Source organism: Anser brachyrhynchus, assembly GCF_964034855.1.
Source record: "Anser brachyrhynchus genome assembly, chromosome: 2".
Lineage (NCBI taxonomy): Eukaryota > Metazoa > Chordata > Aves > Anseriformes > Anatidae > Anser > Anser brachyrhynchus.
In genome coordinates, this window is record NC_137695.1 from 62,376,569 (window position 1) to 63,274,527 (window position 897,959).

Here is an 897,959-nt window from a genome sequence, read left to right on the forward strand (position 1 = left end):
AAGGAATGCAAGGCACGGTTTGCTTTTGAAGATTAGTGGAAGCTTCAGTGCAGCAGCAGCTAAAATAATAAACAGAAGCTTTGAGAGGTACTAATACGTTGTTACGGTGCGAGCATGTATGTTTGTGGAAGCAGGCGGTGGCTTTCCCCTCCTGGGGAAGGAGGATTGATGAGCTAATACTGCCCCCTGTGGGGCTTGCTTGCCTTTTTTTCTTTTTAATGAGCAGAGAACAGCAGTCTGTACATTGCATGATTTTGTGTGCTCCCTTCGACGTAAGTGGTTTTTAAGAACCTCTTAGGAGCCTTATCACAAAGCGACTTTGCTTTAGAAAACTGAGATGTCTCAAGCCTGAAGCCTTTTGCAGATTTATTTGCATATTGTGTAGTCCTAGGTAATGTGTTTTGGTTTTGATTAAAATTTTGACTGCCAGAATGGTTAAGGAAAGTGTCGTGGGAGTCACGACAGGTGCAAAGATCTTATGGTCCTCTGGCCTTGGTTGGTTTGCCAGCAGAATTAAGATATGACAAAAGCACTTTTTAAATATTTTTTTTAATATTTTTTTTAAGATTAAGATGCACAATACTATCTGAAGAGAGACCAGAGAAACCACATCTAAGGTTCTGTGTAAATGGCTGCAAATGGAGATTTTTATTTAAAAGCGTTTTTGACAGAGGTAAAGTGGAATAGTGGGGAAATGAGTCATCTTAACAAAGGGGCGGTGGAAATCAGTTTTTCATGTCTTAGCCACGTTGTAATTATCTGTGACTGTTTAGAAAGATCAATTCTGAATTTCCAGTACATTTCTCCTTTGCTTTTGATGTAGTTAGTGTCATTTTAATGCCTGAGCTTCTAGATGTGCAATGTTTTGGTAAGTTAACCAGCAGTTCAACACCTGTAAAGAATCAGAAACTAATGAAGTAGTAACCGTGAGCATAAAGTTCCCTGTTGCAGACATGTATTGAGATATGATGTATTGACTTTCATGAAATTATTCTAGGTTTATACTAACACAAGTGAAAAGGGACTTAGACTCCCTTGAAGCTGAAGGACACACATCATGAGACAAGCTTTGCACTAATCTGCGTAAGTGGTAATTTACAGTAATTTCTGTCATTTAAATAGTATTCCTCTGGGTTTGCTATCTGAGAGCTGTGTAATTCAATCCTAATGATGCTGCTCCATGCTATATTCAGAAAGAGAAAAGGAACAGTAAAGAAAGTGATCACTTCATCCAGCAGAGAGAGCTAATTATATACAATCTGTCCTACACCAGATTCTCAATGGAGATGGGGCCGTTGAGAGGTGGATACAATCTGCCCCCTTGCCTTTATTGAACTTCAGAACTCAGGCTGGTGGCTAAAATTCCTACTATTTATTTAGACAGATTTTGCTCTGTTGATTTTAAGAGAATGGCCCAGAATAGGAAGCTGGCAATAAAGTGTTTACCCAATAAGAGATCAGAATACCTGTTCAATGTTAAATTCATGATGCTTACATATAGTCTTTGATGGAAGGTGACAGAAATAGGGATAAAATGCTTTTCCTGTTTTGTTTTCTGAGTGGAGGATGAGAGATCGCATTCAACAGCATAAGAAAATACAAGTTGTTTGTAAGATTGCCAAATGCCAACGTAAAGATATGGTGTTGGTGCCCTGTTTCCTAGCTCAAGACTGTGTCCATGATGTGACTTCATCAACGGAGAGGCCCATGCTTTACCCTGGCCAGGTGGCATGTGTCCCTGTACAATAACCTTGTCTCACACTCCGCTGCCTGCTCAGCTGTGCTTGTTCCACACTCATTAGTCATCTTACAGAAACTACTGACTTTTTCACGTGATCTCTTCTTAATTTCTTCCTCTGCTTTATAAGTGTTGATTAACCTTTTCTCTCATTTTTGTCTAAATAGGAGAGCTACCTTAAATTTAAGTGATTTTTTTTTTCCTCTAACTTGCACTTAGTTTGAAATGTGCTATTTTTGTTTCAGGTCTGAAGAAAGGTTTGTCCTTCTGAAAACTTGGCAGTTTTCCCAACTACATCCATGGTTTTAAGGACTGCAGGAAGTTCTCTTGGGCACTGTGGTCCTTTCCTTGGCTTGCTTTTCATCTAAGTTGAAATGTACACTATCAAATCCCCAACGAACGTGAAATCTGAAATAGATACATAGAGACATGAACATGTGACTGAAGCCTTTTTTTGAAAGCAGACAAATCATACAAAAAGGCCAAGCCTGCCAAAGCCTCAGCCCTTCAGATTAATGTAAACATTTTGTTTGGAAATTCTGAAATGCAATTTAGGAGCATGGGATTGGAAGGTCCTCAAGTCCAGTTGCCTATTTTCTTTGGCGTCTACTCCATATATTTCCTTTCTTGAACTAACTGAACAAGATCCAGTCAAACCACTTAAATTTCTTTTCCTTATTTTTCTTGCTAAAAGACTATTCTAGCACCTCATTTTGATGCTGCTGTTAATGGTAATTTTCATCCCTATTTGTTCTCATGCCAACAGAGTCTTTTTAACTTAAATATTTCCCTTCCTTCCTGTTCTGAGTTGATCTTTTTTGAATATGGGTGGCCATAAGAAGACACTGTTTTCTACATGGAGTATTGAATGCCTTGTTCATTGTTTTGTACATCACAGGTACATAAGCCTGGCTTGTGAGTTACCAGCTCTCTCTGAGATGTCTTGAACAATGAGAGACATTGAAAACTCAAACACAAGAGACCTTTCTCAAGGGTTTTTCATCTACAGGTCTGAAGAGTCTGGAACCTAAGCATCATATGTGCCCTGTGGAGAAGGTTGTTATGAAAAGAAGTGATCCATTCCATGGCTGCACCTGGAACTGCAGCTCCTTGGAGCATAATGCTTCCTGCTAGTAAAACTGGAGAGGAACTGGGGAGGTTCTTCATATGAGGCTTTGGCTGTATTTTGGCAGAAGTTAATTGAAACTGGTGTGTGTATAGATATAGGTATAGATAAAAGCACAAAGTGTTTTGATTTCAACAAGTTAGTATTTTCATCAAAGGGCTGCCAACTAGTGCTGACCATTTTCAAAGTGACCAAGGGACCCATTGGTCTTACTTATGCTTGGAGTTTTTCTGAAGTTGTCATGTATTCAAGGCATCATTAATTATTGTCTAGTTAATTACAGCAAGGTGATATAGGTAGAAAAGTGTGCTCTGAAGTGTTGTTGTCAATTATAGCTGACAATTAAGGGGCCAGGTACATGTTTTATTTAACAGGATAAATATTTCCCCAGATGTTGAGTATCTGTAAGTTCATAACCACACAGCTATTTGGTATCTGATAAACCAAAATCACCTTCAGTAGGTACTCATTTAAGATGGCTCTGTTTTTGTGTAGTAAGAATGGCTTATTTTGATGACAGGTAACAAAAGCTGACATATACTATGAAAGGACAATGTTAGTTATCAAACATTTCTGTTTGGAATAATCTTTTCCTCAATAAACTGAAAAATAAAATGGCCAGAGTGTAAATGGGTCTTAAAACCCACATATATTTTTCCACATACGGAAAAAGTGACGCAGGCTAAGTGCCACACAAGAATCTGGAGTTATCTTTTTCCATATTAACTTCTTATAGCAGTTAACTCTTTATGTTGTTATTCTTTGGTAGACTAGCATTGGGTTTAAGCTAAAACTTACGGAAATGGTTCACATACTCGGTTCAATGAAGTTTCAATTAATTAAGATTCTGATTTAATTCAGCTTTCAATTTGTATATTTATTGTATTTATAGCTGTAAATTTTTATAGATAGTTTTGTAATGCCTGGCATAGTGAATTCCAGATGGATTAGAGGGTTTTTATAATGATACAATATGCTACCTTTCTCATGAATTAGAAATGCATCCACCTTTATGTTGGCAGAATTTGTCTGCCCTCACTGGTTAGGGTGTGTTTATGTAAATTGGGACAACTCTGGGGTGTAGCCAATGCATAGGCAAATACTCAGACTTCGCCTCACTGATTTTGCTTTCAATGGGAAACTGACTGCCACGTAAAAAAAAATCCACTAATACTTATTAGAAATAAAATACATCACCTCTCACTCAGGAAATCCCAGTGATTTCTACACTTGAAACAGGAAAAATATTCTGGGGAAATGTCACTCCCCACATGGTCTGATCTTTGTTCTTGTTGTATGCTCCCCAGACAGTTGGAGACTGGATGCTGGGCAAAACGGACCTTAGGTTGGTGCAGAGTAGGCATTTCTACATCCTCATGGCTTTCAAGGAGCCTCCATCAGCAGAGCAGGCACAGGAAACTGTCCAGATGAGCTATGGCACCAGAGAACAGCTTTGGCTTCCTGAGGGAGAGGTTTTGCTTTGTTTTGGTGGTAATAATAATAATAATACCACCTATTTCCTTATAAGTTAAAAAAAATCCCCATAACATTCTATATAAGTTAAATGTCATTTTAGTCACAATAATAGAAGATAATAGAGAATAAGGAAAACTGAGAAGACCTTTTTTTGTGCTTCATCTTTTTTTTTTTTAACTTGACATTTGTGTCTTTCCTGTTGCAGCTGGAGAGTGAATTATTGTAACAGTTCTTCTGTCACCCCAAAATACCTCCCAAGAAAATCAGTATTTCATACTAAACATATGAGAGGCTCCCAATATCAAATATCCCAAGTATCACATATCAAATACTCCCAATATCCAGTTTCCCAATATCATTTTGTATCATCTCAGAATTCACCCAAATGATGACTAAACATTCTGTTTATTTCCATCATTGAAAGTTTTTGCTCCTTCTGTCATAAATCTTTATAATTTTTTTTATTGTCTAGCATCTTCCCATCACATAGCAGAAAGCAAATGCCTTCCCCCTGCCACTCCGAACATATGCTCCAGCTACAAACATTTCAGGTTGTTCCCAGAGGAAAATCGTCCTTCAGATGACAATCAACAATATTAATAACAACAACAAAACAAATTCTGCTTGGCTTAGCTCATCCTAAAAGCTAAAGTGCTTCTAAAGGCTAGTCAGGAATATGAATAAAAGTTAAGGCTGTCCACCTAAAGAATATCAAAGAACTGTAATTTGAAATCTTAATTTGAATCTCAAAATAACAGGTGATGGCTGCTTCTTCCATGTCTTGCAGAAATCACAAGATGTGAAGTGCTAATAAATGTTTATGCTTTGTTTTCCCCCTCTATTTTTTTTCAGTGGAGATGTAGTGCTTTGAGAGTGGAGGAATGGAAGCTTTGAAGGACTGTCCTCTCACCGGGGAGCAGGCAACCCTAAAAGCACTGCAGTGTCTTGACGGGTGTTGCCATAGCAAGCATTTGAATGCTGAAATAACCAGAGATGCTGTGGGAATGTAAAGCCAGATCCTAATATTTACATGTGAGTAAAACTTCAGCAGGACTGTCAACATCAATGTCGGTATGCACGTACTGTTTAGCAGAATCAGTCACAGTCCTTAAGACCATTGCAGCAGATGTGTCTAAGAGGAGAAGTCATGACTACAGTGATAATAAATCTAGTGTTGGCAATTTTTCCCAGGAACCAGCAGAAATCATTAACTCATTTCATGTAAGCCACTAATACATGTGACACTAAGTTAAATACTGATACTGGGTAAATTTAAATCTGTACTTTTAGAGCTGAATAACAGCAGACTCAGCTGTCTCCTGAGCTGTTGTCTGTATATTAATGTTACACTATGGCCCAGATGTTCCAATACTTAGACCCTATTATGTGAAATAAAATAAACACTCCAAAGCTTCTGTAGTATTAGAAGATCCTACAGGATTTTGATCTTTATCTTACAGACTTATCTCGATGTAAAAAACTACCTGTCATGAAAAAGGTTAGCCAAAGAGCGTGAAAGCAGACTGAAACACAAAATTTGGTTTTAACAAAAGTGACACTGGTCCTATGATTTAAGAGCAAATTATTCCAGTGTGATACAGCAGTTTCTTTGTCGTTCACTTCTGAACACACTTTGAATGACAGCTGCACTTTTAAAGTAGAATAGATTTTGATATCAGACAAGTTTTCATTGTAATTCATATTTATGAGACTGACCTAAATTGCTAAAAAATCAGTCACCTAACTCTATGAAACGGTGAGTCTCTGCCCTGGTATGTTATAATAGTCTTAAAACTATAAGCTGGTTTAAGAAAATATGGGTCATATCCATCTCTAATATAATGCTCTCCTCATTTGTCCTGAATTTGAATCACTAGTGTATTCAAAGCCACCTTGCATAATTAGGATAATCTCCTTAAATGACTTGTCTCTTATGATGCCTACAATAATACCACAGTTGTATCCTGCTGTGTCACTTACTGCAGTGCCCCGTGTCTTACTGTTTCATCCCCTTCTGTTTTCCTGTCTCCATTTATTTTATCGACCTGATGCCTGGGACTACAGAACTGCAGAACTGGTGGGGCAGGGATTCTTTCTCCTCTATTTGGCACATCCTCAGATCAGTCTGTGCCTTCAAACGCTGAATTACAGATTCAAAAAACCTCAGACTGCTTGAAACCTGGATAGACCTTGAATCCTAGACACATACATACACACAGAGATGCTAAAACCTTTGGTTGTTAAAAAACAAATAAACAAGCAACCAAACAACAGCCAGCACATTGATTAGTTTAGATGCTTTCCTTTCTTTATGACAGGCACTTCCAGCACAGCCGCAACAGAGGTAATTGGAGCAGACAAGTGATTGTAACTCTGAGCAGGATTAAGACCACTGTCTATAAAGCTCGTGTAGCTTTCAAGCAATCCAGCAGTGATCAATTCATTATCATTACAAGCAGCCTGCCAAAGAAAACCTACAGGCTATTGAAGGCAAGATGACTGTAAAATTAGAGATCAGACCAACTCTAATGTTCACTAATGGACATGAACATTAGCCTCGAAGCTTTAGCCAACTGTGCTGAAAGAGACCCTGGTGACATTTTTGGATAAAGTACATTAGGGACTGAAGATTTATTTTTTTTTTTAATTTAATGTATTGATTTATTTTTTATTGGGAGTTAAAATGGCTGAGGAAAGAAAGAAGTTGGAAAGGATACCAGAAGTAGAAAGGAATGAAAATTGCCCAGTGGCTTGTCTTAAATATTCCTTTCCTAGGTTTTTACAATATTCAGCAGCGGAATCTCTGAGTGAACATTTTCTCCCCACAAAACTTTATTTGTCTACTTCACAGTCCAGTGCTAGTGCTGTCAAGCACTACATGCCAAATGAAACATTGGAGGTAAGACTGACACCATATAAACTCTAAAAAAACCAAGTTCCTGTGTACAGAGAGCTACTCACTGCTAGTGAGCAGATCTTGAACAATAAGTAGGAAAAAAAAAAAAAAGAGCACCATAATTTTGCTGCTTTGACTGCTGTATTGTTAGAAAGCTGTATTAACCTCTTAATAGAAAAAGAAGTTGTTAAAATTTTTACAGTCTTTAGGAGGCAGGTAACATCTGAATAATGGTTATAAGAAGAAGTGACTTGAAAGATACCTTAACGTGTAAGTAGTGGTCCAGTTTCCCTATCAGATTTAGCATCACATCATGAAAGTTACTCCTCTGATTAATTTTTTTTGGTGTGGAAGTGACACTGGAATGACAACATATTACACTTTTTTTTTTTTTTGGCTATGCTGCAATCGTTATTCTGACTAAACTCCTTTTATGCTATTAGTTGCCTGCAGCTACCCTCAGGATTAGCTCTGCCCTTTTTAGTTCTTTTATACACTACTTCATCATGTTAACTTGTAACAGGCTCCATTATATAAACTAGCTTGGCCTAAGCACTGGAAGTTACATGCAAAAGCCTGGAAAGGACTTCTTCACTGGCAGCCACTGTGATTTTGGATTGGTTACACATTTCAAGCATTTATTCTTTGTATAGACTTCAAAAGGCACGTTAAGAGAAACCCAAGGTTGTTGAAAAACTGTCCTCTTACTGAATTTTCTGAAGTCTTTAAACAGAAATTTCTTTTATTCGTGCCAGACTTCTATGTGGTTATGTACTACCACAGAATATTTTGCATCTTCCCCATACCATTTCTGCGAAAGTAGTCTATGCAGCTAGGAGGGACCCACTGCTCTGCTTTCTGTAGTTTGTCCAGGGTGCTTCCTAAGGCAATTCCCCATCTCTGTAGCCCAACGAGCAGTGGTTGTGCTCTCGAGCTCCATGCACACACATGCAAAGCTCAGGGTTACAGGGTGATATCTGAATCACCCTCACTGACTTTGCAGTATGCCCCTCCTGAAGATTTGCCTGGAAAATAAGCTCAAAGGTTTGGGTATACAAGGCTTGGTCAGGGAGCCAGGAGATGCTGATTCTTAAGGAGAACCTAGGAGAGCCTTAAGAGAGCTGGTTGAGTTGACTGGGGAGGTGAATGCAACAGAAAGATTGGAAAGGGGGCTTTAACAATAAAATCCTGAATACAATCATGGAAAACAGAAAATAAAAGGAGTGCTCAGCCCCTTTCTTGAGAAATTTTGCTGAAAGCTCCAAATGATTCTCAAAATGGAGGTGGGATGGAGTCTTGCCTGATTCCATGTCTGTCATAAGCTACTCAGCTTTCCTAGTTTTCCCTATACTGATGGATGCCCATTACTTTATGGTGAGGGATGTGGGTTGGGGGGAAGCCAATCTTATGTATAGTAAAAGGAATAAATGCTTGCATTGAAAAGCAGTCAAAAGCTGGGAAAGAGCGGTGAAAGTACAGACAATGCACTATCTTTACATAGCTGCATGAATGAAAACTCAGTACTACCATACCAAAACCACTTCCAGGACGTGAGCTTAAATAACTCCCCTGTGCACCCTTTTAAGGGACCCTGATACTCCCAGAGCTGCCCTTGGAGTTAGGTGCATGTTTTAGGGTGAAGTCCTGTTCCCTTGAGATCAGAGATTCTTTGCTGTTAACTTTGGCGGGAGCAGGGACTTAACCTAAATATTTTATGGTACCATCACTTACTATAACATCTTGTAATTCTTGGGGGAAAAATCAGATATTCATTTGTGATGCCATGTGGCAAAGGATATGTCCATATGGCCATGTTCACAGCAATCAAACAGATAATGCCACTGAATTCAGCAGGCACCATCGTGGCACAGCCCTGCGGAGGCTGAAAGAAAAAAAAAAATCATGGATTCAAATGAGGCCAAGATTTCACCTCATGTTTTTAGTGTAGCAAATGTTATTGCAAGCCCACACAGAGCCAGCATGAAGTGCAAATTACCACAGGAATTTGTCATATTCATTACCAACCTAGCATCATTAGTTTATATGAGTGCAGGCAATTAGAAGAGAGGTTTCTGTTTCTTTCTTTGAAAACGTAAATTTTATTAACAAAATGACAAGCTTTCTTTCAATGAAGAGAGTTGTATGATGCAGGAAGAGTCATAAATTTTAGAAAAGAGCCGAGAGCCAATGATGAACGAAGGCAGCATAGCTCCATGGACTAGACAACAGGCAGTAACTCGACTGCTTGTGTGCATGGGAATCAAGTAGTAGAAAAGTAAACATGGCTAAAGAGATTTTGTTTGAAAGGGCAGATTTAAAGCTAAGTCTGTGTGAAGACACTTAGGGGACATCGGTGGACCTTGCTGTCAGATGCCAAACATAGATTTGCTTATTTTCCGTTGACTGATTTTCAATTTTTGGTTATATGGTGAGCCCTATAATTGACATAGTAACTAAAGTGAAGCTGCACTATTTATTGTGGGCAATACTATTTCTCACAGAAAATGAGCATAACTGATGAAGATATCATCGCCCTTTTCTTCCTTTACAGGACTTATTTCTACTCTGGTATGTTGCTGTCACCTTGACTTTGGGTCCATCTGATTTTTCTGAGTATCAGTGGGAGAAGAGAAAAAAATATAATAGCAGTTTCGCACATGAATATGTGTAAACATTATGTAAATTTGAAAAAGCTCCACATGGGCAAAACAAACAAACGAATAAAACCAGATTTGAGTTCTGGTGTGACTTCCTTGCACTACAGGGTAGCTGTGTTTGCTCGGATTTTGTCACCACACAGGATTAGGGGGAGCTGTCAGTGCGGGTAATCCTGTTCTAGAGCGACCTCTCGTGTTATTTCGGTTGACTTCTGTTCGTATTATTTGCTTCTTTCACCCAGTTTACAATGAATAAGGAAATATCGTGGAAATGGTTTGGATGCTGGTTTTGCTGTGTGCAGCAAGCCCAGTTAAAATCCCCCATCTTGCTTGTTACTCAACATGCTGCAGTGCACTGACTCTTCTTTTTCCTGAAATCATCCCAACAGCACTAGCGAGAGGATTTCCCCCCTCTTTTAAATTAATTTTCATGTATATTCACTTCTGTTCAGAGTCTTCACCTTTCAGTGAAGTGACCAGATGTCTCAGAAAGCCTGGAGCAATGCTGGCATCAGGAGACTTCGCCCCCATCCTGAGTGACTGCAGACTGAGATGCCAATATGTTCTGGTTTGTAATGGATGATTGATTTGCAAGGCTGTTTTGCTCTGATTCTCCCTCACTTAAGGAAGCATTGGGCCATGTTTTTTTATTCTAAGCAGTATTTCCCCTGTCTGCAGTCTTGTGTCCAATAAATCCAATCATATTCTTCTCCTAACTAGCTGCTGTGTTGTTCATGATTTTTATTTTTTTTTATTATTATTATTATTTTTTCCAGAGGGGTTCATATTATTTGAATCTTTAATAGCAGTAAAATTACACTGGTGAAATAAACAGATCAGTTGCCTAAATACCTTTGAAAGTACAAGGACTGTTCATGGTGGAGGAGGCGGAAGACCTCTCCTCAGCAGTAACGTGGACAAGGAGCTGCACTTTCTGTCTTCTCCAAGGGCCTGCTACACACATCCTCCTCCTCTCACACTCCAGATCCAATCCTCTAATGTCCAGACTTCGTAAGTCTTTGCAGGTTATGTCTACAGTCATTCCCTGTGGACAACCCTGCGGTGAGACACCTCAAAGCCAGTTCTGCCAAGATTTGAAGGCAGACAGCCACACTCCCTGTGCTAGTGTTACAGAATCTGCTGTAGCCACTGAAAAGACCAGAAAATTGTTTCCCTGTGTATTATCCCTCTCCCTGTGAATGTCCGCTGCTGAAATACCAGCATAGGACAGACAGGCTCTAGGGAGAAGCCTGCAAATAACTGCGAAGTCGCAGTTTGGACCTTAGTGGCAGCTGAAGTAAGACTGGGAGTGGGATTTCAAAGTTACAACCTCCCATTTATAGTTCCTAGTCCTTTCTCTAAGAATTGAGGTGTAGCTTGGTTGAACAATAGGAAAATCACTAATTTAATCCACTCAAGTTCACAGGAGTTTTTTAATGCATGCTACAAATAAATTATGTAATTTTCACAAATATCAGGGACTGAGCTTTTAATTCCTCATGCAGAGGAAATCACGCTAAAATGTAACCTGCCATGTTATTCTGCCTTAAAGACTTACATGCTACACTGGTGAGAGAAAGGTCTCTCCGAGTAAATGGGCATCAGATTCTCAATATTTTAAAGAGGAGAAACAGGCTTTCACAACACTCAAAGAACAACATTTACAAGTGATAGGCTTTTAGGTGCTAAGGCTTCTTCCCAGGGCTGTGGCAGAAGTTACTTTGTGTAGCAATAAATAGTTGGCAGTGACACATTGCACTTCATGCACTAAGGTGAGTTTGAGTTTTGCCATTGCTTTCAAGGCAGACAGGGTCAATTTCTATTTTTTCTTCTTTGCTGAGATCATGTTCTCAGCCGGTTTATTACATTAATCTGTTTTCTGAGAAACAACTTTTTTTGCATCAAGTTCGTATTTTGGAAAGACTTATTCACAATTTAAAATAACTGTATACACTGGAGAGCTCCTCATGGAGGATTTCTGGATGAGCCTCAATTAAATCTTCGTTAGACGCCTTTTGTATAGAAGGAAAATGCGTTTCAACGAGAACCAGGGAAATCCTGCAGAAGTATAGTTTACCCCTAGGGGTCACTGCGATCCAGGGATTTTACTGAGTCCTCCATGGCACTGAGTGAAGTTTGTGCCTGGCTCATGCAGAAGGACAATGTGGCTTCCTGCTGGCTTGGGCTGTCTGGAAAGTCAGCAGGTGTTTCATAACTCTCGTGAAAAGCCTTTCCTCCCTCTCTCTTTCCTCGTTCCATTGCTCTCTCTTTCACTTTCAGACTTGTGAAGCTTACCACCAGGAACCTGACGGTAGAGTCAGGGTTTATGTCTTTTTCTTGCCTTTCTTTCTTTTTTTCTTTCTTGCTTTCGTTCGTTCGTTCTCTTCTTTCCTCCTTCCTTCCTTCCCTTCCTTCTCTTCCTTCCCTTGTTTCCTTCTTTCTTTCCTTCTTTCTTTCCTTCTTTCTTTCAGATGAAATGATCTTGGCTGTTATTCCCCCCGCCCCCCCCCCCTTTTTTTTTTTTAATTATGACTTCCTCCTTTGCACTTGGAAAAAAAAAAAAAAGAAAGAAAGAAGGATAAATTTGGCTAATTTGTTGTAATTATTTTCAATTCAAGACAGAATTCACCTTCAGAAGATGAAGAAGACAACTTTGGGTTTCTTCTCTTCAAATTCTTAATAGGAATGAATGCTACTGTGCTGCTCAATTTAGGCTGCATTTGATTTAGCTTTGTGGCATGAATCACCAGTATCTCCTTGATGTTTGGTTGTGGCGGTGGTGTTGTTGTTTTTTTTTTTCTTTTCAGCATATGATTTAATTTTTTTTTTGGGTGGGGAGTTAAATCTCCAGTTTCAATGCAGATTTCAGGTAGCTCTGAGACTCAGTAGTAGGTATACATTGGAAGCGGACAATAGTTCAAAAGCATCATGATACTCAGTGAGCAACATCTAGAATTTCAGTTTTGAAGGGGAGGTGTAGAGATATCAAAATGTCCCAATTGCAGTCAGTCTTTTACAGGATTTTTCAGGTCTGCTATAAATTTTGAAACACCTGTGAAATGTGAGCTTCTTTGTCTCAATGCTAGAAAAATAGATTTATTTCGCAATATGAAAAAAATGCTAGATTTTTTTTTCCGATTCCCTCTTTTCACAGTATTGTGATCATAGCCTGCTCACTGAATTTTGCCAAAGCAAATCCTACTGTAATGCAAGTACATGTAGTTATAATAAGTGAAAAAACAGCTGGCCAAAACTTCCTCCACAGAAAATTTTAAACAAGGAAAAGTAACCATGGCTAGAAATGTGTGTTGGTGGAGCTAGATACGTTGTGGTCCCTTCTATATGGTATCAGTTATAACTGAATAGCACAGAATCCCACCTTTGCATCATATTGCAAAATATGCAAATTTCTATGAATAATGGATTTAATCCTATTAGAAAAGAGATTTAAAGTATTTAAACATGTCAGCCTTGATTCTGCTCTATGACTTGTTAGCAGAGACAGAAGTATATGCTTATCCAGTTGATGAACTGTTGCGGCATCAGCAGCCACAGCCCTCTCTTGGGAACCTGCCATATTTGCAAAACGTAGCTGTTATATTTTTCCTCATCTCAAATGACTTTTAATACAGCATCAGCTATCTAATACTATACATTCTGCTGATAACCCTATGCTCATTTGTTTTGAACTGGCCTAGCACTTGGAGGAGAAAGCATAAATACAGAAATGATATGGTACATTTTTTGTGCCTTGCTTTGCAACTGCTTCTTGGTAAGTTCTCTAGTGACCCACTTTAAACTCTCTTAATTTCCTAATTGCACAGGATTCAACATAACTACACTAGTAAGCATTTTATATAGGGAGATATGACCAATTATTAACAGAAGTTTAAAGATCCTGTTTGGACAGTATAGAAATTATAGAAATCTCAGGCATTCGGTTACAAAAATATCCAGTAACTATCTGACCAAATAGCTGTGATAAAATATCACAGTAGTGTAAAGAAGGCATATTTTGAAGCATCACATAGTTACATGGAAAAGCAGAATAAATGTCACTGCCATAATTCACACACACAAGATTATATATATATATAAATATATATAAATATATATATATATATATAAAGAAAGAAAGAAATTGACCTTTTCTAGGTTCATGAAATGAGTTGTATAAGGTAGGTGTGGGTAGGGTGTATATATAACACTTAATGGCATGCAAGAATTTAGTTGAAGGGATAAAAGAGGTGGTAATAATATACAGTACTGATGACTTTCTATTTCTTGCAAGGAAGGGAATGATGGGAAAAAAATGTGATTTTTACAGGTCAGTTGAGTCAAACAGAATATGGGGCCTCCTCCAGTAAAGGATTTGCAGGCAGCTTAGCACAGAGAATGTGATGAGGTCGGGTGGCTGCAGTGGAAGCACTCACTGTGTAAAGGCTGCATGTGTTTCAATGTCCTTCTGAACCACAACTGCGAGCCCCCTCTGCCACTTGAGATGACCAGATGACCTGCGCTGGAGCAAGTGGAAAAATTAAAAATGTGTGTATTAGAACATAGTATATGGGAACCTACATGTGTAGTTTGCTAATATGAGAACTTATCTCCCTCCCCCCACCCAAAAAAAAAAAAAAGACTTTTTTTATCCTTATTTTTTGCATTTTCTTTTTTGATTTCAATTAAAACAAAAACAAACAAAAAACCTTCTTTAGTTATTGCTGTTTAAATGCTTGGCAATTATGGCCCTCCAAAAGATCACTATTTTCATGTGGAAATATGAAATTGCTAGAAAGTTACTGAAAGGCTGTTTGACCTCTACCATTCCTGCTTCTTCCTTTCATTCTTCAGTGTGGAAGGCTTTATTTTGGGGGAGCTGGGTTTTCACTGCCTGACAGGCCCATGCTCTTTCCATAGTGTTGATTTATCAACTGTCCGCATTACCTTGCAACTATTTTTGCTCACAGCTGGTGAAGGAGGTGAATACCATATCTTTTTTTTTTGTTAAGATATGGTGGCAAAAGTCCTCCTGCAGCCCACCTCACCTTTGGCTGAGAGATGGTACTACTCAGGAGAATGCCGTGTACTACTTTCTGGATTTTTCCACAGCTATTTAATGGGAGAACTGTGTGTTTTATCATTTAGCCATGACATATGATGGGGTGAGGAGATCCAGAGAGATTTCTCAATGCTGCCAAATTTTATGCAGTTCTGTGAAGGATATTTCTTACCAGTGAGAAGCCTTCCCATTTCTTGCTCCCTTCTGATCACCAGAAATGTATCTGTTCCTCTCTCTAGGTCGGCCTACTTCCTGGCAGACTCTCAGTGCTCCAGAAGAAGTAGGACGTTAAAGGGCAGAAAAAACATCAAATGGGAGGATTTCACCAGTCCTCAGCTAGCTCCTCACCAGAAAGGCCAGCAGCACTGGCTCCTCTGCTCTTTTGCCCCTAGCTGCACTTTCTCATGTCTCATTTGGGACCTGTGGGGTTCCTCCTGCAAGCAAGTCCCTGCTTCTGCTACGCCAGCCTGCCATCAGCTGGGGCCTGTTTAAAAGGAGAATTTTCCTGATGTAGGCCAGGCAGCAGGAAGCAAGGTGGAGAGCTTCAGCTAAATAACAACAACAACAAAAAAAAAGTTGGAGCCTCAGTGGTCGTCTGCAGCTCTCTGCGGCCATGGGGAAAGAGGCCTGCCAGAGGAGAGGACACAGTAGCAGGGTCTGGCTGGCTGGGCTGGGCTCCCTGCATAGTTTCCCCTTGATGTTGTACCTCCCCTTATCACTGGGCATGAGGGCACAGAACTGCCCAGAATAGATGGAAACTACCAAGTGAAAATACCTTCATTTCATGCTAGAGGCATAATCATGGCAAGGATTGTTTTCTTCCCAGTACGTCTGCCACGCTAGACTTAAATTCACCTTGTCAAAGAGCAAGCACCTGCCATTTCTTGAGAAAGTGCTGTCTTCCCTGATGGTCCCTGGGGACTGGTGGAAACAAACAGTGTGGCAGCTTGCTGGGGCACTTGCTGTTAGCGGGATATAAATGTGGCAGAGGAGGCCTATTGATGCCCTGCAACAATAGAAACCAACTGCTGCGGTGAGAAAGCGGCCATTTGCTGTGCCAGCTGCAGCCAGGAACAGCAGAGGGATGGGGGAGAGCAGAGGGAGTGAACGTGGGTCAAGATGCCTCAGCATTGTTGTCCAGCATTCAGCCCCACTGTGGCCTGGTGCCGCTCACCTGTTCTGCTACATTTCAGTGGCAAAAGAAGGAGATAAAAGCAAGGAAAGGAAAAGCAGTGAATGTTATTGCCTTCTTTTGTTTGTACCCCATGAAGTTTGCGCTGATACCACTTTTGCTTGTTTCAGACTTGAAATGTCCCAGGGAAGAGTTCGGAAGCTGGTGCCAAATATGTATTGTCCTGTACACCCATTTTGTCTTCATATGCTATCACTCAGTGCCTTTCTTTCTCTTCCTGGGCATGGGTGTTATTTTCCTGCTGCTGATAAGCCTGGCTCAAACATGCTTCCTCCTGTATCACTTCTGGGGGAAAACCTGGCCCTAAATACAGCATTTTCTGAGGAACACACCAGCTGAGTCATGAGCTTCTCTTTCCTGAGTGTTCTGTGGAATCAAAAATGGAGGACTAATTTTGTCTCTACATTTTGCACCACTATGGACTTCATGTGCTCCGAGGGAGTTGTTTTGGGCCTGTCAGACCAAAAGTAGGGCTGACATTTTCTAGGTCATAGCTCTGGCTGGATGATTGGTTGGTGACTCTCTAAAAGGTCATTGCCTCTGCTGTGGGTTTTTGCATATGAATCTGAATCCTTGTTCTCTGTCTCTCTAAATGGAGTCCGTAGAGTGGCCAAAGAAATCCCATTCATTCATTTTGATACTTTAGTGCTGCAAGTAGTATCTCTGTTGGACAATGCCTTCAAGTGCAAGGAACATGTACCATGGAGTGCACTTTTCACACAGAGCATGCCAAACTGCCATGCAAGTTCTGCTTTCAACAGACATCACTGAAATCTCCATACCCATGTTTTTCCTAAGAGCTTTACATCATTAACCTTCAAGCATTGCTCAAGATTTGCCAACTAGATTTGTCCTTAAAGTGGCATAGTAACAGGAGCCTGTGGGCACCACCATTCCTGGACTCTTCAGCCACCATAATCAGGTGGTATAAGGGAAGGAGCATTAATAGGGAGCTTTGAGCATCTTCAGACACCACCAAACTCTCATAAGATATGACTACAAACTTAGTGAGTAGTATACTATCAACCACGACAGTAATACACCCCTGAAAGGGAAAATGAAAGATCTGGGGGTTTGGTCCTTACAACAGGTGTTAATGGGTAAATTTCTCAAAGAAGTATAAAAAGTGGGCGATGGCCCATTCTGCTCATAACATTGTCCAGTTTCCATTGCCTCAACAGGAAAAGGATTAAAAAAATAAAAAATAATAAAAAATCCCAGAAACAATGCTATATTGGATGGGAATAATTGAGAAAAATTAACTTCTGGTTAGGTGACCAGCAAAAGTACTGAAATATGCAGATAATGTTCTATAACTATTGCAAATCACTGATGAGTGAAGGTCTCCTTCCAAAAACCTTTGGAGACCTCATCATGTCAAGGATCTAAAAAAAGCTCAATTCTGTTATACCATGTCTTCCATAAACATATGGGACAAAGTAAATGAGAGGACAGATATCTGACTGAGGGGATGGCTTATATAAGACATAGGTGGAAAAAAAATTGGTAAAAACTTTCAGACACATCAGCATTTCTCCTGATGTCTTCTCTTCTGCTGTGGTGGACAGTGTAGATAGTTGGAAAACAAAAACAAAAACAAACTCCCCCCATAATGCCAGCCCCTACAGCAGCCATTCTGTAAAGTTCAGTGCTAGATTACAGCACTGAGTTTGTAGGGTGAAGTCCTGTGGTCTGCTCTTCAGAAGTATAAACAGGTTGATAGAAGAGTGTGAGGAAATCACAGCAAATGTTATCCACTTGGCCTGGTGGTAGCAACTTGAAAAGCAAGCAATGTAGCTGATAGGCTGGGGCTGTACCTTTGTTACTCCATATATAGTGTTAGAGGGAGAAATGAGTAAACATCAGAAAGATTGTATTGGTTATTTACATATTCATACACAGATTTCATATGTGAGTTTCTTATTGGGCATATTTATAGCAACTGTGAATTTGAAGTGAATAGTCAGAGGGGAAAAAAATTAAAAATACAATTATTTATTAACATCATTATTTTGAGAACCACTGTGATCTGAGTAAGATCTGGAACAAATAACTTGTGTTCCAGTAACTAGTTGAATCTGCTCAAACTGACATATCAGATGGCTGTTCAAAATTGCTTATGAGCCATGGTCAGCTGGGAACAAAATGGTAGCAAAACTCCTTCAGTATTTGCAGCAACTGCAGCAGAAAAAAATATCAAAAGTGGGTAGAAAATGATTTTTTAAAATGTGGTATTTACTAAAAAGGGGAAAAAAATTGTATGGCCTTTTCCCCTAACTTTTTATGAAGAATTACCAACAAAATAAGTTGCTCAGGGCCAGAGTGCAGACAGAAGACATCAACGTTTGTTAAATAAATTAGGAACTGTGAATTACTTGCTCAACTTTATTCAATCCTCTACTGTATAAGAAAGCAGCAGGAGAATGGACTTGATTCTTCTACTGGGTTTACTTCTTCAACAGATTCATTCATACAGTGAAATTTTTCTTCTATAGGGGTAATAAAATTAGAGAGAAAGAGGAATCTCTGTGTGGTACATCAGATTTTCCATCTGATTTGTTCCCAGTACATGGGAAAAACATAGCAGATGCATGTTGTGTTTACTAAAGAACATACACATGCATTTAAATCACTTACAGCTTCTTTTTTTATGATGCAATTGTGAATTATGTTCTTTCTGCATTTGTAATTAGAGGGCAGAACAGATGCGAAAGCTTAGTTTAAAGTGATGTGTCCATTAAAATAACCTATACTGCCGAGTAATTGTTCACTATAACAGGGGAATATGCCCATTGTTTTTGTTCCAGTAAAATATGTGGAAAGGACACAAGTCCTCAGCAAATGTTGCTCAGATTTTGAAAGTTCCTGAAACAGGGTTGTACTGGATTAGTGTTTGTTTTAGAGGGAGAAATGATGCCAACACCACCGTCTATTATTGTGGCATAAAGCATCAGACTGACTAAATTTGTGAGAAGTTCAGTGTTTTTTCATGAGAAAGCTTTTGTTTTCCTTAGTGGGACTTTTACTGACAATGACACTTAGGCTACAAAATATTTTAAATTATTAACTGTTAGGCTCTTCATTTTGAATTGAAATTAAACAAGGACTCAGATTTTGATCAAAGACAGCTGCCCCGTAATCTGTAGTTATGCTTGATTGAGATAGGCTCTGACAGCCAACATAACAATAGACAGACCATTCTTTAACATATTAACCCTTGTGACCTAATTAGCCATCCAAAAAATGCAAATAAGATCCTCAGAAACCTTTTTAACCATTCGCTTTTCAATGACATTTGATTTTCTTTTTGCAATGTCAGTGCGCTTGTGTTAAAATTTTAAAGATGTTTAGCCTTTCTGCAGAACAGATGCACACATTAAGCACTTGCTCAGCTCTAATTGAAAACCTCTGTCTTTAGCCACCAGTGCTCACAGCAACATTTGCAAGCTCGAGGTTGAAGATCTTGGCTAAACAGAATGTTAACCATCCCGACTATATTGTTTACACATTTGCTGATGATCAGTAAATACAGCTGAAATTGTAAACAGGGAATGGGTGGTGATGGTGAGGAATCAGGAGGAAAAGAAGGGAGGGAGGAGAGGAAAAGCTGAAATCACGGTGCCCTGCTTTCCGTTGCAAGGAATTCTGTGTTTGTCCGAGTCATTGCAAAAAAGCTTAAAAGGGATAATTCACGTTATGCAATAGGAAATGCAATAATGAGAATAAATTCCTACCAGTGCATTGTTTTTATTTGGCATTACCTTATTTGTGCATGCAGACTGTAGTACAGCCTCAGCAGCTCCCATTTTCCCTTTTTCCCACTGAAAGCAAAGTTGCAACGTCCACTGGAAGTTAACCCTGATGTTCTGGTCAAGGAGATTAAGACTGATGTATGTACTGGAAGGTATTAATTCAGTTTGTAGTAGGCCCAGTGCATGTGTGTGGTTAATTTTTGCCCCTAAGTTCTTCTGGTAATGTGGTCATTTGCAAATGCTTGTTGCACCCCTCCCAGTTCTGTTTTGTAGTGGCCAACCAAGAGAAAGTCCATTTAACAGTTGGCTGCCTGTCTCCTGTTGGGTCTCTTTCTTTTTTCCTTCTTTTCTTTCTCAACCTCCATGCAGTGCCTCCGGATGGCACTTTTACTCTGAGGACACAGCACTCTGCCATGGGATGAGCAGGAAGCCTTCTGCCTGCATGTGTCTGTTACTTCTTTGTCACGTAAGCTCAAGTACCTTGTGTCCCTGTTTCTTTGGATTTGGTAATGGAGTCATATCACGACGAGGAGTCATGGGATAAGAACCTGATGTTAGCTCAGCATGTGTTAGTTTAAAATGTGCTGTCATTGAAGTAAACAAAAAAAACCCGCAGTCTCAATTGTCGATGTAGCTGTTTTTCAGACTCTCAAAGATGTATTTCTTAAAATTTCTAGTGTATTAGATAGCATACATTAGTGCAAGCACAGAGCATGACAAAGCTTCCACTGGCATTTACTGCAGAGACCAGCAGTTGAAGTCTTGTAAGAAGCACAAAATCAATCAAAACATGATGAGCAACACCTCGTGTGTCCAGCCCTCAAACAAATCTCCAGAGGTTCTTGTCTTTTTATTTGCCTTTTGGTTTTTTTTTGAGAAGTGAGGTCTCACTTGCTGACTTTTTCTTGGCTAAAGATTTACTTTTTGCTTTCCTTTTCATAAACCGGAGGCTGAAAATGCTGACATAATTGTGTGATTCAAAAGGACTGGGATTTCAAGAGAAATCCCAAAGATCTCATCTCTGGCAGGAAAATCACAGGAGTGTCTTCAGCTCACGACATTTGTGATTTTTACCATGAGGCTTGTGACACACTCGAGTGTCTCTACCTGACAGTTGCTGTTGTGCTTGCGGTGTACCTGGGCTGGCTTTATTCACGCTATCTGGGGGAGCCGTGGCAGCAGGGAGCTCAGCAGGAGCTCATCTGCCTGGCTGTCTGCAGGGTAGCTCTGCCTCCACACTGCTGCCGGTTTAAAACTGGCTTGGACTGTGGGCAGAACTCGCAGTCTTTGTTGTGACTGCAACATAGACACATATTGTGTTTCTTTGCCTAAAAGAACAGAAGACAAATGGGGATTTGCTGCAATCTGCATTAAGAGGTTTATTCACTGTAAGTGTTAATGATAACTGGAGAAAAATAACATTCCAGAGTGTGGTTGCAGCTTACGCTGTCAGAGAACACATCTCATCGCACCTCTGACCAACACAGCTGTGCTGTCAGAACAGGATAGAGTTGGCCTTCATATGGGAAATGAATGAAAAAAGAGGTAGCAAACATAGGCAGAAATGCTAAGCTCTAGCCTGATCACGACTGTGGCATTGGCAGCCGATGTCCCACTAACAAAGTTCTGCTCCTGTTTTGGAGGTCTGTCACGAGAATGCTTCATCCTCTCAGCCACCTGGGCATTTCAGACCATAATCCCAAAGGGTGCTCCTACAGAATGCACCGTAGCTCGTGCAGTTTATGCAGTATTTCCCGCAGAAGATAATAATGAATGCTCTATTGCACAGAATGAGGGTGGGCTACAATATTAATTTTTAGACTGTAACAGGATTAGGTATACCTCTGTTGCTTTGCCAGTCTTACAAGAGCTAAAATCTGCCATGACTAAGTCACTGTTGCCATTTCATTTCCCCCTTTCTTTTTTTTTATAGGCTGAGTTGGATTAAAGAAAAATGAAAATGAATTGCTGCAGTAGTGTGCTGAGTCAACTCTCCTTAAAGTTTCTTTTGTAATTGAAGGCGCAGACTTAGCAACGTATTACTTCTTAAGGTTTTATCACTATTTGTGCTACTTCCATGTCATAGTCACGTTTAGATGTAGAGTCAACAGAAAAGGCAGCAGAGGGGGCAAGAACACAAGGACTTTGTGCATACCTGAGGGGAAGTACCCTGATGAAAATAGTCCTTCAGGATGCACGAAGCATTTCTCTGAGGGTCAATAGAGCGCAAGCAATTACAGTGCAGCTCTGAGTCAGTAGAAGTACAACTTTAGTGGTGCGTTTGGAGGAAAAAAGAATTGGGACAAGACACTAATAAGTTGTAATAAGCCACCTTCTGCTTAAAGATACTGCTGGAGGTTAATAGTACCTTCACTCGGGACTCCCAGTTCGTGATTTTTAGATAGTGCAAGAAACAAACAGGAATATTCTTGCTGCTCTGGTGGCTTGAAAAGAATGCCAGCGATCAAAGTCATATCCATCACATGGTGAAACTGGTTCTGCTGGCCATGTCCAGAAGGCACAAACCTCCTCCAGAGGCCAATCCAGAACCCAAAGAGATGCTGCAGCTCTGCAGAACTCTCTTGCTCTGTGGGGTGGGTCAGACCTGGCAAGATGCTTGCAGGAGAAAGAGGGTTGCTAACAGTCCCCCTGTGAGGAGTTTGTAGGCCCTAAAAACCTACATATGAGTGCTGCTGCTGTCAGAAGGGGAATTAAAAGTTTGTGGAGAGCTGGTTTCCACATTGGGAAGCGAAGCAGTGCCGGAGCTGCTCCTTGTAGCAGATGGGGAGGTGCCTTTTTGCCTCTCTTCACCACTGGAGAAGGCAAGCTGTCCTTTCCCCTTTGCCTGTGGGAGCTGACTGACAGCCGAGCCTTGGGGCCACTGGACAGCAGGGAGGCTGCCAGTGCAGAGCACCCTGTGACCCTACTGCAGAAGATGACAGATTGGCTTCCTAGCATAAGCATTAGGCGTCTCGTTGACCTCTAATTCCACTGGCTGTGCCTGTGGAGAGATGTGGGCTGGATTTTTCTGTGCTGCATACTTGTGCAGGGAATATTAGCCCTTATGGGAGAGTAGTGTTCTGCTCTAATAGTGTTGAATGAGTATTTATATTTAGTTATTTCATTTTTGTGCCTAGTTCTGGATTTCCTAATCTTCTTTATTTTACCTTTGCTTTGTCCTGAAATAAATGTTTATCTTGCTTTTCCATTGCTCCTGAATTACCTAAAAATGTCATGAAGAGCAAAGAGCAGAGACAGCTAATCCTGAAATGTGCTGGTGAGATCCAGAGGAGAGAGAAATATAAAGTGGGGACAGAGGAACCATTGTTGTCCAGTGGAAGCAATAGTGCTTTTTTTTTGTCTTTTTTTTTTTTAATTAGTAACAGTGATGCATCTGTGGTTCGCCCAAATTTGCTCATTTAATAGAGTGTACAAACACAAATACCTTTCCTTACAGAGAGTGCCCAAACTACTAGACTACTGATGCTCTTGGATTTGAGTGGTGTTTGTACAAATCGTTATCCATGGCCTGCCAGCTTTACACTTCATGCATAATGGAGCCACTAGTGAAAGATTCAGCAATGTTGAGAGCAAGCTCAGCCCACCCCTTATCAGTGGGTTGTGAACTGGGAGGAAAGGTGTATGTTCATGACACACCTACAGTGACAATTACCAGCTGTCACAAGGACGTTTAGATGCAATTTTTAGGCCATGGAAAGGAAAGCAAGCTGTTTGCCTGCATTATACAGAACAAGAGTCAAACAGCTGGGTAATCCCAGGAGCAGGAGGTGTCCTTCATCTTTACAGCTGCTTCTGATATAACTTAGATTGGAGCCAAGGGTGTAGGTTTGGGATGGGAAAAAGTTTTATTTCTCTTATCTTCCTCTTCCCTTTCCCTCTCCCTCCCTCTCCCGCCCCCCCCCCCCCTTTTGTTTTTCAAACTAGAAGTATCCCGTTGCAAATGGCTACAGAACCAAATATGCAAAAAGTGGTATGTGCCTAATTTTATTAGTAAGACCTTTCCTGACAATTATGGAAAAAGGATGTTGCTCTATAATGATACAGGTATTTTAAAAGTCTTGTTTTTTCAGCACTGCTACATAACTGTTGTTTCCCCTCAATTTTTCTGTTTCATCGTAACTGGTTGACAATTGTTGTTATGTTAGATATTTTCATTGACTTGACATTTCTCACAATAGCTATAACAAAAGTGATTTGTTTAAACTGTAGGAGGTATGATGAATTAATAGCTGACTTTTGTTACTGTGTTCCTGTGGGAAGACAAGTGATCTTTTTTTTTCTGGGTAACAGTTTTACCTTGGAATATTTCAGAAACCTATCAGAGTGAGCAAGGACAGCCCTGGACACCTACAGTGTCTCAATCAGAGGGTGACAGACGTTGTAATATCATACACCCTGTCTTCAGTATGCTGCTGTCAGTCACTGGTGACTGAAGCTATTCGTGGTCCATAATAATGCACAGCTGCTGTGCAGGAGAAATACCATAGCTAAACAAACATAGTGCAGTGCTAATCATTTAATTTGGCTTTGACATTCTTAAGGTTCTGATAAATTCATTTCAAAAAAGAGAGATTATTTTTCTTTCCAGTAAGTTAAAGTGATTTCATGGGTTGTGTAACCCTCTTCCAAGCAAATCGTCGACTTCTCTGGGACTGCTTGCATGAGCAAATATACCAGAACTGAGACTTTCAATGTTATGATGTACTGTTAGCAATTTGGAAACACACCAGAAAATTATGGCTTTTAGTTTCTCACTATCAGGTCCACTGTAAATTATATATTAAAAAAAAAAAAAAAGAGAGAGAGCAGGAGGCAGCTAAGTGAGAATTTGTTTTTGTTCAAAGTATTCACCAGTTTCCCGGACAAAGGTTATAGACATAAAACAGTAGGGTCAATTGCTTTGGGCAGAGCTTCTGGATATAAAAGGGCTAGTACCGTTGGTCTGTCTTTCCCTTGACTCTCTTAAAATTAGAAATATGGTAGAGTCCCTCAACTCTCTATACTGCAGATGAATGTCTCAGTCAGAGTCCCCAGTGAGGAGTAAGCATTTGATTTCAGAAGAAAAGGGATTGGGTCTAGGTAATGAAGAAAACAGCTGTACCTCCGCTAGAAAAATAGCTCGGGACAAAAAATTGTCTTCTTTTGGGCTGAACGCAAACCCTTTTGAAGTCCGTGTCAGTTTTGCGACTGTCTTCAATACAATTGGGATTTCACCGTTAATATTGTTTAACTTATCTTCCATTAAAAAAAAAAAAAAAAAAGCCTTCCCCTCCCCTCTTTCATATATTCCTGCAATATGCCCACTTGCACACCAAGTGTTTTCGGTAACTCTTATTTCTTGCCTTTGGGCTTGATTTCAAAATATTCAAATATATTTGGCTTTTGTAACTTTCACTAATTAAACCATCTAAAGCAGATGGAATTACAGAAATTACAGGGTTTAAAATATCATCCTAATTGGTTTACGATCTATGTGACACTACAGTGCCATTCAGACTGTGTAATGTATAAGGACTGCACAAAAGAGAAATCTTGCCAATTAATTTTCTTAAACTCCATTATCTGTAATTTTCCCTTCCTTATAATCCCTTTTCTGCTAAGCTTTTCCTGGTACCTTTCTTGCTGTGGGAAAAACAATCCCACAATCATGTTGGGACTTTTCTTCTTGAGCTTAGTGAAAAAAAAAAAACAACACAATTTATTTTTTCCATGGGCAATAGAATAGAATAAGTGAATAGAATAAGAGAACTTCAGAGGAACCAATAGCTAGACGCTGCGGAGTTATAGCAAAAACATAATACATACCAGAAATGTAAAACAGTCATTGTGCACTCTGACACATTTTCAGATGATGTGGATTTGAGAATGGATAGAGAAAGGTCCCATTTTTTGAGCGCGTAATCATACAAAGTTGTAACAATGCCATGCTTTTCTTCCACAGGAGGCGGGGGGAAATAATCCTTCTGTTTCTTTAAAGTATCTCATTTTGCCATTTAGACATGATTTTTAAACTCACTATTCCCTTTGTTGCCATGGTAACAGGTTTTGGCCCTCATGGTGACAGAAAAGTATCTCAGTTCTTGTTCCTCTTTGAACGCATATGTTTCTGTGTATAGTGGTACAGGCAGAGGGAAGGGAGGTGTGAGAAGATCACACCTTCCCGAACAAGGTAGCGGCTCGTGCCAAAGAATGGCTGCAACTGAAGAAATAGCCTGCAGCAGGGACAGATTACTCCCTCTCCATCCCTGCATGGATTCATTGAGACTCCGGCTGTAATGATTCCAGATAGGTTTGCTCCCCCCCAGCACCTCCTTTTTTCCTAGGTGACATTTTAGGGACTTTTTATATAGGAAGCAATTGTTTGAATGAAATCTGGTTTAGGGGATTCCTATGGAGCTGGCTGTTAGCATCTTCCAGCATTGCAGGGGTCAATTAAGAGAACCAATCATCTGGTTTTAAAGCTTTAATAAAAAAGCTGAATAGAATAGAACAGAAAAGCAAGAAGGAAGGAAGGAAAAAAGAAAAAGTGGACAAAAAGTAATGTTAAATAGCATGGAGCATGACTAATGGCACAAGCATGTTAAAATCATTGGGAAAATGTCCTTGGAAGACAAATGAATTTTCAGCAGAATAATTAACTTAATTAACAAATTTGCATGCATATTCATCAGGCTATTGAAGTCTTTCCAGCACAGCTTGATGAGCATTGGTGTAATAATTGTCTCATTTACATTCTGCAATCTACTACAATTTGGGGCATGCAAAAAAAGCCAACCTCTTCCCTTTGACTTTCTTTAGGACCCTGACCTTCTTAATAAACACATGCAAACAACATGCAGTGTCCATTGCTTAGCCCTGCCTTCCACCCTTTATGAGAAAACCCGCTCCCACTCTGCCACGTTTTCCTCCTTTTCACTCTCTCTTCCTTTGCTTTATTTTTTTTTCCCTTGGCCGAGGTTCTCTGTTTTGCCTCTGCTTGCTCTCCTGGGTAAATCTTGGCACCAGTTCTGACTTCAAATCTCCTGGGCCGCCAGACTGCATCATGTAAAAATTGCCATTTTCCTCTATCTCTGCAGGGCAATCTTTAAAGGCAGTAAGGTGTGACGCTCCAGACTGGCAGCTTGGCAAGAAAGAGCCCATGGATACCAGCACACAGGAATCTGGAGGGTTCACTCTGACAGGCAGTCAGTACTGGGAACAAAAGGAATTAAAAAAAAAAAAAAAAAAGAAAGAGAAAAAAGCAAATATATTTTTACATATTGCAGGCATATGGCCACAAGACCAGCAGAAATATATTTAATTACTGATCTTGTGCGTTAAGCAGAAATAATGTACCAACAGCAGTATCTCCTTATTTTTTCCCCTTATATTACAAAAAAGTAAATGAAGGGAGGCCTCTAGAACATAGCTGGTTAATTGTGTGACATTTCAGCTCCATTTACACTTTTTACCCCAATTTTACAACCATTTGCAGAATCCAGAACCTTATTGCTTGATATTAGACTAGCAGGATTATTTTAGCATGATTTTCTTTTTGGACATAGATGGGCATTTTAAAATGAAACCGTGCCATATACCAACCTTTTTGTTGCCTTGTTTTAAATCAACCATGCATTATAAGTTCCTGCAATGCTTACAACTAATGTTAGGTGCAAACGCAAGCCATGTTATAACTGAGTAGATCTGTAAGTAATGGTGTCTGAATGTTTTGTACCAAGTTATGGTGTAAGTCTCACTGTGGTATGAGTGTTTTAGGCTGTGTGACGATACTTACAAGCTATTTTTCACAGAACCTACAATCACATTCAAAATATGTTCCATGACTGCTGGTTAAAAAGACCACTGGTAAAAAATGGGGTGCTTGAAACGGGATTATTATGGAAGGTAAACATGGCAGTCCTGACTGGCAATGAAAAATCCTTAAACCTGTTAACATCTCTGTGCCTCTCAATCACTTCTTAATGTTTAGAAGTGCACTTGCACCCTGTACCAGACGTCTGAGCATGTCAATACCAGTTTCCAGTTTATTTAAGCCTAATGAGAATCCAGAAACCTCAATGTTCAACTGTCTCAGTCTCTTCATTGACTTCAGCCAGAAGGTATGTTATGAATGTGCCTCATGAATATTAACATGATTGGGCCTTTCAGGAAATGCTGTTGTTGCCATTTCCTTCTAAAATAATGCTGCTGCTGAGTTTTATGCAGCAAATCAGAGTCCTCAACCTTTGGCAACCAAAACATAATTCCCTCATTAGCCTGATGGGATTCAAACCCATCTTCACTCAAGCAACTGCTCTAACCAACTGGTTATAGAAAGTTTTGGCAGGAGAGGACATCTCTGCACCTCTTCTGTTGGAGTTTTGTTGTCATCTCTAGGCACTACCTAAATACAAACAGTACATCTATATAGAGCAATAGAGTTATTTCAAGAACATAAGGTGCACTGACTCAGTTAGTGCAGATGAATTCCACCGTTCAAATATGAGTTAGAAAATATGTTTTCCTCTGCAAGATGTTTTCAATTGCATTGCCTTTACTTCATAATGTTGATATCATTTGTTTTCCATTAAGCCTGTTCTATGAATTCTGGTAGGCTAGTTCTTCAAAGATGTCTTAATTTACTAGGATATTTATGGATGATTCAAGTCCATTAAATACTTACAAAACTTAACAGAGGGAAGACATCAGCCAAAAGTTACAACTTGGTCATTTGGCTTACAGAGAAGTGTATCAGCTCTTTGTTTCCTCCAAATGATGCAGCATATCCTTACCAAACTTTGAGTTCCTCGCTTACAATTGTTGGATGAATTTCCAAAAACATTCATAGAAAGCCATTAATTAGTTTTATAGTTAAAATTAATTAAATACTAGGTAATTTACAAAAATTGGCATCTCTGTCAGTCTTTTCTTTGTCCCACATGGTCTTAACAGCATAGTAACAGTCATTTAAGTCTTTTCGTATGAAGCTAATTCAAAACTCATGTTTAGGCTATGTTTGAAGAAATTACGCTGTAAATAAGCAAAGTTATTAACACTGTTAATAACTGTTCTGAATCACTATGATTACTGTAGATACTTGTAGATAGGCATTGGTCAAGAGTTTTTATAACTCTTAAGTAAAGTCTATATAATATGGCTAATTCTGTTGGGAAGTGCATTTCCACTGATGTTAATTTGCTTGCAACAGTTCTACTGATTTTGGTGGTTTCAAGGAAAGTGCACGTCAAGAGAGGATTTCTTGGTCCATTTGTCGCTGGCCTTTAATATTACATTGCCACACAAAGATCAGTGAATTAAAGGCTCTTGCAATGCTGCTGCTTTTGCATGTCTGCAAATTAAGACAGTAGCACCAGAGAAAGCTGAGGAAGGATCAGTTCTCTCTGAACTGAAGAGAGAGAAACCCTGAAGGACAGAGATCCCTAGATATACGTACTGCTTTGGATGGTTAAGTCGTTGTAACAACCCTAACTCAGTGCTGTGGTCATGAAGGGAAAAACTTAAAATATTTTTACCTTGAAGATATGATCCAATGAATATAATCTGAATTACAAGAAGAAAATAAAAAAATGTCATTGTGAGGCAAGTTTGTTTTTTTTCTATTGAGTTCCCTAACTGCAATTCTAATTTTGATAAATGAACCCATTTATAGCAGATATGTGGTGTGTCATTTGAAGATAAGGGGAACACTTTTTAGTATTTTACTTAATAGGAATTTTATCTTCTTTGAACTCTTGATTACTAGACAGAAATAAAAACAGTGGCCAAATATTTATTTTGATACAGAACTTACAATTGTTATTTTGGGATGCTGCAACACTTCTCAAAACATTAAAAAAAAAAAGTTATTTTGAAATTAAAATCTCAGTAAAAAGAAAAATCAGAACATTTCATACTGAAAATTTAAAGAAGGCATTTCAACTTTTCAGAAAAAAAAAAATCAGCTGAGACTCTTCACTAGCTTCAACGAGACAGTGAAGTGGGTTCTATATCTTTTTATGGTTCCCAAGCTGCATTTTTAATGTATTTTCTATTCAGAGAAACAAAATTCCCAGCTTCAAAGCTGAAGCTGATGGAACTGCCCAACATGAAAGTGGAAGCATGCCGGGGAACTGGGCTGGAACTCAGCATTTTTCTACTTTGTCTCAACAGCACACCACAAACCCATGACTCTAGCTTACTTGCTCAAGAAAAAACGATCTGCTCATTTTCTACACTATGGGGTAAAACCCACCAATATCTACCAAGGTTTAAACTGCAAATTAGTATTGATTATGGGACTGAGTTAGGCAGCATTGCCTCCCTCCTTCCCTTAAGCAAGGGAGGTGTAACAGATAAGTGAGGGTGAGAAGAGAGGTCAAAAGGAAGAGCTGCCAAGAGATGCCCCAAGCAGAGTGGAGTCTTTGCATGTCTTTGATGTTCTTCTCCCTCCACGCACTGATATCAACAGGGGAAGTGGGGGCCAGCAGAGTGAAAATATTGGAGTACAGGCTACCATGTGGGTCTGAAAGAAGAGTTTTGCCCATAATTTCTTTCAGTGTTTGTTCATTGGTTGCCCTATGTCTACCAAAGGCTTTTCCTTTTGTTTTGTCTACTTCATTGTTTTGTTCACTTCATCTCTACTAACGGCTTAGTCTTCCTACTCACTTAATGAAATTAACTTGTTAAGAGTTTCGTTTGTCCAGGACATCATGTTTGCTAAAATAAAATTCAAATATTTCTAAAGTGTCTGGCAAAAGCTTATTAGGAAGCAAGAATGACAAGTAGAGATCATATAGAATCATAGAATATCCCGAGTTGGAAGGGACCAATAAGGATCATCAAGTCCAACTCCTGGCACCGCACAGGTCTACCCAAAAGTTTAGACCATGTGACTAAGTGCACAGTCCAATCACTTCTTAAATTCAGTCAGGCTTGGTGCAGTGACTACTTCACTGGGGAGCCTGTTCCAGTGTGCAACCACCTTCTCGGTGAAGAACCTCTTCCTGATGTCCAGCCTTAAAGCTTCCCCTGCCTCAGCTTAACACCATTCCCGCGGGTCCTATTGCTAATTTTGTGTGAGAGAAGAAAAGGGGGTGATTTTGCATCCTGTAAATGGTGTCAGTTGATACATTATTCTGCATGCACATGATTATCTGGATTTGCCTTTCTACTAGAGGAATTACTTAAAAACTAATGTGTAGTTTATAATAATGAGGAAATTTTGGGTACCCTGAATGTGTGACTACCCATTTGAGCTTAGCCTGAGGTGCTGTCAAATAGAGAATACTGTTCTGTTTTCATAAATGTATCAGAGGTCACAATGATCACATCTATATCACTTGTCCTTATATTTGCGGGATGTTGTAAGAGTTACTGTAATACACCTTAATGATGAGAAGGGCTGTGGGTATTCAGCATCACTGTTATGAAGATTTTGTAGTAGTGCCCATTTTATGATGAGGATATAGACTTGAAAATGACAGGCAGCCTCGTTATTTATCTGACTTTTACCAAAATAATCCTGACAACAACTTATTTGGTTTGCAGCTGTGAATAGTTTGTGCCATGAACTGTGATTCTTTTTCTCTCTCTGAACTGCTAGATACACTGATTACCACTATATGTAGTGTAGTCTTAATTGTAATTAATCATTTAAATTGCTTTTCACGTTGTGTTTCAATGTTTTTAGCTGGACATGTTCTGTCTGCTTAATACCTGCCTGCATGATGACAAGTATTTTGATGGCTAAAAGAAGAATTTTACTCTTTTTACCATCCCCTTACTTGAGAGTGAATTTGGGTATTCATTACCAAAATCACTCACTTGATCTGGAATAGGAGCAAAACATTCCTTGGTCTGCCTAAATATTTTTTCCAGTGTCCTTTGTGATAATCACATGTTTTAGTGCATAACAAAGAGCCACTTTGACATCATTAGAAAGCAATTTTTAAATGTAATCACTCCAGCCTTCCTTCATATTCTGAAGCTCAAGGCCCATTTCTCAATTGCTTTAAATCGTATTTACCCAGGATTTGGCTGGGAATTGTGTGAGGTGGCACCATCCTGTCTGCTGACTGCTTCTTGCTGCTGCTTCTTACTGCAGTTGTCTTCCTACTGCTGTCAAAAATTTGGTGGCAGAACTAGCTCACCTAGCAGGGACACTACAGGGTCAACTTGAGGAATGTGGCTTTTTGCTACAGAAAAGAGCAAGGAGATTTGGAGTAGGGGTTGGGGTGGGGTGGGATCTTCAGAAAAGGAGAGAATTAACCTTAGAGATTATTGTAGTCTTTCACAGCGGGAATAGCCCTAGCTTTCCTTAAAGCAGCGACTCAATCGTTTGTATACCTGTTGCTTTCACATCCTAACCAAGAGGTATACAACCTTATTCTCTGTTGAGAATCTTTTATTAAGATTTCAGATCAGATGCCACCAGTGTTTTCATATTGGCTATGTTTATAGTAGTAAACTAAACATGCCTAGGACTATTCTCTGCCCCAATGCCATCTAGCACAGTGAAGCCTACATCTGCGTTATTAATACTTGAACCATGCTGAAGAATGGCTTGGGGAGGTGTTAGTAGGCCTGGGACAAAGGTGGGCTGCAGACTGTTCTGGGAATTTCACATTTGGCTTCTAGTGGCCGGGAATATTCCTTGGCACTATTTAATTCAGTAGTATAGGCTAAGTGGCACCTTACTTGTCTGTTTCATCCACTGAATAAAGAAGATTACAGGTGCTAGTCAGTGAATGAATACTAGAGGCAGAGCTTTGGTGCCACACACAGGCAGCCAAAATCAGGACTCTTCTGCCCATTACAAAAACATCTGGGAGTCTGATAGATTATATAGCATACACTCTTTCCTGGTGTAAACCAACTGAAGGTTTAACCTTTATCTATCATCAGCAAGAGACCAGGATACCAAGCCCCTTCCAGAGTTGCATGTTTCTATTAAGTGCAAAAATTAAATCTTCTTGCAAGAGTAGAGAGAAACTTCAGGTTACAAGAAAATAGATACTTTAGAAGGTGCCTGATTTACCCAAGAGCAAATAGAGTAGCAAGAAGCTTCTCAAACTTCTTGGTAGGATTTTTTTCTTTTTGACACCATACTTTGTGCATTCTTGTCATGTCTTGCCAACATGCCATATGCTTACAACACATGGTAAAAGCATGGGTAAGAAAATGTGATTGTGACATGTAAAGACAACTCTGGATCTGTAATACTTTTGAGCTAAAATACATTTTTGCATTTGTTATATAAGTTTAGGGGATTTTTTTTATCAAGAGCTGTGGATGTATATCACTGGAAAGGATAGAACAATTCCGGTTTAGCAGACTTCGTACAAAGAGAGCAAGGACTGTATCAAGCGGTTAGCAGTCAAGATTTCAAGGCTGTAGTTCATAGTTTGCCACTGTTTCTTAGATGTAAAGGCTAGTCACTTGAGTGTCTGGTGTCTATTTACTACTCTGCAAAAGCAGACTTCATTAATTGTTTGTACAGTGTTTTGAAATTACATGCACATACCAAAGAACTGAAGTGCTGATTTAATTGTGTAACAGCCAGCTTAGGTTTCCTGGTTCTCTGTTTATAGAGTGGCAGCTCTTATCTATAAGAGCTTATTGCATGAAGAGATAAGATAGAAAATGTGTGGGAGAGAAAAGGAGCTAATGAGAGGTAAAAAAGACTTGCCTAAGGTCAGTCAGACAACACTCAGTGACAGATTTGGAATAAAATCCAGGCTTCCTGCATTCCCAACCAGTTTCAGACTCACTAGACCTTGCTTTCTTCAGCTATCACTGTTACTTGTCTCCCTGGAGAACCGAGGAGCATAGCAGCTGTCTCTGGGTGCTGGCATATGGGGCAGGCTCCTCTTCGAAAGTTGTTGCAGGAGTTTGTCTTTCTGAACTTGTCATTGATAAACTCAACTACGTTCAAGAAATGTGTGTGACTGAAGAAAATGTGTGAGAAATTGCTGCTAGGGACCTTAGCTTACCAACAAAGCTAGGAAGATGGTCTCTGTAGGTGTTCCCTGAGAGGGAGGCTCTTTCATATGGGTATTTAGTGAAGGAACATAATTAAGGTGCCTGGGTCAGACTGGTCTTATGTGTATATGTATTTATTAGCATGGATGTTGAGGATTTGAAATTATTGATACAGTCGGTTGAAGAATATTATGTTACTTATCCGCACTAACAACATTAGTATGGATGCAAGATTACCTGCCACCAAACAACATGTAGAGTTCTCAGAGACAAAGCATACGATAAAGCTTTTATCACAGACACCCAGGCAGAAGATGCTGCAAACACAGCATTAGTCTGTTCCTTGTCTCTCTCTCTCTTTGCCTCCCTTCTCTCAGCAGGCCACTGGGCTCATCACAAACTCAGAGAAGAGAGGAAGGAAGGCTGCACTTCATTTATCATCCTTTCAAACTTTAAAACCCAAGCGGTCCTTCAGATCAGACACGTTTGATTTAATTCATTCATCTAACAACAGATAACAGAGCCAAGGCTAACATACATTTTTGTTCATTTACCATGCCCCCAAAGGGTTCGTAATGGAGTTTACTGATACCTTGTCGGCAATGATGGTGAAATACTCCAGATTTATACCTCTGGAGATTTCAGCATTCACGCTGACAGGAGCACAGATATAAAAAATCACAGAGCTGATGTCTTAACTTCCCAGTCTGCATTCCTGGGGCTCAATACACTTACTCGCAAGCCGTTTCAGGGCTGCCTAAAGAAACTGAGCTGAAAATATCAAATACATGAGTCTGCTCCTCCCTGGCTGATGAGAAAGAAGGTTGTGAACAACTGGTGCTGCTCACGGCCAAAACAAGTGATGCCTTTTTCAGGAAAGGGAGCTTTCCATCCTCTTTTGACACATGGGAAAATGCAACCCACACTGAAGAAACTCTTTTTGGGTATATCACTCCCAGATCTGGGTTCTCCCTGCAGGGCTCCTTCCAAGAGCAGTGAAGGTTGCACCTTTGTCCCATGAGGATGAGTTTTCTCCCTGCAGTATCTCCATATGTGGATATTAGCAAAATGTAAGGCAAAATAAATTCAACCACTATGCACATACGGGTGACAATTAAAGCCCTCAAATGCCTTGTACTATATGTGACCTTGAAATTTCTTCTCTGGTGACTCACAGCTATAGAGTAATGTTGGCTGAAACAATGTTTGAAAGGCTGCATGACTTAGGAATATTTGGGGACTTTTCCTAGAAATGTTTCACATAGCTTAGTTTTTGAGTATTGACTTTTACTTTTTTTCTGTTTGGTGTCTGTATGTGATGGCCAGTCCTTTACTTAAACATGTTTCTGTCATTTTGATAGGTCTGCAGCACACAACACATATATACAATGCAGTCTGGTATTTAAGAAACCACCAGTAGACACAACACTGAAACATATTTGAACAGCCTAGGTTAACAAGAAGCTGAAAATCTGATTGAATTATCGATGTGCATACAGAGCAAGAGCTGGGAGGAGAGCTGATAAGAGGCTGGCAAGAAGGGGATAAGACTCCAAGTCCTGCCCTCATGTGGTTTTGTTTTGTGGCCAGAGCCCTGGCTCCTGTGATATGCCCATCTCCATGGACAAACAGGTGTTGCTACCTCTCCAAGCTCCTGGGCTTTGGATTATCAGGGGGCATTTGCCTAAATTCTCCAGAAGAGTCTCAGAAGAGCCATCCTGCGCAGAAGACATAGAACAAGATTTATTTATTGATTTTAAAGAAGTATCTGAAAATTATGATAGTAGGTAATGGACAAATTTAAATTAAGAAATTAAATTGGGCTACTGAGGACACTATAATGTTAGAATAAATTGGGCAAGCAGTTGCTGTCTCAATGAAAAATGGTCTTATGTTGAATTTAAGATATCAGTGAAGAAATTTAGAGACTGTTTAGACCCTGAATGCAAAAGGCCAAAATCAATTTCCAGGCTTCATCATTGGTGCTGGAACCTCTATACACAGGTTTTCTCCTAATGTTTCTCCTGGCCCCAAGCTGCAGGAGCGGGGTGTCACGGGAACAAATCTCTAAAGGTGACAGTGAACCTCTCAATCCTCCAGGAGAGCAGTGGCAACCTGCTACCCAGTTGTGATGCAGCTTTCTAGGATTAAACCTCCAGATAGCCATGAAAGTACTTATAATGAGAGTTTTGCTCTTTTCATTTAGCTGTCAGATTCAAATCTGGATCCCTCCTGCTGTCAAGGTTTTCGAACCTTGAATTTTATTTTTGATGGATTTATCACCAGCCACCCTTTGCACACGGTTGTTTCCATCTATTTCTGGACATACTGACTGTGCTGGGATAGCAAACGGTAGGGGAAGGTATTAACTTAAATGAGCTACATGAAACAGATTTCTGTCCGTGTCCCCTCGGCATTTCTTGATAACAACACTGTCAACAGATCTAAACATTGTCAAGAAGTGTGAAATGAAGCTAAGTTTATGCCTCTGACTGGAACTTTTCAGAGAATGGGCTTCAAAAAGTTTTCGTGTTTTTATTTTTTTCAACAAGCAGGCAAAATTTCCTTAGAAAGTAGACACTTCCTTAAGACTTAACTTTAGTCAGAAAGGCACATTTCTGTTGGAAGTGTTGCTGGGAAAATGTTAGCTAGTTCTTGGTGTCTAAGTAGTTTCAACATTTCATTACATAAATTTTTATGTATGCTAATTGAAAAGTTCAACTCGGAATTTTCTAGTGGTTGGCTCAGTGTGTTTTCACTGAATCCTCTGTCTTTTCTATAATGCTGATGACTCAGCCTTCATCAGGTGCTCTACCCAGTATGTACTTAAGGTGGGTCAACAAGAGAAAATGACTCTGTTTATGAGGCCAAAGTGTGTTTTTACACAAAGGACAAAGTTAGTCTCTGTATGGGCTCATAATGCTTTTGCACAGATATGAAGTACCAATAGAGTCTGTGTGTGCAAGTGTATGTTTGTGTATACTTGCATTATAAAAAGAAAAAGCAAATGAAAAACATTCCACTGCACACAATTGCCCCCCTAGGGAGAGGAAGAGAGAACAAACGTGTAACAGATGTTAGTCATGTTGCTTACTGTCCTACTGGAAGGCACTCTGATACTACAGTGATGAATGCAATGCAAGACATTGAATAGAAGTGCTTTTGCTAAGTTATCAAATTTTTAGTGCTCTTTTTTTTTTTTTTTTTCTGGGATCACATCAGAATGCAATATATGCATCCCCACATACAGTTCTCCAAGAAAAGTTTTTATATAATTAAACAATAGATGACAAGGTGCAAGTGCATTCCACTCTAATTCTTAGCTTGATGTAGTAGACAAAACGTTTCTTGGAAGTACAATTATTTATGGATGTTTATATGCATTCTTTATGTCATTAAATACATTCCACCTTACTTTATATATCTGGCATTTATATACACTTCTGTAGTATATGCTATTTACTCTGGACTGTTTTGCCAGTCTGTCTTTGGCTCAAACAAATTTCAAGCTTTCCTGCTTGTCGATTCATTCCAAACTGTGGGCTTGATATGATATTTAAGTAACTAATGTCAAACTTTTCAGGAACAAGTGGTTTCTCCCCACACCATTCCTTTTATATGCAGACACTTCCCCTTCTATAAGTTAACTAGGGCTTTTTTTTTTTCTTCTTTTCTTTTTCCTTCCCCCCCCCCCCCCCCCCCCCCTTCTGATGTTGTAACTTTGCTGTCTTCTCAAGTGCTTCTGAGCAGCCATGGCAATGAGATGGAGGAAGAGGAGGTGCTCTTGTGGTCTTCACTATAAGAGAAGAGAAGATATATATCTTCACTATAAGAGAAAGGAAGAGAATTGAAAGCTTTCTTTACCCTGCAATCAATGTAACCTAGCTGATAGAAGTGCGTCAAATTACAAATGCTAGGGTGCTGAATTTTAGCTATACTAAATTTAGACCATGGACTTACTAGGTAAGAGGTTGGACTGGGTGATCTTGGAGGTCTCTTCCAACCTAGATGATTCTGTGATTCTGTCACTTCAGTGGAACCGTGAACATGAGCCAGCCAAATAAGTTATAGCTGATGTATATGTATGTGGCTGATGATTGCATTTTACCTGTGACTCCAGAGATGGCTCCTTGGCACTTCTCCATCAAAGATCTCAATAGTTCGTTTTCAAGAGGAAGGGTGACTATGAGGTCCATTAAACACAGTGAAATTTCCTAATGTGTCACAATTACAAAAACACCTGTGCTAGGCAGAGTAACTTTTCTGTTGAGTCACAGGATTAGCCTCTTTAAGTCAATGTGCTTCTGTTTGTTTATAAATTGCTAACAAATAAGCAGCATCCCAAATTGCAATTTACTTTCTTTAGATAATTTGATAATTGCAGCATTCCTTACGGTATTTATATAAGAAGATTGGCAATTCATAAATGCTAAATTATACTAGATCTGCCTATTTGCCAATTGCATAAAATTACTGAACTAAATCTTGCAGCCATCAGAGTAACATAGCTTAAGCTACAGCAAATTCTGAAATGTGGCTATCCTGTGCATTTGCAGATCTAAATAAACTGATGTCAAATACTGTCAGTGCTGTGAAGAGATGCTACCTGCTATTCGGGTACTGATACAGCCATGTCATGACTGCAGTGCACCAGGGTAATTTGCTCTGCTCCGCAGGGTTGTTAAAGACTTTCTAACTAAATTTTTCCAGCTGGGTTCATATTCTCAGGAAAACTGCCTTTTGTTCCTGCTGGTTTTGGAGCACTACCTTGTCTCAGTTGTTTTATAAAATATGTTTCTCTTCTTAATTATTCCCTATGACTATCTTTTTATTTTTATTTCTACATAATTTGTTTAATTATTCAGGCTGGGTTCAAAATATCTGCTGATTTTTCTAGAATGTTTAATCAGTGAATGCATAAGGAAAAAAAATGCAGTTTGCAGCAATGCTGTTTTGTTTTGTTTTTATTTTTTTCCAGAGGGGAAAAAAATGTAATACCAATCCCAATGATCAAAGATCTAAATAAGCAGTTTTGGTATTCTCTAAGAGCTTATGTAACTTATTGACACATACTTCTGAGTAAAGTCATATTCTTTCTCTGTCTCTCTGTCACTTTTTTTTAAAAAGGAAAGTATATGCAGTGTCTTGCTGGAATCCCGACTATACCCTTCCTCCCCTGAAAAAGAGAAGTGACGTTGCTCAGCCTCAGCTATTCCTTTCCAAAGAATTTGCTTATGGCCCATTCCAAGCTGTAGAAGCTCTGAGCTCCCTTGATAATAAAAGGAGACAGAATGGGGTTTTTCTTTTTCAATTTGGCTTTTTTTCTCACTCATATGTGTTGTCCAGAAATGCCAGCGACTAGCAGCGCAGTCTGGTCTTAGGCAAGAGAGGCAGAATGTCAGCATATGGATTCCTCAAGCACCAATCTGGAACACAACTTGGTTATTAAGCTAGAGAACAGGACGGGGCACTTGACCCATCAACGTTTGCACAGAGGTTGCTCCCTGGAACCGGTGCTCGTGACAGTCGTAAGTTTCCTGTAGTGGTTAAAGGCTGAGTTGGCAAGTTGCAGAAGGAGATTTTTACCATCAGATCCCAGTGAAATCCTCGGCATAGGAGGCTGTTTGAAGGCCCTGTGTTTGAGCCTTGCATTACTCAGTTTGTTTTTCCTTTTGAACAGAACACAAAATTTAAGTTGCAGTCTCAGTTCTTGAGTACAAGCATACACTTACATTCTCAGGCAGGAGTTATTAGCATTTTGCCTTTGTAGCCATTTTCTAATCATTGTGCAGATGAAGTATTTCAGGATGAGAAAGTTACTGTAGTTTTTTAGCAAGTACCTCAGGCAATTTGCTGACATATATCAGTGCACTTGTCAAATGCTTTGACACAGATGTCTAGTTTTGGCAACCACAGAATTTGAATATCCTACCCTAGTACATATCTATTCATAGAGTCAATTCAGATCCGGTGTAGGTGGGTGCAACTTCATTGACTTCAACTGTGAGGCAGCCGCCTGCACTTGAGCTGAATTTAGGCTCAGAGAATTGTGCCCAAGAACAGCCTGGAGAGCACACAAAATGGTCCTCCAAGACCTGTTGCTGCCTTCACCTGTGAGTGAGTATGCGTCACAAGTGTCATTGAGCCAACAGGGCCAGTTACAGCACTGGTGGGCTGGCCTTACCCTCTTCTGCAGGAGGATAATTTGGTGTTGGAGCTCACCCTAGGTGGTGGGGTGGTCTTGCTTGCTGTCATGGTTCAGTGCCCACTCTTACCATTTGGCTGTCATGTCACTTCTCCAGTTGACACGAGATCAACAGTGCCACTTGGGACTCTGTGTTTCCCATTGTGGAGGATTTTTTGGGTCACTGTAAATATCCCAAACATCAAAAGGACTTTTCAATTCTCCCTCTGGCCGGCTATTCTAACTTCCTGCAGCTACAAATCCCCAGGATTATTAATCATTACTATTACTCACTTAACTGAGCTTCTCACTAGTTTCCCAGTAGGCACTGAAAGAGAGAGTTTCTTTTCCACCCTTGGTGGAGCAGCCAGCCCAAACTGTCAGAGCCATGTAGGTCCAGGCTACTGGCACTCTGTCGCCTCGATTGGTCCCAGTCACTTTGGGTACCCACCAGAACACACAGCTTTCCCTGGGCTGCCCCAGAGCCCTTTCAGAGAGAGTTTCACATTGCAGAGAGGACAACCAGGAAATGAACGCCGACAGGATCAGCCTTAACGTACCTGCTAATATCCCGTGGGTCTGTGGTGGCTGGTGCTGCCTCTGCAGCTGTCGCTTGCTCACTCAATGATCCTCCATACCGTGAAATATGTTTGTGCAGTTGGAGGAGAGAGGGAGGTTGTCCCTTGTGTTGCTGGCAATCTCTTCTGCTCCATCCCAATCCAGAGCCATTAGGTTCCCCTTCCACGTGTTGGGTCAGTGGGGCCCAGTGAATGCATTTTAATTTGGAGCAAAACCCCTAAAACTGGAGAGTGTTAATATTCCCAGACACCATGGGATTTATTAAAGGTACTGAGATCTGCCAGTTTGGCTTGTTTTAACAGTACTCTGAGAGAAAAAATGAGAAACATTGTTATAGATGTTTGTCTGTAGACAGAAACACAATTGTCACAGTATATTTGGATATGTCACTGCATATCGTGTCCAGGTTTGATTTTTCTCAAGATGGTTGTGAAGAGAAACCCAGCAGATCGACACAATGCCTTAGCTTGCAAATCATTGCATAGAGCTGCCCTGCTGCTATTGGAAATAAACACAAAATACAGTACTACATGACACACATCATACTTTGGTTTGAAGAACACAGTGTTAATTTTATGCTCTCCTTTCACATAAACACCCTCACTTGCACCTTAACAAGCCCCCAAACATTGGTTACCAAACGACCATATTATATCACCCCCCCCTTTTGTTCACTTGCTATAAAATTGAACAACTGGGACTGAGAGAATTTGGCCTCGGTCCAAAACATGGCTAGATGCATCTGCATTTGGCTCTGTGCCCAAAGATATAATATTCAAATGTGAGTTGTCCTTAATTTTTGTTTAAATCATCCTTTTCACTACATTTTTTTTTCTGGGGTGAGTGCAGATCTGGCAAGATGTTTTCTCCTCGTCAGATTTTTTTTTTTTAATTATTATTATTATTATTGCAATTTACCTCTTTTTTTTTCCCTGTGGAATTCGGAAGAGATGAAACCTAGTGGGACTGCTTAGAAATTAAATGCCCCCCACCCCCATGCCCCCATTACTCTTTAAAAATCATTTAATAAATAATATTAACATTTCTGTTATTTCTTTTAAACGTCCTTCAAAGTAGAGTGGGGAACCTTATTTATTTGCTTTTTATAAAAACACTGTGTACGGAATTTTAGGGGCTTTCTTCTCAAATGTCTTTAGCTGATGCTGCTGCCAGTTAATAATTATAAATCTGCAATGGACAATAAGGGCCTGATACAGATTGTCAGGGTGGACCTTCTCTGACTTCAATGAGCGCTGGGTCAAATGCAAGTAGATTTTTGCCTGTAATTGAGTTGCTCAAAAATCCTTTGTGTGTGAAGCTGCCCGTGATTGAAACAGGGTTGGACTTGGAAAAGTGGCACAGTACAAAATCAGAGACAAATTCAGTGTGGTTTTGCACTTCTCTGTTTATGCTGCCATAAATTCAATGATGTAAAGGGGGAATAGGTCAACAGAAAATGTGACCTTCAGCCGAGGAAACATTTGCTGTATTTTCCATGCTTTAGTTGCTGTTATTAATACTAATAATGCTTAGCAGCAGTACCAATTAGATTGGTGTAAATAGAGATTATAATGTGGTTAGGGATAACACAATTGACAATACGTGTATTTAGTAAACAAGACTGTCAGTATGTATAAAACATCAGCAACATGTTAAAGCTTGATATTTCATAAGACAGCAGAGCATGGGGATTGCTTTGAGACAGCAGCTGAAAAAATATTTCATTTATAAATGAAACGTGTTTTAGTGTTATAAACCCCAGCAGGCAATTCACTCATTGGGGCTAATCATTCAAAACCTGCTCTTTGGTAACAAGCTGAGGGAGGCAGAGTAGCATTTCCAAAGACACTGGGGGTTTTTTTAGTCCATAGGAACACATTTACTTTAGCTTTATGTGGTTTTTTTGTTTGTTTGTTTTTTAATTTAAAAAATACTGTCTTCTGTATCTGGAGAGTACTCCTAAAATGATAGATTTATTAATATTTTCTAGACTTGCATGAACTGTTAAGTAAATAATGACAAATATCGAGACTGAGATTACACGCCAAGTCTGGTGGAGGAATTAAACATCCTCCTTAGCTACCTGATCCAAGAACTTTGAATAAGGTATTTTAAACCAGGTCTGGTAAGTAATGTTAAATCAAGCACTTGAGTGGCTGAAGCAGTTAACAAAAGTTTACATTTTCTGTCAAAGTATTTTAGAAATTAAATTTCTTATTATTGCTTCTTGGGCTATTTTTACTCTTCTCTCACAGTGCTGTGATCTAAACTGGAGATTCATGGCTTCTCCTTGGGACTGGCAAGGTGGATTGATTACAAGTGTGCTTAAGCAGAAGAAGAAGTTTGGGTTTTAGCAGGTGGATGTAAAAAATTTGAGTCACTGTCAGTGAATGCCAATAATCCAGAGGTAACAATGTGCAAAAAATCCATCTCAGCATTTATGAAGGATCATTTACTGAGACTGACTCTGAAAAATCACTCATCCCTAGCTTGGCATTTTTTCTCCTATTTTTCTCTGTCTCCCTGCATTGGTCCGAGACACTTTTTTTTCCCCTTCCCCTTCCCCTTCCCCTTCCCCTTCCCCTTCCCCTTCCCCTTCCCCTTCCCCTTCCCCTTCCCCTTCCCCTTCCCCTTCCCCTTCCCCTTCCCCTTCCCCTTCCCCTTCCCCTTCCCCTTCCCCTTCCCCTTCCCCTTCCCCTTCCCCTTCCCCTTCCCCTTCCCCTTCCCCTTCCCCTTCCCCTTCCCCTTCCCCTTCCCCTTCCCCCTTTTTTTTTTTTTTTTTTTTTTTCCCAGCTATAATTTTATGTATGCTACAAATCTGGGAGATGCATAGTGGTGGTGAGCATGTCATATTCAACATTTGAAAAGAGTGCAATGAAGCAAAGTCCCAAGAGACGCTATTTAAACACTCTTTTGTGAAACTCTGATCTTGGTTGCTACATGGATTGCAATTGCCAGTGTTGGGAGCAGACCCAGAAAAAACAAGTAACATTATTAAAACATACTGGGCATAACAGCATGTTCCCTTCTCTTAATCGTTTCAAAAAATGTCTCAGTACAAAATGGAGTTTTCCTTGAATGTACTCATTTCTTGACTAGTATAATGAAGATCACTCAGAAATTGACAAATGTGTTATATAATGTATATAAATATTAATATATATGTAATAACTGTGTATAAGTTTTATAAAATTTCTTTTGTTCTAACCTAACAAATAATGCTATTGGGAGTTGCTGATGAGGCCAGAAATATAGCATAATTTAAGAAATGCTGAACCTAGTGCAAAAACAAAAACAAAACAACAAAAAAAAGTAGATGTACATCTGCATGGAACAAAGTAGTCTTACATTTATGTAAGCTAGGAAGGGAAAATTAGGTATTTCTCTTAATCTGATGTTCTCTTTCTCATTTCTTGAAATGTTCTTACTACAAGATTCCATAGCTTAGTATTTGTTCATATTGAATCTATTCCTTATACATTTTATATCTTGCATGGTAACTCCCACAAAAGAATGATCCCAAGTTAACACAATTTCTTCATTCCATATAAAGATTTCAAACAGGATCTGCTGCTCTCCCTTACCACTTAGCAAAAAGGTTGCTGGAAAACAGCATCAAAATAATATCACATTTCTTAAATAAATACATTTAAAAGAAAAAAAAAATGGAGGCAGACCTGATTTGTACATACTGCTGTTAAATTATAGAGCAGCATCAATGAAGCATGAGTCGGCACCTGCTGACATTTTGTTCAACTGACGGCTGCACAGCACAATGTCTGCATGGTTAGACACTGATGTCAGGCTCAGTGGATACAGAAAGAATAAAGATCAATGAAAAACAGACACTCAGAATGTTTTGACCACCTGGGTATTGCCATTTTTCCAAGGAGCGAAGTGTGTGTCTGTGTGCATACGAGGAGGCTACAGCTGCAGAAGCTGGGGTTGGCACACAAGGTAACCCTCTAGATGCATGAAGCTTTCACTCATGCAAACTGGGGGTTTCCTGTGGAAAAACAAGTGGCAGCCCCTCGAAACACCAGAGAGCAGGTGGGCACTGCATCAGTTGCTTCTATCAAGATACCCTGGGACTAAGCTGAAGCAGAGGAGCTGAAGCTGTGAGATCTGAGCCGTAGGGCAGGGAGATACATGGATCACATGTTGTTGCAGCTGCCCAAGACGTGATGCTGCTGTTATGTGTGGACGTGGAGGTCCACGTGTCACTGCAATGGAACATTTCCACTCTAATCAGCAGGTTGCTTATAAGCATCTGCAGTTGTTAATTGTGTTCATATTGAGTAATCAGTGTTATTCTCAAGTTTAACAAGGAGAAAGGTGTGGGGAACTTTCTCTTGCGAGATTCTGCCACAGGAGTTGAGCCCAGTGGCTGTGTTGCATCCAGGATCACATTTTGCCCTGCTGACCAGTTGCAGCTCAGGTGCAGCTTGTAATGAGCTGCTCGGCTTTGAGTCATTTCTGAACCATGCAAGCATCGTGCAACTTCCCCATATTCAACAAGTGCAGAGGCTGAAATACTTATAAATGTGCTTCAGTGCACATGCTTTTTTTCTCTTCCCACACTTATCATGTACCTTTTGCCCAGCTGCTGTCCGGGTCTTTCCCTTGGCACCCTCTCCATCCCGTCTTCCATGCAGCTCCCTGCAGCACTAGCTATGTGGGCTCTCCTTTCAGCTGCCTCCTCTGCAACAGTCAAGTTCCTGTGAAAGCAACACAAAATTCTTCCATCAGGTATTTGAGTGACTGCATTATGGACATCATGGATCACATATGCATGTCACATCACTGGATTGTGCTGTCTACCGCTAATTTTAGGTTACAGATTTTTTCTCAGGAACAGATGAGTTTGCGCAGCTCTAACTTCACCTTTGGTACCACATGGCTGCTGAGAGGCAGACAGAATCCTTTCAGCTGTCTACTTTCCCATTTTTATTTATTTATTTATTTATTTAGTAAATGGTTTAGGTCTAGATCATGACAGACCTTTTCATCCATTTTTCCATATAATGTCTTTGACTTTGATTTTCTCATTAAAGTATCTCACGCCGTGTCTAAGGAGAGACTTTTTTTTTTTTTTTTTTTTTTTTCCCTCCATGGGAAGAAACAACTCCTTTATGGTAACACTTCAATTTCCTTGGTGATTTGCTTTCCCCTAAAGCTTTGGCAGCCATTTCTTTCTTACCTTGCCCAGTGAAATCCCAAGAAGCCCAGTGAAATCCTGAGAAGCTTCATGGACTGCAGCAAATGCTACTTTCTTTCTGAAACCTCTCAGCTCTTTTAGGGCTGTCAAGTCTTTTGGACATTGTAGAAGAGGTGATGTTTGATCCTTGGAAGATAGCAGCTCAGTACTGGACTCCTATTCCAATATTCCAGTTAAAAACAAGCATTGAAAGTTCATTATCTAGCATAAATCATCTAAAAGCCAAAAAAAAAGGATAATTAGCAGAAATTATATGCTGAGTAAGAAAAAAATATCAGAAACAAAAAGGCAGTTCCTTCACAGTAACAACTTTTAAAGGTAAATCCTACCTAGAAATTTTAAAATTGTTTCTAAATTAGTGATATCTGTTTCAGGACATCCCAGGAGCCTGCCATAAGGACTCTTTTAGTCTGGCTTCTCCCATCAGCCTGTAGCAGATGACAGAGCTGTGCACCGTTTTGGCTCCCAGTGTCCGGCCCTCGCTCTGTGTGTGCCACTCTCCCAGCCTACAGGCAAATGCTTTCGGTGTTCTCTGAAGTTTATTGGCAGCCAAGGACTCTCCAAACAAATCTTGGAGGCAAGCTTTTTTTTTTTTTTTTTTTTTTGTGCACTGTTCCCATCTCAAAACTCAACTGCATTCTGGCTATCCCTAATGAGAAGATTAAGGAGCAATACATTGGTAGTGCTTCAGTGCAAGGGCCAGGCCTATTGGCATGATGGGGATCAAGGTAAAGAAGTGAAAATTTAGTGCTTTTTTCATCTCACAGATGCTTTGTCATTGTTGTAGGGAAGCGGTGCAAAATTACTCATCCTTGCAACTGCTGCTTGGTGCAAATGCAGGTTACTTTCTGGCTTGGTACTGGAATAGGGATGCATCTGACTCTCAATGCAGACCATTATTTTAACCCCAGGGAGCTCTTAGCAATTCCAAAATAGCTCAGAGAAAAGGGCAATGTAATTACTTCATAAAGGAAGCAGAAATTCTTTTGATATTTTGGATTCCTAAAATCAGGAAAATTAAAGATATCTTTGCTGCTATATTTCTTTTGCATTTTCTGCTTTCTCCACCTCCGCACAGAGTAAGGTTTTTGATGCATAAGCAACTATCACACTATTTCTCTATCTCCTTACTGGTAGCAGGAATATTGAGAAGTTAAGAAATAAAAATGCAGTAAGTAGGTTTCTCCTCTGCCTCAACTTCCCTTTGTATTTCAGCTTTCTACCACCAGTAATTCCAGAGGAGATTTGCATGCCTAAATGGTAAATTTTATCTGGTGTTTCTGCTGTTCTTTCAAAGACTGCTTCTCACAACCTACGCAGGTATAGATCGGGGTTATACACCTAAATTCAATCTTAATTTAGTTTAACTATGTGGGATATATCTCTTTCCTTCCCCAGGACTGTGAGAGGTAACATATTAATGTAAATTTTCTGTGGTGGTATCAACAAAGTGTTAGAACATTGTTGAGAGACTGTGATGCAGTTACTAAAATACATACAAAATGCATGACTCCTGCAGGATGTTGTCAGCTTTCGTGTCTGTAACTCTGTCACAGTCACCCTAGAAGAGGGTGGGGTGGGGGGAAGACTGCTAAAATCAATAAATATTTACATTCTTATTTCCTGCTAAGCATGTAATCCTTCACAAATTTCAGTGAGAGCTTACGTGCTAGAGCAGGAACCTACACCTTGGATGATCAGAGCTCCAGATGTGGCCTCCTAATGGACCTTCTTATATTCTGACTAGCATGGAGGCAGTTGCAGCCTCTGCAAAAGAAGAATTTTACCCTGATGGGAAGTGATTTTAAGCTCTCTGGTTTGTATAAAATGACCACACTTCTGTTTTGTCAAAACAGTGGTGGTTAAATGCTATTTTAACATATACAATAGTCATATTTGTCTATTTGTTTTCTAACTACCACATAACCCCCCACCCCAATCACACATAGTATTTATCTCTTTGGTAGCTGCCTTTGTATTTACCTATCAGGAAGCACAAACATAAGACAGTTAAATACCTCTGTATGGAATCTAACTTCATTTATTTTGAAGCATTCTTCTGTTCTTAAAAAAGCATATGGATATTTTGTGGGTGCAGTTTTGTTCCTTTCTAGTCTGTATCAAATGTAGATTATACCAAAATATTTTTCCGTAAGAAATACTCTTGTAAGCTCTGCCTGCCATCTGAGAGTCCAACACATTCTCCTTTAGCTGTTAACATCCACCAGTGGTGAAAATGCAACAGGTCAGGTTTTCACCTGCCAGTTTTCATTGAAGGTTAGGCTTAACACAAAGCTTAGGGTCACCACACTGCCCATGTATTTTTTAGTTACTTGTCAATAATGTTTCCTAAAAAGTAATAACCAAGCTCATTCTTTGCTGCTTCATCTCTGTAGCGCAGGCAAGGAGCAGAAACAACACTAGTAATGACAAAGTTTTTATACTTAAGCAGATATAATTTAAAGGCAGAGATAAAAATATGTTCTAAATAGCTTTTTTTTTTTTCTTCTTCTTCAGTGACAATTATTCTGTTTTATTCCAAATACTTACGGTATTGAAGGATTTATGCAGAGTTTCTTGTCACATATTCTTTCCTTTGTGAAGTATGCAGTTTTCCCATAGGGAAAATAATAAAATTCCCTAACTTTGTTAAATTGTTTGCAGGTGTCCATCATAAGTATAGAAATGAATAAGCCCAAATAATGGTTGTATAATATTAAAGAATCATAAAACAGAAATACTGCATGAATAAACTGAAACATCAAAGGGTCTTGAATGCAGTTGCAATCTTTTGTTGCATATTGTAGTCTCTGGATTGTGCATGCATTTCCCCTGTTCTAATGATATAGCAATGTAATACAATTTCATTTTAATACGGAGTAGATGTAGTTTCTGGGGAAAATAAAATATTCTGGTCCAAACAGTTTCAAGAACTGTGTTCTTGATGAATTCCAAAAGATATTTAATAATGTGCTTTCCCATCTAGCATAGAGAAGGATTTTGATTTCCCTGTTTAAATTGCAGTAAACTTTCTTTAGAATCTGTGCATATCTGTACTTCAACACAGAAGCTTGCTACAATTCCTGACATTTAGCATCAAGCACAGTATTATATATCTTGATGGTGTTTGTGTTTTGTTTTTTTTTTTTTTGATGCTGCTGCAGTGGCTTTCTTAACAGCAAAAGAAAGTCTATTCCTTTCTATTGAAATGTGGCTATCTTATTTTTCCACAAAGAAATGCAGCTGCATGAGTTATTTTGCTGAACTTCATGCAGTATACTTCTGGTGAAAGACTGAATGAGTACGTATTGCTACAAAGAGGTTAATATATATATATATATATATAATTTCTGTAGTATTTTGTTAGCTAATTTTATTTTTTTGCATTTTTGCATTCAAATTTCAAGAACAAATATTCAAGGTATAAAAAAGTTACATCTCAATAAATGTAGCAGAACTATTGCTTACTTTAAGCAAATCACCAAAATCTATTGTTCAGATTTCTAAATCTGCATACAGCTATGGGTGTGCAGCAGAGCACCTAGCACCAAAATATTTTAGCACTTGGATGAAAATCATCATATTGCAAAGCTCTTCGAAAGCATGGGGAGTGATTTATCCAGGTTCAAGCTTCTGATGACAAAGGAGGATAAAAGAAGCTGACACTGGCCCTGTAACTACTCTAGTCTTAGAGCTAATGAAGCCTTCCACCCAGCAATGTTAGAGTTTAGGTGAAGTTTTGGCTCTTCACTGGCACTAGCCACAGCAGAGGGTTGCTGCAGAGCATCCTGTCACCCTTTTCTACCCCTCTGTGCTGAGCAGAGGGGTGCGCAATGCAGGTGCTTCAGCAGAGCAGATCCTTTGAGGAATGCTTTGCTGGACCATGAACACAAGACCATCACCCTTTTGCACCACTCTTACAACAACGTGCTGACAGCACTCTGCTACAGATCTAGAGGCTGTCTTGGTGCAGCAGTGCCATACCTGTAATTGCAAGAACAAGGGCTGAGGCAATATGAACCTGGCCTCATCAATGATCCTAGGAATATCTTGCAAGGGTTCTGCTGACATTGCTGCACAAAGAGTACTTCCATGAAAGAGGCATGTCTTTGTTTTAGACACTAAGAGAGTGCTGCATAGATAATATATCCTACCTCATCAGCAATCCATTCTGTACTTATCTTGGAAACTGCTCTGCTATTAGATTGGCTCATGATATGGTGTCTGCAGTCCTTGAGCAATTATTTTTGCTCATTTTTTTTGGCTCAGAACAAGGACAGCTTTCTGTAAAGTAAGTGCTGGCTCAAGCATTCTCTGCTTTTCCCCTCTGTGTGTTTGCATGTGTGCGTGGTAGATATATAATGATGTGATATCTTTGCATCTAGAGCCTGGTTATTTTCTCTCGCAGCCTATGTCAAGTCATCAGGCGTGGCTGTGTGGTGCCATGAAATAAATCTCCCTTAAAAATCGGTATATTGGTCAGGGACTGAGCTGGGCTCAGCACCCCTCAGTAAACAGCAGTTGGGTTATTCTGCTCTCATGATGACTTGGCTATTCCTTCTGATACAAACCCATGAACTGGGGTTTCGGGGGCTGAGGCCATGTTGTGGGGTCACATTCAGCATTGTGGTTTGTTTGTGAGGCTGGAGGGAAGCCTTTATACCGGGGGTCACCTGGACTGCTCCTTCATGGCAGAGACTTCAGAGTCTCATGGCCACATTGCGATGTAGCTGCTTCCCTGGGTGGGGTTTTATTTGCATGCCTGGCTTTTGTTCGCAACAGTATGCAAATATGAGTGTCCTGCACCTCCAGATAATGACAAGGAGTGGAGTTAATTTTTAAGGAGAAGCTGTATAAGCATGCCATAGTTAAAGTTCTTGATGTAAAGAAAGTCACCAATTCACAAAGGAATTTGATTACCTCTATCCATTATACACACACAGTGAGTGATCGTGCTACTAACCATCTGTCATCTATTTCATTTGCATCATCAACACCTGCCCTGTTTATCTGCTACATTCTTTTCTTCACTGAATTCTTACACTGCTTTAATAAAATACAGAAATGTTATTGTTAAAAACCAATTAATTTACAATCCTCCATAGAGATAGTATTACTTATAATTCAATTTAGCTTCTAATGACCTGCTTTCTTGCAAAATGACTTAATTCTAGTGTCAAAGATTAGTTATTAGACATTACCCTGCTGCACCAGTCATGTACTGCTGAGACAGGCAAAGCAGCTCTAGGTGTCCCTGGTCATTAATCAGAACTCGAAGACATTTTCCCTTTAACTCATTACAGAACCTGACTTCACCTGCCACTTTAACTCTTCGTTTTATGGAGTATTCTCAATCTGTCTTTCCTCCTCTTTTCGTGATTTGGGCCTTCAGTGGGGAGAACAGAGCTGGATGTCTGACTGCCTAGAAGTATGCTGTCGCTGCCTGTGCTTTCTGCTGACCCTCTACCCTGGAGTTCATTCTGTGTCTCAACCGTTATGTGAATGGGGCATGAAAAGTGATGCTTTCTTTCCCCTACATCGTTTTTTTTGGAAATCAACACAATTGGATTTTCCACAAAATTACAGCGCTGGGTGTACTTGCCTTCTTATTACAAAAAATGGTATTATAAACATATATCACAGAGGCAAACCTGCTTCCATGCAAGTAGTTTGGCAAGGCAGCTACCGCCAGCCACCGCCTTCCTGGGCAAAGGGAGTCATGAAGCAAGAGGTCAAATCCAGCGAATTCTTGAAGCATCATCTGGGCCCTCGGGCACTTGGAGGAAATGTCTGGTTTTGCACTTTGCATGAGGATATTTTTATATGGCATATTGATGTTTCATATACAAAATACTATGCACAATCTAGGGCTGGTTCAAATTCTTTTTTCTTGCTATATCCCAGGCAAGGGTTGGCTTTTCTTACTTTTTACTAGCATGGCTTCTTCTTTTTTCTCAAATGGTGAAACACTTCACTGGGAATAATGCTATTTGTAGACCGTGATATGCTGGTAAGGATGGATTTGGTCTTTGGAAAACAGCCTAAAGCACAATTCTTTGCCTTTTGGTTTCTGTGATACATGAGGGAATTACCTGCCATCAAATTGAACTCCAGATCTTTAGAGTATTTTGGCAACAAAGAACACAGAAATTGCATATATGAGTTGATTGATTTTATATAGAAATTGAACCCTTTAAACAATTTATGATGACTTAAGCTTTTGAATAATTATATACAGGGTGTCTTAAAATGTATAACAAATTTAAAACTTGAAGCTCATCAAAGTCTAATCATGGAGACGGGATGAGTGGCAGGATTTAATATGGAAAATGTTATTTCTTCCACTCACAATCAAGTCTATATGCTGTAGAACTACTTTCAATAAAATCTTATTTTTTTAATGAGTTTAAGTGTTGCAGCTTAGGCTGGGTGAAAATTTTTATTTTCCCAAAATACAGACACTTCTGTCTTTTGAAAACCAGGAACCTACTGTTATAAAAGGCAAACAATGTCTCATCTGACTTCTTGACAACTGCATGCCATGCTGGAAGAATAAGAGATGCACATTATTTTCCTAAAAGCACAGGAATTGGCTGTACAGTGTAGGCTGATGAAACTTCAACAGCTGTCTTCTAAGAAGCAGTTTCTTTTTTTTCACAATAGACTATCAAGGGACATGTGAATAGTACACCAGACTAACTCTTAAACAACAGGCATTCTTACAAATGATCAAACTCAGCTATGAGCGCCTAAGAATAACCTCCTTTGGATGGCAGGGGTGGAACGTTGCTCTTCGTGTACTGCAAGTACTAAAGCCGTACATAAAACATTTTGCTGGGTGAATGTTCTGTTTATACAGCTTATAATATTTGCAGACAAAATCCATCTGAAACACTGATATCTTAAATACCACAAGGATCAGCCCTTTGGACAATATGGTAAATCTCTTTGCATGAGAATCCTTAACAACGCTGCTTTCTAAATGACATAGAATTATTGCTTCAGTCAGACTAATAAATAATTCACATTTCTAAATGGTTTCTATGCAGGGTGATAGAGCAGTGTGGTAGGGTAGGAAACATCCAGCTAGAACCTAAAACATCTTCAGACATAACCCTGTTTTCAAATGGTAAAAGTTCGTGTCTCCTGCTCAGGCAGCACATCATCAGCATCCAGATCAGGAGTTATGCCAAACTAGCTGTAATCTAATATGGAAATGAGATGTTGGCCTTGATATTGTGTCATTCTTCTGAATGGGATCACCTGCACCCATATCTCCTAGGAGGAAATTTCAAACAGAGTTAGCTCCTTAAACCTTCTAATTAAAATGAGAAATCCCCAGGCTTCCATGACTCAGCCTCGGAAAAAGATTATTAGGAATTTAATAGGGAAAATATCGCATCTCAGACCATCTGTGACCCAGTGCTCTGTGAGAATTTAAAGAAAACTGGAGGGAGGAGGTGCACGCTCCAAAGCACACTCTAGGAGTACTTTGTTGGAGCTGCAATAAATCAACATAGTTAGAGTACAGCCTTTTTCAGATTTAATTACTGTTACATAATTATTAGCAAAGCAGTCTCCTCTGAAACTGTAAAACTCATTACACCAAAAATCCCCAAGCTCCTGATGGAATTTATGAACTAGTTACTTTCTTCCTGGCTCTGGGAAATGAAATAGGTTGTATTCTGTTTAGTCTCCAGCAGTTTTTTAGTGTTCTGAGCTATTCTGTTCTTCTTAGTTCTGGGGAACTTTCCATATTTGCCTTTTCCCTTTAAAAAAAAAAATAAATAAATAATCATATTCTTTTTCATTTGTTTGCTTTTCTGCTTCTGGCACAGAATCTAGATGTAAACAAGTAGGAACATCTCATTTCCTCCATCACTGGAGTGATGCCACTGATTGAGCTAAAATATAGATTCCCTCATGGAGGTGCAAAAGAACAAAATTTTAATTTTCTTTTCCCTAAGCTTTTGCTGTGAATACACAGCTTTAAAACCTCACAGTGATCTGGACAAGGCCTGTATCAAGTCAACCTGAGGCCAGCCCTTTCCCGACCATTGCTGCCCAGTTTGAAACCTTTGGCAGGAGCCTCCTGGCTCTCATGTAGAACAATGGAGATTGCATGATGTCCTAATGGACAGGCTGACACTTAAATTCATAATGACATCTTATGAATAGATGTAATGAGACATGCCCTCAGAGAGCTGAATGAACAGGTGAGGAATGGCAAATGGATACTGTAAGATCCCATTATTTCAAAGCTAGTAAGGCTGGGCTGAGGAGAAAACCAGGTGATAACAACTGCAGCAATCCTTAGTTTCTTCTTCCTTTAGCCAGGAAATTGCAGACCTTGTGTTAGCACAGCCTGGCCATCAGCCCTGGGAGGTACTCCTAAAGCTAAGCCTCACTTTGGCTGCTTATGAACTCAGGAGTCACATCTCTGGGGAAAGTATCATAGTATTTTCAGAGGTGACTCAAAGGTAATCAATGTTTTTACCTATGTCACAAAGATGAAATTATATTTACCTGCTGAAATTGCTGTGATAATTGCTAGAACAAAGAACTTTGTTTTGTTTCTTCTTGAGATGCTCTCCTAAGTTTGTGGCATCAGAATGTAACTGCTTTTCCTGTGTTTGCTCTTCCAAAATATGACTTTGTGGTAATATAAATTGATTTTTTTTTTAATGTAAAACTGTAAATCTTAAAATAAGAACTTTATAAAAGCCCAACATTTCTTGGTTCAATCCAATTTTATTTATCTATAGATATAGTAGTAAGATAACTCGTGTCCTAGGGTTTAAACTAGTAACTTAGAAAACTTGAGGCACTGAGCTATGCTGGATCAGGAATATAGGGAAATTTGGTCTTGATCTGCATTTAATATGATTTAATTATCTTCACAGATATTTCTCTTGGTAGATATTACAGGTTACAAAATAACAAGAAATCCATGAAAGACGATAAAATATAACTTAATTTTGCATAACATTTTAATGTGATCCGAATCCTGAAATGCTTAATAGTGTTAAATGATACACTTATAGCACCCCAAAAGAGAAATTAAGGAAGCAAGCAAGAAAGAGTGAGTAAGAGCCCTCTTTCCAAAAAGAGGAATGCATGGCTCAAGGATCAGTATCAGCGCTTCACACTGTACCAGCTAAAGTGAAGTTTCCTGCACTACATTCCTGTTAGACAGTGGATGAACAGATGCTTTAGAGAGGAAGACAGAAGGATAGAGACATTTGGAACTGGATCTTTAAATAAAAGAGGGGTCAATAGAGTTCAGTATAAATAAGATTATGTCTTTATTTTTATTTTTTCCAAGGAAAAAGCAGTTCCTTGAAACGTTCTGGAGTAGATCTTGGGCAGGTCAGGAGATCATAAGGAAGAGAAATTACAATAGCTAAGGTAAGAGCAATGAATAGCTTAATCCTTGTTGGTGGGCTGAAGAATAAAGAAATGTATATAAAACAGAAGATGAAGATAGGACATAAAAATAAACCTAGTACCATCCATTAAATTCATTTGAACTGCAGGCACCTCCATACAAATCTAGGTCAGGGAGAGAAGAAATGAAAACATCCTTGAGGGCTCTTTCCTTATCTGAACAGCTCTTCCTCTAAAGCATCCCAGTGGAAAACTGTACTGAGCTTATTTTCTTGGGCACATTCTCACTTTGTGAAAGATGGGCTCAGGATGCTTATTGGCATGGAGGCAGAGAGCATGATTTGGGAAGATATGTGGGCCACTGGGTAAAGCATCAGATTGAGGTCTCAGACACTTGAGCAAGTTACCATAGCCTAATGAGTTCCTTTGTAGCAGCTGAGCTGTTGCAAATGTAGGGTAGCACACGCTAATTTAAACTATTTTTGCTGAGGCTCAGCTGATGTATGGCAACCATTAAGCCAAGGTAACTCAGTCATATGTCTGAAATCTGATTTCAAGAATGTAGGTTCAGCTCAGTTCAGGGGGTAAGGTCATCAGGCTTCTGCTCACTTCATGACTTCTCTGGGCAACCACTTTATCTTGGTTTTCTCATATATATAGCAGCAGTAATGGTGACAACTTACAATTATGAAGTGCTTTGGGGTAGAAGAGAGGGTAAGGTCATTGTTTTTTATTTGTTGGTGGTGTTTTTTGTTTTGATTGCTCTATGTGTGGGGAGAGGAATGTTATGTTGCTATTTGTTGGTGGGTAGAAGCATGGAGTATATTGAACTTTCTGAATTTCACGTGAAGTTTTCCTGCTTGTCTTCATTAATACCTGAGTAAATTCAACATGTTTAAAGGGCTTTTGCTGGTATAAATGAGGGCAGGATTTTGCCGTAGGGATATAGCCTTCTGTTGGTGAGCACATAAAACTCAGCTGAGATTTATCATAATTCTGGTAAGAGCTGAGGGAAGAACAGAAAAATCAGAAAATATCCTTGCTTTCTCTCCAGATTTTGCTTTTCATTTACACTCTATGATTCTTTGTTTCTATTTGGGTGTTTTGGAAAGTATCATGCACTCCTGTCCTCCTAGGAAAAGAGAAAAGTGCACAAATATTCCCCACTCCCCTCCCCATTTTTTTTGGATGGTATTCTTTTTTAGCATTTAATATTGAGAGTTTTGGTCTCTCCCTTGTTTGAAATGAAGGTGTTCCCCTGTGGAAGGATTTTCATTTTATCTTTGTATGGTGATCATAACATGTGGCACTCCAGACAGCTATTCTGCTCAGAGCTGAAAAACACCAAGCATTTCCTTTAATACTACCAATAAACATTTGTGTTATTTTTTCCATAAAGTGGTACTCCAAGCATCGTGCCAGTTCTTCAAGTGACAGATTCTTTTGGAGACGAAAGAAAAGTATCAGTATTTATTGGTTACCATAAGTATTTCCAAACAGTTTAAGAAGCACAAAGTCCTAAAATATTTATGCATGCACATCAGTTACAGTACTCTGCTACCATTTATTGGGCAGAACAACAAAATACATGCATCAGAGTTACGATTGCTGTGATAATTACTTGAGGGAATCACTCCATAATGAAAATTAAAAATAAAACTTGTACAGTGATTAAATATTTTTGGAATTATTTATGCTAGAGTCATGAAGGTGTTTCATATTTCAAAATATTTGATCCAGAAAATGAATGTCCTGCTGCAAAAATGGCCATCATTGTATTCTTGTAATAACATTTCCAAGAGTTACAAAGGACCGTGGTTCTTGTGTACTTGTAATAAATTTCCTGTCTTTCTCCTCTTGTTTCAAAAGGACTTTCAGACAACAAACTTGCAAATCACTGCAAAAACAATCAGTTATCACTCTGGTGTGCATTTAGAGTAGATGATAATGTGAAACAACAGAGTAAGAATCAAAGATTGTGGTTTGGGGGTCCTGCCTCATAAGCATAGGAAGCCTCTGCCTAGTTATTCATCAGACTAAAGATTTTCAACAGAGCTCTGCTAGCCCCCTCAGCTACCGCTTCTGGGCTGGCAGTAGCAGCTGTCTCTTACCATTATGCCCCGAGGAAGCAATGGCATTTGCCAGCAACTCCCTTTGTGTCTAACTCATTTCCTACATTCTCTTCTTTCATTTGCATAGTCAACTGGTCCTTATGCCTCAAGAAATTCAGGAGAGCATCTGAGGAATAAGCTGTTAGAAATGAAGATTTTAAACATCACACCAGGAGGTGCATGCACAGACCTCATTATATTCCCAACAGGTCTGCTAGCTCACGAGAACGTAACACACCAGAGAGACACTCTCTGTTCTAACAGTTGACAGGGCTAAAATAAAGGAGGCATCTCCCTCCCTGCCATCTCAGAAAATCGCTGTGTAAACTCAGCAAAATATTTCTGAGTCTGCTTTCCATCATGACACCCTTCCTATGGACAGACCTTTATTGATGTCAGAAGTGCTAAAAAGAGTAGGACTTAAGTTTTAGCAGGCTGCCTGCTTCCATTGTTCTTTCCTCCATCTGTCTCCTTTCTTTCACAGTAATTTAGCCTGGGGTTGTCCCAAAAGCATCAATTAGAAATTAGTCAAAATAACCTGAAATCCTGGAAGAGGTTAGATCAGAGACTTGTTTTACCAAACCTCTTCACAATCAGGGTTTCAGCATCAGTAGTGCTTTGATCTCTGCTGTATTTTCCTATCTGTGGTTAGCTGGGCTGTAATGGCATGCTGATGCCTTTTCCACCCAGAAGAAATCTGGTAAAGGTGCTTTCCAGGTGAAGGGCTGCATTGACACCGACCACTCTGAGTGACCAACACATACTGATGCCTCCTAGGTCTCTCTGATAAATAACAATAATCAAACTCCTCCTTCCCACTCATTTGCAGAAGCCCAGTGGCTATTTGATAAACTTGACCTCCTAGTTGTGGATGGTGCTCATGCCTTTGTTAGGTGCTTTCAGTAACTGAAGGCTGTTGCTTGATGTATAGTGGTCTCATGATGCGAAAGTCTCTTTTCCACCCCAGCCCCGTGCCCTCTCATTCTTAGTGTGGGTATTACTGGGGTTGTGCTAGATGTGATTTCCCAGCTATAAGAGGGACCCAGGCACAGCACAGCTAGCTGATCAGTGCTGTACCAAGCCAGCTGCTGACATCAAACAGGTGACAAGGATTCAATCACAAGACCTGTTAATGAAAAAATGATATTTCTGTGATTATTCTGTGATAACCTATGATTTTGGCCTTAATCGCTGTTGACTTGGTGCTGACCACCATGACGCAGCAAATGCCAGTAGCCTGTCTGAAGCAACAGGGAAAACACGCTGGGAATCTCCAACGGTATTATTAGCAAAGCTGGTCAGAGTACTTCCAACAGAGCAAAAGTGCTTTGAAATATCTTGCTTTGGTTATGAGGAAGACTTCATCAGATGGGTTTTTTTGAAGGAGGGGGGAAAGGGACAGAATGAGTGTTGCTGTGACCTGTGTGGGCTTGCAGCCTGGTGACTTGAGCTGTGGTGTGGGATGCTGATATTTACAGCCCTGCATTTATTCAGAAGGAGCACAGTTTAACACTTCTGCTCTCAGCCAGGCAATTGATCAATCAGACTTGAATGTAGAGGCGTATATGCACTGTAACTACTCTCCAGTGGCCTTTGTTGGTCAGGAGTTGGACTTGATGATCCTTATGGGTCCCTCCCAACTCAGGATATTCTATGATTCTATTCTATGATTCAATGATTCTCTGTAGCCCATAAGGCACCACTTTGATTTCATTCACTGTCCTGGTAGAAAACTGATTCAGCAAGAGAAGTCCAGAAGCTTTATTTGTAGTCAGTGAGTTGAAGTAGCTAATGATGGACTTCAATGAAAACTTGGGCCAGTGTGAGGGAGGAGATGTGGCTCCATGGCTAGGAGAGAGAAGGAATATGAAGATCAGTTGATGTGTTCTGGGAGCCACCCTACATACCCTACCTAAGTCAGTCAATGAAATACTCATGTCTTTCTGAGAGTTCGGTTTCCCATCCAGGGCCACAGTAACATACTTTTGTCAAAACCTGACAGAGCTTAGTTACTACATCATTTTTATTTTCCTTTTGAAATACAGCCTAGAAGGAGGATAGAGCAGATGTGATTTTGTTAGGCAATCAAGAACCTGGTGTTTCTGGAGTTTGGTGTGGTCTTGGTTCTCCTTGAGGAAGGTATGAGAGAAGTGGTAAGGTTCCTTCAGACATGACAAGGTTCTGCCACAAGCCAATTCAAAATGCAGTAGATGTGCAAAGCACTGTCTTTCTCTAGTTTATGTGTTCAGACTAATCACAGTGTATGTTATACACATACAACTCTGTGTATGTTATGCAAAAACTCAGCAGTACATCACTAACAACCAAGGTACATGTCACCGTCAAAATTTAGGCTCTAAAGCTGTTTTTAGTTTTCGTAGTCAATGTTGATGCTGTGTCACCTTGTTACAATGTTTTGGTCCTGTTGGCTTCAAAATTGTTACTGAATAATCAGTACTTTTAAAAAATTTGCCGTCGTGGTCAGGAGACTGAACTGGTAATAGCAGACTGACTGTGGACACCTGATTTTTAAACATCGATTGTATCTGTGGTTCTATAAACATATGTAGACATTTCCTTGTCTTATGTAAGATATGATAATCCCATATTAAGTTTGTGGGTTTGGGCCTGTTTGGACTGTTGGACCTATGTAGAAACAACCTAGAACAGCTTTTCTGCCAATAAGCACTAGCTGACTTTGGATGCCTACAGACCATTCTGCAAATGAGTCTCTGTAGTGACCAGGGATCCTAAAATTGAAGCCATATGGAAACTTACTGTGCATATTAAATTGCATGCAGCAGTGTTAACAGCATTTTGATTTGTGGCTGCAAGTAATAAATGAATTATATTAATTTTGTAGCTGCCAGCTAATTTCTCCAGAATTACTTTTTAATAACCAGCATCATGTTCACTAGTAAGATTTAAATACATTTAGGAACAAATTTGAGGATTTTTTTATTTAAAAAAAATAATGCTAGATTATCATTTGAGACTGAGTTTATTTAATAATTCTCTAGGTACTTCAAAGTAAAATATCTCATGGCAATTGAATGAACTGCAGACCAGACTACCTATACATAGTGTGGGAACTGGTCAAATCACAGGCAAAATGGTAAACTAAGCAAACAATTTGTGATGGACTCCATGTTGTGTACTGTCACCTTCACACATATTGGGCTGCAGAAGAGAAGGGACGAGTACAAAATGGATTTAGGATGTGCGTTCTCAGGATTATCCCTCCTTGTGTGCAGTCCTCCTTGCCAGTAACTGGTCCTTTTTGGAGGAGGAGTTGCTTCTCAGACGTATCATAGGTGACTAAGAATGTGAAGCATGATTCTTGCCATCTGGGATTGCTAGAGATGTGTGTGGTCCTGTATTAAATATCTTTTATGCCTTGGTCCATTAATAACATCCCAAGTATATTAATGTTGATGTTGATGGTGTCATTTTTGCCCGGAACAGTGCTGAATTTGAAGGGAGAACAGATCCCAACACACAGATGGGAAAGACAATATGGGGAGTATGACCACACTGTCAGTGAGATACCATGCTCAGGCAGCTTGTATCATTAGTCTCTCAACGAGGCCAATAGGCACAGCTTAATTGAACGCTGAAGAGTTCTTCCATAAGGCTGTGCCTGTGGTAGAGGCCATTACTCATGGTGGAGTCACCATCTTACAGAATGCGCTGACATCTGCACGAGTACCTGAGGGTATGGGGAACCCGTGATTGAGTAAGATGCGGATGTATTGTACAGCGACGTATCTCCTCTAGGGCATCTTTCACAGGCTCAGCTGTTGTGAAGTGCCTGTTAATCCAGCATGAAGGCTGAAGTAACTGTTACAGGGTAGATGACCTGCTGTGCAAAGCAACTGCATAGTTCAAAATAGACACAGTTGTAGCTGGGACATGTTATCTGTCCAGGCAGAGCACACTGGCACCCCAGCTCATACTCAACATGCCTGTCCCTGGGAAGGTAGTTCTGAGAATTTGTTGTGACCATAAAGTTGTCTTTTCCTCTCCTGTAAAGCCAGGTACTTTGTTAGCCGTCTTTCCAAATGGCTGTCATGGTGCATCATACACTAAAGTACTTTATTCACTGGGAGATCTCTGGCCATAGTTCTGGTGGCATTTATTCATTTTCTTCATCACTCATTATGTCGGGGGTGTTTTTCCGTGTTTGCAATGTTTGTCCTTCTGATTTCTGGGTTCATTTGTCTTAAGCCACTCAGAAAGTAAGCATGAGATAAGGCTTGGCAATGGGCTTGCCTTTTTAGCCGAGTTTGTATTATGTTGTGCTTTAAGGGAAAAACTGAGTGATTAGAAAGAGTAAGAATATAGGAAAAGTAGGATTGGAGGAGATGTTAATATTTTAGAGTTTGGATCTATGGGCTGAAAGTCTGTGTAGTTGAACACCTGGGGAGTGTTGGCTGGACACATTGACTGGCTATTTGTTCACTATCACACTCCTAAATTTAGTGCCCCTTTGGCATCAAAATTGGTACAACAATGTGCATTGAGTTAAATGTTTTCCTCACTTGCTGATGGGGTTCCGCAAAATCTACTTCTCAGTGTGTATAGGCATGTCTCTGTGTATGCTGATAGGTGTGAAGTGAACTAACACGTGTATTATATCTATTGTGGGGAAAATACTTAATCATTTGAAGTAATGTCCATTATCAAGACAGAAATAGCAAGCCCAAGAACAGCTCTCTTCCTAAATTCAGGGAGTAAGTGCTTTGCTTTTGAGTGGCACAGGCTATTCCTCAGAATTTGGGGATGGAATGTCAATAGTACAATTAATAAAATTACTCAGAATTCTGATCCTGCTTCTCTCAGTGCCTGGACATTGCTCTTCTTTCCCACATGGTTTTTTTCTGGAATAGGGCAATTATGCACTAGCATTCATATGGGTTTCCCCCTGGATTCTGAGGAAGATCCCGTCATAGCTTCTTTGTCTGCAAGCTGTCTGCCCAACAGAAATGTCATTTCAGTTGCATCTAAGCATTATGCAGCTGCTCTTGTGGCTGTAAATAAGTAACATAGTGGATAAGGCTACGTTTAGCTTCCCATGTGGTTTAGAATCCAATCTGGTATCTGCTGAACTCCCATGGAACAAGAGCAGACCGAGCCCTCTCATTCTTGCTTTCAAGAATACAGAATTTATGCTAAAATCTCTGATTTAAGCTGAATGCCCTATATGTATAAGATCCTTCATTTCAGTTGATTATTATAATTTTCATTTTGCAAACAATGCCCAAGTACACCAGAATTTATAACCTTTTATGTGTGAGTATACATATAGACCAAGAAATTTCATCAGTTTGAAAAATCTTGTTCCACATATTAATCAACTCCAATCCAGAAAGGAGAAAAAAAAAAAAAAAGAAAAAGAAAAAAAAACCTGATTACTAATGTCCTACAGAAATGAGGAAAAAAGGAAAAAAACAATACCAGAATATCAGAACCAGGAAAGCACAATGTTCACTAGGCTGGGGGTGGGAGGTGTGCACTGAATATCCTGGAAAAAGATAGGTCTGTATATATATATATTTTAATATCATCCTCAACTAGTTCAGAATTTCAGCTGAAGCTAGAATATGCGTTTTGGTACATACATATGTGTGTCCTAGAATTAAATAGTGCAAGTAGCGCAGTTACAGGAATAAATGTGGGAGCCTAAGGAGCCAGTGACAAAGGAAAACAACCAAGAGAAAAAAAATATTTTGGTGGAAAAGGGGGAGAAAACCTCTTTACAACTCTATAACCACCATAAGTGTGTGATGTCAATGCAAAGCCAGTTGCAGATCACAGTAATATTCCTTACTCCACACTGCATACATTAAAAAGAAATAAAATAAAAATCTAGAGCTCTTTTCCCTGTCAATTTTGTTTCCTTTCCCTTTTTCTTGCTCATTCTTGCACATCCTCTGGGGCAAGGGGGAAGGCTTTGCAGGAAAATAGGCCATCCTCTTGGCATAATGTGAAAGAATTTAGTGGGACGGCTCGGTCAGGTCATATTGTGCTGGGGAGAGGGCTTGGGAGCGCAATTCTGCGTGGCAGCCCCGTGTCTGGTAGTTAGATTTGTATCAGCGAGATACGACAGGTCTGCCCTTGAGATTCTGCGGTGGCGCGGTGCCAGCTGTTCACCACGCTGATCTGTTTCTCTCCAGAGCAAAATCACAACCTGCTGCTGTGGTTCAGCTCTGGGTCAGACCCATATCCAGGTTATTGGGGATGTTTTGTTACTTTTTTTTTTTTTTTTTTTTTGAAGTTTGGAGTTTTATAAGGAGAGTTGCTTTCCTGACAATTCAGCCCAAAGCAGTACCATCACTGCTACTTGTGCCTCAAATGCTGTAGGGTTTTGGTACCCAGAGAAAACCCACTTTGACCTTGATTATGGACCAGATAGTATAACAATAGGCTTGGGTTAGGCCAGATTCACAGTCTGAGAAACAAAACCATGCAGCTACCTAATTGAGGAAAGTATTATTTGCTTTTTCAAGAAAAGATTCTGCCGTGTGTTTCACTGGGATTTCACTCATCTTTATTGATGGCATTTCACTTAATTTGCTGCCATTTGAGAGCCCTACAGGCAAAGGGGAGAAGAAAAGAGGAAAGTAGAGGTAAAAATGGTGTGGGGGAGGAGGAATTGCTAGAAAAACCTGCCACTACTTCTGTGTCTGTGCAATCTCCATACATTTTAAAAATCTTTGTGCAGATATCTATGAAGTGAAAGAACTCAGGTGATCCCAAAGAGAGCAAAGCATGTGTCCTAAAATGAGTGTATTCCTACTGTAGGGCAGAGGAGGTTTGAGAGCTCACCTGAGGTCTGGCAGTACAGAGATTATCTTTTCCTCTCTGCTTGGCACTGCACTGAGGACTTGTAGGACTGCAGGGCAGGGGCCATTGTTGCTTAATTTTACTTCTGGTGTATTCTGAGAAGGAGCCCAGAGGTACAGCCTGGTGTTACTCTAGCCTTGATCACTGGTTAGCCCAGTGCTGCAAAGCAAAGAGTGCAAGCTCTCAGTATTCTGCCATGCCTCCCACCCCTTTTCCAATTCAGGCACATCCTTGTCTTCAACAGGGCTGGCTGAAGTCCTGGAACACGACATTTAGTTTCTTTTCCAGTATTTTTATTAGTAAAACTAATATATTCTTTTTTTTTTCCCCTCACTCTGTTCTGACTTTTTTGAATGTCTTTTTTTATGCCTTCATGTTGTAAAGAGAATATTAAGTTAGATGGATGTTTAATCTGAATCAGTATAGCCATTCATAAATAATTTGTATCAGAAATACAGGATAACAACATAGAGTGCTTTTTAAAATCTAACTCAAATGTTACTCTGGGAAATAATATATGGCAAAGAGTTCCACTGTGCAACAAACCCACATAAGAAACAGCTTTGGTTTTTTTTTTTTGTCAGCTTTGGGGTTCTCACCTTTACATTTGATGGAAGCTTTCATTACTCTTATGCTAAAGGACAGAGATTAATAGAAACATCTCACCTAATTTTTCTGGAGCAGTCGCCGTTTTGCATATTTCTGTCCTCGAGGAAGTGAAGGTAGTTAGGAGAAGAACAAGGCAGACAGAACTGAGCAGCTTTGTTTTTGCTGTGTGAATGGGGCTGAGAGGAGGCAAACCTTGCAATACAGAGATGGGATAAAGAAACCCACTGGCTTATACTCCTGTGGGTTGAAATCACTATGACTTTCTTGATACTTGGATTTTGTCTCTAAAACAAGGCAACTTCAAAGTGATTCATAAATCACTTCAGAGCCCTTATGTTCTGTGACAGACCAGCTAAGGTGCACAGAAATGTTTGTTGTGTGTGTAACAGAGAAGGTGTGTGAGAGAGCCTGCTTTCCAAGGAATTCCCTATCTCAAAATCTCTAAATAATCCATACCTTCCCAGACAGGGAATGTCTTTTTTTTTTATACTTTTTTTTTTTGATGCTGTCTCAATATTTTTCTATGACTTGCTCCATTATTTATTCTGGACTGGCTTTCCAATTTGCAATGCCCTGAGCAAGTGTGGTGCCTGCCTTGAGCTACCAGAGGGGGAATCTGGCTGTGAATTGCCTCCCCATCTGTCGCGGAGTGAGCGAGAAAGATCCGAACTGGCAGGGAGGGGTATTTCCCCCCCCCCTCCTTCCTCTTGGTTCTGCTGCCAGAAGGGAAAACTGGAACTGGCCCATGAGTTATTAAGTTAATATAGGGCCATGGAGCTGGAGACCCCCAGATTGCAGAGCCCGAAGTCCTAGCACCCCTTGGGTGCCTGCTAAACGTATCGTGACAGGCATCGCCTCCCCTCAGTGCAGAACTTTACAGCTGCTGCTTTGCTCGCAATCCGTGTAGACGCACCCTTCTCTGGCTCAGCAACGCAGCTCTGAGGCACTGGGCTAACTTGCAGCCTCCTGTAGGAGGCTCTTCTGAGAAAACTTGGCTAGATATGTTGCCTGCTACTGCTCAGAGGGAGGACATCTCCCCCCCATGTGTGCTGCACAAGATCCCCTGTTTCTGGGCACACTTGCCTATGGTTCCTTGTGAAATGTATTAATGTGTATCCTGGTATCTCGTGCAAATCTGTGCCCAGGACTGCAAGCTTTCTTCTCTTTGACCAGCTGCTTCTTTCTTCTACCCTCTTTTGTTGCCTACCCATCCTTTGCTGAATATCAGGCAGTTCTGAAGAGCAGCAAAAGGAATTTATTTTACCCTATTCTCTTTCCCCACACTTCTCTCATATTCAGTGCAAAACACCCGGGGATGTTTTTGACCTGGCAGTCATTCCCATCACCTTTCATCCCATGCAAGAACTGCTGCTTACACCTTCCACAGCCCTGACGCTGTTGACTGGCAGGATAATCCTGATCAAACGCCCTGAACAGTGGCTCAAAACTCTGCTTCAAGAAGCTTTATTTTGGGCTTGACACTTATGTCTAAAGAGGATGTTGGTTGAGCAAACCCCATGTCCAATGCTCACCCCACTCCCACTAGCTTGGGAGCATTTAGACTGTGATCTACGCTTTGGGACTTTGAGCGGCTGGGGTAGTAGCCTGGTCTTATTTAGCAGAGATGGGAACCTGCTGTTGTCCTGAAGAAGAGCTGCAGTGTGTGATGGGGCAAACTGTTTACAAGTGACACTTGTGAAATTAGGCAAATTATCAAGATAAATGGTGCTGTCCCCTCTTTGTCAAGCTGTCCCTCAAGTGAGGGTCTAAGGCTCATGTGATGTTAACAAGATGTGGCCCAGACCGATTCAGCCTGGGGTCTCTAACATGCAGGTAGAATCTGCACCTTTTATGTAGTTTTGGAAAGGGATTCCCTGCTCAGTTCTGGTTTAGCTTTTTGGTACTTCAGGTGAATGACTGTCTGTTAGCTGTTATGTATCCCTCAAAATCAAGACATTTTGCCCCTTCACAGATCTAAAGGCTGATTTTGAGCTCAGTTATAGCTCATCAGGAAATAGCTCTGAGCAACTAGAAAGCAACCAAGGCTCAACTGAGCTCTACCTCTTAGGGCACGAGTGACTGTGCAGACTCCACTCACTGCTCAACTAACATAGATTGCAGACACCTCTGTAGTTTGTGGTGCAGTTTATTAGCAAAGACGAAGTTCAGCGGTGTTCAGGAAAGCCCATGACCTCCATGTGCGCTCTGAGCATTACCCGTATGAAGTTTAGCATCTGCGTTTCATTGAGCTATAAACTTACCTTCTTCCTCTAATCTGTGTTTTATTTAGCACATAGCATACAGCTGTTTCTGTGCTATTTTGGGTCTGCTTTTGCTGTGTTGCTAAAGTAAAATACTGTGAGGTTTTCCCTGATAATTCAAGATTTCCATCCCCAGGCTCAAGCACTATGGGGGTGCAGGAGAGAAAGCTGTGTAGGCAAGACCAAAGGCAGCTGTATACTGTGAAAGAATAAGTATCAGGCAAAATACAGTATCACAGCTAATAGGTATATTTTAAAAGTGGAAACATCTATGTTTAATTGCATTTAAAATACGTAGTGAGAAACCACAGTTATACATTGTTATAACAAACCTTTACATCTGAAGTCAGAATAATACAAAAAAAGTGCTGAATATATGTGGTCAAAATAACTGAGGCAAAATTTTGACAACATCTTCTAAAATATTAGCATGTGGTCCCTACCAGTGACACTCTAAAGGTCAGGCTGAATAATCTCAGTGACAATAAAGTCTTTTTGTTAGCTTACCCAAAAACAACTGGAAAAACCTGTTTTTTGTTGCCTTTTTTTTTTTTTGCATAGCTTTCAATATTGCTGCACTCTCACCTCTGCATATTGCAAGCCCATCTCAGTTCTGAGATAATTTCTTTAAAGTTCTGAATATTTTTAATCCAGTTCTCCTTCAAATACATAATATATAATTTCTACCAATTATAAATACATCATTTTTATTCATCTGATTTCAATAACATGCATTTGTATAATTACTGTACAATCAAAATAGACATTGACTTTACACAGTGTGTATGCTTTTATTTCAGCAGAACTGTTCAGACACACTGCTCAACAAATCAAGCAAATAGGGAAATAAAAAGGAAAAAAAAAAGGAGGAGGGGGAATAACCTCTGGGAAGAAACAAACTCACAGTGTTTACAGACAAAAAAAAATAAAGGAAAGGAAAAATACTTATCGGAAAAAGGATTTATTAATACATAGAAAATCCCCACAATAGTTGAAACACACTTTAGAAACTAGTAAACACATTAAATAGAGTTGTGCCAATTACTCAGTGCCCAAGCATCTGCTCGCTCTTAATTAGATGGGGAGGTGAATGACCACTGTTTATTTTCATTTTCCTCATTAATTATGAAAAACTGCATTTAATTCATCTTGCATGGTGAGAGACTGGCTGCGCAGATGTAAGTCGTAAGGGAAGTGGCTCTCTGTAGGCAACCTGAACATCGAGCTCTGCCCAAGGGGACCCCTGGGTGGCACTGCACAGTAATGCATGCCGTAATTGTAATTTTTGCCATAGTCCAAGCTTTCTTCTTGCTTCAGGGAAAATATCCCATTATAGTTAATTGGGGGAGGACTTAAGGGACCTTCAAACTGTGGGCTGGCACACTCGGGGGAAGTGCTCTCGTAGAAGGACTCGTACGCGCTGCAATAGTTGTAGGGTTTCATGGACTTGGAGTTGTCGAGAGTCCCGTGCCCTGGGGGGGTGCCGAGCTCGGGGCTGTGGTAGGGGGGGTAGAAGGTGGAGTAGGGCGAGCGGGCATGATGGGCGCCTTCACCCGCCTGGCCCATCAGAAAGCTTCGGGCATTCAGCTGCAGGCATCCTGCCACCAAGTTTGTCGTTGGCTGGGACAGACCCTTGCACAAGTTTTGGACAAAGGTGAGCAGGTCGGGCCTCTTGCCAATTCGCAGGATTTCGGAAAGAGCCCAAATGTAGTTCTTGGCTAGTCTTAAGGTTTCTATTTTAGACAGTTTTTGTGTTTTAGAGTAACAAGGGACCACTTTCCTTAAATTGTCCAGGGCGTCGTTAAGGCCATGCATCCGGTTCCTCTCTCGTGCGTTGGCTTCTTGTCGCCTGAATTTGATCCTTTCCATCCTGATCTTGCTCGTCTTTTTTTTCCGAAGGCCCCTTCGCCTGGGCAAGCCGTTCTCATCCTCCTCTTCCCTCTCTTCCTCTTCCTCCTCTTTCTCTGTGTCTTCTCCAGGAGATCTTTTAATATTCTTTCCTCGGAGTACAATCTGCTTCGAAAAGCTTTCCGGGTTCTTCATTTGCTTTTGGTCATCGCTTTCTCTGGAAAACTTTCTGCACATCTGGGATTCTGGCATTACAACAGACTCATCAAACGGTAGTGTTAGCATGGTTCTATAATCTTAAGTTACCTGAAAGAGGGCCAGCACAATATTTAAATATTTCCATTTATAAAGTTTGCCGACTTACAGACACATCCTCATGCACCTTGAATGTGTCTGAGTGCACGCTGTATGTATAGGAGTGCGTGTGCATGTGTATAAAGGCACAATCTACATTTTTCTCATAAAAGGTCAATTGCAAATGCTTGCTTATCAAAAAATAAGTGCTATCTGGAATTTTAAAATCACTTGAAACATTCAGGATCTCACAACAAAAAGCCACATTTCTTACAGATAAGTAGAGTAAATCAATATTTAAAATGCACAATTACCTCTCATCTCATTTATCTTATTTTTAAACAAGCCCTTCGAACCCTTGCCACCATGGAATTCAAAGAAATGCAAAACATGATAAAGCAATACAGAAATTTCATTAATCCAAATTCCTCTGGGTGAAAAAATGAGAAGAACGAGAGCAGTCTTAAAATTGAAAAGTGCCACATCTCTATTAACTGATGGTTAAACATTTTTTAAATCACTTTAAACTTAAATTTCAGAGTTTTTGTCCCTCCACATTTCTTCCTTTTTGAATCAAGATATTAAACTCCTGTAAGTTACAGTGGGTGAGAAAATATATTAATGGAACATCCCCCCAAATTACTCAGCTAGTAATCAAAAAATGAAGTATTTTTTTTCTAATGATTTCTATGAAAATCACACATTACTTATTTCATACTTAGAAAAAAATCAGGAAGCACTGAACCCTAAATGTATTCAGATCAGAATTAGGAAATAAAATCTCCCTACCTTTTTTTTTTTTCTTTTTCCCAGCAAAAAATCTAAATCGTATTATATACTTGGCTAGATTTAACTTATTTACTTATTTTTTTTTCCTCTTTTTTTTTTTTTTCCCTCCCCCATCGTTTAGAGGGGGGAAAAAATTTCCCTGCACACTATAGCAGTGTTTATGTTTTGCAAGGCTCAGGCGTATCCCCCAGCCCCTGGCTGACAGAAGCGGGCTGTGGGCTCTGGCTGCATTCGTGCACGTGTGCTCACAATCCAGGCTGAAACAGGGAAATAATTTCCCCCTTCCAATTATTTTTGCTTTTGTTTTCAGTTTGGGAGCAGCAAACACTTGGACTCACGGTCCTCAAAGAGACAAACAAAACGAATGCAGGGACTTAATAGAACAAAACTAAACAAAAACCCCGGTAAAAAACTAACTCTAGCACTATTGTCTACATACTTGCAACATTACATCGCACCAACGAAAGTATGCAATTGCATCAGAAGAATAAAATGTTAGGAGGAGTTATTAGAGAGTAAATAGCATACATAAAATACAAGACAATGATACTGTATCTTTAAACACTTGCATGCACACCCAGCACCAACTGAAATATATCTTTATTTGTATTACCTTAGCTTTTTATTTCATTCAACAATCAGTTTTCATTTTTTGCCTTCCAAATCTTTTCAGTCTGAGTGTCGCATCGTCTCCTGGAGTCTAGATCTGTGTATATCTGCACTATCTCATTGATCTCTAAAAAGTGACATTGATGCCAACTGCCAGAGCTGGTACCCATGCCATCTGCTAGTGACGTCACGGGGCAGAGAAAACCACGTGAGCCTTTCTCCTGGGACCTTCATTCTGCACTGATCATCTGGCATCCCTCTAAGTGGGTACCAGCATTCATGTATCAACACAGAAGGTTAGACTGATAGAAGAAAAAAAAAAAAAAGAAAAAAAATCTGCACCAGCGTTGCACATGCAGTAGGTGCTTTTCCACTGGAGCTGCTTCTTTTTAGCAGCCTAGCTGCATGGATAGACATGCCAACATTTGGTGCTATCCCTGCCTACAGGTACGGCTGCCCTGTAGTTGTTAATACAGTATTGTTTATATAAAAAGTGCTGTCTTGTATTGATCGAAGTCCCTCCGGTGCACCTGGTACCCAGGAGAAAAAAAAAAAAAAGGAAGGCAGGAATTGGGATGCATTCTGTTACTATATAGCACAGTCACAAAAAGTAGTTCTTGTGTGATTCTGTTGTGAGCGATTTCGGGGTGTGGGCTTTTTTTATTGTTTTGGTGTTGGGTTTTTTTGTGTGTTTTTTTTTTTTTTTCTTTCTATTTTCCTCATCTATCTATTTATTTATTTATTTATTTTTGTTGAAGTGCAGTGTGTTGCTACAGTACACAGGATAACAGCAGCAAATCCCCTACTGCCGTTAAGAAATCCTCCCCTCGCGTCCTTCGGCATTTTTTGACCTCCCCCCCTAAAAGAGGCGTTAGAAGAAAACTGTGAGAGTTCCAGTGTCACAGTGTGAGGATCGAAGCATTGCCCTTTCCGATGATGAGCGGTTTGCCGGGCAGACCCAGTAATCTCTTGCTCGCACCCTTCCCGCCCCCGGTGTGTGTGAGGATTCGGGGTGCTCATGGGGTTTCTTCTGCCTGCCTGGCCTGTTGTGAGCACTTCCCTGAAACCTCAAACGCGAGGTCTCGTCGCTGGCAGCATGTCCTGCCTCTTCCTCTGTCCTTCCCCTCTGTGCTTCCATGTGCCCCTTTGCAGCTCCTTCCCTTGTGCCCTTTTCCCATCTCCTTTCTCCCTCTGCCCATCAGCTGCCTGCATCTCCTCCTCGCCTCTCTGCTCTTGCTCCCTTAACCCTTTTGTCTCTTCCCTCAGACAAGAAACTGTTAAATGGAGCTGACAAAGCCTCTCGGCTCAGCCCGGCCATGGAGCTTATGGCAAACTCCACCTTGGTTTGTTTTTTAGATGTTTTGCGGTGTTTTCTTACGAGGGGCACGTCACACATAAGCGATATCAGGAGAGTCACAGGGAGGACGACATGTCATCTTGGAAACATTTTTTTGAAAGTTTGCTTTTATTATTATTGTTTATCACTGCCTTTTAGCGACTAAGTAATCTCTATTTTAAAAAGTGAGATGCTGAGTATGCTTTTAGTATTAAAATAATCCCTGGTAGAGCTGCTATTGTTATGGGTCTGTGTCAGCGTTTCTGTTATAAATCCTGTTTTTGAAAGGTTTATAACTCATCTGCGTTAATTCACATTGGGCCCAAGCTTGGCTTTAATGTTCTGAGCCCTGATCCAATTATTTTGTTTTCACAAAGTTTCATTTAAATCTGGACTTTTTTAATTAAAAAAAAAAAAAGAGAGGCAGCAGCAGAACAAGGTGTGCATGCATGTGTGCTATGTGCATCTATGTGTATGTGTTCAATAATGTCAGGGTCCCTGGCTGAAATAAAATCCCTCCTCTAAACTTTGTGTGTGTGTGTATAAAAATATATATTTTTAAGAGAAACAAGGAATATCAGGTCATTCCCTCTTTATAGAGCTCAGACCTCTTTTTATTTTTATTTTTTAAAGCAAATGTATTTACAATGAGAAAGATGTTAAAACTTAAGTGGCAACTGTTCAAAAGGAGCAAGAGCTGTATTATTCATAACATTCATTTCATTTTATCCCAAATATTACAGTCTGTGTAACAGAGAAGAGGGTAGAATCCCATTATTCTCAATAGGAATTTATGTATTAAGATTTATATTGTGGAAGGTCCTAAGGGTTGTCAACCTTTTCAAGGATTTTGCATATTCAGAGTATTATACAATGCACGATAATCTAAATATGCAAAGTCCCGGGGAACTGAACCCTGTTTCAATGCATACTAAAAATATTACAAGAAATTGAAGGAAAGGTCGACATTGTAGTGTCTCTGTGTTAAGAGAAGGCTGTAAAAATTTCCAGTTATATTGCCCAACCTCCAAAAAATGCTTTTATTAAAATATTTTCTCTTTTTTTTTTTCCTCCTGAAGTTTTTGGTTTTTTTTTTAACTACTCAAATATTACCATAATATGCATTTTTGAATGGCTCATAGTGGTACTAAAAACAAAATAAATGAATTAGACCATGCTGGAGGATTCCCTCTGTAGCAGTAACATTACATTTTTGCAGATTTTTAATCCATCATTTGACCTTTTTAATATTTTCAAATAAATAGTGGAGAAACAAAATAGCTGAGATATCAAGGTTTAAAAAGCCTCTACTGTGCATGCATAATAACTTTTCATAAGGATTTTACTACGCATTTTGTATTATGGATCCATGATATGCAAATGTGTCCTGCTGTTAATATGCATTCACAGCATACCCCATAACTGCTGCTTTGCTGTCTAGTGTGAATGCATGTTAAGAATAATACACAAAACACAGTTAAATGCACTCTGTAGAATGACTACATGACACCAAATATGTTGCTGAACATATACCATGATTTTTTTCCTGAGCCCAAGCTGTATAGTTTTGAATTATAAGTGACTCTCTTACAAATGCAATACTATCACAATGCATGAAACACAGCTAAGCATTAACAGAGCCACTGAAATAAGAACTAGTTCAAAGGACTGCAGAACCTCCACAGCGCATTGGAGGGACTGACCCAAACTGCGCTGCAATCAATGGGAGGCCTTCCAATAACTTCAGTGTTATCATCAGACCTCCAAGGAATGTCTCTACTCTTTTCATTATTATTATTAATTAAAAAAAAAAAAAAAGTCATCCTTTCCCACCCTGACATATCTTCCAGTTGCACTATATCTGGAGAACTGCACCCAAACTCCAGAAACTCTAATGGTGTTTGCTCAGGACCAGTTTTTGATGCCTTTGTCATTTGGGTTTGGTGTGTTGTTTGTTGTTTAGTGTGGATCCTTCACTGGTAGCAAAGAGACCTCATGGGAAATGGGGGACTGTTCAGAAGTGTGAGTGAGAGTTAGCCAAATATTTTTCTTTTCCTCATCCCCTCATCTTTCCAGTGAAAGCACTGAAAGCCACAGCAACTCTGTTCCCCGTGCACATAAAGACCTGATGCAAAATCCTGCAATGCAAAACGCCCTCTTTTTCACACCTGATTCAGAGTGTCCTCCTACTGCAGCACTTGTATGCACAGCCCAAATGCCTGGGGAGGACCAGAAACACCCCTCAAAACCTGCTTGGCTCCAGCACTTGGTGTCTGCACCTCAACCAACGTGCCATATGCACTTCATGTGCCTCCTGTGTATCCCATGCGCAACCAGTGCTCTGTAGCACCAGAGCAATGGACCTCCCCAACCAGAGGTGACCCAACCCTGTATCCATCCCTCCACATCCCCAGTACAGCACTGTAGGCTATGGACAGCTTTCTGAAGGGAACCTGCCTTTCCTGTCAAGTCATCTGAGCCCTCTCCCACCACCACTAAGATGATGTACAGGGATATATGTCCTTCTCTCTGGAGAGATTAAAGATGACACTAATAAGGACCCTAGATTCAAAGAACTAACCTACATTTGTCCAAGAGGATTCGGTTCAGTCTGAAAATGTGATTTTAACCCATCTGCTAATACTGCAAAACATTATAAACATGCTTTGCACTATCTAAGCCCCCCATAATGAGGATATACGTTTTGCTCTAATCAGACATCCTTAGTTTTAGGTTTTGAAAAGACTGTTAGGGACAAATATGAAAGAGTTGCAGAGGGGTTAGTTACTCTGTTTTTATGGGAGTCACTTGAGTAAAGCATGAATTCAGAATCTGAAAATGGAGCCTAATACTAACTGCTTATGGTTAACCAAAACCGCATGTGTGACCAGAAACTGTTCCAAGATTTCTGAATTACATGAATAGAATGGATATGATTTAGATATGACATACATTTGGCATAATCCTATTAATTTTGAGCTACTCCCAGCTTACGCTAATGTAAATGAGTTGGGAGACAGTGGGGCCAAATAATTTTAAAATGGAAAATGCATTTTTAAAAAATTGAGATAAACCTGCATTAACCTTGCTGCATTCCACCTCGCAAAGCAATGGCACGGCATAGCCTGAAAGCTTTGTTGCCAGATTAAGAGGTGATCTGCGTCTTGCAGCTATATGGGATTTAATGTACCTCTCTCCCCGGGGAAAAATGCTGTAGTCATGCTGGTTGCAGAACTGTGTCACTTCTTGAAACCACAATGGGTAAGGTCATTCCTATTGCTTCATGGTGTGAGGCAATCCTAGGGTACACATGAGAAAGTGTTTGTTGTTGTTGTTGTTTTTGTTTTGCTTTGTTTTGTTTCTCATGCTAGGTGGCTGGGGTTGTCACACTTTATTCTGCTCTACCTTGAGGATGCTCTGAGCTCAGTAAGCTTGGCAGCCTTTTGCAGGTGCAGTAGGGACATTTGGTTGTGGCACGCATCCTGGTGCTGCTGAGCAGTGCCTACTCTCCAGTGGCCATCTCTGTCAAACAGCTAGTTGGCAATGCTGTTTTTTTGTTGTTGTTGTTTTTTTGTTTGGTTGGTTTTTTGTTTGTTTGTTTGTTTGTTCTCCCTTTCTTCTGCCAGTGCCTACAGTGACTCACAGGCAAGTGTCGTCTGTGTTTCCATTTTGAGGATGTCTCTGTCCCCAGCAAAGCTTGGGTTTTGGGACAGACCTTGCTGTCAGTCCCTTCCAGAAGAGGTGGTGTGGGTGTGTGCGGCCCCAGAAGAGATCTGCACTGTTTCCCTTTCTTCAGCATACCCCATGGCTGTGTGACACATGCTTTTTCCTTCATAAACATGGGGCAATCCTTATAAAATCTATGAGGTTGATGGGGTAATTTCCTCTACTTGCTGGAAATTACCCCCTGTAAGAGGTGTCCAATTGGAAACCCTACACAGCGAGCTGGTACTGGGGCAAAGCCCATCTTGGAAATACCAATTCAGCTAGAAGAGCAGAAGGACCTTGCAGAAAGCACATGCTGAGGTGCACAGTTTGCTTAGGATTATGCAGCATGCTCTAAATTAGATGCAAGAAAATAGAGAAGTTAAATTAACACTGACTTCACGGAAGTGCAAATCAAAACCGAAGAATAATGTAAAGAATAATTAAAGAATTAGTGGATGAGATCTCCTGGGATACTGTCCTTAGGGACAGAGGAACTGATCAGAGCTGGCAACTCTTTAAGGACACATTTCTGAGAGCACAAGAGCTCTCCATCCCCATGTGTGAGAAATAAGCAGGGAAGGCAGGAAACCGGGATGGCTGTGCAAGGACCTGCTGGGCAAATTGAGGCACAAGACGGAAATGCACAGGCAGTGGGAGCAGGGACATGTGGCCTGGGAAGAGTACAGGGATGCTGTCTGGATGTGCAGGGATGGAATCAGGAAAGCCAAGGAATGGCTGGAACTGAGATTGGCAAGGGGTGCAAAGAATAACAAGAAGGGATTCTGTAGGTACATTGACCAGAAAAGAAAGGCCAAGGAGAGTGTGTCCCCTCTGAAGGGTGAGAAGGCAGAGCTGGTAATGACAGTCATGGAGAAGGCTGAGGTATTTGACAACTTCTTTGCCTCAGTCTTCACTGCCAGTCAGGCTTCCCACGTCTCATTTCCCTGAACCTGTAGATGAGGGCTGGGGGAGCAAAGTAGGGTTAGGGCAACCCCAGGCATGAGTACAGACTGGATGAAGAACTCATTGAGAAAAGCCCTGAGGAGAAGGACTTGGGGGTTCCAGTGGATAAAAAGCTTGAAATGAGCCAGCAGTGCGTGCTTGCAGCCCAGAAAGCCAATTGCATCCTGGGAGACCTCACTGTGGTCTTTCAGTACTTAATGAGGGCTTACAAGAAAAAGATGGACAGTGACATTTTACACAGGCAGATAGTGATAGGACAAGGGGGAATGGTTTTAAACTAAAAGAGGGAAGATTTAGATTAGATGCTAGGAGGAAATTCTTTACTATGAGGATGATGAGGCAGTAGAACAGCTTGCCCAGAGAGGCTGTGGATGTCCCATCCCTGGACGTGTTCAAGACCAGGCTGGCTGGGGCTTTGGGCAACCTGATCTAGTGGGTGGCATCCCTGCCCGTGGCAAGAGGGTTGAAACCAGTTAATTTTTAAGTTCCCTTCCAACCCAAACCATTCTATGATGATTCCATGATGAATGTAAAGTGCTGGTGGACAGTTCCCTTCCAGGAAATTATAGCATGTTTTGTAAGTGGAACTTTGGAAAAGATTCTTGCAAAGTTTTGAAAAACTCTGACATTTCCATTATTTGCAGCAGACCTTTGAAACTCAGCAGGGAGAAAGCCCTCAGGCTAGAGAAATGACTTTTCTTTACCCCATGAAATTTTATCCAAGTTCAGGTGAGCCGTAAGCTCTTAAGAATCATCATTTCTTTTCTCTTGCTTGCATTCCTCAGGCAAATTTTAGCAGCATGATGATATAATATCGGAACACCTTAGGGAAAAAAAGAAAAAAAAAAAAAAGACCTTAGAAATAACAATTCCTTTAAACTTATTCTGAAAGCACTTTATTCAAGTTGAGAAGTTGAGTAGTATACTGTAGGAGATGCCAGATCTACAGTTGCCTATGAAAGCTTAATTCTCTCATGTACAAATATACAGGTAGTTTCTTAACAGCAGAGTTCACCTGAGATGCTTGTTTTTATGAAATAATATTAAGTATGGGGAAGGATGATTCAGGCTTACTGTAATGGGAATACCTGTTCCTTTTGGTTTGCCTTCTGTTACCTGAATTTATAAACCTTCTTGGACAGGGCTCTTTCTGAAATACCAGTCTGATGAAGATAATTAAATTTTTGATTCAAAAAGCAGAAAAGCTGCAGTATAAGGCATCCCAAGCTATTTATGAACTATGGCCTCCCTTACTTTTCCCAAATCTGTGTTATGCTTTTGACTTCTCACATTCGCCGACCATCAAATGCAGTGTGACATTACAAGTATTTAAAGACCTTACCAAAGGTCTTACTTTCTTTATCAAACAGAAAGTAACTTGAGGTATTAAAAAAAAATCTAAGTGAATGTCAGAATTAAATATTTGTCATTATAGCACTCCTATGAAGACGGAAAATGCTACTTTCCAGAAGGAAAAGGGTAGCACAAAGATCTTACGGCACAGATCCTGAAACTTTTTCCAGTTATTTACAATGCTCAATGGAAATTTTAAGAGTACTCAAGAACACAATGTCTATTTTATAAACACTCCAGAAGATACTTTTCAGAAATAGATAAGATGAACTGTATACTCACCAGATCCTCTAGCTTCGTTGCCTTTTGCTGTTGTAGAAAATTATACATACTTTCATTGACTTGAAGGCAGTGGAAGAAAGACTAATATACTTTTGGAGGATCTTAACCTCAAGACGCAGAAAGTTCATGTCACAGCAGAGAGTGGAAGCTGGGTCATTTGAGCTATTTTCCCCTGAGAATAATGGAGACTTGATGGCAGAATCTGACCACAAGTAGAACAGTTTATATATATATATATATATATATATATATATTTGTATATATATATATATATATAAAAAACTGTTTTCTGGATTCAATCCTCAAGTCTCTGGGAAAGGGAACCAAATTCAGCTCAGCTGTAAAATGGTGTTCAATTTGGATTGGTGTGTAATGATTTTTTTTTTCCTAAAACTGTTGCTCAGTTGATGTTTAAAATAAATTTTATTTATTTTTTTTTCCTAGGGACAAATGAACAATCCTAATACTTCTAGCTGCAGTTCTATCTATACATTATTGATGTTTCTTACCTTTATAAAAACCCATTTTAATGTGTTTTTTCACCAAATTTCTTGGGCTTATACTTGTATCGATATTTTTGGTAAGATCTGCAGATGTCTTTCAGGAAACAGTGTTGTCTAACAGCAGTAAATAACATTAGAAAAAAACAACATGAAGATATGTTCTGCCATAAAGAGAGGTGAGGTTATCACATATGTAAGTACAAGACGAAGTAAACAGTAGTTTCAGTAATTTCCATCTTTTTACATGTCTTATGTCTACGTAATCTCTAAGAAGTTGTGTAAGCCATATAGTTTGCCAGCTTCCTCAGCCACCAGGCATCATGAAAACCAGTGCTTCATACACATCCTTAAGCACACAATGTTGTTTTTGGAGGTAACCATTTCAAAATGGGTCTCAACCTTACAGGGTGTACTAAGGAAATCAAGAAGTATCTTTTGGCAGCCCTGAGTTTTCATTTCAGTCCTTGGGTTGGCTGAGGATTGGTTTAAATCCCTGAAGAATTTAAAGCAACCATGGACAGAAGGCACCTGGAAGGTTGGAACAAAGCCCTTCATTGTGGCCCTGTGCCCTTGGGAACATGGCCTGCTGAGCCCAAAGTCTGCTTGCATTTCTCTGTTGTGCTAGTTACCATATAACCTGACTTTCTAACTGGCTTGCGTGGCCCTACTGGGGGCCTGACTTTTTAAGTTCCTAAAGTACTGGGGAAAAGTCATACAGGACATAGATTACAAAATGCTAAAACAGTCAGTTGTCAGCAGAAACAATACTGATTACTCATGTATTATTGAAAATTTGGAATCCTCCTCCCCCCCTCCCCCTTTTATTTTTTTTGCTATGGTATTGCTTAAAAAGTCAGCTGGTATGTATCTGGCCTTCAATTAAGTTGCTATTTCTGGAGAAATACTTCTTCAGTTCAATACTTTATTACTGCAGTGTAACTGGGCGAGGAAAATATGTGCTTTTCAAAAGAACTTTTCAAAGATGTCCATTCTGAATAATGTGCTATAATATGTACAGGGCCTTGTTCCTGTGTTCAAAATTTTTATGTGTGGGTTGAAAGTGTCTAGAGAGGCATGCTGACTTCTGTGTTCTGCATTTGGACCTATAAGACATCCCACTATATAAGCTATCAAGGTAAAATACATCTCAAAAGAGTACTTTGCTATGAATTTTAAAGATAGGTGTTTGGAGAATATTTGCTGTCACCAACAGGTAGTGACTCGAATAGCTGTCTCTCCCTGTACCTCCAAGCCCTTGGAGTAAGCAGTGTAAATACAGCTACTCTGATTACAAATTAGTGAAGCGATCGAGGAAGTACACTTGGTGTTACAGCTTGCTCTTTGTAGCACTGAGCCAGATCATGGGAGTTTTTCAAAAGCTGCCTAGACATGGCCCTTGGCAACTAGCCCTGGGTGGTCCTGCTTGAGCAGAAGGTTTGGGCAGGATCAGGATGATCTCCAGACCTTCCAGCCTCCAGAGATCCCTTCCAACCTCAAACGTTCTGTGATTCAGAGCCTCCTGCATGCTTAATTGAAATCAGGGTGTTAAGAGAACACAATTTGTGAGGTTTAGGTTGTTGAGGTGAGGTTTAGGTTGCTGAGGTGAGGTTTAGAGTAAATACTTCAGCAATACTACCCATTGATTTTGATTTAACATGTTATTCAGTCTCTTCTTGTGGCACCAACCAACATCAATGAGCTTCTTGCAAAGACTGCAAATTCTCCAACTCCTTTGGAAACTGAAATCTGGATTATGAACAAGATATTTACAGTTTGATCTTGCAATAAGAAGTGGCAGAACATAGAAGACATTTTCTTTCAGAAAACTGCATATTCTTTTCAGCATAAAACTTTGTGTATACATGCATTGAAATGAAATTTCATTTTGAGAATAGGACACGTAGGAAAATTAAGGTCTTTAATTCATTTTAAAGGGGTTCAAAAGGACAGTTTTTTTCAAAATCATAGACAAAATATAAAATTAGTACCAGAGCAATTTTTTTCTCAAAATGAGACATTTCAACTGAAGTGGAACAAATATTTACTGAAAATTTTGCATATTAGAGCACTTCCTTTTTTTTTTCTTTAATTTTTTTTCATATCTGAAGGAAAGCAAATTTACAAATATGAGCTTTCTACAAACAAAGGGAACGTCTGAATTTTAGTCTACTGTACTAAAATCCCCATGGCACCTGGGCTAAATCATTGTTTAGAAAAGACAAACCTCTTTCAGACATATGTTCTGGATTTACAGCTTTCACCTTATTAATCTATTCCTCTATCATTTACTACATCATATAATTCAGATATCCTATTGTTATTTAACTATCACAGATAAATGTTTCTACATGATTCCCAAATCTGTTTTTCCTTTTTCTTTAAACATCAACAATTCTCTGAAGTAGCAGTTCAGACTCCCCTATACCCTCAATTCAATTTTGCCAAACACAACACAAAAAAGATAGCCTTTGTTAAAAAGTTTAATGTTCTTAATTAGTTGAATTGTTGGACTAATTAGAATACCAATTAGAATTGGCAGGGCTGTCGTTAATTTAGAAGTGCTGTGGTCTAGTGTTAATCGCTATTAAACCTTATAGTTTGTGAAAGAGAGAGAGCAAGGAGATGAATACACACATGTAAACTCCCTCCCCTTCCATTTTAAATGTTAAGGGTCCATAATCATAGCGATCTGTGCTGTCAACGTGTACTTAGGGACTGTTGAATCCATGGAGACGTTGATGCAAAGTTAACAACAGTTTACGCACAATAATAGCATTTCCAAGTAAAAATGAAACTTTTTTGTGTGCTGCTACTAAAATGGCAAAATCCCATCAGCATCTAGAAAAGATGCTCCAAGCACTGAGGACTCTTTATCAGATATATGCAAGAGAAAATCCATTTGAGTTGCATTTACTTTTGGTACCATTAAAGTTGCTTTGCATTTCTTACAGCACATAGCAAATAACAATCTTGCAGCACTGTACAAACTGAAATTAAGCTTCGATGCCTGCTGGTTCAGTAAGTTTATATCACTGTTTCATAGCCGGAACTATCACTCAAATTCCCACCGGGAGTCAGATGCCCAGTGGGAAATACACTGAGGGTTCAGCAATTTTCAGTCTCCAGATCTAACCCACACGCACATGTACCCTTCCCATAGACCTAATTCTAACTTTTAAGTAAAGCGAAGAGCATGGGGCAAAACAATTTTGTTCTTAAATCTCAAAGAAAAATAAAGAAACTTCTATTCAAACTACATACTTAAAACATCTGTTCCTAACTGAAATCACAAGGGACAGTTTCCCAAAGGTGGATGCTGCAAATATTGCTGTGAAATCCATGTGCAGCATCCCTGCCCCCTGCCTGAGCCCAATTTATGTCTACAAGTGATTATACAAAAAAGTGCTCAGGTGGCCAGAGAAGCATGCGATGTGATAGCCTGATGGGTCCAAGTCCCAAGTACAAACATAACATTTCCAAGGTACAAATATATTTTTCACTTTGATGCTTTCTCTAGCTGGGCTGAGTTGTCTCCTGAAGTCTTTCATGGTGATAGATTGAGGCAAGAGTGATGGTGCTGATTACTATTTATCTGGGGCAATGGTGACACAAGCTAGAAGAAGACAGATAGAGGACAAAATAGAAAATAGCAAGGTCAGTGACACTGTCATCTGTGGAGCATGTGGATATCCTATTGGTAATGTGGCACGGCATAAATGTTTTTCTGTTCCTCTCTAGCCTGATCTAGCTTAAGTATTTTTCTGTTTGTAGCAAAGTTTGTCCATGGACTGATATAATACAGCCAGATCCAATCACGCTGCCTCTTCTATGCAGAAAAACCTATAATTCAGTTTCAAAGAATTCAGATGTTTAAATCATAACTTGTAAGTTTATGGTCAAGAAATCTTTGCCTTGTTCAAATGGCATCTTGTGCACTAAGGCTTTATTTAACCTCTTTTTATGTAAAGCTACAGTAGAATATGATGTTTGTGTCTTGACTCTTGCAGAAAATAGTGTGAATTTGCATGTTTTCTATAGGAAAAGGGATTTAAGAACCAGCTACAAACTTAAACTGCATAGTTTTTATCATGTTACTACTCAGAGCAAATTTTGTTTCTTTTTCTTATTTTTTTCTGTAGAAATCTGGAAAAAAATATGGTATATTAAAAGAAAGGTAGTGATGAAAAAAATGATTTAACTACAAGCCAGCATTTTAATTCAGCTTTTTTTCCCTAAGTGGTTTGGGAACTGCAAGCAAAGTCCTTTTGCTCTCTGCTCTTTACATTACAAGGTAATTTACATGAGAAATTAAAAGAGGAACTAAAAATTATTAATTGGTTTCCAAAAAGAAACAGCTTTTCTCCCAAAGCAAAGCATTTCAAACATTTAAGACCCCTCCCCCTCAAACCCTAGCTGACTTTTTTTTTTCTCCTTTAGGGATTTTTGTTGACTACGGGTCTTTTATTCTTTTTATGTAAGTACTAGTACACTCGTTTCAAGGCTTTGGTTTGGAGCTGCCTAAATGCTATAAGCAATGACACAAAGCCAACTTGAGACCCCTATGCATTTAAAATCCATTCAAATGTCTACTCCAAATTCATTAGATCCCATTTTCAATTAGACTTTTTACAATTAGGGAAGGAAAATAGATTACTGTCATCTTAGGCTGTTGCAACCTATGTTCTCAGCCATATATTTCATGCCATAGCTTCAGGTCTTTGGCATTTAATCTTGCAGAGCTCAAAACATTATTATTTCAGTTTTGTCCATGCAGACACACACAAACATGATGCTGCTAAGGTTGATAGCATGTTAGAGGCTTTGCACTGAGCTCAGCTCCAGGTGGGATTCACTCAGCACCGTGTCAGATGGGTAATGAATAACAACCTGCATTACACGTGAAGGACTCACGTACACTCAGCTTCCTCTTCAGCAGCTGCCTGAGCAAAAGCCACAGGTCTAAGATTGTTTTTAGAGAATGGAAAGAGAAGGTATGTTCTTCTGGGTGTCTAAACTAGGTGCAATGAATTACTTCCCACTACCTCTGTGTGTGTTAGATAACTTGCTTAGGATGGACAATTTTTTGATGGCTATTGAATTGAATTGAATTCCATGGTACGTTTTTGTAGGCTCAGAACCAGAGCTGGTTGGAAATATTTCGCCAGATGCTAAAGCAGTTCTCACAAAACAGATTTTCCTTGGACACTTTTAATTTTTAGTGAAACTTGTTGACTAACTACTCAGAAAGTCCAAACCAGTCCCTTGCGGGGTAAATAAGTCTCAACAGGAGTCATCTTTTTGTTGGATGTTCCCAAACTGTCTTTCTCTAGTCAGTTGAATGTCTATGCATCCTGTCCTAGGAAGATACATTGGTGTCCAGGAGTGGTGTGGGCCCCAGTTCTTTTTTATGTATTTTGTTCTGTGGCTATAATATATTTTCCAGGGTGCATTGTAGTGCTGGCTCTGAATGACCATCCCTTGGTATCAAGATTTGCAGCCTAGACAGGGAGACTGGCTTGCAGGGGAGAACTTGCTCCTGAGCAAAACTCCCATGATGTGAACTGTCATCAGAGAAACAGGCATTTCTCTGTTTTAAGTGTCTGGCAATGAGCTGTTGTTTCCCACTTTGTACGTCAAAGCTGAAAAGGTTCGGTTTCTGAAATTTAAATGCCTTTTTTTTTTTTTCTGTTGAAAATACTGTAGGGGAGTATATCAAACAAATATTGCAACATTTCATCATGGCTGGGATTGAAAACAAACACTGAAATTTTGGGATAACTCACAGGTAGAATATTCTGGCTTTGGTTTAGTTTTAACTAGCTCAAGGTGCCTTGCAGCCACAACTGCATTTTAACCTCTCACATATCAGGATCGGCATCTCTGCCTACTGAAGTATGCCCAAATGAAGGTGAGCTTCTAAATGTAATCAGGGAGAGCAAGCCAGACATTTTTGTCTCAGGTGGGGACATGCTGGTTCAGTTCCACCTTTGTGACCTGCACTGGTGGAAGCCCCTGGCCCTGATGCACTGGCCTGCTTCACAGCTTGGCGTGCTCCTGCTATTTTGGGGCGCTACAAAAATCTCCTCCTGTCCAGCCTCAGTATGTTTCCCATGAAATTGTCCTTTCTGAACTACAGCGGCTATGCTGCAGCAATGTGGGAGCAGAGAGGGAGGAATCGTTCTGTTCTTTCAAAACAGATGAACAGCAGTCCCGGCTTGCTTCTCTGGGCATCTCACCACTTGGGTGAGAAGGCATCTTTGTGCTCAGAGTGCCTGGAGGCAAAGAACTATGGTTGTGGAGCTTTAGTATAGACAAATGATTTTCCCATTTTACTGCTATTTCCCCAATCGTTATTTTTATTTTTTGCTTAGGTGGTTTGCAGTTACCACGCTTATTCATTCTATTGTTTGCCTTTAGGGCTTCTCTGTGCCTTTTCTCCACCATTAGTCTGTTCGCTTTTTTTTTCCCCCAGTGATTTTATATGTAATCTTCATTTTAATCTAGCCTGTTAGTTGTCCTCTTGTCCATTGTAGATGCAATTTTTTCTAAAGAGATGAACAATATTAATTAATTTCAGTTTATTACAACAGACCTTGTGTATTATGCCACCACTTTTGCTCAAGTGGTCAGGTTTTCCTTATCTTTTTTTTTTTTCCCCTTTTTATTCTAGCCATATAAAGAATTAGGAAGGAGATTAAATCCACTGCCAAAAGCCATCCAAGCCCATGAGAGAAAGGACCACACAGGGATATAGTCCGCAGCTGAGAGGACAGGAATTTTCCTATGTGTTTACACCTAAGATCTGTTTCACCTCATGTTTGTGTTTTGTCAATAGCCATTACCAAAGAGAGACCCCCGAATATATGTACACAAAGGTTAAAAAGACATTACCCTAGTTAAGTCTCAGCCCGTTCCCTAACAGTTGCTGAATTCTGTGAGCCCTGAAGCATGACCCAAAAACGTTATTGTAATTAATTATGGTAACTCTGATATGCATATCAATTCTTTTTTGCAAACATACATTTATGAATGCCTCTTCTTGTGGCAGAGAGCACTCCAGACTAAGTACATATGGAATGTAGCCCATCAAGGGTGCTTTATTTTTTTTTTTCTTTTTATTTATTTTTTTCCTTTTAAAATCTCTTGGTGTGTATGAGAAAATCAGTTCCATCTCAGATCTAGTAAAACAGTGAGGCTTTAGTCGTCTTTTTGCCTTCTTTTTTATCATGGAGCCTTTTTTTCCCCTTGCTTTAGAATGAACAAGACCTTGTTCCGAATCCATCACAATCCTTGATGAGTTTCTGGCAATGGTTCCTACACTGCCATAAGGTTTCCTACTTCTGCACCCTTCCTCCAGATATCACTGAGTCAGTGCACAACCAAAGACAAGGCTGCAAATTAGCTCAGTGTGGTATGCACTCTGCTGCACCGGAGCTGCCAGTCCCTCTCTCAGAAAGAAGAGATTAAAAGAATAAAAAGATAAAAAGAATTAAAAATTAAATTAAAACAAACAAACAAACAATACAATATAATAAAATAATGCTGGAAAGTGGTGCCCTGGTGCTGTGCATTTGGAAAGCATTCATCTGAAGGCAGCAGGATGACTCTTGGAAGTGCCATCCTCCTCCAAAGCAGGGCAAAGGAAGAGGTCATGACTGTAGTCCTTGGTTCTTGCTTCACACCCATTCAATTCTTTTTTAAATATGGTACTAATAAATAGTGAATAATATATAGTAAAATGCTAACAGAAGTCAATAGCAAGTATACTGGTTTACTTGCCAACAAAAAACAAAAGTGAAAATGTTAACATGTGAGTGCTGCTCCCTGTACGAAGAAGTGCCATGTTCCAAGCGTAAGTGTAAACTAAAACCCCATTTGTGTGAATGCTTAATTATAAGGGTGAAAACACTGTCAATCTTAACACTCATCTGGGTTTCATCTTGGATGCCAAATGGGTCTTGCTGTCCTATATGTTAAGAAAAGTCTTAATTTCACAGCCCTGACAGAAGAAGAAGTATCAGCCAGAATAACTGAAAGGGAATCAACATAGACTATCATGATGGAATTTTTATTAGCACCACTTTTTTTTTTCTTTTTTTTTTTGCCTGACTATATGTAAGTATACTGAATCAAGAAAATATCTTCAGCAATAAGTATTGACAAAAGTTTTTTAGCTATTTTATGAGCATGATCAAAAAAAACCCAAAAGATAATTCTGTTCACAGTGCCCGCCGTGAGGAAGCCTAATGCAATTTGCAAAAGACACATGTGCTGCTGAAGCTTTTTAATTGAAACTAACCCATCAAAGGATCCGGAGACTTTGTCAAATGTCTTAAGTTATATCTTATGTTCCAATGCAATTATGATTTAAATGTAATTCTTTAAAGAACACTATAGACAGTCAGAACAAAGTCCCATTGCCGTCTCATACCTATGCATTATTAAAGAGTTACCTGTGGAGTTTTGTCAAAATCTTTACATATTAATATCTGAAAGCTTGTAGGGTTGTGAAGAAAAAAAAAAAAAAAAGAGGAAAAGAAAACAACAAAACCTGTTTTTTTCTAGTATCAGGCAAAACTCATGGCAGGTGGGGAGGACTGTACTGTGTAACAAACAATTTGGATCCCATGTGAATCAAGAATCCTGTAAACTTAGAAAAAGCACAAAGGCAGTTTGCTTTTAAATAAATATTTTAATTTGCATGACGTTAAATGGGAAAGCCATTAGTGCACATCAGTATTTTAACCAAAGTTGGCAAATTTTATCTTTGGCTGTTCCACAAATTGTCAGTTGAATTTGATTTCATTTTTTCGCTTTCCTCTATTTCCCAGAACCTAAGGCACAGGATTTCAGATTACCAGTTCAACAGCATTTTATTCCAGTGTTTGGATAAGAAGGATAAATAAATGAGAAAGAAACAATCCTATGGTTCCAAATTATGGGGAAAAATATACAGCTCAAGTTCTGTTTAAACCTAACATGATAAAGGCTCTTGGAATTTAATTACCTGTAAACCTCATTTATTGTTTCAATTTAAACCCAATAATTTAAAGCATAAAGCAAAACATTTGCTAATGCTTTTTCTTCCTTATTTTTATATCAGAAAAAAATTTACATGTCAGATGCCTGAATCTTGGAGATACAAGGAGAGCAGAGCTGTTGACTTTTATAACATCTTTATCTGGTTTTCAGACTGTTTCTGTGAGACAGATTATCACACTTAATCACATCCAAACTCTCAAGAAAACGCTCTGTAAATGTTTCACATCTATTGAAATGATGGCTTATAACAGTGAAAAATAAGGAAGTGGAGGATGATGAAACCTCTGAGGGCTGTGGGAGATACTGCATTTCTGGTTAGCCTTAGCTTGTGTGAGATAAGAAGACGCACATTGCTTAATGCCTTTCTAAACCTCTTAGGAGAGAATTTGGCTCTTGGGATGCTTGGGACCTGTGCACTGTAGCTTTGCTGTGGATTGTATAGCTCCATTTGATCTTCTCCACCATCGGGAGGGCAATGCTGCAAGCATCCCTTTGCCCAAGCTGTGCTGGGGCGGTGCAGGGATCTAGGGAACAGCGTCGCTGTGTGGGGACTCAGAAGTCCCCTGTTGAAATGGATCATAGCCAAAGTAAGGTTCAAGGCCAGAGAAAGGCTCTGCAAGGAGTCTTTTCTTCAGCCACTTTTCCTTTTTCCTGACAACCCATTCAAATGTGATCTGGTGAGGCTGGAGGAATGAAGCGAATATACTTATGATGGTTTTAGCAGATCCGGCTTCCTGGAAGCTAGCAGTCCATTCAGGTAGAGCAAACCGAGCACTTTCCTCCAGATTATCTTTCATGTATGTATAAACAGCATTTGCTGCAAAATGTGTGAACTACAGAGCTCAGAGTCACAGCCTGCAGCACAGCAAACTGGCTTTTCCTGGAGCTTGTAATGTGATAATTAAATTGCTAACAGGCACCTTAGTGATGGCATTTGCTGAAGATTTGAAAGCCTTCTTACAATCATACCTTTCTGTAGGGGACTCATCAGTAGAAGCAAAGCTATCAGAATAGATTTTTTATATATATATTTTCTTCAATGAGTACATTAAATTTTTATGTGGAGTGAAATGGGACAGGACGTGTTTCCCTTCCACTGCACAATGATTTATTACCCCAAAAAGACCGCAGAACTAATTAGCAGAGTAATTAATTAATATAAATTTGCATATTTGCATTTGCAATTAGTGCAGCCAACTGATTAGTCTGAAAATGGGAAGTTTGACTCATTAGATGTTAGTGTCTGCTGGACCGGAAAGCGGCTGCCAGATGAGGCAAAAAAGCATAGAATAAGCATAAGTGTGTGCGCGCGCGCAAGCTCATCATGTCTTTTGTTAGAAGAACAGAGTGCAAATATGTGGTCTAAGATATTAAGACTGCTATTTAAAAAAATATATATATATATATATTTTGCTTTTGCTTTTTAGCTATTTTTCCCATTATCTTACTTCCTGCAATGAACCACTGCAACCATGGAACCCAGCAAGGCTTCTGAACAGTGCAGTCTTTAAGGGAAGATAGCTGCAGATATCCTGATTTAGGTGCCGAAAGGGAGCCATAAGGAGCCTCCTTGCCATGTGATAGATGGGACAGGGATATTTCCCCTCATCCTAGTTACGTTGACTAACCAGTTGCTAACGCTGAGAAGTCAAACTTGGCAGAGCCCATAAAAGCCCAGGAGAAATGATTAGCCTTCCAGGTTGTGTTGCACTGTCATTTTTTTTCCTCTTTGGACACCCTAGTGGGTGTGCCTCATTGTATACATCTAAATGTCCTTCTGCTCTGCATACCTGAACTCTGTGTGCTGCACGTACAAGGGTACAGTAATTTCCTGCAGTTTTCATGAGGTTTGAAAGAACATTGGGGAGAGGTGTGTCTGCCCATTGGGTCATAGGTCCAGATGCCATAATATCTGTAGGATGATTACTAACGCTCCTCTCCAAGTGGCAGAGCAGAACTAAGATTGTTTTCGTGTGGGATCAGTAGAAGATGTCCTGATACCTACTGCAGCATTTTGCACTGCTCTCTCTGCTATGGTTGGAGGAAACATCCCATTCTCCTTTAGCGAGACTTACTGTGTCCTCCTCAAGACTAGTGTGACTGGGGATAGGATATTAGCGGGGCTGGCCCCAAAACAGCCCTCTGAAAGCTCTTTGGGTCTTTTTCCAAAAGCTTTGACAAGAGTTCAGCAGTTGATGGGATTCTGACACTTGTGTAGGTGTTGTGGAAGATTCCATTACTGGTTCAGTGCGTTTACATCACACTGGAGTTCAAAACCTGTAGCAGTTTCCCCTAGCTCTTTTGCTTTATCATGGTAAGAATGTGGGCAAGTCACTTTGCTCCTCCTCATTTTATTTTATTTTTTTGGTACTAAGCTTAAAAGTTTATCTACAGCAGTTAGAGCTACAGAGTAGGTGCAGTTATACTTGCAATAAAGGGTGTTTTATCCTGTTCAAGGAATGAGTTTAAGCTAACATTTACTTTGCAGGTATAATTTCTGTCCCCTGTGGGAGTCTGCTGGTATACCTTCATTAGATTGTAAAATCTAAGTGTAAACTGGGCCTAAGTCAACAGGAATATCTTATAAACTTGGATCCATTAATTTCTGTGAGATTTGCAGGTGTTGATTAGTTCTCAAGACGCCCTTGGCGTATTAAATATATGCAAGATAACTCAAAACGTAATCATACTTATGAAATAAGACAATCCCTATATTTCCTTTAAACTTCTATGGCAAGGTATGATAAGCAAGAAAAAAATTTTTTTTTTTTTGATGTCAATCAGGACATTCTAATTCTACATTTAACACAAATTAGGAACAAGTTACATTAACATTTGAAAATGATTACAAAATGAACAAATATGATTTCCTAATAATGTTTCTGAAATATTGTTTCAATAATTAAGTCTATTATTAGTGAGAAAGAATTTGTGAATAACTATCTGATGAAGAAAGAATTAATATGCATAAGTGATGTTACCTAAAATATTTTTTTAATCACTACAGGTGAAGATATAGATTTTGCCATCATTCTTTTGATAAGAATAGTTTTCACAAACCCTGTCATAGTCAATTGCATTATAAGCAAATAAGAGAAAACATTTTAAAATAAAATTTGTCCTTAGTGAATATCATCCTCAGGTAAAAATTGAAGAGTAATCTGTAGGACCAAGTAACCAAACTTGCTTTTGAGCAAATCCATGCTTGATATGTAACCAGATTTCCAAATACATTCTGGACCTACAGAGGTAAATCTGTTCCCACTGCTGTTTTCAGCACGCCACTCCCATTTAACCCTCTATCCACATCCTTAGGAAACTTGACTTTAAAAATCTAGCCTTGTAGGCAGGTGAGAGTTATTTGGGGCATGGATGGACATATCTATATGAGGTGACTGTGGCCTGGGAGCCATGATACTGTGTTATTTAGGTGTTGACCCTGATGTGGGACACGTTGCCTGTGAACGAGGTGTATTACTGGTTCTCTGCACCCCATGCACACAACAGTCCTCCTTGCAGGTTAGGGTTGCTTGGTACCCATCAGCTCAAAGTGCAGGTAGATGCATAGCTCTACACGTCTGTAAGCTCCCAAGTCACCAAGCTGTTTTTTGTTTTAATCTACAGACAGCTGTGAATTTGCTTTTGGAGCTAGACCGAAATATTGTCTTCCTGTATTTACAGCTCTGTGTTCTGACATTGTCTCCGATTCTGGCCATCAAAACTGTGCTAAAAGGAAATAATGCTCTGCCCACTTAGGGACATCCTTTCCCCTCTGAAATTCTCACACTCAACAACTGAGAAGCTGTTCACCTTTTCCTTAAACTCCCCCATGCAAAATAGCAAAACTTTCTGTTTTCGTGAGACCCAAATGCTTCATTTCAGCTTTATTTAAGAGTTGCATTTTGATAAGACTGTTTGATTCCAACCACAATGTAAACCATTTTGCAGAAGCATGACGCATAAGCAAACAGAAAAGTACAGGGTGTACGGTGCCTGCAGTTGGAGAGCACCCCCAAAGAGAATAGAGCGGCAGCAGTGACACAGCACTCTTCTTGGCTACTGTACAGCACAAAGAAAAGGCTCACAATGCAGCTAGCTTCCTCGGTCTAATTAGCAACATGGGGCCAAAGGAAAAACCTGTGACATTCAAAACTGATACTGGGGGAAAAGTAATCTGTATCTGTGAGACAGAAGATGGGCAAAAGCCAGCTTCCATTTGGACTCTGACATTGCCTGCATCAGTAAGACTAGCAAAATACGGAGACCTTCCACCCCAAGTATTGGAGAAATTCAGATTGAATACAGGCACAAAGTGAAAGGTCATAAGCTCAGTTTCTGTGTGGCTAACACAACAGTAAATCAGTTCCGATAAAGAAAATGGTTTCACTTGATAAAAACTTGGTGTCTGTGCAATCCATTTCACAGCAGAGGCAAATAAAAAGGGATTTTTCTAACAACTAAGATTTTTATTTATTTATTGCTTGCAGGCATAGGCTTTATCCTGGAAAGAGCAAAAATAAGTCACTTCCCAAGGCTGTGGTATCAACAGTTCAGGTATTTCAGCATCTGCTTTCATAAGCAGGGGACAAAGAGGTAAACGAATTTCAGTGTCTAACAATCTGACTAAAGAGTGTGATTTAAAGGTGGCCGAACCTCTAAAATGAGTACAACAAGATAGAAAATGACAGCCTATGCTGTCCTTTGCTATAGGATATTATTTATCAGGACTTTGCAGCATATTCTGAATGCAACCTGCCTGTCCTGGGTGAGGCAGGTGAGGCTGGAAGGGGAGACAAGCAGCCAAAACATTTGGTAGGAAACACCTGCTGGCCTGTTATCAGCACATGAGATTTCCTGGAAAAAGGGTGCATGAAGCATGAACGTTGACAGGAGGTGAAAACATACATGACAACTTATGGGTATGCAACCGAGACAAGAGGGAATACCGCTGCCACTCAGCCAAAATTCAGGAAGCATAAACTAAACCTGGATCACAGCAGAATGTAAATCACTGCTTAGCAAATTAAGGACTTTAGTCAAGAGGCATCATGAAAAAAAGTGAGTGCTGTAAAACAACCTCCCCCAACAAACTGGAAACAATGTGTTGGGCGACTACTTACCTATTAATATTGGCTACTGACATCAGCAGAAGTCACAGGGCCTCCATAACAGCTGGGAAGGGGCAGCAATCTGGAACCTGAAGGACACTGCTGCCTTAAGAAAGAAATAAAACAGTTTATGAAAACAAGGAAAGTCCCACCACAAGGAAGTGCTTTGCAAGCAACAGTTGAAATAGCACTACTGCAAGAAGCTCCACAGTGCAAGGACTGAGAGATCAGAGATTTCAAAACAGCAAAATGATGTTCAGATGGAAAAATTATACTATTGATGTTGTTCCTGGATATCGGGAGCTTAATCAGCACATAGATACTGTACAGTTACCAATGAAACAGATCACAGGCTCCCCGATGACACTGACAAATTTTTAGCATCTTCCTGACCAGGAAGACTTCAGTGCAGCATTTTAAGCTGTGCAGGTATACCTTGAAAGCACAATGCAAGACCAGAAGAAAAATACCTTGAGGACCAGTTTCTTGACTGCAGTTGTGTTGAACAGCATGTTGCAAAAGGGGAGGAAGAAGTAAAGAAGCAGACGTGCCACAGCAGCGCTTACCAGGAAAGAAACAGAAAGTGATGACATAATCTTTTGAATGAAGAGATTGTGTCAAGAGGGTCTGTACAAGAATAACTCCAGAAAAAAAAATATAAAAATGAAGTGAATTAAGGAAAGTGCAGCAAGTTGCGTTGCAAAGAAGCTGTGGCCAGAGCCAGAAAAATATTCCCTTCATATAGCACTATCCAAAATATGTGCTGGAAATGGAAACACATTCTCCCACTTCAGCATTAGTGTGCTGATCATCCCACGTTAAAGCAGAAAATAATGGGTTTGTTCCACGTGGCAGGGCTATTGCTGCAAGGAACCTTCGGGTGTGCATGTTGGACCTAGAAAGGGAGGCAGCAGCTGATCTTGCCTGACACGGAGGAAACAACTACCCGAATGTGGGTGAAAACGACATTCTTTTTGAGGTCACTTATGAAAAGCAAGGCAGGTAGATACAGTATTACCGCCAAAGTAACTGCAGAAAGCAAAGAGGAAATTTTGCCTGGAGAATTGTGAAGATTTCAGAGGGTTGGGTGTCTGATGCACAAATGACTAATGGTTTGCATGCCATGTTGTCCCACACACAACAAGCCCAGCTGACTGAAGAGAAGCCAGACCGTTTGCTCAGACAGTCACTGAGCGACTTCAGCATACCTTATGAGGTTTTCCCCTGACAGGTATCTGTGAGCAGGACTCCATCTGTGAAGGTGTTGCCCATTACACGGCCCAGCGCTGGAAAGCTTAGCAAATTAATACAACTTCCTGTCTGGAGGAAGAAATCAGGAAATCCTCCTATGACTAGAGACTGTAAGGTGGAAGAAAATTTCCTTTCTAACAGAGGAAACCCCTATTGGACAGTATTAGGCTGATGTGGTAGTCACCCAGGTGAAATGCAAAACATTCAGTTAAAAAATATAGTTATCAAGGTGAAGCCTCAGGCTCCAGGGAATTGCTAATATTAGTGCAACTGCTTCAATCATGAAAACTCAGGCTGCTATGCAGAAATCGTGAATGAAATTGCTAGCAGCAAGCACAAAAAAACCACTAAGAAGAGGGAAGAGAGCATATAATTGTAATTCCCATAAACACGATTGGTAGATGACACTACCAGTGTGTATTCAGCCACCCAGCTTTCTGTAATTGCAGAACTATATCCTCATTGTCCAACGTTTCTTGAGGCACCTGTTTCCCACTGCTGACAGTGGAGAGACCTAGGGAGTCCATCTCTGTGGTGGGTGCTCTGTAGAAAGCTGCCTCACCTTTTATAATAATTCTTTTTACTGCGTCTTTGCATTCAGAAAGCAATACTTGCTCCAGACAAAGGAGGAGTTTCCAGCTCAAACCGAACTGAAGTAATAATGTTACCAAGCTTCACTGATTTCTTGAAGGCTTCATGTCTGTGCTCGGTGATGACAAGACAGCTGATGTCACTTTAACAGGGGCACCAGCTCGTGCGTGTGGGTACTTCGCTGGTCTGCAGAGAGCAAGGGGTTTGCCTGTGAAAAGCCTTACTAAAACAGCCGTTCTCATTTTCTTCTGTCTTGTGTGAAATCTTTGTGGCTGGGAATAGCTTGAACCAAGCCAATGCCGGTGAGGCAAAAGGGAAAAAGATGAAATGACCTTAAATGGTGGCCACTTTGCAGAAAACCTCATTACCTTGAAAATGAGAGAGAGCACTCTGCAGGTCCTGGCAGCTCACTTGGCCTGAGCGCATGTAAAGAGATTCATCAAAATATCTTACTTACGCAAGCAGGTGTCTTCCTCACCCCAGGGAGAAGCCTTCCAGCAGCCAGTGTTGCAGAGGGGTCAGAGGAAAGTTAATTAAAGATTGAGACTACAGGGTTCAGCCCTTGACCAGAGGAAAGGCTGCAGAGACTTCCCCAGCAACAACAGCCTTAACCAGGGGACTTCCAGCGAAGGGGAAACCCCAAAAAATTTCTTTTTAACCACAGCACCAAACACCACAATATTTCATGAGAGAAGGAAGGCGTTTGAATGCAGACAGGCTCACAGAGAAGAGTGCAAGTAGCCAAGGCTCATGCGTTTGGTGCAGGTCTTACACAACCAACTTCCACCTCTCATTCTCTCATAAATTAGCTCTCATTCTCATGCATATGCAGTACAGTATTGTGGTTTCCCTCCTGATCTGTCATCTACCAACGAGATGTGGCTGGTGGGTGAAGGAGAGGCCATGGAAAAAGAGGGATACAGGGGTGTCATTTCAAGGAGCACAGGCTGGAAGCACGCTTTCTCTCTGGGTCACTCCAGCATGTGTCTTAATGCACCTGCTGCGGCTGAGCTTGCCAGAGCAGCACCTCCCATTCAGGGGTGGTATGTGCAGGGGATAAGAAATATTGCCAGAAATACTGGTAGTGCAATAAAGAGGCTTTCTAATGCAAGGTTTCCAACTTCATCCAAGTCATACCATAAGCTTGGCAAAAAGGGTTTTGGAGAACCAGCTGGTGGTGGCTTGGCACCCTGTGGGAGCTGAGTTCCTGGTTAGTGGAGGAGCTGGCCAATCGATGAAGTAATTATGGTTACCATTGGCTTTAAAGTTCATCTTTTGTGGTTACTTCAGGGTAGATGTTTAGGTCTGAATGAGACTGGAGGCTGAACTGTCTTCTCCTTTTTGATGATGACTGTGGGTGGGGAATGCTTTGTGGCAGTTTAGATGGAAGGCTGTGTTGAACATGAACCTCCACATGGCATTTTTTGATAGTTAAGCAGTTGACTTTCATCCTCCAGAACCTGCTATTGTGGCATGTCTCATGAGAGCCAAGAGATGTGACACCAAATATGGATGAATGTGTATTATCCTTCTTGCTTGGTACATCTTGTTGCTTATATTACATGAGGGAAGCAGCAGTTCTGGAGAGGGCAGCATTACAAATGATGTGGTAGGTCTTTGTACAAATATGGCAGAAAGCACAAATTTGAAAGACACACAGTACACTGTTTTCCTCTTGCCTCCTTCTTCTAGGAGAGAAGATGAGAGGTGCTGAGGAACCATTATATCCCACCAGTAAAATAAATTAACAAGTCTTCTGTTACTCTGCCTCCTATGTGTACACCTGTAGTGGCTGCAAATGTTCACAGTGAAACGTTACTGTGCTGTGGAAGAAAAATAACTTGCTTTGCTTTAAATAAGCACAATTTGAATGTAGTGCAGCTACCCTACCTGAATGTTGCATTATAAGGATGGACTAAGCTTCACAGACACCTCACACCATCCAAATTACGACAGCAGTGCCTGCAGATCCGTTGCTGAAGCTTTTTTTTCAGATAATAATCTCTACAGTTGAAAATAGGGAGCTGTTTTGGAAATGCTTGATTTGACCTAAAACTTGAAAAACCAAGTCTCATTATGATGGCAAAAGCTAGCTGCAGTATGGATATTTTTATAAAGACAATGAGACATGTCAGAGTTACAACAGCATTTGATTCTTTATCTCACATACTTCCATGCTGGGATGAGATGATGGTATGGGGACAGAGGATGGGAGAAGACCACTTTGCTAGACTTTGACCCTACAAGGGTATAAATACTTTAGATTTAAATGCTACTTTATAAAATATTTGGATGCAAAATCATTTTAGGAAATTCCCTTTCTATCTTAGCACCAGTTCTTCACACTAGAACTGCCATTTTTTCATTTCTGTGAAATAATCTAGGGTGGTGGGGTTTTCTTTGTTTTTGAGAAAAGAAAAAAAAGGTGGTCTTGAGCATAATCACAAAAACATTATCACAGTAGAGAGGCTGTAATTTTTGACAGAGAAGGAGTGGGAAAAGGTGTTTCTTGAGAGGGTGCTAGAGACCTCTTCTTGAGAAAGGTCTTACACAGAAGAATTCATAGCAAGGACCTGTACTTCCTAAATCCCAAATTCAGTTTTCAAAACTGGCAGGAAAATAGGAGCCTGTGACCCACTGACTTTCAATAAAGGAGAGTTTGTTGTTGTTGTTGTTGTTTTGAAGACGTGTTTGTTTGTTTATTGTTGTTGTTTTGTTGTTGTTGCCATTGTTGTTTTTGTTGTTTTTTTTTTTTAACTTTATCCAGATAGAAAACAGTGCAAGAAATCCCCACAATAGATTTTCAAATATATCTGAAGACTGTTTTCAGGTGAGATATTATGGCTTAAGTCCTAGAAAGAGAGAAGCAATCCAGGGCACTTGCTGTTTACAGTTGCCAGATCTGAGCTCTGTATACGGTCAGTGGAGAGTGGGAGTAGCCGTGCTTATCCTAGCTGTCTGGAGAAGGTTGTCAGAACATGATCTTCTGTAACTACATGTGTCTGAAATCAGTTAAAAATAAAGAAATTAGATGTTTTTGGAAAGCTTCGTGAGATCTACCAAATCATGCCAGAGTAAATTCTTCAATCACTAACATATTTTAGAAAAGTTGCTACTAGTGGCTTCCCAAGGAGCAGATGGGAAATGAGCAGAAAAGGCGGGAGAACAACACATGAATGGGGAGGTAGGTGATAGCTATGTGGTGAATAAACGGAAAAAGAAAAAGCTTCCTTGGAACCTTATTCTGATGGCATGGCTGTTTTCTTGTAGATATCTGTTGTAGGGTCAGGTCTTCCTGACCAAATACAGTGAGAGTCTTAATTTGAGGGACAATCTAAGAGAGTTATCTAGTATAGAAGAAACATCATACGTGTCTGTTGGACAGTAGATAAAAAGCCATCTATTTAATATAAATTTAAAGTGAACATCCCAGAATATGTCTGGGTCTTTTCTATTAGGTTTGTGACATTAGTAAATAATATCTTCCCTTGAATGATAATCTTGATTATCTTGTGCATATTCTTTGTTTCTGAAAATAGATAGCACATACTGCACTTGTGAATCTTTTCTTGTTACACCCATTTATGACAGCAGGGTGCAAAAGAACAGCAAAATCATTCTAGTGAGTATTAATTGAAAATTTATACAACTGTGTTTGTGTATGCAAAATATCTTCATTGTATGGCGAAAGATAAAATGAGGAAGGCTTGGCATTCCTATGGATTTTAAGTATTTATTGCAACATACAGAAAGCAAGCCTTGAATTTATGAAGATGAATATAAGCTCCAGAAACCTGAATCTTAGAATTAGTTTGGTTTAGACAGGAAGAAGAAATGTGAATATTGTCCAGAAACATCACTATTGCTCTTGAAGGTATGAGTGTCTCCATCGCAATCAGACTTTAGTCACATCCACTGTAGAAACAGCTGTTTCCCTTCACATGTTCAGCCAAGCCACATTTATGTTTTGATGTAAGTTCTGTTCATATAGATGGGATCATAATACTTATCTGAAGAGAGTCTAGGAGAACCTTCTTGGCTAGGCTAGGGACTCTGGCCTTATGCATGCCTCCACAAAGCAATTGTCTTGCATGTGTAGCTAGACCAGACCTACTGTGTAGACAGTGTAGGAAGTACAGACTTGATTACCACTCAAGCTGTGATGCCTTTATAGATTGAGTTTATTCCTTAAAATATTGCTGTGGCTGAGAGAGACGTTCTGCTGGGGTGTATGGACAGTTTACACACCTTATCGTGCCTGAGAACAAGGTCAATCAATGTTCAGAAACCATACAGGGCTTTGTTATGTACTATGTATGTCATGAACAGAATGGGGGAGTTTGGGGTCTAAATTGCTAACAGTGTTCTTACTGTGAAGTTGGCTTTAAAATTTATTTACAAATCTGGTCCATTTTATTTGTGGTCTTGCTCCTGAGTCTAATGTAATCATTTAATTCCTGAAACTGAGCGTTCAGAGACAAACATCAAATATTGTGAAACTTGCTGAAACCATGAGATCTGGCAACGCCACCTTTAAACTGGCACTACAGTTTTATGTTAATACACCTACTATGTTTTTATACACTGTTATCTAGAAAACCTACCATCAAAAAGGCGTACACTGGTATTTTCCCTGTTTTATACTTTATTTTACATTTGACTTTAGAGAGAGTATTATGTAATAATGTTAAAGACCAGAGTCTGAAATCCTGGCTCTTGCTGAAGAATACCTTTCTCCATCAGTAATTCCAGAAGAGTCAGGCTTTACATGGAGAAAGCCACTAAAATCAGTGTGAGGGAACGAGAATTAATTGTCTACCAGGTTAATGTACTCCAGAACTTGAAGACCAGCTTGTGTTGCCAACACTGAATGGTTTAATTTTTCAGTTTCTTGGCAGAGCTTTGGTTATTTCCTGTATGCCCAGAGCATGACTTCGAGGCCTAAAGGATTTGAGTAGATGATCAATAGCGTCAATGTCAATGATGCGTGAGAGGATCCAAAATTGCTAAGGAAATAAAGGCTGCTTGTGCAGACTTTTTCCAGTGCTAACTTCTGTGGTTCCAGGATAATTTTATTCAAGTATCACAGTATGAGAAAAAAAATCTGCCCTGGTAATTGAAACTTTACATCAGGCGATCATTCATTTTAATATGTCAAATGCACACATTACAAGAAACTGTTGAAAAACCCAGACTGGAAAACCCCAGGCCAAACCATATACCTCAAGATTGAAACCGATTTAAATTCCAAGAATAAGTAGCTGACAAAGATAATTTTCATAGATTAACATTTTTCACCTGGGTTTTATATATCTGGAAGAAATATACACTGCATTGGTTATGCATTGATCAAACTTTTATTGTGCCAGCTGTACTTCATAGACCTGAAAAAGTGATTCAAGCAAAACAAAAGAGAACATAAAAGCACAACTGTAATGGTTTTAAATCCCAAAGAGGCAATTACAAGTTTGATTCCAGTGATGCAGCTGGACTACATTGGAAAACTAAACACTTTACACATATTAAGTAGATACGAAGGCTAGGACTAGGACTGTAAATAATAAATCCATCCTGCAGTTTTATTTGTAAAGTACAGCCCTTTTAATAAGTTAGGAAAATATAGCAGTAAAATTCACACTAATTCTTGTGTAAAATGTAGTTTAACAGAGCTGAAGTGTTAAAACAGTTGTGGGTTTTTTTGTTTGTTTGTTGTTGTTTTTTAATTAAGTTGCACAATAACTAATCATTTAAATAAAACAATTGGAAAGTGGACTAAAAGAATGTTACAACAAGAATGAATTATAATTCTTTAGCCTCTATATTAGGGTATATGCAGTGTTTTATATTCTGAATGTTTCTTGGCCTGTTTTTGTAACGAAAAGACCAGTAATTGTAGTACATAATATTTGTATTTTCCCTGGGGGCTAAGGGGAAAAGTGAAGAGCAGGATAGCACAGCATCTAACAAGCCACCCAAACAATGGCACGAAGATGGCCTGAGGTTTAAAAGCCTTGTGATACAGATGGCAACCAGCTAGGGAGACCAGGAGGGGAAGGAGGCAAACATCCGCCCCTATACACTCTGTTCCCAAAAGCAGCATTTGCACTCAGGGTATGTGCATGGGGTCTTTGCCCTCAAGTTAACTATGCCGGCATAATGCGATGTGCTGAGTATAAGCGAGTTCTGCAGGCTCCTTTGGTAGGCACCCAAGAGACATTTCTGGAGGGCAACTCATCCCACAAGGAGCTGCTTCAGGCTGAGGTGAATCAGCACTCTCCACTGAGTGCTGACAGATCCTAAATGGGTGGTTTCAAATAGACATCTCCATTTTAGATGGTTGAAGTATGGTGAAATTAGTCCTTCCCTCAATATATTTTTGATCCATCTTTTCTCTGCTTCTTCTCATGCTCTGGGCACACAGCTGAAGACAGAGCAAGCTGAGGAAATTCCTGGGCTGTTTGGAAAAGTTTTGTTTGTCTCTGGAGTAAAGTCTTCCTTGTAGCTCTCTCTGGATGGAGCAGGGTGTGAGGGTAATATCTGTTTGTAAAGGCTAAGGTCAAACACCAGAGTTTGGGCAAAAAATCTAATACATCTCTTCTCCAACATTTTGGCTCTCAGAATTAGAGAAAAAAAATAATAAAATAAAATAAAATAAAATAAAGCACAAAATGAAAGACAACAGGAGGGTAAAACTTAGCAGACTGCAAGGAAGAGAAAAAGGACACTCAATGAGTATGTCTGAACCTTTTTTATTTTAACTATTTGTTTCCTCTTTTGGAAAATTCAGGTTCATTGAAACAACAGTAAAACCTGCTTGTAAGAAAGGATCAGCTTTGCTTGTTCTGAATGAATCTGAAACATTTCGTGCAGGGGGTGGGTGTCTTCTTGAAATGTTCCCTTTTATAATTTTCAAGAACAGTTTACTCTTTTATAATTCAAGCCAATGTTTTCATTACAGTATTTTAGTTAATTTATAATTTAAAGAGTTAATAAGAATAAGAATAAGAAAAAAAAAAGAAAAATACATACATGAACTATTTTAACGATTTAATCTTAGTGACTTCTATTCATTTGTCTTTTTGAACAGCATTATTTTTCAGGTTTTGGGCTCTTTGCCAAAATTCAGAAATTTCTCATGTGACAGGAAAAACATTTGCTGCGTAGCTTAGTGGTTATAATCTAGAAAGATCTTTGGCTCAAAAAATAGTAAATGTCGCACTGTCAAATTTTATGTGAACTGTGAACTGTGGGTTGATGCTGCTTTCCTTGGGAGCCTGGTGGGTTTGCTTTGTCTCTTCACCAGACACAGGTCTGGGAGAATAATGTTAAATATCCCCTAACGTTTTAAGAGACTAATCCTGAGACGTATGATTCAGACTGATATTTGCCACTACTTGGTCTTAATATTTGAGGACATCCAGAGAACATTGTCATATGCCCAGGTGGTAGAGGTGTGTGAACTGGCAGACATGGGGAGAGTTTGTTTCTGCTTTCTAAATGCATTAGTAGTGTGGCTGAAAGTGTTTCTGAATGTATTTAAAGTCTGTGATTAACACCTCTACTGACAGCAAGGGAGAAATGAGACAAGAAGCTGTAGTCAAGGTCCGCAAAAATAAATGAAATCATGGGCTGTTACGAACATAGCTAGTGCCACCTATAGGTTTAAGACATGTAACTGGTGGAGCTGTCTGCTTTGTTCGTGAGGGGCACTGGAATACCATTTGGGCTTTGACTATAGGGATGGTTGCTTGTAATATTTGCAAGATTTGTATTTCTTTACTTTTTCCAGACTTTTCTGGTATGGAGATGCTGTTAATATAGCTAGTGATTTGAATCTGTGGAAGTGAACAGGGGGATATAGGTGATGAAAAGGGGAATATTATGCAAAATGGTTTCTTTTAGAAAACAGCAATAACAACAAAAACAGTCTATTATTTCATATTTTTACACTGTAGCTAAAAGAGGCTAGGAAGTGTCCTGAGATGAGGGACATGCACTTGTGTTTAATTAGAGTCCTTTGCAGCAGAACCAGACTAGGCCTTTGAGAAGAAGCTGAACTAGAGCTGACTAAGCAAGAAAAACAAAGCCATCCTTGAAAACAGACTAGGTGCACAGTGAGTTTTTAACGAAAGTTTCAAGGGATTCTCTAGCTTTGTAGTCCTATTGCAATTGTTATTACTATTTTAAAAAGAACTTTCAGACCATATAAAATACTGGTAGAATATTGTGTTTTGCAGTTAGGTAGGAATAGTTTGAGGAACACTATAGACTTGACATCTAGCCCTTGGTACCATTCCTACTTCCAAATTTTTTCAGTTTCTATAGATTTTAAAATACTTTTTTTTTTTTTCCCCTCTGAAATATCTAGGGTATCTAGTGGGATAACATGAAACTCAGAACATAATAAGAGATGGTAGAGATGTTCCTTGCTCCCACTTCATGAGACCCTATAAAGTTTTGAGGCCAAACATATTGGCAGTTGCAAAACCAGGTCCTGGTTCCCAAGTCAGGAGAAATACTGAAATTGTTGAACTCTCAGTGTACCCACAAGTTACATATGGAGTTAGACAAGCTCAGTGCCACCACAAATGAGAAAAAAAGTGATGCCAGGTGGAAAATAAAATTGATTTTATGTGCTGGGGTACACACTCAATAAAGAAAACATATATAAAGCTATTATTTTCACATCCTTTTTCAATTCTATTTATTACAATAATAATTGCTTTAAAATGTGTGGAAAAGTGAGTCTGAAGCTGACTTTGTCCTGTGCTGCTTTTTTTTAGCATCTTCCAGCAGTTTAAAAAAAAATGTTTTGTAATGTTTCTCTTTTTATACAGCTCAGGTATATTGTCATTGTTCTTCCTTGTTTCCTTCTGTCCCTGTTTGAGGAATGTGACATTACTTCACATGGGATTTTTGTGTTGCCTTTCCTTACTTCTTAGTGCTTTTCCTTAGTATGTGCCATGACACTATTTTTTGGTTAGTGTTATGGTCTGATGTTCTGTTTCCATTTATTGATAAGTACCAGGATTTGTACTATGCCTCATATTGCTAGGACTAAAGATAAAAAGATTCTGTTTTTCTAAATCTCCGGGTATCCTTCCTGTCCAATGCTTTGTGTGTTGTTGCTCTTTATTACCAATGTGAAGTGAGTTATTGCCTTTGGGCTAAGCCAGAGAAAAAACAGTGTGGCAGGCTTTATTGTGAGCCTCCAGCTTTTTCTCTGATCATTGTCTCTTCACTCTTTTCTTCAGTCAATGAATCTCTGAACATTATTTTCCATGTTTTTCTATGTCTCTTAAAAACAAGTTGAACCACAGTTTTGTTGGTGATGATAAATAGATTTCTTCTGGCTTGCCAAATAAGAAAGAGGGATTCTCATATCTGTATTAAGCACAAGTGATAGCTTTAGTAGAGTTGCTGTTAATCACTGTCTGGATTTAAATGTTTGGGCAAAGATTAGCTGCCAGTACAAAGTAAATAGCTTGACTGTTTAATCAAGATCTATCATTCTTCCTGGTCAGATGCTGCCTTTTTTGTTTTAAAGCCCAATATAACGGAGACACGAAGCATGCTGAGAGGTCCTATTACACTATTAATAAATGGGTAATATTAAGATAAATCCAATTTGTACCTTGGTGCACACTCAGGAGTGGGAAGAAAAAAAAAAGGGGGTGGGGCGGGGGAGAGAGGGAGAGAGAGAGAGAGAGAGAGAGAGAGAGAGAGAGCGCTTCATCTACAGATAGATAGGTAGGTGTGTAATTTACAGTCCTTTTGAAAATAATATCTGTAAAGTTGGGGTCACGACTTTCAAAAGTACAGACATTTAGTCACTAGAGGGAGACATGATCGCGTATAACCCAGAGCACGTCTTCCACCACGCAGAGATCAGTGATGAAAATTCCCCTTGCAGGGAGGCAGATGTCAACCAACTTGGAGTGCTGTTACCCCAGTGAAAGGCTGCTGCTGCGTTAAGCATTTCGGGGCTGCAGGATTACAAGGGGTGAAAGAAGCCTTCATGGACCTGCTCCATCCTCCAGGATACTATAAGCCATACCTTTCCATAAAACACATCTGGGTTGGGCTCCAGTGAGAAGATCAGCTTTAACTGCAGTGAGCAGAAGAGGCTTTGACCACATCTTTAGCTAGTGCTGGCTGTGCCACGCTGCTTGTCTTTCCCAAAAAAAAAGACACCATTTCTAAGCCCAGAGCTATGTGGCTAGTGGAGAAGATCAGAAGGTCACCACAGAAGGCCCTGCCTCTCCTCAAGACCGCTTCTACTGTCAGAAGTAGGCTGGAGTACATTACTGGCTCTTGCCACACGCTGCCCAGTAACCATCTAATCTCCCACTGCTGCCTTTGGGCCAAGCAAAGACACTGCTTGGGAAAAGTCGGTGAGGGAAGGAGGTGCAGGGAAGGCTCCTGAACCATTTGTTGGCATGGGCAGAAGACCAGTTTTTGTCTCTGTACAAGACCTGTAGGCGACAATCTGTGCAACTGTTTGGCTGGAGAGAGTGGTATGCAAGGCTGGATTGACAGGTCTCACCCCAGTGATTTACAAGCTTAGGTGAAAACATTTGATGCAAATTCTGTGCCCACTGGAAAGTGCTTTGATCAAAGCACCAAGCCCAGTGCAAAGTCTGCACAAGTGTTATTATTCATCCAAAAAAAAAAAAAAAAACAAAAAGAGCAAGCCAAAGGCCCTGTCCACACTGGGATCAGGATTGGGCTAGCAACAAGCGTGTTGCCGCTGATAAAACCACAGGGAAACATCTCTACATCTGGAGCTTCTGTTCAGTGTTAATCCATACTGGGATGCTGTTTAATAATGTATTTAACTAGAGTACTGCAAATGTGTGGTAAATGACATTTTTTACCATTACATTAATAATAGGTGTTATTTATCATTTATTGCCCAGAAACATTTTAGGGACCTTTGTTAATATTTCCTAGAAATAAATGTTTATGGAATCATTAACTCTGGTTTTATTGGCCATATTTCTAACAAAGCTTCTGAGTCATGCCTTCAAGTCTGCTAGGATTTGCGATCCTATTTTCTGTCTGCTTTGTACATTTTGTCTGTTTGTGTAATTTGAAAAGAGACTCATAGAGTGTAAGATGGAGGCAAGTATTCTTTATTTTAATTAAAATGCTAACATAAGAAATTATCTTATTGAATGATTGTGTTGTAACACAGCCACTTGCTCTGCCATACAGTAGTTAAGTGTGATTTGATGCTTCCTCTAGAATGCTTCCTATTCTCCAGGGTTTATACTGTAGCCAAAAAAAATCCCTTTAAACTGAAACTTGGCACACAAATTCTCAGCTAAAATTCAGCGCTGCTTGAAACTTAAAATACAAAACTTTGTTTTCCCATGTTCAAGTTGCTTTGGGACACCACACCTGTAGTTCCATGTATCGCTTCTTTGTGGAGTGATTGAAGAGCTCAATGTCTGTTTAATATTAAAAATGAAATGCTTCTGACATTAATTTATAAAGGGAATTCATTACTGCCAACTGAGGGAAAATCCTATATCACAGGACAAATGAATTCTGGATGGACAAACATATGTCAGTGCACATGAAAAAAAAAATCCTGTTTTTATTTTTTTACTTTTTTTTTTTTTTTTGGCAGGGCCATCTGTTGCCCTGTCTAAATGGAAGTCTCTTACATTTGTGGAGGGACTTCCGCAAAAAGGGAAAAAGCCTCTGTGGCTGACCCATGTCAGAGAAAAAGGTGTTAGCTAGCTGAACATTTGGTCTGATCCAAGCAAGAGCCCTCATCTCTTCTCAACAGCACAGTGAATATGGGGATTGATGCAGCACCAACAGTGTGGATCTAGACTTTGCTGTAGACTTTAACCAATATTTCATCTATGATTATTTATGTTTTAATGGGTTCTTGAAGCAAGACAAAGATGTTGTTGAGCATACTGCCTGTTTCCATGCCATTGACAATGGAATCTGATTGGTCATTTAGATTTGGGTAGATCATTTGATCTTTTGATGAATACATAATATTTGGGAGAAGAGAGTGAAAGTTACTGTAACCTGGGGACACCAAGAAATTGAGTCTAGCATGCCTTCCACACCTAGAACCAACAAATATCTGTGCAACAAGGTTATGAAGTTGACTAATAGATATGTACCTAACCTTTTTTTTTTTTTTTTTCCAGTAATTTGTGTACCTGATTAATTTCAAGACATTTTTGCAACATGCTTTTCCAAGGTCTTTACCACATACTTCATAGTTTCCAGATGACTGGGGAGTGTTTTCTAACAAAATTTATCTCCTTATTTTATTTATATTCACCTTTTGAATTTTCTTTGCATGTGAAAAATGAAAAAGGCACTGTTTATTAGACAAATATATCTATGTCTACAAGATGCCTTTGCAAAATGTTCCGTTTGATACAATCAAGGAAAAAAAAATAGGCCTACTATAGGAGAAAAGGAGCATTCAAAGGTTTGGGGTGGTAGAAGTACCAACTTACATTTGAGAACAGGAAAATAAACTCACAGGTAGAAGAATTTGCAGTCATTTAAGACAGTCAGAAGTCAGAAGGAACATTAGAAGAAAACAATAGGACCTAACACAATGGCAGAGGAAAGTGAGTGTTGATAAATGCAATTCCATGCAGACCTGAACTTGAAATAGCCCATCTATTTCTGAGGTTTCAAGTTAGCTTTAATACACAAAGACACTTATACCACTGAACACAAGTCAGTCAGACCTAGTCAGTTTGTAAGAGTAGCTCAAAAGTAGGCAAAATGTTAGCACCTTTGAAAGTTGGACTATAAAACTATGTCAATCAGTTGCAGTTACAGAACAGTTGCAAACCTGGTAATGTCACCGTATGGCTCAGTGGTGTGTTGTCACTTTGCAACATTGGATCAGAGATGTCCCAATACAAAAGATGCAGAACTAATTTTCTCCCTTCAGACAGCTCTTGTATTCCTAATACATTTGTCAGAGTCCAATGCTTGTATGTTAGTACAACCTAGGAAATCTGCTTCTGGCTGCAGAGACTCGTAAACTGGTGGGGATCTTCCTAGTCTACCATCCCATGCCTGTGGGTATACAAAATTGTGTAGTCCAGAGGAAAGCTTGAATTACGGTTTTTACTTTACCATGAGGAAGCGATTCACTTTGTCTATTTTGAGACAGCAAACCTCCAGTGATTGTAAAGAGGTCCATTTCCATGTTTTGTCACTGATCCTACAAGAAGCAAAGTGTTTTCCTCTCTCTCCACCAAAGCAACTACTTATATGCTTGGTTTTGAGTATATCATGTCAGAGGACAATGGGGTACACTAGCAAGCAAGGGAGTTCACTGTGTTTACGTGGAAGAAGAATGGCTGCTGAAAAATAAAGCCTGACTCTGCTCTTGGAGATTGTAGAAATAACTGGCCTGAAATAAATGGAGTAACATTTATGCAAAAGTGGCTTAAAAGGAAAGAAAACCTGGTTTGAAGCCTTTACTGGGTTAGTCTTTTCATGTTTTTGAGAGCAGAATTAGTGAACAAGGTGAGTTAATAGTACACAAGTAAAATTGAAGCCTACAGCAATTAAATTAAAAGCTAAAAAGATTTGGAATGGTAAAACTGAATACATTTTAATTGAACATAATTCTATTGAAGACTATTAAATTAACACAGTGGAATAGAAGCATAAAAAAAAACATGATAATGAGTTCCTGAATGAAAATTTTAAATGGATAAACCGAAAAATTACAGGTACCCCGGTGTATGACATGCAGAGTGCTCATGATAGGAGAACATGAATTATTTATATCTTCTTTAAATGTAGAATGTAAATTTGTTTTGAATTAATTTCTATTGGGAAATCACTACACAGTAAACATAACTGTCTCTTAGGGTGATGTTTTTTCTTTCTAATTATTATTATTATTATTATTATTATTATTATTATTTTATCATATTGTTATTTGGAGAGGGGAAGAAAAATAGCATATTTTGTGGTAATAAGACATTTAACTAATGGCTATATTGAAAAAGAATGCAGTTCTTTACTTTGGGGTGAAATATACTGTAAGCTAGACAGCTTATCATGTCATGTAACTTAGGATTCATGTACTCCACTTTGATGTTGCTATGCTGGGACAAAGAGGTTGGTGTCTCTCCTTGTTTCTCCTACAGCAACATAATAAATTGGTAGACTGGCAAGGGACATAAAAGGGTCTGGCTTCTGTCCTATTACAGTTGTGGTCTGTGGGATGCAGAGGCAGGTGTCAAAACTTATGCTGAAGCAGTTATGACCATAGAAATAGTGTAATGATGGAGGGAGGGATAGCTTTTGTGAGTAGCCCTCACTATCTGTAGTGACATATAGAATCCTGATTTCTTAATTCTGTGAAGTTAAAGGAATGAGCCACTTTTGTTATTACCTTTGTTCTCTTTGCTTTTACCCATACAAGTGTGTGCAACAGTAGGGTAAATGTATCACTTTAGGGAAATTAGGACAAATGGGTTTGTTGCAACATATATATGCTTGTAGCTTGTCTATTTGCGTTCTTTTATCCAAGTGATTATTGCTTCTCTTCTATAATACTGCTTTAAAATATTTCCAGTGGAACAATATGCGTTTAAGTCTAGACTGAAGTCACTGGAGAACTAGGTCTTCCGGCTGTGTTTTGTACTCCTAATTTTAGAGAAGTTGAGGGAGAAATCTCCTGTTGGTTTCAGTGGGGCTTAGACTTTCAGGACTGCTGAAGTATCTTTGTCTAAAACTGAGTTATAAGGACTGTGGGTTTCACTGAATGGCTTGGCCTTTGCAAACCTTACTGCTCATTTCTAATGACACTTTATTGGTCCATCTCTCCCACCCCAGGGAATGAAATTATCTTGTGAATAACAATACATAGCAATTATTAATTTTGAGTGGCAAGTGATAGATTAAAAATATTAAATTATTTTGCTAAATATACTGCACTATTTTTTCGTTACTTGTACGTTTGACTTGCAACCCATCTGGATCTGCAACTCCTCACTAGCTGCAAACTATGTTCTGCCCATTCTCAATCCTCTGACAATGGGAAGACGATGAGCTAAAAATGTAAAGATTTTTGTTCTTATTATTTTGGAACAACTGCTCTCCCGTTTTCTGCTGTTTTCTTTTCATGGACCATTAGCAGCTTCCAAAGGCAATATCCTTTCACTGTCACACTATGCCATGGGGTGCCATTTCAACAACTTCAGACGAGGGCATTAAGTACAATTCTGGATGAGAGTCAGAGCATAACCAAATAAAAATAATAAAGGAAAGCTTGTAAGAGCAATTTGGAATGCTGTCCTGTGCTGAATTCATTTGCAGCTTAGCAGAGAGCTACCAATCACTGGTGATAAGAGCAATACTCCGCAGCACCTTATTTAATTGTAAAGTATTTCATACCCTAAGAAACATCACTGTTCATTTGCTTTTCCTTTTTCAGTGATCATCTTAGCTGAATGCTGAGTGGTGAATCAGTGGGAGGGGAAGAAAATTCATGTTTCTAATTCAAGGAGAATAAAAATGGACTTCTTGTTGTTCCTCTCCCTTTCCCCTTGCAATTAATCTGGAGTTATGCATTTCTTAGGATAGTTTAAAAAACAAACAAACAAAAAAAAAAAAACAGCAAAACTGGAGGGAGGAAAAAAGCCTTCATAATCCTTCAGTAAATCTCTTAATGCATAAAAGCCAAATTCTGGTATACATTGCATACAGGTACAAGCCAAACCATCCTCCTGGCCAGCAGCAGGACTGCAGGGCAGAAGCAATTTCCTTTAGCTTGCCTCCCAAGGAGATGGAAGGACTTATTCTACAGGTCCTCAAACCACCCCATGCTTTCTGGAGGACTCAGGCTAACTATGCTCATTGAAATAGCCCCTAATTTGGCACTGACTGATCTAACACTGCTTTTTGCGTTCAGTGCTTGAACGAATAACTCATTCTTCATAGCAGGGAAAATCCATAAGGTGTACAACGAACGGGCTATTCAGAGCAGGAATCCAGGCAGTCCCTGGCTCTGGTGCTGCATTCCCTCTCTGTGCCTCTTTGGTGGTGATAGATATGCCACTTAGCAGGCACTGGTTGGAAGTGTGGTGCGGAGATCCGTGTAGAGCGTGTCAGCTGGAGAGCAGCTCAGTCAAGAGACTTAAGCATGGGGCTGGGAGGTAGCTGGGATGGTTGCTGTCTTGGCTATGCAGGTAGATCACTTTCAGCTAGGTGCTTAACATCTGTGTATTCTGCTTTCTCCTGCTGTAAAAGGCTAATCTCTCTACTCACGTATGTCAGTTTTCTCTAGAGCCAGCCTGTATAATATCTCAACACCAACATGGAAGGTGTTGTGAGACTGCGAATGCTTCTAAAGTGCTATAAAACTGCATTGGGATAGGTGTTTCATGTTACTAATACCTCACTACCAGAGTGCTTACATTTGATTTGATCCTTATGTAAAAAACAGTTTTATACTGCTCCCTCTTCCCTGAGCAGTGTTTGAAGTTCGTGTCATTTTCTCCTGAATAGAGAAACTATTTCAGCTTGACATGGTAGTCTAGACAAGGGTGTCCTTTGCTGGAATAGACTGTAAGGAAAAGGCTAGGGTAGTCATTCTCTTGTCTCAGCTCCATCAAATTAGTAAGGATTACTAAATTGGTAATTTGATTACTGAATCTGATTACTGTGATCTGTACTGATCTGATGTGCTTTTTTTAAAAAAATCTCTATATTTCCAATCTCCTTCAACATCTGCAGCACCCATTGGCACAGAGATCCATAGCCCAACTGCATCTTATATGATGGGGAAATTCTTTAAATTAATTTTGAACTGTCCATTGCTAGTTTTATTTTACATGCCTTGCTTCTTATGTCAGAATGCATGGCAGATGATCATTCCCCCTTTCACAGCAGCACTCATGGCTTTATATATTTATTTATATACCCATGCCATTCTCCCATGCCAAGGTGGAAGAGTCCTACTCGATTTGGAAATTCCTCTTTGAAAAAAATGTCATACAAAAGCTGTGTCCTACATTAGAGCATTCTTGCCACCGTTCCCTTTCAGTTCCCTGCTTTGGCAGGGGGTTGGACCCGATGATCTCTTGAGGTCCCTTCCAACCCCTCCAATTCTGTGATTCTGTAATTCTTAGTTACTCTGCAGTCTTTTAAAGGAGTGGGGATGGGCTGAAAATAAACATGTAGAAGACCAGCACATTCTGGATTTACAAAATGCTATACTTGGACCTTTTGCGTGTTTTCTGTGACAGCTCTGTCATCCACGTGCTTGCAATGCAATTATTTCAGGTGTGGAAATAGCATTGTTACTGTGACGGGAGGATATGTGAATCAATGATATCTTGGTGCTGTGTGATAGAACAAACACTTATCACCACTGTAGCAGTGAGCATAAGAGGAAGGAGCCGTCCAGACAAGCACAGCTTCCTCTCCATTCTGCCTTGTTTGCCTCTTTGCCTGCTTTATGATGCCCCACATTTTATTCGTCACCTTTGATTGTTTTCTTCTTATTGTATGTTCGCTAGAAAAGCAAAAAGCCTCTCTAAAACTGCTGGACTGAAAATGAAATATAGCATGGCTGCAGGCTATGTTTTTCTTTGCTGGGAAGCACTACCATGATAATTGTTTCTACAAAAAGAAACTACTACTCTGGCAGAAAAAAAAAAAAAGACAAAAAAACTCAAAAACCCAAACACCCTCTGTTTGCTTGAACCTACCATAAACTATTGCTAGTAATTATAGAAGTCGACTGCACAACAGCTTAATTTGACTTAATTGGCAATTTTTTAAAGCTGCAACACAGTAAAAATAGAAAACAAACTCAGTACACAGGTTCTGGAGATGTTAAATTTTACTTTAGGAAAAAGCTGTAAACCTTCATGCAACGCGTTGGTTTGAAATTTACTTCAGTTAGTAACATATTTTTCTTTTTTTTTTTCTTCTGTTGTGATATGAAAGTGTATAAATATGCAGAAGTGTCTGAAAGAAGACTAATTTTTGCCTCTTGCTCTCTGTGCTAGGTTCCAGTCTGATAGAAATGTTTCACAGTGAAAGATGATGGAGACGGAGATCATCTGCCAGCCTTATTGCTCTATTAATAGCCACAGGGTTGGGGTATTCTCTCTCTCTTTCTCTCTCTATATGTTTATTTATTTATTTATTTCAAATAACTAGTAATTCTAAATGTCTTTTTTTTTTTCCCCTCTCCAAAGTGGTCTTAAGAAAATGGTGGTCTGCTATAGGCACAAGTCCTCTTTGAGCTACAAATTTATCCGTTGTGGATTTAACTTTAAATAGATTAGTAGTCCCCTTTAAGTCAATTGAGCTTTAGTGGGTATTACAGAAAATTAAGCCATCTGTACACACTACCAGTGAGATGATTTAATTACCCAATGTTCTGATATGGTAAGAGAACAACTTATATTAAGTCAATGTTTATTTATTTGAATGTGAGCTGAGGTTTGTATATTATAATATACAGATACTATACAACTTGATGTGATGACAATGAATTGATTTATACGTTAAGTATCTAAAGGCTGCAAATCTATGTACACAGCTTAAATATCAAGTCAGGAACTGTAAAAATTAGAGTTCAGACTTTACATTCACCACCACATTTCACACCTTTCCTCTTCCATATGAAGCATCTAGACCCAGCTGCTCGGAGAGTTGCACTGGCTGTGGGAGTCCCTCAGAGCTCTCCTAGGTCCTTCTCTAGAGAAGACTTTGTAGATGGAAGGGACTCAGGAGGGACCTAGGGCATGTTATGGCTACTGGATGTTTCCTAATAGAAGTTTTCCAGTGGATAAAGTTTACTGCAACTGCAGGCCAGACAGTAAATCAAAGAACTGTTCATGCAATGCATAAACTCAATATTATGAAATGGTGATAAGAGAATAATTTCATGATTATTTTACATATAATAATATGGATTATATTGTATTTCATATAATAATATTATATTCCATTTAATGATATGGATCTACTCAAGACTGATATTATTTCTCTGGCATCAGAGAACAGACTCTACACTTTGTCTAAAGGAGTTCAAGCTCAGGAATTATAGGTATGTGAAATTGATGTTATGCTACATTTGAACTTCATTCTAGAACTGGTGCACAATGAAGGCTGTTTTAAGTTGTCTAGCTTTGTTCGTCCCAGCTAGTAACCAGTAGGTAAGATTGCTCCCCTAATTTCTGTGATAGTGGCTGGCACAATCATTGTTTCCTCATTATGGCTTTGTCACAATGATGGTTTGACTTGGTGGTATAAACGGTTCAGAAGTTGTCAAGAGAAACGCATGAATCACTCCACTTAATGAAGAAAAATGAGTCCTACCTACAGCAGAGACTGTACAAAGTGTCCATAGTGCACATTTCCAGTGAAAAATGAGCCACACTACATATCACTTGGGCAATCCTGGAAAAAGACGTTGACTACACTCCCATACTTTGCATGCTTTGTGCTTCTATGAAAGAATTATGCTGGATTGTTAGTCCTCAAGAGTTTAAGGGACTCTCAGTTCGGTTTCTGTAGGAACTCTCTACACTGGTGCTGATGAATACCCTGCTGAAGTGTAGCTTAATCCTGAATCAAAGAGAAATGTGATGGGCATAGCACTGATAGCTTTGTATACGATACTTGTGGATAAGAGGGAGGTTATGGAACTAGCTGCTTTTTTTTTTTTTTTTTTGAGATATCAGCTGATACGTCTAGCAGCTGAAAGCCCATAACTCCTGTCTCACACATGGGACAGGATCCGCTTCTGTAAGGAGATCTTGTACACCAGTACAAGAGAGGAGGCTCTTTGGTTACAACCCTTCTTTCAGGTCTGCTGCCAGATCCAGGGGATGATAGTCGCTCATTTTGTAGACTCTGTTTCATATGACAATCCTTAAAGACAAAATGTAATTTTCTGTCACTGATGCCATCTTAAATACAGCTGTTTTGGTGGTCTGTCCTTCACTGTTCTTCCTATCCTGGTCTCAGCATTGCACACGCTGCAAGCAGATTATGCTGGCTGTAGAAAAATAGACTGAAAAATAACTGTAGATCCTTTTTCTGCTTTATTCCTGCAGTCAAATTCCTTTTAATGACAGAGCACCCACTTATTAAGTGTCTTTTTTTTTGTTTGCTTGTTTGTTTTGTCTTAACAGCAAACCATTAGAGCACTTACTAATGACTGAGAGCTGAAAAGCTAGAATCCAAGTTGTCTAATGAAACTTGGCATCATTTGAAGCCTTCAGACCAGATTTAATGATGTCATTTAGGGGGGCCTGGAAAAAGAACTATCGGTTGTACTGACTGCTGCAGGTAAGTTCTAACATTGTGTTGAGATATATAGATATCATTATTTTTTTGTGTATTTTTAAAGCTTCATTGATTTATGGAGAAAAGAATCATTAAACTGTGGAACTAATGGTCCCATACTGTCCAGTCAGCATTTGAAACCTATGGGCCAGAACTTCCCTATCTTCGTGGCTATAGACTTTTAAGTCAGAGCAATAACATGCTGCATGCTCTTCACACTGGTTAGAAAAGGGAGGAGAACATTTGAGACTGCTGCAGTATGAAGCTACAGGAAACTTCTATTAAAAAATGGCAGGAGCTGCCACACAATCTAGATTTTTGCAGTTAGTTTTATCTTCCTATGATAAGGAAAAGATTGCTAGCAACAGGAGAAGGAGTGAAGCTTTTAAATCATTAACAGTCCTAACCTACATATTTATTACCTGCCAAATAACAGCAACAAAGTGATTCATCTAATGTGTTCACTGAGCACAGGAGAACTGTGCAGCTTGATTCATGGAAGATAACAACATGTCCCCCTGTTATCTTCTCTTATCTACTGAAATCGGCCGAGGGAGAAGAGGGAGAAATTCGCAAAATCCTAGCTCAAGGACAGTGAGTGGAAAAGTTCCCACTTTATGGGAACATTTTACATTACATTATTCCTGAAGCAGATGTAGATATTTTGTTGTTCTAATGAAAAGTATCTAAAGGCATCTGAGAATATCAAGTGATGTGGAAGTTATACAATAAAATACTAGATCTGTTGAGAACACGAGGATACTCAGTCAACCATTGAAAACTATGTCCTCCCCAAAGTATTTCCACAACATACAGTCAGGTGACAACTTTGACCCCAACCTAGTGGCTTAAAACTTCAAGAAAAAAATTAAAAATATTCAGGTGGGAATTTCTTTGAGATAGTCCAAACCTGGAGCATTTGCCCTACATTTATGTTAACAGCATTCTAGCTAGTAAACTGCACTCTTTGATTTCATCTAAACTGGAAGTACCACAGTGAAAAAAAAAATACAATAACGTAAAACAGAATCTTTAGTATTTCCGCTTCAAGGGAGTAAAGAGGTGTGCGTTTACAAGCACACAGAATTAAATGATTGTGTGAACTTTTCCAAGACTCATTAAAGGCTATGTACAGATATGTCAATTCTTATATAACCTGAGCTAGTTTGAAGTCCATAGCTGGGATACTCCAGTTACCACACAAGCAAAACATTGTAAATTTGGATACAGAATGGCTTTGTTATTAGTGAAGATTAATTTATGTGCTGACTTGCATATTCTTATATTTTTTTCCCTATTATACCTGTCTTCAAAAAAAAATTCTTAGTGTGTAAGTAGCTCCCTTAACTTAAATATTAATTTCTTTTCCCTGTGCACTGACATTGCCTCTGGCTAAGATAACTACATGAAATGAGTGAGTGTGTAAGGTGGAGTGAAGAAGCTTCTGGTTTTGTGGTTTGGGGGATTTTTTTTCCCCAGACATTAATGGTTTTTCTTTTTTTTCTTTTTTTTTTTTTTAAATTTCATATGGGAATGGTGAGCATGTGCTAAGGGAAAAATGAGACTCCAAATGTAGCAAATATACAGCCCCTTTTGATTTTGTTATCAGATTTCACCTACACCTGTCAGAAAACTAGACAAATTGACTAAGAATCTCAGCTGGACTAAGTCGGTATTGCTCTACTGTCTTCAGAGGAACCATACCAATTATAGGTGTTGCTCTCTTTGGTAGAACTGACTTACCACAGCAGAGAATGTGGCCCCACTCTTTTATGGATAAATTCAAGATGTTCAAAGCTGTACTTCCACCAGTGAGTATCACAGAATCACAGAATCGTCTAGGTTGGAAGAGACCTCCAAGATCACCTAGTCCAACCTCTGACCTAGTACTAACAAGTCCTCCACTAAACCATATCACTAAGCTCAACATCTAAACGTCTCTTAAAGACCTCCAGGGATGGCGACTCAACCACTTCCCTGGGCAGCCTCTTCCAATGCCTAACAACCCTTTCAGTAAAGAAGTTCTTCCTAATAGCCAACCTAAACCTCCCCTGGCACAACTTTAGCCCATTCCCCCTCGTCTTGTCACCAGACACGTGGGAGAATAGACCAACCCCCACCTCGCTACAGCCTCCTTTAAGGTACCTGTAGAGAGCGATAAGGTCACCCCTGAGCCTCCTCTTCTCCAGGCTGAACAATCCCAGCTCCCTCAGCCGCTCCTCCTAAGACTTGATCTCCAGACCCCTCACCAGCTTCATCACCCTTCTCTGAACTGTCTCGAGCACCTCGACGTCCTTCTTGCAGCTAGGGGCCCAAAACTGAACACAGTATTCGAGGTGCGGCCTCACCAGAGCCGAGTACTGGGGGACAATCACTTCCCAAGACCTGCTGGCCACGCTGCTTCTTATGCAAGCCAGGATGCTGTTGGCCTTCTTGGCCACCTGAGCACACTGCTGGCTCATATTCAGCCGACTATCAACCAGTACTCCCAGGTCCTTCTCTGCCAGGCCGCTTTCCAACCACTCATCTCCCAGTCTGTAGCACTGCTTGCGGTTGTTACGCTCCAGGTGCAGGACCCGGCACTTGGCCTTGTTGAACTTCATACAGTTGGCCTCAGCCCATCGGTCCAGCCTATCCAGATCCTCCTGCAGAGTCTTCCTACCCTCAAGCAGATCAACACACGCACCTAACTTGGTGTCGTCTGCAAACTTACTGAGGGTGCACTCAATCCCCTCATCCAGATCATCGACAAAGATATTGAAGAGGACTGGCCCCAGTACTGAGCCCTGGGAGACTCCACTAGTGACCGGCCTCCAACCGGATTTGACTCCATTCACCACAACTCTTTGGGCCCGGCTACCCAGCCAGTTTTTAACCCAATGAAGCGTACGCCAGTCCAAGCCACGAGCAGCCAGTTTCTTGAGGAGAATGTTGTGGGAAACAGTGTCAAAAGCCTTACTGATGTCAAGGTAGACCACATCCACAGCCTTTCCCTCATCCACTAAGTGTGTCATTTTGTCATAGAAGGAGATCAGGTTCGTCAAGCAGGACCTGCCCTTCATAAACCCATGCTGACTGGGCCTGATTGCCTGGTTGCCCTGCAAGTGCCGCGTGATGGCACTCAAGATAATCTGCTCCATGAGCTTCCCTGGAACTGAGATCAAACTAACAGGCCTATAGTTCCCCGGGTCTACCCTCCGACCCTTCTCGTAGATGGGCATCACATTTGCTAGCTGCCAGTCGACTGGGACCTCCCCTGATAGCCAGGACTGCCGATAAATGATGGAAAGCGGCTTGGCCAGCTCCTCCGCCAGTTCCTTCTGCTGAGTAATGAACATACTTCAATGTGATGGGAAGCATCTTGGACATTGTGTAGTCTTTTCATTCTTGTCATTGAAACATTTCTTGTTCCCCTCAAGGGACTCTCTCTCAAGAGTGATTGTGATATAGATAGTATAACTGTAACCTAAGGAGGTATTTTATATGTACAAATGAAGTGCAGGTAGGGTACCTTCTTGACACATCAGTATATGATTTTGTTCTCGTTTCCTGGCATATCATTCTTTTGTAACTACTTCAGAGTTAATGCTATTTGGCTTAAGAAGCTTGTCTGATTTTAACACTGAAATTCTGGCTTTCTGCCTATACTCTCTGAACTGTTGTGTTGTGGGTTGTTATTTTTGTTGTTGTAGTTTTTCCCAACATAATGTCTAGCAATACTAAGCACTGATCTGAATTCTTTTGGACTTAAGAAAAAGTCAATATATTTATTACGCACGTAGACTTTCTCCTTATTTCTTTGACTCTACACAAAGCTTAGCATGATGTGCTTAAAATAATACAATGGAAAGAACTGGTAAAAAAAACTCACTTGTGATTTGTGGATCATTATTTGTTATTACCTCACTTAGAGTCCTCTAGAAAGCGAGCTGCAATTTACCGTGTGTTATTATACTACTAAGGTGTTGTAAAGAACTCAGTTTTTAAAAAATGCAGAGAAGTAGTCCACCAATAAAAGGCAGTATTTAGTTCAAATAGATATGTGCCAGAGGTATGCCCACCGTGATCAGAAAAGCTCTGCAGTAATTTCCATTCCTTTATGTGCCTTAGGTTTTATGCCTGGATATCTTACATTTCATACTAAACTTATGCGTGGTCAGAATAGGACATTCGGTGTATCTTCAAAAATTTCTTAATATCCAGGTGGCATCTGGAGCTTATTCTTTGAATTTATTTCACTGTGGGTGTCATTATGACTCAATGGCTTCTGTTCATGCTCCTGCAATATGCAACCCTTCCTGCTCAAAAATTCAATGCCTGATTTTCATGGCTGTGTTACTGGATGTATTGAGTTCCTTCCTGTTAATATTGTCCGTCTACTAATTGTTTTACACCTGCTGCAGTTCTGAGAGATATAGCACTCTGGAATCAACTGTAAATGAACTCTGACCATTAATGACAATCTATTGTCTATAGATCTATATAGGGAATCTATATAGAATATATATAGGGATCCTATATAAATGTATTAATGGAGTCAGTCAAGATGTCTCCAACCAAAAACCTAATAATTTAAAATTCCACACCTCTGAAACAATTAGTATGATAAACCTATAAACCTTCTCTTTCATTTCCACCCATTCCAGAAACTCTTGCTTAAAGAGATTTCATGAAAAAATTTAAGGCCAATGAAGTATATAATTTTTTTCTGATCATTAATTTTTTAATGATGGCTCCTTGAATTTTTTATTTTTTTTTATTTTTTTTTTAGGCATTAACCTTGGGGTAGTTGTCTCATACTTAGAAAATACCCTTCTGTAATGTTCATTTCATGGCAGACACCTCATTATTCTTCACCTTCTAGGATCTTCAGAAAGCTTCCAAAGACTGAAATAAGAATGGATTTTCCAGATGTCAGACTCAGCAGTGAATGTGCAGGTAAGAAAGGAGTTTCTCTTTTGATTTTTTAGGGACATGAGAATTGATCTGCAAGGGGAAATCACTTCTCAGTGTTCTCTATGGGAAGAAATAGTATTCTTTTCTGAAACCATGAGCAGTAGATGTACAACATTTAAGCTGGTGAATAATAACAAGCTGTGAGATACATTAAACTCTGAAGTGATGCTTTGGTGATGGCTTTAACACATGCATTATAGCAATCACTGGCAAAATGATGACTCGATGAAGTAAGTCACAGCACAGTGTAGGTGGTCTTCTCTCCCAGGTGGAGGAGGACATCCTAAAAGACCTTGATTTAATTCTTGTCTCTGTCACAGTCCTTTTATGTGGTCATAAGCAGGACATTTTATCTGGCAGTTACTCATTTTTTTTCTTCTGTCCATTCATTTTCCATTGCACTTGCACTATGAACTGTATAAAAAAGAAATGCCTTACTCTGTATTGCACAAAGAAGAAGAAATTCTAAGAAAAATCATGTAACACAACCCAATTTTATTGGATTTAAGAGGCTGACTCAATTCAATGAGTAGCATGATGAACTCTGAAGGGCATGTACTTCACGACACTGAGTGTGGTCTGAAATCTTATGCAAAGACAGATTGAAATCCTGATATTTTAATGAAGCTTTAGGTATGAGGAATAATACACTGTCATATTAAATGACAGTAGTGAGTTATTTCACCAATTTGCAAGTTCCCATAACACTGTAAACAAAAATTAAAAAGCCCTACCCTTGGAAGATTTTGAAAAAGAATCAAATCAAACAGAAAATCTTTGTATTTGAGAATAGCCTAAATAGAAGAGTTGCAATATTATCACAATAATTTCAAAGCAAAGGAAAAAGCTAGGAAGCCAAGTATTTCATAATGAATGCAGCATATAGCTTTTAAACAGGGCTAACATATGGACCACTAATGTGAATGTGAATGCAAATTAGATACTTTTGACTGCTTGAAATAAAGTCAGCAGAATCCAAGCTTCAAAAAGCAAATTGTGTGGATTTAACTACCTGAGTGCCACAGAAAGAATACCATTCCTACAATATTTCCATATGAAACAAGGTAATGAAGCTAATTAAGCTAATTCTAAGGCAAGATGCCCTAGATAACTTGAAGATGAATTGTATGTTTTCTCTGTCTTTTCTTTTCTTTCTTTTTCTTTTTTTTTTTTCTTTTTCTTTTTTCTTTTGGCTTACCTGAGTTTCTCAGCCTTGGTTTTATTTAACCTTTTGAGTCTGCTATCTGCTAATTTTGTCACCCGTAACTACAGGTGTTCTGCAAGGTAGCTGTCATTCTTAGTGGTGATGCAGCTTGCTACAAATATGTTGTTTTTGAGAAGAAACAGCACAACTGGTGCTGACTGGAGCAAGCAGTCATTGGAAACTCCTCAGCTCATAAACTATAAAGCAAATTTAGCAGATAGTGTGATAGGTCTTTTAATATATTCTGGCTCAGATAAATAAAGGTAGAAAACCAGAACTTGCCCTAAACCTTGGAAATTCTTGTGTAACATCTCAGCAGGACACACTCACATTTCACTCTGCACTTAACCTTGCTAGGCTGTGAAAATGGGAAAACTGTAGCAAAATATTTATTTTCTCCATGAGGCATTGCCCTTCATGCAAAAGCAGAAAGCTGCTCGTGGTGAGGACAAACAAGAGGGCTGCCTACTGCCCTGCATCTGGCATGGCTTGCCCCTGTGCAGCAGCTTTGTTGTGCCCTCACTGTGAGAGGTGGTTTGCAAGTAGCATGGCAGATGCTGTCAAGAGCTTTTGTGATGGGTGATCATGGAGCTATGTAGCCTGGAGGGGGAAGAGAGCAACCCCAGCTAGTGGGAGATCCACAGGTGAGACAGCTTCATGTCCTGCTTGCCAGTTCTGAGCCCGTTTTATGGCAAAATCTTAGTCTGTACCAGAAGAGTGTCAAGAGATGGCCTTGTTCACCATACCTCCCGATCCCATAACCTTCTTCTGTCAAGCTATCTCTCCATCATCCAGAGACACCAGCTAGGCTCCAAACTGCTGTTCCCCGCAGGGAAACCAGCCCTTAGCACCCCTCACAAATAGTTTTGCTTCACACCATCAGACACGTCAGCTCCCACCCCTGGTCTGACTGCACTAAACACAACCACATTCACACCCATTTACTGCAGCTGTTCTGGGTACTCCTCCAACATCCTCCTGCCACATCTGGACACCTTCTCAGTCCACTAGCATCCTGTTTTGTAGCATCCTTCTCATACTCAACCTGACACATGGATACACCAGCCCAAACCCTGACTACACCTGCCAGGTTTGGGGCAGTTGCCTGTTTCCTCATTGTCATAATTTGGGGAAGGGCATCATGATCCCAAGCTGAAGTTTAGGCGAAGAGAAAAATAACTAAATGAGCTCATTTACATGTTTGCCAATCACTTGCCAATTTGCAAATATGTGAATTAGCGCATTCTGAAATTTGCATAAATTCACACATGGAGCAGTGCAAGACTTGGCAGCGATGAAACAAAAAAGAAAATATATTAATGGCTGTGCAAAAAGGAAAGAAAACTGGTTCCAGAATATAAATGTCTTTATGACTACATAAAGAACAGGGAAATGGCTTTTGAACCTAAGATTGCTTGTCAGATTCAGCACTGGTAAAAACAGATGCAACTTTGTTAATAATAGCAGTACCCATTTAAATAAGGCCTGAAACTGGGCTTCATGATTCAGAACATTGGCTTGGGCTCCCTTCTTTCTTGGTGAGCCATAAGATATGGTTGGAAAGACTAGGAAGAAAAATACTTACCAAAATAAAAAGTGGTACGTGAGGTGTTGGCCAGTGTTAGTGAAGTTTTTGTTTGTTTGTTTGTTTGTTTTTAATTTATTTATTTTTGGGGGGTGTCTCTATTTCCTACACTGTGTTTCACACCAGCATTACTCACCCCTGTCTGTATGCTTGCACACTAGGAATGATTTTGATTGAAGCAAATAATGTTTCTAACTTATGGCTGTGTTAACATCTTAAGTTGAACCTGGAGAGCTTTCTGGACCACTGTTGTCGCATTCATGTTCATGCATGGGGCTTAGCTAGTGAGGCTGCAGAGCTCCGGCTGCAGCTTGACTATCAGCTTTCCTCTGGAGGGCAACCAGAGAGCCAGCAGGTGTGTGCCATTTGCAGCTAGAGCTCACTGCATCTGCTGATCTGTCTTATTTGTGGACGTTTCTTCTGTGTCTTCAGAAGTTTGTAGGCAGTTTTGCTGGATGGTAGCTCCTACCTCTCAACAGGGTGCTTACTCTAAAGCATGTGTTCACATAGGCTTCCTAGCCTGTTTCAGGGATGGATAGATAATGCATAATGCTACTTGATCATTTGTGCTTTCCCAAGTGTTGCTGTCTCAAGCTAGGTATCACAGCAGGCAAAATTGGGTGATAATGTCAGTGAATGCCCATGTCAATCTATACTACACGGTTTTTATTAACAGAGGTGTAACTGCTGTGGATAGACATGTCAAGGAGTGATTTATGACATATGTAAGCACTGCAAGGGACAGTATTTTATACTAACAGAATTGGGCTTTTGTCTGTATATTCTACTTTACCTGCAAATGTTGGAAAATCAGTGCTGAAGAAGCACCCTGCCAGTGGCAAAAATGAGAAGCCCTTTGCTGGTCCTAGGTCCTGTTATTGTAACAAAAGCTGCTTCATAAATGGGTCTGGCCTCTGTTGCTCATTGTCAGCACCAAAATCTTTTATGAACTGAAAATCAAAAGCATAAATCTGTGTACACTAACTAGTATTATCAGTGTTAGAGGTCACAGAAATCTCTTTCCTTGAAAATACCTTTTTATAACTGCTTTTTGACTAGAATGAAAATGATAAATTTGACTGCAGATTGTTGAACTTGTAAAATAAATTCAGACTTCTGTTATTACAAAAGTCTATTTTAGATTAAAATTGCATGTGTGTGTTTTCCTTTGGAAAACAAATTTTATTGAGGGGATTTTTTTTTTTCATGAAAAATTATAAGTACTTTTTATGGAAGCAGAAGTTTGAGTATTTTTTATTTTTTAGGTATTGATGTTCAATTTTAAAAATTCAACCAAAACTGAAATTCAACTTTTTTCTGAAGTGCCTTGCTACCATGGTCTTCAGGAGCCTTGCTAAAGCTTTTTGAATCATTAGATGCACGGTATTCACAGATCTGTTTTTCCTACATAAAAACAGTGGCAATAGATTGTCCCCTGGCTGACCCCGTTCAGTGAAAGCTATATAGGGGTATGTATCTGTAAAGGAGTAGTTATTAGAAAGAATAGGAGATTATATCATATTAGAAAAAAATATATGAGAATATATGGGGGGGGGGGGGGAGGAGTGGTATAAAAACTAGTGTTCTGTCACACTTCTCTGGAGTGCAATCCACGCAGTTCTCTGAAATATCTGGAGAGGCTTGTAGCCCTCAAAGTTTTCACCGTTCGTCCCTCCTTGATTTAAATGTCACACTCCATGCTGAATATGTTCAGATGCTACAGTCACTGAATACCTTATAGACTACAATAATTAATCTACTGACACTCCTATTAGCATGGATGACACAACTGGAAATCTGTCCAGGTAGAGACAATTATGTGGAGACCAAGAATCATAATCGTTTTGTCCCTGCAGTGGCACAGTACTTATTTGCCACTGTTCCTGTGTTTCTTCTTGTCAGAGTCAGCAAGAATTTCAGTTTCTCTCTTTTTATTTACTTTCAAGTTTTGATTAGATTAGAGAATTCCGTTGTTGCCTCCTTGCCTTAAAATCCAGGGAACCAGAGCTGAGCTGATTCATTTTGTAAAGATCATTTAATTGCCTTAATGAGTTTGCTTGATTTTTCAAATCTCCAGTGAAGTCATAGGCAGTAGTTGAAATGGTTTTATTTGCCTTAGAGAAAATATATCCACTTCGCACTAAACAAGTGGTTTACAGGTGTAAAGCCAAAGCATGCACAGCCTCAGCTATCCATAGCAATGATGAGGGCACTCCGGTACTGCCCTCAGCACCTGGTGATATGCACAAGGGGTGCAATGTCCTGCTAGTGCAGGAACACATTATGCAAATCTATTAATGCAATTATTCATTTTTGGGATGCTCAGCTCTGGACAATAGCCCTCATATAGGTTTTATTTTTTATCCTCTGAGAATGGATTTTCTGTTCTTCAGAAAGAAAGGGAAGATTATGGGCCCGGGAAGGATGGTGTGCAAAGTCTTGCCCTCCTCCAGTCTTCCCAGGTGCCCTGAAGCAGGTCATTTATCTTCTCTGAGCCTTTATTGTCTACCCACCCAGGGAAAATATAATACATGAAAATAAAGCCATTAGAGATTGTGGGGTGCTCATAAGATGTTATGATGGTCATGTGTATAAAAATACTGCAGAAATAACTTAAGTGCAACTGACTAAGGGCCATGTGCAGTCTCCATACCCTTCAAATAACTAAGTTAATTTTGGATAGTGATTTCTTGTCCAGTTTCTGAAACAAATAGATACCAGTGGGTATTTCTATAGTGGCAAACTTTAAGACTTCACAGTCTCTTTAGGCTTTCTGAATTAAAACAGAGGAAATTTGTTTTGCATTTAGGACTAGGCAGTATCCTATCTGCTAGTGATACACATAGCAGACATGGAGCTGCTGTGCAATCACTTAAAATACCGATCTATAGCAATTTTGGAAATCCCATATGTAATCTTATCTGTGAGACAAAATACAGTATCATTCTACTGAGACACAAGATTTCCCTACACGCGAATATTTCCCTAGCTGAATAGGGGGTTATTGGAAAACCAAGCAGGAAATCATCTCAATGGATCTAGATAAGCATCTTCCCAACAAACATTTGGGGGCAGTTACCAAGTACTGGTTTGTGCTCAGGTTCCCAGCTGAAGCCATTTTGCAAAAGATAAAAAGGGCATGAGTGATTAACTAGTGATTTGTTTCTGCAGCAGAAACAAAGGGTAAGGGCTGAGCAGTGTCTGAAGAGTCCCAAAGATGTGTGAGGCCATGTTAAGAGCACAGGAGACCAAAGGCAAAGGCTGGCCCAAAGCAGCACACCCTGGAGAGCACTTTTAGCGGGCTCCTATTCTTCACTGAGGGTGAATCTTCTGTGAGTCTAGTAACACAAATGTCATTAGTGTAATCTGGAGAGCAAAGGAGGAAAGGCAGTCAAGTGCTGCAATGTCTGCTATGCCTTTTTACCTGCCTCCCAACCTGCTAAGTAATTTGAGAGCAGAAAGCAGGAGCAGGTCACCTAATTTCTTTTCTCTGCTGTATTGGTTTGCTGCTCGCAGGATCACCAGTAGCTAGGACTGGTGCTTGGGTTTGCCAAAACCCCTTAGTGTAATGCTGCCTTCATACCAGATGTGCAATGCAGGATTGAAAGCAATTTCTCCTTCTCTCTTTTTTTATTCTGTTTCATCTTGTCCGAGAAATAAAAGGCTGCATTTCAAGCACAATAAACCACTTAAGCATTATTTACAATAGCTTTACATATTTAATAAAGGTATTTTACAAGGTTTTTGATGCTTTAGTTTGTCACAGTCAGAACATTTTGGATAACATTTTCTTTTTTATGTTTTAACATTGACCCTCCCTGTCTTGATCAGAATTAGAGAAAATAAAGGTAAGAAATAGAAAGAAAACAATCACATACAATCTTTTACGCTTCCCGAAAGGTCTGTAATCAGATTTGTTTCTGATGAAAGTTTGAGTCATTTCTTATTTAACAGCATTGTTTTCCCTCCTCTGAATTAATTTATCCTAGAGGCAGAATTGTCTTTGGATCTTTCTTGATTGCTTTTTAACCTGTTCATAGAACATACAGCACTCTGGTGATGTGCTTGTTTTTTGAACAGTTGCTTGTAGTTTAGAGGTCTACTGAGTTTAGCCTCTTTGGTCTCTGGAATAAATTAGTGTTCACACTCTGCTTGATCTCTGTGTGTCCAGGTTGGACAAAGTAATGACAACAGTCCTGACAGAAAAAGGCATTTATTTTGACATTTAAATTCCATGTACAACCATGCAGTGAAGTGCTGAACTGACATGAGGCACAGAGTAAGCTAATCAAACTGTCGGAAATGCATTTTATAACAAATATGAGTCTAGCATGATTCCTGCACAAAAATACTTGCCCGTGTGCTGCCCAGGAAGTGGATGGTACTTGGGCAACATCAGATGGACTGCATGCATGTGGACAATGTTTGTGGTAAACACAGCATGAACTGGATGTGTCATGGAAGTGACAGATCTAGTGTATTTCTACTGCAAGGTTTATTTGTACTTGCTCATTGATCCTTGCCAGGCACATACTAGGGCAAAATTTTTTATTTCACCAAACAGGAGAAGACAACTCTGAGGGACCCCAAAAACAGAGAAGCTTTATGCACATTCGTTTGTGAAGAATTTAACCACTTAAGGGTGACACTGGAGATTGCTTATTGAGTAAAAGCAACTTTTCCTTTTTTGGTGAAAGGAACAAAATCACCCTGTGGAGATAAGTGAAAAACGATAAGATGCTTTGCTTGTTCCATGCACCTAGAAGTGCATCATTGAAGCTTTAAAATTTAATTTAACATCTTTTTAGCTCAGATAGAACAAATGTCACACAAAAACTGACTGGCATCCTTACTGGAAACACAGGGTATAGCAGCCAGGAAGAATTTCTGCTAATCTTTTGTTAAATGGTGGCACTGCTAATGCTGGCATTGCTAAAAGAATTATGAAAACACTTAGTGGTAAGTGGTTAAGATGTTTTGACTCAACTACAGGCTTCTGGCAATAAACGTTATAACATCCATATACTGCAGAAGGCACAGGTCTAATATTAAACACACAACAGAAGCAAGTACTGTGGTCAGCTGAATCCACACATGAAGTAAATTAAGATCCTAAGGAGTAATTACCTGTCTTGTGATCTCTGAGGTGTATCTCCCCATCTCTGTGAATAGTGCCTTGCATGTAAAAATGTGTATTTTACAAATTGGGTTTTATAGCTTTTAAAAAATAAGCCCATTCGAAATACCTGTCAGTGTGGACCATACTTATAGGCACTAATGGTCTCAAAACCTCTCATAACTGTATCAGTTATCACTTTCCTTATCATCTACAACTGGCTAAGCTGATGTACTGTGTATGCCATCAGAGAGGACAGAGCAAGTTCAGGTAGGTTGCACACAGCTACAGAGTATAAATTAACCTGTGAGAAACTCCTGGCCTTCATGTTTGTCCACCAACATACTTCATGTTTTTGTTATCTAATTTTAGTTGCTAGCAATCTGTGAGCTTGCAACCAGCCTGATGTGTGCTGCCCTAAAAACACCATGTCGTGCAAGGACTCCACATTGATGCAGCGACACTGCAACACATGCCTTGTTTAGCACATCTGGGAGCCTTCTTCCCCAAACCTCCTCACAGAGAGAAGCCAAGCTGGGAGGACATGTGAGTCGTGTTCCGGCTGTGGATGAGCTCAGATGTGGCCAGGACCCTGACTGCAGTGCCAAAAGAGACATGGTGGCAACACGGGCTGTTCTAAGAACTCTGCAGCAGGATGGAGACAGTTAGCAAAGCACCTTCTTGAAAGCTGGACCTTGCAATGCAAGAAAAAAAAAAGAGAATTTTTCTGCAAGCTTGTGTTTGGAGGCATGACATTCATTCAAGGAAGAAGGCCACTACAGGTAAGCAGAAGGACAGTGTTGGCCAGTGTGGCAGCTGACTGTCACAGGCAGAGCTAGAAAAGCAGAATGGTCATTTCTAAAGTTTTCTCTCGTGAATTAGAAATACAGAGGAAAAAAATAAAGTAATTCTCCGACTAAATATTTTTTTTCCTGAAGAATAACATTCTCATATGTTTTTAGTGCTTAATATTCAGGTTTGTTATGCTGAATAAGTATGGGGCCGCTATGCTGGCTTTCCAAACTCTTTCTTTAAAAACAGGTGTTCCTCCTCTATCTGTATGAGCGTGTTAGGAGTGTGGTGCATCTCATCTCATGCCAGGTGTCTGAAGCAATTTTCTGTGCTTGAGCTAGGGAGCTTGGTTCCCTTTGTAGTCTGTCATGAGAAACAAGGCTTTGATTTGCCTGGCCTAGCTATGACCTCCATTTTATGCCTAGAAATGCTTTTTCCTCTCCACTGTCAAGGAAGCTAGTTCTGGGTTCAAGTTCAGCTGGAGATAGCCACACTGTTAATATTACATTTGGGTAAATGAATCCATTCTAGATGTCTACATATAATTTCTGAGTCTTGTGGGTGTAATCTTCCATTTGTTTTCATGTAGGCAGTACTGATGTTTTTATTTTTGTTATTGCACTCTTTCTCTTTTGAGCTCTACTGATAAGTAAACCCCAGTCTCCCACAACAAACTTGGCATTTCAGTGTGCTGTTATTCAAAAGGAAAGGTTTGTACTGATTTAGTTTATATACTAACAGTGTTTTACATGTGATAGTTGAAATATATTTACCATATTTCTAATTCTTAAAGAGCTGAAATTCTTTTTCATATTGGCAGAGCAGTGAAAACTATATTTTTTTTCCTTCTAATTCCACATATTTTTGAGATGAAAAGGTAAAGAGTTACAATTCTTAACTCTTTAAAGTTTTACACTTCCACTTTCAGCACAACCTGCAGCGAAGTGGTCAAGTCCTCTGCAGTCTGTGACAAGGGAACTTTTTAACAATACATTTGCTGGAACCAAGCAGGGTAGATGTGTGAATGTTGTTAAGTCAGAGGGAATGCACAGAAGATATTATGATGTGGTTTGCTTGCAAACATGGCATCACATTGGAGGAAGATGACCTCCCATTTGAGGTATCATCACTTTTTCTTTTCCTTGATTTTCTGTTCTCCCCAGGTGTTCAGAAACCATGAGTCAAGCCTCAGAATAACACCATGAAAAGGGAAAAAAAATACCTGACTTGGCATGCTTTTCATTTGTCCTTTCACAGTTGGCTTTTGCAAGCTTTTTTTTTTTTAATTTATTTATATATATATTTATGTTATGAGGACTGCTAACTCACTTTCTCTTCTTAACAAACACCTTTGATTCTTAAAGATTCACATAACTTCAGTAGTTGGAGCCCTAGGAAGAATATCATGGTATATTTGTTACAGTCATGACATATTCATGAGAGCTGGTAGCTGTGAAAGGGATCTGGAGCTGAAAGTGTAGGAGTGAGCCTCCTCTTTCTCTAGATACTTTGATCTAATTGGGCTATAGCCTCCTTCCCTGGGAGGACTTTCTTTGGGTCAGAGATGCAGTGTAGCCTCCTGGCCAGTCACCTCATTGCCCATGCATCCAGCTTTGGCTTGGTGGGAGGTTTTCCTGCAACGTCCTTACGCTCCTGTCCCCCTGCTCTGGTTTGAGAGGATCCATTTTCTTGACTTGTACAATCAGAAAGCCCAGGGCTTCCTCTGCAGTGGGAGCTCAAGCAGCCCAGGAAGACCAGAAACCTTGCTTCCATTTTGAAATGTATAGACATAAGGGGTGATCTCTGAACAGTGGTGGGACTTGTAATCATAATTTCTTGTGTGCCATGTTGACCATTTACATTTTGCAAAAAACTCTCCCTACAGAATTAATTTTCAGCATTAGGGAAATATGGGCGGCTTTTTATAGTTTGATAATAATTTATCAGCTTCTCTCCTGCAGTCCTTTGCTGGCTGGCTGCTCTAAAAGCACACAATCAACAAGAGAGCAGTGAACAGAAATATTTTCAAGAGCAGATGGGATGTACCTTCAAAAACGAGGATTGTCCCAGTGAAACTGGGACATCTGGCAACCCTAAAAAAACCCAAACTAGATGAAATAAAAATTATGAGATGGAGGAGCAGAAAAATATGTCTTTGCATTGATTAGCAGGCAAAGTAATTAATCTCCTTCAACTCCCCTTTCGGTCCTTGGTGTAAAACAAGGAGAAATAGGGATATTATTGCTTTGCCAAGCATTAATTCCTGTATAGTGATTGCCGAGCAAGAAGAATTTTGCAACCTTGCCTCCCTCTTTCCTGATGCCCCAAATACCTCAGAAACAATCTTCATATCATTTATAAATAAAACCTTTTTTTGATATCTTTGTCAATGAGCCTAATTCAGAGTTTTCCTATTGTCTTTAAGGTGCCTTGGATCAAACTCAAGCTCATTTTGCTGAGCTTGTTATTGTACAAGACATCAGCCTGTCCACAGTCCAGCTTGGAACTGACTTTCTACCCTGGGACTGTTTTATAACAAATTGACATATATTGGCCTTCTCAAAACACCAGACAGATGAAGCAGCCTCATCTCCACAGTTTCACATGCGTCATCTGGTCCCATGGTAGTTTTGAGGTGGAAAGTTCACTAAAATGCCGAGTGTGAGAGGCATCGACAATTGATCTGTCAGTTTGAGAAATTCATGTATCTTGCTAGAAAAATGTTCTAGAACTCCAAATGAAGTATAAAATTATTTCATTTGAGTTGTAATGATTTCTGCACATTTAAAAGATGACATGCTTATAGCATTTGTGCAGTATCTAATGCAGTGGGATCCTGGCCCCATTTTGGGGTGGGGCCCAAAAATCATGTGAAGTTACAGATGATAAACGCTGTGGGAATATTAAACAATACTGTTTTTTTTTTTTTTTTTACCATGTTTCTTCAGCAGACAGTACAATATGTCCATAGTGGACACTCCTAGTTTCAGTAAAGAATTAAATAGTAGAGAGGTGTTTGGCCAGCAAGTGCAAGTGTTTTTAATGGCAGTGTGACAACGTAGAGGGAGATGTTATTCTAAGCACCCTGGCACCTATCAAATGTCAAGGGAACCCAAATGATCAAAACTCCATGACATCCAGCACAAGTGTGTTTCGCACTATTACTGTATGAAGGTTAGTTAATAACAGCTCTCCTCTCACAAACTTCTGCTTGTTATCTGAATCATTGTGTTACTCACAGCATTCATTTTGGATGATTGCATATTTTAATCAAAGTTCCCTTTCTTCCTATTTTTAATTTATTGCAGTACAACAGTTTAATGCCTTCTCATGTTCATGTCATATCTGTACCTTACAGACATTTCTTAATTTTCAACTTTTTTTTTTGTAATTCCCAATTTATAAAGGTTTTTTTTTTTTTTTCTAAAGCTAAAGATCTAAATTGTGCTCCCCTTCCTAATATTCAAATGTTAGTATGTATTAGTTCACAGTTTGATATCAGCATGAATGACATACATGCATGTGTCCTAGCGCACATGGGGGATATGTTAGAAATGCCCCTCAGTTCCAGGCGTGCCATTTAGGCAGCACACACAAGGATAGTATTCAGCCTTCTGGGAAAGGAGCCACAGATGATGCTGGTACACATGAGGAAGAAAGGGGGAAAACAGATGGCTCACATTTACCCACTGCGTTTTTACAGAGACTTATAAGATATATTATTGTTGCATTGGCAATTTTTTTCCCAGACAAATACAATTTCTCAGAAAAAATATTCAGGCCATCAGGGTTGCTTAAACTGACCAATCCCATATGCACAAAAAATGTGAAAGCTGGGATTTTGTTGATATTTCACAGCACAGACTGAATTTGTTTGATCAAGTTAAGATCCATTTCTTAAGCTTTTTATATTCTTTATACTGCATCCCAGATTACTTGTTTTGATGAGGAATATCTGGGGCATTGGGACCATTATTTAAGATGTTCCCTTAGATAAAAGGACAGCTTTTTGAGAGTTCTTTTAGTTCATTCTAGGGTGAAAATGACCTCTGGTGGTGGAAATTTGCACATCTGTTCAATTAATCAAGTATTATCCATGTCTTTTCATAAATATTTGTGTCCAAATGATGTTGCCCTGAGTTCTCAATGTATTAGCAGCACTCTTCTAAGAGGAACTGGGACTTCAGAGATGCTGTATGTGAGAAGATTGCCAGCTGTCTTCAGTACAAAAAAGATACAGACCCAGTCAATATTAGAAATGATATCACAAACGCTTAATTACTAAAGGAAATATATATATATACATATATATATTCCTGTACAATGTATTTTAACTGTGACACCCACCCCTGTAGCATTGTCTCCTTAAAAATAATGGATGCTCTCATAGCAAGGATAAAAATGGATCAAATAAGTGATAGCAGAATCATTTTACAGAAGATGGATTTTGAAGGAAGAGCATCATTCTGCACTTACTAGTAGAGTCTGTCTTTCTGATCTTTCTATAGGATCCAAAAAGTTCATGGTCTGAGTCATGTTTATAAAATGTCATTTTCTATCTGCTTGGGAATATAAACAGGACTTAGTGAATGATAATAAACAACCAACTTTGCTTTGACAGTGGCATTATTTCATGTTCAAGCATGAAGAAATAGAAAATGATGGCCAAATAGATTTCCTGGATTATGCTAGTTTTGAAATGGCCCTTAAAGTCACAGGTACCATTTTCTAGTCACAAGTGTACTATCCTGGGTGCTGGTGTTGGCTGAGTTTTGTTATTGATAAAGGTCTGAAAATACTCAAGGAAAAAAAGGTGTTTTTTGTTGTTGTTGTTGTTTGTTTGTTTTCCCAACACTTTTTCTAGTTGCGGAGCAATGTTCCACATTGGAACACTGTAGCAGAGTGGGAAAATAGGATGTGAAAACACTGGAGTGTCTTTCTAAATGTGCTTGTTTAAAGGCAATTAAAAAAAAAAAAAAAACCTCACATAAAAAATATACTCCAGCTAGTGAAAGCTTCATTCTCATAAGAATCTCAGTTTCAACATATTTTTCACTGGGGAAAAAAAGTTCTTCAGAAATTTTCCAACCAGCTGTCTCCAGGGAGCATGTAGTCAGTCACAGGATGGGGCAGGGCCCCAGCCATTTAAATGCCGTTTCCCAAAAAATTTCCCAAATTGTCTTTAGCACTCTGACTTAGAGTCTCGCATGTGACAGAAAGGGGACAAAAAATAAATGGCAAGAGCCCAGAATGAGCTTCTTGTGTCATAAGTTTCAGGAGAACAACTATTAGTTGTTTCCCCATCCAGATTTGTTCTTTGTCTAACTGTGTTCCTGGCTAAGTCCACAGAGAATACTTGAAAAATATATTTTCAGTACTTTTCTATAATTTTGTACACTTCCTGTACATTCCCATAGATACAGAGACACATGCAAACCTCTCCTTATTAATGACTGTTCCATTGATTTTTTTTCCTCTGGTATTCTAGGAATAGCTCTGAGAGAAATTGTTTCACTTTGGTGTCACAGGTCATCAGCCAAACTCTTATTTTTTATTTGTACAGAAGCCTTCTGTGGTTTTAAATCTCTGACGAAGAAGCTGAGCTATTTGATATTTTTACAAGAGATCAGGAAGAAAAATTAAAAAGGTCATTGCAAAAAAGTTGACAGAAAATCTACAGCTGAAAGGGTGAGTCCAGCATCAAGATAATACTTCAGCCTGGGCTTAATTTCATGTGCAAGGCTGTCTTTATCAGCATAACAGTTCATGCTGTGCTTCATTCTGAGCACATGCTTTTCTGCTTCAGAGGCTAGAGTCTGAAATCAGTGGGGTAGCATTGATGTGAAGAAGGAAATTTGGCTATTACTGTGTTTGCACAAAACCACTCCTTCTACTGAAAATGTAAGCTCAGATTTGTTCGTGCAATCCCACATCCTTTGTAACAGTAGAGACTGAATGCCTCTGGTAATGAATGAGCAAGCATTTAAGAACAGCTTTTGGAATAGTCCTCTCTTCTGCTCATATGGAGCTAATGCAACAGGTATGTGCCATTTGTCCTGGACAGAGTGCCACAACCAAGTACATCTACTCTCAAGCGACAGCCAAGGCTTTCTTCATAAAACACGAAAGAAGACATGGAGAGAAGGATGTGAATGTGCTGTGGTTTCCCACAGAAAACAGAAATTTGCCTACAAACCTGAGAAGCAGTTTACCACTACCTGGCAAACATCCTGATCCCACTGTTTATCAGAATCTTTTACTGCTTCTTACTGAGACAAAGCCATGTCTTTTGACAACCTAGATGATTCTGTGACAGGACATGACTGTCCTCAAAGTAATCTGAGATGAAGAGGAGTGGGGAAGGGAAATGAATTAGACATAAAGCTGATTAGAACTTCTTTTTTTTTTTTTTGATGTTTTCCTCATCAAAAATGTTGGTCTGCCAAAACAAGAATGTTTTATAGAAATAGTTCATCTTGATCAACTCTTGACCTGAAATTCTTTAAGACAGACTTTCTTTTGGACTTGTACAGAATGTCCCATTATAGCATTTTCATCACAATGTTTTTGTCTTTTCCACTCCAAAACATCTTTTTACATAGAAATGGAGTTTATTAAAATACATATTTTCAAATCTAAGTGATAACATTCAAAATTAGTTGTTTTGGTATTATTTAAATAGAAATATTTAATGGGTTTGAAAGAGTTTGTAAAACTTTAGTTGGCATTTTTGGAGCAGGGAAGGGGAAAGTTTTAAATAAAAATGGTGGAAAGATCAGAAATCTAAGAAAGAAAATGAAGGATTTTGTATATAGGGAAAGTTTGGTGTTTAGAGAGAAAACTGAGAACGCCATTTGACTCAATGGGGTACATACTGGAGAGTGAGATGTTGTCTTTAAACCCCACTTTCTGAGCCCTGATGAAAATCATCACAGAAGAATTTTTTTTATGTTCACTAAATTATGCTCAAGGTAATGATAAATTACTTCATCTTGTCTGTGGCAAAAATATTAGGGTACAGTGTCTGACTTGGTTAAAGAGCACTGGAGAAAAAAAAATGGTGTGTTGCTGTTGGTCTTTTAAGCTTATTTTTTTCTCCATTTTTTATCTTTACTACAACAGTCCACTGAATGCCCTGAAAATAAAGGAAGACAGGTGCAGACAAATTGCTAATCCAGGCTGGTGATATTTTTGCTCTTAAAGAGGCTGGGATTTCAATCGAGAAAATTGTAACATAATAAGCTTGTGAGGATGAGTTTGCTTCAATTTTTGCACTGAATAGATTATACTATAGCCTCCAAGCTGCAAGGGTGGATGTGTTATGTGAACATCATGCCACACAACTTGCGTTGAGACATCCCAGCAGGCTCTGCTGGACAACTTGCCGCATGGTGCAGTAATACCAACTAATACTGTGAAACTAGTTTACCTCTGGTAAAATGCCATGCAATGGTGCAAACTAGTTAACACTGTACACCAGGAGCTTGATGAAGCTCAGTGAAGCTCTGCTGTGGTTCTGTTAGTTCCAGTTTTGCACATCTATCCTCAGTGAGAGTGACGGAGAGCGAATGGACTGAAGTTACTCACAGACACGACACCAGTGTTCTGTGTTTGGGGTTTTCTCACTGACAAGGTGGGAAGCCAAAAAGTGTAGGAGAAGACTCAGAGGAAGGAAGGGGGAAGGCGAAAGTACAGTTAATGAAAGCAGATGTTATTTATTTGAATTCAAGCACGGTAACTAGCTTTTCTCCAGGAGCTCTTGCAGAGCTTCAGGTTAGATTACTAGATTTTCCTCTGATCTTGATTTTTCTATTCTTGGTATTGGTTTAATTAATCTACTTGACTATACTTTCACGACCTGGCTATTTCACAAAGCCCACCCACCATGAACTTTGAGCTTTCAGTACACATGGACAGAGAAATTATGAAGACTTTTCTGGTTAGGTTTCTTGGCTGAATGGCTGCTTGAAGGCACCTGTTCCCTCACAAATTTTACTTTCTGAGTTTGTAGCATGTGTTTGCATAGATGTTTCAGCCCTGGTGAGAACTGACTGAAGATGGCTGTAGGTAGGTTGGATGTTAGGAAGAACTTTACGGAAAGGGTTGTTAGGCATTGGAATAGGCTGCCCAGGGAGGTGGTTGAGTCTCCATCCCTGGAGGTCTTTAAAATATGTTTAGATGTAGAGCTTAGTGATATGGTTTAGTGGAGGATTTGTTAGTGTTAGGTCAGAGATTGGACTAGATGATCTTGGAGGTCTCTTCCAACCTAGATGATTCAGTGATTCTGTAATATAAAACACTAATGTATAAAGTGGTATGTGTACTTTAATACACTGGGATACATGTGCCAGGTTACCAGAATCCTTATGTTATAGAGAGTACAGTGTAGAGACAAAGAGATCAAATTATGTGTCCAAAATACTTAGTGGAAGTCAGTGCCTGAGCCAGGCTAAGGATATAAGATTTGCCCCAGGTGGTATCCATGTTGGCTGCTCTGTTCAGTATTCACATCTCTGGTGTTCTGGGGCTATTCAAAGTGTCCTTGAACTTTCAAATCTGCCCCCAGATGAAATGGCACATCCCATAGCTGTTGTGCGTTTGGTAATATTGTGCTGCTGAAAGTAGCTTTGCAAGGTTGGATTTGTTGTTTGTCAGGCTGTTTATTTACTTTTTTCAAGTCTGATGAGAGCAGCTTTGTAGGCTTTGGCTGTGTTATTTTCATTAGATTTCAAGTGCTCGGTTTGTTTTTGTTAGCTTGTCTGTTTGTTTTAAAAGTCTTGTTTGTTCTTGGGATTGATGTTGGAGAGCACTCTGTGCCATTTCCATGGGTCATGAAGGCACCAGGAATTTTTATTTCTCTGATGAACTCTGTGGCTGCCACCATCCCCTGGCACTTGACTGACAACTGCCCTGGGGCAGGTTGGCTTCCCAGGCGCATCTGAACCTTCACACCTATAGGAGATGGTGTGGGCTGACCATGCTAAGCCAGGCCAGTTTTAGATGCTGTTGGGACCTCTTCCCAGCCTGTGTTAGCCTCACTGCAAAGACTGCCCAGGATGTTTTGTGTTCATGTAAAAACCTGTGCACATCCAGGTTTGCTTGTGGCATCAGCTGGACAACTGCCCTCACAACACATCTCACTGACCCTAAAATCTGCACCATGTCAACTTCCCACATGGCTTTAAGGAAAATCTCAACTGTGCAAAACTTCCTGAACACATCTGTTCTTAAGAACACTTATGTAACAAGGAGTAAAGTGTATTTGAAAAACAGGTTTCTTTTTGGTGTGAATGGGTGGGGATTATGAAAATATTGGCCTTGGTTATGCAAATGTTTGCCCTCTCTCTTTTAGGAGCAACGAAGGCTGCAATGGATTTTCAGAGCTGTTGAGCTGTTATGGGAGAGCCTGCTGGAGAGCCTCACCTATCTGTTTTCCGGCTTCTGAATAAGTGTTAGAGCATGTGGTATCCGTACTGGCACAGGTAAACCTTATTTACTTTCCCTTATTCTGTTTTTTGAAGCTGTATTTGTAATGTAAGCCTACCCCAGCTAAGCACTGTTGGCAGAAGGGTGATGCCAATAGAAGCGTCTTTGGAGGACAACATTCCTTTTCTGTTATTCTACTGTGTGCAAGTGTATCTAATTGAGAAGGAAGACAATTCCATCTTCAGTGGATTACCCTATTTGTGTGGGACAACCCCATTACCAGTGGTTGAAGCTTGAAGCTTAGGTCACTGAGTAATTAAATATAGAATGTCTAATGACACTAGCGTCTAAGATATTGAGCTATGTAGTTTTACTGGTCTGTATAAAGTCAGATTAAGTTATTGACTTTTTGACTATACAGTTTGTTTTCTCAGACATTGAGATAGGATTAACAATTGTTTAAATTCCATGCCTGTTTGCATAAGGGACAAAAAATCTTGCCTACAACATATTGCATATGCTTACAGTCCCACTCCTACCTTCCCCTAGTATGCAAAGCATACGCTTATCAACACAGAAAAGCAAAACATTTGCCCTCAGGGTTTCCTGTGTCAGTACACAGATGGGTAAAATCAATGTTCATGAGGGCTAGCAGAGTCTGGTGTGGACAAAATTTGAACCAAGTTCTCAGTGGGTAATTTTCAATTGAATTTTGTAGGCTCAGAACTAGACCTGAATTGGCTCTCAGGTAAATTGGGAGTAATTTGGGGCAAAATGTGTCTACTTCCATATGCAAGTAAAACCAGTTGAAGCTTTGTCCTGAAGAGAAAGAGGGGAACAATTATGGTTAAATACTAGTCAGAGCAATTCTGGTGAGCATGTAGTGCCTCCAACCTGAGATTTCCTTCTTTCACCTGAGGGAAGAGGTTAGACTCATTTGATTTCTTTCCCCATATGCTGGTGTGTAGTGAGCATGCTGGCTTCTGACTGAAGTCAGTCAGGCTGCTTGTGGACTAATCTAATACTGTCCAAACCCACTGTAATACTGAGTATGTCAGAACTGGTAAGGAGAAGTTGCAAAGGAGCAGAATCAGTGCCTGCTTCTTTGTGCTAGGACGCTACTGAGACACTAATGAAAGGCATATCCATCACATCATCAGTACTGGCTGTGTGAACTGTTCAAATCAAATAAGTCCGAGCTCATATATATGAGTGGAGAAGGAACATAAGGGTTGGTGAGAACCAGAACTCTCTTGAACTCTATTATAAATAGCAATGAATGTAAAAATAATTTGCACTGATGCTATACTTTGAAAAGAGCCCTGTAAGAATGACATTGCAAGGGCTGATTCACATAACTAGTGTTATATCCTTTATGACTTGAAGATCCTAGTTTTATCAAGAAAAAGAAGAAAAAAAAAAACTGTTCTGAATCCCAGTTCTGCAAATTTAGTCTTGTCCGTAAGAGTCGGGGTGAGTTATTTCTGGCTTTGACAATGCTGAAAATAAAAATAGTGGGCCATTTACCTCTTCTGGGATATCTGTCTGTAACTCCCTTGAAACCAGTGGAAATAGCAGGATATCTGCCATTTATAGATTCAGCATTTTCATATAGAATTTGGAGTCATGCTGATGTGGGGAGGAAAGAACACCAGTTTTCCCATCCCTGTGGTAGTTATGCAAGATTAATAGAATTAAAACAACTTTAAACAACATTTTCTTTTTTAAACCAACATAAACAGGGAGGACTGAACACACAGAGGGAACAGATCTGTTGACTGGAGAGCTGTGCCCAATCTTATTTTCAGACATTAAAGAAAACAGTGCTTTACAAGATTATTCACTCTGAGTACTTTTGTCATTCAAGAGATTTGCCATCCTGCCTGCCTCACTGTATTTTTGCTTGCCAGTGCATTAATGTTTAAATAAATGCCAAGAAACCTTTCCTAATCAGTTTTGGTGCAGAGGAAGGAAAGGAACCTGGAAGGCAGGAAGCTACGACTAAAAGTAAGTGAAATACTAAGTTCAGTTTTTCAGGAGACCTACGTATGGTCAAGGTTTGCACCTGCTTTGGTCTGAAAAGACAGGCTGGTCCCATGGTTTTCCACACCTTTCCTGTTGCTGCTGCAGGGTGCATCTGAAAGAGTACTGAGACCAGACGATGGGCGAGGGCAGCATGTCCTCCCTGCTCTGCACCACTTCAAGGGGAGCCCGAGGACTGGGAAGTCCTGGAGAGCTGTCAGAGACATGCGGAGAGAGCTGCCAGTCCAGGTATTTGCTGCCATTTCAAGTCCCTCCTCCCTCTCCCTTCTTGACCTTCTTCCTAGGCTGGTGTGGAGAGCGAGGAAGAAAGAGTAGGGTTTGGGTTTGGGCCATATTTCCCTGTTGTGTGCTCTCAAAAGGTAAGAAAAGACTGAAGCTCATGCATGTAAAGTCTAACGGTGCTCACACAGGAACCTCAACGGTGGGGAATTATTCCTGTGTTTAACACTTGCCTGCTTCCCTGTCCTTCTCCCCAGCAGCACATTCCCTGAAGGACTCTGTCCCTTTGGTGGTTGTTGGCAGGAGGTAACAAAACCCTTTTGCAAAGCTTCCCATTCTTTGCTCACAGTGTTTGCTCAGGGACAAAACAGTAGTGGACTTGAGCTTTCTGAGAGCACGGTTTCAGAAAATGCATGCAGGACTAGGCATGGTGCCAGCAGCTAGTTTTAGTGGAAAGGGAAAAGGCAAACGCATCTGGGGCTGATTCTGCTCACGCTCACTGACACCAGCAGGAAACAAACCCACTGAAGTGACTGGGATTGTATTGGTGCACAGCTATTGTTTTGTGGACCCTTTGTTGGGCAACTAAAGGATTGGTGGTCCTAATTGTGCACACACACCCATACCCACAGAGAATGGTGTGTGAGGACAGACAGTGATCTGTCTGTGTCCTCTATATCACAGGAAAGCTGCTTATCTAGTGCTGGTGGCCATGGGCTGCTGTCCTGAACTGGGGAGCCAAAAAGAGTATCCTAGTGTGGTATAGCTGCCACAGCCCCACCAGAGATGTGCCTGGATGCCCCATTCAGTGCTCAGGGAGGAAGTAGTGTTTGTGCCAAATGTCTGATCTACCATTCCAGTTAATCCATGGCTAAGTTTCCTTGGATAGAAAACCCTCAATTCATGGATCTGGGCTCACTGTTTGGGATCCAGTTCTTTTTTAACACAGACCGATGGCAATATGGCCATTTCTATCCATAGAAACAGGGTCATACTGTTAGTATTCCATGTCAGTTGAAATAAAAATGATGTGTGACTGTATATCTGGCAGAGCTTAAAGCAATAAAAAAGAATTACTGACAATCTAGCAATCTAATAGACAAACAGTCATCTGCAATTTGTTTTAGGGAAACGAGACAATTTCCCTCTTTCCCTCAGCTATTAACTGTGCTGCACTGGTTCCCACTAGGTCTGTTTAGGGGACTGTTCTTCTCACTCATTTATCTGGATTTTGTATAAAATTAAGGTACTTTATGTAGTACTTCTGCAGAATGAAGAGGACACTCAAATAGATAAAAGCTGTTGCATAAAAGCCCAGCAATTTTATGACCTAACCACTTTCTATTCCATTCCAGTATCTGTGGAAATCACTTATTCCAGTTTACCAACATATTGATTCAGCTCTCATTCCCCATGGGAAAAAGCTGGAAAGCTAAATGATTGCCATACCTATCCATTAGCTATTTCACACGAGGTAGCACAAGGAACGCCATTCGTTTTGTAGGTGTGAGTGATTCTGCTTCTGCCTGATCGGAAAGGCAGCATCCCTTCCCTTGTTTTCGTGGTATCAAGTGCAGGCCCAAAGCTGTGGTCGTTTTCCTTGTGATCATTCACGTGGAAGAACCAGGGATACTCTGTGGCCAGAATGTCAAGTTCAGTGTCCTTCATCGCTCCTGGTTGTTTGCAATGCAAATGGGAGGCTTTGTCTCACATAGTACCATATCCATGGTAACCAAATGAAGACAAGTTTGCATTACTTCCTTAGTAAAGTGTAATCCTTCCCCTGGCACATGTGCCAATGAGGCATACAGAGTTAAAGGGACAGCAATATATTTCTTGGAAAGGGAAGCAACCAAAACAAATTGTGGCTGTTTTTTTTATTATTTTTTTCCCCTCCTGTTTAGGTTATCGCTGCTCTTGCTCCTCTACCCTCCCTTTCCCATCCTGTCATTTTCTAGATTTCCTGTTGTTAAAAACTAGACTGGTCTTGCTTTCTACTTTCCCTTCGCCTGGAGGCTAAGCAAACAAACATCCATCCGAACTGTCAACTTAAACACCACTTTCTTGGCAAACAGCCTCTCCTTGCCCTTCCTGGTATCTTAAAATAAATAAATATATAAATAACGGAGGTGGAAAGCCAAGCCAAGAACACCAGTTTGTGTCCTCCAGTTTTTCAGGCTTCGGGTCTGTGGCAGAGCAGAGACACAGAAGCACTAGCTGCAACTAGTCCATTGTACTAACAACTGGATCAAGCCATACAGGTTGGAGCTTATCATTTTTTTTCTTGTTGTTAAAAATGTAAACCTGTTTAAAATTTTAAAAAGTCCTTTTATTTTCCCCTTTTCTGATCTGTAAGATGTGTGTGAGAAATACATATATATTTAATTTTCCGGTTTAAATTCCAGTTAAAAGAGCTTGATATAAAGAGCTTTGATTTTTTCAAACCTTCACAGCCTGTCTCTTTTGACCAGCCAGGAAACATTTTTAGCAAAGGGACCAGATTCAAGCTGAGTGTACAGCAAAACTGTTGCTATTGTTACTGCTTTCACTGTTGTTCTGTTGTCTTGCTTGTGACAACCTGTGCACTGAATTTACACACTTTCACTTATGTATCTAAGAGGCTTAAAATACAACTCTTTCCCTCCTTCTTCATCACAATCTTATGTTGTTTCAAATAGAAATAGTTCTGGCTAGTGTTATTTAGCATTATCTGTTATATGTTTTCTCTCAATCAAGAGTGAGATTGCATTGAGATTAAAATGCAACATGATGATATAATTGACTTCCAGTGCAGTTATTCACAGTGAGCAACACTGTCTCAACTAACAGTAGGACTTCTACTTCGAAAGGAGTTCAGATTGTGGTCTCTAAGCAATAATTGTACCAAAGACTTTACACAGAAACGTACCCAAATTTGCCAGTATATGAGAAGGCTGGAAGTGTTATTACAGCTTCCACTACCTGGTGCATTTCCAAAAAAGCTTCATTCCCCAGAGTTACTTCACTTAAGGGAATCTTACTTGTGAGTTTTTCCATGGATGTTCCAGGGTTGCTTTGAACATCAGACTGAATTCCTTCCTTGTTTTCAATGCAAATGGAGACAAAATAAATGAGTGTCTTCCTACACCAGCTATGATTTCACTGTACTTAACGGCTCACAGGTTAATAGGCAGGGAAAAGGGGACTTCATTTAGCTGTCTAAAGTCATGTGCTCAAGTTACACACTGAAAATGTTTTTGTCATCTCCATTTGTTTCTAAGTAAGACAGAGAGAAAACAAGAGTCTTCAGTCTTCAAGCAGTGGTTTGTCCACAGAAATGGCAACTGAAAAGAGTGAATACTGCAGAAAAGAAATGACACATTTCTGCCTGAGGGCACTGCAATAACTGCATCTCTCTTCTTGTTTACTGGAGCAGTGATGGATAGATAGATACCATGAGCTTTCTTTTCTCCCTGAAGGAGCTGCCATGAAAAGCATAGCTGAGCCAGAATGCCTAGCACAACTGTATCATATTCAAGACTTTGAAACAATAATTAGGAACTTCCCTTCCCCTGTCCCTGTCCCTGTCCCTGTCCCGTCCTGTCCTGTCCCTTCAGTGATTTATTCAGAAATTGTATATTTGAGTTCATAGAGTCAATAATATAGACACTTCTCATCCTAGATTTAGGTTCTGGAAAAAAGCATTATTTTTTTCTTATTCATTTTGTGCTGTAAAAATGTACTTAGTGTGCTGCTGTCATACCTAAATAACCTGTAAATATACTAAAATACTCTTCTGAATAGAAGTGGAATGTCTTGGACATTTAAAATCCTTCTTAACTGAAGTATATGAGATTTGCTGCTACCTCTTAATTCATATCTCTAGAACTACAAGTTTACTTGCATATTTCTCAATATTAAAGTTAACTATCAGCTGTCTACTCAAGTATTGCTGCACCTGGATATGGAGCTGTTTGCATTCATAACCATCTAAAGAAAGTGGATAAATATTAAAAAAGTGTGATTGAGTAATCACTTGACAAATGGAAAGGGAAGAGTAATATTAATAGCAGTATCTGGTAGGTAACATGCAGTGTGAGGAATGTGGTGCGAAGCTGATGAAGTTCAAGATCCTGTTTCAGTGAAACAAACACACTTTACTGTAGTTAATGGCAAGGAGAATGGTTCTGTTAAATTCTGGCAACTGAAGTGAGACAAATCTGTCTGGGAACCTGCCATAAACTGTTTGTGTTTTTCAATTTTTAGAAACTTTTTATTTCTTACATTCTGTAGTTAAGAGCTGGTATAAATTGCTCGCTGTTGCAGATTCCTCAATTTCTACCTTGAAACCTCCTTGGAGGGGAGGAGGAGAGGGGAAAAAAAAAAAGAAAAAAGAGATTTCCAAGATGTTCTCAGTGTGTTATCAAATGAACAAAACACACAGAACATGGAAACCAGCCAGTCATTCATTCCATCGACAGATTTGCAGAGCTAAATTTGCTTCTGGAGAGCAGTTAGAAATTAAAACACACAGATGATGAGTGGTGCTGGCACCCAAACTGTGATCAAGAGGACACTCTTGTCTGAAAAGATGTACCCTATCAGATTAATCATTATGTGTTAATTAATTTGAAATCAAAAGGATGTCTTCTTCTGTCTGTGCACAGGAAATTAATGGTGATAACGCTAATTAAATGTAATGGAAGTTACCTCTGTAATTCCCACATCTGGGGGCAAACTCTTTATTGCCCTTCATGTTGTGTCATTTACAGTTCAATCCCATTGTAGCATCTTACCCTCACTGTGTCCTGCTGTAAATGGCTGAGCAAGTCATCAGGCAATGGAGAATCAGGCCAATGGATTACTCAGCTGGGAAACGAGCTAATTTCAATTAAACTAGCTCTAAACTTTGACTTCTAGCCACAAGAAGGTGTGTCACTGCATCTCCTCTGCTGTAAGCCATCCTAACAAAAGAAAATGGTTCTTTTGCCTCACTCTCTCCCATTGCTCCCCAAAAGCGATACTATCTTTTCTTTGACCTCCTTCTGCTGTATTTCTCCAGGCAGCTTCTCTGTCAGGTGGGAGGCTCCATTTCCTCACAGTAGGGCTTACCTCGGGTGCTCAGGTAAAAATTCTCTGGTGCCAAAGGATGTAGAGCGAATTTCATTCTTCCTGCTTTAGATACTGGTTTGCCAATGCATTGCAGGGGGTAAGGGGTGCAGGAGATATGTGAGGACTCTTCTGCATCCTTTTCTGAGGCAAGACAGACTTTTCACCTGGCTGATCCTCTTTTCAACTGTCTGGCAGAGAGGTATATACGTTGATCCAGAAGGAGAAAGGAAAAGCTTCCTCTGGACTCATTTTGACTACTTTTTCCCATTTACCTTTACCCCAAATAACAGCAGATGTCTCTCACTGTGGGGAATTTTTTGTTGTTTGTTTGTTTGTTTGTTTCTCTTTGATCAATTGCAGCAACAGGACTGGTTGCCCTCAGCTGAATCTGCACTCAGGGTGTGAGGTTTTCTGCGCTCTATCATCCCTGCTCTTCCTTCAGCTCAGTATTTTCTCACCATTCTTGTGTAGTTGAAGTTCTCCAACTGAAAGGAATTTTTGAGGTCACAGCAAGTAGACTAGGCTCTAGACTTTCTCTGCCACAGGGCCAAAGTACTTGTGAGCACATTTGATACCGTGCATCCCATCCTCTGTTAACCTTTCAGTATTTATTCAAGACTTTTTATTTGTTTTATTAGTTTTGAGGTCTCCTATAAAGTAACAAAAAATAAATCAGCTGGTGTATCAACTCTGTTATGCAAAGACAAATTGCTAACTACAGCTAAAAATCTAAGTTATTTCAAAGGCTTATAAGTGTCAGATATTTAAAATGATTCTTGTTATAACAATAGTGATTGCAGTTTGCTTCCTTCCTCTTCATTGGATGGGGAAAAATTACCATGTGTTGCAAAATCTGATTTTATTTCCCTCACACTTCATTTTTGTTCCCTTTGTACTTGTATTTGGATGAACATGCTACTTGTTAAAGTACATCACACCCAGGATTGACTCACTAGGTATCTCAAAGTTCTGTGTTTAGTCTCAGGCCAGGCTGCTTCTTTGGTCTACAAAGAAAAGCATCTCCAAACAGCTCCTTCTCTTTTCCTCCTAATGTAGCAGAATTGCTGTGGTGGTCCCCTACTCTTTGCCCATAAAGGGAACCTAGAAGGTTGGTTTGGGGAAATCATACTGGTTTACTGGAGATTTTAATCTTCAGTGCAACAGTAATGAGCTTTCAGGGCCACAGCTGAGCAAAGACTGACAGTCTTAAAACAACTCTGTTGCTCTGTAGTATAACAAAAAACAGAGAAGCCTTGCAAATCCATATATTCTGTATTCTAAATGTCAAAATTACATTTCTAAAGTTTTGAGTGTAAAGACCTCTGATTGCTGCACCCTTTCCATGTCTTTTCACTATGCAAATCATGACTGCACCATTGAATCTGTGGGGCAATATTTCAACAAGAACATCTCCTGCCTTGTCTGCCTGAGCTGCATTGAAGATCCGCTCTTCCTGACTGTCATGGAGAGCAAGGCAGCTCCTTGAGCTGGTGATCCCAGTGGCTTCAGATGAACCTGAAGGAAAAGAAGCCTGTCTGTTGCACTTTTCAGCAAAGAGCTAAATACTTCTAGTCATCTTTGCTTACCTTTGGGTTGAAAAACTGAACTGAATGGCAGGAGACCTGGGACCCGCTGCTTGCTCTGCTCCAGGCTTCCTGCATGGCCTTGGGCAAATAAGGTGAATCGCTTGTGCTGCGGTTCCCCTGCTTGATAAAAGGAATCAGTGATCCTCCCTCTACACAAGAGCAGGCTGTCTCATTCTTTCAAGCTATGGCAGGAGCTGTGCCTCAGGTTGCAGTCATACAGAATCAGAATAGCTGGTTTTCCGTTTGCACTGGGGCTGCTAGATGCTTTCAAATTATAGATGATTGGCAGATAATAGAGTCAAACGAATAATTCCAGATTTTTCTTTGTTTTCCATGTTTGGTGTTTAAATCCTCAGATTACCAAGTTAAATGACTAGACCCTTCTCCTGATATTTCTCATATGTTCCAAGATTCACCAAAAATCAAGCAACACAATGAGGTATTTAATTGTTATAAACTGATCTGGTAATACTTTACCTGAGAGTGTTACTTCTATTTTTGTATTTAGAAGACTCTATAGAAGAGAATATTCTTCACTGTTTGAATTCTTGTGTGTTTGTTTTGTTTTGTTTTGTTTTTTAAGTTTTAGTCATGTTATTCCTTAATCATTTGTTGCCTGAGATCTCCAAAAGGAAATATAATGTCTGTGATATTGAAATTTTCTTTAAGAAAACCGTGACCCCTTAAAAATTCAGAACAAATTATTTTTCTTTAGCTGATTTAAACCAAATATATATATATTTTTTTATTTTGTTGACCTGCATGAAAACACTCTTTCACAACTAGTCAGTATTAACTGACATGCCTTGCTTATGATCCAATGTCTCATGAGAACAGTTCTCTGTTCAGTTCCAGGGTATTCTTTGAAGGATAACATTTTCCATCATGTGTCTGGATAGCTTTCTGATTAAATTACTTGGTACATCATGGGAATTTGATAATGCTACATCCTCACGGGAGACGTAGCTTACCGCATGAGCATGATTTATGGCAGAAACTGTGGTAATCACAGAATCATCTAGGTTGGAAGAGACCTCCAAGATCACTGAGTCCAACCTCTGACCTAACACCGTTATACATACCTATAGCTCCGTGAAGCAATGGGCTACCATAGGGAAATATAATTTAACCTTGAACTTACTTAAATTTGTGTGTATTTTGTTCACCAATATTTTTGTATTTCAGCTTTTTGTTCTGTTTCAGGATAGAAAAACTCTGAAAGAGCAGTATTTTCCATGAACTGAAAAATACTGAGTCCAGGACTCCGTGCATTCACTGCAAATGAAGCTCATGTCTATTTGGTTAGAGTTGAGGTTGTACCAGAGAAGAAGAAGAAAAAAAAAAAAAAAGGCACAGCCTTAGGAACAATGTTTGGAGTATGGTAAAGTAGGCATTGCAGGGCTGAGTATTATCATTAACAAGTACCGTGTCAGCAAAAAAGCTTCTGCTTCCATTCCTCACACTCTTGCCCCTGGGTAACCTGATTTGATTAGATTCTTAGTAAAATTTAAGTTCAGTAGTGACAGGCTTGACTCATGCAGAATGCTAAAATTTCATGGGCTTTGCCTTAATCACAAATACAAGATTTGAATCTCAACACTTAACGGAGGCTAGTGTATGATAAGGAGAAAGTAAGTGGTGTTCAGAACCAGCAGAAAGGATGGGCCTATGGCTCTGTTTCTTCTAACAGCCATACCCATTCAGCTGACTTATGCTCTAAGTGCCATCAGGGTGGGTGCCTGCCCATCAGGTTGATTCCCAGACCTAATCTATTCTCAGCAGAGCAGCCATACTTTCAGAGAAATTACTTTTACTTGCGGCTTACTACAAAATATCAAATACCACTTCTGAAGGGAAGGCACCAGCTGGGAAAAGCTGATGTTCATGGATATGCTGTATGTGTCTTCCTCCTTTTGAAGAAATAATGAGAAGGTTCTCAAACGAGGTTTTCAACAGAAAAGTCATAGGATCACCTTCTTCACTGGCATAAATTGATTTTCTTCTGTTGAAGGAGTGGAGGTATTTAGGATAGGTTTTCACAAAGGTCTGGAAGTTATGGCCCAAGAGGTTCAAGTGTGCCTGACCTGAATGCAGAACTTCTCACTTTTTTCCACTTTCCTGATTTGCTGAATGTAGTGAATTCAGAGATATTTATTTATTTACTTTTAAAGGAAAGAGACCAAAAGAACAGATCACCTCTCAGGTCCTTATAAATTCCTGAAAGTTTCCACATTTTTAGTGCTTTTGGGAGCCCAGTGCTTCCATATCTACACTTTTTGTTTATTAGGTTCACAAGTAAAAGATGCAGTTCAATAATATATAATTTAATACCTTCTCCTGTTACTCAGATGTTACTGAGGCTAAAATGTTTTATCGTCCCTTAAGTATCAGAGGCTACATTTCACTTAGCAAAATATATTATTCATAAGCAAAGATATACTTAGATATGCAGTAAACAGAGCACCAATTAGCACCACAGTTGGTTTACAAAGTATTTTTTGTTTGTTTGTTTTCATGAGATTCTCTGACAGATTTATAAAGGGCATTATTTCCCCCAAAGTATCTTCCAGTTTGGTAATGAGATTCAGTGTTTCTTGTGTCAGGAATAAAATACTTACACAGATCATGAAATGTAAATACCATACCCTCCCCATTACTATTTCTGTGACCTCTTAAATATGGAGAAAACAAGCTCTAACGTTTTAAAAAGTCAAGCTCTCTAATGAGGAACATCTCATGAGAATCTTCTCATTTGAGAACGAAGTGGAGACTCTAGCCATGAATGAGACAGCCCATGCAAGTGCAAAGTTTGTCCAAGTCATGAGGTGGATATGGTTTCATGAGTAGTTTACTGTCACTTAACTGGTTGGGTGGCTTAGCCTTCCTAACTCTACATTTGTATGTTCTTCACACATTGTTTAACTTACTTGATGCTACAAAATATACGTAGGGTGTCACAACCAGTGTTTTCCCAGTGTAAGATTACAACCACAAGCAGCTACTGTCTCTACCTGACGTATGGTAACCTACCAAGATTTGTGCATTTGATCATGAGTCTCAACCCTTGATTTTTCGGTGACCTGTTACTTCTTAATGCCTCTTACAAACAACAAGTTTCTCATCATTACTTTATTTACTTAACACCCTGGCCAGTGTTTCACACTGATAGATTTTTAATTTGGCAGTACTTGTGTTCATTCACTCCCAGCAGTATGAGATATTGAGGAAATAAAAATTGCAGTGAGTTTGTTGTTGTGGGGTATAATGTTCTGTTATGGAGAAGAGTGCCTACATGGTGCTGAGGAAAAATTGTATTAGCCCACACTTTTAGATCATATTTTTGACATTCTGAAGCATTTTTATAGTGAATCTACAGCTTCTGTTGGCACATGAGTAGGAAATTGTATACAACAAGTAGCTGATTCTTATTCAAATTATGCTCAGCTTGCTGCTAGAAAGTCTGGTTTATGTTGCTACAGCAAATTACAGGATGTCAGTAACCTTTATGTTCTCAATTTGGATGGATATCCTTGCGCTGAGTAAGCCAGAAGGAACTTATGTTAGAATTTACGAGCGGAAAAATAATCCAGCAGAGAACATGAAAGGATGTTTTCTCCTTTTTTATTGACATAATTTTGTTAAATAGAAAACAAAACTTTAAAACCTAGACAAAAATATTCATCTTGTGCAATGCAGAAAGTTATCTACTGCCTTTCCTAGGCAAATGCTACCCCAGCTTTCAAAGGATCAAGAATTGTGTTATTTCAGCTTTAGGAGAGGAACTGATAACTACAGGCACTGCGTATTTGCATACAACTTACTTATTGCCAGTATAACTAAGTTAGTGAAATGATGAAATGTGCACCTTATAGCTCATAGATATAGCACTCCTGTAGTCCAATAAACAATGTTAGCAGTTCTTGGAAAAATATTGTTTCTTCTAGAAAGTCTTGTAAGTGTCCTGCAGCTGTCGTGCTCTTCTCAAAAGCATTTAGGACCATGATGCAAAACCAAGTGAAATCAATAGTAAAATAGTCAACAGCTTCAGGGAATTACACCTGAAAAACTGTTATTCACAAAAGTAAATTAATAAATAAATTGTACCAGCATTTGCTGGAATTAAAATTTAAAATAATGTATTTAACTATTATTTTCTTCAAAAATCAGGGATGAAAAGGTATTTTCATCTTATTTGTTGCATGTACATCTTCAGTGGTTTTGCAGCAAAAGGTGGACTATACTTGATAGTGTCTACATTTAAAGAACAGAGCCTTAATGTATCACTAATGGTTTATGAAATGTAAAAGCATCTATTTTCCCCTTCTTACTGATTTCTGTTGCAATTGTCTACAACTAACTTGTACTGTGAGTTGAGTTTCCCACAAAGGTATTGTTCTGCAACTTTGCCACTTTAGCTAAAATGTTTCTTTACATATATTTTGGTCTATTCTCTAGTTTGACACATTTTATCTTTTGAAGGACAAAAATGGAAACAGAATGATTAAAAAAAAATAAATCTTATTTGCAGTTTCCTTGTTGGTACCAGAAATGCTACAATTGACTGTGCAAAGTTGCAGGATGTAGGTGTCAGACACTGCAGCAATCTAAGTTCTTTTTTCTTCCTTTTCATTTTGACAAAAGTAGGAATTTTATCTAGTGAGTTTTTTCCTTCCTCAAATTGATAACAACAGTGTTAGTTCAAAAATCTGCATATTGCTTGCGGTTTGTTGAAGATGTAAACTGAGGGATAACCTGCAATGAGAAAAAATGGATCAATGTTTCCTCTGTATATAAACGTTTGCTACTGATCTTGATAGGTACGTGTAGGTAAAATTTAGCTTGGGTCTAACAAAAGCATGCCATCATTCCTGTTAAGAAAGACATCTATGCCAGAGAATGTTCCTTTTGCAATGAGCACATTCTCAAAAACAGATATTTCTCTACAAGATTGCCAGATACAAACACAAAGGGAAGCTAAGTAAAGAACTGTTCTCAGATGCCACTCCTGCTGCTCCAGCTCATTGTGCCTTGTCTCTCCAAAACTTTGTTAAGAGTAATTACCTCTCTTATAGTAGGTGACTAGAGAAACCATGCTCCCTAAAGGTTCCCAAAAGATTCACCATCTGTCAAAAGTGAGCCATTCTGCCACCTTTATAATTAGCATTTACTGGTACCTCACACCTACGTTCTCACACCTACTGTAACATACTGTTCTTGAGAATAAGCGTATTGCCACGCTCCCATGCCGACTCTTCTTTTAAGGCATTGCTATTATGTATCATTATAAACCAAGACAAAATGCAAATGTTTACTCTAGGAAAAAATCATAATGACATCCCAGAGGAGCACATGAGTAAACACTTTTCATTGTTGATTTTTTTTCCAACCAGATCCCTGCAAGAGTTTTCAGAAAGTCTGGTTATGTCAAGATGCAACAGTCTCAGCTCTGCCCACTCTGTCACAGGTGCGCCACAGAGGTTAGTCGTTTCCCTGTATTTCCAGCTAAGAATAGGCGGAATTAGCCCATTTAGTGATCAACGGATATGAGTACAATTTTGAGCATGCACTTTCAACTTTTAGTTCATAAAAAACATCTCGTCATTCATTTTAACAAGATCAAAATGACCTTCTTAGTAACAAGTGTCTGATCTCAAATGCATTTGTACCAATAAAACAAACAAAACAAATAGACAAAACAACAACAACAAACTCACCTGAAACTGCAGTGTACTTTGAATTCATTGGAAGATAAAAAGCTACAAGGTCTTATGACAGCTGCAGCATCTTACCTGTATTGTGTCTTGAAAGAAATTATCCCACAGAGCTGTAAACCTACTCTTTTTATTAATGTTCCTCTTGCTTAGCTCTCTAGATACCATGCCACCAAATACCTCTGGGGGAAGAAACCTGTGTTACTCGTAGCATTGTGACTGAAAATGGCTACTTTCACTTAAGCAGTAGTCTCCACAAGAGGGGAGAAGGGAAGAGAATTATTTAATAAAAACAAGTCTATATAATAGTTGCTGAAAGAAAAGTGGTACCAAGACAGTAGTGTAAATAATCCTGATGTTTTCACCACAGCATCACTGAATGGCTGGCACTCTGGGAAAAGGATCCAGTGGAGATTCTTCTTGATTTGGGGTTTGGTACAGAAGAACCTGATGTCTGCACTAAAATCCCTCCTCGGTTCCTCAGTGGTGCTTCTGTGGCAAAAGGGATCAACATCCGTGTCTTTTTGGAAGCTCAAAAGCAGCGGATGTACATTGAGCAGCCAAACCTATATGGTAAGCATTGACATTTTGGCAAAAGGCAGAATTTCGGCCAGGAGGTAAAACAAACAGCATGGGGACTAAGAGGATAGAGAAGAAGAGGTTTATGAGAGAAAATGCATGAAAAAGGGACACATATTCAGGAGACATCAAGAATCCTCATGCACCCCTGCAGAGCAATAACAATTCCCAATGTGGGTGAAATACAGTTTAGCTCTCTTCAGCTGTGGGTTGTGATTTATCTGCTGGAGCTAGCTGCCAGTGTGTGGCATTTTAATACATAACCACCGGCAGAACGGAACGTGGCTCTGTTGCCTCAGCCACTTCACCAGCAGCACACTCTCATGCCTCTGCCATCAGTGGTGGTTTAAACCAACACACAGGATCTTGAATTCAGCCAGGCCAGATGTAGGCTCGCATTCCTTTTTCCCTTCTGTAGGAGCAGGACCCCTCTCACAGGGAAATGTGCAGAGCAGCTGACAAGATCTTAACTTCCCATCACAAGAGCTGCCAGAGCTTGTGTATCAGACCCACAAATCTCTAGCTAGAACCTAACAATTTTGTGGTTCAAATGTGCCCTAAGATATAGATGAGGATCTTATTTTAAGCACAATAAAATTGCACCATTTAAAGCATGCAGTCTTGATTTTTATTTGTTTTAGATGGTTTTAGTTCTCATTTTGTGTATTTAGCAGTTGAGAAATGAATGCAAGGTCCTCACCCTGAAGATATATCTGCATTAAAATAGCATTGTTAATTCTCTAGTATATCGCCCATCTGAAAAATCCAATTTTGACATCATTTCCCCTCATGTTTGCTGCACAGGATAGCCAGATGGCTCTTGAAATCTTCTGTTTACTTAAGATGCTCAGCGAAGCAGGATCTCTTGCATAGTCCGTGCATTCCTATTTAAAATTACAGTAAAGAAGCAGTACGGATTGAAAAAGAATTGAAACAAATGTCAGAGCATCATGGAAAATGTGTTTTTTTCCCCCCTCTCTCTTTTTTTATAGCAAGCCCCATGCACACATTTCAATATTTACAGCAAACTGACACATCAAAAACAGGTTTCTCAGCTCTCACTCTTTCTTTCTCTAACTCCTAAAAGAGAGAGAGAGAGGAATGGAGATCATCTGTATGAGTAGATGGTGGATGAAAATCTCAGGGAAGAAGGTACAGAGCTTAGAGTGAATAAGAGAAAAAAGCTTCCAAGGGAAGGAGTTTGCACAGTGAAGGCAAGCAGTGGTAAGCCACAGTGTGAATTTAATGACTAGTCTTGCAGTAGTTCTCAATGGGAGCACGCTTAGTACACTTAGTGGCTTATCTGTATGGGGGAGTTACTGTGAAGTTAATTACGGTCTGAATTTCTATTTTAGTGGGTGCAATGTCCATCAGAACATATTATCTTGCTTTTGACAGGTTGGGAGGGGGTTTTCACACCCTTCAGAGATGCTTACCTCTTCTTTCTTCACTGACTCTACATGTTTCCTTATATGTGGTGATTAACCTCATAAACCTTGCATCAAATTATAGGCATTTAGCTGAAGCACAGTCTCAAGGATCTTAATCACCACAGAGTCTCTCCATCTCTATAGCGAGTGGAGAGAGTCAGGCACCTCACATCATCCAGCCACTATTTCAAACACCTCTCAGAACAAGCCAGTCTGTCTAAGTGACCATGTAGGGAATCTAGCAGAAGTACCTTCCTACAACGGGTGTCCCAGAAGACTTACTGCTAATAGGAATGCAGATGGCTTAGTGTACAAAATCATGAGGAATATCCTCAAGTGGACTTTCAAGGCATTTGCTTGCAAACTGTTCTTTCTAATCTTGTCAACCTTAGGTTGTCCAATAATTTTGCAGTGAGGTGTATAGCAAGAAGGAGGGGTGGAAAATTCACATTTAATAGCTTTGAAAATAGATTGCATTTACACAGTGGGATCTGATCTACCTGCCTTCAACGCTAATGCTGCACCTACATTTTCAGACACCTGATGAGCCAGCTCTTCTAAAGCAGAAGCCCTGTAATGGCATTAAAGAAGATAGGTGATTTTGAAGGCCTCCAGAAGAAGATACAGAAAAAGATCCTCCTCTGTAAATCAAGTAGAAAGTTCGGGTCTAGTGATGTTTCATGGCATTTACGTTTTCAAAAACCTTTTAGGGAACCTCATACCCTTTACTGTTGGAAGACTGTCTCACCAGGGAATGAAAGAAATGAAAGTGCCAAAATGAGACAGACTGCATACCATCTCTAGAGACTTCAAGGCTGTATTAAACCACTGTTCCCAAAAACATGCTGGATGAATTCGGTTGTTGTCACCCCGTTTGCCTTATAATCACCGAACCATTTCAATGCAAATAGCCTGAATTGCTCTCATTTGTCTGCAGAAAGTGTTGTTTGGGTTAGTGAATGCCTGAGAGATTATCTCGTTGTCAGTTTACTTTCTCTTCTTCTCTGAAAAGCAGAGAAAGTTAACTGATTTAGTATGACGTGTTAGTCTGAGAAAGCGACCGATGGGGAGGATAATAGATAGTACGGGTGACAACGAACCTGGAGGGGAAAAAAAAGGGGAGGAGCCTGAGAGGGACCGATGACTTTCATAGCAATGATTTCTCCACTTTAATATTTCCTTCATTTCCTAGTGCAATCCTTTTCTTTCTGTTTTCCTCTTCCCTGCTTGTGGCAAAAATAGTTTTCTAGAGCTGCTCCATTGTTGATCTGACCTTTTAAAATGCATGGGGATTGTTATAGAGTTATTTGTTAATTGCCTCCTTGCTTGGTGCTGATTCTTCGGCGTTGTCAGAGAGAGTTTTTGAAGGGTTCAGTTCACAAAAATAAGATGCATTTTCAAAAATGTCACTCACCCTTTAGGTAGCTCAGATCCAAAAGAAAAGCTTATCTCCATCACTCACTGGTGAAAATTTTACTGACGTCATCAGAAGTAACATTTGATTTCCTAACTGGTGGAATAAAGTCACTTGAGAATCAGAAGTTACATTAAGTAAAAAATAATGATGCTTCTGACTGTGTTGTTCCAAAAAATGTTTGAAAACTTCAGGTTTATGAACATTTTCGTTTAAAAGTGTTGAAATGTTTAAATCTGACAATTAAAAAAAAAAAATGTACCACTTTTCTATACTGTGGTATCTAAATCTACTTTTTTTTTTTTTTTTCCCCTAGGAGTTTTTTACTTATTTCATAGAATCATAGAAGGGTTTGTAAGGAACCTTAAAGATCACCCAGTTCCAACCCCTCTGCCATGGGCAGGGACATCTCCCACTAGATCAGGTGGCCAAAGACCATCCAACCTGGTCTTGAACACCTCCAGGGATGGGGAATCCACAGCTTCCCTGGGCAACATGTTCTAGTGCCTTACCTTCCTCACTGTGAAGAATTTCTTCCTTACATCTAATTTAAACCTACTTTTTTTTTTTTTTGGTTTAAAACTGTTACCCCTTGTCTTATCACTACACTCTCTGATAAAGAGTCTTTTGCCATCTTCCTGTAGGCCCCTTTAGGTACTGGAACACTGCTACAAGGTCTCCCTGGAGCCTTCTCTCCTCCACGCTAAATAATCCCTACCTCTTCAGAGGGAGAAGGTTACAACCTCCTTCAACTTGCTAGCTACACTTCTTTTAATGCAGTTCAGCACACACTTGGCTTGCTGGGCTGCAAGCGTGCATTGCTGACTCATGTTTAGCTTTGCATCCACTAGCACTCCCAAGTGCTAGTGCCAGCGCAGAGAGAGACTGCAGGGCTGCTCTTTATTAACCTGTCACCCAGCCTGTGCTCAGGTTTGGGATTACCTTGATCTGGGCGTCTCAGCTGCTGCAAGCACCTCACTGAAGGAGTTGTTTGAGTCTCACTCTCCTCTGTGATGTGTGTATTAAGCAGACACCATTTTCCATGACATATGGTTGTCCTGTGACAACCACAGTTGAACAGTTGTGCTAGGCAGGATGTGCACACATCACTAGAGATATATATATCAGACAGTAAACCCATCCCTAGAAGAGAAATTAAATGTAAATTGCTAAATACATTCTTTGAGCTACAGCTTTGGTTCAAGCAATGGCAGTATTGCCAAGGCTCATAAAGAAACAATCTAAAAAAGGAAAATATTTTAACATATGACAAGTAGAAAATGCTGAAATTTCATTTTGATTTTTCTTGAAGAAAAACATCAATTTCAGATATATCTTTTTTTTTTTTTTAAACCACTGAAATTTTTGATTTTTTTTTTTTTCCAAATTCTGCAGTTTGCTGTGAGGGGGAAAAAAAAAAAGTTGACTGAAAAGTTCTTAGTGGCTCTGGAAACACTGTGTTCCTTCATTCCTCTGTGAGCCTGTTGAAGACTTTCCAAATCTTTTATGCAGATAACTGTGTCAGCCTATGTAATACCGGATTTAGGGAAGGAGGAACAAAACTGTGAGCTTCTTCTCCTAAATTCTAAAATGGTAAATTATAAATTCATTAGAATTGCTCTGAAAGATATAGGTTCAGCTGAAGATTCATTGATCTTGTTTATGGCAAAGCCATTTGCTGGTTCTTCTAAAGTTTCTAGTGAAAATGAATCCACAGTTACATCCTTCAGTATTTCATATGTGGTACAGATTTAGACCATTTTACAGCAGTCTGAAGAAACTAAAGTGTTCGTATCAGCCTCTTGCCTATTTGAGGCGTGCTCCTTGGGGAGCACCCTTAGAAACCAAAGCAACAGCTTGCCTGGAAAGAAATAGTCCACAAAGCAAAGCTGTCCCTGACATAATTTCTTCATGACATCGCACGAGTGAGGGGATTTTTTTGTTGTTGTTCATTTATCATTTTGCTCATTGTTTGATTAGTACCTTAGGTGTCACAGTCTCTTAGATATAATTTACCAAAGCTAAACAGTGTGTAAAAACTATTTCAAATTGCAGCAGTTTTGGTTCTGTTTCAAATCAGAATGTCTGGACTGCTCTTCCACTGTGATTCAAAGGAGATTAGCACTTGGCATTTTTATGGCCTGACGCAGTGGGAGCCAGATAAAATACTGAGGCTAAAATGGCTTTACATGGAGAGCATGTGGTAGTACAGTAGATGTACAAAACCAGAAAAGATATACTGTGACTTTCCAAACTTACGCAAATGAAAACTATCTAAAATTGTATACTAATAGATCAGTAACTACTTTAAAAAGCATCAGGTGACACTTATGACAATGTCATAAAAAGTGTCAGCAATGGCAACATCTTCCAGTGTTAAAAATCAGACAATATCTGGGAAAAAAAATAATATTCTTGAGATATGGTTACTATTAGGAATTATACATCATCGTATCGGTCTCTGATGCAGAGGACTGACTCAGATCCATGTTAAATATCCCCATGTTGTCTAATTGTTGGTGAGGCAGCATTACCAGCAGCCTGCATGCAGTAAATCTGGCTGCTCTCTAAGAGAAATGGCAGCCAAGAATGTTAGCATTTTGCCATCTACTGTCCCCAATGAATCTCTCAAGGAAGTAGAAGTCCTGGTGACATATTCATAGCCTCAGGACGGGTGTTGACATAATGCACAAGCAAATGTGTTTCATTTCTTTGTATAAATAACTCGATAGTGTTGTAGAGATGGATATGTCCAAGATCCTTTAAGGAAAACATCATTCACTTCTTTTTAAATGTTATGCTATGGAAAAAGTGATGCAGAAATTACTAAAGCTTGGTACAATGAAAATAAATGGTAACCTCTATACAATATCCTCTATGAGTTTCTGGGGGATAAGAGTTTTGCTTTGTGCTGTTCTGAAATCAAGGACATAGCATGTATTATCAATTTTTATCAGTATACATTTATTAGGATATATACATTTTTCAGTTATCTGGACAGCAGCCAGCTGTAAATATTTAAGATCAGATTTTAATAACCTTATCACATGAATTTTAATAAGTTCTCAAATATGGCACTTGAGTCTGGTCCAGCCAGCTGGAGAATTTTAGGCTGGATTCTGTAACCTTTATTCACACAGCATTCAGCTGTACTTGACTCAATGATTTCAACACCGTGTGTTTGTCTGATATAAAGAACTGTGGAGTGAAATGTATGTAGCCTGAATGGATCTTCTGGAAGCAAATGGAAAACTTTAGCCAATTTTGAGTCAGGTACTTTGTATGTTTCTTGGCGGTGAGGGGTTTGAATAATCATTATACCTGATTATTTGTTTTGAATTATATTTTTTAATAACTATGTTACCTTCCCTTCTGCCAAACTTAAGGACGTTTTCGACAACTGGAAGTACTTGACCACGTCACTAGTGCCCTCTCGTCTTTGCTGACTAATGTGAATACCCAACAGACCATGGCCCAGGACACAGGCAGGGTTGAGACTGACCTCCTGGGTGCTGCGAAGACCAGAGCTGTGGTCACACAAGCAAAGAGGAGAAGAATAGGCCAGCTCCTGAGACAGGCTTCTCGGCAGACAGCGCTACTGAAACAGGGCTCGCTGGCACCTGGGGAAGTCCATCTGCCTGGCATGAAAGAGCAGCCTCCCCCTTGTGCAGATACTGCTGAGAGGGGAACAATCCAGGCGGGATTTTCTGCGCACGTTACCTTGGGCTCTTTGACCCCGGAGCAAACCTCCAGAGACAAAGGTTCCTCGGCATACCCAGTATCGCAGTGTCCACCAGCTCTGCCGGGGAAAACCTGGGCTTCGTCACATTTAGTGACTAAACAGCCCCACCTTTCTTCTGCATGTGAGGTGCCTGCCAAAGACAGGCCAAGAAGAGAGACACATTTGCTTCTGGCCCACACACTCAAAAAAGCAGCAGGCCTACACTGCAAGCCTCCAGACTCATTTGAAATGGAAGAGGTGAGGTAGATTTTTGTGTATGGCATGCTAGCAATGTCTCTCTACCCATATTTATTGTATAAGTTTGGATTCTTTTTTCAGAATGGAAGCTAGAGTAAATTACTTCAAACACCATGCTGTAGCATTATGGGGAAAAACAGTGGGATTTATACTGCTTATTGGGGTTTTGATTATTTTAAATTGTCTTTGTGTTGGGATACTGTCAAAGAAGTTGGCACTGAAGTTACTGAGGTAAGATTCATTCAACCAGTATGACAGCGTAAGATGCCAATATGTTTTATGCAATGCTAGTTTTTTTGTGTGTCTGTGTGTGTTTTATACAAGGAAGTTGCAGGAACACTAATACATATGGTAAAGGATATTTTTACAGATCCAGTCATTAATCAGTTTTTTTTTCTTTTTTCCCTGTGTTCATGTTCTGATGTGCTCTTTCAGAATGTTTCATCACAAAATTAGCCTTGGTTTTATAGCAGTGTTTGAAATATTTTATCACTCTGTAAGCTAAGCATCCTAAAAACAGACTAACTCAGAACAGCAGCTTGTTCTCATATCTGCTGTCTGCAAAGTCCAGGATGCACAGCTATCTATATGTTTTAGCAACAGTGGGTTGTCAGTGGGGTTCTGCATGAAGTAGCAGAGACCAGGATACTTGCCAGTCCCTTTCTTACACCTAGAATTGTGTCAGCAGCAGTTTTTCTGGCCACACAACTGCAGAAAAAAGGCTACAGTAGGATAATCTCCAATCATACAGACTCACTGGGATGCTGACAAGAATGCTCTTCCCTTTCCATCCATCCATCCATCCATCCATCCATCCATCCATCCATCCATCCACCCATTCATCCGTCCTTTCCAGCCATCCTTCAAGAGTGAGGAAAAGTAAGGGGTCTTACAACTCCTCTGTAAGAAGCAAAGAAATAAGGAGAAAACAGACAGTTGGTCCCCTGAAAAATTAGGGAACTTGGGAAGGAAGGAAGGAACAGCAAATGGCTGGAAAAGGTCGGAGGCGTAAAAAAAGTTTTCCAGTTCTGAAAGTATTGGAAAAGGTCAGGTTAAGGTGGTGGCATTCTTCCTGAGGAAAGGATATTTATCATTTCAAGTCCCTTCCAAGGGTATCTTTCTGTGAAAGGTTTGGTGCAGCCTTTAGATCCTCAGAACTGATTCAAGAGTCAGAGCAAGGGCCTGATTATTAGCTTTGATAGTGAAGAACGTTTCTCCCAGAGATCTCCAGCACAGCAAATTTATAGTCCCAAAGTAGCCCATATTTCTTTGTGAAGTACTTAACATGCTGGACTTGCAGATCTGTGACTAGAGGTTCACGCAAAAGTGAAAACATTGACAGGGCAGTAAATGTAGATGATAGCATACTCCTCAGTTTGACATTTAAGACAATTTTATGAATGTTATAAGTTCAAATTAGACTGGGTATACACTGTTTAACTTCTGGGTATTCTCTACCACATCATTAAAAAAACTAAGGCTGTAAGAACCATATACTAGCTAAAAGCATTGGGCCACCTAGCTCATTAGTCTGGCAACGGCCAGTAGCAGATGTCTAGGGAAGAGAATAAGAAACAGAGGGGTATCGAGTGATTCTTCCCTCTCTGGCCTTTGACAAAGAGGGATTTAGAGATGTCTTGAGCTGCAGACTGCATCTAACCCACACCTAGCATGCATGTGTATGCATTACTTTTGTGTAATGGGTCCCTTTTTCCATAAGGATTTTTCTGAAGGAGGATTATGCAGTATCATGACACGGTGTTTCCATTGATACCATGAAAAAAGACAAATAGATCTTAATTCCTAGAGGTAAAAAGAAATCTGACCTTACATACACTCTACATAAAATCTTTGGCAAGATTTTGCCTCCATATGGCTACATTTCCTTGGGTTTCTTCTACTAAGTCATAAATTTTTCTAGGGAATTTTCTCTGAGGCTGTTCAGACAAGATTGTTAGTGTATTTACAGGTTAGGAACATGTATGTATTGATTACCTGAAGAAGGCGTGGGAAGCTTCAGAGACTAGAGCCTACTTTATGTCAAGAACATTTGTATATATATGTATTTATAAAGGAAACAACCAAAAAAATAACCATCTGAAAGATTTAATGTTTTCACTTTGTAATGTCTAGATATTTTTTATTCCAGCCCCCTCCCTGTCCCCGGCAATAATCATCCCCATAGATAAGAATTTTTCCTCTTCCTTTTCAGATTCAGAGCTTTGACGATGAAATTCCATGTGGAAATGCTCCTGACACCACTTCAGGTGAGTGTTAAGAAACAGACATTTTGCCAGATTTGTTTTTGAAGTGGTGTTCCCATGTAGTTGCTTCTAAAGCTTCTAAGAATATGTTTTTCCACTCCGCTCTCATCACCTCTGGCATTGGATGCATTATTCTAGACAACAATCTAGCATGGCCAGTCTAGACCTGATAAATGACAGGCCTGTAAAATGTACTCACCTTGTCAGGGAGACACAGAGCATACACCTGAAGAGGGTACTTCATATGCACAGATCTGAGGGTTTGGGGTCTCCACCTGATGCTTTAAGCAAACCTCCCTGCTCTTACCAGTGACACCAAAGCTTCACTCCCACTCAGGGACTCATTTGCCAGATCTGAATGACCCCGTATCTGCCAGATCTCAGATCCTAGGATCTTAGGAGATAAGTCAACAGGGAGGTTGGAGTTATCAGCTCTGCAACCACTCTGTATGCAGTTCAACCAAGGCTATGCAACCAGGACGTTCTGGTGGCAGCATGGCCTCTACTCCATCATCTGAGTCTCCTTTATCACATAGACTCTCGTCACATGAGCAGACATAGCATTGAATCATGTTAGGAAATAGTTGTTTGAGTAGTATATGAAAGGATTAAACACAAAGCTGTTAGACCAGATGTTATACTGTCATCTGGGGCAATATGAGCTCGGATCCTGAGAAGCATTTTCTGGCAGGAGTGGTGGTACTGGAGAAGACTGCTGTTCAGCCTCCAGAGCAGGGAGCGTTTGGCCTTGCTCTCTAGTAACCCTTGATAACCAGTGCTTAGAACAGAACTATTACATTTATTATTTTATTTTTTTTAATGGAAAAGAAATTTTGTATGAAAGAAGAAATAAATACCAAGAATCAGACAACAAGGGACAAAGGTGAAAGCCTGGTGAGCCCTCAACTTTTGAGGACTGTGTTATATCACTTTTGAAGAGCTGGCACAAATAATTAAGCAACCCAGCTTCATACACAGATATCTAAAAAAAATTCAAATATCCACTGGAGCTGATCATTCATGGATGCCATTGGCTGGAGCGACAGCTGGATGTACAGGAGTGAGCCTTTTGAAGCCAGTGACATAAGTCCCACTAACTTCAGTTAGGCCACCAATTTCATCAAAGTGTGTGGGGTTTTCTTGGTAATTCGTAGAGCTGAGTAAATATGATGGAGTATATCATGAATCCTTTGGATGACAGGGGGTTATTTTTTATTTTCAATGTTTTGTTGTTGTTGTTTGTTTGTTTTGTAATAGATTGCATACCTATGGCAGATCTTCTGGCAGGGTTGTATGTGTTCAGTCTATCACTGCGTGACTCCAATGAAGGGACTTAATGTCAGGTCCTTGATGCAATTCAGGCTCTGTGATTTGTCAGCTGAGTTACATGACGTTGTTTTGATTTTGTTTTCTGATGGGTGTCTTGATCTTTATGAACAAAGGCGAGCCCCATACCAGTGCTCATAGCAGTATCTGTGCAAAGAATAGCAGTTCCCCAGGACATGTGCAATGAAAAACACCATTTGGGCAAACATTCATTGAGAAATGAACAAAAGAGAATGTGGACATATCCTGATGGGAAAAAAAAATCAAAATGTGATATCATACAATTTTTTTTTCCTTTCTTTGCCCAGCTGTAAAAATGACTGTGCTATTTAATGATAGAGACATTAGTTAAAGGATTTTTGAAATTAAATATGTGTATTAATCATGATGTAAGGAAAAAAAAAAGATAACTGAGTAGTCTTTTAAGTCATAGGAATAAGCATGTACTTGGTAGTAATTTCATAACAGAGAATGCAGAAAGTAATAATTTGTTTCTAATTCTGGTACGACTGTCCTCCAATTAAGTGATCAATATATTATACAAGTAAACTGCACTTATGTATGATTTATGCCTTCATAGCACCACAATACTATTTTAGACTTTTTTTTTAAACACTGGAATCTCTCTTCCTCTGTTGTTTTAGAGTTATTGATGCTTGGCCTAAATTTAAAGACCAATTTCAGTCTTTTTTTATGGGCTTTGTTTGTATTCTCTCTCTTTTTCTCACCGCTCTTAAATGGCATGCTTATTCCATACCCATGGGATTCTTACTACAACTTCAATTTGCTGCGTACCATGGAAGCAGTCTAAAAATCGCCAATTATGAATGCAGTATTGTTAGTAGTGAATAATACCTAGACCTTACAAAGATTCCTACCAAATCAGCAGAATTTGTGTCAGACTGATAATCAGGGGTCCTCAAAGCAGGAGACAGTAGGGAACAGGGTCCAGGTTCCATTGGTAGCCGATGCAAGGAAAACCTCAGCTCCCAGGAGAGCATGTCTGAAATTAGATTTGGACTGTAAATCCTTTGGGGCATAGGTTGCCTCTTTTACAAGGCTCATGCAGTGCCTGATACCATAAAGGGCCACTCTCATTTGGTTGTGGGCTCTGTTGGAAAGGGTTATGAGAGCAGCGATGAAGATGGGAGAGCCTGGCAGGACCCTGCTGAAATGGGATCTCACCTAAGCAGAGAAGTGTGAGGTGCCCACTAGGAGAAGAAATATAGAGAGATAGGAACAGACTGCTTTGCCTAGATGGAGCATATTAGAGCCGGGTGACTTATGGAAGTGCTTGTCCCAGTGGTATTGTCCCTTGACTCTGTAGCCTGGCCTCAATTTTAGTCCAATTGCTTAATTTTCTACACGCCCCATGAAAGTCAATTCCCTGGCTGCAGTGTGTCTTCTTTATATTTCTCCATAATGTAGATTCTGGCTGTTTAACTGCAGTAGGCTTTATGATAAGGCTTTTTTTCCTTCTCTCTTGGCAGAACGCTGAGACTTAATTTTAAAAGACGCTCAAACCCCCCAAACATCCCTGAATGACTTACAGGGAAAGCAGAGTGTTTTCTAGCTCTGTTTTAAAAAATATTACAATCTTTTTTATTAGGCAATTTTATCATTGTTATAAATAAGTAATTGTACTGGGGAGAAGGGATAATCCTTATTTAATTAAATTCATCTATACTCCCAGGTTGGCAGCAACCAGACATATGTGAGACTAATACCCACAGCCTGCCTGTATGCATGTGCAATTAAAAATTCACTCTACAGTAGCACTGGCAGTTTAGTGTTGCTTTTGGCATTTACAAATTCTTTTATTTTGTGACTTTTTTTTACCATACACATATGCTGGAGCAGATGTTGCTTATTTGTTGTTTATTCAAATCTGTAGGCTCTGGCAGCTAACTCCATTGTTCTGTAATGAAGCTTTATTCACTGTCCTGTATTAGGACCCAGCAAATGCATGACAGGCAGAGTTAGCTCTCAGCAGGAACTACAGTTATTGTCCTTACTTATTGGCTGTTTATATTCTAAAGCTCGCAGTTGAGAAAGCTGGCTGGGCAGGGTAAGGGGCTGGGGATGCTGCGTGCAGAGGAAAATTACTTGACTCCCCTCACTGTATCTTTGCCCTGATGAGGTGCAGGCTTGCATGCAAACTCATCTGTTGCAGGGATTTCACATTCAGCACTTGAAAAATAGAGCTGTTTTCCCCCTCCACCCCCTTTTCTGCCTTGTTCCACCCCCCATCCCTGCTGCTCCTTCCTTTTTCAATTAGCCTTTGTAAAGCACTGGGTTTAACTAAAGGATGTTTCAGTGTTTTTCACCCCTGTTAACTCAGCACGTGCCTGAAAATTCATTAGCAGCCACATCTATTAGGGAGGTATCAGAAGCCGGTGTTACTTGGGGGTGCCTTGTAGGCACCCGCTCCCCCTTGCTTCTTATTTACTTCCCTCTCCCTCTGCGGGGATGGCCACATGCCCAAGAGGCAAGAATTCCTGTGTGGTGCTGACCCGAGCGGACGTGCTGCTCCTGGGCACTCGAGTGCCAACAGAAAGGCATTAGCCTGCTGGAAAAGCCCTTGGTAGCCCAAGAGGCAATCAATCAGGGAAGTAACCACCTCCATCTGGCTCCCTGTGACATGGTAGCTCGCTACTGAAGCATTTGTGATTCATCTTGTCCCAACGAGTGGTGCCAGGGATCACATACACCCAGTTTTTGCAGCAGCTGGGAACGTTCTAGCTTCCCTGCACGCTGAGCTAACGCGTTAGCTCCTGTGACTTATCAAGTGGCAATTCTTTCAATTATCACACCTTCACTCCTCCTACTCACCGGCTCCTCTTATGGTTTGGCACCATGGGAATATTCGCAGAATGCAATTGGCATTTCTTGTAATTGACAGAGTGCCAAGAATGTGAATCCTGTTTGTTATTCATTATCCATTGTAATGTCTTCCTGCAATTGAAGGAGCAATGTCTTCAAAAGTGCAAGAAGAAAAGATGCGTATATTTCCTATGCTTCGAAGAGTATAGGATTTTTCAGGTACTTCTCTCTATTTTCAATGTAAAGAAGTGAACTGTTATTTAGAATTTCTTATTTACTGTAGTGCCTGCATCATGTTGTTTTTCTTCACTTATAACACAATGATTTTTTAGTTTTAATAACAGAATAAGGAAAGGCAAAGAGGTAGCCAAAGAGGTCGCTTGCTAAAGTGGCAGTCAAAATCTGGAACTTAAAAATTTCCTACAACTACTCTTCTGTTGGTACTGCTTGATATTTATGTTAAGATCTGCCATTAATGATCACATACAGTTTCCTCATAGGGGGTCTCCCTTCCTAAAACATGATGAGTAATAGATCCATAATACACTTCTGTATGTTCATGAAGCAGTCATAGCACAGTTCATTTGAGTTAGCATTACACAGATATTTTCACAGTAAAAAAAAATCTCCAGTCCTTTAAAAAAGATCCACAAAGATTTCACTAACAAGAACACTCAGAGGGTCCTGCGTTTTCTACAAAAAATAAAAAGTTTTGCTTTTATTAGTGTTATTTGTGGAAGTTGCTCCTGGATATTAATCTTTATGCATCCTGAGGAGAAGTCCTGTTTGCAACAGCTTTATCTTCTGCAGGTGACCTGGCACAAAGGAGTCATCTGCTTTCTTTAGCTGTTTTGTGTTACCTTCATTTGTTTTATGATGGTGAAGTCTATATTTTTTCCATCTTCTGCAAGTGAACCATTTAAAGGCCTTCTCATTTTTTCCTATTTCTTTACATTAGAGACCAATAAGGGAGATTAAGAGGAAGCTGTGTCATTTTCATGTATTTTGTAGCTTGAAGACATCTTGAGGGGAAGTTCTGTGATCCCAGAAATAAGCAGAAACTGTCAGAAAGTAGAGGCTGAGAGAAAAGAGAAAAGGTGAAAGGCAAAGTTATACAATTATGAGTTTTCAAACCTTCCTGTATCTTCTGCCAGTACAGAAACATCCTCAGTTGCCTGATCCCCTCAAAGAAGTCCTCTCAGAGAGGCAATTCTGTTGGTCTTGAGAATACACTGGCTGCTTCACTTTGTCACGGTCTTTGACATGTGTCACTCATCTGCATATATCCAAATTCATCAATGGATATAAAGGTGGAAACCCAGCAGGTGGTGATGCCAGTCACCAGTACAAAAAGTAGATGGGCAGCAAATAAAGGAAGTCTGACAGACTTCTGAAATGGTTTTTGGGAGGTCATACCTCCTGCCAACGGTGCCAGGAGGCCTTGGCCACAGTCCTCAGGTCAAGGCAGCTGTCCCAGGAACACTGGGGCTTGTATGATTTTCAGTGAGTACATTCCTAAAAGTCACTGCACATTTATAACATTTTGTTGCACATATGCGTCATATTTTAGGTCCTGCTGCAGCAGTCTGATTCATCCTGGTGGGAAAGGATATGCACACATCGCATACTTAAGGCAGATGGCCTAGTGAAAGTTATAAAACCTGCTGTTGTTAAAACCTTGGGGGGGAAGGGGGGTATAAAATACCTTAGGTAACCAAGAGGATAACCAAATAGTTTGAGGGATGTATTTAGATTATCAGCCATAGCCTTTTAAACAAGAAAACTTCTGAAACAAAATCCAGTTGTGCTAAAGCTGTGCTGAGGCCTTGAAAGAAGACCTTTTCTAGTATTTTTTTCTTCTGCCTTTCCTTTCTACACCCTCAACGGAGCACAGCAGGGTCAGAGCCTTGCCAGACCTCCATGATGCTGCACTCATGGTGCCAGTTGAAAGAGTGACCACTGAACCTTAAACCTTGTTACAAAATTTGTAATTCCTACCTCATGTCCTGCTCAGGCTTCAGGGCAGGTTTGTGAGAACATACATATGCTTTTCTGATGATCCAATATTGCTTTGCCATGGCTGTTAAAAGAGGGGGTTGATTCCCCCTACTGTCAGTGACCCTTTTGAGAAGGGGACATTGGTGTTATTTAGGGTATATTTTTGTGCTCTAGACAAATCAGATTTCTTTCCAGATGAGAAATATGTTTCCTATTCCATAGATCTTTTACATACTTGTCATCTACGGACTGATTACTTAGCATTTTTCCTGATGAAAATATCACTGACACAGAGAGGCAGGCTTACTAAGCCTAACGCTCTTAGACCCCCCGAACAGAAGTTTAATTGATATTATCATGGAAATAGAGCTACTATAATTGGCTGTTGACCTCTACAAAGTAATGCCCAAAAGCCAGACACGTATTCTGACCTCCCAGTCGTGTTGACCACTGCTGACCAGGCAGCAGTTGCTGGACCCTAGCAAGAACAAAGGGGCTTTTCACTCATTTTTCTCAAAGGTCTCTGTAAGGTTTGCCAGAAGCCATCCCTCCTTTTGTGAGGTGCTCTCAGTTGCAGAGAGCCCTACAAGGCTCACTGCAATTGCTTATTTTTTATTCATTATCTCTGTGCAGCTGCTACTGGGAGAAGTTGTGATGTAACATGATCTACAGTGTAGGCTGATGACATTCAGCTCTACCTCTCATTTTCATCAGAAGCAGACACAACCATCACCCGTCTCTCCCGGCATTTGGCAGCGGCACGAATCTGAATTAATGACAGTTGGCTGAAGCTCGGTTGAAATAAGATGGAAGTAATACTGACTCTCAAGGAAAAGTAGGAGGAGGACCTGGCAAAGTTTGAAGCTGTTTCATCAGCTGAAGGAAGATAAAAGACTATTGTCAAAGTGACTGCAATTTCAGGTTTTGACTAGATTCATCACTACGCCTAACCTCCCAGACTGCAGAAACATCATTTATCACAGATAACTGCCTACAGTGTTCTCTCTTTCCCTGTCAAATTCAGCTCTTAGATTACTCATTTATACTTTTATCATTTCTAGGGCAGTGTGTTCTTGTGTAGGACAAGCAAGAAACAATTGGAAGCTCTGAGTGGCAGGCAAGGCAGACGCCTTACTCCCGAGCGTGGCAGCTTGCAGGGGTGCGTCTGCTGTTCTCAGTGACAGCATGTGAGATTCATGATGTCATGCTGTATAACCAAACCTGACGTGACCTTTGTCCCCAGATACTTTTAATACTTTAAAGGGGGTTTCCAGTCTCAGGAACCAAATTGTACTGGAGGTATTCTTAAAAAGGGCAAAGTTGGAGAATTCTGAATGGTGAAACCCTGCCACTGAAGTCCACAGACATCAGTTCTGACCTCCTCTGGGGAGGCAAAGGATAATTCACTGGTGCTAGGCAGGTAATTATATCCTTTTCAGTGATGCAAAAAGTAGTGAGCACACTACTTCCTTTGCCTATATTCATCTATGATTTGGGTAGGAAGGAGAGGAAATAAGTGCTTTTGTTTTTGTTTTTTAATATATATATATTTTTCTTTAACAAGCAGCTTAACAGAATATTATCAGCTAATTCAATTCTTCTACAAAGCTTCTTTCCACACATGAGCTATGGAGAACCTGTAATGCGAGCAAGCGAAAGAGCCAGACAACCCACCCACCAGCCCCATGCATTTCACAATGGAGTATATTTATACCTGCTGTCACGGTGCTGACTGTAGGGTACAGCAGATGTACTGAAGCTAGTTTTAAATCAGTGAATATGTCCACTGGTTTTAAAGCACGTTAGTATGTGGCTTAGGTATCAGTGGTTGTCTAGCTACAGGATCAGGGAGCCAAGTGTGCCCTCTCACCCAACTTCTGCGACAGGTTTTGCAGCCTGGGCACAGCTCCAGGCTGCTGTGCTCTGCCTGCTGGCTGTGCTGTGCCACAAGTGTGCTAGACATAACCATCCTATACGCTGAATCCTAAGCCAAAAGCTTGACTGGAACCTGGTGCAAAACTGCTTTTTCTTCAGGTGTTTTGGAGGACAAGAATTGAAGTTGAATGTGCTGATGGTAGACGTAGAATTGCTATGCAGCTATTTCTGCCAGTGCAGTTTGCATCTCTAATGCTCCCTGACCTGGTTCCCTGAGGTGCTCGCGGCTAATATTTGGAGAGCATATAGGTCAATCTCCTCCTATAGGATTTGGGAGCGGTGCCTTGGGCAAGGAGTAGGAGCCTGCACAGGAGGATACAAAGCACCATGTGCGCACCCCCGGTCACAGGGTGCGGGAGCATGCCTGGAGCTGGGCATGTGTCTCCTGCTAATGATGGCCATGACATCCGGACCCCATGGATAAAAGAACTGCAGATTGAACATAGAGATGAATCAAAATATCTGTGGCTTTCACATGACACATGCCCTTTGCTTTTCATCTCCCCTGGCACTGTCTCACCATCTTGGGGTACAGCATATGTGTACTCTTGGCCTACGGCAGTTCCTTGCAGTTATGGGGCTGCTGGGCCTTCCCCTCTTGTTCAGAATGAGTTTGGCTTCACCCCCATGGTAAGAGATGCATACCCGAAGTCTTATATACCAGTGTTACCCACAATAATGGGGAGAAGATTATTGAAGATTGGGTGAGAGCAGGGGTAATGGGGTTTTGAGAAGCATTAAGAAATTCCTCAGAGGAGCCAGATTCTGTTCGTCTCTACCAGACACAGACCCTTTTTTGCCATTTGTACACCACTTATCATCACGGCATGGCACAATTAATAACAGAAATTACCTTACATAGAGTTTTGTTATTGTTTTTAATGTATTTTAACCCAGTCACACTGTGTTAGATGTTTGGCATGGAATTCCCCTTCAATTTTTTACTTCAAAGGGAGCAAGGGACAGACACATTTAGCTATGCCTGGTTTTGAATAAGAATAGGTGCCTTTGCTGCATCTGATGCGTTTTGGGGTGTATTACTTGCTTTCATATAATATGACTATTCTAATAAGATGGTTTATCTTATTTCTGTTATAATGTCATTGAAAAATGAACTCTGCAAAGGATGTTGTTAAAAACTGTGGTTTATGTTGGCCTTTGGAAACAAAATTTGTGGTTTATGTGCTGCTGCCATCTGGTGATTGTTTTCCTGAAATGCTGCACAAACAGATGTAGCTGTATAGAGAGGGATCAGTCCCGCAGCACCACTATAGTTAGAAGTATTTCTATACTGATGTCTCTTACATGCAAGACAGTTGTAGAGTTGTGTATTATGTTTGGCTAGAAGATAAATAATATAAATAATCCTTCTTAACTTAGTTCACTTGTTTGTCATCCTTTCTGCAATGTGGAAAGTGAATTGGTGTTATATATATACAGGAATATTTAAAAAAAAAAAAAAAAGGACAAAAAAGACTTTTTCTTTTGCATTTCAGGGGCAGTAAGTAAAATGCTTATGTCCATAGTTAACAGCCAATAATCAATGCAGTTGCCTGTGATGGAGCTACCTCCAAGTAGGGAAAGACAGCATGGTTTTGCCACATACATGGGAACCAATATGAACAGCAACATTTCTTTCCCTAAAATGCTGAAAACTGTACAAAATAATTTATTCTGGTGCAACAAGGTTTAATGGGCTTCAGAAAATCTACTGTTCTGGGTAACAATGCCAAAAAAATGGTTCTTTGTGACTTATGTGAAATATATATTTTCAGTGGAGTTTTATTAGTCCTTAGTGGCCAGTAGCAGGAGAGGGGAGTAAGCTGCAGCAATTCTCCCATCACAAGATAGGACCATCTGTAACTGCCGTGCAGTTGACATATTCTTCTAGCACACAGCCAGCTCTTACTGCAACATCCTTTTTTGTAATGCTATAGACAGGGCAGCGCTGTTAAGGGTAACATACAGACCTACAATTCCCAGAGCAGGAGGGATAGTGTGTCCAAACGGGAAGGATATTTGTAGGTACCCAAAATAAACCCATTTCTGTTTTGAAAGTATTGTTCAAAAATGTATTTCTGAAATGCTTTTTGTCCTGTAAGACAGAAACAATTCATTTTATCTATTTTTTTATTTATTATTATTTATTTATTATTTATTTATTTATTTATTTATTGCAATATTTTGGAGAATCAGAGCCGTCGCATCTTTCACCTGCTTCTGCTAGAGCTGTAGAGCTGTGCAGCTTTGGTGCCTTTGGTATTTGATGCCTGTGTTTGAGAAGCAAAACACAGAACATAAGAAAACATCTGTTCAGTTCTGGCACTTCCATGGACATGGTGTGACTTTCATTCATTCTGTCTCTTACTTCAGTGGTACTTCCATTCAACTGTTGTTGAATTGAACTATTGTTGAACTGAAGTGTTTTTCAAGCCCCAATCAGCAAGGTATTTATGTGTGCACTAAACTCTGGGTGTGGGAACATTATGGATAGATTTAAGCCCAAATCTAGTTTTCTTGCTGAATTTAACATGACCATTTAAGTTGTAATGATGCTAGTGCCTTGAGAGTATCATGTGAGAGATTGCATACTGTCTTTGCTTATATAGCTAAGTGAAAAATTTAGACTAAGCCTTTCAGGCTTCTTTTACTTTCATGAGATATCTGACTACATTGTGGCTCCTCTGCACTGTTTAGTCCCGTGTATATAACAGATAGTTTTAGAAATGCTTAACTACATCAAGGTCCTGCAACATTTAAATAACTACAAAAAAAAAAAAAAAGGCATTGCTAGGCTGCAATTGGCCATTCTGTTATTTCCTATGACAGGATGAGCAGTCCAGATTTTAATTTGTGAATTTAAAATTCAAATTTGCACAAATGCTCTTGCCTTTGAAATTTTTGTGCCTGTGCTTCCCCAAATACTCAAATGAGGTAGAAAACAAACACTGGAGTGCACTGATCCATGTTAATGTGATTCACTAGACATACAAAAAATATAGTATGATTTACAAGCAATGCAGAAGTTCTCATGGCACCTTTTCATGTTGTGAGTATTCTCCAGGCTGGAAACTAGAAAGAGGTTGTGTTGTTTGCGGCCAACTCCACATAAAACCAGCTGCAGAGTCTTCAGAGGAACCCAGAACTGCACTCCAGCACTTATTTTTTTTTACTAATTAGGGAATATTCTTTCATTAGTGGTAAACCTAGCAGCCCAGTAGATTCAGAAAGATCCTGCACGGAAGGCTGGTGAGTACAGAAGCCACTGTATCTGCATGCCAATAAGGGGAGAGAGAAAGTCTCTTAATGAAATTGGATTGATCAAGTAAATGGTTGGAAAGCTGTGGGACCTTTGAGGTTTGGAAGGCATGTACTTTCTTATGTGGTACAAAATGAAGTAGCAACCTGATTAGTAAGTTCCTCTAACCTATTTTTATTTAAAATTCAGGCGGAACAGAAATGGAAGGCAGGAGCTAAACTATCCCAGTTCAATTAGCACAGAAAGGCGAAGAGCCAAGGTTTTCCTCACCAAGGTCTTCAGGGGCGATTCTCAGGTTTCCTCTTTCCAGCATAGCCAGATGTATTCTCCGCACAGGGCCCAGAGTTGTAATTTTTATCTCATAGCTGAATACTGGTCTGCGTCTCTACTTCTTCTCCAAACATACTTTATCTTTCCTTTGTGTGATGCTCTGCATGTATTTGCAGAATCTCTACAGGTTTGGGTGTCTCCACACACTAGGAGAACTGAGTGGAACTACATGAATAATGGATATTTTGGTTCACTGGATGAACCAAATGATTAGGGAAAAATGTGGTTTAGGTAGACTGGAATTAAAAACATGTTTTGCTTAATGTTCAGGTGATTTAACCCATTTTTTGCACCTTTGTCTTTTAAATTAAAAAATGCAGTTGCTCTCAGGAAAAAAAAAAAAAGTATATTTGAAAGAGAAAGGAACATTTAAAAAATGCCAAAGTATACTATGCAAATTTTTCTGATCCTTCCTCCTATCTTTTTGGTCAACTTGTATGCTTCCTAAAGATGCTCTTCCTGTTGCTGAAAGACTTAGATCATTTAAAAATAAGGAATTGTTGCTTCTAAGCAGTGAGAGTTCTTTAGATGCTAACAACAGCATACAGTCTGGATATTTTCAGAAAAGCTGATATTTAGAGGAATTTGTCCTGGGAGACCTAGCAGAAACTTGGGCTATGGCTATCCTCACCAGGTACTACAGCCTGCCGAGAAAAACTGTACTGTTACCATTGGCAAACTATTACCTTTCACAAAGAGGGAAACTCTGTTCCTTCTCAGGACAGCATTAACCATGCTCTAATTTTCAGTCTCGCTTACTCCCTCCCTGCTTGGGACACGAAGTGGAAATGAAGTGATGGATGAGGACTGGGCCAATCTAAAGCACGGTTTCCCCAGTACACAAATGCTGCCTTCCACTATGCAAATATTACTTGACTCTGGTATATAGACATTAAACCAGACACGGTTTACTTGACTCTCGTATCCAGACATTAAAACTGAGCTGCCTTAATTTGAAAAGGATATCATGTTTAACCTAGTTTCTACACAGCCCCAGCCTGCAGCAAGACCTGCCTTCCCAACGCGGCACTGCTTCGCATTTCTCCTGGGAGCATGCTGTTCAGCTTGAAGTCTGTGTGGGAGCACTATGACAATCTTCATAGCTTTTCACCTCACCTTGAATTGGAGGACCGTATTTGTTTTCACTAAGTCTTATTTTAAATTCAGACTTCCATGGAAATCACTGAAATTTTCACTGGCTTTGAATAAAGTATTCCAGAGTCAGAGAAAAATCTCATCTTTTAAAAACTCCTTATCTCTACCTGCATGCATAGCTTAGATATGGCCTGGCACATTGGGTAGGATCTCACATGTCAGTGTGGGATGTAATGATTAAATTAGGCGCCTGAATGTACTTGGAAAAGATCTGCAGCACAGATCCTCAAAGACTTCACTTTATATGGATTAAATGGGGAATTTAAGTCTTTACGCTAGGAATATTAGTTAACTACACGTCTAACATGTAGGTAGGTGCAAATTAGATGCCTGAGATGAAGGTGATTTCACCTTCAGCGGTTTGACTGAACTGTGCTTAAGATGGTTCTCATTCAACCATAAATTTATTTTCTCTTAGAAGTTTCTATTTTGCTTACATAAAAATTGTAGAAACCGGACTCATACTCAGAATGGTCATTAGGTCCTGTTACATAACCATTTTTAAACACAGATACAGGTTTTCAGAGTGGTTTGAGCCTTGGTTTATGTATATATCTTGAATGTTATTTAGTGAGAGCCATGATAGCTGAGCACACATGACACCTACTTCCAGGGGAGTTCAGGGAGACTCGTGGAGGTCTTTCTGTAGCCTAATGGCAATAATGTTAACTGTCTCTGTGGACATTTAATCTAGTCATTATGTTTCACCTTGTGCCTAAAGATCAGCCCAGAGTGCACCATCACACACCTTGAGTAGTGCTCTAGCTAGTGCATGGATATATAAATGTGGCTGGACAGACTGGACGGTTGCAATACATAAACACTTTTGACTGTGTTGTTGGAACAGATGCATTGCATTTATTGTAAGTAATGGGCCAGACCTGACTATAGCCACCTGGTCTTGACTAGGTTAGAAGGTGAATTCTAACAGCACTACTCTTCCATTAAAGGTTATGCTTTTTTTTTTTTTAATTCTTCTTTTTTTGCTTTTTTCCCTATATGTAATTTATAGTAGCATTTCAGCTACTTATGTATTCTACATGTTTCAGGATTAAAACAGGCACTAAATAAGCAGATAACATGGTTTTCTAACTCTGCAGACTTTAAAGCTTGAAGGTCAAGCTTTGTTGTATCCTCTAATGGAGGGTCTTTCTCTCATGGGGCGTTATTTTGAGTCTCACAGTGGCTCAACTATAGCAGCTAAAACATTTCTACTTTTCAAAATTTTTTAAGTCTTTCTTCATTTTTATGTATGGAAAACTATAGGACAGACTAACACACTGGAAGCAACAGCTGGCAAAGATGCAAAGGGTAATTGAAACAGCTTTAAAAAAAAAGTTTAGAGAATCTGTAGAGCAGTCTCCCTGGGGGAGAAGCTGAACCATGATGTCGTCTGTGGGAAACTGCAACGATGAGTTTTGAGACCACCCACAATACAGGCATTTTTCAGCAACTTCATTGCAAATTTTGTAATGTGTGAGATGGGAACCACATATTTCTCATCTGAAATAAAAAAGTGACTGATATGCTGCTGATGATACTAACTGACAATGCAAGTAATTCACTTAAAAAACATAATATGTGTTTTTGGTTCTGCAGTTGCTGTCTACAAATAGATTGCATGATTTTCATTATTAGATGCCTCATCCTTTTGTTTCCCCCAGCAGAGGTGATGGTGACAAGAACAAGCAGCTGCCAGTCAGACAGCAGTGGATTCATGGAGGAGCTGCCAGAGCCCTTGGTTTTGCAAGTAAGGAATCAATCAATATTCGGTATTAATCAGCAGGTCTATGAAAACTCTGTAACCCTGGCACAAGTAACAAATAAAAAAATAAATAATCATGGAGTCAGGAAAGCTTCATGAAAACAAATTCATCTTCCTAGAAAACCTCAGAAGGCAAGAAGCATTCTCATTGCTTTGTGCAATTCTTCCACCACACTAATACAAGGTTTGTGCAAGGTTAGAGAAGAAATAAGACATGAATCTTTGATTCTTTGGTTTTCTGGGTATTTAGAGATGCATTTGAAGATGCCTCCTGGGCCCAGGGGTGCCCAGAACAAAGTAGTGGTTGCCAAATGAAAATGATAGTAAAACTGTAATATTCTTTTTTTTTTTCTCTCCTTTTTTTTTTTTTCCTTTATTTTCTTCAGAATGCGTCTTTGTCAGGAAAGATGAGTATTATTTCTGATAACTACAATGAAGGAACAGCCCTGTCACATAGGACAGAGTTTCCTATGTTAAATCAAGATTTCCAACAAAATCCAGATGATTGTGTTACTGAGGTCTTCATCACAGCTTATGAGAGCATCTTGACAGTATCTAAGCCAACAAAAGCATGCAGTGATCGGGGAGAAGAGATTTGCCTCCTGCTGACTGCAGAAAATGGTGATTATCAGACCCGTAATGCTGATCTGCAGACTTATGTCCAAGAAAGATTACACGATATGGACAAGAAAGAGCATAAAACTGGAAGAAAGCAACTGGAAGAAGAGGAGTGCATGAAACAGTACACTCCTTGTTTTAAGAGCGATACTCAGGATGAAGGAGATCCTATCTCCTCAAAATTTGTTCATCAGTTTTGTTTCAGTACAGGACATAAAAATACAAATATAGTCTTCACTGAACTGAGTGATACAAACCATGCAGTCATCAGTGAGAGCAAACACAGAGGCAACGATGAAGGTGAGAGGTGCCTGACTGAAAAGCACGTTGGATTTGCATATCATGAAAATGCCCATGGAAGCAGTATAGAACATGTTAAAGGACTCTGGTGGGGCCAGGAAGTGGTTGGCAAAGATGGTACCCTGCTTGCAGTGAATGAGGAGACAAATAGACAGATGCTCTGCAACATGGATAGTAATGCAAAAAACACAAGATACTTCTCTGAAAGGGGGCTCCCAGAAACTCTGTGTCAGGGCACAGCAGTGCAGAGTGGGAGTAGTGCCACTTCAAGCAGATCTCCACAAGTATCTTGCAGTCCTCCCTGCTGCCTAGCAGAAGGGCCTGGATTAAGTTCCCCTGAAGATCAACAGACTGGTAGCATAAGGGAGATGTTAGGTGCTGACAAACCTGAACAGGCAGGCACTGTCCAAAACTGTGAAATGACTCGTACTCCTCTGAAATCTGTTACTGTTCAGATGCCTTCAGGGCTGGAGTTTACTTCAAGGGTGAAGTGCAAAGGGCAAAATGCTCCTCGTATTGAAAGCCTTGCTAAGGATGACCCTATGGACTTGTCCAGTGTGTTAGCACACTCTGAGGGTGGTCGTCTTGTATGGTCAGACCCAGGGGCTTCAAAGGACGGTGTGAAGCAGACCGCTGAGTCCTCCAGCCAAACTGACACCCTCAACAGGAAAACCAGGCTGTCACCACTGCTTTGTCCACCCCATAGCCACCTGATAAAATCATCCTCTCTAGACAGCATACTCTTTGGCAAATACAGGTCGCACCACTGGGATGAAACCTCTGGCATCACAGGTGCACAGGGCAGTCACTGCTGTCACTGCTGCTGCTGCCACAGCTGCTGCTCAGGGACATACCCTGTGCCTGTTTCTCCCCATCGCCCTGTAGGCTGCTGCTCAAACCACACCACCACCAAGCTGCACCTCTTGAAGACACTGACACTCCTGCAGGAAACTGCAATGCGAAATCTTCCTCCAGTGAGTAGGTTCCTTCAAATAATAATGCATAGATGGCTGAAACACTTATTTGCTAAATGCACAAGCTATCTTTCTCTTTCCTCTCCTGTTTTGCTTGTTTCTTTAGTGAGACATATCTTGGGAATACAAATGAGAAAATGGGGAGGGAAAGAAGCACCCCGTTCTGGACAGAAATGGCAAACATGTCTGTGTACCTTCAGTTTTGTTGGGCTGCTTACTTTCATAATGTATGTTCATCAACTCAATCTTAAAATATTTCCTGTGAACTAGGTGATAAAGTTTGCAGGTTAAGTGCAGAGAAGAAATAAGATTTGATTTACAGAATGAGTTTCTGTGAATCAGATGATTTACAGTAACTGAGTATTATACTGGGTAGAAGAAGCAAGGTTATATGATTTAGTGCAATCCTCTTTTACTGAGAACTAACTTAATTTACATTATAGTGTTTGTTAAATAGTAACTGTGCATACTCAGATACATACCATAAGCCAAACTGATTTAAATCGAAGGGAAGAGCAACTTCAGAGCCTCAAGCCATTTTATCATGGTAGGATAAGTAGTTTTCATTAAATATAAGGCTGTGTTAAGATGACTATTTGCAATAAAAAGACCAATAGTAAAAAGTCACCACATTATTATTTTTTTTAGTCAGAATTGCTGAGAGTTCCCAAAAGTTGTGAAAGACTCAGGGTGTGTTGGGGAAGAAAGAAAGGAAGGGAACTGAGAAGGACTCTTATGTCCTGAGAAAAATGTGGTGCAGTATACATCCTGCTGGTCTGCAGGACTTCCCGTTTTTCCTCTTTTGATGCCACATCACTGAATATATAAATCTGCAATCTCTTGTCTTTGAGCACTATATGGAAAAACATGCATTTGTTAGCTATCATGATGTTGCCACAAGATGGCAGTGAATCAGTACCTTATGGTGGACTAGAAGCCCGTTGTCACTGACTACTGCTTAATCACTCTTCTAATAGGGGCTAGTGGTGATTTTTCTTCTGCAGTCTGTGGACAGGGAGTGTGGGAGGAAAAGGCTTTGCACCATACTGTTATCCAAGATCTGTCATTAGGGATATGGCTTCACATCTCAGTCACTGTGCAATAAGAGAGTGAATATACTGAATATTAGCCACTCTGTAGATATTTCATGGGTGCATATTTATGCTTTACACTAAAGGTAAGGTAGTTTCTATGTATTTTACTGTAAGAAGCTCTCTCAGATTCTACCCCATTTATCAAGGGCATGCACGGGGAATGCAACCACTCTGGAGCAACTGGTAGATAGTAAATTGACCCTACTTGTACTCACTTTACTTGAAACAATGGCCTGCCTGGGAGTGTTCCTGGGAAAGTTAGTCCCCCTTCCATCCTTGTTGAGATTGAACTATGAATAAATCTATGTGAACATGTGCTCTGTGATATGCCTGAAGAGTCAGTGCCAGGGGAGCTGCCCTTAATTCATCCATAACATTTTCACAAACCTCATTATACTTTTTGGATGTTTTGCATGGTGTTTTCCAGATTTCTGTTAGTCCTGAGGAATCATCTAGAAATTTACCTATAGCCTGTTGACTTCTTCATAGTGACATGCATGAAAGGAGATCTTCAGTCTCATTTGGGCACACCTTTCTGATGGCTAGATGTTCTGATGGCTAGATATCCTGATGGCTAGACTTGGTGTTGAGAAGAAATCATGTTTATTATATGGGTACTGCTGACTTATATCCCTGCGCTCTCATCTAGGAACAGCCAAACTTTCTGAGGACTGAGATTAAAGACTGTGGAGGGGAGCTGAGGGGGGATGAGCAATCAGCCAACACTTGATCTGAAGGTCCTCATAACACAGTCGACTGCCTCAGTGGGGTGCATGGTTGTTGCTCTAACCTATAGCATTAAGAGAACCAACTGTGCTCCACAAGGAGTAGACTCTTAGGAGAGCTCTGCTCCACTACAGTCATAGGACCAGCTCTATCAAATCACTACCAGTCTCTGATTAGCCCTTTCTGATGCTATCCTATGTCTCTTGGGGCTAGATATTTCATTTGCTGTTATGGAAAAGTTTATCCCTGGGTTCATAATCATCAAGAGCGTGCCTGTTGAAATGGAGATTGAGGATGAGGTTTATCAAATGCACGGTGAGCATCTTTTGCCCTCTAGCTGAAGCTGGTCCTTCAGCAGGGCTGACTTCCTCATGTTTCAGGCCTTGTTGGGACTGAGGGACACATTCAAGCATACAAACATGAAGAGTTCTTCAAAGGCCGTGATTGCAGGGATCCAAAGAGATCAAGCATTGCCACACTTTGTAGATGTGCCTCTTGTTCTCTGTCAGTTACAGTGGTCAGCAGTGGAGTGCAGGTTCCTACACTATCTTCCTATGGTTTACTAGAGACTAAAATCTGCCAAAACAAGAACATGCTGAACTTCTACTTGCACTCTGAGCAATTTCAGAGTAATAGGGGACATGCCTTCAGAAGGCAGGTGGTACTGTCTCCGAAATCACTTTGATGATGCTGTCTACATTACTTCCTTTAACAAAGTGTTAAAAGTCAAGGACAAGTCTTTAATATGTCTAGAAACTTAGACATCTATGGACTCTAGTAGCAGGATTTATTTTGATGTTACTAGCAGGTTGCGCTTATATTATTCCTGTGCTCCAAAGTAGTAATGGGAGAATCTTCTTAAGATTTTTTCTATACTATCGCTGCTCATTCATCTGGTTTCCTTTGAGACATTCCTGGTGTAGATGTTTACATCAGAGTAGATGTAAGTGATTAGTCATACTAGATTACTTCTCTCAGTCAAGAGAAATGGTGACGTTTAATGATTCTATGATTTATGGCATAGATCCTCTGACATGTTACGGGTGTCTGATTTTGAAACAGAACAATTGCTCTGTTGCCGTACTTGGATGTGTATCTGTTATGGTAAATGTCTGCACTTCGTTAGATAAATCCAGTTCAAGCTGTCTAATGGGTAATAGATGAGAAATTATCAGAAACTTAGCAGAACCTGTTATGAAAGACATTTGTACCTCTCATAGTTCTTATATTTCTTCCCTCTCACGCTTACTCTCCTCTCTCTTCCTAGTTCTCTTTTTCAAAACAGTTTCTAACTTCCAGTGGACAGTAATTTCTCATTAATTCATAGCAACCCATCCTGCTGGAAGATAGTATCTGACAACAGCATAATATCAGGATTTGGCACATTTTGCCAGATTTTTGATCAAAGTCCATTTCCTACTTCAGTGGCAAAAATGAAATTCCCATTGACTTGACTAGTGCCACTTCATCCTACATCGTTTAGGAAACAAGATGGTGACTGGGATGCGAGTGATGCACCCAGCACAAACACACCTGAAGTGCCATTTGGACTTTCATGGCAGCTGCTCACAGAGCCCCCTTTGTGCAGGTAAGAGGTGGGCCCATGTCCTTTGCTCTGCCAGCTTCAAATGCACTCGCCATGGAGGCACTCAAAGAAAAGTAGTAAAATGGGGTGTCTTCTTGCTTTTCTATGCAGTGTACCCTCCAGGAAATAGAACTGATGAAGATCTCCTGCCAGCACTTCCGTGACAAGCTGGATGAGATTGAACAGCACCTGACCGAACAGCAGGCACTGCTTTCTGATGTTATGCCAGATGAAGGAAGGTAAGGCAGCCCCACACACTTACTTAAATCCAAAGCTAGCATCAGCAACAGCCCATGGGCACTTACAGTCTGTCTGGACACTTGTGTTCCCGCAGCATTACTGGTCAGTGAGGTGTAGCCATGGGCATCCTGCAAGTGGAAAAGTATTGTGATTTTTGCTCAGAAGAAAGTCCAGCTACTCTATACTGTTCAATCATGTATTATGAAGGGGAAAATTGCTCTATAAATGTAGGCCAGATTTTTAGTGTGGAATTACTATATTTTAATAGTAATAGGAATCCAGGAACAGATTTCAGTTAGCTCTTCATGGGTTCAGCCCACGTTCACAGTGATTATTGAGAAGCCTCATTTATACAAAAAGTTAGTAGGGGCTTCTAGTCTTGAGCTGCCTGAAAGTAGGACATTTGTGCAGTCTTTGTGATAGTAATATATCAGAACTGATGAACCTGCCCAGACTCAAGCCCACTCTACAACTGCAACATGCTTAATTTTGCAAGTGGGGTAACTGAAGAACTGGAGTTGAGTGGGCAAGGGCTGTTATTTTTTATTTCTTATTTTTTATATTTTTTTTGTAAGTTATTCCATGATCATGGGTAGAAATCAGATGGCAACAGTGTGTGATACAGGCATTATGGTGGGGCTGAGGAAGAGGAGCATGTTCATTGCCCATTCAAGTGTGCTTTCACTTCTGTCCCTGCAGGGAGGAAAGCAGAAACCTGCAACTCCTACGGCAGGCCGTTCATCAGGAGGTGGCAGAGCTGGAATTTCAGCTGAACGATCAAACTTGCCAAGTCAGGGATGGCATCCTGATGGTATGTTGCACAAGCCACCGCTCTGGATCTTGTAGGAAGTTTTCCTGACAAGCTTGGATTAGAGGGTAAAGACTGCAATGGCCACTGATAGAAGTCCTTTTGCAGATTTTACATTAGATGTATCTGTTGGAATAAATTGTCCTCTAGGCCTTTCTCCTCCTTTTAGTTGCAATGTCTCATTTGCCAAATATAGCATATCTTCTTCAGACCAAGCATAAGAATCAGGCATGCTTCATATACTCTTGTGTATCCTGCTTGATTCCTTTTATTATATTTTTATTACTGCAATATGCTTTTCCTTCTATTTTCTCTGCAGCAGCTGGACCAATTACTGGTAGAACAATCCCATCTGTTTTCTGAGCTTGGACTCTCTGACTGGAAGGGAGAAAGAAATGCCCAGAATAAACAAGCACTTCCAGATGCTGCTGACACTGTGCATCCTAGAAGTGGGTGCTCAAAAATGGTACTTCAAAGAGCTCCTAGCAAAAACATCACAGCAGCAGGCTCTCTATCTGCCCTGCAGCAAGGGGCACCCTTGGCACCATTTTCTACCAAGACAGTGCCTGAGCCGAATTCAGATGAGTCTGACCCACAGGAACCCTCCACCAGCAAAAAGGAAATAAAAGGACCTCCCCAAGCAAAAATGGACTTTAAGACCTTTATACGCAATGTAAGAAGCTGTTTTAGTCTCAGCCTCAAAGTTTTAAGTGGAAGGGATTGCTGACTCACAATGCAGTTGAGCTATGCAGTGCCTCGTTGCCACAGCCTAGATCAGGACACTTTCCTGCTAAACTGTGTGTTCATCCCAAGGGACGGAGCCTGTGCTTCAGGGCACTGTCAGCCTGCACAGGCAGCACAAGAACAGGCTGGGACTGGACCTGCCTTGCTATTTCTCTCTAAGCTGTGGCAGTGACCCAGATGCTCCAGAGAGAAGCACATATGAATACGTACATGATGTTTGCTAGGCTTGCTTGAACTCTGGATGCAACTGTTCAACTAATTGGTATATTCAAATCTCTCCCATAGTGTGGAATTAGTAATTTATGGCTTCAATTTGCAAAGCCAATTACCTGGTTTTACAAGGGCAGTAAAGGCAGTGAAACGGAAGGTTTGTTGTTTTTCCAAAGAAATTTTAACTCAGCATTTCTGACAGATCTAATCTCACAAAGTAGTCATAAAAAAAAAAAAAGTTTGCCTGTCTTTCTGTGTATTAAATATTTCTAGCTATTAAATATTTCTAGCTAATTTCTTATCTGCCTTACACTTTGATGATCTGTTCTATCTCAACATGTGTCCCAATTTTTAAAGAAATGATCATTCTTTTAAGTGAACAGTTAGGGTCAAATTTTGCATAACATTCATATAAACACCATTGGAAAGAATACTCTGTATTGTAATCTTATACTGTTTTCCTGATTTATGTTGATATTGCTATTGGTATTACCAAGCAGAATCAGATTCCTTTGCACACAAATCAAAGAATGAGAACCATAGACAGTAAGGAACAAGGAACTAAAATTTATTTGATATCATGTGTTGTCATTCTGTTGTACCCATTTCCTTTTCAGAGTAATCTTGGTCATTTTCTCAACATAACACTTTTTTCCTTTTGTTTGTTTTTTTTTTTTCAGTTGAAGAAATCTTTCAGAAGTCCTTTAGGTAATGATTCAGAAGAAGGGAAAGACTGATGGAGGACAGACTGATGGATTTTGTTTTTAATAATTGTGGCCTTTCTCCTTCAATACATGATATATCTCAGAAGCAAATGAGCAAAACGCTGCTTTATGCAAAGTTTTGATCACAGCAGTTTCATTTGCAATCAGGTGACTGGCCAGAAAAGCAGACATCTTTAAAGGATATTTCAAAAACAGACATTGCATTTTGCTATTGTGTGAGTGCAAAACTTACTATGTTACTCTTGGCATGACACGGGGCTGTTCTTTGTAAATGACTTTACAAAGAAGAGGAGAGGACTTGTTTTAAGAAGAAACTTTTGAACTTGTGGACAGCCTAGGAGATACCTCTAGAAGCTATTCTCCTTAAAGCCAGTTATTTTAACATAGTCCTTCAACCAATATTAAACCTCTAGTCCAAACTACCTTGTGCAGCCAGCCCCTAGCCATCTTCTACCTTTTAACTAGCTAGTAAAACCTAATTTGCCTCTGACTAACTTTATGAGGCTTGTATCTATCGTCCGTATCAAATCAGGAGCTCACTGACAGTGTATAAAATGTTAAATACCCACACTGTCAAACCATTTCTGTGGTTAGTCTCCTGGCTGTCCTCTTCATTTTCATGTTTGCTTCACGGAAATCTAATTGAAGAAAAAAAAAGTAAAAAAAAAGAAAAAAAAAAGTCACGGGATTATAAACCTTCAATCAGAATCCTGGTTCAGTTTTCTGGGGAGTTCTCAGAACCTGGATTCACGCAGAAGAAAAAGAAACCCCCAAAACAACAAACAAACAAACAAACAAACACTAGAAAAGACCTCTCTGGTTTGGAGCATAGCAAAGAAATCCAACTAGCTCATTTTCAAAGCAGTTTGTGCTACTGCTTTCAATTTGGCCCTTCCCAGGCTGTGAGACGTCCTACTGGCTTGTTTGTTTAATGCTCTGAAGGGAGCTTAGGTGTCATTTTGGCTTCGGTGTTGCAAATCACAGCTCTGCAAAGGTGCAAATAGAAGTAGCATTTGCACATGTTTAAGGAGAAAATGGAGTCAAACATGCTGAGCAGCCTGGAGGCTCCCTGCACCTCGATGTTTCCACAGATGTTCAGGGCAATAAAATGATTGGGGGAGAGGTACATAACACAGGAACCGACAAGCTCCCCCACAGCCTGCTGGGCCATGAATTTTACTGGTTGAAATTTGCCCCTTTCTTGAGACCCCGCATGGGATTTGTACACCACTTCCACGCTATCAAGTGTTTAAGAGTTTACATATCAAGATTTGTGACTTTGAAGCTGCTGGGATTAATCTCGACAGCAAGCAGCATGCAAACAGGACCAAAATAACCTTCATCTCTACTACCTTATGAACTGCAACTGCAGATGTTGTACTTTGTGGAGGAAGGCAAATAAAGAGCAAGGTGAAGGATATACAATGATGCCAGTGCCAAAGGAATCCTGGAAGTAAGAACAGCTAAGAATTTTCTTTTCCTTATCCACACCATAAAACAAGCTACTTTTTGTATGTGCCACTGCAGCGTGTTAAGTAAAAGCTTTAATAAGTATGTGATGCTACAGCCACTGTATGCCTGTCTTATATCCTTGTGTGCAGGTGGCAGCTACTCTTGATCAGAAAGATCACATGGGACCTCTGGTGCCATTCGACTTCTACCATCTACGTTCACATCCAGGACTGAATTTGACTCCTCATAACAAAACTTTCCTGTTTGAACAGTCTCTAGGTGATTTGTGTGTGCAGTCCGGTTCCTCAATTCACTTTAATTATAATCTCATGCAAACTGTGGATGGGATTGGGTTCCCCATATGCAACACTCAGACATCCATAAATACATTATTACTTAAACTTACATTTCTAGCTAGCTAGCCCTTCAAGTCTTCCATGTTGTTTTAATGGTTAAGCTATAACCTCGTAGCAATAAAAAGCATATTAAGCAATGGGAAGGGGTAAAATCTTTTGATTTATGGTAGAGCACAACTTCATAAGTCCTCCAAGCATATTACAAGGATGTCTGGATTGAGTCTCGGTGCTGCTGTTGAAGATGCAAGACAAAAGAAATCATGCAGTCATTTTGTGATTAGGAAAGCCTGGGGTGGCACTGGTGAGTGTAGCAACCCAGCTGTGTGCCGCCTTTTCCTTCCACACACAGTGTTACCAGTCTTTTAAATGCTATCTTTTATTGCCCCTCAGGGCAGGGGAAATAGTTACTCATAAGTAAATATGATGGGATTCTTAATGATAACTTCACAGAATTAATGAAATAATAACATATATGATTGAGTAATGTAATTGCTCTAGCTGGCTAGGACCATAGCTTGCAGGCTTACAAGGCAGCAGGTCATACCTCGAGGGGGACTACATTGCTTGTGAAAAGCATTAGTACTAACCAGTTCACAAGTCTGAAATCTGAAGAAAACTGACCTTGTCACACTGCAATATTTCTGGGGAAAAAAGTAAAAGAAAATAGGTGGAGAAATGGCAGTAATGGCAGTATTTGAACTAAAGACTGTTGTCCTCCCTATTCCAGCACTCAAAACTGAAATGGGCTGAACCAATGGCTCTGTTTCATGAGACTGCCAAGGCCCCACAGATGTTCATGCAATATTGTTCAGATCTGCTATGGAAAAGGGATGCATAGGGATGGACACTGCTGTGTTATAGTGGCACTGATTCTCCTAGCTCTCCAGCCCTCTTTCAGCATCTCTCACCTTCAAAAATCCTAAAACTGCAGCCTCAAATCCTTGTAACTCCCTTTTAAGGGCTCAGTACCTGTGCCCTGGTAACAATTTCTGGAGTACAAGGTCCACATGCTGTCTCACCAAAGCACATGAGAGGAAACAAATTAGGAAGGCCAGGGGAGATCAGTAGAAAATAAAATTATAATAATAAAAAATGAAAAGAAAAAAAAAGATTCCCTAAAAAAAGCTAGAAAAATAAAAAACTAATGATTTCTTTTGCTCACCATAGTTCAGCACCATTTGTGTCACTTGGATTTTACTTTTTTTGTCATTGTCTTTTGCCTTCATTGATTTTCCCTGATGCCCCATAAATCTTTAAACCCTGAAGCTAAAAGAGGCTGCATTGTGCACCAGCTTTAATACTGCTTTTGCTAGAGAGTATAAAATCTAGAGGGATAATAAGGAAATCCATCTAAGGTACCCTGCCAAGGGCTCCCATTAGTCGCTTTACCAGGCATCAATTCAATAAACCCTCAAGAGCAGTACATGAATAAACATCAGAGCCTCCCTGGCATATTAATGCATCAGTTGCCTAATTGTCAATGCTGCCAACAGACTCCAAGAAAAGAAGTATCTTGGGAACTCAGCCCCTTTCAACTTCAAGTCCGACGTAGGTTTGACACCATCTTAGGAGAAGGCAGGGCTCAGGAAAGGGGTGTGACAGCCAAATAGCAGGGGACGGCTGCTTTCAGTGTGGTGCTGACCTTCTGCTGTATGCAAAGCCCAGCTCCCAGCCTACATCTGCTGTCTCCATGTTGCATGTTGATGAGGTGCTCCAGGTCAGGCCCATGACTTTCTCCACAGAGGACTGGAGTTAGTATTTGAAAAAAAAAGTCTTGAGTCTTGACCTCAAGCAATAGGAGTAAACTGGTTCTAAGCTGCTTGATATGAAAGCCTTTCTCCTCCGGGGCCACCAGCCAGCCCAGGTGGCAGGAACTCTGAGTCTTATTCCTGGCTTTGCCATGTGTTTTCTGTGTAACCCAGGCCTTTACCCCATGGGGACCCTTCTTCCATATTGCCTTCTTTCTGTCTCATCTAATGAGGTTTTAAATTCCTCCCAGAGAAGTTACTCTCTCATACTGTTCTTACAGAGCTGGGCACAGTGGGGTCCCAATATCAGTTGGGACCTCTATTTGCTGCTAGGATGATAATTTTATGAGCAGGGTTTCATTAAGATCCATTGCTACTTAAGAAACAGCTGCAGTGTCACTTTATAAGGCTGTTGACTGTTTTAACTCCCCCTGCTCCAGAAACAAGGTTTTGATCTTCCTTGTAGAAATGAATATGGACAAAAGAGGATGAAGCATGAACAAAAAGGCAATTTTCTTATCAAATGGGAAAACTCAGAACCTGAGACTTCCAGGAATTAAAAGAACATGAAACAATGCTATTCTCACTTCACTGGAGAAGTGTGTTTGAATTCATCCATCTTCATTTCATTCTTTTCCATTGTCTTTCCATGGGCACATCACTCACTCAATTAGCACAGTTCACAGCTAGTAAGAGGGACACAGGTGTGTCCCATTGAGGCAATTCAGCCTTAATATGGAAAACATTTATTACCATGACAAATAATGCAGAACGCTGGCAGCCTTTTTTTGAAATTATATTTTTCCCATTAAAATAAATGCCAGTTAGGACATTGGTGCTTATAGTTAATGACAGTCACAGAAGTAGTGAGGAGGTAAGAAGTACAAGAGACTGGAAATCAGGAGCTAAGGAGTTTGTTTTTTTTTCCCCACCTTTTATCCTAAGGGAGTGTGAGGGCTCCCCGGGGCCTAACCTGAAGATGCTGACACACATGTATCCCTCACCTGTCACTGGCAAACTCTGACCATGTCACCTACAAAAGGCTTCCACAAATACACACAGAGGTGAAATATTTCCCCTCTTCTGTGCTCTCTGCCTGGCCAGCTGCCTCCAAGAATGGCTGCAGCAAGTATTTAGCAGAGGGATTTCAGGGAAAGCAAGCATCTGCCAAGGGTGGCAGGCTGCCCGGGGTCCCAAAACAGAGCAGGGTGAGGGTCCTCTCTTCCAGAGGGATGGTGAAAAAAGCTGCAGTGCCCATTTCAATATTCCCATACCTCATCCCATTTCAATTTCACCTAACAACTTTTGGGGGAAAATCATTTTACATCAGCTCCCAGTCTATCAAAAGAAGACAGTAAGATATACCTGTGACAACATGTAGAGATTCCTTTCCAACAAGTGAAGCTATTGCAGCCTTATTGTGAAGCAAGGTGTGGGGGAAAAATGTCTGCACTTAAGTATTATCCTGCTGGTGATTTAGTTTTTAAAGGTTTTAAAATTTTTCTAAGCTACTGACAGAAACAAAATTTACGTGGAGAAAGGAATACTTAAAATTGCTTAAGGAAAAATAAATAAATAAATATTAAAAAATCTAATTACTTGAAAACTAGGATTTATTGTATCAGTCACGCTTCTGTAATGTCCTGCACAGGGGCTCTGATGTCCTTAATTTTTGATCTAGAAGGAGTAGCAATAACAAGGAAATATTACTCATGGCACCAGGAGAGCTGTTCCAGATCTAGCACTGCTCTAATCAGAGCAGAACACACTGGAAGCAGGGTAGCTCTGACTCCTTGCATGCTTGTCCCATTTAACAAATAGAGAAGTGGAAGCAAGGGCACCTGAGTCATCCCAAACCAGGCCAGACACATGCGAGAGATGCCTTTCTCGGGCCTGGTTTTCCTGCCAAGCTAACCCATGGAGGAGTTTGTATTTGTGTGGCTTGGGTTGGAGGGGAGCTGGAGTGAGATGTCCAGGGAAACCTGGAGCAGCTGGTGCCAAAGAAATCTGAATCTGGGAGATGAAGCAACAGCCTTGTGGTGTCAGCTGGGTGTATCCAGCTGTTTTCTAGCAAGCCCATTTTCAGAGACAGGCACCACAGAGCAGTTGGTGCCAGTTGCATGCAGCAGCTCTGCTGACTGATACCCAGACACGAGGCGAGTGAGGAGGCTTGTGAGCCGCACGGTGGAAATTTGGCTGTGGATGGGGCAGAAGAGTCTGAAAACAAGGTGTAGGCACAGATGGACATGGAGAAAGAGTGATAGTCAACTATTCTTTACAGGTATAAAGAAAATGAGAGACAAGGAACTACAAAAAGCAGGGATGAAGCAGGCTAACATGAGTAGTTCATTTATTTAAAGGTAGCCCAAAATGGTTGGGTTCAGTACGAAGAGGTCCTTCAGTTAAATAATTGAGCTGACAGTCCTCATGCAGAAACCTGGGGAAAGAAATTTACTTGTTGCTCTTCCCAGGGTCACTTATGAACACTTCAGGACCTCAGACAAGTAAGGGTTTTAGGGACAAGGGTCAGGTAAAGACACAGCACAAAAGAATGGTAAGTTTAAAGCTCTCCAAGCCCTTGATACAGCACCCAGTGGTTAAGAACACAAGAAATGGGCTATAGAACCAGATCATCTGCAACAAGACTCTAGCTTTGGTAGAGAAACTCTTAAATATTTTTGTGGGGAGAACCTAGATAGTTCTTGTTTGTTTGTTTCTTTTGTTTACTCTCCTCTCATGGCACCAGCAGCCACAAAGGTTAGATAATAGACATTAGCTTGTATTTTTCTGCCTATCTCTGTTAGCAGCTGTTAGTGTTATGGAATCACAGGAGCACATGTTGAAAAGGACCCCATGAGATCATCTAATCCAACATCCCACTCAAAGAGGGCCTATCCTGCCTCCTTCTCCATCAATATGTTTAATCCTTTTGTACCTTCCCACCATGACCTTCCACTGCTTCCTGTGAAAACGAATTTCAGAAATTCACTACTTGCTATGCAAACTCTTCTATCTGTTTGAAAGCGATCTGTTTCAACAGATCTGTCAATGAAACTCTATCTGCTACTTTTGATGAATGTTCCCTAATGTTAGAACTACAGGATTTGGTACATAAGATGTCTGCATTCATCTTTTCCACCATTTTCCTGATTCTGTAGACTCTAAGGAGCCTAACATCTCTGAGCTGACAAGTTCCTTTTAGTCTTTTCTCCCCAAGCAATTCCTCCATCCCCTTAATCATCTCCAAGTCTAGCTGGATTCCAGAAACAAGGTTTCCAGACTTTCAGCTTTGTGTGTTTCTCTCCAAAGCTGTTTTAAACCCCAGAGAGTATCTCCTCTTGTCCAATTTACAAAGTCAGCTTTATTACAGCTACTCATTCTGCTGCCACGCTCCAGTCTCACAGGAAAGAGCTGAGTCTGAAGCTGTTACCCTCTTCTATCAGAAATATCATGGAAGAGAGCTACATGTGCTTATGAATTTTGAGCAGAACCACCATAGGCACCTCAAGCTCTTTTCTCTCTTCTGAATCTGTTCTCAAGGTGCAACCCTTGCCAAATCCAAGTTTTTACTCAATTATATATCACAGTATCACAGATTTCTAGGTTGGAAGAGACCTCAAGATCATCGAGTCCAACCTCCGACCTAACACTAAGTACTCCACTAAACCATATCGCTAAGCTCTACATCTAAACGTCTTTTAAAGACCTCCAGGGATGGTGACTCCACCACCTCCCTGGGCAGCCCGTTCCAATGCTTAATAACCCTTTCGGTAAAGAAGTACTTCCTAACATCCAACCTAAAACTCCCCTGTCGCAACTTTCGCCCATTCCCATTTCGTGCCATGTCACCAGGCACGTAGAACAGACCAACCCCCACCTCTTTACAGCCTCCTTTAAGGTAACTGTAGAGAGCGATAAGGTCGCCCCTGAGCCTCCTCTTCTCCAGGCTGAACAAGACCAGCTCCCTCAGCCGCTCCTCGTAAGACTTGTACTCCAGACCCCTCACCAGCTTGGTCGCCCTTCTCTGGACTCGCTCGAGCACGTCCATGTCCTTCCTGTAGCGAGGGGCCCAAAACTGAACACAGTACTCGAGGTGCGGCCTCACCAGAGCCGAGTACAGGGGCACAATCACTTCCCTAGACCTGCTGGCCACACTGCTTCTTATGCAGGCCAGGATGCTGTTGGCCTTCTTGGCCACCTGGGCACACTGCTGGCTCATATTCAGCCGACTATCAACCAATACTCCCAGGTCCCTCTCGGCCAGGCAGCTTTCCAGCCACTCATCTCCCAGCCTGTAGCTCTGCTTGGGGTTGTTGCGCCCCAGGTGCAGGACCCGGCACTTGGCCTTGTTGAACTTCATACAGTTGGCCTCAGCCCATCGGTCCAGCCTATCCAGATCCTCCTGCAGAGTCTTCCTGCCCTCAAGCAGATCAACACACGCACTTAGCTTGGTGTCATCTGCAAACTTACTGAGGGTGCACTGGACGCCCTCATCCAGATCATCGATAAAGATATTAAAGAGGACCGGCCCTAGTACCGAGCCCTGGGGGACACCACTAGTGACCGGCCTCCAACCAGATTTGACTCCATTCACCACAACTCTCTGGGCCCAGCTATCCAGCCAGTTTCTAACCCAGCGAAGCGTACGCCAGTCCAAGCCCCGAGCAGCCAGTTTCTTGAGGAGAATGTTGTGGGGAACTGTGTCAAAAGCCTTACTGAGGTCAAGGTAAACCACATCCACAGCCTTTCCCTCATCCACCAAGCGCGTCACTTGGTCATAGAAGGAGATCAGGTTCGTCAAGCAGGACGATACTCCTCTACTCCTCTAGTGCCACTGGAAGTGTTATGGGCAACCTATAATCTCCCCTCTCTTCCTCCTGTTTTCATTGTAGTCCCACATCTTTTGTCAACACTATGTCTCCCCCTTCTTCCATGGATTATTTTTACTTGGATAAGGATAAAAGTACAGTGAGAAACAGAGAGGACTGAGAAGAAGAGCAACAAGAGGAATGCAGAGTCAGTCAGACAGGTAGCTGAAAACAGGTGGAGCTGGCAGACTGGGTTCCTGTGCTAGTGGCCATGCTTAAGAGACAAAATGACTGTCAGGAAAGAAGTTCAGTCTTTCCGAGGAGTGGGTCCACAGGGAAGGCAGGGACAGTCGCAGATACTACTTGCCCACCTCATTCAGCTACAAGAAAACAGAGACATCCATGCTGAATAAAACCCAGGGGTACATCAGCAAAGTATCAGGTCAGAATATATTTGCAGATCCTGGCTAGGACCAGGAGATGGATAAATGATTTTTACCATGTGCTGTGTGACCAAGTAGACACTTTTCTTTTGCTGTTTTCCCCTTAGTTTATAGCTTTGTTTCTTCTTTACTACTTTATTCTTTACTTCTGCCATGGGAGCACCATTGATTTTATAGCATATCATCTCATATTCAGTCTTTTTTGTGCTTTGTGTTGCAGCCAACTTGTCAGGTAAAGCTTTGGAGCTCACAAAGAGACCTCAGAGAGTCTCCATGGGAATATTTAAGCAATAGGATATGCTGGTCTTCTGCTAGGCAGCTAGCACTGTGAGATCGCAGCAAATTCAATACAAGAGGGATGATGTTAACACAGTTAAGCATGAATTTAGACATGTCACTGCTAATCCCTAGATTAACAGGAGGGAAGGAAATGTGTCAAAATAATAAAGTACCTATTAAAAAGGCTGTAGAGATAGACACTGATCCATAGTTAGCACCGATAGATGACAGAACGTCGTCAGTGAAGCGTGAGCTGTCATCTGGCAGTGTTCTGTTCTGCGGAAACCAGCCGAGTTAGGGACTTATGTCAGACTCACTGGGGATTTCCAGACATTGGAAAGAGAAGTAAAGAAGAAAAATTGAAAAAAAAAAAAAGAAAAAAAAAAAGAAAAAAAAAGGAAAAAGAAAAACTTACCTTAATTTGAGGTCTCTGGGAGTTTCTTCTTTTGCATTCAATTTTTGCTCTCTATGTCCATAAGGGGAAGTGGTGAATCAGCAGGGCACACCTGTGAACTGTATGAAATTGCTGACACAGTCACTAATGCCGTTTGGTGGAATAAATTAATTACTGTCTTTAGATCATACAAGAAAAGAGGAAAAGGGTCTCAGAAAGAGACAGATAGGGACTCCAAAAGTCTAAGACAGCTGGGGCAACCCAGAGGTTATGAAAGCACAGGGCTTTTCAGGCCCTAATCCCATGCTGCTGATTTAGCTTCTCAGTTAGCAGTAAGTACATGAAACTCTGGCTAGTGTTGCTTCTTAATGCTTGTTAGTGGTTATTGTTTCCAGAGGGGAAAGAACAGCCTGTGAGCTGCTTTTTAGAGACACCCTGTGATGAGCCCACCATCCCCTCTAGGGTTGTGGTGGGAGAACCAAGCTACAGCAGAAAGCAGGTGATGGCTGGAGCCAGCACTTCAGCTCTGCCTGACTTCTAGATAGCACACTTCACACCAACAAGAGCTCAGAGTTCTTTAAATGAAAAATAAGGGGGTGGGGGTGAGTGTGTGTGTGATTTTTTTTAATTGCCTTGTTGGTTTGGAGCCTCGTTCAAGATTTTCCCTACAGCCTAGGAATTTAGCTGGATGTGCCATTCTGTATCTTGTTAGGAAAGTAAACAGCATACATTAGTATTTGTGCTTGTGCATGAAGTACATGATAAAATTAAAGAGAAACCTATTCATTTCTCTCTGGTCTGGCTTATGATAATTCTGCTGGATACCCTCTGAATCTGTCTCTTCCAAGCATTTAATAATAAAGCATAACTTCTAAGAGAAGAATAAAAAGGTGTTGTTTGTTGTTTGTTTGTTTGTTTGTTTTTTCCCCAAGCATATCCAATGAAATGTTCAAGGAGTCACATTTCTCCTTTCTCTGCAGCTGTCTTCAGATCTGCTCATATGGTTTCAAGGAAGGTTCGTGTGTCCATGGGTGTTTTAAGGTATAAACTTGATATCTGATTATTGTTATAGTTTGGTTTCTTAATTATATCACTCCAAGAGAAACATTACAAGGATAAAGATTAATTGCTTTTAATGTTTCTTCGTATTTGTTATGCTGCAGATGATGCTTGCTTTAAGTAAGTGGAAACAGGTGTATAACAATTGATTAAATTAAATTAAACAAGCAAGTAGGGAATGAAATGCACATGGCTATTTTCAAGGAGAGATATTGTAAACATTAGATAAGCAGCTGGAAATCACTAACTGCACAAAACTATTTCTTCTTCCCAAATTTATGACATGGAGGAAGCCCTGATATTTTCAATCATGACATTGTTATTTATACTTTTGTAAGGTATAAAGGAAAGGTGCCCATAACCAGGCTAGAGATGACATGGATGCAGCCAGTTGACTTTTCTTATCTGGGCCCTTCTGTAAAGGGCCAAGAAACATGATTTAGCATCACTTTCACACAGCCTGTGGATTTCCAAATGGGAGAATGGCTGTCTAAAGTCAATCATTTTCAGAACTAATTAGCAAAAAAATTATCCTTCATTCCTGTTTTGGCTAAAATTAAGCCCTTTTATATAAATTAAGGTATGACCATTACCTTTCCAGTGTTGCATCACCATACAAGACTATTGCAAATTTTGTGTATATGTGTTGTGGTTTAACCCAGCCGGCAGCTAAACATCACACAGCCGTTCGCTCACCCTCCCCCCTCCCTCTCTGGGATGAGGGAGAGAAATGGGAAAGTGAAGCCTGTGAGTTGAGATAAAGACAGTTTATTAAGATAGGAAAATAATAATAACAATAATAATAATAATAATAATGATAATAGTATTACTAATAATAATGTGTATGAAACAAGTGATGCACAATGCAATTGCTCACCACCCGCTGACCGATGCCCAGTCTGTCCCCGAGCAGCCAGCCCCCCACCCGGCTAGCCACCCCTATATATTGTTTAGCATGACGTCAGATGGTATGGAATACCCCTTTGGCCAGTTTGGGTCAGCTGTCCTGGATCTATCCCCTCCCAGCTCTTGCTGCACCCCCAGCCTGCTCGCTGGCAGGACAGAGCGAGAAGCCGAAAAGTCCTTGGCCTGGTGTAAACACTGCTCTGCAACAATTAAAACATCAGCATGTTATCAGCACTCTTCTCATCCTAATCCAAAACATAGCACCCTACCAGCTTCTAGGATGAAAATTAACTCTGTCCTAACTGAAACCAGGACAATATGAATAAAGAAGACTTATGAAGGGGAGAAATAGATTCACAAAATTCTCCAAAGACCTCAGAATTAATTTCTGCTTTTAGAGAGTCTCTGTTAGAGTTGACCTTCTCAGTCAATAAATGTGCTCCCTGCAGAAGCTCTGAAAGGCTCTTGACTTTTGGAGCTAAAAGCATCTTGATTGCTTTTTATTTAACTGCTAGCAGGAGTCAACACAGCTAAGGTAGAGCAAGAATCTACTTTCCATTTTGTTTTGTGCAGTTCTGTGTATGGCTATATGCAAAGCTCTGAGCAGCTACATGTGTACCAGCCCACAAGGGGCAACAGAAGTCTAAGAGTGACATTACATTCACAGAGAATTCACAGCTGACATTCAGTCTGATAGGAATGATTTCCCAAATCTTCCCATGCTGGTTAAGGAATGGGTTTCACAAATGCCCCTATACCAAGTGGAGCAATGCTTGTGCTGGTGGAGGAGAGGGAGTAGGTCCTACTGCTCAGAAACTGGTGGCCAGCCCTGCCTGCTTAGCATTTGTATTCATAAAGTCTGGATCTGAGGCCTATGGTAGATCATTAAAATAAAATGAGGTGTGGTGGAGAGGAGAGAGATGCAGTCCTCTCTTTTTGTTCATACAGGCCCTGGAGAAACTGAGTGAAACAGACTCAATCTCTGTCTCATGTACACCATTGCCAGCTGATCCTTATCCAAGCCTGGGTGTACTTCAACGACAGGAGTGTGGCATGTCACAGGGTCTGGCATGCAGGGTGTCTGGATGGAGGGAGCTGCTCCACCTGACATAAATAATTAGAAATTAACTGGAACTCAGCCTGGACTATGCATGCCTTTCCCACCCCACATCTTCCTAACTCTAGCAGCTCCCGTCCTTGCTGCCTTAACAGGGAGGCTGTTGGTCCCAGTCCAGAGGGAAGGGAACTTGGAAGGGCAGCAGAGACAGCAGGGAGGAGAGGAGGGTTTCCTCTCTCCTGGCTTTGCAGGTATGCAGCTGCAACTTTTATTTTGGGTTGTAAGTGCATCCAGAGGCTTCAGTGGAAAGCTGGATTGACTGTCACTGGAGCACCTTCAACAGCATCACACACAGCTGCTTTCCTGGTATCTCTGTTTGGTCCTCCTTCCTCTCCCACCACAAATACAAGAACATTTCATAGAATCACAGAGTGGTTTGGGTTGGAAGGGACCTTGAATTCATCTAGTTCCAACCCCCCTGCCATGGGCAGGGATGCCACCCACTACATAGGTTACCCAGGACCTCATCCAACCTGGCCTTGAACACATCCAGGGAACAACATCCGTGACAACTGGCAACGAAGGTGGGCACCCCATCATTACTCTCCACAAAATCTTCACAGAGGTTTGGTTGTGTCTGGAAGTTCATGGCATTTGGTTTAAACATGAGTCATACCTCTAGTGGGTCAGAGCTTACTTATGTAATGAAAAGAGGGTTCGGTTCAACTTGTTCTCAAAGCCTACTTGCTGGAAGATGTGAACACCCTTTCTATCATGTTTTATGTCAATAATTTCCTGTCTGTGATGAACCAAAATAAGTTCTCTATGATCTCGTTGGACTATTATAAAAGAGAAGTAGCTTTCACTTGTCTCTGCAAATTTCCTGATATTAGGAAGGTATTGTTCAGATGTTTCATCACTGGTAAGTAGGAAACTTACTGAAGAATGGACGTTTAATTAAAATACAGGCAAAGAGGTACTTGATGATTGGGCACTGCATGAATTGAAACGGTCTTCATTAACCACTGAAATATATACTGACCATTGAATACTGAGTACGCAAATATCCCTATCTATGATATTATTCCGGCATTGTTCCCTTTGCATAAGTGGCAAAGGGTGGCCCCACAAGTGGGCTCTTTTCACTATGAGTATTACTTTAAAAAAGACCTTTTTCAGTGCTTTACAGGCTTAAAGTGAATATGTGCATGATTGTCCTCAAGGGAAGAACAGTTGCCCAGATCATTCTTATGTCAAAACTCTATGCACATAATGGAAATCATATTGCATTAGTTGATTAAACTGAGCAAATTTTCTGTGCATTGCAGCAATGCTCCTTATTCTAATGGCTGCCTCATTAGAAACATCTTTCTGGTAAGGTACGGAATTTGCCTTTCTGAGACAACAGAGAGTTACATCTCCTGAGGTCCAGACTCCACTGAAGTCACTCTTCTGGGACAGTTTCCAATTTTTATGTTGTGTTGGGAAATTAACTTTGTGGCATCTTGGCCCCATTAAACCAGTGGGAGTTTTGCCTTGGACTGCAGTAGAATTAGGATTTTGTGCACTCTATAATAATTGAACTGGAAATTATAGGAGCACAATCTTCCTTTTGCCCTATTAATGAGCTTAACAACTTGCTAGGAGCAAGCTTCTGTGATTTACACAAATCCCACATGAAGCAAAGCTTATATGACTCTAATGAACGAAATGTAATGTACCCATGCTGGGATCAGTGTTCAGCATCTTGCTGCCAAACCTTCAACTGGGCTCAGCTCTGCTGACGTTATAAGAAGAATGAATAAAATGTTAATGACTAATGCATCTTTTTGCTATTAGAATTACAAGTTTGAAATTGAGGCACTGAAATTAAGGTGAGTTTTAGTCTTAGTTTCAGTGGAAGCAGAGCTGCTTCAACAAATCCCATCCAGCATGAAGGTTTTGTTTTTCTCCTTTTGAGATATTTTGTGCTTTCTCCTTTGTAGCATCACACATCATGAAAGAGATCACCCCAGACAGTGGACAGCTTTCTGCTCAGAACAGCAGGTAATAATTTGCTTAGCAATAGGAGCAATGCAAGGACTATTTGCACATTTTCTTCCTCCTTCCCTTCATTTTGCACTGTGGGCTGAGGGAGACAATGCGGTAAACCCTGTATGTCTGCTGTCACTGGCCACTATTCAGTAGGAGTAGCTTTATCAGAGGCATAGTCCCTTGTGCTACTAGAAGTAGTGTTCTCCTCTGGGGACCCACCAGCCCAGCTGTAGCACTGTGATTGCCATGCCACTGCCCTGCAACTCTGGTCCAGTACTTGTTCCAGGTCACCGATTTCTGAGGATTCTCCACAGGATTCAACATCCCCTTGTTTCCCCTTAGCCCTTAGCACTACTGCACTCTTCAGGAGCCAGGACCACAAACAAGGCATCTGCCAGTCAGCTGAAAAAAATAAAATAAAAAAAAAAAATCCTGGTACTCTGCAAGAGCTTGGAGTGCTCTCACTCTGACATTTTCCCACAGCAACACGGCGCAAAAATGTTTTTTGGGGAACTTTGAGCAAACTGCACAGAACAGAGGCATTCAAATAAGCTGACTGTATGTGACCTGGGAGATGTTTTTGTGTGCTGTATATTTGTGCTAAAATGTAGGGCTCTTTAACATCTTTATTACACCTCCTTAATTGAGCAAGTATAACTGTTTTCCAAAAATTTTCTGGCATTACAAATGACAATATCCACAACATATATATATATATGTATATTCCATAGGCATTAAAAACTAACACCCCCCCCCCACACACACACACATAGAAGGAAAAAAAAAAGTTTTCTTCAAAAGCATACCCTGATAAAAAGAAAACAGCAATCTTAAGCCTGCCATCATCACCTGATGGCCAGCATGGCTCAGGCTGAGCCAGCCAGTTGACCAAGTAAGCACTTATGTCAGACATTTGTCAATGATGCCTCCCAGAATGCAGTAGAAAGATGTGGAATGTAGGAGACTACTTCCTTGAATTATCATCCCCTGTCTTCTCTAGCCAGCATCAATTAATCTATTATAGTTTCTCATCTGATGAATTTTGCAGGACTGTAAGTACTGAAAACTAGATATATTTTCATTCTTAGAACCCAAGAAAAAAAAAATCAGGATATACAAAAGAACATTCTTGTTGTTTCCTCCACAGAGAAGGTGCTCAACAAAGGCAGAGATGCAGCTCATAGCTTTGCTGCTAACAACATGCCAGTAGACAAGTGAGTATCTCTGCCCAGGTTCCCCCTTGAGACCTGAGCCAGCTGCTAACTGTAAGTTCATTGGCATGGAGATGAGCTCCATTATACAGCAGGACAGTGACTAGCACGGGCTTGTGGTGCTGCCATAACATGAAATGTAAAGGGTGAGTATGATTTTTTAGGATGCGGGATGCTTGCATCAAACTGAGAGATTCCTAGTGAAGTTAAGAGGAGGCACTATTCAGCTTCCCCTGAATTTATCTTTGAAATCCCTCCCATATGGAACACTGTTTGCTTCTTTGTTTCATGCGCTGGGTTGAAAGCCTTGTGGTCTGGTTTTCAACAAGCCTAGTTGATTCCTCTTCTAATGCAACATTTAGAAGATACTGGAGTATTTACTAGATAACACACACTGAAATGCCCTTTTTCTGGAAAGTTCACAAAGCTCAGATGACTTTGTCTCTTTGCCACCTTACTGTGAGGCACAGACAGGCCTAGGGACAGTCCAAGTTTGCCAACGAGTCTCTGTCTCTAGCCTGAGAGATAAGCATGTTGTAGACACTGGCATTTCTCACACTTATGCATGCAATTTCCAGTCAGATAAAAGGTTTTCTTCCCAGGTTTGGAGTCTAGCAAAACAAAGCAGCCAACATGGAGGGTGTTAGAAAGGAGAACAAATACAGCAGTATTTTATCAATCGTTTAATATTTTAAAGTATAAGTACAGAAGAATTGTGATTATATTTGGAAATATAAGCTCAGATGCCTGGTTAGAAAACTCTGTAATCTCATCAAGTCCATAGTGTTTTACCAGAAGGCCCCTGTGTGTCAATGCACGGGAAGATGCTGATTAGCACCTCAAACTAGAGCAAGAAGCTGGAGGGGAAGGTGAGGAACGACAGCTCCAGCATAAGAAACAAGACTAATCTAATGGCTCAGAAAAAGGAAAGAGAGAAACATTTCTCAGAGACAAGAGGCGGTTCTCTCTTGACCCCAGCTCCCACCTTGACCCCATGCTGTGTAAGACAAGTACATTTAAGGAGAAACACAAGTTACATGGGCCAGAGGTCATCCAGTGCTGCTTTGTCCCTAGTCTCTCTGGAGTATAGTTTTCCATGCCATCTGCCATTTATTGAATGACATCTGTCTTTCCCTAAAAGTAACCTCCCCAAAACCTCCTGACCTAAAGATTGATGAAAACAGAGGAACGGAGTCTTTAAGAGTGACAAGCCTGAAAAGTTTTCTTCCTCATCTAAAACCATGCCCTTTTCTTTCCTTGTTTTCTCCTTATTACTCCTGGAGTAAGCAAGAAGATGTAGTTACAGACTAGTTAAAATAGAAAATGCTAAACTACCTATCTAAATGTAAAAGCTACGTGATCTAAAGTAATTTTCTTTACGAATTAAAGTGACTCTGCTTTTCCTCAGCACTGCACAAGAAACCCTGGCATGACACTGATTCTTGATAGAAACTCCGTTTACCACTCTAAATGGGGTTTTCATTTTCCAGCATTTAGGGTCCCCTTAGTAATCCTCCTAACCTTTGCAGGGGCAGGAGGGAAGACGTCTGTGTGGACCATCTGTCACAGCACATACAAATCCCGGACTCCTTTGGGCCTTAGAGACTGCTCCAGCCTTGAAGGTTTCACTCAGCAGTACAACAAACACAGATGGTTTCCCTCTTGGACCTGAAACAAGCGTGCTGTCTTCCAGGACAAGGCAATGATTTTCCTAAAGTGAGCCTTCTGTTTAAAACACTTGAGTCATCTAGATGTTTGGGTCTATGATAAACATAACTTATAACCTTTCCATGCATATTCTTTTACATACAAGGGAAAATGTAAATGTGTATTATCATTTGTCTGAAAAGTTAGGCATATTAAGGGCAGGTGTCAATCTATTGCACTTTTAACACCCCTCCCTCCCCCTCCTCCAGCTGAAAGGGAAACTACCAAAGATAAAGGTTGGCTGTACATCAAGAAATATGTTTGATAGAGCAACACTTTGCATTGGTCTATTGATCAAATTACTCTGGCTGCAAAGTAGCTTATTTAATCAACTACAGTCTTATGCCTATGATGACATTTATAAAGCGACCAAGTAAATAAATGAGTCCTTAGAAGATACAATTCCTCAACTCTCCATGTATAAATTTATTTTGGGCATGTACATGCATGCAGGTGAGTTAACACAAACCTGAACGAAACTTTCTGTACAATGCAGAATACTTTCACATAAAAATAAGCAGCACAGGCTGAAGGTGGGCTTGAGCTCATTAGAATAGTGTGAGGCCTGAGTTTGCTTATCCAGAGGGAGTATTAACATGGATGTAACTACATGTTACTGTACAGAAAAGCCACTTGAGGCTGGACTATCAACAGGTTTAAATGCCTAAGACCTGTTAAAATGAAATTACCTTTCATTTCCACCTTAACTTATCAGCATCTCTTATTTCATCTGAAAACAGTGCCAGGGGTTCAAAGTTAAATCTGAGAAAACCTTAACATAAAGAGAAAAGCATGAAACCCCACACAGCCACAGTGAAAAATCTCTAACTCTGATTATATACTAGTTTTTAAACACTTTGATGGTCTTTTGCAGCAGATGTGGAATATGCCATGACATCTTTTGAACAATGGACCTCCTGGTACTTATACTTGTGCTCACCTTTGTCTCTTTAGAAAGGAGGTTTTTGCATGAGACCTTGTAGGCAGCCTCCTTTATGTATCTGTCATTTTCCCCAGACTGTATTGTTTATTAAAAAGACAGTGTATATTAAAGAATACTAGCACCAAAATCCTTTGTGGTAGAAGTATTTTAATGATGGTACAGAGAGGAGAGCAGAAAATAAGAAAACACAGACCTCATGATTTTGAAGACCTTACAGAGTACCAGGTTGACTGTCTTCAGTTCTCAGCAAAGCTGAGGAATCAACTTGGAGAAATTCCCCTTCCATTTTAAAAGTGGGGTTTTTATTTAATGTAAGACATGTTTCATATATCATGTATGATCTGGCCCAAACTATAGTTTCACTTTTGCCAGAATGAGCATTACACACATAAGGAATAGAGTGTTATCTGGATTCCTACTCTATAAATCCAGTATTTTGACTGGACCGTACTGGATTGTCATGGCTGTGAATGAAATCTGCTTTTGGCATTCATTTGGAACAGATTCAAAGTGAGTTTGCTGCGAGCAAAATTACAGATAGGAAAAATCGATACTAGCTACCACAATGATGAAAAGCCAGCTGTGCTTGCATTGCAAAACCAACTAAAGACCTACTATGTAACAACAAGTGTAACATCAGGGGACACCATGCATCTTGAAAAAAAAATAAAATCATTTACTTTCTTATGCTTTGCTTAAAAGCTTCAGTAAGCCAACTATTTTTTACAGAGAGGAAAGATTTTAAGATGAAAAAGTATCAAAGGAAGGCCAAACTCTCACTGCCCTTTGGACATTCACAATTTTGACCCTTGAATTGCAAAGCAAGCCAGAAATAAATGTAAAAATATCATGCATAGGTAGGTAATAGTTATATATACACATATGTATACGTATATATATACGTGTGCGTATTTATCTGGTTTCTATTATATTGTCCTCTCCTTTCCCATCTGTCGAAGCTGCACCACCTGTCTTCTAAAGCACTAGCCTGGAAACTTTTAGACATGTGCTTATCTTTAATTACAAGATGAGTTCCCCAAGTGCTGATGGGAATACTTGCATACAAGGGAAAGAGGTTAAAGTGCAGATTTGTTACAGATTCAGACTATTTTTCAGGCTGTGCTTGTGAAATAACTGAGCAGGAAGGATTAGAAAGCTGGAAGGGGTCCCAACCTTCTTACAAGCAGGACAACAACTGTAAACATTTAAAAGATCAGATCAGGGAGTAAATCCTCCATCACACCATTAATGTGAAAGTTCCTCTGGAAAGACTGGGATATATTCTCTACTACAGTAGAATGTTTTGTGGCATCATACAGCACCTGAGAAATGTCAGAGGTGGATAAGGTTGGATATGTGATCCTGCTGAGTGCAATAGGCTCCTTTCCTCTTGATTAAAGCTATCCTGTAATATTCCCAAAACATCCCTGGGATCTGGGGACTACAACAGGAAACAATTTTCTTATCCTCAGGGAATTTTTCCAGTGCTATAAATGACTGACTGACTATTCCAATCAGGAAAATCAAAATGTGAAAGGCAACCCTGAGCTGAGTTTCAAAGCATATTTCAGATTTGTGTTTTTGTTTTGTGAACCCATTTTTCAGTGGCTCATTCTGATTTTGCTAAGTTCATGGAAAAATGCAACATAAATTATGTTTCTAAGTAAAAGGCATTTCAATGTAAAACAAAGTTTATTTTTATTTAAAACTGACTGCAACAGGGTGGTCTTGACAATGTTGAAAGCAAAATCAGTTACATGGAAAAGGGCGATTTAAAAAAACGTAATTATTTTTACGAGCAGTTTGGGGGTTATGTGGTTTGGAGATATATTTTTTTTTCCAGTTAGAGAACTCAATCTTGCCAAAAAATTCTTAGTGTAATTTATGTAGGAGCCTATAATCCATTTTTCAGTAGTGATTTAAGCCTTTATGAGTTTGCTTTTAAAGATGAGTTTCTGAGCCAAATAAACACATACAAATTACACTCTGCAAGGTAATAAATGTGTTTGTGTCTCCCAGATATTGACAGAGAAAGCTGGTATTGCTTTCAGGTGGTGTCCTGAGAGCATTTAATTTACTCCACACTTTGTGTCTGAAATACAGAGGATCTGAGGGTGCTGCACAGTTTGCAGAAATGGGAATTAGCACTTTGCCCCTTTGGGCCATCTGAACATATATTATTTATGAAAGAAACCCCAACTGATTCAAAGCATGCACCGCATGCTGTTGCTCCTGAACTGAAGTTACTGACTGGGAGGAAAAAATGTGAAGATAACTGCAAGAAAAAAAAAAAATCTGTGAGCAGTCACAGTGTTTTAAGGATGTTTTAATGAAAGAGAATAGAAAAAGGCATTTTGGTTGCAAGTGAATACCAAGAGAGGGGCAGTTCACAATCCCACCACTGAGTAGAGTGCTTCTCACAGAGCTTTTCCAACATCAGGCACGTTTGCATAGTTTTCCCTCGGCTGAAATAAGAGCTCCATCCAAAGCAGTGGGCTAAAATAGGAGAGACTGGTCTCTGCTGGCAAACAACAGGCGGCCACAGAAGACTCCCTGCCTGGCCCCATAAATACCATGCTTGTGTAACTAGCTGTGGCCAGCTACACACACAAACACCACAGTCATCGCCAAACCTCAGCATGTCCATCACTTTCAGTGCTCCTGGTGCTGCTCCTAGACACGTGCCCTGCCTCCTTGCTCCACTTTTATCCTCGGCTCTCCCCTGGGTCCCAGACGGCATCAGACTCGCTCCCTCCCCTTGCTGTTTCCCTTGCGCCTCTTGACACGGTGGCTGCAGCTTGCATTTTGGCTCCCTTCGCTACACACCAAAACCTTTGCATCCCTTCTTGCCCCCTGAGTGCAGCAGCCTGGTCTCCTGGCCAGAGAGATGCCTTCTCCTTGAGGCACTGCCAGTGTCCCCCATCCCGATCCCTCTCCCACACCACCGGGACCCACTGGGTGCAGGGCAGCAGTGATGCTGATTCCCAGCCTCCCGAAGGACGCCTGATCCCAGCATTGCCATAGCAACTGCTCCTGCTGCTCCCTAGATAAGGCGGGCAGCAGCGCCCAGCGGCACCCCAGCACGGAAAGTTGGCGCTCCAGGGAGCCCCAACGCCAAATCACACCCTCCCCGGCACCGCTCCGTAAGTACTGCAGCCGCCCTCCTGCCTGGGTAGCCTCTTGCTTCACTCCTTTCTTTTTCTCTTCCCTTTCCTCTAGCAGACACCACCAGTGAGGTCGATCTCGTACCACACATCCCCACCCTACGGGAGTGGGCTGGGGATGCTCCCATGCAGGGAAAGTTGGGGTGAGGCTGCACCGGGGCTGAAAGGAATGGGATGGTGTCCTGGGGAGTGGAGGGCATTAGAGACAACTGCTTCAACTAACTTTTACTGCTGGGGTGGGACACTTTGTAAGGAGCAGAATGGGAGCTGGTATTGGGACTCTTTATGCCTCTACAAAGGGTTGTCACGTGCAAGGGTTAGTTTGCACCTCGAGGAAAAAATTAAGAAAGATTTTGTATTTTTTATTTTCTCAAAGACAAAAACTTTGTTGTCAGAACCTTTGCATATTTTTCCATTGATCAAAGTTAAAAAATTGAGATTATTTTTGTACAAGCTTATGAGAAGTACTGGTACCCTGTCCCCTGCCCAGACTGGCTTTTGAACTAACCCTAGAAATGCACTGTGTGTGACAAAAACCTGCACCCAGACAGCTCTGTGGGATCTTTTGCAATTATTAGGAAAAAATTTCGATGGAGGGAGACACCAGCATCAGCCTTTCAAACACCTAAATATTTCCTAAGAAGTTTGAAGTATGCTTTAGGGAAAAAAAAATAATAAAAAAAAATCAGATGAATCTGACAAGAATGGGAGGAAAAAAAAATGCCTTTTGCTCAAATAACTGAAGAAGAAACTCTGCACAGTAATGTGAGGCTGTTCTGTGTGCCCAGGAATATGCCACTCCAAGAGAGTAATGTTAAAAATATAGCAAAACTTGTAATGGAAAGTTTGGAGTGCAAGGCAAGAAAACCCAGACTTTCTATTTTTAAGGCATCAAATTTCTACTCCAACTGCAGTAGATGGATTGCTTTGCTTTGTTCACAAGATTTGCCTGGGAAGTAGTTGTAGAGGGGTAGGATAGGAGCAGGGAATGGGTGAAGATGCCCGTAGAGAAGCCAAGGCTGCCTGCTGGGTGCAAGCTGAAGGAACCAAACACTTGCAGGTTCAATACATTCCTTGTGGCCCCAGAAATGTTTCAGATGAGCTCTGTGGCTAGCAAGTGGGTGCAAGGTGACTACACCCAGATGATGGTATCTTATTCCCTTTTACACATTTGTGAATGACTTTGTGAAAATAAGGTGCCTACTGACACTGTAGGAGCCTGCAGAGGACATGCAACAGAAGCAAGGACAAGTCTTATTTGCACATTTACTGAAGGAAGAGAAGAGCTGGTGAGGATGCTGGGAGCCTGTCCATCCTTCCTTGCTCCTGTGTACATTGAAACCAGACTGAGAGGAGCAAAGGAATAAAATAATAAATAAATAAAAAATTAAAGCCTGTCAGGAGAGCATAAGGGTGTGTATTGTTAAAGGAAACATACCAGTCTCAGAGGGCAAACCCTGATCCTTTAGCAGCTCTTAGTGAAGTGTAGTGAAGCATTGCCTTCAGTGTTGTAGCCCTTGGCTCATATCTGCATGTGGCAGCACACTGTAAGATAGTCCCACTTGCTTCCACTTCCAGCTGTAGAGTGCATCAGTGGCAGCAAGGCCAGGCCTGTGCATATGGGGATGCAGAAAAGCATGTGTGCATGTTGTCCCACCCCAAGGCCCCAGTTGTCTCCATTTCTACACTTGAACTCTCCTTCATCCAGTATCACTTTGGCTTCTTCCCCAGGAGTAGGACACAAGCACAGGCTCAAATGAGGTTATAGTGAGGGGATAATCCACTCCAGGCTGCCCCCAACCTCTGTTTTGTTTTTTCATTCCCCTTGCAACAAATGCCATTAGAATTAAAACAAAGAGTGGGACACAACTTCTGTCACCCTTCTGACAGGGAACATGTAGCCTTGCACTGAGTGGTCCGACTGCCCCAAGATCTGTACTGTGATCTGTGTACAGATCTATGATCTTTATTCAGAGCAGATGCATGTCCTTAAGAAGTGTTTGGGGTCCAGGAGCAGATAGGTACCTGGTGTCATAGAGGCTTCTGGGGCAGCATTTTTATCAACCTGTCAAAACAAATACCCATTCAATTCAGATTGCCTACCGCCTACTGCCACCTAGAAAAAGAATGCTCTTAAGAGTACTTTTATTTAGGTAGTGTCCATGTAAACATGCCAAGGATGTTGTTAATGATGATGCATGTCCTGCAAACTAGTGCATGCTTTTGGGGGGGATTTTTGTAAATTGTGAAAACAAAACATTCCTCTGACCAAAAAAATAAAAATACATTTATGCTTATGGACAGCAACAGATCGCCTACTGAAGCCCTCCAAAGCAGTTTGTGGAGACTTTACAAAAGGGCAGTTCACAAATTCTAGGGGAAATAATGAAAGGAAATGACATGTATGTGTAACAAGTCATGTCCTTAATGGTGAGTACTACTGATGTCTGTGCCCAATTAGCCCCTGTAAATTTTGATGAAAATTGAAGAAGAGAAAATCTTTTCTCCATCTTATAGGCAAGAACAATCACCTAGTCATGACTCATTTGAGAACTGCACTGTCCCTTTAGTCTGGTTCCAAATAAATATGGGCACCTAATTTCCATGTAGCTTCATAACACTTAAAAACTTGAAAATCTTAGGAGCAGGCAAGAAATGCAGATTCAACTTTCCTCTATCCAAAGTCTAGGTCAGATCAAATGAGAAAAGTCCAGTTCTTTAGTTTTATCCTCAAAGCTTTAATTTTCTACCTCACAAGGGAGATTTTTCTCATGAGCTTTCATTTCAAGATGGTTTGAATGTCACATGACCAGATGACCTCAAAAATTTATAACATTTTGGAAGAAGTCTCTGAGAGTGGCTTTTCTGAGTCTTCCTTAAGCTCTACCCTGACCACTTGAGACAAGAATCTGCATTAAACTAACCACACAGTAAAATGGTAAAAGAAAAATGGTCTTTTTGTCCATCTCTAGGTAAAATATTTATATCTAATGGGACCCTAGAATTGGTTGTATTGGCAGACTTTTTGATGAAGCCCCACAATTTAGGCAAAGAAAAGAATTCTATTATTTGCATGCATTTGTGTGTGTATGTGTTTTGAGACTATGTTAGTGAGTGGTATGAGATGTACATCTCCTTTCTCTGGATATCCATATCACAGCACTCCAATCACCAAAGACTTCTGATAAAACAAACAAACAAACAAAAATCAAAAAATAAAAACAAAACAAACAAACAAACAACCCACAACAATTCAGAGTATTTGCTTTAAGCTACATAATACCAAAGGTGCCATTTAGAAAGTGAAAAGTTCAGGTATTGTTTCATTTGAATTCCCATCTCCTACAAGAGTGTATGTCTAAAGGAGTCCTGCTATTATATGACAGTGACTCAGCATGAGAGCTAGTCCATGTGAGGCTGAAGTAGCTATCAGTTGTACCTTACCATTTCTTGCTCTTCTATCTCTATATGTAGAGCCTGTCCTATCTGATGTTGAATGCTTTTACAAGGAAACAAGGAAACAAACAAACAAACAAAAAAAAAAACACTATGTAGGCAAAACCAGAACTCCTTCTCAGCCTTTACAGAAACATTTAAGGCATCTCTGCTCTGTCATTTCCCAAAAACAAGAGACTCCAGGTGACTCCTTTGAGCACACATCTCTGCGGGAGGTTGGTACAGTCTGGATGTACAAAAGTCTCAGGCTAAGTGACTATTGAATTCTAATTCATATGGAAAAATCTATATCCATTTCAGAAAGTGTCTCCTGCTGAGTGTGATTTAGAGCTTCACTGTAAACATTAAAGCTGCAAGAAGGATGAATGTGGCTCATTACGCTAAGAGATAAAATAGAGTGCAAGAAAAAAATATTGTAGTCCACCACTTAAATAGCAGGCATTGCCTTAGAAGGTGACTGACTGCAGGAGAGCACAAAATGTGTTATCATGAAGGCTGGTAGGAAAGGAGTTGCACTTAACATGCTAAAATCTGAGAATGTGCTTCCATTTGTAAAGCAATATTAATGACTTCATACAGTGACCACGGCAGTCTTCCTTTCCACATGAAACATTACTGGGGAATGTGTTTCTTTAGTGTCAGGAATTGATTTTAATTGTTTGGGAAAGCACCATTACAATCCTCACATACATCACCTCCTTTGAATGAGAGATCTGCGTGTAATGCACAGCGACAGGAAATAACATCACTCACAGTTCCGCACATCATATGCAACATACAGAGACCCAAGACACCACTATGCATTCTGGTAATGCTTTTCTTTGTATTGTTTTGTCACAAAGATTGGAAACACATTTGTAAGCACAGCAAAGCTTTCTGCCAGGCAAACTTTTCAAAATAAATGGGGTCAGAAGTTAGGCTGTAAAGCCATATTTTAAAGCACTGCAGATGCTGAGGGCTTGATGTCTGACTGTGAAAATATAAAGACAGATCTAAGAGATTTAGTTTGGAAAATTATTTTTCAATCTATTGAATTAAGAGAAAATAATAAGGCAATCTCTTATAATTTGCATATACCAATCCTAGATGAAGTCTCTTTACAAGTTTGATTTTCATTAGGTGAAATAACTACATGGAAGAGCTTAGTGAAATCAGACTAGCGTTAAGCAAATTTTAATGGTATAAATTACTACTAATTTTACAATTAAATTTTACTACTTATTTCCACTTTTTTTCACTCAAGACCTATTTTAAAAAGATCCATAATCTGAAATGGTATCCCTGGTTTTACTGAAAACTTTCTAAATGGGGTAATCTTCAGAAAAGAATGTTATCCCCACAATCATAATATTTAGCTAATAGCCAGCATACTTTAATCAAATCCTATAAAATCAAATGGCACAGAAGAAATAAACAGTTTCCCCCTCTAATCACAAAATGTAGTGTGACTCTTCATATGGCTATATAATAAGTTTATGTTTTAAATGAAACATTGACTGCTTTATTTTAAGCCATAGTTACTGCTTATTTATAAAATCAATAAATAGAGCAAGCATACCATGTTAAGGTGCATTCAAAGATTTCTTTATGAAGGGACTTCCTAAGTGGAAGATTTTTTTTATTTTTATTTTTATTTTTTGTAAAGGCCAGTGATGTTTTTAGGCAGTATTACCATTTAGTACAGATGTGAGGCTAGACTGGGTCAATACTGCAGAGGTTGAACCCCTTATCCAGGCCTGATTCAGTAAGATATTCATGAATTTAAGGAATATTACAAATTTCTGTGAATTTTTAATACTGAAGGGTATGGGAGTTAATGCCTTAAGTACATTATGAGTCAATGTTCCTGACATTTACTACTGTAAGTTAGTGTTGCCCCACTTATTCTGAAGTCAGTAGAGTTTAGGACATGTTTTTCTATCCCCTGAAGAATTACCTCATTGGATGATTATGATTGCAACCTTTCATATTTGTTTGGCAAATATTTATGTGACTGGATTTTGTTTGAGGTTTAATTGTTCTTTATATAGATGCAAGTTTAGTCAGAGGAATGAGGTTAACAGCCCTACTGTTCTGTTTATTGTTGACAAACAACCACTGCAATTTACAGGGATGCATTACATTTATATGTAGTTTCTTGACCGCCAGCAAGATCAAAATGAACTTGCACAGTAGTCTCCTGTTCTCTCATCTTACCCTCCTTTTCCTTGTTTTTCCTCTGATTGCCGTTTCTTTCACCTTTCTCCATTATTTACCCTTCCTTCACCATCTCCCATTCTTTCCTCTATTTTTTTCCCATTTCCTTCTACTATTAATGTTGCCTCCAGCTTTTTCTCTTCATTGCCTTCCTTCTCCCTACAAGGAAGTCATAGTCTGCTCTTATTCCCCAAAAACAGAGAACAGAGGTTGTGATTAGGAAACTGTCACAGCTGTAACTGGCTTGAGCCAGTGATGCCCAGATCATGCAGAACACACCTTCAGATTGACATTTTTTTCATCTAACATTGCTCTGTTTTTCTGATGGGTTTCTGCTCAGCAACAATAGAAATTATTGACAGTAAAAAATGGTCTAACCAGCTTTGCCCTGTGATGACATCTGGAGTGGGTCCAGAGTGACCAAGTCCAGTATCAAATTTCAGCTTGGGGGATCCTGGGAATGCTCAGGCAGGGAGAGTGGGCACCAGGGCCCTCTACACTTATGAGTAAGGAGGGATAAAACACTTTGAAGCCCAAAGTAGTGATTCAGTGAGACCTACAAACACAGATGCTTAAGCAGCTTTATGAAATGGGTCCCCACTGTTCCTACCAAGGCCATGAGGACACCTACCTAACACTAACTCTGGGGTTTGTAGGCACTGACCATTTTCCAGAGTCAGCTGTCACACCTGGGTCTTTGGGGGTATCTAGGCCCTTTTAGAGGAACCGGAATTGTAAGAATAACTCATCAGCATTCGTAGTTGGATTGCATAATAAACACCAAACGTGATCCTTAGTTTACAGCTGAGGAAAAATGTAAACAGAAAACAGAACAAAACATGCTATTTCCTAGCATTTACTTTGTGTACGTGATAGCACTTTCTGGACAATCAAAGGCAGTATTCTTCCACAGAGCTGATATATTTCCTGTGCTTGTGTGGGTTGCTTACAGCAAAGTGGGTGGAAAAATGAGATATTACATGTGTAGCCAAGGCTGTGAATAAATGCATCTCTTAGCATGCTTGAGCTAAATCAGGTCAGCACACTGTATGACAGAGAGCAGCTGGAAGACAAGAACTTGCCTTGATTTGGCTAGCAAGTGCATGCCTAACACTGACACGTCTGCTTTATGTCATGCTGCCACCTTTTTTTATTTTATTGGTGCTGTAGTTTCAAAGGGGAAGAAAAACCCATTTCAATGATGTCAACAGAATGTGTTCAGCCACTTGATATCCCAGAAGACAGACTGGACAAGCGAGATTCACACTGTAACCATTTAGGTAAGTGTTATTAGATGATATCATTGCAGAAATTGGAGAGGTGTTGTCTTCACATCATTAGGTCCTGTCCAGTGGCTGTTTTTCCCCTCCAGCAATACAACTGTGTCCTCATGAAACCTGATAGATTACACCTTCTGCCGACACTTCTGATGCCAGATGGAAAGGCAAAGAGTGTTTTTCTTGCATATAAATATTAGCTGAAGCTCTAGAGCGAAGTTAATTAACAAGGAAAAAGGAAAAAGTGTCATTGTTCTTTTCCCTAGGAAAAGTTGAGCAGTTTCTTCAGGTATACTACAATAAACTGAAAGCCAGGATATAACTGATCCCTCCCTAAATATTTATTCCATATGCAATTTCAGTAACAGATTTTAAACACCCCCCTTTGCCTCCACTGGGGCAGCTTTCTAAATTCTTTTCCCCCTTCATTTTCAATCTGTGTCCTCTCTTGAACCTATTTCATATATAACTTCTGCACTGAGAGTACCAGAGGCATCTTACCTCCACCAGACACCTAAATACCAGACTTCATACATGATAGATGTGCTTTTTGTATATATTCACGGTCTTTGCTTCAAATGTTATTACTTTACCTCAGCCTTGCAGAATTGTCATAAGGATTCAGCAGCCCAGAAAACAAAATCTATTTGCTCGTTGTTACCCTTCTGATGACAGTAATGAAACACAATTGCAATTTCAATTTCTTGTCAAAAAAGTGTCTCATCTCAGGCAAGCAGAATTTTATGAACTTTCTTTGTCTGGCCTGTAAGGAAGGTATCTTCGTCCTGCCTCTGCCACAGCATTTCTAGCAAAAGGCACCACTTCTATAACTGTTGGCATGCTAAATGTAATTGTTCCATAAAATTATGTAGCTAAATAAGTACGGAACTAGTCCCACTCCACAGACGTTCCCATCAAGGGATGGGAAATTGAGGCAGTGGGAGGTTAAATGAGTTAACTTGCATGGTTAAGACCATGCAGAAAGCCTAGGAGGGCTGAAAATATGATCTGCATCTTCTAGGGATCTAACCAGGGGGTTGTCCATGGGGGCTGGGGTGCCCTGCTGAAGCCAACCAAGCAATATTTGAGAAATCAAAGTTTTGGTTTGTGTGATGATGCTAATGACAGGCTAGACTCAACAATTTCAGCTTGCATAAGCACCCAGAAATGCAGATCCTTGCAGAAAAAAACATGCCAACCATCTGAGTCAAGGCTTGTTTGAAGAGAAAACCAAAAATCCAGTGTAAAGTTATGTAAATCGGAAGTGAACACCAACGGCTCAGTGGCTCTGGAAATAAAGCCAGCTCTTGAAGGGAACAATATACTGGCTTGGTTTGCCAATACCTCAGGCTGACCCCCCCACTCCCCATAAATCTTTACCTCACAGAAGTGCCCTTGTAACTCTGTAAGACAGCCTGCACAGTTAGAGCTGAGCAAAACTGATGGACACAGGACCTCTGCATGATGATAGAGCCTTCCCTCTGCCTTGTAACACACCACTGTCCACAGCTTTCTCCCTCTACTTTATATCTACCACCTAGAAAGCAGAAGGACCACCTAAGTCACTTGACTCCCACATAGTGTAGCATAGAGGCCTCTTGTATTGACTTTCTATTTAGAAGATGTTTCTCCACAGGCGTTTCAGACTACTTGGATGAAAGCAGTATTATTAAAACTTTTCTTTTCACCATCTGGTTTATTATTTCACTTCAGCTTCAATTTCTATTCTTTTTTTTTTTTTTTTAATGCAGAAGACCTTTCAGAGCAGCTGATTAAGAGTTGTGACCTCAAAAAGAAACCAAGAAAAGGTAAAACTATTCAGCCATCCCAAAACACTGAACAGGAGCAAAAAAAGCCAAGGAGAAAAGATACACCAGCTTTACACACACCCCCACCACTAACAGGTAAGTAATACATATTTTGACTTCAAAATCCCAGTTCATCCTAAAGGATTGGCCGGGAGACCTTTTTACATCCCCTTGGAAGTAGGCAGGAACACAGCTGCATGCTATGTGCACCCCAGAAGACAGATGAATGGAGAGAGGCTGATTTTTTCAAAGGCATTCCCTGTTAGACAAAGGGTTTTCTCACAGCATACAGGAACACCAAGGTGTGTGGGTGTGTGCGCCTGAAAAACATGCTCCCTTGGGGCTCATGGTCTTACTGCCTTTAGGTGATAAATGGTTTGTGCTTATCTCCATCAGCTTAGTGATGCTAGACATCCAGATTCAATCTGGTCCAAAACTAAAAAGGATCCAGTTCAGGCCCTGTACCTCCTTGTGCCCAGGGGAAGGCTGAGCAGGAGTGAAGCTGGGAGCAGACAGGAGAGGCACACGCAGGCCAGCTGTGGGTTACTCCTCCTGGAACTGCAGAGCTCTTGTGCATATGGGGACCCTGTCAAAGGGCATGTGTTTAGGTAAGAAACACCACAGCAGAAACCACCGCAGCAACAAAGGAACTCCTTGTAGGATGCTCTTTGCTGCTCTGCACCAACATACCTCTGAAGTTCAAGAACTAAATGCCACCAACCAGGGGGAGGGACGAATGAGCAGGAGACTGCCACTGAAACCTGATAATTTTCCAAGATCAGCAGGAGGAATAAATGTTTGTCATTTCCCTCTGCTAACACAAACTCCTTGTGAGTTCTCTAGGGAGAGAACTGTGCTCTTGTATCAACTGCATTGACTTCTTCTTCCCTTGCTACATATATACAGAGGAGTTAGCCAGTAACCAAGTGCATGGTCCCCTGTGTGCCTGCAACAAGTCACACTTACCAAGTGAAAAACAAGCAGTGGGATTCACTGGGATTTTCCAGTATTTATAATCCAGATATTGAACTCATCACCCCTGACTCTTCAGCTTTCACACATATCTGCCTCTCAGTAATTCTCTCTCTTAGGAAATTGCTCAGAGCCTGGAAAGCTGCATTCTGTACCCCAGGTAACAATTTTATGAAGAGTAAAGAGTTTCTCTGGTTAAAATAGGCCATTCTGGAGTAGCCACAATGCTCCCATGCAGAAACTTGAGCATCCATATGATTAAAATACTTTGATAATAAGCCTAAGCTTCCGAAATAGAGCACTGCACTCATCTTTACCATGATTTCTGGTGGCTACAGTTTAGCCCACTAGGTACAGCCATAAACCAGCTGCCTGAGAGTGTCACTGTCCACAGCGTATGGGATATAATTGACTTGGAAGAAATGTAATCTGTTGCAAATCCAGAAGAGAAGGCACACCATACAGAGCAGAACATATACTCATGCATCCTTACTTAAAAGTAGTAATTGTGAAAGTTATACAGGTGCAAATTTCTTCAGTGTCTGCAAGGCCAATGTGGCATTTCCTTTTATTTTTCCTGCAGGCATACTTTCAGACTTCTCTGATAATCTCCTGAAAAGGTATGGTATCACAGAGAAGCCACAGAGAGAGAGAGTGAGTCCAGGCTCTCAGATCACTGAACTGGAGCAGAAAAAGCCAAGGAGAAAAGATACACCTGCAATACACATCCCACCCTTGATAATAGGTAAGAAATTTAATTAAAGGTGCTCCAAGGCTGAAAGGATGTTGTTTTGCCCAGTGTACTCAGCAATTCCTGACGAACTGGATCTACTTGGCCAAAGTATGCAGTAGTGGTGGTTCATGGAAAGTCCTTTCTGTATCCACTGCTCATGCTTTGGGGATAGAAGGGAAGGGGAGTAAGAGGAGACATTATGTCACATGATTATCTCATGCAGAGATGATTTTGTTTTTGTGAAAATCCAGCCACTGCCCTGCTTTTCAAACTTGAGCACAATGTAAATTTTAAAGCCACCAGCACCAGCGTAGCTCACACTGCTTCAAGCATCCTGGAACAAAGCTGTCCTGATGAACCTCCTGTTAACTTGAGTCCCTAGCAGGCACTGAGGAAACCAAGCTGTGAACTTGCAGTTAACAGCACCCTAAAGACAGTTCTGTGCTTCTGGCACAATACACAGTGCAGCAGCTAATTTGTTCAATGAGCATATGGATTCAGCCACCCATGTTTTGGCCCTAAGACCCTTTGTTTGCTGAGTTTCCCACTTTCCTGTATCACAGAAGAGCCTTAATTCATCAACGTGTCTGAAGCCTTTTCAAGATGTAAAGCACTGTGGAAGTGTTAATTACTGCTGCAAACCATGGACACAGGAAATAGCGCAAGTATGTATGCTATACACCAGCTGTTTCCTGATCACAGGCTGGAGCAAAAAATGAATGAATGAGTGAGTGAACAAATGAAGGAAAAACAACAACAAATCAGCCAACAAACACCAGATCCAAAACTAGTGCTGAAAGTGGAAAATCCTGTTCCCTTAGGAAACTCTAGTATGAACCAGTTGTTCTGTGGTTTGGCACGACCAGACTGTAGGACACATCAGATGAAGAGGTCCTGTGACAGATGCTTTGGCCCTGAGTGACTAAGCAACGGCTCAGTAGATCAAGCACCTGAGTTCTAGGTACTCATGGGATTTTCTGCACACCTGAGAATTATCAGGTGTGTAAATGGCTTCAACAATCACAATAGGTGCTTATATTTTTAGACATTTACTGTTCTTATGGATCCTTCATGACTGACTCAAATGTGCAAGAAATTTTTTAATTTTAAATTTTAAGCACCTTACATTAATCAGCATGGAGCTTCCAAGAGCAGAGAGGAGTATGACTATGCTTGCAGGATTATGGCAGCAAGCATTGCAAATACTAGTTCCTTGCAAACTGATCTGCCCAAGCAAAGTACATTTTTTTTTATGCACTCATTGAACTCGTATCCAAATGGCTTCTAGCATTAAAGCTCCACAAGTGAGTCACTGGAAACCTGGTCTGATCTTTTGCTGGGTGAAATTAATTCTATCATACAACTTCTGAGCCCAACTGCAAACGCTCCACTTTGAAATATTTAATATAGAACACTGATAATTACCTGCTCATATAATCGCTGGAGGAAATTATCAAGCAAATCACCCAAAATTTCACATGACAAATAAATTAGGTAGGAAAAAATCATAGCCTTTCAGGGACCAATTCAGAAACAGAAGCAGAGGCAAAGTTTATCAAATAACTTGTAACAAATACCTTTGTGGCCCTCGGAAGAAAACTGGCATTATTTTGGTCAATTCAAAAACACTCCCAAGAAAGTTGCTTTCAGCCATTTGTAGCACCTTTGATTATGCAGTGTGTCCTTTGGACTTCAGGGTATATGCAGAGAAGGAGGATCTGAAAGTAAAAAAAGTGTTTGATAGAAATCAAAGATGAACTGTGTGACAGTGAAGCTGAGATGATTGACTCTTGTTTTGGTTTAAAAGTAATTGCTAGCTAAGAGAATGCAGCAAGGGTGAATTATTTCCTTGACACATCTCAACAACGCTCTGGTTAGATTAGCATCTAGTCACTTATTACTTCATGTTTCTAGCCTAGCCTTAATTAGCTCAAGTAGGCACTTACGGGTGAAATAATCATTTTAAGGATCTTCTCATTTTGCCTCCCATGAATACTTCTTCAATGTTAATAAGTTTTACAGCAACAGGAAGTTAATACAAGTTATATGGTAACAGAAATATGTTACAATCCCCAAATGATTTGGTAATCACAAAACTCAAAAGGAAAGAATACAAAAAAAAAATGCAGTGACTTTCAAATGTGCTACAAATTTCCAAGTGTGTGCATTTGCTGTGGGAGAATGATAGAAACTAATATATTTTTCAGTTGTTTTCAATTATACCTCCAATGACTGTTGCCTACCGGTGAAGACATCTTCCAGCACTCAGCATGGATACAAAGCAGCCTGCTAGATGCTGCCTCTCCCTGAAGAAAACTTTTTCAGATCCTGTTCCCTGGGTCCATTTGCTAATGACTGATTCCCTCTGGCAAACTTCTGCTTCTATTGGGGGCAAAGCAGCCTATGTGTGAATGCTTGACTGTGGTTCCCTCTCTACGGATGCATATTTTCATGATACATACCAACATACAGAGCTCTGCTGGTTGAAAGCTGCCGGCAGTAACTCAGCATCTTGCTATGGAAAAGTGACTCATTGTGGCTGAGGGCTGGTCCGGTATTTACTACTTGTTTACTTTCAGGGTTATCCCATCAGGTAGCAGACAGAGAATAAACAAACTGAACTCTTGTGGAACAGCTGTGCAAAATAGCATCTGAATTATAGACTCAGAGACCTGAGAAGCCCCAGCAGGGCTATGTGAGCTTAATAAATATAGAAAGGCCTTTCTGTCCCTGTGTCCCTGGTACTGGCATTGGAGGAGGAAGCAGCACAGTCAGTGCCACATGTACCTCTTGTGACCTGTGTTTGAGGATTGTTCTGATTTCTGAGGGTTTCCCCTTCTCATCCCTCCCAAATGTCCCTATTCCTAGTGCATCAAAAGCAATATGAAAAACATCCATATAATTGTTTGTACTAACAGAGCATAATTACTAGATTATCTTTTTAAGCAGCTGTCCACACAAATAGCTTTGTTGATAATGTAGATTAAAAGGGCAGCTGTGTTATCTCACTTTGTTTCGACCAGCTGGTTACAAGTGCTCTAGGACAGTCCTCTTCCACCTTGAGTGGCCAGAGACTCGATCACAAATAAAACAAGTCAAACAAGCTACACAAAGTGACAAAAAATAATGTATCTACTGGATGCACGTGATCTGAATGAGAAGTAGAATCAGTTTTACACTTTGCAAACATCCAATACAAATGGAAAATGGAGTTATAGAAAGGTGGCTGCTAAATTAGGATCTTTATGTTGTTACCTGGGTGAACCCATGTCTCCCTGTTTGCAGGCGACTAAGGAAATCAGTTCCTGAGCCAACTTAAATGTCTAAGCCTGGACATCACAAAAACCTCCCTTTCTTTTAAATGTACTCAGGCTTCAACCTCCTGTTGCAGCAGCACAAAAAACATTGTGCTGTGTGTGTAAAACTGAGCCATGGAATAGAGATCTCTGCCAGTGGCCAGCTCCTCTTCAATCAGCCAATGCCTTGGCTTTCTAAAGGGATTAGACTAGAAGACAAAACATAATCACAGTTCTATTTTTTTTTTCCTCACACACAACAGTAAATGATTTAACTTCAATCCAGGCCAGCACTCAGCTCTGGGACACTCTTTATTGCTATCCCTACTTATGAACATATTCAACTAACTGAAGCATTTGTAAGAGCTCTTCAGGATTGCGGGTTTGAGCAAGAATGTAAATACAGGTGTAAATATGGGAGCATGGTTCCTAAAATGTGGCTGCCTAGGGTTTCTTAATCAGATCAGAGATAACTAGTAAAACCACAGTGTCAAGCCCTCATTCTCTCTTACGCCCTACAAACTCAGTTAAGGTAGCTCCTTTAGGATATTAACTCCCCTGCTCAGTGAAAACCCCTGCATAGCATAGAAGCAGCACAGCCCCTTTGCTGCACAGGGGATGTGACTGGAGCACTCTAGTCATCTTCCAGCCCAGCTGCAGGAGTTGTCTATATGGAGTCAAGTGGAACTGGTGCCCTCTTGGCAGTTTTCTGATTTACATTCCAGGAGGAAAGGTTTAGATCTAGGTGGTACTTGGCAAATGGTTGATCTAACCCAACTTCTTTTGCCTACATCTGAGCTTCCTAATAGAAGTTCTCATGAGCTCTCTGTGAGCCTTTGAGGTCCTAGTCTCTAACTAAAAATTGCAAGTAGTTGCAAATTCTTTTGGGAAAATATGACTACACTGTAATTCTATGCTGCTTTCTTAATCAGATCTCTTGGCAGATATTAACAGAACAACCTACCATCCTTAAAACGGATTTGCGGGATGAGCTGCATTTCATAATATGCACAGCTGGGAAAACAGAAACAGGGAGGCTAAATTATTTACTTGAACAGTAAACAGAGAAAGACTGATTTACAAACGTTCCCAAATTCCCACATTCTACTTACTCTTTTAAACTTGTAATTTCCACACTGTGTTCTGTAAAGCATGGTTTCTCCACAAGTGATCAGAGGCACCATATCAAACCAAGAAAAAAAAAAATTACTTCCCAGAGTTATACATATAATTCTAGCTAAATCATACCATTTGTATGTACCACTTTTCCATTATTTCACATTAGAAGTTTGATGTTAAAGACACACAGTTTTTCTTGAAGTGGCTGGTGGTCCTTATTGTAGAAATTTAATAGCCTGTAACTCTAGGCTATACCATCCTCTGGGCTTTGAGTTTTGAACACTACTGAAAACCTTTGGAGTTTACCAGTCACTAAGATGACTCATTGAAAATGAGTCATCATCTTGCTATTGATCATGGTAAGCATCTGGTGTGCTCCTACTGTACGTCCACATGAGAGCTGGGTGCTTCTGCTTGGCTGCTACCTTCCAGCTGTGTCTAGGGCCTGCTCTAAAGGGGCATGTAATCATGCCGTCAGAATTAAACTCAGTTTTCCTGCGTGACTTGGTAATTCAATTAGGAGTGAGATTGGACATGATCAATTACAATGCAGCTTCAATTAGCTTACATTCCTGATCTCTTATTCCTGAGTTTATCCTAAAGACAGGTTAGCTTTCATCAAATGAAGTATTTGAAAGCACAACTAAAATGATCTTAAAAAGTAACTTCAATGTTGTGCTTTCAAATACTTCATGAAGAAAACAAACAAAGAAACAACAAAGACAACAGAAAAACAAAAGTCTGCATTCATCTAAATTGTCTGTAATGAACAGAAGTCAAAGTGGGGAACATTAACATCCATCTCCATAACATGACATAATTCTTTGCTGTTAACAATCATGGTTACTCAACTGCTACTTGAACAAATTAAGTCCTTTTTGTTTCAAAATAGTATTCACGCACACCTTTCAGTTTATCTCGTGGTCCTGCTGAAACTATCTATTCCACAAGAACCTCATATAAACGAAGCAGGAAGTAATTCAAATGAAAATCAGTATAGGTTAATATTTTATTAATTCATCAAATTTCAAAATGACTCCAAAGCTGAAGAAAATCTTCCTGTGTGGTATTGCTCTATTTTCAGAATCCTGAAGGCTGAAAGCCTTCTCTGTCCAGAGTGCTTCAATGCAGAAAGAAGCAAAACAGGTTGGTTTGACAGAACAGCTCAGCTGGTTAGTGCAGACTAAAAGCAAACACTAAGACTGAATTAGGGAGATATTTCATTGGTTTCAACTCAATGGTTGCCCTCATCCTGTTTTTAGACTATATTGACCTCTACACCAAGGAAGGTGGCCATGAACTATATCTTAAAGGTCGCTTGTGTTTTGCTGGGAACAGGCAAAACCAACACAATCTTTTAAAATAGGGATCAAGAATATTTTTAATGCATTGTCCTTGTCCTCTCTTTGCTTTATTAATCTAATTTCTAACAAAGAGAGCAGTTAAAGTAACTGTGACTTTATGATATCACATAAAAGCCTCAAGGTCTTACTGTTTTAATTAAGTGAGAGAGAAAGGGAAAACAAGCAAAGGGGAGAGATTTGTGGGAGATATGATCCACAACCTATCTATCTAGTTAAGAAAGACTTTGAAAGAAGAGAATACTTACACATGGAAGATATGTTACATAGCATACATACATCTGAAGAACCTGGTTTCTGGAATCCCCATGGTGTGCTCTGTGTAATCAAACTTTCTTTCAAGTTTATGTCATGTTGTTCTTCAGTGCTTTTGTGATAAGGATGGGGTCTTATTTTTCTTCTCATATTATAGGATAGATAGGCCTCAAAAGCTTATTCAAACCCCAAGCCTCAGTAATTCATATACTTTCTCCAAGTCTTCAGTAACGCACCAGAGTCTGTTTTAACATCAATCTTAATCCTGCTGCTTCTGCAGTTTATTGATACCATATAGCTTCAGTGGGAATGGTACTTGGTGTATGGGTATTCTAACATTTGTCTCTTGTGGCATCTGTATTTGTGAAATCTAAGTCATATTGCTATATACACATGGAAAGCAAGAATGCATACACATATTAATTACAGTATATATTTCACCAGGCAAGCTCTTTCTTTTTTTAGGTTCCCAAACCCTTTCAACAAACAGGTTACCAGACAAATCTTCAGTGTCTCTTTTCACAGGTAGCAGAAATATGCTGGATTTAAGAGTGCTTGGTAATTTTAGCTAAAACGCAGGGATCCAATTCTAGTTCATGAGGAGATGGATGCGCCAAAACTAAATGAGGAGTAACTCCCATGGTGTTAGAAAAACTACTTTAGGACCAAAAAAATAGAGAGGATAGAAAAAGTCTTCTTATCCTGATATTTTCTGAAGAAGTACTATTTTAAATAAATTCGTTTTCTCTCTCTCTCTCTTGTTCTTCTGTTTTTAAGGGACTAAGTTGCTTACAGAAGAAAAGCAAACAGTGATTATGGAAGATGAAGAAAACGATGGAGACACGATCCCCAGCTAAGATTACAGTGATATTTTCAATAATGCAATGTAAATAATTCTGGGTCATTCGAAGTGGCAGCACATAGAAAAATAAGTCTTTTCATTTTTATAAACAATAAGTTTCTCAAACATGCACTTGAATTTAAACTGTCTTCAAGTGCTTACCTGCATCTCATGAAATCCCAGAAAGCATCACAGGATACGACAGAAAATTTGCCTACATGTAGGGTTGGAAGGATTCTCTTGGTTTACTAAAAGCATCTTCGCAGGACTTTTGTCTCTGAGGGATCCACCTGAGATCAGATCTAGTATCATGTAGTGTGGTGATGAGGACTGACACAAAGGACCCTACCAATACAGTGTAGCTGGCACTAGATACCAGAGTGTCAGTAAGTGTATGATAACACATACCACTGGATACCACAGGGTGGTAAAACCTCAGCTAATGATTCAAATTGCATTTTTCTCCTGACATTTCACCTCATTTTTCCAGCTCTTCGGCATTGGAATAATGTTGACCACAGTGAAAATTTCCACATGCAGGGCGGATGTGGTTGATGTTCCTGAAATTCAAAGCAAACACTTCTTGTGCCTGTATCTGCTCATCAGTGGTGTCTGCAAGGAGAAAAGGGTAGATGTACTGTAGTACAAAAGCTTACAGCCCTGGGCTGTCAGCATTGACACATCAAACAGAACAGAGGGCAGAGCTCTCAGAAGAGAAACATATGGGAAGCACAACACTTGCCTGTTACACTGATGTAGACTATTGCTTTTTTTTTTTCTTTCAAAGCTTTTATTCCTGAGTTGGTGAAAGATTAACTAGCTGTACATTTGATCCTTTTACTCCACGTTTTATCTTTTGACATTTGCTTTTTTAAACTCAGTCCTCAGTTGTCAGCTAGGAGAGGCTGTAAAGATTAAAAATCACAACAGGAGATTCCAAACTAGTAAAAGGAGTAGCATTATTTACTGGCAGATGCATACTGCAAGGTGAAACAGTATAATGCTTTTTTATTATTATTATTATATATTTTTTTAATAACTCATTGATTCAATCAAGAATTGTTTTCACAGCCAGCTACAGTCTTCAACATTTGTGCAGAGACGGGTACTTGTAGAATATTGTACATAATAGGTAGGGCTGGATAGATTTCTGCTTGCCTTATTAGCTCTGTACGCTAGATGGAGCAGCACTGCCAGCTGGACCCTTAGGGACCTCGGCAAAGATGTTAAAGATCATCTAGCCTGGCAGACTGAATTCAGCAATCTTTTTAATACCTGTAGGCAGACAGCTGAGGAACACACTAGTTTGGACTTCATTTGCCACAGTGATTGACCCAGCATCTTTCATGAGAGTGCAGTCCATTCGCAGATGTTCAGCTTCAAAATGTAATCAGCAAGCTTATAATAAATGATGGTATATTAAAGCATACAAGAGAGCAGTTTTATTATTAATGGAATGTCTGATACCTATCAGGTATACTTTTTAATCCTGTTAATATATCTGAAAGATAAGATAAAATTTAAAATATGATCAATCAATCAATATTTCATATAATAACATTCGCGTAAGGTACACAGTAAGATATGTCACTGCAAGTATGTGGTAAGAATGTAGACACAATCAGTATGTCACATCTATGAGCCAACGCACTATTAGTATTTAGGTTTGGGAACTGGAAGTTAAAACTCCATATCCACATAACTTCAAGTAGGCACTGAGGTCATCCAAACTCTATGCCATGTCTGTCACCTGTGCCCTCTCCTTATGGATGTGACTTCCTTGACCGTCAGACCTTGAATGCCCTTCTCACTACCAAAAGAGTTTCATTTGGATCCCACTCAAGTAGCTCAAACAAAGCATGATGATTAAATACAGGAATACTTATAGGACACGAAGTGGGAATGAAGCTGCTCTGAGGCCAGTTTGGGACCATGCTGTGCTTCAGAGATTAGGATTCAGACAAAGTATAAAGGACATAGCCTCCTCCTGCTGCAAAACACAGGCTTGAAGACAGATCATATGTTGCCCCTGTGAAAGAAGGTCCATGGCATGAGACTCCCTATACTTTTATCGAGTGCCAAGGCACTACAACAACAATTGGGCTTTATGTAAGTGGTGCAGTTTCTAATGTGAAGAATATTTTTAGTGCTCTAAGAAAATTAATTTCAGGCTTGAGTGAGGTAAAGCAGCTATTCGTGTATTTGCACACACCGGTTCACACCAGCTAAGAGCCTGAATAAGCTGGAAAAGAAAAAGGAACAGCTTCATTGCACACGTAAACAAAAACCTTGAAGTTTCCCTCACTCCAGGAAAGTTTAATACAATTTCAGCATACAAGAAAAATATCAAGCTATATTACTTATTATATCCATCCTTAGAGTACAACTGTGGTCCTGTTCCTGAAGAAAAAAAAAAAAAAAAAAAAAAAGCATTTCTCAGAATTTATCTTCTGGCAAAACTTATTCCTGTTTGAATTACACTGATGTCAACTGAGTTATAGCTGAATTATTGAATCCCAGCTGAGATTCTGCACCGCTAAAACAGCTTTTGTCCCCCTGCAGAAGCTTCTGCCTAATGTAAAAGAAAATATGTGTGGTACTCACCAAGGGCAATCAAACTCTGCTTCTATATTGGTGTTAGCAGTGGGGAGGAGAAGAGAAGAAATATGCATGAGATGCAAAGACAGAGAGTGGCCATTCTGTAAGAACTCTCCCAAAACAGCATCAACACAAGTAGTGCTCATGCCAGGCCTTTTCAAGATTTTAACTACTCCCTCCTGTTGCAAACCAGGATTGTCCCCTATGATGAAGGTGCCTCAGAGGAGTTCACTTGGTACTCATACAGGACTCAGGAGATGTTCACAATTTTTTCTCCCAGCCAGTAGCTCCCCATGGCTCTGCCAAGCACAGTGCTTGACCCTTGAGACTGCAGTGCTTGTTTCTCTCTTTTTATACAGGGAGTGAAAAGAGCAGCACAGTAGCCTGGGATTGCTCCAGACTGGCTGCCCCAGGACTCTGGAGAATCATTAGAGATGCTCCAAGGAGCATAAAGGCTTTAGTGCATCCCCAGAACATTTTGTCACAGTGTTAACCCAAGTATCTTGGCTCAGCTTGTCTTCAAATGTAGCTTTGAGTGTGATTCAAGTCTAGTTTTACTAGCAAAGTTGGTGACTATTTTCATTAACCCACTACAGTAAGAGTGAGTAGGTGGAGTCCTGAAAAGATTCAAATGAACATCAGCAATGAATTAGCAATGAAAACACACGTTTAGATATGAAGGCTCCTAACACAAGGCAGGAGCACAAATAGGATGTGAATGACTTCATTGCTTTAAAGAGGACTTTTTTCAAAGGCTAGGGAATATTTACACAGCTTAATATGAAAAATATATATATATATAATTTAAAAATAAAATAAAATACAATAAAATACAATAAAAAATAAAAATAAAATAAAAGGCTCTAAGCTTACCATAGCACTATATGTTCTTCACTGAAGAGGAGTTATTGTCCCACTGACATCTCTGATGGCACAGCTGCCTGATTTACCTTCTCTGTATAGATCAACTTGAAGCAAAGCCATAAAAATGCCGTAACATACATCACTCTCTGCAATTCATTTAGAATTGCATATTTATAGTCTGGCAATTTGGCATTTATTTATTTACATGCCCAACTGAGTAAATAGAAGGTTTTGCAATGTTCCTGGGAAGCAGTGTTGTGATGTATCATTTCTCAAAATTTTCATCTGCCTCATTGCAATCAGTGAAAATGTGGTGTTAAATTATTTGAGAATAATTTCAAATTTTAAATTTCATTATTTCAAAACAGATAAACACTGTCCCTTCCCCCAAAGCAAATTCTTTAAGTGTAAAAGAATTGTGTGTGGACTGCCCAGTGTGGGATGGTGGGCTGGTTGGGTTTACTGGTTGTCCTTCAGGCTCTGAACTCTCCATTTAAGACCAGATACTGCTAAAACTACATTAATTGCCCTCCTAGGCAAATGTCTGGAGTTTGTGTCCTCTCAGGCAGAAATGTTTTTTTTCCCCAGTGTCCCCGAAGGTCTCCCATGGCCGTTGTAGCAGAAACAGAAGGCTCCAGAAAAGACAAACTATTGCTTTCACTTGGCAAGCTTCAAGAATTAGCTGTGTCTGAGGACACACGCTCTGGAGCACCACTTTGAAGTGCTGTTAGCAAATTCAGTCCTCGCTTTCTGCTGCCAGCTCTCTCCGTTAGGAGAAGATGCAAAGGAACTGGGACGCTGCTGAAGGAAACAGGAAGGGCAGAAACAGGCTAAGGCCACACTTTCTGTATCACTAAGACTGCAATGCTCCAGATTTAAGTCACTTAAGTTGTCTACATGTAGGCATTGACTATTCCAGGGCCTTACTAGCTGGCTTGCATTCAGACATTTACTTGGAACTGCATCTCACCCCAGAAATCTACACTGTGTAGGACAACCAGTATGAGGACTTTAGGGAATGAAGTGCTCCAGTCAGTGAATAAAACACTGTCTGCATTTGGGAGGTTGTTAATGGCTGATATTTTTATAGAGGATTCTCAATTACCTTTACCTGGAAACTAAGGGACGGGGCTGAATTTGCAATAGAACTGGGACAATGGAGCTACAATGACCTTACGCTTCATCAACTTTCAACTAAGGACTGCAGAAAGACCATCACCCATCTGAAGGGTATGCAATTAGCATTTTAGTAGTGCTAAACATGAGGACCATAAGGTAAGTGACTTACCCAACAAAACAGCAACAGAAACAAATACAGAGCAACATTCACAATGCTATCGCTAACTCACTATCTCCACAGATACAGCAGTATTTGTATGGTTTGAGTTTAGCAACATTTACACCAAAAATGTGTCTGTTTGAAATTTTGTCTTACTGGCTAATAAACTGATAATTGTATAATGCTTTGACCCCTACATGTTCTTGCAGTATTCTTGTATGCAGAGAGACTGCTCAGATATTACAACTACAAGTGAAAATCAAAAGTACAGATCAATGAAGTGCGTTAGAAAATTTGGCTTCTATTTGCATTTAGCTAAGCTCATAAACCCATATCATTCTGTTCCTTATATCCCCAATAAAAGCCATGGCCCTCTTAGAGCGAGTTAGTGCAAACAGAAATTCCATCATTCTGGAAATGTAGTGCTTTTAGTGTTTTGTACTTGTAGAAGTACAAAGAGTGAACATTAAAAGTCAGTTTCTACTCCATGATACTGGCTTCTAGTCCTGAAGCACAAATCCATGTCACTCTGACCATCTGTGAAGTGAATCTTTGTCCATCCTTATATCTGCCACCCTGAAGAAGCTTGAAATGATACGGATTGGACAGATGGACAGAAGCAGCAAAATAAGAAAGCACATTCCAGAAATAAAAGAACACCTTTTGATGGATCATTTGCTCTTATTCTTATAGTTGCAATGATCCAGGAAAATGCAAACTGTGTATTTATAACACGATGCTCTTTGGATCTTTCCAAGCTGTCCAGACCTTTTCAGTCTTCAAAGTAGGTTTTATCCCCACCACGTGGTCTTAGGGTCTGAGATAATGTTATATCTACCCCAAGTTTGTTTTCCCATATTCTGTCCAGCCTAGGGAAGAGAAGGCTTAGGGGGATCTCAGTACATATAAATTTCTGACAGGAGAGAGTAAAGAAGAGAGAGATGGGCTCTTCCCAGTGGTACCCACTGAGAAAATAAGAGGTAGTGCACACAAACTGAAATAAATGCAAGTAAGAAAACATTTCACTGTGAGAGTGGTAAAACACTGGCACAAAAACCGAGAGAGGTTGTTGAGTCTCCACCTTTGGAGATTTTTGAAACCAAACTGGACCCAGCCCTGAGTAACCTGCTCCAGCTGGCTCTACTTGAACTAGCAGACCTCCAGTGATGCTGTCCAGCCACAGTGATCCTGTGATTATTGCCCAAGATCAGCACCAAGGGACCTGCTCCGTGATGCTTAGCAGGTCTCCGAGAGGTCAGGAATAGCGTTTGGAATAAAGGAAGGAGTACATGCAAAAAGACAGTGAGGGATCAGCCTGAAGGCGTTGTGCTGGCCAGACACCTGAGGGGCAGAAGTCAACAACAGACAATAACAAGGAGAAAGGAGGTGGGGACACACCCTGCCAAGAAAGAGAAATTTGCCTTGTGAACTCAATTGTCTGTTTCATGACCTAAGGAATTGGGAACTCCTCCTCCCCTTCCTCCTCCCATCTCTGTTCATGATGCTGTGATTGCCCTTGAGGGTGTGAGAGCTCCTTTTACAATCCTTGTTTGTTTAGATATCGAAATACATAAAACATAAAGAATTAACATTCAAGGGTCTCTCCCTGCCTCTCTTGATGTAGATTTTAACTTTCAGATATTTAATTCAGATATTAATTATTTTCTAAAGGAAAAAATATGTGAAAAAACAGAACACTAAACTTTCTTACCATAGCAAAGTGATTCAGTGATTAGAGCAAGGACTCAGTTCACAAATGTACTAACCAAACCAACCAACCAAAGAAACAACTAAATTTGCAAATATTGACAGTTGCAAGGGATAATTCATAATGTTTCTAAATAGGATCAGGGGTCAGATCATAAGACTTTTGGACACATTTCTATGCTGGTAACAAGTGGTTATCTTAGAAATCATTAATAAAAAACAAAACAAAACAAAAGTGCGAGTGTGTTGTAAATGTCTGTTGTACTTCACTTCTGAACTTCGTACTCGGAAAAATTCCCTTCGGTGTACACTAGATGTCAGGGTTGGACTGAGAGGATGAGCACATCCTCTCCATACAGCTCCGCACATCAGACTGGATGCCAACAGCACATCTAGTTTCCCTTAGGAATTATTTTTGTGACATGTCCAGTATTTACAAGGAGCACTCTGCACAAACATCCTCACTCCCCCACTTTGAAATATTTGTTAGGCCTGAAGCCTGATGCTTTGGAAGAGGGAAGGGACATCGTGAGACATCATTCCCATACAAATGACTATCTGCCAGCATTCTTCAACTTTCCCAGCCTCAGAAAAAGTGAAAAATAAAAACCCTTAAAACCGCTTAGGTGAACAAATTAACTTTCTAGAGGGGACTCTAATACAGAGCAGCAGAGAACAGCATGGATTTGGTTGGAGAAGAGTGTAAGCAAAGAGAAAGCTGATAAGAACCAGATTAAATTTATAGCAGCCATATAAACTCCCTATATAATGTAGGTCGTTTCATTTCCCTGTGCCCTGACTACCCAGTAGTAAAATCAAGATTTCAACTTATCTCTGTCTCATGGCAATGAAGAGAGTGTGAATCAGGAGAGCAATGACAAAAAACTCTCCCATGTAAGATACTTAGGGCACAAAAACAATAGCCCTAGTAAATGGCTAGTAATAAGAAAAGTTGTGGGGAGGAAGAGGTTCCTGCCCCTTTTTAACTCCTGAAAGAGGCTCAGTGAGCCTGAACCAATGCTGTCCATTTATCCAGAGAATAGTCAGGTAGGACTACTAGGTAAATTAGGTAAATTGTTAAACTGTTCCAAAGGGAAGAAAATGACACAGACAGAACATGTGTTTGGCAGAATAGTATAATTTTGAGTTTCCATACAGCCTGTTTGTGTAAAACATTTCAGGGTACTATACAAGCAAAAATATAGTTATCAGGGAATTCATAGAGATAAATCACATTTCATAAACAGCAGGCTTTAAAGTGCATTCCTCTTCACATTCAGTTTAGGCAATAATCCAGCCCAGCTGCTGGAGTCACAAGTTCTGATGGTGCTTAAGGTCAACACCACAAACATCAAGCAAACAACCAGACAAAAATAACTGACACACAGTGATAATGGAGCACTCAGGCAGCTATATGCTGCATTCACCATTTTGTGGAGATTTCTAGGAAAACACTGTAGAAAGGTGCCAGACCTCAGGGTGAGAGCAGCTGGAATTGCAGTGATCTTCTCTAACAGAGTGAGGGGCACTTGTAACATGAAGCAAACATCCCAGCAATTTTCATGCAACTCCTAGCTGTGATTTTACCATAACTCTCACAAAGCAGTGTTACATACACTGGTGCATTTTTGATGCTGGACATGGTTACAAACCTGCGGTGTATAACAGAACATGATTTCACAGTGAGTAAAGTTTTAGAAAATATAAAGAATAGGATTAGCAGATGCAAATAGAACATAGAGAAATCAGTGTAGCTTTTATAGGAGAAGTCCCACCTCTCAAATCTTTGAGAGTTCCTTAGAGGAGACAATAATAATTTGTGGGTGTCCAGAAGATATTTTGACATGGTCCTGCTAAAAAGGCTGTCATGGATGAAAAGATCTTAACACGTGAAATTACCTGGATAAATAATGTGTTAACAATGAGTGAAAAAATTGGGATTAAATGGTCAGCCTTCATAGTAAGGGAGGATTGTCCTCTCTGCTATTCAACATGGTTATTTATCCTGAAGATTGTGGTTTGGAAAAGGTGTCAGTGGAAGAAAAAGATAAGCAGGACACAGAAATAAAGGATGTAAGGTAAAAAGGAAAGAAAAAAAAATAAGAAGAGGAATAAGAAAAAGAAAGAGTAAGCTTATTTCCATGTAATTGGCAAAAGCACCAGAGCTGGTAAACGCAAAAGAATGCTAAAGGGAGTGGCAACCCTAACTGCTTATGTCCTCATGGGTTACATTTTAATTAAGAATTAGTATAGATAATTCTACAAAATATGCTATTCAGTACTCATGGAGGATCAAAAAGAAAAACAAAACTTAAAAAAAAAAAAAGATTCAGAGAGGCATGAAAGCTGAAACAGAAAGTGCCATTACTTTTTTTTTTTTTTTAAAGGACATTCTTCTATTTCTTGTATACCTGCATCTTGAGTATCATGTGCTAGTTCTGGGCTCCTCCTTTCAAACAGAGATTTTAAAAATATATAAAGAGCAGCAAGGAAGATAAAAAGTAATGTAGGTTTCCTTGTGAGGACAGTACAAACAGGATAGACTTCATCAGCTGGAAAGGGAAAGCTGGGGTGGCATATAAATCACCAGGGGCATGGTAAAGAGGAAAGGGAGTTATCTGCCACTGTTTCTTACACTGTAAAATCTAGGGACATCAGGAAACTCTTCACAGAGTGCATTTTCTGCTGTGAAACTCAGGTCTATGTGTCACTGCGTACCGAAAAAGCACATGGAATCAAACTCAGATATATTAATGCCACAGAACACAATGTTATTAAACATTTAGCAGAGTTCACACAAGGCACAATTTTAATGTTCTGCTATGTCTTCTTTTCCCTAATGAGTGAAACAAGAGGACTCTTTGTATTCCAGCCTCCTTCTTTCATTCTCCGGAACACCTAGCACACTACGAGAGGAGGACATTTAGTCTCAGTACAGTTTGGCAAGGAAAATCTTTCCCATGCTTTCTGAAATAGGAGTTATAGTCTTACCTGTGGTAGGCAGAAGGTCACATTGAGAACACCATAAGGAACCCGAGAATCTAAAAAAGCATTGGCTTCCTTAATTTGACAGGAGACAGTGGTATACAATTACATTTTAGGGTAACAGACTGATATTTTAGTACTAAGTGAATGTATGCTACAATAATAAGAAGGCTATTGAGAACATTTAAAAAAATTGTTCATTATATTTTTTAAATCATACATGTGCTTTTATCTAGAATTACAGCTGCTGTACAATGCAGTATGGCCTGTGCAATGATTACACAATGTCCTTCACCAGCCTGAGAGGCATGTCATTCCAGAAGATGCCTCTTCATCTCTTCTGCTATTTCCTATTCCAGTTCTGGGAAATATTTTGGATTTTTTTCATCCTTCCCCTTTGGTCAAGGAGCTTATATCTCACCGAATGTTCCTCCGATTTCTTGTGGAAGGCTGGGAAATAGGCTCCTGAGCTGTGAGTGGACCTCTTGAAGTGATGCAGCTGTGGTTTGATGGCTGGCAGTGGCAAAGCAAGAACAACAATGGTTAAATAGTTACCATGCTTAGCATTCACTCACTGGTGGACTAGAAATTAATTCCTTCCAAGCTGCATCCATCCCCTCAGTACATCCTGTCTGTATAAAGGAGGATTTCTCAGCCAGTGAACCAGGACTCTTTTGGGTTAGATAGATACAGGGCTAGAAAATTGGTTAGAAGAAAGTTCAGGAATAAAATATAATAAAATGTGAAAATATGTATTATAAATATGGATGTAAAACTCTAGGATGAAAAACAGAAATCTGGGCAATTAAACACTTCAGAATACCTGATCTTGAAATCATGCCCTTACTCAGACATCCCAGAAACCCATAGCAGCCTAGGTGGATTCCAAGGAACGTTCTCGAGGTTAAGAAACAACAGTTTACACAGAAGATCGATGTACCAAAAAGTCTGAATGAAGAAGCAGCTTCTATATTTACCTATCCACAAGTAGACAGCTGAACACCTCACTGTTTTCAAACTATCATCAAACTATCAAACAAAATCATTTTAAGACAATAAATCTGGACTGAGATCACGTTTCCCAGAATTCAGGAACAGGTGGAACTGAGGGGTTTTGTATGATTTTCCAGTAAACTACAGGGCATTGTGAATGTCACGCATGGACCTGTATCAATCTGACTATTCTCAGCTTTTTGACTGTGTTTATTTGAATCTATGCCTTGCTTTCTAACACCTTTACATAGGCAAAATAAAAACATATTAAATATGACTACGACCAAAATGTGTTTGTCTTATGCTTAGTTATTAATTGCAAAAAAATGAAGTAATAACACGATAATTAGTATGATAAGCACTTTAAAGAAAAGTCATTGCTCTCAGCATGTATCCTAAGAAGAGAAAAAGATTCCCCTGTGTGAGCTAGCTAACATCAAATGCTAGCACACAGTCACAGTCTCATCTTGTTAAACTCTTTGAGTGATTAATCATACTCTAAAATGTCTTGGGAAATAAAAAACTATGCACTTCATAAACCTTAGAAAAACACATCCAGATTTCTGCATAGTCTTATTCTTTTCTGTTCTCAACTAAACTAGACTGACATTCATTAAAAGCTTCAAAATATTCATTAGGTGAGTTACTGTTCTTTGAGGCACATTCATTTTCCAGATTCATTCCATTTTCTGTACTCAGCATGGATTCAGCCAAACTGTTATTGGATTTTCCATTGCTCAGCATGGGAGAATGTTTATTGTTAACTGGAATTTCACTGGAGTTGTTGCCAGAAGAGATGACTTGGCTAATAAGTACAAGTGGTTTAACCAGGACACTGACAGTGCCATTTATCATCCTTGTACAAAAGCTGATAAAGGGAATCCACAATATTTAATTTCTTTGGGCTTTACTGACTTGAGGTAGATGGTGCTGAGGAGAAGATTCTCTTAAGACTCCAGAGATCTGTTCCCAGATTTCTCACTGACTTCTCATCTGACCTGGACTATAACATTTATCCTAGTTCCTCCATTTGTAAAATGGGAATAAAAGTGAGAAATACTTACCTTGTTCTGCTTGCAACACTACAATAAAGGACTGCCATCCTTGTACCACCCTATGCCCTTCCTGAGGGACGCACATACTTTTAAATGATGACTATATTTTCAAGGAGGTCTGCTAAGCAGAAGGGAGCATAATGCTTGCTATCTGCTTCTAAGTTTTTGTTAAAACATTATATGTTGGGTATGATTCACCTTAGGTTTAACTGCAAATTCAGAGTCAAAGTGAGGCAGAATTTGAAGATACTTGCAAACACATTTACAGCAGACCAACTAACAGGTTTCAGAGAAAAATGTACCTTGTACAAACGTTTATGTGAAGGGACAAAAATGTTCATTTCCCCATCCCTTTATTCCCTGTGTGTAACACAAAAGCAACCTACTACAATCCATGCAGCTCTAGATAGATTAATAGCTTGAGGCACTACACCAGAAGCTATTCTTTTGTACAGTGATGGATGCTCCTATAAGCAGCCATAGCTAATGTGTGAGAGACTCATTTTGAAGTGGTGGCACATATACAGAAGGGCAGGTGAACAAATTTGCCACAGTCTAAGCCATTCATCCACAAATCAAAAAAACACAGCCCCAAGTTCTGCATTTCAAATTGACCCTAAAATATGCAACACACTCCCTGGGTGAGGTCAATAGGCATCAAAACCCATTTTGAGGGGGGAGCCCTTGAATTAACAGTGTAGACAATGACAAGAGTTTCAGTTTCACGAGAACTTCATGAAACTTCATGAGTTCATTCAGAACATAAGAAAATAGCTTACTGAGGAGTCTGCCCTCTGTTGATTGAGCATGGTGGGCATTTCACATCTCAGCTTGAATTTAAGTCCTGCACCCTAGTCTGCAGGAATTATTGCATACTATAGTCAAAATTTTAGCTGGAATTTTCTTGGTTCCACTCAGTCTCCTAGAAATTCAATTTCTGTTTCAGATTGTACTGATCTGCAATAGTTTTGGCCTTGTTGCAGTGGGAAGGAAATTATTATTGACGTAACTGACAAAATAAGGTATTATCACCATGAGTATTTCTAACTATCAAAAGTTGTTATAGCAACAAACACTCTTGTTACTACATAGTAACTCCACTCTGATCAGAAAACAAAACAAGACTAGGCAAAACACTGATATCCTTTTCTTTTCCTTTTCAAGCATTTTATATCAGATACAAACATTTCTATTCATTCAAAAAGCACATCCCTTCAAAAAAAAAAGCCACTGAAATGTCATTTTCTTTAATGTCATCATCACAGTCACTGAGTGAATAGCATGATTTTTACTCAGAACACCTGCTGGGGAACAATTTGATTCTGATAAAAAATCAGAACACAGTCAGCTGAACAGCCACAGCTCCAAAAGGGGTTTGAGTGCTCTGTGCTGATACTTAGTACCAGAGGGAGAGGAAAAGCTGGGGGGAAAGAAAGCAGGAAACCGGAAGGGAGAAAACCTATACGGTCTACTCAGCTTTCACATCTTTCCCCAGGCTGGTGGCAGATCCCTGCTGCCACCTCTGCAGGAGCACCCAACCATGGCTCACCACCTTTGCAAGGAAGGACGTCCAGCAGCGACACACGCATGATTCACTTGACAGCACAGGCATTGGAGGAGGCTCTGCAAAGCAACACCAGTGAGTCTGGATGGGGATGAGGAATGAGGCACTGCTGTCTCTCCCAGCTGTACTCATCTCATGAGGGGACACTGTGGCTTCACAGAGGCACCGGGGTGGAAAGCGTCTGGAACACAGCTTGGTCCAGACAGTGGTCTTTTTACTCTTCTCCAGACAGGCAAGCACTAACAGCCTGTGGCATAACATGGACAAGGCAGTAACATGTTCCCTTGCCAAACCATCTGCAGTTAGTGGCTTCCAGGGACATCCTGAAGACGGACCTTCTGCAATTTCAACCTCACCTCCCATCCCCCTGCAAGAACTATGGCAACTTTTGCCTTCAAATACTATGCAGGCAAGATAACGAAAATCCGAGCAGAAAGGCTACAGGACATATGAAAGGCTGTTATGATCAGTAAAGGTGATTTACTTATTTAGTTAAATAATTCGCCAGTGAAGTAAGGGAATTATTTCATCAGGCATTTTTACTGGGAGATGACTCAGGATAGCTAGGGATACTGATGTTCCTAATTCAGTGTTCTGCTGCTCTATCAAAAGAGTATGCTCAGGAGGGCTTATTCTTTCTTCCTTTTGGCTTCTTTCCCAACAAAGGAGGTTTTCTGCTGTAAGTAAAGGAGAGTCTCCAGGACAAAGAAGCAAGAGAACCATGACTGTATTTCATTAAAGACACACAAATACTCAAGAAATGTTCTAAACCTGGGGAGAATCAGTCTCCTAGGAGTGTTAAAAAAAAACTGTGCTCATACAAAATTCACTGTTTTCTCCAATGAGACATCTCAAGGAGAGAGTCTGAAGACAGCTACCTCTTAGGGAGTCACCATGGCAATAGCTGAGGGTTTAGTAGCTAAAGATGAGATTCTTCTGTCCAGGTATGCTTTTTAATCTACTGACAGAATGCATATTATGCTTTCCTCCAAGTCCAGCCATCTCCTACATTATCCACCTGGCCTTATGTGACAACCTGAACACTGCAAGTTCCTGCTCCATAATATTGCACGAGATCCAACTTTCAGGAATATGAAGATGTGACATAGCTTGTAGAAAACTTTGTTGGTGGCTATCACCTGCGATATTAGTTTTTTCTGTACTCAGAAGAGAAGCATGTGGGGAAGGAACCCTACCAGTTTTCTTCTTTTACTCTCATCTATTAACAGAAATTGCACAAGAAGCAGAACAAATACAATTATTTTTCCAGGCTTCTACACCTACCAGACAGTAACACTTCTCAGGTCCCTATTACTGCAGGAAAAAAAAAAATTGTGACCACTAAAACTGTTACTATGAAAATGTGACTTTTAAAATTGGAACTTCTTTTTCTCCTCCATGCTGAAATAAAATGCCTCAACGACAATGTCAGACTTCTCTTCTCTTTAAAAGGTTCCAGTGAATAAAACCAGCCTTTAACAGGGTCTTTAACTCACATATTCATGCTCTGAAGTTTCTGTAATGCATCAGTTTTCTGCAGCTCTGTAGCCAAATGAATGCATCAAAGATTCAAATTAAATAAAGAATTCCTACTTCGCAGCTTTCCAACTTGTCCTATTATCAAAGATACATATATCTGTATCTCTATATATATGTATATAGATATATAAAGCATACATATATGTAAAAAATGGCAGTTCTAGAGAGGGTGTGAAATATGTAAAAGAAAGGGAGAAAAAGCTGACCTTCAAATACCTATTCTCTAGTCAGAGTACACTGCAAAAGAGTTGAAGTACAGCCTGCAGGTCTGAGAAACTTCTGGTAAGACAGGAACAGATGGCAGCCAGGGCCTTCTCTGGTTTCATGAATGGTCAAGCCCTGTGGGAGCACTGCCAGGGCTCCCTCCTATACACAGCTGCTTAGCCTCATAAACCTTCCCCAGCTTTGTGACCTCTTGGAGGTTTCTTCCTCCTGCTCACTTCAAATTGGCAAGGCACAGATTAAAAGGTTAGTGATCAGCAGGAGTGACTGACCTGCTGACAAGGAGGTAATGGGCTCACATGCATATGTTGCCTGCTCTTGTCAGCCTCCCTTCTTCAGAAGTGACTAAACCCAACAAAATAAAGCTCACATTCTTTCTCAAGTCACTGCATGAGATTCACAGAAAGAACAGTAACATTTTCTCAAATTGAATATTGTGTGTGTGTATTTACAGCAGACTGTTCCTTAACTACACATTAATTAGCGGCTGCCTCCTGCAAAAGCAACCCGCCTGACATGTGATCATATAGGGCATAAACAAACCAGCACCATAATGGCTGTAAACAAAATGCATCACTGGGCTACATAAATAGAAAATATGGCACTATTATCTACTCCCAACCCGTATTTTAAATAGCTGCATAGGAAGGGCTGATTTGCATACTGTACTAGAGTAAACAGTTTGCGGTGTAAGCCACAGTAACAGGGCACACGTAGGAAGGCATCAGTGCTCAACAGCCAAATGGAGAAAACCCACTGGGTCCCTGATCAATGCCAAAACATACAATGAGGTGGGAAATCCTTAACAAAGAGAGAGTCAAAACACAGCTCGTCATTTCTGCAAGTGCCAGCCAGAAGACACCTTTACATAATTCAATGCGAGGTTGTCACAGTGAGTGTTGCTACTGGAAGTAAGGCAGAACTGGCAACAAATCCACAAAGTGTCCTTTAGCAGAAAGAGGTGTTGCTGGGTTAATTGCTCCCCTCTCTTACAGGGTTCTCCCTACTGCTGGTTTTCTACTCTTACCAGTTAACAGATCCCTAGATCTGATAGTTTTAAAGGGGAGTAAACATTATTCTTAAATAACAGATGAGTAAATTGGGGCACACAAGAACCATTTAAGCAAGGTCACCTAGCAAGTCAGTAATAAACAAGGGACTGTACCTGGTAGCAAAACCCTCTCTTCTGCATTGTACTTGCTACCTTCCTATTACAATGGTGGTCTGGAGGGTGAGAACAAGTATTACACATAAAATGGAATGCAGGATTTGTTGTTTGCAGGTACTCATTAATGAGTCGATTGATTAAAAGTGGTAATGACACTGGCAAAAAAATGGATGAAAAATAATGTGTAAACATTGCTCATTAAAATTGAACATGGGACCAATGCAAATATGCCAAAATATATAAAAAGGGAACTTGTTTTGAAATTAGATCTGTTTGCATTGCCTGCAAGTTATGGCTGGAGTGTGACAAGAATGTTTTATTCCACAATTTTTCCTTTAAAAAAAAAAAAACAAAGGGTATTTTTTCTTCCAAAAAATATATATAGGTATCTAAAGAACAAGACCTCTAAATGCCACCTGCAAGAAAATTCTGGGTGAAAACATTCAAAGTAGTAGCCTCCCCTGTGAATATAAATACAAGAATTTAACCGGTGCTGGGACCCTATGAGATACATGCTATATATGCAGCTAATGCTGATGGTCACTGCCAATGATGAGATGCTACAGAGGTTAAGAGGATGCATTTATGGTGCTTACTGACTGTATTTTCTATCTAAAACTGTCTCAGGTTAGTTACGTAGGAGTCTTCATGTGAGCATGCTGCCCAGTGGTTTGAATTTTACTTTCAATGATTGTCTTCTTTTTTGTTTTCATACAGGGGAATGTTCCACAGAGCACAGTGTTTTACTAAGGAAAAACAATATTTTGAACTCTCCCACATTCCTGCCCGCTCTTCTCTTTACTGGTATCCACGTGGTGGCTGCATCTGTGCCAATGGAAACAATCTGCCAAGGTGGCGGTCGCAAAAGAGCATCATGCCACGAACAGCTTGGAGAACTGACACTGCACAGAAACATACTATGGCATGTGGGCCTCTATATATAGAGCCACACCACACCTCATCTGCTGGCACAGCAGCCGCTGATGAAAATATCTGCAGCAAAACTTTTTGCAGTACTTTGCTTGACATTTTTATTTCTTTCTTGGTGATTTCTTGTTGTTTTCCTATACGTATACCTTTTCTTTCAATGACTGCGAATAACACATACATGAATGCCTTTCTATATGCCCATGACAAGATAATATCTTGGCAATTTGTTCAAACTCAGCCACTATCTTCTATAACTGCTCCATATTCCCCTCCTTTTCTTCTGACAGTTGTGTGGGACAAAGATGAAAGGAATAAGAAAATGTCTATCATGGTGAAATAGAGACAGAACCATAGAATCACAGAATATCCAAGTTGGAAGGGACCCACAAGTATCATTGAGTCCAACTCCTGGGTCCCCAAAGGATCACCCAAAACCAACCAACCAACCAACCAACTAACCAAACAAAAACAGCAAGACCTGGGGGATAGGAAGGGCACACAAAAAAAAAAGCTACACTTTGCTCCACAAAACAGCCTCATTTTTCTCTTCAGCATCCATGTCCATGTGAAAAAGGCCCAAATTAATTTCCTGATTGAATTAAGACAGTTTATGGACAGTTTTGCGAACCGCAAAATAAAAGATATTTGTTTTAAAAAATGAAAGGTGGTGAAGCTTAAAAACAGCAGTTCATTTGTTCAGTCCCAGTGAATGGGCTTAACTTTTTAATGTGATACATGAAAGTATTCCTTCTCCCACAGATCACGTACTGCAGTGCCTTTGTCCAAAGCAAAGTATTATTATTGCCGACTGACCTGGCAATGTAAGACGGTTTGCTGAGGAACCTGAGCCTGGTGAACCAGCTGAAAGTTGCGTTGCACCTTTAAAGAGAAAGAGTAGTTTCAGCAGAGAGAGATGAACAGTAGTCCCACTAGCCACACAAATGCTTTTTGTAGTGCTGCCACTGCCATGAGGTGTTTGTTGTCTTCTTTCTGCCACTTCTTTTCAGAGATTTTAAGCCAAGCGAACTTATTTATGAGACAGGGCAAATAGCCTCACTTTTGGGGACCTTTCAATCCAGAGCAGTCAATATCAAATCTACCTTTCTTCTTTTTATTGATTACTGTGTTTGGGTGGAGATACCTGAGTTATTGATAATGGAGGTTTCACATTCTTAAGCAATAGTGGGTTTCCAAAGCTTTGGAGCCATGAACCATCACCATCTCTCAGACAGCTTTCTCTTCAGCTATCTCCATGTCCTCACAGAACTGGCAATAGTCAATTTTATTGCCCAAGGTGGTTCTGAAGACAGTTACACAGCACTTACCTTGCTTCTGTATCACTTCAGTAGGTAGCTGGCATCACTTTGGGAACCACTGGTTGGTAGTGACTCCAGAAATTTCTGTCTCTGGCTATACACTCCAGATAAAGGACTCCGATACTGTATTTGCAAGTGGAGTTGAGTCACTTTAGATGCCTTTTCCAAACCATCTTTTCTTCCCTCATGCTTATGTGACAGGCTGGATTTTTTATTTGTAGACCACGGTTGACTACATGAATACCTTCAATATCTATCAGAAATTGTATTCATCTCTACTTGAAGAACTGGAGGTAAATTAAGAATCAAACCAAGCCAGTAAGGCATAATATAAGCAGGTACAGTGGTGAGCACATTCTTCAGGAAATCAATACCACTGAACCTTTCAGAGAGGAAAGGAATTAATTAAAGCTGGAATTTCAGGTAAAAGGGAATGCATGAAGCCTTTCAGGCTCGTACTGAATGTCTGTGAATGTCACAACTTTCTTGGAGAGAATGGCTTAGTTTCTGCCACTGTTTATCACGATTATTTCTTTTTTATGGAAAAGATCAAATAGAAAAACAGCAGTGATATGGGAAAATTCTATTCATTACTAGTTCACAGGTGCTTCCCAAGTCTGCCTGTGTCATAAGCCAAGTCTACCTGTGGCATAAGACACTTTGTAAAAGACAGTATGCATAGACATAGTTGAAATGCCTTGAAAGAAAGGTTGTAAACAATACCAGAACACGGGACACGAGCCCTCTAGAATAGATACACGTGTTCCAAGTGGCACAGAAAAAGAAAAAAATCACAGTGGGCATGAATGTGGTGTTGTTGATTGAGATGCTTTTACATTGTGATTTCAATCTTCTCATGAGAGACCTGGAAACTTGGAATATCTTTGTGTTTGAACATAAGCAGAATCAATGTAATGCTTCAACAGGCTCTACCACTCTACATGCAAAATTGACATCTTCACTTGTGATTAATTTCATGAGGCAGTTATATGAATCATTGAATAATGTGTTTTTCCCTCCATTTAAATGATAAAACACAAATACAACCAAAGATGGCAACAGTGTTTGCTGCCAATTTATAAATGCACTTCGAATTTGAAAGAAAAATCTCCCATCTTTAAAAGCTGGATTTTGGGAAAGTAAGAAAGCTGAAATGAGAATTTAACCTTTTTTGAGGATGAGCGTCTGAGACGTTATTTGGTGTCAGAATGTAAGGTAACATTTAACCAGTGAAAAGCTGGTGGGAATGAGTACATGTACCCACAGCATCTCTGATTTCAGGAACATGTCGTATATAGATATGCAGACACTGGCAGTGCAAGAAGGAAGACTAAAATCAAGGTTCATGACAGCCAGAGGACATTGCCACCTGGAGAAAGGGGGGAGCTGTGAGGATGACACATGTAATCTTCAAACACGTACAGGTTTGGGAATGTGTTTAGAAATTAGATAATGCCATTAACTCCTCCTCACAGAGGGCTGTGGTAAAAAATGGATGAAGTCCAAGCAATGTTCCCACTATGCTTAGAAAAAAAGTTAATTATTACTATTACTCTATGGGGAGCTGGATGCTGGAAAGCAAATGGCAAGTGCCATGCCTGGACCAGATGTAGAAAGCACCAGAACAAAATGAACCCTTCTGCAACTTTAATTCAAATGGAGTGGAGACCTCATTGTTTTTATTTGGTAACAGGATGGACATACATGGACTCAGTTACAGAAAAATTGGAATGTTGAAAAATGCTTTATACATTTAAGAGACCACAAGCCTCCTCTTTCAAATAGGAACTAACAATAAATACATATTGTTTAAAATTATTCTCAGAACATTTGAGAATACTTGCATTACATGGCATGATTCATTTCAGTTTTGCATTTTTTTTCCCCCCTTGTGAATCTTATCAAACCAAATAGGTTTTTTCATTACCCAACCCTCCCAGTCCCAGGAGCAAACTAGTGTTGAGTTTTACTTTTGGCATGGAAGGTAATTTGTTTTCCATACCCTGGTGCAAAATAGCATAACAACCTGCCTTTTTCTTCCTTGAAAAATGTTAGAGAACAGTTGTCTATTGTTTATTGTAGTTCAGTTGAAGAAAGGTATCTCCATTATCACTTCTGCTAATACAAACACCCTCTAAAGTTTATGTTCAGCATCATACATAGAATTCCCTGCAGCTGAGAAAAGGTTATTTTACAAGACCAAGATCCTTAAATTTGGTTAATTTCCCCTTATCCCTCCTACCAATAGGTTTGATTATTCTTAACTTTATTTAGGACCTGTCACTGAATTGCTAACCACAGAGCAGTGAAATCTACTGTCACAGATAAGCCATAATGGTCACCCTTCCTCCCTGCTGAAGGCAGTCAGTGCACTGAGGATGCCTTTGATGGAAGTGCCTACTCATTCACATGGCTGCAAGAAGTAGCATCACAATAGTGAAGAGAGATATATCATCTTTTTTAAACATGGTGGCGGAAGCAACTCCTACCACAGCAAAGGAAGATGGCACTACCTTGGTGCAATGGCTTTACACAGAACCACCCTGCTTTTAACGAGTTGTACAAGTCTTGGTTGTTTAGTCTTTGGCCCCAGATGCTGCACTGGGGCCGGCAGTACTCTGCATGGAGCTTCCTTTGATTTCAGTGCAACTAAAAGAGTGATCAGGCCCGAGGTGTTATTTTGCTCTAAGCTGATGTTGCAAATGCAATGGCTTTTGTCTATCAGAGAAGAAGGGGGAGGACAAAAGGGAAGGAAAATATTCCTGTGAGAATCTGGGCCTGTAGACAACCAGAAGGGCTGGTAAAACCCCAACCAGAACCCTACAATAAAAATAGCAAATATTTTAAAAAATTGCATATAAAATTGTATAAAAATATCATCCAAGCAAGAAGAAAGGGAAAATGCTCACTCTGTCATTCTGCTGCTACGTTTTATCACTAGAAAACCCCAATGGCCATAAGTAGTTTTGCTTGATAGATGCACTCCTACAACCACCAGCAGAGACAATGGGATACATATATTCCTCCTACCACTGGATAGCTTCTAAACCTGGGGTATGACAAGTACACAGCAGTCGACACGTGCACTTGGAAGAAATCAAAAGAATACAAAATGCCAAGAGTATGCTGTGAGGCTTGTGAGTGCTGTCGTGTGCTTAGGAATTAGGGTAACTCTGCTAAAACTGAGCTCTGGACTGGGAAGCCGTGATTACTTCAAGTCATGAGCCAGCTGGTCTGAAGTGGCTCTGTTTCCTTCTACTCTGTGGTCAAGTCACCAGAGCAGAGAGAGCTGGTGCCTTGAAGCCAGACATAGCTGGCTGATAACGTGCGTCACTGTCCTGCTTGGGCACAGGTGAGAACTCTCCGTGCTTATTCATGGTGAAAAAGGGACTCTGAAACAAAGAGAGGGCAGGCTCAGCAAATGGAAATGCCCAGCCCATGTTTCTTTTTAACAGAAAATGGTGGCATCAGCAGCAGTCACCTGCTATGCTCTTACTTTGAGCACAGTAATCAGATCTGTGATCAGTAATCCAAAATAGGGTTGGCCAGGATTACAAAACCTGTGTGCCCATGGAAGTAGGGAGACCACCGCGTTAGGACACACATCTACCACTAAACTGAGATGGGGGTAGACCTGCTCATGCCGCAGGTGGCACAAGTGGGATAGAGCTCTGCACCCACTTCAGAGGGAGCAGAATTTGCACCTTAAAATGTGAAAGCATTTCTCCCTCCCTTCTACCTGGCCAGATCCACAGAGCAATTTGCACAGAGTCTGTGTCATCAGGGCTTGCTCTAGTCCTCAGTGAGGGCATTCCTGTTTTTGAGTGCTGATGCTCAGACATCACTTCTGAGATAGATCGGCACTGGTCCAGCACAGGCAAAAGCAACGGTTCTGTGGTTTTTAATTATTGCGTGAGGTGATGGATTAAAAGAGAGTAAAAGAGAAGCACTTGATTATACTGTCATTTGCTGAGCATAAATGGCTAACATATGGTATAGATCATCAGGATGAGCTTCAATATTGTAGAATAAACTGGGAGGAGAAAGGAACCAATAAGAAATGTTTAAGACCATCTCCTGAATTTATAGAGATGGGCTGGTTAATTCTAGTTGAGGCTACAAAAGTGTTGTCCTTGTCAGTTTCCATCATTTCCAATTTGAATGGATTATTGTGCTTTTTAATTAAAAAACAGACCCATTGCAGAATTTGCAAGGACTAACAATGGAAGTGCTTCTTGTTGCCTTCAGCTAGGCAAGCTCATGAAACTTCTGATAATAAAGTAGCTTTACACAGCACTACAACCAAAGTTGTCTGAAATATTTTTTTCTTCCAGACTTAGCTTGTAAGACTTTGTATGTACATAAGCAAACATTTGCATATTCAAGTGGTAGTTTGTAAAAACGCCACCACGTACCATTTTTCTCTGGCATAACCAAACACATTTTGGAAAGGTTCTCTCCAATCACAAAAATTCTGTTTGAAAAAAAGCAACTTTGAGACAAATGGAATTTGCCTCTTTCATTCACCCATCATGAAGCAGGCTCTCAAAGTCCAGATTCATTCCGCTGCTAAACCTCCTACTGCACTAATATGTAGTGTGTATATATACCAGCCAAACCTATACAGAAGACTGCACTTTTAGATAAGTATCAGGCTGCTTAGATTGACTACACTGAAACACACTTAAATCTAAAATAGAAAAAAAAATATATATTTTTTTCATCTGCCACTTATTTTGATACCAGAAAAAAAAAATGTTGGCATCTGGCATCTATCTTGTTTCTCTAAAATGGTGATACCCATCATCTTTTTATAAGGAAACACAAAAATCTGACCATAGTTTGTAAGGAAAGCTAGTTATCGTAAGCATTTTGAGAGAGTGGATCATAGGCTTTTTCATTAAAACATAGGTAAACAAATCCCTTCTTTCACATAGGTGAACAATTCTTGCATGTTTTGTCATGCAAACCAACAGTTCAAATCACTGATTGAATGCAGCACAGAGAACTGCTACCCTTTGAGCTACTTAAATAATGAACAGTATAATAGATTTTTTTTTTTAAAACGGAATAACACTTTTTTGTTTGTTTGTTTATTTAATTATAGGGTGTCCAGGAGTTCAAGCACTACTACATCACCATGAATCAAATACCTGCTAATTCCCCGAACACCAGTTCCAGTTAAAGAAGCAAACACTGACAAGGATACCTGCAATGGTATCCTGCTTGTCTTAACGGGGAGAAGTGTCTGGATTCACCCTCTCATATTACACAACAGTTTTGAGGATGTAAAAGATGCCTGGTGCCCTTCCAGCAGGGAAGAATTTTCCAAGAGCACCAAACACCCCCACGTAGAGGTGGAAGCATGCCATCTTTATCACACAGCTTCTCAGCTCGTTAGATGCACTCTGACACCAGGATGCTTGGTGCCTACCAGTAGGACCTCTCAAGTAATTCTGTAGGTTTTCAGCCTGGGGCCAGCAGTATGGGTCCTATATCTGCAATATTTCTGCCTTATTCATTAATTGTATAGTCTAACTGAGGCACCTAAAAAGAAGGCATCGAAAAATATAATTTCTATACATCCAGGCAAAAATTAGGTAAGGATGCAACAACAGAAATCCTTTCTCACTCTTCATAAACATACGCCATGCCATTAGCAGATAAACACCTAATCGTTTTCCTCTCTTTTTTTTTTTTTTTTCTCCTTTTTTTCTTTCATGGAATAAAATAAGAGAAAGCAGTTCTGTATTTTTTCTTTTCACTTTTATTATTTTTTACACAATTGCACAGTGGCTGATCTCTAGTTTAACTGGGAGGTGTCTAAACATACCATTCCTTGGCTCACAATGCACTAGCACAATGCTGCAGAGTGTTCCAGGGAGGCAGGGGGGCTCTGGATATGCTAATGTAGGTGTGATCTGGGATGGGACTCCATGAGATACTTTCATCTGGCCTAGTGTCTTTGTAGGATATCAGTTCCTAGATTTCACTTGCACTTTGTATATTTCCAAGCTAATAGAAGAGATTTAATGGGGATTTTTTTAAGTGACAATTTAAAAAAAAAAAAAAAATCTAAAAAATGATAATAATCCACTGTACCAAATTCAGATGAATTTAAAAGAGCAGGAAAATGTTAGAGCTAGCTGTGACTGACTAACTGTATATTGCAAAACATTTTACTGCACACCTGTGTGCTGAGATCAGTAACTTCTCTCTCTGACTACAGCATCTCTTCTAGAGTGGCATCCAGTTCTGATCTGCAGTCCCTGAGAGGCAGTACATCTGCCACTTCCCTTATTAGCTCCTGCCAGTGGCAAATAACCCTGGCAATCCAGGAAAAATATTTTCCAGCTTGACCTCATACCTTTGTGCCAGTTCATAAGGAACAAGAACTGACCATCTGTGAATTAAGCAGTCTTCCTTTGCTATCTGAAAGAAGTTAGTCCCAGAAAGAAACAAAACAGAAGCAGATGAAGAAAAAGATTTAGATTTCTTTTTAAAATTATTCTACTATGCACGACTAAGGCATCTTTAGTCACAGTATGTTAGGTAAAGGTAACTTAGAAAGTATTGACTAAATCATCCTGCACCTCTGACCAAACTCTTGGTCACAATATGTTCTCCCTGACTTCAGGGAGGAGTCTGACGAAGCTGGGACTGAGTCATTGCTGCGGTATTTCATTCTGCATTATTGGTATTTCATCAGTGATGTCACTTCAGAGAGCCTGGCCCAGGCTGGAAGTCATAGTCTACTGCACTTAACCAGGGGATGAATGCTGATGGTGGGGGGAAAGAGGAGGTGGGACAGTGCTGCGTGGTGGCACAGCCCTCTCCCTGTCACACAGCACGGAGTGTACTCAGTGCTGACTGGGGTGCTCGGTACCACCTAATAGCACCCCTTCTTTTTTCACAAAATCTACCCTGGAAGGCACAGAGAGCTACCACTGCAGCAGGAGCTCAATACTGGAAACACTATGTGCCTTTATATTTATTTTGTTCAAATGAGCTGGTAGAGTGATGCCAATGGTGATATCTAAGAACTGTTAGAGTTATTTTTGTACATCTGCCTTCTGAAAACATGTGATTTAAGTGCAATCTTTTCACAGCATAAACCTAATCTAAGTCTCTGGCTTTGATCAAACTCTGGTGTCCAAAAAAAGTACTCAAAATGTCTCTAGCCTCAATAATTAAAACCCCAAATACAAACACTCCTGAGTGAGAAGGTATTCATGTTTAAATGCGGATTTACGCTGAGCTGACTGCTGTGATTTTTGCTAGTGTTATGTGAAGCTCGTCCCTGTACATGCGCATTTTAAGCAGGAACAGAGGCCCAAGCTCTAATATAGGCTGGTGGTGAATTCCTGTGCTTTTGAATATGAAAAGGAAACACCAAAGAGTGGCCTTCCTAAGCCAATGTTTTGCATGTTCTCCACATAGCAAAGAGCCATGACAGCAGTGTGATTCCTTGCAAAATACATACATGACTAACACAGCAAGACCATATCCTGAGTGAAAAGAAGTTATGCAGAAAAAAAACTGAATGTGTATGCACATGTCTTGATTTCCACATGGACATGTAAAATTACTCACAATTAACTGGATCCTTACTGAGATTCCAATCCAGAAAGCACTTACATATATTAGACATTTCTCATAAAAACATACCCTCCTGAATCAAGGCCTGAGTGAGTTTTTTAACATTTTTTCTCTAAAATGGGCTAAAATGATGGCTCCTGTCCATGTGTCTAACTCCACTGGATGAGACAGTTTGATTCACTGACTCCAGCAGTGTATTTAGGACACACTTTCTCATTTTGTTTTTGTTTGCCTGTACTTCTCCAGCCATGCTTTTCCTTCCTTTGTCCTGTCCATTCAGTCAGTGATGAAAGAAATATCACACTGAGATGAAAGTAAGAATTGATCTGTGTGATTCCCTGCTGCCCTTCTTCTCTTAGATCTTTAGGCCAGCCAAAGACTGGTCACTGACAGCCAGTGAATAAATGTGGGAAACAGCTCATTATCTGTAATCTCAAGTCAAAGCAGGCACATCAAGCAGTACATTAGTATATACTGTCAGAGCCTGACAACAAAATTTGCCCTAAGAGAATATCACTTTCATTGATTATTTCTTTCATTTTACAAAAACACAATAAAATCAAGGGTTGAGTGAGTCTGCCTGCCGTTTAGAAGCAAAAATATTTTGCTTATCATTGTATCATCCATGAATAACATCAATTCTTAACAAATGGTAAATTGACTCTACAAATTGACCATTCTTATGCGTAAAATCTTTTAAGGCAAGGGTAAAAGTGATGTCAAATTATGTCTATCAGCAACTGGAAAAAAAAACCTCTTGGGGAAAAAGAAAAAGAGTAAAAGGGAAGTTTTCTTTTTTTTTTTTTTGAAATTCTTTTGCATCATCTTAACGTTGGTTTCACAAGCTGAGACATAGCAAAGGGCAATACCATTTTTCAAAGACGACTCATCTATGAGCTCCACCTGTCCAGAAAATGGAACCATTTGCATCAGGAAATCACCAGATTTTTTTTTTTTAAAGAAAAAATCTCCCCAAAACAATAAAAAATGCACACATACACAAACAAACAAACAAAAATAAATCTGACCCCCCAAAACAAGGCCCCCACCCTAGAACCCGGAGTCATTAGCTGTGAAGTAGCCAGTGGGAGGAGGAGTGTTTTGGAAGTTGTTTAACGCCTTCCTCATAAACTGGTCTTTGCGGAAGGAGGAGGAGAACAGGAATGAAGAAGCTCAGCTAAAATGATGAAAGAAATTTGCAGTCTCTTTTTTTAATATGTATTTTTACTCTTCTGTATCTGGAAAAAAAAAAGAAAAAGGAAAGTGTCAAATGCTGCCTTTCTTCCCTGTGTCCAAGGAGCAGGTGATCTGGGAGAGAAAATGAAGGACATCAGTTTAGACAGACTCATTCCCTCGAAGCACTGTAGTTTTGCTTAACTGTTGAAAGGCCACAAGGTGAGTTGCATGAAATCTATACCTCTTATTGACTTGTGTGGAAATATCATTTTGTCTTACACAAAGTGAAATCCATTGCTCTATGGCTAATCCAGCAGAAATTAAACCTTTGACAACGTTGGGATCGTGTAACAGAATTCATCCTGCTTAGATCAAGAGGTCCCAGTAAGTTTCTTTGCTTTAGAGCTCTCAGATTACCCTTGCTCACTAGCTATTTCAGTACTTTTTTGTTCATAAAAGCAACAACTTGTACATATGGTTTGGGGTGATAAAAAGGAAATGCTCCAAACACAAAAGCGTACTATTTTTTAAAAAGCTCCTGTCTCCCCAATAGTTTGCAATGACAAGCAGTGCCTCCAGGATGGATGGGTGTTTGAGACCTAAGAAAGGATGTGCATATTACATTCTGCTTGACTTGTCTGTAACAGAAAGCTGACTTAATACAGTAAGTGCAAAACTGTACCTCTGATCCAATTATGATGCTGTGTAAATTTGGTTGCAGTTTGCTAATCTCCAGCAACTATTTGCCCCGGGTAGCGAGTAATGTCGCCAATCTTTATATAATATCTGTAGGTGTTGACTAGAAAATACCAAAACAATATACAATATCAAAATACATGTTGGTGGAGAGAAGCCATCTTCTCGTTGAGAGTATTCAGCCCAAATAAAGTCTAATAGGTTCTTGAGTATGACATCTAGGAGCAAATAACAGCAAAAGACACTATCAGAGCTACACATTCACAACAGAAGGAAAAATATCCCTGTGAGAAGCTTGTCAGTATTACTCCTAGCCATAGGGTAATAACGGGCTGTCTTCCTGTACAAGGAACTTCTGACAAGTCAGGTATCTAGAGACAAGTTATTTACGAAACCATCTCTCACAGCAAAGATACAATATAAAAATATTCAGGACCCACTTAAGAGTTTATATTTGCCTTAAATAATTAAATTCCTTGATCTCTTGAGAAACATAGAATGATTAAATGGAGCTAATAGAATTAACTCTTTGGGTGAATACTACCAAATCCCCTGGCTTCAAAATTAGGCTATATTTGACTATGTTAACCTGAATAATGATAGGTTGATTTCTATATAGTTATGCCACAAAGGAATCTTCACAATGAATAAATCGCCTTGAAGAAGAAATATGGGCAAGAAACCTTCCTCACACCCTTCTTAAGGAATCCTCTGGAAAAGCTTCCAACAGGAACATGAATATTTTACTCTATATTGGCCAAGCCAGTTTCTCTGAGTATGCCTGACACTCTGCTTAGCTACTGTTACTCTAACAACACTTATGTCAGCAGAGTTTGAAAGTGCATTTGAAAGAATCTCTCAGGCAAGGAGTCTCAATCCAGGGACAGATGAATTTACCTGCAATGCTGTGCATGCCTCAGAAAATGTGATCATATCACAGTCTCTTTGTGTCCCTTTCAGAAAACCAGCTTCTCTTCTCTTCAAGAATATGCTTTTGGCTTATTTAATTATTTATTTAAGCAAAGGCAAAAAGAATCAACAAAACAAATATCTAAGATTTTGCTGCTAGATTGCATCATCTCTAATGCATAGCAGTGGCTCGACTTGGTATCATTTTCTTCTACCATGTAGTTAGCAGGGAATCTTCTTTCAGGATGGTCCCCTGTAAGTTGCTACAACAATATCTTGCTCACTGATGTGAGTCTAAAGACACTGTTGTGAAGAATTAAGCTTTTAGCATTTCACTGGATTTATTTAGACTGAGTTGTCACACTGCCAGCACTACAGACAGTGGTACTTCAATGGGCAGTAGCAGCAGCCATAACAATAGTGCTACACTTTCTTGATGTCTCCCATCTAAAAAGTTCGGCCTGATTTACTGTCATTAATAGGATCATAATAATTCTGTGAGATGTATCATTAGACATATTTAAAAGAGAAGATACTGACCCAGAAGGAAAGGTAATCATTTGGAACATGTCCAGTAAGTGGAGTAAATGACAGCTTTGGTCATTATTTCTGAATCTTTTAAATGATTTGCTGAATCACAGCAGGAATCTGAAGCAGAGCTCAAAGTACCACCAAAGTCTCCCTTTCTTATGCTATCCATACTTACAAGACTTTTAACTCCTCCTATCCCTTTTAATGAAACACGGATAAATGTGATGTTTTCTTCCAGACTTCAGAAGTTCCCTGCAGAGAACTGAGTCATACATTGCCTTTTGCTTCTGTCAGCCACATCATCAGCTTCAATGAGAACATTTCAATACAGCATTTGCTTTAAATTGGTTTTCTATTTGGTGGAGCAAATGTTTTGGCTTGCTGGCTGAGTTTCCCTTTGGATACAATGTAGGTTCCCTAAAACTACCTTAACTTTGGATATGATTCAGCCTCTTTTTCATTTTAGCACAATAGATCCAGTGCAAGTATTAATACATATTAACGGAGGTAATTGAAAGAGGAAAAAGAATAAATATTCAGTGCTCTGTACACTGGAAGACTTGTAGATCACTTGGCATATATTGAAATTCATTAACTGAAATAGCCTCATCTGAATACATGTTTCTGTCCTTCAGTGTCACTGTTGAGTTTATTTTGTTTGTCAGGGTTGACTATTGGCCCTCCCCTTGATCACAAACGAAATGCCAGTGACTTCTACAGCTCTTCACGAGATACCAGATCCCACTGCAAGAATATGAAGTCCATTTCTGCTATCAGCTTGTAGTTAACACTAGGGCTTTTTTAACATGCTCTTTAACATGTGCTCTTTGGACTACAAATATATATTTTTACTATGTTACTATATGGTCTGACATACCAAAGTGAAAATATACTACATTTGTCTTTTCCTTCACACAGCATACAACTGTATCCGTACAGCAAGGAAGCTGGCTGTCAGTTTTGCACAATCAGTGATTAATCTCACACATTTGCCTCTCTTTTTGTGACAAAACAAATGTTTTGGAGTCCAAGGCCTTGCAAGAACTACCCATTTTAACAGTTGGCATTTATTATGCCTGTCTAATGCAAACTTGCACAATCTGCTACCCAGTTGGAGAACAGGAACAGAGCCCCAGACGCATTTCGGCTGAGGTGAGAGTTTAGACTGACTCAGGAACTACACCTGCTTTGTAATGACTCATGCTCCTCTCCAAGCACACATCTCAGGTACTGTGCTTGTTGGGCCAGCTGGAAGTATAGAGCTGACCTCTCTCCGTACTGTTTTTGAAGGTGGCTGCTCTGCCAACCCAGCCAAGCGCCTGCCCTTTCCCTCCATCCCTTCCTCCCGAGTTGCTGAAAACAAAGTGCTTCCAGTGGAGAGCTCAAAACAACTCCCCGTGTCCTCCTATGCAGGGCTACGCTGTGAAGGCAAGACTGAGCCCCACGGTTTCCAAGTTTCATTTAAAAGAAAATTCTGCTATCTTATCTCCTAAAAACTGAATGCTGAATGTAGGCTGCAGGGCAGTATGATGTGGAATAAGGATTTAGTGTTTTTGTTTGTTTGTATGATTTTTCCATAAACTACTTAGCTTGCTTTGGAAAGCACCAAGACCACTTCCAACGTGAATGTCAAGTTTGTGAGGTTATTCCATCGTTCCTATTTCCTTTTCTTAAATATGTTTCTCAAATGTTTTCCTTAAACGTTACAACCATTTTTGATAATGAGGGAAGCACAAGATGATATCACAGACATCCAGGATTTTACATTCAGACTTTCTAAGAAGATTGTGGCAACCTTGCAGTTCATTTGTGAAAAAGAAGTGCTTAGCATGTGTGAATACTTATCCGTTTGGCATGCTGTGTGAGCACTTCTACAGGATAGCAGAACCCCACCACACTGACAAATAACTCTGCCCTTGAGGTACTACTACCCCAACATATTTTTGAGTTTCTGTTTTAATCATGGAAAAAGCTGAGGAAGAGAGCCTCAGTTAGTAGTATTCATCCTTATTTAACCCCCTACGGGGGTAACTTGTCGTGCTTTTATGATACGAAATCATAAAGATAGCAACCAACAATTTCAGCATACAATTACTTTTAAATGAACATTTTTGTTTTTTGTATACTTTGTTCTTGAAAATTTAGGGGAAAAAAAGAACCCTACAGGTTTTCTCATTTCTATTAAAATCATTGCATCCCAGTAACAATAGTGTATAACACTGACTGTCAGTTTTATGTTCTAACATAAACAGCAGATATCAGAGGGGTTTCACCTGAAGCAAAGTTAAATATGCAAAGTTTATGTGCACAATGACTCTATAGCCTGAAAAGGGAGAGCTGTGGGAAGAATCTAATAAAAGGCAAATGAAATTGTGATAGGCATTGAGAAGGTGAACAGGGAACAATTATTCACTGCTTTTTATAGTGCAGGAAGGGGGTTATCAAATGAAGTTATCAAGCAGTAAACTTGAAACAAATAAAAAGATGTGACTTTTAATATAATGCCCACTTAAATTTTAAATTATGTTGCCTCAGAGTGCCCAGTACACTAGTGAACCAGGACTCAAAGGATAATTAGACAAAGTAATGGAAAAAAATCCATCAGAGGCTATTCAAGTCAAAGATTTGTCCTCTACCTTGTTCCTCTGAGGAAGACAGAAAGTTATAGAAGGAAGGTGTTGCTCTGTCTTTATTATTTCTTCATTAAAATCTCTGCTATGAAGTGTTGTAAAGTAGGTGATGGAAAGCTAAAGAGACTTTTGGACTGACCCATCAACATTGAGTATTTGTAGGAAAGCTGATATCGTATTTGAAAGTAGTCTCTACCTTCACTTATTTAAAAGAAAACAAAACAAAACCCCTCACAACAGATTTTAAAATATTGCATAAAACTGAAAAAAAAATAAAAAATCAAATGCTCAAATTTTGAAACAAAATATAGAATTTCCCAAACAAGTAAAAACTTGCATCAAACATCACATTTCTATGAAGCTCTTTCCTGAGACACATTTTTTTCCCAAATTTCCAGCATTCATGGAAGTTTAGAAATACTCAGACTGCTTAAAATTTGGAATATAAACCCACTTCTTACTTATATTTCTGACACTTCAAATACAATAAACTTTAATCACAACAGATAAGCCTAGTTTTTTTAGAATAATACTAATTCAAAGCCTGTTCTCTCCCCACCTTCTGCTCTATCCAGGCACTGGGGGAAATGACAAAAAAAATGACAAATTGTTGTATGGCAACCAATGTCATAAAATGATTACTACTGATGCAGTGCAAAATGAGGGGAAGTAACAGTCTGAGTAAATGTGTCTCAGATAACCCATAATCCAAAATGAAGTTATCCTTAATACTACAAACAGTGCAAATATTTTCAGCTGGTGGTGCAGATCACTAAACAATTTCCATAGGACCCTGTCATCTGTTTAATTTCTTTTGTTGACTCACTCAGCATCTTGCAGGAGTGACCCCTTCATTTTATGAGCACCTCCCCAAAAGCCTGGGTATTTCTTGTCTCCCCTGAATGTTAAAATGTGCTCAGTTGTACATGTCCCTGTCTGAGAAGCACTGTTACAGCTACTTCTGGAGCTCTGAATAAAAGGAAGATGTCCAAAATCTGAGTGCTCAGTTCTCATTACTGGATGATTCTTTCTCCTGTTAAAACCATTTTGAAAGCATTTTTAAAGAAAATTAACAAGAAGAAGAAGTAAATTCTGCATAGTTATGCTATTCTCTCCCTTCTGTTGCATCAGAGACGAATGAGGCCTAAGAAACAAAGTTCAGAAGATCAGTGAAATAAAAAACAGATACATATTACAAGTTAATTAATCTCCATTATCTGTCTTTTTTATGGATGAGAAATTTTGTAATGATTATTTTTTCCAAAGGGAACAGAATATTACTCGAAGGTACATGAGTCCTGTTTAAACCAAGGGAAAGAAATATATAAATACTGTTGGGAGAAAATTTTAAATACTTGTTTTGTAACTGAATTTAAATACCATCATTCTAATTTAGCAGACGTCCCAAGTGCTTAACATTTATGTTGCTGAGGGGGAAAGACATTAGCATAGGAAGTATTCTGATTTTTGAGTTTTGGCACATAATTATCCCTAAATCATTCATGACTTCAAACAATTTCTATTCCTGTTCACACTGATCTTGAATTTTATGTTTGCTTGACGGCTTGCATTACACTTGACCTGAAATCATTTCAGTGATGGAAGAAAAAGATTAGTTTTGTTTTAACATATGTTGTATGATTACTAGTACATTATAGACATACTTAACTGCAGAGAAAAGAGCAATGGATACATTGGCAAAAGTTTGGTTACACCAAATACATTTGAATTTCCTAATGAAGCATGTAGGAAAGAAATTAAACACTCACTATGCAAAGAAGCCTACAGGAAAAAGTGCAAAAGCTTATTCTACATTTGATAATCAAAAATAACTCAAACCTCTGAACACATTTGAGGTAAATGCTAGATCATGTTTTTCATAAAAACCTGTTCTGTCATGGATGCAAACTAAAACCTTAGTGCTTTTCAAGTCACAAAAGGGATGAGCTGCACAGGCAGAATGATAATTGAAGCCTACAAAGTTTTCAGGCAAAGATACGAGTAAGACGTATGAGGAGCGGCTGAGGTCACTGGGCCTGTTCAGCCTGGAGAAGAGGAGGCTGAGGGGGGAACCTCATCGCAGTCTACAACTTCCTCGCAAGGGGGAGTGGAGAGGCAGGGGACCTATTCTCCGTAATCACCAGTGATAGGACCTGCGGAAACGGTGTGAAGCTGAGGCAGGGGAAGTTTAGGCTGGACATCAGGAAGAGGTTCTTCACCAAGAGGGTGGTCGCACACTGGAACAGGCTCCCCAGGGAAGTAGTCACTGCACCAAGCCTGTCTGAATTTAAGAAGCAATTGGACTGTGCACTTAAGTCACATGGTCTAAACTTTTGGGTAGACCTATGTGGTGCCAGGAGTTGGACTCGATGATCCTTATGGGTCTCTTCCAACTCGGGATATTCTATGATTCTATGACTCTAAGAATTTTGTAATTAGCACTGAGCAATTAATTGCTTCTTTGAGTGACTAAACTGAAAAATTAGGATAATTCTTAGCTCTGGGTCAGACAGAAGTAATTGCTTTCTTTCTCTCATGGCAAGAAAAAAAAGTTGGGGAGTGTTTTTTTTTGGTGCATGGGAGGGGTGGATAGGAAATGAAAGATTCTTTCAACAAGTCCCAGGTTGTGATATTAAGAATACCTAAGAAGCAGTTCAGAAGCAGAGAAAAGAATGAAACTAGAGATGGATTGATTAATGATAATAAATAATAAAGATTGCTATTAGGGTATTAGAGTCTCAGAAAACTAACCTGTAAAGTGACTCTCCTTTTTGTCCAGGTTCTGCAGACTGAGCAGGACATACTCAAATACTGTCAGCCCAAGGGACTAATGTCTCTTTGCTTCTGCACCAGAGAGAGACCAGGCGCAAAAAGCAGAAGTCATGAAAGTACCCACCCATCAAGCACTGAGCTGGCAGTTTATAGAGTGGAGTCTTTACCTTTGGATTTCCATTCTGTTGATTTCTTCCCTCTTCTTAATGCTTCTACTTAAACTACCTTGTCAGAGTCCTTGTTTAGTAAGATACCTATAGCTGGTCTGATCAAGTTGGAAACTAGTTGTTCCATGCAGAACAGACAAGGTAAAAGCTAAAAATCACTAACCTCTTTTGAGGAGCTATTTAATATTCTTCCTTCCCTTCAACCGTTCCCATAAGAAATGATCTTGTTTCTCTTTTGCGACTAAGTGTTGCACAGGGAAAACACGAGGCCTGATTGTTACTGGATTGAACATAAGTTTATGGAGGGAGGGAGCAAGAAGGACTGGCCTCTTGCTGAAGTAAAACTTTCTATACATCGTTGCACATGCAAATTATCCTAAATGGGGTAAGGACTATAACAGAAGCAAGATCACAGCTGCATTCCCTGAATGGTGCAATAAAATGGTTGATGGTGCAAAATCAAGGATGAATTTCCACAATGTACTGCACAAGTTACACATTTCCACTATACCTCTAGTGCCGTGGATGTTATCCCTGAGGAGCTATCTCTGAATGGAACTACATCCAAAGAATAAAAGGTAACCTGAAAATGCTCCCTGTGAAGTTAGCTATTCAAAAACACACTTAGGTACCTACTGATTTTTTTACACCATGCATCTGGATACTCCAAATATTCACATGAATCTGAAATTAAACCAAATGCCACCTCTGAGTTTGCAACTTGTCACACAATCCACATTCTGTGACTTTATGTAAAGCAGAAGTAAAAATCAATCAAACTTTTGGACCAAGTCCTAAGGACTTCCTAAATACATGGCATGGCTTGAACTATGGTCCTGGAAAACAAGCCGAAAAAGAGACACATAAAAGTCTCAAAGGAAAACCAGGTGCTTTCCATAAGATTTACACATAGAGTCGTGAAACAAACAACTTGCAAAAACATACGCATATTTATGCAAGGTAGCTCTCCATGTCTTCCCTGTATTCTCATCAAGTATGCATGCCATGGTGATGTAATATTCCTGAAGTGAGGATGCTAACAATGTATTTTGCATTTAGCTTCAAAGATCGCATCACATCATGTTCATCTTCTATTTAATATTAAAAGTGCATAAAAGCTTCTCAGAATACATCCGTCTATGCAAATTCCAACTTGCCTTAGGTGTCACTTGCTAAATACAACACACTCATTTTTTTAAAAAAGAGCACAGAAAGGATTTTAAAAGAACAGAAGGTTTTTCTCCCTCCAACTATCCTATTTTGCACTACTATGGAGCAATTGTTCAGCAGAGATAAGCTATGGTGAAATACATCCTTTTGGATTGGAAAATGTCCTCATGCATTGAGGCAAGCTTTTCCAGAGGACAGTATACAATGATCTCCAATTTCTGATCTAGGGCAATAACCTCTAATGTAATTCAGATAACAGGCCATAAAAGAAGAAGAGGAAGGAAATTGTCGTTAGAAATAGTCTTCAACTATTGTAACTCCAGTTTGCCACTGCTGCTGGATTCTAACATACAATATCAAGAGCACTACGTAACAGAAAGGAGTCCAATATGTTGGCGTTACAAACTGAAAAAGGCTTTTTGCTTCTGACTATACTGGAGAAATCAGCCTATCTTTCTGAATAGCAATAGAGATGGCTCTAGTATGTATATGACCAGAAATCTACGTTTTTACCTATATAGGTGAATGTTCATTTATACACTTGCATAGCCTCATTTAAAACAACATTGGCATTAGGCAGATTACAGGATCAGGACTTTGTCAGAAGTCCAAGTGTTCATTGCTATGCATTGGTCTTGCCTAGATCAACACATATAATGCACTACTGAAAACTCTATCTGCAGAAGGCTGCAAAGACAGATAATTATTAATTGGCTGAACAGCTTTGTGAAAAGTTGCATTCTCCTTGACTGAAGCTGGGGAGAATCATGTTAATTCAACTATATTTGCAGTAAATGTGAAGCCATCATCATGGCTCCATGACATCACCATTACAAGTTCTCTCAAAAAAATTCCTACACCAAAGGCATTCTCAGATAACAATGCTCTGTGGCAGCTACTCTGCCATCACAAACACTTGATTTTTGGTACCAGCAAGGACAGAAAGAGATGAAGGTCCTGTACTTTACCTTTCTAATCAAGGAATTTTGCACTTGCTGATCAAGGAATTATTGTCAAGAAAAATTAAGACCAAAAGACAGCTCTATGGGTTGGCATGGGCAATGTACTGAACCTTAGGAAAGGCTTTTTACTGCTGTTAAGCAACAGCATATTTTAATAAAATCGAAAGAAGCTAAGGTCTAAATTTCTGGTAAGCCTGTTATGTACTCTTCATAGAGACTGTACATTCAAAAGGATTTATATTATAAATTATATTATATTAATTATATCATATTGCTTATATTGTATTATATATCATATTGTATTATATTGTATTATATTATTTGCTGTTGCACTGCAGAGAGGAATGTGCTATTGAAACGCAGGGTTATGATCTGACCACGAGGTGGGAGCATTGCACGTCACACATACCTAGTGCATGTTAGGCTTTCTGTGTACATACTAGCACTACAAGAGATGAGTACAAATATCCCATATATTGCTGTGCTGCAACCTGCAAATTTGCTTGTTACCACTAGAATAAGTTCCCAGGACAAACACCAAAAAAATTAACCTTCTAATTTTCTGTAACTCCTAGCTGAGAAAGAATAACAGAATAAAATGTATTGAATTGGTGCCTAGAACAAAGAGTTGCACTGAAAACTTTATATTAACACTACAGAAACTTTTCCCATTAGGGAAAAAAAATGAGGGTAAAGATAACCCATGAAAGTGAAAAAGAAGGTAAATAATTTCCTCTTTTATTGTAAGTTTTGTTAGTAGAAAAAAAATGCAGAAATAAAGTTTGTGAATGTAGAGAAAAACAATTACATGCAACTGCTTCCAATTTTCCATTCAAAGTGATGAAAAGCAACAATTTCACATAGGAAAATTAGGTTTTCCAAAATGGTTTTAAAATGTTCTGTCCCATGGGAAACATTTGATAATGATGTTGATGCTGATGACCAGTGCTGATGATGTCTCTGATAGGACTGTGTCTTTATATGGAAATGGAAGCCCCGTATCTCTTTTCTTGGAACTGAAGGTAAGGTCAGTACTGAATAACAAGCAGTATGTCCCGGAGAAAAAAAAACAGTAACAAGAAGATTAGAGGACACTAGCCTACGTTTGAGAGACTTGCACAGGATTTTGAAGTTTATACTGCAGTCTAAGGCATGATCACAACTTACACAGCCATCCTCAAGCTAGCTTCAAAGTAGTTGGCTGGGGTACTGATAGACTCAGTTATGTGAAGCTCTGTCGAGATGCATACATTCCTGGTGTCTCAGAGAGCCTGATCACTGTTTCTGGAGGCATGCACACTTATCTGTTTGTGGGTAGCTTAAAGGTAACTCAGATACATTGCACCTCTTACTTCAGTGTAGGCATGCCACTTCAGCGTCTGTGTGTCCACATGGGATGTTTATTCATATTTCCTTGGCCACTTTGTTTGCCATGTAGAAGGATGAATATGCTACAAATGATTTAGCATGTCTGTATTCCAGTTACAACATATTAAAATAAAATTTTGTATATGCTCAAAAAGTAAATTGGGCACAGATCCTGCAAAGATTTATGCACTCTGTCTCCCCTAGATGAAGGTGCACAGCAGGACAGAGTGGCTGACTGACCAAAGCTGGATGCAGGGCTCTAGCTGATGCTAATGGGTGGTAAAGAGAAGGAAGAAGTAGGATGTGATAAATCTACACAAATGGGCACCTGTTTGAACTAAATATCCCTCAGCCACTAACACTCAGAGGCTGTTATACCCAAGTATCAGGCTTGATGCTGCTAGAGCCCAGGCTGAATTTCACCCACATGCAATCTACATGTAGTGGGAGAATTATAGTAGATCTATCTTTCTAACTCCCCTCTCTCCCTCTTTCTTTCTCTCTCTTTTTTTTTTTTTTTCTAGCACATGAAAGACCATATACCAGCTTGTGAGAAAGCACATGTTTAGGTAAACATTTCAGTAGTCTGCAAACAGTTATATATTATCTATGGATAATGTTCCTTTCTCCACATCCCTCATCACACGGCTGGTAAGGAGATTTGCTCTGGAGAGAGCAATGGACAGAAGAGCTTTTACATTATTTGTCAAAACAGAAGTGCCACCCTAACTCTTTCCTCTTTAATGCACATCATTCACAATTTTTCCCCCTTATTTTTGTCAATGAGTTCATTAGTTATAATCTCTCTCTACAGTTTCTGACTTAAAAATGTTCAGCCTACAAATTGTCTTTGCTTGGTTACAGTTGCTTATTCACAGTAATCAACTGGTCCCACTGCACTGGTCTTTTCCCTTGGGGGATGAGCAGAACGTTTCCTTACAGGAGAAAAACAGTCATTAAATAACTAACAGCACACAAAGATTGGCAAATTGGAAGTAAACAAATTCACAACCTCACTCTTGAAGTCAGCATGAAACTCACCTCTTTGTCTTCCAGCCTGACTAAATAGATGCCCCTAATCTTTCCAAGAGCCTGAATGCAAGCCTTCAAAGCTAACTTGACCCTTAAATTTAGGGATTCCCAGGTCTACTTTCCTGGCTAGGCTGATACTCCTGCACCTGCATAGAGAAGCTCCAAGCTTTCTGCATGTACCTTATCCTGCCAGGGCTGCAGTCTTCTAGCACAGCCTCTGCTCTGCCATCACCCACTGCAATGGGGTGCCACTCTACCCACTGTTCTTTCTGGGGCCATTATAGTTACATAAGGCAGTGCACATATTCATGATCTCCTGAAGAGCTCTTAATTTCTGCATCCCTGAAGAAAGAGTTGTGAAAGGTACTTGTTCAAGACAGTCTTCCTGACAGACACTTATCTAAAGTATGTAAATAATATGACTTTCTAACAATATAATTGAGTTTTCTTAAACAATTGCTGCTAAGGGAGCTCTGTAAAAAAAAAAAAAAGTCCATATTTATGTGTCTGAAATTAATACGTACTCGTGGATGAATTGTTCTACTTTTTTTTTTTTATTGAGTTATCACATTTTCTTCTTATTTGTCATTTTGCTAGAGGAATAAGAATGTTAAGTAATTTCTTACAAGGAAACCATATAAATAAACTTAAAAACATTCAGCCTACAAATTATCTTTGCTTGGTTACAGTTGCTTACTCAAGGTAATCAACTGGTCCCATTGCATTGGTCTTTTCCCTAAGGAGATGAGAAGAAAATGTCCTTGCAAGAGAACAAACAGACATTAAACAGCATGCAACAGCACACAAAGACTAGCAAGGGATTTGCAACTTACATCCCAAGTGATAAGATGAGAGGAAATGGCCTCCAGTTGTGCCAGGGGAGCTTTAGGTTGGATATTAGGAGAAATTTCTTTACTGAAAGAGTTGTGCAGCATTGGAATAGGCTGCCCAGGGAAGTGGCTGAGTCACCATCCCTGGAGGTCTTCAAGAAATATGTAGGTTTAGAACTTAATAAGAACTTAATTGATCTGGATAGGCTGGAGCGATGGGCTGAGGTCAACTGTATGAAGTTCAACAAGGCCAAGTGTCGGGTCCTGCACCTGGGGCGCAACAACCCCAAGCAGAGCTACCGGCTGGGAGATGAGTGGCTGGAAAGCTGCCTGGCCGAGAGGGACCTGGGAGTATTGGTTGATAGTCGGCTGAATATGAGCCAGCAGTGTGCCCAGGTGGCCAAGAAGGCCAACAGCATCCTGGCCTGCATAAGAAGCAGTGTGGCCAGCAGGTCTAGGGAAGTGATTTTGCCCCTGTACTCGGCTCTGGTGAGGCCGCACCTTGAGTACTGTGTTCAGTTTTGGGCCCCTCGCTACAGGAAGGACATGGACGTGCTCGAGCGAGTCCAGAGAAGGGCGACCAAGCTGGTGAGGGGTCTGGAGAACAAGTCTTACGAGGGGCGGCTGAGGGAGCTGGGCTTGTTCAGCCTGGAGAAGAGGAGGCTCAGGGGTGACCTTATCGCTCTCTACAGTTACCTTAAAGGAGGCTGTAAAGAGGTGGGGGTTGGTCTGTTCTCCTACGTGCCTGGTGACAGGACGAGGGGGAATGGGCGAAAGTTGCGACAGGGGAGTTTTAGGTTGGATGGTAGGAAGTACTTCTTTACCGAAAGGGTTATTAAGCATTGGAACGGGCTGCCCAGGGAGGTGGTGGAGTCACCATCCCTGGAGGTCTTTAAAAGACGTTTAGATGTAGAGCTTAGCGATGTGGTTTAGTGGAGTACTTAGTGTTAGGTCGGAGGTTGGACTCGATGATCTTGAGGTCTCTTCCAACCTAGAAATCTGTGATACTGTGATACTGTGATACTGTGAAATATGTAGGTTTAGAACTTAATAGCATGGTTTAGTGGTGGATTTTAGCACTAGGTTAAAGATTTTACTACATGATCTTAGAGGTCTTTACCAAACTGAATGATTCTATGATTCTAAACACAGCATCATTCTAAATTGCAGTGCTTACAATGAGGTTGTCTTTCTCAACCAACAAAATAAAGTACTGAACTATTTATGTTTAAGGATAGCTGTATTTCAGTTGATTTAACTGAGACATATAGAAAGGAAACCTTAGTTCTAACATTTGTTTCCATTTATTTTGCTATCCAATACTTAAGCAATCACTTCAGGAGCAATAAGGGGTCAGATATTACCTCATAGCCCTGTGGTGCACAGCTGAGGAGGTGCAAAAGAGGAGGCATGCCATAGACTTTATAGCTGTTCTTCTCCTTTGCTGAGGCTACTAAAAGATCTATGGACCTTTAACATAGGCTTAGGGCTATGTGAAATTATTTCCAGATGCCCAAGAAACTGTCCTACAGCTTGGATTGCTTCAGTTCAACAGCGCTTTATCAATATTCCTGTCCTATAGCATCCTTAATATGGCCTCTATGCTTATTCCTGCTTGTTTCCCATAAATGTGGTTCAACAGCACTTGGCAAATTCTCCCTCAGACAATTAAGTCAAGAAAGCTCTGTGATTGTATTGGTGTAATGTAACATGCAATCATAAAAGACAGAGACATTTTGTGCAGGGTTTTTCTTAGGTTTGTGTTTTGCATCCCCCATGCAGCCTGTCTTCACTGAGAGCAGACTGTGGCGCAAAGAAGCTCAGAAAGATAGAACCTCACAAATCAATGTTTCCTATTGAGCAACTCCAGTAATCCAGGATTTTTCTTGAAGGCACTGCACAGAAATTGATTGATAAGGAAGGTGGTTTACTAACAGAACAACTAAGTGGTGCTAGGCATGTGAAAGAAATAACTTTTAGCTCAGAATGCCCCAGTGGTTTCTGTCAGCTCTAATGGCTGTTTCTGTTAAATCTGTTTCTGGTTACCACACATTTTTTTGGTTTTAGAATAAATTATGGATGTTTATAAAACAAAAGAATGCATATAGAAATGGGTGACAAAATGTAGTGAAATTTTAAGTCCTTACCATCTGTTTTCTTTGTTTCATTTCCCACATTAGACTGATCTTTTTTGTCTGATTTGCTGTCTTCCTTTAATTCACCTAGAAAGAAGCAATAAGAAATACTATAAGCATTATAATGCAGACCGTAGTGTATTAATGTCTGTAACCCAATCAAATTGCAACATCAAATAGAGATGTTCCTTAGGAGGAAGTATCACAATGAACTATGATTAACATATTATCATAGAATAATGCACCAGGCACAGTTTTTCCGACTCCTACTGAAAATCAAGCTTCACAATCTCCTTTTAAATTTATTCTAACTGTTAACACTTCTAAGTGCACATTCAAACTCATACTTCCTCTGGCTGCATGTAGGCCATTAAAAACATGAACACCACCTTCACTTCAAAATCAGGAATCTTAAAAAAATATGCTTTTAAAAGACTGAGTAAAACCCTGTGAGACTTCATCATATATCTCTGCATTAAAGAACCACCTTAGATATCCCAAACAGTCCTACATAATTTTGTCACACTTTCTCTTACCAGTTTTCTTTTTCCACAGACTCATTTAGGTTGGTCCTTTTATGCTGATAACAGGGAACAGACGAGCATCCTAGCATTGATCACTGGTTTTAGAGTCTGTAGCAAACCAGTAAAGCAAGGTCTTTGGTGTTACAACTGTTGATGCAGAGTGAAAATGGCAGCTGGAGCTGGGGTATATTTTATGAAGCCATGAAGGTTAATCAGAGTCGTTCTCATTTTATATTCTCTATTAGTCATACAGCAGAGCACATCAGACCTTCCCAGACTATTCCCTCACTGAATGAGAAAGTTTTGTTTCCAAATGCAGGAGCAAATAAAAAATAACTTAAAGGGACAGATCTAGTAGAACAGGGCTCATTTAGCTGTTGTGTCTAAACAGCTTCAAAGAAGGTCTCCTTCCTTCAGATGTCCAGAGAAGAAGCGACAGCCTGCACAAATGGGAGCAGGCATCCTGTCCTTCCCCCCAGAAAGGAATAGCAGTAAATTTGTGACCCACACCTCAACATGAAAAAGCTGTAATGAGTCTCACCTCAGAATTTTATAAATGTGAGTTGTACATTGCATAGCTGTATTAAAGTGATGCTTATTCCAGCTGTATTACTATTTTGTTATTACAACTACTTCATGGGCTTTGGATCAAGATTATAGGTATTGATATGTTATAAAGGACCCAATCTGCTTTCAAAACAGTTATGGCCAATGAATATTTATTTTTGGAATAGCCCCAAAACCAGAAATTGTAGAGAAGCAAAGTTTCTCTTTTCTACATTGTTCCCTAAGCACTGGAATAATTGTTATTCTTGTATGACAGAGAATTGATAACTGTCCAATTAAGTTTTATCATAGTATAACAGGAGAATGGTTTTGAAATCTTAAAATATTTAACAAGATGGAAAAAACATGTCCTGTTCAGTTCTCGTTTAGAGCCAAAACTTTCATGCTTTTCTTATTAAGCTCACTGTGTGTGAGAGAGAAAAATGTAAGCAGGAAGACAGGACAGACAGCAACTCCTTAGCTAATCATACTGCCACTGACTCAGGCTCCTTTGGAAAGTTTAATCTGAACAGAGATGTATGAGCAGCTCCAAGTAGGTCTGAGGTGTCTGCTTGAAAAAGGTGGCCTCTAAAAGGACATTGTCTTCAGGAAATGAAATGAAAACGTACCTAGCAAAGCACAGAAGTCTCTCGCATTCCCTCCACCATCATACAGCAGATGGTAATGATAAGCTAATAATGCTTTCTTTAACCATTGCCTATAGAAGTTGCTTGACCCTAAGTGTGTGTAGGTAATGATCATGAACACACACACACATATATTATTTCTCAGTTTGACGTCTCTGAGAAAGCACAAGGGCAGTGAGTGATGGAGAGAGAATTCAAACTCCTCTGATGACAATTTCTGAACTTTCATTGAATATCTTATTATGAATAGGGGACTTCTTAGTTTTGTAATATCTACCCTGCCATATTGCCAGCAGCAGAGCAAAACGATGATCATAATGATCTTTCTGAAAGGGATTACAAAGGCAGAGAAATAATAAGGTGAATACTTTACAATGAGATATTAACATATAGGCATAGAATAAAGGAAGCTGTGGTGCACCTAGAGATGTGAATGATAGATTTCATCAGTCTCCAAAGTCTCTGCAGTGATTGTACCTCATAAAGGCCTTCTCCCATAAATTAAGGAGCAGAATTTCTTTTCCTGAGGAAGACACTAATTTTCATAAATCATTATAATTCCTTTCAAAGCATTTTTGACACCTGCAGCAGAGAGACATTGCAGAAATAGGTACTGTCAAAATCACTAGAGCACACTTAGTCCCCGTATTGTTAGAAGTGTCTAAAACAAAGGATTTCAGAAGCAAAACCTGTTGCAACCTAAAGGGGATTTCATATGTCCCCAACCTTTTTGTCTCCTTGGGCGGCCCATTCCTGATCACCTGCATAACACTGTCTGAAGAAAAATCCCCATACATAACAGAGTATGACAGCTTATTTTTCTAAGAGAATGTTTCTGAGTCTGAACGTGTTGCTGTTTTGGGACTGGCTGACACTACCATACTGGTGAGAAGACTCATATACTGCCATCTTTTGCTAAAGGCCTAAGGGAGCAGGAGTTGGGGAGAGAAGGACAATGAAATGGCCCAGAGACAACTGATCTGTTCTCATGGGTCTAATCATTTCTTTTAATTGGTATGCAATATTCACTTTTGTCAAACTTTCTTTGGGTATAAAATGCGATTTTTATTTTAACTGGGTGTCAGTTTTCTGACAATAAATCTCAAAGGCTCATGTTTGCCCTAATAGAGTAAGGGAGACATAAATAAAATTGCACTTAAAAATAGGGGATGGGGGGAATGATCTTCTGTCCCAAAACATATTTACATCTGAAAATCAGTTAAAAGATAACTTAAATAGGCCTTAAAAAGCATTTATAACTTTTCCATCTCCTCTTTCAGTTAACCAAGTAGTGAAGCTATTCTTTGAACCACGACAATTTGTTTCAGCTTTTAAGTGTGTATCAAAACAAGCTGTTTCATTTCCATGAGAAAATGTTGCCCTTTCTGCCAAAAGCACCCAAACAGGTTTGACGAACCCCATCTTTTATGGAAAAATACTACTTGGGAGTTTATTTACAGTTTCCAATTCCCATACGGAGGTACCTACACCAACTTCTAGGAAAAGGCCCTGGGTCCGGGAACATCCTTTTTCAGGACACCAGTTGCTCCCATCTCTGAGGTGTGATAGTGGTTTTAGGGCTAGATTCAGCTTTCAGTGGAAGGAGAGAACTCACCATTCTGGACATGCTGCTTCTCTTCTCTCACTGTCTGATGAGAGTCCACCCCCTTATCTGTCCTAGGTGCATTTTTTCCTTGAGAGATTTCTTGTTTGATCATCCCAGTTTGCTGAGTCCCATTTACATGACTCTCATTGGAATCTGCATTTTTGTTTTCCCCAGGATTTGTTTCTTTGCTGTTCTCTGTCTTTGCTGCTGTCACATCTTCAGTTGGCTTTTCATCCTTTTCATCTGTTTTCTTTTCATCTGTTCCCTGATGAACACTTTCCTCTGCTTCTTTCTTAGCTTTTTCTTCTGCATCCTCAGCAAAGAGAGAAGCAAAATGAGAAAAGAAATCACGATTATCAGTCAATTTGACAAGAAGGATACAACTCACACATCTAAATCTACTTCAGCTTTTTACACGCAAACAAGCTTTACTTAGGTAAGTATAGGAATTGACTTGACAAGGGAAAAAGAGCACAGGAGAATATTTAAGAAAGTACTCTGAAAAAAAATATCCTATGTTGGCCTAACTGTATCTCATGTGCAGGTCCATTTTTTTAGCATATAAGGTTCCCCTTTGACAATGCAGTTCCTCAAAAATATTGAAAGACAAATTAAAAAGATCTATCAGCTATGTAAGGCTTTAGGGGCAAGGTTACCTCCATTCCTAACACACAGGAATTAGTCAAACCACATTTACTTTATCTCATGTTGTACCATGTAAGTCTAAGCTCTTAAAAAGCCTTGGTTCTTCAAAAATCCACTTTTTTCCTGCTTGTCCCAGGTTGCTTCCACTTCCAGCTTCCTAAGCTCTTAGTTTCTGCTTACTGTTATCATTTCTTTCTATCTCTGAACTTTCTTAGCAAACTAATATATTGCTACCAGTACCTGCTCTTCTATCCCCCAAAGTCTTGCAGTTAAACAGAAATTATGCAAAGATATAAACTCCAAAGCAAGTGTTAAACAACAGCAGTATGTCAAAGTACTGTCATTCAGGAAAAAAGAAAAAAATAATAATAAAAAGACAGAAGCCAATTTCTCCCATTCAAGCTACTGTTCTTGTTCATATCCAGGTCTTGGGTCCTGGTGCAACAGGACACGCTTATAACAGAGGTTACAAATTACTTTGGCTCCAGGTATTGAGACCACTACATTTCTTGCCCAGGTCAGGTACAGCAGACCTGCACAGACTCACCTGCAGGCCATAAACCCTGTGTGGTTTCCTGCGTTGCACTGGAAAGCAGGATGCAACCACAGACCCTCAGCACAGTGCTCAAGCTAATAAACATGGCTGGGTGTGCACAGCCTCTGGGGCAGACACTCCATAATTTTCTCCCTCTTTTCCACAATCACTAAAGAATTAATCTGCAAAAGCAACTGCGTAGCTTAGCACACGCTCAATTTGGAGTCTCATTCAGCTTCAGAACATATCTGTATCTGTAGTGAGACTAAGCATTCAGATGTGACTGCACTATAAAGCTCAGTATATCTCATATTGCCTGCATTCAGGATTTCAGGGTCTGCAATAGCCCTGCCCACCAATCAACCCATCATGGACAACCAATTGCACTCTATTTGTGATAGGAATCACAGATAGATGTATCTCCTGGTTTCTGAGAGATTGTGTAAGTTGATGAGCAGACAAGCAGATCCTGCAAATCAATGAGTAAAGTCTACATCAGTCCAATGGAAGCATTCTTGACACCTACAGGGAAGATGTTTTGGTCCTTACAGGAGCAGTGTCTTAGATACAAAGGAAAAATTACAAAAGAATTTGCAAGTGTCTTCTCAAATTCTTCTGATAAGTGAATCAGAACCAGTTTTGAGAAAAATGTACCAATGGGATACAAGAGAGAAAGGGGGAAAGCCATCTTTATAAGAAATGCCAATCTGTATTTCCTTGTCAGCAGCTGAAGTTAATTAATTTCTAAATGAATAAATTATGGCTCACATGAAAATATAATTAAATTAGATATGAGCCTCCCTCACTTTATTAATCATTCCTGAAATCTATGGTAGCTTCCATAGATAGCCCAGCTATGTATATTGATATTTTCCCTGGAGTCTCATGGTATTTACAAGGCTCTCTCTCATTTGAGGATCTGAAAAAAAATCTGCATTTTGCACGTGAACCACAAGAGAGAGATTCAGCTCAGGAGGCTGGGGCTTGCTACAGAACTGCTGGATGAGTGCCTCTTGTCAAAATTAGTGTCAGAAAATACTTTATCCACATGGTGCTTTGCACATCAGGGTGTTTGTTTATTCCAGGTTTTAATTTGTATCTATTTAATGAAGATCCTTTAAGCAAAAGAGCTCAGTAATAAACCTACTTACTTTGCCCACACAGTCCAATACATTTTCTATAAATACCACACTCGGGATAAAATAGCTCACTGATACATCTAGAGACAATGCCATTACCAAAGGGAATACAGTATTCTACACATTATACAACAATAATAATAATAGCAACAGCAATAATAATAATGATGATGCAGTATTCTACACATTATATAATAATAATAATAATAATAGCAACAGCAATAATAATAATGATGATGATGATAATATTTTTTCCTTCCCATCTGATCCCCAGTTGCTATTTTCTGTCAATCAACAGTTAAATGCTTTATCTGCCTGCTAATAATAATTCTTATTTTTATATTGGCAGAGCATCTTGATACATTGCTAGACTTCGGTTTGACAGGGGTCGGCAGTTTAAAGTCCTAGTGTGTGGAAGACCCTGCTGCATATGGCTAAGATAGGCAAGGCAGATGGAGGAGGGCTCAGAGACTTGCTGCAAGTCAGGAGCAAGACAGCAGGTGAGCAAAGGTTTTGATGCAAGGGCTCTGGAGTCCAAGAAGAGTTTCTTAGTCCACAGACCATCCAAAGGCGTGCTGAGACTTATGTTTATGTATATTTTTCAGGATAAAAAAATTAGGCATGCCTGTATTGTTAAATGCACCCAAAAACACAGAAATTATCTGAATGCCTATGAATTCAGATAAAAAGAAGCTGACAATGCTTTCTGAATCTCCTGTCCTTTAACTCATAAACTGGGTCTCTGATCAGAGCTATTGGTGATGAAGATTGGCAAAAAAAGTAAAGTTAATAAACAATTCAGGGCTAAGGGCTGTCAGAAGGGTAAAGATAAAATGCTTTACTTAAGGGTCCCCCATGTCTAATAATGCAGGCTGGTGTATGCTCCACTTTGAAGTGAACGAATTGTTTCATAGACTCTATCTTCAGGATCTGCTAGAAGGATTATTTCTTATGAGGTACTTAAAAATAAAACATTTTCCTCTCCAGTTAAAGTGTTAATAATCAAACACTTATTGGCAGGGTAATCTGTAAATAAAGAATATGAAATACTGCATTAAGGCATATTATCAGTAGTAGCATTAGTTAAGTAATGTGTGCACATCCGCTTGAATCATACCTTGACATTTACATGTACACATTTAGAAAAAAAGTCTTTATGCAAAGCAGTCGCTGCAAGTGGGTACAAAGCACATTTAAAAGTTAAATATCCAGAATCTATTATGATCTACTCTCTATATTTATTTATTTATTTCCCCATAGGTCTCATTTGCATGTAGGATTTTTATCTAGTAGATCCTTTGTAGATAAGCAAATATGTACAGCTCATGTTGAAGTGAAATACTTAAAAATAGTTAACTATATCGCCATCATTCACGCAATACTCATACTTTGATACAGTGACCGTATTAAATGCTTTGCTTGTTTGATTAGCTTGAATTTGTTTGGTCCAAAAAGAAAGGTAAAATAGTTAATATCGACTAAAAACCTAAAAAGTATTTAAAAAATAATAAATAAGGAGATTTTGAATTATGCTTTTGTTTTTATTTTCATAGAATGTCTAGAAAGGCTTTTCCTGAATGGTAAGTTTTAGTCACCCAGGAAAATTTAATTTGAATACATGCTTTCCTGCACCTTTAGACAAGCCTTTCAATTGGAGAGGAGCAATCTGCTCTGGCAGATGAAACAACTAAGCCAAATTTTCCATCAGCTCTAAAGACAGAGCCACATAAAACATTAAAATCAAATTCCTTCCATTTACATAAAACACAACAATTTAATTAAATAACGAGTTTAGTAACAAGCATTCAGCTCAGAGTGGACATTGTATCATGAAGAATTTCATGAAGAAAAAAAAATTAAACAGTGACACATTCTGCTTTCTTTTGTTCTAAAGCTTAAATGAACCATTTTTTTGTGTGTTTTTTTGGCTTCCCCCCACATAGAATAATGATATTGACTCCTGGTCAGATTGCAGCCAACACAGCCCTCATATTCTTCTGAAATATCTGCAGTTCTGCACAGATTCATGACATCATGAGCATACTTCCTAATTCTTCATCCAAGTTACGGCTGCAAATATGAAGCCTGACGTGAATCCAGAATATGTCGGCCTTTTCCCCTGAAGTGTCGTTCATACTTCTTTCAAACTTAACAGTGAACAATTGATAACCTATCTCTAAAAATGCTTTTACAGCTATTTTTGCACTCATTCTGAGTCTGACTCATGACTTTAGGGGACCTCCCTTACAGTTTCTTCTTTTTCGTCCCATTGTCCAAATCCTCTTCATTATATACACTTGCAACACACAGAAGCATATAAGGCACAGATGAGTCACAATATCCCTATCTTTCTGAATTCACTGTAGGTTGTTGACCTTGAAAAGCAGATTCTTTCAAACTAACAGTGCTTACTTGGAGAATAATTTGATTGAAGAAGAGCTTGAAGAAGAATAGGTCAAAATAATTTTTATTCTTTCACTGAGAAGTCTGGCTGTTACCTTTGGTGGCTTGCGCTTTCCATTTCTCCCGGTTCTGCTGCACCACCTCAGTCCAGGTGGCTTTAAAACATTTGAAGTCCACAGTGAGAATGGAGCAGTTGAGTGAGGCACTTCCTTCTGACCCAGTGCTCTTGACACTTGATCTTTTAACATCAGAGGGACTAATGCTATTCAGACTGGGACACAACATCACAAAACACAGCAGAAATCAGTAGCTTATACACCCAAATACAGCTAAGAAGAAATCATTACTGTAAGTCTAGATAACAGAGTCAAACAGAAAAAAATAAAGATAAGCTTTAATAGGTTCTCTCTCATAGTCCCCTCCTTCCCTCCTTCCCATCCCAGAGCAATCAATGTTAAAGCAAACAGCACAATCTGAGCCAGTATTAGAAATAAAAGGCAGCTTTTCTATTATTATTTTTTGGTATCCACAGTCCCTTAGAAAAAGAATCACTCAAAGTGTTGCCTTGATTATTTTTGTTGTGCATCTTCACTCCCTAAATATTCACTAACCCTAAATACTGTCAGTCAAGCGTGCAGATACTTCCCATTTCTCTTTTGTATTTCAAACACTTCTAGCATGTAGAAATGAGTGCCTCACAGTGACACTCTCTACCTTCTCTTTGATATTACTGACTGAGAAAGCACTGAAGTTTACCCGATCTACAAATGGCTACAACCATTTGTGTTTGCTGCCTTTGGAGGCATGGCTTAATTTCATGCCAGCTCCGCTCTTTGCCCTGCCTTGGGCTGGGGTTCCCCTGCAACAAAATCACATCACAAGGTGAGCTGTGGTATTTATTGGCAGTATGGACAACAGGCTTTAAACCACATGGCTGACATACAGTACAGAGGGAAAACCAGGGTAGCTGAGTGCAAGAGCAACAGATGTGGATTGAAGGGAGAGGATGCGTGGTTATTCACCTGGAACGCCTGAATCCGGACATGCCAGAGCGGGAAGCTTCATCAATGAGCGGTGTCACAATCTTCTCAGTCATGTCAGTTAGCACAGTAAAAGTGGGCTCCACGATGAAATCAATGAAACCTGATCAGAAATGTAAGCACAGCCAAGCAGGTGAAAGAAGGATTTCTGTGGAGGCACTGCTTCAGTGTTCACAGACAACCTCACCATGGAAGACAGAATAAAAAAATTATACTTCATTGAAAGAGGGATCAGCAAATACTACAAGACAAAAATGGAGTTACATGTCAACACCTGACCCAGAAGCCTGGGTATAGCATACAATAAAAGGTACCTCCTTAAACACTGGAAAGAACCTTGCAAATCAGAACACAAACAGATGCATCGGAATTTGTTTCATATGAGGAGTGTGATATTTAAGCCAAATTTTTAACGGATTTGGTTAAAACCCAGTTTCAGAAATGAAATCTCTAAAAGCAGAAAATTTATATAACAGGAATAATAACAGGAATAATATTGGTAAGCTCTGCTGGTGTGAAGTTATATACACACTTCCCTTACTGCATATCAGTAGGTTGCTGTGAATATTCTCTTCTCAGTGCTCACCCTGCATATTGTTACTGATCGTTATTCCACCCATTTTTGACATAAGTAAAGAAAAAAAAAATAAGGACCAAATCACTTCTACTTCAATATACAGTTTGGCAGAGACGGATACAACTCTGATCTGAATGTTGGGAAGGGCAGACGAGAGGGCCCTGTGGCCACAAACTCAAGAGATGAAAGAAAATCCAAGTTGCGCAGATAAAATGTGAGAGTGAGGGGCCTTCCCACAAATCCTTACTTAGGGCAAGAGCTATTTCTTATGTTCATCTTAACACTTCATTTGGCAAATTTCTTAGTGCTATAGGTAGCCAATGTCCTTAATATCTCCTAAGGCGATTCAGTTCTTTCCCTTCTGGACCTGAAGTACGGTATTGGGCTTTTAGTGGCTACTGATGTGTGAGAACCTGCAGTATTTTTATTTTATTCTACACTAGATGACCACGGCAATGTTGCCCATGATGGCAGGAAAAATCATTCAGGCCATGGTTTCCAGTTCTGTGTTAGCTCTGGGGCCTAAAGCACCAATTTTTGCTCTATTACTATGTATGTCTATGGACCAGATACCACATTGCTAAATTATCTTAATTCTGCCCCATTTTGCCAACACAAAACCACAACAGTAAGACATTTCAGAGTCTTCAGCCCCACCCTATGGTGGACTGATTTTTAATAACATTTATTCTTTATTTATTTGAATCTCCCAATGATGCTCATATAGAGTGGTATAAGGGTTGACGTTGTCCACATTCCATCATAATTCATATTGAATTCCACCATAAGTCATACAAACTACAGATTTCTCAGTCCATCCACAGATACTTTACAACTTCATTATCAAATACACTTCTCTAAACTGCTACCATACAGTCTTGAGATTGCTTCCAATTCAACGTGGGGTTTGGCTGAGAATTTTCCATGAAGTTAAAATAGAGTAGTAGATCCTCTAGGAAAAGATTATCAACTTACATTTTTAAAGATTTAGTAATTATTAACTATTAATTGGATGTTCATACAATTAAAATCTCTCTGACTGGATCATGATGTGTTACAGCACACACTGGTGATTCTGGGTGATAACAGAACAGTAAAAAGAGAAGAGACCTCATGAGCCAGGCACCTGCATATACAGATGCTTTGAGACACATATAGAGTGCAAAGCAGTTGAACATCCTTCCGGTTCCATTTCTCTTGTGTGATTTTTACTATATTTCTAAAATAATGGATAATTAAGTGTATTTTCATGTCTAGCCTGAATGAAACATTACTTGCAAGTTCTGTATATTCCGTATATTACACAGTATTTTGTAAACTGGGGGGAAAACGTTGTGCAATACCAAACCTTTGGTCTTATCTGAACATCTGAATCATGTGCCTCCATGACACTGGGACAGTCTTATCTATTCAAACTTACGGAAAAATAATTCCCTTCCTCCCTGGGTGTTAATCAGAAATGCATGCAATATGAAGCCACAACAGGAAACTGTGTACTAGATCACAATCCAGATAACCCCAACAAACTTCATACAATTTTTATAAACATTAGAAATTGTGCTGACTGATAACAGTATTAAGTGTGCCACAGGAACCCTGAGGATACTGAGAATTTTATTTACATGTGGGTGTGTCTGCCTGTCTATACATCTCTTGCATTCTCCTATTTTTTTTTTTTTTTACTTCTTAATGACCAAAGAAATCCAACCCATCATATCTTATCACTTCTGCTTGGCAAGTAATACCACTGCCAATTGCTTCATCACCACTAACAACCCTGAGACATGCAAATCTCTGATATCACGTGCATGACTGTGTCACTAACTTCAGCAATGGGGTGGTGGGATCCAGTTACTGAGAAACTTGCCATTCATGCATAAAAACAAAGTCCAGTTTTAAGTGTTAGATCTAAGAAATGAGCTTTCCCTAGGAGAAGTGTTGCATCTCATTAACAAATGCAGGCAGAGGTAGCACAAGGGACCACAGGTGAACAAACTTGAAGACGTATAACTTTTTATAGTAACACTGAGACAAGGGTAATATAATTATCTCTGTACTGAAGCAGAGTGTGTGTGGTATTTTTTCCTCTGTAGCCTGAATAAGTTACTCAATTATGTTATCTTTAAATGGGAATTACAATAAAATTGGGAAACAGTCTGCTATCATAGAAACAAAACTTGGGACTTTATTAGTAATTATGTAACTTAAATCATATTCCCAAACACAACCACCCCAGTCTCTCTTTTTACCTGAAGACACTGTACTTTAAACAGTGTGATTTAGTTTGCTAACTAAAAATAAAAAATAAAAAAATAAAGTAATGAACCTGGGTTTTAAAACCTATTGATGCTAATGCTAATGACCTATTCATCAACTGCTTTCTTTCTCTATAGAATGAGTGTGGTAAATATTTCTGTATCCCAGTGACTAGGATAAAACACATCACACTGAGGAGGTGATTCCAAGCACCTACCTAGAGTTCATTCAATCCACCTGAGAACACCACCACAGCAAACACTGACGAGAGAATAGTTTTCCTAAAGCCCATCTCAAAACAAACAAACAAACCAGAAGCATTCACTCATCAGCCTTTATTCAACGTTTTCTGAAGCTGTAATTTTCTTTCTTTCTAGTCAATGGACAAAAATAAAAGGATGCTGCTACATTTATTAGCTGCAAAAGAGGCTGATCTCCCATCAAACAAGCTTCCTACAGTCTGAGATAGACAGAGAAGTTTTAACTCCTGATATTCTTGTGTGGAAATACAAGTCTTGGCCTGGTTTTGTTTCCAGTCTCTGTGCCTCTCCTACTCTGGTCAGCAGCCTGACTTCTGGACTAGGAAATCTCCTGACTTCTGTACCTCACTGGGGTACAGAAATATATAATTCATCCATTTTATTGAAGAAGAAAAATATGATTAACCAGTCATTAGCATTAGTAGGTTTTAAATCAAGGTTCATTATTTTATAATCATTTTTTAAATTATGAGTTTAAATACTGAACAATTTCTTTACAAATTTAAGCAACAAGAGAATAAGACATTCTTTATTTTGAGGAAATTTTGGTTGTTCGATTGCTCCATTTTCATGGAAAGAGTGCATACAGCAAAGCCTTCAGTCTGCATTTGTGAAGACCTTTCATTAATAAAAATGCTTGCCCATTGTTGCATCTGCACTGACCATTGAGCAACAAACAAGCAACTACAAACAAGCTAAGCCTCTAAAACAGGATTTCTAGGATCTGCCCCTGTCAGAACCAAAAGCACAATTTTATTTCACAAAGGACAGATTGTTTTTATTTGTAGAAACTCAAGGCTGCTTGCTACAGATAATGGCATGATTTGGAATTCAAGAGGAACTTCTACAAACAAATGCAGTAATTATTATTCCAGGGAACAATCTGTTCAGGCTGTTAATCAGATAAATAAATGAATAAGCACAGATTATTTCTCTGAGAATCTAGCCTACGACTTTGAAAGCCTTACCTCAGCAGAAAGGCAGAAAATGTAAGAGTTTTTGATTTAATAAAAGAGATGTTACAGAAAGATAATGCCAATATATTTAGCAGACTGAGAAATTAAAATTTTACAATGCTAGACAGCAAGATTTATAGGCAGTGGCCTATTAATGTCAATGGATTACAAAACTGCACAAACTGAGTATAGTGATAGTATTTAACTATATATGTCTGCCTCTTTTATAAAGTGTAATTATCTTGGTGATGGTTTATTTCATCCTCAATTTTGCAGTGGCTTCACAGAATCACAGAATCATCTAGGCTGGAAGAGACCTCCAAGATCATCTAGTCCAACCTCTGACCTAACACTAACAAGTCCTCACCTAAATCATATCACTAAGCTCTACATCTAAACATCTTTTAAAGACCTCCAGGGATGGTGACTCAACCACTTCCCTGAGCAGCCCATTCCAATGCCTAACAACCCTTTCAGTAAAGAAGTTCTTCCTAATAGCCAACCTAAACCTCCCCCCTGGCGCAACTTTAGCCCATTCCCCCTCGTCCTGTCACCAGGCACGTGGGAGAATAGACCAACCCCCACCTCGCTACAGCCTCCTTTAATGTACCTGTAGAGTGTGATAAGGTCGCCCCTGAGCCTCCTCTTCTCCAAGCTGAACAATCCCAGCTCCCTCAGCTGCTCCTCGTAAGACTTGTTCTCCAGACCCCTCGCCAGCTTCGTTGCCCTTCTCTGGACTCGCTCGAGCACCTCCATGTCCTTCCTGTAGCGAGGGGCCCAAAACTGAACACAGTACTCGAGGTGCAGCCTCACCAGAGCCGAGTACAGAGGGACAATCACTTCCCTAGTCCTGCTGGCCACACTGCTTCTTATGCAAGCCAGGATGCTGTTGGCCTTCTTGGCCACCTGAGCACATTGCTGGCTCATATTCAGCTATCAACAATACTCCCAGGTCCTTTTCTGCCAGGCAGCTTTCCAACCACTCATCTCCCAGCCCGTAGCTCTGCTTGGGGTTGTTACGCCCCAGGTGCAGGACCCGGCACTTGGCCTTGTTGAACTTCATGCAGCTGGCCTCAGCCCATCGGTCCAGCCTATTCAGATCCTCCTGCAGAGCCTTCCTACCCTTGAGCAGATCGACACATGCACCTATCTTGGTGTTGTCTGCAAACTTACTGAGGGTACACTCGATCCCCTTGACACAAGGTGCATCAGTGTAGAAGTGTCTTGGATCTCCTGGCCTTCCGGACAAAGAAGCATAACAGAAGAGAACAAGGCAAATGGTATTCCAAGCACACTGCAACCATACACCAGGATGTGGAAGGGGCTGCATGGGAAGCACAGCTCCTCTCCTCTGTAAGGAGTGAGGGACATAACTGAAAGCTGCTAGAACCCGTATGAAAGAGATGTCTCTACATGCCCTTTCCTCCACATGAGCCAGACAAAGAGGGATTACCTTCTCCCATAGCACAGCAGCAGGCGTAGTCTGCCCAGGAGTCCTCAATATGAGTTTTAACTGAGACTGTAACTCTCAAAGTTTGCTGCTGCTTCCCTCCACAGAGCTGATTGCAAAACACAAATTACTTCAGCACTTGTGTTGTGCCGTACACTTATACCCACTTTTTTGGGTTACTGTTACGAAGGGGTACGCTCTTATATGTTTGGCAACTAAGCTAGGCCTGTGCATGGCTTTTCAAGTTCAGATTCTTGGCTGAACTGCCTAAACTGTTAGAGCCAGAAAAATCTGGAATGGGGTCCCCTCAGAGAATGGCTTGCCTAACAGGAACAATGAAATAATTTTAAACAAAAAAAACCAGCTCTGAGGCACAGATGTGCATCTGAACTTTCCTAAGTTTGGGAATATCTTTGTTTTATTCTTTGGCCAGCTCTTTACAGCTCAGGAGACAGCTGAGAAATTTCATACTTCAAATTTTTTGTTTGTTTTCATTGAATACATTTGCTTTCTTTCTGCTTCTGGACTCAGTTCCCTCATTTTTAGGGTCACCATTATATTTCTCTTGTTCTGCTTGGTACTCTATTCTCCAGTCAAGGTTAGATCACATTCTTCTCCTCTCTATTTCACTTGCTTTCTGGGTATAACAATCTACCCACAAATTCAACTTTTCTTTTGGAAAAGTTTTCTTTTTATGCTCCCAGCCTGCTGAACGTGTTTACTTCACTTAACTCCTCTTGACGTCTCCCCAAATATCAGACTTGTTTCCATATCCTCCCACCTTTCACTCAATAATTGGAGAAGACAGTGGGGTAGAGTGAAGCCTCAGTGAATTCTCAGATGACACAAAACAGGGGGGACTGGCTGACTCACCAGAGGGCCATGCAGCCATCCAGAGGGGCCTTGACAGGCTGGACAAAAATCTCATGAAGTTCAACAGGGAGAAGTGCAAAGTCCTGCACCTGGGGAAGAACACCCCCAGGTACCAGTATGCACTGAGGGCCACACAACTTGAAAGCAGCTTTGCAGAAAAGGACCTAGAATCCCTGGTAGACACCAGGTTGAACACAAATCAGCAATGTGCCCTTGCTGCTATGAATGCTAAGGGTAGTCTTGGCTGCATTAGGCAAAGTATTGTCAGCATGTCAAGAGAGGTGATCCTTACCCTCTAATCAGCATTGGTGAGGCTGCACCTGGAGTACCGTGTCCAGTTATGGGGCCTCCAGTACAAGAGAGAGCTGGACATAATGGAAAGAATCCAAGGAAGGGCCACCAAGATGATCAAGGGACTGAAGCACCCCTGCTATGAGGAGAGGCTAAGACAGTTGAGACTGTTCAGCCTGGAGAAGAGGAGGCTCGGGGAGATTTTATCTATGCCTATAAACACCTGAAGGAAGGGTGCAAAGAGGATCGAGCCAGACTCTTGTCAGTGGTGCCCAATGCTAGGACAAGAGGCAATGGGCACACACAGGAACATGAGACATTCTGTCTGAACATCAAGAAGCACTTCTTTATTGTGCAGGTGATGGAGCACTGGCAGAGGTTGCCTAGAGAGGTTGTAAAGTCTCCCTTTTTGGAGATCTTCAAAAGCCATCTGGACATGGTCCTGGGCAACCCACTGTAGGTGTCTTTGCTTGATCAGGAGGGTTGGATCAGATGACCTCCAGAGGTCTTTTTCAATCTTAATCATTCTGTGATTCTCTGACTCTGTGAGAGGTAGAGAAAGTACTACCAGTGAGTCTGTAAAAAGATATTTGCTTCTGAATGGATGGAGTTGAAAAACGTTTGCTGTTTGCTTTGCTTCAGTACAAAATATTAGTTGGCTTGGAGCAACGGGAGGGAAAGAGAGGCAGGAATAAATGAAATTTTAAAAAAGCAATATTTTTTGCCCAGGTCATCAAAAGGACTGATATTAGGTTTCCATACCCATTAACGATACTCATATCTCAACACATTGCCATGCACACCTCTTATCCACAGCTCAGAAAACCACAGAGTAGTGTCATAACTGGGCACTGCAGTCAGCCCTGCAGTCAGATCAGAGGTAACTCATTTACTGCATAGATCCATCACCATAAATTTAATGTCTCCTCAGCTTTGAACTGTTGATCTGGAGAAAATAACACCATTGCACTTTATTATTTCCTCTCTTTAACCTAGTTCCAAATGATCACTGTGATCTTAGCCCCACAGGGAAGAATAAGTTTTATTTGTCGAAGAATCTTAGAATGAACCAAAAGGGACATACCTATTTGAGACTGAGCAACCATTGTAGACTTGCGGTCACACAATGGAGAGAAAGGAAGCCCTAGTTCTGCTTCTTTGTCACCCTGGAGAAACAAAATTGAGAATAAATTAGAACAAGACAAGACACACTGAACTTTGATATCTTAGGTCATTGCTGTAAAAGCCACACATTTTACTTTCTCTAGTGAAGTGGGTTTTGTATATTTGTGTGTGTTTCTTAAACACAAATTATTTGTGGACAATTGAGTCTGGCTGGAAAAGTAGCTGTACAAGGAGAAATTTGTGAATTGAGCATCTTAATTCTACTGAATCTTTCCTCAGAGCTTTCTCTGCTGTTTGGTACTTCCATGAACCAATTAAACACCCACTTGAGCACAAAAACACTTCTCATTGTAGCTCTCTGGAGAACTCAGCAAAACCCAATTGTTGGAACAAAACTTTCAAGAGAAAACATCAGTGTCAGGCTGATCTTTCAGGATTTGCACTTGTTTGTATGCCTTTTTTTTGTCTTTCAGATAAGGATTTCACTCATAGCTGGCCAGATGCAGAGTACTTTCTTTGTCCATAGGAAACACTGACATTGTCAACTTTTATGAAAGTGTTTAAGAGCAGAAGTCCAAACATGCTTTACAGCCCTCAGAACTGACAATCCTTTTCTAACATCACAAGATCGTGCAGAAGATGAAGTGTTATAACCCCATTTATTCCAGTCATTCAAGCTGCCTATTCTCAAAAAGCTTGGTTCAGTCACTCTGTTATAAATTGCTTTATGCTGAGAGGACACATAGGATGAGATAGTTTCAGTAATCCACTGTGAGCATTCAAATTTAAATAGCTTGTTAAATATACTAGAGAATCAATTCCTTAAATCAGCAGCTTACTTTAACTGTGCTGAAGTTCATGGCAGTGTTCTGACTAATGCCAACTGGAAGTTAAAATACCCAGCAAACAAATTAGAGAATAACTTCTGTAGGCATAAGAAGTGTCTTTTCTTTGTTGTTAATACAACATACATGAAATGGAGGAATAAATTCTGTTAGAGTTTTGGGTGAAACAATAATTTTCTTCCATTGTGGCACAATTTTGCTTTACGTTAGGAGTCCAATGTTCAAAACTCAGGGTAAAACAGAAACTAAACACAAATATATTTTAAAGTAACCTTGCATTACTTTGTCTGCCATATCTCTCAGGAAATAATTTTTCAATGCCAGCTCTTACCTAATCATAGGTCTTCTCTTACTCCTAATTCTCTTGCCTAATTCTATTTAGCAAGGAGCCCCTAGCTGCCTTCCTGACTGCTCAAAGAGATACTTGACTTCTAAGCTGTTTGGGCAGATCCCTCATGGCTGGCTAAATTGCATAAATAAAACACACAAGATGTTTCCCTTAAGACATGCTCACCATAGCTGCTGAATATATATATATATATATAAAAAAAGTATTCAGAAGCAGCATTCACATCTACAGCGCAGTTGGGTCATGTAGGAAGACCTGTGTCACATCACAGAATACTTGGAAACCAATAGGGCTGGGGAACTGCACTGACGACGTTTAAGTGAGGCTTTATGTCTCATAAAGCACAAAACAGAAAGGATAGGAAATAATCTGCACTTAAAGAGCGTAAGAAAATAAATACCTAAACTGAAGCCAGCCCAACTTCTTAGTCCCATGGTCCCCTCTAGCTAGTGGCACTTTTTAGCTTGTATGCAGAGAAGAGCGTGTGTTGCTCTTCTGCTGTCAGGTAGGGATGCATTTATTTACCTACTACTACATAACTTCAATGAACATAAGTCTACACTTCATGGTAAGTTTAAGAGTTTTCCTAAAAAGGGAGTTAATACTGTGTCTTAATTTGGAACTAGAATGCAAGTTTTACATAAAGCTTTATCTAAATGTGAAGACATTTGTCATTCAAAATGAACATAGGATTTGTTGGCTGAAAGTAAATTATCCCAGTGAAAACATAAAAAAATAATTTTGTCTTTATTACACTTGTAAAGCAGATCCAAACTTGGGCTTTTTGTGATCTTACATCTAGCTAATCTTAATTCCCTTACCAATCTTTAGAGCACTCAGCAATGGTGTATTTTATCAAATTTAGTACCCTTTAGAGCTAAAATAGAAGAACAAACATAGAATAAAAGAATAAACATGCCCAGAGGTAAAGTCTTCCCTAAAATGTATGTGAAGATCATCCTTCTTACATGAGTCTCCCGTGTGACAATGCACGGACAGCTGAAGACATGATTTACCTGCTTCCACCTAGTAAACCCATTCTTGGTTTGAAAAACAAATTAAAGGATTCATTTCAAAGCAAATTTTTGCAATATCCTTATTAAGAAGGCATTCCTGCAATGCCTTTAAAAGCAGATGCCATTTTAAAAACTTGTTAAAACTTTTTAAAAATTGGCTTTTTTTTTCAGATTTACTATAAAACATGAAGTTATTGAACTTTGGAGGGAAATAAACCACTTAATTTTTGGCTTAGTTTACTAATTCATATTGGGGAAAAGTATCACATATATTCCTAAGCACTCTGTTTAGTTTTACTTCTTTTTTTTAAAGGCAGCTATTTACATGCTTTCATTTAGCCACTTGGGGAGCTTGTAACTATCACATAGAGCTTAATGATTCGTCTAGATTTGTGGGTCCATCAATGGGAGGTCCACTATGAGATATAAACTAGAGAAATTCACATCATGTAAAGGGCAATGCATTTTTCACATTTACCCCAAAAATACAGGTATAGCTCTATAAAGTACAGTTACCTGAATCTGTTTTCTAGGGTTTTACAGCTAAGCAGAACATCATATATTCTGTCTTTTGCTAATTAGAAACACATACTGAACCTATAAAAGTAATTAGCCCGATTTAGCTTCCCAGACAATGCCTTTATCTGTAGGCAGTGTATCAGACACTAACTTCCCAAGAACCTTAATAGGCAGTGCTACCGGTGCCAGACAAAAAAGCTTCACATCATTTAGAAGGTTCTTGAGAAAATCAGAGAAGGAAAAGATCTGTGTTCAAATTTTCCTACTTCCTTGCCCAACACTACATACTCTCTCTGTGCTGCCAAAATGCAGAGGAAATTCCCCAGCTTTACCTGTCTGAAGAACTCCTCTAGCAGAGACATGGTCCAGCGGTGATGGAGGTCCCAGGCCTTGGCTGGATGACTGATATCTGCTGTATGCAACAACAGTGATAAGGCTTTCGGCTTGTCAATTCTGAAAACCCAAAGGATCAAACAAATTAATTGTACTTGCAGTGGAGAATGACGACAAAAATCACACCTAAACAGGAAAATGTGGCCACGTTAGTGGAGTGATACCTGTATTTCTAAAACCTGACGACTATGAAAGATTGTCTTTTTTCTCCAACATACACCATTCCTGTTGGAACAGAGACATTAAGAAGCACAAAGAGAAACTTTGCTCAGTTTTTCTGAGCTCTTTTCCAGGCTTACTTGCCTGCACAATCAGGCCTGAAGAGCCACTACATTCCCCATTTCATCTGGGCTGCATTTTATGCAGCTCAGAAAATAATTTAATCTCTACCATCTTACTGCAGTAAACAGGATCTGATCTCAGGGACGCTGGTGATTCTACACAGTAACTGGTAAATGTTTCATTGTTAGAAAACTACTGTGAGGTCAGAAGGTGATTTTTGTGTCTGGTTCCATAGAAGGCGAAAGACTGGCAATTTCTTAAAACTGTAACCTGAGAGGCTAGCCCAAGAATCCAGTAAATAATATTTTCTTGGGATGGGTAGTCTAAGATTTTAACTCTAAATTTTGATTGCCTGATACACCTGGAAGAGCTGTACCTTTTGTGAGGACAAAGTGGCTAGCCACACTCTGGTCTGATATAGGTATAATTCTGGGGGTTCTGGACAGACCTGTGTCTAGAGTGAAAAAAAATACCATCACTCAGAGCTTTCTGCAGTGTAAAAGGAACTTTATGGGAAAAGGCTGTAGACAAAATATTACAGCTCTCACTGTCTTACTGGGAAGAAGAATCATAGAATCATAGAATGGTTTGAGTTGGAAGGGACCAAAGATCATCCAATTTCTATCCCCCTGCCATGGGCAAGGCCTTCCACACAATGCTCCATCTGTTACGTTCCAGTCCTTCCCTTGGTGCCTCTCAGGTTGTTTTCATCTTGCCTCTGGTTATGGAGCAGGCCCCTTGCAGTGGTGGCATCTGCTACCATCTACACAAGGGCAATGCATTAGTTGTATTTCTGCAGATCTTATACCCTTGAGTCATACTCAAGACGTGGAGGTCACTCAGCTTGATCATGTCCTTGATGTTACTGTCATATACAAAGAGTCATGACCAGGGAGGCTTATCCCAACATGGTGACCTTTGCAAGCTTTGGTCCACCAGCACAGAACAGAGACCTGTGTATAGAGGGATGTCCACTCCTAAGTGAATTCATTCAAAATTCAACAGCATAAACGGAATTGATGTGGACATCAAAGAGAGTGAGGGCCTCTGGAGAGGTGCTTTTGAAGTCAAACATAATGGCAAAGCACCAGCTGAAATGCAGCCCCTCACTGCATGGTGTTATGAAGTGACTCACCCTTCTGGCTGCTGCAAAGCATTCTTCATGGCTTTGATTTGCTGGAAGTGACAGGACATATCAGTGGCTAACACCATCTCAATCACCAGAGCTCTGAACTCCCTTTTGGATGGCATCATGATGAGAGAAGCAAGGAAAAAGAAATATAAAAAACAGCATCAGACATGCTCCAGGTTCTTTTGTTGTCTATCTGCAAATTATTGACAGCTTTTCTGCCTTTGCATGTCACTCTTTCCATTATCGCTCTTTCCAGGAGCAGGAGGAAGATCAATGATTTTCTACAAACACAGGAGTGGGAGGGCTGCAAATTAAGCCAGGTGGCTAATCCTTCCTAAAAGAAATCCTAGACCTTTGTGAAGAGAGTATTAGCACTAGCATTCCCTTTTCAAGTAAACACAGACTTCTTGGATTGATTTCTTTTATAGGGCATTCTTAGAAGGAAGCAAAAAGATTGTTTAAAACCTTGAAACCTTTAGTTCACCTAAAATCAGGTGAACTTTTGAGCCTGGATGTCTATCCAGTTGACTAAAACTGATCAATAGCTATTAATATTATTAAAGGAAAAACAGAATGTTAAAAACATTTCCTTGTAAATATACTGTATACATACATTTGATACCTTTGAGAACCTGCATTGCTTCCTTGATATTACTCATTCAAACTATTCCTTTATGTATTTTTGTTAAACAAACATTTTAGGATGTGCTCGAAATTCCTTTGAAGTCAGTGTAGATGTCCTAGACATTTTAAAATATCGGAACTCTCTGCTCTAGTATACAATGTAAATTTCTTTTCTGTTTCTCTCAGTTCATACACCCATGGGTTAACAGAGGAAGAACAGTCCAAAGTTACCATACCAGCTCAGGATTTGGGAGATTCAGAAATGGGTAAGTTTTCATTTAAAAATAAAAGTTGTCATTCTTCTTTTCATGAATCTTTCATGAAGGACATGGTCTATTTTGAGCATGTCTCTCTTGCCTCTGGTGGTTGTACTCAAGTTCCAGCCCCAGGCCACCAGTGCATAGAGACCCAGGACCTCTGTGCTTACCCAGTCCCATGGGTGTCACGTAACGTGGCCTCCCAGTTCTGTACACACATTAAGATTGCATCTGCTGGCCTCACTCTACCTACAGCATACCCACCTCATTCTTCCCACCCTTATGTACGTGCACTTGGGTAGCCAACAGCATTCAAGGAAACGATATGGTGGCTGAAAACCAAATTAGTTTAAATTTATGGGGATCTTATTTTTTGCCAATCCTGGTCAGTTCCCTGGTTTGGTGCATTCCCAGCAGCAAAAACCTTTCTGTCAATACAAGCAAAAGGAACCAGACAAGATAGGAGAAACTGTTTCTTTTTGCAGCAGTGCTGCAGACAGCAGCTTAAAACACTTGTGGAACAAGGACCCAAGGACCTGAACTCCCACAGCTGGAGAGAAAGCAGATTCACTCCAAACCAGAGACAAAATGAAAGCCAGTGTGGGCTGAAATGCAAGTGTGATCTATCACAGACAAGATTACAACACCAAAATATTAATTTAATGGGGAAACCAATACATCCTCACTAGACACACACACATCTATAAAGCTTATACTTTTCCACAAGGTTGTCAGAAATTTCAGTGCTCCAGAAGAACTTGAAAATATTTTAAATATTGTGGTTTTGCAAGCAGCCTGATAAATTAGAGGAACTTGTATTAAAATCAAGATGTCTAAATGTCTTTCTACAAAGGTCAAGGGTTTATGGTACAAAAATGCAACCATGTTGTTGTGGTTTAACCTGGCCGGCAGCTAAACACCACACAGCCATTCACTCACCCTTCCCCCTCCCTCTCTGGGATGAGGGAGAGAAATGGGAAAGTGAAGCCTGTGAGTTGAGATAAAGACAGTTTATTAAGACTGGAAAATAATAATAACAATAATAATAATAATAGTACTACTAATAATAATGTGTACGAAACAAGTGATGCACAATGCAATTGCTCACCACCCACTGACCGATGCCCAGTCTGTCCCCGAGCAGCCAGCGCCCCACCCCGGCTAGCCAGTCCTGTATATTGTTTAGCATGACGCCAGATGGTATGGAATACCCCTTTGGCCAGTTTGGGTCAGCTGTCCTGGGTCTGTCCCCTCCCAGCTCTTGCTGCACCCCTAGCCTGCCCGCTGGCAGGACAGAGCGAGAAGCTGAAAAGTCCTTGGCTTGGTGTAAGCACTGCTCTGCAACAATTAAAACATCAGCACGTTATCAGCACTCTTCTCATCCTAATCCAAAACATAGCACCCTACCAGCTACTAGGAGGAAAATTAACTCTGTCCTAACTGAAAGTAGGACATATATGAAAGTGGTCACTAGGACTATTAGAATATTGACGGCTTGGAAATGGGTTTTCTCGCAGTTCACCTCAACTGAAGATCTCTTGTGGACTCAAAGTCTGCTTTACAGATCTGGCTGTGTTGCTTCTCTAACCAATTAAGGATTTGAATATTTCTTATTATATTTTCATGTTTCATCTTGTGGTAGAGATACATTTCTCTGAGGCCAGAGGCCAGGAGCCAGGGAGTTACTATGTTCTCATAACCTACCACTAAGAAAAAGTTCTAAATTACCAAATTTGAAAATAAATTCTAAGATAACTTGTCCATGCCTTTTAACAGCCCCTGTAGAATTAGGGAAAGATACGATAATGTTGAGAGAGCAAGGTCAGGAAAAGCAATTGGAGAAGACGAAAACCTGGACTGAATTTCCTGTTTCATTACTGTCACACACTGGGGAGTAATTCGTCCTATGGCCAATATCAGAGCTTTGATTTTTTGTTTTCTAACCAAGGTCCCGCAGATGATATGCATGAAGACATGGTATCTGGCACAGTTGCATAAGCACATACAGTTTTATGGTATCTTTACTACTGATTGCTGAGATAGATAGACTCTGGATGACTTGACATCTAAATATTTCCAAGCCTTGCATTGATCTCCATCTGGAACATATCTTTATTTGCTTTTTAGAATAATTACTTCACACCCTTACCTTTTTTGCTTTAGAGAACATTACATCGTTGGATTTGTCTTTGTATTCTAGCAAATGTATTCTAGCAAAGCACTCGCATCCCCATGCATTCACGGGAAAAGGAAAAGAAAAAGACAGTTTTAGATCACCTGATCTCTATGCTATGAACCAACAGGAATATCTCCTTTGGGGAGGCATTTTGCCCAGTTTGCCCAGTTGAAGTCTTGATTCTCATGGAAATTAATGGATGAAGGAAAAACACTACCTTCAACGAAATATTTTCAATGGCTGATATTCGCTAAAGGTATAACACCCAGAATAAGCATGTGGCCATGCTGGATACATAAAAATTTTTTACAAGAAAACTGTGTGATTATGCAACCAATCACCTGCTATTTATTTACAAAAGAAAGCTCTGACCCAAGTTGTCTTCAGTCAGAACCATTCAAGGTTTCTCACTGCAATCTCCAAAGGAATAAACACTGATTGACAAATAGAGCTCAAAATTATCTAAGAGACAAAATCTCAAGCAGCTTTACTGACAAAATCAGAATTGCATGAAAGCTGTACTTCCCGAAGCTGTACTCTGATACAGCATTAAGGAGCTAAACATTTTCCAGGTGCCTTTTTAATCCTGTACTTGACAGCAAAGGGCTTGCACACTCTGTTTCAATAAATTGCATGGAAATTATTAACAATGAAATACACTGCCAGAAAATACATCTATAACAGTATCTTAGAAAGCATCTGTTTGCTTTGCAGTTTAGTTTCTTAATTCACTGTGATCTGTTTTTGTTATAGTTTCTTCATTTACTTGTTGATGACTTGCACAAATGGGATTCATCACATGAGGCAACCGAACTGACTTTCAAATATTTAATAAGGAGCATAGGTTTTTTAAAATGGAGAGTAAAATATTGTTTAGGTACTAATAAGCATTCATCTCTTTTCTGCTTGACTGTAGCCCAAAAGATCTCTTTCAGTCTCATCTGCTTTCCCTCAAAACCTGTGCACATTTCTTTTCCAACTGTGAAATATAGGTCTAATTTTCTACATTTATTTCCTGAAAATGCATTCCTTAACTAGATGACTGAATACCACAAAACTGATGAAACCCACATATACCTCTAGGATTGTGAAATGTGCTGATCATCAGATCTTCTCTTATTAATACTGTCAAAATATAATGAGAGCTTAGTTCAAAACAGCACTTAAGAATTTGCTTTCCAAGGGCCATCACTTGGACTTTTTGCTGAAAGTGATTTATCAGGTATGTCTACAAAAATAAAATTAAATGTAGATATGCTTTAACAGTTTCCCAAAGCGTCCTTTCATGTTTGGGGTCCTATTGGTACTGAGAGACTTATTTTTGAGTACCAGTCTGAGAAACTGTGGGCTTCTTGTTTTTTTTTCTCAGCACCATAGATCCTGCTGATGTCAACTGATATTTCCAATGCTTCCCAAATGTTTGCCTATGGGATTTCAAACTGGCATGCAAAAGCAAAGGCACATAACAATCATAACATTTTGGCATTAGAGCACATCAATATAATGGTCTTTATTCTGCAGCTGTTGCTCGTTCAGCAGCTACAAAATAATACAGCCCTATTTGAGAGAGAACAAATAAGCAATCTAAACCACTCAATATTTTTGTTCAGGCGGTTAGAGTATTTCTTAAAAAGCAGACATATTAATCTTTGAAACTTTAGGTCTAAACATATAGCTCAACAGAATACACATTTTGACACTAGGGAATTAATGAGAAACATCTGAAGCTAGTTTTGATTCAACCACAAGCAGTTTAAAGCTGCAAAGCAGACTGTTTTCCTAAAGACAGTGTCTATGCAATGAAGCATTCTCAAGCAGCTGCTCTGCTGATCCTTGTAGACAGTGGCTCTAAGGCTGCTGTTTCTAGTCAGTTCCTTGCGTTTCCCTCGCCAACATAAAAGGAAGCAGCAATTTGCTGCCAATATTTGACAAGGCATTACCAACTGTAGCTAAAATAAAAAATAAAAAATTAGATTTTTAACACCTCAATGCAGATTTTTTTTTTTTAAGTTCCTGCTTGCTGCCCACCATGAGACTATTTTCTATACTGGGGGGTAGGATTTCTCAAGCCGCTCCCCCACAACACTCCCATTGATTGAAACCAGACACTTAAGTTCCTGAATCTTTTTCCCGGCGCTCAGCTACAGGATTATGTCACCATCCACAAGTCAAAATAAACAGGAAATTCAGGAGAAAGTCATTAGGAAGCAGAGCCTTCACTAACCAGTTGACTAGAAGCCAAGACTCTGAGAAAGGCTAATTTCCCCTCATTTCCAATAGGTAAGATGAACTGACTGCTCAGCACTGTATCACATTTAAGTGTATGCAGGAGACATCATGCTTTATGTAAGATCCCACAAGTCACTTTCCCTCCTATGAGAAAGACCACGGAGCAGGATTCTTCCTGTCTGTCAGATTGGGCTATTTTTAATGTACCATCCTCTGGAGTTCAAAATTCCCCATAAAGGCAGAAAGTTCCCTCATCGGTTTCAACTGTCTGCTATTAGAAAACAAATCATGGACTGATTTTGGCACATAAATCATATGTTGCATGAAGCTTGTTTTAAATTATAGCTTCTTACATCACGTTGGCATATATAGTATGCTGATTTATGCTTCTTGGACTTTATTCTTATTTCCATTAAGGCCCATTTATAATTTCCAAGCAGGGGGTGTCTAAGTAGATAGAGGTTATATTTATGCTTTTGCATGAACAAACAGTTGTATACCTCTTCACTAATTTATAAACAGATGCGTATAAAGGGTGTCTCTGTGAACTGCTGAAATTACATGGGAGTCAAATTGTATATTATTATTCACCGTCACAAAATCTAGTCTTACTGCTATCTGAGGTAAAAAACAAATGCAGAAATAAGCAAGACAAACACTTTTTAAAGCTTTTTTTTTTTCTCTTAGTAATAGAAATACTAATGTACAATATACAGCGACGCATATTGCTCTTCAAACAAGGCAATAACAGACTATGGTGATGTTACAACGTTCCAAAGCAGACACCATGTTCATTTTTACCTCCAGTCATCCTTTGAGAGATTAGACAAAATATTCATCTCTTCATCATCTTGCAAAAGACGATATGCTGCACTAACATGGTGATTTTCAAGCACAGACCGGTCATTATATAGAATGGCTGAGTCTGACCTGGGATTTAAAAGAAGACATAGGAAAAGTTATCACAGAATCACAGAATTGTCTAGATTGGAAGAGACCTCCAAGATCACCTAGTCCAACCTCTGACCTAACACTAACAAGTCCTCCCCTAAATCATATCACTAAGCTCTACATCTAAACATCTTTTAAAGACCTCCAGGGATGGTGACTCAACCACTTCCCTGAGCAGCCCATTCCAATGCCTAACAACCCTTTCAGTAAAGAAGTTCCTCCTAATAGCCAACCTAAACCTCCCCCCTGGCGCAACTTTAGCCCATTCCCCCTTGTCCTTTCACCAGGCACGTGGGAGAATAGACCAACCCCCACCTTGCTACAGCCTCCTTTAATGTACCTGTAGAGTGTGATAAGGTCGCCCCTGAGCCTCCTCTTCTCCAAGCTGTACAATCCCAGCTCCCTCAGCCGCTCCTCATAAGACTTGTTCTCCAGACCCCTCGCCAGCTTCGTTGCCCTTCTCTGGACTCGCTCGAGCACCTCCATGTCCTTCTTGTAGCGAGGGGCCCAAAACTGAACACAGTACTCGAGGTGCAGCCTCACCAGAGCCGAGTACAGGGGGACAATCACTTCCCTAGTCCTGCTGGCCACACTGCTTCTTATACAAGCCAGGATGCTGTTGGCCTTCTTGGCCACCTGAGCACACTGCTGGCTCATATTCAGCTATCAACCAATACTCCCAGGTCCTTTTCTGCCAGGCAGCTTTCCAACCACTCATCTCCCAGCCTGTAGCTCTGCTTGGGGTTGTTACGCCCCAGGTGCAGGACCCGGCACTTGGCCTTGTTGAACTTCATACAGTTGGCCTCAGCCCATCGGTCCAGCCTATCCAGATCCTCCTGCAGAGCCTTCCTACCCTCGAGCAGATCGACACATGCACCTAACTTGGTGTCATCTGCAAACTTACTGAGAGTGAAAGAAGTTATGCTTCTTCCCTGTCTAAAGTGTCTCACATTCAAAAGTTTTTCTTTGATCAGCCACAGAGGTTAGTTCCTATAGCACAGATACAAGCATTTCAAGAGCACTTTTAATACTTTGTCGTTGCTATTCAGTAAAAAAACAAAACCAAACCAAAACAAAAAACTAAAGATCAAAATTCACCACAAAATCTATTTCATCAGCCGAGACTCACCCAGTCTTTTTATTATATGCTTAAGAAAAAGTTACTGAGAGCTTTCTGACTGAGAGAGAGACATAAATTTAGGGTTGAATCATGAGGCTCATTTCCAGCTCTTGCGTATGGTGCTCTCAAATCGAAGCCAGAGTATACCCAGGTAAGTAATTGTGAGATGCACTCCTATATTGTTTCCATAATAGTAAGTCGGCTATAAGCAAGATATAGCTGAACAGCTTTCTGTTATCTGTGCACTAGGCTCTGCTGTACAGAAGGCCAAACGCCAGTGGGATAGAATAAGACCAAAGCTACTTCACACCTTAATTTTAAGCTCCAGGGCATGGATCTGAATGGCTAAACTGGTCTGAAGACAAAGTGCTTGCTGGAAGTTAATGGCAACAGGAAGTGAATATGATTTGTTATAGTCCCCACTCAGTTCTGCTTCCCAGAGAGCTGTGTAAATTTTTCTCCCCTGACATCTCACACCCTCTGTTATTCAGTGTTACAAAAATTAAATTACCACTGTCCTTCCCTGAACTTTTCTATAGCTATTTTCTATTTGGGAAATACAGCATATCCCTAATTCTTGCATGCATGAAGCTGTAAGCAGTAGAGTGAAGCTTACCCCAGAACAGAGACAGAAACTTGTTTCAGTGTACCTAAGCTTTCCCGAGCATATGTATGATCTACCCTAGCAACCTTTGCATATCTGGGATACACAGCATGATTCAACTAACATACTCCAGCTATCTAATTTAGGGTAAGATGCAGTGCATGTTAGAAATATCGAAGTATGCCATGTCAGTCAAGGACATCTAGACAGTTTATCATTGCAACCAATTATTCTTTAGGAATTTACAAAGATTTTAAAATGAGTGCAATAATTTATTACCTGAAGAGGTAATAGTAAACATATCCCCTTTTGCAGGTATGGTTTTCCACTAAGTAAAAATAGTATGCGTAGTACTGGTGTTCACTGATGAATACAGATATCAGTGAACCCTTGAACTATAGTATCTCCTCTAAAACTATACCTTCAATGAAAGACATCAGTCTGTACAGCAATCAGTCCTCAGCAACTTTACACAGAAACATTTAGGGACCTTCCTTTTTCCTGATTACTAGTACGGAACAATGCTCAGGAACCTAGAATACTCAAATATTTTCAATTGAATGCTTGTAAGAGAAAATTAAATGTAGCCTAAGGAAACAAACATTCCTCCTGAACCACTTGAAGGCAAAGGCTTCTGCACTTTTCTGTGTGGCTATGCTGTTATTCTCCAAAAATTTCCCCTTCTATTTCACAACCCTTCATCATGATTTATGATGGCCTCACCGTGTCTGGATGTGAAAGTTGTTGGTAGTTCCCGTGTGTTCATAGTCATGGATGGCAGCTGCGAAGATCATAGCGAAGATCTCCAACTCTGTCAGCCAGTGCTGAAAAGAAATTACAGAGCAATCAGATAAGCTGTCATTTTCCCAGGCATTAAGGCTTTTGTCTTTTAAGGCAAGTTATCCCCTGCTGACAGTCAATGCTGCACATCATTGCCTTTCCCCTGCAGCCTGCCAGCTGTTTTAAAGCATACTTCTCTGGCTGATACACCAAAGCTGAACCAGTGTTTTTCCTGAAGCTTCATCTAAGTAAATTGAACTACAGCAAAATAATTTCAGGAACTAATAAGTCTTAAGACAAAGGCTTAAGACAGAATGAGGGAAAAGAGTTGCCCTTCTTAAAAAGCAACATGTAAGGATGAGAGGGAAAGGTCAATTTTTTTTCAAGAAAAACTGGATGATATATATACAGGTATGCACATACCACCAAGGTATGTATTTGCAGCTCAGTTGACCTTTGCAACAGTCTCAAATACAGAAGAATGTCACTTATCTCCACTAACTAGAGGAGTCATTGTCAATCACTGAATCATGAGGAGGACAGGGAACACAGCCTCACAAGATGTACAACTTGTTATTTATTTATCATTCACAGAAACATCTGAGAAAGCCCTAAGGTTTTTTTTTGTTTGTTTTGTTTTTTCCCGTAATTGCCTAGCTGAAGTCTTAGTTTTCAAAGCTATTGTCACTTTCATCTTAGATTTCTAAATGACTCAGATGCTTTTAATAATTTTCCTCTGAGTCAATCAGCCTTTTTATTTCTGTTTTTCCACTGGTAACAATGCAAGGAGTGCTGTTAGGATCAAGTACCTCAGAGACAAAGGCTCTAGATACTGTAGATACTGTAAATATTTGTATGAAATGCTCCTACAATTTGGAGAAAACCCTTACCACAGTGGTTGCCAAACATTTTTTAACAGCACACTGTCAACCTGTAAATATTTTGACTGAAATTCACATAGAAACTGTCTTTTAATTCAAAGCCCATTAAAGGCAGAATTGTTTTGTAAATCCATTCTAGACATCTGCTGTAGCTCAGGGACAACCACCAGTCTGTTAACCACATGCAGGGGAAGCACAGATAACTGTGGGGCTCTGCACACAGCTACCTGTCCAGCTCTTCTCCTGCCTTTATCTCTGCATAGCCCTAGCAATCATAACACTTTCTCTCTCTCTCTCTTTTTTTTTTTTTTTTTACTTATTTGTCATCTTCATGCCTGGAACAGCCCCAGCCCCTCTGCTGGAGATAGCCCCAAACATCAATGGCTGTGCAGCTGGAGAATGAAGCTCGTCTCAGCTTTAAAGACCTCCTTATATTAAATATGTGGTTTGAAGTTACTTTCCAGAGATATTTTGCACAATGACACTGACCATCATCAAGGTAGATCTTGAATTGCTTTTTACTTTTTTTTAATTATTTTTGAGAAGTTTGAGGGTAAAGAGATCAAGAAATGAGCAGACAGAGAAACTAAAGTACTTTCTCCTTTTTTACACAATTGGTCAAGGACAGGAACAAACAGTGCTGGTAGTGGAGAAATAACCATCATGCTTCTATTTTCAAGTGTGAACTGTGAATAAGGAATGCTTTACAGCTGATAGAACATAATTTCAACTTTCAAGCACCAAACTTCTGACAACTACACCAGGGGAAAAAAAAACCACAAAACTAGGGTTTCCAGGCTTCACACATAGACTCAAACTTCATTTTCTCAGCCATGTTCTACCATTTTCCAAGTGGAGATAGTCCACATGATAGACAAAAATCAGGCAGACCCACTCAGGGACTGGCAGAGCAAATCCACAATAAGCAAGTAGAACCACTACAGGACACATACCCAGCTGGTCTAATGCATCCACTTTGGACCTTCTGGGCATCATCTGACAAGTCGCACTCCAGCAGGGTCTTATGACCCAAGCTTTAAAATGGCACCAAGGCAATGAGCTCTGTGCTTCATTCTGTCTCCTTCCTTAATCTCTTAAGGCACATATACGAAAAGTGCAAACTTGCATGCTCTATCAAAGCATCATTTGCTGAACAATATCAGGGTAATGTAAGTTTTCAATAGGGTGTAATACACCTGAGGAGCCGTTTTAAATATCATAACAGTATTTGAGGAAGGCAGCTCAGAATACAGACTGAGATTACAGTTGGAAACTGTGGATAATTAATAAGTTTGGGAAAGCAGCACAAAGTCAAAATAGATTTGTGAGTAATATGAGAAAAATAGCAGGCAAACAATTGGAACCTTTTAGTTCCTTTTTTCTGCAACAACCTTGTAAGGAAAAGCAAACAAGATGGCAAAGAGCCTGCAGAGAACGGAAGTAATCTCCATCAAAGTCATGATATTACCCTGTACTAGTCTGTAATTGACTTCATCTTGCAGAACAGAGCACTACTGTTAAAGAACAAAGACATGAAGAATGACTGAGAAAGCAGCAGGATACTGTTACAGGTGAAGAGAGCAAGGAAATGTGAAAGTTTTTGATTTCTAAAGGGCTGACAAAGTCAATCCAGAACGAAACCTTCAACAACGATGGAAGGGTGGGGAGAAAGGCGTGAAAGAACAAGTATCGGCTTCCAGAATGGGAACAAAAAAAGTGTAATGAGGCATGATTGTCTTTCACAAACATATAATAGATATGAAGAATTAGCTACTAAGGGAAGTCATTGGCATGTAAATAAAAGGACTGATGCATGCAGAAAGAAAAAGGAAGAGGAAAGACTAGCGTTTCCAAATCTAACAAAATGAATGGAATGTATTGCCAAGAAAAAGCGGCAAAGCAAAGACAGCAATAATTAGCCTAGTTCCTTGCACTGAGTTTATGGCCCCTTGTTCCAAAGCATTTACCATTTTCAGAGCCCATAAGCTTATGATGATCTGGTTATTAACCACAGTAGTGCAGAGGAGAGGAGGATCTCACTTCTCTTTGCTACAAACAGATGTGACATAAATCTTGCCCTTCTGCAGTTTTACAGGTGTTCTGTATGAAACATTCTTATGTAATTCTTGACAGTATCAAAGAAAGAATTGTCAGCTTTAACTTTTGCACCACATTTGTACCCACTTGAATCCACCTGTCTGTATTCAACAAAAAAAAATCATATGGCAATTCCTAATAACAATAAAGATTAATCAGAAAATAATACCAAATAAAATGCTGATCACACCTGAACATCTGAGTTAAAGGAAAGTAGCTCTTGGAACTTGTTCCTACCATTCGTGCTTCTGTAATAATCCTCTAGGAGAAAAACATCAGACTAATTCCAAATTCATTATGTCTATGATGGAACCCAAAACGTTCTCCTTCACACGTCTGGCTATACCTAATTCATTCCAAGGCATCATCCTGAGCAAGAAAATAACAGGAAAACTACAGAGATTTCAGGCACTGTATGTGATTAGAAGGAAAGAAGATTTTTACTTGAAAAGAAAGCAGATGAAAAAAAAAAAAAAAGACTGGAACTAAATTGTTGAGAGAACTTGTAAATAACACGAAACGTGAGAGAGGAAAATGAACAGTATAAAGACAAACCACAAAATTGTTTCTTCCCTTTGACACTAGAACAAATGACTGCTATGTAAACTATTTAAGTTTGAAAAAAAGTACTTTTTTACATTGCAAATAATAAGCTAAGAAGGTAAATGAGGGCATCGTTTCTATTTTCTTTTATGGTTTTTTCTTTTATGATTTTTTTAATGATCATCTTTTATGATTTTTTAATTGTTAAACCAAAGGTCCCAACATGCTCTCTGACATCAAAGTCTTGCTTTCCAGCCTGTCCAAATTCCTTGCATACATATTGTGAAAGTCATGAACTGAACAACTGTTTACCCTAGAGGAAGGAGAAGATATTGATATGAGAAAATTCTGGAAAGAGGAAAATGTCCCCTACCTTTCTTTAGCATGTATGAACATACTACATATGTTTGTAAGAAGTACCCTGCTGTGAGCAGGAGATTGGGATAGATGACCTCCAGAGCTCATTTCCAAACAACACTAATCTACTCACATTGAGATGGGCTGTATCCTGTGGGGAGAAGGGAGAAGTAAGAGAAGAAAGAAGAAGGAAGAAGAAGGAAGAAGAAGGAAGAAGAAGGAAGAAGAAGGAAGAAGAAGGAAGAAGAAGGAAGAAGAAGGAAGAAGAAGGAAGAAGAAGGAGAAGAAAAGAGGCAAAAAAAGAATTCTAGCAAGGGAAGCAAAGCTGAAATGTTATTGTTGTCATGCAGTGCTGCAAGTCCCTTGTTCCTGGTAGCAGGAGAGTGCTTTCCTATTGTGCTACATTAGATGCTAAACCAAATGCGACATATCATTTGGCTGTGGGAACAGCTAGTGCATGGGATTATTCCTGGGAAACAGCTGACAATTCACTACAGCCTCCAGAGTGCAACTCCACCATAACAGCAGTCTTGTATAGCAGTCTTGGCTAAACAGACCCCAGAAACTTTTTGCAAGATATGTTGCCACTGAGGTGCTATTAGGCTATATTTAATGATGCTAATATTGCAGAAGGCCAGCTAATATTTTACATGACATACTTTCAGAATGATCTGTCTTTAATCTGGGCTAACACCTTTGTTTCAGAGAAGCATTGTGTATAAAAGCAGAGGAAAAGCAAGTAGACTGAAATAGTTTAATCTTCATTAACTTTAAGAAAATATATTCTCCAATCTCCAAGAAGAAATGAGGTAAGAGAAGAGGCTGTACTTGTTCCAAAAGTCTGCTCACTGCTATGAAACTGCACAACTATAGCACTGAATACATAGACTTTATACATATTATTATTGACATATGGTGAAGAGGCAACTCTCACTTCCAGTGTTATCAGTGGGATTATAAAGACATAGATCCCCTTGATATTTCTGAAATATCCTCTTCTTCCTCAATGATTCAAGCCCAGTCTTACATTCAGGAAGGAGTTCAATGGAGAATCAAAGTTATTTGACTGAAATAGTACTTGCTGTGAGTTATTCATTAAATAACTTGACTGAAGAAAAATAATCCAAGCCTTTAAAAAAAGTAATCTAAATTTATACCCAAGAAAAGAACAAATAATGTAATCCGGGGGAAACAAGAAGCTGAAGACCAGAGAACACCAAGAGAGGTGGTGTCAGGAAAACAAGTAATGAAATACAAGTCGGAAGGCAAACGACTGGAACCAGTCAAGAAAAAGGGAGGCATTAGGATCACCTGTATCCATGAAAGGGTAAAGGCTGCAGGTCTGGCAGCACAGTCTGCACTGTCTACCTCAGTGGCAGCTGATACCTCCACCCAGGCAAAGCTTCTGAGGGATGAGGCTGCAGTGCAGACTTCTGACTGCTGGAAGTGCTTAGATTTTTTTCCCTGGGGCAGGGGCAGGGACAGGCAGCAGACCTGCCTGCAAAAGGTGCGGAGGACCTCCTGCACCAGGTGGCCAAGCTGCAGGAGGCAGTGAGAAGGTGGCGTATTATCAGGGAGACTGAGGAGGAGTTAAGACAGCTGGATCCCAGCACAGTCTGCAGTGAACCCACAGCCCATGGCCAAACAGCCCAAAACTCCCTCGGCAGCACTCACAAAAGGGAGAGGGACCAATAACACCACAGGGTGGAGGCTGGCAATAGCAAGGACCAGCAGGAGAAAGTCTTCCCCCAAAGCCTGAGGTGCCTTTACAGACCTGCTTCACCCCTCTGCAGACTTAAAAGGAAAGACCTGCTGCAGGATGGGTGGAGCTGAGTAAGGCCCAGTCTGCTCCCTGCATAATAACAACTAGTCCAGCTAAGAAAAGGCAAAGGGTGACAGTGGTAGGACACTCTATTCTGAGAGGTATGGAGACACCCATCTGCTGACCTGATCTGCTCTTGAGGGAAGTCTGCTGCTTACCAGGGGCTTGCATCAGGGATGTTACCAAGAGACTGGCAAGCTGTGTACAGCCTAAGGACTATTATCCACTGTTGCTATTTCATGTGGGCACCAGTAATGGAGCCAGGAGCAGTCTGAGGCGTGTCAAGAGAGATTAAAGAGCTCTGGCAGCAGCAATAAGAGACTCAGGAGCACAGGTAATTTTTTTCATCAGTCTTCCTGGTCAAAGGGAAGGGGATTGAAAGTGCCAGTTGAATCTGGCAGATGATTGCACAACTGGTGCCACAGACAGGGTTTCGGCTACTTAGACCATGGGACTCACTTTGAGAAACCTGGTCTGCTGTGGGTTGATGGGATCCACCTGTCAGAGGAGGGAAAGAGTATCTTCGGTCATAGGCTTGCCAAGCTGATGAAGAGGGCTTTAAATTGGAGTTGACAGGGAAGGGAAACCTCAGTCCATCCCGTTCCTCCCAGTTTGATGGCAGCATCAGTAATAGATGCCCATAACCTGGAAGAGGGTCACAGGTCAGCAGAAGACAACCTGAAGAACAGCACAAAGGAATTCCAGCCACTCCAGTAAGTCAGCTTCATCAGGGGCGCAACTTAAATGTCTCCACACTAACTCACATAGTATAGGGAATAAACAAGAGAAGTTAGAAATGTACGCATGCCTGCAGAATTATGTGGTGATTTTACCCATGTGGGCAGCTGAGCTCCACAACAACTACTCTCTCACTCCCCCTCCTCAAAGGGAAAGGGGGAGAAAACACGATGAAAGGGCTCAAGGGTTGAGATAAGGACAGGGAGATCACTCACCAATTATCACAGGCCAGACAGACTCGGTATAGGGAGGTTGATGTAATTTATTGCCTGTCGCTAACAGACTAGAACAGTAAGAAACTAAAAGCAAACTAAAAGCACCTTCCCCCCGTCTTCCCCCTGAGCGGCACAGGGGAACGGGGACTGGGGGCTGTGGTCAGTCCCTGATGCTTGTATCCACCGCTACCTCATGGTCACTGTCTGCCCCTGCTCCACATGGGGTCCCTCCCCTGGAGGGGAACTGATCCTGCAGGGGCTGCCCACAGGCAGCAGCTCTTCAAGAACTGCTCCCACATGGGTCTGTACCATGGGGTCCAACCATCAGGAGCAAGCTGCTCCAACATGGGTCACCCACAGGTCGACAAGGGTCAACCCATCCTGCAGACCTAGCACAGTGCTCCAGAGCCTGCAGGGTCCCCATCATCTCCAGTTTATCCAAACTTGACTGAGCTTGACAGAATCTAACCCACAGAACTGTCAACCAGTCCTCTAAACATGCGGTCCACACCAGGGGCCTTCACAAAACAGCAGGAGCCAAAGGGAGCAAAGAAGCCATGAAGTAACAGAGGAGACGCTTGCCCCTGTGAGTCCACAGGACAGCTTAACAGTCAGTATGACCTCCTGCATCTCTGCAAGTTGTGGAAGCAAAACCCTGAAACCAGCCAGGAAAACGGGGGGCGTTGGGATCACCTACAACCATAGCAGCACAGGCACAGCAAGCCTTCACCAGAAACACCAACACCACTGGCTTAGATGTTCTTAGTTCAACAACAGTCTTCACAATTTCTTGGCACACTATTTGTAATTTATTCACAGTGCAGGAAACAGAAACACCTCCCTTTCCTATTTACCTGATGTTAGGCTCTGAACACTTTCCCACTGCTCGAGATGCACAGGAATCAGCTGATGGCGGACAGAAAATTATGCACCCCTGCCACTTCCCCATAAACTCTCCTCCTACCAAGACCTCCCTTGCAGAGATCAAATCTGTCCTAACTACTTATCTAGAGGTATGGTTGATCTCCATCTCGTCTGTCTGCAGGGCCATGGAGGGACTGTCCTTCTCTTAAGCCACGTGCTTTGTAGCTGAGGGGAGAACAGGCTGAGGACACCAGCCCCCAGTTGGCCTTCCCATACTCAGACAGGACAATCCCACCACCACCAGGCCCCAGAAACCTCGCAGGCCCTCCAACCGACCCATCCTGTGGACCTAGCACAATGCCCCAGAGGAGGCCAGGCCCTCTCCTTTCTACACCTCACCCTTGGGGATCGGGGAAGAAGTGATGCCACCTATTCATGCTCCAGTGGTGGCGTAAATGGGACAAAAAAGGAGGGCTCACAAAATACTTGAAACTCAACAGTTTTTTATTGATTGTGTATCCCTTGGCCACGTGCAGGGTTCTGTCATGCTTTGACCTCTCTCTACTACTGTTGGCCACCAGGGAGGCTCCACTTGCAGGCAGCTGCGGGCTACTGGAGAACCACGACCCTCCTGGAACACTCTTGTCACTGCTACCTCATGGAAAGGGATGCCAGGCACAGGATGAATGGGGGGCTGGAGACCCCACAGGTCTCTGTGCCCCAGGGGAAGACATTCTCCCTGGCAAGCAAAATGGCACAGGGGAGACGTCCCCAGGAAGGGGCTCTCAGCACCCCCGTCCTTTCTCCTCCTTCAAAACTGGGGCTACTCTCAGGCCATCTTAGGCCCTAACTCCCAACACTGCCACATTTTGCTCACAATGGGACAGTGTCAGAATCACGTTGCCATGGCCTCCTGATGTCACAAGCCACCGCACTGCCTTGTCTTCCAAGCCCTACAAGTAGGGGGACCCTGTGGCCAGACTGTCAGTCGCTGAGCGGCTAGGGCCTCTGACACCAAGAGCTCTTGGTAGAAGGAGGCCCAGCATAGCAGGTGGCAGTTTTGCGTGAGCTACGTAAGTCACAGATCTTCCACTGAGGAAGAATGAATCCTCCACCCCAGAAGAAGCCGCGGCTTGTGGGGAAGAGATGTGCAGTGGAGCCAATGGATGTGGATGTGCCTGGGAGTGACGTGGAGCCCATGGAGGTGAATCTACCTCTACATGAAGAACATCCAATGGAAGTGGATCCACCTCCATCAGGGCTGACCAGCCACCACACCATTGTGCGCAGGCAGCCTGTCAACAGACAGCATCTGAGCTGTCACAGGAGCGCTAGGGGCTCTCCATATCCCACCAAACGGCGCGCTCCACTCAGGCATTGACCATCAGGCAGTTTTTCATCAGCCAAGAGAGCCCCGGGTCCAGGAACATCTCGCGGACTCCCAGGGAACATCTGACTCCTGGCAACTCTTCAAGCCAAGGCTTGGAGGAGCCCTCCTTTGCCATCCCCCACTCCAGCACCTCCCATAGAGCTGGCATCTCCTCTGCGCTGAGCGCTGAGGAAGAGGAGAGGACAGGGACTGGTGTTGTCTGAGCTGCTGCGCCAGGGGCAACGGGAGGAGCTTGTCGGAGGGCCCCCAGGCTCCCTGGGGCCTCCAGGATGTGCCAAAGAAGCTACAGAGGCAGCTGTTCCTTTGGAGAAGCAGAAGACCTCCATTCCAACAGGAAGAAGTGCTGGACTTCAGCACTGAGGTCCACTGTAGATGCTTCATTAGGACTTTTTGTCAGGAGTGGAAAATGGACAGTTCACAATAACTATACAAAATGGTAATAATAAAAAAGCAAAACCAACAAAACAACATAACCAAGAATAAAAGAAAAAACAAACCAGTAAGTGCCTCCCTCTGTTTTTTTGGAACTTTGGAGTCTGCTTGTGGACTCCTGTGTCCCCTTCTGGTCTCCCCAGTACAGGGAAAACATTGCTGTATGTCACAAGGGCCCAGCCCAGGTCCTCAAAGCTGGGGAGGGGTCAAGGCACAAGGCATCCAAGGGCAAACTGAGGGACCTGCCTTTGGTCTGCATTAACCAAAAAGGGCTCGGGGTGCTCATGAATATTGACTACAGATGCCTACTGGGAGCGTGGAAGACTATCATGCCTGACTTTGTTCACAGGCACTCAGTGGTGAAAAGATGAGAGGCACCAGGCCCATGCTGGAGGATGGACAACTCCAAGCTAAGCAAAGGGAAAAGATCGTCCCTGTGAGGGTGCTCAGGCATGGAACCCCTGCCTGGAGCCTGTGGGGTCTCCATCCTCTCCAGTTTATCCAAATTTGACTGAGCTTGACAGAATCTAACCCACAAAACCATCAACCAGTCCTCTAAACATGTGGTCCACACTTTCTCAAAACAGCAGGAGCCAAAGGAAGCAAAGAAACCATGAAATAGCTGAGAGGAGACACTTGCCTCCATGAGTCCACAGGACAGCTTAACAGTCAGTATGACTTCCTGCTTCATCTCTGCAAGTTGTGAAAGCAAAACCCTGAAACTAGCCAGGAAAACAGGGGGTGTTGGGATCACCTGCAACCACGGCAGCACAGGCACAGCAAGCCATCACCAGAAACACCAACCCAACCAGCTTAGTTTTTCCTGTAGACTGTTCAACAACAGTCTTCACAATTTCTTGACATTAGGACTTTTTTTCAAGTGTGGACATTAAAAAAATTAAAATAACTATACAATATAATCATAATAAAAAAGCAAATACAAGAAAACAAAGCAAACAAAACTCATTGAGTGTTCCCTATTATCTACTCTTCCAAATGCATGGGTCAGGAAATTTCTGAGCCACCCACTGAAACCAAACCGTAATGTTTGATAGCCATTCCAGAATCTATCTTCCTTTAATTTGTCTGGTACTTCTTCAAACTTTTTTTTTTTTTTTTGGTCTTGATAACTACTTTGGGAACATATTGTATGCATAAGTATTTCTGTTTAAGACTTCTGCCCATTCCTGTCATTCTTGTCAAACATCAGCTGTCCTTAGGTTTCTTTGTAAGCAAGTTCAGAGGGTTTTGGTGTAGGAATTGGATGGAGATCATCTTCTCTAAATACAGCTCTTGTCAACCCCAGGTAAGTGGAGTGAATTGTCCTTTGGAGGTTACTGCCTTGCTCCCTTAAGTAAGAAGAAAGCATAGACAATTTGCTTCTACACATTAAGTGAAATGAATCCCAGCAAAATTGACGTGCCAGACTCACCCAGGCATCCACTCATTCACAGACTCTGTGGCAGAGTGGAGAATTGAGCTTGGGTTTTTCTCCCATTCTCTCTCAGAACAGTTAAAAGAGTTATCCATATTCACACCCAACTTCTTTTTTCTAAATAATCCTAATTCTCTACTTTTATTAGTAAAGCCATATCAAATTAAGTTTTTCTACAGTGCAAATGGGCTCTACTGTGGATAATCATAATCTCCTTACTGAACAAAAACTGCTGTAATCTCATTACATGTTCAGAATGCCAACTCCTGTACTTACCACTACGCCTGTCTTGAAAAGGAGGTAATGGACTGTCTGTGTCACATCTGCGGCATGCATTAGGTTGTGATAAGGATTTTTGTGTTTGCTGTACCCAACCTCCAGAGCTTCCACAAAGGACACCAGGGCAGAAATGGGGATCTGAGAAAAGTAGTACAGAATTAAAAATGAAATAAGCACCTGTAATTGCTAGCATTTGGATGGAACTATTTTTATAAGAGGCCCCAAAGAGCAGTTTATACTTCACAAATAAATAGCATCCTAAAACATCTTAAATAGGCACTGGAGAGAGAAAGTGAATCAAGTTCACTTCCTCCAACTGGCTTTCCCATCTCTAATTACGTTATGGATGATGAATCATTCACACACATAAACACACACTGGTCAGTACACTATGCAATGCCGTTTGGAGCGCACATGCAGTACATAAAGTAACAGAGTACTTGATTGATTGCCCCCAGAGAAATATTTCTGTTTAGGACACAAGTGTCTGTCTGTTCCCCTCACAACCCTCTGGTATATATCACTGCTTTACTATCCACATTCCAGATTTTGCAATTAAATACATCATATAGCAAGTCTGAGATTCTCTATTAAGAAGAGTATCATTTATCAAACCTCTGTTTTTTCGTTGCCAAATCCAGCCTGTCCATACTATGGGCTTGCCATACTTTTTAACTCCAGGAGTATAACCATACACACTAGAGAAAATTAAATTCAGGAGATTTCTATGGAGGAGACTACATAGGTGGTGTCAGCTGCATATATATGCAACTAGCAGCATGGATTCTCCAATGCTTTCCTCAAACTGTAAATACCCTACACTTTCATATTGCTATAGTTAGAGTTTCACAGTTATTTTCCTCTTGGGTATGTATCAAGGGCTGATGTAATTCTCAATTATCATCTTCAAACATTTCTCATCAGACATGGGCAGTTCATGAAGTACAGGAGTCAGAGAAATGTAAACATTTCCCAGTTAAAGCGAGTGGGAACACCCAGAGAAAGTGTCAATGGAGGTAAGGTTAATGGAATATTTGGGTGGGGAGAATGGTAAAGATTTAAGAGCAATACTTCTGTGATCCAATTGTAAGCCTGTTCAAAGTTGGAGTAAAAGATATGTAGCATTTGAGACTAACAAGCCAAGCTCTCATTTTTTGTTTGCATGCTTGAGATTGCCAAGAATCTCAGGAGAACGGCATCATCATTACCACAGGATCAAGTGTAGTAGATTTCATGGGGATGCTGTTTGGAGCCCTACCCACTACATGGTGTCCTACTGCAATCTACTTAAATAACATTTTGCCCTGGTTACTGCAAAAAAAGGTTATACTAACCTTTTAAGGGAAACAACAGTGAACACAAAGCCTTCATATACACCTTCAAATACAGCTAAAATAATTGCATTCTGAATGGAACAAGCAGAATAAGAATGAAATTCAAGAAAATGCAAAATGGAAAAAGAAACCCATCTTACAACTACTGACCTTGAAACGGTTTATCAGATCATAGCGTGTGAGAAGTTCATAGAAAATGAATTTCAGTGCATGATCCCCACTGGCATCATTTAATGCAAATACATCGAAGGACCACTTGTCTACATTCTGCAAGAATGAGTAGAAAAGACAGTTAATATGGTCATTCTTTTTACCATCATAGTTCCATTTCTATCACTTTATATCTACAAATGGTGGATGAGAGAGGGGATGTAAGTGTATAGCTTTTCTTTTTAAAAACTTTCTCAGTTTCATTTAACTAATGCAGAGTTTAATTTACTCATCAGTATTGTATGACTCATGTTTAAGAAGCTTCCATTCAGAACACTTATGTTGCTTGTTTATTCTAATCACAGTGATTCACCATATCAGAATTTAATTGGCAACAGCTGAATGCAGAAAGAATCTTGTTTTGCTTTCGTAACTGAAACATTGGGATGGCCATAGTGTGGCCCATGGTCATATTTTCACCACTTGCTACACAGTCAACCAAAATAATAAATATCTAGAAGAACTATCTTGCTAGACTCAAAGAGTAACTTAGCTCCTTGAGATCTGAATATGAATGCTGTGATTATTGCAGCTTCAACTGCCCAAAGACAGCATTACTCTATTTTTTAAGCATTTTTTTTAATTAGCTTTAAATTTTTATTTTTTTTTAAAGCTAAGTGAGTTCATTGGGGTTTTCACAAAACTACAGAGCAGGAGAAAAATCACAGTAATGTTACATTAAGTGCTAATAATGACATAAAAAAAATATTTTTGTAACATGAAAGTAAATATCTAACTCCAGTTGGTAGAGTTCCAGTCAGCTGTAAATGATATAGTAATGCTGCAGGGTGGTCAGTCAAGAGATGGAGGAGGGAAAGTTCAATTCCCAGATCATAAAGCTAAGGGAAAGCTATAAGCTCATAGAGCTATAGTGTGAAGTATAAACTTTCTTGCAGAAGGTTCAGTTCAAACTCAACTCTTAGGGAAGGCAGTTGGAGCTGACAACACTCATTATCTATTAAGATAAAGTGCCTCGATCTCAGAATAGGATGTTCCTGAAAACCAATGAACCTCTCTCTCCTCCTCCTAGCAACAAAGAGTAAAGGTGCAGATGAAGTTATAGCTAGAGGAATGATATACACATCAACTCCACAGCTGCATCTGGCACAGGACCAGCTTTTGGTCTCTTTCCTGCTGAGAATTTAGATGTGCTTCCCACAGGGACAAATCCAAAGGACTCTCTCTAAACCACATATTAAAGATTGACATCTATAAATTAAAGTTTTCCTCCATTTTCAAACTGTTGCAAGTTAGCTCCCATTTCTTTTTGGCACTTTCACCAAGAAAGATGACTGCATTTCATATACATATATGCACGGCTGGCTCTCAGAGCATGAAATGGGGGTGTTAGATATAACATTGAACAGTGTTAAGGAATAGAGCCATCTGAAAATTTACAATCCTTTGTAGAAACATGAAAAATACTAAATTATACTTTTCTAACAAACTCTTAAAGCTCAACCTGTTGCTGTTTGTTGTCATGGCCAGTTCTCTCCAGTGTGGGCTGACCCTAACAACTTTGCTATTCACATAGTGTTGATTATATAGAGCTGAGTATGTCTTTTGGGAAAGTACAGTCCAAGGAAAGGCTAATTTGTGTCATAAAGTGAGTGAATATCAAGGATGCTGGAGATTCAGCGCTGCTTTCATCAAAGTTGTTCCATCTATCCCAGTAAATCATCCCCTGGTGGAGCAGTTAATTTTACAAGCTGTGTAGAGCCCACACAATGAAGACAGGGTCAGGCTTCTCCAGAAATTATTTGTGGCCAAAGTCACAGAACAGCAATCATAAATTGCATCTTTTCAACATTTCCAATAGGTGTTGGAGAGGGAAAATGTCCAAAAGAGTAATAAGTACCACCAAGAAAGCATGTTTTGAAGCCCTTTAACTATAAACTAGAAAATGAGCAAGAAAAAAAAAAAAAGTCCAAAGCATACACTCAGTCAACTTTAAATATTTTGCTGGTTTTTGAGTGTTTTTATTTCACAATCACTAATCTCAGGTAAGGGAGCAAATGAATTTAACACTTGCATATATATAATAATTGACTTCTGGTTCCTATGACATTGAATTTAATGTCTCAACTATGCTGAAATAGAACTCATCGTAAGGCAATCTTATCTTGAAGGAATAAAAGGGTTGTTTTTATGTATTTTTTGTAGCAAGAAATTTTTATCTACTTTTTCTTGTTTCTTTATGTATTTTTTCTTCTTGTGCTCTTGCAGCAGATGAAATGAACCAAATTGCAAAACAGTACATCAAAATCGTTCTTTTATACTGAATAGTGGTTAACCAAATAGATGCTAAGTTTCACAGTAGCATTATTTAGATTTTATTGATGGAAAAATCCTTGTTCTCATTTAGTGAACAGAAGTTTTGCTATTGACAGTAATGACAGCAGCATTTTACCCTAAAGAACTACGGGGAAAATCCTCTTAACAGAAGCATGAACGTGTTACAGATTGCTTAGAGGCTTGCAGCAATACCATCTAAACTTTGAAAAATAGTGGATTTTTGACCTTTAAAAAAATTAACACAGAATTGACCCATATATTGGGAAGAGATCTATAGATAAGCAGAACTTCACAGGCATTTTGTGCTGCAGGAGAAAAACCTTTCTTCTCAGTAAAGAGAGGAGGAGAAGCAAGGGATGGGAAACTTCCTTTGCTACTCATTTCTAGGTCACTGGCCCTGTAGCCTCAGTTAAAGTGTCATGAACTGCCCTTATGCTACCTATGCTCACTGCAGTCTAACTACAGACCCAAGGTTATCTTATCTTGCAGTCCTGTGTCTTAATTATTTGGCCATTGTTCCATCTTTTGGGGGAACCTAGAGATAAAGTGAAACTCCAGTTCTTCCTAAATGTTCAGTTTTCTGCCTTTCCATCTGTCCTTAACCTTGGAGACTTGATCTGTCTTTATAAGCCAACAAGCAGATTCAGGGATGGATGCTATCTTTTCAACATTACTGGTAGGCCTGACAATTTCTTGTAGCCACAGTCAAGCTGATGTCTATATTGCAGATACTAAATAATTGCAGATACTGTCACTTTGGAAGAGACTACAGTTTCTGCATACATGCATATTAGCTAGCCCAGAAAATACTTCCAGGACAGCCTAGGCATCAGAAAAGGCTGAAAAAGAAAAAAAGAAAAAAAAAATCTAAAGCAGTTAAATATTTCAGCAGTTAGTTACTATTAAGTTCTATCTCTAGCACTACACTGCTGAACAGCAGATCACCAAAACTTGCCAGGTAAATGAACACACTTATTCACACATCCGTATGAATGGCATGCATGGCCAATATTCAAATGTGATACAAATCTGATCATTCCTTTTATAGCACTACGTCTTACATCATTACACCCATGTCATGCAGAAAAGCAACTATCTATGGCAGTACAAAAATCAGTATCTGAGATACATACACAGAGAGAAAGAGATGCTGTGGAACCAATTCAAATATTGCCTAACTTCTCACCCACTGAAAAAGGGAGAGAGAATATGCCTCGGACTTGCACTGCTACCACTCCATCCACACTCTTTGCATAAGCTACAGTATTTCATTGTTTTATTAAAACCAGCCTCATTTTCACAAGCTGATTCCACAGCTTTGGTTTACTCAGTGCAGGCATCTTGTTGGTCACCACAGCAAAAAAAAGAGCACAAAATTCAAAAATAAACTAGTCTTCAGTCCGTGTCATCTCAGCCCTTGTCCTTATTACTGTAACTCTAAAGAGAATATTGATTATGGCAACATAGACCAGCTGAAGAGATGTCTGTGGTACATCCTATACCATTTTTCATGCTTAAACTATTAGCTCATTTTACAGAGCTCACCAAGCAGTCAGGTAGCTGTAAGTTTGGGGATTTTTTTCTTTAGTTGGCTGTACTGGACTGAAACAAGCAAGAAATGTACCATTTCCCATTAAGGAAATGGGACTGAGAAATTTAAGATGAAGTATTATTTCAAAGACAGAACACTTCTTAAAAACAAGTAATTCTTATTTCAACCATGTCTGTTACCTACCCCAAGGCCATCCAAGCAGAGATACGTTCTCAAAATAGTTTAAAAAAACAAAACACATCCTGGAGTGCACAGTAGCCAAGCAGGCATTATTTGACCCTGAACAAAATTAGTCAATGCCTTTGTTGTTATTGATGTGTCTTAACTTACTCTAGCTTAATCGGTTCTGTTTATCATCCTCAATAACTTAAAAACATAGAAAGGGCTTCTGTGAGGTTTAAGTCAGCTGAGAGTAGCCGACAGGTCTTGGACTGTCTTGTTACTCCGGAAAAGAGGTACCATTATAGATGTGTTCCCCCATAATCTGGCTATGAGGTGTAGTTCTAAAACAAGACTTTAGATCCCATTTGCAGGAGTGAAGCTAACACTTGTAAATCTGTGGTTGGAAAAAGGTGTGAATAAATGCTACAATTCTGTACATGAAGGTCATCATTCTTGTTGCACTCAGTGGACCTTCTGTGATTGCTCCATTATCTTTTGATCAGTTGTACTGTCCAAAAAGAAAAGGATTCGGTACCCTAACTGTAGGTCTTTCCTGTGTAGAGTAGAGCAGAAGGACTGTTTCACAAGCTTTACATGTAATGTCCTTATATATTCCCCTTTGTGTCACCTTTTTTCATCACTGCATGGCATGGTTGAACCATCCAGGCTAACCTGTATTTGTGGTCTTGATAATTCTTGCCTAAATCAAAAACCTTGCGATTGCCCAATGAATTGAATTTTATTTTTGTCAGACTACTTGTGACCTCTTGGTCTTTCTCTGAAATTTCAAAACTCACAAAAGACTATTATTCCTAAGATGATTGTCCCTTTGAAGACCTAAAGCTAAGACATACAAGAACATCCCTCCTCTCACAGCAACTGATACTTTCCTTTCTCCATTTCTCTGCACCCATGTTTTCTTTCTTCACTGTGCAAGGTTGTGATTGATTTTAGCATGTTATGAAGTGATCAGTTTAATTGCTGGAAACTAGAACAGAGCTGTAACCTTCACAACTTGAAAATGGCCGAAGCCTTGAACCCTGTTGTTCCTTTTATTGAAAGAATATTCTCTTAGGCCAGTAAATTATTAATGTAGATAAACTAAACTAAACATCAGAGAGGAGAAAAAGGCAAGTGCAAAGACTCCCAAGTCAAATATCACTGTCACCCTGATGGTTTGTACAGACATGCCCATGCCCTGCACCTTTTTATCAGGATTACCTTTAGCACTCCAATTACAGCTGGTGGGTAGCTCAAACCAACCATATTTGATGTTCGTCTGTACATTCTGCCAAGATAAAATAGTTAAATCAACACATAAATAAAATTAAACAAAAACAAACAAACAAAATAAACCAATAAGGCAACACACCATTACAGGAGACCTTGCTCAGCCCAGCAAACCCTAACTGCAATTTGTTTTTTAATTTCTTCTTCTTTCTAACTTGTACACATACTCTCTGTACCATTCTTATTGTATAGCCTAACTTGGGACGATACACTTCCCAGTATCTCATACCTTGATCACCTGACAGGACATCAGAAGAATCTGTCAATAGCAGATCTTCATCAGAGGGAAATGCTACTCTCAAATAGACAAGATGTTCCTCATTTTCCACTGCAGATAACCACACTGTCCTTGCCGGTCTAGCATGCAAGCTAATCCTGTACTTTAAAAATCATTTATTGTCTGCAATAAATCATCTCCAGTTTGGTACAGCTGCTACTTTTGTCTATTTATTTATTTGTTTATTTATTTATTAAGATTGGTATAAAATCTTTTAGGTGTTCTCTGTGTACATATGAGAGAGAATAAGCCAACAATCAATATCTGCAACTATACTAAGCAAAGCACCAAAGTATGTACTAGATTTTAAACTTGTTTTCAAGCCACACATTTTAATAGGCTTGGTGAATACAGAAACATTGACACGGCTAAAATGCTTTTCCACAGCTCACCCTTTATTGTACTTAAGCAATGCAGAACTAAAAAGAGGTGATGGAAAGCTGTCTTCTCCTTCTGCCAGGACACAGTAGTTTTCTCTTAAGTGATGACTCAGGCAGAGTCCCTCTCCCTTAGCTCAGGAGAGCAACAACCTTCCTCTGGTGCCGTATCACATCTGAATGTTTCCTCTTTAAGGCCACAGTGACTCAGATCAACTGGAAAACAGCCTCCTGCAGCCAGATCTCTGCGGTTCATTTATTTCTTTGTTGAGCAAGTCCCTCCCTGAGAGTGAGGGTTAATTCACAAATAGCCTGTCAAACCTGGGAGAAATCTTTTCCAGAGAGAAATGACAAGTGATGCTGTCCTGTTAGACTTATCACAATTGCTGCCACTCTTAACACATCTACAGTAATTTCTTGCACTTTAAGTAACTTCTTAAATATGTAGGAGGAAGCTCTGTGTATCTGTATGACCTGTGGTATGCTGTCTGATACACCCACCCTCCTACACAGAAAACTGCTAGGCACTCAATGCAATTCTGATAAACAGTGAAAGGGTGCTCTTCAGTGTCATGGAAGTCTCTCCCAGCGCATTCACTCCTGACTTGAATTTTGCTGTAGAGACCTGGGACCTGCTGTCTGAAGTCTCCTGGCTGTTTCACATGCACCAGCCCTCCTTGCTTGAAGGAAGAATGTCAGGGAAGAGAGGTTACTCAATAAGAAAAGGTAAGTGTGGAAATGAGTGGAAATTTAAATGACTATATCAATTTTAGCAGTACGTTCTGATGCAAATCATGACTGAAAAGGCTGAGAGGTCTCAATGGATTTTTTTAAATCCCCTCTAAGCTCCAAATATTTCACGTCAGTCTTGGTCCATACATGTACTATGCAATTCAGGCCAGTAATACTATGATATAGAATTTTCTTTTGTTTCTTAGCAGTTCTTCCTAAGAAATAACCAGACAGCAGAGGTAAACAGGCAAGGAAGGGCCTGGTCTGGGTTTACTGAATTTTAAAAACTTTGACTCCTGACCTAGGGCTATGCAGAGGTGTATATTCTCTGTCAAAATTATTTCAACTGTGCTATTACACCTGTATTATGCTAAGAATTGATCAGAATGTGCTGCTTCAGCAGCACCAGGTTTCCAGGTGATAATCAGATCTGTGTAGAAACATCATTAGAAACTTATTAAAGTATTCTGTATTTAATACTACAGGTGCAACCCGCAGTAACTGGGCAGCTACCAGAACAAAGTAATTACATGCTCCTTTACCTTTCCACAAATATTCCCGCTTGTACTGCATGGACAATACTTCTGAACCGGGGCTTTTCCTCAGTCCTTTTGAGCATCATCCCCATTTGTCGTGTGAAGGTAGAAGCCAACCAGTCCCGGACCTCTGAGGGCACAGAGTCGGACTGGATGTCACTGAGCTCATCTTCTGTGTCCAGTAGTCGCCTAGAAGGGGAAGGAAAATGATGGGTAAGTAGACTGCCTTGGAGAGCATTACATCATCATTCACCAAAAAGAAATGTACATATATTCTACTAAAAGCAGTTGTTAAATGCCTTCAGTTTGTAAGCCCTAATGAAACATATTTCTACAAGTCTTCAACAGGTTGTTTATTCTCTTGTATAGTTAAATGCCAGATTGTGAAACTTACTGCTAGGCTGACAAACAAGAAGTATCAACTTTCTGAAGCACAATGACATAATCATCCACTCACTTCTCATTTTCCTCTCATCAATATTCCTGACCTTTCAGCCCTTCAGATATCATTGACAGTCATGTCTAACTTCCCAGTCCTCTCCTTTCCTATTCTGATCATCTAAGGTGACTCTAGAAGTACATTTAGCACTGGGGAAACAGCACATAAAAAGAAGGGGAACTCCTCTCCAGCGTCTTACCAGTCTACCTCTATCATGACCTGGACTAAAAAAAAAGTAATAATTTCGAAGTCTTGATACAAATGAAAAGATTTAACACTATTCAAACGGAATAGAGGGGTACCAATTTAGAACTTTCCTTAGAAACTTTCAGAAAAAGTGGGAACCAATTATTATGAAAACCTTTCTCTAAGAGAATATATTAAACTTATGATTGCTTTTGATCTTCCTTCTGCCCTGGGAAATGTAAAGAAGCTTTTAGACCAAGGACTGAAGATCTGCTCTCTGTGAAATACAATATTTTAATGATTAAAAACATATTGTCTGTGAGTAATAAATCTTGGCAACAACAACTTTTCCAACTGATGTGTAAATTACAATTTTGTGTTATTGGTACTAGATATAAGATGAATGATGATATCTGTGGTTAACTCACCTAGTTTCATCAATGTATACTGACTCAAGAACAGTTGCAGCATATTCCAAATTCTTCTTTAGGTCTACAACTGAAGCTTCCCCTCTCTCTAACTGCTTTACCAAAGACCGCAACCTGAAAGAGGTTTGAGAGGTTTGAAACAGGTTTGAGAATGAGCATCAGTTCAAAACTGGATCCAGCAAGAGACCTAGAATACATGATAGGCATATGAAAACTTGTGGAAGTCTACAGAGGTTTTTTATTCATATAGAAGAAATCAACAAAAAATACTTTTCACAGATCAGGAACAATGGTGACAGACAAACATCACATTATATTTAGACTCAAATAAGTCACTGAAATATCAAAGTCCCCTACTCATGCTGAAATAAGTTAAAACAGAAATAATTTGGAATTTAGCAGAGGAGCTAAGAGAGGGTTATTTCATTCCAGGCATAATAAAGCAAGTAACATCTTGAGCAGTATCTGTTGGTAAATGTCAGCTATTTATGATGACAGGTTTACACATATGCAAAGGTGTATTTGAGTATATTTAGAAATACTACTGCAGAAACACTACACAAGGTTAAGGAAATACCATAATTTTCATTAGACCACGAAGTCACCTTTAGACCATCCCATCTGTATTAAATAAAATTCATGGAAGTTTCTCTATTAAATAATTACTAGAGGGAAGAGACTTTCTGAAAACAAAAATTTGTGCAGATTCCCTTTTAAAATGTGTTGTTTCTCCTCTATCAAAGACAATTAATATATTTGCACAATTTTCTTTTGTCTCTTCTCCTTCACTCTACTGTGTGCCAAATTAGAAAAAGGGGGAAAAAAAAAAAAGAAAAAAAAGAGAACAAAATGTAAAAGTAAAGAGTGAATCTCAATATTTAAAAAAAATCCAAGAAGGTACATTCTTAAAAATTAGAAAAGAAAAAAAAAACAAAACAAAAAAACACATTCGTTTAAAAAGACCGTGGGATAAAGATTTACCATGTTAAAACATTTTGGTCAGTGTCTTCATCCTCATTAGACAGCAGTTAAATAAACATTGAAGTGTATTTTTAACTGCGTAGCAGAAATCACAAGTTGCAATTTGTCCTGCTCATGATGCAGAAACATAGAAGAGTAGCTGTGTCCTCTAAAATCTGGCTTCAACTTAGCAGACTAGTTTTCTTCAGCTTTTTCTATAGTCCATGGAGTAAGATAAGCTTTTCCACACAGTAATGCAGAGCTCAAGACCAATTTATGTGCCCTAAACTGATTCCTTACTCTCACTTTATTAACCACATTTGGAGCCCAACCTCCTACACTAGCCAGATAAATGAAGTTCTTAACATGAAGTGAATATCTGTATTCGCTTGCTATTACAATACTGCCATGGCGTCAATGATTTCAGGAGAAACCAGTCTCCAATGAGCTTGATTTCATGGAAGAGCTGAGAAGCATCCAGACTGCCTATGTGCACTGCACCAACATCTTCTTCCTCCTGGGTTTCCTTCTTCTCCCCCTATCCTCCTAAACACTGAGGCTGCAGAGAACAAAAATAATAAAAACATCTATGTTTCTCTGGCTAGGTCACATAAACACCACTCCTACTGGCAGTGGTACCACTGACACACAACTATATATTTAGACATATAAAGAATCTCAAAAAAGAGGTGGACCCTTCATCTCTGGGCAGATTATCTCATCTGCTTGTTTGTAGTCAAGAAAGCAGAAGTATTGTTCTGTACTTCATTCCTGATGTGAGAATGGGGATGGAAAGGTCGGGGATGTACAAACATACTCAACACAATTCTTCCCACCTCTGTAAGCCATTAGAGAGCACTCAGCCATACCAGCACATTTCCTCCAATCCTGGAACCCAGCTGAGGTAATCCACAGAGCAACTCCAGCCCCATGGAAGAGGAAACGTGCCTTCGTGCTCTCATACTTCTCTTCTGTGTAACTGCACCACCAGGTATGAGCGGCAATGCTTTTAGAAGGATGAGCAGAGCTGGGAAAGGTTCTCCTCTACCTTTTAGGTCAATAGCTTCCTCAGGCAGCAGCACATGGGGAAGCTGAATGCACCTCCTTCCTAGAGCCAAAACCACTGATCCCTCCTTAGATATTCCCAGCTTTTCTTGCCAATGCAGGAAGGGAGGAAGAGAAAAACAAAAAGCAAGCAAACAAATAAACAAACACACATGCACACACAAAAAAATTCAAAACCAAAAACCAAACCAAACCAAAAAAAAAACACCACAGCTTTCACACCTAAACAGCAAGCAGTGGTTCACATGCCTTCTCTTTCCCTCTTCCCATGTGTGAGGAATCTAGAGATGTAACCCATTAACTTCTTACCAGAAACTGTACACAAGACAAAGGAGTTAATATCGCAGGAGGAACATCATCTTTGCCTCTTCTTGACTTTTATTTCATTGATTTAAGTACCCGGCAGCTCTATGCCACAAGTCAATCAAAATTCATGTTCAGTAATAGCACAGTGAGTAAATGTTGCTTCATGGCACCAACATTCATCACCGAAGATTATGCAGAGTACTGTGTGCATCAATCATTTAGCAAAACAGAAGTACAGTTGTTATAATAAAACCTTGTCACAAGATCAGCTGCTCTTGTGAAAAAAAAAATTGCCTTACCATCCATTATCTATAACTATTTCTGACTCATCGAGTCACAGCAGCTGCTGCCAGTTACCTTTACTAAATAAGAGCCCGGTGATAGTTTGTCCTTAATTCATTTCATGTATCTCAGTTTCATTGAGATAGTCCTAACTGCAATCATAAAGGTAAGGTCAGAGTGTCCCATTGAAGGGCATCCAGGCAAATTTATTAGCTGGAAAATGCAGTTTTGGGGTGACTGAATTCTGGAATTCAATCAAATTCAGCAAACCATTTTAACTGAAATAAAAACATTACAACAAACTTTTCACACATTTTATTTTCAGGATCTTGTGCTAAGGTAGTGGAAACAGAGGGCAAGAGTGATAGGACCCGCGGGAATGGTGTCAAGCTGTGGCAGGAGAGGTTCAGGCTAGACATCAGGAAGAGGTTCTTCACTGAGAGGGTTGTCGCGCACTGGAACGGTCTCCCCAGGGAAGCAGTCACTGCACCAAGCCTGTTGGAGTTTAAGAAGTGTTTGGACTGTGCACTTAGTCACGTGGTCTGAATTTCTGGGTTGACCTGCGTGGTGCTGGGAGTTGGGCTTGATGATCCTTGTGGGTCCCTTCCAACTTGGAATATTCTATGATTCTATAAGATTCTGAGTTCCTGTCTTTGCCTCATACACTAGTCACAGTAGCAAGTGAGTAGGGTTCAGTTACATGCACCACTTCATAGGAAAATGAGTCTTCTGTCGGGCTACTGACTAAAAGAAACATACTGATACAATTATCATAATCAATTCAATGAATCCAAATCATTATTTACTTTGCTTTTACTGTAATTGTCTGAAAATGAAGCATGCTATTTTGCATGAACAAAATGCTTTTTCAACCAAAGCATGTTTTCTTCTGCTTTTAAAGGTTCATTTCAGAGTGATCAAAACCTATATTTTTCTTTTTTTTGTTTTGTTTTGTTTTGTTTTTATCCTTTCAGTAGCAGAACTAAAAATTTCCACAGATCTGCTGGACCTAGTTCCATTGAAGTCCAGGGAGCTAATTGTAGAAGAAGCTGTCAGTTACTGTGAACAAGGAGACCCCAGGCCAGATAGCAGGTATTAGCCATCTCTAATATTAAGCTGTCTTAAGATCATGGCACACGCCACAAGTGTTTCTCAGATTATGGTCATCAGAAAAGCACCTACAGAGAAGTGTTGGCCATACAATATTAGCTCTAAATCCGGTTGTACAATTATGGTAAGATACAGCTAATACCTTTCTTAATGAGATTTCCAAGGGAAGCTGTTCCTCCAGTCCAGAAATTGTCTGTGATGCGTGCCAAATACTATGGAAAAAGTTCGAGAACTGTTTTTCTCTGTACAGTTATTTCACATTTTAGTCCTTGGAATAATCCCTAAAGAGCCCAAAGCAAATCCATGCCCTGTGCAATGCTAAGCATTTTTAACTTCCTCTGATCCAACAGAAAACTCAGGTAAGTGTAAAATTTTGGAAAAGGGGCATAGGCCATTTCCATAACATGGCCTCCCACACTGCCCTTCCAAGGGAAATACCTATATCCATTCACTGTAAAAAGCTCTGAGAGCATCTGCAAATAATGCCAATATACTCAGCCCTGTTTTTACTCTTTTTAATGTTTCTCTAAAATATTTGCTATCCTGCTTAAGACTCAGGGAGATAGAAAGCAAATAGAAACAGCAACTGAACTTAGTCCATGAAAGTTACACAGCTCAAAGACCCAAAACCACTCCAAATCCCCACTGAGAAACAGGAAAAAGTGAAGCTGTTTTTAGAGTATTCTTGAAACAAAATTTCTGAATAACTGCTCCAAGCATTCTCCTTTGTGTTATAAATAAGACTATCTGTGTACAAATATTTATCTACTTAGGTAGAGGGCTTGTGTTTATGCTGTTGATTTTTTTTTTTTTAAATAGCATTACATATCACTCCAGAGAAGATTAACACCACCACAGTCTGGATACTAGTCAACTCCAATTAACATGCAAACCACACGGACTGTCTGAATCCTTGGGGCAAGTTTCTTCAACCAGTGTGAAGTCTACAAAGCTGCATGGCTAGTCTCCACATCTATTTTCAAAGCCTTTAGACTGTGATTCATTGCACATTTTCAACACTACAACTCTATCTCTTCTTCCAAGTATCATTCTTATACCATTGAGCCTGCTGAGAAAAAAGAACGTTGAATGCACATAGAAAGAAAAAAAAAAAACAAACTAGTATAATTACAGATTACCAAGGATGGAATATTTACCTTTGTTTTACTCTTAACATTAATTGCTGGACAGTTTGATATGGACAGCTGAACCTGATTAATATCTCGTTTCAACCATGGCAAGTCATGCTAGGTTTGTAGAAAGCAGAGATTTTTATTATTGCCAGGAAAAGAGAGCAAGGTATTGAACACAGCAATTTGTGTTAGAGTGGGTTAAGTACTTGTCCAAGACAGTGTTTTTTCATCAACAGTCAATAACACCTGGAGATCAAAAGCTATTCACGAGCCACTAGTAAATCTGACACAAGTTTCATGAAGAAAGCCTGCAGTGGAATTTCTTACCAAAACCAACCCATGGCCACACAGCAAAGGGACTCAGCAGAGAAAGGAGAACCCTGGGCTGAAGTGATTTCTGCTTAGTCCTTTGAACACTTGCTCAGAACGGAGATCCCAGAGCTCAGCTGAGGGACTGAAGGAATTATCCTCAAGCAGTAGCTCAGTGGAAGAAAGCACTAATATCCTAGATGCGAAAATCCTCATGAGTGGATTGTTTCCCTGGTTTGTGAGCTCAAAAGCTTGCTACAAATACAGGTTGAAAGAAATTATTCAGAGTTTCTGGTCTCTCATCCGAGGAGAAGAAGGAGCAGAAGGCATATGTGGTCCATGCCACAGTTAAAACAAAACAAAACAAACAAAAACAAAACATAAAACAAACAAACAAAAAAAAACCACCTTGTATCTTTCTGCAAAATATGAGAATGTTCAAAAAAAATGTAGAAGATTTGAGCAATATCAAAACTTTTCCCACCCTCACTAATGACACAGCTATCTTAAATGAGTTACTGGCTGCCTTCTGCACTAACCTGAGAAAAGATGTGTCATTCTTACTTCCTTTCGAAGATGTACATGGTTCATATGCATAAGCAGAGAAAACCTTTTTGTAACACTTGAAATCATTGTTCACATCAGTTTTGAGCTCTGTCTTGACTTCTGGATGGTGAATGGTAGTTTCCCAAGCAAACTCTTAGTCCTGAGTAAAAAACAACACCCTGCATTGATTTAAAGGAATCCACAGATCACAGATCACAGAATCATCTAGGCTGGAAGAGACCTCCAAGATCACCTAGTCCAACCTCTGACCTAACACTAACAAGTCCTCCCCTAAATCATATCACTAAGCTCTACATCTAAACATCTTTTAAAGACCTCCAGGGATGATAACTCAACCACTTCCCTGGGCAGCCTATTCCAATGCCTAACAACCCTTTCAGTAAAGAAATTTTTCCTAATAGCCAACCTAAACCTCCACTGGCACAACTTTAGCCCATTCCCCCTTGTCCTTTCACCAGGCACGTGGGAGAATAGACCAACCCCCACCTCGCTACAGCCCCCTTTAAGGTACCTATAGAGAGCGATAAGGTCGCCCCTGAGCCTCCTCTTCTCCAGGCTGAACAAGACCAGCTCCCTCAGCCGCTCCTCGTAAGACTTGTTCTCCAGACCCCTCGCCAGCTTCGTTGCCCTTCTCTGGACTCGCTCGAGCACCTCCATGTCCTTCTTGTAGCGAGGGGCCCAAAACTGAACACAGTACTTGAGGTGCGGCCTTACCAGAGCTGAGTACAGGGGGACAATCACTTCCCTAGTCCTGCTGGCCACACTGCTTCTTATACAAGCCAGGATGCTGTTGGCCTTCTTGGCCACCTGAGCACACTGCTGGCTCATATTCAGCTGACTATCAACCAATACTCCCAGGTCCTTTTCTGCCAGGCAGCTTTCCAACCACTCATCTCTAAAGTCCCTAAAGTCCCATTTGATAGCCTTCAGGCTTCTCTCTGCAATATCAACTCTGCCAGCCTGGACTATCAAAAGAGGATAGTAGTCAGAGGGGCAAACTAGGTTAGGAAGCTTTCTGGCAATGTCCCTGACCCTGGCCCCAGGGCGGCAGCAGACTTCCCTACGGGTAGGGTCAGGTCAACAAATAGGGCCCTCTGTTTCCCTGAGAAGGCAGTCACCTACAACGATCACCCTTCTTTCTTTCTTAGTGGAGGCAATCCTGAGGTGTGGAGTTGACTTCCTCGCCCTAGGCATCCTCCTGGGTAGACTGTTCACCTCATCCTCACCCACCAGTCTCTCAAGCTCCAGGGTCTCAAACCTGTTGTGTATGGGCACCTGAGGAGGCAGGGCTGGTAGGGAGGGGGGTTGCCTGCGACATCCAGTAGGGACCTGTTTCCATTCCTCCTCATCTCCTAGGTCCCCTCCCTCTGCTCGACAGGGCAAGGGGTCCACCCTTGTTTGGGGTGTCTCACCCCGGTGCCTTTCCTTCAAGTCTTGCAGGGAGTTGCTCCACAGGTCTATTTCCCGCTCACACTCCCTGATGGCCCTCAACCTCTCCACCTCCTCCTTGAGCTCTGCCACCAGGCTGACCAGGTCGTCCACCTGCTCACACCTCACACACACGGTGTCTCTGCTGCCCTCAGAGGGCAGCAACAGGCTCAGGGACTCCGTGCATCCAGAGACCTGAACTGCCACATTTTTGAGTGGGCACTCAGTCTGGGTGGCCACAGACTTTCTAAAAAGAGCTCTCCACCTAGTGATGACCATGGCACCTATAGGTAGGCAGCCGGTAGACGAGTTGTTCCTGTGAGCAGGGTGGAACGCTCTGCCCTGCCTGAGCGCGCCCTACCTGCACAAAGTGCCGGGCAAACTGCCACGCCTCGCCCCACTACTGCGACCAGGTGACTAACTGTCACCAGGTTTCAGTGGAATTGGGCATCCTTGTAAAAAGCCTAGCAATTGCATAGGGGATAAGAATGCAAGCTATTACACAGTAATAATCTTGCCATAATTGATCTTAGAAACACACATTTTTCCCCAAAATATTATTAGCATTAACTTTAGTATGGGAGACTATTTACAGCCCTGTTCATCACAGAGGTGCACCAGCAAAAACTGTCACTTGAAATCGATCCCAGTTACAGTAAGACCCTTTGTGAGTTTCCTGTGGAGAGAGAGAACGCCATTTAAATTAGACACTAGCATGGAGCACTTTCAGCTTCAGCAAATCCTTGTCACTCTGACTGGAAGTCTGAATAAGAGGCACCTTCTGCTATCAGTCTGTGTTTATTGTTAGTCAAATTACCCTTATATAATGAAAACTGAAGAGAATGATTTCAAAGACGACTCATTTATGATAACATCCTTTTGATACCCAGCTCAAATTGCTTTAAAAAAATCAAAATAAGTAAATAAAATCACCCACAAGCTTTAGAAATTAACAAAATAGTAATCAGGTTTATTACTGACTAGATCCGATTCCATGAATGCCAGCTTCAGTTTACATACAGAAAAAGCCCAAGGGCTGCTACTACAAGCTGGAAAGACAAAGTCTGCTTAACTGAGAGACAAAACTGTGCCTTCTGATTTATGGTACACATTCCTTTCCCTTCTCTGACAAACTACCTTAATGAACAGTAGGAAAATCATGAATAAGATGAGAAACAGATGTTCACTGTGAATATATAGTGAACTATATTTCTATTCAAGAATTGCTGCATAGAAATAGGTGCACATCTGTTATCTAACTATGATGTTCAAACTTAATAAATCTGATATTCTGGGGATATATCAGAGAGCATATGCTGACCAGCTAAGCAGTGCGCACATAGAAGGTCTGTCAGATGCCTCTGGACTGTATCCAGCTATGGTGTAAAGGAACTGTAAAGAAAATGCACATAGGCTGGATCAACAGAGGATTGGAGGGCAAGTGGAGGGAGGTGATTGTCCCCCTCTGCTCTGACCTTGTAAGGCCCCACTTGGAGTGCTACACCCAGGTCTGGGGCCCCCAGCACGAGAAGGATGTGGGGCTGTTAGAACGAGGCCAGAGGAAAGCCACACAGATGATCAGAGGGCTGGAGCACCTCTCCTCTGAAGACAGGCTGAGAGAGCTGGGGATGGTCAGCCTGAAGAAGAGATGGCTCCGGTGAGACCTCATTGCAGCTTTTCAGTACTTAAATGGAGCAACTTTTTGCTCGGTCAGATAATGACAGGACAAGGGGGAATGGTTTTAAACTAAAAGAGGGCAGATTTAGACCAGATGTTAGCAGGAAATTCTTCACTTGGAGCATGGTAAGGCACTGGAACATGTTGCCCAGAGAAGTTGTGGATGCCCCATCTCTGGAGGTGTTCAAGGTCAGGCTGGATGGGGTCTTGGGCAACCTGATCTAGTGGCATCCCTGCCCATGGCAGGGGCAGGGTTGAAAACAAGTGATCTTTAAGGTCTCTTCCAACCCATTTAACACTGCCCAAAAATATCAAAAGCAGACTGCATGTGGTTACACTTCATAATGAACACCTGCAGTAGCCTCAGTCAACTGGGTTGACAGAAGCCTCCATGATGTGTATTGAAGACCCTTCGATGCTCCATTCAAGTAGCAGGTTGGTGAGACAGGTACAGCACACACAGGAAATCATCAAGGAGCTCACCATGTCTTCTCACAATAGTCAGCAGATATGATTCATTCCACAGTCTGCCACATCTGAGTCTAGGGCTCTACATATATAGCATTTGCGAACTACGCAGGAATAGACACAACCTAGAAAGTCAGCTCCAGCAGGAACCCTTAAAAGACAACAGGAAATACAGTAGTAACTGGCAGCCCACAGCCCAGGGGATTTGTATTAGACTGGACAGTTATCTTTTGCTACTGCTTATGTACAGAAAAATTCAAGTGACAACTTCCAGAGGAAGAAAAAACATATGTTTTCAAGGAACAATCACTGAAACACACAGCATTGTGTTACTGGCATTTCTTATCAAGAGAAATTACAAGCAATTTCCCATTTAATAGTTTTGCCTTCCTCTTACGTCCTAGAATATTCTTCTTCCTTTGAATGCCAAATAAATACATAAATAAATAAAGCAATTAATTTTGTAACATTTAGAAGCATGATAATGTAACAATGTCATGTTTGGTGGAATCAGCAGGGTGGTAATTGGCTTGTTTCAGCTCACCTTAAGTCAAATAAGCTTGTGCCCATATTAGCCAACTATAAGTGAAATCATGCAAAGTTTGTATTTTCCCCTCAGAGGCATCAATTCCTTCACATCTGTACAGGGACAGAAGTTCTATGGCCAAAATATTAATGAATTTTGTCTTACCAGAGGAAGCCAAATTAGACTTACAGCCTAAGCAATTCTGTCCATTCTGTCTTCTGTGTAGAACTGCAGAAACTCTCAGCACTGAGTCCTTTGAATTGTCCTTGTCTCTACCTCCCCGCTACTGAAAACTTCTAAACGGTGTACTCTCTTCTGACATGCAAACACCCTGTCCATTCTTGGGTTCTGACCTTTGGGAACTGAAAGTCATAAAATATAAGCAGTAAAAAGCCTCTCACTATCAAATGTAGACAAAATTGCAATGTCAGATTCTTGGTTATGAGGCCATTAGAAGTACTGGTCATGGGTCTTTTTTCATTAGAGTCAATCACCTCAACCAGCATTAACCTTCTATAGAAATGAGGCACATAGGTTCTCATGGAAGTCACCAGAGAGGCATAGCTATGATGAATCACCTTCAAAAGTTGCCTGTCATATATTATCTTAGGGAAGTGTCCACTGCTTTTAGATGCGCCTTCCTCCACAAATGACAGAAATGAGCTTAAAGATAAGCTTAGGCAGGTATTATAGTTTCAGAGAGCTAAGACGAGGTGAGATAACTCTTTCCATTGAATAAATTGAGACATGAATGGGGGTAAACTTCAGATGTGGGAGAGAAAGGCTGCTATATTCTTTTTTTCACAACTAGCCATCTTAAAATGGATGTTTCCCAAAGTAAGCTTGCCTCTGATGGACTTTTTGAGACTTGTAATAATTTTGGGAAAAACTGTGGGATCCCTGAACTTTTTGAAAATGAAATCCAAAGACAGCAAATAGGATCTTCCGGAACCCAGCCTTTCCAAATCACTGGTGCTTTTTATAAAAATGACCTCAGTTATTGTCAGACAAAAACCTAGGGAACAATGGCTAACAGTTTTCAATTTGCTTCTTTAAAAACAAGTACCTGAAATGAACCATATGAATTGCTATTTCAGGCAACTGAACACACACTGTCAGTTTAGTGTTGATGCATCCAGTGACGCATTCCCCTTTGTCTTATACAGACTGAATCTTTTTCTTTGAAACCACAATTATCACATTTCTGGGTCCTTGAACAAGGTTATTCTTCCAAATGATGCTAGCAGATTGCTTTGTGCAGATCTGAATGTCAGAGCTGCACGCTGGCTTTTTACTTCATGCTCATTGCAAAAACTGGGGGGAGTTCAACAGATTAATATCAAAATATTTCATTGTAACCTTAACTGTCCCCCATCTGTTATCATTAAAATATCTACAGGAGGAAGTCTGTAATTATCTCACTCTTTCCAGCTCCTAAAATCACTTATGTTCCAGAACAACTTTTAGGAACCCACAGGGCAGTTAAGCAAGTGCAGATCTGAGTGCACATAATTCAGGCAGGAATATGAGTGAGTGTCAGATTCTGCACCTGGAATGGAGCAACCCTGGTTATACATATGGACTGGGTGGTGAGAGGCCGGAGAGCAGCCCCATAGAAACAGATCTAGGGGTTCTGGTTGACAGCGAGTTGAATAGGAGTCAACAGCGTGTCCTGGCAGCCAAAAGAACCAACCCTGTCCTGGGGTGCATCAGTTGTGGCATTGCCAGCCGGTTGGGGGAACTGATTGTCCCACTCTGCTCTGCACTGGTGCGGCCTCACCTCGAGTACTATGTGTAATTTTGGGTGCCACAACACAATAAAGACATAAAACTATGAGCGAGTATCCAAAGGAGGGCTACACAGATGGTGAAGGGTCTAGAGCAGGTGTATGAAGAGCAGATGAAGTCCCTTGGTTTGTTAAGCCCAGAGCAGAGCAGGCTGAGGGGAGGCCTCATGGCGGCCTGCAGCTCCCTCACGAGGGGAGCGGAGGGGCAGGCGCTGAGCTCTGCTCTCTGGGGACAGCGACAGGACCCGAGGGAACGGCATGGAGCTGGGACAGGGGAGGGTCAGGCTGGGTGCTAGGGAAAGGTTCTTCACTGAGAAGGTGTTCAAGAACTGGGACAGGTTCCCGAGGGCAGTGGTCAAGGCAGCAAGCCTGTCAGAGTTCAAGAAGCATTTGGACAACACTCTCAGACATAGGGTTTGAATTTGGGGTGGTCCTGTGTGGAGCCAGGAGTTGGACTCAATGACCCTTGTGGTTCCCTTCCAACTCAGGATATCCTATGACTCTATGATGCAATATTTAAATATGGATTTATATAGCATTTTCTCATGAACCACACATTTTACACAGCTGTTAGCTTTAATTTTTGCTGTGATCAGAGGTAACATTGATAAAAAGTTTCAAATATGGTTTTATTTTAAATTGGTATAAATGGAGTATACTAAGATTTCTGGTTAAAAACTTCAGCCATTTCCTTTCTAATTAAATGCTTATACCTCTCCTTGGTAGATTTTGGTTATGCAGGCACTGAGGACTCTAGACACATTTAAGATGTGGGTCCTGACTTCTCTGCCTCAGATTTCTATTTAGCACAACATTTATTGCACATACTACATAACTAATTAATTGACGTTATTTACACAGCTGATTCACTGGTATAAAATCAGAAAAAAAATAGATAAATTACTACTAAAATTTTAATTATAGCCGCATTTAAAGTCTGCTATGCACTTTTTGTAGCCTGTAAGTTCAGGAGTTCACCACACTTCTCTGGTAATACCAGCACATGCAATTGTAAGCTTAGGTACTTAATACACCTTTTGTCATCATATAATTTATCTTCCCTCCTCCCAGTAAAATATTAACTAATATATGTTAAAAGAAAGCTATTGCTTTTTCTTTTGCCACAAAGTTTGCATTAAACTGCAAAATCATTCCCTCTTGGTGGTTGCAATTAGACCAGTCTATACTTTTACAAAACATTCCTTTTCTTTCCACCCCTATTTGGCTTTATTTTGAAGGGATGCATTCCCAAAGTCAGCAGTAAATATTCCCTTGTCTTTTGCTAAAGGCTGGAAAACCAAGGCCATCTCCCAACTTTTATTTGTACATGTTGAAGGTGTTGAACAAGATAATGGCCATGCCAGGATTTTTTAACAACCTGGGCACTAGCAGGAAAATCATAGTCTTCTGAGAGAAAGGACAAAAAGAGGCAAGTATAGTATGAAAGCTGGAGAGTGCCAAGCCACCATTTACAACAAAAAATAGCTCAGATAAGGGTTGCATTTGATTGAACGCAGATGATTCTGAATAGTTGTCCACATTTTCTCCCCTTTATTGATACACTGGTAGTTTGGACTTTGCACTATCTCCTGTCTACTGCAATTACCAACCTGGCTAACAGATCCAGGTATACTACTAGCCATTCAAACCTTTGTTTGCTAACATGTACGAGAACTGGACTTGTCCACAAACCACAATCTGACCCCTGCAGCACTGACAGTTAATGTAAGTTAGATGAAAAAAAATCTGACCTATGTTCATTTCCCTGAGACTTCCATGTCGAATTTGGAGATAAACCCAGATGGACTAAGCAAGTATCCCAAGAAGTCTAACTTAGGAACGCACTTTTGCTTGGTGGTGTGCTTATGGCACCTCCTTGTTTTAATTGCAATAACTAACTTCTCCTTTTCTCAATCCAAAAGAAGAGTCAGAATGGCTGCTCCAGCTGATACAAATTACCAATTGCAAATGTTACGGGAAAAAATCAAGATTCCATGAAACACATACACAAAAACCTGATGGGTCAAAAGTGCAATTGGCCAAATCTGGAGAGCATGACTGGAAAACAACCTCTTGGGGAAGACGAAACATTTGAAATTGATAGCTTGTATACTGAAGCACAAAATAGATTAGCAAGTAGAAATAAAACAATGCTAAGTTTACAGTCAAAATTGTAAAAAGAAAATTGTGCAGCTGATGAAATTATAAATTGTAGGAAACACTTTTCATTCATGGCTGTTCTTGTAAGAAGGAAAAAAAAAAGCGTGAGATTTCCTGCACTCGCTCAATGGAACACAAAGCACTTCAAAAACATCTGTTAGAACTAACCCAAGGTTAAAAAGAGAAGCAGCACTAAAAATGTCTTTGAATAGTGGTAATAAGAAAAAGACGTGACAAAAAACAAGAGGAAACTTGTGAAGATTGTTTATGAAAATAAATTTCTTAGGCAAATTATTATCATGTTTACAGGGGCATATGTCTTCCATTTGCATTCCCTGCATGCACTGTTGCATTCCACATGCCATGTAGGAACATCTTCAGTTGCAGATATCTGCAGACCAATTAGCTCTGCTCTCCTGTTGTAGAGGGACTGAACATTTCAGCCATATTCACAACTGCAACACCCAAATACCCTCATGCCTCAGGCTCTGACTGAAGGAAGTATTAGTCCCCAAACTACCTTTTTGCAGGTACATGATTTCCTATTTTTCTTAGTAAATTCTCATTCCTCAAATTGTTAAGCAGGCACAATAAACATCACTGAATGGGTTAGCTTGACATCTCAGCACTCATACTACTTTGTTTCTGCCAGTCATTTCCTTTCCTTCCCATTTTACTGCCTCACACTCAACTTTGGCTCTACCATCATTGGTTGAAATTTCACTAGCAGCATCTCAGTGATTTACTTTGCTTGACCTTCCTAAGGCCTATTTCTGTATTACATCAGTAAGATTTAACAACAATATCAATAATGCAAAATGGGACACAGATACTGAAGCTGTCAGAAGCAGATTTATTTTGCCATTCCCTTCCTAAGAAGATATAGCACTTGGATGGCCACAACATGGATGCTGAGAGATGCACTCTAGCAAAAACTCAGAACTTTCTGTCCACTAATGAAGAAGGAAATCTTCCAACTACTGTGTCAACTGGCCACAGCAAGATAGCATCAGAGGGAAGGGAAGCAATGTGTATGAGGACAGTCAGTTGTTTCAAAACAATCATACTGAACACTAGAGTGAACAAGGAATTTCTGCAATTTACTGAATTACCAAAGACTATTTTAATCTTCATGTAATACAGCAAAACTTTTAAAGGTACATTCAGCCTGCCTTTTCCCATTTTCTTCCCCAATTTACGCTAGCTGTGATGACTATAGTGTGCTTATGTGGCAAGGTTTCGGTAGAGGGAGCAAGGACTGTAGGGCTGGCCACTGTGAAGAGTCCAGAAGCTGCCCCATGTTAAGTAAGAGCCAGTTCCAACCAGCTCCAAAAAGGACCCGCTGCTGGCCAGAGCTGAGACAGTGAGTGGTGCTGGTCATGCCTCTTGTGAGAGCATATTCAAGAAAGGGAAAAAAACAAAACAAAACAAAACAAAACAAAAAAAAAAACACTGCACAACAGCAGCTGGGAGAGAGGAGTGAGTAAATGAGAGAAACAACCCTGCAGGCACCAAGGTCAGTGCACAGGGAGGGCAGGAAGTGCTCCAGACACGCAGCAGCAGTTCCCCTGCGGCCTGCGGAGAGGCCCCTGGTGGAGCAGGCTGTCCCCCTGCAGCCCATGGGTCCCACATGGAGCAGATCTCCACACTGCAGCCCATGGAGGAGCCCCTGGTGGAGCAGGTGGATGTGGCCTGGAGGAGGCTGCAGCCCATGGAGAGGAGCCTATGCAGGAGCCTGGGCTCTGGGGGGAGCTGCTGCCTGTGGGGGACCCAAGCTGGAGCAGCTTGCTCCTGGGGGATGGACCCTGTGGTACGGAGCCATGTGGGAGCAGTTCTTGAAGAGCTGCTGCCTGTGGGCAGCCCCTGCAGGATCAGTTCAGGAAGGACGGCATCCCGTGGGAGGGACCCCACGTGGAGCAGGGACAGAGAGTGACCGTGAGGGAGTGGCAGAGACGAAGTGACCACAGCCCCCATTCCCCATTCCCTGTTCCCCTGCACTGCTCAAGGGGAAGACATAGAAGAGGGTGGATGGGGAGGGTCTGGGGGTATGTTTTTAGCTTACTTTTAGTTCTCACTACTTTACATTATTGTTAATTGGCAACAAATTAATCTTCTACAAGCCAAGTCTGTTTTGACCATGATGGTAATTGGTGAGAGATCTCCCTGTCCTTACCTTCATCCATGAGATCTTTTTTCACTGTATTTTCTCCCCCTGTTCTGCTGAGGAGAGGAGTGAGAGAGTGGGATGGTGGTGCTTGTCTACCTGCCAGTCTTAAACCAGAACACCATCATTACAACCTCCCCTGCCACATCACATGCTAAGCATGCAAATTTCTGAACATCCAAAGTCTGCAGTGACAATGGCAGATCTGTACAGGGACTGTGCTCTTGAGGTTTTTCAGTAAGGTCTGAAATTCTGTTTAAACATTCTGTCCCACTGTAAAGTGCAAACTCAAGGATAGAGCTCAAGCTACATACAGTCTGTTTGCATTTGTTTTACAAAGTAAGCCACTCCAATTTGAGGTGAACACCGAAAATATTTCATCTACAATTGTGGTAAACCAGAACTCAAGACAGTAATTAAACCACCACTTATCTCAGTGAGGGTAAAATAGTACTAGTCAAGGACTGTTTACGAGCAGTGTTACTGATATGAGTCATTGCAAGTGAAGGAATTATTCCAAGATTGCAAGGAAGCATTCTTAAAAATGCATTTTGAAGCTGAAACAGCAACTGGAGGAAACACAAACCATTATCACATGGCTTTTGTCCTTCAAAGGCATTTTTGGAACAAATATGAGCTGGGTTCTAGACTGTAGTGATACTGTCAGGAGAAGATCCTGGTTTCTGATCAGAAAAGGAAAACTTCAAAGATTTGGGGTATATTGTGTGAAAACCCTGATGCTTCCCAGAATAATTTACTCATCCTTCAAAAATCCTTAATCTTAACAGTGTAGTAATATTCTCTTATGGAAGTAGCATGATCTAAAAGGATCAAAATAAACATTTTTGCTTCATTTCCCCTTGAAACAGCAATTCTGAATAACTGGTGAATTCACAGAATACTCAAAGGACATTTGATGGAATAATAACAATAAAGGAAAAAGATGTTTAGATTTAGCCTAAGTGATATTTATTAATGTCATTTCTTAAGAAAATGAGGCTGATTCAAACTGTCTATCCATCTCCAGAGACCTATGAAACTATCAGTCAATCTCAAACAAGTTTTCTAAAACACTATCTGTACAAAATTGCATAATAACAGGCCAGTGTACAGAACTAAACTGCTGAAGAAATGACAACTTCACTATTATTAGACAACAGAGACTATACAGAGAGTCTCAACTCTGACACAAAAGAAACCAGGCTTCATCGATGGCATGCTTGCAATATTTAAAGGCTCAGTGAGAGCATAGTATAGTCAGACCCTCCACCCCTCTCAGCAACTAAGTAAAATCAGATTACCCAACTGAACGCACATGACAGAGTCAACCATTCAAAAATGAAAAAAGGTGAAATAGCATATGACTTTCCCCCATATTTGGAAAGTCTCTTTGAAAAGCTGCCTCCAAAATTTCCATTGACAATAAGAAAAGCTGGAAAAACTCACAAAATGCCAACAAAAGTTCTGCTGTCATAAAAATAGCCCAAAGAACTTCACAGTCGTGGATTAAAACTGAAGTTCGGGGGAAAAAATCTGTTTTGGAACATTATATTCTTCTGACTTAGGATTTACACAGGTGTAGTTAAAATTGATGCTCTAGAAGTACACCAAAAATATTCATTTTCATATGGTATTCCTCTCCAGTGCAAAACCTCAACCAACACTATGTTCTTATGTAAATATTGATCATTTTTCAAATTATAAAAGTATGAAGTTCCATTTGCAATGTTTTCTTGTCTTTGGCACTTTTTCAGAAACTGCATAAGAAATGTACAGAAGTTCAAGTTCATGGAAGTAATCAAGAGCTATCCCCATAAGCAGGGGGTAGTTTTCTTTCTACTTAGGTCATTAAGCATCCATTGACAAGAAGAAAAAAAAAAGAAAAGAAATAAAATTTTGCAAATTTAAAGACAAACTTGTAATACATCCCTTCCCCTTGTACATGCTTGTTCCCTGTAGCGTTGAACAACCTGTGGAAAATAAAAAACAAACAAAAAACAGTTAATGTTTTAGGAGATAACTAGTCAAGAGAAAGCTCTTTGTAAATATTTAGCCTTACACCGTTGTCAGCATCAGGGCGATGCGAGAAGTGAATACCTGAGAAAACTTTCCATCAGATTCAAAGGAAGAGGGGTAAAGAGGGCTCTCTCAAGCACTGTTGGGAAGGAGAAGACTAAAACCATATTGTACTGTTCCCACAACGATTTGAAAAGGGGCAACAAAACTATGTGTGGAAGCCCAGAATTAACTGATGAAATTACAGTCTAGACACAAATTCCAATTTCTTTACTTACACAGCAAGGAAGAGTTGGAAACAGTTTTCTCCTCTAGGTCTGGCATCCCTTGGGATGAGCTCTTTCATAACAGATTGTTACACACAGAAAATCCAGCTACAATATTTTGTGGAATTGCTGAGTTTGTGTGGGGCATTAGCTAGCATCAGCACTTAAGGACATTTGATACTTGCATCAAAACTTGCTTGATATTCTAGCTGTCACAGTTGTCACATTGACTTTCAGACAATAATCAGGATACATTTTTACCCTGAACATAAATAAATAAATAAATGGAGAAGATACTGGGTTCTGCTCAGCAAAATCAGGATTTTCTCATCCAAAAAACACAGGTGTGCAACCCTTATCTTTATGTCAGTATGTTAAGCTATTGCAACCTGATTGTCTTTACTGAAAAACACACTTTTTTCTTGTCAGGACTGCCACAGCACTGAAAAACACAAAACGGAGCACCTTCGTCCTGTGTAGGTATTAGCACAGGCAGAATACACATCTTATCTCAGCCTAGTGGCTACAGGCTAAAGGGAATCACCAGCTATTAATAAATATTTAAGTTAATCAGTTGTAGTGCAGTAGGGAGCAGGATGAAGCATGCTAAGGTTTTGTTTCAAATTCTGAATTCTGAAATAAACCTTCATGAAATTACATCCTAATACGCTATAATAATAATAATAATAATTATTATTATTATTTATTATGTCGCTGTGGGCCCTACTGCAACACTGATTTTTTCATCAGGGCATGCTTCCTTCCTGTGCATCACTGGGCAGGAAATTTATTTTGAACATCATTTACATCTTGCTGCATTGACTGTATAGAGTCTGAAAACACTGGTAACATAAAGAAAATGAAGAAATAAGGGAAATATTTGAGGATGATACCCACAGAAAATCTGCTTGCTGACTGTACTGAGTAGCCAATACAGGACAGCATTCTCCAGTGCCGCCAGATGGGTTCAGCTGTACACAGACTCTACTGAGCCCTAAGAGCACACCATCTGTTTCTTCAAAGGTGGGTTGGTAAAAGCAACGTTAGAGGTCATTTCTGAAATGCACAGATTCTGGGAAGAAGCATGGGTTTTTAATCAGAAGTCAGGGGGTATTGATTTGGGGAAAACCACAGACAAAATAAGCTTTGAATACAATCCCCTGGCAGAGACAGAAGACGTAGGGCAGACTGCCTCTTCTGGGAGTCAAGGCAATGCAAAATTACGTCACATGGAGATTAAGCTGAAGGGACAATGTAGAAAGGAAAGAAACATATGTTCTGTATGGAAAACCTAAGAGAGGATAGGCAGACATCTGTAATGCTTTCAGCATACGGCATCCTATAAAGATACAATTTTAAAACACTGCCTCCTAAAGAAGTACAAATCCTTTTCCCTGAGTGATTCCTTACAAGTACATTTTCTTCAGCTTTTGGTTACGTAAGCCTCCTGCTGGTCTCCTGTACTACTTGCTGCCACCTGAATCAATAGCCTCAAGGCAGTGCATTTAGACTGGGATCTTGAAATTCTCTTCCAGACTTCAGTTCCTCTCTAAAGGAGTCTTTGACAGAGAGAAAAGTGACAGCCAGTGTGCACGCACCATCCTGTGGTGGCTTCACAGGCGGCTTCACCATTCTAGTGTCCCAGCAACAGCCTGCCAGTGGACCAAAATGCCTCCGGGACGGGTCAAACAGTTGTTCCAAATGCTCAGAGTGTTCTTGTGCTTAAGAAGAGAGCTAAAACACAGCCAGGGGACTGCCAATGTGGCTCAAGTCAATGGTGCCTCAACACAACTGCACTTGGGTCTACAGTGTCTCCTGATACTTGAGTCTACAAAGAAAGGGAAAAGGCAAAAGTGGGCATAAGCAGCTGCCTGGACTCATCCTTTACAACTGCCAGTGCCAAGAATCTAAACTTGTGGCCCACAACCGTGAAATATTTTTACGGATTTGATATTTTGAGGCATGCCTTCCCCTTTTGGCATTCTTCAGTGTGGAAGTTTCACTTCTCCAAACATATACACACAGGACATTTAGGAATAGCTTAGTGCAGGACAGAGCAGTGTACGTAACTGAGAAAATATCAGGTTGATATTTTCAAAAGTATTGGCCATAAGGAGGAAAGGAAAAGGGCAGAATAACAAGAAGGACCTGATACAGTAGTAGAGCTTGTGGGTGATCTTTCCTCCCACTCGTCTAAGACTTGTGAGTTGTTTTATAGTTTTTTTCTTTCTCTGCCTCATTTCCAGGAAATAAACTGTCATAAGAATGATGGCTTGCACTGATGAATTTTTTGTTGTGTTAACTTTTTAGTGTTGCTTTGTCTTAGGAATATAAAAGCTGAAGAAATAACTAAAGTATATAATGTGATTGATTTTATAATTATTGGTGCACTAAAAAGAGATGATATATTTTCTCATCAAATTTACAAAGGAAGTGTAATAAACTCTCAAACTCTTTTTCTTCAATAATCACTGAATGTACAATGAGAAGCTGAAATGTCACTATAGGCTCAGGACTACACCTGGGGAAGTTTGCACAATTTGGAAATTTCCTTGTTGATCTCCAGGTCATAATAAGCACAGGATAGGCAGCATTTCCATCTATTCGCATGATGTTTTTACTTTGCACAGGTTAACCAGTTTGAGTAAGGAAAGGTTCTACATGCTACAGTCAATCTAAAAGGCAAATGTTCAGTTTCAAACCTGACAGCAATTTATTTATCTGGGCCAAAAAAAGAATTCTCTGTTGTTGCCAAATGGGTATTGTATGCACAAACAACCCAAAGTTGTTGTGGGTTTCAAAGGTGCAAAGTTGTCTATATTAATTGGGGAGAGGCAAGAGAAAAAGCCATATAGCCGGGAAAAGACACTTAAGGAAGTTAAAAATGGGGGAGACAACGGAGCGCTCTAGTTATCAGACACAACAGATGTAAGCACAATCGATTTAGTAACAATTCATAGTATAATACTTTCTAGTGAAAAATCAGTAGTATAGCTACATTCTTGTGTAACTTAATGTAGAATGGACTGTCATGTATCAGATTACTGTGAATTTGTCAAAGGAAAATAGCTTACACAAATTATCTGTGTAATTATCTGTGAGGAGGGTGATGAAGATGGTGAAGGGCCTAGAGGGTAAGATGTATGAGGAGCGGCTGAGGTCACTGGGCCTGTTCAGCCTGGAGAAGAGGAGGCTGAGGGGGGACCTCATCGCAGTCTACAACTTCCTCGCGAGGGGGAGTGGAGAGGCAGATGACCTATTCTCTGTTATCACCAGTGACAGGACCCGTAGGAACGGTGTGAAGCTGAGGCAGGGGAAGTTTAGGCTGGACATCAGGAAGAGGTTCTTCACCGAGAGGGTGGTCGCACACTGGAACAGGCTCCCCAGGGAAGCAGTCACTGCACCAAGCCTGTCTGAATTTAAGAGGAGATTGGACTGTGCACTTAATCACATGGTCTAAACTTCTGGGCAGACCTATGTGGTGCCAGGATTTGGACTTGATGATCCTTATGGGTCCCTTCCAACTCAGGATATTCTATGATTCTGTGATTCTATGATTCTGTGATCTGTCCTGCACCCCTTCCCTCACCTTTTTCACTGTGATGTCCCCAATCTCAATTTAGTTGGCTATTGTTGGAAAACCTTGCTTTATTTTAAACCTACTTTACCACATTAAAATGTCATCACAGAACATTACAGTGTACTCATTAGCACTGTAGCACTTCTAATGAAGACAGGACCAAGCTGTCCTCCAAACTCTGAGGTCACCAGATACTTTCACTTCTGCACTGATCTGAAAGACACATGGCAATCCTACCCTATATGACATTAGATATAGCTTTTTTCAAAACACTAGGAACACCTTCATTTCTGAAGGTTAGAAATGACCATTAGAGTGCTACATGATTCCTCCTCCACCTCAGTGTTGTTGACATTGCTGCTATATGGAAAGCATGTACAGAGAGCTTACGACCTTCTCCTGGTTACAGATGTCCTTGTATTGCTTATACGTGGCAAGGTTTTGGTAGTGGGGGACTGCAGGGGTGGCCTCTGTGAGAAGAGCCCAGAAGCTGCCCCATCTTAAATAAGGACCAGTTTCAGGCTCCAAAAGGGACCCACTGCTGCCCAGCGCTAAGCCAATAAGCAACGCTGGTTGGGCCTCTCTGAGAGCGGATTTAAGAATGGGAACAAAACTGCTGCACGACAGCAGCTGGGAGAGTGAGGAGTGAGAATCTTCCCTGCAGCCCCAAAGGTCAGTGCAGCAGGAGGGCAGGAGGTGGCTCCAGGCACACTGCAGCAGTTCCCCTGCGGCCTGTGGAGAGGCCCCTGGTGGAGGAGGCTGTCCCCCTGCAGCCCATGGGTCCCACATGGAGCAGATCTCCACGCTGCAGCCCGTGGAGGAGCCCCCGGTGGAGCAGGTGGATGTGGCCTGGAGGAGGCTGCGGCCCATGGAGAGCCCCCGCAGGAGCAGGCCCTGGGCCAGAGCTGCAGCCCGTGGAGAGGAGCCCACGCAGGAGCCTGGGCTCTGGGGGGAGCTGCTGCCTGTGGGGGACCCAAGCTGGAGCAGTTTGCTCCTGGGGGATGGACCCTGTGGTATGGAGCCATGTGGGAGCAGTTCTTGAAGAGCTGCTGCCTGTGGGCAGCCCCTGCAGGATCAGTTCGGGAAGGAAGGCATCCCGTGGGAGGGACCCCACGTGGAGCAGGGGCAGAGAGTGACCGTGAAGGAGTGGTGAAGACGGCGGAGACGAAGCGTCAGGGACTGAACACAGCCCTCATTCCCTGTCCCCCTGCACTGCTGAAGGGAAGACATAGAAGACGATGGATGGGGAGGGTGGGAGGAAGAAGGTGGTTTTAGTTTGCTTTTAGCTTCTCACTGTTGCAGTCAGTTAGTAATAGGCAATAAATTCTATTAATCTCCCTATGCCGAGTTTTTGCCCGTGACAATAATTGGTGAGTGATCTCCCTGTCATTATCTCAATCCTTGAGCCCTGTCCATCATATTTTCTCCCCCTTTTCCTTTGAGGAGGGAGAATGAGAAAGTGGTTATGGTAGAGTTCAGCTGCCGAGCTGGGAAAAACTCCCACAGTCCTCTAGCTCATTCTGACAATGGGCCTGGTCTTTCACGAGTCATCCTTCATATCATACCATATAAACCATGGATCTCATACACCCATAAATAAGGAAGGTATCCGGAGGTACAGTGGAGTGTATGCACTTTACAGAAAACATTCATCAACCAAAACAGCTCAGTGGATAGAACAAAGTACTGAACATACATCTCCTGCAACATGATTTCACATGCAGTTTTGCCATTCTATATGCATACTATTTTCCTAAATAGAGGAGAGTGAAGGTTAAAGTCAGGAGAAGTGAAGGTTGTCAGTTTACACAGAAGCAGAAGGCTTAAATTAGTAGAACTACTCTAAAGGTTTGGGAAGTTTTATCAATAATCAGCCAATCTGAGGTATTTTCAGTGACACAACAGCACTGTGGTTTATTAAAACTAAAAGCACAGACTGATAAATATTTATAAAGCCAGCCAACCATTTCTGAATGTTAGATAAGTGAGGAAAGGTTATTTCTTAAATCCTTTGTATTTATCTGGATCAAAGAGTCTAAACTGAATTTCTTCACAATGTTTACAAAGCACTGGACCTAACTAAATAAGCAACCACAACCACTAGAAATTATTTAAGAGGTTTTAAAGACAAATATACTACCAAAGCTTAGATTGCTTCATTCAAATAATGACAAAAGATTAGATATAGATGAAGTTGTTTTCCTCAAATTTGCACAACACAATTGAATTAAATCCTTTCAATTAAGAACAGAACTGTGACTAAATAGACATTTCACCCATCCCATTTAATATGGTTTCCTAAAAGCAGAGAGCCACATCTATAGCATGTGGGTGTGATAAGAGGGAACCGCACAACTGAGCCTGTCTTTGTGGAAAGACACCCATAGAATGGGTACGTGATTCTATCCATGTCAGTGGAATGTTTCAGGCAACATTCATTCCTTAATTAGTATTGATAATAAGAATGAGAATGTCCCATTTTACTTACTCAGCCTGAATGTGACAATCTTATTTCTTCTGTTTACATGGGTTTTTACATCTTTAGATTGTGAAGTGTCATTTCTGAAGAAAAAACATAAAGTGGCACCCCACAGCTTTGACCAACCTTTTTCCAGAATCTGACAGTGCAGTGGCTGATTTCAACTACTGTTTTCATGGGACAAAAATTCCTTCTGAAGGACAGAAACACAAAACACCACTTGTCTCTGCTTCCTGAGTCCAACTATAACCAATGATGTTCTTAAAACTGAAAATTCTGTTTCTTCTTCTTTTCCCCCATAAGAACCGAGAAAAATCTGACCCATTCTTTGAGAATAAGTACTGTTTCCAGGATTTTTCCCATCTTTGTTTTGTTGTCTTTACAGTGCTGTGATCAAAGATACCATGAAATTCAGCTGTATGAGTTCACATCAATCCTCCTTGCATGAGAATTAGCAGAATTGGAGGTGCTTTGACTAAAGTGAGTCTATCAACAAAACAGACACACACTGTAGCTAGAGCTTGCTGTGCTCATGGGTTTGACTCAAAAATCAATTATACTTTAAATGCCTTGATGTTGTCCCTTTCCTTTCCTGTAACCCTACCTTATAGTACTAGTTTTGTTGTTGTTGTTGTTGTTGTTGTTTTGTTTTGTTTTAAGATGAATAGAGATTGGACAAAAGAAAGACAGGTTTTGATGCTGACCTCCCAAATCAGGAAAACCTCCAGTAGACATTAACATGAGTGATGCTGCAAGATCAGGCACTCCAAGAAAATTCACATATTGAATGCAAGTTCTTATTAACTCAACACTAATCACTTTGACCCCATGTTTCCAAACCTGGAAGCTTAATTCTCCCTGAAGGCCTAGACAGTGATGAGAGGTTTAAGATCAGCAGATCAGTTCCTGCTCAGGCAGGAGCATTTGCCATTGCTCTAGCTGCTAGACCACAATTGTAAACAGGAAATAAGGTTTTTTCCAAACTAAAGAGTGCTGAGAGTAAGAATTGGAAGTATTTATTGGGATGATTTCTAATGGCCATTCTTCTGTAAAAGTTCCTTGAGATCAATTTTGCATACCAGAAGGAGCTATTAAAATTCCTAAAAATAACTTGTTCACATCTAAAAATACCACACTGTTCAAGTCCAATATCTCAAGCCCTTTTAGGGTTGGTAATCAACATAAGCAATAATAAAATAACCATCATTCCATTTCAGTGTGTGAAAAAATGTCGCATTTTTACGTCCATAGAATCATGAAGAACTGACTGTAGTGCTTTAGTACTTTTTCAGTGAGGGATAAAACTCATCTTTCCCATGCTTGGTGACCAGTAACTTTAAAAAAAAAAAAATTAAAAGAAAAAAAACAGTCTTCCAAGCAATGATTATGCAAAAGTTTCTAAATGTGTACCTATTTGTGTCTATTGTTCCAATATGAAATACTATTCCTTTTGGTTAGTCTTATTTTATATTTTAAGTTTTCATATATTAATCCACATACTGTATATAAAGTTGCTCTTTATGTCTTTTATTTCCTTGAAATGTAAGAACTTGTGTTCCATGCTGTTGAGCTAGAACTGCATGAAATAATGAACAACACGCTTTAAAACACTGAAAATAGTTGAACAAGCATTTTCGTGCTTTAATGACTTTGGAGCGCTCCAGTTATAATATATTCAGCAATGTAAATAATCCTGACATTAAAAACCTCTGCAGGCCAATAAATTAGTTCTATATAGCTCAAAGACACAAAAGGACTGAAAAAGACAGCCACCCTCCTTACACACACACACACACTTCCATAGTTCAAACAGTATACTTTCATGAAATTATTTTAAGGAAATGTATGATTTTCAACAGAAATTCAGCACTGAGTTTCCTTGTTCTTTAGAACAAAGTGAAATGGCAAGAAAGTAAGGTAATCACATTAAAATACATTCCCTTAGGGGGAATATTACTGGGACTGCAGAACAGTTATTTTAATTGGAAGCTATTGCTCGGGTAATACTGGCTTTAAAAGAATAAAATGGAAGATATAAGATTGCATTTATACACGGTTGAAAGTACTAATGTTTCTTTGTATATACATTTCTGAAGACATGTCAGCACCATAACTCTTTCTCAGTGCATATGAGAGCATTTAGTGATATCTTCTTAAAATTTGACCTACTTACTGCACAACATTCCATATGATATAAGCCACCTGCTTTACTTCTACACACCTTCATATAAAAATATATCTGATTATAATATGATTGTAATTGTACATGTTACAATCTGATATATGTACAGACTGTAAAAACGCATAGCTTGAAAATATTTTACTTGTCTTTGTGTTTTTTGGTTGAGATGTAAATGTTCTAATTAAAATGGAAACATAACTCATTTTTAATTTGAGTAACTACCATCTCAGCTTGGAAGAAGATTGTCTTTGCCTCACAAAACCTGTTTTTTAACTTGCACAGCTTCACATAAAGTGGATATGTGATAGGTAGGCAAGTAATACAAGCCTGTTCTGATGTGTCTCTGGCTATATTTCTCCTAGCAGCACTTCTGTCAAGTTAGAAAATATGACCCATGCTCACACAAATTACAGAAAAGAAGAGATGCAGATTTAGATCGTCAAACTACTGTTACGTGCCACACAAGTCCTTCAAAACAACCTCTAAAGTGTCATACAGGTGAACATAACAGCCCAGTCTGATGGAATTAACTGCACTCTCATACACAACTTCTAGTAACTTTACAATCTCTTGCCATTTGATTACACTCATGAGAGACAAACCTGATTGCCAGCTAAGGAGCCTTGACTTGGGCCAGAGCCCCAACAAGGGGCAAAGACCAATACCCAATCATTCAGAAATACTGCAGCAGGAGTGACTGTATTTCAGAGATGTATGTTTGTGAGAATCAGTGTCTCTCCAAGATTAACTGCCTATAGGTATATATTGCATTACATTGGTCAAACCCCACAACATTCATCCACGTTATTAATCTCAACCATGGGTTTGATGAAGAAAACTGTAGGATTTGTGTTTTATGGTTTCTGTGACACCTATTCCAGCAATTTTTAAGTAGGATGACAGCTTGATTTGACTAGATAACCTCCACAAACACTACCTCATTCTCTCTGAATGATGAGAAACATGGTGACCCACCCTTAAAGCCTCACTTACTCTGAAACTTCAGGGGCTGTATGTGCTCCTCTCTCTGCTTATTCCCCATACACAGCGGAAAATCAAATTGGGATTTACTCCAGTGACTTTGAGGTGCCTTACTTTACCTCAAGGCAGATGTTCTATTAATTTCAACCAAACCTGTAGATCTTTCATTTGAATTTTTATTTTATTCTTTTTAGGTTTTCTGTAATCTGTATGAGAGTTGAGTCATTGCTGATAGAGGTCAATGTATTAAAAATAACATACACATTCCTTATGTTACCATTACAGGTAATTCTCTTCCCTCAGACATAAATGAGAGTCTATCTCCAGATAAACTTTTTTTTTTTTTCTTAAGCAATTTAGGATACTCTGCAACCTTTGGCCAAAATTATGAACACAGATGGTCTTCCTCTCTTTAAAACAAATTAATGTCAACATAAGAGTAAATGAAACACTCATATGTCTCTAGGCATTATGTTTTGAATGCACTAACAAAAGACAACTTCATAGAATATGCTGTGATGTATTCCATAAACAGTAGGCTCCATAAGCAAGCCTACTACAAAACTGTTGTGCAGCATAACCCTGATTTAAATTGCATTTAAATATGACAACCTTCTGGTCTCATATTGAATTTAAAGTGTGCAAAAAATCTAAAATAAAACAATAGGCCATGTTTACTCTTCCTAAGTCTCTGAATTTTGTAAGGAATTTGAGAGAAAATGTGGCAAACTGTGCTCCACCCTCTTTATGCAATGAAGCTAGAACAGGGATCAACTTTTTTCTCAGTTGCTCCAAACAACAATGAAGAGGAGCAAGACCTTTTCAGGGTATAAGTAATGTAGCGTAATAGTCACCATTAAAAGCAACAAAGCTTTGTTGTGGACACACTTCATTAAGCTAAAATGAGTAATACTGAATACACTCAGTTTATAGATCCTTCAGATAACACATACTTACACTATAAGTAATTTTACCTCAAATCTGCAGTGTTGTAAACTTTCACTATCTTAAATTCAGCTCCAGTAATTAAGTAACTGGTAACTTCCATTCAATCCGCATTTCATTCAACCTCTGTAGTCTCTAAGTTTGTAGTTTATAACCTACTGAATAGTTTGTGCTGCTTCTCACTATAATCCTCTGAGACCTGCATGGTCCTTTGAAATATCTACGCTTATATTCTACAGCATCCAGTCTGTGCTATGGTTGGAAAAGAGGAAATGAAGGAATGAAAACTATGTTGTCAGTGAGGGTTCACGAGCAAAGGGTGGGATACTGAAAGCTTCTGGAAACAGACTAGGAGCACAGGAGAACTAGTGAACAACTGAGTTAAGGAATGATAAAGCAAACTTAGTCAATGAACACACAAAATAGGTAATACAGACAGGCCTCCTTTAAAAATATTTTTGATAAATAATTAAAAAGCCCTATTCTCAAAACAAGAGGGAAATAAAAAAAAATGATAGTACAATAAAGAACAAGTAAAGCATCAGTTAGAAAGATACCAAACACAAATACAGAAAATAATGTATGTATCATTAAAGACTTAAACAATGAAAGACATAAACTTAATGATGAAAATGCAAAAGGGACTAATTTGTAAGGTTCTTTGCTTTTTAAGCTCCCACTGACCTCAGTATGCATTGGGGCTATCAGTATTTCCCAGGATCAGGGTTTATATTTAATGCTATCTTGGAAAATCAATCAACCAATTAATTAATTAATTAAACAAACAAACAAAAACAAACACCAAAACACAACAATATAATGTATGTAAAACCACAGGTTGCTCTTGGTACAGCACCCATATGCAGTTTCGTTAAACACCAGGCTACATTGCTTGTCTGTATTAGCCCTATCATTACGTCTTCTTAAATTAGGGTCTGATCTGGAAACCTTCTGTTTAACACACCTGCATAACATTGCTCATGCCTAAAGCCAAGAATAAACATAAATGATCAGTTAGGCTGTTACAAAAGAGACCACTTCCTCCTCTTGGACTGGAAGAAAAATAATCTTACATATTGCTTTAACATAATAAATACACTAAAAATGAAAAATCAATATTCTTACGCTGCAGAACAGAAAAGAATCATGATACTTCATAAATGAGTAAATTTCCTTAACATGGATTTGGTAATGTGTTCTTTACGTGAAAAATATTTTAAAATTACAAATGTAGAGCATCACGTATTTATGCAATAATCATTAAAAATAGTTAAAGCTTGACTCATGCTAATTGAGCCTAAAACAAAATGACCATGCTGTAGTTACAGCTTATTCCTAACTATTTTAATATTTCTCCTCTCCAGACAGGACTTTGATTTCAAGCTCCTATTCTGTAAATTTAAAAATTGTAACTTCAGACAGATCCACGTATGTTTCCTTAAAATTATAAATGAATATAAATGGGCTTATTACCATGACAGAAACAACACTGATGTGATAGCTACATGGGATTTGTCCATCTGCCCCAGATAAGTGACATGATTCTGGAGCATGTACTACCCCATCTACATCTAATGTTCATAAAGCACATAGGTCTTTTTGCCCTGTATATATTCCTGTCTGTTTTACAGCATATTGTGTGCATATCCTGCAGGAACCTGCATTATTTTGAAATGATAGCTTCATCATATTTTAATGTATCAGCAAACTGAAAACAAAAACAAAAACAAAAAACAAACACAACCACAACCCTGTCATATGTCTTCTGAAAAATCCTCAACCCTGCCTTGTTCGCTGAACATTTTTCAACCAGGTTATTAAATCTTATTAAGCAGTGTGAATAATTATATGAAAAATGAATCGATCATACAGTTATAGTAGATTGTGCTATGGTTCATTAAAATATTTTAGACTTCAACTGACTGGATAATATTTTTGCATAATAAAAACTATGATTTGTTTCAGAAAGGAGAAAATAAAAGTTTGGAGTCAGCCAAAGATGCAAAATAACACTCCTAGAGAGCTCAGGGCACCAGGCAAACTGGGGTGACATTGCCCATGTAACAGTCTGGGTCTTAGTTCTGGTTTCCCCAAAACGAGACAAAATTTTTGCCATGCTTAGAGCTGGCCTGATTCTGGTATGAAGGAAACCAAAGGAACTTTACCTCTGAATTCAGTAAAAACTTTGATATGTATTAGAGCCCATCCTGTCAGCCTAGCACAAAAGCTGTAATATGCATAACCCATACTCTCCAATTTCTGCTGCTAGTGTTGAGTCAGGTAGAAGTTGGACTTAATTTTGTAAAACAAGTCAAAAACAGTCTGGTGCAATCTGAGACATAGCTAGGGCAGGATTGATTCTTGCTTGCCATTGCTTCCTTTTCTTTCAAATTGTCTGTGATAAAGCAGTATGATTGGAGAAGTAGAAACCCCTCAAGCGAAATAAATACTTTAGAAACAAAACAATCACATTTGTCTAGGTCATTTAGCAATGGTTCATTTTGTCTGTAACACTCCCCATTACCCTTTATGTAGGCAAAGCTTTTGAGCCTAATTAAGCCTACAACCACAATAACATACCAAAAGCTCTGCGTTTGAGAGGAATGAATCTATCCTTACCACTCAAGCCTGAGTGTGAAACAAGTAGCTTACAAACTAAGCCTTGAAATAATACTGGAGAAGGAAAAGAATGCACGTGTATTCTGCACATACTAACAAATAAACTATTTCTCTGCATAAAGGAAAATATACATTCTACATTGTCAGTGGCAGTGTACATATGAGATAACTGCAATTTTCTGAACTGCAGTGTAACAAATGTCCACGTGATAGCTATATGATTCAGAGTACAGTCTTTGAACGGTCAGCTTTTGGGATGAATGTCCCTTTGGCACAGCCAGCTTTCTATGCAGGCATCTTGAGCACAAACCTCTCCCACTATCAGATGGGTTGTCAATATGGTCTAAGAACATACACATTAACATAAGAACATTAACATCAGTGAGCAGAAATGACTCTCCTATTGAAAGCTAACACGAGCAAAAGGCAGGATGCCTCTGAACAGGACCTTGTTAGCCGGACTGTCTGGTCTCCTCTCAGGGTTGACATTTTCCACTCAGTGATGCCAATTTCTTCTGATTTTTGAAACTCTGACTTTCCTCCCAGAGAAAAAAGGACTCATAGCAAATATTGCCCATTACTTTAGCACATGATAAACAATCAAAAATTTATAAGAGCTATCTTACAAGATCTGTAGAAGTCAGTATGGACAAAAGTATCAAGTTACTGCTAGAGTCGTCAAGGAAGATGAATGCAGTAGACAATCAGCTACGTGTGAGCAGAGCGTGTGTCTAATTTTAAACATGTTCTGAACTTCTAAAACACGGTCAAGGAACCTGAAGGGCAGTGTTCACAGAAACTGTCATTATAGATAGCTATGAAACAACAATGAGCTTTAATTATCAAAAATGATGCAAATTTGGTATGGAAGAATCAGCATGAGAAAGATCAAGAACGAAGGTAAGCAAGTGTAAGGATAGCTTGCAGATGCAGAGCAAAGAAATGTATCTATTAAACGAGTGTGTTTCTTAGCCAAACAGAGGATGACTCTGTAAGCTGAGGGAAAGACACTTACAAGGAAGCAGTTTTATTCCTTTTTATCCTGGAAAGTGGTTTTATGTTGTTTACTGATTTTCCTACACCAATCTGAGTGTAATAGCTGTGGCTGGAGCCATGAGGCTTTAAGGCCACAAAACACAAAGTTCATAGATAGGGGAAGCATATTTTATTGAATCACCTAAAAGGCTAAGGAAAAAAAAATGGCATGATATTAAACTTTAAAAATACTCACTTTTCAAACGGTCTGCCCTTTCTCCAAATGGTCTATTAAAGATACTATCCTTTTCCTTTTAAAATGTGCGTGCTCATGCACAGGTGTGATCATCTCCCTGAATAGCTTTTCTAGAAATTTGACTATTTCAACGAAGTTGGAAAGTTTGCTATACTAAGCTTTGAGCAGTAGCTGTGTACAGAAAGAGAAAGGTGTCATTACCAGCATGATCTCAGAGATTCCAAATGGGGAATGTTTGGATGCTGTACCTGTTTAACAGTGGGCCTCAAAGCCACATGAAAGCAGTTATTATTAGGTGTAATGTTCATAACTATACCTGTTTACTGCTGGAAAGGCAACAGCTGTAACTTGCTACAAGGCAGATGAGGAAGCTTTCAAAGACATCCCGTGGTAGTGAAGGGATTAAATTGCCTCAGGAATGACAAAAGCAAACAGGGATAAAAACTTCTCATTCTAGTTGTGTTACAACTTCTTTATATATGCTCGCTCTCCCTGTTGGCATTTTTTACCATTACCTTCACATCAGTCTTTAGAAATGATATTCTCCTTTGTATTGTTACACTAAGAGTTGGCATTGGGTTGTTGTTTTACTCCCAAACATGAGGCGTATCTCACTGCAACTTCCCAGCATCACAGTTCATTTTTCCAGCAAGCAGATTACCTTCTGTCAACCACTTTATCACCTTTTTTTTTTAATAATTTGAGAAGGCAGATATTAGAGTTGGTCAAAACCAGAATGAACTCCACATGAACAGCCAAAATAAAAATTCTGAATAGTTTTAGCTACGAAATATGAAAGCTTGACAGAAAATAAATAAATAAATAAATAAATCTGCGGATGTCAAACATTTCTATTTCTTTTGAAATGAGCCTAAAAGCTATGGGAATTGCCCTAGCACCCAGCGTCTACTTAAAGCCTTGGGTCTGAGTGTATGGTACAGACGTTGGGACTGAAAAGGATAATGATAGGCAATTGTTCCCATGCCTTTATGACTTTGTAACATGTGAAGCCCAAGGCTACAGTTAATTGTGACTTAAGAGAAATGGACGTTAGAGACTGTAGTAAGCTTAGCCATCACTCTGCCAACACCCACTGACATGGAATATTTGAATATTTACAATTAGTTTGTCTCCATCTTCCAGTCCTGCAGGCAAAGCCTGCAAGTTAAAATAGTAACAAACCCATAGTTTATAATTAACCTTCTCTGAACTCACATTTGACTTTTTGCGGCGACACAAATTTTCTTTCCTATTACAAAGAGAAAGACTGATGACTCTGAGGTGGAACAGACCCATCTTGTACAGATTGAAGAAAAACCCATTTCAAGATGTACTTCATTATCAGCAACTGATATTAAAAAAAAAAAAAAAAAAGATTTTCTGCTTTCTCGAGTGGAAAAGACAGGAGCAATATAAAAGCGAATCCAAAATGTATTTTCCATAGTAAATTGAACAAACCAATATTTCTTCTAAGTAATCTTTTCTTTATTTTCTCTAGCAAGTTTCCAGAGTCAGAGATTCAGACAAAATAATACATTTTGCTACCCTTCCAGGTCAGACCTATCTCTCTGAAACTCTCCTGGTGAGTAACTTGCTGAACACGTTTCTGCAGGTTTATAATTGCTTTTAAGTCCATACAAAACAAAACAAAAATGTACAATGTTGGTAGATTGTTGTCTTTGCGTTACATAGAATAGAAATGCTTATTGTTCTGGTGTAACTATTACTGCAATATTAATGTGCATTTAATGTGCCGCTCAAAGGCATTTAGATACTTTTGTGAATGGACTTTGTAAGAGTCTATATAGACAATAATATTTTCAGGAAGTGTTTAATTGAGGCTCTCAAACCCTTGAGTTAAGTAATTCATTTTTCCTAAGTATTAGCACCTACTACAAATTTTTAAATTCACCGAGAACATCTGAATCCTCAGTGCTTGGACAACGTGGTTAGAAAGCCTAAGATTATTTCCTTCTTTTCAAGGCACTTCATCTGCCTTATTTGACAACTTTTTATGCAACCGATCAAAGCAGCTCATGTGGTAAAGAATTATCTCAAATACACTGCTCTTTTACATGCAATAAAAAGTATATTGACTACATATCAGTTAATTTTTAAACTCATTTCCGAGAAATATTTTGCAGTAGGATATCCATAGTATAAACAGCTCATACCTTTATTCTGGCATATGTCTCCTAAAACTCAAAAACTTATTTTAAAAGTGAATTGATGGTAATTTGATACTCTGTAAGAAAAATTATTCCATCATACTAGGTTTAAATGAAATGCAGTCCAAAGTATAATTACTATATTTAAGATCATTGATTTTAATGGCAACATACATTACTAAAAATTGCAAACAAGCTCATTAGCTGCAATTTTACATTTTCTACACTGTAAGTAAATAATCCTTTCCTTCTAACTACTCTATTTAAAATATAATGCATACTTGACCATAATGAACAGAATAGAAATTTCCATTTCATACCATAGTGTTTCTTATAAGGTCATTAAATCACTCCTTATTCCTTGAGACCTAAAGTAGTAATAATTCACAGCCTTCCTTTTGAAGAATGGGCCTCTGAGTAAAGGTAATTTTATACTATGTACACACAAATGTGTAACTGCAGAGCCAGACATTCTGCAGGGGGAGCAGAAATGGGTAAGGTACCGCAGTGTTACTGAAAGTGATGTTAACACTGGGACTGCTGCCCTTTCCATTCTTTCTCTTCTCTTCTCTTCTCTTCTCTTCTCTTCTCTTCTCTTCTCTTCTCTTCTCTTCTCTTCTCTTCTCTTCTCTTCTCTTCTCTTCTCTTCTCTTCTCTTCTCTTCTCTTCTCTTCTCTTCTCTTCTCTTCTCTTCTCTTCTCTTCTCTTCTCTTCTCTTCTCTTCTCTTCTCTTCTCTTTCTCTTTCTCTTTCTCTTTCTCTTTCTCTTTCTCTTTCTCTTTCTCTTCTCTTCTCCCCCAATAAATGTCTCCATAAATTCACACATTCACAAATTCACTCAAGTTTCACACAGTAGGCTTGGGGCTTCAGTGCACTCTTTTACAGCACATACCTGTGCTTTTTAACTACTAGTGGATGATTAAAATAATTTCATGATGCAGTTGTCTTCTTGGGCATCCATCTTAGATCAGCATTCAGAAAGAAAACACAGGTGGATTTCAGCAGTGCCTTTAGTGACTTTAGCATTTGTACAATGGTGCAAGGCAGCAGAAATGTCCTCTGATAAATATATAAAAAATAATGATTGAGGTAAAATATTGACTTCATTAGATATGTGTGCCTGAGAACTAATTGCCTGAAGAAGCTACTGAACTAATAGACCTAGAGTATGAGTCTCTCTGTCCAGAGATGGCACAAAATGAGTAACTGTGAATAATATTGCTCCTCTAGTGAATTAGATATTAAGGTCTATTACCATGCCCAGTCTGTTCCTGAATTTCTCAGGAGAGACTTAGCTTCATTAATTCAAGGAGAAAGATTGCTCCTATTCCCTACAGAAATATAAACAGAGAAGTGCACGGTAAGAAATATAAGGCTTTACAATTCTATATAAGCAGCAAAGCAGCAGGAAGGTGACCATTTCAAGTACAAGTAGCAAATTCAACAGCCATCACAGTAAAAAAATCATGGTTTCAAATTTGAAATGGGTCACTGAGTCAAGTCCTTTGCTATTACAGACAGTTATCACCTTTATAATCAGACCGATATGCATCTAAGTCTCAAGTGGATGCTTTCTCCTCCCACAAATCCTATCAGAGCACTGTTCCAGAACGTCACAGAAGTCATTTGATTTCCTACCTAAATTTATTCATGACCAGTTTATATGCAACATTCTTGTTCCAACTAAAAGAAAACTTTACAGCAAAAGTGGTTAAGCACTGGATCAGTGGTGGAATGTTCATTTTTGGAGACTCTCAAAACCCAGCAGCACGTGATCCTAAGCAAGCTGGTCTAACTCTGAAGTTAGCCCTGCACTCAGCAGGAAGTTGGCCAAGCTGACCCTGAAGGTACCTGAATTTCTTTAACATTAAATGATTATCCTTTTTTTTGTTATCGCCGTTGTTGTTGGTTAATCAGATCTGTGTAGGAATTGATAGCTTTTTGAAGGTAGTCTGTTAGAATAGCTTCGGTTGGGGCCTACAGAGATCTTCAAGTCCAATTGTCAGACTATTTTGTGCTGACCCAAAGTTAAAACATATCACTAAAAGCATTATCCAAATGCCTCTTCCTCTTAAAGACAGACAGGCACAGGGCATCATCCATCTCGCTAGGAAGCCTGTTCCAGTATCTAACTACCATCTCAGTAAAAAGTTTTTCCTAACATCTAGTCTGAATGCATCTTTGAGCCATTCCCACATGTCCTGTCACTAGATATCAAGCAGAAAAGATGAGGAACTCCTTCCCCATTTCCTCTCCTCAGGAAGTTGTAGAGAGCACTAAGGTCACCATCGCTCAACCTCCTGCTGTACAAGCTTAACAAACCCAGTGTACTCAGCAGCACCCCATAGGACATGCTTTCCAGACCTTTTACAAGCTTTGTTGACCTCCTCTGGACACATTCAAGCATCTTAACATCCTTTTTAAAGTGTCAAGCCCAGAGCTGCACACAATATTCCAAGTCAGGCAATACCAATGCTAAATATAGTGGGATAATCACCTCTTTTGACTGGCTGGCTGTGTTGTATTTAATGCACCCCAGAATACAGTTTGCCCTCTCGTCTGCCGGGGCACACTGCTAGCTCACGTTGAGCCTGCTGTCATGTCAACCAGCACCATCAGATCCCTCTTTGCAGGGCTGCTTTCCAGACACTCATCTCCCAGTCTATACTTGTGTCTGGCATTACTCCATGCCAAGTGCAGAATCCAGCATTTGTTGTTAAATTTCATGGTGTTGCTGATGGCCAGATCACTGAACAAAGCTGGCCCTAAGACTGAGCCTTGGGGAACACCACTATTGAATGGCCACCAGCCAGATGCAGCCCCATTCATGATGACCATTTGAGCCCTACTGTTCAGCCAGTTCCTCACCTAGCATACCATATGCCTATTCATCTCACAGTTGGACAATTTGTCCAGAAGGATACTGTGAAGGATAGTATCAAAAGCCTTGCTAAAATTCCAAAAAAACTACTTCCTCTACCATTGTGTTAAGTTGTCATGTGTGTACCAGAGAGGGCAGAGCACAGCTCCATTGATCTGTCTCCTTGGATTACTGGATGGTACTTAGTCTACCCACGGGCTCCTGAAGCTCAGCCACCAGGCAGAGCAGTTCTTCTTCCTGGGAACACCCCCCACAGGTGTGCCCACAACTGCTTTCCATCTCTGAAAGCCACCCCAGAAATGCCCTGCAGCCTGAAACCTGGGTGGTGACAAGAATCGACTGAAGCTCTGAGTGGCTGCCTTAGTTCTGCTGGGTACTGGAAGCTCAGAGGAAGCAGACAGCATGGCTTTCTGCTGAGTGGTTGTGCTTGCTTTCTGCCTGCTGTGATTTGAACTGGGGACCCAGACCCCCCTCAGACAACCCTCAGGGACTTCACAAGCCTTGCACACTTCTCAGCATCTGACAATCGCTACTGCTGCTGCCCTCAGGAGAGCAGCTGGATCCTGGAGGGTCTCTCCACTACCCTGGGGTTTCCCTGCCTCAGAAGATCCCCCTGTGCATTGCAACCCACTGCACAGCTGCCAAACTGACCAGCTCCAGAACAGCATGCGTCACTGTACAGCAGAGAATCACAACTCCAATATAAACTGTTCCACAGCTAACAGTACAAACTTACAGACTAGCTTGTCCTGGAAGTTCTTTTCACTACATGTTTTACAGAACCATACCAGCTTTGTCTCTGGTAAATTACATCCCACCTCTTTTTTCCAGAAGTGCTAACATGGGTGTAGGTGTGTGTGCACACAAGTGCACGCGTGGGCATGTTCTTGGACTGCATTTGATTCCTCATGGGAAGACTTCAATAGCTGAATGCTCCAGAATCATAGAATGGCATAAGCTGGAAGGGACCTTAAATATCCTCTAGTTCCAACTCCCTGCCATGGGAAGAAAGTACCAGGCCTAAATTATAAACACCACTAAATATAAATCTCTGTTATAACAATTCAACACACCATCTTAACGTCTGAAGGGAAATAAAGCGATTGGTAAATCAAAACAAGAAAAAAAATGCAAATAATATAACCTCAGATTAACCTGTTTCATATGAGGGATTTAGGCATTTAAGCTTACACGGTGATGCCATAGCCCTGTTGACGGATAAACTTTGCAAGATTTCATTCCTGTCTACTACAGACATTAAGGTAAACACCAGCGAGCCTTGGGAGAGCACTCACCACACCACTGATCGTGTTCCTTTTGCAGCTGCCGTGCAAGCCCACAGGAAGAGGTCACTCAAGGAAGTGAGGTGGAGACAGAAGGTCACACGAGGAGCCATTTTAGCCACAGGCCACAGTAGGAATGGGACTGCGGGTCCTAAATGCTAGACACTAGATGCATGGTGATAAATAGGGAAACAACAGATCAAACACTTTGGGGAAACCTCACACTTTATTGATCAGGCCACAGTCTTTCAATCAATTAATTGATCACCACGTACTGCATTTCTGAAAAGAAATCTACCACACTGGTTCTACAATGATTATTTTGAGATATGCCTTCATTTGATATTTTAACATCCAAACTTCAACACAACCAGAGCAGAACTCCTTTGCAAGCTCACCACAAAGGGATTTTATGGTTAGACCAGCCCAACTCCACTGTGATTATACAACTAAGCGCATCCTCTGTAGGCCAAAATGTAGAATTGAATGGAACATCGCACCTCCACTCTTTTCCAGAGGTAGTGCTTATGGCCTACCCTAACTAACTACACATTTGGCTGGAACTAAGTACTCTGTCTTCAGTCTCCCCAAAAATCTGTTGGCTTAGCTTACCAGTTTATCTTTGTATAATATATCCCAACGCAAATTATTTTTCTGGATCTTTAGACAAAGAATGCAGATGCAATGTAGCAGTCAGCCAAACAATTTTAACGAGACACTACTAATAATCAAAACTTCATTTTAACTATTGTATGGGATAATTGTATGTCTCAGCTAGAGCACTTATTTAAGATACACCGCCACTGAAGATAATTAAAAATTATGCTTCAGAGAAGGATGCTTTTAATAATTCTGATCAACAGACTAAATATTCAAATACAGTATCTAAAGGCCTAATTGCATTGTTTTAAAAATAATCACAATGATTTCATGGAAAGCAAGAGCGTTTAAAATAAATAAATAAATGTGATTTATTACAGCTAATCTTGATTGTAGAGCCAGTCTTCATTGCTTAATGTAAATGGGCACATTACTATGGTTACGTTTATTATCAGATCTTTTTCTGAGTGTTGTGGTTTAACCCGGCTGGCAGCTAAACACCACACAGCCGTTCGCTCACCCTTCCCCCTCCCTCTCTGGGATGGGGGAGAGAAACGGGAAAGTGAAGCCTATGAGTTGAGATAGAGACAGTTTATTAAGACAGGAAAATAATAATAACAATAATAATAATAATAGTGATAATGGTAATAGTATTAACAATAATAATGTGTACGAAACAAGTGATGCACAATGCAATTGCTCACCACCCGCTGACCGATGCCCACCCTATTCCCGAGCAGCCGGCCCCCCCACCCCGGCCAGCCACCCCTATATATTGTTTAGCATGACGTCAGATGGTATGGAATACCCCTTTGGCCAGTTTGGGTCAGCTGTCCTGGGTCTGTCCCCTCCCAGCTCCTGCTGCACCCCCAGCCTGCTCGCTGGCAGGACAGAGCAAGAAGCCGAAAAGTCCTTGGCCTGGTGTAAACACTGCTCTGCAACAATTAAAACATCAGCATGTTATCAGCGCTCTTCTCATCCTAATCCATAGCACCCTACCAGCTACTATGAGCTACTTAACTCTGTCCTAACTGGAACCAGGACACTGAGCCTGACATATTAGTGTAAATAATCAAAATACGGTGAAAAAGATTTCAACCTACTATATACTTCTTGTTCTCTAAATCAAGAAAGCACTTGAATTTGGTTACTAACTTTGTCAAACAGGACTGAAGGGGACTAGTAGATCAACCTATCAACAGTGATGACAGTTAAGAAGTTGGTTTTAGGCCAAGAGTCTATAAGACAGGATTGTGTTCAGTCTAGTTTTTACCCAAACAAGCTATGAATTGCAAATTTTCATTTACTGTTTGGGTTGGCCTACAACATCAGGAATTGGTCTACAGAAAAATGCTACAAGTTGGTCCAAAGATGGGAGTATTTCTGATTCTGGTGGAGCCAAGGTTTAGTCACATGATGCCTAGACTTGGTGTCTGGCAACATTTATAGGAATTGGCGCTAACTCTGAAGTTGATCTAACAATGGAAACATTTTATTTTCGAGAGCACAAGAGAAAATGACAGTTGAACAAAGTCTGCACTATCTTTGGCAGTCAAAACCACTTTTTATCCACAAAAATACCATCAGTGTCACTACATGAAAAGAAATTTCTAATTGAAGCAGGTGTATATCTATGTGAGGTGGGAAGAAAGAACAAAGTTAAAAGTTGTTGGGCCTGTTGCTTTTAGTACACAGAAGTTATCCACAGACGTGACATAAGTATGAAAAATTCAGCCACCAGTAACCAGCTTAAGATGCCAACTACAAAAAAAACATGAGGTATTTTGCCTTGACTGGAACAGTCTGAACCAAGACCAAACCAGACTGACTGTCTTGGTCTTCATCAAAGAGGAAAACTCTGGATGAAATGGAAATTGAATGGAGTTGTCATTGCTCCAGAGCCTTATTTATAAGGGAGACCATACTTCCAAACTACTGGATTCCAAAACAGGAGCAATCCACACACACACACATACACCTCTTACATATTTATTTCTAAATAGTCTAGGGTTATAAGTTGTGGATTTGGGTTTATTTGAACACTATGCATCAGTACAGGTACCTTCAAATGCTGTACCCCTGAGTGGGCATGTTTTATCCTGCTTTAAAACAATGACATAAAACACAATTGTACTGATACGTTTTTCTTGTGATACTCTTAAAGTTTCTCTAGGTCCCTGTCAGACAAAGCAAAGGGTTGTTCAGGCTCTTTGACAGAAACATTCTTCAGAAGTATAACACGCTGAAGCACTGACAGCAAAGTATGTTATCAGAGCAATGGAAAAGTACTTCTGTGGACAACATAATCTAATATGACTGTGGGCCAGAGGAAATCCACTCTTAATCCCCATATTTGTTCTGGTCCTTGAGGATTGACACTGATGAATAAAATAAAAAACTGGGACAGATAAACTCCTGCCTGGTTTTTCTGTCATGTGGTTCCCTTATCCATCACACCATCATCACACAGGGAAAATTATTGTAAACTATTCACTTATGGTGTGTACACCAATACTCCTAACTCCTTTACAAGGCCTAGGAAACAGGCATTGTCCATCCTTCATTCCATAAAAGCATAAATTCAATGAAAAATCTACATGCAAGATCTTTGCTGCTCTCTTCCCACTACACTCTTGCTCTTCAACCTCTTTCAAGTGGAATTCCTCCAGTACAAAACTGAAATCACTTTTTAGCTTTTTTTTTTTTTTTTTCCTTTACTGACAGTAATGTACACCGCCAAGCCAAGCCAAGCCAAGCCAAGCCAAACCAAACCAAACCAAACCATTTCATATAGTTTTGTTGTACCTTGGGAAACAGCAATCAGAAACCTGTGGAAAGTTTTTAATTTATTTTTTAATTTTCCAGGACTCCCTAAAAACTTCCGTGCTACATCTTTATTCCTTCTAAGCAAGTTACTCCTGTTTTGAAAAATTCCACTGTATGTAAGATAATCTCACTGTCAGAAAGGAATCAGGATTTTTAGCACCTGCATTTTCTGGGACTTTTATTAATAAAACACTGTGTTTGGAAAAGACGGGGTGCTGAACCTTTTAATTGTGAAATCTCCTTAACCTCTCTGATGTCTGTGGCACAAAACTTGAGCCTAGTCACTACTAGGGGAAGAAAAATGACTCTTCAGCTGGGCCAAACAGCCCCACTCAATTTAATCACTGCTGTATCAGTCAACATTTCTGCTGCATGGAGTTCCCATCAACATGGCTCTTAAAAGACGTGCTTACAGCACCCAAACAAAATACATTTCAGTTTGATTCTGCCTATCATTTCATCCAGTGCAATTTCCAAATACCTCTGGGCTGGATAATTAAGAGCAATATTTCATTGTCGGTGTGCAATATATCAGCAACTTGCCAGAGGAAGCAAGATAAGTTATTTTTTCAAGGAAGCAGGAAGCAAATTCCCCAGACTTAGAGCTATATAGGTTACAAATTGTCGTCTTGTGCCTTTCTTGCTATTGCTAGGCTTGAGTTTAGGTCTCGCTAAACTTATTATGTGGGAATAGCCAGAACTGGCATTTTATATTTATACCTAGCACGTGTGAGCAGAAAAAACTAAGCTGACCCATGGACAGTTAGTATGCTACACATTAATAAAGGACTGGTTTTTGGAACTAAATTTGTGGTCAAATCATAGCATGGTAAGGATAATTGAAGGAAAGAGATCATTTTTATGTAAGACCCAAAAATCAGGATATGGTAGCAGCCTCATCAGAAAAACTACATATGTTTACAGATATTCAAATGAAAAATGTCAGGCTAAGGACTGGACAAATAAATTAATCCAAAACAAAGCCAAAAATCTCATTACTTCTTTCCATTCTTCCAACATATATCTGCTACTTTCTATGATAATTCAATATATATCTCTAGTAAGTGGAAATTAGCCCATAATATCAGAGGATTTTGTTTATGCTTAGGATATTTTGATATAAACTAATCATTTTCCACAAAAAGGAAATGATAGAAAAAGTGAAAGTTTTCATTTCAAATTCAGCTGCACCACCTGTTCACAGAATGAGGGAGGACTATGACAAAAAGATTGTAAGTTCTTGTCAGCATGTAATTGAAACTAATAATGAACACATACAAGAAGACAAAAAATAAAATTGAATAGAAAAGTATTGCTGGCATTTCTAACTTCTGAGGGTTTGGCTGTGCAAAAAGACTTTCAGCAATATTGTACTTTGTATTATTACTTTTGCCTTAAGAGGCCAAAGCTGAAAACCAGCTCTCTTCTGTGCAACATCTTTTCTCTCCCTTTTCTTCTAAAACAGTTTGGAGAACTCCAGCATACATGTTTCCTTGGAGAAGGGTAAAGATAAGATGTAGCAAAATGCTGATTCTGACAAATACTGATCAGACTAGGTATGAGGCCTCCTTTTATTCCTCTATCTTACATTCTCTATGGTGACAACCCCTGCAGGATTTCAGTTCCATATATGGATGGCCAGGGATGATCTCTCAAGAGAATTTATAGGTCCTCATATTTCTGGATCTCATGATCATATTCAATCCATAGTTGATAACAAAATTTTCCCACAAACCAGAAAAGTGCCAGCTTCTCCTAGAAATGATAAATAATAAAGAAATAATAAATAATCACAAGATTGTTTTATAACACAAAGTATTAGATTATTTTCAATTGCAAAAGCCTAAACCAGTATCGAATATAAAAAGCCTGTACTGAATATGTAACTAAAAATATTATTCTCAACGTGGAAGGATCCTTCAGTACAAAAACTATGGGAATCACCAGTAAATTCCCTTGCTTCCTATATGAAAAATTAGAATGGGTAACAACATTTGACACCAGTATTACTGAGGTACCATTTTTAATGACGTGATAAAACCTCACATTTAAATAGGCCTGGTTCTCTTACTATCATGTGTCTTTTCACTGACTGCCATGAAGTTATTCCCACTTCACTTAGGAGTGAGAGATGACTATATGGTACATTGAACTAATCCCAAGGCGTCTGGACATGGTTATAAAGCTTCTTCAGTCATTTAACAGAGAGAAGCATCCTCTGTGTAGAGTGCTTGGTGAACTCAGTAGCTAAACTGCTATAAAAGGAGAAAGATTTTGCAGATCATGTCATAGCCATCAGTATAAACTATGCGATTTTATTCTGTGTCCACCATCGTATGCCTATGTCTGTACCTTTTATTTTCAATATAATAACAAAATTTTATCTATTGCCATGAGCTGTTATATCACTACTCTAGTATGTTGTTCATTTTTAAATGTTTGCTATAAAGCAAAGATCAGTGGAGTCCATTTAATAGTACTACAGAAATTTTTACTTCTGAGTGCCCTGAGTTTTGCAGCAATAGAGGGACTGCATCAGTGAATCTGTTTTGTGGCCATCATCTTTGGTAGTAGGTAGATATTTCACAGGTAATATGAAAGTAGTTATCAAGTGTTTTGTGCTGTAATTTTACTGATACCTGCAAAATTTTTTTGATCTTTTTGGATTTCAGCAAAGCTTTTGACAGTTACCCATAGGATCCTGCTGGACAAAATGTCCAGCGTACAGCTAAACAAATACATCATGCAATGGGTGAGCAATTGGCTGACGGGCAGGGCTGAAAGGGTTGTGGTAAATGGGGCCACAACAGGCTGGCAGACGGTCACCAGTGGGGTCCCCCAAGGTTCCATTTTAGGGCCAGTGCTCTTCAATGTTTTTATAAACGATTTGGATGTAGGACTAGAAGGTGTTTTGAGCAAATTTGCTGATGACACTAAACTTGGAGGAGTTATGGATTCAGATGAAGGTGAAAAGGCCTTGCAGAGAGATCTGGACAGATTGGAGAGCTGGGTGATCACCAACCACATGAAGTTTAACAAGAGCAAGTGCCAAGTCCTGCACCTGGGATGGGGCAACCCTGGCTATACGTACAGACTGGGTGACAAGACGCTGGAGAGCAGCCCTGCAGAGAGGGATCTGGGGGTTTTGGTTGGTAGCAAACTGAATATGAGCCAGCAGTGTGCCCTGGCAGCCAGGAGGGCCAACCATATCCTGGGGTGCATCAAGCACGGCATTGCTAGTCAGTCAAGGGAAGGGATTGTCCCGCTCTGTTCTGTGCTGGTACAGCCTCACCTCGAGCACTGTGTGCAGTTCTGGGCACCACAGTACAAAAAGGACATTAAACTGTTGGAGAGCCTCCAGAGGAGGGCGACGAAGATGGTGAGGGGCCTAGAGGGGAAGATGTATGAGGAGCGGCTGAGGTCACTTGGCTTGTTCAGCCTGGAAAAGAGGAGGCTGAGAGGAGACCTCATCGTGGCCTACAGCTTCCTCACGAAGGAGAATGGAGGGGCAGGCGCCAATCTATTCTCTTTAGTCACCAGTGATAGGACCCGCTGGAATGGTGTCAAGCTGTGACAGGGGAGGTTTAGGCTAGACATCAGGAAGAGGTTCTTCACCGAGAGGGTGGTCGCACACTGGAACAGGCTCCCCAGGGAAGTAGTCACTGCACCAAGCCTGTTGGAGTTTAAGAAGCATTTGGACTATGCACTTAGTCACATGATCTGAATTTTTGGGTAAACCTGTGTGGTGCCAGGAGTTGGACTTGATGATCCTTATGGGTCCCTTCCAATTCAGGATATTCTATGATTCTATGAAAACTCATGCAACAAAAAAATCCTTGGAGATATTCTAAAGCCATCTGGACACGGTCCTGGGCAACCTACTGTAGGTGGCCCTGCTTGAGCAGAGCAGCTGGACCAGATGATCTTCCAACCTCACCCACTCTGTGATTCTCTGGAAATGAAACCCCTCCACTCTTGCAAACGTGGTGTAGCAGTACACCTCTAGAACTACTTAATTCTGCTCACAAAAGGTGAATATACTTTTAACACAATATAGCTACTTCCATTCTAGCCAAAACAGTTATAATACACAAACCGGTATAGTCAGCGTTTTCACTGACAGTTACAGAATAAAATATATGTGAGTGAAGTGGCTTCTTAACTCCCTCCACTAAGAATTTCACTCGTGCCAAAGCTCAGTGGGTTTATATGCCTTCTGCATTTTGTAATCTTCCCTAATAAAACTGTGGATGTTTTCGTTATTGTGTTATTGAGATAAGTGGATAATCTTTCTTTTTTCATTTTCTTTTTTCTTTTTTCTTTTTTTTTCTGTTTTTCTTTTTTCTTTTATGGATCCACTCAAGTTTATGGTTTCTTGAATTCTTAACTTCATGGTAGCATTAACAATCAGCTCTTACATACAATTAACAGCTAACCTTTACCCACGATGAATTCATTATACATTTCAATTTGGGTAAAAAAGATGTAACTACAATTCTCATTAATGAAGAGCCTCTTTATTTTATAAAGACAAGGAAAATTCCAAGTGTCTTGGTTTCAACATGAATCTCTGAAAATCACAACTGTCCAGAGAGGTTTCAATGGTACCACGCACCTTTCCATGCACTTTGTTTGCACTGACATGTTTTGAGCTTGTGCTCTTCAGCATCACAAAAAAAATAAAAAATACATAAAACCTATATAAACTCATAATGCATTTCCAGATACTAAGCCTAAAACCCTCTCAAAAAGTCTTAGAATCTTCTCACCACTGATGAAGCTAAGGAGCAGGTAAGCAGAAGATGTGCTTCAGCTCTGAAGGGGAACTTTTTTAAAAAATAATCTTCTGTCCGAACCATCTCCATGATACCTTCTGTCTTCACATATCTAGGATATGTCTAACAGCAACAGCAACACTTAGACTGACTTTGGTCAGTGCAGAATGTAGCCCACTGCCTTCACATACACACACAGTTGCAGTTTTCAGTCCAGTTATTCCTACAGAGTCAGAACAGGGAAGAGAAAAGACAGACAGTCGTTCTCTCTTCTGATATCTTGAATAGAAGAATACCAACTGACATTTAGAGTAATCATCTGTATACAAAAGTCTTTGCAAACAATGTGGTTGCAGTGGTGTGAATAGGGTTTAAATCACCTTGCAGGAGCTTTACTCCTAGTGACAGCTCAGATCCCACTTGAATTTTACAAGCAAGGAAGACTTGGTGGGTGGCATCCCTGCCTTTGGCAGGGGCATTGGAACTAGATGATCTTTAAGGTCCTTTCCAACCTGAGCCATTCTAGGATTCTATGATTCCAGGATTGACAGATAAACTATTTTCTATATTTCATAGGACATATGGTACATAAATCTTTGGGACAACCATGAAGTTTGACAGCACTGTTTTTAGAGATACTTTCCAGAGGAAAGCAACTTGCCTAAGGTCACCTAGCAAATCAATGGCAAAATCAATGTCAGGCTCTAGATATTCCCTCCTTTAGTCTCCTTTTCTAAAAAACTCCATCATCACTACCACATTTCAGAAAGCGATATGACACAAATTGATTTTGATTTTTAAAAATGAAGAAAGTTTATTGTATAATGAAGTGAGTGCTTACTAATTGACCTTCTGACCAGATTGTCTGAGACTGTTTTGACAAACAAGAACATCAACTCCTAACAGATTTGATTAAATTAGTAACTACAGCAAGCTTTTGCTAATAACTAGGTTTAACAGAGCACATTATTTAATATCTTATTTGCACACCCTAATGAAACAACCATTAATGTACTTTCTAATGTCATCAACACCACTGCCAGTGGAGATGAAAACGTGATAACTTCAAGGTCCCAAAGTGAGGAAAAATTACTAACAGGAAGGAAGAAGATGGAAAGGAGAGGGGGAAAGAGAAGTCATTTGTAATTATCCAGTGGGTCTTAATTCCTAAGTTTACCCTGCTGTATTTGATAGCTGATGCTATTTCAGTCATCTGTATGGGATGTATTCCTCCCACCTAACTTTAGGCATGGAGTCTCACAAATTGTGAGCATGATTTCTTTAACACCACTCCAATGGAGAAAGACTTAAAGTCCATGGAACATTTTGTGTAGCTATAAAGGGACTAAGAAGCCTCCCCTACAAGAGCCTCGCTTCATTTGTATCAAGACATCCTTGACACTCTGCCACTGGGTAGACAATAAAACTGAGAGAACAAGCATACTGGCACTGATTCTGTGGTTATGAAGACATAGGGAGATGCCTCCATGGTCTAGTTCTGACATCAGTGTCACTTTAACCACTGTAACAAAGAGCTCATTTTTAAAAAACACACTAGAAACCCTGACCAAGTATTTGCTCAGTTTCTCTGGGTTCCAAGCCTGGTGAGACATGGTTCAAATATGTCTCTACTGCTTTCAAAATCACAACAGTGGTTTTGTGCAAACATACTCAGAAGACCAAATATGGCAGCTTCTGTTGTAAAGATTTAATGAGGTGCTAATGTGAAACCATGGACACTACGCAGAAGCTAGAGACAGGACTTACATATATGAGCTTGCCAACCTGACTCTAAGAAGCTTGAAGGAGTCTGAGGTAGTGAAAATATTTCAGTTTCACCGATACAGAGTTTTATACAGATTTTTAAAAACAAATATTTTATGTCATTCTGGTTTCAGGGAAATACCAGCCCAATATAACAACATATGTGTAAGTACAAGTTAGTGATATAGCAAAATGTTATTTCACTTCTACCTAGCAGTATTTGATGGAAAGCAAACAAACAAACATAAACAAACAAACTGTTGGCCCTGCTGCTTAATAAAACCACATCAAAGGGCTTTAATTTTGCAACTCTCTTTTGCATTAAGAAAAAATATACCATCCAGCAAGCTAAAGGGTCAGTTTCCCTGAATCCACAGATAATTAATATATGGCCAAGAAGATCAAGGGCCTACTCATTAATCAGGAAAATAATATGCATATATGGAAAGCCTTCCTTATATGTATTCATATATTCTTGCATTTTTATTTACACAACCTTAAAAAGAATTCTTATACTTGCTCTTTTTGTCATCTACCTATCTCTCTAAATATGTATTAGTTGTGTGTATTTCAGATGAAGAACATGATACTATGCTATAATAATTTTTGATTCAGCACCAGGTAGACAACCCTCATACCCTGAATAGCACACCAGACTAAATGCCTCAGCAGTTCATGTTATAGCTGGGGCTTTAAACTACTCCGTAAAGAAAAAGCTCCTCTTCTAGGCTTTTGGCTTTGAGCAGCTCACTGGATTAGATGGGCTTTATGTTTTTAACAACTTGCTTTCCAGATGTTAAATGGCTCTAAGGATTAGATGCATTTTATTAAAACCAGCATGTCCCAGCTTTGAGCTGGAGTTATCCACAATGTGAAACACTGTTTATTCCACAAATCATCAGAGAACAGAAGGAGAAGGACACCACTGAAATCACCAGATTAAGACAAGCGTGAGCAGATTTAACCTAGCATTTTTTTCTTTCACTAAATTCCATAGAAATATCTCCATTAAAGACATACTTTTTTTTTTTTCTTTTCGTATTTCCCATTCAGTTTTGAAGTGTTGGACAAAATTGACAATTTGTCCAAAAAAAAAAAAGAGAGAGAGAGAGAGCTAGTGGAAAAAAATTCTCCATTTTCACTGATGTTAGATGTGTTATATCTCTATGTCAAGCCAATAGCTTAGTATTTTTGATCAAGTAGTAAAGCAGGCTTAGCACTAACTGGCCCCAATTGCTTCCGGTTGCAATTCCATTGGCTAATGAATGAGTCCTTCCACTTTCCAAGGCTCTTTGGTCCCTTCTGACCCCAATCCAGGAGTGCGTATAGCCATGGAAACATGAGGCGGCTAGCGACCTCAAGCTAGTCAATCTTCCACAGAGTGGATGATGTGCAAGTGATTCTCCTGGGTTGAGGAGCAGGTTGCAGGATTTAAAATAAATAAATTAATAAAGCGAAATACATCTTTTCACCTCTTCAGAGCCTTTATAGCAAAGAATTTCAATTCAGATAAAAATTAATGAAAAACAAACAAAAGAGTATTAAGCTCTCTTATTTTAAAAGAAATCTCTATACCTCCTGAGGCAGGGAACAGAACAGAAAAATATAGTACAAAGGTAATTTTAATCATTTTAGAAATACAGAATGGGCATCTGGGTCCTCATCTCCTCAGCTGCAGAGAGACCAGACCTTGTTAGAAAGAAAAGAAAAGAATTTTTTTTTTTACCAAAGAACTAGCTCTCAGGGTGACCTTATAGCTCCTTGCTGTGTTGCTTTTGTGGGTTTTTGTTTGTTTTTGTTTGGTTGTTTTTTTGTTATGTTTTGTTATTAAAAAAAAAAAGTTCAAGAAGAAGTGTGATAATCTAGCCTGTGACAGCACCAGCAACTATAAGTATGGGTAAGCCCTTACTTATGTAACTCATAATACCTAACTCTTTGTATGCACTCCAGTAACCAGTGCTTCCTCAAGAATTACTGGGGATAAATTTCATACCAAATGAACAGTAGGATATATGTGGTTCAAACTGTAATCCCCAGTGACCAGACAGTTGTAAAAAGCACCATCATCAATGATGCCAGGTTCATTAGCTCTCGAAAGAATGAATTATCTCTGCTGTGATATTGAATGCTGACTCTGTTTGGCACCGTGTCTGTGTCTACTGCAGAAAAAAATTATTGCACAGAGCTAACTGCAGTGAGATATAAAACCCTAGTGTTAGTGATCTGAGGGGTTCTTGCTTTGAATGGTTTGAGCTGTGTACATAAAGCTGGTCAGTTACTGACAGCTGAAACCCTACCAGTTCCTGATTCAATCAGTTGACAGTCCAGTCCTTGGACAAGTCAGTATGATTTCTGTTGACTCGCAACTTAGGGGCTGATACCTGCTGGACCCACCTGGCAGTGCAGAGGGAAGAAAAGGCCATCTAAAATCTCTGAAAAGGCAGATGGAGAGGTTATGAGCCTTGGTCATTTGGAAATATCTCCATACTCCTCCTATTTTCAGAAATATGACATTTTCCATGACATTTATACTTCTTGAAGGGAAATCAGAACAAAACAGCCAAACAGAGAACCACATCTTCAGTAACAACTAAGAATTAATTATTCAGATACAAAAGAACCGATTATGAAAAGTGTAACTAATTTGTTTGATAAGTAACTTATTGGAGCTCAGCAATTTCTCCCTTTACATAATTAGATGCAGAGCTAGTGGAATTTCCACACTGCGATCCACACTGCCCACTATTTTCAGAGAGTTGGCTATATAATTTATCTGTTCTCCTAGAGCTGCTGCTAGTAGAAGTCTGTATCATCGATCATGTCAATAAAAAGACAGTAGGTTTGCAACTGTGCTTGAAACTTCAAGATTTCCTCCTTGCACTCCATGTATCACTTACATTCCCAGACAGCATTGGTGGAGGAGAGGCATGGTTACTGCTTCAAGTATCTCTGGCAGTCACTATAGTTGTCAAAAATCCCCCATTTTTCAACCAGTTTTCTTTTGGTCCATATTATTGCAGCTCTCTGGCCTCCAGTGCATAAAACCCATTTCCATCTTGCCCAAATCCCTCTTCCTCACACAAATTGACTCCAAAAAAGACCCTTCACTCTCTTGAATTCAAGGTTCTTGCACACCTCTAATGACTGAAATACAAATGGGAAGGACTAATAGGGTTTTTATAACAGCTCCACGCTCTGCCTAAATTTATCTTTTTCCCTGCAGGCATCGGGAGCTGACACCTCTTTGACTCTTTGTCCTTAAACACATAAGACCACAGTTCCACCCACTCGTGAGCAGGAAATATGAGAGACCAGCAGCCGTTTAGACCTGCACCACTTCCCTCAACTGCTCCCTGTCCTGATTCCTGTGATAGCTGGGACCCCTGAGACTGAGGAAGAGCCTTTCTCTGATAGTGTGAAGGTTGGCACAAAAAAGGTTGGTTCTTTTTCACCTGAGTCTCCATCTGATGCAAAATTGGAAGTGATGCTTTGAGCGACATTTACTAGATTAAAGCTTCAGCCAAAGGCAGGTTTTGGATTTGCAGTTTGCCATGGTTGTAAACCGGGAAGTTTTATCATTTTAACTTCAGCATCCTCCTCCTTCCAGATCACTTTTTAAACTCCTTTCATACTCAAGCTTACACTGCAGTGAGCCCTTCTACACCCCTGCATCAGTTGGAAACCAAAGATTCTCAAAGATTCTCAGCTGGTGCTTGCTGAAATAGAAAATAAATCCTTCAACAGAAGACTGGGAGAAATGGGAGACATATTTCACTTGCTAAGAGAAATGACTCACTTCTGCTTCTCTGCAAATCTCATTCCCTGAGGAGCTGCTCAGAGCCAGAAAAAGAGGGAGAGGGAGAAGTGGGAAGTGCAAAAGCAAAACTGCAAGAGCAAAGCTTTTAGCATTTTCAGACCAGTCCCTCATTAATTGCATCATGCAGGGACTAGTGGAAAAAAGAAAAAAAGGTACTTTCATTTTCAAAGCTCACTTAATAGCATGATGACTGGCAGTGCATGGAGTATGCACATCAGCTAATGAACAGTCAGCTATACCATAACATACTGGTAAATGCCTTTGGGCTGATAGCAAAGCAATTGCTCATCCTTTTTATTTATATATTCAACAAAACAAAATCACCAAGTAAAATCTAATTATAAGCCCAAATGTCTATCATTCAGGATACTAGAGCAATCCCTCCAATTACACAGCACTGGCTGTGAAGGACAGTCTAAAGAGAAATCCCTAGGAATGCTGAACAAAAAGGCCTATGAAATCATAACAATATCGCCCCCCCTCCCCCCCAACCCATGGTACATGGCTAATAGATGTGGATATGAGTCTTTTAGAGTAATGAACAAAAAAAATCCCTTTTCCTCAAACAGTAACCTGTTGCTGACACTCTAGTTCCAATGTTATCCCCTAGGAAAATGAAACAAATGAAAGGAAGGATAGCATCTCTTAAAACAAAAATACTTAGAACTTAATATAATTGTTGTAGAAATATTAATGTTGCCAATGTTTCTGTATGGTAAGTGGGCATGTTAGGAACATTATTACCAATATAAAGATGGTGAGGAAAAAAAAAAGGAGACAGAAATTAAGTGACTTATTAAATGGCCAAGACATTGAATAATATAAAAGTCAACATTTTAATTAATTTTTTTAATGACTGAATTAAATTGCTGTATCACAACTCTCTCCAGTTTCAAAAATCTATTTCCTTAGGGTCTAATTCACATCTCACTCATAACTATAAATCAGGAATACTTTTGCAGATGTGAATGAATTACATAGGACTAATTTCAGAAATGAAACAGACAATTGGTATCTGAAGAAAATATAAAAAAATGCTGCTATTTGCTGCTGTTGCTAATGACAGAAGAAATAGAAAGGAAGTTGCTCAGAAAAAAAATCCACAGAAATATTCTTGTCAGCATAAGAATATAGGAATAGACTTCAAAAGATCTTCTCAAACAGCAAGAAAGTATGTTTATCCATCTAATAATTGCTTGTTAAAGGGAAAATAACCTTTGTTAGCAGGAGTGTGAAGCCTGTAGAATTTCCTTTTCCTTTTTTTTTTTTTAAATAATTTTTATTTGCTAAATAGATCTCTAGATGAGAACGTGCTTTCTTTTCTCAGTAATTTTTTTTGGCCTTGAAATGGAAGCTGCAAGCTATTTGATAAATGGATCAAAATAGCCTCCCATCCTCCATCCCCGGAGGAACTATCTGTGAAGTACCATCTATTCCTTGCATAAAATCACATTTGATAATAATTTGGTAGCATGATACAAGCACCTCAAAATAAAAGATTTTTTAAAAAACGTTGTTGACATAGATAACATTTCTGAATTCTTTTCAGTTCTGATGCATGTGTGTGAGGGAAAAAAAAAAAAAAAAAGAAAAAAAAAAGTTTGCTCAGCGGGATATTAGCCAAACAAAAACAAGGGAAAAGGGGGCAAACACTCGTGTTACAGTATGTGTGTATTAGAATCTGAATACAAAATAAGCATCTGAAAATTAGTGTCTGAATATGAAATATCTATCATTTGGAAAGATGTGGAAGTCCTCCAGTCCAGGAATGAAAAACAACACCAATCCCTACTTGAGCCAGAAGAAATAAAGCATTATTAGCAGAAAACACCTCTCCAAGTAGTAATACTGGTGAGTCATTCAGAAGCAAATCCACAGACTGGTATCCTCATATAAACCTTTCAACAAATTGTTATAAATAATGAGCAAAGGGGAACAAATCACACTCTATGGTTCGCTAACCATTCAAGAACTGGGAGTAAAAGGGTCAACGCCATCTAATAAATTCACTCTTAGGAACTGTTGTCCTCTGCTTTATTTCTGCCTCCCCATCAGCAGATGCTTCTTGCTTCTCCCTGATTTTGTTGCAGCAGCAATGTGAGGCTGGAAACGTGCTGAGGACCCCACAGCCCGTGTTTCAGCAGGTGTGTCTTCCTCTTGCCCCTCTCTCTCCACTGGGCTTGCCCCAGAGCAACTGGGCTTGAAAACAGACCACACACGTCCACACGCAGAGTACAGTGCACTTATGCACTGTGGCTAGGTCCTACCTTTTAATCCAGTGCAACTCAGCCAAAGACAGCAGGAGACCAGGAGTGTGACCCACTCAGGGGCAGAATGGTCCCTCCTTGTAATCCATTATTTGAGTGGCATTTTAAAGCCCCTTACTGACATAGATAATAGCTCTGAAAAGGAGAGGGAGCTGAGTCCCCCAAGCCTACATATCTGTGTTCACCAGTTATATAGCAATGTAAGGAAAGCCAGCACATCTGTCCAAAAGTGCATTTTTCCCATCCAATCTAATCACTAGAACCATCAACCTCCTGAAAAAAATAAAAAAATAAATTAGAGAAGAAGCCTGTATTCAGCTGAATAACCTGTATTTTACTCCTGAGCCCTCAATCTAGGCTTGCATATGTTCATCATGTCCGAATTCAGATGCGTAGGCATACACAATATAAAACAGTGTCTTTAACTACCTTTTATGACAGTCATTGCTAAGAACAGCCCATCTTCTTCCCCCAAATGGATGTTTTCACTAATTGATTAATTGTAGCCAACAAAATTGCACAACTTGTGTTTTGACAACTTCTCACTGTTACTGTCTCTAGACAAGCCCTGTTTGCTGCACTTCACCATGCTGGGCCTTTTGGCAGTCTCCCGAATACAATTATTCTAGCCAACAATCGCAATTTAGCACTCAAAGCAAACCTACTAATATACAAAGGTCTGTAATTCAGTAATTTGGAAGACACTGTACCTACAAACCCATTTGTATTTTTTTTAGGACTCATGGTTTCTTGCAAATGTATATGTCTTGTCACAGATTGGTGACCAGATGAATACCTGTCTCTGTACTCATGCTCAATTCATTGGCATATCTCTTCATCTTGACATGACCTTGTGCTGTCAAATAAGAGGCAGCAAAAACTCAGCTTAGAAATTTATGTAAGCAAAGAAGTCAAAACAAAAAGCTGTCTTCCTGTGTGCGTGTTGAAAAAGTGTTGTAATATTTTCCTTTCTCTGTATTTTTTTTTTCCTTTTCCTCCACAATTGTTCTATTTTACAGAAAAATAGCTCATTCTTTCAAAAGTATCTATGGTATGTCAACAGTAGACATCCAGGTACTTGGGTATATACCATTGCTAAGATTTCTGCTGTGGATCATCCCTGATTTTTTCTGAAAAGTATAACAGATCCATTAAAAAAAAAAAAATTAAATCTGATTCAAGAGGTATTCCATGTTTTAAATAGGGGGCATATATTTGGATCTATAATCTCTCTAATGCTAGAATAAATGTGATTGTGTCCACTCTAAATAAACTATATAATGTTTATCACAACAATAAAGTAACAAAATACAACAGACAGACAATGGACTTTTACAAGCAGACCTTTTCTCCTATTTTCCAAGAAGTAATTTCCAGTACAATTAATCAAAACTGCTCAAGTCAGGAGCACAAGGTGTAAGCCGACAGCTTCTTTGAAGGGAATGAGATCAGAATCACATGCAATCTCACTGACACAAGGCAGAGATCAGGTAAACCACATGAACCATGTAAATTTGACCTGACAATTACGCAAAGCTTAACCGAGTTTAATACAAAAAAAAAAAAAACCCACAAACCTGCTAGCATTGCACCCTTTTCCCCTTAGTACTGCACTTAACGAAAATGGAGAGAAGGTTGTAAGGACGGCTCTTCACATGGTGTTTTCAGCCTGGCAACAAGAAGGAAGTGCCAAAATTCTCAGGTCAATGCTTCAGTGTCCTTTGCAGCACATAGTTCAACAAAGTTGACTCAGATCAAATTCACATAACTTCGAAATCAAGTTTTTGTGAGTAAAAAGTAATTTTAAATGCTTGAACAACTCAGCCTACAGAAACACTGACTGGAAGCTGAGCAGCACTTTTTTTTTTTCTTGTTCACATTGATTCTACCCATACCCTCATCACATCACTCTCACATCCTATCTTGATCTCTAGCACATCATATTTCAGTAAAGTGAAAGTAAGAGCACAAATACAAGCATGCTATTTTATCAAAATGAAAATAAGCCAACACTGTAGACTTTAATGTGAGCACATGAAACATGTGTTTGAATCCTTGCTCTGACACTTTTTTCTGTGTGCTTATACTCTAGAATTTTAAGGCTATTTAAGTGTTTTCTGCAGCTACTGATACCTAAATTGCTTTATTTTCAGTATACATGTGTAAAATAGGATGATAATGCCTACCTCCTTGCAATAGCATCTACTTTTCTAAAACATGTACTGAAGTAAAGACTGCAGGGTGCCTGGAAACCACAGTAGCGGAGATCAAATAAGTAGAAAAACAATCATGCAGTTTTAGTTTCAGATCTTGCATTTTTAATTTTAATTAGAGATTTTTTTCAGGGTATTATGGAAGAGTAAACATTTAAACACATCAGCTTTAACATGGAATCTCACTAGAAGCACAACCACTGTAGACAATCTCCTGCCCTTTTTTCATTCTGCTAAGCAAGTTATTTTCTTTCATGTACTCCAGTCTTGCCAGTTCATATTCCAAATTATCTCCCAATCACAGTGGCAATGAAAGAGGAAGGAGTTAGCTGATGGAAAGCAAAGGAAGTTCCACACCCACTCAGTGATCCAAACATGCTATCTCAAGAAGACTCCAGGTTACAGAAATAAACATGTTGAGAGTATGTGTAGAAAATCTTTAATAAAAAGAAGTAAGTAAACAAGAGAAGATTGAGGTAAATATACTGTACATTAGTAGTACATAGTACAGTTTTGAGAGGAAGAGTTGGGCAGAAAGAAGGATGGGTCTGACTACATAGAAAACTTGAAGAAACTTTCTTTTTAAGGCCAGGAAAAAAATACCACGCTACATTCAGCACCACTATGTATATATATAGTGTATATATAGTATGCAGGGAATGGAACAGAGATGTAAAGAGATGCCTTTATTTCTCAAATCTGTTATATTAAAACATATACCTTCATTAACACAAAGTTCTGAGTACGGAAGTCCTCTTCAGAGGACCCAAGTGGAGTGGCCGTATACACAACACAAATGACTGGTGTTTCTGTAGACTGCAGTAGGAACTAAAGTTCTCAGTGTCTCTCAAAGCCTCATTTCTTTTATTCAGACATCCAACAAAGAGTGTACAGTGCAATCACTACAAAAATCTGAAACAGAAACAATTCCCATTATACGTCTCTTTGACCTGTGCAAAAAAATAAGTAAGTAGTGCATGCCTTTGGATCTGAACAGGATCTTGTTTCAGAAAGGCTTTTCCAAAATCAGTAACTATGGGGGAAGTCAAGTGTTTGAGTATTTGTCACATAAATGTGTTATACTGATAAACCATCAATTCATTTATTTTCAGTACATAAGCTAAGTGCTCTTTTGTTAGAACAGGGGTAAATTGTAGTCTCTGCTGTATAGTCATATCACGAGTATTAGAACCTGCGTGGATCACATCTTTTTGTTCTTATGAATTAAAGCTGTAACAGAAGCTTGAAATCTCAAGTACTCGATGTAATTATACCAAATAAATGTGATAAAGAGAAGACATCTGTGTTATTAAGTATCACAAAAGTAATGAGTGTTTTTTTACTTATTTGTTTTCAGTAAACTTCAATGTTGATGCTTTTTTTCAGAGTAACATTCAAAAGAAATCTCCACTGAGACAGAAGCTAATGTAAGAAACACAGGTTTCTATTTAATATTTCATTCATAAAATAAATTAGACAGTATAGCAATGCAGATGAATAACAAGTAAAATATTTTGACAAACATGAAAATGTCACAGACCCCAAGACTCATCTTTAAATCAGACTGGCCAGCTAATATTTCATCCATATTATGTGGATCGGTTATGTTGATTGACCATTTGCATGAGATGCACCATTTCCCTTTAGTATCACAATCCCCTATTAGTGAGCAGCAGCATGTTTTTAAAAAAATAGTAAATTAAAATTATTTTCAAGACTGGCTGACAACAAGCAGTACTGAAGAAGAACAGTGGAAAGTTGAGAGTGGGGCTGAGGAAAGGCAAAATGGTTCACATAGGCATAGTTGGCATCCATGAACACTGCAGCTCTGGACTGAAGTTTTTCTTCTGAGTTTCTGGTTGTACTTAAGCCAAGACAACTGAGGCAGAACTGCCTGTCTCAGGGCCTTTTGATTTTCTGCTTCTGCCTGAGCAGATGTTTTAAGAATACACGTATAAAAAATTATATATATTAAAGAAAATGAGTCACTCCATTTCACATTAAAAAAAAAATTGTTTCTGGGCAGTTCTTTAATCCCATTTGCTTCCCTCTCCCTGTGATAAAGTGGATTCCCTTTGTCTATATCCACATCTGAAACTAGGAACACCATCTGTCAACTCTGACTATTTTCCAGAACCATGACAAGAATATTTTGAATTTCTTGTCAGGACAAATCTCCTCATTCTGCATAAAAGTACTGAAGAATAGGATTTAGAGGTTTATTTTCTTTAGTGTTTTACTTGGGGTCTCACAACACGTGAAGATAACATTAACTTGCATAGTTGCTCTATGTGCACAGATGGTGCTTTCTGAACTAATTCAAGTATTGATTATATAGAGGATTTTAAAATAAGGACTACTCAGCTCCTTCCCACCAAAAAGATAGCCATGAGCATGACCAAAATATGTTCAGGAGATTAAAAAACAGGAAAAAAAATCTGTAATAAATTTTAATTTCTTTTTGTCTCCTGAGATCCACAGATAATCATCTTCTATATCTATAAGGACTAAAACCTGATTTTTGGGGTTTCTTTCTTAAAAATAAGACAAGAAACTCATGAAAAGACGTGAAAACTGGCAACAGCACATCTCCTTTTGAGACCAAAAGTCACTGTGCAAAAAGGCTGTACGTAAAAGCATTGTAGAAAATAAGGTGAAAGATATTCCTTGGAGAAAGCTAGATAGCAAGAGATTTTTTTTTTTTAGCAATTCAAGTGTGGATAGGTCCATAGATCAGATCAAATCAATGCACCGAAGGGATCACATAAATTTGCACTTACATTTTATAGGCTGGGGAATAATCAGAGGATATATGTTTTCCTTTCACACTTCAGAATAAAGGAAAGAGAAGTGCCATTCACAAAATTAATCTTCTGTCTCTTCAAGTCTTCTTCTCCTCTTGCACCAGTATCATTTCCACAGATCTCACTGGTTTCCCCACAGACAGTATGTTCAACATTTTCTGTCCCTTCCCCGGCATCCATTTCCCTTCCTCCAACTCTCTTCTTTCTTCCTGGCCACAAAAGCCAACAGCTGACCTCTGCTACCCTCCCCTGACTTCTCAATTTACCCAGTTCCTCATGTTCCTTCGCTTGGTCTCCTGCAGATCCACTCTTTTCTCTCCTTTCCCTTCTCTTCCTCTTCATCGTATAATTCTGCATAGAAATTTATTAAGTTCATCTTAAAATTTATCCTTTTTTTTTTTTTTTAATTATTTTGACTCTATTGCTCCAATGAGAAAAGCTTCTGACATTCATTCTTGCAAACCATTCTCTAAATTCCAGCCGAAATCAGTTCATGGTTTCTTTATCCCTATTTGTACTTATGCCAGCTCTCACTTAGCTTAAATGTTTTACTCTCTTTTGTTTTTTTTACCTCCCTCATAGCCTTTGGTCACATATTGTCTCAATCTTCATTCATTACACAAAAAAGCCAAACTCCTCACTTCTTTTACATGACAGCTGCTCAGTCCTCTGTTGTTCAATAGCCCTTCCCTTTACCAGTTTGAGCTCATTCTTCTTGATCTTCCATGGATTTGTGCCAAATTATGATTGCAGTCAAAAAAAAAAAAAAAGGCAAAAGAATGGAAGAATTTCCTTTCAGCTTTCTCAGAATGAGGTGGTTAATTGTAACATTGCTTCTTAAGGAACAAAGAAAAAAATCCTTTTCCTTTCAGGTGAGCATATTTTACCTTCCTCTTCTTTCCTTTGGTTCATCTATTGAATGATAGAAGTTGGTTTGTCACAGAGCTGTAAGGAAAATGCAGAGAACTTGGCAATTCCAATAGCAATGACTATTCAGGCAGACAACCTCACCTTGCAAAAAAGCAAAACAAAACAAACAAATAAAAAACCACCACTAATGAAAACGCTACGAGGGATTTTGCGTGTGCAACTCTCCTGTAAATAGTACAGGTTTTTAAGAAAACCTGCCTTCTTCCATGTCACTGTAAGGACCAAGCTGTTTGCATTTAGACTTAGAGCAATCCTGTGGTTTGAGATAGAGAGATTATACAGGGATTACTGAATGGAAGTATTTCAATTTTGGAAAACTAGGTTTTAATGTTCCCTAGTAAAAGTATTTTTGAAAGAAAATATAATACCTCAAGTGACTGCTATTTATTTCTCCAGTGAGTGTGAAATCACAGTCCATAACCTTGGAGAGATGGAGATTGGTTCTGTACCCCATATTTAAATATTATCAGTAATGTAAAACACAAAGGCACTGTATTACTAACTGTGGCCAATTTCAAACAAGAAAAGGTACCTTATAAAGAGACCTATAGACAGCACACAATTTTTTTCACTTTCAACGCATTTTTAATACGATACAGTAAGGGATACATTCTCTTACTGATATGTAGACTTAACTCCACAGTACTCATGATAGGATTATGCAAACACAACAATGGTCAAAGAACACACTTATCTGTTAGACCTGTAAGAGAATATGTAATCTGGATGTACAAATAGATGGCTAAATGCAGAACACAGTGAAAATCATGAGTTTTCTCATGGGAAAAGAAATTTTGTCTTGCTGAAGTCATGGCACCAATTCAAATGGTACTTAACCAGAAACTGGCGAGTGATGATGTGATCTTCTGTTGAAGTTCTCCCAAATGAGTCATTAATCTCTGACTATGATACCTCAGAGATTGTGAAGTTTGTTGAAATAGCCCCATTTCATTGTCTCCTGAAGTTTTAAATTGCAAGATGATAGTCACTATAGCAAAGAATTAGGATATTATAATGTACTTTTACAAGAATACTAAGATGAAACTGGGAACAGCACTTCTCCCCAAATGTGGGAAAGCATGCTGGAAGCAACAGCATCCGCATCAGAGGGCAAAAGTCTGTACGATCATACCCAGGGGTGCCAACACATAAATGGATAAGACAGATGTGATTTGAAAACAATCTCTGCCCACACAGATTCCAGCAGGTGTAATTATCTCTTTGTCTCCTTTCACTCAAAATGCTGTTGCCATAATGAAGAACATCAAACACATTTTCCTTCCTGTTAGTCATTACTATTGTATTCCCAATAAGAGATGACCATGCACAAAAACCACTCTGGCTCCACTTCATCCCCCCAATGGGGAATTATGAAATCATCATTAATTTGTGAAAATATCGTTCATGGCAGTGAAGTAGGACTGGTCTGTATGTGAGAGCACTTCTTCCTTAACCACTTTCTAATTCAGGTACATCAGTGTAGACATTAAACAGAAACAAATCACTGTGCCGAAAACAGTTGGCTACCGGCACAAAGAATCATACCATTTCTCAGATATCAAATCAGATAGCATATAAACTACCTCAAATAAATCAAGTCCATTTGAAAACTAGTTATGTGTCTGGCTCTCCATTTCCTTCTGAGAAATCATTTCCTGAATCTGCTTAATGTAATGGTTAACACATTTCCTTCTCCTGACAACACTTTTTTTCTGGACAGGTAAAACCCTTTCAGCAACATTCTTCTTCAGCTCAAATGGCTCTTCTCTGGCATTTACATCTCAGATAGTATTTACTGGCAATCACATTTGCTCTCAGCTTTCTTTTTCAATTTGGGACAATCTGTAGTCCCTGCTCAACCTACCTGTTCTTCTTCAATTTCTCACCTCCAAAACATCTTGCCCAACACTTCCTATGATCACAACAACCATTTTTCAATACTGATTCTAGCTATCATGTGAATGAACAGTATGCCTAAAACGTTTCCCCTAAAACTTTCATTATCATATTATAAAATTGTGTGTGGGTTTTTTTTGTTTTGTTTTGTTTTTTTCAAAATTGCTGGGGAAAGAAAACACTCAGGGGCTAGGTCAGTAACTGCTGTCTGTTCCAGGCATTGCTGTTTATGTGCACACTGAAATGACCAATGCTTCACACATGCACAATCACTTGGCCCACCAGAGCTGCAGACTGCTACAGTAGAAAAGAGAATGTATCTTTCACCTATATCATAACCCTTACGAGATGTAAGGTAAAATATCAGCATATTTTAGGTGACAGACCCAGATTTTCTGCAACATCCCTTTCGTTTTACAGCAGTCCCACTCCTCTTTTATTTATATTGATAAAGAACAGTTTGATATTTGTTTTACATTCCTTTGCGAAGTCTTACACTGCTCCATGTTATGACATGCTGCTTTTTAGGTGAAAGCATTAAAATTCCATTCTGGTAAGCATTCATTTGTTCTTTTGCCACTACACTGACTTCTTAAGCTAATAATAAAAAAAATAAATAAGTTAAAATAATTGTTTTTTAAAAAAAAAGGTTTCTCTGGGTACTTCAAAGTTTGGGGGAGCAGAAGTCAATAAAGCAAAACTACAGACACCTCTTATCTTTGTGTGTAAGGTACAAGCTATCTTCACAACCTGTATAAAGATAGAATATTGTACACACATCCTTAAATTGATAGAATTACAGTTTTGTATTATGTATCAGTGGAGCTCGTCTTGCCTTGAATTAGTAGAATCAGGGTAAACCTTTAGAATCGAAACTATGATAAGCCCAGGGAAAAGTATAACTGAAAACCTGTTTCTTGTCACTTTAACTTTTGCACAAAAGGGCAAAAGTTTAGAAGGAAAAGGACAGAGATGTTAGAGCTGGTATATGTGAACGCACAGAGCCAGTGCAGAAGGGATCAGAAGAGAATCACAATGTTTCCACTCCATCACACAGCATGGAACTTGGGATTCCCAACAAGCAAACACTTTCCCTTGCAGTTGAGCAAACCTATGGACACATAGGGGCTCATCATGTATCGTGCTAACAGCAAGGTGACAGGAAAAGCAGGGCATACACATTGGGATGCAGCTTATATTCTGTAAAGACAGTCTTGAATGTTTAGACTCCAGTAAAATATTTCCAAATTGCATTTTATTATTTGCTTTTCTTTGAATATTCCTGGGCCTGAGGTAGAAACACTGTCCTATAAAAACCCCTTGAATACTTGGATCCTCCCCAAGACTGAGCTTTCATTATATACAACACCAAAAAAAAGCTGTATTTAATTGCAGCCTAGACAAAGGTTCCTACTTCCTTCATCTGATCAGTCATCATTTCAACTCTGCCACATGCTGGAAATGCAATTAAAATATTTTTCCACAAGCACCCACTCTCTGGCAGGAGTGACAAGTCAACATACAAAATTATGCCATTGCTGAGTAATGACAGGAACCAAGTGATTGATATTGGTACCTGGGACTTCAAGGTAACTGTAATGTGTATTCTAATGCCATACGCTTCAGCATAACAAGCCCTTTCAAGATTATTAATGACTACAGGATTTTTTTTAATGATGGCTGATAAATAATGGATGGAATAAGGGGCTGAAAAATATTTTCTGTTACAGCAGACATTTATTGATGGCTTTACTGCCATTGCAATGGAAATACAGAGAGAAAACAAATACGTTTAAATATTCACCCCATTAATTATATGAATTGATACTTTCACAAAATGTAGAGTTCACAAAATGTCCTGTAGAGTTAACAGCAAAACTGACTGCCAGGATTTTTCTCAGCAAATAATGATTTTATGCTATGTCTTTGAATTTTAATAAGAATAGAATAATGTTCCTAAGGAAAATGCATGCTCCTTTTGAACAAAGATGTGTGCACTGAGGGACTCACAATGCAAAAGGGCTGACAGACTCCTCATCAGCAACAGCAGTTGTAATATGCAAACTCTGGAGTATGCCAAGAACGAGAGGTCATCATCTCATGGATTGTAATGGGTTCTTCCACCAACAGACTTATGTCTAAGTTGAGCACAGGACTTGGCAAAATAATGCACAAAGCAATTCTGTGGCTCCAGGATCAGCCTCTGAGCAGACTGGAAGCTATATAGGCATGTTCAACATGCGGCCAGCCTGAGATAACCAAATAGTCTACCAGCAACATGTAGTAAACCAGGCTCAGGACTATGCTAAACTATGCAGCTTCCATTTCAGAGTTGACACGTCTGGATGATAAGCAAACTGATGAATGTATATTAGCCCACAAAATTAAAATAGTCATGCACATAGCCTGCTGATTTACTGTGTTGGAGAGGATTCTGAGTCTCCCTCTCCCTGTTGGGTCCTCCAAGCACAAGGATTGAGATAGCACCTTCAGTCGCACATCTAGGTGAGACCCTATGTGGGTTATTAGACAAGTCTAACCTACCTATCTGCATGCATGCAGGCCAAGATAATGATTTTAGACTTTTATTTTGTTTTATTATTTTGGTGGTTAATGTAAACACAGAAACTTCAAGGAAGTATAAAGAATTCAACAAAATCAGAGGTAACTCCAGTCTCCAGCAATGACAAATAAAATTCTGCAATGACAAAAGCATTCAATAAAAATTTATTCTCTGTGTACATCCCCATGTTCAGTTGTTCTGGACAGAATTTGTAGGCCAAGTTCATTTTTTTAAATCAAATATAATTGTACTAAAAACAGCCATATACTTTTAAGCTTGTTGGGTACTAAATACAGAGAAGGGAAAAAAAATGTTGAGCGCAGGAGAGCAATAGCTCAACATTGGTGTTATGAAAATGAGACACCTCACCACTCCACCCCCCAAAAAAATAAAAAATAAAAAATAAATCATGAGTCAGTGGAGTACAGACCTTGCCAGCGCTGCAGTAACTGCATATTGCAATATAAATGCCCACAGTTTTTAAAAATACAGGCCATGTAATTACCCATAAACATCCACAAAATGTTTCAGCTAACCCTGACTTCTTCACAAAGACCTTCTCAACTCCTTTTCTCTTCATTCCTCATGTTCCTTTCTTTGTCTGCTGTCTTATGTTATTCTCTCTCTTTTTCACATGAAGCCTGACATTTTTTCCTTCAATGAACTTAAAAGAAGAGGTAAGATAGAATAAGACCAACACCTAACTTGATTTTAATAAGCCAGTATTGGCAGTCTGTAAAATGGACAGCGCTGTTGATCTGGACACTAAGCTTACGTTGTACACAATTCTGAATATTTTAAATATAGTTAAGGGGTATAAAGCATTAATTTCAAGTTCTAAATGCCAGACATATCATAAAAATATGTGTAGATGTCCATCTATTTTTCCCCAATATATTTTCAAAGCTAACAAGAATAATAAGTTAATCAGAAGAAATAAACATATTTTATATATTTTTCAAATTATGCAGGAAAATACAGTCCAAAAGTAGTGGTGTTGTCAGTTCATTTCTGTATAATGGATAAACTGAAATAAAATGGCCTTAAGCCTACCTCAGCTTCATATATGTTAAAAAGATAAAAGGCAGGAGAATACCAAGTAAGAAAAATGAGTGAAAACACTTTTTTTTTTTTTTAATGCTAACAAAGCATGGCTTCTGCCATCCCACAGGATGGTTATGTGGTTCCCAGCCTGGATCCACCTCCATCCCAAACTCCTGCAGAGCTTTCAGAAGTCCTATGCCAAACATTTAACTTCAAACCAGCAGTTAGCACTTTCAGTTCTAATAATCTCCTGGGTTTTATTATACCAGTAGCATAACTCCCAGAAAACAGACAGCTCACAGTGAGACAAATTAACATGAACAGCAAGACAGAATCATCATTCCCTGCAGACAGTTTAGCAACATGATACACCCCTAAATGAACAACGGATCACTCTGCTTATTCACGAGGTACAGACCCTGTACCTCCCTGTGAGGAGCCAAATGAGGTTTTGTGGAGGTACAGGTGACTCTGAAAGCCATAGGAGCACCCACAGAGTGCAGCAAATCCGTGCAGCACGGATTCCCGTTCCAGGATGTGCACAGTTGTCTCAGCTCTTTTCCATTGCTTACCTATCTAAAGGAAGTCTGTTCCTTTTATAGATTGATATTTGAGGAAACAGACTTCAATAGAAGTCTCATGATTCTCCTTCTGATCTTTCCCAATGAAGAGATTCCATAAATACTTCGTTAGACACTACAGTAATGTAACATTATAAGTGACAGTCACAAAGAGAATAATAGAGCTGAGATACCTTCTTACAGACAGATGCAAAATTAACAGGCATTTTGTGACAGGAAATCAGTATACTCTGCCACAAATACAGGCTTTTTTACTTTTATATTTCCATCAGATCTTTACCAAATTAAACATTCTAAGGTTAACTCATCTTCTTCTCCACTCCTAGCCTTCAGATGTCTTATACTTGAAAAAATATTGGAAAGACTTTGAGAGGGACTATATAGAAAGTAGCACTTCATTTCTGTGCTTGCTTGCTCTACAGATCCATCAGAAGGTGCAAATATTCAAGAATTTTCTAGCACCAGGCATGTGCAATTCTCACTAATCACATTTTGAAGTGGCAGATAAAATAGATTTGAAGCAATACCTACCACCTTTCTGGTTTTGGTAACACCACATATTTCTGAGAAGTAGGTTGCCACATTTAAGGCTCCCAACAGTTCCTAGGTTTGGTGTCACCTACAACTTGCTGTGACTCTCCTCTCCATTCCCAGGTAGCTGGTTCAAATCCAGACATGCCTAATGGTACTAAAAGTGCTAATTCAGTGAGGTCTTATATCTTGTGTTTACATCACTACTTTTTTTTTTTTTTTTTTTGTTCATCTCACTAACCTACACCTAAGTTCATTTGAATGTGGAAAGGTGTTCTGAATGTGGATGGGGTTGCTTACTCTTCAAAGTGTGTCATTATTTGCTGACCTTTCATGAATCCATCCATTTTCCTCTTGTTCACTTAAAAAATTACAAGTGTTAACTGCTCCCCAGGGGTACAGGAAAACTGAAGGTGTCCAACAAGAAAGTATCTGGTATATTTACATTCCTAAAATCTCACCAGCTGAGTCTTTTCACCATTTTTTTCCCCTGGGGATAGCAAGACAGACAGAAGAAAACCAAAACAACACAATTAGATTTCTAAAAAAAATCTTTCAACTTATAAATGAAATGATTTTGATAGAAAAGACACTGACAGGGAACAGAAAAGGAAAATCTATGATGTCGTTTCAGAGAGTCCCTTTCATAAGCTCTTATTAAGAACAGTCCTCACAGAGCACTGTATAATTTACTCAGACAAATTAAAAAGAGAGGGCACATCATGGAAAATTAGAAAGCAAAATAATTAAATTAGAAAAAATGAATACGTAAGTAATAGATGCCCAGAAACTATTAGAGAGCTAAGACAAGATGAGAAAGGAAGTGTTTTGTTTTGTTTGTTTGTTTGTATTTCTATTTAGTTACAAACAATAAGATTTATGACTAAAGTGATGGAAGAAGCCAGATTATGGCTTGATTAATAAGAAAGAAAGAGGTCACTAAATCGATACCTAAGAGCTGAAATGACAGGCTGACATAACATTAGACAGATTTATAAACTTGCTTGTTCAGTTAAATACACCACTACATCAAAATTGGTCTAGTTAGAAAGACTGCCTTGGAACATAAAAAGAAGAAAGGTACAGCATGGGTAACGAGTCCAGTGGGAATTCTCTCCGAACGGCTTGCAGAAATGGGTCTTAGTCTGCCATGTGGACTCAGTGCTTCAATGGAGAGCATCTTCCTTAATCACCTTCAGATGAAACAGGTCCAAGGATCTCAGCCCAGGCTCCAGGGGATAGGAGATCTCTCTTGCAAAAATCAGCAAATGAGAAATTAGGTGAAGTGAAATGCAGGCTGGTCCAGGATAGAGCTGAATGCCCTGTCCCCACTAGGGAGGGTTCCAAGTTCACCCCACATCAGCCTCCAATCCAGGGTGGTGCAGTGTGCGAGGCCTGCACCACAGTTGCCCATCTCTGCTCAGCCTGCAGGTGAGAAAGAGGACACCTTCCACATCTGTTAGGCTTTTCATCTTCATGGCTATAAAAAATAAAGAGAAGGCCCAAGAGCGGACAGAGTAGTTCCTGAGGGGCTACATGGAGACATTCTGAAGAAAGTGACTGAGTAGGTAAAATAGATAATGAGAAGGCTCCTGTAAGTTGACAGCAACTTTATAAAAAGTGCGTGGAATAATTATTAGGAGACAAGCACAGAAAACCCTTTGAAAAGGGAATTGATTCACTTTAAAACTGCTGCTCCAGAGCAGGAAAGCTGATGTGAAATTCCGGTCAATCTGAAACATGCAAAGATGTAAGTGAAAATTTCTGACAAGTCAGAAACATTTTATTTCTAAAGTAAAACCTTTTCATGTCCATTAAAAGAAAATCTACTGTATTTCTGGGAAAGCAAAACAGATCCAGAAGCAAAGTGTTTTTGAGTTAAGTAAAACGTTCAGTTTGGCACAAAAATCATTTCCCCCAAAAATATTTCTCTTCAGTGATGGAATTAAAAAGGCAAAACAAAAATAACCTAATTATTCACACAACTTTAACCAGAAAGAAAGTATTGCAAATGTGTCAAGCAGCAGAAGATGAGAGAGCTGAATTCAAAGCAATAAGGAGGGGTGGGGATGTGGAATTAATGTGAAGAGCTAGCTTTGCTATAATTCACATCATCTCATTAGAAAGCCATATTCTTTTACTAATACTTTGTTTACTTCTACTTTGTACTTGCTTTCAGTTTTGAGTCTAAGACACTTGGTGGACTCCTCTGTATGTGTAGCACATAATGACCAAAAGATTTACTATTTAATGGCATGAAAGTCTGTCATTTAGACTCACATATTCTTATTTACACTAAGTCATTCATAAGATTATGCACAGAAAGAAATAATAATTATAGTACCTAGGTGATGGAACAAGAGATTTTTCACACAGGTCCACAGCATGTATGAATTCATGGTGGCTTTTCATGGACATGACAAATGAGAAATGTTTTATATAATTTACATTCCTGTTAATTTTAAAATCACTCTCACAGCTTGACATAAGCAGCCGTCAGAAGTTTCTCACTGTGTAATGGTGAGAGAAATACTGGTTTGACATCTCTGTTAAAACAGGAGAGTAATTCTGTAATGATCTTGAGTCCAATTTATACAAGTGCACAAATGATAATGAGTGCTATTTTTCTAGTAAGGTGTGATTAAAAGAGCAGGAAAAGAAATATTTAAATAATAACTGCTCCCTAGAAATATGTAGAGAGAATGAATTATATAGAGGAAAGGGAAACAAGACCTTTTGTTGTTATAAGGATGCATCTAATCTCTTTAGAAACATTATGCCACCACACACTTAAGCTCCAGATCCTAAAAAAATCTTCATTTTTCCTTGCAGTTATTATAGAGTAGTAGTAGTTCCACAGCCCGAAGCTGAATCAGATAGATACATCTATTGACAACTGAGATTACTTGCACAAGTAAACCTCTGAAAAAATGGTGTCTGTCAAGCAACTCCTAAAATATCACCACTTTCAGAAAAGGTTACTTTCAAACATTGCAGAGCAGACAGTTACATTGGTTCCAGTAAAAGGCCATTGTGTTTGACAACTACCATTGAAAGAGATGGTCAGAAAGGTCAGTAGTTACTTGGCATTAAAAATGCTCACAGAAACACCCATGTACTTGTTCTACTATGTCTTCAAAACTCCAGAGGATTTCATTTGTGCTCCTTTTTCATGCACAAAAAGAGAGAGGTGCTCAGGGTGCATGTTTCCAAGAAAGATGAAACATCTGACTAGAAAACACTATTATGAACAACAGATGTAGAAGAGTAACAGGAAATTTAGATGTTGTTTGGGAATATGGGAATAAATGGGGCTTTATGCAATAAATAATCATAATGCAACCACTCATTTATGCACAACAGCCTCTAATTATCAAACATTTAAGTAAGAGGCAGACAGCTCAGAGAAAAGCAAAAATCAACATGGCCTGACAAAGAGAGGAGGAATACCGTGCCTGTCTTCTCTTGCTGCAACCCTGACAAGAGAGCTGCAGTAGTGGTCCATCATGAAGACTGGGGTTCCCTTACATGATATCTAGGTTCCACTGATGGATATTGTTTTACAACCCACACTGATGTCATTTTCCTCCTCCTGCCCCATTTTCCTCCTCTGACCTCAGAGTCATTCAGCTACAGTTTTCACCTAACCTGGATTCCTCTCTTGTAAAACTGACAGCAGCCAGAAGTCCCTAGAGTTTCCCTAGAATCCTCTCCCTCCCACTATAAATACAAACCACTTAGACTCCTTAAAACTAGGTGGTATTCAAGGGGAGGTAAGGAAAAAGCAACCCAGAAGGAGAAAGAATGCAAGTGGGGATTGCTCAGAAAAACACCAGCATGTCTCAGGAATTCACCACGTTTTCCAGTTGCTGTGCAGCAACCCTTGGCTCCTTCTGGCTGCAGTCATGCTGTTGCAGCTCTGCCTGAACTACCTCTAAATGTGGCTACTATAGCAGTTTCAACACTCACTTCCCTCAAACAGGCTATAAACTCACTCAAAAGGAGGAGAACTTAGCCCACTCTGAGTTCTGTGTAGACATGGCTAGACCCAACACACCAAATTATAGTGGTTGGAGATCCGCTTGAATATCATTATCAGTGACTTGGGTTGTTGGATATAATGCATCCTAAGTTTGTAGATGACATCATATTTGAGAAATCAGGAGATATAGCAGGAGGCTGAAATAAATGGCTCGCAGATGTCTCTTTCAACCTAATTTTTACTATGAATCTAGGATACATAGACTGACGCAGAGCTAAGAGCTTCCACTTCTGGTTGTAGTAGCCACCAACAACATAGCTGCTTTTTCCTGGCAAACTGAAAGTTGGCTGGACAAACTAGGTCTATCCTCTGACTCTATGCAATGTTGCAATCCCATTTCACATAAGTACACTAATTGTATGATCCGGGCATGTGGGAAACACTAGTTCTGTGTCTAATGACACTAAGATAATTGGCTGGCATATGGCACCATACAGGCTGATCCCGAGAACATCAAAGCACTATTTGTTACCTCCCAGAACTTGGTGTTGGCAAAGAGTAGCAGTGATTGCTTTCAGAATACCACTTATCTAAATAGGAAGCCTTAGGACTCTTCTGTGCATGAAATATCCACAGCTGCACAACATTTATTCAATTGCAACACTTTGATCTTTTTCAGCCTCCGTTACACTGAACAATTTGGTGTGGCTAGTTAAGAGGTAAGCAACAGCAGCAGCCTTTAAAGGTGGAGAAAGAAATCTGTAGTCCAAATAGTGTTTCACTGGGAGAAAGGAGGATTCAAGAAATGTAATGAATGTAAGTCATCAAAGGCATTGTTGGTCTGCTGGAATTTTATGCTGCAGTGATTTCTCCCAGAACACACTTATTGCTCAGAAAATAATAAGAAATAAATTTAAGAGAAACATTCGCTGAAATATGGCAAGAGACCAGTGAGAAATCAACTAGTCTGAATACAGCAAAGAAGAATGTGACACAGTGTTGAAAAAGCGTTACATAAACAACCCACCTAAAGTAAACGAATGTTAATTTCCAGGATATACTTTACTGTACCACTTAAAAACTATTTGTCAAAAAAAAAAAATCTGTTTCTTTCACTACATCATGCTCCAGGAGCTAGGGGAAAAGAAAGAGAAAAGATAAAAAAACATGGATTAAATCCTGCTACAATAGAAATATGCCATCTGAATATGTAATGCAGAATACATGCTAAGTGTATTCAGTAGCTCTTCAACATTCTATTTTTTTCCCCAAAACAATATAGACAGATGAGCAAGTTTAGAACAGCAGCATATATTGCTTTGTATGATGATTCAGAATGCAGGACTAAGCCCATCTTCAAAACTATTATCTTTTTTCTCAGGGAGCATTATTTTTACAACACCAGAAAGTACTATCTATTAAGCCCCCCACTCATCAGCATTATTAATTTACTGCATGAATAATGAATTTGCATTACTGTCTGAAAGCAAAACTGAGGAAGAAAGAGGATTAAATTATGGAAGGAAAATTGTGTACCTAAGGTAACATGAGCCTGCCATCACTCTGATCCTAGGCAATCCCTTTCCCTCCTCTCTGGAATCTCTCGGGCAGGAGCTGCACTGGAAAGCAGCTAGCATGTTTTCAGTGCTACTTTTGGTTATAAGCCCTGCTGTATTTTTTTTCCACAGTTTCAACAACTTCTATTCTCCACAGTTAAGCCACCTGAACAACAACCAAATACCTCAAGTGCTTTGCACAATACTAGAGACCAGGGGGTGAAGACACACAGATAACATCCTCTTAGGTAAACTACAGGCAAAAAAAAAAAATGTGACAGAGCAGCTTTCCGTGTCCCTCTCAGTCAGCAACACTATTCTTGAATAGAGGTGACTGATGCTCAACTAGGTTTCCAAGCTGCACACATTTACATCCATCTGTCAGAAGGACATGCTGCCACCACACATGATGGACAGGTTCTGGGCACAAAATATCAATGCCAAAGAAAGGACGGTGGGCTGTAGACCTAACCTTCCCGGTGACATCTGCTCTGCACAGAGCTCATGTTCTGTGCCAGCTCTACAGTGCCATATGTCTATCTATATTTTATACTCTGCATCTATTGGCACGTGTGTGGCCAACGCATGGGGTGCTGGCATGGAAGTCAGGGAGGCCTGGGGTCTCCTGACCAGTTTTATGATCTTCAGGTTGTCACTTTATTTCCCCCATGCCTCCAGCTATCTTCCTAAAGCCAGCAAGAGCCAAAACCAACAAATTTGCCTTTCTCCAAACCTTCCCCTTGCTTGTTTTAAATCTCTGTATAAAGTTGAAATGTATTTTCTAGAAATTGCTGAAAGAATTATGTGGTTCAGCATTTTTTCCATGGGCCCTCCTCTCCCTGTGGGGGCAAGAGAAGCTCTAGCTCTCTCACAGACACCCAACCCCTCCCTGACTAGCTTTCCTTGCTTGTACCCCATGAAAGGACTCCCTCTGCTCAATACAGGGATTTTTGCAGCTGTATTTAGGATCAGAGCTTTGATGACTACAAATTAGATAGCGCTTCTACTCTATTTTAAGATATTCACTCCTACAATATTTTGGACCAGACAAATCCCATTCATTGCACGCTGACCATTTGGCCAGAGACATCCTCATTTCCCGCCACGTGACAAGCCTAAAGCTTCATTGCTTCACTGTGACAAAGAATCCCTTGAATAAATCCCTCAAGGAAATCATTCTGTCCAGGAACAGCATATCTGCAGACAGCAGTGCGCCTCTTCCACCGACTGGGGTAGATTGAGTCTGTATTAGTTCTATGCATGTATATTTATGTTTTGTCAGTGCAAAGATAGAGGGGATATAAAAAGAATTCTTTCACATGCGAAAAAGCTGCCTGTCTGCTTTTTCCATGATGTGGTCATTTGTCATCCACTAGGTATTACCTGCTGCCCAAGGAAAAACGTCATGAATATTGGAAATTTTCAGACCAAAAGTTTGATATGTTTGGATAGAAAGCAAAGATGAAAATAAAGCACGAGTCCATTAAAAACACACACATCACATTATAAAGGATGGTGAAAAATAATCATGAATCTGTCATCTCAGTAATGTACCATTAATGTGCCTTCAAGCATACCCACTAGCACCAGCTGCATCTCTGTTTTGACAACCATAACTGAGGACATTTTCCAGCAGAAGCAGTAGGACAGAGGTTCCATGAGAAACAATGGTTTTCTTCTGAACATTTAGAAGGAAGAGGGAAATTTTTGTTTGTTTGTTTGTTTTTCCTTCTTTATTTCATGCTTATTGTTTTAGTGGTCTCTTAAGATTTTTCTGTCAACTAATTTTAATGATTACATTTCTAGGGGAAAATGAAAAGGTAGTAATTACGCCAGTGAGCATGCTCAACCTTTACATTAATGGAAAGAGTGTAGTGATGTGTCTTTGTAAGTATTTACTATATCTGAGGATTATTGCATATCATCATTTTTATACCCATGAAATAAATCATAAACATGACTCCATGACTCTCATTTGTAGTCTGAAGTGTGTAAATAGAATAAAAACCTAACAATAAAATAATAATAAAAATGATACCAGGTAGGGAAAAAAAACAAACAAGCAGTTATACAACTATGTATTAATTAGAAATTTTAGTGCCATAGTCTCTGTAAATCAGATAAAGTATAACACATTCAAAAAGATAATAGCATTTTTTTTATTTTACCTGATTAAAACCAGTAGATGTGGGTCATACCGATATTTATATGGTGGAAAAAATGCAGTGGGGAAGGCAATGAGCACAGGACAAATCTACAGCATGAGCACCTGTGTGTCTGTGGTCATGCCTTGGTGGGTTCACTAGTTAAAGATGTGCTCAGGGGGAATTTTGTTGTGCATCTTACCAGCACATACAGTTCAGCCACTAAATGTAAACTCTTCTGGTAGAAACATCAACTTCTGATATTTACAGTCTCTGGGCGCTATGCAGCTATTCCTAATAGCAGCCAATTCCTTTTTCCGAGCAATCAGAGATGGAGTTCAAAGTGGCAGTTTTATCTGCAGTGTTTTGCACTTCCCAAAACAAAATTCTAAAATCTGTTTCCATCAAAATGCTGGAGCAGTCATAAAGCAGTGCCTAATGCATAATTAGTATGATGTAAAATGTCTGGTACTAAATTCTCAGCCAATATAAAATAGCTAAGCTCCACTGGAGTTTAATGAGATATTTGTCCATTTATAGAAGCAAAGTATCTGGAACATCACACCAATTTCTTCTTGTTTGACTGAAGCTACTCACTTTCAGCTCTGTCAACTACCTTCAAATATTTTGATTAAGGTTTTTGTAAGTGCGGAGGAGCGGATGGGCAAGGGAGCTGAGTAAATTATGGATTGTCATTTGGTTTCTGCCAACTTAAATCTGGTTCAGTTCACACAGAGGAGGTTGTTTTGATGGTTTCCTAACAGTCCTTCATAAGCCTGAGAAAATAACCATTCAGTTTTTCACTCCTGATTCTTTTTCATCAAGACAAGGTTTGTGCTGGAGGGTGAGAAGCCATATACTGTATTTCAGGACTAAACGTATAAAAGCAGAACTGTATGGGAATGCCAAGTGGCATTCCACTTTTACCTTGGTGTTGCCCAGGCAAACCACATCCACCAAATGAACCCAAGAAACACAATGGCATATGTAGCTCATAGCCACTCTGCAATCAAGGTGCAGTTGATGTGCAAATGTGCCATGGTTATCGATACTTACATACAAAATTCTTCATGCTGTTGTTATGTGAGTGAACTCTGCAGTAATCCTTGAGGATTAAAATAAAAAGCACCCATGTGTAACTCCACACTCACCTGCTCCAGTCCTGCCAGTGCTTATGCAGGTTAACTGCACCATAACCAGCCACCATAACTAGCAAATACCAAACAGTTGCTCCAATTTGAACGACACCACTAGCACTGTATATAATCATCAGTACTAAAATCCTCTATATTAAGAGTTTGCTAAGAGGACTGCACAGGGAAAATCCTTAAGCTTTCTTCTTCTGTTAGGGAAGGAGCCAAGAAGAGACACATTTCATAACAAATTATTAAAAAGGAGGAAAAGCCTACACACTAGCTTGCAAGTGAGAGCAAATTTCCTCTACTGATTACAGCAGGTCTACCACGTCAGCACGGCTGAGTCAGAGCACCAGATTAATTCTAGAAACGCTCTGTGTAATAGCCAGCAGCAATGAGGAAGGTCACAACCAAGGTTACTGTGTCACTCCTTCAGGACAGTTCTCTTAAATAAACCATACAGCTTATTTGTAGCTGTCCTCACAATCTACACTCCTTTCTGTTCACCTCCAAACCTGCGTGACCGGGGTGTGGGGAGGGAAGGCATTAATTCACGGGGGGGGTGGAAATTTGAGTTCTTCAGCCACTTGCATCAGAAGCAAAAACAGCGTGTAGCTTTTATACCTGTACCCTTTGCTCCTGTATTCCTGCATACAGCAATCCTGAAACAGCAACACAGCTCACAGTGCATTCTTAAAGGATTGCTCTGCACACCCTGACAAATGTGCTGAAGGGTAGAAACTCACTCTGACACTTTCCAAAGTGGACAGAAATCTCTGCACGGGTACAGAGAAGACCAGTAGAATGAGGCAGCCCAGCCTGAGAGACTGAGGAGGAGAAGGAAAAGGTACTGATGAAGAAGGGCGCCCCAATAGAATCACTTCCCCAGGACAAGGCAGTCCCATCTGCTAGTGACTCAGAGACCCTTCCATGAAAATGACAGACACAGGGATCAGACAACCTCCCTCCTGCCCTTCTCTGACACAAAGACTTATCCAAAACTGCAGCCAGAGACCTCCATGCCAAATTGTCTAGAGCCCTTTCCATCCCAAACCACCCTTACATGGCCAGGATCCAAATGGAACCGACTGGCTGGGAGACTTTCCACCCATCAAAAATCATGCATGTGTTTTGTGGCACCAGCCACTGCATTTTTTTGCATAAACATTCTGATTTATTTTTAAAACCTCTGCTTTATGTTTTAAGCTTTCTGAGACTTGCATTTTGAGGATTGAGCAGTTGTTCAATCTATGAGCTGCTCAAGTCTATGAGCAGTTGCTAAAATCTTTGTCTTTCACAGGGATCTCTCTAAGAACCGTGTCACTGAACGTGCTGGGGCCTTGAGGCAACCCAGTTCCTCTGAAAGCTCCAACAAGACATATGAGTTTATAATCAGTGTTGATATCAAATGTACACAATAGTCTATGAACATTAGCTGTTCATATATACTTCAAGAATGATTTCACATAAGCAGTGATCTAAAGAAATAATAAACTGCTCTATAAACTGCTCTACAACAGCTATTAATAAAAAGGGCTCAGAGCTGCACTGAACACTTCATTAGAAATGAGATCCTCATTACAAATCTTACAGGACTTACTCTTCCAGCACTGGAAAGGAGAAATTTGCCTACATATACATGCAAGCATACCAAACACTATTCTTAAATGAAAGGCAAACTAGATGACTGAAAAACTACAAAGAATGCTATCTCTGAAGGCATGAGGTATTTTTTTTTCTGGTACATGTAATGGCTATTATTTGAAAAAGTGACTAGAATGATGATACTACTGACATATTTCAGGACCTTTTTGCTAGTCTTGATTTTGCTAATGTGTGCAACAACCCATGCCTCAAAATTCAGGAGCAGGATGTAGAGAAATAACACAGAACACATGGGTCTAATCAGCTGGAGAAACTCAGACTAGAAGAGTGACGAGTTCTCATACAATGCCAAACTGATGCACAACATAGCTGCTAGGAAACACTTTCTGCCCCAGGCTGGATTGCCCTTTGCATGGAAAACCAGGCACAACGGGAAGGATGGTATGCAAGTCTTATCTTAACTTGAAATAGGACCCAGCTGCAAAGCACACAGAGAGCTAGGTGGTAGAAAGCATTCTCAAGCTCTGGAGGGTTGATATAGCCTCCTTTATAGTAAGTGCTATCAGGAACATGCTTGTTTGAATACAAGACTACCAAGGAAAAAATGAAATACAAAATTTCACTATTCCAGAACAAAGACAGACAAAAAATAAATTACCTCCGCTTCGTAGTTGTTTTTTTTATCAAGTGAAAATGAAAGTTCTGAAGTTCAAGTATGCTATATTTGGACATGTTGCAATTGAGGACAATAGCAAAATCCCAAGAGAAGCTGTGTGAGAACTTCAGCTAGATTATCTGTATATACACCTTTAATATATAAAAACTCAAATTAGTTTCCAATACATCTCACAAATACCTTCTATGTGCATGATTCCTAAAAGAGGAGGTAGAGACAAGAAGCTATTTCTCAACAATAGCAAAAGTGAAAAAGCCTATTTAGCATCTTTTAATAGCAGCCTCATTTCAGAATCTCAAACCTTGGCATTTTCACAAATAAGCTTTGAGGAGTCTGTGAGCTTTGTGTCCTGTGAATCTGATATTGGCAAAGATTTATAGCATGGATAAGACAATATTATGCAAAGCAAGCCCAATTGTTATTAGACTCAATCTTTTCTTCATGAAACAATTCTGCAGTTAAAGCAAAAAGCAAATGCCAATATACCTTTCCAGAGCAGCATATTCAATTTTAACTTTAACTGCCATTCATCACAGAGTTGCTTTCTTACTGTGCCTGAAGCAAGTTCCAATTCAAGTACATTAAGCAATTGGCCTTTTGATAATGCAATGAATTGATGGCACTGCAACTTTATTATAGCTGGAATGCTTATCAAATAATACCTGTGGAAGTTCCTATCTTCAAATTGGAAGCAAAAGTCAGGTAGAAATAAAAGTTGTAGTCTACATAAAACTTGAAAAACAAAACAAAACAAAAACTCTCTTAACTCTGCCTAGGTCAAAGATGTTTGATTTTTTATGGCATTCCAAAACTATATTGGTGGCAATTCTCAAAATGTGAAAACTTCACAAGAGTTACAAAGCACTATGGACATGATATCATCAATAGCTTCAATCTGGCCTTCCATTTCTCTATAGTGGCCAAAAGCAACTGCTTATACACTTAGTATAACATAGTGAGCTGCAAAAGAGAATTGGTACATCCATGGGAAGAGAACAGTTTTTAAATGCAAACTCTGCCATTCTATTACACCATTTTAAATGAGATTCTCCATGTAGAGCAAAAAAACAATGGATGGATGGATGGATGGATGGATGGATGGAAGGAAGGAAGGAAGGAAGGAGAGGGTAAGAGGGAAAGAAAAACAAGGAAAGAGAAAGAAAGTTAACCTTGGCGGTTTGGGAGATCTATTTTCAGTGCAAAGGGTTGTTTCTACTTGAGGCTTACTTGGCCCCTTTGTCAAGCATTTAAAAAGAGGGAAAGTCAAAAGCAATACAGAAGCACTAAGAGATTTTCTATAAATATGAACAAATAACATTTTTCAGATCTGTGTGATATTAACTCACAGGGATTCTAATTACTAAAGTAATGCTGGGCCTTTTGATAAAAATATCTTTTCTAAGCATCACCTTTTGTCTCCTAATTGATCCCAAGCATAATAAAGAACTACTTTATTGCATGAGAAGACTTAAACTTTCCAATTCATCATAAACTACATTTGTTTAATGGTATAAATGAAGTCCTCATTCACCCAATTTGCGTTTTACCAACAAGGGAAAATAAGAACTGCCATCCTAATATAGGTCAATGTCCAAATCTATCCAAAATTCTTCTTAAAGTTAGTCAGTAGTGGATATCCACGTATATAAAACTTCCCTAATGGATATTTAGGCCATGAAACACTATTCTTTAGCCTACATTAATCAATTTATCTCAAGTCAAGATGCAAAGAATCTGAAAAATAATAAGGTACGGTGTGTCTCCAGATTTCACCCTACTGAGCATTAACATGAATGTGCAACATTCATATACACAGCAAGCTCACTGAATGGCCTGAAAACCACATACAGCCAACCATTTCGATTTCCTTTTTCCTCACTTCTCAGCCAGTCTCTCATTTGTATTATCCAACTTTGGTATTGCTGGACAAGCTGGACAGACTTTAGAATATCATTTTTAAATAGCCTTTAGCAGAACAGAGCACAATCTGGATGTTGAGCATAGAGGCTTCAGTCAATCCTAAAATGAGTCATATACACATTTTGTAAAACTGACTTGAGCTATTTTCTTTCTTTTCTCCCTTTTTCTCCCAACATTCTCATATTTTCGTTAAAAAACAAGAAAAACCATATTGTCCAGTACACACTTTAAAATGCAACTTTAAAACCTTCTTTCTTTTGAAACACTAAAAAGTTATCTTATTAAAATTTCTGCATTTGAGAAAAAAATCAATCTTAGCCTGGCAAGTTCGCAAGAATGGAAGTGTGAATATTGCAGCTACAGGTCTGTGCCCCGCATGCTTCACAATTGGTTGTTCCCTACAAACAAATGCTGAGTTTACTTAGCAACAATCCATCTCCAGTTTTCAGATGGAGATGAGTACAGCCAAACATGTTCAGTTCATAGGTGACAGATGAGCTTTTCATAGACTTGCAAAGATGGAAATCCCAGACCTCTGCCCAGTTCTCTCAACCATGCAGACATAGACAGTTTGACTTAGATGAGTTTCCTACAACATGTGAGCAATTATGGGATGAAAAAACAATGTTTGGAGGAAAAGAATCCATGCCCCTTAAAGAAAGCTAAAATGTTATCCCAGTCAGCTACTTTAGCTGCCCATCTGTTATACACTGTATGTCGAACTTGCTCTCAGAATCATCAGCACAAAAGGACATGACAGACTCAAGTAGGTGAAATGAGTAAGGAGTGACATTTGGAAAGCTAATAACACTAGCTGGAGAGACTAATCAGTGACTCTGACCCCTGCTGCTCTAACCAGTGGCTATTTCCATGCCAAGAAGTGGTTCACCTTATTCTGAATTGTGGAACTAACACTTTTGCAACTGTGATAGAAGGAGAAAGAGCTACAGGGCCATAGAGATACGGCCCTATAGATACCTATAGATAGGTAGAGGTACCTGAAGGCAGGCTTGTTTGCCTAAAGGCTTCTTCATTTTCTGTCACATTTTGATCCAGTAAAATATACTGTTCCTCCCTCCAGACTCTGTCTGATACTACATGCACCTTTAATACTGCAGTTACTTATGGTATTTTGACTAGATTAGTACAATAAAATATCACTTAAGACATTTAACTTCTACTTTAGCCGTCACCTACCTCTGACTCATTTGGACCATTTGTCAGGTAAAGTTATTTCACTTGAAAATTCATGAAGTAGGAAATTAATAGGCCCTCTGCATGCCCATCATCCATTCACTGTGCAAAATTCATCTTCTTAAGCCTCCCTTCAAAGCCAGTGCAATGTGATTATAAGCATCTAATGACAGTTTATCCCTAAAATTCATTGAAAAATAATTTCCCTTCTCTTCCCCAAGTCTGGGCCATGATATCATTCAGACTGGAGGCAATGAGTCCATAATGAAATTAAACATCAAAACCCTAAAAGGAAGTCAATTTGTATTTTAGTAAAATGCAGGGATTAGATTCTGCCATTCTGCTGTGGGCATATAATACCCCACTCTGCATGAAGCCCTGTTTATAGCATGAGGACTTCCCAAGTATTAAGGCACCAGGTAGACCGATTGAGAGGAACTCAGTCTGAGTGAAAGACAAAATGTATTAAAAATGTATCAAGTTATTTCCACAGTCATTTTCTTGAAAGAGTGACTAAGTTTGAAACTTTTTATCATTCAGTAATACATCCAATCATCCAAAATCAATTCATCTGAAATGTCCAGAAATTTACTGTACATCAGCAAAATGAGTTAAACATTCAAATACATGCATTTTTCCTTTTCTTCTTGCCCAAGACCTTTTCTTTCCTTGGTTTCAGTTTGCTCTCTTTTCATTTCATCCTTCTGCCATACAGTATTAGCTAAAGATACGCAATGCAATCAGCTCTTTCAGACTGCTACTTTCTGAAAAGTTTTAATGAAAAAAGTTTGCTGGCACTACAATTAAATCAAACCAGTATAGGATCACTTGTGATTTTCAACAAGCTGACAGACTTTTTTTTCTCATCACTTTTTCTCCCTTTCCTATTAACAAAATAAAAGTATTTGTTAGATCAACGTAGATAAATACATTTCACTTTGGAATTCATGCATGCGTTCTTTAAAAATCACTCAGCTGAATCAAATTCATATCTGAATGACAGTAAGTGATTACATAGTTAACAAAGAGAAGTTCATCTTCTCTAATCATCCTGTATATTGAAAAGAAAAAATATTTAATATTTTTGTCTTTTAATCTAACAGAGAAATTAAAAAAAAAAAAGGAAAGAAAAATATACTCTGAAAAAAAATGTGCAGAATGTTAATGGAGTCTCCATCATCATCTTAAAAGGTTTTTGTAGTCCCTAGGGTTGACTTCTCACACTGTAGTTCTGGATGCTGTAATATAAAATGAACATGGGTACAATATAATATTGCTGTTCCTCATTCAATTCTCAGCAAACTTGGCTTTCTTATAGCACTTTCAGAAACAGATTTAAGAAGAGCATTGGACTGCTTAACTACTTATCTGTCTCTCTCTCTTGGCACATCTTGCCCTTCAGATAGGATCATATTTAAAAACGGGCAAAAAATGCTCATAAAGCAAAGTTCAGAGCACATCAGTAAGATAATGGCCAAAGTTTATAGCCTTCAGAAAACATTTATTATATATAAAACAACTGCAGCTGTTCTCATTCTTTGTAGAAGTAGCTGGTACTACTGTGAATCCTAATGAACTATTTACCTTATTGATACTGGTTTACAAATATACAGCTTGATAGGACAGAGATATTTATCGAATTGAAAGAATTGCTTCTTATTACTTTCCTCTTTTCTGGTTGTTATACTCTGGGAAAGAGCTAACGCCTGCTCTATAAAATTGGCTGTTTCAAGAACACTAAAATATCCAGTCTGATTTATCTCATCTTTAAATAAAATGGTCTTCATCCTTCTAATCTTTCCTCACACCAAAGCCTCAGCATTTTCATCACCAGGCTGTAGAATCTTCTTCTGTCTGCTCTAACTTTTGTAACAGAGAGTTACCAAGAAAATGCAACATTCACAGGGTGGGAGTCCCATCATTTCTCAGAAGAGCCCTTCAATCTCTTGAATATTATGTCCCATCTGTTTGCTTTCTGACTACCTTTTTGGGCTGAGCAGAGCTCATCCTTCCATGAATTCTGTCCAGAGTCAGAGTTCCCATGCAAAAGCAGGCAAAAGGCAATACACCAGTTAAGAAGCCTTTAACCTACAAACTACTTGCAAGACATATACAACCAACACCAATCCAAAAAAGGTGATTCCACTTCATTTACTAGTATCAGTATGTAGCAAAAGCCTGGACAGGCATCACCACAATATATCTTTGTTACTGACATGTCTGGCAAACTGGAGAACCATCATTAAAAAGAATTTCCCAGCTAGTGATTTGAAAAAGTCTTGTGAAAGCTTCTCCATTATTTCTGCCAGTGTAAGTGGATATCCAGGTGGTTTTGATCCTTACTGCCTCCATTACATTCCAGTTCTTGCCACTGTGCTCCAGAATAAATTACACTGCACATATATGAAGAATATTCATAATCTGCATCTCAGACTGAAACGTACAGCCAAAACATCTTGTACCAACACTAGAAAAGCTCAGTATCTTATCACAGACTGAGTTGTTTGGAAAACAAGAAAACTGAGTCATGAAATAAAAAATAAAGAAAAGCAAAGCTTCAGAAGTTCACTTCTAATGCCACAAAGGAATGAAATCAAACCTTCTTCAATGTTTTGTGAAAGCAAGATTGTAACCTAGTATAGATGCTTCAACATGACTTTCTTGTATGTCAGCTGAGTAACTTAATCACTCAACCATTTTCCTCTAATTTACCTTTCATCTATATACTTCACAATGCTATCCTGAACTATATATTTTTTTTTCATAACAGAAATTCTGTGTTGGCCAACATGATTCTGGAGAAAAAAAAAATCTGTATCATTTAAGAGAAATTTTCAAGTACTCAGTCAGTCTAGTCAGAGGTGGTAATCTAGAAACAGACTGTATTTGAAGGGCAGTAAAATTGTGAAAACAACATTATGTGTTGTTTCTGCAGTTGTGAGGTTGTTGTGAATGGAGGAGGGGTACTGCAAAATGATAAATGTGTTCATGCATACCACAGAACTACTGCAAATTTATTAATGATTACATTTGTAAGAATTCAGGAGTATAAAAGAATCTGTTATCCTAAAATTGGATGCAATTGAAATTAAAAAAAAAGAATATTATAAACTTGCTGTGCAATCAATATCTTGAAGTAATATAGGGATGTCAATTTTAAAGAGCATGGGCTGTCAGCTTCCCCTTGATTTGATAATTATGTAGGAAGATCTGCTAACAGGCAATATATAAGACCAACTCCTTCCCACCAAAGGCAGACACTGAGGAGTGCTATACACTGCAATACCCGTTCACTTTTGTACACCACAGGAGCATCGATGGTTAAATAACATTAAGGTAGATTGACTGCAGCAGAAACTATAATGGAACAAAACTGACAGTCCCACTGGTTAAACAAAATGCAATAAGAGACTTCATTGCTCAGTGCAGTGGGAGAATCAAGGTCTCGGATATGGAATATGGAATTACCCCAGCATGAACAACACATGAACTTATCTTGTTTATATCCATCATCTTCGAATACAGTAATCACACAACTATATAATCTCTTAACTATTTAGTAGGGATAATGAAGTATAGCTAGTTAGAGCTTTTGATACATGCTTCAAGAATAATTTTTTAGGAGATTGAATTCTTTGAATTTATTTAGCTACTTTTTTTTGCATTCATGATGGTTTCCAGGATGGAAGAGTAGCGTAGTGTAGCATAGTGTAGCATAGCGTAGCGTAGCATAGTATAGAATAGAATAGAGAAAAATAGAATAGAGTAGAACAGAACAGAACAGAACAGAACAGAACAGAACAGAACAGAATAGAATAGAATAGAATAGAATAGAATAGAATAGAATAGAATAGAATAGAATAGAATAGAATAGAATAGAATAGAATAGTCCAGTTGGAAGGGACCTTCAAAGATCTTCTAGTCCAACTGCTAGTCCACTTCAGGGCTAACCAAATATTAAAGCATATTATTGAGGGTGTTGTCCAAATGCTTATTAAACACTGACATGCATGGTCATCAATCACATTTCTAGGAAGCCTGCTCCAGTGTTTGAGCACCCTCACGGTAAAGAAATTGTTCCTAATGTCTGGTTTGAACCTTCCCTGCTGCAGCTTTGTGCCATTCCCACACATTCTGTTATGAGTTACCAGGGAGCAGAGACTGGCACCTCCCTCTCTGCTTCTCCTCAGGAAGCTGCAGAGAGCAACTTGCCTGGTTATGCAACTGGTGTTGTAGACAGGTATTTTATGACATGAGGTCCTCACTGAGTATTAAGGGGTGCTGAGATCCCCATAACAAAGTGGAGAAAAGGCTTTAAATTAGGAATGGCATGGGAGGGATATTATAATCCACAGTTTTCAAAGGTTGGAAAGCTGATGGTGCAACAGAAAAACAAGAGACACTCCAGGACTGTTAAAAGTAAAGCAAAAGGTACCTATTTCAAACTTACAGACACAAATACATCCTCCTGCTTGATTTAAAAAAAAAAAAAAGAAAAAAAAGAAAAAAAAAAAAGACAACAAGAGGAACTAGTCACCAAACTGCAGCAAGGTTGGAATAAAAGACATGGTGGAATGAGGTGCACAACTGGCATGCTGTGATGGACAGGCATATGTGCTATTCAGGAAAAGTACTCAGGGAATACAAAGAATAGAGCTGGTCCTCTCAGGCAAACCAGGGTATTTCTGGATACTGTCAAGGATAATTTCTTGATATGTGCACTGGAAGGCCAACCGGGGGTGAAGAACTTCTACGTGAGGAGAGCCAGGGAGTAGAACAGAGGGTTTGTACAGGATCCATCCTTCGAGGTTTTCCAGACCCAGCTGGATACAGCCCGAAGTAACCTAGTCTGAGCTCATCACTGAGCCTGTCTTGAGCAGGGGGTTGGTGGGTTGGTGTCGGGACCTCCTGAGATCTAACCTGAAGAATTCTGTGATTCTGGGAAAAGAATTCTTTAATTCAGTGATCTAATTGCAGATCTGTCTGCAATGGAAAGCTGGTAGTCAGTGGTAAATAAATTTTTCCACATGCATGCAATACCTAACATACGTGTTTTCCTTTCTAGTCAAGAATACATGCATTCACATGAGACAGGTGTTAAAGGGGCTTATATTTAAGACAAATTAGCACAAAAGCAAACTCTAGATAATCTACCATTACCTAAACAAGGACAACACTCCCATGCTTATAATACTCCACAAAAAAAAAAAAAAAAAAAAAAAAAAAGTTCCCTACTAAATGAACGAACAGCTAGCCTTATGAGATATAAGGTCAGGTATACAGTCCCAACCCCACAGCCTGTGTCATGTATGTATATAGGCCTGTAGAAATGAGCATGGCAAAACAGGGTTGGAGTCACATCACCTAACACTGGCCATCTGAATAGATGTTTACTGTTCTCTTCAAGCTCTTCTCTTTAAGCTCCCTCTACAGTTCCTCTGTAAAGGGTGACTCAGAAGAGTCAACTTCTACTAAATGTCCCCTTGGCAGACAAAAACAATTAGGCAAGATGAATTCCACTCTTAACAAGAGCTGTTAACAAAATCAACTAGGCACTTGAAGCCAAACACTACAGTGAAAACAACCACCCCTAATAATATTAAACAGGCAGCAACTGACAGCATAGCAGGAATGAACAAAGCAAATAGCAATTCCTCCCATTCCTCAGGTTTTCCCAGTGTGAGTTGCTGTTTTGGGCTTGTCTTGGTTAGACTGTTAGTTCTTCAGGCCTGGAGACTGTTCATGTTACTTGTCTAACTCAACAGTTGTGCCACAGCTTTAGTCCCGAATACTTGTATTAGTTGCTTATAACTCCATCCTGAAAGCCACTCGACCTTTCGGCAATTACCCCTGTGGGTTCCAGTACATACAGTGAGTTAAATGAAAACACAGAGAGAAGAAAACTAATCTGAAGTGTGAAACAGGCTGTGTACAGAGAAATAGAGACTGTTTAAAAAAAAAAAAAAAAAGGCAGCATTTCTAAGACAGGCAGGATTTGGTGGTAGTCTACCAGGTCAGCTCTAGCTCCATCCCCACACCTCAGCACGCCACCCTTCATTTGCACTTCTCTTTCATTATTCAGATATAAAATATCCTTTTATCTGGATGGTTATTTTGAAATCAGGATCCAGCAAAAGAGCAGAATGAAAGCCTAAGAAATAATTTCTCTGACTAAGCATCATTGCTTAGTTACAATGCAACTAATTTCAAAATGCATTTGAATTGTCTTGTATGTGGTATTGGAGACCATGTCCTTACAGTCTTCCTGTTCGGTCCTGATTATAGCCTACAGGAGGAGGGGTGAGTGTCCAGGGGAGGGATGGAAAGAAAGACAGATGAGAACAGACCTCCAAAAATCCTAAGTGGGAAATGTAGTTCAAACTGAAATCAGTAGGAATTTTTTAAGAGCCAGAGTTTCAACCTGCTAATTTATTTCCTTCTCTTTAAAGCCACATAAATAGCTTCTTGTCAAAAACCGAAGCAAAAATTTTGTCATCCTGCCTTTGCCTGCCCTATTACACCCCACACCCACACATGCACACAGTAACTGACCGTATGTGAATTATCAGACTGTGGAGTCGCTCAAATGTGATGACTGTTTCCCACAACAAGCTCCTGAAATAAAGAAAATCCATCAGCTCTTCAGCATTTCTCACAGTACCTTTCTGTAGGGTAAAAAAACAGTCTGAACTCCGAATGCTGTTATACAGGCTAGAACAGCATATGTTATATTTTTTTAAGATACAATAAATAACTCTTAATGAGTTGATTGCAGGCTGCTGGATATCCTTACGCATTTGGATTTAAAAATAAATAAATAAATTATTTTAAGCAGCCTGTGAAGTTTCAGTAAGGTTTCACCACTGACCCTTAATCTTTTAAAAATCCTTCTTTAAAATCTGAAGGAAGTTTACAGCTTCTTTCCATAAATAATACCTTTTAAAGACTTATTCCTCCATGGAATGAGCTCAGTATTTTAGTGAGTAAACACTGTTTCATAATCTGAGAAGTGCCAAATAACAAAATATTTCCCCTCTAATTTATTTCTGTTACATAACATTAGGAGTAAGTGGAAAACATCCAGACAAAGTAATTTTTATGATATTTTACTAGACTAGCAGTAGATACAAGGGATTTATATATATATATATATTTGAATATCAGATGAGAAAAGACTAACTAGATAATTTTAATTATTAACAATAATAAAATAATTGGTGAAAAGTGACCTATCAAATTTAACAAACTGTTTAGCTGAGGTTTAGAGGTACTTTGAACTAATATTAAAAGTGAATTTTAATTCATTTTAAGAAGCTCCAACAGAGCTGCAAACCTGCAGCTGATTATCCCCAAACTAACAAATAAGAGGACTGGAATGTTAAACATAACAAACAAAGCAAAGGGGAAATACGAGTTTTAGGCAAGGTCATACTACCTAAAGTGCAATACTTCCCTGCAAATGTATTTTTCCAGAAAGGGCAACTTCCTTTCCGCAAGGTCTGTAGCTTATTATTCTCTGTGATGATTCACACCATATAATAACATTCCTATCTGATAAACAGAACCAGTGTAATTTTAAAACAAGTACGTATTTCCATTCAGGACACTGTAAGTTCAAGTTGATGAGCTGGTTGATCCTTTGAAGATCTATATAATTGCTTTGTCTCATAATCTACCCAGTTGCCTAGGTTGTTTTCCCCTTTTATTATTGCTGTATCCTTTGGAAAGGATACCAGTGTCATACCACTGAATCCCTGTAAGACTTTCCCTATGCCACTCAGCCTGTGGTTTATGGTAGCTCCTTACTGAAGTCAAAAAGCAGGTAGTAAAACAATACATATATATTACTGGAACTATTCAGCAGTACTGGCAAACTTTCAAGACTAAGGTTTCCAAACAGTACAGCTTGGGAAGTGTTGATAAGACCCAGGCAGTAAACAGATGCTGAACAAATGTCTCAGGCGTAGCAACGTGAAGTGACAATTCAAGCTAACTTACCACAATGAGATTATTTTATCTCTCTGTATCATGAAAAATAATACGTCACTGCTGTTCTTAGTGACAGAATGAGGTGCTGCAGTCCCATGCAAGAGTAAGTAGTTCATGGAAAACAAAATTGCTGCATTGGATGCATTCGTCACGTGGGTTCCTTCCGTTTCTTATCAAGTATAGTTTTAGTCAGTTAGAAGTTCTGAGTATTCATCAAGCTGAATATACACTAAATAAAAAAAGAAAAAAGAGGCCATGTGCTGTCTACAAAGCATGCTTTAGCGTGGTTTAGAAAAGGTCAGCATGAAGGAAGACAGTTAACTTATTCAAAGCACAAGGGGAGAAACAGCTTTAAGGTATCTTCAGTCACAACTGTTAGTTTCACCAGTGACTAAATATGTAATGTGAACATTTCTAAGATGATGATCTTCTGGAAGCTTTCTCACACTTGGTATGCAAGAAAACTACCAGGAGACCTCTATGTATTGATCCAGTCACAGAGCTCCATTTAGACCTGAGCAATTATCCACTGTATGGTTCTCCCCCGATTAGCTCTGCTTCAATGACATCAGCTTTTGGGAATGAATCAATCCTACCTCAAAGAGCATTCAGTCAACGTTCACTTATTTGCTTGGTCGTTCTTTTCCTTTGTAAGATGGTGGTGGTGGTCAAAATTGCCCAAAAGATATCCTTGCAGATGAAAGGTGCCTTTACCAGAATATTTTTGCCAGTATCTCCTCACACTAGATTAGAAGAGCCATGTGTAGAAATCCACATTCAACACTGCTTGAAAGCAGACTGTCACACTATACGTAAGTTGAGATAAAATAGCTTTTGAACAACAGGTTTTTTTTATGTATCAGTTAACACATTTTAAACCTTTGAAGCAGGCAGAACACATCAAGTTTCCACATTTTAGCCAGCAGTGTTTCTTCTTGCATTGGAAAGTCCTCTATAAAGACTTAAACATACTCAAAAAGATGTCTCTATACCATCTACAAGAAGCCTGGTTGTTTGGCAAAACACAGTTTTCAACTGTATTTCAGCCCGAATTCACACACTAATATGGGTGACAATCAGTCACCTAAACATACTTAAGATGTTTGCAGTGCCCTCAGCATTTGAAGCAAAAGGCTTGGCAAACAAGACCTAAAGAAGACCCACACGCTTTTGAAGCCAGAGGCTATGTGGCTTTGTGAAACAACTCAGGATGTCTATGCTTTGGCAATTATATCAAGACCTCTGTTTGAGATTAAATGTTTTAGACTAGTTGGTAGAGCTGGCAGACATGCTTCCAGACTTGCAAGTCCTTCTTCAGATCTCTGATACCTATTCTTCTCATCAAATAAAAAGCTTTCTACTTTTCAGTGAGTTGAGTTCCAATTCAGTTTCAGAAGAACAGTAGTAACATATTCATTCAAGAAAAATATTTGTGGTGTGGGGAAACACTGCAGAACTGAAACAGAATTATTAAATGCATAGTTATGGCTGTTTGAGTACCTTCTTATTCAAAATGTATGTTAGACGTCTTACTTACAAAAGAGAAAAGCCTCAGTATAGTTAAACTAACTTCATGTGATGTCTTTGTTTTCTTTTCATACAAACTTAGTAGCCATTGAAATACTTCTCTGTGTATTCCCGACCAAAGTATGAATGTCATTTATTAATGCATTGAAAATACATAATTACCAAATGTCAATAATTTTATTTCAAAACAGATATTAACTTCTTGTCTTTCCTATTGAGTTCATGCTTTCCTTTATGTTCTATACCTGTTCCTCAAGCTGAGTTCCTTTCACAGACAGAAACCTATCACAAGCTTATAAAATCTGATGCCTGGGTAACACATTCCTTATTCAGATTGAAAGCTTTTACTGTATCTGTGTGTGTACGATGCTTTGAAGGAAGATGCTACCCAAATTACATCCTTTCAACCAACATCTGGCAAAAGAAGCAGGTCAGTGTTCTAATATTTGCCTTTATTACATTAAAACAGTTTTCCAAATTAAGACATAATATGCAGACATTAGAAAGTAGGCATCAGAGAAAGCTAGTCTTGTCTTTGTTTACCCTGTTTTCCCCATTTGCTTCAGCATATGGAATTTTACTAGTTCATTCACCTAACTAGTCCCCATCAACTCTCAATATACAACAGTCCAGATGTTAATCATAACCCTAGTGAAATGTAAGAGCTATAAGGTTTATTGTTGTTGTTGTTGTTTTCCCACTGCACTACTTCAGATAGTCTTTTCCTAAATCCAGACAGCAGATCCTACTTAGAGTTCATTATGAATAAGTTATCTCAGAGAATCAGCAGAGACTCGAGTTTTGGAAGTCCATTTACGGGACTTTGTTGCAATTACAATCAGATGTGAAAGACAAGAGGCAACACACCAGCACTATAAAAGCACAAGACCAATGATTCATTTCATTCAAATGGGAAGCCTAAGGATACCCCCATTCTGTTGAGTTATGCTGGAGACCTAGCAGACGTAGCAAAGAGTTTACTACGTTTATCACCTATAATATTCCTGCTTATGCTTCTCTCTCAACTTCTAAGATCTCCTTTCAAATGAAGGGACTAAATCTTCCACCTACGCTTTTTGCAGCTCCAACCTCTGTGTGTGCAGGTCTGTAGACACTGACAGGTTTCTCAAGCCATCCATGTTTCCATTACTGGATTAATACGGAGCAACTCACAATTTTCCAGATCCACATGGCAGAGGAGTGTGCTTTTGTTAGTGGTGTGACAGACTTCATGCAGGTTCCAAATATCTGTGAGATTCTGTATCACCTTCTGTCATTTTTTAACTGTCCTGAGCTGGCCACAAACCACCTGAGCCCCATCTCCAATCTAACCACTGTGCAACTCTTTTATTGATGTGTTATTACTGTTGAAGCATTAGAGGATAATAAAGCTGTAATTCAGAAATATCTTTACATTCATTCTTTAAATTCCTCCTCAGTGAAGGTTACTGGACAAGTGATGATGAAGCAAACCCAGCTTTAATTATCACAGAATCTCAGAATCACAGAATTGAACGGGTTGGAAGGGACCTCAAAAGACCATTGGGTTCAACCCCCCTGCCAAAGCAGGTTCCTTAGAGCAGGCTGCCCAGGTAGGCATCCAGACGGGCCTTGAATATCTCCAGAGAAGGAGACTCCACAACCTCCCTGGGCAGCCTGTTCCAGTGCTCCGTCACCCTCACTGTGAAGTTCTTTCGCATGCTGGTACGGAACTTCCTGTGCTCTATCTTATGGCCATTACCCCTTGTCCTGTCCCCACAAACCACTGAAAAGAGGTTGGCCAAATCCCTCTGTCTCCCACACCTCAGGTATTTATACACATTGATGAGATCCCCTCTCAGTCTTCTTTTCTCCAGGCTGAACAGACCCAGGTCTCTCAGCCTTTCCTAATAGGTGAGATGCTCCAGGCCCCATATCATCTTTGTGGCCCTCCGCTGGACTCTTTCCAGGAGATCCCTGTCTTTTTTTGTACCAGGGAGCCCAGAACTGGACACAGTACTCCAGGTGAGGCCTGACCAGGGCAGAGTAGAGGGGGAGGATCACCTCTCTTGACCTGCTGGCCACTCTCCTTTTAATGCACGCCAGGATCCCATTGGCCCTCTTGGCCACCAGGGCACATTGCTGGCTCATGGTCAACCTGTTGTCCACCAGGACCCCCAGGTCCCTCTCCTCAGAGCTCCTCTCCAGCAGGTTGTCCCCCAGCCTGTACTGATAAATGTGGTTGTTCCTTCCCAGGTGCAGGACTCTACGCTTGCTCTTATTAAACCTCATTTGGTTTCTTCCTGCCCATCTTTCCAGCCTGTCCAGGTCTTGCTGAATGGCAGCACAGCCTTCTGGCGTGTCAGCCACGCTTTATATTTTTGTTCCAAGACGTTTCAGTTCTAAATTCAGATTAGAGCACAATGTCAAGGCTCTGCTGATAAGTAAAGGCTGAATATTGCTTTCTGGAGATAAAAAAGGTGAGAGTTGATGCTGATTGCCACTTGTCTCTCATTGTTTCTCAAGGACACTGACAAAAAGCATAGCACCAGCCTGCCAATAGGGTTCTGTAGACAAAATAACTGAGGTGGTGCACACTCAGTATTCAGACCATCCAGCTAAGAACTGGAGTTAAATGAAACTGAACTGAATACATATATTGGGAATGTTCATTAAGAAAGTCTTGAGAAATTCATGAAAGGCTGTCTCTGCCGTCATCAAACTTCAAGCTGAGTCCCAAGAGAATCAAAACCTTCAGGTATTTAAGATTTCCCTCATCTGTTTTCAAGCTCTGCTTGAATCTGTTGTACCTCCAGTTAATTCACATCTCATTTTTAAAAAAGACGACAGCCACATCTGAGGTAGCTCTGACAAACCTTCTAGACCCTGATGTTGAATCATCTCCAACACTGCTCTCCTCTAGGTGACTGCTGTGTGTGCCAAGGACAGAGTCCTTCAGGCTTTGGGGATAAAGCTCTCACCTCTAGAAACTACACTGTTTGTCAGTCTTCTAGCCCCTCAACTTGGTAAGCTTTAGGACAGGACTGGAGCGGAATTCATCTGGTCCAGCATTTAGCATTTTCTTTCAAATGGTCATCTAAATGCAGCATTTCTGTAGATAGCAACAGGAATGCTGATTAATGACAGCTACTGTCACTTCAGTCCTTGGTGTCTTTAAGCTCTGTCAATAAACAGATTGGTGCTCGAGTACTTTGTGCCTCATGAGTCATTAAAATTGAAGCTATAGTATGAAACAGAGCAAGTTATTGTCTCCATTGTTTCTTAGTGCAGAAACTCCCAGAAGAAGTGTTTGTCATCGCAGTCTGAAAACATTCACCGTATTGCTGGGGGGGAAATAAATATCATAACTACAATTTGTAAGAACGCTGTAGTGCAACCATTTCTATAGCTTAGCCAGTCCAAAGAAAAAGTAACTACAAGCTCATTGCTTTTCAGAGGGTGAACACTGCATAAGACACTCTTGGTTTTCTTTTCAAAGCACATCTACTGGAGGAAAAGATGCTGGACTGACTGCCTAGGAGATTGAACTCATCTATATGCAACACGGGTAGCATTCATAATCCAAATTTTTTATTTCATTGCTCTGCTGTAGTCATAAACTACATGATCATGGACCAACAGTGGTTAGACACTTAGCTAAGTGGTAGCTTAGTCTCTGTGTCTGCTCATTCCTGAAGCATTCAACACATTTCATGTTTGTAGGGGCTTAACCAGCTGCTCCAATGCCAAGAACTTATTTCACAAAACCATGAGACATAAATCACAAAACCACTCATGCTGACAAGTATTTCTCTCTTGACTATAAGACAAAACTGAGAATCCCTTAGTCAGTAATCAATAACTACTGCCAGAATTTGTTTATATATTATTAAGTATGTTATTATTAGGAAAAAAAAAATCAATAGGGAAATTATAAGCTCATGAGGAAATCAGTTATAGTATTATCTGTTCTGATAAGAACAGGAGAGAAAAAGTAGAGTTTAAGACCATCTTTTAGCATATTAAAAAGAAAAAATCAGAATAAATGTATTCCATGCACAGAACGGACTCATTTGAAATGTTATCAGAATCTCTCACTTACTTTCTTTCACTTGTTTTTTGTTTAAAAGAAAAGAGAGGGGAAAAAAGTGCTATCTGCTGTGAATTTTCCCAGGAAGTGCAAGCAAGAACTTGAGAAAGAATCACTTTCATCCTATCCACTCATTACTATTAACATCTCAGACTCTGAAAAGCAACATGATGAGCCAGTGGTCTACAAGCCTAGAATAACTGTATCACAGATCAGCAAGTCTACAGAGAGCTGTCTGCACTGCACAAAGCATTGTATCTGACAACAGACTTAAGAGAACAGAATTATTTTTCTTCATCCTTTTTTAAGATAGGTTGACATAATCAAGAAAATAATTAAACATAACATGAAAATATGTTTTATGTAAATATTAGTCAGGAAGTGTTCCAAAGGTATGAACCTTAATTACATGCACCACTAAGACTAATAACCTCAGAAAGAAATCATGATTTAACTATACCACTTCTATTATGTTCAGACAATTGTTTTTTTCTTTTCTCTCAAGGTACAGCTGTAGCTAACTGAGGGAGAATGTGGGTTTAAGCAGCCTATGAATCAATATGAATTTTAAGAATCAGCAATTATATGGAAAAAAGCACAAACTTTAAAGATTTTCTGACCATGCACTGGAGGTCCAGACTTCCAAAGTCCTGCCTTGTGAAAGAAAAACAACAAAGCACTTCTCTACTACAATTGTTCCCCAAATCAGGCTGGGGGCAGGAAAAACAAAAACTAAACTAAACTAAAAAACACAACATCTTTGGAAACAACAATGCCTAACTGCTCCTGAGAGCTTGAGATCAGTCTTAAACTGGATGCATCTAACATGCCTATTCTATATGCATGCATTCAAATATCTTTGCAGCCAGGCAAACTACTATCACTGAATATGGTCAAACAACTTGGATATTTTTATGAAGCCCTTGTGAAGCATATTATGTGCAGGTAAATAATAACAACTGGATGTTTCTACTAGAGAACCTCCCCACCAGGAGAATAATTGTTCTTCTGCACAAATGACAGTCTAACATCATCATCCACAGGAGCATAATATTAATTCAAACCCTGAAATTCTGTAGCAGGGTCTGCAACTCTTCTGACTCATCAGTAGATGGATGGGATTGATGAAGGGAGATACACCAGCCAAAAACTACAGCAAATTGCTTCTTAATTTTCTCTCTGATGGTGCTCATTGAGTATGTTGACTCATCATACAAGTTAGGAAAGGAATAACATGCATTAAGCATATTAGTGTGGGATTCTTCTTTAAACTAATGCACACACAAAAGAAGCCCAAGTCCTTTGCTACTACTTAAGGCTTATTTTCCATTTTTGGTGTTAACACTTGGAAGCCAGCCTGTCAAAATATATTACTAGCTGTGCTCCCCTGTGGCTGTGGAGATGGCATGGCACTCAGCAGGGAACTGTCAATGTTTTCACACGAGATTCTTGTAGATGTTTTTACCTTAATGTGTGATAAATCATTTAGCCCAGAGAGAGTGTAGTGTCCACCTAGATACAATGATATAGATGACCTCTTCTCCTGTCATTTAAGTAAAATACTATACTCAAGTTATTGACCCAAATTAGGCAGGACAACAGGGCAAACAATGTTGTACAAAAAAATGTATTTTGGGGGAAAAAAAATAAATTCATAATTCTTGGATAACTACTGAGAATTTTCTAAAATAAACGTAAAGCTTAATCAGTAGAAATGAGACAAGAAAATTCTCTGGTGTGGCAACAGGGAAAGGGGGTTTATAGCTTTCCCAGATTTGATAAGGCTTGTTAATGGCTCCAGTGTAATCCACATTAAAAATGAGAAATTTCTCTTGAGAAAAAGTAACACTGCCAGGAGATGGCTGATTCTCCCCTGGGGCAAAATATCTCAGCAAGAATGCCTCATCCATTGCATTTGAAAGAGTTTTAACAAAATGCCTTAGGATTCCCTCTTTGTCATTTGCAAAGGAGACATGTATCTAAGAAGTGAGAGATTTTGAAAGCTGGAAGCTTGTACAGGACTTCAATTATTTTGCCCTCCCAGAGAAGACCTCCCCAAGTAAAAGCTCACTACTACATTAACTGACAAAATAATGCCAGACACTAACATTTTTTTTCTTTCTCTCTATCCATCCTTCACCCACCCTCAATGTTGTCCTTTGGTCTGACCGCTAAATCAGAGAGGGATTAAAACAACTCATTATGAATTCAAATTGAATTTGAGACACAGCTAAGACATAGGGGTTCTGAATTAGTCATGGAAATGCTACATCTTCGGATAATTTAAGTGACCAGCTTTTTGTAATTGCACAGCATACTGAAAACTGCCTAGAAGGTGCTACAGTTCATACATTATAAATACTTGATGGGAAAATCGATGGATTACGTACACACTACTTGAAGCACTGGTTCAGAGGGGTCAACCTGTTAATAGCTGTTGGGATTATTGGTTTGACCAGAAAAAATATAACATTCAGAAAATAAAATATTAAAATAAATTATTAAAATATTAAAATAAAATAAAAGTCCATATAAGTTATTTTTATTTTCTTCCTTCTTTTGGTGTTTATTCCCCAGGAACTTGTGGATTCAAATGAAGGGCAAAGTGCTACAGCCTTGGAGCAGCAAGTGGCAGTAGAATCCCAAATGTCATGGTTTCCCACTTGTTTCTTGCACCTTCCCTTAGACGGGAAGCTTTTTGAGAGACAATACTCTGTACTTGTGTGTGTAGCATGTGTTAGTGGAAGACCAAAGGGATACAGAGTCAAGACTACTGCCTGTCTTCGTTATGCTGTCGATTAGAAAGAAAAAATGCAGTCAGGAAAGAGGGATGAGAAGGAACAAAGGAATGGGAAATGGCAGCTGGGGAAAGGAAAGACTGGAGATAAATGTGTTAACATTTATTTCAAGGAATAAAACCAGAAGGTTTTTTCACATACTAATACAGATCTGTGAACACTGAGAAATTACAGTGCAAATTAGAAGGAAAGTATAAAAAGAGAAGTTCTACAGAGCAGCCTGTGCCTTTGCTAACAACTATGTCAAGCTCTATCAAAGGAAGGCCCCTTCCTAGTGGTGTAAACTGTTTTCATCCAGACTTGGAAAATGAGCAGTCTGTTTAGTCATAGAGGGATTGCACAAGCAGCAATTGTCCTAGCTTCCTCCCTCCTGTGCTACCAACATGACCAGTAAAATTAATGTCTTTTTCACTAAGGAGTTTTCACTGGCTTGCATGCATCAAATCTGAGTAATTCACTTCTCAGGGAAAAAAAAAATAATCAATGGTATTTTACAGGAAGATCATGTCTAATAAGTCATAATATAGAGCTTAAGTGAATTCTTCATGAAGTTTTATTATCCTTCTTATAGAAATTATGTGTAAATCATGGGAGAAGAATTCCCTCTTACATCCCCTTACCACATCCTAATCTAATTCTTTGAACATGCTTCTGTAAAGTATCTGAGATCAGCTAAAATTGAAATGAACACTTACTGTTAGCAGCATACCCAAAAGCAGAATCACATTCCATGTCTATAAAGAATGAAGACTGTAAAACCCCAAAGAAAAAAGCAAGCCACTTCAATTTAACTAAAAATAAGTCAGTGTGAAGAGCGTTGGATGTCACTGAAAGAAGCCAAACTAACCCAATAGGAAGGTGTCAGGAGACTTGGTTTATTCTTCTCCCATGCAGCTTCCAAATTCATACGTGAACTATCTTGTCTGGTTCCAATTGGTAGAAACAGAAGTGCCAAAGTATCATAAGGCTATAGTGTATCTAATCTATCTCACCTATTTTTAGACTGCTAATCACCTGGGTGCCTAGCTCGTGAAAAATCTACTCTCCAGCAGCTTTTTTCCAAACAACTTTTCAAAACAAAGCCTAGAAAAAGCAACGGAGTAAGATTGCTTATACCGCTTCTGTACTTCCCTTTCCCCAGGATTCAATCAGGAAAAATTGTCAGGCACGAAGAATTTAAAAAAAAAAAAAAAAAGTATCTATAGTTCTCAAAGTCATTTTGGTTTGAGTGCCAGGTACAAAACAATGTTTGATCAGTTTATTTAAGTCTATGACTTTTGAACCTAATTTTCATTTCACACTAGTCTTACTCTAACAAAAAGGGAACAAGCCTTGCAAATGTAGGGATTGCAAATAACTTCTAACAAATTGGTACAGATAGTCTGGTTTCCTTTCAGCTGTTGCAAGAATAGCATGTATGTATTTCCAGGGTCCAGCAAAAAATGTGATCTAAAATCTTGAAACAATTCTGTAGAGTGTCTGTAAAACATGAACCTAGAAAATACAACAATTACATTATGAAAATCTGTATCATATATGAATAGAGGACCGATGCAAAAGCAAAAGTGTGTTATCAGCTATACTGAAAAGATAGTGAAGTTTGTGACTAAATTTCACCAAAGCATGAACACATTTAGGAAAAACCTCAAAATAATTTTCTTTTTATTGTGAAGAACACTTGTTGTCATGATATTTCAGTAGCATAACCTACATTTGCCATTTTCATATCTGTCAGAATCCATTCCATATCATGCAAGATGTGTTATTGTTAAAATAAATTCTGCACAATTTTATTATTTTTAATATATTATAAATAAGCTGGAAGAACTATGCTTAATATATTCAATATTTTAATAGTAATTAATCATTTAGAACTTACATTTTTAAATAATTATTCAACACTATGAAATGTGATGGGATAGAATAGATCTTGATAAAATAATAGTAATATATAGCAGTAAGAATGATTTTGTCACTGTTTAGTCATGTTTCAGAATTATTTTGAATTTACTCTTACACTAGATAAAGCAGGTAAGTCCCTACTACTCAGGTCAATAATCCAAAATTTATACCTCCCTCTAATATCATATTAAGCCATCATATTAAGAAACAGCTGCTTCATTTTGTGTAGAAAAACTGAGCAAGATGTCAAGAGAAGGAAAAAATATGTGTATCTGTATGGAGTCCAAAGTCACTGCACCTTCCAACTCTCGTACACAGAGGGAAATAGGAGAAGAGAAAAGAAAAGGAAAGAGGGAGAGTATGTAAAAATGTCAGTCATTTTTAATGTTTTCCTCTTATAGAAAGTGCTAAGAGAACAAAAGCTGGGGTTTTCCAGAAGGTAAGTTTCCTCCACTCCTCCCAACATGATGTTTCCCTACTCATAGCCAAGTAATATTAGCTTCCTCCATGAATTAAAGCCCAATTCCCCCTCCATGCATTAAAACCCAAAGTCCACTTAGCTTTTGTTAACTCGAACCACAACTTTTACTCAGAGCTCTGTAATGCTGCCAGTATCTGATTGCACTTAAAATGCATTAGAAGATCATTCAGGTTGCAAACTCAAGTGCCCAGAAAACTTGGAAATACCAAATGAGGTTTTCCAATGCCACTTTAATTTGGCCCCTTCATGTGCAGATTAATTATAAGGTTTACTTAAATGACCATTTCCAATTTTTCCCCATATACCTATGATTCTGCAGTGCACTTAATAAATAGCATTCAACAAATCAATACCTTTTTTTACTGAAATTAAATGTTCATTAAATTTAACAGAACCAGCTCCACCTATAATATTACAAAAATAAGTTAATAGATCTCATTTTGCAGAATGCCCAGCGGTCTTTATTTATTTAAAAATTATCATCAGTTTCCCTGAAACACAGAGTTTCATAAAGACCTACTGAATTAATAGAGAGCTGATGAGGTCTCAGTACACAAAAGACTTTACACTTTACAAAGAAGTCTGACATATCAAGTTGTGCATTTGCATGTGTATGCTACTGATTAGGATATTAACCTTTAATGCATCCTATATATATATATATATATGAGCAACTCTAGTAATAAAGAAAAACTTGAGCTAAGCCGTATTATAATTACTTGCAGGGCTTAAGGAATTAGGGTTATTTTTATTATTTATAATTAAGATAACCTTGCAAGGTCAATAGATAAGCTATGAAAATTAAATGGTGCCAGAACTAAGTACTATAGGACTAAACATATTTTCATATTGAGTCAAATGATGAATGCCAAGAGTAAATCAAAAACACAATGATGTTCTAAAGTACTGGGAGGTGGAAGAGACAACCTCCAGAGGTCCCCTTAAATCTACATTATTTGATGGTTCTCTATCAATGGCAGTGACAATAACCACCATATATAAGGCCCTTACCTTGACAGTCACCTTTGAGAGATCACTGATGCTTCCTCAAATAGAGATCTCCTTAGTGTGTCCTAGTAGCACTAAAGCACAAGATTAACCCCAGCAGAGTTTCCTCACATGGTAAAGCTACAGAATCTGATCCCGAGTAAGTGCACAACCTAAAGGCTACTTAGAATGAGACTTGCAAGGCTGGAAAATTACCAGAATTTTGAAATAATCCAAAAGAAACAGTGGATTGTTTTCATCTAAAGAGGTATCAGTATGAGTAACCATGAAGATGTTCATCAACTAAAGTTGGGAGGATAAAAAAATTCAGTTTTCCACTTATTTTGTGTGTAACAACATTTGTGCATGCATGGTTTCTCTCCTTGTGCTCCACACTAACACATATATTTTTATTTTTTTTAAAAAGAAAGGACATGTTCACATTCACATTTTCTCTCCCAGAGAGTATTAACTAAATACTAGAGAAAACTGGAACTGAGAAGCACAGACACAGAGGATAAAGAAAAGGAAAGTGAGGGAAAGAAATGGACAACGCCTTTGCTTATGAGTTTGCTGTGCAATTGTCTGAAGAAGAAACAACAAAATGCTTATGAAAATTAGTGAGGACAATGTTCCAGCCATGTGATTACTATCACAAGCTGACTTTTATAATTAGGGTGCAATCTTTCTTTCTTTCTTTCTTCCTTTCTTTCTTACTTTCTTTTTAAGAAATGACATTAGTGTTTGCAAGGCCTTTTACAATGCTTCTTGCAGTGTCACAGCTGTATTTCAAAGGCCCTTTGAGTACATTTCCTTTTCTGTTCTGTAATTCATGTATAACATTAACAGGTAAGTTAAAGAGAAAAAAATACGTCCATTTTGTCCATGCATGGATAAAATATCAGGACTCTTTTTATTCAATTTTTTTTTTCTAAAATGAGTTCACTTTATGAGAACCATTTGCATCTTAATGGAAAATTTAATTGTACAATTAACCAGCAACATGCATTTAAGCCAAAATGGCAACACACGCAATTACATGTTACTGGCTGAGTACAAACACATTACTGTGGATTGTAACAGCAAAATAAATAAATAAATAAAATAAAATAAAAAGCATGCCTTGTAAACTAATGCACAGATTACCTGTTTGAGAAATTCTGAGAAGATAAATAGAACTTCACAGAGTCCTTAAAAGTGTTAAACTGACTGCACTGGCTGAACTTGGCTGAATTGGCTGAACCAAGCAGATGAACCTAATCTAGGAAGGGATTGCTAAAGGCTACTTGAATGGTTCATTTCTTTTAATCTCCCAGTGAGCTGAAGGTGCTAAGTACCTCCCAGAAAACATGGGCACACCACAGCTGGGTATCTTCATGTAAACTGGGAGCCTCACCAGACAAATAGAACATGACATAGGTCTCAGGTGCTCCAGAAAAAGCAGAAGCAACTCAGGACCTGGAAGGTCATGAGAGTTTCAGCTTCCCATTTAGTTCTCCCTCTTGCTGACTACCTCTCTAGTTACTATTTAATAAACTGTCTACTCTACACTTACCCAAGGCGAACAAGATGGAAGAATGACAGATGACCTGAGTTCTGATTAAATATCCTACTTCTTCAGTATTGCTGTGATTAATCTACATCACAGTTCAGTGGTTCAGATGCAATTACTAGGTTAGGACTAATGAAATTAGGGTTGTCTAGACAGCTGTGAAACTTCCAAGTTTATGAGGAAAATCATATCAACATATTATTGTTACAAAAGCATTTCAGCCAACTCAGTTAACAGAATGATCGATACAGAAGTCAGTATCTGGCATTTCCAATTACATTTTTAGTACCACTCAGATTTTACTTTGACTCTTTCTTCTCAAATTTTCTTGCACATATTCCTTCCCAACAGATCTGCACTCAGTGGAAAGTGTTTCTTTACACTGCAAGTTCCAGAGGACAGCAGCATTTCTCCTGTGTAGTCAAGTGCTGTTCACTACCACTTATGCATCATTATGTGATTATATGAATACCATTCCCCAAAGAGAGAGGAAGAAGATGCAAAAGCAAACAAAAGATCATTTACCGGAGCTGCCAGTAACACTCCAGAGCCTGGTGACAAAAGAACAGCAGAGATTGCTTTGAAATAAATATAATGAAGGAAAAAGAAGGAAATCCCACAACAGATGAATGTGGGAATTGAAGGCAGAGACCTGAGCCAAATCATCGGTTTATGTGTATTTCTGGAATTACCAACTCAGAGAGATGCTACCTCAAACCAGCCCTTCAATGCATCGCCACTGCCTTTTCCTGGACACCACGCTTCTGCAGCAGATGACAACACATGCCATTTCCCTATTTAGTGCTATACCTTAACCACACAGCAGCTGGCAAATCCAAGTCAGAAGCTCCCTCCATAGCCAGCAAGTTTGCCCTAGGTGCATGCACAGCACAGCTGCCAGGCGAAGCAGCTCCCTCGCTGCGGTACCCAGCCCTCTGGCCAGCAGTCAGTGCCAGCTGAGCCAGGATGTTACGAGTAGCTGCTCTGCAATTGCTGCGTGCAGGTTCCTGGAGTGGCTCCTTGCCCTGCAGAGCTGACACCGGCTGTTTCACAACTGAGGTCCGCAGAGCCCGTCTGCCCAGCAGCCAGGCAGGTGACTGCTCAGGACACAAAACGCAAACCAAACATGGGGAGAGTGAAAAAGAGAAAGTCTGAAATCACATGGGGCACAGGGCTTAACCCTGTAATGGTACATTTAAAAAGATTGCCATTTCTGATGTATTTAATTCTCTGTATGTTGCTGATCAAGCTGTTGGGTTTGTAGGAGCTTGTGACACACTTCATCTCTCTTCAGAGGCTTGCAGCAACTCTCCTGTATAGAAGAGATGCTGAACACTAACCTCCCTGATGCTGTGGTTATATACACAGAAAACACACCCAAATAAGATATGGTGCTCAGGACAATGCAGGCAGTGCTGGACACACATACACAGAGCAATCCTTCATTCTGCAAACCATTTCAGGCCCAGAACAAATCCTCTTGCACCAAGTCAACACCTCTGGCCACAGACTTTGTCATAATTAACATGGTAACATCAAGGGAAATGTGGGGAAAAAAGTAGAGCTGCATGCAGAATTAGTGTCAGCTCCACATTTAGGGAAACAACTGGAAACATATCTACCTTCTCTCTGTTCTGCATCTCACAGCATGCAATACCTGCCTGCACAGTTCAGCATAGGGATCTCCAAATCAGCATTTTCCACTGACCTGTCACAGCTCAAACACACCTCATCAGTGACTCAGGCCACCACACTTCAGTCTCCTGTGGCTGTGACACACAAGCACATGCACAGACTGTCCCACCAGCGCTGCGCTGGTGTGGTCATCTTCAGCACAAGCTGACAGCAAGTCTGCCAGCTTCCTCCATCATCACACAACATGAAAAGGCACATTCAGCAGAGCCACAGTGTTTAGTCTTTAGGAAGCACTCTGCAGGAGTCTCAAATCCTGTTAAAGTCAACACAAACTAAAGATGCTCAGCACGCCTTGAGATTAAGCCACCAATTAATACTCCAGATGCAGGGGAGGGGGTGTCAGGTCAGTACCAAAAAAACTGCCCTGCAAAGAGTGTGGTCTGAAGCAACCAAGCACAAGGGCTCCAAAGAAAGAAAAATGAACCTGTCAAAGAACCCCATTAGTCCTCCCTCCTGCAAGGAGGCAGTAAGATAACTAGATCAGGTAGCTGTAATAGGGCCCGTTAATCAACAGGATCCCTGTTTCCCTTCAGTCTCCTTCAAAGCCACAGATCGTTAGCAGCACTACAAGCCAACAATCCATTTTTTATTACAGCATGAGTAAGTGATAAGAGTTAGAACTAGCAGATCGTGCAGAAGGAACAGAGTGACGTTTATTAGGGTTTGACCTTCAAGGACAAATATTTTTGTCCTTACCCAGGGAGAACCACCCCTAACGTCAAAGGGGAGGACTATCACTAGTGCCAGAGGGAATTTGGAGCAGCAGTGCAGGATGGACCTTCAAGTAGGGCAACAATCAGTAGAATGGTATGTCCCTGGGAACAAAACCAATCTGGTAACAGGAAAATCCTCCTTCAAACCCCCTAACAAAACAAAACAAAAAAAAAAAAAAAAAAAGAGAGAGAGAGAGAGAGAGAGATGACTCACAAATACCTTCCAGTCCTCTGCGATATAGTCTTACCTTTGTGATGTTTTCTTGTATTTTCTCCTGCAGGAAAAGAACAAAATACAACTCAGATAAGAAAGCTCCACTGCTGAGGATGAGAAAAGGAGAGGGTCAGAAATCAGGCACAATTAAGTAATGTCACTTTTGCCTCGAGACTGCCCCAAAACTGATGCAGCTATCTCCTTCTGCTAACCTCGGTGGCTGTTGCCATTAACTCCTGTAGAAAGAAGAATGTGTTTGCCTGTGTGCATCGTGCCCTTTTCTTGTAAGACGGGGTCACAACAGCTAGAAAAGGAGTTACTACTCTAAATGACTTGGGGTGCATCCAATCACATTGCCTGCAGTCAGTCAGAGCAAAGCCCCAGTGGTTTTACAGCAGCCTTGCTCTGTAAAGAAAATCCAGACCCTAGCAAGTTCTCTACCCTGCCAAATCCCATAAGCCACACCAGAGTTCAGTGCTTGTACCTCAGGTCCTAACAGATCTGAGCCCAGGACTAGGAATGGCAAGAGCAATGAACTTACTGACAGCACCTCTTCACCTGCCTAGCCCAAGGATCCAGCCCTTCCACCAAACCAATTATTGCAAAGGCTGCAAACCCCTTCTCTTCTTAGCATGGTGGATTTTGTCCTCTACAGCAGGCAATGGCATAAGCTGTCAACACTCAATGGAAAGCCCTGCTGTATGATTGCCTGTGTGGCTATACACAGGCATATCTGCACTATACTTTGACTGTGAGCTTGTTATCCTGCAAGAGACATGTTCAATAGCTTTGCATGGTGTCGGGCAAAACAGGGCATTGATCCTACTTGAGTTCAGCCTTGCTTCTGTATTTTAAAGTAAAGCTAATGAGCTCTACACTTAAAAAGCAGTGATGGGAACACAGTGTGAACCATCATGAGGAGTGCAAGATCAACATGCTGTTGTTCAGCCAGACACTTACAGGTGGTCCCCACGTTTTGAGTGTGTAGGTAATGTTGTTATAACTGCTTTACTGCTGTGAGCATCAAGCTCTGCTTTTTCATCTCTGATAATACTGGAAACAGAAAACTGTGGCTAAGTCAGATAGGCCCAGAATACCCTAACAAGGGGTATTCTTTGTTAAAAAAAAAAATGGGGAAAAAGAAAAAAAAAAGGAATGTAGTGCTATTTTATACTTAATAAGATTCATGAATAGGGTATCCTGGCTGTCAAATATTTCATTTGATATTACCTTTAGAAAAGGTACTCAAGCGTGGTCTTACTTCTGTATTCTGACCGTGCCATAGAAGTCCTAGATATTTACTTTAGAAAAATTTTTAAATATTTCATTTACACTTTACTGTGTGAAGAATTACCTATTTAAATTTGAACGGATGCAGAAGAGTAAAAGAACATTCACAGAAGTATTGAGAGTCTAGCTTACTGGCATTCAAGATGATAATATATAAAGGCAGAAGCCCACTTGGACCCATCTGATTCTAAGGGAATTTTTATTTTAATTACAGAACGAAGAAGAAGAGAAATTTAATTTTGCAGAGTTGGAAGTTTGTATTCTAACAAACATAGAACTTCACTAAATTTGCTTGCAAAATGAAAATGCTGAAAAAAACTCCTGCTTGCTTGGCCATTTTAGTGCAGGTTGATCACATTGTATTCTTCCCAAGAAATCTTCTTTTTTTTTTTTTCCTGATATATAAATTTTACATTTTAAAATTTCGAATTGTTATTTACCAGTCACTTCTTTCCCCTGAAAGTGTTCTATGTTGTGTTGCAGTACTGTCAGAGCTACTTTTCCCTTTATCAGTCAGTGACTTTGTAAAGTGTTTTTCTTTCAGCCAACCTTCACATTCCAGCAAAAATACCTTTCATAAACTCCTGATTAGCCAAAAGTTTCTTGTATACTTTAAAGAGGTGACCCAGCCCTAGGGTCCTGTTTGCATTTGAGTAATAACATCACTTATCGGTTATACCTTTACCACTCCTTATTTTCAAGAAGATTTTTACTGCATTAGAAAACTGGGCAATACCATAGATGACAGTACTAGGAAAAGGGCATTTGTGTAGCCATAGGAGGTATAAGAAACATAAATACATTTTTTTATTATTGCTTATTGTTTCCACACCTGCAGTCCAATTACAGTTAAGGTTTATGTGTAGTGAGTTAGTGACTGAGTTTACAGGCACTGAATTTGCATGTTACAGTTGAAGACAATATAACTACAGGAATAGATTCAGCATCCCTACTGCACACACTTGCTTTAAAAAGAATGTCCCTAGCAGCTGCATCCATACTACTGCTGACATCTAGCAAAAAAAATTACTGTATTCCTGCACTTCCAGAATTCCCCCACCACCAAAAAAATAAATAAATCTGACAATGCCACCTACCAACATTATAAAAAGATGATGCTGGCACTATAAAAATGTTTTCAAACATGGCCTTCAAATTGCTTTTGAAAAAGTAGACAGTGTCAATGTCCACCTGCTTTAAGCTTGCAAGCCACCGCTTGCAACTACCTCCCATTAAATATGATCATTGTAAACAACGAAATTAGAAAGTGCCTCTTATAATACCACAGCCAATGGATAACTGCAATCAGCCAATATATATGAATTAATAGGAGCAAACTGGAGGGAGGGGGTTATTTGGTTTGATGTTTCCTTGCTTTTTTGTAAAACATGCGGGACAATCTATCCTAGCCTATCTCTCCAAGAGGATACTATACTAGGAGGACCTGGCTGCTCAAAATTGTCTTTATCAGAGGCTTTGGGATAAACCTGGAAACGCGCATCTTCCAGTCAAACTCAAGGGACGGGTGATTTTCTGATAACAAAACCAAACTGACACAGAGGAAGAATGATGATGAATTAAAGGAGGCAGTGTTACAGCTTCCTGCACCTGTGGGCTGTCCAGTGCTCATGCCTGCAATAAGGCTTACAGAAATTACCAAATCTGTTTAGGTTCAGTTTCTTTCCCGCTATGCACGTGCCATGCTAGAAGAACAACCCCATCCATTAAATCATGTTTTCTGTTGTGGAATGTATTACTCTCAGACCTACATTAAGCTTGTATATTAAAAATAATAATAAAAAGGTAGATTTTTTTCTCATTCTGAAGAGAATTAACAGGTGACTCACACTTGGTAGGGCCTGTATTGCTAGTGTAAACTAGAAAAAACTACTCTGAACTTCAGGTATATACACCTGCACAAGTGTAGTATGAAGTCAGAACTGATTTAGTACAAGCAGGCTACTGGAGCCTAATGAAAATAAACCCAGTAGGAGTTTTAAAAACACATATTTCGTAACAAGCAAAATATAAAAAAAAAAGTGGCAGATAGGACAAAACTTCTGCCTGAAATGAGATGGTGTCAACATGAGAATTGAGCCCACTATTTCAGTATCTGCTTTTCTAGAGAGGAATAAGTCTTTCATATCATCAGAAAATAATAATAATATGATGGTCAGACATAAAATTAGGACTCAGGCCTAGGACCACACCTTGAATGGTATTTAAGCAGCAACAGGATGTAGATAGATAAAGCTACATAAGCGCTCAACTCCCATTGAAATAAACAGACATGCAAAATTTGTGTGCTTTCATCCCTGCCAACTTCTCTTAGTCTAAGTATCCTGTTCCCAAAATTATGTTTCTACTTCTGTCATTTAATGCTGGTGTACCTTTAAGCAAATCACTTTCTTCCTATGTTTCCCCTTCAGACACTGTTTCTGGTAGTTTCTTAGACCTTTAGGGTTGCAGTTTGTATAAATGGTTTTGTAGATAAATTCATAACAATGGGACAAAACTGGAGCCCAAGTAATGAGACTTCTAAGTTGTTCCAGAAAGCCCTCACACTTTTTGAGCATCTACAAGCCCAGAGATGAAGAGAATTTTATAGAAACACACAATAACAGCATTTGAATCTCATAACAACCTCCTCAGACCTTATTTTGCTGAGACGTGAGTTAACAGACTGAGTAGGTATGGAGAGGAGTGCAGGTGGAGGGGATGGTGGAATTAAACAGCTCTGCCAACTGTTCTGTTTTTGCCCCATAATCATACATACAACTCAGAATATCAACTAGGTAGATGAATTGCTCTTTCACTCCTACACAGCCTTTGAAGAATTACCTAAATCACTTAAATTTTTTTTACTCATAACAGCAGCTTGGTTAAAACAGTGTTATTCCATATTTGTTCCACAGGGTTTTTGGTATTAATTGCATCCCCTCAGCACGTGAAGTAAAACTGTGGGTACTACAGAAATAGTAGAAGGATTTTTGCCTAGCTTCATCCCTGAAAATCTACACTGAAAATTAAAAGTTAATGAGCATTATGCTCTGCTCGCACACAGGTGCTAGGAAGTAATGGGTTGTATCTGCCCTTGGCTCATCAGCATCTCCACATGCTCATAACTGCCAGTGCAGTGATCAGCGTTAGGCCACCAGCTGACGAACTTGCTGTTAACAACTGGAGGTACACACAGGTGAGTGCTGGTGACAATTTTTAGTGAATTAATGCTTCGCGGCTAAGTGGCCATCAGCATGCCCTTAGCCTGCTGAGATGGTCAAACAACTTAATTTTCTGGCTGAGGCTCATAATTTGCCATCCACAGTGGCCTGAAATAACATGCTTTGTTTTGCTTGGGCATTGCAAAAGATTTGGAAGGGAACCCGGTGGTTCAAAGGAGTTTAGAAAGCCAGATATATCTTTCGAAGTCCTTGAAATTCAGTGGCCTTTGCTCTCCCATTTGTACCTCCAGCTGACAATGCACAAGCCTGGATCTAATGCAGCATCTGGTTTTATGCTGGATCCATGTTCCTTTGGGAAAAAGAGGGCAACGACTGTTTAGGGAACCAGGAGACTAGCTAGAGTGAATCCGCTACAGCAATTTAAGACATTGCCCCCAGACGTCTGTGCATAGTGCCTGCCACAGGTCAGCATCCTCACAGCACAACCAGTAGACATAAGCACATCCCCGGGCATCAGCTGCCTCAGCGCAAAGTTCAGCATTTTGGCTTACACTGCCAGCAATGGTGGCTTTAAGCAAAGATGCTGGGTTTTGTACTGCCACAGCTGAGGCACGCTCTTTACTGCTTGCTCTGCAGCAAAAGCAGAGGCAAAACTGCCAGGGGCATTAACTCATTCAACTGATGCAGCAAGCCTCGCTGAAGCTTGGCTTTCGTACCCTTATTTTTGTCACTGACATCAGTAAGCATAATTGGAGCTACATGCAGAGAAAGGTAATTCTTGTCTGAAGAAGAACGTTTTACAAAAGATACTTCTTCAGGACAACCACAGTTGTTAAAGAAAGCAGTTGTCATGAGCAAGTATTTAAAACGAATTATTCTTAGACTGGAGGGGAAAGAGGGACTCTTCCTCTTTTATATTTAGAAGCTTTATAATTAGCATGTTTAAGATATGAGTGGGAGCTTAATCATCCATTAACAAAAGAACTCAACAACATCTGTCCTTTAGTATTGGAGCTCCATCACACCCGTATCCTAGGCAAGCCAGGGCTATTCATCTCTGTTTCCCTGCCAGGTTCCTCTGACCAGCTCATTCAGAAGCACACAGAGACAAAGCCACTTCACCGCACTGAAACATCCACCTTGTCACATACAAATTCTGACAGGCTTTCTTTCCTGCCAGAGTGGGGCTTCTGATGTTAAAATAGCTGTTAAGGTTACCCTTCTGAAAGTCTGTTTTGTAGTTTAGCAAACCAGCAATGAGATAAGCGATACAATTTGGCAAAACAAAAACAAGTCTCTCTGCAAGTCAAATCTAGAAGATGAATCCTGCTCTTGTATTAGCCACCAGTGAATCTGCAGCCATACTGGCTGATATCCCTCCCTTGTTTACTTTAGCAGCCATAATTCATATTTACTGCTTTTCTCACCAGATCCTTCCAATTCATTGATCCAGAACCCCCAAGATTTCCCCTCAAAGCCTGGGCAGCAGGACAAAGAGTATTTCCCAGATCCCAAGCCCTGGTGCTTTCCCTGGCCATACCACAGCAGCATATTAACTTGTAACAGAGGGAGGCAACATCTCCCAGTGCATCCCTGCCAAGAAGCAGAGGTGGGGAGCTCAAATAAAGCTAGTTTTTCCAACTGATGGGATCATTTAAATTGAAAATCTTCTCTCCCAGAGGCTTGATATTCTGAATCATGCAGTGCATCACCAATTAATCGTCATCATCACAGGATTAGTGATGCATTTACGTTATGTTACCAAAGCCTATATTAATAACCATGTTTAAATCAATTCACAAACACAAAAATAATAATAATAATAAAAATCTCACAGCACAGACTAAGGACTGGCATCTGTCAAAGCTCAGGATCCCAGGGGAGCCCTGACCAGAATTCAGGAATATATTGAGATTGCCAGACTTTGAAGGGTATGATGCCATCAACTGCTACTGGGTTTTTAATTCCATAATTGAAACAGGATGACCTGCTTTCTTTCTTTATTCACTCTCCATTCAATAGCAAATATAATTTATTGTTTCTTCCACATGGGCTGGTTAGCAAAATACTGTGCTAAGTTAAAAACAATACCATCACAGAGACTAATAACAACAGAGGAGAAGAAATGGTAAGAAGTGGGTGAGGAAGGAAGAAAAGATTTCACCCAGTACTTAAAATGTGATGGAGGTTTTATACGGGATTTTAGAAAACAATAAGAGTCATTTTAAATCGGACCCTGACCTACATGGGGACATAGTAAAATGAGAGGATGAGGCAGTCATTTTTCTCATTTTAAGAAGATTATAAGAGTCTGCATGCTCTGAAGCACAGGCATGTGCCTTGCAACCACACAAAGACAAGAAATATTCACAACATGAAATAGGTATGATGATTTCAGAAGAAACAGAAACAAGATAGTGGAGAGTGACAACAGATCTACAACCAAAAAATGGGGGGGAAAAGCATCACATCTTAGAAATAAGAGGAAACAAAGTGTAAATTTAGCTTGGGCTCAACTTGCAATTGGTTTCTCAAACTAAATAAAGTATGAAAATAATTCAAGGTCAACAAATATCCTCATGCTTTTGCACAAGGAAGATGCTATTTTGATATGTAGCCAATCTGACTGACCATAAGCTTTCACCAGTTTAGCTACCCAGTTTTCTAAACAACTGGGCAAACGAGTATTTCAAGAAACTTAGAGCCTCATCTCCAAAGTGGATGGCAATTGTTAGGCCATACAAGAATTGACTGATTTCTCATCTTGCCTCTGATTTTCTGTAACCTTTTGCCATGACAAGGCTCTGTTCTGCATTTAAACAACCAGTTTCCCACTTAGTCATTTGGGTTGAATGTGTTTATTGAGTCTGTGTGAAGTGTAACTGGAGAGGCAATGTTTCTAAATGCTCCTCATAGAAAAGCCTCGGTGGCAGCACAAGCTGTGAGGGGTTTGTTCTGCAGTGCAGCTCAAGGTAGCTGCAATCCCTTCTCTAGCAGCTTAGTAAAGAGTGGACAGAGCCTGAAGGCATTACAGATGGTATTTATGTATATGGTCTCAGCAAATTGGCATTAATGACAAATACATGCTATTGTATATGCTCTTAGGAGAGCTGATGACCTTAAATTGCACTCAGGCCCAAATTCCTTGTCTCACCACTGAAGTGCCAGGCACCAATTCACTAGCAAAGTAGGGGTTCAAGTGTGAGGAGGGTGAAAGAAGAAAGAGGGAAAGAAGAGATGGTAAAAAGGAGGTCCCTCTCAAGATCTGTTCCTACAGATGAGGAGGATCCAACTGACTTTACCTGCTTAGCACCACAAACTCAACCCAGGTCTTGATCTCATCTCCCAAGGTTAGTGTAAATGCAGTCACCTATTCACCACCCTCAAGAGCAGGAGTGCTGGGTAGGACCCCATACAGCTATAACAATTTTATTCAGACAATGGCATGTGAGAGCTGTATTAGTTAAAGGTATTTTATTTTCCACTGCCGTAAAGATGATCCATGATCAATTGTCAGGATTTTAGTTAGCTTCATTTTTAACAAAGGGCAATCGTGGCTTGCTCAAACTTTGATAAACAGCACCGGCTGTCTGAAGAGGTGAGTTACCTGCTGTGCATCCCTCCATGACATAGTACATATACCAAATGAGGAGAAAATGAAGCGAAGAAAAAGTTTACTCATCTATGTGGTCTGCACTGAATAGTGTGTATGTAGGAAGGCTCAAAGGTTTCAAGCAAGACAGTCTGGCACACAAGGATCTTTGGGAAACAGTGGGAACCCTGTGGAGACAGCTGAGCGCTCCAGCTTGGTCACAAAATGAGGTATCCATAAGAGCAAATCAGAAAGACTAACTCAAATTCAGTTCTGGAACTATCTTGTACCAGGCAACAGACTGGACTGGTATTTTAATGTGTTGGCATCTTGACTACCAAAAAAGTCAGCAAAATTTGTTCTAAAGATTTCTAAAAATACAGTTTAATTCATGTAGATTTTGTACAGAACCAGTAAAATTACTGAAATCTTGAAGCTTCTCCTCTATTTTTACTCAGTTTTCCATCACACTTCATACAAACCCAACCAACCAAACAAAACAAAAGGAAACAAAAACTGTTAAAAAAACTTGCCATTGCAGTTAGCATGGACTTAGTTGAAGAAAAATACTAAGTAAAAAGTAAAAGGGGGTTGTTTCTGAAAACCTGGCCCTTTGAAGAGAATATGATCTACTGCTCATTCTGTTTTTTCTTAGTACACAACCAGCAAATTATCTTGTGCTTCATATATATCCTATTCCAAAGAAAAGAGTATGCTCATAAAAATCCAGTTACAGGAAAGTACTTTTCAGGAAAACAAAGTCCTGAAGCCTGAAAAGAAGAAAGAGCAGTTCTCAGTATCCACATTTATAAATAAAATAAAATAAAATAATTAAAAAAAAAAAAGATTGTGAAGTCACATCACTGCATGACGTTTGCATGTTTACTGTTTTAAAGTACATTTATACTTAGTATGACCCTGTGTTGCTTTCTAGCTGGCCACTCCAAATGACTTACGGAACATTTGGCTCTGAAATAAATAAAGGGGATGACTTGCAAAGTACAGGATGGGTGGCACTTCAACATGCCTATCCTGAAGCCTCTCCCACTGAAGAGATTGTGACACGTATTGCAAAATGGGATCAGAGGGGCTGGGAGGGAAGAATATCTCCCTGCTGCTCTGAGTATAGATGTGCTGCACATTGTGTTTAGACGGCAACACTGACCTCGCAAGTGGGATGCTGCTTCCTTGTTATTACAATGTCTCAAAAAGGCAGCATATACGCAATCTTTCCTGTGCGTTCTTAAGTTGTATCCTGTTCATTTTCCTACAGAAAGAGCTTATAAAAACAAGTCAGGTCAACAAGAAGTGTAAAAGGGGACAGTTCCTTTTGCAGTAACGTAACGCATCATTTTGCCGAGCACGTATGGCAGCAATATTGATGTATCCTGTGTGTTCAAAGCATGTAATAGTTTAGCTGGAATTCCATTCCCCCAGTGGGAAAAAGCTGTGAGACCCTGGAAGAAACAAGCATGAACAGATTAAAAACTTATTTTACTTACTGCTACTATGTAAAATGAACATATTCAGATTCTGCAGGAGCCAAACAGGCAGCTGTCCAGTCTGTTTCATGCAGGGCGGCTCTTTGATTAGTAACAGTACGCACAATGATGGGGGAGAGTGTGTGCGGGGGGAAATCATTGTTCATACCCTGGATTAAATATCTAGACAGGAAACATGGACTGGAATTACATCAGGCCAGACCAGCCACGTGCGTGAAATCACTAAACAAATCTGCATCTTGCCCTAAGCTCTAGTAAATCTATCAGACTGCTGCTTGTTATTGTTTCCCCTTCCAACCCTCCTCCTCCTGAACACAACCCACCCGCTCTGTCTGCTCGTAGACAGCTGGTGTGACGCAGAATTTTAAATCTCATGGTTTTTGTGCCAGGCCCTCTCCTGATTCTGGGTTACAGGCTGAAACACTCGGATTACTGTTTAACAAGCCTAAACATGGGGCGAAAAAATTGCCACACAAAGATGCAGTGTTCCCTTTCCAAAATAAGGCTCCTCTCCCCATCCCCATTCCCCACCTCCCAGCCACCCCCTCCTTCAGCACGCCAATTTTTAGAAATGATTCAGGGCTTTCTGCAACATGACTTTGTGCAGTGAGGGAGGGACGGCTATTGTCCTGACAGTGCCTCCTTGTTAACAGACCACTCATTAAATGTGACCCTTAGGAAAAGGCAACATTTAAACTTCTTGTGAACAGCCAATGCTTTTTTTCTGGGCTTCCCACCACTCTGTGTTTCACCAGGAACAGTGACATTACAGAGGGGGGCAGGCTGAAGAGCAACATGACTCTGAGAGAGCCTGCAGAAGCCTGCTTAGAGGAGAAGAGATTTCATGGAGGGTCCTTAGTGTTGGACCTCTGCCTTTACTGTCCTCAGAACTGCTGGTTGCAGCGTGGCTCAGCACCTTCAGCAGACCGTAGGCTATTCTGTCCACATTAGTTCTACATTGCTATGGCTTTATCCTCTGTACGGAATAAGACTTCCCATCTTTCCTTCCTTTACCCCCTATGCATGAAAAACATGGTGCGATGACATACAGCTAACTACCGAATAAGGCATGACAGCAAAACAAAAGAAGAGTGGAAGGAGGGGAGCAGAACCCACAGCAATGCCCGCCTGCTGCCATCTGCAGCTCAGGAGCACTGCCCTGTGCTCAGGGCCTGGGAACTCCTCACCACACAGGGGAAACTTCGGCAGAGGGAAATGGGACGGACGGGTGAGCAGATGGGAACGGTCTTTGAGCATGCATGCAGGGAACGGAGGAGGGTGTGCGAAATTTCTATTATTTAAGGCCCTACTCCCTGCTGTCGCCAGCTGTCTCGCAAGCAACTAGATGCCACAGCAACCGTGGGAAGGGGAGGGGGGTGGTCTTCAGAAAGCTCAGACACAAAGATGTTTTTAAATAAGCAAATCCTCCAGTCCTGTCCACATGGCAAGTGCCACGGTTGTGATTGCTATTCTAGTTCTTAAAAGTTCGGCTGCTTTAAGGTTGGAGTCAAGTTTCCTGCCTCCATAAGGTGAAGGTAATTCAAAATGCAATTTGATGTTTCACAGACATTGAGGCTAGGTGGGACCATTATGATAATTTACTCTGAGTTACTCAGCAAATTTGCATAACTCAGGAATTTCATTCTTCTCCATTTGCAAGGGGATGTCTTCACTGCAGTCAAGCTAATTAGAAACAGGTCTTATAGAGATCAGTGAGCGTTTATATGAAAGCTTCTCTCTGCAAAGCACTTTAGAGACACTCTCCATATGAAATGAATGACTTTATCTACACATCCCGTCAAACTGCATCCGAATCAGTAGGCTCCCTGAACCTAGAATGCAAGTGCAAAGAGGGGAAAGGAAAGATGACTGCCCAGACAAAACTAGTGAGAACAACTGGAGGGAGAATTTTTAGTGGTGTTACACCAAGAACAAGGCCCAAATACCAAAAACAATTTCCCCACCCTGTGAAAAAAAAAAAAAAAAGGCAATAGCATCCTGAAGGAGGGCCCCTCATTCATCTGAATGAAGACATACTCAGAACATGATGCAAGAGCAGTGTTTTGGGCAGCATTTATAACCAGCAGTATTTTTGCAACGTGTAGGCTTTCCTTCAAGCCCTCCCATTAAAATTTCAGTGAGGCAGAAAATACTGTGCTACAAATTGGGCAACATTTTCAAATGCCCTTAAAGGCAGCCCTTGTCCCTGTGATTTTCAGCAAAACTCAAACTCCTAAATGACTTGCGTACATGTTGTGCTATGAGCTATTTTAAGCTGTGAGTAAATAAATCTAACAAATGTTTACATGTAGGGGCCTGAAGAACCCACAGAGCTACCTCCTTTCTCCCCCTGCCCTTCCTCCCCCCTCCTTTTTTAAAGCTGTCTAGTTTTCCTCTCCACCCTTACTGAGTCAGTATGGTCTTTTGTATATGAGCTCCCAATTCTCCCCCCACAGCCTCAACCCCCACAGCTTCCTCTTCTTTCACTTTTCAAGCAAGTCTGAAAAGAAGAGTTCTCCCATCTGACTGTAGCTGTCCCTGCTGCACCAATGTGTATAGGAGCATATTTAAATTGTGTATTCAGTCTCTTTGCTTAGCAGAAACCAGTAACTGCTTACAGCTAGTGAATCCCAGAAAACCAGCTGCTCCACAGGAGGCATGGGAGGAAGTGCGATCTGAGCATCGTTTACAGCAGCCATCTGAACTGTTCAGCCTTGCAAGGGAGTTTATGTTCTACTTCAACTCCTTTGCCCTTGGATGCTTGCTGTAGTTTGTTCCTCCCTGCAAGGACTCCCTGCGTGCTACAGCTGCAGCTACACGGCTCTGTACAATCTTAGTTGTTAAAATGACACAGATCTTATGTTTAATTTGTGCTAATCTTGGTGTTGAAATGAGATTTGTACCAAGCCAGGATTCGTACCACAGATGGATATTGTGCGACTTTCTGTCTTGGCTAGGAGTTTTGTGCACGAATAGTATCTGTGCCCAGGAGTGTAAGAAATCACTTCTAAAGTGATGACACAGACCTACTAATAGCCATTCAGAGCATCATGTTAATAACAAAATGACTCCACAGCTTGACAGATATGGAAGAAAAGCATGGAATATGTCATACAAGACTATATTCATCTTAATAAATAAATCGTCTCCTGTATCTCTCTCCAAGAAAGACTACGAAAATCCTCTGCCATTCATGTCTGCGCTCACATGGACTTTTCCATCTGATGTCACCAACTGCTAGGCATGGAGGTCTTCTGAAAGAAGGTGAGTCAGTCTGATGTGACATAAATTGGGTACCTTGGCAGACAGAGAGCCTTTCAAACCTCTTCTTGGCAGCCATGTAGAGCTATGGCTCTCTGAGGGCTCTGCGCCACGCTTCTTGACCAGGAAAATCCAACCATCCTCAACTGGACATTACCAATTGTTGAGAGGGATCCTGATTCCACTGAAGTCAACCAGATGAATTTATTATACACAGTTTCACCAGTCTTCTTTTCTTTTCTTTTCTCTTCTCCTTTCCTTTTTTTTTTTTTTTTTTAAATCACACCTTCAAAGTAATCCGCTTTTTGAATATCCAAGACAACTGCAGACAATTTCTGTCTGAGACCTGGAGCAGTACAGTGACTGCTAGAGGAAGGTCCATTCCTCAGCTGTAATACAAACTTGAACACAAAATCAGGCTTAGCACTCTTAGGGAAAATTTTGCACTGTCATGAGGCTAAACAACTTTTATCAATCCATGAATGTCTTTGAAAACCAAACTCTTCAAAGAAAACAAAACCAAATTCTTCAAAGACCATGAACTGAATTCCAATTTCACTCCTGCAAATGGATGGGTATCAATGAAGTCATTCTTCCCAGTATTAGCAGCACAGTTCATGAGATCAAAAACAGCCTTATGAATCTTATGAATCCAAACAGACCCTTCTAGAAAATCTCCAATCTATCCAAATCCCTAGTGGTTTGAGAGCAAATCACATCTGTAGAGGTATGTTTCACAACTGCTGTAGTGTTTTAATGGGTCAGCCCTAATATGTGAACCTCAATCTTCCCTCAGAGCCAGGCAGTTTCTAGTATTTTGAAGGAACTGAAGTGATTTTTTTGATAGAACAAGACAAAAGAATGGAAGAGGAATACCTCACGTGGATTTCAGGAAAAAAAAAAAAAAAAAAAAGAGTACATAAAAATCCTTTCAAGGACTGAGTTGGATTTAATATAGTGTTTGAATCCACCAAAAGCTGGCAGATTAGGAGATGAGCTGGCCTCACAGCCTTTAAAACACAAACACGCAGAGGATTTTTCAGTGCTGTCTTCCATCGGCTTTTATTTCTTTATGCTTGGACTCCTATCCCACTAAGGCATTTTTAAAAGAGAATTCCAGAAAGACTCTTAATTTCCCTTTGATCCAAGGCTTAAATTCATCTTCCCTGAAATAACTTTTTTCATATCCTTGTTTCTTATGCAGGATTGCAAGCTTTATAGCAGTGATATTTGAAAAGCACTGAATTTAATATTACAAAGGGAGGCGCTTTCTTCTACAGCAGACTATGGTCTTCTTTTTATGACTGCTGAAATAAATAATTGCTTTTTAGGCTGCAGGTATGATTCATTTGTACTACCTCCAGAAGAATAAAAGCTTTTTTATGATTATGGTAAAAACTAGAGAGTGTATATTATTTCTTAGTCAACATTTCAGTATTAAACATGAAGTCTTCTCTCTTTTGTTACCTACAGGATTCATTTATCGATCTAAGATTCAAATAAAAGTTTTTGTATGGAACAAAGTAACCAAAGGACTGTGGCAAAATTTATCAGTTTACTGCATTACTACACCTCCGAACACCATACTTTTTAATTATCTTCTTCCAAAGTTCCTGTGCTCCTATTCATTATAATATATTTTCTCCTCTGTCCGTTTTTCAGTCATGAGATTAGCAGCTGGCAGCACTTCTCCTGTTCCTCTTCTTCTTTCAAGGGCTATACCGCAGGCAGTTTGAAATAAGCTATTATGGGTGAGTTTAATGGTCACACCACAGGCAGAACTACATCGTAGATCAACCAGACCCCAACAAACTTTAAAACTAGTTAAGTCACTCGCACCCACAGGTCAGCTCACCCAAACTAAGAATTTGTAGGCTAACGCTGGAGCACGGCCATCTCCAGCACATACCCAGCACCCATTTTCTAACTAGTGAGACCTTTTCAGTCTTTCCAGGAAGCACGACAGCCAAACATCATCTATTCCTGCCTCCACCTCCTGTTCCCAACGTTACTTTCAGCAGCAACTTGTGGTACACAGGAAAAGTCAAATACAGACTTAAGAGGCCTATAGAGTGGTTTCCTGACATGGTTCTCTGACAAGTAATCCCTGTCTATGCTCATCAAGAAAGCCAAACTAGAAACAGGGTAGCAATGACTGTGTTGAAACATGGTTGAAGGTTGCTCAGTTCTGCTTCCAGGGCGAACAGGGCTTCAGTTTAAACCCAGACTCTCGGGAGGTTCAGGAAGACTGAAACCAAGACCAAAGACAGCAGGAGTGCCTCTTTCACCTCCGGAAAGGAATTAGCATATTCATATTTTCCACTTGAAAACTGACTAATTTACACATTTCCTAACAAAGTGGTGCTTTCTGAGGGGCTTTTTAAACCTCTACTATCTGCTGCCAGCTAAAATATTTGGGGACAAAGCCCACTGTGTAGAGAGTGCCTCTGGAATTCAAGGGAGCTCTCTGTTTTCCTGTTTACGATGGCTACATAAATGAAAATGAAGCAGATCAGGCTACTGTCACTGGGAGAACCAGCTGTTCTGTATGTGACATTTTTCAAATAAGAAAACCTAAAAACTGCAGAGCACATACAGATAAGACAGGGAAACAGATAACTGAGCAGCGGCACTGTAACACTTGCCAAATTGTCTTCAGTCATCAAGGCTCCATGTTTTCCCATTAAAATCAGTTGCTGCCTCACCATTTACTTCAAGAACAAATCTGAATCTGAATCTTCCATAAACATTTGCATTTGGACTTCTTCACTGTTAATAGGATGCATGGTGCTTTGCAGAGGAAGTTGAGGAAATGCCCTAAGTGCTGAAATATCACGCTGGATCTTCAGCAAAACTATGAAGTTTTCCAAGACACTGATTTACATGTGTTTCTATTTTCCTTCCCCGTCAGATTTCTTAGGCCAATTCTACCTTGACAGGTTTGAGCAGGAAGCCTGAAAAATAAAGTCAAAATCAAGCATCCCATTTGAGTCACAGTTCAGAGATTGCTGCTGTTTGTAATTTCATCTTTGGCAACATGAGGAAGTACTACATTGAGAGTGAAGAGATTTATCATGAATTTAGCAATTTAACATTATAATCCCAGCTATGGTGAAGAAGGTTAAAATCCATTTTGTCTCCTCTCCCTCTACAATGCTTAAAGCATTTCAGGGACACCAGCAGATGCTGTTAATACTGTAACAGCTAGAAATCAAACTTTTATTTTTCTGCATAAAAGCAACCAAAAATCAAACTGAAAATATCTCCAAGATGGGTCTTCAGCTACCCTAAACTAGCATAGGTCTATTGAAACTAGCAGAGCTCTTTGGATACGTGCCCCTGCATTCTTAAATGCCATCAGACATGACACCTAATCCTAGTGTTGAAAAGGGCTTTGGCATTTTCTCTGTGTTTGAGAAGTTGGGAGGTAACTGATGACACTTTATGGGGCTTTAGGAGTCCTAACAAGGATATGGGAGTTAAGTCCCACAGCTAGAAGTCCACTTGCTAAAACAAGAACACCTCAACACAGCCACTGCTGCTTATAGCTCCCTGGAGAAACTCTCAGTTCAAAAAGCAATCATGCAGTCATAATTTCAAATCAGGTCTCCAATCTCTGCCACCAACAGTGCTCTCTAAGGGGCCCAGTCTAAACTTAACTGAAGTTTTGTAGGGCAGAAGGTCCCGTGCTTAACAGACTGCACTATAAACAACAGCAGGAGAGCACAGGGCAGACTTCTGTGTAACTCCTCTGCATACAGTGTCCAAGCCCAGAGCTGAGTAAGGCAAGTCTGAATAATAGACAGCCTTCTGGAGAGCATCCATGGGGCAAAGACGACAGGACATGGTCCTTGCTTAAGAGCAAGAAACTCAAGTCCCTTTTTCTGGCAGAAGCAGCTACTGAGAGCCATAAACAAACAATCAGCACATCCTTAAACACTTTTTCTTGTAGGCTGAGCTCATCAGCCTTCATGAGTGAATGCTGCTGGGGAATAACAGGAAACTGTTCTAAGGCAAGCCCCATGTGAGGGCACAAATGGACATCCCTGCAGCCAAGCAGCAGCCAAGGAACAGAGGAGATCCGCTCACGCATGTAATACATGCTCAGCAGGAGTGCACGTATACCTCTCAGGCAGCCAAGATGGAAGCCTCTGGGCAAGGCACGTTTGGTACTTTCTCCAGCTGTTAGAGCAGGGCAGTGTTCACATTGATGCAGGACAAGTACACACAGGAGTCTAAAGTCCCCAGGGTCTGCCCTGTTACAGCCACAGGGAGTTTGGGGGCAGCCCCCCCTCCAGGTCTTAATATCTTCTCACCACCTGAGCATTAGAGCACGTACATCATCTTCTCCCAAAACCTTTCTGCCCATTCCCCTATATTTTGCAATCTGCTTTCTCAAGACTTGATCCCCTGGCCAGTGTGGTGATGGGACTGGGGAGCTCGGAGGTGTTGCTACAGGAGAGTGGCTAAAGAGAGAGAAGAGCATCCTCACATAACAGTTTGTCAGCATGTATTGCTACATCCTTTCACACATGGCTCTGTGACTCCTCTGTTCTAACTACCAACACCCAAGATACCCCTGAAGGGAAGTGAAGCTGCTCCAGCCTGATTCATCTACGGCACTGATGATGAAACTTAGAAGCAGGTCTATTTCTGGGAAGTCCTTGCTGCAGGGAAATCTGGTGCATTCATTCCCAGGGAAGAAAGGACCCTGATGGCTGCATGTCCAGTACGGGCAGCTGTTTTGCTGGAGTGAGCTCCAACAAGGAGAACTCTGGAGTAAACCTCTCACTGATGTTCTGGCATGAGATAAAGAAAGGACAAGGCTGCTAGAACACAATTTGCAAGATTTTTCCCAGGGAGTCTCATATACCTCTAATGGTACCTTTGCCCAGGAAACAGCTTATTCAGAAACTTTTCCTTTATTAATAATAAAACACTAAAACATTATTTCTGCGCTGTGATTAAAACTAAATTAATATCTAATAGGGCATGTATAAAAGACAGTATTTATTTCATAGATCCCTGGTTCGAGACACACAAGGTTTTTGCCACAGATGAGTTACCACCCAATGAAGCAATTTATCATGCTGCCTTAAACCTGAAGGTTTAATTAACCCACTACAGGTCCAGTGACTTGACTCTCCTATAAATTGCTGCTCAGAATCATTAAGCCATGAATACATATATGCCAAGTAAAAACAGTTTGGAAATGTTACGGCATTAGTATTTTACCTCATTCTTAAACAGTAAAAGGAATTTGTATATGGCCCAAGGACCATTGCCTCATACCACTCTCCTTATAAAGCAACCAGGCTGTCCTGACCAAGAATCTGTGTGTTGGAGAGATGCATAATGAAAACAAGAAGAAAATCTTTCCAATCTACTCCAGAGGCAAATTCAGTATCTTGTCTGGCCCTTACATCAATGTATGACTCATGCTGCAACAGACACCTGGCTTAGCCTCTCAAAAACCTGCCTTTGGCACACCGTCCAAAAGACCTCTCTGTTCTTTGAAAACTTGTACTCATGCCCAAACCTCCAAAGGCCAACCAACCTGCAGGACAGAACTGTACCAGGCACATGGCAAAACAGCAATCGCCAGACTTGTTTAACCAGAAAACACAGAAAATTATGGGAGTCTGAAAAGAGCCTCGGCTTAACCACCCCTTTGCAGCCTTTGGGTTTGCATTGCCTTTCAACTAAGCAGGCTGAAATGGGGTGAAAATTAAGAGAGCCCCCCCCGAGCCCTTGGAAAAGAGGTGACGAAACAGGAGAGTGGTTTGTCCTCTGAGTCACTGTGAGCAAACACACCAGCTGGCACTGGCGGGTGGGAAGACAGGGAGGAAGGCACCAGCCTTGCTGCAGGTGAAGTCCTACCAAGGAGATGTCAAACCCAACGCTGGGCACCTGGCACTGTTTACATCCTCACGGCCCATTTCACTGAAGGAGCGGAGTCAGGATCAAATCACTTTTTGGGTACCTGCTTGCTGCAGATGTCAGGTCCCCGGGCAGTTTCAGCCAGCAGTGTGCTGCCTCTGACTACCTGTTTGACACTGCTCTGGCAGCACCACTGTACCTGGAGACTAATTCCTACATGATACAGCTGTCAAAGTACCAGAGGCAGGGGAGAGATGTCTTCTCAAGTGGTATTTGATCTCTCCAGAAGGAAGTGCCTTATTTAAGAGGTACTTAAGATGGCTGTGCACATCTACTCATTCTTCTTACACAAATAGATGTGCATAAAAAGGATAAGAAAAGTCATGAAATATGATGCCAAACCTCAGCCTGCAACCAGTCTGTGTGTGTATGCATGCACCAAAAGCCTATGTATAATGACTGGAGATGGAGAATATTCTACAGTCTTTAATTAGAGCAGAACACATTTTAGTTTACATCTTGTGAGCACGAATTCTGCAGAAAATCTATCTCCTCTTTAAGCAAAGAAATCTTGAAACTCCGAGAGAAAAAGTACGTTTGTTACACACACGCAGTGCCAACACAGAGGGCTATACTGAGAAACAGCCTGAGGTTTAGTTATTGCATATCTCAAATAAGTCATACAGTTTTGCCAAATCTCCAAAAGGTAGAACAGCCTGGAGTTTGATGTATAATATGCAGTCAGTGCCTTGTACAAACAGCACAAGAGACCTTCAACTACAATGCTGCTGAAGAATTATCGACAACTTCAGGTGTGATCCAAATCAGCACACTTCTAAACTCTGTATTAGACAGAAATTCAGGGACTCCTAATACTACAGCATGGCACAGACTTGAAAATAAGAGGGTTTGTTTTGTGTAGCTGTTCTATTTGGAAGGCTTACAAGACAGCTGTCATCTACTTTGATTAAGTTCCTTCACAAAACAGGCTTCCTGGAGTGACGCCTTGAAAGAAATACATATTCATGTTTGTCTTTTAGACTGCTTGGAGTCCTACAGAAGTTTTGGATATGCTTTACAAAATATGCCACTGCTGCTCACACAAACTAACACCCAGAGCAACTCAAGTTTAACTGGGACCCCCTTGTTTTCAGTTTTCAGCCTGTTCTTCCTATGTTTTCTTGGTTTTGCTGTTTCCTAGCCTCCTTGTTCCCTCCCCCCCAACCCTGAGGGCTGAAATGTTAATAACTCTAACATGTGAGGCTAAGGAAAAAAAAACAAACCAAAGCAAAACAAAACAGAACAACAACAAAAAAAAATGTGAACACAGGGAGGGATGCAGCTTAATATGGTAATGTTCCTCTTCAGTTTGCCTGAAAACTGATGGGCAAATAAACGCTCCTCAGTCAATAGTGGCTCTTATTGCTGGTAGACAGCATTTTGCATACTGAGACTCTGAAAAAAGATGCCAGACATTAACTCTAAATAAGCTATACAAGATCTACAGTCTATAAACTTCTACGTTTCTGCATTCCCAAATTCTTCTTTAAGCTCAGGTACTTTTTTTTTCTACTCAGGAGTTAGTTTCCCATTGTTTCATGGCAAGTCAGGCTTAAAACAAATGTATAAAGTAATAAGTACAATCTGATCTGTGGAACGTGAATCTGCAGCTATCACAAGCGCTGTTAGAAATGCTTTCCAATTGTGCATTCTCTGCCTATTTTGTCCTTATTAACCATATCAGTGCCAGAAATGGTGTACATGTGCAGAATAGAAGTCTCTTCTGTACGTTGCACCTAACAGTAGGATTATCGAAAACAGAGGACCCAATTAGATACCATTCAGGCTATAACAAAACTTTTCTAGTGCAGCCACTAAAGTGATTAGCATCTCAGTAACTACTGATAACTTACAATGCTTCATTAATGACATTTCTACATTCTTGCTGGAAAATGTTTGTTCAATGTAACAAGCAGTTTAATTTAAGGAAGCAAGTGGATCTTTTGCTAAGATTAAGTTGCTGTATTTATGGAGAACAGGTGTGGAAACTCCTGAGTGATTTTGAAGGCACCAGCAAGAAAGGAAAATGAAAGTGCTACAATAATTTTGAAAATGGGAGGAGACGGGAGAAGAATATGAAAAAAAAAAATACTACTTACAAGCCTCGGAGACGAAGCCAGATTTTCTCTATTTGCTCTGGCTGCAGGTATTTTAGAGAGTTGCTCTCAAATTCTTCGATTTCCTTAGTGGGTGACTCCATAGCTGCAGGTTACCGCTTTGGTTAAAGCTCAGCGAGGACAGACGCTGCCCCCTGCATGCACGCTCTACCTTTAACAACGCTGCCCAGGAGCGGCCAACATTTTTGGCAGCCCCTTCTCCCCCCTCCCCAGGCACAGGACCGCGTGAGCAGCCCACGAGCACTCAGGTGTATGCGGGGGGCAGCCGCCCCAGCACCCCACCATCCTCTGGCGGACCAAGGGGATTAGAGGCTCAGCTCTGGATTGCAAAACCCACGCGGATTTTTCTTTTTTTTTTTTTTTCAATTTAAAAAAAAAAAAAGCCAAGAATCCAACCAGTGATACCAGCTGAAGGATCTTTAGCAAGGGAGGAGGGGAGGAAAATCCCTCGCTGACAACTGAGCCGTCTGCATGGGCAGCTGGGGAGCCTGTACCGCTGCGCCAGTGGCATCCCACGGTCCCTCCAGGCTGCTCTCCGCCAGGACAGCATCACTCCCCCCCAAACCCCAGCACGGTTTTTTCCCCTCCACTTACCAGTAGCGCTGCTGACAGGCTCAAAACCTGACAACTGAGGGAAAAGTCGTCTGTCAGCATAGCCCAGGCACGGCTTCTTGCTCTGCCTCCCTCTCCCTCGCACACACACACACACAGACGCGGGCGCGCGCGAGGGAACGGGCTATTGGGGAAAGGCTGGCTCTGATTAAATTAAAAGCCCAACCAAACCAAACCAAAAGAAAAAAAAGAAAAAAAAAAGGAAGGGTAAATTACAGAAAGTGAGCGACTCACTCCTGGCAAAGAGCCATCTGTTTCATTGCAGGCAGCCTCCTCTTGTTTACAACTTGGACAAAATTCACTTTGAAATAAATAAATTGGTAAAGCAGCATTGTCCAAAGCCCCAAAAAACGGGATGGGGAAAGTCCGCATGCTGAGGAGAGATCAAGCCCAACACATTAGTAACGGCTGTACCAATGCCTTTCAACAACAACCACAAACAATACATTAAAAGACAGTACATAATTCATAAAGCAGGAGGCTTGCAGCAGGACCTGTGGCTCAGACTCCAGGGGTCTGCACGGGGGAAGCTACTGCCCCAATTCTGCAACAGGACACCCGCCTCCAGTTCCCCTGAGTGTCCCTGTACAGACCCCAGGCAGAGCAGGGAGCAAGACACAGGGTATTTTTCTTTACACTGGTGGGATTCCTCCTCTGGGCAGGGTTGAGACGGGAGGACAGAGATGTCCCTCACTGCCCTGACCCCATCAATCAACTCCCAAACTCTGCTGAGATCCCCTGCGTGCCGCTCTTCAGTTAAGGTTATTGATTTGGTGTATTCAGCCAAAGACACTTGAGCAGAGGGAAAATAACTGTCGAAACATTATGCTAGCCTTAACACATTTTGTCACGTACTGTAGAAGTTGCCTCTTGAGATGCAGAACCCGCAACAGAGGAGTTTGCAATGCAAGGGAAGACAGGCTCCCGTGAAAATATGTTGGCTGGCTATGACTTCCAATGCCAGGTGTACAAGTCCACACGCTGACACTTGAGCAGCTTGTGAAAATGTAAAGAATGCGTTAATTAGCCTAGTCAACCAAGCCCCTGTTCAAAGGGCTTTAATCAGTTCTTCGTAATGTAACTTGACTACCTCAAAATCCAGATGGGCAAAGTAACAACAGACTATGCCTGCTTGTACAGAGATTCTCCTAACATGGGAGTACACACACACAAACACACACACACACACACACACACACACACAAAGTCTGAGGGCTTTCAGCTTTGAAATCTGTTGTGTGCAAGAGCGTATATAACTGGGCTCAAGCTGCTGATGTTGTGCAACAATTTACTGATTCACTCTCTTGTTCCTGCATATTCCAGAGTGGTTTTCCTACACAGGAAAACTAAAAGCCTAGCATCCATTAATGAAAAAGGCAGTTGTCAGCAGGAAAAAAATAAAGTTTTTAGGTAAAACTACATGGTTTTAAGCTTTTCTTCCAAAGTACAAAAAATGCCGGTTTTCATTTTAATTCTGGTGAGATTAGACACTTTCCATACACAGAATAAGATTAGACATTACAAACACATAGCTCCATAAAAGGTTTTATTATACTGAAAGAAAGAAAACAGTCTATACTGAATCAAAGTTTACATTCTTAGAGTTTTACCAACTTTGTGGCACTTCTGATCGTGTCAATAAGCTGACCCAGTCTTACTGTGTCATAAGTAAGACCCAGAAGCTCTGCCACGTTTCATAGGTGACAGGTAATCATTTCCCTACTTCTGACCAGTGTCTCCATCTGAGAAACAGCACAGCATTACCACCTACCTATGGGAAGGACAGTTAAGTGCTTGATGGAAAGAACACTGTAAGAGCAATACATTGTCATCCTTCACTACTTCTACATCATCTTGCCAAAGAGTATACAAAATACATTTGATGTTAGACCTACTTTGGGCCTGGTTCTCCATGTATAAGCCATCACATTTAAGAAAACCCTTTGTAGCTTTTAGTGCTCCAATCAACACATAGATTCTGAAATTTCTATATTGGTGTATAAGGCACAGGTTTTAGCTCCTAAGCATTTCAGATATTTTAACATAAACTCCACATGAAAACCAGAGGCAGATATTCAACCCCATGTATGTGTGTGGGGCCTATCACAGTTATATAAAATGTCTGGATGAAAAGTCCCCTTTTATACTTCATCCTTTCCTGTATGCATGTTTAAATTCTACTGCTGGATGCACAGATTGTATTTTCTCCATCCCACTTTAGACAGGAACATTTTGCATGACATTTCAATTGTTGACAGGAATCATCATTGTATTGCCAACATGCCACAATCCATACACCTTTCAAATAACCTTTTCCCTTTCAACTGTAAATGTATGAGCGCCAGTTTATGAGTAAAATGTGTCAACAACAATCTGATGGTGGTGTAACCTGTGTCCATAGCTTACCCACGTTATCAATTTAGCCCATGACTCATGCTTATCCTCAGCAATAATCAGCCAGGCAGGATTAGCAGAATGCAGATACTTTTCACCTTCACCATGTTATTATTTACTATGCAAACCACACCTTTAAAACACCAGATCATGCCAAAAAGACTAGCTACATAATGACAGAAGAGAAAAAGTTACGAAAGAAAGCCAAAACTTTTATTTTCAGCTGATAGCTAAAAGCAAATAGAAAGGGATGAGGCTAAGAGTTAAAGAAAAGTGACTGCAGAAACACCAGAAAAATTTTGAACCAATGTCATAGTTATGAAGGCAGACATACACAGAAGAGATATTGGATAAAGATAGCAAGGTGCAGAGAAGAAAAAATAGAGAAAGATGAGATTCTATGCTGGGCTACAATTCCTCCACAGATTGGAAGACCTAAGCAAATATTGATAAGATACTGTTAAAAAGGTGATACAGGAGAACACAGATATTTTCCCAGCCTTGAATGCTGCATGGCATTTTGTTTCCTTGTATTTTGACCTCCAAGAGTCTTTGAGATGATCATAAGCCACTGAATACAGACTGTGTATTCTAATAGCTAACTGTAAAAATAAATTTTTTATTTTTATTTTTTATTTATTTATTTTATTTTATTTTATGGGAAGTTGAGGCAGGGGCCAAATCAGGAGAATGTAGACAAACGTCATTACACTCAACTGCTGAGGAAACTAAGGGCTGGACTGATATGATGTCACAGCAGTGATATTTATAGGAATTATGGGCAAAGATAGGGCTTCAGTGTTTGCAGGAAACAAGGTGATATGCAAAACACAAACTGGGAGAGGAAAGAGCATTGGCAAGAGAGACTCCAATGTCAAAGCTCATGGAATCAAGTGGAAAGTCTAAAGGCAGCCACAAAGGAATCAGGAACGTGTCTGAGGATGCTACTCCTGCCAAAGGCAAATGCTTTTACAGTTGTGACACGTAGCTGAAGAAGTTGAGACAAAGACACAAGTTTATCTGCTCAATGCAGGCAGAGATGGCACTGAAGACAGTGCCGCTGAAGATACAGGGTGGCTTCCTGCACCACTTCAGTTAGTGCTGAGGTCCCTGATGGGATCCCACACACCACCACCACTTTGGTAACAAAATAAAACAAGCTGTTAGCAAGAATCTCTCCCCTTCAATTTCCATTACCCCTCCATTTGGTTTTGCTTTGTACAGAAGACAAGCAGGGGGAAAAAAGTCATTTGGGACTTCCTAAAAATAAAGTTTCCCTTTGTTTTTTAACAAAATTTTACAGTACAGTAGCTCTTTTATTTTCTCCCATGGTAACAGTGATTGATTAGAGACAGCAAGGAATTCCCAGCATCTGGAGCAGCAGGAAGACACTACCTGCAGTCTGCGTCCACAGGAGCTTAGCACCTGATGTTGTCCAGCCAGCCGTGCCCTTCAAAAGGTCCCCTAATCCTCAAGACAACATGTGGCCACATGCAAAACTACGTCTAGCAACAGTCTCTTAAGTTATCGGGAATAGGAGCACAAAGTTCCCCAGACAGTCCTTTTTCCTCTTGAGCATTATGAGGGGCAACCCAATATGTTTGCTCCAGGAACCTCTTTTGAAGGATACACACAGAACCACAACTGTGGCTGCCGCTCACTTTGCAAGCACTCACCGCAGTTTTCCCACAGGAGTGAAGATGCCGACATTAGCCTGGGGTATGCTGTCTGCTTAAACTCTTCCAGCAGCGTCTCTGGAATATAATATTATTCTTCATTTCCTGTACTACTTCCCGTTATGCTGATGCCCACCGCTGAACAGCTATTGTGTTACACGTCTCTGCCTTTCAGTGGCAAGCAAAGCAGTCACAAAACACAATGTCTTTCTTTCCGCCCATTTGATTTTAAGGTACTGAGGGAGTAACACAGGTCAAAATATAAATGCAGGGTATTGATATCACAATGTTTGAGCTCAAGTTTGGGATTTCCTTCCTTGCTTAAGAAAGCTGCTGCCCGTCAGGCTGATTTTGTGATAGCAAGAGAGTAAATATCGAGACAATGGCTGTAGCTGTAAAATATTCTGAACTGGTCCTGCAAATATCTACCATGAATACATATCATCTCACTTGCCTTGTCCTTAAATGGATAGCTACTGAGCAAGAGTAGCTTCCAAAGGGATGAAGTTTCTAGGCTGAGAAAACAGAACTGCTTCAGCTCTCACTCCAGTCACTGCACTCAGGCAACAAGTCCCAGGCACACGATGTGTTCAGCACACAAGGCACAAACTGCTCCATCTGGGTGACTCCCTTTGAAGTGCTTGCCCATCATGACTGCCATTTGACAGATGCAACAGTAAGCCACCTCCTGATGGATGAACCACATCTCTAAAGCACAGGAGAGGTCAGGTCAGAGCAAAACCCCATGTCCTTGCCAAAGACATCTATTGCACAGCCTCTGGGGAAAGAAGGTCATGCTGGTAGCACACGTAGGGCTGCGTATACAGCACTGCATGTCCCTACAGTTGGAACAGCTCTGCACAAGCTTTAACCCACTCTGCTGCACCCAAGTACTTCCCCAGGCTGTCTCTCAAGTGATGCAAGAGAGATTCAGGACACTGCTGCTGCCTTCAGACAAGATCTAGCCCTGCTGCTCTATGACCTGGGATGGAGTCCAGGGGAAGAGGACTCCTCCTTGACCCGAGAGGCAACTGCCTTCCCTCCTCCACTAACCCATGGGAGAGGCCCTGGGACACCCACCACAGACAGCTTTTGCATACTCCCATCCTATGGCACCAGGTCAGCTCTCCCAGTGACAGCAAAGGATGAGGAGCAATGTGGAGGCCTCAGGCAGGACAAACAAGCCCTACACCCATTTCCCCCTTCATCACAGCACATAGATTTAGGCAAATGGGGACTTCACCTTCTTTGCCTCTTCTTCCTCAGTCCAGGACTGCACTTGCATTCATGCTAAAAGACTTCTGACTGAGTGCTGTGCAGGAAAGATCTTAATTACAGGTATTTTTCCCTCCTGATTAAGCGCACTATTATGTAGGAATACTGATACAGGATGATGCTGCTGACATGCAGCAGAGAGGTGTTAAAAAGGCAGCTGAGGAGAATAGTGTCCACAATATGCCTCTGCAAAGGAAGACGTCACTAAACAGACAAAATTCCTTGAGCATGCAGGAGCAGGACTGCCTTTCTCAGGAGGGTGGAACAGATACTTCAAACATGAAACCACGAGTCCAAAGCAGACATTTCAGAGCCTCCTTTGACACACCACCTTGCTGTAATCTGGGCTTTGCCCTTGCATTAAACTCCCCAACAACACCTTTCCTTAAAGGCATATACAGTTCCTTTCTTTTTTAAACAAAGAATAGAAAAAGAGTGTGAAAGTTCATTATCCTCTTCACAGACTTCACCAGAGCTAAGTGTGCAGATCAAAAACATTTAGAAGGCCACTGAAATGTATGCAAAAATGCTCCCAAGACAGCAGCCTGTTTGATGGAAACAGCACTTCGGTGGGTACGAGCAAACTGGGACAGTAATTTCAGACAGCAAAGATGTCTGAAGTCTTTGCTGGACTCCAGCAAAAACAGCATAAACTACTGTGTGCCAAAGGGGTAGCATGGGGCACTGTACATGTGCTGAAACATTGCCTGTTTCTATTCCTACATATTGCCTGTGCGAATACATGTTTTCTCCCATCAATTAATCTGATTTGACAGAATGAAAGCTTCAAGCGTTATAACAAGGTCCATAATTAGTACTACTACAATGTATTCATGTCTGTCCATGCAGAAATAATCCAGAATATATTTTATTCTCTTACCACTAATGCCTCTAACCAAAATTACAGCAAAGTATTTGTTTTGTTTTCAATATTGCATATCTTAGTCTGGATTCTGAACTTCAGTTATGGCAAATGCTGTGATGAGTCTGCCAGTACCATATTCCAAAATATTATGCTAATACTATATCCAAACAGTTTGTAAAACATTGACATTTCTGCTAATGCTGCTAATGCCAAAATGAGCCTGCTAGATTTTGTTCAGTCTCTATCCCAGCAATAAAAAAGTTTCTTGATTGCTTTCAGTTAAGAACAATTTTTTTGTTTGTTTAAGAGCTTAGGAGGGAGAGGGGATCAGTTGTATTACTGAATTGCATTTATCCTACTTATTCTTCATATTTAAGAGAGAGATTACAAATGCTTAGATGTTGATGTTGCTTGGATGTTGATGTTTGTATTTATCTTTGAAAAAAAAGAAAAAAGAAAAAAGAAAAAAAGAATTCCAGTGCTGTCCCAAACAAGCCATAACTTCAGAAGGTTGAACTCTGAGAAAGGTAACCACTGTGCTAAGTGTATGAAGAGGTTGAACTCTGAGAAAGGTAATCACTGTGCTAAGTGTATGAAGAGTTAATAATAGAAATATATAAATAAATCACAAGACTCAGAAAGCAAATACATGAGACAATTCATCTAATAGCATAATTAGCTTTGTCATACTGCACTACGAAATAGATGGTAGTGAACAATTACTGGTAACTGATTCAGCTTTTGTTTGCTGGAAAAGCATTAATATTCACCTAAATTTTTGTATTTTGATAGCAGCAAACTGTCAGCACAGCATACATGCCTCTGTTGCATTTATTCAAGGGCATTATAGGGTCCTGAGTCTAATGAATCTACTCTAAAGAGTCAGAATTTAACTGTGTATTATACCAGTGTGAATGAGCAACATCCATGTTACCATCTGGAGTTACACTGATATAAATGAGGTACATTGGTTTTGTTCTAATTCCACATCTGGTTTTATTAAACTAGACCAAGTACTACCCAAACTATAGTTTGGAAATGAAATTTGGTCTCTTATTTTCCTGCCTAAGACTAGATTTTAGGGCTTGATGGAAACCAATTCATGCCATAGCCGTGCAGCCAGGAACACCAGCATAGTTGAGGGTTGGAACACAAGGCTGCAAGTGTCAAAACTAGCCCAGCAAAAGCAATCTAAAGGACTGCTAACTGCCTTTAATTACAAGCAATCGCCCAGTTCCCTCAAGGCAGGGGAATTATGATTTCTGCTACATCCAGTAACTACAGATAGTGCTAGCTTCTCTGTCCAGAAGGAACACAGACGCAGCTGACTGAGGGAATGCTGCACTTTCCAAAAGTTTCAGAAGCAGTGAACTAGATTAATATACTAAGACTGCTGCTGCATTTTCTGCATCCTAATAACATGTTCAGTCTCGGACTGCCACCAGGACTGCCACGCTATAGAGAATTTCAACCAGGATATTTAGGGGAGGGCAAATTAAAGCATTTCAAGTAAGAATATATATATATATAAATATATATATATAAAGATTGCAAAAGTGACAGTAAAATTATCAGCACAAAAAAAATGCAGTTGCTGTTCATTTAAATTTGTCTTTAATCAAGTGAATTGAGCTGGCAGACAGATTTGATTAAAAGCTCTGGTGACTGGCAAGAATTTTTCTGTCACATAAGATCGACTAATATTTCCACTAAGACAACTGCAAACCTCTTTTGTGATCTGTCCTTTTTGATCCAGGGTTGCTCAGATTCTGTTAAGACAGATTTTCAAAAACCTGCAGAAACCTTCTTTAACTTGGGAAGCTTACCAAAACAAGAAAATTTCCATGCTGATGACACTTTAAGTTGTGACTTAAACCACGTCATTGCATTAGCTCCATAAAAATCCGTACTGCACTCAGAGCAGTGCAACTTTGACAAAAGCACTGTCACTCCTGAAGAGCATTTTTAAAAGTCTGTTTCTCTTTAATGACCTCCATGGCACCAGAAAGTCTTAAAACCTGCATTGCTACACCTGACATGTTAGGAAGGAGGCATGAGAGAGGAGTGATGGCTGAGGGAAAAAGCAGCTTTGTAAAATGCTTTGCAAAACATAATGAGAAGAGCTTGAAAACTCAGCTATGGAAAGTCTTGGCAAAAGCAGGTGAGATGTGAGCAGTAGTCCAAGCAATTAACTACTTAAAAGAAATACCTGATTAGGGAATTAAGCAAGGGCTGGCTTTCTAGTCTTTTCCTTTTTCAGTACCAAACATTCAATGAAGTCAAAGTAGACCATTTTTGGTCTGAAGCCTCTAAACAACTTTCTTGCAGTTTCCTGCTCCACGTTATCCTTCACAGATCTTCAGATGCAAAGAGACTGAGTAAATATTGAAGTTTATTCAAAATAAGAACAACTTAGTCTCAAAGGTTTTGTGTTTTTTTTTTTTGTTTTTTTAACTACTACTTATATGTTTGAGAGGTAGAAAGGGAAGGTTTTTTGCTTGTCCCTGTCTCATACACACAGTATATTTTATTACATAGGCCAATGCTGCCCCCTGTGCTATTCAATATATACAAATTACAGAGTGAAGATAGAAATTATTGTCTATCATATATTATCTTTTGTGGAGTTAAGAAAGGAATCTACGATTGTCATAGAATATATGTATATACCATCAAATTTTAAAGGTTTAAAAGAGTGTGGAAGTCATTTATAAGCCAGACCTCCACTTTTGCCCTTTTTTGGTTTCCGGATTAAAATACACCGAGTTGCTGTAAAGAAGAAAGATTCACAGTTGCTTTTTGATGCCAGGAAGCCCAAGTGCTATTCCTTCCCTTCTCCTCATCCGCTGTTTCTGTGGGGAGGTAGATAGCCAGCTCTGATTGCTCCACTGGCTTTTGCCAGCAGAGGGGAATAGCCAAGTCAGAATTATTCAACTCACCAACTCTGGCAGACTGCAGCCCAAGTGACAAATGTTAGCTTTGGAACGTTATGTAGATCCCTTTCCACCCAGAGCCCCCCAAATTCAAATAATATTTGCCTTATCTTTCCATATATAACATACTTTGGATATGGGTGCAAGCTAAAAGTGGCTGGTGAGAGTGGGTAAGTTCACCCAGCCACGGGGAGGCAAAATTCAAAACCATACTGCTTTGAGTCCAAGGAACCTGGAAAATCATCAGAGAAATATCTGCCTTGTAGCACGGCTCTAACACATATAGTGACTTTTAGCTGAAGTGATTCACAAAGTAGAAGCTCGTTAGCCTGATCTCAGTAATTCACCAGGCATTAGAACTCAGGGAACGAAAGACTAATTAAAAAAAAGGGAAATGGAATAAAAAGCAACATCTATTTATCACATTGGTTCATGGCTGATTAACCTGGTTTCTCTTTTCTTGAATCAGTTCCCTGTGATCATGCAAAAATAGTAGATCTAACATACTGGGAGTTTACAAAGACCTCACATTTGACGTTTTGGAAAAAAAATGGACAACAGACAATAGCAGCGTGAGCAACATGACATGATTCAAAGCAAGACGAGCATGTGGGGTAAGTTATCCCTCACAGGACTCTCTTCCCTCCTTGTTTGCTGATGCAAACCCTAAGACAGTAGCTGCGCTAACAAAGCACAAGGAAGGCAGAACAGGACTGCAACTGCCCTCTGTAATTACCAGAGGTAAACACTGGGGGGGGGGGGGGGGGGGGGGGGGGGGCGGGGAGGGGGATAAATTGGCCCTAAATACAACTTCGAAGCTGGAAGATTTCTATCCACCAGAGCACTGAACCTCTGGAAAGGCCTCCTAACTGGAGCAGCAAGAATGAAAAACACCCACTACGCTTATATCAAGGTTCCCCAGTTTACCCAAGGGGTTATACAAAACACAGGAGGCTAGACCCAGTGACACACGTGGAGTCCTGTGCCCTGCAGATACTTGTTCCTACCTCCATGCAGAGAGGTCTTGGGCTGACACCCACAGGAAAGGACAACCACCTAGGGACAACCCACTGTCACAAGTGGAGAAAAGGTAATGGGGCCTTCCCTGCTGGAAGGAGAGAGAAGAAATGAGTATATTGTTATTCAGTACAAACAGCTCTTTATTTCACAGCACAGGCTGCTCCAAATTTGTAAAAGGTGTTCTTCAAGCACCGTTCTTTCCTTGACTCCAGCAGCTGAGCTCCCTTGAACAGCTTAAGGGCTTTGGGGTTCCCTCCCTGCTCCTAAGGTGTCTCCCATCAGAAAGAGAGAAGGCCTACCCTCTAAACTCAAAGCACCTTGTTCCCATGAGAAAAATAAGGTTTACAGTTTTGTCAGCCTGCAGGTAGATTTAGGCACCTCACTGGACTGAAATGTTCCCCTCCTCTGAAGCTACTGCCATGATTGATCCTTAACATGCTTAAAGCAAATAATATTTATAAATTAAAAAAAAAAAAAGATTTAAAGAAAAATATCATTAGCAAGTTAAGAACTTCTATATATGGGTGTAGCTCTGCAGACAAATAGCCTCCACAGACTGCCCGAATGAAGAGGTATGCAATAACAAGGAAGCAATATTGAAGAATAGTTTGACGCAAAGGAGGTTCGAGGTGGCCCACATTCCCAGGCTGTTAACTGGTGTCAACACCTCAGGACACAAAGGGCAGAAAGTTTAAAGGCAATTCATACCCTCTCTGGGTTCCTCTCTATTTGATGTGAAACTAAATTATCCTTGACTGCAGGAAAAAGACAGGATGGCTGCTCCTTTCTCCAGAAGGTTTCACAGTCATGTACCCTTTCAGGAAGAATCTGCCAATAGATTTGATTGTCTGCATGTATTCAGGGAGATTACACACAGGTTGGTACTGCTGCTCCTTGTTTTCATCATCATGTTATAAAGAAAAGTACCTTCAAAAGAGACCAGCTAACATAGATACTGCAAAGAACATGAGTACTAATGAAACCCTGAACACTGCAAATTACAATTCACTGAGGGGAAAAAAATAACAACCTTTTTTGTTAGTAAAAGATTTACAGTCTCCCTTTTGCCTTTTGTTAACCACCCTTCTAATGTTGCAGTCCACATTCCAAAAAGACACCCACTGACCTGAAGATCTAATCCTTACATTGCTAGATCTTCAATGCATGTTTTAAGGTGTACAGTATTTTAGCTAAAAATCATGATGTTCCTCCTGCATCTACAAGGACTGTTTTTCAAATCGACTTTCCAAAGCCCTACTAAAAAATCAGAAAGTTTACAAGCAACATTTTACCTGTAATGTTCACCACTGCCTTACCGCATTTCATTGGTGACACCAGAAGTTATCAATAGCTAAAACTCTGTCAAGAGAAATTCTGCACTGGAAGATTTAACCCTCATTTAAGTTAATTCCTTCAATTCTCATTTAAATTAGATCCACTGATCAGACTTCAGCAACATCTTGGTCACACTCATCTGTTTCTCCATTTCCACTGCACAGCACCACAATGTTGGCCACTAGTGATGGATTTAAGAATAAACTGAAGTACTGATAGACAGCAATATTGCAGGAGGCTGGTGAAATGACTGCCCTAACAGTTCCCACGTATGGCATTTGACTGGTGCCTGGGAAGGATGAGGGAGCAAACCATCCCTAAGGGAACCACCACCACTCAACTCCTTCTCAGAAGCGGTTGGTAAAGTTTTGATTTGATGAAAAGTACTGCTCAGGCACTTTACAGTACTTTACAGGCCTGGGCTCAATCTTTTTTGCTCACCTGCAGTGTCTGTGTCACTGTTCACCCGCATCTCCAAAGCGATGGAAAATGTGTAGAAACCTTTCAGCCAAATCCTACACAAAAACTTCTGGCAATCACAAACGTCCTCTCCAAGCATCTCAGCTTTGGATTCATGACATTGGCCAGTATACGAAAACGGGTGTACTTTCACGTGCTCACAGAATTCTGTCTTCAAGGAAACAAGAAGGGGCAAAATGGAACAGAGGGAAAAAATGGTGAGCTATGTTTTGAAGGGTCCTCAAATACAACCGCTACGTCTCCAATAAAAAATGATTTTGGAACTTTCCAAATGTGGCTTGTGAAATTTCTTATCTAGGTCACACTCAAGAGGTATTTAAACAGTGTATTTTACATGCCACAGCATAAAATAGTTGCCTTGGAGAGGCATTTTAATAATAAAGAAGACTACAATTACATCAGTATGAAATCAAGAAGCTTTTATGCAATTGTCCTTTAGGAACAGATCAGTCTGTGCCAGAGTAGTAGGTTATATGCCTTTCCTTCAGATAAATACAATACAGCATCATAAATCCATCAAATTGGATCCTAAAAAGACTTGCGCAGATCAAAGAAGTATCTGCTAGCTTCATTCATGCTTTAATGCCTTTCCTTCTCACCTGCTATCTTGATTTTTAAAATATATGCTCAGCAGCAATCAGTTCCCTCTTCAGTAAATATTTGATTTATATGTATGGAGCATCTGCCACTGTAATAACTCAGTCCTGAGCATTCCTAAAAGGATTATTATTGCTTTTAGATTCCCATGGCTTTAGATGTTTATCCAGTCTCAAATTATCATTTTTCTATACGTCAGTTGTGACCATCTGCACAGAAGTTAAAATTATGTGTGTGCACCTGTGTGTGAGCACAAGCATGAGATAAAAGAATGTTAAAGTAAAACAGACAAGGACTAAAAGTTAAAAAAGCCAGTTTAAAGAGTGCACAGGCAGCCATAACCAACTCCATCACCTGACAACAATTTGAGAAAAATTCAGCTATGTGATTATATCCATTTTTATACTGCACCATGCAGACCCTGCACTGCACACAGAGGTCTTAAATTTCCCCATGGACTTTTCAGTAATATTCCTATCTTTTCATATTAAATTGCTCAGCTTCGCAACCAGAGCAGATAAGGTCTATAAAAGTACAAGGTCTGAAATAGACTTACAATAATGATTTACTTTTATTTCCACACATACACTCAGACACACATTATATGATAGCAGTAAGGAGGAAAGTTTGAAATGACATTTCTTTTCTATGAAACATCCCATTTTCATTATTGTTCCCTCTACCATTAGGCACTTCTGTTTCCATCTGTATAAAGCAGTATCATTTTCCCATATTTTGCACAAATGGTCATCTTGTTGATATATATGTTTAGTTAAATGTGTTTCTGAATAGGGTATTGGGAACATATTACATATGGACTGTGCAAATGTTACATTTTAATAATAAGTGATAAATATCCTGCTTTAAGGGAACTACAGCCTCTGAGTATGTGTGATATGGGGCCCTTTTTTTTTTTTTTTTAAACAGATATACAGTGCTTAGATTTGTGTGTCTGTAGAGCATCTACTGCAAAAAAACAAAATATTAATAACCTCCCCATGGAACTTGGCAGCAACTGAATGCAGCCTAATTTCATGCTGCATGAAATCTCAGTCTATACATAAGTGCTGAACAAATTCTCTGCAGTATTTAAAACCTTAATTCATAATTAAATTGCCTTAATCTGCTCAAAGCACAATGAATGTATTGCAAACCCATGAACTGGTTCAGATACCCATTTAGTGTCAGTTGCCAGTCATTTCAAAGCTGTACCTTTCTAGTGACTCTTCATGGCACTGATTTATAGATATCCAAAGGCTCCTAGATGTAATTTTTTTGTTCACATTTGGCCAGAAGGAAGAAATTCCCTCTTCTCACCGTCTCTGACTTCATTCCCACAGCCACACACTCCATTATAATATGTCCCGAAATGGATGTAGCAAAAGAGTCTGAGCAATTCTAACCCACACGACCTGACAAATTGTGACTCATGCTTTTAATCAGAGCTGAGAAACAACATTTTGCCACAACATTTCATCTTGCAAGTGTGCTAAGAGGAACAGAATAAGGGAAAAGCTTTTTCTGTTTTCAGTTGGAAGTAGAGTACACAATCTAGTAGAGAACAGTGTACAAATAATTATTAGAATTGATATTTACTTATTTACTTCTCTGATTTCCTCTGAGATTAGTGTCTGAGTAAATTGTAGACATCAAAAGTTATGGCTTAAAGAGAGGAATGGGAAGAGGGAAAGAAAGAAGAGGAGCACAAAGCACTTTGTGAACCTAAAGTAATAAATTGTAGGACACACCACACCTCCCACCAAAAAAAAACTCCTAGTTCCTGCAGAAACATGGGAGAATGAATAATTTTTCCTTTTATTTGCAAATATTCCAGTGACTTGTTCAAGAAGTTTAATGTACCATATCTTAGCTAAGTTTTAAATGCCAAAATTCATAGGTTTGATTTCCCAGTATATATTACACTGCATTTTCACATGCCAGTGGAAGATTCGTATCAAAGTGGGTATTTGCATTTGCAGGATTGGGCTGGTGGTTTCATCATATGGGGCCAAATAGGTGCTTTGTCTGTGTACTAATGGGTGCTACAAACCAAATCTTGAAATTGTCACCAGGAGACCAGTTTTGTAAGCTGTAAAAACCCTCTGATTTTAATTACATGATTATGTTATTGCAAAATAAAACAGCAAAATTTAACTTAATATTTTGTTTACCCTTTGCTCCACTCCTAAGATAGATACCTCAGGATGTAAGACAGCTCTTGAAGGATTCAATTTTTTTATTTGTATTGGAGAGCAATAAAAGCAACACCCATTTGAACGTGAACTCAAAAGACCTATTGCTTTACACCTTCTGAAGAACTTCAGCACAGGGCCAGGAAAAGCCACAGCTGCTTGGTCAAACTGCAGCTTTAACTCTTCTGCTGGGTTAATTCCACCACCACCACAACTGAACATTTTGTTTACAGCATGGGGGTTCAGCTGACTCCCATAACTAACAGCCTCAGCAGGTGGCTTGCAACAGGGAAGATCTTTGCCACTATTCTTGCCTCAAAAGGAGACAGAGCGAGAGCGCGTCGTGATGCTCCTGAGGTTCAAAGGCAAGAACCTGCAGAGGTCCTGCTCCTCGGGAAAAAGGGAAGAAGCATCCCCCTCTCCCTAGGGCAACCCTCCAGAGGCAAGTTTTGAAGATAAAAGCATACAAACCTCCCATTCTAGTATACCAGACTGCCTTACGTCTCTTTTGCTAAAGAGAGATTTAAATTTCACCCCAAAGTACTTCAGGTCTACTGTTTGCTTGTTTTTCAAAAGGAATGCTGCTGACAGGTCTGAAAATTCAACAGCAGCAAAGCAAAGGCTCTTGGAGTTCAAAATAATAATTTGACCAACAAGGCACCCTGGACATTTTACTTGCTGCTCCAGTTGGAACATAACCTAAGACTAATACCATAACCTAAGCCCTTTAATGGAATAAGCCACACCTTAGTCTATTAAAGCCTTGTTTACAGCACCGTAGCTGAGAACCCCTTCTACAGTGTTTTTAATTTGTTCCGAACTAGAGCTGAGAAATTGTATTGCACAAGCTGATTTTTCAAATGAACTCTGTAGAAGCAGATCAGAAGTGCTGTTTCCCCAGTTTTCACTCTCATCTGCTCTCCTAATTCTCTCTGACGAAAACTTGTAATGCTCCAGGAAGTCTTACTTTAACAGGATGACAAAGTCTATAATTATATATTGAAAAATCTGACAATAATATCTAGGAGCACAGAGGAAAAGAAAGCTTGCATGTAAACAAGTTTCTAGCTCCCAGAAATCTATTTGAAGCAGGTACGCAAACTTGTTTACCACCCAGGAGCAAGGACAGTGAGTTGGCTGTTTCATAGAAGGACACATGGCACCAGCCATCAACTTGATCAAAAATTCTTTCTCTGGAAACACTTACTCACTGAGCACTCCGGAGTTAGCCATCAAGCTTAAATCAGCTAAATGTCCACGGTGTGGGTTTCATTTCCAAATGCCTGTAGCTGATAGTTGGAAATGTATATGTTGGCTCAGTTTATAGTGAGATTCCTCCTGATATCAGACAAATAAACACATACTTGAGTTCCCTACACAATCCAAACAGACAAGTTTGCTCAGAAACTATTGCAACTTTTTACTCCAAAGATACCACAGTACCCTGTGGAAACTGTATTCAGAGTCACTCAGCAATACCAGTTAAAACCAATGTGAATACTGACCATGTTTTAACTGGAATAGTGGCCCCTCTGAACCCAAGCTTGCCAGATATGGTGTGCTTCCTTAATCATAGAATCACAGAATCATAGAATATCCTGAGTTGGAAGGGACCCATAAGGATCATCAAGTCCAAATCCTGGCACCACACAGGTCTACCCAAAATTTTAGACCATGCGACTAAGTGCACAGTCTAAACGCTTCTTAAATTCAGACAGGCTTGGTGCAGTGACTGCTTCCCTGGGGAGCCTGTTCCAGTGTGCGACCACCCTCTCGGTGAAGAACCTCTTCCTGATGTCCAGCCTAAACCTCCTGTGCCTCAGCTTGACACCATTCCCTCTGGCCCTATCACTGGTCACTGAAGAGAATAGGTTGGCGCCTGCCCCTCCACTCCCTCCACCCCCACCCCACCTCCTCTTTTCCAGGCTGAACAGGCCAAGTGACCTCAGCCGCTCCTCATACGTCTTACCCTCTAGGCCCTTCACCATCTTCGTCGCCCTCCTCTGGACACTCTCCAACAGTTTAATGTCCTTTTTGTACTGTGGTGCCCAGAACTGCACACAGTACTCGAGGTGAGGCCGCACCAGCGCAGAGTAGAGCGGGACAATCCCTTCCCTCGACCGGCTAGCGATGCCGTGCTTGATGCATCCCAGGATATGGTTGGCCCTCCTGGCTGCCAGGGCACACTGCTGTCTCATATTCAACTTGCTGTCAACCACAACCCCCAGCAAAAAAAAAAAAAATATATATATATATATATATATATATTTCCATTTCAGGAAAACGGAATGAATCATCACCAAGGCTGGAAGACCAGGCTTTGGGATTTGATTGGAAGAAGTCCCATGCCTGCATCTCTGGCAGGATGCGTAGACTGTACCTGTTCTCTTAGTACCAGCTTCTCTTGAGTATTTTGTCCCTATCTGTACCACACAGAGCCCTGAAGAATTAAATTATAAAACATTACTTTTCTCAGGAACTTAGAAAGGCACAGGAAAAGCAATTAAAGAATTCTTAATCTGACCCAAATAAAATAGAAATATATTTAGAAAATCACCCATATCACCACAGTACTAAAATAATCACTGCTGCGCACAAACTACCAGGAGAATCACATCTATATTCAATGTATATGACATCAAATGAGGTAACATAATAAAACTTCAAATGTCTTTTGGTACATCTGCAATTCCTATGCACATTTTAAATAAATGATAATGAAGATAACCCAACAGCAAGCAGGAACAACAGAAAAAATGATGAATGGAGACTAGTAAGGGATTAACAAATTATTAACAATGGAAATAAAAGATAAAACTAGATGTAAAATTCAGCCCGAAAAGCAAACATGGGGATATGTGAACAAAACCTCTTAAAATATAAGTTTATTTTATTTTTCTATTGAAGAAGAAATTAGTTAAAGTCATTTTCAAGGTGTGATTCCCTTAGCAAAACTATCAGTGCAGAAATGTACCTGGCCATCACCCTTCTTAGCAAAACTACCAGTGCAGAAATGTACCTGGCCATCACCCTTGTGATACCTTACAGGAGGGGCACGAAGCCGTTCTGAGAAGGCCACAAACTGTTTGCTGAGGAACAATGGCATATAATACCCTATCGGGGTGACTTGATACTAGTAAAAATATGTTTAAAGGTTGATTGAAACAAAACCGGAGTTTTGAGGATAGCAACAGCTAGTCTGGGTCTATCAAGCTGTTTATGACATGAGCATTTGGCTTTTTTTTTTTTTTTCCACTTTAGCAGTTTGCAACAGCAATTTCATGATGTGAGCTTCTACACACATTGAAAAATACCCTGTGCCTTGCAGATAAGCAACAAACTTTGGCTGAGAAAAAAACTGTGTCCATACCCTCACTAACCTACTCTTTTACTTAAGTGGCAGCAGTCAAGTAAGTCAAGATACTCATACACTTCTACATCTGGTAGGATGTAGAACTCAAACTCATCTTGCATTTGTATGCCCTTGAGCAATAGTTTATGTCTAGAATAGATATATACTTTAAACAAATTAATGAAAAACAGCACTAGAGTGGACCATGCACACAAGCTTTAATAAGGGAAATTAAAATCACCCAACTGAAAGTTCAGCAAGAAGCAGACCTCTAAAATTTTGATTAATTAGATGCCATTAGACTTTAGGACAGGTGAAATACAAAATTTGCTGACATAAGAAAAGTTGCATTAAGGAGATTAACTTCATTATTAGGATGTTAAAAACATATCATAAATATCAGGGGTTCCTTTAGTGAAAAAGGATAGCAGCTGCTAGTTGTCGTTTACTGTCCTGCAGCAAACACGAAAATGTAAACAGGTAGTTTTAAGCATTCCTCTTCAGTTACCACAAATAATTTCATGTTGTCCCATCTGACCACAGTGCTTTCAAGAAGAGTATCACTATGTGGTTTTGGTCAAAAAACAGCCATTTGAAACAGCATATTGCTGAAAACAAAAGGATATGAAAGCAATCACCAAGTCTTTGGTTTTCAAGATCACATCAGACATACAGTCCTAGAGGATCCTCTTTTTATTTTAAGGAAGACCCCATACCTCAGTCAAGCATAGCAACCTTTAAAGGCCACCTTCAGAAATGAAGTCGAAATGGAAATTTTTTCACCTGGAAGGACCCATCTGAAGACCTCAGCAAAATGAAAACTGCCATTCACACTGGTAACCATACTAACAGTCTCCTATTCCATGGATTTTTACAGTTCTCACATGATCTAATATATGAGCTAAGTGTTAGGACTTTCCTAAATTCAGTGGTGAGACTTACCAAAAAGATTTCTCTATGTCAATTTAATTCCAAGGCAAAATGTAGAGAAAGTGCGTGCAGTAGTGGAAATTCAGAGTTGTCCTCTAAACGTTTCTAACTTTTGCTTCAAGTAAAAATGTTGCAAAATTTATAAACCTCAAACACAGGTTACAATTCCAGGTGAAAACACACTGCCATCAAGCGAAATGACAGAGCGATGTTAGAGGGTGAAGTTATGCCTTATCGATTTAATCTATATATTTATTTCAAATATTGCCCGTGACCCTCATAACAACATTTACTACTATCTTTCGTCATGCCTATATCATTAATTCAAGTATTTCAAGTAGCTGAACAGATCAGAATACTGGGACACTAAAATCCACTCTTACATTGACCGACACTGATATACTGCATCAGGGGAATAAGTAGTCCAATCACAGAACTTGGCATCAGGAAAGCACAGAGGAAAGGAGCAACCTGAATCCCTTAAGGCACTGTGGCTTCTTAGACAAATGCAGAAGAATATCAACATGGTCAGAAAAAAAGCACTGAAAAATTCTGAGACAAAAATGGAAAACAAATAAATTAGCAAGTCACCATCACTTTGTCTGTAGCATTACTAGTATTTTCTTTATCTCTCTCTTAAAAAAAAAAAAAAAGAGAGAGAGAGAAAGAGAGAATGAATATTAGATGAAATCCCCAATCCATTCTAATGCTTGTTCTGGCAAATGGACAAAGACCTGCGATGAGCAATAATACTTGCCTCTAACACTCTTCTGTCAAAACAGGTATCTCAGTGCCAACCATATATGCTGTTACCAAAAATCTGGAAAGGACTCACCGAGGCTTTACAAGCTATGGGTAGGGGCTGGGCTGGTCTTGCTGGAGAGGAGGGAAGCAGCCCCTCCATTGGGACTGCAGCTCCCGAAGGCAGAGAGGCACCAAGAGCCCCTTCCATGTCCTTGCCCCCTCTCACACAGCCCCAGGTGAAGGATCAGAGGCCAAGGAACATCCCCACAGAGGGGGTAGTGAAAAGGGATGGATGGGAAGGCAAAGCCTAAACTCCCCCCAGCCTGTCCCCTCCTTACTGCCAGATAAGTGAAGAGCTGCAAGGTGTTGAGGCAGATGCACGTCAAGAGCAGCTGGTGCAGAACAAATTGCGCAAGTTCACATTGGGTAGCTCAGTGAATGACACAAGACATGCCTTCACCCTTGGTAGTTCTGACATCGTGTCAAGCCTAGAGTTTGAAGAGCCATTGTTGGGGTGATATTGGTGGTGGCCCCACCACCAGCAAGGACTGCAATTAGGGAGAAGCAGAAATCATGCAGCTTCAGAAGACAAGGCTCTTAGACTATTAAGATATTAGAGACAGTGCTTTAAATACAAAAAATATTGATAATCAGCACCAACATCATCACAAAGAGGAACAGAAACTGGATTTAGGTAAGTATACAGAAAATGATAAATCATATTAATTTGATGCAGGAAAATTTACAATCAACCTTGAAGTGCATAAGACAGAATAAATTTTAAAAATTGATGATACAGTAATGTTGCTACAAACAGTCCCAGAGTATGAACAGCTGGATCTTGGAGATATCAGGGATATTTCCAGAGAAAGGAGCTGGAATGGTCCAAGCATGAAAAGATGAAAGGATCTACAGTGAGCAGAGATGGTGAAGAGCAACACAGCAGACTTTTAAATTCAGAAATATGTGGATTTCTTTCCTTTAGGGTGACAATGTTCTCCACATATCACAAGCTATCCACTGATACATATATTTGCACTGTATAATATCTCAAATGAAACTATTACAACAATAATCTATATAATGATTTTGACATCAAGCAGTATTTGGAGGCAGAGCTATAGTGGGGGATGGAGATGTGATCTATAGATAGAAAACAATTCTTCATAGGCAAATTATATTCAGGAAGAAATGTTTTTACTGGTAATATGCTCAACAGTATCATAAATAAATGAAAGAATAAGTCTTTTATGCTTTCATTTGAAAAGAATTGTGAGCATTGCTCTGCATTGCTCTGTCCAGCAGGACCTGTCAGCTCTCAATAATGTCACAAATCATATTTCCTACTTCACATCTATTTATTCTACCATTACCACCTGTGACACCCATTTGTTAATGTGCTTTGCAAGCAACAGACATAAGCTCTGGCAACGGCAGTTCATAGGAAAAAATGTTTCCAGATGCTTGCATTTCAGTGCTACCATCCTACCTCTCACTACAGCCAAATACAAGTTCTGTTTTTCTACAAGAGGATGGTGCACATTATAAAAATAATTAAATAAATGAAACACCTTATATTCTGCATGTCCAACCAGCATTGTTAACAAGGTGGCAGAAGCACAGTATTTAGGAGTGAGTCACTCATCTCATAATAACAGCACAGAATTCTGTCCAGAATCCTCCAGGGCTTTGGTACCTGCAGGTACTGCATGGTCCTCATCAACCAGAGGTTCATTTCATGTATAGTGAACAATATGAAGACAAATAATGAACCTTAAAGTTGGTGAAGAATCATTGCCTGGGCAGTTACTGATGAATATAATGTTAAGAGACTGGCTTTTTTTTTTTTTTTGTGGCAAAAGAAAACATACTTATCGACATTGCAGAGATACACCAAAATGTAAAATACAAAACAGTCTGGCACTACCTTCATATGGATACCTTCAGAGAGACTACTATTATGCACTAAGTAAAGAACCTCCCTCAATATAATATTCATGGGTCCTTGAAGAGTATCAGGGTCCTCTGCAACTCTGTAGGTCCAGCAGAACTAAGATGATCTAGAAGTTCCCATCTTCATTGGGTTTTGCTACTGTTAAAATGCTATCATTTTATTATACTCTTAAAGTAGAAGAGGAAAGAGCTCCTATCCATGTGAGCTTCCATGTAGTTAGAGAATTTACTTCTCCCTGAACACTGTTGCCATCTTATTTAAAGGGAACCCAGCTAACAAGAATGCTTTCAATCCAGCATATCAACTGTGGATTCTTTTATCTGTATAACATAAGTAACAGCATGCATCAGGCCTCAAAAAAATAAAGAAGAGAAACAAGAATACCTTTTATCTGTCTTTAAAATTTCACATTTTGAAGTAGGGTTGTATGTGTGCATTAAATGGAGAATATGCACCCTTAGGACATGGCAGTTAGCAGTACATGCCAGATTCTCACACCAATAAATCAATAGAAATCATAAACTGGAGAATTTCTGTGGGGAAAAAAAAAAAAAAGAAAAAAAAAAAGAGAGAGAGAACATAATTCCCTACTTCACCACACATTACAAAAATGAGACTAAAACAAGATTAATCTTAAATGATCTCTTTAAATGTGCAGCAATCATAGCCAAAGAGTGAGTGCAATTCAAGTACTTCCAGTGTGTGTGTGTGGTGGGGGAAGTCCAGCAACTTTTACCAACAGAAAGAATCTGGAAAATGGGAAAACACTTGAATTAATCCCAGCTGACTTTAGGTACTGCAGTGCCAGTTAGGATTTAATCATGCTATGCTGCCTGGATAGTCAGCAGTAGAAGACTTTGAGGTGGACTGAATTTTCACTTGAGCTACCCAGCTTCTTCCCTTGAGAGGAAGGACAAGCTAACTGAAGATTAATCTGAATCCAAATCTCTGAGCCTGTGGCTTTATTCACGTTGTGAATAAATGTATTTCCTTCCCATTTTTCCAGTGAGATAAGTCATACATATTAAGAATTCCCCAAAGTTAAAGATTTTGACTGAATGATATGCCTGCCAAAATATTTCCTTATTATCACCCTAATCTTGGGAACACATGGGACTAAATTCACTAAATGCTTTTGTATGGTAAACCAGGTTTTGTAGGGACAGTGGTATCATTATCCTGGTCTCCCTGCCTTTTATCCAACAACTTAGCAGTCAGAGCATCCACTCACAACGTGTGAACCTCAGGATACTTTATAGCTTGTCAGAGGGTAACATAGCACTTCAGTCCAACATAATCTGCGTGGGTAGAGCTCTTGGTGAGTCACAGCCCGTTGGGGGGTCTGTACTAATTGTGCCCCCAGGCATTCACTCTTACGAAGCAAAATAATATGAGGCATCTAAATCTACTTTCATTTACATTTTTCAGACTCTATCCTTAGTTTTAGAGGATGCTTATTTACAGAAAAATTGGGATTTAGAAGATTGTTTCCATCTCTGCTTCACAAATATGAAAATACTGAGTTCGCCTCTTCTTGGCCAGATGAATGGCCCATCTCAAAAAAAAAAAAAAAAAAAGCAATATCAACCAGCTGCAGTGAGAGATTCCATTTAGGAAGAACACAACTTGATATTTCCTTCACCAGCAGCCACATGGTTGTGTTCAAGATGTAAAGACTAAAACTCTGCCCTTTTCCTTCCATTCCTCTTTATGGACCTGTTGTTCAAGAATATGTCTAATCCCCTTTATATCAGTACACCTTGTTTATATCTTCTCACAACTTTCTGCTCTCCAAACTGAAGAGTCATTGCCTTTTAATCTGTCCTTATAGACCAAATGCTCCAGCCCTTGAATGCTGTACCTCAGTCGGTACAGCATCATTTTTTTTTATTTTTTTTTTTTCAATAAACTTTACATGTAAGCATGTGCTAGGCTCCTTCAAACCATTTTTCTAGGCTGAGATGGTTTCTGATTGAAGCCTCTCTCCTTTGCCTCTTTAATTTACAGCCTTTGTTTCCTGTCCAGCTACTGCTGCTCCCGCCAAAGACAACCGTATAAAGCGCACTCACTCATGCACTTCCTCATGGCACATCTAGATGCAAACTCAGTTCTGTTCCTAATTTCAGTGAAATCAGCTGAGAAAACAAGATGGATTTTGAAAGAAAATCAATAACAAAAAAGTAGTTTCTCTGTGGAGCTGTAAGTTAATATACTATCAAAACCATACAAATTGTGGGCAATTCAGGTGTTAGACAAAATGGTACAAAAATGGAGCAGGATCCTGTTTCCATTAAACTCAGCAGGGAAATTCCTGTTTACTTTGTGTGGGGAGGGGACTCAGGCCTCTTTGCAGAGGTACAGTAGAACAACAAATAAATACAAAACGTTTTTTTTGTTTTACTTACCCTGTCCTCAATAATATACTTTACTGTAATATTCAACACAGTAATGCAATTCCATACTACTATTCAGTCTTGAACAGATATCTGCTTCCTCCACAGAAGAGTCTGGTTAAAATTTTTCAGGAAAAAAATGTCAGATTTGAAAATAAAGAAAGGAGTAAATGTTTGCTTCTAAAACCATCTGGAATTATCAATATTAGAAGTTCAAGAAATAAAACCTGTTCACAAAAAGCACTGCGAGACTCAACATGAGTAGATTTCTAAATGTTTGCTGGCCTACAGAGTGCTGAGTTCAGTAAAAAACAGTGGAGTGTTGCAGAAAACGGGGCAAAGGGTACCCCCCCTTTGGTTAAAACCTTTCACTTTGAGTCTTGCCAAGTATCAAGAGTCTGGTTAGCTGAACATATTTATGTTTTCATTTTGCTGAGACACTGACACTCCAACAGTACAACTACCTTTAGATCTCTGCACAGTCTTGTCTTCGTTTTTATCCGCCTGCTGACAGATGATGCTCTTTGAGGCTGAGTTGTCTGTCTCAGATTCCTCCCATTGCAGAACTTTTGAATTAATTGATATGTCATTTTATGCTCTCATGACTCCAATTTTTATTTTTTAATAAAAAGTATGAATCTGCATACTTATAACTTGAACATGAATTAAAGTTGCAGATTTACACATTTGTCTTTTTAAAGCTGAAAACCAGTTTCTTCAAATAAAGCAAAATTGAAATAAATTGTGTGCTAGAAGGTCCAATGGAGGAAATAAAATTGAAAATCTGGCCACATACGGAAATGTAACTACACCATTTTCCATTTTCTGAGGATCTGGTCCACATTAATTAATTAAAATGAACATGCTGCCTATTATGCAGATAAAAATCTCCATTTATTTTATATGTTAAAAAAAAATAGAATTCAGCTTGGAAAACAATTGTTGCTAAATACTTGGCTCTGTTATGAAGGATGTTGGAAGATCACGCTGGCCTCAGCAGTCAGATTCCGTATCACTGCACATGATGCCTTGTCCCCTGGCCCTCACAGCTCTTCTGCTCTCCTTTTAGACAAAGGTTTGTCAATACCCACCTTCTCCTGTCCTTCATTGGATGGAAAGAAGACTTAAAGTTTTGTTACTGAAGCATGCTCAGAGTAGAAAGCACGACAAGCTCTGTAACACTATTAATGGTAACCAGCTAGACAGGAAAGAGTCAGCACTGACAAACAATCCCATGCAGTCAAAAGTCTCCCATGCCTACATCTTCGCGTTAAAGAAATTGGTTCGGATTCCATCTTCTACAAGCCTCTGTCCTTGTCCACAGAGCCCCAAAAGGCAGCAGTGCTATAACTTGTCCTACTTGCTTCCAGGGAGTTAGGTCATCCGTAACTTTGGAGCATTTATATCTATAAAGCAAAATTGTTTTCTAAGGGCTTTTATCAGTAAGCTGGGAACATGCGCAAAATGTCTCTCCTTTTGCTTGGTGGACAAACTTAAGTGGTGTCAGAGAAAAGAGCTTTCTGCACCCTCTTTGCAAGTGTTTACAACAAAGACTTCTTTGTTTTAAGGATACTTCACCATCCCGTTCCCCTCTTACCTTTTCATTCCAACATTAAACTGTGAGTGTAGATCTGCATGCATGCATACAGATGAAAGTATAGGGTATTAATTTTATATTTGAAATATCAGGGCTATCAGATGTTTTCACAAAACAGACAAACCACCCTGAATATTTTTATTTTATAGTGAAAAGACAAAAGAAAGTGTTACAGATATGAAAATTTGGAATTTTATTACAATAAGAAGAAAGGAAAGAAAATCCAGGAGAAGCAGAATAAAAGCTAAGTATTTAAACTCAGCTAGCAGCAAGTCCTGGGTTTCAGCTAACTACAATAGCTATTTTCACAATGCTTACTATTCTATTTGCCAAATTTGAAGCGACAGCTACCAGAAAATGATACTTGGGGGAAAAAAAAAAAAAAAGAAAAAGAAAAAAAAAAGTTAGGAAATATTCCATTAAAAAGGATGAATTACTCACTGGTGAGTTTCCTTAATGACTAGAATAATAAACAAAATGGATTTTCTGTGAAAAGGGCTCAACTCTTACCTTGTAGAAGGGTAGATTCTTCAGAAAAAAAAAAAAAGTGGCTCAAGTCCACAAAGCCAGATTGATATTATTTAGTATTCCAGTTCATTACTAAAAATAGGGTGCAGGGCCTCTTCTTGGTTTTGGTGCATCATTCTGTCAGTGGATATACTGGCATTACATTATTTTAGTATTAAAGGATGAAAGTAAAGCCATGAGAATGCTCAGAACAAATAGGAAGTCAAACCAGCTTTGCTTCAGGAGTAAAATGGGATTTCAGAAGTTGAGAGCACAAGTTCTGTGATCTTGAATATGACTTTTGACTCATTTTCATAGAGAATTCTATTAGAATGCATCCTGTTTCTCAGCAGAAAATCCAAAAATTAAGCTTTTTTTTTTTTCAGAATAAAAATACACCTAATTTCTCCTGACACCATAATCAGAATTGTAGTTCTAAAAAGATAAATGAAGCAAAATTAGAGAGCTGCTTAGAATAATATAAGCAGAAAAAAATGCATTCCAATAACTGATAAACAAGCCTTGGTCACCTAAACAAGCCTGTAAAATGAAATGTGTTAAAATGTACATGACTGATGTAAATCCTTACTGCAACTGGGCTCGTGTTTCTCTGGGGCATGTAGATGCTAACGAAGAACAGAGAATTAATATATATATATGTGCAGCTTTCCATTAACTGTTTCCCGATTTCAGGAACAACTTTCTAGAACAGTTTGCTTCTATTGAACTGGTGACAAATCTTAAAAAGAATGGACAATGCACTTAGAATAAAAATTTGACCCACACAGCCCTGACAGTAACGCTCATTTTTATTACTATTTGTTTTAGCAAGGATAGCCCAGCATGCTGCTATCCACTATGCAAGTACAGAATAAAGTAAGTTAAAAGTAAGTTAAACACTTTAGGATAACATGGTCCTACATGATAAGATATTCCCTTTTTTTTTTTTTTTTTCCATATGTGGCTTGCTGATACAAAGAAGAGAGCAAAGCAAACACCTAAGCTATTTTCCTTGGATACAATCATGGCTGCCCATAGGCAGCACCCACCCCTTTCATCTCACCTTCCAAGTAATTCGGCAAAACATGCTTGAGGCTGGCGACATCTCCTATCAACACCAATGCCATGCACCTTTTCACTCAGCTAAAATCCTGACAGGTTTTTTGACACGGATCAAGTCATTCTCTGCAGCTGAGCTCAGAAGTCCAAAGAAAGAAGCTGATGAACACTTTCTCCCTTGGTTTCTACAGGAAACAGTAACTCACTTCGACGTACATTGCATGACGGAACCTGCTTTATTTGAATTTCAAGGAAATATTTTTTTTTCCTTCTCAGATTTTGAGGGGGTGGAAGGTAGGGGGACCGTAATCCATGTTACTTGCCCTTTTAAAAGCAGGAAATATGAATACTGAGTGCTAAAAGATAACTGCTGCAGAGTGGCAAAGGAAACAACATATCATGCACTGAGCACTGTACAAACTGAAGTCAATTGGTTTTCCTGAAGGTCAGGATTTTTTTTTCTCAAAGAACAGGAGGATTTGAGGAGTCCGCAGCTTGTAGTTAATCAAGAGTCGTGCAATGCTGTATCTCCAAGACTAATCTATGAGCTGCATAGGGGATGGACTAGAAAAGGGGTCACTAGACTATGAGCTGGAGAGCAACTCTCATCCACTTGAGTAGGGCAGCGTGCCCATTTGTAAAATGGAGTTGGAAAGGCTTCTGCGATCCTGTCCAGTGCCTTGGGGCATGTGACAATCTTTATTAACTAGATTCATATGGACAACAGAAATGCTGATTGCCACTTATTTTGCCTTCATTTGCCTGCCACATGCATTTCAGAAAGGAATTCAGTTATCATTGTAAACTAACGCACCTTTAAAAACACAGCCTAAATCTCAAACCATAAATTCAGTAACATTTTCTTTTGTTTCTTGTGCTACATCAGTGTCATGGCTCAGCAAGTCTAGCAGTTTATTACGAGCTTTTTCATCTCCTGCTCCCAGCATTGCTCTGTCAGATTTCCTTATAGCAGTTGACTTGTCTCCTCTGTGCTCTATCTAGTTACACCATGAGTAGCCAGACAGCAGTCAAAAGGACTCAAACCCAGCTGCCTTGACAATTATTCTCTAGAATGGAAAAAGCAAAATGAAAGACAGTATTTCTGCAGGTGTCTGTAGTACCAGAGGGATTGCAGCTATCTTCCTCATCTTGCATAGATTTTTTTTCACTTTTTGCTATTATTAACATTAAGCAATCTGTTATCAAAGTGGGGACCCCGCAGCCCAGTACAGAGTTATCATCATCATCAGGTTGCTTGCTCAGGTAGTCCTGTGCGTTCTGCCAAGCTAATGCAAGCACTGCCTTCAAGGAGCTTTTTACAGGAGCTTTTACAGGAGAAAAGCCTCTTGTGATGAACTTCATAGAGCACTTGATGCGACTGAGGACCACCAGGTTCAAAGAGGAGAAAGGCCAAAGGGCAACGGAACACAAACAGCACTTTAAGAAACACAGAAGGAAAAATTTCACTACGGAGCAGCTCACATGGAAGCAGGCTGGCTCCTCCTGTGAAGGTAAGGCCTCCTGTCTCAGCAAAGCACCCACACCATGGAAGAATTCCTCCAAAATATTCAGATCCCAGCGGTAGTGTAAATTCATGACTGGCAACCCATAATTCAGAAGGATTTCCCAGAAGGAAAATCAAATCAATGTAGTGAACCAGAAAGGGCTAAAAACAGCCAAAACCAACAAAACAAAGAAAAACAAACAACAACAAAGAAAACACATCCTTCATCTAGATTGCAGGGATTTTCCCTTTTTCATTACACTTTGAAAGTGTGACCAAGTACAGAATACAACCAGAGGAATAGGTCTTATGGGAGTCAGAGCAATCAAGAACTGCTAGCTTATGTTGCAGACATAAGCAGCACAGCTATAAATCAATACCAAGACACATACAGGGCTTGAGTAGCCTTGTACTGTATTACTATTCACCCTTTCCCAGGGCTGCTTGTAACTGAAATGCAATCTGACCACATAAGCATCTGTGACTCTCTGGCACAAGGTTAGATCTAGAGCTGCTGATTACACCAGCAGGTCTGTGATTATGACTGTGATACAGCAGTTAGACCTGTTATTTGGTAAATGACTGTATTGAATCCCTACCTACATAGAAATATTTCTAAGCTTTTCCTGGAAACTCAGAAAATCAATGCTATAAAAATCTTTAAAATCATTTAAAAATCACTTTAAAGACACTTAAGAATCAATACAATAAAAAAAATAATTAAAAATTAAAAGAATAATAGAGCATCCTATTTACTAAAACGATTAGCCGGAATAGTGCATCAGCTAGTGTTCAGGGAATGGAACATGATGAAATACATTATTATAGAAGTGACAAAAAGTTATGGGAAATGATAATACAGTGTATGCACCTAAAAAAAAAAAAAAAGGGTTACAGTTTACTACAAACCCAACACAGATAAATATTGTATTTCTAGCAAAGCTTTCTTAGTAAAACATTTTAGAATATACCAGAAACAAAAATGTTTAAGAGTCTCAGAGCTGAGCCTAGAGCTATATTTCCACTTTTGTAAATTTTTAGAGGTAGTTATTTTTAACCCTTGTGGGCATAAAAACTACATTATACAAGATACATTGAGATACATCTTCTTCACTCATTGCAAAAAGTGGTGTATGTAAAAATTTTGCCTCTGGTACAGCTCATCACAGGTATCAGAAAGATATATGGAAAGATTTAGTATTCCAATACTACACGGTTATGTGTGTTTGTCTACAGACAGAGTCTCTCAGCAGCTCTGCCTCTAGCCTCTGTCTTTGACCCCGCTTACATTAGGCATACTCATGACTCATTCTTAAGAAAGATGATGGGCCATGACAAAAACTGAAGATTTACAGATTGGAATTAATTTTTCTTTGTAAGCACAAGAAATAATGGAAGAGGAATATGAAGCACTAAAACAGAATGGAATTAAAGGGCAACAACATTTTTACAGCTTTCAAAAATTCCCTGTTTCTTTTCAGTTGCTTTTAATACTCAGCATGACAGGGAAAGGGCTGTTCTGCTAGTGCCTGCTCAACATCTCCAAGGACTGAAAAGACACAGGAGTTGGCCAAAAAAACTTCCAAGAATCAAGCTAAATAAATGCCATCACTACCTTTTAATTGTTACTTTTTCTTCTTTTAATTGTTACTAAAATTTGAATTAAATTGTTACTTCTTTTAATTGTTACTAAAATTTGAAATGTTACCATGAAAAATAGGCCTCTGGCATCAAGCCTTTACGGTACAAGTTCTGGACAGCCATGAAAAACACAACACCAAAAAGCCTGAAAATATACCTAACCCTAACATGACCCAGTAAGTAAATCCCGACTTTCAATGATGACTAGTACAGGAGGCTTTCATTACAGTGCCACAAATTTCCAATTTTCCACATAGTTCCACTATGGCAACGTCCCTGGAATGACCTCCAGCACTCTCCTGCCACTCTTCAACTCCCTCAATTAATGCACAGCTGCTGAAAGGCAGTCTTGAGCTTGTCAGTGTACCAAGGCAGAAGAACTAGATGGTTGAAGGGGCAAATAAGAGCCTAAATATCTTTAAGTATCCAAAGCTCAGTGGGTAGTAAGAGTTTCAGAAAATAGCACAGCTCCTACCGGGATTCCTGGAGCACAATTAACTTCCATTTCCCAAGGAGGTATCTTGTGGAATCTAATCTTGCAAATAGAGAACCAGGTGGGAGTGTAAATTCACAGTACAAAACAGGCTGGTTTGGAAAACAGAACAGGGGAGAACAGCATGAATGATACATCAACTTGAGTTACCCAGCCTTGTTTAAAAAATAAAACTGAGCTCTCAGAAACAGTTTTCCAGGGCCCTGAGGCTACGGGGTCCATGCCAAGTGTAGCATGTGATGCAGTGCACCCATTTTCTCTCACGTTTCGTTTCCATGAGTTGGAGTAAAAGTCTATTTGAGTGCAAGAAGTGCAATCCAGCCTGTCAAGGAAGAACTGTCAAAGCTGTCCCGCTGCATTCACAGCAACCATGGTGGGTGGCAGCAGCAGCTATGGTTAGCTCGCTCATCCTGGATGTCCTTCCCCCCAGACTGGCCCTCACCGTGATCATATCACTCTAAATTCATTTCCAGCCCAGTTCAGTGCTCTATACTAATCACAAGTGACAGATGGAAGCTGCAATACATCTCCAGCTCCAGATCATTAAATAAGATGACCTGTATTTCCTGCAGTAATCAGATATTGCTGCAAGTTACCTCTGTCTCATCTAAACCAGGGCTGGCAAAAAGACCTCCACAGTCATGGAGGAGATTGCTCTTCTTTCTGAGTTTTAATTTGAATCAGGAGACATTTGATTCTTTTCCTATGTTGGAGTGGTAAAATTTGGAGAAAAAAAAAAAAAGAGAGAGAGAGAAGTGTCTAAAGTGTCTATCCTCTAACTTGAATAATATTAAGAAGAAAAAATCATGGGTGACACCTGTAGTTTTCAAGAGTATCTACTGTTAGGAAGAAATGAAAACAAGGACTCTGATAAAGAAGGTCTTTCAAGAAGAAAGCAGTATTATATTAGCTGGTAAAGCAGATGATGTTGCCATTTTGGTGTCATGTTATGTCCCTGTCTGTCTCCCCGTTCCTGCCCCGTCCTTCTCTCCCCCCCGCCTTTTTTATTTCTTTTTAGGATCAAAATCACTTGTCTAAGGTTGTTAAAGTTTTGCTCAGTTGGAAAGCAAATTGGGGGAATTTATAATTGAAATGAACGCATAGATTGCAAAACAAAAAAGGAAAGGGTGCTATTTACTATGCTTTTTTTCTGCCTTAAACCTTGCTGCTGAGGGGTCAGGGTAGACTGCTTTTTTTCACGTGATGCAGAAGACCCGTTTTCAATTTGTACTCCCTCCTTCCACAGGAGGGACATCAAAAAACAAAAACAAACAAAAAAAAAACTTAGCACCTGGAAAGAACACTTGTGCCTTCAGCAGCTGCCACTGTAGTGCTGTTTGCAATACCTTTCCCCGTGGTTTCTCCCCTTGTGGTTATTCTACTTGTGAGAAATAACTGAAACATCCTTGGAGCAGGGCCCAAAAGCTGGGTGGCTCTGTCCCAAGAACGTGCCCCCCTTCACCAGCATGAAGATTCATTCTCCATCTTACTGCAGATCTGATCACACAGAAGGAAATCAGGGGAGTAAAAGAGAAGAGCTGGGTAAGGCAATGGGGTAGAACTAGATGATATCAACATTTATGACATGTTGGCTTCCTTCTTGCTTTTCCTCACACATATTTGTCCAAACAAATTTTGAATTGTTATCAAAATCTAAATCAGAATTGCAAATAGCTTACAACTGACAAACTCTGCATCTAAGGGCAAATTACTGAACCCCCCCAAAAAAAACTATTCAGTTTTCATCCTTCATGAACTTTAACCCCAGCTCTGACTTCAACTCCCTATATGACCTTTTTCAGTCATAAGAGCATCTCTGAGGAAACAAGTGCAGACAGACAATTTCACAAGTGGTAGGAAAATAACGCCACGTTCATTTCAATTGATTTTATTATTTTTCCTCAGTTTCCTTATCTGTCAAGTAAGCCAAACTGTACTTCACAGCAGTAAAAAAGCAAAGTACAAATCATCTTCGCCACTTTACTGATGAGCTGACACTTTGGTAAGATTCAATTTTTCTCATTATGAAAAAAGTATATTTCCTGCAAATGTATTGTACCCAATAATCATCTTGGATTTGATACACTTCTTGAAGCAATCATTTCCTCAAATTCTGAGATGCTTTCAGTTCTCTGTCACTTTTTATTCATATGAGATACAATTCAGCAATCCTAAATGTTTTCTCATCTGTTTCATGATAAGGAGACAAAAAGGGGGAAAATGTATTCTGTAGCACTGGGAAGATATTACACTAATTTTAATGTAATAGGCATTACGTAGTCAAAATTAAATAATTGAAAAAAAATAACCCCTTGCACACTGACTCTAAGCAACAACAGAAAGGTACACAGGATAAAGCCACCACAGCACACAGGAATTCACAGACTGTTGCTGTCTCCAGTTTACATTCCTGGAAGTTAGCAGGTGGAAATGAAATCAGAGATGACTCAGAAGCCTATTCTTTTTTTTTTTTCTCTTTTTTTTTTTCTCTTTTTTTTTTTTTCTCCCAGCAACAAGACTTTAAATCAGAGTAGTCTGGTGCTTATATCCACTGTGAAAGACAGAACAGGAGCTTGAAATCAAACATCTCAACTCAATGTCCTCAATGTCAGTATCTTGAGCCTAAGCAATTATTTTTCTCTTTTCCCCATGCAGTTCCTATTACCATGTATCCTTCCTTGTATGTCTTGTGTCCCAGGCCTGTCTCTTAGGTAGGCATTCCTCACAATTATTTATTTTCAACATTCATTAAAAAAAAATCCCAGTAAACTTACCATAACACTCAATTGACCTTATCAAGTCTGAACTATTGCCTACAAGAAACAAGTCTACCTTTGTATATAAATAGGTGTAAAAAGTCTTCTAGTATCTCTGGATTTTAGACCTCTGTATTCTATGATTTCTGTATTCTAAGATCTGTAGTGCACAAAGAGAGGTGGACCTGTGGGCTAGTTCTGAATGGACAACTGGGTTTTAGAAATGGGATAGGATATTTTCAGTTCTGCCATCTGGTAATTTTGTTAGTGCTACTACAAATTTCAAACATATTGTGTAGCTAATTTCTACTGAGAATGAAGCTAATTAATCCAGGTATCTAAATGTAGACACAGTTGCCTAATCCCGGAAACAAACCCCAAATCCCAGATGAGAATATAACAGGCAGGTACTGCCAAGTTACCAAACTATTTTCCACAAACTGGCAAGTTAAAAAGGTTTGAAGTTTGAAATACAGCCACAAGGCCCCAGGATTGTAATGTGTCACTAAGTCTTGGGAAGACAAACCAGGTAGAAGATGAGTTGCCGAGGGGGCCAGTGTGCCCCCTCCATATCTCTTCCCCGCCATAATCACATCAAATGCATTAAAATTCTGAAAACAGGCCTGTTTCCTTGAAAACATCAGTCCTGCAGCATTCCTGGATGGCTGCATCCAATAAGGATACAAATGCAAGTAAAATGCCAAACTGAAACATCTGCCATTGCTTCAGGTACAAAGGAAACATAAACCAGGCTCTATCTTTGGTTCTCATCCTTTTTCCTGCAGAAGCTTATGGAGTTCAGCCACTCCCCAGTATAAGCCTTCCCTGTTATATTCCTATTCCTTACACTTAATGCATTCTTTTCTGAAGCACAGTATTTTGAAGTTACACTTTCCACAAGCCTGTACATGCCTATTACCAGGTAAGGAGTTAACATCAGTTCTTCTGTGTGCTGTCTGTAGCACTTCTGCTCTAAGATAGTTTCACCACATTTTACCCGTTTGTCTCCAAACAGATGCAGCTCCAGTAGATGAAGGCTATTCGCATTCTAGAAATAGGGGTTCTTGGATTACATAGTGTGGGAGTCACCCACAGGGAAAGGATGGAGCTTCCCAGCAGAGTCTGCCAGCCTTGTGCAGATGAACTGCCCTGACTGAGACTCTGGTCAGGCAGAGCTGACAGCATGGCCACACGTGGCATTCCTGCCTAATCCCCTGAGGTGTTTACATGAGGCTTACTATCACGTTATCTGGATGCCCTTTTCACAACAGTCCCTCCACTGCCAAAACACTGTCAACAGGACAGTAAGCAATAAGGCAAGAAATAATTTCATTACAGAAGATGGATAAGGTAAGGGATGACAGGTACCTTGTGAAAAGGTAGGGAACAACCAGTCTCTGAGGCACCTACCTGAGTGAAGCCCCCATGCAAATGCTTACAGTCAGTGTGACACAAAAAAAGTTTGTGGGGGAGGGCTGGACTTTCCCCCACTACTGAGGATGAGGCAGAACTCCAGGAAGTTTTCAGCCCCCTTCACCCTGCAGATGTTCCTGTGTCTTCATGCTTTCCTCATGGGAATTCATCTCATGCTGACAGTGCTGCGGGAGCTTTGCTGCAGGCTCCTTAAGGGGAAAGCAGCTGAGGCTTAGGGCAAGAGCTATCAAGTGGTTTGCATTCTCAGACCTTCAAGATGCATGAGAAGAGGAACAGATCACTTGTTCGTCCCAGTCTTTTAGCTGCTTTGAACTTTATGAAAGGAATTCAGGGAAGTCATACTGATGAACTGGAATTTCTGCTCTTCCCTCTATCTGGTCATTCCATGTATTATGAAATTATATAAACTTTTCTTTATATATGGAAACCTATAATCATTTTATTAATATTGAACTGTAAATAATACCAAGCCAAAAGTTCAGTTAGAAACATCAGCTTATCTCTCACATGTCCTCCCAGCTTGCATAAGTACTGGAGGAATCTCAAGCAAACATGTGATGACCACATGTTTGTGGTGTTGTTATTTGGGCAAATTGACTACGGAAGATACCATGGAGATAGAACAGGTCTGTACTGTATTATGCCATCAGGAACTCAGAAAGGCACAAAGAAGATGTGGAAAACAGGGTAAGTGCAATTGAAATATTTTTTTAAAAAAAGTCTAGGGAAGCAAAGTTTTCCTTCCTTGCATTTTAATCACTGTTACATTTATCAAACTGTACCACAAGGGATTCTTCAAAACCCAGCATCTTTGGGTTTAAAAGAACAGACGTAGGCACATGCTTTTTGTACAGCGATCTCAGGAATGCATTTGGAAGCCTGAAGATTTCTCCATCCATACTTCCAGCACTCATATCCTGAAGGCAGAAAACACCTATCGGTACCACTTTACTGTCAGTGTAGCAAGTGACACAGAAGTAAAAAGGAAGATGCTAACTCAGGTGTGCAGAAATCTTTCCAATTTTAGCAGCTCCAGTCTGCCTGTCTGAAAATCAACCCTATAATTTCAATTGGGCACAGCATTCTTCACACTTTATCTCCTTCCGTTCATTTATGCTAACATTAAAATACTATATTTAAGAGAAATGCTATTAACTTAGTCAAATCTTTAAATTCAAAACTTGGCTGTATTTAGGAATAAATGAAGTAATCTACAAGCGTAATGTTTTAAGAAAGTAGCTTTGATATTCCTAGGTAAAAACTATTATATATGAAGACATTCATGAAGATGAAATATAAATGTTAGTTAATGGATATATTATTTCTGCAATTTTTTAGTATAATGATACAATTTCTTCAGCCAGAAAAAAAAATGATGAATTACAGCACTACACAAAATGAATTCCTAAGGATCACAGGAAGCTAAATATTTTGTTGGAGAGTTATTGATGTTTTTATTTGTCTTTTCTTATTTAATCTAGTGGTGACATTACCCTTTGCCTTTTCTGAGCCAGGATTCACTCTAACAGCTGGTGACCATGCAATCACACTCACAAAGTAAATTATCAAATTCCAGGGGCCTTCAATTGCATACCCATGTTAATCTGGTTTTCACAGCGCATCCTTCGTTTCACTTTTAATAAACAAACCCCACAAAGAAAATAGCAGATGGGAATGAATGAGCATTGCTGTGCTCCTCTGAAAATGAAGCAATACCTCAAGGAACCTCAAAAGGAATGATTCTGCCACCTCTACTTCACAGAGCAGCAGTCTCCTCTGCAAGCAGTGCTGCTGGTTTCATGAACAGGACTGTTCAAATGAGGTACTTGGGTGTAAGGGTGAAAAAATCAAGCCCCAGATCAGTTTATTGACAGATAAACTTCCTGGCTTTGCATTTCCCATGACAATCAAAAGAAAACTCAACTCTTGCACTGTGGAGAGGAAACTTTTGATTTTTCTCCCTGATGCCTGGTACATGGTTATGCCTTTTCTGATCTTGATCAATCACTGCTATTACAAGAAGCTGCAATAAACTCCTAGTGCTTTCTATTCAAGGAGAATTGCCCAGGTCTGCAAGAAAAAAAAAAAAAAAAAAGGGCAAAAAAAAAAGCATGGGGGCTCCGTTCTGACAACAAAATGTTACACGATCCTGCAATAAATAACACACAGTCAAGAGGTCACACACAATATGCAGAAGTGGATCTTCATTTCTCCAGCTCCTTTTCCCTTAGCCTTTGCAGTCTCCAGCTATCCCCTACCTATATCACCCCTGAAGCACCTTCTTTCACAGCAGCAATACTGGTCTGCAGAGTGTGACACCTATTTCACCCCAGCCTTAACCACAGGTTAAAGAAAGGGCCTGAGGAAGGCTACAACAAGTCCATCTTTCCCAGCCTTGTCCTCTTTTTGAAGCTGCTGGACTCTTCTGAATGAGATTTTTTGCAAGTACAGCTGGCAGATAAGAACTGGAAATCTGTGCCAGGAGCTGTGGCTGGTAGAGAAGATGGGAGTTTGGAGCTGGAAGGCGTGGGAGCCTGGGAGGGGGCAGAAGAGGGGCTCTGCACCAGGGGGGAGGCATGAAGACACCTGCAATGACTCACCAAGAAAGTCTATATTAGTTCCCAAAACTGATCTTCTGCCTTCTAGGAGGAGTGAGGCAGGAAGATTTCATTGCAGGGAGCAATGAAGATGTGGGGTTTGCAGGGAGGCCCCAAATGAGCAGCGGAGATTGCCAGGGCAGTGGTACACCAAGACCTCAGGGTAGCAGGGCTCAGGGCTTTCCCTCCAGGCTGCACCCTTGTATCTGGGCACCCATGACCACCTCAGGGTGGTCATGCAGGCAGGCAGGAGCCCACTCCCAGCTCACCACCCTGCTGATACACTACCCCATACGTAGCACTAGCCCCCCACTGCTGCCTTTCTTATGAGGGAAGAGCCATAAGCCACCTCACCAGTGTATGCAAGCATAGTGATATGCTTTGAAGCATATTTCCTCTAAAAATGTCCCCAACAAAACAGATGCCAAGCTCTACAGTGTAATTATCTGCCTCCAAAGAAGCAAAGTGCTACTTAGGTCTGCTGGAGGTCTTTAAAAGACTTTTAGATGTAGAGCTTAGTGATATGGTTTAGTGGAGGACTTGTTAGTGTTAGGTCAGAGGTTGGACTGGGTGACCTTGGAGGTCTCTTCCAACCTAGATGATTCTGTGATTCTGTTAGACCATTCACCGCTCACAGAGAAAGCACTTTCCACCAGCCATACCAACATATTCTTTCTAGGTATTACTTGCACAACAACTACATCTTTTTAAAGAACTAACAGTAGCACTACCAAATGGATACAACTAAATCCCGTATCACTGGAGTTACCACACACTGCATCTTTGGTGCAAGTACACTCAGTCTGGCTGACTTGCTCTGTTGATAATTTTTGACCTTTTACATCCCTACAATGTACAGAAAATGTTTTTTTTTATTATTATTTTTATTTTTTATAAAAGCCCAACTAAAATACTTCACAGTAATTCTTGGCTTTCATGCATTCCTATATGCCTGTTTCTCTAAAGTAGGTAAAAAGATGACACATTTTATTTTCAAGCAATGTTATCAAATGCCAGTCATACTCCATTCATCAATGAATACTCATCTTACTTTGGACAGGTTAGCACAGATAAAGCAAGAACTGAGCCAAGGTTTGGCCCCACACAAGATCAAATCTTTTAACAGACTCCAGATTTGAGCATATTTTATCAGAACTAGAACATATTTTTCATCCCTGTGCACTTCCTGGCTCTTAACAGGACCATGGAAAAACTGAAAAAGCTTAATTCCATTAATTTACTCCAGAGCTGTCTGTGGTTCAAGAGGCTGACTCACAGGTCAAACAAACCGGCAATTAAATAACAACACAGCTACCCTGAAAATGTTTTTATTCTTCATTTTCCAAGAGACAGTACTGCAGTTATGTTTGCCTCTATTCAGAGTTTATGCTGACTAACTAAACCTCTATTATATATAGCTACCCGGGGTCAGATTTCATCGCTCTTGAACATATACTTTTTTGCCCCCTCTGCCTAGACCTATGAATGGTGTTGAAGGCTGCTCGCAGAGTACAGTACTCCTTCGCCTTAGTACACTTAGAAATATTTTTGTGAATGATATTTCACAGCCTGCTCTCTCATGTCCCCTTCAGTTAGCAAAAACATCATTGATATGCTGTATGTAGCTGCATCAGTATTCCTAAAGTTGTCTTGTTTATGTAAAACTGATTTTAAGCCAAGATGTTATGCTGCCTACATCACAGCTGTTCCATAATTAAATTGGATACCATAAAATCTGATGTAGAAAGTATTACCAGGTTGCTGAAGGTAAATATTCATAGATTAAGCTTGTTCTCTTCAGATTGAAAAACTATGCAATTTAGAGATCCTAACTTCTAAAATTAATCAAAATCTTAGCAGATGTATTAACAAAAATAAGACTTGGTGTTTTTAAAAAATAAAAAATAATCTGTATTACCTCAAGCTCTGCTAAAATTACCTTATATATAGGTGCCTATAGTGGATCTTTTGCAACAAATTCTTTCCTATGTATTTTCTTGATTATCTGTATTACTTATCAATAATTAATATCAATAATTTGAAGCAACTTACCTTGTTATAGCTATTTTCATTACTTTTCTCTCAATAACTTTTAACTGTCAAAATTAGCTGAAGATATATACTCTTACATCTCTACGCATGCACATGATTCCCCAAGGTACCTGCACATACAAAATTTGGCACTTGAAATCTTGCCCATGCAAGGGCTAACTAGGAGGGTAAAGCATTGTATTCGGTTTACGTGGCAAGGGCTTGGTAGAACAGGGGCTGCAGGGCTAGCCTCTGGGAGAAGAGCCCGGAGAGCTATGCTGGGCCTCCTTCTGCCAAGAGCTCTTGGTGTCAGAGGCCCTAGCCGCTCAGCGACTGACGGTCTGGCCACAGGGTCCCCCTGCTTGTAGGGCTTGGAAGAAAAGGCAGCGCGGTGGCTTGTGACTTCAGGAGGCCACAGCGATGTGATTCTGACACTGTCAGTATGTGACAGTGTTGGGAGTTAGGGCCAATGGCCTGAGAGTAGCCCCAGTTTTGAAGGAGGAGAAAGGACGGGGGTGCTGAGAGCCCCTTCCTGGAGACGTTTCCCCTGTGCCATTTTGCTTGCCAGGGAGAATGTCTGGCCCTGGGGCACAGGGACCTGTGGGGTCTCCAGCCTCTTCTTCATCCTGTGCCTGGCATCCCTTTCCATGAGGTGGCAGTGACAAGAGTGTCCCAGGAGGGTCGTGGTTCTCCACTACCCTGCAGCTGCCTGCAATCCCATGGGATGGACCCCCTAGTGAAGGCATGGTGAAGGAGTGGCGGAGATGAAGCATGAGGGACTGATGGCAGCCTCCATTCCCCCTTCCCCTGCACCACTCAGGGGGGAGGACGGGGGGAAGGTGTTTTTTAATTTCTTACTGTTCTAGCCTGCTAGTGATAGGTAATAAATTACATTAATCTCCCTGTGCAGAGTCTGTTTTGCCCATGATGACAATTGAGTGATCTCCCTGTCCTTATCTTAACCCTTGAGCCTTTTTCATTGTAATTTCTCCCCAGTTTCCTTTGAGGAGGGGGAGTGAGATAGTGATTATGGTGGAGTTCAGCTCCCTGTGGGGTCTCCAACCTCCTCTTCATCCTGTGCCTGGCATCCCTTTCCATGAGGTGGCAGTGACAAGAGTGTCCCAGGAGGGTCGGGGTTCTCCAGTAGCCCACAGCTGCCTGCAAGTGGAGCTTCCCTGGTGCCCAACAGTAGTAGAGAGGGGTAAAAGCATGCCAACACCCTGCATGCAGCCAAGGGAGACACAATCAATAAAAAAACCTGTTGAGTTTCAAGTGTTGTGTAAGCCCTCCTTTCCTGTCCCATTTACGCCACCCCTGGAGCATGAGCAGGTGGCATCACTTCTGCCCCGATCCCCAAGGGTGAGGTGTGGAAAGGAGAGGGCCTGGCCTCCTTTGGGGTGCTGTGCTAGGTCAGCAGGATGGGCCGACCCTTGTCAGCCTGTGGATGACCTGTGCTGGAACAGTTTGCTCCTGATGGATGGACCCCGTGGTACAGAGCCATGTGGGAGCAGTTCTTGAAGAGCTGCTGCCTGTGGGCAGCCCACGCAGGGTCAGTTTGGGAAGGACAGCATCCCATGGGAGGGACCTCACGTGGAGCAGGGGCAGAGAGTGACCGTGAGGGAGCAGCGGAGACAAAGCATCAGGGACTGACCACAGCCCCCAGTCCTCGTTCCCATGCGCTTCTTGGGGGGAGGACAGGGGGAAGGTGCTTTTAGCTTGCTTTTAGTTTCTTACTGTTCTAGTCTGTTAGCGATTGGCAATAAATTACACTAACCTCCCTATGAGCCCTTTTCATTGTAATTTCTCCTCCTTTTCCTTTGAAAAGGAGAGTGAGGAGTGAGAGAGTGATTGTGGTGGAGTTCAGCTGCCCAGCAGGGTATAATAACCAAAAGCATCCATCTAGTGTATCCAAGATGAATGTTTCTCCTCTAACCACAATGCAGAAGAATGCAAGACTAAGATTCACATTATACAGTGAATCTATTGCATGAGAAGGAAAAAAAGGGAAGATGATCAAGCCTTCTGAAACTGGACAGCACTCTTTTCGAGAACAATAATTCCTGCTTTAACTCTTTTCAAATCTACTTATAGAAGGACAAAAGGCCTACAGTCATTCACACTTCATGACAAATACAAGCATATTCTCCCCTAACATCTGTTTCAGAACGTGTTTGTTGTTTGAGAAGAAATTATCAGAACATGGTAAACGCCCACAAGTTTGCTTTTATATCATTATATGTTTTGTAGGCCTGCCTCCAAAGGACAGACACGTGAACACAACACAGTGTTAAAAATACTTCACATTGTACTGATAATGTTTTTTTTCTGGATCTCAAATTATAATTGTTGGAAGTACACTTTCTAGTCACAAAGTTAGCTGAGCCACTGGATAAACCTGCTGAAAACTATCATTATGCTACTACCTGGAAACATGGAATTTACCGTCCTATAACTATGTCAGATTATATATTATATTTGCATGTGTTCATTTCAAATCAGTGGTTATTTGTTTCATAGCCAAAGAAACATATCTCAGAGTGAGAAAACACATATACACCTACTCACTCAATTGGATGTAAGCTTTACTTCAACACACCTTATATTTTTAGTTTATTTCCAGGAGGGAAGATGACAACAGAAGTATTAGATTCCAACGCTGCTTTTACCTACCCAGAATGTTATTTCAGGTTATTGCTCTGTGATTAATACAAAGATTATAGTGTGATATTGTTTGAAATGCTGACCATCTTTTACACACTCTAGAGAGTGTGAGTTTTCATACATGAATAACAGAGAAATGTGAATTAGCACAGGTAGATCAGTGATTTGACTACTTCACACATATGACTAGGTGCTAATAGGTTAATTTGCAGCTTGTTTTATTTTTATCCCTACATCTCTGTCACTAGTAGTAAGCCAGTTGGGTGAGATCCTTCATTTCTGTAGTCTCAGCTGTTTCAAACAGTAATCAATATTTCCATCTCTTACCATAGACTCACTCAAATCAATGATTGTTTTCAGCTTTAAAAAGCTTTTTTTTTTTTTTCAGTTTTAAAACATCTTTAAGTGTTACAGTCCAACTGTATGTGCAACTCCAAAAACATCCCTCACCTGTAAATTTGTGGGTGTGATTTTCATTTACATCACAGGCCTAACTTAGAGGTGTGTACAATGCTATGTGTCCCTGCACGCTCCTTTACATTGCCAAGGAGGTTAAAAAATTTTGTTCTCATGTGACTGAATATTCAGGGTGAATGTAAAAGCACAAGAGTACAAATGCTGAATTGGAGGATTTCAAGGCACAGTACCTCATTGCCTGCAAGGAAAAACTGCAGAGCAGGTATGGTTATGGAGATGTGTTCTTCCTGCCCAGCTATTGCCTAAATGAACAATGGACAGACAAATTTTTTCATGCTATGTGGGACAGGTGCTTCACTACCCATGATGAGCTCTAATTTGGTAGTGCATTTTCTGAAGTGGCAGCATGCAGCCTCTGCACCATGCTGGAGGAAAAGAAACGCTCCTGCTGTCTTGCAGCCCTCCCACCCCACAGCTCCCAGCAGAATCAGAGCTCTGCACATCCTCAGCACTTCTCTTCGGGTGGACATTCCTTGGGAATTACACTGCTTTGAGTGTACATCCCTGTAGTCCACAACACTCAAAGAATATAAAAAAAAAAAATCATTCGTTTTCTCCTTAGATAGACAGTCCCCCTGGACACAAGTCACGATCTGCCCCTGCCCTGCAGCATATTAGGATAGCCACACATCAGTCACATCCTGTATTTTCTGCGTTGTTTTACTGTTTTGCATTATTTGCAGAAATTCCCCTGGTGAATATGGTAATCCCAAAACACTGTCCCTCCATGCTACGCTCATATGTTAGTTATGTTAGTGCATTATAAACTACTGGCTTATTCATACAGGCAGTAAAGACAAATTAGGTAGTTTGTGTCCTAGCACTTTATCAGTCCTGTCTTTGACACACCATCCCAGACCAGTTATAGAACCATGGCATTTGAAATAAACTATACAAAAATTACATGTACTCTGCTTCTAGTCCACATTTTTTTCTCATGATCAACTGCCTTCTAAGAGACATGAGAAGACAAACAATGCAGAAAGCACCTTGAAAGGTACTTTATTGCTTTGCCAGCAAATTATGTGCCTCTCTGCCTCTGGAAGGGGCTTGGGGAGCTGCTTGGGCAGGCAGAGAACTTCAAAAGAAGGAGGGATTTTTTTTGGCTGCTTTAACTGCCACTTTGTCCTGAAACCAAGACCTGCAGTACAGCGAAGATCTCTGACACTAAATAAAACCAGCAATGAACAACTGTTAAGACTGTTTCCCACACAAGCCTCACTTGCTCTGGGCAAAACTGCAGGCATTCTGTTTAACGGAGAAGTCTTTTTAAGCTGGCAGTTCAGCAAAAAACTGCCATGAAGGAGAAAAAAAAAAAAAAAAGACAAACTTCTTGATGCAGGTCAAAACAGGGAGAGCTATACTGACTCCAAGCAAACCCAGGTAGGTGCTATAAATTAGGTTTGCTTTTACCCTTCAGTAAAATCAGATAACAGGATATGACTTTTTATCACTCTGATATGCATCTACTCCTAACTCAGTGGAGAAAGTAATATTTGGTTTAAGAATTATTTGTTCTCAAATTTAAATTATATTTTTCAAAACAGGATTTTAAGACATAACTCTGCCACCAAGACATACCTGTTTGCCCTCTGTATCCAATCTAAAAATAACCTTTATTGAAAAGATCAGAAATTACTCACTGACATTTGACTATCTGTTAAAAATGGGAGCCTACCACAGCCATATCGCAGCACTCTATTGCCATCTCACCATTTCTATAGCTAAATGCACTCAACATTATTTACTCTCCATTAAGAGGCAGAAATAATGCAGCAGGTAGATGCAAGTTTTTGTCCACTACTTTTGCAGTTACTCATTCTGTATATTTAATCCACATATTATGCATTTTGGTAGATGGAATGAGATGAATTTATCAAAATTGGAATGATTCATCTGAGCAATGTTTTTCCCTCCCACACCTCTGATTTTTTTCAAACCTCACATAATATTCAGTTCTGCTGGATCACCTTATTAGCACACAGTTATTAATAGCAGACTCGGAAAACTCCTCACTCCTCAGTTAATAGTGCTCCACAGAGCATCCCATACTTAAAAGGTCTTAGGATGACTGTGGAAGCTTTCTCTTGCAGGAACTGGAAATCTTGAAAAATACCTTAACAAGGCCAAAAATTTACTCCAGAATTGCCAAAAAGATTTCTTGAAGTTTGTTAAAACAACAACAACAAAATTAAGTTGTCCTTGTTGGACCAAATGTTACATGAATTTGTAACAGGTTCTGTCCAACTTCTCCTTGCTTTGTTTGCCTATAACTCTTAGATTTCAACTGAGTTACATTTGTGCACAGATTTTTTAGTTTAAAATTTCATTCAAATCCAGAAAAATGTTATAAGCCAAAATTATCTCTATTTTCAATATAGGAAGAAGAAGCTCCGCTGTCCAGAATACTGTTGACCACAGCCTTCACTTCTAACTTGAAGAATGGCCAAGTCCAGATCACTGAAGCGGAGACAGGCATGCTGAATTTGTTTCACAGTATCACAAAAAGTCAGTGTAGTAAGTCAAGCACTTGCTAATTAACTTTTTTACATATGTGACATCACTTTCCACAAGGATGAATCAGCTCAGCAGCAATCTCATACAGGTGGCAGAATATAACAGAGTAATACCTAGCAGAATCTTGCAAATGCCACAAATATATGTAACAAGTGATTTGTATTTCTGTTCCACAAATGATGAGAGATTCTGACATCTAACTATTGGAGAGGTGAGTTAGCAGCTGTATATATTACACCACTCACACCAGTAGGGCTCCTCTCTTACCCAAGAACACAAAATTCAGATTGCTTGGGCTACTCTGCTACAGCAAGACTACTTCCAAGAAATGAAATAAGAAAAGGGTTGGCAATTTAATTCTGAATCAAAAAAATGTCATCTGTTATATATAAACTGACAGGACTTAATCATTTCTGTCTCCATGTTGTTCACTGACCCTTTCTTTGCTTTTTTCATTAAAATGTGTAAGGAGTTTTGGGAAGGGTTCAGAGAAGTTTAATTGAAGTATAGTGAGGGCTGTGTCCTGTACCAGAAGCTTAAAATAAACAACAACAACAACAAAAAACACAGGGCAAATGGAAAGAATGACAACTGCAAATCTGCAGTCACATAAATGATCACCAGATGCTGTTTGACAGCCTAACATGGTCAGTAAAGCAATCACAATATGCCTGCTTCGGCCACGACGTGGGGCAAATGAGAACCACCACCAGCCAGGTGCCATGGGCAAGCCTGCACTTTTGCACAAAACTGAAGTGTAATGGAAACAGGCTGAAAAAGGGAAATATAGAGAATAACAGTGTGGTAAGATACCCCTGACTTGTTTTAGGTGGAAGTGAAGGAAGACAACAATGGATACTGTGTTCCTGATTTCCTGCTGCTGAGTGTCTTAACATGCGTGTTATAACAACATGCACAGGTGTGCTAGAAATGGAAAGCTGCACACATCAGTTACTGACTTCAATTAAACAGACGCCAGCGAGTTAATAAACTAGCCTTTGAACCGCTGCTACTTCTGTGGCTATACAAGGTCAGAGACTCTGCCCCTGAATTTATTTTCATCTAGAGGCTTGTAGCCTATTTGACTCTCACTTCAAGTTATTCCTGATTTCCCTCTGGAACTGCACAACAGGAAAACACAAACAGTCCCCTTAGATCTCCGTGCCCATGGTTACTTCCATCTAATGATAAAAAGGATAGTCACAGTGTGTGTTTTTAGGGTTTTATCTGTCACTTGACAACACTTCCACTTACCCACTGGTCAGATAAACACTAAAATTAGACACCATGTAGAGGTCTGGCGTATCAGAGATATCACTCCTCTGTCATTGCGTCCTCTTGTCCACAGCTTTTGTAGAGCTGTGGCAGAACAGTCTGCATTTATCTCCAGCTGCATATACATAATGTTCAGCTGCACTCAGCAGCTAGTCACAGACATGTGGCACATGAAAGAGAAGCTGGGCATGACCTTCAGCATCAAAATCAACCACCTCCATGCTCCAAGCAGCACAGCAGCTCACCTCTCTTTGCAAGCCAGGGCAGAGACAGTGAAATGCACTGCCTCTTGCCATAGATGTCACCCTGACACCCTCATTGGTTTTAGTAGGGATTCTCCTGTAGCAGCATGAACTACTCATATCAAAATGATAACAAAAACAAAACAAATGAAACCAAGTTCCTGTATTCCACAGTACAATGAAAAATACATGCTTGTTGTTTCGGTGTTTTCAGGTTTTTTGTTTTGTTTTGTTGTTGTTTTGTTTTTTAGTGGTGGTGAGATTTTTTGTTTTGTGTTTTCGTTGTTGGTGGTTTGTTTTTTTCTCTTCCCCTCCTTTTATCTTAATAATCAAGCTAGGGCTTTTTTGCATATCCTCAGAATTGAACACAACATATCTGTTTCCTCGCTGGACCTGTTTATGACAAATTTCACTGCTGGTACTTAATGCTTCTTCTAGTGCCAAGTTTTGTCACTCAGTATGTTTTCAGGCTTCCCACCTGACTAAGGTGCTGCAGCGTGTTCATATGTTCCACCTGTGATGTCTATGATATTGCCTTGGAAGGAGAAAAATTTCCACTTGCTGAGAATAGGGAGGAAAGCAGACTTGAGTCTGTGACAGTCCTCTTTTCCTAACATAGTGGAAAAAGCAAGTGCTGAGTACCACACACCATACTTTTCCAAGATATACCATCTTTTTCACGTTTTCATCTTTTTCAGGATTCTCACAGAGAGAGCATGTGAAAAGGGAAGAGAACCCAGTGGTGTGAGTTATCCTGCAGGACCATCAGCATCTCTGAGCAGGATCCAGGTATGATATGAATAAAAGGGCTTGTGGTTCTTCCTGCCAACATAGACACACATACAAAGCATCATCCATTCACTTTCATTCCTCATGTTTCCTTTCACTGCATTCCCGATTTTGCTGTTACGCATTGAGTACCCTGAGGAGAGTGTTGTAAGGAAGGTTTTCTTCCCCCCGCCCTGCCCATCAGGCTGTTTTTCTGTGTGGATTTTTCTTTTTATTTTTTAAAACAGTGACATCGATTAAATCAGCTTTTTTTTTTTTTCAATCCAATTTTGCTAGATCTCTTATTAACATTATTAATACCTTTTTTAGAGGCATCAAAAATTCAGATAAAAGTGTTTTAAAGTTGAAAAACAGTAGCTATAGAGAAAAATTCCAAAATCAACTACAAAATTTCTAATATTTACTTTTTCCCCTCAGAAATACAGCAAAATAACGGTGATTTTCATTGCAATTTAATTTAAATGAAGTCTATTTTCTACCCTGTAAAATAGGAAACAGGTACAGCATTATTCTCAATGTTCACAAGCTACTTTTAATTAGCTGTATTTCTATATTAAGTTTAGCTATGAGATCTTTGCATGCTTCTAAATATACAGTCGGGTTATTTAACTTTATAGTCTGTGCTATCTGATGAGCATAAAGCAAGACTTTAAGTTTTATCTTAATAAGATATGACCGAGACTATTAATGCTGAAAAGAGTAACTTTCAGTAAGCGTATATAAAATCAATCTAGCAATCCTCTCTAACCCCCCATTACTTATATTGAGACTACCTTACCAAAGCTACTTTGCAGGCTGAGCTGATTGTATGTCCACACTGCCTAGGCTGCAGCAATGCGCCTGTGTTCAACAAGCCATACAAATTTGAAGATATTAGTTATTTGAAGCACTCTCCAGACTGTATTTATGTGTAAGTTGGATGCATCTTCTGGATCAAACCACCTGAAGCATTGCTAGTCAATGTACACCTGGCAAAGAGGCACAGTCCAAAACACTGCATTGACATGTCAAGGTGAGCATGATGTTATAACCAGTATGACCCTGAAAATTAGATGGAACAATGCCACACAGTAGATTTGTGATGCCATCCCAACATGGACACCAGGCAGTTCTTGATCAGATAACTGCTACTGGGCTTGACAAGACTACAGTAACACCTGGAACATAACTGCTTACAAGCTTGGGCCATTTTGGATCAGACAAAAGCCCTAAAACATGCAGAAATCACAGGTTTGGTCAGTGACACTAGCATAAATGAAGTGTTCGTGGCATTCACCCCAGAAAAATCATCAAGAGCTGCACAACCTGACACCATCCTCCAGCAGGTGCACAAACTGACATCATCCTCCTACACACACAATGGGAATCCCATGGACATTCCCAATCCAGCTGAGCATAGCTTTGTCAGAAAGCAACTGTTAATTGCTAAACCGAATACAAGGCAGATGGCACACACCTGCATGCTCCAACAACTGTGTTGTGGCTACAGGAAGAGGCTGGTGCCAAGCTAAGAAGGCCACAGGGTAATGTGAATTTGGTGCAGAGAGAGGATGATGACCACCCTCTCCTGATGGATTGGGAAGCCCATCTCGGAGCTGGTGCTATTCCAGACAGACTTTCTGACAGCTCATTTAGCCCACAGCCCAGTCCTGCAAATTGTATCCTACCAGGGGATGCTGGAGTAACTCAGCCAGAAACAACACGAGGTGACAGACCTTGGTTCAGTAGGAATGGCAAAAATAGTGACATAAAATTGGCACAAGAGCTAGATCCCTGCATGTCAGCCAGCTGGCTATGCACGACCACAAGGAGGTCACGTCAGCTCTCCTACCTGCAGCTCTGGCTTCCCCAAGTCCCTTACAAAACAGCTGAACTATGCTGCCATTCCTGTCTTGCTAGTAACATCGCAGTGAAATATATCTGTCACTTGTCATTAGAACACAGACAGTGAGGACACTGGGCAAAGCTGCTCATAAAGGTGGCAGTGAGGTAGCCCTTGGGTCTGCATGGTTCAAGGAAGACAGGTACGGCACAAATGCTATCAGAGACCTGGCAGACTGAAGTCAAGTACCGTGAACCTAGATGCAATGGTCTAACCAGAGCAACAGCCAGGAGTGCGTACCCTGAAAATTGCACATACATAGCCCTAAAAGGCCAGCATTTCATCCCATAGTTAATAAAGCCAGCATTTATCTTAATGTGGTTATATAGCCAACCTGTTTCTTCCACTCTCCCCAGAAAATCTCAAAAAAAAAAAAAAGGCAGAGATGGTTGTTCATGTTATCTGTTTCAAATTTTGAGTGAAGCTATCTTTTGGTCCTTTGATTCTAGCACCAACTTTCCTTAAATTCACCAACGTATGAAGACACTCAGAACACAAACAGAGGCATGGTTGATTTCCACCTCTCTCTCCATCCAAAACACATTCAATTAGGTAGTGCTATTCAGCTTGTGACATCTTAGTTACATTAGATGTATCCTAGTACACCTCCACTAAAATCAGAGACTCTGAAAATGCATGACAAAAACTGGCAGAGAACCTGGCCTCACATCCAATCAACGCCATGTGTGGACCAAAAAAAAAAAAAAAAAAAGACCTAGCAAACAAACTAAAAGAATGCCAGCTAACAAAAATAAGTATCTAACATGTAGTTCCCAACACTGTCTGGGAAGAGATGGATATCCAAATTGGGATGACTTTACCTTTGACAAGACTGAAAAAGATAATTGCATTTTGGACATCCAATAGACAAATTCAGCAACTGAAAGTTTAAAGAAAGAATGCAATCATTTTCTTTTCTATCATTTCATCTGACCTCAGTGGCAGAGGAAATATATTAGAAAAATTTCCTGTGGAGTATCGTAGGCCAAGTTCTCTCCTGAAATCAGCATTAGTAGAGAGTACTGCTTAAAAATAGATAACACATTAGTCTAGTAGCTCTGAGAACATAAATATTTAAACAATATTTTTAAGACCAAGAGAAAACTCAGCAGGAACCCCCCCCCCCCCGAAACACCTCTGCAGAGGCAACAAGCAGTAACCTCTGCTCCAGGCTTTGATTCAAGACAGATCAAAGTGTTCAGCTGACCTGGAAGTGAACTAAAGATTACTAATGCTACATGTACCCTAAGACCTAACTCACGATGAACCAATGAAAAAGTTTTCACCAGTTCTTTATGATTATTGCCTCCGTTATTTGCACTTCCTCCCCCTTCACAGAGAAAATTTGTTCAGACAAAAGTAAATTACATTAGAGGATCTGTATCAGTATCTGATTTAGATGAATTTCTTCTTTTCTATCATCTATATGAGCTGTGAACTCAGTGTCACTTTATTTAGATGACTGGGAGATGAAGCTTGCATTTTAATGAACTTCACTGTGGAAGACTCAATTCACAGAATACAAAGTTTACATAGGAAAAAGAAAAGTTCTAAAATGTTATTCTAATTCTTTTCAAACACAGATGGAGAAATTCTCCAGAGAAAAATCCCAGTTGTGAGTCTGCATTGCAGACCTCTACTACATACTGACATCAGAGGGAGTTCCATGCAGCAGATGTGTGCAGACTACGCAACAAAAATCTGCAATGCAGATAACCGATCCGCAATGCAGATTAGACACTAGGATTTTACTCAGGGCGATAACTCACCTTCACCCTTCCCACTACGGAATCACAGAAAGGCTGAGGCTAGAGGTCATCTAGTCCAACCTCCCTCACTCAAAGCAGGGTCTACTACAGAGGGTTATCCAGAGCTGCCTCTAGTCATGTTTTGAATACCTCCAATGATGGAGACTCCACAACCTCTCTGGACAACCTGTACCAATGTTCAGTGTGTATAAACCCTTCAGAGCATATATAAGGTTTTTATTCTGTTTAAATTGTGTTTTCTTGTATTTCATTTTTTGCCCTCTGCCCCTTGTCCTTTCATTGGGCACTACTGAGAAGAGGCTGGCTCCCTCTCATGCATTCCCTCCTGTCAGGTATTTGTATTAAAAAGCTTTTCCCAAGCCTTCTGTCTTCCAGGATGATCATTCCAGCGCTCCCAGCATCCCTTTATACATCAGATACTCCAGTCTTTTAATCATCTTCTTGGTCCTTTCCTGGACTCCTTGCACTACGTCCATGTCTCTCTTGCAGTGGGGTGTCTCAATCTGGATACAGCACTCCAGTACTGAAAAGAGGGGATGCATGACCTGCAGGTAGTGTTCTTCCTACTGCAGCCCAGGAGGCTGGTGGCCTTCCTTGCTGCAATAACACATGGCTGGCTCATGGTCTAACTTGGCATCCACCAGGACAGCAAGATTCTTTTCAGCAAAGCTTCTTCCCAGACAGGTGGCCCCCCGCACGTACTGGTGCATGGGGATGTTCCTCCACGAGTGCAGGACTTGGCACTTCACTGAACTGCATGAAGTTCTCATCAGCCCAATTCTCCAGCCTGTTGACGTCCCTCTAGATGGCAGCACACCCATCTGATCTACCAAACACTCCCCCAAGGTTTCTTTTCATTTGTGAACTTGCTGAAGGTACACTGTGCCCCATCATCTCGGTCATAGATGTTAAACAGCATAAATCATAGAGGTGTAAGCCATAACACAGCCATGCTGGAAAAATGATCTTCATAAAATACAGCGAATCAATTTGTAGTATTATAAACTTTTCATTAATTATTGTACAACTGTTTTAAAAAAGAATGAAATATGGAACAATAAATCTGAGGTTAACCTCAAGTCAGAAAAAAGAATGAGTTTATAGAAGAATAACATGGCTGGCAGTACAAAACTAAGGATTCTGGATTCTGTTGATACCAGGGAGTAATTTTTGTAAAAAATGAGAGCAGTTTTGCTAGCACAAGAGCCGATATGTCAGAATAACATAATTATTGAGACTATATAATGAATTACAAGGAAAAACATGCTAAGTACAATTTGTTTCTGAGAACCAATACAATGGACAAATTACTAAACCTCAAGCAACATGCTAAAAACCTACATTTCAGGTCATTCCCTGCCAAAACCTTCCTACTCACAAAATGTTTTGGCTACATTACAGTCAAATAGCAGCAGAGCAAACATGTAAATCATTAAAGGGTGTAGCAATTTCAAGTCTGTAAGCTTCACAGAGTTTTTGTGAAAGCCAATGAACGTTCCTTAGTCAGGAAATTTGCTGCCTCTAGCCCATGCCACTCTAATTAACATTATTTGATAGCACTGCTAATGATTAAGCAAAAACACTCTGCCAAGTTCATCAGATTTATAACATTAATCAAAAACTATGCAAATTTCAGTTTATGAGTATAGTTTTGAAATGTAAAACCACATACTCAGCTGCAGTAAATCAGTAAAAGTCCACTGAAGTCAACTGAGTTTTATGCCAATTTACACTAAATTTGGCTCACTGTATTTACACTTCTATACTTTTTTTTTTTCTATACTCAAGTACTGCTGATATAGCAGGTAATTATATTATGAGCAACTTTAAAACAATTCAGGAAGTGAAGAAGCCCTCCAAAGGAGGTACAGTGCCAGAAGAAGAATCCAATTTTCTCAACATCACATCTTCAGGATGGATATTACTTTATTATGAATATAACACTGTTCAGAATTAAGGCAGACTTAATTAAAACTGCTACAAGAACCTAGTAGGATAACAAACCATCTTGATTCAGGACAAAATACTATTGGTAATGATTTTATGACAAAATCAATCTTGAGGTGCAAAGTACTGGGAATAGAAGTGTTATCTCAATCTTAGAAGCTGCAACTGCAAATGCTCTAACTGATCTAAATGATGCTTGCATGCACCATTTAGAAAGGAGGAAAATAAACTTCTGATAATTTTCCTTTTTCCAGTGAATGCTCTTCAGTAGCTGTTACTTAAACCACTTCGTGGCCTGCTCTTTTTCAGCTGAGATGAGAGAAAATTTGCCCTGACAAGGAGCCATAGTAAACTAAGTGCTCACATAAAAGAAGATGCATGTACAACAGAAGGAATCTCGGGCACAAATGGGTACCCAAAGCCCATATTCTCAGGTCAATTTCCACATCTGAAATGAAGGCCTTTTGACCAAAAGAACATAGAAAAAAAGATTCTATCACAGCAAGATCAGCATTGATATCACAAATTTAGAATATAGACCTGGTTTCAAGACAACTCCAGTCAATTTGTAAAGTTTAGATCAATTTATAAAGTTCAGATGGAAACCAAGTAACACATGATAGTTTTAGCAGTCTTGCCGTGAACACTTCTGTAGCTTCAGATCCAAAAATTATTGGAACTAAAAATAAATGTCCCACTCTTCAAACTACAGATGCCATGGCTCTGATATCAGCAAGTGCTGAGTACTCAGATGGATAGTGCGATAAATTCCAAATGACACCTTTCTATTACATAAAGTAGTTTCTAGAAATTGCCAGCAGGCAGCTTAACATGCAAATACCATATAAAGAACAGCCATTAGAAAGTGATGTGGGTAAGGAATGTTGACAGTTTGCAGCAGCTTCACTTACCTAGATGTTGCTAATGTGTCTGCAAAATCACTGGCAGGCCAGGTTGCGAATTTGTGGCAAAATAAGTTTGGGCAAAATATGGCAGTTACCAAAAATAATTTTTCATGGGTCAATAACTGACAGGATAAAACCTTCATAAGAAATCACTGAATCAAATAGTGAGAAACAGAGTAGGGGGTGATAACAGGTCACTCCAAGAAACAAGAGCAACCCCTAGTATGGCATTAATAGCATTCCTCTGGAGGGATGACACCTGCAACAGGTATGGGTATTTCCAGTATTTCCCAGATAAATATTTAGCATAGATTCTTTCTTGGGTTTCATCAAAGAAGTCTGAAACTTGTATTTCAATAGATAAATTGCTAGTATTTTCCCTATACAGGATACAGTTCTCTCTCCAGATCTGATTGTCATACTCAATTAACTGGAGCTAAAGTATCCCTTTTTTCTCCTTCAATACTCTTCACATTAAGAAGAAATGCAGGACATTAGTAGAGATTAAGCTTTTATCCAATAGCTTTAAGATTATTCTGGGCAATTTCATAATTGCTGTTGTTATTCACTTCAAACTATTCCTGAATTTTTACTTACAGGTTTTGTGGTCTCAAAACAAAGCCAAATCCGTCCCTTATTGGATTGAATACGGAGGGTGTTTCACTACCTCCTTTAGGAAAACATCACAGTATAACATACCACTCAACTTCATTGCTGTCAGCCAGGCATTTAAAAGCAGGGGAAACCATACAGGAATTTCCTTTAAATGTCTTTTTATGTTTCTGTTTACGCAAATTATAGAACTTAGGATAACGCTTCAGCAAATGATTAGTCAAAGACTTATCTCTGCTCATCACACTCTGACTGTCAAGAGTAAGAAAGCCTCTATCCCATTTTCTCATTGGGAATGAGATATTTACTGTGAAAGTCTTAATTTAATAACAGGATGAGCAACTTGTGGCCCACAGGACGTGTACAGACTACCAGAACAGTAAATCTTTCCCAGAGCCCATGCCCCCTCCTTCCACGTGCCCTTCAAGTACAGACCACAGGCTGGAAGAATAGTCCAGGTAGCCACCAGCCCCTTTTCCAGTGCTATTTTTCCTGAAAGCCCAGCTCTCCTTCATTAAGTGACAGAGTCCATTAGATTCAGTTTGCATCTGGAAACCCCAGACCTCTGCACATGCACAGAAAGACTGTGCTGGGTGTAACCCCAGAGCAGGAGAGAGGGGGTCATGGTACATAGATCACTTCATCTTCTGGAGTAAGATATGTACTTTCATGAAATAAGTAGGAACTAAGCATCACTGAGATGCCTACCATTCTGTTAAATGCAGGTGAATTTGATCAATAGCTTAAGAAGTAGTTAATGGGAAAGCTAACTGAAGGTCATACAGCATTTTCCTTAGGAAAAGTATTTCCAGTTTTCCTTAAGAAGGCAAGCTAAAAATATTGTCAATGGGAATTGTAAGGCCTCCCAGCCTGGTATTAGTATGTAAAGGCTATTAATCTCTTATGGTAGAGATAACTAAATTGTGTATTATTAAGTACATCCTTAGCAGGATAAAGACAGTCCTTATGTTTTCCTATATACAACTTCCTGTCTGCATATAGCTTATTCTGTAAACCTGCAAGGAATACAGGTCTGGCAAGTCTATAAAGCCAAGCAATTAATTTTATTTCTGTCCATACATGGACCTTGGAACAGCCTTATGTCACACAGATGTTTGAGACTCCAGTTGTACAGCTTGGATTTAAACTGCCTGCCCTCTGTACATGGTGGAGGCTACCATAGTCCTTACCAAGAACTAGGGATGACCTGTAAGTTTACAGAGCTCTAACTGGAAGCCCAATGCAGCTGAAAAACAAATGCTCAGAGTTTATTATAATACAAGATTCAGGTGATGTATGTCAAGCAGATGTGTGGTCAAGTAGATATGCTAAGCCAGTCCTCCAAGTAGGACTTTTTTACTACCAGGACCTTGTTCATCCAAAGAACTGCAGCTCAAAGTCCTGTTCCCATTTTGGAAGTGGGTTTGTTCCCTACCTGTAGATCCTACAGCTGTGTTAGGACACCTACAGTGCATCTGAATTTCTCAACTTGGGCCTTTTGATGTACCTGATATTTACAGGGACAGAATAGCTAGGCTTTGCTTGTCATCAATAATACATCTATCCTATCAAGAACAAGCCAACTGTGATGTCAAAAAAAAAAAAAAAAAGGTCCATTTCTCTTTCAACTGCCTGAAAAAATACCTTCCTCCTGGACCCATGTGAATATATGTGAAGGGAGAGAGAATGCAGCCTTTGAACAGTAACTGGTATAAATCTTTCTCCTCTGATCATTCCCCCTCTGACTCATAAATCTCAATCTACCAAGAAATGAATGCATAGCTCTCTCAAGGCCTAACACACACCTAGAAAGAAGGCACAATTAAAAGAAGAGAGAAGAGATGAATGATGTGGGAGCCATTTCCTTAATGAACAGAGCACTTTTCACTTCCTATTCATCCTAATGAGTATCAATAAATAACAGGAATAAGCAACAGATTTGAATAGAACACAGATGAATTTAAATTTAATGCAAGTAAAGTGCTTTATAATAAGTCTGCATTGAGAAAAATGTTGAGAAGGGTGGTTTTCAGAGACACTGCTTACGTTTTAATGTTTAGCAAGACCTGGATATGCTGTAGGTGGGTATAAAAAACAATGAGAGTGTTTTTTGTGTTTCCAGCCTTGCACAGTATTTTTTTTTTTAATCAAGTTAAGGCAAGTGAGTCTTATCTCTCCTTTTCGTGTTTTAAAAACTAAAAAATATAAATACAAGAATAAAACCTAATTTAAAAAAGCAGACAGTAAAGAAATACTGAGATCCAGACATGTATCTTTGGGACAGAAGGAAGAACTTTATTCTGCATCTGTGGTCTTAGTCATGAGCTCTCCTACACAGCATTCCCTCCCTCTCTGATTTTCAGGACCCACACACAGCTTAGATAGCTGTGGACAAGCTTTGGTGCCACCCAGAGAGTCAAAACATGGCCAATGGAGGAGCCCCCAACAAGTCCCTTTCCACCACATGACTGCAGATGAGTTCTTGCTATGACTCAGACAAGGTAGAGCGGAAGGAAGGCTCCTACCCCTATTCCCACTCATGCCACTTTGACCCCAGCGATTGAGCCTTGTGGTGCTGGGACTGAAATTTTCACCTTTGGAGCACAGCAGTAGCACCTCTATCCCATGGACCAACTAGCCAGTAGCTGATGGGAGCAAGAGTTAACATTACCCACAAATGAACCAGAAGTGCAAGAAGATTAGCTGCCAATCTGATTTAAGATTCTCAAGTCAGAACAGAAGCAGATAAGGAAAGCAAAGCAAACTGTCCTTGGAAAGATTAAGAAAAAGTTTGTATCTGATGTAGAAAACGCAGCTACCAAGGTAGGCAAGGTACCAAATCAAACTGAAAGCAGCAAATATTTTGAAAGGTGATAGAAATGAAGAACCCATGCAAGCACTGGGCTCAAAAGTACTCTCATCTTGAAGGAACTGAATCTTCTGCTCTGGTTCCCAGGACATATGGCCTATCAAATGGTGAGACCTTTGTAATAGAAAATACATATCACCTCCTAGTTCAGTTTATCCACATAGGTATTCAGTGAGGCTTGTCTGATGTAGGGCGGATGGGTTTAGCCTCACATCCCGATTTATCACTCTGGAAAACACTCCCAGCCAGATCTACCCAGCTGGTGGGGACTCTGGGCGGATTAGGCTGCAGTTACAGAACAATGTTAGCTGTCACAAAGATGCCGGACCAGGTGGTAGGCTGCACTGAACCTTTTGTCTTAGAAGAGCATCTCCAGTTCTTCTTCCCAGTTCATTCCCATCATCCCCTACTGCAGGAACTCTCCTGCTATAAGATCCAGTGTGGCTCTTACGTTGCCACTGCTCCATAAGCACCATCACAGTCATGCCCCAGTGCAGTGTCCCTGATCTTCAGGCTCAAAATAATACTGTCTCTCCTGTACACCAAAACCAAATGAACTAAGAAAAATCATGACAACTTGGGCCCATCAAATTTTCAGCCTGGAGTAGCACTCCCTTGGTGACTTGGTTCAATCCAGGTAGCAGCCTGGGGACAAATGCAGCAGTTTTTATTATATCCTCAATATAAAAACACTTCCATTAACTTCTAGGTTGTATTTGGAGAACAGCACCCAGACCTGTCTTGTTTCTCTGTTCCCCATGGTGGGTGCTGGCCCGGCATTACCAAAGCACTTGCTTGGGGGATGCTGCCAGGGAGCAGGGCACAGAAGCTAGATCAGGCTGTAAAGTTACTACATGGTCTCTTCGAGGGTTCATTAATTAACCAACATTAATTCTACCAATACCAACCTCAACACTGGTCATTGCTGGGACCTAGCCGATCAAGAAGCAGACCTAGGAGAGAGTTTCTGAGTCACAAGCTCCAGCATCAGTAATCACTGGCAATCTCCAGGCAACATTCAGATCACAGCAGCCCTGACAAAGGCACAGGTCCACCATCTAATATTCCTGGGCATCAATCCACAGCCAAAGATTTTACATATATAGATGCTGATACATGCACAGCTATATAAAAAGAAAATGTTCACAGTTTCTGTAATTGTGAAGTATGAGCCAAGCTAATCATTTCTACATGTAATTGTTTGCTTTTTTTTTTTTTAAGTCTCAGAAGGGGATAATCCTACATTCTCCATGTTTCCACCATATTTTAATTAGCATCTCCTCTGTCTTTATTAGAGGAAAAGAGTAAATACCAGTAAGAATGGATTTTAGAATCCATAATTTAAGCACTGCAGTAGTATAACTTGAAAAGGCACAAAATTACTTATGACTAGTTGCTCAACACAATACTGCAAACAAGGTACTGCAAATTCTTGCAATTCTCTCTTTAGAAAGGCCCTTCATCTTGTTTAGACTAATCTCTTGAGTTTGTTCTTGGTATCTTAGAAAGGAGGCATTAAAAAATGTAGAAGAAACAAGACTATCAGAACAGTTTTTAATTAAGGAGAGATCACACACTATACTGATTTGGGGTGTAGAGAAAGGGTTGGTTTGGTTTTGTTTTTGTTTGTTTTACTTTATATCATAAAGATGGTTTACTACTGCAGGAAAAGTAGGACTAGAAAGATTGAACTAATCACATTTCTCCTTTTATGTTTAAATGCATTTCAATCTCATATCTGGATGTTGAACAAAATCAAATATAAATCTCCTAATTTTCCAACCTACAGAACAATAACTACTGCACAGTAGAAAACAAGATCTAATACCAGGGGTGGCAACTGGGATTTCGTACTGCTTACATGTATTCACATAAAAAGAGATGCAATCACAAGGAAGTGTGACTCATTTGACACTGGAGAGACATTTTCTTTTTAACTATGCATGAAAGGGATAGTACTGCCATATACTGCTCTAATAGCAGTGAATCAGAAGTAGTGAGAGAGTTGCTGAATTTTATGGTTTCTAGCAGTCACATTAGAAAACAAGGTCTGGTCTTTCCTGCCACGAATTCAGTTCATACGAACCACACATTGCCCTCCATTGACCCCAAGATTCAACCACTAGATTAATAATTAAGACACACTGGACTTGAAAACTTGTGAAGCACGTTTCATTCCCTAAAATGCAATGGGTTATCTACGTCTTCCACCTGTGCCTAGAAGACAAGAAATAAGGGAAGCCTGTAACTGGCAGACAATCACTGGCACCCACATGCACCGACTACACTCTGCCAAAGATGTACTTGAAGATCATTACCCTCAGAAACCCCCGATGAATCAAGTATGTAATTCATCATGCGAAAAAATGCTACTGCTTCCTAAGCCCCAATTTACACCATAGTATCAACAAGATCCCAAACTGAATAAAAACACAGAAGTGTTTTTATTTTCTTGTGCCTTCAGACAGTAACTGCAAAGTACTCTTATCTTCAGCTCCTGTGCATTGCTTAGACAGACAGGGCTACTTTTCTTTGTAAAGCTAGACAATTTTCTTCATAACAACCATTTGTTTGGATTTCCTTCTATAAAAGTCTAAACAATGCCACATTGTACATTAATTTTTATACAGATGAAATGCAAAGGTTCTCTAATGTTTCTAAAGCCATTTACACCACATTAGCAAAACTATTTGGCTAAATTACATTTTCCAATTCATCAGTCCTTATTATGCTATTTACGAGCTCACTTCTTCCAAGAGTCACCCCTACACAGATAATCAAATCATACCATTTGAAATGCTGTGACATTATTTTGTCATATAAAATGGTTGGAATTATCTTGATGACGGCAACATAAGGATTGCTGCTGCCCAGAATTTATGAGAAATGAAAGCTAAAAAGAGCACTTGAAATAGATTTCAAATACCAGAATCAAAAAGTGTTTAAAAATCATTAAATATCACAGGTCATTATAAAAGGAGGATCCAGGTTCTGGAACATTTGTCCTGAATCATTTCAATAGAAATATTAAGGAACTATAATTTGCTATAAGATTACAGGATTTATATAAGCTGACATAAATTGACTTGATGGTGTTTTTTTTTCTTTTTTTTAACATAAAACACTATAAACAAGATATCAAACTACTACCTAATATAATAACTTAATAAATAAGTATCTTCAAAATAATGTTTATATGAAGTCTGAAATAAGTTTGACAGACTGAGGTATAAGAAAAATACTTCAGCACAGAAAAAATTATCCAAAGCAAAAATCACTTTTTGCTTTCATACATGTCGATTATAAAAGAAAACTAGAGCATAGGATTTTTCTTCAACATCAAACAAAACTCCAAAAGCAGTTGGAAAAATCAAAATCTGCCACAAACTTTTTTCTGGGCACACCAATTTTCATGTTTTCATCAAAGATCCACCACATGCACACAGCTTCTCCATTTTACCTTATTTTGTGAAAATTATTTTCAGAAAACATGTCAAGAAACATCTGACAACTATACATCCACATGATTAAATGAGAAGAAAACCCAGCAATTGATATATCTCATACTTTACAACAGCAGCAATTGCTTGCTTGCAAGCCCCTGCCCAGCATCCTTCTCCTGGACAAAATAAATTAATGCTAGACAGTTCTCAAGACATTACATCAACAGAGAAAGGTTTAACACTCCCTTGCATCAGTAAAGTACATCATCTGACCTAAAGTGCAAGCTTTCTTCGCTAAAGCACTTTCAAATGAAACAATATCAATCTTCAAAGAAATTTCCATATAATGAGCTGCCTTTGTTGACCATTTTCAGTAGTTACAGTATTTGTATCTTTCTTTTCCATAATACTTTAAGACGGCTGAGAAAAAAGACATGTCCAGTCAGTATTATTTATGGACCTCTTTTTTCACTCCTGTTCCATACAAAGCTAAGCAGCATTGCAGAATCTTTCAGTATTGATTTCTCCCGCCAAATTCACACTATAGACAGTCTTAAAAATATCCTCTCAAGCATAAACAAAGTAAACTCATATCACCAGACCTGAAAGATGTTTTCACCAATGCTTCAGGACTGTCCACTGGTGGTAGCTCATCTGCTAAGATTTCCTCAGGAGGTCTCGGGTCACTGATGATGGTGGGCTTTGGTCTTTCCTTGAGGTTGCCAGTCAGCCCACCAATAATGGTGTTCCACAAGCAGTTTTGTGATTTAGACCCTGCAGAAACAGAGTGAGAAGGAAAATGAACTCATAGACCAGTAATTCAGCAGTCTAGAAAACAAAGATATCTTTCTCTGCTATCTTTCTGCCTTTGCATCATCAGATTTTGGGATTATGCCTGAAAACCTGAAATAAAGCTCAAAGTGGAAATAAGCACTAACATTTGGTCATTTTAAAATCCAAGACTGTAATGCCTCTGCACTGGTTTTGGCTGGGATAGAGTCAGTTTTCTTCATAGCAGCCCACATGGCACTATGTTTTGGATTTGTGACCAAAACAGCATTGATAACACAGACGTCTTAGTTGTTGCTGAGCTGTACTTAGAGGGCATCAAGGTCTTTTATGCTTCCTCACACTGCTCCACCAGTAAGTGGGCTGAGGGTGCACAAGAAGCTGGGAAGGGTCACAGCCACGAGATCTGACCCAGAATGACCAAAGGGATATTCCATACCACACGATGTCCTGTTCAGCAATAAAAGATGAGGGGAAGGAAGAAGAAAGGATGGACATTTGGAGGTGCAGTGTTTGTCTTCCCAAGTAACTGTTACACATGAAAAAGCCCTCCTTTCCTGGAAATAGCTAAACACCTGACTTGTCCATGAAAAGTAGTGAGCGAATTCCATATTTTGCTTTGCTGGTGTGTGCAGCTTTTTCTTTACCTATTAAATTCTATCTCAACCCACAAGCTTTCTCACTTCTATCCCTCCAATACTCTCCCCCATCCCACAGGGAGTGAGCTGTGTGGGGCTTTGCTGCCTACCAGAGTCAAGACACAACAGCTACCCGTAAAAAGATCTGGTTGCAGACCAAGAGGCTTTCATGTGTCGACAAAAAGCTTCCTCTTCACATTATATTTGAACTATAGCTTAGCATGTATTGTCATGGCAGTATTTTAAATGAAAGAACCAAAAAAAAAAAAGTACCAAATCAATTCAAAATTAATTGTTGACTTTCATTGACTCAAGTTAATGATGGTTAAATTACAGATTAAAGATATCACTGAAGGACTAGTACTAGAAAACATAATTCCTTTCTGTTGAAACTTCAGCTTTTTTCAATAGACATTCAAATGCCAAAATATTGCTATGGATGTTCTTTTTTACATTTATTTAGAAGTGTCACCAGGTGCCTTGTGCTTGTCATTCACAAAACCCATTCTTGTCTAGAAATGTAGTTCCACTGACAAAGTACAATTAGCACCCTTCAGTCAGATCTCTCTTCCCTGCCTTTCAAGAAGAGTATACATGACTTATATTTCATAAAATTTAAAAAAGCATATTTCATATTTCCAAAAGGCTTCTGAATAAGTTAGGCACTTCTGAAAACCCCTGTGATATTCCCATACAGACCACCTGTATCATAGTCTAACTTTAAAGCAAAGTTAGCAGCTTCCAAGAGCAGCTAAGTACTGAAATCCTGATTTCAGTTAAGAGACTTCCCAAAATAGAAGTGCCATGAGCATTGAGCTTACTGGATTCCAAAATAATAAGAAGTACCAGCTCTTCTGGTAGTCCTTCTCTACGGACATTTTATTACTACGCAAAACAAACAAAAAATATTCTGACAAATGGAATATTTCTAAAGTCAGCAACTGACTTTAATAGAAGACCATACAGATAACACTTTGAAATATTTTCCTGGCACTCATGTAATTGTCCAGCAGAGACAATTAAGCAGCAAATAATGGATCTAAAATACATGGATTAAGGCTAAATGTTGTTTGACATACACAGTACATGAGAGGAAACTGAAAAGCAGAGTTGTTATCCCATGTCTCCTGAGATTATATTATGAGAAAATACTGTTAGAAGTAGCAATATCTGCTGCAACAAATGGGTAGTGGCAGGCTTGGTTTGCTAGTTGTCTTACATATCTTGTTTTCACACAGCCTAAATAGTGCAGACAGAAGAAAAGCAAGAATTCTCGTTTATCTCCTCCAACCCAAAATAATTTTCAGAATATTTCCCAGCTACTCAGGAAAACTTCATATCTGTGTGCTTCTTTGCTCTTAATTGTCAGCAGCTATTTAATATGCAAGGACCATATTTACCAAGATTTACAAGTAACCTTGGTGTTCTGTGCTGAGTTGTGTCTAACAATAGCTAGAAAAATTAATACTCACACCAGGTAGTCCAAAGCCAAGTAATTTATACGCAACAGCTGCAGAATTAAATGCAACATCAGTACATCTATATCATTCAAGCATTTGTTATGCTACTGTTTCTGTACTTTAGAGCACCACCCAAATTTCCCCACATTTCTTAGTTTTATTTGAATATTTAAGCATTTGTGTACCTATTTCATAAGTAGAAATATAAAGGATGCAGGAGTTTTAAATTATTTGACTGACCATACAGGCCATCTCTGACATAGCCAAAAATAGTGCAACTCCCTATAATGTGTTGAGAAGACCATTTCTTTTGCAAAAGTATGGCACACATAGGCACACTTGGAAACAGATTTTTAAGGCTCTTTTAAGCTAAGGTCAACAAAGACAAACAAGTAGTCATCCAGCCATAAATGCTGCACACCAAGACAAAAAACTCAGGACATCAACACTTGCAGAAAAAAACTGTTGCATACTATTAAAAACGTATCTTGTGGAAAAGAGGCTCTCAAGCCACATTTATAATTTTGAGGTTTTTTCCTGCAATAACTCCAAAGAGTCTGCCAAGCTTCCCCAACCTGAACCTTCTCTTTATTTTCACAGCTATACCCTTTCTTTTATTCCACAAGCACTCCAGCTTGTCAATTGCAGGAGAACTCCACGGATCTAGAAAAAAGACATATTCATCTCTTCCTGCACTTATTAGATACAAGTAGCTCGAGGCACACGCTACCACTGAAAACCAACAGTGACAGGTTAGCAAACTGCCATTGAAAGCCATACAGTCAAATAATTTTTTTTTGCTTTGCTTTAAATAATGTCAGTGTAAGAAAAACAAGTACTTGTTGCAATATACATTGTTTTTCTCTACACTGTCTGTACATAGACCCGCAGCCCTTGTTCCTCCAGTGTGGATATTCATTCACATAATTTTTCACTATAATAAGATCCAGGCTGTAGACCTAGCTATACACTTAGCTCTCCTGAAGATCACCATCAGCCAACACAAATTAACTAAACTCATTAGAGCACTGAAATGCTATGTCTACCCGTCCTAACCAGCATTCACAGCCTGCCCACGGTTCACTCAGATGAAGTACATTCAAGCAAATGAGTGTTTTGCTTAACAGGCCTGCCAGACCATACATCAGCCAGAAGCCTCCAGCTGCCTGAAATGCTGAAAGCCTGATGGACCTAAATCCCCACAGCTGCAACTATTCAAATACTGATGACACAATAGGACTTGTAGCAAGACAGTACAGTGAGAGATCCACTATGTAGTAAGTGCTTAAACTCAAAGTCTGCTGAATGAGCTGGAGCTGGATATTTAAGAGAACGGAAGATTGGCTAGCTCTAGCATTGGAATGAGTAACACTTAACAACTCAATTTTAACTTCAAATCATTGTGGTAAGTGTAAACATTTGCAAAAATACTTCTCCTTCATTTTATTATACCCTGTCAAAGATAATTAGAGTTGAGCTAGAGGCAAAAGCAAAATAGATTAAAGTGCTATAATCTAAAATGCAGAATTCTGCTTAAACTGTGTGGTAAACTTGACACAGTAAGTATGCAAATACTTTCATATACTCTGAAAATATTGTTACACTACAAGTCTTCCTACATGGATACCACACAGCCAGCATTCCTACTGTCCTGCTCAACAGCAGCAACCTTTTTTTCTTGTTTCCTCCCAAAGTAAACTGGAAACAGCCACGTACACCAGAGAGCTGTGGGAAACAGTCACAGTGGACACAGCTCATCTGAATTTCTGTAGGATATCTGTCATTTGCTTTCATGCACAGAAAGGTAGATAACGGAAATAAGATCAGCCTAACTGCAATCCCACCGAAATCTGAGTTTTAGCATTGACTGCAAATGGGCAGCTGCTACAGAGCAACGCTGTCCTGTTCTCTGCTGTGAGGGTGAAGTTAGTAATTGCCTTTAAACTAATCATTCAAGTGGAACGGTCAGTCCTAGAAAACACCCGGTCTCAGTTTTGTGAACCAGATGACAAGGATAATAGTAATCCTCTATCACTTCAGTTACTGCTTGACACCTTGTCCTCAAATACTGCCAATTTTTCTGCGATTCACCAGCCAGAATGTTTTTGAATGTTTGGTCCGCACTTCACTGACTGTTTGATGAAAACATGGTATGGCAGAGTAGATTATAGTGCTCTCAGCATAGATTTTGGGATTACCCATTTAATTCAGCACATGCCTAAGATATTTCCTTCCTTTTCATAACAGTTCATATTCTACTTTTCCTTGCCATTCCCACAGAGTTATACCTTATCCTATTCATGACCACAGTCACCATTAATTGTACCTTATGATAAACTAGTTAGAATCATAGAATTATTTAGGTTGGAAAAGACATCTAAGATCATCTAGTTCAACATTTAATCATCTAGTCCAACCTTTAATTATATCATTATATCCTCAGTTTAATTGCACCATTATATCCTTTAGTTGTATCATTATATCCTCAGCCTGACTCCCAAATCACTAAATTAAAATCCTAATAGTGAAGGTCTGTTTAACACTTTGAGTTATCCCTCTCCATCCCTATACCAGGTCTCTGCTGCTACCTCCTTACGCAGTTTTTAATCTAAGTATTCACCTCTGCACTGTATTTCTATCACTGCCAGGCAGCCTGGGGCCTTGATCTCACCTCCTCACTTAATCCCATGCAGCACCAGGTAATACAATGAGGCCTTACAAGGGGGTTTCCTCTGCTTTCATTCTTCTGACAGCATCCACCAGTCAGTTCTCTTCCATGTAATGCAAGTCACCAGTACCTCTGCAAATAAGGCTTGGCTACCTGGTTGAGAGCTAAGATTAAAGCAGGAACACAACCTGGTTGTTCCTGCATCTCAGACCTACACCCTGTACACAATTATGAAAAATCACATTCTTATGAATGCCAAAATCTGAACTAGAATGCAAGCTGAGTTCGAAATATGGCATTATGTTTGACCTAGTCAGTCAATACTGCAGCATGAAGTCCTCGTAACTCAAATATCTAGAAATAAATGGTATTTGGCCTGAATCTTCCAAGCCTAAAACTAGCATTTAGGAACCACAATGGACAAAAAGAGTGAAAAAGAACTTGAAAATATCGACATTTACATTGTTCTCCCTTGTGATGCATATTTTCAGCATTCAACCAGCCAGTAGTGATTGACAGAGCCCCTTTTTAAGCTTTGCAGTCTACAACATGAAGGAAAGTAAACCCCAAGTCAGGCATAAGGAATGCTAGTATAATTTTCTTAGTCCTGTTCAATCTGTTCCATCACCCTGTAAATCACTGCGTGTGACGGATTTTATACCCACAGCAGTTTCTTCTGTGGCCTTCGCTCTCCCTGCCTATATGCTCGGAGCGCCATCATGTGACTATGCCAAATAATGCACGGTAGATGTAAATCGATGTTTTGGCCTGTACCACGCACACCGATGATGATGGCAAATGCCCCCTTTTAATAATGAGAAGAGGATTTTTCCCTGCTAAGTGATCACAAAGCATTATGAAACTGCATGAGTTATGAACAGGATTTCCAATCTTCCTCTTCGATCCTATATGTTTTGTTACGTTTGTTTTTAATGGTCAATATGGTCAAATTAACACTCACCTGGTGTTACGTTACCAGATGCATCCCTTTGTTTTGTTCAAATCTGGGACACTCATTTCAAACCCCAAGCCATATCTTTAGCTCCCAACCCTGCCATGGGATGCAAACAGTGATGAAGTATAATTATGGTTTGAACATGTTTCCAGTATGCTATTTCTAAGGCTTAACCCAAGTCTTTGTAACCCCTGTGGTCAACTTCAGCTGCTTTTGTGACATGTTTTTATAACCTTTTATGCTTGAAACAGCTATATAGCCACAAAGCCTTCCACTCTTTTAAATTTGCATCAACACTGTTTAGAAAGACTGGATTTCTGTAAGAGATGTTTCTATACTATAGCTCTTCAGTTTAGTATTGTAAATGAACCGTAACAATAGGGTAGCCATAATATGAGATTAAAATACTTACTGAATATATTTATTTCTACCATACATAGACAATTTACCCAGTTAAAATAAAAAAGGCTACTTACGGGCAAATCGTGAAAGTGGTCGTGCATTTTTGTCACCCGTCTCATTTGCAACTGAAAGGAGAAAATATGGAGAAATAAAAAACATTACATTTAAAAGTTGCATTGTCTAAGACTGATAATAATACAAATTTTCGTGCATATAAAGGAGAGACAACTGTTTGCAGTAACAACAGTTGGATATATATGCATAAGCATGCGCACACAGTTCAGTTGCTTTTTTTTCTTTTTTAAGCCACCAAATATGTTTCTTTGCATGTTTATATGTCTGTCCAGTTCAGTTCTGCTTTTGGAGTCAGCATGACACGCTATAGGTACCTGCAGACATTGTCTTGTCCCACGCTATAATTGAATCACAACTTCCTAACATTTAAACACTACCTATTTACAGTTCATAGCAATATATAACCACAGTCATCCTTATAAATTCTATTTCATATCATACTTTTTTCCCCTGAGTCCAAAACAAAATGTCATTTTACCCATTTACTTTATGGAGTACAGTAAGAAAAAAGATTTTTCTGCCTACATGAGGAAATACACTAGCCCAGAGGATCCTTTAATAGCAAGTTATATGAAATTTAAGGACCTACACAGAGGAATCCTGTAGCATTTGGAACTGCTTATAGATGTTACCTAGGATTAAAAACAACCCCATATGAATTCTGCTTTTTTCTGCCTCAGGTTCAGACTGCCATAACTCTCAATATTTATGTGACCCAGCCAGTATACAGTTAGTCAAGTGCATAGAAGATATTTTGGGATTCTCACAACACTAAACTATAGGGAAAAAAAAAAAAAAAGGGTAAGTTATCAATGAGATAAATTACCCCCCATGACTTATTTTTTAGAGCTAGAATAATCATGAGGAACTCCATTGATGGGTCAAAAGGGAGGAGAACATATTATGACTGTACACATAAACCTTGACAATTCCTTGTTTTCTTTAAAAATTCTATTTTCTAGAGACAAGACCGACCAAGCTAAGAAATCCCACAAAGGGATGCAAAACATGGCCAGAACAGATTCATAAATCCCTAGCAAGATAATGATGTACTCTAAACAATAATGGACTTTTCGAAGCCAGAAAAGACTTTTGAGGAAATTTGATTCTAACAGACCTTAAGGCTGTCAACTTCAGTTTGGTTTTGTTTCAGACATACCTGGTGCCATTCCAGCTTTCACTATTTACAATCCAATCTTTTGCCCATTGATAATAGTGGCTCTAGCACTCATTACTTTAGTGAATAAAGGGAGTCGATAACAAATCAGTGCATCATTTTGCTCACATTAGCCAGTAGATGGTGCCCTTAAAACGCGCGGCTTTCTAAAGGTGTGGAAAGCCAAGCGAGGGTAATTTTCTGTACCTCTCATTGGCGCAGGATAAGGACTGCAAAAGTCCTTTTGTACCAGCCAGCCAGAGAGATTGGGAAACTCGGATTTTATGGGTGCAGTCACAAATGTCTTCTTCCATAGGGACCTCAAAAAGTCTTAAAAGGATCGGAAAAATTATTTTTTTAAAAAAAGGACCAACCAGAGACACCAGAGTGACTGCACAGTTCAGCAGGTCCAGAGCACTTCATAATTTCAGAGATAAGTCTAGGTCTGCTTGAGGTGATGGCATGGTGAAGGAGAGGCAGCAGCATCCTTCATGGGGCAGGAATCAAAAGAGACGAGCCCAGTAAGATGGAGAACTGTGACAATTTTTGTAGGGACAAAATGTTCAGAAAACACTGCTATAGCCAATGTGTAAAGAGCAAGCAGCCAAGATTTGTCTTCAACTCAGTGCTGCCAGCTTGCACCAGGTGGGCTGGACTAGTCCATTCTGCAGCCTTAGGCACCTCTGCATCACAGCAGAGCCTAGGTAAAATTGTAACATGTATTGATGTTTAAGTTGGGGCATTGGGTGAACCTAGATCAATTAAGTGCCTACTAAGGGCCACACGTGCGCTATTCCCCCCTCTGCTCTCGTAGCAGATGGCAATCCCTGGTCACCAGGGGCTTCAGGTGCACACGGGGTCTCCGCTGTGTGCCACCTACCAGCCAAATGTGGAAACGAGAGTTCCAGAGCACTCCATCCAACATCTGTGTTTGGGAAGCTCAGCTCACATAGTCCCAGCATCCAACACAACGGGTGTCATTAATTACCTCAGAAATAAACATTTTCCAGTTCCAGACCACATGCTTTTTACTTTCCAAACATCAGATTGTGTAATATACAGAATAATGCCCTTCTGTCTGGTGTACAGTCATCCAGAGCAGAGGTACAGGTACCAGCAAAGCCATGAGCAGGATATAAAAGCACCATGGTTGTTGATCATAAACAACTGGCAAGATTTCTGGAATAAGTGAGTTAATTGCTGCCAGGAATTGTATGGGACCAGTGAGGTGTGCACACAGGTGAGATCTCAGATGTGTTTAACCCTGTAGTCAGAAAGGGAGGGATTCAGAGGCAAAATGTGAGGAACATTTCTGCAAATATTTTGTGTATCTTAGGAACATTTCTGCATATAGTTTGTGTATCTTAGATTTTACTTGATGCAGTTTCCGCTATGGAACTTCTGCATATACATCCTACAGTTGTCTTACAGGGTTCTGTGAAGACATGAGGAACTTACAGACCTATACACGTGGCATGTATATGAAGAAAGACTTTCTCCAGGAAGGCTTGAAATCTTTTCCCCTGTTTACTGATATTTATTAATAGCAATAAGCTTTTGGTAGAAAGCAGGTATGAATAAATGAAACTAGAGAAATAAGTTTCTGAGAAAGTAAGTCACAAACCACATCAAAGATGATTTCTGGTATTTCCAAGGATTTCCTACACCTGCTGCTGTCTCTTCAGATATGCCTACTCTCCAGCCACACCGTACACTTCTGTGTTGAAATCTAGGCCAATTTTCACCTCAGATTAGATATGACTATCAGCACTTCTTATATTTGCTTTATCCTTCTAAGTGGATAGGACCTTCTTCAGTTTCCATCCCAACATTTTTTTTAATTTTTTTTTTTTACTAAACATTCAAAGTTATTTTCCATTCTAATGTGGAAGCAAACACAAAGCACAGTGATAGGTATAACAACATGTAGATAGCTGGTAAGTAATTTAACAGTCCTTCAGAAAGACAGCTGTGACAGGCAGGAAATATACAACAGGTACCCCATTAGAATGAAACACATGCTGTTCGTGGTCAATTGTCCAAGTAGACAACAAAATACCAGGCCTAATCAAATTTATTCAATTTCAAATGTGTTATATCATATTATAACTGCCTGAAAATCTCAAGAATATTGCCTTGTGGTTATAAAAATATTTTCATAGGCATGATCAGTTCTTCGATTAATGTGGATCACTCATATGTAAATTCACCATATGCCAACTTAGAGTCTCAGGCAGTCTTCATTTTTTAATGTGTGCCCTGTTAAAACTATTTCCTACAGCTTGCCACTTTTTTCTACAGCAGGTATCGATTTCACCAGTACACCCCCTCAGCCAATTTAGCTTTCAAGGATCCTTTGTCAAATTTCTAGTACAATGCAAAGAAAAATATACCACTTCATAGTATTGACTCATTAAGTCTGACAGACTTAGACAATAGAGCATCGTCTATATTTTACGATTCAACAAGTGAGAGGTTGAAGAAAATATGGTATTTTTACCCAACAGTAAACACATCCCTTTCAAGATGACTTTATTTATTTATTGTAAATCAACCAAAGGTCAGATGGGTTTAACTATATATTTCATGCTGCCGGTAAATTTGTCAAAGTGTAAGGAAGAGGAAACATACATTAGATAAAGTGAAAACAGATACGCAGATAAATTTGCTTTGAACACACCATCTGAATAAACTCTTCCCTGGGACTTTTTTAAAGTTCTCCTCCAATGGTACATGTTTTGTATAGCATATCTTAAAAAAAAAAAAAAAAAAATCTTCTGAGTTGCCCTAACATGCTTACATATCCACTCATACTTACATATCCTCTCTTGATAATCGTTTCCTTTAAAACTCAGGAGAATAAAAGTACTACAACTGTGGAGATAACTGTGTCTATTTTTCACAGACAAATCAAAGTAAGGTCATCTCTGGGAAGTCCAGGGGGTTTTGCTCTAAAAGACTGTAATGCTCTTACATGTTTGATAAACTTATCAAGTTCTATCTTAAAATAGCTTGTTTTTTTATGATCACGTATCTCATAAGACTTTGCCAGAAACTGATTGCAGTGTGGGTTATGACCTACCATTTAATTTCCAGCATAAGCTTACTCACAGTCAATTTATATCAATTTGTTCTCGCACCAGCAATATCTTTAAGCTGAAGTACTTCTGTTTTTTTTCTGGTGCTTAATCCTCCTCTGACTTTTGCACTGAAAGCCTGGATTTCCCCCTTTCATCATCATTTTGTGGACTATAAACACCATTATCTTTTAGTTCTGTCTTCCTACAGAACAGGTATTGTCATACCTCCTCCCCCTCTTTACTGGACCTCTTCAGTGTCAATTCATTTTCCCATTTTCTTGAATATTTGTTTATGGTACCATATTCTTGCCTAGCCACACAATAGCTGTGCTGTAACACCCACCTGCCCCATCAAATTAACAGACTCTCCGGCCATAGCAAAGTTCTTTTTATTAAGTCCTCACCAGCATGATCTTTCATTCTGCACTACTAAATTCCATCCCTTGGTGTTAGCCCAGACCATCATCTGAGTTGTGTTGTTAGAAATTCAGATCCTCCTCTGTACTAGCAATGCTTTGTGTCACCAGCCACAATATTCATCACTTTCTTTTTTGTGTGTCAGTCATTAACAAAATTTTTCAGCAAGATCAATCCCACACACAGAGATCAGAAGCACAATACCACCAAAGGACGGCTTTTCTGGTGGCTTTCTTACCCATTTAGAAGTTAAGGTTCCTCATAAGAAATCCCATCTTGACAAGATTTAGAGTCTGATAAAGAGATAAGAAAAGACACTGACCATGCAAGTAATGAGACATTCAGTGGCAGGATAGAAAATTCTGCTTCTCAGAGTTTTTAATCAAGCACTGTATAAACTCCAAATGTATCAACCATGGAGCCAGTGCTCACATTACTGAGACAGAGATTACTTAGGCCCCTCCAGAGTTAGTCACCCAGAGAGTTTTCTGGATAATAGTGTTGAATCCCACTACCACACAGGAAACACCACTAACTTAATATGGTTTGAATTGCTCATGCTGTGGGCATCAATAACACAGGCAGTATAAACATATACTATAAAACACAAAGTCACAAAAGTTATAAAAACCTGCAGCATCACTTTCATGATCAGAAACCTTAGAGGACAACTCTGGACTAAAGACTCGAACCAGTCGCTACAATTCAGTCATAGATCAACTGTGTTAGTTGCAAAAGGAACAATACAAGTCTCAGATTTAATCTGAAGATCATGAAACATTCTAAATAAAAGCTGTGTTTCCAAATACTTCTGGAAGGCAGGAACCTGAAATCTTGACTTATAAGTAATAACCAAGAGGCATACTCTACCCAGTATTTCCCAAAATAACTTCTAATGGATATTTTTGCTGCTGTTTGCCTGGCAACTACACTGTACACCAAACATTGTCATCCTTCATTAACTGGGAGAGGAGCACCACACACGGCTGATGATTCATTCTCCTTATGAAAGGATCTTACACTGCACTTGTGTTGGGAAAGCTGCTTCTGGAGTGGAAGGCACTTTTTTCCTGCAGGGAACTGAAGACCGTTGTTGCCTCCCTTTGAAGGGACCCTCACTACAGGCACAGATTTCAGAGCTTCTGCATGTTATTGACAGCCACAGAAATGTTTTCAAGAAGGGCAAGGTGTACACAGAGGAGTTGTAACAGAGAACTTGGTGCAAAATATCTGTGTGAAAAGAAGCAAAACTGAACAATACTCTGAGCATTAGCCAAATTTTATTTAGAGACAGAGAAACAAACATTGAACTTGCAAAATATGACCCTACTAGCACTTAAGGACTAGAGGGACACTGATGCTGGGCTTTGGAGATTAGGGAAAATAACCCCAAACAGCAGCAACTGGCTGGACCAAACCCACCTTCTGCACACAAAGGCCCATGTTGTACGTATTCCTAACCTCAAAACTGAGCAGCAGACCTATGTAATCTATCTAAACTATTAATGCATATTCTGTAGATTTAATACCCCTCAGCTCCCCAGGGTCACAGAAAAAATAGGTCTGCTCACACAAGTCTCAAGCTTCTCTTATTCCTAACTCAGTGAATCAGAAGGTGATGGAAGAGAAAATATGTTTATATATATATATATTTATAAACATACATGCATATGTATAAATAAAAACGTTCACCACTACAAAGTGGTGAAGCTACCTCAACTTTTGTCTTCTTCTGGAAATATCCAGGCTGACTTCTGTATTCAGCTGAGATTTCTTAATTCTGGTAGCTGTAACAGACTGCCTGTTGCAGCAAACCCACTCACACTTTTCTCCTGAGGGTAACTATACACTTGGAAAGTTGGTCTGTGTCATATATTTCTGTGCATTGAATTTAAGACAGGCGGATGCAAAACCAAAGCTACAAGATTTTTAGAAGATGATTCTGCCCATGAAGGCTACTATGATTTCTAGCTCAATTCCGTTAGAAAAATCATCATGTAAGCAATACCATAGTGAGTATCACCCAACAGCTGTGAGAAATGGTATCAGATGTGTTAGCAAGACATTCTCCTGAACAGCATCACCTATCCTGCTGTTTTTGATAAAAAATCAGCTATAAATTAACCTGATCACCCTGTACTTCTGGCCACCACCTGAAACGGCCCACAGGATGGCACATGCCTTAGTCTGTCTCAGTTCAGCAGCTCTTAGGTTTTTTAAATACCGGCTTCTCATTCAGATATGGTCCTTATACCTCACTGATTATGATGTGGTTACATCAAGTCACATCACTTTGAAATCAGCTTCCTCATGCAGGTGGGCCCTAGAAGTGCTACAGCCCCAATTATGAATGCTTTGTAAGTCAGTAGAAATACTCTGCTTTTTCCCAGTGACACTGGGTCAGTTCATGAGAAAAAGTGCAGAGATTACTGAAACACTCTCAATTTCAAGCGTTTACTTCAAGCACTGAAAACTAAGCAACAGAAATCAGAGAGCTGCCTGTGCACCCTTGTAACACTACTAAATCACCAGCTATTATATCGCTCTAGATAATGGGATGATCTAAACAAAAGGACTAATTTCAAGTTACTCACAGTAGAGGTACTTAATTAAAAACATAAACAAAGAAAAAGAAGCAGTTTTTCCCACTTTGATGGAATTGTAAATTTAAGATGCATTATCCAGTGGTTTAGCAACAGATTTCAATAGTGTGCTTTCACAGTCAAAGAAGTTATACTGAAAAGACAGGTGATTACAGAAACAGACTGCTTTTTGAGTGGAATGTGTGAACAGTTATAAAAAAATTCTAAAGTTTCAATTTTTTATCCAATGAAAAATATTGATTTTTGCTTGAAAATTAAGGCTTTTTCAGCCTGTGGACTTTTCCGTTCTACAGCATAAACAGTGTGTCCTAGAGCTAACAGTCACCTGTACAAATTAAGTTGAAAACTCAATATTTTAAAAAAGTAAGGAAGTGTACAATCAACCCTAAACTGTGCAATGGCATTAGTCCCTAACTTGATCCTAGATAAATGCCAGTTCAAAATGAAGCTATCTGGTTGTCTGATTTATAAAATTTCACCTGGGATGTAAGGCTCAGATTGAACCCCATCACCTTTAAGATACCTGTTTTACCCATGCTTTTCCGCTTCATAAAATGGGCTTGCATAAGCATTATCAACTCCAAGTCAGCACCAATTCTTTTGACAAAAATAATACACTGTGATGTCTGAGTAACTGTAGTTAAATTATTCCAGCCCTTACACAGAGTTCTTTAACAATATTCATCTAGTGGTTCTAAGACAATAGAGATTCTTTGTGCAGTAGTTAATATTAACATTATTTATTAAGTTTAAAACATAGATCAATATATTTTCCCATGGACAAATATTTTAGAGACTATATATTAATATAAATGAAAAAGCAAAAACCCTCAAAGTCTAAAGGGAGTTTCAAAAGTGCTTCTTTACAAGAAGGGTTTCATCCACTGTTAGTTAATGCAACTGGAGGGAAGATCCAAATACAGCTTAGCTTAGCTCCTTCTCCCACCTTACCCTGAACATTCACCAAGATCCAATGCTTAGCACTGTTAACAAGGAGTTTTCACTGAGATCAGATTGACTGTCAGATGCTATAATTATTTATAAACTTAAACTCCCAGCCTCTCCTGCTATTTCCATATCCACTTTTCCCCTTCATAACAATTCATGAATCATAATCTGAAATCACTCTCCAGTCCATGAGTTAACTAAACATAGCGTAGACAGACAGAAGTGCACAGATGACTATCATCACATCTACCTTGATATTAGAGGGATCAGTACTGTAAAAATATCTTCAGTTAGCAAATATTCGTGTTGCATTTAATAGCATTGTCATTCCAATACAGACATTGTGAAACAAAGATATCTTGGTGGGCGGGAAACAGCCATGAAGACTGCTTTGTTACTATATTAAATCTTATACTATAGTGCAATAAGTCTGTGCTCTACAGATTCCCTAACTGGTTCACTGAATAAAAAAGTATATGGCTTTAAAGTGCTTGCAGTATTAGGTCAAAACTGCCACAGTCATTATTACAAATCCTCAAGTAAACAGAAATTTACTCTTCTGATCCTAGTCTATTCAAACACATATGAGCCATGGCCAGACCAAGCACCCTGTGCTGTACCTGGCTAATTCAACAGCAGGGCATCCTGCCTGGTAGAACCAGTAGCCCTCAAACATGGCATGAAAAGGATGACACCAAGGCTTCACAGAGACTCTGAACTAAAAGTGAGAAAGAACATACCTTCCTGTGCCTCAAAAGACTTTCTACAAAATCTTAAATGTTTCTGGGATTATTTCAGGAGAGAAATTTACAGTAAGTGGCTCCTAAAAGAACATTTAGATACCTCTAAAAACAAGGACTGTAGCAATCCGTCTCCCTAACATGCAGCCTGTAGAAAGCCTGCCCGTGTAATGGAGGAAGCCTGCAGCGAGGAGGCAGGAAGCTGCTAGCATTATTCTCAGCAGTGCCTCTCATTCTACCAGATCAAGGCTGGCACAGTGTTAGCAGAGGTGTGGAACAGATGTGAAAGCCTCACTCATTGTGGACCAGTGGGTAACAAGGGGACATAAATGAGAAGATTGCATTCATTTTTTATCCACAACACAATAAAAAGTGAAGTTAAAAATATCAAATCCACCAGACCGAAAAGATTTCCATCCTACTCAAGATACGAGAGGAAAATCCTCCGAGGAGATTGAAAGAGATGTGCTCTATAAACATGTGCATCTATTGTTCCCAAGCCCGTCGTTCAAAACTTGTGTCATCAGTTTATGTTCTCCCCTGGGTCTTCTCCAATTCAATAGATGTCACTTCAGAGCAAACCACATCACATAGCTGACATTTATCGAAGATGGGCACGGATGCATGAACTCTACTGTAGCACCATGGATGAATTTAAACATCATCCTTACTCACAAACTTCCATTCAATTCAGTGAAAGCAGAATTGCCTCTGCGGTGAGGGAATAATAAAAAGAAAACTCTGCTTTTGGTTGCACCTAAGAACAGGCTTGCAGAGGCGCTGGTGGGAAGCCTGCTGAAAACAAAAGGACCATGTGGGTGTCAGGAAAAGCAGAACTTGCTTTTCATCACCTCAAAAAGGACCGTCTTTTCTATTGCACAAAGTCACACCCACTTTTAGCACTGCTACTTCTTAATTGCAGTCCCACTAGTCTGTAATATTCTAGGTATCAATGAGCCTGTTCTATTCAGAAAGAGAAGTCACGCTGCAGAGAGCTCAGGTCAGGGCTCAAGCACATTTTCCTGTACTCCATCACACAGCAAAAAACAAGCCTCATTAAGAAGAGAGAACGTGTTCAGTTTCATCACTCCATTGCCACTCCATATGGCTTTTTTTTGGTGTTGGGTTCTGTTTTGTTTTTTGTTTGTTTGTTTGTTTTTTTAAAGGGGAGGTATTATTTTATAAAAAACATTATTATTACATAACATTCTACATATATCCGGAATCAAAAGTACTTCCCCATGCTACCACAAACTCATGACTCTCTACTGAAATGCATACTCACAGCCCAACAGGTATCAGGGATGTTCAGATCTGGGTTGTCAGCTCATTAAAGAAAGGGATAATGTAATGTTGCAGGAAACCAGACTTTAACCCCACTAAAGTTCAGTAACACCCTTATCTTGGCATTTCATGCCTTGTCTCCCACATTCCCATCAGGGATTTCAAAAAACTCATGGATTCATGGTGTTCCTGGCTGGTAACAGCATAGCTGATGCCTAGAAAGACCAAAGACAACACATAAAAATTCACAAGCCCAATGTGAAGTAATTTGTGTAACCTTTCAAATACTACTTCATAATGACTTTTCTCCAAAACAAAGTTGTTTTTTTCCCCTCACATTTTCATGGCATTATGTCTCCAGCAAGAACTAAATACAAACAATGCATTTTTTGCACCATGGGACGTGTTTTTAAAACAGATTTGCTAGATTTTGTTACACTCACACAGCTAGCAACCAGACACGGTAATATCTATGAGGAAAAAAATCAGTACTTTTTGTAAGGAGATAACACTTGGCACTTTTACCGTGATTCAGGAGGATTTTGTACATGGAAGAAATTAGAAGAAATGAATAAACTGGCAAAAATCCATATTTCCTTGCTCAGTAAAATCTCACCAGCAATTACCTGGTACACTCTGACCTACAACTATTCCAGCATATAGTTCAGTTCCTCCTCCTCCACGTCCTCTGGGATACTTTTCACCCCTCATCTCCATTCTTGTTATTGCCTTGCAATGTGTGGAGCAATCCAAAATGTTTCACTTACAGCAGAGAAATAAGCAAAGGAGAGGAAAAAAAAAATACAAGAAACACATCACTGTACAGAGAAGACCTAGGAGAACTGCTTTCCATCTAGCAAAGGGTGGGGGACAACTGCCGTTTCTAGATGTCCTACCCTGGTACCTGCATAGGAAGCCACCAAGTGGGGCTCCTGCCCATGCATGGAGGCCACATTCACCGTTTAGCCAGGCAGCAAAGGAGTGGTTTCTCCTACCTAATGTTGCAAGAGCAACATTACCTGCAGTGACAACCTCGCTGTGCCACAGCACACCCAGCAAGCAGCAAGTCTTTCCCACCCACCTAACCCTCCTCTGGTGAGGAGCTCCCCTGCATGGTTCTAAGGCCATTTTCTTCCCAAGAAAACAGTAAGAGCGAGGACAAGAATAATAACCATTTTTTAGGTCTGGAAAAAAAAAAAAAAAAAGGCTTGACTTCTAATCTCTCAGTGCTTTTCTGAAGAAACCTATTTATAGCAGGATCCCTGGATTCAGGCCAGGATGTAGGCACAACAATTCAGATGTAAGGAAATCTGAACTCTAAAATTTGACAGCTTTAGAAACTTTGGAAGAACAATTACAAACACTCTGTATCACAGCTCCTTGAATTGTCACCAGATTCAGCTGTGGTTGTAGTCAGCCACAAAAGGATTCAGTCTCCCAGACTAGAGCCGCAGATATAATAGATTATTATCTAAACACTTGAACTTGAAGTGCCCTTTCAGTCCAAAATGGGATGGTTTTAATATACTCAGTTTAAATAAATTTCATTTTTAATTACGTTTTAAGATACAGAAGTTTCAAGCAGAGCTGCATTAAAAAAAAAATGCTGAAAAACTAGCATCTGCCCAACTATAGCATTTCTTGTTTTGATTTCCTATGAAGGAACCAAGTGCCAGAGCCTCACTGGGTAATCATTGCGTATTTTGTAGCTATTAGTTTTAGATGAAATCTGAACAAATCTCCCCTTACTGAAATTTGGCATGACAGTGTAACATAATGTCGCAAGAAAATCTACTGTCTCAGATTTCTAAATGCAATCAGTCTGTTCCTTCAATATAAAAAGTCACATGAGCTAGTTCCAGATGGTGACATTTGTACAAGCAAAGTCATTAGAAATCAAGAACCTCAGTGAAACATGCTGCAACTTGGATTTAGCTCAGTCTGTGAACATTAATATACATATTAAACATATTTAGCTTAGAATCAAAATAGATAAATCCCACAGTATTACTTTTTATAGTGCTTTTGTCCCTAACAAATTGTCAGTATTTAATCAAAGTTAAAAAAAAATCTTACTGGAAAAAAAAAATGCATTTATAAAACTAGCAATCTTTCAGACAGCTGTATTAGATTGGGTGTAATAATGTGATAATATGAGCAGAAGATACCTTCCAGCCTGAAGCTGGCTGGGATCCCTCCACTTCAGATCCACCTTAAGTGAGTGTGCATGTAACTTTACAGACATTCACTGAATAAACCCCACCAGCCATGAGTGGAAGGTCCCTGTACAACTCCTCTAGTCCCCCCCAAAACTCTCATCCTGCCATGAAACAGCAGTATCCATAACCAGCATCCCAGTACATATCACATTTAACAGTGTTTGGCATTTCTGTTTGCAGCACCCCAAACTGTACTATGGTCCTTGTAGTAACTCAGTTGCAAAAATCTTTTTCTCCAATTTCTGCTAACATCTCTATGTTCACTGATGAAGAATAAGAAGTCTTTGGGCCCTGTTTAAGGAAGCAGTTTCAAACTTTCCATGCATCCGCCTTTCTGGAGTTTTAAAACCTGGAAGCAATTTTTGGCAGTTTCCTTCCTTCCCACTTGGTTTCTTCTATAAAGAGGATCCAGCAAAGCAAAGCTTTGCTCCATCTGATGTTCTGCATGTTGATGCATGGTATTTGTGGCATTTTGGAGTACATAAATCTCACTCAGTGTTCTGAGGCAAGAAAAGTTTTCCAGAAAGAGTAAGAGCTAGGACACATCAATTTATGTAGTTGCAGTTTCAAAATATTTCAGAACATATGTTACTGGATTTTACATACACCCTCTTCTGCTCTCAAATGAAGGCTCTGAACACTTTTGAATTAAAAAAAATAAAAATTAAATAAAAAGAATAAAAAACTGCTTAAGGGCTTAAACACTTTAAGAAGAAAGTTATGTCACATTACACGTTGATTAAAACTTACACCAACTCAAAATACATTTTGAGCTGGCAGTCCAAAATTCAGAAAAATTAACTTCTGGGCAAACTTCAGTGTTGCAGAAATAGGCAGACATTTGTTACTCGCGTCATCATTGTGACCAAGTCATGAAACAAAACTCTGGGTCACGTAGAATAATAGAGGACAGTGACCAAACCAAAAAGACACTTCCAGAGTTTATGAATATTTCTTCTTCTATTTGGGAAAGTATACTGCAAAATAAAGCTTTAGAGACAATGACTCAGTTCAGATGTTGAAAACAGAAGTTCTGGCAGGATTTATAACACATGCTTTTGTAAACAGAAAAGTCTTTTTTTTCCCCCCTTCTTTCTAGAAGAAAATCAGCTGTATGTGCAAGTATGTGTATGTACAAGTTGAAGTAGCTCCATGCCCAGCAGAGTAATAGCATCCATGTTTGCCATCCTGATTGCTAAATTTCCTTTCAGCGAGTCCATTAACAAACAGCTTGCTCTGCAAATAGCAGGTGGTCATTGCAATGAATCTAAATACTCTTTCCACTATGAGCACGTGGAATAACACACATCAAGCCCACACAAATTATTTGGATTATATTTAATGATTTCACAGGAATTAGACCCAGACTTCCCACCAAAATCTAATATCATTAAAAGAATGACAACATCCTTGGTTTTCCAATGTTGCCCTAAGGAAAAAAAACAAGACCAAAATATAGTCTTGTTCTAACACCGTTAGCCCCTAAATGATGCTTTGTGATATTTAGACATTCAGGTAAATATAGAATGATAGTTAAACTTCACCCTTAGTGTTACTAACAAATGCCAACTACTGGCCAAGGACATTTTTGACTACAAAGCAGTCAAAACACACAAGCATCACCTAAGTGGATTCCTGCTTTCATCAACACTAAGTTAGTGCTGTGACCAAAAGAAGTAGTCTTATCCTTTCATCTTCCATTTATTTCCAAACCCACACCAAGCTCTTCCTCTGACACTAGGGAAAAAAAAAAAAAAAAAAAAAGAAAAACAAAAAAAAAACCACTGATTTCAGTAGTGCCAGCTGCTTAGACCACCTTGAACTGGTTAAGAAACTTTGGTCTGATAAGAAAAACATTTATTTATATCAGTAAAGAAAAAAAATGCAAAACACATAATAACATCCACTACCATATTTCAAATTATCTCTCTGTCATGTACTGCTCTTACTACAACAGGTAAACTAGAAGAACAAGAAAAAAAAAAAGAAAAAAAAAGGTTTTTTTTTCCTTTTTTAATATCATTACTGATTGTTTTGAACCATGTAAAATCTCCTTCTGATATCCTATGAAGCACTTAGTTAAATATCAGATAAGTGATAAAAATCATGTAGTTAGTAGTTTCTACAAACTATCTTCGTCAGAGTCAACTTCCATTCAAATACTGTGTGAACCTTCTTGTGCTCTAGACAAAAAAAACTCATTGCCAGCCCCTTACCAGAACCAAAGCCCTTGTTGAAAACAACCATACTTTCCAATGAAGGGAGGAAAAAAAAGAGAGAAAGAGAACCTATTCCGCTATTCCATTGTTTTTTGTTTGCTTAACTGTAGTTTTGCTTTGTGTTTAAAACGTCCTTAAGAAAGAAAAGGAGGACATATCTGTGTATCGCCTCAACAACAGGAAAATTGTATCAGTAAGTACCTGTCTGTTAAAGTATAAGGCTAGAACTTGTAGGGTGCTGGGATATGAAACAAATTGTGGAGTGCTTCTACAAAAGAAGAAAAATATCAGTACTTCTCTGTGAAACATCAGTGCCTTGCTATCCTTACAATAATTATTTGAGCCATTACTTTTCTCCAGTTCACTCCTTTTCCATTCTTTTCAAATTAATTATTAGAAGATTTATGTGCACATCCCTTTTTTTTTTTTTAGACCGTGTAACCATTTATTCCACCTTTTTCTCTAAAAGCATGTTTTCTAGACCTTTAGATTGCAAAAGTATCTGGGGATAGGGGCTTCTCTACTGATGTAGATATCTACAATGCAATGTAGTCATCCAGGTTCCCTCTGTAGTCAATGGAAAGAAAATGGCAATTCTAGTGCATGACTCAGCTCAGCCTGACATTGATGTCTAAAATAGGTCAGATGAATAACACCCTGCAAGAATCTATTTCTCTGCATTGATTATAAAGGAATCCAATATGTTTACCTCAGAGGTGGATGTCTTAAATTAGGTGAAATCCTGCCCTGACCTGGTTTCCTGTCCTGTTTCTACAGATTATTTTTGAGGCTCTCTCCTTGAAAATAATTGGACCATGTAAAAACCACAAATAATATTACATGAGGTGTACCTACAGCAAAGGAGACACTTGACCTCACAAATGTCTAATCCACTGGAAAAAAAAAAAAAAAAAAAGTTTTTCTTGGAAAGGTTTTCAAGCAGACTCATTAGAAAGTTACCATGGAAACATTTTCTTCCATTGGAAGAGCACAGTTTGACAATAAGCTCTTGTGGGTGTGATCCTTCAGATTTAAATTTTGTAATGCTAGTAAATGAGGCCTCCTGTGAATTTCTCATCGGCACCTTTATTCCCCCGCTGAACACCAAAAAAAATGAAAAAATGTACGTTACTGTTCCACACAGAGATGAAATAGAGCTGTCTTCAATAAATAAATAAATAAGTAAATAAAATAAAATAAAAGGTCATTGAGCTAAAGGAAATGGAAGGAACACAAGATAAGATGCTTAGACCCCAAGATAGGTGAGGTTTGTGCTTTCCTGCTCACCAAAGGGACTAGCTTTGAAAATGACTGAATCCATAAAAGTAGCACAGAACAACAAACTGTCTCAGTCACATGTACCTGCCAACTCTGATCTTGGTCATAAAACTGTGATGTGGCAAATCAAATGATTCTCTAGTGCAGAGGAAATGCAATAGCTCCAAAGCACTTTATTAGCAGGTACTCAAAGTGAAAGTATTACAATGGCATCCCTGCTCAGCCAAACAGATCTTTCCGTTACCTGGAAATGCAAGATGGATGCAGCCTTTACTCTACAGCAGTACTAAGATACAAAAGCAGCTAATGCTTTAGTACCCCAAGTCCTCCTTTTAAAGATCACTGAGGTGCAAGTCCTTAAGTGCTCATGTCACACCTAAAAGCAGAGCCTCAGCTCCCATATCATTAGGAGCATTCAAAATTGGTTTCCATTATGAAGACAGAGTGGTAGTTTTTCAGCAGCCATCAAAAACAGCATACCTCTATGATTTTAGCACAATCAGGCTATAAACAAGTTGTTCCTGAAGAATTAAGATAGCTAGAGCTTTTGTATCCATAGCAAAGGTATCTTAGGCTACTGTAGCAACAAGAACATTCAAAGAGGGGGGAAAAAAAATCAAAAGCAAACCACAGTCCTTTGGCTTTTACTCCTCATTGCCCTGGGTTTTTTTCAACTGCCTCATAATAAACCTCTGACCTGATACTGCCCAATAAGCACCACAAGACAGAACATAAGAGGTCATCCAGTATTCAATGCAGTTCCTCACGCATACCTTCTCAGAACTGTCCAATATTATCATTTCTAACATATATCTTAATGCCATGGTAGGTTTCATGGCTGGAGAGGGGCTGGAGCACCACCTAAAAATACCTTTCTCCAGCTGGGATACTTCAGATGAGGTGGGCTATCTGTGTGTTGCCATGATTTCTCACTGCATTTGTGCTTTCCTGATCCCAGCTTTTCCCTGGCACAGGGGTACATAAGGGAGGGCCATCTGCAAATGCAAGGCCTGGCCTTTCTATTAGGTGAGAGAAGGCCAGTGCTTGAACGTGAGCTAGCAATGTGTCTTTGCAGCAAAGAAAGCTAATGGCATCTTGGGCTGCATTAGAAGTGGTGCAGCTAGTGGGTCAAGAGAGGTGATCCTTCCCCTCTACTGGTGAGACAACACCTGGAGAGCTGGGTTTGGTTCTGGGCTGCTCAGGGTACAAGAGACATGGACATACTGGAAAGGCTCTAACGTAGGGCCACCAAGATGACCAAGGGACTGGAGCATTTTTCCTGTGAGGAAAGGCTAAGAAACCTGGAACTTTTCATCCTAGAGAAGAGAAAACTCAGTTGGGATCTTACCAATGTGTATAAGTATCTGAAGGGAAAAGAAAAAGTAGGAGCCAGGCTCTTGTCAGTGGTGCCCAATGCCAGGACAAGAGGCAATAGCCAGAAACCAAAACACAGAAGGTGCAGTCTGAACATAACGAATCACTTCTTTAATGTGCAGGTGGAAAGCAGTGGTACAGGTTGCCCAGAGAGGTTCTCTCCCTCCTTTGAGAACTTCAGACGCCATCTGGACATGGTCCTAGGCAACCTGCCCTAGGTAACCCTGCTTGATCTTGGGGTTGGACCCAATGGCCTCCAGAGGTCCTTTCCAACCTCAGCTATTGTGTGGTTCTGTGTGTTTTCCACTTTTGACACATCTGCAAGCTGCGCTGAACACAGTTGAGACTCCTTTGGAGCTGGAAACACAAAAGGCTTGTGATCCTCCTTTACATTGTGTCTTCTAGATACATTAGGTAGAACACAATTTTGGGATATATAACATCTCTGATTCCCATCCTGTGTGAAAATTGCAATATTTGACAGACTGAATTGCTCTCTATGGTAATCCATAAAACCAAACACTTCAGCTTAGTCTGCTTACTAACAAAGATGCAATGCAATAAGGAAAATGGCTGACATAACTCTTTTTTTTTCCATTCATTTAGCTATAAATAATCAAAGTAAAAATGGAGTCACTGAAGTTCCAATGAAGTCCCATCTTGTGTTCCAGTGAATACAATGGATAAAATGCTGAGCTATTATTCCTACTAACTAGTGCTATTTTTACTGCTAAAATGTGGCAGTCTTTAGCTTGGGCCACATATAAAAGACTTCCAGTTATTGGGCATCGTGGCTAAGAATTAACTGTAGGTCAGACCAGCATTTCCAGCAGTATACTCTGCCTGCATTTTCTCTTAATAGGCCTATTCCTAAAACCAAATAGAAAAGAGGACATGTTGCCTCTGAATTCAGTTGAGTTCACAGCAGAATAAGTAAGAGCATGGCTGGGAGAAATAGGCATTTCTGCTTGGTTGTTTTTATTATTATTATTATTATTTGTTGTTTTTTCTCCTGAAGAAATGAACTTGCAATTTTATGTGTTTTGCCTCTTTCCTTTTACAGCATCCCATTTTAACTTTTAATCTGCATGCATCCCTAGATCCATCATGCTATCCATTCAGGTTTCCATCAGATATCTTCCTCTGCACAGACAGGTCATACTCAGCAGAGAAAAGAAACATGCTGTGAGCTCTGGCTTACTTACCAGCTCCCAGGAGAGTTCATTTTACAGGAACTCCGAAACATGCAGTCCCTGGAAGCTTCATTCACAAAATATTTGGTTTTACAAGGCAACAATCCCGTTGTTTTCAATAGGGACCAATTAAACACCATTTCCTTTGCCCTTCTATTTCAGTCTATGTTCCCTGGGGAAACTGGGTTTAGCCCTCTGGCTGTCAGAAGAACTCCTGAGGAAGTCCCTCTGACGCCTGCTCTCCTTTTCTCCCCTGCAAGGCAGAGATCTCAGCCATCAGCCAAGCCCAGAGGTGACCCAGAGCACACCTAAGTAGCACTCAGAGAAGCACGTGCTGCAAAGCCTGCACTATGTTCCACCTTTCCCTCAGCAAAGACTTGACTCTATTTATTAATGTGTAATTTGTCCCATTTGTCTTTCCCTACATGTCACTTCTAATGTTTCCTCACGAAATCTTATAAACTAAGGTGCCAACACAACATAGCACAGAAGGCAACTAAGTGAAGTTTGTAAGCAGTAACTTTTCAAATAATGGTCTCATCCTTCTGGAGCTTCCTCAGGTACCAGGTCCTCGCTGCCTTATACCTTTGGTCATTTATACCTTTGTTAAATTTCTGTTCTGTTGCTATGTTATTTCTTTACCTTCCCCAGCATCCATACCAAATGCATACACAGTCCTGGTGACAAGCAACCTCTTCTCACGGCCCTTGTCAAAGACTCCCTGCTGCTTGGAGGGAAAAGAGAGAAACTGCACAAACCTTGCACAGGATACTTTCAAAACCTCTGTAAGAGAAGCTTCAAACTGAAGAGTGCAATGCCATGCTTTTCCCCCTAAATTCAATGTCAACACTAGTCTCTTTGTGCAAATCCCAGCCTCAATCCAACTGAAATTAGCAGATCTTTTTGCAATTCTTTTCAATAAAATCCTTTCACAATACTCTCTTTTCAATGAGAGAATAAAATCCTTTCACAATACTTAAGCACTGCATAATTTTAAACCCAGACTATGGAAAGCCCCTGTGCTTGTGAGCCTGTGCTTGAGAGAGCAAGCCAAGAGCAGGGCAGGATTTGTTTCCCCTACCTCGTGAAATGAAGCCTGGTCTTTAATTAGCAAAACCTAACACTGCGCTGGCCCACCTGCCAGGTAGCACAGACAGGAAGGGTTTCTCACAAATAGAGAACAACATGTGCAAAAAGATAATCCTGGTAAATAAACTTCTCATTAATATGTGACATAGCAAGCCAACCGTACGGTAATGTTACACCGCTTCATAAGCCACTGGTGCAGGTATCAGGAGCACCATCATGTGTCACTTTCCTTTTCAGCTCATCTGCTTTCTACCAGCTTGCAGCAGAGGTGGGCCAGTGACATGATCCTATCCAATATAATTGTTTTGAGTAACTGAAATTCAGGGCAATAACCAACACTTCTGGTGCACGAAGAAACCAAGTCCTTCTTCACATTTCCCTGTCACTGGCAGTCTGCCGGTGAGCACCTGCCGACAGCTGTTCTCAGGTTTGCTTTTGCAGCAACTGGTCTCCAGTCATGATGCGAAAGGGTTCACTCACACAGAGATGCTCAATATTTCCAACATTTTAAAATGAATACTCTTTTTATAACGCCCCTCCCCCCCCTTTTTTTATTTTTTTAAATCTCCACTTTGAAGCAAGTACAGCCAACCTTTTAAGCATTCTGATGTGAAAAATGCCACCAGGAATATTTGCCAGTGTTGTTATTACTTCACATAAACTACCCACACCCATAGAAGAAGAAGTGACCAGCATAACATAACCTCTTTCCCCAAAGCTGTCTTCCCAATTTAAAAATAGCTCTGCCTTAATAATATATAAATTTAAAATTAATATATTTAAAAGATTCACTGAACTTCACATCCAGTTTCTGTCAACCTGTGATGAAAGGAAGAAAGATCCAAGGCCTGTATTAGGGCATTTATCACACTGTCCTTGAATATATACTTTTGGTGAAGTCCCTGAGGGAAAACTGACACTGACCAATATGAAATGTCAGTCTTATTTTAAAGGTTATATATATGGCTGTTCAAATAGAAACATTAGCCAACGAAAAATACTTCTTACTTTATTCTTCTGAAAACCACTAAATGAAACTCCTATAAAATGGGAAATGATTAATTTTTTCATTAGTAATAATGTAAGTAGCTTCATTCCTGATTCTGGATGAAAAGTCGCTAGGCTGTTTCTAAACACAGTGCTACTTCAGCAGTTCCAAGGGTGATCAGGCCACAATGAATGACAGGTCTGTGCAACACAGGAGATGCTCTGTTTCATAGCCAAAAATGGGATAGAATTTAGGGCTTTATGCTTGGAATCCATAAGATGCTTGTCTGCTCTTCAGGACAAACCAGTTGTGGTTTCTGTGGTGCAGGAGATATCTACTGGCCCTAGAAGTGCTCAACAGAATGTTTACATACCTTCAAGAAGACATATGACAACCATATGAAACCTCCTGCCTCGATACACATGATGCTGTGGATACAATAGCGGGGCTTAAATTCATGCTCCTTAAGAAGTCTTACAGCAGAGGAAAGAATTTGACTATATTTCACTCTATTCCTGAGATGACTGCTCTCCTATTTTCTCAAAAGTATCCCAGGAACTGAAACCCTCTGCCCATGTTACTGAAAGGTAGTGGGAACAGAGTATTCACAACATCCGCAAAAACACTACTTAAAAGCATCAAATGTAGCACTTAAAAGGTGTATGAGTGAGTTCCTAAAGCAACTTTTAAAATATAGAAGATACTTCACCATTATGAACAAGCCTAGTTTGGGCAGATCTTGCAGTAGTAAGGAATCTTATTTATTGTAATGGGACTAATCACGTAGAAATGCATTACTGAGCTCAAAATACCTGTTACTGCCTTTGTTGATTTTCTTTGGTTCTGCCATGCATAGCTACAGAATCTTCTCACCTGCTGTCTTTTGAAAAATATTTAGCTGTACCATTTTTATTTTTTAATCCAAGATCTTCCACTGGGGAAGTCCAACTGCATGTTTTGTGAGGTAAATGGCATATAGTGTCCATGTCTCATCCTGACTGCTTTAACCTGACATATCCATCAGCATCTGCCAGCTTCTGCAACTACAATTAAAATTCATTTTCTTTAGCTGTTGTGTTCATCCATATCTCAAAATTTCAGTGATCAAACAACACAATTCAAATGGTGTGAATTGCTTTAGCAAAAGACTGGAGAAGAGAGAATAATACCATGTGTTGTCCACTTTAAATCACTGAATTCCAAGTGGGAGCAAAATTATCAGATTAGACACTTCTCTTGTAAGTATTGTGGCACATTGCCCTCCAACCACAATGCAAAGTAAAGCAAATACACCTTTCATTTGTAGAGCATTACTGCTATGTGAAACACTTTTGAACATTAAGTAACTCAGACCTAATTTTAAATTTTCCTTTCTCTTAAAAAATCATCACTAATAGTATTAGGGATTTGGACTGAATACAAAATATAGACTAAATTTTTAATCTTATCTTTAACTATCCCTGTTCCTCACTGGTATTTTTCTTTAAAAAGTTTGGAACTGTTACTGGTTTGTTCTTCATCAGCCATAATAAAAGATATACCTCAGTTTCCCAACTCTAATTATTGTAGTGGTTTAACAATTATGCCATGATATGTACAAATACAGAGCTTATATAAACTTAAAAGCTACACAGGGGAAAAGAATGTTCAAAATGTTACAGAAACTATTTCTGTTACTTTATGAGATATTTGATGGTAATGATGAGCAAAATTTTTAAAATTTTTGTTCTTTGTTTCTTTTTGAATGTTCAAGATTACCAAATGCGACTTACAGCAGTGACAAACATCCATTTGAATGTTGCTCAGTGACTTCAACGATCAGCTTATTGCAAACAAAAACAAACATTTTGTAGTGCTGACAAACATTACATGTGTCATCTGCAAAGACAGTTTACCGCATGCAATGATAAATCCACTAAATATATCAAACCAATCTTTAAATCGAAAAGGAAGATTGTGGATGAAATTAAAAATAATCATGTAGCCTAAAATACATTGCAGCATGTACAGAGTTTGCCTGCTGCATCATTATGGAGTAGTAGGCTTGGCTAGAAGCCTATTTCATAAACACAAGTCTTCTGAAAATAAGGGAGCAAATGTCCTAAATTCACAATGTATTTTTTGACTTGCATTGTTTGAGTTTAGGAGTTCAAGGTCCATAAGGTACAGTATCATTTTCTCTAGAAATGGAAATCAATCTTAGCACTGCCATTGAGAGAGAATTTGGCACCCAAAGCATGTCCTGTGTTCCCTTCTACTTTCCTGCAGCTTCCTTTGCAAGAGTCTCCATCCCCTCCTCTTGATTAACAGCAGTGCCAGCAAAGAGCAGGGCTCAGGCATATTAGTGTCAAAAGGTGAGGAGGAGGACTATGGAGACTGGGGAAAAACGTGCAACTCCAAGCCTAAAATCCTGTACCTCCTTGGCTAACATTTATTTCACAAACACGGAAACACCCTTCTCTTGCCATTTAAAAAAGTTCATTTGTAACAGCACCCATGCATTACAGGCAAAATTTGCAAAAGTGCTCAAAGGCTGAATTTCCTTTGCCTCTTGGCTTTGGGACCTAAAGGTACTGGTATTATAACTAGGCTTATCCAAAGCATCTGAACATATTAGTGCTTAATGAACATTGAAATAAATCAAAGCTAAAAACTTCCTAAAAGGACACAAAACTTGCTTGCTACAAAAAACATGAGAGAGAGCAAATGCTAGTGACTGAACACAACACATAAACACACAATCAGATGGGAACATATCCCAGAGGTTTCATTTAAATATCAGTGCAGAGCTGAAGAAAAATAATTATGCACATAGTGTTACTGTAAATGACAGCTAATAAAACAGAAGGCTCGAATAATTGTTGCTGCTTCAGAGGGCAAGTAGGCAAACACAATCAGAGAGTAAACGACAAGTCATCGTGCAGAATTTCACTTCAAAAATCCCACTTCACTTAAATGGCACAATGAATTCTAATTAATAGGAAGCATTAGACTGGAACATAAGGCAGCAAACATCGCTAAAGAATAAACATATTCTCCCATGAAAGAAAATTTGCTCTGATCACGTTGTCAGGCTGACAGAAGCATCTTCCAGGAGCAAGTGGATGCAAATTATCAGCAGTGCTGTAATTACCATTCTCAGTACTTACACTTCCCCTGCCTCAAGAACAACTAAGCCTTAAGCATTAGCCAGGAGGACAGGAATAATGTCATGAAGCCACCTAGCAACTGTAATAACAACAACCTTTTGATACTTTCGGAATGGAGGAAAGCTGGGGAGCGTTAGGAGACTGGGCTGATAGCTGGGCTATGGGATTATTTACAGGAGCTAAAACCATGCAGCCATACTCAAGTCCTAGCTTTAGCTTGTCCAAGTGAAGCTCATGAACAAGGCTTAACAACAGCTGGGATCCCCTGGCCTCCCCAGGCTGCTGTGACAACTCCCAGGTGGGGTTTTAAATGGCAGTGTTTTGTAAGGGTTCCTCCAGCTGTTTGTTCTGCATCTCCTAGAAATTGCTCCTACCACCAAAGCAGCCGAGAGGAATGATTTCAACTTTATGGCCAGATGAAGGCAGGTTACCAGCAACAAATACCTGCTCGCTGCAGCAAAGTATGCTGCCAAGTATAGCCACAGAGGAGCTCCTACACACCCTGTTCAACCAGGTTGTGGGATAGACACCTTTAAGGTACACCAGATGGCTGCACCAACTCACATCAGCATTTTGTGTCTTTGCACTGGAACACGGGAGGTCTCCTTGTAATCATTTCTATATCTAATAGGGAGAAAAGGTGAAGCAAGTACCTTGATATCCACCTATCATAACAAAAAACTCACAACATGAAAAAATCAAACATTTTTGTGTAGGAAATATGTACCTAAATGTTATTAAACACTTTCAGCTCAAACCTACCCTGAATTATGCCTGTGAAAATCATCATTCGCTCACTTGAAGTGAGGCAAGATGTCCATTATCAGTTGATCCATATACTCTGCATAATTTATGAAGAGTAGGCAATCAACTAAATGCTAAGGTTAGAAGTAGCCATTAGAACTTAGGTGTTTCCTGCTGGAATTCTATTAAAGTGTTCAAGTTACCAGGAAAAATAAAAATTAAAAAAAAATCACCTGACTACAAAGGAACTTTCAAAAGAAGCATAAGATGCCATGTTCTGGATTTCCTAGAAATAGCCATTGATTATAGTAACAGTAGAGTTAGCCCACAGCTGTGATGCTGGAAAATCCCACAGCATTTATTATTTGAACAGCCATGAAATAAGTTGCTGTAAATTAATCCTGAAAAGTAATGTATATTCCCAGGAGCTGTGGTAGAAGATACCATGGTCCCTCATGCTGTGTAACAGTTATACACACATTCAACGCTTTTATGCTGTATACCATTTATACAGTACACAGACTATAAAAAATATAGATCCCCTTCCTTATGATTCAGATTGAAATTAGATCTGATTATTAAGTTCTATTTTAATATTCCAGATTTTGGCAAGGAATAAAGTCACACAGCTTTGCCAGAGATGTCTTAGATTTGCTCATACGGCAGTTTTAAGAAAAAAAAATACAGACTGCAGGCCAAATTATGTTTTGAGTTATCAGGATTGCATAAGAGTCAGTGCATAATTTGGCCTGCAAGATCTGTAATTCTGAATTATGATAATGTTCAAGGCGGAAAGAACATAGATTGTCTTTAAATCAAGGGCTGGCAAGTTAGGAAGAAAGACCATCTCTCTCCTGTAGACCAATCTAATGTGGTACTGTGCCACCAAATAAGGGCAAATAAGGAAGTCTGAACCCCCAAAGATCCCATTTTCGGAGTACATTTCAAGGGAAATAGTGATTATTAGCAGTATACATGTCCGGTAATGATCACAGCTTCAGGAGTAGAGGAGGAAATCAATATAAATTAAGTGGGCTTAGCATTCTGCTGTTCACATTGTGTTCAGCAGCATATAAAACATCCTACCCTGCAAAATATCAGCTTGAACAGGAGATTAAGATGATGCTTTGCATTTTGCAGTACAGCTGATGTTAGAATCCATAAATTCCATAGCACTCTTTCTCCACTTATTTTCATTCTTTACTCACTTCCTAGGGTGTTATGATTGCAATTCTGCCCATTTGGTGTTTGACAAAAATACCCATTGCTCTCACATAATCATGGAGCACGCTCTTCTCACTGCACAGCAGAGTCCTCAGCCAGCAGCCAACTGAGAGCAAGGCCACTTGTTTGCCCACAGAAATATCCTGCAACTTCAGAACAATTTCATGTGCTCAGACAACAGCAGAATCATGGCCTGCATGAAATTCTCCTTCTAGGTTTTCTTACGGGTATCTGCTTAGTAGGTTTAGGTCCATTATCGTTATCTATAGGGATCACACACACACATAGACCAAAAAAAAAAAAAAGGACATTTTGCTGTAAATTTCAAAGAAAGTTGGTGTAGTTGGTGTATTTATAATTTTTACTTTGAGTCTGTCTCCAAAATCCCTGGAAGTTTTTTTCATATACTAATCTGCCAGCTGGGAATATGGCAAAAAAGCTTAGTTTTCAGTGGTCAAGATTCAAAATAAATTCACACTGGTATTTTGAAGCGCAGAATAAAAGAAGGAAAGGGATAATGTGTAAAAGAGGAAAACAGTGGTACCATTTTGGGGGACTAGATTCATTACCACAGTTCAAGACTATGAGACCCAGAAATGGAAAGAAAAAAAAAAGATTCCATAAAAAGCAATCAGCATGTCACTTGGAGGAACTGCAAGGACTTCAGCTACCCACATATGCAAGGAAAAAACTGGTACAATTTTATTTTGGAAAGCTTTCACTACTAATAAGCATTCATTGTCAATACTAAGAGAGAAAGGACTGACGGCCCAGATCCAAACTGCCTTCCTTATTCTCACCCCAGATGAGTATAAGCTGGTTATTTAAATACTAACTTTAGAAGAGGCACTTGGAGTAAAAACTGAATTAAGTGGTACTGGCTGAGCAAGTTGCTTACCCAGCCCCTTTTCCCAACAGCACACCGTTTGATAGGTCTCATCGCTCTGCATCACTCTGAGAAGGGGACCAAAAAAGGCACTACATCAACAGAAATAAGAGGCAGCATCGTGCAGCAGCAAGAGACTAAGCACCACACGCTGCCATTTAATGGAGAAAGATGATGCTTGCAGTCTTCCTGAGGGAAATTTTCAGGGGGCTGATTGCAGCTGCTATGACAACAAGTGGGAGGATGCGATGTCACACCACGACCCGAGCGACTGCCCTCGCATCATCCCAGTGCACGGCTCAACTCGCCAGCTGGGAAGCCAGTGGAGACCTCATTAAGTGCATCTGTTCAGTAATTACTGCAACTTTCCCCTCACCACGCTTCCAACTTTGCACACAGCTACTGATGTAATCACGAGGGTTAACCTCCCTGGCCTGAATATTTTGAGCCTGTAGCTATCAGAAAACTGGGAATCAAGTTTCAGAAAGATCGCTAGATACAACCTCTGTCATCGGGCAGGGAGAATTTGGGAGGAAAAAATATCAGCAAATTCTTGACAAAGCCTTGGAAGCAATCTGTGGTAAAGCTGCCTGATTTACCTTCCTTTGTGTATACATCAGCCTCTACTCTAACCTACAGCAGCGCACATTTCTACTAGCAAAAACTGTCCAGAGACACATCCTTTGCTCATTTAAGTCACTGAAGGTATCCCAACTGCAGTGGAGTGATGCAAATTTGGTGCTGGCCAGGATCCTACCTTTTAATTTGATTTGCACTTGTACAAATAAGCACAGGATGCATCCAGGAGCTTTCTGCTTTGTCACTCATGCATTTGGAGAAATGAGTTTGCATTTACACTACAAAAGGAGAATGGGGCAGTTAGCACAGCGCAAGGGTTTAAAATAGAAGATTTGAAGCAGAGATGCAAATCCTAAAAGGCTATTAGGTTTGAGAGCTCCTAGATGCTGGTCCTCACACCAGCAGTACAAGGAAGATGCAGACCTCTGGCTTTCGACACAGGAGAGGCAGCTGGCTGGGGCTGCAAGTGAGGGAAGGCTTCTCCCCATCAAAGCCTGCCTGCTCAGAAACAGGCCTGGCTGGCTGCCTAAAACTGAGCTCCAAACACACAGAGGAATTTATGCCTGCTTATTTGTTTTCAACTTTGGTTGTTCTAGAGCCTGAAATTTGTAATTAATCTCACTGCATCAGTCCAGAAGGCACTGGGAGCAGGACAAGTTGGCCAAAGACCAGAGAGAAAATAAAAGCGGGAACAATAACATTTTACACCATGGTAGGATGAGGTCCCTCCTGGTACAAAACAACCATCATTTGTTGTCTAGAGAACTGACTGCACTTCTTCCCTCACAAGGTAGGAGTGGGGGGATAAATGGCACAGCAGGTATGGGATCCGAAGCAAAGGAAATGGCAGTCTTCATTTCCAGCCACATACTTCCATCTTTTGCCCTCTTTGCACGTTGCACTGGGGTCCCAGTGGCCCACAAGCCTAGTTTTCATAGCTATTTCCCACTAGTGCATCTTATTCCCTACAGACTGACTGGCTCAGGCCTTTCGGTGATGTTAGTCCTGAAGGTAGATCCAGAAGTGACAGACTGAGCACCAAGACCCAGACATACGCAATTCACCAACCTCCAAAAACATCATGTGAATGATTTTTCAAGAAGCAGGAATGCTTATTGACAGTGATGTTAATGACTTTATCCATCAACATCTCTCTGCCTCATCCAGGGCTCTGGAGGTTATTTTGCTCTAAGTGGAACTCAGCTATGGGTAACAGCAATGCCCATTCGCTCATGTCAAAACTTACTTAAGTTCTTGCCATTCACAGCTTCTGAGACAAATAAAACCAAGAGGAGGAAAGAAAATAGTACTTTTGATGTGACCCTGCCACAGTGACCTGCAATCTGAGTCTGATCCAGTGTGTGCTGCCTATGAACCTGGCGTGCAGCCCTGCACAGTGGCCTCTCCCTCAAAGCCCCGGACACTCGCTGTGTTTCGGGATCCAAGACACACACAGCAGAGCACAGCTGAGAGCAGCAGATAGGAGTGGTAAGGCAGCTCATCCACAGAAGCAAATGGGCTAAGTTCCATGAAAATACTGCCAAGCTTCTTGCCATGCAAGAACCAACACTGCAGTCTTTTCAGAGATCACTTACTTAGCTCACAGCAGTCCACCCTGAAACACTGATGGTACAGTGCCATGTCAAGTCCCTGTAGAGGCCATGGAAATCACCATCTCCACCCCTTTATAAAAGCAACAAGAGGAATTCCTGTTGCCCATCGCTGTGCTCAGAAGAATGCCGCTCCACACAAGAGACCAGCTGGGTGTCCTACAAACACGCATGCCAGCAATGCAACTTCCCTTCAGGTGAATATTCAGGGCAGAGTAGATGAAAACCACTGTGGTTTGAAACTAAAACACAGCTTTGTAACCAAAAAAAGCAGGAAAAAAAATCTCACTTTTAGCTTTATTTCACAATCTATTTGCTTGCAGCTTTCTTTAGGTAAAATTTTGAGAAGTAGGAGAAGGGGGGGGTATTTTCCTTACTAGTTTATTATAACAGCATCAGACTTTGGTAAATCATATCTAAAAAAGTCATGTCCTATTGCAAGCTTCACTTTTTTAATATTAATAAAATTGGATTTCTCAGTTCCTAGATACTAGATGAAAAAATGCTCCACTGTTTACACAGAATTGTTACTGCTTATCAGCTTTTATTGAGAAGGTATTCTCAGAGTATGGTCAGGAGAGAGAAAGGGAGGGGAAAAAGCGAAGTTTGGGATTTGTGTTTTTTTGTTGTTGTTGTTTTGTTTTTAAATATTTCAGTTCTGATGTTATAACAAAGGCAATTATACATAGTTTAAGTACAAAGACAAAGAACAGCTATAATCCCCAACAGGAGTGGTTGTTATGCATTCCCCTTTCACTTCTTTGCCAGGGATGTTGTTTTTGCACCTTTGCTCCCTCCCCAGGAGTGGACTGACCCCACAGCCATTTCTCCCAGACCTCCTTTGAAGGAATGCTACGAGTGACACGCACACAGAATCAGTGACAGATCTGTCAACATCTTGCAATTACAGCATATTTTCATTCAAGCTGACTTTTTTATAAAAAGAAATTAAGGGCAGAAATAAAGTAAATCTCCATAATAACACACTGTACGTGCCTATGTATGGGCTGGGGGAGTCTTCTGCTAAAACCTGCCTCTTCAGTGTCTTGCAAAGTTGCTGTTGCCCTCAGAAGAATAACCAACTCCAATAAAGCTGAAAATCAATACACAAAAACAATGCAGTTAACTATACTAGGAGCTGCTAAAATACACACCTCTCTGGGCAAAAGACAGTACACAAAGAGTGAAACTGCTCTTATTTACCCGGTTTCTTTCTACAATCTTTATTTTTTATTTTATTTTTTTAAAGTACTTTCTATTCAAGTTAATTTGAACATGGAGATCTTAACATAAAATCTTTCAAGAGAAAATAACCACAGTAGCATTTTCTTCAAAAATTAAGCAGGTGACACAGAGCTGAAGGTATTATTTTCTTATTCTAAGAATTCTGAGCTCAGTATCTACTTTGCTTCCAATCTTCCCCATCCCCAACTCATACCAAGACAATACACACACTCTCTCAAGCAACATTTGCTTTGACCACAACAGATTCCTGATATGAACTTGAGGAACCCACAAAGAACCCTACTTCGGTGTGTTCTTCACAGGTTGTACAGTGACAGCCTTACAGGTGATATTGAAAGAGGTTTCAAACCATGAACTGCAACCTAAGAAACTAGAAACATTAAGAAAACCATATTTTTTAAAAAATATTTCAAAGTAGGGGCTGAAAATGCCACTAAGCAGGACTCATACCTTTAGCAATAATTGGAGGAAGAACTTTTGCACATGAAATGGAGACAGGGTCCTCCTAAAGAAACTTTCCTGCAAGGTTTAGAAACAGCTGCTGTGAGCTAAACTAAGTGTTTCAGTTCCATATCCCTCCTCCAATAACACTTGAGTTACAGCAGACCTCCCCATCACTTCAATTCATTCTAACTTATAAAAATAAATTTATTAGATAAATTTGGACAGGACACTTAAAACAGTGTTGCCAGGTGCTTCTGGATATGAAAAGCAGAGAGTGGGAGCTTTAATGAAGTTAGCTCTTAGTCATAGGAAGGTTATAAATGCAGAAAGAAAATACATTGCTAATGTTTGTGTTTACCATTTTCCCAGGTTTAAAAGCAGTGGATGTTTCTCTGTCTTGCACCTTTAAAGAGATAATTACAGCAGCAAAGTCAATAACTAACACTGGTGTTCTGATTTAATAGTATTTCATTTACACAGGAGTGATGAAACAAAGTGCAGGACAAAAAAAAAAAAAAACAGGCATGAGTTCCTCTTAATTTCTTTTCCTTTAAACTCAGCTGTCGTTCTGGTATTTTTTTATTTTTTATTTTACTTTTAGCGCAGGAAAATTTAGCCAAAGTTAAACAAGAGCTCAAACACAATAACTTATATAATTAGGCTCTGAAACAGACTCTGAAATCTGCTGACAGAAACCAAGGAAAATAAAGATACTGAAGCCTTGATTAAAGACGTATTAAACTTTCTAGAGCAAATGAAATTGCCTGCTTCATCACAAACAGTCTCGCTAAATGGTGCACTCTGTAGCTCTGGACCCAGTAAAGGGCTCCCTGTAGCTTCACTACAGTCCCTTTACATCACGCTTCCAGTGCCAAAAGGCCATAAGCACAACCTCCAAAACCACAAAAGAAATTCTCAGTGCGTGCGGAGCAGCACACCTCAGCCGTCCTCATGGGCTCTGCCAAAACAGCGGTTGGCATCTGGAGGAGAGGGATTTGCAATCAGCTTTCTTTCTGTACAGAGTGACGAGGTATTGGCATACTTTTGCCTTTTAACATTGGAGGCCAGATACTTCCGCAGGGATCTGTGGAGGACTTGGGAAGTGCTGAACTCCCACAGCTCTGACGTCCATCCACCAGCACTTTAAATCAGCGAGGGGAAAATTAGAGCTGCCTAGAAGCTGCTCTAAGTCGCACTGCTGTGTGAATGGATGCTGACCATCTCCAGAGCCAGAAAGTCATAACTGCAAGCAATCAGCCAGGAGCACCAACCTTCTTCCATTCCCTGGCATCCTCACATCTGATTTCAGGCCTGGGTCTTTCACAAAGATTTTCATTAACTTTAATTGTAAATGATCATTTTTCAAAATGCTGTGATCCTTTCTTAGCAATTAGAATACGGGTGAATCAGTGCTGCTTTTGCATGCAAGTGGAAACACATTTATCTCAATCTAATATTACCCTGTTCCTCAAGAGTTTCGGTCTTTTCTCCCAGCTGACATACTTCAATAGCAAATGCAGCAGCTCAACACTCTCCAAAACCTTCTTGCAGTACCTGAAACTAGCTATTTACACAAAAGCCTTATTTGATCCCAGAAAGTATATACCCATCCCCAACACTTTATTGTTGTTGTCAGATCTTTCGGATACATTCATTTTCTTTAACATAGAGATTAACTAATACATGAACGACTCAGATCTGTCCACCACGCTGTGCTGGCAATACTAGATAACATGTTTACAGTGTTTTCATGGTTATGTGAGTCAATCCAATGCACATCTACCCAGATATAAAAATAAGTGTTATATAACACACAGTTCACAATCAATACGTTGGTTGTGTGCATCAAATAGAAGAAAACAGCACGTGGACTACTATGTAACAACTGTCCTAAGATGCAAAAAAACCTGAAATTGCCTCAGTCATTTGGTCCAAAATTTGGTCTAGTTGTTTTGTGAGCACAAGTAGCAATAAAGACGGTAGAGTAACAAATACAGCAATCCTGCTTGTTTGTTCATGAACAAACAAAATAATTAGGCAGTCATAAATGCTCAGAGTCTTCAGATAATGTTTTCTACTGGCTAGGCTCAAAAAGGAAATGTTTATCCTCCAGAATGACACAAATTGAAGAAATATCTCTATTAGTAATGATGATGAGAGATGGAGAGATTAAGGAGAAGGAGTTCAAAAGTCAGCATGCTGCAACTTAACCTGTGGAGGACTACCACCTTCCCAGAGAAACAAACTCGAAGTAGTATTTACCTGGCAGTTTCACCTTTAAAATGCTAAATGCACATTAACAGATCACTACACAAATATATTTTAGTGAAGCATACATTTCTGTCTCCATTTTTTTCAGTAAGTTTGGTGGTTGCAAAAATAAGTTTTCTGTGAAGCAGAGGATTAGATAAAACAGGTGCCACCTCCCACACCAACAAAAAGCTTGCATTCATCATTATTAGATGAAACTGTGACCCAGTTATACTAGTACAAATCAGAAAAGACTTCCCAGATTTCACAACTGCAAGGAAGTAGAACCTCTGCCACCTAAAAGGTATTGAGGGGGATTTGTATTGATTGTTTGTTCCACATAAGTTATCCATATATACTAAATTGGATTTCATTTGAAGATTAAAATGCTATAAAAGTGTGTTTTAGGAAGTATTGTGTTTTATATAGCATAGCCTTGTGAGATGGGCAGTTTTAGCAGGGTAGCCTGCTTAGGAAATTCTCCAATTTTAACTTCTGCACAGCAAGACTCCTGGAAAAAACAGACACTTGTTGCTTTGAGAAGCCTCACTTTTCCCCAAGACAGTGAGCATAATAAATTGAACTCTTCAAAGAGCTACAAGAGAAATAAACAGTCCTAAAATTCCTAATCTCTCCTCACATCTTTCCCTCCCCCAGCAATTCGCTTCTTGTATTGGAGAGAGGCAATGAAAATGATTACATATATTTTTATACAACCTAATAAATGACAAAAGGTTCCAGAATTTGGAAACACTTGCTAAGACAACAAAGAAATATTGGAAACAAAACCAAGGCTCCCAAGGGTTGTGTTACTGGGCTCATCGGAAGGAAACACAGCAAGCAGGTTGGAAATGTGCAGTCCTGAAACAGCGGCTTTCCTGAGATAAGGTTCCAAAACAAGAAGTTCTGCAAACGACTCAGTGAACTCCTGCCAAAACCCAGGGAGAGGATTTACAGTGACTGCGTTTCACAGACAAGTTGCTTAGAAAGAATTAAATATAGAAGGCATAATGGGGAAAAAAAAATGTTTTAGGGCATCTATACATTTTAAAGGTATGCAGGGAGAAAAAACAACTGTGAGCAACAGCTGTCTTTTACCTGAAGCTGCAGAAAGAGAGGAAAGAAACAGAAGAGAAAATGAAGGAAAGAAGGGGATTTAAATCCAGCTCACCAATTGTAAAGCTATAGCCATCGATGCTGAAAGTAGCACTCCGGCATTTTTTAAATCCTTCCTTTCTGCTGCTTGGCTCTGTCATGATCCTGCCAGCTTGTCCTTTCAGCAGCAGCCGCTCTCTCCCCCCTGGAAGCAGCACGCTCGCACTCGCTCTGAGCTGCCCTTGAATATCTGTGCCAGCACGAACACCCAACTTCACACATCTCCCAGCGCGGGGAGCCCAATCCGAGAGGCATGCACCCAGCTGCTTTCTCCTCCCCCAGACACTCTCACTGGAATCTCACCGACATGCCTGCCCACAGTTTAACCACCGGTTAGAGGCTCTGGTACCAAACCAGCAGTCAATTAGTGAGAAACTACCTAGTCAATAAGCCAGCTGTATCTATCAAATCTCTGCGTAGGAGTTCTGTGTAAAATTAAAAAAAAAAAAAAAGGATGAAGGGTTAGATTTTTGCTATGATCTACCCAATGATGCGCCTTGTATTCCCTGCCTTGCTTCAGTCCCTGCTTCTGTGACTCCCCTTCCTCAGGGGGACTTCTGGCTTGCTGCAAATTGTGCTCAGATTTCAGCCCTTCAGATAGAAGCGATGTGTTTTAATCATTCAGGATATAATGAATCAACCTAAGATTAGAGTACACCATCAATCATCCACTTCTTATACTAACGGCAAGTCTCTTGAAACACAACAAGCAACAGAGTACAAACGATTATCAGTAAAAACGTAAGTGACTGTGGGAAAACAGCAAAAGTAATTTAGCAGTAATGATGATAAACTGAGTAAAATGTACATGTACACACAAAGAGAAGTCTTCCAAGCTCTTCCTCCTCCTCCTGCTGGTTCATCACATGGCTTATAAACCTCTCTGCATTTTTTTATCTTTTTGAGTTAAAAGCTATGTTCAGAAAACTGCAGCACATCACTGAGAAAGAAAAGCAGGTCATCCCCTTCCTATGAACAGACAAATCTAAGGGTTAAGGCTGATGAAGTTTTCCCAGAAGGCTTACAGCAAGCCAAGTTTTTATAAATAGGTATCCGAGAAAGCACTGTCAATGTCTTAATGATTCCAGTTCACGTAAATCTGTGCAGGAGCCCCCCCACCACACACACATACACCTTTAGTGTGTGTTGATATAGAAACAGGGCTACTGAAGTGCTCCCATTTTTCAGGTTCCAAAGAACAGAAGTAAATTGCAGGCAAATTCATGAGGTTTTGCACTGCTCATTGTTGAAATGACATGGAATCACTAATTTTCAGGAAGACTGCCATCAAAATTATAGCAGAGAGAGTCTGCTAAAAGCTTGCCCAAGGCACACCAAAAGGTTTACAAAATATCAGCAAGCCTAGTCTGTGTTTAAGGTATAAACCTCAGCCCTACCTTAGTTTGACAAAAGCTTAAGTTAGATAGAAATATTGCACTCTAAATCCCCTCTCTTCAAAGGATGGATGAGAGTCACTGCTGAGCTCCTGTACAGTTGATTTAAATTCCACTTAATTCTAGCCCAGTCAGGAGCCTCAGCCAAACAGACTTTTTTGTTAACTTTTTTTTTTTTTTTAATGATTTGGCTTATCAATAACACAAGACAAGTTCATTAAGAAAAAAGCTGTTAGTGTGTGCTTTTTTTTACAGAAAGCAGGACCTGGCCTTCCAATTTTCTTGGCCTTTCAAGACTGAAGTGTGAAGTAGCAATATCTGAGACACAACGGTTCCATCACTCGCACCTGCAATTATATGTAACCTCAGAAGGGCAGGCACAACTCAGCAGTTTTAAAAAGGTGCTGCTCTGTAGGCAGCCACTGCAATGAAAAATTTTCAAACAGCTTATTGGACTCCGTCATTTAGCTGCCTTTCTTGAACAATATAAAAGCAGCCTGAGTATAAAGGGCTTCTAAGGAATCATTTTCTCTGTCACTGGTTATATAGGTCACTCACCTACATAAGCACCAATGATCTGCCTAGGAAAGCAAAGGCATAGAGAATTACACTGTATCTAGAAAGCATAAAGTTAAGTGTTATCTAAAGGAAAGGTGAAAAGTAGAACTGTCAGGTTTGGTTGTTTGTTTTGTTTGTTAATTTTTTTTGTGGTGTTTTGTTTTTGTTGTTGTTGTTGTTGTTGTTGTTGTTGTTGTTTTATGACTGATTTTTCTTTAAACCATAAAGCGTTGGTTCATCAAAAAATTGTGGAAAGATACCAATGACGATCATGAAGTTTCAGTCAAGTTTCTTAGTTCCAGGAGAGACTTCATTAAAAGTCAAACAAAACAAAAAGCCCACAGCCTTGTTTGCTCCCTGGTTTGGACCATGCACTCACGTAGGATGCAGGAGAGTTGTATTGGCATTTCTGTTCTCAGGAGAACACCCTGATCACAAAGCAATCACCACGCTGATCATTTCTCACCCTCTTTGGAGCATCACTCAATTTCTAAAGATTACCAGAGAGAAAAGGACTCAGACATTCAGCAGCTGTGCACACCTGGATTACCTTGCAGAGAATCACAGAATCATCACAGAATCACAGAATCACAGACATTGATCAAGTTCCAATTAATATGAATTTATTACAATTATTTGAATTAATATTTTTTTTAAGTTCAAAACAATCATCTCCCCCAAGGAAGAGCAAAGACAGCTACTCAGCAGGGAAAACTGGTAAAATAATGCTAGAAGCTGATATCCCCTATTCCTGTAGAGTATCCTAAACTGGCTGTTTGCAGTGTGATGTTCTCTCCCTTCAAAACTTTAGTACTCACTTCAGGGTGAAAAGGAACATGTAAGCTTTTCAAGATGGATATACTTTCTTCCCTGCTCCAGTAAAAATATAATCTGGCTCATCAAAGAATTACCAAATTTTATCAGTAACTTGCTACCTGATCCTGCCTGATTCTTCATGTTTTGCTGCTAAGCTCTTGGCTAAATTTCAGTTTTGCCATTTACATTCTGCTCTCCTGAACAATCCCTACAGATTTGTTCGGGGTACAGTACATTTTCTACCTTGCACTGCCAGGCAGTACCAATATAAATCGTTAGATAGTTCTTGCGGCTGCAGTTCAGTGCCGTGTAGAGCAATCCATGTATGTCATTTGTAAACCACCTGGGGATCCTTTGGGATGAAAAGCACAGTGTGAATTGAAAATATTTATTATTATTGCTGTAAACAGACCACGTATCCATGGTAACATTTAATTCATCAATACATAAAACAGCAATTATTTTAATATTTTCCCCTTCACTTTTCAATGTCTAGAAGAGTTTGTATATTTTCAGGAAGTCTGTTTTAATCAAACATCGTATCAAATGAAATCAGTGATCTGTCCAAGCTTCCATTCTCCAACATACATGCTAGAGGAAGTCTCAAAAAAAAAAAAAAAAAGCAGTCACCTAGTCACCTAAAACACAAACACTGTCTTCCTATCCCCAGGCAGTCTATTTCTGCCTTGGAGTAAAAGCAGGTACATGGTTCACACAACTTTGTCTCAGCAAGACTGAAAGATTTTTAATTGCACTTTAAACCCAAATGTTTCCCCAAACAAATTCTGAAAATTAGTTGCATATAGAAAAACTTGTATGTATCAGCTCAAAGTCATGGCTTGTTCTTTCAGTTGCACATCCCTGGCTCTTGTATTGTGAGAAGGAGAAAATGAAAGTGCGAAGTAAAATCTTTACCCCACAGAAGTCAAGGGCAAAACTCCCACTCACTCCAGCAGCGCTGGAGCTCTGTCCTCCCAGTTTTCCATCCCTGTGCTCCTGTTGACCCTGTTCCCAATGCAATCAAATTTCATCGGAGCAATGATGAATTTATACCTCAGGCAATCATGCTTTTGTAGAGATTGTCACTGAAGTAAACAAAGTTAGGAACTCTGAATTTTTGTCTTTTGAGAAATGTCTCAGGTACCCTAAATTAATTGACAACTTGAATTTGAATATTAAGAACACAAATACAACCACAGGGGGTCAGACCAAAGATTCATTTAGCAGTATCCAATATCCAGCTCTGCATCATATATCCATTATTGCCAGAACAACAGATGTTAAGAAAATGATAAAGGTACTAAAAATGGTTAAGAACAAGGCAACCTACGGTGACACAATAAATCCAACCACTTCCATCACAGGTATCTTCTGAGCCAGCTGTATTTTCTGTGTGTTCATAGGCTGTCAGAAATTTTCTGTTCAATCAGCTTAAATCCTTCAGCATTCACAGCATTTGCAGCATCCTTCAGCAGGAATGTCCGCAGATCAGATAAACACTGTATGAAAGCTTTTTGCTTTTGAACCTTTTTCCTCCTAGCTACTTGATTGCTCTTCAGCTTACTACTCCCTTTGGTAAGGATATCAATTCTGAAGCCTTCTGACTATGTAACCAAAATTGAGGACTGGTTACGTGGAGGCAGAGGGGTCCCCAGATTCAGGATTGCCAGTACTGAGAAATCCTTGGGATTATGGGTTCCAGTGCATGGACCGCAGAACCACCAGGCAGGTCCTACAGAATCCTACCTCGGATTCAGGAAAATTTCAGGAAATAAGGTGTTCCAAACGATGTTTCCAATTTTCAAAGCAAGTGTTTTTGATAGCAGTCTTACAGAGGGCTCCTCTCATCTCTACTGTCAGTGTTGCTTGAAAACATTTAACATCCCAAAGAAGAATTCAGCACTTTTCAGGACTGAACAGGATTCAACAAGAATTGATGAACCTCAAGAAAACACCTTAGAGCTTCAAAGAAGAAGTTAAGCTGAAATCCCCTGAGGTTCTTGGTGTATTTCTCACAAGCAACAATGCAGTTACATATAGTAAGTTGTTTATGAAGAGACTGCATTCTTCCCTGACAGCTCCTTTATTTTATTGTTTCCTAGAAGTACTCCATCTGCATGTTACAATGATTTTATCAGAAGGTGTCACTGTCAGGAATATCCACTACATTTAGGTTATTTTTAGGCATGACAGCCAGAAGGCAATATGACTTTTTAATGCTCGTCTGTTCTGATTTTTTTCTGCTTGCTTCAAGCTTCACCATTTTCTCCCTTACCAAAGGCTGACAAAAGGAACAGTCTCCAGTGTACTGGAGCATTGTTTTGGTGTATTCTATTTTATATTTCCTATCACACACTCATTTTGTGTCATTTAAAATGACATCATACTGTGGGATAAAAATCCAAATGCATCTGATAAATTCTGGGTACAGGAAAGGAAAGAAAAGAGTGGTAGTATTATTTTGAACTTGGATTTCATCTCAGCTCTTTCAAGCAGCTGTGCGACTGAAGAACTGCATTGTTTTCTTTAGAAACATCGGAAGAATCTTTACCATCTACTTTTAGGCACCAAGCTGAGGTGTCTAAGACAGGAACCCTGAGGCTTCCCTTGCAGTGAGCAGCCAAACCCAAATGTGATTCCGAGCTCCTAAAATCTGAATCGCTCTCCAGAGAAGCTCTCCCCTTAGAGGATCAAGGCCTCTAAGATCTCAAAGAGGGAACTTAGTGAGGAGACCTAAGTTAAGCAGTAGGAACCCTGTCAACGACTTACACTTCCTCCAGATAGCCTGCAGACAGTAGTAACATGGTGAGTTGTGATCCTCATCCAACTAACTGCAATCCAGAAACAGCAAGGTCCATCTTTCGCAATGTATCCAGGAAAAATACAGTATGATACTGTAGCTTGTTAATACATCTTCGCAGTGGAATCTAGACATATGCTAAATCAGATGTTGGGAAAGAGGCTGTAGCAGGAAACGAGAGCATGAAGGTTTTGAAAAATCCCTGTAAATACACCTAGCATGACCTGTTTCCTTCACACACCAAATTACAGTCCCTAGCACTTTGAAAGCCAAAATCATCCCTGCCTGTGGGTGTAGTTCCACTTTTTAAATGAGATTCATTTTTTTAAACAAATAGAATTTCAACAAATACAATTTCAACAACAAAACATTTCTAATGCCCTAATTCCACTCTTGCCTAAGCAGTGCTGCTGATCCAATTTCAATTTGCCTTTATGTTTTAATTTAATTTTTTGGTCTCATTTTGCACACTACTGAAGTATGATTCTCCAATGTAATATGATTCTCCATATTACAGCAGCCATTCTTGAAAGCAATTCAACCAAAATCAGAACCAATAAAAATTATACCATTACACAACAGAATAAAGCTAGTGGTAACAGTGTCAAAAACAGGTTTCAAAAAAAAAATAACGCTACATGATTTTGCCACGTACACAGCTGACTTCTCACAACATTCCTGGGACTATCCTGCAATTAAAGCAATAGTGAAAGATTTTCTTTTCCACAAAGATTTCTGATCCTCTTAGTACTTGTACCATAAATTTACTTTGTTGGTTGATTTGACTTTGCTCCTTCTCACTATCCCTCTTAAAAGTCAAGCGACCATAGAGAGACATGGACCAGTTAGCACACACATCCAAATCACCGCATCATGTTTGATTCCTTGGCAGTCGTCATTGTCCCTGTTGCTTTGGGCTGTGGACAGTCATATTCAAAAAAAAACCAAAACTTATTTCATAAAGTCATTCATTGCACCAGTAGTATGGTTGTTTTTTTGTTTGTTTGTTCGTGTAACAGGGGATTAGCTAGTTACCCTCCTAAAGGAGCCAAGAGCATTACTTCTCCCTATTTTTATATACATTGTATATATGCCTGATTTTCTCTATATTGTACATGTTACTTCTGGCTGAATTTTACACTTATGTTCAAGTTGTCAAATTCTCTCTTTAAACTACCTAAAAAAAAAAAAAAAAAAAAAAAAACCACCTGGGTAAAAATAACAACCTTACACCCTATATGTGCTCCAAACCATTCCCTTCCCAAGTCAGTTGTTCCCCCTTCAATCATACCAATATGAGCAAGAAAAACAAGCAACAGTTCCAACTGCTCTTTGCAGGTGTCCAAAACTTGATTGCCCTTTATAGCCACACAGTTCCTAGGCACAAGCTTTTTTGGGCAGACCAAGCCGTCCTTGATGTTAAATGAACACAGCTTATATTTTATTTGCAGAACTGGTTGTTCTCTCCTTGTTGATACAGATACACTTGAATAAATGGAAATTAAGCTGCAAAAAGGTGGTTTGATGCATACACACAACACACCCACACAACACACAAGCACATACACAAACACCTTTTCATACCATGTACAATCATAATATAGATGATTGTTCTTCTACAGCTCTTGAGAGAAAGGAGAAAGGCAGAGCAAAGCTGCCTTGACTCAGGAAAAAATTTAAACAGCAAATACTACCCTGAAAGTGAAGGGGGGAGAAGGGGTTTCTACACTATTTACTTCAGGCATATCAATAAGTGCTGAATTAAAGTGCATGGTCTCTCTGGGTTCCCCATACAGTTAATGCAGAGATGGAGGCCATAGCACAGGGTATGAGTGACCTGTGCCAGACCTAGCAACATTATGTATGCAGCAAATTTACTTGTGTCAAAACTAACCAATTCTATTGCTAAAAACTAGGTTTCAATAATACTTTAAGCATCAGTATATTTAAGGAATGTTAGTGAAGAGAAGCTTCCTTTTAGTTACATACAGTTAAGGCTAATATTTTATTTCTAATCTAAAGTCAGAGATTCAACAAGCATATTTTTCATAGTTAAAATTCTATTGTTGTCTAAATCCTTAATGCTTATGAGATTTCCATTTATCTCATTACTTTAATCTGATGTTTTTTTTAATTACATGAAAGCGAGTGTATTGAGAATTGCTTTTTTTTGTGAAATGTATAAAGCTCCATCTTCTTAAAAAAAAAAAAAGAAAAAAAGAAAAAGGGAAACTAGTTCAAAAATGTCATACTATTTTAAGCATGAGAGACCCAATGCATAATATCATTCCATTTGGCAGCCATCTGCCCTTTACTTTCTGCTAACCTGGTCTGTGCTAAATCTCTGTACCACAAATGGCAACTTTCATCCCGAGACCTCGAACTGTTAGCAAACTACCTTTAAAAAGTGTGGGAAGCTTAAAACACTCATTTAGATTCTAAGCATTTGAAAAGTAGGCTCCCGTCTAAGCTAATCAAGTAGACACCTCCTGTAATCATGGAAGAGGCATAGATACCTCCAGAGATGGAGTCTCTCTACACAGTTTTAGTTTGAGCAAAGAGGGAGCCTAGCTAACTAGCTTATATGTTTGCCTAAAAATTGGGACTGTGGCCTTAGAGAAGCTGAATCATGCCCTGAATGATTGGTACCAGGAGAGAACCAAGTAATTCAATTTCAGGTTGGAAATACTAAGCATTCACCATTCTACAGGCTCCTTCAGAATTGCTACCCCAATGACAAAGTGGAAGTTTGTGGTTGTCCATGCCCAAGAAGCAAGGGCTTTCCAACTGTAAGCTGCCTATTCAAAGTCTGGTAATCTTGTGCCTGTGCACGCATACATACAATAAAATTACTAATAAATTTAATAAAACATCAAGTGGACAACTGCCTCCATAAACCTACTTCCTATTGGCATCTTGTTCCCATCCCACTCAAACGCCAAGAGCAGAACAGGTATTGCCTGAAAGCCACCTAAATACCTCTGCAGCCATGTGAATTGTTTACCTTGTGTTAGGGAGTACTGTTGGGGGGGGGGGGGGGGCAGGGAGGGAGAGAGAACTCCTTGAAGAGGTTCATGTATCAGGAATATTCTTTCCTCATTGTACCTCCAAACTCTTGGTGGTTCTAGCAGAATCTGGGACTAGCAGAGTCGGTGGATTTTACTATGTGCAAGGATGTAAAGCAGTTTGTCTTCTTAGTGCAACTCCATCATAGCTCATTCTTCAATAAAATGATGCTTTACAATTTTTTCTGCCCACTAAATCAATTTCAGTGCTAAGGACACTCAGACCACGTTGAAATATGAGAACTGGTAAGGATCATCACAACCTCACAATCATAGGCAATAAAAATAAAGATGTTTAGCTCATCTGCTTCTTTAACCGTGCACACCCCAGGCCACCAGGCAGTCTCACACACCAAAATAATCTACAGACCTTCAATATGAAATTTGCCAAAGAACACTGACGGAAGACCAAAGGCAGGACACCCAAGACAGCAGTAGTACTTTCAGTAGGAGCTTTTTAAGGTGAGAATTTCCAGAAGATTCGAGCAAGCCTGCCCCTCTCCACATTTCAAGGGAGATAAAAAATGAATAGGCAAGCAAGTCAACAAGCACAGAAATGGTCTACACTAATCTCACATAAAAGAAAAAATCCTTCCTGACCCCAGCTCTGGGGCATGAGTTTAGTGCTGAGAAGCAGAGATTATCCATTATCATTGGGAAACTTATTTTAGTTTAATTGTACCTATGTTTAGAGCAAGTATCCAAAAACTCATGTCTTAAGAAAAGAAGAATTCGTAGTAAATAAGTACACATTTCAGAGAGGTGACGCATGAGGCAATTAGCCTTGACAATTAGCTAGAGAGAAAGACTTTTATGTTGTTATGCTGACAGAAGTACTTGGCATATATTATTGCTGATTGGTAGACTCTTGAGCAATCTCTTTCAATTATGTGTCTGATAACAGAATCCTAATACCAAGAACTCAAACAGAACCAGCAGACTTCAGGAAGTAATGTGGGAAGAAATCAGTTTCATTTAGATTCATGTAGCCTTCCCACACCTCTTGCAAATCGTGGGCCAAGAAAATAGTTGTTTATAACCTCTCCATTTGACAGTTGTTTCAAGTTTATTTGTCAGCACACATCTGCAGCCATTTCAAGAGGACAAGGTAAAATGGCCACTATGTCTAGCAAAGCAGGGAAGACCCCAAATTCATCTATGAATCTTTAGCATTTGGACATGAATAGAAGGATTTATTTTACTTTCATATTATTTTTAACTCCATTTTTTAAGCAACAAATGTTGCTGTATTCATTTCCATATAGCATTAGTTTTCTCTTCCGTCTATGGAATGGAATCAAAATATTCCTTTGTATGAAGAATCAACTTCTCACAATAATAATTTCAGTAAATTAAAACAATTAGCAGAAAGACTGACATTGATTTAATGACCTCAATCTTCATGAAAGTGAAGGTGGGAGTGGCTGATTTGGAGTGAACCAAAGTGAACAGCAACACAGGATTTCCTTATAATCAGCTTTCAGAAGCAGCCAAGTCAGCCATTGATACAGAAGAGAGTGGTTCCCCATCCTTCCTCATCTTCCTCCCTGATGCGTTGTCCTGTCTTCTCCTTTGGTACAGCTAATTCATTTCACTTTAACAGCAAAGACATGCTGAGACGGGCCAGAAGAGCACCAGAGTTCAGGGAAGCTGCTGAAGGTTTGGCTGAAATTATGCCAATATTCATACTTGAACACACTGATTTATTTAATATTATATGATTTCCTTCCTCCTCCTCCCCCACCCCTTTTTTTTTTAAGGGGCTAGTCTTACAAGAGTCTGCAATATTGACCCCAATGTAAAATTAAGGTTCCCTTTCTTCAAGAGGAAGTGAGAAGGATGCAGAGTAAAGATGAGGTGATGCAAGAGAGAAGCAGGACCACAATGGCTGAGGTTGGAAGGGACCTCTAAAGATGGTCTGGTCCAATCCCCCTGCCAAGTAGGGTCATCTAGAGCACATTGCACAGGATGGCATCTGGGCAGGTTTTGTATATCTACAGAGGAGACTCCACAGACTCTCTGGGCAACCTGTTCTAGTGCTCTGTCACCCTCACAGTAAAGAAGTGTCCATGTCCTTTCAGTTATAGATGGCTGGAAGATCTAATCAACTGATCCACTGCATCCTTAGCTAAACAGGTTTTGTATTTGCTTTATAGCTTTGGAACATCTTCCCTGTATAAAAAGTCCTGAAGGATACTTCACTCAAACCTGTACAGTTATCTCAAAAAAAAAAAAAAAAAAGTCCCTGGAAATGCACAAGGCAGTCTTGTCTCTGAATCTAGGCTTCTGATGGTATTTCACCTCAACAGAGGGCCTCTTGGCCTGGGATCCAAGGTACCTTGCTGCAATTCTTATTACACATCATGGCTGGACTGTGTCGGTACTGAACCACCTCTAGGAGCTCTCAGCTAAGAGATAAAATAGTTAAAGTAGCTTGGCAGAAATAATTCATCAACTCGAATGCCTCTAACAAGGCCAAAAATGTAGTAACCAGATGATAAATGCATTTTCCATCTATCATCATAAAACCTAGCAAGGCCTGTCTTTCTCAGGGGAAAAAGTTCACTGGAAGCGGTAAAGATTTCAGCTTTAGCAAACTCAAAGGACTGCGTGCTCCCAGAGCTCATAAGGGTACGGAGGCCTGACAAAGTTACATAGCACCAGGGCCTTGGGGACACTGATAGGTCTTAACAGCCCTGACCAGCCTCACCTGGGACCTCCCCAACACCTCTGCCCATGGCCCCAGTTGATCCATTTCAACTCAACCCAGAGCCACCAGGTCCAGCCTAAGCTTAGTTGTAGATGGCCTGGCTCTGGTCCCACCTCTTGGATGAACCTCAGGCCTACACTTTTAGGTAGTTCATCCCCTGAATAGACACCTTATGTGGACATTGCAGCTCTTCTCCAGCCCTGTGTTGTGGAGATACATGGGACCTCTGAACACCCTTGTCTCTAGCCCTGTCTCCAGCTCTAGCTGGACTCAGCTCATCTCCTCTCCTCACATATTACCAGACCTTGGTTCTTCCTCCCTGTCTCAGACCCCCAGGACAGCACTCCATGGGTCACCCATGGCTCCTGCTTCTCCTGCCTTAGGGAGTTACCAGCCCTCACTGCTCCCTGACACAGAAAGGGAATCTTTTGCAAGCATGTACACTATAAATGATAATAAATGTAAAAGGAGAGTGCTTGAGAACTTCAACATGGAAAAAAAGCAGGCAGGCTAGACTTCTTTTTAATTGTCATACAGATACAGTGCATCCACGTTCCTCCCAGTCCAAATGACTCTGCTAATGTCACAGCCACACTTTTTCTTCACAGTAATTATCACATTGGTCATGCCATCAGAGGTGTCAAAAGAAAGACCAGGGCCTGAGGCAATTAGTCTTAGAGCTAGCAAAAGATTGCGAAGATGTTCAATTCAGCCTAGCATAATTCCTACAGTCTCTGCTCTTCTTGCTAGAGACTAATAGATACAGGCAGATAGATAAATGGCCAAAGTGTTCTGGATTTTCAAAAATCTCACCTGATTGATAAAAAAAAAAAAAGAATTTGTTACCTTATTTTTAAGGTGTAAAAATTCTAGACCTACTCTTTAGGAAAGAATAATAAGCCAATAAACTGTCAAAATAGTAAACAAACTATTGAAAGAAAACTGCAGCACACATAAATCCCACAGATCCCAGCAGCGTAAGTTTTGTATGTGCTTGGGCCCCAGAGGTTCAAAAGTGCATGTAATAAGAAAAAAATATATATGTTCATGTATTAACTAGTGCTAAGATGGAAAACTTTTATCCCAATTTTTCTTATGCATTCACAAAAGCCTTGCACTTTGGGACTTGCTAGAATACTTCGTTATTCAGAAAAAGATGGTTTTGGAAAAAAAAAAACTTTTGGAAAAAACACTGAATCTAATTACTCCAAGATATGTTATGGAACGTGAGTGTTGAGTAAATATGTCAACTGCTGAATACATTACCTTCTAGTAGATTAATAACATGTTCCAATTTCAGCTTAAGGACTTTTTAAATCAGAAATGTGACTAAAAAACTTAGCTGAGACACCAAAAACTTGTTTTCAAAAAGCACATTTCAATCAAAATTTCTTCTGACCAATTTACTTTAAAATATTTAAGAAATAGTAAAATCCTGAAAGCAAGTGAAATTGTGTTGTATTCCTTTAGCTATACCGTAAATTTACCTTGACAAATCTTTGTAGTGATATATGAAGGACATCTTAAATTAAGTCATCCTGGTCTCTTTGATGCTCTTCACACTAAATAATTATTCCTTACATCTTGCTTTACAACCCAATTTGAAGTAGAAAATAAGATCTCCCACAAACAGTGGATTTCCTTCAGCTAGAGTCATAAATATGACAGAACACAATTAGCAGTGTTTTCTGTAGTCAAACATCTTAAAAAAAAAAAAAAACACTGCTTTTTAGCCCAAGACATCTGAATACTCTGCCAAAAAACAAAAAACATAAATTCAGGACTCTGAAGTTTCTTTCCAACATCTTCCTGTTGCACTATATGGATTCTCTGGTGCACTGGATGACAAGAGGGAGAGCCTGTAGGATGTGGCTCCTGGAGATGAGGGCCTCCCAGCAGCATCATTTTAAGCTCTGGGCCCTTCTAAGCAATGTGGTCCTCGTACAGCTCCTCTGCTCCTTCACAGCTGCAGGCACCAGCTGCAATTGTCCAAAGGGTCACAGATACTTCTTCCTCCTCTTAACGCATGGGACCACAAAAGTTTGAGGTGCTGAGCTGCAAGCACAGGAGGGAAAATCCCTCCCTTCAAGAAACAAAGCAGGAAATCTGACAGATTAGTAGTTTGTCACATCATCATCTTTGTGTGCAACAGTGCAGAGATAACCCCTTAACCAACACATACTGGCTAGTGAACACGCTTCATGAAGAGTAGCAACTGTATCTGTTCACCTGTGCATCAAATCCTATACAGCTAAAAGTAATTTTCCTTTTAAGAGGTAGTGAACAACCCTCAGGGCTTGTGGTCTAGATTTATTGCATTTTCTTCCTGTGTCTTTGAACGAGGTCTGTGCAGCTGAAACAACAACAAAAAAGCATTTCTCTCTTGCCACCCAGCAGCTCCTGAGGGCAAAGAACTACCTTGTAAAGAGCAATGACCAAGTTATTTATTTAACAAACATCATGATATGTTTTTCCTTGTTTCACCCAGCTTGTAGAACTGGGGGAACACTGATGATCTTCTGAATTTCAGAGGTGTTCTCCATTACATAACAAGGAACAGGAAGTACTCGCTTGCCACGGATCTGTAGCAGTATGAACATGATTCATCACCAGCGTGCTGCCAGCCAGCTAGTGCCTTCCACTTCCATCTCCTCAAGCATTCCCTGGTTGCCAAGTCAACTTGTTCAGCTCTCAGAGCTCTGAAACGGGGAACGTTGAATGATTGCTACTGCAATTACAAATAAGAAGGTTTAAAAAGAAAAACAGTCTTAAACAGTCTTTTAGTCATTGGAGGAGATAGACGTGAATGGCAAATTGATTCTGACAGTTCCATTTAGGGATGCTCAGTCACTGACTCAGTACAAAGTGTAAGAAAGGAGAAAGGTGAGAAACCAGGCTGTTCAATAACATGATAGCACAGATCATCTGTAAGGAGACTTCAAGAATACAACTCTTATCTTTTCAGGAATGTGAATAATAATTTTTTCTTACAAAGATGTCCTTGGCTAACAGCCTTACTAAATCAGACCTACAATACCCACACATACAGAATATGAGTATTATATGGGCCTTTGAGTAGCTCTCCAACGCTTCTTATCACCGGCAGAATGGAACTGTTGTTAATAGTATAGTCATTTCCAGCAGAAAGATGCCCAGGCAGGTAAGTGCTAATTCATAAAAAAACACTAGTTAAATACTATAAAAGTTATTTAAATGTGGTTTATGAGTTTACTTACCATTTGATGTGAGCAAAAGCAGCCATATTTGTGTTGGGAACAGGAGAGTATTTTCACTTCTAAAACATCTACATGCTAGTCTACCTCAAGACATCTGATTCAATGTGCAAAATACACACACACACACTCCATAGTACGTGCATAAGGTAAAAGGACTCAATCAGAAAATATATATGATGGTACCTAATGAGTATAAACACGGGCATCTTTCCAGAGAGAAACATGCAGGTTGCTATGCTCAGGCACTATCACTTTAGTCCATTTTTTGCAGTTCATCCAACTTTGTGCCAATTAAAGAGGCCTCCACTTTCAAATTCTCTGGATTACTTCTGTGATTTGAAGACAAATTTCCATGATAAGTAAGCAGTTTGCTGTGGTCTACAAAGCATATCTTATCAGACCCATGGTAAGTCATAGAAGAGGTCTCTGTATGAAGCAGAGAAGCCTTGTAACCCTTATTTCCATGGAGGCACAGTTGACTGACCTAAGACCCAGCTGTGTGAAATGCAGTGGCACTACCATGACTCAGCTCTATTGGCAAAAATAAATAAATAAATAAATAAAATGTGCTGTTGAGCCATAAAGTAGAGAGCACAAACTAAAGCCAGCAAGATAAGGGGATTAAAAACAAAGAAATCATGGAGTTACTCCAGGACTCAAAAGAAAAAAATACCAGCAGGAAAAGGTATAAAACCTTTGGAGAAAATCAGATCAAAAGATTTACATCTGGGATATCTGGCAAGATCAGACAACAGGAGGCAGCACTTCTTTGCCTCACTGAGGACTGCCTAGCCAGCAGACACTTATTGCATGCCTTCATTTGCATGGTGAGCCCATTAATGCTTAGCCTAGTAAAATGTTACTCATATTTGTTTGCTGTGTTATCTAATTGTCCCATATTCATAAACTGTGTATGGCCCTGCTTCCAGCTGTCTGCACATAGTAAAATATGCCTGTAGAACTGGCCAAAAGAGCCAAAGTAGTAGAACAAGTGGAGAAAAGACTCAGCAGTCTTTTTGGGTGGGAAGATGCAGTGAGAATGAAGAAAAACATTTGTAATACAGTTGAGTACTAAAGCAAAACCACCTTAGGCAGATACTTCAGTAACTACTACAGGGGTTTTCTGAGAAAGTACAGATATGGCTGGCCTATTAAAGACAATAAAAGAAGAATTCCATAGATCTTGCCACACTAGGGTTGGAAAAAAAAAACAAACCTGCAAGGGAGTTCTCACAGAATGGTGGCCAGTGGTAGGGGAAGACTCTCACTTAAATGTTGACAGACAAGAATTTGCTGTGTGCATTAATCACTGCCCATACCCATATTAAAAACAGAACTCTTAATAGAAAAATACATACGCAGTACAATAGTCCAAGTAGATTTCATTAGTCCATTACTTACAAACAAGTGGCATACAAATATTTTCTGGTCATAGCAGATCTTTACAAATGGATCAAAGATACTTCTTATCAAAAAATGCTTGTGCAGAGATGAGAGCTTGACAAAGGTTCAGCAACATTTGCTGCTGCTGTGAGAATTTAATATTATGGGTCTACTAAAGAAAGGCCAGGAAACAAAGAATTTTACATTAAAAAAAAAAAAAAAACTGTTTAATTCCTGTCTGGACACTCTAAAAGCTCACAGCAAGTAAAGAGGATAAAGACAACAGTGGTGAGCAACACACAAGAGTGGGATGAAAAATTTTCCATCAATCTAATGACTCAGGGCTGTTATCCTGCTGCACCTGGATTTTCTCCTTATGTGGCAATGACCACTCAACCTCAGTCTTAGTGGGTTGATGCTGAAATACCAGATGAGTGGCAGCCACTTGGGGTATTAACTAGCTGGTGTTTGCATAAACCATGATAGTGGAGGCAAGACTGGATTTTGATTTGAGCACTGCCATCAAGAAGACTCCAGACCCTGCAGCAGTACAGTAGGCAGAGGTACAAGTAAAGGCTCAGGTCAATGCCAGATCCTAGTATCAATAAAGCAATGACATTAATGAACAGATGAGATCCAAGCATTAAAGAGGTAAAATAAGTCTAAGCTTTAGGCTTGCATGCCAATGTCTGTAAGCCAAAGGGACCACAACAGCTTCTCTTACATTCTGCATAAGTTGCAGTCATTACAAGATAATGAACATTTATTTCAACAACATTAGTTACAGAAATTGTCTGAAAGTTAATATCTCATATTACTTTAACCCATGCAACCCTAAAGGAGTTCTGACTTTGAACACATTCATTGTGACTGAATTCACATTCTCACAGTTCAAACACTTCATAGCTCCATTCCTCCACCAGTCTCTGCAAGCCCTATCATTAGCATCACTTGAACACACGGAAAACACATCTCACTGCAACCTGAGCTGGCTTTCCACAAATATATGGCATAACAACATGATCAGAAGCACTTGCACAATGCAGATATTGTTAATACATAATAGCCTTGGGAAACCATAAGCAAACAATAGAATGTTGACCAAAAGGTTAGGACTTCTTTTCTTTAACAGAATAAAAAGTCATTGGTGTTTTATTTTCCCTTTACACACTAAGAAAGGATTATCTGAAATCATTACAAACTAAGTTATTCTATTTTTTGTTGTTGTTGTTCAACATATTTTTCTACCCTGCAGCTGAAACAGTAATCTGAAAAGGAAAGGAAATCATGTATTGCTCACCTCTTCTTGCAACCTCGATTTCACAATTTCCTTCAATTCCACTTAAAAGCCTGAACAATAAATTGACCCAACTCCAGCCCACACTACCTCCCACCACTCTACCAAAGATGGATCTGTGTCCAGCTTTCATCACACTGAAATATGTCAAAGTAGTTTTAGAAGGGGAATAAAAGAAAGATGCATAAAAAGATAAAATAAAAACTGAAAGATATCCCTTTCTTGAAAAGCTTTTAGAAATGTCACAGGCTACTTCTACGCTGCAATGTTGCAGAAGCTCCCTATGACTGCAGCATGTTTGTGCTACATTTTGGGTGGAACAATAATATGAAAAAGGATTTGTAGCTACTCAAAATAGGGCAGGTGGCTTGACTGTTTCAGCAGCCCCATAGAGTCTAGAGCTGTTCTGGTACACAGCAGGAGCAGGGCTGCAGGGAATGACCCTGAAGAGACGAGCAATAGCAATAGCAGCTCATTTTCATAAATGCCAAATTAAACCCTACTTCTCATTCCATTCCCTCCCCAATAACGCTCTCCCCCCCCGCCCCCAAAAAAAAAAAAAAAGCGGGTAAGAGAAGTTGCTTAAGACAGTCATTTCTGACAAAGGAAAGATGGTTCACAAATTACCTCAGCTATCATAGCATAAATATTAAATAATACTCTAATATGAACATAAAGCTCTGATGTTTTATTTACTGGAGCTAATCCATGCAAACCCCAGCTGAGCTGATAACAAGAGCTGACCTTAACTTGACACAATGATATCAAAATCACATCTGTTTTCTCTCCACTGTAACATCTCACCAAAACAGTTAAAAATTAAGATTATTTCAAGGTAAAACTAAGCTTGTTTTGCACTCTCCTCTTACACATATGCACGAAGTTGTGATGCACAAATCAAGTTTTCCTGCCTGCAATTTTTGTATTGTTTGATTTTGCTAGCTTCATTCTTTTGACATGGTTTTGCAATTTTAAGTGTAATTAAGCATAGAAACCTGCCTAAAGAGCTGAATATTCTGTCATTTTTCCATTTTGCTATCTATGGTATCCTGGCAGAGACGTTAAAAAGATTTAAGCAAGGATATCTTATTTCCTATTTTATTTATGGTCAGAGTTTATTCAAATGGTAAGTGCAATGGTGCAAAGAGAACTACAGATTTAAAAAGCCCATTCTTTGTGGCTATGTATTTGAAACATATATAATTAATGCAAAGATTCTGGTTAAATTATTTCTTACAGGAAACAAATAAGAAACTGAAAAGCATGACCTAGGCAAGCTGTACAGCTTTACAGACCTTAGTTCCCTTACCTTGACAAAACTGAGATATTACATTCACAAATTCAATTCTGCAATACACAATGCGTATTGTAGTGCCTAATCTTATGCAATTGACTCTCAGCTACATCTCTTAATTTGAATTCAGGAATAAAACTTCCTAGCAACAGCCCAAACAACTGAATTGCTCAGACTTCTCAAGCTGAAGACATCACAAAATGAAAGATACTTCCAATCTCACAGAAAACATTCACTTCACTACTTCAGAGAAGAATTTTACTTTTCTTGTGATTTGGTGCACACTGTGACAGTGAAAATTATCTTTGACAGATAAGAATGTAAACTGGCAAGACTGAAATATCTCAAAGTTACTAAGGTCCATGCATTCCCTGAGCAAAAATAAGTAAATCAATCAGAACAAAATCACTTTCTCCTGATCTTTATTCTTTGCTGTAAACAATATAAGAATAAAGCAATCACTTCCTAAATTTACCTTCCATGCATCCATCATGTGGTAAGTCTTATACAAACCACCAAGTAAGTCTTGACTGCATGAAGATTCCAGTGACAGAAGGCACAGAAAGTCAAATTTAGTCTACCTCTGGTCAAAAGTCTATCACTAGGGTATCTTGACAAAAAAAAAAAAAAAACATAAAAAAAACTTGGACTGAGGACCACAGAGCTTTTATGTAAGACTACTAACCAGACAAAAACAGGGGGGACTATTCTGCCTTTAGCTCAGACTTCTCATTCCCGCTAGCACTGATGGCAGCTGTATGTATGTATGAAGGAGAGACCCCATCATATTACAGGCTTCCTTAGTTGTTATAGAAGTACAGAAAAATGTATATGTTGGCACCGTAGGGTTTTAAATCTCAGATTGCTAGCAATGTCTTGTATAAGGCTCGTTGAAGGAAGATGCCACCCTGCTGTAACCAAAGGATGTGGATACAGCCACATACAGAACCTGCTTGCTACCATTCGCACTTGTCTATCATGCCACAATACCACACCATTTTCCATGATAGTTAATGTTCTTTAAAAGTTGTATCTTAAATTGTAGCTTTGATCTACCATATTTGTTTTCTGATTAGAATGGATGCAGAGCATACATAGTCAACTAGACATAAGGTAGCAAAGCAGAACAACCTGCCAGGGGGTTGGTATGCTTTACGTAATGTACGCTCATCCAGCAGAGTTTGCTAGCATCCTTCTCTCTGTCCTCTGCAGTTCTCAATCTCACACCACAGTTGCCATTATAAAGGCATTATTTAGTCCTCATTGCACAAAACAGCAAGCACACGTGTATGTTATGGACAACACAATGTTAATCTATATTTACCTGGAGTGAGGCATCTTGGGATTTCTTCATAGTTATTTTTAGTGCCTGTAGAGCTGTACAAATGTTTGCTCACTCCACTAGTTTTCTGGGAAGAATCAATTGTGGGCTTAGTAAGTTGTCAAAGATTTGATTCAGTGACTTTTGGTTTCAGGGTTCCTCTAGCAGTTTCAGTCTGGGGGAAAAATTTCATTGCAAGAGAACTTCATGGCATCATTTTGTGCAACCATGATGCAAACTCACAGCTCTGTTTTCCTGTGTATTTTGTTGTTGTTGTTTTCCTCTCGTCTTTTTTATCTTATTTCCTATGTCACTACTGGCTAATGTTTAATTTGCAAGTCAGGGTCTATTTACTATCATGAGAAAGGCAGCAGGTTACAGTTGTCAGCAAGTGGGAGCATGAATTATTTAGTTCTACAATGCTCTTGTCAGATATTTAAGCTACGTTAAGACACTTTCCATTAGAATAATTTCTCTCATAGATTTAGCAACATGATTTTCTAACATAATACCAGAATGCTAAAAGTAATTTTTATGAAACACTCCCTCCCACAAATGGCATGCAAGTTTGGCTCTTCTTTATACAAAAATCTATTACTGCCTATTTCAAAACTTAAAGGCTTGCTTATGCTGATATTGATGTCAATAGTGTCTGGAGAGTGAATAAGTTATGGAGTAGCAGGAAAGAAAGTTTACTAAAGAGATCTAGAAACATCTTCTCTTATAATGCATTTGTTTGTGTGGTATCCATACAGCCCAATGAATTTCAAAAAAGAAAAATATTTTGTAGACAGGTCCTCGTATAGATACATCAAGACTACAACGGCTAATCTAACAGTATCTTTAAGAGCTCCCCCATCATTGTCTTCATTTCCAGTACTGAAGGCCAAATTCAAAAACTTCACTGAAATGAGCGACTTTGCACAACATATTTCTTCACATCCTGTACGGGTTTCAGCCAGGATAGATTTAATTTTCCTCCCAGTAGCTGGTATGGTGCTGTGTTTTGGATTTAGGATGAGAGTAATGTTGATACCATGCTGACGTTGTAGTTGTTGCAGAGCAGTGCTTACACTAAGCCAAGGACTTTTCAGCTTCTCGCACTGCCCTGCCAGTGGGCAGGCTGGGGGTGCACGAGGAACCAGGAGATGGCAGACCCAGGGCAGCTGACCCAAACTGGCCAAAGAGATGTCCCATACCTTGTGGTGTCATGCTGAGCAATTATGTGGTGTGGCTGGCCAGGGTGGGGGGGACCGCTGCTCAGGGAGGGGCATTGGTCAGCAGGTGGTGAGCAATTGCATTGTGCATCACTTGTTTTGTGCACATTAATAGTAGTACTATTATTATTGTTGTTTTTCTTCCTTTTCTGCCCTACTAAACTGTCTTTATCTCAACCCAAAAGCTTTTACTTTTTTCTGATTCTCTCCCCCATTCCACTTGGGGGGGGAGGGTGAGCAAATGGCTGTGCAGTGCTGAGCTGCCAGCCAGGTTAAACTACAACACATCCGATTCAAACAACTGTTTACTTGCAAGCATAATATTTTTAACTTTTCATAATATTAAGCAGTCAGGATCTTTGCTGAAGAGTCCATTAGCACCAAGGTCCCCCCGCCACCTGCCTCCTGCCCACTCGGGCATCTAGCCCTACTTGCTCCAACACATCAATGGCTCATCATTGCTTGTTCCCATCCCACTAGGAAGGATCATGATGCTGCCTTCCTTCCCAAGGTTTTCTTCATTCCCCACTGTACCAAGCACCCTTTTGGATGCTGCCCTCTTCTCTGAGCCTCTTTCACTCCATCCTGAACAGTCTCATCCCCACCTCTCTTTCTACATGAGAGAAAGATCACTGGAGTATCAAACACAGGACTCAATGAGGAAGTTTCTCAGTTGCTTTGTCCTGTCTCCCTCATTTGCCTTCATTTTCTCAGTGATGGCTACTAGCCTCTGAGCTGTGCCAGTTCAGCTGCTTTTGAGAGGAAGGAAGAGGAAAGAAGAAAGAGAGGAAGTTTCTGGATTTTTTTCAGACCATTTTACAGAACTTTTTTAGAACAGTCGTGTCCTGTCTGAACAAGCTGGGAAAAAAAAAAAACAAAAAAAAACAGTTGAATGAGCTGGCAGAAATCTTACAACTGGCCAGTGGGGCTGTGACAGGATTTGCTTAACTCCATGGGACCGGTGGGCAGAGCAAGCTAATCAGTCTTCGGAAAATGCCTTTTGGTAGCAAGCAACTAGTATTTCGCTTTAGGGTGATTACAGATATAAAGGCTAGTCTCTCAGACACCTGTCAGAGGTCCCCAGCGCCCAAATTTCAAAAGCTTTCAGTTGGATTCTGCTCATTTATTGAAATAAGTGTTTACTGACAGAGAAACACTAACATCTTGTTATGTGTTTCTCCATACAGCATGTCCTCGGCAGAAAATACCATTATCCACCATACAAGTGCTGGTATTACACAGCAGCCACCAGTTCTGACCATTTTTACCTTAAAGGCTGCAGGTTTTTCCTCCCTGATAAATCACTCCATATTTCATTTCAATTTACAGCTTTGCAACAGCTCAAGAATAACACCTATTTGCAACTGATCTTTAAAGCAGCTTTTCATAGCAATTAGGAAATGGCAACAGAATAGCTGCTGAAAAGAAATAGCTGATTCAGTGGAGGCAAGGAAACCACATTTGAAAGCAAAACGTACAATAAAATAAATGTTTTTGTCTATTAGTGCATTGTGAGAACGTAGCATTACTCCTGCAACTTCTGCACTTGGCACTCTGTGCCCACTGTTGGTAGAATCACTGGTGCTTTTGTTGTTATTACACAATCTTTATTGATGTCAAAATAGGTGATTTTTCAGAATGGGTATTTACAATAACTCATTTGCCTGTTAGAGAAGGAAAAGCAAGTCTAGTGTTTCTTATCCTTGTCTTGTTTTCTAAATCACCAGCTTGAAATCTCAAGTCACTTGTACTGATGTTATTATTGCTCATACTAATATGATATATATATATATTCACAAAACTTCTATTTCCTCTAATATTTTTCTATGCTAAAGATTTCATGCTTATCAAAGTACATCAACTTAGCCCAAGTTGCACATAGAACAATTCAAATCCAGAGACATTGATTTGTTTTACTCCCCCTTCTTCCAATAAGCTCTGAAGCATTAAAATAATGATTCTACTTATTCTTTTAAACATTCACTTTTTATTAATTTAAGGACTTAAAAACTGAATAATAATGTATGGAATAAATAGCACAAAAACACAAGGACCCTGAGAGGAGGAGGTACAATGTACTCTTGAAACCATGCTTAGTTAATAATCAGTGATGAAAAAACACTGTAACCCCACACACACACCACTCCCACCAAGAGAAAGCTGTCTGTTTATCTAGTATTTTCACAGGGAATCATCTAGTGTTGATCACTGTATCCACCACTTTCCTTTGCACATGTTCTTTGATCATCCCCCTTTCCTGTTACCAGTCTCCAGTTTTGGATCTCCCCTGTGATGCACAATGAAAACAACTCCATAGTCTGAGGATCTTACCTTGGGTCTCAGTCTATGTCAGCAACAGCCAGCCATGATCCTGAAGGATCCAAATGGATCCATGGATTCTCAAGGGGCCAAGTGCCTAAGAGATGTAAACTAATTTGATAATTATCCTGGGCTGCCTCAGGATCATCATAAACAGGTAACATCCTTAGCTGTTCCCATGTCAATACAAGCTGAAACTTGCTATTTGTTTTGTTGTTGTTGTTTTGTTTTCTTCTGCATGAAGATAAGCAAGTCAAAGACATGAGTACTTCCCCTACAATTCAGCCACTGGACTTTTTCCTGGAAAATACAGTAAGGTTCCCTGTAAAAACCCACACAGTCTTCTAGCTTGTTAACTAGAACATAGGTGAGTCTGACACAGGCTTGGCAAGAATTTGTTTTCCAGAAGTCTCACAAAGTGGATTTTTTTGTTGTCTTGTTGCAACTTCTCACACATTCAAACAACTCAGTCCCACATGTCCCCCTTTTTTTTTTTTTTTTTTTTTTTTTAAAGCATAGTTTATAGCCAGTTTTGGTGTGGATAAAATATGAATAATCACCAAAATGAAATGACCCAAAAGGAACTATTGCCTAAGTCTCACTTAAGTCAGTCTTGTTATTTTGGGTATGACTTTATAGATGTTGATTGATTGAGGCTGATGTTAAGTGATGGAAGCAACAGTCATCAAAGCTTTCCCAGAAATCTAGCATCAGGGCCATTGTGCAGTGCTCTTCAAGAGAAACTTGCTGCCCTGTGATATATCAGCAGTGCATCAGACAGATCTGTGGTGTTAGAGAAACAAGTATGGACAAAATAGTTCTGAAACTGTCAGCTTGCAAAACCCTGGGCAAAGATCGCATGCTGTTTTTCATCAGATAATAAATAACTCAGTGGAAAAGCTTAGACTGACAAACATCTGAGCTATACCAGTGAAGTCTACCGACAAACTGGGAGCAGGAGTTTATATAGGTGTAATCTACACCTGTAATTCCTTCACCAGCTCCCCAGATGGAATACATTACACTAAGGGGACCATTTGTTCCCTCTCTTTTCCAACATATTTGTGTCCATATAAGAACTTACTAACATAGCTCTCAGTTAATGATGTGGGAGGTTGTTTTGTTTTTTAACGTATTTCTAGCTGACAGCTAATCTAAGAAATCATTTTAAGCACTAACCAAATCAGGACATTTGCTAAACACCACCATGCCAACTTCACATAATTCAACTATATTTGCATTAGCTTCCAAGCAGGACTACTCTGTATACACTGGCTCCTTAAATTTGCTAAAGGTTCCCTCTCTCACCAGTGAGACCTGAGTGCACTCAGGTTTACCAAAGCCCTGAGAAGGAGGCAATTCTTAACAGCAATAAACAGACAGAAGAGAGCAAGACACAGGAAACCAGCCTCACCATGCATGACACTGAGCAGCAGCATCATTTATCTATGTGGCAAAGCTGATACTAGTGTGGGTTAAGTGCCCTTCCTCTGTAGTGATAGGAATCATTTCTCCATATATAAAGCAGAGGAGAATGAGGACTCTAGAGTTTATTCACAAAATATATGCTACGAAAACATAGGCAGTTTGTAGACAAGATTTCCACAAACTTGTTATTATCAAAAATGAATTTGAAATTAGGGTGACACAGCACTAAAAATGTAAAAGAATAGCTTTACCACTCTACTCATGTTTAGTTGGCGAGGATTTCATCACACCTTTTACCACCCAGAGTTTTTCAGAAACTTAGTCTGATATTCTCTGTGTGGTATTTACTGATGCTCAGTTTTTTCAAACTGCAAACTCCCCTGTAGCATCACCATTAGGGTGCTCTGAAGTTCATGTCTTTCTTGTTTCCCGAAAGCCCACAATGATGCAAAAATGCAGTTTTCCTGGAAACATATTGCTCTCATCACTACTAAAGTCCTCTGTTACTTCTGCAGAAGTTACTAAAACTTGATATTCAAGGTAAACAACAAAAAAAGACAGACCAGAAGGTATGATTACAATTTTGTGACCCATCACTGGAATCAATTAGCAGCTAATTGACACTATAAAAACCTTGGAAGACACACTAAATTCTTGCAATGGATTCAGGCTAACGAAGGTTATTCTTCATCTTATTGATGACTAGGTGGAAAGACCATGCAAAACCTAATAGTACCATGGTGCATTTCAATTTTTCCATCTTTCCTTCCCTAAGAAAGGCCTTGGGAGAGATTTTTTTTTCTACCTAGGCCAATGATATGAACTATGTTTCAGCTGTTGTAAAGCAATTGAGTATTTGGATGAAAATACCAAAGAACTGATTCAATATGAACTGGTTTGTCTGAACTATGTTAGCAATGCCTTAGTTTTAGGTATTCAAAAAACAGTGAGACAGATTCCAGAATCAGAAACTTCTTTAGACTTAAATAGAAGAAGGAGGTGAAGGGTATTTTGCTTATCTTCAGTATTTTAAGACTTTCACATTATTCAGTGGTTCAGCAAACAAATTAAAACTTGGAGTAAATACATATATATATATATCACAAAATAAATGCTACAATACATTTATTTCCATTTAAATGAAGCCAGAAAGTTCAGATAAAAGAAGTATGCATATCAAATAACATAAGAGTCAGCATCGTCTGAGGGAAAATGTCCTCCTAGCCACATGGATATTTAGACTTTACCTAATAATAGAAGGAAGATGAGGTAATATGATGACTGGTTTTGAATTGAGTTCATATACCAAAAAAAATTATCAACTTTTAGATACAAGATCCATAGTATCACTAATTCGTTCTATTTGTATTCATCAACATGCAGGTACCGAACCAGATTTTGCATTTTTCGAGAACAGACCACAGTAAACAATGTCCACCCATATTTGAACAAAATTCAAGTAAATACATTTCTCTTAGATGTATAGGGAATTTAATACTCGACCATTTCATTGTCACTGTTGCCTTGGATACAAGAACTGCTCTAAATCAATTTAATAATTAAGGATTTGATCTTAGAAGATGCTGCGCATTCTGGCTTCCATCCAGCAAAGCACTTATCCACCTGCATACTTTTAATCACTCAAATAATTTCAATAAAGTGGGACTACTTACATCCTTAAAGTTAAATTACATTCTTAAATCCTGCTGGATTACAGCCAGGGCACTCAACACATTGCAAGAACAAATCCCAAGAATGGTCATTACTAAAGTGAGGAGCATAAGTGTGGTACATTTGGTTGCTAAATTTTTGCTATAGAAAAAAGGTGTATAAAATGTTTGCTTCTTAATTTACTGCAGACTTTTATCTTTTTAGGAAGCTTAATACATGATGGTTTATTGAAATGAGAAGATCCAACTAAAAATCTAATTGCATGTTTGAATGTGAAATAGGACATCTCTCCCACACCTTTGTCTTCAGATTTTTTTTTGACCTGAACACAATGAATACAAATGAGCCATTGTTAACAACACAGAAGTCCCAAAGGTCAAGTTTACATATGGGGCTTTTTCGCTAAACAGAATTAAAGTGTAACCTTGACAACAAGGGAAGAAAAAAAAAATCACAGTAGAAGAGAGGACTAATGCTAGAAGCTCTTACACCTATCTGGAGACATAGTAGTGGGTCAGTTTCTCTGGTACCCCTTTCCTAGGAGAAATGCCTCACTCTGCACAGGGACCTTCCTGCACAGGCAGTGAATAATAGGCTTGACAAGCATGGAGCAGCGCTGGGAACATTACTCAGGGGTGTTAGCGGATGAGGTTTCTAGTCTGAACATCGTCTATCCACCCTCCAAAAGCAACTGGCCTGGCTTGCACCAAGGGTGGGGTATTAGGATATGAAGATGGGTGGCACGAACCCTAGGTTTTCTCTCCATATGAATTTGACACTGCCTAAAAGAGGAGACATTGAAAGAAGGAATTATGGTTCCATTGCATTTGTCACACCAGCATGGCAAATTCCCACACCACACCAAATACACATGGCCAAACGCAGAATATTCACTGCCCAGCCTCCAGTCCCTCTTCTCCTACAGTCCTTTAAATCACTGTGGAATTGGCCAGATGAGCTTTCTGTGTCCAATTCTTCTTTGCCTTGAACCATGTAATTGACATTTACATTTCTGAAAGTGTTGCTGTTATTTCTGAGAGCCTTGCATACAAATAGACAGAAGTGAAAGGGCTCTGCAACTTTTAACATAGCAAAAAGTCAAGTCTGGGTACAGATAGGAGAGCCTACTGTGACATAGAGTCCTTCTACGTACAGTGGTGTTAACACTTTTCTGGTGGGAATAAATGCTGTGGGTATTTGGTATATGATCCAGGATCCCATCAGGTATAAGTTTAAAAAAAAAAATATAGACAAGCCATAACTATATTTTCTCTCTCACTTAGTCTCTGCTAAATGGGGTTTCAAATAAAGTTCTCTCCAGCCTTATATTTCTTATACTTTAATGTCCTCTGCAGAGCACAGAAAACATCAATACATGGAAAAAATGAGAAGATGTAGAGCTGAAGTAGCCAGTCTAACTCCTCCCTTCCCCTGTCTCCCACTTTCCCTCTAAACTAAAGCCAGAAGAATAACATCCGTAGACCAATTAAACTCAGTAGGTTTAAGCTGTTCACAAGGGAGTCAGTCTAAGCAAACAAGTCCTTTTCCACACTCTTGAGACTATTTGCAAAAGGTCACTTTCAAGTTTCAGTTGTTTAATTACAACACACAAAATACCACTGCCCACCATAAGAAAGAAATGTAAACCGATCAAACTCAAGTTACTAAGCCATTTACAATTGTAGGTGCGGGGGTGTTCAAAGTTGGTGCCTAAAGCCAGACGAGGAATCAGAGGACACTAAGTGCTACTGAGAAAATGGTCTGAACAATAAGGTTTGCTGACCCTTCACTCCTCTAAGACCAGCAGGGGTTAACTGAGAAAACCCAAATAATTTAACATGTTTAAACATCTTGTCAACACCCAGCCTTTCTCATCCAAATTGCACAGGTTTCCCTATTCTCTTTTTTTCAGAAAAAGGCCTCAGCTTGCCTCTTGTAACTTTCCTCTCTGTTGGTGAGGTGCCAGCGCAGACATCTTTCTGTTGGCAGAACTTGTCACCTGCCAGCCGCACTGTCACAGCTCCCCAGCTCAAACCGGAGCCAGCTTGTATCCACAGGGTGTGGACAGTGGGAGCTCACAGTTGCCTACATGCCTATGCAGGCACCCCTTTCACTTCAACCCTAAGAACCAACCAAACCATACTCTTGCCCTGGTTCCATTAAGCAGGCACAGATCTCCTCCAGAGCAGCAAGTCTCTTCAAGCAGAATTTATGTACACAAATATTTCAAAAAATATATATAATAAGGGAAGGGGGCAGAGGAGGAGATTAGAAGTTGACAAGACTTCACAGAGAAACTTTACAGTTTCTATCCCATTCTGTTCTTAGTTCCCTGCAATCTTAAACTATCACTTCTCAGTACTGAGGAATATTCTTTAACCTTTTAATTACTTCTTCATTTTGCACACTCTAAAAGAAAGAAAAACAAGTATAGCTGCTATCACATAGTATTATTCGGATCATCAGCTGTCCTGCAAACACTAACCAGACTTTCTTCACCAATGACTAATCCATTCAGGTAGTAGCAAACGGCAACATTTTTGCTTTTTGCCAACAATATGGGCATTTAATATAGTGGGAAGTCTTGCCTGGTTATGAACACCAATAGGAAGCAAAACAGTAGAACAGCTGGTATTGGGGAAAGAATTCATGATTTAATTATCTTGGTTTGTGAATTTGATTATCAGTGTTTTCAAAAAGAAGGGCTAACTACAGTGAATGAATGGGGGTGGGAAGGAAAGAACAGCAAAACAGCAGTTTTAATCATTCATAGGATAACTTCCCCTTGAAACCATGCGCGTCTGAGACAAGTGACAGATCTACACCAGTTATTATCCAGTCTGCAAGCTGCTTCTAAGCAAAAAACATGCTGTGAGGATTCATGCAATGGTGGAATAAAATTATTTAATAACTGACTTAGCTTTTACTTCAAAACACTAAAGAGCACTGCACCCGCATGAGCTGACACCATAAAGCAACAGCATCCTAGGAAAGACATTAACTGTTTAAATTTGATGAGGGAAAGCCTTGTGGGAAAAAATAAAAAAAGTAGTGTCAGGAGAATAAAGAAATGTGTATTTTAGCAGAAGACTTTTTCAAGAGTTTGTTATTTTTTGTTTAATAAAAGTGTAGGTCTGTCATTTTTGTGCATTTCAGACAGAAAGCTTATGTGAGACTATGTTCTTCCCAACTCATTTTTTCACAAAAGAAAAACCGATCTCAGTACTTCAGGAGGCACAGTCTCTACACACACAAGCTAATACACAGAATACATGCCAGGTTTAGCACTTTTCCCCTGCCAAGAGCTCCCTGGATAACTAAGTATCTTTGTCACTGAAATCAAAGCATGCAAGGGCTACAGAGTTTAAACTTCAGTGCAGCATGTTCAGAAAAAAAAATAAAAATAAAAAATAAAAAAATTCCCTGACAGTAATCTCCCTGTGTGACAGTATACTACTGTGAGACTAGGACTGATCCCCTTCTTGGTAGGAGTGAAAATCCAAAGCAACTGCACTGAAATCAAAATAAGTTTCCCTACTGTTTCAATTGAGTGCAAGAGAATCCTTCAATTGTTTCACCTACTTCAAAAGGGAAACATTGTTTGAAGACAGCATAGCACAGCTAGGTAGGCAAAATCATTAGAAAAATCCTCTTTAAGCGTAGCTAGCAATAGATACTTCTCTGTTGATACAAGGTGATGATCAGATCCTCATACCTTGTAAGAATCAGTCAGGAATGATTTTTACTAAGAAAAGTGAGATTAAGGCAATACAAGAAGCAGCAACCTGCTACACGTGACTGGGTGCTGTGGTGCCACGTAAGCAAAGTGTTCACAACTCCACTCTCGCCCCCTCTGTGAATGAATCATGTCATTGTATAGCTCATGTTAATCACCACATTGCCAAGGAGACCCAAGACCTCTTGCTTGCTTCCCCCTCTTGTCACATTTATAATGACCGACAGGACCAGCTTGCAGCAGACAAAAGGGAGTCACTGGGGAGGGAGGAGTAACAACCAAGAACGTGTCAAATGTGCCCTGATGTTACACAGACACCTGAATATCCCATTATCACTGCACAACCAAAAGAACACAATGTTGTCCACGATGGTTCGGGGAGGAAAGAGCAGCAGATGGTTCGTAACTGCAGAGTGATCTATAGAGGGATCTATTTGGTCATTACTTATTATATCTTTCCCTGTGAACCCCCCAGCTAAACTTTCAAACACAGTTTTATATTCTTTATTTATATATTCAGAGCAAACAAAAATATTCTACTCAGGAGTAACTTCACCTCATAATCTACAGTGGTGCTTGCTAAGGTGTTAGCTTGAAATCAATGATGTATCCAATTCCTACAAGCAAAGAATATCCTTCTCAGTGTTTCACTCCCTATTCTAATCCCTATTCAGGACCTCTTTCACATCCTGAAATGTGGGTTTTCTTCTTTTTTTTTTTTTCTTTTTTTTTTCTTCTTTCCACATTTCATTTCAACCCAAAGGAATGAAAGAAATCAGGAACAAAGAATTGCTAAAGGGCTCAACCTCGACGTTTGCTGTTACCCTCCCCATGAAGCGCAGCAATGACCAGAGAACACTACCTTTCAACTGCCTGATCTGGGAAATGAGGGGTTGAAGAAAAGTATTCATTCTCCAGGACAACACAGCTACTCAGAATTCTGTGACCTGGAATTTCCTTGCAGTGCTTTTTTTTTTTAACACAAAAAACTTCCTATCAATATCAGTTCACTATTGCTCCAGAATACTAGGGCATGCCACCATTGGGACTTGCACAGAGCAGCATATAAGAGACAAACAACTAAGATGCAACTAAGATGCTGCTGTTACTGCTGCCAGACAAGGTGGTGCTACAACAGCCCTTCTACAGCCACATCTATTTAGGACACAGCTGGATTTGCCACAGCACTGTCTGCAAAGAGCAGCACTGCCAAAGTTGGGCTTGCTATCTTCAGTTTAAGAAACAAGTCAAGATGGACAGCTGTTGGCTTTTTAGTTTTCAATAATGAAAGTAGGGAATGACATGCCTGCAGAAGAAAGTCATAAATTGAGGTTGGAAGGAACTTCCAGAGGTCATGAGTCATGTTAGACAGTTTGAATATCCCTTTTTACCTTGCTCAAAGTTGAGTCAACATTGATGTTAAACTCAACTTCAAGTTTAGATAAGGTTACTCAAGGACAGACCCAGATGAATTCTGAATATCTCCAGGGATGGAGAAACCACAACAGATCTAGACTCCAATTCAGGTGTTTAACCTCAACCACAGTGAAAGACTTTATAATCTAATCGGAATTTCCCATTTTGCAGCTTCTGTCTGTTGCCTCTCATCCCATTGCTGTGTGGCTCTAGAATGAGTTTGGCTCTGTCTTCTCTATAACTTCTCATTATGTAGTTGAAAGCAGCAGTGAGACCCCACCTGAGCCCTTTGCTCTTAAGAGTGAGAAAGCCCAGTTCTCAGCCCCTCCTCTTAGATCCTGTGCTTTTATGCCCTGATCGTTGCAGTGGCTGGGCTCATTTCAGATTGTCAGGTGGACACAGCACTACAAATACAGCCTCAGAAGTGCTGAAGAGAGGTGTGTAAATGCTTTCTTCAAACCTGCTGGCTACAAGCCTGATAATATAACCCAATATGCGGTATGGTCTTCAGTGCACGAGCACTGCTGTGCAAAGAGCAAGAAGGGAAAGAAAATAGCAGACTGTGCCCAGCTTGAGGAGTTCTGAGCCCAGGCTTGGGAAAAATCTGTGACTGAACTGACAGAGTAGTTTAGGTAAATTTTACACTTGAGACAGTGCTTCACCCAACAAGATTTTACAAAAATGACAGCATCTTCCATTCTGAAAATGTAACCTCCTCACTGTTCCAAAAAGCACAGTTGTAGTTGTCTTGACATGGCCAAGTGACTAGCTAGTAGACAAAGTTAAAAGAAAATATTAAGGAGGAGGGAACTGTTTATGTTTTTCAAATAGGTAGTGCATGTGGGAAAGAAAGCCTCATTCCATCTGTGCCCCTGTTGTCTCACGATATGGACCATCTTGAGTTTTTGGCCATCTCTGGCTCTGCCTGCCTGCAGGCTGTGGGCGAGTGAGGTGTTAAAAGCGTAGGGTGGGCCTGTCATCTCACAGCTCTACTGTGTTGCTACAGAATTTATGAAAGTCCAGATTTACTCACATTTTACTTGTATTCCTATAGAAAAGTTAGTCATGGGTTATTCTTCTACAGAGCAGCAAAAGAAAACACTTACTCATTGTACCTTTTCTCCTGAGAAATCTTTATAGTTGTAGAACTACTGAAGGATGTCTAAAAATAAAACAAATTTCTGAAGAGTTTTTGATGCAAAACACTTGGATAAACACTTTTAACCTGTATATAGATTTTCAAATTCTACACTCATCTCTTATTTTACTTTTCTTCCTCCCTAGCACCACCAGAAACAAACACCTAACTATAGCATGGCAAAAGGTAGCCAAAAAAAACTTGGCTACTATAGTCAAAACACATTTGTAGAGTGAACAGCACTGTAATATTATTGAATTTTTCTGCTGCATTACAGTAACATACAAGCTGTTAAAAACATCATTTCCAGTGATTAAAACAAATTAGATGTATTCCCTTTCTGAAATCCAAAAGTGTAAATTCTCTATTTACTATGTTCCCTATTTATATGTTTACTTAGACTTCCCTGAACCTTGCAATGCACATAAGAGGAAAAAAAAACAACAACAACAACAAAAAACTATTATGAACAGAAATGTAAATTTTACATGAACACATCATTTGATGTGGCAATGAAACACATCAGCTTAAGGAAACAAAGTTCCTGGTTATGTCATTTTGTCAATGACTTAGTTATGCTCATAATGCAGAAACTAAAATATATACATTATACCCACAGAGATACATGTTTCTAATCACATCAGAAGTTCCTAATCATTTCTGTGTTCAGAGGTTTTTGATCAGCATCATGTTGCTTCTTGTATTAAAGAGAACAATTTAAGCCAGTGAGAACCAACTCCCAGTAATTCTGGCACGCATCACCTAACGAAGTTTCATAGAAATTTGTACAAAACAAAACAAGTTTGTTATCCCAACCAAGGCTAAATCAAGTGTAAGAACTTACAACCACCACTCTCAAACATAAAAACAAGATTTTTCTAGCATTACTACCCCACTGAATCCAATGAAACAACTCCTGTGACTGTGCAACTTCATGGCAGGTTTCTTATCTCTTACCATTCTACTTACATGCTTCTACTACCAACCCCTGTAAGAGGCAGCATGTGAATCTGCAGAGTGGAAAGGAGGAAGGCACCCAAGGTGCCATTACATCCCTGCAACAAGATGAAGCAGAGCTAGCAGTGGTTTTTAATGTATACAGTGTGCACAGTGTCCCACCAGTAAGCACGTGCAATTTCATGCTTGAAGCTAAGAGTGATTTCTGGCAAGTCATCAGAACTTGTTTCACTTGGAATAATTATTGGCTACAGACTGTAAAATGATTAGCTCATACACATTGAGTGTGAATTCCTCATAGTCTGTAAATAGTCTCCTATTTTAAGCAGTTACAGCTATATCAAGGGAAGATTGTCAAGCAAACCACCAAAAGAACTAATACCAAAGCAAAATGGACGAGTCCACCTAAGGAATAGTTCTTCCTAGGTTCTTCCTTTGCAGGGCTTCTGATGATCTCATTGAATGGAACAAATATTTAAAGTTTCTGAAGGGTACTGAGATACTACATATCAGGTAGTACAGGAAAACTGTATATGCTTTGCACACTTTATATGTGGAATTATCTTGCATTTATCAGAGCAGAAAAGTTTACAGGCACCCATATTAACAGGAGACCAAATGATTTTTGTCCCTGGTATCTCTGAATTCCCCCATCTACATCTTGATAACCCAGAGAAAGTGTGTTTCTGTTCAAGTCCTTGATTTTTGTTCATTTTGTATAATTATTTTCACAACTGCAGAAGATGCATCAACCATACAGATACCTAACCATTGTAGGGTCCTGTAGCAAGGAGTTCCTATTACAGCTATTCCTCATAACAAAAGAAACTTTTTACAGTCAGGTTAAAATAATCTATATTACAAATACATTGCAATATTTAGTTACAGGTCATTTAGAGATGATTTTGTCTCTAAAGCCCATAGCAGAACACACCAAGCTCAACAGCACTGTAAAAGGTAAAGCAATGGCTGACAACAGTTGGGAATCTGAAACACAGGCCTATACACGAGTGCACACTGCTCTGGTAGGTATGTTAACCTTTGAACATGCTTGCAGTTGCCTGATGAGACATGACCAGTATTATTTTGTGAAGAATATTTCCAGTTATTATTGATTCTTTTTTCAGTTTAAGTGGTAAGTTCAAGCTCTGTAACAGTTTCATGCTCAGAATAGTACTGCATTTGGTGAAGGGACCTGCAGGGTCTGTAAACTCTCTTCACAAAAGGGATTAAACATCTGGGGAGTTATGCCTTTCAGTACGACAAAGCACAGCCAACACTGCTTCAGTTTACTATCAGAGAAAAAACAATACAAAGGAGAGTTTAACATGTTCAAACCGATCATTAACTTGCAAAGCTAAAATTCACAGTATAGGTCAAGGCTTTTGTTGTCAATGGAGAAACTCCAACTTCAGCTGTCTTTGGATCTGGCCCTACCATCACCCTACACAGGACTCTCAGCTCCTAAGCACGTGCATAAAACTCAACTTGTATGCTAAAAATAGAAAGAATAATTCCAAAATAGTGATTTTTCTTCAAATAACTTAGAATTCTATGAAGAAGCTTCAACTATTTACTATAGTTCCTTTGGCAATTAGTTCTTGCTAATGATAAACAGAAGCAAGAAAATGAAGACATCAGCACAGCCTCAGTGTTTGCAAAAAAAAGGGAGTACATTATACCATCATTCTACACACCCAATTCAGTGCTGCACAAAGTGTTGCCTTGGAAAAATTGAATAAGACATGCCAAGTGTAAGAACTACATTAAAGAAGAACTTAAGCTATTCCTTTGATGTCCATGGATATGTTATCTGAACGGCAGAAAAACTGGACCTTTAGAAACATTCCAGAAGAACTTTCGGTGGACAAGGTTTTCTTTTCATAAGTAAAAAGGAGACCTAATTTTAAGAAAGTAGACACTGAATTTCATGTGAAGTTGTAGAAAATTTCAGCTGCATCAAAGTGGCATTTTGTCTCACACAAGAAGGATGCTTCCCAGAAAGGTAGCCCCCTTCATCTTATCACAATATTTACTAATGAAGAACAGCTACTTGTTAAGCTGCACACACACATTTTAATTTTTGAACAATCCTAAATTAAAATTGGGTTCCTATGTTGAAAATCACAGCCCAATCAAAACCCTTAGCAATCAGCCACTCCCCTGGTCTTCACATGCAGCCCACAGCCCAGTTTCTAGGTTACTGGACCTTCTACAATTTTAATCAGATGTGAAATACCTTGTGCCAGGATTCCCATTTTAGGGCTCACACCAACTCCTTTCTCTTCCTCAGATGTTAACAGATGAGCTCTCCAAACTGCAACTTCAAGCAATACACTTGTGTTTTCAAAGCAAGTTCACAGTTGAACCTTCCCACTCCAGACAAGTAAAGAAAACTCCCAGCCAGCTATATCTTCATGAGACAAACACGACTGCAGATACACAAAGATCACACAGTGGCTGCATGATCTAGCTCTGTAGTGCCAGAAATCCATCCTCACAGAAACTTCTACTTCTTTCCATGTGATTTTTTTTTTCCTTTCTTTAAAGGCAATTGTGTGTGTAACCTGTCTTTGGGTCAGCAAGTGAGCAGGCTGTAGTATTCCCAACAACCCATGATCCTGGTGACTTTAAGTTTAGGGACATTTTCAACATTCACCAGTTGCTGCAAGTTTGCATTGCATGGGGTATGAGCAAATCCTTTCAGACTTATCAAGAGGTGTATCAAGATCACTTATCTCTCTTGCTTTTTGTCATCCTGCCTGGCAGACTGCCTGTGAGAAACTCCCAGATCATAATTAGCCTCCTACAGTCCCAGGAAGAGTATCCGCTTACTGCCTGCTTTTCTTCCTGCTTCTTGAACAGAAAAGAAGGATGGTTTCTACCTACTCCCTCCCATACTTTTAATCTAAAAACATCCCAGTAATGTCCCATTTTAGTAGTGTATCTGCTATCAATCAAGAAAGGCCCCGACCACTATAATTTAAAGCCAGTTACACTTCTTTCAATGTAGCTATTCAAGGCAACTTTTAGGTTTCCATAAATACAGTTTTTTAACATACCTAGGATTTTCTGCCATATAGATTCTTGTATCACTTATTCTATAAATAATTTTCTCTTGCAGCAAAGTTTTAATTTAAAATTAATGCTTACTATAATGTTCAAAGTATTTCATGGAAAATAGACCATTGCATATTTATATGATTTTTGTACTCAAGATTTAAAGACCTTCCTCTTCCACAGGAGACAAAATCTGACTTTTTTGCTGTTAGGAAGATGAGTGTAAATCCCTAGAAATTTGCTAGACAGCAAAATTTGTTATTTGCAAAAATTGCATCTACAGATACGCACCAACTTTCCTGTGTACGTATGGAACTAAGACCACACATGAGAAATCAAGCAAATGAGAAATTAAGCTCGCTTCTATGACACCGTACAGTAATTCTGCATGGTTAGGTAGGCTGAGAAGTATCCAAAAAAAGTTCAACTACACATTAGGTTTTGTGAATCATAAAAGCAGAGGTTTCAGTAAGAGAAGAGCCATCAAAAGTTATTTGGATGATGGTGCCAAGAAAAGCCATCTTGTAGATTATGTATACATCCGCAGTTCTTCATTAAATAATCTGAAGGAAGGAATTTATGCATTTTCCAACCAAAGAAGCTTGTTTGAAAAATGTCTAAAGGTTGAAGTACTCAGGAGTATTGAACTGGTTAGTGCAATCATGGATAAAGCTACAGGCAGCTGAAGCAGAGAGAAATACAACCCTGTGATCATTTTAACTTGACAGAAGTAACAATGACAGTGCAAACGGGGTGACATGGCTCCAGTGTATGTTGGTGACATTTAGCTTTGAGCCTAGAGAGCTGCTTCACTGGCAACAGCATGTCAGAACTTGATTTTCTACATTTGCAGATGTAAAATTATCCACAGTAGAATGGATTCATAGCCACTATTGATTATAGCATAGAAATGCCCTGTAGTGAATACAGTCTCTCTAGAAAGCCTAAGTCTTCAACATTAGGAATATCTGTGCCAAGGACCGCAGAAGCAGTCTTGTCTCCTCTGCAACTGTATCGAAGTGTTCAGATGGCTACAGGTCATTTAGATATGGTTTTGAGGTCCCAGAAAAGGCTGAGACCAAATCTTGATGCAATATCCCCTGCTATAGAGCAAGCAGTCATGTCCAGAGTACCTGAGCATATTGCAGCGTGATTACTGCTGCTGTGCTTGTCTCAACTGCAGAGGGCGAAGGCTGCTCTTTAAAAAGGAACAGGTTGCCCTATCTGACATTTCTGAGGCGCTCATTGAGGTGACCCGAGAGTTACGTAAAGTCTCATACAGAATGTTCTGTTCATATCAAACAACAAGCTGAATAACTCAGTTCACTAGAGGGTGCTCATGGTTGAGAATTAGTCCTTCACTCTAAGAATTGTAATTTCCTGGAACAACAGATAATAATATCAAGTGGATTCAAAATGCAAAAGTCTCCAGCTGGTAGCTCTGGATAGGTGATCTTTGCAGGGTGAACTGTTGCCTCAGAAGTAAAATAACAATAAGAATGTTTTAATAAAGAGTATGTGTTCTGTTCTACCCAGAATTATTGGGCTGATAAGTAATATGCTAAAAGTCTTTTTTTTTTCCTTAAGATTATATGCGTTAAGATGAGTGCATATATAAAGCTGTATATTTACCAAGCCACATGTGATTTGATTGCAGTCTTCAGTTAAATACCTCAAAATAAAGATTATAATTATTTTTGTGTAGTTCTGTATTTCTGCTTTCTGAAATGGAAAGAAACACAAAATAAACTCTCATTTCGAGGTGATGCCACAAATATTTGCTAAGAGACTTCCTGCAAGACCTAAGAAAAGAGTAGGAATAATACATAAAAGCCTCAACATCACAAAACATCAGTAAAATGGAAAATAACGCACATTTTCAGTTTGACATTTTATGATACTTCATTTGCTATGAACAGTTTATGCAATATATTTTTGAAACTGGCAGTCAGCCTGAGGTCCACCTGTCATTAAGCCACTTGTTCCCATGTGGAGCAACTCTCTCAGAAATTAAAACATTTCAGGAAAAAAAGACTGCCTGAGCAAGCAACTGGAAACTACCTTTAATGAACTCTGAAACAAAGTATTATCCCATTTAACAACAGAGTGAAGGAATTTATTACCAGACTTTAGCAATGTGTGTTAACTTTACTTTTTGATTTTTTACTTTTTTTTTTTTTCAAAAATACTGAGATACTGACACTCATACCGAGAACTTACTTACTCCAGGAAATAAGAAACACAATTGTACTCATATCATTATGCTTAAGGAAAAAAAAAAAAAAAAATCTTCATAATGTGTACACTTACTCCAGAAGGGTAGTGTCTTTTTCCAGATTAGCTTGTTTTACTTCTAACTCAAGTCACTGCAGTTTAGGTAACACCCCCAAAAAAATGACAATTTTAATCTTTTACCACCTCAGGTAAAGTGAGCCATTTCTTTAAGATTAATCTTTCCAGAGGTTAGTCTCTTTTGTTTTTGTAACTCAGGATTCTTTATTTTCACAAATTAACGTATTATGCAGCAATTTGAATGACTGCTTTTCATCGTTCTGTGCAGATGCAGGAATAGTTGCCTACATCTGCTAAACAAGTTCAGATATGCCCGTTCACAGATCCATATGTGGCTGAAGTAAATATTGAATTCAAGCACGAAGCCAAACCCAGTTTTCAATAAACAGACATTTCACATGTATGGGAACAACAACAACGAAAAATGTCCAGCTAGTAAGGAAGAGAGGAAAAACAACCTGGTTTTACAGACCAGTAGGCGGTCACTTTTCCAAAGCTGCAAGGGCAGGATCCCTCCCTGCTTACTCCCTTCCCCTTGCGGGTCCCTGCTGATGGAAGCCCCCAGAGCCGCAGGGACCCCCTGCAACCCGAAGGATGCTGTTCCTGTACTCTCACAAAACCGGGGGGAAGAGGCAGGGTGCTCAGAGTTACCAATCCGTCCCAGGGCCACCAGGGGGAGACAAGGCACTGGCAATGTGGGGCTGCCCCCCCCCCGGAGGACCGTCGCAAAAAGCGGGGCAGACACGAAAGCCGCCTCCCTGCAGAGGGTGGGGTGTTGGCACCCGTTCGTCTTAGCCCAGGGAGGAAAAGTTAGGTCGTGCACACCTATGGAATTCTATCTGCACTAACGAAAATGTAATAAATATATATGCTGAATATTTGGTTAACCTGCTTGATCTTTAGAAACGTACTGCAAAAAGCATTACCCTGGGACAACTAAGGATCTAAATCAGTTACAGAAGCTCCCCCCAGAAAAAAAAACACACACACTTGCTGGCAGGTTTCTTACCTCTTTTGCGTTTTTTTACACTCTTTTACATTTGAAGCAGGGTAGGCACTTCACTGTTGCTACTTTATTTCCTTCACTGCCACCACAGCCCAGTTGCAAGATTTTCTTCCTATTTAGCAGGGGCCGTACCTGTGTTTGGCAGCATGGACTGGCCAGGAGCACAGACACTAACCAGTGAGACCAACCTACTTCTGCAGCATCCTCCAGCATAAGCCACAGACAGGAACAAAAGCAAGGGTCAAGTCACTGGAGTCAGACATGAAGTCTATTAATTTGTTCTGTGCTTATAACATAACAAGCAGTGACTAAATTACATCAGTAAAGATAATCTCATATTTTAAAGAATACATATTTTTTCAAACAAGGAAAAGCTTTTTTGGAATACTGTCTTCCTGAGAGCTTTCAATAGAAAAAATAACATTCTCTGGATTTAATTATTTCTACACATAATAGAGCATGGTAGAAATATGACTTCTAATGCAATTATTTTCAGGAAGAGGAATAAATACCCCTAGATACTTGTTATATTTTAATAGAAGAGATAGAAAGTACATGCTGCAAAGCATAAGCCTATTGCCAAGTTGTCTAGTTAAGACAAAGGTTTCGCATCTGTACAGGTGCTAGATAACTGGCCTCAGGGAGGCTTTGTGCCTTTCTCAGAAATATAAGGTTCCAGTCCCTCACAGATATAAAGTACTGACCTGTGTGAACCACACTAACTCCCAAATCACTTCCCAATGATTATATCTAGTAAGGATTTTAAATATTACTTATGCAAATTACCAAGTTCCAACTTTCTTTATTGCTCATTTCACCCAGCCGTCTTGTAATGAAGGAGTGGCTTATCTGGGGAAGGGGAGCAAGGTTGTGCTTTCATTTATTTCAACATGAACAAAGCCTGCTTAGAAATATAGAGCTTAAAAAAAAATCACCTGTACAATGCTATGCAGGTGGTATTTCTTCTCTCTCTGCCTCTGGTATCACTAACAGAAAAACACTCCATTCTTTCACATGCACACTTCAGAATCTTGTTGAAGAGACAAACCCCTGCATATCAGTAAAGGCAACTTTTCATGAAAGTAGATAGTTGCAGCACTCTTACCATCCAACCTATTGTCAACACATGCCTCATAATAAATAACTCTTCAAACACACTAGCTGAAGTCCTGCTTGTCTTCTGACACAGCCACCCACAATAAAAATAAATCGATCTGACTCCATACATGCATGCAGCATGAATTCTTACTCAATTTAGGTCCAGAGAAGCAATGTGGCAGAAGCCTGAACTTCAACACCAAGAAGAGACTGCATAGGGTATAAATACACACTGCCTATTCCACATTCCAATTCAGTTTTAAGACAAATCCACAAGAAAAATCCTTGATCTATTCAGTCTCTCCTTCCCCATCCAAGTTACAACAACCATCTTCACTGCTCTGATGCTGGAAGTCTCCACTCCTGTGTTCCTAGATTAATGGTCCAATTCAAATTGAATAGATCTACTCTTTGCTTAAAATACATGCAACTGTAAAGACTTGTATCAGCATAGAATCTCCACAACTCAAATCCACACTTGAGAGAATACATGAACACACATAGAAAAGCAGTTTTAAAGAAATTAATACATACTTGACTGACAAAAAGAAGAGAAATTTGTTTCTAAAATTACAATACAGCTATGTAAGGAATCTAGCTGTTTTGGCTAATGCATCACTTTGTACTAGTTTAATGAAGTTAGAAGACAGTATCCATTTTCCTATCAGCAGAAACATGCTGTGACCCTTATAGCAGACAGAGTCAAACCAGTAGAAGTATTTAGTATCCTTAGAGCTTGCACTCACTTCTTAGCAGATTAAGGCTGCTTTACATCAATATGCCTGCGGTGGTTTCACACTGATGGGCAGCTGAACTCCACTACTGAATGAGAACATCACTTCAGAAAGAAGTCTCAGTTAATAAAAATGCTACAATATTTGTATCACAGTATTGGATTTACATGGCAAGGGTTTGGTAGCTGTGGCTGGCCTCAGTGAGAGGAGCCCAGAAGCTGACCACCCATGTTAGATAAGGGCCAGTTTCAGCAGGCTCCAAAGAGACCCACCACTGCCCAGAGCTGAGCCAATAAGTGATGTTGTTTGCACCACTGGGAGAGCAGCCTTAAGAAGGGGAAAAAGAAACAGCTGCAGAACAGCTGCTGGGAGAGAGGAGTGAGCACCAGCCCTGCAGCCCCCAAGGTCAGTGCAGCAGGAGGGCAGGAGGAGCTCCAGGCACGCAGCAGCAGTTCCCCTGTGGCATTTGGAGAGGCCCCTGGTGGAGGAGGCTGTCCCCCTGCAGCCCATGGGTCCCACATGGAGGAGATCTCCACGCTGCCGCCCATGGAGGAGCCCCTGGTGGAGCAGGTGGATGTGGCCTGGAGGAGGCTGCGGCCCATGGAGAGCCCCTGCAGGAGCAGGCCCCGGGCTGGTGCTGCAGCCTGTGGAGAGGAGTCCATACAGGATCAGGGGGTCTGGGGTGAGCTGCTGCCCATGGGGGACCCGTGCTGGAGCAGTTTGCTCCTGGGGGATGGACCCCATGGTACGGAGCCATGTGGGAGTTCTTGAAGAGCCCCCGCAGGCTCAGTTTGGGAAGGACGGCATCCCGTGGGAGGGACCCCAAAAAAAGAGAGGGAGGCACTTAGTGTTTTGTTTTTTCTTTTATTGTTGTTTATTTGGTTCTGTTGGTTTTGATTTTTATTATTATCATTTTGTATAGTTATTGTGAACTGTCCATTTTCCACTCCTGACAAAAAGTCCTAATGAAGCATCTACAGTGGACCTCAGTGCTGAAGTCCAGCACTTCTTCCTGTTGGTATGGAGGTCTTCTGCTTCTCCAAAGGAACAGCTGTCTCTGTAGCTTCTTTGGCACATCCTGGGGGCCCCAGGGAGCCTGGGGGCCCTCCGACAGACTCCTCCCGTTGGCCCTGGCGCAGCAGCTCAGACAACACCAGTCCCTGTCCTCTCCTCTTCCTCAGGGCTCAGCGCAGAGGAGATGCCAGCTCTATGGGAGGTGCTGGAGTGGGGGATGGCAAAGGAGGGCTCCTCCAAGCCTTGGCTTGAAGAGTTGCCAGGAGTCAGATGTTCCCTGGGAGTCCGCGAGATGTTCCTGGACTCGGGGCTCTCTTGGCTGATGGAAAACTGCCTGATGGTCAATGCCTGAGTGGAGCATGCCGTTTGGTGGGATATGGAGAGCCCCTAGCACTCCTGTGACAGCTCAGATGCTGCCTGTTGACAGGCCACCTGCGCACAATGGTGTGGTGGCTGGTCAGCCCTGATGGAGGTGGATCCATTTCCATTGGATGTTCTTCATCTAGAGGCGGATCCACCTCCGTGGGCTCCACGTCACTCCCAGGCACATCCACATCCATTGGCTCCACTGCACATCTCCTCCCCACAAGCCGCGGCTTCTTCTGGGGAGGAGGATTCATTCTTCCTCAATGGAAGATCTGTGACTTGCGTAGCTCACACAAAACTGCCACCTGCTATGCTGGGCCTCCTTCTGCCAAGAGCTCTTGGTGTCAGAGGCCCTAGCCGCTCAGCGACTGACGGTCTGGCCACAGGGTCCCCCTGCTTGTAGGGCTTGGAAGAAAAGGCAGCACGGTGGCTTGTGACTTCAGGAGGCCACAGCGATGTGATTCTGACACTGTCAGTATGTGACAGTGTTGGGAGTTAGGGCCAATGGCCTGAGAGTAGCCCCAGTTTTGAAGGAGGAGAAAGGACGGGGGTGCTGAGAGCCCCTTCCTGGGGACGTCTCCCCTGTGCCATTTTGCTTGCCAGAGAAAATATCTGGCCCTGGGGCACAGGGACCTGTGGGGTCTCCAGCCTCCTATTCATCCTGTGCCTGGCATCCCTTTCCATGAGGTGGCAGTGACAAGAGTGTCCCAGGAGGGTCGTGGTTCTCCACTACCCTGCAGCTGCCTGCAGTCCCATGGGATGGACCCCCCTGGTGAAGGAGTGGCGGAAATGAAGCATGAGAGACTGACGGTAGCCTCCATTCCCCTGCACCACCTGGGGGGGAGGACGGGGGGAAGGTGGTTTTTTAGTTTCTTACTGTTCTAGCCTGCTAGTGATAGGTAATAAATTACATTAATCTCCCTATGCAGAGTCTGTTTTGCCCATTATGACAACTGAGTGATCTCCCTGTCCTTATCTTAACCCTTGAGCCTTTTTCATTGTAATTTCTCCCGTTTCCTTTGAGGAGGGGGAGTGAGATAGTGATTGTGGTTGAGTTCAGCTCCCCAGCAGGATAAAATCATCACAACCACCTAGGAGTGGTGTATCTTTACCACTAGCTAGCTCTGTACCTTATGTAACAGAGTCCAATTTGGAATAGATGAGGCCCATCAACCTGCAACTGTAGGAGAAACAGACACCTGTGCCAAGGGAAGGTTCTGTCAGGTCAGCAGCTGCCTGACCTAAGTTCAGTACGCCTCATGGAAATCCACACTTCAGTCGAGTTCTTTGGCCACTTGTATGCACTTTAACAGACTATGATGTCCTGATCAGCCTCAGTCCAAAAAGGCCCTCTTGTTGGGAGCAGAACATCTCAAATCAGATTAGGGTTAAAGTGAGGTCAATGACAAGCACAGTTTAACCAGGTATGAAAAAAATCTTAGCCATGAAACAGATCCTTGAAGACACATTACTTAAAACAGACCAGCGGTGGTGTAGACAGCCCATTTTTCTAAGTACACTAGGTGGAATCGGAGATCTCTGACCTGTGGGTGTGAGCATCAATGCAATCATCAGACATGTCCTGGATCATTTCTTTTTATATTTGTATGACTTCAAAATACTTTAAAGTATTGGTTGATCATAGGTAAAACTATTTGAAGAAACACATGCAGCTTCCAAAACTGCGTGTGTATATATATCCACATAAGAATATCATGTTAATATCAACAAACAGCAAAACATCAATTGTCTAGTAAATAATCAGTCTTACAGGTATTTCTTTTAAGTCACATCTTTATTGTTGTGTACTCTCAAATGCTCCAAGGTCTAGCTTTTCTTATTTAAGCCTAGTGCTTCTGGTTTCTTCTAATATATCTGCAAGCATAGTTTACTTTTTTCTACATATTTACATAACTATAAAAATTATGTCTTTTTAAGTGTTCAGAAGAAATCATTTCAGTAACAACAGATCAGTAGACAGATCATAAGCAAATTTGTTGGAGAGTAAAAGAAAGTTCTGTTTCTCCTTACAAATATTATTTTCCTAATTTGGAATCAGTATCTAGATCTGTATTTTGCTTAGTACCTTATGAGAAGCATATTTTCTGAAATTCCCAAGAGATTTAACAGCATGCATACAATTTTAGTAGAAAACTCAGGCAATCAATTTAATGATTTGTTCAGTTAACTACGCTTCTGCTTAATCTCTTAAATGCTTTGCAAAATCTCCCTGTGGGACTGAGATTTCTTCTGACTTCAGGCATGTAGAAGTTGACACATCATTTCAACTTCTTTAGGAAGTGAAATACACTCCCAAAAAACAATTTATCCCACTTAGTACTGACCTTAGGATGTCCTGCAGCTAGGCAAAACTCACTTTTTTAAATTTATGTACACAACAAATATTTAATGTAACTGGACACATTTATCTTCCTCATTTCAGAGAGGCCTTTCAAATAGGGATCAAACACATATGTTTTTCATATAAATTACAGCTGTGCTCCATTGCATTCAGGACAGCACTTCTGAGGCTGTTGTTTTGTTCTTTTTGTTTGTTTGTTTGTTTGTTTTTCCCTACATGTTGTGAAGAGGAACAAGAAGCATTAGCTTCCTCTTTAAACACAATTGCTTTACACTCACCCAAGACCTCTTGCAACAGCACACCTTCCTCTGATTACAGGATATATTTGTGTTACATCTACATCTGTGCCTGGACCCTGAGTACTCTCAAAAAAGCACAACATGCAACTTGATGCTGTTTAGCTCCTGTGGCAGAGTTTGGAGTGCAAACCAGCAGCAAAGAAACAAACCTTTTTGACTTTAAAAAGAATAGGGTTTTGTTGTGTTTTTAAAAGAAAACCTCTATCCCACAACAGGAAGGGCCTTCCTATCAGAACTCCAGCCTACTCTGTCCCCTTAAGCTAGTTTTACATTCTTAGGCTGCTGCTTGTATATATGTTACATCTAATTCCATCTGCTGGTTCCTGTAAATTCCCTCCAAGAAATCCAGGCAGATGACTTCATTAACCTTTACACAGCAGCCTGCTCAGTAACTTTCAAGTGGGGATATTTTTGGACTTTGTCTGGAAAAGACAACTAGTGCTCAAAGGTCTCTAACAACCTGGGGAAGGCTGTTAGAAGAGAAGAGAGTTTTGTGCATCATCTCAATGTACTTCTGCTAAATGTTAATTTACTTTGTGACCTGTAAGGTATCCGGAAATAGAATATGATTACTGAAACGAGATACCCTAATGCAATATATCCATCACCATTTGTTGCTGTGGTTACGGTTATCAAAGGCCATAATAAAACACATTACACCAGATTACAGGGAAAAACCTAATGACTGCCCTATCATTTTCCTATCTTCTTCCACAAAGAGTTCCAACTGGTTTGAAAATTAGTGTATTAGACCTAACTTCAAAGGCAAGAAGCATTTTTATCCCTCAGCATCATCATCAATGATGGAGCAAAGAGAGAGTACAGCAACAGGGAGGAAAAATCTCTTAAGAGAAAGAGGCGGTTTCACTCAATTGAAAGCATAGGTATTCATATGCACAGAATAGTGGCTGTATACTGGCCAAAAGTAACTTCACTTTTTAATGCATTAAGCAGCACTGAAGGCTGCCCTGCTACCAGGTGTTGAGTTGCACCGCTGTGTTTAAACACCAGAGCACCAGCTTTGGTAGGTGGCCTCAGACCTCTTCTCCACCTCTGCCAAATAAGCACCACAACAGGCACACTCACTGGGCAGGCCAACAGCCCTGCTGAGTGCCTGTATCTGTTACCTCCCTCTAGGCCGACAAACGTCTGATGATTCAACAAATGCCCTTGATCTCAGGGTAGTTCAAGGAAGAAGTCAAATGTTCAAAATCCTGCTCAACACGCAGCCTTGACTGGGTCCACAAAAGCAAAGAATGGATTTACTACAAATGCTGGAAGCATCGGCTGTTTAACAGAGAAGCACCACCAGTGACTCAGAAGTCCTGTTGTTAAGCAACAGGAGAAGGAAAGTGGATACCTGAGGAAAAACATCTGGCATTTTGTGTTCCTTAAAACCATTATTTGTCTTTCCAGGTCGTGAATGAGATGTGACCATTCCTCCCACATTCAGTCCCTCTAAAAAAAAGTCTCATATAGCAAGGGTCTTTTACAATTTGTGTTACTATCCACGTTCCAGGATAAAACAGAATGAATGATAGGATCTCATTCACTATCAGCTTTTCATGCATTATTTCACAGTTAACATATGCATCAAGCTTCCGTATACCCAGCTGCTTGATCAAAGTGCCCAGTTGTTTCTGTTGTTGTTTTTCCCAGTCTGATTAATAGTCTTTCTGATGTTTTGGATTAGAGATATACAGTACAGAATTCAATATTTAGGTTTAAGCCTTAATGATACTATATTACTGGATTGAAAACAGCCAAGAAAGGTAGCTCTTGCAACCTCCCCACCCCCCACCCCCCCCACCCTGATTCATCTTAGAATCATTTATTCATTTATACAAAATAGTAACAGAAAAGTATGCTAGACTGGAGGAAGAAAGTGAGCCTCAAATAAAGGGTACACCCAAGGTTTAGCAGTGACCTTAAAGATTCAATACAGCAGGAGAAAATAACCAGAGCATATAACACTCTGCTACAACCCTCACTTTCTGAGGGACACTGTAGGAATGAGAAGTTATCTCAGGAAATCCTGCTAATGGTTATCCAGCCCTTTAACACACCCAATATGATACAGAAGACAAGAAGAAAGTTGGGAGTTGCCTATATAAATATTTATCCTTTGACGTTCTGCTCTTTCCTACTCTACTGCTAAGCTCAGTGCTTTAAAAATGCTTTCTGGAGTACATGCCTATAAGGATGCATACCTGTTTGCAATGTTCCCAGTAAAAACACTTTACCATGAAGACATGGAGGAATTCACAGACATTCACATCTTCCAGAGTTACTACATGCAGCTGTCTCAAACTGAAGTAGATCCCAGAGTTACCCATACAATGTTTTCCAGATGTACTTCTAACTATGAATGCTAAAGCTTTTATTTTCTGCTAAAAAGGGAGAATAAAAATCTGTTTATCAAGTCTCATAAAACAATTTTCAGGTTTAAAAGAGGGCTTGAGAATTTAAAGCAAGCTCAAAAATCTTATAATGGCATTTCTGAAACACTTCAGTAAGCTGCCACAGTAGTGAGAAATAAGGAAACACACAACACAGCTGTTATGCTGCTGTCTGTCAGTGAAGCATACTTACCACTGCAAAATAAACACAGACACACCTAGGTGTTTCTTAGAGAACTTCCACAGCTACTTCGGTTCAGAAACTAGGAATTTCTCTCCCCTACATTCCACTACATGTGATGTGGTAGGTATTTGTAGACATACTTACTAACGTGGGCATCACATATATGCAAAATTGGCTTTACTAACTTTCAAAGTACAGAAAGCTAACCTCTTTAATCCAGCAGGAATTAGACAGATGCTCTAATTTCTGAAAGTCTAAGAATCATGTACTCCCTTTGACTAAAGGGATTTAAAGCTCCAGTTCAGGAGGGAAAAAAATTTCAGCTAAGTAGTAGACAGCCTCCTCAAGTCACTCCAAAACCCATGGGCTCATGTCCTTTGGTGTAGACAGGAAGGCACATCCCTGCAGTACCCAGTGAGTTTAAATATCAGAGAGGCAAGAACTGAAGAGCATTCTCCTGACTGTGCTGATTAGCTTTAGACAGTTCCCTGTCAGTAGTCTGATTTTGGGGACCAACGGCTGAACAGCCAAGATCCACTGCTCATAGACAGCTCAGGAATCTACTTGGTGGATCCAGTGCCTAAAGCGTAATACCTCTGTCTCTAGATATGGTTGAAACAGTTTGATTCCAGTCCTGAGACTAGTAGTGGCCACTAGGTGGAGATAAATGAAAGAAAAGGCTACAGCTTGGGGTCAGAGACAGGAAAGAAGGGAGAGGCACTTTAATGAACTCCAAAAGGTAATAAAAGGCTTGTTATCATGAAATTCATGAGTTGTTCATACTATTATTTATCTACCAGTTTTACAAAGTTACATGAAGAAATCTCCTCCCCCCCTCCCCAGCGGAGAGGTTTTCACCCTGCAGAGAAAATAAGGTATTTTCTCAAACATTTTTATAATCCACCCCCCCCCCCCCCCCCCCCAATATTTTCACCAATGATCTGGATGCAGAAGTGGAATGCATCTTCAGCAAGTTCGCTGACGATACTGAACTGGGAGGTGCTGTTGACTCTCTTGGAGGGCTGAGAGGCCTTGCAGAGGGATCTAGATAGACTGGAGCACTGGGCAATCATTAAAAGCAAGAAATCCAACAAAGGAAAGTGCCGGGTTGTGCATGTGGGACAGAGTAATACCATACACAGGTACAGACTGGGAGACGAGTGGCTGGAGAGCAGCCTTGCAGAAAGGGACCTGGGAGTGCTGGTGACAGCAGGCTCAGCATGAGCCAGCAGCGTGCCCTGGCAGCCAGGAGGGCAAACTGTACATTGGGGTGCATTAAACACAGCATTTCCAACCAGTCCAATGAGGTGATTCTCTTGTTATATTTGGCATTGGTGTGGCCTCACCTTGAATATTCTGTGCAGTTCCATAATATATAAGCTCTACAGTATAAAAAGAATGTTAAGGTCCTTGAAAGTGTCTAGATGAAGAAAACAAAGCTGGCAAAATGCCTGAAAGGCCTGTCTTGTGAGGAGAGGCTGACGTCACTTGGGTTGTCCAGTCTGGAGAAGAGAAGGCTGGGAGGAGGCCTCACTGCTCTCTGCAGTGTCCTGAGCAGGTGAAGTGGAAAGGGAGGTACCGGTCTCTGCTCCCTGGTCACCAATGAAAATACACAGGAACGGCACAAAGCTGTGCCAGGAGAAGTTCAGACTGGACATTAGGAACAATTTCTTTACCATGAGGGTGGAACCAGCTTCCTAGAGAGGTTGATGCTCCATGCCTCTCATTGTTCAAGAGGCATTTGGACAATGCCCTCAGTAACATGCTTTAATGCTTGGTCAGCCCTGAAGAGGTCAGGCAGTTGGACATGATCTTTGTAGCTCCCTTCCAGTTGAACTACCCTATTCTGCAAGTAGTATCGTGCACTTTCTTTGCTCCTTTTCTCTCCCACACCTCCATTGCAGAGGCTGACAGCACCCTGTGCTCTTCTCATCCAGCAGCACTAGGATGTCATTTCCCGGCAACCTCTGTACGTATCTTGGCTGCTCAGGCCTACAGGCAACAACAGAGCAATGTAATTAAGCATCATTTGCTGCTTAGGCGTTCTTTTGAACAGAGTGACTGTTTTCTTTGAGTCACTGACACTAAACATTTGGTGTGTTTTATTTTTGAGCACAGCTTAGTGAAACAAAGGAAACTGATCAAGTAAAAAAAAATCACATGCGCATTTCTTCCACATTGCCACTGATTGTTTCCAAATGCCAAGTCTAAACATCTGTTTTTCTTATTAAAAGATGTATTTGAACAGGCAAAAAAAGTTACTCCAACCTATTAAATACTGCCCCCACAGCTTTTTGAGTGTGAAAAGGTTTTATCCATATAAACCTTATTTGCACACACAGTGTAGAGATTGTTTCAGTCAATATTTGTCCTCCAGATCACAAGTTGGGGTGGTGTTTTGTTTGTTTGCTTTTCATACAGCACACCTTGCATTTAGAGGAAGAATGTGTAAGGCTTAACACTTTAGACCCTTGCCCAAATTAGAATCTATGTAGCAAGTTGGCCAGGCTGGAAACTATAACAGGAGCACAGTGTAACTCCTGCTGGTGGTCCTCTATCAATGATTGATTATTAATACTCTCAAAAACACCAGACAGCTCTGTATTTCAAGCCCTTGAAGACTGTAACTTAATGCTTCTGTTCTTTCTGCAATAACAAAATAGTATTAATGATTTAATGGTCAGATAGCAGTACTCCAGCTAATACACAAGTTATGAGCTAGAAGTTATGGTGTGCTAAAGATCATTCAAATCTGGCAATCATCTGCAAAGATTATTCTGTCTTCAAATGGTGGCAGCAATAATTAATCATCTCCAGTTGCAGGGCTACATCCAACTTGTGAAAATTTTCTTATTTTTCATTCCTAAAGAATCAAAGAATATCCTGAGTTGGAAGGGACCCACAAGGATCACTGAGTTCAACTCCTATGTGCACATAGGAGCACCCCAAAAAAAGAGACTGTCTGAGAGCACTGTCCAAACTCTTCTTGGACTCCGGCAGGCTCAGTGCTATGACCACTGCCCTGGGAAGCCTGATCCAGCGCCCAGCCACCCTCTCAGTGGAGAACCTTTTCCTGATATCCAGCCTGAACCCCATTGACTTTACGACACAAAAATCTAACAGGAAAAAATAAAATAAAATAAAGTGCAATTCATAATGTTTGTCTCCACAGCTGTTAATACCTATCCACAATACCCCTAACATGCACAGAGCAGTATTTTTAGATTCGGGATTCAGACAGAAATGCCAGTTCACCCAATGCCCCATGAGAATCATCCCTGCCCAGGCTTTGGGAAAGCCTCCTCTTGTCATAGTAGGGCTGATAGCAGCTTAGCGGGATCTAGATCCTCCATAGTGGAGCTGTGAGAGACAGTAAGATGCAGCCGATGATAGAGTAAGGCAAAACATGGGATGAAGACATCCATTCAGTGCAATTTGGGAGGTACAATACTCATACTGGACAGCTCATGTAGGTGCAGAGGACACTAGATCGTGTGCTCAATGAAAACGAGAGTTGGAGAATCATCTGGTCAGACCCACAAACACCACCCAGCGTCCCACCAAGTTAAGACAGCCCCCATGTTGTCTGATTACCTAAGGCCCACATATAGTTCCCTGCTGAGCTGCTATGTAAGTATGCCTGCAATATCCTGAAACATTTTTGATGAACAGGACAATTTTTCAGTTAGCAACAAGCTGCATACATAAAAGCATATGTGAACATTTAGAACAATCATCTGACTTTCTCTAAGTGCCAGGCTTGATATGAAACAGGATATTTCACACTGCACTCCAACCAGATACAGGAAAGCCAAGTCCAAACTTGGGCTCTGACTGCCATATCACAGCAGTTGACTCAATTCTACTGCAGACAGAATTGAAAGTGAATTCAAGGAAGGCTTGACTCTCACTTACCTTAACCAGAGTTTCAAAAGCACAGGAACAACAAAACCAAGTAAGTAAAAATCAGGATACTGACCCACTGAATTTCTTAGGTAAAGTCCTGGTATGTTCAATTTAACCTGAAACTCAACCCAACACAAGTCATGCAGCTCAGGACTCTGATAGATTCACATCGTTTATTTCCTACAGCTTTTCTGTTTTGCTGGACATTAACACCAGATACAGAAGAGACAACAAAAGCAAGCATGCAACATTTCTTCAGCTACAACAGTTCACAGCTCTAGTATACTGGAGCTGCAGCAGCTGATGAACAAGCATTCGTTTGCTGCTGTTGCTGTGATTATAGCCTCCAGCTGAAGGGAAAGTGAGGAGAGGAGAGCTACAGGCAGTACCATCTCCTTCCACAGCTGCCTAACGCAACATAGTCCTCAGAGCAACATAAGAGGTACCTGCCAAATGGAAGAGAAGAAGCCGGATGCTGAAACACTACAACTGAAAGACAAATACATGAAGGTTGTTTTTGCTTGGATCTATCAAAACCAAAGGGCCAGGGAAGAGGCAGCTATAAGATTTCTTCTTAGTGCAGACTAGGGGTTTCTGACGCAAAAGAACACCTTAAAGGTTTTGTTCAGCCCTACCAAAGTTAAAGCATACTTACTGACTTCAGTAAAGCTCCAATGCCTTCCTGGGGAGAATAAGGAGGTGGGGGGTGCAAAAGCTCACTCCTGGTTGACACACTTTGGTTTATTTGAATATTAAAGTCTACAAATAAATGGACATAGACATGACAGAACTACCACAAAATCTAGCATAACTGACATTTGTTATACAAAAGTGGCCCAAAAGAGGAAGCCACAAGGGACTACCAGGGAAAGTGGGTTTTAATGGAAATGAACATTTACAAGTTACCTCCTCATACACACATGCTTTCTCCAGAAAGAGTGGAGTTAAGCCTGTGGTCTCCAGCTGATCTCTACCTGCACGTTTAGGAATACTGAAGAGGTAGAAAAACTACCTTCTTCCTGGAAAGCCAGTCATATACATCAGAAGTTTTCAATGTAACCATAACTTCATTTTTCAGTTCCCTCAAGGTATTTTGTTTTGAAGTTTTTCCAACAGCTTTAGTACCATACTGCAAACAGTCAATAACATTAGATTAAAATGGAAACTATTAGTCTGTTGTGATAACCAACTACATACTTGCAAATCAGGATGCAAGAACTCTTACTAGCACTAATATAGAAAAACATAGCATTGCCATGTATAGATTTATTTCTCATCTCGCACTAGCATAGCTCCCATTTGCAGAAGCCTATCTTGAAGTTCATTTCCCTTCACCAAAACAGAAGGCTGAATTATAGGCCAAACATTATTCTGAAAACAAATAAAAAAGCATTTTAAAAGGGTGAGTGCCTAAGCCCACAGCACGTATGTGAGGGAGGAACAAGAGAAGGCTAGGCTTTGCAGATGACAGCTTTGTACCATCCACAGCTTGCATATCAAAGAAAATCTGTCAGTGACAAAAAATAAATATATGTTGTAAACTTGTAATTTCATTTAACTACTCTCATTAAGAATAAAATTCAGCCTCTGCTACAACCTGGCTGTATGCTGGTACAATGCTCTTGTCCTGAAATAAATACATGAAATCTAAGGACTGCAAACAAGTACATATCATCCTAATGTAGAGACAGCAGGAGCCAGATTCTCATTTCAGTTCCAGGGTAATATTCCAAAATGCTGCTTTTATTTGGAATTCCTCTTATAGAACCATGGCATATTGAACAATGCAATGGTGGTCAACGTTCAAGACTACATCTAGGCCAACTCAGAGGCACAAAAGGGTTTCTGGTCCTGAGGCAAAGTGGCACAGGCTGGCTCATCTGCACTACACTTGCCCCAGATCTCCTGTAGGACCAGGTGGACCCACGTCATACCTGTGGAGGGACGCAAACCCAGGCCAGCCTTGTGTTACCACCTAGTGAGAACAGCCCCTTGCACCACCCAGCTGCATCCAGACTCTAACACAAGCCAACAGCATATGAGGTAACAGACTAACAATTCAGAAGAACAGATGAGCAGTGTTCCAGCTCATTCATTTAGCAGTACAGATATTGCCTGAGATTACCCAGGGACTTTGCATGAGAAAGTACAGCATGGACAAAATGCTGAATGCTGTCTTAGTTAATACACACTGATGCTTCTGTGGCTGTAGAGGTCACAATACAAAAAAATTTCAAATGGGACAGATCCCCCAGCCTAGCCCACGCAAAAGGAGTGTTTCAAGCAGCTTTGTTTCTCCTATAGATAGTTGGAACTGCCCAAACAGGACATCAGAGATCCATGTCTGAATGATTATGTCCAGGACACATGAGGAAAACAACACTCATGCAGAAACATTTAATTGTATCCAGGAATTAGGAAAAATCTAGAAGGAAAAGAAACTGAGGGATGATTCAGTTTTATGTTGCATTAGCAATTATATAGCAGCTGTGGTGGTTTGTTGCTGCTATATGCATTCACTCTTACAGTTAATAATAACAATCAAGTTTCCTTCGAGATCCACCAAAATAAGATGAGCACTTAATTGTAGCTCAGAGCAGTAAACTTGAGTCATGCATCACATTGCAAAAAAAAATAAAAATCTCCATGGCAGGCTTTCATGCAAGTACACCCTTGATAAGAAAACATAAGTCGCAAGAATTCTCCGCAGTGGCAAGGAGAGGCAGAACAAAAGGGGCTCTGCAATTTGGAGGAAGAAACAGAAATTAATGAAAAAGGTAGGTACAGAATTATGCCTGCAACATTCCTGATACAGTTTCACAAATTCCACTTAAACAATTTCAAGAAACGTGAATTCAATACAGAAAGAAAATCCTCATCCTAAACCTGTTACCCCCTAAAAGTTATTTGGGACAGAGAAAGCCCACACAGTTACAGGTTACTGCGCTGGTACTCAGTGCTGATGGCAGCAGTCTCAGCACACCTCCTCCTTCCCCAGCAGACCATAAGGAAGATTTCCCTGGGCCAGACACTTTGAAGTGGCACAATGTAAGAACCATGGTAATAAGTGAGCCCGAAGGTCCCTTTAGTTCAGCATACTGTCTGCAACTGACCCTATGAAAAGGAGTAATACCAGCAGAGGTGTACAGCTACTGTTCTCTCAGAATAGCTTCCCAAAATCCAGTATGCTCTTCTTGCCCACCAGAAAATAATTTGAAAACAGATCACAAAAGTAAAACAAAATAAGATTGGCCTCAACTACTCAGGCAGGAGACTGAAGTTTTTGCTCACAAAAATGCAGAGGTACAAGCATGATTTTTATATAAGCATAGACTGTGCCTAGTTTATCTGCCAGCTCTTCAAAACCTCAGTCACAATAAAGTTAAATTTCCTATACCAAGAACTCAATGTACATCAGTTTGATGCTGCTGAAACTTGTATAACTATATGCTATGCATCCAGTCAGCCAGGACTTTGTGATCCACAGGCTTTGAGAGGAAGTATTTGAACGTTAACTAGCCAAGAATTAAACTGCTTTGCAGATAATGGGAAAAATGCTATTTACACATTTAATCAAATGAAATAATGCCATGTTTGTTGTTTTGGCTTATGAACAGGAGAAAAAAATGTGCAGACAAATGACTAACAATTACATTGGCAGGGCTTTCGTTATTCCTTTCTTCCTTTATTTTTTTTAATTCCAGAAATAAAATCAAACATTTGATCAGACTTGGATGTTATCAAACTTTAAAAATGGAAAGCTGGACAAGCCTTGTGTTGCATGTGTCTTTTCAGGATGCAAAGAAGACAAACACAAACCACAGGAACAAGGTAAATACCTCACAAGAGATGTAATTAAAGGATCTGCTACCCTCACAGCTCAGCCATAATTCCACACCTTTCTACACTGAAGTTTTTAAATCAAGACAAAGTGCATTAAGGTGCAGCAGGGAGTTAACCACAGCTTGGTGAGCCACTGCACATCAGCTCAGATACCACACCTAATTGCAGGCAGACCTTGACAAAAGTAAGATAAAGTGCATCTTCTGCCTTGCCCCTTGCCTGCCTCAGGTACATGCAGCAGCCAGAGGCTGAAAGGCACAGAGAAGTGTGATGGTCTGTTATATTTGCTGTCCCAAAGGCAGAGCAGCACATAGTCTGGTGTCTGGGAAGGTCTTCAGTACCCATCTGCCTCTCCAGCAGGAGTTCTACTTTCCGCAGTCCAGTTACAGCAGGCTAGTGGGGAAGCAAAGTCTTCTTACAGAAAACAACTCTTCTCCCCCTCTCTCTTCTCTGATGTTTGCTTACATGAATGAAGGGTGTTAAGAAAGCGGGGCTAAGGTAACTGTGAAGCAGATCCATTGTATTTGTGAAGGGAAATTGGCTCAGGACTTCTCCATCTGCAGATCCCCATGTAAAGGGCCCCAATCATCCCTAGGTGCTTTGCTGTGTGGACATTATCTCTTCCACATGGTTTGCTGTGCATTGGATTGGAGAGCAGGTGGCAGAAGAAAAGAATATCAAATGTGACAACACAGGTCTGACACCAAGCCAGAAAATTATGTCAGGATCATATCCATGGAGCATAGCCAAGGTCCTAGATGCAGTCCCAACGCAGGCAGGCAAGTCCACAGCACCAAGATACCCAAAACCACAGTCAACATGCTGAGATCCAGAGCAATGAAAACTAGCGGTCCTACAGCACTGCTCAGGGAAGCAACAATAGCCACAGGTGGAACTTAGATGGAGTTCCTGTCCTGGGCAGGGTGCTGGGAGGAGCTAATCAGAGTAATTAAGGCTGTTAATAGCCTCCAGACCCGCCACTAAATGTTTCCCCACAGAAAGAGAAATGGTGTTTTAAATGATGGAACAAGTATTTTTATTTAACGATGAAAAAGACAAGCCTACTTTATCTAACAGGTACAGGATACTGAGTTAAAATCAGAAGTATAACATTAAATCTCTCTCCTGCTAATGCCAAGGCCCTCACTTTTCCAGACAACTCAAACTTGTTTCTAAATCCCCCAGACCCAAATTCCTTCTCACTTCACCCTCAGGATGTAAAGTAGCACTCCTAAAAAAAGTGCAGGCAGGTCAGCATCCAATAAAAGTTTAAGCACGGCATATTTTTTTTTCACAGAGCTTTCAGGAAGTAACTGGAGGAAATCTGCCTGTCAGTTTTGAGTGCTCAAAAAATGTGAAGTACCTTCAAAGTACAAATTAAACTTGGCTTAGAAAAATACAACAACAAGGTTACATTCACCTTACAAAATGTTCCTAGTCATCCAGTACTCTCTTCTTAAGCCACCTGGAGCACAGTTGAGCTTTCCACTAAGCACAGGTGATTTAGTAGATCATAACTCCACCCGGGGAGGAACAATCCCAGGCACCAGTACGTGCTGGAAAGCATCCTGGCAGGAAGGGACCTGGTGGTCCTGGTGGACACCAAGTTGAGTTCAGTGTTGGCAGCAAGTCGAGGGAGGTGATCCTTCCCCTCTGCTCAGCACTGGGGAGGCCACACATGGAGTGCTGGGTCCAGTTCTGGGCTCCCCAGAACTAGAGAAACCTGGACATACTGGAGAGAGTCTACTGAAGGACCACCAAGATGATCAAGGGTCTGGAGCATCTTTCCTATGAGAAAAGGTTAGGACTGCTCAGCCTGGAGAAGAGGGGAATTTTATCGGTGTATATAAACTTCTGAAGGCAGGCTGCAAAAATGACAGAGACAGGCTCTTTTCAGCGGCACCCAGTGACAGGGCAAGAGGCAATGGACACAAACTGACACAGAAAAGGTTCTATCTGGACATCAGGAAACATTTCTCTTACTCTGAAGGTGAACAAGCACTGGCATAGGTTGCTCAGAGAGTTTGTGGAGTTTTCCTCCTTGGAGATCTTCAAAGCTACCCTGACGTGGTCCTGGGAGGCTTGCGGTATATGGCTATGCTTGAGCAGAAGGGTTGGACAAGATGACTCCCAGAGGTCCCTTCCAAACTCAACCATTCTGTGAAGATGTGAACAGCAGCTGAACACATAAAAACATGCCTTGGATAGAAGAAACAAGAGCATCCATGCTTACCCTATTGCTGATGTTGGATGCAGGACTTAGGCTGTCTAGGGCCTTCAGACTTGGGCTTGAGTGGTTTGTAAATTGAAATTGCTACATCACAAGGTCTGTCTGAAAGGTATTCAGAGCATGACAGCTAATCCAGAGACCTTCAGAAAGTGAAAGAAATTCCCTATCCAAGCACTGACCTGAAAAATCCTGGACTCCATCTCCTCCACCAGAAGGCACTAAACATTTCTTTTTCATATCCAGTCTTTACTGACAGGAGAATATCTATAAACGATTAACTATAATATTAACTATTAACTATATATAACTATTATATCACACCTATTATAAGCATCAGGGTAATTTTGAGTGAGACACTGGGAAGAATGGGGAAAGTCTAATACTTAAACAAAAAACTCATCTATTTAAATTCTGCCTTTTAGACTACACGTTTTCTCAAACTACATTTCTAACCACAACCTTTCTACCATCAAGATAAAACGAAAGCTTCCTGCCAATCGCCGTTATCTCTTCTATATCCATGTTAAATATGTTGCTATACAGAAATTATTAGTCTAACAAACTACTGGCAGTGTGCACCTTTTATATGCCCCAAAGGGCAATAAAGTCATATACTGCTGTGTTAATTATTCCATTAGCTGAAGTATCAGAGGTCTGTGCTTTGGACCAGAAAGCTGTGGGCACGCCATCCATTGACTAAATGGTGTGTTTTCTGAAAATCCCTTATTAACATTTTGGCTACATGCCCCCGCTGCTCTGAGAGCCAGACATCACCATGTTGAAATAGTCAGCCATTTAGTTTTTCACAGCAATACCTCAGCCACATATCCAGCAAAAACCTTCAGATCAAATAAGTATTTTACTGGTTTTACTCATTTTCAGCTAGTTAGGATGGACAGGATTATGATCCTTCATATGTCATAGCAGTAACCACATTGCTAGCCAATAATTAGCAAGTTTTATCAGCACTGCATGCTCTTGCCCTGAAACAGTCCCCAAGAGCCTAATTTAGAGATATACATCTCACTTGCTTAATACAAATTTATCCTCCTAAATTATTCTTTTTTTCCATAAACAGCCAGCACTAGAGCTCTGAGGCACCAAAAGTAATTAATATAGATGTATTTTTAAACTATTTTTGTATGCACATATTGCCAGAAGTCAGACACTTTCTTTAGATTTACATTCATTATAAGATATCATTCTGGATATCTTAGAAAATGATCATAAATTAAGTAAAGAAGGAGAAAAAAAGAAGAAAATAGCGGAAATCCATGCAAACAACATAGCATGTAAAGAAGGACAGGTGTCCAGCAAAATGTTGCCTATTAACAGAGGAAGAGCTTGAAAGCTCTCAATGAAAAGAATGCCTTTCCCTTAAAAGTCAAATGAAAAGCTCGAAGTATTTTTGCTGACCTTAGGAAATTGATTTGCATGCTTATGCTTGCAGCTCAAATTTCTCAAAAGGCAAAATGCCCTGCCATCCCCAGCTTTTTGCTCCTTTCCCTTCCCGTTTTCTCAATGGTATTGGATATAAATCACTCCTTGAGCTGATAGAGATAATGATGTTGCTAACAGTTTCACAAAGTCCAAGGAATGAAAAAATGACACTAAAGCTATCCCGTACCTTCCTATACCTGGCCTTTAGCCTTTAGAACTTTAAAGTGATGCCCATTGTTCTCATATATGTAACCACAACTCTATCTTAATACTGTGTTCTGTAGATTAGACAAGAAGTTTTATGTATTAAAAATATACATATATCCAAAAAACTATCCAAAACAAATATATCACAGTTCAACAAGACTAACTACAGATAGCATGCTACCAGGAACACTAACATTTCTACACAACCTTTTTCACTAGCAAAATGTCTGTCACTGATGTACTCCCACACTACATGAAACAAAAGATGACTAATCAGAACCTCCCTAACTGCTATGATCTCTGACTCTAAGGACTGGGAATGTTTGGCACCTGGGCAGAGAAACAAAGAAGCTCACTGAGTCCTCTCACCCTTCATACTCATTGCGGATAATGTGTCAAGCTCTCATCACTTTATGGAGGAGGTGGGAGGTGTAACCTTTGTGATTGGACATGAAACAGCTATTCAACATCTGAGGGCTCTATAAAGGATTATCAGGTTGCTAGGAGACAACATGGGATATTTGTTTGCATGCTAGCCCTGGAAAAGAGAACACTTGCCTCATGTGGACTTTATAGGACCTTGACTGAGGGCCAGGAAAGGGCTCTGAAGGTATCAGAGAAAATAGTGACTGCTGGAGCTGAGTTTGACCGAAAGACAGCAGTGAAATCAGTGGCACAGTTGGAGCCAAAGCAGTCATCGATTACATGATATACAAATAAGTTTTTCAGTAAAAACTTCCAGTGCTTGAAAAGAAGAGTTAAAGAGTTAATTCATACGTTTTTAGCACTAATCAATTCATGAGGGCTTGGCCATGTCCTATGTTCATTTTGTATGATCAAAGTGGCTAGTAACTCATGATTTAGACACACTGATGCACTCTATCAGAATAAACCATTTTCTTGTACAGGGTGAGGCCTTACAATAGATAATAATAATAATAATAATAATAATAATAATAATAATAATAATAATAAACAAAAGGGATAAATTAAGGCTTTGTTAATTTATGCTTTTTTTCTTATTCTTTTATCACACTCTAAATAGATATTTTCCATGCAATCATGGAGTCTCACCCTGAACTTCATGACACTGTGATTTAAAGACTAGTCCTTAAGATCACTTAAACCATTGGAAGCCATTTTGCAAACTTTAACTGAAATACGTTTTGCTCTTGAGTGAAAATGTCCTTAAGCGGAAATGCTGTATGCTGGTGCTTGTGGTATTTCAGGATCATAGAATGTTTTGGGTTGGAAGGGACCTTAAAGGTTATCCAGTTCCAACCCCCCCTGCCATGGGCAGGGATACCTCCCACCAGACCAGGTTTGCCCAAAGCCCCATCCAGCCCGGCCTTGAACACCTCCAGGGATGGGGCATCCACAGCTTCTCTGGGCAATCTGTGCCAGTGCCTCATTACCCTCACAAAATAGATATAAGAAATAAATTATTTTCTAAATCTCCCCTCTTTTAGTTTAAAGCCATTATCCCTCGTCCTATCACTCCAATCCCTGACAAAGAGTCCCTCCCCAGCTTTCCTGTAGGCCCCCTTTAGGTACAGGAAGGCCACTATAAGGTCTCCCCAGAGCCTTCTCTCCTCTAGGCTGAAAAACCCCAACTCCCTCGGCCTGTCTTCATAGGAGAGGTGCTCCAGCCCTTTGATCACTTTCATGGCCCTCCTCTGGACTCGCTGTAATACATCCATGTCCTTCCTGTGCTGGGGGCCCCAGAGCTGAATGACCTCACTCCAGGTGGGGTCTCACAAGAGCAGAGTGGAGGGGCAGAATCATCTCCCTCGCCCTGCTGGCCATGCTGCTTTTGATGCAGTCCAGGTTATGGCTGGCTTTGTGAGCTGTAAACACATGTTGCTGGCTCACGTTGAGGTTCTTGTCAACCAACAACCCCAGGTCCTTCTCCTCAGGGAAGGAAGGGAAGGACCTCAATTGAATTGTTGATTCAACAATTGAATCAACTGATTGAACAATTGATTGAACAAAGGATTTTTTTTTCAGATCCTTTCTTTGGTGTTTGTGATGGGAACCAAACAAAATAGCGGATTTCATTTCCCACCATTCCTGTAACCATGTTTCCACAGCTCAGGAAAGTACCAGATAAAACCTTTGAGGAGCAGTGTCTCCAGAAACTCCCCAACAGCAATGCAAGTCTGCCCCACCAAAGATTTAAGCCAGGCCAAAACGGAGACTCTAAGTCAAATGCAAGCAAATTCCAGTCGTCGAATAGTTCCTGACTGTCTTTTAGTCTCCTTCAATGAAACTGAATCAATCTCAAAACACATTATCGTGTCTCATTGTTTAGTTAGGCAGACAGTGTAAATCATCAATGCTAGGTTTAATGATGTGGTTTAAAACATAAGTGAGGAAATCCATTCCCTATTACATCTGACGCTGCTCAGCTAACATCTGTAGACATCTATACATCTGTACAATCTATAAATTATTCAGAGAAACAAAAAAGGTATGAGTGTTCTAAAATCTATCTTAATGCCAAATTAATTCTAGTGTAATTCCTTCTACTCAAATTCCAGGCAAATGGCATCTCAACCCAAGTGTAAAGAAGAAGAAAATTGGGCCCAATATATTGCATGCTCCACTATACATACTTTTTTTTTTTCTTGTAGAGCAAAGAGTTAGAAAGCATGATTAGGTAAATCCAAATGGCAAATTGTCAGTATCAACCACTATATCTATTTCAGGTGATTACAACATCTCAGGATCTGACCACATTATTGAAGTTATTGAATCTGTGATGTTTGAATTACAAGGTCAATCATATATCAACTGCATTGCACTGAAGGCAAAACTGCAGGGTTTGAGATGAAAATTTGTAACTGATAAGTCAGTAACCTAAGAAACAGATGGGACATAAAAACAGTTGCTCTAACTTATTTAATGTCATAAACAGGAGATAATAAAATGTGAAGAAAGGAAGAAAGTTATGAAAGGAGAATGTCTCCATGGTCAAAACTTCTTACTAGTGCCCCCGCATTTGAAAGCAAAGAGACACACTTTCCATTTAGTTAGATTAGTACCTACAAGCTTTGTTAAATCATTGATTTGATGTTATTTTCTGTGTCATCTAAAGAGTAGAAACAACAAAGGAGAGGTATGAATCAAGCCTCGTTAACATATATATATATACAATCACCTATCTCCTAATGTAATGGGAGGTATTTATTCAAGAGAAAATTGATGTTAAGCAGCGTAAAAAGCAGTTTATTTACTTCCTTGAATATGTAACTTTACTACTTTACTTCCTTGAAAATAAAACCTTATACATATGAGATATATCCTTGCCTTCCTTTGCAGCTTGTTTAATATTTTTAAAGCAATGCAGCATCCAGACTTTTGTTGTTGTTGTTGTTGTTACTCCTGACTAAATAAAATACTCCGATCATTTTAAATCAACCAAAAAAATGGGATGCACTACTCTGAAACTGAAGGATGGCAACAGAAAAACTTTTGCAGAGGCATGAACGGCAAGACTGGAAATCTTAGCTGCATAACTTTTTACACAGAGGGAGCAATTTCAACCAGCCAACATCCCAGGAAGAAACTCCTGACACTTACCAAGCTCACTGCTCATCCTAAAGATATCCACGGATGATTGTGTGAGAAAAGTGGAAGGTTTAACTCAACTTCCAGTGGCATGCTGCCTTGCAATCAACCCTGCCCCTTCCCTTAGCACACTTGGGAAGGAAATGGTGCTGTGTTTTACACAAGCCCCCGTGCCTCCTTGGTGTGAAGGAGGGGGGGCGCGCTGGGACCCTATTTCCCTTTCCCTTTCCTTTTTCTTTTCCCTTTCTCTTTCTCTTTCTCTTTCTCTTTCTCTTTCTCTTTCTCTTTCTCTTTCTCTTTCTCTTTCCATTTTCCTTTTCTTTTCCCTTTCCCATCCCATCCCATCCCACCATATCCCATCCCCGGGGGGATGCAGGACCCACCACCTCTAGTTCCAGCCGACTGCGAGGACAGTCCCACCCCGCACGGATACTCACGGGCGGCGGGGCTGCGGAGGGGCGGCTGCTGCCGCTCTTCCTCCCCCTCCTCCTCCTCCTCCTCGTCCTCCTTCGGGCTGGCCGGGCGGGCTTTCAGCACCGCGGAGAGCGGCGGCGGGGCGCGGCGGGGCGCGGCGGGGGGCTCGCTGGCCCCACGACCCGGGTTGCGCCGCTGCCGGCCCAGCGCCGAGGTGCCGGAGCCCATGGCAGCTCCGAGCCCGGCTGCCCTCCCCGGAGAAGCCCCCCTTTGAGTTTTGCTCCTCGCCGCGATAAGTTATGGGGGCTTTGCTAGCGGGGGTTGGCCGCCCGGTTCCCCTCTGCGCGCTCCGCGGCTGCCCGGGGGAGAGGCGGGAGGAGGAGGAGGAGGAGGCAGGGAGGAAGGAGCCGAGGACGGGCTGCCGGCACCTCCCGCCGACTCTTTCCGCCTCCTCCGCCGCTCGGGGACCCCGCCAGCTCGTCCCATCGGCCGCACCAGGCACGGGGCTGCGCCCCGGGTGCTGCAAAGGGGCACCTGTGCTGCCCCTCGCCTGCTTCCTAAGGGAGCAGCGGTAAATTTAGCAATCTTTACTACTGCTCAAAGGCGTTACTAGCTCTTGGGAACAGCAAAAGGGGGACCTCGGCATAACCAGAGGGAAAGGCAGGCACGGTGGTAAAGAGTGGACAGCCCTGGGCATCCTCTGGCCCTGCTTTTAGCAGTGGGGCTGGACGAGGTGATGTCCAGGAGCACCTTCCAACCTCAACTGCTCTGCCCCTCTGTAACCATACTGTCACAGCATCACTGACCGTACTGCATGTGTAGCTTAGAATTACACAGTGTCCTCTGTAATATCACCAAATACTATAACAGCATCACTAGCACAGCTCTTGCACAATCTGGACTCAGTCCTCAGCTGCTGGAGATTTCCAAAACTAACTTTAATTTTGTATCTGTAAAATAGGTATCATAAAACTTCACCAGGGCACTGTAAGTTCTACAGGCACTTCAGTACTGTAGCAATTGGAACTGTGACACGTATTTACTTAGGTGTTTAAAATGACAGTAGGCACACTTTCCAGAGCACATCCTCTCTGTTTCTTCAGTGGTACCAATTAGCAACACAAAAGTAACAACCAGCTCTATCTTCATTGGGAGTGGAAGCCAAATAATTGCAGCCTGGTATCCTGATTCCTCCTGTCTGGAGAGAACCCACCGCTCCCCAAAGCAGGTCTGTTCCTCCAAACTGCCAGCAGCAGCCTGGTTCTCACGTCTGCTGTCACGCTGTTACAGCAAGATCCCGAGGCAGCTCAACGCTGACGTAACAAACTGTGAATGGGAATTTCTTTTGCTAGGGCGGTGCTTTCCAGGACAAAAACAGTGCCACTAATGCTTCAAAAAGCAAGAATGCAGGCGCACACAGGCTGTCCACTCTAACCCCATGCTTTCGGTTCATTATGCTTGCTCCATGCTTCCGCCTGTATTTCCTTCTTGACTCTCCTTGCAGTGAAGACAGCTTCAGTGCAAGCAGCACGTTGGGTAGATAACACATCTTGCTCTCCAGGGATGCTGCTCAACCATAAGAGACTTTTCATAAGCATACAAAGAAGGGACAGAGACGGCTATTAGCCTCGCTTCTACAACAACTGTATTTCCCCATTCTTGTCAGCTTTGGTGTGCGTGGAGGAAAAGTCTGTTTTATTTAAATACTCATTTTTCACAAGATAACTACTTTAAATTGAAGGAGCAAAAGTACTAATGTTGTACTGTAGAACACAGGCACAACTTCTTTAAAAATGCCAGAATTAAACTTGCTAGACCAACATGAAGCCAAATTGCACATAGGTACTAGAATTCTTTCTTTAACTACATGATACTATGCATTTTTTCCTCATAGCAACACACACAATCCAGGATTTCCATACACTCCCTTCAGACACCTACTACACAGTCCCCGGACATGGTACAGGTCTGAAAAAGCCTGTACAAGTCTGAAAAATAATATAAAACTTGTATCTGACTTGGGGCATCTTGTATTTTAGGGAGGGTACATGACAAGCAGTCGGTTTGGGTGAATCATCAGCTAAAATCTGCCTTACAGTCACGATGCCAATGTGATGCCTGGAGCAACTATTGCACGGTTAAGGGCTGAGAGTTCATTATTTTTCTGAAATGCAAAGAGGATGAAACGAGGGTCTGTCCCAGTACAAGACCCCAGCTCTGCTGGAAATGATTTCAGTTGCTCTATATCAGCCTAAAGAAAAAGTACAGGATCACTGACTTCCTCATCATTTTATAACTCCTTACATTCAAACAAATTAGTTTAAGGACTAAAGCGCTCTAAGTTGCAAAGCTAATGCAAGTTTCATGAAAAGATTTGTGGGAACAAATGACTAATGCCTCCACCCTCACTGCAGGAAAGACTGCAGCATTAACTTCTTTCTTATCAGGCATCAGTCACTAAACTCAGGTCACAGACTGGCAGGAAATGAGGTTTCACGAGTTCGTGGAGCAGCTAGTTGACATGAAAGATACCTGCCTCCCTCCAGTCAGCTGCCAGGGTCGTCCCCTGCCTGCACACACAAACGTTTGCCAGCCCAGAGGGGAGATGTGAGCCGCATGTGGATGCCCTTCCCTCGGTCAGGTAGCAAGCCTGCTGTCATCAGCTGTGACATTTTATCCGTGGTGGCAGCAGGCAGAGCAGGACGAGCAGACACATGACGTCGATGTGTGCCCGTGATACAGAGGCAGGAAGAGGAGCACTGCGCAGCAACTGAAGAACAAGGGTGGGGGAGGAAGAACAATGGCAGGGAGAAGAGTGCACTCATGTCCTCCCCACCAGCAGCCCATCCGTTTTAATTACAGCTATCCAAAGAAGTACTAAAACAGCATAGCAGCAGATACCTGACTGAACAGAATTTTGAGCAGCAAAGCCAGGGCTGTGACATAGCATGGATTCGACCTTTGCAACCTTGCTCCATCTGCTGCTTTTTTTCTCTCCTAAAGCACAGAAACCACATCTTCCACCTGTAGGATAGTGGTTCCCCCCCTGCACAATCAACCTTGAGACTCAGCAGCAAACCTACAAGCTATGCTATTTAACAGCAACAAACCCTCTTGACCTCACCGCTTCCCTGGACCGTATATCCTCATAGCATCGCTACCTCTCAGCTAGCCATCTTTAACACTCAAAAGTTATGCAATGAATTACACTAAGTTTTTCAGAAAACAGAGTCTGTTCACATGGATTAAATTCTTTGCTCAATTTTGTTTGCACAGAAAACTTTCTAAGTGACTATTTATAGACCATGGCCAGCATTTCAGAAGATTTCTTTGGTAGGTCTGAATGATTTGGAAGAAGGCAAATGTTTGTACTCTCATGGACCAAGCAACTTAAATATACTTGTTTAGAACATTTACTGCTGTTGGAAGTGTTTTTTGAAAAAATACCAGATTTTAGTATGGTATTTAGTACGGTAAATTGGGGCAGTTCTGGAGAATTCAAAAAAAAAATAAAAAAAATAGCCATTTATGCAAACAAGTGCAGTTAGACAACAAAAGGGATTTTTTGAACAGCATCTTCTGATGCTTCAGGCTGACTCTTAGGCAGTAAATTACTAATTTTATATTTTGCATATTCATTGTCCTGCAACATCTGATCCATATCTGTGCTATTAAATTCAGTTGTGTTAAATCCAGAAGCAATGATCTAAAATGTTAAGAATGAACGATCATTTCCTCCAGCACAAATAGCTGTGAGCTCTTACCTATATGCATATAATACTCATGAGATCAGATTCATAATCCCCTAAGAACACACCTGCATAGATTTAAGTAATAAATATTTGCTAACAAGCAGTCTATATTGCATCTCTTAGATCTGAGATACTCTTTTATTCATGTAGCTACCTGATGCTTGGATAAAAGGAAATAAATCAGTGTCCTGCATATGGAATTTCAGACAGAACACAAATTACTACACACATGGTAGTGTGCATGTATTTTAATTATTTTAAATACCATGCGTGTTTTAATAATTTTAGTGTGTAAGACACATTAAAATGTTTAGAAGACTTTGGGGAACTGAGAGTAGAGAGGTAAATAGCCAAAGAGGTGCAAACATACCATATATGCACATATGTTTTGTCATTGCATGTTTTCCTCAAGAAATGTATATTTTAGAATAAAGCTTTTATATTTTTATCTTCCTGAGCTTCTAGTTCTTTGTGGAATATCTATTAAAATCATGAAGTATCATCTTAATCTTACACTATAACATTAAAAGAAAATGACATAAGACAACATTCTGATTAGACGGCACTGTTAATATTAGTGGATTTGAAAAGTAGTATTTCAAGATGGTGGGTCTTTTCTGCAAGTTCGGAATGTCAGCACTAACCATTTCTTCAAACATTTACAGCACCCAGCACCATGTCATCTGAAGTTTTGCACAAGCAGGCTCAAACAATACTAATAACTAGCTAAGTGAGTGGATAATGGCATACACATATATGAATATGTATCCAGTATGAGTAGAACATAGAAACTCAGGTACTTTTCTGTACTTGTACAGCCAAAACATATTTTTGTTCATCTCTAATAATGTCCAGAATTAATAACAATGGTACTAAGCTTGACTTAGCAATTACTTGGAAAAAAAAAATTCATCTCGCCTTAAAACCCACTAACATGTCGATTTCATGATTGCCCCATTACTCGATTTTTTTCCTATATAAGCTTGATGAGGGCTGGGCTGAGGAAAGCAGCAATAAAAGAGAGGCTTAATTAAACTGGCAGACCTATCCACTTTGTCATTTGGGACTATTGCCATAGCAAAATGTTTTTTATAGGCACCAGCAGCCTAACAAGCACATGCCAATTATTTGAATCAACGTGGATATGGTGTGCCTGAGTGCTCGTGATACCATCCCATCCTTTGGGAGGCTCCAGCATGTTAGAAAAGTAAATAGACAAATGGAGAAAAGAAATATAAAATCACTAGCAAGAAGTGTGTCATCTAATTTGTTAAGCAGGAACACAGATTAAAACAGTTTTTTTCCTGAGGAAGTTCAAATTCACAGCTCTGACCAACGTTCCACTATGAGAGTTTTTTACCTTGACCCCATCAGGAGTGCAAAGGAGAACCAGAGCTCATCACAGAACAGTAGCGTAGTTTCAGCTAAATGTTTAAGATGAGATAGAAAATATTGCTATGGGGAGCTAAGACTCTTTTAAACTTACTCTTTCACATCATTTTGGTCAGTGGAGGAAACCCACTGAATTTTATTATCTTTTCCTTTTCCAAGCTAGCACAGTAACTACAGCTAGCATAAGACAGAGAAGTTTATATTATATACAGCTATTATCCCTAAAAGTAGTTCTCTTTTAATCCTAAAGGGAAGCAACTTTTCCCCACGGTACAATTAAACCTTTGGAAGAGGAAGCTATTAGCTTTACATTTGTTGTAGATTTCAACTATTTACAAGGCTTAACAGCATGGGTGAATTTAGCAGGATATAATAAAGGATTTCACTTTTTATAGCTGCCCCCAGTGTTCACATAAACCTCTAATTTAAAATTAGAGCAGAATGTATATGCTCTTTCACTACACATGTTCAAAAAAGCACCTGTTGACTTTCTGTGAAAAAAAAAAAAATAATAATAATAATAACTTTCCTTTTTTATCCAGTCTGAAATCTCAGAATAGGCACAGTGTAATTGTATATGGAAATTTGAACTCAGATTAATACTAGCAATTTTGCATTCAATAAAGGTTGTTCATTCCTTACATATTTCATTTAGCTAAGTCTTCATGAAAATTCACATCTTCACTTGTGAAGAAAAAAGTAATTTGACAGTGTTGTGGAGTTTTGTTACAGATACTTCCTGGCAAAATTCTACTGCCACAGTTTTGGTGTAAATTATAATTCCATGCCAGGCATCACTTGTTCCTTCTATTGTCATGAAACATCCATTTTAACCTACTAAACATTCTGTGTTATGGCATACATTAGATTCACAATAGCTTTCAAACTGAACATAGGATTAAAAAAAAAAAAACTTTAAAAATATTCGGGTTTTGTGCTACATGGGGGAGGAAATAACATGATTCACCACAGAATCTGCCAGGACAAATTGTTCATTCAAAAATTTTTCATGAAAAAAAATCAGAAGAGCTATTTCGCATACAGTCACTGCTTTTTATCATGCTGGTACACCATTTCTAAACTAGCGTTGAGTGTACTGAAACCAGATGCGTTGTTTCACAAAGCATGGTCTCACTTGAATCCAGCAGGGTTTCTTTTGCTCTAAAACATTAAGCAGGTGATTACAAGCTTTGGTAGACATGTAAATTCAAACCTCTGCCAACTTGCTTAGTCTAAGTATTTCTGATAGCCAGGACACATGAAAAAAAACTTTTGGTTCAGTTGCTGTCTTTAATAGAGATATCTAAGCTAATCTAGGCCACACAGATGGAATATCATGTTAGCTAAGCAGCCATTATTAAGAGGTTGAAATTAACTTGCCAAGATCTTCTAAGCTTCTAAGTGAAATAATTACTGCCAGGGATTTACAGATCTGGAAGAGAAATATTTTGGTATCATAACCAAAACAGTGCTTTCCTCTGTGAGCCAGAACACAATCCATACTTCCAAACCCATTCTCTTATCTCATTCAACATTTCCTTCTAGGTATTTCAAGAAATTATTTCATTGTCTATCCCATACAATGAGAAATAGATTATTACGGAAGAGCTCCTAACATAAAAAAAATTAATGGACTGGCCTTGATAAAAAAAATAATAATAATACATTTACATTTGACATTATGACTAATTGTTTACAATTATTAGGATTTCCCTATTAAAGCATTGGCTATCTGCAGCAATATAGGAAACTAATCACAGGGCACATTCATCCTTTATGCAGTTAAACAGACTTTTTAAATCACAGAAGGATTTGTCTGTTTGTATGTACAAATTATACATATACATAACAGTAACCAAAAAAACATGAGATCATATCTCTCATATTTGGGTTTTGCATCATTTCAGAACAATCTCAGCATGCAAAGCAGATCATTTTTTTTCTATAACATATTCAACTTGGGCTCATGCAGTCAGACTTCTCCCTTGGAAGGCCATGGAAAGAATCATGGAGGGACCAAGTGAATATCTTCTGTTTAAACATGTACTTGCAGACAGCTATTTTACCTCATTTTAAAGTGCTGAGAAAATTACTTCTTCTGTAAAGCTGCATTCCATTTATTATTCTAAAGTGTTTTCTGAAACCAAAATAATTTCATAGCCTAATCCTTAAAGCATTTCTTTTATGGTATGATTTTTTTTCTGAGTATAAAAAAAGGAAGATTCTAAATTGCTTTAGCAATGTGTTTTCTACAGTTGCATTTGATCAACATCCCTTGTTTTTTTTTTTTTCGTTTTTTTTTTTTTCCCTTGAAACAAGTAAACAATGCAACCAATACTTTCTTTCAAATGCCATACGGAAGGAAAAAGTACAGACTCTGTTCTGTTAATATGCTAATAAGTAAGTGAAGGAGGCTGCTACAGATGTGAAAACTCTATAGGCTTTGCTATACTAATTTTAAAATGGGGAGAAAAAAAAAAAAACAGCCCTTATTGTTTCAACATTTAGCTCCACTTTTTCCTCATTTGCAGAGCAGATCTATTGCTCTGAGAGACTGACTAGAATTACCTAGAACAAACATCATTTTAGCATACAACCTGTTTGTTAGATGGTAAAAAAGTCACTATATCTTGATTAATGTTACATAGCACTACACGGTAGGATTCATAAACACATTTCTGTCCCAAGGGGCTCAGTTCTATTTTATTTTCCAGTGACACGTTCCTAACAGCAGCTTTTACTTAGAGATGAGCAGCCTACAATTTCTTCAGTGGGTACTTATTATCCTAGGAAGTCAATAAATCTCTTTTCCATAGTCACAAGCAGTTTTCAAAGATGTGACACTTTGGTCCAGTCATTAACTGACCCTAAGCAAGGATGAAAATGCAGTAGGATCAATAAATGTGAGAAAGACCTTTGGTATTAAGGAACACAGACAAACTGGTGCAGCTTTCTTCCCTACTGATTTCAAAGAAACCCTGTTTGCTGATCATTCTGATAATCCCTCCAGTATTTACAGTTTACAGGAAGTGCTCAATCTACAAGAGCCTGACCTCAAAGTATAACTTGAAAAATAGCTGCTTAACCTAGAAAGGGCAAGACTGAAGAGAAATAATAATGTTTAAATATCTACTTAGCAGCTATAAAAACAAGTTTTTGTGTACATCCACTACACATGGAATAATGGCCTTAAATTATCTTGCACTTTACAAACTGAAAAAGCAATACAGGAAAATTTTTAAGAATTATACAACCATTTGTCAAGAATGATACAGAAAGTCTATTGTTCACCTTTACACTATGAAACACTAGATTGTCTTTAAATGTTCTCTCCCTGTTGCCATCACTTTGTGTATTTCTATGATCACCACACAAAAGCATCATCCCCAGCTGTGTGCTTATAACTATGTATGCATATGCACATGTGCACATGCAAATTCATTCCTTTATTATGCACAGTTGAAGATTACTCATAAGTAAGCCAATTAACATAAACAGCATTCAAATTAAATACCTTAGTTACTTGAAAAACATTAGCCCAACGGATCACTGTAATCAGCATGTAAATTCTTTTTTCAAAATTCTGTTCTCATAAATCACACTAAAACCATTTCTTTTACAGAGTCTAAGCCATCTACTTTCTGATATTCACCTTCTCTGTCATCAGGTATTTATTAGATAGTAAAACAACTGATAGAGGCCAAGTACCATAACTAGCAAAATAGCTTACCTCCACACCAGCTGCATTTTAATCTAAATAAGCATTATGGTTTAGTAAGTATACATGTAAATACACATTTGCAATTACACAAGATCTAGGAGGAGTAATGTGCAACTGGATAGGCCGAGGACTCCACAGTAGCAAGCTACCTCAGATCAACATGCCACCTAGAAGGAAGGGAAGTACAGAAACATTCTTCCAGATAAATAATAATAATAAATAATAATAATAATAATAATAATAATGCAGTAGTAGGAAAAGGTTGTGTTTTTTTGTTTTTGTTTTTTTTTTGATAGATTGCATGTTAGTTGCAATCCATTGAAACAATATCTGCAACAATAGTTAAAACACTGGCACAGTGTCTTGAAATGAATATTCACTGTCTGTTGCTAGATGCTGCTAGCAAACAAAGGCAGTAGGATCAGCAGAAGGGTGTAATACACTGGAACTGAAACTTTAAAATACATCACAAACAAGATAACCATTCTCAGTACAGTCTACAGAGTTGTATAGTTATTTTGTAACTTGCAAGAATGAGACTCCTGAACTTTGCCTCGGGTTACATTAGTTTTTAAATTACATTTTTAAAACTGTTTCAGAAACATAAGAACCTTAGGACAGTGATTCTGGTAGACTGCATAAACACACCTGGTCTTTCTCCCATTGTGAGAGGAATAGAAAAATATCCCTATCCTTATGTTAGAGTAACTGAGGTCACAGGAGGATCTGTACTTTTCCACTGACTGAAAGGAACAGACCAGGTTCTTGTGCCTCCTGCATAGCTGAAGCGTTCAGTTGCCTGGTAACTTGTTCTGAGCTATTGCGTATTAATGACACATACACGTAGGAACACAAAGCTGGCAATTTAGGTTTACTAGCCAAAACAGTTTACAGCAACACAATGGTTTACAGCAATTCAGAAAGTCTAACCTAAATTCCACTAAATTCGGTGCTTACATTTCGGTGCATACAAACCATGTGCTTACATGATTTGATGAACAAAACTTTGTGTCCTTTTCTTTTTATATAAAAGTTATTTGTAAGTCAATTTGGAGCATAGACAAGGTATAGTATTAAAAACCAAATGTATCAATTAATAGAAAAAATTACCTTTTCATAGGACATCATGTGATCTCAGACTCAACAAGCATAAATTGTTGATCATTACAATTTGAAAATTTTTCAAAAAGTTCTAATAGTGTATCCAAAACTGAGGTTTTTCAGAGTTTTGGCTAGATACATTGTCTTCTGTAAACATATCTTAATTCTAACAAAGAAAAAACTCATTTCTAAATTTCCTGTTGCAAAACTGGAACGGTTCCAATTGTACTGTTCATTTGTATATAAGATAGAAATTTGGGCAAATAAGAAGCAACTTTAATCAATCCCCACACTCAGTTACAAACCATGACCATATACAGTCCTTGTATTACTTCTTAGAATGGCTCAGGTTGGAAGGGATCTTAAGGATCATCTAACTCCAACCCCCTGCCATAGGCAGTGATGCCACCCACTAGATCAGGTTTGCCAAGGCCCCATCCAGCCTGGCCTTGAAAACCTCCAGGGATGGGGCATTCACAGCTTCTCTGGGCAACTTCTTCCAGTGCCTCGCCACCCTTAGAGTGAAGAATTTCCTCCTAATGCCTAGTCTATCCTCTTCTAGTTTAAGACCATCCCCCCCTTGTCCTATGCCTTCTTACTGGTAAGAGGTATAATAGTATAAAACTGGCCTGATTTTTAGCCCAAACAGGGCTCCTTCTGTCTGAGAAGCTTCCTGTGCTGCTCTGTGATGAGCAGCCCATGCTGGAGCAGTCCACTCTTGAAGGACTGCGCCCTGTGGTACGGCTCCCAGGCTGGCACTCCTCAGGCCGACAAGCATCTGCTTCTGCCCTAGGTTCAGAAGACTTTTTCTGTCAGTCTTTTTCCTGCTAGGGCATGGTCACCTTTACGGCTGCTGCCCTCACCCAGTGACCCAATCCCATGATAATTTCCCATCCCCCAAATGAATTCCAACTCAGTTGCTTTTTAGGATTTATTTTTTATTCTTTCTTAAAAATGCCAGGCCCAGCCTGGCGGCCTGCATGGTCACCAGCCCCCGGCTTCTCCTGCTGGACCCTGCGCAGCCACAACGCGTCCACAGCATTGGCATTCAGTGGGGACCGGGTCCGTCTGCGCCCGTCCTGCTCCCAGTGCATGGAGGGGCTGCGGTCCCTGTGCCTGGGCGAGACGCTGCGGGACCGGCAAGTGGAGGGGCTCTGCCGTCGCTGCTGCTGCTGCCGCCGCCGCGCCGGCTCCACATTGTGCTGGAACCTTCCCCGGGGCCAGCAGGCTGAGGCATCCCACATGGGGCGCGGCACCAGCCTCACGATGGCAATGATGGGCTGGCAGCAGAGCGGGCAGGTGGCTCTGTGAGCAGCCCAGGGCTGGATGCAGTCCCTGCAGAAGGAGTGCCTGCAGGGGTCCAGCCGTGCTGCGTCGGCCAGCGGGCCCAAGCAGATGGTGCAGGTCTCTTCTCTTGGGGCCTCCGCTGGCAGCTCCTGGCATGGCTGGCTCATGGTGTCCGCGGCTGCTCCAGCATGGAGATGCCTGTCCTCCCCGGGACACTGATTTGATGTCAAGCAGGTATCAACCGCCTCAGGTCTTCAGCACCTCCCTTGCCGGTCGCTGGCAGAATCTCAAAGACTCACAGCCCACCAGCAGCCCCTCAGCGCCTTGCACTCCACCAGAAGGACCTTGATAACTTGCCTGCAACCAGAGGGATCTCAGCATCTCACGTGCCCCCAGAAGGACGTTGACGTCTCATGTTACAGCAAAAGGACATCGATGTCTTGAGTTCCAGCAGAAGGACCCGTATGCCTCACCTACCACCCAGAAGGACCTTGATGTCTCTTGTGCCACAAGAGGAACTTTGACGTCTCACGTTCCACCAGTAACACCTTCACCTCTCGCATTCCAGCAGTGGGACCTCAACCTCTTGAGTGCCACCAACCAGACTGAACACAGGCTGGATGTTCAAGACACTTATGGCCAGCTGCCTCTTGTGAGGCCACAGGTTGACAGTGACGCTGGGGTGACATCACCCAGCTCCTGGGGTGCCCCTGGTGGCACTGCTTACGGAGGTAACGTGGCTATTGTGAGAAAATGCTGACGTGAGATGGCTGCTCCACACTGATGGGAGCAACATCTTCCAGGCTGGAGTCCAGGCCGGGAGCCCAGCATCAGCCTAGGAACTGCGCCTGGGAGCCACGGATGTCCTTGACTTGCAGCTGGACACCTGAGCACCAGAGACATCCTGAAGAAGCCGTCAAGGAGGACACAACAAGAATCTGGGGAACAACTTATCACCTGGGAAGGTGAAAAAGAGCCTGGGCATGAGGAAATTGGCCCAAGTAATTGCAAACGTGCACGAGAAATCAAGAGTTGTTTAAAGAATATCAGGAACCTCATCAGCTATTGGCTGTCCAAGGAGGATGGTAGAAACAAACAGTATCTCTTGGTTACCTGAAGTGGTGGCATCATCATAGAATCTTCACAGAACCACAGAATGGGCAGGGTTGGAAGGGACCTCTGAAGATCGCCTAGTCAAACACCCCTGTAGAACAGAATCACCTAGAGCACATTGCGCAGGATGGCATCCAGGCAGGTTTTGAGTATCTCCAGAGAAGGAGATCCCCACAACCACTCTGGGCAACCTGTTCCAGTGCTCTGCCATCCTCAGTAAGGAAATGCACTCTTATATTCATCCGGAACCTCCTGTGCTTCAGTTTTTGCCCATTGCCTTTTGTCCTGTCGCTGGGCACTACTGAAAAGAGACCTGCTCCATCCTCTCAACATGCCCCTCAGATATTTATACACATTAATGAGGTCTCCCCTCAGTCTTCTCTCTTCCAGGCTAAACAGGCCCAGCTTTCTCAGCGTGTCCTCGTATGACAGGTGCTCCAGTCCTCTCATCTGTGTAGCCCTCCTCTGGACTCGCTCCAGTAATTCTATGTCCCTCTTGTACTGAGGAGCTCTGAACTGGACACAACACCCCAGGTGTGGCCTCACCAGGGCTGAGTAGAGGGGGAGGATCACCTCTCTTGACCTGCTGGCAACACTCTTCCAAATGCAGTCCAGGATACCGCTGGCCTTCTTAGCCACAAGGGCACATTGCTGACTCATGGTCAGCCTACTGTCCACCAGGACTCCCAGGTCCCTCTCTGCAGAGCTGCTCTCCAGCATGTCAGCCCCCAGCCTGTGGTGGAGCTTGGGGTTATTCCTCCCAAGGTGCAGGACCCTGCACTTGCCCTTGTTGAAATTCATGAGGTTCCTCTCAGCCCAACCCTCCAGCCCATTGAAGTCCCTCTGAACGGCAGCACAGCCCTCTGGGGTATCAGCCACTCCTCTGAGCTTTGTGTCATCAGCAAACTTGCTGAGGGTGCACTCTGTTCCATCATCCAGATCACTGAGGAATAAATTGAACAGGACTGGATCCAGTACTGACTCCTGGGGGACACCGCTAGCTACAGGCCTCCAAGAATGGCTCAGGTTGGAAGGGACATTAAGGATCATCTAACTCCAACCCCCCTGCCATAGTCAGGGACACCACCCACTAGATCAGGTTGGCCAAGGCCCCATCCAACCTGGCCTTGAACACCTCCAGGGATGGTGCATCCACAGCTTTTGGCAACCTGTTCCAGTGCCTTACTACCCTCACAGCGAAGAATTTCCTCCTAATGTCTAGTCTAAATCTATCCTCTTCTAGGTTAAGTGCATCCCCCCATGTCCTATTATCTAACCCAGTAAAGCGTTCTTCTCCATCCTTTTTATAAGCCCCCTTCAAATATTGAAAGTCAGCAATGAGGTCTCCCTGGAGCCTTCTCTTCTCCAGGCTGAGTAACTCCAGTTCTCTCAGCCTTTCTTCATATGAGAGGTGCTCCAGTCCTCTGATCATCTGTGTGGCCCTCCTCTGGACTCATTCTCACAGGTCCACATCTTTCTTGTGCCGGGGGCTCCAGACCTGGATGCAGTACTCCAGGTCCAGGTGGGGCCTCACAAGGGCAGAGCAGAAATGAACAATCACCTCCCTCAACTGTTGGTCACACCTCTTTTGATGTAGCCCAGGACGCAGTTGGCCTTCTGGGCTTCTCCACACACTGCTGGCTAACGTTGAGCCTTTCATCCACCAGAACTCCCAAACTCTCTCCATGGGGCTGCCCTCAATAAGTTCTTCTCCCAGTCTGTACTCATGTCTGGGACTGCCCCAACCCAGGTGCAGCACCTTGCACTTGTTGAGCCTTATGCAGTTCACATGGGCCCACTTCTCCAGCTCGTCCAGGTCCCTTTGAATGCATCTCTTCCTTCTGTTGTACTTACTGCACCACTCAGCTTGGTGTCATCTGCAAACTTGCTGAGGGTGCACTCAATCCCATCGTCTAGGTCATTGATGAAGATATTGAAAAACAACAATCCCAAGACAGACTCCTGAGAGACACCGCTCGTCACCAGCCTCCACCCAGACATGGAACCATTGACTACCACTCTCTGGGTGCAGCCATCGAGCCAATTCCTTAGCAACTGGGTGGTCCACCCTTCAAATCCATATCTTTCCGATTTAGATATTAACGTGTCATATGGGACATGTCAAAAGCCTTACACAAGTCCAAACAGATGACATCAGTCTTCTTCCCTTGTCAACTGATGCAGTCACTCCATCATAGGAGGCCACCAGACTGGTCAGGCGCAATTTGTCCTTGAGGAAGCCATACTGGCTGTCTCTGATCACGTTCTTGTCTTGCATGTGCCTTAACATTGCCTCCAGGAGGATCTGTTCCATAATCTTTCCAGGCACAGAGGGGAGGCTCACCAGTCTGTAGTTTCCCAGGTATTCCTTTCTACCCTTTTGAAAAATGGGAGTGATTTTTCCCTTTTTTCAGTCACTTGGGACTTCACCTGACTGCCAGGAGTTTTCAAATATGATGGAGAGTGGCTTGGTGACCGCATTAGCCAATTCCCTGAGGACTCTGGGATGCATGGCATCAGGCCCCATAAATTTGTACCTGTTCAGTTTCATCAGGAGGTCCCGAACTTGCTCTTTGCTTACAGTGGGAGGGACTCTGCTCCCTCAGCTCCCACCTAGAGGTTTGGAGACTCGAGAGATGTGGGAAGCCTCACCACTAGTGAAGACCGAGGGAAAGAAGTTAAGTACCTCTACTCTCTCCTCATCTGTTGTTACCAGCTCTCCATCTTCATTTGTCAGAGGTGCTACACTCTCCTTAGTCTTTCTTCTGTGGCTGATGTACCCGTAGAGCCCCTTCTTGTTATCCTTTGCATCATTCGCCAAGTTTAGTTCTGTCAGTGCTTTGGCTTTCCTGATCCCATCCCTGCACGTCCGGACAGTATTTCTGTACTCTTACCAGGGCACATGGCCCTGTTTCCACCATCTGTGCATTTCCTTCTTTTGCCTATGTTTGACCAGCAGGTCCTTGTTCAGCCATGCCAGTTTCCGACCTTTCCTGCTTGATTTATTACATACGGGAATATAGACCTCTTGAGCTCCAAAGGAAAATATCTTTAAAGTGTTGCCAGCTCTGATCAGATCCTCTGTCCCTAAGGACCATGTCCCATGGGATCTCATCCACTAATTCTTTGAACAGCTGGAAGTTGGCTCTTCTGAAGTTCAGGGTCCTGACTTTGCTCTTAGCTAGGCCATATCCCTCAAGATCACAAACTCAGCCACGGCAGGATCACTGCAACCCAGGCTTCCTCCAACCTTAACCTCTTTAATGAGCTCTTCACAGTGGTGAGCACCAGGTCCAGTAATGCCGCTCTGGCTGGTTTGTTTAGTACTTCAGACTACACAAGATCCTATTTCATTACAGCCATACCATTAGCATAACCTGCACCAACCCATTTAAATCAACAGATTTCTCAGGCATAAAAAAGTAGAATACGACAACAGTTAAACCATGTCTTAAAATTTACAACTGACTTCTGCTACTGATAATAGCACTGTAACAAAAAATGTTCTTTATGAACTTGAGAGGCTGAAAGAAACCAGCAGTTACGAGCACGGATTCAGTAACGTAACTAACAGTACAATTTCCAGATCAAAGATTCAGCTTCCTGGTAAAATGATCAAATTTGTTCTTGTTTTCAGATGACAACTAATCAGAACACTGCTTAAGTTATAGTATAAAAACTTATTGCCAGATTCTCAATTTAATTAAATATGTTCTGCTGAAGTCAATAGCACCAAACACACCACCAAATAAAATATTTTTTTCTATTGAAAACATCTTGAAAATTTCTCCTAATTGTTTATACATATTCTTCATTTTTATCAAGGACCTCTCAACACTGAACCATATTTGGACACATTTTCTTATAAAGCATTTTTTACTTAATGTTAGATTTAAAAAAGGGGCAACTGATAAATTTCCATAGCTACTCACAATAATTAATAAGTATACATTTGTTCCAATCATTTATGTACAAAGACTATCAAATCTTAAAAAGAAAAGGAAAATAAAAATAGATACATCTACCTACTAATGTAGGAAACTACAGACAAATCTCAGAAGATGACCAAAGGTGTAGAAGATAGGCTAAGGTACAAAAATAAGAAAACATGAGTTCTACAGGAAAAAAAAAAAAGAGAGAGCAGCCCACAACATTGGCAAAGAACTTTTTATCTGTATTTTTTTTTAAGTGAATAATTCCTCATCCAATGTGTTATTCCATCATGAAACATTGTCAGGGATGTAATGGAAGCCAAAAGATTAAATGAGTTTAAAGTCACCTGAATTCTAGAGCATACACCAACACTACTGTTACAGAAAGTATCTGCATCATGTTGAACAGCAAGCAACTATGCGCATGGATCAACACCTTTAACTTTTATCCTGTTGTAGGGTAACGTCAAAAAGTCAGTCATGCAAGGAAATAAGATTACAGCACTTTGCAAGACCCACATATGACCTGACAGCTTTTCACAGTGTAATCTTACGGTCTACACATCCCATCTGGGCTCCAAAAAGTTCTGAGGTGGACTACTGCCCGTATTCAGTACTCAGCTGATCTAAGAACATATGATAAGCTTCATTTATTTGCTTTTACCAATGCTCCAAATATCTTTAAATAATTATCAAAGTATTAAACTATAAAGGTTTTTACTTATTAAAGTATAAAGGCTGGCCATACAAAATCTTCCTTCAGATGAATCTTTCAGTTTGTTTTAGATCTCATGCAAGAGCAGAGATCAAGCCTGCTTAACCACTGAAATCAGTGCCAATTTTTCAATGAACAGCATTAGAAATTGTCCTCGAGCATCCTTCAGGAAGCAAGTATTTCTTTCCTCAAAACTTTTCTTTTTAGCATGTTAATAATGCTGCACCACAGACTTTCACTCACAGTCATACATCCTTCCTTAGACTCTTAGGCAACTTAATACTTTAAAACCACAACATCATTGTACTTGATATAGCTTTTCCACTCTAAAGTTTGACGACAGAGAAAAGTTGCAAGTACTTTAAAAAAATAACTTGCTTGTTCTTGCTAAAGAAATAAAAAGATGAAGCGTTATTAAGGACTACAGCAAGCCTGTAAGTATCCATAAAGCTATGAATTGTATGATTTGTTAACATCACTATTTGAACACAGGCACGCAAAATATTCATCAGTTGAATTCTGAAGCCTATAGCTGAAGTGATAGGCAATTCCCCCAAGGATAAAATGTACACCAAAAACCACCAGTAAGCCAGGAAACTCTTTAACTTTCATAGAGTAAAGAACAATGCATCTTTTAAATAAATAAATGGGGAAACCCCGAATAGCCATAGTGAAAACACTAAACATTTAGGGCTTTAATTTCTTTTAGTTTCTTTTTATGTTTATTGTTTAATCAGGACAGAGAAACATGGAACATTTGCAACAGCAATATTCAGGTCAGTTTAAGATCTTGGTATCGCTGAAATATAGGTCAGCAAAAACTAAAGATGTGGGTACAGCACTTTAGGACTAATTTATGTTCATACATACACATATACACACTTCCCAACTCCCTATAGCTATTTTAACTATGTCTGCAACTAAACTGAAATAGAAGGCAGAAACCATGCCCATACTAAGACAGCCATGTAGCAAAACTGAAGGTAGCTGCAATCAGTGCTGTCTTAAAGATGGGAAAAAAAGTGCTGAAAGGAACCATAGCTATGCTTGTTGTAAGCAAAAAGTTATTTTAACCAAATGACCTTCCCTTAATTTAATCTTTAAGCATCATTAAGTTTTACATATTCTTAAAGCCTAAGATACAATTTTTTAACAACCTACTTGCAGTTCCAACCTAACTGGCATTCTGGAGAATGCCAGTGTCCAAAACTTCTACAGGACGATGGAGTATCAACACATTAAAAACTAGGTTTCTAGACAAGTTAAGAAAAACACTCATTTATTCAAACTGAAAAATCTTACTTGCTCTTTCAAAACAACAGGCTACGGGAATATTGAATGCAAAGCAAAGCAGATTAGTCTGAAATACTCTGAATTTTCTGCTTGACATTACAAATCTTTCTTTTCATATTGTAAATCATTAAGAGCATGCGGACAGTAAAGAAACTGTCTTTAGAGTGATGTCTGCAGACATCAAAAATCTCCTAGGTAGACATCTTCATTGTGACAAGTCTTCTCACTTCCTCTGAAGGGAATGAACGAACAACCATGGGAGGAATTGAAGCAACAGAAAATTATTCCAAAGATAAAACCCTGAGAGCATAAAATACTTGTGCTGTCTGAATAAAACCCCCAGAAGAAACAGAATAGTTTACCTTTCCCTTTGAAAAGTTGCTTTTTCTCTCTCAAGCATGAAAACACTCTTCAATTCAAGAATGTTTGCAAAATAGTGACTGAAGTGCATACAGTGAAATATGTAGAGAAACTTACTTCAAAAAGTACTGCACCTCGTAGAAATCTTTTAAGTGCACCAATGAAAAGACTCAATTTATCTCTAGGAAATAACAAAACTAACAGATGATATCCCAATCAAATGAAAGGGTTTTTGTTTTTTAAAAGATGTTTTATTTATATATTTTAAAAAGGCTGGAGGAATTAGTGGGAACAGAAACGAAAAACCAGGGAGTCACTGGTATAGATTGCAGTGTCTAGATTCACTGGTGACAACAGCAGATCATGTGTTCAGAGCAAGTTGGTCTGAATGTAGCATGTTCCCTGGGCAAAGGGAGAGCCTCTTTCCCCTTTAAAAGGCTAATGCAAAAAGTTATCAATGTATTTCAAGCTAAGATTCAGCTTTCAGAAGGCAGTTTTACTGTCATATAAAGCAAGGGAAAAGGATTTTGCCGCCTCCTGCTCCTGAATCCCTTCCTTCAACTCTTCTTTCCACTTCTTGTGATGGGAAAGCAATGCACTTCCTGCCTCTGGGAGGTTCATACTCTACATATGTTATACCCTACTATTTCAACAGCAGGCACCAGCAGTTCTCCTCCAAAGAGATTTAAACATAGGAATCAGTTGAATAGTGTATTATGAAAGTATAAGCTGCACTGAACATTATTTAGAATCAGGTTCTCCACCCTAGTGATAAAACAAATACATCATTGCCTTACTTTATAGAAATTCTCATGAAGTTGTAGTTACCCCCACTATCTGTCAATGTTTAGATCACAGGTGAACAGAATCAACCAAGACTGTTTAAAATGACTACTCTGAACTACGCAAGCAGGCATAGACAGCTCCTAGTTTAATTAAGCATACACAGCACCACTTAGTGGTGAAGATGAAGTCTCCGCTGCCACGAATAAAAAAGTTTTAGCAGTCTTTTTTTCCTGAACATTAAATCTGGCCTGTCTGTTCTTATTTGCCAAAGGCCACTACAGTGCCTTTAAGGAAGAACATCTACCAAGCCAAGGAAGGCCAAGACTGCTGAACCTCAAAGACAGCAAAACCAAAGTCTGCTGAGTATCAAATAGATGCATCCACTTCGCAAAAGTTCCCAGAGTTCTACAGCATTCTGCCACATGGTTTCTGGTGACACAACCTGAAGCAGGGTTGAAACGAGATTTTTTGGCCTGTACTCCAATGAAGAGCAACACCCGTGTTTTACATAGGCTTGTGCCACAAATGAATGGAACAGATACAGAAAAACTACAGGCTGACAGCAACTGACACAATTTTGAAAAATAATTCTCAAAGTCATGCACTTTGGTAACAAAATACAATACTTAACAAAAAAAAGCCTTTTATTCAGAACAAGTTAGTACGTCTTTACAAGAAAGTCATGATTTCAACTTACGAAGTCAGCATTAGCAACGCACCTTTCCTGAAGAGGAAATATTTGTCTTTTATCAAATGTCAAGTGATACAAATAAAAAAAAATAAATCACCCATACCCCCAAAAAGCTCTATTTAGATTATACATAACATGTCTTCATAGATGACAACTGTATTAAATTTATACTTCAGGTCCTTCTCCTCCAGGAACCAGCTATAAAAGAACAAGAATTTTGTGTTAGTGCCATGGATCCAAGTTCTACAAATCCATATGTGACAGTTCTTCCTTTAAAAGACTTTAGCAAATGGAGTCTTCATGGTAGACCACAAAAGTGGTTTATAGATTCATTATTATCTTCCCCTCTCAAAAGAGGAAGCCAGTTACTGCCAAATAGGGACATGTCAAAAAAAGTCAAAAATACAAGGTATGTTTAACACTAAACACGAAAGGAGTTCCTAGATAATGTATGGTATGTTTTTTAATTTAGTTCAGTTGAAGAAGATGATTGTCTTGAAATGCTACAGTTCATTTTTAAAATAACAAAGAACATGCTTCCTTTCAAGAAGTATTTCTCTGATTGCCAATTCTCCTCCAGACTTCTGCTATACTGGGAAGTTGGTTTTCCTCTTCCCAGCTTTTATTGCTAATCAAAGCTTGAAAAACTTGTAAAGAGCTTGAACCCTTCTACAGACAGCGTGAAATAAGTCAGCATAGCAATTTCCCATGAATAAAGTAAAGAACTCAATAGAAGAGGAAATTCATAAGGAAAAATATGAATAAAGGGTATGGTAAAGGGAAAAAAAGTCTAACACTCATTTTACTTGTATTTTCTTAATAACTAGCTGAGCCCTTCTAAAATACAAAGACCTTTGGTGCTTTGGGGACAGAAGTAAGAAGCTTAAAGTACCGTTTTCTTGAGGGAAGATTTGCCCTCAAAAGAGGCACAAGACCCCTAACACAGAAATATGTTTGGATCTTGCTGAATACGTGCACACTAAGAATCACAAGCTTCTGCTTCAAGGGCAATATAACACCAGATCAACTGGTTGGTAATTATTCCACCCCATACAAGAAGTCAGAATATGCACAGCACTTTAAGGATGCAGAACAATAACAATTTTTAAGTCTTTTTTTACTTTGAAATTAAGATAGCATCTGCTCAGACACAGTAAGAAGGAGTGAGGCAGGTAAGACAACAACATGGATATTATTCCCCACTCACACAGAGCAAACAGACTCAAGTCAGTCTTCCTCTTCTCTGCCCTCAAAATTAGGAATGCCCTCATGTAAGAAGTCCAGATTTGATAGTTATCAATGCATGTAAGCAAAAACAACACTGAGTTTGCTTCTGTCGTAAAGTATCTATGAAGCTGCAGAATTCAGTTAGTGATGCATAATCACAGTATTCCTATTTTAGTACTGATTTACACATACCAGCAAGTGATGAACGAAAAACAGCACTTCTGATTTGGTATAGTCCAACAACCCTCCAGATTATTTTTTTTCCAGAGCGTATTAAGGTACAGCTCTCTGCGCATCACATGGTATCACAATGGCCAACTGAGTTAGCAAGCTTTTAAGTATCTGAACTGCTGCAAACATGTTACCTTACACATAAAATAATGGATGAGATGTTGATGTATCCCACGCTACATACTTATGGAGGTAAACACTCATGATTTAGAAGTCACTGTGGTAAACAGCTTGTTCCAAAGCTAAAGTGATCCCACAACAAGAGACCAGAAAAGAATTGACCAAAATAAAATTATGGTCATGCTCCTCTTTCTATGCATTTTGAACTGTAAAATGTACAAAGTACAACAACATGATCACTTCTCCATCATCATTCATATACACAAATGCTCTGGAAGCTACCTTAAGTAGCTCAAGTAGTTGATTTCAACCATTGATGAACAGGAACAGAAAAGAGACGCATGCAGCCTTTTTACAATGACAACTTACCATTGTTATGTTATTTCCATTTAGCAAAATCTGGTCTAGTTTTGTGATTCTTCTACCCTCAGGTGTAATCTCACTGAAATAACATCAGAAAAAGTAAACAAGAGAACATTGTTAAGAGTGACTACAGTTTTGATTAGAGTAACGACACAAATCTATGTATTAAGATGACATTTGCTGGACGTAACAAATAAGTTATTTGCTCTTCAGTGTTATCTTGATACATTGACCACTGAGATAGAGAAAGCTACCAGACAACTAAACAGATCTGTTGAACTTCTCTGCTCAGCACAAAAACATACAGTTCTACCCTCTAAACCTTGGCAATTTCTTCAATACCACTGATACTCAAAATAGGTTTCAGATAGCAACACTGCATGACAAACTAAAAAAATACTTAATCCTTATGTCTGCTAACTTTTAAAATCTTTAGACATTAAGGAAATGCAAAAACAAACAAGCAAATAAACTGCTAGAGACATCAACACAGAACCTATGCTAAATTAATACTACAAATTAGGAACTTGATTAGAAGCGTTCACTGAGATAAATCATGCAAAAACTGCTCTATGACATAGTTGTACTGAAAAGATCACCCTCTACAGTTCAACTCTGAGATATAAACTACTCAGTTTACAAATCTTCATGAAGTATGAACACTCAGTTCACAGATCTTATACCATATTTTTTCCTCAGGAAACCGAAGTTTTAATAGCAACAAGATGCAAAAATAACACTTACAATTCTGTAACATCTTCTAACACCATATCTGAAAGTCCAGTTTCAAGGAAAATAAAGCACAAATTTTTTAAGTCAACATACTTAGTTATTTTCATTTTACACTACACTATAAATTTGAATCCAGAAAATAAAAAAATCAGAATACACTTAATCCATACAGAAGGGTTCTACCCAACAAACTCAATACTCCCAAAGACAATAAATGAATTGAGCTTAAGCATAAAGCTGATGGTTTTAAACATATGCAAAGGATACTGACAAAATCATCAAATCCTAGAAGCGTTCCAACAATTTCTTTATCACTCTTCATCACGATATGAATGCGAGAGCCTATACATTTATCCACAAGTTCTGCAAATTAAAAAAGAGAGGTGCAAGAAGTTATTTTAAGCGCACTTTTAAGACAAAAATCCTACCATCATGATGGCTGAAAGGTAATTCGCAGGGACACTAATAAAAAATATTCACATACACAAAAATACATATAAAATGAAAAAAAAAAGCTATTTCCTTGCACATGTTACTATTATTGCATAAATAAATTTTTAAGTTGATATACTGGAATAGCGCATATACATTCACATTAGTGAAGACGCATTATTGTTACTAGTGTATATTTAACTAGTTCCTAGAATCATTGAATCATTAAGGTTGGAAAAGACCTCCAAGCTCACCTGGTCCAACCATACCCCTACCACCAATGTCACCCACTAAACCATGTCCCTCAGCACCACGTCCAACCTTTCCTTGAACACCCCCAGAGACGGTGACTCCACCACCTACCTGGCCAACCCGTTCCAATGCCTGGCTGCTCTTTCTGAGAAGAAATGTCTCCTCATTTCTAAACTGCACTTCCCCTGGCACAGCTTGAGGCCGTTCCCTCTAGTCCCATCACTAGTTACCTGTGAGAAGAGGCTGACCCCCAGCTCCCCACACCTTCCTTTCAGGTAGCTGTAGAGAGCAATCAGATCTCCCCCGAGCCTCCTCTTCTCCAGACTAAACAACCCCAGTTCCCTCAGCTGCTCCTCACAGGACTTGTGCTCCAGGCCCTTCACCAGCCTCGTAGCTCTTCTCTGGACATGCTCCAAGGCCTCCATGTCCTTCTGTAGTGAGGGGCCCGAAGCCGATCGCAGCCCTCGAGGCGCCCTCCCGCCAACCGCTCCCGCCCCATTCAAACCTCCCGCCCGGCAGCCCGCGAGCAGCCCCCGCCTCCCCGTCGAGGGCAGGAGAGCCGCCCCCGCCACTACCCGCCGGCTGGCAGCCGGCACGGAGCGGCAGCCCGAGGGCAGCACCGCGGCAGCGACATGGCGGCGGCCGCGCTCACCGAGTGGCAGGAGCTGCGACGGGTTGCTGGTGGCGTTGGCCGCCATCTTGCCGCCAGGCCTGGCCAATCGCTGCCGGCCTCCCGCGCGGAAGTGCAGGGCCCTCTCGGGGAGGCCGCCCTCTTGGAGCCGGCCAGCAGACGTGAGCAGCTGCCCGCAGAGCCATCGTTCGCGGCCCCAAAACTCGTTGTTGTTCTAATTGGTGTTTGTCCTAATTAGCCCGGTGGTAACGCGCTTCTGTGCCTTCGTTCACCGTAAGGGAGGCGGATGGCGCTTCACGTTGAGGTGATTTTTTTCCTCACACGTTTCACAAAGTGAAAAAGATCGCTTCGATTTTCATTCTCTTGTTTAATCACAGAATCATAATTAATGGGTATTTCCCCCTATTTTTACATTCATAAGGCTTCTACCTTTGTAAATGCTACCTAGATTCTTAAATTTTGAGACAGTCATCGTATCTCTGTCCAGTTGTTACTTTCCTTGTCATTTCTCTCTGTTTATTTTACAGAAGTTTCCAAGCAGGAAATCCTAATCCCACCCAGTGCCATAATCACTGCCATGTACAATTCCTTTTTCCTAACATTAAAAAAAAAAAAAAGCCTCCAAACAGGAAGTGAGATTGCAATCAGCAAGAAATTAGTTACAAGCCTCAATCCCAAATCAATGATTCATTTATGCTTTTCTCACACAGAAATTTGAAAATATTTATTTTTTTAGTCGCAAGCTCGTCTCCACAAATTCACAATTTCTTCCTTCAGGAAGCTGGGCTATACCTAACAAGTAACAGTGGATCTCCCAGCTGCCACAGGCACTGCCCAGGCCTGATGCTACTTCTAGACATAAAACCCACTGCCTGTGTAAACTTTATCCACCTCAAAAAGCTGACGACTCCTCGTTACTGTTGTGAAATTCAGAAATTCAGATTTCAATCAAATTCTGATTATTGTGCTAATGTTATAATAGCTGGCGGTTGTAAAGTAAATATTACCAAGTGAAAAGAACTATATATATGGTTGAGTTTCTATTGATGTTTGTTAGAAATGCATTTCTAAGAGCTTTTGTTTCACTGCAGTTCTCTCTTCCTATTTTTTTTTTTCATAAATACACACTGTGAGCTGTGAAAAAGACATCAGTTTTCCTGAAACAAGCTGATGTTTTCAGTCCAACATTTAACATTTTTATGGCCTTGGTGAGAAAGAAAATTTCAAGCAGTGGAAAAAAAAAATCTAATAATATATTCAGAGAAGCAATAAGCCATGATTACTCAGCAGTATCATTGAGATGCCTCTAGAATGCAAAATCCATAGCTGTGAGAGTGATGCCAGACTGCCCTTTCTTCAATGAACCAAGTAGGAGCTATAAGTACCCCCATGCATCTTTTTTGGTATATCTCATTGCTGCAGGAGATAACGGCTAGTATTTAATACTTTTTTTTTTTTTTTTTAAGTATACTAAACATCATGAAAATAAGTTACAGAATAAAACCCAGTAAGAAATCATTTGCTTGCCAATGCTGAATTGTTCCTTGTAGCTTATCCTTTGTTCCCTAAAGTATATATTTTATATAATGGAACTGCTATTGAAGCTGAGGAACAATACATAATTACACACTTTATTGTTATAATTTGAGCCTCTGGGTATTGTGTTAGTGATGAGATATTATTTGAGCACTATTCTTTTATAGTTCCTTCAAAAAGGATATCTTCCTCTGATTTCCACAGAGAATCTTAATTACTAAGGGCACGATCTCTAGCGAACGCCGTCGGTTTGAATAAACAGAGCTGAATCATAAGAAAGGTTAATGAGGGAGTACGGCCTGGGTGCAGTGAAATAAATTTCTCATTTTTCTCTCACACTGCATTTGCGTGTGCTCCTGGACAAGTCTTTGAACTATCTCCCTCGGGATCTAGCAATAAATGTTTAGCAGCAGGACAGTTCTGATAGCAGAAACGTCCCTTTTGCTCATTTCCAACCTTCAGCAACTGAGCTGACCTAGGCGGATTAAAACCTGCTCAGCCACCATTTCGCCCTGCCCTTAATCTGCACGGGTTCAACTCGAAACGACGGAGGCCAAGGATATACCGCGCTCTGCACTTTCAAGGGGTCTTTGAGAAAAAAAAAATAACAATACAGAGAGGAGCTGGTCGCTGCTGGGACCTCACCGGCAGGCGACTTGGGGGCTCCTCAGAGAGGCGACTGAGAGGAGAGACGAGCCAGAGAGAAGTATCGGGAGCCAGAGAAAGGCTGGGCTCTGCGAGAGATTTTCTTAACTTTTAATACACTGAAATAAAATTTTAATAAAGTGAAATTTTAATGAAATGAAGCATTTTCTCCTTAGCGCCTTCGAGGAAGCCGGTGGGCTCTGTAGGGCCGCCTCCTGATGCAGGGCGGCGCCCGCTCCCTCCCGCCGCCCGGGGGCGGCCATGGCGCGGGGGGCCGAGGGCGGCGCCGCTCCGCCTTCCCCGGCCGGGCGCTACGGAAGCGAAGGCGGCAAGGGCCGGGTCCCCGTCCCTGCCGGCCCCAGGGAGCCGGGAGGCGGAGCGGAGAGCCCGGCCGGGCGGCAGCCTCCGGGGCAGCCATCGCCGGAGCTCCATGGAGAAGCGCGGCGCCCCGCCACCGCGGGGCCCGGTGCTACACATCGTGGTGGTGGGCTTCCACCACAAGAAGGGCTGTCAGGTGAGGGGGCGCGGGTGCCGCCCGCTTCGCCGCTGCCTTCAGCCTTTTGGGGTCGGGTTTTGGGGTCGTTCTTCAGCCTCGGGGCCGTTAGCGCTGGGTGAGCTGGCTGCGTGACTCTGCTTAATGCCCGAGCCAGGCGTGGGGCAGGGTGAGGGCCGGCAAGGGGAAGTCCTACAGCTCGCCCCACACACACCCCACACCCCCCCATACACGCCCCACACCGCCCCGAAATCCCCACCGCCGCCCCAGGAGGCCCAGAGGAACGGGGCCGGGCGCGGGGCGGCCCCCGGAGGGCAGGGCGTTGTAGGGCCACCCGGCCACTTGGCCTGCAGGTAGGGGCTTCCACCTGCTTTTTAAATTATTTTTATTATTTTTAATTCTAAATAGTTTCACTGATTTCATGTAAAGGCTCGGAGGGGGGTTCGAATTTTGATATCTACTGGAAAATATACCTGTTTAATGCATTGTCAGGCATCTAAAAGGAAAAAAAAAAGTTCCCTACCTTCTCTTCCTGGCAGTCCAGGCTTGTGATACCATTTTGAGCTGTTAGAGGAAAAAAATTCTATATAAACAAACTTCTGTATAAACCTGACGTGCCCGGGTTACAGATCCCTACTTGATTTAAATAAGCTTTTTGTCTCTTCACCATTTTTCTTAAATATTTGACTGCTTCATCTGAAAAGTTAGGTAGAAAAATTTTAAGTCAGGTAGAAGAATGCTCTATATTTCATGTTTATTTTATGCTCTTGATTATTTTTTTTTTCATTATTTGTTTTCTGAAACAAAAAATCTTAGCAGGAAGGTGTTTTTTTTTGGGGGGTGGGGTTCATGTATATAGAATTGTATTTCAAACTAAATAACAGGTATTCAAACACTTTTTAAATGTTATATTAAGAAATCTGGTGTTTAAACTTCTAGAGTCATTACGTATTTTATGACGGGACAGCCAGCGTTTTATGGCTCTGGAAGCCTGAATAAATCCTGCACTCTGCTTAGGAAAGTAGTGGTATGTTAAGAAATTTACATAACTTTAAGATGATGAATAACTGTTCTCGTCATGTGGCTGCTGGTTTGTTTTTTAAATGTGGTTAAGTTCCAAGGTAACTTTGAACACTTAGACTTTCAATTTCTTAAGTGACAAATAACCCTTGAAATCAGGTTTGTTACCAGCTAAGTCTCCAAACATAGCTGCTTTGTTATTAGCACAGCAGATAGAGAGGATGGTGGACTTGACTTGCTGAGAGTTGGCGAGCCTAGCAGCCTTTCTCCTAAGCAGATAGCATATGAAGTGGCAGCCAGCATTGTTGGAGTGACCGAAAATGAATTTTGTATCTTGAGCTTCTGACTTACATTAGTAAATGTTAATCTGAATCTATTTAACATATATAAATGTATTATTTCCCCTTCTATTTCCATCCCCTTTCTTTTTTCTCATTAGCTAAGCCTTAAAGATTGTATTTCAGTGTTTCGGTGGGTATGGCTCCCCACTAGGATTTTTCTTGTGGGTTTCTTGAAGGGTGTTTTTTGAAATGGTTTGATACATTTCAGTTGTTGGAGAACCAAATGATCTGGTTAAGATAGCACTGCTACAGCAACATGTTTCAGCATTCCTCGAAGCTCTTTTGAAAGTGAGAGAGGGCAGACCAGTCTTTTTCTTGGAGCATTCTGTCTTTACAAAACTTGCAAAAATTATTGCACATTATTCTACGTGCTGGTTGTTGTCTGAGAATTTGTTTTAACGTGAAGTCATTTTGTACAAGGTACCAAAGGGTTAAATTAGTGTTCGTTAATGCTTCAGTAAATTAAACAAGCTCAGGATAGTAACATGTAAAACAAATGATCATACCACAGAGCCTGAAGCTTAAGTGCAATAAATCTGTTTTTTTGAGAGTCTGCATGGTTTTGTAATGCATCCTTTCTTCTCAGGGCACCCAGAGGTTGTTTGCATGTGGATGTTTGCAGGATCAGTTTCTAGATATAATTAGATTGTTTTAGCTGCAAGGTTTACAATATTTATCAAGTCACTTCCTTGTCATAGACTGTTAAGAGTTGAACATTAGTTGGGGGTCTGTAGGAGGAAGCATGTTTATGCCCACGTCTTGTTGGCTGGTTAAGAAAAAAACCAAAACAACATAGGTTGGAGACAAAAGTACATGTGGCTTTTGTTGCTTCTGTTTTTCTTCTGGAGTCTGTATTTCTTTTCTTGTAATATTATGCGGCGTTGGTGCAACAGCAAACCCATAAATTGATAACACTGAATTTTACCATGATGCCAGTAAAAAGCTTTTAGAGCTAAGTTTTCAGGTGTTGTCAAAAAATGGATGGGAAGATCTTTGAGCCAAAGTCATTTTTGAAAACTATTTCAAGAAATTAATTGGAGAATTTGCAGAGGAAGATAGCTGGGGAAGGGGAAGCTGGCACAGGGGTAAGAACCGCAGCAATGTAAAGAAAATTGTTAGGACCATAAACAGCCAAACTTTGTGAAGGAAATCCAACTGCAGCAGTCCTCAGTCACCTAAACATAAAAAGAAGTGGGTGAGGGAGGTCAGTATGCAGAAAGGGAGATTTATTTTTTTGAATCATGCAGAGTATCTTCAAACAAATCCTTTGTCTCCATTTCCAGTAGTAGTAATGATATCAAGTATGAAAGTAAAGATGGGATGAGGAAGCAAAGGCTAAGTTCTGTTGGGTTGATTGAAGGAATTGGATCACTTGTTTCAGAACTTAGGAAGAACTGATCCAAGGAACTGGAGCCCTAAGAGCAAGACTTAAAGATATGCTACCTCTGACTTAGCAGATTTGTTACTGAAATACAGAAAGCGTGTCCTAAAAGAAGGGGAGGCAGGGAGCTGCGCAGCTATACCCTGATGAGCTTCATCAGTAGTATGCAAGGCTCTAGAGAATTTGCAGAGGAAAGAATTTAATTAACAGTATGAAAATAAGTGGAATGAGCCCTATGTGGATTCACTAAAGATAGATCGTGGCTAGCTGACCCGCATCTTTTATAAGAATTAGTGGTTGAATGAATTACTTTTCTCTGTAAAAGAAATATAGAAGATTTAGTCTCCCTGGAATTTGATAACGTATCACACAAAATAAATCATTTTTTTAAGGTGGAGATGCTGGAGAATTAGTACAAGAGCTAGAACTTGTGTAAGGATCAGTATGAAGAAGAGGAAGCAGCAACAGATTTGTGTCAGAAGAGGAACTGCTGATGTGAAAGGTGCTTGCAAGTGGTGTTTCTCAAGACCGACTTTGGAGCGTCATGAGTGGCCGTGGCAGCATGTACACAGTAAAATCTAACAGTGATGACCAAACTTGAGAAATTGTGCAAGAACTGGATGATGTTGAGTGCTGGCATGATAGAAATGGGGTGATACGAAAGCATGCAGAAGGAATGAATAATAACTATGTATGCTTGGGAATTAACATTAGGAGACTTCAAGAAGAGGAAAGAAAACTGCATATGATCAAGGATAAGCCACAAAAGTGAGATGATTTGGAAGAACGGTTACAACGATGTAGTTCTGTAATGTATTAATTATTATACATCAATAAATGCATTCTGATGCGTCTTTCAGAAGAATGAATTCTGATTCTGTCACTTCCAGGAATGGATGTGATAGTCCTTGGGCAGTCTGTTTTAGAGAAGGGTGATTTAGAGGAGCCTGGCAGGGTAGGCTGATGGAAACAGTTTTTGAGGCTGTAGTGTGATGAACGGTTTCAGCTGTCTCTCACCTACCAGCATGTTCTCCCCTTTCCACCTCTCCCAGCTGCAAAGGAGAGGCAGTTCTGTGGTGAACTGAAACGGGGAACTGAGGTGACAAAAAAGTAAACTTCATTTTGGTAGCTCATATATGTTCTGTTTGGTTCACTGATCTGTTTAGAGTTTGCATCTGCAGAAGGCAGCTATGCTGGCACAAGAGAAGACTAAGGTAGGGGTGAAAAAAGTGTCTCTTGAAAGTAGCGGTCTGAGACTTCTTTTTTTAGTTGTCATGTTTGCTAATGATGTTTGAGGTATTCATTGAACCACCGCATTACACACTGCCATATTCCAAGACCATGTCAGAAAGTGGAAAAATAAGGAGGAAAAAATAACTGCTTGATCTGAAAGACAGCGTTGGCACAAGAACAAATGGATGAGAACTGTCTGTGGACGCATTATAGATTGGATATGAGAAACTACTAATGGTAAAAAGCAAAGTTAGAAAGCAACTTTCAAATGAGAGTAATTCAGACTGTACTTCATGAGTTTAAAACAGAGATCATACAGCTCTCCTGCCTGTAATAACAGCAACTCAACTTTTTTTTTTTTTTTCTGAGAAGGCTCCTTTCAGTTTTATGTTTCCATTTGTGTTCTCTCAACAGTTTTACCAATAAATGCATGTAGAGTTAGGTGTTTTGACAGGTTTCTTGATCACAGTTGTTTTCATCAGCTGACTCCCCCTCTGACAATGTCTTTGGGAATGAGGGGGATAGAAATACAAATGTGGTGTAAAGCTGGTGTGCATCTAGGTGTATAGCTTAAAAATGAGTATTTTAACTCTGGCATTTTAGATTCTCTGCATGCAATTGCCTGTAATAATGGAAGTAATTAGATTCTGATGCATTCTTAGACAAGTCCTGTTCTGGTTAGACTTTGATCGTCTGAAGTGTACAACTGTACCTGTTGTTCAATTTAAAGCTAAGTATAAGAAAAGATTAAGCTATACAGCAAATCATTTTATGTGCACTTTGGAAGTATATAGGGACATACTTTTTCTTGCACAGACTTGAAAAAAATCCATATACATTTGTTTACAAAAAGCGAAATTCAAAGGATCAGTCCATTTCTGTGTGCCTTTTGATTCATAGCATGAGTGTGATGATGGTTGTCCTGTGTGCTCTTTTCTGTTAGGCTGTGGGTCCTTTTTCCATGTGAAGTAGCATTATGTAAGGAAAAAGTTAAGACTTGCTGTGCTTATGTTGTTCGGTCTGAAGACAGTTTCCCATGTAGTTGTTAAAAACTTAGAGATGCTGCTCACTGTGAAGATGGCTTTATGCTGTGTGAAAGTAACATGCTGCTTTTTCAAAGTAGAAAGTATATATAGATATATATATTTTAAGGAGTTTTCTCTAGCAAAGTATTGAGTAAGCTTTCAGGGAAGTTGTATGCTTATGTCTGTTTATGCTAGCAGGTCCCTAACCTGCTTATTTGCTCCTATTAGCTATTGAATTATGTTGTGATAGCAATGAAATACTCAAAAAAAATGCTGTTTGATCTCTCTCTTTGTCAAAGAGACGATGGAGTTATAGCAGTGTGCTTATGGAAGGGGAGGAGAAGCTTGGCTGGAAAGCAGATCCATATAGTATTTGACATGCTCTCAACCAGCCCATTAAGGAAAGGAATGATAATTTGCTTGAAGCATGCATTGTGATGAGTTTCTTTCCTTTGAACGTACAGGCTGACTTTACGGGAACCTCTGTAAGTGCTTAAATAAAATAGCAGAAATCTTGAAATATGCAGAGATCTTGGGTAGTATTCATTCAATCATGATCTTCATTCATCTGAAGTGAAATGACTAAAACAATAAATAGTCAAAAAAAAGTTGCTTTTTTGATACCTGTTTGGTATCAAAGGAGAGGAGTGGCCTAAATAGAAATGAATAGCAAGCATAGCCCTTCATCATATGTAGTTGCTTATCATGTCCATTAATGGAAAACATACTATTTTAATTTGGTAGCAGTGTCTATAAGCTTCTCTTGTACAGGATACAAGTTAATGGAGCCCTGTGGAGGAAAATTTCGCTTGTTTTAAACAAACTCTGGATATCGATTCACTGTGATCCCACAAAAAAGTGCTAACCATAATTATTTCTTTTCTACTTAGATTTTTATGCCTTACAAGGCTCTAACCGAATAGTAGCTAGTTCTTGATTAGATCAGTTTGTTTAGTTGCTCTACTATTTTATCTAAAAAAAAACAGGGAAAATGAAATTCTTTAAAGATACAGTAAAAAGAAATGGAATGCTAAAAACATTCATGCAAGTGAATAATTAAATCCAGTGCCAGAAATTGTGAAATCAGTAACTAGGCGAAAAAAAAAAAAGTTTACAGGCATAACGTGTCTGATTTTAGATTAAATTCCTAATTTGTCTGCTCAGGTCATCGTTTTTCCTTCTCTCAGCTCCTCACTGCCTAAAACATATCCTTCCTTTGTGTGAATAATACACTTTCTAGTTATAAGAACACAGAGTTCAGGTTAAAGAAAAAGGCAAATATGTTTGCTTGTCTCAATAGTTTATTCTATGCCATAGTAAGCTAGAATGTCTCAAGAGGATTTACAGAAAAAGCCACACAGACAGAAGTGGTTCCACAGTATTTTGTTGTTGGCTTCATACTGTCTCAGCTGTAATAGCTGCACCCCACAATAATGTAATGCTTCTTAGACCTTCCAATAGAGGGTTTGCTGCTAATGTAGACCTGGGAGAAGTACTTTCAGGATATTACATTCCTTACTTAATTGGGAATGCTCTGCATAGTTCTCTGATGAAAAAATTGCTTTTAATGACCTGTGAAATTTGAATGTAAACAGAGGTAAATGTGGGGAAATGAGTTGTGTGAGAGAAATTCTTAAAATTGGTCGTTTGGGCATAAACTGGTTATAGAAGAGCCAGCCACAGAAACAGTGTAAGCTGTTTCGGATTATCTGTAGCTGGTTGGTGCATTAGTTACTGCAGCAGGTTTCTGGTCCAGATCACTGGCTCTTGGTTAGTTCGTGTAGGGTTGTAAGATGTGGATCTCAGGGCTGTTTGTGCTGCTTTTCTGGAGCTGCTGATACTGAATTTCATGGTAGTTTTCAGGAGCTGAAGTGGTAAGTGGCTATTGATTTCAGAGCAAATAAAGAAGGGTCTTCTTTCAGAATCGTATAATGGTTCCTCTCATTACAGATGAAAGATAAAGAACTTGATTTACCTTTACACTTGGCTTTTAATTTTTGAAAGCAACAAATAGTGTGAAATTTGTATTTGTCATATGATAGAGGTCTTTTGCAAAAATCTAATCTGAACGGAGATTGACTGGTAGAAGCATATTGTGTTGAAAAATGGATGTAGAGGTAGATGATCACTTTGTGTAAGACTGAATGAATCATGAGGATTCTCTACCGAAGATCCTGTGTGCTAACATCCTCAGGCAATTTGAGCTCTCTGTATCTGAGTTTTATTTACATATAGCAAGGCAGAAAGATAAGACTGACAGTGTGGGAAGGCTTAAAATATGATGACTACTCCAAAAAAATAATTTTTTGAAATAAAATTAAAGTGAGAACTGATTCTCTGAAGAGAGGGGAAAAAAATGATTTCAGCAAAGCTGGAAAAACTTACAAGAAGGTTACACAGGAGTTGCTGTTAGCCCATTGACTTGTTCTTGAGGATTACATGGTCCCTTTGCTACTCCACTACCTGATCTGGCATAAGAAACCTGACCTTCCATTTGTGCTATGAGGCTTTGAGGCTGTTACATCTGTGTGAACTCAGGCTCTGACCGTGCCAGTGGTCAAGCCTGTAATCTCACTCGCTTGTTTATGAAGCAGTGGGACAAAGCCAGGCTTTTCTTCACGCAGTGTCCTGAGCCGTCTGCCGGTCACTTCTGTCCTTGTACAGTGAGTGGACGTTGCCTGGGGTATGTTCCAAGGTGCTTGAATGTATGGCAAATTGTTCTTACTTACTTAAACAGTGAAATTTCTGTGTTCGGGGGTGTGTGTGCACATTGCAGGGAAAGTACCATGTGTGTCTTTGACTGAGCAGCATGTTACAGTCACTTTTGTTTGCTTGGTATCCTTGTTCTGGAGAATAAGTAGGTCAACATTAGCTGCTATTTTCTGTATGGCATTTCAAAATTAGTATCACAGACTTAGCAGTGGACTATCATAAATACAGAAGTGCATATTGTCTTGGAATCCCAAAGTTTGTCTGAAGGACCTTTAAAATGTTTTTGAGTATTTTAACTTTTTCATGTAAACATGATGTCTACTTTTTCCTAAGTATCGTGCAACTTGCATGTCTAAGTATGTTTCTTTGTCGACTGTGCTTGAAGATCAGTCCTCCTGCCTTGACTGATTGCGTATTCTATTCCTAGCATACAAATAAATTTTAAGATCAATGATGAAACAACTGATACAAAATTTTTAGAAAAGGTCCTGAATATGTTTTGATATTTTAGAGGAAGAATGCACTTTAAGAGGTCTTACCTTCTTGAATTATGTATGTTCTCATCCTGTAATTTGAGAGTTTCAAGTACTTTAGCTACAGAAGATAATTCTTGTTGAGATCTGCAGAAATCGGCACATACAGTGTCCTGATCAGTCAGTGCACATGGCCTATTTTTATTTGTACCTGGAGAGCAGCTGAGAGCTAAGGAGATTGTCTTCAATCAGAGTTTTTGCAAGTTATACTTGAATTTGTTTGCAAACTTAGGAGTTGTCTAAGGAATGAGCGAGTTAAGCCTACTGTTTCTATGAACTGCTTGGAGCACTGCCTGTGTTTTCAGGTCTTTGCGTTCTCTATTGTAGCACATTTCCAAGGGGGAAACACTGAAGTCAGTCTTTCAAGTAGGTTCCACATACAGCATTTCTGGATGCATCTTTCTGTTCTTTAGTGAAGGGAACGCTTCTAACCTGTCTCAGTTTGTCTGCTGCCTTTCTTCCAAAACTCTGCTTTATTGGAGAATTGCTTCTTTTTTCTTTTTTGATCTCTTCCAACCCAGCAGTTACTGTGCTGTGCCTGATAGATTTGCTTGATGCTGTCTTTAACAGTGTAAGTGCAGTGTATGCCCTGTCTTTAAAGTCCTTGTGTCTTTTGTTTGGGGGTGGGGGGGAGTGCAGTAGGCAGATATTATGCAATAGGTAATCTTCTCTAGTGATTAAATAAGAGCCTTTTAGAGGAACAACGGAAAAATACCTGGAAAAGGATCTAGGCTGGAATCTACTCAAAGGGTTTTGTTCCCAGCTCTATTGACGATAACCTGTAAACATGAACACAACTCCTTTGTTTCTGCTCCCTGCTTGTAATAATAGTATTTAAACACTTTAACGGAGTGTTATGAGCATGCCATCTCTTACTGGTGTTAATAGCAATAGAATCAAGTATTAAATTTAGCCTATAAACTTTTGAACATTAAATGGAAATATATAGATGAGTTTATGTTCAACACGTAGAAATTCTAACAGAAGCTTTTAGCTTTTATTAGAAAGGCTACTCAAATTTGCACGGAATGTTAATCATTTTAAGTACACAATGCATTGCTAAGTACACTGTAATTGGTATCTGACGCTTCACTTCTGTAAACAATACCACAGATTCTAATCTCTTATGTAGCATTAATGGTGGGTTCCACTCTTTGCATGTCTATGTAATCTGTGTATTTAGTATTTTGTGGTGTTCAAGAAAAATTCCCAGGTATGGTGGATTTTTTTTTTGTTTGTTTGTTTCTTTGCTTAGTTTTTCAAGCTTTAAAGAGATCTGTGCTTTGATATTCTTGCAATTGTTTCTTTGAAGTCCCACACAGGAAATAAAGCATTTCATCCAAGGGCTCTATACTGAGTATTTTCTCCATTGTTGCCCTGATGTGAGTTGAGAAGATTCCTAAATACTTCTTGGCGTTTATATAACACCTGCCATCGTCATCATCATTAGCTTTCATCTTCTGATCTGTCTGTTCTCCGTACATGTCACGACATCCTAGCAGTTACATAAATGGCACTCTGCCAGGAATCTTGACTTCTCTGTGGAATAAATGAATGAATGCTAAATTGGTAAACTGTGTCTTTCTGTACCTCTGTGGCACCTCATATCTGTTTCACAGTGCTTTCAAATAATAGTAGCTTGGCCTCTCGGCACTTTTACAAGGTTGTTAATGTAATTTTTATAATAGTTCCCTGTCCTAATACTACCGTATTATGTGGTTTGTGTATAATTTTGGTAATCCATCTCACAGTGTGTATGTGGTGCCAAAGTATTATGCCTAGGCAGGCACATTGCTTGTAAAAGCTCTCTCAAAGTTGTGCATACAAAAATTGAAGGCAAGTTATTTGCCCGCTATAACATTCTGGGGAATAGGGTACGGGGCTGCCTGGTTCATTAGGATTCCCTAGAGCAGAGCATGTTCTGTGCTTCATGGTGTTGCAGTGTTTCTGTACCTTCTCAGCCTTGTGCTTGGCAAGGAGGTGAATTTGTCCACACTCAGGTTTAAACTGAGTGCTGAAACTCGTAAGTAAGGAGCATGCTAACTAAGAGCTGTTCTGCGCCCATCAGACGTCCTGTGGTAAAGAACCCAAATGCTTGTTGGCTCATACAACAGGGTGATCACTCACTTGGAAAGCATGGGTTCAGCAGCATGTGCCCTATGAATTAGATCCAATGTCTGCTTCCACACTGAAGAGGATGTGTGCTTTGAAGCATGCCGACAGTACTGGTCCCCCCATTTTGCCACTGGGAACCAGGGCATGCAGCAGAGCTGAGGAAGGGATGCACATCTGGGTCTCGGGTGATGGGAGGAGGGAGTTGCCACCAGCCTGTGGAGCTGGGGACATCCTTTCAGAGTCGATGGGTGCAGCTGGTTGTGTGGGTGGAAAACTGGCTGCTGCTGACCCTGCTGTAAACCAGCTGCTGCACTGGGCAGAGGTAGCTGAGGAATACAGCTGTGTGTTACCGTTTTGTTTCAGTAAGGGAGCTGCCTTCTCGGGTACCTTGTACCTGTCACCAACAATATGAAGTTTAACAAGAGCAAGTGCTGGGTTCTGTACCTGGGACGGGGCAACCTTGGATGTGCATATGGGCCAGAGGAGGGGAGGCTGGAGAGCAACCCTGTGGAAAGGGATCTGGGGGTTTTGGTCAACAGAGAGTTGAATGTGAGCTAGCAGTGTGCCCTGGCAGCCAAAAGGGCCAGCCTTGTCCTGGGGTGCATCAGGCACAGCATTGCTAGTCATGCATTGCTGCTCACAGCAGGCTGAGGAGAGGCCTCATGGCGGCCTGCAGCTCCCTCACAAGGGGAGCGGAGGGGCAGGCGCTGAGCTCTGCTCTCTGGGGACAGTGACAGGACCCGAGGGAACAGCATGGAGTTGTGACAGGGGAGGGTCAGGCTGGGTGTCAGGGAAAGGTTCTTCACTGAGAAGGTGTTCAGGAACTGGGACAGGCTCCCCAGGGCAGTGGTCAAAGCAGCAAGCCTGTCAGAGTTCAAACCCTGTGAGTGTTGTCCAAATGCTTCTTGATTTTGGGGTGGTCCTATGTGGAGCTAGTTGAGTTGGGCTCAGTGGTCCTTATAGGTACCTTCCAACTCAGGAGATTCTGTGATTTCATGATCATCCTAAAAGGTCATCCTGTATGAATTGTAACTTATTTTCTATAAGACCACAAAGACTTTTCTGGAGGACACAGAGCTCCCTAGAAAGTCCCCTGGGCTGAAATGGCTGCAGTAATATTGTGCACCTCTTCGGAGGAGCATGAGTACTAAGGTTTCCATTTTTGTTTTTTCTGTTTATGTTTCAAGAGCCCTATAGTAAAAATTGTACTAACCTAGTTAGTTTTTGAAGCAAACGTAGATGGTTTTCTTGTGCACACGTAGCACTACAAATGGTGTCTTGGAGCTTGTGTTGCTCTATAGCTTTGTGATGGGGGAACATGAAGAAGTTTTAGGAACTGGAAGGATAGAAAACACAGTGCCCTATCTCTTTCTGATATATAGATTTCCCTTCGCTGTTTCCATGTGTGTGTGTAGAATACTCTTTTCAGATATGTGTATACATAAATATATGAATATGTTGTTAGAGGTCATTATATCTCTGTATTTTAATATTACAGCAGAGGTGGTATTGTTTTACAGGTTGTCTAATCAGCCTGTAGATCTTGATCTGTTGGTTCTGTCATACATATGAGGAAAATTTGTCATTTAAATCTGGCTAAATTGTGATTTAAGTTGTTCTCAATGCTGAAAGACAAACTATGTGCTTAAGAGTTTTGTTTGGCTGAATGGTGCAGTTGTTATGGTGACTCAGATAAAATCATTGGTGTACTGGTTTTCTCTGTCTGTGCTAGAATTAAGATATCAGAAAAACTTCCTTCAAAAATCCCAGCTTTCAAATACTGGCTTATTTGAAATGAGGGATCAATTTTCATGTGTCATTTTAATTTGTTGTTTTGTTGTGTGTGGTTGTTTGTTTGTTTTTGTCGCTCCTGGTTAGTAGTATCCTCAATATTCAACATCCTTTTACTTTTCTTATTCTTTTTCTGCTTAAGTGAGATCTGAAGAGCTGGTATCCTAGACATGAATTGAAATTATTTATGACTGTAATTAGTGTTTTTGCCAGTCTCCTTCTCTTCATATGAAACAGTTGTTCTACCTGTTGATGCAGTACAAGCAATGGAGAGATCATCAAAGCAATTTTTTTCCTAGAATGGAGTAGGTTCACTCACTGTAAATTAAGTTCTGCAACTCAGTAAAAGCTTTTTTTTCATTTAATCTTTGTTTCCTTTTTTCATTTTGTACTGCCATTTAAAATAATTAAGGTTTTTGAAGAGAGCTGAACTTAAATCTTCTCCTTGTTGAACTAATGGAAGAACTTGACAGAATCACCAAATGGTCGAGGTTGGCAGGGACCTCTGAAGATCATCTAGTCCAACCCCCCGCCAAGCAGGATCACCTAGAGCACATTGTGCAGCATGGCATCCAGGCGGGTTTTGAGTATCTCCAGAGAAGGAGACCCCACAACCTCTCTGGGCAACCTGTGCCAGTGCTCACAGTAAAGAATTGCCCTCTCATATTGAGCTGGAACTTCCTGTGCTTCGGTTTGTGCCTGTTGCCTCTCGTCCTGTCGCTGGGCACTACTGAAAAGAGACTGGCTCCATCCTCTCCACACCCTTCCCTCAGATATCTATATGCATTGATGAGATCTCCCCTCAGTCTTCTCTTTTCCAGGCTAAACAGGTACAGCTCTCTCAGCCTGTCCTTGTACAACAGGTGCTGCAGTCCCAGGATACCATTGGCCTTCTTGGCCACAAGGGCACATTGCTGACTCATGCAACATGAAAACTTATTAGGGACCATGATTTCCTTATTTGTAGCCTGAAGAGAGATCTTTCAAAATACCTCCTTTGAAGAGGAGAACACATATTGTGACAGTAAAGTAGGAAGGGTTAACTTGTAAATGGAGTAGCTCAAACATGGAACAGCAGACTGACTGGAGAGCATGGGAAGTCTGTATTTGTAGTGACTTACCAGCGTTTTGAGTTATTGCTGATTAATGTTCACTGAGGATATAACTGATGCTGTAATTGCTAACACTTGAGAACACTTTTGCAGAGAGGGAAAACAGCCTGACCTGGATATAAAATTCACTGAAAATCAGTGGAGGCTACCTCTCTAATGTATGGGTGTAATAGTAGTAATAACAGTAACAGTAGTGTAATAACATGCAGTTATGTTTTGAAAATTCCTCTTTTATCCAAGTCCTTTTTTAACCTCCCCTCTGATTGTGTACTCATAATCTAGTACAAGACAACATCAATGCATTTGTGCAAAGAAAAACTCATCTTAGTTTCTAAACATAAGAACAGAAATACAATTTTCCTTCCCTGCATTCATCTATTATTACTGTGAATAATGCGAGATAGCAAATGTCTAGTGAATTTAAAGAGGGGGAACCAAAACAGATTGCCTAGTCTTTTTTTTCTTATTCCCCAAACAAGAAAAGATTGTCTATTTGCATCCAAACTGTTAGATACAATACAAACCGCATACAAAAGGTTAATTAACGTAGCAGAATTACAGAAAGATACAAATGTCAATTCCAGAAACTTGATTGTCCTTCAGTTTAGGTTTTTCTTGTATTTTATTTTAGCTTGGTAATCCACAGAAGTTGAAGTATTTTGTGTGGTGCAGTTATTTATTTCTCCACTCAGTCATGACACAGTAGACTGTATTGATTTTTGTTCTGAAATCCGTCATTGGCAGTCTGCATACAGAAGATGACAATTGGAACAGGCAGAAAGCATTGCCATCAAAACCCCTTGACAGGCATAATCAATATTTCTAGCTGTAATGAAGATCCCTGACACTTGGAAGAGTAAGAAATGAGCAGAGATTCGGGTTCATGTTTTATATCGCTTCTTCTGAAGTCTCTGAGGAGTTCAGGTTTTAATACAAATTTTACTTTGAGGAGACTTTTTCAATTTACTTGAAGGGATAAAAGCCTGTAAAATCTTCTCAGGCAATCAACTCAAAAAAATTGTGTATGTATTTGTTCCTATTGAATACGGAGCTTTATTACAAAGACTTTTATTTGCAGGCAAATCTCATAATGCATCTATGTATTGATGCCAACCGGGGAAATCAAGTGCGTGTTTAGGCATATACCTGTAGGTAGATTTAGGTAGAGTTCTGTTGTGTTAATTAAATGAAAAATGAGCTCATCTGTCTTCAGTCCATGAAGGGAGGAAAGAACTGTGAGAAAGGTCCCTTCTGTGGTCCTGTCCCACCCCCACCATAGTTGTTCTTAGGTTTAAAGTGGAAGATGTGAGGAAAAATAATTGTTTTGGTTTTTGTGTAGTCGCTTTAGCTACAAATTCTGTATCAAGCAGTTTACAGGCACAGCCTGAGAAAGAATTTTAGTGAGATTTCAGTTGTTCAAAAATTCAGAAGTGATAGAACTGAATTGTGTGATTTTAATGCAAAAAAAAAAAAATCATAACCTGAGCTGATGCGGTTCTGTAAATTGAGCCGTAGAAGTCAAGCAAGATGTCTAGATGATAAGGAACAGTTAGGGTGATTTTCATCTGCATTAATTCAGTCATCTGCAAGTTAGACTTCCAAGTCTGAGCCATCTCTCTTTGGAGATGATGGAAAGAAACAGATCAGATGAATCACCCTCTGCAGGTGTCTGTTTTCTTTGTGTGGAGTGCTTAGGAAGGCTGGCTCGGAGTTCTTGCTTTTTGATATGTAGTTAGATGACATGAATCCCACCTGCAGTGACTACTTGTGAAAAAGTTTGACTTAACAGCTTTAAAATGAAACCACTGGGAACTCTGAAGCTGGTAGAAAGAAGTACTCTAGGGGAGTGGATACCATCTTTGCTGTTGGATTGTCCTTTTTCTTCTTACAGCTGTCTGCCTCTGTTTTTTGCACCCTCTCAGCCTCTGCAGCAAGAGGCAGTGCTTCTGCAAGCTGTTAAACTACATAAATGGGATCCCTCCTTAGGAAGGAGGGTACTCTATGTGGGTCCTTTTGGGGAGGGGGAGGAACAGTATGTCATATAAACCATATCTATCGTAACATCTCTGTATAAAATAGACGATTTAAAGGTGCTTAAGTGATCTTAATTATGCTTTGTCTGAGTCTTGTGGTCCTCTCTCACCTATACCCACGTTAATATAGAAATATACATTAAAATGCAGAAGAAGCAGACTGATGTAAAACAAGGTTATCGCTGGTCTCATTAATGCCTGTTCAGTTTGTTGAGTTTGGAACTGTCAGAGCCTGCAGAAATCCCTGCTGCTGGGAGTATCTGATAGCACCTGAGGTGCTGACAGCATACTGCTAGCTAGAACAAAGGGGAGAAAGTAGTTTTTCAGCTAATTTCATACTGTCAAAAGAACACGGGAGCCAGTTGGCAATGATTGTAGAAAGAGTGTCACCATGTGGTAAGGTGAAAAATTTCACTTTTCTTGATTTGTTTCCCATTTCTTCATTACCCGCATCCTATACAGTATTCATAAATCATAAAAAAAATTATCATCCAATGTTAAGATTTTGTGTGCTTGTCTTGCCATGCTTTTTATTTCCTATGAGTTACAAATTTCCATTTATGCATTCTAGAGCTGACTATTTTTTAGCCAAATGTCTTCCAAGAGGAGTTGTATCCCGCATCAGTTTCTTCTGACAATAAATTTGTGCCTCGATTTGTGTTCAGTGATTTAAGAAATGTATATCTGGAAAAAAAGAGTTGTTGAAAGTGGCTAGAAACCCAGAAGCTTACCCGTACGGAAAGGAAATGAAAGAATGATACTGAAGATGCTGATTTTCAGGATCTGTGGCAGACAAATGTTATAGTGCAAGGAATAGAGAATTACTGAGAAAAAGAGGTAAAAGGTAGACAAATGAAAGGTGAAATTGAAAGTCAGGATTTCTTGGAAAGAAAAAAGAGGCACTTGTAGTAAATGCATAGAACTTGCTGCATAATTACAGTCAAGGGCATAAAAATATTTAAAAGCAATGTTTTGCTGTTAGTGTAGTTTCTGAGGTTAATTCAGTATCCACTGGAGTAAAACACAGGCTTGCATGTGGTAGAGCATTGCCTAGCCATGAGCACTTGGGGCGGCGAGAAGCCAGATCGGATCTCGGGAGGTGTGCACCCCAGCAATGACCTCTGCTGGTACCGCAGGTGCAGCCGTGCGCTGCTGGCTGTGTGCAGAGGGGAGAAGGTAGGCAGCTGCTGGGGTGACGTCTTCTACTTGAACATCTGCTCTGTATTTCTCATGAGGAAAAGGTACTGGGCTGGATAGAGAGCTGCGGGAGCCAAATCTGCCCTAGGCCTGTCAGTTAGACTGCATATGAGTCAGTCCAAGGGTGCTTGGAAGGAAGAGAGGAGGAATACTAGTAGGAAGAAAAACTGTTTCATGCCATTTCTAAAGAGAAAAAATGCCAGGCTGAATTACAGAGGCTTGCTTGTTTGGTAACAATAATCTCTTCTCTATTTGCTTCCTATTTTGGTTGGTTGGTTTGTTTAGGTTGAATTCTCCTACCCTCCTCTAATGCCTGGAGAAGGGCACGACAGCCACGGCTTACCAGAGGAATGGAAATACTTGCCATTTCTTGCCTTGCCAGATGGCGCTCACAACTACCAGGAAGGTAAGAAATTTGAGAGGAAGTTGCATGTGCTAAGGCCTCCCACCTGCTTCTACTGCAGGCAAATAAAAATCCAAATATCTGAATAGTTCATCAACTATTCTTTTTGCTATTAGATTTCTTGCACTACTTGTTTAGGCTGCAAAATAATTGATAAATATGATCATTTTTTCACTTTAAATTCTGAAGAAACATAAAATTGTATCTTCTACATCAATAAATCAGTTTAAAGGTTACATATCAGTTGTGTGTAGTCCTAACACAAAACAAGGCTACCAGCTTTCCTTAAAGAAGCTACCTGAGTCAGGAATTAGCTCTTGAGTAAAACCTAATCCAGTTTTGAGCTAAGGGAAGATGGAAATTCTGAAATTCTGCTTTCTAATGTATCTACTCATTATTTATTTTCTTATTTCTGTTAACATTCAGTGATTCTTAGAAAGACCTACAAGCTATTCAATGTCTGTAGCAAGGCATATTTTGAAAACCAGCAAATATAAAATGTAGGATCTTCAGTGTATTTGTCAGCAGAATAGAAAGATAAAACTTTTTTTTCACCATGTAGTTACCAGCAAGGTCACTGCAGGAGTTTTTTTTTTTTTTTCCTTTTTTCAGTTTTATTGCATTATTTGTTTATTATTGCATGTATTTGTTTATTTGACAGCAGTTAGTTCATCACTTTGACACTTATTTGCTTGTTGTTTTCATATTTTTTGTGCACAGCAGCAAACAAGGAAGTCACTTAAAACAGCAAAATAACAGACCCTTTAATGTTACTTTTAATATTATTTTTTTTTCAACCTGATGTAGTTAGCTTTCTAATCCTCCAGCTTCCAGAGGCCTTTGAAAGCAGAGGAAGTCATATCAAAAGAATCCCCTTCCCAGCAGCAATAAGAGTACCTCTGACTCTGCACTGGGTCATGATTTTTGTTCTTTTTCTGCATTGCTAAATATGTAATGAGCAGGAGGCTATGTTCAAAACCAGGAAAATTGTATGTAACCTCACTTACCTGTTCCCTCTTTGCTCATCACCATCCAAGCTCAACTTTGGCCAGTTTCATTGTTGCACTAAAAGTTTATCAATATGTGGGTTTTGGTAAGGGGAAGAAAAACAGACGTGGCAACAAAATGGTTGTAAAGCCTGGTGTTTTGTAGACAAGGATACACATGAACGTGAAATTGGTAAATCTGATTCAGATGAAGTTCCAGTAAACATAACTGTTAATAACTGTCTCTTCCATTCTGAGTTTTCAACTAACTCCCACTGGCAGTTAAATTTTTGCAATGAGCATGGCGTGGTGCAAGAAATGTGTTAAAGTCTTACTAAAACTCCATGTGATCTCCATAATGGCATTATACTTATTCAAGGGAATATTTTTTCATATATAACCCTTCTTTCCATTGGACTCAATGCATGTGTGATCATTTATTCTGCATTTACTACAGACTGAGTAAAATGTTTTTGTTTTCCTTCAAAAAAGATTTCATTCTACATTTTGAAAGGCAAACAATCATAATGTGTATTTTTATTTAATTATGACTTAGCAACATTTTTTTGGCACTAGAAGCAAGTGTGTGTATATGTGTGTGTGCGTGTATGTATCCCAAGCTGTAACCCTCACTTGTGCCGTATTTTACAGGGATTTTTTTTTTTGTTCATGTCACACTTGCACAGGGGAAACAATTTTTGTGTGAGGCTAGAGTTCACAAATCATTTTTGCTATCATAGTGGTGCTGTACATGAGTATCTACCTTGGTAGGGGTAGGGGTGTCAGCAGCTCTAACCTTTCAGCTGTATATGTCCTCCTTAATTGCAGTGAAGGTAGAAAAAAAAATCAGCTTCCTGATGTCATCACACACCTGCTGTACCACCCAGTCCCACCGGTTCTGTGGGTCTTGTCTTACAGTGCCCTGCCTTTGCTCTTCCATACCGAATTGGGAAAGTAGCATACCTGTTGGTTTCAGTGGTGCATCTGTGCTGTTAATAGCTGCTTCTGAACATTTGTCAGTGGGCTGATAAAGGAGCTTAGGCTAAAGGTGAGGCTGTTGTCAGAATATCCATATTGGCACAGCTGGAGCTTCTTACACAAATTATTGTGCTATCAGGAAACTCTAATTTGGGTGTAGGCTTAGCTTTATAGATGACTTTTTCCTTTTTTTTCAAATCTCAGAAAACGCATGTGCCAGTATATTCAGCAATAACCCTTTTATAAATAAGTGATGCTGAGAACAAAGATAATGAGCACTTGTTAGTGACTTATGAAACATTCTTTTCTTTTTCATAGATACCGTGTTTTTCCATTTACCACCAAGATGTGGGGATCAAACTACAGTATATGGTGTCTCTTGCTATAGGCAGATTGAAGCAAAGGTAACTTTCCAATCTGTGAATAATACTACTGAAGTAATAGACTTGAACTACGATTCTGAAATTCAATGGCTCTCATTAACACCAAGATTCAAACTACATGATCAGTTTACTTTAAAAACTATCTGTGAAAATTTACTCAGTAGGTAGCTACAGAACTTGAGAACTATTTATTTCCCTCATGTTATCGGGCATATATTGTGATCTTTTGAAATGTCCAAGACAATTGACCAATATGTTTTGGTTCTTGAGAGAACCAGGTATCAATCCCAAGTAGCAAAATGAAGCTGACAGTCTGTCAGGCTGTCAAGACCAGTTGCCAGGAAGTAAGACTCTTGGGTGGAAGCTGTTTAAATTTCTCCACTGTGTGACTGCAAAGAATTTTGGAGTATTTATTGGGTTCTGGCCATGCAAATGTAGTGATGTTTCTCTTCACCTATTTCCTTTGCCAAAAGTATGCTTGCAGACTGGACCAGAATCTTGCCATTCATTTTATGCAGCTATGTAGCTGCTTACTGATACTGAACTTTTAGCAGGAAGCTGGAAAAACTGGTAAGAGAGCTACAGTGTATATCTGATCACACTTTGGGGAAAGATGTGTTTGATCTACTGGAGTGTACCCAAATTTTCAAAAGAAGCAGCAGTAGTATTACCTATGTAATTACAATTGTGTTACTACAGTTTTTTTTAAAACAACAGCAAAACCACTCCTTTTCCAGTGAGATGCTAAGAATCTGGAATGCTGTGTGGCTTTGAGCGCTGAAAGTGTCTTGCATTCAGAAGATGCAAATTTTGTACTCTTTGTCTCAAGTGCACCTTGATTACATTTGAAGTTTCTCTTTATGCTGTAGGAGACATCTTCCACGTGCAGATTTTAGCTCTGTTTCTTTTGACCATAATCCATGTTGATTTTAGTTCACTCACTATCTTTACAGCCAGTCCTCACTGTATTCTGTGATTGAAGTCTTGCTCTATTTAACTATACAATTATTTTAACTTGGCTTTTTTGTGTTCTTGATTGCAGTTTATACTGTTTGCTAACCAATTTAGATAAAATAGATTTTTAAATTGAACTCTTTGGAACAAGTAGAATATAAAATAATGTGTGTTTCATATAGCAACTCCAGCGCTCTTCCCATCTGGCTTTTTGATGCGTGGGCTGCAGTCTGCACACTTGCTGTTTTATGCAGTTGAGTGAATCACTTGGCTGTATTTCTGCCCTCACCCTTTATAGTTGTGCTGTTGAGTAGTAGGACCATTTGGTCTGGCTGAGAATGGAGTTTGTTCTACCTCTTTTATTTTATGGATGGCTCAAAGAAAATTACTGAGTGTAAAGCAAACTGCTCCCAGGCCTGACTGACAGACTTTTCAGCCTGATCCATTTTCACTGATAATATTAGAGAAGAGTAAGTGGTGTGTTGTGGCTTCTTCTTTTCTGTTACATAACCTTGAGTTTAAAATGCCATTGCCTTTTCCAGGGCTACTGCTGGGCTATTCCAGGGCTGTTTATTTAGTGTCTTTTAAGCAGTCCTCTGCCTGTCATCACAGCTGTGTTTGCATCTGTGCTGTGTGCACAGTGGGATGAGATCACAACTCTGACAAGTCAGTGCTTTGACCATTTGTATTAGGTAAAGACACTGTTACATCATTCGGATATTCCTCCGCTGAAGGCAGTCAGTTTTAGGATTTTGTTTAAAAAAGGGGCTATATGGCAACTAGACCTGTAAAAGAGTTGTTCTTGAAGTTGTGTGGGGGTAATAATACTGTAATACTTCTATTTCTTAGGCATTAAAAGTACGGCAAGCAGACATCACCCGAGAAACAGTGCAGAAAAGTGTCTGTGTTCTCAGTCAGCTGGTAAGAATGTTTGTTTAACTCTCAAAACACTTCTAAATACCATAGTAAAATCGTTTGGTTCCCATATTCTTGTTTGGAACTTCCAGCTCTAAACATACAATTTTTTAAATCATTGCAGAGGGTAACAAAATGGTGAAGTAAAATTTAATCAGAAGGCTTTGGCATTTGGATGAGCTGCCTTGAATTGGTACCTCCTTGTAAGAGAAATTGTAAAAGTGTCTGCCTGTTGTCAGGGACTGGGATATCTATTTGCACTCCTGCTGATTCTTAGGTGCTACTAATTCTTCCTTTCATATGTATATTTATATATATGATATCAGGGTTAGATCATTATTATAACTGAAGGGGGTGGCTATTGACAACTGTGAAAGATAGTCACAGATATACTTTTGTTTTGAGGGGCCACCTTGTACTTCTACTTAGCAAAAGCTACCACTCTCCAGGCAGGGAATAAAAGTTCTTTCTGCACTTAGAGCTGAAGAAAAAGCTACTATTACAGCTGCATGAGCAATATATAAAGCAGGAAAATACCTTTCCAGAAATAAGCTCAGTGATGGTATAGTATGTGCAAATGGAAAGAAAATAGTTACTTAAAATGAGCACAGGAGAAAGATGTTGCAAAGTAGTAACTAAGGAGTTGGATCCTTCCATTCCCGCCCCCCCCCCCCCCCCCCCCCCGTGAACTGTGTGTAGTAGTTAGTTGACTATATTGCAGGATGCGAATGGGAGAAAACTTAAGTTCTAAACAAGTGGACTACATTTTCTTTTCACTTGCTTTTGTTTGTTTTCCTTTCAAGCCTTTGTATGGGTTACTTCAGGCAAAGCTGCAGCTCATCACCCATGCGTATTTTGAGGAGAAAGACTTCTCGCAAATTTCAATTCTAAAGGTAACTTAAGTACTGCCCATGTAGAGCAAGGCCTTCAGTATATGGCTAAAGACTTCAGCATTTTGAACTAGTGGTTTGCTCAGATATTCTGTTTTCATAGGTTATTTGGCTATTCAGCTCCTGTAATAAATTACGGGAACTACATGACCCTCAACTTTCTGATTTGTATTGAAGTACAAGAACAAGCATGATAGTCAGCCTGTATCTCCATTGACTCCATTAATAATACTTGACGTTCTTTCTGGAATAAAACATTGAAATCTTTGAATAATTTTTTTTTCTTATTCTGGATTTTGTGCCTGAATGACTAATGACTTCCATTGTTTTTGTTTGGTTGGTTGGTTGGCTTCTGTTTTAACTTTTCCAGGAACTTTATGATCATATGAATAGTTCCTTGGGAGGGACTTCACTAGAAGGGTCACAAGTTTATCTTGGTAAGTGATTTTCCTGTACAAGTAGCAGAGATAATGTTACCCTAATCAACATATTCCCTTCCTGAGCTAATTTGCTTATGTGCATTAACAGATTAAGCACAAAGGTCAGTGTGCCTGCACAGTATTCTGTTATGCTTTTCTTTATTAATGGATTTAAATAAATGTCAAATAAAGGCAGTTCTGCTTTCATAATGGACGTTAGTTGTGAGTTGTGTCTTGACCTGACAGTCTGACAAGTGACTGCTCATGTGCTTTTGAGAAACAGTACTTAATTTTTTTAGATGATGTTTTGGAGTACTTGACGTTTTGTCTACCTGTTATTTGGGAAATCTTCCATTTGATTCTGACTCTTACCTGTGTTTGCTGAATGTACAATGTAGGATTTACTTCAATGTTTCTGTAACACTGCATTGCAGCCAACAGTAGCAACTCATTGTGACTGTTCATTTTGTTACTGTTCCTGCACAAAAGAGAGAATGTGGTATGAGTTCTGCTATTAAATAACCACATTCATGTAGAATGCATAATGAGTGTATCCTCTCCCCCCACAAAATGGTGACAAAAAGTAAAGTTAATATCTTTACTAGCCATTGAACTGGAATAATTGCTGTCTCTTTGGTATCCCAGGTCTGTCTCCTCGGGATCTTGTTCTTCATTTTAGACACAAGGTAGGCTTTCTCTGCTAGATTTATAAAACAGAGCACTTATTTTGAGAGTAAAATGCTTTGTGACGGTATGAAAAGTAAACATGTCTAGACATACCTGAGCTAGAAGTAAGAAGATTGTTCCCTAAGTATTTCTGCTTACAGCCTCCTGATTTTCCTTCCCCTTCCACCTACAGACATTCAGTAAGTTCCAGACTGAGAAATTTTGTCTGTCTTCTGTATTTCCTGGAGAGTTTTAGGTTTCTGTTACACTTCTTTAGTTCTGTCCCAAAGTGGTATCTCAATTATGGTCTTGTTTCTATTTCCTGTTCCTTGTCGAATGAATGTGATGGAAGAATACTGCTAAAGTCATTGCAGACACTTGGAGCGTTTTTCCTGTTACCGTGTAATTTTTGCAGCTCTTGGCACCATACAACCTGAAAGTAATTGAACCCCTCTTTTTTGATAATGACTGTGGAAATGGACTGTTTGTATACTGTAGCTAAGTTACAAATAGCATTTAAAATCTTTAACTGAGAAGCATCAAGGAAACAAACATGAGATTCTGGATTTAGTGGTTTATTTGTGCATTCTTAGTAGACTCTTGTTTCTCTTCAGATGTCTTCCAGTCATGCCCCAAAATTGCCTTTTTTTTTTTTCTTTGGGTATAAAAAACCTAGACAGCCACCTCTGATCTAGATGTCTTGTCTGTAGATGTCTAAAATTAGGTAAGGTGAATGCTATTCTTGGTATTTGGCCCAATTAATTGCTGTGATTCTGTGAAGTAACTCTTCTGTGTTTATGCGATTTACTGCTCTTTACAATTCTGGAATGATACAACATGTTCTTTATTTATAAATCACCTTATATAATTCAAATTACAATTCCTGTCTGCGCAGTCTTTCATTTGTGCTTCTCAAATGCCATTTTAAAGAGTGCTCAGGTGGAGAAAAACAGTGTTCCGATACCCATTGACTGGTCAGATGTATCTGATCATTTGACAGGAAGTGAATAACACGAAATTTTGAATAAGATTAAGCTTGCACAGTAATTTTGGTAAATGGTACAGCTTCGTTTACCATGTTTTTCCTTTGTTTTTTTTTCAGGTCTTGATCCTTTTTAAATTGATTCTTCTAGAGAAAAAGGTATCATTTTTATCTGAAGCAGATAGTTGAAATGGAAATGTAGTTGAAATATCTTTTATATTAAGATATGTGGAACATACCAGTGAAAAATAAAGTTAAATTAAAATAAAGTATCTGGAGTTGTATCAGCAATTTTGCATACATGAGTAAATTAGGAAAATATGTTCAAAGTAACTGTTGTGTGTTGATGTATAAATTTGCCTCTGCTACTGTTATATCCATACTCTATTAATAGCTGTGAAGTAAAATATTAAATGTGAGCAGAGTAACTTAACATATTATAAAAGGTAAGAAGGGAAGCACATAGTGTAAATAGGTATTTATGTGAAAGAGCAGATGGAAATGTTGAGACCTAAAAAGGAGCAAACAGCTTTACAGATTTTGCTAAGTAGAATTTTTGATTCAGGCTTTAAATAGGCATACCAAAAGAAACTGGTGCAAGGAATGTCTTTCAAACCTGAATTGCACAGACAGCTGGAGGAGACAATGTGAGAAGTCATTTTTGTCAAGTCATGCTGAGTAAAGTCAGAGCATATATTGCTATAAACTGTTGAATTCTGCACTCAGTGTTTTCTTTGGGGTATCTTGCTGTCTCAGAAACAATGCCACTTTAGCAAGTTAAGTGGAATCTACAAAATGTACAAGCAGATCTGAAATAGTACACACATTTGTTTTCTTGTCTCAGGGTATTAACAGAAGAAGAACTTTCAGTGATATGAACATGTATCAACTCCCAGACATATTTATATTTATGAAGACTTTTTTTGTCTTGTGCTTTAAATTTTACTTTCAGTTCTCCAAATTTCACTTTTTTTCCAGTGAACCCACTGAAGAAACCCAGCTTCTCTATTGATCTGTTTAAAAGCTTTTAAGCTGTCATTTCATCGTGACAGTTCAGAACTTGGGCTTACATAAACAAAATACTGAGCTACAATTTTCTGATTTGAAATTCAATTCTACAGAGCTATTTTCTGAAGCTTAAGCAACAAGTCATAAATGCACAGAAGGAGCAGAGAAGGGAGGCTTTCCCAAGCATGTTCATGTGACTCAAACGTGAAATTGTTTTGAAAATAAGTGGATACTTATTGAATAAACCTGTGAGATTTTTTGTGGGGGTTGTTTTTTTTTCTTTCATCCCAAAGCTCCAACAGCAAGACAACACTTCCAAGTTCAAAACGAAGAGTTTGGGTTTTCTGGTGCTGCCTGTTTTTGGCAGACGTTAAGATTCAAGAATAGCTGTGGAAATCTGTATGTTCAAAGACCTTAAATATAATACGCAAGAAGCCACAAGTAATCAAGTAATGCCAATTTTCCTTGAGCTGAAAAACACCTCACTGCCACAGACTGATTTTCTTTAATCCCTAGCAATTTGGTTGATGCTTTTCCACAGACTAAAGGGATTTTATTTTTTCACCTCTCAGCTGTTATTAGGCTGGAAGACTACTTCCAGGTGATCGTTTGATTTTTCTGCTGCCAGGACCACACAGTTTGCTGATGTAAATGTTGTAGGCCATATAATGTAGGAGGAGTAACAAAGCGTGCACCCATACAGATGGAAAGATGGCAGAGGGACTACTTGGTGGAACAAATACAAAAAAGTGCTTGGCGTAACTAAGCAGTCCACCCGAACTAAAAGCTAAATTTTGAATAGATTTCTTGAAAACAAAGTACTTCTTTATAGACTTAGCAAAACTTACTTTTAAGCCTACAGAAATAACTAGGAATACATGGTATGTGAGAATCTAAAACTGGAAGAGGTATTGTGGGGGTCCTGTTCCCCGCTATTGCATCCCGTATTTTTCATACTGACCAGTATCTTAAAAGAAGTTAGAGTTCATTCCTACTGGTATCAGCAGAAATTCTTTTCTCAGCTGATCTGCTTGTTCTTCGCATCATGCTTTTTTCTGTGGTTATTGGAATTTGAGTTCACCTATCTTGAACACGGGGGGGGGGGTGGAGAGGGATGATTGTACAGGGTAATACACACAGACTGTTTCCAGCTGAGGAACCATTAACACTATTTAGTATGTGTTTAGGACTGCATAGGTCTTTTAATTTGTTCCATCAAATTAGCAGCTCGTAGATGTGCAAGTGGATCTTAAGTTACTCATCGGTCACTTCTAAAGCGACTTCTGAGCTTACAGCAGAAGTCTTTTTTTAATGCTAAGTCCACGAACTTGCACTTTTAATTTCATTATGCACCTATAAAACTGGCCTGCAAAGTCATGAAGTTGTCTGTGATAATCCTGTATTCCTTTGCATTGTTGATTCTTTCTAATTCTTATTTGTTTACTTCTATTGTTCTCCTTTTTCACAGAAGGTGTAAAAATGCCATTATTAAACAAGACCCGTTTCTTTATTCTTCCTGGTTTTTTTTTTTGTTCCTCCCTTCCTCTGAAGGTCTTTCTTGGAGGAACTTCAGTAGTAACATTCAGTCAGCCTTCTGTTTCTTCTTTCACTGCTAGCCTTTTACATCCCCCATTTGAATTCTTAACTAATTTACTATTACTAGTCTCTGTAATTTAATTAAGGAGATTGATACTACCTTCAGTAAAGCACTTAAGGCATAACATGGAAAAACAATCATGTTTTCTGTTTCCATAAACTCATTTTTTTTATCATAGGAAAATATCTCTAATAATGCGTGCTGCATTTATCCTGCTTTTTGCTTATCTGTGTATCTTTAATATATTTTCTTAGAAGGGATTTTTTTTCCTGTGTAGATTTTTGTCAGAATTCTGGAATGGAGATTATTTGGTCTCTTTGATTTATAACAGAGACACTTTAATGTACTACAAATTAACAACAACTGATGCAGAGTGCTGGAAATAACTTCTTGTCAGTTGTTTAATTGGATTTTTTTCTAAAATTGATCCAATCAGCATGCTGGATCCAAAAAAGCAGTCAAAAAAAATCTTGACTGAATGACTAATGATATATATTATGCACACAGGCACATATATATAACATGTATTTTATAATATAGAAATACACACTATACATATTTAAATATTTAATTTGAACAGTTGTGAGAGCTTTTGTGGGTAAGCAGACTTCCTTTTTAAAATAAATAAATTCCTTGACTAGTTTGCAGGTGTTCTTTGTCATACTTAAGTGTAACTTTTTATTTTTTATTTCTTTTTTTATTTTCCTCCCTACTTCCCTTCTCCTCTCTTGCCCTCTTCTCCTGTTTTTTCCTTCTTCTTTCCTTCCCAGGTGCTGTTTTATATTTCTCCAGTAAATAGATTGGTGGGAGCTCTGATGACGGTCTTGTCACTATTTCCTGGTAAGAAGAGAAATTTGGACTTCTCAGTTACTACCAGAAACCATATTAAAAAGTTGCCTGTACTGTTTCACGTGGGAAACAACTTATGCAACAATAGTTACATTGATATATTGACTGAAAAATGTCTTAACTTGTATGCGTGTGCATGTATTGTGGGCATATATCCTAACATTATATGCACTCTATGGGTTACCTATTAGAGCCACTGGATCTTCTGTACTGCCTGTAGGTAACATAAACGGCACTCTGAATTAGTCAAACGTTCCTGCAAGTTCCTTAAAAATCAAATATTCCTTCTGCATGTGCTTCTGAAAACAAAACAGACAAACCCTTAACCTTACTAATTCTTAACTTGTAACCAGTCTCCTCAAAGCAAAAAGTTGGGGTTGCTTCTTTTGGGGAGAGAGGTTGGTTGGTTGTTTTTTCAAGTGCTGTTGTAAAATACATTATTTCCACTGTGTACACAAGGGCACTTTCTTCATTTTCTTTAACAAAAATTATTTAAGTTTATATTGAGATGCTAATTTCCATGGGTCCTGTCACTTTCCAGGTATGATTGAACATGGTCTTACTGACTGCTCACACTACAGACCAAGAAAGAGCATATCGGAGGATGCTGTCTTGCAAGAAATTACACCACGGTTAGATGACTCTGTATCTGCTGCTGATACTTCAAATACAAACTTGGGAATGGGGAAGGGAGGCAGGAAGATGGCAGGAAACCATTCGCTGGGAGGTCAGAACACAAACGTGCCTTTCTCCCAGTCAGAGAAGATTTGCAACGGAGCTCAGTCCTCCAATGGTACTGTGCAGCACTTGAAAGTTCCTTCCCGCACTTCTCCAGAGTCCTCTGAAAGTGAATGGGAGACCTTAGATCCCAGCATTTTAGAGGAGTCTAATATGAAAGAAGGAGTACGTGAAAACGCAGCATCAGAACAGGCTGAAAATCTCCCAAGTGAATGCAGGAGTTCAGAAACCCTTCCAATCACTGTGCAGCCCCAGGCAAATACAGGACACGCAGTGCTTGTTCCAGGACTGGTATCTGGGTTGGAAGAGGACCAGTATGGTATGCCGTTGGCTATTTTTACAAAGGTAAACAGGTTGTTTATAATACCAGGTAACTCATAAAGACTTCTGTTTTTCAGAAGTGGCTAATAATTTTAGTTACCCAGCTCCAAATGGACAGTAGGGTACTACAAAACACGTAAGTAAGTCTCTGACAAGTGACTGCGTGTTCATAGGCAGGTGGAAAGAGCTCTTGTGTGTCTGAGGGGTGTGCACACGCACATACATTCCCCTTTCATACATGCACTTCTGTACTGTTTGCAGTTCTGCGTGATGGTAACCTCTAGACCCAGCATGGTTAATGAACGGTATCTATGAGTAACCACTGTTTTCTTTTACTCTGAAGAATTGTTGATCTAATCTGTATGGGTCAAGATCAGAGTACTTAAGTATTTAGATACCTTAATCCAAACTAAGTTTCTGAAAGCTATCTTAGCTCCCTCCTAAGCCTGTTTTCCTTCTCTTATGTATATATATATTTCCCCCCCTTCCTTATATAACACTACCTGGTTGTCTGTGGCTCTCCCCATGCACAGTGCTGAGCTGCTCAGCTTCAAGCTTTCACTAAAAAATGCCTAACTGAACTCCAGGTATCCCAGAGTTCCTGTACAGGCTTTGATGGGCATTGTTCAATAACAAGCAATACATCTACCAGAGCTGGTTCTCTGTATAAAATGGAGAAAATGCCTCCCTTTTAAAAATAGCTTTGTCAGTGAAAGAAGTGATACGATACCTTTTTGTTGTTGTGTGTTGTTTTTTTTTTAATGTAATAACCCTTTAGGTGAGCACTTGCCCAGAAAGCAGAAGATTCAGATCTATTTCCTGAAGGTTATGAGGTTCAAAGTGGCATTTCTTCCTTTGTAGACACTTGTGTTTTCTTGCAGAATGTTGTATTTGACAATGATATTTGAGCTTCTTGGAATACCTTTCATTGGAAAGAGTACACTAAGTGGGTCCAAGTGAGCAGCTCAAATGTCATCTTCCCTGTCACTGTTAGAAATAGTTTTTCAGCACTGATGTAGAGTCTGGTGTTTGTCTTTATGGTCTGTCTAATCAAAAGAATAGCCTGTAATTTGTATTTAATTTAGGTCTGTTGAAGAACAAGATTGAAAGCAAGAATCAAATCATTGATAAGGAGGCCTAAGTGTGCAAACTTAATTTGCCACCAAGCTCATGAAATGGAAAAGTAAATGACCTTAAAGAAGTTGGCGGTTTCTACGTGTTCACCTTCTATTTCACAGAGGCACTTTTCATCTGAATACATTCAGTGTAATTAAACAGAAATGGCTCTACATCTCAAAATTACCAGAAAAATATGATTATAAGTTTAACCACTTACTGGAAAGCTTGAATCTCTTTTGGAGCTCTCATCTCTGGGTTGTTTTATGCCATGCCATGGAAAGACTAACAAATTTGAATAGGAGGAAACTTTGCCAGATGATAAAATAATGTATCCAAATGCATCAGAGCATAGGGAAAAATAGGTTGTGATACTTGTTTCTTTACTAGCAGTTCTGTAAGAACTAAAACTCGCTTCAATTGTATTCTTTAAAAAAATAAATTGAACAAGGGCACAGAAATAAACATTGTTATATTTACAGAGAAATTGGACTTTTGGGAACTGATGCTTGATCTTTAAAATAGTGAAGTTTCCAACACTTTGCTACTTACATATACAACAGTTAGACCTTCCTTTACCAGCATGGGCTATATTTTTCTGATTTTTTTTTTCTGTTTTAGGTTGGTGATTCCATCTCAAAGCACTGTTGTTCCTTTGACACAGGCTGTTTTTGCTTTCAGCCGATAAGTGCTTGTCATCTGGAAAGCCATCCCTGTGTTCAATATGGCAAAAGGGAATAGTGCTCCTTTCTTCCATATGTTTCCAATTACTACGCACTGTGTGATAAAGTACATGTGCTCTTTGTTTCTTTCCAGTATGCCGTTAGCTTTTCTGGGCTTCTGCTAGTGAATAAACTGTGGTGTGCTTTATGCAAATGAACAGCTGGAATTAGGCTTGAGTATTAGTCCTAGAGTTATGGTGTTCCTATATTTAAAACTAAAATTAAAATAACTACAGCTGTTTCTCAGTGCTCTTCGAATATCTTACCTCAAAGCCTTATGACACTTCTTTCAAAATGTGTTGTGTTGTTTGTGTTTTTTTTTTTATTGGAGTGTGGGATGCTAGATTAATGTAAGCATGGAGTGTTTGAGGAGCACAGTGCGTTGCTTTCTATATTATTCTCTTTTAAAGCCTGCATATGCTCATCAAAAAGTGATTGTTATCTCTAGAACTTGGAAATGTCCATCTATCAAATGTGGATATCAGTCCTGTATTTTTCTAGCTCTCCTGCATTGTAGACTTGAGGCATGTCAAAAGAGCTCATGGTGTGCAAATGGAGAGATGCATCTTCATCTCTGCTGACTTCCTGTCTCTGAACTGCCCTGAGAACTCATTATTGATGCATATTACTTATTCTGTTACCTTGTAAACACTGGATTCTTGTCAATTCACCTTGTATTTCAGTCCTGAGACTGGAAGGCAACACAACCTCTTGGAACTCCCAATTTATGTAGAATTTGGTTCCTTTACTTTGCGGATAAAATACAGCAAAACAACAGATAACTGCAGCTGAAATTGTAGTAACCAGTGTTGTTCATTCCGGGTGAAATGTGCTAACTTTTGTTAGGGACATAACTCTGAATAAAGACTTTTTTTTTTTTTTTTTAGAGGAGAGGGGGCTTTTGTTAATCCTCTAAATATCTCTGTTGCTTTAGGGATACCTTTGCTTGCCATACATGGCACTGCAGCAACATCATCTCCTGTCGGATGTAACAGTCCGCGGCTTTGTTGCAGGAGCCACCAATATCCTGTTCCGTCAGCAAAAGCACCTGAGCGACGCAGTTGTGGAAGTATGATCTTTGCATTTGAACTTCGTGAACTGGAAGGGAGGGAAAAAAGAGGTTGCATTTTGAATGTATAGTTTTGGGTTCATGTCTGAATTTTTGAATTACTTCTCTATGAAATAAATTCTTAAATGCTGAAGGGTATTCCGTTTGTATCAGTTCTTGGGGTAGGACAGAACTTTAAGCTGTAATTAAGGTGTAATTTTACTTTTCATGTCACAGGCTTTTTCATCTTTTTCGTGGCTTTGGATTAAGCTCTTCAAAAATGAGTGCTCTGAGCTGAGAAACATACAGTTAGAGAATAAAACGTGTTAATGATGATTTCCTCTTGATATAATTGACATGTTAAAAACAGTATCTCAGAAAGCAATATGTCTGTTCTAGTAAGTGTATACAACTATACAATCAGCCTAGGATAGCTACATATTGATAGTGAACTTCATAAATTGAAGTGAAAATCCAAAAGAGCCTCTAAGAAAACACGTGAACACCAATTTTCTCTTGCCAAATCCTTTCAAATGAGCAGCTTTTAACTCTGCCTGGTTGATGATGAGGTTCTGGTTGTGTCAGAGCAGTAGCTGACAGTGAGAACTTTTCACTCAGGATTTCTTTGGTCATTTGTTTCTTCTTGATATTTGTTGAGACTGTTGCATTCTGATTTAGGTAGCTGCTTGTCAGTAGCAGTATGTAGTAGTATGTTTGAGCAGTTTTATTTAGATAAATTTTTACCCTTGGAATTATTTCATACAGATAGAAGATGCTCATGTACAAATCCACGATCCAGAACTCCGTAAGATCCTGAACCCTACAACCGCTGACCTAAGATTTGCAGATTACTTGGTGAAGCATGTAACTGAGAACAGAGATGATGTTTTCCTTGATGGCACTGGATGGGAAGGAGGAGATGAGTGGATCAGGGCTCAGTTCAGTGCTTACCTTCACGCGCTGCTTGCTGCTGTGCTGCAACCAGGTAGAACAGATACCCTAGACAAGACCTTGTCTAGGAATTGAGATGAGGGTGGGTGTAAAAAAGTATTTGTTCTGTTTCATTACATGTGTGGCCTGTCATTGGATCTCCCTCTGCCTAAAGTTTCATTTTGTGCTACTTTTTTTTGGTTGTCCTTTTCTGTCTTTGTTATTCCTTGACAAGCTTATTACTCATTCTTCACAGCCTTACAGACCCGTTTCTTCTCTGTTTCTCCTTGATTTAATTAAGCTTTCATTATAAGTAGAAGTTCCTGAAACCCTGTATATGATGAAACTTTTACAAACTTGGGTGTCCTACAGAGTTGTTTGAGACCTGAAATTCAGTTTGGGGAACTAATTGGATTCAAGGAGGCATGAAGTTAAGTGGCTCTTTTTGGGAGGTTTTACTACTGTGTCTCATCTCTTTTCCATTCCTGCTATGGTCTTTAGAAGGGATTCACTTAACTGTCAGCTAGGGATTTTACCAGCTTGTGTTTCCTGGAGCTCAACATTTTTTGCCTTAACTCAGAGGGAATACTCTGTGTTGCAGCCTTTCGTGCATGAATGCAGCCAAAAGAATCAGTGGCTTATTTGTGGAAGTTTGCCAACCACTAACCCTCTTGACTTCATACTCTTCATGATTATTCTCCTTTCACACCAGTAAAGTAACTCAGTTTCTGTTCTGTGGTGTTTCTGAGAAGCAATGAGATCAAAAATGTGATTTTATAGTCTCAAAGGTGAAAAGTTCTTTGTCTGACAACATTAATATTTTAAGATGATTAATAGTTTGATAATGGAATGTCAGGCTTTTCATGAAATTCATACTACTTCACTGTCTGGTTCTAAAATGATTTCCCACAATCTTCTGTATTTTAAAGGGGTTGTTATGATAAGTTGATTCCACAGTAGCTCATACTGTGGTTTTGGAGTGGATTTGAAATTTACTGTATTTGAATGAGCATTAACATAGTACAGCAAATCCTAATGTATCTGACCAAAATCAATGTAAATGATGTTTTTGTTCTCAGTTACCGCGTGGCCTTTCTCTGCCCTTTCTGTCTTTGCCCAGAGAACAAGTCAAGAGGTCTATGTTTGTGTGACTTTCTTTTTCCAGTTGAGCTCTTCACTTAGAACTTTACAAGTTAATTAAGAAGAAACAAAACCAAGCTTTTCTCATTTTTAAGTGTTTCGTTTTGTCTTGGCTTTTTGTATTTGGGACACTTGAAAATAATAAAACATTTTTTGAAATGTTAGGTTCTTTGTACTAATATTGACTTGTCTTTGATTTGATGAGAGTCTGGAAAATTCCAGTTTTTCTTTAAAATGCAGTCATTTTTCTTCTATTATACCTGTAGTGAATTGCTACAAGTTCACATCTGTATTTTAATTTCTCAGACAATGAGAAGACTTTGTCAGACTTTGGAACACCATTTGTAGTAGCCTGGAAGAATACTCACAACTACAGAGTATGGAATAGCAATAAGCATCCAGCTCTTGCAGAAGTAAATTCTAGGTAAGGAACTGATTTTTAGGATTTAACATGGAACGTTCCAGTTATGAGCAGCTACGTACACATCATTCTGTAGGATTAGTGCCCCTCTTGCTCCTATTATAAAGCCTTGAGGGTGAAAACTTAGGATCCCATGCAGTAAAACTCTGAGCACAGAAATATTCTTCACTGAATATTTCTGTTCTTCAATACCTTACTCTAATTCTGGGATATAATTTTATGAAGAAAACTACATCCAGAGTCAGAACTGAAACTTGAACAAGTCAATTGATGGCTGTCCTGAGCTGTAGAGAGTTTGTTATTCCTCCGAATTGCCCTCAGATGGTTTTCCTTTCCATTAGTTGCTTCCAGGTATACAAGGAATAGCCATGTCCAGGAATGGAGGGGAGCTGGCTGAGTTAATGCTGCATCTGCTGTAGTTTAGGTGGTTTTAAGTGCATTTCTATTCCAAGATTAGATGATGCCGGGCTTGTTAACACTATAGGCTGTGTATGTGTTTTGTTTAGCACCCGTTTGTACTGTACTGCAGGGAGTTTTGCTAGCTTTTGTTCTTGCTTTGGCAGCTGCTGTTGTTTGAAGACTGTTGTTCTTCAGACTTACAAAGCTCTTTTGGTCTACTTAAGGGTTTCTGGTTTGTTTTCTTTGCATGCTTTTTCTTGCTAGGAGAAGGTGTCTCTGCCTTAGTGTGAAGAGAAGGTTCTTAATATCTAATATGTAAATAGAAGGCACCTTACATGTTAGTTTATAAGAAACCTGAGACCAAGTAGTCAATATGACCTAGCTTTCTATGAAGTAATACAGTGCTGTGTCTAAAATAAGGGGATTTTTTTTTTTTATATAAACTATGAAGAGGAATGTAACTAGGAATTGAAGTTGTCGTGATGCAGGTTAATCGTGGAAAAGTATGTAATGCTTTTCTTGTTTTTTTCTCCTCTTCTAGCCACCCATTCCAGGGACAATACTCTGTATCAGATGTTAAGTTAAGATTGTCGCAGTAAGTATGTTGTAGTAGCTTGATATGTTTTGTGGTTTTTTTTAATGGTCTGATATTAATAACTGCACAACTGTTGCTATCATGAACTAAACAAAATAATGGTTTAAATCAGCTATGTGCGTGAAACTGTATTCAAGGTTCTGCAAAAATGTCACATCTAAAGATGGACAGTTTATCTGAAATACACTATTTTGTGCTGGGCTTTATGTAATAGATGCGTGATTTTTGCATTGCAATTATGTCTTCTGTGTTTTTATTTTTAAATTGTAAATTAAAGCTATTAAGCTTTCATTGGTGTTTTTCTATATGTTGTCTTTAGGTTCAGTTATTTGGAGAAAGTGTGTTTGTTTTTTTAATTAGCTTTGGTTTTAATACGGCATTCTTCTCGAACTTTTTAGAAGTTCATCATATATGAGACTGTTCAGACTCCGTTCAGTTTCTTCAAGATACAGGTTTAAAATGAGATTTACACAACCTCTTATTGCACCAAAATAATCTGAACTTTGAGGTGGTGTTAGCTCTTACTGTCTAAAACTCAGTAGTGCTTGTTATTTCTGTAGCAGTTTGGCTGCAACAAAAGCCTCAGTCTTGCAGTTAACTCTCTTATTTATGCACCAAGCAAGACATAGCTAGTTTTTCCACTTAACTGTGTTGACCACAGAACATCAGAGACTAGTTCTGTAAGACACCTGCAAATCAGCAGTACGTACATGCTGCTAATTCTGCACCTGTCTTGACCATAGACTATTACTTTCAGTATACTGTGAGGAAACTTAAACCAAATGCTAACATAGAGCAACAACATGAGCAATAAAAAGGGTTCAGACTTCAGCCCAACAAATCTTGTTGCTTTTGCTGGCTAGTGGCAGATGAAATTTCTGTGATAACAACTGAGAATTGCAAACGAATCAAGATTTGTAACAAGATAATTGCCTTCAATAAAGTGCCTGCTGATAGCAGCTCTTACTATTAATGACTGGTCCTTGTAGAAAGACCTGAAAGATCTGAAAGGTGTAGAGGCATCTACAATCTTTGACTTGCCCTGATTTTGTTTTTGAAAGGAGAGACTCTTCTACTATTCTGAGCACTCTTAAGTGAGTGTAAAAGGATCTGTAGTTCTAAATTTCTCTAGTTATAAAAAATATTTTTAAATAATGTATTTTGCAAATTGAGCCTAAACTTGTTCTTGATGTACTCTGTTCTTTCTGCTTTTTGCATTTACACTGAAGATTTTTAAAGTATTCAAGTTAATAAAGAAAGCTGTGAATAGGGACAAGAATGTAACATGCTGTGTTGTTAATAAGTTTGACATAAATAGATTTGCAAAGTCTGAAATGTGGACTTGAATGTTACAATTTAAGCAAATTTTATTTTAAAGTCATCGCACTCATGCAATGGAACTGATTATGTTCTCCTTTCCAAGTGATGGTAGCGTCTTTATTCTTCTCACATTTTTAATCAAATGTATGAGAGTGAACTAGACTTCATCAAAAATTTGCTGTTAGGGCAAGGTACAAAGTAAACTCTATATGGAAAAAAGAATAACAATTGTTCAGTAACACTGTTTTGTTTAAAGCTAATAGTTAGGGCTAGAACTTTCCAAAACTACTGAAAATCCTGCTTTTGTAATATGGAACAAATATGTATTTTGGTAAATGTTAGGAAAGATACTAGCATGTTCTATAAAAATGAAATGTTGGGTATTTTGATTCCTGTCTTGCTGGCTGTATCTCATCTTCCTCAGAGAAGCTTGCCTAACTGGATAAGATGTATGCAACCTATACAGGAATTATGGGCTTGATAGTGCTATATAGATCTGTGTGCATAGATAGATATTTTAACTATACACTTTATGTATGTACACCTGGAATTAATGTCAGTTGACTAAGTCTTCAGTATCTCTTTTGTTTAGCTCTGTGCAAAACAGTGAACGTGGAAAGAAGATTGGAAATGTGATGGTATCCACTAGCCGAAATGTTGTGCAAACAGGAAAAGCTGTAGGTAAGAAACTTATTTTGAAGAAACTTATTTTGAACCAACTTGGATCTAACAACATGAAACTGCAACAGGGGAAGTTCAGCCTGGATGTTAAAAAAATTTCTTCACTGAGAGGGTGGTTGGGGGCTGGAACAGGCTCCCCAGGGAAGCGGTCATGGCAGCAAGCATGTTGGAGTTCAAGAAGCAATTGGACAACACTCTTAGACATAGGGTTTGATTTTGGGGTGGTCTTATGTGGAGCCAGGAGTTGGACTTGATGATCCCTGTGGCTCCCTTCCAACTGAGGAGATTTTATGATTCTAGTTCATTTTTTAAAGAAGCATCCTATATTTCAGTTTTAGTTCATTTTAAGCCAAGTGTACTTTATAATATACATACAAAACAGAACAACGTTTTGAGGGGTAAAGGTGCTGACTGGGGCCCTGTATATTGCATAATAGTGGAAACAGAAGCAGGTAGGCCAAAAAAAATAGTGTAAATTCCTTCTCCAGCATGGGCTGGAGATGGACATGGGAAGAGGGATGTTCAGGTAGAAGCTTTTGTGTAATGTAGGAGTGCTTAGACCACAACACTATCTTCTGCATTGAGCTGTTCTCACTTTCATATCACTGTGAAACTATACGGAGCTGACTGAACTGCTAGGAAGAGCTCATGCCAGTTTCTGCAGGTTTTGCAATAGGCTGTAATTTTCTGGGAAGGTATTCGTTGCGCTTGAATAGGGGCACCTTCATCACATTGTTATCTTCCAGTGCAAGAAAACGTGAGTTTGCCAGTTGAAGAGATAGGAGTGCTATAGTTGTTCCATAGTTGCTTTGCCAAAAGTTGTTCAGCCTGTTTTGAAAACAGCTTGAAGTGAAAAACTCCATTGGAGTGAAAAACCTTTTCAGCCTGAGTGAAAAATTCCATTGGAGTCTTACTACTTTCTTTGCTGTGTTCTCTGGCAAGGAGAACTTTTCAGTTAGTAGGTCTAGGAAGTCGTCCAGGGCAAAGGACAATGGAGGCCATTTCTGCTGAGCTACTGTGTTGAAGTTCTTTGAATGTTTTCTGACACATGATTTGGGCTTGGGTTTTAAATTCCAAATTGGAGAGCTGGTTGTTTGGTGCATTTTAATTATTTATTTATTTGGCTTAAGAGCTTAGTAAAGATAATATTACACTATGAACTCTTTCTTTTGTTTTATAACGCAGGTCAGTCAGTTGGAGGAGCCTTCACAAGTGCAAAATCAGCCATGTCATCATGGTTTTCCACTTTTACACAGTCAACCCAAAGTCTCGGGGACTAAGTGATGGTTTTGCACAGTGCTGCTGAATGTTTCAGGTGCAATGGTTTCTCTGAGCTGTAAAAAGACTGCTCCAAAACACAGGAGTGGAGACTAACTATCCAGGACCAAAACAAGGCGTATGTTGCTTGTAAGCAGATGTGGAATGTTATCATTCAGTTTCAATAGAAGTATAGAATGGTGAGTGTCTCCATATGATGGGATGGCATTTGCTGTATATTGGTTGTGTTTAAAATGACTACTTTTCTTTAGATCTGAGCCTTTATAAAGATATTAGCAAACAGGGCTTGTTGCAAGCCAAATGTGTTTGACTTTAGATTTGTACATTTTCTTGGATGTTGAAGATATTTATGTAAAGTAGTTATATTTTTCAATCCAAGTAGCCAAATGTTTGTGAATTCTTCTTATAAATAAGCAGAGTATAACTACTGATTCATCTTCAGGTTGGTTTAGAGAATACGTCTGCAAAAAATATAGGTGCAGAAGCCCTTAAAGGGTTCCAAGCTAGGTGGCACTTTTTTGGTTCCACCTACAAACTGGAATCAACCGGGTGCAGAGTAAGACTGTGGCTGACTAAACGGTGTTTTTCCTTTCTCATCTGTAGCCATACACATTAATCTGTCTCTAGCTCTCTTTGTGTCTGCAAATCTGTGCAACAATTGTAAAATCAGTATTTTCTTGATGTTATGTGGTGGGCCTTCATAACTTTGCTTATGTTTTGGCTGTGTTTTACCTTGGGATATGAACAGGATTCCAGTTGGAGAGATCTCTTCAAGAAAAGTATTAGAAAACAATTGGCCAAAATTGGAATTGAACCATAGAGCAAGACCTCACAAAACTGTCTGTTAGGATATAATTACACCACTAATGTAATTACATGAATATGAATACAAAGTATTAAAATTACTTAAAAGAGCACAGTAGCAAACTCTGCATATTTTTTGTTGCCAGTAAAGTTATGAAGACTCTTCCAAACAGAAATCAGCTATACGTATTTTTCTTTGTCTACTCAGGGAATGTTCTATTTGGATAACTACTTTTTTCATTAGGAAATTAACACCAGAATTGAGGGAGCAACTGAAACAACTCAGTTCTTAACCTTGCATGAAAGAATATAATAGTTTAGTTGAAAAGATGTGGTATAATGCTCTATTTCATATGGAATGTGCATGTTGGGTCTTCTGTACGCAAACATATTCCATATCCTACATTTTGTGCTCCCGACACAGATTATTTCCTGTTTCTTGCAACGTGAATGTGTCTATGCCTTGAAACATCCCCACGATAGCTGTTAACATTTCCTACATTACATCATCAAGTATTCCAACCTTCCCGTATTGGAAGGCTCTTAGTTTATTCCCTCCTAAGTATTTATTAGTGTTCTGCAATTCTCTTTTCCGGGGCCGAGATTTCAAGTCAAAGTTATTTCTTCTATTCCTCAAATAAAATAGCTGTACAAGAGATAAATAAGAAGGTTCTAACGTAATTTCTTTAAGAAGTTCTGATTTCTTCAGGTGCATTTGAAAAGCTAATAGAAAAGTCAAACTTGCATCACATAGTTACTCTCCAACAATGTAAATTTCAGTTTTAGTGCTTCAAATAGTGATTCAGAAAGACAAGATCTGTTTTAAGGTGTTAATTAATTTTTTCCAGGACAAGCTAGATAGAACAGCCATGGAAAACCTGAGAGTACAGAGCTGGTTTGAGTAGCTTCATTTGAGAAGGGCAAAAAGTACACCTAAAGCTCTACTTAATCTACTGCTTCTGACATACAAGTAAAACGTATCTATAGAACCTTATATATTGCTTCTGGTCTGTGTGTTTATATTTATATCTCCTAAAATTTCTGATATTCTTTTCTGTTCTATTCCACAACTCTGTAATAGTCAATTATATCATTTTAAAGATTAAGAAATACTTGTAGGAAGACCTCTGGTGCAATAGGATTAGGGGTGCAGTTATTCACGATGATTCTAGAGCTTTCTGATTCAGCTTGCAGATAAGAAAATAATCACTTGCTATTATGAAATTGTTAGCATTACCTGTTGTCTGGGTTTTAAGTGGTCAGGCTTCATGTTGTAGTGAAGACTGAATATGATCTGAAAGATTTAAGCGCCTACAAAATTAACTTCAGCAACTTAATGTTAATTTAAACCTAGGAGCTCACAGTAGGGCCACACAAGTAGTTAACATGTGTACAAGCTATAGAAACAGGACCTTCCTGGGTCCTTTTTAATAGCCTTGCCTCTGTCACCTCTTCACCTTAGCTGTTCTGTAGAATTCTCCTCTGCCCCAGATTTGTACAGCTGATTTGTTAGTTCTCTGCATTTCCCTCACTCCCACAAACTGCCTTGCTGACCCAGGGATTTTAGAAAACTGAGTGTGGTGTTTTTTGGTTTTTTTTTTTTTAAATTTTTGATTCATCTGAGGAAAGGCAGAATGAGGTGCCCTCTGCTTTTCAAAGCTGATGGCTGCTTGCTGCCCTGTGTAGGGCCTGCGCTACAATGCTTCACAGTTTTTCTCCTATGGATAGAAAAGAAGACCTGCCAGATCTCTTTCCCCACTGTCCCAGCTCTCTCTGTTGTGCAGTCAAACATGCAGCTTGATCAAAAGTATTTTCCTTTCTTCTATGTTTCAACACAAGGTTGGAATAAGAAACTTGTATTCATTTTCAGATTGTAAGAATTGGCTTCCTGCTAGCAAGTTGGACAGTGATTTAAACTCATGCAGTGGGTAGAGATGAAATGATCATTATCATAAGTTGTCTTCATTAATGTGTATGCTTGCTCTTTGACATTTGCTTAAACTTGCTTTTGGTCTGTAGGAGGGATAGCAGCTACTGAGTTTCGTCTGAATTCACGTAGTCCTCTTCTTTATTTAATGGTTGTGACCTCTTCAGATAAATCCAGTATGAATGCATTATTTTCTTCCCCTCTGTTCTAAAATTTCCAATGCAAGTATTATTACTTATTCAAAGGGATTTAAGCAGTCAACTTTCATTTCAAAGACATCCATTTCTGCATGGCAAGAAATACAAAGTACTAAATGATTTGGTGACAGCACCTCTCGTGAGTAAACTGTGAAGGTATTGTTACAGCTCAGTCATAATGCATGTTGCAAAGATAATTCTGATCATTAATGTACAGTGTGAACTGATTTACAAATAATACAATAACACTTTCTCAGCTTTCTGGCGTCAAAGCATCAACCTCCGCTATTTGTAGTTACCAACATTTGAGGAACTGCCTATTGAGTATACGCAGCTACAAGTCCCCAAAATAACACAAAATTAAGTATCGTTGACCTAATACTTCATTTGATTAAAATGTTCAGCATTTTTCATCGTTTTTCTGTCATAACCTTAATTCATGTGCATATCTGACAGCTTTTTCCTCAAATGTAACAATGTAATAATCACCTTTAGATCACTCTCCTAGTACATTGCATTTCTTTGACTTTGTACATCTGTTTTAAGCACCTTTGTAATTAAATTTAGTATTTTGTCGAAACAAGCTTCTTACTTCCATAGAAATTATTACTAAGCAGAGAAACTAATGTGGCCGTATTTAATTGTAAAAGTGGAGGTGTGAATGCAGTTTTTAAACATAGAAACTCTTACTTGATAATTGAAAATACAAGTAATGTATTTGATTTTTCTTGTGCTGCTTAAAAATAAATACATCCAGCCTATTTAAAGCTGTCTGTTCAAAAAGCTGTATTAATTTGAGAAGTTAATCCCATTAGGAGACACTAGCAGGCATGTGTTTTTGATATTGATAGCTGCTTGTACGACACTGTCAGTGTTTTTGAAACTTGTCTTCTATTTAAACTGATTATGGATGTTGCTTTTGCAAATTTAGGGCGAGAGTATCATCTAGTGTGATGTTTCATTCCCTGCTGTGTTCTGCTCGTTGTGAATCGAGTTAAAGTCTTCAGTAGGTCACAGGCGTCTCTCACACCAGTAAGAACTTTAGGTAGGACTGTAAAATTTTGAGCTAGATTTAGTTTCAGAATAATACATGGTTGACGTGGATTGCAGTATCTAGTCAAAATCAGGATGCTGAGTAAATTAATTGCTGTACGTTCATCTTTCTGCAATTGTCATGTATTCATTGAAGGTTTATTTTAAAACTTGAAAACTTCTACCGTAACTATCAAATCATTGTTAGCTAGACACAGTGGCAAATTACTGGTTCCAGTAGGAGGAAACTAATGGCGCTGAAGAACACTTAGGTGTGAGTTAGACATAGCGTATGTCTGAAAAACTGCTGTAATTCTCTAAAATTGTTAATAAATAAATCAATCTGACCATATGCAACTAGTTGTTCAAAAACAGTGAAAAATAAACTCACATCATGTTCGTGCAGTGCAATTGTACTTTATTTAGTTATTATTAGAAAGAGCATTATGAAGAGTGTTCATAAAAGGTGGAAACATTACATTATAGTAATACAATTAAAGATTTATGAAGAATTCCTTCACTCTGTTTTTACTTTTTAATATTGTAGTGGAGGAGAGATTAGAAGGAGGTGCAGAGCTTTAATTGTGTGATGTTTCTGTTCTTGACCCTGTTCTTTATCAAACACTGGAAGTACTATTTAGGTTCATATACAATACATTTGGAGATGGATCACTTCTGTTAGTGTCAGTGAAGTGGTGAACTTACTCTCCTTATTTTATTCCTGGTAAGGAGACACGATGCACGTGTGTGACATCTGCACAGACAGCTAGACTTCCAAGTCTTATCACAGCCAAGATTAAGCTATCTTGTTGAGTCCTTTATTTCTGTAAGGATTCAAAGTTTCCTAACTATAGACAATTGATAGATTTTTTTGTTGTTGTTTTGTAGCCTAAATTTACTAATATTGATGAAAGCATAATTACTACTTTCCTCAGTAGTAGCAGAGAGTTACAGAATCATAGAATATCCTGAATTGGAAGGGACCCACAAGGATCATCGAGTCCAAACACCTACAAAATCCTCTTTTCTTGTCGTCTTCTAGATCACTGAGAAGCTAGGAGTGGTTTCTAGATGAGGTGATCAAGAAAATCAAGAATGTTTAGACTGAATGAAGAACGCTTATCTAATGTGAAGGCAGATACAGAGTTGTTTTCTTGTTCTAAAAATAGAACTGTGTGGGGATAGTACCACTTGATACTACTGAAACATGGAAAATACCTAAGAAGCAAACCCAGTTGCCCTCTTATCTCTGAATTCAGAGACTTTACAAAATGCACATAGAAACACGGTGAGAACTTGAAAAGTGGAGGCATATCAGGAACTGTCAAAAAATAATGCTGAGGTGAATGTCTTAATACCAGATGTGGTTACAGACCTTTGCTGCTCTTGATAAACTGGATGTATGTGTTTTGAACTGCATAATGCTGTGCCCCAAAAACTGATTATGTCCACTTAAATGGTGGAAATCCTTTTTCAATTTTTTCTCTTTGATAAGAGCACGTGCTCTGAATTAAATTCGCTAGCAGTACCTTTTGCGCTTCCTAAATAAAATTTCAGCATGAAGATTTAGCTTGATGTCTAGCACTTATTTTGAATTGACTTTATGATCTACATTATATCACTATCTTTTGAGCACTTTTTTTTTTGGTCCTGCTTTCTGGATCTTTGCTGGTATTACTGCATTAGAAGTGCCAAGGAATGCATGTCTGTATTCAGTACACCGTTTAACATTTTAGGGAATTAAGCCACTTAATGCTTCAGGTGAACAGTCGTACTTCAGCAATGGTGTATTAGTGCTTGGACACCTTTGCTGCAGCAAAGAAAAGGTTTAGTTTCACAACTCCAGCCAAACCGTAAGCGCTGGCTCTCCTGTCTCTTAATACAGAGCAGGAGGGGAGACAAGCACAGGCACATGGTTTTATTGCTCCCACCTTGTGCCTGTCCAGTCTCCTATGCTACTCCATTCTTCCACATCAGAGTTTCTGTAGCTCAGCCCTGACCTATTATTCAGTCAGCCAGTACTCATCCTCCACGTTGTAAGCTCGATGGGCAAGAACTCTGCCATGCTAATTGTTCCTCGTGGTCAATGTAGTGGGAGGGAGATGTTGTAAATTACTTGGGAGTGCAGCTGAACAGACCTTTGGTGTTAAGGGCAAGCCTGCTCCAGAGCCTGCCCAAGCTAAAGCTCCTTTTGTGTAGGAATCCAGATCCAAAAGGAGAAAATTCCTGCAGGGAGCTATACATGGAAGCAGAGCAGGAGCAGCACTATCCTGCTGCTGCTGTGTCCATGGCTGTTACTCAGCACTACTGCAATGCAGAGGGAGCTAGTGCAGCTTTTCAGAAGTATTGAGAAGTGGAAGGAGAAATGATATGAAGTACCAGGTAGTGCTTTAAAACTTTTTAATTACCTTTAAAGTTTTATCAAGTCATTGTTCCCAAAAGTTAACTTACCCATCTTCTGTTCTCCGTAACCTTGACGCAATTGACTGCCCTAATTTTGACTATTCCCCCTAGAACAAAAATTAAACTTGCAATTAAGGTACGTAGTTAAACTGTAAAAATGAGTGGATGCACTAAAAATATTAGCAGAAGCCAGATCCTCTTTTTATTACTTCAGGTAGGGGGAACTTTACATAGGACTTTAAAGTATTTCTACCAGAAAAGAAACAAACTTCTTGCGAACATAGTAAAGCTTGAGGACATGTGAAGCTGTCTTTAAAGCCTGTATGTAAATGGACTTCAAAGTCAAGTACAGGTTGAATAGGCTAGCATTAGGAAGAAGCTTTGTAGTGAGATACTATTTTAGAAGTCTTTGAAGGCTTTAATCATCTTTGCTCTATTTATAAAATAAGAACTACATTTTTTCAGCTGTTGTCTTTGTTCCCACAGAAGCTTTTCTCTAATTTACCAGTAGTGACCATTTCCAGGCACATGACAATGCTTTGCCTGCAGAGTTTCCTTCTCAAATGATGAAAGGAAGGAGTTCAGTCTTCAGACTAGCATATGCCAGCTGTTTTCCTTTGGGGTCAAATACTGACTGCAGCAGCTAGTTGTGTAAGTGAACTAGTAGTATGTCTTTAACAAAGTCACTAGAGCCCTCTTAGACACTTGGCAAGTCTTGTCCTTAAGTACTGTATTATTACAGTTAATTTTACATAAGGTACTACATGGCCTTATACCAGCAAACTGTTCTAAATAGTATAAAATGCAGAATAACAGGAAGTCATGTGGATCTTCTATATTTTATAATAATATTTTCAGACGTATACAATTAAGGATAGTTCTTCCAGGTACTATCAAGCAGCCATGACTTAGGAAGTAGGTGAGTGAAGTGCACTGTTTGGGTTTTACCTCACTTGTTTTTATAAGAAAGCACGTACAAGCTTTTAAACTCAAGTTGAAAGTTCTCAGTAACAGAACACACCCTTCAGTAGCTGTAGATCATCTGTACTTGAATTTAGGCGTGTTGTAAAGCCTGACACTGCTGTGGTACAGCTTGATAAAGTAGGCCTATGTGAGAATGATTTCCAGCATTAAGCAGGCCAGTCAGGCTGGAGCTACCGAGATCCCCCCAGTATTGGTGCCTGAGGTAGGTGATTCTCCAACCTGCACTACAAAGCAGTACCCCTGTTCTAACTTGTACCCCTTTGAACAGGCCAGCAAGTGGAAGGCCAGGGTTACAGAAAAGCAACATCAGCAGGATCCTAAGTCACTTCTCCCCTCTTATCTAAGCAATTCAGCTATCAAAACAAGTTGATGTAAACGCAGACATGTTGTCACCTACATCGTTCAAGTTCTGTGTACTGCTCAGATTGACTGGCATACCTAACTCCCACCATAACAAATTAACATATAAACCTCCAAGTTTTCCACAGCTTAACTATTTGAAATTGCCTTCAATAAATAACATGCTACTGTTTAGGGGTAAGGGGGCATAACTGTATCAGCTTCAAGCAGAAAGTACACCCAAACTCAGTTGGATTCGGTCTTTTTTAATAAATTAATGTCATTCAAAATACAGTGCCAGAACATGATGCAGCTGAACATGCTAGTAAGGTTTGTCATGAAGCACCTGTGTTCATGTTAGGTTGGCGGTGCCCTGCTACTGCTAGTGGTTCCTGGGATTAATGCCAGAGCAGCACTAGTCATCTGCTCTCCTGTACACCGAGCACAGGATATTCCTGAACTGTTGCTTCCCCCCCCCCCCGCAAAGTAAAAAACCTGATAGCTAAGGGATATCTATACACAATCACACTACAGTAATGCTTGTTATTAAATTAACAGAAAATAAAGACCTGGTTAATCCACACTAAAACTTTGTTTTACAATGGAAAAATACATCAGCAGCAGGAAGTAATATACACGAGCCAATATTACTGTAATACAGAAAGTGGAGGCATTTACTGATTAAAGCTCCACATAGACCCGCACTATGAGGGCTGACAATTCCTATTGCAAGCCCAGCAACTTAAGTCCACACCTGGTAAACTACCAGCTGCTTGGAAGACCTGTATTCTAAACAGACAGGTATAAGTTAGTGAAAACAGAGTACATGCACCTAATAGTACAGCTTGACTGAACCTGCAGTCATTTTGCCCTGCATGTTACCATACAATGGAAGATCTACCCTTCCTACCACAGGTAGATCCATGGGATTTGTTTCTTTTTTTTTCTTTTCTTTAATGGCATTACTATACCAACATGGATATTAGTATTAAGTGCAGCACAGTCCTTTAATTAGGCCACACAGACAATTACATAACTAGCACTTACGTAAAATTTCCAGAAGTAGTTCAAATATAACTGGAAGATACTTTCAAAACAGTTGTGACATCATCCTAGAAATAGTAACTACTTTTTTTCTGAAGCTAATTTTCCTGAACCAAGACTTTATAGAACTAGAAATTAACTCTTTAGACAAGTCAGATGCTTAAGCTCATGGTATACATATACATTTCTCAATTATCGGATAATAGTATTTCAGATAATGGAAGCATATCTGCTCATTTCACTGATTCATACTCAATTGCTGCAACTGTTAGGTAGGGCATAAAAATACAATTCATGAAGGACAGGTTTGACATTTCTCTTTCCAGACCTGTTCTTTCACAATCATTTATTTCAAGGTAACTGCGCAGAATCAGTTGTGCAGTCTAACTGGGGAGCTATACAGGTGGTAAAGTAACCATCTCCCCATCCAGCTCAAATTCATCTGCTCCATCAGGTGAAAAGAGATACGTCGGAGGTTTCCACGGGGACTCTTCAAGGCAAGACGGATACAGCTTTCCTACAGTGCACCGGAAGTCCTTCCCCAGGTCCCACAGCACACGTTCTGATATGTGCTGTCTCAGAAACCAGCGGTCAAGTTCCAGGTCATACTGATAGGTGGCATACTTGGCTCGCTCATTCATGTGGGTTTCTCGTATGAAGACACACAAAGAATTAGAGATGACAACAGCTCTAACACACGGGTCAGAATAGCGCTTGGCAGGGATATTAGCTGCCATTCTCCACTCATTTTTATTCACATCGTAGATTTCCACGGTTACAGAAGACCCATCTACAGTACTACTTGGGAGCCTTATACCAGAATTGCTGGCAATATGCAGTCCTCCAATGTAGAATATTTTATCGCCAAAAGCAGCAGCTGAAGCAAAACATCTACTTGTCTGTCGCATAGCCATTTCTACCCAAGCATCTGACCTGGGAAAATAACAGTACATCAAGTTGTGTGCCATTACATAAATGCAGTTGTGAACTGCTACTGCTGTGCTCCACTGCCACGCGCAAGGCAATGGGCTTACCATGGTCCATTCATCTTTTTCGGTGTCATATCTTTCTACAGTTCTCCTGTTGAGCTCTCCGCCAACACTGTCGCCTCCAATTGCATAGATGTATCCTTCACAGCAGACCAGGGATGGCTTTATACGAACAAAGAGCATCGGTGTCTTTGGGAACCACGTGTTTTGCTGTGCATCAAACCAGTAAAAGCAATTCACAGTTCTGAAGGCAGCCTGGAGTTTGCTGCTTTTACTATGATTGGTTTTCATGCTTTTCAGAGGAACTTGTCCCCCTGCTATATAGATATCATTGTCAGGAGTTACGAGTGTTCCAACCTTATGCAAGTCAGCAGGAGGGTTGCAGAGTTTGTAAACTTTTTCTGCCTGTGGGCTGTAACAGACAGAAGAATAAAGACTACCAGGGTTTTCAGCAGCAGCTTCAATGAATATCATCATCTCCTCTTTTGTCATACCGAGTCTGGGCTTGAAAAACTTGGGCATAGATTTGTACAATCCTTGCACCACCACTGATTTATCGTTGGGTGGTAAGCCTTGAAACCAGGCTCTCTGCGTTACTTCTGAAAGCGCGTCGATACGGATTTGGCTAAGAACAGAGGACAAATACTGCGATCGTGATTCCGTGTTGTACTCCAGCCATAACATAGCAGCTTCACGAACTGTCTCCTCCTTTTCCACATTTAAATTGTCACTGCTTAAAATATCTATCAGTAGATCATGTGACAGTTGCATGAAAGCCTCCTGGTGGTACACAGCTGTGAACTTGTGCTCTACCATTCTTTTAGCACTCTGTTTTAACTCCTCACAGCTGAAGAGATCAGCAAAACTTAACAGACGCACACAATTTTCTGCATTAATTTTTTTGATTAAGTATTCCCTACACCGCTGTAGCACATCATCTACCTGTAATGCAAAGAGAAAAGACACTGAGTATTGCCACATACACACTATGCCTTCACTTACCAGCAGCAGGTAAAAGTACCTGTATTTAAACATCAGAGTTTAGGCCTCGAATATTCTGTGTATGTACACACACACATGCACAAAAATACAGCAGAGACTTAAGAGATTCATGCAGATTTAGGAAATTGCATTATGATGGCTGCTTGAGAAACTAATGACATAAACATGGTAAGTGCACTGCTTTACTTCCACCCTCCACAGGACCACAAAGGAAAGAGGGATGTGTACATGAAATGCATCTTGCAGGCAACTGCTGTCTGTACTAATGAAATTGAACATGAATATTTTGGAATGACTAAACAGAAAGGATTATCTAACAAGTTAATGAAAAAATGGTTCAGAGATTAGAAGCAGTTATTCCACACTCAAAGGAAAACATTCCTACCTGTAAGAAGCAGGCAGTCTCATAAAGCTGTTCTACCGTGCTGTCGCTTATTGCCAAGTTACCCGTGTATGCATAAGCTATGATAATTTGTAGCGTGGCTGCATCCACATTCCTCAGGTGTACGTGTGTTTGTTTACTTTCACTAAGCCCACTCATGAACATGGCTCTGAAGAAAAATATACATATTAACAATAACTACTGGTGGTTCTTATCTTAAGCAATTACTTTATCACTTTTAAGTCTTCAGTGATTATACACCAAAAGGTAAACAGTCTTTTTGGTTGTCTGTTTACAGGTATTTAGTATTTTCCTTAGGCTACCATCTGGTAATAAAGATAAAGCACTTGTACCGAACATTCAAAAAGGAACATCAGTGCCTTCTATAGGAGAACTTTACATATATACAAACTATTTTCTGTTAATCAGCAGAGAACTCTAATTTTGAAATTTTAAACTTCTCTGTTAGGCAATAAGAGGGAAAAAATATCCTTCAGAAAAGGCCATTTATACATATACAGATAGGTTTGATTTTAAAATGAAAAGAAACAGATCTATGGAATGGACTGAGCTAAGTAATATTAAAAAGCATACTCCTCTGGAAGGAGTATAAAGCTCAGAAAATGGAGCAAGCACTAGCACTCCATGAAGTATTTCTTATATACCATTCACATTATGCAGTAAACTTCAAGTTTGTAGACAAAAATCAATAGCAGATTGGATCAGACCTGGTCTGAGAAAAATAATAATCCCTTAAGTATCTCTATTACACCTTCCTGAAAAAAATAGAAAGGCATTTTAAAGAAAAGGTTATTACTTCCCTAATGCTTTATATACGTATTTCCCATTACATTGCCTTTTTTTTTTGTTTGTTTTTAAAGTTGTAACACAATTAAAAAGTAATTGGACTCTGGTACTATGAACCAGATACATGCTCATTTTCTTAAAATGGCTGAAATCCTTTTTAAGAGCTTTATATTGATTCAGGTTTGGTAGTAGTGGTGATATGGCAAATTCAGCTTAAGCTCCTTTAAATTTGGAGCTTTTTCAGAAACCAGACCTGAGAGAAGTTTGGAGGGACAGCGAGTGCGCCCTGTAGTTATGCCTGCGGGTGCAGAGGTGAAGGTGCCATGGAGATGCACTCCATGGAGGTGCCCCACTACCTCTCCTCCTGCCCCAACTCCATCTCTGTCCTCTTCTAAGCTCCTTAACTCAGACAACCTGCGTGGTTTTTTTTTTTTTTTTGGGAGGGGGAATCACTGGCTAAGTGAATACCTCAACTTGCCAGGCAGGTTGTTAAAGGTAAAAAGACACTAAGAGTACCAGAGAGGCTCCTCTTCGTGGAAATTAAGGGGGAGCTGTTACAGAATGCAGCTCTAGCGCGTGCCTACACACAGCTGAGCAGCATGTGCCAAAGCTGCGCTGTTTCTAGCGGTGCTCAAGCACAGATTTGGAAGGTAAGCTGCCTGCAGTCGTAAACGACTGGATCACTAAGAGATGCTTTTCTGTTCTTTCCCCTCTCCCCACAGCCGCCTTCAGGGCTATCAATTTTTCATAAGGCTAAATTTAGGAAACTGAGCATCTTTTTGAAAACCAAACTAGGGAAGAAAAAACAGAATTTGACAAAACCACAAGCTTGATATTACTTTTAACTAGTGCCAAAACCTCATTCCATAAATAATAAACACACATATGAATAAGAGATTTGACAGCATATTCTAATGCTTCACACTGCATGGACTCATGACAGCTTTCCAACCTTATGATTAGCCACCCACACTAAATCTGGCCACATTTCCAGGGGCTGTTATTTTACAGACTGTTGGAACCGTGTCATCTGCAGCAGGCCAACAGCAATAATCATTATCTAGTGATCGCACAATACTTGTTGCTAAAAATTGTACCGGATTCATCTGAGATGAAAAAAGGAACAAAAACAATAGCAGTGACAAAAACTTATGTGAAAGGAGCTCATCATGCAGTAGTTTCTCACATTAAGTTACACTCTAATACAAGCAAGCTGACAGAATATAGGCAACATTTTAAAAGTGTTCTGTATATGGAGACCAACTCAGCAGGAAAACAATTAGTAAACCTCCTGATGAAATGGGAAAGAAAAGTTAGAATCACTGCACAGTGCATCACGGAGACAGAATATGCACGGATGTCCCCAAGACTAGTTTCAAACTTCAAAATTCCTTCCAGGTAAGCAGACTAATTGTACTGTTACTAACAAAGAATGATTAATCACTGCAGAAAAATGCATGGTGTCCCATCTAAGGCTTACTATAAAAGAATCTACAAAAAGCAGTAGCACTTTCAGATCTTATTAGCAAAAAGTTTTGAAAAGACAAAAAGCAAGACACCCAGGAAGCAGAAGCTACTGGATTAAAAACTCCAACAGCATCTCAGTGACGGAAAAAAAAATGTGTTGTGTTATAGCGAGACTCAGGCAAGAGTACAGTTTCTGGCTTCTTTGCTGAGCAGAGAAAAGACAGATGATTCAGAAAAGGAAGCCACAAGCTTGCACAGCACTCCCTACTTTCAGCAGAGGCTTCTGCTAAGAAAGTAAGAAGGTACAGATAATAAACACAACAATGAGACTACCATAGCCAGCTCTCAATAATCTCTAGTTACCTTACCTTGGGGGGGGGGGACAAACATTTTTTAATCTTTTCTAAGTATGAAAAATAAGAAATTTACTAATTATACAGATTTGATTAACACCCTAGAGAACAGTAACCATCACAAGTGTGACTTTTCTTTTGCACTTACTGTAGAAAACTACAGTACCTATCCAGAGTAAGTCACAAGATGCTGGAAAACTTATTTTACTCTTTTGATGTTGGCAAGTAATGACAGTTTGTGACTTGCTTGGTACACTGTTCTCTACAATGCTCTGCAACACATTATTTGTTAATCAATTAAGTAATACCACACTCAAAACCAGATACCATAGATCTCCTTGAATTAACAGCTCCTGCTTTGAATACTTACCTGAAATACGAGCTGCACGTTGCAAGAACCATCTTATGGCAGGGAAATTCGGTGCCCTCAACAATCAATACTATGTCAGTTAGCAACTGCTGCTCATAAAAGAATTTTAACTGCTCCAGCAAGGACACAGCATATTCACTATTTATCTGCCTCTCGTCCTGGGTAGACATGACTGTATTCCATTAATATTTCCAGGACCAGAGTGAAAAGTCAAGATCTTTTTGCCAGAGAAAGGTCAGCTGAATATTTCGCAAGTAACCAGGGAAGAAACTGCAGGAGATCTGTAGCCTTCAGAGGCGATACTGATAAAAAAAAAAAAAGGCAGTGTTATCTTGAACTGCTGAATCGATGTTTCAGACTTTGACCTACATTAGGTCATCATTCTTTGATTCGATGTCACAATTTGTTCAGTGACTTTCAAGAGTATCTGCAGGGCTACTGTTGAGATTTATAGTGACGCAGCAAACAAACGACCAAAAGTGGATTCTGAGGTAGGTTCCATGGTAGCATCTCATGATCAGTGGCTGCACTTGAGTGACTGAAAGCAGGAAAATAAAATTGACATTAGCACTTGTCCAAGAAAATATTTTTTCCTTTCATAGCTACCCCTTAAAATTAACTAACAACCTTATTTCTAAATAAATACATATTACTTGCACAAAAATTCTTGTAGAAAGAGCATTTAAACAACAAAAATATCAAAAGAGAAAAGCAGAAGAGTTTGCATATGGATTCTCATCAAGATCTAGGCCCATAAACTACGATAATTTGTCCATACAGCTTCTAAGGCTGGAGAGAGAAAAACAAGGTTCAGGAAGACTAATCCTCTTCCAAGAGACACCCAGTTTTCCCCACTGAGTACACCCACATATTTCCTTCAACCATGGCAAAGAGCTGCTTAATACAAACATGAAAAAAAGTGACTTTTTTTTCCTGTTAGTATGGTTTTGTCTACTCAAGTCCTATCAATACCAGGCCTATAAATGCTGTTTCTTCAGTATCCCATCATTTTCCAACTAAACTCGACATCATAGTCAATACGCTTATTTCACCTTTGACACTCAACTATAGAACAAGCAGAAACAGAGCTTAAGGGTTTGAAATCCTAACAACCTATATTCGCAATGCTTATTCGATCCATCATCTCCATGCAGAAGGGCTTCATGTATTGACATTCCCCATTCCATTTTTCCCCCTTCTAAGCCATTTCAATACAGCCAGGTAAGCATGACCACTGCTGACAGAAGAATAGAAAAATAAGATAACAAGAGCAAAGGAATGCTGGAATAGCAGAAGTCAAGAAACTTGGAGTCATTATAAAAGCAATGACTACAGGTTACCCAAGTCTGTTTTCTTGTCTGGACATTTCTACTTGTCTTAAAAAGGGTTCAGGTCCCACACCACCCCAATCTTCATAATTAGGAGAGTTACGACAGTAAAATCGTCATCATAAAGGCCATCAGAATACCGTATCTATCAAATGTTTCCACATTTATTTAGTATTGCACTGTTCTCTTACATTCCAACACTGAGTAATAACCAGTAACACACTTGTCAAATGTCTAAGACATCACTATCATTGCAGTTCATGAAGAACGGTGAATGCAGAAATATACTTTACCTGAAATGACATACTTGAAATTCCACACAAACTTCCAATATTTAGTGCAAGGTGAAGGTGAATCCCTGCCAGCCATATCAAAGATATATTTCAGCAGAGCCCTGCCTGTAGCACAGTTTAAAAACAGCTGTCTAACATTCACTCAAGTGGATATGGTTAATTAATGCCACTTCAATTACTACTAATTTAATGTCACTGATCTATTTCTTTTTCAGTAAATACGCACAAATAGTGATCTCAAGCTCTTGTTTTTAACTGGTTATTTAACTGGAAATGTCAAAAAAAATCAAAGCCCACGTTCACGAGAAGCCAGTTAAATAAGTAGAAAAGATGTTAATATTTGGAGGAGAACGGGAAGACCGATATGTGCTGTAATAACAGATATTAGCATGAATTCTTGACTTCAAACCTTCAAGTTTCAGTGCACTTAAACGCTGAAGTCACTAAACCAGATGTCTATCAAGAAATTTGCTTATCCAAAGCAAGGACTTGCCCCAAGTCACGTCGTCTTTTCACCAGATGAGTATGCCCCCTATCTGTACGTTTACTGACCACTATCCTGGTCATCTGATAATAACTTAATGTGCAACCTAATCCATTGACAGATTTTTGCACTGAACTTTATATGGCTACGGAGACACACAGACTTCCTAAGTGCATTAGACCCACAGAAATAAATAGCTTGTGGCTCTACTGGTATCCAGGGTCTCTCTACAGCATTGTTTTTCCTGGCTTAGGAGTAAAGTTTCAACAATATAAGCTGGTGCACTGCACTTGGTTCATGCAGAACATCATTATTACTAAGCTGTGGTAACAATGACTTCTTTTACTAAAACTTCCCATTCTGATGTAATTTTAAAGACTATAAATCTTCAGGAACAGGAAAAAAAGAGCAAAACTTCAGTATACACTGTTCTAGTCATCAAGTAACAGAACCAATTCAAGGGTCCCATGGAGAAATTGATGTACACCGGCTAGTAAGGTTAAATACATTTTTGGCAACGTGGCTGACAGTCAATGACTGAAAAAGCAGAACTGTTCAACAGAAGACAAGTTGAAACTGTGAAATTAATTACTATAAATAGCCAGAACATTTGAGTATGACTCCTGGTGGCAGAAAAGATTGAGGAGATGACAGGAGTCTTGTTGCAGAACATTTATGTGATGAGAACCACCTTTAAACTGTAAATTCACAACGCTGGACTCTGGTTTACAGCTCATCTGGCACACTCTCTCATTCAATACGCGTACCAGGGGGTCTTCTGTTGGTACGAACATGCAATGCATTGAACTCCTGCTTTCCACATCCACACTATGTTTTGCTGCCAATGATAACCATTTGCTAAAGAACAGAATTTTGTATTTGTCACTAAGTTGCATTCCACTCCCTTCTAGTGGAACCATACTAAATTCTTATGAGAACAGTTCATCAAGGATCTCTAAGCTCCTGTTTTAGAATCACCACTATTTCAGTCCTCATTTGTCCAAAAGAAGTGAATTTTTGTCCTGGGTAACTTCTTGGAAGTCAGCTGTCTAAAACAGGACGGTAGATAGCTGCTGGGAGGTCATACTGGTACTGGACTGCAAACTAAATCAAGATGTTACCCAGCAATCCAAACTAACTCCGTATCAAGCTGGAGAGGAACATGAAGTAACAGGTGGATAAGAAGGTTTGCTGTTAAGTAATTATACTTTTTAGCTGAAGTAATTTTAATGAGGTGGCTTTAACTCTTGTTCGTGTACTTCAAAATCTGTATTAGTCCATTACAAAAGTTAATCAAACGTTAATGAGTTAAGGGACAAGCTATTAATTGTTTTCCTTGAATCTGTTTGTCTTCTGAGGTCAGGGGAAGATTAATGAACAATACATCCTGTACTACATGCATAGAAGTGTTGCCCTATGTCTTCTCTACAATATAAGTTGAACTATTATCTACTATTTCCAACTTAAAGGGAAAATAATGAAAAATACATATATATATAATATTCCTCAACTACACTGATTTGTCTTTATCTTTTTTATTTAAAACCAAGAAATATCTTTTTTTTCCCAAACTGCAAAAAGGGCAAAACATATATATAGATGTTTTGTTGTTAACTTCAATGTTGTCATACTAGGAAAAGAAATACTTTCTTCTGAAAATGCCATTAAGATGTCTGCCGGATTACATGCCTAACTTCCAGTGAAGTTTATGGAAATGCATAGAGACCTATGAAATCCTCACCAGTTCCTATCTGCATCTTCTACCATCTAAGCATCTCTTGAACTAACTTCACCAGCTACAACCAACACTTCAATAAACCTGCATGTTTGGGGAAAAAAAAAAACACATACCTTACTTCCCAGGACATTCAACCTTTTTAACCTCATTTTAACTAATAAGAACCTTTAAATACTACTTTTGTGCACTTTTAATTGAATTCCAATTCCCATCCAAGTGCAGCTTCACACAAATCACAAGTAAAAACATGTCTAAAGAAGTGAATCATTCACTATTTTTAACATAATGAAATGTCAGAATTAAGAACCAAACAACCCTAAGCCAAACTACACAAGTGTGTAGAGAGAGCAATGAAAGTACCAAGTTTAGGTACTTTGATACATAGTTACCATTAACAACTTGCTGAGTTACACATCAACATGTTTTCAAAGTGATGACACCAACTAATGGCAAGGGGGAATAGAAGTACTAAAAATGATTAAAATCAATTATTTAAATCAATAGACCTAGCCAACTGATCTCAAAGATAGGAAAGAGAGAAGAAAAAGGAGTTGGAAGCTCTGGATTCCTGAGTAATGTATCAAGTTTGCATCCTTGGCAGCAAAAATGAAATAGATAATTGATGAAGCAGTTCCAGACTTGGAAGTTTTCCTCTCTTCTAAAGCCATCAAAGGTATCTTTGATACCACTGTAGTGCAGAAACCTAAGGACATCAAGGAGATTCTAATGAGGCAAGACCATGAACTCTCACAAAAACTAAGGACAGATTTATTCCTACGATGGTTTTATCTCAAAAACTACTGTTCATTTGGAAACTAATTCTATTTTCCATACATATTGTGACTGGGAAGCAAGTTACAACTTTGAGGTAGGTAAACTTTCTGGAACTGGACAGAAGCTAGAGACTAGAAGTGCCAGACTCCATGCTAACAACATGTTTGGTCGCAATGCACTCCTCAGTACCAGTTTCCTTCCTGTTTTTCTGCTCCTAAAGGAAGTTATAAACTAAAGGAAATACCTGCTCAGAAATAAAATTAGCACAAGATAAACCAGCAACTTAACTTGGCAACTGGCCTTCTGTGTTGAGCAGAGCTAGTTTCCATCCCCAAGGGCGTTTCTGTTTTGTTGAAAGACCTGACCTGTTTTGGAAAATTAACCTTTGAAAATACATGGACCACAAATGTCTCTAGCAAGATCCAGCCACGTATCCTGTACGTATAGAAAAGTGTTTTCTTTCTCTGAACTCTAGTATGTTAATGAAGGTAGACAGCTTTCTTTAAGAACTTAAACTGCACTGTACAAGTATGCATCGTTCCCACAAATATCATATCTCAGTGATTATTTAACTATAAAGTCAAGTATTTCTACATTAAGAAATTAGACTAATAATTAATGCAGTTTAACTAACATAAATTACTTCCTGAAACATTAGAGACTTAAAATGGATACTTTGTTTATCCTTGTAAAGTTTATTCTCCTAGTGCAACAGCTACTAAATTAAGGAAAAGGCATTTTTGGATTTGCACCAATTACGGTCTGTTTCACAATCACATGACCAAAATCAAAACATCTGCCTTAAAAAAAAAAAACAATCAAACATGCTAAGCAGCAACATCCTTCTCTCTGTTTCTGCAAGATGCTAGGGATGCAGCACAAAGTATAACTGGATCCTTTCACTGAGGCTAAACATATCTTCAGAATAATTTAAGATGTGACACCTGTACCCAAATTCTGAGACTACACAACTTACATATTGGAGTATATTAAAATATTAAACTTTTAAGGGTTTCTAGAATACATCATCTTAACAAAACTCACGCAGATGTTGCCCTAGATGAGCTCACAACAGAATACAACATTTCAGGTCCACAATGATCACAAGGTGACATAGAAAGCCAAGCTTTGGCTTTGCAGGGAAACCTCAAAATGCAGACACTAAACACCGCGACAATCCATCTCTAAATCACTGTTCAAGTCATTTCATAAGCAGCAAGACATCTACCCTGCTCGTAGCAGAAATAACAAACACTGGAAAATCTTAGGCACGCAGATGGCTAATTTCAAAGCTATTTTACGACCCTTACTTTGCGCTTAGCCTATAAAACTTCACCAAGAGCTATCTGCCTCTTCAAACCCACACATAAACACCGGAGCCCACCCACGGTCGCTGTAGGTACCAAGGCCACATACACGCACGCTTCCAGAGGCGGCAGGAGGGTAAGGCGGACAACACCCAGCGGCAGCAATGCCCCTCGCCATGCAGTCCTGGAGGCCCCCCTCACGCCCTGCCTTTCCACCACCCAGGCGGGGCGGTCCCCCAGCCCTACCTGCTGCCGCTCCGCCGACGCGCTGCGAGCCCTGCGGCCGCCCACCGCGCTGCACACACGACGGCGCCTGCAGCCGCGCGGGGCTGAAAAAGAGCAGAAACGGGGGGCTGGGTTAGCGTTATGAGATTGTTTGTACCCGCTCCCTCACCTCCAGGGCCAGCCCCAGCCCGGCGGGGGCCCTGCCCTGCCCTTTCCTTTACCCCTTCCCCTTCCCTTTCCCTTTCCTCCCCCTTCCCTCAGGCCCCTCGGGCCCCAGCCCGGCGGGACCGACCTCCCAGCGCGTCCCCTGCCGCCTCAGCGTCCCGAGGGCAGACAGGCGGGCAGCGAGCGGGGCTGAGGAGGAGGAGGAGGAGGAGGAGGAGGAGGAGGAGGCGGGGGAGGAGGAGGCGGGGGAGTGGGGGGGCGGCGGGGGCTGTGGATCCGGTCCCGCCCGTGCTGCGGAGGCGTCGCCCGGCACGGCGCAGGCGCACTCCACCCCCCGCCTCACCTCGCGCCGCGGCCGTTACGCGGAGCCGCGCATGCGCGTAGATGCGAAAGAGGGGAGGGGGTATGGCCGGCGCGCCCCCGTTTCCCGTTCCTCTCCCCCCGCCCAGGCAACGGCGGCCGCCCCGCCGCGGCTCGCCCCGCCCCCTCCTCCTCGCGCGCTGGCAGTTGGGGTGGGGCGGTGCTGAGGGGAGCGGGTGCGGCCCCGCCCCGCCCCAACGGCTTTCGGGCTAAGGGGAGGGGGGCGAGGAGGCTGCCCACTGGTCTGAGGGGAAAATAAATATCCTGACTGGAAAGCGGGGAGCGGGTTTGTTTATTCGTGGGGTTCCGTATGGGTCTGTTTGGGCTTTCCAGCCTTTGTCCGCCAAGAGGATTTTTAGTTTAAAGCTAAATGCGGGAGTTGGGGATTTGAAAGTGTGCCAGACGCAAGCAGCTCACAGGGAAAGTGTAAGAGCTGCAGTCCCTGAAAACACAATATCAGTAATCCTGCCCAGATAGAGGCCGTGTTACAGTTTGTGCCTTAGGGCACAGGGTAAGCCACGCTGAATATTAAAGAAAAAAGGGAAAGGGCAGGAGAACTTCCCAGCCTCGGAATGCAGACCATCTGCAAGCGTCCACGCCTCTGTGCTTCTCTAGGCACTCGCCCTCCTGTGTACCGTGTTCCTTGTGCCTGCTTCTGCCACCACCTCTGCCAGCTGTGGCGGCCACTGTGGTGCTCCCTCATGCAGAGATGGGGACCTGTGGTGGCTGTAGTGCTCCCTCATGCAGAGATGGGGACCTGTGTTGTCTGTAGTGCTCGCTCATGCAAGGATGGAGACCTGTGGCCACTGTAGTGCTCCCTCATGAAGAGATGGGGACCTGTGGCCGTTGCAGTGCTCCCTCATGCACAGATGGGGACCTGCAGGGCTGCCCCTCCAATCCCCATATCCTGTAAGACCAGGACAGGGTCGAATTATAATCACACGTTTAATAAATTGCTATTTTACACAGTACAGTACACACTATATGGCAATAAATGCTTCCCGTATTTGCGCAGAAAGAACACTATATTTGTCAGTCTACTTGGCTGCTCTGGGAGGGCAGATCACCACTCCCTCAGTCAGCTCTAAGCAGCTGATAAACCTTGAAAACAAATGTAAACTTTGTCTTGTGTTTTCTGAATTTTTCCCCATAAAACCTCTCTTTAACAGTATTTTTTAAGGAGATTAGTAATACACTTTTGACACCTCTATTTTTTCCACTTCTAACATTATAAAGGGGATATATTAGAGTGACTTTGGGTTGTAATTTAAATGCCTGAAAGATGAGACTGCTGGCTTTCTTCACATAAGATAAGGTTCTTACTGCGCTTCCTATCCTCGTGTTTTGGTTCTCCCTCCCACGTATTGCTGGGAAAGGGCCCCCACATCTCGGTTAAACGAGCTGCAGGTGGAAGAGGGAGTGGACAAACGGCAGCTGCCTCCCATAAAGATGGTGAGTGGAGGAGGGTGAGCAGTTTCTTGCTGGGCTGTAAGCAGCAGCAGCATAGACTTTAGCTTTGAGGGGCTGTAATGGGGGAGGAATAGTTTGGCTTTTTGTGTTTTTTTTTCTTCCCTTCTTTCTCTCTCTCTTTTTTTTTTTTTTTCCCCTCCTTACATCTTTCTTTCTTAAAGGTCAAAATCACTTTGGGAGCTTTGGCCTAAGTAAGTGAGAGGAGGCTGTGAGGTTTTTGGTGCTTCCAAGAGCAGGGCTGGTAGTTCTAAATGGAAACTGGAGAGGGCTCCAGTGTTCCGGAAAGCTTTCTGCAACTCCTTTGGGCCTGAGCTTGGAACAGGTGAGATTTTTTTTTTTCCTTTACCTTCAGAATACTTAAGTTCTGTGAACACTTGAGTAGTTATCTGTGACTGTGTAGTCACTACATCTGTGCCCTCTAATTTCTTATATCTTTGCTTATAAGCTGTGCGTGATTGTGTTTATACTACTTGCATGGGTTGGTAGAGGCTAAACAGTGTATTAATTAACTGAGGAAATACTTAACTGTGGGAGCTCTGTCTTGTGAATTTCATATGGCTCTGGGTAGGGACTTATGCACAAGGATTTGTTGTTGTTGCCTATCACTTAACTTATGTATGGGATATGTTAGCTACTAGTGTTATTAGGTATATTTTAATGCAAAAACCCTAAATGAATGGAATTTTTACTCTGATCTCAAATTCAGTGGTAGCATTCAGAAGTGCTTTATTTATAAAGCAAACTTGATTGCATGAAGCTTTCTATAGCTCTATTTTTATTTTTCTTTTTTTGTCTACTTGAGTCCTCTTGCTCAAACCTAATAAACCAAAAGCTAGTGTTTTTTTTAACTGGTTGGAAAACTACTTACAGGAACATATGCATGTAAGACCACATCAAAGTTACTGGTCTGGTGGCTTTAAAATTTGATATTAGATTAACTTGAAGGAGTAATATTGCAAATAGCATATAAAAGCTTACTTAACAAAGAGCAACTAAAATCTCTGACTCTAGCAGTAATGACTTTGATAGTAATAGTTTTCTATTTTTGATTTGGTAGATAGTAGTTTTCTTCAGAGAAAACCTGATTTCACTGGGTTAGAAGTAAGGCTATGAAGAAGAGTGTCTGCTGAATTCTGACCTCATAAAATCATCAAGTCTTAGAGGTTTTAATGTGGTTAATCCTGATCACGTTTTTTTTTTTTAGTGTTTAAAAAAAAAATGAATACTGCCTCTGCTTCAGAAAGTGGATCATATTCAACAAACCACTCAAGGCCCTTTTTTTATGCACAGCCAACAGCACAACAACCTTTTCCAAGTCCATGGTACCTCAGCCATGCATATAATCCATACTGCATACCTGCACTAGGTAAGGCATATGAGAGCTATCTGGCATCATTCAGCTTAATAAATCACTCCTAGACTGGAGAAGGAGAATGTGTGTGTTAACAAGCTGTTTGAGAGTTTAAGTGAAATTAATGTAATGTTTTAGTTGTCAAAGATTTGATTTATGAAGTGTTAGTTAATCATGGCTCATGTGTGCAGGAAAGCATCCATTTCTGCAGAAAGGAAGCTATGCAAGATAATATCTACTATCCTACAGATACAGAGCTCTAGAATATGTGTAAGAATTAATGTGTTTGTATGAGCTCTGTACATATATGTTATATGTGTATATATAAAGTGAAAAAAGTGTATTAAGTACATTTCGCAAATAGTATACCTATGTTAATTTCCATCTGGAGCTGTGTTATCAAAACTGATACTGTAGTACAGTGGATGAAAGAAGTATGAAAAAAATACAGAAAGCTAAGTGGTGCATGTTCTAGGGAATAAAATCAAGCTCTGATTTAAAGTGTAGCTGTCCAGATAAGCTGTTCCATAACAGGACTCTCCGGGTTTCTGTACAAGATTTGTTTCCAAGTGTTGACAGTTAGTGTCTTACTTGTCAACCTGTCTGATCTTGTAGTAGTCCCTGTGTATGTGAGCAACTGTTAATCAGAATGACTTCTTTCAGAAAGAGTGTATTTCTTTACTCTTTTTTTTCATCCCTATTTCCTAGGTTTCCGCAGTGGGCATCCATATTTTCCGTTTTATTCTGTGGCACTCCATGAGTACCCTGGATTCCTTGTTCCACAGCATCCCGTGCATGCAAGAATCAACAGAAGGTCTTATTTTAATGCTCCCCCATCCTCTCCTATGTTTTATCATGCAACCCGATTTAGACACTATAGTACCCCTGGGAAAAAAACGGAGACAAAAGAAACACAGACTGATCCTAGACAGCCTGAAAACAAGCAAAAAAAGCATCAAGATACCCGTACAGAAACGAAAGGTTGTGATGCAGGAAATATGGCCTGTGTTTCTTCTGGCATAGGTACAGAGACTGAAAGTACTTCAGAGAAGCAAGATTCATCTGGATCTTCCATTGTGGTAGACAGGGAGTTTCATAATAGTCCTTCCAGCTCTACACAGTATAGAAATCTTCCTACTGGAAGCTATGCCTTTGAGAAGGAAGAGGTGAGAATAGAATATGGAAATGGCTCTCCAGCTATTCAACTATGGAAGTCCTTTAAAGAAACTATTCCTTTGTATGATGTGTCAAGTGGTAAACCAGTCCCAGAGAACATAGTGCAGCGTGATTTATTTTCTGTTAGCTCATGTGAAGGGATGATATATGGCCCTCATGAAGGGGAGAAATTGGTGCCAGGAACTTACCTAGATGAGAGAAAAGCTGTTCTCTCTTCAAAACAGGGTGTTGAAACCATGCAAGAAAAAGAGGTCCAAAATAACGAAGTGAAGCTGGATGCTGAAAAGCAGGTGACCACAAGTCAGCGGGCAAAATCTCCTCCAGGCGAAGCCATGGCAGTGCAAATAGCAGAACTGGCAAGATCTGTTAGCATAGATCAGCCAGTGGTAAGACAGGATGTGTTAGTAGCTAAGAAATCTAGCTCTAAAAGATCCACAGGCTCAAAAACTTCTCAAGAAGAGTCCAGTCTTATTCAACAAGCAGGACTACTTCCATCTAGTATGGAGGTAATGAGTGACTTGAGTTTTCAGCAAAAGAAACTGAATCTAAGCCACAGTGCAACCAATGAAAGTCAAACTGATAGAAGTATTTGGTGTGAAGAATCAGTGGAGAAGTATGTTCCCTCTAACAGTTGGCTGGCTTGTCTGGACAATATGGACACAAACTACAACTACGATGTGTGTTTGCCACAAAGAAAACGTCAAAGTGTACTCAGTCTTTCTTCTGATGACATGTCATCTAGAGAGGATGGCTCATCCATTGATAATGCCCCAGTGTCTTATTTTGTACCTGACTATGTGCTTCAGAAAAGCACGTATACTTTCCAGAAAAGTACAGAGGGCTTGGAGAAGGAGAAAATTAAAAGTGGTGGGTCCCTCAATGAAGATGAAGTGGTAGGAAGGGAGCAGATGAACGGTTTGGATGGCCAAGATGTCAAAAACTCAACTATGAAGATTAAAGAGTCTTCCGGTATAGGTAAAAGGCTGGGAGCCCTTCCTAGATCTTCTAGTCGGAAAAAAATCTGTTCTCTCACGAAAAAAGCTGCTAAGAGTTTATCAGAAGTGGAGGACTCAGAAGAATACTCTGCACAGGGAGAAGAGGAGGATGAAGAGGATGAGGATTATGATGAGGATGATGATGTGGATGAAATAGAATATTTCTTTCAAGAAGCTGCTCCGTATGGAATCTTGACGCCAAGTAAAGGAAACCTCTACCGACAAGTTGGCCAGAGGGTGCTTTGGAAACCACCTAAAAACACTATTCCAGCTCACTTAATTAGCTGGCCTGCTCAGGAGAAAATAAAAACGAGGAGCGGGCTTGGTGAAAACATTGTAGTTTACAAGCCAAAGGAGAAAGAACAAGATGAAGCTGTATATAGTGACTACGGGCATTATGGAAGAAAGAGGCCAATGGCAAGAAGAGAAGGGCTTGAACATAAGCGAATGCTACAGAAAGTCTTGGGAGGTAAGCAAGTTGCTGAGGAAAAGGTGCTTGTAAATAGAAAGTGTAAAGAACACGATTATGACTGCAAACTGTAGCTTGAACCAGTAAAAAAAAAAAAATGTTACAGCTTCAGGTTTGGTTTAGCCAGAAATAGTTTGGGATTATTTTTGAGGTAGAAGAGGAGCTTGCTGCAGTTCTCTGCTGTTTGAAGATAGAAAATCATAATGCAATCAGTAGAGAATTCATTAGTAACCTCTTTTGATTTAGTCTAATATATTTTTCTATCTGACTTCAGTGGTAACTTGCTCATTTGGAAAGCTTAAGGTCACTTTAACAATGCTTGTTTACTGTTGCTTGATGATATCTTTGAAATTTGGCATTTAAGTTCATACAGACATCTACACTCTGATCCTAGACCTATGTTAGAGGGAATAAACAGGGTTAAGTTCCTTATAACCTAATGGCCATACACTGGGGAACTTCCTTTTCTGCAGAACGAATGTCAAATGATTAATTTTTTTCATAGCTGCTTGTCTTGCAGTTAGCAACAGAGTGTTGCTATATTTCACAAAATCAGTGTGAAACTGTATTAAACTTGGTCTGGAAAAGAGTATTGCCTTTACTCAAAGCTGAATATTAGTAGAAATTGGGCTCATCTGAAGTGAGAACAAGAAGGATTATTACAGTTCATAACTGGTATTTAGGTACTTCACTAATGTTGCTGTTTAGTGTAGTCTTAAGCTGTGACAGGCACATAAAACAGGATCTACTTCTAGTAAGATGGGTAGTAGTCTTTTTTACCTTTTTTTTTTTTTACAGAATCTAAAGATTTAGTTAAAGCATCCTGTAGTTTTTGTGGTCTCCAGAAAGTTATGTCTTTATTTCTCAGAATCTCAAAATTAGATTCAGTGGCTAGTTTTGCATTTTGGCAAATCCTTTGTCTTGTGGATCAGACAGTATATTAGCATGTGCAAAACTCAGTACTGACATTACATCAACTTTTTTTATTAGGAAGACTGCTAAGGGAAAGCATGGGGATACCACCTGAAGAATTTTGGATTAGAAGCGGTGCTAAACCCAAAGTTATTGGCCGAATACATGGTAGTCTCTCACCCCAAGCCATGAGTAAAGAACAAGGTACACCTTATTTTATGCATGTTTGTTTTAAGGAATATTCAAAAGGATATAATATGAAACACTGTAAACTTGCTGTTCTGGTAAGACTTGAAGATAAAGCCAGTTCTCATTTTTCTGATACTGAAGAAATGGCCTGTCAATCCAGTACATCTCAGGTTCCATATCCTTCTCAAGCTCATACATAGAAAAGGGTGCAATATAGCAACCTTTTTTCAGGGCACCATGGGAAATCATTAAATGTTATGATGTGGCCAGGTAAAGTCCTTATTCATGTGAAGCTTCTGCTCCCATAAACAATGGCTGTTTTAATTCTTCATTCACCTTGATAATGCTTCTCTCAAGTTCATGCTCAGCAGTAACTCCTAATCTTGGTGAGTAAAACATATAGAGGAAGTCATGTGTGATAGCTACATTGGTTAATCTTCAGGAAAAAGTAGGATCGAGCAATAGTTGCCCTGCTGCTGCTAAAGGAAGTCTAAGTGCAAACTATCTGATGTGGTTCAGGAAAAGATGAATAGGTCAAAGTTACTATAACACAGAAAAAGCTATAGTTCTGATGTTCCTCTCCTCCAATTGAATGTTTTCCTTTGCTCTACGTAGACCTTAATTACATCTAGAAACTCAACTAAACGCTTCAAGGGTATTTCTTAGAGTTGTTCCAACAGCACTTACACTAGAAATTACTTAAGAGTATTACTACTCTCCTGGGTCACATGCTTTCAGGTATTGCATGATCAGTCTGTCAAGTAATGGAGTAAGAAAGTTATCTTCAGAACAGACTGACTTGATTCTCTTCCCTTCAGTTCAGTGGTAGCATACATCAGGCTTCCAGCATCAACAGTCTAGTCAACTATTCTTTGGAATGTATTTGGTTGGGTCACTTGAACACCTGTCAATTTATTGTGAATGCTTGAAAAGTGAACTAAAGCAGAATTAGCCATCTCTCACTGGGCTCTTTTCTGGCACATTAATACCTATCCAAATCGTTACCAAAATATAATGCTGTTCAGAATCATGGTTAGTGATTAAATATTGCAGACATACAAGATTTGTTGCTTGACAGATATGTCACTTTTATCTGCTAATGAAATGGGCACAGACTAGTGTATGCAGGGGAGGGAGAAAGAGGAGCCCTAGTGACTGGTGGGGAAAGCTGAGGTTAAATTTGCTTTAACATGACTTAGCAAGATACAACTGGTGTTGTTCCTCTATCTAGGGTGCCCACCTCTGGTTAAACCCAAGAAGAAAAGAATAGGCAAGCCCCCATTAAAACGCAGAGACACAAGATGTGAGGTGGAAGAAGTGGAAGTGTGGGAGATGCCTAAAAGCAGTGTACGCAAAGGTTGGTATATGGCCACAAGCTCCAAAAATGAATCTTGCAAGCATTCAGTCATTACTGAGTGCTTGGTTTGTGAACTGGGAAGATATTGGATTGTGTGGAAATAACAATGTCATGTATGCAATATTAAAAACAAGTTAACTGTTGAACATCAACTCAGCTATGAATACTATCTTAATGCTGACCAGGCTGGGTTCCTTAATCTTGAGGAAAAAAGAGGAACACTACTTTGGTCTAGTTGCTTTTCCAAGTGTTTTACTCTTTTTAATTATTGGGTCCTATTTCACTTCTTGCAGTATATACTTTTCTTAAGCTACAGGCCTGTCTCAGACAAAATACGCAACTAGATGCAACACAAATGCATTTAGATGATTCTTAAGAACTTAAGTTTAAGTAGGAACTTGTTGCTATTTTGGAGGAAGATGGAAGAATAATGGAAGGGTGAATCATGTTTAATATGTTTGATAACAAAGAAGCTTTTGTGCATTTGTGGGAGTATCCAGAAAGATTATAAATTGAAATGCTTCAGTACATACAGGAAGCTACCTAAAAGATCAGACTCCCTTCTGGGAAAACAATTTGGTGTAGTAAAACTACCTTGAATATTCAGTGGGGAAGTACATTAATTAAAGACCCTGTTTTCTCAAAGTAAACGCAGTATTAAACAGGATTACAATTCATGATATTTGCAGTGTCTGAAATATTAAGTTTCACTGAAGTGTCCTGTTAGTCAAAATTGGTGTCAGTTCTGAAGTCTGCATACTTAAACATCAATGTTTAACCTTTAGTTGTTGACACTTTTTGGAAAGAGCACTTAGGAAACTTTCATAGTCCCAAATTAGCTCTTATATATGTCCCAGAAGTAGTTGGTGCTTCTTGGATGCCTTCAACTTATGCCACATTTTGACTGTGCTCTTATAAGCTTGATATGAGACTCTTACCTGTCTGTTATACTAGAGTATTTTGCAGTTCAGCGTCATGCCTGCAGAACATACCCTTCCTGGGAATTTGAGTATATGGTTTTAATTTTAATCCCAATCACCAATGTCTTCTGCAATAAGAAAAGGCAGTCATTGATGTCTAACCTTCCTTTTGAAGTAAATTGACCTATGTTACTTGGAGAGAATGTGCTCCTTAATTATTCTTCTCTTCTCTTTAGGGCGTGGAACAAGAAGGTCCCTCTATAAGAGAAGATAACTGCAAATATTGGGGCAGGAGGGGAAGCAAATGTATCAGAGGTTTGCATAAACATAACTCTATTGTATATTTTGTAAGTTGCTGTGCACTCTTGAAGGGTAAGAACTGCCATACATCTTACAGTGCTGCTATTAAAATGGAATGAAGTATTCAACGCTAAACTGTCACCTTTTGTAACTAACGTCCAGTATTTAAATAATAAATTTAATAGAAGTGCATTTTGAGGCCTGTATTCCATCTATACATGGAAACAAAACCCTTTTGATAGGGATATATGTGCATGTCAGTTATTGCTACCCTGTTAAGCTCTGTAGGATTGTGTCATCTCATCGCATAGTCAGTTTGTCTGATGTGGAAATAGCTGCAAGACTCACTTCTATCACCTGGATTTTTGGCTGGATTTGTTTTTGGAAGCGTAAAGAATGTAGTTAAAGCTTTACCAAGTCAAGCACTGACTTAAAACTTCAAGGCATTTCCTCAGATCTTAGTCTTTAAAGGCATGATTGGAGGACTAAAACTAAAGCACTGAACTGATGTGATGCTTCCCACTGCTTCTCTTCTTTTTCTGTGGATCTCTGTGGAGACCCTTGTGAGCTCCTTATGGAGGCCCTGACCTGGAGAGATGGACTTTGGAGGTGAAACAGGAGTCATCCCTAACAAGTCAGGGAATAGGGCACACCACTCTGATTTAAAAAATAAAAATAAAAAATGGCACCTTACAACACAAATGTCTCCATAGAACCAAAATAATAAAACTAGGTCTCTTGTTGACTTATCTATTCATAACCAAAATAGGTTGATCATAGCACAAAAACACTGGGGCTTTTTTCACAGCTAAGAAAGTTAGTATCACCATCTGAGAAGAAACATGACACTACCATTTTTGTAAGATTACCAAATAAAGTGACATTGTGAGTAAAGATGGTGAGAAAAATGTATGAACAAGAGGGAAAGGGGAGGAGAGAATGGGTGAATAAGACTTGCCTTTTGCTTTTTCTCCCCATGCTCTTACTTGATTTGTGCCTTAAAATTACCTGCAGAGATGAAGTAGTGTCTCCTGTGATGTTTAAGTTGTGTGCATGCCTGTTACTGGTCTATCTGTACCAGGTGATACTGGTTCACCCTGGTGAGGAGTACAGAGGTGTCCGTCTCCTACTCAGTTGACCCTTGACTGTTGTTTCTAATAGTACTTGTAGGAACTTATTAAAGAGCTACTGTAATTATAGCCTTTACCTCAAGCTATTACTGAAAGGTTCTGTATTAGCACTGTAGTTTTTTCTCTGCCTTAAGCACCAAAAGAAAATAAGGAATACAAACTCATATTTAGCACTTACAGTGCCCAAAACATCTATTTGTATCAATGTCAAAGAGTAAAGGACAGAATTTCTTCAGGCAAGGAGCTTTTTAATAGTACTCCTGCTCTGAAAAATGTAGGACTTCTCTTAGATACCTAACAGAGGAATCTACAGCTCTTGGAGGGGATAAATTATTCTGGTGGGAGGAGTGAGGAATAGTCTCCAAGTGAAAGCCTAAGTGACAACAGAGGAGTAATCCTCAGCTGTAGCTGAGATCTTTTAGGTAAGGGCTAACATTTTTCCCTGAATTTGAGCCCACCTTTGGGGTTGAATACTAAGTTACCTCTGCTGACAGATTTAACTCTATTCTTTTTGCCTGGTAGTGGAATACTCATTACCTGACAGGTAGAAGGCACTTTTTTCTTTTTTTGGAGTGGCTAATATTCCAGGAGCACTCCAAAAAATTATGCTAATCCATCCTTTCACAGGTCTTGCAGCAGTCAGTGTGCTTTCTACCTAGATATAAGCAGCAATTTAGGGCTGGGTGATGCTAGATCCCAGAAAGATGTGAGGGAGTAGCAGCAGGGAGAGTTTAGACTGCTTTAGTCTGAAAGTGCTACTCGTTTTTCTGGAGTTTGGTGTGCTCTACTCTACCAGTACTAGTACTGGGGCCTTAAAACTGTATCTTCTGCTTGACCTTTTATTCAGTCAGCAGACAGTGGACTGCATCTGAAGTCAACTGGCTTATGACTATTTAATATTCCAGTGGGTAAGATGGCCATGATTTAGAAAGGTTGCAAACTATGAACTGTACTTTAAAAGGCTGTCAATTAAAGTCCAGGCTCTTCTAGTTCAGCCAAGTAACTATCCTGTGATGTGAGATTCCACTTTTGGTTATAGTTGCACATACGTGTCAGTTTTTTCTTGTTCCTTACGAAGGTAGATTGCCCAGTGATGAGTAACTGCAGTGCTGGCAGTATTGTATTGCCTTTAAAGTTTTCAAATGTCTTTGACAATATCTACTGTAGGAACATCTGAAGAATCTATTTACTTCTTGGCAAGGCAGTGACAAACAGTAGGGGCCTCTGAAATTGCCAAACTGTTTTGTTGGACAGACTGACTGTCTGTGACTCAATTTCTAAATCATTATTTGTAGCTAACTACAACTTCTGTTGCAAAGTGGGTGGAGTCTAATGCTCAAATGGTGACCATGGTTATGTTGGCTTAACAGATTTTAATTCTGTATTTTACTTCTAGATCTGGTAGCATGTGTTGCATAAAGCATTCCTTCTTAGTGTCCTGTCTTCTGCCTTATGTTCAAGAAGATTAATTATAGGTCTTTCTATTAAAACAATGTAAGACTGGCAGGAGCTAATGGCAAAAATAGTCATTGCATGCTAACCATAAGCATACCAAGGAAAAACAAATTACTGTTTTTAAAAAACAGACAAAACAAACACAAGTCCTCAGATTCCCTGAGTGATTCACTGTCATTGGCCATCTCAGTCGAGACTATAAAACCCAAGTCATTTCGTGGCCAAAAAAATGTATATTCTTGAAGTTCTTTCTGAAATGAAGAATTTGGAGTATTAAGATAATCAGACCTAGATGCTGGAAATCATCAGTTGCAACTGTATTGCCAGCAAGGTATGTTGTAGCTGCACTTCACCTTTGTTTAGATTCATGGGTTTAGTTATGCTACTGTTACCACTGAAATTTCAATATAAACTTCAAATAAAAATATATTTCTACAAAGAAAGCTGTCACCAGGAACTTTCGCTCTTTGAACAAATAGTTGAATGGTTAAGATTTAAAACATAAGTCTAATCAGTCTTTCAGGAGTATAGTTTTCTATTCTGCTTTCTGGGAATACTTCTGTGTAGAATCATTTTCCATTAATAAAAATGGGTGTTGGAATTCCTCTAGTCTACATATTTCTTAAAGACCTGGAGTCTCTTACATGCTAGCTTTGGCACAGCTTAAAATGTTAAGTGGTTAAATGAATCATGTTTCTCAGTATTCTCATATGGGTTGCTAGTCACTACTATTAGAAACCTTACAGTATTGAGACTGTGCTAACTTTTTAACTTTGAAATTGCCTCTGCTTTTATGAGTTTGAGTAGAGACCTACTAAAATTCTTACGTATGGGATATTCTAGATCTTCAAAACTGAGAATGATGTGGGGGAAAATGAACGGGAATCAGTTGTTCACATATCCTTCAGTATAAGAACTAGGGGGCATGAAATGAAACTAGTAGGGAACAGCTTGAAAGCAAGCGATGTTTCTTTGCTAATTAATACTTAATCCGCATAACTAATCTGTGGAGGTTTCCTGCTGAAGGAAATGGTTTTAACAAGTGTCTGGATGTAAAAGAAACTAGGCTACTAAATAAAATATCTGTGATTGAAAGTACCCATGCTACAAGCAATAGAGGCTTTTTTTTGATGAAATAAATACCAGTCCTATTTGCCCTGCTCTGTTGCTTAAGCATCCGCTATTGACCACGAGTGGAGGAAGATACTAGGTTAAACAGATGTTCAGTCTGCAGAACACTGATTTGGTACCTCAAACCTTTAAATTGCAGTTAACATACGCTAAAGAAGGGTTGTCTTGCATTATTTTTCTTGATTGTTCAAATAGTAAGCCCTTGTAGGTAAAATCCTGTTGAACAGACCAAGTTGAGGGACCCGTTCCCAAGCAGTGGGATGACAGGCTAAAAGGAAGCTGAATTAGTTTAATGAAACTAGGTTTTATAAGAATCTTAGATGACAAAAGCTAATGTAACTGAAGAGACTTTCAGGTTACGTCTGCTCTACTCAAACTTGAGTGAGGATTCTCTAGAATGAATCAGAGTAAGCCTTTACATGGTGCAGCTTCCAGCATCTGTCCAGCAATCACCAGTGCAATAAATGTATGGATTCTCTTGGCATCACATGTAGGTCTTTGCATGCCATTTCAGCTGTTCATTTTTCTATCTGGTTAAGGAACCAGGAACTTTCAATTAATTATCTGTATCAGTATCATCATTAACTAGCAGGAGTCATCAGTAAATCACACTAGAGAAATCACACTAGAGATATCTAGTAAATAATACTAGAGGATAAAAACTCAAACATTTGAGCTCTGAAGAAACTATTAAGTAGTTTCACCAAAAGCTACTGTTCTGATTAATACGTTCTTTATAAGGTCACTAGGAGATAGTGATATTTAAGTTGCATACCATTCAACTGCTTTATCAATAAACAGGTTTTTGCCCTTTTGTTGGCTTATTGAAAATGTGGAGTCTCAAATGTGATGAGGGAATCTTTTTTTCTAAATGGGCATTGGCTACCTTGTTTTATTCCAGAGCATAATGACTTTAAAAAAAAAAAAAAAAGACATTTCAACTAAGTGACTTAGACATGTAGAAGGGAAAAAAACACATTTTAATGTATACTTTCCCTGTCTTCCAAAGCACTCAGCAGGAAACAACTTAAAATGCATTTGTGTCTCTGGTTCCTTGATTTCACTGTCAATGGCTACTGATGTTAGAGCTTTATTATGCTTTGCTTAATATAATAACAAGCACAGAGACTAAGTGCTGAATGAGATCAAATATGACCTAGTCCTTTCAAAGCAAATCTGTTTTTTTCCTTTTGGAAAGCACCAATAAACCTCTAGGTCCTCAAGTCACAGCTTTGCACTGCTGTACCTTTATCTGTTGATCTTTGAAAATGATTCTTACTCTAATGCAGTGTATTGACATCTCTATCTTTCCAGTTAAGTTTGCCTTGGAGCATTAGTGACCTTGTAGACTGGCCAAGTTTTTTTTGTTTTTTTTTAAGTAGAGTACATATCTTTCCCTTCTTCCTGCTTACATGTTCTTTGCTGCTGTTCTGCAACTTACAAGCATGTATTTGAAAACCATACTGAAACCCTTAGACATTTATGTTCTTGTGGGATGATTCATAAAATATTACGTGAAATAATTTAGTAAATATACAAAATAAGTTGGAATTTACTTCCCCAGACCTTTTTAAAAGGAAAAAAATCAAATGTATCAAAACAACTGATACTGAAATGTATGTAGAAATATATATTTTTCATTTCCAACATGAACCACCCCTTTTTTTAAATAACTAAACTCATCTCTTTATAGTAAAATTGAACATCTAACATCATTACACCTGGCTCCTAATCCTCTGGTTTGGGGAACACTTTAGGTATTATAGAACTGTGCCTATTATTGTTGATCACACTGAGATTTTGCTACAAAAAAATCAAGTCTTGCTTATACTGTGATTTTGTCTTAAATTCCCTTGATGAACTCTTTTCCCCTTCAGCAGTGTTCTTTATTTCCCCCAGCTGCCAGTGCTAGGGTAAGTAAAATGAACTTCAGCACGCAGGCAGTATGCAGAAAAAAAAATACTGTATAATGTTGTAAGGACTGTAAGAGAACTGTCAGTGCTGTGCATGGTGCAAACTGCAGTCCCCTTGCACTGAAGCTTTGTATGTAATTAACTGATAGTATGGTAAAACATACTTCAATAGGTAGTCTGCTGAATTCTGCCTTGGTAGTTATGGCTTTCTGTGGGCAGTTACAGAGCAACGCGGAGGCCCAATATGACCCTGCTGGATGGCCCTTAGCACGGGTTTTAGTGTTTAAAGATATGAATGATTGAGTATAGTTTAATGCATTAAACTATACTCTCCTGGCTGCAGCACTGCAGAGGAGTAGGAAAGAAGAGCCAGTGTAGGGTGCTATATGTATCCATCTGTATGATCGCAGTTTAATAAAGCCCTTTCTGGTGGTTTCTTCCTCATTCTTTGGATCGTTCCTTGCAGTTCACAAGTAAGGGTCCTTGAGCATGTAGCAGGTGACTACTGTCAGTCAGCTTCTAACTTCTCATTACATTTAGATGACTTATGCTTTCTCTTTTTCTTCTTCTTCTTTTCTTTTTTTTTCTTTTCCTTCTTTCTCTTTTTTTTCTTGTGTTTATCTCTACATTCTGAGGAAGCGGAGCTGTTGCTATCTTCATCATCCTCATCACTGTCGTCACTGCTATCATTATCATCTGAGGTGGAGTCTTCCAAGAGCTGTTTCAGTTGCTGTATCCTGAGTTTAAAAAATGTGAATGAGAATACTTTCTAGCTCTCTAAGTAATAATTTATTCTAGCTTTTATCTGCTTTCTTCCTAGCTTGAGAAATGGAAGCTTCATGCAAAGGGCTGGGGAACACTTCCTATTCTGCTGAATTACAACTCCCATTACAATTTTCATACTGATAACAACCCCTTTTGAGACAAGCATATGTTTTGTTCTCAAGGACTTCCCATCTCATGGGTTATCAAGCGTATTGGCCAATCTGTAATTTATGTATGCAAAACAGAGGTAAAAGCAACTGCCAGACCACCAATGGAAGTTCTACCCTTATGCATACACAGGTGCACATGGGGATTATAGTATTATGAAAAGAATTGCCCTGCTGATACAGAGATGATGTCAGTGAAGCTGACTGAGTAGATTCTACTTTAGATTTAGAGGTGTCTTTGACAGGCACTCTTCTTGTGAGCTTTCATGGATCCCTGGCAAATGGAGAGAGACTACTTGCTTATTCTATTGTTTTCAACATCCTTGCCAAGATTTTGCTTTTTTTTTAAAAAAAAAAAAAAAAGCGTGCAAGATACCTGTGCTAGCAGTACTAATCTACTCACTCACTACAGTTGGTTCAATAATCTCATTGATGCAGTTCAAATAAGAAAGCATGAAAGAACTCTCCTGATTTATACATTGAATAATGACTTCACATAAGGAACAGTATCAGGTGCCTAGACCTAGCTTTCTAAATCCATCCCTTCATGTCTACTGAAAGCTCTTTGATACAAAAGCACCTCAGTAAAGCCAGTGCAAAAAATGACTTTTTTATTAGACCTAAAACAGAACAATAACCAGGGACCTAAATATTATGGCATCAATGAATGACTCCTCTTTAAATCTTTGTTTTGGAACAGATGTAGAAGCTAATAGAATTAAAGAGGTAGAAAGTACACTGAGTGATTACTGAGAAAGTAGAAATGCATTAATCTCAGTTAACAGAAAGAAACCGCCATCAAAAATGTTCTGAGTTGGTGAGGGTAACATTAAAGTTTCAACTGCAAACTCTAAATTACTATCATGTTATCAAGATTAAAAACAGACTGAAAATGCGTTTTACTACAGAGACACATACCTCATTTCTTTTTCATGACGTTTAGTTTCCCTTATTATATCATACATAGGATCTTCATGTGCCTTTAAAATGGAAAAAAAACCCAGTGTTAGTAGAGCAAATGATAAAATGGTAAAACTGACTTTTTTTTTGAGAAAACAAAAGCCACTGTGTTATCAAAAGATTAAATATACTTAACGAGCTCTTAATTCACAAGTATACTATCAGACGTTGGTGAACATCATTCATCTAGACTGATTTTTTATTTTATCTGGTTACATCACTGGAGTGGGCTCTCCTTAGGTATATTAACTCTGTCCCTTTCCAGTCACAGTTAACTAAGAGCTCCCCACACACATAATACAGCAGTAGCTAGACATAGAAGGAATGTCGAGGTTCAAAATAGTAAGATTTGTGCCCTTGCACGTTTTAAAAACCTGGATACAAACACACCGGAATACAGGAACAAGGATAATAAGACAAATGGATAATGAAGTTGGAGCTGTCCTTGCATGCTATGCATTAATATTATTGCTTCTTAAATCAGTTATTTTTAAATTGAATAAGCATTGCAGAAAAAGATAGTTGTGAAGGAAGGTAGCAAATAAACTTTGCAGATATTTAAGGCCAGTTCATGCCAAGAAAGAATGCAGCAAAAAGAACAAGGTGATCATTTGTGTTGGAAGATTCAGCACACAAATCAACAGAGAAATGATATCAGATGCTGACCAAAGGTGGGAATTAAAATTTCAGTAGCAGATGAAAGATGTTGGGAATGCATCATGAAGGGCCTGGACATAAACTAAGAGTTTGATGCAACAGTGAAGCCTAAGAAAAAATTAAGAATAGAGGCAATCTGGTCATGGGTATGGGCTAAAAGTCCCTTTTGCAGTAGTTGGACAGAAATGAGTCCAGATTGCATTTTTCAAGGACAGAAAGAAAGACCTAAGATACAAAGTGATGACAGCCTGAAAAATAGTTTAACAATGCAAAGCAACAGAAACAGTTAAAGAGGTCATGCAGAAAGAATCTGCAAATCTGAGATGTAGTCTCGTGTAGCAAGAGACCAGAATTGTAGACAGTGACTGGATTATAGACCTAGACAATAGGTTTCGTGATGTGGTTGGTCACAATGAGAGCAGAAGGCTTGAAGCAACGGTAATGTGGGCAGCTCAAGCTTGACTAAGCATTTTTTGTTACGTTGACATCGCAAAAATTTATGCTGTAAAAGTTGATTGAATATAATGGTTGAAAGAGGTTCTTGAAGATTTCCAATTTAAATGTAAATATTAATTATTTTCCACTTGAAGAGCAGATTTTCTGTAAAGTAGCCAAACATCCAACCACATCTGTAGCTTTTTCTTTATTAGGAGATTTTCAGCATCTATATTATACTAGAGACAGAGGAAAAGTCCTTAACAGAGCATCATCTGACAGGCTTTTCTTCACTTGCAATATTATCCATCATCAACATAAATAATACAAGCAATAATACTACAGTATTTGTACTCACTACTCTAAATTGTTCCAATTTCTGATTGCCTTTAATAAAGAATGGGCATTCTTTATCTCCTGTTCTGTGTCCATAACGCTTACACCTCCAACCTTTAAAAAAAGAAGCAGCAGTGAATTGCACCTGAGCCAGATCAGTACAGAAAAAAAAAAAACAAACATATTTATGGAAAATATTAAAATATTTTCAATTTTTGGAAAAAATGAGATACAAAAGTGTTATGTTGATACATGTATCTTCCATAAAATAGAAAGCTATCATAGCCTTCAAGATATTGGTAGTTTTTATATCAATATGATGCCAATCTACCTGGATCTCGTAAACTGTCCACCAGACATCCTGCCCTCCCCCAGAGAGTAAAAAGATGGCTATATGATGGTCCAATGACATCTGGAATATTTTCAGCCTTACACTGCATAACTTTGACTTCTTTTCCCAAAGGCATCCAAAGCCCTTTTGTTGGGGCATGGGCCAGGAATTCTCGTGCGCTTTCATTGCCTGGTACATCAGGGATGCAGTCTTCTGGTTTTGTTTCATTTTCCTGCGGAACAAGATACAGAAAATAAAATCACTTTTTTTTTCTTTTATTTATAATTTTATAAGTATCAATACTCCAAGCATACAGGCCTTCATTTAATGGGGAACCTGTTTTCTCTGTAACACATAAAGGATCCAAAATACCTAATCCTTAAGTCATCTTTTTTCTCCCTTGCCCTTGACTTTTCTGGTTCAGACACTTTCTTGATGTATCGCTTCCACTCCTTTCCATTTATTCTAGTAATTTATTTCAATAAATAATAGTAACAAAAAATTATCAGATAAGCTGATATTTCTTCTCTCTCTTATAACAAAACATAATGAACAGAAACAGCCTTTACAACACAAAGCAGTATTTTTTAGGTTAAAAGCACTAGCTTATGGCTTAGTTATATAAATTTGGCAATAGCAATGATCATTATGGAAAGTATTTTTACACAAGTATTTTGAGCATAAGCAATGGAGAAGAATGCTGAAAAGATGTCACACAAACTGAAAGTCTGCTTCACCATAAATGATTTCCCTGTGTCTACACTTAAATACTACATTAATTTTGTGCGCTAAGAGGTCACGAAGGAACTGGTATCAACATACGTGATTCTGGGCATTTCACTTTGCACTTAGTAAGTCAAAGAGGTTGGCTTGTAACTGAGGAGCTCTGAACTGTCCCTTGGACTTTACTTACTTCTCTCTGTAATTTATATAGGTAACCTAGACACTTAAGATAAACGGCTAAAATACAGTCTCTGAAAATCCCTTGTAACACTAAAAATGTACTGCAGTATATTTACCAACCTTAATTAGTCCTGGGGGAGGTTTCTCGTAGCTGAAAAGCAATATAAATATTGTTACTCTGTAGCTTAGCATAAACAAAGAAATTGACAAAACACAGTATTTCAACAGTATAGAGTTAAAACATTCACCTCCCATTTTCCCTTAAATTTTATGTAATCAATAATTGCCAACAGTAGGCAAACATGGATACCTGGATGCAAGCAGGCTGACAAAGTGCTTCCAAACCCACGTTTGCCTATAAAGATATGCATCTCTTGTTAACATTCTTCACATTTGTATTTTTTGGGGGGAACAGCTATTTTCATCACCCTGCTTTACAAAGAGGTGCAGTACATCCAGTTCAGCTTGAACCACCATAAATACACAATGTTCTCACCTTTCGCGGTAGCACCCTGCTCCAAGATCTCACTGATCCAAATTTCTTTACTCCATCACTGCTAAATCACAGACATACCCAGCTGAAAATATCAAGTCAGACTGTTCCTCACTTCTAGCTTTGCCACCCATATACAATGTAATATAACAACTTTGTCGTCTTCTGAATATTAAACATAAGGATGTAATGTTACTGACAGAAGTACCACCTGCAGTATTTCCTGCGGTATTTCTGTAGAAGACAAAATTCACTAAAATCCAAATAGCAAGCAGGTGCTCTGTAGAACACAGTAACAGAGAAAGTGCATGTACGTACTTAGGAGTTAAATGCCAAAACAACATGGGATAATCTTTAACAACTTTTTGAGTGCTGTTTAGTTTTAGTTGTCATAACAAACAAATCTTGACTTTCACTTGGAAGAGAAAAAATTACATTCCAGTCAACCTTCTGATCTTTCTATTACATTAAAACCATTTTCAATAAAACAGCCTAAGTGCTTCATAGCACTGTGGACTACAGATGGAGTCATTAAGCGTCTCTCAAACCGGTTTCTCTTTTTTTTTTTTTTTGAATCCACTCTATTGGAAACTGGCTGAACAACTTCTGATTCCACGCTACAACTCCCAGACTTCTAGGAATCGCTTGTAAGAAGAGACCCAGTTTTCCTCAACAAACCGGTATAAAGTCATGAAGCAGTTTTGCAAATGTCACTGCAATGCAAGTACTATAGTAATACTGTAACACATCAGCAGCTTTCGTGACAGGCACAGAGACAATGGAGACACTGGCTACCCTGCCTAAACTAAACTTTTAGGCAAGGCATGGCAGGTAAACAAATGAAACACAGACCTATTTATGCACAAAAAGGGCAACATTTGGGAAAGATATTACGAATATCCCCAGTTAAGATCTACAGACAGACTGCACATTTCTACTCCGTTTTGAGTCCTTGTAACCTGAGTGGATCCATTGCTGGTGGCGATCGAGTCCTCCTGAGCAGTACAGGACATCCCTGACACCTAACACTTGGTAGGAACAAGGCCCTCTGTGTCACCCAGCTAGGGAAGTTAGAGCACGGTGGACCCAACTGCTGTGAAAAAGGTAACTCCTAATGACTTGGTTTTGCCCCTTGTCACTTTTGAGGGCAGGAGGTTTTCGGGATGAAAGCAGGGAAACGCTGGGCTTGTGGGGAGCAGGGGCCAACAGCCCTGGGATTTACCCCAGAAGCCCAGTGCTTCGGCACTGAAGCAGCGCGGGGGCCGGGGAGGCATATTTACAAGCACATTTACAGATATTTTCACAAAGAAACAAAGCAAGCACCCTCCCTGCGCTGAAAAACGAGCCCCAAAGGCCCGTCGGGCCGGCTCCCAGTAGAGGCAACCCGGGCAGGGGAGGGAGCCCAGGGGCGGCCTCCCCTTCCCCGCTCCTTACAAGGACTCCAGGTGCTGGAGCTTCTGGAGCTGCTGCGCCTCCTGCTTCTTCCTTTTCCTCTCATGCCGGCCCTGGCTCCTGCCGCCGCTCGCCGCGGGCTCCTGCGGGCTCCTGCGCCGCGCCTGGCTACCCCTCGCCTCCTCTTCCTCCTCCCCCTCCTCCCGGCCCCTTCTCGCCCTGCGGGACATCGGCACGGCGGCGGCGGAACGTCGCAAGGCCGCGGCGACGCCCCCCTCCGTCCCTCTCTCCCTCCCCGCCCTCCACGCTGCGCGTTTCGGTTTCACTTCCCCTGCCGGCCGCCGACTTCCTCCGGCGGCGGCGGCGAGGCAGGCACGGGCAGCGCCCCCCGCAGCCACGGCCTCCGCTCGGCTCCCCCCTGCCCGCGGTCCCGCTCGGCGGCCGGGCTGAGGTGGGGCGGCGCAGGATGGTGCCTGCCGCCCGCCCTGCGTGCAGCCTTCGCTTAAACACAACGTGTTGTGAGGCGTTGCACTCGCAGAGCACCGTTAGAAGGAAATAAATATAATAAAAAATAATGGCGCTATACTTGTCTACACGCTGAGGGGGAGCATTGAGGGGACCCAAGGAAAAGTGGTGGCCAGGGAGAGATGGTGTCCAGGAGAACATGGCGCCCAGTGGGAGTTGGCACACAGCAGAAGATGGCGCCCAGGGGAAGATGGTGCCAGGGGAAGGTGGCACCCAGTGGGAGATGGTGCCCCTGGGGAGATGGTGCCCAGGGGGATATGGTGCCCAGCGGGAGATGGCACCAGAGGAGGATGGTGTCCTGGAGAAGTTGGCGCCCAGAGGAATATGGCAGCAGCCCAGCAAAGGGGCCTAATGGGGAGGGACACGCTAAGCTGAGGCCAGGCCTGGCAGCAAGGGGGCACCTTCCCTGTGCTGTGCCAGAGTCTCAGGGGTGGGTGAGGGCAGTGATGGGGATGTGGGGCAGCAGGTGGCAAATGGCAGGGCCTACAAGGAGGGCCAGCATTGTGTGAGGTCCTGCACACCCATCGTGGCAGAGGCCCAAATAATGTGCAAGGAGGGAGGGGAAGGTCAAGGCCATCTCTGCTAATCTTGCAACATCCAGATTGCAATGTATTTTTCTTTCCCTTTTGTTTTTCAAGAGGGGGGTTGTGCCAAGGGAGGTACATGTTGGTCACAGGGAAGGCCATGGGCCCAGGGGGGCTTGTTCGTGGCAGGCACTGATACGGAGAGCTCACCCTGTTACAAAGCTACTGACGTTTTCTGCAGCCTGAGCTGCCTGACGAGCAAAGGGCAAGTGCCTTCTCTTCTGTGTATGAGCACCACCAGAGAGCTGCATCTGTCCCCAGGTTTTTGATTAATTCTGTCACAGTATTTTGCATAGTTTGAGTTCTTATTTTAAGGTTTAAATAAAATATTCTAGCTTTTGCATGTCATACCACTGATATGTAATAAAGATTTTTATTTCATGCACCATTTTTTCTAGGTTTGCTGGCAATGGAAAGAATGCAGCAAGCATTCTACCAAAAACGACACTGAGCAGCAAAGCAACATAAACATGCAGATCTACTTCTCAAAAAACAAAAACAACAACAACAACAACACACAACAAAAACTTCCAACATGTCTGTCTGTCTGAGATGTCATGAGATGGCACGTAGGTTGTGAGAAAACCTTTTTTTATTCATCCCATGTTTGCTGCCTGTGTGTTTTGCTTAGTTGTTGGCCTTTCATGAGTTTTACTAGTAGCCTTTCTTATCATAGAATGGTTTGGGTTGGAAGGGAACTTGCCCATGGGGATGTTATGGGAAACAGTGTCAAAAGCCTTGCTGAAGTCAAGGTAGACCACATCCATCGCTTTCCCCTCATCTACCAGCTAGTCATCCCATCATAGAAGGACATCAGATTGGTTAAGCATGATTTCCCCTTGGTGAATCCATGCTGACTACTCCCAATCACCTTCTTATCCTCCACATGCTTGTAGATGACCTCCAGGATGAGCTGCTCCATCACCTTTCCAGGGATGGAGGTGAGGCTGACTAGCCTGTAGTTGCCTGGATCCTTCTTCTTGTCCTTTTTGAAGTTTGGTGTGTGACATTGGCTTTCTTCCAGTCCTCAGGCACCTCTCCTCTTCTCCATGACCCTTCCAGAAAGATGGAGAGTGGCCTATCAATAATATTGGCCAGCTCCCTCAGCACCCGTGGGTGCATTCCATTGAGGCCCATGGATTTGTGGATGTCAAGTTTGCTTAAAATGGTCTCTGACTTGATCCTCCTCGACTAAGGGGAAGTCCTCCTTTCTCTGGACTTCTTTTGTCTCCAGGGTCTGAAATTCCTGAGGGCTGGTCTTAGCAGTAAAGACTGAAGCAAAAAATGCATTCAGCACCTCTGCCTTCTCCATATCCTTTGTCACTGGGGCACCTGCCCCATTCAGCAGTGGGCCGACATTTTCCCTAGTCTTCTTTTTTTCTACTGATATATTTGAAGAAAACCTTCTTGTTGTCCGTGACATCCCTTTGTCATGTCAAATCCCCTGACATGTCAAATTGCAGTCAGTCCCTTACATGGTCACGTATCTTCAAGCAACAAGTGAAGAAAGAGAAATATTTCCTGGCACCAAAATTACATTTAAAATGTCTGAAAAAACTTCGATGAGGCAGTATCAATTTTTCACTCTATTTAGAGAAGTGGCAATAGTTACTAAAAGTTACGTGGCAATAGTTACTAAAAGTTACATACCAGCTGGGCTCATGCCTACTAAACAGAGACTTTATTTTGGCAGCAAACTCAAGTGATACAATAGACATGTGTGGGCCCCCTATCATACCAATGTTGTTTTGCTAGTTTCAAGTGGCTCTTACTTCATATTCTCTAACCAACAGAGTAATCAAGCCCTGGAGCAGCTTTCTGGTGCTTTAGGACAGTGACAGAAAAGCAAATTAATTCTATGATGGAGTGTTTCCAGTTTATGAATGGTATTCCAGGGGAGGGATGTGTACAATAGTTAGAGAGAGGAGATATCAGGAAACCATACCAGTCTTATTTTCAAATACCCTTGACTGACCTGGTGTGGCTGATGTAAACAGAGCTCTGCCAATTTGGAGGAGGTAGGGGTGGTTGCAAGCAGATGCAAAAGGACAGACCATGATATATTGTCCTCTTTCTACTGTTAAATTAGCAAGAGCTAGGCTGCGTTCTTTGCTTCCTGGTGGCTTGTACACCCAGGCTCTAATTTATGAGCAAATCAGGGTATTTCTGTAATACTTTTTACCACAGTAACTTAATGGGGCAGACAAAAGGTAAAATTAGATAGGCATCTAAATCTTCTCAGCCACAGTGATTTAAACTTGTTCTTTCTTTGGTTTGATACAAATAATTTTCTAGTTGATTTCCTCGTCTGTCTTAGAAATGAATTTTATCAGAAGTACCCAGCACAAAAGTACCTAGTTGCAAGGTGAGACTTTTTTTTTCCACCATTTTAATAGAAGATAATTCAACACCTCACTTGTAGATAACTCCATAGTTTCTTGTTCCTTCTTTGCTGAGAAAAGCACTAGACTCCTGTGACTGTTGCAAAATAACCCAAGGAGCTAATTGCTTTATTATCAGTCCTGAGAGAAGATCAAAACATAATGAACGGTGAAGAAGGAGGGAGTAGAAAAAATGTAATGGTTATTTTCGTTTCTATTTATTCTGGAGCAAAGACCCTCAATACCTGTAAATTGCTTTTTTTTTTTTTAAAGGATTTATATTAGCTTAGGATCTGGTTCCATGTACTTAGAAGGATGTCTATTTGAAGGTGTTTTTGTTGTTGTTGTTTTGTTTTGTTTTTTCTTTATTTGACTATAGTGCTTCAGACATTTTAAGAAGTTAATTTTGGGGGAAAAGTTGTCTTACCATAACAGCTGACTGTCATGGCATTCTAATTCCAGCCTTACCTAAACATCTAACCAGAAACATTTCATGTGCTATTGCAATTTGAACTATCTGAAAGGCCTGTATGTTTCATAATATACACCACAATTTCATTTTCATTATAAATAACTGAATGTTTCAACTACAAACAACAATACAAGGGCCAAATTAATTTGCATCTGTGTCATCCCATAGGCATCAGTGTGCCTATGAGAGTGTAATGCTGGTGGAATGTCAGCCAAACTGTTTTTCTCCATTTTTGGCTGGCTAGAGCTTTGGGCCTGGATCTGTTTCTAATTATGTGTCAGATATTACGCACAGGAGAGGAATCCAGAACCCGTGTTAGACTCCATGGGAAGTTAAGCACCTCATAATGGGATCCAGAACATGCAGCAGCCTGAGCAGAACACAGTCTAAACCCAGCTTGGCTGGCCTGCAGCTGCCTAAAGCTAGCTGATAGGAAATGTTCAGCATAGAGTGTCCCCAGTATCTTGGCTGGTTCTGACCTCAGAACTTCCAATACTGGTAACGGTACTTTTTAATGTAAAATACAAAATTGAGCAAGGGCCAGAGCCCAGTTCCCTCTCGATTAGCATCATTACACTAGGTGTAGTACCACTACACTAGTTGACAATATCATGCTCCTACTTCAGCAGTGAAAAGTGATCCTACATAGCTGGACCTTTGCTGTGGTGCTCACTGCCGTACACCACTACATAAAGGGAATGAGGGAGCAAATGTCTGAAAGAACATGATGGTCAGAGCTGCATTTTGTACAAGCAGGTGTGATCCTGTCTGTGTTCAGGACTCTGTAAATATCTACAGGGGCAAGCCTTTTGGAAAATTGGGCAGAAAAACATCAAAGTTTTGCATACCAACCAACCACAGGTATGAATTAGGCACTGAGTTGTTTGCTTCTGTAAAGACTAGGTTTCTAGGGGTATTCAAAAATGGGCACTTGCAGGAAAGCTTAATAGATAAGCAAGGAAGGGTCTTTGGAAATTAGGGTTGGACAGCAACTGAGTGTAGTTATATGACCTGCAGTTTTTAGGTTAAAGTCCCTTTATAAGACTACATCCCATTTTAAACACTGAAGTCTTTTGATTGAATCTATTCCAAAGATAGGTAAGCAGATACTTCAAAGGGGAATGAACGTCTTCCTTTTTGTAAATTCTGTCCTCCAGCCCTCTGGTAGTTGATTGTATGGATGAACTCCCTCCATCCTTCTGTGGAGATACTATCTTAGTGATTACCTGGAGTTCGTAGCAGTAGTATAAAGTTCCATCAGCAATGTAATGCTTACTGTCTCTTCAAGACACTACTTAGTGAAAACAATCTGATCATTCTTCAGTATTTTATTTCACTTAAAACTTTAAGGACATGAAATCACTGGGTAAGTTGCCTTTTTTTTTTTTTTTTTTTTTTTTTTTGAGTTTATGCCCTTTGCTTTCTGGTCTTTACAAATAAATACAAATAACTGTATATATTCCAAGCCATTTTGTGTTAAGTACCATTGCCATTTTTTCCAAGAGTGAGGCTTTGTTTGATGGGGATATATTTGTGTAATACATTATTGATGATACAACATTGTATCTCCAGTTTTATACTGGTGGAAAGCCCCAAATGTGTCATTTCTGAAGCAGAGTTTCATTTAGTCTTCAATGGAGTTTGCCTCAGTAAGGACTAAGCACCTTTGGAAACCATGTGTGTAGTAGGAACACTCAGATGCTAACGGCACATTATATAACGGGACTGGGGAAGGGAAATTTTGGCTGACAACCCTTGGACAATCTCCCATATTCTTACAAAATGTACCGTCATTTGTGGGATTGCTGGTGCCCAAGCTGAGTGGGTAGGACTTTGGTTTTGAAAAAAACAGCCAGATGCAAAGAAATCCGTAATTCTCTGTTTATCTGTTTCTGACAGATGAGAGGTTAAGTCAGGATTGCTGCAATTTGAACCCGTTATTAGAGGGATGATAATTATTCCAGATTGGATGTTCCTCATGTATTAAATCTATATATACTGCTGCTTAGCCCCTAGTGAGTATAGTCTTACTGTCATCAAAATTAGCACGAGTTTTGCTACCAACTTTAGGAGGGATTGAGGCCAGATTCTTTGCCTGGTATGCCTGGTAGACTTTCCTTTTTTTTCTTTTTCTTTTTTCTTTTTTCCTCAGTTGCAGGAAATTCCTCCTTCTGAGCTTTGGCAATATTCTAAATCAGTGATCGATTTATAAGAACTTTTCCCTTGCAAAAGCAGATTCCTTTCCTGAATTTTGCTTCCTGAAATTCCAGAATATGCTGACTGATAAAACAGTTCCTGTTTTTATGATGCCCAGTGCATCAAGTAAAGTAGGCAAGTTCAGCTTCAGTGCCAGCATCTGCCCTTGGTATGTCCCCTCTGAGCTGCCAACTTTCCAGTGGAACATTGGTTGAGTCGCCTGAAAAAGCTCCAGTGGTTTTGAATGGGTCACAGAAACTACAGACATAAAGTGATTAAAAATACAATCTAAAAAGTTTAAGGCAAAGCTTCTTCATGGAGCTTGCCACCTCTTTTAAAAAGGAAGATGACTTTCTCTTCCTAAAATTGCTGATCAGTTAGTTCCATGCACAACAGCTGTACTCATTTAAACCCTAGGTGTTCTTTTTTTTTCCAAAACTATCCAAAGTTCGCAGCTCTTTAAGCTTAAGACACTTGCCATATATCAAGTTACCAGCAGCTTCTTTCTAGGTAAATGAAAAGAAATAAATGGAAAATCACTATTCTGGACCTTTTTCTCTCCCTGCCCTGACAAGAAGGTAATACAGAAAGCCTAGACTAGCAGTAATGAAGTTACGAAGCAAGTGTTTTATTGACCCATGACTGCCTCTGGTGAGAAGGGGAATGAGAAAGGAATTCTGATATTGCAGTGTTGATATTCATGCCAAACACACAAAAATAACATATTTTTTTCCTATGGCTTGCTAGTTGTGCAACAAATGCCATCCAGAAACACTCCCTCATAGTTACTTTTGCTTGAAGGTTACTGTCATCTGTAACTATACAGATACAGAAATGAAAAGATAGATGTATCATTATAGACATAGAAAACATATTCTTTCCTAGACCAGTCTGCATCTAGGCAGATTTGCGCCTGTCCTATGCTCCTGTATGTCACTCGTGTAGTGTGCAAAAAATTCAATTTAGCATCCTCTATTGGGGCTTTCTGCTGACCGCCTTGTGAGGTACTTTTTGATCATGCTTGAATAAACTAAGAAAGGAGAGGTGTTCTGCCCAGTTATAAAGTAATTTTAGTAATGTACCAGGGATATTGCCAAAACAAGTAGATGTTGGCTACAGATGGTTGTCTGTGTTAATAAAACATTAATACAAGTTATTTGGAAACAACAGTTAGAAAGCTGTGGGGAAACAAACAAACAAACAAACAAACAAAAATGGTACGTTTGGGGCCTCCCAAAATACAAGATAACAGTGGAGGCCTTGGAAAATTCAAGCACGGGACAATAACGGAAGCTGCACAACTACTGACGCAAACTGTCAACTACTACAGGTCACTGAAGGAATGAGGTCTTGCAAGTGAAGTAAATACATTTTGGGGGATAGCAAAGAGAGCAAAGAACATGTCTGCAACATAGGTAGAACATCTAGCAAGTACTAAACTGAGACATAGCATGGAATTGTGAACCAGCAAAGAAGCAGTAAGCTAACAGAACTTACTAGCAAACATATGAAAATGACCCCAAGCAGACCTAAAGTGAGGAGGAGGAAATGCACAACATCAACATCCTCCTTCTGGCAAAGGGGAAGAAATCATAAATATTAACACTGTGATCATGGCAAAGAACTTCAGATGCTGACAACTGTAGCCAACCTTTTTTTTTTTCTTAAAAAAAAAAAAAAAAAGACTGGTGTTACTGACTTTTGAACCCACAAGGACAGTGGAGAGATGAGCATGATGCCAGGGAATGGCATAGATAGTGGGAAGGTTGCGTACAGTAATTGTAGTGTGCCTCATAGGATGGTGATGCACTAGCACAGGCTGCCCAGAGAAGCTGTGGATGTCCCATCCCTGGAGGTGTTCAAGGCCAGGCTGGATGGGGTTTTGGGCAACCTGGTCTGGTGGGAGGTGTCCCTGCCCATGGCAGCGAGGCTGGAACTAGACGTTCTTTAAGGTCCCTTCCAACCCAAACCAATCTGTGATTGTAACTGAACTAATAACAACACTTTTATTTGCCAAGTCTTTTAACTCTTGGTTTTATTTTTATGGAATGTTTCTCTAGCCCACATATGTGACATGGAAGGCTTGTCTGGGCCCTACTCGTAAAGACAGGACAATAAAACTTCGCTGCAACAATTGGTGGAGAATGCAGGCAAGAAAGACTGTGACTTGTGATGCAACAGCCCTGCAAAACACGAATGGGATCAGAGAGCACTCAGCACTCAGTATGATCTTACCAGCTGTATGCAAACACTGAAATTTGGTTTGAGCTGAAAGCACACAATTTTGTAATTCTGGGCCTAAAACCATCATCTTTTAGTACATAGATTAGATGCCTGAAAGGGGTTATTGGAATATCACGCTACTATTGTCCAAAACGCGGACTCTTTTCTATCAGAAACAAGTGCAGAAATGCATTTAATATCCTGTGAATATATTTCTGAAATGATGTTGAAATATTTAGTGGAAGTGAAATGTTAAGACTTGATGTCTAAATATGTGACTTTCCTCTCTTAAGATGCAAAAAGTAAATAAAAAGTCATGTAAGAGTCAAGAAATGCTTACCAACTAGCAGAGATGATTGCAGTGACCATAGAATATCCTGAGTTGGAAGGGACCCATAAGGATCATCAAGTCCAACTCCTGGCACCGCACAGGTCTACCCAAAAGTTTAGACCATGTGACTTAAGTGCACAGTCCAATCGCTTCTTAAATTCAGACAGGCTTGGTGCAGTGACTACTTCACTGGGGAGCCTGTTCCAGTGTGTGACCACCCTCTTGATGAAGAACCTCTTCCTGCTGTCCAGCCTAAACTTCCCCTGCCTCAGCTTCACACCGTTCCCGTGGGTCCTGTCACTGGTGATAACAGAGAACAGGTCACCTGCCCCTCTCCCCCTCGTGAGGAAGTGACTGCGATGAGGTCCCCCCTCAGCCTCCTCTTCTCCAGGCTGAACAAGCCAAGTGACCTCAGCCTCTCCTCATATGTCTTCCCCTCTAGGCCCTTCACCATCTTCGTCGCCCTCCTCTGGACACTCTCCAACAGTTTAATGTCCTTTTTGTACTGTGGTGCCCAGAACTGCACACAGTACTCGAGGTGAGGCCGCACCAGCACAGAGTAGAGCAGGACAATCCCTTCCCTTGACCGACTAGCAATGCCGTGCTTGATGCACCCCAGGATACGGTTGGCCCTCCTGGCTGCCAGGGCACACTGCTGGCTCATATTCACCTTGCTGTCAACCACAACCCCCAGATCCCTCTCTGCGGGGCTGCTCTCCAGTGTCAGTGATCTTGCACTGGAACTCCAACAAGCACCTGGTTTTAGGCTTACATACACTAGTAAGAACCAGTGAGCACTATTCTGTAACACCTATGCACTCAAGCTGTTCCCAGGGGATTCACAAATGAATATCAATGAAGGAGGGGAAGAATAACAAGGTGTCTTGTTTGCAGTCTGCTTAGGCAGTGGCCAAATGCAGCTGTGGTGCTGGCATGCAGAGAAGTGATTGACCTGACCTGCCTCTTTCACATCACCTCTGCAAATAATCCTTTCATCCATGATAGGCAAAACGAGCTTATAGTGCGCTCATTTCAAAATGCAGGCTGGGAGAACAGATACCCTTACATTTCAGGAAAGTTTGCATAATTCACTTTCTGCCAAGCTGTTTGCACAGGAACTGCTTCCTCTTCTCCTCCCAAGACATACAGCTTCCAAAAGGCATTTTTTTTTTTACACAAAATGCTACGGGAAGGGGATGGGGGCGGGAGTGGGACTGAAAATTTCATGCAAGGCTTCTGTCTTTCAGGCTGGGAGTCATAGTCCACACTTAATTTACAAACCAACTTTATTAAGGCAGCTTTGTTGAAAAGAATGCTGGAACAAAACATTACTATTTTTAATTGCAGAGGCATAACAGTTCTAGCAGATGGAGTACAGATAGGGTGTGATAAAACTTAGGCATGTTAAATTAGTTACCCAATTGTGACCAGTTGTTTTCCAGACCTTAGTGCCTCTGCTGCTTCTTGAGAAGCTGTTTAGTCTTCAAATAAATGCATAATGCTTCTGCCCTCCCTTTTGATTTGTTGAAAACAATAGGCAGACTATCCAGTTATTTTTTGACTGTGTTTGTCTTTAATGCATTTAAGAAAAACAGTGGGATCCTTGGTTGCAGGAACCACTCGTTCCCGCAGCCTGAGCAAAACAGTTGTGAGATTGTGCGTGCTGCTTATGAAAGGTTCACTGTTTTCCAAATTTTGTATGGCATAAGGCTGATGTTTAGCTCGTTGCTTTTCTGCCTTTTTTTTTTTTTTCTTTTTTCTTTAGATGCAACCCCCTTGTCTTGGGGAATTTAGGCCAGCATACAGCAGGCTTCCTTACTGCTCGTGCAGGAGGAACCTATAAAATCCACAGACCATAGGATGAAAACCTGCAGCTTAAGCACACACATCCTTTGTTATGAATATCCAAGTCTTTCTGCAGCTTAATATAACCACTTCGTAGTTTCAAAACCGTGCTCTGACTTTGTGGATACCTGCAATGTATTTAGAATATACTTTTGTTTATATGAGTTTTAATGGTTTGTTATCAAGCATGTTTCCCATTTTGTCTACAGCTTTCTGTGTTAAGCTAGGTAACTTAAGAGCAGATTGTCAGAAATTTGGCCCCTACGGAGGCGAACTTTTCTGAATATCTGGTAAGTCATTTTAGTACTTCTGATGAAACTTCAGCTTTCCTGAAAAAGTGAGTTTTAACCTCTGGCCTCTATTTCCAAAGGTATTTAGGTTTGTGTTTCATTGAGTGCATTTCCTTTTCATGAAACAGGGATTGTTGCTACTGCAACAAAAAAAAATGCTACTGCATTTTCATTTTTAACACACATATATATTCATATACTGTGCCTGATAAATGCATGAACACTGAATGGAAATTGATAGCATTTAAATACCTAGCTGCAAGAAACGGTAGAAAAACTCTCTTGGCTATGGATGCATAGAGTAGTTTTTCCAGTTTTGCATTGGCACATCTACACTGAGGCCAACACAGTTGCTCCAGTGTAATTAGAAGGTACTTTGGCCCAGAGTCGGCATGCTACAATTATATGTTTGCTTCTAGTGGACAAACTGTAATAGTTGCGATCCAAATGGAAAGGAAGGCATGACTGATGCCTCAAAAGTGTGCAATCTAGGCTTATGCTTTTGGCAGTCCTTTACCTTACAAACAGCAGCGAGACTTGGTGGAAGACAACAGTTGGCTATCCTTGTGTTGGTCTGTTGGAAGCCACTGCCTCAGTGGAGTTTTGCAAGTGCTGTCTACCCTGTGTCATTAAAAATGAGACAGATTTGCTAAATCATTTGGATAATAATTTAGCGTGGCAGATTTTCAACACCAGGCTGATACACACTAACTAAAACAGCTCTGTCTGTGTATCTTGTTATGCTGTGAACTCCAACAAGGGAGTTACTGAGTACCTGAGGGCAAGTCAGACTTTCTTCGGTACTGTGGGGTCTGGAAGAGGACACTGGCTCACAGGGTTACCTGCTACTTGTTTCACTTTCCTTATAACATCTACAGAGGGTGAACTGAAGAGGGTAAGAAGATAATCTGAAGATAAATCGGACTAAGTGACATTTATCTGCAGTATAAGCAATTTGAAGTGTACCCATTTCTCCCATGCTCTGAGCACTGCTGCATTTATTACTGCTGCCAGTTCAGCAGTAGAAAACAATTGGTAGAAAATCTGTGTGTTAAATAGCCTCTGGAGGTGGCTGATCAATCCAGCCTGACTCTGACGAGGAAAGAGACCTGTGTCACAGCATTTCTTAGGGACCAGCAAGGCCCAAGTTGCCTGCACCACTCTGATCACCAAAGGCATTTTAACATCAAGTCTGTCCCTTATGAGTCACACCATTGGAAATAAAGAGCTGTTAAATTGTGTGTAACTGATAGAACTTGCATTAAAATATTTTGTATACAAAGACCTATTCCTGATTCCAGGTCTTCTGAATTTATCATGTAGCTGCATAAAATAAAACAGTTATTATTCATAATGCTGTTTATTAAAACCAGTGTCTATTGGGAATGTTTTATAGATAAGCATTAGCCATATTTAATATTTAAAACCAGTATTAATACGGTGTGCTTCTGTGGTCGTTTCAAAGTATCTGGAAACCTCCACAGATATTTGGAAAGAGAAATTAACACTGAGTTATACTTTTTTTTATTTTTATTTTTTGGTTTTCTTTAAAGTCAGCTCAGCAGGGAGAGCACTGTGGTTCTTTCACATTAGTTGTAACCCAAAGCTATCCTCTAAACAGCTTCTTTAGAGTTTTATAGAGAGTATATACTGAGAAGAACAGTTGTGGAAAACTGTAGAACAGAATAATTCAGAGTCTCTTCACACAGTCCCTGTGTAGTTTGTACAGCCCCAAACAGTATTACACCGTGAGCTCTCTGAATATTACTTATTGATTAAAAGCAGAGACATTTTTTAAACTGGATTTGATATCAGTTCAAGCTGTTTCCCATTGCTCTCACTTTTGTACTTCCAGTATCTGAGTTCTCTCTAAATCTGCATACCATAATTTAAAGATATCTGCAATCTCCAACATGTGACATAATCTTTCTAAGAAAAAAGGGACTGCCTCTGTTATTCTTGTTCTATATTTGATCAAGTATTTAGAAAACGTTGTAAATCCACTCTATATTTTTCTATCTCTGTACGTTACCTTTTTAGAAAACCTCCAAGTCAAAACACTATACATACTTCAGGCATCCAGGGACTGAATCTTCAGGCCTGTAATCTTAGCTCTATGCTGGGTAATTAAGTGGTTAGGTACTGGATAGACCCAAAGGCTACGCAGCAGAATACTTCTCTAGTCACAACCTCTCCTATATTTATTTGAGTGCATGTATTCCAAACGTTTTAATTTACATTAGGCCCACCATCTCATAACTGCCGTGCGCTTGGCTGCAAGCACATTCCAAGGGACAGAGCAGGATCTCGAGTTACACACAGGCAGTTTCTTGCCTACCTCTGATTCAAGCTAAGACTTTATTTCCTTTTCCCATGTTACCATAAATTATTTTTTATGTGAAATGACTTATCAGCACACTCCTCAGCTTTCTTCAGTGCTCCTGAGACATGATTCATGCCAGCAGTGTGTGAAGGAATTTTCTTTTCTACCTTCTTGCCACTTGAGCTTTTGGATTTCTCCTCCGTGTGACAAGCTCTAATAGTAATGCTGCTGTGATACACAGACAGAGAATCAGCGTTGGCATTTTACTTCCTTGCCCTTCAAATAACTTGGAAACAGCACTGAATCCTTGAGTTACATTTTAATTTGACGTAGCGAAGCCCAAAGCTAGAACTGCAGCCCCTTGAACATTACATGAGGCACACCACATCCCACAAAAGGAGATGGAGTGCAAAGGCATAAATCCCAGCTCTTTAATCCTCATTTTTTGTCTAACCTGTGACATTCCTGAAAGCTGAGTTTTCAGAGAGAGAACGGACATTAGCTGTACTGTGTTTTTAAGTCTGGGAAGCATAATCCTCACTGTCGGAGCAGGAGCTTCAGGCATGCTTGTGCTTATCCCCCTGCTCACCCTGAATTAGTCAGGGCTGTGTGTCAGGCTGACTGAAGGACAGGCGATCTGATAGGGATCGGCATCCCCCAGAATGCCTGCAGGGAAGCTGGGTTCGTGTTCAAACAAACCAGCATAAAAATAAGACTTCCTTTTGTGTGTGTGTATGCTTTGAAAAAGAGTGAATTGTTGGAAATGCCATTTCCAGGAGAAATACTGGGCACCTTTAGCATTCAGCTGCCTCTGTGCTGCCTGAATAAAATAAGGAGGACAGAAAGCAACCACATCTACCTGTCTGAGCACTATCGTGATATCTCCATGTGCTATAAGGTGTATTGGCTACAGAGAGAATGGAGCTGAGGCATGAAACTTACTGTTTCTGTAACACAGAACTGACACGTGGCTCTTTTGGGGGCCGGTATACACCAGCGTAACTTACAGCAGTCTTGAGGCAGTGGTAATTACAACAGAAGTGGGGAACTGTTATTGAGTAATGAGTACAAAACTCCATATAAAGTGAGTCCAAGGGGAATTGCTTTAAAATCATTGAACTTAAATAAATGGGAATAAACAAAGGATGTGTTGCTGGCTAGTAAAAAAGAATGGCCAAATGCAGCATAAGCTTTATCTTCATGTTGGTTGTGTCAACACGCTTCAGTGGTGAACTATGAGTTGTCCTTGAGAAAATAATTCATCCCTATACAAAACAACATAAAAAAGGGCTATTTAAATCAAGGCAACCGCCAGACAATTTAAACAGGTTGTTTAAAGGATATTTTACAGGGCTGATTTGGAATGTGCAGCCTGATTATTGTTGGAAGGAGGATGTGATTTGTAACCACAAATCTGGTTATCTTTAAATAGCTGCACGAGTTGCTAGCTTTTTTCACCGGTTAGATCACCTAGCAGCAGCCATTTCCTGGCAATATGTCAATATTATACAAGAGTTTTTGAAAGCACTCTAAAAATATTTGATTTGGCTGTGTCCCTTCTGGTGCTGGGGTGAAACAGCTGTGTGTCAGACGCACAGGATTGGAGAGCTGGGCCCATGAACTCTCATCCTGCCGACCGAGGCACTCAAGCATTTGTCGCCACAGTGGCGTGCCTGACTTTAGTAGTTTCCATTCTCCATCAGTCCATCCAAACGTGAGCAGCACTTGTTTAATAATTTATCAAGGACAAAATCTTGTCAGAAGTGCTTCTTATACAAATTATATTCCCCCGTGACCCCACATTTCCAACCAGTAACCCCCGAAGGGAGAGGCATCTCTTTTAACCAGGAAAGCAGTGCCACAGAAGTCAATGCTTTCTCAAAAAATAATAGTATTATTTAACTTGCTCTGGGCCAGATGCCTAGCTTTTCTATGTTTCCTCACTGAAACTGGTTAGAATAACTGAGAAGAAACCCAAGTTCTTCGTTACCATAACTTGCAAGATCAAGAAGATATGAAAAATGGGCAGTTGCCAGCCACCAGCGTTGATTGCTCCTGGCTTGTATCAGGAATAGTGTAGCCAGCAGGACCAGGGAGGTGATCGTACCGCTGTACTCTGCTCTGGTGAGGCCGCACCTTGAGTGCTGTGTTCAGTTTTGGGCTCCTCAGTGCCAGAAGGACATCGAGGCCCTGGAGTGTGTCTAGAGAAAGGCTGCAGAGCTGGTGAAGTGCCTGGAACACAAGTCCTATAAGGAGCAGCTGAGAGAACTGGGGTTGTTTAGTCTGGAGAAGAGGAGGCTCAGGTGAGACCTCATTGCTCTCTACAGCTACCTGAAAGCTGGGGGTCGGCTTCTTCTCACAGATAACTAGTTACAGGACTAGAGGGAATGGCCTCAAGCTGTGCCAGGGGAAGTTCAGTTTGGAAATTAGGAGACGTTTCCTCTCAGAAAGAGTAGTTGGGCATTGGAATGGGTTGCCCAAGGAGGTGGTGGAGTCACTGTCCCTGGGGATGTTCAAGGAAAGGTTGGACGTGGTGCTGAGGGACATGGTTTAGTGGGTGACATTGGTGGTACGGGTACAGTTGGACCAGATGGTCTTGGCGGTCCTTCCCAACCTTTACGATTCTACACGCCGACCAAGCCCCCGGGCGAGGGGTCCGCCATTCCCCTTGCCGCCACGTCGCACCGGGGCCACCCTCCCCACAGCCTGGCCGCCCCTCGGCTGCTCCTCCCCCGCCGCGAGTGGGAGCATTCTGGGGGAAAGGGGCCGGCGGCATCCACGTCTGCAAGCCGTGCGGCGGCGGCGGGAGGCGGAGGAGAAGGAGGAGGAGGAGGAGCGGAGCCTTCCCCTCACGGCCGTGTGCGCGCCGTGCCCCGCTTCCCCCCACCCCTTGCCGCCCTCCATGGCGGGGCCGGCGGCGCGGCGGGGCCCGGGCTGTGGCTCGTTGCTGCTGCTGCTGCCGGCACTGCTGGTGAGCTGGGCGGCCTGCCAGGCTCCGCCGGTGCCCGCCGCCGCCGCCGACCCGCCGTGGGACGGGGCCGACGTCCGCGTCGAGCGGCGCTTCGTGCCCGAGCGCTGCCCGCGGGCGGTGCGGCGGGGGGACTTCGTGCGCTACCACTACCTGGGCGCCTTCCCCGACGGCACCCGCTTCGACTCCAGGTGCGAGGGGCGCCGGGGACGGGCCGGGGTCGGGGCCGGGGCCGGGGCCGGGGCCGGGGCCAAGGCCAGGCAGGTGTCCGAGGGACGGCAGGGGCCGGAGAGACGGGCCCGGGCCGCCGGGCAGCGGGGCAGAGAGCCCAGCAGCCGCCACCATGTTAGTGTCACGGCTTGGTGCTGCTGGAGAGGAGACCGCCGGGGTGTCCGGGCAGGATGGAGAACAGGAGCCTGCATCCCGTCACTGAGCCACTACGATCAGTGCTGTCCTGCCTCTTCTGCTATGTCCCGTCACAGAGCTCCTGCATGCAGCGATACCTGCCCGCTTCCTTCTGCCACGTCCCGTCACTGAGCCACTTTGTGCAGCACTATCCTGCCCCTTTCCTTCTGCTACGTCCTGTCACGGAGCTGCCCATTTCCTTCCATACCTCTTCTGTGGCCTTCCGAGGCTCAAACCTACCACAGAGCAAGAAACGAGGAGTCTTTACCAGAAGAAGAATCCTTCAGCAGTTCTTACTTAGAAGTAGTTGTGTAAGTTGCCTGTAAATGAGCATGACCCATCTGCAGTGGAATGTCCTGCAGCCTTCCTCTTGTTATTTTGGGGTCAGGAAGCCCGAACAGTGGGATCGGGAGATTGTGAGGGGTGCTGGCACCGCTCAGTGCTCGTTTGTTTCCTCATTCGCTGCCACTGATCAAAGTGTTGCTCATGAAGGAAAAACAAACTAGATTTTCAGTAATCCTGCTAATTTTTCTTGCGCTGCAAGGGAAATCTCTAGCCTTAGGGAAATAGCTATCCTCAGAGTAAAGCCAGCGCTTCCTCTTGGGCTGGCCCAGCTTCAGCATGCTGGTAGTGCCGCTTCACCAGCGCAGCTCCACACCAAGAGCAGGGTGCCACGGCTGGTGGCTCCGCTGGCATTGGTGCAGTCCCAGGGAAGAAGCCTGGTAAGGACAGTGCACTCCTTGGCAGCCGACAGTCTCGGAAAATCAGCCTTGGGTGCAGAACGGAGGACGCACAAAGGCAGCTTGCTCACTGCTCATTTAAAAAATACGTGACATTCTGGAAACCGGCCCTGTGTGCAGAAGCGTGTTTCTGATTTGTACAAGTACGCACTTAGCCTCCCTCACTGGTGTGCTGAGTTGTGCCAGCAAAGTCTTGCGCTGAGGCCAGACACTTGACAGGGCTCGGGTTTAAGTCTGTGCACCTGGTAATTAGGCTGTGAATTATTTGGGTAGGGAATGGGCTGTGCAGAGCTGTACGTTTGTCACTTTGGGTTCTCTAAGTGTCAGTACTGCCAACTAGATGATAACGATGGTAGTCCAATCTAACCTGAGTACTTGTACGGCTATCTTCGTTTCAAAAGGCTGTAAAAATCAGCTATGGCCAGCTTGTCATTTTTTTCCTAGATGGCAGCTCGTGTCGACAGACATTTTTGTTATTCAGTACCTGCGGGACTTTTTTTTTGGATTTATGACAGTGGTCTGTCGTTTTAGGAACTACTGGAAAATTTGGAGTTCTTGTGTTCTGTAGGTCAACTGAAGGGATCTTTTGGAATATTTGTCTTAAATTCTTTATCACTTAGAGTGTACAAGTTAAAGATGTTCAATTTATACCTGAAATCAGCCTATTACAAAACCCATTTTTTACCATTTGTATTTGTTACTTGCTTTTTAAGTTTATGAAGGTGCTTCCCAGCATCAATGTAGTCAAACACTGCTGTGAAATTGGCCTTGAAAATACTTCAGGTGTTGAAGTGAGGGCAGGTTTACTTTGTTTCTTCTTCAACTGCTGAAAACGTTCTTGAGGCTTAAACTTTCCTTTCTCTACAGATAGTTCCAAGCGGAAAGTAGAAATACTGCTCTTCTCATTAACAGGCTGCTTACAAAGTCTTACTAATCATAACTGTTTCACATAATTAACTAATGTCCTTCTTCATTCATTTCTTTTTATCAGTGTTTATATTTTTATTTCCATAGACACAAAATCATTTGGATTTTTAAGTCCGAATCTAATTGCCTATGCATCTGCTGTTAATGTGGTAGATTCTGCTAATAGAAACGAACTGTGCTCAGCTTTAAGGAATCTGCAAAGTCAGTTGGTCAAAGCCACAGGGTCCATTCACTGCTTTGTTCAGTTCTATGCTTAGCATCAACATTTTTTTTTAATTTTAGGTTTATTTTTAGAAAAAAAAAAAGGAATACTTTTCTGTTTTACAATCATCCCAGATGTAGTGCCAAGCTTTGTCAATTGCTACAGAATACCACTTCTGAGGGTTTTGTAGAATGTTATTAATCTTAACATCTTGATTATGTTTTTGTATGTACAGCAGAGCTTTTCAGGAGCTTATTTAAATATTTTCCATCCTTGCCTGGGAGCAGGAATATTGGTGCAACAGAAAGTGACTGCTCTGTGTAGAGGGTTGTCTATTTTAAGTAAAATGTTTGCCAGAAGAAAATCATGGAGCAAACAGAGAGATCCCTCAGTGAAATATTTGAGGGATTTGGAGGCTCTGGGACTGTTAGGAGGCTCAGTGTGTTGTGGAAGTGATGTGCACGGTCTTGGAAGGAAAGTTTGACATCATTTCCCTAGTGATATCTAGCCACTGGCTGCTTTCCAGAGTGTTTCAGCAGGCAGAGGCAGAAGCCTTTTTTTTTTTATTTATTATTGTTTTCCAATGTTGCCTTTTATCAGAAAAAAGTCCTTTACATTGTAATAAGAATTTGAGAAAGTGGAAGCAGTGAACGCTTAGAAATAGGCACAAAACTTCTGAAATGCATCCTGACATATGTTTATACATTCCTCTAAAAAACGAGTAACAGCAATAACTCAGGTACAGCAGAGTGGGGTCATTGTGTGGCTTGAGGTGGTCAGAGGAACCGCTTACGCCAACGCTGGTGTTGTGCTAACACTTCTGCTTTCAGTGCTCTGTGGAAAACTTTCATTAGTGTTTACAAATGATTTATTTTACCTTTCAAATGGGATTTATTTTACCTTTCAAATGGGTTATCGCAGTAGCGAATCATTTGATTGGATATGCTGTATTTTGATCTGGCAAACTTGCTGTTTAAAGCACGCCTCTATTTTTTGGTATTTAGTTAAGTCTTAGGGAAATGAGAGCTGGGAACGTAGAGGAGAAAGTAGTTAACCAGTTGGCAAATCTCACAGCTGTGACTCACAAAGGCACCTTTTCCCTTTCTTCTTCTGCCACCATCACCAAGCATGATGTCTCATGCTGTAAAGCTTATTGATCTTGTGTAATTTGTTTTTTATTATCAGTATCAAAAAGATAAGATCCTATTGTGGGAGCAGCCATACTTTCATACCTTATAATAGCATTTACTTTTTCTCTTTTATCTTTAATTTTCCAGTGCTGCTTATAGTACTAGAGCATGAATTAACCACGTGTAGTTACAGGCTGTGGGTGTCTGCAGGATGGATCACTGTTGCACACCACTAGATCACATTTTGGGTAGATGGTGCGCAGTGGACAGGAAGAGGGCTGGCTTGGAGTTTCAGAAGCACTTGGATTCAACCATTCCCCTGGCAGCTGCCTCTGGATAGAGTTATGCTAACAAGGCAGGGAGGAGATGGGGTACAGTTAACCTCTCAAAAGCAGAAGCCATTAATGAATAAATGAGCCACTAACTTTTCTGCTTGCTTCTCCCTCCTTAGCTATGACAGGGGATCCACATTCAACGTGTTTGTGGGAAAAGGCCAGCTCATTGCTGGAATGGACAAAGCTCTGGTTGGCATGTGCGTGAACGAGCGGCGGTTCGTGAAAATTCCCCCCAAGCTCGCCTACGGGAATGAAGGCGTGTGTAAGTACAGCACCAGGCATCTGAATAGCTCCTTGTGTGGGTGACTGATGGACATACAGAGAGTTATAAACACAAAAAGGAAGGAGTTGTATCCCATGGATTGCTTTAGGGAATGTGCAGATTGATTCACTTCTTGCTGATGTCCTATAGAAAAAAGGAAGCAAACTCCCTTGTGTTGTTTTGCTTTTCAGCTGGTGTGATACCCCCCAATGCCGTGCTCCATTTCGATGTGCTTCTAATAGATCTTTGGAATTCGGAGGATGAAGTGCAGGTTCAGACTTACTTCAAACCCGAGAAGTGCACTCGGACAGTCCAGGTGTCTGACTTCGTGCGATACCATTACAATGGGACATTCTTAGATGGGACCCTCTTTGATTCGAGGTGCGCAGCTGGATTTCGTGTGCTTGTGTATTTAGCAGGTGTCTGATTCACTCGAAACTGTCTTTTCCTCCCCCCTCTACTGTTATGGCAATTAGTGCTAATTGACCAGAAACAGGCAATTTTCGCAGGAAATTAAAGCTAGCGTCATATAAAAATCAGTAATTCAGAAATTATGAGACAGCAGTACTGACTCAAACCAATAATAGTTATTTCTAGGTGGGTATTAGCAGCCCAGGTCTATTTTTTTAGTAGTATTTCATTCCCTGTATTTGTATTACTGTCTGTAATTAGTCAGCTAATAGTTGTTGTAACCACTACAGCATAGCTATTCAATTCAGATACAAGCTTTATAAATTAAGCAGGCAGAGTTCTTAGAGACATTGAGCTATTAACACTTTCATAATGAGATATTAAGTTTATAGCCTGTGTATTTCATTGAAGTTCTGTGGAAAACGATGCTTTAATAACAGCTGCCATTATGTTTGTGAGTCATGTTATCAAAACCCCTGTAAGGTTTCAGAAGTAGCTAAGCACTCTGGAAAATGCTGCTCAGCAAGACCTTGGCAAATCAATGAACCATATGTTGGGAGCAGCAAGTTGTGACATATCTTGTGCATAGTATGTGACTTTTGAGGATTATTGTTGCTCCTGCCTATGGCTTTACATTGCTTTTTTTGCTTGTTGTTTTTTTGTTTTTAGCCATAATCGGATGAGAACTTACGATACCTATGTGGGAATTGGATGGCTGATCCCTGGTATGGACCAGGGTCTCTTGGGAATGTGTGTAGGAGAGAAGCGCATCATCACGATACCACCTTTCCTGGCATATGGAGAAGAAGGAGATGGTAAAAGTTACTCCTTTTTTATCCAGTACATCCATATTCTAAAACAAACCTGACCCTTGTGTATTTTAAATTCTTGGCCAACATTACTGCCAATTTCAGACAAATGGACCAAAGTGCTGGAAAGAGAGGTTAAAAATGTATTATGTGACTGATTATAAAATACCTTTTTTAAAATAGCATGAGCACTGAGTTGCTTAGTTGACATATATTTTTGATAAAAATAAAATGTAATTTCATTCAGAGAGTATCAACTGTGGTTAATAATGTCGCCAAAAAGTGGAAGTCGTGTGACTGCGTAATTCTTCCAGTGACTGCCACAGAGACCTGAAAACTTATATATAAAATTTAGTTCCACTTTTGTTCCTCTTTTGCAACAAATGCCCCAGTAATAGCTACAAGATGGATTACTAGTCATATGAGACTGCCTTAGGTCACGTATAGAGGTTCCCATGTTAAATGAAGGGGCAGTTAGGTATAGTTTCGAATTCTTCCTTGCTTAAATTCTTGCTCTGCTCTAATGTTTAAGGATGTCTTGATGGTGTACAAAGTTTCACATCTGTTCATTACCATTTATTGTGATAAATCTACAAGGCTTTGTTATCTACAGAGATGGTTGTTTTAAAAATTTGACAAGTTCTTGAGCTCATTGGTTCTCAGACAAAGCAATCCATATTATAATTTGCGTGTCAATGGAGAAGTATTTCTTCACTAAGGTACTTAATTTACCCTTCTTCAGCTTCCATTATGTGGTCTCTGGTTTTGGACAGGGTAGGAAGAGCAAATGTACCACGTTTGTATAGTGATGGATTTTTTACGCACTTTGATAAGTGTGTTGGTAGACTAAAACTTGCAGATCAGGTGGACCTGGTGTACATTGACTAAGGTGGGCATTACTGAAGAGGCTTATTTTTGGTGAGGTAATGTCATCACAATAGGAACAGAATGAAATAATTGAATGGGAGAATTAAATGACAAACCCACACATAAAATAACTGACTAGAAAGAGATTACGCTAATTTGTTTTTGTTTTATTTTGTTCAGCAAAAATGTTTAAGCTCCCTTTTAGAACACCTGGTATGTTGTAACAAGTTTCTGCTCTGACATTCTTGTAGGTAAGGAGATCCCTGGCCAAGCTTCTCTAGTCTTTGATGTGGTTTTGCTAGATCTCCATAACCCTAAGGATGGTATTACTATTGAGAACCAGCAAGTACCTGCATCTTGTGAGCGGAGAAGCCAAACAGGAGACTTCCTCCGATACCATTACAACGGCACACTTTTGGATGGCACATTGTTTGATTCCAGGTAACCAAACTGTTCAGTACTGCAGATGCCATTTCTAGTTTGTCTTGTCTGTCCGGTTCATAATATACCTAAATATAATTCTTTGCTACTCCTTCCTTGTGAGTGGAGCTGGAGTCTTCTCTTAATAAAAAACTTACAAATCTTTTCAATATGGGAAGGAAGACAAAGGCCTATTTTGTTTTTTGACAGTGTTAGAGTCGCCATCTAGGGGTCATGATCCATCCTATGGAGCTATCTGTGCTTTAGACGTGTGCTTGAATAGTCTTTGCTCCACTGAGTTTATCTGCCAAATAGGTAAAACTACTGAAGGGACAGAAAATAAATACGATTCCCATTTTACATTCTGAGAATTGTGGGTCACAATTCAGCAACACGGTTTCTGTGATAAAGGAAGAAGGTTCACTGTCACTTCATATTCAAAGTGCTGTGGGTACATTAGCACCACGTGCAGAATTATATGATGAATAATCCCGTTGTAGCTTCCTGACTTTTTTTTTTTGCTCTTTAATGAAAAATACTTTATTTTACTACACCTGCTTTCAGAAAAGCTGTTATGAGTAGCTAACAAGAATTGAAAATGAGACACTGTAAAATGTTTTGCAAACTAAACTCAAAGCAGATTGTTTCATACTTCTACAGCTGCTTGAAGGTCAGGATCAGTTTGCAAACATCAGCTGAGTAGTATGCCATGTGTACAACTTTCTATGAGGAGGATTCAGGGAATTGTATCTCAAATAATTGAACTGAGATGCAGTAAGGCTCACAGTCAACCTTGATCTCCCCATTCAGTTGCCTTTCTTTGTGGTAGGGTAGAAAGCAGGAGGCCAGCCATCAGTGCAGATCTTAACTTACAGCTTATAAAAAATGTAAGTTAAGCACTTCTAGCTTATCCACAGTGCACCTGGCCAGAACGTTTCTCTTTTGAGAAGTAAATGGGTGTTGTCTTTTCTGTTGTGATTAAAAAATTTTTGAAAGTGGCTGTTATATTTATATTAGGGTTGTTGTCAGTAAATAGTAATAAATGCTTTGTAGACAGTAGCCTCTTCATCATCCTAAAGAGCTGACAGTTGTTACGAGGTTTATTCCTTAGAGTGTCACGTCCTGGCTTCCTGCAGAATTTCCAAGAAAGGCCCGTGTCTAACAAGCCCGTAAAGAAATAGAGCAGCCAACAGTAGTTATTGAAAGCCTTGGAGCTGACCAAGAAAGAAATTGTCACTACTACAGGGAGCATGCCAAAAGCACAGCTAATGGCTGGGGTCAAAAACTCTAATAATCTTTTCTTTCATTTCTTTTTCTGCAATATTCAGCTGCAGAACAAATCCTGGGAAACTCAGCCAGGGCTGTCTGGACTAAGACCAGTTCAGCAAGCCTCTGAATTAACTAAGGTTCAGTGCCGGTGTCATTCATTCCAAGAGCTACCTTGTAAAGATGAATTAAAACCTTTCTGCCTTCCTTTCTTTGTGTTGTACCCTCATGTAACATGCCTTGAAGAAAGGCAGAAGGCAGACACATCCTTCTAATAAACGTCATCTGTTGTTGTAGGCTTGTTTTATTCTTACCTTAGATGTTGAAGCAGATCCTTCAACCAACATTTTAAGTGATTGACATAGTTAAGAAGGGAGGGATAGTGTTGATACTGGTTTGTTGTCATGACTCATTTTAATGCTGTGCATCCCAGGAGAGTTTATTTATCCCACCTGCAGCTTGTAGCAGTTCAACTACATAGCTGTGGTTGCAAAATGAGATAGGTGTCTCACAAAAATTATACTAAACTGTATCTAGTTGATAAGCACTTATTAAAATAGAGTTTGGGCAGGGGAAAATTTAAAGGAGAAAACTAATTTTGTCAGCTACTTAAACTCAACTGAAATCATGCTGTAATAAAGTGCAGAAATAGGTGAGATTGTTTTGTCAATATGAAGTAGAAATGCATTTGCAAACAAGCTGTTCCCTAGCCAGGGTCCCAGTATTGGTTGATAAACGATGCATATGCATCAATGACTGATGAAGCGTGGTGGCCTAGATACATCGAACATGGTGATTGCATTGTGCCTCTCTGGTGACAGTTAATGACCATGTGCTTGACCTTAACTGGTTTAAGAATTGTGTTGCAAGATTGCAAAATTCTGTGCTTTCTGGAGCACCGGCCACTGCTAAAAAGAAAATATTTTTCCACAGCTACTCACGAAATCGTACGTATGACACCTATGTCGGGAAGGGTTACGTGATTGCTGGGATGGATGAAGGTTTGCTAGGTGTGTGCACTGGTGAAAAGAGAAGAATAATAATCCCTCCTCATCTTGGGTATGGAGAAGAAGGAAGAGGTGAGCTTGACTTTTCATTCAAGGCTTACATAATTAATGATGTTTCCTTTGCTGTTCAGTGCAGTTTTATGTAGTTAAAATACATAAAGTATTTGTTCCACTTTTTTGGCATTTGAAAGGCCTATGAATTAGTTCATTATTTTGTGGGCATACAACTAACAGGATTACACCCAGAATGTGCAAAATTATTTTAATTAGCTAATAGGCAGGACAATAGGAATGCAGGACAGTTTCTCATGTAATTGGTGACCTGAAATCATTTGGATAATTAGTATTTCAAGCAGACTGGTAGTTGATGACCTGAAATCATTTGGATAATCAGTGTTGCAGATGGACTGGTACTTGGATGCCAGGAACTCTGCGGTGTGACCTTCCTTCCTGTGTATCTTAACAAGTGCTGTACGCTAAAGGAATTCATTGCGTTAAGTTTTCTTCCCCGTTCCTTCCACAGCCACAGGTTTTGTGGACTCCTAAGCCGCCTCTGTAAACAGTGGATGCATGTAACAGCAAAGTATCTGTGTATGTATAACATACAATTAAAATTCCTTTGGGAAGACTCATTAATACCTAAAAAGATTGCAGTGAGAGGTTGAAATACGATAACACTTCTAGCCAATCACAGTTTTGTGGTTGGTGTTTCCAAAGGTACCTCCGGGGTTGTTATTTGGAAAAAGTGACTTAGAAGAGAAGCCTCTCCTCTGTGGATGCAAATTCTGTGCTGTTGATTTGGGAATTAAGACTTCTCTACCAACAAAATCCATTGCTGTCTCTGGATGTGTCTGGCATTGCTGGTAATGCAATTGCACATTATCCTGGGAAGTGGGAGGAAGAAGTTGCTTGCTATCAGGACATATTAGGAAAATGTAACTTTTAAGACACAATGGCATTCCTTGAAGCACGAGAAGTCCTAAAGAATTCTGACGATCGATAATGAATTGGTACATGAAACAACAGCCAGTCATTTAGGGTGGTCACAGAAAGTACATGCTTATTGCTTCATTTCTGCCTAATTCTCCAATTCAGAGTAATGGAAATTTTTCCTTCACTATGGAACTGAGTGCATGTTCAAGGCTTTTCCACTAGTTCTCTGTCCTACACTGGATGCAGCTTGCAGCTGTTCCATATAGCAGAGATGCAATCCTTTAGTTCTGAACAAGAAGAGCAAGATGACTCAGTAGAGGACATAGTGGGAATTTGCATTCCTACTGGGTACAGTATGTGGTCATCATAAGTCCTTTTGGGTACCATTTCTTTTTCTACTTGTCCTAATTTGCTTCCTATTTAGGAAAGATTCCAGGATCTGCAGTGCTGGTCTTTGACATACACGTGGTTGACTTCCACAACCCCTCAGACTCGGTCAGCATTACTGTCAACTACAAACCTTCCAACTGCACCGTGTTGAGTAAGAAAGGAGATTACCTGAAATATCACTACAACGCTTCACTCCTGGATGGTACTTTGCTAGACTCAACGTAAGTGTGTTAGGTGTTAAAGAAAATGCCCCCTGCAGCTGTGAAGGCAGAATGAATAGCATACAAAGCAGGCTGGAGGAGAATAAAAGATTTTTAATTAAAAAATTGAGCATTTATTTAGAATGTGGTTTTCTTTTTATGCCTGTCTGTCTAAGATGTGTAGGAAGAGGAAAAGAAAGACCGTTTCTCATAGAGAGAGAACCAGGAACATAGAGGATGTAGGAATGTGTTGAAAAGAACATAAACACTACAAGCAGAGTGATGAAACAGGTTGTCTGCATGGCATTTTGTTCAAATGGGCTAATTCAGGAATCCGGGCAGTCATAACAGAGTGACACACAGGGCTCTGTGCGAATGAACTAAGTATGTTCAGTTTCATGGGTAGGATTTGCACCCTGCTGATTCAGTGCTCCTGAGAGGTCTGAGAGGCACTCAGTGTGATCTTGCTAAAGCCAGCTTGAGTGCATTGTACAGTAAGTGGTCGCCACCAGGTCTGTCCCACACATGGGTGCTGACTTCCCTGTCCTGTACTGTTGCAGTAAGTGTCAGCGTGGAGAAATCATCAGGTTGGATATGCCTGTGATGATAATATTCCTCCTTCCTGTTGACAGTAGGTTTATGAGGAAGTCAGGGACTGCTCTGGTCTGTCTCATATCCAACTAAAGCAAATCCACAGCACTGTTTGCTGCAGCTACAATACTTTTGCTAGCTTGTTTTTCTGTTTTCATATTTTGCATAGCGTTAGTCATCTAAATAATATTTTATTTTTGGAATGGTAGTTGGAGAAAGCTATTTTTAAACAGGTTATAATTAATATAGGAAGCAGCTCGATTTTCACAGTGCACAGTTGAAAACACCTTTTATATGGCAAAAATGTTCAATTCTCATTTTGTAGAAGGAACCAAGGGATGCTGAGACTGTCTTATCAAAAGCAGTTTAGAGAGCATCAAAGATAATGAATCTTGTACTTCTAATTTTAAGGCTGGTCTCCTATCCACTGAATTGTTTTCTTTGCAAATAATACTCTGTTGTACAGGCATGTCCTGCAGTGGTACAGCCAAGCCAAATAATCAAAGACAGGAGGCTGACAGAAGAAAAGGTTCTGCTGTTGTGGTGCATACCACATACTAAGTCTTAACATAGCACTGTTCTTTTAGAGTCACAATATGTGCTTAACTTCTGGGTTTTTAACTCTTGATAATTTATAATTTTAGAACTGAGCTACCAGCAGCAAGGTATAATTCAAAAAATAATATGGTTAAGTAACAGTGATATTCTTATTCTTCCCAGCTATTGTGATAATTCACTCATCATAGTGAATGATTAACATTAAAGGAATGGCTGATCCATGTGAATGTATCCAAATCCTCATAGGTTTGTAGTTCTGGGACATCTGGAAAAACTCTAGATCTAGATCATCTGGAAAAACTTTAGATCTGCTAAAAATCCCAACTTGGTTGAGTTGAAAATACTTGAAATGCAAAAGCTCTTGTTTAGAGATAAACTGCTTTGGGGATTTAATTGGCAGGATTAATGATTCTAAGTGGATTTCATTCAAGTAACATATAATTAATACCAGATGACTTGTCAACAGTAGGGATACTTCTGTTTGGTGTTGTCTCTATATTGCTACCTTGAGAACAACTTCAGGTAACTGCTTGGTAGAACATTGGGCATGAAGTTGATTCTGGGCAATGACAGAACGCTAACTAGAACTGCTCCTTATGTGGTAATTTTGAACAACAGAAACTCTCTGTAGTATGTTGAGTTCTTTTTTTTTTTTTTTTTTCCCTCCTTCAGACACAGTCTAGGCAGGACCTACAATATAGTCCTGGGATCTGGACAGGTGGTGGTGGGGATGGACATGGGCCTTCAAGATATGTGTGTTGGAGAACGACGCACCGTCGTTATTCCACCTCATCTTGGTTATGGGGAAGATGGAGTGGGTAAGTAAGTGCAGTAACCTACTGCACATCCACTTAGCATCTCTGGAGCAGCTGAAGTGCATGTATGCAGGTTGTGCTACTTGCTGTGCATTAGGATAAAAGGCGAGTATCTCTTATCTGATTGAATATGATTTTTTAGAGTTTATTTCATTATTTTAGACAGTCCTCCCATTCCCCAGTGAAATGAACATACTGTCTGTGTTGCATTTCAAGTCATATTACTACTGTGGCCAGTATAAAGATTTACCCAGTACTAAAGGGAACACATGCCCCAGTGATGCCGCTTTGTCAAAGCGGAAAGCTCCAGACACTCTGGTGTTGCAGAGGGATGTAAACACTGTTCTCACTAATAGAGAATGGGGTACTCGCTCGTCAACATACAATATGTTATGCAGGAAACAAAACTAAAAGGAACAGTTCAGCACTAATGTGTTAGAAAATTCAAGGAACACTCAAAATTCAGAAACTACATAATTTGAATGTAAGATGTGAAGCTGTTTACCACTGCTGTTGAAACCCCAGCAATAATACATTTAAGGCAGCTAGGGAATCCCTGTTTCAGAGCATTGAGGCTTATCAATTTTTAACAACAAAGGTAACAATAATTAAAAAGAACAATATAAAAGGGACAAGAACTTTCATATCCCAGTATATATGGGTGTTGTTGGCCTTCTGAGTTAAAGACTTGAGGGAAAGGAGTCTATCGCGAGATCACCAAGATCAATAAGCTCTGGTTTAATATGGAAATGGTTGCATAAGTTGTAAGCTTGAATACCCCCAGAGCAGTTTGTATTTGACAAAGACCGTCAGATATCACACGTCAAATTTAATGGAGAATTAATTTGTGATAAGAGATAAAGAAGCATTTTCACTTGTACCTCGTTTCCAAAAGAATTATGAATGAAAAATTATGAGTATTAGGAATATGCAGCATTTTACACCATTGTATAAAAACGTGATTATAAATAACAAATTGAAAATTTCATCATAAAATGGGAAAAAAATGTTATGTTAAAAAAAACATTATAAATATAGCAGTGATAGGTATTTGGGATCATACAAATTGCAGTTGATATCCATGGTCTGAAACATTACATGATTGTTACTGTTTTGGTATATGCACGCAAATCTGAAGACTTTGTTTCTTGTTTGCTGCTGGACAGAAGTTAGAGGTGACCTCTATTCAACTTTTTCAAGTATAAATTAAACTCCTTCTGTAGTTTCATTGAAGTAATATACCCAGCAGTTACAATACCATTGAGTCTGTCAATACCACCTGGATATACAGTGTATTGTCAAGATGAAGGAAAATTAATTAATTCCCACAGTTTTTGCTTTATAAGTAAAAAAAAATTAAAAAATAAAAAAATAAAAGATGCAGTTTTATTATGAACTCCTCCTTTATGTTATGTTCGCCTCTGCTGAAGGGAACAGAAAGGTTTGGTGAGCTTGGAATCCCAGGGCTTTGGGATCATAATACAGAAGCAGCCATTGGAGCTGGAAGAGAAATATTATTATGGACTTAAAGGAAATGTACTCTTCAATGTAAGTGAGGATAAATACCTCTCTTTGCTATTTGTTGTGACAGAAGGAGAAGTGCCTGGTAGTGCTGTGTTAGTTTTTGATATTGAACTGCTGGAGCTGGTGTCTGGCTTGCCTGAAGGATACATGTTTGTATGGAATGGTGAAGTCTCTCCCAATCTTTTTGAAGAAATAGACCAGAATCACGATGGAGAGGTTCTTTTGGAGGAGGTAAGCTAAGCTAAGTGAAAACACTTCCAGTGGTTTTCTCCTTATTGCCATCACTAAGGTAGTCAGGTATTGAAGAATGCAGTCTGTCTTCGCTTCGTTTCGCTTTTTTTTTTTCACATGATGGTGGTTGTCAAGGTAACAGGAAGCCAGAGTGTCTGTTAAAATACATTTAATTAGCGTCAGAGAAGTGGAAAGAAAAAAATAGAAGAATGGCCATACTACTTAAGACTGTTTACTGTTGTGGTCTCCTGCTGTGGTCAACAGCAGATCCGTAGGGAACAGGCATAAGAGGCAAAGGTAGTGTTCAGTGATCCTTCACTGCATCAGCCTTCACAGTGTCTGCTGATGGGAGGTTTATGGTGAATTCTTGAGCCAAAGTGTACCAGTGTATCCAGGAGCTGTCTGTTCCCTTCTGGAACCTCCACAGGTGAATTGTGTGCTGTGTGAACGAGTCCTTCCCCCTCCTTGCTTGTGCTACAAGTCTCTGGTGTGAGAATGCCACTGGGTGCCCTAATGGAAACTCACTTCCCTTTGCCACACCGCCTTGTATTACGTAAATCTCTGTGAGGTTTCCTTTGTGTTTTCTCTTAACTGAGTCTGTATTTTTTTTTTAATTTTATTTTTTATTATTCTCTTCAGTCTTCTTTGTTGCATTTATGTCTTTATGTTTTGTGTCCTTCCCTGTTGGAGCAGTGGTGCATGCAGCACTCATGGCGCAGGCTGTGGACCTGTGGAATAGCATGAGATGACTTTCAGCATTTTAACAAACCGATGGGGTTAAATCGAAACCTTATTTCTCCTGTTCTTGGCACTCTCTTCCACCTTTTTATCTTCCTTCTTTCTCCATCTTCTCTCCCTTGTGTTTATTTTCATTTCTGCCTTTGCAGAGGAGAAAAGAGTTTATCAGCCCAGAGAACAAATGAGGTGGGATGTTGATATCCATATATCTAGTGAGGAGGGGAAGGAGGAGCCAGGGCGATGGGAGAGGACGCTTGGCCTAAAAAGTGTAAATGAATGTCAAAAATATCTCTCGTTGCTGAAGCTTATTTAACAAGTAGTGCCATAGATCACAGCAATTGGAAGAACTGTGTTTGATTGTGGGCTTTTTGTTTATGCTAAGCCACCAGCATGACTTCTGTCAGATGTTGTCTAATCACCTTGAGTAACATCTTCGTACATATCAGGAAAAGGATTTTTAGAGAAAACTAACCTTGCAACCTGACAACCTTTTCATCCCTCATCACCCCATCAAAGTTATGGGAATTGAATGAAAGGCATAATGCCTGAAGCTACTTTAACAAATCTGATGGTATACTGATGCTTCCAGTCTCATTCCTGTGTTTCATTTTTTTTCTTGTGTGTTACTTCTTCTAAGATGCAGGTAGAGCCTGTATTACGATGTGAACTTCTTGTATCAGCATGCAGAATTATCCTCCCTCTTTCCATATACATGTGGTCTTAAGTCACTCAACTTATCTTCCCTAAATTTTCAAAAAAAACCCCACCCTAAATTATGAGAAATCAATTTTCTTAATATGGGTCCAGAACCCACTGGAATAAATGAGGAACTTCTTGCTGAGCTCCACATAGTGTGATTTAACTTCATGTGTCTGTCCTAATTAGCTTAAATTAAGTTGTAAGAATTCTCTCTTCAGTTCTAAATGTCTGTTGCATTGTGAGCTGTTTCCTCCTCCTTTCCCATGCAGTTTTCAGAATATATTCAAGCTCAAGTTGATTCCGGCAAAGGAAAACTAGCTCCTGGTTTTGATTTTGAAAAGATTGTTAAAAATATGTTCACCAATCAGGACCGGGATGGAAATGGTAAAGTTACCGCTGAAGAATTCAAGTTGAAAGACCAGGAGGCCAAAGAGGAACATGATGAACTGTAAAGCTATGAAGAGCAAAGAGCACTGAGCTGACCTACTCCTAGGATGCGTGTACTGGAAAGGGTTTAAGGAAGCATGTTTCTGAAAGGTTAGCACTCAGCCTGTGTGTGCCCATGCACGTGTTGGGTAGACTGTTAAAATAGGAAGAGATTTTCAGTTGGAATTTTCAGGTGTATTTAAAAATGAAAAACAGCGGTAAGTGTCTTAAGACAGGATGTATAAACTGATAGAGTGTACTGCCAGACACATCATGAAGCATGTGGTCTGTTTTTATGTTAAAAGATTAGAAGTCATCATTGAACACTACACAGTCACTTGGATGGGTGGCAGGGAGAAAACTATAGAGAGTGCTTTTAAAAGAGTTTTAAGAAACCTTCTGTATCTGAAGTATTTCTGCAGCAGAACAAACCAGAAAATATCCCCCATGAAAATAAACTGTCAAAATTGTCAGCAGTTGATCCCAGTTCCTTTCAGAAGGCACGAGCACTCTTTCCAGTAATGGAACAAACTCATAGGAATATTTGCCAGCAGGAGCCCTTGATTTACAAATAGCAGAACATGTAAATGATAGCCATGCCATTGCAAAATTTCCATAAGCTGTGAATTAAACAGGCCTGGAATTGTAACCACGTATGTGTTGGGTTTTTACTTTATGAAATGAGTTTGCTACCATCTGTATATATTCAATTAATAACCTTGACTCTTGCTGGCCTATTAAAACAGTGTTTATTTAGATCAGTGATTCCCAAACCTTTATAGTTGCAACCTTATTTATAGTTTTGTTAGACTTTAAATATTAATATTACAGGGTCCAAATACTGTCATAAATACTGGATACAATTGATTTTACGTTGGGCTTCTGTCTCCTATTTTGGGAATTGTTAGACTAAGGAGCTACTTAGAGTTTATGCAGCAGAGCAGTCTGGCATGGTGAACAAACAAAAAGACAGTGATAAAATCAAGAAACAGACCCAGCTGTTTACACCTGCGAATGTTCTGGCATATCCCTCGATACAAAATGAGTCCTGGGAGTGCTGTTTAGATTATGTGAACTCTTGATAAAATCACCCATTAAATCTATAAGTGTAGCAAGCTGTTTAATAGAAAAATATGCTAAATAGACATGTTTCTGGAAAGCTGTATGATCCCCCCCTCAGTACACTACATGTAAAGAGCACAAATACGTATACAGCAACACTGTCAAAGACAAGTAGAAAGGGAGTTGTGTTTCCTTATATGCTTTGTGTCTAGTTTCTTGCTTTTCTTCATCTGTACGTGTGGGTTATAAGCTCCCTGAGATGCTCTTTAAAAACTGATACTTCAGTTGGGTGAAAACATTTTGTACTGGTTTTTAATACAGTTGTTATAGAAAATGCAGAAAACTATTTTTTGGGTTTGATACCATTAAATGTTGGATAACTGATCTTTTTGTTAAATAAAATGTTGATCAATTACATTTTCTTCATGGCATTTTGATGGGTGAGAAACAGACCAGAAGCATATACCCTTCATTGCCTCAAGATCAACTCCCCTTGTCCTAATGGGGGATTTCAACTTGCCAGACATCAACTGGGATCACCACACGGCTGACACGAGCAAGTCCAGGAGGTTCATAAAGCACCTAGATGATAACTTCTTGGTGCAGGTGCTAAGAGAGCCAACTAGGAAAAGTGCCCTCCTAGATCTGTTGCTGGAGAACAGAGAGGGTCTTGTGGGAGACGTGACAATTGGTGGCTGTCTCAGTCATAGTGACCATGAAGTGGTTGAATTTAGAATTTATGGTGACAGAAGGAAAACTGTCACCAAAACTTCAGCCCTGGATATGGGGAAAGCAGACTTCAGGCTGCTCAGGGAACTAGTCAGCAAGGTCCCCTGGGAAACTGCTTTTGAAGGCATTGGCGTCCATCAGTGCTGGTCAATCTTTAAGCACTGCCTCCTAAAAGCACAAGATCAGGCAATTCCAAAATATCGGAAGTCAGGCAAGCGGGGCAGAAGGCCGGCCTGGCTGACCAGGGAACTTCTACTGGATCTTAGGTGAAAAAAGAAAGTGTACGGCTGCTGGAAGGAGGGTCAGGCGACAAGGAAGGAATACAGGGATGCTGTTCGCATATGTAGGGAGAAAATTCATGTGGCCAAAGCCCAACTAGAGTTGAAGCTGGCCATGTCTGTGGGAGACAATAAAAAAAGTTTCTTTAGATATGTGAACAGAAAGAGGAGAACCAAAGAAAACATAGGTCCACTACTAGATGGGGAGGGTCTCCTCACAGACAATGACATAGGCAAAGCAGAGACGTTTAATGCCTTCTTCACCTCTGTCTTCAACACTGATGATGGGCTTTGGGACCCAGGGTACCCTGAGCTGGAGGACCATGACGGTGGGAATGACAAACTCCCAACCGACCCTGAACGTGTGCGGGATTTGCTGCTCCACCTGGATCCATACAAGTCCATGGGTCCGGATGGGATTCATCCCAGAGTGCTTAAAGAGCTGGCTGACGTCATCGCGGGACCTCTTCTCTCAATTATTTTTGAACGATCTTGGGAATCTGGAGAGGTCCCAGTGGACTGGAAGCTGGCAAATGTTGTGCCAATTTTCAAGAAGGGTAAGAAAGAAGACCCTAGCAATTACAGGCCTGTCAGTCTCACATCAGTGCCTGGTAAAATTATGGAGAGGATGATCCTTGAAGTTATTGAAGCGCACCTGGGGGACAATGCAGTCATTGGTCCCAGCCAGCATGGGTTCATGAGGGGTAGGTCCTGCCTAACAAAGTTGATTTCCTTTTATGATAGGATCACCCATCTAGTCGATCAAGGTCGACAAGCTGATGTGATCTTTTTGGACTTCAGCAAAGCTTTTGACACGGTTTCCCATAGGATCCTACTGGACAAAATGTCCAGCATACAGCTAAACAAAAACATCATGTGATGGGTGAGCAATTGGCTGACGGGCAGGGCTCAAAGGGTTGTGGTAAATGGGGCCACATCTGGCTGGCGGATGGTCATTACTGGGGTCCCTCAAGGCTCCATTTTAGGGCCAGTCCTCTTCAATGTTTTTATAAATGATTTGGATGTAGGACTAGAAGGTGTTTTGAGCAAATTTGCCGACGACACCAAACTTGGAGGAGTTGTGGACTCGGATGAGGGTGGAAAGGCCTTGCAGAGAGATCTGGACAGATTGGAGAGCTGGGCGAACACCAACCACATGAAGTTTAACAAAAGCAAGTGCCGGGTCCTGCACCTGGGACGGGGCAACCCTGTCTGTACGTACAGACTGGGCGACGAGATGCTGGAGAGCAGCCCCACAGAGAGGGATCTGGGGGTTGTGGTTGACAGCAAGGTGAATATGAGCCAGCAGTGTGCCCTGGCAGCCAGGAGGGCCAACCATATCCTGGGGTGCATCAAGCACGGCATTGCTAGTCGGTCAAGGGAAGTGATTGTCCCGCTCTAGTCTGCGCTGGTGCGGCCTCACCTCGAGTACTGTGTGCAGTTCTGGGCACCACAGTACAGAAAGGACATTAAACTGTTGGAGAGCCTCCAGAGGAGGGCGACGAAGATGGTCGACGAAGGGCCTAGAGGGTAAGACGTATGAGGAGAGGCTGAGGTCACTTGGCTTGTTCAGCCTGGAGAAGAGGAGGCTGAGGGGGAACCTCATCGCAGTCTACAGCTTTCTCGCGAGGGGGAGTGGAGAGGCAGGTGACCTATTCTCCATTATCACCAGTGATAGGACCCGCGGGAACGGTGTGAAGCTGAGGCAGGGGAAGTTTAGGCTGGACAGCAGGAAGAGGTTCTTCACTGAAAGGGTGGTTGCACACTGGAACAGGCTCCCCAGTGAAGTAGTCACTGCACCAAGCCTGTCTGAATTTAAGAAGCGATTGGACTGTGCACTTAGTCACATGGTCTAAACTTCTGGGCAGACCTGTGCGGTGCCAGGAGTTGGACTTGATGATCCTTATGGGTCCCTTCCAACTCGGAATATTTTATGATTTTATGATTCTATGATTCATGCAGCATCGTTCTTGTGCACACAAGTCATCTTATGTTCAAATCACTATTAATCTTTGAGAAAAAAAAAAACATTTTACATTAAGATTATTTGATTCAAAGCAATTGAAAATAATAAACCACGAGAAGACTTTGGTTTTGTGCTTCACACAAGTGAAGTAAAATCAATTCTTCAGCCTTACTTCCCTAAATTAACCGTTGCATTCTGACATCATCACTTTTGATAGCTGGGCAGGTGATCTTTCTCTAGGCTGGGTCCTCAGAGTTTCTCATCTAATGAAGCTGGCTTACATACACAAGGAACAACAATGCTTCATTCCTTAGGCTCGTGAAAGCAAACTCATTGTGCTTTGTATCCGAGGTTTGATGTTTTCACTTCTATAGCTCCAGAACCACATGTATTACACATAAAATGCTGGAAGCCTGATCTGCTTTGGGACTAGCATCAGCTCTTTATACCACATGAAAACACTGTGAAATCAGTGGATGGCAATGGAAATCCAAGTGTTTATTACCTCCTTAGAAGTGTCGACATCTTGTGAAAGCAGATTTCTCAGAAGACTTGAATAAAACGCTCCCCTTGGTTTAAATTTGAAGTAGGTTGGTCACTTGTTGCTATAGCTCAGATGTATTGCTTCTGCACATTTATGGAGCTGATGGGGCTGGAAGCAAGTTCTAATTGCTGCTAGAAGCAGTTCCCCAAAATGTGGAAACAGCCCCTCATTCTGTTCTCATACATACCCTGAACAGACAAGTATGTGTTCTGTGTATGAAAAATTGTTTTATTGGAGAAAATCTTAGTGACTGGGTCTTTCTGCATTAGAGGATCATTGCAGATGCTTCCTTGGAGGTGATCTGAAGAGTTCCTAGTGAACCAGGACAGCAGATTTGTCCTGCAGGGCAGACAGAGTACAAAGAGCAGCACTACACAGAAGTACAGTCAGCTGGTAATCCCTGAAGTTGCTGCACTGGTTTTCTTCAGAAGCACTCAGCAGTGATGGTGTAACAGGTCTGACTTCACTGCCTCTGGGTAGGGTAAGTCTGAGGAGAGAAATTTTCATTCCATTGTTTCTTAGGCCTTCATAAACATGGTTTGTGATCTGCCTAAATGTTTTTCTGTCAAGAGAAAGTTTTTTGTTAACATCCCCCTCCACACAACTCACCCGCCAAGGCTGGAGGATGCCATTTCAGAAATGAGAATACAGCTTTGGGAAAAAATGAGGATAAATGGACAAACTTACTGCAGAATAATTATACTGCATATTTACTTGCCTAAATAAAGTCAACATAAGGTAGGACTACCTGGTTGCATTATGCTAAACTGCATAAAATCCAGAAATTATGATTATTTCTATAAACCCTCTGAAGTCTTCTTTCTGTTAGCAGCTGTTGGTGCCTACCTTAAAGGCAAGCTTAGAACCATCTTCCTTGTCAGGAAATAGTTTTACTTAAGCTGAATACCTCCACCCCTGACTTCTCACAGTGTGTGGTGGCCCTTCAAAAGCACAGGTACTCCAGCAGGGAACCTTTCCTGGTCCCTCACCCTGCAGTGTTGGCCTCTGGGGCTTGTTGCCTCCTGCCCTTGCCATGCTGCAGCCTGGACTGGAGTCCCAAATGGGAGTCCTATTCTTTTCTGCAGAGAAAAGAAAACATTTTCAGATCTTGAGAGACCTGTGGGAGCTTGAAGATAGCAAGAGAGGAATAGAAGCACTCATTGTGCAGCTGGTGGAGTACAACCAGCAAGTTACCACGAACAGATCCTAGAGGTAAGGAGGGCTGGCTAGGAAGTTAAATTGTGCTGGTATTGACTAGGAGAATTTAGCACAGCCCCTACACATCCCAGCTCCATCAATAAATAAATCCCTCTTCATCACCATCTTGGTAGAGGGGGTGACTTGTGGTAGATAGAGAAAAACTAAGAAACGAAGTATTTTCTACCTCAAAAATGTATAATTATTTTTAAATGGAAAGTAACTAGATACTTCATAATGTACCTAAGATAACTGATCTTGGAAAAATAGATAACTCTTTAAACATCATCAGTAACTGGATGAAAATGGTCTTGTTTAGCTAAAGTGAGATTCTCCAGAAGCTAGGCTGCTGCTGTTCCCCTCTTAGAACAGCCAGGTGCTATTCTCAGAGCTTGGCAGCTGGCTCCTATTAGGCAGCTTGTGGATGAGAAGATGCTGTCTGCAATCAAGGTTGATAATTACCTACTGGATTGTAGCAGGACGAGGAAAGAAATACAAGTGTGTACCCAGAAAAATCCAGGTATTTACAAATATTTTTTCTGCTGTCATTTGACAGAGATATTTTCTGCTCTATAACTCTACATGTTCTAAGTATATTCAAAACTTAAATAAGAATTTTGCATTTCTTGAACTCAAATGTTGTACTTCTCTGTGTGAATAAGCATTCAGTTTTTCTTTAAGTTGAAAAAATGCATCTTTAGTTGTAAGATCATCATCATTACATCATTTGGTGTAAGTTTTTGGCTCAGTTCAGGACTATTAGTGTGTTTGACAGTAAGAGGACATTTGAGCTGGCTGCAACACCACTCAGAAACATTTTTAGCTAGGTAAAGATCACAAATACTTGACCCTGGACATCTGCTACAGACAGAACAGATATTGAGTATGGAAGGAAAAAATAAGTTGTAAATTCACGTAATGCTGTTGGTAGTTCTTGCTTTAAGCTGTAGAAGTATGCTTTTGGTTATGGGAAAATGGTTTGGGAAATGCATGATACCTTCCTTTCCAAATCGAGTCATAAATGAAGTGTATGATTAGGGCTGTAAAACGTCTCTGGTTAGAAAATTGATTTAGAAAGACATACTGTGAACAGTAGGCCTGCTGGAGAAGGATTGTTTAACCTGTAGCTGCTGTGTTAATTTTATCTGCAGTAAATGCAGTGTGCTGTTTGCTCATGTTTTTGGAGAGGTGGCTGATAGTATCAGTTCTTATTTCTTGCTAACATACCAGGGACAAAAAGTTGGGATTTTGAAAATGTGAAGGGTGTATCTAAAAATGCATCTCATGCTTTCTCTTAATTACCATGTAAGCAAGAACTATAGCTAGCAGCAGAGCATTAGATGAAGAAAGGATATTGATAATCTGTCCAGCAGTATGTAGGTTCTTAAAATGAGATCTCCTGGTTCAGGATGATAATGTAAACAACTTTTTTTTTTTTTCCCCCTCCCCTAGAAAGCTGTACACATGGCATTTCAAGTGGATTATTTGGCTTGCAGATACCCTTTCCCTGGGAAATGGGTTCCACCAGAGAACTCTGTTGCATCAACAAGCCTCAGATGCTCTTACGTCCCAGCAAGAAGCTGAGCAGGCATAATGCTCCTCTGGCAGATCCTTAACACAGAATCAGAGACCGGTATGACTTCATGATAGGAAAAGAACTTACCTGCCTACTTATGGAAGGGCAAAAATCCTTTTCTCTTAAGTGACTGTCATTGTGGACTGAGTGTTTGGTGAATGACAGTTCATTGTCCATCTGCTTGGAGGTGATTGGTAAGTCGTGCTTATGTCATGCTTGAGAGATGGTTGCTGGATCTGAAACCCTTTCCTGAGGCAGAACCTTTCAGTTACCTACGTGGATACTGAAAACAATCATGTGCTTTGCCAAAATCATCCGGCGCTAATACTGCCTCGGCTCTAGCAGGCTTATACTAATTTGAGTAACTTGAACTAGACGTAGTTGGAGATCCGCTGTGGTAATTGGTTTTAAAGATACTGCCTAATGCTTTTCCCTATGCTCTTATTTTTATTGTGGCTGGGTTGGATGACGGGATCCTCATCAGGCTGAAGGAGTGATGGTTTGGTTCGTCTGGGGTTGGGTGAGGTTGAGGAAAAAATGTGGAGGGAAGGATCAATGAGTTCATATGAAATCTTGAGACAAGTTGGACACGAATGTAGGACAGTCCTGCCTCTCAGAAACATGACAAAGAAATGAGAATGGTACCCACTTCTTCACTGATAGTTGGATTGCCAGAATGATCCTGTGTCAGTGCGTGTTGCTGACTCATCTCGTGCCGTGGAACTGTGGCTATCGGCTGCCTTTCACATACTCTACATTTTAACTGTTGTTTGCATTCCAAAGGTAACCTGCCTGTAAATGGAAAAACTTGTCCCAGTGTAAACTTTGGGAGTAATGCCTGGTAATTAGCCCCTTGCACCTGGAGACTGGTTGAGTAAGCAGTGCATCCAAACACCTTGGCGTTTTTCAGAAGGCCTTTGCCTTTTGGACTTCTACTTGGCAGCTGTGACAAAAGATCCAGCATGATCCCTTGTTTTTAAAAACAACACCCAAACGAAGAAATGCCAAAAACCTGCCTCCCCCTCTGATGTCAGCTCAGCTAATATATAAATCGAGTGCCTAAATAATATAAATATGGGTGCCTAAACCCAACACGTGGACTGTTGCAGAAATTGTCTGCTGACTTTCCCTGTAGATGCTGTGGCATTCCCTAAAAGCCCGGCGATGCCCAGGGTACTGCAGATAGCACTGCTGGGCAGGCACCTCAGACTGAGGTCCTGGGAGGGATTCATACACAGCATCGCCCTGCTCTTCTTGCCTGGAGTGCTGAAGTTGTAGCATTGGCAGAAGATGACAGCACAGAAGGCTGCTTCCTTCCTTCAATTTTTGCATGAGACCATCCTGCCTTTCTCTCTGGCCTGGGCGAATGGGCTGGGCAGGGAGAGGCCACAAGGACTGTGTGTGAAGCTTGGCTTGATGGCACATCCAAGCAGGAGAGGAAAGGGAGAAAATGCAAACCATTGTGCAGTGAGGAATGTCCTTTCCATCCCTGCTGTGTGTTAGGGGTGCCTGCAGGCCTGTCCTGTCCCAGTATTGTTGATGTCTTATAATATACTTCCTCCTGCTCTTCCGTAACTACTTGCACAAAGCTGCTCTGTGCCAGGCTGCTCCAAGGCAATCTACTACACCCCAAACTGCTGCCCTGGTCTGTGCCTTCCTCCACCCCATGCAGCTGCTCCCCTGCTCAGCCTCACTATTGTAAGTCATCCTCACCTTCAGCCCACCCTGCACTGTATCTCCCACCTGGACAGTCTTTGCTCCTGCCAGTTACCATCAGCTGCAGAACCCGTTGCTGCTGGGCACTTGGCCTTGTGTATATGGGAGAGAGCAGTGGCTCTGCTGGTGCTGCAGCTGTTGCTGCTGCTTTCAAGCCCTCCCTGTTCCCTGGCTCTGGCTGATGGGCTCCTGGCAGGCCAGGGCTGAGGCAGCTGCTGCTGCTCCCGTCTCCTTGTGTCACTGGCACCGCCAGAGCACTTTCAGCTCTCCCAGTCTGCTGACTCATGAGGAAGGCAGCCAAGACCCTATCCGCTCTTCAGGCATCTTCTGGTTTAAATGTTTTTCTGCCCAAATAGATGGCTTCCAAGGCTCCTGCTTTTGGGGATGCAGCTGTCCCTGCGTCAGGAGGAGGGAATAACATGACTGTAGATTATATACAAGGAGTCCTGTGTAATTGAGGATGTCATGTGAAATGTGATTATGAAAGGATGCTCACACTACTTCAGATTGTGTATCAAGACTCTGCCATCCAACACTATCTTGCCTTCTTGGAAAAGTTCTAGCAGGTGTAGTGACAAATTTTCTGGCTTTGAGGAAAAAAAAAACACAAACAACTGGTGCTACTTAGCACTTAGGCTGAACAGGAAAGAGGCCATTTTTTGAGATGTGTATGACTTGCTAGTGGGAGAGAAAGCAGATCCAGGCTCTCCTGTGTTTTCATTTCAGTTCCTCAGGGAATGGAAGGTGGCACCATTCCTGCTGTGTGTAGAAGAAAGCAAAGGGGGAAGAATCCCTATATTGCATGTTAGGGAAAGTTGTCTGATTGCCACTATTTTACTAAAGAAGAGAGCTAGTACAGCTGAGACCCCTTAGGACCAAGGTCTCAACACCATCCTTACCTTCTCCGCAATGTATCTACCAGAGTAAGCTTTAAAAGCTGTGGTTACATCAAGCTGCATCATTCTGTACATGATGCTGAGAGGTACTGTAACATATTCAATACCAAGGAAATACTTTCTGAAGATTCAGTAGATGTTTAAAAAGAGGATTTGGATAATAAAGCTAGAGCAGCTAGATGCTATACTGATGCTCCTGCTTACAGTTTATGAAGAGTGGAACTGTAACTTAAAGCCAGCCTAAGGTTTGGAAAGGTGTTCCTTAACTGCTCCTGAGGTGTAGAGCTGGTCATAAGAAAACTTGATTTTTTTAAGATGGCTAAATCAGCTTTTAAAATCCAAGATTAAGATCTAGCTTTGCTTTGATTTTCTGTTCGGAGCAGCTCACTGAGAACTGTAAGAGATTACTTTAGACAAGTCATGCTAGCTTTGACATGAAACAGCAGGCTGGAGTTGGAGTAGTAGAGAGAATAAGATCTGAAAAGGGGCTGATGTGGCTGGGTATGTAAAAGCTACCTACAAGGATGAGAAACTTTCAGGTATACTGACTTATAACAGTATTATTCTCCCATTCCACAGAGAATAAAGAAACAGTAAGGATACAAAATATTTTGTAATGATACACAAATCTATTAATAGGGAACACTTTGCCTGAACTAGGTGAATGAAGCATTTTTACTGAAGAAAATATGTATGAAAAATTCTGTGAGTCTGTAGCATATGAATATAGCTGATACCAAGATCTTTTCTTTGAAAGAAGAAAAGGCAAAACAATCCTGTGTACACTGCTTATTCACAGAATGTTTACATCTTCAGTTTTACAAAACAGTCACATTTGCTAAAATGGTCTTCTGAAATGCCTGATTAAAAAGACAGTGAACCATGGTATCCCATCAGGAGCAGTATATCACATCTATAAATCCAATTTAAATCTAGTTGTAATAGGAGTGTGAGACAAAGAACAGCATAACAGCAGTAAAAGGAGCTTCTAGTTGACAATGGGTACCATATATACTTCAGAATACCAAAATGAAGATAAAAGTTTTAAATTAAACAGTTCTGTCAATGAGTAATAGACACTTAAGATAGCACATGTGCTCTTCTGTCCAGTTGCCTTCTGGAAGGAATGGAGTGTCTTGAGACTGCAATTTACAGGATTTTCTGTAGGATAGAATTGGCAACTTCCAGGGATTCATCTTTCACCAAGACAATATCATAAGAATCCATATATTTTTCCAAAAGTTCATCTACCTAATGGCAGAAGGGATAAAGAGAAAGACCCACTTAGTTTTAGAATATTAAAAGATTTTTTTTGTCCTTAAAATATTGCCAATCTTTCCACCAATTTCAGGAAATGAGCCATGTAAATATGTATCATTCTTATGAGGATGACAGAGTAGGAGTAATGTGACATTAACTGTGTTCACGTTCCAGGATTAACCTCACATTTATTCCAGGTTCTCACATGTACAGATACCAGGAAAAACAATCAACCAACCAACCAACCCACCCCTCCGCCCAGTGTTTTCTCATTTTCCCAAAAGGCAGAGAGGAAAAAGAAAACAAGAGTTTTCTCTCCTGAATGCGAATGTATGTGCATTATAACTTGCCAAACAATCAGTTCTCTGTCTCCAAAGGGAAAAAAAAAATGTCATGGACTAAATTTGTTATTTGGAAGACTACAATTTTGCTCAATTATCAATCCAGTACTGAAAGGCAGGAGTGGCGGGGAACCATAAATATGAAATCCATGAAAAATGTTGAGATTCCAAAACAAGTATGGGTCAAACACTTGTTTTGATATTTGATGCTTATTACAGTGAACCTGTTGCTAGTTCACAATATTTCACTCAAAGCTTACAAGGATGTCAGGTTACTTACTTTATCATTGAGATATCCAATTTTAAGAATGTGCTCAACATTTGCTACTCCGTCTGCCATACTCAAGTCTCCTTGGGAATCACCCAGCAGTATTATATTACTGTTGTCTTTTAGTTGTTTGAAATACTCTGTATTCTTCAAGGCACCATCATGTTTGTTGTAAACATGAATCAATTCTCCTTTAAATCCTTTTAATATTCCCTATAAAAAAACAAAACAAAACACTGAAGTTATTTCTAGTGTTATATAGACAAAATAGCATCTAGAATTAAATAGGTATTACTCTTGAAATATGTTTAATCTTTAATTATGAAAAAGATAAATTACTGTTAAACAACGGAATGACTGTAACAGCACTGTTAAGACTAGAAAGTCAGTGATCCTGCTTGGAGGAGGAGTAAAGCTGTACTGGGCTGAGTGTGAGGCTATCATTAAAGGAAATGAATGGTATCTTAGTCACACCATGCTAACAGTGTTTGAACTATTATCCTCTGTTTGACTGTTCACTTGGGAGAGTGCTGAGTAAGCAATTCTCATTTTATATAGAGCAGGGCAGATGGCTACAACTGTTGCATTAGAATGTTCATCTTGTAGTATATAAAAATAGTCGTTAAATCCTGCAAACAGTCATGCATACATACATTTTCATCAAAATCCATGAAATTGGAAACCACTTTGACATTAGAATGGTAGACTCCAGCCTGGTGGATAACTTCCTCAAGAATGTCCCCAATCCCGGCAGAAAATATGAACACGGGGATATTATGTTCACTGAGCTTATCAAAGAAGTTCTCATATCCTTCTCTGCAAAAAAGGATGTAAATATAAGTCAAGTCTCAAAGAAAGAAAGCCAAGAAAGATCACAGTTTGCAGAAAACATTTACATCATATTTAGAAAATAGTATAGCCTTCACTGAGAATTTCTCTTTATTTCTTTTGCCTCACCTATTCAGGTTAGCAAGAACCATCAGCCTAACACAAGGCATGTAGTTTTAGAAATAAATTCCTGTTTCAAGATGTTTGTTTTTGGTCAGCATAATCTGCCCCCTCGCACCCTCAACCATCTTAATCAAGCCCCCAGTGGAACTCTTTCTAGCTACCATCAGGCTGCACATCTCATTTTCATCTTTACTGCTTAAATGTTTGACTTGCTAGAGGAGTCATTACCAAAAAAAAAAAGCTGGGATTTTGGATTTTGTTGGTTTTAAATCCTGAAAACATTCTTGTAAACTCTCCTGAAAACTTTTTAGTTTCCATTACCCAAATCAAAACTATGTACAGTATTCCAAGAATAAAATAGTATCTCTGTATGCTTCTCTGCAGACGCTGAATGGTAGAATTTTATTATTATCATTATTATTGAGGTTCTTGAGGAAATTTTAGCTTGTGAATGAAGATTCAATCCACATGGATTTAGACTTTCATGTAGCTGCAGACTGTGTGCTTGCTTGCTAGTTTTGCAAAGGAGAAGAATTCAGTCAGCAGGGTGAACAATTTTACAAGCTAAGTTTTAACATCCCATTCCACTATTCAAAAATTCACAGATTTGAGAACTTTAAATGAGATGGGAGCCACAGCACAGAGTGCTTTTCAGGCAAGTGTTTTGCTGGCTTTTAAAATTGCCCTTAACCATTGAGGAAGAACATTATTTAATAAAATCATGAAAAGTGTTCCTCAAGTCCCTGCATTTTTATCTCAGATAAAACTACTACAGGGAATCTTTTTTTAAGGGAACAAAATTGAACTCTACATTCCCCTTTAAGAAAAAAAAAAAGACCAGTGCAATTTCAAGAGGATGAAATATATGGTGTCATCATCATAGGCATTTATCTACAAAATATAAATAAGGGGGAGCATGAAGCACTCACTATGTCCAAGAATACGGTATCGCATTCTCATTTTTTTCCCTGTCCAAACACACAGTAAAAATCTATGTAAAATGTTTCTAAACAGTATTGTTCAAATCAATAGGAACTTACTTCAGCATAACGTCAGATTCCCTCACAATTTCTGCAAACTTATCCTTTTCTAAGCCTTGTTCAATGAGTAATGCATGAGATTTATTGTACCTAGAACATAAACAAAAAATATGTTGGACAACTTATGAAAATTCACCGGTCATTAAATCTCGTGATTAAAAAGTATCCTGTGTTTAATTCTTGCTCATTCAAGTTAACAGCATAAAAAAACAAAAAACAACAGCTGTTGTGTAACACTCAGAGATTAATTCAGTCAATGCATTAGCTAAAGCTAAATACTGCCATTAATTTGTTTTTAAAAAGTTATTAAATATAATTTTAGTACAACTTGAAGATGGGAAATGTCTCTTACCATTCTACCATATATGGGTATTTTTCTTCAATAGTGAGGGCTGGGTCAATTTCAATAGCATAATATGTTTCTTTCAGCTGCAGTAACTGAAGAGAAAAAAATAACACAGATGTTTAATGTATCTTTATAACATAACACTTCATATTTGGTCTAACCAATCAAAATAGCTTTAGTAACTTTATTTTATTCCAGTTACATTACTTAGATAAAATGAAATCTGAAATACTCTTTGTACAGACAAAAAGTTAAATTGTAAATATATGTATGAAGAAAAAACTGATTCTGTTAACCTAAACTATATGCTACTATCAAGAATAGAAGTATTTCTGTTCACTTCTATTAGTGATTGGATACCTTACAGTCAGCAAGAAAGCTCTCAGAGCTTCAAGGATTTGAAAGGATGACTTATCTTGTAGTACTGTGTAAATCAACATGCAGTACAGCCAGGGAGTAAAACCAGTTGTCTGTACAACAAACAAGCAGCTTGTATGTTTTCTGTTTACCTTTTTCCGACATTCCTCTGTGATGAGTTTAGAGTTATCAATGATGTCTGGAGGGGTAGAAAAAAAAGTAGTAAACAAGACATTGTATTTCTTTTCCTTTAGTACTGCAATGCACTGTAAATGACTGCAATAATACATAGAAGATGGTGTTTGACAATGTACCACTGTTTCCTCAGAACTTTTCTTACCAGTAACCAGTAAAAGGAACATTTTTCTTCACAAGCATGATGATATCATGATCCTTCCCTCATATTAGAAAGTCAATTACAAGCCTCTTATTCCTTGAGACGTAATTGTTACTGAAATCATTATCAGACATCCTATATATTTTAGGATCCCCTCTTTATTAGTAAATGGATAATTTACAGGTATTCTAAAAGGGTACAGGATAAAAACGTCAAGCATTCCAAGGAGTCTACTAACTGATTCTTGGAGGTGTTGGGACTGTTACTGGCTCTTAAACAATAAAAGTCAACCCTACCATATCTAGCCATTAATAACTCATAGTTTAGAACTTAGTTTATAATTGTGAATGACAGCTTATCTGATTTTAATTCACACTAATTGTGATTAAAATATATATATATATACATAAAGCCACACAGACACTGTAATACTTTATTAGGATGTACAGCCTTTGTAACAAGTCAATATAAGATCTCATATATTAGGGAATAAGTTGTATAGAAAATTAAATTCTAGGGAAAACTGAAAGTAGTAACAACCAATCCATATTAAAAAAAAAAAAAGTACTCACTATGACAAGTTGGACATCTTTTTCCATTGTAGGAAAATCTACTTAATGTCATATCAAAATCTGTAATAATCTATTTAAGGAAAGAAAAAGCAAAACTGTCTTACAACATGGAGGGACAAAATAATGAATGGATAGAAATTCTGAATGATCAACAATAGATGCAGCTGAGTAGCATATCTGTCACAGAAATCTCTGTTTTACTGTAAGGTAAGCTAGAATATCCCATAATATTTTCCAAGAAAATTGTTTTTCTAATTCCTTTGGTCAGAGTATTTCCTGAAATTACTAATCTTATATGTTTATATCATTTACTTAACTACCATCTAGATGAATTACAGTTGAATCAGCAAGGTCTATTAACAGAGTTAACAGATGTCTAAGTTTTGAAGATAACTTGAAAGATGACTTGTTATATATATATATATTAGAATTTTTGGTGCACAGCGAAAGTCATATGATTACTTTCATTTTGAACACATTACAGCTTTTACTATTTTTACCTGAAGTTTTGCAGCTCCACCTTTGATGAGGCCACAGATAATCTCTTCTACTCTCCCTGGGTCCTTAATGTGGACAGTCTTCTTCTGAAATTCTGGCATCTGTGAAGAGTAAGAACAAAGACAGAAATATACCTACAGAAGAAAACTTAATAGGCAATACCTGCTAGCCATCAGACTGGAAGCTCTGCATCTATAAACAGTTTCACATGACACTATGACATACTCAGGATAGGAAGGCAAGTTAGAGTGAGAAGAAATAGAAAATTCTCTGGATATATTAACTGATGATTGCATACAGTTTTTGTTTGTTTTCAACATGTGTTTTTGTTCCTTTTCCTAATATCAAATTATGCAATAAGCTGACACTCATGGAACAGATGATTGTATTTGTAGAATATAAGAGACATGGATAGAAATGGGATGTATGGAATCAACTTGTGGTTGAATTAGATCACTTAGAGATGGCACATATTAAAACTAGCTCTTTGTGCAATTAATATACCCTTAAGCTTTCAATAAAGAAAAGAAGACAGGCTGATTTTAGAGAAACATTGTTTTGTTGAGAATGCTGCGTAAGGTGTCAACCACATACTCCAATGCAACAAGGTCACATAGTAATTCTTGGTCGCTAGCCAGTTTATCAACTGTTTTCCATTACCTATTTTAATGCATAGTTCTGAACATAGTATCACACTACATATGCCTTTTGAACTTTGCCTGAATACTACAATAAATGGTAAATTTGGCTTAAAAAAAACCAACCCCCCCCCCCCCAAAAAAACCAAACAAAAAACCAAAACAAAAACAAAACCCGCTTTTGCTTTAGAAGTTTGTCTACAACCTTGCAGAAATGGTAATAGACAACTTACCGACAGAAATTTCCAAATTTAGTATGTATTTCCTTCCTTTATAATCTTACGGACTGTTTCTACAGCAAAGGCTTCAGACACTTGCAAGCTCTGTACACAGGCATTTATGAGTAGTAAATTTTATTTTCTGTGTGTAGACCTTCAGAGATGATGACATAGATGAATTACATTTTTCACATTCTGGTCATTCGAATTTTCTTTTCTTTTTTTTTTTTTAAATAGTATGCAGTCTTTTTTAAGCTTCAATTTCCTGACACATTTTTGGAACTACCAGAGTTCTCATATGACCAATTATTTTTACATCACACAACAGTATTTCTTCCTGCTCTTGATGCTACTAAGCCTATTGTTCACAAGTAACCAACTCACAGTCAAATTGCAATTAGGTTGTCCTTTAGGAAAAAGATGACATTTTAGTCTCTTAAAAGTCTTGTAAACACATGCCTTTGTAATGGCAAAGATCCTTATGTGTCAAGGAAAAGGAGCTGGTGGTATTGTTAAATATTGTCTTGCTCCACTCTGCCCTCAGTGAGGAGCAAACTATTCCAGCCATATCATTCTCAGCAGATATTTTTCTAGTGCATTTCTCGAAACCTCCACTCACATATTCCTTGCTTCCTCCAACAACGTATTTTAGTGCTCAACTATCTTTACATTCAGTAAAGTTTGCTTAATCTCTGTCTAACCATTCTTCCTGTAATTTTAGCTCATTCAACTTGGAGAAAAGTATTCTTTTTCACAGGTTCTCACTTGGATATTTTTCCCTTCTTACTGAACTAAAGAACCTCAGTTGCTTCAATCTTCTTTTACAGAGCACGTTTTTCCACACCTCTAACAATTTTTCATGTTGTCCTGGCCCATCCATTTGAACCATACTGTTCTTGAATAGCTTCCCTAACTGGGTATCATTTTTCTGCTCTGAAATGGCCTCAGCTGAAGGGCTACATTGGCCTGTGTCTTTCAGATGATTCCTTTGCTAGAAATAACATGGTAATTACCAGCTGAATTTGAATCACTATCACCAAATATCCTTCTCAAAATTACACCGAGGTAGAAACAGGTAGTTGCACAAAGTGTTGAATTTTAATTTTACTGAATTGTACATTTTCTTCCACATCAGTGCTCCTATTTGTAAAAATATAACAAATATTTCTAATCCCTTGTATGCTTATGGTCACTTTCTGGCTGATATCCACATAGACATTAATGAAAACAGAGATCCTTCTTAAATCCTAATAGTGAGTCTCTGATAATTTTTCAAGGTTTTCTACTACCCATCCAAAAAGTTTTCCCCATACCAGAGTATCTAGACAAAAATTCTACAGTCATGGCACGGTATTTACTAACTCTTTTGTTTTATAAGCCTCATAAAGAAAGAAACCACATTTCTTTTATTTAGTTTGGAAGATTTAAGGTTGTCCTGGTTTTCCATAGATGTGAGAAATATCCTAAGGCAAAGACCTTTTCCATAGAAATGGTGCCTTCTAACCCAAGATAATTGTTTTCTTCTGTGTGTCTGCTGTGCCTTGTTACTTTCATTATTAGCACAGCAAATTCAAAAAAGGTACACCTTGGTTAGCCTCCAGCTGCCAGCTACATCCCAGATTGGGAAACACTGAAAAAGCTACTAACCATAAAATATCTTCCTGAAAGACACCTGAAAGGCACCTGAAAGCCCTCATCTGTTGAGATATATGTCTGTAAAGCATTTATAGATGTTAACTCACAATTATCAGCAGGAGTATGTCAATGGATCTAGTCACATTAAAGTAAGCATTAACAACCTGCAACTCTTTAAAGGTATGTTACAGTATTTCTTTTGTATTTTGTATAGTTCTGGTAAACAAAACAAACTGTGCTAGTTATTTGGTGGGTATACAACGCTTGTTTTTCTGTAATGAAAGATAAAGTAATTTGACTGTTTTGTAATTCTTGACTAATGTGAATTGACTAACCTCATTCCTTTGACTTTTGGGAGGCAAATTGTATATATGTTTTTAGACTTGGAATGCAAAAATCAAAGCAAAATCTAAATGTGTCCTTTTGTAAGAAGTAGTTCAAACATTATTTGTTTTTCTTAGAAACTAAGCAACAGACTTCATAACGTAACTGATTTAAACTGAACAGATGTTGGTGGAGATAAAGAGATCAGAGGGAGAGCCTGTATGAGGAAAGCTGGATTGCTTGCTAGTGTTTTACTTCAGACTGAGGCCTTTTGTAAGTTTTTGTAATAACCTTAGGAAAACCATCCTTAGTAAAGAATTCAGTAGATGATGTTCAACAAGATATTGCTTAAGATTTTGAATATTATGGAAGTTTCCTGCTGTGATGTTGTAAACCGATAATCCTACTCAAAATCAGTTTTTATAGTGTATTTATTTGCTAACACTTTTCTTCATTTCTACACAAGAACTTAAGTCAGTTGGAGAGCATGTTATTTTAACTTAGGGGAAAAAAAGTCTTCTGCAACGAGTATAACCCATGAAATGTCAGTTCTAGCGGCACTTTCACAAGTTTTCACTACGGTTATGGCATCTGATAAACTCAAACACCCAGACAAATACGGTTAGATGAAACAGCTGCTGTCCTGGTCCCTACTTCCTTGTATTCACGTTTGCAACAAAACATTAAGAGCAATTATTTTATTTGGGCTTTATCATATTAAAAATAAATGAAACTATCTAATAAGCAATCACCAATTTTCTAACAAACTGTCTTTTCCAATGTCTTATACTTCTGCTCAGTCTAGCTGTTGTTTTTTGTTCCATATTTGCCATTCTTCAAAGTTGAAATAGACAAGCAGATTCATATTGGAAAGAACTGATAAAACAGATAAAAGAACAATGAGTGAAATAATGCTAATAAGAGATCTACAGATAATGTAATAAAATTTGTGTTTCTATTAGTTGCTGAATAAAGCTCTAGGAGTCAATTCAATATATACAGAACACCAACAGTTCTGATGCATCAGTTTACTGGGAAGAACATATATGGAGAACAACCAAATGAAGAAATTCCACATCACTTAGCAAAGGCAAGAAAGCTTTTAGGAAGAAAGAGCTTCTACGTACAGGACTAAAACTATATAAGCACAGGAAAAGGAATTCATACTTCACTGTGACATCTGAAAGTACATCACATGGAAGCATTTAAAGTGACCCTATTTGTAAAGGTGTGAGAAGAGTTTTGATTTCATATTAAGGACATCTATATGTTACTGAAATAGCTCACAGAGACAGGTATCTTTCTGAAATGCATGTTAGAAGATGACAAATCCCAAAGATAATTTGTGGCTGGAATATACAATGGCTACAAAAACATTTAAGTTTCTAGTCTCTGAGGTTTTTAAGGAATTTTCAAAGAGAAGCAAGGAAGATAAAACTGAAGAAGATTATTTTAAAGGTTGAGCTTAGTTTGATTTATGAAAAGGATAAAAAGATTGGACTGTTTGTGATAGCAGGTAACTGGACTAAAGACTTAGGAAATTCTTTTTGTAGTTAACAATGTTACAGTCATACCTTGACGAATGAACAGTAATGGATTCACGCTGGTGTGGAAATCCCCCAGTCCTATAAACCACAGAATGGTCATTTACAACAATGCCAGTTATGAGTATAACATGTCTATTTAGTACATGAGACATACACCTATGTAGCTGGATTAAATAAAGAGGAAAGGTATTTACTGTAAGACCATTTTTAATTTTTGTTTTGGAAAAAAGTTCCTTATATACAATTGGGTAGCAAGACTGTTAACAGAGCTGCTTTTTTGTTGTATTTGGGTGCTGCTTATATACATAATTTTATTAGTATTTGAGACAGTGAAATGTATACAACATCTTGTTAAACAAGAGTTGTTGATCATCCCTAAAATGAAATGCAGCTATCTCAATGAATTCACAGAGAGTTCACAGCTGCCCTAGTAGGCGTTTCTGTTCAAGTATCTGAGGTAATTACTAACTCATTCTGTGCATAAGGTGTAACTTCATATTCTGTGAGTTGAGATTATACTGAATTTTTGAACCTACTGAGTGCTGAAGGTAGGAGTTACTTCCTCCCTCTACCCAATAAAAACAAAAATAAGTCTCTGTGATTAAAAGGAATTAAAGAAATAACATTCTTTAAAACAATAACTAATAAAAAGAAACTTCATATGAAGGACAACTGTGGGACCTTGTGTAGTTTGTACTATCCGTAATTTTAAGTAGGGAAGGACACGATGATGAATGACTTGCTATCTTAACCACATGGAGATATGGCCTATTTCACAACAAAATCTAGATACACAGCCTGAAATATTACTAGTAATAACTACAAATACAAAAAGCTATCATTCTAAGTCTTCTAAGTAATGCTTTGAACAAGGACATATAAAAAGGGGGCAAAGTGTTTTTATACTGATATCCCTGTCAGCCTATGCTACTTGGCATATACAAGGTTTTCTTCACTTTACAAAGAATAATCTATTATAGATGTCTCCCAAAAACCACTGCTATGAAAACACCCTGGATCACAACTGGATAAAAAATCAAGGCAACTTCTCTACAAATCTCAATGATCAATAGAGTACTTTGCTAGTTTTCAGTACCATGTCTAAATTCTTAATAATAATAAAAAGGAATGTTCTCACATTCAAAAATGTATTAAAAATATCCTATTAAAAATATTAAAAATAAAAACTTCAATTATTACATGATTTGCTTTTAAGCTTTGTTGGTAAACCTGCCTTAGACTAGACTTAGACAGTATGTTCCAAACCTATTCACTTATGATACAGAGGACACATAAGGGTGAGCTGGCAAGGAGGGGGAACTATTAATGTTATTTCTGAACAAGAAAAATACTAATCAAAGTGATAAAATGATAGGATTCAATTATTTTTTAATCTTAATTCTAGCCTATGGTGACAACTTTGCTGTAAAATTCCATAAACCAAGAATAAATTATGTTTATTTTGGGAACCCAAATGCCCAATTCCAAGGTCTGAGACTAGCTATCATATATACTTACTTATGGACATGTACCAAGAAAAGGCAGGCTATGGCAGCAGTGATAGCTGCGAAATTTGATACTGTGGCAAGGTGCAGAAAATTGGATCTCTGTTCTTGGTGACAGCAAGAGTTTGGTGAAATTACAAGGGAAAAGGGAACGTTCCTTAATTTACGTATACAACTCATTTTCCAATCCCCTTTTCCCTGACATTATTACTGAACATTATTTTCATCCGCTTACTCTAGAAAACAAAGCTTATTAAAAAACCTTTGAAATGGCACAAGCTACCAAAACGTAACTTCTGCTGTTTGCAATGTATGAAATGCAAGAAGCCAGGCTGGGGCTGTGGCAAAAGCCACAGTAAAGGAGTGTGTATGTATCTTTTCTTCCATCTGTATGTGCTCAAATAGAGATTCCTGTGCTCATATATGCATCAATCAATGTCTTTATTCAGACAACTTGAATTTTGATCCTTGACTGCAAGTTTTCTCTCAGCAAGCCCACCTATCATTTAGGCAGATACATTAAAAGCTACTGCAAGAGAGCACAGTCACATCCATCACTCCATTATGCACAGCTAGTCACAACTGCGCTAGTGATCACGCAATCTGCTAGCACAACCTGAACTCAGGACAGGCGTTTTTGGCTTTCTGATTACCAGAACCAAGAACATACTGCAGTTTATGTTCATATGATGTAAACTCAAATATGGTAAGAAATCTCCAGTAACTAGTAATTATGAAGTTACTTTATTGGTAGTTTTGCCAAGAAATAGCCTTAGGACAACTTACCTAAAAAGTAAACAGGCAAATGTTATTACAGAATTGAAACAACAGAACACTGAGGATCTTCACAGTTGCTTAAAAATATCCTGCAAAACTAGAGATCCAGCACTGGCTATGTGAAATAACTGGAAATGGCTTCACTACCTAAGCTATTTTAAGAAGTGAAGTAGGATGCATACTAAAAGTAATTTTTATTTTGTTCAATTATTTGCATCTTTTTTCTTTTTTCCTCCACTTGGTAAAGTGGATTCTGATATTCAGGTTGGAAAAAAAAAACACAAAACATAAAAATCTGAGGAGAGCGTTCACAGTAAACATGACAACAGTGTTTTCTCTTGTGCTTTTAAAGGAGAGTACCTGTGCGTTGAGCTTAGGGCACTCCTGATTCTTCTGTCCTTGATTTTGTCCTACTGCAACAGCATAGGTGGCAAGCAGAGTCCAGAGACGCAGGGCTTGCATACAGGCTGCCAACAAAAATCAACCAAATCCTTTTAAGAATTGGTCTGCTATATTATATGATGTTTGCTATTCCTGCTGTATAAAAATAAAAGCAGACATGCATGGTACATAGCTAGATTGCTCTGAAAACACTCACACTTAAGACTACTCTGATACACACTTAAAAGTAGAGGAATGTGCAAGTCGAATTAACCTGTTCAATTAAAAATGCTAAATATATTCATTACTTCAATCTTGTTGTCAATTCTGTGCTATCAAATTTATATTTTAAAAATACAGTTTGCCACAATAAACAACCGTATGTAATGCCTCATCTCATAATGCTGGCTTAAATACAGAACAGAGTCCCTCCTGTTGACAGAAGCTGTGCACACTTACCAGAGGGTTTTGCGGGAGCAGCTGCAGAAGCAAAAGAAAATTCCTCTTGCTTGAGAAACACTAATATAGCAGCACAAGGTGCAGTTGAGGGCGTTTCCAAATACAGCCTGACTAATCCCCGTGCAAAACCCCAGGGTGCTGTGACGCACATCAGCAATGCACAGCAGTTTGTTATGCTCAGCAGTGCAGCCTGACGGGCAGACAGCTGATCAGCTGGTGCACCAACAACAAAACCTTTGACCTTCACTGAATGAGCAACTTTCATGGATGCAGCAGGCAAATCTGGACTGCTCCAACAAAGGAAGGCATTTGTTTTTCAAAGCATTAGTTTACTAATTAGTTTACTTCGTTACATTAGTTTACTTTGTTACTTAACCATTTTACAGAATATTTCCAAATATTTTAGGATTTCCTGTTGCAGAGTACCAGAAATTGCTTTCGGCTTCTTGATATGGTCTCACTACTATATACAAGGCAGCATGCATTTATTTGTGTAGAAACATCAAATTAATTACTTAATCTTTGCTTTGACTTCAATTATCCATGCAATACTGAAACAGGAAATCAAGGAGGCTTGTTTGTCAGGATTTTTGGGTGACAAGGTGACTCAACATGCTTTCAGAAGTTTGTCATAAGGCATATTGCCAGATCAAAGACAGTAACTAGGTGATATAGAGTATGCATTTAAAATGAATCTTTTTTTTTTTTAATTTTAAGAGATGAAGGAGGTATTTTCTAATATTATTTACGCTTTAAAGTTGTAGGAATGCTTGAAAGTGTCGGGTGATGTTCACTCTACTGCTGTAGCAACAGCACAAGCTTCACTATGCTATATCACAATTCATGTTCAACCTTATGATTTATGATCACTATTTCAGGCCATTAGAACAAACCACAAACATCAGGCCAGTTCATATGTGGTCATGAACGTGACCAGTGCAACTGCTGGCACTGAGGCAGGGCCAGGTTAGTAGTGTAGCAAATACAAAATCCCTTAAGCTATCAAAAAAAAACCCCAAAAAATAGTCAAACAAAACACATTATCAGGATCCTAGAAATACCTTAGTTATGAAAATTTCCTTTTAAAGAAGATATGCTGTTTTTCTACATTTTAAAAAAAAAAAAAAAAAACAACAAAAAGGGCTTTTTTCTCAATGGTACAGTGGGATCTATTTATGTTGCGTGCCCATATTCCAGCTGTAGGCTGGTATGTACTGTTGGGTTTCCTCAGACTGTGACTGACACAAAGTACTTAAATTTTTTCAGTCATGTGCTGTATTTTGGCCCAATGAGACAACTAATGAATACTTCAGCTGATACACACAACTTTCTTCTTTAAATTGAAAAAGATTCCCCCAAACATATGTGTTAAGGTCTGCTGTATTCTGTTCCTTTATTTGTCTTTTGTTTTTAAACTTGCATGAGATTTTAGACTGAAGGAAAGAGTTGCAGAAATTATATCTAAATTCTATGGACTAATTTTCAGTAAACCGGACTAATTTTCAGTAATCCAGACTAATTAGACAGCATTTTAAATGTACTAATGGGGTATCAGTGAAAGAGCTAGAAAATGACGTAAACAAAATTTCTGTAAACATTAATATAGCCAACACCTAATTCTTAGAAAAACATCTACACTATCTCTAATAACAATATACTTTCACTTTAATGAAAATGCAGCATCTGAAACTTCTCATAGACCAAACAAGGACTGTCTCTGTACCTCTAAGAAACCTCTGTGTTGAGTGCTTTACTTAACTTACTGAGAGGACAAGTGGCTACAGTTGACCATGTTTGCTACCACTGAGTTAAGTCAGTTCAGCATTTGATTTACACTGTTTAACTTACAGAGATGAATTAGAGTTAGCACTTCTTTTTCAAAGAGAGTAAAACAACTTTCAGCATGCCATTTCTACTCCCTCAATACTGAAGGTCATTTAAATATATTTTAAGAACCACAGATGAAAGAGGAGGTATTGCTATTTCAACAGAGCTTCTATTTAACCTTCTCCCTTTGGCTAAGGGCCAAAGGAATACAAATTGCAGAATATTGTAAGCAGAAAAAGAGATTAAAAACGAAAAGAGCAACACTTAACATTAGACAATTTGTCACCCAAATAAGACTGTGAAAAGGTTCTACTTCATACGGTGGTGTGTTAGGTGAACTTGGTTTGTACAGAGTCAGGATGTTCTCAAAGAGCGTGAGGTACTGGAAGTTTTTAGTCTAAAGCAAAGTAAAACTGTTTTTACCTTCCTTCCTCTGCCCTGAGTTTCACCAGTTTCCTTGGGGAAAGAAATGAACGCCGCACAGATAGGGTTGTAAGCAATCACCCAAACTTTAAGAGTTCAATACTTCAAATAACATTAGTTTTGAGAGATCAAGAAAAGTTGGATTTAAGAGTAATTTCTGTTCATTTGAGTATTTGCTATAGAAATTAGAGGTGACTGAATGCCGTCTACAGTACAAACTTGAGCTTTTCATGAGCTTATACCTTTTAATCTTGTCTAGTGAGTCTAGTACAACTGAACAACTTGGAATATACCTATGGATATTTAGCATATTGCCCAACTTCAGTAAAACCTTGTTCTATTGCAAAATCACTTTTAAACATTAAGAATCTGTTTTCTAATTTTTGCTTTTTTAGTAAGTCTACCTGGTATGTATTTTCCAAATTAAACTACCTGATAAAATCTCCCCAAGACAGGGTAAGCTTACTGAACCTTAGCACTCAAGTACCAAAACCAAGCAGAAGAAAGGAACCAATAGAAAGGAACTGAATTCAAAGGGGATTTTTATTCATGTCCTAGTAAGCTGAGGTGAAGAGCAACATCCTGGTTCCAGCAGCAGCTTTTTATGTTTGTAAATGACAACTATAAGGAAAATAAATACTCAAATCACAGAATCTCCTGAGTTGGAAGGGACCCACAAGGGTCATTGAGTCCCACTCCTGGCCCCACACAGCACCATCCCAAAATCAAACCCTACGTCTGAGAGCGTTGTCCAAACGTTTTTGAACTCCAGTCCAGGCTTGATGCTGTGACCAATTCCCTGGGGAGCCTGTCCCAGTGCCCAACTTCACCTCTCAGTGAAGAACCTTTCCCTGATTTCCCACCTGAACCTTCCCTGTCACAGCTTCATGCTGTTCCCTTTGATCCCATTGCTAATCTTTCTCTGCGGTGACCAGCACTTTCCTCTCTGTTCCTCCTTGCAAGCAAAATGTTCAATTCAATGAAGTTGGGGTAAATGAAGCTTTAGAAGGATGCCATGCAGGAATCTTAGATAAAACTTATTTTTCTCATAGAGGTTTGGTGTAAAAAATGCTAGCCATACTCAGAGCTGGTATAATGCAATACAAAAACAATGTATGTATATGAAAGTGTGTGTATGTATCGTAGAGTTAACTCACAAGAAATACAGATGCGTAAGAGATTGTTGAAACAGGAAGAGCACAAATAACACTTGCTAGGAAAAAGTGCTCTAAAAGGGATTTTATTCTGGATCCTACAGAATATATAAAATGAGAGAAGTGTGTTGCCTTCAGAATAACAAATATTTGAACATATCAAAATCTGAATCCATTAAATGGTGGTAAATTCAGAGGAGACACATGCTGAGGAGGCGAGGGTCAGCAAAATCTTAACCTGAACAGTTTTAAGATTCAGCGGTACCATTTGAGGTGAGAATGTGTTTTGGCTTTTCAACTATTATATTTTTAAAAAGGCAAAAATAACACATGCACAGAACAGATTTGAGAAGGTAAACACTGTATATCACATTACATATTTAGTAACTTTATTCAATAAGAGATTTTTCTAGACCTCAAATATCAACCTTTATTTATGACACAAGAGAAAACATGATCTTTTATAGACCAACTATTTATGACTGTATTGAACTACAGAAAGTTATTAGTGCTGTTCTACTCCAGTCACACATGCAATCTAAGGTGTAAGGGACAGCTAAACTTCTGAACTCTTTATTCTCATTATGTTTAATGTGATTTACTCATTATGATGTTGCATGCCACAAAAAGTGTTACCTCAATAAAATCATTGTCATTCATTAAAAAATAAGGCTATATAAAGACATTTTAATTCAGCAAATAAAACTGCATTTATTCATATTGAAGCATGAGTTTCATTAGGACTTAGTACAGCTTTTAAGGAGTGGACATGAACAATGATAAGCTTACGTTAAAATTATGCATGATGATGAGGTTAGAATAAGGTGTTTGTTTTACTAATTTCTGCAGTTCTGGATGTCTATAATGAATAGAGGCTTGGCATCTATTTAAAACCTATAGGACACCATGACTTGCATTTCTATATAGAATTGATTGTTGAGATGAGAGAATAAAAGATACTGCAGCATCAGTGTCCCTAAGGCACCTTCCTCTTCTGTTTACAAAAACACTAAAAGCAGAGATTTCTGCTGGTGATAAATCAAGAGACACTTCAAATATTTCAAGTAGGTATCAACACACCAAACACATTGCTAACCTGGTATCTTGAAGCCTTGATAATAGAACATAGCGGTAAGAGGTTCTGATGGATGTGCACATCAATAAAGATGCACACCTTGAACATGGAGGTGTTGTTACAATTTCTAAAACTCAGAAGGAACTGCAGCAACTGTAGCAATAAAAGTTGACGCTTTATGCAGTATTTGAATCCTCTATAGAAATCTAAGAACTAAAACTAAGCAAGCCCTGAATTTTCAGTATTCCATGTGATCTCATCCTGTCTCCTAATGCACTCCAGACAAAAATGTAGTCTCACTCTGAGACAATCTATGGGGTTCAAACCATACAGAACCAGGTCTGAAGATTCTGGAATTCCATGAATACAGCTCAAGGAAGGAAACTTTTGTCTCTACTGGGGAATTATTTCATCTCCGTGCTTTGCTTTTACTTACTTTTTAGAGAATTAGCCTTTGAAATAGGTATTTTTCTTGTAGAAAAAATAAGTAATGCATTATTTACTAATCAAAAAGTGATCTTCATTCAGAAACTACGTATCTTGCAAATATTGTTCTACAAATGGCATCCTACCCAAGCCAGAATTTCATCCGATGTTATTTTCTAACAGTTCTTCCCTTACCCAGTCCAAAAACAGAGACCTGGAACTACAAAAATATCATTCTAAATGTAAGCATGCTCAGGTCAATATTAAGAAGTCATATAATGCTTAGATTTTACAAATAGCCTCTAAAACAGTACAACTGAAAGAGAAAATCAGTGTTCTGATACTCAATTTAGGGAAGAAGAAAACAGAGCCTTTTTTCTTGGCCATCATATTTACATTTCACTGATGCCTGCTCTTACCAGTGCTTTTTGGATAGCCTCCTTACAAAGCTATAATGTGCTTGCAGCTGAAATACCAAAAGCAGTTCCAGTCTCCCTCTTACATGAAATACAGCAGAACTGGAAAGAGTGCTGAGAAGGGCAGTAAGGATGAGTGATGATATGAAGAGCTTCCATACAACAATATGCTAAAATTCTTCAGCCTGGAAAAGAAATGACAGGATGGCACAGAAAAGGTTAATAAGGAAAGACTGTTCACTATATCTTTATAGGTCACACAATTACGTAAAGCAGTAAGATGTGGAATTCCTTTCTAGTGATACTCTAAGTTTACACAGCCTTAAAAAGGCACTAGATGAAGTCATGAAAAAAGCTCATCTTAAATTACAGACACTCTCTCAAACATAAGCAGCCAGAGGCTGGACAATCATTCTGGAAAAAAAAACTTGACGATTTGCCCCTTCTTAAGCTTTCCCTGGGCCTTTGCTTTAGACCACAGCTACGTATCTGTATCAGGTGAGACTTTTAATGAGAAGTAAGATATTTCTTTTTCCATCCTTCCTTCTCCCTATTGTTTCTCCTTCAGAGAGCACAGATACAGAAAATTCACTTCTGACAAAACTCAAATTTCTGAATTTGAGTGGTACTTATATGTTCTTTAACATTGCTATGGTAACAGAATGGATGCTGAAGTCTGCCTGCTTGAAAGATCCGATTCCCTCTCCTGCTAGATAGCATCTAATGCTTTCTGGAAGATGAGGTTGTTGGTACAACTAATCCTTTTACAAGATACCTAGTCAAACAGTATCCAATTCTAAGCACCAACAGTATGTAGATATTGTGGTATATTTATAAATTCTTAATTAACTATCAGATGTGCAAAAGCTCACCTTGCACAATTACATAATTTTGATGACTTGTACTTTTATTTTTCAAACTGTTTGCATGCATTTTTTTTAATGAAATATTTTTTATTTGTCCATGTGCATGTACATTGAAAGAGCTTAAAAATAAGTGCTTCTCTCCTTAGAAGCTTCCCATGTAACATTATCTAGAATGGAATTTGCATTAAGCCCAAGGCCTGGAACGAAGTAGTTGCTGCTGATTCTCCCCTTCTCTTATCTGCTCGTAAGAAGAAGAAGAAGAAAAAAACCGCAACCTACAAACCACTGCTTAGATTCACTAAGTCTAAGAATGCTGTATCTAGATCAAATAAACTCTGACCCTTGAATGGTGGAGTTGCAGGACCCAGTTTGAAAGCAAAGTCAGCAGGACAAAGTTTAATCCAGAATGCATTGCCAGACACTAAGATTCTGATGAAAGAATGTAAGTGTTAATACAATACTGCAGTTAAAGTTACATAGCAAGACCAATTAATTCATTTTTAACAGCTACAGTCTCTTACAGTACAGACCCTTCTTTAAACTTCTTAAAAAATAATCTGTTAATTCTAAAGACGAAATTCAGCTACCGTACACTCATTATGTTACCACTCATCTGGTAACAGACAGCATAATGACTTGAAGTTTACTGGATGGTTTTGACTCTGTGTCTTGGCGTTCCATGGGTGTTTCTGGCTATTGGATCCATTCAAAGGTACAACCAGATGTTCCTTATTTCTTTTACCTCTATGCATTTGCACTTTGGAAGTGCTACAGGACATGTTCAAAACACTTTGTACTAACACTACCACTACTGTACCACTGCTATACTTTGTACCATGCTACTACTGCTAATGTAGCAATATTATTACTACTTTGTACTAAACCCTACCCTTCAGTTGCAAATACATTGTTTCCATGGTAAGAAATGCAGGCCAGAATAAGGCTTTCCCATTAATGGATTTATGTTGCAGAGACAAATGCAATCCAGGAAAATAACTCTTAAATTGATAACTGCCAAGTGTAAAAACTATACTTTTCTGATAACTAATGTATCTGATATCAGACTGATAACTAGTCCAATAACTAATAAGTTTCCACCAAAGAGGGAGAGCTTTGAAGTAGCAGGATAAGTAGTACATTTCAGTGGTATTCATTCTGTCTGAGCAATAAAGTCAAAAAACATAAAATCTTATGTAGAAACAAAAGCTCCAGTAAATTTGGATTATTTCAGTGATCCAATTTACAAAGCAGGCAAACAGTTCTTGATATAAGAGAGCATGAAGGAAGCTATAGCTAACAAGTGAGGAAGCAAGTTAGAACAAGTAAGTTAGACCAGGAATCTTTCTTGGTGGCAAAACCATCTCAAGAAGTCTGAAATTGTGTATTCAGACACTTCATGACATCTCAGTGTCCAAGTCTGGCCCTTGCCTTGCTACCTTTTAAAAAAACAATAATGAAAATCAGAATTACAAATTAAGTACATTAACTTTTTTTTTCTTTAAGTTACCATAGATAAAAGCAGAAGCCACATTTCCTTCTACCACTGTGCATAATTTACAGTTTACATAAATGTTACTAACAACCTTTTTGGATTTATTATCTAAATTTACTTGGTGCAATTCTGTCTTCTTTTGTGGCAGTACTGAACAGAAAGAATACAGTTACTTTAGTATTTAAACATAGGTGGTACCTTGTTTGACCTGTGTGCTGCAACCTTAAGCATACAACCACTTGTATAGAAAAATGCCTAATTCTTTTTAATATTCAAGTAAAACAGTCTCGATAAATGAATGGGGTAGTCAAATTAGGAAAATCTGGTGGACTTTTAATAAGCGATATGTATACTTTTAAACAGCCAGAAACCCCACCAATGATAGAGGTGACCACCACAACAGCTGCAGAAGCTGTAGATACCAAGTTAATGGCAGTGCCAGTCAAACTGCTTCATGATTGACATGGGACTAAAAAACTGCCTATAACAGCCACTGTAAGTTCACTGATGTTTTAAAGCAGTGATTGCTTTTTGGTGAGAGAAACCAACTGATTGATGTCCAGCAACTTGTTAATGTAACTACTCTCTGAAGACCTCTATCCCAGGATCTCACTATAGAAAACTGCTGCAGTGACTTGACGGGAGGGCAGACAGAGGAAAAGGTAGACTCGATGTCCTAACTTTTGTTCTCCACACCCTCAACTATAGCACACTTACCAAACTCTTCTGCCAGTTCTTATCTGGCCTTATATCTCTCTGCATGCTGGTTACAAAAGAAGGCCTGGGAAAGCAGTTGAGTTATTTCTGCCACTTGGCTGCAATTAGCACATGATGGGATCAGCCAAGTTTCAGTGCTGAGCATCTGAGAGGTAGCAGGGACACAGCTGCTGCTCCAGGCTCCCCGCATGCAGGAGCGGTTCAGTTGGATGTGGCTGACCTGGAGTCAGGTAGCAGCCAAGGAACGCCAGTCACTGCTGGACAGAATTTCTTAAATGACATGGTACTTACAAAACTGCGTATATCCATCTTCAGAGAGCCCCATGAAAACTGACAGGCAATTAACAGCAGTGCCACCTGCTGTTCATCGCTGTCTACTGCAGCTAAATATGCTAGAATTTCCAGCTTGAAAATTAAGCACCATCTGACAAATGCACCACATTACAGCAATAAAATCTTGACAGGCTGCTTCTCGCAGGATATTTTTCCTTAAACTCTCTCCAAGACTTACCCTTTGCAGGCTGTCACTTACACAAAATGCACTTATGTATGCATGCATGGAGGGAAGAAAGGGGGTTGAGAGGTTGAAGGCTATTAACATGAAGTAAACCAGACTACACAGAAAAAAAAAAACACATTTTGCATTATGCAACTCATTCAAGTGATGATGATAATAATAAAGAGACAGCTCTTCTAGTTTATTGAAGCAAGACACTTCAAAAGTTAAGGTATTTGGAAACATTTTCCAGACCTATACAAATTGTGACTTGTTTACATCTACTGGTATATTAAAAATTGCTATTGAATTTCCAGCTAATATTCTCCTGCCCATAAATGCATGGATCCATACCTTGTCTCTCTTCAACACTTTTACTGATCAATTCAGTGCTTTTATTAAATATAAAAGTTGGAAGCTTTTGTTAACTTGAAATTGATTGTTGGAATGCTATTAAACTTTAATTCATAACCTGAACAAATTTGCACTGATACGTCTATTCAGACATTTAAAAACCTGCTCATATTATTTGACAGTTTAGAGTAACATGCTTAATACTTTCAGTATTTGTTATTGGCCTTAATCTGTAAAAGGGGTTTACTAGAACAGATACTGTTGGAGCTCAACCAGTAATCGACAGTTACTGCAAATAGGAGAAAAATCACTTGACAACATAACTTAACACATACCGGGAACTTAGGAAATGGTAAAAATATTTTTTTTACATTTTTACAGAGCAAAATAATGAAAGATTGTTTTGCTGTCTTGGAGAAACACTTTATACAACAGACAAAATAAAGTAGCAAACAAGTTTATACCTGCAATATATTATCGTATTTTGACATTTATTTAAACTTACTACTCGCAGGTCAATTTTCAGGTGTAGTTCATCATCATATTTTGATAACTGTTATGAATAGGATAAAAATGAAAAACTATGTCAGTAGCGAAGATTTCATTGATATTGCTGTAACCATTCCTTGTAAAAATATGTTTCAATACCTACAGATTGGAAAAAAAAAAAAAAAAAAGGCAGTGGCTATTTCAGAAAATTAAGACCTACTTCTGAAATAGATGGTTAAGTTGTAGCATCAGTTTATTGTACTAAATAAAGTCAAATATTACTATTAAGTACAAAATCTGCAGAGTAGATTTTTTTGATTTGTAACCTATTTTAGAAGAAAACATTGACATTTTGAGTCAATTTCTCTTCTCTGATTCAAATTGTTAAGATTTCCAACCAAATTAATTTATAGCAAGAACAAAAAGCTATTACTAGTATCTTAAGTTTTATCAACATGAACTATGTTTAAAGTGTTTTTCCTGGCATGTATGAAGTTGCTTTACAAACGACATTCTAAGTTACTTTACGTTATGATTATCTGTACAAAAAGCCTACAGGCAATGCAAGCTTCTTTTAGAAATGCTGGTGTTTATCACTCTGTCAATGTGATTTTTCTATTGGGAACACAGTCTAAACAACAACAACAAAAGTTCTACAGAAATAATTATATGTCATGTCAATTTTAATATAGTTTTAAAAGTTTAACAACACTCTAAAATTATTCTACTACTCTAGAACCCTAGTGATTTAAGGACTCCTAGCCAAATGTGACTAGGTAGGGGCAGCATTATTTTTCAGAAGTTCTTTTACTTTCCATTACTTAGGTTGGTATCACAGCACATTCTTCTGGAACAGCATTATTGCCACATGGATCATTTTACTGGATAGCTTTCAAGGCCATGACATTTTAAATATTGTCACTGCAATACACAGAAAGTGACAGGGTCCTATATGATACCTAGAGAGAGTCCATGTTCCTTCCATTCTCATTTCTGATTCCATTTTGCGGAGGCTCAAACTCTTCATTTTTTTAGAGGAAAAAGTACATATTTACCTGAAATAATTTCACATACTAACTATTTAGATACTTGAAGGATAGTGTCACATATATGTTACATATTACACACTCCTTGATTTTATTCTCCATTTGGAGGGCATGGGTGACTCACAGCTGTGTGACTTCAGTCACTGACTGTAACAACTAGTTATTAGCAGCAAAGAGTAAAGCAGAGTGGTACCTTATCTCTGCCAATTGTAAAGGTTAGTATCCTTCGTCTGTGGTACAAATGCTCTTATCCCCTGTGAAACAAGAAGCCAGTCTTGCCAGAGACTGACAAGTGAAAGAAAATAGTAATAAGAAAATCTCCCCACGCAAGCCTTGTGACAGTCATGCTCACAGAATACATTCCTTTATTTCTTCAGAAAGGAGATAAATAACAGCTACCTTACTTCTTATTTGTTTGCTTATTTCTCTCCAGGTAAATTCTAATAATGCAAAAGAGTCATGCACTTCTCTCTCGCAATTTACTAGAAAGGAAACTGGCTAGAAACATTTAACAATGGCTGGTTAAAATGTTTCCTTAAAAACAAAAAACTGTTTTTTAAGTTGATTTTTAATTTATCATTGTTGAAATTCAATACAAATTCTGCTTTACAAGTAACTAGACCTTCTAACTTCAGGAACAGAATGGAGAAATAGTAAATGTAACTAAAAGTTTGCCCAGTTTCCTGAAACAAACCAAACCAAACCACCAAAGAAAACAAACCAAACCAAAACAAACAAACCAAAGCACCAACAAACCCTCCAAAACTTTAAGAGGAAGGAAAAAAAAAAGAGCAGTTGCTGAAAAAAGACCACAGTTTTAACCTAACTTTTATGAAGTAGTCAAACAACAAAAAACCCTGTTACTTCATTCAGCAATATTTCTTAAGTTTACTCCATATTCTAGTTAGCATGGGCTACTCCTTAAAGAGGAACTTTTTTGTAAGACTTAAGAAACACTTTTCACTCTAGCTTGTGAACCTGTTTTCTGTCAAGTTTATACAGACTTCGCAAAGGCTAAGTAAGAAACCAAAGTGTACTGTAAGTTCAATTTATTTGCTATATCAGGATACACAAACTCATTGCAAACCTGACTGGGACCTGAAAAACCCCAAAGATTTGAGTGTTACCGTAATACTGCAAAGTTTAACCTCTTTTTACAGTAGCTATCAAACATTATTAAAGTTGCTTTAAGAGTCCAATTAATTATTAACCTTCTCTTTAAATTAAAGTTAGCAACCTTGCAGCTAAGATTTACATACACCTGACCACAGGAATACTTTTACAGTTTCACAGAAATGGCATTTTGGCTGTGCATAGTAATACCTCCCCAGTCTTTCAGAAATAGTTGTTTTCTTAACTTCACGACTGGCTATATATTTACTATTAATGCCTCTCTTACTTCAAAAATGGAGCTAAAGTAACTCTGTTTACATTTATCAGTGCTTAAGATAAAATATATACTCGCAAACTTTAGGCAGTCAATAGAGACATTGCATTAATACTCGAATTCCAAACTTAAATCTTTGCTTCCAAATAAAATGCCGTAATTTTCTGCTGTGTTTATCAAGCTTAAATTTGTGTACCAGGCTAATAAAGAATTAACCTACTGAAATGGGAGATAGATATCTAAGAATTTCATTACTGATATTATTCAGAAAGGAAACATGGCTACCCTTATATTTTGATCTATGCTTGAGAATCCCTTCTACTTTTTTTCCCATTAAAAATTCTTGCCATCATAACCCCTGACAATAGCTTGTCAAATCTATATTCTATTTGATTTGTAAAGGTCACCGTCTTTTTAGCATTTACACACTGCTATAACTCAGCTTTTTACTTGGATTTTGATCTTATATTCATCTGATTTTAACTAAGAAAAAAATATTGCTGTAGTTAATTATAATTAAAGACTAATACATTGGTGAGAATGAAAGTCACATAACTACGGTGCAAACTGGCCTGATCCCCACTGATTTTGGTAACAGCTATAAATCAAGGCACCTCTGAGTCTAATGGGGATTTAAAACCAAAGTGTAGTCTTCCTTAAAGAAAATCTGAATAGAAGAAATCTACCAAAAAGGTAACAACATTCACTAAATTTTAGATTGGATAATCTAATGTAGAAGACCAGCCTGACATAGTAACTCACATGTTAGAAAAATATACATTTCAACAAAGCAGTATTGTTCCTCCCCACCATCCTAACTTACACCAAGTTACAGACTTAAAATCTCTATGTACGAATGCATTCTGCCGTATCAGTAGAAAAAAAAAAAACAAACTATCTATCTATCTATCTGTATAAACTCTACAGTTTATATATAAACTCCCAGCTCAGGTGATCAAAATAGCTACAGATCACAGTGCACTGGACAGCATCTTGCCCAGAGAGTGATGAGGCCCTCAGGTGCATCCAGGCACCTTTTCCCCAAAGCTCAAAGGAAGGTCTATCCCCTGATAAAGTACTATAGATACAGTGTCTTGTAAACGACAAATGTTGACTCAAATCTATTAAAACTATATCAGGATAAAACTATTTCAGGAAGTTCTCCAGAATGCAAAATATTCAAGTAAAAGAAACAGATCATATCACTTATATGCATTTTCACCTTTATTTGACACACTAAAATCCATGGTATGATGTTTACATAGCTATTTCCTTATTTTAAAGTAAGAGAAATTTCACAGCCTGATTACGTGTGTTCACTTCTTGAGGAAGGAATGACTTGCAGCTGATGAACTAAAGATGTCAGCTGATGAAGATGCCAACTCAAACATTAGATGAAATGACAGCTCTGCAAGTGAGCACATAGTATTAACGTGTTGAATCTAATTGGTAAAATATTTCCGTGTGAGAACACTGACATGCTCTGAACAAGCTTTACTTTTCCCTTGTAATTTAAAGTTGAAAAAAGCTGTGATCCTAAATGAAGAATTTTCAGAAGTATCTGTTTAGGATCACAGGTCGGTGTCCAAGAATATAGCTCTGAAAAAGCTATCTGAAATGCTTACCAAAGAGATTAATTTACCAGAAATCAATTTATTATTGACACAATACTTTTTTCCTAGCAAAGGCAAAATCTTTACAACGAAGGTAAAGAGTTGAAGTCTTCCCAGCCGAAACATCATTTAAACACTGCAGAGAAAGTTAATGTAGACCCAACCTTAGCACTATTAGGCATTTTTTGACCTACAGCTCAACTGTGATATTGAGAACAGGAGTTGGTGAAAACTATTTTATCTGCCTTTTGATATATGATCAGGCTTTTAAATTTTGTTTTATTAGTGTCCACAATAAAAGTAGATTCTAGCATTATCAGTATTATAAATAAAAAAGAGTAATTTATAGTTACAAAGTAGTTGCAAACTTTTCAACTGAGGCCATTCGATGACTCTATGATTCTATAGTTAACCAGTGTTATTCTACCGTATGTTTTCAAATGAGTTTTAAAAAATCTTACTGTAGAATCCAGAGTCTTTTTTTTTTTTAAAGAAATAGGTCTAAAAGCTATCCAAACTGGCCATCCAAAGTTCCTGCTCTCCCACATGTTGTAAGAGAGCTCCTGGAAAGCAAAAAGGAAACCACTGAACAAACCATGCGACTGATGATGACAAATACCATGTAAGTACTTCTTCCAGCAACAAGTAAGAGGACTGTGCTAGGTTAAGAATGCTCACCCGAATAACGCTCTGGAGCCACAAAAATTGCCCTGTGTGACTGACACTGCTAAATGCTTCGTTTGATAGGCAAGTGAGACATTTCTGAGTCTGCATACACATGCTTAGTTGTTCTTGGGAAAGTCTATCTGAGTCTGCATACACATAGTTGTTTTTAGGAAAGTATGTGTTTTCAGGTATAAATAAGTTAATAAATAAAGAATCTGGGCTTTTTGTAAGGCTTTGTAGGGGAGATCCCCAACAGGCACTGACTGATACCAAGGGACAGGATGGTTTCTGTTCAGTTCTTTAGCACAGCGCTGCCCAGGTGACAAACTCAAATTTGGAAGGACTTCAGCGCGATCACCGTGCCCACACTGAGATCTTTCATCACCCAGTCCCAGGCAGACGTCCGATTAAGGCTCCCAACCCCGCAGACGCCCGATTAACGCTCCCAGCACCAACTCCACCAAGGGCAGCGGCGAGCCACCCCCCGTCCTTCCTTCCTTCCCCCCGCGGCCGTGCGCGGGGCCCCTTACCACGCACCATCTCGATGATCTTCGTCTTCCTGCCCGTCTTCTTCTTCATGGTGAAGATGTACTGGGCCAGCACCACGCCGCCCACCAGGGCGCAGAGGCTGGCGCTGGCCACCGCCCCCATCTTGGCCACGGCGGCGCGGTCCATGGCGGCCGCCGCTAAGCGCCCGACCCCGCCGCCCGGCAACGGCAGCACCGCCTCAGGCCCGGCCGTACCAAGCCGCAGGGAAAGGGGGGGAGAGGGGGAAAGAAGGGGGAAACGCAGCCGTTGGAGAAAGAGAGGAGGTTTCTGAGAGAGTGTTTGGAAAAGGAAAGTACCCACCAGGAGCTGGGTGGTCCCCTGGAATACGAGTGGATGTCCTGTTTCCCCGCTTACCCCCCTCCCCGGGCAGAAGTGGGAAGACCCAACTGTCTCCCCCCCACTGCGCCCAGCCCTGCTTCCGCCGGCACCGAACTACATTTCCCAGCGCCGCCCGGGGCGGCGGTTGCCAAGGTGCCCTGGCAACGGCGCCTAAAATGGCGGCAGGGAAGGGACCGTAACGGCGTGGGCCTCCATCTCCCGGCCTCGGGCGGGGGCTGCGGTGCCGGCCCCCAGGTAAGGGTTACCTCTAGAGGGAGAAGGCGGGGGCTTGCGGGCTGTGGGTTTATGCAGGGAAACAGGGGAGTTACGCTGTATTTGTCATCTCTCCTTGCCAGCCCATTAAAGAAATTGAGGTTGGAGCGGAAAGCGCCCGCGCTGGCTGCGCTTTGCGGAGCGTGTGGTAAAGTTGCGGGCTTTCAGTGCTTAAAGGGGGCGTATAAAAAGGATGGAGTAGGGCTCTTTACTCGGGAAGATAATGGTAGGACAAGGGGAAATGATCTCAAACCAAAAGAGGGCAGATTTAGATTAGACGTTAGGAGAAAAATTCTTCACTCAGAGAGTGGTGAGGCACTGGCACAGGCTGCCCAGAGAAACTGTGGATGCCCCATCCCTGCAGGTGTTCAAGGCCAGGCTGGATGGGGCTTTGGCCAACCTGGTCTGGTGGGAGGTGTCCCTGCCTATGGCAGGGGGTTGGAACTGGATGGTCTTTAAGGTCCCTTCCAGCCCGAGCCGTTCTGTGATTCTGTGTTCCTGGAGGTGTAGCTGGCACAAAACACGGGCAAGGAGCTGTGAGTTTTGAACTAGGGTAATGTTATTAGCGAGCAGCACACAAAAGGATTAGTTGTGTTTGCTGATTCTTAAAATAGCAGCAGGTAAGGAGCAGAAAAGCTGATTTGTGCCCTGTCTGGCCAAGTTCTTTGGTTACGTCACTAGGGCATCTTCAAGGCGATTAATCAGTAGAGGTTTTGATGCTGTTTATATCTTTGTTCACTTTTCTAAAATAAACTATTATGGAGGACCAACATCAAAATCATACTTTTGCTTTTTTCCCTTGGTAAGCAAGAGAACCTCGGCTCTGTGACTTTAAAAACTTTTAAATGACTGGTTTAGTGCTTTTTACAAAAGGTTTCTAACAGCTTTAAAAAATTGCAACTCTTTTGCTTTTTTATTTTCTAATGCTAGTCCATCACAATTAGTCTGTGAATTCATGACAAGAATTTTTTTTAAAGTACATGATCAGAAACATCTGAAATTGACATGTATTCAGCTTCCACTAGAGCAATGTGAAACTAACAGATGAAACATACTTAGTTGTTACCAAAGAAAAAGGATGTTTGTTTGAACTGATGTTTATGTTAGTATGGATTTTAACAACAGTTTGTTTCCTTTCCAGTGAAGAAGAATGTCCTTGTTTAAAGCTCGAGACTGGTGGTCCACAACACTTGGAGAAAAGGAAGAATTTGATCAAGGCTGTCTGTGTGTTGCTGATGTTGATAACAGTGGCCAAGGTAAAATCAGAATTAGTTGGCTGATGACTCCTAAGCTATGCAGCTGCAGGTTTACTTTTACCAAATCAACGTGTACTGAAAACTTGTTAGCCAGACTAGTCAGTTTGTCTGCTATTTTTAATGTGTCCTTGTAGAATTAATAAGATGCATACAGTGCCATTTGTCTGGTATGTTTCTGGGTTTCTAAACATCTAAATTCTTTCTTGTGTTCAGTAGTAGTTTCTCTCATGTTTTATTTTTTCAGTGGTAGATATCTTTAAAACAAAACTTTTTAAATTTGTCATGGATGCAACTACATCAGTCATTAAAGGAGCTTATGGGTGAAAGAGTTTAAAAAGGAGGGTGAGGATTAACAAGCTAAGAAATTATTTAGAACCAGAAAACAGCCATTTGTGTGTGGAAAATATGAGGACATTGAAATAAGTGACTCTGCATAAACCCTGCCTTTTTACATAGTCACTAATAATATGAAAGTGAAGTGTGGAACTGAAACGATGCCTCTTTATGAGGGAATGTTTACACCAGTCATGATCTTTGCTGTCAGGGAGAGTTCTTGTGTATATATTTAAATACTTGGGACTTTCTATATGAGACTGTCGTGCCTATCTCACGTCTTTGTTTGTGCTTAGTAGAGGTTCTTGAGTTTGATTTCACCATTGCTAGACTTCTCCTTTTCAGGAGGATTTTAACAAAGTTGAGTTATGTTACTGTTTTACATTAACTTTTTCAAATGGAATTGAACTGAGGGTGTTACAGGTAGAATCTTTTCTTAATGGAAAAAATGTAACTGATATAAAAGCAGGGCTTAAATAGCATTGTGGGAGTAGCAGTCTTTTTATTAGTAACAATAAAATGTTTATTTACTAAACTTCTAGTAAATTAGTAAGTAAACACTTGTAACAAATTCCTTTGTAATAAACATTGTAACATTGTATCTTTTAAAACCAGGCTCCTTTTTGTCTGGAGTTCAGAACCAAAAGTGAATGCAGCTAGTTTCACTAGCCAAACGATAGGGCAAAATATCCTTACTTAGATAAGCTTAAGTATTTTTAAGAAATTCTAAAATAGGCTTAATCATACAAGTTATACCATTCTTAATTTACTGCTGTTGGAATACTTGTTACAGAGCTGAGGAAAAGATAAGTGGAGGAAGTGGACAATATTCTCTGAATAAGGGACTTGTGGGTGCAAGTTTTTTTTTGTGGTTGGAGAAGAGAGGGTGCAGGCAACTGTTCTGAACTATTGACTTGGGGTCCTGTGGAACTATGCCAAACCTTTAGAGACTGGTGAACTTGGTTTGGGAGCATTAGTCAATTGTCCTGACTTACAGACAAATTCTACTGGATTTGGATTTGATCTTCATTGATAAAGTTGCCCTATATCTGAAGGAAATAAGTCCCAGCTACACCATTAGGTTGTTAGCAGTTATCGTGGGAGGTAGTTCTTTTTTTTTTTTAATTAATATTTTTTTTGTTGTTAGCAAATGCATGCTTGTTTAAAATACTGATCCCAGAATAAACCTAGCTATTGTACTTCACTTTGAGGTAAGCAAACTGTATCAAGAGCAGGTGATCTCAAGGCCTTGCTTTCTTGTTTTGATCTGTTGACCTGATGTAGTAATTATCTGGATTTAGTTTGGAACTGCTAACACACACACAAATCCAGTCTTAAATTTTAGCAGTTCCGCTGGTGCAATACATATAAACACAAATCCTAGTTGTTGAAGCTAAAAGTTTGAATTACTATCAAAAAACAAAGTGACGTTTTTCCTAACAAGTGTGAATGTCAGTTTAGAATTATAGAGTGGTAACAAAGGTCAGTGCTACCACCATTATGACTGCTATTTTGAACCCTTTGGTGTCAGGCTTACATTGGTGAGAAGAAAAACTCATTACTGTTAACCTAATTACTAATTGCTCTGTCTAGAAGACAGAACATAATCAATGTTAATTGAATCATGGAAATGTTCTTTCATTTTAGGGTATTCTTTGGAGCACTTCTGCACTAAATCTAGTTCTACATGCATTATTGTATTTTGTAATCTCATTTGGTTATTTTTTTATAGATAAAATTATTGTGGGCAGTTATATGGGTTATCTCCGAATCTTTCATCCACATCCTGTGAAACCTGGGGATGACGTGCAAGCTGAAGACTTACTCTTGGAAGTGCAGTTACAAGAACCAATACTGCAGGTGGAAGTGGGAAAATTTGTTTCGTAAGTAAACAACAGCATGTGTTGCTGATCATTATTTAAGGGTTAGATATGTTTTACTTTCTTTGTTTTGGGTGGTGGGGAGTGGCTTCAGTTTCCATATTGATGCCTATTGATTGCATATGTGAATACCATAGTATGCATTTGGTCTGCTTGTTGAACCATCTTCGTAAGAGATTTTTTTGCTTAATGTCTAACTGAAGGAAAATCTTTCAGGTACTTGTATTTCTTTTTTTGAAGTGCATGGAACAGGAAAAAAAATACTTTTTTTTAGGTGTTAACAGAAAATTTCAGTAATTTCTGGTGTTTTAAGATGTAACATTGGCCAGTTTTGGGATGTTTGATAGAAGATTGAAGATCTTTAATGCTAAGAAATTTAATGGAAATAAGTGTCCAGATAGAGGAGAAATACTATGGCCCTAAGGAAAAGGCTCTATATTTAATTAGATATAAGAGAATCTACATGAGAGAAAATATCATTCTAAACTATGAGTCAAGCCTGTACTTACCATGGGAAGAGTCCGCTGAATTTTTTTCAAGACCAAAGGCCATCTGCCAAAAGGCCTACGTCTGTTGGAATTTGTTCTTTAAGTACTCATGGACTGGCCTTGTGCAGAAATGATAATGCTTTGGCTTGTGAAGAGATCTAAAACTTTTTATTTCATTTTAGCACAAGAACCTTCCCAACAGAAAGTACTACTTAATTTGGGGGCAAGAGGAAAGTGAATAGTTTAATTGATTTAGTTTTGCAAGTAGTACAAAACTGAATTTTAAAAACAATTTATGTGGCTGCTGAATAGTACTTGTCTGAAATAATGATCTTCCCATCCATTTAGTTTTTTGAAGAGTTGAGAAGTTGAGAGGAAACAGCATCTTGTTTGGAATGGTTTTCAAGCTAAACTGGGAAAATAGCTGACTTGCTTTTCATACTTAAATCTGAAAAAATGTTCTGTAAGGATTCATTTTAATTTTGAAAGTAGCTTCAAATTTAGGAAGATTAGTTCTTGGTTGTTTTATGTTCACATTTAATACTCTTAAACCTGGCCAACACTTGAAAGTAATGTTGACATTTTGACAGTGATTTTGAATTTTTATCTCATGCATTTTACTTGAAATTTATCTTAAAACAATTAGTTTTTTTTCTGCTCCCTTTTTTACAGTGGTACTGAAGGACTTCATCTGGCTGTGTTGCACTGCCGAAAACTCTGTGTATATGCTGTTTCAGGTTAGTTTACAGATGCAAACTATCTTGTGGTTTTAGGTTCATTCTAAAGTTGGATCAGGTTAAATGCGAAGCTTGGAATATACAGAGTGTTTGTTCATCATCCCTGAAGAGCTGCAGTCGTCATCTTCTAGCACTCACTCATGTAAGAAGAAGAAGCGTTAGTAATTATATCCAAATATCTCCTGGTGGCTAATGACCTGGTGATCTGCTTGGTGCTTGAGATACTGTGATGTGTGTCTGCAATCGGCAGTGCTGGAGTCCTGCTTTTTTTTTTGTGTTGTTCTACTTGATCTCCCACAGGAAGATGGAGTTGATCTGATAACAATGACTTCTTATAGAAGCCATGGCATTGCTTACAAAGATTAGTTATGAGTCTTAGCTGGTGCAGTGTCTGCATGTTATGAAGGATTTGTCTGAATGTACGTAGACGTATGGTAAAACTTCTGCTTGTGAATAACTAGTGCTTGTTACAGTTTTAGAAATAACTGTTACTATTCAGCATGCTAATGGTCAAGTGGTTGTTTAATGACAGTTTACCTATCTTTTTAAGTATGAAAAAATTATAATTCTGAACTTCCGAGAAAGCCAGAAGATTGGTAATGCAGCCCAGTTGAAGATAAGAGGTTAACATTGGTAAAAAGGTGAAATTACAATGGGTTTTTCTTTAAATCCTCTTTTTTCCTATTGCCTCTGTCTGGAAATCTAAGTGCTATGTTCATGCAGTATATAAAGAGACAAGTCACGAAATATTCTGTGCGTTCAATTCTTTCTAGTACATGTGCAAAGCACAGATATGAGTTCTACTGACTGTATCCTTGTCTTAAAAATTCAGTAGACAACTACATATTGTTCACCTCTGTGCAGTGACAGCTGGAGTTGCTTTCACTGTGAAAGCATAGTTTACTTCTAGGAGCAGCTTACTTCCTGTTCATAGCTCAGTGGGCAGATAAAATCTGAAAGGACAGCATGTCTTCATAACCTATCTGCCTTCTAGTTATCCTACATGGAGACACCTGTAAAGTTGGTCTTTGTTGAGGGGTAATACTTTGAGATATAATGCCACTTCCATACTTGTGCTTCTCTGTAATGGTACTTAAGTTTTAGAGTTGTTGCCTACCAGTATAACTTTTATTAAAACAATTTAATACTTTCATTAACAGCATACAACAAATAGGTCAGTTTAGAACTCTTTCTAATTATAATATGCTGTCTATGTGGTTTAAAGACCAAAGTAATAGTTTTACAGTCCTTTAATAGATATTTCATACTAATTGGTGAGCATTCATACTGTGATAGTAACTTTATTATCAGAACTTCTCAAACTCTTGAACCAGCTCCTTCAAAAACCAAAGATCACTATTTCTTTATGCTTCCACAGCAAATTTCAGTGTCATAAAGTGGGATTTTACCTGTTTTATACACATCACCATATGTTTGTTATTCATAATAAAGCAAATCTATGCTGTTTCTCCTGTATGAATGAAAGCATCCTTCAAGGCTAACTAAAGTATGGCCTGGATCTTGTATTATCGTTAGTATGTGCAGACTGACTACCTTCTTGATTGTTTTTCCTCTGATATTGCTCTTCAGTTAGCTACTCATCCAGCCAGGGCTTTCCTCTGTCTGTTCTAAACTTTTCTTGAATGTGGGCCTACCTTCATGGTAACAGCTTAAGAGCTGTAGTGGATTTTAGTTGGAGCAGTTGCCTAAAAGGTTAGCATGAGTTACAAATCTTTCATGGCACGTTGTTTAAGATGAGTGTTGAAGTAATCTTTGCATATCTGAAGTTGTGATAGGCTTAGCTTAGATCTCATTTGCTCAAGAAATCTTTTTTTCTATGCTGATGTAAATGTTCTCAAAGTTTTTTGTTTTATTTTTTTTGGCTTGCTGATATGATTCCTGAAGTGTTACTCTATACAATGAAAAACTCTGAGTATTTTTCTTTGTGGGCAGGCAGAAAAGATTCTTGATTATTAAAAGGTGAGCCTTGACTTCAGTTTCTTTAGAAAGGCTTCTTGAATTTCTGCTATTTCTGTGAAGGGGTCAGGAAACTAGTTTATGCAGATGCTTTTGAGAATGTGACATGTATGATAAAATTATTGCTGTTACTATGTGTGTGTGTCTCTTTGCACTCTTAATCACTGCATTGAATTTCAGACTGAGTAAAGGCAAGTGATAAATGTACCCTAAACATAGCTCTTCAAAAAAACCAACAACTTATAACTGGCTACAGCTCAATTTGAGGCAAAGACATTTACAATTCATCCTGTTTTGTTAGATATAGTATATCCACTGAATAAAAGGGAGAATTTTAAGAATCCTCCCATCTTGAGTAGGCTTTTTCTGATCTTAAAGGTGTGCCTAACTTGAAGAAAACTATTGAACAATAAAACTTCAGCATCTTGCTAAATCTTTATACAACAGTTAGTATATTGGGACCTTAGCTGTGGTTCTGGCCTTTGAGAATTCTTTTTCTTTTAAGAAAACAGCAATTTCAGCCCTCATGTTGAAGTCATTAGGAGTAAGTTACAGCTTTTCAGGTTGCTCTTTAAACTGATACTCCTTTTTCTAAATTGCATGGATAAAGGATGTGAAATATATACTTTTTTTTTGGTAGGAACTCAGGGGAATGTGGAACATGGGAACCAGTATCAGATTAAATTGATGTATGAACATAATCTTCAAAGAACTGCTTGCAATATGACTTATGGACCATTTGGTGGTGTAAAAGGTAAGCTCCTTGCTGCATATTCTTTATAATTATTTGTTTACCTGTGAATAGTTGAGGGTTAACTTAAGTCTTGAAGGGCTGCAGGCTATTGTTAACTAGAGGGGAGACCATCTTTCTAAATGATAATCTTTTATCTGATGTAGGGGGTTGGGGGAGTTAAAATGAGGCAAAGAATATTAAACACAAAATAGTTTTCTTATATCTTGAACAAGATATGAACTTATAAGGATAATACTGATTTTTAAAAAATAAAATATCTTAATATCCAAAGTAATTATTTTCTTCCTTGCTTTAATTCAATTTTGCTTTTCTGTAGCTTTCTTATCCCAGATGAAGGAATAAGTCAACACTTCCATTCTCTGAACCTAAACTACTGAGTCTCTTTAGAGATGCATAATACAGACTGAAAAAATAAATAAAACAAACTATGATTGGAAATACATAACAGTGGAAAGTAATATTTATGGTGTATTTGAAATCTATTAAACATATTCAAAGCTACAGTCTTTGTTCAACTTGTGACACCATTATGAGTACTATTTTATATTCTGATCTGGAATCATTTAGGTTTGCTCTACATGACAGCAATTTCTCTTCAGAAGACAAGCTTCCCTAGCAACAATGGGGGATAGTAGTTGTCTGCACAAGTAATGTGCTTAAGCTTTTTACAAAATAATGCTACTTTACTGAGGCAAAAAGTCTTTTGAGTATATGATAGATACATGCATATGACCCCACAGTTCTGGGGCTGTGATAATGCACTATAAGATTATTACTAGAAGATTAACCCTAAACTCAGGCTTGTCTCTGGGCTTGAATTAGGCTAACCACAATTCATGCTGATTGAAGAGGCTTTCACCTACTAATTTTGCACAAGCACCTTGGAGAAATTACTGACTCTTAAGTCATGTGGATGAGAAAGTGAGAAATGCTATGAATAGCTTGAGGGGGTGAGTGTATAGTGTATAGTTCATGGGCTTATTTGTGCTAACTTTAAAAAGAAGATACAGAGTTTCCTAAAACTGAGAAGAGGTAATAGTGTGATTCCTGTCATGCTACAATGGGATTGCAGTAATGGATATATCAAGGGAATATAAACTAAGAGTTATTAGTGTGTGGTGGAGGGATAAGACAAAATACCTTTTTACCACCATTCAGTTGTGCAGAATAAACTCTGGATTTCTGTGACATGCATGTTTACCATGGAGATTCTGGGTAGAGGTCTAACCACCAGCTCAGTCTTGATACTGGATGTATCTATAGATGTATCTATACTGGATGTATCTATAGATACCTTATCAAAACCTGTGTGGGATGCAAGTCACAAAATGAAGAGAACATCTTTGCAAGCTAGAGAAAAGGGTAGTAATTACTTCAGAACCTATTCGTCTAGACAAACACTTCTCAACACCTAGGACGTTCAAATTATGAGCCAGTCCTGACAGACAAAGCAGAAGGAACAGCAAAGGGAGCTCTGGTAAGTTCTGCTTCTCCTGATTCCTAGTAGTGCTTCTGTCCCAGCATGTCAGACTGCTCTCCTTTTTCCTTTCTTCCTCATGTTCCAGTTTGCAATAGTGTGTTGATTGCTGTGGGAAAAGAGTGGCCTCAAGTCTTGTTTTGAGATTGCAAGAATGTTAATAAACAATGACAGAAGAGATTTATAAATAATCCCCATTCCTATCATAAGATAAAGAAGCTTTTTATTTAAGACCTAAATATGGGAAATTCATAGTAGCTTGCTATCAGCAGCTTGATCATTCACTAAGGCAGGCATTGAAGCATCAGAGAAATAGGTGAAGTGGACACTGGAAAATCATCTGAATTTTGTGTGGCTTTTTTATGGCTTTTCTGAATTGAATGTCCATCTTTGTGTCTTTTCTGGAGTGTCTAGCCTTGACAAGAAATCTAGTTATACTTCTAGTCTCATCCCTAGCCTTTTGCCATGATTTTTTTTAAGTACCATCTTTAAGCATCTCATTCTCTCCTTGAGGGTTACGAATGACGATGTTGTGGATATTTTCCATCTTGCAAGACCAGTCAGAGTGATCTGGAAAGAAGGTCTACCAAGGGCTGTTAACTTTAGTAAACAGATACCTGTCCTGGTCTGGCCTGTTGTGCTATCTGTGTGTTTGTTTCTTTGGCAGATCTTCTGTGCTGCAACTGAGAGCCAACTGCAGCCTGTGAATAAATATTTTATTTGACTATGTGACTTCCAGACTTCTAGAATCCTGGCCAGGCATCTGCTAAGTCTCTCTCACCTTCAGTGGAGGTTAATTCATAATGGTGGAAGTGCTGTAAGCGTGCAGCAGTAAGCTTGCTTTGCTAGCAGTCTGACCTCTACACCATACTCTAGAAGTGGACTAACAAAACACAGGGAGGGTTTTTATATTTATAGCCTTCTCTGTTACTGCTGTGACTAATGTGTCTTTTTTCTTATTGCTGTATTCAAGCATCCTTGAAACAATGAGAAGGTGAAAGAGGCACTTCAGAGGTCATGTTTACAGAGCTACTGGAGCAGACACAGGAGAATGGCAGTTGAACACGAGTACAAGGAAAGCATGCTGTGGGAGTGTCAGGGGAGGAAAGGGAATGTAAATCCCCCAGGAACATAATCTTTCATCTGAGGAAGCAAAGAAGAATGCTGCAGGAGTCGACAGGGCACTTGATCTATGAAGTTGCTCAGTCTTAGATTTCTCTTGTTGAAGACAATGCTGGATTTTTTTGTTTCTTTCCATGGAGCTCCTAATCCTATACCTTTAGTAGTAAAGGAACTCATTCTCCACAGGCATACCAGTTGATACCAGTAAAAGAAAAATAGAATTGAATTTTTGTACACTTATTGGACACCAGTACAAGTGATATTTTTGAGGGTTTTCTGTCCTTTCTTGGGACTAGGAGTTCTTTGGGTTCTAGTTACTACTCTGTATTTCTTTTGTTCTTACTTTCTTATTGAACTGCTTCCAAACAGTTGCCTGTCAGTTTAATGGAAACTGAAGAAAATGACCCCTTCACTGCTTGCCCTTACCACAAATAAAATACATCTTGGCATTCAGATTTCTTCTGTAGTCACTTGTAATATGATTTCTACCCACATGCAATTACAGTCTGTGCTGTCTAGCAGGCCACTGTAGCTGTGGCCTTAACTGGGATGCAAAGTGCTTTGTTAGTCTCTTGATGCTGTAAGGTTGCATAGTCCGTTTTGAAAATCTGGATGTAAAGCCAGCACATGATTCCCATCTACTGTTCCAGAGTTAGCGCATCCATTTTGACCTTTGTAGTGGGTAGTTTGTTTTCAGCTGCTTATTCCTTTGGAAATTCCTCTTGAAACTTTGGAGGAAGTTTCAATTTCCTTTGAGGAAAATAAACCTCACCCACCTTCGCTGTTTACCTATTCCTGGCTTCTCTTCCCCACTTTTTATAAAGAACCTCGAGGGGAAAGAGCTTGAGCATACTCTGTAGTCTTCAAGAACCTTCTCAGTCCCACCTACTCCATCCTGCACTGTGAAGATGCCATAAAACAAGCTGGTACACAAGTCTGAGAGTATGTGACTGCTGTAAAAATGAGGCAACAGTTACATAACTAGGTATCAAGGTATAGAGGGGAACTCAGTTTCAATCCAGCAGTTTTTTGGCTTTCTGAATTGCTGAAAATTATGTAAGACCCTTACAAAAGCTGAAGAGACAGAGATTTGTTCAGACCAAACTTGCAATTTTCATTATATATTTTTTTTGGATTGTATTGGAGTGGAATCCGTTTTTCTAATTTACGAAGCAGCTTATCTTCTGGAGAAACTGCCTGAAATCTCTCCTGAATGTTGGCTGACCTGGAGACCTATCAGAGGTTTTCAGAAACTAAACAGAATAGAGCTTTTAGAAACAAGTGCTCTGCTACTGTTTTTTGGTTCAATTAGGTTATGAAGGTTCACCAGCTTTTCTTCATCTGTATTTAAATGTGCACTTATATAAACCTTTCCCTGTGCCTACTCTATCCTCTGCAGCTTCATTAAGGAGGAGGATTTCTCACAGCTTCTATTAATGTGGTAGCTGGGGAAGGGCGTCTCTGCAGTTGTTTGAAATGTTCACTAAAAACTTAGAGTCCAGTCACTAGTTGCGTGTTGCATGTTTTCAGTCAGCTTTCTCCAACGTAAGGTTTGCTCTCCTGTCCTTGCTAGTTTTCATCAATGTACTCATGCCCTTGTTATGTTATGATTTGGTCTGTTAGCCTGCTAGTCTATTTAGGTGAGATGTGATGGAGATGTAAAACATACAAAGTAAGCTGTTATTTCTTGACTGATTATTTTGGTCTCTTGTATTTATTAAGGAAGATGGTATTAGAGATTTCCTTGCTGAAGAGAGATCTGTGAGGTAAACAGAAACCTACTTAGTAGGCTAGCTCCTAGCAACTTCATTCATGGGAGCATTTTCAAATTAAAAACTTGATGCTGGGAGCAGCTTCCATATATATGGAACTGGCATAGTTATTTTTATAACAGGAACATGTTGAAAATCAGCAAATCCATTCACGTAGTCTGAGCATAGAAAGCTGAAATCTAAATAAAATAAATTATTGAAGCTATAAAATAAAGACAGACCAAAACTGAAAAAACTTGTCCACCTACTCCCAGAGAATGGGTGCTTTTGTTCTAGAATTGCGTGGAATGTGGTTAAGTCACCACTAGATGGTCCCCTCACTACATGTTTTCGTTAGTGCACTGCCTCTCTACAACTGGTTTTATACTTGAACTGATTCTACAGGTGTATTTACTGCAAGACTTAATGAAAATACAATAGCACTTTCTGAAAAGCTGATTAAAAAGTGTTTTATTGATTAAAATAAAATGTATTTTGTTGGTTGTAGCATTTTAGCAAAAAGGCAAAGTGAACTTAACAGTTTTGCTGAAAATAAAAGTCAAAAGGCCAGGGATGTGGGAAATGAAAACAAGAAATCTCTTGCATGTTTAACTAGACTTCTAAACAAAGCTAATAGAAAAGCTTTAAAAAAGTGAATGGGGGGAAGAAACAACCTGCAAGGCCTGAAGTATAAATCAGGCTCGTTGTAGGCATAGTTAGTTGTCAGTTACTTAGAATGTGGAAAAACCTCTGGCAAAGGGAATGACTGTATTATAGAACTTCTTTGGTGCTATAGCTTTACTTTTGTTTCCTGATGTCTCTGAATACTGAAACTAAAATGAAAACATGAAAGACATGAAAGCTATCAAGAAGTGATGTAGGAAGTATATAATTATATACTTAGAAAAAGAATTCTTGATCTTGAGCACAGGGTTTGAAAAATTGAACTTAATTTTTAATTCATTACATTTATTATGTAGAATGTCTACATATATCAGGATTTCATAATTCTAAATTTTTTGTTGTCATCTTAAAGCTGTAAATTGAGTTTCTTTTGCAACACCATTATTCTAGCATATGGATCCTTTTAGAAAGGATGATTCATGGTAAAATCATGTAAGTTAATAGTGCTGAACACTGTTTTTTCAACCAAGTGAACTCTTAACCTAGTCACAAAATGTCACAGCCCTTAAGTAATGAACATATTGTACGCAGTCTGTGTTTTATTTCAAATGTAAAATTTCAAGAACTTAAGGTGACTCTACTGTAAGCTCTTTCTTGAAGATACTGAAAAAGTGGCATATATTTCGGTGATTATTAGAGGACTCCAGTCTACAAAAATCTTACTTTATATAACCTATTTAATCACGTAATATAGCCTGATCTTATGTAAAATTATTATGGCATCATGGAATTATGCCACCCCAGATTGCTGTGTTAATTCAACTTCCATTATACGAAGTGATGTTTGCTGATAGAAAGCACTTTCCAAGATGATGTGAGCTGTTTTTATGTCTAGTGTGTTATTCTGTGTCTTTACATTTGAATCAAGTATCTTATAACGTTATCAGGTAAGATTATATTGAAGAACCTGATCACTGTTTGTAATAGCAGGAGGTTGTTTTTGCATAGTTCTGTCTTACATGTTTGGGAGAGAAGTGAGAAAATTTTAGAGCTTTTTAGGCACATGTACAATCTTTGGTCACCCAAATGAAAAGCTCTGTCCTTATTACCCTGTCCATCAAAGATCTGAGTTGAAGAGTTTATCTACTGTGAGCAAGGACGTGCTTACACTTCTGTGGTTGCTCTGTGGTGTGGAGACACCCGTACAAGTTTTAAAACAGTGCACACACTTAGATGCAGCATGAGGCTTGCTGGTTTAGAACTATTATACTGGAGAGCATCTATGAAATGTCTTCTGTAATATACTAGGATTTTTAAAGACAAGTAAATACAATAGATTAAAATATTTTACTGGGCTGGTAATGCTAAATGTTCAAACTCTATATGGCTGAATTGAAACTCATCGTTTCACCTGAAAGCATATGAATATTCATACTAAAAAAAAAATGGGAAAAGCTTCATTCTTTGTGCCAGAACGTTCTGATGAATGAGTTGCGAATTTGAGATTGTTAAAAGAATGGAATGAAATGGAGCAAGTGAATTGGATGTAGTATTGCTTTAGATGAGAATTCCTTTTCTTCCTTATTCTTTATGCAGTAGTGTACCTCCCATTCAGTTCTTAAGGAAGGCATAAATCTGATATTATCTAGGAATAGTCAAGTCTTATTAAGCAATATTCTATGTATTGTTTAATCTTAGCTGAAATTAAAACTGTGTTTATCAAAACAGTAAGAGTAGATTTTTCTCTACATAGGTACAGAGTGATTAGATTATAAGCCAGTTGTTACATTTTGTGATTGATATAATTTGATCATGTTTTTTTCCATTCTTAGATTTTTGTTTGCAATTTCAGCAAAATCATTTTTTTTTTGTTGGAACTTTTATATCTTATTTCTAGTTCTTTTAATTAAAATAATGCTGAATTGGATGTGTTCTAGCCGTGCAGAAATTTTGGTTAATCAATTTACTGGTGTTGGCTTCAATTATATAAAAAAAATAGCACTGAACTACCTTCAAGTGGTAATAATAAAACTTTTTATAGATGGGTAATCAGTTAACAAGAACTATAAACTGTTTACTTATAAATTTGATGAATTTGCATACTGGTACAGTAGAGAATTTGCAGGATATCAGCATTAAAACCACATTTTAACTCAGGGCAAAGAAATAAAATTCATATTACTTTATTATCAGTTTTTATAACCTCTTTCTAATGTGTTGTTCGCATAATTGGCGCTGCAGGCATCTTAATAATGTACCTACAACATACAAAAATTCTCTGTCCTGTGTCTTGGCTTTCTTCACGTTGAGGGAATTTAGATGTAATATGTTGTCTTGCCCTTAGAGAAATCTGAGAAAGACACCATGACTTGGAAAATCACCCTTATTCCTATGTTTCCAGTTTCCGTTGGATGGATTATAGTTCATCTAGTTTATAGCCATTAACCCTAGTCCTTCTACAAATTGAGAGAGTCAATATGCTACTCATACACTCTTCATAAAAAGTGAGATTTATCGATATGTAGCCTGCTTCTTCATACTTATAAGAAATGGTATTCTCTTATGCAGTAAAAGAAGTGTCCTTACTAGTGCTTTGAATAAGTGTGCAGATCGGGCCACAATTTTATTCTTTGCCTTGTCTGTCTTGAGTGAGCCATGTGACTTACACTTGAGGAGAGTTTACGTAAGAGATTTATTTTGAAGTTGTATAAGGAACAAAAAAGTGTTTTACATAAGAAAGACAACTAGTTGAAGCTTAGGTAGCTCTATGGATTATCTCAAATTTCATGTGGTCAGGTATGCATTAGTGAATGGTGGGGACCAGATATTAATTAATGTATGAAGCAACAGTAGTGCATAAGGAGCTAATACCTAATTCTGCACTTTGAAGACTGATGCATGAAGTGTAGGGTTCCTGAGCTAAAGCACTTAAGAAGTGTGAATGATCATACGCTGTACTCAGAAGATGACCTTTCCCAGGTGAAATCAAAGTTCTATGATTATTCTCTGGGACATAAGTTATATGTTCAGGTGGGTGTATGAACATTTTCAACCCTTCTAGCTTTCTTTTTATTGGTTTATGCTATTGAGACAGTTGTTGCCTTCCACATAAGAACTATAGAAACAGTATACTGATAGCTCACCAGTGGGACACACAAGCTATTGGATTAGTCTTTAATAGAACAGAATACTAATTTTATCTGGTGACAGAGAGAGAAAGCATAGTTTAATAACCTTGCTTTCTTAGTTGCTGAATTATTTTTGAATGGTGTTCATTTATAAATAACAACTTCCATTGCAAAAGCAGTATTACCATTTTGTATGATTCCACAAAATATGATGGCATCATCTAATAGACTTAAATAATCAGTGAATTTGTCCTGTCCTTATATAGCCTCTTCAAATGAGTTGATAAATGATTTAGAATTGGATATCCTAATAATACACAGGTCTTGGATTTTTTTTTTAATCTGAAACCTCAATACCTTAAGTTGGCTTAGAGTTGTTCAGATTTACTTAAAGCTATTTAGTGGATACTGTACCAATAAAAGGAAATAATAAAACAATAGCAAAGGGAACGGGGGAAAAAGGGAAATAGAACTCTGACATGAAAAAGTTACAAGGAAAAAAAAAAGTGTGAAAATACCTTGAACCTATCTTTTTCTCAGCAAATTGTCTTGAATTCATTTTACTTTTATTGCAGCACTGGCCTAGGGGCAAAGTATGTTTGAGTGTTGCAACAAAGAGGGTGCTATATGGAGGAATTTTTTTAATAATAAAATACAACATATGTGTAAACCATACAACCTTGTAACAAGAAACTTTATAGGAAGGGTAGACTGTGCTTTTCCACAATTCTGCAAGAATGAATTTTATGAGGTGTTAGTCGAAAAAAAAATTATCAGCTGAGTTTTATGCTGTAAGGTTAAATGATTCTTATGACTATGTTTAAATACAGCAGCAGTATAAATTTGGACTTTGATTTATTGGCTAGTTCTCTTAAGGAGCAGTGTGTTTAACTATTACCTTTCTGTTAAGTAGCTTCTGGATAAAGAGATTATTTGAAAGGCTTGTTCTTCAGGAGTTTTGTTCATGAAATAAATCTACCGATTAGTAATTCAAAATGCTTCCTCACATAACTTCTGAAGCCTGTTAGTGCCTTTTTTTTCCAAATAATGGAGTTAGAGCCTCTTCTCTAAATTAAATGTGTGAATGCAAAAATAATCAAGGAAAATTCCCTGGAATCTTTTACCCTACGGTTCCTTTCACCTTCCTCAACAGTACTAAGTAAGATCATAGTCTAATTGAAGTAAAAAAAAATCCCATTGATTCAGTACGCCAGAACTTTGCTTCAATTACAAATTGCTGAATATATCACTTATTTCATGTATTTCATTTAAACAGAGCACTATAATTAAAATGGAGTAAAACCAATTGTAGAAATACCTAACCTGGGGAGCAGTTGTGTATGTAAGTGGAAGACCACATCATTCTTGTTTTCTCAAAAGTTTTATAGATTTTTATACTATGCTTTTTCTAATTTCTTTTGTTAAAATGTGGTACCCAAATGTGTGCAGTCATTGTACATTGGTAGTATAAAATGTTTTGTATCTTGCATGTGGGGTTATGGCTTCTGCAGTACTGCCAAGAATCATCCAGTGCCAAGCAGAACAATAATTACCTCGTATGTTTTTAATAGCGCATGTATATTAATAATGACCCAATGTTGCATTTGTCTTTTTGGTGACATATTGTTGACTCATATTTAATTCATCATTCTACTCTAATCCCCAGATTCTTCTTCTTAGTGCTATTGCCTGCCATTCTCTGGTTTCCTGTGAGACAATTGTCTGAGATCATATCAGATGTTTTACTTAAGTTTAGATATGCTGTCTCTAAAGTTTAAAAATATAAGATATATTATTACCCTGTCTAATAAATAGTTTGGCATGATTAATTTTCTGTTACTTCAAATATTTTATGTACAGTTTTATTATTTACATATGTACTTTCTTATTAAATGTTCCAACATTTCATGTAGATACATTTGTCTATATCAGATTCATTAGTTGCCCTGTATTTTTTCATCCAAAAGAAAGCAGTTTTATTTTCTAAGCACTCAGTCTTTCATCTTCTCAAAGGATCTTTCAGGAATGTGTATACACAGCTTTTGTTTATTTTTTCTAGCGTTCATTTGTGACTATTCACATTACAAAAAGAAAAAGTCTTTGTAACTTATAGAACTTTATTTGGAAGGTCACCAAACCTTTGTTAGTTTTTTTTCTATAAAAGAGGTGAAACATATCTTGTACAGGCTATGATGCTTTCTGCTAATTGCGCTTTTAAAGTTTTTTGGGGGTTGTTCAGAATTATTTGTACCAGTAAACCTATTAGAAATCACTCTACTAGGTCATTCAAGAGAGAGTTTCTTTACTTGGAGATTTTGGGTGGTGATGAGTAGGCCTGAGTATATCTTCTAAGTAGAAAAGAACTTGCAAAGCAAAGACATTGTTTACTGTTGGCCTGTATCAAAAGTAAGAGGTATCAGGCTAGCAAGAGGAGGTAAAGAATGAAAAATGTGACAAGGTGATTTTATTTCAGATTCGTAAGGAAAACTCTAATTTTGCAGTATCCAATTGGTTCTGATCATGGGGTGTGCCACCTCATGCTGACAAACTGTTCTAGTCTTTGTTGATAGTTAGGTTTATGACTGATGAGAATTGTAGAAAACTGTGTGGAGAATAACAAGACTTTTAAAACATGTCCAAAGTGACCAGAAATTGAAGAACTGAAATTTTGGTAGACTTAATTTATATACTTTTTTTTTTAGGGGGATGCCATGTTTTCCCTTGGGTGGAAATGCAAATTGTGGTTGGTGAGACTTGAGTTAATCAGAGTTCATGCTGAGTAGCTACACAATGCTGAGGTGCCATACAATGCTGTCATTTCGAGTACCAAAAATTTTAAATTTTAGGTAAAATTGGAGATTCCTGAGGAGTTTAAAGAAGCAGTGCAACACAAAAAATAGATTAGTAGACCAAAAAGATTTTTTTCTAAGCTATTGGATTTTCTTTTATTAAAATTAATGTTCTGTAACTTCCACATGAAGTGCTGTGCTTTCTGCCTGTTCAGTTATCCCTTGTATAAAGTCACATCAGATGAGAGCATTCATAACTGAAAGAAATAATGATGCAGCCTTGCTCAATTTTCACATTTCTTTAACACAACTGAGTCTAGTTATGAGCCTGGCTAAACAAATAGGGGTAAATATGAATAACCCCCAGAAATTTATTTGGTGACTACAGAGAATAAAAAGGACAAGGAAGATTATGACAGAAATAAAATGTATTCTGCAGATTAGTATGACAACTGATTTTCAAATATTTCACTGTGTGATTTGTGTGAAAACACTTGAAAACGTCATCTGTTTTTTTTAAAAATACAAAACACCACCAACAAAAAACAAAACCACCACCAACAAACAAAACATCAAACTTATGAAAGTAATATTTTGCAAGGCTAGTGGTAAAATAATAAAATCATGTAGCTATTTGTCGTATACTTATAGCAGTTTTAAAATACAAGAAAAATGAAACAAATGGTGATTTTTTTCCTTTTATAAATATAATACACAAAAGACCACAAAATAAGATTAGTCCTTTCTGTGTGTCAGTTATTACTGGTCTAGGATATGTACAGACAAATGATCTGAATATGAAAAGTGGCTGTATTTTATTGGAGGTTTTTGAAGATATTTATTTGATCCAGTTAAAATTAGAAACATAAATGGCTACTTGAAACTTCTTGAAGAGGTATAGGAGCTCCACCTAAACTTATGTAAAAATAAATTCCTGGCTTTGCATTTTAAGCTTCAGGATGTTACTTTGTTATAAATTATCTTTAATGAGTTCTGTGAATGTGACTTCCCTTACTGGGGACAGCATTCTTTGGGAAGTATTTTCATTAAATCTTTATCTTAAAAAAGTAGTAGGGAATCAGAGTGCTTTGGGAAGTGCTTAGGAATATTCAAGTTGCTTACTTAAGGGGAGAATAGAAATGGAGAAGTAGAGAGCATAAGGAATTTTCCTGGGTTTCATTGGTGGGAGTTCTGCTGTACTGTTTGGTTCTAATACTACATGTCTGTGTCTTAGATAAAAATTTTGAAGATGAATTTATTGTCATGTTAAGATCCTATTGACATTTTTTGATCCTACTGATAATTTTGCATCGAAAATGTTGCAAAATAAGGCCTGTATTCAACTTTATTGAGCTCAATGAAAGGTCTGCTATTGATTTGTGATTCATTTTAAAAAAAATCCATGTACATTAAATGCATTCAGTTGAAGCCTATTGATATGGAAGGGCTAACTGCTGACGGTATTTGTCTTTATTCCATTTTTTCTTTGTGGCAGATTTACTAGTTCAGTAAGATGTTGCATAGTATAAATATGATGTATAATATGTGTATAACTTCAGATGACGGCAGCTTGGCACATTGGAAGGTTTCACAGCTGAAAAATTTGTTTCCCCCCCTTTTTTTCTTAAGAAAAAAGCCTATAACATCCATATTGCAACATATCTATGAATGCAGGCACTTCAAAGTAAATGTCTGTAGTTGTCTGGCCTTGAAAAGTAGTTATATTAAACAAGTTAAGGCAAGAAACTGAATTTAAAGAAAGAATTTTACCATCCCTTCATAGATGCAGCCTGAGTAATGATGATCCATGCATACACCCATTCTCCCATACACAGCTAATGTTCTCTTCAAGACCCACTCTATACTGTTTGTAGTTAGTGCTTGAATTGATTATATAGTTATAATTAATCTGCTGTACTGAAAAAGAAGAAACTTTCTGTGATGCTGCTTTCACAATTGTCTGAACATTTTTTTCTAAGACTATCTGCGCTAGGGTTAGAAACGTTCATTCTTGAATGCACTTTTTTTTTCTTAATATGAGGCTTACAATAAATCTTAGCACTAGAATCTGTTTAGGGGAGGACACTATCTCTCATATCTAAACAGTGCCAAATACCAGGTTTCTTTCAGTAGCAATGAACATGCTGGATGTTGCATCTATGATATTTCTGGATCTCTATACTGCATGCCAGTCTTTTGTGCTCCTTTGAACCATATTAGTGTTTTTCCTAAGGGTCCTTACACCACCTCAGGTCAATATGAGCTTTAAAGGTATCAGTCCCTTGCTGCATTTTCTGTACAACTTGTCTCTGTCATCTTCTATGGTAAAAGTCAGATCAAGGATAAAGGAGTGTATCACAGGTCTCTAGAGGATTGATTATGTGAGTGAGGTCTGAGTTACCTGATTTGGCCTTTGGAGAAACTGTAATAGTCCAAGATTCAATTTCCATCTAGAATTCACTTTATGGCAGTCAGAAATCTGAAGGGGTTAGGTAAAGAGAATACAATGTAATGATTGAGATAAGTAAAATAAATTCCTTACAGCAGCTTGGACTACATACTTTACTGTGCCTTAACCAGGGAGACTTCATGCAGACTGGGCTGTTGCAGAGAACATCTCATATGCTGGGACTTGTGAATGCATTTTACTGCAATACCTTAATATCTGGACGGGATTAGAAAACAATTAAAACTAGCATCAGTAGAATAAGATTTAGTATTTTCTATACAATTTCTCTTAAATTCCTGTCAACTTCTCTGTTTTTACTTTCTTCCTGTTTAAGCAATTTTCAATTCCAGCAGAAAAGCACTTAGTCAATCTCAGCTGGGGCACAGGTACCCTTCTTACATCTTTTGGGATGGATACATGCATCATCACTGAGTGATGCAGGGCATTTTTCCTTTTCGTCTTTACATCTACACAGGGTATTGCACTGCCTTGGCAGTGCTGTCAGAACCTGTGTTCTAGAATGAACGGTTGCAGCTGAAGTCCTGAACTTTGATCCTTTCTGTAGTAATGCAGTGAGCAGCCACCAGACCACCAAGCTAGTCAATTCAGTGTTCTTTCTGAACGTATGTTGACATGTGCTTCCTGCTTTGGGTTAGGGAAGTAACCTAAGACTTGCCTTTTACTAGGCATATGTTGTTTTAAGAACTGCCCGACATATTTTCAAATGGTTTTTCCATTAGTCAGAAGCTATTCCTGAAGTGCTTTTCGCACAGTTGACCCAAATCTGTTTTGTTTCAGGATCTATGCTCAGCGGCAAGCTGAGTTCTCCAAATGGATTTGAACTGGAGGAGACTTTGTTCTCTATGCTGGGAGAAATGTTGGGGGGTAAATTTCAACAATGAAGGAAAATCAAAAAGTAGTTGCTTGTGTCAGGTCAGGACAGCGATTTCTATTCCAGTGTGTGTGAATATAGTTTGTGTGCATCTCTTCACTGGTCAATGTGCTGTGGATTTATCTTTTCTTCAATTAAAAAAGCATTTCCCATGTATTATTAAAGGACAAGCTTTTGGCTTATGGGTGTCTTATAAATGCCAATTTCTTTTCATTTTATTTTTATTGACACTTCCTTCCATGCTAGGGTTTTGACCGAAGTTTATGATTACCACTGAAGGCAGTAAAATTATCTCTGCTGACGTCTCTTTAAAAGTTGTAGCTTTATGAAGCTTGTTCTGATTTCTAATTTATCCTGTTTGATGCTGTAGTTTTCATTGCATGATTTCACATGGTGCTCAGACCTTGTGATTACATAATGTACATTTTATGAAATTGACTTGGTGCCAGAGGGGAGGCTCAGAGCAGAGGAAATCATTAACATGCAAAATCTTAGCTCCAAAATTGCTTTAATTAGAAGCTTATTTCAAAAAGCTGCAACCTGCCTCTCATTTTGGCTTTGCAATAGCTCTAAAAATACATTGTGGTTTTAAAAAAAAAGTGACGTAAATGTATTCATATCACGCTAGAATAACGAAAGTACAAAACAACAGTAGCTGGACTTGTGCTTAAAAGTAACACTTGCTGGCTGAAGGACATTCCTCTTGAGGCACAAGCTGCTGAAACTATGTAGAGTACACTAAGTGATTCCATCTGATCTGCAGAAAACACTATGGGTTATATTTTCACTTTATAAATATGTCACTGGCAAAGCCAACTGGCTGCAATAAGCTTTTTTGAAATGGACATTTCTGGCTGAGTTTTTGGAAGACTGCATTTCTTGAAGTGAAACATAAAAACCCTATTCACTAGCTACACATTGAAAACAAATGGCCAAAGGAAGTAAGATGACCTATAAAAAGTTGGAAAATTAAAGGTTCATACACAATTTATTTTTCATTAATTATAGTTTACATGTAATGTTCAGGTAATTGGAGTTTGATTTTAGTGAAAATCCAAATATAAAAATTAGTGAGTAGAAACAACATAAATATGAACAACAAAATGGTAGGTATATTAAGAAATGATGTTGTACTCTTAAAGGCAATGAGAGTGATTTTTTTTATTTTTTTTTAGTTAGGTAAAAATATGTTTTCAGTGCCTGCCATATATTTGTTTCTTCAGACAGTATGGTTCAGTATTACAGTATGCTTGTAGATCATTGGAATGCTCTAAAGAACTTGTAATGTTATGTCATCATTTAGTCATATCACTACTGTTAAAACGAGATACTTTAACAACGTGTGTGATTAGGGATTCATTATGAATGCTAAAGATGAATGTTTCCATGTCTGATGTATAGCTTCATATATGTTACAAGAAGATGCTATACTTCTATTTCTACTGTTAATCATTTTCATGATGCAACAAAATTAGTAAGAGTAACTTAGATATCTCTTAATATACATGAGAGCAGAAGCTATTACTACTCATTTCATAAGCAGTGACATCTATTGACCTTTATTTTTTATCTGTTATTGGAATTGTAATATGTCTGCTAGATTATCACTGCTGCATATGGATTATAATATCTGCTCTAATGTATTTGGATCTTAAATGTCATCAGAAGAATAGACGTTACAACTAAACTGTATATTTTAGCCAAGCTTCTCAAACCTGAAGCTTCTCAAGCCTGGTTGGAAGCCAGTCTAAAGATTTTCTCGCTACCATTAGTGTAAACAGAAGCACCAGAAAATGAATGCTAACTATTAAGAAAGGTACAATACAAGATTTTTGTACTAGTAAGGGCACTCACTTCAGAATTGAATGTCTTTTACGTTTTTAATCTCACAGTTAAACGTCTTAATTTCATCATTATACACTTTTAATCTAATGATTTTTAATCTCATGAGGATCAATTCTAGGGCCAGTTCAGTTTTATTGAACTTTCACCAATGATCTGGATGCAGGAGTGGAATGCATCCTTGGCAAGTTCACTGATGATACTAAACTGGGAGGTGCTGTTGACTCTCTTGGAGGGCTGAGAGGTCTTGCAGAGGGATCTAGATAATACTGGAGCACTGGGTAATCATCAATGACATGAGCTTCAACAAAGGAAAACTGGATTGTGTATGTGGGACAGAGTAATACTGGACGCAGGTACAGACTGGGAGATGAGTGGCTGGAGAGCGGCCCTGCAGAAAGGGACCTGGGGCTGCTGGTGACAGCAGGCTCAGCGTGAGCCAGCAGTGTACCCTGGCAGCCAGGAGGGCAAACTGCATGGTGGGGTGTGTTAAACACAGCATACCCAACCAGTCCAAAGAAGTGATTCTGCTGATGTATTTAGCACTGGTGCAGCCTCAGCTTGAATATTGTGTGCAGTTCTGGGATCCATAATATTAAAAAGGATGGTCCTTGAATGCCGGCAGAGGAGGGCAACAAAACTGGTAGAACTGGAAGGCTCCTCTTGTGAGGAGAGTCTAGGGATGCTTGGGTTGTTCAGGTAGGAGAAAAGGAGGCTGAGGAGCAACTCACTTGCTCTCTACAACTTCTTGAGGAGGGGAAATAGAGAGGAAGGTACTGGTCTCTGCTCCCTGGTAACGAGTGATAGGACACGTGGGAAAGCTGTGTTGGTGAGGTCCAGAGTAGATATTCAGAACAATTTCTTTACTATGAGGGTGGTCAAACACTGAAACTGGCTTCCTAGAAAGGTGGTTGATGCTCTGTGCCTCTCAGTGTTCAAGAGGCATTTGGACAATGACCTCAATAACATGCTTTAGTGTTTGGTTAGCTCTGAAGTTGTCAGGCAGTTGGACTTGATCTTTGTAGGTCCCTTCCAACTGAACTATTATATACTATATATCAAACAACATTTTAAACTTTAAAACAGTAGATTAACAATATGGTAAAAGTTTAAACATAATTACTGTTTAAATTTTTTCATGACTCTAAATTACTTTATGCACAACTTAAAATTTTTTGTGCATTGTTGTTATCTTTCATCTTTTCTTACTTTAGGTAAGAATCCTTAAGAAACAAAGTACAAATGCATCCGATTGTACCTTTAAAAAAATAATTCTGTTTTCAAGTTGATACCCTTATCAGGGAGTTGGCAAATGTTATTGTGAGGCCACTCTTTATAGTCTTTGATCATGGGGACTGGATAGAAGTATTCAAAGATCAGAGGAAAGCAAATGTCATCCCTATGTTCAAGAAGGGCAAGGAGGACCCAGGGAACTACAGGCCAGTTGGCTTCACTTTAACTCCTGGGAAGGTGATGGAATAACTCACCCTGGGAGCCACTTCCAGGCATGTGAAGAGTACCTGGAATTAAGAGTAGTCGGCAATGGCTGGCCTGGTAGATACATCTTCCTTATGCTGTCTGTGTATTTGTGGAATCCTCTCTTGTCTTCCACATCCCTTGCCAGATTCAATTCCAACTGGCCTATTGCTTTCCTAACACCATCCCTAAATGGATGGACAGTATCTCTATTCCTCCTGGGTCACCTTGGTTCCATTTCTTGTACGGTTTCTTCTTATGTCTGAGTTTAGACAGAAACTCCTTGTTTATCCATGCTGGTGTATTGCTGCTTGCCTTTGCTTAACTTCCTTCTTGCTGGGATAGACCATTCTTGAAGTTGGAGGATGTGATCCTTGAATATCAACCAGCTCTTATGAACCTCCTTTTCTCCAAGACATACTGTTGTTATGTTCTTCCAGACAAATCCATGAAGAGGCTAATGTCTGCTCTCCTAAAGTGCAGAGTTGTGGTTCTCAATTTTTTTTTTCCTTTTGTCCAGCTCTTTCTTTATATGCTCCTGAACTTATCCTGAGCATCCTGCTGACCATGTCATGGTAGCTGTAGCCAAGGCTGCCTCCCAATATTCACAGCCTTCCTTGCTTGTGTGTCAGGACCAGCAGAGTACCTCTCCTTTTTGGCTCCTTGGTCACCTGAATTGTGTTACAAAAAACTCCTAGATTTCATATGTTCTGTGGTCTTATCTTTCCTACAGGTGTAAGGGTGATTAAAATTCCCCATCACGACCATGCCTTCCAGCTGCTCTCTCACTTAAAGGACAACTTGCCCCTCACAATTCTGGCCTGTTTGTATTTGGTTTGTCTGGCAAGGTTGTTTGTAGTAGTGAAGAGGCTGCAGGGGTGTTCGAAGAGACCAGGGCAGAGCTCAGAGCCAGCTCCAAACTGTTGCTACTACTGTCCAAAGCTCAACCCATCAGACATGCTGATGGTGCCTCTATGATAACATATTTAAGAGAGGTTTTAAAAATAAACAAAAGGCTATACAGCAGTATTGTGGTTTAACCTAGCCGGCAGCTAAGCACCACACAGCCATTTGCTCACCTTCCCCCCTCCCTCTCTGGGATGGGGGAGAGAAATGGAAAAATGAAGCCTATGGGTTGCGATAGAGACAGTTTATTAAGACAGGAAAATAATAATAATGATAATGATAATAGTAGTGGTACTAATAATGTGTACGGAACAAGTGATGCACAATGCAATTGCTCACCACCTGCTGACTGATGCCCAGCCTATCCCCGAGCAGCTGCCCCCCCCCATCCCGGCTAGCCACCCCTATATATTGTTCAGCATGATGCCAGATGATATGGAATATCCCTTTGGTCAGTTTGGGTCAGCTGTCCTGGGTCTGTCCCCTCCCAGCTCCTGATGCACGCCTAGCCTCTGCCCGCTGGCAGGACAGAGCAAGAAGCTGAAAAGTCCTTGGCCTGGTGTAAGCACTGCTCTGCAACAATTAAAACATCAGCATGTTATCAGCACTCTTCTCATCCTAATCCAAAACATAGCACCCTACCAGCTACTAGGAGGAAAATTAACTCTATCCTAGCTGAAACCAGGACATATATCCACCCCTTATTCCATACAATTTATGTCATGCTCAGGTTACATCCTTTCCAATACAGTCTAATTAATCACCATTTTCGTCTGTGGTCTATAGAATGTCCACTGAGTTTGCATAGCCCGCGACTGACTTTGGGCTCCATCTGTCACAGCAGTTCTTCAGGGCAGAAGAGATGGTGTGTGATGTTGGATTGTCACATGTTGAAGCCCGTTCTCATTCCATCACATCTCTGTGCTTGTCCATTTCTATCAAAATTCGTTCATTATTATCTGCGTGGCTGTTACTGTGATACCATTAATAGGACATTGACATATAGCAATCATGGTAATGATGATGTACAGTATTATATAATAATTAACATAATACAATTTGGCTCATGGGCTATTCTCACCCAGTATTAAGTCCCCTTGAGGTACACACCGGACCTCCCCATTCTTTTGCGTTACCCACCAAGTGCATCCAGGTCCCTGAGCAAAAGCAATTCCACGAATGGGTTTGCCTTTTCCTGAGGCAGGAGTAGCCCAGACTGTCTTCCCCAGCATGTTTCTTACGTGCACGACAGGAACTTTATCCCCTTCCCCAGTACGTAACAGGTTTGATTGGGCAGGTCCAGCTCGGTTGGCAGATCCCCTGGTATTGACTAACCAGGTGGCCTTTGCCAAATGCATATCCCAATTTTTGAATGTCCCAGCACCCATTGCTTTCAGTGTAGTCTTTAACAGTCCATTGTATCACTCAACTTACCCGGAGATTGGTGCATGATAGGGGATGTGATACACCCACTCAATACCATGTTCTTTGGCCTAAGTGTCTATAAGGTTGTTTTGGAAATGAGTCCCATATTCTGACTCAATTCTTTCTGGGGTGCCATGTTGCCATAGGACTTGCTTTTCAAGGCCCAGGATAGTGTTCCGGGCGGTGGCATGGGGCACAGGATATGTTTCCAGCAATCTGGTGGTTGCTTCCACCATTCTAAGTACGTGGCGCTTGCCGTTGCGGGTTTGAGGGAGTGTGATGTAATCAATCTGCCAGGCCTCTCCATATTTATATTTCAGCCATCGTTTTCCATACCAAAGAGGCTTTGACCATTTGGCTTGCTTGATTGCAGTACATGTTTCACGATCATGAATAACCTGTGCTATAGTGTCCATGGTGAGGTCCACCCCTCGATCACGAGCCCATCTGTATGTTGCATCTCTACCTTGATGGCCCGAGGTGTCATGGGCCCATCGGGCTATAAATAATTCACCTTTATGTTGCCAGTCCAGGTCCACCTGAGCCACTTCAATCTTAGCAGCCTGATCCACCTGCTGGTTGTTTTGATGTTCTTCAGTAGCCCGATTCTTGGGCACATGAGCGTCTACATGGCGTACCTTTACAACCAGGTTCTCTACCCGGGCAGCAATATCTTGCCACAATGCAGCAGCCCAGATGGGTTTGCCCCTGCGCTCGCAGTTGTTCTGCTTCCATTGCTGTAACCACCCCCATAGGGCATTTGCTACCATCCATGGATCAGTATAGAGATAGAGAACTGGCCACTTTTCTCGTTTGGCAATATCTAAAGCCAGCTGAATAGCTTTCACTTCTGCAAACTGACTCAATTCACCTTCTCCCTCAGCAGCTTCTGCAATCATCATGTAGGATTCCATACAGCAGCCTTCCATCTCTGATACTTTCCCACAATACGACAGGACCCATCAGTGAACACGGCATATTTCTTCTCATTTTCTGGTAGCTTGTTGTACAGTGGGGCTTCTTCAGCACAGGCCACCTCCTCCTCTGATGATATCCCAAAGTATTTGCCTTCTGGCCAGTCCATAATCACTTCCATGATTCCTGGGCAACTGGGGTTTCCTATCCAAGCCCGCTGAGTAATCAGTGCAACCCACTTACTCCATGTAGCATCAGTTGCATGATGTGTAGAGGGGACCCTTCCTTTTAACATCCAGCCTAGTACTGGCAGTCGGGGTGCCAGGAGGAGCTGCACTTCAGTACCGACCACTTCTGAAGCAGGTCAAACTCCTTCATATGCTGCCAATATCTCTTTTTTTGGTTGGGGTGTAACGGGCCTCAGATGCTCTGTATCCCCGACTCCAAAACCCTAGGGGTCAACCTCAAGTTTCCCCAGGCTCTTTCTGCCAGAGGCTCCAGGTGGGGCCATTCTCCCCGGCTGTGGTGTAGAGCATGTTCTTTACATCTGGTCCTGTTTGGACTGGCCCAAGGGCTACTGCATGAACTATTTCTTGCTTAATTTGTTCAGAGGCTTGTTGTTGCTCAGGGCTCCATTCGAAATCATTCTTACGGGTTACTTGGTAGAGCGGGTTTACAATCAGACTGTAATTTGGAATGTGCATTCTCCAAACCCCCACAACACCTAGGAAAGTTTGTTTCTTTTTTTGCTAGTTAGTGGAGATATAGCTGTTATTTTGTTGTTTTGTACATCCATTGGGATTTGACGATGTCCATCTTGCCATTTTATTCCTAAAAACTGGATCTCTCGTGCAGGTCCTTTGACTTTATTTTGTTTTATGGCAAAACTAGCCTTCAGAAGGATTTGGACTGTTTTCTTCCCTTTCTCAAAAACTTCCTCTGCTGTGTCACCCCACGCAATGATGTCATCGATGTACTGCAGGTGTTCAGGAGCTTCCCCTTGCTCCAACGCAGACTGGATCAGTCCATGGCAAATGGTAGGGCTGTGTTTCCACCCCCCGGACAGCTGATTCCAAGTGTATTGGACACCCCTCCAAGTGAAAGCAAACTGTGGCCTGCACTCTGCTGCTAGAGGGATTGAGAAGAATGCATTAGTGATATCAATTGTGGTGTACCACTTGGCTGCCTTTGATTCCGGTTCATACTGGAGTTCTAGCATGTCTGGCACTGCAGCACTCGGTGGTGGCGTGACTTCATTCAGGCCACGATAGTCCACCGTTAGCCTCCACTCACCGTTAGACTTTCGTACTGGCCATATGGGACTATTAAAAGGTGAATGAGTCTTGCTGATTACTCCTTGGTTCTCCAGTTGACAAGTTAGCTTATGGATAGGAATCAGGGAGTCTCGGTTGGTGCAATATTGCTGCCAGTGCAGAGTTGTTGTAGCGATTGGCACCTGCTGCTCTTCAACCCTCAGCAACCCCACAACAGAAGGGTCCTCTGAGAGACCGGGCAAGGTAGACAACTGTTTAATGTCCTCTGTCTCTAAGGCAGCTATGCCAAAAGCCCACTGGAACCCTTTTGGGTCCTTGAAATATCCTCTTCTGAGATAGCCTATGCCAAGGATGCATGGAGCATCTGGGCCAGTCACAATACGGTGCTTTTGCCACTCATTCCAAGTTAGACTCACTTCAGCCTCCAATACAGTTAACTATTGGGATCCCCCCATCACCCCATAAATACAGATGGATTCTGGCCCTTTATAGCTTGATGGCATTACAGTACACTGTGCACCGGTGTCTACTAAAGCCTTATACTTCTGTGCGTCTGACGTGCCAAGCCATCGAATCCACACAGTCCAATAAACTTGATTGTCCCTTTCCTCCCCCTGGATGAGGCAGGGCCCCTCTAATCCTGGTCAGAATCTTCATTTCTGTGTCTGAAGGACTGCCTGCTGGAAGTTGGAGCAGCAAGCTTCTCAGAAAACCCCTTTCTCCCAATTTGTTTTTCTTTGCAACTCGTGTACCTGTGCCTCTAGGGTTGAGGTAGATTTTCCATCCCATTTTCTCATGTCCTCTCCATGGTCACGTAGGTAAAACCATAGGGTGGCACGGGGTGTGTACCCACCATATCGTCTTCCTTGCACGGATGGACGCTTATCCCTAATAGCTGAGGCACTGGTTTGTACAGGTGGGGAAGAAAATAAACTCTCTTTAAGTTGGTGGACCTCTTCAGAAAGTTTCTCCAAAATATTCTCTTTTAGTTGATGGATACTTTCAGAAAGTTTCTCCACAGCCGAGACGCAGGCCTGAAGGGAAGAGGAGAGACTTTCTTCGTGCTGCCAGAGTTGTGTAGTCAATTCATCCACTGTGGGTTCCTCATGTTCTTTCCAGGCCATTACTGCCAATGAGCTGGCATATGATGATGGTGCACTCTGTACAAACTTCTGCCACATGGGTGGTGTACACTTGACTTCATCTGGATCTGTGGATATTTGTTCGTTGTCTAGGTCCCTATAAATCACCTCCCGTACAGCTAATTCCCTCAGGTAAAGGATTCCCTTCTCCATAGTTGTTCACTTGCCTAATAGACATACAAGTTCTTCCTTGAAGGGATACCTTTCCTTCACAGCTGACAGGAGATGCCTCCAGAGGCTGTAAGGTGGTACTCCATATCCAATTGCTTTGTCGATGCCTGCATCTCTAGCTGCTAAGAGGAAAATTAACTCTATCCTAGCTGAAACCAGGACAAGCAGCTGTGAGAGAAAAGAGTAAGAAACAACTATGCAGCCACCAAGGTTAGTGAAGAAGGAGGGAGTGGAGGCACTACAAGCCCACAAAGAAGGCCATGGTGGCACAGACTGTCCACCTGAAGCCCATGGAGGACTGCATGAGAGCAGATATCCACACTGCAGCCCATGGAGGACCCCATGCATGTGGATATGCCTTGACTGGAGCTAGCTACCACTCAGGGAGACCCCACACAGGAGCAGACTCCCGGCAGGAGATGTGGCCCAGTGAAGAGGAGCTCATGCATTAGCAAATTTTCTGGTAGGACCTGTGACTTGTGGTGGATCAATGTTGGGAAGGACTACACTCCATTCAAAGGACCAATTGCTGGAGCAATTTTTGAAGAACTGCAGCCTATAGGAAGGACTCAACATCATAGCAGTCTGTGAAGGACTGCATTCTGTGTGAGGGACCCCACACTGGAAGAGAGGAAGAGTATGAGAAAGAAGTGGCATTTAGAGTGTTTATGAACCAACTGCATCCCCTGTTCCCCATAGCTTTTGCACTGATCAGGATTGGAGAAAGTAGAAGAGTTAGGAGTGAAGCTGAGCCTGGGAAGAAGGGGTGTGTGTGGGGAAAAGTATTTTTACTTTTGTTTTGTTTCTTATTGTCCTACTTCATTTGAAGTTGGTAATAAAATTAGTCTTCCCCAAATCGAGTCTGTTTTGCCTGTGATGGTAATTGGTGAGTGATCTCCCTGACTTTATCTCAACCCATGAGCTTTTTCATTTTATGTTCTCACCGTTTTGGTGAAGTGGGGGAGTGAGAGACCAGCTTGGCCTGGCAGCTAGGTAACCTAGAACACCTCTGTTTCCTGAACAGTCTGGATGCATCCATCTTAGCACTCCAGTCACACGAGCTATCACTCCGTCTCCTTGATCTTAGCCTTGTAACTGCATTCGGATTTCCAATTCCTTCTGTTTGTTCTCTATGTGTGTAGTAATTCAGAGACATCTCAGAGAGATACCTGAAAAGGCCATGGAAACTTTCACTGTTTTCATTTTCAGCCCTATTCTGTTGATTGCGATGTCCCTTCTATTCACATCACCCCAGAGCCCCTCGCTTGCCTACTGCATTCACCACTTCCTCACTCAAGTGTTGTGGAATCTCTCCCCCCTGTTATTCCTAGTTTAAGGCTGCTCTTACCAGGTTGGCAAACTTGTTGGCAAAGATACTTTTTACTTGTTTAGTCAGGTGCATCCCATCTCTTCAAAACAGCTGTCAGTCCTCAAAGAGAGTCCCATGGTACTAGAAACCGAACTCAAAACAGGTCCCGACACCTGCAGTGCAACTGATTGTTGGCCCAAAGGATCCACTCAGTCTTCCTCATGCCCTTCCCCTTCCTCACAGGATAAAGGAGTGTGCCCTGAACCGTAGTCCTCAGAGTTACATCATGGAGCTTTCCAGGTCATGTCTGGCAGTTGCTAAGCTTAGATGGATTTATTTATGCAGAGTGATGATTTAATATATATTTTACTATAAATTCTGGAAGGTGTTCTATTGTTAGTTTACAGCAGTCAGGTAAGTAACCAGGCCTGGTCTGGGAATGAGGAGGAATTACATAACTTGAGAAAGGGGAAATGGAAGCTTGGAGGGGTGGAGGTGAGTAGGACTGCTCCTTCTAGTATTAGCAGAGCATTAGATTGGCTTTGCCCATTTGCCTATTCACAGCCTTACTGAGCCTCAAGTGATACTCTAAGCATGTATAGTTACTACAGTTCTCTTATAAATACATTTCTTTTATTTATGCTAATAATACTTGGTATTGTCATCTGTTAATGTGACAAAAAGGACATTAAGAATTTTTTGAACCCTAATACCAAATAATCTTCATCTTCGTGTATGCATTTTGCTTTATTTTAATTGAAATATATATAAGGTACTTACTTAAATCCTTTTCACTGACTAATTTCTGAATTGTGTTAGTAAAATCATTGCAGTGCTCTTGGCTAGTACTTCAGAGACAGTATAAGGAGCAAACCAAATGTTTGTTCTGACTATGATCAGTAGTTGCTTTAACCTCTTGAGTACCACATATTTCAGCTGCAGAATGTCGGCTACAAGTTGTGAATAAATCAAGCAATTCTGGAATCTGTCCTATGAATAATACTTAAGAGGGGAAATGATTTTTAAAGACTATTAATAAGGCTGCTTTATACAAATTTCAGAGGAAGCATACTAGCTAGCCACATTTAAGAGGTGTGTGTACGTATGCATAGCTAATGTGTATATATAACGTAGAATATGTTTCTAATTTAATAAACCATAAATCCTAAGACTGAACAGAAGCCATAGACTGTGCTTTATAATTTAAAAACTCTGTGTAGAAAACCCTAGGAAAATCATGGCTCTAAAACAATCGGTCTGTTTAGAAAATGCTTTTAGGGGATCTATATGTCAAACCCATAATTCGCTTAAAATGATTGCATTTAGTCACAGGAAACATTTCTTCATTGACTTTATGCTGTTAACAGAGGTAAAGAGTTTGCATTTCCTAGAAGGATGTATGACTTTAATCTGCACATAGCGGTACACTTTAAATGTTTCCTCTTCTATTTGGAAACTTGAAACAAACTTGAAAATGTTATAGATCAAACTTTGAGACTTAATCATTGTACTGAAGTTGCTAGTGACAAGTGGCCAATGGTTTAAAGAGCTGCTATAAAGATGATATATTTGCATTTTCTCACTTGCAGTAGTAGAAAAAAAAATCAACAAACAGATGTACTAACTGGCTGACATCAATAGCAGGCAAAATCTCAGTATGAGTACTTTTGATCAGTACCTCAATGGTTTCCATGTTGAATTGCTTTTGTTGACATGTTCGTTCATCAGTACAGATCCAGACATAATTCAATGTAGGAAAGCAAGTTTTCACGGTTTTCTCAGGTAAATTTTTTTCTAAGCCACCAAAGATTGTTGATTAATGGAGTACTTCACTCTCATGCTTAATATGGAATATTGGATTTTTGAATAAAATGTTGAATAAAATTCTCTTCTATTCTTTGATTTATGAATTCATCAAATGAAAATGCTATTACTACCTTGCTAAAGTACAATTTAAGCATTTGAAATTGGCAGCTGATGTTATCCTTCCAAATGTATTCCCTTAAGGAGTTTTCAAGCAGACAAACCAACAAAACTCCGTTAAATGGGAATGACCTCTAAGGTTTTCAGAAGAGGTTTGTGTGGAACGTTAGGCAAGAAACAGGTGTTATGTTTAGCATTTCAACCATGTACAAGCACTCGTGAAATCAAATTCTTGAAATTGTATTACTCTATGTATAAATTGTTGTGAAAAGTCAAAGTATTTTCACTAGCAACTGAGAGGTTGAACAGCTTCCACCACATGAACAACATGAATTACATTGTCAAATGTCCTTCCTAGCAAATGGCTGATATTCGCAACAGGTTTGATAGAACATGAGTGAATTACATGCAGAATCTGGAAAGAAGGATGGGAGAATTTGATTTTTAGGATATGGGAAAACATGAAATGGTGGCAGGGGGAGGATAGAAGGGGCAAATGAAAAGGATCCAGGTGCTTTACCTTCCTTTTTTTTTTTATTATTCTTTTTTTTAATCCCAAGGACGAGTAACATGATGTACCTCTGACGTGTTACACTATTATTTATCTTCAAGTACTTAAAGATTCTATGAAGGAAGAATTGCAGTCAAAATGAACAATATTTCCACTGTATTTTACACTTGTTGCTTTTTCAGGTATTGAATAGCATCTCCTTGACCTTGATGTTAACTTTATTATTTAAGTATAACAAAGTGAAGCTTTTAGCCTATTTTTGTTTTGGCTTATCTTCTGTTAGAAAACAATCTTAAGGGATTGGGGATGGAGCTTGAGTGAACATAGAATTTGCTCAAGTCCTGCATGCGTATACTAAAGCTCCTAAGACACAGTGGAGTATTTTAATGTGGATGAATAGATTCATGTTGAATTACAATATTTCATGTTCTGTTTGCAAGATAGGGGCTTGTCTTTGAATTCAGGAGAGACGCTTCATTCAACTGTTCCAAGGTGTTAGTCTTATTGGTATGGCTTTCTCTTTAAACACATGGAAAATATTGTTTGCTTGAATTACTGCCGTTGGATATGAAACATAAAACCCATAATCAGCCTCCGACCTCAGAAGGCTTAAAAATGAAACTTTTGAATTTAGTTTGGTGTACTTGAGATATGGTAAGTCATGTCATGGGGTTATTGGCTAAAGGCTTGGTTAAAGGCTTGGACTCGTTTGCTCCAAGCTGACTTTTTCACTTCAATTTTAGTGTTGTTTGTACCAAATGGAGTGGATCTGTTTGTTTTTAATTTCCTTGAAGAGAAGGGAAAAAAAAAAGAATGCAGAGTGTGGAAAACATTACTATCATACTGTTTGTACGGACTGTATCTGTAGGACTTGTTGTGCTGTTCTAACTACTTTCGAAAGAATAGAATAGGTTATTTATTTTTAACCCACAGTTGCTACAACTGCTTGTAAGATACAGAGTTTTTGTAGGAGTATTGAAACATTTCTTTAAACTGAAAATGTAACACCAGAAATTTTGATTTGAAATTAAATAATCTTTTTAAGCTAATACTGAAGTTGGAATACTTAGTGTTCTTCCTCATAGTGAACACTTTTGTAAATTAAAATTTGTCTTATTAAAATTGCACTGATAAATATATTGTTTTTTAAACAATTCCAGAATTAAAACTGTATCATTAATGGTGTTTTCTTTCCTTTGCTCTTCTTTCCTTTCTTAGGTCGAGATTTGATATGCATACAGTCCATGGATGGGATGCTAATGTTATTTGAACAGGAAAGCTACGCTTTTGGGCGTTTTTTACCTGGTTTTCTTCTGCCTGGTCCATTGACTTACAGCTCTCGGACAGATTCTTTCATTACGGTGTCTTCCTGTCAACAGGTTGAGAGTTACAAGTATGTGTTCATATTCAGTAATTATTGCATATTTTGGTGCTGTCATTTAGTATGTAAACAAATAAAAGTAGTCATGTCTGATTTTTATTGCCTTTACTGTAAAAAGCAAACTGAGTCCTGCGGAGTTTATGGTCACATTACATATTTATACAGTTGAAATAAGTTTGCTAGCTTATCAAAGGTAGATTATGCTGTCCTGCAAGTGCCAGGCTCTTCTCTGCTTTGGTTCAGTCTAATCTGTTCTTTCAGTTTTGTCTGTACTGTACTGCTATAGCAAGATAATATTCCCTCCAGTAGTTTCAACGTGATGTTTATTTTGATGCAAGTAGGTGTTAGTCTGATGAACCTGCTCCATTTTCAGAAGAGATTTGGAGCACGGGTTTGATCATGGGATGCTCTTAAAGGAATGAGGGCTGATGGGGAGAGATGGAGTCCACCTTCCGAAGTGGCAGTAGAGTCTTGTTAACCTCATTGAGCCCTAGATTGAGGAATAGGTGCTAAGTCTTGCAATCGAATGATGGAACAGGAGTTAAGGGTCAAGTGCACAAAGGAGGATGACTTAATAATTCCTTAAAGGAAGTTCGATGAGTGGAGGCCCATCTGAAGTGTGTATCCACAAACACCTACAGCCTGGGCAGCAGAGGAGGAACTGGAAGTCAGATGTGCAGTTGCAGAGCTAAGACGTCACTGCAGTTAGAGATGTAGTACCTCAGTCCTGCAAAGCTACCCTGTCACATTTGATGACTCCAGGCTCTTAAGAAAGAAAAGACAGACAAAGAAGGATTTGTGTTCACCACAGAGGAACAGCTTGAATACACATGGCTCTCTCATGAAACCAGCATGCTGAGTTTATTGTTCAAATTCAGATGAATGCTAAATGCCAGGGATGTTGTGGTAGACATTTGCTTTAGAGCCTTTTTTTAAACAAATAGAAGTTTCCTATTGCCTCCTAATGGAGGACCGATGGGAGGGCAACACAATGGACTTCAGCAACTTGGAAGGTTGCTGGGGTTCATCAGGGAGAACTTTTTTGATACAGGTGCTAGACATGCTGGGTAGGCAAGAAGCTTTGCTGAATTCATAGCTCAGAAATAAGAAATAAATGTTTGGAGAAGTAATGGACAATGGCAGACATTGACTATTGCAGGCATTGGCTGCAGTGACCATGAGATGGTATAGATTAAGATCCTGATAGAAGTGAGGAAGATATTCAGTGGTAATGAAGACTGTACATTTCAGGAGAACAGATGGCCCTGTTCAAGGAACTGCTAGGCAGGATCCTATGAGAGACAGTCCTAAGGGCAACAGCGCTCTGGAGAGCTATTGAATCTTCGTAGATAACCTTCTCCAAGACCAAGGACAATTCACATCAGTGTTCAAGAAGCAGCAGAAAGCAGCTTGACTGAACAAGTAGATACTAATGAAGTTCAAATGGAAAAAGGAAATATCTGGGAGATGGAAGTTAAGACAGACTACCAAGGAAAGATACAGAAACATCAAGAGGGCATGCAGGGGATGTAATCAGGATGATATAAGCTTGGTTAAAGCTTCTACTAGCAGAGAATCTGAAGGACAAGAAAGACCCTCACAGATACGTCAGACATAAAAGGAAAATCATATGCCAACGACTGGCCAAAACTGTGTGCCAAAACAGAAGATGAAGGAGCTCAACACATGCTTTGCCTCATCTTTTCTCTATAAAAAATGATAAGGTCTGCTCTTAGGCCTTCTGAATCTTTGTGCCTAGCAATAAATCTGGGGGTTGTGGTATGGAGGCATTACCCATGATTTTAAAAAAAAAAATTAAAAATTAAGAACTACAAGATGGATGGAAAAAGTGGCAAAGTGGCAGAGCTGTCAGGCTTTTAGAGTAGTGGTTGATGGTGATTCAAACTGGCAGACATAGATAAGTGATATTCCTCAGGATCAGATATTGGAACCAATATTTCTTTAACACTGTTATCGAAGAGCTGGACCATAAGAGAGAATAAATGTCCTGAAATTCAAGGATGATGCCAAACTGTAGGAAGTGACAAATACAAAGAGGTTAGGGCTGCCATCTTGTCGAGCTGGCGGAATGGGCTGACAAGTACCATATGGATTTGCCAGAAAGCTTATTTACAACCATAAGAGGGAACGTAAATATAAATATCATAATTTCATTGGTTGTTATTTATTTTTTGAATTTTAGTCTCCAAGCAATCAAACCATATTTAAAAGGAAATATGCTGTCCTTCCTGCTTCCCTCTGATGTCTTGATCTTGTGGTTTGAAATAGATATTCTTAGAAGTGTGAGAAGCAAATATTGTATTATCCCAAGAGTTCTTGTATTTCAGTTCAGGATTTACTTTATTTATTTATTTAATTTATATACAACCGAGTATGATTTCCTTTGCCATACAGCTATCATGCAACATTTTTCTGAACTGTTAGTATGGACAGCTACCAAAGAATCAAGTAGGCAGAAACCTTTCAAAATATAAAAAATGATGATCTCGGCAGAAGCTACATTGCTTGTCAAATTCAGAACTAACTCTGTTTAGTGCAGATGACTGACCATCAACAATACTACTGTTAGTAAATATTTAAATGTGTTTTTGAAAGATGGGTTGGTTCTGCATATTTTAAGACTGCAAACAAGTCAAGAGATACTGTGAAGTTTGGGAGTTTGCAAATAATGCTTTTGCAATAGAAATATTTTAGCACCATTATTTTAATTAACAATATAGATAAGTTGTTGCTATCTGTCACTTTTCAACCACCAGCTTTTTCACGTGAATGTATTGCATATTTCTATACTGAAATGTCACTTTTTGCCTACTGTAGCTTTTGAAGAGTATTCCATTTAAAATAAGAAACTATCTGCATTCTTGGTCATAACTGTGGAAATAACAGTTCTGCCTTTTTAAAAATTTCACTGCAATACCTGTTTGGAAAATTACGTCAAATGCCATCTCATTCTTATTTTTTATTCATGAAGAAAGCAATGGATGATGCTGTTCTTAAAATTTGATTTGTATCCTCACTAAATGTTGAAACACTATTATGTTGCTTGAATAAACAAGAAGCTAGGATCCAGTACTGACCCCCTACTTGTGTACCTAAGTCTCCCCCTGGACTTTGTGACACTGACCACAGCCTTCTGAACCTGCCAGTTCAACCAGTCTTCAGTCCACATCATTGACTTATGTAGCTTGTACATCATCAGCTTACGTATGAGGATGTTACAGGATACAGAATCAAAAGTGCATCTGAAATGAATTGTACTTCTAACATTAGCTTGGAGTTGTATTTATTCTTTGGACTTATGTAGTCTTCTGAGTATGGTAAATATTTTGAGTTTGCTTTTCTCCGGGAGATATCTTCAATTAAAAACTACTGCTAACGCTGGTAGCTCCTCTCTGCAGTTAAGCAGTAGAGAACTTGGGAAGCCCCAATAGTGTTGAACTGAGGTTTTCGTCATCTTAAAATGAGTCTTTCAATGTCTTTTCCCCAAGTCATACCTACAGGCTACTTTGCTTGACCTCCACATCTTTTTCCCTGAAGCTGCAGAAACTTCACCTACACAGGCTCTTATGATTTCTGGTTTTAGATATACTGAAACACTCCACTGCACAACAGATGCTACCAAAAAATTTTAGGGAGGGACCAAAAATGTTGTCATGCAACCACATTAGATGTGTCTGTGAAAGAATGATTAAATGAATGTGGAAAAAGAATTTCTTCTTTATTTTGTGGATAAGTTTGATTATAGTTGTCACTGATATTTTCCTCCTGGATGTACATTATTTTGCCCCTAGTAATGAGAGTGGTGAAGTGTAATGCCCAATCTTTGTTACCCATGTGGGTTCTTTTCTTTCTTTTAGTTTTTATTTTAACACTGATCACAATTATTATTACTAATTATATACCTACAAGTCATTAGTTCACTGATACAGATCAGAATGTGGTTTCTGCAGTGGGACTTGGTCTTGATTACAGACATAATGTAAAGCATTTAAAAAATCATTATAGTACCTTGTTTAGAAGGGTTTTAATATATGTGAAGCGTAGCTGCCTGGAAATGTATGGAAACATCATATCTTTAAACTTTATTTTCTCTCTGAAATAAAAATGCCATTTTCCTGATTTTCTTCTATCAGAAAGTCTCTTGGTATTGATGTACTTTAGGTGAGAGAGGGTAAAGGTGTGCTGAAATAATTATATCAAAGAAAATAAAAATACAACTTTTTTTTTTTTAATAAACCATGTTTCAGGAATCTAATCCGGAAAATGTAAATCTAACACAATGCTTTATTGTGATACTGTATATTATCCTGCTTTATCAACCGATTTTCTCAAGCAATACTCTTTTAATTATGGTGCTTAAACTTGGTGAAACATTCCTAGATTCTAGATATTGCACAAGAAGTTTATAGACATTGCTTTATTAATATGGGAGACAATATATATACTGCAAGTAAATGTAATAGAATATTAATACAAGTAAAAGTAATAGAATATTAATAGAATATTAATATTAAAAAGAAACTAGAATGTATTAAAATTTATAATGAATAAAATATTTTTTTCTTAAAAATAAAACGTTTTCATCGTGTTTAGAGTCTTGGCTCACTGCTCTAACAAATGTGGGTTAAATCGTTCTTTGTCATTAATTCACAAATGTGCTGTTTTTATTGTAGGAAGGTGTTGTTTTAAAGGAATTTGCCTCTTGGATTCTGAGTAGTGTTCTCTGTTATTGTCCAGTCTTAAGACACTGTGGTACTAATCTTTAGCATGCCTCTGAACTATTAGGACATTAGATTAAAGTTAATTAATACTTCTGTAGTGAAGGAAATAGACATAGTAAGGAGAGAAGTTGTTGTATTTATGGTTGTATTAATCATATATATATATATTTATATTTCAGTAACAAAAAATATACCAGTTTTATCTTGTTTAAAAGATTGCAGATTATCCATTTTCCTGTAGTTTATACAGACCAATGACTTTGTTTAAAAGCAGTATTTCCTGCGTTGATTCAGAATTTTTTTAAAGATCTAAAAGCAAAATGAGTTTTATAGTTAAATGATTGTATATTTGATGTGATAGCTGAATGGAAAGTTTGTCTGTTGGTCACCTGTGATTTGAGTTTTTTTGTGACGAGGAACTTGTGTTTGTTTAGGTGGTACTTAAACATTGGTATATAAACATTAATGCATATTACCGGCTCAGTGGGAATTTGGTTTGAGAACTATGAATTAACCCACAATTAGTTAATAAAATGATAATATTCTAGCCCAGCTTATTGCTAAAATATGTTTAAAATAGAAATGTTTCTTAGGTCAGAATCTGCAGAGTTGTACTAATTTACTGTTATTTCTTAGATTGGAACGGCTTAATTCATTCAATGGATGCTTAACTATGAGCTTGAAAGTGTAACTATTATATATAACAGATTGTACTATATATTTCATGGTAGTTTAGGAATTTTAAACCTTATTAAGGGGAAAGAATGTTTATTGCAATCCTAATTTCACAAATTGAAAATATATTGATTTCTTGCCTCTGTCTCACTTGTAATCTGTATTTCTATCCTTTAATTTAATTAGCTGTTCAATTATATCAACACGAAGAAATCTGAGTAGAATACTTGTTTTAAATCTGCCTTACACTTAGCTTTTATTCTGCAATGTTATTTAACATCTTTGCTGATTGGTGTATTGCAGTAGGCTTTCTGACAACCCTTTTTAGGTTCTGCTTTTACTGTGTATGTGTACTCATAACATGATAATTATATATACATTTATTTTTCTTTTTTACCTAAAGGTATTAACAACAAAGATTTTTTTTTTACTCTTTTTTTTTGTTTGTTTTTTAACTTCCTATAACAGATATCAAGTGCTGGTATTTGCAACAGATGCTGAGGCAAGACAAGAAACAGTACAGCAAAAACTTAGTTCTGGAAAAAGACTTGTGGTAAAATCTGTTAATTACATATATCCTGTATGGTGCATTGCATACATTTTAAAAAGACCAATGCTAAGTAATGAGTGGAAACGTTATCTGCTGACAGAGGACCTTATCCAATTGCTGTGAAAGGCAGTGGAAAGACTCCACCAGATTTCTGTTAGGATTTCCTTGTGCCATAGTTGTTTCAGGTTGGGCCTTAAAACTTGCTGCTGTTCTAAGAAAAACAAACAGACAAAAGAATTGTATACTGAAAATAGCTACTTCCAAGACAGTCTTTGTAATGCAGAATCTAAACTGTAGTAAAACAGAGATACCTGAAATATCGCTCATGTTTGTAATTTAAGTCTTTTTTTCTGAATTTGTATTCAACTTACAAAATCAACCTCATTGTACCTGAGTAGTCCTTTGTACTTTAACAGAAAATTTGGCACTGAAAATTGTTTCCATAAATAGTCAGTATCCTGGACTCTTTTTCTCAAAAAAACCCAATGAAATCAATGGTCTTCAGGAGGGCCCTCTGGATAATAAATTGTTTAACATTTGAGCTGCCTCTTGTTAAAAGGTGGGGAATTTGTCTCTGGTCTTACGTTAGAATTGCTTGTCCAATAACTATACTGTCTAAAATGATGGATTCACCATATTTCAGGTATGAGAGTAAAATATGGGGAGAACACTTTCCTTACACTGGTTAATAATGTATATTTTTTTCGCACACTATGTTAGTCAGAATCCTACACTTTGAATTAGAAGACATCATAAGAAATTTGGAAGTTTCCTGAGACAAGCTGCAAAAAAAATACATTTTTAAATCTAAGTTGAGAAGCATACATGGAGACAAATGTAATAAGCTTGCCTTATTTTTCCTCTGACTTTTAAGATGGCACTTCCACTTTTGTATGTCAGATATGTTTACTAACATATTCTGTTTTTTAAGCAAAAGGATTATTGATCATGTAGGAAGTCATGACAGCTGAATATTTTTCTGACTTCAGAAATTCTTCATTTGTTTAACCAATTCGGCAGTAGTCAAGAGCACTCTTAGCATGTGTGAATTAGTTGAAGTTTCTGAGAGGAGCTGAAGTAAACTGATGAAATGTATCAATGAGCAGTAGTATTGCTTAAAGATCTAAGGATATAGGCAAGACAGGATTTCTAAGAAGTCATTTATTCTATCAGTGTACGTAGTTGGAAAAGTAGACAAGCTTTTATATACACAATCATTCTTCAAATTGAAGGGTGTACATTAGTGACTGCAAGTATGAATGTTGGCCTAGGCACCTTAAATTTTGTTTTTCCAATTGCATACAGTGTTGGAATAAGTTGCCACCTTTGCTCTGTGACGTTGCCTTTAAAATATAAGGATGGGGCAGTTTTAAACAATTCTATTACTTTGTTCTTGAAGGGTTTAATGGAGTATAAGGCACTGTCATCTAAAATGGCACATGTATCTTAAAATTTAGTTGTATCTGTAAAGTATCTTGATGAATTCTGAGCCTTTTTTATAAGAGTTTCTGTTTGTTTTTAAATACACAGTTGTCAACTGATCTCTGAATCATGTTTTTTTATTTTTTTATTTTTTATTTTTATTTTTTATTAAAGGTGGATTGGGTTCTAAACATTGGAGAGCAAGCACTGGATATATGCATCGTCTCCTTTAATCAGGCAGTTTCCTCTGTTTTTGTGCTTGGTGAGAGAAACCTCTTCTGCCTTAAGGATAATGGACAACTTCGATTCATGAAAAAGCTTGATTACAGTCCAAGTTGCTTCATTCCTTATTGTTCAGGTTTGTAAAAGGAAAATTCAACCTGCAACCTTTATCTTGGTTACTTCTCCAGCTATGTTTTTTTCCTCCACTGAATAAATACATTCTTCTTAATATGCTCTTGATTTGTAGAATATCTAAACAATCAGAGCTGTTTTTTTTTTTTTTTTTAAACCAAATTTATTTTCCAATGTTGTTTAGAGTAAAGTGTCATGACTTTTGGGAAATAAATACATATTTTCTCATCACCAAATATGAGGTACTTGTGTAGTGTTTGAGTAAGTTTGCTCAGACTACCGAGGCAAAAAACATAAAAGAAAGATTTTGGAAGAGTAAATTAGTGTTTGAGGATCTTCTGTCATTTACTGATAGGGTTTTGGAAACATTAGTATGGAATAGAGTAGGTTAATAGGTTCTTAATATCTATAAGTACTATAGTGGTTCCACATTCAAGTTGCTGCAACTCAATGTAGTAAGTTAGTTTTAAAAAGTCAAATATTAAAAAGTTCATCACTGGGAGATGAAGCTATCTGATAAATTTTTGCAACCATGCCTTATTTTAGACTTAGAATCTCATTTTAGACTTTGTAAATATGATCTTAGTATTCTCGAAGTATTTTTCATACTTTCTGATATAAGTTTTAAATAAAATGTAAGTTTATACATCTTTAATTGGTTTTCACAGGTCAGTGAAATATTAAAGAGTATAAGTAGCTGATTTTATTTAACTAATGTGTATTTTGTTATATCTATTCTGGCATGCCATCATGTTAATTATGATGAGTCTTTCTTAGCCATATTTTAAGTTAGCAAACATGACTGGCTAGAACCTTGGAAAGTTTTGGCATTCGTGTTGCATATTTTATAATTGGTACTGATATAATTAATCACATATATCCTTGGTTATTGTAAATGTACCTTTAATAATTTTTGGCACTTTAAAATTCTATAAAGATATTTATAACAAGTAATGGCTTAAAAGGAAATGAATAAATAGTGTAATAATAAAAGCCTAAAAAAAAAGACTGGGTTATGAAAATATCTTTCATGCTAAAATAATTTTTATATCTTTAACAGTGAAAGAAGGAACAATAAACACTCTAGTTGGAAACCATAGTAACGTGTTGAATATTTATCAGGATGTTACACTGAAATGGGCTGCTCAGCTTCCCCATGTTCCTGTATCAGTAAAAGTAGCAAACATACAGTAAGTAACTTATTTACTTCTTCAGATTAATTTCCAGTTGTTAAATTTACTTGTAGATCCTAACAAGTGGTTCTGAGGTATGCAACAAGTAATGTACCTTGGAAAAGGTAAATTCAAAATGTTTTTTGTCTGTTGTAGAAAATATTACTTTCTTTAACTGCCTTACTGTTAATTCCAGAATAATATTGAAGTTCTGTCCTGTGCTTTAGACTTTGTTTTTCATGAGCGAAGATAGAAATTGGTCTCTCATACCTCTAAGGAAGTATTTTCTTCTTTAAAAGAATGAAAAGTGAAGCTTTGGCATCTGTTAAGATCCTTCCGTAAGACAGGAAAATAAGGATTCTCACTGCAAACCTGTTCTTCATTAAACATTTAAGAGCATTTGAATTCCAGACATGATTTGTTGGAACAGATTATTGAGCTCCAATGTTAAACTATGGAAATTAATTTAAGGGGCTGTTTAAAGTGGTTAGGATTGCACTGCACCAGACTTTTTGCAAAATACGTGTAAGGTGGACAGGCCAGGGAAAAACCTGTCTGGTGCAGGATGCAATGCAGAAAAATTATGACAGCGTTAATTATTTGTGCTGAGTCTGTCATTGAAATGAGAAGCAAACTACAGAAAAGTTCAGCTAGTACTGTTACAGTCCAGCTTACGCCTGGACTGTGTGAACGTATCAGAGCCATGTTTGTGCTGGCTGCCTGTTTTCTGAGACCACAGGGACATGCAGTAGGAGTGTCCTCTTTGGACAAATTACTTCTGATCCCAGCAGGCTTATGGCTGTCGTGCCAACGTACTCTGTATTGTTGAATACTTACTCGGTCATTAGTTGTCTGTTTTATCCCAAAGTCTCATAATAAATGAAAATGCAACATCTGACTGACTAGCTTTATTGATTTATGCAGAGTAGAAATCTGTGAGGGATGTTTGTGTTTTCTGTTTGGTGCTAATGGTTACCAAATGATTTTTAAGTAATTTATAGTTTAAAATTCTAATTATTTTGGAGACTGTCTGAAGAGAGTTTTGTTGGCTTTCATCCAACAGGTCTTACATGTAAAATGTAACAAATCATCTCAGTGATCCAGTTAGTATAGAAGAAAAAAAAGCTAATTTAATTACGCAGGGTATGACAGTACAGCTTTTGTAGTTTGAAAAAAATAGTCAGTGTCATTAGAAAAATTTGAAAAAGTCATAGATTTTTTAATTTTTTTTTTCCAACAGCATATTGTACAGACATTTGTATATTGAATTATTTGGTAATGCTTATCATCAAATACTTGTTCTAATTAAACCATTAAGAAGTTTATGGATTCCGCCCATTGTGTGTAACCTTTAACACTCAGTTGTTTGATCTTAATGAGAATTTTGAGAACCTGCTAATTTGTCCTAGATCATTTTGCTAGATAGATTCAAAATTTCCACAGACCTCCTGATGCTAGTTTTTTTTTTTTTTTTTTCTGTGAGGTTAGAGACATCAGTCTAGTTATGCAAACCTCTTTTTATATGGGTTCCGACAAATGAAGGATTGTGTGTCTGTCTGTATAGACCCAACAGCGTGAAAGACAGGGAGAAGTATAGGGCATATGTATTTCAGTGCTATGCTGCTGGCTTTGTGTTTAAACATATGTGCTATGCTTGTACTTCTTTCTGATGTTCAAAATAAAGATGTGCTAAACAGCAAAAACCGCAGTAGAGCTTACAGAGGTAATAATTTGGTTTAAACAAAAGATATGTTAAAAAAAAATTACTTGAAAAGGAATTCTCATTTTATGTGAGTAAATGTGGTAATGACTTTCTTATACTTACTCCACTCAAGAGAGGCCTCAGTCTCAGTTGGAGCCTCTGAGCACTACTGTAACATAAATAATATTAACTACTTTAATAACCATAGAGTTGTTAATCCTATACTGCTGAGAGATGGAAGTGCCTTAAATATGACCTATGTCAAAGAATTATTTTCCCATGCTTTCCATTTTTATTGCAATACTAGCAAAGTAAATGGAGCATTCTGAAAGCAGTTATCTTTACAGATCATGTATGTTCATCTGTATTTTTTTTATTGGCATATAACATCTATTACAGTTCTAAGGTGTGGTTCTGGCTTGCTGGGTAAGAAAAACATTATTAGAAGCTATTTTATGTAAATTCCCTTGGGGAAGGGGTAATGATTGCGTCCATAATGGCAGTCATATACTTTATCCTGTAATCTTCATAGTCTGCTTCTAAGATCAGCCCTTCAAGTGCTTCAGAGAATTTCAACTGAGTAAGTAACTTGTGTTTTTAGTGTGCCCTTCCTTACTTGTTATGATTTTATTTTTCCTCTCACAATAATGTGAAATGCAGTATTTCCCTATTGCAATACCGTTTTGTAAATAATGATAATATCACATTACAGCCTTTGGGATTAGACGCAAAGATAAAGTGCTTGATTTCCATGACACCACTTTCAGAATCATACAAGGAAAAAGTAGAATCAAAAATAAGTGGTTACCAGCAACATTTTTAGTAAGGTGTGTCTGTAATGTAAAAATGATGTATTTTTAAGCTGTTGAACTAGACATTTTGCTTTTCTTCTGTTGTAAAAACATTAATATTGTCTGTCAGTGAGTTGAAAAGCAAGTTTTCCTGTAATAACTTTTGATCAGAAACTTGAACTGCAGGCAAAAATTTCAGAATTTATCTTACTGTGGGTTTTACCTGAAGATCTCTATAACTATTGTCACTGAACTGAAAGTTCAGTTCTAATCACTGTTTTAAAAATTTGTCCCTTATTTTGTTAGAGGTTTATATTCTGGTTCTATTAATGTGTAATACTTAATAACAATGTTGATGACATTGTTTTAATGTCAGGGGGAATCCTAAATGCTTAACACTGCCCGGATTGCTTCAATGCTTCAATCACTCGCAATGAAAATTTGGATTAATTTAAACTGCTAGGTCATTGGACAAATTCAGCTTCTGATTGAAAAGTCTGCTTGGACAGTTATGTATGTCCTATGTCGTTATCCTTAAAGCTCTAGCTGTACAAAAGCATTCTCTCTGAGGCTGAAATTCATTTAAAACAATTAAAACAAATTTAAAACAAATGAAAGACCTTCCCCTGCCCCCCCAACAAACAAACAAACCCACAAATTGATACAATTAAAAACAAAACAAAACAAACAAACAAAAAAAAACAACAAACAAAAAACCCACACCCTTCTAGAGTGCTTTGAAGAGAAACTGTCCATATGCTGCAGTTAAAACTGCTGGAATCTGGGAAGTTACACAAAGCAGTTGCAAGAATATCTATTCCACTGTATTTTTCAATGTTGAAACAGTAACTGTGAGCACCAATATGTGCTTGCTGCCCAACAGTTATATACATCTCTGCACTGACTTCAACTCCTATTCCCTTTTGTCTTATCCTTTAATTTAGATTTCTCTCTTTCACTGGAGAGACCTCTTTTCCAAGACCTTCACTGCACCTCAGCATCTCTTTTGCAAAGGAAATTTCATGAGCAATATCTTTTTATGTTCAAAGATTTGATGCAGTCACTTTTTGGTGCTGTGTATTAGACGTGTTAGATTTTCCTCTCACCCTCTCCCATAATTCATGTAATTGTGTGAGGAGTAGGCCTATAAGAATGTGCTTCTGACAAAGTTGTTTAAAGTTCCTGTTGGCTCAAATGCCTTATATGAAAGTCATTCTTTTCCTATTGCCAGGGATTTGAGCCTGTAAAGTCAAGTGACTTAATCCTCTCCCCATCACAAAGGTGGGTTATGTTTGTCTGAATCATCTGAAATAACTTTTTGAGAAAGTAGCAGAAAGTCACTTTTTAAGGGCCTATTAGAGGTCATATTTGTTTTTCTGTGCCTGAATTATCCTGTCTCTGTATGCTTGACCATAAAAGGCCCTTGGAGTGGATTAAAATGCTTAGACCATCCACTTTTCTATTTATTTGACACTAATTCACTTGGCAAAGCTGTTCCTAAGACTGCCATGTTTTAATGGCGGATTGATTGCACTAAGTATTACTCTGACCTGTCTGGCCTGAAACTAGAACATTATGTTAAGGTGCATTCAGTCTGAAGCAAAATAGCTCATGTTGCTAGCCTCAGGGATGTTTCCATCACAAACATCTGAAATGCCACTGTGTGTTAAAACCACATAGATAGAACATTATAGCTTGGATGTAGTCTGGGGAAAGGGATTTCTGTTTTGATCACTTCCAAGTTAGAAATCTGTTTTTGCAATAGGAAAGCATGAAGACTCTAATTCTAGGACTTTGTTTTTCTGAACTTTATTATTATTATTATTATTTTTTAAGCTGGCTAGTCGTAATTTTACTACTTGGTTTTGATTGTACATGTCCCTCATGTTTGATCTGAAAAGCTTCTGAATGCTAAAAAGGTAGCCTATTTTTTTTTTCTTGTAAACTGACAGATTTTCTCAAATACACCTTCTCTCCAGCTCCCCTAGGTGGTATTGAATGTTGCCCTAGTTTTCATTCATTGTGCTCTGGGCTATCTATCAAGAAATGAAGTCTGTTAGTACCTGTATGGGGGAAAAGTGTTGATTTGATGTGGAAATTATCTACAGACACACGATTCTAACAGTAAACCAGCCCTTACTCAGGGTTCAGGGGATGTGTTTTGGGAAAAATATTTTTTCCTTCTCTATTTAATTTACTGAGGACTCCTTTAGGCACCAGTTTATCAGTGAACGTTATATTTAAATGAGGGATATTTTCAGCTTCACTGAAATTTAATTAGAAATGCCCTAAAGGGAAAACTTTACTGCCACCTATAGTGCTTGTCTATAGGTAATTGAATGATTTGCATATGTGGTGCCTCATGTTTTTAGGATCTACACCTGGAAATGAAAATATGGAAACCAACGTTATCTTTTGTAAGCTTCTATATGTATTGTGTCTGTGAGCAAAAAGACTATAATTTATAGAAGAAAGATTGCTGAAGCAAATAACCGGCAAAATGATACGTATACCTTGTAAAACTTGGAGTTCCTTTTATCATGAAGGGTTGACAGGTATGGACAGGTTGGTGAAAGTTACTAGAATACTGCTTTTACTTTCATTTACTTGTCAGGCAAATATCATTTTACTTGGTTATAGAGCAGTATGTTCTCTGAGGAAGAAATATAAAGTAGTCTGGAAAAGTGTGGTGCTGGTGTTTTTATTTTTATTTTTTATTGTTGTAGTCCAGGAGTAATTTATCACCTTTAAAGAATAAAAATTTCAGAGCTTCTTAAAAATATTAAAAGTTCCAGAAGCCAATATTTTAGCTTGAGTTAAACTTGTAAATATACTTCCATTATTTGGGATGGAGGGTAGAAATTAATATATATATATATATATTTTTTTTTTTAAACAAAAGTAACTATTGAAAAGTCAGGAAATAAAAGTAGACTTCAAATGTTCCAAATGGCAAGCAAGGTTACTTAGTAAGCTTTATCCATACTTCAACTCTTTATGAACTTGAAATCTACCTATGTTTATGCTGAGGAATGACCATGTAAAAATATCACAGGGTTCCATGTTTTCATCACTGATTCTGTATTTTGCTCAGTTTGCAATCAGAAAGCTGTTTTCTGCTAAGTGCTATATCTACAACTGACATTTGAAAATGAAAATTTGAAATTTTATCTTTTTTTAGTTGTTGTTATCACTTCTCCATGTATGGTCGCTGTAGGCTTGACTATGTAGCGGTCATGTCTGAACTCCTAACATTAGTTTGTGCATGTTTGAATTTTTGTATTGTTCCATGTGGTGATGGTAGGTTACTGTGGTTTTTTGTCTCTTGGTAAATCCCAACTTGTGTTACAGTTATGCAGGTGCACTACAAGAGAATATTTTTACAATATTCTGAAATATTTAAAAGTCTTTTGGAAACAGTAACTGTTACTTTACTGAAGCAATAGCCTCTAGCTATGGGCTAAGTTATAATTTTACTTCTAGCTGCCTCTTTCCTTTGAACTATCAATGTTATTTTTCTTGGCCTTGGTTCTTTTAGGATCTTAAGAACAGCAATGAATGCCTGCAAAAAATTTCCTGATGCTTGCACCCTGGGTTCAAAAGAACGTGTAAGGAGGGATTGGACAATTATCATTATTATTTTTTTTTTCTGGCTTAGCAGTTTACTGTGTATTCCACTAGTTTGTTTCTGTTCAGTCTCTCCCCATGAGTTTGCAGCTTGACCTGTGAGGCTGAGAAATATTGCTCTGGTGACTCTGATGATCAGCAGGGATTGCCCCTATATCGCCTCCAGTAGACTTTAAACATAACCAAGTGATAAGTGCTGCTGCACTTCAGACTGCATTAGGGACACTAGAGTTTGCATTTTGAAGAGGAATGCAAAACTCAACAGTATATTTATTGCATTTAAAAACAATCTCATCTTTAGCCCAAAAGAAAACAAATAATAATTTTAGAGTTATTTGAGCATATATCCATGAAGAGAATCACTTTTTCTTTTTCTTTCTAGAAAAATATTTAATCCAATACACCTTTTGGATTTTCTGATTTGATAGTATTTCATAATATTAAAATGACTTGGGAGGAGATTCATTGTTTGTATACCTAGTTGTCTAATGAAGCATAAACTGGTGACTGTTGTTCACTGGTAGACTGGAGGACTTATCTTCCATATATGAGTAATAACTTGTGCCTGACATGGCTAACACACTTGTAACTTTATGGTATGTTATCTGAAGAAAGTTTATATGCAAGTCTCTGCTTCAACAGCCTGTCTCCACAAAGAAGAGAGCATGAAGTAGTGCTTAAATTCTTCAATGTCTTGTTTATTTCCCAGATTTGAAATCACATGTAGCCTAAGAGACCAAACAGTTTGAAATACATCAATCAAAAGACAGGAGTTCAGGATCCTGGTATATAACCATTGCTTGAAAATACGCATTATTTTATGAAGTTTTAGCTTCCAATATTGTTTTTTAAAGAAAAATAAAATCTGAAATCAATTTGCAAGTGAGAAACTATCAGTCTGGTCCAAATATGAACTTGAAATTAAAACTCATTCTCTGGCATAGAATCATAGTATATTGGGTGGTTAGGTGAATGCACTTTGTGTAGCTGGGACCTCCAAACAGTGGAAAGGCAACAGGAACTGAATTTAACTGGGTAAAATATGAAGAAATATTGTAGTTGAATAAAGTATATAAGGTGTAAAAGTGCAATCATGTATAGGGTAATAGCGGGTGGGGTCAAAATAAAACCTGTTTCATTGAATTTTCTTAGCTATCCACATGGTAGAAAATACTTTGTTCTTCATTCCAGGCCATCTGTTATTCCTTATTATAACTGACATCACCACAGCTACCACAACTGTTTAAGAATCACCATATAAAAATGGCAAAACTTACATATAAAAACAACAAAACTTAGCACTTATTGCATGGTTTTATGGAAAGAAAACTGCAGGAATCAAACTTTATAGTTTGCTGAAAGATTTTTCCTTTTTCTGTGTAGTAGTACTGTAATAGAAGCAATGCCAGTTATGACGCACAGTATGAACTGTTCAGTTATATGCATGTATAAATATAAATTTTTATTTGAGTGTTCTGTAAAAATATGTTGCCTGATTTGAGAAGTTAAATGTAGAAACTTCTACAGTCTTTTTACTTAAACATAACTGCATTTTAAAGATACGTTTTTAGGAAAAAAGAAAATGATTGCATCTGTTTTTTGTCTCTGAATTACCACTGCCTTTGTCAAGAGACAGCAGTACAAAATATTGCAATTTTTAAAAGTCTTCCAAGGAGATAATTTTAATGTGTGTAGTTTACAGAGCCACAAAATGTGGATTTGATTGTTTTGCTTTTACCTTAGCAGGATTCTGATCCTGCAAAAAACATAGATGTGCCTATGTGCAGCATATCCTGATTCATGACTGAGGTTTTCTAGCAAGTTAAAGTTTCAGATTGTATATCTGGTATAATATTAATCACATGCCTGTGTTGCCAGTTCTCCTAATTTTACTGCATGTCACCTGTTTGCTTTTTTAAAAAGCCCAGTTTTTATAGTCATGTAGTTTTGTAAGGGTTTTGGCTTTCTTTAGAATAACGGGTAAAATATTCCTACCCTCGTGGTTCTAGAGAAAGCCTTAAAAGTGGAAATTCTAACTGCTCAAGAACAAGAAGGTAAATAACTCTCCCCTCTTAATCTTTAATATATAGTAATTATTAATATTATACAATAAGTATTAATATATAATAAATATCAATATATATAATATAAAATACAACATTAAAATCTTTAATATTTGCTTTAACAAAAATACTGTGTGGGGTGGGCTTTTTTTTTTTTTTTGGTTAACCTGCAATTTCTCTGCTTGTTATGTCGCAATAGAGTGGAACATAACTATCAGATTTTGAATTTGATGTTGGTGTTCAGTATTTAGCAGTGGGCTGGAGTTATGGATATATTGTAACATTTGCTCTGCCCATGGAAGGTGCAGGACTTGTTTGAGAAACAGTCATTATGAACAGTCTAGGGCTGCTGATTTTGAGTCTTGAGTATTATGCTATTAACATGAATGACTTTCTTTTTTTTCCATATGAGGACTAGCAGCTGGAATATACATGTTAAGCTATGAAGGCGAGAGCCATCTAGCAGTGCAGAGTGACAGATTTCCTTTTAAAGAACAGTATTGCTCTTTACAAGACAGGGTAAGGGGACAATGATAAGTGTTGTTAAAAATAATCGCGTATGGATTTTTTCCAGCCTGAAATGCTGGTGCATTTTTAAGTTTACAGGCACATCCGTATAAAAGCGTGAAGAGCTGAAGAGGATGATGTGGAAATTAATTTCTGGAGTTCGGTGTTTCTAAAGTTATGTAACTATTCGATCCTTTTAGAGTAAATTTTCTGCTGTAAAGATATTTCTTTGCTATGCTTACATTCCTTAAATGCCCTAAAACTCACAAAACTTACTTGAATCTGTGGGGCATATATGAAACCAGTGGCAGAAGTTCAGATACTAGTGATTTTCTTTGCTCCACGAGGAGTGATTTACTGTTGCCCTGAGGGAAGAGCATTGGAAAGAGAGCTGGATCTGACTGAGTGCACAGAAATTAAGGAGCCACCAAAAGTGGAAAAAGGTGCAACCTCCCCTTCAGACTTGAATAACTGGGAAGTCCTGGGGTCTCTGCAATAGATTGGCATTTTTAGAAATGATTGTATGCGATGATGCTGGTTAGGAGGCAGTATGTAGTACAAAAACAACAACAACAACAACAAAACCCACCCCACTGTTGAAACATGATGGGTTAGAATACTAGTTAGAATGCTAATGTAAAGTAATAATCACTAAACAGTGTTTTTATTTGTAAGATGTGTAGCTTTGTTTGTATTAAGCTCATGCGTCTTATGGAATATGACTAAAACAAACCTCACAAACGGTTTCTTGAAATGTAGTTTTATGATGCTTAAAAATACATGTCCATAGCCGATCATCTTCCAAAACTTGTGATACCTGTCATTATGGTTAGGCTTATTATCCTCTTTGTACTCTGTAGGTAGCTGTCTAATTTTCCCCACATATAGTCTAGTATTAAAGAGCTTATATGAAGGCAATGGTTAAGAATAAGTTTTTACTGAAACAATAAACTCATCAGAGTGTAGATTTTGTCAGTACAACCCTTTGCATCTCTTACCTGTCCTTAGAAACAGAGATGCTAGGGACAGCTCCAGCTTGCCTGGAGTGTAATGGACTTAACCACCACCTGGAACTAGGAAAAGAGAAGGGTTAGAAGGAGGATAAACTTTTGAGGACCCCAGGTAATATATTCACAGTGTTGTAGCTGCCACCTTTTGGTATAGCCTTTGATGAGCTTTTGGAAGCTGCAGTGTACCTGTCTGCCGCTGACCTGTGTGGTGCCAGGAGTTGGATTCGACGATCCTTGTTGGTCCCTTCCAACTCGGGATATTCTATGATTCTATGAAGGAGCTTGGCCTCGAGACATATTTTAAACTTCAGGAGAAAGAGTGCAAATGGAAAAGAACAACAACAACAACAACAAAAACCAACAGTTTTTGTTTTAGATCTAAGAGGGAATCAAGTGTAGGAATGCTTGATAGCTGTCACAGTTGTTTGTAATTTCTCTATCACTCCTAGCATTGGTACTGCCATAAATGAAATCACAATTTAATTTCTCTTAGAGTTCTGACTTAAAGGCTGCATTCTTATCTAAAGGCATTAGATTTTCTTACCAGTCCTTATTTTTAATTTTAATTCAGATACTGTCACTAAAAGTCTTAGATATTGAACAGTGAGTGATAGTTTGAAATGAAATATAGAAGTTAGGAACTTTTCTTTGGATTTTATACTTCAGAATTCTTTATGTTTTTGCCTAAAGCAAGATCATGTATTTTTAGAGGCCTGTGGCATCACTTTGAATATTCTACTTTTATTCTCTTCTGTGATGAATGCTAATTTTAATTCTGTATTGTTCCATAGCTGGCTACTTGAGTTTTTATTAAATACCTTGACTGCTTTTGAAATACTGTTTTGATTTGTTTTAAACAAAAAGATGCTACATTGCTTAGTCCATTAGAAAAGATAAATTTCATATGTGTAATTTGTAGCATGAGCTTAAATTGTGTGTCTAGCTGGGCAGCACCAGCACCTTAAGCAACCAGGTGATGATGATGAGCATGGAAGTCCATGACTGCGTTCATTAAGCTGCTGTTTCATACAATGACCCCTTACATTTAAACTGTCAGGGTAGTACACTATCCCTGTTAAACAAATAAATAACTCCGTGCTTCATTTAATGTGACACGTTAGATAGCTTTCAGGGCTCTTGCATGAGAAGGCAATGCCACCTGGTTTGTGCGTGCAAGCCTTGCGGAAGCACGTTGTGCTGACCCGCAGGTGGCAGCAGCGGTCTGGCAGAAAAGACCCCGACCCAAACTGGTGAGTAATAGTGTTTATTATTTTATTTTATTTTATTTTATTTTATTTTATTTTATTTGGTCATCAGACAGCATATCAGTTTAGGGAAAGAGTCTCTTGCAAATGGAAAACTAAACCAGCTCAATGACTGTCTGAACTTGTCTTCCAGTAAGTTGCTGGTTTGCTGGTACGCTGCATGATGTTACTGTGTAAAGGTGCTAAAGTTATGTGGCTAGTGAAAATATCTCCACTCCTAGAGAGTGAGAGTACTGCATAAGTGCTAGGATCTGAGAATCCTGCAGACATTTAAAATGGCAACATTCTTGCCAAATTCAAGTTTTGTTCACTAACTATCCGTGCTTGTAAGAGAGGATAGGTTTTGACCTGGTGGCTTAGTCGTAACATTTTTTTAAACTGCTTTTCCACAGATTATCGTGATGAAATCATGTTTCATTTTACGTTTCCTCTTGCATGCATTTCTATATATATATATTTTTAAACTGGATTTGTCTGACATTCTGTTAAAATCACCAATCCAAAATTAGGTCATAAATGGGAAGGACAAAGAATGATTTTCTTTAGAGGTAGAGCACTTAATTATGTTCATTATGATACACATTAGTAAATAATTACAATTAAATACATACTTACATTGTCTTTGAATACCCTCTTTAGAGTGTGTAAATCATGTTAAATATGTAATATAAATAGCCTTGAAAGAATTTCTGAGAGCAAACAGATTCTTAGCAATATGGTGAAGTCATACACATTCAAATATTACCTTTTCTATGTAAAATTGAACAGGTTTTTTAGTGAGGAAAGGATTTTCAGAGGAGAATAAGGGAGATCCAGATACCCAGTTAAAGATCGGTTGTAGCTGTCAGTAATTGCCTCAGTGATACTTTGAACATTCAGCTCCTCGAGGGTTTGATTTCAGAGTATGTGTTAAATAACAGAGTAAGATGGGCTTTTGACCTTTACTTGCATTAGTTCATGTTAGAATGTTCTTAGTTTGTTACAAGTAGTCTGGTCTTCCCTCAGCATTTTATCAAATACTTCATGCAGTTACAAATTCTGGGCTTTAAAAAAAGGGCTTTAAACTAGGAAAGAAGGGGGATGGGGCTGAAATTAGGCTTGTTGGAGCTGTGCCAGGGGGAACAATGGCAAAGCTGGGGAAGAAGGCCATGGCCCAACTGAAGTGCATCTACACTAATGCACGCAGCATGGGTAACAAACAAGAGGAGCTGGAAGCCATCGTGCAGCGGGAAGGCTATGACTTGGTTGCCATCACGGAAGCGTGGTGGGACCACTCTCATGACTGGAGTGCTGCAATGTCTGGCTATAGGCTCTTCAGAAGGGACAGGCAGCACAGAAGGGGTGGTGGTGTGGGTCTCCATATTAGAGAGTGTTTTGATGTTGTTGAACTTGAGGCTGGGAATGATAAGGTTGAGTTCCTATGGGTTAGGATCAGAGGGAAGGCCAACAAGGCAAGCATCCTGGTGGGGGTCTGTTATAGACCACCAAACCAGGATGAGGAGACTGATGAGGAGTTCTACAGGCAGCTGGCAGAAGCCGCGAAATCGTCAGCGCTTGTTCTCGCGGGGGACTTCAACTTCCCAGACATATCCTGGAAGCGTAACACAGCCCAGAGAAAGCAGTCTAGGAGGTTTCTGGAGAGTGTGGAAGATAGCTTCCTGATGCAGCTGGTGAGAGAGCCTACCAGGGGAGGTGCCCCGCTAGACCTTCTGTTCACAAACAGTGACGGACTGGTGGGAGATGTGGTGGTCGAGAGCTGTCTTGGGCAGAGTGACCACGAAATGGTTCAGTTCTCTATTCTTGGCGAAGTCAGGAGGGGGACCAGTAAAACCTTGGAAGTCTTGGACTTCCGGAGGGCTGACTTTGAGCTGTTCAGGACACTGGTTGGCAAAGTCCCTTGGGAGGAGGTTCTGAAGGGCAAAGGAGCCCAGGAAGGCTGGGCACTCCTCAAGAAGGAAATCTTAATGGCTCAGGAGCGGTCTGTCCCCACGTGCCCAAAGACGAGCCGACGCGGAACTAGACCGGCCTGGCTGAGCAGAGAGTTGTGGCTCGAACTTAGGAGAAAAAGGAGGGTTTATAATCTTTGGAAAAGAGGGTGGGCTACTCAAGAGGACTATAAGGATGTTGCGAGGCTGTGCAGGGACAAAATTAGAAAGGCCAAAGCTCATCTGGAGCTCAATCTGGCTACTGCCGTTACAAACATTTACGTTACAAACAAAAAACGTTTTTACAAATACATCAATGCAAAAAGGAGGACTAAGGAGAATCTCCATCCTTTACTGGATGCGGGGGGAGACTTAGTTACAGAAGATGAGGAAAAGGCTGAGGTGCTCAATGCTTTCTTTGCCTCTGTCTTTAGCAGCAAGACCACTTGTTCTCTGGATACCTGGTACCCTGAGCTGGTGGAAGGGGATGGGGAGCAGGATGCGGCCCTCGCTATCCATGAGGAAATGGTTGGCGACCTGCTACAGCACTTAGATGTATGCAAGTCGATGGGGCCGGATAGGATCCATCTGAGGGTACTGAGCGAACTGGCGGAGGAGCTGGCCAAGCCGCTTTCCATCATTTATTGGCAGTCCTGGCTATCAGGGGAGGTCCCAGTCGACTGGCGGCTAGCAAACGTGACGCCCATCTACAAGAAGGGCCGGAGGGTAGACCCGTGGAACTATAGGCCTGTTAGCTTGACCTCAGTGCCAGGGAAGCTCATGGAGCAGATTATCTTGAGTGTCCTCACGCGGCACTTGCAGGGCAACCAGGCGATCAGGCCCAGTCAGCATGGGTTTATGAAAGGTAGGTCCTGCTTGACGAACCTGATCTCCTTCTGTGACCAAGTGACGCGCTTGGTGGATGAGGGGAAGGCTGTGGATGTGATCTACCTTGACTTCAGTAAGGCTTTTGACACCGTTTCCCACAACATTCTCCTCAAGAAACTGGCTGATCGTGGCTTGGACTGGTGTATGCTTCATTGGGTTAAAAACTGGCTGGATGGCTGGGCCCAAAGAGTCATGGTGAATGGAGTTAAATCCAGTTGGAGGCCGGTTATTAGTGGAGTCCCCCAGGGCTCAATGCTGGGGCCGGTCCTCTTTAATATCTTTATCGATGATCTGGATGAGGGGATCGGTTGCACCCTCAGTAAGTTTGCAGATGACACCAAGTTAGGTGCGTGTGTCGATCTGCTCGAGGGAAGGAAGGCTCTGCAGGAGGATCTGGATAGGCTGGACCGATGGGCTGAGGTCAACTGTATGAAGTTCAACAAGGCCAAGTGCTGGGTCCTGCATCTGGGGCGCAACAACCCCAAGCAGCGCTACAGGCTGGGAGATGAGTGGTTGGAGAGCTGCCTGGCAGAGGAGGACCTGGGAATACTGGTTGATAGGCAGCTGAATATGAGCCAGCAGTGTGCTCAGGTGGGCAAGAAGGCCAACAGCATCCTGGCTTGCATAAGAAGCAGTGTGGCCAGCAGGTCTAGGGAGGTGATTGTCCCCCTGTACTCGGCTCTGGTGAGGCCGCACCTCGAGTACTGTGTTCAGTTTTGGGCCCCTCGCTACAAGAAGGACATGGATGTGCTCGAGCGAGTCCAGAGAAGGGCAACGAAGCTGGTGAGGGGTCTGGAGAACAAGTCTTACGAGGAGCGGCTGAGGGAGCAGGGGTTGTTTAGCCTGGAGAAGAGGAGGCTCAGGGGAAACCTCATCGCTCTCTATAGGTACTTTAAAGGAGGCTGTAGTGAGGTGGGGGTTGGTCTATTCTCCCAAGTGCCTGGTGACAGGACGAGGGGGAATGGGCTAAAGTTGTGCCAGGGGAGGTTTAGGTTGGACGTTAGGAAGAACTTCTTTACTGAAAGCGTTGTTAGGCATTGGAATGGACTGCCCAGGGAGGTGGTTGAGTCGACATCCCTGGAGGTCTTTAAAAGACGTTTAGATGTAGCCCTTAGTGATATGGTTTAGTGTAGGACTTGTTAGTGTTAGGACAGAGGTTGGACTAGATGATCTTGGAGGTCTCTTCCAACCTAGACGATTCTGTGATTCTGTGATTCTGTGAAATAAAATGATGTCAAAATGGTAGAGAGATGTAAAATAATTGTTTTTCCAAAAGCACTAAACCAAAAGGTGAAATTATAGTTTTGCTGTTGCATGTAGTTACTTCAGAGGATGATAAAATGAGAAGATAATTGGGTTTAAAATGCTGGAGCACAATTCAGGATTTATTTTCTGAATTTGGTTGTTTATAAATAATTCATTATCAATAAGTGACTAAAAGTAGTACTGCAGAGATTTTGTTTGATAAAATTATGGATATGAGTAATATCAATTGGAAAGACTGCTTCTGAAATTGAGATAGAAGTTTTATATGGTACTATAAACATAAATAATTAAAACTGTAAATATTGTCAGTAATCAGACCTTGTCCAAGGCTTAGCTTTTTCTTCAAGTAGAACTCAGAAGTTCAATATGTAATTCTAAGCCAGTTGTTTGACTGATCAATTTGGTATTATATAACTGGAAACATGCAAATCATTTTAATTTCTTTAAGAAATGTTGTGAGCAATTTGTTTAGTAAGAGAAGACCTACAGAAAGCATATTCCACTATTATTACCCAGAATCCAATAAAAGATTTTTTTCAAATTATTACCATATGTGAGTAGGAGTTGCTTTGTACTATAAAGTTATTTTAGATACCAGAATAATTTGTTTCATACTTCGAGTTCCTTACTATTAAAGTGTCCCCTTGGATTTGCTATTACTTTGACTATTGTGTGATATATATTTAAAAAAATAAAAGCGGGGGGGGGGGTTACAATAAAAGAAATTTAACAAGTAATTGAAATTCCAGATTGTGTGTAGAATGTGCCAAATGAAGTAATGGCATTTGCAGGGATATTGCATGACTGCAGTAGCTGTGGGGAAACTACTATAAAAATGTTAAATACGCTCCCCCTCCCCCTTCCTGTCTTTAACCACTGTTAGAAAAGCTTGAGAAATAAGGCAGTCTTGACTGGCTGACAAATGCTTCAACAGAGAAATTAATGTGTTATAAATCATATGTTACAACTTGATAGCCATATTTCTCTTATTGTTTCTGTTAATGTACAGATTCACGGACAGCATTAACAAGGGATGATCACTAAAAAAAAAAACCACCACAAAACAAAACCTTTTTTAAAAAAACATTTGTATAAGTTTCATATTGAAAAGTCTTTTTTAGGACCCAGCAAAACACTACCTGAAGCAAAGGAAAAGTGTCATTTCTTATGCTGCTTTCTTAAACCAATGCTTTTGTCTCTGAAATAGTGAAAAATTAAAGAATGTCATGGCTGAAAGGAAAGTTGGTCAAAATGAGTTTATTTTATGGTGGAGTTTTTGAATGTTCATTCTGTAATATAAGATTTTTGCTGACATAAACTTCAAGCCATTAAAAAACCCTTAATTTTTACAGGGAAATCACCTCACTGATTTGATTTGATTTCATTTTATAGACTAATTTATCTGCAGATGACTGTCAATTTTAAAGATACATAGGAAGGGCTGTATTTACAAACGATTTTTGAATCTATTATACTTTAGTAGTATATCATCAAAGATTTATTGCTAACAGTGTAGCTAGATTTTTTCATGTCCTTTGATTCACATTCAGGCATCTTCATGGAGCTTTCCTTTTTAGCTTAATGGATGCATAGCCTCAGGAAAGAAATTTTAAAATTGTGTTGTGTTCAGGTGTCATTTTTTTTTTTTTTACTTATGGAACAAGCTCATATGGAACTGTTCTGGTAGTTATTATAATAATTTAGACATTATTTATTGTAACTAAATAGCAAATAGCGAGACTGTATTTGGAAGCATGTAAGATTCAACTTCCCTTTATCTGCCTCAACAATATCCCTTACTAAGGACTTTTCTGCACCCATGGCGAATATGGCACAGTTCTTTGCAAACGCTTGGCAGTCATTAAGCGAAGTCTTATGCATTAAGTGTTACTTGCATACCTTATAAAGACTGAGTTATGGCCCAAGTGTTGGCAATAGTCTCTGTCCTTGCATGGTTGAAGGCAATGTTGAAGGCATTGGTGTCCATCCGTGCCGGTCAATCTTTAAGCACTGCCTCCTAAAAGCACAAGATCAGGCAATTCCAAAATATCAGAAGTCAGGCAGGTGGGGCAGAAGGCCAGCCTGGCTGACCAGGAATCTTCTACTGGAGCTTAGGCGAAAAAAGAAAGTGTATGGCTGCTGGAAGGAGGGTCAGGCGATGAGGAAGGAATACAGGGATGCTGTTCGTGTTTGTAGGGAGAAAATTTGTGTGGCCAAAGCCCAACTAGAGTTGAAGTTGGTCATGTCTGTGGGAGACAATAAAAAAGTTTTTTTAGATATGTGAACAGAAAAAGGAGAACCAAAGAAAACATAGGTCCACTACTAGATGGGGAGGGTCTCCTCACAGACAATGACATAGGCAAAGCAGAGACGTTTAATGCCTTCTTCGCCTCTGTCTTCAACACTGATGATGGGCTTTGCGACCCAGGGTACCCTGAGCTGGAGGACCATGATGGTGGGAATGACAAACTCCCAACCGACCCTGAACGTGTGCGGGATTTACTGCTCCACCTGGATCCATACAAGTCCATGAGTCCGGATGGGATTCATCCCAGGGTGCTTAAAGAGCTGGCTGACGTCATCATGGGACCTCTCTCAATTATTTTTCAACGATCTTGGGAATCTGGAGAGGTCCCAGTGGACTGGAAGCTGGCAAATGTTGTGCCAATTTTCAAGAAGGGTAAGAAAGAAGACCCTAGCAATTACAGGCCTGTCAGTCTCACGTCAGCGCCTGGTAAAATTATGGAGAGGATGATCCTCGAAGTTACTGAAGCGCACCTGGGGGACAATGCAGTCATTGGTCCCAGCCAGCATGGGTTCATGAGGGGTAGGTCCTGCCTAACAAATTTGATTTCCTTTTATGATAGGATCACCCATCTAGTCGATCAAGGTCGACCAGCTGATGTGATCTTTTTGGACTTCAGCAAAGCTTTTGACACGGTTTCCCATAGGATCCTACTGGACAAAATGTCCAGCATACAGCTAAACAAAAATATTATGCGATGGGTGAGCAATTGGCTGACGGGCAGGGCTCAAAGGGTTGTGGTAAATGGGGCCACATCTGGCTGGCGGATGGTCACTACTGGGGTCCCTCAAGGCTCCATTTTAGGGCCAGTCCTCTTCAATGTTTTTATAAATGATTTGGATGTAGGACTAGAAGGTGTTTTGAGCAAATTTGCCGACGACATCAAACTTGGAGGAGTTGTGGACTCGGATGAGGGTGGAAGGGCCTTGCAGAGAGATCTGGACAGATTGGAGAGCTGGGCGAACACCAACCACATGAAGTTTAACAAAAGCAAGTGCCGGGTCCTGCACCTGGGACGGGGCAACCCTGTCTGTACGTACAGACTGGGCGACGAGACGCTGGAGAGCAGCCCCACAGAGAGAGATCTGGGGGTTGTGGTTGACAGCAAGTTGAATATGAGCCAGCAGTGTGCCCTGGCAGCCAGGAGGGCCAACCATATCCTGGGATGCATCAAGCACGGCATTGCTAGTCGGTCAAGGGAAGTGATTGTCCCGCTCTACTCTGCGCTGGTGTGGCCTCACCCGAGTACTGTGTGCAGTTCTGGGCACCACAGTACAAAAAGGACATTAAACTGTTGGAGAGCCTCCAGAGGAGGGCGACGAAGATGGTTGACGAAGGGCCTAGAGGGTAAGACGTATGAGGAGAGGCTGAGGTCACTTGGCTTGTTCAGCCTGGAGAAGAGGAGGCTGAGGGGAGACCTCATCGCAGTCTACAGCTTTCTCGCGAGGGGGAGTGGAGAGGCAGGGGACCTATTCTCCATTATCACCAGTGACAGGACCCGCGGGAATGGTGTTAAGCTGAGGCAGGGGAAGTTTAGGCTGGACAGCAGGAAGAGGTTCTTCACCGAAAGGGTGGTCGCACACTGGAACAGGCTCCCCAGTGAAGTATTCACTGCACCAAGCCTGTCTGAATTTAAGAAGCGATTGGACTGTGCACTTAGTCACATGGTCTAAACTTTTGGGCAGACCTGTGCGGTGCCAGGATTTGGACTTGATGATCCTTATGGGTCCCTTCCAACTTGGGGTATTCTATGATTCTATGATTCTGTGGTTGTTCCCATGCAGGTCTCTGAGTTAGCCCAATGTGTTTGTTACATGTGCTATCCCAGGATTCTGAAAATGTATTCCAGGTATATGTTGTACAGAGCTTTTTGCACATAAGAAAACTTGGATGAACAGAGCCCTACCTGGTCAGTCCTGCATGTATATCCAGCAACAGACCCAGTCCTGAGCAAAGCAACCAACTTTAGAGTGCAACGAAAATTCAAGTGGCCAGGGAGACCAACGCTTGTATTCAGTTCATCTTCATCTCACTCTGAGACAGAGAATTTTCAATTTTTCAGAAATAATTTATGCAAGCCCCAAAGCTTGCATGTCAGAAATAGGCCATTACATTTGCAGGATGGCTGCTAACATAGGTACCGGATAGGTAAATTGAAAGTCAGTTAAGTCTCCTTTGTTTTCTTAAAGTATTTGTTGGAGTTGACTTTGCATCCTCAACCTTATGGTGCTCACAAAGACGAGCTCTTCTTACAGTTTGCTTACTTTTTGTAGTGAATGTTAATATTTAAAAATTAAAAATTGAGGAGGTTGCTGGAAGTACTTCTGTGGCGGTAGGAACAGTACTTCTGAAAGACAAGACTGTTTAAGAGGAACTTATATGATAGAGAAGGGGAATGGTGTGTTTCCAGTCTGTACTATGTTCCAGAAGGCACTTTAGTTTTGTGTGTTCCATCTGCAGAAAAAGACAAAGGTACTTATTGTGAAAACAAACAAACAACCCCCACCTCTCCTCCCCCCCCCCCCCCCCCCCCCCCCCCCAAGATTTCCAGAGATACATACATCTCCTGGTTGAACTATTTCATTCACTGAGTAAAAAATACTGTCTGTGGAAAGAGAAAGCTCCAGCTCACCTGTGGCAATTGCTTGTCTGTACAGTTCTTAGCCCAATGGGGTCATCATTTCTGTATGAGATTCAAACTGTACAGAGTTCAGAAGATTTCAGCTACAACAGACTTTTTTTCCAGAATGTTTGATTAGAATACAGAAACCAACACTTGTATACTGGTCTTAGCATTTTGTGTTTTAAAAAAAGTTTCTGAATGTACAATTAAACCATCACTTGACAAAACTTACCAGTGACATCTGTTGACTTCATAATTACTTCACCCTGGAAAATTTTGGAATGAACTTTCCAATCTGTGTGTACTAGAGCTCCATGGTACAGGACATTGTAGGAAACCAGACTGAACACTTTTTTTAATATCCACCTGTTTTTTCAACAAAGATTGAACTAATTGGGCTGCTTCAATGGCATCAATGTATAAAGGTTAAAATATTTTTTATTTCTTTACAAATAATAGCTGAACATTTATATAAGAAACATTTTATATGCATCTAATTAGGGGGATAATGCATTATACCTTCTTATGAAAATTAAGTTCTATAGATCTAGGAATTAAACATACAATTCAATCTATATTTAATTTATACAAGGACAATTGTATTTGACACAGAGGCTGTCTGCTCTAAGACATTCTAAGTATGAAATAAGAGCAAATTATTGGCATGAATATGATTTTTTGTGATTATGAAAATAAATATAAACTTATTTAATTAAGAGTGCTTTAAAAATAAAATGAGAGTTAGGTTTCTCTTAATTTTTGCTGTTACCATCCATGCTCGTCTTTACTGTTTAGTTCTTCTTCTATTTTTGAATAGCCTTCAAGTTAAGCAAAATGTGGCAGTAGTCTCAGCAGTCCCATAATTTGTTATATACCTTCCTAGGTATTTTATATGCGTGGTACATGATCAGATAAACAAAATATGAGTGGGATTTTGGAGGTTTAAGTTTATCAAAGTACTGCTCCCTGCAGAGAAAATAGACTGGAGCATAGCTAGTAAAACACTTGTTTGTATTGATCCAGAGTAATGTAAGGGAATCTTCTGGATCCATGTGGACTCCTTTCAGACAGGCACCTCAGGGAAGAGCCAGCTAGGGCTTGAAGCCAGCACAGTTGTTGTAGCAGCAGACAAAAAATGGGTACGGGCTACTGATGCCATCAAAGCCTCTTCACTGAGAACCTTTTCCATTGATTATGAACCTTTTCTATTGATTAGTGATGTGTTCTAATGCATCCTTTCCCTTCCCTTGCTTGGTTTTCCATTTAGCTAGTTCCTCTTCCTGCATACCAACCTGAATATCCATACTTAAAAAAAAAAAAAAGGTAACAATTGGTGGAAAAAAATGGCTACATCAACAGTACTGTCTACTTAGCTTGTTTGTTCTGGTCCTTTCCTTTGCTTGTCTTATTTAAACAGATTCTGAAATATTTGGATGATATTTAAGTAATCTTCTAGCACAGAGTGGTCCTTAGGTGCGATTGGAATAAACAGGAGTAATATGAATAAATGCATCTGAATTGAAGAATATTGTAGTTTTCTCTTGGTCAAATAATCTCTTAAAAACAGGAAGTTCTATTATATTTGTAGGTGGACCAGTAGAAACATAAAATAAATGTTATAATCACTCCTATGACTATTTACAATTTCTAAAACTTTTTTTTTTTTTTTTAATATGCAGGAATCTGAAAGGTGTTATAGTTACTCTGAGTGAAAATGGACATCTGCAGTGTTCCTACCTTGGAACTGATCCTTCATTCTTCCAGGCTCCTAGAGTTGATTCTAAGGAAGTAAACTATGAAGAATTCAATGCTGAAATGAAAGAGCTTCAGAAAATCATCAGGGAAGCTATGAAGACACAAGGTATATTACTCCCATTTATATAAATGTACTGATGTTTAACCAACTGGGTTTCATTTGTTTGTATATACAGTTTATATTTCTTTTTTCATAATGCTTGTCGGAACTTTCAATATATTTACGCTCGATTGCAGATAATTCTCATTAATGCAAAGACTTTGACGATAAAAATGACATTGCATATACTACCCAAAAGCAAGAAAATTTCAGTAATTTCACAGCAACAGCCTGCTATACCTCTCAGGCTTCAGAGAGAGCAGAAATATTGCCAAATTCTCTGCTTTCTTATCACAAATTTTCTTAAACACCATGTAGTTAATAAAGAATGACTCGTATTAAAAATTCTGTTGCCTCTTTCAAAACCGATTGTATTTGAAAGACATACTAAGAGATATAAAAAGCTAAATAAATTAACATGGTAAACTGGAATTTACCCACAGTGCACACATTGGGCACTGGAACAGGCTTCATGCTCTGGAACAGGCTTCCCAGGGAATTGGTGACAGCACGAAGCCTGTCAGAGTTCAAAAAGTGTTTGGACAACGCTCTCAGACACATGGTTTGTTTTTTAGGTAGTCTTGTGTGGAGCCAGGAGTTGGACTTAATGATCCTTGTGGGTCCTTTCCAACTCAGGATATTCTGTGATTCTTTGATTCTTAAAATTTGCATTGAGTTAAGTATCAGCACATGATTTCTACAAAGATCATGCAAAATTTGTGTTTTCAAAACTGAGTTTTTAAACAGTGGATCTGACTCTCACAGGGAATTGGAAGCATATGATTCTACAGAAAACTGTGGAAAAAATGTATTAGACAAATAGAAAGAACCAATTAAAATCTCTTCCTGCTGATAGTTAGCATGTTCTTAAAATGCATTAAAGAAATATTTGTGGTTTTCTTTGCTGAAAATTCCTAGAAAATGAGAAGAGATTTGTAAACTGCACTCATAAGCTTGATTCTACAATGCAAAGTTTCTTGTTTTTTTTTTTTAATTAAATGTAACTTTGTCAATTATTGTTATAATAGACTAATTTAGGTTGTTTGTTTAATTTAACAAACCCAGTAATTGGTTATTTAAACATATATGCATGTGTGTAAAATTTTGTTGCTTTTACCACAGCCCTTCTTATAAGTATTTGAATGCTTTGTCTGGCTATCATAACCAAAGGAAAGAATAGCACGATGGAAGGAATAAATCCCTTCATGAAGTGAATAAACTTTTGTTTATTTCTCTTAACATATTGTATGGAAGATATTTAGAGTAAGAAGACATAACTGTCCTTTGTAACTTTTCTAGTAAAAATGTGATAGTATAAGATTGATGTATTTTCTGTGAGTATTGATGACCTTTTTACTTTATTCTCTTGTTTTTAATGTTTTTTTGTTTGTTCGTTTGTTTGTTTTCTTCCTCAAGATCTTTCTAATCTGATTTAAGGTATTGCAGTGGTGGTTTCAGATGTGTTTTTTATGAATGTTCTCTTCATTGTGGAGATATGCTCTAATGAAATTTTTGTACTGGTTTAACTGGATGTAAAGCTTGTTGGAAAACTTTTCACTTAGTTATGAAGAATGCCTTTCAGTTTAGGATGTTTTGGCTTTGTTTCATTTTGGCTTTTCTAGATCTTTTAGCTAAGTCTTAAAATAACTGTTAATCACGGCTGGTTGAATACAAAATACCTTTGAGTGCTGGTCACCATTCAGTTACTCTAAACATGATCTTTAAAATGAACCATTGATTTTTCTGTCTTGTGATTTCACATGTATGCAGTAAGAGCTGGTGTTGTTTTGAAAACATATACCCTTACATGGAAATAATTTTTCTTTGTTTCATTTTGACTTCCAAAAATGGAAGGCATTTAGAATTAGGTCATCATATAAAAAACTTAGAGCAGTTATTTCCATAAATAAGTCATGTATTTCTGTTCAGTGCTGACCGTTAAACTGTTGAACTTTGGTTGTTTTATACATTTTGGAGAAGAAGGTTTTATATTACAAACTGAAGAAATATTTTTAAATACATAGCTGCTAAGCTAACTTAACTCTAATGTTACTTGCATCAGTCTGGATGACATAAGCAATTAACCATAGGTGTTTGACTCAATTTAATATCAAGAAAAAAATGGAAGCTTACGTGTGGTGAGGCACACGCACAGTTTGCCAGAGAAGCTGTGGGTGCCCCATACCTGGAAGTGTTCAAGGCCAGGCTGGATGGGGCCTTGGGCAACCTGGTCTAGTAGAAAGTGCCCCTGCCCATGGCAGAGGGGTTGGAATTAGATGGTCTTTAAGGTCCCTTCCAACCCAAACCATTCTAGGATCTATGTAAACATTGGTCTGTGTCTATTTCTAACAGAAATATGATAGCACAACAGAAGTTGCATCATACGTTGCTTGAAAAAACATCCTGAAGGAGAATTGGTTAAATAGGGTTAGAAAAGGAAGATATTTTCTTATCCATACATGTGCAAAAGATTGTGTTGAGTCTTGTGCAATTGTCAGAACCAATTGTGTGCAAATTGGTCATGGCATTATGAAACAGGCTTAGGCTTCTTTAGTAGGTGATCTTGGAGGAACATGCTTGGTTTTGCTTTTCATTTTTCCTTAAAGTAAAAATTTTCTTTGAGCACAAGAAAATGAAATCTTAATTTCTCTGGTTATCTTAACAGTTTTTTTCCAATGACTCTCTTATTAGAAAGAGACATAATGTGCTTCTTACTACTTGTGGGTTGTTTTCAGGCTGTATACAATACAATTCTTGCAGCTTTCTGGATGTGCTCATGTGCTCATTTTTCCAATGAAAATGTTATTTTCATCTTTCATTAAGTTTTTTACTGTTTGTTACTTTAGGAACTATGAATTTCCTGTTTTTTGTTTTGTTTTGTTTTGTTTTTTCCCTGACACATTTAGTTTTGAGAGATAGAAGTGCATTGCAGAAAGACACAAATACCACAGAGCTAGACTTCTTTCCTCTCCTTTCTCTGCCTTCAAAATGATTATATAATTTGTTATGGTATTTAAATGCCTTGCTTTTAATCCTTGTGATATTTTTTGCATATGTGAATCTGTATAAGTTTTTATATCATGCATATAAGTGAGTTCATGCCATTCTTTACCTTGTGTGTTAACATTCCTGGAAATAATCAGGTAACATATTGTAACCAAGCCCTATATAACATAAAACACTTTTAAACCTTTAAAAATCTGTTTTAGTTATGCTACAGATGTTATGTTCTACGTTAGGCAGAACATTTCTGTCAAGCTTATTATCAAATTTAGATGGAAGTGCACCAAATGAGACCTGTGCTGTGTATTTTGTGACAGTTGTTTACTATAGGTGTACTATTATATGCACGTGTGGAAATAAGTTTAAACAAAACAAAAACTTTCTCATATTTTTCCTGGGACTGGATCATGAATAGTATATGTAAAATCCTGTTATAGAATGCATCTAAATTTTTTTTTTTTTTTCATGCACAAATCAGGTTTAGGCTGTCTATAGAAATCCTACAAAACTCAGAACTTTCTTTGTTCAAAGAGTATATGCATTGTTTTTTTCATTACAGTAATAGGTGTAATTATGTAAAAGTCTGGAAATTGATGCTGTTGGAATTGTATTTAGGAATGTAGATGCACAATTGTTAAAGGAGAGCTGAATGATTTTTCTTGTTTTCTTTCAGATATTTTACCCCAATCTGAAAAACGGAGAGATCTAATTGTCACTGCAGAAGTTTCACCAGACTTGGATGCAGAATCTGTATGTACATGTATAAAAAGAAATAGCAAACCTTTTTGAAAGTCATAGTAGCCCCTTTTTGCAAGCAGTGCCAAATCTTAGGTGCAGTGTTCAGATCTGCCTTGGGTGGACCAAGCCATGTTCAGCTGGGTGCCAGGTTTTATGCAAAGCAACTGACAGTCCAAATTCATTGTCTTTTAGATGTGTGCTGTCCCCATGTATGTCATTTACAACTGTGTACTGTGACCACTTCTTGGTCCTGCTCTTACTTTAGTGCTTTTTGCCTCCATGGCTTTTCATATGGTCCTGGGACTTGAGGGACTTTCAGACAAATACGTGAACAGACTGTCTCATATCTACTGCTACCTGATACGCTGCTCTCTATCATGCAATTGTGCTGTTATTAGCCACTAACTTGCTATTATCGTTATAGCACATGTTTAGAGACCACTTTCTAATGCTTTAGAGTTTTGACAGGCTTTCCTCTGTCTTTAACTGTTCAGATCACTGGGAGAGGGAATTAGAAATAAATTGAAAATTAGTCAATAAGTATACCTATTATTTATGTAGCAATTTAGTTATATAAAATACTGCACAATACTGACTTATTAAAGTTCACTGCTGCCTGTTGGGTGAGTGGATGTAAGTTGTACACTTGTGCTTTTTAGATTTGAAAACAGCAAAGAAATATGAGGTATTTTTGTAGGAGAAATGTACATATCATAGCTCTAATGATTATAAAATTAATAACTTGCAATGCATAAGTAAGCACATGCTATTTTTCTTCTGTTTTGTATGAATAATATTTAAGGCTGCTTGCAGTCATATTTACTGTTCGAGGTAACATTGTCTTGTGCACTTTCTGGCCTATTTCTCAGTTTGTAATATAACATAAGCCTTATCCTCATAACGATAGTTGAAACATCTGAAATAGTCATTTCTATTTGTTTATATTTGTGGGACTGAGTTTCTGCATAGCACCACCTGTCCATCAATTAAAACACGTTTTTGTTAATCATTTTAACTTGAGTAAATAAAACTGCTTAGTATCTTTTTTTCTGAGGACCTTTTCAATTCTTGGCTAAGCAAAAGTAAGTGAAGAAACTTTCTTAGGATCTGGGATAACTTTGTAATAATGAGAATTGTTAAAGCAGTTAATAATTTGGGGGGAAACAGAAGTGTCATCCTGTGGATCTTTTAAAGATAGAATGTACTAATCACTCAATGATGCATTGTAATGAGTAATCTTCGGCAAGGTATCATTCAATATTATCTGGCATAGCGGCCTAGATAGAGTTTTTGCTCTTATTTGCATATGTAACTTATGAAAAACAGTTCAAATTAAAATTTAGGTGATCTTACATTGTCACTTAAAGGTTTTTCATGTGAGGCTTTCAGAAACGTGGTCATTGCAACATAACATCTGTAATTAGTCATATCTAGCCACTGATTTCTACAAAACTAATTTTTCATGACTAACGTTTTAAAAATACACAAAACTGCTTTTAAATACATTTATACATCTATTTGATAACTTTAGAGTCTATTTTTATTACTGCTGCTGCTGATACTAGTTGATGAAGAGACCTTTTTATAATATGGCCTAGCACTTGCCTACAGAAAAGACTAGTTGATGGTAAAAAAAAGGACAGTGACATGATCTTGGCTAACTGTAACAATCTGCTCACATTACTTAAAATTGCTAGACGTGTAGAATGCTCTAATCTTGTATTCATTTGCTCAATCTTCCACTTGTAGATGGTCTTCTTTGGATATAAGTAACTCAATATACCAAATGAATCATGGCCTTGAATCTTTATTGCCCAAGGCCATCCATATATTTTAGTTTCCTGAGAGGTATAATTTCCTAGATGTTCCTTCAGTATCTATCTAGGAAGGAAACGTATAGTAAGACACTTAATGAATTAGGATCAATAAAGCAAATGTGAGAATAATTTTAGGGCTTCTACAGGTTTGCAAATACTACTTCTGCTCATTTGAAAAGATTTAAATTGTGATATGTGGTAGGAGCAAAGAGTATAAAGATATGCTAGAATGGATTAGATAATCAAATGGAAGACCATTATGGTTATTTGACACCACCTCCTAAGTACGGCCTCTGATTCAGGAAGTCCCAGCTGATTTCTGAAAGCTGAATATAGTAGACCAGGGCAAGAATCAGTCTCTTTGCACCCATGTTATTTCTTCAGGATCATCCACTGGTCACTGTCAGAGCCAGTGTACTTGACAAGCCAATCATCTAATCCAGTATGAAAGACCCTATGTTTTTATATTGTGAAAAGATATACAGTAGTTGAATGAAACTTCTACTTCTAGAGAGAGCCTACCAACCTCCTGACTTCTTAGGAACTTTGCATATGTGAACTTTATAGTAGCATGCTGGTATGAAAGAGTGTGGATAGAGCACAGCGGATTGTTTTAAATTTACTCTTATCATGAGAAGGTATACATTCATGTGAGGAATTTAGTATTACAGCAGTAGTGAAGTATTCCTTTAAAATAAACTAGTTCAAACATGTTGAAATACTTCTTAAACTGTTGAGACAACCCTGATGCAAAATGAAATCTGATCATATAACAAGATATTAAAACAAGCTGTAGCCAAGATGAATTTTTCATTAGATGGAATTGCATCTTGAAATAGATATAAGTGGGAATAACAAAATGCCTGCCATAATATTCTTTTGAAGTTCAAAATATATTTCTGATTAGAAGATTGTGTGCAATGACTTTGTAGTACGTGCTAGGATGTGTATATAATACGTTGGCAGATTGGAGGTCACCTTTCCCTACTGAGTAACAGGAGGAGTTTCCAAAATTGAAATAAATATACAGTAGGAAGAAGCATGCCAAGCAAAACAGTTTCAAATATTCATATATACATCAAAGTGTATTAGTTCCTTATATACACAACATTCATGACCTTTTGCTGTCCTTTTTGCAGGCAATTTCAAACAGAGGCTTTACATTTTCAGGAGCTCAGAAATGTATTTTGTGTATTTTAATCTGTCATCAGAATGATAAGTCCTTTACAGTTAATTCCCTATTTACCAAATTGATGGTAGGAGAGTAATATTACATTCATTGTGTTCATTCGTGTGTAATATTGAATTTACTCTGTTTTCATCTTCACAGAAAGCCATTGACAGTGAGGTAAAAGCAGAGGTAGTACCATCAGTAACAGTAAAGGTACTGTGCCTTACTCAAACCATAGCAAACAGTGATGGCAAATTTTAGAAAACCTTTAATATTTTCTGTGTATTTCACTTAGATTATGAAAATGAGTAGAATTTGAAATGCTGTTATATACTTTTGTTTTTCCCTTCATATAACAGGTGTTTATCTTGCATGCCTTCTGTTGAAGTGGTTGGAATCTTATTTCTGTGATGTTTGCCAAGAAACAAACAAAAAAAAATTAGGGTGGAGGGAAGTTGTTCTTGAAGTTTAAGAATATTTTTCCAACACTTTTCAAAGGGAATAAATATTTATTCAAAATTTGAAGGTAGCTGCCTTTTCAGTTGTCAATAAGCAAAAATAAACTTTCTCTTGTAAAAAGAATTTCACAGTTTTTGTTAGTACAAAAAAGCCAGGAAAATCTAATTTGAAAATTGATACAATTGCAGCCCTCCCTGAGGACTGTTACCTCTGGTTCCAAAGAAAGTATAAATGTGCGTGTGCACGTATGTGTGTGCAAGTATAGTTTCTCCTCAGTATTGCATAAAATATATATTTATATATTGAATTTGAGAGGCTTTTGTAGGAGTACAGGTGGAGCAAAATCAGGGCCTTGTTTCTGAGAACCTTGCAAGTTCTGCCTCTGTCCTGAGTGAAGAATTCAGAGCCTGACTGGACTATTAATTGAAATGAATTCCCTTACATTACTGTAACTTAGTTGTATTTAGCTCAGCATCTTTCTCTACACTTTAAAATGATTAAAAAAAAAAAAAAGTAAAAAAAAAAGGCAGGATAAAACCCTGGTCCTGATCAAGTCTGTGACAGTTTTTCTATGAAAACTCAACGTTCAGCTGGACTGCACTGGGCTGTTGAACAGGCTATTTGTGAATGTAAGGGTACCTTAAGTAGTATGAATTTATCAGCTTTTAGTTCACATTGGCACTAATTTATAAGTGACCTATTACAGAGGAAAGTATTATATATACAACTACCAAATTCCATTTATGGAGAGAGGCAATGATTTCAGTATCAGGAACATGAGTAACTCCCATCATTATCTCTCATCTGCTCTTTACTGTAAGGCAAATGAGAAACACTTAAAATATGTATGCATTTATTTAAACATTTGATAAGCTTTTTAATGGGAAGACTTTGCTTTCCCCTCCTGTTTACTTGTTTATGCATTTTATGCGTTTTAATGAAACAAAAATAGTAAATCTAGTTTTCATTCATGCAATTATTTCCGGCTTTTTTTTCCTGTGATAAGTTAATTTAACTGATCTTCATATATGTCTCCATTCAAATCAATAGCACTTGATGGAAAACTCGTCATGGTTAATGGATTCATTTATTTAATATTTGAAAAGTTATAAGTGTTGTTTTTATTTAAGTAAGAAATAATTGCATGTAAGGTTTGCATGGTATGATGCCTGTCAGGCTAATTTGAACTGGAACAGTGAATTAGGACAAGATAAGGACAACTTAAAATTTTATAAAAATCCAAATCAAAATTAAATGTTTTCTTGAGTGATATAACTACAAACAGTTTATATGTATAACTTGCAACTTTTCTGCAAAGTAGGTATTGCTACTAATGAATGTTGTTTGGTCATTGTAATAGAGGTCATTGTACCCACAAAAATCTTCAGGCAATGCATTATGCATTAAAAAATTTCCAACACTTGTGACGCTTTTAATATAATTTTTTTTTTTTTTAATTTTGTACAAACCAGAGGCCTGTCAGAAAGTTTTAATAAAACTAGACTCTCAACAAAAGTTACAGTATAAGGGGATCCCTCTCATTTCAGGCTCAGGCTTACATATAGCAGAAAGTCAAACATAACCAAGCAAGTTCTCTACAACTGCAATTGAGTGCAGAAGATGCTTAAAAACATACTTGACTCACATGGTTTGGAGGACTGGGCTTCAGGCAGGAATGCATGCATACAGGATGTTGGCAGCTCTAAGTGGTTTACAGCCCTTTCAAACCTTAAAGAGACTGTTGAAGATTTGACTTTGTAAAGTAACCTGATAAATTACGCAGTTGGTGCTCCCAGTGGAAGATGTGTAGATGTTGCCTAAATTAGATCTGAAGTGACCAATTTGGGTATAGTAGCTGCTTTAGAAAGATGATAAATAGATAATTGGTTTGCACTGAATTTTTTTTGTGGTTGCAGTCAGCAGATCTGTCAGTGCCCAGCTGGTTGGCTTAAAGATAATGCAAGTGGGTTTACACAGCTGCATTCATTGAATTACATTGGACCTGAAACAGTTCAAAGCTGAGGGCAAAAATGACTTTTTAGAATTGTGTGCCCTTCTTTTGGGACTGGGGCATGGAGCAGATTGTCTCCAAAAGTACTTTGTGAAAAACATTGTTTTGCTTTTGAAGAAATGCTCTGAATAAAGTTTGGCACTGACTTCAAATGTCACTGTCTTGACTATAAATTTTCTGAGGTGTGTATTCTCATATCTGTATGTTTTTACCTGACTTAATTAGCATAATAACTGTAAGTGTATTGATTTCTTCTTCACTGTTTCTTTTATGGAAATTCTGGCTTCAGAGAATGACGCTCTTTACCTGATGTATGTACAGAGCTAGATGTGATCCTTCCTGCTTCTTCACTAGCAATAGTGACTATGGATGACTTGATGCCTGTTTGTAGCTCAGATGCATTGTTGTTAAACCAAAGTAAATGTTGCTCTTAATTCATTTAAAGTAGTCTGACTTCCTAACACTTCAATCATTTTATAACAAGTAGTATTTTCCTAAAATGATTTTACCTATCCATAGTGAACTACTTGGTAGACCAGCAATACAAAACAGATGATAATGGCAGATAGCATCCATGTGCATACAGACCATACAATCATTTAGGTTGGGAAAGACCTCTATGGTCATCAAGTCCAACTATTAACCTAGCACTGCCAAGTCTGCCATTAAACCATGTCCATAAGCACCGTATCTACTTATCTTTTGAACGCCTCCAGGGGTGATGACTCAAGCATTTCCCTGGGCATTCTATTCCAATGCTTCACAACCCTTTCAGTGAACAATTTTTTCCTAATATCCAATGTTAACCTCCCCTGGCACAAGTGGAGGCCATTTACTCTTGTCCTATCACTTGGTGCTTGGGAGAAGAGACCTATCCCTATCACTACAACCTCCTTTGAGGTAGTTATAGAGAGCAATAAGGTCTCCCCTGAGACTCCTTTTCTTTAGGCTAAACAACCCCAGTTCCCTCAGCTGCTCCTCATAAGACTTGTTCCCTAGACCCTTCACCAGCTTTGTTGCCCTTCTCTGGACACTCTCAAGCACCTCGATTTCCGTCTTGTACTGAGGGGCCCAAAACTGAGCACAACTCTTGAGGTGCGGCCTCACCAGAGCTGGGTACAGAGGTACAATCACTTCCCTGGTCCTGCTGGCCACTCTATTTCTGATACAGGCCAGGATGCTGTTGGCTTTCCTTCCCACACTGCTGGCTCATATTCAACTGCCTATCAACCAATGCCCCCAGGTCCCATTCCACTGGGCAGCTTTCCAGCCACTCTTCCCCCAGACTGTAGTGTTGCATGGGGTTGTTGTGCCCCAAGTGTAGGACCATGTTCAGGTGTAGGTCACCACAGTACTTCCTTTTTAGACCTGACTTAAGGACATTCTTTTGATAACCATTATTTTTGTAGCCTGTTCTTTCTGCAATAGAAGCAGCTGCTCCAGCTTTATAGTTTGGTCAGCTCTTGTAATCTAGAGATTTAGTTGTGCTGGGTATCCTGTATATGGAGTTTTAGAATTTGTTTCTGTAAAAAAATTTAATAGAACTTAATTCTAAAGTTATTCAGAAAACCATGAATTGGTCTTTGCAGTTAGAGGAAATAACTTAGGTTAGCTTTGTTCTCATTAATTAATTTATTTATTTTGCTTTAGTTATCTAAAAAAAGGCAGTATTTTTATTTTTATCACATTAAAATAAATGCACATGACATTTGGAAAATATTTTAATATGTTAACTAGCAGTTTAGCATTAGGTTGCCTTTGCTTAAGGTTACAAAGAATGTGAGAAGTCACCTCTTTTTTTTTGTTGCATTTTAAATTGTTACTTCATACCATTGTAGGTAAAAAGGAATTGTAAAAGGAAAATATTATTTCTGCAGTTGAAATTTGAAGTTCTTAAACATTGTTGCTGAATGCTCTTCACAGATTTTTGTTTTTGCTTTTTTTTTTTTCTAATTATTTGCTATGCAGAAATTAACTTGTTCCTTTATTTAAGTACTTCTGTATGTCGATTTCTTTAGGTAACAGTACAAAGCAGGGTGACTGCACAGAAACCAAACCTGTCAGTATGTGTACAAGCTCCATTAGCAGTGACCTGTGACCAGTTCATCTTTAATGATTTAGGTAAATTTTTATAGTACTGTTACAGCTATTTTATCATATTACTTTTTCCGAAGATGTTTGAGAGATATAATCCAGCCTTCATCAAGTGCATAGTTGCAGGTACTGCAGTGCAAGTAGTTACAAATGTGCCCTATGTACACTCTGCAGCTTTTATTTTCCATTTGTGGAAGACAAAAAAAATATGTAGGAATGGAGTTGCTTCCTTGGTTACAGTGTGACACATGGTAGGTGAGAAGAGACAGTTTCATGATGGAGAAAGAAAATCAGTTATTGTTTGGTGCTTTCACTGGGGTGTTTTGTTTTGGTGGCAGTTCTGTTTATGTAGAATGGCACTGGTGTTCTAAAAGGGGGGACAGAAAACTTGACCTGTGACCACTCTAGTGAATGTTCCCAACTTAACTGTGGAATGATCATAGCCTTCTTCCAATAAGGTCACAGGTAGGATCGCCTTGAAAGTTGTAAATGTTTTCTGAGAAGTAGAGAAGCGTGTCCTACTGCCTCAGTTGAAACTGTAGACCACTTATGCTCTGAAATGATCAGTACTGGACCCTATTGAAACAGAGCTTTACTGACTGCTGCTCTGATCTGAAAGGACAGTTCTTGTGTTTCCTCAACAGGTGAAAGGAACAAAGGGCTGATGGCTTTGTGGAATATTAAAATTGCCATGTAAAATTACATTTGTTTTTGAGATTTTCTGTGTTAGGTGTGCTGAGTTGTTTCACTGGATATGCCTTATGCTAGTTTCCTCTCAGAGAGAGTAATTTGTCATTTTCTAATTACATATTTCAAGAAAAAAAGCTTCCAGCTCCCACAAATAAGCACGTTCAGAGATTGATAAAGGTGAATGAAAGGAAATGACTATCCTAATTTCATAGAATATTTCCTGAAGTACAGGATTTTTTTTTCCATTTGGATGCTGTTATTACTGGATTTAATTTTGTATTATTTTTAGAACCAGATTCATCTGAAACCGTGGTCCTGTCTGTCTTTTTGAAGGGGAATTGTCCTCCATCAGAACTAGAAGGAAATTGTGTGGTTTCATGTAGTACACCAACAGGTGAGCCACTGAAGATTTCAAATTAACTTACATTTTTTAAGGTATTTCTTTACATGTTTCTTGTCAGCTTTCTTTTGAAAAAAAATAAGAAGGCAGTTAGTAATTGAAGAAGTAATAATGTATATCAGAATCTAGTCTTTACTTGTTTTAGTTAATATCTTATGTAGCATCATCAAATTATATAATCAGTTTTAAAGAGGTAAAATCATATGCTTGTGGCTTGGGAAGCAGCTGTACCAGCTTTCCCACCCTGCCCAATCAATTTGCTTCTGTTCTGCTCTTTAAGGAACCACCTCTTGGAGCGAGAAGTTAATTACATCTTCATGACTATTCAGCCTTCTGGGGCTGCCAACAAATGTGACAATAACTGCCTCCATACAGAGGAAGAGAACTTGAATAAGCTTCGGGAGTGATTATTCCTCACTTCCCCTTAACAGCTGAATGTATTCATTCTAAACAAATAAACTGACCCAAAAGAATAGAAATTAAGTCGTTCTATTTTATAGACCCCTAATGACGCTACTGATAGAATATGTAAATTTACCCTGCTATCCATAACTGAAGACTAATTCACTTAGTTTTCTACACACAGCCTTGGGAATATGCATCAAGCTACATGAGAAACTGTACTTAGACAGGGTTTCCATGTTAAGTTAAATGCAGCATAAACCAGTTTAAGCAATCTGTTCATTCTTCACTTCTCACTGCTTGGCTTTGCTCCTGCACCTCCTCCCCTGTTGTGCTCACACAATCAGCAGTTATTTCTTAGCCAGATTTGCTGATTTGGTTCATTGTGCAAACACAGGGAGCTGTGCCAGCACAAAAAGAAGGGTGATATGGAGTGGGCTAGCATCAAAGAAATGCATGTGGAGCTAGAGCTTCTGAGGGGTGGTGATCTTGAGTACATTATCCTATGTAAGCACTTTTATTTAAGCATTTACTTCACATCACATCTCACTTGAAACATGGTATTTATGATGACAGTCTACGTTGTGTGTTGATTGTTAAAATATTTATCTACTTCTAGACAAAAGTGAAACTCATGTTTTTTGAAGAACTTAATCTTACTCTTGTTAGACTAGGCTTGAAGATATGTGCAGAGGAGGGGGAGGAAAAGGATATTCATCACGTTTTTTTTTTTTTTTTTGAAAGCCTGCACAAACACCTAGTACAACTTCAGTCCTCCTGTATTGTGACCCTCAAACTATTTATTCCTTGTGAATGAATTTCTGTAACTTCCTAAGCACCCAGTTTAAAGTGATGTGGATTTAGACAGCTTGTGTAGTGTGACTATAAGTAGTATACTTTTGAGTGTCTTGCATCCTCCTATTCTGCAAGTGTGCTTTATCTTTTGCTAGCTTTGCTTCTGTGATTTTGCTTTGAAAGATGAAAATATCAAATTTAAATGATATTTCTCATAGTCAAATGAATTTATTATTATTCCATTCAGGTGATATTACCTAAACTTATATTTTTAATTATTAAGTTGAATTTTGCAAGGTTAGGAAAGCAAAGAAATCTTGTATCTTGAATATGTTTGCTTATATACAATAAAAAAATCCCCGGAAGATGACATCTAACAAAATCTGTAAAGTGTAGAAGAAACTTTCTATCATTAAAGATTTTTTTTTTTAATTTACAAGACTTCTAAATAAAAGAGCATAAATGTTAATATCTTACTAAATTTTGGATATTCATTAAAATTATTAAGCTGGGATAATTCTGTTCAATTATATACTGATACCAGTGCTTATGCTGCTTGTACAAGGCAATTAAATCCTTAAGTAATGTCCTAGCACACAAAAATTAACTGCCTTTCTGACTTCATTTTATCTGAATAGAGACCTTTTCCTCTTTTGTTTTTAAGATACTGTGTTTGTGGCCAAATCAGTCTTCAGTGTATCTCTGTGGGATTCATACTGCGGAAGGTTAATGAGTCACTCAGTTGGATAGGATTGTGCTATGGATGAATGTGGTCTTATGTCTGTTTTTTGGCTAGTATTAGGTTTTTATGTATTGTCTACTTAACGAACATGGCTTAAGTTTTTTAAAACCTGTTACTACATTTTCCTTTTTCTCTTATTTGAGTAGCATCTTATGTTTTCTTCTTTTTTTCCTTTTGTGCCATTGCTGGTTATACTGTAGAGCTCAATCCTGAAGGTGAGTGAAAAAAATGCAGATTTTAATGATCTCATGAGCGAGAGTATATACTGAATAAAAGTGTATTTGGAAGTGAGCTGTTACTTTCCCTATTATTTCTATACACTTTTTTACTTTCCTAGGTTAGATGGTGCTATGAAGGCATGAATATTTGAGAAATTTGAAAGTGAATGAGGCTTAGAAATAAGAAAAATAAAATCCATGGGGAAAGTAGGAAAGTAGTAAAGACATTTGCTGAAGTATGTCACACTTCAACATATGTACCATAGAATACATGAGAACATATATGTACCATAGAATATATGAGAACATATGAGCATACTAAGAGAAGTGAAAAAGTAGATAACTCTGTTAATGGTTCTCTTCCTCATCTGGTTTCTGCATATTTCAGGGGTTCTCGAGATGCTGTACAGGAAATAGGTGCTTGAACCATTCTCAGCAAAATACTGCTCTTGGCAAGAATATTTATTTCCCTGTGGCAGGTCTTTAACCTCCACAAAGTTTAAAATACTATAACAATAATAAATTAAATATGTAAAATAAATGTATATAATCGGAAAGGGTGACATTCTAAAACGGAGGATTTGGATTTTATGCTTTAAGACGTTTGTACTCAATATTGAAACCTGTTGATGATTAAGAGAGTACTGTGGCACACAGTGAATTCTCCCTGGCAAAATTTCTTTTGGGTTACTCTAAGGTGCACTAAACTAGATAAATTCATATCATCAATACCAGAAAAAGGTTTGAATGTTCTGGATGCTGTTCGTGTTTGTAGGGAGAAAATTTGTGTGGCCAAAGCCCAACTAGAGTTGAAGCTGGTCATGTCTGTGGGAGACGATAAAAAAGTTTTTTTTAGATATGTGAACAGAAAAAGGAGAACCAAAGAAAACATAGGTCCACTACTAGATGGGGAGGGTCTCCTCACAGACAATGACATAGGCAAAGCAGAGACGTTTAATGCCTTCTTCGCCTCTGTCTTCAACACTGATGATGGGCTTTGCGACCCAGGGTACCCTGAGCTGGAGGACCATGACGGTGGGAATGACAAACTCCCAACCGACCCTGAACGTGTGCGGGATTTGCTGCTCCACCTGGATCCATACAAGTCCATGGGTCCGGATGGGATTCATCCCAGGGTGCTTAAAGAGCTGGCTGACGTCATCATGGGACCTCTCTCAATTATTTTTCAACGATCTTGGGAATCTGGAGAGGTCCCAGTGGACTGGAAGCTGGCAAATGTTGTGCCAATTTTCAAGAAGGGTAAGAAAGAAGACCCTAGCAATTACAGGCCTGTCAGTCTCACGTCAGCGCCTGGTAAAATTATGGAGAGGATGATCCTTGAAGTTATTGAAGCGCACCTGGGGGACAATGCAGTCATTGGTCCCAGCCAGCATGGGTTCATGAGGGGTAGGTCCTGCCTAACAAATTTGATTTCCTTTTATGATAGGATCACCCATCTAGTCGATCAAGGTCGACCAGCTGATGTGATCTTTTTGGACTTCAGCAAAGCTTTTGACACGGTTTCCCATAGGATCCTACTGGACAAAATGTCCAGCATACAGCTAAACAAAAACATCATGTGATGGGTGAGCAATTGGCTGACGGGCAGGGCTCAAAGGGTTGTGGTAAATGGGGCCACATCTGGCTGGCGGATGGTCACTACTGGGGTCCCTCAAGGCTCCATTTTAGGGCCAGTCCTCTTCAATGTTTTTATAAATGATTTGGATGTAGGACTAGAAGGTGTTTTGAGCAAATTTGCCGACGACATCAAACTTGGAGGAGTTGTGGACTCGGATGAGGGTGGAAGGGCCTTGCAGAGAGATCTGGACAGATTGGAGAGCTGGGCGAACACCAACCACATGAAGTTTAACAAAAGCAAGTGCCGGGTCCTGCACCTGGGACGGGGCAACCCTGTCTGTACGTACAGACTAGGCGACGAGACGCTGGAGAGCAGCCCCGCAGAGAGGGATCTGGGGGTTGTGGTTGACAGCAAGTTGAATATGAGCCAGCAGTGTGCCCTGGCAGCCAGGAGGGCCAACCATATCCTGGGATGCATCAAGCACGGCATTGCTAGTCGGTCAAGGGAAGTGATTGTCCCGCTCTACTCTGCGCTGGTGCGGCCTCACCTCGAGTACTGTGTGCAGTTCTGGGCACCACAGTACAAAAAGGACATTAAACTGTTGGAGAGCCTCCAGAGGAGGGCGACGAAGATGGTTGACGAAGGGCCTAGAGGGTAAGACGTATGAGGAGAGGCTGAGGTCACTTGGCTTGTTCAGCCTGGAGAAGAGGAGGCTGAGGGGGGACCTCATCGCAGTCTACAGCTTTCTCGCGAGGGGGAGTGGAGAGGCAGGGGACCTATTCTCCATTATCACCAGTGACAGGACCCGCGGGAATGGTGTTAAGCTGAGGCAGGGGAAGTTTAGGCTGGACAGCAGGAAGAGGTTCTTCACCGAAAGGGTGGTCGCACACTGGAACAGGCTCCCCAGTGAAGTATTCACTGCACCAAGCCTGTCTGAATTTAAGAAGCGATTGGACTGTGCACTTAGTCACATGGTCTAAACTTTTGGGCAGACCTGTGCGGTGCCAGGATTTGGACTTGATGATCCTTATGGGTCCCTTCCAACTTGGGGTATTCTATGATTCTATGAATTCTCTTAACTTTTTCCATCCTAAATTAAAGATCTTAACTTGAATGCTTTTTTATGTGTATCAGATGTTGTAATTGACATGATTAAGATGAATGAATCACAGAATCTAGGTTGGAAGAGACCTCCAAGATCACCTAGTCCAACCTCTGACCTAACACTAACAAGTCCTCCACTAAACCATGTCATTAAGCTCTACATCTAAACGTCTTTCAAAGACCTCTAGGGATGGTGACTCAACCACTTCCCTGGGCAGCCCATTCCAATGCCTAACAACCCTTTCATTTAACAATTTTTTCGTAATATCCAACCTAGACCTCCTCTGGTGCAACTTTAGCCCATTCCCTCTCATCCTGTCACTGGGCACGTGGGAGAACAGACCAATCCCCACCTCGCTACAGCTTCCTTTAAGGTACCTGTAGAGAGTGATAAGGTCGCCCCTGAGCCTCCTCTTCTCCAGGCTAAACAACCCCTGCTCCCTCAGCCGCTCCTCATAAGACTTGTTCTCCAGACCCCTCACCAGCTTTGTCATCCTTCTCTGGACTCTCGAGCACCTCGATGTCCTTCTTGTAGTGAGGGGCTCAAAACTGAACACAGTACTCGAGGTGCGGCCTCACCAGAGCCGAGTACAGGGGGACAATCACTTCCCTAGTCCTACTGGCCACACTGCTTCTTATACAAGCCAGGATGCTGTTGGCCTTCTTGGCCACCTGAGCACACTGCTGGCTCATATTCAGCCAACTATCAACCAATACTCCCAGGTCCTCCTCTGCCAGGCAGCTTTCCAATCACTCATCTCCCAGCCTGTAGCTCTGCTTGGGGTTGTTGCGCCCCAGGTGCAGGACCGGCACTTGGACTTGTTGAACTTCATGCAGTTGACCTCAGCCCATCAGTCCAGCCTATCCAGATCCTCCTGCAGAGCAGATCAACACATGATCATACCCTCGAGTGGATCAACACATGCACCTAACTTGGTGTCGTCTGCAAACTTACTGAGGGTGCAACCAATCCCCTCATCCTGATCATTGATAAAGATATTAAAGAGAACTGGCCCCAGTACTGAGCCCTGGTGGACTCCGCTAGTGACCGGCCTCCAACTGGATTTAACTCCATTCACCATGACTCTTTGGGCCCGGCCATCCAGCCAGTTTTTAACCCAATGAAGCATACACCAGTCCAAGCCACGATCAGCCAGTTTCTTGAGGAGAATACTGTGGGAAATGGTGTCAAAAGCCTTACTGAAGTCAAGGTAGATCACATCCACAGCCTTCCCCTCATCCACCAAGCGCGTCACTTGGTCATAGAAGGAGATCAGGTTCGTCAAGCAGGACCTACCTTTCATAAACCCATGCTGACTGGGCCTGATCGCCTGGTTGCCCTGCAAGTGCCGCGTGAGGACACTCAAGATAATCTGCTCCATGAGCTTCCCTGGCACTGAGGTCAAACTAACAGACCTATAGTTTCCCAGGTCCACCCTCCGGCCCCTCTTGTAGATGGGCGTCACATTTGCTAGCCGCCAGTCGACTGGGACCTCCCCTGATAACCAGGACTGCCGATAAATGATGGAAAGCGTCTTGGCCAGCTCCTCCGCCAGTTCTCTCAGTACCCTCAGGTGGATCCTATCCGGCCCCATCGACTTGCATACATCTAAGTGCTGTAGCAGGTTGCCAACCATTTCCTCATGGATAGCGAGGGCCGCATCCTGCTCCCCATCCCCTTCCACCAGCTCAGGGTACCCAGAGAACAAGTGGTCTTGCTGCTAAAGACAGAGGCAAAGAAAGCATTGAGCACCTCAGCCTTTTCCTCATCTTTTGTAACTAAGTTTCCCCCGCATCCAGTAAAGGATGGAGATTCTCCTTAGTCCTTTTTGTGTTTATGTATTTATAAAAACATTTTTTGTTTTCTTTAACAGCAGTAGCCAGACTGAGCTCCAGATGAGCTTTGGCCTTTCTAATTTTGTCCCTGCACATCCTTATAACATCCTTATAGTCCTCCTGAGTGGCCTGCCCTCTTTTCCAAAGGTCATAAACCCTCTTTTTCTTCCTACCCTCTAGCCACAGTTCTCTTTTCAGCCAGGCCGGTCTTCTTCCGCGTTGGCTTGTCTTTGGGCACGTGGTGACAGACCGCTCCTGAGCCTTTCCTTCCTGAAATTTCCTTCGTGACGAGTGCCCAGCCTTCCTGGGCTCCTTTGCCCTTCAGAACCTCCTCCCAAGGGACTTTGCCAACCAGTGTCCTGAACAGCTCAAAGTCTGCCCTCTGGAAGTCCGAGATAGCAGTTTTACTGATCCTCCTTCTGACTTCGCCAAGAATAGAAAACTCTACCATTTCATGGTCAAGCTGCCCAAGACAGCTCCTGACCACCACATCTCCCACCAGTCCTTCTCTGTTTGTGAGCAGAAGGTCTAGCGGGACACCTCCCCTGGTAGGCTCTCTCACCAGCTGCATCAGGAAACTATCTTCCACGATCTCCAGGAACCTCCTAAACTGCTTCCTCTGAGCTGTGTTGTATTTCCAGCAAATATCTAGGAAGTTGAAGTCCCCCATGAGAACAAATGCTGGAGATTGTGCAACTTCTGCCAGCTGCTTGTAGAACACCTCATCCATCTCCTCATCCTGGTTTGGTGGTCTATAACAGACCCCCACCAGGATGCTTGCCTTGTTGGCTTTCCCATTGATCCTAACCCATAGGAACTCAACCTTATCATTCCCAGCCTCAAGTTCAACAACATCAAAACACTCTCTAATATGGAGACCCACACCACCACCCCTTCTGTGCTGCCTGTCCCTTCTGAAGAGCCTATAGCCAGTCATTGCAGCACTCCAGTCATTGGAGTAGTCCCACCACGTTTCAGTGATGGCAACCAAGTCATAGCTTGCCTGCCACATGATGGCTTCCAGCTCCTCTTGTTTGTTGCCCATGCTGCGTGCATTAGTGTAGATGCACTTCAGTTGGGCCATTGCTTTCTCTCGCGGCCCTGGCATTGTTCCCCCTGGCTCACCTCTAACGAGCCTTATTTCATCCCTGTCCCCCTTCTTACCTAGTTTAAAGCCCTCTCAATGAGCCCTGCCAGCTCCTGGGCTAGGATCCATTTTCCCCTAAGAGATAGGTGGAACCCATCTGCAGCTAACAGGCCAGGTGCCAAGTAAAATGCCCTGTGGTCAAAAACCCCAAAATTTCTGTGTTGGCACCAACCTCTAAGCCACGTGTTTATCAGGTGGGCTTTCCGTGTCCTCTCTGTACCCCTCCCTGCCACTGTAGGGATGGAGGAAACCACCACCTGTACTTCTGCTCCATCTACTAAGCGCCCCTGTCCCCTGAAGTCCTGCTTGATAGCCTTCAGGCTTCTCTCAGCAATTTCATTGCTGCCAGCCTGGACTAATAATAGAGGATAGTAGTCAGAGGGGTGAACCAGGTTGGGAAGGTTTCTGGCAATGTCCCTGACCCAGGCCCGAGGGAGGCAGCAGACTTCCCTATGGGTAGGGTCAGGCCAACATATAGGGCCCTCTGTTCCCCTGAGAAGGGAGTCGCCTACAACGATTACCCTTCTTTCTTTCTTGGTGGAGGCAGTCTTGAGGCGTAGAGTCAACTTCTTTGCCCTAGGCAACCTCCTTGGTGGACTTTCGACCACATCCTCACCCACCAGTCTCTCAAGCTCCAAGGCCTCAAACCTGTTGTGTAAGAGCTCCTGAGAAGGTGAGGCCAGTAGGGAGGGGGGTTGTCTGTGATGCCAAGCAGGGACTTGTTTCCATTCCTCCTCATCTCCTAGGTCCCCTCCCTCTGCTCGACAGGACAGGGGGTCCGCCCCTGTTTGGGGTGTCTTACCCCGGTGCCTTTGTTTCAGGCCTGGCAGGAAGTTGCTCCACCAGTCTGTCTCCTGCTCACACTCCCTGATAGCCCTTAACCTCTCTACCTCCTCCTTGAGCTCTGCCACCAGGCTGACCAGGTCATCCACCTGCTCACACCTCACACACACAGTGCCTCTGCCACCCTCAGATGGCAGCAACAGGCTCAGGAACTCCCTGCATCCAGAGATCTGAACTGCCACATTTTTGAGCAGGCACTCCGTCTGGATCGCCACAGACTTTCTAGAAAGAGCTTTCTGCCTAGTGCAGACCATGGCGGTTTAGCTATAGGTAGACAGCCGGTAGATGAGTTGTTCTCCTGAGTGGGGAGGGATGCTCTGCGCTGTCCGAGCCCATACTGCCAGCGCAAACTGCAGCCCCATGCCCTGTTCCCCCATCCTGTTTGCTGCACTCCCTAGGGGCTGCCTCTGTATGGCCGGGGAGCAGGCACTGCTGGCTCCTCCTGGCCTGATCAGCCTCAGTCGTGAGGGCTGACGGGTGCTGTCAGCTCTCTCAGCTGCCTCGAGTGGCCTCGATGCCGGAAAAAAAGCTCTGCCCGCCTCGATCCCCTGCTCCGCTGCAGAAAGTGTATGCCCCGGGACTGATCACCTGAGTAATTTAGAAGTGAAATTGTAACAACAGTGTGTGTGTTCTGTTACTTTTGTAAGGTAAGTGCATGGTATGTCTGTCTTCAAATAATACTATTATTATGAGGTAACCTGTTACAAAATTTGTGTTGCATTTCATATTAGAATTTTTATTTCTATATATGGCAAAGAGAATCTGAAGAGTTTTTTCACATTTTCTTCATTACTACAGTGCTGAAACTGTATCATGAAACTGTATCAAGTGTATCACAACTCTAGATGAAATAAGATCTATAACTAGACAAAAACACCAAAGGATTGAGGAAGTTCTGGCTCCCACACTTTGTTACTGTTTTGGGCTTCCATACTACCATTTAAAATTACTCTAGCAGACCTAACAAAACATTCTAAAAGTATTTCCCAATAAGAATATTGGGAATCTCAATAAGAATACTGGGAATCCCAATATTTTCACTGCAGTGGTAAATTTTGCTGGAGCTTTTTGGTTTGGCTTTCTTAGGTATACAGTTTTTTTGGACTCATCAACTAGAGATCTCCATAGCCAGATATTATTTGATTTAATTTTGATTCAAATTTTCTCTGAAATAATGAAAAACTTTGTTTATGGTGAGGCAGATTTAGAGCAGGTTGTCTAGGAAAAGTTGCTTTGAAATGAGAAGAACATCTTGTTTTAAAAATAAAAATATTTCAAAATCTTTTGGGGTAGTTTTGTTACTAATATTTTCCTGTTGACAACAGTCTCTAAGATGTTTGTATTATGTTGTCATCAGTATAATATTTTAATTAATTTTTCCATCCGACTGTGAAGGTATGTTTGAATGAATCATTCCGGAAGGTCATGGATTTACTGTCAAGTATTTTTTAAGGAATTTTCCTTGGAACCCATAGATATTCTAATTTGGGGGCCTGTTTTGAGTTTTCTGCTGGCTTTACACTGATTTTTTTATTTTTATTTTTATAATTTGTTTTAAGGTGGTGCAGAATAGCTACTTGGAGGTATTATTAGACAGCCAAAAGAATTAATGAATTGACAACTACAAAGATGAATCTGAGACTTCTAGTAACAACCCCTCTCCAACCCAAGACAAGTCTTTGAAATAATTTTTCTTTGCAGGAGATCTGTGAAGCAGCAAGCCAACAAAGAATGTTAGCGAAAAGGTTTTAGATGACTATGAATGGATGAGTGTTGTTTTTATACTAAACTTCTCAGCTTACATGACTGACAACATTTGCATAGCTGTCAGTTTCATGACTTTTCTGCCTTTGTATTATCCATGGCAGTAAATTACTTTATTCACTCTAAAAATGTATTTTAAATTTATTGGAGTGAGTGTTGGGGTTAGTGTTTGAATTTCATGTTTTCTGGGGGAAATAATGACTGATTGCTGCTATGACCTTAATGCTATTCTCAATAAGGTGAGTATTGGTCCCTCTAATGATGTCTGTTCCTGAAGAAAACAACGTTTGTTAGCTGCTTTATCAAAAAATCCCCCTCACAAGAACAAAGAAAAAAAAAACAAAACACAAAAACCATACAAACTGACTGCTCAGAAGAGCAAGCATTCCATATTTCATAGCCCCTAGCATTTTCATCTTTCACATAGAACATACTGTGCAATTTCTGACATGTCAACCATTTTAAATAATGCTTATATTTTTGCAAATTAGAAATATTCTGATGAATGTGCTTTTGTTAGTGTTAAAACTTCCTCTTTTCTCTTGCACCATTCTGATAAATTACATACATTATGTTATTGTATGGTGAATTGAAAGATAAAATTTAATATACCTCTGGATAATAACTCAGTATTTTAGCAAATAGAACTTACCCAATTCTTTAGGAGCATTATTCATTAAAACCGGATAACCAGATCTATTCTTCTGTAGTTGAGTCTCATTTGAAAGAGAGGTACTGTTCAGCAATTTTTGGATTTCACATTTTTGCCGTGAAGCCTGTTAACTGGAGTTGTGATTCCCCTTAACATGCTGTTGGGATTCAGTTATATGAGTGGCTACCACTATTTAGCAATGTTTGTGTAATGTCAGCTTTAAGTGTATTATTATCAAATTGATCACAAGTGAGTATCCTGATTAAAAAACAAACAAAAAATTATTTTTTTCCACAGGAAAAGGATGAGACGTTATTAAAATTAGAAAACTTACCCATGCAGGATATGCAATAACAATTTCTAATTACTGCAATTTATTTTGCAGATCAGGTTCATTAATTTGTTCCATCCTTGTAATATTCTTCAGGCTCATAGTTTGGATAGGCATTTTTAAGGTGTGAATGTGCACCTTTGTCTTTTTGTCAGAAAGAAGGTGTCATATAAAAATAGCTTTTGATACATGTCTATGAAGAACAGGTGCAGTTTTCACATAAAAATAACAAAACATAATGTGTGTGTTCTTAAGGTAGCTTTGGTAGTATTCCTGATGAAAAATATATTTCAACACATTTGATACTTTGTGTTCAAAGTATCAGGAGCAATCATGGAGCTTTCTTCTATGTTAAAATAGAATTCTTTGTCTAGAGGGTTAAAAAAATGTTGCCAATCTTTATTACATGTTAATTGGTGTGAACACAGGTATGCAGTGGATTTGGCTAATAATGTTTGCCTTCCCATTTACTTGAAAATGTTCACTGGAAAAGGTAATTGAAAGTATTCAAATTTAAAGGTATTTGAGGTGGAAAGTTAACAAAAGATTACATGGCTTTGGTTTTAGGCTATTCTTTAACTGCATTATAAATACCACGTTATACCTCTTTCAGGACAGCAGTGTAAAGTATCTTGTATTCAGAAGACAGATAGGAAAGATGATTCTTTGTGTTCTTTCATTTTAGGAATACCAAAAGTTGCCCAGTGTAAATTCAAGCTGCCTTTGCGATTAATCTGCTTTCCAGCTCAACCTTCAAAATCAGCAAATCACAAGATAACTATTGATACCAATAAACCTCCCATCAGTTTTCTCACCATTTTTCCAGGTAAGTTTTAAAAAATTTCTGTAATAGGAGATTTGTTAGGAACTCAGACAGGAGGAATAAGTAAATAATTAACAAAGCATTATTAACAGTATTAACGTTATTAACAATAATTATTAACATAATTAACAATATGAGGATGTTTAAAAAGTATGGGTTGAGAGAAATGATGGAAAACATTTCAAGTTAGATAATCCATCTGGGCTAATATATCTGTCTCTGGTAAAACTGTAGATTTTTTTTTACACAGTGGGTATTACAATATCAGTGTTGTAATGGGGAGAGACGTGGGCATTCATTTTATGGGGTGGGGAGGGTGGTGTTCAGTGGGTGTGAAATGTGAATACAGGAAGCAGGGTAGAGTAAAAGTGGTAAATGTTGTATGAAACGGGTATGATTGCTTTGGAGGAAGATTTGTGAGGTCCTTGATGTATCAGTCTTGAGCTGATCCTATTAAATAATTTCATTAGTATTTTAGACCAAAAAGACAGGTGCTTTAGCAATATTTTCTGATAAGCAAAACTGAATTATGTTTCATATTCAGAAGAGTATTAAAGTAGCAGAAAGAAGGAATTAGGTGCCATATAGTACTAGAAAAACATGAATGAAATTAAGTATTGCAAAATATAATGTTATGAAAAAAAAATCTGCTGTAATTATGTGCTCATAATTTGGAAGTGATAGAGAAGGTGGAAGTTACCACATGAATACTCTGTGGTACAATGTGGCACAATCATAAAAAAACAGATAAGAACCTAGGCTGTATTAGACAAAATGATTCCAGGCCAAAAACTAGTAAGGTACTGTGTACTGGCATACAGTACTGACTGCTGGTTGCTGATACTAAAGGTGAATTAAAACTCAATTTTAGAATTGTAGTGTAGAAAAAGGCTATGAAAATTACTTAGGGATTTGAAGAACAGAATTAAAAGAAAAGTACTCATTTAGCTTAATATAACACAGGCAGGAAAAAGGGGGGGGGGGGGTGATGAATAAACAGGGATCATAAAGGGCTTGTGAGTAATTTCGATCTGGCAGTGATTAAAGTTCTGAACTCCAGAGGACTAAGGTTCTGCAACAGTTTTCTGATCAGAGTGGTATGGGCTGACAACTTGAGAGCAGCATTTTTAAGGTGGAGCTACTACATCTGTTTTTGGAAAGATATAGTACATTTATCTGAGACAGCATTGGAGGAGGCATGTGGGTGGTGTTTTGTTTGTTTTTTAGTAACATGGATTTCATAACTTTGACGATAAATATACCTCAAATTTGTGTGCTGTATAACACTGTTACCTGAAACATAAATCAAAATAGATTTCCAAAATAGAGAATAAATAAATTTTATTTTAAACCTAGGGATGTGTTGAAATCATAACAAAGAGTATATGTAATGTGCTTCAGAAGAAGCTATTAAAATGTTTTGATTTCTGTTCATCCTGTTTTCAGTGATGGAAAAGAAATAAAGCATGCTGTTTATGATATTGTGGTGGTTTTACTCGGGTGGGAGGCCGAGCTCCACCACAACTGCTCTCTCACTCCCCCTCCTCAAAGAGGAATGGGGAGAAAATACGATGAAAAGGGCTCAAGGGTTGAGATAAGGACGAGGAGATCGTACAGTAATTATCGTGAAGGGCAAAACAGACTCAGCGTAGGGAGATAGTAAGATTTATTACCTATTACTAACAAGCTAGAGAAGTGAGAAACAAAGGAAAGAAACCAAAAGCACTTTCCCCCACCCACCCTCTTCCACCTCCCCCCCCCCCCCCGAGCGGCACAGGGGATCGGGGGAATGGGGGTTATGGTCAGTCTACAGCACTTCTTCGCCGCCGCTCCTTCTCGGTCACTCTTGTCCGCTGTGCTGTGGGGTCCCTCCCACGGGATGCAGTCCTTGGTGAACTGATCCGGTGTGGGCTTCCCACAGGCAGCAGCTCTTCAAGAACTGCTCCAGATACAGGTCCGTACCACAGGGTCCATCCCTCAGGAGCAAACTGCTCCACCTGGATCCCTCATGGGCAGCAGCTCCTGCCAGGTCACCTGCTCCTGCGTGGTCTCCTCTTCACAGGCTACAGGTCCGGCCCAGAACCTGCTCCAGCAGGGGTCCTCCACAGGCCGCAGCCTCTGTCAGTGCAGGTCCACCTGCTCCACCGTGGTCTCTTCTATGGGCTGCAGCGTCGAACCCTGCTCCACTGTGGTACTTATTGGGCTGCACGGGGACAGCCTGCGTGACTCACCATGGTCCTCACCACAGACTGCAGGGGACTTCTGCTCCGGCGCCTGGAGCACCTCTCCCCCTCCTTCTTCACTGACCTTGGCGCCTGCAAGGCTGTTCCTCACTCCTCTCACTCTCCCAGCTGCTGTATGGCACAGCGTTTTATTTTTTCCCTGTCTTAAATATGATCTCACAGAGGCGCAAAACAACATCACTTACTGGCTCAGCTCTGGTCAGCAGTGGGGCCCTTACCTAACATGGGGCATCTTCTAGATCCTTCTCACAGAAGCCACCCCTATGGCCCCCTGCTACCAAAACCTTGACACGTAAACCCACTACAGATATCATCTGTGAAGAAACTTTGGATTTTTGGTGTACTCCTTAATAACAATTGTATCTGGTCTACTTCCTGCTTTACCTTATTTTTAGGGGAAGTTTGGGAGGAGACGTGTATCGGAGTAGTTTTTAAAATACAGTCATCTAAAATTAAGCCTTTTAAGTTGGTACGGTCTAAACATGAAAGAAAGCTTGGCATGCATTTATTTTCTAAGTAGATAATTCCACTAAGTTAGATGTTTGTTGTGGTGTGTGCTGAAAGCTAAACCAGAGGGTGCTCAAACATGATCAGAATAATTTTTGCATAGATGTCTGAATTAATGGAGACAAGCAGTGTTGTGCCCAGTATAGGTGACAGTCTTTTGGGGCTATACAGCATTCACAGTTCTTTTTAGATGGTATAGACTGAACCTCTGAGAAAGCTACCTTTTGTCTACCAAGCTTAGGCAATTTCGTATAACAACTGAATGTAGCTCGGCTTCCACCTGTGAACAGAGGGACTGAACACCAAGCTACTCCTAATATTCTCTACTCCTCAAAAAAGGGGGAGCAATCTCATTGAGATTGCATAAATGTAAGAAAAGCAAAGTTGATGTAGTCCTGGATACAGCTCGAAATTTGTTGTATGTGAAAACTGAATTTTAGAAAACTATTTACTTTTCTTTTTCAGACTTTGCTGATCCATCTGAGGATGACCAGGCAAATGTTCTGGGTTTTCAGTTCCTAACGGGTTCAAAAATCACTCTTCTTGCTTCAAAAACATCACGTAAGTGGTATTAAAATGTAAAAGATAATAGGCCTGAAAATGTAATAGATAGTAGGATCATCAGTTAGTATGTGTAGAAAATGAGAATGTGGGTCATACAAATAAGGCTAATTGTAGGGTGAAAGTTTCTACAGGAGTTTCAAAGCATTAACTGATCATGTCTTAACTGCCCCTGTCAAGTATCTAATAATACTTCTAGGGAAGTTGCAAAATTTTAAAATGGAGCAAAAAACATACTCAAACTATGCTACAATACAGAGACAATTGTCTAGAGAAATTGCTTTTCCTTAGAGTTTTTATTTTGGCAATGTTTTTAATTAGTAGTTAATACTGTCACTGTAATCACATGAAAAAAAACAAACAAAACAAAACCAAAAAAACCCCACCTCTTTTTCTGAAAAGTATTTCAACTGACCTGTGTTTGGAAGTAATTTAGTGGAATTTGTGAAAAGGACTAAAAAGCAAGTTTGTAACTCTCCACAGTCTTTCAGTAATGTTTGACTCTGATTAGTATCTGACCCTATGTAGGTGCTTCTTTGCATCTAAGTAAATTCCTGTATCTTTAGATTCCTGTATTTCTCTGAATGTAGGACTATGAATTCAATCATGTTGAATACTATACTTCTAACGTGTTCATGGAATGTATGAACATATATGTAGATGTGCTGTTACCTGGTCCAGCATCTCTTGGCCAGGGCAGCTTGTGAATTAAGCAGTCATGTTCCAAACACCCATGTGTTTGTGCTCTTTGAAACATAAAATAAATCAACTCTCTTAATTTTGGAGAGTTTGAGAGTTTATGGTCTTGCTGGGCTATTCAACTAATTAAACTTCCTTGGCACATGCACTGGAACCAAATCTATTCAATTGTGTTTAGCCAGCAAAGCACAAAGTCTTCATTTAATACAGCTGACTAAGAAACTGAAAAGCTGAAAATACCTGTTGCTCACTGCAGAGAGTTCAAAGGGAACACATTATGAATGTTCTATGAAAACTATTTTGAGTAAGTGAGAAATCAGAATGTAGTTTAATGTGAAATTCTTTCAAAACAAAAATAATCTGCCTCACTGTGTTTTCAAAATTCAGTATTCATGATGGGTAATATAAATACCAATGACGTCAGCTGTAAGCTATGAGATAATATTTAATACTTTTTCTAATGTAATCAAATGTGTTAAAAACAGAAACCATCTGGAGGGTAATTATTGAAGAACATCCATTGTACCAAGAATCACTTTACATTTCTAAGGTTCAAGTCCATTTGTATTAGTTTGTATGCACTATTTGCATGCTGTTTTATTGTGAGTTTGTTTTTAATATTTGTTTAAATAGACAGTAGATTTTAAACAGTTTGAACTAGCTAGACATGCAATTATAGTTTCTAGAAAGTAAAGAATTTAAAGGATTTATAAATATCTTTTTATGGATTACAATTTTAATCTTTTATTTGAATAGTTGCTAAATCTGATGATGCTGTGTAAGGGACAAGTTTATGTCTATGAATTAGACACAATGAATATATTTTAACTTTTAGTAAAGCTATAACTTTTAGTTCCCCCACCCAAACCATCAAGTTCTTCCTATCAGGTTTGTTTATTCACTAGCTAGGAATGATGCTTGCAGTCTTACTGTAAACTTTCCCACACTGCTTTACTTGTGAAGTTCACTTAACAAAGGAGACTCCAATAAGTATGTTTTTTTTTTCTTAGTGTGACTACTCATTTCTCTTGTCTGGGAATCCGTACTTTAGGAAACAAAGGGGTTGTTTGATGCCTTCTTCCTTGTAGTGGCTGTTTCCAGCATCTACCACATGTGTTGGATTGGGGTGGCTGTAGAATTTCTCAGGGTTGGGTGTGTGTGTGGGTCACTAAGTAAAAGCACATTTTTAGAAAATTATTTGTAGAAGTTGTGATACGCAAGGATAATTAAGAGGATTTTTTATGAAGAGAGATTGTCCATAATACAAAAGCATTGTTTGGTAGAATTTCATGGTGTTAGAATTATTTTGCTTGAGTGGGCAGATCCTATATGGAGATAATTAACGCAGATAAAGTTATGTATTGTTTGGGAGGTCCTGTTATTTTGCTACCATTTTTTTTAACACTGAGCTTTTACTTTGTAAAAGTACTTACACAGCATGATCGCTGTAGAAAGGTTCTTCATAAAGAAAATTGTATGTGTAGACTGTATGTATGAGTGAAAATCTCCAGGTTCAGTTGGGTTTCACTGCTGAAGCTGCAGACAAAAATGACATCTGTTTTCACATTTGTTTTTAATTACATTAGCGAATCCATTTTAAACAGTATAGTAATTGAAGATGTTACTTCAGCCTGTCAAGATGACTGCTGCAAGGAAGCCCAGCCTAAAGTTCATTTTCACAGTTAATATACATTTTAACAAAGCTTGCCTCATGTAGATTAAAGTTGTAACTTTTTTTGAACTTTTTTTTTTTTTAAAACTGTCTTTAATCAAAGTTTAAGGAAGGCTTGACTACTAGTTGTGGTTGTTTTTTCTCGTGATAAGGGCTTTGTAGCTAAGAAGTGAACTGAATCTCCCAGACTTCCTTCAGATAAGCTACTGTCAGGGCAACGAATCATACTTATTGCAGATTGTTTAAGCCTTGTAACCTACTAGAGCTCCTCTGAGTCTCCTGATTTTCTGTTTGAGAATGTTTCTGAAAATAATTGTATTTTTTCTGGAAGAGAGCTTATTTTAACAAAAAACTAATGTAAATTGATTAGCTATTATAAAAGCAAAAGAACAGAATCCCAGATATTTATTTTTTCCACTGTATTTCTGTGTAAAGCATGTATTTAGTATAACTTAGGATTCTCACTTTCCTACAGTTTGTAAATCTAATTTATCTTTGTTTTTGAGAGCTGAAAGATCATATAAAGCAAATGAGTGCAATGCTCTCTACTCAAGCCATGGTAAAATTAGGTTGTGTTTGTATTGACCAACAAACAATGTATGGAAACCAAATATGCATTTTGGAGGAAATTAGTTTTATCCGTTTTAAACCATTAATGTATTAGACATGTCAATTATAAATGGAATGACTGTTGATTTGGCCTGAAAACATCTGAGCTAATTTCCCTTAAGGAAAAATCACTTAAAGCAAAGTAGGATGATACATACAACTAAGTCCAGCCATTACATTGTGAGTATTTATAAAATGGGTATTAGGTTGAATGTTATCTTTAGCAGATGGTGTTCTTTTCTTCAATAGACATGTTTTTAAATAAAACTTGCTTCTTTCCTCTTACACTGTAAACAGAATTTGTCATTCTCTATTCAGTGAAATGTGTATCCTGGGAATGATGCCAGTGGTAATGTCAAACAGTCTTGAATTAATAACGTTGAGGAAATTTTAAACAGTACATTCAAGTTCTAAAGAATTTTGCTTTATTTGATTTACTGTGAAGCTTATTAACAAGGATGGAAAAAAAAAAAAGAAATATTTTGCATCAAAAAAACCCAACAACTCTTTTTCCATCATAGCTGCATTTCTGTCTTTCCCTTTGGGTAAGGTATTGATAGATGAATAATGCCAAGAAGTAAGGCATTGTTGTTTGAAACAGTATCAGAACAAAATAAATGCTGATAGGATTGTCCACAAGGTTTTCCCTTCAACATTTAGTTAATTCTGATTTCCTGGAAACTGAAAAGAGAAGTATACAAATATGGACTAGAAACAGAACAGAAATAAGATCTCATCCAATTAGCTTGATAACTTGAAATTCACTAAAAAGTGATAAGTTGAGTGAACTTGTTGGGACAGAGAACAGTGGCTAACTGGACTTTTTGTTTTCACTTCAATTTATATTAACATTTTCATCTTTGTACTATTGCATTGGAGTTAAGTATAGCAATAACAAAACTGAATATTGTTGTCTATGACTACTGAATGAGTAATGATTTCCTATTGAAAGGTATCCTAGGAGGTAGAGATGTAATAAAAATTATATTAGTGACTGTATTGTCTGAGAAGACAATAACTGTGTTTTCAAAATACATTCAAGATTTTATGTGAAGTATATTTGGTTTGTTACAACTATTATCTGCTGCTCAGGATGCTGTGCTTCTCCCATGGTCCAAAGTGAAATGAACCTGACTTTGCCTTCAGCCCCCAGAAAAACTTGTTCAGACTGTACTATGGAAGAGAATGCAGACAACCTGTTGTTATAGCTTAATATCATCCAGTAATTCTTGTTTCCCTATTATGGTAATTCTTCATAGTTATTTGCACTTCATAAACTGCACCACGCTCTGCAGTAAGTAGTCCTGAAGCTATGTACTCATTCTGTGCTACAAAATTGCCTGTTAAAGTTAGCATAAAGGAGAGGGTATTTAGGACCGACACCAATAAAATAGAAGTATTTATTTAACAATGATGAGCATATATCCCCTATGAAAATCTCTAATACAAACTTTGAATGTATTGATAAAGTTAGTTAAATTCCCGTGTATTTTTGATGTTGTGTAGTGGATAAATACAGCTTAAATGTGTGCATTATCAGTCTTGTATTTGTTCTTGTTTTCAAAGAACGATATAGGATCCAGAGTGATCAGTTAGAAGACCTTTGGCTAATAACAAAAGAGCTCACTCTTCGACTGGAAGAACATTTCAAAAAGCAAAATTGCAAAGACTTTGCGTGTACCTTTTCAGGTTCAATTCCCCTGCAAGAATACTTTGAACTAATTGATCGACATTTTGAGGTATGTTATATAGCGTGTGAAGAGCTAGTATTCTACTAGTTCAAAATTATTTGTGTGCTGGCACTAAGAATAATCAGTTTAAAACTGTATAATGATCACAGGTGCACAGCCATTTGTCTTTCAGAAAATATGAAGTTGCATCTAAGCATAGTGCTGGAAAAAGTGTTGTTGTACATTTTGTAACATATGGATATAAGGACATACACCTTGCCTCTGAAACAGCCCTTGTGATTGGGAAAGTATATGTAGCTGCTGTGTAGTCTGCAAATTATACAAATTATGGAACTAGTATTTGCCCTTCTTTTCACTAGCTGTACAGAAGCCATGGGTTCTTTATTGACTAACATCCTGTTAATTGTAAAACTATTTTTGAAACTTGTCCTCAGTTTTAGGCTATTCTATAATAATGAACCCATGAGCATCTGTTTTGGCTGAATCATCCTGGTAATTATGCAGAAAGTCCCTACACACACGCACACACACACCTAAACAAAAATAAAAACAACAGCAACAAGAACAACAAGAACAAAACACCCAAGAAACAAAAAACCCTGACTACCCTTGTGGAAGTAGAAGGCTTTAAGAGGTTTACCAGACCAGATACAACATATACATAATTATTTTTTCCTGTCTGTTTGGTCATGCAGATGACAGTGAAAACACTCTAATAGTCAACTTGTAGAAATAGTTAATAATGTATATGCGCTCTTTCCCTTCTGTTCTGCCTTCTTTCCAGTAACAAAAGGAAACAGTTATCTGAAAATTTCTATTAGTTTAAACTCATGTAACAGGCAAAAGTATAAACATTTGTATGTAAGAGCGAGAAACACTGTTCAGTGTTCTTTCATGCAGCCACTTCTGTAAGGTGGAGCCATCATTATACAGAAATGGTTGTTTTAGATGGATGTAGGGATTTTTAATGAAACAATCTAGGTCCAGGCTTGTCTCTCAGGCTTATGAGTAGTTCTCATGTTCTGAGTTTCAAATTTTATGAAAGAATAGAGTTGGTTTTATTTTATGTATTTTTTTTATTGTTTATTTTTTCTAATGGGTGGTATTGTAGTAATACTTTAACTATATATAATCAGAACATAGGCTTCATTAGATTGTGTCACAAGCATAGATATACTGTGGGTTGTAATATTGGTGTGATCACTGTAGTGGTAAGTTAGGATCTAATTAGGTTGCAGCTGGCTATTTTGAAGTTTCTGAAATTTTACAAGAATTATCTGGTCTGAAAATTTTCTACTTTAAGAAAAATGGTCTATGTAGGGGATCCTAATGCTCCATCCCTTTTTTTGGCAAGCTTGGGACAATAATACCTGAGATGTCCCCTTTTTCCTCCTCCTCCTAGAAGAGCTGCATTTCTTTTAGCTTGCCTGTAAGTCCTTCATAATCATGTACTGATGGAATAGTATGTTTGCTTATTTTTAAAAATAATCTGTTTTCTAAATTTAGCAGGCTTCTAATTTTGAGACACTATAAAATAGGTATGTCATAATATGTCTTGAAAGCTGCATGTCTTGAAATGTTTTTTCTGATAATTTCTGCTAGTTACAGCATGTACAGAGGATATTACCTTGAGGACTCAGCTTTTTGAAAGAGACTCACTTTTATTAGTGATTTTTGTCTTAGAGGTATATAACAGAAAATAGATTCTTATAAAGATAAAATAGGAATTTTGTTATCTGGGCATTTGATATATGATATTGTTCAAAGTTTTGTGAACATTTTAATAAAGCTGGTTGCTGTACCTGATCAATATGTATATATAAAATTAATAAGAATTTCACTTCAGATATAGAAGTCATTCAGTCAATGAAGACTTTAGTGCTTTTATTCATGCTTAAGGGAATAACCATTTACATTCTACAGCAATGAATAACAAGTCTAATATGTCATGTGTATGTGCCACAGTACATGAAATTGAGGAGAAACCCTGAGATACTGGTGTTGAAATTTCATTCTTTTTTGGTAGTCTTTTTGATGAGATACTTAGGCATTAACACACATTGTTATTTCTGTTGGCAATTATTTTTGACTTCAGTGGCAAATGATGATTCCTGAAAATGTTAATAAGTTTCATGATGAACGTGAAATTAACCACATCAATATGAAATTGGTATAAACAACATATTAATACTTGAATAAATACACACACTATCAATAATTTTACTATAATTCATATTCATATTTGAGTAAATACACACACAGAAGAATTTTACTATCATTCTCTCTTTTCATGTGGAATGGGCAGATATGATGTATATGACCTGTAATCTGAATTCTTGAAAACCATTAAATTGCAGCTGCGCTTGAATGCAGAAAAATTTCGAGAGCTGTTATCTGAGAGGGCTGTACAATTTAGAGCTATCGAGAGACGATTGCTGACACGATTCAAAGACAAAACTCCTGCTCCTCTTCAACATCTGGACACCTTGCTAGAGGGAACATTCAGAGAGGTCAGTACAGTTTGATTATGAACCTAACCTTTCTTTATGATGTTGGTAAAACTTAGCTTCAAGCATAAAAGCTATGCTTTCCTGGTTACATTTACCATCCAAAGACCAGGAAGCAGTAATTTGTTTAACCTAATATTCCCTGTAAGTTTCCAGATGATTTGAAATAGTTTTATTTAATCTGTGACCACAAAATTTTTACTCCTAGGTCACACCGGCTTGACAGCACATCATTCTTTCCTAACTGATGTTGATAGTGTAAATATTTTATAGTTCATGTGAAAATATTTTATAGTTCATAGCTTATGTAAATATTTTATGGTACACTGTAAACGGGTGGAATGGTTTGGCTGGTGTAATGTTCACAACAAAATTGTCTGAGGCTAAGTCCTTTCTTATGGGGCTTCTTTTTATGTTCTAATCATTTCAGAATGGAATAACTGCAGAATAACAATGTTTAAATAGTAAAATCATTCCTAAACCACCCCCACAGTGTTTTCTCCCCTTCTCCTGCCTCAGCTCTACATTACTTTAAAATAGCCTTTGTTTCATGATGTCTCCTTTGCTGAGATGTTACTTTGTGCATTTTGTGCTTTTCTGTTGGACAGTCCAATTTTTACTTTTTAACATGCCTTGTTAGAGGAGCTGAGAGACAATTAGATTGCTAGCTAGAAATGAGATTTATGCACTGTGGTGTATCAGGACAATTCAAAAATGAAGACAGGAAAAATATTTTTACTGTTTGGTTCATGAAAACCTTTCTGTAAATTACAGAAAACTGCCTTTCCATTTATGGTTAGACATAAGAGAAATATGCCTTTTTTTATATATTCAAGGCCAGGTTGCATGGAGCTTTGAGCAACCTGGTCTAGTGGGTTGGAATAAGATGATCTTTAAGGTTCCTTCAAACCCAAACCCTTCTATGATTCTGTCTTTAACGAGTTAACTATAAGATGGTGTAAGTTTGAGAGTGTTTTTTAATTTTTATTTTTTACTTTACAAAATACTAGGTGTTGTTAACACATAGATGGTTAACACTTTAAAATGGCACAACTAAGTAATACCTAAAGATCAACAAAAGTGGGTCTCTTGAGCCTGCTTTTGCTATGCAGAACTGTTACCTTTAAACTTAAACCAACCAAGATGTTCTTGACAATTTCTTGAATTAAAGATTGGTTCTGGGAATATGACAAAAATCAGGTAGTTAAAATGCATATTCTAGGAATATATCTGAAAGGTCCTTCAAACCAAAATTATCTTTTTTAAAATTACTTTTTTTTTTTTTTTTTAAATTAGAATTACAGTAGCTGAAAAGAGAATGAGGGAAAAGACTTATTTCTAGAGGATAAATGTTTATATTTTTCAATATTAGTTAAAATTTGATTTTAGGCAAGCTCAGATTTTTCTTGGTAGATTCCCTTTGTTATTTTCTTTTGTTCTTGAATCCCCTTGTAACAAAGACATGTTATCACAAACAAAAGTGTAGTGAAATAGTAATTACCATAGGGATCCCAATATTGTATACATTGCTTTGGAAGTGAGCACTGTGGTAGGACTTAATATTGTCTCTTTGCTGTTTGGGTGAAATGAAATTGCTTGGTGATACATTTCCTGTGTTAGAAAAGACCTTGTTTTCTCTTTTTTAAAAGTCTTTATCATCTTCTGTCTTTGCTTGAACAAGTATATCTAATGCAAATATTTGAAGTATTCAAAATAAGGAACATCTTTTTTCACTAAAGAAGGTATAATGAGGCTGGATAAATATGAACAGTATAAAGTCTCACTCTAAAAATTATTTAAGCTGTAGTCTTTTTGACATAGAAATTAGTATTGCTGTATTTTTGAGACTACTGCTTTTTTTAGGAATTGTTAGAAAAAAAAATCATGTTTTTCTTTTGGAAAAGTTGTCTGATATGAGGACCATAGTTCTGTTCTATAGTTTTTTCGATGGAGAATGTATTCAGTGAAGAAATGATCCATACCCCACGGAAGTAAGTAGCATGACTCCTGTCTGCTTCAGGGGAATTTGGATTGAACTCTGAATGTAAGTGGTGTAAAAGTTTTAGGGGGGTTGTAATAAAATTGGTATGGTAATTCCTACAATTAAATACTTCTAGTGTTGGAATAAAACTTAGTTCCTTTGCTATCTAACACCACTGTCTGAGAACATCATGTCTTATGCCAAAAACTTTTATAATGAGGAGAAAAGAAGAAAATTGCATAATTTTTCACTGGAGTAATTGTTTTGTACAAAAGAAAGGTATTTTCTGTGTTGGGTTTTGCAGTCAGAAAGAAAATGTGAATGTTTTGCTTTTATAGCATACTCCAAACCTTGTCATCTAGAACAGGAAAGAATTTCCAGTTAACATGAATATCTGATTTCACTACTGTTTGTTTCACTCAGTCACCAGGACTTAGGTTCTATGAGTTACATTCTTGATCGAATAATTACTATAATTTATATATATTTATTTTAAATGAAGCTGTAATTGTATAACCTCTCCTAATTCAGCCTGATGTAAAGATGTCTCTTACTGCTTCCCTTATTTCCTTTCATCAGAACAGTTATACTGAAGTTATAACCTTTGTGTGAACAGACTTTTTAATTCAAACCTAACAATCACAAATATTCAACTCATGTAGCTTCACTGCCTGTTTGATACCTATTTCAAATGTATTCTGTGCAGTTCTTTCTTTGCCAAACTACAAATTGTTATAATGAATTGCTGAACTGATTCGAATTTTACAGCTGTAGTTGACTGTAAATGTTAGTTTTCAGATTTTCAACTTGATCAAGTATAAGTTGTTTATGTGGTATGTGAGTAGAGATACACGTCAAAGCCACCGATGCCGAGGCAGAGAAAATTAATCAAGCTGCATTTATTTCTCTTGTAAAATTCATTTCTATTTACAAACTACTTTTTTTATGTATCTTCTTGTACATGACCAAGAGGGCAGGATGTATTCAGTGCTACAATAAATTTGCAAATTTATTGTAAGGAAACTGTAGCCTTACTTTTAATCTTCACAATGAAGGAGAAACAGGCATTGATGTGTGCAGTGATGAAAAGCTTCTTTTGTTTTTATACTCCTTTTCAGTATTTTCTTCTAGAATTTGTCTTTATGAATTAACCGTATATGTTAATATAGATTTGAGTTTTACAGTAGTTAACAAATAGTGACATATGGTGTTCTGTTCTGGAAGGAAAAGAAAAGCTATTTTATATGTAGTAACTTTGTATATTGGTAAAAGGAAAGGTCATTATTGTGATGTTTGAGTGATTTGTAGGAAGACCCTATGAAAATAGTGGAAAATAAGTTTTTGATAGATGCTATTTGTGTGACTATGTACTACAGTTTCTTGAGCTCTGGTTTAAAAAACAACAACAACAACAACAAACCAGTGCAATTGGATGTGCTTCTAGCTCTTGTTCAGAAAAAAGGAATTTAATGCGATGAATTTACAAGTAAACAGCAGTTGAGATTACATAGGCTTTTTCAGTTTAAAGGACTTGGAATATGAAATAAGATTGCAGCAAATTGCATGGTAGCTGCTGTAAACAGTATGTACTTTATACAACGCTCACTTAGTGGAGACATGTTATTGCTTGAAAGTGTAAGTTAATGGTCTTTAATCTCTACAGTGTGTTTTCTGTCGTATTATAGAATCATAGTTTGGCAGTTGCTGCAGGTGCTTGCCTTGAAATGATAATTCTCATGCATTGACTCTTGACATACATTACTGGGGTTTCCAGGTACGATTTGGAATTTACGATAGGGGTCATAAGAATCACTCTATTTCAACCCATGTAGATTATAATCTAGTGAATCGAAGCAGTACCAGGCATGTTTAGTTGTAAACTATTTAATCCAGTTACTATGTTTAGAAGATTAGCGCAGTTATACTCCTCGTGATCATCTTATTTATATTATTACTGAAAAGCTTGTCTCACAGAAATACCTGGCTGCAAGCAGCAATAATATGACTTTCAACGCAGTTCTCGGATACTGTTCCATAAACAATTAGTTGTCCAGTTCATTCTGCTTTCCTTGGTATATAGTCTGTATCTGTCTTGGCCGGTCTTAGTCTTGTATCTTGAAGTCTGCATACAAATTGCAGCTTGAAGAAATTAATGCATATAGGAATTTTTCATTTAAAAACTCTTGCTTGAAACAAGGGAATAAAGTATTCAGAGTCTTTCAGTTTTTGGAGAGGTAGTTGTATGTTAGTGTTTACAGGGAAAAAGATGAATTATCTCATTTTACAGTTGTGAGGAGTTTTCATCCTACTGCTGCTGATCATGCATGTTGGATTCTCTTCATTCTGGTTTGTGATCCAACAAGAAGGTTGAAATCTTGTCAAACAGTATTTAAACTATTAAAATACTGTGTGCCAGTTCTTGTCCATTTTATAATAATTTTTGATAACTATCAGGCGAAAATTAGTTTTGGGTGTAAATCATTATGACAACAGAAAAAAATAGTTGAATCTGAATTGTATCTTCTGAATCATATGATTTCCTCTTTGAAATTTTGGCACTTCAAGTGAAAACCAGTATTCCAATTAATAGTTGACAAATATCCAAATGCAAGCCTGTTATGTCCTTTTTGTCTAACACATATGATCAGTTTTCAGAAAAGACTTAGCTGATTTAAACCAGTATTATTACAGGGAGCCTGATTCATAAGACATGGGATTTTGCCTCAGTATTTAAGGGCTTGCCTTTGTGAGTGGGGACCAAGTGTTATGTATTTGCTTGACCTGAATTCCACATGATCTACATATGAATGAAATGACACAGGTACAAAGCTCCCAGATGGCAAAATTGAGCAAAAATTGTACTAATACACCTTCAGCACTGCACTAATATAGTTACGTGGCTCCCAGATTAGAGATGGTTCATAATTTCCCATTTTAGAATGTGAGTGGAACAGCTTTTGGACTCTCCACACCCTTTTCTGCAGACATGCTCTTCTTCTGAGGTGTTGGGTGCTGTGACTAGCAGAATTGTCGATACTGTTTCCTTGGGTCTCTAGGCACATGCTTTAGGTTCAATCCCAGAAACTCATGCTCAGAGGTTTCCAGAATCCACTTACCTCAAACTAGTGTCAGCTTTTCCAGCTTTGCCCAGGTGCACGTACTGAGTTTCCCCACTGTTGAAGATATGTGTATTTGATACTTAAGCAAATCATAATTAAATTCTGTGGATGAGTTTTTAAATGTGCATGTGCACGTGTACACACATGCATTTTGTTGTATGGTAATATGAAACATACAAATATGTGAAAAACAGTGCAATCCTAAATGGAAGTTTCTGACTTATTTTCATCTCTTCAGTGAGAGGTTTCGATCTTGTCACTGCTTTTTGAAAGGAAACATAAATCTTCCCTCTTTGTCTTCATTCTATTAGCTTGTTTCCTTTTCTTTTTCCACTCTTGGAAATAAGATTTCCCTCAGCTACCAAATGACTCCTCCTTTTGATTTTAAGTCTGTTATTCTTGGGACTTGATTCCAGACTCACCTGATTGAACTGACTCCCTATAATCAGCCATTTTTTTTTGGTTTTGTTTTGTTTTAGGGAACTGGAAGTCCTCCAGGTTAGTGATCCTTGATGGTTTCAGGCTGTTAGCTGCCTGTTAGATGCAGTAATTTCTTTAGATATTTCCACAGCGATTTCAGCACAAAGATGTGGAGTATATCGAAGGCAAATACCTACATCTAGGAGGGCAGTAGAAAATTTATAGGCAGTAATACAAAAATGATACGTTTGTGTACATGTCTGTGCATATGTATGTGTACATATGCATGATTTGTCAAACCTTTAGTCTTCAGAATTGTTCCTGAATGTATTTTCAGCATTGTATATCATAAATAAGAGCTAGCATTTTGCTTCCATGATAGCTGAACCAACAGTTCCAGCACTTAATATACTAAAGAAATGAATAAACATCTTCCCATTTGTCTCTCTACCTCACATCCATCTACTGATTTAGGAAGCTATGCTCTTAATTTCTGTTCTCTGATCTGCTACAGAGATGTAATACCAATTAAGTATGGGCATTATTTTGGGCATTATTATGGGCAAAATTAGGAAATTTTAGTGTTTACTCAAATATATGTATATGTATACATATTCAATTACATATTCATATTCAATCATATACAATTTCCTAATTTTTTAAAAGCATGAGTGCTGTTCCTTGCAGTATTTTAACACTTGCAGTGCATAGAGCACTTCGATTCTTGGTGATTTGTGGTCAGTAGCAAATAAAACTCATTATGTTCTATTCACTAAAACACACTTAGAGTGTCATTAAAGGTCCATTAACTCTTTGTTCAAGCCTCTTAGCTCCTTTCCTTGCTTATTAATCAGTTGATAAAAATCTCAAAACTGATCATTAGTGATTGAGTATTCACTCAAGAGTTGCACTTCTGACACACATGGCCTCAGGAACTCGACATTTTGGAAATGATTCATTGCTTGATTAGTAAGGACTTTTACCTCAAAGCAAAACCATTAGGGTTTATCATGCATGACTCAAAGGCTATATATCACACCCGCTCCTGTAATAGTCATTTTCCCCAGATAATGTCAGTGAGAACTACACCCATAATATAAATTAGTTCTTTTTGGCTTAAATAAATATGCTGTTCTTTGGAGGAGTTATATTTAACTTCTTGTTTTATTGCTGTTTCTGCTAAATGTAGGTGGTTGTTTTCCTTTCCTTTCCTTTCCTTTCCTTTCCTTTCCTTTCCTTTCCTTTCCTTTCCTTTCCTTTCCTTTCCTTTCCTTTCCCTTTCCTTTCCTTTCCTTTCCTTTCCTTTCCTTTCCTTTCCTTTCCTTTCCTTTCTTTCCTTTCTTTCCTTTCCTTTCCTTCTTCCTTTCCTTTCCTTTCCTTTCCTTTCCTTTCCTTTCCTTTCCTTCTTTCCTTTCCTTTCCTTTTCCTTTCCTTTCCCTTTTCCTTTCCCCTTTCCTTTCCCCTTTTCCTTTCCCCTTTCCTTTCCCCTTTTTCCTTTCCCCTTTTCCTTTCCCTTTTCCTTTCCTCCTTTTCCTTTCCCCTTTTCCTTTCCCCTTTTCCTTTCCCCTTTTCCTTTCCCCTTTTCCTTTCCCCTTTTCCTTTCCCCTTTTTCCTTTCCCCTTTTCCTTTCCCCTTTTCCTTTCCCCTTTTCCTTTCCCCTTTTCCTTTCCCCTTTTCCTTTCCCCTTTTCCTTTCCCCTTTTCCTTTCCCTTTTCCTTTCCCCTTTTCCTTTCCCCTTTTCCTTTCCCTTTTCCTTTCCCCTTTTCCTTTCCCCTTTTTCCTTTCCCCTTTTCCTTTCCCCTTTTCCTTTCCCCTTTTCCTTTCCCCTTTTCCTTTCCCCTTTTCCTTTTCCCCTTTTCCTTTCCCCTTTTCCTTTCCCCCTTTTCCTTTCCCTTTTCCTTTCCCCTTTTCCTTTCCCCTTTTCCTTTCCCCTTTTCCTTTCCCCTTTTCCTTTCCCCTTTTCCTTTCCCCTTTTCCTTTCCCCTTTTCCTTTCCCCTTTTCCTTTCCCCTTTTCCTTTCCCTTTTCCTTTCCCCTTTTCCTTTCCCCTTTTCCTTTCCCCTTTTCCTTCCCCTTTTCCTTTCCCCTTTTCCTTTCCCCTTTTCCTTTCCCCTTTTCCTTTCCCCTTTTCCTTTCCCCTTTTCCTTTCCCCTTTTCCTTTCCCCTTTTCCTTTCCCCTTTTCCTTTCCCCTTTTCCTTTCCCCTTTTCCTTTCCCCTTTTCCTTTCCCCTTTTCCTTTCCCCTTTTCCTTTCCCCTTTTCCTTTCCCCTTTCCTTTCCCCTTTTCCTTTCCCCTTTTCCTTTCCCCTCTTTCCTTTCCCCTTTTCCTTTCCCCTTTTCCTTTCCCCCTTATTCCTTTCCCTCCTTTTCCTTTCCCCTTTTCCTTTCCCCTTTTCCTTTCCCCTTTTCCTTTCCCCTTTTCCTTTCCC

General features: G+C 39.6%; 13 protein-coding genes and 3 long non-coding RNA genes across 88 annotated transcripts in view; 9 read left to right on the forward strand and 7 right to left on the reverse strand.

Moving 5' to 3' along the window:
* Window positions 1-53,679: 53,679 nt before the first annotated feature.
* LOC308191042 lies at window positions 53,680-58,305 on the forward strand. Its single transcript, XR_013947669.1, has 4 exons — window positions 53,680-54,337; window positions 55,183-55,265; window positions 55,905-55,958; window positions 57,444-58,305. It is a non-coding gene; the product is annotated as an uncharacterized lncRNA (long non-coding RNA).
* Window positions 58,306-67,297: 8,992 nt separating this feature from the next.
* Window positions 67,298-95,824, reverse strand: NEUROD6 (neuronal differentiation 6). 5 transcript variants are annotated; one of them, XM_080583000.1, is made up of 6 exons: window positions 93,377-95,160; window positions 92,919-93,012; window positions 78,254-78,425; window positions 77,323-77,441; window positions 70,616-71,141; window positions 67,298-69,225 (listed from the first exon to the last, which is right to left on the reverse strand). In XM_080583000.1, exon 6 carries the CDS (start codon window positions 69,202-69,204, stop codon window positions 68,191-68,193), a length of 1,014 nt encoding a protein of 337 aa, XP_080439126.1. In that variant the 5' UTR covers window positions 69,205-69,225; window positions 70,616-71,141; window positions 77,323-77,441; window positions 78,254-78,425; window positions 92,919-93,012; window positions 93,377-95,160; the 3' UTR covers window positions 67,298-68,190. The 5 variants fall into 5 exon arrangements, with proteins under 5 accessions (XP_080439126.1, XP_080439128.1, XP_080439127.1 ...); XM_080583002.1 differs by lacking the exon at window positions 70,616-71,141 and having other exon boundaries at window positions 93,377-95,161; XM_080583001.1 differs by lacking the exon at window positions 78,254-78,425.
* Window positions 95,825-138,026: 42,202 nt separating this feature from the next.
* ITPRID1 (ITPR interacting domain containing 1) lies at window positions 138,027-185,797 on the forward strand. Of its 9 annotated transcripts, XM_080582916.1 has the most exons (13): window positions 138,089-138,208; window positions 140,283-140,423; window positions 152,482-152,568; window positions 153,173-153,375; window positions 159,612-160,204; window positions 162,417-162,471; window positions 176,959-177,044; window positions 177,446-178,769; window positions 178,863-178,951; window positions 182,468-182,595; window positions 183,296-183,407; window positions 183,724-184,077; window positions 185,039-185,797. In XM_080582916.1, the coding sequence occupies exons 2-13, from the start codon at window positions 140,314-140,316 to the stop codon at window positions 185,093-185,095; spliced, it is 3,198 nt and encodes a 1,065-aa protein (XP_080439042.1). In that variant the 5' UTR covers window positions 138,089-138,208; window positions 140,283-140,313; the 3' UTR covers window positions 185,096-185,797. The 9 variants fall into 9 exon arrangements, 8 of the variants coding, with proteins under 8 accessions (XP_080439040.1, XP_080439047.1, XP_080439042.1 ...); XM_080582914.1 differs by having other exon boundaries at window positions 138,027-138,208; window positions 177,446-178,951; XM_080582915.1 differs by having other exon boundaries at window positions 138,090-138,208; window positions 176,962-177,044; window positions 177,446-178,951.
* Window positions 185,798-205,952: 20,155 nt separating this feature from the next.
* PPP1R17 (protein phosphatase 1 regulatory subunit 17) lies at window positions 205,953-225,390 on the forward strand. Its single transcript, XM_080583011.1, has 5 exons — window positions 205,953-206,623; window positions 213,467-213,576; window positions 215,325-215,477; window positions 216,937-217,098; window positions 223,895-225,390. Exons 2-5 carry the CDS (start codon window positions 213,495-213,497, stop codon window positions 223,972-223,974), a joined length of 477 nt encoding a protein of 158 aa, XP_080439137.1. The 5' UTR covers window positions 205,953-206,623; window positions 213,467-213,494; the 3' UTR covers window positions 223,975-225,390.
* On the reverse strand, window positions 217,120-223,888 carry LOC308191044. The gene is made up of 3 exons (XR_013947671.1): window positions 221,495-223,888; window positions 221,347-221,396; window positions 217,120-218,804 (listed from the first exon to the last, which is right to left on the reverse strand). It is a non-coding gene; the product is annotated as an uncharacterized lncRNA (long non-coding RNA).
* A 5,661-nt stretch (window positions 225,391-231,051) lies between the features above and the next one.
* PDE1C (phosphodiesterase 1C) lies at window positions 231,052-627,751 on the reverse strand. 27 transcript variants are annotated; one of them, XM_080582939.1, is made up of 21 exons: window positions 610,207-627,751; window positions 512,129-512,179; window positions 505,745-505,916; window positions 422,534-422,560; window positions 405,125-405,187; window positions 317,177-317,290; window positions 316,130-316,312; window positions 314,133-314,199; window positions 308,843-308,959; window positions 307,356-307,496; window positions 296,249-296,349; window positions 293,652-293,780; window positions 287,568-287,669; window positions 286,090-286,210; window positions 282,988-283,069; window positions 275,223-275,343; window positions 274,296-274,471; window positions 269,488-269,784; window positions 266,168-266,242; window positions 241,676-241,741; window positions 231,052-233,904 (listed from the first exon to the last, which is right to left on the reverse strand). In XM_080582939.1, exons 1-21 carry the CDS (start codon window positions 610,409-610,411, stop codon window positions 233,735-233,737), a joined length of 2,580 nt encoding a protein of 859 aa, XP_080439065.1. In that variant the 5' UTR covers window positions 610,412-627,751; the 3' UTR covers window positions 231,052-233,734. The 27 variants fall into 27 exon arrangements, with proteins under 27 accessions (XP_080439065.1, XP_080439085.1, XP_080439087.1 ...); XM_080582940.1 differs by lacking the exon at window positions 610,207-627,751 and adding an exon at window positions 581,999-582,032 and having other exon boundaries at window positions 231,057-233,904; XM_080582963.1 differs by lacking the exon at window positions 610,207-627,751 and adding an exon at window positions 546,020-546,869 and having other exon boundaries at window positions 231,057-233,904.
* On the forward strand, window positions 251,879-293,645 carry LOC308191028 (uncharacterized protein). The gene is made up of 2 exons (XM_080583005.1): window positions 251,879-265,054; window positions 289,742-293,645. The coding sequence occupies exon 1, from the start codon at window positions 263,946-263,948 to the stop codon at window positions 264,951-264,953; it is 1,008 nt and encodes a 335-aa protein (XP_080439131.1). The 5' UTR covers window positions 251,879-263,945; the 3' UTR covers window positions 264,954-265,054; window positions 289,742-293,645.
* Window positions 627,752-627,895: 144 nt separating the features above from the next.
* On the reverse strand, window positions 627,896-634,493 carry LSM5 (LSM5 homolog, U6 small nuclear RNA and mRNA degradation associated). Its single transcript, XM_080583012.1, has 5 exons — window positions 634,336-634,493; window positions 633,267-633,362; window positions 633,012-633,039; window positions 632,274-632,346; window positions 627,896-630,524 (listed from the first exon to the last, which is right to left on the reverse strand). The coding sequence occupies exons 1-5, from the start codon at window positions 634,379-634,381 to the stop codon at window positions 630,492-630,494; spliced, it is 276 nt and encodes a 91-aa protein (XP_080439138.1). The 5' UTR covers window positions 634,382-634,493; the 3' UTR covers window positions 627,896-630,491.
* Window positions 634,494-636,750: 2,257 nt separating this feature from the next.
* Window positions 636,751-679,591, forward strand: AVL9 (AVL9 cell migration associated). 4 transcript variants are annotated; one of them, XM_080582975.1, is made up of 16 exons: window positions 636,756-637,009; window positions 653,767-653,887; window positions 656,167-656,252; window positions 658,035-658,106; window positions 658,904-658,993; window positions 659,361-659,427; window positions 660,055-660,095; window positions 661,178-661,216; window positions 664,433-664,502; window positions 665,053-665,594; window positions 668,343-668,477; window positions 669,222-669,441; window positions 670,833-670,950; window positions 671,888-671,941; window positions 673,854-673,942; window positions 675,128-679,591. In XM_080582975.1, exons 1-16 carry the CDS (start codon window positions 636,926-636,928, stop codon window positions 675,220-675,222), a joined length of 1,923 nt encoding a protein of 640 aa, XP_080439101.1. In that variant the 5' UTR covers window positions 636,756-636,925; the 3' UTR covers window positions 675,223-679,591. The 4 variants fall into 4 exon arrangements, with proteins under 4 accessions (XP_080439104.1, XP_080439101.1, XP_080439102.1 ...); XM_080582976.1 differs by lacking the exon at window positions 636,756-637,009 and adding an exon at window positions 637,051-637,341; XM_080582977.1 differs by lacking the exon at window positions 636,756-637,009 and adding an exon at window positions 640,209-640,232.
* A 3,565-nt stretch (window positions 679,592-683,156) lies between these two features.
* KBTBD2 (kelch repeat and BTB domain containing 2) lies at window positions 683,157-696,724 on the reverse strand. 3 transcript variants are annotated; one of them, XM_080582980.1, is made up of 5 exons: window positions 695,978-696,724; window positions 695,491-695,573; window positions 689,321-689,858; window positions 686,327-686,492; window positions 683,157-685,881 (listed from the first exon to the last, which is right to left on the reverse strand). In XM_080582980.1, the coding sequence occupies exons 3-5, from the start codon at window positions 689,488-689,490 to the stop codon at window positions 684,346-684,348; spliced, it is 1,872 nt and encodes a 623-aa protein (XP_080439106.1). In that variant the 5' UTR covers window positions 689,491-689,858; window positions 695,491-695,573; window positions 695,978-696,724; the 3' UTR covers window positions 683,157-684,345. The 3 variants fall into 3 exon arrangements, with proteins under 3 accessions (XP_080439106.1, XP_080439105.1, XP_080439107.1); XM_080582979.1 differs by lacking the exon at window positions 695,978-696,724 and adding an exon at window positions 695,762-695,938; XM_080582981.1 differs by lacking the exon at window positions 695,978-696,724 and having other exon boundaries at window positions 695,354-695,494.
* Window positions 696,725-697,291: 567 nt separating this feature from the next.
* On the forward strand, window positions 697,292-705,325 carry LOC308191021 (uncharacterized protein). The gene is made up of 6 exons (XM_080582974.1): window positions 697,292-697,446; window positions 698,669-698,830; window positions 699,524-701,455; window positions 702,446-702,571; window positions 703,788-703,913; window positions 705,070-705,325. The coding sequence occupies exons 2-6, from the start codon at window positions 698,683-698,685 to the stop codon at window positions 705,105-705,107; spliced, it is 2,370 nt and encodes a 789-aa protein (XP_080439100.1). The 5' UTR covers window positions 697,292-697,446; window positions 698,669-698,682; the 3' UTR covers window positions 705,108-705,325.
* Window positions 705,326-709,808: 4,483 nt separating this feature from the next.
* On the reverse strand, window positions 709,809-718,048 carry RP9 (RP9 pre-mRNA splicing factor). Of its 2 annotated transcripts, XM_080583007.1 has the most exons (7): window positions 717,244-718,048; window positions 715,627-715,671; window positions 715,437-715,467; window positions 714,414-714,645; window positions 714,105-714,196; window positions 712,613-712,674; window positions 709,809-711,499 (listed from the first exon to the last, which is right to left on the reverse strand). In XM_080583007.1, exons 1-7 carry the CDS (start codon window positions 717,429-717,431, stop codon window positions 711,271-711,273), a joined length of 879 nt encoding a protein of 292 aa, XP_080439133.1. In that variant the 5' UTR covers window positions 717,432-718,048; the 3' UTR covers window positions 709,809-711,270. The 2 variants fall into 2 exon arrangements, with proteins under 2 accessions (XP_080439133.1, XP_080439134.1); XM_080583008.1 differs by lacking the exon at window positions 715,627-715,671 and having other exon boundaries at window positions 714,516-714,645; window positions 717,244-717,508.
* On the forward strand, window positions 715,678-726,583 carry LOC308191043. Its single transcript, XR_013947670.1, has 3 exons — window positions 715,678-716,913; window positions 718,709-718,879; window positions 725,420-726,583. It is a non-coding gene; the product is annotated as an uncharacterized lncRNA (long non-coding RNA).
* Window positions 726,584-733,136: 6,553 nt separating this feature from the next.
* Window positions 733,137-750,702, forward strand: FKBP9 (FKBP prolyl isomerase 9). 2 transcript variants are annotated; one of them, XM_080582972.1, is made up of 10 exons: window positions 733,137-733,530; window positions 737,195-737,340; window positions 737,532-737,721; window positions 738,421-738,566; window positions 739,679-739,868; window positions 742,047-742,192; window positions 743,478-743,664; window positions 745,465-745,610; window positions 747,199-747,362; window positions 749,069-750,702. In XM_080582972.1, exons 1-10 carry the CDS (start codon window positions 733,274-733,276, stop codon window positions 749,249-749,251), a joined length of 1,755 nt encoding a protein of 584 aa, XP_080439098.1. In that variant the 5' UTR covers window positions 733,137-733,273; the 3' UTR covers window positions 749,252-750,702. The 2 variants fall into 2 exon arrangements, with proteins under 2 accessions (XP_080439098.1, XP_080439099.1); XM_080582973.1 differs by lacking the exon at window positions 733,137-733,530 and adding an exon at window positions 733,909-734,055.
* Window positions 750,703-759,796: 9,094 nt separating this feature from the next.
* On the reverse strand, window positions 759,797-787,816 carry NT5C3A (5'-nucleotidase, cytosolic IIIA). Of its 10 annotated transcripts, none has more exons than XM_080582988.1 (10): window positions 787,621-787,816; window positions 772,164-772,270; window positions 765,162-765,260; window positions 764,662-764,731; window positions 763,905-763,951; window positions 763,402-763,487; window positions 763,050-763,139; window positions 761,712-761,874; window positions 761,071-761,271; window positions 759,797-760,440 (listed from the first exon to the last, which is right to left on the reverse strand). In XM_080582988.1, the coding sequence occupies exons 1-10, from the start codon at window positions 787,763-787,765 to the stop codon at window positions 760,339-760,341; spliced, it is 1,110 nt and encodes a 369-aa protein (XP_080439114.1). In that variant the 5' UTR covers window positions 787,766-787,816; the 3' UTR covers window positions 759,797-760,338. The 10 variants fall into 10 exon arrangements, with proteins under 10 accessions (XP_080439114.1, XP_080439115.1, XP_080439117.1 ...); XM_080582989.1 differs by lacking the exon at window positions 772,164-772,270 and adding an exon at window positions 782,395-782,442 and having other exon boundaries at window positions 787,628-787,815; XM_080582991.1 differs by having other exon boundaries at window positions 787,628-787,776.
* Window positions 787,817-788,029: 213 nt separating this feature from the next.
* BBS9 (Bardet-Biedl syndrome 9) overlaps window positions 788,030-897,959 on the forward strand; it is a 289,323-nt gene continuing 179,393 nt past the window's right edge. For 3 of the 19 annotated variants that reach the window (XR_013947655.1, XM_080582938.1, XM_080582927.1), the window contains exons 1-19: window positions 788,035-788,212; window positions 789,372-789,486; window positions 791,552-791,702; window positions 792,860-792,924; window positions 795,542-795,655; window positions 824,000-824,174; window positions 830,048-830,132; window positions 831,726-831,909; window positions 832,966-833,095; window positions 854,729-854,910; window positions 858,581-858,657; window positions 861,793-861,846; window positions 866,122-866,224; window positions 867,177-867,281; window positions 869,427-869,441; window positions 879,386-879,526; window positions 882,739-882,834; window positions 887,381-887,553; window positions 889,863-890,015. Coding sequence is in view for 17 of the 19 variants with exons in the window: in XM_080582938.1 (XP_080439064.1) it covers window positions 789,381-789,486; window positions 791,552-791,702; window positions 792,860-792,924; window positions 795,542-795,655; window positions 824,000-824,174; window positions 830,048-830,132; window positions 831,726-831,909; window positions 832,966-833,095; window positions 854,729-854,910; window positions 858,581-858,657; window positions 861,793-861,846; window positions 866,122-866,224; window positions 867,177-867,281; window positions 869,427-869,441; window positions 879,386-879,526; window positions 882,739-882,834; window positions 887,381-887,553; window positions 889,863-890,015 (2,109 nt within the window). In the remaining 2 variants the exon portion in view is untranslated. Of the gene's footprint in view, window positions 788,213-788,243; window positions 788,379-788,698; window positions 788,851-789,371; window positions 789,487-791,551; window positions 791,703-792,859; window positions 792,925-795,541; window positions 795,656-823,999; window positions 824,175-830,047; window positions 830,133-831,725; window positions 831,910-832,965; window positions 833,096-854,728; window positions 854,911-858,580; window positions 858,658-861,792; window positions 861,847-866,121; window positions 866,225-867,176; window positions 867,282-869,426; window positions 869,442-879,385; window positions 879,527-882,738; window positions 882,835-887,380; window positions 887,554-889,862; window positions 890,016-890,220; window positions 890,251-897,959 lie in introns of those variants that run through there. The other 16 variants (XM_080582925.1, XM_080582923.1, XM_080582924.1 and 13 more) reach the window with 14 other exon arrangements.

Coding starts and splice junctions, on each gene's coding strand:
- NEUROD6 (XM_080583004.1), bottom strand. CDS start 69,204: ATGCTAACACTACCGTTTGATGAGTCTGTTGTAATGCCAGAATCCCAG.
- ITPRID1 (XM_080582914.1), top strand. CDS start 140,314: ATGGGCGAGGGCAGCATGTCCTCCCTGCTCTGCACCACTTCAAGGGGA. Junction 178,952..182,467: donor CAATGCGAAATCTTCCTCCA/GTGAGTAGGTTC, acceptor TTTTCTATGCAG/TGTACCCTCCAGGAAATAGA. Junction 184,078..185,038: donor TTAAGACCTTTATACGCAAT/GTAAGAAGCTGT, acceptor TTTTTTTTTCAG/TTGAAGAAATCTTTCAGAAG.
- PPP1R17 (XM_080583011.1), top strand. CDS start 213,495: ATGATGTCAACAGAATGTGTTCAGCCACTTGATATCCCAGAAGACAGA. Junction 215,478..216,936: donor CACACCCCCACCACTAACAG/GTAAGTAATACA, acceptor TTTTTCCTGCAG/GCATACTTTCAGACTTCTCT. Junction 217,099..223,894: donor CATCCCACCCTTGATAATAG/GTAAGAAATTTA, acceptor TCTGTTTTTAAG/GGACTAAGTTGCTTACAGAA.
- LOC308191028 (XM_080583005.1), top strand. CDS start 263,946: ATGTCCTTGCAAGAGAACAAACAGACATTAAACAGCATGCAACAGCAC.
- PDE1C (XM_080582939.1), bottom strand. CDS start 610,411: ATGGGCTCCGGCACCTCGGCGCTGGGCCGGCAGCGGCGCAACCCGGGT. Junction 314,200..316,129: donor GCGGGAATATTTGTGGAAAG/GTAAAGGAGCAT, acceptor TTATCTTGGCAG/AATGTACAGACGAACATCAA. Junction 308,960..314,132: donor CTGTAATTGGAGTGCTAAAG/GTAATCCTGATA, acceptor TCATTCTTGCAG/AATGTAGACAAGTGGTCCTT.
- LSM5 (XM_080583012.1), bottom strand. CDS start 634,381: ATGGCGGCCAACGCCACCAGCAACCCGTCGCAGCTCCTGCCACTCG. Junction 633,363..634,335: donor GTCGCAGCTCCTGCCACTCG/GTGAGCGCGGCC, acceptor TTTAATTTGCAG/AACTTGTGGATAAATGTATA. Junction 632,347..633,011: donor TTAGAAGATGTTACAGAATT/GTAAGTGTTATT, acceptor ATGTTATTTCAG/TGAGATTACACCTGAGGGTA.
- AVL9 (XM_080582975.1), top strand. CDS start 636,926: ATGGAGAAGCGCGGCGCCCCGCCACCGCGGGGCCCGGTGCTACACATC. Junction 656,253..658,034: donor ATAGGCAGATTGAAGCAAAG/GTAACTTTCCAA, acceptor TCTATTTCTTAG/GCATTAAAAGTACGGCAAGC. Junction 670,951..671,887: donor CTTGCAGAAGTAAATTCTAG/GTAAGGAACTGA, acceptor CTCCTCTTCTAG/CCACCCATTCCAGGGACAAT.
- KBTBD2 (XM_080582980.1), bottom strand. CDS start 689,490: ATGTCTACCCAGGACGAGAGGCAGATAAATAGTGAATATGCTGTGTCC. Junction 686,493..689,320: donor ACGTGCAGCTCGTATTTCAG/GTAAGTATTCAA, acceptor ATTTTTCTTCAG/AGCCATGTTCATGAGTGGGC. Junction 685,882..686,326: donor AGACTGCCTGCTTCTTACAG/GTAGGAATGTTT, acceptor TTTGCATTACAG/GTAGATGATGTGCTACAGCG.
- LOC308191021 (XM_080582974.1), top strand. CDS start 698,683: ATGAATACTGCCTCTGCTTCAGAAAGTGGATCATATTCAACAAACCAC. Junction 701,456..702,445: donor GCTACAGAAAGTCTTGGGAG/GTAAGCAAGTTG, acceptor TTTTTTTATTAG/GAAGACTGCTAAGGGAAAGC. Junction 703,914..705,069: donor TAAAAGCAGTGTACGCAAAG/GTTGGTATATGG, acceptor TCTTCTCTTTAG/GGCGTGGAACAAGAAGGTCC.
- RP9 (XM_080583007.1), bottom strand. CDS start 717,431: ATGTCCCGCAGGGCGAGAAGGGGCCGGGAGGAGGGGGAGGAGGAAGAG. Junction 715,468..715,626: donor GTCAGCCTGCTTGCATCCAG/GTATCCATGTTT, acceptor ATTGCTTTTCAG/CTACGAGAAACCTCCCCCAG. Junction 714,646..715,436: donor CTCCCCCAGGACTAATTAAG/GTTGGTAAATAT, acceptor CTTGTTCCGCAG/GAAAATGAAACAAAACCAGA.
- FKBP9 (XM_080582972.1), top strand. CDS start 733,274: ATGGCGGGGCCGGCGGCGCGGCGGGGCCCGGGCTGTGGCTCGTTGCTG. Junction 733,531..737,194: donor GGCACCCGCTTCGACTCCAG/GTGCGAGGGGCG, acceptor CTCCCTCCTTAG/CTATGACAGGGGATCCACAT. Junction 745,611..747,198: donor TTATGGGGAAGATGGAGTGG/GTAAGTAAGTGC, acceptor TTGTTGTGACAG/AAGGAGAAGTGCCTGGTAGT.
- NT5C3A (XM_080582986.1), bottom strand. CDS start 772,908: ATGAAAGTTGCTCATTCAGTGAAGGTCAAAGGTTTTGTTGTTGGTGCA. Junction 765,261..772,163: donor GCCCTAAGCTCAACGCACAG/GTACTCTCCTTT, acceptor TACTCTTCACAG/ATGCCAGAATTTCAGAAGAA. Junction 760,441..761,070: donor TTGGATATCTCAATGATAAA/GTAAGTAACCTG, acceptor TTCTGCCATTAG/GTAGATGAACTTTTGGAAAA.